This window comes from Typopeltis vanoorti, chromosome 6 (assembly GCF_054136105.1).
Source record: "Typopeltis vanoorti isolate ZY-2024b chromosome 6, IOZ_Tvanoo_1.0, whole genome shotgun sequence".
Taxonomy (NCBI): Eukaryota; Metazoa; Arthropoda; class Arachnida; order Uropygi; family Thelyphonidae; genus Typopeltis; species Typopeltis vanoorti.
Window position 1 is genome coordinate 42,257,874 of NC_143554.1, and position 1,153,433 is coordinate 43,411,306.

The window sequence follows — 1,153,433 nt, forward strand, 5'->3', positions numbered from 1 at the left end:
TTGTTATCCAGGGCTTGACTACAGTTAGCAACTCCACGAACAAAGCCCGAATTCCAATGCCAGGGTTCTTCAACACCTGCTCCTGCAGATTTGCGAGGAATTCTGCTGTACGAACGCAATCAGATCGTCTGCTAGGGATCTTTCTTCTTGCTACATCCTCGTAGTCACCATTGCAAGTCTCTAGTTCATGCCTGATTGTTTTTACTGTATTCAGGGAGCATTGGGCAGCAGTCGTAATATCCTTATTTTGATGGCGGGCACGAATCATCATGATACAAGTTATTCTCTTCCATGATTCAGGTGGGTTCCAGCTATCCATCCTTTCTGACATCTTGTATATGAATGAAGAAGGGTCCAAACTTTTAAATGAAGAGAAGTGTGTGTTAATACATGTAACTTACGGAAAAATATAATTAATTATAAATGTGTCAAATTTATCCCGAACACCCTGTATATACACACACACACACACACACACACACACACACACACACACACACACACACACACACACACACTAGTAGCTTTTATTTGCTGTCTTTCCCTTGCATGTTGTCCTCTAACTTACACACTATGAATTTAAATAATTCAGAATGTAAACCAGCTAGTTACCCTAACTAGCTGGTTTACAAGTGGGGAGGTGCACTATCTTTATGTTTCCATTTGGCAAGCACACGAAATTGCACGTAGAGAAGGATAGTTTTGATTACAATAATAATTTCGTTACTTATTGATTCTCTCCATCATTAATATTCCAGAAACAGCATTGTGAGTAAAATACATCTGAGTAAAATACTCCACCTACAGAAGTGATGTTTACTTTGTGTAATCGCAGCAAACAAAAATGCGGGTGGTGATGGTGGTGTGTGTGTGTGGGGGGGGGGGATTAACGAACTGAGGTGAGAAGTTTCATATTGAAGAGTGAATGTATTTAGATAACTTTCTTCTACTAGTTCAGCATTATTTTATCTCATTGTTCTTACATCCAGGTTAACATAAACAAGGAAATCATTTTCATGAACCTACAAATTAAAGTGAACATAATAATTAAATAAGCATACCAAATTCAGAAAGGTTTCAGCTTAGAAACATAGAGAAATTAAAAAAAAAAATTCTAATACACTTTAATGCACGTACATAGGGCGCTTGAGAGATCACAAGAATTCGTATTATCTGTGTGTGTGTGTGTGTGTGTGTGTGTGTGTGTGTGTGTGTGTGTGTGTGTGTGTGTGTGTGTGTGTGTGTGTGTAAACCGGAGAGAGAAAGTGTATTAACATGATTTTTCGTGTCAAAAAAATGTAAAAATCCAAATAGAAATAATTTCTGATTATTTAGGAAGTACGCAATTTCCGTTATATGTCTGATTTAAAAAAAAAAAAAAAAAGAAAACGAAAACGAAGCATAATTTATAAAATTTGTAAATACAAAACCATCAATTTTAAATGACTTCCGTCTTCTTTCTGTGGCGTTCATTTGTTATAGGTAGAAATTCATTGCATGTAAGCGTTTTATTGTTTTAATTATTCTTTATGGTCACATGTATTTTATGAACACAAAAGCATACTATCTATTTCTGGGCTTTAGGTCTTTTACGCGTTATATATCTATCAGCGCTGTATCACTAGGGAAATATAGTGTCTAAAATAATTTAAAAGGAGGATTAGGAATGTCAATTAATATATCATTATTTAACAAGTTTCAGTCATAAAATTTTATGTTTCTCATTGTATTATCTGTTTTTTTTTTGTTTTTTTTTAAACTAACGATGCAATTCCATTCCATTCCGACTAAACACATACCTTGGTTAAAAATAAAAGTATTTACAATTCACGGTACTGAAATTTTAAAATATTGTGTTCGATCGTTAAATTTATTTCCTTAAATATATTATAAACAAACAACATACATTCAATATCATTTTTAAACTGCTTAAAATCCAATTTCATTTTCAACTTTCTGAACAAATGTTCATTCTAATTTATAATTCCTAAAAACATTATTCAAGATACTTACAGCAGCGTAAGTGGCTGATGAAGGAAACATTACTACGGATGTCACCAAGTACGTCCTTACATAAGTCCCATCTAATAAACACAACCACCTCCTTACGGAGTTAGCAAACAAATGTCCACTACGACCGTTGACTGGCCACGACTCCCTGCGTTTCATGAGTTGGTTGATTTAGGCTTAAGGAGCGTTATGCGAACTCTAGCTGTGTGTTGGTATACTGTTCGTTTTGCTAATAAGATTGATGTTCGTAAGTCTCCAAGTATTTTTTTTCTTTCTTTTTTCTTTTTTCTTTGTTTTTCTTGTACACTGGTCATTTCGAGCCCAAGATGACATTCGAAGGCCGTACATTAAACAACGTGCCTACTACAACTACAGCGACGTTCATTTAAGCAAGTAGTCCGTGATTCCTCCGGGTATACTCTACGGATAGGTACTGTGACGAAAGCTCTCACAAGTTAAAAGTACCGTCTTCGACCGCGTAGACCTAATTACTTTCATGCAAATGGAGGGTGGTACGTTTCCTAGTAGATGATAGATCGGCAAGGTATGACGGGCCATCTGCTTCAGTAGGAAATTTATACGCATGCGAATTTGTAAGATGATTCCATCTGGAGACATAAATTAACAAAAAGGAAGGTGATGGCTGTTTTATCTCTTCGGTTAACTATAGATAATGTGCAGTTATGTTCCATGGGAATTTCAAGGATGACGCAGGGCAAAAAATTCAGTAAAATAAAAATGGCATCGTTAGCATTTTAATGTTTCGTATTCATTAATAATAAATTAACAAATTTATTAATAAAATACTCAATAAAATAGGTGACAAATCCGCTCTCCAGGAGCAGATTCAGACTCAGTGCCTTTTTTTTATTTTTGAGAGGGGGGGGGGAGATGAGAAGTTTGCAAATATTAAGAATTTTAACATTGGTTTCATTAATGTGATTTACTTCAATTTTTCCACCGATAAAAATTATTTCAATGGATATTATGATTTTAAATATATAGGAGTGAGTAATATTTTTTTTTGTTATTTGAAATTTGAGTTAAATACTCAAATTTCATAATGTGCTCTCTCTCTCTCTCTCTCTCTCTCTCTCTCTCTCTCTCGAGCTTTTTGAAAGAAGAGAATAGTCATAGTACTTAGACTGTTTTTCTAAAATATCTTTGAAATGGATGAGGTGGAAGTTGGGCAGAATCCCAGTTCTTATGATGGTGGTCCGGGCTCAAATGACAAATAAATTCTATGGCTCATTCTTTTAAGGTGACTCCTTTTTCTATAATTTTCGAATGTGGAGGCCTCATTAATTACACTGACCGAGCTAACTTCGCACCGCCATTTGTGTAAAGCGAGAAGTATATATGCAAACTAAAAGCGATCTGACTTAGCTACAGTGCAACGGATGACTTATACTATACTTGAAAATCGTATTCCCTTTTGCAAAAGTAAATTACTTTTTTTTTATATAATAATTTAAGAAAACAATCTTTGTAATTTTTATTAACATTTCTTAGTTAATAAATTATATATTTAGTTTAATCCTTTATCCAAGTGTAAGCAAACAGAGTTTGTGTCTGAAGTATCTTCAGGACTGGGGGAAACTCGTGGAAAAGGCAGACTGAGTCTCATCACTCAGTGATGAGACTCAGTATCCCGTAATTCCTTAGTATCCCATAATGCAAAGCACATCTCCTTGTGGCCATGTATACTGCTATGTATTATGGGAAGGGTCACTACCCAGACCGGTTTCCCTGTTTAAGTGCTGGGTTACCTCTCCAAAAACACTCGTGGGATCCCCCGGATCACCCAATAATGAGTGACTAAATATATAATTTATAGTCTACCCAAGTGGAAAAAACTTCCAATATTTAGTTTTAAATTTTTAGTTAAATATTAAAAAATAATGTAAATATAAATCCTAAAGAATTTAATCTTATTTGTTTCAACACTTTAAATATAAATTTATTGAAAATTGTGTTGATATCTGTCTGCCATATTCCTCCTTTTCTCACGCGTACGCACACACAATAAAAAATCTCCTTAACACCTAGAAACTAATACACAAACTAAAAGTAACATTTTGTCTAGTGATATAGACAACACAATGCCCGGCCATAATTCTTACTTAATTACTCACTGGATTTGCATCACTTATTTATCAGTGATGGGAATGAAAAGTGGTTGGTTTAACATATAACGTATAGCGCTACTGTCAAGATGGGTGAAGCAAAAATGCTTTTCATATTCCCCTTTGTCTGTAAAGGAAGTTATTTAGGAAAGGGAGTTTTGAGAGCTTTAAGCTCGCCCTCTGGGGGCAGTTGTATTAGTTATGATCAGCTGGGAGTAGAATGTCCTTCGGTCTTTTGTATTTGTAGTACTCTGTTTCATTGTAATTGACAGCTTGTACGATCAGCGGGTTTGAATGCGAACTTCACTTGATGAAAAATTTTTCTGCGAAATCACCAAGAAGGGAGATGTATGGAATGCCGGTTTCTCGATGAATCTGTGAATTTCTGATGAACCATGGGGCATCTAGAATCATCCTTAGGTACTTATTTTGGATTCTTTGTAGTTTTGAAATGTGTAATAGTGAAAGGTTGGTCAATTGGTACAGTCTCTACTACTAATGGCTCAAGCAAAAAGTTAAGCAAGTCTGAGCGCAGTTAGTAGTTGGAAGGGGTTAATCGTTCGATGCTGTTGGCCTACCCTCTCTTGATGAGTCATTGGACTCCCTGAAGGTATCACATAATAATAATAATAAGTGTGACTCCATGCTGGTGAGAAACAGGGACAGAGCTAGGGGAGGGCTAAGGGGGCGGTCCGTGCCAGGCGGCACTTTGTGTTTAAAAAATCTTACCATGTTGTCTGTAAAACAGCAACTGAGCGATGAAATAGACTTCGACAATGTCATCGACGACTTTGCTAATGGAAAGCAAGAAAAACAACATTTTAGAATATTAGAATTAAAGTTTTATTTCAAAAATAAACGTAGTGTTTTAATTTATTTCCCTATATGTCATTTTGACTTTTTGTAGTATTTTTAGTGAGTATTGAGAAGGACGGCAAACTCAGGGACCACCCTGGGCGACAAAAGCTGTAGTTACGGCACTGGTGAGGTATAGGTAATTACTGGACGTATAACCATCCCGTAAAGTAGTATTTTATTTTGTAAGTTCAGTTTACTCTTGTGGTTGACCATTGGGTAGAGTTGAGCTATTACTTTGGTTATCTTGGAACCAATGAGATTGACGTGCTTGTTAAAACAGGAGTTTCTTATCCAGTAGTACCCTACCCCAAGATATTTGGTCTCTGATTGCCATGGGATCTTTTAACCAGAGAGCAAGATGTCTTCCATAATGCAGACCTTTTTTCTAGAGAATAACATGGCTGAGCTTTTGAGGGGCTTTACTTGAATCCTAAAGTTGGTGAACCATTTTTCCAGTGCGTTGATACTTCCTTGTAGTCTACTGATTGCCAGGGGAGGGCTGACAGACCTTGCTAGAATGGCAGTGTCGTTGGCATAAAGAGCCGTAATGGTTGTTCTTGAATTTAGAGGGATGTCTGATACATAAATTGTGAACTAGTGGGTCCAGAAGGGAACTTTGAGGTTCTACTAGTTTATCGAGGCAGGTAAGAAGACTGATGGGCATGTAGCTTTAAGGAGTTGTGGGTTATTACCAGGCTTTTTCAGAGGGATGATGTCAGCAGTTTTCCAAACTGTGGGAAAGTACTGGAGTCTTAATATGGAATTGGTTATATTAACTTGATGAATTATGGCCTTCCTTGGGAGTAATTTTATTATTCTATTGGTGATGCCATCGGGACTTCAGTTGGGATATAATGTTGATTATTTCTGTTGGAGTAGTGGGTGTGATGAGATCTGAATCATCCTTAGGCTGTCTTAAAGCTTTTCTGACTTGACGATGAACTTTATAATTGAGATTAATATTTAAGTTTTCGTAAGATTGGTTGCATTGATTTTCCAGATAGTCAATTAGGGCTTCTATTTTTTTCTTCATCTGAGCGTGCAATTCCATGTTTAGTCTTCATAGGGGGTAAGGAGTTGTCTTTTGGTACGAAGATTTTTTCCAATTTCCATATGGAGTTATGGGTTGATTTTCATAAGTTTAGATTCCCATTCTAAATTCCTGTGTTTCTGGAGAGCTTCTCGAACCTATCTGTTCAAGTTGTTTAAGGTTGTTTTGTCCTGCGGTGTTCTTGTGTTGTGGCACTTTCTGGGTTCGTTTTTAGCCCTAATCAGGTCCATTATCTCTTCCGGAATCCGACTGGACGAGTGGAAGACAGTGGTTTGTGTGACTGATGTTATTGCTGTGTTAATTTATCTTGCTTACAGCTAAGTCTATGTCTTCTTTTTTGCGAATGACAGGAGGTGGGCCGATTTTATCTGGGAGAACCTTATGGAGCTTATCGCATGCTATAAAAGATTGTTGAGGAGAAAGCTGATCCTGGGTACCTAGCTTCAGCTGGATGGGATTATGATCTCAAGTAACACGTTCGCTGCCACGCTACTTCGGTATAGTCTGTTCCCGTACGTCGAGCAATTTCACTTCTTCAAGGTCAGTACGGTAATCTCGTTGCCAGCGGTAAGCGTCATAGGAGTATACTCGTAGTTGACTTGCGCAAAGAATACACAGTTTTGATGCTTGCTCCACAAGCCAAGCATTTTCACTTCTTCAAGGTCAGTACAGTAATCTCGTTGCCGGCGGTAAGCGTCATACAAGTATACTCGTAGCTGGCTTGTGTAGCTGGTTTACCAACTACGAGTATACTCGTAGTTGGCAGCGAACGTGGTAAGCTCTTCTAATGTCTCGCTGATATTGATATCTGATGTTCCTGAGGATGACTATGTCTAGTACATCCGAATTTCCTGATGGGCTGTAATGGGTGGGCTCGGTAGATCCAGCTACTATTGATGAGTTGAGTGACGTGTAGTTAACGATTGACGAACTGAACCAAGCTGTATGGTTGGAATTGAGGTCTCCTGCTATAATTATGGAATCTGTGGAGCCGAGGATAGAGTCTAAATCCGATGTCAATAGTGGAATGCTGGGAGGATTGTACACTGCATAGATTTTAAGCCTACTTGTGTTGTTGGTGTGCACCTCCACACCTGCCACTTCAAGGTTTAAAGTTTAAAAGTTGATTAAAACATTGTGGCTTAAATAATTTTTAATTAAAATAGCTGTGCCACCACCACCACTAGAGTTAAGTCTATCTATCCTATATAATATATACCCTCTTAATCTTGGGTTGTTAGATGGTCTGAGGTGTGATTCGCTGATCAAGATTATGTCCGGATTGTACGAGTTCTGTTTGCGAATTCTTGCAGCTCAAGAATTTTATTTGTCAGGCCGTCAGTATTCCATGCTATAATGATGAGGGAGTTTGGTTTGAATTTTTTATACATTGTAGAGAGCTGTCAATATGGATTGCTAAATAGGGTGTTCTAGATAGAATCTCTCTATGGAAGATGGTAAGGTGCTTGCTTTGCTGAATTCATGCAACATGGTGGTAAGTGAAGCAGTTAGAACTGATGTTAACTTGGAGCTTGTTTGCTCTTGAGATGACAGAGTCTGAGTTCGTGCCGCCTCTGTGTCATGTTTTGATCATAGATGAAGGTCGCGTACTTTCCTGAGCTGCTGAATGTGAGGTATTTCGAACAGGAAGGCGACTTTCTTGGTTGCTTATGGTGTTATTGTATGGGGGAGCAGGCTTGGCCCAGATGTTAGTCTGGTGTCCCTATCCACATTTCAGACATCTGTAGGCAGCTCTGCACAATTTTGGGTGTGCCCGAATTTTTGGCATCTATGGCATTGCCCTGCCGATGCCTTCTTCTTTAGAGGCTCGGTTGTAATTTTGAGCCTGCAAATATCTGTCACTTGATATATCCTTTTCTGTGTGTTGCTGATTTCGACCAACAACAGCAGCATTGGCCTTTTATCAGATCTCAGCATTCTTTCGATCACTGCCGACCTCATCGGTCCTTGACTGATGAGGTCGGCAGTAATCTCATCAGTTGTGATGCCCTCGGCAATCTCTCTAAGCGCCACTTTAAGATTTTTCTTGCTTGCTAGTGCAAAAGTAATTTGGAGGGGAAATTTGGAGTTCTCCAGCATTTTCGTCATCTTACGATAATCTGAAATAGTAGCAAGATGAATCTTTTCACCCTCATCGGTATTTTTATATATAAGTTGATGTTTTGTTCACCTAGGGACCTTGAGACTGAGGTCCACATCTCTTTGTCTTGGAGGATAACTGGAATGACCTTTTCTTTTCTGTTTTGGGTATCATGTGTTACTACATACTCTTCCATGTGATCTTTCAGATGTTCTTCGCATTTTGTTTGATTGTTCCTCCTGAGAACAATCATATTTTCGGGGAGTCTTTGGTGGTGGGACAGCTGTGAAGTCCCCTTCAGTTTCCAATCACCTTCTTCCGTGTCGTTGACTTGAGTATAGATATTCAGGATGGCAGGATATTCTGCCTGAAATTTTATTAAAGTAAATTTAAGAACGTCAAGTGCCATATCTCTGTTCAGATTTTGAATGACGTCCTTGATGTCTTTTATGTTTTCCATTTTTGTTCACCGTATACTGTTGGAGAATATTCCAGTGTCTGTAGATAATCCTGTAGACTTTAGAGGGTCTACTGACAAAAATCCCGAAGATTTTACGATCTTCCAGGAAAGTCCCGTAGACACACAAATGTGTCTACCAGCAAATCAATACTTATGTTTAAAATACCCTAATTAAAGGGGAAGGAGTGTCGATAATTCACTTGACCACAGAATGAAAGCCTACATCCCTGAAAAAACCATAAATCCACCACTGGTCCTCATTGTGGGTGGGGCCTACACGGCCATCAGGCCTCGTGCATTTTTCATGCTGAGGGGGAGACAGTAGGAATCAAATTGTGACAGCGCCAGTGCAATGTGAGATTCCCGAAAAACCTTGTAAAAAAAAAAAAAAATCAGCTAACGCCTTTTTATTCCCGTATATACGGGAGTAGGCGAGGCCATTTAGCCCTATCTAACTTTTGGAGACTGAGTGGGCAGTTCAATCTCCACTGGTACCCAATCAGAGACAGATGGCCCAAGGCTATCACTAATTAAGCGGTACGCAGTGAAGAGAGGCGGCTCAAATGTGCCGCCATCTCGTGGTCTCTAACCCTAACACAATATATTTAATGTCTGAAATAATGTGGGTTCTACGGTCGATTTTCTTGAATTTACAGGACGAAAAACCCGAGTTTCCGGGAGGAAAAACCTGCTTGCCCGTGCCAGAGATCGACTAACTCGGGAACCGGTCGAAAAAAGGCTTAGAAAAATTTCCTCTAGTCGCCGACTAGACTCGAAACCAAGACTTCCTTCGTGCGGCCTAGCGCGGTGGTGTGCAAACGCCACATCCACTGAGCTACACAGGCTTGTATGAAATCTAATCAGTCTTAATCTAAAATAACACGTCTGATTTCGTCAAAAGTCCAAGCGAAACTCGAATTCACGAGGTTGATATAATAGAAAATCCTTTCTATTATTCCAACCAAATGTATGGAAATACATACTATAATTGAAATAAAATGCAATTGAAATTAAACTTGCGACCGATTACCTCATGATATTCTTCCATAATAACGCAATTTTAATAGAATGTCACAAAATCATATAGGATTTTTATCATTAGTTGGTTGTGCCCCTTCTTCTTCTTCTTCTTCCCATCATGGATTTTAAGCCAAGGGGTCTGTTTCAGTCTCTAGCCATTGCTTTCTCGATTTTCCGGTTCTTCTGTATACAATTTATTTTATATTCGTGTAGTATTTTTGGCAGTCTGCTATTGCCCATTCGATTTAGATGTTCTGTTCATTTAGTTTATATTTACTTGTATAGCAGTTAACTGTTTTTATATTCATGGATGTAAAATTCCTTTTACATCCATTAAAAAAAACAATAATTTCTGCTGTTTGAATTTAGTTTTTTAACTTTATTTTTTATGGTTGATTTATACAGGACGTTAAATAGTCTGATCCTGGTATGTTTTTGTACCACGAAAGATTTAAATATATTATTTATTATGCTGCTTAATAAAATTTGATATTTAAATATCTACATTATGCTGACTCCCTATAAAGTATTTATAGAGTGTCTGTGTAAGTCTGGTAACAAAAGTTATGAAAGGTGGGACGTGCTGCATATTTTGCACTGCACTGTACTCGATGTCAAGATGCCACGTTCAGCTGAATTGACAGACTCCAACGTGCGATGGTAGTTGGATGCAGTGGCGGCTCGTCCATAAGGGCTGCAGCCCCTCCAGTATAAAATGAAAGTTCCTGTTTTATTATTGTCGTTCTTAAATTTTTATATATTTATCTAAAAACCGTTATTTTCTTGTTTGTCATACAATACTGCTCGATAGTATTTTATATAATTCATTTTGCAGAAATAGTTGTATTTTGCAATAGTCAATGTGCTGTGTGGGTTAGGGCTAGTATCAGTACTGGCTAGTATACTCAACGCTAGAGCTTCATTTAATGCAGACCGCCCCAAACCACTGCTTTGTGGGGATAACATGTGATTTACGTCCAGTTTGGGCTGGTAGCATTGCAGACCCACTAGTACAAATTCTTACGAGCCGCCACTGGTTGGGTGTCACATCAGTTGTCTTTCTGTCTGTGACATTGCTACCCGTCTCAGTATACTGAAATCAAAGGCCACCGACACTCACTGACCGAGATCTATGAGCTCTGTTTCGGAATGTTCGAGCATCCCGCAGGTCAACAGCGTTGACCTCAAAGTCAACCTGAAAAATGCTGCAGGGACATCTGCAGCATTAGAATTTCATGCACTAGAACTGTCCGTAGAGAGTTTCACGCCAAGGTTACGAGCAGAACTGCTGCAAACAAGCCAACCCATCAACACCAAACAATTTTGACTGTTGTCTTGCATACCCTTCCTGAACCGTAGGTGATTGGAAAAGGATTCTGTCGAGTGATGAATCATGCTTTCAAATCTTTCATTCTAATTGTCATGTTTGGATCAGGAAATTAACAGGGAACGGTTCAGGTAGGACTGCATTGTTCCAACTGTCATGCTTGGTGGAGGCTCGTTAATGGTATGGGGATGTTTCAGTTGGATGGAGTTTGGTCTATTGGTGAATGCACCCAAAATCATGATGGCTACGTGGACATTCTGAACAAAGTCATGCTTCCAACGTTGTGGAAGTACTTTGGAAGTGACCCGTTCATGACCTAACCAGATCAAACAATTTGGGATGAATTAGAACATCAAATTCACTCACACCACAGAGGCCATCATCACCATCAGCTTTAGGGTGTGAGGAATGGAAACATATTCCTGTTAAAATGTATCAGAAATTGTTGAAAGGATACCCTGAAGGATAATTTCTGCCATTCAGGTCAAAGATGGTCCCACTCGATACAATAAATGTAATAAAAATGCATTTTTCACACAAATAATTTTTCAAAATGACCAAATGCTTTTGTGAACATAGTGTATATCTTTCATTGTCATAGGATAAATCACATCCAGTGGCAATTAAGGCAATGAGGCACGTGCCTAGGGGCCCAAGCCAAGACATCTTCGTATAGTATTTTAAAATAGATTAATGTTTTCAGTAAACATCATAAAAATCTTGATTATTTTAAGCGAAAATTTTTTCAAAACAATTATTACGTTTACGCATTTTGAACAGCGCTCACTATCTATACTTTAAATAATGCCGCAATACCAATGTCGGCGCTAGTTGACAAGCTTCGTATTTTTATTTTGAACAGTGCGTGCTATCTATGCTTTAAATTAAACCGCATTACCAAAGTCGGCGCACGGTGCCATTGACAGCTTCGAGGTCACGAAAACTGATTGCACTGCCGAGATAGGAAGTTTCACTGGTTGCTCCTTAACTTCTTTTGTTATTGAATCATGTAAGAGTGAGGTGTTTGTTTCAAACATAACTTTTTAGTGTGACTTTCATGTTTTTTTTATTTGAGTGTAGTGCAAGTAAAAAAAAACTTTGTAAAATTGTAAAAAAAAAACTGATAAAAAAAAAATAAATAAAAATGTTTTATTTATCATCCTTTAACCCTCAGGCAGAAAAATCCAGAAGTTCAAAAAATTCAAAAGTACAAAATTTCATTTATTTGCCACCTAACTTTTATTTATTTTTTAATTCTTTTTTATTATTATTATTATTGGGGGGGGGGCAAATATAATTTGCCTAGGGGCCTCAACTATCATAATCCGCCAGTGTTCACATCCCAGGTAATCTAAAGTATTTATTTCTTGTAATCTTATGGGACATACTTTCCACAAGATTATGACAGCGATCAATGAGAATTTTGGACCATTCTTCCTGTACGCATGTAATGAGGTAAGGGACTGTTGTGAGGTAGACATCCCTTAACCTCACCACCTCTCCAGTTCATCCCAGAGATGTTTAATTGGATTGAGATCAGGATTTTACTTTTTATTTGGTTTCTCCTCTGAATATTCTCGTATTACACTGTTTTGATATTTCAGTATGTATGTCAGTGGAAATGACACTTGCATCCTCTGCAATAATCAGCCCAAAGATAGACTTATAGTTCTAGTCTAGTCGCCGAATAGAGGAATTTTTTCTAAACCTTTCTTCGACCGGTTCCTGAGTTAGTCGATCTCTGGCACGGGCAAGCGGATTTTTTCTCCCGGAAACTCAGATTTTTCGTCGCGTAAACTCAAGAAAATCGAACGTAGAACCCACATTATTTCAGACAGTAACAAATCCTGTTAGAGTTAGGTACCAATAGATGGCAGCACCTGTTTGCCGGTCTCTTCATTGGCGGCCGCCTATAATTAGTGAAAGATATGGCCCAGTTATTTCTGATTGGCTAACGAACTGCGCATTCAGTCTCCAAAAGATAGATAAGGTTTAAAGGACTTGCCTACTCCCTATAAGGGAATAAAAGGCGTTAGCTTATTATTTATTATTTTATTAAGAATACTGATAATTTAAAATTCCATGAATTTCTAATGAACTGTTCTTCAAGCTGAGTCAACGGACATTATACTGTGAGGAACAAATAGCCATGACGCCCACCTTAATAAATGTAGGATTTCCTTTCACTACGATGACTGTAGCAATCCTATGGACAGACTTTCCACAAGATTACGACAGCGATCAATGAGAATTTTGGACCATTCTTCCTGTATGCATGTAATGAGGTAAGGGACTGTTGTGGGGATGGACATCCCTTGACCTCACCAACTCTCCAGTTCATCCCAGAGATGTTCAATTGGGTTGAGATCAGGGCTTTGTGGAGACATTCAACTGTGGTGAACGTTCATGACCACAAACCATGCAATTATCACAGCAGACTTATAATATCGTGCAATGTCTTGCTGAAAGAGACAATGGCCAGTTCTGTAGAAACGCCACAAGATAGAGAAGCACTGCATTGGCTAGAATATTAAGATACCTCTCAGCGTTCAGTGCTCATGTCCCCAAAATCAGAGGCCTGCAGCCAAACCAGGAAAAACAGGACCAATCAATCAGACTTCCAAATCCAAATTCCATAGTCGGGGTTACACATTCAGAGAAGAGACTTCCACCGCCCCCCCCCCCATATCTGCTCGCTATAGGGTGCATTGTGATTCGTCACTCGATACTACAGCCTTCCACGTCCTACCGTACACGCTCTTTGCACCACTTAAGATGACACTACGTATTGGTTCGGGTAGTGTTGGGCTTCCATATTGCTGTCCTGCCATGGAAATGCATGTTGTGAGCTTCGATTCTGAATATTTTGTGCAGATTTCTGTTTTAGTCGATGCCCGGAATTCAGCATTTAGTGTGTCGACCGACGAATGGGGTTTTTACATATTATCCTTCATATCACCCGTAGGTCACGTTCGATGAATGTGGCGGATCATCCATTGTTTGTAGCACTAACTCTGCGCTTTCATCTTAGTGTGGTATCACTGACTGTTGACTTCAGATGGCCCAATTTTTCAACAATTTGCTGAACAGAAGGCCTACAGCATGGCATCCTATCACAGTGTCTTTCAAACTCCGTCCATTCCCTTCTCACAGCCTTTCTCCAGAACACAGTTACACTGACTTGGAAGTATCAGATTTCTCCAATTTATACAGGGTACAACACGTGACTCGTTATACTGCGCGATGATCCTTTCCCAGGGAAGTGTCCGTTGACTGCAGTATATATTTCAATGGAATATGACAAAATCAGTTTTTATACTTCCCTTTGTAAATAAAACTTCTTTTATCAAGAAATATATATATAATATTAATCAACTAGAATAACGTTTTATAGAATAATTGACTCGGAAACCGACTCAGTCGATTTTGGTACATGCTAGTAGGGTTTTCGTCTGTGAGACTCATTTTTTTAACTTCTCATCTGAAGATAACAGGCCACAGAATTCACCTACCACCACCTAGGATACTAAATATCTGAAGTGACTCTAACCATGTTTAGCCAGAGCAGTGTCTCTCGTTTTTTGATCTCCCTCTTCTAATGTACACTGTAGACATGACATGCCTAATACCCTCTAGTTGGGGAACCAGTACTCCATCCATTCTAAAATTGATTAAAAATTGTTTTATAAGTGATATGGTAGATAATACATGGGACTGGAGATAATGCATCAGAAGCTAGCTAGGTGAATAATCCAATTGCCACTTACTTGTCAGATGATGATCAGATGGAGTCTGTATATGGCAGTATGCTGGAATGACTGTATATACCAAGTATGTAGAGGAGACAGGACTCTTCCTATTTAGGAGTCACGAGTCAGTCCTGTGTAGCTCAATGGAAGTGGCGCTTGCATCCTCTGCGCTACGCCGTTCGAAAATAGACTTCAGTTCATATCTAGTTGCTGACTGGAGAAAATTTCTCTATGTGTATCTTCAACCAGTTCCCGAGTTAGTCGATCTCTAGCATGGTTAAGTAGGTTTTTCTCCCAGAAACTCCGGTGTTTTGTCTCGTAAACTCAAGAAAATTGCTCGTAGAACCCAAATTATTTCACAACAGTAACGTATTCTGTTAGGGTTAGGTATCAAGAGATGGAAGCAGTGGCTACCGCTTATAATTAGTGATAGTCATGGGCCAGCTAATCTCTGGTTACTGGTGACGATTGAATTCCCCACTCAGTCTCCAAAAGCAAGATAGGGTTAAAAGGCCTCACCTACTAAGGAATAAGGAATAAAATATGTTAGCTGGTTGTTATTATTATTAGTGTAATGAGTCATGCACTCCCCATATTGCTTACCATGGACCTGTGGCATGCAATATGTCATGTAATATTAATTTTCTCATACAAGAACTCTTGGATCAGAATAAAATTTCCCCAAAAATAATACTAATAAAGCACCAATAAATGTTTCTATAAGACAGCAAAAAAATTTGAAGAAAACTTAGTTTCCTACATAACCTTAACTGGTAGCTCAACACTGCTATATATCTCAGGCTATCCAAACTTACGCTTTATACGATTCCTTCGTAAGGGAAGTATGTGTATTTATCAGATCAGACTTATATATGTTAGAGAATTGCAAACCTAGAATAATCCCCCTTTTTTATGATAGCATTGCCACATTGCTTGGTGTTGATTTCAACACTTTGTTTCATTTATTGGCGATTGACAGTTCTTTTTTTCCCCGAATTCCAATAACTACCTAGACATTATTTATTAATCAGTCTAAATACCTAAACAATGATTCGGGAATTGATGTTCAAAACTCAGATTGACTTACTTGCCTCTGCCGACCGAACTTGAAGATGAGATGAAATATTTACTTTTAGTAATTAGCTCAGTAAAAGTGGCGCACACATACGGCGCTTACCCACACGAATGTAATGAAGACTTGGGTTCAACTCTAGTCACCGACTAGAGGAACATTTTCTAAGCATTTTTTCGATCGATTCCCAAGTTAGTCGTTCTCTGGAACGAGCAAGCGGGTTTTTATTTTCTTACGAAAGTAGGGTTTTTCGTCATGTAAATTCAAGAAAATCGACCGTCGAACCCACACTATTTGAAGACGTTAAAAATGTTGTGTTAAAATTAGAGACGAGATGGCGGCACTTGTTAGCCACCTGTTGACTGTGTGGGGATTAACTAAATGATAGCCTTGGGCTATTTATCTCTGATTGGCTGCCAGTGGAGAGTGAACTCCCCACTCAGTTTCCAAAAGTTAGATAGGGCTAAAACGGCCTTCCCTACTCCATATATGGGATTAAAAGGCGTTAGCTGATGTTTCTTAGTAACGATCCAGCATAAACTGTACATCTACCCAGCAAAATACCAAATAATCCTTACCTAATTATCCCATCAGTACCCTGGGATTTTTATTAACCAGTTCTCCTTCAAAATATGCTGAAGATATTAGCTCTCGTCTTCGTAATTTTATCCACGTTTCGTTTTCTACAGAAGATTTTCTACCTAGTCATTCTCATTGTCATTTCCATTAGCACCACGGTAACAAATTGGATGAACTCCACGACTGCAACGTCTTTTTATGGCATGATTATTGTTTTTGGAACTTTACTCTCGAAGCAAAAAATCTAGCTCTCACACTATCGCTGACCACACTCTTACTCTACTTTCCCAACGTTTCTTCCATTGTTGGAATGCTTCCTGGAATGCAATTTCTGTGATAGCGCGCATTTTTCTTATCGCATTTTCCTGAATCTCCTCTTATGGTTTGGAAACGACATCCTTTGAAAGTGGTTTTAACTTTTTGGTAAAGAGAAAAAAGTGTGGAGGGTGGACAAGACACAACGGATATCTGATGTTTTGCCATATAGCTGTGGGCGAGGAGCGACGCGTGAGACATCCAAGTATGGTTTTCCCACAACTCAGGCCTCTTCCTGCACACGGATTCCCTCAAACGCACTAAAACTTCCTGGTACAACTCTTTATTTACCATCTGACCACGTGGTACAAATTTATAATGACCTATGTCTTTCCAATCAAAACACAAAACTAATATCACCTTGATCTTTCATCGATTCATCCATCGACGCTTAAACCACTCATAGCACTGTGTTCAGCTCATACAGTCCTCCCAATATGCTTGGCTGAGCAATTGAAATGTCTCTTAAAATTTTTCCAAAGTTTTCAGCAAAATTTCACACGCACACACGTTATTCTTCAAGCTCTTTTATTGTCACTTTGTCACTAATCCGAGAACAGCTTGTGCACGTGATCACTTCAGCAGATGCACTCGACGACTAATGCTCATAGCAAAACGGGGCAAATGTTAGCTTGTTATCAAAACTTGCTGCTAGGTGCGCTTAGTAGTCACAGCGCTCTCTCTCTCTCTCTCTCTGCCATTTGGTGCGCTATTTTTTATTTTTTTTTGAATAACCCCCCCCCCCTCGTATGTATGTGTATGTGTATGTGTGTGTGTGTGAAAGCAGGAAACTATTTCGGTATTGTATTCTCAGGAAAACAATTTATGGTAGTAGAGTTTTATTTTATTCTTGTCCCATTTAACGATACTTACTGCACTGTCCACGACGAAGAAAGGGACTTTGCTACCCTTGTGAATCCACCTCCAACCAATAGACTGCGGGTTCGCACACTGCCGCGACCATGGATTCTTTTTGAATATCTTTATGTGGAACATGAATTTTTCATTGCCTTATAAAATTACTTCTTTATCTTTATTTACGTGAAGCATGAAGTGGTTTGTAAAAAAGTTTCATCTTTGGTCTCCAGATCAAGGTTGTTGGATAATGTAAAAAATTATATTATAAAAACTTTAAAAAAAAACTTAGCCCACCAACGACACTGACCTACTAAAAATTTACAACATTTCATACTTGACGAGAATCATATAAAAATAGAGCGAAAAATCATGAAAGGAAAACAGCACGGAAAGAAATAAAAGCATATGCCACAAAAATATGCAACATAAATACAATCAGCCAAGAAAAGTAATCGTTGAGTTCAACTCAGAAGAGTTATGTAATGATATCTTGGGCACAAAGCCTGAATTTTCTTCTCCTCCCTTCTACGTGTTAGGCCTACTGGCCTGTTACAGAGCTATCTTAAGCCCTTCTAAGTTGTCCCGTCCCGAGGATAAGGCGACTAGCCCTATGCCTCCCGGTGACTGTAGCTGCGTGTGGGTAGTAGTAGCGGCCGGTTTGCCTGCTTGCGGGAGGAAAAACCAGTAGCGCACCCGGGGGGGGGGAGGGGAGGGGGGAACTACCCCACAAAATGAAAAAACACTAGAAAATTTTTCAAAAATCTTTTCCTAATTAAAATTATTATTTTTACCTATGTTGTGCCATGTCTTCTATTTCTATACTACTTATGAATTAGCAGTTACATAAGGTGGGGAATACCCATAGCTCTCGGGAATCACGGCCGCTGTGAACTGAAGGCGAACTAGGTAGTGCTCGGGCGGACCGAGCGCTATTTCGTTTTCCAGAGGGGCCAGAGGAGATCATGGCTTTCATGTATTGGCGATCACTGCAGACGCTGTCATAGGTTGTATGTAGTGCGTAGTGTCTAAATCGCCTACTCAAAATCCTCCCCAAAGATCAAATCCCCTCCCCCAGATTAAATCCTGCGTGCACCAATGGGAAAAACCCGATAAACTGGGGAGAAAACCTCCCTGTTCATGCCCAAGACTGGCTAACTAGGCTCTATCTAAGAAAGATCCTTAAGCTCCTCACGGAAGCGACGGGAATCCAACCCAGAACACTCCTTTCCCAGGCATATGGTTGCAAAGCGTATTTGCAACCATATTTGACAAAATCTGGCATTTTGGACTCCTGCACAAACTTATCTCAGCTGGTACCTCACTAAAAATGGTTCATCTAATCCACTCATATCTTCAGAATAGATCAATGCAAGTTAAAATCAATGGTTCTACATCGTCCCAGTGCCATATCCTTGCTGGAGTGCCGCAGGGATCTCTACTGGCTCCATTGCTGTTTTCCGTGTACATGTCAGACATCCCGCACAATCCAATAACTTCCATTGTGGCCCTGTATGTGGACGATGCGGCAATACTAACCAGATCTCTCAGACCCCATTTCATTACCAGAAAGCTTCAAGAAAACCTTCTAAAGCTGGAGGGTTGGTTCTCTAAGTGGAGATTGGAAGTCAACCCCCAGAAAAGCCCAGCTGTTCTTTTCTCAAAAAGGCCAATGTCTCCTGCAGGAGATGTGTTACTATTCAATACTAAAATTCCATTGTGGCCCTGTATGCGGATGATACCAGCAATACTAACCAGATCTCTCAGACCCCATTTCATTACCAGAAAGCTTCAAGAAAACCTTCTAAAGCTGGAGGGTTGGTTCTCAAAGTGGAGATTGGAAGTCAACCCCCAGAAAAGCTCAGCTGTTCTTTTCTCAAAAAGGCCAATGTCGCCTGTAGGAGATGTGTCACTATTCAATACTAAAATTCCCTGGCAGACAGAAACAAATTACCTGGGTGTAATTCTGGACAAAAAGCTATCTTTCAACCAACACATCAAGTCTGTGTGCACAAAGGCATCGAAATTCATAGCTCAGATCTATCCGCTAATTAATAGAAATAGCAAGCTCAGCAACAGAATCAAATTGCAACTATACCAGATAACAATTTGTCCTATAATCACCTATGCCTCTCCAACCTGGAGCCACACCTCTAATATTAACATTATCAAGATACGAATGCAGAACAAGTGCTTGAGAATGATTCTGAACGCTCCATGGTATGTTAGAAACAATCAACTTCATAGAGATACAAATGGTCAATATATTTTCTCTTTCCTACAATCTTTAGCATTTAAGTTCTTCCTAAAGATCTATACACTCCAACGATTTGGTTCAGCAAGCTGCAGCATATGAGGCAACAGACATATTCAAATATAGAAGACCAAAAGCTATATTAGCCTCCCATAGCGATGCATAATCCCTATGCCCATTCAGGGCGAGCAAACTGCTCATAAATTTTACCCTCAATGTAACCACAACAGATAGCGGGGAATATGAAAAGCATCTTGCTTCACCCCTAAAGACATAAATGTCAATTGTCAAAAAAGGCTTAAAGAAGCTACTGTTGCATCTTTTAAGTCTCGTCTGCAATTTTGCCATTGCAACTAAAAAAAGTACCGGCTCTAGATCTAATGTTCAACATCGAATGCAGTATTTGTAATTTTGCTCTCTGGGATTGCTAACAACATTATGCTTGATGTCACTACTGTGCCTCCTTAAAAGGAATCTATCTTTCCCGCCAGCATAATGCCTTCAATAAACTACGTAAAGATAACAGCATAGTCACTAGGTCTGATAAGGGAGTGCTACTATTATCCTCAATGTCAGTAAATACAATAAGAAAATGGGTATCTTCATCTACAAACCTTTGGATTATGATCCCACTAAATCGCAAATCAAGAAATTAAACAACTTACTCAAAAGTTTTTTTCCTGGTCTCGTGGCATCACAAAAACACTTAAACCCTTCAGTTTTTGCTCCCCGTTGGTGGGGGAAACTGACTTACTCAAAATTCATAAACCCAATTCTCCTCGTTAACCCTGCTATCAATTACTCAAACAGTTAGCAAAATCTCTTTTCCTCCCTTACTGGTCTTACCACATCATACATAAAAAAAAATCTTCCTCTTCCAATTTTAAAAGTTCTATTAAAAATTTAATTGCTAATGATACTGATATCCTAGTGAGCTTCAGCATCACCTCATTTTATTGCTTTTAAAAAAAAGTTTATCCTCTCTTGATATCATAGACGTCATTTCCTTTGCTATCTATTCCAGTTATTTCTCTTGGAAGAACAAAATAAATATATAGAGGCCTCTATGAGATCTCCCATCTTATCCCTCCCTCTCCAGAAGATTTTGAAAAACAAGCTTTTGACTCAAATCCTCTCAAACATGTTTGGTTTCATGGCCCAAACACATTAGACCCTTTCTCTGTCACCCACTCAGTCTTCACTCTGGAATCCAATTTACAATGGAAATGGAAACTAATAATAATCTAGCCTTTTTACCTTGGTCAACTGCCTTCCTAACGAAAACCTGTCATTTTCAATATACAGGAAACCCACTCACACAGGCAGATACATTCACAACCTTTCCCATTAGCACCCCCCCCCCCATCTCAACAATATAATGCCATTAAATCACTAATACATAAAGCCTATAACCTCTGTTACCATGAGACCTCTCTTGCAGCAGAACTCAGTCATATACAGCACACTTTTTTTTATCTAATGGCTACAGTCCCCACAATATCAAAAAAAAAAAAAAACTTCCCTCAATCCACAACCTTCTCTTCAGAAAGGGACTAAATAATGCTATCACCATCCCTATGTCTGAGGCAAATCAGAAAAACACAGAATATTCATTCAAGAAATACAATCTTTGCACCACTTTCAAGTGCCACTTCCTCCTCTCTCAGTTCCAGGCGTATATAGCATTCCTTGTTCCTGCAAGTTGGCTTATAATGAACAGACAGGAAGATCAACTGCCATCTGCATGGAAGAACATAAAAAATACAATTGCAGTTATGACTATGGTCAATCTGCCTTACAGACCATGCTTTGAATACAGCTCACAGAATTAATTTGAAAAAGCCTATCACAGTAAATTAGAACAGCTCTTAAAAATCAGCCTAATCTGAATAAATATGGTTGCATAAAACTTCCCATAATATGGGAAACACTAATACTTTGAGATCCCAGTTAACATCCTAGACCACTAACAGGTGTCCATAGAGAGCACCCCATATAGTTAGGACTCTAGTCTTTCGTCCACGTTTCACTTAGTTTTGTGTGTTACAAATGCCATATTGTACTCCATGATGATGCCTCTGTGACTGATACGAAATATTGGAAAAATTAAATACTATTTTTAATCCTTTCCTAGTGCTGTTTCACTTCATTAACTTTTAACGAGCTCTTTACTACTATATCAGGCACAGGTGGCAGAGCCACGACAGGCAGTTTGGGCATGTCCGTGTTTCTGACATTTTGAAGCATCTCAATGGATTAGGGATGTAAGTCTAATAGGACAGTTGAGATAACCTGCTTTTACAGCTGTTAGAGGTTTAGGTGTATCAAAAATAAGGATAATGTTCCTGGTCAGAACCAGGTGACTATCTCTACATATCAACTTTCTCAACCAGCATCTGAAAGAAGGAACTTGTCAGTTGAAGAGGTTGAATAGTGTTAGATTTGTTCACAACATCAGAAGGGAGTCTCTGATAAGAATATGACTATTTTACTACCAGTAGGTGACAGTGATCATGCAGTTGGGAAGCAGCTAATTATACTGATGCTACAATTAGGACAAGTTACATGCTTAACTACAAAGCTGAAAATTATGATCAATTTGGGCAAATACAATCTTTGGTCTCATGGTATAAGTTACTGAATGGGAAGGATATCAGCAATGCATGTTAATCTTTAAGAAAAGTGCATAAATAAGGCTGTTATTTAAATATTTTCTTAGAGTTTGAAGAATAAATAGATTCAAAGTGAAATGGAACCTTATTAAGCAAGAAATCTATAAGAAGATTATGTGTAAGAAATATCAAAAGAATAAGGCAGACCAAAAGGAGTTAAGAAATATATATTAAATGCAGACCAGAAAATTAACGACCATTGTGGAAATCTAAATCAGAGTATGAAAAGATGGCTACAGGCTAAAGGCAATCCAAAAGAATTTTATCATTATTCTGTAAGTAAAAGCATGAATGAATGTGGAAGAAGAACTTTATTGAATGAAGATGGTGCTCCCCACCCCCCCCCCCCCCCACCCCCCCCCCCCCCCACCCCCCCCCCCCCCCACCCCCCCCCCCCCCCACCCCCCCCCCCCCCCACCCCCCCCCCCCCCCACCCCCCCCCCCCCCCACCCCCCCCCCCCCCCACCCCCCCCCCCCCCCACCCCCCCCCCCCCCCACCCCCCCCCCCCCCCACCCCCCCCCCCCCCCACCCCCCCCCCCCCCCACCCCCCCCCCCCCCCACCCCCCCCCCCCCCCACCCCCCCCCCCCCCCACCCCCCCCCCCCCCCACCCCCCCCCCCCCCCACCCCCCCCCCCCCCCACCCCCCCCCCCCCCCACCCCCCCCCCCCCCCACCCCCCCCCCCCCCCACCCCCCCCCCCCCCCACCCCCCCCCCCCCCCACCCCCCCCCCCCCCCACCCCCCCCCCCCCCCACCCCCCCCCCCCCCCACCCCCCCCCCCCCCCACCCCCCCCCCCCCCCACCCCCCCCCCCCCCCACCCCCCCCCCCCCCAACTTAGTCTAAAGTAGATTTAAAGTTTTTTTTAAAGTCATTTAAAGTTTTTTTTTTTAATTATTTCACGGCCCCCCTCAACAAAACCTACGGCCCCCAAGGGGGCCACGGCCCACAGTTTGGGAAACGCTGGTCTAGCGCACTGATAATTCTTTAGCAGCATCACATAAGACACGTGCCGGTATACCATCCAATCCCACAGATGTATTCACATTAAGGTTCTTCTGTAATAGACTATTCACCTCCACTTCATTCATCACAATTCCCATATAAACTAATGGTTCCTTCATTTTTTTAATGTCGCCACTTGAATGATGTACTCTTGCAAAGTGCTCGCTCAATAATTCCACTATATCGACTGATTCAGTGACCCCCCTTACCATCGTCATTCCTTAAAATCATTCTGCCGTGTAGTTTTTTTTTTTGCTTGCAGCATATTGAAAGAACTGATTGGGATTCTCTTTAGCTTGCATAGCTAGTTTCCTTTCATAATCCGCTTTTGCTTTTTTTTTTTAACACACTCGTTACCCCTCTGGCCTGGGCTTTATACCGTTTGTGTGCCTGCAGGTCACCTTTCTCTTTAAATTCCACAATTGTTTCTTTTTTTGCAGCTCAAGCTTAATGGTGTTATTCATCCATTTAACCCCTACTTGTTTTACTATTCGGACCTAGGGTCCGAATAGTAAAACAAATAGTAAAATAGTAATACAGTCAGCCATAACCTCCTGTAAATGCTCCTTGACCACTTCGCATGCTCTATCGACATCCAGCCCTTGCAGTTTTACATGCCATGGCACTGATCCAAGCAATCTCCTAAGCTTGTCATACTTGCCAGTATGGTAATTCCACATATACCCTGTCTTAATCGAAAATTCCACACCTTTAGCCACCTCCCAGGTCAAGACCTTATGATCACTCTCACCATTAGGTGGCAACATGGTCATATTCATTACAGTCAAATTCTCAGATGCTATTACCAGGTCAAGCACTCTCAAACCTCTAGTATTTTCAATTACATGCTGTCTCAGATAGTTATTCCTTAATAATTGAATAAAATCCATTTCCTTCCTCACGTGTCCTCTCCTCCTTCCAATCAATGTTACCATAGTTGAAATCCCCCATAATAATTATCCTCCTTCCACTCATTTCATCAATGTTTATGCATACTATCTCCACCATCTATTCCCTCACCTGATCTATAGCAGCACCCAACTACTTATTTTGTTCTGCCAGTCTCAATCTCACACCAAATAGCCTCAAATGAGCTCCTTTCACTATCCTGCAATACAACTTCAATTCTCCTTGGCTGCAGTTCATCAGCTATCATCAATAACACTTCTCCCCCCCCCCCCATTTTATTCTTTCTGTCCCTCCTGAACACACTATAACCTACACATTCTATCCCACTAACTATATCATCTTTCATCAGCCATGTTTCAGTAATGCCAATAACATGTGGCCAGGAAGAGCCAATCAAGGCCAAAAATTCTTCCTTCTTGTTCCTAATACTCCTGGCATTAGTATACATGAAATGCAGAGGTCCCTCTGTCCCACCCCTATCTTGATGCGTTATTTTTACCAACCCCATTCGATATCTTGCCCTTAGTACTGGCTCGGGTATATTATATACATTCTTACACTCAACTGTCTCACTGATGTCTGCATATCCACTCCCCCCCCCCTTGGTAGTTCTAGTTTCCCTGGTTCTGCACATCCATTTTCACTTCATTCAGCAACACTTTTTCCAGTCTCCGCACACCAAATCCATTCAAATGTAGGCCATCCATCTTGTATAAATCCTTTCGCCCATCAAACTCATTCCACACGTCCACGAATTCCACACCACACCATCTGCATAACCTGCGCATAGTCATTTGCGATTATGGCCCTCCTAAACTCCTCTCTGTCGTACTGCGGCAACAGACTCGCCATCCTAACTCTGTCACTCTTTTCTTTTCTTTTGCTACCTTTAACAATACTTTAAAGTTCTCTCTCATAAAAAATTTATCTCCTTTCAATTCATTCGTGCCCGATCTCATCCTCCTGATCTCATTTTTAATGTTGATGAGACTGGGCTCTACTGGAAAAAATTGCCATCACACACTTTCATTTCCTGTGAGGAATGTTCTGCTCCAGGTTTTAAAGTTGCAAAAGATAGACTTATGCTTTTGTTGGGTGCAAATGTCTCCAGAACTCTGAAGCTTAAACCAATGTTGGTACCATTCACAGACACCATGCGCCTTCAAGGGTCTAAAAGCCATGCTGCCAGTCTATTGGAAATGGAACGAGAAAGCTTGGGTTACACAAGACGTTTTTATAGATTGGCACACAAATTATTTTTGTCCTACCGTGCTTCGCTTCTGTAAAGAAAATGATTTGCCAGCCAAGGCATTGCTTCTCTTGGATAATGCCTCTAGACATCCTCAAAACCTTGTAGAAGTAAGAACACCATTGGATGTCAAGGTTGTTTACATGCCCCCAAACACAACATCACTTTTGCAACCGATGGTCAGGGGATTATATCAATCTTCAAAGCCTATTACCTCCGTATAACATTTATGGAAATGGTAAGAGTCTTGGACACTTCAGGAAAAACTATTAAAGACTATTGGCGGTCATTCGATATTTTGAAGGGCATTAACACCATCGCGGTAGCTTGGAATCCGTGTCAGCAGTGTTTAAAAGGAGCATGGCGAAAACTTCTTCCAGCATTTATGCACGACTTCGAGGAATTAGAGCAAGAGGAGAATGTTATTGAAGATGTTACCAAGCTTGTGCGAGAGGTGGGATTGTACAATATTACAGTTGAAGATGTGACAGAAGTCTTAGAGAGCCATGATAAATCGCTTTCCAATGAAGACTTAAAAGAATTCGCTGAACAATTAGGTCAACATCCAAAGGAGGAGAAAGAAAACAAAGAAGGTCCTCTGAGAGCTATGAAAATGGCCGATTTACACCATATCCTTGCAAGCATAGAGACATTGACTGATGAACTCTGCGAAATGGACCACGATTGGGAACGGAGTGCGAACATAAAAAGGTGTGTAATCGCATCTATTCAACCTTACACTGTACTCCTTAAAGAAAAAAAAAGAAAATCTAAGCAGTTAACACTCGATACTTTTTTAAAAAAAAATGCAGGTGATCCGAAAACAGGAACTTCATCATAGAAATATGTAATATATTTTCGAAGTTTCATATTTTTTGTATATAATATCAAGACTTTAAATATAATAATGTTACACATACGTCATGTGCATATTTTTTTAATGCACGGAACATAACTTCACACCTCCCATTAAAATTGGGTTCATTTTATGCCGATTCAGTTTATACCCGTTTTTTCAGAAACAGAACTGCAGCATAAACCGAGGGCTGCCTGTAATTGATAAATGACTAGATACTTCAGATATGAGTTCTGAGAAAGATTAGTGGAACAAACAGATGGCATCAAGCAGTATCACATTAAAAATGAGGATATTCAGAAAGAACTTGCCGCTGTTAGCATTAAAAATGTGTTAATATAGTCAGGTGGTATGGTCTCTTAAACAGAATGGGAGAGCAAAGATTAACAAAACAAGTGTTATTTGCCAGGTTGGCAGGGAAAAGACCCAGAGGAAGACCAAGATGTAGATGGATCGATGCAGTAAAAAGTGCCTTAGAAGACAGAAATGTAAGATATAATGTTGGAGTCTTGACAGATAAGATTAATTTGGAGGAAAAATGTTGATTGAAAATTAGTAATGGAGTAACTTTTGCATTAGTACTATCCTAATTATCCCCCCCTCCCCTCCCCAAGATGCATATCATGAATTTGATGATTTTTCTGAGATTTTATCTGACTGTTTCTATCATTTTATCAGTACGGTTATATTCTTGTGTATACTTATGTCAAACTTAGCAGAACAGATCCGCTGGATAAGTTTAGGGAATGTATACAATGTAAATGTCTTGGGTAAATAAAAAGTGCTTTAATAAACATTATCTGATGTTTTCTGTGAGTCAGGAATCATATGTAAGCACCTCTGCAGCACAACCGGAAGAAAGACAGTACACATTGTGCCCTTCAATTGAAAAAGGCTTAATTTATGGATTTTTTCAACTGAAGGTGAATTGGTCGAATCTATCTCATGTGGAGGGCAGCAGGGTTTTTCATCCTGCATGCAGACAAATTGCCATGAGAACACACATAATTTACAGACAAAAAATACTAGTAATGGTAGTCAAGGGCAGTATATTGCGTTGTGTGTGTAGATGATGGTAGGGGTGTTTTTTGTATAAGCAGTAGAGATGGAGAGCTGTAGAGTAGAGTACCCTTCCTTGATGAGTCCTTGGAGGTGTCATAGCATAATAATAATATACTTAGGCCTTTTAAAAAATATGTAAAATATCACATAAAAAGAAATAAACTAACCAAAAAATATGAAACATTACAGGAAATAAAACTGTGATACTTGTAACAAGTTTATATGTATCACATTTTTATTGGACTGAATTAAGATGGAGTAAGGGATGATTCAGTCAGGTGTAGTGAAAGTGAAAATTCAAACATTTTACTCAGCATTTTATAAAGTTTCTGTAAGGGAAATTTCAATAATATGGGTGAAAACTTATAGTAACTGGGATGGTTAATAAGTAGGGAGGAATAGGAAGTCAGAAAATGGATACAAACAGCTGACCCCCCCCCCCCCCCCACACACACCTATTAAGCAGGATTTTTTAATTTGTTGCTAAATAATTTCATTGTATAAACATATTCTCATTATTTTTAAAGTAACTGAAATTGAAATGAGAACTGTTTTGTTGAATTTACAAGATATCTCAATGTCTTATCTTATTAATAAGAATTAAGTTTGCATAATTTTTTTTAATATATATATATAGAAAGAATACCCACTTTCAATATTTCTTTAATATTTTATTTGCATGACCAGTGGAGTGATTCTGTTAAAAAAGAACAAATATTTCAGAAAAAAAAGAAGCTCACTATGCTATTGCAAGTTACTGAAATTGTGCACATTTTAATAACTTTATGAGAGAAAATTCATATGCATTGAGTTTCATAATTTTTTATTGAGATACACTAAAATAAATTTGCCTTATAATAAGTGGATTAGTTTATTATGTTTTTCACTGCAGTGGAACTTTCTTTTTCAGACAAATGGGATTTTTTCACAGTTCGTGTGACTTTATAACAGTATATTGTTATATATTACAAAATTTTATAACAGATTATCAAAAAGTTTAAAAAAAAATACCTATTTTCACATGTTGCAACTTTGAAACTCTTCATGTAGTCTGACACTTCATATTCATCTAATGCAATCACTAACAAAAAAGTTGAGGTATATCAAGTGGAATGATCCCCTGCTCAGCATTAAAGCATCAGCCATGTCCATTATTGCATCCTTAGCACAAATGATGAAGAGATGGCACATAGAACAGCATATTTATCAACTCAAATTAATTAAGCAATAGCAATCAAATTAAATCAGCACAAATTAATTAAGAATAACTTCTCTCTAACAGTGAACAAATAAAAAAATGACAAAATGTGGTCAGTCAGCAACAAGTGACATTTGATAATCCATCTGTCACAATGTACTGTTAGGAATTCAGTATATCTCTCAACAAATCTCAAGGAAGAAACGATTGGGCACAAGGCTGCACTTTCCACAGAGACAAATACCAAACTAACTTTGTAAAAGTGAATCAATAACAATGCTTCATTTTCTTTTTTTAAATACACACATACACATTACATGTATAAATAATCACAAATGACAATCCTACAGTACTATACTTAATTCAGATGTGTCCAAAAGTTAAAATAAATAATTTATATCTATATATAGATAAAAAAAATGCATATTTCATTTTTTATTGAGCAGAGCAGTGCTTCACCTTGTACAAGAAATGTCAGGCAGGTCTGCTGGAAGGATGATTTATATATATATGTGTGTGTGTGTACATGCAAAAGGTACTTTTATTATGAATTGTGCTAATTCATAATTTCCTCCTAATTTCTCTGACCTGATCCAATGTGATTTTCATCTCTCAATGATGAAAGCATTCTTCCAATTTCAAAAAAGGATTTCATTTGGAACTTATTGATGTATTAGACCAGGGTTTCTCAAACTGTGTTCCGCGGAAGATGAATAGGTGTTCTGCGAGAAGTTCTGAAATTTGTTGTTTTAGTTTTTTAAGCATTTTTCATGAATAAATATTTTATAGTAAAATTATTATGAGGAGAATAATATTCGTGAATATGTCGAAAAGCTCAGACCCAGAACACCTAATGACATCTGTGTATCATTAATTTTTACACATCGATACATTTCAACATTTGGGAAAGGGAATATCTGTTTATGACAGATATTCCCTTTCCCAAAGGTCATAAAAATTGCCTGCAAGCCCATTACAACAATTGGTGTCATATCTTCTGTTCTCAAAACTGAAGGAAATAACATCTGTGTTGCAAATGTCAGTGACCATGCAGCATATTTTTAAACATGGAAGTATTCATGAATTATTGTTAATTTTCACACATTGAAATCTTTCAACAATCAGGAAAGAGAATACTGCAATTTATGCCCGATCATAAAAATTACCTGCAAGCCGATTACGATGGGCGGAGTGTTCTCAAAACTGAACGAAATAACATCTGCATTGCAAATATCAGTGATTAATCAGCAAGGAAATATAAAGAACATTTTTCCACTGAAATTGAAGATCAAAGTAGTCTGTATCCAGTTCTCAAATCTATCACTATTGAATACTTTCTTCGCAAGTTCGTATTGCAGTGTGTAAGTGCTTGTTCTGAAACCAGAGTGCCGTGATTTTTTTAAAAGTAATAGGAATACAGAGTTAAAATTAATATGAATAAGAGACAAGGCACTTTGTTTAATTTTGGTATTAAGAAATCTCTTATTGAAGGTGTTTGTGACAGAACATATAGTGAGTCATCCTGGAGATCTCTACAGAGATCTCTAGGATGTACAAAAGGAGGGGAAAACTACCAGCACACAGGAGAAAAAGTCTGCATTCACTTTTAAGTACTTATAATAATATTATAAATATATTTGGTGATCAGAATGGGATATGTCAATGAAAATCAGCACAAATTAATTTAATGATGTTTGCCTGAAGAAACTACGACATGCTACAGCATTTCATTAGTCCAGTGATTGTTAACTAATTTAAATGTAATTTATATTTGTCAACATGCCACACTGTATACATAAGTACACTAATACTCTTTATGATTATGCCTTAATTAATTATTAATACTTATGTATGAACTTTAAAAAAATTTGGAAGGTATTTACGAGTAAATTTCTTGGGACTGGGCCCTCGGAAAAAAAAAAAAAAAAACGCCTTTTTATTCCCGTATACAGGGAGTAGGCAAGGATACTTTTAAAAAAAGAATTCTTCTTACTCTTTTAACTAATTTTATAATTAATATCTGATTTATTTCGAAATGTTTAATTTTTTGTTACTGAACATTTTATCGAATCATTCTTATTACAATTGCTTTTACATTATTTGATACAGTTTAGTACTTTTCTTACAAGTATTGTTACAATTCATATTTACTTTTGTGTGTTGCAGTCTTTTTTTACTATTTTGCATTATTCATTTACTTTTATATTACTCGACATTTCTTATTTATAATCTTATTGTTTTTCATACTAAAGTTACCTTTACAACACAATTCTATTTGTTTTTATTATAGCTCTGACAAATATTGGAATTTGAATATTATTGAAAAAATACCCATGGATTCTTGTTTAAAGACAGGAACTTTAACACAAGGAGGAGCAAGTACTTCTGCTGACACAACTATTCATATGATTGGAGAAGATGTGGAATTGCAAACTGTGGTTTCTTCAAACGCTAATATTAAAGAACAAGAGTCATCTAAGAACACCAAAATGGAAGTACCATGAAAGTTATTTAAATTATGGATTTACGTGTATTGGCAATATACATGCGCCTGATGTTTTGTCTAATAAAATACTAGTAAACAGTTCTTTGACTCCAGTTAAATTTCGTAAGCACTTCGAAACAAAACACACTGATTACAAAGGAAAAGATATACATTTTTTTAAAAGACGATGTGACTCGCTAGAAAAATCTAAACTTTAAATGGCTACAAATGCTACAACTGAAAATGCAACAGAGGCATCTTTTCGGGTGAGTTACCGCATTGCACTTCATGGTGAAGCTTATATAATTGATGAGACGCTCATTAAGCTTTGTGTGAAAGACATTGTATCATGCATGTTATACGAGCAAGTTGCTAAAAAAATAGATGCAGTACAATTATCAAATAATACTGTTTCACGGCGCACCAAAGATCTTTCTGCTGACATAGAAAAAGAGCTAATTCATCGACTTAGACTGCAGTGAATATTCATTGCAAATGGATGAATCTATAGATGTCGCAGAACTCGCTGTATTACTAGTGTTTGTTCGTTACAAATTTGATAAAAGTATTGAAGAAGATTTACTCATGTGCGAATATCTACAAGAAAAAACTACTGGAGAAAATATATTCAACTATATTAATAATTATATTACAAAACAGAAAATCGATTGGGAGAAGTGTATTGATATTTGTACAGATGATGCTCAAGCAATGGTAGGAAAGATGAAGGGAGTTACATGTATTCTGCAAGTAGCTACAAGAGCCACCACCAAAAGTCATTCTGTTTTGCACAGACAAGCACTAGTAACAAAAAGAATTCCTACATATTTAAAAACTATTTTGGATGAAGCCAAAAAAATGATCAACTATGTAAAATCTTGACCACTTCAATCCAGATTATTTAAAATTTTGTGCGATGAAATGAGTAACGCACTTTTATTACATACTGAAGTGAGATAGCTATCCAGAGGAAAAGCATTATTGAGGCTTTTTGAACTTCGTAGTGAGTTAATGGTCTTCTTGATGTCACATAATTTAGGACAAAATTTTATTGAATTATTAAGAAATTCTTCGTGGTTGATGAGTCTTGCGTATCTGGCAGATATTTTTACAAAATGCAATGAAATTAACTTATCATTACAAGGAAAGAATATTACAATTTTTAATAGAAGAGATAAAATTGCATCTTTTGATAGGAAATTGCAATTCTGGATTTCTACAGTTGAACAAATTAATTTTGATTGTTTTCCCACCCTGCATGAATTTTTGACTGAAATAAATTCTAAAGTAAATGAAAAAGTATCTAACGTAATTTTAGAACACTTGCATGACTCGCAATCTACCCTTTTGCAATATTTTCCAAAATCCAGTGAGGACAATTCCTGGGTTCTGAATCCATTTACAGTGACAGATAAGCCAGCAGGCTTCAGTGCAAGTGACTATGAAAATCTAATTGACTTAATTAGTGACTCTGATTTAAAAAAAAAATATACAAGGAACTGCCAATAAATGATTTCTGGACAAGCGTGTCAAAACTAGCTATTCTTGTTTTACTTCCTTTTACAACGACATATTTATGCGAGGCAGGATTTTCATATTATGCTGCAACCAAATCAAAGTCCAGGAACAGATTCGACGCTACACCAAATATGAGAATTCAACTTGAAAATATTGTGCCTGATATCAAAAGAATGTGTAATTCAAAGACCCAAAAACTTCGGAGTCATTAAGAACTTAATTTGCAATATATACGTTTTACTATTTTTATGTGTTTTGTTTTTACTAATTAACATTTGACAATAAATGATTATTTTTTCTTAACGCTTAGATTTACTCATTTATTTTATTTATATTTAACCTACAAAACCAGCACATACAGGAGGAAAAGTCTGCATTCACTGTTAAGTACTTATAATAATAATAATATAAATTTTTGGTGATCAGAATGGGATATGTCAATGAAAATCAGCACAAATTAATTTAATAATGGTTTAATTGATGTTTAATTAATTATTAATTATCAATCAATCATAATTAACAATAAAATAAGCTAAATTACCAATTAATGATTAATTAATACATTACAAAATAACCAAGGTGTTCTGTGAACATTTCAGAATTTGTGAAGTGTTCCATTGTAGAAAAAGTTTGAGAAACCCTGTATTAGACCGTTATAGCATTAAGGGTATACTTAGAATATGGTCCCATCACATAGTTATCCACAGCGGTATCATGGTTCACTGATTAATTCTGTCATGTTCTAAACTATGATTACTTGACTTGTTAAAGAAGATTTTTATATATAACAGTTTATGCCTTTGACAAAAAAATATAAATAATAACACAAGTTTCATAGCTGCAGGTATAGCACAATAGTTTAAAGACCTTTTTTTAATTTATTGTTTTTTTTTATTTAAATATCTGAATATAATATTCATAAGTATGTCAAATTCAATCAATTTTGCCTTGTTTAACAAGTTCAATTTCATTTTCAATGCTATTAAGAACAGCAACGTTTAATATTAATATTTAGTTTTATATAAACTAGAGTCAATGTAGACAGCCATCAGATCACATGAGTGGTAGTAGCATTAACTCAAACTATTTTTATGGTTCATTATATTTTAAAGTAAGTAAATAAATTACATAGTTACTAAGAAGATATAACAGTAATCTTAAAATGAATAACTGAGCAGTTGGGCAGTTACTTTACATTAACAATTATGCTCACATACAGCACTGATGTGATATATGTGCATCAGTGCTTTACATGAGTTTTGCAATTTCTCATATATAGGAGATAGTAATACAAAAATAAAAACAAACTGGTACAGAATCAATATAACATGTATATCAAAATTAGAATAACAACAGAAAATTTAAATCCATTCTTAACATGTACTGATTTGGGCAGTTCACATTTAAGGATTTCACTTTCATTTTTGCATTCTAGTAATAACCTTGAAAATTATTTTCACTGTACTTCTAGAAGGTAAACTTTGCCACTGCTCAATAAAAAAATGGATATAGTTTTTCTGTCTATATCTCCATCTCCATCTCTCATCATCATCTTCATCTGAAACATTTTTGGTCAGTGCTTGATTATGTATAAAGAATGGTACAGATCATATTATTTTCCATAAAACAATCTGTTTATAAGTTAACCATAGAATATTATTTTAAAAAAATACATAAAAAGAGTTTATATCAAGTAAAAGCATTTCTTCAAAGATTAAAACTAGTTTTTTACCCTTTTTTTGCACTTTTTGAAGGATATGCTATTTACAATCACAGTGGAATAGATGAACATCAATGAAAAAATCATATTCCAATTAATTTGCATTATGAACTTTCATTAGAAAATCATATTGATTTTTATAATACTTTAATTGCTTTACTGCTATATTTCTAAGCACATAAGTATTGAAAGTCAAATAAAATTTTTTTAAAAAAAAAAAGAAAAAAAAATTAAGTTTCCAATAAGAGATGTATTTTCCAAAAGAAAAATCCTATTAATATAGTAGATTTTCTTTACCTTTACTAATAGTGAATTAAAAACAGTGAGATGTGTATAAATATTATCATCCCACAGAATCAATTATCTAGTCTCTTTCTTATTAATGTATCACAGCACAATCAATATACACTTAAACTGCAAAACAAATTTTCGTATTCTCTTCTTTCTTCGATCTTTTTTCTTTCTCAAAACTTCATCAGAAAATCAAGCATGCGTAGCTTTTATGGAATCTATTTGTAATATTTTAAATACTATACTCAAAAACTAGAGCTTAAAAAACTTTGTTTATAAATCAAATAGTATTAGTAGTCAAATCTCTGAGGACAGCAAACAATTTTGTGTATAAAAAATAACAACTGTGTGATTCAATGGTGTGAAGTGTATTTCTGAAACAATCCAGCAGCAAATTTAACAATGTTTATTGTAAATAACAATTTTGAAAAAGCTCATCACAATTCGAGGAAGATCTCATGGACACCTTTCTTGTCAATTACAGTATTACATTTCTAAATTTTTTTTGTGTGTGTCAGCTTGTCACTCCAATGTTTGCACTTAAAATATTCTGTTCATCTAAATGCTGAGGTTTAATCTTTGAGGTATCAGAGGGCAACAGAGAATGTAATTTTAGGAAGAGTTCTTTGAAGTGATTGTTGGGAAATAACAGCACTAACAAACTTTCAGCAATACAGTATGCAAGACGTCTATTCAAAGCAGGATGTTGAAACATATCAAACAGACAGAGTACTCCTTTCTGGGTTGTTTCATTACCAATCACATGTTTTAACTCATCTGAAAGTAAATATAACTTATTAATTAACAAATAACAAAACAAAATAAGACATAATACAATTAAAATAACTTTTTATCTTTTATTAGATATGAATTTATTAAATTTTTAATTTAATTTAATTTTACAAAAAATAGTCAAGAAATTATGGGAATATAACAGGGATCTGTTCTTTAGTTGCGTAGATCTGGAACAGCATACAAGAAAGTACCAAGAGAAAAACTTTTCAAAATGCTACACTTATGTACAATAAATGACACATTATACAGAGCAGTACAAAGTCTATATTTAAGCTGTAAGTCAGAAGATTGAATTGAAGGAAGCACAGGAAGATGTTTGATGTCAAATCAAGTATAAGACAAGAGTACACACTATCTTCACTCTTATTCATCCTTTATATGAAAGAAAGTGGCATTAAACCTAGTATCAAAATTGAAGATATCAAAATTACCTCTCTATTTTATGCATATGATATTATACTGCTCAATAAATCAACTACAACTCTCCAGGTTTCTTTAATTAAATCAAATAACTGCTATAACAAATATGACATGAAAAGCAGCAATAAAAAGACCAAAACTACGAAAATAGTCAGGAATATGAGAAACTTCAACAGCATTCTGAATGGTGAACTTAAACCTATAGAGCAAGTAAAATATTTCAGCAAATTTTTTTTATCAATATAGCAAATTAAATATATAATATTGAATAAAGTGGAAGCCAAGTGAATAAATTTATATGGAACAAGAAAGAAATTAGTCAAAACACTAATCTAACTGCATACAAGCCAGCATTCAAACCAACCGTATCTTATGAATCTGACAGTTAGGTTATAAATAAATGAGTTGATCAAATACTAGAGACCATAGATAAGTGAAGTGTTGTTTCTTTGTTTGGGATTTAATGGCATAAGGACAGTTATGATCCTACTACGCTAGTTCACAAAATATTAAATAAGGGACATAAACAAGTATAAAATCAATATATATATAAACAAATGTAAAAAGGAAATTAAAGTAGGAAAAGAAAAAACTAAGCTGTTTTTGGTTATGGAGCAGATTTTTTGCAACAACTAGGCTAAAAAAGTTATAATAAAGCAAGGTTTAAATCAAAGCATATTAATTTACATACCAGTGTAAAATTTTTTGGAGGTAAAGATATAAAAACTTGACACAAGACTTAATCTGAACTGAGATGGAATAAAATTATAAGTGATGAGCACAAGTAGTGACAACAGCTGAGTATTGCAAAAACCTTCAGATAAACGAAAAACATAAAAAGCAATAATGAAAGAAAATACTGAAAAGATGAATTATGTATATTTTTTTATTTTGAAAGATCTGAGAATATAAATAGGGAACAAAAACTCGCTACATATATGGTAAACCAGTAAGACAGATGCTGGCAGTTTCATTTAAACACTATCAGATGTGGATAGCTGAAAACTAACTGTTAGGAGCATCATTACTTCAGAATTTTCTTAGTAAAAAGGGAGATAAAAATAAGTATAAAAAATTTCATAAAATCATTCATAACACCAGGTGTTAAAAGTATATATACACTAAATAAAACTAATATATATAGAATTTATATAAGATGGTATACATTGTGTTAGGGTTAGGGACCACGAGATGGCGGCACATTTGAGCCGCCTCTCTTCACTGTGGACCGCTTAATTAGTGATAGCCTTGGGCCATCTATCTCTGATTGGTACCAGTGGAAATTGAACTGCCCACTCAGTCTCCAAAAGTTAGATAGGGCTAAATGGCCTCGCCTACTCCCCGTATACGGGAATAAAAAGGCGTTAGCTGATTTTTTTTTTTTTTTTTTTTTTTGGTATACATTGATACACTAAAAATTTAAAAACAGGGTGATATGTGTAAATCTGATAAAACCTACTTGAGTGTATAGCTCAGACAGATTATAAATATGACTAAAATAGTGACTGCACTTGTTGTCTAAATCAATTAAAATATGAATGATTGTAAACCAGTGGCACACACATCTCACAACAGGAATGTCATCACCCCTTCACAGGAAGTAGCATGCAAGATGACTATGATCTATGCAGAGCTGAGCAAACGTCCTCTTTACAGTCCCTGTGTAGACTAGACTGCCACAATATGATTTTAGGCTTTTGTTGGTCATTCTATTCAATGATGACTGCCACTGGGATAAAAATTTCTGTCTTATTATCTGCATTTAATTGGTATAGGGAATAGACAGATGATGGAAATTTGAGAAACAAGATGGCCTAGCAGCAATATTTGCTGGCTCATTTTTCTTAATCCCAATGTGGCTTGGAATCCAAGAAGCATACATCCAACATAGCTTCACAACTGAGAAAAGACATGTTGAGAGAACTTTGGATGTTTCTGCAGCTAGATATTTTATTGCCTGAAAACTTCATGAATCTGTATATATAAAATGCATCTTTGGTAGTATTGCAGTCTTATGTAATTTAAAGCAAACTCTATATATAAACTAAATTTATTATAGTCTAACCAAGTGAAAAATAAACTTTCAACATCTTTCTCTAAATCCAGAGTAATTTAATAAAAAGGTGGCACACTGTTTGGCAACTCCTATAGGTAGAGAATGTTTCTTGTTAATGCTTCTGCCTGGTATCTCCACTTGGGCCTGCCTCCCACTGAAGAGACCTCAATAAAGGTCGAAACTGGTCTGGATAGTGGCCCTTCCCTTAATGCATAACAGTATACATATCCGCAAGGAGATGTGTTTTGCATTATGGGAGATACTGAGATAGGAGTGATGTTAGCTTGCTCCACCTTTGCAACAAGTTGCCCAGTGTTGTACCACCTTACCCCAGTCCTGAAGATACTTTCAGGCGCAAACTTTGTTTGCTCACACTTGAATAAGGATTAAACTAAATTTATTATATTCTATTGCATACCGCTCAGCAATGAAGTTGTTATATTCCACTAATAATATTGGAATTTAATCTCACCACTGGGATGTAACAACTGTTACATGTCATGAAGTATCTTTGTAACTAGCTTACACCTGGATAAAGGATCAGACAAGAATATAATTTCTTGGCATCTTTAATTTATAACCAAGTAAAAAAAAATTTTTTTTTTCAACAGCTAGCACTAACCCAGAGTATTTTAATAAAAAAGGTGTTAAACCTTTTCACTACTTTGAATATGGGAAAAATATGACCTCCGCATTACTTCATCTTTGGCATCTCTTCTGAGTCTGACTGCCATTGATGACATTAATGTTTGTCTTTGGGCTTGAGTACCTTCTGGTGAGTAGAGTGGTTCTGCTCGGTGGCAGGTTTTTGCCAGTCACTGAGTTTCCTGTCCCAGAGTGATCCTTTTCAGTGTCACTTAGTGAGATTTAGAGTGATCTACAACATCACTCAGAATTTTTGGAGAGGTACACCCACACTTTAACAGTACCTCAATGAAGGTCGAAACCAGTTTGTAGTAGATCTTCCCATAATGGGAAAAGTGCAAACTTGGATAAAGTCTGCACATGATAAAAGATTGAACAAGAATATAATTTCTTGACATCTTTAATTTAATTTATAACCAAATGAAAAAACTTCCAACAATGGTCCCAAATAGGTTCTCATCAGTTTCAACACTTACAGAGTAAGTGTTGTCAACACTTACAGTTCTCAACACTTACAGAGTAAGAAAATGGAAGGTGAGCAGACAGTTAAATCCTTACCCCTGTAATGCTCTTACAAATGATAGTTACATTTCATAATGCTGGGTCATCTCCAGTATTTAAGGATATTTCCTACAAGCAAAAGCTAATTGGTTTACACTTCTGCAAAGAGAGCCCCAATGTTATCGATATTTTGATGGAATCCAGATGATACCACCAAAAAAGAATGGAATACAATTCCATTCTTTTTGATGGTATCATCTGCTTCCTACACACACTGGCCACTGAATTAGAAACTTTTATTTTTACCATGTTGGTTCCCCTTTAGCCAGAATTACAGCACATATTGCAGTTTGGCAAAAATTCCACAAGGTGTTGGATTGCATCACTGTCTACAACATACCAGGTGTTTACCAGTAGCTCAGATTTGATGAAGAGGACTTTACTAGATCTGTTTTTCTAACATGCCCCATACATTCTCAATGGAGTTCAGATCCAGGCTTTGTGGTGGCCAAGGAGGTGGAATTTGCTGTAATGCTTGATGAACAAATCTTGTGTGATCGACAGTAGCACTATCATTCATGAAACAACCATCACCAGCTGGATAAAATGTCAACAGTGTAGGATGAATTTGATTAGCAACAGCATTCAGATATTCCTTGGAGGAAATCTAACCTTACAGCAATATCAAAGGACCTGGTCTGTATACCAACAGAGCATGCCTCACACTATAATACCACCTCCAGAATACTGAGTTATGTTTACAGGGCAAGCTGGGTTCATTGCTACATTGGGCTCATGCCAAACTCCCTGCATACTGTTGGTACAGAACAAGGTGTACCATGATTCACCAGACCATGACTTTTTTCAGTCTTCCAGTCACCAAATATAAATAACCTTAATAAAACATAATAAAAACATGCAAAGCTAGTGCTATTTGTGGGTATACTCCAAACAGAATTGCAGTACATCTTTAATAGTTTTGGTCCTGGTTGGCTGAGTGGCTAGCATATCTGCTCTTCAGCCAAGAGGCTGCAGATTTGAATCCCACCATGGCCATGGATGTTTGCGAATCTCCTCCTAACTCTGTGTGGAAAGGGCATCTGCAACCCTACCTCTTCTTCTAGCAGAAGGCTTCACTCTCAAAACCTGTATGGTCTCAAAAACCCATATGGCATCTACAGGCATCAAATGTGAAATTTTATTTATTATTAATCTACAGCTAGTGTTGTGTTCCTGACACCACTGTAGACTAACTTTCCAGTTCTTAGCAGAAATATATGTATACGGAAACCACTATCTGCAAAGATAGTGGTTTCCGAATAGGCATGTGACTGCCAATACTGATCCTCTTCAATTCCTTGTGCATAGTTCAGTGAGATATCAGTCGGGAACAGCCTTCATTAAATGCTTTAGTCAATTACTGCACACAGGAAGTTCTGTTTGTCTAAACAGGCTTTCTCAGATAATGTGATCTCGTTACTGACAGACTGTCTTAGGATCACAGTTATGCCTCTTACACAAATACTATGGATTATTTTTTCACTGATTAAACACCCAGGATACCTCACATTTTGAGAAACCAGTCAGCTGTGTTTTCAAAATTGTGCCTCCAGCCAGATAGGTACCCACAATAAGTTCATTATCAAACTCCTACAAACTCCTAAAGATGCTTTGTTTTTCCCATGTGATCAGCACTATTGATGGTTAATGACCACTAGCATTCTTAAATAGTTGCATAAAACACGACCAAGTATTTTGCATATACACTAGGTAAATGACATTTGCATACATCTGCATAAAAGTTTGAGAGAATTGTGGATGGCCAATGCACATCATTTCTTCTTCTTCAGGAAAATATCCAAGACTTTAAATTAGACTACCTCTAAAACACTAGGTATATTAATTGTTTTAACTTCTTGTGAAGGAACAGAAGTGTCCATGTTATCTATTAATGGACCATGTATTAAAGGATCTGAAGCATATTTTTGATCCTCTGTGAGGCATTTTCCATTATTTTTTAATAATGGGTTCTCATGTAGCAGGATCATTTTTGGCATGTCTTCAGGAGTGATTTCAGGAGCTCATACTGATTTTTCTTTTATGTGCTCTAGAGAGAAAGAGATAGCAACAATCATACCAGAGTTGTGAGAATTTGGGATTCGCATAATTATTAACATCTCTACTGACACTTCTTTGAAGTTGCCTTCTCAGCATGGGCCGAGGAAATTATTGGAGAAGAACAATGCAGCTTTAGAAAAGTAAGATCCTGCACAGATCCTACATTTACACTCAAACAAATTATAGAAAAAATAAAACAATTTAACCTGCCAGCATATATGGCCTTCTTGGATTATGAGAAAGGATATGATCAAATTAACAGATCAAATTTGATTAATATACTGTGTGAATTGAAAGCCCCACCTCAAGCCACCAAAGCAATAGCAAATATAATGGAAGAACGCTATATTAAAATTAACAATGAAATAACTGAAAAAATTAAAACCAATGGAGATCTCATCCAAGGAAGTGAATTATCACCAATACTTTTATATATATATATATATATATATATACAGTGGTGAGCTATAAGGGGCTCATATTAAATATACTTTTTTAATTATACATAATTAAATTTACATAAATTACATAAATATATATATATATATATATATATATATATATACACAGTGGTGAGCTATAAGGGCTCACGGGGACTCATGTAAACCCTTTATTAAATTTTTCTCAAATTTGCAAGCCCCTTATTCTTCTTGTGTACTTTTTCATTTTTTCAAAAAAAAATCTTTTTTTGAAACATTTAACAAAAATTAGTCTCTTCGGCAGTGTATAGATTATTTGGAATTATTGTTTCAACTCCTTTATAATGAATGCGTCGAAGTTTGAAAATAAAATAAGCGCATGAGCTATCTTTACCCTTCTCCCTTCTGGTAGCCAATCGCATGGTAAAACCAGTAGCCAATCAAATGTTTTATAAAAGATTATAAAATATTTCATTCTTATTATATTTTATAGTTAAAAAATGTATTTCTTATGTAAGATAAATTAACACAGTTGATTGTGTGCAAATATTTCATGTTTAGATCATGAAATATTTGTTTATAAATTATCATTTAGAGGTTGATTGTCCTCTCACTCATACTTTTTGATTGGAATTTGTATGCAAGCTGTATTAATAAAAGTTTTTGTGTGAAATACAGCTCTTTTTTTTAGCCTGACAATGCAAGCCCTTTGTTAAAATTTCCATAGCTCACCACTGTGTACATATATATTTATACATATATAGATTAAAGATACCAAGCAATTTTAAATAAAACTTGGTTTTAATCCTATCTTATTTAAAATTGCTTGGTATCTTTAATATATAACAAACCTAAGGTAAAAAACTTTCTACATATATATATATATATATATATATATATATATATATATATCTACTCTATAATATAAAATGATAAGCCTTTTTTTGTAACGTTTTTGTGTCACATTTTTTGTCAAGTTATTTGAAACGTTTTGAAACTCAGGGCTACCCTGAGTGTCGCGTCTTCAAAATTCGAGTCATCAGAATTCAAGAACAGGCCTACTAGTCTGGAACTCAGGGGGTTGGGTGACGTATGCACCAATGGGGAGGAACCCCCTTTCAAGTCTTCAAAATTCGAGTCATCTGAATTCAAAGAGAACAGGCCTACCAGTACGGAACTCAGGGGGAGGGATGCGCTTTCGGGTCTTCAAAATTCAAGGAGAACTGGCCTACCATTCCGGAACTCAATTCAAGAAGAACCGGCCTACCTGTCCGGAACTCGGGGGGGGGGGGGTAGGCATCAGAGGTGGCGGAGCCCCCTAGTGTATGTATGTGTGTGTGTGTGTGTGTATATATATATAAAATTTCAAGAGTGGAGGAAAAACAAAATTATAGGAATTAAAATAGGAAATAGAGAAATAACCAGCCTTTAGTATGCTGATGATTAAGTTATTTTTGCTGAAAATGAAGACCAATTACAGAAAATTCTAAACATATTGAATAGAACAGTATGACATGAAAATCTCAACAAATAAAACAAAATCAATAGCATTTCAAGGTAAAGAAATATAACAAGTGAACAAATTTAAATATCTAGGAAATTACATAAGCCCCAATGGAGAAATCGACATTGCATATAAAAAGAAAAAATTCCTAGCAAGTCATTGGAACTTTGAACAAACACTTCAGTAAACAGATATCTAGAACAACCCAAATAAAACTATATAAAACAATAGCCAAACTAATTCTGAAATATGGCAGTGAAACATGGACTTGGGGAGAAAGAATAAAAGACAAGTGGAAGCTGCAGAAATGAATTCCTAAGACTGCTCACAGGATATAAGAATAGAAAAGATAAGAAATGAAGAAATAAGAAAACAACTATCCATAATAAACATAACAGAAGACATCACAAACTATAGAAAGAACTGGAAAAAACCATGTAGAAAATTTGAATGAGGACAGATGCCCAAATATTGCCTGAAAATATAAACCAAAGGGACACTGATCAAGAGGAAGACCCAGGAGGAGATGGGCACACGACTTTTTAAACCCTTGAAAATGTTACAGGCAAACAACTGTCTAATACAGGAAACCAAGAAGAAGAAGAACTTTATTTTTTTAAAACCACAAATATTTCATACTTGAGACAAAGAAATATATGTAAGAAATAATATTACATTTTAATCGTGCAGAGGTTTTTGTGGTTAAGAAGTTCAATCGAATCATTCCAGTTTTGTGACCACATTTTTATTAAAAAAAGACTGTTTTTTAAAACTAAACAAGTACTAAAAAACTAACCTGACAAGTTTCGTTAGTCATCAGAACTAACATCTTCAGGGGTAAAGATAACAGTTTAAAGCACAAACTATAAGAAATTACGAAAAAACAAGTTCATTTATTGGTATTATGAACATCAAAAAAGTTTGTTAAAAACCGAATAACAGATCTATACATGTTAATACATGTTAGCTGGAAACAATGCTATTCGATGTCACGTTCTGTGGTTCACTTTCACTCTGTCTGGGGTCTGAACTGGGTAAATTTTTAATAAACGCTGACCAAACTTGATTTATAGAAAGCCAACAAACACAGGAAGATTCCTTCATGCTACCTCACACCACCATCCCAAGCAAAAAAATAGGCCTCATAAAAACCTTAAGGGATAAAGCATACAGCATCCCCAGTACAGAAGAAAAGTGAAAAGAAGAAATACAATACTTAACACATATCCTACAATTGAATGGTTTCAAAACCAAGACGAGAAAATTCTCAATACAGCACCTACAAGAAACTTAAATAAACAAGACTTCAAGAACACAGTCACCCTTCCTTATATCAAAAATGTAACAGATAAATTAGCCAAACTTCTCTACAAATACAACATAAAAGTGACTTTCCTGCCACTTGAAAAAAAAAAAAATCAAGATCTCTTCATCCTCCGAAACCTCCACATCACCCAATGAAAAAACAAGGGGGTTTATAATATTCACTGTTTCTGTGGCATCTGCTACGTAGGCCAGATGGGTAGACTGGGAGAAATCCACATGAGCGAACATCAAAAGGACATACAAAAAAGAGAGAGAATAAGTCTGGCTTGGCATTTCACACAGCTTCTACTGGTCATGATGTACTCTGGGACAGAACAAACATGTCCTACATTGATAAAAATTGTTTCACAAGAAAATTCAAAGAGGCAGCAAATATGATTAAAATTCCTACACAATGCAGCAAAAATCAAGTTTGGTCAGCGTTTATTAAAAATTTACCCAGTTCAGACCTCGGACAGAGTGAACCACAGAATGTGACATCAAATAGCATGGTTTCCAGCTAACACGTATTAACAGTTGTATAGATCTGTTATTCGGTTTTTAACGAACTTTTTTGATGTTCATAATATCAATAAATGAACTTGTTTTTTCGTAATTTCTTATAGTTTGTGCTTTAAACTGTTAGTTATCTTTACCCCTGAAGATGTTAGTCTGACGACTAACGAAACTTGTCGGGTTAGTTTTTTAGTACTTGTTTAGTTTTAAAAAACAGTCTTTTTTAATAAAAATGTGATCACAAAACCGGAATGATTCGATTGAATATTACATTTTATTCTCTATTTGTCAAAAATTTTGTAAATGTACAAATTCAACAATTTAAAAAAGTTTTAAAATTCTTCTCTGCAGACTTTTTACTCAGCAAAGGAATCTATAATTTGATCACAGTTTATTTCATCCACTGTTTCATTTTCAATGGCAAGGATTTATGGGCTCAAGAAACATTCTTGATTTATATTGAATGGTAGATAATTTTTTAATAAGTTTCATTTTGCTGAAGTTTGCTCACAACTTGCAGATGCTGTTTGCAACACCAAATAATTCTCAGTACAAATGCTGAGGATGAGAGAGGTAGAAATAAAAATCAGATCAGAAACAGGAATGGTCACCCCCAAGCATGTTGGTACTTGTAGAATGGCCTCAAAGACACAGGGATTGTTATGTTTGTACACATATGTAAGGAGTATTCAAAACAAGAGAGCTGAGTTAGTTGCATTGATTGAGTCAGTATGTCCAAAGATAATTGGAATAAGTAAAACGTGATTGTCTGAATAGAATGTGTTGTCTGGAATAGGAATGGAAGGATAGACATCAGTACACTGGATAGATGAGCTGAGCAGAAAAGATATTAACAGTGCATGGAAATTGACAAACTAGGAATGTGAAAAAAGGAGGGGGGAGTGGTGTTAATGATTGCAGAGAAAGTCCACGAAGCATGGAAGTTGATAGTGCATGCACAGATTTTGAATTTGTGTAGTGTGAAGATGAAATTAGCAGGCTAGTATATTTGACAGAGTGCTGCTACAGGCCAGAGAATGTAGAGAATAGGCAAATTGGTTGGGCATTAAAAAGAAGGTGATTTTGATGGGAGGAGATAGTGTATGGAAACGAGTAGAGTGAGTTCGTGGAGTTTCTGAGAGATAAGTATCTTAAGCAGCATGTGATTGAAGCAACTAGAGACTTTAATATTTTGGATTTGGTGATAACAAGATGAAGTGTTAATGAGGTGTTGACAATGCTGCCAGTTGGTGAGAGTGATCATAAGGTACTTGTTTAGGAAGAGGTGAAACAAGAAAGGGTTACTGCCAAAAATGGATATATGTGGAAGTATAAAGCAGGTGATTATAGGAAGATCTGTAGTCAGTATCAGTACACTGGATAGATGAGCTGAGCAGAAAAGATGTTAACAGTGCATGGAAATTGACAAGGCAGTATCTGACATAAGCAATATATAACTGTATGGAAGGGTTAAGTGAGTAAATAGAACAGGAGTGAAATGGATGAACAATAAAATCAAGCAAGCTATGGTGGATAAGAAAATGCTATGGAGGAGGCACAAGACAGTTGGTGGTCATTGCATCCATGAGGAGTATAAAGTGCAAGCTAGGAAACTGACTAGTATGGTAAAGAAAGAAAAGCCACAGTATGAGAGGAGACTGGCTGGTCAGGCCAATGTTCATTCAGTGGTTCTCTGATTCTTTCACTTCTAATTCTCTCAATACTTGCCTCCCTTCTATATATTGCACCACATCATTTACACCAGCAGAATAACAGATGCAAAGGGTATAGTGGAATTATTGAATGGGCACTTTATCAGTGTATATCATACTGGTGTAAATGATGTGGTGCAATATATAGAAGGGAGGCAAGTATTGAGAGCATTGGAAATGAAAGAATCAGAGGTGTATCAGGTGTTGATTGGATTAGATGTTAACAAGGCTGTGGGAATGCGTGACATATTATATTACGTATTCTTAAGGAATGTGTGCAACAGTTACTATGCCCTTGACCTGGTTATTTAATATAAGTCTTACAGTGAATAGGGTTGCTAAGCAGGGAAAAGTAGGCAAAATAGAACCACTCCACAAGCATGGTTCTAGAACAGAATTTTTCAATTATAGACCACTCTGTATAACTGCAGTTGTAGTCAAGATGTTGGAGAGATAGCTTAGAAATAGAATACATGATTGTGTTGATGGATATAGCATTCTTTATGATGGTCAGCATGGATTTGTAAAGAGTAGTCTTGTTTTGGCAATTTACTTGTACTTTATGATAAGGCAACAAGTGTGTTAGATAAGCAAAAATCATATACAGTGATATTCTTGGGCTTGGCAAAAGCGTTTGATAGATTACCACATGATCAGTTGGTGTACAAGCTGCAGAGGATAGGAATAGATAATATATTGGTTAGACAGATTTCAGAGTGGTTCTCTGAACGATACCAGCAAGTTGTGTATGATGGAGAAGTGTCTCAAAAAAGGAGGGTAACCAGTGGTTTGCCCCAAGGTTCTGTTCTTGGGGGCCCCCTGCTGTTTAATTTCTTTGTAAATGATATACCATGTGGACTGACTGAGGATCTTCAGTTGTTTGCTGATGATGCAAAGTTCGGGAGAATTATAAATGGTGCTGTTGATGTTATTTCCCTTCAGGAAGATTTGACTTTTGAAGACTTTTAACTTGGACAAAGGAGTAGAGTCGCAGTTTTAATATTAATAAGTGCGAGGTGTTGCATTTTGGAGTGTAGAAATATAAGGCTGTGTGCTATACTGCAGGAAGTGGATGAGATTTGAGATTTGGGAGTGATGGTTGTTAGTAAACTGAAGTTTAAAGGACATATTGCAAGTGTGGCAAAGGCTGCACATCGTAGTGTTGCCATGATAAGAAGTATTCTAACATATAGGGATAAGAAAGTGGTTGTGCCACTGTATAAAGCACTGGTCAGACAACACATGGATATTGGTCTCAAATTTGATGAAGTCAGTGTGATGTGGAACAACTGAAGAGGGTCCACAGATGAGTGACTAAGACAATATTAGGTCTGTCGAATGCTGGCTATGAAGAGAGGCTGAAGAAATGTGGATTGCAAAGTTTGGTGGATAGGAGGAAAAGAAGTGATATGATAGAGACATTTAAGTTGTTGAGAGATTTTATTTGATTAATCCAGATGGGATTATAAAAAGGTTAGAAGGCAATAGGGGAAGAACCAGAGGCCATCTCTGGAAGTTATGTAAGAATGTGGTGTGAGTATATTTTTTACACGGAAAATTGTCAGTGAATGGAATGCATTACCAGAATGTGTTGTTAATGGAAGGAGTGTTAAGGATTTTAAGATTCACAATGATAAGCACGTTGTGAGTCAAATGAACCTCCCATTATGAGTCTGCTGATTCCATGGAAGGTGCAATAATAATAACACATAGTTGTTATTCCCATAATTTTTATTTTATTTTTTTATTATGGACTTGCTGACATACTCTTTGTAATCATATATGGCAGAAATGATAGCAAAATTATTGTTTTACTTGAAATTTCACTGTACCCTACTTAATCAAAAACAATAGCTATTATTATTATTTTTAATTTATACAGACAAGCAAGCTATGGTCTTCTGCAAAGACTCATTGCAGAAGACCCAATCTATCATACATCTCTTTGAACCCATTAAGAGACAAAGCACTCACAATTGACTCTTGCAACCCATTCCACTAATTCTTTCTAATTCCACTAATTTGTTGAGAGATTTTATTGGATTAATCCAGATGGGATTACAAAAAGGGTAGAAGGCAATAGGGGAAGAACCAGAGGCCATCTCTGGAAGTTATGTAAGAATGTGGTGTAACTAGAGTAGATTTTTTACATGGAAAATTGTCAGTGAATGGAACGCATTACCAGAATGTGTTGTTAATGGAAGGAGTGTTAAGGATTTTAAGATTCACAATGATAAGCACGTTGTGAGTCAAATGAACCTCCCATTATGAGTCTGCTGATTCCATGGAAGGTGCAATAATAATAACACATAGTTGTTATTCCCATAATTTTTATTTTATTTTTTTATTATGGACTTGCTGACATACTCTTTGTAATCATATATGGCAGAAATGATAGCAAAATTATTGTTTTACTTGAAATTTCACTGTACCCTACTTAATCAAAAACAATAGCTATTATTATTATTTTTAATTTATACAGACAAGCAAGCTATGGTCTTCTGCAAAGACTCATTGCAGAAGACCCAATCTATCATACATCTCTTTGAACCCATTAAGAGACAAAGCACTCACAATTGACTCTTGCAACCCATTCCACTAATTCTTTCTAATTCCACTAATTTGTTGAGAGATTTTATTGGATTAATCCAGATGGGATTACAAAAAGGGTAGAAGGCAATAGGGGAAGAACCAGAGGCCATCTCTGGAAGTTATGTAAGAATGTGGTGTAACTAGAGTAGATTTTTTACATGGAAAATTGTCAGTGAATGGAACGCATTACCAGAATGTGTTGTTAATGGAAGGAGTGTTAAGGATTTTAAGATTCGCAATGATAAGCATGTTCTGAGTTGAATGAACCTCCCATTATGAGTCTGCTGACTCCATGGAAGGTGCAATAATAATAATAATAATAAAACATAGTTGTTATTCCCATAATTTTTATTTTATTTTTCATTATGGACTTGCTGACATACTCTTTGTAATCATATACGGCAGAAATGATAGCAAAATTATTGTTTTACTTGAAATTTTACTGTACACTACTTAATCAAAAACAATAGCTATTATTATTATTTTTAATTTATACAGACAAGCAAGTTATGGTCTTCTGCAAAGACTCATTGCAGAAGACCCAATCTATCATACATCTCTTTGAACCCATTAAGAGACAAAGCACTCACAATTGACTTTGGCAACCCATTTCACTAATTCACAAATCTCCAAGCAAAAAATATAATCCTCACACCTTTCTACTTACCCCACCTTTATTCAACTGCCAGGGATGATCCTTTTTTTCTAGTCCCCTCTAGCCCAGTGCTGAAACATTTCCCCTACATCTATCCTATAAAACCCTTTAAGCAACTTAAATGATAGAGACATATCTCCTCTTTTTCTCCTATCAGCCAACTTCTGCAATCCACACAACCCTCAATCTATCCTCATTCAACATTGCACAGGCAATTCACCATCTTGGCCAATTGCCTCTGAATCCTCTCCACCACTTCCTCATCTCCAAGAAACCCAGAGGACCAGACTTGAGCACAGTAATCAAGATGTAGGTGTATCAAGGCCTTATAAAGAGGAATAACTCAATAGCCAAGTAATCTTCTGACCTTAGCAACCTTAACAATATGTCCTCTAAAATTTAACTCTCTGTCTACCATCATCCCTAAATCCTAGCTTTATCTATTTCCTGGATAAACAGATTATGAGCCATGTATCACATTGATCCCAAAATGCATAACTTTACATTTCTCGACATTAAACTGACACCCGTTATCTTTTTCCCGTACTGACAGCCTACTTAAATTGTTCTGCAAGAGTTCCACATCACCTTGATTAACTATTACTCTACTTAATTTTGCATCATCTGCAAACAACTGAATATTTCCTTTCAGGTTATTTCCTTTATCACTTATGTACAAATTAAACAGCAATGGTCCAAGCACCTAACCTTGTGACACATCACTAGTCACCTATTTTCACCTTGATTCTGCTCCATCATATTACCACGTTTTGATATCTGTCTAGCAGCCACACTCTTATTCACTTAACCAGTGTCATCTCCATTTGTTCTAATTTGTGTAACAGAGTCCAATGTGGTATTCTGTCAAATGCCTTGCAAAATCATCATGTAGCCATTTCCTTTATCCAACTCAGCTGTTACTCTGTTATAAAATGTTAGTAAATTGCTAAGGCATGACTGACCCTTCACAAAGCCATGTTGGCCCTTATACAGTATCATATTTTTATCTAACCATTCTTGAATTCTCTTTTTGACTAATTTTTCTAGTACTTTTACCACCACCTGAGATACTGATTGATCTATAATTTGCTGCTGCAGTCTTAGAACCTCTGCTTGCCTCCATGTGACCATCATCACTCATTAAGGTTAATCTTCCATAGTCATTCTTCCTCTTACTTGTCACATAGTGAAAGAGCTCTTTGGGTTTTCCTTTGGCCTGCTCACCTAAATTCTTCTCATAATCTGATTATGCCTTCCTTGTCATGCTGGTCACCTTTCTTGCCTGAACCTTGTACTGCTCATGAGTTTGCTGGTCACCTTTCTCTTTATATACTCACTATGGCTTCTTTTTCTTCTGCAGCTCGGGTTTAATGATATTACTCATCTATTTAACTCCTACCTGATTAACCCTCCTAATCCTAGGTATACTATTTAATACTGCTTCCTCTAGATGACCCCCCTTCCCCCCAACTATATCCCATTGCATAGATTTAAGCTTCTGCCTATGCTTGTAGCTATAATTCTGTTAACTTTATATATACAGAGGTCCTCTAGTTACGTCTGAGATCCGTTCCTACGAACCGACGTAAGGCGATTTTCGATGCAAGTCGGAATTACAATAGCCTAAGTTATTTATCTAACCTAAAACACCCTAAAGTCATACGTATATATCAAGAAACAGAACTAGGCGATAGGAAAATGAAACGGCAATAAAAAAAACAAACATAAAAATGAGAACAATCTCCAAAATGACAAATGAAACTGCAAATTCTGTACGGTTTCATCTCAGTCATGAGCCTACTACATTTTTTCATAATCACAGTCGATTTCATGGCCACCAATCCTTTCAAGAGTTCAAGGATGCGAACTTTATCTCGACTGTGGTACGACTTAAGTTTAACACGCGGCCAATGTTCGTTGGCGTTTCTCCCTTTTTTGCCCTTTTAATAATGTCTAATTTCACTTCTAATGTAATGGCTTTCCTTTTCTTCAACACACTACCATCGGAAGAATCTGCCTTACGTTTGGGAGCCATATCGAAGGGTAAAAAGTCACAAAAAAACACAAACACAAAGTGAGAGAGTGGATGTAAACAAAGCATGTGGGGCCCAAGCAACGCCACCTCTCCCAAACAAATGGTGCGTATTAACGGCGTATTCTTCCGGCACGCTCACAAACAAGTTCACCCGCGATGTTCGAATTTCATGTCGCGCTGCTTCAATTGAAATTTATTTTTTAAATTATTTATGGGATTACCGCCGTAAAGTTCGAGACAACGCATGTCGAAGACCCCCCCCCCCCCCGTGTGTGTGTGTGTGTGTGTGTGTGTGTGTGTGTGTGTGTGTGTGTGTGTGTGTGTGTGTGTGTGTGTGTGTATAAAGGAACTGCATGATTGTTTATATTTATACTATTCATAGCTGGAATATTTAAGAAAGTTTTATCTTAGAAGCCAATAAAGCAAAGCAAAACTTCTAGATGATAATGCTCACAAGTACTTGTGCTCCATGTGGCCAGATCGGTTTGAAAGCACCAGTTCTCGTCTGATCACCGAAGTTAAGCAAACCTGAGCCTAGGTAGTACTTGGGAGGGTGAAGCTGGCATTAATTATTTTGCCAGCCTGATTGGCCGAGTGATTAGCATATCTGCTCTCCAGCTAAAAGGCTGTGGGTTCAAATCCCGCCGTGGGCATGGATGTTTGTGATTGTCTGTGAAAGTAGTGGTGGTGGGTGATAGTACAGTTGCAGTTCATTTAGTTGGTGGATTGAGTGAGTGGTGGAAACAGAGAGTTGTAGTGCAGATGCCCCTCCCTCAATGAGTCTTTGGACTCCCTGGAGGTGTCACATAATAAAATAAATAAAATACATTTCCAAAATGTCAGGTGCATTTTATCTATTCACATAGTATAATAAAAATCATATGAATCTATCCTTTATAAGTTAATTTGATACCATAAGCTTCAAAAAAGTTCAGCTTCACTGGATGAAGCCAAATTTCAAATTTATATTTGGCAGGAGTGCACAACTAAACTGAAAGAACAGTCATGAAGTTCATCTTTTTTTTTTTTTTTTTTAAATGAGACATGATTATCAATGTCACTTTACATATTTTTTATTTTTGGTTTTGTTCATGTTTAACATATAATTTTGATTCTTGTTTTGTTTCTGCTGACTCATTAAGCTGCTGGCAGAGCAAATGTCCCAGTTTGCAAACACACAGATCTGTTCTTGGAAAAAAATCGCTCATTATCTTCTGGATGCTACTGCTAACTTGTTTAGACTAGAGATAGCTCATGTAAGCTATTGCTCAATATGAGCTATCTCACATCATCCCAACTTAGAATATGGAGTTTAAAAAAAAAAAATAAAATTTAGTATTTACTATTTATTCGTATGGAGTTTCTTCCCTTTTTCTCCCCCGTCCCTATTGAGACGAGTTGAGCCCCCCCCCTCATGGGAAGTTAAGCATGTATGGCTGTAAATCTGTGTGTGTTCACGGGGCCGGTTTGCCTGCTTGCGGGATGAAAAACGCCAGATAAACTGGCGGAAAAAACCCTACTGCCTGTGCCGAAGACCGGCTAACTTGGCTATGGCTGAGGAAGATCTTCAAATTCCTCACGTCTTCGACGGGAATCACACCTGGGACACTCCTTCCCCAGTCATATGGCGGCGAAGAGCACGGCCACTAGGTTAACTGCACGGACGGTATTTGCTATGACAAGTAAAGGAAGGGAAGGGTCAACGTATTATACAATAATAATAATAATAAAAAAAATAAACAGCAATCCCAAAATATACCCTTTCCCCACACACATATTCTAATATATATTCTAATTCAACCACAAGTGAAATCATCATCATCATCATCATCATCATCAAATTCCTGCCATGTACCCTCAAGGAGTGTACAGGATATGACAGTACTACATGAAAAAATTACATCATTACTAACTTCCTATCTACAATTTTCCTCCAAATCAGTCTGTTACTTGTCAAGACTCCAACATTATCAGATCTTATATTTCTATCGTCTAAGGCACTTTGTACCGTATCAATCCACCTATATCTTGGTCTTCCTCTGGGTCGTTTTCCTGCCAACCTGGCAGAGAACACTTGTTTTGCTAATCTTTCCTCTCCCATTCTATTTAAGTGACCATACCATCTGAGATTAGCTCTGCTAACGCATTCCTGGATGCTGACAATGTCAAGTTCTTTCCTAATATCCTCATTTTTAATATGATATTGCCATTGATGCCATCTGTTCACGCCTCTAATCTTTCTCAGGACTCTCATATCTGCGGTCTCTAGTCTTTGATCAAGTGTTTTACTTCTGACCCAGCTGTCAGATCCATAAGTTAAAATTGGTTTGAACACAGTCTTGTATACAGCTAATTTAGTGTTCCGACTAATTTCTTTCTTATTCCATATGAATTTATTCAATTGACTTCCCACGATACCAGCTTTGCTGATTCTGTTGTCTATTTCTATATTTAGTTTACCATCTTCAGTAAAAATTGTGCCTAAGTAGCTGAAATGTTTTACTTGTTCCACAGGTTCTCCATTCACAACACAGTTGACATTTTCAATGATTCTGCCTATTTTCATTGTCTTTGTCTTTTTATTGCTGACCTTCATACCATATCTATTACAACAGCTATTCAATTTAGTCAGAGAATCTTGCAGACTTGTAGCGGATTTATTTAGAAGTATAACATCATCCGCATAAAGCAAAGAGCTGACATTAACATCTCCAATTTTGATATCAGGTTTAATACCACATTCCTTCATAATGTGATCCATATAGATAATGAATAACAGAGGGGATAATGTACATCCTTGTCTCACACCAGATTTAACATTAAACCATCTTCCTGTACTTCCTTCAATTCTAACTGCTGACTCACAACTCAAATAAAGACTAAGTATTGCTTGATATAATGCCCCATTGACACCATATAACTGCAGCGTATTGAATAGCTTCTCTCTTGGCACCTTGTCATATGCCTTTTCCAAATCGACAAAACTTAAATACAGATCTTTGTTATATTCCCATGCTTTCTCGACTATTTGTCGTAAAGTGAAGATCTGATCCTGACAGCCTCTATTTGGCCTGAATCCAGCTTGTTCTTCACCAAGCTTTTCTTCCACAATTCTTCTCAACCGTTTCTCAAGTATACTTGCATAGATCTTGCCAGGAACACTCAGTAGGGAAATACCTCTGTAATTCTCACATTCAGTTTTATTTCCCTTTTTATATATGGGTACTATGAGAGCTCTACTCCAATCATCGGGAATTCGTCCCTCTGTCCAGGCTTTCTAAACTATGCAGTGCAGCCACTGTAAGACTCTTATACCACCATACTTCAGCATTTCTGGTCGAATATCATCTACTCCTGCTGCCTTTCCACATTTCAAGCCTTTGATGGCTTTTTCTACTTCAAGTATGGATATGTATTCCTGACTGCATGCCTGGTCAGTGTTTTTTATCACTGTGCTGTCATCACTGCTTGTTTCATTTAGCAGTTTTTCAAAGTAATTACTCCATACTTCAAGGATATCTTTTTCTCCTGTTTTCATTTCACCTTTATCATCTCTAATTCCTTTTACAGCACTCTTTCCTCCATTCCTAAGCTTCTTCAACAACCTCCAGAATATTTTGCCACCTTCTTGATATTTATTTTCTATATTCTTGCCAAAGTCCTCCCATGACTTTTGTTTAGCTAGTTTTACACACTGTTTAGCTTTCTTACATTTGTCTCTGTATTCTGTAAGAGTAAAAGCTGACTTATTTGCCAGGAACTTTGGATATGCTTTCTTCTTTTCCTTCACTGCCTCTTTAACTTCCTGTGTCCACCAGGGAGTTCTGATTTTTTTATCTTTGCACACAACCTCACCACATGCCTCTCTGGCAGAATCAATCAATGTTTCCTTCAGAGTTTGCCACTGAATCTCCAAGGTTTGATTCCTGTTCTCAAACTCTTTCATTTTCTTTTCAATAATATTTCTGTATTTTAGTCTACAGTTTACATCTGAGAGCTGCTCAACTTTTATTCGCTTTAAAACTTTCTTACATGTTATTCTTTTCAATATGAAATTCAATTTTATCCTGCTCAAGACTAAATAGTGATCACTTCCAATTTCAAATCCTCTGTACACTCTGGTGTCCTGCACCAGGGAGAAAACATCACTATCAACAATAACATAGTCAATGAGACTTTTCTTATTCCTAGCCTCTTCTCTCCATGTGAATTTGTGCACATTTTTATGTTGGAACATGGTGTTAGTAATAACCAGTCCATGTCCTGAGCAGAAATCCAACAGATATTTGCCATTATTATTAGCTTTGCTCTTTTCTCCAAATTTTCCCAAAATATTTTTGTATGTCTCACAATCATTTCCTACTCTACTATTTAGATCCCCAACAAGGACCAACTTTTCCTTTTTCATTGTGTCAGTTGCTTTTTCTAAAGCCTCAAAAAATTCCTCCACTTCTACCTTAGTAGAACCTTCTGTGGGACCATAGGCACAAATAAGTCTCATTGTCCAGTTCCCCATTCTCATATTTGCCCACATTACTCTACTTGAGACCGACTGCCATTCAAGAAGATTAGCCTCGTATTTTGTGTTGAATACTATGGCTACTCCTTCTTTTCCTTGATTGTTATTGCCTGAATATAACATTTTGTATTTATTGCTCAGAAAGATCTCACCAGTTTTGGTCTTTTTTGTTTCAGTCACCCCTATTATGTCGATCTGGTACTTATCTAATTCCTCAGCTAGCTCCATTTCTTTGCCATTCAGGCTTCTTACGTTGATAGTACCGATCTTTAACTCTGGTGATGTTGAGTTGGGGTTTGTTTTCAGATTTGTTCGAGTAGCTGACTTTTTGCTGTTCGCCCTGGTTCCCTGGCGAAAACAACGGGGGCCTTGTTTAACCGGGCGACGCCCCAGCCGGCATGAAATTTTGTCATGTTGTACCATCATTTTTTATTTTGGTTTAACCAATAAGAATACAATTTGGTCGGCTAAATCCCAAATTGCCAGCCCATCCTCGTTCGTTCAGTATCAAAGTAGATACCCAACAGGGTGCACCACGAGAAGGTGAGGATTGGACATTAGGTCAGAAGCCCTGGTCGGTTCTCCGCATTCCTTTAAAGGCTATGTGGAGGTCTCCTCTCAGTTATACAGCTTTGACCCTTATCATTTGATGATGTAATATCTTGAGTCAAAATCAGTCAACAGACTCAAACCTACCTAAAGATGGCAGGATCTAGCTTTTCTAAAAGTCAGATTTTCTATTCAATGATGTAATGGTACATTACATCATTGAATAGAAAACTAACTCAAAGAAAAGTGGAAAAGTAGATGTTATTAATAGTATTGCATTACAAAAAAAAAAAATCACATATCAATGGAATGTTTTGGATTGATTGCATATGTTCAGTAGTTAAAAAAATAAATAAAAATAATTTCCAAAGATGATAGAACAGTTGCAAAGATGACCTTATTCTCTATATCTAAGTTTTAGATTTGATCATTTTAATAAAAGGAAAGTTTGTTCACAAATTATTATTTAATTGGCATAAAACTCACATAATTATTTAATGACTACTTTCATATGCCTTATTGCCTACATCTTCAGGTTAAATTACAAAATCATAAAAAAAACGCTTATTAACATGGGTATTTCTAAATGAACAAACTGTTATATGTTGAATGAACTTAAATTAGAAATTTAATCTTTAAAGATACCTGTGGCATAACTATAAACAACAAATTACACAATAACCATAGTAATTAACTTTTCATTAAAGTTAATTATTGTGGTTATTGTGTAATTTGTTGTTTCAACTAGATGTTGAATATAGCATTGATATGCCAGATGCATAGCTTATTGTCATGATGTGTTTTGTCATTTCCATCATAACCTAATTCATCAATATATTCAGACCAAAATTTAAGATGAGACCCCATAATTTTTATTGCACCATAGCATTTTGGTGGCTTCTTTAAATCTGCAGACATAGTTGTTGAAGTCACTGGATGGCATTCTCTTGAGTTAACAAAGTATTGGATTATTGTAGTATGAAAAGCCAATCCTGATTTATGTGCTCACTTTTTTCTCTACATCTTTAATATGTTCTTTAATGCAGATTTTTCTCAATCAACCTGGCTGTCCAACATAGCAGATACTGCATGCACAGAAAATTTTATACACATCTGGTCAATGGGAAAAGAGATAGGCTATTTAGGTGATCATAATATGATGGACACTTTTGCAGTGCCATAAGGAAACTTTTAAGTCATATTACTTTAATGTATTCACAATTTTATCTGTAACATTGTTAATGTAGGGCAAAAAAAAAGCACTTTGTCTTGCTGTAAATTGGAACATGTAATGGTCTGTTTAAGATGTTATTGATGGTTGTAGATTTTTTTTTTTTTTTTTTTTTTTTTTTTTTTTTGAGTACCTCTCTGAGATATGTAAACTTTTTTGTTATGGATCTTCACTGGATATTCTCTGTCTGAGTATTTTGGGTAGAATGATTGTTATATGAATTTGCATGCAGGTAAATTGAATTTTCCTGTGGATTTCAGGTGAAAGTTCACTACACTTCACTACTGAAGCATCTAAAAATGGAAGTGATGTTTCTTTCAGCTCTGAGCCCAAATTGGATTTTGTGATTTAAGCTGTTTAGGAAGTCTGTGGAACTGTGAAGGGATTCTTTAGAGCCTGCCAGATAATGAAGATGTCATCCACATACTTAAGCCATAGTCTATTGGTTTTGTTTAGCTTGCCATACCATATTGTGGACTGTTTATTTAAATGACTCCAACAACATATTCAACAAATGCAGGGAAATGGACATTCCCATTAACTAGCTTTGGTCAGCATCATATATCAAGGACCTACATAGCAATGAATTAGGCTGAGAGAAGTTATACAACACATCAGAAATAAGCCATGTGTCTGACATCTTGATGATATATATGCAGCATCTACTTTATGTTCATTTGATGTATGGCAGTTGTTAGTTTAGAAATCGCCCTGTTAATACAAGTTTTTTTTTGTTTTTTTTAATAAATTTCGTAATTTAATCTAGGATGTATATGATAAGATCTATGAAACTAGTTGTTAAACAGTATCCTCTCTGAATATATTATATATGATTTTGTGCTGATTAAATAATAATGACATTTCACTGTGAGTGCATCAGTTCAGTGATTTTTACTCACAGTAAGTCTTTCATTTGCATTGTTCATAAATTTGAGAAATTGCATATTAAAGAGAAAAGATTTCTAAACACACTTAAATTTCTTAAAATGTGTGGAGACAATGACTCATCTCACGGGGTATGGGAGAGTGTATCTCATTTTGAAAATTCAGATTAATTTATGGCAGGTTCCCTTGGAGAATTGTTGCTGTTGAATAAAGTGTGCAGAGTCTGTATAATGTTTTAATGACTAATAGCTTCTGCAGGATGCATTGTATCAAGAGTCCTTACATATATGTTGGCTACTATGATTAAGCTTATGATATACTGTCATTAGGTTTGGTTCTTATGTAATCTTCTGTTAATTTCTTACTCAATAGAGAAATGCCATTTCTCAATACAAAGTTATTAAGTTATTCTTCCCATGCAATGAATTGATTATTATAAAAAATAATTTTAAATTTAAAAAAATTAAAATTTTTGGTTTGTGGTGAACACCAACTTATAGTCATTGTGTTTGAAAATGTATTTGTAGGCTTTGTATGTGTTTTGGATGTATGGCGGTTTGATAATTTTTTGTGTTGGGAAGTTTGTTTTGGTTGTCCGGTTGTTTTGCCTGGGTTTTGCTGTTTTGTTGGTGTAATTTATAAGTTGTGCTGAGTAATTCCGATTTTGAAAAATTTTTGTTAACGTCTTTATTTCTGTGTTGAGATAATTACGGTTTGTTGAAAACTTGTAAGCATTTATGAATTGTGTTAAGATGACTGATTTTTTAATCAAATAAGGATGGTATGAGTTAAAATTGAAGGTAGTTTCCGATATGTGTGGGTTTGTGAAAAAGTGCCCATTCGTTTGGGGTCAGTAGAGTTTTCAGTTTGTGTTTTGTTTGGTGATTGTATAACTATGATTATTTTTTCTTTTTAAATCTCTCATTTAGGGCCTGTTTGCTACCGGGCATCCAGAGCACTGGATGCCCAGTAGCAAATTTTTTTGTTTCCGAGAATTGTGCAATGTATTATAGTGAATTTTCTTGTGATGTTGTGCTTGAGGCAGTTTTGAAGGAATTTTATGTGTATTTTTTGCATGATGTATGTTAGGATGGTTTTTTGGTATGTTACTTTTGTGAAGTTTATGCAGTCATCAAATGTGTGCTGTGAGACCATGACATAGGCTTGTGTTGGTGCATGCACCAAGAGATACTATTTTAAAGTGTGTTCTGTGCGGGGTTGGGGGGTGCAGTTGGGGGGGGGTTGAGTAGAGACCCTAAATGAGAGATTTAAAAAGAAAAAACAAGCATACAAACTAAAAACTCTACTGACCCCAAAAAACGCAGCTTTTTTGGGATCAGTAGAGTTTTCAGTTTGTGGTTTGTTTTTTCGGAAAGTACACAGTCACACATCAACTACCACACACAATTAATAGAAGCTCGACATGCAAAAAAATGGAATGCCCTAACTGCCCCTTATACAATAAATGCACAGCTTCCAACCCTTTAGATATTACTACCGCGCAACCCACACAAAACAATTCCATTATAAATCTATCACATTATAACCTCATCCCCGACAAAATCACCATCCTGAACAAGGGATTAAACTTTGCACTGTCCCCAAAATACGTACCAAACAAAGACATTATTATCAAAATCCAAGCAACACTAGAAACGACCCAAACAAAGAAATAATATTCCTGAAAATAAACAACATCATAAACAGCAAAATAATAGTAAAACCCAACATTACTCCCAACCTACACAAAGCCTTGCTATCATTAAAAAAGAACAAATATAATGATCACAAAAGCAGACAAAGGTGATACAATAGTCATCATAAACCAAACAGATTACCACAACAAAATAACAGCTATTTAAAACGAACAAAATATGTACTAAAAAATCCGAAATGACCCCACCCCTGACCTCATAAAACAAATCAACAATGCCCTACACACTCTGAAAAATCAGAACAGGATAGACAAAATCACAATGAAAAACACAACACCCAGCACCACACGTACCCCTTGTATGTTCACAGCCAAATCAAAACCCACAAAGATGGTTACCCAATATGGCCAATAGTATCTTACAAAAACACCACCACATCACCCTTATTGAAATTCATAGCCAAACCGTTACTTACAAAGTCAAAATCAATGATAAAAAAAAACACAAACCACCTTTTCCAAAAAATAAAAAACATAACTTTATCCCACAAAGACGTCCTCACTTCATTGGACGCAACTTCGTTATACAACAACGTGGATATTCCCAGAACAATAGACACCATACATACACACACTACTTACAGAAGACCATACACACTGCATTCATGAACAAAATTAACACCCAGTGATATCATAAACCTAATCAAACTAGTAATCTTGGCAAACATCAACTTTAACAACAAACATGTACATTCAAATTGTCGGACTACCTATGGGACAAAACATCAACTGACATTTAGCTGAATTGTTCATAGAACACTCCCCCCCCCCCGCATCACCTTTTATGGACGATATTCTATGTATTGGAGAACCAACAGCATCACCACCTTATAGGCATCCCTTAACGATTCCAGCAACAGACTAAAATTCACCATAGAAACCGAACAGGGCAAAAAAATCCATCAATTTCCTAAACCTGACATCAGTCAGAACAAGCAACAAAATAGTGATGAAAATATTCCACAAGCTCACACATATAAGAAACTACCTTCCCTTTAACTCATACCATCCTTATTCAATTAAAAAATCAGTAAAAAATTCGATTTAAAAAATTAACACAATTCATAAATGCTTACAAGTTTTCAACAAACCGTAATTATCTCAACACAGAAATAAAGAAGTTAACAAAAATTTTCCAAAATCGGAATTACCCAGCACAACTTATAAATTACACCAATAAAACAGCAAAAACCAGGCAAAACAACCTGACAACCAAAACAAACTTCCGAACACAAAAAATTATCAAACTGTCATACATCCAGAACACATTTTCAAACACACTGACTATAAGTTGGTGTTCTCCACAAACCAAAAATTGGCAACACTTCTAAAACCTACAAAATCTCACACACATAAAGAAATATTAGAACACCACAATGTTGTTTACAAATTTCCCTGCGAAAAAGACTGTGATGTCAGCTACACAGGTTCTACCATCAGGTCTTTATGGAACACTTCCGTGACTGTAACATCCCTATTCCAGAACATTTAAACAATAAAAAAAAGTGACAACAAAAGAAAAACAGGATACAAAGTACAGGAAAAACTGAGATAGCAGTCCACGCCCTTGAACAAAAAACATACCCCGCAAATTGACAAGGCCATAATATTAGACATACAAGACAACGAAAACTCAATAAACATCCACAGACCCTACATAATCTCCAAAAATTGGAAGCTCCATAACATAAAAATTAGATTACAACTCCGACCAATAGGAGACAACACAAGTACACCAGAGACAGAAACACCTAATCAACATAACATGGCATCCACTTTCCCCATGAGTTCTGAAGACGACGCCTGACAAAATGGCTCACACCCCTGACTTTTTCCCTTAAATTCCGCCTTTTCTCCCAAAAAAATAATTTCTATCTTCAGATCCTTCTCTCACCTGCATCCCAAACATCTCTCTACCCCCTTAATAATAATAATATTATACATATATAAAAAACCTGGGTTTTTTTCAAATAATTCCCCCATATTACTTTACCCCCCCCCCCCCATTTCCTTTAACAGCTTAACAGTATGAAGGCACATTGCTGGGATAAGGAGACAGAAAACAACATCCAAAAAAGTATGTCCAAATTTTCCTCCTATTTTATTCTCCATATATTAGTTTTATAACACTTCAGTAATGCCATAGAATTTGGGTAAAGAGCCAATGACATTGTAAAGAAAAGGGCACTCCTAAATGAAAGTAGGCTATATTAGCCATTAAAATAATAGTTTATTTTAGAGGAATAACATGGGAATTTTCCCAGAAATAATGCCTGTAACATTTATGGAATAACAATGAGATAATTTGAAAACTTTGGTCTAAAAACCAAACATGGAACTTTTTTTTTTCTTCAGGTCTCAAATAAGCAGGGTGACCATCTTGCATCAGACATGTAATTTGTCTATTCACCTAAATTACACATTTCATTTCCAACTAACTCTGTTTTCTGAAATAGCCATTTTTTCGTTTTCCAACAATATAACCTCAATATAATAATATAAACAACAATATAACAATATAAACATCCACAGACCCTACATAATCTCCAAGAGTTGGAAGCTTCATAACATAAAATGTCATGAAACTTACTCAAGAAAAAGTTTGTCCCAAAAGTTTTTCTCTCTTTTTTTTTTCCATTTGACTTAAGACCAAGAGAAATATTTTTATTATTATTTTGCTGATCCCCATAAAGTTACAAGACTCATTGTGTGAGATGAACACCAATTTGTAGATCTCTGGCCTTATCTAGTACCTTACTTATGCAGACATCTTTTCGCATGCTTGATAAGTCAGAACCGGACGAACACAAAATTGTTCTCTCCTCATAATCGTTTCCATGGTAATGTCCATTCGCATCATTAATCCTGTTAATAACACTGCTACTCTTGCATGCAGATTCTCACTCTTCCTCTCATAATTTGATTTCTCTCACTGTGTTAGGTCTCATACCAATTGGTACTTTTTCAAGACCCCCTGATAGCAAATGCATTGAAGTGTAGGCTGTCTCTATTATACAAATCCATTCTTCTGTGAAACTTACTGCACATATCCAAAAATTTGCACTAGTTTCTTCTATGCAGCCTACATCGAAGTCTATCATACAACTTAAAATCATCCGATCTATACATTCATCACCCTCTCAAGCAATGCATTCCATTCTCCTCCCACTCTCCATGCAAAAAACTAAATGCTTACCCTTTCACTTACCACCACCTTTTGCAACATCCAGGGATGGTTCTTGTTTCTTTTCTTCAGTCTACCATATAAAAAATCGCCTCAGTGTAAATACAATAAGAACCTTCCAACAGCTTAAATGTCTCAATCATATCCCAGCTTTGCCTTCTATTCGCCAAACTCTGCAGTCCACATGCCCTCAGTCTATCCTCATAATCAATATTGTACAGTCCTAACATGATTTCTGTTATCCGTCTCTACACTCTCTCCAAGGTTTCTTTATCTCCTTCAAATCCAGGTGACCAGATCTGAGCACAGAAATCCAGATGTGGTCTGATCAAAGCTTTATACAATGGGACCAGCACCATTTTATTTCTCATGGTCAATGTTCTCCTCAACATTGCCATAATTTTCTGAGATGTCTTCACAACCTTTGCAATATGTCTTTGAAACTTTAAATCTGTATCCACAATCACCCTAAGATCTCTAGCTTCTTCCACTACTTCCAGTATAACTCTGCCAAGTGAGTATGAAGCATTCCATCTATGGATACCAAATTTTAAAACCTTCCATTTAGTTGAATTAAATTGACATCGCTAGCTTATTCAAATTCTCTTGAAGAGCCAGAACATCAGCACTATTACTAATAACTCCCACAAGCTTCCCATCATCTGCAAACAACTGGGTCCTGTAGTCCTGTGTCAATATCATTGGCATAAAGATTGATCATCAATGGTTCAAGGACTGAATATTGTGGAACTTCACTTGCAACCTTCCTATTTCATCCTATTCATTCTCCAATTCAGGACTCATCACTCTCACCAACAGGGGTCAAGTATGTCATCTCAGTCACAATCAAATCCTCTGGTGCTATGATCAATCTAGAACTATCAATCCTTGTGTTCCTTCTACTATGTTGCCTAAGACAGTTGTCCCTCAAGAAATCTAAAAACTCAGTTCCCTTATTTCCCTTGCATGCAGTCTCCTCTGCCCAGTTTACATCACAATAGCCGAAGTCCCCCGATAATGATCACTTGCCATTTTTTATGCTTGTTACACTAATTTCCTGCTCATCACCATATATATTCCCTGGTCTTTAGCAACATCCCACTAAATATCCTGTCCTATAAACATCCATCTGAAACCATATAATTTCAAAGCCATTAGTGTTATTTCCACTAAGATTCTCCACCTCGAGCACACAATTCATCTCTTATGAGTGACAGTGACACTAAGTTTACCTTCCCTCTCTTGCTTAAATATGCTATACCTTTCCATTACTATCCTTGTTAGAACATCCTCCTCAGTTAACCATATTTCCTGATACCAATTTGGAGAGACTGAATCAATCAATGTCACAAACTCATTTGCTTCATTCCTAATGCTCCTAGCATTTGTAGATAGAAAAAACAGCATTCTTACAGCCATTATTACTCTCCTCATACTCCACTTGGCTCTGTAATACAGTGTACACCTCCTCATTTCTCAAGCCACTATCCCCACAGGAAGCCATCCGTTCAACATCCCACCTGTGCAATTCTAGTTTCCCTGTCTCGACACACTCACTTGACTAAAAAAAATAGCAGTCCCTCCAATTGCCAAAATGCCTGCGCTCTTCTGCAGGCATTCAAATGCAATCCATCTCTTACATACAGCTCCCTTCTATCATCAAACGTACTCCATGCATACACATATTCCAGATCCCCTTTTCCTGCCCATTCTTGGTATATCACTGCTCTTTACCTCCACTCTGCACAAGAAAAGATAGTGAGCAACATGCTCACTATCTTTTCTTGGACATATTTCTGCTGCACAATGTTTAACATCAACCTCAAATCTCGTGCTACATGATTCATACTACCTCTCAGGTCATTCGTCCCAACCATTACTATCATATCCTCCACACTTTCACTCCTCTTCACTGCCATTGACATTCTCTAACGTTCCAGCAGGCAAGCACTTCTCTGGCACTCTACTCTGCACACCTCAAATCATTGAATCTCCATACATGACATCCCAAACAGATTCGTTTATCCTTATCTCACTGGCATCCCTGACTCTTACATCTTTTAATCTTTCTCTTTCCTTCCTTTCTCTTTCAGTCTTCCTCCTCACTCTCACATCTCTATCCTCTGCATCCACAATCTCTTGTCTTTCTGCAATTTCCTCTCTTCCACTGATTCTCCCATTCTCTCGCTTACCTCTCTCCCTTGCTATCTGATGCTGTTCTCTTACACCTAGTCTCATTCCTCTCTCAATAGCCAATCTCTCCATCCTCCCAAGATCTTTATTCATCCTCTTCAACTCAGTCTTCATTCCTTCCCTCTCCTTTCTTAGCAGCTCTATTTTCTTTCTCTCTCTCTCTCTCTCTCTCTCTCCACACATTCTGCTTTCAATTGCCATTCACACACACAATCACAGTCATCACACAAACCATCTCTGTCCACTGAACTATCCAAAGCTAAATCTATATGCAGGTCTTTAACATTGTCTCCATCCTTCAATGCATTACTGGCATCCACAAATTGAAAATCACCCATTTCCAAAGCACTATCTCCATCACTGCTAAATTCTGAGATTGAGACATTTCTCTAAGTGTCTGCACTTCATGCATATGTACACATTCCTGTCTCATTCTTAAACAAAAGGATGCTTACATGCCACCTGCATAGCAAGCTACAAAATCACCAACTAGGTTATGATTAGGTTACGAATGAAGTAGTCTTTAAATGGTGTGTGTGTGGGGGGGGGGGGTGAGCTCTAGGACTAGTACTAAAACTAGCAGGTGCCATGTTTAATATAATCACTACATGTGGAAACAATACTGAAATCATAAATTCCTAATTAAATCCCAATAATTAAAAAAAAAATTAATTCAAATAGTGCAAACTAAAAAACCAGTATTGTCAAGAAATAAACTCAATAATATCTTTCCTTACTATAGTATGCCCACAGATCCGATAATGGAGTAATCAATCGTATTGTGGGATGAGTGTTTATTATTACACGTGAGAAAATTAACTTCTCTTTTATGATCATTGTAGTTTTTAAATGGTAACTATTTCGCTTGTATAACAGTTGGAAAATTTTACATATAAAGCACGTGATTTTATGTGTTGTGACCAATTCGTACATCGCCTTATTTCTTTCTCTCCTTCAACATGAATTGACTCTTCTTGGCAGTCTGTCAACGACAGCTCTCACTTATGTGGTCCAGCTATACTAATACTTATCTTTTTTCTTTTTTTAATAGCTCATGTCACTTGTTCCATCCATCTTTGCATGCTAGCAGTGCCCTCTTTATGGTGGATTTAATCAGTTTGATTCAAATTTGATTTAGTTTATGGGTATGTGTGTATGTGTATTAAATGTGAGACCTATTCTCAAAAGATTGGAAACCCTACAGCATGTTTAATAAGAGGGGTGGACTGAGATAAAGGTATTTATTAACAATAAGGCAGGCTAATATTTTATACCAAGTAACTAATTTCTGAAAATGATAGCAAACAGAGCTTACATAGCTTGAAAAAATCCTCAACTAGGTTACGAATGAAGTAGTCTTTTAATGGGGGGGGGGGGCTAGGACTAGTACTAAAACTAGTGCCATGTTTAATATAATCGTTACATGTGAAGACAATACTGAAAATGTAATTTTTTTAAGGCATTTTTCAAACTGTGCAAGTAGGTGAGTAAAGGTATATAGCAAGATAAAAAACAAATCTACATTTTCCCATCAAGTTGGCAATCTAATATTTGCACTCAGAAACTTGAAGCTTAAGCCTTCTGTAAGATAACATATTGATAGCATAACATAAATTTAGTTTAATCCTTTATCCAAGTGTAAGCAAACAAAGTTTGCACCTGAGGTATCTTCAGGACTGAAGCAACTCATAGTAAGGTGGACCAAGCTCTCATCACTACTTGTCTTAGTATCTCCCATAATGCAAAGCACATCTCCTTGAAGACATGTATAATGCTATGCATTAAGGGAAGGGCCACTACCCAGACCGGATTCGACCTTTATTCAGGTCTCGTCAGTGGGAGCTAGACCCAGAGGTGGTGATACTAAGGTGGAAGCAATGGAGAGGTCATATTTACCTATACGAGTTGCCAAAAGGTGTCTCACCTTATTATTAAATTACTCTGGATTTAGAGGAAGATGTTGGAAGTTTTTTCCCACTTGGTTAGACTATAATAAATTTAGATTAATCCTTTATCCAAGTGTAAGTAAACAAAGTTTATGCCTGAAGTATCTTCAGGACTGAGGCAACTCATAGTAAAGGTGGATCAAGCTGTCATCACTTCTCACTTCATCTTTGCTACCATAATGTTATCACTTTAGAAACGTGGTCTTTAGCACAAACATTGTTTGATCTCCTTCAAGGGAAATATTATTATTATTATTATTTATTATTATTTTCGGGCTACTCCAAGGAGTCCTTAGACTCATCGAGGGAGGCCCTAAACATTATGTCCACACAACTATACGACATTTTCACAGTATCTATCATACCTTGCCTTGAACTCGCTCACTGTCATAGCACCCACAACAGACTCTGGCAGCTTATTCCACTCATTTGCCACTCTAAAAGTAAAGACCTCAGCTCTAACACCACTGCTAACCACACTCTTGCCCAGCTTCCATAGGTGTCCACTAGTTCTCCAACCACCAGTTGATCTCAAAAATATCCTCTGAATTAATCTTATAGAATCCTTTTAGCAATTTGAATGTCTCAATCATATCTCCCCTTTTCCACCTATCAACCAGTTTCTGCAACCCACAAATCTTCAACCTGTTCTCATATGGTTCATTCCATAGACCTGCTATAATCTTAGCCACTCGCCTCTGGATCCTCTCCACCTCCTCCCCATCGAGAAGGAACCGAGGTGACCAAATCTGGGCACAGTAGTCGAGATGAGGTCTTATCAAGGCTCGGTACAGAGGTACAATAACTTGCTTGTCTCTGCTCGTCAAGGTATTTTTCAACGACCAAGTGAGTTGATGAGCTGATTTAGCTACTTTCACAATGTGCCCCCTAAACTTCATCTCCCTATCCACCAACACTCCCAAGTCCCTGCCCTCAATCTCTTGGAGTACAGTTCCACCCATGTGGTATACTGCTGCTAATCTTTTCACCTCAAAATGCATAACCTTACATTTTGTCACATTAAATTGACATCCATTCTCCTTAGCTCAGAACTCCAATCTATCTAAGTCATCCTGCAAGACTTTGACATCTTCTGCATTCACTATTGTCCTCCCCAACTTTGCATCATCAGCAAACAAATGAACTGTTCCACTTAGATCCTTCCCTATATCATTAATGAACAGATTAAACAGCAGTGGTCCAAGAACAGAACCCTGCGGCACCCCATTAGTCACAGGCCGTCTTTTGGACTCCACTCCTGAATAAACCACTCTTTGATATCTCTCCATCAACCACCCACCTATCCATCTCACCAACCCTATATCCATTCCCATATGTTGTAGTTTACGGATTAGAATTCCATGTGGTATCCTGTGAAACGCCTTTGCCAGGTCCAGCAGTATCACTGTAAACCCATTTCCCTTATCCAGTTCAGCCATCACCTTGTTATAAAACTTGAGCAAGTTACTCAGGCATGATCTACCCTTTACAAAGCCATGCTGTCCCCTGTACAGTATCTCATTTTCATCAATCCATTCCTGTATTTTTCTCTTGACTACTTTCTCCAAGACCTTGACAACAACTCCTGATATGCTGATCGGTCGGTAATTTGCAACCATAATCTTGGATCCTCCTTTATGCAGTGAAACTATTTTCCCCTCTTTCCACGCCTTCGGGACTAAACCAGACCCGAGACTACGATTAAACAACATAGTCAAGGGCACTGATAATTCCTTAGCCGCTTCACACAAGAGCCGTGCCGGTATACCATCCAATCCCACAGATGTATTCACATTAAGGTTCTGTAATAGACTATTCACTTCCACTTCATTCATCACAATTCCCGTATAAACTAATGGCTCCTTCATTTTTTCAATGTCACCACCTGGATGATATACTTTTGCAAAGTGCACGCTCAGTAACTCCACTATATCAACTGGTTCAGTGACCTCCTTACCATTGTCATTCCTTAAAATCATTTTGCCATGTACAGTTTTTTTCTTGCTTGGCGTATTGAAAGAACTGTTTGGGATTCTCTTTTGCTTGCATAGACAGTTTCCTTTCATAATCGGCTTTTGCTGTTTTTACCACACTCGTTACCTTTCTGGCCTGCACTTTATACCGTTCGTGTGCCTGTAAGTCACCCCTTTCTTTAAATTCCCTCCACAGTTGTTTCTTTTTTTGCAGCTCAAGCTTAATGGTGTTATTCATCCATTTAACCCTACTTGTTTTACTATTCGGACCCTAGGTATACAATCAGCCATAACCTCCTGTAAATGCTCCTTGACCACTTCCCATGCTCTATCGACGTCCAGCCCTTTGCAGTTGTACATGCCATGGCACTGATCCAAGCAATCTCCTAAGCTTGTCATACTTGCCAGCACGGTAATTCCACATATACCCTGTCTTAATCAGAAATTCCACACCTTTAGCCACCTCCCAGCCACCTTATGATCACTCTTACCAATAGGTGGCAACATGGTCATAATCATTACAGTCAAATTGTGAGATGCTATTACCAGGTCAAGCACTCTCACACCCCTAGTATTTTCAATTACATGCTGTCTTAGATAGTTATCCCTTAATAATTGAATAAAATCCATTTCCTTCCTCACATGTGTCCTCTCCCCCTTCCAATCAATGTTACCATAGTTAAAATCCCCCATAATAATTACCCTCCTTCCACTCATTTCATCAATTTGTTTATGCATACTATCTCCACCATATATTCCATCACCTGGTCTATAGCAGCACCCAACTGTATATTTTATTCTGCCAGTCTCAATCTCACACCAAATAGCCTCAAACGAGCTCCTTTCATATGTCCTGCAATACAACTTCAATTCTCCTTGGCTGCAGTTCATCAGCTATCATCAATAACACCCCTCCCCCCCATTTTATTCTCTCTGTCCCTCCTGAACACACTATAACCTACACATTCTATCCCATTATAACATGTGGCCAGGAAGAGCCAATCAAGGCCAAAAATTTTTCCTTCTTGTTCCTAATACTCCTGGCATTAGTATACATGAAATGCAGTGATCACTTTGTCCCACCCCTATCTTGATGCATTATTCTAAATGTCCGATTCCCATTTTTTGTCCTTAGTGCTGGCTCAGGTACATTATATACATTTTTACACTCAACTGTTTCACTGATGTCTGCATATCCACTCCCCCCCCTCCTTGGTAGTTCTAGTTTCCCTGGTTCTGCACATCCATTTTCGCTTCATTCAGCAACACTTTTTCCAGTCTTCGCACACCAAATTCATTCAAATGCAGGCCATACATCTTGTATAAGTCCTTTCGCCCATCAAACTCATTCCACACGTCCACGAATTCCACACCACACCGTCTGCATAACCTGCGCATAATGTCATTTGCGATTATGGCCCTCCTTCTAAACTCCTCTCTGTCATACCGCGGCAACAGACTCACCATTCTAACTCTGTCACTCTTTTCTTTCGCTACCTTTAACAATACTTTCAAGTCCTCTTTCATAAAAAATTTATCACCTTTCAAATTCATTCATACCCGCCACAATTATCAATTCTTTCACCCTCTGTTTTTGCACTCTAATACTCTCACTTACATCCTTAAATTTCGCACCTGGTAAGTACGATTTAGTTACACTCCCATCTATCACTCCTCTTAATAACGAGTCGCCATACAACACTCTTTCCTTCATTTCAGAAACTCGCCCACTCTTACGCTGTTTATTTACGTTAGTCAAATCATTCTCGAAAGAGTTTTGCAGGTGCTCTAATTGCCACTGCGCACAAATTTTGTATCACTAGCGATCTCACTTCCTACAAATAATTCCTCATTTTTTTTATCATTCAAACCATTTTCTCTCTCTGTATAGTTGCTCTCACTCTTTCTTAGATCACCGCTCTCATTGCCATCTTGTACATCGCAATTCCCTATCAAGCCACTATTTTCACTCACATTTTGGCTTTCTTCAACCATAACTGTCTCACAACCTGACACATAATTCAACTCTTCACTTTGCTTACACTTTCTGCACATTCTCCCACCACTTTCACTTTCAATCCAAACTCCAGCCTCATTCGAGAATGCATACATTCCATACACACACATCACATTGGACAAATTCTCTCACATTATAGTTTTTGAACAATGGCGTCGTATTTTTGGACGCCATTATCTTACTTCTTTCTTTTAGGGTTACACGGTGATCAGCACTCATATTTGTAGATTTAGGGACTCAAAAACACACGTGTTGAACAGATTATTTTATTAATTACAAATAAAATAAAACTTGATGTTTCGACCTCTATATCGAGGTCAGCATCGGAAGAATACAACTGTATGCAGAACCAAGCTACATGCTCATGCTTTCTATACCAGTAAACTAAATCTACGTAGTTAATAAATCTTTTTTCTAGCCTGACCTCTAGTGATAGAAAAGAAAAACAAATGAAAAAAAAAAAATAATAATAAAAAAAAAATAAAAAAATAAAAAAATATATATATATAAAAAAAAAAAAAAAAAAAAATATATATATATAAATTATAAATAGATAAATGCAACTACAATAAACTGTTAGAGTCCTCATGTATTAATATTCTGGATAGTTACAAAATGATTTCTTTCAGTTGCTATTGAATGTTCTAAACACTTCACCAAGTCACCAGGTTGTCTTCTTGTAGTGGGAATTTTTCTAATGCTAGTTTAGGATGTTATACAGGTTGTAGATGGGTCCTCCACATTCTTGAAATGGTAAGGCCATCATTTTTGTTGAGATTTGGGTTGTGTTTGAGCATTTCACAAGACTCTTTAAATTTTCTCTCAAACCAGGTTTTGGTGCAGTGTAGGGACTTGGTATTTTTCCAGTCAATTCTATGGTATGTTTGGAGTGCATGGTCAGAAAGGCCTGTTTTACCGAAGTGGAGGTATTTAATGTGTCGTTTGTGTTCGTCTTGTCTGATTGGGATAGTTCGCCCTGTTTCCCCTATGTATGGTATGTTACATGTGCAGTGTATTTTGTATACCCCTGGGTGTGCTAGGTGTGGAAGAGGATCTTTAGAGGAACTGAGTAGGTGTCTTAGCTTATTTGGGGGTTTAAAGGTGGTTTTAATGTTGTATTTGCGAAGTGTTCTGTCTATTTTTTCAGAAATGCTTCTAACATAAGGAATGGCAATAGCATTCTTGAAATCTTTTTTGTTCTTACTGGTGTCTTTATGGAGGATCTTGTGAATAGTTTTTTTATTGTATCCATTTTTGATAAATGTTTGGTTGATGATTTTGTATTCTTGGTTTAGAGCCTGTTCATTTGAACAGATAGTTAGGGCTCTGTGTTTAAGGGTGCTTATGACACCTAATTTTTGTGTATGTATTGGCCTGTGTGTGTAGGTTTGCGGTAAACTGAGAAGGAGAGACAGCCAGAGGGAAGACGTGTGACAAGTGTGTCTAGGAAAGGAAGAGAGTCGTTTTTTTCCATTTCAATGGTGAATTGGATACGTTTGTGTTGTTTGTTTAGGTGGCTAAGGAATGTATTTAGAGCTTCGCGGCCGTGGGGCCAAATGGCAAAAATATCGTCAACGTATCTGAGCCAGATTTTGGGCTTTAGACATGCTGTCTCTAGAGCCCGTTGCTCAAAGTCTTCCATATAAAAGTTAGCTATTGGGGGAGAAAGTGGTGAGCCCATGGCTGTACCTTCTTTTTGAAGGTAAAAATTGTTTTGCCATACGAAATATCCGGAGCGGAGTACGTGGGCAAAAAGGGCCGTGATGTCATGTGGAAATATGTTCTGTAGGAGCAAGATCATGTCATTGATTGGGACATTGGTGAAAAGGGAAGTTATGTCAAAGCTGACTAATAAATCTTGGTCGGTGAGTGTAATGTTTTTGATTTTACTGATGAAATGTTATGTATTTTTTATGTAAGAAGGGGACTGACCTACCAATTCCTTGTGTGGCAGCTAATTTTTTTGCTAAGTGATAATTTGGGCTGTCAATTCCTTCAACGATTGGGCGAAGTGGTGTGCCAGATTTGTGTATTTTTGGCAGGCCATAAATTCTGGGCGCACGGGCATACTGAGGTATTAATTTCTTCAGGCCATGTGTGGACGGATTTGATTAATTCAGTTGTTTTCTTTTTGTTACGTTTTGTGGGGTTGTAGTTAACCTTTTGGTAGGTGTTATGGTCCGATATTAACTGGTTCATTTTTTCTATGTATGTCGTACGGTCTAACAGGACAGTGGAATTGCCTTTATCGGCTTTCGTTATTATAATATCCTGGTTATTTTTTAAGGATTTAAGGGCTAGATTTTTGGTTTTGTTTATGTTGGTGTTTAGTTTTTTGTTAGAATTTAGTATACACGATGTTTCCATTCGTATTTTATCAGCCAGAATGGTGGGGAGGGATCGTAACCTTCTCTCGATATGATACACGATATCAAGTTTGTTCACTGACCTCGGAGCAATGGTGTAGTTCAAACCTTTCTTTAGCAGCGAGAGTTCACCTTCGGTGAGAACGTGGTTTGATAGGTTGATAACTGAGCATTGATCCGATGGTGGTTGGTGGCTCCTAACATTGTTTGCGGGCGATTGGTTGCTTCTTATGACGGCGGTTTGTGGTTGGCTGTTCCTTTCGTAATGGCGTCTTGATGATCTTGTGCTTTTCTGTTGTTGTAGGGCTTGAAATTTCATTATTAGTTTTTCTTTATTTTTCAGTAGTGAGTGCTTGGCCGAGTCGTCGGTGAACCTATCTAGAATCTCCCAAATTTCTGGAATAACGTAGTCAGATAATTCAAATTTAAGTTGCAGAACTTTGGTTTGGGTGGATGCTAGATTTTTACGTGCCTCGTGGATTTGTTCTCGTAATAAGGCTTTTTCCAACCGGGCATAAATACGGAGCACTTTGGTTGATTTAAACTTCTTCTTTAGTTTAATGCAGTTTGGAACTATGTTGCTGTCTCTACATCGTTTCAAAAAGGCTAGTCGATTCGTTAATAAAGAAACACGTATCTTCAGCTTACCATAGAGGCTGCACTGCTTGTGGGTCACATCTCCATGGATTATGATAATTCTTTCTTTTAGGGTTACACGGTGATCAGCACTCATATTTGTAGATTTAGGGACTCAAAAACACACGTGTTGAACAGATTATTTTATTAATTACAAATAAAATAAAACTTGACGTTTCGACCTCTATATCGAGGTCATCATCGGAAGAATGCAACTGTATGCAGAACCAAGCTACATGCTCATACTTTCTATACCAGTAAACTAAATCTACGTAGTTAATAAATCTTTTTTCTAGCATGACCACTAGTGATAGAAAAGAAAAACAAATGAAAAAAAAAAAAATTAAAAAAAGAATATATATATATATATATATATATATATATATAAAAATAATAATAATAAAAAAAAATATATATATATATAAATTATAAATAGATAAATGCAACTACAATAAACTGTTAGAGTCCTCATGTATTAATATTCTGGATAGTTACAAAATGATTTCTTTCAGTTGCTATTGAATGTTCTAAACACTTCACCAAGTCACCAGGTTGTCTTCTTGTAGTGGGAATTTTTCTAATGCTAGTTTAGGATGTTATACAGGTTGTAGATGGGTCCTCCACATTCTTGAAATGGTGAGGCCATCATTTTTGTTGAGATTTGGTTTGTGTTTGAGCATTTCACAAGACTCTTTAAATTTTCTCTCAAACCAGGTTTTGGTGCGGTGTAGGGACTTGGTATTTTTCCAGTCAATTCTATGGTATGTTTGGAGTGCATGGTCAGAAAGGCCTGTTTTACCGAAGTGGAGGTATTTAATGTGTCGTTTGTGTTCGTCTTGTCTGTTTTTGAGTCCCTAAATCTACAAATATGAGCCATTATCTTACGTTAAATTGGCGCCATATTAAAATCTATGAAACGTATTGTTAAATAGTAAATTAAATAACAGAATTTACACCAAAATCACACAGACACCACAAGCTACCAAAATTAGACAATATTACGTTATGATTTTAACCTATATTCTAATTTTCATTCAAAATTATACTTAGCTTTCGGGAGCTCCCTGAAAATACGAGCAACCATCTGGCCCTCTAGCGGCGACCTTTTTCCATATGGTTATTCAATTTTGATATGTTATTTATCATCCATGTATAGCAAATAAAAGTTACAATTAATAGTGACAAAAATGTTAAGAGTTCTTCCTTTCAAATAATGATAGATTTCTAACTGACAGCATACCTATAAGCTGCACAGTTTATGACTTATTGCATTATCTTCAAATAATTCATATTCAAAAGTTTGTGGGTTCCTGATTGACCTCTGAAGAGAAAAACAGAGAATTCATAATGATGTTGTGAGGTCATTTTCACTGACCTGACAGCACTGATCTTAAAACAGCATATAAAAGGCAAAAATATGAACCTTTTGGCTTTTATCTTAAATTTAAATAACACAATACTAAGAAAACTAGTGGAAAAGATACTTCAAGTTCTGCATACTGCCAACTTTTTTGAATATATCTTAAATTTGCAAGGGGTATAAAATTCTAGTCAATGATGCCTTTTCCTACTGCAAAAAGACAATCAGCATGCACTACTGGCAGAAGATTGAGTTTTGATGAAATTCTATTGACTAAATTTACATTTCAGGGTCATAATGATAAACCTAACTTTCATCCTCAGTCACAATTTTCTTAATAAAAGTATTGACTGACTGACTGGTTATGAAGCAATCGGCAACAAACTTTTTATATTTCATTGCACTACTAAAGTAACATGGTATCCAGCATGTGCACAGTTTTCTTAAGTTAAATTTCCTTCTCTTCCAAATTTTGGATATAGATACCTGTGTGATAATTTTTCCCTCCCTCCACTTTAATCTTTTCTACTTCGACTACCTTTTATTCTCTGCTCCTGTAAACAGAGAACTCACCGAATTAGGAGGACCAATTTTAAAACTGTATATGTGTATTCTCCCTCGCCATCCCATCAATTCTTTCATCTAGGTATAAAAATCATCATCATCAAATTCCTGACATGTACCCTCAAGGGGTGTACAGGATATGATAGCATTACATGAAAAATTTACATCATTACCAAATTCCTATCTACAAATTTCCTCCAAATCAGTCTGTTACTTAGTCTGTCAAGACTCCAATATTATCATTATCAGATCTTATATTGCTATCGTCTAAGGCACATTGTACCGTATCAATCTACCTATATCTTGGTCTTCCTCTGGGTCATTTTCCTGCCAACCTGGCAGAGAACACTTGTTTTGCTAATCTTTCCTCACCCATTCTGTTTAAGTGACCATACCACCTGAGATTAGCTCTGCTAACGCATTCCTGGATGCTGACAATGTCAAGTTCTTTCCTAATATCCTTGTTTTTAATATGATATTGCCATTGATGCCATCTGCTCAAGCCTCTAATCAGGACTCTCATATCTGCGGTCTCTCGTCGTTGATCAAGTGTTTTACTTCTGACCCAGCTCTCAGATCCATAAGTTAAAACTGGTTTGAACACTGTCTTGTATACAGCTAATTTAGTGTTCTGGCTAATTTCTCTCTTATTCCATATGAATTTATTCAATTGACTTCCCACCATACCAGCTTTGCTGATTCTGTTGTCTATTTCTATATTGAATTTACCATCTTCACTAAAAATCGTGCCTAAGAAGCTGAAATGTTTTACTTGTTCCACATGTTCTTCTCATTCACAACACAGTTGAAATTTTCAATGATTCTGCCTAGTTTCATTGTCTTTGTCTTTTTATTGCTGACCTTCATACCATATCTATTACAACAGTTATTCAATTTTGTCAGAGAATCTTGCAGACTTGTAGTAGATTTATTTAGAAGTATAACATCATCCGCATAAAGCAAAGAGCTGACATTAACATCTCCAATTTTGATATCATGTTTAACACCACTTTCCTTCATAATGTAATCCATATAGATAATGAATAACAGAGGGGATAATGTACATCCTTGTCTCACACCAGATTTAACATTAAACAATCTTCCTGTACTTCCTTCAATTCTAACTGCTGACTTACAACTCAAATAAAGACTAAGTATTGCTTGATATAATGCCCCATTGAATAGCTATTCAATAGCTTTGAATAGCTATTGAATAGCTTCTCTCTTGGCACCTTGTCATATGCCTTTTCCAGATTGACAAAACTTAAATACAGATCTTTGTTATATTCCCATGCTTTCTCAACTATTTGTCGTAAAGTGAAGATCTGATCCTGATAACCTCTTTTTGGCCTGAATAGAGCTTGTTCTTCACCCCGCTTTTTTTCCACAATTCTTCTCAACCATTTCTCAAGTATACTTGCATAGATCTTCCCAGGAACACTCAGTAGGGAAATACCTCTGTAATTCTCACATTCAGTTTTATTTCACTTTTTATATATGGGTACTATTAGAGCTCTACTCCAATCATCGGGATTTCGTCCCTCTTTCCAAGCTTTCTGAACTATGCAGTGCAGCTACTGTAAGACTTTTATACCACCATACTTCAGCATTTCTGGTCGAATATCATCTACTCCTGCTGCCTTTCCACATTTCAAGCCTTTTGATGGCTTTTTTTTCTACTTCAAGTATGGATATATATATTTCTGACTGCATGCATGATCAGTGTTTTTTACCACTGTGCTGTGCTATCATCACTGCTTGTTTCTTTTAGCAGTTTTTCAAAGTAATTACTCCATACTTCAAGGATATCTTTTTCTCCTGTTTTCATGTCACCTTTATCATATCTAACTCCTTTTACAGCACTCTTTCCTCCTTTTCAAAGCTTCTTTAACAACCTGCAGAATATCTTACCACCTTGATATTTATTTTCTATGTTCTTGACAAAGTCCTCCCACGACTTTTGTTTAGCTAGTTTTACACAGTATTTCGCTTTCTTACATTTGTCTCTGTATTCTCTAAGAGCACAAGCTGACTTATTTGCCAGGAACTTTTGATATGCTTTCTTCTTTTCCTACACTGCCTCTTTAACTTCCTGTGTCCACCATGGAGTTCTGAGATTTCTATCCTTGCAGGCAACCTCACCACATGCCTCTCTGGTTGAATCAATCAGGGCTTTCTTCAAGGCTTGCCATTGAATCTCCAAGGTTTGGTTCCTGTTCTCAAACTCTTTCATTTTTTTCTTCAATAATCTTTATGTATTTTAGTCTACAGTTCACATCTGAGAGCTGCTCAACTTTTATTCACTTTAAAACTTTCTTACATGTTATTCTTTAATATGAAATTCAATTTTATCCTGCTCAAGACTAAATAGTGATCGCTTCCAATTTCAAATCCTCAGTACACTCTGGTGTCCTGCACCACCAGGGAGAAAATATCACTATCAACAATAACATAGTCAATCAGACTTTTCTTATTCCTTGCCTCTTCTCTCCATGTGGTATAAAAATCAACCTTCCTAAATAATGAGTCCTGGATCATAAGGAGTTTAATGTATTATTATGCAAAATAATTTTGAATATATATGAAATATAAGGCTGCTGATACAATAGGCATAAAATAGGAAAGGAAGAATATAGAATTTGAAACTGATTTTTGTATAATTCATTTTCTATTGAAGTTTATGTGTATATGTTTTTAAAATTCAGGTACTTACCTGGTATACTACACAGCATAACCATTTTGGCAGCAACGCAGGTTCTCAGTTTAGTATTGCAATCTCTTACAGGTGCTGGAGCAGCCAAAATTCCATTAGGCCACAATGAATTCCTGAACAATATTTCTCAATTAATCAATATTCAATTAATCACACTTCTTCTCTTCTTTGAGTTTCAGTAGAAGTAATAATAAAAACAAGGAAAAATTGTTCTTAATATTACAGGATTACGAGAGGGTTACTAACAACTTCAGAGAGAACAAAACAACAGTTTATCATAGCAGAAGATACGCTATAGAGTAGTTGTTCTTATGATCCAGCAAATACACTGGTATCCAAAACCTAAGGACAAACACTATTTTTGAAGATTACAACTGCAAATTCAGACAAATCATGTGCAAAGAGGTCACATGGACTCAACAGGATAAAAGGCTGTGATAAGTGAACTGTGTGTGTGAAGGAAGCTCTTTTCATGAAGGAATAAAGCTACAAACTAGGATATCTGTCTTATAATGTCTCAAAGACATCACTAGATTATTTCATATGGAGAAGAATTATTGGAAAGCTTAAAGAAGGCTGCAGAATTACTGATATTGCTAGGGAGTTTGGAATGTCACATAGCATCATGTCATAGCTCTGGGCAGAATTTCAAGTGGAATGTGTTCCAAACATTTACTAACAGTTACCCTCACTCTACTATGCAGCATGAAGACAAATTTTTGGTTATAACAGCAAAATATAATCAATACAACCCAGCAGGGCAGCTCCATTTAAGCACAAGTATGCAGTTATCCAAAAAAAATGTGTCAAATAGGTCTTTACATCTGAAGGCCTGTAGTCTCCATCTCTTTATCCTTAGCTCATCATAGAGCATGTTTTCAGACAAATGTTTTATAAATAAAAATTGGAATATTAAAAAAAATTTCATGACTACAGCCAAATATTAACATAAATTTATTGCCAGCATACTAATAAGTTATGTAATAAGTTAAGAACACGAAAAATGTGTTATAAATTTTGTACAAATTAAATTGCAATATGTTTTTGGCAAAAGTTAAAGTTCCTAAGGATGTAGTTAAGGAAAATAAGGCAGAGAGACATTTCAGTATGGAACATGTCCACCCTGAACCATGATATAGCTCTCACAATGTTGTACCACACTTAGCACCAAGTGATTCAGGAGTTCTTAAAGCAAACTGGCCTACTCTTCTTTCAGAGCAAGGGGAAATTCTGAGCAGCAATGTATCTCCCTATTGCATCCCAAACGTGTTCTATAGGGTTAAGATTTGGTAAGCATGATGGCCACTCAATTCAATTAATATCTTTGGTCTCCACAGGTATCTCCAGTGCACATGTACGATGTGGTGTGGCATTGTCCTCCATAAAAATGATTTCTTTGCATACAGCACCATGGAACAACTGGCATTAAGTTGAATAAATTTGCTTCAATATTGTTCCAGTCATAGTCTCTTTTTCCAGCACTTGTAGCTTGGTGCATCCATTAGGTATAATGCTTCCCCACACCATGACCCCAGCACTGCTGTGTGTATCCCTTTCAAGAACATTTTCACAATGCTAAACAGTAACCACTTTCACGTCAGATCAAGTGTCATCTAGAATCGGAGGAAAGACTAAAATGCTTCTCATCTGTAAACAGAACATTAGCCCATTAGTGTCTTGTCCAATTTATGGATACAACACCACTGAAAATGTGATTTACAATGAATTGTGGATAAAGGGATGCAGATGCAGGCCTTCAGGCATATAGGCCTTGTATACGTCTTACCACAGTTTGTTAAGATATCTTCACATACCTGTGCTTGAAATCTGACCTGCTGCAATGAATCGATTATATTTTGCTGTTATAATCAAAAATCTGTGTTCATGCTCTGTGATAGGGTGATGAAAAACCTCTTAGCAAATGTTTGGAACGCATCCCACTGGTTTTGAAATGCTGTCCAGAGCCTGGATACAATGCTATGTGAGATTCCAAGTTCTCTGGTGATATGAGTAATTCTGCAGCCTTCTTCAAGCTTTCCAATAATTCTCCCCCCCCCCACACACACACCCCACATGAAATCATCTAGTGATGTCTTTGAGACATTACAGGACATCCAAGTTTGCTACTGAATTCTTTCATGAAAAGGGCATCCTTCAAACCGAATTCATTTAGTGTAGCCTTTTATTCTTTTGAGTGCTACCACGTGACCACTTTTCATGTAATTTGAAAATCATTTGAATGTGTACCCGCTTTCTACTTGAAACTGCCAGTTATACAAATTTATACAAGGTGACTCATCTGAATTTGTGGTTGTAATTTTCGGAAATAGTGTTTGTCCTTAGGTTTTGGACTGCAGTGTATTAGTAAATAATCCAGAAAAGATCACTTTATATTAGTTAAGCTCTAGATGATTATCTCAGGAGAATATGCTGGTTTATTTAAGAATATCATGTAAGTCAGAATCATGTAGAAGTTTGAGAACAAAGTTATAGATTCAGCTACATGGGCTGCATGAACATATTTTATACAGTGTGTACATAAGAGGTTAGAGAAAAGAGAAGATGAACAAACCTAGCATTAGAAGAATTGAACATAGGTATTGATTGATTGGTGAAGGGACAGCAAATTTCATAATATGGCAAAGCAAAGGTTGTAGCAGTACAGGAAGTAATAATAAATAGTAATAAAGCGATAAATTAGTAAATATATAGTGTACAAAAAGAATATTTAAAATCATAAATTAAATAATTCAATATCTATACAAAAATAGAATTCATAACCAAATGTGCTTAAATACATTAATTCTTTGTGAAAAGTTAAACATGTCATGCAATTTGTCCTTGTCTGATAACATCTCCAAGTGTATATGGCTCAGCAAGATTAGTAAAAATTCCATTCTTCTTTTGTGTGAAGTGCTATCACTCCACCAGAATATGACAAATGGTGACATTCATGTTGTAATTTTCATACATGGGAGAGTCATTAGTCCCCAGTAAATAAGAATGTATAAAAGATGACCGTGATCTATGCAAAGTGCAGTAAGGACCTCCTCCTGTTTTCTGTTTCTAAACTGAGTAGACTCCCAATACTTAACTTCAGTCTTGTTCCATTTATTTGTCAGTGCTTCCTTAATGAACACTGCTTTTAGCAATGTCAAACAGTATGTCGAAAAAGTATGAGACAATCTAGAAGTAGTCTGCAATATCATTTCCTTTAATTCCAATTTAGATGGGAATCCAGCTCAACCAAACACATTAAAATTAAGGGTCTTCATTTTGTATAACAGTTGTAAAATCTCACAAAGCACTGGATGTGGATTATACACAGGAAATGAGATGGCCTGTAAAGAACTCAACAAGTCTGTATAAATTAAGCACTTTTGTAGCATTTTTCTTTTATATGCACAAGTGCAAGCTGAATGGCATGCAACTTTGCTGTATAATTACTGCAGTTACGAGGGTGGTCTGAAAAGTTCTCAGCCTCGACCATAGATGGCAACACTATTGGCAAGATTTTGTTTTCTAAGTTGATACATCTGTCATAAGCATCCATGTGAAATTGCAAGTCATTGTATAAAGTAGTTTGTTTTATACAGCTGTCTGAAACAAAAGTGTTGTCTGTATCCTTTGAAATGGATAAAATTGAGTATCGTGCAATTATAAAATTCTTTGTAAAAGAAGGTTTAAAATTGGATTCACCTTTACACACCAAAATCCAAACAGCAGTCAAAACAGTGGACAGAAGCCGGTTGTTCAGCGCCAAAGAAGACAAAGTCGGTTCCATCAGCATGAAAGGTCATGGCATTGGTGTTTTGGGATGCTAAAGGCATTTTGTTTATTAATTATCTTGAAAAGGATAAAACAATAACCGGGGAATATTATTCCAATCATAATATTCATTCTTCAAGAATGAATCTTTTCATGAGAAAAGACCTGGTTTGTAGAAGAAAAAAAATCATCTTTCATCAGGACAATGCACCTGCCCACAGAGGTGTTTTGGAAATGGGAAAATTAAAGGATATGCACTATGAATTGTTGGAACATCCACCCTATTCCCCAGATTTGGCTCCCTCTGACTTCTATCTCTTCCCAAAACTAACACTCCTCCTCGCCAGTGAGCGTTTTTCTTCGAATCAAGAAGTGATTGCAGCTGTAGAAGAGTATTTTACATTTCTTACTGAGAACCACTACAGGGATGGGATAATGGCACTGGAGCATCGTTGGAATACATGTATTAGTCTTAAGGCAGATTATGTTGAAAAATAAAAATAAATTTGAAATTATAAATTTGTTTTTTTATTGTTAGGCCAAGAACTTTTTCAACCACCCTCGTATGTGGGATATAAATGGGTAATGTCAGGAAACACAGCAACACAACCAACAGAGAACTCAGATTTTGAACTATCAGTATAGATGGATAAAATATCAGAGTTGACCTCTCTGAGCAAATTAAACAGTTGCAGGTAGACAGATGATTGAGTACCCGATTTCTGTAGTTGACAGAAGTCTGATATGGAGGAATGCTATTATGTGTGGTGCATGTAATGTTATCAACATTGATACCAATAACTTGTATAATATCTTTAACATACATACCAAAGGAATGAATGGCAGTCTGATGTGTGTGTGTGTGTGTGTGTGTGTGTGATATTGAACTTCCCAATGCAGAGAAAACAGACTAGTCCATTTGGAAGAGACTTATTTTTAGGGCCTAATTAGGAGACTTTGAATGGGTGATGTGCAAAAAAGCACCAGCAACAATGGATCCATTATGTTCCAAAGTGCATGATAAAGGTGGAACAAGGAACAATCAGTATCCCATTCTGTAGAGGACAGAGTGCAAAGGAGATTCAATTTTTTTTTTTTTTTTTTTTTTTTTTTTTTTTTTTTTTGCACTTTTCTCTAAGTTGATGACTGTGTGTAAAGAATAATTTAAGCTTTCTATCAAAGATAAGTCCAAGGAAGTTTGGTGCTACCGGAATAATTCCTTGTCCCATTTTTAAATTAGGATCTGAGTGAAGAACATGCTTTCTTTTCTGCTGAAAATTTCAACCTATTACTAAGAGCTCATGAACAGATATGATTAATTCTTTGTTGAAGTTGTTTTTAAATTATTCTTATATTGCAAGAATGATGGTAAATTGTGAAGTTATCAACATAAGGAGCATTACTTACTGTGGGAGGAAGCTGTTCAGTGGTTGAATTAACTCATAGCAAAGAGTGTCACACTTAGACAGTCTTAACAACAACACCCACTTCTTGATAATATGGCCAAGATAATGTGCTTCTCACTAGGGCTTGGTAGACTTGGCTGGACAAAACGTTTTAACAAAAACAGGAAAATATCTCCTCAGATCAAGAGTCAAGATGTCTTTTAATATGTCATATCCACAGGCAGTGTCATAAGCTTTTTCCATGTCATAGAAGACTGACATCAGATGCTCTAGTTTCAGGAAAGCATCTCTTATGCATGTTTCTAAATGGACCAAATGGTCCAGTGTTGATCAGTGTTTATGAAAGCCACATTGTGTATTTTGAAGAGAAGTTTATTGCTTTCTAAATGCCAAAGAAGCCTTGGGATTAAAATTTTTTCCTATATCTTAGCTATCAATAAACAGTTATTGAGCTATCACTCTGACCAAAGACAGTTGCTCAGAGTGATAGCTCAATAACTGTTTGTTTGTGTTTGATCCTTTCCTGGTTTTGGGATTTCAACAACAATTGACTTTATGCCAAGAATCCGGAAACTCCTCCTCTGTAAATATTCTGTTGTACAGTAAGAGAAAGAAATCCACTGGAGATAATGGAAGATGTTTTATCATCTAATAATGGATGTCATCAGGATCTACTGCACTAGCATGACAGAGTAGAAGATCTCTTTTTAAGTTTCCTTTTTAACGAAAGTCTGATTGTATGGCTCTAGAGCACTGGTAGTTTAGCCACTGTTTGTCTTTCACTATTAAAAATTCAGGATAGGAAGCTGTTGTTGAGATTCTAGCAAAATTATCTCTCAAAGTGTCTGCAATAGTTTTAGAATCTGCAACAATGGATCCATTATGTTCCAAGATAAACAAACAGCGCACTCTCTATCTACCTTTCATTTTCTGGATTTTATCCCATGTAATTTTTACGCTAGTTGTTTGATTGATCAATGATGTAAATGAGACCCAAGACTGTTTTGACTCTGATGACTCGCATAACGTTCTTTGGCCCAGGCATGTTTAAAGGCTATTAGATTTCATGTATGGAATCTATGAAATATATCCCATGCTCTGTCTAGATCTTCGTTGGTGGCTTGACACTCTGAATTCCAATAAAGTTTTGGATAGAATGGAAATAGATATGTCTTTGGAATTAGGAAAGAACTAATATTCTCGTTTTTAATATGATACTGCCATTGATGCCATCTGTTCACGCCTATAATCTTTCTCAGGACTCTCATATCTGTGGTCTTTGGTCAAGTGTTTTACTTCTGACCCAGCTCTCAGATCCATAAGTTAAAACTGGTTTGAACACTGTCTTGTATACAGCTAATTTAGTGTTCCGACTAATTTCTCTCTTATTCCATATGAATTTATTCAATTGACTTCCCACCATACCAGCTTTGCTGATTCTGTTGTCTATTTCTATATTTAATTTACCATCTTCAGTAAAAATTGTGCCTAAATAGCTGAAATGTTTTACTTGTTCCACAGGTTCTCCATTCACAACACAGTTGACATTTTCAATGATTCTGCTTATTTTCAATGTCTTTGTCTTTTTATTGCTGACCTTCACATCATATTATCTACAATTTTCCTCCAAATCAGTCTGTTACTTGTCAGCATCCAGGAATGCGTTAGCAGAGCTAATCTCAGGTGGTATGGTCACTTAAACAGAATGGGCGAGGAAAGATTAGCAAAACAAGTGTTCTCTGCCAGGTTGGCAGCAAAACGACCCAGAGGAAGACCAAGATATAGGTGGATTGATACGGTACAAAGTGCTTTAGACGATAGAAATATAAGATCTGATAATGTTGGAGTGTTGACAAGTAACAGACTGATTTGGAGGAAAATTGTAGACAGGAAATTAATAATGATGTAATTTTTTTCATGTAGTACTATCATATCCTGTACACCCCTTGAGGGTACATGGCAGGAATTTGATGATGATGATAATGATGGTGAATTAGGACATCATTTTTACTGTAACAAAACTATGTATATGAAAGAATGTTTCTCTGATGTTGTCTTAAATAAAATATAGCTTTGATGTAGTTAATTTATTTTATTTCATTTATTTATTGTAATTTATTTTATTTTCACTAGAGGTCAGGCCAGTAGAATAATCATTGTTCAAATCATTGTCTCTTCAGCATACTGTATGAAATGTAATTTAGCTTGTCTCTTTATATATAGGTGTATACTCCAGATGATGACTCTGGTCATCATCTGGAGTATGAAGGTCGAAAAGTTGGGAAATTAAAATAATTATTTATAACACAGTTGTAGAGTCCATAATTTGTGTAGAATGAAATTGCATTCTGATATCTCTTCCTAGAAGAATTTAGTGATTTGTGAGGCGTTGCTGTAATTGATATTCCATCCATTGACATTGCTCTGAGTCGTTTTTCAAGTGTTGATGACATGATGTTTCCAAAAGGTTATCACCATACTGTAGTTTTTTTTTAACTGTCCAGTAAGATCCTGTCAGTCCTTCAACGGCCTTTGGAATAAATAAGGGTGACATTTTCCCTATTGGATTTTCAACAGTTGTGTGGATGATGATGATGATTTTTGATTTTTACTTCTTTAATCAAGTGATGTATCTATGCTCATGCTCATGGATGTCTATTTACCAGCAAGCAATGACTGTACTTGGGAGAGGAAAACGAGGGTTATCCCAGGCACTATACTGGAACTACAGTAAGCATTGGGTACCAGCCTCAGATCATGGAGGGGGAGACTTACTGCAATACTGCTGACCCTTGCAAGCAAGCCCACTAGCTGAATGGTTCTGGATGAGCCATTCCAGGACCACCTATTTTGCTGAAGCAGAGGCCAAAGTAGTGCAAGAGTATCCCGTTTTTTCTAGATGTCCACGGGGTCACACTGCATGGCAAACACAGTGGTCAGGAGATAAAATAGCATAAAAGACTCAGAAGCACAGTAAAGAATACGGGAAAAAAAGTAAAGAAAAAGAATGAATAGGGTAAAAGGCTTCCCAATGATGGGGAAGCCCTCCCAACACCTTCCACCACAGTCAGGAACCCCACAAGGGAATTGAAAATAGGAACCATGAACATAAGGAGTATTAATGGAAAAGTATATCAAATTACTGAAAGGAAAAGAAGGCAAAAACAAGTCAGATCCCACTAAATAATAAGTACAGGATGTTGAGACTCAGGTATTTAGTTGATAATGATCAAGGAAATGAAAGAGTAGTTAACACAATCAACACCAAACATCAAGATACATTTTAGAAATTATGGACTTTACAACCGTGTTATAAATAACTATTTTAATTTCCCAACATTTCGATCTTCATATTAAGATCATCATCTGGAGTATATACAAATATACAAGGACAAGCTGAGTTAGTTATATTATACACAGTAGGCTAAAGGAACAATGAATAGGACATCATTGTTACTGAAAGAAGACTATCTATAAGAAAGTATTTTTTCCTATGTTATCTTAAATAGAACTTAGTTTTGATGTAGTTTCTAAATAATTGATTGATTTTTTTTTCTCCCACTAGAGGTCATGTCAGTAGATTAACAAGTGATCAAATCATTATTCCTTTAGCTTACTGTGTATAATGTAATGTAACTGAGTTACATTATACACAGTATAATGTCCTTATATATTTATATATACTCCAGATGATGATCTTAATATGAAGATCGAAACGTCAGGAAATTAAAATAATTATTTGTAACATGATTGTAAAGTCCATAATTTCTAAAATGAATGTAGATCACCGTGCAACACTAAAAGAAAACATCAAGGTAAACTTCTGGATTGGAAGGCAATTTCAAGTAGAGTTATGTGGCCGAACTTCACAATGTGAAAATAAACAATGTGCTTATTGTCCCACAGAAGGTTGTCCCAAGGAAGTAGTGAAGGAATTTTTCAAGTCATTAGAGCAAGAAACTGCCATAAAGAAAATGGGGGAAAGCGATCCTTGTTGGAGAGCTACACAGCAGAGTAGGAAATGAATCCCAAGAGGCATACAGAAATATTTTCAAAAAATCTGGAGAAAATGGTAAGGCTAATAATAATGGTAAGTATCACATCCCAAAAGTAATGTCCGTTTTCATACTGTACCTGTTCAAACGTGTTTCTGCTCATCTAAACATGAATTTTTAAAGCTTTATAAGTACCACTAAGCTGAGGCAACCTCATTCTAAGGAATTCCACCCTGCATAAACATCGCACATACGTTATTGTTTAAGTAACCCTTTATTACCATGGAGTTCACTGAAGAGCACATTTGGAACATCATACTTTATGAGTTCAAAAAAAGACAACAATGTTCCTAACATTGTAAAAAATGTGGAAGACACGTATGGCAATAATGTTTTAAATGTGTGAAAGTGCCAGTAATGATTCCAACAATTTTGACAAAGGGACTTTTAGCTTGAAAGACTCCCCTCGCTCTAGGTGCCCTGTCTCTCTCGATAACAATATGCTGGAAGCCGCTATTGCAAGAAATGCCAATTCAACTGTTGAAGATTTAGCAAAATATCTTAATTCATCATCATCAACCATTCATCAGCATTTGCAAGAACTTGGAATAGTGTCTAAGCTCAGCAAGTGGGTTCCTCATGAAGAGCACATTTGAACAACAATCGAAGAGAGCATGTCGACATCTGTGAGAAGTTCAATCTATGTTTTTGAGTCGTATAGTCACCGGTGATGAAAAGTGGATACTTTACAAGAATAATAAGCACTGAAGGCAGAGAGTTCATTTAGGAGGCACAGGCTAAACCTCAGCCAAAACAAGATCTTAACCCTCAGAAGATTTTATTAAGTGTTCGGTGGGATATGGCTGGCATTATATACTTTGAACTCTTGTCACAAAAACAAACAATCACAGCTGAAGTATAATGTGTTGAAAGTTTATTTTTCACTTGGTTAGACTATAATAAATTTAGTTTAATCCATTATCCAAGTGTGAGCAAACAAAGTTTGTGCCTGAAAATATCTTCAGGACTGGGGTAAGGTAGTACAACACCAGGCAACTCGTAGCAAAGGTGGACCAAGCTAAGCTAACCAATGTTAGTTTGGTCCACCTCTGCTACAAGTTGCCCGGTGTTGTGCTACCTTACCCCAGTCCTGAAGATATTTTTAGGCGCAAACTTTGTTTGCTCACACTTGGATAAAGGATTAAACTAAATTTATTATTAAAGTATAACGTGAACAACTTGATCAAACAAATGAAAAACTGAAAGAAAAGAAGTGGGTGTTCTCTGGTTAATCGAAAGGGTGTTGTTTTTCACCATGATAATGCACACCCTCATAGCGCAAGAATCACCTGTAGCAAGATTGAGGAAATCAGCTGTGAAAACCTTCCACATCCTCTATTCTCCTGATCTTGCCCTTTCAGATTACCACTTATTTTGAAGTTTGCAACATTTCGTTAATGAAAAACAATACAACACATTAGAGACACTGAAATTGAGCCTATGCAACCTCTTTGCCTCCAAACCTCCTGAATTCTATAGAAATGGCATTGTGAAGCTTTCACAACACTGGAAGGGTGTTACTGATTCAAATGGAGAATATATACTTGATTAAATTAGCAAGTGATTTATCTTTTATATCCTTTCAAAACTTAATCCTAAAAACAACATTACTTTTGGGATGACTTGATACCAGCTGATTTCTACTCAGGATGTGGAATAGTCATTATTAATGCCATGTATCAACATAAAGATGTGCATAATTTCAAAAGATGTGGAGAGAAGACACAAGAAATAAGCATTATTCTCTTGTATATATACTCTTGTATCCTGAAAACCAACAGTAAGATATGACTGTCAACAGTAACACATTAGAATACAGAGGATCTGAAAAATTGGATATGATCATCACTTAAGCAGGATAAAAATGAATATCACAATGAAACGAGCAATGTAAGAAAGTTTTAAAAAGAATTAAGATTAAGAAGCATTTATAGATTTGTTGTTGCTGCTATAATGACCTAGGATATAACACACGATACCACAGAATGTGATAGTAACACTAGCAATGTTCCAATATGCATACAGTTAATGAATTTACCATTTATATTCTGGTTTATCAATTACACGTAACAGTTTAGAAATTATCAAACATCTAATATGTGTAATTAATTGTTAATAGGCTTTTGTTCTGTAAAATATTTCTGTACCAGTACCCCCGATGATGTAAGTCTTATGACTTATGAAACTTGTTGGGTTTTAATTGTTTATTTTTATTAAGCTCTTTATTTACATCATAATGTAGTCTCAATAAAAATTTGTATAGACTAATCTACATAAATACTATTCAAGAAGTATCCATTTCCCTTTAAAATATCAAGGACTTAACAAACGAATTGCAAAGGAGAATGAAAATGTACCCAGGGGAAATCCAACATAACAATAGGACTCTATGCAGAGGAAAAACACTTTCACGTGGACTCTGAGAAACGTGCACCATCACTTCCAGACATCCACATTAGGTCTAATTCATCATGGGGGTCTCAGCTAGTGTACACTACAATTGTGGCTTACCCGGACATTCTCGCACTGCATCACACATATAGTGCCCTCTGTGAGGAATGGTGTGATATCCCATTCCTTTCAGAGGGTACTATATGTGATGCACACTGTAAGAGGGATGGGATAGTAGACTTGACAAAAGCTCATAACACAACAGAAAGTGAGTTAGTAGGTCTCATAGGATTTTCCTCCTGGAAACTCAGGTGTTTCAACTTGCAAAACAGATAAAATAGCCATAAGAACACACACACACAATCACAGACATAAAACAATGGCTTCACAGCCTGAGTCGCTTTGGCTGTAAATCCCAAATCGACCAACTAACCTGGAATTTCCTTTACATCGTCTGCACGTAATCAAACAAAAGTTTGATTACGTGCAGTCTAATCACCCAAACACTGAGATAATCTTCTCTGCATATTTCAGGCATCCACAAATGCAACTGGCTTCCTTTCTCTGGATTCAGAGACCAGGCTAGATAAGGCACCAAACTGTGTGCTGTCAGATTTAATGCAAATAGAAAGCCTGCCTGTAGAGGCTAATGACTTCACATCACTTGCCTTAGTATGTATCCCATAATGAAAGGGGTGTGCTTTGCATTATGGGATACATACTAAGTCAAGTGATCTAAAGTCATTAGCCTCTATATATAAGTAGCTCTGACGTGAATATATTTCGCGCACAAAAGTGTGTGTGAAATATATCCTTTACCCAAGGAAGTTTTGCTTCCTTGGGTAAAGGATTAAAACCAAATATATAATTTCTTGTTATCTTTAACGTATAAAACTTTCAACATATTTCTCTCATCCAGAGATTTTTATTAATAAGGTCGAGCATCTTTTGGCTACTTGTATATGAGATATATATGGCTTCTGCATTACTTCAACCTTAGTATCTCTCCTGGGTCTGGTTCCACTGATGAGACCTCAATAAAGATCAAAATTGGTACTTGTCTGGATAGTGGCCCTTCCCATTATGCATAGCATTTTACACATCCGAAAGGGTGTGTGCTTTACATTATGGGATACACACTAAGGCAAGTGATGTGAAGTCATTAGCTTCTATATACAAGTAGCTCAGATGTGAATATATTTCACATGCAAAACATTGTTTTGCTTCCTTGGATAAAGAATTAAAACTAAGTAAAACTAACTAAGTGAGAGCTTAATTGAGTGTTTGTACATGTTCACGCAAAAGGCTGGAAGGATGGAGGACGAATGAAGTTATGGATAGATGAAATTTGGTCTAGGCACCCTGTTGAAGAAGTCTGCTAGTATGGGATCAGTTTTGTTCTCACAGAACAGAAGATGTTAAAAATAAACTCAAGGAATCGAAAACCCATTTAGCTGTAATTCCAGGAGGTCTAACTAGTCAGATTCAACTTTTAGATGTCTATATTAATAAACCATTTAAGGGCATTATGAAGTAGAAGTGGAACAACTGGATGCAGTCTTCAGATTTTGAGGTTATGCCATCAGGAAGAGGCCTAGCATTTTGCAAGTTTGTGAGTGGGTCAAAGCTTCATGGGATGCTGTGAAAACTGAGACAGTGTTTAAATCATTTATGAAATGTGGCATTAGTAATGCACTGGATGGTGCAGAGAACAATTTGTTGTATGAGGACTCAGATTCTGATTTAGAATAGATTTCAAGTGTCTCTTCATTTAGCTCTGGAGATGAATTTCTGGGTTTTGACAAAGAAGATTAAAAGGTGGGTACTCTTCCTAGTTAGATTAGGTATTTTTTGAAAGTAGACCTACTTATTACTTTATATTTGAAATACTGTACATTCATTATAATATTCAGTGATAAAGTTTTTTTTCCTAAAAAATGTGTACAAAAAAAGGGGGGGTGCGTCTTATATGGCGGCATATACAGTAATTTCTTGATATCTTTAATCTATAAATTTTCTTTCCCTAACTTGATTTCCCCCAACTTGAGCATGATTTATCCTCTCTCAAATCTATATCTGTATAGTTAAAATTACCCAAATGGTAGTCCTCAGATTCTTCAGATGGTTCTAGTTTGTGGCATCCAAATGTATATTATTTTGACCTGTTAATCTCTATCTCATACTAAACAGCTTCCTATCCATTGCCTGTATTACTCATGCTATCATCATTGGAGATTTCTACACTGGTTGAATTTAATTCCTTTGCAAACATTAGCATTACTCCCTTGCTCTTCCTATATTCTCTATCCTCCACAAATAAAATGATACCATCACATTCTACTTCTGTATCCTGCTCTGTCAACTAAGTCTTACTAAATATTAATAATTTTTGGTCACATCACATCTACAAATGCTAAGAATTCCTTGTTTTTTCTTATTCCTGCTTCTGGCATTAGTGTACATATGACTGCAAAATACCAGGCTGATAAGAACTCTGGTGACTCATAAAATATGATCAGTTCAAATAGGAAGCTCAAGTTGTTTCCTCAACCAAATCTCCTAATATATTTCTATAGTTTTGACTTTTCTTTCTTGAGGAAATCAGTCTCAACAATTCCTGATATCATCTCCAACTCACCTTCTTTCTCACTTCATATGTTATTACACTTATAATTACAACCTATTAATGTAATGCATATGTCCATGTTTCTCATGCAAACACCCTGACAAACTGGTTTCCCTAAACAATTTCTCCAAGCACCTTCTTCTTTCTTCTTCTTTTCAGCCATTTTCTGTCCACTACTGGACGAAGGCCTCCTCCAGTTCTTTCCACCTTTCTCTGTTCTTGGCAATGGATGACCAATTTTCCCCAACAAAATTTGACAATTCATCACTCAAACCTTCTTTTTTTAGGACGTCCTCGGCCTCATTTCCCTTCTTTTGGAATCCAGTTTGTTAGTATGGTGGTCTGCTCATCTTCTCTTCTGGATAGATGTCCAGCCCATTTCCATTTTAGTCGCTTATGGTGAAGAATGTTGTCAGTGATGTGAGTCTGGCTTCTTATCCAGGTGTTTCGCTTCTTATCTTTTAATGTGATGCCTAGCACCAACCTCTCCATTTTTCTTTGAGTTGTTGCTAGTTTATTTGCCAGTGCTTTTGTTAGAGACCAAGTTTTGCAACCATATGTGATAACTGGCAGCATACACTAGTTAAATGTCTTCGTTTTTAAACAGAGTGGGACATCATTGTTTTGAAAAATGCTTTTCGATTTTCTGAATGCATTCCAGGCAGGTTGAACTCCTCTATTTATTTCCTTTTGGAGTCCACAGTTTAGATCAATGAGATGATCTAAATATATATATATGAAGAGACTCTTTCCAAGAAATTGTTTTCTATTATTATGTTTTTTGGTGTTACAAAATGATTAAACATGATTTTAGTTTTTTCTCTGTTTATTTTTAGACTGAATTTTTTTGCTTTCATGATATAGGTCTTCTGGAGTGTTTTGCAAAAATTATGATATCATCTGCATATCTTAGGTATGTTAAGTTCCTGTTATTAATTTTTATACCAAGGTTTGTCCAGTTTATATTATTAAATATTTCTTGAAGGACTGCTGTAAAGATTTTGGGCAAGAGAGTCTCCTTGTCGGACACCTTTTCCAATTGATATTTTATTGCTACTCATGTGAAGTTGGATTGTTGCTGTCGCAGTGTGATATATTTCTTGGAGGAGGTCCATATATTCTCCAGGAACTCCCTGATTCTGGAGTGCTTTGATTATTACATTAGTTTTGATGGAATTAGATGCTTTTTCATAATCAATAAAGGCTAAACAGAGAGGCAATTGGTTTTCTTCTGCTTTTTCTATTATTTGTTTTACTAAATGAATATGATCAATTGCGTTAAAGCCTTTTATGTAATCCTGCTTGTTCTACTGGTCGATTCGAGCTCTAGAAGTTTGTTATTAATTTTGTGAGAATTTTATACAGATTAGAAAGAATACTAATTGGTCTATAGTTCTTTATTACTTCTTTGTCTCCCTTTTTTAAATAACATTATCAGAGTAGAGTTTTTCCAGTTTTCTGGTATCTTCCCCTCTTCTAGGTATAGATTTAGAAAGCTTATGACATGGCGAATTATGTTGTTTCCTCCCATTTAATTAATTCTATGTGAATTAGGTCTTCACCAGGACATTTTCCATTTCTTTTAATACTTGTTTTATTTCATCTGAAGTGAATGGGGGGATGAATTCTATATATGATGGAGAAGAGTTATTTTATATTGGATTTATCTATTGAAGGATCACTATAGAGTTCTTTATAAAATTCTTCTAGCCTGCTTAGGATTTGTTCTTGGTTAGTTCCTTATTGTAGTTCTATTCTTATCTTTAATTGCAGTTATTTGACATTTGCCAACTGATAAATGTTTTCTTAGTATTTTCATATTTTTATTATTTTTAATTGTTTCTTAGTGTTATAATATCTTATTTAATTTCTCATAATTTTCCTTATTGTTTAGTTTTCCTTATTGCATAGTTCTGCATATTCTATTTTAGAAGTTAAGTTTTTTGTCTTGTTTCTTATTTTGTCTCTTTTTTAGTAGCTGTAAGGTTTCCTCTGAAAGTTTATGATCCTTTTGTTGCTTTTGAATTCATTGGCTGCTGAGATTATTACTTCTGTTAGGTTTTTGCCAATTTTATTTATGTCTTTTTCAAATATATTTATTATTAAGTCTAGTTTTTGATTGAGTTTTTTTCATAATCCTTCTTGTTTTCAATAGGTTTCAAGTCAAAACTTCTTGATTTTATGTTGTTTAGCCACTTTATTCTTTCCAATTTGGTGTTTATCGTAATTTTGGCTCTCACCAGTCGGTGGCCACTTCCTGTTTTTACTTGATTTAGTACTGAGGTATCTTGAACTATTTTTTTATTATTACACAGTATAATCTATATAATCAATATAATCTATTTCATTTTTTATTTCTCCATTTGAACTACTCCATATCCATTTTCTTTTGAGGGCTTTCTTAAAAAATGTATTCATAATGTAAAGCTTGTTACTGATAGAGAATTCTGTAAAAGCCATTCTTGAATTGCTAATTGTACCATATACATATGGTCCTATTGTGTCTATTTGGTGAATGGGATGACCTACTTTGGCATTAAAATCGCCCATTACTATAGTAAAGTTTTGATTGCTATTTCTTTTTTTCTCTAAAATGTGCTGCAGTGAGTCATGAAATGCTCCTATCTCTTCATCAATGTGGTATGAGGTGGGAGCATATATTTGGATGGTCCTGATTTTAAGTTCGGAGTTTATTTTAAGTATGATTTCTATTATTCTTTCATCTGTATAATTAAATTCTTCTATGAGATGTGTAATTGTTTTCTTAATTAGAAAACCAACTCTGTGTTGTTCTTTATTTTTCCCATAATAGTATAAGTAGTCTCAATTTTTTTAGTTTATTAAATGTTCATCCTGCCTGCAAACGTCACTTAAACCTATGATGTCCCATTTAATATTAGTTTTTGCTATAAGGTCTTCCTCTTCTTTACGTGTTTGACAATTAAATGTTCCTATATAGAGGAAATGAGGATTGTATTGATTACTGTTATATTTATAATTCTTTGGGCTATTCGAGTATTGCTTATTATTTGGGAAAGCTTCCTCACTGAACCATGCTCTGACCTCCATAAATGGTTTCGATCAGAGTAGTCATATAGTGGGGAAATTTAGTCACATCCAGTGTTTGCCCAATTTGGCCATGGGCCAAAATGGGCAAACACTGGATGTAACTTTACAGCCCTTCATTTTTCTTCTTGGCATCATTGCAGTGGAGGGGGGGGGGGGTGGCCTAATCTCCCACACCGGCCACATAATGTCTTGGGGATGCATTTTATAGCTTTCTGAAAGCTCTTTGCTCAGTATCAACTTCCCCATGGTTCATTACGACACCATGTTTCCTGGGGGGGAGAAGGGCCTACATGGAGGCATGATACTAAGACTTCCTGGGTATGGCCCTCCGGACTTCACTGAAATATTGGCACTGCCATCTATATCAGTTCCATCAGGGTTTTTTGATGGTAATGTAGGTTGCCATTCCACCACAGAAATCCATCCCAGGCTTAACTGTGCTCAACATGCTACAAGCATGACTGATGGCTAGTCAGTCAAGATTCTGGTAGGATAACACAGCTAACACATTCAAATGTTCCCAACCCAGCAAAAATGGTCAAAAGGATTATATATCAACATATTGCATACCATTTCTTTGACATGGCGTACTCAATTAATCATTTGCAATCACAACTCTCTGCCTCACACTCATTATACCATCATTACTCACTCGCTATCTTGACTCTAGCTTTTTTTTCCCCACTTCACTCAATGTTTTCATATTATCCCACATACCAATCATATCTCCTTTCAAGCCATTTGTTATTTATTTTCATGGTATTGATGACAACACAAAATGATAAGAAAATAATATTTATTAACTTATTTGTTGATATTTCTCTTTTATCATATCCAAAATCTTCAGGTCACAAAAACAGTTTGTCACAGTATGCAAAACAACAACGATTTTATAAGAGTGGGAATAACACATTCAAATGTTCCCCACCCAGCAAAAATGGTCAAAAGGATTATATATCAACATATTGCATACCATTTCTTTGACATGGCGTACTCAATTAATCATTTGCAATCACAACTCTCTGCCTCACACTCATTATACCATCATTACTCACTCGCTATCTTGACTCTAGCTTTTTTTTTCCCACTTCACTCAATGTTTTCATATTATCCCACATACCAATCATATCTCCTTTCAAGCCATTTGTTATTTATTTTCATGGTATTGATGACAACACAAAATGATAAGAAAATAATATTTATTAACTTATTTGTTGATATTTCTCTTTTATCATATCCAAAATCTTCAGGTCACAAAAACAGTTTGTCACAGTATGCAAAACAACAACGATTTTATAAGAGTGGGAATAACACATTCAAATGTTCCCCACCCAGCAAAAATGGTCAAAAGGATTATATATCAACATATTGCATACCATTTCTTTGACATGGCATACTCAATTAATCATTTGCAATCACAACTCTCTGCCTCACACTCATTATACCATCATTACTCACTCGCTATCTTGACTCTAGCTTTTTTTTTCCCACTTCACTCAATGTTTTCATATTATCCCACATACCAATCATATCTCCTTTCAAGCCATTTGTTATTTATTTTCATGGTATTGATGACAACACAAAATGATAAGAAAATAATATTTATTAACTTATTTGTTGATATTTCTCTTTTATCATATCCAAAATCTTCAGGTCACAAAAACAGTTTGTCACAGTATGCAAAACAACAACGATTTTATAAGAGTGGGAATAACACATTCAAATGTTCCCCACCCAGCAAAAATGGTCAAAAGGATTATATATCAACATATTGCATACCATTTCTTTGACATGGCGTACTCAATTAATCATTTGCAATCACAACTCTCTGCCTCACACTCATTATACCATCATTACTCACTCGCTATCTTGACTCTAGCTTTTTTTTTCCCACTTCACTCAATGTTTTCATATTATCCCACATACCAATCATATCTCCTTTCAAGCCATTTGTTATTTATTTTCATGGTATTGATGACAACACAAAATTATAAGAAAATAATATTTATTAACTTATTTGTTGATATTTCTCTTTTATCATATCCAAAATCTTCAGGTCACAAAAACAGTTTGTCACAGTATGCAAAACAACAACGATTTTATAAGAGTGGGAATAATTAAAAAAATTGTAACGGACATCATAAGGAACTAAAGTTCTAATTAGGCACCATCTATGTTGGAAAAAGAGAGAAAACAAATATTAATTAGATCTTAAAATTTAAGATTTGGTAAATGTATACAGCCATACTTGTTGAGGTTTTCAGAGTATGTTTTAAAGCTACTGCTGATTCCAAAAACAATCTCTCTGGACCAGCACTTTTGTTTTTTTCCAATTGATTCTGTGTGAAGTGGTATCCAAGGTATGGTAATAGCATGTATAATGATGGAACCTTGAATGTATGGGATGGAAACAGTTTTGCTGCAGTCTTGTGTAGTAGGCAATGGACAGGATTTCTGGGGAGCATTTAGTATTTTTTCTATCCTATGGAGATTAGCTAAGAAGATGTGACATAAGTGAGTGATTTCAACAGTATAGTATCCAAAAAACACTAACTCACAGAGCTAGAGCCATTTGTTCCAATGACAATGCTCTTACTGTGCAACTAACTCACTCACTCACGTCAGTGGATGATGGTGTGACTGTTTGTGCAAATATCTCCCTGTATGTATGTATGGGTTTTCTATAAACAGAAAAGCATAAGGAACCACCTGGAATCCATGTGATTAGTGTATCCAGGAAGGGCAGACAGTCATTAGCTTTTCCATCGTGAAGTGAATTTTAAGGTGTTGGCTATTTAAATACACTAAAAATGTATCCAATGTGTCTGGACCATGTGGCCAAATAGCAAACACATCAACAACATAGTGTAGCCAAACCAATGGTTTGAGAGTGCTGTATTCATAGGTTGGTTTTTTAAGTATTCTACATAAAAATTAGCCAATTTTTACATAAAACATTAGATATGTTTTTTCTAAAATACTTTTTAGGCAAACAGAATTTTTAACAAAGGAGGGAGAATTATTTGTGAGGTTGGTTAATTTAGCTAAATATTTAGCAAGTTTGTACACAGGACTGTTTATACTATCCACAATAGGGCATAGGGGTGTACCCTGTTTGTGAATTTTAGGTGATCCATATATTCTGGGTGTTTTAGCACGAAAAGGCCAGGAAGTGACTTTTTTCAATAATTTGCAAACTTTATTCTTAAGAAAGTTAGCTGGATCATGATCTATAATTTGGTATGTAGAGTGGTCTTGTAAAAGTGTGTGCACTAGTCCCACTGTTATACCAAATTGTTGCTGTTTCGTGCACTGTGACAAATTGTTTTTGTGCTCTGAAGATGATGGATATAATACCAACAAAACATAAGCAAATAAGTTAATAAATATTATGTACTATTAACCATTAAGCCTTTCCACACATTCAAGCCATTTGTTCCAATCATATCATCCTAGTTTCGCTTGTATTAGTCACATCGCAAATTTTCACTCTTGGGGAAACATGCTTTCAAGTGCCTTTTTAATCTCTATGACTCCCATGTGGTGTTGGGCAGCATTCATTGAAGCTTTGAAATTTCTGCCATTGTTCCAAGCTCTTCTTTTTCCTTCTGCTTTTGCACATGTTCACACTGCTATCACTGTTACACATACTGACACCTCCATTCACGCTCACATTCCTCCTAGCATGCATCATTAGCTGCCATACCACATTGTTTCCTTAATCATTTGAAATTCTGCTTGCATTCCTGATCTCATGAACTTGTGATTTCATTTGCCTGATGAACATGAATTTCTGATATATTCTTGCACTATCATCTCCTTTTCATCCACATTCACTAATGGATATATATGACATACTACACTGAACAAAGTGTTTCATATCAAACAACTGATATGGGAATCATAGCTTTTACTGTTCTGCCATGCATGCATATGCTGTATCAAAATAGATAAAATAATTTTAAAACTAGCAATCAAACATATCCTTCTTCTTCTTTTTATAACCATATTTGCTTATAAGCCTTCCCCATTTGTTTCCATCTTTTTCTGTTGAAGGCTTCCCACGCGAACATTCTCCAGCCATCTCCACTGGGTCATTCTTTCATCTTCTCTCTGGTCTTCCCAGCATTCGTTATCATTCATACAGATGCCACTAGGTTATCATCTTTGTCCATCTTTCTCCATTAAAAATTAAAAATAAAAAGAATTCAGCTAGCTGAATTCTTTTATTTCTTCGTAAATGCTTCTTTTTCCTAATGTAAAAGTTCTTTCAAGGTATACATATTTTTGTACTTTCTCTATTTTCATATTGTCTATTATTATTTGTTCTGATATCTGGTTTCTTCAATAATTGACATTATTTTAATTTTTTTATACTTTATGTATAATCCTACTTTATTTGATACTGTATTTAATTTCTTCATTATTTCTTTTAGTTCTCTTTTGTTTGCTATTACTACAATACGATCAGCATATTAAAAATAATTTAATTTTTGACCACTGATATCGATCCATTTGATTCAGTTGCAAAAACAAGCAATCCTAATAGTAGTGAAGAAATATGGAATAAACCAAAACTACATACAGCTAATAAACAAAACATATGAAAAAGCAACTGTTGTTATCCTTATATACGAACAAAGCAGTCCATTCCAAATAAATAAAGGAGTATGTCAAGGAGATACTATCTCACTCAAATTATTTAATGCATTATTAGAATAAGCCTTGAGTGAACTAGACTGGAGAGAGACAACTCACTCCAGTCTAGCAATTTCTATTATAAAGAAAAATTCTGGTATTGTGACCACGTTTATTGAGATAAAGATAAGCAAAACCCGACAAGTTTCTTATGTCGTTTGACTTACTTCTTCAGGGGTTAAAGGTAACTAACGTTTAAATACAATAAATGACAAAATTACTCAAAATTGTCCATTAGATGTTGTTATGGCCATCTAACTATTCATCAAATTAAAAAATATATATAGATATTGGAATCTTCAAAAAGAATTTTCATTTTTCTGTTATAATCCTCTGAGTTCATGGCTACCGTCGCATTCCCTTTATCCACCTTAATTATAACAATGTTTTTGTCCGATTTTAGTTCTTTGAGGGCTGTGGATTCCGTGTATGGTAAGTTTCTGGGTGGTAATTTGCTTGTAATAGTACTGCTGTATTTTGTATGTGAATGAGATCCACTGCATCTCCAGGTAGATTTCATATTCCTTTCTCGATTTGAGATATGATATCAATTTTCAGGATGTGGCGTGGCATTAAAGCAAAATTGAAACCTTTCAAAAGTAGATTTTTTTCAGTTCTTGATAGGACTCTTGAAGAAAGGTTAATTACTACTTTGGAATAATCTAGATGTTTTCTTTGTTTTTCTTTTTCTTGAAGAAGTACGTTACATTTTTTGATTAAATTGCATTTCTTTTGGTCAGAAATCGCTGTAGCTTTGTTGTATGTAATATTGTCAATGTTATTCCAAAGGTCGGACAGAAGCAATGTGGTTAACTCAATGTGAAGAGTAAATTCAAAGAACTAAAATCAGACAAAAACATCGTTATAATTAAGGCCGATTAAGGGAATGCGACAGTAGTCATGAACTCAGAGGATTATAACAGAAAAATTAAAAGAATTTTCATTTTTCTGTTATAATGAATGAAGAATCACTGCTTAGACAGAGATCCTACTTGGCGAGCTCACAATAAAACCAATAATCTTATTAAAAATATACCCAATTAGACTGAAGAACTTAAAAGAACTCTACAATCAAAACACTCATTAGTTCCTAGAATATATAGAGTTACAAAAATACATAAGAAACTCCAGGAACTCCTCTACAACTGATAGTGGATGGAAGAGACTCCCCGACCTCGAATCTGGCAAAACACCTCACTAACATGATTTTACTACACATAGGAAAAACAACATCATACATTAAGAACAGCATGCATTTCATTGAGAAGATAAAGGATATATACATATACCATTCAGACATCTTGGCTAGTTTAGATGTAGTCAATCTTTTCACAAATGTTCCCAGAAATGAAACAGTGAATCTCCTTGAAGATCTTTTTCCACCGGACATTGTAGAACTGTATAAACGTTGCATAAAAAATACGTTCTTCATGTGGAAAATTTTGAAAATAATGCATTAAACAACTATCGTAAAAAAACCGAAAATTTGGCTTTGTTATGTAGATGATATTTTCATCATATGGCCAGGAACAACAGAGGAACTCACTGCTTTTAAAGATTATTTTAATAATCTGGACAACAACATAAAATTCACTTTGGAACAAGAAGAACATAAAAAAACTACCTTTCCTTGACATCCTAATAAAAATCAATGAAAGAGAAAACAGATTATCTTTCTCCATTTACAGAAAACCCACCAACACACAAAGATTTCTTAATGCTGCCTCACACCCCCACCCCATGCAAAAAAATAGGTTTAATAAAAATCTTGAGGGATAGAGCTTACAATATTTCCAGCACAGAAAAATTACATTATCTAACACAAACCTTCAAAAAAAAAAAAATGGTTTTGAACCCAGGACAATCAAGAAAATCCTCAACACACCTCTTAAAAGCATCTCACAAAAGCAAGATTTCAAGAACGCAATTACACTACCGTACATCAAGAATGTTACGGACAAACTAGCCAAATTACTTTATAAGCACAATATTAAAGTAGCTTTTCTACTGCTAGAAAAAATATCTAGATTTCTACATCCCCCAAAACCTCCACATCACCCATTAAAAAAACCAGGTGTCTATAAAATTTACTGTTCCTGTGGCATCTGTTACGTAGGCCAGACGGGAAGATCAGGAGAAATTCATATCAATTAACATCAAAAAGACGTATGAAAAAAGGAGAGAACATAAATCAGGCCTAACATATCACACAACTTCCATTGGCCATAATGTACTTCGGCATAAAATGAACATGTCTTATATTGAAAAAACTGTTTCACAAGGAAATTTAAAGAAGCTGAAAATATGCTTAGAATCCCAATGCAATGCAACAAAAACCAGGACCTAATTCTACACCAAGTTTGATCAGCATTCATAAAAAATATACTTAAGTCAGACCTTGGACAGTGTGAACGTGAACAACAGAACGTGACATCCAGCATTGTCCAAACATAGCATGCATGAACATATCGATTCTTAAAAGAAAATTCTTCTTGAAGATTCCAATATCTCTATATATTTTTAAATTTTTAATTTGATGAATAGTTAGATGGCCATAACAACATCTAATGGACTATTTTGAGTAATTTTCTCATTTATTGTGTTTAAACATTTAGTTACCTTTAACCCCTGAAGAAGTAAGTCAAACGACATATGAAACTTATCGGATTTTGTTTATCTCAATAAAAATGTGGTCGCAATACCGAAACTTTTCTTTTGAACTGCTAAACCACAGGAACCTACGACTACAATTTCTATTATAATTTCCACTTCTCCTATGTGTGTGCTCTCAATAATAATGATATGCACTCAAATTTTTTTTCATATCTTTCAATACTTGGTCTATTTTGAAATTTTTACTTCTGGAATACTTTATTTTTCCTGTTCTTCTGGCTTCTATGTAACAGTATTTTCAACTGTGCTTGTGCTGCTATACAATTTTGAAAAATACATCCTATTTTTCAAATTGTATGGCAGCACAAGTCTATTATGCTTTTTTTTTAATCTTTGATATCTCATCTATTTTCATCTTCTAGTATTATTATTTCTTTTCCTATTCTGAGATTATTATTTCGTAGTACTCACTGGTCTGGCTGAGTGGTTAGGGTATCTGTTCTCCAGCCAAAAGGCTGTGGGTTTGAATCCTGCCGTGGGCATAGATTGTTTGTGATTGTCTGTGAAAAATACTAGTGGTGGTGATGGGCAGTAGATGATGTTGGTGAAGATGATGTGATTCGCTGTTGTTGGTGGAATGGGTTGTTGAGACAGAGAGTTGTATAGTAGATGCCTACCCTCGATGAATCTTTGGATTCCTTGGAGGTGTCACATAATAATAATACTTTAATAATATTTTTATTATCTATTGTTTCTTTTATCATTTTATTTTCTCTTTTCTTTTCAACTGTGTATTTCTTTTTTCCTTCTCGAATTGACTTCTTTTCTCCAACAGATTTTTTATTTTTTTCTGAGAGATTTTTATTTTTAACCTTTTTGTCTTTTACAATTTTATTTTTACAATCTTATGTGTGTTTTATAAAGAATTTTATAACTGCATGATACTCAATTTTATCCATTTCATTCTATCAAGTAGTCTGTTTTATACAGCTGACTGAAGCAAAAGTGCTGTCTGTATCCCTCGAAATGGATAAAATTGAGTATCGTGCAGTTATAAAATTCTTTATAAAAGAAGGTTTAATGACAAAAGAAATTAATTTGAATTTCATAAAAGTTTATGGGTACTGTTCTCCTTCATTTTCGACAATTAAGAAATGGGCTGCCGAGTTTAAACATGGCCGTAGCCTTGAAGCTGATCTACGTGAACCAGCCTTGAAGATGATCTATGTGAAGGACGTCCAAAAAGGCTGGTTCACGTAGATCAGCTTCAAGACTACGGCCATGTTTAAACTCGGCAGCTTAAACTCTTAAACTTAAACTGGACAGAAGCAGGCTGTTCAGTACCAAAGAAGACAAAGTTGGATCCATCAGCAGGAAAGGTCATGGCATCAGTATTTTGGGATGCTAAAGGCATTTCGTCTATTAATTAGCTTGAAAAGGATAAAACAATAACCGGGGAATATTATTCCAATCTTTTAACCAGATCAGGTTTGCAGAAAAAAAAAATTATCTTTCATCAAGACAATGCACAATTCCTACTCACAAAGGTATGTTAAAGATACCAAGCAATTTTAAACCTGGTTTTACTCCATTTCCCAAGTAAGCAAACAGACTAAAAGTCAAGTTTGCGCCTGCAATTGATGCAAGTCTAACTGATCCCACAGGTAGTGCAGGACCAGGGCAACTCGTGGCAAAGGTGGAACAAGTTCCGATCACTAATCTTAATATTTACCCTTAATGCCAAAACACATCTCCAAGAAGGGGATGTATGATGTTTTGTATTAAAGGCAAGGGACCACTACCCAGACCGGTTTCGACCTTTATTGAGGTCTCGTCAGTGGGAGCTAGGCTAGAAATAGAAATACCAAGATTTAGTAATACAGAGCTTGTAAGTATTTCGCCAAAACAAGTTACCATAAGGTGTTTTAACCTTATTAAATAAAAATCTCTGGAGGAGATATTAATGTAGAAAGTATTTTTACCTTGGGTATAAATATGTTAAAGATACCAAGCAATTTTAAACCTGGTTTTACTCCATTTCCCAAGTAAGCAAACAGACTAAAAGTCAAGTTTGCGCCTGCAATTGATGCAAGTCTAACTGATCCCACAGGTAGTGCAGGACCAGGGCAACTCGTGGCAAAGGTGGAACAAGGGTAAATATTAAGATTAGTGATCGGAGCTTGTTCCACCTTTGCCACGAGTTGCCCTGGTCCTGCACTACCTGTGGGATCAGCTAGACTTGCATCAATTGCAGGCGCAAACTTGACTTTTAGTCTGTTTGCTTACTTGGGAAATGGAGTAAAACCAGGTTTAAAATTGCTTGGTATCTTTAACATATTTATACCCAAGGTAAAAATACTTTCTACTCACAAAGGTATTTTGGCAATGGGAAAATTAAGGGATCTGCACTATGAATTGTTGGAACATCCACCCTATTCTGCAGATTTGGCTCTCTCTGACTTCTATCTCTTCCCAAAACTAAAACTCTTCCTCACTGATCAGCATTTTTCTTCGAATCAAGAGGTGATTGTAGCTGTAGTGGGGTATTTTGCAGATCTTACTGAGAAAGACCAAAGGGATGGGATAATGGCACTGGAATAAATGTATTAGTCTCAAGGGAGATTATGTTGAAAAATAAAAACAATTTTTAAATTATAAATTCGTTTTTTTTTTTCATTGTTAGGCCGAGAACTTTTCAGATCACCCACGTAGTACGGTGTGTATATATATATAGGGTTCAACAATATCTGCGGGGTCTCTTGGATTGAATCCCTCTGTGGATAAGGAGGGACTAACTGTATATATTACAAAAGATAATCATTGTTTTCATTTAAACTAATAGTGTATTCTCCTATTTAACCAGCTGTGACCAAAACATGAGCAAGTAAGCACAAGCTATATGACTCATTTGATCATAACAATGAAAAAAAGGAATTTATAATTTCAAAATTGTTTTTATTTTTCAACATTTTTTTGAATGTTGTCAATTAACCTTCTCTCTTTGATGATGTCCTTGTGACAAGAAAAAATTATATTAGAGTTAATGCATTCTATTTTTCTACATATGTGTCAGCTGTTATTAAAAATAGGATAAATTGACTTCTTATGATTTGCCTTGTTTTGGAATTGAATCATCAGTTTTCTATAAGGCTGTTCAAATGTGGTAATGGTGAAGAGTGTTCTCTCTCATGCAGGTTTTTCTCAGGACTCTATTTCACTAATCTTTCTATTCATATACATCAACAATCTTCTCTCACCAACCTAAAATTATGTCTGACATTTTGTTCATGATGGCACACTCTCTATTCCTTCTAATCATTTGATAAACCTTGGAGTGCACAAATGTCTCTCAAGCTTCAAGATCTTCCACAACTGGTGTCCTTAATACTGATCTCCATACTATCTTTCAATGTGCAGTGTGGTTGTGCTAGGTTTCAGCAATCCAACATTTCTGCTGTGTAAAAACAGTAATACTGTTTGTGTATGTTTGTATTCATGTTTTGTACTTTTTACCCTCAGCATTCGAATTTTCAAACAATGACAGCATTTATATACATCAATTTAATTCTTATTCATTATTTTATTTATGTTTATTATTATTTTTTTTATTATTATTATAATACTTACTTCACTGCTGTTAAGTATTCTGCAACTTTCTCAGTTGAGGTCAACCAATTGACACAATCAATTATTTTTCTATAAAACAAGAATAATAAATGAATGTTGATGTCACAAAATTAACAAAACCAGTGAAGTTTTAAAATTATATATTTGTTTATTATTTTTCCTGACATCCACAGAATATCACAAGACTCATCATAGGAGGTCAACACAAAGTCTGTCATACCACTCTTAAACTCATCCACTGTCTGCACGTTCGGCATCCTCTCAGGCAACGCATTCCATGCTTCTACCACTCTCCATGCAAACTATTTATTTCTTACCCTTTAACTCTCCATTCCCTTTTGCAATTTCCAAGGATGGCCCTTGTCCCTGCTCCTTCCCCTTGTTCTATCCTATGAAAATATCCTCAGTACGGGGGGGGGTATTTCTAGCTTGCCTCCACATGGTGCACCCTGGGTAATGCTAAATGAGATAGAGTGATTGTTGGCAGCCAGACATATCTTAACGATCTCCTGGCTATAGACACATGAAATCACAAGCTATACAATCACCAAATGGTTCTTTTCAGGACCACAAGAAAAGAAAACTGAGTTCTAATTTCCGGATTTGTCAACTCAACATTGAAGGAATCAGCTTTGCTAAAAGTCAATATCTCTCAAAAATCCTTTGAGAAAATGATATAGACATAGCTGTCATTCAAGGACATATGCAGATAATGAACAACTGATATCTAGAGGAAAAATTGATATACTAGGAGCTACACACCACCAAGCTCATGGCTGTGCAACTTATGTATGCAATAATATAGAGAATGCTCACTTAATATCAGCACATATTAATCAGAATATACACACTATCATAGTGAAAATTGAAGATCTCACAGTGGTTAACATCTATAAGCTTCCCCTGGTAGAATGGTCACCTGAAGTAATTCCCATATTTCCATATCCTACTATTTACATAGGAGATTTTAACAGCCATCACATCCTGTGGAATTACAATAATAACGATGGAAATGGTGAAGCATTAACAAACTGGGCTAAGCAAAACAATCTTGCTTAATATTGATGCAAAGGACAAAGGAACCTTTAAGGCTGCAGCATGGAAGAGGGAATACAACCTAGACCTCTGCTTTGTTACCCCAAATCAGTCACTAAACACAACAAGATGAGTCCTTGAAGATTTTCCACACAGCCAACATCACCCAGTATTGGTAGAAATAGGAATACAAATACCAATAATATGGTCCATTCCACGACCAAGATGGAATTTTAGGAAAGCAAACTGGCATGATTTTTTCTCAAGAACTGGATAAAATAGTAAGATGGATACCACATGTGAGCAAAAACTACAACAGATTCATTGGAACAGTCATATCAACAGTGAAGAAGTATATTCCAAGGGGTTTCTGAAAGGAATACATACTTGGCTGGAATAAAGACTGTGAAGAGCTATACCAAGTCTATTTAGAATCTGGTGACTACAACATAGCTGATGAATTACTCCTGAAGCTTGATAATGAGTGCAGAGAAAAATGGATAAAAACTACAGAGGACTTAGACTTTAAAAAATCAAGTAGAAAAGCATGGAGCTTATTAAAGAAGTTAGGTGGAAGTAACCCAATCACTCGTAAAGATATCCTTTGGCGACTCCAGATCAAATTGCCTGTCAAATATTTGTATATGTACACTACCTGTCTCATTTTTACTGATTGGACAAATATGTATTTATATATTTTGATGTCATGGATATACCAAAATTTAAAACATTATATTTAGTTCCATTAAACCAACATCCCCATTCACTTACCTACCTTTCCAGTTCATTCAAATCCTCTTGAAGAACCAAAACATCAGCACTATTACCTTCCAACCCTTCCAAGCTTCACATCATTGCAAGCAACTGAACATCTTCCTATACCTGTAACAATATCGTTGACATAAAGACTGAACAGCAATGGTCCCAGGACTGAACCCTGTGGAACTCCACTTGTAACCTCCCTACTCCCTGATACAACTCTTATATCTACCAGAGAGCCAATCATCAATTCAATCCAATCCACTAACCTGATATCCAAACCCATATAATGCAACTTAAAAATTAACTTGTCAATGGAATCCTGTCAAACCTCTGAAAAATTCAAAAAAATGACAGTATACACCTAACCCATATACACTGCTCATGTTACTCTATTGCAAAAGGTTTTCAGGTTAGTATAACAAAAGCACCTTTAAAAAATCCTTCTGGCCTGCATATATAATATTGTCCTCATCTACTTGATTTTGTATATGAACTCTTACCAATTTCTCTAAAATCTGATAACTATAGAAGAAATACAAATAGGCCTATAGTTTGATAACTCCATTCTACTACCACCACCCTTATGCAATGGTACTATCTTACTCTCCTTCCGCTCTCTAGGAATCTGTCCGATTACAAGACTTTCATTAAACAGCCAAGTTTAATGAAAGTCACAGTCAGTTCCAGAGCACATTTCCCTAAAACATGTGCAGAAATTCCACCTAATCCCACTGCCTTATTGACATATAGTGTACTCAGTAACTGGAATATATTTTCCTCATTTATAACATTTCACCTTTCATTTCCTTTCACTTCTAACATTTCACCACTCATTATCCTTCAAGGAAGTAAATTACATTTAATCACATTGATTTGCCTTTCTTTGAGCCATCTGGTAATGGTCTTGGAAGTGTGACAAGTTTTCACCTAATTCCACTGCCGAAACAAAATTCCACCTAATCCCACTGCCTTATTGACATGTAGTGTACTCAGTAACTGGAATATATCCTCCTCATTTATAACATTTCACCTTACATTTCCTTTCACTTCTAACATTTCACCACTCATTATCCTACAAGGAATTAAATTACATTTAATCACATTGATTTGCCTTTCTTTGAATCATCTGGTAATGGTCTTGGAAGTGTGACGAGAAGCTGAATCTTGCCTACCTACACCCTCTGCAGTCAATACAAGCATATACAATGACAGAGATTGCAAATTTCACTGAACATTTCATTCTTTATCAAATGCTTCTTGCTTAAGATGCCAAACACATATCCCACGATGACCATGCAACACACAAAACATACTTTCATCTCTAAAAAGTACTTTTTTGCAGTACTCTTGACATTTCAAGGTTTTCAGATTAGTCTTTGCTTACACTATTAACACTCTAGCTGCCTTTTTCTTGAAAGTCATAAGTGGCTTCATCTTAGGCACATGATTTAAAATCCAATTTGTGAATTCGTAGATTTAGACACATTCGCATGTAGTTCGGTAGCAGTTTTTCTTCACGATATTCTTCAATCAACTCTCATCTCTTAATGTAGTTATTACATTTCGACTGCTATTGTAGTGATTATTTTGAAAACTCCAGTCATTAGAATACTGTCTTGAGAACATTTGGGTGTGGCCTTCTTTGTGTACAGACACCATATAAAACTTCTTAGCTTGCGACATGTCACTCGTTCCATCCATGTTTAGCAAATGATTAAATGAAACCCACGCGCAAGCGATTCCTCACACGAGTGAGTCCTGCAGCTACTGAAATATATGCTATTTCTATGCTCTCTTCAAAACAAATCGAAAAAATTTGGAATATTGTAATATTTTGAACCACATTAAAAATTATTCTAATTTTGTGAATGCTTTCAAATAACAGTTTTCTTATAATTTATATATTAATGGTTATATAATCTGCAAAGTACGTAGATTTAGATTATGCTAATTCATATTTGGCAATAATTATTTTCTATGCAATAAATTAGAATTGCAAATCAACACATTTTCTTTGATTATTCTAATTGTTTGATTCAGAGGTATATTATAAACATCAGACCTCTAGAGAGTCAAAAGTCTCATAGCAGAAGGTCTCCACTGTCATATACAATGCTCCTGAAACACTGCCTTAAACTCATTCGCTCTGCATACCCCCACACTTTTAACAATGCATTCTGCATACCAACCACTCTCCATGCAAAGAACTTTCTTCTCATTCCCTTGCTCTCTCACTCTCTCTACACAGTTTCCAGATGTGGTTGCTGGTTCTATTCCTGTCTCCTTGCGTTATCATCCAGGTGGTGACTTTGCAGAAATGGAAGAACCAACAGCTTATACTGGAATTGTGATGAATGAAGTAGAGGTAACTAGTCTATTACAGAACCTCCATGTCAATACATCTGTGGGATTGGATGGTATACCAGCTCGTGTCGTACGTGAAGCGGCCAAAGGATTGTCAGTGCCCTTGACCATTTTGTTTAATTTGAGCCTCAGGACTGGGTCAGTCCCAAGGGGGTGGAAAGAGGGGAAAATAGTTCCACTGCACAAAGGTGGTTCCAAAGCTGCTGTTGAAAATTACTGGCCAATCAGCATAACAGGAATCATTATCAAGGTCTTAGAGAAAATAGTCAAGAGGAAAATACAAGATTGGATAGAAGAAAATGGGATACTGTATCGGGGACAGCATGGTTTTGTGAAGGGTAGGTCATGCCCCAGTAACTTGCTCACGTATTATAACACAGTGACGGCTGAACTGGATAAGGGTAATGGGTTTACAGTGATTCTACTGGACCTTGCTAAGGCCTTTGATAGGATACCACATGGAATTCTAATCAGTAAATTGCAGCATATGGGAATGGACATAGGGTTGGTGAGATGGATAGGAGGGTGGTTGACGGAGAGATATCAGAGAGTGGTTTACTCAGGAGTAGAGTCCACAAGACAGCCTGTGACTAGTGGTGTGCCACAAGGATCTGTTCTTGGACCACTGCTGTTTAATTTGTTCATAAATGATCTAGGAAAGGATCTGAGAGGAACAGTTCATTTGTTTGCGGATGATGCGAAGTTGGGTAGGGCAATAGTGAATGCAGATGACGTCAAAATTTTGCAGGATGATTCGGATAGATTGGAGGTCTGGGCTAGGGGGAATGGATGTCAATTTAATGTGGCAAAATGTAAGGTTATGCATTTTGGGGTGAAAAGATTGGAGGCAGTTTACTGCATTGGTGGAACCGTGTCCAGGAAATTGATAAGGCACGAGATTTAGGAGTGTTGGTGGATAAGGAATTGAAATTTAGGGGACACATTGCAAAAGTGGCCAAATCAGCTCATCAAATCACTTGGTTGCTGAAGAATACGTTGACAAGCAGAGACAAGCAGGTTATTGTTCCTCTGTATCGAGCCTTGATAAGACCCCATCTCGACTACTGTGCTCAGATTTGGTCACCTAGGTTTCTTCTTGATGGGGAGGAGGTGGAGAGGATCCAGAGGCGAGTGACCAAGATGATAGCAGGTCTGTGGAATGAACCATATGAGAACAGGTTGAGGATTTGTGGGTTGCAAAAATTGGTTGATAGGCGGAGGAGGGGAGATATGATTGAGACATTCAAATTACTGAAGGGTTTCTATAAAATTAATTCAGAAGATATTTTTGAAAACAGGGCTGGTTGTGGGAGGATTAGGGGACATCCTTGGAAACTGGGCAAAAGTGTGGTTAGTAAAGGTGTTAGAGCTGGGTTCTTTACTTTTAGAGTGGTGAATGAGTGGAATGCGCTCCCTAAGTCTGTGGTGGATGCTGTGACAGTGAATGAGTTTAAGGCAAGGTATGATAGATACTGTATGAATGTCGAATAGTTGTGATGAATATGATTTGGGGTCTCCCTCGATGAGTCTAATGTATTTAGGCTATTTCCTTATGAGTTAGCCATCTCATAAGGAAATAGCAGGTTTTCATCTCCTGTATATACAAATCATCCATGAGAACATACACAATTTTCAGACAAAAAATACTGATGATGTTGTTGATAGGCAGTAGATGGCAATAATAGTTGTAGTGTCATAGTATGTAGGTGGAATAGCATGAGAGATAGATGTGTGTAGTAGAGTAGAATAGAGTGCCCTCCAGCAATGAGTTCTTGGAGGCATCACATAAAAATAATTCTTATTATTATTTTCTCCTCCTTTCCCTATTTGCTAAACTCTGCAAAGACATTCCCTTAATGTATTCTCTTATCTAACATTCCAGAGATTTGAAAGTGGTTTAGTCAATCTCAATGTTATCAACCACCCAAAGATATTCCCATCCCCTTGAAAACTGGGTGACCAGCTCTACACACAGTAGAACAATAACCCTCTTCGTTTCCTATATGTCAAAGACCCTCCTCATAATCAACATAATTCTTTGTGATATCCTCCAGAATTTTAGCAGCAGTGTGGCCCCTAAACTTATCTGGCTATCAACATTGAATTCATATCCTGCACATCATTCAAAATTTAGCCACCAACTGTACACTGTATATTCTATCTTTGCCTAACAAATATTAAATATTTACATTTCACAACAATGAACCCATAGCTAGCTTGCCCACTCAGTCTTTGCCCATTCAGATTCTCATGTAAGACCACAAGATTTGCTCTACACCTTATAGTTCTCCCCAACTCTGAATCATCTACATAGGTGATAAAATAGCTCAACAAATTACTTGGATGTTGAAAAACATGTAAGATAAGGAAGTTATTATCCCTCTTTATAAGGTTATGATTTGGCCACATCTGGACAACTACTGCACATAGATTTGGTCACCTGGGTCTCTTGAGGACTAGAGGTGGTCGAAAGGATTCAGAGATGAGTAGATGAGTAACCAAGATGGTGACATGACTGTGAAATGCTCCCTACAAGGGTAGGGTTGAAGGTTTGTGGGTTACAAAGTTTAGTTGATAGAAACTTTTAAGATAGTAAAGGGATTTTATAAAATTGATGCAAGTGAAATTTTTCAATATATGATAAATAGAACTAGAGGCCATCCATGGAAGTTGTGTAAGAGTGTGGTTAGTAGGGGTGTGCAGACCAGATTTTTTGCATGGAGAGTGGTGAATGAGTGGAATGGATTGAAGAATTGGTTGCGAGTTTCCTGACGGTGAATGGATTCAGAGAGAGAGAGAGAGAGAGATGATAGGATTAGTATAATGGTTCATTTGGGTCTCCTGCAATGAGTCTACGGACTCCATGGAGATGCTGTAAATAATAATAATCTGCAGTTAAACCATTCTGAGCATTATTTTGAAAAAAATATACACACCACTATATGTATCTCTCTTGTCTTGCCTTATGCTCTTTCTACAAGTGTTTTCCACTGAACTGGCTATTCATTCCTCTACTTACTTTCTTTCTTTCCTTCTTAGACTGTAACATTGGAAGTAGCAATTGGTCAACCTTTACATATCATCCCATTCCTAACCTACCAGACCAACTTATCCTTCATCTCAATAATTCCATCTACTTTTGTTCTTTGGAAAAGAGGCGAATGAATGAAAATCTGGAAGTCTTTCTTTTCCAAAAAACATAACCTCCAGCCATTCAAAAGAACACCAACAGATTCCTAATTTTCCATTATCCTCCTGTCCACACACACACACACACATACTTTAGGTTTTGCAACCTTTCATGTGTAAGGGTAACATATGAAAAGAGAAAAAAAAAAAACCATGTTTTTCTCCATGAGGAAGATATGCTTTTATTACAGAAATACTCACCCACCCTTTGTGGAAGTAGGTCACACCATCAGGAGGACTGGATAGAAAAGCATGTGTTTTGCATGATGAAATTTGTTCCCAAAGTTTCCATTAAAAATGCAGATTAGCACAATTATTTACAAAGAAATCTTTTTTATAATCTCTCTTTACCTGCAAATAATTATTTAAAATGCAATTGTTTATAGAACTTACTCCATTCATATAACCAAATACAATAAAAAATAATGCACCTACTTGTTAATTGTGTCTCCATATGTTGCCTTGATAATTTGTCTCAAAAGAGCAATTATGCGTCTTCTAAACCATAGATCCTTATTTTTAAGATCAAATATTTCATCCATAAGTAGCAAGATAATACGAAGTGGAATATCATCACTCTGAAATAAAACAAAGCTATTATATGATTAAATGGATAACTTTATGAGAAAAATGAAGCAATATAAATATAGTTGCTTTAAATTTATTATTATATATATAATAATATATATGGTCTGGTTGGTCAAGTGGTTAGCATATCCACTCTCCAGCCAGGTGGTAATATTAATAATAATATATTATTATTATTATTATGAAGTAATAAAGAATTATGGTAGAAAACTAAACAAAAATCAATAAATTTTTGACATTAATCAGAAAAACTGGAGATGGATAGGACATGTCATAAGAAAAATATGTAAAACACAAAGCTAAACAAGTGTCAGAGGGGAATCTGCAAAGAATGAGGAAGAGAGGATGATGAGCTAGTAGGGAGGAAGGAGGAACAGAAAAAGAGCTTAGAAAGATTGGAAAGAACTGAAAACAGATCCACATATTTATGCTGTGAATGAAGTAAGGAGGAATAAGTATTATTAAGTAGTTAGTGAGACTTATTTGTACTCACAGTTCCACAGAAGATTCTACTAAAGAAGAACAGAAAAAATTTTGAGGCATTACCGAAAGCAGCTGACACAAGCAAACTGGGATCTTGAAGTATTAGTTTCCCATATTTTGGGAAGTTTAATGTAACCAATATTTATTTAAATTAGACTGATTTCTGAGAGTAGCTGCAGATTCCAAAAATAGTCTTTCTCTTCTAAATTTACTGTGATGGAGCAAGGAGATCTTTTTTTCCAACTGGTCTGCAAGACTTGATTGACCATAGTCATGACTGCAAATGTTTTTGTGTGTGTGTGCTCTGCCATGTGGATATTGGCTGATCTTCCAATCTGTCCATAACAGGCCAACTTTCAGCAACAGGACACATCATACTCTCCAGGCACAGAGAGGAGAGGGAGCTGAACTTGAGTGGAATGCAATAAGGGTAGCAAGCTTTTGGTGGGATTTGAGAGCTGAGCAGTGATTGTATTTTTTTAAAGACTGGCTGTTTTTTCTGAAGTATCTCAGACACAGGGGATGGTAATAACATTACTAAATTCTTTCTAAAAAGATTTAAATAAATGTTACATTAAACTTCCCAATATATGGGAAACACTAATACTTGAGGACTAGAGGTGGTCGAAAGGATTCAGAGATGAGTAACCAAGATGGTGACAGGTCTGTGGAATGCTAGGCTGTGAACAGGTGCCTAACCTAGCTAGGATTCATCGTTTGTCCATGTATTGTTTTTGTGTATGTGTTACAAGTCTCATATTGTACTCCCTGACAATGTTTCAGTGAACTGAAATGAAATATTGGGAGAATTTAATAATATTTTTAATCCTTTCTCAGTGCTGTTTCACTCCATTAAGCCTCTAACATGTTATCCAAGCATTTAAGCCTTAACACATGGCAGATAAAAAGTACATATCAAGAAGGTGGTAAAATATTCTGCAGGATATTGAAAAAGCTTAGAAATGGAGGATAGAGGAATCAGAGGCGATAAAGGTGACATGAAAATGGAAGATAAAGATAATTTAGATGTCTGAAGTAATAATTTTGAAAGACTGTTAAGTGACAGCATGGTGTTAGAAAACACTCAACAGAAATGCTATCAATACCTGAAGTAGAAAGAGCCATCAAAAACCTGAAATGTAGAAAGGCAGCTGGAGTAGATAATATTCAACCAGAAATGCACAAATATGGAGGTATAAAAGTTTCACAGTGGATACAATGCACAATTCAGAAGTCCTGGTAAGAGAGAGAGTCGAATATCATATGACTGAAGTACGACATACTTCAGTCATCTGATATTGTGGAGGGGAAGTTTGGAAAAGAACAGACTGAGTTCATGCAAATAGACATGTTCAGGATCTGATTTTTACTTTAAAGGCACATAACAAGGTGCCAGGAGAAAAACTATTTGAAGTGCTACAATTATATGGTGTAAATGGTACATTTTTAGAGCAATATATTTCAGTTGTAAGTCAACAATTAGAACTGAAAGACATACAGAGAACTGTTTTGATGTTAAATCAGGTGTAAGACAAGGGCACACATTATCATCCCTGTTATTCATCATCTATATAGATTGACATTATAAAGACAAGCAGCATTAAACCTGATATCCAAATTGGAGATGTTAATCTCAGCTCTTTACTTTATGCAGATGATAATCATCATTACCCTGGGACCAATGCCCATTGGTGTCTAATGCTCATTTTAAAATTCATTCCATTTCTCTCTGTTCATTGCCAAGTGACTCGAATCCTGCAAACTCTTTCTACACTACTCTCTCACATCAGTTACCTACTCCCACCTTGGCTATCCTCTTCTATTTATACTGTCCAGTGTACCAAGCATCAAGGTTTTAATATTTCTACTGTCATCCAATCTGTAGATGTATCAAAAAAAAAAAAAAAAAAAAAAACTTTAATTTCCTTTGAATTATTTTCTGCATTAAATTATATTTGCAGTTTACTTTGCTATATAATTCTATTTTGCACCCATCCAATTCATAGAAACTTTCTATAACATGTTCTTTTGAAAGACAATACTTATCTCATGGAGTATGCAGATGATGATAATACTGTTGATGTACAAATCTGCAGGATTCCTTGATTAAATTGACTCAAAGGAAGGCCAAGATCTCAGTGGAATGACATAGTAATAAGTGCTTTAAAAAACAGAAATATAACAGCTGATATCACTTAAACAGAATGAGAGAGGAATTTGGAGGTAAATTTAATAGGAAATTAGTAATGATGTAACTATTTCATGTTGTCCTATCATAATATCCTGTACATTTCCTGGTGTACAGGATAGTCAAGTTCAAGATATCAGAAATTTATTATTATTATCATTATTAACTCCATGGAGTCAAAAGACTCATCATGGGAGGCAAACTTTAATATTATTATACAGGAACCTCCATGGAGTCCGAAGACTCATTATGGGAGACCCAATCTATCCACACAATTTATCATACCTCTCCTTGAATCAGTTAACAGACAAAGCACTCACAACTAATTCTGGCAACCCATTCCACTCATTCACAACCCTCCAAGCAAAATATATAGTCCTCACACCCCTACTAACCACACCTTTATTCAACTTCCAGAGATGACCCCTTATTATTATTTTCCTTTTTTCAAAAAAAAAACTGTAATTTCCTTGAATTATTTTCTGCATTAGATTATCTGGTCCGTGTAGCGAAGTGCTGAAACATTTCTCCTACATCTATCCTATAAAACCCTTTAAGCAACTTAAATGGTTCTATCATATCCTCTCTTTTTCTCCAATTAACTAACTTCTGCAATCCACACTCATAGGAAACATTCAACACTCACCATCTTGGTCACTCACCTCTGAATCCTCTCCACTGCTTCCTCATCCTCAAGAGATGCAGGAGACCAGACTTGAGCAAAGTAATCCAGATGTGGGTGTATCAAGGCCTTGTAAAGAGGAATAACAATTTCCGTCGCTACTTGTTAATGTGTTCTTCAATAATCTTATGGGTTACTTTATGGGCTACCTTAGCAATATGTCCTCTAAATTTTAACTCTCTGTCTACCACCACCCCTAAATATCTAGCTTCATTTATTTCCTGGAGTACAGTGCCATCAATATGATGCACAGCTTGTAATCTCTATCCAAGAAATAGATGAAGCTAGAAATTTAGGGCTCGTGGTAGACAGAGAGTTAAAGTTTAGAGGACATATTTCTCTTTATATACCTTCCACAGCATTTTCTTCTTCTGCAGCTTGTGCTTAATGATATTACTCATCTAACTCCTAATCGATTAACCCTCCTTACCCTTAATATACAATTTAATACTGATCCTCTAGATGACCATTTACTATAACCTATGCACTACTAACATCCTTATCCTACAGTATTTTATGCCATGATACAGATTTAAGCTTCTTCCTAAGCATGTCATAATCACTTGCCTTGTAGTTCCACAAATACCCATTCTTGATAGATATTCCTCATGTTTTACAATCTCCCAAGTCAAGACAACATGGTCACAGTACCAATTGGAGGCAATGTTGTCACCTTGGTGATGAATAGCTCTTCTGATCTTATGACCAGGACCAATACTCTTCCACCCCAAGTCCACCCCATCACATGCTGCCTTAAGTAATTATTATTATTATTATTATTTCGGGTGACTCCAGGAGTCCTTAGACTCATCGAGGGAGGCCCTAAACATCATGTCCACACAACTATACGACATTCTCACAGTATCTATCATACCTTGCCTTGAACTCGCTCACCGTCATAGCACCCACAACAGACTCTGGCAGCTTATTCCACTCATTTGCCACTCTAAAAGTAAAGACCTCAGCTCTAACACCACTGCTAACCACACTCTTGCCCAGCTTCCATAGGTGTCCACTAGTTCTCCAACCACCAGTCCTGATCTCAAAAATATCCTCTGAATTAATCTTATAGAATCCTTTTAGCAATTTGAATGTCTCAATCATATCTCCCCTTTTCCACCTATCAACCAGTTTCTGCAACCCACAAATCTTCAACCTGTTCTCATATGGTTCATTCCATAGACCTGCTATAATCTTAGCCACTCGCCTCTGGATCCTCTCCACCTCCTCCCCATCGAGAAGGAACCGAGGTGACCAAATCTGGGCACAGTAGTCGAGATGAGGTCTTATCAAGGCTCGGTACAGAGGTACAATAACTTGCTTGTCTCTGCTCGTCAAGGTATTTTTCAACGACCAAGTGAGTTGATGAGCTGATTTAGCTACTTTTGCAATGATGATGCAATGGCCTCATCAATCTCCTGGAGTACAATTCCACCAATGTGGTATACTGCTACTAATCTTTTCACCCCAAAATGCATAACCTTACATTATGTCTTAGCAGGTGTATAAATTCTATTTCCTCCCTGCCACATGATCCTTCTTCTTTCCAGTTTATATCTCCATAGCTGAAGTCCCACATAATAATAATCACTTTACCTGTATTCATTGTACTAATTTGACAATGCATGTCATACAGATCATCTGTGGAATTCCCTGGCCTATAGCAACAACCAACTGTATATATTGCCTTATTGGCCTTAATCTCATACTAGATTGCTTCAAATGAACAGCCACTCTCCTGCCTTTGCTATTATTTTTTAGCTGTAATTCATCTGCTATCATCAGCAGTATTCCTCTCCCCATCCCATCTTCTCTATCTTCCCTGAAAATATTAAACTCCTCACATTCAATCCCTGTAACTACATCATTGTTACATACAAAGCTCATCAAACTGTGCTTTAAACTTGTTCAATGTATCTGCATTCATCACAATGTCAGGTAATGCATTTCCTCATCAACCATTCTCCATGCAAAGAACCTGCTCCTTATGCTCCTGCTTACACCCTCCTTATACAACTTCCAGGTATGCCCCCCCCCCTCTTGTTCTATCCTTTCTCCCATTCTATGAAATATTTCTTCCACATTAACCTGGTAACAACCGTTTACTAACTTAAATTACTGGATCATATCCCCTCTCCTCCTATTCACAAGACTTTGCAAACTGCATTCCCTCAATCTGTTCTCATATCCCAAATCCCAAAGACCAGTTATGACCTTAGTCAGTCTTTCTTTGGAATTCCCATATATTCTCATCACCATGAAAACAAGGGGACCAAATCTGTGCACAATAATGCCTTCATCATACGAGGTCTGATGAAGGCATTATACAATGGAACCAAAACTTCTTTATTTCTACAAGTTAAGGTCCTCTGCAATGATGTGGAGGATCTTAACTTGTGGAGGCACCAAGATATGTTTACAAACATTATTATTATTATTTGTCACCTCCAGGGAGTCCAAAGACTCACTGAGGGTGGGCATCTACTCTACAGCTCTGCTTCCACCATTCACAATCCACCAATTGACTGCAACTACACCAACACCACCTACTGCCACCACTAGTATTTCCACAGACAATCACAAACATCCCTGCCCATGGCAGGATTCGAACCTGAAACCTCTTGACTGGAGAGCAGACATGCTAACCACTCGGCCAGGCAGGCTTGGCAACATATCCTAGACAGATGAGTCATCATTACTGTATCAATAATGTTCTCTTCTGTACTGAGCCAAGTATTTTCAGTAATCTGTTATGGGCACCACAAACTCTCAAATGTGAGAAAAGGATTCAACAGTCAGTTGAATGAAATGAGTTCAAAAGAAATGAGTTTTACTAGCAGCGAAATCAACATTATTACTACTATTACAGTCACTTCCATGGAGATGCCAGATTCACTGTGGGAGATCCTTACCTAGCAACATTCCTATCATATTTAATCTTGAAATTATTTACACCCCACACATTCTCAATGCATTTCACAGCAATGTGTTCCACTCATCCACCACTCCTGTATAAAAATCTATTCATCCCATCTTCTTCAACATGCCTGACAACTTCTGGGATCACCTCTTATTCTTCTCCACTCATCATAATTGCCCCTATATTAAATCCAGTGGAATCCCCTGACTCTGCAATCCCTTCAATTTCCCTGGATAAGCACCATTCCATCTTGATCATTTGTTTCTGGTCCTCTCCATTAGTTCCACATCACAAGGAAAACCAGATGACCAAACTTGAACATAAGTCACGTGTAGTCTACTAATACCATATATACACTAGTATCCAAAACCTAAGGACAAACACAAGTTCTGAATATTACAACCACAAATTCAGACTAATCAGCTCGTGGCAATTTGTATAACTTATGATTTCAAGTAGAAAGAACGTGCACATTCAAAATTTCGAATTCTGCGCAAAGGGGTCACGTGACAGCACTCAACAGGATGAAAGGCAAAAGGCTATGCTAAGTGAATTGTTTTTGAAGGAAGCTCTTTTTGTGAAGGAATAAAGTTGCAAACTTGGATGTCTTGTAATGTCTCAAAGACATAATCTGATGATTTCACTTGGGGATGAAGTTGAAGAAGGCTGCAGAATTACTGATATTGCAAGAGAATTTGGAATCTCACACAGCAATGTATATTCAGGCTCTGGGCAGCATTTCAAACTAATGGAATGTGTTCCAGATGTTTGCTAAGAAGTCATCCTTGCTCTACCATGGAGAATGAAGACAGATTTTTGGTTATAACTGCAAAACAATCAATGCACAATGGCAGGTCAGCTTGCAAGTTGGCACCACTTTGCAACACTTGCAATGTACCCTATGGACTTTTATTCACTGTCATCCATTAACCTAAATAGCAAATCTCATCCACTTCATGTAGCACAGTTCCACCAATACAGTACAGTACAGCCAGCCTTATATCTCTGCACTCCAAAATGCACCACTTTGCATTTATTAATATTAAAAAGACAACATGACTCATTTGTAAAAGTCTGTTCAAATCTCCTTGAAGGGAATATCAGCTATACTTGCTATAATTTTCCCAATTTTGTATAATCAGCAAACAACTGAAGATTCTTAGTCAGTATATATAAAACAGCCTTAACAAATAAAAAAATAAAATAAATAAAAATAAATTGCAGGGACCTGAGAACAGAACCCTGATGCATACCACTGTTACTCTAATGGGAATGACTCACGTTTTTGGAAGCCAGGAACTGTCAAACAATGAGTGGTGTGTGTGAGCCCAATCAATGTTCTTCCATGTGTCTGGACATAATGCTCTCCCTTAGCAACTATAAAACCTCACAGTAAAACTTGCTGTTCACAGTTTAACTGGAGAAAAGAGCAAATTGATTGTGGACAATGCCTTGGATGTCAAAAAAAAAAAAAAAAAAAAAAAAAAAAAAAAAAAAAAAAAAAAAAACCCTCACCAAATGCTTGAGGAAGCATTTGGTGAATTTCTTTTGAGATTAAAGCAAAATTCAATTAAAATCTGTTATTTCAGATAGAGAAGAAAATCAGCAACTAAAAAGCACATAACCCAAGAACATAATCTTCTTGCTGACTGTAGGCATACTGATTCACAAACAGTACTGCTTGCCCTTATAGCAGCAGAAGGCTATACTACAACTGGTTGACGTATACTACTCAAATTCCCCAGACTTTGTGTAGCACCTCAGGTACATATATATATGAAGGGGATAACCAAAAATGATTATTTTTTTAATTATTGAAGCTTATAATACCATATTCTGGTCTCCTTCAAAGTACTCTCCATATGAGTCAATGCACTTATCCCAATGTTTTTTCCATTGCTGGAAACAGTTCTGAAACTGTTCAACTGGAATACTGTCTATGGCCTCAAGTAAATTTTCTTTCACTTCATCCACATCAATTAATCGCTTCCCTTTCATGATTTTCTTTATCTGTGTGAATAAAAAAAGTCACATGGAAAGAGAAATTGGGCAAGTAGGGAAGATGGGTAACAACCACTGTGTTGTTTTTCATCAAGAACCATTAGACAGACAAGGCTGTGTGTGGGGTGGGGTATTGTTGTGGTGCAGCAACCAATCTCTGCTCCTCCACATTTCTGGCCATTTTTGGCACACGCTATCATGAAATCTTCTCAAAACGTTGAGATCAAAATGTAGGTTTACTGTCTATCCAGGAGGAACAAATCCTTTGTGTACAATTCCATTCACATAATAAAAAACAAATAAATAAATAAAAAAAATCAACATTGTCCTGACATGCCTTTTGGATCTTGGTGAATTTGCATGTTTCCATTGGCTTGATGCTTGTTTTGTTTCAGGATCATAACCATAGTACCAAGACTCATTCCCAGTCACAACTTTTGAAAGAAAGATCTGTTCATTAAGAGCTTGTTAAATCGCAGCAAACATTCATAAGATTTTTTTTGATCCTCTGTAAGCAAATGAGGCACGAACTCCATGACAAATTTGCCCCTTCAGAAACTTGCTCCATGGTCTTTCAACGATCTTCATTGATTGCCTGGCAAAACTTTTTGATGTGTTTCATCATTTCTGCTTGTTGAAGGTTGCCAGATTGTGAATGATCTTCAACTGACATTTTTGAAATGGGAAAATCACTCATAGTGAATTTGCATGTTTCCATTGGCTTAATGTGTTTTACCTAAAGCTTCATCCTTAAAGGCTTGCTGAAGCATAATAAGTTTCAGCTGCAGTTTTACCCAAAAGAAAACAAAATTTCACACAGAAACATTCTCTAGACAGCTGTCCATTAAGAAATCCAAAAATTCAGTTCCCTTAGTAGTTACACTGCCTCCTCCTCCACATAGTTTATATTGCTATAGTCAGGGCTCCAGAAATCCACTTGCCACAGGTGAGTTATCACAAGCAAGTGGCAAGTAAATTTTCTGCCTCATTCTAAATACATTCATATATTTTTTTGCATAATTTATTTACTTATTTATTTCATTTTGTAGCATTATCTCATTCACTGTCAAGTAATTGATCATGGGTGGCTGCCATCTAATTTATTAAAGAAGTTTTATTTGCAGAAAGCTGGAAATAAAGTTTGGATCTCAGGTCCTTAAATTCGAACACTATATGAAAGAATGTTTTTTCGTAGTAATTAAAAACTCAATCTGCTATATCTTCTCCCTCTCCCCAACAGTTGTACTGTCATCATTTTAGTAACATAACAATTGATTACGTTTACGCATTTTTCTTTCTGTATGAAACATTTAATAAATATCTGCTTCTGTGTTAATAAAATCTTCTTCTTGCATTAGCTAACCATTCCAGCTCCTGAATCTCTTCAGTCACCTCACCCTCCTCAACTCAGTCTTCATTCTTTCCATCTCCTTTATCGGGCAGTTCTATTTATCTATCTACACATTTTGCTTTCAATTGACATTCACACAGACAATCATGGCCATTAGACAAACCATCTTTCTCTGCCACATGCAGGTCAAATCCATATTCTTTTCACCCTCCAAAATACTACTGGTATTCACACATTTCACCCATTTCGAAGTATTATCTCTGCTGGTGCTAAATCCCAAGATTTAAATACTTATGTCTCCATGCGCTTCCCATTGCCTACATTTCATGCACAAATACACATTCCTGTCTCTCACCAGCAATAATTTTAAAATACAAGATATGAAATCACCAACTATACTACGAATAACATAGTCTTTAAATGGCGGTGGGTGGGAAATGTGTTAGAACTGCAACCACCTGTTGAATACAATTGATATAATTGGATACAATACAAAGACAATAACATTATGACAAAAGAGCACATCAATTATACAAAAACTGTCAATTTGAATAGGAACAAGCTTAAAAACCAGTACTGGCAAAGTAAAATAAACACAATAAAATTCTTTTTTTTTTTTTTTTTTTTTGTTAACAGCTCCCATCAATCAAAACACGTCTTTGCATACAGGTGCCATTTGACTTCCCTGGTAAGATTTATGCAAGAATATTTGAAAGAAGGCTACGAAAAATATTGTAGAACAGCAGTGTGGAGAACAAGATGGGTTTAAAGCAAATAGAGATTGTGAGGATCACTTTAAAACAAATGGTTGAGAAAGCATGAGAATATAGCAAGGTTCTGTAGATTCGAAAAAGCATACGATAAGGCATAAGAGAAAATGCTACTATTGCATGGCATAAATGGTACATTATATTGAGCCAATACATAATCTACACCTCAGTTGTAAGTCAGTAGTCAGAACTTAAGTACAGAAAGATGGCTTGATTTTAAATCAGGCATGAGACAATATAGACAATGAATAATATTATTATTATTCATTGTCTACATTATTATTATTACCACCCCAAGACCTCAGGGAGTCAAAGACTCATCTGGGAGGTCCTTTTATCACACACACACACACACACACACAGCTCACCATACCATGTTTTAAACACATTCAAACTCTTTGCAGACACCACATTCTCAGGCAAGGCATTCCAATCATTCACAACTCTGCACGAAAAAAACCTGCCTCTCATTCCCCTACTCACACCCTCTTTATACAGTTTCCAGGGATGACCTCTGGTTCTTCCCTGATCTCCCACTATTCTCTGTAGTACTTCTCCACCACTGATCCTATAACAACCACTTACCAACTTGTAGGTCTCTATCATATCTACCCTCTTCTTCCTGTCCACCAGACTCTGCAAATTACATCTTCTCAATCTTTCCTCATACTCGACATTCCAGAGGTCAGAAACTACCTTAGTCTCCTTTGGACCCTTTCCAACATCTCTTCATCATTCTGAAAACCCGGTGACCAAATCTGGGCACAACAGTCCATGTGTGGCCTAATCAAAGCCTTATACAACGGAACAAGAATCTCCCTACTTCTAAACGTCAGTTTCCTCCGCATCATTCCCAGAAGAATATGGGTCGCATAATGAAGGAAAGTGGCTTCAAGCCTAATACCAAAATTGGAGATGCTAATCTCAGCTCTTTACTTAATGCAGATGATGTTATACTGTTAAATAAATCCAGTACAAGCCTGCAGGATTCCTCGATTAAACTGAATAACTGCTGTAATAAATTTAGTATGAAAATCAGCAATAATAAGACAGTGACAATGGAAACATGCAAAAACATTGAAAACATCAACTGCAATCTATATGGAGAACAAGTAAAACATTTCAGCTTATTTAGGTCCAATTTTTAGTGAGATGGCAAATAAATATGGAAATAGACCACAGAATTAGGAAAGCTGGTAGGGTAGGAAGTCAGTTTATATGGAATAAGAGAGAAATGAATCAAAAACTAAACTAGCTGCATAAAAGCATCAGTGGTAAGGAAAAAAAACTTGCCATTATTAGCATTCAGGAATACATTAGAGCTACTCAGGTAGTGTCACTTAAACAGAATGGAAGTAGAATGATTATCAAAATGTGTTTTCATGATGGCAAGGAAAAGACCCAGAGGAAGACCAAGATCTAAGTGGATTGACAGTGACACAGTAAGAAGCCTTATAAGGCTGAAATGTCAGAGTTAATAATATGCAGGTCCTGACAGACAGCAGGCTAATTTGGAGGAAGATAGTAATGATATAAACCTTTTCATGTAACATTAGCACAATATTCTGTATACCCCATGAGAGCACACATCAGGAATTTGATGACAGTTACCATATGACAATAGCAAATAAGATGTAAAAAACAAATGAATGAATGCTTAAAAAGAAAAAAAAAAACATTTATGTAGAGGTACTTAGATAATTAAAGTCTAATGTCTAATCGGAGCAACTCTAATCTGTAATTTTTTTTTCTTCAAATTGCTATCTTTCTTTACAATTCACTCTAATTTCATTTTCATGAGAGAGAGAGAGAATGGCATTTTGATCTTCTTCTTGAGTAGTCTGCAATTGAGCAGGTTCTTCTTTTAGTAGCAGAAACTTTCCTTCCACTCTCTTCTGTTCTGAGCCTTCTCTTTCAAGGTTGGGTACCTGTCTCCATTCAGCATGTCATCTAGCATTATTTTCCTTACTCTTCCTCTGGGTCTTTTTCTGTCAATTTTTCCTTCAATGGCATCTCTGATGATTCCATTCCCTCTCAGAATATGTCCGATCCAGTTTTCCTTGCTTCTTTTTATCCTCCTTAACAGACTTATTTTTTCTTCTACTCTTTGTAAGACTTCTTCATTAGTTATTTTATTTGTCCATTTGATTTTTTCCATCCTTCTCCAAATCCACATCTCAAAGCTTTCCAAAATCTTAATTTCTTCTTTCTTCAATGTCCAAGTTTCTGCTGCATAGAGGGAAACACTCCACACAACATTTTATTAGTCTTTTCTTTAGGTTTCTATCCATTTTACTTCTGAATAAATTCCATTTTCTATTAAAGGCATCTATTCCCATCACTATTCTTGCTTTTATGTCACTTTTACATCTTCCATCATTGCTAATAACACTTCCTTGATATTTAAATGTCTTTACATGATTCAATTTTCCCCCATTACTTCTGATATTCATATTTGCCTCTTTTCTTGCTATTTTCATTACCTTTGTTTTTCTGATGTTAATTTTCATTTCATAATTGATACAAGATTCCAGTAATCTGTTCGATAGATGTTGTAGTCCTCTTTCAGTATTTGATAGTAATGCCTTGTCATCTGTGTATCTTATTGCAAATATCTGTCTACCTCCAATCTTTATTCCTTATTCTGAAATCTCCAGTGCTTCTTTTAACATTGCTTCGAAATACACGTTAAACAAAATTGGTGACAGAGAACAACCCTGTCTTACTCCTCGTCCAATGGTACCTGGTTCTGTTGTACCATATATATGTCTCTCACCATGGCAGTTTGTCCTATATATAGTGAAATAATTAGCCTTCTGGCTTTCCAATCTATACCAATCTTTTCCATTACTTCCACCATCTTATCCCATTTTACAAAGTCAAAAGTTTTTTTTCAAAATCTATATAACAGATATTAACTTCTTTATTCACTTCCAGACTTCTTTCACTTACTGTTCTTAACAGTTCAATAGCATCTCTTTTCCCTACCCTTCCTGAAACCAAACTAATCTTCTCCAAGAAATTCTTCCACTTTAGATGCAATTCTTCATGTTAAGATTCTCATAAGTATTTTTGATGTATGGAAAATGAGACTTATTGTTCTAAAATCCTTGCAGTACTGCATTACTTTTCTTTGATATAGGTATAAATATTAAGGTCATAAAATCTTTTGGTAGTTCTCCTTTGTTATAAATTAAATTTATTATTTTGGTTATTTCTTCAGTTCCTTTCTTCTGAAGTTGTTTCAGGAATTCTGCAGGTATTTCATCTATTCCTTCTGCCTTTCTACATTTTAGTTCTTTAATGGCCATTTCTACTTCTGTCTTCAAAATCTCTGGGCCTAGATCATCTTCATTTACCTTCTTTATATCTTCCAATGGCAACTCATTTGGTCTACTATTTTCCTTGTCATATAGATCTTCAATGTGTTCTTTCCATCTCATTAGGATTTTATCTTATTCAGTTATGTTTCTCCATTCTTATTTTCTATGCCTCTAGCTTGAATTCCATTTCTCTTCATGCTTCTTGCTTTTTCATATAAAAGATCATACCTTCCCACTCACTCTCTCATAATTTTCCATTTCTTCACATTGTTTTTTAAGCCAATCTTCTCTACTTCTTTCTGCTTCCCTTCTCAATTTGTCATTCAGGGTTCTATATTGTATTTTCCTTTCTGGGGTGTCTTTATTTTTCCGTTTTCTTCTTTCTTCCATTAGAGAAATCATCTCATTATAATATACAGTAATATGGCAACTATTAAAATTAAAATCTTTAACTATAGAATGCCTATTAATATTGACAAGAAAATAATAACCTTTGGAAAAATATATTACATTTAAGTAGTGAGTACCAATTTATTTTATTATCTAGCCAATAGAACATGGTTTTATAAGCACTTCAGAAAGCATTGCACCTGTTATTTGCAAACCCTAGCCACATGAAATTACACTGCACAGCTAAAGCAAGTATAAAAGTAAAAAAAAAAAAATTGCTTTTTTATGTTTTATTTTACTTTTACATTAATGCTAGTCACACTACTAAAAAATTATTTCTTGGATGTGCTAAATAGCTGAAAGAGGCGACAAATTTTTTTTTTTTCCATTTCATCGAAAAAAAGGGAAAAGAAAGATATTTTTTGCTTTATACTCACCCATCAAGAGTATATCTCTCAAAAAATACCCAAATATTATTTGGTTCCCCTCAACTTTTTTCTGCTTGGCCATTTACAACTTTTTTCATTCTTTCAGGCAATTACAAACAAGGTGATTTTTGAACACATGTAACAACTCTGTAACAATTATTATTATATAGGAAATTTCTTTAAATGTTATATTATTAAATAAAAAAAATCTTAAAATAAACATCTAAGACTTCAAAAACTGTAAAACTGTACCTCTGTTTCAATTCCAGCTGCTACTTTTTCTATATCAGGAAGAGGTGGACTGAAGGTGGGATCAGAATGACTTTTTAGCACTTTGTAGAACCCATCCTTTAAACCATCTTTTAGGGTAAACGGAATTGATTTTACTAGCCCAGTTGCATTTTTTACTGAAGATTTCAGTGGACTTACCAATGCTCCTACCTATAAAAAGAAAATCAACATTCTCTTGGCAGATTTCACTGGAAATATATTCTGAAAAGTTTTACAAATCTAATCCACAGTTCTCATGGTAATTACACTGCACTGCACTGCTTTGTTAATTGTCAAACTTTGAATTGAGAAAGTTTACTAGGAGATAGAATAATCCACAAATCTTTTTATGATTAGCAATGCTAATCATCCAAAAGCCATATTATATGGATCAGAGACAAAGAAACTGACCAAAAAACAGAAAGCTAAATGAAATAGTTTTCAAACAAATGGTTGTGTAAAATATTAAAAATATTTTGGCCTCAACATATAACAAATGATGACTTATATAAATTGACTGAGCAAAAATGTATCTCCAATGAAATAAAACATACAGGTGGAAATGGAGTGGATGCATACTGAGAATACGTGTGTAGAGGCTTAAGTGCTGTGAGGACATCATGTTGGAGGCTTAATGGATTTTTACAACACTCAAAAAGAATTAAAATAGAATTTAATACTTCCTATATTTCGTCCTAGTCACTAGGACATCTACGGGGATTACAAAAACAATTAATGTAACATATACACAAATAACAAACAATACTAAGCCCAACCACGTGGGTGACACTAAAGTCCTATCTAGGTAGAGCGCCCTCTAAGGGCAGTAGTAGGTGGCCTGGAATGTAAGGTGGGAACTCTGGTGATGAGTGTTTCCCAAATCTTCGGTAGCTTAATGCAACCGTATTTATTGAGATTTGGTTGGTTTTTGAGAGCTGCTGCTGCTTCTAAGAAAAGTCTCTCTTTCTTGAATTTGCTGTGGTGGAGCATGGCGATTTTCTTCCATGATACCCTGTGGGTGGTGTCCAAAACATGGTCAGCCAAGCCTGAATGGCCATAGTTGTGTTTGAAGATGTAAGACTTGTGTTCCTCTAGATGGATGGATGCTGATCTGCCTGTCTGTCCAAAGTATGCCAGCTTACAGGAACAGGGTACTTTGTAAACTCCAGGCAGAGAGAGAGAGGAGGGAGCTGATCTTTCGTAGAACGGATAAGGGTAGCAAGTTTGCGGTGGGGCTTATATGCTGTGTGTAGGTTGTACTGTTTTAGTATCTTGGCTATTTTTTCGGATGTGCCACGGATATAGGGTATGGTGATGGCATTTTTAAAATCTTGTTGACGAGAAGGACGGGGAATGGGGGAGGAGTTGATTATTTTTTTGATACTGTGATCGCTGTAGCCATTGGAGAGGAAAGTGCTGTGTATGTGGTTAAGCACCACAAACCCAATTCCCCACTCAGGCCTATAGTAGATGCCACCAATGCACCTTGCTATAGACTATCTAAACAGCTGGCCAACTCTCTGATACCCCTCACCGGAAGGTCCCCTTCCTATATAAAAAACTCGACCCACTTTAAAGCCCTCACAGAAAATTTAACCTTGAATAAGACAGACATATTGGTAAGCTTTGATATCTCCTCTTTGTTTACCAATATTCCCTTAATTGACACCTTATCTCTCTTAGAAAACGTTTTTCCCTCTGACATCTTAGATCTCTTTTCCTTTGCCATTAACTCTGGGTATTTCTCTTGGAACAACAAAATCTACAAGCAGATAGAGGGAACTGCCATGGGTTCCCCCCTCTCACCCTCCCCCTTGCCAATTTCTATATGGAAGATTTCGAAAAAGGAGCCATAGACTCAGCCCCACTCAAACCTTCTATCTGGCTAAGATATGTAGATGATGTGTTCTCTATTTGCCCTCATGGCCCAGACACGTTAGACTCCTTCCTCAGTCATCTCAATAGTCTACATCCAAGAATCCAGTTCACTATGGAAAAGAAAAAGAACAATTGTTTACCCTTCCTAGACACCTTAGTCACACGCCTGCCTAATGATACACTTGCCTTCACCGTATACAGAAAACCCACACACACAGGCAGATACATTCACAAACTCTCCCACCACCACCCCTCTCAATAATATGGCATTATTAAAACTCTTACCAAGAGAGCCCACAATCTTTGCTCCAGTGGAACCGCCCTCACTACTGAGCTAAACCACATACACAGCACTTTCCTCTCCAATGGCTACAGCGATCACAGTATCAAAAAAATAATCAACTCCTCCCCCATTCCCCGTCCTTCTCATCAACAAGATTTTAAAAATGCCATCACCATACCCTACATCCGTGGCACATCCGAAAAAATAGCCAAGATACTAAAACAGTACAACCTACACACAGCATGTAAGCCCCACCGCAAACTTGCTACCCTTATCCGTTCTACGAAAGATCAGCTCCCTCCTCTCTCTCTGCCTGGAGTTTACAAAGTACCCTGTTCCTGTAAGCTGGCGTACTTTGGACAGACAGGCAGATCAGCATCCATCCGTCTAGAGGAACACAAGTCTTACATCTTCAAACACAACTATGGCCATTCAGGCTTGGCTGACCATGTTTTGGACACCACCCACAGGGTATCATGGAAGAAAATCGCCATGCTCCACCACAGCAAATTCAAGAAAGAGAGACTTTTCTTAGAAGCAGCAGCAGCTCTCAAAAACCAACCAAATCTCAATAAATACGGTTGCATTAAGCTTCCGAAGATTTGGGAAACACTCATCACCAGAGTTCCCATCTTACATTCCAGGCCACCTACTACTGCCCTTAGAGGGCGTTCTACCTAGATAGGACTTTAGTGTCACCCACGTGGTTGGGCTTAGTATTGTTTGTTATTTGTGTATATGTTACATTAATTGTTTTTGTAATCCCCGTAGATGTCCTAGTGACTAGGACGAAATATAGGAAGTATTAAATTCTATTTTAATTCTTTTTGAGTGTTGTAAAAAATCCATTAAGCCTCCAACATGACATACTGAGAATGAAGACCAGAGAGATTCCAAGAGTAGCTTTTACATGGATCTCAGAAGGAAAAGGGAGAGGCCTAAATTAACTATGCAAAGAATGACAGTCTGGAAGAGCTGGAGAGAGAGAGAGAGAGGGAAAAAAACTGAACTGGTGGCCTCAAAACAGAGGTATCCAGAAGAAATGGATCTTTGCTTTATGTGCCATGACACATGAAGAGGATAACTTAGTATTACTGTCCATTTCTCTAAGACTGATTTTATTGAAGTCTCTTGGTTGCCACACAGTTGTCTGATTAACAGAATTAGATGATCAGCTTTCTTTAATATAGACAAGTTTATATTTTTTTTTCAGTAACTGTTAAGATTTTGGAGAAATTAGTGAGAGATCATATAAAGCACTGGACAGATGAGGGTAATGTTATCTGTGAGTCAGCATGGATTTGTTAAAGGTCACTTGTGTTTTAGTAATCTGATTGCCTTTTATAATAAAGTAACAAGGGCAGTTGATGAGGGAAAGGCATATGTTGCCAATTTTTAAAATTTCATAAAGGCATTTGACAGGATGCCACATGATAAGCTGATATTTAAGTTACATTATATTGTTTATGACTAAGTTGTATAATGAAACCTGTGGAGCATTCATGACTAAACATACACACATAACCACGGTAATAAGATTTTTAATAAGTAAATATCTCAATACATCTTCAGTACAGTTAATTCAAATAATACTAGGAATTACATACAGTTAGGGTGCATGCTTACAATGGAATCCCTCTATGCACGCAGTAGCAGCATTTATAGAATTAAATTAAAATATAAGTGAAAAAAAAAAAAGAAAGAAAAAAGATTACATTAAAATGAGATAACATATAAAATTATTTTACACAATTTAGGATGACAATTTCCCAGACTTTAGGGATAATAAGAACATCATTTTGCAAATGAGGTCTGTGACGTAGGGCTTCAGCATTTTCTTTATATAAATGTTAATATTTATATGAAGATCTATGTAGAAGTTTGATTTTCTTCCAATGGATCCTATGGTTTTGATTTTCAATTCCGTGTTGTGTGAGGTCAGGTTTCTGTGGTTTGATGAGACGGATATGGTCTTGATATTCCGAAATGTGTTTGTTAATGGATCTACCATAGTAGGACAATTGACAGGAGCAAGGTACCTCATACACACCAGGTAGCATAAGAGGTGAGAGTTTGTGTTTAGGAAAAGGTAACCAATTGTGCATTTGGTTGATTGGTTTGTAGGTAGCAGCCAATTTATATTTCTTCATAATTTTTGAAAGCCATTCGGAGATGCCTTTGACATATGGTATGGGGATCCTACGGGTTTGTTCTTGTCTAGGTGTGCAGTAAAGTGACTGATGTTTTTTTGCATTGTTTTTGGATTATATCCATTTTGTATGGCTGTATTTTTAATTATTTCCAATTCTTGGTTTAAAGAACCTTCAGAGGAGCAGAATCTGTGTGTTCTGGTTACTAATGATTTAACGATGCCAAATTTTTGAGATGGATGGTGAGCAGAAGAATTGTGAATGTAGCATACTGAAAAAGTCGGCTTACGATAGACAGAAGTGGAGATGGAACCGTCTTCTTTTCTTTGAATTTGTACATCCAGGAAGGAGATACCCTGTGGAGATTCTTTTTCGAACATGAATTTGTTGTGCGAATGAAGAAGGTTGATTTTATCTAGGAACAAGTGTAGTTCTTGTTCAGAATGACCCCAGACAGCAAAGATGTCATCAACGTATCGTAGCCAGATTTTTGGTTTAGGATTAAACGTGAACATTTTTTTTTCCTGGTGTTCTAGAAAGAGGTTGGCTAAGTTTGGTGATAAGGGAGACCCCATTGCTGTTCCTTCCTCTTGCTTGTAAATTTTCTCTTTCCAGATGTAATAACAAATTTGAATAATTCGACAATGTCAGATGGGAATTTCTGAGTTAGCAAGTCTATCGTTTCCTTATGGAGTGTGTTAGTGAAGAGGGAGACAATGTTGAAGCTAATTAGCATGTCAGTTTACAACAGTTGAATGTCTTTTATTTTTGCATGGAACTGTGAATTTTTAATTGATGATGCTGAGGGGCCTATTGTATTGTTTAACCTTTATGTCAATGACATAAAGGAGATATCAGTTGTTTTCAATTATATATTTGGTTTAATCCTTTAGTGTAAGCAAACAAAGTTTGCACCCGAAGTAATTTCAGGACTGGGGCAACTCATGGTAAAAGGTGGTATAACCTCACATCACTTGCCTTAGTATCCCATAATGCAAAGCACATATCCTTATGGGTATGTATAATGCTATGCATTATGGAAAGGGTCACAACCCAGACCAGTTTTGACCTTTATTGAGGTCTCATCAGTGGGAGCCAGACCCAGAGATGGTGATACTAAGGTTGAAGTAATGCAGAAGTCATATTTCCATATAAAAGTTGCCAAAAGGTGTCACACCTTATTATTAAAATGGATTATCTCTGGATTAGAGATAGACTGATGGAAGTTTTTTTTTCAATTGGTTATGCTACCAATTATATATTTGGTTTAATCCTTTATTCAAGTGTAAGCAAACAAAGTTTGCACCTGAAGTAATTTCAGGACTGGGGCAACTCGTAGTAAAGGTGGTATAACTTCACATCACTTGGATGAAGGATTAAACCAAATATATAATTGGTAGCATAACCAAGCAAAAAAAACTTCCATCAATCAGTTGTTTTCAGATGATGTGAAGTTTGGAAGGGTTATTAGTAATAGAGCAGATGTGGTAGCCTTTCAGGAGGATAAGGTGGACAAGATGGGCAAATGGATGGAGTCTCAGTTTAATTCTATTAAACTACAAAGGCTTGAAATTTGGAATACATGAATGGGAGGCTATACACTTTGCTGGAGGAACTGTACTAAAGGAAGTGGGGAAAGCAAGGGACCTTGGGGTGATGAGTGGTAGAACCTTGAAGTTCAGGGGACATATTGGAAAGGTGGCAAAGGCAACTTAGAGGACTGCTGTAGTACTGAGAAGGAATGTGACTAGCAGAGATAGAAAAGTTGTGATTTTATTGTACAAAGCCATGATCACATCACATTAGGACTACTGTGGTCAAATTTGGTCACCAGGATTTGAAGTGGATAAATTAACCTTGGAAAGAGTGCAGAGACAGGCAACAAAAATGATATCAGGACTGTATAATGTCAGTTATGAGGACAAATTGAGGTAATGTTGATTGCAAAGTGTGGTAGATAAGAGAGATGATATGATTATGTTATTTAAAGTATTGAGAGGTAGTTACAGAGTTGAAGGGGAGTTGTTTCATATAGTAGAACAAAGCAAAGGAGTATGGACAAGGGCCCATCCATAGAAATTGCAAAAGGAAGTCATGAGTAAGAAGTAGTTTGAGTGGAGAGTAATTGAACCATGGAATGCATTGCCTGATAGTTGGTGAGAGTACGAACAGTGAATGAGTTTAAGGAGTGGTATGATAGATTGTGTTATGTAGCATGGGCCACCCACAATGAGTCTTGTTATTCCACAGAGGTCCCAAATAATAATAATCAATCCCACAGATGTATTGACATTGAGGTTATGCAATAGACTACTCACCTCCACTTCATTCACCACAATTCCCGTATAATCTATTGGTTCATTCACTTCTGCAATGTCACCACCTGGATGATATATTCTTGCAAAGTGCTCACTCAGTAACTCAACTATATCAACTGATTCAGTTACCTCCCTACCATCGGCATTCTTTAAAATCATTCTGCCATATACATTTTTTCTTTTACTTGCAACATATCGAAAAAACTGTTTAGGATTCTCTTTAGCCTGCATGGCCAATGTTCTTTCATAATCTTTTTTGCTTTTCTTACCACACTCGTTACCCTTCTGGCCTGCGCTTTATACCGTACATGTGCCTGCCGGTCACCTTTCTCCTTAAATTCCCCCCATAGTTGTTTCTTTTTTTGCAGCTCAAGCTTAATGGTGTTATTCATCCATTTAACTCCTACTTGATTTATTATTCGGACTCTAGGTATACAGTCAGCCATTGCTTCATGCAAACACTTCTTAACTGCCTCCCATGCACTATCAACTTCTAGCCCTTGCAGTTGTACATGCCATGGCACTGAACTAATCAAACTCCTAAGCTTGTCATACTTACCAGCCCGATAATTCCACATGTACCCTGTCATAATTGTAAATTCCACACCTTTAGCCACCTCCCAAGTCAAGACCCTATTGATCACTCTCACCAATTGGTGGCAATGTGGTCATATTTGTTACAGCCAAATCCTCAGATGCAATTACTAGGTCAAGCACTCTCTGACCCCTAGTATTTTCAATTACATGCTGTTGCAGATAGTTATCCCTTAATAACCGCATAAAATCCAATTCCTTCCTCCCATGTGTTCTCTCCTCACCTCCAATCAATGCAACCATAGTTGAAATCTCCCATAATAATTACCCTCTTTCCACTCATTTCTTCTATTTGCTTGTGCATACTATTTCTACCATCTTTTCCATCACCTGGTCTATAGCAGCACCCAATTGTATATTTTGTTCTGCTAGCCACAATCTCACACCAAATGGCCTCAAATGTGCTCTTTTCTCTATCCTGCAATCCAACTTCTATTCTCCTTGGCTGCAGCTCATCAGCTATCATCAACAGTACTCCTCTCCCCCCCCCATTTTATTCTCCCTGTCATTCCTGAACACACTATACCCATCCCATTCAATCCCACTAGCTATATCATCTACAGTCATCCATGTTTCACTAATGCCAATAATCTGTGGTCTGGAAGTGCCAATCATTGCCAAAAATTCTTCCTTCTTGTTCCTAATACTCCTAGTATTAGTGTACATGAATTTCAGACCCCCATTAGCCCCATCCCTACCTTGATGCCTTATATTAACTATCCCATTCTGATTTGTTGTCCTTATTTGCTCGGGCATATTATACTCATTCATACACTCAACTGCCTCCCTAAGGTCTGCATATCTACTCCCACCCCTTAATAATCTAGTTTCCCTCATTCTGCACATCCACTTCATTCAACAACTTTTTCAAGTCTCCTTATGCCGAATCCATTCAAATGCAAGCCATCCATTTTATATAGATCCTTTCACCCATCGAACTCATTCCACACGTCCACAAATTCCACACCACTCATCATACATAACCCATGCACAAAGTCATTTCAATTATGGCCCTCCTTTTAAACACTTCACTGTCATACCGTGGCAAAAGACTAATCATCCTAACTCTCTCACTCTTTTCTTTTGCTACCTCAAACAATTCATTCAGGTCCTCTATCATTTCCATTTTATCTCCTTTCAAATCATTTGTACCTGCCACAACAATCATTTCTTTCACCCAAAAATGTATTCCCATAAGCTCTCTGGTCAACTTTTTTTATGAAAGTTTCTGCATTCGACTTTGAAATAATGCTGGATTTAATATCCATTTGATTTACATAATTTCTTTTTTTTTTATATTTTATCAACATTATATATATATATAGAGAGAGAGAGAGAGAGAGAGAATAAAATCGTGCATTAAAAAAATATTACTGATCTTTCTACTTACACACACTCAAGACCTTAAAACATTGGGGCAAATCTCGATTCTAGGAATTCTTCCATTACATTTTATTTTATTTTATTATCCTAAGACCGCATAGAGTCGAGTCACAGACTCATATAGGAGGTCCCTTTGTCATACACACAGCTCATAATACCTTGTCTTAAACACATTCAAATTCTCTGCAGACACCAAACTCTAAGACAATGCATTCCAATTATTCATAAATCCCCATGCAAAAAACCCACTTCTCACTCCTTTGCTCACATCCTCCTTATACAACTTCCAGTGATAACCTCTTATTCTCCCCAATCTCCTTTTACGAAAATCCTCTTCAGCGTTATCATATAACAACCCCCCCCCCCCTTACTAACTTGAATGTCTCTGTCATATCACTCCTCTTCCTCCTATCCACAGGGCTCTTCAAATAACATCATCTCAACATTCCAGACCCCCCCCCCCCCCATCATCTCTTCATCCTTTTGAAAAACCAGATGACCAAATGTGTGCACAGTAATCCATATATGGCATAATCAGAACCTTACACAATGGAACCAGAATCTCCTTCTTCAAGTCAGTGTCCTCTGTATCATGCCAGAATGCATTGTGTTGTTTTCACAATTTTGGCAATATGTCCTCTAAATTTTAGATCCTTATCTACCATCACACCAAGATCTCTTATTTCCTCCACCCGAATCAATGTATCCCCCCCCCCAAAAAAAGTTACATTTTGTAACATTGAACTGGCATCCCCATTCCCATTCACTCAATCTATTCAAGCCTTCTTGTAAGGCCACAACATTTGCTTTACTCCTCATAGTTCATCTCAACTTTGCATCATCTGCAAACAACTGAATATACTGATCCAAATCTTTCCCAATATCATTAACATACAGGTTAAACAGTAATGGCCATAAAACAGGCTCCGAAGGCACACCAGTAGTAATTTTCCTCTTGTGGAATATTACTTCCCTATACACAACTTGTTGATACCTATCAGTCAGCCAATTTACAATCCGATGTACTAGTCTAATATCCAACCCCATCTGCTCTAGTTTGACTATTCACTTATGATGTGGTAATCTATCAAAAGTTTAGAAAGTCAAAGTATACTATAGTATATTTATCCCTATATCCAATGCTGCTGTCACCTTATTGTAATAAGTAAGTAGATTACTAAAACATGACCACCCTTTAGCAAATTAGGGCTGTCCATCAAAGACAGTACCATTGTTATCAACCCAATTCTGGATCCCAATTCTCACCAGCCTTTGTAACACTTAAACTACACAGCTGACACACAAATTGGCCTATAATTTGATGCTAGAATTCTGTCACTTCCTTTATGAAGCAGTATAAACTTGCCTTTCACTCCTTTGGAACTTGACCCCAATGTGAGACTTATTAGATAAATATGCCAAAGCAAATGTCAACACCCTGGCACATTCCTTCAAAATACACAGTGATACATCATCAAGTCCCGCAGCCCTATTAATATCAAGTTTGTTGAATTCCCCATATACCTTTTCTTCACTCACAGTCAATCTCTCCTCATCAACATTAACTGGTATCAAACTCTCCACGATGTCACATTCACAAGGATGAAAGACCTTTATAAACTGATCATTAATTATCTTAACTATATCATCTGCAGCAGTTGTCCTTATACCATTTTCTCCAATCAATGCCATCCTACCATAATCATTCTTATTTTTGCTGGCTACATATCGATAGAACTCCCTAGAATTTGTTTTAGCTTCATTAGCTAACTGCTGATTATATTGAACTTTTACTCTTAGCAACCGAGTCGCCCTCCTTGCTTGTTCTTTGTATTCCTCATGGAATTGATTATTACCACTCCTCTTATGTTGCCTCCATAATACCTTTTTTCTCTGTATTGGATGCTCAATCTCTTCATTCATCCATTTGATGCGTACCTTATTTAACCTTCTGACCTTTGGAAACATTTAGACATTGCTTCTACTAGTTCTTGAATATCACCCAAGCAGCACCGATCTCCTTTCCACCCAACTCCTCATTCTATGCTACTGCTCCAAGCTGTCTCCAGTGTTTCTCATAATCACGAGCCGTGCGGTTCCACATATACCTTTTCTTCACAGCAGTCCTCACATGGTTGGCAACCACCAAGCTAATCACTTCATGGTCACTCTCACCAACTGGAGGGAGATGAGAGTGACCATGAAGAGTGTTATGCATTAAGAGAAGGGCCACTACCCAGACTAGTTTCGACCTTTATTGAGGTCTCTTCAGTGGGAGCCAGGCCCAAGTATAGGTAGAGATGACCTGCTAATACTTCCGCCTGGTATCTCCACTTGGGCCTGGCTCCCACTGAAGAGACCTCAATAAAGGTCGAAACTAGTCTGGGTAGTGGCCCTTCCCTTAATGCATAACATTAGACATATCCGCAAGGAGATGTGTTTTGCATTATAGGAGATACTAAGATAGGAGTGTTGGTATCTTGCTCCACCTTTGCAACGAGTTGCAAAGGTGTTGTACCACCTTACCCCAGTCCTGAAGATACTTTCAGGTGCAAACTTTGTTTGCTCACACTTGGATAAAGGATTAAACTAATTTTATTATACTCTAACCAAGTGAAAAATAAACTTTCAATATAATAATATCCTCTGATGAGATGATCAAATCCAAGACCCTAGATACTTGTGTGCCATCTGTTGCATACTGTCTGAGGTATCTATTCATCTGTTCAATGGACATCAACATATGCCAGTGATGTGCCACACCAGTCCTTGTCATATGGTCCTGTTGTGTGCTTTTCTGGAGGATTCAACTATCTGAAGAACAGTCACACCATCCATCTTTCTTACTGATGGTCCAACCCTTCCTCTTTTTCCAGGAACTTTACTTTCTATTAGTTCTGAGAAGTCCTCCTTCCTTCCTTTCAATGTGTCCAAACTGTTTCAATTATCTCTGTTCAATATCCTTAAAGAGCCTTGAAGTTTTACTGATCCTTTTTAGCACCTATCCATTTATCTGCCTCAACTTCCTCAACTCTTTCTTTGGAGCCTCCCTGTCTGTATTTCCTTTGTGAATCATGCCTGAGGTAGTTGATTCTCAAAAACTCATTTTCTTTGCTTCTGGTTGCTATCTTGTCATCCCAATCTATATTGCCATAATTAAAATCACCCATAATGATCACCCTTTTCCCATTTGATTGGCTAATTTATTTATACATTCCTGGTCACTACCTTCCATATTACCAAGTCTATAGCAACATTCAATGAAGTATTTCATTCTATTCATCTCTGTCTCACAGCATACTGCCTTAAACCACTACCACTATTTTCCACTTGCATTTCTACCCTGTATGGACATAACTCTTTTTCTATCATCAATAGCGCTCTACCTCCCTTTTTATCTTCATGAAATACATCATACCCTTCCAATCTATTCATGTCAGGATGTCTTCCTTATCCAACCATGTCTCACTTATTATGACAATTTTTGGGTGAATGAACAATACAACCATTTCATTTTCCTTGTTTCTTACACTTCAAGCATTCATATACAAACATAACAGCTCATTCCCGGATTTACAACAACTTTCACTAATGTGACACCTCCATACTTTCCTCGAGCCATTTCTTTTTCTCCTTACTCATCCCAGAACCTTTTTCAAATCAATATGGCAAGCAAGAGGAAGAATAATTATGGTAGATTGACAGTGGTGGATAGTCATGGCAACAGAGTGACTGTTGCAAAGGCTCTAGTGTAGTGGTGGCAAACCTTTTTATATGCATGTGCCAAATTTTTTACCAATCGATTTGCTGACGTGCCGGGCAATTTTTAATAGGGGAAAATTAATAAAAAATTAATCTAACTTAATTAATTTATTTATAATATTTTATAAATAATTATTTATAATTTTATAAATAATATTTTATTTTATTTTTAATATTTATTTATATATAAATTTATAATGTTGTTCAGCGTAAAATTGATTATTGTATTATTAAATTGATTTTATCGTCTGTGCGGTTAGCCTAGTGGCTTTGCGCTTCGCAACCATATGCCTGGGGAAGGAGTGTCCTAGGTTCGATTCCCGTCCACGACGTGAGGAGCTTAAGGATCTTCCTCAGCCATAGCCAAGTTAGCCGGTCTTGGGCGTGGGCCACAGGGTTTTTTCCACCAATTTATCTGAGGTTTTTCATCCCGCAAGCAGGCAAACCAACCCCGTGAACACACAGGTTACAGTCATAAATACTTACGGCAAGGAAGGCAATGGGAAACCACCTTGCTCATAATCATCTCTCCCTAGAATGGTAGCATATAGCTACCCTCCCGCGGCCGTATGGCAGATGGGAACCAGAAGAAGAAATTGATTTTAATGATGTTGGTTTAAAAAAAAAAAAAAACGGTAGTGAGAAAAATATTTATGCATTGTAACTCACCATAGAAGTTAGCTGAGCAAGAGATGCAGCAGAAGGATGTCAACTTGCTGGCAAAACACTTATCATATTTACTTGAAAATAACTCACCCTCATGTATAACTTGCACCCCTGATTTTACTTTACGAAAAAATACATTAAAAAGTGTTGCACATGCCTCGCACACGAAAAATGTTTAAACATGTTCACGTTGAGGCGATAGTAACTCGCTCCCTGTGGTTAACAACATCCCCTCCCCAACAGCCATTATACTGCAGATGCAAGAAAAACAAGTAGTTTTATTGTATCCCTGAATACGGCACAGAGCCTTTTGCAGTCTGTGTATTATATTTCTCAACAGCTGGTGCAATTAGAGACAGCTGGAATAAAAACAGCACTAACTAATGAATCACAAGTCCCTTCTCACAGACACTATGCTGTATAGACTCGAGCAAAACCATACGTTGCACTGGAAACACAGTATCTAACTAAAAACTGTTGTCCAATTTTTCAATTACATGAAATAAGTGTTTGTTTTATTACATTTGAAATTCTCGATGTCATTATGACAGATCACAAAGGCTAACTTCAAATAAAATTCTAACACGAATTGAAATATGCCATATAATGCATGTGTGAGTTCCTGTGCCAGCTCAAAAGAGAGCAGCTGTCTTCATAGCTGCTCTCTGGTGTAAAACAAAATTTAACTTGTACGTATTGTAACAATTAAAAAAAAAAAAGGTTGAATAATTTATAAGCGTATAAAAAGGATATCACCTGTAAATCGTTGACGTGCCAGCAAAATTCTCAAACATGTCACCTCTGGCACACGTGCCAGAGGTTCGCCATCTATGCTCTAGTGGAATTATTGAATGAGCACTTCATCAGTGTATATCATACTCGTGTAAATGATGCTGTGCAATATGTAGAAGGGAGGCAAGAATTAGGAGAATTGGAAATGAAAGAATCAGAGGTGTATCAGATGTTGGTTGGTTCAGATGTTTTTTTTTTTATTGAAGATTTGGTTTCTATCCAATTCTTAATAAAAAAAATAATAATAAAATAAAATAACAATAAATCACAACAGTGAAGATAATACATTCACTTCTTCACAACATAAATAAGGAATCCACTGAAAAGTGACCATTTGTTCTTTGTTCCTTATACTTATTTTCTTCATTTCTTAAGGGAATCATTTACAATTCTTCCTTTACTTGTATTAGTTTGTTTTTTCAGTTTGTATGTGTGTGTATTTCTGTATCCTTTCTCTTGTGTCCATCAGCTGTTCACTTTACATCACAATAGCTAATTATCTATTGTGATGTATATTATAATAGTATATATTATATAATAGTGCATATTATAATATATAATAGTATATTATAATATGCTATATGGTCTGCTTTGTGATTGTGTGAATGATGTCATGACAGCCAAGTATTGCAAACAGCTGTTGAACAATGGCAGACAGCATACATTTATCAAAGCTGCAATGAAGATAATGCTCCCTTTCCACTTGGTGCCTGTTTCATGCATTGAAAATAACAAAGTCTATAGGTATTTTGATTCCAACAATCTAAGATGGTATGATGTACACCTTGCCGATTCCTCTGGTTGCTACTCAATGAAAAATTGTTTTTACCTGTAACCATGAGGCACAGTTAGGCTTAACAGCCTTGCAAGTCAACTACTAATAGTGAAACTATAGTTGCTATTTTTTCTTACAGTAGAATTATGTTTGAGCATATGTAATTTTATAAGCATAATGTTTTTATGCATACACTTTTATTAATTTTTAATTAAATAAACTAATAATAATATATTTTGTAAACAAAATCATGTAAAAATACACTTACATCTGTACTGTGCTGGTCCAGAGTAGACAATTACCACAATATCCCCTGGTTCAACACACACCAAACTGGTGTCTGTTTAAGTCTGAGTTATTGTTTTAAAGAGAATGCTGAAGCTCTCAAACTTAAACCAGAATGCCATTTTATTGAGAGCAAAGATTTGATTGTGTCATCCTGAAACAGTGATGGCCATCCCCTTTCCCTACCATTCACATTTTCCCATGTTTTGTCATTTGACCCTTTGCCTTAACAGTTTTTTACTTTCTTCATAATTCTGACACTTGTTCTGAATATACACACACCAGTTTTTCCATCTTAACACTAATCTTTCATCCTTTAAAGTGCATAGGTTTTGTACACAATGTAGCAAACAAAAAAGTTCTGATATGCATCAGTACCAAAACCAGCAATATTAATACAAGTAACAGTCTCCCCCCCCCACCCCAATAACTATTGAACAACAGAGAAAACACAAATACACTTGTGTCTGTGTTTTCTGTAAATTAATCCAGTACCACAGTTATTTTTAAAATACCATTCATCATTCAGCTGCAAATACAGATGATTATTTCAGCAATCAGCATTTGTTTTAAAAGTTGTTGAATGTTGATATTAAACTGAGGGATTATAGGTTCTATCCCCATACCATATTCAAATTGTAGCAATTCTTTTAATTATTCATTACAAATCCTGAGTTTCCATGAATTTCTCTATATCTTTTGTCTTGGTTTCAAGACAAAGGATATGGAGAAATTCATGGCATTCCATCCTAATAAACAAACAAACAAACAAACAGAAATTTTGCCCAACACAAAGGACATCTTACATGTGAAGCAGATCAAAGATTCTGAAGGAAAAGTATTAAGGGAGGGATGTGGATATAAGAAACAGATGGAGAATATACTTTGAAGGGTTTTTGAATGAGGAAAATGCAAGGACTTACAGAAAAGATGGGCAGCCTTATGAGGAGATGGTGCAGAACATCAGTAGAGTGAAAGAGGCCATGAAGAGGATGAAGAATGGAAAATCGGTGGGCCCTGAAAGGATCCCAGTGGAGGCATGGAAGGCACTGATGAAAGAGGGAAATGACCTGCTGTGGGACCTGTTCATAAAAGTTTGCAACAGGAAAATATGCTCAAGGAGTGGAAGAGTACAGAAAAGTATTCTTGTCCCTATCTACATGGGTAAAGGGGATGCACAAGACTGTAAAAATTTTTAGCTTCATGCCTGGTCGATCGATGACAGATGCTATCTTTGAGTTAAGGCAGATGATGGAAAAGTTTTGAGAGAAACAATGGGAACTACATCTGGTGTTTATTGATCTGGAGAAAGCATACAATAAAGTGCCAAGGCAAGAAGTCTGGAGGTGTCTGAGGGAGAAGAAGGTACTGGAGAAATATGTCAGGTTGGTGCAGGGGGATGTATAGAAATGTGAAGACAAGAGTTCAGACCTGCCTGGGAGAGACAGAAAGTTTTCAAGTGACAGTTGGTTTGCATCAAGGGTCAACCTTAAGTCAAATTCCTGTTTAATATTGTGATGGATAGTGACGGAGGAGATGAGAAGATGCACCTCGGACAACATTGTATGCGGATGACATTGTGCTATGTGCAGAATCAAGAGAACAAGTGGCAGCTAAACTGGAAAGATGGAGGAAAGTACTGGAAGAGAGAGGAAGACAGAGTGTGTGTGTTGCAAAGTGGATGGCAGCAAAGAGACATCTGGAACTGCAAGGAAATGTCATCAGGAAGGTCAGTGACTTTAGATACTTAGGTTCAACAGTGAAAGAGGATGGAGAGGCTGAGAAGGAAGTGGGATGCAGGATACAAGCTAGATGGAGGAACTGGAGAGAGAGAGAGAAATGGCTGGAGTGCTATGCGATAAGAGGGTGCTAATTACTCTAAAAGGCAAAATGTACAGGACAGTAGTGAGAACAGCTATGCTATGGAAACCAAGGCCCTGAGGAAAAATAACATCAGCAGGATGGGGTAGCAGAGATGAGAATGCTTAAGTAGATGTGCAGTGTGACCAGAAAGGATTGTCTGAGAAATGACTATGTAAGGGGAACGGTGAAAGTTACGAACTTAGGAGTGAAGATACAAGGCAAAGTTCAGATGGTTTAGTCTGTGACGAGGAAGGAGGATGAGTTATGTGGGAAGAAAAGTCATGCAGATGGATGTGCAGGGGAGAAGGAAGGATGGGTAGCCAAAGAAGAGATGGAAGGAGTTGGTGAAGGAGGACTTGAGGATGAAGAACTTGGATGTGGTTACAGCCCAAGATAGGAGGAGTGGAGACAACTCATTAAAAACAGCGACCCTACTTAAGTGGGATAAGCTGCAGAAGATGAAGAAAAGATTCATCTCATCAAAGTGTGAGCATGAATAATTTACATAAACACAAGGTAAAGGTATTTATTATAAGGCCATATATTTCAGTCTGAAAATTACAGACCATCTTCAGTGGCAAAAAAGTGTGAGCATGTTAACCACCCAACAGGCCATGATGTGTACACATGACAAAGTTAGCATGGATGCAAAGTGTATATTAATTCTTTCTTTTAGAGAAACTTGTGCCATAGTTATATGAATTATTTACATGAAAATGCAATATATTTCAGTCTGAAACTTACAGAACCATCTTCGGTGGCAAAAACAGTTGATACAAGGTAGAATACAATGTATTTATTTGAAACAGGATGAGCCTCATGATTTTATATTTCCAGTAATGTTATGTTATAACTGAGGGAAAGGATAATCATAACTGTAAAAAAAAAAAAAAATATATATATATATATATATACACACACCAGTGGCAGTATATCTATATATATATACAGGTAAACCTCACTTAAGGCGAATTTAATATGCATGATAATCAGATAGCATGATTGAGTGAAATGATACTATTTCCCGCTTTAAGAGAGTGATTAATCAGTAAACATAATTTTTTACGTTGTGTGAAATTTTTACGCAAAATTTTTTGTTGTCAATCTGCAGTAAGCAGAAAAGCTGGAAGTCATTAAGAGACAAAAAAAGTGGTTCTAGTAATACAATGATTGTGGAAGACCTGGGATACAGCAAGTCTACAGTTTGGAATATATTAAATAAGAGCAAAGAATACAAAGAACAAGGAAAAGTTGCTACTTCTTCTTTAAGCATGCAGATCACCCGAAATAGAAGCCATTTAATGATCAAGATGGAGTATCTTCTATCACTCTGGATTGGGGATTATTACCAAAAAAGATTACTGCTTAGTACAGGGAATATTCAGGCAAAAGCTCTCAATATTTCTACGTCATTGAAAGAAACCAAATTTCAAGAGGAATGTGAAAGCTTTACTGTGAGTTTAGGATAGTTTGACCATTTTAAAAATTGAGCTAGACTGCATAACGTAATAATAACTGGGGAAATCTGCTAGTGCTGATATAGATTCTATAGCCAAATTTCCTGAAGAATTGCAAAGGATAATTCAGCAGGATGATTATGACGATCAGCAAATATTCAACATCGACGAAATGGTCTCTTTTGGAAGCATATGCCAACAAAAACTTTCCTAGCTAAAACTGAAACATATCAACCAGAATAAAAAGTATCTAAACTTATACTTTTATTAGAAGGCTGTGCAGAAAGCAACTTTAAACTCAAGCCTATGTTAGTTTATTGTGCACAAAATCCAAGACCTAACATTACTGAAGTAACCAGCACAACTGAGAAAAAACTTGGATTTAATGAATTGGATAATGAAGATGTGAGAAACTTGCTTGATTCCCATTCAGAACAGTTAAGTGAGAATGATCTCCTTCAACTAGAAGAACAGTGTGCATATGAAGAAAAGGAGTGATAACAAGAAGCTACAACTTGTTACAACTAAGAAGCTAACTGCAAAAAACTTGAGCTAGTTTTCAATCACATTGAGATTGCTAAGGAAATTTTGTTTGATGCTGATCCTAATATGGAATGACACTTTGAAGTCTACTGAAATCTTGATAAAGCAATCGCCAGCTATTACAAATTGCATGACAAGATGAAAAAGTCAAGCATGATTCAAACATATTCAATTAATTTTTTTTTTTTTTTTGTAAAATAGTAGCCCAATCAAATGGTTAGACATTAAATAAAAATTTAAGCAATTGATTTTTATTAACTTTGATGATTTTTTTCCCTAATATAGCTTATACTGTAATTTTTTCCCAAATTTACATTTACATTCTATTGTTTATTGTATTGATAGATTAATTAATCGCGTTAAGCGAGGTTTTCCTGTGTGTGTGTGTGTGTGTGTGTGTGTGTGTGTGTGTGTGTGTGTAAACTATAAATGACACGATAACCACAGTAATTAACTTTAAGGAAATGAAAGTATAGATATTTCGTACTGAGAATAACAGTACATCATCAGTGTGCACAGAAACAAGCAAATCAAAGAAACAGGAACACAGGGTACATACAGCAGTCAGTGGTTTACCAATTAAAAACTGTTGCTGCATGCTACAAATTAATATTAATAAAAACTATTTTTGATTGTTACATAAAATAAGAATCTTCAAAGCTTTTGGGAGAGAGACAGACAATCGTTCTGATTCTGATTTGGCCCAAAGTAAAAGGGCTTCGCAACTTTCTTTGAAAAGGCGTTCATATTTAAACCTGCAGACAAGCTTCACCCACTGGATACTGTGTTTAGTCAGACTTTTGAGGTTTCATGTATTCGATATAAGATTGATGTTTATTAATTCTTTCTTCCACAGAATGGCCTGTCTGGTAAACGCCAGCTAATGATAGAGGTGTCAGTTTGTCTTTTGTAGATGGCAAGAGATGAGAAATTTTGCTGATAGGAAAATATGTGGGAATAAGATTATGCTTCTTTAAAATTCTACCAATTGGTTCAGAGATGCCTAAAGTATAAAGGATTGGAATCCTGCAATCTGTTGAAGAATCCTGAGGTGTTGGAACATAGGAGTCAGTTATCTGCTGAATTTGATTAGGGTTGTAATCATTAAATTCCATTAACATTTTGACAGTGAGGAGTTCTTGTTGCAAGCTTGATTGAGAGTAACACAAATTATGTGCTCTACTAATTAAAGACTTGATAGCACCAATTTTTTGAGAGGTGTGATGAGCAGACATTTGATGAATGTATCTGCCAGTAAAGGTAGGTTTTCAATAAACACTAGTTGATAAATTACTGGAGGCTGTGCGCATAAGGATGCCCAAGAATGGCAAACTACCAGCCTTTTCTTTTTCAATGGTGAATTTAGTGTGTGGGTAAAGGCTATTGATCTGTTGTAGGAAAGTGGTAAGTTCATTTTCAGAATGAGGCCAAACAGGGAAGACATCATCAACATAACAAAACCAAAGAGAGGGTTGGAGATGAATGGATGAGAAAAAGGTATCTCTAGATGGTTCAAAAAATAATTTGCCAAAGATGGAGACAGAGGGCTACCCATGGCAGTGCCTTCATCTCATCACACCTCTCAAAAAATTGATGTCATCAAGTCTTTATTTAATAGAGCACATAATGTGTGCTCCTCTCCCTCAAGCTTACAACAAGAACTTCTAGTAAAATGTTAATGGAATTTAATGGTTACAATCCTAATCAAATCCAGTAGATAACTGACTCCTATGTTCCAATACCTCAGGATTCTTCAACCACAGGGACCAAACCACAGGGTTCCAATCCCTTATATTTTTGGCATCTCTGAAACGATTGATAGAATTTTGAAGAAGTATCATCTCATTCCCACATATTTTCCTATCAACAAAATTTCTCATCTGTTGCCATCTACAAAAGACAAACTGTCACCTCTTTCATTAGGTGGTGTCTAACAGATACCTTGTGAATGATATGTCCACAGAATGGCCTGTCTGCCTAACATACTGAAAAAAAATTAATGAACATCAATATTATATCGACTATATGAAACCTCAAAAGTCTGGTATGACACAACATTGTACTCACACTAAACACAGTATCCAGTGGGATGAAGTGCTTCTTCTCCAAAGAATCATCATCATCATCATGCCTATCAAGGATTTAGGCCTAGAGTGGCCTGTTTTGGCCTTAGAAGTCATCGTTGAATCTCTTGAGGATGCTCTGGTTTTCTTTTTCCTAATGGTTTGTAATTTAAGACTTTTTTTGGTAATCTTTCTGTTTTCATTCTTTCAACGTATTCCATCCATTTGTGTTTATATTTTAAAATTTTTTCTGTTACTGATTTCTGGTTTAATTCTTTCATAATTTCTTCATTTCTTTTGTGATCAAATAGAGTATACTTTGCAGTTTTTCTCATAAACTTCATTTCAGCTGTTATTAATGTTTGTTTGTCTTTTTGTTTTATTGTCCACATTTCACTTCCATACAATAGGACTGGTAGGGCTAATGTATTGCATACTTTTAGTCTGATTTGTTTTTGTACTAGGTTTGGTTTAAATATGGAGTTAATTACACCTGTTATTTTTAAATATTTTGCAGTTTTTAGGTTTATGTCTTTTTCATTTTCATATGTAATCATACATCCTAGGTAGCTAAATAAATTGACCTGTTCTAAAATCTTGTTATATATTACTATTTTAGTTCTTACTGGATCTTGTTCTTTAAAGGCCATCGTTTTTGATTTTTCTGTTGATATTGTTTAAATTTTTTTAAATACCTTTAAATTTAAATTATTATTTGGTCATCGGCATAACGGAGAGTGTTTAAGTTCACAGTAGGAGAAAGTTTAATACCTTGATGAAAGGGGACATCCCTGTTGCACTCCTTGGTTTATCTCTCTTGTATACCGTATGATAGCTCATGATTTAATCTTATTTGTATTTGATTATTTTCATATATACTTATGATAGCTTTTAGAATATTATTTGGTATTTGTCTTTCTTTTAATATGTTAAATAAAACTTCTTTTAACTTTGTCAAATGCTTTTTCAAAGTCAATAAATGTAATATGTGTTTCTAAATTGTATTCTCTTCTTTTCTCTGTTATTAATTTTAGGCATGATCGTCCTTTTCTAAATCCATTCTGTACTTCTAAAATAGAGTTTTCAGAATATTTTATTAGTTTGTTATTTAAAATTCTACTCTATATTTTGTAACAGGAATATAGTATACTTATACCTCTATAGTTTTTAAGGTCATCTCTATTGCCTTTTTTCAAGATAGGAATCACAATTGCTTTTTTCCATTCTATTAGTGGGTTACTAGTTGAATAGCTTTTCTTTAAAAATAATAGGAGTCTTTTTTTGAACCTTGTTCCTGCATATTTATTTAATTCTCAGCCTAACTTATCTTCTCCAGGTGATTTTCCGTTTCTTATTTCTTTCAGGATGATTTCTAATTCTTCTTTAGTTATTTCCTTTTCATTTTCATCAAATGTTTGCCAGTTATCTTTTTTAAAATATTTATCTGCCCACAATTCTGTATAGAAATTTAGAAATTCTTCTAATTTCAATTGAGTGTTTAATTTTATGTTTTCTTTAGTATCTGTATTTAAAAATACAGATACTAAATCTGTAATTTCAAAATCTTATATACATTGAATCTTATTTTAAATAAGTCATGTTCTAAATTAGAAACAAATTTGTTCCATGATTCTCTATGTCATTTTCTGACTTCTCTTTTAGCTATGGTTCTTATTCTTTTATATTCTATTTCATCTTCTAATCTTTTACTGCTAAACCATTTATGACAGGCTTCTTTTATTAAATTTGATTATTTCTTTGATTGTATCATCCCATCTTCAATTTTTTTTTCTTTTATTGAATTTTTTGGTCTTTCCTAAGCTTTCATTTGCTGCTGTATTTATTATTGTTTTTATATTAAGCCATTCTATTTCTATTTCTTCATTTGGTTTTATTTTATCTAAATATTGGTTAATTCTTTGTTCATATAGCCATTGTATATTTGCGTCATTTAATAATCTAGTTTTATAGACAAATGTTTTAAATTTTCTTTCTGTTCTTGTTATTTGTAGCCATTTAGGTGGTAATCTTAATTTTGCTTTAACGAGGAAGTGGTCACTACTTATTTCATATCCTTTGTGAACTCTAACGTCTAAAGAGAACTTTGATGTCTTTTCATTTAAGATAAAATAATCTAATATTGATTTTCATCCTCTTGCTGCCCAAGTATATGTATGTCTTTACGTTTATAGAAAGAATTCATTATTTTAAGGTTATTATAAACTACAGTCGATCAATTTTTTACCTTTCCTGTTTAGAGTATGTTCTCCATATATTCATCATCAAATTCCTGTGCTTCCAATTCTTGCATTTAAGTCTCCTGCTAATATTACATAATCATTTTTATTTATTTTATTATATATGTTTTGTAACTGATTATAAAATTCAATATTATCCTGTTCTCTTCCTTCATCTGGGACATATAAAACAATTATTGTTAAATAACCTCTATCTATTTTTATTCTAGCTTCTATTATTCTTTCATTCCATAATTTATAATGTTTTAACTGTTTTGAAAAGGAATTATGAATCCAAATCATAACACCTGCTTGTGCTCTGTCTCTGTCAGCTCCACTATATATATATGACCTTAAAATTTTCAGCTCTCATGGTTCCTTTTAATTTCTTTTTTTGTTTCAGTGATTAATTACTGCTATTTGAAAATTTCTTTCATTTAATATTTGGTCTAATTCTATTTCTTTATATGCTATTCTTCTTATGTTCCAATTTGCTATATGTATTATATTTTGTCATTTCCATTTTCAAAAGACACATTTCGGTGATTACACCACATTTTTTATTATTCAGTTATACAATATATACTGAAATAATTGTTACCGATAAGTTTCATAACCGTCTGGCTACAAATCATAACTGTCTGGCTATTCATAAACTCAAACAACAGAATACAGATATAAAACATTATTGACGTTGAACAATACTGGACGATGTCACGTGTTCTTGTTCATATGGTCCGAGCTCAGATCGAGGTAGATTTTTTATTAGAGCTGACCACACTTGATGGAGAATTAAACCTTGATTTTTATTGCATTGGGTTGGGTTTTTCAGCATATTAGCAGCTTCTTTAAATTTTCTTATGTAGCAGTTGTTTTCTATGTATGACATCGTCATTTTTTGCCAGAGTACATCGTGTCCAGTGGAAGTTGTATGGAAAGCAACACCCGTTTTTTGTTCTCTTTTGTATTGTACATCTTTTTGGTGTTCAGCCATGCGTATTTCTCTAGATCTTCCTGTCTGTCCTACGTAGCAAATCCCGGCAAGAGCAATGGATTTTGTAGACTCCTGGTTTTTTTAAGAGGATGATGAGGTGGTTTTGGTGGATGTAGGAATCTTGAGATTTTTTCCATAGGAAGGAAGGCTACTTTTACGTTGTGTTTGTTCATTAATTTGACTAGCTTATCTGTAACATTTTTGATATAAGTAAGCGAGATTGCGTTTTTGTAATCCTGTTTTATTGTGTTGTTAGTTGGAGGCATTTTAAGGATTCTCTTGATGGTTTTTGTTTCATACCCATTCTGTTGGAGGATTTGTGTTAAGTATTTTAGTTCTTCATTACACCTTTCTTGTGTGCTGGAGATATTGTATGCTCTGTCTCGAAGAGTTTTAATTAAGCTTATTTTTTGTGAAGGATGGTGGTGTGAGGCTGCATTTAGAAATCTTCCTGTGTTGGTCGGCTTCCTATATAGAGAAAGAGAGTTTGTTTTCTTTATTAACTTCTAATAGAATATCTAGAAAAGGAAGTTTTCTATTTTCTTCTTGTTCTAAAGTGAATTTTATGGTGTTGTGCAAATTGTTGAGATAATTTTTGAAATTGATAAGTTCATATGTTGTTCCATTCCATATGATGAAAATATCGTCTACATAGCATAGCCATATTTCCGGTTTTTTATGGTAATTCTTTAGAGCATTGTTTTCAAATTTTTGCATAAACAGGTTTGCTAATACCAGTGATAATGATGAACCCATGACCAGTCCTTCTTTTTGTTCCCATATTCTGTCTTGATAGGTGAAGAAAAGTATTGTTTATACCAGGGTTTCTCAAACTGTGTTCCGCAGAAGGTGAATAGGTGTTCCGCGAGAAGTTCTGAAATTTGTCATTTTAGTTTTCTAAGCATTTTTCATGAATAAATATTTTATAATAAAAATATTCTGAGGAGAATAATATTTGGGAATATGTCGAAACGCTCAGACCCAGAACACCTAATAACATCTGTGTATCGTTAATTTTCACATATTGAAACGTTTCAACATTTGGGAAAGGGAATAACGCTGTTTATGACGGGTCATAAAAATTGCCTGCAAGCCCATTACAACAATTGGTGTCATACCTTCTGTTCTCAAAATTGAAGGAAATGACATCTGTGTAGCAAATGTCAGTGACCAAGCAGCATATTTTTAAACATGGAAGTATTCATGAATTATTGTTAATTTTCACATACTGAAATCTTTCAACAATCGGGGAAAGAGAATACCGTCGTTTATGACAGATTAAAAATTGCCCGCAAGCCGATTACAACAATGGGCGGCGTGTTCTCAAAACTGAACGAAATAACATCTGCGTTCAAATATCAGTGACCAATCAGCAAGGGAGTATAAAGAAAATTTTTCCATTGAAATTGAAGATCAAGGTAATTGGTATCCGGTTCTCAAATCTATTAATACTGAATAATTTCTTCGCAAGTTCGTATTGCAGTGTGTAAGCGCTTGTTCTGAAACCAGAGTGCCGTAATTTTTTTAAAAGTAATAGGAATACAGAGTTAAAATTAATATGAATAAGAGACAAGGCACTTTGTTTAATTTTGGTATTAAGAAATCTCTTATTGAGGATGTTTGTGATGAAACAGATAGTGAGTCATCCACATTAAGCCTACAAAGATCTCCAGGATGTACAATAGGAGGGGAAACTACCAGCACACAGGAGAAAACGTCTGCATTCACTCGTAAGTACTTATAATAATATTATAAATATATTTGGTGATCAGAATGGGATATGTCAATGAAAATCAGCACAAATTAATTTAATGATGTTTGCCTGAAGAAACTACGACATGCTACAACATTTCATTAGTCCAATGAGAACATTTTATCAAATCATTCTTATTACAATTGCTTTTACATTATTTGATACGGTTTAGTACTTTTCTTACAAGTATTGTTACAATTCATATTTACTTTTGTGTGTTGCAGTCTTTTTTCACTATTTTGCATTATTCATTTACTTTTATATTATTCGACATTTCTTATTTATAATCTTATTGTTTTTCATACTAAAGTTACCTTTACAACACAATTCTATTTGTTTTTATTATAGCTCTGACAAATATTGGAATTTGAATATTATTGAAAAAATATCCATGGATTCTTGTTTAAAGACAGAAACTTTAACACAAGGAGGAGCAAGTACTTCTGCTGACCCATCTATTCATATGACTGGAGAAGATATGGAATTGCAAACTGTGGTTTCTTCAAACGCTAATATTCAAGAACAAGAGTCATCTAAGAACAGACCAAAACGGAAGTACTATGAAAGTTATTTAAATTAATGATTTACGTGTATTGGCAATACAAATGCTCCTGATGTTTTGTGTATTAAAATACTAGTAAACAGTTCTTTGGCTCCAACTAAATTTCGAAGGCACTTTGAAATGAAACACATTGATTACAAAGGAAATATATATACATTTTTTTAAGAGACGACGCGACTCGCTTGAAAAATCTAAACTTTAAATGGCTATAATTGCTACAACTGAAAATGCAACAGAGGCGTCTTTTCGCGTGAGTTACCGCATTGCACTTCATGGTGAAGCTTATATAATTGATGAGACGCTCATTAAGCTTTGTGTGAAAGACATTGTATCATGCATGTTAAACGAGCAAGTTGGTAAAAAAATAGATGCAGTACAATTATCAAATAATACTGTTTCACGGCGCGTCAAAGATCTTTTTGCTGACATAGAAAAAGAGCTAATTCATCGACTTAGACTGCAGTGAATATTCATTGCAAATGGATGAATCTATAGATGTCGCAGAACTCGCTGTATTACTAGTGTTTGTTCGTTACATATTTGATAAAAGTATTGAAGAAGATTTACTCATGTGCGAATATATACAAGAAAAAACTACCGGAGAAGATATATTCAACTATATTAATAATTATATTACAAAACAGGAAATCGGTTGGGAGAAGTGTATTGATATTTGTACAGATGGTGCTCAAGCAATGGTAGGAAAGGTGAAGGGACTTGTAACACATCATCATCATCAAATTCCTGCCATATAATAGATTTAGTTTAATCCTTTATCCCAGTGAGAGCAAACAAAGTTTGCGCCTGAAAATATCTTCAGGACTAAATATAGTGTTGTACTATCTTATCCAGTAGGTAGCTTGCTCCACCTTTGCCACGAGTTGCCTTGGTGTTGTACTACTTACTGGATAAGATAGTACAACACTATATTTAGTCCTGAAGATATTTTCAGGCGCAAACTTTGTTTGCTCTCACTGGGATAAAGGATTAAACTAAATCTATTATAGTCTAACCTAGTGATAAATAAATTTTCAAATTCCTGCCATGTACCCTCAAGGGGTGTACAGGATATGACAGTACTAGATGAAAAAATTACATCATTACTAACTTCCTATCTACACTTTTCTTCCAAATCAGTCTGTTACTTGTCAAGACTCCAACATTATTAGATCTTATATTTCTATCATCTAAGGCACTTTGTACAGTATCAATCCACCTATATCTTGGTCTTCCTCTGGGTCGTTTTCCTGCCAACCTGGCAGAGAACACTTGTTTTGCTAATCTTTCCTCTCCCATTCTATTAAAGTGACCATACTATCTGAGATTAGCTCTGCTAACGCATTCCTGGATGCTGACAATGTCAAGTTCTTTCCTAACATCCTCATTTTTAATATGATATTGCCATTGATGTCATCTGTTCACGCCTCTAATCTTTCTCAGGACTCTCATATCTGCGGTCTCTAGTCTTTGGTCAAGTGTTTTACTTCTGACCCAGCTCTCAGATCCATAAGTTAAAATTGATTTGAACACTGTCTTGTATACAGCTAATTTAGTGTTCCGACTAATTTCTTTCTTATTCCATATGAATTTATTCAATTGACTTCCCACGATACCAGCTTTGCTGATTCTGTTGTCTATTTCTATATTTAGTTTAAAATCTTCACTAAAAATTGTGCCTAAGTAGCTGAAATGTTTTACTTGTTCCACAGGTTCTCCATTCACAACACAGTTGACATTTTCAATGATTCTGCCTATTTTCATTGTCTTTGTCTTTTTATTGCTGACCTTCATACCATATCTATTACAACAGCTATTCAATTTAGTCAGAGAATCTTGCAGACTTGTAGCGGATTTATTTAGAAGTATAACATCGTCTGCATAAAGCAAAGAGCTGACATTAACATCGCCAATTTTGATATCAGGTTTAATACCACATTCCTTCATAATGTGATCCATATAGATAATGAATAACAGAGGGGATAATGTACATCCTTGTCTCACACCAGATTTAACATTAAACCATCTTCCTGCACTTCCTTCAATTCTAACTGCTGACTTACAACTCAAATAAAGACTAAGTACTGCTTGATATAATGCCCCATTGACACCATATAACTGCAGCGTATTGAATAGCTTCTCTCTTGGCACCTTGTCATATGCCTTTTCCAAATCGACAAAACTTAAATACAGATCTTTGTTATATTCCCATGCTTTCTCGACTATTTGTCGTAAAGTGAAGATCTGATCCTGACAGCCTCTATTTGGCCTGAATCCAGCTTGTTCTTCACCAAGCTTTTCTTCCACAATTCTTCTCAACCGTTTCTCAAGTATACTTGCATAGATCTTGCCAGGAACACTCAGTAGGGAAATACCTCTGTAATTCTCACATTCAGTTTTATTTCCCTTTTTATATATGGGTACTATGAGAGCTCTACTCCAATCATCGGGAATTCGTCCCTCCCCAGGCTTTCTGAACTATGCAGTGCAGCCACTGTAAGACTCTTATGCCACCATACTTCAGCATTTCTGGTCGAATATCATCTACTCCTGCTGCCTTTCCACATTTCAAGCCTTTGATGGCTTTTTCTACTTCAAGTATGGATATGTATTCCTGAATGCATGCCTGGTCAGTGTTTTTTATCACTGTGCTGTCATCACTGCTTGTTTCATTTAGCAGTTTTTCAAAGTAATTACTCCATACTTCAAGGATATCTTTTTCTCCTGTTTTCATTTCATCTTTATCATCTCTAATTCCTTTTACAGCACTCTTTCCTCCATTCCTAAGCTTCTTCAACAACCTCCAGAATATTTTGCCACCTTCTTGATATTTATTTTCTATATTCTTGCCAAAGTCCTCCCATGACTTTTGTTTAGCTAGTTTTACACACTGTTTAGCTTTCTTACATTTGTCTCTGTATTCTGTAAGAGTAAAAGCTGACTTATTTGCCAGGAACTTTTGATAGGCTTTCTTCTTTTCCTTCAGTATCGATCATTGATTCATTGATGAAACATTGATTGGCAGAATCAATCAATATTTCCTTCAGAGTTTGCCACTGAATCTCCAAGGTTTGATTCCTGTTCTCAAACTCTTTCATTTTCTTTTCAATAATATTTCTGTATTTTAGTCTACAGTTCACATCTGAGAGCTGCTCAACTTTTATTCGCTTTAAAACTTTCTTACATGTTATTCTTTTCAATATGAAATTCAATTTTATCCTGCTCAAGACTAAATAGTGATCACTTCCAATTTCAAATCCTCTGTACACTCTGGTGTCCTGCACCAGGGAGAAAACATCACTATCAACAATAACATAGTCAATGAGACTTTTCTTATTCCTAGCCTCTTCTCTCCATGTGAATTTGTGCACATTTTTATGTTGGAACATGGTGTTAGTAATAACCAGTCCATGTCCTGAGCAGAAATCCAACAGATATTTGCCATTATTATTAGCTTTGCTCTTTTCTCCTAATTTTCCCAAAATATTTTTGTATGTCTCACAATCATTTCCTACTCTGCTATTTAGATCCCCAACAAGGACCAACTTTTCCTTTTTCATTGTGTCAGTTGCTTTTTCTAAAGCCTCAAAAAATTCCTCCACTTCTACCTTAGTAGAACCTTCTGTGGGACCATAGGCACAAATAAGTCTCATTGTCCAGTTCCCCATTCTCATATTTGCCCACATTACTCTACTTTAGACTTACTGCCAATCAAGAAGATTAGCCTCGTATTTTGTGTTGAATACTATGGCTACTCCTTCTTTTCCTTGATTGTCATTGCCTGAATATAACATTTTGTATTTATTGCTCAGAAAGATCTCACCAGTTTTGGTCTTTTTTGTTTCAGTCACCCCTATTATGTCGAGCTGGTACTTATCTAATTCCTCAGCAAGCTCCATTTCTTTGCCATTCAGGCTTCTTACGTTGATAGTACCGATCTTTAACTCTGGTGATGTTGAGTTGGAGTTTCTTTTCAGATTTGTTCCAGTAGCTGACTTTTCGCTGTTCGCCCTGGTTCCCTGGCGAAAACAACGGGGGCCTTGTTTAACCGGGCGATGCCCCAGCCGGCATGAAATTTTGTCATGTTGTACCATCATTTTTTATTTTGGTTTAACCAATAAGAATACAATTTGGTCGGCTAAATCCCAAATTGCCAGCCCATCCTCGTTCGTTCAGTATCAAAGAAGATACCCGACAGGGTGCACCACGAGAAGGTGAGGATTGGACATTAGGTCAGAAGCCCTGGTCGGTTCTCCGCATTCCTTTAAAGGCTATGTGGAGGTCTCCTCTCAGTTATACAGCTTTGACCCTTAAGCACCCCCCGTATCCTGCAAATAGCTACAAGAGCCAACAAAACTCATTGTGTTTTGCATAGACAAGCACTGGTAACAAAAAGAATTCTACATATTTAAAAACTATTTTGGATGAAGCCGTAAAAATGATCGACTATGTAAAATCTCGACCACTTCAATCCAGATTATTTAAAATTTTGTGCGATGAAATGGGTAGTGCACATAACGCACTTTTATTACATACTGAAGTGAGATGGCTATCCAGAGGAAAAGCATTATTGAGGCTTTTTGAACTTCGTAGTGATTAATGGTCTTCTTGATGTCACATAATTTAGGACAAAATTTTATTGAATTATTAAGAAATTCTTCATGGTTGATGAGTCTTACATATCTGGCAGATATTTTTACAAAGTGCAATGAAATTAACTTTTCATTACAAGGAAAGAATATTACAATTTTTAATACAAGAGATAAAATTGCAACTTTTGATAGGAAGTTGCAATTCTGGATTTCTACAGTTGAACAGAATAATTTTGATTGTTTTCCTACCTTGCATGAATTTTTGACTGAAATAAATTCTGAAGTAAATGAAGAGGTACCTAACGTAATTTTAAAACACTTGCATGACTTGCAATCAACTCTTTTGCAATATTTTCCAAAATCCAGTGAGGACAATTCCTGGGTTCTGAATCCATTTACACTGACAGCTAAGCCAGCAGGCTTCAGTGCAAGTGACTATGAAAATCTAATTGACTTAATTAGCGACTCTGATTTAAAACAAAAATACAAGGAACTGCCAATAAATGATTTCTGGACAAGCATTTCAAAACTAGTTATTCTTGTTTTACTTCCTTTTACAATGACATATTTATGCGAGGCTGGATTTTCATATTATGCTGCAACCAAATCAAAGTCCAGGAACAGATTTGACGCTATACCAAATATGAGAATTCAACTTTCTAATATTGTGCCTGATATCAAAAGAATTTGTAATTCAAAGAGCCTAAAACTTCGGAGTCGTTAAGAACTTAATTTGCAATATACGTTTTACTATTTTTATGTGTTTTGTTTTTACTAATTAACATTTGACAATAAATTGTTTTTTCTTAACGCTTAGATTTACTCATTTATTTTATTTAACCTAAAAAACCAGCACACAGGAGAAAAAGTCTGCATTCACTCGTAAGTACTTATAATAATATTATAAAATTTTGGTGATCAGAATGGGATATGTCAATGAAAATCAGCACAAATTAATTCAATAATGGTTTAATTGATGTTTAATTAATTATTAATTAATAATTAACAATTGTTAATTAAAAATAAAATAAGCTAAATTACCAATTAATTATTAATTAATACATTACAAAATAACCAAGGTGTTCCGTGAACATTTCAGGATTTGTGAAGTGTTCCGTCGTATAAAAAGATTGAGAAACCCTGGTTTATACAATGTTTAAAAAGATCAAAGATGTCCGGAGAGAAGAGATCTTCTAGGAGATTCAAAATTTCTTGTCTCGGGATGTTTGTAAACAGCCTGATAATGTCTAGACTTGCTAAGATGTCTGATGGACCAATATGTATATCTTTCATTTTTTCTATGAAATGTGTACTATTTTTTATGAAGGAAGATGTTTTTCCTATATGATTGAGATCATGTTGGTGAGGTATTTCGCCAAGTTGGAAGTCGGTGAATCTCTTCCATCTACTATTGGTCTTAAAGGTATATCTGTCTTGTGGATCTTTGGTATTAAATCAAAGTTTAATTCTCCATCAAGTGTGGTCAGCTCTAATAAAAAATCTACCTCAATCTGAGCTCGAACTCTATGAACGAGAACAAGAACACGTTACATCATCCAGTATTGTTCAACGTCAATAATGTTTTATATCTGCATTCTGTTATTTGAGTTTATGAATAGCCAGATGGTTATGATTTGTATTTATTAATTTCTCGTTTAAACTTTAAGTTATACTATTTACCCCAGAAGATGTAAATCCTATGATTAACGAAACTTGTCGGGAACTATTATTTCAGTATATTGTATAACTGAATAATAAAAAATGTGGTGTAATCACTGAAATATGTCTTTTGAACCAATTAGCCACAGAAGTCTATGCCTGCAATTTCCATTTTCGTTTTACATTTTCCATTCCAGGGTTGTTTTGCCATAGATTCATTCTGATTACTTTTCTCCATCAGCTTAAAAATAGAATAATGTTCTCTATGTCAGGTGACTATCCTGGCGATAGATAGTCCAGTGGCAGGGCTGCTACTTTAAGGCTTCTGGACTAGTTTTGTGGAAAAAAGAATTAATGAACATCAATATTATATCCACCACATGAAATCTAAAGTCTGGTATGACACAATATAGTATTGACACTAAACACAGTATCCAGTAGGATGAAGCTTGTCTTCTCTATAGAAGCAGGTTTAAATATGAACACCTTTTCAAAGGAAGTTGCAAAGCCCTTTTACTTCGGTGAAATCTGAATCGAAAGGATTCTCTCCCCCCCCCCCCACAAAAAAAAGTTTGTGAGATTCTTATTTTATGTAACCATCAGAAACAATTTTTAATAATATTATTTATTAATATTAATTTCTAGCATGCAGCAATAGTTTTTAATTGGTAAACCACCAACTGGTGTATGTACCTTGAATTCTCAGTTCTTTGATTTGCTTGCTTCAATGCACTCATGATGTACTGTTATTTTCAGTAAGAAATATCTGTACTTTCATTTCATTAAAGTTAATTACTGTGGTTATCGTGTAATTTATTGTTTATAGTCATGTGACAGGTACCTTTTAAAGATTAGAATTATATATATATATATTCTGAAGTAGGATAGATGATAGTCACAAAGAGGAACTTGGTATACACCTGGGTATACATTGGATACATTCTGGGTATACACTTGGTATACATTGGAGAGCATTTACATTTTGAAGAGGAAAAATAATTTGAGAGTTTATTGACAGGTATAAAAGTCGCTACTAAATCATATTTCTTCAGAATTCTGGAAATCAGTTCTGAAACCTGAAATGTATGTGATTGGAACTCAATGACTGTTTCCTTGTTGTTCAGGTTAGGTTTGTAGGAGTTAAACACATGTTGTGTTCTGAGAAGACATTTAATTTCATATCTTCTTCAACCTTCTGGTCCACTGCTGGACGAAGGTCTTCCCCATGATTTTCCAGATCACTCAGTTTTCTGCTTCTCCCATCTATCTCACTCCTGCAATATGTTCCAGTTCATCTCTCCATCTTCTTCTCGGTCTTCCTCTTTGTCTTGCTCCATCCATTGGTCTCCACTCTGTTGTTTTTCTAGTCCATCTCCTGTCACTGCATCTGGCAATATGGCCAGCCCATCTCCACTTAGCCTGTTAAATGTATTTTACAATATCCATGACACCTGTTTGAGATCTTATCCTGATATTTGTCTTCCTATCTCTAAATATTATTTTTAGCATACTTCTTTCCATGCGATGTTGTGTTGTTCTCAGTTTTTTGTTTAGGGCTTCTGTTAAAGTTCATGTTTCTCCTCCATATGTTAGGACAGGAAGTATGCACTGGTCAAAAGCTTTCCTTTTTAGACTCATAGGGATGTCACTTCTGAATATGTCTCTCATTTTCCCCATAAGCCATCCATCCAAGGTGAATTCTTCGTTCAATCTCTTTTCTTTGGCACTCCTCAAAGGATAACAATTGGCCTAAATATACATATGAAGTAATTGCTCTATCTCATGGTTTTCGACTTTGATAGTTCTATGGTTTATGTATTTATTCACCATTATTTTTGTTTTTTCTCTATTTATTTTTAATCCAATTTCTCTGGAGGCTTCATTTAGCTGATTTAGCCTTTCTTCCAGATCTTCAAGATTATCTGCTATCAGGACAATATCATCTGCAAATTTCAGATGATGCAGCCTTTCTCCATTTATGTTTATTCCTTTTGTTTCCCAATCAAGGCTTCTAAAGACTTCCTTTAGTGCAGCTGTAAATAATTTGAGAGATATGGTGTCACCTTGCCGGATGCTTTTTTGTATTGGGAACTTTTCACTGTTTTTATATAATTTAATTACAGAAGTTGCATTATTGTAAATATGTTTTAGTGTTTCAATATATGGTTTCTCAGTTCCCTGGGTTTCAAGTGCTTTTAGTGCTGCAGATGTTTTAACCGAATCAAATGCTTTTTCATAGTCTATATAGGCCAGACATAAGGGTTTATTGTATTCAATTGATTTTTCAATGCGCTGTCTTAATGTGTGAATATGGTCCAAAGTATTGTAATTCTTCCTAAATCCAGCTTGTTCACAGGATTGCATTCCCTCTAATTTCTATATCTAATTACATATATTGTTTGATATTTGACAGCTCTTCCTGTAATTAATGAAGAGTTGAACAATTAATCTTAGCTCATCAAATTAAAAGACTTTATAATTCCTATCTTTTGAGAAGGATGGTGTGCAAATTGTTGAAGAATGTAGCATCCAGTGAAGGGTGGGCTTTCGATACACTGATGTGGTTAAATCACCTAATGGTGAGCAGATGAGAAGAATGACTAGAAAAGATAATCTCTTCTCTTTCAATAACAAGGAAACAGTATGTTGAGTTTCAATCCCATATATTTCCGTAATTTCAGAACTGATTTCCAGAATTCGGAAGAAATATGAATTACTGGCTACTTTTATACCTATCGATAAACTCTCAACTTATTTCCTCCTCTTCAAAAGATAAACACACAGCGATGTCTCTACGTGTATATCAAGTTCCTTGTGACTGTTGTCTATCCTACTTTGGATAAATTGGATGCTCAATAGAAAAGGGAATACAAGAAAATCAATTATGTATTTACCACAGGAAATTTGATAAATCTGGATTAGCTGAACATGGAATAGACACACACCACAACATTCTTTAGTCTGAAACACACCTAATACATCACTGTCGATACAAATTTGAATGTTTATTTAAGGAGAGCACTGGAGCCTTGCTTCACTGCCTGAACTTGAATTGGAATGACTGCTTATTGTTATCAAGGTCTGATTAGAATAACGCATCATCAAGGTTTTTATTATTATTTTTAAATACTTGCTATTAAAACTATGAATGGTATTTTATGAAGTCATAAGGTCTCAAGAAACTAATAAGATGCTGCATCTATCGGGTGATCTGTAGAGTATGACATTACATATTACACCTTGTATCAACTGTTTTTGCCACCGAAGATGGTCTGTAAGTTTCAGACCGAAATATATGACCTTAGAATGTGAGAGGTATGGTGTGTTCAGGGAAGACAGAGAGAAAAGAATGGAGTAAGGAACGTTATTGATGATAGCTGATGAACTGCAGCCAAAGAGAATAGAAGTTCAATTTCAGGATGGTGAAAATAGCACATTTGAGGCTGTCTAGTGTGAGATTGAGGTCAGCAGAACAAATTTTACAGTTGGGTGCTGCTAGACCAGGTGATGGAATAGATGGTGGAGATAGTATGCATAGGGGATTTCAATGGGGGATTTCAATTACGGTAACACTGATTAGAGGGAGGAGAGGACAAACGGGAGGAAGGAAATGAATTTTATGCAGTTACTAAGAGATAACTACCTGAGACAGCATGCAATGGAATATACTAGGGGTTTGAGAGTGCTTGACGTAGTAATTGCATCTGAGAAATTGACTATTATGAATATGACCATATTGCCACCATTTGGTGAAAGTGATCATTTCCTTGACTTGGGAAGTGGCTAAATGTGTGGAATTTTCAATTACGACGGGGTACCAGGCTGGTAAGTATGACAAGCTTAGGAGATTGCCTGGATCAGTGCCATGGCATGTTAAATTGCAAGGGCTGGATGTTGATAGTGCATAGGAAGTGGTTAAGGAGCATTTAAGGGAGGCTGACTGCATACCTACAGTCCAGAGAGTAAATCAAGTGGGAGTTAAATGGATGAATAACACCATTAAGCTTGAGCTACAAAAAAAGAAACAATTGTGGATGATATTTAAGGAGAAATGTGACCTACAGGCACACAAACAGTACAAAGCACAGGCCAGAAGGGTAACTAGTGTGGTAAGAAAAGCAAAAGAAGATTATGAAAGGAAATTAGCAATGCAAGCTAAAATGAATCTCAAACACTTTCAATATGCTGCAAGTAAAAGAAAAATGTATATGGCAAAATGATTTTAAGGAATGCTGATGGCAGGGAGGTGACTGAATCAGCTGAAATAGTAGAATTATTAAGCGAACACTTTGCAAGAATATATCATCCAGGCTGTGATATTGCAGGAATGACAGAACGAATGGCTGATACAGGAATTTAAGTGAATGAAATTGAGGTGAATAGTATATTACAGAACTTTAATGTAAATACATCTCTGGGATTGGATGGTATACCAGCTCGAGTCTTACATGAAGCAGCAAAGGTCAGTTCCCTTGACCATATTGTTTAATTTAAGTCTCAGCTCTGGGTTAGTCCCAAGGGAGTGGAAAGAAGGGAAAATAGTTCCATTGATATATTTGATATAATTTGACATAATAGTTCCAAAACTACTAATTATATGAAGAGCCAAAGGCTTCAATTTCAAGTTCTTCAAATTCAACTTCAGTTCCAAAACTGCTTTGATTACTGACCGATCAGGATATCAGGAATTGTTGTCAAGGTTTTGGAGATATTAGTCAAGAGCAAAATACAGAAATGGAGAGATGAAAATGGGATACTGTATGGAGGACAGCATGGTTTTGTGAAGGGTAGATCATGCCTCAGTAACTTGTTCACATTTTATAATATAGTGACAGGTGAATTAGATAAGGGTAATGGATTTACAGTGATACTGCTCGACTTTGCTAAGGCCTCTGACAGGATACCACATGGAATTTCAATTAGTAAACTGCAGCACATGGGGATGGATATAGGGTTGGTGAGATGGATAGGAGGATGGTTGATGGAGAGATATCAGAGAGTAGTTTATTCAGGAGTGGAGTTCAAAAGAAGGCCTGTTACTAGTAGTCTGGTGCAGGGTTCTGTTCTTGGACCACTGCTATTTAATTTGTTCATTAATGATATAGGAAAGGATCTGAGAGGAACTGTTCATTTGTTTGCTGCTGATGATGATGATGATGCAAAGTTGGGTAGAGCAATAGTGAATGCACATGATGTCAAAATTTTGCAGGATGATTTGGATAGATTGGCAGTCTGGCTAATGAGAATGGATGTCAATGTAAGGTTATGCATTTTGAGGTGAAAAAATTAGCAGCAGTATATCACATTGCTGGAACTGTACTCCAGGAGGTTGACAAAGCCAGGGATTTGGGTATGTTTGTGGATAGGGAGTTGAAGTTTGGGGGGGAGGGGAAGCACATAGCAAAAGTGGCTAAATGAGCTCATCAAATCACTTGGTTACTGAAGAATACGTTGAAGTGCAGAGATAAGCAAGTTATTGTTCCTCTTTATCGAGCCTTAATAAGACTCCATCTCGACTACTGTGCAAAGATCTGGGCTCTGGGTTTCTTCTTGACAGGGAGAAGGAGGTAGAGAGGATCCAGAGGCAGGTGACCAAGATGATAGCTGGTCTATGGAATGAACCTTATGAGAACAGGTTGAAAATCTGTAGGTTACAGAAATTGGTTGAAAGGTGGAAAAGAGGTGATATGATTGAGACATTCAAATTACTGAAGGGGTTTTTACAAGATTAATTCAGACGAAATTTTTCAGAACAGGTCTGGTGATGGGAGAACTAGGGGCCATCCATGGAAACTGAGCAAGAGTGTAGTTAGCAAAGGTGTTAGAACTAGGTTTTTTACTTGGAGAGTGGTGAATGAGTGGAATAAGCTGCCAGAGTTTGTTGTGGGTGCCATGACTGTGAATGAGTTCAAAACAAAGTATGATAGATACTGTGCAAATGCTGAATAATTGTTCTTGATATGATGTTTAGGGACTCTCTCGATGAGTTTAAGGACTCCTTGGAGTCGCCCGTAATAATAATAATATGTTTCATTGATAACTCAGCTGGATAATGCTGACATCCATATATCAGTGGTTCAAATCCACCTCAACCGAAAATTAATTGCTGGCCTGGTTGGCCGAGTGGTTAGCGTATCCGCTCTCCAGCCAAAAGACTGTGGGTTCGAATCCACCATGGGCATGGATGTTTGTGATTGTCTGTGAATATACTAGTGGTTAGCAGTAGATGGCGTTGGTGTGGATAATGAAGGTAGTTGCAGTTGGTGGATTTTGAGAGTTGTGGAGTGGGTGCCCTCCCTCGATGAGTCTTTGGACTCCCTGGAGATGTTACGTAATAATAATAATAATAATAATCAAATAAATATTTTCAAATCAAATAAATATTTGTGTTTTTGTGTAAATAATTCATATAAAGTGCATATTAAAACTGTCATGCAATTGATATTACATTGAAATATATTGTGGATACAAAGTGTATCAGGAGCAGTGCTTTTTTTTCTGAAAAAAAAGATGCCGGTACTCACCATGAAGATGTTATTACAGTAACTTCTGCACTTTTAACATATCCTCCGATAAATCCTCATCGTCTCTAGATCGCTTCTTGCTTTTGGTATCAACTGCAAAATGATGACCTCACAGCTGCCATGAGTCCCATATTTGCTAGGGTTGAACTGAGTGAGAGGAGGTCCTACTATCCTGATGAACATCAGTGCAGAAGTTGTCCAACACAAGCAGAGATGACCTAGATGAAGTTACTGTAAGATTAATCTCAGAGAAACCCCTTACACATTCACTGGAAGATATTGCAATTATGCCCAAAGGGTGCTTTAGAGGAAGTAATATGTCCGGGACTTTATTTTCTTGAAGATATTCACAGAAACCACGAACTGCTTCTCTTTCATTTAAGCAAAATTTGCATGGTAACTTTTTAATTTCAGCTTCACCAAATGTCAGATGCTTCCCAGGATTTTCTGGCCAATACTTGGAATCTAAAATCTTAGCACATTCAGGCAAATCAACATTTGCCTGAATGTGCAATCTCATTCAGATGAAAATGACATCTCCCTTCAAGCAGACGCTTTCCAACAGCTTCTTTCAGACTTTTATAGAAAGCAGGTGAACTTATTGCAGGACTGTGTCTTTCATTTTTGTGGAGCTCAATCCCTTTGAACTCATGTTCTTCTGACTCTGAATAGAAATACTGTAGTACGGACCAGGATTTTCAATTCTTTCTTTAAAAAGTTGAATCTTGTACAAGTCAAGATTTCTCTCTTGTTAATCTAGACTTAGTTCACTAAGTTCTTGGAGAGCATCACACACATAAGGCCCAAATCAAGAACAAACTCGAATGACGTTAATTTTCTTAAAAGGCCCTCATAAAGAAAGCGATTTGCTTTGCTTCTTCTGCCTCCAGAAAGTGATGAACGAGAGCTTCAACGTCTTGTCACAATGCAGAAACAGTACGAAAGCTAGATGCAATCCAGCAAGTCTTAAAATTTTGCCAATTTTAAGAAGTTGAAGTTCTAGAGTTGCTGCACGTTCCTGTAGTTCCCTAGCATTCTTAGGTGAATAAAATAAGTCACGTAAAGTTTGTCCATGAAACTCTTAAAGCAATTCATTCCTGGCACATTATTCACTGTGTCACTAACACAAATTCAAGGCGATGGCTAGCACAATGCCAGAAAATAACACTAGGAAACTTCTCTTGCATTAGCCTCCTTACACCATTACGCACACCAAACAACACGGCTGCACCATCACAAGTTACAGAGAATAAATACTCCTTTAAGTAATCTTCAGATAATCCTAAACACTCAAGATGACTACATAAAGAGTTTAGAATTCCTCTAGCAGTTACATCTGATAATTCAATCAAATCTAGGAAAAGACTTACAGGAGCCGAAAGTTCAGGAAGATCTACATTAACAATAACAATCAATGTTGTTGTGTTACTCACAATTGTCGATTCATCAATAAGTAACGATATTTTGCTCTTGGAGTTCACTATATTGTCTATTAATGTTTTTCTCATTTCAATTGCATATGGCTCACAATGTTAATTCAAGCATTTGCAGAATGAAGAATATATCCCATGCCTAGGCCAACAAGATCCTGTAAATTTATTTCATCTTCAAAGTTGTTATGTTAAATGATTGATTTCTCCTCGCAACTTTGTAAGTGTTCGAAACACTTTTCCTGTTGCGTCTTTCTTTATTACGAGACAAAGTATTTAGGAAAACTTTCTCTAATGTTTCGTTTTTTTGCTTCAGATTTTATTTTTTGGCACACTCTGTGCACTGCACTCTCCTCATGATCATAAATCATTTATTTTAATGACATTAACTGTTGTTTGCAAGATTCTCTAAAATGACTGATTTTACTATTTGCGCATTCGGCTGAAATTTTCGTTTCCATGTGTTTATCGACAGCAAAACTTCCAACATCACGACACACTTTACAGCTGAATATTTTGTTCTTGACATACAGCCACACATTTCTCTTGAAGAAGTCATTTTTCTGCAAAAGAGTTGCACTCATTTAACATTACTTCAAAACTCACGTGAACACCTGCCTGTTGCAGAGTGAATATAGAACTGATAAATAAACTGAATATCAAGATATTGGATAAGCAATAGGAAATGAACACAATTTCCTGTTTCTGGTTGTGTACCAATCTATGAAACAGGAAAGCAGGGTACCAACTTATGAGTAATCAAAACTGAAAAAAATTCAATTCGTGAACACTGTACCATCTACTGGAATATTTATAATACATTTTGCTGTCAATAAATCGCAAAATTTTAAAAACTTAAGAAAAAAGGTGCTGGTACTGTGTACCGTTGCATACCGCCAGAAAAAAAGTACTGATGAGGAGTGATGAATTTTATCCATATTGATGTTGATGTGGTTAATGAACAAGATTTATACTGACTGAAAACACACAACTTTCTTTCAAGATGACAAAATAAAGATAACCAGATACCACCATACATCAAATGCCCCAAGAAATTAGACTAGGAGGGCAAAATATGCAACATAATGTAAAAACTGTCCACTTCACTCTAAAACAACCCTGATTCCAAATTTTTAAATAACAGGGTGGGGAAGACAACACAAAACTTTTCTGAATAAAACTGTATACTTGTTGAAATGATTCTTTTAAAAAGTGCAATTATCCTAAACAGAAGGAGCATTTTTTTTTATTAGATCCTATTTCACATGAAAATGGAACATCAAAACAGATAGCACAACTATTAATAAAAGGCAACATCTAAACAGATTGAAGATCTGCCCACATCACATTAAACTTTCTACATTTATCTAAAGACAGTGTTCCATTTGCAAAAATACCTTGGAATATATAAAATTACATGTTCATGCTGCAGGGTTTATATCACTCACACTGAAAGAAGTTTCAAAATCCATAAGAACATCTAGGTGATGAGATTATGAAAGGAAAGGGGGGAAAAAGTGGTCTCAATGCATATCATGATATGGATTGGCCATTGCCTTCGATGCCTTATTTAGATGATGTTTTCACTAGGACGTTTAAGGAGTCTCCTGAAGCATTTATTTAAATGGCACCTTAAACAGAAATCAGGACCTTATACTTCACAGTATTTGGAAGTCTCTGAGTTTCTTGTGTGACTTACAAGACCTCTATTATGCCAATAACCATCGAAAAAACAAGAACAGTTATTAAAATGTGATTTAACCTAATTCAATTTGATGTTTCTATGCAATTTTTTTAAAAGTGCATTTTTCTTCATATATATAACCAATTATTAAAATACATTAATCAACTTCCAAGTTATTAAACTTAATACAATAAATAAATACAGTTTTTTATAAAGGAGCAATGATAAACATGCTGCAGTTAACTTGCACACAGGAATATAATTGGCTATAGTGAATTTCATATAACATGACACTATGTTATGGGACTTTCACCTGAGACCTTTTGGTATTTTGTTTAATTTAGTGAATTTATTATATAGTATTTGCTATAGTGCAAGAATTGATTCTACAAATAGTATTTGTAGAAAAGTATAATAACATTCTCAAAATTCACTGCAAGTGAAACGCAATAAAAATGTTAACAAAATAATTCATTACCGTTCTTACAAAAGGCTTTTTTTCTTTTTCACTCATCCGATGCTCTAAGAAACTAAGAAGCATAGAACATAACCCTTGGCATGAAGAAAGCATGTCTTGGTCAAGGAGGCACTGAAGATACTCATTGAGAAGACGGCGACGCTTTTCCAATAAATGCCGATTTAAATTATTAAAAGCCTTCTTTGCAGGAAATGGAAGATACGATAATTGAGGAAACTATAAATGGAATTAATAATGATAAACAGGAATCAAACATTTAATTCCATATGCAATGCATTTGCTACAGTACGTATATAAAAAGATTTCCTTTACGACTTAAAAAATAAATTGCAAACTAATATTTTGGCACCAAATACAGCTTTATTCACTAAAAGATAATGGGGGGGGGAAGAGAAAGTAGCAAACTCTATACCAAATCATAATTCACTGCAAGTAATTTATACTTTTACTGTGTGTACAACTGCATGTATTTCTTGTGATGTGTGTGAGAAGTAACTGTTCATTTTTCTGTCATAAATAACTTGAGAAACCATATTTTTGAGTATTTCAAGAGACTATTTTACCAAATAGTCGATTGGTTAAGCACATAGGATTTAAATCTCCACAGAACAGACTACTGGTTTAAAGCTCACTGTGCACATGAATGTTTATATTTATTTTAGGTACCATAACATCCTGAAAATTCACTGCAAGTGAAATACAATAAGATTATTAATGTAAATTTATTACCATCTTATAAAAGGCCCTCCCCACAAAAATCCAGTGCTATAAAATTAAGGAGCATAATAACCACGGGAATGACTTTAAAAAATGCCAGTCTCTAAAGTGGGTATTCCAGTTAATCTACCTCTTAACCTGCACACATCTTAAAACAATGGGTCTACAAACTTATGCGGGTGTTTTTGTTTCTTTTGTTCTGATGTTTAAAATCTGCTTGGTTTTCTTATTTTTCTTTCTGATCTCCAAAGTGTATTCTTTCTTCTTCTCATCAAGGATTAGACATTCAGGCTTCACTGGTCTTTCTATTTTGCAGCTAGACTCCCCCCCCCCTCTCTTTTTCTTCTTTGGTTTAATATTTATTCATTTATTTTGGCAGCCAGTGTCTTTCCATCCTACATAAATGCTTTTTCCATTTCCTTCTATATTCCTTGATCTTTTCATTTAAATATCTAGCTTACTTCTTATGTCTTCATTTTTTTATATGGTCTAATTTTGTGCATCCTAGAATTATTTTAAATATCTCATTTCTGCTGCCTGTATGTTACTTTGACCTTCTTAGTTGGAGGAAATGCCAACTAGACACTAGGTGGTAGATGTTCTTCATGTACCAACTTATTGCAGGTCCAAAGTGGCAAATGCCATGTTTGGCCTCCAGAGCAAGGATTCCAGAGATCCTCTCTCTCTCTCTCTCTTTTCTGTGCAGTTTGAGTGATACCTTTCAAGGTCAAAACAGACATACTTAGTGACCTAAAATCTCCTCCATTTCAAGGATATACATCAGTTAAAACTGTGGTGTGGCAGGCCAACTGCCTGTTAATGCATGGGCAGCCTAAACTGGTCAGTAACAAGTCAGAAGGCTTCCCAGTCATGACATATAATCCCACTGCTACATACTCTGCCAGGTTGTGCCTGGAGAAGGAGTCCAATTAGTAGTGGTTATCTTCTATCTTCCATGTCCCCCTAAATCTGTCGAATTCATGCTTAAACTTATGAAGACTCATACAAACAATGAAAATGACACTGCAACAAAAGTGAATCTCCTTCTTAAATTAATCCCATAAAAAAAAGCATCACTTCACAACCAGTCACAACATATAAACAAATCCAGAATCTCTTTGCTAAAAACATCCACTTTGCAAACATCTGTGGAATCAGACATCTTATTCCTGACAGAAATCGAAATCACAGCTACATCTATGACTGTCCACCCCACATCCAAACTACACATTTCATGATTCTTTTTGCCATAAGGGTGGCACCTATGCCTTTGTGAAATCTGACACAGCCTGCCAGAGAATGGCTAATTTAGAATCCCCTGCTTTTGATCTTCTCTGGCTCAAGGTTTCCTCGATCCCATTTAGTAACTTTCATTAGTCACAATTAACAGTCTCCAAACACTGATAAGCACTCAACTTTTCACACAACTTTCTATGGAACTCGACCACCTGCAATCCAGATATCAAAATAGTGAGATCATCTTTCTGGGTGACTTCAATATCCACAATTCCAAATGGCTCATCTATAACACCACTAACCAAGCTGGATGAGAAACAGAAGTCTTTGCTATAATTAAGCACCTAACACATATAATACATCCATTTTCATTTTATAAATTATGGATTTGACAACCATGTTATAAATAACTTTATTATCTCGACGTTTCGATCTTCATATCAAGATCATCATCTGGAGCATACACAATTATACTATACAAGCTGCGTTACATTACAAACTGTAAGCTAGAGAAACAAAGATTTGATCACATGTTATTCTACTGGCATGACCTCAAGTGGAAAAAAAAAATTACATCAAGCTAGATATTTAAATAAACATTCTTTCTTACAGATAGTTTTCTTTCAGTAATAGTGATGTCATATTTTTAGTATTACAATACTAAAATTTGTAATACTAAAAATAGGACATCACTTTTATACAACTTTTGTACATCCTGAAGATCTTTGTAGGCTTGAGGTGGATGACTCACTATCTGTTCTGTCACAAACACCTTCAATAAGAGATTTCTTAATACTAAAATTAAACAAAGTGCCTTGTCTCTTATTCATATTAGATTTTAACTCTGTATTCCTATTACTTTTCAAAAAATCAAGGCACTCCGGTTTCAGAACAAGTACTTACACACTGCAATACGAACTTGCGAAGAAAGTATTCAGTAGTAATAGATTTGAGAACCGGAGACAGACTACCTTGATCTTCAATTTCAGTGGAAAAATTTTCTTTATACTTCCTTGTGATTGTCACTGACATTTGAAACCAGATGTTATTTCATTCAGTTTTGAGAATGTGCTGCCCATTATTGTAATCGGCTTGCATGCAATTTTTATGATTGCATGCAAGCCGATTGCATGCAAAAAATCAAGGCACTCCGGTTTCAGAACAAGTACTTACACACTGCAATACGAACTTGAGAAGAAAGTATTCAGTAGTAATAGATTTGAGAACCGGAGACAGACTACCTTGATCTTCAATTTCAGTGGAAAAATTTTCTTTATACTTCCTTGTGATTGTCACTGACATTTGAAACCAGATGTTATTTCATTCAGTTTTGAGAATGTGCTGCCCATTATTGTAATCGGCTTGCATGCAATTTTTATGATTGGTCATAAATGGCAGTATTCTCTTTCTCAATTGTTGAAAGATTTCAATGTGTGAAAATTAACGATAATTCATGAATATTTCCATGTTTAAAAATATGCTGCTTGGTCATTGACATTTGCTACACAGATGTCATTTCCTTCAGTTTTGAGAAAAGAGGATATGACACCATTGTTGTAATGGGCTTGCAGGCAATTTTTATGACCCGTCATACACAGCGACATTCCCTTTCCCAAATGTTGAAAGGTTTCGATGTGTGAAAATCAACGATATACAGATGCTATTACGTGTTCTGGGTATGAACTTTTTGACATATTCATGAATATTATTCTCCTCAGAATATTTTTACTATAAAATATTTATTCATGAAAAATGCTTAGAAAGCTAAAATGACAAATTCCAGAACTTCTCACAGAACACCCATTCACCTTCCGCAGAACACATTTTGAGAAAACCTGCTCTACATCATGTTAAAATGTATGCACAGTTCGTGCACGTCATTGGTGAATATACCAGTTTCTGTTCTTGTTGTTTAATTTGAAAGTCACACTGAAGATGCCCTTGATACTGTGACAAAAATTTTATACTAGGTAAGGTAAATCTGTTTTATGTTATTTATTACTTACTAAAAGTCTTTTAGGTTCAAAAGCTTCATCTGCACTGATAGCTTAGCAACTGAATGGCAAAAAAAAGAAGCATGTGAAGATTGATCATCATTTTGTCCACAGGTTGCAGATACAGATAGTACCAGCAGGAAGGAAAGAAATTGTTAAGTCAGTGAATGTTGTATGATGACTTGGTGCATTATCCACCAATAAAACTTTAGATGCCAAATCATTTTCCTTGTAATATTTTTTCAGTAGCTGGAATGAAATGATATAAGAACAACTCATGAAACAGTGTAGTGTTACCTATGATTTTTTTTTTTTTTAATCATCATCATCATCAGTTTCATAATATGTACCCTAAAGAGGTGTGTATAGTAAGTATACTATGACATTACTACATGATTAAGTTCATTATCACTAATGTTCTATCAACAATTCTCCTCCAAATTCTAATACATATCAGCACTCTAATATTGTCATATCTAATAGTTTGGTTTTCTGGACATTTCTGACTGATTCAGCCCGTTCTGTTTAAGTCACCATACCACCTTAGAATAACTCTACATACAAATTCTTGAATGATAACAATGTCGAGTTCATTACTTACCTCTTCATTTTAAATATGATTTTGCCACTGATGACATCAGTTCAATCCCCTAATTTTTCTCAACTATCATATCTATGGTCTTTGATCAAATACTTTATTTCTAACTCAATTCTCAGATTCAAAATTTAAAATTGGTTTTAGCATGGTTTTCTATATGTTTTGGCTTTTTTTTATTTATTCCCCCCCCCCCACACACACATATAAAGGGCATAAGAGCCTTTAGCAAATAAATGCTGTGTTTATACAAATGGTTCCCCCACCTAACCAGTTTTGCTTATTCTGTCATCTATTTTAGTATTTAATTTGCCATTGTTACTAAAAACTGTGCATAAATAGCTCACACTAGTGGTTAGCGTATTCTGCTCTCCATCCAAAGGGCTGCAGGTTCGAATCCTGCCATGGGCATTGATGTTTGTGATTGTCTGTGAAAATACTAGTGGTGATGATGGGCAGTAGAGCATTGGTGTAGATGATGGTAATCACGGTTCATTGTAATTGGTGGAGGAGACAGAGACTTGTAGTGTAGGTGCCCTCCCTTGATGAGTCTTTGGACTCCCTGGAGATGTTATGTAATAATAATAATAATATAGATTCATCACTGAGAGTGCAGTTGAAGTTTTCTATATTCCTGCCTATTTTCATACTTTTGGTTTTTTTAGTGTGATTTTCATATGAAATTTGTTACAGCTATTATTTAAGTTTAGTTATAGAATCCTGGAGATGAGACTTGCAGTGGATTTGTTTAGGAGTACATATCACAATGCAATCCCATATAAATGAAATAAGTGTGGAGATAGTGTGCACCCTTGTCTTACACCTGATTTGACATCAAACCATCTTCCTATATTTCCTGCAGTTCTAATTGCTGACTTACAACTACTTAAATATAGACTATTCATTGCTATGTTATAATTTTTGATTCTCCCAATGTAACTGTAGTATTTTGGAAAGCTTAAATCTTGAGCTAATTTTGATATCTCCATTTCTAATATCAGGTTTAATACCACTATGCACCAATGTCTTTATACATCAAAACATCTTCCTCTATTTCCTTCAATACCCTACACATAACTAGCATTTTGACCTTATTGTATACTTTTTCCAGCTGTACAAAACTTAAATACAGATTCCTTATTATATTTCCAAAGAAATGCTCAACTATTGGTCATAAATGTTGGAAGTTTTTTCCCACTTGGTTAGACTATAATAAATTTAGTTTAATCCTTTATTCAAGTGTAAGCAAACAAAGTTTACACCTGAAGTATCTTCAGGACTGAGGCAACTCGTGGTAAAGGTGGACCAAGCTGTCATCACCCCTTGTCTTAGTATCTCCCACAATGCAAAGCACATCTTGCGGACATGTATAATGCTATGCATTAAGGGAAGGGCCACTACTCAGACTGGTTTCGACCTTTATTGAGGTCTTGTCAGTGGGAGCCAGACCTAGCGGTGGTGATACTAAGGCAAAAACAATGGAGAAGTCATATTTAACTATACGAGTTGCCAAAAGGTGTCTCACCTTATTACTAAAGGTGAGACACCTTTAATAATAGGTTAGACTATAATAAATTTAGTTTAATCCTTTATCCAAGTTCCAACATCTTTCTCTACCTCCAGAGTAATTTAATAATAAGGTGAGACACCTTTTGGCAACTCATGTAAATATGACTTCTCCATTGTTTCTGCCTTAGTATCACCACCTCTGGGTCTGGCTCCCACTGACGAGACCTCAATAAAGGTTTAAACCGGTCTGAGTAGAGGCCCTTCTCTTAATGCATAGCATTATACATGTCCACTAGATGTGCCTTGCATTATGGGAGATACTAAGACAAGGAGTGATGAGAGCTTGGTCCACCTTACTATGAGTTGCCTCAGTCCTGAAGATACTTCAGGTGCAAACTTTGTTTGCTTACACTTGGATAAAGGATTAAACTAAATTTATTATTATTGGTCATAAAGTGAAAATCCAATCTTGACAACCTGCATTTTGCCTGAACCCAGCTTGCTCTTCTCCAAGTTTTTCTTCCATAATTTTTCTTACCCTCTTCACAAGTATGCTTACATAAATATTACCTGGAAGAATTAGTAGAAAAATTCCTTTGTAATTTTCACTTTCATTCTTCTTTTTACAGATGGGAACTGAGAGACCTATACACTTCAATCATCTGGAATTCAGCCTTCTAAATTATGCAGGAGAGCCACTGCAAAACTTTTATACCTCATATTTGAACATCTCTGATAAAATATTATCCACTCAAGTTGCTGTTCCACATTCAACCTTTTGATAACCTTTTTTTTTTTTTTTTAAACTAAAGTCTCGATATACAAGTGCTTTTGTCTATATTTCTATTACTGTTCTATTCGTTGCTTTTTTTCACTTAATAATCTTTCAAAGTAATTATTCCAGATATCTAGAATATCTTTATCTTTCCAACATAAATATGTGCACAAATTCACATGGTGAAGCTCGGTGAAGAACATGCTGGGTTCAGGCCAAATAGAGGCTGTCAGGATCAGATTTTCACTTTACGACAAATAGTTGAGAAATCATGGGAATATAACAATGATCTGTATTTATGTTTCGTAGACATGAAAAAGGCATATGACAAGGTGCCAAGAGAGAGAGAGCAGCTATTCAAAACACTAGAGTTATATGGTGTCAGTGGGGCATTATATCAATTATGTACATTATCCCCTCTGTCATTCATTATCTATATGGATCACATTATGAAGAAAAGTGGTATTGAACCTGATATCAAAATTGGGGATGTTAATGTCAGCTCTTTGCTTTATGCAGATGATCTTATACTTCTAAATAAATCTGCTAAAAGTCTGTAAGATTCCCTGACTAAATTGAATGACTGTTGTAATAGATATGGTATGAAGGTCAGCAATAACAAGACAAAGACAATGGAAACAGGCAGAAGCACTGAAAATATAAACTGCATTGTGAATGGAGAACCAATAGAATAAGTAAAACATTTAGTTACCTTGGCATGGTTTTTAGTAAAGATGGTAAATTAAGTTTTTTTAACTTGGATATATTATGTATTCAAGATACCAAATAATTTTATATAAACTTGGTTTTTAATCCTATTTCCCAAGTGAGCACACAGACAAGTAAGTCAAGTTTGCTCCAGCACGTAGTGCAAGTCTGAGGCAACTAATGGTAGTGCCACATTAGGCAACTAGTGGTAAAGGTGGGTTAAGCTCTGATCACTTTCCTTAGTATTTTTCCCTTAATGTAAAGCACATCCCCTTGCAGAGATGTATGACGCTATGCATTAAAGGCAATGGTCACTACCCATACCGGTTTTGACCTTTATTGAGGTCTCGTCAGTGGGAGCCAGACCAAGACAATGCTAAGGGTGAAGAGGCATGCAGAGCTTATATGAATTTTACATAAACAAGTTGCCACAAGGTGCTTTGATCTTATTAAATAAAATCTCAGGATGAGAGAGAGAGAAATGTAGAAAGTTTTTTTAACTTAATTTAATATAAATTAAGTTAATATAAAATATTAACTTAGATTAATATAAAATAATAATAGTAATAGGAAGGTATTATTATTATTATATTTCAGGCACATCCATGAAGTCTGAAGACTCATCACAGGAGACCCAATCTATCCACACAATCTATCATACCTCTACTTGAACCCATTAACAGACAAAGCACTCACAACTGACTCTGGCAATCCATTCCACTCATTCACAACTCTTCAAGCAAAAAATCTAGTCCTCACACTCCTACTAACCATACCTTTATTCAACTTCCAGGGATGACCCCTTGTTCTGGTCCATCTGGCCAAGTGTTGAAACATTTCCCCTGCATCTATCCTACAAAACATTTAAAGTAACTTAAATTCTTTCTTTTAAACCTAGCAACAACACAAAATCTGGTTTCAAAATTGGAATCCGAACTATATTAATCCAGACATTCTACAAGTACTTGAAAGAATTACTGACAATTCGGCCAAATATACCCTTGGAAAGAATAAAGAAAAACTTAAGACCAAATTCTACAGTTTGAAACAATGGCAAAATATGGCGACCAATCACAGGAATCCATCAAATCAGAAGACCTCCTCCCTGATAAACCAACCATAGGCAAGCAAGAACCATGTGATCAACATATCAAGCCACACCCTAAACAACGGCGAACTTATGCTGCTGAATAAAGGACTTAACTACGCAATAGCACCTAAAAAGGTAAACAAATTGAATTTTATCTACCACATAGAAAGAGGCATCAGGTCCCTACCTAACAATATAGCAGATAAAATATGACTAGAAACTAGTAATGTCCTTAACACTAAGAAAACCATACAGAACAATCTCACAAAAACAGAATGAGCAGCAATTAAGTCATTAAAAGCCAAACAAAACATAATAATAACGAAATCGGATAACGGCAATGCCACTGTCATCCTTGATAGGTCAACATACATACTTCAAAAGAATCAACTAGCAGCCGATAACAACACATATAAGCTGGTAAATTATAACCCAACAAAAAGGATTGGCCACCAGACACTGTTAAAAAACTCAAACCCCACTACGCCCCCCCCCCCCAGAATATATGTTGTCCCGAAAATACACAAACAAAATGTGTCCCTCCGACCAATCGTAGAAGGAATAGACAGTCCCAATTACCACTTAGCCAAGAAATTAGCGGCAACACTCAAGGAGTTGGTAGGTCATTCTCCCTCCTACATAAAAAAACACACAACACTTCATAAACAAAATTAAAAACATAACACTCGACAAAGACGACTTACTAGTCAGTTTCGATGTTTCTGCCCTTTTCACTAACGTCCCCATCAATGACACAATTCTCCTACTACAGAACAAATTTCTGCCTGACATTACGGCCCTCTTTGCCCACGTACTACAGTCCAGTTACTTCATGTGGCTAAACAAATTTTACCTACAGAAAGAAGGTAAAATGGGCTCACCACTATCTCCCCCCCCAATCGCTAACTTCTACATGGAAACCTTTGAGCAAAGGGCTCTTGATTCCACCATGCTAAGACCGACCGTCTGGCTTAGATACATTGACGACGTGTTCGCGATCTGGCTGCACAGGTAACAAACGCTAAACACATTCCTTGGTCACCTGAACAAACAACACCAATGCATACAATTCACCATCGAAATCGAAAATCAAAATTCGCTCCCGTTCCTAGACACACTAGTCACACGTCTTCCTTCAAGCAGTCTATCGAAAACCGACACACACTGGCCAATACATACATGCTAATTCATACCACCACCCATTACAAAAATATGGAGTCATTAACACCCTTAAAAACAGAGCTACAACAATTTGCTCTAACCAGCAAGCCCTGAAACAAGAACTAAAAATCATCAGCGACACATTCATAAATAATGGCTATAACAAAAGTTCTATTGATAAAATACTCCATAAAACAACAACAAAAATGAATCTAGATTACAGTAAAACCATAGCCATCCCATACATTAAAGGGTTATCAGAAAAAATCAACAGAATCCTACAACATTATAACCTCAATGCCACCTTTAAACCACCCACTAAACTTAAAACCATATTCAACTCCTCTAAGGATCCTCTCCTCCCATTAGCACATCCTGGAGTCTATTGCATCCGCTGCACCTGTAACTTACTGTACATTGGTGAAACAGGACGGACAATCCCCATACGCAAGAAAGAACACATCAGACACATTAGATATAACCATTATGGTGAAGCAGGCCTCTCAGACCACGCGCTCAACACCTTACACCAAATCAACTGGAAAAGCACCCGCTCTTTACACCACACAGAAACCTGGTATGAAAGGAAATTTAAGGAAGCCTGTGAAATCCTGATAAACCACCCAAATATCAACAACAAAGATGGCATGAAAATTCCAAGGATCTGGATAGCACACATTCAGCCTACCTAATATATAAGATCCAGCATAAGGCAGGACTCTAGCCAATCTTCAGCTACTATTAGAAACCATTCCAGACCAACTGGCTGGAATATACAAGTATAATCATGATGTTAATATATGTATATAGATAGATACTTGTTGTTATGCCCAATGTATTTCTACAACCAACATATAACACTAATAATAGGACTCTAGCGTTGATGTATAATTTTTTTTTTTTTTTTTTTTTCACCAGAGGTCAGGCCAACAATTGTTGCAGCAGTTGGTCAGTATCTTTAACAAACCAGTTTGACTGTAGTGTAGCTTGTTTTCTGTGTGTAGTTGTATGCTCCAGAAGATGACCTTGATATAAAGGTCGGAACGTCGACTGTAGATTTTAGTTATATTAAACTAAAGTTTTTATTCAAACATGGTAGTTGTCTCCATAATTTTCAAAAATGCAAGTAACTTAAACGTTTCCATCATATCCCCTCTTTTTCTCCTATCAACCAACTTCTGCAATCACATACCCTCAATCTATCTTCATAAGGAACATTCCATAGACCACTTACCATCTTGGTCGCTTGCCTCTGAATCTTCTCCACCACTTCCTCATCCCCAAGAAACTCAGGGGACGAAACTTGAGCCCAGTAATCCAGATGTGGACATATCAAGGCCTAAAGAAGAATAACAACTTCTTTATCTTTTCTTGTTAATGTGTTCTTTAATAGCCAAGTAATCTTATGGGCTACCTTTAGCAATATGTCCTCTAAACTTTAACTCCCTGTCTACAACTACCCCCTAAATCTATTTCCTGGAGGGTCATTAATGGGATACACAGCTTGTAATCTATTTATCTCAAAATGCATAACTTCACGTTTCTCGACATTAAACTGACACCCATTAATGTTTGCTCATATTTAAATGACAGCCTATTTAAATCATCCTGCAAGCTCTTCACATTGCTTGAATAACTATTACTCTACCTAATTTCGCATCATCAGAAAACAACTGAATATTTCCTTTCAGGGCACTTTCGTGTATCATTTACGTACAAATTACCCAGCAATGATCCCAGCATTGAACCTTGAGGCACACCACTAGTCACCTGTTTTTGCTTGAATTCTGCCCCTTCATATACCACTTGTTGATATCTGTCCAGCAACCACCCTCTTATCCACTTAACCAGTGCCATATATATATCCCCCATTTGTTTTAATTTGTGTAACAGAGTGCTTTGTGGTATTTTGTCAAATGCCTTTGCAAAATCCAACAAAATCATCATCATGTACCCATTTCCTTTATCCAACTCAGCTGTTACTCTATTATAAAAAGTTAGTAAATTATTAAGGCGTGACCGACCCTTCACAAACCCATGTTGACCCTCATACAGTATCATATTTTTATCTACCCATTCTTGAATTATCTTTTTTTTTTACCAATTTTTCTAGTACTTTTACCATCCTTGCTTGAGATACTGATTGGTCTATAATTTGCTACTGCAGTCTTAGAACCTCCCTTAGGCAAGGGGATTATTTTGTCCTTGGAACTCTACCAGAGCAGAGACTTAAATTAAAAAGCCTAGTCAAAGTCGTTGCCAGTTCTGTTGCACATTCTCGCAAAACCCTAGCTGATATCCCATCTAATCCCACAATTGTATTTACATTGAGAGTATGCAATATCCTAAGAACTTCCAATTCATCCACCTCTGATTCCACATTAGTGTCTTTCACATAGCTTAAAGCAGTAACCTCACTAGGATGATATACCCTTGCAAAGTGGTCACTCATTAACTCAACTATTTTATCTGCTTCTGTCTCCTTGTAACCATAAGTCAGTAATATTGTACCCTTAATCATGTCATGCTACCATGTGCATGGTATCCTGTACTTGGTAGTATTACATGTGTACAAGAGTACATGTCAGAAATCATTATGATGATGAGGCAGAGAATGACCTCTGTACGAAATCCAATGGAAGCGAAGAGTTACAAGGATAATGCAACAGTTATCCTTCACGTGGAAAGACCTGGGGTTGAATCCTCTCTAGGATAAGAGAAAACATTATAAACTTTTCAAATGAAAGTAAATTACTTGTACTGATAAGGAGGTAACAGAGCCTTTTTCATCAAACCAGCCAGAAAATGTATAATTTGTTGGAAGTTTATTTTCCACTTGGTTAGACTATAATAAATTTAGTTTAATCCTTTATCCTAGTGTATGCAAACAAAGGTTTGCGCCTGAAGTATCTTCAGGACTGAGGCAACTCGTAGTAAAGGTGGACCAAGCTCTCGTCACTCCTTGTCTCAGTATCTCCCATAATGCAAAGCACATCTCCTTGCAGACGTGTATAATGCTATGCATTAAGGGAAGGGCCACTACCTAGACCGGTTTCGACCTTTATTGAGGTCTCATCAGTGGGAGCCAAACCCAGAAGTGGTGATACTAAGGCAGAAGCAATGGAGAGGTCATATTTACTTATACGAGTTGCCAAAAGGTGTACCACCTTATTATTAGATTACTCTGGTGCAAACCTTTGTTTGCATTCACTTGAATAAAGGATTAAACTAAATTTATTATAGTCTAACCAAGTGGAAAATAAACTTCCAACATCTTTCTCTAAATTCAGATCCTATATATACTATGGTATCCTATATATACATGAAATCTGGAATGTGACCTTGAGGATGAGTAATAGGAAACGATAATGAGCAGGGCCACCGCATGTAAGTGTGCAGGTTGTTCACTGCACAAGGGTGGTTAATCAAAGGGGCAGCATTTTGATTGATTATATGTATAATAAAATTTATTTCTATGGCACCATTTAAGGAATCCCACAATTATATATACAACATCTGTATATATAATTGTGGGATTCCTTAAATGGTGCCATAGAAATAAATTTTATTATACATATGATGTACCCGTCCTGTATTCATTTTATTATACATTGCAGTATCTGTATCTGTATGATGTACCCGTCTTGTATTCATTTAGACATAGTATAGCTGTGGTTGCACGCATCTGCTATCATCACTGTGTTATTGTATCTTGCATGATCTTAAGTATATTTGAATCGACTGTTTTTTGAGAGAAGTCTGCGAATATAATCCTAAGGGTAAGTGATATTTATTATATTGTAAAAGGTTGTAGAATTTATCTAACACTACCAGTATCAGCAGCTTCAGGGAAAAGAAGTTTCTCGAAACTCAAAAGCCTGATCGTAAATAATTAAAAATTATTTGCGATCAACCATAACTCAAGAACATTTAACAGATTTGTCCATGATATCTATAGAAAACGATATTATGGAGTGTTTAGACTTGAGTGAATTAAGAATTTTGTGTCATTAAAATCACGAAGGGTACATCATGATGTGATTGCATTTATAAACTTACGTTTTGCTAATGTATATATGATCCAAAATTATTTTGTTATACATATAATTATATAATTTACTTTTCATATGTGATTTCCTTGTTTTGTTTTGTGTGATTACTCTTGTACTTAATCTCTCTATTCCTGCATTCATTACATAATTTATAGATGAGTCTTATTTGTAAATACTGAAACCATGTATATCCACTAACTCAATAAAATTAAAATTTTATATAAATTTTATAAAAACAATGGTTGTAGACTAACATCTACAACCATTGTTTGAGCACATACATGCACACATACAAGGTTGTTGGAAGTTTTCCCACTTGGTTATACTATAAATTAAGGATACCAAGAAATGATATACTTGGTTTAATCTTTTATCCAAGTGTAAGTAAATAAGTTTGTCCCTGAACTATTTTCAGGAATGGGGCAACTCGTATAAAGAAGCTAATGACTTCATATCACTTGCCTTAGTATCCCATAATGCAAAGCACATCTTCTTGCAGACATGTATAATGCTATTCATTATGGGAAGGAGTCACTACCCAGACTGGTTTCGACCTTTATTGAGGTCTCATCAGTGGGAGCCAGAGGTGATACTAAAGTTGAAGTAATGCAGAAGTCATATTTTCATACAGTAGCCAAAATCACACCTTATTATTAAAATTCTCTGGATTAGAGATAGTTGTTGGAAGTTTTTCCCTCAATAAAGATTGAAACAGGTCTGGGTCTTAGCAGTATGTTTTTTTTTTTTTTAAATAATCCATCTAGGAAAGAAAAATGAGAGATAACTTATTTATGACAGTAATGTACATTAGCACATTAGTATCATAAATGGACCAGTTAAGTTGAGGGTTATATTCTAGAAAACAAACATGGTCTCTTTTATGCTATCTCAGGTAATGCAGCAGTCACACTTCAAATACCAGACATAATTTACAACCTTTAGAATTTTACAGACATCTACACTGAAATGGAATTCAAATTAACATATTACTAACAAAGTGGAGGCGTTCATAGTATCCTTGAAAGCATTTTAGTCCTTTCATAAAAGAGCATCATTCATCTGAATGAGCCACAGAGGTGCCCATATTATATACATATGAAATGAAATTTTTTCATAAGCAGCTATACTAAATCATGCCCAAATCTGGAGACATACAAACCTTTTGAACAACTGCAAGATGAAAGTCAAGAAATTCACTATATCTGCGCACCACATACCATCTTTCAGTTTCACCTTTAGGTTTCTGATGAAAAACATCAATGGCATAAACAGCAAAAGATTTTCCTCCATGATGTGTAACACCTGATATGAAAATAATTAATATCATAAATTGTATTAACATTAAGATCTGAATCAAGGACTATAAAGAAAATAAATTTAAATGTGATTTTAATTATGACAAAATTTTTAAGTATACTTTCCTAAGATAAATAAAGTAAAAATAAATATGAGAAAAAATTATATTATTATTATCATTAATATTCAAGCATCTCCACGAAGTGTAAAACCTAATTGTAAAAGTTCTGCACTAACCATTACTCCTATAATATCCAGCAGGACTATTACTTGAGCTTGTTCAGTGAAAAATTACTCGCAAGTGGCTCTGGTGACCCATTCACCAAGCTCTAAAAATCTGGTCCTCATGCCCTTGCTCACTCCTTTCTTCTTCTTAAAAAAAACTTTTCTGCATATCAACTAAACTTTCTAACTATAAACCTGCAATCTATCCTGATCACGAGCATTCCATAAACCTGTCAATATTTTGTTCACTTGTCTCTGGACAGTCAAAACTACTTCCTAATCTCCAAGGAACCAAGGCAAACTAGATCTGTGCCCAGTAATTCAAATGTATCATATCACATCAAAGCCTTATAAAGAAGGAGAATAATCCTGTTTTTGCTTCTCGATGTGTTCTTTCACATCTCGGTAATCAATCCAACAAGTCACTTTATCCTATCTAAAATTCAACTGTCTGTTCAAAGTGATCCGTAATCCCAAGATCATTAATTTCCTGCTGTCCAATTCTATCAATGTAGTTCGCACAACACGCAGCTTGTAATCTCTTAATTCTAAAGTATAGGTCTACCCAGGTCATATGGCACCAGACTACCACTCTATAGCAAATCATTACCTTTTTTTTTTTGTAACTTCTTGATAATATTTTAAGCAGTTGTATATGTGTAGCTGATGAAGCATTTATTTATATTAGTTATGTAAATAAAAAAAAATTCGAAATAATTTTTGTAAATGAAAAAAGTAAGAAACATTGATTAGTAGATCATATTTTCTTTTCTCTGTATATTACATTTCTCTATATCATGCATAATGATCTAAATTATGCCTTGTAACTAAATTTAATAATTTTAATCTTAGCACCTAGTGTTATAGGGTTTATACTTTTTCCTTTTTTGTTTTTTCATTGGAAGCAACAGTACCCTTGCTTTGATTTTTATTTGCTATGATTAACAACAATAAAATAAAATAATAGTTATAAGCAGTTTATAATTCAGAGCAATATGCAAGGAAGTTGAAAATAAACTGAGTCCACAAAACCTGCACAATGGTATTCATGGTAGCATCATGTCACTAAAATCATCATAAATGAGAATATAGATTGTATAAATAGGCACTGGTATAACTGAAAATAAAGCGAAATGTCATAAGGAGGGGCTTGCTCTACATAGCTCACACTTTGCTACATTTAACTAGCAACAATTCCTTTGCCCATACTACCAGTCTATTTAAATCATTTTGCAGGATCTCCACATCACATTATTAAATGTGATATGGAGATCCTGCTACTGCTCTACAAGTTTTGCATTAGTAGGAAACCAAAATCATTTCCCATATTATTAATGGACAAATTCTGATTATATAGCAGCTCAAGTACATTACTAGACCTTCTCCTGTATTCCTGTAAACAATAATGAGAGGCACATAAGAAAGAATCTGGAGAGTATGAAATTATAACAATGCACAATTAACGTTAACATTTCCACTTCAAAATATCACATTAGTTTAAATTAATGTAACTTAACTGAAATGTTCTTAATGAACTACGTGCAGGCTATCTTTAAATCCAAAATTTAGTCAAAATCAACTTGAATCTCTTGTCAAATTAGGAAGCTAACTTGTTCATATGCCAATCACTTTTCCTCTCCCCTTAAGCCAATTATTTAAACTAAACTTACCAAGAAATTATATTCTTATTTAATCCTTTATCTAAGGTTAAGCAAACAAAGTCTGTGCATGAAGTGTCTTCATAACTATGCTACTTGTGTATATATATATATATATATATGAAGAAAGTATTTTTACCTTGGGAATAAATATGTTAAAGATACCAAGCAATTTTTAAACCTGGTTTTACTCCATTTCCCAAGTAAGCAAACAGACTAAAAGTCAAGTTTGCGCCTGCAATTGATGCAAGTCTAACTGATCCCACAGGTAGTGCAGGACCAGGACAACTCGTATAGGTCAGATCAATTGCCTTAGTATCTCATTATGTAAAGCACATTTCCTTTCAGATGTGCATAACGATATGCATTATGCATTATGGGAGCGGCCACTACCCGAGACTGGTCTGATTTTTACTGATGACTCATCAGTGGGAACCAGGCACAGAAGAGATATCAGCGTTAACTGTTAATTGTTCTAGCAAACTGGATTGGTCAAATGATCCTTTATTCCTTTGTTAGATTTTCAAGAAACTGATAGATCAAGGATGATTATTAAACTTTGAGGTAATCCATTTTGAGCTTCTGGCAGTATGTTTAAAAAAAAGTTTACCTGTTCAGTATGGTTTTGGGACATATATGTTTTGCAGGTTCATACTGAAGTCTCACTTGGCAGATTAATGGGTTAGGGAGAATGGTGGCATTTGCGAATTTCGCAAGTGAAATTTTTTTGATCTCATGGACACCTGCTTCTCGATGAAGCTGTACATTTCTTACAAATCATGGTGCATTAAATGCTGTTTGCAAACATTTATTTTGGATTATGTATGGTTTGCTAAAGTTTAAATCTGATGTGCAGCTCCACACGGGCAAGCCACACATCAGGACTGGCCCAATCAGTATTTTGTATAGGAGTAGTTTAAGTTGCGTGCTTAGTCAGCTACAACGGTTGAATAACAGGAACAGCTACCCTGTTTACTTTTTAATAGACATGAGTCATAAAGCAAAGCACTTTATCTAGCTGTATTGTTAAGTGTTTGGTTACTTGTTACCATGGAATGCTGGTGCAAAACCTGACCACTTCACCCTCTGGGAACACTCAACTTTTCTGTGAATAGTACAGCAATGCTCTTGCATTGATATTAATTTGCCATTTTGAATTGATGACTTTTGCATTAATTCAGCCAAATATCAAGGTTCAGAACTCAGAATGTTACTGGCTGGATGGGTGAAGCATACATGCTTTTCATATTCACCTTTTTCTGTAGAGAAAAAACTACGGGTGGGGTGTTATTGAGCTTTATGCTCACCCTTTGTGGGCAGTGAGATTAGCTGTGTTCAGCTAGATGTAGGATTGACTTGGGTCTTTTGTATTTGCAGTATTCTGCTTCATTGTGGTCAGTAGCGTGTTTGATCAGCAAGTTTGGGTGATTGCTAGTCTTGGGTGAAGAACTTTTCTGCTAGATCATGGAGAAGGGAAGAAATGTAAGGAATGTTAACTTCTCTATGGATCTGGGAGTTTCTGATAAAACATGGGTCATCCAGAATCATCCCCCAGACATTTGTTCTGGATTCTCTGCAATTTTAGAATATTAGTTTCAGAGGTATGGCTCCATGCTGGGGAAGCATAGGTGATGACTGAGTGTATTACCATCTTGCAGATAAGAACTTGGTTTGTATATCTAGTTTACTTCTGCAGTTGATCATGGGTTGAGCAATTACTTTGATGTCTTAGAGTCTATGAGTTTGATATGTTTGCTGAATTGGAGTTTGTTTTTATCTAGTTGCACTCCGAGATATTTGACTTCTGTCTGCCATGGAATCTTAACTCCTAAGAGAAGAATGTCCTCCTTGCTAAGGACCTTCTTTCTAGAAAATAGTATGGCATAACTCTTTTGGGGTTTACTGTCTGCCAACCACTTCTCCAGTGTATTGATATTATCTTGAAGTCTTCTGATTGCGAGTTGGGGGCTAAGAGATCTTGCTAGTATTGCAGTGTCATCAGCATATAGTGCAGTGATAGTTGTTCTTGGGTTTTGTGGGATGTCAGCTATGTAGATTGATAACAGAAGCGGGGCCAGAAAAGAGCCCGGAGGTACACATGTCAAGATTTTACGTCTGGTGGATACTATTCCGTTGATTTTAATTTGCATATATTTGTCTTTGAGGTATGCATAGATTATTTTTGTTAACTTTATTGGCATGATAAATTCTATAAGTTATCATATCAAAACCTTATCAAATGCCTTCGCAGCATCGATGAAAACCGCAGCTGTATGAAGATTCCAGTTGAAGCCTTTTGTGATATGCTTCACCAGTCAGTGTATTTGTTGCACAGTGCTATGACCATTCTGGAATCTGAATTGCTCATTAGGGATAATTCCAAGCTTATCTGTTTCTGCTTGAAGCTTTATGAGGATAACTTTCTCGGTAAGCTTCCTGAGGCTGCATAAAAGACTGATAGGTCTGTAGCTTTTTGGGAGTTGAGAGTTTTTTCCTGGCTTCTTTAAAGGTATGATATCGGCCGTTTTCTAAGCTATGGGAAAATGCTGGAATTTAATATGGCATTAGTTATGTTGACCAGATGAACTATAGCTCTTCTTGGCAGCAATTTTATTATTCTGTTGGCAATGCCATCTGGGCCTGGAGCCTTTTTTTTGTTCAGATGAGTTATGATGTTTATTATTTCTGCTGGAGTAGTGGGGATGATAGGTTCTGAATTATCCTTATGCTGTTATAAAGCTTTCTTGACCTGGTGGTGAATCTTGTAGATGAGGTTGATGTTTAGGTTTACATAAGATGATTGCATTGTGTTCCCAGGTTTTCTATTAGAGCTTCTGCTTTTTCTTTGTTTGTATAAGCAATTCCTTTCTTGGTCTGTATGGGGGGGGGGATATGACTTGTCTTTTGGTGCGGAGGGCTCTCAAGAATTTCCAGACGGAGTGATCCTCTGGGTTGATAGTAGCTAATTTGATTTTCCATTCATGATTTTGGTGTTTTTGAAGAGTTTCATGGACTTGTCTATTTAAATTGTTCAACATTGTTTTGTCTTGTGGAATCTCATTCTAGCTTTGTTTTTTTTCTCTGATTAGGTCCATGATTTCTTCAGGGATTCAACTGGTTGGGTGGAAGACAGTGGTTTGTGTAACTGATGCTTTTTTGATCTGGTTTGCCAAGTTATTCATGGCTAAGTCTATCTCTTCCTTTTTTTGGATGATAGGTACAGGGCCAATGTGCTCAGGAAGAACTTTGGCCAGCTTATCCCATGTGCCACGAATGATAGTGCAGGGACAGAGTTGTTCTTGCATCCTTAGTTTGAGCAAGATGGGGGTTATGATCAAAAGATAGTTCATTGACAATTTCTAACTGGTATTGATATCTGATGTTTTTGAGAATGACAATGTCTAGTACATCAAATCTTCCTACAGGGCTGTAATGGGTGGGTGAGATTGACCGGACCAGCAACTATGGCTGTATCGAGCCATAGTTGCTGGTCCGGTCTGTGTAGTTGTGAAGAGTACGGCCATTTGTATCAACTGTAAAGCTAAACAAAGCAGTATGTTTAACATTTAGATCCCCAGCCATGATAATGGAGCCTGTAGTGCCAAGGATGAAGTCCAAATCTAATATTAATAGGGGGGGGGGGTTGCTTAGTGAATTGTAAGCTGCATAGATTTTGAGACTGCCAGCAATGTTGGTGTGCACCTCCATGCCGGTCACCTCCAAGTTCTTAGTTTGCAGGTTGATTATTACATTATGGTTCAGGTGGCTTTTAATACAGATGGTGGTGCCTCCTCCTCCTACAGTGTCAAGTCTGTCAGTTCTGTATAGAACACAAGTCTTGGGTTGTTTGCTGGGTCTGAGGTGTGTTTCATTAACTAGAATTATGTCCAGATTATATCTGAACATGAACACTTGAAGTTCCAGAATCTTGTTGGTCAGTCCATTAGCATTCTATGCTGTGATCATGAAGGAGTCTTTTGTGTTTGTTTCTATTCATGACTCAGGGCTGTTAGTATTGATTGAGTTCCTTGCAGGAATCTCTTAGTAGAGGATGGCGAGGGACTAATTTTGCTGAATTCATGTAGCATGGTAGCTAGTGAGGCAATCAATATTGTTGTCAGGTTGGAGCTTGCTTGCTCTTGAGATGTTGTAGTCTTTGTTTGTACAGCCTCAGCATAAGATTTGGGTTTAGTTGTGGATTGCTTTTTTTCCTGATTTGTCTGAGTTGACTTTATCTGAGTTGGAGAGTGACCTTCCTGGTTGTTTTGAGTGTAATTGCGGGTGGGGGGAGAGAAAGGTAGTTCTTGCTGATGCCTGATTTTTTGGATGGATAATGCACCTTTTGTAATTGGCAGGGTGAGGTCCTCTGCAGTTAGCACAACAGGACGGCGTGGTTCTTGGCTTGGAGCAGGTGTTGGTCCAGTGTCCTACAGATGCATTTCAAGCATCTGTAGGCATGCCCAAACTTCTGGCATCTGTGGCACTGCCCTGCTGCTGCCTTCTTCCTAAGCACCCAGTAGTAATTCTAAGGCCACAAATTTTAAAACTGTGTGTTGTCAATTTCTATTGGTACAAATGGCATTGGTCTTTTATCTGACCAGACCCTGATTAATGAGATCAGCATTGATTTCTTCAAGGGTGATTGATGCCTTCAGTGACCCCACGAAGCACCACTTTCAGATTCTTTTCACTGGGCAAAGCAGATGTAGGGTAGGGAAGCTTTGTGTTATCCAACTCACCTGCCTATAATCAGTGGCAGGTTGGATTTTGACTCTCTCGGGTCTGTATTTTCAGCCCAGGAATATGTGATGTTATTTCTCCTAAGGGCTAATGAAACAGAGGTCCGTTTTTCCTTGTCCCTCAATATGACGGGGGGGGGGGGGGACTTTTTCCTCGGGACATCTTACGTTGGTGAGTCCTCCTCCATTTGATCTTCTGCTGTTCTGCACCTTTTATTTGAGTGCTCCCCTTGTGAGTTATTCTGACAGGGAGTTTTTGGCGGTGGAATAGTTTTGAAATCTCCTTGAGTATCTTCTTCCTCACCATCAGAATCATTTGTTTGCGCATACAGGTTTAAGAAACCCGGCTAATCAGATTCGAATTTTTTCATTAGGAACTTCAGCAGGTCTAGTGCCCGCTCCTTATTCAGGTTCAGGAGTTTGATAAATGAGGTTTGATCTTACATGTTCTATACACCAATCTAACGTCTCCTGCCGGTTGGGGCTGTTTACGGGCTGTGAGAAGTGTGGTAGACTTCTCAAAAAATGCAGGCCAGAGAGCCTACCAATAAGATCCCACAGGTCCAAGGACCTGCCAGCACAATCCAGTAGACTGGGGAAGTCTATTAGCAGAAATCAAGAAGTGTTGTAGAGTTGTGTGTGTGGGGGGGACGATGTTATGATCTTACTTGCCTCAGCACGAATTATTTACCTCCCTAGAAATCAAATATCCACCACTGGTCCTAGTGTTGGGTGGGGATTACACAGCCATTGACCTCGTACACCTTTCATGTAGAGGGGGAGACAGTAGGAATTCAGGCTGGGTCGGAGCCAGTGCAATGAAATAATCATGAAACACCTCCGATAGTAGAATAATAAAACCTGAAAGAATGCAGTTATCTAGCAGAAAGAAGTGAACACGTCTGTCCTTGTCTTATCCTCTAAGTGATCTCAATAGATACCAAGGTTGAATTAATGCAAAAGTCATATATTTCACATGTACAAGTAGAAAAGAGGTGTACCAACTTATTATTAAAATACTCTAGATCTAAAATTTTTGTAGAAATGATTTTCACTTGGTTGCAAATTAAATTTAACTTACTTTTCAATAAATTATATTCTTGTTTATCCTTTATACAAATGTAAGCAACAAAGTTTGTGGTGCACGTCAGGACTAGGCTACTTTATAGAGGTTGAGACTTCACACTACTATATAGAGGTTGAGACTTCACACTGGTTGCTTTAGTATCTCATAATTCTAAACATTGGATAAAGCATTAAACAAGAATATAAATTCTTGGCAAGTTCAATTTAACAACTGGCTAGCAAAAGTCTTTAAAAGTTTTTTGCATTATTTCGAAACCGAATATAGAAACTATAAAAGTTTCGTATGAACTTTGAGGTTTCTTATGAAGTTTCTGGATTCGGCTTTTGAAATAATGCTGGATTTAATATCCACTTGATTTTTATAATTTTTGCATCGCTGAACTGAAGCCTTTTGGCTCTTTATTTTAGTAAATACTTTTACGCACCAACAGAGTTTGCTTATGAAAAATACACCTCTCCGACGTTTCAAGTTCCTTAGTATTGAAAGACAGTTTTTGCTCTCTTAAGGTCTCTGACGAAAACCAACCAGTTTGAAACAGCTGTCAGGCCAGTGAAACCTTATCAAAATGGACCAACAGAAGGTGAATATATGGACGCTCGATAACGACTGTGTCACCTATAAGATCTGGCTAGGGCAATCCATAAATGCCAGCGAATGCATTCCCTTAAGTTCTCTGGTCAAATCATACAAAACTTTTATAGTTTCTGTATTCGGCTCGAAATAATGCTGGATTTAATATCGACTTGATTTTTATAATTTTTGCATTGCCAAAATGAAGGATTTTGGCTCTTTATTTTAGTAAGCAAAGAAAATAGGTTCTTGAGTTTCTGAGGGACAACTAACTCAAATAGTATATAACAGAGGGCACATGAGGATCGAAGGTCTTGAATTTGATCATCTCATCAGAGGATGTTATTATAAATGAGGTGTCAAATCTCCCTCCAGTTGGTGACTATGAAGTGATTTCCTGGGTGGTTGCCAACTATGTGAGGACTTCTGTGAGGAAAAGGTTAAGTGGAACTACAAGGTTGGTGATTATTAGCTCAGGAGACAGCTTGGAGCAGTAGCATAGGATGAGGAGTTGGGTGGAAAGGAGATCAGTGCTGCTTGGATGATATTCAAGAACTATCTAGTAGAAGCAATGTCTAAATGTATTCCAAAAGTCAGAAGGTTAAATAAGGTAGGTGTGTGAAATGGATGAATGAAAAGATTAAGCATTCAATACAGGAAAAAAAAAAGGCATTATGGAGGCAACATAAGAGGGGTGGTAATAATCAATTCCATGAGGAATACAAAGAATAAGCAAGGAGGGTGACTTGGTTGGTAAGGGTAGCAAAAGTTCAGAATAGATAGTCAAACTAGAGCAGATGCTATGAATGATAGCGCAGGGGCAGAGTTGTTGCTCCCCTCCCAGACACAGCAAGTTGTATCTGAGGGGAGCAATATCCCAGAAGAGGAACGTCACTAGTGGTGTTCCTCAGGGGGGTGTGTTTTAGGGCCATTATTATTTAATCTTTATGTGTTGATGATAATGGGTAAGATTTGAATGGGGATATATATAGCAGTTTGTAGATGATGTAAAGTTGAGGCGAACTATGAGGAGTAGAGAAGATATTGTGGCCTTAAAAGGAGACGAACAGACTGAGTGACTTTTACACCATACCCAAAATGGATATGGTGTAAAATTCTTGGAGAAGTTGTTGGTCAGTGAAATGCGAATGTGAATAAGAATGGAAAACTAGATGTGCCAGGATGGTTGTGCAAAAAAAGTGTACATTAAATTAAGAAGTCAAATGTGTGAGTATAATGACCGAGAATGACACTAATAATTTGTTAGGATGACCCAAAGAAGGGGGCAGGACTAGCTATGTCAAAAAACTGTGGAAATGTGGATGATTTGGTTGAGCAATCGACTCTTGCTTCATATTTGAATTGGTGTGTTTTAAGAATTATCTGAATGACCCTTACCTAAGTGGTCTGCTAATGTACATAACACTAATGTCAGAAATATCAGAAATAAAAGTGAATGCTCAGAACTGTGGTATATGCAGTAAGACCAAAAATTATTGGCATTAGGAAGATCTGAATGACAGAAGAATACTGTTACAAGAACAGAAATGATCAGTATATTCAGTGAGGACAAACGAGAGATAGGAAGGGCAAGGAAATAGTGCTTATGAGTACAAAGGAATTAAATCCTACTAGAGTAGCAATCCCCAATAGCAGTGGTAGAATGAGCAATTAGTTCAAGGCAATTTGGTATGAAATAGTGGTTAAAAGGACAGAATGCATAACTAGATACTGCTACTGGGATATAGATTGGAAGGAGAAATAGCATACCAGATGAATGGAGGGAAAAATATGCAATTACTCAAAGATAACTACTTTATCAATATATGATGGATCTCAGAATGTGTCTATAAATGAGGTGATCATTATGCCTCCAATTGGTGAGAGTGATCATTCAGTTTTGGCTTATAATGTGCCAATGTATGTATTTTTTTTTATTTATTTATTTATTTTTTTTTTAAAATGAAGTAAGAAGATAGCTCAGTAATGCCTTAGCATGAGAAACTGCATACTCTTTAATCACTGCTTTAAATCAGGATATTTTAGATGGAATAGCCAGCTATTTAAACAAACTGCAAGTGCAGCAACGGGCTTCCCACTTTGACCTCCTTTGTTAAGTTATACATGGAATCCTTTGAAATGGGCACTTAATTCAGTCCCCCCCCCCCCCCTAAAACCCAAAGTATTGTTGAGGTATATAGAAATATCTGTGCCATTTGGCCACATGGCCAACAGGCTCTTTTTTAATTTTTTACAATTCTCAACAATATCCATTCCTAAATTATGTTTGCTGTTGAAGAAGAAGAGACTCTGGGATTCTTGAATGCTTTAGACACAAGGTAACCAGGTGGGTCCCTATGTGTTCAGTCCATTGGAAGCGCGCACGGACGCGCGCACACACACACACGCACGCACACGCGCGCACACACACACACACACACACACACACACACACACAGGCAGCTACTTGCATGCCACTTCACATCACCACCCTGCCCAGAAATTTGGTATTTTCAAAACTTTAGCCTCCGGGAAGAGCAAATTTCATCCTCAGGACTATACTATATCTGGAACAACAAGCTATACTTACACTTACTTTGGTATGAAATAGTGGTTAATGGCAATGTGAACATTGCCACTGAACAGAATGGTTACAACAAAAAAAACCTCGTTACTTAAAAAGGATAGCCCCCCTCCCAACCAGACTATAAATACACCGCATCCTTTCCCTTGATCAAAGATACAATAAATAAACTGGTTTCACTCCTGAAACAACACAAAATCAGAACAGAATAAAAGTCTTCACTTTCCTTAGACAAATTAAGGACTACTGGGATCCTCTCTCCTTCCCAGGTATCTACAATATCCCCTGTTTTGCACAGACTAGGATGAACCACCATAAAAGGAAGAAAACAAAAAAAAATATATTTGATGTGAACAACCAAAAAAATGGACTCGCTCAACATGCCTTAGACAAAAATCATTTCATCAGATATAAAAGGCAAAGTTGCTACATAGATGCTGATTTAAATCACAGACTGTTCCTAGAAGCTTGCTTATGTGCTACAGAACCAAGTCAACTGTAATATAAATAATGGATCAATTCACTTAACTTTTGGGACAATGCCCTATCTGTCCATCAGCAATAATCACTAAAAATTACCAAAGAGAGTGCCAGTGTTGCCATCTACACACGACTGTCCTTGCTGTGTAGTTCATTTTAATTTTTAGACTATGCTGATTGTGTACATTCAATGTGCCTTTGATAATGCTAACTGACATTTTGCCAGCTCAAGCTGGCAAAATGTCAGGTTGCAAATATTTAGTTTATTCAGTAAATTATCTATTTCATTTCTGTTTCTACATAGTTTTATTCCAGAAATGTTAACGTGAATCAGTTCCATGAGGAGAACAGGCAAGGAGGGTGACTTGCTTGGTAACAATAGTAAAAGTGCAGTGTGAGCAGCATTTTGTAAATACAGCAATCCATTGATTAATGCACCTCTGATTAGTGCGTCACTCTTTTTTTCTATACCCAAATTCGATCAATGTGCCTATGTACATCTTAAAAATAAACGTTACAGATTTTAAAAATTTTCCATCCATACATTTTTATGGCTAACTATTTTATCACTCACCAGGATGAAATAATTTAGTTACAGATTTAAAACATTTTACAAAGTTATTTTTTAATGGCATACTACACTATTTCCATGTACACTATGTTCCAAATTTACTGCCAAAATTTATGGCGTCTGCCAATTGCATAGCATTTTGATGATCATATCTTGTGCCTTCATTGCAATTGTTTTCTTTACTTTTTTATTTTAAGTATTTTCCAACCTTAATCATGAGTAAAAGAATTAGTGAGCAAAAAAGTGGAAGTGTGAAAAAGATTTGAAAAGTAATCTCATCGGAAGAAAAACTTGAAATAATAAAGAAAAATGAATAAGGTGAGTCCAGGGGAAAGATAGGACAAGAACACAAAAATGGGTGAATCAACTATAAGAGCAATTTTAAGCAAAACTGCTGAATACAAAGAGAAAGGTAAGGTTGCTTCAAGTTCATCATGCATGCACTCGAAATCAAAGTATTATAATGATTGAATCAGACAAACTTCTTTCTACATGGATCGAAGATTGTAACCTAAAACAGATCCAGCTAAGCACTGACCTTATTGAATCAAAAGCATTAAGTCTCTTTGCAACCTTGAAAGGAAGGGCTATCAATCATGAAAAAGAAGAATTCCACGCTAGTGCTAGGTAGTTTGAGTGTTTCAAAAAGAGAAATAGCCTACATAATGTTCGAATCACAGATGAAGCTGCAAATGCAGATAAGGAGGTGGCTACATTCACCCAGAGATTTTGAAGAAAATTGTGGAAGGGGACTATTGTGACCAACAAATATTTATTGTCGATGAAACCAGCCTTTTTTTGGAAGCGAATGTCTCCCAGGACTTTTCAGGCCAAATCAGAAAAATCTCAGCCTGGTTATAAAGTCGCAAAGTCAAATAAAATTGCTGCTAGCAATATGCGAGCCATTTGGAAGCACATTCTTCCACATTGTGCAAATGAAAAGCTTATCAAATAAATCTAAGTTACTAAATATATGAAGAGCCAAAGGCTTCAATGAAACAATATGTTAATTTAAATGAATCTAAGTTAATTAAATCTCATTCTGAGAAATTGAGTGATTCCGACCTGCTAAATTTAGATGCACAGCAGGACGATCCTGAAGAATATGAAGAAAATGTAATCACTGACAAGTCCAAAGAGATTTCACAGAAACAATTTAAAAATATTTTTCGTACAATTGAAGTTTTTAAGCAGCAATGCTTAAAGGATGACCCTGATGAAGAGAGAGAGAGAGAGAAGCAGTAAAATTGCAGAAGTAGTAGAAGAGGTAATACGACCATATGATCAGTTGTATGAAAAAAAAAAAAGAAACAGAATGCCTGCCAAACTATGTTAGCTCAATTCTTTGTTAAGAAGTAGAATAATAAATTTATATATTCTGAATATGTTTTATTGTCTTTCAGCTTCATGGCTTTCCTTTAACTAGGCCCTGAGATATATCCTAATTCTATGTATATTATTTCTGGGAAAACTCCCATGTTACTCCTCTTTATTTAACTATTATAATTACAGCTATTTTGCCTGCTTCAGTTTAGGAGGGGTACTCCTAAACTGAAGCAGGCAAAATAGCTGTAATTATAATATCCTAATTCTTTTATAAAAAAATTAAGGGTCAAAAAAAAAAATTTGAGGAATGAATTATACTTTTTTCCATAGGTTATTATATTCAATTAGTGCATTTTTGATTAATGCACCTGTTTTAAAGAATGCATTAATCGAGGGATTGATGTAAATGAAAAAAAAAAACTTGAGGGAGTTCTTTTAGTTCTTTTGCTAAGTCATCAGCAGAAGAAAAAATGATTATGGAAGGACGACATTAGTGGAGAAAACGATAAAAAGATAACCACTGCAGAGCATATAGTGAGATATTAAATGAGCAGTTCACAAAGGCATTTTACCCTTGTGAATGCAACATTGTGCAGAGTTTGAGTGCAGTGGAAATGGAAGAGGAGAAACTGACTGTGATGGAACAAGAGGTATATTAGATATAGTACCACATATTTTGAGGGAATGTGCAAGGGAGTTGACTTTTGCTCTGTCACTCTTGTTTAATGAGTCTTAACACCATGAGAAGTTCTAAAGGAGTGGAAGAAAGGTAAGATTGTATCTGTTTCATAAAGGAGGTGATAGAACGCAAGCTATAAATTATATGTCAATATGTGTGGCAGTGTTATGGTTAAAATGTTGAAGAGGTTAGTGAGAACCAAAATGCAGAATTACATCGCAAACAGTATTATTCTCTTTGACGGACAGCAGAGATATGCTGAAAGAGCATCACATCTTATTTATCTGGTTACTTATTACAATAATATGACAAGTGCACTGGACAACAGAGATGCACACAGAGTGGTATACTTATATTCTGCAAACACTTTTGATAGACTGCACATGAAGTCAACAGTTAAACTGGAATGAATGGGCTCTAATAGATTAGTGCATAGGATTGGAGACTGGCTATCTGATAACTATTAGCAAGTTGTGCACAGGAGAGCAATATCCCACAAGAAGGTCACTAGTGATGTGCCTCAAGGGTCTGTTTTAAGGATATTTAACCTGGAGATATATTAGAGGAGATGAAAGAAATAAGAGATCTGTTGCTGAAAGTTGATGAGGATCTAAAATTTAGAGGACACATTACTAACACTGTGAGGGCAGCAGAGGATTATGGCAATGAATGTGGAGGACATTGATGAGTAGAAGTAAGAATGTTATGGTTCCAGTGTATAAGACTTTGATCAGGCCAAGTACGAATAATTGTGTACAAATGATCAACTAATTTTCAAAAAAGATGAGGATATATTGCAAAGGATCCAGAGGCAATTGACTAAGGTGGTTTCTGGTCTCCGGAATGCTGAATATGAAGAAAAGTTATTATTACATGACAGCACCAGGAAGTCTAAAGACTCATCAAGGGAGGGCACCCAATCCACAACTCTCTGTCTCCACCACTCAATCTACAAACTACAATGAACCACAACTACCATCATCCTCTACACCAATGCCATCTACCACCACTAATATTTTCACAGACAATCACAAACATCCATGCCCATGGAGGGATTCAAACTCGCAGCCTTTCGGCTGGAGAGCAGATACGCTAACCATTCAGCCAACCAGGCCAGGTTGAGGAGATGCAATATACAGAGCTTAGTAGATAGGAGGAAGAGGGTGACTTGATAGCGATGTATAAGCTGGTAAGGAGTTCTTATCAGATTGATGTTGAAAAGGTATTTGATAGAATGGTGGGAGATGGGGGAGAACAAAAGTTGAACCCAGGAAAGCTGGATAAGGAGGGTATGAGCAAAGGAGTATAATGCAGGTTTTTGACATGGAGAGGAGGTGAATGATTGGAATATGAAAGCATTTAAGACACAGTATGATGAGCTGTGTGTATGGCAGAGGGACCGCCATGATGATTCTTTAACTCCATGGAAGTTTGAAGATAATAATGACATCATGCACCATTAAAATATCATGGTTTTTAAAAGATTTTTGTCATTTTTTAAAAAAAATCAAAACTGTACAAGTGCAGTACCTAGAGACATTCTGTGAAGGTATTTATAGCTAGAACTGGAATAAATTATATAAAAGACTTAATTTTTGAACAAATGGTGAGCTTTTTAAGCATTAAATGAATTTTATAAAGCTATTTCTTTAATGAAAAAAGAAATTACAATTATGGCATTCAAAGGAAAAATGCCCACCTGAAACAAAATTATAGACAAAATAATTGACCATGTCAATAATTTTAATTATTTGGGCTATGAAATAAGTTACCGTGAAGACAGACATTTCTAATAAAATAAATTCTCTAAAAGTGAACAGAATAATAAAGAAAACATTAAGACTAACATTAATCACCAAAAACAAGCAGACTATGACTGTATAAGATTTTATCACAACCAACATTATTATATGGATGTGAAGCACAGACAATACAAGAAGGAGATGAGAAAAAAATAACTGTAGTAGAAATAAATTAATACAGAAGAAATATATCAGAAGAACAACAGGTTATACTAGACTAGATAAAAAAAGTGAAATTAAGGCATATTGAAAGACGTAACCAAACCCCATTGGAAACAGCAGAAAACATGATAATCTGAATGCAGTGGAAAAAAAAAAATCTGCATTTGCTTACTTTTCTTGGCTGATTTATATGCAGTAAATAGATTACAACCATGAAAACCATATAGGAGTTTTTCTTATTTTGTCCTATCATTAACAAAAAAAACAAAAAAAACCCCCTATAAATTATACAATAAACAGACTAGAAATAATAATATGTGTATATATATATATATATATATATATAATTAGTTTGAATGACTATATACCGAGAATGAAAAAGAATAAGGTTTAATGTTTTTTCTTTTTCATTCTCAGTATACAGTCATTCAAACTAATTTTTTACAACATTATCTACCGAGTAAATATGAACGATAATATATATATATATATATATATATATATAATTTTTTTTTTTTTTCAAACAACCTTCGTGTATATATGTGTATATATATACATATATATATATATACGAGGGTTGTTTGAAAAGTTTGGTAAAAAATTAGTTGAACACATTTTTTTTGGAAAAATCACCGGTGGTCTTCCATAAATATATAATGGATTTTATCAATCATTTCCTTTGTAGTGACTTCAGTTGGGTGTCCGGAGTGAGTTTCATCTTCGATGGACTTACAACCATGTTTAAACTCATTTATCCAAAAATAAATAGCCTTTAATGCTGGTGCAGAGTCCCCATGAATTGCACCTAACTAGGCTTTGATCTACACAGCCCATGTGGTGAGGTTGTGTGCAAGGATAGAAAAATCAGAACTCCAATGCTTGCAGCATTTTAACAAGAATAAAACTGATTTTTTGCATTGATTTATTACTATGGATGAGACTTGGATTCACCATTACACACACCAAAATCCAAACAGCAGTCAAAGCAGTAGACAGAAGCCAGTTGTTCAGAGCCAAAGAAGACAAAGTCGGTTCTATCAGCAGGAAAGGTCATGGCATCGGTGTTTTGAGATGCTAAAGGCATTTTGTTTATTAATTATCTTGAAAAGGGTAAAACAATAACCAGGGAATATCATTCTGATCTTTTAACCAGACTAGACGAAAAAATTCATGAGAAAATACCCGGTTTGCAGAAGAAAAAAAAATTTATCTTTCTTCTTCTAATAAAAGTGTTTTATCACTGCATGAAACTCGTTTTTCTCTACTTTTATTAAAAATGTTAACACGGTCATTTTAAATGTTTGCCAAACAAGAACTACGCGGCGCATGTGGCTAAAATTTTGCCAGTGGTCATGAAAAAGATGATAAGTGCTGAAACGGGTATGAATGAACGAATTGTGTTGCTGTTTATTGGAAATTTACCAAACTTTTCAAACAACCCTCACGTTCGTGCATGTGTGTATGTGTGTGTATTGTATATGTTTAGTCTATCTCTCTATTTAAAATTACAGATTCAGTATATACTGTCAGGAACAATGTATTTCCTGCTTAGGATGTGCTGACTCTGAGACACAGTTATGAGCTCCAGTTAATCCAGTAAGTGTTCTGCTGAATGTGAAAGATTATCACACCTCTTAATAGAGATAACTGATGACTTGCACTTCTTATCCACATTTCTTCAACTCTATCATATGCTTCATATCCATACTAATATTAAGGCCAAATAAGTGAAATATAAACAGGTAAATTTTGCATAAGGATCATAAGTTCAGACAAGTTTAGTATAGTTTGATAAGGTAATGAATTACAAAAAAAAAAAGTCCATATTATCAGAGTTCTTTTGACAGATATTATAATGTGCATTGTATTCCTATTAGAATAGAAGTCCCAATGCAGGAATAAAAAGAATAACATATATGCAGATGACTCACTATTACAAACAATGCTACAGAAAACTCATTCACTCTAACATAGTACTGTAAGTCTCACGGTGCTATATTATGCTAAGAGAAATTCACTACAGCAAACTGTTCCTGTGGTCCTATAAGCTGACTATAATTAAAGGCAGATATATATTCCATTTGATAATGAAAGAGAATCTAATGAAAGTTCATTTTTAAGGTTTAATTACCTGATAATACTATTCCAAACTTAGGGGTTCTCCTCGGTGATAGTCAGAATATTTTCAATTTGCAAGCCAAGAGCTACATACCAATAAACTTAATGCTTTATGTTTAAAATAAAAATTAAGATATGTTCACTGAGAGTTTAGAATCTCAAATGAGATACTGCCATGAGAATGAAAACAAAAAAATGGTCATTAGTAAATTTTCTGCAAGAGTAATAGTGCAGTACTTGAATAGCCTTGCAATGAACCCGAGGCAAAGTAATGTCAAAAGCAAATATTAAAACATGCTTGCTTATTTTCACAACTTTCTGTTTACTTGCTGCTCGGTCACTCAATACAGATTTTCATAAAACTTAAATCAGAAGCTAATGCACATGAAAATAAATTTCCACTAAATGTAAAAGAATAAAAATAAGTTACTAACCTATGTTATATATGTGAGCAGAAATGAGACTTCCTTCCAGAGTTTCTTCTGAATTTGGAGATGCAGGTTCTACTTGAGGTGATGGTAGAGGCACAGGAGATGGTGGATGTGATGTTGTTTTATTCTGCTCTGAAGTGTAAAAAAGAACGCCATCATCCTCATCATCTTCATCCACAGAAGAGACATTAACAGTATCATACTAATGAAGGTGATATAAAAGAGAAGTTGTAGCGTAGTTAGTCTCAGGAAAACTATAAGATAGTTGCAACAAAAGCACTGATACAATTCATATTGAAATTTTCCTGTTCATTTAATATATAACTGTAAATATCACCACCAATGCTCCCTCCCCCCCACACACACACAACGAAATTCTTTCTATTCATGCATCAGAATGTTAGGTAATGCTGAGGGTATACTACAATAGTAACTGCACAGCACATGAAGGACTGCTGCATGACAGTGCAATTGATGGTTCAGAGGAAACACTGGTCATCATACAACCAGAAGTACAATAACTCTGATAAGAGATTATACTCATATCAGATAATATTTAACGAATATTATTCATTAATAAAAACACAAGAAAATGATAGGCAACAAATGTCCAAACCAAATTACAAAGTTGTCCAACATGGTAATGTTGGACAACTTTGTGGCATTTAGTGAGCTGCGAATTGCATTATGTACACAATTATTTGTTTATAGTATGCTTCATGGGATTAACAAGATCAAAAGAAAAAAATATATATTCAGCAAAATATTAGCAGCTTAATGCTGCTAATATTTTGTAAAATTTCAAACCACCTTTCAAATTTCCAGTTTTGAACACAGAGCATTCAATCAGGTAGTTTTGGAGATCATTCAATTTGTAACCGAGAGAAAAAAAAAACAACTAACATCCTATCATATCTATCTCCCAGAGTAGGATAAGGAATTTTAATCAGTGATTTAAGTTAAAGGCAGCAGTCTTCTGTCTCCCATATCTTTAGCAAACCAATTAATGTAGTCACACTGCTGAGATTAAGGCATGCTTCACTCTTAATGCTGAATTCAAAAACAGTCTCTCAGACTTGTAGCTACTTTGATGCAGCACAACAATATTCTTTTTAATCTAGTGTAGTCAGTGGCATATTCAGGTACAAGCCTGGGCCTAGAGTGGCAAATTTTGAGGGGCAGCGGAAATTTCCAGGCTCTCATTTTTGTAATTATAACATGTTCTTTATATGCCACATCTACTCACAAGTAGAGAAATATTTTTCTTTTCCTCATTGTAAGTTTAGTCTGTAAGCATGTTGGCATGTAATCAGATTCTGCATAACTATACAGACCGAGACACGTGCATGGAAAGCTACGTATTGTTGTCATTAACTTGACACAAAGATAATAGGGATCGCTGTCGGGAGAGATTGATGCTAATTAATTTTGTGTCGATATTATTCTTACTATTTGTTGTTTATTTTTTAACGGTATATATTAGAACACAGAAACTAAGTAAATAATTAATTTAAGTTAATAAATTAATTATTTACTTAGTTTCTGTGTTCTAATATATACCGTTAAAAAATAAACAACATGTTCAACGAACACATAAGTCTGTCCACACGTTTAATTATTCTTACTAGCTGTAACAACTTTTCCATCTTTATTATTTCGAATTCAAATTAAGATTGTTAATTGTTGACTTCCTTCAACTCTTTTGTTCAGTATCCTGATGTCTTTGTGGCAGTTAAGACGTGCTAAATCTGAAATTATTTTTAGAGTTTTCAGTGGCCTTGTCAAATGTTGTCATCAGATTGGAGGTAATACTGTTTTATTGTTTTGCTTTTAAAAAGTTTATAAATTGTGTAACCATTTCGATACTTCCTGTGTGTTTTAAATTACTATTTAAATTTTAAAACAAGAGTGACGGTAGAAAGCGACTTAGTGGTAGTGAGTATAAGAAGAGGAAAAAAGAAAAGGAAGCGAAAATTAATGAAAGTAGTATCAAAGACAAGAAAACTGGACAGTTTTTTTGCATCGGTATCTGCTAATAGTAATTGTGATTTGGAAAAAGAACAAAAAGTGGTTGAGGAGACGGAAATTGAATCTGTTTCAAGTGACGTGCCTACAACAAATCCCAACAACTTGGTAGCACAAGTGATAGTGCGTAATGACCCAGTTGAGTGGATTCAAAATGACGTAACACGCGAGTACATCGCAGTTAACAGGTTTCCACAAAATTTAGACAGTGATCTTTCAAAATCACAAAGAGCTTATCCTGACAAAGTAAGACATGCTTCTAAGAAACTCATTGAGAGAAATCTGACTAATGGCAAAAAAAAACAAACAAACAGATTCACTTGTTTACTCTCCTAGTAGCGGAAAGATCTTCTGTGCACCTTGTCGCCTTTTTGGTGGAGGGGGGAGCTGACGATAGTCTCTTTGTCAGTGGATTTAATGACTGGAAAAATGTAGAAGCACGAGTGAGTCATCAAGTAACTAGTCATATGAATTGCCTGATAGCTCTAAAACAAAGAGCAAATCTTGCAGGTAGAATTGACTTACAAATAACTCAGCATTCTGTACATAATGGAAATGTAATGATGTGTCTAGAGTTAATTAGTGAATTTGATCCCTTTCTTGTTGAGCACATTGCCAAAAGCAGGAAAAAAAGGAAAAGGTTTCGTTTCCTATCTTTCCTTTACCACGTATGAGGAATTTATTAAAATAATGGGCGAGAAAGTAATGAAATTTATTATAGAAGAACTTAAAATAGCTAAGAGCTATTCCATAAGTGTCGACTCAACACCAAACTTGTCTCATGTTGATCAGCTGTTCTTCATTGTATGATATGTGAAAGAACATGGAACTCCTGTGGAGCGTTTCTTGCATTTCATTCCTAACATAAGTCACAAATCCGAAGAGTTACAAGAGGCGGTTTTGACTTCACTAAACAAGCTTGGAATTGATGTAGCAAATTGCAGAGGGAAGGCATATGATAATGCTAGTAACAACTCATGCAAGTACACAGGACTTCAAGCAAGAATTCTTGAAATAAATCCATTGGCAGAATTCACACCGTGCACTGGACATTCTCTGCCTCTAACTGGTACTTGCGCTGCCAAATCCTGTCAGTACTCTTCCGCATTTTTTGATGTCCTTCAAAAACTGTACGTATTTTTCACATCTTCAACACATCAGTGGAGTGTTCTAAGAAAGCACCTGGAAACTTCTGCAAAAGTAATAATCAAACGTCCTTCGCCTACTCGTTGGTCAGCTCGTGATGATGCCTGTTGGAGTCTTTGTGAGGGATGGAAGGAAATAATTTGTACTTTGTCCGATATTGAAAATGACACCATCCAGAAGAAAGTTACGCGAAAGCAAGTGGGATTCTATGGCAACTTCAGTCACTGGAGGTTGGGATCATGACCTGCCTATGGGGTGATATTCTCGCAAGAATGAATGCCACAAGCAAGAAATTATAAAGTTTAAACATTGATATAGGAACTGTGTGTGAACTGTACGGGTCTCTCGAAGAATATTTCAAAGAACTAGAGTTACTCTATAAATCTTATGAAGAACAGGGCAAGAAACTTAGTGGAGTTGACTTATACGAGGAAGAAAAAGCCCACCAGGTTTTTTGATGACAGCGCAGATGAAAGTAATGAAAATTAAGACAAGTACAATCCATCAGTCAGTTTCAAAACTGATACTTATGACACAATTTTGCAGTCTCTCATTTGAAGTGAATCGAAGAAAAGTGTCGTATGAAAACCTCTTGGAGGAGTTCTGGTTTCTCACAACAATACATGTGATATGTGAAAAGGACATCATAAAAGGGGCAAAACAACAACTTCAAGAACACTTTTCGACTGATATTGAAGCTGAATTTGTAAATGAATGTCTGCACTTCAGAATGCACCTGAAATCTGGTCTAGAAATAAATACATTCCTACAACTTTCACAGAAAATTCGGCAGGAAGCCCTACAGTGTATATATCCCAATCTGGACACTGCTGTTAAGATTTTTCTGTGTAGGATGGCAACAAATTGCTCAGCTGGAAGATCGTTTTCTGCCTTCAAAAGGTTGAATGACTACCATAGAACAACTATGATAGAAGAAAGGCTCAGCAACTTGGCAGTTCTACAAACTGAGAGTGATATTACAAGGGCACTGGACTACAAATACGTGATAAATACCTTTGCAAGAGAGCGGCAAGACATAGAATATTCTAGGACATTTTGGGTGAGTCATAATATATATATATATACACTTGATCGTCGACTATCAACCAACTTCCGTTCTGGCTGACAGATCGTAAATCGATCTGGTCGTATATCGGCCATATATTTATTAACAGTATTCTTTAACCTTTCTAATCTTTTTATCATCTTTATAATTTATTTTTATAATCTTTTAAATTTATCATCATCATCATCAAATTCCTTCTGCCATGTACCCTCAAGGGATGTACAGGATATGACAGTACTACATGAAAAAATTACATCATTACTAACTTCCTATCTACAATTTTCCTCCAAATCAGTCTGTTACTTGTCAAGACTCCAACATTATCAGATCTTATATTTCTATCGTCTAAGGCACTTTGTACCGTATCAATCTACCTATATCTTGGTCTTAATCTGGGTCGTTTTCCTGCCAACCTGGCAAAGAACACTTGTTTTGCTAATCTTTCCTCTCCCATTCTATTTAAGTGACTATACCACCTGAGATTAGCTCTGCTAACACATTCCTGGATGCTGACAATATCAAGTTCTTTCCCAATATCCTCATTTTTAATATGATATTGCCATTGATGCCATCTGTTCACGCCTCTAATCTTTCTCAGGACTCTCATATCTGCGGTCTCTAGTCTTTGGTCAAGTGTTTTACTTCTGACCCAGCTCTCAGATCCATAAGTTAAAACTGGTTTGAACACTGTCTTGTATACAGCTAATTTAGTGTTCCGACTAATTTCTTTCTTATTCCATATGAATTTATTCAATTGACTTCCCACCATACCAGCTTTGCTGATTCTGTTGTCTATTTCTATATTTAATTTGCCATCTTCAGTAAAAATCGTGCCTAAGTACCTGAATTGTTTTACTTGTTCCACAGGTTCTCCATTCACAACACAGTTGACATTTTCAATGATTCTGCCTAATTTCAATGTCTTTGTCTTTTTATTGCTGACCGTCATACCATATCTATTACAACAGCTATTCAATTTAGTCAGAGAATCTTGCAGACTTGTAGCGGATTTATTTAGAAGTATAACATCATCCACATAAAGCAAAGAGCTGACATTAACATCTCCAATTTTGATATCAGGTTTAATACCACATTCCTTCATAATGTGATCCATATAGATAATGAATAATAGAGGGGATAATGTACATCCTAGTCCCACACCAGATTTAACATTAAACTATCTTCCTGTACTTCCTTCAATTCTAACTGCTGACTTACAACTCAAATAAAGACTAAGTACTGCTTGATATAATGCCCCATTCACACCATATAACTGCAGCGTATTGAATAGCTTCTCTCTTGGCACCTTGTCATATGCCTTTTCCAAATCGACAAAACTTAAATCTTTGTTGTATTCCCATGCTTTCTCGACTATTTGTCGTAAAGTGAAGATCTGATCCTGACAGCCTCTATTTTTCCTGAATCCAGCTTGTTCTTCACCAAGCTTTTCTTCCACAATTCTTCTCAACCGTTTCTCAAGTATACTTGCATAGATCTTGCCAGGAACACTCAGTAGGGAAATACCTCTGTAATTCTCACATTCAGTTTTATTTCCCTTTTTATATATGGGTACTATGAGAGCTCTACTCCAGTCATCGGGAATTCGTTCCTCTGCCCAGGCTTTCTGAACTATGCAGTGCAGCCACTGTAAGACTCTTATACCACCATACTTCAGCATTTCTGGTCGAATATCATCTACTCCTGCTGCCTTTCCACATTTCAAGCCCTTGATGGCCTTTTCTACTTCAAGTATGGATATGTATTCCTGACTGCATGCCTGGTCAGTGTTTTTTTATCACTGTGCTGTCATCACTGCTTGTTTCATTTAGCAGTTTTTCAAAGTAATTACTCCATACTTCAAGGATATCTTTTTCTCCCGTTTTCATGTCACCGTATGTACAGTATTATTTTCACATAATGTGAAAAATAATACTGTACATACTGTACCGTAAACACAAAAGTACAATCTAAATTAATGTAAAAATTAATACAAATGAAATTTACAAAAATCAATTTTTAATCTTTGCTTGTGCTGGGTTGTGGATCGTCAGGGTCATGTTCTTGGGTTGAGGTAGGAGATATTCTCTTGATGAAAAACATGCTGAGCTTGTTTGAACAGTTTGTTTCTTTTTTCTTCATATATATATATCTCACTATAACAACGCACAGTATCTTGAATGATACGTTCAAGCTTTCGTTCGACATTAGGGTCTATTGCTTCAAAACTGGCGAGAGCTTTATTCAGTTGTGAAAAAGAATCTGATAAACTCTTTGCAGTGAATTTCTTTTCTGGCTCCTCTTCTTCCTCTCTCGCTTTTTCTTCTGACACTCTCTGTGCTTCCAATTCAATCCACTCTTCATCCGAAAGTTCTTTTATTTCACAATCTAGCAACTCCTCTACGTCTTCTATTTCACATTATAATTTAAAATTTTTTGCAAGTTTAACTATTTTTTTCTGTAATCACTTCCAGTTCCTCTCCTTTTTCAAATCCTTCTAATGTATTCACATAACATTTTAGACAATTTTTCCAAATTCCCGACATACAATTCTTTGTTACACATTCCCATGCGGTTGAAATATTCTTGATACACTGAAGAATGTTGTACTGCTTCCAAAAGTCTCGCAAAGATAAATCAGCATCAGAATCTATCGCTTCGATGGCTTGTGCGAATGTCGTTCTGAGGTAGTGAGCCTTGAATGCTGAAATAGCACCCTGATCCATGGGTTGAACGAGAGCGGTTGTGTTAGATGGCATAAAAACCACTCTAAGATCATGTTGAAGGTCGTCCAGATGAGGAGGGTGGCCAGGGGCATTGTCCATAATCAATAAAATCTTGAAAGGGATATCTCTCTCCGCACAATATTCATGAGCCTGGGGAATAAAGTAGTTCATGAACCAGTCTTCGACCAGTGCTTGAGTCATCCAAGTTTAGGGTTTGAATGGTAGTAAACGGGCAGTGTGTGTGTGTGCTTGTTGATGTGCTTAAATGCACGAGGGTTTTCTGAACAATAAATGAGAAAAGGCTTCAGCTTAAAACCCGAGGCAATCCCACCAAGCAACAAAGTCAATCGATCCTTAAACTTTAAATCCTGGCATCCTTTTTGCTTCTTGGTGTATGTACGTACGATTAGGCATACGTTTCCATTGCAAGCCAGTTTCATCTACGTTAAATATTTGTTCCGGTAGATAACCTTCTTCTTTGATTAAAGAGCCAAAACTATCAACGAATTTTTGGGCTACATCTTCATTTGCCCTTCCTGCTTCTCCTGTGACACGTACATTATGCAAAGTAAATCTTTTTTTAAAACGCTTAAACCATCCAGTACTAGCCTCTTCGTAATCGTCTCCGGCATGTGATTTTAAACTCTGAAACAGACTTCTAGCCTTCGCTTGCACTGTGCAAAGGCTCAGGTGAATTTTTCTGTATTAAATCTTCCATCCACATAAACAACAATTTCTCCATTTCATGGATGGGTCCCTGTCATTGTTTGGTTAAAATTGTAGACTTCATAGGTGCGGAACTTTTCACAGCTTCCCAAATTCTTTCTTTGTCCTTAAGTATCGTCAATACCGTGGAATGTGATAACTTCAAGTCACATGCTATCATATTCACTTTCTTTCCGCCTTCATACTTCTGGATAACTTTCATTTTACACTCTAAATCAATAGTTTTCTTGACTTCTTAGCTTGCGTATCTGTAGAAGAAGGCATTTTCCTTTTACTAGACATTTTATGGGCAGTATTTCAGTAGAATTTTAATTAATACACCACATGCAACAGATGCTTGAAAGCAGCTGAGTGCATGCGAGAGATAGTTATCGTACGATAACTATTGTATCCCATAGTTATCATACGATAACTATTGTATCCCATAGTTATCATACACGCAGCTGCCTGATTTATTATTAATTAAATAAATTTTTTTTTTGTGGTAGTAAGTGCGGATGGTCATAAGTCGACGACCAGGTGTATATTTATATTACGAATTTAGGATATAAATATTGAAAGTTTATTTTTCACTTGGTCAGACTATAATAAATTTAGTTTAATCCTTTATCTTTAAGTTTATGCCTGAAAGTATCTTCAGGACTGGGGTAAAGTGGTACAACACCAGGCAACTCCTTGCAAAGGTGGAGCAAGCTACCAACACTCCTATCTCAGTATCTCCCATAATGCAAAACACATCTCCTTGCGGATAGTGGTGCACCCAGAGGGGGGGGGGGGAAGGGGCCTGGGCACCCCCCAAAGAAAAGGAAAAAACACTAGAAAAATTTCCAAAAATATTTTCCTAATTAAAATTCATTTTTTTTATTTATGTTGTGTGCTACTTATGAATTAGAGATCACTGCAGATGCTCAGTTACAGGTTGTATGCGATGTGTAGTCTGTATTCGCAAAACGTCTACTCAACTTGCCCCCCCCCCCCCCCAAATTAAATCCTGAGTGCACCACTGCTTGCGGATATGTATAATGTTATGCATTAAGGGAAGGGCCACTACCCAGACTAGTTTCGACCTTTATTGAGGTCTCTTCAGTGGGAGCCAGGCCCAAGTGGCAATACTAGGCAGAAGCATTAGCAAGGTCATCTCCTCCTATAGGAGCTGCCAAACGGTGTGCCACCTTTTTATTAAATTACTCTGGATTTAGAGAAAGATGTTGAAAGTTTATTTTTCACTTGGTCAGACTATAATAAATTTAGTTTAATCCTTTATTAATGCATAACATTATACATATCTGCAAGGAGATGTATTTTGCATTATGGGAGATACTGAGATAGGAGTGTTGGTAGCTCTCTTCACCTTTGCAAGGAGTTGCCCGGTGTTGTACCACTTTACCCCAGTCCTGAAGATACTTTCAGGGACAAACTTTGTGTGCACACACTTGGATAAAGGATTAAACTAAATTTATTATAGTCTGACCAAGTGAAAAATAAACTTTCAACATCTTTCTCTAAATCCAGAGGAATTTAATAAAAAGGTGGCACACCGTTTGGCAGCTCCTATAGGAGGAGATGACCTTGCTAATGCTTCTGCCTTGGTATCTCCACTTGGGCCTGGCTCCCACTGAAGAGACCTCAATAAAGGTAGAAACTAGTCTGGTTAGTGGCCCTTCCCTTAATGCATAACATTATACATATCCGCAAGGAGATGTGTTTTGCATTATGGGAGATACTGAGATAGGAGTGTTGGTAGCTTGCTCCACCTTTGAAAGGAGTTGCTTAGTGTTGTACCACTTTACCCCAGTCCTGAAGATACTTTCAGGTGCAAACTTTGTTTGCACACACTTGGATAAAGGATTAAACTAAATTTATTATTATAGGATATAAATAGGTTATGCATGTAAATAAACATGTTCATTAAATATGAGGATCGGCACTTTCTGTGTGCCTAGGGGCGGGAAATACTTAAATACTCCACTGAGTGCAGTGGAGTAAACAGCGTGCAATCTGCCAGTTCTGATTTGCCATAAACCCAGATAGCAAATGTAGTTGCAGGTGCAAAACTTTATATGAACCTGGATGTTTTAGTGAATGAAATTTCTCTTCAGGAAAATGGATAAAAGTTGCTATTTAGATCTGTTGTTTAAAAGATCCAAGGAGATTATATTTGTGAGGAACTTGAAATATTTTTTCAGATGTACCACAGATAAGGAATGGGAATAGTTTTCTGTATGAGATAGAGAAGAATGTTATATATTGTCTATTTCATAACCGTTTCAAACTGCTGGTTCTTATTAGAGATCAAGCAGAAACCTAAGATTACAGTAGTATTAAACAGGGGAGCTTTTGCCCTCTTCAGTTTCAGCCTGGTCTCTGATGAGAACCAACACTTTGAATATTCATTTCTTCTATTAATCACAGTTTGTCTGCATATACAGATCTTAACAGTGGGAGGATTATTTCCTTATTACTATTGACCTTAATGACATTATTATTGTTGCAATAACTCTGCTCCTTTCTTTACTTCAGACATAAATCTAGTAGCACTTCAAAGTGCCTTTGATTACATTCACTCCTGGAATCTATGTCTCAAATTTTGGAGACATCATTTGGAATTAGGAATGATGCAATTAAGTGTATGAGACAAACATATTCATCATTATATTCAATTTAGTGATATGCACATAACAAGGGCTGTACAGAATATTATGACAGTAGTACACAATTAACTTTACATTATTACTAATCTCCTATTAAAATTTTCCTCCAAATTAGTCTGTTATTTGGACTCCCATACTGTCATTAATAGCTTTAATGGAACATGTGCACTAGCCTTATTAAAGGAAGTTTCACAGCTTACACAAAAATTATATAGAACCGATATATTTCATCCAACATTACATGGACATCAGGGAGAAAGACTATTAATTATACTCAAAAGAGTAATCAAAATAATGAATTATAAATCATTCATATATTATGACTTATTTTGATTACTTTTGAATGTAGTTAACGGTCTATCACCCTGACAATGCCCACGTAATGTTGGAGATGAAATATATTGGAGTTTTTAAATTAATTCTATATAATTTTTGTTACATGTGTAAGCCATAATACTCAGATCTTATAAAATTTTGTCTTCTAGAGCACTTCTGAAGGCAATTCCACCTAATATCTGGTCTTCCTCTGGGTCTTTTCCCTACCATCTTGGCATCAAAACCAGGTTTCTAACTTTTCCTCTCCCATTCTGTTTAAATGCCCATATCACACCAGATCTGCTCTTTAATGCATTCTTGAATGCTAACAATGTCAAATGCCTTCCTAAAATCTTCATTTTTAATATGATTCTGCCACTGATGTCATCTGCTCAGTTCCTTAATTTTTCTCAGAACTCTTATATCTGTACTCACTAGTCTTTGATTACTTGCTTCATTTCTAACTCAAATCTCATATCTATAAATTAAAATTACTCTGGTTTGGTTTGGAGTTTAGTGATACAAGGACAGACACAGTCATACAGCACCAACACATGCATCAGCAGTACACAAGATAATAAATACACAGTAAATATAAAAAGAACATGAACAAGCATAAGAATCAGTATATAAAAAAATCATAAACATACATAAAGAGAAACCAGAAACATACATAAAGAGAAACCAGGCATTAAAAACTTACATAATTTATATAAGGTGATAAAGATTAATGTTCGGAGAAACAAGGAATCAATCGACCGTGAGATGCGGTGATTGATTCATTCAATCCAATACCCTTGGAGGGTAATGGATGGCAATGCTGTAGCTAATGAAGTTCTAACTGAGGCTCGGCTATTGCTGTTATCCTCCTGCCATGATCAGAGCTTTAATAGCTCAATAACACCTTATCCCTACACTGTCCTTTACAGATAACGGGGAAGATGAAAAGCATTCTTGCTTCGCCCCTTCAAGCCAGTCCTTATAAGGACTATAAGGATAAGATTAATGTTCCATAAAAAATTAAAAATGGAAATAATGCTTGATCCATCTGACTGAGTGTATAGGACTCAGATGGATTATGAATATGGCTAAAGTAGTGACTGCACTCATTGACAAAAGGAGGGCAGTCAATTATCAATTAAAATATGAATGACAAGTAGTCTGGTACACACAGACAACTCACATACAGCCACATTACCCTTCAAAAGGAGTTTGTAAGATAACTATGACTTATGTAGAGTCAAGCAAGGAGAACTTATTCTTCCCAGTCCCTGCATGGACTAAGCTATATATCATTTCAGGCTTGATTTATTATTATTATTACATGACACCTCCAGGGAGTCCAAAGACTTATCGAGGGAGAGCACCTGCTCTACACCTCTCTGTCTCCACAACTCAATCCACCAACTACAACGAACCTCAACTACCATCATCCTCTACACCAACACCATCTACTGCCCACCACCAGTATTTTCACAGACAATCACAAACATTCATGCCCACAGTGGGATTTGATTCCGCAGCCTTTTGGCTGGAGAGCAGACATGTTAATCACTCGGCCAACCAGGCCAGCAAACGTTAGGACTCCTGGATGGAGCTTCTTACTGGTCTTTCTATTCTATGATAACTGCCATTGGGATAAGTGTCTAATCAACTGTCTGTAATTGGTATTGCTCATGAAAACATGAGAAACAAGTTGACCTAGCTGCATTGTCTGCAGCCCCCTTCTTAAATCCAAACATGGCTTGGAATACAACAGAAATGTATGTCCAAATATAGCTTCCATAACTGGGAGAGGACATGGTGGATATGATAAAGCACTCAGGATGTTTCTGCAACTCTAAACTTATTGCCTTATAGAGAGTTCAGTTAATCTCTACATATAATGCAGCTGTGATAGCGTTGCATTGTTATGTAGTTTATGGCAAGCTCTATAGCATATAGCTCAACAGTGATACTGTTATATGGGATCTGAGCAGATATTAGCTATCTGGGAAAACAGTAGAATATTCCACTAGAGCCTCTGATTTTGAATCATTTCTTAGACTACAGAAGAGATGAATATCTGAATGGGCTGCAAAAAGAAAAGCCACACGATTGTACGTATGAACACCAGAGTGGTAATGTATTTCATCGTGTCTATGCAACAATATCTGCTCTAATATCTAGAGCTTCTAAGAGTGCTTTTGTTTGCAAACAAAATGTTCGTATGCAAGTCTGATTGAGTGTTGTACAGATTCTCCCCAAATGGTAAAAACATTGGCCATGTGGGATGGTCGCCCATGGATTTTATTTTTTTAGCATATAGTGCCAGCTATATGCTAAAAGGTGCCAGCCTGGTTGGCCGAGTGGTTAGCATATCTGCTCTCTCCAGCCAAAAGGTTGCAGGTTCGAATCCTGCCATGGGCATGGATGTTTGTGATTGTCTGTAGAAGTGGTGGTGGGCAGCACATGGCGTTTTTGCAGTTGGTGAACTAAAGTGGTGGAGATGGAGAGTTGTGGAGTAGGTGCCCTCCCTCGATGAGTCTTTGGACTCCCTGGAGGTGTCACGAAATAATAATAATAATATAGTAGAGACAGTTGTTGATACTGAAGCAAGAAGGGTGGTTTATTTGCCTCAACGTATAGAAGTTCGAAATGTTCCAGTTTGCAATTCTAATGGTTTGATGGCGGATCAAGTCTAACCCTCACAGGGTACTCTGAGGCATAGACTTGGGATCCATAATCAAGTTTTGATCTAATCAGTGCATGGTACAATAGAAGCAAAGAAACATCTGTCAGCACACAAAGAGGTGAAAGATAAAGTGTCAAGGATGTTAACTGCTTTATGGCAACTGGTGTATGCAAGGAAGAAAGCAGAGTTTCTTATTAAATATGAGTCACAAGAACTTGGCTCCTGGAGCAAATGGGATTAAAACTTTGTCTGAATTCTGTGGCAAAAATGTGTGTAAGTAAGCTGTATTCTAGTGGGAAAATCTGAACCTTATAAGTGTCCATGTTATTATTATTACTATCCAGGTCTCCATGGAGTCAAAAGACTCATCATGAGAGGCTGTTTTTAGGAAATGTTGAAAGATAGTGAAGAGCTTGTCAAAGTGGTCTTGCTTAATGCCCTCTATGTGAATGACAGATAATGGTAAACATAGAGGGCATTACTTACAACGAGGCAGTTGTTCAGTTATTGAGCTAACCTTGATTACAAAACCATGGCATTTTAAACTAACCTTGTGGGGCTCTCTCTTCTTGGATATATAGTAAGGAGAGTGTGGTTGCCACTTGGACATGGAAGATTCAGTTGAATAAAAAATTCTCGATAAAGAGAGGGAGATTTTGTCTGAGACCAGTTACGTAGGTCTTTCAATGTTCCAAATATTTAAACAGTGTTGTATTCTTTTTCCATATAAAAAACCAACACTAAGTTGCATTTTTTGAAGGCATCTCAAATAGATGATTCTAGTCAGACTAGATGAGTAATTATTAAATAGTATTTGTGGAAACAGATTGTGTTCTGGAAAAAAAAAAATGTTTCTCTCCAGAAACCATAAAAGATGAGAGTTAGCCATTTTTTCCAGAATCTTGCACAAGCAGGTGGTCAGAGTAATTAGTCGATACTTTATTGGGGATTTTAGATCCTGGTTTAGGAAAGGCAATAATAACAGTTTGTGCCAGGTATCCAGAAAAACCATACCTCACAGATTATTCTGTTAAACAAGTACAGAGCAGCTGATCTTTGGCTATTCATGAGAGATGTTTGAATAATTTCATAACTCATGTTATCTGGCCCAACAGCATTTGAGCAATGACTTTCATTTCTTGTTTTGTGAATGACCTGTTCCACTTTTTCTGCTTTACATTTTTGGGAATGGAACTCAAGATAAAAAGATACTGCTGATGTTTTAGCGAAAATATCTCCAAGAGTGTTGCCAATTGTTGGCGAATTAGCAATTGCACATTCATTATGTTCAAAGACGGTGAGTGGTATATCTGCCCTTCATTTTCTGGATTTTATCCTACACTTCTTTGCCATTAGTTATTCCTGATATGGAAGATGGATCCAGGATTCCTTTTGGCTCTGGATGATGATCGTCTTACTGAGGCATGTTTGAAAGCAATGAGATTTGTTGTTGTGGGGTATGTATCTGCAAAAGATACTTCAAGCTTCTGTACTTCCTTAGCTGCTGTGCAATCAGTGTTCCACCATGGTTTAGTGAAATGTGGAAAATGACTAGATGTTTTAGGAACTGGAGTTATGGAGCTTATGTAATGCACTGTCATGATTCACTGCATTACTCATAAGAAATGATCCTACCGTTTCAGAACTGAATTCAGCTAGGTAAGAAATGGTGAGCAAGTCAGCCTGTTTAATTTTTCAGCATGATGTCCGTGATGTAGTAAATGGTTGCCCATATATGGAAAAGTGGATATAACAGGAAAATTATTGCTTCCAAATAGGGTCTCATGAGCTTCCCTCTTACAGAGCAGGAAAAGGAAGGGGAAGCAGAAATTTAAGCCAGTGGCAGTGAATGTTCAGGTAGGCATATGGAAGGTATTGCTTCCTATGTTTAAGGGGGAAAGGTTATTGTTGTGAAGCATATGCTCAACTTTTCCTATGACATTAGATCAAGCACTATGCTATAGAGTGCGTGACTGTTTAAATCTCCTCATTAAAATTAAATTGGATGGTAACTGCAATATGATGTCATCAAGGTCATCCAGAGAGATATTTGTGAGGAAACTAGATGCAGCATAATGTTATAAGAGATCAGACTGAAAGCCAGATTGTAACTGCTTCTACATTTCTATCAAGTAATACTTTCTGGAAGGGGACATGTTTGCCTACAAAGGATGGCAACTCCTCCGTTGGCAGGACCATAGCCCATCTAATCCTTATGAATGATGGCTATGTTTCTTAATGCCAGATTGTCACTAGACTTTAAGCATATACTAGTGATGATAGTGGTGGGCAATAGATGGCATTGATGTAGATGATGATGATGGTAGTAGAGTTTTGGTGTGGAGGGTGGATGGAATGGTGGAGACAGAGAGTTGTGGAGTAGGTGTCCTCCTTCAATGAGTCTTCAGACTCCTTGGAGGTATCACGAAATAATAATAATAATAAATATTTCCTGCAGGCAAAAGCAGATTGGTTCATACTTCTGCAAGAGAGCCACGATTTAACTGATGTTTGAATTCATAAACTGTAGAAACGTTTTCATTATTTCTTTCCTTGCTTTTACAGATATTGGTCATTTAAGTGTGTTGAAAGTAAGGATGGGAACCAGACAACCATCCATATGTATGAGTATTCAACTCATGGCCATCAGTCTTACAATTTGGAGTAAACCTCTTCGAAAGGAACATCGAGGAGACTCCACTCCAATATTACTTCTTGCGAATTATTCAAAGTTTTGTGATGGATAACTGTCACTGGTATTCCTACAATATATGTTACACAAAGGGGCTTCTCCAATTGCGTTTGAGTTTTTTTGTTTTTATAAGAACGTCTCCTGAACAAAGCTTCTTGACTGAATTTGGAGGTTCAACCAACTCTTCTAAACCCTTCTGAATGAAGGATGACATTTTCCTGAATGCATGCAGGTTCACTAACTAAGTGCAATGTTAAGAAGGCCTGTGCAGTTATTGCTATCTCTGATCTTTCTGTTTCTTGTGATGGTTTTCTATTGATGTTGCTATGACTTCTGAATTAGGTTGGTGCTTGTGGATGGATGCCCACTCTCTGGCAAGCAATGACTGCACTAGGGAATGGAATGCTGTGGACCCCCCCCCCCCCCCAATGATGCCATGCTGGCACCACAGCCTTACGTCCTTTCCCCAGACCATGGGAAAGGAGATTTACTGCAGAACCACTGACCTGTGAAGGCAAGCCCATTAGTTGACTGATTCTGGCCAAGCCAACCAGTACTGTCCATTTTGCAAAAGCAGAGGCCAAAGTAGTGCAGGACTAGAATCTCTCCCCTCTGTGCATGTCCACAGGTTGATGGGAAACACGGTGGTGAGGTATTGGATCCCAGTGATATGAAGGAATCAGACAGTAAAAAAAAAAAACACCCAGGAGAAGGAGAGCAAAAAATATGGAATGAAAAGAATAGAAAAAGAATAAGGATGAAAAGGGTCAGTACCATCAGAGTAAGGTACTCTCCACCATGAATAGGTGCCTCACATGGAGGGAAAATTAAAATTGGTTTGAACACCATTTGTATGTTGCCAGTTTAGTGTTTTAGCCAATTTCTCTCTTATTTCATATAAATTTAGTCAGTTGGATCAGTGCCATACTAGCGCTGTACTTTACTTATTTACTATTAATTTCTATCTTCACTAAAGGCTGTGCCCAAATAGCTAAAATATTTTACTTGTTCTATGGGTTTTCCATTGAGAATACAGTTGAAGTTTTAAATGTTTTAGTCTATTTTCATAGTTTTGGTCTTTTAATGCTAATTTTCATACCAAATTTGTTACAGATGTTATTCAATTCTTTAAAGGATCCTGGAGTCTTGCACTGGATTTGTCTAAAAGGTACATTATATGCATAAAGCAGAGAGCTATGTTTGATATCTCAGAACTTATGTTTGCATAAGGTGATATTTGTTTAGTTGCATGTGTCATTCTTAACAGTTATTTTTATCTGGTTTGATTCTTAATATTTCATTTTTTTTGTCTCTTATTTAATGAATTTATTTTTTCTGTTTGTGATATGCAGGCCCTATTAAGTGTGGGACTTGGGTCTAAGGGCAGCACTGTTGATATGTATTCTTGATTGCACTCTTCTCAAACTACTGTTCTATCACTGCTTGTTTCAATAATAGTTTTTCAAAGCATTTACTTCAGATAACCAGAATTTCTTCAGTTTCAGTTTTCATGTCACTTTTATCATCTGATTTCTTTTACTGTAATTCTTTTATCTATTTATATGCTTTTCTCAATAGCCTACAGAACATTTTGCCATCTTCCTGATATTTATCTTCTATATTCTTACCAAAGACTTCCCATTACTTTTTTTTTACCTACTTTTATGCAAAGCGAACTCTCTTACATTTTCTTCTGTATTCTCTTAAGACATCTACTCTTCATTTCTGATATAATTTTTTTCTCTTTTTAGGACTGCCTCTTTTGCTTCTTTCGTCCACTGTGGAGTTTGATTTTTTTTTTTATCCTTAGAGATAACTTCACCCCAAGCCTCCCTAGTTGAATTAATCTTCTCTTCAGCATCTGCCAGTGGGACTCGAAGGGTTGGGTCTTCTTTTCAAACTCTCCCATTTTTTTCTTGAATAATATTTCCATAGTTGAGCCTATAGTTCAACTGTAAAAGCTGCTCTACTTTAATTCTTTTTAAAACTTTCTTACATATTTTTCATTTTCGCATGATATCCCGTGTAAGGTTTTTTGACAGTATGCTCGTTTTGCAGTGTAAAAAAGACTGAGATTCCAGGAGGAAAAACTATGCCACTGCAACATAAGACAGGCTAACTCGCCTTCACTCAACTTTTTGCAATATCATCAATGTATTTAGCAGATAGTTGTTCACATCTTCAGGCCCAAATGGAAAACTTTAAACCAGATAATACTGAACAGGCATTCACAATTCAAGTTCATTCATATCCTCTTAATTAATACTTCCTGAGAAATTATATTCTTGATTAATCCACTATCCAAGTAAACAAAGTTTGCATGGGAAGCATCTTCATGGTTGGCTATTTGTTTATAGTGGCTGAGGACTTCACGTCAATTGCCTTAGTATCCCATAATTCAAATTGCACTTCCTTCTAGAAGTGAAATTTGCAAAAGCCATATTGTACATAATGCTTAGCATTATGTACAGCAGTGCTTCCCAAACTTCTGGATGTCAGGGCCCCCCCTTTGCAAAAATTAAAATATTTCATGGCCCCCCTCGAAAAAAAATCGTAATAGAGAGATATATTATTATAATATTTATTGTATTTATATTCAATACAAAACATACACAGCGAATATTGCAAAAATCAACGCAAATATTACATTTTTTGCCTCTTACCGTTTGGTTCTGAAGACGATGCGGGCTGTTCTGGTAAAATATTAAATACTGTCCATTTTTTTGAGTCTGTTTCTGCTTCTTCTGATTGTTCTCGGGAATTTTTTTTTATCAGCCACTTATCCATCTCAGGGTTAAATTTTTTAACGTAGAATAGATCAAATAATATCACCATTTACCGATACTGGCAGACCACAGACTGATAACATGAAAGTAGTGAATATTACCTGAATAAGAGAATCCCCGGACCAGGAACATTTTTCTCTTTTGTGACTTTTCTCCTTTTAAGGTAATTAAGCCTAATGCGAAACAGACAGCAAAAGCAGGTTATTAAAACGTGCATATGATTGGCTGTTAGGGAGGGCGTGTTGTTTACCACTGCATGCAAGTCACTATCTCCCCACATGAACTTGTTTAAGCTTTTTTTCATGTGTGAAGTATATGCGAAACTTTTATTGGTAACAGAAAACTAGCTCGGATGATGATAATATAAAACGAGTTTTGATATGTATATAAAGTCAATATCAACAGTCCCTGATTACCAACGTGTGATGAAAGGGACAGGAAGATTTGGAGCTTCCCTGGAGAGCATTCGAAGTAAATACAATTAACCACTGCTTTGAAATGAAACATATGAATAAGCAATATTTACTAATATTCATTAAGCGCTGAAATATGCAGGAAGCAAAGTTTGTGAACCAACACCAATGTGTGAATTTTTCCATTAAAATATAAAAAATAACAAAAAAGAAATAATAAATAATAAAAGTTAAATACGTTTCTTGTGAAATAAAAAAAAATCTACTTAGTCTTAAAACATTTTAAATTTGTTTTCATTATTTCATGCCCCCCCCCCTCAACAAAACCTACGGCCCCCAAGGGGGCTGCAGCCCACAGTTTGGGAAGCGCTGATGTACAGTATGAGTTTCGGGCTTCATTATAGATTAGAGGAGGGATTACAGATTATAATTGAGGAAGCAAGGGATCTTGTGGTGATTGCTGATATAAATGTGAAGTTCATAGGATATATTGCAAAGGTGAAGATAACCCAGAGGATGTGTGATGGTTTCATTGCATAGAGAGTGGTAGGAGCACTGATGCATTGGCTCAGAAGGTAGTGAAAGTGGGCAGAGAGAGAATGGGTTCAAGGAATGGCATGACAAACTATGTTGTCTAATGCAGACCTTCCATGATGAGTTTTGTGATTCCATGGTGGTATTAAATAATAATACTTCTTTGCTTTGAACTCATTCACAGTCATGGCACCCACAGCAGACTCTAGCAACCTATTTTTACTCATTTACCACTCTCTAAGCAAAAAACCTAGTTCTAACACCTTTGCTAACTACACTTTTACTCAGTTTCCATGGATGGCTGTTAGTTCTCCTACCAGCACACCTGTTCTGAAAAAGTTCCTCTGAATTAATCTTGTAAATATCCCTGAAATTTGAATGTCTGTAACATTCAAATCATCACTTTTCCACTTATCAACACGTTTCTGTAACCCACAAATCTTCAACCTGTTCTCACAAGGTTCATTCCATAGACCTGCTACCATCTTGGTCACTCGCCTCTGGATCCTCTCCACCTCATTGCCATCAGCAAGAAACCATGGTGCCCAGATCTGTGCACAGTAGTCAAGATGGGGTCTTATCAAGGCTCGATAAAGAGTAACAATAACCTGCTTGTCAAAGTATTCTTCAGTAACCAAGTGATCTGATGAGCTGTTTTAATCACTTTTGCTATGTCCCCTTAAACTTTAACTCTGTATCCACTAACACTCCCAAGTCTCTGGCTTCATCAATTTTCTGGAGTACAGCTTCACCTATGTTGTATACAGCTGATAATCTTTTCATCCCAAAATGCATAACCTTACAGTTTTCTCACATTAAACTCATGTCCATTCTCCATTGCACAGTCTGCTAATCAATTCAAATCATTCTGCAAAATTTTGACATCAAGTGTATTAACTATTGCTCAACCCAACTTTGCATCATCAGCAAATAACTGAACAGTCCTTCTCAGATCCTTTCCTATATTGTTAATGAACAAATTAAATAGCAGTGGTCCAAGAACAGAACCCTGCAGCATGCCGCTAGTCGCAGGTCTTCTTTTGGACTCTACTCCTGAATAAACTACTCTCGGATATCTCTCTATCAACCACCCTCCTATCCATCTTACCAATCCTCTATCCATCCCTATGTGCTGCAGTGGACTGATTAGAATTCCATGTGGTATCCTATCAAAGGCCTTTGAAAAATCTAGTAGTATCACTGTAACACCATTACCTTTATTCAACTCAGCTGTCACTGTATTAAAAAACATGAGCAAGTTACTCAGGCATGATCTACCCTTCACAAAACCATGATGCTCCCCATACAGTATTCTATCCATTTCTCTATTTTGCTCTTGACCAATTTCTCCAGTACTCTTGTCAACAACTCCAGTTATGCTGATCGGTTGATAATTTGCTAGATCAGTTGTGGAACCTCCATTATGCAATGAACTACCCCCCCCCTCTTTCCACCCCATGAGGACTAACCCAGAGCTGAGAGTTAGATTAAACATCATGGTCAAGGGCACTGACAATTCCTTTGCCGCTTCATGTAAAACTCAAGCTGGTATACCATCCAATCCCACAGCTGTATTCACATTAAGGTTCCGTAGTATTCTGTTCATAAATTTGGTATTTTTTGCATTCATATCTAATCCAAATTCTTTACCTTCTTCAATAGTAGCTGCAATAATTTGATTAATCTGTTTTAAAGAAAACAGACCCGAGCCAGAAATATTCATAAACAATATGAAAGTGAACACACAACAGAAAACAAATATTTAGGCACCTACTTTACTGTAGATGGAAAGCAAGATAAAGAAATAAAAATAAGAACAGCCATAGCTAAAAATGCATTTTGTAAAAATAAAGATCTGCTCAGAAGATCTGTGAGTATTGAGAACAAAGGAAAGAATGATAAGAACATTAGCGTGGCCGATTTTCACATATGGAAGTGAGACCTAGATATTCAAGAACAGAAGGGAAACAGATAATGGCCTTTGAAATATGGTGCTATAGGAGAGCTCTAAAAATCTCATGGACAGAACATGTGACAAATTCAGATGTCCTACAGAAAATGAAAACAGAGAGATCTTTATTACAGGAAATGATCTAGAGAAAAATGAGATTGGCAGGACATGTACTGAGAGGTTCAGCAGGAGAGAGGATACTAACAGTTTTAGAAGGAAAAATTATGGGAAAAGGATCAAGAGACAAAAAACGAAGTACATGGCTTGAAGATATAAGATCATGGACAGGATCACGTGGCTATGCAGAAACAAAAAGAAAAGTCACCAACAGAGAGAACTGGAAGGACACCATGTCCATGTATTATGTTCACCTCCATGTCATTTACCTCAGTTCCTGTATAAGACATTGGTTCCCTCAATCCTGCAAGAGATTCACCATCTGGATGATATACTCTTGCAAAGTGTTCACCTAGTAATTCTACTATTTCGACTGATTCAGTTACCTGCATCAGCATTCTTTAAAATCATTCCGCCATAGGAATTCTTTCTTTTACTTGAAAGTAAAATATGCTTTTCCCTTTCTTACCACACTAGTTATCCTTCTGGCCTGTGCCTTGTACTGTTCATGTGCCTGCAGGTTACCTTTCTCATTAAATTCCCTCCACAATTATTTTTTTGCAGTTCCAGCTTGATGATGTTATCCATCCATTTAACTTCCACTTGATTTACTCTCCTGACTCTAGGTACGCAGTCTGCCATTACCTCCCTCAAACACTCCTTTACCATTTCTTATGCACTATCAACATTCAGCCCTTACAGTTTTACATGCCATGGCACTGATCTAAGCAATCTCCTAAGCTCGTTATCCTTACCAAAGCAGTAATTTCACATATACCCTGTCTTAACTGAAAATTCCACACATTTAGCCACCTCCCAGGATAATATGTATACACTCTCACCAATTGGTGGCAACATGATCATATCGTTGCAGACAAATTTTCAGATGCAATTCCTAGATCAAGCACTCTTGAACCTCTAGTATATTCCATTACATGCTGGCTCAGGTAATTATCCCTTAGTAACTGCATAAAATCCATTTCCTTCCTCCCATGTGTCCTCTCCTCATTCCAATGTATGTTACCTTCAGTTGAAATCCCCCACAATAATTACCTGTCCTCCACTCATTGAGTCTATTTGCCGATACATACTATCTTCATCATCTTTTCCCTCCCCTGGTCTATAGCAGCATACAGCTGTATATTTTGTTCTGCTGGTCTCAATCTAACACTTGATAGACTCAAATATTTTCATTGCCCTGAAGTTGAACTTCTACCCTCTTTAGTTGCAGTTTACTGGCTATCATCAATAATACTACTCCCCCCCATTCTTTTCTCTCTATCCTCCCAGAACACACTACACACCCTTCACGTTCTATCCAACTAGCTATATCATCCAATGCCAAAAATTCCTCCTACTTGTTCCTAATGCTCCTGGCATTAGTGTACATAAAGTGCAAAAGCCCATTAGGCCTACCCCTATCCTGACACTTCACACTAACTATCCCATTCTGGTTTGTTACCAGTGGGGTTTACAGACAATTCATCGCGGGGAAAATTCATCGAGAGGAAAATTTATTGCAGGAAAAAATCATCTCGGGGGAAAATTTATCGCTAGGAAAATTCATTGCAGAAAAAATTCGTTGAAAGCATTATTTGCTAGAAAATTGAAACAATATTGCATTGATACTGATATATGAAAAGTAAATGCAGTGCAAGATAAATTTCACAAAATATAGTTTTTTTATGTATTTATGTATTATTTATTTAGATTTTCATAATATTTTTATTCTTACACAATGAAAGTAATATATTATCGATCAGTGAGTTTCCTAATTTCTGTTTCATCTCTTAAAAAGTCATAAATATTTTTTATTACTGCAGGTTCTGCTGATGAAATATTAATACATAGGGAGAAAGGGCATCACATTTAAGAATACTTATTCTGCGAACTTTTGTTATATTTCTGCGCACTTACACACCCATCCAGATGTTATACTCTTATATATATGAGGGTGGTCTTAAAAGTTCTCAGCCTAACAATGAAGAAAACGAATTGTTAATTTCAAAATATTTCTATTTTTCAACATAATCTTCCTTAAGACTAATACATTTATTCCAGCGATGCTCCAGCACCATTATCCTATCCCTGTATTGGTTCTCAGTAAGATCTGCAAAATACCCCTCTACAGCTGCAATCACCTCTTGATTTGAAGAAAAACAGCAAAGAAGAGTTTTTCGTGTAGTCTGGTTAAAAGATTGGAATAATATTCTTCGGTTATTGTTTTACCCTTTTCAAGATAATTAATAAACGAAATGCTTTTAGCATCCCAAAACACAGATGCCATGACCTTTCCTGCTGATGGAACTGACTTTGTCATCTTTTGCACTGAACAACCGGCTTCTGTCAACTGTTTTGACTGCTGTTTGGATTCTGGTGTGTAATGGTGAATCCAAGTGTCATCCATAGTAATAAATCAACGCACAAAATCAAATCAGTTTTATTCTTGTTAAAACGCTCCAAGCACTGATCGGAGATTTTTATGCAAGTGCGTTTTTTATCTGCTGCGAGCAAGCACGGCACCATCTTGCACAAAGCTTTTTTCATTTGCAATTCTTCATGCAAATTTTATCCTACCCATTCTTTTGAAATGCCTATAGTCTCAACAATTTAAAGCACTTTGACTCACCGGTCATCCAATACCATATCGTGCACTGATCAATGATTTCTGGTGTTGTTACACTTTTTGAACGTTCTTCACATGAATCATCTTCAAGGCTGGTATGGCCACATTTATACTCAGCAGCCCATTTCTTAATTGTCGAAAATGAAGGAGAAGAGTGCCCATAAACTTTTATGAACTTCGAATGAATTTCTTTTGGCTTTTATGAACTTTGAATGAATTTCTTTTACAAAGAATTTTATAACCGCACAATACTCAATTTAATCCATTTCAAGGGATACAGACAACACTTTTGCTTCAGACAGCTGTATAAAACAAACTACTTGATAGAATGACTTGCAATTTTACATGGATGCTTATGATAGATGTACCAACTTAGGAAAAAAAAATCACGCAGATAGTGTTACCAGCTATGGGTGAGGCCGAGAACATTTTAGACTACCCTTGTATAATCTAAATATTATTATTATTTGACACCTCCAGGAAGTCCAAGTACTCATCGAGGGAAGGTACCTGGTCTAGAGCTCTGTCTTCAACATTCAATCACCAACTAACTGCAACCACACCAACGCCATCTACCGCCGATCATCACTCGTATTTCCACAGATGATCACAAATATCCATTTCCACGGCGAGATTCAAATTAGCAGGCTGGAGAGCAGCCAAAATGCTGCTAGTTTGAAAAAAAACATTAAGAAATAGACGGCCAACCAGGCTATTCTTAATATATATTTTTTTTAATATTTCTTATATTTTTTAATTTAAAAAAAAAATAATTTTTAAAATATTGCTTATATGGAAAATATTTCTTATTTTCACATATATCTACGATGAATAACTTCATACCAAATAAAAATTGTCAAAAAGATAAATATAATCAAAATATTAAATATATAAAATATTTCTTAAATTTTTAAAAAATATTTCTTATATGGGAAATTTTTTTTCACATATATCTGAGATGAATTTTCCTCATGACGAATAGTCTCTGCGATGAATTTTCCTCGCGATGATCTGTCACGGCCAGTGGTACCAACTTAAGTATATTCTATAAATTCAGACCTCTGAAGATCACATACACATTCAGATCATTCAGACCTTCTGGATACATTTAACTGAATGCTACTGTTTTTATTATTATTATTTTTATTTTATTTTGATCCCATACGTGAGAGATCAAAAGATATATAAGAACATCAGTATTATGTTTGCACGCTGTGCAGGTGAGGACTGAGACAGAAGTTTACTGCCCCCCCCCGAGTAGATGCCAATTGTAGTTTTTTTAGGAATACTTTTTGTTTAGGGCTGTTTCAGTGGATGGATGTAGATAGAATATAAGAAGAAAAGCAGGCACAGTAAAGGGACAATGGGCAGCTGCTACTCTTGTGTTAACAGATGCAACAAAAAATGGAGGAATAATGGTTACTGGTAAAGTGGAGCAATAATCATTGAAGTACCTGAAAAGGTACTTCAACTTCAAATTAAAGTTTGATGAAAAGATACAGTGCAGAAACATTGCATACATGAGATAGAGACTGAAGCGAATCTGTAAGACAGGGATCATGTATGAGCTGAATTGCTCTCCTCTCCTTGTGAATGCTCTGAAAAAGTCAAGTGTCTTTGAGTGGCATAAGAGATTCTAAGGTGGGAGAGAAAATGTGAATGATGATCCCAGAAGTTGGCAGCCAAAAATAAAAATGACTGATGCAAATATGAACAGAGTACAAGATTTGATATGGTCTGAACAGATAATTAAGTTTGCAATTAATGGTTGATGAATTGCAAATGAATCGAGACACAGTCAGGGTAATTTTAACTCAAGAATTGGGTATGTGAAAGATTTCTGTGAAGTTTGTGCATCGGATCTTGACGGATGAACAGAAGCAGTGGTGGCTTCAAGTTGTGATTGATCTTTCTGCAGATAAGAACATTTCCGAGAGTAATTACACATAATGAAACCTGGTGCTTACAGTACAATCCCGAAACAAAATGCCACAGCATGCAGTCGAAAACCCTGAGTTCACCACATCTAAAAAAAAAAAAAGAAACAAAGCACACATGCCATGCTTGCGATTCAAGATCATGCTGGTGTTTCTTTGATCACAAGGGGATAATCCACTATAAATTCATTGAACAGGGACAAACGGTCAACCAACAATGCAATTTAGAGGTGCTGAAAAGATTACGAGATTCTGTTAGGAGAAAAAGGCCTGAATTGTGGCCTGACAAGTGTATCATCCATCATGACAATGCGTCAAGCCATAGTGCGCTCATCGTGAGAGAGTTTCTGCCAAAAAATCGATTACTGAATTAGGTCATCCTACTTATTCACCTGAATTCGCTCTCCTGTGATTCCTGGTTGTTTCCAAAATTAAAGAGTGTGCTTAAATGACAAAGACTTTCTGACATCGCTGATATCCAGCATAATGTGATAAAGGAACTCAAGAGTATTCCGAAAAAAGAGTTCCAGGCCTGTTTCCAAAAATGGGAACACCATCTAAACCAGTGTATAAATGCACAAGGGTACTACTTCGAAGGCGATAGCGACTAATGTATAGTTCTGAATGTAGGTTTTTTACAGGTGCATTCCAGGAATTAAATTGTCACACCTTGTATTCTTCTTCTTCAGCTGCTCCCATTTCTATATTGGGGTCGCTGTTTCTGATTAGTCTTCTCTGCTGGTTTTTATTGTAGACTGAATCTTTGTAAAGGTTTTTCTCCTTCAGATCTTCATCTACATTATCTTTCCACCTCTTCTTCCTCCTTGTATTTCCATCATCATAATACTTCATCAATTGCATTTTTCATTTTGCCTTATTATATGTCCATACCATCTTAAATGTGCTTCTTGTATTTTGATTGTAATTGCAGTCACCTTCACAGCACCTCTGATGTGTTCATTCCTCACCTAGTCTTTCCCTCTTACTCCAAACAGCCATCGAAGATCCTCATTTCTGTAGCGCTAATCTTGCTTTCATTGGATTTCATAGGCAATGTCTTCATTCCATATAACATTGCAGGTCTCACTACCATTCTGTATAATTTTCCTTTCAATTTCACTGGAAATTTTCTATCACACAAAATTCCTGACATTTCCTTCCAATTCTTCCATCCTGCCTGAATTCTGTTATTGACTTCTCTTTCCACTTCACTTTTGCTATACACTATTGAATCCAAATATTTGAATTTATCTACTTTCTTGATGATCTCTCCATTCAGCACTACATCATCATCTTTAGTGTCAGCATTTTGACCACACAAACACACACACACCAGACATTCAGTTTTTTCTTCTACCAACTCTCAATCCTTTTTCTTCTAATATTGTTTCATCTTATCAGCTTTTGTTCTACTTCCTCTCTTGTTTCCACACACACAGTACAATATCATCTGCATATAACATACTCCTAGGTGCTCTCTCTCTCTGACTTGCTCTGTCAAAATATCTATTACTACATTAAAGAGAAAACGACCGAGTGCTGAACCCTGATGTAAACCAACTGTTACCTCAAAACTCTATGTCATTCCCAAACAGCTCCTAATTGTTGCTTGTACATTTCTTGTATCAGTCTAACATATTTTTCTGGTACTTTCTTTTCTCTTAGGCTCCTCCATATCTCCTTTCTAGGTGCTGTGTCATATGCCTTCTCTAGATCTATAAAAATTACATGTAGTGGCCTTTGTCCTTCCACGTATTTTTCGATCATCTGCCTCATAATAAATCTGCATCCATAGTTCCTCTTTGAGGCATAAAACCAAACTGTTCTTTTGCAATATTAACTTCTTCTCTCAACTTTTCATCTACGATTCTTTCAAATAACTTCATCGTATGAGACTTAAGTTTAATTCCTCTATAATTACTACAGTCCTATATATCTCCTTTTCCCTTATATATAGGTACCACCACACACTCCGTCTTCATTCCTCAGGAATTACCTCTTGATTATAGATTTCATTCAACAGATTCCATATTAATTCAATGGCCTTCATCTCCTATTTCAAATCTGGTCCAGTAGCCTTTCCACTCTTCATTTTGGCCATTGCTCTCACCACTTTCTCCCTCTGTCAATTCCCCTAGTCATTCCTTCATTTGGTAGTCACTCTTCCTCAGTCATCAACTTCTCAAAATACTCAAAATATTCCTTCCGCCTGATCTTATTATAATTACATCTGCTTCACTTTGTAGATATCTTTCATTGATTTACTCTGATGTTTAGCCAACCTGTAAACCTTCTTCTGTTCTTCAGTCATTTCTAATTCATCATATAAATTTTTATATGCCTTTGCTTTTGCTTGCACCACTACTTTTCTTGCTTCTTTTCTCTATAGTTTTCACGATCTTCATCTCTCTGGGCGGCATCCCAAACCTTCTTTGCTAATTTTTTCCCTTGTATCGCTGCTTGTACATTTTCTTCCTACCATCACCAGCTTTCCTTGTTTTCTCTTATCTTGCCTGATGTTTCTCCCAATATCTCCTTGCCACATTTCCTGATTGTGTCTGCACTGTGTTGCCACCATTGCTTGACATCATTGAAATCTCTTTTAATCTCCTTAAGTAGCATCTCTTTAAATCTGTTCTTCACTGCTTCCTCCATTAGTTTAAACCACTTTATCCAGTGCACTCCTTGTGTTCTTGTTGTTTCACTCGTTTGAGATGCAAGTCCATGCAAAGTAGTCAATGTTGTGAAGTGACATGGTTGCTAGGAATTACCCCACAGTTCCTCACTTCCTTGAGATGTGGTCTTCTGTACATCAAATAATCAATTTGAGCTGTTATGCCTCCATGCTTGTACGTGATCAGATGTTCTGCCCTCTTGCTGAAGAAAGTATTCACTAGAGCCGTTTCAAATGCAACTGCAAAATCTGCTATTCTTAAACCTTCAACTCATTGGTCTGTAATTTTCTACTACTGTCTTGGAGCTGGAACTATCTTACTCTCTTTCTACTCCCTTGGAATCTTGCCAGAGCTGAGACTTAGATTAAACAACTTTGTCAGAGGCACTGCCAGTTCACTTGTACATTCTTGTAGCACACGCGCTGACATACCATCCAAGCACACTGCTGTAATTCACATAGACATTTTTCAATACACTGAGTATCTCCAGTTCATCTACCTCAATCCTCATAACAGTTTCTGTCATCTCAGTAACTGCAAAGTCACCACCTTGATGATATATCCTTGCAAAGTGATCACTTAGTAACTGAATTATTTCTCCTGCTTCTATCACTTTCCTACCATCAGTACTGAGTAAAGTATCTTTTCCATAATCATTATTTCTCTTACTTGCTACAAAGCGAAAAAAATTCTTTTGGATTTACTTTGGCCTGCTCTGCTAAATTTCTCTCAAAATCTGATTTATCTTTCTTTACCATACTAGTTACCCATCTTGCTTGTGCTTTATTTTGCTCACAGGCATGCTGATCACCTTGTTGTTTATGTTCCTTCCACAATACATTCTTTTTTTTTTTTTTTTTTTTTTTTTTTGTAGTTCCTGTTTTTATATTGCTCATCATCATCCACTTAATCCCTATTCAGTTTATCCTCGTGACCCTGGGTATGCATTCACTCTGATACTGCCTTGCTCAAACAATCCTTGACTGCTTCCCATGCACTAATGACATTTATTCCATGTAGTTTCTTATGCCATGGCGCTGCTCCAAGTTGCTGCCTAAATTTTCATAGTCGCCAGCTTTGTAATTCCACATGAACCCTTTCTTGACTGAAATTTCCACATGTTGAGCAACTTCTCAGGACAAGACTGCATAGTCACTTTCCTGGTAATAGCATCAGAAGATATAGATAGATCTTCTGATGCAATTACCAGATACAACACTTTCAAAGCACTGGTCCCTTCCATCATGTGCTGTTTCAGGTAATTATCCCTTAGTAACTGTATAAATTCCATTTTGCCATATGCCTTTTCCTCCTTCCAATCTATATCATAGTCTCCTATGATAATTGCTTGGCTTACACTCATCTTCTTCCAAATCTCCAGGTCTATAACAACAACCAACAATTTATTTTGTCCTATTGGTCTCCATCTCATACCAGACAGCTTCAAATGAATCGTTTCCATCAGATCTAAAATCTTCCTTAACTTATATTTTTGTTGGTTGAAGTGTTTCAGATATCATTAATAATACCCCCTCTTCCTGTACTTCCTCTTATCTTCTCTGAAAATACAATATACATTACATCCTATCCCTGCAACTGCATCATTCTCTGTCAACCAGGTCTCACTGATGCTAGTTTGGGCAAGTTGAGCTGAACAATGCCAAAAATTCCTGTCCTTTCCTTTATTTCTGATACTTTGGGCATTCATGTACCTGTATTTCAACATTTCCTTGGGCCCATACTTACCCTTACATAATGTTATTACCTCCTCATTCAGATTTAAAACCTGGGAAACTGCAATCAGCCCTTCATAATCATTCCTGCACTGTATAGATAAATATATCTATTCCAGAGGTGGCTATTTCTGCATAGTCATTCCTAAACTCACACTCATTTGTCCCAGGGGTGGGAAGATACATGGTGGATTGCTTCCCACTCCTAATATCTCTAGCTTCCCTGGTTCTGCACTTCAAAACTCTGACTGAACAACACTTTTTCCAAGCACATAACTTCAAAACCATTTAAGTGTAGTCCATCAAGCATATACAGATCCTTACATCGACCATGATGATGATACATCGATCATTGTTCATGAGATTCATCATTAATATATTTGTGATTGGATGGAAAGGATTGGGGAAGGGACATGCAATGAGAAGAGGTACTCTTGGAAAAGACGTATATACAGAGAGTGACCAGTCTCCATTCCATAATGTGGTCTCAACAGTGTCTTTCACATACCACTACTTGAACTCCCTCTCCGTGCACTTGAAAGCACTTTCATTCTCTTTGTCTCAACAAGATAATTTACTAAAAGTGGAATCCATCTTTGCAATTAACGATACAAAACTTCCAATAGATAATGTTACTTTGGCAGAATGTCAAGCCTTAAAAATCTACAGAAGAATATTACCAATATTACAGCAATTAAAGGAAATGTAACTGTTATCTTAGATACTGAAGTATACAACAGCAAAATGTTACAATTACTGCATACAGATACTTATTTGAGTCTTAAAAGAGATCCAACTCGTGAACTCTACAACCATATTAATAATCTCCTCAGGACCACTACAGAATTTCCTAGAGATTTAAGATTATCTCTATGTTCACTTCATCCTCTCATTCCTTGACTTTATTGTATCCTTAAAACACATATGAAAAACACTCCACTACAACCTTGTGGATGACACTGGATCTCCCACATAAAAGCTTTCAAAACATTTAGCCAAACTTTTAAACAATTTAACAGGTTTGACCACTACGATCAAAAATTTTGAACATTTCATTTCGATTATTAAACACATACATCTTAAAAGAGATGAATTTATGGCCAGTTTTGATGTGATTTCCATCTATGCTAATGTGCCCATGGAAGAGGAATTAGTTCTTTTAAAAGCTAAATTATCTAAAAAAAAAAAAAAAAAAGTTATGTTGCACCTGACCCATTATGTAAATTCTGGTTACTTCCTATTTAAAAATACTACTTACAGACAGAACTTACAGTTGGCCATGGGCAACCCTTTATCTCCTATTTTGGAAAATACATATTTAGAAGCCTTTGAGGCAAAAGCTATCAATTCCTTTCCATTGAAACCAAGATTGTGGAAAAGCTATACTGATGATATTTTCTTAATTTGGAGCCATGGTCCCTCCAAGAGTTCTTGAATCAATTATATATTTAGTTTAATCCTTTATCCAAGTGTAAGCAAACAAAGTTTGCATCTGAAGTATTTTCAGGATTGGGGCAACGCGTGGCAAAGATGGTATAAGTTCTCATCACTTTGCCAAGTGATGAGATCTCATCTAAAGGCAAGTGATGAGATCCCTTAATGCACAGCATTATATATGTCTGCAAAGACATATATAATGCTATGCATTAAGGGAAAGGTCGCTACCCAGACCGGTTTTGACCTTTATTGAGGTCTCATCAGTGGGAGCCAGACCCAAAGGTGGTGATACTAAGGTGGAAGTAATGGAGAAGTCATATTTCCATATACAAGTTGCCAAAAGGTGTCACACCTTATTATTAAAATGGATTATCTCTGGATTAGAGATAGACTGATGGAAGTTTTTTCAATTGGTTATGCTACCAATTATATATTTGGTTTAATCCTTTATCCAAGTGTAAGCAAACAAAGTTTGCACCTGAAGTATTTTCAGGACTGGGGCAACTCATGGCAAAGGTGGTATAAGTTCTCATCACTTGCCTTAGTATCCCATAATGCAAAGCACATATCCTTGCGGACATATATAATGCAATGCATTAAGGGAAAGGTCACTACCCAGACCGGTTTCGACCTTTATTGAGGTCTCATCAGTGGGAGCCAGACCCACCAAAGGCGGTGATACTAAGGTGGAAGTAATGGAGAAGTCTTATTTCCATAAGCCAGTTGCCAAAAGGTGTCACATCTTATTATTAAAATTCTCTGGATTAGAGATGAGTTGATGGAAGTTTATTCACTTGTCTGATGAGATGAGATGAGAACATATACCACCTTTGCCACGAGTTGCCCCCAGTCCTGAAAATAGTTCAGGGGCAAACTTTATTTGCTTACACTTGGATAAAGAATTAAATCAAATATATAATTGGTAGCATAGTAAAGTGAAAAACTTTCATCAGTTTCATCTCAACAACCAACACCCTAGAAAATAATTCACTACAGAGTTGGTTACCCAGGAATGGTTAAGAACCAACTTTTCACTACTCTAACCTGGATGTCAAACCCACTCCAAAAGCTTGATAGCATTTCTACATTAGGTAAATGTGCTTGATCCATCAGTGAAGAAGAGATTACCAAAGAACTAAAGTTTCTTCTAACAACCTTTCAGAAGAACAGTTATCGTAAGCAGATTACTAATAAGCTCCTTTTTAATTCACCTACTCACTGTATTGAACATAATAATGATACAAACGATTTTATTTCTCTTCTGTATATCAGCTCTCTTTCACTTCATTTAGTCAAAATTCTTAAAAAATATAAAATCTGCACTTCTTTCACATCTCTAACCAAAATTTCTTGCTTGCATTCTTGCATTACCAGTGGTCTTTGGTGCAACTGCAATACATTATATTTTGATCAGACAGAAAAATATTTAACTATAAATTCACACATATGCCACAGTCAATTAACTTTTTAATATGCAAATATTTCGTCTTAAGACAACATCAGTACAGTTATTAAACAACAACAGGAATTACATTAAAAAAAAAAAAAAACACATTAGTGCACAATCTTAAACTGGAATCCCTCTATGCATACAGTAGTGTAGGGATTAAAAATATAACTAATAAATTTATTTTATACAGTTGGGGATAACAATTTTCCACACTTTTGAGATAGTGAGACAGTAGTTATGGTTAAGATTGAGTCTGTGACATAAGGCTTCAGTACTTTCTTTATACAAACACTCATGTTTATATATGGATCGATGTAGTAGCTTGATGTGTTGCCATTAGATCCTGTGGTTGGCATTTTCAACTCCATGTTGTGTGAGTCCAGATTCGTGAGGTTTGATAACATGGATGTGGTCTTGATGTTCAGAGATGCATTTATTTACAGATCTTCCTGTTTGTTCATAGTAAGATAAGTTACAAGAACATGGCACTTCGTATACAAAAGTGGATCCCCAAAAGGTCTAACCAAGTGGGAAAAAACTTTCAACATCTTTCTCTAAATCCAGAGTAATTTAATAATAAGGTGGTACACCTTTTGGCAACTTGTACAGGTAAATATGACCTCTCCATTGCTTCTACCTTAGTATCAACACTTCTGGGTTTGGCTCCCACTGAAGAGACCTCAATAAAGTTCAAAACCGGTCTGGGTAGTGGCCCTTCCCTTAATGCATAGCATTATACATGTCCGCAAGGAGATGTGCTTTGCATTATGGGAGATACTGAGACAAGGAGTGATGAGAGCTTGGTCCACCTTTACTACGAGTTGCCTCAGTCCTGAAGATACTTCAGGTGCAAACTTTGTTTGCTCACACTTGGATAAAGGATTAAACTATATTTATTATTAGAGCATATATTAATGAAATAAAATCCCATCTGATATTGCATAATCTTGTTAGTTTGCCAATTAGTAAGACAAGTAAATTACCATTCCTCCTTTTGGCTAATCAAAACATTTCCTTCAGATTGTCTATAAAAAGAGTAATATTCCCTCATGGAATTTTTCACTTCTTTCTATTCATGTCTGAGGACAATTATGAAAAGTGGTGATGTAGCAATGGAATCCCAGTTATTTTATAATTTTTATCATCTCCATGGCTTTTAGTTTCAATTATGGTTACACCACATATATATTGCTTTCAATTTTAAAATTCTAAATTTTATCATTTTTCTTTCAATTTTGAGGAAATTTGAATTTTAATGTTAATACAATCCTTTCTTTTGAGTATCTTTCTGAATTTCAGTTTACCACTTTACTGGCTATAGCATATTTTTCTTCAAATGAATAAACCTTCTCTTAACCTACTCTTGAATGGAACATGTGTTAGTTAAAGTCAAGAACAGCACCATGTAACTGTATCTTCAATTATCCATCCCTTCACAATTATCTGACTGGCAAACTGGTCTCAGCTGGTTGGATAATTGAAGAATTACTGTAGCAATTCCATTGTATAATACAATGATCACACCACAACTGGATTACTTTGCTCTATCCAGAAATCCTGATAAATTACAGGATTGATCAATTGCAAAGAGAATAGACTGAAGGCTTGCAAGTTTACAAACCTTGAGAAAATGAGAAGCGACATGGTTGTGATAATTAAGTTGCTGAAAGGTATTTAATGAAAAGCAATAGGACAGACTTTTATAAATGATAGAAGATGAGAGGAGTGACATGAATGAAGATATCCTAAAAAAAGAGAGAGAGAAAGAGAGAAGTGAATGTTTTACATAGAGACTGCATGGGTGGAATCCACTGCTTGAATGTGTTCCAAATACTAACAATGTGAATGTATTTAAGATTACATATGTTAGATATATAGTAGGTTCCATAACGAGTCCACGGATTCCACAGAGGTTAGTTGTAAAACTCTCTCTCTTGATAAATTTTGGCTCCTGTAATAATAAATTTATTTCTTCAACACCCAAATTAATTGAGTGCTGAAGAACTAAAATATACGTTGGCACAGGATCTCCTTTTGTTTTTCATATTTATTTTATTTATTTACAGAATACAATTATAGACTTACAATGTACTTACTATAAATGCATCTGAGATAAATTGTTCATTTGTCCTGCAATATAATAAAATTATGATGGAAAAGCCTTTTGCTCAATGATAAATCTTTTTTTTTTCCACAACAACACAAAGCACTGCCTTTCAAATATCCAAATAAGATTATTATTGTTACACTCTCCATAGAGTCGACAGACTCATCATGGGAGGTTCATTCAACTGACAACATATTTATCATATAGAATCTTAACACTCCTTACATTAACAACACGTTCTGGTAATGCATTCCATTCACTGACAATTCTCCGTGTAAAAAATCTACTCCTAATATCCCTCTTCCCCTTTCATCTTCTACTCTTTTTATAATCCCCTCTGGATTAAGCTGATAAAATCATCCTCTAAATAACTTAAATATCTCTATCATATCACCTCTCTTTCCCCTATCCACCAAACTCTGCAATCCACATTTCTTCAACCTCTCTTTCTCTCTCTCTCCACAGCCAGCATTCCAAACTCTTGATATTGACTTACTCACTCATCTCTGGACCCTCTCCAATGTCTCCACATCATGTTGAAAACCAGGTGACCAGATCTGAGTACAATAGTCCAAGTGTGGTCTGAACAATGCCTTATACAGTGGCACAACCACTTCCTTATCCTTACATGTTAGAGTACTCCTTATCATAGTAGCACTATGATGTGCAACCTTTGAACACTAGTAATATGCCCTCTAAACTTTAGTCTACTGTCAATCACTCCCAAATCTCTAATCTCATCCACTTCCTGCAGTACAGCACCATCGATATATTACACAGCATTATATTTCTGCACTCCAAAATGCACCACCTTGCACTTATTGATATTAAAACTACGACCCCACTCTTTAGTCCAAGTAAAAAGCTTATTTAAATCTTCCTGAAGGGATTTAACACCAGAAAATAACTGAATATCCCAGTCAGTCCACATGATATATCGTTTACAAACAAGTTAAACAGCAGGGGCCAGCCCAAGAACAGAACCCTGGGCACACCACTGGTTACCCTCCTTTTTTTTGAGACACTACTCCATCATACACAACCTGCTGGTATCGTTCAGAGAACCAATCTCTGATCCAATATACTATCTATTCCTATCCTCTGCAGCTTGTACACCAACTTATCATGTGGTAATCTATCAAGCAATTTTGCAAAGTCTAAGAATATCACTGTATATAATTCTCCCTTATCTAACACACTTGTCACCTTATTATAAAGTACAAGTAAATTGCCAAAATAAGATCTACCCTTTACAAATCCATGCTGCCATCATAAAGTAAGCTATGTCCATCAACCCAATTCTGTATTCTATTCCTTACCAATCTCTCCAACACCTTGACCACAACTGCAATTATACAGACTGGTCTATTGTTGGAGACCTCTGTCTGAAAACCATGCTTGTGGAGTAGTACTATTTTGCCATCTTTCCATTCCTTAGGAATCCTATTCACTGCAAGACTTATATTAAATAACCAGGTCAAGGGCATAGTAATTGTTGTATACATTCCTTAAGAATACATGGTGATATGTCATCCATTCCCACAGCATTATTCACATCTAACCCAACCAAAATCTGATATAGCTCTGTTTCTTTCATTTCCAATTCTCCAAATACTTAATTCTCTTCTATATATTGCACTGGATCATTTACACCAGTATGATATATGCTGATAAAGTGCTCATTCAATAATTCCACTATATCCTTTGCAGCTGTTAGTCTGCTGCCATGACTATCCACCAGTGTTAATCGTCCATAATTAAGCGCCTCCGTAGCGCAATTGGAAGAACGACGGTACATTGCGCCCTTCGATTGGAATAGGCCTAAGATCGATTCTCATTGCGACGGGAGGACTCTTTATCTGGACGATTTCAATCGAAGGTGAGTTAGCTGATCTCATACGGAGGTAGCAGGGTTTTTTCTCTCGGAAACTCGGGTTTTTCATCCCGCATACAGACAAATCAGCCCTTCAGAACACACACAATTTACAGAAAAAAAAATACTAGTTGTGGTAGTGGTGGAGGTGGGCGGTAGATGGCATTGATGGAGATGATTCGTAGTAGAGGTTCGGTGTAGTAGTTGAGACAGTTGTAGGTGTCCTCCTGCGACGAGTCTTCGGACTCCTTGGAGGTGTCACAAATAATTATTATTATTATTATTATTCTTTGTCTTACTTGCCATGTAGTAGAAAAATTCCTGTGAGTTAACATTGGCCTGACTAGCCGTTCTTCTCTCCTGCTGCACCTTTTCTTTCTTTCCCATGCTCGTCACCTTTCTAACCTGCACTTTATATTCTTCATGGATCTGATCAGAACCAACCGTCTTGTATCTCCTCCATAACATTTTCTTTTCCAGCACAGCTTGCTTGATTTCACTGTTCATCCATTTCACTCCTACTCTATTTACTTGCTTAACCCTTGGTGTGCAGTCATACATTGCTTTTCTCAGATACTGCCTTGTGACTTTCCATGCATTGTCAACATCTCTTCTGCTCAGCTCATCTACCCAATGTACTGATGCTAACTGACTACAGAGTTTCCTATAATCACCTGTTTTATACTTCATCATGTATCCATTTTTGGCAGTAAACTTTTCTTGTTTCATCACTTCCCAATACCTCATAATCACTCTCACCAACCACCAGCAGTGTCAACATTTCACATACAACAACAACTTGTGAAGTTATCACTAAATCCAAAACATTAAAGCCTCAACTTGCTTCAATCACATTCTGTTTAAGATACTTATCTCTCAGAAATTCAACAAACTCACTCTCCTTGTTCCCATACACTATCTCCTCCTTCCCGTCTATATTCTTGTAATTAAAGTCTCCCATCAGGATCACTTTCTTTTTACATACCCAACTAATTTGCTTAAACATTAATGTGCAATCAGTATTCTCTGCATTCCCTGGCCTATAACAGCATCCGATCAGATATACTAACCTGTTTACTTCAACTTCGCACCACACAGATTCAAAATCTGTGCATGCACTATCAACTTCCGCACTTTGCAGCCACAATTCCTCTACAATCATTAACAACTCTCTCCCCTCCTCTTTTCGCATCTCTATCATTCCAGAAAATTATATATCCTTCTAATTCTATTCCCGACATCACATCCTCCTTAGACAACCTAGTTTCACTTATTTCAATTATTTTTGGGTATACCATCTCAATCAATACAACAACTCAGCTCTCTTGTTTCAAAATACTCCTTACATTTGTGTATAAACATAACAATCCCTGTGTGTTTGAAGCCATTCTACCAGCACCAACATTCTCTAATTTAGCTGCTATACTACGCCTCTCTCTCTCTCTCTTCAGTTTGAACACTCCCGTTACTCTGATCCTGAGTGCAATTTCCATTCCTACCTGTCTCATCCTCACCTATATACATTCCATCATCGTGTGCTGTTGCTGCAACCATATTTTCAACCTCATATCCATCTTCCTCCTGCCATACAATCTGTTGATTTGTGCTATCTGATTTCACAGGTAGATTGATCATTTGCTACATTAATTTCTTGACTCTGTGCCTTCTTAGAAAACAACAGCCTTTCTAAATGCCTAACACCTAACCCATCTAAATGTAATCCATGAGCTTTATATCATTTCAACTCCCCTTCAAATTCACTCCACAGATTTACAAATTGAACCCACTTTGCCTCACACAACTCAGCCATCTTACTTATATTATTCTTCTAGATTATTGCTATAACATTTGGTAATTATTGTAATTAAGTTATTTGCATTCTGCACATTGCTAAACTTTTACATTATTTTTAAAATGTTAAATGTTTCAAAATGTGAGTGTTGTGTTTCTAATCTTGAAAATTCAAACTAATATAAGAAAATACTTCATCATTCAAGATATATCCTTCTTTTTCTTTTCACAATGTGAGTTTTAAAAGTTTCCATGATTGGCACACTTGTGGGAAAATACTAAAAATATGCCAAAATACTAAATAATGCCTAAAGATTATCATCATCATCAAATTCCTGCCATGTACTTCTCAAGGGGTGTAAGGATATGATAGTACTAGATGAAAAAAATTACATCATTACTAACTTCCTATCTACAATTTTCCTCCAAATCAGTCTGTCACTTGTCAAGACTCCAACATTATCAGATCTTATATTTCTATCGTCTAAGGCACTTTGTACCGTATCAATCTACCTATATCTTGGTCTTAATCTGGGTCGTTTTCCTGCCAACCTGGCAAAGAACACTTGTTTTGCTAATCTTTCTTTGCCCATTCTGTTTAAGTGACCATATCACCTGAGATTAGATCTGCTAACGCATTCCTCGATGTTGACAACGTCAAGTTCTTTCCTAATATCCTTGTTTTTAATATGATATTGCCATTGATGCCATCTGTTCATGCCTATAATCTTTCTCAGGACTCTGATATCTGCAGTCTCTAGTCTTTGGTCAAGTGTTTTACTTCTGACCCAGCTCTCAGATCCAAAAGTTAAAACTGGTTTGAACACCGTCTTGTATACAGCTAATTTAGTGTTCCGACTAATTTCTCTCTTATTCCATATGAATTTATTCAACTGACTTTCTACCATACCAGCTTTGCTGATTCTGTTGTCTATTTCTATATTTAATTTACCATCTTCAGTAAAAATCTTGCCAAAGTAGCTGAAATGTTTCACTTGTTCTACAGGTTCTCCATTCACAACACAGTTGACATTTTCAATGATTCTGCCTATTTTCATTGTCTTTGTGTTTTTATTGCTGACCTTCATACCATATCTATTACAACAGCTATTCAATTTAGTCAGAGAATCTTGCAGACTTGTAGTGGATTTATTTAGAAGTATAACATCATCCGCATAAAGCAAACAGCTGACATTAACATCTCCAATTCTGATATCATGCTTAATACCACTTTCCTTCATAATGTGATCCATATAGATAATGAATAACAGAGGGAATAATGTACATCCTTGTCTCACACCAGATTTAACATTAAACCATCTTCCTGTACTTCCTTCAATTCTAACTGCTGACTTACAACTCAAATAAAGACTGAGTATTGCTTGATATAATGTCTCATTATATGGTGTCAATATGACATTATATCAAGCAATACTTAGTATTGAATAGCTTCTCTCTTGGCACCTTGTCATATGCCTTTTCCAAATCGACAAAACTAAAATACAGATCTCTGTTATATTCCCATGCTTTGTCGACTATTTGGCGTAAAGTGAAGATCTGATCCTGACAGCCTCTATTTGGCCTGAATCCAGCTTGTTCTTCACCAAGCTTTTCTTCCACACTTCTTCTCAACCGTTTCTCAAGTATACTTGCATAGATCTTGCCAGAACACTCGGTAGGGAAAAACCTCTGTAATTCTCACATTCAGTTTTATTTCCCTTTTTTTTATATATGGGTACTATGAGAGCTCTACTCCAATCATCGGGAATTCGTCCCTGTGTCCAGGCTTTCTGAACTATGCAGTGCAGTCACTGTAAGACTCTTATACCACCATACTTCAGCATTTCTGGAGTAGATGATATTATCGAATATCATCTACTCCTGCTGCCTTTCCACATTTCAAGCCTTCGATGGCTTTTTCTACTTCAAGTATGGATATGTATTCCTGACTGCATGCCTGGTCAGTGTTTTTTACCACTGTGCTGTCATCACTGCTTGTTTCATTTAGCAGCTTTTCAAAGTAATTACTCCATACTTCAAGGATATCTTTTTCTCCCGTTTTCGTCCCCTTTATCATCTCTAACTCCTTTTACGGCACTCTTTCCTCCATTCCTAAGCTTCTTCAACAACCTCCAGAATATTTTGCCACCTTCTTGATATTTATTTTCTATATTCTTGCCAAAGTCCTCCCATGACTTTTGTTTAGCTAGTTTTACAGTGTTTAGCATTCTTGCATTTGTCTCTGTATTCTCTAAGAACACAAGCTGACTTATTTGACAGGAACTTTTGATATGCTTTCTTCTTTTCCTTCACTGCCTCTCTAACTTCCTGTGTCCACCAGGGAGTTCTGATTTTTTTTATCCTTGCAGACAAACTTCACCACATGCCTCTCTGGCAGAATCAATCAATGTTTTCTTCAGAGTTTGCCACTGAATCTCCAAGGTTTGATTCCTGTTCTCAAACTCTTTCATTTTTTCTTCAATATTCTTTGTGTATTTTAGTCTATAGTTTACATCTGCGAGTATTCGCTTTAAAACTTTCTTACATGTTAGAAAAAGTTTCTTGCATTTGTCTCTGTATTCTCTAAGAACACAAGCTGACTTATTTGACAGGAACTTTTGATATGCTTTCTTCTTTTCCTTCAATGCCTCTCTAACTTCCTGTGTCCACCAGGGAGTTCTGATTTTAGGCATCATTAGTATTCTGCTGCTGTTGGGTTTGAGTACGTACTTGTGTAAGAATTCAGTTTTATTCTTTTTTATATTTATTAAATAATTTATTTAAAAAACTATTTTATTGGTTTCATTCCAGGAAAATTTTGCAGTAACTGAACTCTTATAAGCAATTAGAATAATAAGTATTTCAAAGATGACAAATCACATATCTCATGATTGTCAATTGCAGCACCACTCATGAAAGAATAATCGTAGTTGCATATAAAGGGGACACATGTTATGCATGCATACACAGTAATATGTATATACGTGTATAGAGTAAGACATAGCAATATAAGAAGCTGAGAGAGAGAGGACAGTAGGACTCACTTGAACACACTTTTTCTTAAGTTTTTCTTTTTCTGCTTAAGTTTGTCTTTGTGGTCTTCATCAGGGTAAGAAGGCCAAAAGTTCTCCTTTGCCCAACCTCATTGTCATCAGCCATAAAGAAGATAGGATGTCTTCATCATAAAAAGAAGGAAAGGAAAGAAATGGAAGAAGTTGTAAAATTCAAGTTGTGGAAATTTCAAGTTGTAAAATTCAAAATAAAATTGAAGAATAAAAATACAACAAATTGCAAGCAGAAACCTGCAAGATACTGCAAATTTCTAATGGTATTAGAGTAGAAAACAATTCACTGAACAGAACTAATTAACATCCTTGCCAAAAATAAGCATATGCCATGTTTACAAGTCCAAAGGACAATCTTCTTATTGAGAATAATCCCATGTTTTCAAACCAAGTAGAGATTTCATTTAGCTTGTCCAATTCTGAGATATACAAAAGGGTTATTATCATTGTCCACGAGAATGAAGCAATGCACTCACTAATAACTATCATAACTCCCTTGAGCTGTTGTTCACAGAGAAATCTCAAGTGCTGTACTCAAGAAAACATACTAGCATGTATTGTAACAATAAACTGTAATTGAAATAAGACTTGAGATACAGAATTAGGTGAATCTAAAGCTACCATTAAGGTAAGCAATTCAAGATTGCCTAAAATTAATTTAAGGTAATACACAGCTTAAAATGTGACTGAGCATATAAGAATGTTCTATTTCAAGCAGCCAATGCTACGTTTTTAGCATATAGTAAGTCTCCATTACATTGGTGGATAGAAGGAGAGGTGATATGATTGAGGCTTTTAAGATTGAGAGGTGGTTACAGGGTTGACACTGGGGAGTTCTTTCGCTTAGTTGAACAACGGGAAGGAGTGATGACAAGGGGCCATCCCTGGAAGCTACGAAAGGAAACTGTGAGCAAGAGGGTGAGAAGTGGTTTCTTTGCATGGAGGGTGGTTGAACCGTGGAATGCAATGCCTGATGGAGTGGTGAGAGCAAGAACAGTCAACGAGTGGTATGATAGACTTTGTGTTTCCTAGGAGGGACCTCCTGCGATGAGTCTTTTGACTCCTTGGAGGCCTAAATAATAATAATTTCATGTACAGCAGCCTTTGTAATATTAACTGAATGTGTAGCAATCAGCCAACTAGCCATTGTCATAACCATAACCTTCTCTTATTTCTGAAATGTAAATGGTCACACCTCATTTTTCTGATGTTTAATTAAGAGTCACCCTCATATGATCAGGAGATGAATCAGTTTCTACATGACTCAGATCACACTATGATCCAAAGAGGAGAAGAAGAACAAGTGTTAAACTTATTCTCCTCTTTTCATATGACCAGTAGCATTTATTGATAGTTCAACAACTAACATTTGGGGACAGTTTAGTCAGTGAAGTACTATAATTAAAAAATAACTGTTTTATATAAGTATAATTATGTATTAAGAAATAACTATTTTAAATATTTATGGAACCATATTTTCAAATATTTTATGAAATAAATGATTTGAACACCCCTTTCCTCACAAAGGTATAATACACTTGCCATATATTTGGAATATGGAACAGGTAAAGTTGGAAAATAAGATACATTATTGTTCTATTTTTATGAAGAACAAATGATATTAAATTGCAAGACTGTTAATTAAATTATCACAAATTTATATTTCAGAGGACTGTTAGTCTTTCACAATTAGCTTAAAAAATACAACAGAGGGATTTTTTTGTGTAATTTTTTACTAACTTGAAATTTTCCATAGGGAATATTTCATGTATATTAGAAATCTGTCATTTTACCATTTCATGAAAATAAATAAAATTAATATGCTGAAGCAGGTGTTTCCAAAAGTCCAATTATTGCAATCTAATTATTCCAGTCACCACTTTCAATGACTTCCAGACATGGCATTATTTTTAGGCATTATTAATATTATTGAATTTTTATGATCGATGCCCTAGAAACAAGCTGAAAGGTGAGATTTGTATCTCACATTTGTGATACTGTTGAGAAAGAAACAGAAGGAACGTGTCCCAAAAGGAACACTAAAGAACTTCCAATCAATAGTTCACTATACATAAAAATTTGTTTGCTTTCATTCTTTTGGTTGATTAGCAGATATTCTAAACAGAAATGTTATTTGTTTTTTAAAAATTAATACTGCCTAATCATTTCTAAGATCACATATATAATTTCTTAATTTACAATAATCACAATTATTGTTAATTATCAAAAATATAAATTAATATAAATATAAAAATATAAATAAATTATCACCTGACACACATACATACACACACACACACACAATTGTATTTGACAGAATACCGCATGGAAAGCTATCACAAAAGTTGCAGCAAGGAGTGAATATGAAGCTAGCGTCATGGGTAGCAGAACGGCTGACAGATCAAAGAATTATACGGTAGAGTGGAATCTAGGAGAATCAACATGATTAGTAGAGGATGTATCAGTACTTTGTACTAGGGTACCATTCTTCAATGTGTATAGTAATGATATAGGAAAAAAATGTGTCCACAAACAACACAGTTACAGCAGCAGCCTTATGGCATGGTGCATTGTCTTGCTGAAAGAGATAATGGTCAGTTCCACAGAAACACCACAAAGTAAAAAGCATTGCATTGTCCAGATACCTCTTGGAGTTCAATGTTCAAACAGAGGTCTGAGATCAAACCAAGAAAAACAGGCCCATCACACTACCACCTCGAAATTTCAAAGTTGGGTTATGCATTCTGGTAAGAGACATTCACTGGGAATTAGCCACACCCATCCAGCTGCTCATAGAGGGTGTAGAATGATTTGTTGCTCCATAACACAGCTTTCTAAGTTTCCAGTCACACTTCACAGTGTGACTGGAAACTTGGTGACTGTTTTCCTCCCCAGTTGTCTGCTGATGATGCAAAAATGGGGAGGGGAAACAGTTGATAAAGGCAATGTAGATATCCTACAGGTTCATTTACATAAACTGGCATTGTGGGTGAAGGATAAAGATTGTCAATTTAATACTGCAAAATATAAGGTCATGCACTTTTGTAAAATTTCGCACGACAAGTAAAACTAGTTAACTTGATCAAGTTCAATTTTACAGGGATTTCAAACACATGTATATATAATGTAAAGTGTAAAGTTAAAATAATATTTAAATAATACCTCATATTCTTGTAAAGTACATAAAATATTTCCTGTTGGAAGTTGTATGAAAAATGAAAGAGAGAGGATTAAACAAGATTAGGAAAATGAATCAACAAAAGTAAAAGTTCGCAAAGTCTTGCGAACAAAAATAGGCGCCCACATTAAAGATGTTTGAAGGGAAAGGGTCGAAGTGATGTCATCACACCACGGGGCAATCACGGAAACTTCAGTATTGAAACAAAGATATTTAAGGGGAATGAGAGGTAACAGATTATCTCCTTTTTTCACTTCCCTTATCAGAGGATCCAATTCCGGATGTGAGGAGACAAGGCCGTACCTGTGGGGTTCCTGCTTCAATGCATGAAAGGAAGAGGAGAAGGCTATTACCCAAGGTTGTGACGGAGACTTCGGCCGTTCCTTTTCTAATGACTGGAAGATCATAGCGAATATGTCAACAGGATATCTCCCCAATATTATTGGACTGTTCCCAGGATGAGACCTGCCACATGGATGTGAGTTCTCCCCGATACAGACCAGCGAGGGTAGAAACAGCCGTCATCGTAGGAAGTCCAAAGAAAGGATATCGCCCGCAACTCTCATTGAGAGTACCACAGTCATCTATGGAGTGCCTACATGACTATGGTACCTTGAAGTAGAGAAACAGAAGCAAGAAAATCCAGACTAAAAATTTATTCATGTATTTGAACTATGAATGGAAAGGTTACTGTGAGTAGGAGTGCTTCAATGTTTTTTTTTTCCTTAATTGTAGATGCATAGGATTAGTATTAGCATACGTGATAATTGTGATAATAGAAAGGAGTTGGTGTGAAATTATGCATAGTTTTGTAAATATACTAGGGTAATATGGTTATGATCACGTAAGGAGCTAAATTAGATTAGAAATAAGGGAATAATTGCTCTTACCTTGTAAATGTGTTAAGCAAAGTGCCAAAGTTACACAGAAGCTATGTGTTTAACAATTAATGAATGTTAAGCCATTTCAGTATAGTAATGATTAAAAAAATAGTAATCCTCATGAATGTATTATTTTGTAACATCTTACCAGTTAGTAATAAATGTGTTGTATTAGTTTAATAACCTTGCCTGATCTTTTGCCAATGCCCTGTCTCTAAAACATTGCAAACCTGTATGCAAATTGATAGAAAATCGGCACGATTAAACTGCATGAGTAAATGTAATTTAGCTGTAAGATTTGCCAATGTTCCTTTTCCTGAAGTTCTCAGATTATATTAACACATTCGCTGCCACGCTACTTCGGCATAGTCTGTTCCCGTACGCCGAGCAATTTCACTTCAAGGTCAGTACGGTAATCTCGTTGCTGGTGGTAAGCGTCATAGGAGTATACTCGTAGTTGGCTTGTGCAGAGCATATACCATCTATGAGAATACACAGTTTTGATGCTAGCTCCACAAGCCAAGCATTTTCACTTCTTCAAGGTCAGCACAGTAATCTCGTTGCCGGCGGTAAGCGTCATACGCGTATACTTGTAGCTGGCAGCAACATGTTAATTCAATTAGACTCGTGCAGTCGATAATCAAACAAATTTGTCTAATTGAGAAGAAAGAGAATTTTGGTGAAATGCTAATCACAAGTTGGACACATTAGAAACCTTAAGGTCTGCTTTGCATGCAGCAGGAACAAGGGGCAGATTTAAGAAAGGATAAAAGAGGATCAAAATTAAGGTAATATTAGCTTAAGTAAAGTGATAAAGAATCATATTAGAAGCAAATATTAATTTAACAACAGCACAGTCAACAATAAAGATAACAAGGATAATAAAGCAAAAGAGAGGGAATATAACTAATGGTGCAGCCAATAGAATTGAAGTTAAAATAAGTAATAAACGTAATAAATAGTAAATAACATAATTTACAATTACCCCCCCCCCATTATAACACTTTGAATTGAAAATACAGTCATTCCTCGACTTACGCCTGGGTTCTGTTCCATCTGGAAGGAGACGTAAGTCGATACATCAAATCACCAGAGTTATAGGGGTTAGAGACTTAACTGCAATAATTATACTGTCATTTTAATTTTTAAACCTTATTATAAAATTGTACTGTGTGTGTTACTGCCACTATAAAACAGGAGAATAGTCACCCAAATCTTCCTCCACAACCACATCTTCATTACCTTCCCTGTGTGAACGTTCAGGCTGTGGCTCTTCTGGTGTAACCTTTGTTTTTTGATGAAAATGACCAATGTGCTTTGCTTATTCCTCTTCTTCTTTTCATCATATATTTGCCCATAGTAAGTAAACTTATCATGTACTTTCGTTTCTATTATTAAGTAGTCTTCAACATTGTGGTGCATGTCTTCAGCCATTTTGAGAAACATTGCTAACTGCAAAGAACATTTCTGAAAGACCCTTCACTGTAAATTGTTTAACTACCTCTTCCTGTTTCTCTTTACCCTCTTCCTTTTCTTGTTTTTCCTCTTCTGCAACAGTTGTTCCTCCAGTTTGACCAATTCTTCGTTTGTCATCTCTTCAGGGGAACTTTCTATGAGTTGAATTACGTCGTCATCATTCACTTCGAGATTCAGATTGTTTGCTAGGCCCAATATTACAAACTTCCAAAATCATGCACAAACCTTTTTAATGTCTTTTTTCATATGCCACTCATACATTGAGAGGTCACTTCGTCCTCCCAAGCCACAGCAATATTTTTAATAGCATGATAAATATTGAATGTTTTCCAGAATTGAGAGTGTGGTCATTTTCTTCAGTAGCAGAAATGGCCTGTGAAAAAGTTCTCCGTAGATAATAAGCCTTAAACACTGCAAGAACTCCCTGATTGATCGGTTGGATCAACAAAGTAGCATTTAGAGGGAGAAATAACCTTGGTGAAGATCACCGCTAAAAGATGTATAAGATGGATGACCTGGAGCATTATCTAGAATAAAATTTTAAATTCTACATTTTCTTTCACACAATAGTTTTTTTATTTCACTCGCATAACAGTTGATTAAGGCATCTTCAAACAATTTTTGAGTCATCCATGACTTCTCATTGCTCTGATAATGAACTGGGAGTATGCTTCTTAATATTTTTGAAGATTCGTGGATTCTCACTGTGCCATATTACAAATGGTTTCAGTTTATATCCAGCCACATTACGCATAACAGAATTGTAATACGGCATTAAGAGCTTTGAAAGGTATATATTTTAGCTTTTTGTGGATGAATGTCCGCTCGGACATATTTTTCCGAAACAAGGACATCTCATCCATATTAAATATTTTCCTCCATAATAATTTTATCGAATTTTTCCACAAACTCTTTGGCAGCCTTCTCAGCACTTGCAGATTCCCATACATTTTCACATTATGCAGCGCAAAATGCTGCTCGAATCTCATGAACCAACCGGAAAAAGCGCTGAATTCGTAGTCATAATTGGGTTCTGCTCTCTCCTTCAACATGTTGAAGAGACTTAGTGCCTTAGCGGTTATGGTTCAGGTCCTCTATCCATGATGCAAGTAACTTTTCCATATCACCGATAGGAACCTTGTCATTGTTTCGTCACTATCGTCGATTTATTGGAAGCAGATCCTTTTACAGCCTCTACAATTTTATCCTTATTTTTCAAAATGGTTGTCACTGTAGAACAAGACCATCCAAAGTCATGTGCAATCACATTGATAGGCTTACCAGCTTCATGTTGCTTTATAACTTGCAACTTCATTTCAAGATCAATTGCTCGCCTCTTTTTCTGTGATTCATCACTAGGTTTTTTGATTGTATGTATAGGGGCCATGTTGCACAAAACATCACGAAATAATTAACGATAAATACACAAATAACCCATTTCTCAAACACAAAATCAACAGAGGAACTGTTGAAGACATGTGCCGGCTGCCGAAGGAGGTTGCTGCTGAAAGCACTGATGCCATTATGCATGCTTTACCTTGCGCTCGCTTGCGTCTTTTTCGAAAGTATAGCCAAAAATGTTATTTATTTCCTTATGGGATCATGGATGTATCTTCAAAAGGACATAAGTTGAGGGATGACTGCATTACATATTGTGTATCACATGGAAGATACTGAATTTCAGGAAATTGATGAGGCCAGAAATTTGGGGATATTGGTAGACAGTTGAAGTTCAGAGGGCATATTGTCAAACTTGACAAAATAGCTCAATTGATTATTTGAATGATGAAAAACAAATTAACAAATAAAGATAGAGGAGTTATTATCCCTCTTTGATTTGATTTGCTATGATTTGGCATCTTGATTACCATATATTGATTTGGTTACAATGGTGGTGGTGAGGATTCAAAGATGAGTGACCAAGTTGGTGATAGGTCTATCAAATACTCCTTATGAGAATAGGTTGAATGTGTGTGTGGTTACAAAGTTTAGTTGATAGGTGGGAAAAGAGGGGACATGGTAGAGACTTATAAGTTACTAATGGGGTTCTATAAAAGAAATTTTTCAATAAATAACGAACAGAGAGAGAACTTGGGTTAACCATGGAAGTTGTATAAAATTATGGTTAGTAAGAGTGCACAGACTAGATTTTTTTGCTTGGAGAGTGGTGAACGAGTGGAATGAACTGTCAGAAGTAGCTGTGAATGCCTAGACAGTGAATGATTTTAAGAAGAGGTGTGGTAGGTATTGTGTGTATAAAGGATAGTGTGGGTCTCCTAAAATGCATCATCAGACTCCAGATATACCCATAATAATAATAATTATTATTTTTATTATTATTATTTCAAAAAAGTACACATATGTTACGTAGATGTTCTGATCTTGAGTGAATCATTCCTGTAGCTATAACAAATGAGTGTAGATTATAGCTTGACAAAGCTTAAAATTATGTGGCAGAAATTCCAAATACCAAAATTTAAATATCTTTATAAGCTACTGCAAAAATATTTGAAATTTTTCTTTTTAATTTAATGCAGTAGGACAAAATCTAATTCTGATGTTTTGTATTAAATGATAAAGAAATTCTCAGAAATCACTTTACCTAAAATTCTCTCTTCTCACAACAATAACAACAAAAACAGAAACATTCAGATGTTTCTATTTTCTTGTGGTTTAACTTTAAGTGGGTTAGCAGCACATGTATTATTGTGAAATCACAAGCAAATCACAGGATACGATAATTAACATCATGGCCACCAGCATGGAAATAATGCTTCTCCCAAATGGTCATATATATACAGGGTGTCCCAAAATTCACGCAAGAAGTAATTTTGATAATTTTGATTCATAAAGTATACAGTATAGGGTTATGCATGGAATAGCATATCGGGTAAATGGCCTCCACAGCTTTGCTGGCACATATGCACTCTTTTGTCAAAATTTTTCATGACCGTTTTGCATAAATGTGGCTGAATTTCGTTGATACAGCGCTCAATTTCCTCCTTCAAGGCATGGGTAGTCGTGGGCTTGTTGGCATAAACCTTAGACTTCAAAAACCTCCAAAGAAAAAAGTCCAACGCCGTTAAGTCACATGATCTGGGAGGCCAATTCTGATCACCAAAACGGGAAATTACATGACCAGGAAATGACTCATGCAGTAATTGAATTGTTTCTCGGGCTGTATGGCATGTGGCACCGTCTTGTTGAAACCACATGTCGTCCACATCCATATCTTGCAATTTAGGCACAAAAAACTGGATTATCATGTGGCAATAGCGAGCACCATTAACTGTTATTGCCTTACCAGCCGCATTTTCGAAGAAGAATGGACCGATGATGCCTCCAGCCCAAAATCCGCACCAAACAGTGACATGTTGTGGATTCATTTGTTTCTCAACAATCAATCACTCGTGGATTTTCTGAACCCCAAATGAGACAATTTGGTCGATTAACGAAGCCATCAAGATGAAAACGAGCCTCATCGCTGAAGATCGAAAAATAAGCATCCACTTGTTGTTGCTCCATAATCCATCCAATGAACTCTCTTCGCTGTGTGTGGTCATTTTTAATAACCCTGAACCGTCAGCTGTCATGCTGTCTTTTTTTTCTCATTGGCAACACTTTATCGCACAAATGGCACTAAATTTAAATCTTGTGTGAATTTTGGGACATCCTGTATAAATGCAAAGTGCAGTATACCTTGATTATTTCACACTAGAGCTGATGTACATCAACAAGAAGCAGGTGTTGATAAGGTGGACAGACTATTTATACAGGGAAAATTGTGGTAGAGAATTTAGCAAACTAGATATGAATTTAGTGGTATTAAAGAAGAAACATTTACTGATACTACAATAAAATTGGAGATTTTGAGGATGAAATTGCAGCAAAACATCAGAGGATATAGAAAGAACAAGAAAGTGATGATGATGACAAGACTCCCAAAGCTTGAATGAATTTGACTACCCAGGATGCTAGAAAATGTATTAGTGAATTACAATTGTATGCCATGAAGAAAGCAGATTACAGTATTTATTACAGTTTCAGTTAACATATAAAAAAAAAACAGGAAACTAATTATTAATTTACACTTAAAATAACTTCTGTAGATATGTTGACTAATGAATTTGTATATAACTAATATAATCAATATGTGTGAATAATTAAACTATATATATAGATAGATAGATATATTGGAGCAATTTCTGACTTCACTTAAAATATTTTAAGACAAGGTACTTTTATACTGAGTTGAACACCTGAATCTGTAATCAAATAACATTTCAAAGGATGAACCTTTATCATCCTGACATTACAAAAGATAACACAAAAATCATCTATATATACCCCCCCCCCCCCCAAATTCATCACTTGGTAATTCAACTATTTCTTCTGCTCTTGTCACCTGACTACCTACCATCAATGTTTGTTAACGTTATTCTTTGATAATCATTCTTCCCTTTATTTGCAATGGAGCAAAAGAACTCGCTGGTATTTCCTTTGGTATGAAAGACTAATTTCCTCTCATAATCTGATTTTGACTTCCTCACCCTGATGTTTGTCATATTTCTCCTTATATATTCTCAACTTTTTTTTTTTTTTTTTTGCAACTTCTACTTATTGATAATACTCAGGCATACTGACTCCTAGATAATACTGACTCCTACTTCATTTATCCTCCTGACCTTCGGTATAGTCTGAAACTACTTCCTTCATATATCCTTTTACCATTTTCCATGCATTGTTAACATCCATCCTTGCACTGTTAATGCCATGCACTGCTTTGAGCTGCCTCCGAAGCTTATCAATCACTTCCATGAGATCCAGCACTCTCAAACCCTAAGTCGCACCATATCACATGATGTTTCACATAATTATCTCCTAATAGGTGAATAAATCCCATTAACATCTCATGCACCCTTACCTCCCTCCAATCTATGTCCTTAGAGATGAAGAAATCATAATGATTACTCAATCTGTACTCACTCGTGTTGTTTAGTGGAAAAACAAATGTCTAAAGTTAATAATTAACTAAATTTATTTAGCTTTTTGCCTCGGTCAAACAAGGCATCTTGAGAATGCACATGAAAGTACCCTAGTAGGGAGGAAAATGCAGGCTAACTGCAAAAAGTGGGCTCCTTCACTATAGTGTAGATGAATAAGAACATAGAAAATACGTCAATCTACACCACAGATGTTCTGGAGCAGCAGACCATTCCATGGATATATAAAATATATCCATATAGAAAGTTCAGTCCACACCAACCCCTCTTAATCTCTTATTCTTTTTGCAATCAATCTGCTAATCATCAACAGCACCCCTCTCCATGTCTATTTTCTATCCTCCCTGAAAATACTATATCCCTCACACTCCATCTCTGTAACTACATAATCTGCTCTCAGCTAAATGTCACTAATGTGTATAACTTTTGGTGAAGTTATTCCAACCAATGCTAAGTTCTCTCTTATTCCTGATACTTTTAACACTAATATATATAAACTGCATTATTCCCTTAGGGCCCCAATTATCTTTAAACCTTGGAATGATAATACATTTAATTCTGTGACCTGACCAACTAGATTTCACATTTTTTGGTTTTTCGTACTCATTCAGCTCATGGGTAGATGCATGTTCACTTGCATTCACCCTAATAGCGCTAGATTGCATGCCTTTGTGCTTCCATACTAAGTGATCAATGCTTTCTCAAGACACTTAATTCCAAATCCATTTAAGTACAATCCATCAACATTATATAAGTCCTTCTGTTAAATTCAGTCCACAGATCTACAAACTGTACACCATTCCTTCTGCAAAACCTATGCACATTGATTGATTTCATGAGATTAGATACTTACACAACATTATCAATATCACTGACAAAAGCAAAAGGAAAAAATTGTGACAATCATTACGTCTTTCTAATTCACATAATAGCATGATGTTTATTTTAAGCTTGCATATATTCATTGATTTTATATTGCAACACAAAATTACATTTTCCCTGATAATATGAAAGACGATATTCAAATATGAAAATACAATGTGTGTGTGTGTGTATATATATATATATATATATATAAAAAATACATTTTTAGTAATAAAATTCATGTCTGAAACAAAAGCAATTTTGCTTTGAAGGGGGTTGTTAATCCATGGCAGAAATATACTATAGGCTCACAATAAACTTTACATGGGTGGGAGCTGCATAAAAAGTAACCAAAGCTATAAGGCCAGTGTATTATGATTAATAACTGTGTGTGTCTTCTTCTTCTGACCTGTTTGTTCATGTTGCAGGATAAAAAAACACTGAGGTTTCAGGAAGAAAACCTGCCACCTCCATATGAGTCTGCCATTAAAATTTGCTTTTCATTTCCCATCTCGGTTTCCTAGTCATTTAATCCTAAAAAACATGTACTTCAACTGAGTAAACCAGTCGTCTAACATATAACTTAAAAAATCAGTTTGAAATGTATTTGAGATTTTTGATATTAAGACAGTTCACAAATGCTAATTTTATAAATAAAATTCTACCAAAAAAGTTCCAATTAACATGCATACTGTATAAATTGAGTGAAATGCATCCACCCAAATGGAAGCAACTACTGAAGGAAGTTCCCACAGACAGTGGCAGCATGTGAAGACACTGAACAGCATTAACATGTTAAAAAACAAGTAATACTGTATTAAGGAATAAAAATGTACAACTCTTTATGAAAATTAAGTTATTCAACAATTGTCTTAGGGATGTCGACATCTGGAGTTTGTGTTTTATTGTATTAGTTACAGAAAAATTCACCATCAAATCTTACAACAGAAGAATGGGAAAACACCAAAGACCCATATATACTTACAAATTCTTCTTCCACTTCAGTTCCCTCTCCTACTTTACTTTGAGAAAAACAGGCCACTGAAATTATCAGACAAAATGGCAGAATGAGAATATTCAATCTAGATTTGTCAAAATCATAAAAAAATGTGCTTATGAACTAGAAAATGTACTACATTACTGTTACTAGTTAGCAACCACATATTTCACATACACAAACCCACAAAAGCAAGCTTCTTTTCTTCAAGGATTAGGTATTTGCCTGTTCCAACTTTACTACTCTTTCTCATCTTGCAGCTAGTCTTCCTCTTACCTTCCCACCGGTCTACATTTATCTATCTTTTTGGTAGCTGATATCTTTCTACCTTAAATATACCAAATGTAAATTATCATCAGGATTCAAATATTGTCAGATCCTATATTTCAGTCTTCTAAGACACTTCTTATTATATCAATCCAGTTAGAACTTAGTCTTCCTCTATATCATTTTCCTACCATCCTGGCAAAAAGAAAAAAAAAACCACTTGCTTTACTAGCTTTTCCTGTCCCATTCTGTTTAATTAACCATACTACCCAAGATTAGCTCTGCTAATAATGCTAACAATGTCAAGTTCCTTCCTAATATCCTCGTTTTTAATATGATTCGCCAGTGATTCCATCTGGTCACTTCCCTAATCTTTCTTGGCACTTTCATATCTCATATCAAAGACTTAAAACTGGTTTGAAGATTGTCTTGTATATAGTTAATTTAGTGTTTTGACTAATTTCTCTCTTATTCCATATAAATTTATTCAGTTGACTTCCTAACCATACCAGCATGAACCAATGATTGTATCACTACTCTGTAATTTCATGCATTAGTTCATTTATTTACATTTTAAATGGTAACCAATCTATCACCTCTTCTAGCTACTGTTCAGCTGACCATTACTCACAAGAGTGACTCTACTCACAGAATTTCATATATAACAAGGCTGCAATACTGAATTTTCTTTTGCTATATTTTCATATATACAGATTGAAAATGGAATCAAATCACAGAGTGGTAACATTTTTCTTCACTAGAGTACTGAGTATTTGCTAAGAAAAACTTATAGACATTGTTACTGTGTATATAAGGAATGTGTCATATTTCTTTTATGTGTAAAGAAAGTATAATGAGTTAGTTTGGTTATTGTGGATTAATGTTAACAGCTAAGGCTACAATATAGCATATCCATCAACAGCACGTGTTCTATTTTGTAGAATAAGCTATATATAGTCTAAATTCAAGAAAGAAAGAAGAAACCAATATATATCTATTTTGTCTCTATTTACATGGCCTAATGATTTATCAAGGCATAACTTGGGCTTTTTTTATAAACCAAATTTTAGAAATAGGGTAGTTAATTATTTATTAAGGGCGGTAGTAGACTGGAAGTGTCTAATTATAGGCCAGTTTGTGTGTTAAGATCTTGGAGAAATTAGTGAGGGACCGTATACAGCATTGGGCAGATGAGTGTAATGTTATCTGTGAGAGTCAACATGGATTTGTGAAAGGGCGCTCTTGTTTTAGTAATATGCTAGCCTTTTATAATAAAGTTACAAGAGCAGTAGATGAGGGAAAGGCATATACTGCCATTTTCTTGGACTTAGCGAAGGCATTTGACAGGATGCCACATGATAAGTTGATATTTAAGTTGCAGCACATGGGTCTGGATGTCAGGTTGGTCAACTGGATTCAGGATTGGCTGTCCGATAGGTATCAGAGAGTTGTGTATGGTGGGGCAGTTTCAAGGAGGCAGAGGGTTACAAGTGGGATCCCACAGGGCTCAGTACTGGGACCTATATTGTTTAACCTTTATATCAATACATTGTCAGTGGATTGCAGGGGATATTCAGTTGTTTGCAGATGATGCGAAGCTGGGAAGGGTTATTAGTAATAGTGCAGATGTGATAGCCCAGCAAGAGTATTTGAATAAGCTAGACAGATGGGCAAATGAATGGAGGTTTTGGTTTATAATGCAGCAAAATGCAAGGTCTTGAGGTTTGGGACACATCGATGGGACGCTGCATACTCAACTGGAGGAGCTATACTGGAGGAGGTAAGGGAGACAAGAGATCTGGGGTTGATGATTGATAGAAACCTGAAATTTAGGGGACATATTGCAAAGGTGGTGAAGGTAACACAGAGGATTGCTGCTATAATGAGAAGGACACTGACTTGCAGAGATAAAAGATTTATCATTCCATTGTATAAGACTCGGGGTGCTTAAGGGTCAAAGCTGTATAACTGAGAGGAGACCTCCACATAGCCTTTAAAGGAATGCGGAGAACCGACCAGGGCTTCTGACCTAATGTCCAATCCTCACCTTCACGTGGTGCACCCTGTTGGGTATCTACTTTGATACTGAATGAACGAGGATGGGCTGGCAATTTGGGATTTAGCCGACCAAATTGTATTCTTATTGGTTAAACCAAAATAAAAAATGATGGTACAACATGACAAAATTTCATGCCGGCTGGGGTGTCGCCCGGTTAAACAAGGCCCCCGTTGTTTTCGCCAGGGAACCAGGGCGAACAGCGAAAAGTCAGCTACTGGAACAAATCTGAAAACAAACCCCAACTCAACATCACCAGAGTTAAAGATCGGTACTATCAACGTAAGAAGCCTGAATGGCAAAGAAATGGAGCTAGCTGAGGAATTAGATAAGTACCAGATCGACATAATAGAGGTGACTGAAACAAAAAAGACCAAAACTGGTGAGATCTTTCTGAGCAATAAATACAAAATGTTATGTTCAGGCAATAACAATCAAGGAAAAGAAGGAGTAGCCATAGTATTCAACACAAAATACGAGGCTAATCTTCTTGAATGGCAGTCGGTCTCAAGTAGAGTAATGTGGGCAAATATGAGAATGGGGAACTGGACAATGAGACTTATTTGTGCCTATGGTCCCACAGAAGGTTCTACTAAGGTAGAAGTGGAGGAATTTTTTGAGGCTTTAGAAAAAGCAACTGACACAATGAAAAAGGAAAAGTTGGTCCTTGTTGGGGATCTAAATAGTAGAGTAGGAAATGATTGTGAGACATACAAAAATATTTTTGGAAAATTTGGAGAAAAGAGCAAAGCTAATAATAATGGCAAATATCTGTTGGATTTCTGCTCAGGACATGGACTGGTTATTACTAACACCATGTTCCAACATAAAAATGTGCACAAATTCACATGGAGAGAAGAGGCTAGGAATAAGAAAAGTCTCATTGACTATGTTATTGTTGATAGTGATGTTTTCTCCCTGGTGCAGGACACCAGAGTGTACAGAGGATTTGAAATTGGAAGTGATCACTATTTAGTCTTGAGCAGGATAAAATTGAATTTCATATTGAAAAGAATAACATGTAAGAAAGTTTTAAAGCGAATAAAAGTTGAGCAGCTCTCAGATGTGAACTGTAGACTAAAATACAGAAATATTATTGAAAAGAAAATGAAAGAGTTTGAGAACAGGAATCAAACCTTGGAGATTCAGTGGCAAACTCTGAAGGAAACATTGATTGATTCTGCCAGAGAGGCATGTGGTGAGGTTGTGTGCAAAGATAAAAAAATCAGAACTCCCTGGTGGACACAGGAAGTTAAAGAGGCAGTGAAGGAAAAGAAGAAAGCATATCAAAAGTTCCTGGCAAATAAGTCAGCTTTTACTCTTACAGAATACAGAGACAAATGTAAGAAAGCTAAACAGTGTGTAAAACTAGCTAAACAAAAGTCATGGGAGGACTTTGGCAAGAATATAGAAAATAAATATCAAGAAGGTGGCAAAATATTCTGGAGGTTGTTGAAGAAGCTTAGGAATGGAGGAAAGAGTGCTGTAAAAGGAATTAGAGATGATAAAGGTGAAATGAAAACAGGAGAAAAAGATATCCTTGAAGTATGGAGTAATTACTTTGAAAAACTGCTAAATGAAACAAGCAGTGATGACAGCACAGTGATAAAAAACACTGACCAGGCATGCAGTCAGGAATACATATCTATACTTGAAGTAGAAAAAGCCATCAAAGGCTTGAAATGTGGAAAGGCAGCAGGAGTAGATGATATTCGACCAGAAATGCTGAAGTATGGTGGTATAAGAGTCTTACAGTGGTTGCACTGCATAGTTCAGAAAGCCTGGACAGAGGGACGAATTCCCGATGATTGGAGTAGAGCTCTCATAGTACCCATATATAAAAAGGGAAATAAAACTGAATGTGAGAATTACAGAGGTATTTCCCTACTGAGTGTTCCTGGCAAGATCTATGCAAGTATACTTGAGAAACGGTTGAGAAGAATTGTGGAAGAAAAGCTTGGTGAAGAACAAGCTGGATTCAGGCCAAATAGAGGCTGTCAGGATCAGATCTTCACTTTACGACAAATAGTCGAGAAAGCATGGGAATATAACAAAGATCTGTATTTAAGTTTTGTCGATTTGGAAAAGGCATATGACAAGGTGCCAAGAGAGAATCTATTCAATACGCTGCAGTTATATGGTGTCAATGGCCCATTATATCAAGCAATACTTAGTCTTTATTTGAGTTGTGAGTCAGCAGTTAGAATTGAAGGAAGTACAGGAAGATGGTTTAATGTTAAATCTGGTGTGAGACAAGGATGTACATTATCCCCTCTGTTATTCATTATCTATATGGATCACATTATGAAGGAATGTGGTATTAAACCTGATATCAAAATTGGAGATGTTAATGTCAGCTCTTTGCTTTATGCGGATGATGTTATACTTCTAAATAAATCCGCTACAAGTCTGCAAGATTCTCTGACTAAATTGAATAGCTGTTGTAATAGATATGGTATGAAGGTCAGCAATAAAAAGACAAAGACAATGAAAATAGGCAGAATCATTGAAAATGTCAACTGTGTTGTGAATGGAGAACCTGTGGAACAAGTAAAACATTTCAGCTACTTAGGCACAATTTTTACTGAAGATGGTAAGCTAAATATAGAAATAGACAACAGAATCAGCAAAGCTGGTATCGTGGGAAGTCAATTGAATAAATTCATATGGAATAAGAAAGAAATTAGTCGGAACACTAAATTAGCTGTATACAAGACTGTGTTCAAACCAATTTTAACTTATGGATCTGAGAGCTGGGTCAGAAGTAAAACACTTGACCAAAGACTAGAGACCGCAGATATGAGAGTCCTGAGAAAGATTAGAGGCGTGAACAGATGGCATCAATGACAATATCATATTAAAAATGAGGATATTAGGAAAGAACTTGACATTGTCAGCATCCAGGAATGCGTTAGCAGAGCTAATCTCAGATGGTATGGTCACTTAAATAGAATGGGAGAGGAAAGATTAGCAAAACAAGTGTTCTCTGCCAGGATGGCAGGAAAACGACCCAGAGGAAGACCAAGATATAGGTGGATTGATACGGTACAAAGTGCCTTAGACGATAGAAATATAAGATCTGATAATGTTGGAGTCTTGACAAGTAACAGACTGATTTGGAGGAAAATTGTAGATAGGAAGTTAGTAATGATGTAATTTTTTCATGTAGTACTGTCATATCCTGTACACCCCTTGAGGGTACATGGCAGGAATTTGATGATGATGATGATGATGATATATAAGACTCTGATCAGACAACACGTTGACTATTGTTCTCAGATTTGGTCCTCAGGTTTTGAAGGGGATAAATTAACTATGGAAAGGGTACAAAGGCAGATAACAAAGATGGTTTCGGGACTTTACAATGCTAGTTATGAGGATCGGCTGAGGGAATGTGGAGACTGCAGAGTTTGGTGGATAGAAGAAGAAGAGGTGATATGATTGAGACTTTTAAACTGTTGAGAGGTGGTTACAGGGTTGACACTGGGGAGTTCTTTCACTTGGTTGAACAGCAGGAAGGACTGATGAGAAGGGGCCATCCTTGGAAGTTACAAAAGGAAATGTGAGCAAAAGGGTGAGGAGTGGTTTCTTTGTATGGAGGATGGTTGAACCATGGAATGCATTGCCTGATAGAGTGGTGTGAGTGAGAAGTCAATGAGTTTAAGGAATGGTATGATAAACATACCATTGTGTTTCCTAGGAGGGACCTCCCATGATGAGTCTTGATAGACTTTGTGTTTCTTAGGAAGGACCTCCTGCGATGAGTCTTTTGACTCCATGGAGGTCTGAATAATAATATCTTCACAGGCACACTACTGGCCATTGCTTGTGTTCTCTGACCAGCCTGTCTTTTAAAGCAGGTAAGGGAAATTTATGTTTCTGTAAGGAAAACTTGTGTACTATAATATTTAGAAACAAAATATAAGAAAAAACATTCTGTATTAATACATCCATAGTAATACAGAACTGCACCACAGATTCTCAATGATTATTCTAAGAGGATGGAAGGGAAATATCAACAGTGGGAATATCAAAAGAAAGATTTTTTAAGTAAACATTTCATGTATTATTCTGATATACTTACAATCAACGTCAAAATTTTCTTCTGATGTTTGTAGAATGTCTAATTCAGCTAGTAACCTGATGTATCCTTGACTGTTCTTAAACATTATATAATATTCTTCTTGCATTGTGTCATAAACCTAACAAAAGAAAAAGAACTTAAAACTTGTCTTCCTATATAACTGTATTGCATTATATATGCAATACATGATGCAGCTTCAAAGCTGAATGTAATCCATTAGTGTTATCCCAAGATGCAAAGTTCATAATTTCAAAACAATATAATTAAAAATTAGTTGCAGATTTTATACATGTCATAGACAGAAGCTGTAAAAATAAAAGCAGCTGCAGTATAAACAATTTTCTTCATCAGCAAGTAAATAATGCTGGCTAAAAAGAAAAAGTAAATAAATTTGCTCACATCAAATTAAATATCTTTCGTTAATTCAGTTTATCTTCACTTTTCTCTTAATTGTTTTCAATCAGACTTTGTTAACTTATTGCTGTTATAATAATAAGAAGAAGATTTTTAATATCTTCTTCTCTTCAAAGATTAGGCATTCTTCAGGGGGAGATACTCCTATGATATTTAAGTAGCTTCTGTTTGTTTTTAATTTAACTATTGTAATTCAATCATTTACAAAACTGTAATTGTATTCTATTTTTTTCATTTATTATCAATTAAAATGGCCACACCACTAGAAGCTGATATGTTGGTCCACTCCTTATATAACATAAGTAAAGCTATGTATATTTTCATCCCCTTTAATTCCTTTTTTGTTTCTGTTATCACAGCTATATAAATATTTTTAGTTTTTAGTTATTTTGCTAATTCTAATTCCTTTGTTCTTATGCTTAACACATTCCACATGGTTGCTATTAAAATGTACAAGATGCCGGCCTGGTTGGCTGAGTGGCTAGCGTATCCGCTCTCCAGCCAAAAGGCCGTGGGTTCGAATCCTGCCATGGGTATGGATGTTTGTGATTATCTGTGAAAAATACTAGTGGTGGTGGACAGTAGATGGCATTGGTGTAGATGATGATGAAGCTGTAGTTATAGTTGATGTATTGAATGGTGAAGACAGAGAGTTGTAGAGTAGGTGTCCTCCCTCGATGAATCTTTGGACTTCCTGGAGGTGTCACATAATAATAATAAAGATTCCTAATCATTTAATTTTATCTATCTTTACCTTCATCTACTTGTATATTTTAAAATATACATGACAAAAGGAATGATTTAATCCCCTCCCCTTTCTTTGCAATTAATTAATATCGTAAGTGGGACAAAATTTCATATAGAGGAATGCTAACTGAGGAATCTTAAACTAACAGATCACTCAAATCCTTGAAGACTCCATTTCCATACACTATTTAAAGATATTACTATAAAGTTATAATTTGGCTGAAGTTTCTTTGATCTTTATAACAAATGACAACTTATATTTTCAAATGTATGCAACAAGCATTCATCCAATTTTAGTAACTACTCTATCATCCCTCAGCCACAATCATTTCAGGGAAATGACATATTAAAAAAAAAAAAGCAGAAATAATTTTAACAGTCCTGTTTGGTTGCATAAAAACTTTACTAAGATAAGCAGCAAACTTAATATTTTATATAATGTGCTTATGTTACAACACGTTTTCTAATAATATTTCCTGTGTCTTAAGATTACTTTCTCCAGTTTCATTCTGCACATTGTGCTAACCTTAATACAAAATAATACAAGCAAGTAAATTGAAAATTTTGGAAAATGCAACACGAAATCAATTTGCCAATTAAATAAATGAAGAGAAAAGGCTGTGCAGCCCTGTGGAAATGGCACCTGCATCCAAAGTGCTAGCGTGCCTGAGGAAAGAGCATTATGAGTATGATTCTACCAACTAAAGAAACTTATTCTAAAGCTCTGTCAGATGAGTTGCTAAGTTAATCAATCTGAGCAGGGGTAAGTATGGTTTTTCCTTCGTGGAAACTTGTGCTTTTAATCCCACAACTTTAGAAAACCTGGCATAGAACTCGCACTATTTCTGACAATAATATATAGCATAATGATCAAGGAACAATGAGATGGTGGCAGATATCTGTGGAAATAGTTTTGCACATAGCTCTAACCACAATAGCTAAGGAATTACACTTAATGACAGGTAAAAGGCCTGATTAAATATTTTATTATTATACAGATGTCTCCATGAAGTCAGTCAGGAAACTCATCATGGAAAATGCACCCAAATCTTTATAAACATACAATACCTATCATACTTTAAACTCGTTCAGTATCAGGGCACTCATAACTAATTCTGGCAATTCCATTAACCTGCCCCCAAGCAAAAAAAAATCTAGTCCACACACACATCTGTACTAACTACACATGTGCACAACTTCCAGATTTGACCTCTAGTTCTCTCTCTATTCATCATATACTGAAAAATTTCCTTTGTGTCAAACATATAGAACTCCATTAATAACTTATAAGTTTCTATCATGTCCCCTCTTTTCTGCCTATCAACTAAACTTTGCAACCCACAAACCTATGCCATTTCCTCATAGGAAGCATTCCACAGACCTGTTACCAGCTCCCTTGTCTCTGAATCCTCTCAACCACCTCCTGATCCCCAAATAACTCAGGTGACCAAATCTGTGCACGGTAGTCAAGATGCTACCAATTCATAACCTTATAAAGAAGAAGAAGAATAATAACCTCTCTATCTTTACTTGTGAGTTTTTCAACATCCAAATAATCTTTCGAGATATTTTACCAATTTTTGCAACATGCCCTCTGAACTTCAACTTTCTGTCCACAATTAACAATAAGAACTTAGCCTCATTAATTTCCTGTAATCCAGTACCGTGAATGTGATAACCAGTAGATGATCTTTTCAACCAGAGGTGTATAACCTTACATTTTGCAATATTAAATTCCCAATTAAATTACCATTTGCTCACAATGCCAATTTATTTAAATCTTCCTGCAGAATATCTAAATAACCTTTATCAGTTATTGCCCAGTGCAGTTTTGCATCATTAGCAAACAACTGCATATCATATCCTTCCCTTAAATTTTTCCTTATATCATTAATATACAAATCAGAATAGTGGAACTAGGTACAGAACCAAAAGGCACTAAACTAGTTATTCTCACTCTCCTAGATTCCACTTCGCTGTATACTACTCTCTGGTGTCCATTTGTCAGCTGTCCCCATATCAATTCCCACTTGCTCCAACCTTTGTTATAGTTTTTCATGTGGGAGTCTGTAAGATACTTTTGCAAAGTCCAGCAGTATCACAGTGTATCCATGTCCCTTATTATTACCTTTTACAACAAAACTCACCATAGAGTTCTGTATTCCAATCCATCCACTATGAGATTTTATCTTTAACCAACTTTTCCAGTACTTCAACCATATTAATTTCTGAGATATTAATTGGTCTGTAATTTGTACCTTCTATCTTAGAGCCAGCTTTATGAAATGGAGCTATCATACCTTCTTTCCACTCCATGGGAACCTTGCAGAGCTGAGACTTAAACGCCACTCAGTCTCACTGCTGTATTTACATCCTTGCTGCTAATAAAGTGTTCATTGAACAACTCCATTATGTCCTTTGCATCAGTCACTCTATTCCCATTTCTATTCATTCTTCCACAATCATTTCTCCTCCTACTGGCCACATAGCAAAAAAATTCCTTAGGATTTTCTGTGGATCTCAGGGCCAATCTCTTCTCATATTCCAGTTTTGCCTTCCTCACCATACTAGTCAATCTCCTGGCATGAGTCTTATAATCTTAATGCATCTGCTCTCCATCCCTCTCCTTGTATCTCTTCCATAACCTGTTTTTTAGCTGCAGTTCCTGTTTGATATTGTCTGTCATCTACTTTACACCAAATTGTGTGCTCTTCTTCACTTGTGGTATACAGCTTGCTATTGCTGCTAATAAATCTTCCATCATAAGTTCCCAAGCACTAATGATAACTCGCCCTTCCAATTCCTCCCTCCATGGAACTGCCCCAAGTTGATATCTAAGACTATTATAATCACCTGCCTTATAATTCCACATATATTCATTTATCATTGATACTATTCATCTTCCAAGTCAAAACCACATGGGCACTCTCTCCAACTGGGTGCAGAGATGCCATCTCAGTTTTAATCAGCTCTTCTGATGCTATGACCAAATCCAAAATCCTGACCCTTGTGTTCCTTCTACTACATGTTGCCTAAGACATTTGTCCCTCAAGAATTCTAGAAATTCCATACCCTTATTACTACATGCAGTTTTCTCTTCCCAAATATACTGCTGTAGTTAGAATCTCCCATAACAATCATCCTTCTTGCACTTACCAAGCACAACTGCTTAAACATCTGTGCCTTGCCCTCTATGCTCCCTGGCTTGTAGTAACACCCAACTAAATATCCTGTCCACCTCTACCTCACACCATATGCTCTCCACTGCCCTCCAAATTCTCCACTCTGAGAGGACATAACTAATCACTTATCATTAGTAGTACTCCATCACTGCATTTTCTGTTCCTATCCTATCAAAAAATACTGTACCCCTGCTACTTCTATTCCTGTGAGTATATCATCAACCACATCTCAGAGATCCCAATAATCTTTGGACAGGATGTTACCAGCACCACCAATTCATCTCCTTTATTCCAGATACTCCTGGCATTAATATAAAGAATCAAGGCACTGTCACTGTTGATATACCTATCATTATCCCCTCCAAACACCACTGGATTTAGCATTACCCTATGTATTCCCTACAGCCCCCTTCTCCCAAGCACCTATTGCCACAAGAGGCCACCTTGATAATTCGTTTCGTTGCATTGACACACTGACTTGTTCAGAGAACAGCATTTTCTCTAGATGCCAATGTCCTTCCTCATTCAAATACAAGCCATCTCTTGCATACAGTTCCTTTCTTTCCTCCAAGTATCCACATATTCCAAACCTCTCTTATGACACATTCTGGCTATTATACTATTCATTATTGATGCTCCTCCACAGCTCTGCATTATCAAACCTGAGCAACACACACACCATCTTCCATCTCTCAGTCTTCTTTCATACAACCTCAAGCATGGACTTCAAATCTCTTGCCACCCGATTCACACTTCCTCTCAAGTCATTTGTGCCCACCATCACAAATCATCTCATCCACCCTTTCATCTTGCTTAATTGCCATAGCGACACTTTCTATCCCCCCCACCCCAGGGAAACACTCCTCAGGCATTCTATCTTGCACACCACGAATTATCAAGTCTCCATATATCACACCTCTTACCACTCTGTTTCTTCCTTGTTCACCTGCACTTTCTTTCTTTGTTTCCCTACTTACCTGTTGTCTTGTCATCTTTCCATCCCTGGTTCCAGCACTCTCTTGTGTTCATCTCATTCCCTCTCTTTCACTGGTTCTCCTATTCTCTCTCTCTCTCTCCTCTTCAATCATTCCCATAACTCTCTCACTTCTACTCCGATTCCCTTTGCATTCATCATTTCCAGTAGCTTAATCTCTTCTTTCACACTTCTCAACTTATTCCCAAGACATTCCACTTCCTCTTTCAGTGCATCCCTCTCTCTGTGTGGCACACAGAGAGAGGGATGCACTTTTGTGCAAGCTACCTGCTGCTCTTGCTTTCCATTCATCCTCCCAAGTAACACCACCTTCAAAAACTTCTCAATGATTCAGACTTACCATACTCCCTACTTTTATTTTTTCATTTGCATTCTATGCTTTATGCTCACTTTCGACCAGAACTAAAAATAAAATCAATAAAAGAAAAATTAAACAAATACAAACAAAATTGGATAGAACATGTATACCGAATAACCAACACCCGATATCCTAAACAATTAATAAAATATAAACAATTTGAAAAGAGAAGGCTGTGTAGACCCCAAAAGAGGAAATTATATGGATAATGAGGCTGGAACAGATAAAGACTGATATGGTCTTTATCCATAATTAGCATTATGACGATGATGATATTTATTATATTATTTATTTCTATATTCTTACTGAAGCATTCCCATGACTTTTATTCAGCAAATTTTAAACATAACTTTGCTCTCTTTCTCTGTTTTCTTATACAGAATCTGCCACTTATTTGCTAAGAATTTTTGGTATAATTTCTTCATTTCTAGGACTGTTTCTTTAACTTCTTATGTCTAGCATGGTATTCTTCCTTTTCTATTTTTGCAGACAACTTCACCACACACCTCCCTAGGTGAATCAATCATGAATGTCTTCTTCAGAATTTGCTACTGAGACTCCAAAGTCTGGTTCTTGTTTTCAAAATGATTCATTTTTTCTTCATTGCTTACAGTTTACTTGTAAAAGATGCTCAAACTGCAATTCTTTTAAAACTTTCTTACATACTATTCTTGATGTTGAATGCTATCACTACTCCTTCCTTTCCTTCATCATTATTGTCTGAATATAAGATCCTACTTTATTATTTCGATTCTGATCAGAATGGGTAAATGGACAATAAGACTTATTTGTGCTTATGGTCCCACCAAAGATTCTACTAAGGTAGAAGTGGAGGAATTTTTGAGGCTTTATGTTCATGTTCCAACATAAAAATATATGCAAATTCACATGGAAAGAAGAGGCAAGGAATAAAAAAAAAAAGTCTCATTGCTTATGTTATTGTTGATGGTGATGTTTTCTCTTTGGTGCAGGACACTAGAGTGTATAGAGGATTTGAAATTGAAGCATTTGTGAAAAGGAAATCAACCTTGGAGAATCAATGGGAAGTTGCCGTAGCGCAACTGGAAGAATAGCGGAACATGGGCTTGATTCTCATCGTGACAACGGGAATACTTATATGTGCTTTTTCAGTTGAAGGCGAGTTAGCCGATCTGATACGGTGGTAGCAGGGTTTTTCCTCGTGGAAATTTGGGTTTTTCATCCACCATAGAGACAAATCGGTCATCAGAACACATGCAATTTACAGACAAAAAATATTGTTGTTGGCAATGATGGGCAATAGATGCCGATGATGATAGTAATGTCATAGTTGGAGAATTAAGTAGGTAGTAGAGAGGATGAGATGTATTTAGCGAAATAGGGTACAGTGCCCTCCCATGGTGAGTTCTTGGACTCCCTGGGTGTCACGTAATAATAATAAGTCCTGAAGAAAACATCGATTGATTCAGCCATGTGATGAGGTTGTCTGCAAGGATAGAAAAATCAGAACTCCATGGTGGACACAGGAAGTTAAAGAGGCAGTGAAGGAAAAAGAAGAAAGCATATCAAAAGTTCCTGGCAAATAAGTTAGCTTGTGCTCTTAGAGAATACAGAGAGAAAGTTCAGCTTTCTTACACTGTAAGAAAGTGTATGTAAGAAAGCTAAAAACTGTGTAAAACTAGCTAAACAAAAGTCATGGGAAGACTTTTGTAAGAACATAGAAAATAAATATCAAGAAGTAACAAGATATTCTGGAGGTCGTTGAAGAAGCTCAGAAATTGAATAAAGAGTGTTGTAAAAGAAATTAGAGATGACAAAGGTGATATGAAAACAGGAGAAAAAGATATCCTTGAAGTATGGAGTAGTTACTTTGAAAAACTGCTAAATGAAACAATCAATAACAGCACAAAGGTAAAAAACACTGACCAGGCATGCAATCAGGAATACATATCCATACTTGAAGTAGGAAAAAACCCCACAAAAGTCTGAAATGTGAGAAGGCAGCTGAAGTAGATGATATTCGACCAGAAATGCTCAAGTATGGAGGTATAAAAGTCTTACAGTGGCTAAACTGCATAGTTCAGAAGGCCTGGACAGAGGGACGAATCCCAGATGATTGGAGTAGAACTCTCATAGTGTCCATATATAAAAAGGGAAATAAAACTGATTGTAAGAATTACAGAGGTACTTTCCTACTGAGCGTTCCTGGTAAGATTTATGTCAGTATACTTGAGAAACGGATGAGAAGGATTGTAGAAGAGAAGCTTGGTGAAGAACAAGCTGGATTCAGGCCAAATAGAGACTGTCAGGATCAGATTTTTACTTTACGACATATAGTTGAGAAATCATGGGAATATAACAACACTATGTATTTATGTTTTGTAGAAATGGAAAAGGCATATGACAAGGTGCCAAGAGAGAGAAGCTATTCAAAACACTACAGTTGTATGGTGTCAGTAGGGCATTATATCTGCAAAACTAAGCAATACTTAGTTTTTATTTGAGTTGTAAGTCAGTAGTTAGAATTGAAGGAAGTACAGGAAGATGGTTTAATGTTAAATCTGGTGTCACACAAAGATGTACATTATCCCCTCTGTTATTCATTATCTATATCACATTATGAAGAAAAACAGTATTGAACCTGATATCAAAATTGGAGATGTTAATGTCAGCTCTTTGCTTTATGCAGATGATGTTATACTTCTAAAAAAATTTGCTACAAGTTTGCAAGATTCCCTGACTAAATTGAATGACTGTTGTAATAGATATGGTATGAAGGTCAGCAATAACAAGACAAAGACAATGGAAATAGGCAGAAGAACTGAAAATATAAACTGCAATGTGAATGGAGAACTGACAGAACAAGTAAAACATTTCAGTTACTCTTAGGCAGAATTTTTAGTAACGATGGTAAATTAAATATGGAAATAGACAACAGAATCAACAAAGCTGTTATGGTAGGAAGTCAAGTGAATAAATCTATATAGAATAAGAGAGAAATTAGTCAAAACACTAAATTAGAGATCGCAGATATGAGAGTCTTGAGAGAGGTTGGGGTGTGAACAAATGGCATCAATGGTATATTAAAAACAAGGATATTAGAAAAGAACTTGACATGTTTAGTATCCAGGAATGTGTTAGCAGAAGTAATCTCAGGTGGTATGGTCACTTAAACAGAATGGGAGAGGAAAGATTAGTAAAACAAGTGTTCTCTACCAGGTTGGGAAGAAAAAGACCCAGAAGAAGACCAAGATAGGTGGATTGATATGGTAAAAAGTGCCTTAGAAATGGAAGATCTGACAATGTTGGAGTCTTGACAGGTGATAGATTGATTTGGAGGAAAATTGCAGATAAGAAGTTAGAGTTAGTAATGATGTAAGTTTTTCATGTAGTGCTATTATATCCTGTACACCCTCCCCCCTTGAGAGTGCATGTCAGGAATTTGATGATGATCTTTATTATTTAGTAATCACTCACTTGCTTTATTTTCTTTATCTCAGTAATACCAAGTATGCCTATATGGTACATTTCCAATTCTTCTGCATGCACATGAGGGAGGATAGCGTATCAAGTTCAATTTCTTTCCATTAACACATCTTATACTGATGGTTGCTATCTTCAGTTCTTCTGACATCGAGTTTATTATTCTTCTTCTTTTTCTAGATGTTGAATTGGAGCTTGTTCCAATAACTGACTTTCCATTGTTCTCTCTGGTAACCTTGACAAAATCAGTGGAGACCTTGTTTAACAAGATGATGCCCTAGCTGGCATGAAATTTCATCATGTTGTACCATCATATCCATTTGTAGTTTAAGCTGATTCAGTACCCAGTAGATACTCACTAATGAAGTGAGGACTGGACATTAGGTCAGAAGCCCTAGTTGGTTCTCTGCAGTCCTGAAAAGCAATATGGAGGTCTCTCTTTTGTTATATATTTTATATTTTTACTTATTTGTCTTTCACCCTTAAGCAACCCAATATTCTGTCAATTGTCTTATCCCTTTCAAAGTCCAGCATTATCATGGTGTAGCCATTTACTTTAGCCAATTTTACCATCACTTTATTATAAAATGTGAATAAATTACTAAGGCAGGACCTACCTTTTACAAAGCACCTTATTCATATCCAAACAATTACCTTTAACAAACTTTTCTGCTGATATTAATTGGACTGTAATTTGCTACTTCTGTCTTGGAACCACCGTTATGTAATGGAACTATCATATCCCCCCCCCCCTTTCACTCCACTGGAACCCTGCTAAGTTGAGACTTAGATTAAACAACTTCATCAGAAGCACAGCCAGTTGTGTAGTACATTCTCATAGCACACAAGCCAACATGCTGTCCAGTCCCACTGCTGTATTCCCATTATATTTTTCAACATGCTGAGTACCTCCAATTGATATACCTTAATTCTCACATCAGTAACTGCAAAGTGTCTGCCTGGATGATATACCCTTGCAAAGTAATCACTCAGCAACTCAATTATTTCTGCTTGTCAATTTTCTACCATCAGCAATTGGAAAGGTTATCCTTCCATAATCATTTTTTGTTTTACTTGACAGATAGCAACAAAATTCTTAAGATTTTCTTTGGCCTGCTCAGCTAATTTTCTCTCATAATCTAATTTAGACTTTCTTACCAAACTAATTACCCTTCTTATCTGTGTTTCATATTGCTCATGTGTATGCTGATCACTTTTTTGTTTATATTACTTTCACAGTGCTTTTCTTTTTGCAGCTCCTGCTTTATACTGTTACTTATCCACTTAATGCCTAGTTGGTTTATCCTCCTGACATTGAGTATGCAGTCTGATACTGCCTGTCTTGAACGAATCCCCCAACTACAACCCATGCACTACTCCAAGCTGCTACTTGTCTGTCATAATTGCAAACTTTATAGTTCCACATATACCCTTTCATGACAGAATTCAATGAGCTGAACAACCTACCAGAACAATATAGCATGGTCACTTTCCCTGATCAATGGCAGAGTCGATACTGTCAGTTATAGATAGATCTGTTGATGCTATAATTCAAATACCTAGTCCCTTCCATTAAATGCTCTTTCAGGTAATTAACTGCTGATGCAATGCAATCACATCTCTACTAGACCATCAAGTCTATAGCAACAACCAACAATATATTTTGTTCTATTGGCTTTGATCTCACACTAGACATCCTCAAATGAATCACCTCCCTCAGTTCTACAATCCTCCTTAACTTCCATTTTTGTTGGTTGAAGTTTTTCAGCCATCTTTAACACGTTCGCTGCCAACTACGAGTATACTCGTAGTGGGTAAACCTGCTTCACAAGCCAGCTACGAGTATACTCGTATGACGCTTACTGCCGGGAACGAGATTATTGTAGTGACCTTGAAGAAGTGAAAATGCTTGGCTTGTGGGGCTAGCGTCAAAACTCTGTATTCTTATAGACCGTATATGCTCTGTACAAGCCAACTACGAGTATACTCGTAGGACGTTTACCTCCGGTAACGAGATTATCGTACTGACCTTGAAGAAGTAAAACTGCTCGGCATAGGGGAACAGGCCATGCCAAAGTAGCGTTGCAGCGAACGTGTTAATAATGTCCCTCCTAATAATCCTTTCTATCAGTGTTGCATGGTGATCAGTTTTTTCATTTCATTCATCTTCAAGGCCCATCTTTCCTAATTGGGTTGTGGGGGGCAGCAGCTGCAAGAGGAACATCCAATGGTCACGATCCTCCGACACCAAGCTCAGGTGTTCTAGTGGGACTCTCAAACGTGTCCACCCAAGGTTTTGGATATAATCTATCCAGCGAGTCCTTGGTCTTCCACATGGCTTCCCACCTTCAGCAAAGAGGGCCTGCTGGAGGGGCCTCTCTTGTGGCATTCTGACCAGGTGCCCATACCAACGTAACTGTGATCTCTCAACACGGAGAAGCAGCGGTTGAGTATTGAGAGTTTCCCGAATTGCAGAGCTTCTGATTCCGTCGAGTCTTGTCAGCCACACAACCCCCTCGAAGGAACCTCATTTCAGCTGTTTGGATTCACGTCCACATTCTTTCAGTCTTTACCCAACTCTAATGACCATAGGTGAGGATGGGGACATAGACTGTATTGAAGACAGCCAGCTTTGCCTTCTGGCTTAACTCCCGCTTCAATACTACCAAACGGACAAGCTCCTGCAATATTGCGCTTGCTGAGCCAATCCGAGTATCTAGCTCTACGTCCCACTTTCCATCGCTCATAACTATGAACCCAAGATATTTAAAATTCTCCACCTGCCTTAGTGGGACTCCACTCACATGTATAGTGCACTGGGATGGCTGTCTTGAGACCACAAATGTTTCAGTTTTGGTCTTTCATTCCGGCTTCTGCACAAACAGCTACAAACCTATCTAGGGTCTGCTGGAGGTTATCTGTGGAAGAGCTAAGCAGAACTAGCTGATCTGCAAAAAGCAGACGTCCAATGCTACATCTTCCAATTCTGACATACACACTCCTTTGGCTGTGCCAAGGCAGTGGGTGTGTCAGAATTGAAAGTCTATAAAGATTATGAAAAAGAGGGGTGACAGAACACATCCTTGGCGGAGGCCAACAGAGATTATGAAAGGTTCAGACTTTGTGCTGTTTACCCTGACAAAAAAATCTGGGCATTCATACAGGGACTTGATGGCAGCTAATAGTTGGCCATCCACTCCATACTCCTATACTACTTCCCAAAGCTTATCCCGAGGAACCCAGTCATATGCCTTCTCCAAGTCTACAAAACATGCGTAGACATTCTTGGCATATTCCCAAGATTTCTCAAAGACTTGCCTTAAAGTGAAGATTTGGTCAGTTGTGCTTCTACCAGAATGAAAGCCACATTGTTCTTCCTGGAACTTTGACTCAACTATGCTCCTGCACCTTCTTTCCAAGCACCTAGCATATACTTTCTCAGGCAGGCTGAGCAGAGAGATGCCATGATAGTTGCTGCAATCTCTCTGGTATCCCTTCTTGAAGACTGGTATTATTATGCCTGTCTGCCATTTCTTTGGTGCTCGCCCAGATATCCAAGCAGTCCGACACACTCGAGTCAGCCAGAGAACACCATCTAGATTTAAGGCTTTTAGCATTTTGGGCCGAATTTCATCATCACCAGCAGCCTTGCCCGATTTTAGCGATTTTATTGCAAAATGAATATCTTCTGCTGTGAGACTAGTCATCATCACCCTGATCTGCACCTCTTGGATGTCCACAACTGCTGGGCCACCCAGGTTAAGAAGGCTCTCAAAATATTCCCTCCATCTGTGGAGGATATCTTTCTCAGTTGTTAAAAGTGCACCATCAGAGGCTTAATTGAACTTGCTGTGCGCGATTTCCTTCCTCGAAGGCAGCAGATGGTCTGCCAGAATACTTTGTTTGCATTTGCATAGGATGAGTCTATTCTTTCTCCAAAGGATTCCCAAGCCTTAGGTTTTGCTGTCTTTACTGCCTCAGCAGCAGCTTTTCGCGCCTCAGCATACTGGAAATGTATCTCAGGTGACCTGACCCTAAATCATGTTAGGTAGGCCACCGTTTTTGCCCAGACAGCTTTTTGGACCTCTTCGTTCCACCAAGGTGTCCTTTTGTCACTGCCCATCACCAAGCCGAGCCACTTTCTGCCACAGCATTGAGAGTGCAGAGGGAGTGACAGCTGTTCTGAACAGTTCCCACTCCTCTTCAATATTTGCAGTATGCTTGGGAATCTCTTTGAACCTGGAGGAAATGTCATCTGCAAAATTCTTCCTCAGAGCCTCATTTTCCAGTGCCTCCCATTTCATGCAGTATAGCTGCTTAGGACTACCAGCGTTGATGGTAGCATCTGGTTTCTGAAGCCGTAGAGTGCAGACAACAAGGTAGTGGTCAGTTGACAGTTCTGCCCCTCTCCTCACACAAATCTCCAGCACTGAGGAAAATAGGCCTGCTGAGACTATAAAGAAGTCAATCAGAGACCTTTGACCAAGTGTATCCCTGTACCAGGTGTACTTATGGACTTCTCGGTGTTAGAAAAAGGTATTCATTATGGACAAGCTGTTAGTACAGCAGAAGTCCAATAATTTCAACCCATTAACGTTAAGGTCAGGGTTTCCGTTCCTCCCAACCCCACCTCTCCACGTCTGGTCATCTGTTCCAACATGTGCATTGAAGTCACCCATTAGCAGGACTGATTCCATGTCTGCCACCCAGTCAAAAGCAGCATCCACTTCCTCTAGGAAGGTAGAGTATTCTGACTCCGATTAGGTGATCAGCATTCATTTTAGAAATTATGGACTTTACAACCATGTTATAAATAACTCTTTTAATTTCCCGACATTTCGATCTTCATATTAAAATCATCATCTGGAATATATATGAATATACAGGACAAGCTGAGTTACATTACACACAGTAAGCTAAAGAAAGAATGATTTGATCACCGGTTATTCTACTGGCATGACCTCTAGCGAAAAAAAAAATTACAAATTAATTAATTATTTAGAAACTACATCAAGCTAAATTCTATTTAAGATAACATGAGAAAACATTCTTTCTTATAGATAGTTTTCTTTCAGTAAAAATGATGTCCTATTTTTAACATTACAATTGTTATTTGAGATTTAGAATTCTGGATTATCTACAGTCCTGTTTATAGTTAACTCTTTAGAGAGGAAGGTTCCATGGGTAGAATATGTGCCTTCCATATGCTTGGGATTTTTAGACCATCATTATTGTTCAGATTGGGGTGGTTGATAAGAATCTCAAAGGCTTCCTTAAATTTGTGTTCATAAAATGTTTTGGTGTGATGTAGACAACTGGTGCTTTTTCAGTCAATTCTATGTAAGGTGTTCGAGGGCATGATCAGAAAAGCCAGCTTCACCATAGTTATTATATTTAATGTGTCATTTATGTTCCTTTTGTCTGATAGGAATTGTGCATCCTGTTTCCCCTATATATGGTATATTACAGTGCAATAAATACGGTATACTCCAGGGTGGGCAATTGGAGGGAGTGGGTCTTTGGATGAGTTGAGCAAGCTTTTTAATATTGCAGGCGGTTTAAAGGTGGCTTTGAGGTTGTATTTTTGTAGTATTCTGTTTATTTTATCTGATGTCCCTTTAATGTAAGCAATGGTTATAGTTTTATTGTAGTCTAGTTTATTTAATTTTATTTTTTTATATTTTGTGTGACAAAACACTGTCCACCTACAAAACGAAGGCACAGTCATGGGCTCACCATTATCCCCCCAATTGCTAACTTTTACAATGGAATATTTTGAGCAACATGTTCTAGATTCCTCTCCTTTAAAACCCGAAGTCTAGCTTACATACGTTGACGATGTTTTTGCTATCTGGCCCCATGGCCACCAGACATTAGACACTTTCCTTAGCCACCTAAACAAATAACAAATGCATACAGTTCACAAGATTAAAAACAGAACACACTTCCGTTTCTAGATACACTTGTCATACATCTTCCTTCTGGCAGTCTTTCCTTCACTGTTTACGGGAAACTGATATACATAAACTCCAACACAAAAACTAGGTGTCATTAAGACTCTAAAAAACAGGGCTTTGAAGATCTACTCCAATGAACATGCGCTGAAAGACAAATTTAAAGTTATCAGCAATACTTTTCTAAAAAATGGTTACAGCCAAAACACTATTAACAAAATTTTTTATAAAACCTCAAAAAAAAAAACAAAGATAAACCAGACTACAATAAAACCATAACCGTTCCTTACATTAAACGGACATCAGTTAAACAAAATACTACAAAAATACAACCTCAAAGCGCCACCTTTAAACCTCCTGCAAAATTAAAAAGCTTACTCAACTCATCCAAAGACCCACTCCCTCCGCTGGCCCACCCTGGAGTATACCGTATTTATTGCACCTGTAATATACCATATATAGGGGAAACAGGATGCACAATTCCTATCAGACAAAAGGAACATAAACAACACATTAAATATAATAACTATGGTGAAGCTGGCCTTTCTGATCATGCCCTGAACAATTGACTGGAAAAGCACCAGTTGTCTACATCATACCAAAACATTTTATGAACACAAATTTAAGGAAGCCTTTGAGATTCTTATCAACCACCCCAATCTGAACAATAATGATGGTCTAAATATCCCAAGCATATGGAAGGCACGTATTCTACCCATGGAAACTTCTTCTCTAAGAGTTAACTATAAACAGGACTATAGATAATCCAGAATCCTAAATCTAAAATAACAATTGTAATGTTAAAAACAGGACATCATTGTTACTGAAAGAAAACTATCTATAAGAAAGAATGTTTTCTCATGTTATCTTAAATAGAATTTAACTTGATGTAGTTTCTAAATAATTAATTTGTAATTTTTTTTTTTTTTCGCTGGAGGTCATGCCAGTAGAATAACCGGTGATCAAATCATTGTTTCTTTAGATTACTGTGTGTAATGTAACTCAGCTTGTCCTGTATATTCGTATATACTCCAGAAGATGATCTTAATATGAAGATCAAAACGTCAGGAAATTAAAAGTTATTTATAACACGGTTGTAAAGTCCATAATTTCTAAAATGAATTCCTCCTAATAAACTTATTTCCCCTATTTTCTCTGAAATTACAATACTCCTTACATTCTACCTCTGTAACTACATCATTCTTTGGCAATCAGATTTCACTGATGGCAATTATTTTTCATCTAGTCAAGCTGTCCAATGCCAGAAACTTCTCTTCTTTATTTTTCAGACTTCTTGGCATTTGAGTATATGCTTTTCAGCATCCCCTTATGCTCGCAGTTACCCCTCACATAACGTCACTTCCAGCCCATTCAGATTCAAAACCTGGGAAATTGCACCCAGTTGATCACGGTCATTTTTGCACTCTCCATTTGGCCAGCCACATGCAAATCTCTAGTTTCCCTCTCTACACTTACCAAATTCTCAATAAACAACACCTCCAAAACTATTCAAATGTAGTCCATTAGACATATATAAGTTCTTTTGTTCATTAAATTCAAACCGTACATCTTTAAAATGTACACCATTTCTCCTGTTTGATCTTCTAATTGACTCATAAGCAATCTTGTCCCTCTTCTCAACTCTGTCCTATTATACTGAGGCAGCAGACTCAATCTTTTCTTTGTTACTCTTCATTTTACACTTATTTCTACAACACTTTCATATTCATTTTACACAAATTATGGACTCTACAACCATTATAAATCATTACTTTAATTTCCTGACGTTTCGACTTTCATATTAAGATCATCTGAAGTATACACACACACACACACACACACACATATATATATATATATATATATATATACAGAGACAAGCTGAAGTGTGACATAGTACGCTGAAGAGAAACGTGGGGATATTAAAATAATTATTTATAACACAGTTGTAGAGTCTATAATTTGTGCAAAATGAATGCTGATCACCGAGTAACACTAAAGGAAAGGAACAAGAACACTTTCATATCTTCTATCATTGCATATTTCTCAGCATTCAAATGATTTGTGTCTCACAAAACAATCAATTCATTCTTCTTAAATTTGCAGACTAACAGCTTCAATAACATCATTGATCTTTGCACACTTGGAAAACCTGCTTTCATAATTTCTCATTAAGTACATGCATTATCACTGAATCCCCATATAGTTTAACCAAGTTTCTTGCACATTTATACTTTTCACATTCACTTTTTCTTTCATTCTCCCTCCTGCTGTACCATACTCCTATCGTTTCTCCAGTCAATCGAGCTCATGTTTTGCCCTGTGAAGGAATCCACGTATGCATGCTATTTCTCTTTGCACTGTCACCTTATTATCCACTTCCTTCACACTCTCATTTGCATTTTGTACCCTATCATTTACTGCTTCTACATTTTCTGCAACATTTAAACAACCCTGCCTTAATCCATATCAGCTACTTCATTTTCCCAGCAGTGCAAAACAATAGCCATCAAAATTTATTTACTATGCAGGAAAAGTGGAGTCAGTTCTAAAATACACAGGTATCCAATAACTGAAAGCACCTTGTCTTCTGACTTTGTTTAGTAAATATATACATATATATATATCACACATCCAGATGAATAACTTAAGAGCACTGAAAAAGCTACAAAAGTATATACATATTCTTAAATTTCATGCCCTTACACCTTTATAATGAACCTATCACAGTCTTCAAAAAATTTAATATCCCATGTACAGAGCCTGCAGTATCTAAGTAATGGGGGGGGACATTTTATCAAATAAACAGAAATTATTGAACTCAACTGATCAGCAAAATACACAATATTAATTTCACTTTATACAGAATAAAAATATAATAAACAAAGCTAAATAAAATCTAATTAAATAAATAATACAGAAGAAACTATTTTCTAAAATATTTGTTATTTGCATTGTTTTTCATATATGTGTATCATTAGAGTATTATAGGAATTTCCTGTGAAGTACTGTCGGTGAAACATTTTCCCAAGATGAATTGTAACCAAATAATTTTCCATGAACCACAGACATTTTATTTAATTTTAAATGCCCAGCCTTTTGCCAAACTACCATACTGTTACAACTTGAACAGTACTTAAATCTTAAATCTATAAGTAAATTATTTACAGCTTTAACACATACAAACCACATTTATAATATGCATATAGAAGCATTCAATGTTTGCCCCCTGCCTTTGCCTTCATGTATGTCCAGAGTCTCTGAGGCCACATATTCAAGGAAGCATGCACAACATCCAACAGAAACGCTGCCAATGCTTGCTCCAAATCCACCTTCAGGCTGACGATGAAGAGTGTCGTTTCTTGCAGGCTACTCTCTCAAGCTCCGACTACAATTTGAAGTTCAATGGATTAAGACTGGGACTTCCAGACAGTCAATCCGATTGTGATATGTAGTCGGGTACATTCACCTACAAACACTTTTGTGTGGTCCTCACCTTGTTTGAAGGGGCTGAGTCCTGTTGGAAGGTCCACTGCCTACCATGAAGCAAGGCGTTGTTCAGGGGACCATACCACAGGCATGGTGTCTTGATACACACTTTGGCAGTGGTTTTGACTGCAGAAATGCAACTTGGATACCCCTGGATACATCAACTCCCCCCCCCCCCACACACACACACCAAACCATCACAAACATAAGGTAATGACCCCTCTGAGTCCTGGGTGCCACAGTACCCAGGATTCAGAAATGGACATATACTCAATCATTTTGGCAGTTAAACAAATTTCTTCTCATCTGTGAAGATCTCGTACTGTCAAAGAAGTGCCTTTGATTTTTATCATCTTCTGCTGCATAAATTGTGATATTAGGCAGAATGATAATAGGCACTCACATTGAGGCCATCAGTTAGTACACGTAACATTGTTCTCTGTGAGACATTCATTTGTTATGACATCACTTTCTGAGTTCTCACAGAACTATAGCAGAGGTGTGCCTTCACAACCCTCACAAACTATTGCATCCTAACACAGCACAGTCAACCTGTTCTTTGGCAGTCAGATATGTCTTCTGTATTGTTATAATGGTTAATAGTCCAATACACAAACATCCTACTGATCCCTAGTGTTTTTAGCATGCTGAAAATAACAGATGGCTGCATTCCAACCTTGTGAAATGCTATTACACTATACAGTTCTCATAATCTCCCCACTGCATGTTAGCCTGTACAGATAGACAACCCCCCCCCCCCACTGATAAGTACATGAATGGTGACTGCACCTCTAACAGAACTGGATTCATGCAATTCTGTGGAAAGCACAGAAGTTGTAACAGTATTTATGGCAAGGTTATATGTATAGTTTTTATGACTTTTGAAACTAGGTGACAAGTTTTCTCCATGACTGCTTACTCCATAAAATGGTAGTTAAAATCAGTTTTATTTACTATACAGAAAATACATATACCCAATTAAACTGTAATGTTCAATTTTCTCTAATTCTACACCTCATGACACCATGGAGATCCTGCAAATAATAATAATGATATTGTTTAAGGTCTATTATTTTATAATAATAATATTATTATTATATTATAATAAAGAATACATAGAATATTATAGCTAATATTTATTATTAGTCTGCACGGTTAGCCTAGTGACTGTGTGTTCGCAATCATATGCCTGGGGAAGGGGTGTCCTAGGTTCGATTCCCGTCGGTGACGTGAGTAGCTGAAGGATCTTCTTCAGCCATAGCCAAGTTAGCCAGTCTTAGGTGTGGACAGCAGGGTCCACACCTAAAACTGGCTACCCCCCCCCACCCCTTGAGAACTCAACACTACAGGACATAGGATACACCGGGGAATAGGGCTGACTACCCTATCCTGTGAATGGTTTCAGGTTCGATGATTACCAAACCCTCGACACCGCAAGGTAAAAGAGGACAAAAGGAAGATGAGATGAGATGAGATATTTATTATGTGACACCTCAAAGGAGTTCAAGGACTAATTGCAGGAAGGCACTTCACTCTGTACAACTGACAGTCTACTCTACTTAATCCTCCATCTACACATCATGTCGCTATCCATTATCGATGTACAATGCCATCTGCAGCCTAATAACATTTTGTCTGTAAGTTGCATGAGCAGTTCGGTTGATATGAATGTATGCAGGATGTAAAACCTATGAGTTGGAATGAAAATCCTTGCTATCTCCATATGAGATTGGCTAACTCACCTTCAAATGAAATATCCCATAGAAACATTACTCTCATGACAAAGAGAATTGAACTCAGGTCATTTCCAATCAAAGGATGAAATGGCCCAACATTCTTCCAAACGTGCTATATATATATACATGCATACACCTTAGACTTTATATCTCAGAAATTTCTAAACATTTCTGAATTTTCTACCATAGGCTTACATTTTTTAACAATTAAGACTTTATAATAATTATTGTTTACTCCTTTACTACAACTAGAAACATTTTTTTTGAGTTACAGTCATAATATCTTAACACTCAAACACAAACTTTTCAATATGTCTTGGTATATAAAGAAGATATATTTCAAATATGAATGTTTACCTTAGCCTGAATTTCATCAAACCAGGAATCAAGTGGTTTTTCTGTTTTAATTCTATTTGAAAGTTCTTTAAGAACACTGCCATTTATCTTCGTCGCAAGTAGTGCCTATAAAATCAGATTGAAAATAAAATAAAATAAAATAAATCAGAATTAAGTTACACACCAATGAAACTTTTGATATCTGCAGATTCACGATTGAATGTAACAGTCATATCAAGAATACTTTCATTTGTGAAATGCATAATCATCATCAATTTCTTGTTGTATAATCAAAGGGTGTACAGGATAATGTTATACAAGCTCAGGAGAAAGCTTGCAGCTGTCTCCCTCACATGGCTGGCAGCCATCAATGTAATCACTTTACTCTAACCAACAAAGGAAGCTTATATACATATACACTGGTTTCCATAAATTAAGGAACAAAGAGAAAAATAGTGATAATAATTAGGCTGAAAAAAGAAAAAAATAAATGGAAATTAGGTACATTATGTAAAAATGCTGGCCTGCTTGGCTGAGTGGTAAGTGTACCTGCTCTCAACCAACAGGTAGCAGTTTCAAACCCCACCATTGGCATGGATGTTTGCGATTGTCTTTAGGCTTATGGATTATTTATTATCCACAAGGAGATGAATTACATCGCATAGTGTGAGATCAATGTCCCACTTATTGGAGGTCTGAAGTGATCTGAAAAAGAGCCATGTTTTGTCACTAGAGCAGGGTTTTTGGACTATGTAAAAAAATAGATTAAAAATAGAAAAATATATATAAAAAATTGATTAAAAAATGAAAAAAAAAATCTATAACCCATCCACAGTACCAAATGTACTATAGGTTTGCATATAACCTGTTGGATTGGAGCAACATAAAAAAAAAAGGGACAATGAATCTGGTTATATTAAAATGATTGGTGCTGTTAGCAGTATATGCAAATAAACCATGGTATAAAAGCAAGCATTCTGAAGTGGTTTTTAATTTTGTGTCTGCAGTGAGAACCAGACATTTCATAATAGCAAAATTCTTGGATATGGCTGCAATATTGAGCCACTGTAAGACTAAAGAGCAGCTAAAGATAACCAGATAGTTGCATGCAAGTCGTTCTGTGGTTCAAAGCCCGTGGAACCAATTCAATGATCACAAACAGCATCTCAGAGATATAAGGATATATCCAATTATCTGCTCATGCAAACAGGAGTGCTATGCCGAATCAGCTATGATCTGACCTCATGTTGGCTACAGGAGCATTGGCATCTGCTTTCAATGTATGAGAAAGCTTCGTGAAGGCGGTCTGTATAATAGGCAATCAGCAGTCTGCATGTCCCTACACCCAGGACACATGAAAGAATGTTGATATGGGTTGGGCTCCACGTCAATGGGACCCAATATCAATGGGAGGGGGGGGGGTCAGTACTGTTTATAGACAAGTCCCCATTAGACGGATAATAAGGTGTCCAGGTAACTTATGGTGGAGGCATCTTGGATAGCTGCACCTACCTGTGTGTTCAGACCCACGAATGTTTCAACTTACAGAGAATGTCCTGGACTCTTGTGTTTATGCAGGTGCAATAATGGAGACATTTATCCTACAAGACAATAATGTTTAGTCTTCATTGATCAAAGTTCATGAACTAATATCTTCAAGAAGATTAAAGTACACATGGACCAGTGTTGTGATGTTTCTTATAATATTTATCTCTCTACTTATTTGGTATAATACGTTTGTACTCTAATCATTTAGATTAACTTCTATTGTTTTATATCTTTCCTTTATCCTACCAGCTACGCCATTTATGTTGAGACCTTTTTTTTATCTTGTTTGCTTTTTCTTTACTTAATTAGTTATTTTCCCTTTATCTACCCTTTCTTAACTAATCCAACATCCTATCTTTCTTAAATTCAAAACTCGTCTAACACTGTACCTTACTTATACACATTTATCCCTTAATAATTTAAACTCTACAATCAAATATTCTCACCTTCAGTGCTTTGCAGTCCTATTGGCCTCTCTATGTCCTAAACAAACAATCTGAAGAAGTTCGCCCTATAAGTATTAACACATTTATATTTATGCTGCGCCAGCTAATACCTGGGTAGAAAGGATTCTTGTTCAGGGTGACTCCTTTAGAGAGTTAATGATTATTTGATCAAGCATAAATTTATCTCCCCCTCGCTTGTCCTTTTCTTTCTTACAGTCACGGCTTACTTATTGCATTAGTATTCATGGGTTTATCCCGCTTGGTTTGTTGTTATTTTTATGAGCGGTAGTTTTGAATTCATATAATATAGGCAGATCAGGCAAGTACATGAATGAAACAATTTAATTAGCTTTAAGGTGATACACTATAATACATTTCAAAACAGGATAATATGGTTGCACTCAACTCAGATCAAAAGCTCTAATTAACTTGTACTTATCACACATACTAAATCTTAATAACCTTAAATACAATCATAAAATACAATTCATAGATTATCATTAAGCCATTCGGATACACGTGGCTATCAGTGAACACATCAGCACAATTACACTTTTAGTTTAACATGATCTTGTATCTATTCGGCCTCTTGGCAAAAAATTCTTAACACTGTCTCGAACACATATCTAGTTGTAGGCTACTCTTACAGTTCTTTAAGTTTAGTCCAATTTAAACGTTCACACAGGAAATTCACTCTCTTCTTGCAACTGGAATTAGTATTTCAAAAATCTACATTACCATTTCTGTCCTTGAACTCTTAAAACTTGTTCCTGCCTTGTCTACTTGTCTAATCATCAAGGCCTTCAAATGTAATCGCTTTGGAGGATATCTTCCGTAGATCTATGCGAGTAGAATCTCCGAAGGAAACATGGGAGGTGGCACGGTAACGTCGCCTTGAATGGATGGCTCAATTTAGTCCCTCCGTCGTACCACAACATCACAGCTATCCTAGAACACAGACATAGCTTGGCCCAATACGAACGCTACAATGGACGAACTAAGTGCCTTCCGCGACTGGCCAGGGACTTACCTCCTACGATGAGCAGGACCACTCCGAGAGATCAGGAATCCAGGAAAAAAAAGATAAGAGTCTTCATGCAAGGCCTTTTTGTTTCATTTTCTCCTCTCGTTAAATCTCGATATTTGTGACACGCGCCAACTCGGGCACGTGTGTCCACCTCCTATTCCTGGAAGACGCTTAGGTTTCCCTTTCCGAAACTTTCATAATGCAGGACGGTAAAAGTGACCTTTGAACCCTGACTCACGGGCTTTACTATTTCAGTGCAAGAGGCTGGTTTTCCGAACGGATTTTGCCAGCTTACATGGATTTCTATCATCAGGCCCACACTTAATACAGATTATATTTAAACACTTTATATAATTTTATACAATTCCTTAAACTTTATCTTGACTTGTGTTCACAAACAATTTATTTTTTCTATTGCAAACGTTCCATGTTCTCTGCCTGAGTAGAATTAATGTTGTGACCTGAATATTTTAATATAAACCTTTTTAATGCTTATTCAGAACACAACATAGGCCCCCCTTTTTCTAAAAAAATTTTTATCTAAAAAAATTTATTTTTTCTTTTACACCTCCGTACTTCTTGTTTCTTATTTCTCCCCTCCTGATGATGTGTCTTCCCCTCTTTTTGTTTTGTTTCACATCTGACGGATGTGCTCTGTACAGTATTCTTGACTTTCTCATTCTTGGATTTTGAACATTTTTAAATCATTTGTTCCTTGCCCTTTTTTTTTTCTTTTCCCCCCATTTTCCTTTGTACTCAGTTTTCTCCTTTTGAGAAAACTTGATTGGGAGTGTTTTACATCTTCACAATTTACTATCTCAGACCTCATTTTTCTTTTCCCTATGCATTCTGGGGCAACCCTTCTGTTAGTGAATATTTTCCTGTCCACTAGATTAGAGGTATCAGGCCTTCCAAAATACTGTCTTGTGAACTGGAGGCATTGGATCCTGTCCAGTTCTTTGTCGTGAAAGAAGCTAGGTTCTCTTGATTTTCCCTTTCTTTCCTTCTTCCTTATTTTTAGACTGGCTTCCGGGCTTTTGAATTGTATCATATCCATTTTTAGCATCCCTAAGTCCATAGAGGTATCCTGGGATCTCCCTTTTTCACAGAAAACCTGATTTACTTGAGGATTTGCCTCTGTGTGTTCCTCTTAACAGGTGCACATTATTTCACCGGGTTTACTCCTATCGATGGGCCTTGGTCTTAGGTTATATCTGGATTGTGTGGATTCATCTGTTCCATTTTCACTGCAGTGTTTTTCTCCCCCCAACAGTGTTGATGTCTGGTTGTTCAGTCCATCCTTCCTTTCATTCTCGTTGTGGTGGTTATACCTACCTGGCCAGATAGTAGTAGTGTGATCTTCTTCATCCTTGAAATGAGCATCAATAATGTTTCTTCCCTTGATGGGCTTAGTGTTATTCCTCTCCCTTTTCCGATGAATAATTCTACTTCCCTTCCCATAGACACTCTCTAGTGAGTCACCTTGACACACTAGCCTATCAGGCTTGGTCCTATAAAGTTTTAATCTGTCTGAATGAACTATTAGGGTTTTTCCCCCCCACCCCCCCCCCCCCCCACCCCCCCCCCCCCCCACCCCCCCCCCCCCCCACCCCCCCCCCCCCCCACCCCCCCCCCCCCCCACCCCCCCCCCCCCCCACCCCCCCCCCCCCCCACCCCCCCCCCCCCCCACCCCCCCCCCCCCCCACCCCCCCCCCCCCCCACCCCCCCCCCCCCCCACCCCCCCCCCCCCCCACCCCCCCCCCCCCCCACCCCCCCCCCCCCCCACCCCCCCCCCCCCCCACCCCCCCCCCCCCCCACCCCCCCCCCCCCCCACCCCCCCCCCCCCCCACCCCCCCCCCCCCCCACCCCCCCCCCCCCCCACCCCCCCCCCCCCCCACCCCCCCCCCCCCCCACCCCCCCCCCCCCCCACCCCCCCCCCCCCCCACCCCCCCCCCCCCCCACCCCCCCCCCCCCCCACCCCCCCCCCCCCCCACCCCCCCCCCCCCCCACCCCCCCCCCCCCCCACCCCCCCCCCCCCCCACCCCCCCCCCCATGTGACTGAATGAATCGGTCTCAAGGGACCTATCCCTCTTTAATATTCTCTCATATACCTTTCCCCAAATTGGATCCTTCTTCTGTTCCCACACTATGTGGTGCTTCTCCCATATCTGATGCTCAAGGGACTTTGCTCTTGTCTAGTACATTTACTCTTAACATGGAAGGAAAGGCATCATTCCCTGAACTCTCATCATCTTTATGATCCGAGCCCAATGATCTAGATAGATAATCTGCAACCACGTTTTTTGATCCAGGAATATATTCTACCTTTAAGTTAAATTCCTGCATCTCCAATGCCCACCGGATGATCCTCTGGTTCTTATCTTTCATTGAAGAAATGAACGAAAGAGGTTTGTGATCGGATCGCAGGATACATTGTTGGCCTAGGGAGCATGTATTTGAACTTCCGTAAGGCATAAACTATTGCTAGCACCTCCTTTTCTATCACTGAGTAGTTCAACTCAGAAATGGAGAGTTTCTGCTAATGAAAGCGATGGGCTTAAATCCTTCTCCTTCATTTTGCTCTACAACAGAGGTTATTGTATCAAAGGAGGCATCTGCTGAAAGATAGAACGTCTGTCCCAGTCTAGGATATGTCAACGCCGGGAACTGCGTCAAGGCAAGGTTTAGAAGATGATGCGCTTGCTGTTGCTCCCTTCCCCATTCAAATTTCTTTCCCTTTTTTGTCAGCAGAACTATGGGCTCCATTAATTTCGAACATTCTGGGATAAATCTTCGGTAAAAATTTACCATGCCAAGATATCTTCTGACCTGTCTTATGGTGGTGGGAATTTTGGCCTTTAATAGGGCAGATACATTATTGTCAGTAGGTTTTATCCCATTCTTACTTACCATATGGCCAAGATACTCCACTTCCTTGAGGAAGAAACTGCATTTCGAATACTTCAAAGAAAGTTGAGTTTCGTTCACTCTACTCAAAACTTCAGTCAACAATCTACAGTGCTCTTCAACACTGGATGAATAAACCAGGAGATCATCCTGGAAGCATATCACTCCCTCTCCTAACATCTCCGACAGGACAGAGTTCATCAATGATTGGAAGCTCATGGCTGAGTTCCTTGCACCCTGAGGAAGGCGGCACATTTGGTACTTTTGCCATCTGGTGTGAAGGCAAAGTATTTCCTGTCTTCCTCCCTCAGAGGGATTTGGAAGTAGCCTGAGTTCATATCCAATTTTGAGAAATATTCAGCTCCTTCCAATCCAATTAACAAATTCTCAATTCTGCATACAGGGAAGTCAATGGGTTTTGCTACCTTGTTCACCTCCCTCAAATCCAAAACAAATCTCAGTCCACCATTAGGTTTCTCTACTAGTATGAAAGGGCTGTTCCATCGGGAACTTGACTTCTCTATAATTCCAGCATTTCATATTCTAGCAATAATTTCTTGAGATTGTCCATATGCTTGAGGGGTGTCTGGTACTGCCTTACCTATACAGGTATCCGAGGTGACCTGGACAGCATGTTGGATTTTCTTTGTGCATGACAGAGAACTGACCTCTTCTGTGAACACCTTAGGATATCCACGGAAGAATGACTCAAAAAATTTCTCTATGAGAACCCTGTCCTGCTCTAAGTTTGAGTGTTTACAAGCATCCGAGGTCAGCTTTCTTCTCCACATATTGGTATTCTCACCATTATCGTTAGCTTCAATTTCCATGGTCATTCCTCTCTCAATAATTGGCCTTGTTAGGCATTCGGGCCTGTACTCCTTCCCACACAATGATAGTGTCCTATTGGAGAAGTCACACACGAATTGATTCTCTTCCAGAAAGTCGAGACCCAGTATTACTTGACTCTTAGTGTCTGCCATCTCAGGAAGCACAACCAATTCATGTGTGGATTCAAAAGGGAAACAAGGTATAGAGATTTTAGTATTGACCTTTAATGTTGAGCATAGCTCAACTTTTGCAATACCAATGATCTTGATAGGCTGGGACAACTCAGTAAGGTTATCATTGCTATTGGTTTGGAATTCTTTGACTAACTGAGTTGGAATTACTGATATATTAGCTCCGGTGTCGAGGAGAAATTTACAGGGGATTCCTCTAACTGAACCTTCTACCAGGGACAGAGGTTGTTCTTTTCCCACCTTCGCTATTGAGCCTGATTGCATTTTATGTTCTCCCTTTGTTTTATTTTTATTCCTCATTGTTACTTTACTTTCAGTTTTCTCTAATCTCATTTCACACATACTGAGATATAAAGTATAAAGACTTTGTGTTTCCCAGGAAGAACCTCTTGTGATGAGTCTTTTAACTCCATGGAGGCCTGAATAATAATAATATAAAAATCATAGTCCAACAAAACATAGAGGTTCAGAAAATTATTAAACGCAAGATCAAAGAAGCAAAAGAAATCTGGATGAATGAAAAATGTAAAGAAGTAGAAATTCTACAGGAAAAGCATGACAATTTTAATCTACACAAAAAGTTGAAAGAGACCTCAGGTATATTTAAGAAAAAACATTTCTGTATCCTTCAAAACAAAAAGGGAGAAATAATATCCGAAAAGGATGACAAAATACAAGAATGGGTGAAATATATAGAAGAACTCTTTACTAATAACAGACAGAACCCAGAAAATACTTTTGAACATATGGAGGGTCCATGCATTCTAGAATGTGAGCTACACTTAGCTAAAAATGCTAAAGCCTTAGGTCCAGATAGAAATACCAGCAGAAACAGTAAAGTTATTAGAAGGTGACAACATTAATATATTAGTAAAGTTATTTAATAAGATCTACAATACAGGCATAATCCTTCAAGACTGGTTACAGTCGACCTTCATCATGCTACCTAAAAAAGCAAATGAGAAAACTTATAATGACTATAGAATGATCAGCCCAATGAGACACATTCTCAAAATGTTTCTGAAAATAATTCAAAAAAAAAAATATACAGAAAATGTGAAGACACCATCAGTGATACCCAATTCGGCTTTAGAAACGGTCTGGGAACAAGAGAGGCTCTTTTCTGTTCACAGATCTTATTCCAAAAACGTCTTGACCAAAACAAGGAAATATTCATTTATATCATCGACTTTGAGAAAGCATTTAACAAAGTCCAACATGCTAAAATGATTGCACTATTAAAAAGAATTGGATTAGATGGTAAAGACATCAGGATCATTGAAAACTTATATTGGAACCAAAAGGCATCTGTTCAAAGTTGATGACATCATTACAGACTCCATTAACATTAAACGAGGAGTAAGGCAAGGATGTGTGTCGTCACCTATTCTTTTTAACATATACTCAAAAGCCATATTTCAAAAAGTCTAGAAAGGAAGGGATTAATGTAAATGGTGAAATCATCAGTAAACATCCAATATGCTGATGACACAGCTCTCCTGGCTGAAAATATTCAGGATCTTCAAAATCTTCTGGAACTAGTGAATGAAGAGAGTGAAAAAAATGGGATTAAAAATAAATATCACATCACAAAAACTAAATTCATGGTCATAAGCAAGAAACCAATTCAGCACTTTCTTTAATTGGAAAACAAACAGAAAGAGTGGCAAAGTTTAAATATCTCGATGTTGGTTAAATGAAGATTGCAATCCAGAAATGGAAATAAAAGTTAGAATTGAAATGGCAAGAAAAAATTTTCTCTTGATGAAATCAACACTATGTAACCGCAGTTTAAATTTAGAGCTTAGAGTATGCATCGTTAAATGCTATGTATGGTCTATACTGCTGTAACGGTGCAGAAACTTGGACCTTGAAGACAACATTAATAAAAAAGACTTGAAGCCTTTGAGATGTGGTTATACAGACGAATGTCAAAAATCCCATGGACAGCAAAAACATCCAATCAGAAAGTAAGTACTGAATCAAATTGGGAAATCACGTGAACTTTTAGATACCATGAAAAGAAGGAAAACTGCATATCGTGGTCACCTACTTCATAATGAAAAATATAAGATACTTCAAATGATTATAAAAGGGAAGATAAATGGAAGAAGAGGACAAGGAAGATGAAGAAAATCTTGGCTGGCAGACATCAGACAGGCATGAACTCTGAGAGACTGCTCAGAGTGGCTGAGAATTGCTCAAAATTTGCCAAGGTGGTTGCTGACCTCCGATAGCAGATAGCACTCAAAGAAGAAGAAGATTATTATTTAAACTAAACTATAAATCAGAACTTCAAGATTGTAACTAATGGGTCAGATCATTATCCAAGTAAAGGAAGAAAAAACATTTGTGTCAACATCAATTCTACTAAATGCCATTACTGACTGATTTGTTAAATTCTTTTGACCTATTCTTACCTTCAAAAATCTGCTATTTAAGCCCTTATGTATAAAGTTTTTTGTTTATTTTTCCCCACTTGGTTACAAATTAAATGAAACTTGCCAAGTAATTATTATTATTACTACATTACACCTCAAGAAGTCAAAGGACTCATTGTGGGAGGGCACTCTACTCCACTCCGCTACACACATCTAACCATCTCCTCTACTACACACAACTACCATCAATGCCATCTACTGCTCATTACCACCACCACCAACATTTTTTGTCTGTAAATTGCGTGTGTGTCCTGAAGGCCGATTTGCCTGTGCAGGATGAAAAATCCAAGTTTCTGGAAGAAAAAAACCCTGCAACCTCCATATGAGATCGGCTAACTCACCTTCAAATGAAAAAGCCCATATAGATTCCTCTCGTAATGACAAGAATCGAACTTAGGCCTTTTCCAATTGAAGGGGGGGTGCAATACACCATTGTTCTTCCAAATGCAATAGGGAGGTGCTTATAATCTTGCTTAATCCTTTATCTAAGTGTAAGCAAAGAATGTTTGTACATGAAGTATTTTCACAACTAGGCTAATTGAAGTCTGATGATTTCACATCAACTGCCTTAGTATCCCAAAATGCAAAGCATACATCATTTTTGATATGTATAATGCTATGCCTTATGGGAAGGATCACCACCCTGACCAGTTTCGAGCTTTATTCGGGTCTCATCAGTGGGAGCCACATCCTATTAGTAAAAAGGTACCTTATTATTAAAATACTCTGGATTAGAGACAGAGGTTCAAACTATTTTCACTTGGTACAAATTAAATTAAACTTGCCAAGAAATTATTTCTTGTCTAATTGTTTATCCATGTATAGTCAAAGTTTGCATGCAAAGTATCTTCATGATCAGGCTACTTGTATATAGAGGTGCTGATTACTTCACATCAATTGTCTTAATATCCCATAATGCAAAGCACATAATTTTGGATGTGTATAATGCTATGCATTATGGGAAAGCTTACTACCTAGATTGGTTTGACCTTTACTGAGCTCTCATCAGTGGGAGCTCAGCCTAGAAGATATACATCTAGAGTATTTTAATAATAGACTTTTTTTTATTACTCATATATGGAAAATTTATGATTTCTGCATTAAGTCAACACTGGTATCTCTTCTGGGTCTGACTCCAACTGATGAGACCTCAATGAAACTGGTCTGTAAGTCTTTTCCATAATGCATAGCATTATACTATCTGAAAGAATGTGTACTTTGCATTATGAATTACTGACAACTGATGTGAAGTAATCAGCATCTGTATACAAGTAGCCTAGTCGTGATGATACTTCATGCAAAAAAATTTTTTATGCAAGTGTGAGTGTGTGTGTGTGTGTGTGTGTGTGTGTGTGTGTGTGTGTGTGTGTGTGTGTGTGTGTGTGTGTGTGTGTTATTCTCTCTCACACTCTGAGTGGTTAAAACTCTTCAATTCAAAATAAAAAGAAAACACTGTAACTAAACTCTAAATCTAGCTTTGACCACAGATTCATATCCCAGGATCTCATATAAACAATCTTAATTTCTCTATTTACCTTAATACCAATTTGTACAACAAATTTTACTCATCTATTTACCTCTCTTATCTATGCAAGTGCCAATGCATTCTTCAGGTTACACGAAGAAAAACACTTTAATATGCACAACTTCCTTTCAATCACAAACCAACAGTTATCATTCTATAGAGACAAACTTCTGGAATTTCAGTCTCTTGCTTCTTACAGAAACTTATATTCCACCTTGAATTTGCAGGAGAAAGACATTTAACGTAATTAAGAATAACAATGCTCTCTATGTGACACCAATATAAGTCAAGCAAATTCTTTTTGCATCCAAAACTCACAGAGCACTGAAGAAAACATATCTTGTCTTCATCCTAGTCACTTCTAAAACATGTTGCACTGAATAAACTACTAAAAACAATATCACTTTAGAAAGAATTAACTTTCTATGTGAAAGTCTCAACATTTTTCTTAAAACCACATCAACAGTTTTAACACTTGAGAACAACTATTCCTTCTACATGAAAGCCTCTGAAAAAATAACTAAAACCATATCAACTGTTAGAAATCACTCATCAGACTGAGAATACAAATAAACAAACTTTACTGGACCAGTCTATATGAACTAGAAATTAATCAAGTTTCTTTCGACTTGAACTGAAATAATCCTACATGGATTTATGACTTCTTCTTTCCAGCCATTTTCTGTTCACTGCTGGATGAAGGCCTCCTCCAGTTCTTTCCACCTTTCTCTGTTCTTGGCAATGGTTGACCAATTTTCCTCAACAAAATTTGACAATTCATCACTCCACCTTCTTTTAGGACATCCTTGGCCTCATTTCCCTTCTTTCGGAATCCAGTTTGTTAGTATGGTGTTCTGCTCATCTTCTGGATAGATGTCCAGCCCATTTCTATTTTATTCGCTTATGGTGAAGAATGCTGTCTAGTGATGTGAGTCTGGCTTCTTATCTTTTAATGTGATGCCTAGCATCAACCTCTCCATGTTTCTTTGAGTTGTTAATTTATTTGCCAGTGCTTTTGTTAGCAATCAAGTTTCACAGCCATATGAGAGGACTGGAAGTATACACTGGTTAAATGTCTTCCTTTTTAAATAGAGTGGGGCATCATTGTTTTGAAAAATGCTTTTCAATTTTCTGAATGCACTCCAGACAAGTTGAACTCTCCTATTTATTTCTTTTTGGAGTCCACAGTTTAGATCAATGAGATGACCTAAGTATATATATGAAGAGACTCTTTCCAAGAAATTGTTTTCTATTATTATTAATTATTATCTATTATTATTTCTTTTATTATTACAAAATTAATGACTACAACAACTTAATTTATCTCTTCATAAATTGCTTTTAAATTAAAATTAAAAGTTTAATTAAAAAAATTAAAGACACAGACTCCACAGTTTTTTCTCCTGTTGTGCTTCTTTTCTACCCCTATACAGATCAACACTCAACAATGTTCAATGATGTTCTTTTCACTTCTGTGCATGCTCAAAAATGCAATTGAGAAACTTCCACCACATGTGCCCATTAGTGCTTTCCAGCATTGGGCTTGAAACACTGAAGTTCTTTCGCAGTGCAGAAAAGTTTATTTAATTATAATTTCATTATTAAACAGCCAACATTTATAACAGTTCTTCATTTCACAATGTTATGCACTGACGTAAGCTCATTTAAGCTCACTTTCAATAATACAGTGGTTAACATTCACTTCTCTTGCTATTGACAACATATTTTTTTAACAATTGTCTACATACAAAAAAAAACACCACTAATATTACTAAACTTTTGACAGCTCATACAAAATCAAATTAACCTATAATAATTAATTTTAATAAACTTACTTCACTTGTATGTGATTCACTACAAGTGGATTTGCTTGAATAATAGATAACCAAGTTTCTCGTCTACATTTTTTTTTTATTATTATTATTTATACTAGATGTATTTCCATAACATGTTTCGCTGTCTATATGGCTAATGGTATCTTCAGGAAGTGGCTTAAAAAAAAAAAAAAAAAAAAAAAAAAAAAAAAAAAAAAAAAAAAAACGTTTTCCAACAGCTGCTAATATCTATAAATTGAAAAGACTGGAATGTTGGTTTAAGTATCACTCGGCATGTTGTGTGTTGTCTCTACATTGTTGTGTAAACTCGGTTATGTGATTGCTGGCATAGGAGAGGTCTTGAATGTTACACATGGTAATTACTGACTTCCAAATGATGTGAAATATTATTCTTTGATTTCTTATTTAGCGTGATTTATGAGTGCATCACCCTTGAGCTCCTTGAACAACCTGCTGAAGTAATTATCTTCTAACATACACAACTGAAAACCTGGTTATTTATTATTCAAATTTACTTCACATCTAAGAAAGACTCCAGTAGCCAAAGAGTAAAAATAACATTTTGAAACATCTCACTCACGACATGAAAAAACACGTTTAACTAACAATAAAATAGTACTGCATTACTAGTTTCTTAAGTTTAATTTATTTAATATATTTTAAACTTGTGGGATATCTGAATTTTAATACAAATATCCTACACTTTGTTTCCTTACACCTGGATAAAACAATATAATTTCTTGGCAAGTTTAATTTAATTCAGGTCTTTATTTAATTATGTTGAAACAAATTACTCGACTTTCTCTCTCACTAAAATTTACATCATGCAGATATTTCAACTATACATTAATAATTTTAATTTCTTCCTTTTCACATTTCCATCATTTAGCAAGGGGTGTTTAAGGGTCAAAGCTGTATAACTGACAGGAGACCTCCACATCACCTTTAAAGGAATGCAGAGAAACGACCAGGGCTTCTGACCTAATGCCCAATCCTCACCTTCTCATGGTGCACCCTGTTGAGTATCTACCAAGATACTGAAAAAACGAGGATGGGCTGGCAATTTGGGATTTAGCCGACGAAATTGTAATTCTTATTGGTTTAAACCAATATAGAAAATGATGGTACAACATGACAAAATTTCATGCCGGCTGGGGAGTCACCAGGTTAAACAAGGCCCCCGTTGTTTTCGCCAGGGAACCAGAGCAAACAACGAAAAGTCAGTTACTGGAACAAATCTGAAAACACACCCCAACTCAACATCACTAGAGTTAAAGATCGGTACTATCAACATAAGAACCAGATCGACATAATAGGGGTGATTGAAACAAAAAAGACAAAAACTGGTGAGATCTTTCTGAGCAATAAATACAAAATGTTATATTTAGGCAATGGCAATCGAGGAAAAGGAGCAGCCATTGTATTCAACACTAAATACAAGGCTAATCTTCTTGAATGGCAAACAGTCTCAAGTAGAGTGATGTGGGCAAATATCAGAATGGGGAACTGGACAATAAACTTATTTGTGCCTATGGTCCCACAGAAGGTTCTACTAAGGTAGAAGTGGAGGAATTTTTTGATGCTTTAGAAAAAGCAACTGACACAATGAAAACGGAAAAGTTGGTCCTTGTAGGGGATCTAAATAGCAGAGTAGGAAATGATTGTCAGACATACAAAAATATTTTGGGAAAATTTGGAGAAAAGAGCAAAGCTAATAATAATGGCAAATACCTGTTGGATTTCTGCTCAGGACATGGACTGGTTATTACTAACACCATGTTCCGACATAAAAATGGGCACAAATTCACATGGACAGAAGAGACAAGGAATAAGAAAAGTCTCATTGACTATGTTATTGTTGATAGTGATGTTTTCTCCCTGGTACAGGACACCAGAGTGTACAGAGGATTTGAAATTGGAAGCACTCACTATTTAGTCTTGAGAATGATAAAATTGAATTTCATATTGAAAAGAATAACATGTAAGAAAGTTTTAAAGTAAATAAAAGTTAAGCAGCTCTCAGATGTGAACTGTAGAATAAAATACACAAAGATTATTGAAGAAAAAATGGAAGAGTTTGAGAACAAGAACCAAACCATGGAGATTCAGTGGCAAGTCTTGAAGAAAATCCTGATTGATTCAGCCAGACAGGCATGTGGTGAAGTTATCTGCAAGGATTGAAAAATCAGAACTCCATGGTGGACAGGAAGTTAAAGAGGCAGTGAAGGAAAAGAAGAAAGCATATCAAAAGTTCCTGGCAAATAAGTCAGATTGTGCTCTTAGAGAATACAGAGACAAATGTAAGAAAGCTAAACACTGTGTAAAAGTGGCTAAAAACAAAAGTCATGGGAGGACTTGGGCAAGAACATAGAAAATAAATATCAAGAAGATGGTAAGATATTCTGGAGGTTGTTGAAGAAGCTTAGAAATGGAGGAAAGAGTGCTGTAAAAGGAGTTAGAGATGATAAAGGTGACGTGAAAACGGGCGAAAAAGATATCCTTGATGTATGGAGTAATTACTTCGAAAAATTGCTAGATGAAACAAGCGGTGATAGCACAGTGGTAAAAAATAATCAACACGCATACAGTCATGAATGCATATCCATACTCGAAGTAGAAAAAGCCATCAAATGCTTGAAATGTAGAAAGGCAGCAGGAGTAGATGATATCCAATCAGAAATGCTGAAGTAAGGTGGTATAAAAGTCTTAGAGTGGCTGCACTTCATAGTTCAGAAAGCTTGGATAGAGGGACGAATTTCCAATGATTGGAGTAGAGCTCTAATAGCACCCATATATAAAAAAAGGGAAATAAAACTGAATGTGAGAATTACAGAGGTATTTCCCTACTGAGTGTTCTTGGTAAGATCTATGCAAGCACATTTGAGAAACGGTTGAGAAGAATTGTGGAAGAAAAGCTTGGTGAAGAACAAGCTGGATTCTGCCCAAATAGAGGCTGTCAGGATCAGATCTTCACTTTACGACAGTTAGTTGAGAAAGCATAGGAATATAACAAAGATCTGTATTTAAGTTTTGTTGATCTGGAAAAAGCATATGATAAGGTGCCAAGAGAGAGAAGCTATTCAATACGCTACAGTTATATGGTGTCTTGTCATATGCTTTTTCCAGATCGACAAAACTTAAATACAGATCTTTGTTATATTCCCATGCTTTCTCAACTAATTGTCGTAAAGTGAAAATCTGATCCTGACAGCCTCTATTTGGCCTGATTCTAAGTCGGCAGTTAGAATTGAAGGAAGTACAGAAAGATGGTTTAATGTTAAATCTGGTGTGAGACAAGGATGTACATCGTCCCCTCTGTTATTCATTATCTATATGGATCACATTATGAAGGAAAGTGGTATTAAACATGATATCAGAATTGGAGATGTTAATGTCAGCTCTTTGCTTTATGCAGACGACGTTATACTTCTAAATAAATCCGCTACAAGTTTGCTAGATTCTCTGACTAAATTGAATAACTGTTGTAATAGATATGGTATGAAGGTCAGCATTAAAAAGACAAAGACAATGAAAATAGGTAGAATTATTGAAAATGTCAACTGTGTTGTGAACAGGGAGCCTGTGGAACTAGTAAAACATTTCGGCTACTTAGGCATGATTTTTACTGAAGATGGTGAATTAAATATGGAAATAGACAACAGAATGAACAAAGCTGGTATGGTAGGATGTCAATTGAATAAATTCATATGGAATAAGAAAGAAATTAGTCGGAACACTAAATTAGCTGTATACAAGACAGTGTTCAAACCAGTTTTAACTTATGGATCTGAGAGCTGGGTCAGAAGTAAAACACTTGATCAACGACTAGAGACCGCAGATATGAGAGTCCTGATTAGAGGCTTGAGCAGATGGCATCAATGGCAATATCATATTAAAAACAAGGATATTAGGAAAGAACTTGGCATTGTCAGCATCCAGGAATGTGTTAGCAGAGCTAATCTCAGGTGTTAATGTCACTTGAGCAGAATGGAAGAGGAAAGATTAGCTAAACAAGTGTTCTCTGCCAGGTTGGCAGGAAAAAGACCCAGAGGAAGACCAGGATATAGGTGGATTGATATGGTACAAAGTGCCTTAGAAGACAAAAAAATATAATATAAGACCTGATAATATTGGAGTCTTGACATTTAACAGACTGATTTGGAGGAAAATTGTAGAAAGGAAGTTAGTAATGACGTAAATTTTTCATGTAGTACTATCATATCCTGTACACCCCTTGAGGGTACATGTCAGGAATTTGATGATGATGATGATCTTTAGCAAGTATGCTCTAAGTGTAAAGGTCATAAATTTAATTTTGAGGATTAAAAAAAAAAAGGACTTCATTTACCAGTTTTATCACACAAATGTGTTCTGAATAGTTTTACAACTTTTACATATTAACTACAGAGCTTACCTTTTCATCAAAATAGGCTTCATATATTTTTTGTGCAAAATCCCTGAGTCTTTCAAGTTCAGATGACTGCAAAAGCAGCTCACAGTGAGCCAATTCTGTTAATAGTTGTTCAGCAGATGCACGGAAGCCCTAACATACATAGATACATGATATGTTTCCAATAAAATAAGACAAATGAAGAAGAGCAACAGAAAATTTTCAAGGTTTCATACCATTGGGGAAGGGATCTTACCTCAACACTGTGATAAAAGAATATTAGGCTCTGTCCTCCAACACTGGTCATAAATTCTGAAAGCGAGTTTAAAAATAAAAAGTAAAAATATATACAGACACCTGAAAGCACAACACACACACACACACACACACACACACACAAACTACACAGACTATTTCAAATTTAAACAAAACTCTTGGAATGCATTCTAAGTATCTTTCAGATAAAAACCAAACAAGTTTTTTTTAAATTTTTTTTTTAAATTTGATAACCCCCCCCCCCCCCCCCCCCCCGCCAAGAAAAGGTTGTAAACTTATAGCACATTAGTACTGAGAGTGGGCTGAGAATTATTTAAAAAAAATCATCATCATCATCATCATCATCATCATCATCAAATTCCTGCCATGTACCCTCAAGGGGTGTACAGGATATGACAGTACTACATGAAAAAATTACATCATTACTAACTTCCTATCTACAATTTTCCTCCAAATCAGTCTGTTACTTGTCAAGACTCCAACATTATCAGATCTTATATTTCTATCGTCTAAGGCACTTTGTACCGTATCAATCCACCTATATCTTGGTCTTCCTCTGGGTCGTTTTCCTGCCAACCTGGCAGAGAACACTTGTTTTGCTAATCTTTCCTCTCCCATTCTATTTAAGTGACCATACCATCTGAGATTAGCTCTGCTAACGCATTCCTGGATGCTGACAATGTCAAGTTCTTTCTTAATATCCTCATTTTTAATATGATATTGCCATTGATGCCATCTGTTCACGCCTCTAATCTTTCTCAGGACTCTCATATCTGCGTTCTCTAGTCTTTGGTCAAGTGTTTTACTTCTGACCCAGCTCTCAGATCCATAAGTTAAAATTGGTTTGAACACAGTCTTGTATACAGCTAATTTAGTGTTCCGACTAATTTCTTTCTTATTCCATATGAATTTATTCAATTGACTTCCCACGATACCAGCTTTGCTGATTCTGTTGTCTATTTCTATATTTAGTTTACCATCTTCAGTAAAAATTGTGCCTAAGTAGCTGAAATGTTTTACTTGTTCCACAGGTTCTCCATTCACAACACAGTTGACATTTTCAATGATTCTGCCTATTTTCATTGTCTTTGTCTTTTTATTGCTGACCTTCATACCATATGTATTACAACAGCTATTCAATTTAGTCAGAGAATCTTGCAGACTTGTAGCGGATTTATTTAGAAGTATAACATCATCCGCATAAAGCAAAGAGCTGACATTAACATCTCCAATTTTGATGTCAGGTTTAATACCACATTCCTTCATAATGTGATCCATATAGATAATGAATAACAGGGGGGATAATGTACATCCTTGTCTCACACCAGATTTAACATTAAACCATCTTCCTGTACTTCCTTCAATTCTAACTGCTGAATCACAACTCAAATAAAGACTAAGTATTGCTTGATATAATGCCCCATTGACACCATATAACTGCAGCGTATTGAATAGCTTCTCTCTTGGCACCTTGTCATATGCCTTTTCCAAATCGACAAAACTTAAATACAGATCTTTGTTATATTCCCATGCTTTCTCGACTATTTGTCGTAAAGTGAAGATCTGATCCTGACAGCCTCTATTTGGCCTGAATCCAGCTTGTTCTTCACCAAGCTTTTCTTCCACAATTCTTCTCAACCGTTTCTCAAGTATACTTGCATAGATCTTGCCAGGAACACTCAGTAGGGAAATACCTCTGTAATTCTCACATTCAGTTTTATTTCCCTTTTTATATATGGGTACTATGAGAGCTCTACTCCAATCATTGGGAATTCGTCCCTCTGTCCAGGCTTTCTGAACTATGCAGTGCAGCCACTGTAAGACTCTTATACCACCATACTTCAGCATTTCTGGTCGAATATCATCTACTCCTGCTGCCTTTCCACATTTCAAGCCTTTGATGGCTTTTTCTACTTCAAGTATGGATATGTATTCCTGACTGCATGCCTGGTCAGTGTTTTTTATCACTGTGCTGTCATCACTGCTTGTTTCATTTAGCAGTTTTTCAAAGTAATTACTCCATACTTCAAGATATCTTTTTCTCCTGTTTTCATTTCACCTTTATCATCTCTAATTCCTTTTACAGCACTCTTTCCTCCATTCCTAAGCTTCTTCAACAACCTCCAGAATATTTTGCCACCTTCTTGATATTTATTTTCTATATTCTTGCCAAAGTCCTCCCATGACTTTTGTTTAGCTAGTTTTACACACTGTTTAGCTTTCTTACATTTGTCTCTGTATTCTGTAAGAGTAACAGCTGCCTTATTTGCCAGGAACTTTTGATATGCTTTCTTCTTTTCCTTCACTGCCTCTTTAACTTCCTGTGTCCACCAGGGAGTTCTGATTTTTTTATCCTTGCACACAACCTCACCACATGCCTCTCTGGCAGAATCAATCAATGTTTCCTTCAGAGTTTTGCCACTGAATCTCCAAGGTTTGATTCCTGTTCTCAAACTCTTTCATTTTCTTTTCAATAATATTTCTGTATTTTAGTCTACAGTTCACATCTGAGAGCTGCTCAACTTTTATTCGCTTTAAAACTTTCTTACATGTTATTCTTTTCAATATGAAATTCAATTTTATCCTGCTCAAGACTAAATAGTGATCACTTCCAATTTCAAATCCTCTGTACACTCTGGTGTCCTGCACCAGGGAGAAAACATCACTATCAACAATAACATAGTCAATGAGACTTTTCTTATTCCTAGCCTCTTCTCTCCATGTGAATTTGTGCACATTTTTATGTTGGAACATGGTGTTAGTAATAACCAGTCCATGTCCTGAGCAGAAATCCAACAGATATTTGCCATTATTATTAGCTTTGCTCTTTTCTCCAAATTTTCCCAAAATATTTTTGTATGTCTCACAATCATTTCCTACTCTACTATTTAGATCCCCAACAAGGACCAACTTTTCCTTTTTCATTGTGTCAGTTGCTTTTTCTAAAGCATCAAAAAATTCCTCCACTTCTACCTTAGTAGAACCTTCTGTGGGACCATAGGCACAAATAAGTCTCATTGTCCAGTTCCCCATTCTCATATTTGCCCACATTACTCTACTTGAGACTGACTGCCATTCAAGAAGATTAGCCTCGTATTTTGTGTTGAATACTATGGCTACTCCTTCTTTTCCTTGATTGTCATTGCCTGAATATAACATTTTGTATTTATTGCTCAGAAAGATCTCACCAGTTTTGGTCTTTTTTGTTTCAGTCACCCCTATTATGTCGATCTGGTACTTATCTAATTCCTCAGCTAGCTCCATTTCTTTGCCATTCAGGCTTCTTACATTGATAGTACCGATCTTTAACTCTGGTGATGTTGAGTTGGGGTTTGTTTTCAGATTTGTTCTAAAAAAAATTAAAAAAAATTATTGTTCTAAAATATTTGTTCTAAAATTTGTTTAAAAAAATTAATTTTCATAATTTTTTAAGTCTTTTTTTTTTTTTTAATCTGGTCCACAGAAACCTTGCTCTAGAGACCAAAGAAGCAATTTTTTTCAAGCCACTTCAGACCTCCAATTAAGCTGGGTGGTGGTCTCACAGTAGGCAATGAAATTCATCTTCATTACCCAGTGGAAAAAAACAATCAAATAAACATTCATGCCCATAGCAGGAGTTGATCCAACACCTCAATGTTTGCAGAATGGATATGCATATCCTATATGAGACGATTTTATTTTTTCTCATTCAATCAGCCTGTTAATCTTTTTTCCTGTGGGGGAAAAAATGTAGACATGTTCCAAATGGTTATGGTATTAGATCTGTTTGAATAAAAACTTAATAAAAAAGTTAATTCAAATAGAATTAGCTGGGAACAATGACCTAGATATCAAACATGGAACCAATGTTCCTTGTAAACTGTGTGCATGCAGACAAGGTCAGAAAGGGAGTGCACACACACACACACACACCTAGTAACTGCATGCACAAAATTTTTGCTTTCAGAATTTCTAATTCACAGTCAATTTTTGAATGTATTATAAAAATGAATTATATGATAAATCATTACTTGCAACTTATTTTATTTAGCAATTTTGTACAGTCTCCACTCCAATATTACTATAATCTGCTCCAACTTAATACACTCGAATTAATTACTTTTAGCCTGGCTTGTGAGCAAAATGATGCCAATATCAGCAGGTTGCAAAGGTATGTTTGTTTAGAGTATCTAATGTCTAGACTAGGTTTAGCATATATATGACAAACAATTTTTTTTACACAGTGGAGGAGGAATGATGCTAGTCAAAAAATAGGGTTTATAAACGAGGTACTAAGGGTTACAGAAAAACAAAACCTTTATTCTTCTTATAAATGAAGAAACACAAATAAACAGTTAAATTACAAAATTATACATAAATTATCACAAAAGTATATAAATAATGTAAACATAATATAAATAATGATAAACACATGTAAACAATTATGAAGCATATATATATACAAAATCAAACAATAGAAAAAAATATGTTAAACATAATTTCAATGACTTCCATAGTTATGCTTATTTTTGCACACGATATCTAAATTCAGTTCATAATTTAAACTTTTATATGGACACGATTTTGAATGCTCACACGTCAGTTTGCTTCTTAGTGAAATTATAAATGTAATTTAACCAAGAAAATATTTGCTTGCATATATATGACAAACCAAACACAAAAATAACTACTGTGACCTTTTTTTCACTGCTATAAATGTTGATGGAATTGATGCCCAAAATTCTGTTATAATTATATTTTTGATATAATTATGTAATCAATGATATAATTATATCATTGATTATACCTCTCAAGGACCAAATTTCCCATATATCAAAGATGATTTCTGATGAATTTGGTACTGCTTCTAATATTAAAAGCTATGTCAATAGGTTATCTGTTTTAGGTGCTATAACATCTGTTTAGCATAAACTCAAATTATATACAAAAGTTCCTCCAAATGGTCTTGTGATATATTGTGGTACAACAGTTAGTGAAGAAGGAAAAGAAAAGAAGGTGAACATTGACTTAGAACCAATAAAACCAATCAACACTTCCCTGTATTTATGTGACAATAAGTTTCACACAGAAGCATTATCTGCACTTCTTGTAGATGATAACAAGTTTTTATAGTGATGGATGGAAATGGTACTTTGCTTGGCAGTCTTCAAAGCAATACCAGAGAAGTGTTATACAAGTTTACTATTGACCTACCAAAAAAACATGGGCGTGGTGGTCAATCAGCTCTACGATTTGCAAGCCTGAGGATGGAAAAAAAGGCACAACTATATCAGAAAGGTTGCAGAAACAACCCAAATGTACATAAGCAATGATAAAACAAACATTGCAGGTCTAATTTTAGCTGGTTCTGCTGATTTCAAACATGAACTCAGACAGTCAGACTTATTTGACCCTAGACTGCAAGCCAAAGTTTTGAAGTTAGTAGATGTATCATATGGTGGTGAGAATGGTTTTAATCAAGCTATTGAACTTTCTGCAGAAGTTTTAGCAAATGCGAAATTTGTTCAAGAAAAAAAAAATGATTGGTGGCTGTTTTGATGAAATTTCCCATGATACAGGTAAATACTGCTTTGGAGTAGATGATACATGACAAGCACTAGAGATGGGTTGTGTAGAAATACTCATTGCATGGGAAAATCTCGACACTGTTCATTGTATTTTCAAGAATTAGGTAACAGAAGAACAACAAATTATATACTTGACAGCTGAACAAGAGAAAGACAGGTCTCTCTTCAATGACAAAAAGACTGGAGTAGATCTGGAGCCAGTAAAATCCATACCACTATTAGAATGGCTTGCCAACAATTATAAGAATTCTGTTATAATTTTAATTTTTTTAACTTTTTCTAGTTCTGTGTGCATTTCTTTAATTTATTAGTCCATATGATTGAACTTTTAAATTCAATGAACTCCTAAAAATTCAAAAGAATGTACCTGCAACTTTAGTTTCAAAGTCCTCTGGATTAATTATGAAACTAAATATAGCATCATTGTAGTCAAATTTTGAAATCAATTTTCAGATTCCAATTTTATATTTTCAATTAGTGCTTGACCATCATCAATGATTTTTTTTTTTTTTTTGTTGGGAAAATGTTTAAATCGTGAAGTCTCATTGTAGTTACTAAAAAAAACCAAGTTTATTCACAAAATTTTTTCATTCTTCAAGATAGTAAGATTTTTACCCTGCGGAGAAAGATTCAAATCATTTAAATAATTCATTATATCAGTTAATAGCCCAAGTTTCATTAACCAAACATGATTATCAAGTTGTGGAAAATTTTCACCTGAGTTGTTTAAAAATATTTTAATTTCATTGATACAGGCTACAAATCGACATAAAATTTTGCCTCTGCTTATCCATCGAGCTTCTGAATCTTACAATAGACCACCATATTCTGAGTCCATATCTTTTAATAAGAATTCAAATAATCTATATGTAAGAGCTGAATGTGCTTTGATTAAATTTATTATTTAGTGGGCCCTGGTCATAGGTTGCTTACCCCAGGCCAGGCTTTTGCTCATAATGGAGCGATGAATCACGCTCCATCCTATACTGAGCAGATGGATGGGTGAGAATGTTGCAGATGTCCAGTTAATGCCTTTTAGTGGAGTGCATAACCTCAACTATGAAATTTGGTGGTGACAATGTGATGGTATGTCCTATTTTTCCTGGTTTGGTCTCAGACTCCTCACAGCATGAGTTTCCATGATAGGACTGCAATATTACAAGTCCCACATTACCTGAACCAACATGCAGCAACATCTTCAGTGGTGCAAAAAGGATGTACAATGGGATGTGGAAGTTGAAAAGCTGGGTTATGGAGTGAAAACAAGGTGAAAGTCTCTTACCAGAGTGCATAACGCCAACTATGAAATTCGGAGGTGGCAGTGTGATGGTATGGTCCTGTTTACCCTGGTTTGACCTTGAACCTCTGTTTGTGGTTCAAAGTCAAACTGAGTTCAGTGCCATGGACACTGAACTCAGAGAAAGGTATCTGAAAATTCTAGACAATGCAATGCTTCCTACTTTGTGGTGTTTCTAAGGGACTGATAGTTGTCTCTTTCAGCAAGACCATGCACCTCGTCATAAGGATACTGCTGTAACTGGTGGTTTATGGACATGAATGTAACCACACTTGACTAGCCTCCACAGAGCCCTAATCTTTACCCTACTGAATATTTGTGGGATGAAACTGGAGGGACATCTCACTCACAACAGTCCAGGACATTACTTGCCTACAGGAAGAATGGCGCAAAATTCCCACTGATCACCATCATATTCTTGTGGAAAGTATACCCATAGGATTGTTGCTATCATCACAGAGAAAGGAGGTCCTACATCTTATTAAGGTGTGTGCCGTGACTGTTTGTTCCTCACACCATGGTGCCTGATGACTTCTTTTCAAGCAGATTATTTACATATTTCTTTACTAATATGGTGTCGGACCACCTTTTGCCTTCAGTACAGCCTGAATTTATCTCGGAGTGGACTCAAGTTTTACTTTCTGATGGAATTTTGTACCAATTTTCTTGAAAAACATCTTCAAGTTGTTTTAAAAAAATTGGTGGGAATCTGTTTCTTATTCCATTCTCCAAAAATGACCAGAGTGGTTCAATAATATTCAAATCTGGTGATTGTGCCTGGGATGCTTAGTTCACCTTCATACTCTTCAAACCACATAATATTATACAGTCCAAGATATGTGAATGGGCGTTGTTGTCTTGGAATATTGCATTGCATGCATGCACTTGGTTACCCAAAATGTCCAAATAATCACTTGTAGTAATTCTGCCACAAAGAGTAATAATGGGACAAACAGAATACCAGAATATTACTACCCAGACCATCACAGAACTGCTGCCATGATTTTCTGTTGAAACTATGCATTCTGGAATGTACTTCCTTGGATATTCTCCAAATGTAAACTTGTCCTGATGTAAGAAATAGCATGAAGGTTCAGTCATTTGACCATATCACACATTACCAGTTTTTCTAATGTCCGGGTTTGATGGTCCTTACAAGCAGATTACTTACATATTTCTTTTAAGCATCTGAGCATTCTTTCAGTAATCAGAGTTTTAGCAACTGCAATTCTACTATTAATATGGATTTATGAAGCTCATTTCAGACAATTTTTTGTGGAAACAGGTTCTGCAAGATAAATATTAATTTCTGCTATTACCTGTGCTGCAGTAGTTCTGTGAGTTTTTGAAACAATCCTTCTTAATGTCCGACAACATCTGTTATTTTTGATTTTCACCCAATGTTTCTCTTCAATGATGTTGTCTTGCCATGATCTGTATATGCTAATGTCAATAACCTTGGAAACTGCCAATCTCGATATACCTAATAATGTGGCAGTATAAAGCTTCAGTATAAGCTAAACTTTCAAATTTGAACAAGTCTCCCATTTTCCAATTTTTTAATCCACGTTATCTACTTACTTACTTAATCCTCTTCACTCCACCTGAGAGCATAGGTCTTCCACTACCATTTTCCACTGGACTCTGTTTTTTGCTTCTGCTTTTATTTGGTTTCAGTTTTTATTAATATTTGTTATTTCTTTCAGTATTGTTCTTTTCCATGTTTCTCTTGGCCTTCCTCGTCTTCTTTTACCCTCTGGGTTCCAATCTAGAGTCTGTTTTACTATTATTTATCTTCTTTCCTCAACACATGCCCCAACCATCTCCATTTTCTTTCATGTATCTGTTGCAACATGGGTTTCTGGTTTGTTCTCTGCAATAGTTCTTCGTTTGATATTTGTTTTGGCCAATATTCCCAACATTATCACTCAGTACAAACACTAATGAATTTGCATGAAAACTACAAGAACATTCATTGCTGCCACCACACTAGAAAGTGAAGAAGAATTACAAGAGATAACCAGCCGTGTTTTCAGAACATTAAAAAAATATGGATTATACATAAACCTACAAAAAACAAAAACAATGATAACCTCAAAATCAGACATTAAATTCTTAAAGATACAAAATTCGCAATAAACAAATTGAGAATGTAAACAAGTTCACTTAGCTAGGAAGCACGTTGAGTCAAGATGGTCGTTCAAAAACTGACATTAAATACCGAATTGCTAAGGCAACCGTGGCCCTACAAAAGTTAAAACCATTGTGGGGAGATAACAGAATAGCAATCACAACCAGACTAAGACTAATTGACACCTTGGTGAATTCTGTCCTCTTGTATGGTTGTGAGGCCTGGACTTTATTGAAGGAAGATGAGAGGAGACTCCTGTCTTTTGAAATGAAAATTTACAGAAGACTTTTGAGAATCCCCTATACCGCTCATGAAACCAATGAAAATGTCCGAAAACTGATTGATTCAATAGACGGGAGAAAAAGGGAAAATATTCTGACAGTCATCAGAAGAAGACAGATGAAATGGTTCATACATGTAGAGAGGGCTAATGGCATTCCAAAGGAAGCACTAGAAGGAATCGTTCCAGGACCAAGGGTTAGGGACCTACCTCGATTAAAATGGACTGATAACATCAAAAAATGGACAAATTCCTCCCTTTCTCAACTGACATCACAAACAAGAGAACGAGATGACTGGAGGAGGCTAACCAAGACTATCATCTACCAGCCATGAATGACCCAACAGTCCATTTAGGACTATGGGAGAAGAATCATCATCCCAAGGTCCCTTGCCTCTCCCACTACCCATGGTACGGTTCCTTCAACAGAGAAGATGGCAAGTTTCTTGCTTTTTGTCATTCAAACTCTGTTTTGAAAGCAATGATAATTATCTTGTAGCTGCTTTGGGCTTCAGTATAAGCACTAAAGGAAGACGAAGTTCTTAATGTAAGTCAGTGTGATATGTTTGATTTTTTGCTTGTGTAGCCTTGGCACACTTTTTGGAGAGCTAAGACTCAGTTAAGGGACAGCAGTTCATAGTGTTGGAATGTATGTTTCCATGCCAGAAAGAATTACTTCAATGATAGATTTGGTACATATGTCTGGCTTGGAAGGTTGAAAACAATAGTCTAACCATGGGAATGTGGCACAAATGTCATGGAGGCCATTCAACTTGCACTGTTATAATGCTAAAGTACTCTTGTTTGAGAGTGGCTGTGTGAGCATTGTTCCACAGGAACAGAGACAAGCACTAGGTTGTAGTCTGAATTATTTATAGTTCACACTACATTCACAGTGTACTTGGAAGGATCATTGGTGAGGAAGAGATCTAGGATGTATGGGGAGTGGTTAGCGTTATTTGATATTCTGGTAGTCATGAACAATTTGTGTAAGGAAGTTAGTGATAGTAAATGTCTCAGCATCTCTGCTTGTTGAGTCTGTACAACTGGTAAAAGAAAGCCAGCTGGTGTTGTGAATATTAAAATCTCCTGGGAGGATGATTTCACTGATAGGGAAGCAAGGCTGAAGAAGATCAATGTTTAAGGAGAGGTTGTTAAAGAGCTCAGAGTGGGTGGAGTGATAGAGACAGCAAATGAATTTGACTGAGTGGTGCAGAGAGGTATTTCAATGAAAGAAGGTTCAAGTCAGATGATTGTGGGTTGGTGTTCTCTGGCACAGTATGTCAGAGTAGATATATGCACCCTCAGGTCGAAAGGAGTCAAAGAGTATGCAGCTGGGAAAGATGAGAAGAGCAGTAATTAAGAAGCCATATATTTCTCCTATGCAAGCAGTAAAATGGTATATCACCTTATTACTTATTAATGCACATCATTATGCATGTCTGACAGTAAGTGTACTTTTCATGGGTTGCTAAGGTAATTTGAAGTCAATAATCTATTCCAAGTACAAACTTTGTTTGCTTACACTTGGATAAAGGATTAAACAATAATACAATTTCTTTGCTAGCATAATTTACTTTCTAACCAAGTGAAAAAAATCTTTTTACACACACACACACACACACACACAAATATATATATATATATATATATATATATATATATTTGGGAGGTGGCTAAAGGTGTGGAATTTTCGATTAAGACAGGGTATATGTGGAATTACCATGCTGGCAAGTATGACAAGCTTAGGAGATTGCTTGGATCGGTGCCATGGCATGTAAAACTGCAAGGACTGGATGTCGATAGAGCATGGGAAGTGGTCAAGGAGCATTTACAGGAAGTTATGGCTGATTGTATACCTTGGTCCGAATAGTAAAACAAGTATGGGTTAAATGGATGAATAACACCATTAAGCTTGAGCTGCAAAAAAAGAAACAACTGTGGAGGGAATTTAAAGAGAAAGGTGACCTGCAGGCACACAAATGGTATAAAGCGCAGGCCAGAAGGGTAACGAGTGTGGTAAAAAAAAGCAAAAGCGGATTATGAAAGGAAACTAGCTATGCAAACTAAAGAGAATCTCAAACAGTTCTTTCAATATGCTGCAAGCAAAAAAAAAAAAAAAAAACTGTACATGGCAAAATGATTTTAAGGAATGACGATGGTAAGGAGGTCACTGAATTAGTCGATATAGTGAAATTACTATGCGAGCACTTTGCAAGAGTATATCATCCAGGTGATGACATTGATTGTGATGAATGAAGTGGAGGTGAATAGTCTATTACAGAGCCTTAATGTGAATACATCTGTGGGATTAAATGGTATACCGGCACGGGCCTTACATGAAGCAGCTAAAGAATTCTCAGTGCCCTTGACCATGTTGTTTAATCTGAGTCTCGGGTGTGGTTTAGTCCCAAAGGTGTGGAAAGAGGGGAAAATAGTTCCACTGCATAAAGTAGGATCCAAGAGTATTGTTGCAAATTACTGACCGATCAGCATATCAGGAGTCGTCGTCAAGGTCTTGGAGAAAGTACTCAAGGGAAAAATACAGGAATGGATTGATGAAAAAAAATACTGTACGGGGGAAAGCATGGCTTTGTGAAGGGTAGATCATGCCTCAGTAACTTGCTCAAGTTTTATAACACAGTGACGGCTAAACTGGATAAGGGTAATGGGTTTAAAGTGATACTGCTGGACCTGGCTAAGGCATTTGACAGGATACCACATGGAATTCTAATCCGTAAACTACAACATATGGGAATGGATATAGGGTTGGTGAGATGGATAAGTGGGTGGTTCATGGAGAGATATCAGACAGTAGTTTATTCAGGAATAGAGTCCAAAAGACGGCCTGTGACTAGTGGTGTGCCGCAGGGTTCTGTTCTTGAACCACTGCAGTTTAATTTGTTCATTAATAATATAGGGAAGGATCTAAGAGGAACAGTTCATTTGTTTGCTGATGATGCAAAGTTGGGTAGGGCAATAGTGAATGCAGAAGATGTCAAAATCTTGCAGGACGACTTGGATAGATTGGAGTTCTGGGCTAAGGAGAATGGATGTCAATTTAATATGACAAAATGTAAGGTTATGCATTTTGGGATGAAAAGATTAGCAGCAGTATACCACATTGGTGGAACCGTACTCCAGGAGATTGATGAGGCCAGGGATTTGGGAGTGTCGGTGGATAGGGAGTTGAAGTTCAGGGGGCACATTGAAAAATTGGCTAAATCAGCTCATCAAATCACTTGGCTTCTGAAAAATACTTTAACAAGCAGAGACAAACAAGTTATTGTTCCTCTGTATCAAGCCTTGATAAGACCCCATCTAGACTACTGTGCCCAGATATGGTCACCAGGTTTCTTCTTGATGGGGAGGAGGTGGAGAGGATCCAGAGGCGAGTGACTAAGATGATAGCAGGTCTATGGAATGAACCATATGAGAACAGGTTGAAGATTTGTAGGATGCAGAAACTAGTTGATAGGCAGAAAAGGGGAGATATGATTGAGACATTCAAATTACTAAAGGGTTTCTATATGATTAATTCAGAGGATATTTTTGAGATCAGGACTGGTGGTGGGAGAACTAGGGAACACCTATGGAAGTTGGGCAAGAGTGTGGTTTGCAAAGGTGTTAGAGCTGGGTTCTTTACTTTTAGAGTGGTAAATGAGTGGAATAAGCTGCCAGAGTCTGTTGTGGGTGCTATGATGGTGAGTGAGTTCAAGGCAAGGTATGATAGATACTGTGAGAATGTCATATAGTTGTGTGGACATGATGTTTAGGGCCTCCTTCAATGAGTCTAAGGACTCCCTGGAGTCGCCCGTAATAATAATAAGAATAATATATATATATGGAAGAAATGTCAGGGTTTAGTGGTAGTGCTTTGGAGAAGATAAAGAAATGGAAGCATAAGTTGTCATCTGGTTTGACATTTGATAATTCTGATGAAATGTTGGCAATGGCAAGTATGTGAAGTGAGACTTACTAACAAAGATATAGCACCAGTAAGCTTAGTGAAAAAAAATCTGGCAGAGTGGATGAACACTGATGAAGAAACATCTGGTGTTAATCACTATACTGACTAAAATGATATTACTCTGAATTCTGAAAGAAAAAAAAAGAAAGAAAGAAAAAAATGAAACTAATGAAGATGAGAGGGATAAAAAGGAAACAATAGATTTAAAAAGAAAAAAAATTTACTATCAACAAGTTAGCTGAGCTGACAGGTGAGGTAATCAAAAGGGATAGAGCTAATGCATCTTAACGACAAAACAAGAGCTAATTAATTTTCATATTCAATAGCAGGAAAACAGCAACAAAGATACAAATTCAATATAACATAGTACAGGAAATGTTCAACTTTATAGCTTGGACAGAATGGAACAATGAATGAGCTATTCTACATAATATGGATATTTCACTGAAACTGGTTCTTGTAATACGTTTATTTGCCTCTCTCTCTTTGTTTCATGTACAAAATTAAGAGGTTGATGTAAAGTAAGGTTCACAAAAAAAAAAAAAAAGGAGATAGATACTAAATGTGTGAAATAATTTTCATTATAAACAAGGTAAACACAATGGTCTATAAATAAACTACCTTTTAATAACTTAACACGTATAAAACCAACAGTAATAACTTTAATGAATTAAAGGTACAAATATTTCATACTGAAAGTAACCATATTAATATTTTATTAACATTAATCTTCTGGCACGCAGCAACAATTTAATTGGTAATCCACCGACTGTTCTGTACTTTGTATTCCATTCCTTTAAATGTTTGTTCTACACTGATAATGTACTGTTACTTTCAGTACAAAATATTTGCACCTTTAATTCATTAAAGTTATTACTGTTGGTTTTATATGTTTTAAGTTATTAATTTTAATTATGCCACAGGTACCTCAAAAAATTAAATAAATTACCTGTAAAATAGTGCAAGGCAATGTTATGAGTCAGAATGATGTCAAATGGAATAGAGCATATTTTAATGCCTGGATTAATCACATGACTCCAGTCATTTTCCTATCAAAAGAAACAATTATTTCACCTATTATGACTAACAGAAAACGATTATATCATACATCTCAGTCTATGAAGATAGATTCATTTTATGTTTCACTAAAAAATGAAAATAATTTCACGGAAAAAATTCTTAATACTACCAGCATGACTTTATAGTGATTTATCTTAGTGTCAAATTATGATTAACATGTATGTAGAAAAAAGTATATTATTTTTCATTAATTTAAGAGGGTTATTGAAAAATTAGCAATTTGAATTCAATTTATTTTTTTCTAGCCTTGAAGAAAGATCCATATATCAATGAACGAGACATATGCCAAAATCAGTTGATAGTCAAGTTCCAAATCAAGATTTCAAAAAATGTACACCTGCTCATTTGGTTTATCCAGAGCCTAGCCTTAATTGTGATTTGAATTCCTTTCAAAACCAAGGGCTTCCTTGATTACATCAAGAATGACCTGTTTAATATGATTATAGATTTCACTAGCACTCCAATCCTTATATGCATTCAATCTTTGACTGATCACCCACAACTTTCCATGTAAAAAATCTACTCCTCAGAGCCTTCTACACCATGCCTTTACACAACTTCCATGGTTAGCTTCTCATTTTTTAACCCTTACTCTCTCCTCTTTTTATAAATGCCTCTATATTAAATTCAGAGCCTCTTATAGATCACTTGGTATAGATGAGCCCTTCATTTGGAAAGAACTGAATTCAAATCCCATCTATTTTGTGAGCAACCTTTATGAGGTCTTTTTAATCAAAGTGAGGTAGTTATCTCATACAGAGGTGGAGGGTTTTTCTCCCAGAAACTGTTTTTCCCCCCACATAACAAGCAAACTGGTCCCATGAACACAGATCTACAGCCATATTATACTTGCCCTTCAGAGATGCAACAGAAGAGTGATGTACTGGCTGTATTAATTTGTTGTTGTGGCCCCTAATCAGGACATTCTATCCATCCTGAGGGACGGATGGGTTGAAGAAGATATTAAATTCAGTAAACTTGTTGAACTAACTAAATGTCTCTGTCTAATCTTTAAAAGGTACCTGTGGCATAACTATAAATAATAAATTACACAATAACCACAGTAATTAACTTTAATGAAATAAAGGTACAAATATTTCGTACTGAAATTAACAGTACATCAACAAGTAGTTCAAAGGAATGGAATACGAAGTACATAACAGTTGGTGGATTACCAATTAAAAATTAATATTTTATTTTATTAATATTAATTTCTAGCATGCGACAACAGTTTTTAATTGGTAATCCACCAACTTATGTAATTTGTATTCCATTCCTTTGAACTGCTTGTTGTCTACACTGATGATGTACTGTTAATTTCAGTACGAAATATTTGTACCTTTATTTAATTCAAGTTAATTACTGTGGTTATCGTGTAATTTATTATTTAAAAGTCTCTGTCTTATCTCTTTTCCTTCTAACTATCAAACTCTGCAATTCCAGTTAAATAAGCTTGGCAATAATTTATATTTGCCTTTTCTCAACAATTCAGTCCTGACAAAATTTACAGACAAAACATGCTACCCTCATAGCCTTGACTGCTTTGGCTATAAATCCAAAACAACTAACCAACCAGAATTCTGATATTACTTAGGTCGTTTGTCTTTGATCCTCTCTACTGTTTCCATATCAGAAAGAAAACTCAGTGACCAAACTTAAGTAAAACAGTCCATGTGTGATTTGACCAATGCTTTATGCAATGTCACTACCACCTTCTTATCCTTATTTCATGGCGGATGGTTTCCACTCCTTTGATATCCCCACCAATGCTGGAGTACCCAGGTTCCTTACACTTTCACTCACTCTCTCCCTCCTGTGAAAAATGATCTGCTCTCACAGACTTCAAATCATATCTATAGGTTCATGGATGACACCCTCCTTTTCATATGATAAATCTTAGTGCTCAATTGTTAGAACCTTCAAGATCCACAGTGACCAATGCATGAACTCCATTCTCCTAGCTATATTTCAATGTGGCATGGACAACCTTGTAGACTCCAATACTACCAAAACTCAGTCTCATCTATCTCTCGAAAAAAAGAGCTCACATCCTTAAATATCAATAATAACCTGATATTCAAACATAATCAGATTTCCTTCCTTAGACCTACACCTCCAACCTTTCCTGGCACAAACACATCTCAACCACAGCTTCTGCAACCACCAAAAAACTCAATATACTTTTCTGCATGAAACACTTTACATAAACCTTTTACATCCTTTACAGCTGCTAACTCTACACAAATCTCAAATCCACCCAACCATAAAATATCACATATCTGAGGTAGTGTACCAAAAATCCTCTCTAAGATTGCTTAATGCCATCCAAAAGGGAGCAACCTAGTTAATTAATAATCTCCTTTTCTCAAAGATCTGCTTATTTCCCTCTCCATTGATATTCAGTTTCTGGCTTATGCTTGTTCTATAGATACTTCCATAGACAATGTGCTCTGCTGAATACGTCACTATTATTCCCCCACTGACCAAATGGGTAGCAATAAAATATCAATTGAAAAAGGTGTCCGAAAAGGAGACTATTGCCCAAAATCTTTAAAGCAGTCCTTCAAGAAATATTTAATAATATAAACTGGACAAACCTATATAAAAATTAATAACAGAAACTTAACACACTTAAGATATGCAGATGATATCATAATTTTTGCAAACACTCCAGAAAAACCTTAATATACTGCTCAAAACAATTAGGGGTTAATTTGGTTTTTTTGTAAATTACAAAGTTATAAAAATAATTTACAAATGTAACACAATTTGTAATAAATATCGATTATTTAAACAATATCTCATCAATTACACCTTATCCATAAGTAAGAAATATTTATTCATGTATAAAGTATCCAATAGTTACAATTATTTGCCGAAATTTATAATTATCCGACAGAAACTAAAATATCTCCTAATTATTTTGAGCAGTGTATAATTATAGAAGACCTATATCTTGAAAGCAGAAAAGTTGGTCTAAAAATAAGCAGAGAAAAAACTAAAATCATGTTTAATCATTTTGTAACACCAAAAAACATAATAATAGAAAACAATTTCTTGGAAAGAGTCTCTTCCCATACATATTTAGGTCATCTCATGGATCTAAATTGTGGACTCCAAAAGGAAATAAATAGAAGAGTTCAACTTGCCTGGAGTGCATTCAGAAATTGAATAGCATTTTTGAAAACAATGATGTCCAACACTGTTTAAAACGGAAGACATTTAATCAGTGCACACTGCCAGTCATCACATATGGTTGCAAAACTTGGTCTCTAACAAAAGCACTGGCAATAAACTAGCAACAACTCAAGAAAAATGGAGAGGCTAATGCTAGGCATCACATTAAAAGATAAGAAGTGAAACACTTGGATAAGAAGCCAGACTCACATCACTGACAACATTCTTCACCATAAGCAACTAAAATGGAAATGGGCTGGACATCTATCCAGAAGAGAAGATGAGCAGACCACCATACTAACAAACTGGATTCCAAAAGAAGGGAAATGAGGCCGAGGATGATGTCCTAAAAGAAGGTGGAGTGATGAATTGTTGAATTTTGTTGGGAAAAATTGGTCAACCATTCCCAAGAAAGGTGGAAGGATCTGGAGGAGGTCTTCGTGCAGCAGTGGACAGAAAATGGCTGAAAAGAATTCCCCCACTTTCCTCCCAAATCATAAGAACAAGAGCTGCTGTTAAACCACACCCATTTACAGTCCAACTACTTCTGTTCTATGGAATGGCCTTCCCCAAAGAATACAACCTTCAGCTATCAAAAAAAAAAAAAAAAAATCACACAGATTCCTCCCTGGAATGACTTTTAATGGGATTATATTGATCAAGTGCATATAATAAACAACTATGTTATACCAACTAGTTTCACCAACTAAGGCTGTTGGCATCTTCAGGATACATAACTGATGTAAGGCACTAAAAAGTAAAAAACTGTTACAAACTATAATCAACCGATTCCAATTATATTAAACAAAGAACAGAGTGCGTACAATACATGCATAGAGCATGCATGATCTCACTTGTTGTTATTTAGGAACGTTCTATAGTTGGCACTGTAATTCAGTTCCAGCAAGTTGAGAGATCTAATAAGGGTCTTCCAGATCATGGGTAAGATTAGGCCTTGGTTCCTGTTAAGGTTTTGTATACAGTGGGGCAACTGTTGTGGCCGCTTTAAAAATTTGGGAGTGGAAGTCCTCCTCTATGTAAGGATTTGTGCTTCTATCCCACTCTATGGTATGGTTCGTTCTTGAGAAATGAAAAGCTAACCCCAATTTTTCTTCTCTGTTAGTATTGACGTCACCTATGTGTTCTTTTTGCCTAATAAGAACGAACCATACCATAGAGTGGGATAGAAGCACAATTCCTTACATAGAGGAAGACTTCCGCTCCCGAATTTTTAAAGAGGCCACAACAGTTGCCCGCTGTATACAAAACCTTAACAGGAACCAAGGACTAATCTTACCCGTGATCTGGAAGACCCTTATTAGATCTCTCAACTCGCCAGAACTGAATTACAGTGCCAACTATAGAATGTTCCTAAATAACAAACAAGTGAGATCATGCACGCTCTATGCATGTATTGTACACGCTCTGTTCTTTGTTTAATATAATTGGAATCGGTTGATTATAGTTTGTAACAGTTTTTTACTTTTTAGTGCCTTACATCAGTTATGTACCCTGAAGATGCCAACAGCCTTAGTTGGCGAAACTAGTTGGTATAGCATAGTTGTTTATTATATGCACTTGATCAATATAATCCCATTAAGTCATTCCAGAGCTTTTTGATCAAGAAAATTAAACGTTTTTTAACAGATTCCTCCCTTTTTTTCTAATCCTCTGAAATCCTACAGATCCTGTAATCTTTCATGTGCGAGTTAGATATAAAAAAATAAAATAAAATAAAAATTGTCAATGTGCTCCTTAGCGCCTCAGCAATGTGCCCCCTGAACTTGAGTCGACTGTCAACCATTACCACTAGATTTCAAATCTCATCCACTTCCTGAAGCACAGTTCCGCCAATACATTAAACAGCCTTATACCACTCCACTCCAAAGTGCAGCATCTTACATTTATTAATATTAAAATATAACCATACTTATATGTCCAAGCAAAAAGCCTATTTAAATCTTCCTGGAGGGAATTAAAATCAACAACACTCCTCATAATTCTCCAACTTTTCCATCATCAGCAACCAATTAAAGATCCATAGTCAATCCATATGAAACATCATTAACAAATAAAATAAATAAATAAAATATCAGGGAGCCCCAAGAAAGAAAAGAACAATGAGGCATTCCACTGATCACCTTCCATTTCTCAGACAACACTCCAACATACACAACTTACTGGTGTATGCATCATTAAAAGAGCTAATTTCCAATCGATTCTAACCAAACTGTTATTTAATATCTTCTGTAGTATACACACCAACTTGTAATATGGTAATCTATCAAATACCTTTGAAAGCCGAAGAATATCACTGTATATAAAATTTCTTCAGCCAACACATCAGTTACAACCACCATGAAAAGCAGAAGTGGACAATTTTACCACTGAGGATGAAATACCTTGATGAACTGCTCAATGAATACCTATTCATTAGACTATTCTGCAGTAGTTACCAATCTACCACTTTCATCTATTAACATCATTTTTCCATAATAATTTTTCTTTCTACTTGCCACATATTAAAAAACTTTTCTAGGATTTTTCTTGGACTTAATTGCTAATTTCTGCTCATACTAACTACACTATTGCTATCCTTACCAGTTGAGTAACTCTCCTGGCCGGCTCTTTATACTCTTTGTGCAACTGGTTATTACAATTATTCATCTTTTACTGACTCCAAAGTGCTTTCTTCAATATTTCATACTTAATCACCTCATTCAACTATTTGACAGCTACCTTACTGAGCCTTTTGACCTTCAGAATACATTCACACATTGATGCTGTTAAGTATTTCTTTGTCAGTTCCCAAACAACATTTACTACCTTTTTGTTCAAATCTTCTTTCCATACTATAGTTCCAAGCTGTCTCTTAAGCTTGTCATAATCACCAGCTTTATAATTCTACATACCTAGTCTTGCCTAAATACTGTTACAACTTCTGCACACTCTGGCAGTGCCCACAGAATTGTGAGAGCCTGGTTCCTTTAGCGTTGCTGTACACAGCTAACATTTGTGTGTTTATCAGTAGAGAGAGAGAGTTGTCTAGCTGTACGGGTTAACATGCAGTGGGGAGATTATGAGAACCTTGTAGTTGTAATAACACTTCACAAAGTTGGAATGCAGCTACCTGTTATTTTCAACATAACTGCTTAACAAACTACTGTATGTAAGGAATTATAACAACCTGCTGGTGCAATATATAGCTGTCATATGCAACGTGCTGCAATGCAGTGAATTTTAGCCTTAGGTTCAAGACTTTGAAAAATTCTATACCACTCCATTACAATTGGATTGCTTTTAACAACAGAATGATACAAATAACAATTCCTCTTTGACTGAATGGAATTTCAATATTTAAGATCATTATTATAATTTATCAGAGCCTCCATAGCTCAGTCAGTATAGACAAAGCCCTTTGGTTGGAAAGACCTGGGTTCGATTCCGCCAGTGACATGAGGAACCTTTATCTGCTCTCTTTTGACTAAAAGTGAGTTAGCCTGTCTTATATGAAGGTAGTGGATTTTTTCTACTGGAAACTCGGGTTTTTCGTCCCTTAGAACAGGCAAACTGGCCAGTAGAACACACGCAATTTACAGAGAATAACTTAGAGGCATTGGGGTAACCATAACCGCCTTATCCTCATATTACGGTTAGGAAACCCAAGGATACTTGGAAGGCTGTGGGCTCTTAAGTGCCTGTTAAAGCCACTGATAATTTATCAAGGCGTAGAAAGTATTTTTACCTTGGGTATAATTATGTTAAAGATACCAAGCAATTTTAAACCTGGTTTTACTCCATTTTTCCCAAGTAAGCAAACAGACAAATATATGTCAAGTTTGCACCTGCAAGTGATGCAAGACTAGCTGATCCTACAGGTAGTGCAAGACCAAGGCAACTCGTGGTAGAAGTGGAACAAGCTCCGATCACTAATCTTAATATTTACCCTTAATGTCAAAACATTTGGGGTCATCAAGTCATTTGAATGACTTGATGTCAAGTCATTTGAATTTTATCTCCAAATGGTTCTGTTTTAATGAAAAAAAATAAAAAATATACAAAACAATACCACATCCAACTCCCACTATATTGTTATAAAATGCTGCATTTTATGATTGTCTTAACTTACTTGTTGTGTTTAGGGTTAAATGCTATATATATATTAACTGCAGTTAATATATATATATATATATATATTTCTTTCCCTAACTACTGCTTGAATAAATTTCATTATTATTTAGGAAGATTTCATCTGTTTTGGTCTTCGTACTGATAAGACAAAGACGATATTATTTAACTAATATCTTTGATCCTCATGGAATCTACTATTGATTTTGATGAAGTTCTGCTTTCATTATATCAGCTCTGGTTCTCTCTTGACAAAAAGCTGGGATCCTTGTTTAGATGGGTTACACTACACACTAATATAATTTTCTATTAATATCATGTTATATTTCAGCTTTCATGGCAAAATGTTTATTATTTACCTTCAGAAATAGATAGGTTTTTGAATCAGAGATCAGCTCTCAGTACATGCTTATTATTCAGCAAACCTTTTTCTCTTAGCTAAATAAGCTAAGCAAAACAATTAATGTCAATGTTCAAATTTCACTTTTAAATATTGATTACATCTAGAGAAGTGTTGGGTAGAGTGGTGTGAAGCTTGCCGCCAGTGGACTCTGTAGCAGTGAGAATAATTCTCTAGAGTGATGAATCACGCTTCACCTCTGGCAGTCTGATGAATGAGTCTGAGTTTGGCAGATACCAGGAGAATGTTATCTGTCCAGATGTGTTGTACCAACTACGAAGTTTGATGGAGGTGGCATCATGGTTTGGGACTGTTATTTTATGGTTTGGACAGGGCACTCTAGTTTAAATGATACGGTATCTAAATACTGCAGCCTATAATGACATTCTAGACAATTCTGTACTTTCAACTTTATGAAAACAGTTTGATGAAGGTCCTTTCTTGCATGAATATAAAATACCCCTGTCCACAAAGCAAGGTCTATGCAGGAATAGGTTGATGAGATGGGTTTTAAAGAAGTTGACTGACCTGCAAAGAACCCTGATCTTAACCTCACTGAACACTAATGGGGGAATGAATTGCAAGCCAAGTTGAATCACTTGATATCACTGACTGACTGACTTCGGTAATGCTCTTCTGGAAGAACAGAAGGGAATTGTCCCAGCACCATACCAAAATCTAGTAAAATGACTTCCCAGAAGATAATAGCAAATGATGAACCAACCCAATTTTAATGCTTTCATATTAGAGTGCGAGTTGGGATGAGCAGGCATCTGGATATTTTTGATCAGATAGTATGTGTGATATATCTTTTATCACATCTTTTAAACATCATATCTGTAAATGATGTATAAATGATTCTGGAACTCATTCAAAGAATTTCGGGGAATATAACACAAACATATTTCGTGAAACACACACACGGGGGGAGGGGTAGCAGATTTCTATAATAAACAAGCATGAACACTTGTCACAGAAGAAAGACAAAGATATTTTCATTTTCAGAAGCAAAACCTGCAAAGTTAAGGAGTATATTTTCAAACAAACATTTACAGTAAAACCCCATTTTTACGTTCCCGCAATTTATGTTTTCCTGCCATTTATGTAATTTTCTGTTGGTCCCATCTTAAGGCCCATTCTTGCGATATATTGTTTTCCATCAATAACAACTTGATGTGGATGTTATTTCCCATGATTTGCGTTTTTTTCTCAGGTGGCAATACTGATTTTCGAATCGATTTCCTCTCATTCAAATCGATTTCTGAGGAAATCTGCGCATTTCTGTTCCCAGATGGCGTTGCTTTTGGCTGTAGTTTCGTTTCTGCCATTACGGTGATGAGCAACACCGTGATTTTTCAATCACGGTACGAATTAATATTGCAGAATTTCTGCTAAATAATTTAGTGTGTGAAAGTTGCTTTCAAGTTGAGGTGGTGGATTATCCATGTTAGTAACATAGAGAAAAAAGACAGAAAATGTATTTCAGTAAAAGAAAAGATGGCAATTCTGCGATGTGTAGATTGGCACCGGAACACGTGTGCATTTAGCAAAAGATCTTGGACTCTCCGCGTCCACTTTGAACACAATAGTAAAAAACAGGTCAAGCATTGAACTCAATGCAAAGCAATCTGGCACTATGTCAAAAAAACGAAAATATATCTGGACATTGACATACGATGAATTGGATAAACTTGTGGCGGAGTGATTTGTTTCTATGAGAGTGTCGGGTATTCCAGTCTATGGTACTATACTCCAAGCGAAAGCCCTTGAATTTGCTGCAAGGTTGGGGATTAATGGTTTTACTGTGTCAAATGGATGGATGGATTGATTGTTTCAAGACTCGTCACAATATTGTGTATAATCAAGTGTGTGGAGAAAGTAATAGTGTTGCAGGGGGAACTGTCCCTACTATCCCTACTATTATTCAGGACTACGAACCAAAAAATATTTTCAATGTTGATGCCATTTATATTCTGCCAAGTAAAACGTGTTTTAAAGGAAAGAAGTGTCATGGTGGAAAACTCAGCAAGCAGAGGGTAACTGTTTTGCTTATGGTCAATGCTGATGGATCAGCAAAATTATCTCCAGTGGTAATTGGTAAATTCAAAAAGCCAAGGTGTTTTAAGAACGTGGAAAAATCTGCCTACTAAGTATGATGCCAACAGCACAGCATGAATGACCAGCAGCATCTTTACATCCACCATGCATGCTCTGGATGCTAAAATGGGGACAAATCATGCAAAATATTACTATTGCTAGACAAATGTCCTGCACACCCTAAAGATCTGCAGCTCAGAAACATTAGTTTAGTGTTCTTTTCCCCTAATTGTACAAGCTTCAGCCATTAGATCTGGGCATCATCCATGCATTTAAATGGAAATATAGAAAAATGCTTGTTGAAAAAGCTGTGTTTATGCATGATAATGGTATGGACCTAAAACAAATCACCATATCAATCCTTGATGCCATGCATGGTCAAAGCATGGATGCATGTTACTACTGAAACCATATCCAACTTTCCGGAAGGCAGGAGTTATGTTTCTGGAGGAGGAGGAACAACTACACGAAGAAGAAGAAGATATGTCAGAGCCCAACAACTCGTATGTGATGGATGAGGCTTCCTCATTTCAAGACTATGTTGATGCTGGTGTGATCACATCAATGGTACGAAGTATAGAAGACACCTTTTCCATACACTTTGGTGAAGAAGAAGAAGAAGTGGTTGAAGAAGACTCAAGAACCTACTATCCCTACTGGTAAAGAAACAATGGAAGCTATCTCTGTTTTGAGGGGGTATATTGTAAGTGCATCAGGAGACGATGGGGCATTTAATGACTTATAACTGTGGAGAGGCAGGTGGAACTTATAAGAGTGCAGAAAAAGCAAAAACAATCAACAATTAAAGATTTTTTTAAAATAGATAAATGTAAGTAATTGTAAATTCATTTATTTTCAGTTATTAAATTTTGTAATCTAGTATGTAGACTCACATACTAGCAGTAAGTCATCTTTTAGCCTTTTTTAAAATGTTTTTTTACATTTCCTGCTATTTACACTTTTTTTCATTAGTCCCATGAAAAGTGTAATAAAAAGGGTTTTACTGTAATTCCATTATCAAAAATGCTATTTCTCCAAGTTCAACAAATATAAAAATGAAAAGGAAAATAATTTAAAAATTCTGTTTTGTGCACGAAATCAAAAATTTATCACTTACATCAGATGACAGATGCTGAGAAGAGTTTATTTCATTGGAAGCATGGAGATGAATTCTTGCATTTAAAACTTCCTGTGCATATGACACACTACTGATGTTCAATTTCATCTCTGTTAAGTAAGTAAAGAACATAGGTTTCATAGAAAACATTATGATTTAATTTATAATTTAACTCAAATTATTTAAACTGTTTAACATAACAGATCTGTTAGCCTGATTAGCCAAGGATAGCATTTCAGCTCTCCAATCAACAATTCATGAGTTTGGGTTCTACTGTAGGAAATGAAAGTAGGCTATCTACATTATCTACACTTAGCTTTTAACATCTACTAGAGGTTTAGAAGCTTTCATGGATGGAATTAGCATAAAAATGGCACATAACTTCCTCTTATTTAAAAGATGTTAAACTAAAAATAAAGCTCAATCCAAAATCCCCCCCCCCCCCAACACACACTCAAATTGTTATATTTACTTAACATCTGTAGCATCAACAATAACTTAAGTGACATGCATTATCACCTTCAGTCAACCAATCCTAATGTTCTGTTTCTAACTGAACCTCAAATTTCTGCTAAATCAAATCAATCACAGCCCATGTTCACTATACAAATTACTTTCATGGTGTAAATCAGCTTAAGATAATATTCCCTCTCTATACTAGTATTGTATGAACTATAAATTTTAAAATTTATATTTCATAATATTAGTCTTCTTGACTAAAAAAAAAAAAAAATATATATATATATATATATATAAATGGACAGGTGTATGCTCTCAAAGTGGAATACATAGTTAATTATCTTGTGAAAAATTAAAAAAAAAAACTGTAATCAGAAATATCTGTGTTTGGAATTGTTGGCTAAATAGTTGGCCGAGTGGATAACATACCCAGTCTACAACTACATAGTTAATTAATTAAAGGAGGTGCCTGTGCCTTTGTATGTAGTGATACTGCTTACCATATTTTGTTTCAATCTTCTGTTGCCGCTACCATTCTCTCCATTCTGACCTCTTTGACTTTCTATCTTCAAAGCAAGATTTCATTCAGCCAAATTTCCAAACAGTGAAGTCACCTTTCTTGATGATTTCAATGTCCACAATTCTAATTGACTCTCTTTTTCAAATTTCACTAAGTATGTGGGAAGAGAGGCAGAGATTTATGCTGTAAGCAATGAGTTAAAACATATCATTCATTTCTATACCATAATTCCCAATAATCCTCTTCACTATCCCAACAATATTTTAACTAGTTCTCCTAGGTACGCTGTTCAGGGATTCAGGGAAAATTCTTTTCCCTGAAAATTCAGTGAAAATTGCCAAAACAATTCATTGCGAGAAAATTGAAATAATAAAACAACACTGTTGTTGGTGGTGGAGAGTAGATGGCGTTGATGGTAGTTGTGTGTCGTTTGAAAATTAAGTAGTAAAGGAGATTATTAAATGTGTATAGTGGACTGAAGTAGAGTGCCCACCCACAATTATTATTATTATGGGACACCTCCGAGGAGTCTCATAATAATATTGCAATGATACACATATATGAAAAATGAATGCAAATGAAGATATATTTTAGAAAAACAGTTAATTTCTGTATCTTTTATTATTTATTTAATTAGATTTTATTTATTATCATCAAATTCCTGACGTGTACCCTCACTAAGGTGTACAGGATATGATAGTACTACATGAAAAACTTACATCATTACTAACTTCCTATTTACAATTTTACCCACACTAAGGTGTACAGGATATGATAGTACTACATGAAAAACTTACATCATTACTAACTTCCTACTTACAATTTTCTCCAAATCAATCTGCATCCTGTCAAGACTCCAACATTGTCAGATCTTATATTTCTATCTTCTAAGGCACTTTTTACCATATCAATCCACTTATCTTGACCTTCCTCTGTCTCTCTTTCATGCAAACATGGCTGAGACTAATCTTTCCTCTCCCATTCTGTTTAAGTCACCATATCACCTGAGATTAGCTCTGCAAACACATTCCTGGATGCCAACAATGTCAAGTTAAATTTCTCTTTCCTAATATCCTCATTTTAATAAGATATTGCAATTGATGCCATCTCATGCCTTAATCTTTCTCAGGACTCTCATATCTGTGGTCTCTAGTCTTTGGTCAAGTGTTTTATTTCTAACCCAGCACTCAGATCCATAAGTTAAAACTGGTTTGAACACTGTCTTGTTTAGATAATTTAGTGTTTTGACTAATTTCTCTCTTATTCCATATAAATTTATTCAGTTGGCTTCCTGCTTGGTTGATTCTGTTGTCTATTTCCATATTTAATTTACCACCTTCACTAAAAATCGTGCCTAAATAGCACAAATGTTGTACTTGTTCTATAGGTTCTCCATTCACAATGATTGATATTTCAATGTTTCTGCCTATTTTCATTGTCTTTGTTTTGTTATTGTTGACCTTCATACAATATCTATTACAACAGTTATTCAATTCAGTCAGGGAATCTTGCAGACCTGTAGTGGATTTATTTAGAAGTATAACATCATCTGCATAAAGCAAAGAGCTGACATTAACATCTCCAATTTTGATATCAGGTTTAATACCACTTTCCTTCATAATGTGATTCATATAGATAATGAATAACATAGGGGATAATGTACATTCTTGTCTGACACTAGATTTAACATTAAACCATCTTCCTGTACTTCCTTCAATTCTAACTGCTGACTTACAACTCAAATAAAGACTAAGTATTGCTTGATATAATGTCCCATTGACACCGTAAAACTGAAGTGTTTTGAACAGCTTCTCTCTCTCTCTCTCGGCACCTTGTCATGCTTTTTCCAGATCTACAAAACTTAAATGCAGATCTTTGTTATATTCCATGATTTTTCAACTATTTGTTGTAAAGTGAATGTCTGACAGCCTCTATTTGGCATGAATCCAGCTTGTTCTTCACCAAGCTTCCCTTCCACAATCCTTCTCAACTGTTTCTCAAGTATACTTGGGTAAATCTTACCAGGAACACTCAGAGAAATACCTCTGTATTTCTCACATTCATTCAGTATTCAGGTAGATAATTAACAGGGTGCACCACAAGAAGGTGAGGACTGGACATAGGTCACACGTCCTGGTCGATTCTCTGCATTCCTTTAAAGGCTATGTGGAAGTCGCCTCTCAGTTATACAGCTTTGACTCTTAAGCACCCCTAGATTTTATTTAACACTTTTATAATATTATTCTTATTAATATTTTGTATTTTACTGATTGGTGAGTTCCCTAATTTCTCTATTTCTTAAAATATCAACCTTTCTCTCTCTCCTTCCATTAATTAGATACTACAGACTGATGGGTAATTAATATTTTACAACAAGTATGATAGTGTGGTTAAGGAGTAAGAGCACCAAATTCAGGAATTTTGTTTATTTTTGTAATCTTTCACCATTTTCTACACACTTAAAACACTCATCCAGTTGTGTTTTTTTTTTTTTTTTTTAAACTGAACTAATTCAGAAGATGAGGTTCTCTGAATTATAGGATGCCCCTAAATTTTGCAACTGACTTCACTTTTCTGAGATTTTGAAGGCAATTATTGTTTAATAGGACCATTTCTGTTAGACTATAAAACTATATATACCTCTGAGTAATCATATTAATGAAAGTGACAATGAAATTACTATAAATCTTTCATGGTGTAAATCAGCTTAAGACAATATTCCCTCCCTATATTAGTATTTTATGAAATAATGAAATTTTAAAATTTATATTTCATAACATTAGTCTTCTTGATTGGAGGAAAAAAAAAACGGTGTATGCTCCCAATGGAATACCCAGTTAATTTTCTTGTGAACGGTTCAAATATAAACTGTAATCAGAAATATCTGTATTCAGAATTGTTAGCTAAATAGTTGACTGAGTGGTTCACATACCTGCTCTACAACTACGGTAGACTCTCGACTATCCGGCCTCTGTACTATCCAAAGCCTGGATTTTATCACAGAGAATTATAATAATACAGTAATTCTCCATGATAAAATGAGGAATACGTACTGTAATTTACTTTGCCAAGGCGTTGCAAGCGGGCGTCTGTGCAATCCTCCTATGTGCAGTGCATAATACATTTCGAGACATGTAAAGCGCGGATTTCCCCACTTCGTCAGTTGTGTATCAGATGTCCACAAGTGCGGAATAGGTTTGCCACTGTTCTTGGTTATGTTAGTAAATTGTTAGTAAAGAGATTCGAAACACATCACTTGTAAAGTCTTGGAAAATTCTTTTGGACCATGAAGGTGGATATTTCAACCTTTAAACCGAAGTGGAAGATGAAAACGATAAACTTGTTTCGTTGCTCAAAAATGTACCGAGCTGTGACGATGTCAATGCAGAGGACATTACAGAATGGATGTCAAACGAAGAAGTTGATGAAATAACTGACGATATTGTGGAAATGTGACACAGGGGGAAGAAGAGGAAGAGGAGGAGGCATTCTTAGATGACAGGAAAAATCTCATCCCACATTCGGAAGGGTTCAAGACAATTGAGGCAGCGCTGCAGTACATTAGTGAGCAGGAGGAAGCGACGCCAGCTGATATCATCTGCTTGCATAAGTGGAGGGACATTGCGTTGCAGAAGAGGGTTAAAAGGGTGAAGCAGTCATCTATCAAGGACTTTTTCAAAAACTAAAAACTGTAAGTTTTGACTCTTTCATCTTAGGCCTACCTTTTCACATTTGTGTGAAAAGGTAGGCCTAGAACTCCGGCCTATCCAGCTTTTGTGTTATATCCGGCCTGTCTTTCCGCCACATTAGGCTGGATAGTCGAGAGTCTACTGTAGTTAATTTAATATTGACAACAGAATTAAAGTATATATTTCGCTTTGGGAGCATATAAATTTTTTTTCTTTTCCTTTCCCATTCAAGAAGAATGGAAAAGGAAAGAAAAAAAATTTTAAAATTGATATCATTATTAAAATTGAATTTTAATAATGATATATAATTTTTTTTTTCGTTTCATAAAATACACCTTTGGATCAAAAAAATTAGAATAATCAAAGAAAACGTATTCAGTAATTTACAATTCTAATTTATTGCATAGAACAGAGTTTCTCAAACTGTGTTCCGCGAGAAGTTCTGAAATTTGTCATTTTAGTTTTCTAAGCATTTTTCATGAATAAATATTTTATAGTAAAAATATTCCAAGGAGGATAATATTCGTGAATATGTCAAAAAGCTCAGACCCAGACCACCTCCTAATAACATCTGTGTATCGTTAATTTTCACACATCGAAAGTCTTTCAACATTTGGGAGAGGGAATGCTGCTGTTTATGACGGGTAATAAAAATGGCCTGCAAGCCCATTACAACAATTGGTGTCATATCTTCTGTTCTCAAAACTGAAGGAAACGACATCTGTGTTGCAAATGTCAGTGACCAACCAGCATATTTTTAAACATGGAAATATTCAAGAATTATTGTTAATTTTCACACATTGAAATCTTTCAACAATCGGGAAAGAGAATACCGCCGTTTATGACTGATCATAAAAATTGCCTGCAAGCCGATTACAACAATGGGCGGCGTGTTCTCAAAACTGAACGAAATAACATCTGCGTTCAAATATCAGTGACCAATCAGCAAGGGAGTATAAAGAAAATTTTTCCATTGAAATTGAAGATCAAGGTAATAGGTATCTGGTTCTCAAATCTAACACTGAATACTTTCTTCGCAAGTTCGTATTGCAGTGTGTAAGTGCTTGTTCTGAAACCGGAGTGCCGTGATTTTTTTTTTAAAGTAATAGGAATACAGAGTTAAAATCTGATATGAATAAGAGACAAGGCACTTTGTTTAATTTTGGTATTGAGAAATCTCTTATTGAAGGGTTTGTGACGTAACAGATAGTGAGTCGTCCACCACCAGCCTACAAAGCGATCTCCAGGATGTACAAAAGGAGGGGAAACTACCAGCACACAGGAGAAAAAGTCTGCATTCACTCGTAAGTACTTATAATAACATTATAAATATATTTCGTGATCAGAATGGGATATGTCAATGAAAATCAGCACAAATTAATTTAATGATGTTTGTCTGAATAAACTACGACATGCAAGATGCTACAACATTTCATTAGTCCAGTGATTGATAACTAATTTAAATGTAATTTATATTTGTCAACATGCCACACCGTATACATAAGTGTACTAAGACTCTTTATGATTATGCCATTATTAATACTTATGTTAATGTATGAACTTTAAAAAAATTTGGAAAGGTATTTACGAGTAAATTTGTTGGGACCGGGCCCTCGGAAAAAAAAAATCAGCTAATGCCTTTTTATTCCCGTATATAGGGAGTAGGCGAGGCGACTTTTAAAAAAAAAAGAATTCTTCTTACTCTTTTAACTAATTTAATAATTAATATCTGATTTATTTTGAACTGTTTAATTTTTGTTAGTGAACATTTTATCAAATCATTCTTATTACAATTGCTTTTACATTATTTGATACAGTTTAGTACTTTTCTTACAAGTATTGTTACAATTCATATTTACTTTTGAGTGTTGCAGTCTTTTTTCACTATTTTGCATTATTCATTTACTTTTATATTATTCGACATTTCTTATTTATAATATCTTATTGTTTTTCATACTAAAGTTACCTTTACAACACAATTCTATTTAATATAATAAATTTAGTTTAATCCTTTATCCAAGTGTGAGCAAACAAAGTTTGCGCCTGAAAGTATCTTCAGGACTGGGTTAAGGTGGTACACACCAGGGCAACTCGTTGCAAAGGTGGAGCAAGCTACCAACACTCCTATCCTAGTATCTCCTATAATGCAAAACACATCTCCTTGCAGATATGTCTATTGTTATGCATTAAGGGAAGGGCCACTACCCAGACCGGTTTCGACCTTTATTGAGGTCTCTTCAGTGGGAGCCAGGCCCAAGTCGAGATATCAGGCAGAAGCATTTGCAGGTCATCTCCACCTATAGGAATTGCCAATTGGTGTGCCACCCTTTTTTTTTTTTAAAAAATTACTCTGGATTTAGAGAAAGATGTTGAAAGTTTATTTTCCACTTGGTTAGAGTATAATAAATTTAGTTTAATCCTTTATCCAAGTGAGAAAAATGAATTTATTTCTGGTCTGCAGACTATATGGCCATGTTCTGATTAAAAAAAGACTGTGAAACGAAACTAAATCATATGCCTAATCATTTATGAACGGTCATAAAAGCTAAGGAGGATGCAATAAAGTACTAATCATCATGATGTTTCCCTTAGAATCAGTCTGTTACTTTTTGTGGATTTATTTTTGCATTATTCTAATATTTTGAACCATATTAAAAATGATTCAAATTTTGTGAATGTTTCCAAATAGTTTTCTTATAATTTATATTACATTCATATGTATTTACATAGTTATATCATCTACAAAGTATGTAGATTTAGATTATGTTAATTCATATTTTGTAATAATTATTTTCTATGCAATACATTAGAATTGCAAATCATTCAACACATTTTCCTTGATTATTCAAATTTTTTGATTCGGAGCTGTACTAGTATTGGGAAATTACATGATATTTACTCCTCTCCATGGCGAGACTACTGTTTTCATTCTTCTGATCCAGATAACTGTTGTGATCTGATACGAATTACTTCTGTTATAGAAATAATCCATATTAGAATGGAAGCTTTCATTCCTCACTGTGTTCGAATTTCCCAACCCATATCTAATCCATGATTCTCCTAGGAGTGTGCCAGGATGGTCCAAGAAAAGCAAATGGCCTATCACAAGTGGCTTGAGACCAAAACACCAGTTTCATTCACAGCTTATACAGTTGCCCATAAACACTTGTGAAACCACCATTAAAAGGGCAAAGCCTAAATTCAACAAGAATAAATGTAGAAAACTTGTTGCTTGGGCCATTGAGTCATAATTTATGGTCCCTTATCAAAGCTATTAGGTAAAACTTTTGTCCATCTGTGCTACCTCCTCTATTCACCCTAATAGTAACATTGCAGACCTAAAGAGAAGGCTGATTTCTTGGCTTCATTCTTCTCTTCCAATTCCTCTACAGATGATTGTTACAAATTACGTTTTTCTTTGCCTAGAACACTGCATCTCATGCCTCCTGTGACCTGATGAAAGACATCAGAAGAATCTTAAATAACTTTGATACCACAAAAGCAACTGGGGAAACCTGGCATCCACCCTACAGAATGGAAGAAAGCCCATATACAAAAAAGAGGTGATAAATATCTTTAAGCTATCAACTTCATGCTCTTGTCTCCACTTCATCTGAAGTAATGGGAAAGGTTATCAAAAGTCAACTTCATCAACACTTGGAGAAATACCATCTAATTAGTGACCACCAGTACAGATTTTGCTAATCTCAATTCACAGGAGGTCTCCTGGTCTACATCATGCACATCTGGACTCAATTTCATGGAAAAGTTTAGCGAAACCTGTGTCATTGCACTCAACATGTCCAAAGATTTTGAAAGGGTCTGCATAGAGGGCTTATCAACAAGTTATCATTATTTGGACTGCATTCGTTTTTGTATAATTGAACTGTCAGTTTTCTCTCAGATCAATTTTGTGTGTAATGGCGGATGGTGTTCTCATTTCAGACTTTCCTGTTAATGCTGGTGTCCATCTGAACTCAGTCATTTCACTAACCTCTTCTTGATTTATATAAACCCTATTAACAGTTTTGCTGATGAAAGAACACTCCATTCCTCCTAATCATAATAAAAGTCTTGTAGTGCTTAAACATCTCAACCTTCAAGATCATCTGTAATAAATGGCCTGAACACTGATCTCTATAGTATTCTTGATTGGGGTAATCAACTTAATCAACTTCAATGCTTCCAAAAGAAAGTTTTGCTTATTTTCTCTCTTCTCAGACTGACTCTTATGCCAAACCTTTCTTGGCATAATCACATTACTTTTATAGCATCATCAGCTTCCAAAAAAACTTTGCATTCTTTTCCACTCAAGACAGTACTTCTCTGCTGAATAGTTACTTATTCTATATAAATATGAAATCTGATTAACCTTGGAATACTGCTCTCATGGTTAGAGTGGTGCACCTAAGACCTCTAAAAATTCTTGATGCTGTTCAGAAAAGGGCAATTCAGTTGACCCTCTTCAGCCACTTTCCTATAGAATATCAGTTTCTGCATTATGTCTCTACTATAGATATTTCCATAGCCACTGTTCAGTAGAACTAGCATCCATTATGCCTCCCAGATTTATAGGAATTCAAGCACAGCTGCTCAATGTCCCTTCACAGTCAAACTGCATACTCACTGAACCTGCTACTCCAAATCATCTTTCATTCCACCCACCTCAATTCTGTGGTGGGTGGAATGAAAGTCTCACATCCATAAGTTGCTGTTGTCACAGTTAATTAATAACTAATAATACAATGTTTCCTCAGTTATACCTTTGTGTATGTATAACATCACATGGCTGTCACCATTTCAAATCAATCCACTGTTCACATTCTACCTTGTAATTAACTAACATTGCCACCGATGATGGTCTGTAATATTTAGGCTGAAATATGTGGTTTTAAATATTATTTACTCATTTCTTTGTGTTTTCATGTGAAACTTCATGTAACAAGTGTCTTTTAAATAACAAGGATCATATGGGATTTTGCCACATGTTTTAAATGAATGTACTAAGGAACCGATAGTATCATTGACCTAATGTTTAATGAAACTCTTGTAAAGGGGAAAATTCCTGAAAAGACGGTTTCATTGAATAAGAGTGGTGGTAGAACAGAGCCTATTATAGACTGGTTTGTATTTCTACTGTGGCTGTTAAGATTTTGTAAAAATTGGTAAGAGTTCATATACAGAATTAAGCAGATGGGGATACACTAAAAGAAGTGTATCCCTTAACAAGTCCATACTGGCTTTCATTTATGAAAGCCAGTATGGACTTGTTAAGGGATACACTTCTTTTAGTAATCTGGTTACCTTTCACAATAAACAAGCAAGATCCATGGATGAGGGAACAACATCCAATGTCATTTTTCTGGAATCTGTCAAGGCATTTGATAAGATGTCAGATGACAAGTTCATATCTAAGATGAACGCCATGGATTAACATGTCAAGTTACTGGACTGGATGGGAAATTGGCTATCTGCTTGATGTCGAAGAGTTAGACAGGAGAGCAGTATCAGGAATATCAGTGGTTAAGAAACAGAACTATTGCTGCATGGTCTTTATGTCAACACTGTTACTGAATTACAGGGAAATATTTGGTTATTTGCAGATGATGTGAAGTTTGGGAGGATTATTAGTAACAGTGTGCTGATGCAGTAGCTGTTCAGGAGGATCTGAATAAACTGGAAAGATAGGCAAATGAGGGATGTTACTCTAATACAGATAAATGAAAGTTTTTGAAATTTGGGAGCCACCAATGGGATGTTTTATACTCATCTCATGGAGTACTACTGGAAGTGGAGGAAGCAAGCAATCTTGGGGTTATTATGGACAATAAACTTGAAGTTCCAAAAACATACTGCTGTTGTGTCCTGAATAGTCAGAAATTGAAAATTAAAATTTAATTTATTCAGGAACACCTTTAATTGCAAGCAGACAAATGTTGTGTTTTGGCATGGAAATGGAAATGTACATTATAACTTTAAGGCAAAAATGAAGAAATGTTTAGTTTAAGAGATGTGAGACTTAACCAGTTTGGTACAGAGTCAAATAAAGGGATTTGTTTAAGGTTATTATTTAATTAGAGTATCCATTCTATGTATTGTGTGAAAGCAAGTTGAGTGTAAGCTATAGTCCAAAGGTCACACTTTAGCCATACAGTATAATGTATGGCCTAAGGGAAGGAGAATTTATTAGGAAAGCAAAGCTAGAACGCTTTCTCGGAAGAACGCCACGTGCAAGTGAATGAGTGCCGGCGGTAAACAATGTAGCTAAGTGCGAGAGACTCCGAGAAAGAGAGGGAGAATATAAGGGTCAAGCCCCCCCCCCCCCACACACACACACAAGGCTTTTTGGTTCCTGCGCTCTTGGATGTTGGCTCTCCATCTCTGCCAACGGGATGATTCCGGGTTGGCCGTAAAAGTCATGAAAGGCTCATCGAAGTTCATAATAGAATCGCCAAGCTATATTGTGTGACCGATGATATAGATATGTCCCTGCGGTTCCAGAGAAAGACCAGAGCGGCACACCGCCTTATCGTCCCAGAGAACCTGATCGTGCTGCTATCGTATGTGACCTGAAGAACGGTAGCCCTCAACGGTGCCTTAATGTCCAGACAAGGTTGAAGACAGAACAGAAAGTCATTCCATGAGATGGTAACGTAGAATGTTAAAGTATCTGATTTCCAATTAAAGATATGAGAGACTTAATAGGTTAATTTGTGAATCGACAAGTTGTAGAGAACTTTAGTGATTATCCCATTTTGGCAGTAACCTGTCCCTGCTTGAAGAATGTTTCCCTAGAAGGGATCTGTGAAATAACTTTGATACATTGTGAGATATGATTAGTGACCCTAGAATGATTAATGATAAGATAATTTAAGCTGGAAATTTGTATGTTATAGAATCTCTATGGTCCAAGTTATGATTTATGTATTATAGTGTTAGTATTGATATTAGAATTTTGCTAGGGAGGTGATTAAGTTAATCATGTACCCTATACTTTCCATGTATATCTCTTAAGCCTTAATAAATATGTTTTATATCATTTGCCTGAATCCAGCCGATTTTATGAATTCAAATAGCCACTCATAAAATTACTACCGAACCTAGCGGGAGGGATATATGAATATAGTCTGATATTTCAGGCCACGACTGCATGTAAAACAAAGAGAAGTGAGAATAGTTAGATTAGTGTTTGAAATTTTATTACTGTGTATTATTCTAAGACAGCCACCTTGGATAAGAGTCTTATCTATCCTCTGTATTGGCTGGCACAGCAAAAAATAAATTCGTCAATATTTAACAGGCAGACTGTCTCAGAGGACATAATTTTGGGGCCTTGTCCCATACATAGACAAAGCCCTAATGTATGAAAGGATTACACATGACAAAATTTAGGAACGGCTTGAATCATAGTTTGTTTAAGAAAAAGAGAGTGATAGCTGATTTATTTAACTTATTGGAAAACTATTATAGAAGCCTGAAAGGAAATAACTGTATGGGAGAGTGTAGAAAACAGTGGTAAAAGCAATAGTAACGATAAATATATATAAAGAAGAAGAATGAACGATAACAATTGGCACAGATGATAGGACTTGTTTGAGTAAGGTTTTAGGTAAGAAGGATAGATTTAAGTAAAAAAATATATTAAATCAAATAGACATCAATATAACTATAGACAACGATATAACACTGCAAAGGTTGTGAAGACAACCCAGAGGACTACTGACACTGGCCAGAGTGTGGTAGTTCAATTGCACGAAGTCCAGATCAGACCACATCTGGTTTACTTTGCTCACATCTGGTTTACTTTGCTCACATCTGGTTTAATGAGTATTGAAGAGGTTTGAGAATGAGTTTCTCAGATCCATAACTTAAAACTGGTTAGAACAGAATCTTGTATACTGTTAGTTTTGTGTTTTGGCTGATTTCTCTCTTATTCCATATAAATTTGAAGAGGGAGGAAGAAATAATCCTTCAAATGATGGCAAATGAAATCAGGATAATTAGTGAAAAACTGTTAACATTTTAACAATGTACGTTAACTACATATATTGAAGGGGTGCAAATTAGTGAATATCATGTTCACATGGACATCCACAGATGCCGTATGGTCACTCCAATGCTCAGTGATGTGCCACACCAAGCCTCGTCATGTAGTCCTGTTGTGTGCTTTTCTGGAGGCTTCAACTCTCTGAAGTTAAGTCACTCCACACACACACCATCCATCCATCTCATTGATGGCCTTCCCCTTCCTTTTTTTCCAGGAACTTTACCTTCTATTACTGTTCTGAGAAATCCTCCCTCCATCCTTTCAATGTGTCCAAAATATTTTAACTTTCTTCTGTCAATATACTCAAGGAGCTATACATTTCTGCTGATCTTTTCTAACATCCATTTGTTTGTAGGCCTTTCAGTATATGATATCCTCAAAAGCCTCCTGTAACACCACATCTCGAAAGCAGCTATTCTTTTCTGATTTCTTTAGGTTCCAAGTCGCTGTTGGAAAAACAACTGCATCCAAAATCTTCAACTTTGTTCCCATGGAGATAAATCCATCCTTCTGGATTTTAGACAAGTCTCTGACTGTTGTTTTAGCCATTCCAATTCTTCTGACATCTTCTGAATAGCAATTCTTCACAATAATAATGGATCCCAGGTACTCAAGTTTGCTGACTTCCTCAATTCTTTCTCCATTAAGGCACACTTATTTCTAAAGGGCTTTCCTGTTTGTATGTTCTTTGAGAACCATAATCTTTGTGTTGCTAGGATTGAGTTGTTGAAGTCCTCTGTTATTACTGATCCTGTTAACTTTATCAAGAATTTGTCCTAGTTCTCCCTTGTCATTACAAAGGAGTACAGTATCATCAGCATACCTCAGATTACTGATCAATCTACCACCTATCCTAATTCCTGTCTTGAGCTTATCCAATGCTTCACGCATTGGATAAGTTCAAGAAGTCCTCCGCATATATACTAAACAAGTTAGGAGAAAGTAAACATCCTTGCCTAACTCCTTTCCCACCTGAAGCTAGTTAATCCAATATCTGTTCTTACCATGACTTCTTGCTCCCTGTACAAGTTGGCTATCAACCTGATAGTGTGTAGAGGAAAAGCCATTCTTTTCATTACTTCTCACCATTGTATGTGAATACTGAATTAGTGAATAAAGTTTGTCAAAAAATCTGCTCAGAGGTTTTACAGAACTGACAGTGAGGAGATTTTTCATATGTGGCAGAATAAGAAAAGAAGGACAAGGAATGATTTCTGGAAACTGCAAAAAAAGGAAGAACTGAGTAACAGGGTAGGAAGAAAGTTTTTTGCATGGAGAGTGGAAGATGCATGGAAGAAACATTGCTTGAGAGGGGGTTGAGAATGCAGACAGTGAATGAGTTTAAGGGGTGGTATGATAGACCTCCCACATTGAGTCTTGTGATTCCATGAAGGTTCAAAAGTTTTTTGAAACCTTCATGGATTGTTTTTGAATTTTTTATTTTTTATTTTTATTTTAAACATAAGCTGTTCACAGCTTATGTCATCAAACGCCTGTTTTGCTGCTAACCTTTCCTCTCCCATTCTGTTTAAGTGGCTTTACCCCCTTAAATTAATTCTGCTGACACTTCCTAGTATGTAACAATGTCAAGTTCCTTTCTAATGTCTTCATTTTTAATACAATTATACCATTGATGCCATCTGTTCATTCTCCGAATTTTTCTCAGAACTCTCATATCTGTGGTCTTCAGTCTTTGATCGAAAGTTTTATTTCTAATCAAATTTTCAGATCTATAATTTAAAACTGGTTTGAACACTGTCTTGTATACTGCTAGTTTGGTGTTTTGGCTAATTTCTCTCTCTTATTCCATATACATTTATTCAACTGGCTATCCACCGTACCAGATTTGCTTGTTCTGTTGTCTATTTCCAAATTTAATTTGCCATCTTCACTAAAAACTGTGCCTAAATAGTTAAAATATTTTACTTGTTCAATAGGTTCTCCATTCAGAATATAGCTGATGTTTTCTATGTTCCTGCCTATTTTGATAGTCTTAGTTTTTTTTTATTTTTTTATTGCTGATTTTTCTCCTTACCTGTAATATGTTACAGCTGTTATTCAATTTAGAGAAACCTGGAGACTTGCATAAAGCAAATAGCTAAGTTTGATAGCTGCAATTCCAATATCAGGTGTAATACCACTTTCTTTCACAGTGATCCATATAGATGATGAATAAGAGTGAAGATAACGCCCATCCCTGTCTTACTGCTGATCATCAAACCATTTTCCTGTATTCCCTTCAATTCTAACTGCTGACTTACAATCAAATATAGACTACGTATTGCTAGTAAATAGTGTATCTTAATATTATTAAATGCACCAGATCAGAGATAGTTGTAGAGTTTATTGCTGGGCTATAAATTATATTATACTTTAATTTTGCTGCTTAATAATTGCTGCTCACTTTAATCCTTTGCCCAAGTGTAAACACACACAAAAAGTCTGATTATGATGCATCTTCATGACTAGTCAACTCATATATAGAGGCTGTTTACTTCACATAAATCATCTCAGTATTCTATAATGCAAAAACATTATGGGAAGGGTCATACCCAGAGCAGTTTTTGACCCTTATTTATGTCTCACTTGTATAGTTAGAGTCAGGTGACACATTGTTTTACTATTTGAATATGGAAAACATATGGCTCCTGCACTGATTATTCTTGGTGTCTTCTAAGTCTAGCTCCTGCTAATGAGACCTCAACAAAGGTAGAAAATGGTTAAGGTCTTCCCAAAATGTTTTTGCAATATGGGATACTAAGTTAATTGATGTAAATTCAACAGCCTCTATAAACAAGTACTAAATGCAAAAATACTTCACTCAGGAACTTTGATTGCTTACCCTTAGGTAAACAATGAAAAGAAGAATATAATTGCTTCTCAAATAGAATACTGTAACCCAGTGGTAAAACTTTCTACACCTATCTCTGATCTCGGAATATTTCATAATATGGTGATACACAATTTTACTACTTGAATATAGAAAATATATGAATTCTGCATTATGTTGGTAGCCAATAATGTTTTTACATTATGAGATACTGAGATGGCATCAACAGTCTCTTTATACAGGTAAACTAGTTGTGAAGATCATTCAAATCCACACTTTGTTTACTTAGACTTGGGTAAAGGATCAAAACAAAAAAAATATTAAAAATGAAAATGCTGTCAAAGAATATTATGAATGACTGGAAATTATATTATTGTTTTAATTCTTTACTCAATCATAAACAAGCCAACTTTGCATGTGAAGTATCTTCGCAACTAGTCTAATTTATTTAGAGGCTGTTGACTTATTGCATACACATTAACATTTTTATCCAAATTAGGCTCATGTGCTAGCATTGTCAGATATTATAGTTATGTCGTGAAGATACTTCACATGCAAAGTTGGTTTTTTTATGATTGAATAAAGAATTAAAACAATAATATAATTTCCAGTCATTCATAATATTCTTTGACAGCATTTTCATTTTTAATATAAGTACGGGAATCCTCGATTATCGCGGTTATTGTTGCCACGAAAAAAACCTCAATAATCGAATCCGCGATAATCGGGATAAATAATGCGTGTAAAACGGGTGATCAATGCCAAGGATTTTTCAAATCTATTAATTAAATTTTATATATCAAGTAAAAAAGAAATGTGTTAAATGTGTTAAGTAAAAAATGAAGGTTCATTAAGATAAACAAGATTATTCTTTAATCTTTATTTATATATAAGAAGTACATACAGTACATACAATTATTCTTTCTTTGGTAAAAATTGATGTAGAATTGTCTGGTGGAATTTTTTCTTTCTTTTTTCTTCGTATAAAACTTGGTAGCAACGGATGGAATTTTCAATATCCTGACGAACTTTCAGTGATTGCATGAGATTAGGATCGCCATTCAAGATTTTTTTCTTTAAAATTTTCAGCAATTCTAAACATTTTGTCCATTTCTTTGAGGGTAAATTCCTTTGGTGCCAAGTCAATTTGTTCGTCATTATCATCGATTTGAGCATCGTAAGCATGTTCTCTCTCGAGGTTAATTAGGTCTTCATTATCCAGCTCCTTATCATGTGACTGAAGCAGGTCCTGAACATCATCTTTTTCAATTTTTTTAGTCCTAGATCGAAGCCAAGCTCAGTTATGTCATTGATAACATGGGTTACTTCATTTTCAAATCCTTTAAAATCATTTGCACAATGAGGAATAATCTTTTGCCACGCCGCTCTCAGGTTACTAGACATTACTTCACTTCATGCTTCCTTGACATTCTCAATGCAATTTTTGATATTGAATGCCTTCCAGAATTCTGTCAAAGTCATAGCTTCATCTCCTGTAGTCTTTTCTATTGCTTGTGAAAAAGTTCTTCGTAGGTAATATGCCTTAAAGGATGCAATTACACCTTGATCCATTGGCTGGATGATGGAAGTGGTATTAGGTGGTAAATAAATAACTTTTACATTTTCGCACAAATCATTCAGTGCTGTTGGATGACTAGGTGCATTATCTAATATCAACAAGATTTTAAAATCAAGATTTAATGACTTGCAGTACCTTTCAGCTTCAGGACAAAAACAGTTTTTAACCAATCCTCAAAAATAGTTTTTGTCATCCAAACTTCTAAGCGGGCAAGGATTTTGTGAACAATAAATAAAGAGGCTTCATCTTGTAATCTCCAGAAGTATTGCCACATAGTAAAAGTGTTACATGCTCCTTCGAAACCTTGTAGCCAAGCTGTGATTTTTCATTTTTTGCTAAAAATGTGTTAGTGGGCATTTTTTTCCATAATAAGCCTGTTTTGTCAGCATTAAATATCTGATCATCAATATAATTTCCTTCTTCAATGATCTGTTGCAATTCACCAGGAAAACTAGCTGCTGCTTTTTCATCAGTACTTGCAATTTCACCTTGTACACGAACTATGAATGCTCGATCGCTTTTTTAACCAATCAAACCACCCTGAACTTGCTGAGAAAGTTTCTTCCACTACTGATGCCAAATCATTTCGCTTTCTAATTGTTTTCTTTTTAAAGTTTCAAACAAATTCAATGCTTTTGTTTTTATAGTCATTTGACTAAGAGGAATTCTCTTTTGGTTACAATCTTCTATCCACACTGACAATAGCATTTCCATTTCAATCATAAGATGGCTTCTGGTTCTCGTAGTTTGGGACACAGATGAGGTCGATGCACTTTGTCCTAGTTGCTTATAGTTTGCAGCGTGGTCTAAAACATGGCAAACAGTTGATTCATTTAGACCGTACTCTCTTGCAATTTTGTCTTTGATTATGCCTGCTTCATACTTATCATATGCAACTTATCTCCTAAGCTGATCACTCTATGTTTCTTCTTGATAGCTGTAGACTTGAAATCATCCTCGTTTCTTTTAGCATTCATTGCAGGGATAAATAACAAGAGAAATATCCATATGTACTTCAGGCAAGAGTGGATAGTTACTGGTAAGTGGTGAGAAGGCTCCATCGGATAAAAACGAAGTGCTACAAGAGAGCGATACCTGGAGAGTGGCGGCTCGAACTGGTTTCATATGTAGTGGGCTACATCTCGTGGCTGCGATAATTCGAATTTGGAGCACAATAATTGGAATTTTAGTATCAAATTATAAGCCGCGATAATCGAAACCATGAGGTATTCCTGTATGTCATGGATATCATCTGTTTATTCCTCTAGTTTTTCTCAGGACTTTCATAACTGTGATCTCCGGTCTTTGATCAACTGTTTAATTTCTAGCCCAACTATAAGATCCATAAGTTAAAATTGGGTTGAACACTGTCATGTATATTGCGAGTTTAGTGTTTTAGCTCAGTGCTTCCCAAACTTATGGATGCCAAGGTCCCCTTTGGAAAAATTAAAATATTTTATGCCCCCCCCCTTCTAAAAAAAATCGTAATACAGACATATATTATTATAATATTTATTGTATTTATATTCAAGATTTTGCATTTGTAATATTTTTTGTGCATCTTATCAATACCTTTGAAATGAAACTTATATGAATAAGCATATATTTACTAATATTCATTAAGCGCTGAAATAAGCAAGAAGCAAAATTTGTGAACCAACACCAATGTCTGATTTTGTCCATTAAAATATAAAAACAAAATAGAAATAATAAAAATTAAATACGTTTCTTTTAAGATTAAAAAAAAATCTACTTAGTCTTAAAACATTTTCGTGGCCCACAGTTTGGGAAGCGCTGTTTTAGCTAATTCACAAACTTTCCACAATACCAACTTTAGTTATTTCCATATTTAACTTAATATCTTCGTTAAACAATGTAGCTGTATATTTGAAATGTTTTTATAGGTTCTACACTTGGGATGTAGCTGATGTCTCCAATGTTCCCATTTTCATAGTTCTATTTTTTACTGTGAATTTTCATTCCAAATTTGTTGTAATTATTCAATTTAGTTATGGATGCCTGTCCATCAACCTGTTCAATGGGCATTCACAGGTACCGTATGGTCACTCCAATGCTCAGTGATGTGCCACATCAGGCCTTGCCACGTAGTCCTGTTGTATGCCTGTAGAGTTGTATTATATTTATTTAGCATACACATTCTGCATAAAGCAGAGAGCTTTTTACAGATGTTGTAATTTTGATATCACTAATTTTAATGCACTTTTTTTTAAATGTTATCCCTATAGACAATGAATAAGATTGGAGATAGTGGTTACTCTTATCATACATTCCATTAGTTTTTTAGTTATTTATCAAAAAATGGAAAATCTGATCCTGACAACCACCATAAGTATTGTTGAACCCAGGATTCTCTTTTTGCAATATTTATTAGCCTGTTCTCAGGTATGCATGCATTAATTTTACTTGGAACACTCAGCAGAAAGTTACTCTGTAATTCCCACATTCACTTTATTTCCTTTTTTTTTCTTGCATATTTGAGCATTTCTGGTCAGATATCATCTACTTCAATTGTCTTTTACTTTTTGGGTTTCTGGGGTTTTTCTATCTCAAGGATTCATACATATTCTTGATTGAATTCCTCTTGCATATTTCCTATCATAGTTCTATCATTGCTTATCTCATTTAACAATCATCTATACTCATGCAAGCGTTTCGTTGATATCGAATCAACTTTGAATGGCTGAAAAATATTTGGCATCTAACACAGTCTATTTCTTGGCTTGCATTCATTGTACAAATCTCTTGATGCATGACTTCCATGGGATGAATGAATGGAATGAGTTGCCTAGTCAGTGGTGAGTGCTTTGTCTGTTAATGGTTTCAAGGAAAGGTATGATCGTGTTGATAGTATGGGCCTCCCACAATGAGTTTTAGGACTCCATGCAATAATAATTCCGTGCAATAATAATAATCATCTTAAACCTCAAAAGTCTGGACTTGCACAATATAGTTTTGATACCAAACACAATTTCATATGGAATGAGGCTTGGCTTCTCCATAGAAGCAGTTTAAAATATGAATGTCTCTTCAAAAGAAAGCAAGCAAGAAAGAAAGAAAGCCATTTTCCACTTGTCTTCTCATTTTGAGGTGGGATGACCACCTCTATCTCTCTCTCCTGGAAGTATGGGAAATTCTCATCCCATATAAATATCAGAAATTATTATTTTTTTCTCCTTTTGCAGCTCATGCTTAATGATGCTAATCATCTGTTTAACTCCCACCTGATTTATCTTCCTAAAGCAGGTGGGCATTAAAGGAGACATGCAGTATGATATTTCCTTAAATACACTTTAACCATTTCTCAAGAATTACTGACATCCTTCACTTGCATGATTGTCATGTCACGGCATAACTCCAATCTGCCTCCTGAGTTTGTCATAATCACTAGCTTTATATTTCCATACATAATCTTTCCTAATTGATTCCATACACACACACACAAACAGCTACCTTCCAGAACAAAACTGCATGATGCTCTCCAAAACTGAAATTAAAGTGATTACCTTGGTTATGGACAAATTCCAATTCCTCCCTCCCTGTTTCCTTCTTCCAATTTATGTTAACATAGTTTATGTTAAAGATTTTTTACTTGGTTAGAAAGTAAATATATTTCAAAGTAAATATATGAAATTTGTGAGTCTGCTGCCATGCTATGATAGGGCAAACTGACAAGAAAGAGGGTAATGATAGCTAATGAAACAATATGCAAAAATTTTGATTCTTGTTTAATCCCTTAACCAGGTGTAAGCAAACAAACTTTATGTGTGAAGTATCTTCGTGACTAGGCTACTTATGCATAGAAGCCGTTGACTTTGTGTCAACTGCCTCAGTAATCCAAAATGATAAACAAATACCAAGTGAGATACTTGTATATGGAAATTATATGACTTTTTCATCAATTCAACCTTGGTATCTTCCTGAATCTGGCACCTGATGACTAGACCTCAATAAAGGCTGACACCAGTCTAGGTAATGGCTCTTTCCATAATGTTTCTGCATTGGATACTGAGGCAACTCATGTGAAGTCAAGAGCTTCTGTGTTGAGGATAAGGAGGTGGTGGGGAGGATCCAGAGACAAGTGACAAAGTTGGTGACAGGTTTGTGGATGCTCCCTGTGAGGACAGATTCAAATTGTGTGGAATGCAAAGTTTAGAGGCAGAAGAGGGGGATATACTAAAAATTTATTAGTTACTAAAGGGAGTCTATAAGATTGACAATTTTTTTTAAAATATGTAATGATAAGGAGGGGTGTAAGGTATGGGTAGCACCTCTGCCTGCTCAGCAGTCGCATCAAAATATTTGGTGGCTGGGTGGAATTGGTCCCCACTGCTCATGCAACTTTCACTTATGGACACTCTACCAGCTCCAAGTAGCTGGTAGAGTGTCCCAGCGGCCACACCCTGGGACCTTGCATCGACCGGCATGCAAAACTAAGTGAGGGCATCAGCATTTTATGCTGTAGTGAAGGAGAGTGTCTCCTCCTTGTTGCACTTGAAGATGGAATGGCAGAGTTAAAAGATGGCCAAAATTTAATTTGACAATGGTAATGAAGGCATGACAGCAAACTATGTGACATAGTCCGGCATACTCCGAGACAAAACAGAGATGTGGCCAGTCAGCATGGAAGAGACAGGAACCTCACCACGTAACCTTCCATAGTAAACCATGAAACAGAGAACCATGTCAGATTTAAGCAATAGAAGCAAGGTCTGCAACTTTTGTCTCTTGGAAACATTACAGGAAGAAGAGAAAGAAACTGGGAACGTAAGACAGATACTATGAAAATAGCATATGACAAAGATACCTTAAACCCTCTAGAGAGGGTATCTACTGATCCTTCATGTCTGAAAACCAAAAATCTTCTCTTAAAGCTTGCAACTTGGAATGTAAGGACCTTATATGAAGCTGGGAAGTTAGATAACCTTATACAAGAACTTGAAGCAATGAAAATTGACATTGCTGGTATCAGTGAAGTCAAATGGACTAATGGAAAAATAAACAGAAAGAGCCATTCAATTATATACTCATGTGGAGACAGTCATAGGAATGGGGTAGCACCTGTACTAAAAATAAGATTGCACAATCCTTACTTGGATTTTGGCCCATAAGTGCATTAAAAATTGTAGTTCAACCTTTTAATATTTTTATTGTCCAAATACTTCTGATTACCGAGATGAAGATGTAGAATGTTTCTATGAAAACATTCAAAATGCACGTAACAATGCTAAATCAGATGACATAACTATCATTATGGGAGATCTGAATGCTCAAGTAGACTCAGAAAAGATCTGCATGGAAAACCAGGACCTACTTTCCCATGCAGTAAGAGATCTGACATAGAAATCCAAGAGGAGAAAAGTTAATACAGTTCTCTGAAGAAAACAATCTAATAATAACAAATACTTTATTTCTGACTTTACACATGAAAAAGTCCCAGAGACAGCTGTAAGAACCAGATTAATTATGCAATGATTAAAAAAAGATTCCAGAATAACATCTTACAAGCCAAAACAAACCTAAGGACTGATAATGGATCAGACCACAACCCTGTGGTTATTAAAGCAGCAATAAAATTAAAGAAAACAATGAAACCTATAAATATAGAAAAATATGATCTTGGCTCCCTTAAAAATCAAGAAATACAAGATAATATTTTAAAGGAACTGGCACAATCCACTGCTGTTAACGTTCCTGATTCCACCAAGTATCCTCACCCTAAAGATGAGATCGAGGATAGATGGCAGGAATTTAAAGAGGGCATAAAAAAGGCAGTAAAACAAACAATTCCCCAATTTGAGAAGATGATGAGTAAAAACTGGATGAATGACAAGATACTGAAAATGATGGAGGAAAGAAAGAAACACAAAAATCGTCCTGAATACAAAAACTTAAGGAGATCAAGAAAGAATGTAGGATGGCTCAACAACAAATGCAAGGAAATTGAACTTCCGGACAAAAAGCACACAAAACCAGAGAACCTCAGGAAAAAGTTACGGAGCTAACTGGCAAATCTTGCAAAAGGGGATCTCTCATTACAGTGAAGCTACCAGAGGAAACATCCTAATGGAGAAAGACAAAATAAGGGATAGATGGATGGAGTATTCAAAGAAACTCTACAATGATGATAGAATAAATAAGCCGATGCAAGAAGATTTGGAGGGGCCTACTATTCTTACTTGGGAAGTAACAAATGCCATTAGGTAACTGAAACCAGAAAAAGCTCCAGGAATGGATGGAATTTTGACAGAATGTCTAAAGGCTTTAGATGAAAAGGCTATAAGATCACTGACTGACATATGTAACAAAATATACGAAACTGGACACCTTCCAAAAGATTTTAAGCACTCAACATTCCTATCACCTAAAAAATCGAAGACAATCAAATGTGAAGAGTACAGAACAATCAGTCTGATCAGTCAGATAGCAAAAGTTACATTATATATCATCCTAGAAAGAAATAAACATAAAATCAAATTGGAAATTAATGAAACACAATCTGGTTTTCAGGAAAATAAAGGGAGAAGGACTCTTCAACATTAGAACTATTATAGAAAGATATCTGGAGAAGCAGAAAGAAGTCTACTTTTGTTTTATTGACTACACAAAGGCCTTTGACAATATACAACATGAACAACTAATCAAATGCATCAGAAAATTAGGAGTAGATGGTAAAGATACCAGATTACTGATAAATCTATATTGGACGCAAAATGCCTCAATAAAAATATTAGGAGAAACCTCGGAGGAATTCCCAGTAAAGAAGGGTGTCAGACAAGGCTGTGTTCTTTCTCCTATATTGTTTAACCTCTATACTGAAAATATCTTCCAGCAATTAGAAGAATTTAAAGGAGTCAGCATAGGAGGCGGCAGGAATATAAACAGCTTAAGATATGCAGACAATATAGTACTGCTAGCTGAAAATAAAAAAGATCTTCAAAACCTACTAGAAAAGATGCTGAAACTAATTGAAAAATATGGACTTAATTTCAACTTCAAAATATTGTGAAAATAAACTAAAAGCCTTTGAGATGTGGATCCTCAGAAGAATTCTTAGTCTCATGGACTGCCCCAAAAAACTAATTTAGAAATATTAGAGAAGATTGGAGAAGATAGGACTCCGTTGAAAACCATTCAGAAAAGGAAAACCTTGGTCACATACTAAGGCATGAATCCCTACAAAAAGACACTTATATAGAAGGAATGATACAAGGAAAAAGAAGAAGAGGAAGACAAAGAACAGATTGGATGGGAAATATTAAGAACTGGACCTTTTTGTCCTATGAAGAATGTAAAAGAGAAGCACAAAACCATACATGGTGGAAGTTCATGGTAGTCAGCCTCCTAGAAGGAGATGACATCTGACAAGAGACAATGATAAGGAGAGAATAAGCGATCACCTCTGAAAGTTGTGTAAGAGCATGGTAAATAAGGACATAGGATTTGACTCGGTTTATTTAGATTTATGGCCGAAGCAACTCAGGCTATGAGGCCAATGTATAATGTATGTTAATTGCGTATGTTCTAATGGCTGGTTTGCCTGGGATGAAAAACCTGAGTTTCCATTAGAAAACCCCTCTGCTCCATGTGAGACTGGCTAACTCACCTTCAGTTGAAAAGTCATGATAAAGGTTCTTTGGATCCTAGACGGGATTTGTTTATAGGTCTTCACAACCAAATGGCATCATCGAACCTAAGGATGTAGGGCCTAGATTTCTTGTTTGGAGAGCAATGAATGAGCGGAATAGATTCCTACTAGCAATGTGTGATAGACGTTGTGTGAATAATAGTTAGTGCAAGTCTCTCGAAGCGAGTCTTTTGAATGCATGGAGATACCCATATAATAATAATGTAATACATATGAGTAGCTGAACTGTGAAGATACTTCTTGCACATTTTGTTGCTTATGCTTGGATAAAGTATTAAAACAAGAATCTAACTTCTTGGAGAAAAAAATAAAGATATTTATGTATTATAAGATTGATGAAACATCAATATTAAATCATTATTTGGTTAGTAGAATTGAAATGAAATTATCAAAGCATTACCATCTGTATCTCCTGTATCTCTTGCCTGTTGAACAATCATTTCATGATCAAGTATTTCTTTTACTGCTTGCAATTCCTGAGTGTTATTTGTGGTACGCACAACATTTAAAAATTCTTTGCTTGTGACTGAAATATCTTTGCACTGAAAAATAAAGCAAAAGAAATAAAGTTTAACACACACACACACATAAATAAAAAAAAAAAAAGTAAAAATTGCATTGTTAGATAATCAAATTTAGAGAAAAAAATAAAATAACATTTTTTATATCTATACACACACCTGTTACAAAAACAAATCTTAAAATGATATATTCCTGTTGGGTATCTACCTGGATACTGAACGAACGAGGATGGGCTGGCAATTTGGGATTTAGCCCAACAAATTGTATTCTTATTGGCTTAAACCAATATAGAAAATGGTGGTACAACATGAAAAAATTTCATGCCGGCTGGGGCATCGCCAGGTTAAACAAGGCCCCCGTTGTTTTCGCCAGGGAACCATAGCAAACAACGAAAAGTCAGCTACTGGAACAAATCTGAAAACACCGACCAACTCAACATCACTAGAGATAAAGATCGGTAACATAAGAAGCCAGAATGGCAAAGAAATGGAGCTAGCTGAGGAATTAGATAAGTACCAGAACGACATAATAGAGCTGACTGAAACAAAAAAGACAAAAACTGGTGAGATCTTTCTGAGCAATAATTGCAAAATGTTATATTCAGGCAATGACAATCAAGGAAAAGCAGGAGTAGCCATAGTATTCAACACAAAATACGAGGCTAATCTTCTTGAATGGCACGCAGTCTCAAGTAGAGTGATGTGGGCAAATATCAGAATAGGGAATTGAACAATGAAACTTATTTGTGCCTATGGTCCCACAGAAGGTTCTACTAAGGTAGAAGTGGAGGAATTTTTTGATGCTTTAGAAAAAGCAACTGACACAATGAAAAAGGAAAACTTGGTCCTTGTTGGGGATCTAAATAGCAGAGTAGGAAATGACTGATTAGGAAACTCCAAATTTTCTCAAGAATATTTTGCGAAAATTTGGAGAAAAGAGCAAAGCTAATAATAATGGCAAATACCTGTTGGATTTGGCTCAGCACATGGACTGGTTATTACTAACACCATGTTCCAACATAAAAATGTGCACAAATTCACATGGAGAGAAGAGGCAAGGAATAAGAAAAGTCTCAATGAGTATGTTATTGTTGATAGTGATGTTTTCTTTCTGGTGCAGGACACCAGAGTGTACAGAAGATATGAAATTGAAAGTGATCGCTATTTAGTCTTGAGAATGATAAAATTGAATTTCATATTGAAAAGAATAACATGTAAGAAAGTTTTAAAGCGAATAAAAGTTGAGCAGCTCTCAGATGTGAACTATAGATTAAAATACACAAAGATTATTGAGGAAAAAATGAAAGAGTTTGAGAACAGGAACCTTGCAGAGTCAGTGGCAAGCCTTGAAGAAAACCCTGATTGATTTAGCTAGAGAGGCATGTGGTGAAGTTGTCTGCAAGGATAGAAAAATTAGAACTCCATGGTGAACACAGGAAGTTAAAGAGGCAGTGTAGGAAAAGAAGAAAGCATATCAAAAGTTCCTGGCAAATAAGTCAGCTTGTGCTCTTAGAGAATACAGAGACAAATGTAAGAAAGCTAAACACTGTGTAAAACTAGCTAAGCAAAAGTCATGGGAGGACTTTGGTAAACATCGAAAATAAATATCAAGAATGTGGCAAAATATTCTGGAGGTTGTTGAAGAACCTTAGGAATGGAGGTAAGAGTGCTGTAAAAGGAGTTAGAGATGATAAAGGTGACATGAAAACTGGAGAAAAAAAAAGATATTCTTGAAGTATGGCATAATTACTTTAAAAAACTGCTAAATGAAACAAGCAGTGATGACAGCAAAGTGGTAAAAAACATTGACCAGGCATGCAGTCAGGAATACATTTTCATACTGGAAATGGAAAAATCCATTAAAGGCTTGAAATGTGTAAAGGCAGCAGGAGTAGATGATATTCAACCAGAAATGCCGAAGTATGGAGGTGTAAAAGTCTTACAGTGGCTGCACTGCATAGTTCAGAAGGCCTGGGCAGAGGGACGAATTCCTGATGATTGGAGCTCTAATAGTACCCATATATAAAAAGGGAAATAAAACTAAATGTGAGAATTACAGGATTATTTCCATACTGAGTGTGCCTGGTAAGATATATGCAAGTATACTGAGAAACGGTTGAGAAGAATTGTGGAAGAAAAGCTTGGTGAAGAACAAGCTGGATTCAGGTGAAATAGAGGCTGTCAGGATCAGATCTTCACTTTACGATAAATAGTGGAGAAATCATGGGAATATAACAAAGATCTGTATTTAAGTTTTATCGATTTGGAAAAGGCATATGACAAGGTGCCAAGAGAGAAGCTATTCAATACGCTACAGTTATATGGTGTCAATGAGGCATTATATCAAGCAATACTCAGTCTTTATTTGAGTTGTAAGTCAGCTGTTAGAATTGAAGGAGGTACAGGAAGATGGTTTAATGTTAAATCTGGTGTGAGACAAGGATGTACATTATCCCCTCTGTTATTCATTATCTATATGAATCACATTATGAAGGAAATGGTATTAAACATGATATCAAAATTGGAGATGTTAATGTCAGCTCTTTGCTTTATGTGGATGATGTTATACTTCTAAATAAATCTGCTACAAGTCTGCAAGATTTATTGACCAAATTGAATAACTGTTGTAATAGACATGGTATGAAAGTCAGCAATAAAAAGACAAAGACAATGAAAATAGGCAGAATCATTGAAAATGTCAACTGTGTTGTGAATGAAGAACCTGTGTAACAAGTAAAACATTTCAGCTACTTAGGCATGATTTTTAGTGAAGATGGTAAATTAAATATAGAAATAGACAACAGAATCAACAAAGCTGGTATGGTAGGAAGTCAATTGAATAAATTCATATGGAATAAGAGAGAAATTAGTCGGAACACTAAATTAGCTGTATACAAGACAGCGTTCAAACCAGTTTTAACTTATGAATCTGAGTGCTGGGTCAGAAGTAAAACACTTGACCAAAGACTAGAGACCGGAGATATGAGAGTCCTGAGAAAAATTAGAGGCGTGAACAGATGGCATCAATGGCAATAACTTATTAAAAAATGAGGATATATTTAATAAAGAACTTGACATTGCCAGCGTCCAGGAATGCGTTGGCATAGCTAATCTCAGGTGGTATAGTCACTTAAACAGAATGGACGAGGAAAGATTAGCAAAACAAGTGTTCTCTGCCACGTTGGCAGGAAAAAGACCCAGAGGAAGACCAAGATATAGGTGGATTGATATGGTACAAAGTACCTTAGACAGTAGAAATATAAGATCTGATAATGTTGGAGTCTTGACAAGTACTTGACAAGACTAATTTGGAGGATAATTGTAGATAGGAAAACTTCATATCTACAATTAAGGATGTAAATTTTTCGTGTAGTACTATCATATCCTGTACACCCTTTGAGGGTACACGGCAGGAATTTGATGATAATGATGAACTGACCTAACCCTTATAGAGCCATTTTTTGCTTTGAGCAGAATGGATTCCTAAAACCAGTAAACAAATATACTGCACTTATGCACAATTTTTTTTTTTTTTAATAACATGACATTAATGAGATAGTAGCCAACTGAAATATTGTCAGGCTGATATGTATAGAAGCTTAATATCTAGGAGAAGAATTGATCTAAAAATCAAGAAATAAGTGGAAGAATTCATTATAACTAATTAATAACTGAAACATGCTAATTTAAATATTTTTAGTTATAGAATTTTTGGCTATGGACATAGGATAGGAGTGAGTTCTGGTGCAGAGACTTCTAGGACAATTTGAGGAATGCCATCAGGATGAGGAGACTTTTTATGTCTAATTTGGACAGCATTTTTCTGCTCTCTCTTTGGCAAAAGGATATTGGGGCATTGTATGTTGGGCATCTGGAATGGTTTGGAGACATTTATCATTGTCAGTTATGCATGCATTGGAAGCAAAGTGTAAAGCCAGGAGATTGGCCTTTTTTTGTGGATGATGATGCAATTGAGCCATCTGGGTATGATAGGGTTCTGGGAGCACTAGATTATGGTAAGAATTCCTTGGGAGCCCAATACATTCACTGTGCATTTGAAAGAGATCTTCCTCAAAGGATCACTGGTGATCCTTTGAGGAAGAGATCTAGGGTGTCTGGGGAGCGATTTGCATTATCTGGTATTCTGGCTGGCATGTGAACAAGTTGTGTAAGGTCATTGGTGATGGCAAATGTTTCAGCATCTCTGCCTCCAAGATCTGTACAACTGTAGGAGGAAAGCCAGTTGGTGTTGTTGACATTAAAATCTCCTAGGAGGATGATTTTGCTGTTGGGAAAGTGGGACTGATGAAAATCAAATTTTAAAGAGAGGAAATTAAAGACCTCAGAGTGGTTGGTGGCACTAGGGGAAATGACAGAGATAGCTAATGAATTTGACTAAGTGGGGAAGGGATATTTTCAACCAAAGAAGATCAAAGTTGGGCGATTCTAGGTTGGGTGCTCTCTGACAAGGTTATGTCAGAGCGGATGGATGCGCAGATGCTGCCCTTGGGTCAAAAGGAGTTAAAGATTGTGCAGTTTGGGAGTGAGATTTGAGTTTCTGCCAAAAAAGGGTAGGTGGGATTTGGTAGATTGAAAATGGTGGTGGACACTATTAAGGTTGGAGTTGAGGTCACAGATGTTCGTGAAGTGGATATGTGTAGGGTTCTATGAGAAATATATTTAACCGCAAGGATCTTGCACATTTCTTATGTGGTGCCTGCATGTTGGTCTCCATGGTGACTACTAGTGGTATCACTTGATTTTTGCTCTAATTTAGCTTGTTTGTAGTTTATGATCCAACTGTTTTTACCATTTTTGCATTTTTCTTCTAGTTGTTTTCGAAAATGACAACTTGTTCTCTCTGGGCAAATGTTAGTTCTGGTTGAGCAAGTATACACAATTGGAGCAAGTGTCCTTGAACTTGTTGATGATGACTGTTATTAATTTAGATGTGCCTGTTGGCCTGTTACAAGTCACTTTTGCGAGGCATGTAAAGTTCGTTTCATCCTTTCTTTTATTTATAGGCATGAAACGATGCCACCTGACGATATTTTTGGAATCAAAATTGCATTTTTCTGCTAATTTGATGATGTCTTCTTTTAGTGATTTTTCATTTTCCGTCGGAAAGGTCAAAATAATGGTGCTGGATTTTTTTGGTTTTGGCCTCCATCGAGTCGTCTACCATTGGATTAGGTCATGGAGTTCATTTATGGGCAAAGGCGAACTTGCATTGTGGTGCTGATTGTCAATTAGTTCAAGCTTAGCTTTCAGGGCTTGTATTTTGGAAAAAAAAAGTTTCATTCACAGTATTAAAGTGCTGTTCGAGGTTTTCAACTCATTTACCTAAGTTCAGGAGCTGTTAAACAAAAGGGAGTCAAGGCAAACAGAAGCGGGGCAGTTGAGGTCGATAAATAGCTTGCATGCCAATTCATCTATTTTTGCACAGGAAGCAGGTAGCCAGTGGCAACAGAACTCTCACATTATACTTTTTTTTTTTTCTGACCTGGTTGGCAGAGTGGATAACGTATCTGCTCTCCAGCCACAAGGTTGCAGTTCGAATCCCGCCGTGGACATGAATGTTTGTGATTGTCTGTGGAAATATCAGTGGTGGTCGGCGATAGATGACGTTAGTGTAGTTGCGGTCAGTTGATGATTGAATGGTAGAGATGGAGTTGTAGAGCAGGTGCCCTCCCTCGATGAGTCCTTGGACTCCCTGGAGGTGTCAAATAATAATAATAATAAAAAAATCAGTGACATCAATTTTACATCTGCAGCACTTTGTGGGTTTATTGGCAGATACTGGCGCTGTGTGGCGAGATGTGAGGTGCTCTTCTGTCATCAGCTTTTGTTGCTGCCATTTTTGCTTCACACGGTAGGCATGGTGGGCACTTACACATGGCTAATTTTTAACAGGAAAGCTAACTGATTTGATGTACAGAAGTAATTGGCTCCTTAGTACCCGGTGTTAAGATTTCTATTGAATGATTAATCTGGATGAAAATCACTTACAATAACGATAAAATGCAGTAGCACAAGCTCAGAGTAACTTTTTCATATATTTGCTTATTTGGATGTGCGTACTTGTCAATTTCTTGGATAGTATAATTTACTTTGTAACCAAGTGAAAAAACTTTCTACATCTATCTCTGATACAGAGTATTTTAATAATTTTAATATACTTTTCCATAATGTTTTTACATTGAATACCAAGGCAATTTGATGTAAAGTCGACAGTTTCCATACTGGAGTTAAGGAGGTGGTGGAGAGAATCTAGAGACAAGTGACCAAGCTGGTGACAAGTCTATGGAATGTTCCCTATGAGGATAGATTCAAGGTGTGTGGGTTGAAGAGTCCAGAGGCAGAAGAGAGACAGGGATAGGACAGAAAATTATTAGTTACTAAAGGGAGTCTCATATACTACTTGTATGACATATGGGAAATATACACCCTCTGTCCAAAATGAAACTGAACTTTTGATAGAAAATAAAACACAGGCCAATTATAATTATTGAAATCCTTTATTTCAATCAACATACTCTCCCTCAGCTTCGATACAGCATTTGACACGGTCAATTAATTCGTTAAATGAGTTTTTTTTATATCGGTTTTTGGGATACTGTTGAGGGTCGTGGCTACTGCCACTTGAACGTTTTCAATGGTGTCGTATCGCTTTCCTTTCATTGGCAAATGAAGTTGGGGAAGAGAAAGAAGTCACAGGGTGCTAAATCAGGTGAATATGGCGAGTGATCCAACACACAAACTTGGTTTTTGTTCAAAAACCGTCTCACAATGTTTGAACGATGAGATGGTGCATTATCGTGCAAAAGTGACCAGCTGCCTGCATCACGATATTCATGCGTACGTAAATGTTGTGCAATTCTCGCTATCAATCACTTCAGAACTTCAAGATAAAACTCACCATTGACCATTTGGCCAGACGGAATGAATTCTTTGTGGATAATGCCCTTGGAATCGTAGAGAGAAGTCAGCATTATCTTTACTTTTGACTTCTCCAAGCAATTTTTTTCAGATGCCCCTCTTCTGGTAGTCTCCACTCAGTACTCTGGCACTTTGTTTCGAGCTCATACTCAAATCATCAACTTTTGTTACTAGTAACAATTGTTTCAAGGAAGTTTGAGTCCTTACGAGCGGTTTTAATGAGCTCTTTGCAGTGTTCAATTCGATACATTTTTTGGTCGTCGGTCAACTTGTGGGGAACAAATCGTGAATTCAATTTACGAAGGCCCAACCTCTCGGTCAAAATGTTGTGCACAGTTGATTTTGGAATCCCCAATTCATCTTCAATCAATCTCATGCACTTTTTGGATGTTAACTTCGCTCAGTCCAGTTTATGGACGGCACAGCTTTTTGTCATATCCTCAAGCGTCTCACGACCAATTTGAAATCGCTTAAACCACTCTTAAACTTGAGTACAGGATAAGCATTAATCACCGTATGCTTTTTGAAACATTTGATGTGTTTCGGTAAAACTTTCACCAAGTTTAACACAAAAGCCAATCATAGCTCTCTGTTTGAAACTCATTTTCTGACCATTTGTCAAAGCACACTGTCACTATAACTTGGCTTCTAATGAAACAAATGTCATAAACAGTTCACACAACACTAATGGAGATTGCCGCTTTTGACAACAAAAAGATACAACAGGTGGTGCCACTAGTTTCTTCTGTTTTTGAAAAGTTCGGTTTCTTTTTGGACAGAGCATGTGTGACTTCTGCATTAATTCAACTTTGGTATCTTCCTGGATCTGGCTCTCACTGATGAGACCTCAATAAAGGCTAAAACTGGTCTGGCTAGTGAATCTCTCATAATGCATAACATTAAGCAAGCTGAAAAAGAAGTGTACTTTGAATTATTGGATATTGAGTGGCCTCTACATACAAGTAGCCCTAGTCATGAAAGTTTTTCACACACAAACTTTGTTTATACTTGAATAAAGGATTAAACAAGAATATATTTTCTTGGCAAGTATAATAACACAAACTTAAGTTGGTAAGGGGGGTATGCAGGATATACATATGTGAGATTTCACAGCTCATGACAGGTGTGTGGAGGGGAAAACTGAGTTCACTTATTAATTTTTATTTGCAGATATATATTTTCAGGGAATATATATCTGCAAATATTCCCTGAAAAGATATGCATGCGTGCGCGCGCGCACACACACACACACACACACACACACACACACACAATAAGCATTGCATGATTTGGAACAGACCTTCTCTCAATGCATTGACTCCATAGAGAAGCTTCTAATATTTTTGAGAAATTATGACAGGGCAACAGCATTAATTTATTTCACTTCTGTTAGAACTAAATATGTTAATAAAAGATATCCACAATATATTTTAGCGTATTTTTATTTATTCCCTCAACTTACCTGTTTTTTTTTTTTTTTTAAATATTATCATTTGTTCGTTCTAACTCATGTCTTGAAGTGCACTTAACTTTCGTAGTAAATTTTATTATATTAAATTACCTTACCTATTTAAGAATTACAAATGTATATGCAAGCTTTTTATGTTACAGAGCCATGTACACCAATGTAGGCAGCTTCATATTTATGAACTGTTATTGGATATAGCTGATTTAAATTATGTTAATGAAAAAAAAAAAGGCATTTATTTCATTAATTAGTGAAAATAATGATATCAGAAATCTACCTTGATAATTTTAACTTTTGGATATACAGAAATAGTAAAACTAAATGAATAGCATAATAAATTTGCCTTTAAGATTAGGATAAATCATTTGAGGAAAAATATAAAATTTAAAACTATGGAAGATTAACTAATAAAATTTGAGATATAAACTGGAAAAGCAATATATCAACATCAAAAGATAAAAGTACTGAATAAAAATTAATGAGTAAACTCAGGATATAGAAATAATAAATGAAAACCAGAGTATGAGTACAGAAATGATAGCTAAAGGGTACTCATGATTGCTCTTTTACTGATTGCCCATATCTTCATTTATGAAATTTAATAAGGGATGAAAATCCTTATCAAATGTTTTTTTTTTTATGCATTTTAAAATCTTGCTTTCATTCTAGCTTGTGTTTTTCAGTTCTTCATATAAGGTGGAAAAACATTTGTCTAAACTTTGACAGGATAAGAAAAAGGATGAGAACAACAACAATAGGCAGGAAAATATTGAACTTGGTAATCAAAATGTTAATAACAGCAAGGTAAGTCAGTTAATATCTAAGAAAAAAAGAGGTAATATGGTATGGTGACTTAATTTTAAAATATGCGCTTGCTAAGGGAGTCACCATTTCTAGCTTCCTGGGAGCAAAAATTAAAAATATGACAAACATAATGGAAAACCAAAAAAGAAATGTAAAACAAATGGTAGTATTGGTAGGTACAAATAATTTAAGTGGTGATAAACATAGTATGAGAGAAAATATGAAAGGTCTGTTGGAAGAAGCGAGAAAGAAATGTGAAAGAGTAAAAATAGATATGATAGTACTGAGTTAAGAAGGAGGGCAATGATAGCAAATGATTTCATGCGCAGCCTATGTAGAAGATATGGATGTGAGTTTTTAGATGTGTGGGGTGTGTTTGGAGGTAGAAAAGATTGGTATAAGAATGATGGCCTGCACTTGAATTCAATTGGCATCAGAAGCCTGGAGAAATTACTTCTTGGTATAAGACTTAATGCAGAGAGTCAGGGAAACTAGATCATCAAGGAAGGAATGGGAAAAATGTGTGTAAAAGTTCAGCTATGGTATACAAATGTGATAATGATATAAATGCCTCTGAACATGGTTATGTGTGTCGTGAAGGAGTGGAAAAATATGCTTTGGTTTCGGACCTTTTAAGTATGTCTGGGGACAGAAAAAAGAAAATTCTAGAACAAGACCAAATACATTGCATATCTAATTATAAGAATAGGCTAGGTCGTAATTTATTATGTCTATACACAAATGCCAGGAGCATTAGAAACAAAGGGGTTGAGTTTGTTGCTTTATTGAATACGATGTGGCCTAAGACTGTTGGCATTAGTGAAACCTAGCTATCAGAATCAGATATGGTAAGTAGGATCGAGTGTAACGGATATACTATTTTTAGGAATGACAGAAGAGATAGGAGAGGAGGAGTGCTACTAATGATATCAGATGACTTAAGTCCAGTTAGGGAAGAAATACAAGAAAACAATGATGGTAACAATGTCGCATGTAGCGATGAGTTTGAGTCTATTTGGTGTGAAGTGGAGGTTAACAAAATGAAATATATGGTGGGGTGTTGCTACAGACCTGGCAACTCATTTGCAGGGGACGAAGAAATGCATTGCCAATTTAGTCTTGCGAATGATCATTATAGGTGACTTTAATTTTCCAAACATTGATTGGGTAGAAGAGAAATCTCATGATCAGGAAGAACAGAAATGTATTGAATTGTTGCGAGATAACTTTCTCAAGCAGCATGTGAAAGAAGGAACTCGAGGTCAAAGAGTGTTAGATTTGCTCATAGCATCAGAAGGGATTTCTGCCAAGAATATGGCTATTTTACCACCAATTGGTGACAATGATCATGATGTTCTTTCTTGGTAAGTATCTACTTGTATTGAAGCTCCAATTAAATAAGGCTACATGCTGAATTACAAAGCTGGAAATTATGATCAACTTAGAAGAATACTATCTTTGGTCCAATGGTACCAGTTACTGAATGGAAAAAATGTCAGCAATGCATGGGAATCTTTGAACAAGTGCTTGAGGCGGTATCTGAATGTATCCCTAGTGTTCAAAGAATAAATAGATTGGGAGTGAAATGGATGTGCAGCCTTATTAAGCTAGAGATCCACAGGAAGAAGATGATGTGGAAAGAATATTGTGAGAATAAGAGTGAGAGGAGTTATGAAATATATAAAGCTCAGGCCAGAAAAGTAACGAGTATTGTGAGAAAAGCTAAAACGGAGTATGAAAAGAAATTGGCCATGCAAGCTAAAGACAATCCAAAAGAATTTTATTGTTATGCCACAAGCAAAAGAAATAATGAATGTGGAAGAATAACTTTTGAATGCAGATGGTACACGAGTGTCAGAAGCTAAGGAGATTGTTCAGTTAATGAGTGCTCTTTGCTAAGATATATCAACCAGGTGTATGTAGTATGGTGCATGGAGCTACTGCTATGTTGGATGAAGAGTTACAGGTTCATGAAACTGAGGTTGAAGAGCTCTTGCATAACCTGGGGAATAGGTTAAAGGAATAGGGACAGATGGAATATCTGCCCGTTTGTTAAAGGAATGTTCTGCTGAATTGGCTAGGCCTTTCACACATTTGTATAACTTGAGTCTCAGCTAAGGAATGATACCACAGGAATGGAAGGAATGTATGATAGTTCCATTGCACAAGGGTGGTGCAAAAACTGATGTGTCTAACTACCGACCTATTAGTATCTCTGGTGTGGTAGTGAAGATTTTAGAGAAGTTGGTAAGAACTCGCATACAGAAATGGGTAGACAAGCAATCTATACTCTGCAAGGAACAGCGTGGATTTACTAAAGAAGGGTCATGTTTTAGCAATTTGCTCATATTTTATAACAATGTTAAGGCTGAGTTGGATAAAGGGAATGGATACACTATGATAATGTTGGATTTTTCTAACGCATTTGATAGGATACCACACGATAGACTGTTGTGTAAACTGGAGAATATGGGATTGGAACATAATCTATTGACTTGGATCAGGGGATGGTTGACAGACAGATATCAAAAATTGGGTGTGAATTTGCCAGATTTAAGGTAACCAGTGGTTTACCTCAGGGTTCAGTCCTTGGGCCATTATTGTTCAATCTATACATTAATGACATCAAGCAGGATCTATCATCAGATTTCCAATTGTTTGCTGATGATACAAAGATAGGCAGGGCAATCAGAGATGCTACTGATATTCAGCAATTACAAAATGATTTCAATAGACTGGAAATCTGGGCAAACGAAAATGGCTATCAGTTTAATGCAATGGAAAATTGTCAAGTTATGCACTTTGGCATGATTAGAGTTCCAGCGGCATATTATATTAGCAGGGTTATGCTACAAGAAACTGAAGAGGCAAGGGATCTTGGTGTATTTGGTGGATAAGAATTTAAAGTTCAAAGGTCACATAGCAAAAGATGCAAATACAACTCAGAGGATAATTGCTATGTTGAAGTGAACCTTGACATGTAAGGATAAGGAAGTAATTTTCCAGCTTTATAAGGGTTTGATAAGACCACACTTGGATTACTGGGCACAGATTTGGACTCCCAGGTTCCAAGGGGAAAAAGAAGCTGTGGAAAGGGTGCAAAGAAGAGTTACAAAGATTATATCCGGATTATGGAATTTAGATTATGAAGACAGATTGTGAATATGTGGATTACAGACTGGTTAACAGGAGAAAGAGGAGTGATATGATAGAGGTCGATAAACTTTTGAATGGGTGTTATAGCATTTCAAATGATGAAATTCATTATATGGAAGGCAGGAAGAGAACACGGGGGGCAACCATGGAAGTTAAGGTTGTTCTCAGTCAAGAAAGGGTTAAGAGCTAGGTTTTTCTCCCAGAGAGCAGTGAGTGAGTGGAATAATTTGCCCTTATGGGTAGTGAGTGCATCTACTGTAAATGAATTCAAAGGAAGGTATGATAGCTGGGTTGGGTAATATAGCCTCCCTCAATGAGTCCTTGACTCCCTGGAGGGCTCAGATAATAATAATAATATCCTTTTATATTTTGAATTTTAGCTATCACTTCGATACTCTGGCATGATTATATAGAGAAAGGCTTCAACCTAGACAAGAACAACCCCCCATAGGATTCCCATACCTTATATCAAAGGCATCTCTGAACGGCTCTTGAAAATTATGAAGAAATACAATCTTGCTGCCACCTACAAACCCATCAAACAGATCCAAAACTTGTTACCCTCACCTAAAGACAAACTTTCACCCATGCTACTACCTGGTGTATACGAGGTTCCATGCTCCTGTAATCTCTCTTATTTTGGACAGACAGGCAGATCAATTTTTAAATGCATTTCTGAACATCAAAACCATATCCGCCTCATCAAGCCGCATAAATCAGGCCACACTCAACACGGAGTTGAGTGAGGCCTGATTTACGAGGCCTGACAAGCCACAAGATCCATTGGAAAAAGACAAAACTTCTACACAGATCTTCATATAAATATGAACGTTTATATAAAGAAAGTGCTGAAGCTCTACTCCACAGACCAAATCTAAACCGCACTGATGTTCTTGCCATCCCTAAAGTATGGGAAATTGTCATATAAAAAAATTGTGTAAAATAATAACTTAACTGTAATTAATTTTAAGTAATTTAGTTCAATTTAATTTAATTTAAGTTCAGGCCGCAATGCGTCACTGCACTCAATTTGGATTCCTTTGTACGTACGCGCCCTTTCTTTTGTCATTCCTACTATTGTCTTATTGTACTGATGATGTCCTAAGATACCTAGGACGAAATATTTACGTAGTAATAAAAAACCTACTACTGTGGTTCACGTGTGTTAAGCTTAATCAAGATATCGTGGCAATCCATTACATTTATTCACACTCTCCAAGAAAAAAAATCTTATATGTGTACTCTTATTATCATCATCAGACCTCCGTAGCATCAAGATAATCGTTGTGGAGGTCCCACTCTAACACACATACAGCTCACGATATTGTGATTTAAATTATTTCACAGTCTCTGCACTCACCCCACTTTCAGGCAAAGCACTTAAATCATCCACCACTCTCCACACAAAACCTACTTCTCATCCCCTTGCTCACACCCATCATATAGTTTCTATGGATAACTTCTTTTTCTCCCACCGTCTCCACCCATTCTATGAAAATTCTCATCTGCATTAATTTGGTAATTATCCCTTACTTATATGTCATGATCATTTCTCTCTCCCCCCCATGAGCCCAAGGGGATGCATTTCAACATCCCCTTGGGCTCATAGTTACCCTTGCATAATGTCATTACCAGTCCATTCAGATTCAAAACTTGGAAACTGTATTCAGCATTGCCTAATCATTTCTGTATGCATTCATTTTGGTGCAAGAATGAATGAACTCATATTTGATTGTATCCTCTCCCTTTAGTAATTCTGGTTTCCCTGCTTTTGAACTTACCTCTTACTGAAGAACACTCTGTTCAAACATCTAACTTCAAAACTATTCAAATGAAATCTATCAGACACATACAACTCCTTTGATTCATCAAATTTATTCTGTACACCATTCCTCTTGCATATCACAAATAACTTTTTCCATTGTAAGCCTAATCAGACATCCATGCCATTTAAATTGGTTTAATTTATAACATGAACCACAGAAGAAACAGGTTCACTGTCTGCAGAATAATTCTACTTTGTTCAAGTTTTGAATTTACTTTTAATATGGTCATAGTACTTTGTGCTGATGCTTTAGATTGTAATTTTAGCATTTTTATATTATTTAGGTCAATATGTGTCTTGTATAATTTTATGCTGCTTTTTTGCTGAAGTGTTCAAGTGAAGTTCATTGATTTATTATTATTTTTTTATCACATGACAACTGATTTATATTTGATATTACCGTAATTTGAATCTTAGTTATTTTGAAAAGCACTATTTTTCAGTTAAAAATTATTTTAACTGAAGCAAGTGCAGCCGAGAGATCTAAAATGGCATATACTGTTTCAGTCTTTATTCAATATTGAACATTTCTAGTAAAGCAATACTGTAGTACTCAATTAGTACTGCAGTATTACCCTATGCAGATACAGCTATTATGTTATTACTGGCTCCTGAAGCTAATCAACCATTACAGATCATATGTGTTACCTACTTTAGGTTTCTGGGCCAGCAGAAAATATGGAGAAATTTGGTTTTGCTTATAGTTCTTTTAAAAGATATATTCTCAGAAAAAACTGCTTCATTAGTATTTACATTATACGTAAATTATAATACTACAGTGTCTAAGGTCCAAATGCATGAGTACTCATTTGAAGTATTCTTGTTATGCAAGTCAAAATTATGAAAAAACTAAAATACCTTTTTCATTATTATAGTGTAGGAAAATAGCTCTTTTTATGCAACAGATGGATTACATGTGAATGCAGTTTCTTCAAATGCAGGCATTTGAAGAGACTGTTGTTTTCTGGGCAAGTGAGTGTGTTGGGACAGGGAAACTAGAATTGCACAGGTGGAATGTAGCAGGGATGGTCTTATGTGGGGATAGTGGCTTGAGAAACGAAAGGGTGTAGGCTGTATTACAGAGCCGGGGTGGAGTATGAGGGGGAGTGATAAAGGCTATAAGAATATTGGCAGTGCACTGGTTTTTATGCATAAATGCAAAGTATTAGGAATAAAGGAAATGAATCTGTGGCATTGATTGACTCACTGTCTTCAAAGGTTGTTCTAGCAGGAATAGAAATTAAAGAATATAGCATGTGTTTTAGAGCATTACTCATGGATGCTCTCAGGGTGGAGAATCACAGTGGAGATAACACTACTGACTTCGAAAGTATATGATGTGTTTACAAAACAAGATATTTAGTGAGATGTTGCTACAGACTAAGAAATATAACTGGTGATGAGCAAGAAATGTTTAGGCGATGAGTTTGAAAAGTGTAATGTGAGCAATCATTACGGGGAAACTTCAACTAGATATAAAGAATGCAAAAGACACAGCATGCAGCAATACAGGAATTGCATTTCTTGAGGAACAACTATTTCAGGCAGCATATAGTGGAGGGAACATGAGGATCAAGAGTTTTGGATTTGGCCACAGCATCAGAGGAGTTGACTGCAACTGAGATGTCATACTTGCCCCATTGGTGAGAGTATGACTTAGGAGGATAAACAGGCACGTTGATGTTATTATGTGCCATCCAGTCGTTTTTTGACTCCTGGTGATCCTGTGAACAAAGATTCTCCATCCCACTTGGCCTCCTGTCCTTTCCTTTGGTAATTGTAAATTCAAGTTGGTAAGTTATTTTATGTTGTCCATCTAACTCTTTTGTGGTATTCCTCTTCTTCTCATTCCCTCAATTTCACCAACATAACTGCCTTTTCCAATGATTCATCAGCTTGCATATCAACTTCTGTTTAGCAATCATCATCATCATCTCAAAGGAGCATTCTGTCTTTATATTCTCTAAAACAATTCATATGAGTCAATTTGCTATCTTTCTTCTTAATAATCCAGCTTTCACATCCATATATCACTACTGGAAATATCATCGCTTTGAACAATTCTAACTTTCGTGGCCTTACTCACACCTCTATGTTTCATAATTTTTGTCAAGTTTAACATTGCTTTTTTTCCCTATGACTATCATTCTTTTAATTCCATCTTCACATTTACAATCATTTCTGATTCTGGACTTCAGTAAATCATAACTTTCAACAATTCTATTTTATCTCCCTCTATTATAAATTCATTTAAATTGCCAGAAACCATCACTTTTTTTTCATCATCACGAACCATGGGCTCACTGCTTGTTGGTGTCCAATGCCTCCTTCACTATCTTCTTCCATCTTTCTTTGTCCAGTGCACAATGTCGCAGTTTCTGTACACCCATTCCACACCAGTCCTTTATGTTGTCTATCCATTCTCTGTATGGTCTACCTCTTCTGATTACACCGTTCATAACACCAAACATGAATTATTGCAGCCAAATAATTGCAGCTTCTGTTTTATAATCTTCTGCATTAGATTCTCCTTTGGTTGACTCTTCTGATAGAGTTCTTCATTTGTGACTTTCTGCACCCATCCTATTCTTAGAATCTTCCTGTAACAAGTTCTTTCAAATGCCAAAATTCTTTTTCTTGATTCCTTATTTATTACCCACGTTTCAGATCCATACAGTACACCACTAAAGATGCACATTTCCAGTACTCCTAGTTTTGCTTGCAGGCTAATCACTTTGCTTTTCAAGATGTTATCCATGGCCTTCAGATTTGGTCTTCCCTTTGCAATCCTGATCTTTATTTCATTTTTACAGTCCAAATCATATGTCATTTTACTCCCTAAATATCTGAATTGTTCTATATTTCCTATATCAATTCCATCCACTTGTACATTGTTTCACATTCTTCTTGCCAAATACCATTATCATCACCATCATCATCAAATTCCTGGCCACGTACCCTCAAGGGGGTGTACAGGATATGATAGTAGTACATGAAAAATTTACATCATTACTAACTTCCTATCTACAATTTTATTCCAAATTAGTCTGTTACTTGTCAACACTCCAACATTATCAGATCTTATATTTCTATCGTTTAAGGCACTTTTTACCATATCAATCCACCTATATCTTGGTCTTCCTCTGGGTCGTTTTCTTGCCAACCTAGCAGAGAACATTTGTTTTGTTAATCTTTCCTCACTCATTCTGTTTAAGTGACAATATCACCTGAGATTAGCTCTGCTAATGCATTCCTGGATGCTGAAAATGTCAAATTCTTTCCTAGTATCCTTGTTTTTAATATGATATTGCCATTGATGCCATCTGTTCATGCTCCTAATCTTTCTCAGGACTCTCATATCTGCAGTCTCTAGTCTTTAGCCAAGTGTTTTACTTCTGACCCAGCTCTCAGATCCATAAGTTAAAACTTGTTGGAACACTGTCTTGTATACAGCTAATTTAGTGTTCCGACTAATTTCTTTCTTATTCCATATGAATTTATTCAATTGACATCCTACCATACCAGCTTTGTTCATTCTGTTGTCTATTTCCATATTTAATTCACCATCTTTACAAAAAACCATGCCTAAGAAGATGAATTGTTTTACCTGTTCCACAGGTTCTCCATTAATGGAGAACACAGTAGACATTTTCAGTGATTCTGCATATTTTCATTGTCTTTGTCTTGATATTGCTGACCTTCATTCCCATCTATTACAACACTTATTCAATTTAGTCAGGGAATCTTGCAAACTTGTGGCAGATTTATTTACAAGTATATCATCGTCCGCATAAAGTAAAGAGCTGAGATTAACATCTCCAATTTTGATATCCAGTTTAATACTACTTTCCTTCATAATGTGATCCATATAGATAATGAATAACAGAGGGGATAAGGTACATCCTTGTCTCACACCAGATTTAACATTAAACCATCTTCCTGTAATTCCTTCAATTCTAACTGCTGACCTACAACTCAAATATAGACTAAGCATTGCTTGATATAATGCCCCACTGACACCTTATATAACTGTGACGTATTCAATAGCTTCTCTCTTGGCACCTCGTCATATACTTTTTCCAGATCTACAAAACTTAAATACAGATCTTTGTTATATTCCCATGATTTCTCAACTATTTGCCGTAAAGTGAAGATCTGATCCCGACAGCCTCTATTTGGCCTGAATCCAGCTTGTTCTTCACCAAGCTTTTCTTCCACAATTCTTCTCAACTGTTTCTCAAGTATACTAGCATAAATCTTACCAGAAACACTCAATAGGGAAATACCTCTGTAATTCTCATGTTCACTTTTGTTTCCCTTTTTATATATGGGTACTATGAGAGCTCAACTCCAATCATCGGGAATTTGTCCCTCTGTCCAGGCATTCTGAACTATGCAGTGCGGTCACTGTAAGACTTTTATACCACCATACTTCAGCATTTCTGGTCGAATATCATCTACTCCTGCTGCCTTTCCACATTTCAAGCCTTTGAGGTCTTTTTCTACTTCAAGTGTGGATATGTATTTCTGACTGTATACCTGTTGTGTATTTTATATCACTGTGCTATCACTGCTTGTTTCATTTAGCAATTTTTCAAAGTAATTACTCCATACTTCATGGATAGCTTTTTTCTGCAGTTTTCATGTCACCTTTATCATATCTAACTCCTTTTACAGCACTCTTTCCTCCAATTCTGAACTTCTTCTATAACCTCCAGAATATCTTGCCATCTTGATATTTATTTGCTATGTTCTTACCAAAGTCTTTCCATGACTTTTGTTTAGCTAGTTTTACACAGCGTTCAGCTTTCTTACATTTGTCTCTGTATTCTCTAAGAGCACATATAAGCTGACTCATTTGCCAAGAACTTTTGATATGCTTTCTTCTTTTCCTTCACTACCTCTTTAACTGCCTGTGTCCACCATGGAGTTCTGATTTTCGTATCCTGGCACACAATCATATCACATGCCTCTTTGACTGAATCAATCAGGATTAATTGTTCGGTTAATGTTCTGAAACTCTTTCATTTTTTCTTCAATAATCTTTGTGTATTTTAGCCTACAGTTTCACATCTGAGAGCTGCTCAACTTTTATTTGCTTTAAAACTTTCTTACATGTTTTTCTTTTCAAAATGAAATTCAATTTTATCCTGCTCAAGACTAAATAGTGATCACTTCCAATTTCAAATCCTCGGTATACACTCTGGTGTCCTGCACAAGGGAGAAAACATCACTATCAACAATAATATAGTCAACAAGACTTTTCTTATTCCTTGCCTCTTCTCTCCATGTGAATTTGTGCACATTTTTATGTTGGAACATGGTGTTAGTAATAACCAGTCCATGTCCTGAGCAGAAATCCAACAGGTATTTGCCATTATTATTAGCTTTGCTCTTTTCTCCAAATTTTCCCAAAATATTTTTGTATGTCTGACAATCATTTCCTACTCTGATATTTAGATCCCCAATAAGGACCAACTTTTCCTTTTTCATTGTGTCAATAGCTTTCTCTAAAACCTCAAAAAATTCCTTCACTTCTACCTTAGTAGAACCTTCTGTGCAACCATAGGCACAAATAAGTCTCATTGTTCAGTTCCCCATTCTGACATTTGCCCACATCACTCTACTTGTGACTGCCTGCCATTCAAGAAGATTAGCCTCGTATTTAGTGTTGAATACTATTGCTACTCGTTCTTTTCCTTGATTGTCATTGCCTGAATATAACATTTTGTATTTATTGCTCAGAAAGATCTCACCAGTTTTTGTCATTTTTGTTTGCCACTCCTAGTATGTCGATCTGGTACTTATCCAATTCCTCAGCTAGCTCCATTTTTTTGCCATTTAGGCTTCTTATGTTGATAGTACCAATCTTGAACTCTGGTAATGTTGAGTTGGGGTGTGCTTTCAGATTTGTTCAAGTAGCTGACTTTACGATGTTTGCCCTGGCGAAAACAATGGAGACCTTGTTTAACCAGGCGACGCACCAGCCGGCATGAAATTCTGTCATGTTGTACCATCATTTTTTATTTTGATCTTAAGCCAATAAGAATACAATTTGGTCAGCTAAATGCCAAATTACCAGCCCACCCTCTTTCGTGCAGTATCCAGGTATACCTAACAGGGTGCACCACAAGAAGGTGAGGATTGGACATTAGGTCAGAAGCCCCGGTCGGTTCTCTGCATTCCTTTAAAGGCTATGTGGAGGTTTCCTGTTAATTATACAACTATGACTCTTAAGCACCCTGTTAGGGTGCTTAAGAGTCATAGTTGTTTAGGCTTCATATGTTAAGAGTCATAGTTGTTTAGGCTTCTTATGTTGATAGTACCAATCTTGAACTCTGGTAATGTTGAGTTGGGGTGTGCTTTCAGATTTGTTCAAGTAGCTGACTTTACGATGTTTGCCCTGGCGAAAACAATGGAGACCTTGTTTAACCAGGCGACGCCCCAGCCGGCATGAAATTCTGTCATGTTGTACCATCATTTTTTATTTTGATCTTAAGCCAATAAGAATACAATTTGGTCAGCTAAATGCCAAATTACCAGCCCACCCTCTTTCGTGCGGTATCCAGGTATACCTAACAGGGTGCACCACAAGAAGGTGAGGATTGGACATTAGGTCAGAAGCCCCGGTCGGTTCTCTGCATTCCTTTAAAGGCTATGTGGAGGTTTCCTGTTAATTATACAACTATGACTCTTAAGCACCCTGCCAAATACCATTATCTCTGTTTTTTCAAGTTCATAACAAGTCCAAGTCTTTTCCCTTCCTCATTTAACAGTTTCAATCTTTTTCTGTAGTTCTCTTTCATCTTCTTCGATAATAACAATGGCATATGCAAATCTCAGATTGGTAATTTTCATCCCATGCACTGATATTCTTTTGCATCTTCCTTCATTTTATTCATTGCTCTTTCTAATGTGTGATGAAAATGCTTATTGATATTGGGTCCCTCTGTCTAATATCTCTACTTATTTTAAACCATTTCCCCAAATCATCACCTATTCTAAGTGCATTCTTATGAACATCTTTTAATATAGCTATTAGTTTCTGTCAATTCCATAGGATTCTAGCACCACTAATGTCACTTTCTGGTCGATACTGTCAAATGCCTTCTGAAAATCAACAAAGCAAGCATATATGTTTTTGTTTTTTCTCCTAGCTTTCTCTGCTATTAACCACATTGTCAAAATCTGTTGAATTGTAGTTCTATCTTTCCTAAATCCTGCTTGCTCGTCTGCAAGGTATGCAGACGAGCAAGCAGGATTTAGGAAATTGAACACAATCCAATTGTGTTCTCAATCTTTCTGTCAATATCATCATCAGTACCTTACCAAGATGACTTGTCAAGGCAATTGTTCTATAAGTTTTACATTTTAGCTTATTTCTTTTCTTCCATAATGTCACTAATATCGATTTCACCCAGTGCTCTGGCATTTTCCCCTTCTTTCCATACCATATTATATAGTTGGTGCATTTCTGTAACTATACTTTCGCCACCATATTTAATCATTTCTCCAGTGAAGTTATCATTTCCAGGACTTGTTTTAACCATCCTATTGCTTTTTCTACCTCTCCTCTTAAAATATCATATCATTCTCATTACCTGGTGGTGATATCTGCTTCAATTCTTCAGTCGGTTTCTCAATGCTATCTAAATCTAGTTTTTCTTCATATAACTCACTACACTATCTTGTCCACCACTGTACAATTTTATCTTTATGGATCAGTACTTTGCATTTTTCATTTTTAATTGTGGTCACCTTCTATTAATGGTTCCAATTATTTTGTACACCTCCCTAGTTTTATGCTCTCCATAGTGCTGTTCTATATTATTGCATTGAGCTTCTAAACCATTTTGTCTTATCCATTATGACTGCTTTTTTCACCTCATTACACTTTCTTCTATATTGCTCCTCTATTTGTTCTGATGTATCCCTTGTTATCTTCAACATTCTTTTCTCCTGTACTAACTTCAGCGTTTCTTGTCTAATCCATTTCTTCTTGATCTTCTCTTCTTATGGTACTGTTTCTTCAACTGCATCTTCTATCACCTTCATTACTCCTTCCACTCTTAGATTTGAATTTTTTTCTTTGTCCACACTTTTAAGTTTCTCTTCTAAAATTGTTCTGTTCCTTCTTCCTATTTCTGATTCACTTATTGTTCTTGTATCTCTTCTGATGATGGGGTGTATATTTCCTTTCTTGTTATTTCTTGTTTAATTTCAACTTGATGTTTGCAATCACTAAACTATGATCTGAGTCTATATCCGCTCCTTGAAAAGTTTGACACTGCTGTACTGATCTCATCCATTTTCTTTTAATCGTAATCATATGAATTATCTTTTTGGTTTTTCCATCATTTGATAACCACGTCAATTTTCTACAGTCCTTTTGTTGGAATCTTGTGTTACAGATCATCATCGTGGTCCACAGCAAATTCTAACATTTTTTCACCTCATTCATTTCATTCTCTGAAACCATATTTTCCCACTATGCTTTCCCAACCATCATTATCTATTCCGACTTTAGCATTCCAATCTCCTTCAATAATTAGTACATCTTGCTTTGGTATTGTTTCTATTGTCTCTGTCAGATCTTTGTAAAATAAGTCAATAACTTCATCTGTGCTGTCAGATGTGGGCAGGGCTGGATTAACCATTAAGCAAAATAAACACGTGCTTAGGGCATCATGAGAAGGGGGGCACCACAGAATTTCTGCTTTCGTTAGATGACGAATTTAATTTAAATTAACTTTTAATTAGTTTTTCATTGTTTTTATCTTTTCTTACTGTTACCTACTTTGTTTCAATAAATAATGAAGTGTAGAAGGCCTAATAAAACTCTAACCATGTGCATGATGGTTTGTTTACACCATATTATTGCTCACGACGCTTTCTGGCACCACCATTGCGTCGAATGAGGTAATTTTTTATAATTAACATAACCATTTTATTTTTTATTTTCCTGTCTGTTTTAGGTCTTGTTTTAATAAATTATGTCTTATAAAAGGCTCCAGAAGCAAATATAAAGCAAATCACATGGTTGTCTCAGAAATGCGCCTCCGGTAAAAGGCCTAGCTGTCGCAGAAGTACGACTCTGGTAAAATAAGAGTTAATTAAAGCACGAAAGCACAAGATTCAGTTGTAAGCCGAAAATTAAATTGTTCGTATGATTTTGCCTGTGATATGTGTAACTGTGTTGATTGCCACCTAATATTCAACAAAATAATCTTTTTATTTCTGTATTTAACAGATCCCAAGAACCAAGATGAAACGTGTTCAGTTAAGTGGTGCACAAAAGCAAAAACTATCAAAAAAGAAACAAGAGGAGACTTTGGAATTAGATTCCAAGACTGCAAAGCTGACTGATTTCTTCACACAAGTTCCAGAACATTATATACCAATTCCTGATCAGAGCCAATCTCCGTCATCAGAAGTGGACACAAATACCACTTTGATCACTTCAAAATCAAAATATGATGTTGTTGGAATCATCAAGGTGTCACAAGCAGGTTCATCTAGCACATATCTCACTACTGACCTCACTATGTCTGTAAATTCTCTTGATATCGCTACTGCAAATGTTGATGCAAGTTGCTTTACAAAACATTCTGAGGTTGAAATAATTGCTGAAAATGAAAGTTTAGTGGGTCATGGTGATGAAATGATTCAGTCTGCAAAAGATGAAGTAAATATAGCAAAAGATCCAGGGTTGTTTCTTGATTTCTCTACTGATGACATGGTTTATTGGACTGCTTGTGGACCCAGTGACTGTCAACACAATGGGCCACTTGACAAGTATTACCATAATTTCAGTAATGGCAAACCAGTAAGATACTGTTCGCAGAAACTTTTTATTAGGAAAAAAGCCAATGGTGAGGAATACAAGAGAGAGTGGTTATTGTATTCACCATCAATGGGATCAGTTTACTGTTTTGTTTGTGAACTGTTTGCTCCTAAAAAGTTCTCACATTTTGTTACAAGAGAAGGGTTCAGTGACTGGTGAAATACTATTGTAATTGATCAATATGAAAAAAGCACTACTCACCGAGACTCTATGCTAACATACTTACCTCCAGACAAGGTGCAGGGTTGGGACAACAGTTGGAAAAACAAATTCAGGAAGAGTGTGATTACTGGGAACATGTCCTGAGGCGTGTCATAGCTGTTATTCGTATGTTAGCTGAACATGGCTTGGCTTTTCAAGGAACAGAAGAAAGATTTGGATCATTGCAAAATGGGAACTTTTTAGGGCTGCTTGAGCTCATAAGTCAGTTTGATACATTTTTAGCAGGTCACATTGCAAAATATGGAAATTGTGGAAAAGGAAATTCTTCTTATCTGTCCAAAGCCACCTGTGAGGAACTCATTCAACTGATGGCCCAAAAGGTCCACGTGCTTATTGTCGATGAAGTAAAATCTTCTAGTTATTTTAGTTTGTCAGTTGATTCGACACCAGATCTATCACATATCGACCAGTTAAGTGTTCTACTTATGTACTTAAAAGATGGACAGCCTATTGAACGCTTTTTAACCGGTGATGAAATGGCAAATCAGCTATTGCAGTACTTACGTAAAGTTTGTCAGCTAAACTTTTCAAAATGTAGTGGTCAGTCATATGACAATGCTGCTAACATGTCTGGGCATTATGAGGGGATGCAGCAAAAAATTTTAGAAACAAACAAGTTTGCTATATATGTGCCCTGTGCAGCTCATTCACTAAATTCAGTAGGCCGAAGTGCTGTTGATTGCTGTCAAGAGGCGGTTAATTTCTTCTCTACAGTGCGGTTGCTCTATACCTTTTTTCCAGCCTCGACCAGCTGGTGAACAATTCTTAAAGGTTGTATTGGAAATGAAAATGTCTTAAAATCCCTCTCTAATACCAGATGGGAGGCACATGCTATGGCAACAGCATCAATTTTGAAATCTTTCCTTCAAATTTTAGAAGTGTTAGACTGTATAGCCGAAGACCAGTCACAAAAGGGAGACGTTTCCTAGAAGAGAAGCAGATAATATTGCGAATAAGATGCAAGAGCTAGAATTTGTTTTTATGTTGAATTTTTGGGATGAGATTTTGCAAAATTTCTACAGAATGAGGATGTCAACTTAAAAACATGTGCAGATCTGTATGGATCATTAGCTGACCAATTGTGCACTTCACGAAATGAATTTGAAAGATATGAAGCAGCTACAAAGGAAGTGCTACCAGATGTTGATTATAAGGCAGCTCAAACTCGCAAACATATCAGAAAGAAGGTACTCAATGACAGAGATGCTCCAGAAGTATATCTGAATGCCAGAGATAAATTTCGTATCACCACCTTTTACCAATTGTTGACAAACTTGAAACTGAGATGAGAAGAAGAGGAGAGATATACAAAGAAATGTCAGAGAGATTTTCTTTTCTAAGTGATGTGCCACGTAATGCTACTTCAGTGACTTAATCATCTACTGAAATTGAAAGGTATTCTCAGTGTTGTCAAAAGCTGATTGATGCTTACCCACTCATATGTGCACCATAAGTTCAGTGCAACAAAAAATGTAAAAACAAGATTCAATCATGCTGAACTTTATAAAATAATTGTAGAAGACAATATCGAGTGCCTTTCCAAATGTAGACATTGCCTTTCGTATATTTTTAATATTAATGGTCACAAATTGCTCAGCTGAGCATTCATTTTCTCAGTTGAAGTATATTAAAAATCCCATCAGAACAACTATGCAACAAGGCAGGTTGAATGCAAAGTCTGCTTCTATACTTATCTCTACTAAGTATAGAAGCAGATGTGTTATGTAAGATTAATTTTGAGGATCTGATCAAAGACTTTGCAATTAAAAAAAGTAGGAGAAAACGTTTCAAATCTAAATAAAGTTGAAGTATACAAAAATAAACATTATTTTCCATCTTACTATAAGTTTTGTTTCATTTTGAAAAATAAAAATTTATTTTATGGTTTATTATTTTGAATTACATATATATGGGGCTCCAAAATCTTTTAAGTGCTTAGGGCCTCTATTGGTCTTAATCCGGCCCTGGATGTGGGTGCACATATCTGGACTTCTTCTTCTTCTTCTCTCTTCCATCATCTATGTGGATGATTATGAAGCCAAATGAACTCTTTCCACTTCTGACTGTCCCTGGAGAATCCGAGCCATTCTGTCCAGTTTGGTGTCGCTTGTTGTGATTTGGTTTTCAGGTCCTCTTTTATTTTGTCTCTCCATCTAATTCTGGGCCATCCTTTGGATCTTTTACCTTCCATTGTTGTATTCAGGGCTTTAGCTGGTAGTCTTTATGTTCCTAATCTGGTCACATGGCCAAACCATCGCAGTCTTGTTTCTTGGATTTTGTCTATTATTGTTATTTCTTGTTTTAGTCGTTTCCTTATGTCTTCATTTCTTAGTCTATCCAGCAGAGATACTCCAAGTAATCTTCTTAGCCAACCCATTTCAGTAGTTAATAATTTTTTTCTCTTCAGCCTTTTTTGAGATTCCAGCATTCACTTCCATAGAGGAGTATTGGGAGGACCATTGTTTCATATATTCTTACTTTTGTTACTTGTTTGATGTCTCTTGACATCCATATTTTATTGAGTCGTCCAAAAGTTTGGGATGCTTGACTGATTCATCTGTTTATATCTTTTGTAATTTCACCATTGTACTCAATTACTCCTCCAAGGTAGGTGAAATTTTCTACCTGCTCTACATTCTTACTAAAAATTTCAATTTTCAGATTGGTGTTTCTTTTTCCTATTTGCATAATTTTTGCTTTGTCTATATTTAATCTAAATTTTATACTTTCTTCCTTTATTTTATCAGAAATTCGCTGTAGATTTTCTTCTGTGCTTGCAAGTAATGCAATGTCGTCTGCAAATTTTAAATTTGTTACATTTTCCCCATATATTTTGATTCTGGAGTCTTCATTTTTTAAGGCCTTACTGGTTGCTTCTTCCAGTGCAAGATTGAACAGGTCTGGTGACAGACTGCATGTCTGTCCCATTCTGCTCTGTGTGTGGAACCAGTTGGTTAAGGTGTCCTCCATTCGTACGGCACTTTCAGATTTCTCATTCAGATTCTTGATTATCCTTATAGTTTTGTTGCGAATTCCAAATTCTTCCGTAGTTTTCCATAGTTCTCTTCTACAGATTAAATCAAATGCCTGACGAAAGTCAATGAAATTTATGTAGCAACTTTGGTTGTACTCTAGTGTTTTTCTATTAGCTGTCCTAAGTGATAGTTGATCAATTGGGTTTCATCCTGGTCTGAAACCTGCTTGTTGTTCTTCTAATGCTGGTTCTATATATAACTTAATTTGTTTTTGGAGTATTTTCGTAAAAACCTTACTTGGAATATTGAGGAGGTGAATGCATCTGTAAATTGCATTCTGTTTTATCTCCTTTTTTGTATATAGGAGTTATAACTGATTTGGTCCAATCAATAGGCACTGCTTCATTTTTGTAGATCCTGTCAAATAATGTTTTTAATGGATCCAAAAGTTGTTTCTTTCCTGATTTTAAGAATTCTGCATATGCATTTGATCAATACCAGTTGCATTCCTAGTTTTGAGTTTTTCTCTGTGCTATTATTTCTTTGGTAAAGATATTTGTTTCCTTTTCCATTTCGGTGGCTGGAATAGTATATCCTGGAAGCTGTTTTTATTATATAAGTCTCTAAAATATTCTTCCCATCTGGCCATTCTTTTTGTTTTACTTTCAATTAGTTGTCCCTCTTTGTTTTTGATCATTATCATTTTTGTTGTCAGTGTCTTACTAATTTGGTCTATTTGTTTATATAATCCATGGAGGTTATTTTCTTTTAATAGCTTCTCTGCCATTTTGCATTTTTCTTCTAACCAGTATTTCTTGTCTCTTTTTAACATGTTCGCTGCCAACTACGAGTATACTCGTAGTTGGTATGTGAGCCAGGTCCGCGCGGTTAGCCTAGTGGCTATGCGCTTCGCAACCATATGCCTGGGGAAGGAGTGTTCTAGGTTCGATTCCCGTCGGTGACGTGAGGAGCTGAAGGATCTTCCTCAGCCATAGCCAAGTTAGCCAGTCTTGGGCGTGGACAGCAGGGTTTTTTCCCCAGTTCATTCTGGGGTTTTTCATCCCGCAAAGCAGGCAAATTGGCCTTGAGAACTCAAGACTACAGGCTATAGGATACACCGGGGCATAAGGCTGACCACCTTATCCTGTAAACGGAGTGAGGTCCGATGATCAATGGACCCTCGACACCGCAAGGTAAAAGAGGGTATAAGGAAGATGAGAGGTATGTGAGCCACACAAGCCAGCTACAAGTATACTCGTATGAAACTTATTGATGGCAACGAGGTTACCCGTACTGACCTTGAAGAAGTGAAATTGCTTGGCATACAGGAACAAACTATGCCGAAGTAGCATGGCAGCGAACGTGTTAACTAGTTTTCTAATTTCTCTGGTTAATCTATTATATTCATTTCTGTTAGAGTTCTGGTTTAGTTTCATGGTTTTCCTTTGATCGCTTAACCTTTTTACTTCATTCGAGATCCAATTCTTTTTACTTTCTCTTTCTGTGCAACCTATTGTATTTTCTGCCGATTTTAATATTATTTCCTTTAATTTGTACCAATGTTCTTCGAAGTTTGTATTCTGTTTTGGTAGTTCCTTCAGGTTTTTATCTAGTTCTAGTTGATATTTTCTTAGAATATTGTTGTCTTGTATTTTTTTTTATATTTTTTATATCTGGACTATTGATAAATTAAATGGATCTTACTACTATGATTCATTCATTGACTGGTTTGTAGCCTAAAAGTGCCTCTGTAGCTCTTTTGTTGAGAATCAAACCAACTCCTGCATCGTGCTTATTGTCATTCCCTGACCATATGACTTCGCATCCATTTATCTCTCCTGATGATGTCCATCGCAACTCCGCCAGTCCTAGCATATCACATGATATCTCTTCATTTTCTTGTGAAGTAGTTCTAGCTTTCCTGACATCCGAAGTGGCTGTACATTCCATGTTCCTACTGATAGTAATGCTGTTAGTTTCAGTTTTATTTCGGTATCCCACTTTTCGATCCGATCCTGATCGCTCGTTTGGTATCGCGGACCACGTTCATCTGGGCAATATCTGAGCCAGCATGTTTTGGCTGTTTTGATCATATAGGCATCAGATAACATCACTTGTCCTATAATCTCAACTTTTGTTTTGTTCATGCTTAAATTAAGCCCACTTTGCTATTTTGTCTTAACCAATAAAATAAACTGCTCCAGATCTTCCTTAGTTTCTGCTATTAGGGTTGTATCATCTCATCATCATCATCATCAAATTCCTGCTATGTACCCTCAAGGGGTGTACAGGATATGACAGTACTACATGAAAAAATTACATCATTACTAACTTCCTATCTACAATTTTCCTCCAAATCAGTCTGTTACTTGTCAAGACTCCAACATTATCAGATCTTATATTTCTATCGTCTAAGGCACTTTGTACCGTATCAATCAACCTATATCTTGGTCTTCCTCTGGGTCGTTTTCCTGCCAACCTGGCAGAGAACACTTGTTTTGCTAATCTTTCCTCTCCCATTCTATTTAAGTGACCATACCACCTGAGATTAGCTCTGCTAACGCATTCCTGGATGCTGACAATGTCAAGTTCTTTCCTAATATCCTCATTTTTAATATGATATTGCCATTGATGCCATCTGTTCACGCCTCTAATCTTTCTCAGGACTCTCATATCTGCGGTCTCTAGTCTTTGGTCAAGTGTTTTACTTTTGACCCAGCTCTCAGATCCATAAGTTAAAATTGGTTTGAACACAGTCTTGTATACAGCTAATTTAGTGTTCCGACTAATTTCTTTCTTATTCCGTATGAATTTATTCAATTGACTTCCCACGATACCAGCTTTGCTGATTCTGTTGTCTATTTCTATATTTAGTTTACCATCTTCAGTAAAAATTGTGCCTAAGTAGCTGAAATGTTTTACTTGTTCCACAGGTTCTCCATTCACAACACAGTTGACATTTTCAATGATCATCTGCATATCTTAAATTATGTATTTTTCTGCCACCAGCTGGATCTTTGTCTAAATCAGCCATTCTTATAACATATTCACTATAAATATTAAAGAAGTAGGGCAACAGTATACAATCCAGCTGCACTCCATTTTCCACTCGAACACCGTCTGTTTCTCCAAAAACGGTTTTTACTGAAGCTATTTGGTTGTCATACAGCTCTCTTATCAAGAGAATTAGAATTATCCCATTGATCTCATTACAATCCAGTCTGTTGTGATCCGCACAATCAAAAGCCTTCTTACCAATAAAACAGATGAATACTTCCTTCTGAAATTCACTTGTTCTTTCCATAATCCATGTCATGTTTGCTATTTGATCTCTATTTCCTCTACCTCTCCTAAAGTCTGCCTGTTCTTGTGGCATTTCTCCGTTCACATATGGCTCCAACCTTTGTTGAATCACTTTCAGCATAACTTTACTTGCATGTGAAATTAAAGTGATGGCTCTATAATTCTCATAATCTCTGGCATTTGATTTGAAATGCCAGAAATTTGGGATTGAAATGAATATTAATGTTTTCCAATCTCTAGGCCAGTATATTTTCTTCCAAAATATTGATAAATTTCAGTCAATATATTCACTACTTCATCTGGAACTGCTTTCAATAATTCCACTGACACGCCATCAGCTCCAGGAGCTTTTCCTTTCGGTAGCTGTTCCATTGCTGATATCACTTCACTTTTCATTATCATGGGTTCAACAAATTCTCCTTCAATATTATTATCTTTCTTGTACAAATCCTCTACACACTCTTTCCATCATTTGTTTACTGCTTTTTCTTCCATCAGACATTTACCTGAATTACTTTTTATAACTCCTAATCTAGGGATAAATTCCCTTTAACATCATTTATTTTTCTAAACAGATCTCTTGTTCTATCCATAATACTGCTTTCTTCAATTTCCTGGCACCTTTTGTTTAGATGTTTTTCCTTATCTTTCCTAGCCTGTCTTTGGAAATTCGCTGCTCAGATGTCTAACCCTCTCTTTGTTTCTCTGAAGCTTCATTTTTCTTCTTTCTTCTGCTATTGAATAGCTTCCTCTGACAACCATCTACAATTTTTCATTCTTGTTGCTTTATTACAAATACTGAGTAGTCTGGATACCAGTAAAGCTGTGGGACTGGATGGTATTTCACCACGAGTTTTGAGAGAATGTGCTAAAGAACCGACAGCTCCGTTGATCTGGCTCTTCAATAAGTCTGGCTGTGGGAAAGGTACCCAAAGAAGTTAAGATAGTGCTGCTGCACAAGGGTGGTAGCAGTCTGGAAATGTCTAATTATAGGCCAGTTTGTGTGTCATCAGTAGTTGTTAAGGTCTTGGAGAAATTAGTGAAGGATTATATACAGCATTGTGCATGTATATAATCCTATAAATAGAGATGCTTGCCTTTTATAATAAAGTGACAAGAGCAGTTGATGAGGGAAAGGCATATACTGCCATTTTTTTTAGATTTTGCAAAAGTGTTTGACCGGGTGCCACACGATAAGCTGATATTTAAGTTACAGCATATGGGTTTAGATGTTGGATTAGTCAACTGGATTTAGGATTGGCTGTCTGATAGGTATCAGAGAGCTGTGTATGGTGGGGTAATCTCAAGGAGGCAGAAGATTACGTGGTGTTCCACAGGGCTCAGTACTGGGACCTGTATTGTTTAACCTGTATATCAATGGATTGCAAGGGGATATTCAGTTGTTTGCAGATGATGTGAAGCTGGAAAGGGTTATCAGTAATAGTGCAGATGTGGCAGCCCAGAATAAACTAGACAGATGGGCAAATGAATGGGGGTTTCAGTTTAATGCAGCAAAATACAAGGTCTTGAGGTTTGTGACACATTGATGGGATGCTGCATACTCTGTTGGAGGAGCTATACCAGAGGAAGTAGGGGAGACAAGAGATCTGGAGTTGATGATTGATAGAAACCTGAAATTTAGGGGACATATTGCAAAGGTGGTGAAGATAACACAGCGGATTGATGCAATAATGAGAAGGACATTGATCAGCAGAGATAAAAGAGTTATCATTCCGTAGTATAAGACTCTGATCAGACCACACTTAGACTATTGTTCTCAGGTTTGGTCACCAGGATTTGAAGGGGATAAATTAACTGTGGAAAGAGTACAGAGGCAGATAACAAAGATGGTTTCAGGACTGTACAATGTCAGTTATGAGGATCAACTTAGGGAATGTGGACTGCAGAGTTTGGTGGATAGAAGAAGGAGAGGTGATATGATCGAGACTTTTAAACTGTTGAGAGGCAGTTACAGGGTAGTTCTTTCAATTGGTCAAACAGCAGGAAGGTGTGATGACAAGGGGCCATCCCTGGAAGTTATGAAAGGAGGCTGTGACAAGAGGGTGAGGAGTGGTTTCTTTGCATGGAGGGTGGCTGAACAGTGGAATGCATTGCCTGAGAGAGTGGTTAGAGCAGGAAAGGTCAATGGGTTCAAGGAGTGGTATGATAAACTTTGTGTTTCCTAAAAACATCCTCCCATGATGGGTCTTTTGACTCCATGGAGGCCTGGATAATAATAATAATAATTAAGAGTCTTCTTTGCTGCTGCTATGATTATACATTTTGTTCTTCTCACAGTTCTTCTAATTCTCTTCCTGTCTTCTCCAAACTTTTTAATTTCTTTCAGATTTCTATTTTAAATGCTTCATTTATAGGATTTAAATCAAATCTGATACTGTCCTTTTGTTTCTTCTTAGCCCATAATTTCAATTTAACTTCAGCTGTCAATAATTCATGATACACCAGGTAATGTTTTGGCTACTTGGATAACACTCTTCCACCTTCTGTTGGCAACAATATAATCTATCTGATTTCTGTATTCTTCATTAGGTGAAGTTCATGTGTACAATTTTTATGTTGTTGGAAGCAAGTGTTTGCAATAAAGCAACTGTTGTAACCCAAAATGTATTTTCTGTACTCTCTTCTAACTATGAATGCTACTCCATTTCTTTGAAGGTTTTCATGTCCAGAGTAATACATTATGAAATCATCGGTATCAAAGTGACTCATTCCTGTTGTAGTCGTGTGACAGACTTTGTGTGGATCCCCCATGATGAGCCTTGTGACTCCATGGAGATCAGGAAAATAAAAATAATAGTAATAAATACATTTTCATTAGAAAGCAACTACAGTTTTGTAGTTATCATTAAACAGAAATTTAAGATTTTTTTTAAACCTTATGAATAAAGAATTACCTTTTCAAACACAAAATGAGCTCTTACTCACCAAACTTTATAACATTTAATTAAACTTCTAATTAAAGAATTTCTTTCGGCATATAATTATCAATATGGAATTTGGTAAAAACCATTCAATAGTTTGTTATAATGAGAGTCAACTTATTTCATTTCTCAACAGATTTATTTTAAAATTTAAGTTTCTCTTAAATAAAAAAAAAATTACTTGCATTTATATAAAATGTGAAGCACAGTGCTGCAGTGTATATAATGCATTTTCTAGTCTCATTGGCATGTGTATATAATACATTTTTCTTTCTGAAGGGGGGGGGATTCTAGCATTTTACCAAAATTACAAAAATTCATGTAGTTTCACAGAAAAATTCACAGAATGAATTTTTTAAATTAAAAATGTGCCACTAATGTATTTTAAAAATCATTAAAAGTTTTTTTTGTTTAAATTCTTATGTGCTCATTCAATACTACTGAAACAATAGAATTCAGTTGTTGAGTTAAAAAACGATGGCAGCAGAAATAATACAACATGTAACATGGTCAACAACCCAGACTCTAACCAACAGGTTAGGTTAGGGTTCAAATCCTGTCAAGAGAATGGAGTTTTCTTTATGTGGGAGATAGATTTCACTGACTTGTCTGAAGCCACCATCCCACTTATTGGAGACCTGAAGAAGTCAGGAAAAAAGTTCCATGCTTGGTCTCCAAATATAAATATATTTCTTTCTTTCTTAATACTCCTCTTCTACCTTTTATGGTATCAAAGTTTTCTTATTCTTGCAACCGCAATTGTCTCGAGGATAAGGTGGTTGGCCCTATGCTTCCCAGTGTGTGTGTCCTATATCTGTACATGCATGTGTTCATAGGGCTGGTTTCCCTATTCTTGGAGACGAAAAACCTGAGTTTCCAAGGGCGAAAAAATTCCCTACCACCGCATGAGACTGACCAACTCACCTTTCGTTGAAAGGTAGTTAGCCAGTTCCTCACATCACTGATGGGAATCGAACTCGGGTCATTCCTACCGAAGGGCTTCATCTATAATGACTGAGCTACAGAGACTCTATAAATATATGGTCTCTAAATATATATAAAAAATAAAAATAAGATAAAAAAAATTGCTTAATCTGCCCATGGTACTGGTGTGCTATAAGTTTTGGACCTTTTATAGGTGGAAGACAAATGCACAAAAAAAAAATAATAATAAATAAATAAAATAAAATAGAAAAATATAATAAATAGAAATTTACTTTATTCTGGATATATTTCCTTGCCTACAGGTAGAAATTTTACAAAAATTACTGCCTGGAAGCAGGGAAGGGTTTCAAAAAATGTGAGACAATGAAATTTAACCATTAAAGATGTACTACTAATTTGTAGTTTCTATTGTCAAAGCAATTCTTGTGGAAAGGCTTATATGTTGGCAACACATGACTATTAAATTATTTACAGAATTTACAATGTATACTGGAATATTAATTAAAAGAAACTTTAATAAATATTTCCTATATTCCAGAAATGTCACATTGCCATCTTAATGGGAACATACAACTATGACATATGCACGCAGGCACTACAAAAAGCAAATGAGAAAGAAGAGAGTACTCTATTGTTGTTCCTAAAGTCCTAATGGTGCCCCCCTAGCAGGCTATATTGAGTTGTCTTGGCTTTGGCTGATGTTCTCATGATGTAACTCTCCCAAATTTGGGGCCATCTCATGCACCCAACTTTGTTGAGATTTGGAATGTTGTTTAGAGCTGAGGCTGATTCTATGAACAATCTTTCATACTTAAACTTGCTGAGGTGTATTACTTTGGCTTTCTCACAACGTATTCTGTGGTGGGTATCCAGAGCATGGTCTGCAAGCCAAGAGCAGCTGTACTGGTGAAACCGGATGTAGTCTTTGTGTTCCGAAATCCTGATATTCACTGTCCTGCCTGTTTGCCTAAAGAACGACAGTTTACAGCTGCATGGGACCTGGTATACCCCAGGCAAGCCTAGGGGAAGTGGTTGGTCTTTGATGGAGCAAATAAGGGATGCCAATTTTTTATATGGTTTGTTAACAAAAAGTCAGGTCATATTTTTTTAGGATTTTGATTATTTTTTCAGAGTTGCCCCAGATGTAGGGAATGGTGATAGATTTAGTGTAATCTTTATTGTGAAGGGGGAGGGGGGTTGTGGTTTACTGGTTTTAATATTTTTTGGGGGTTGTAGCCATTGGCTAAGAAAGTATTAAGGATGTGGTTTAGTTCCGTAGTAAGCGCATTGTCATCTGAACAGATTAATTTGGACATGTTATATATTGTTTTAATAACCCCATATTGTTCTGAGGGGGAGTGGTGGGATTGCTGGTGAATGTATCTGCCTCTATGGGTGGGTTTTCTATAAACAGAGAAAACCAAGGATCCATCAGGCTGGCAAGTGATTAGAGTGTCTAGGAAAGGGAGGCTGTTCTTTTCCTCTTTTTTCCAAGGTGAACTGGATTCTAGGGTATGTTAAAGATACCAAGCAAATTTTAAACCTGGTTTTACTCCATTTTTTCCAAGTAAACAAACAGACAAAATGTCAAGTTTGCGCCTGCAATTTATGCAAGACTAGCTGATCCCACAGGTAGTGCAAGACCAAGGCAACTCGTGGTAAAGGTGGAGCAAGCTCTGATCACTAATCTTAATATTTACCCTTAATGCCAAAACACATCTCCAAGAAGGGGATGTATGATGCTTTGTATTAAAGGCAAGGGGCCACTACCCATGGCCCCTTGCCTTTAATACAAAATCCAGAGAGCCTTCTATGAAGAGAAACGATGCTTCAATTTAACACAATTTGGGATTACCTCATTATCCCAGCAGCATTTTAGGAAGGTCAAACGATTTAAGTTGTCTCAATAACTTCAACTTTAGTTTGCCATATTGGCAGGCCTTGCGTGCAATAGAATCTCCGTGGATGATAGTAATTCTTGTAGAAAGGCTTATACGTTGGCAACACATGACTATTAAATTATGTAAGGAATTTACAACGTATACTGGAATATTAATTAAAAGAAACTTTAATAAATACTTCCTATATTTGGTTCTCAACCAAACGGACAGGTAAGCTTACTGCTTTATTATTAGATTGGGCTACCTACCTCCCTATTGAATATAATCCCACCAGCTCTCAAATTAGAACACTCCATAGGCTCCTTAAGAAGGTCACACGACAGGTGTGACCAAGAAGTGACCTTGCTGACCTTCTCAAGTTTGTTGGTAACTTCCACAAGTCACACCTGTGGAAGTTACCAACTTGCCAGCCTGATGGATCCTTGGTTTTCTTTGTTTATAGAAAACCCACCCATACAGGCAGATACAATCACCAGCAATTCCACCCCCCCCCCCCTCACAACAATATGGGGTTATTAAAACACTATATAACAGGGCAAAATTAATCTGTTCAGATGACAATGCCCTTACCATGAAACTAAACCACATCCTTAATACTTTCTTAGCCAATGGCTACAACCCCCCCCCAAAAATATTAAAAACCAGTAAACCACAACTCCCCTCCCCAACCTTCACAATAAAGATTACACTAAATCTATCACCATTCCCTACATCTGGGGCACCTCTGAAAAAAATAACCAAAATCATAAAAATATGATCTGACTTCTTGTTACAAACCATATAAAAAATTGGCATCCCTTATCCGCTCCATCAAAGACCAACCACTTCCCCTAGACTTACCTGGGGCATATCAGGCCCCTTGCAGCTGTAAACTGTCATACTTTGGGCAAACAGGCAGGACAGCGCATATCAGGATTTCGGAACATAAAGACTACATCCGGTTTCATCAGTACAGCCACTCTGGCTTGCAGACCATGCTCTGGATACCCACCACAGAGTATGTTGGAAGAAAGCCAAAATAATACACCGCAGCAAGTTTAAGTATGAATGACTGTTCATAGAATCAGCCTCAGCTCTAAAAAATATTAAAAACCTCAACAAATTTGGGTGCATGAGACCGACCCAAATTTGGGAGACTTACATCATGAGAACATCAGCCAAATGGCCAAGACAACCTAATATAGCCTGCTAGGGGGATGTTGAACTCTGAATGGTCTTGTGACTTATTTCAGCAAATCATTCAGATTTCAACAAGCACAACTTAGCAAACTGAATTGTTAATAGTAGAAAATACTTACATATAGTCAAAATCAAATAATATTGTGTCTAAGGTGTGAAATATTAAGATAATAAAATATAACACTTAGAAAGTATCAGTTTATAAAATTGTAAAGATGCATAACATATTTGGAATTATATTATGTTATTTAGAAGTTTTTTTTTATGAATTATAAATCAAGATTTAGTGTTGTACAGTGCAATTGAAATTAACTTGAATATTCTACTGAGCTGAATGTAAGAGTGGGTCCAAAGGTTTGGTACGTGTTAGTGTAAGTGCCTGAGGCTGTGTGATAGTAGGAACAGGTGTGCATAATAACAGTCCCGTGATTCCTGCTACAGAAAAAAGTGCTGAAATCATTTGGAGATCGAGACTAACATAACACTGCACAAGATGTTTCAGGAGGAGATATGGGGCGCTATGTGATGCGTAATATAAGGGATTGCAGGAGGAGGAACAAGGCTTTCTTTTTTCCCCCGGGATTTCGTGGTCGTAAGGAGAAAATCGAGGTAGCGGTTTCCAGGTAGAACAGCGGGCAAGGATGCGTGGCAGCAGGAAGTTTGAATCGAGCAGTCCATGAAAAATTACAGACGGAGTTCCAGCGCGACGCAGCTAAAGCTTTCATTACAAGCTGGTGCTGAGTCGTCGATGTTCCCGTGAAGTCCTCAGATGACGAAGGTAGCCATTGTGCGTATTGAGGATAGCCACTTAGCAGAAATATAACGCCGCACATTATCCAAACAAGGAATCAAACCTCGGGTACTTCCACAACAGTATCAGTCAGCAGACCCATTCCGAAATCGAGTGAAGGTAATGTAGACATTTTATTATTTGTGTTTTTTGAAGCCTGTTAGTGAGTGAAGAATTTTAGATGCAAGAAACTTGATAAAGCAGAACAATATCAACTGGTGAACTTTTAAGTAATAGTCCCATTAGGCTATAGCCTGACATTGAGATTGTTAAGAGGAGTTTGACAAAGTTACAGATCAAGGAATTGTGAACCTAAATTTTAATGTATAATATGACGGATTGTCCCCAGAATTAGTTGAAGGAATTGTTATGAGTGAATTGTGTTAATGACAATTAAGTATAGGCAATTTACTAGATATAAGATTTTGCATGCATGGGACAACCCTGAAAGAAACTAGCTTTGCTAACTTAGTATTTATGCATGATTGTAATCTTAACAAGAGTGAATTTATATAATTGTATAGTGTATTTTAAAGTTGTAGAATAAACATGTATTCTTTTTCCAAACTGGGTCTTGCCTGACTAAGAGCGTCAACTCACCACTCTAAAAATACGAACTTGTCGTAGGAGGGTAAGGTTAAGTTGAGATATTTGGCCCCGACTGACTGAGGGAGTTAACAGATAGCTACATATTTGGGTTATTGGAAGTATCTCCCTGAATTGTGCATTTTATTATTATACAATCATTAAATAAAATAAATGTGTTTATGCCTAAAAAGGAGATAGGACCAAAAATCTAAGTCTGTACTTAGAGCAATTGATTAGTACGTTTGAAAAATACGACTTAAGTGAATTTGCATATATAACGACACAACAGGGCACCATTAGGACTTTAGAAATAACAATAGTTTCCTCTCTTCTTCCTCATTTGCTTTTTGTAGTGTCTGCATGCACTTGTCATAGTTGTATGTTCCCATGAAGATGGCAATGTGACATTTCCGAAATATAGGAAGTATTTATTAAAGTTTCTTTTAATATTCCAGTATACGCTGTAAATTCCTTAAATAATTTAATAGTCATATTGCCAAAATACTATCATTCATTAATGATCTACTATCTGAAAAACAAACAAACAAACAAATAAATATATATATATACACAGACACAGATACACACATACCAACCACACTATTGTCTGATTTATATAATCGGGATCCGATACTAGATCAAAAAATGGAAGGATTATCATATTTACAGCTACTTCCTAAAAAAAAAGAAAAAAAAAAGGTGAAAATATTGAAATCTGAAGCTAAGTGAGATGGCTAAATAGATACAAAATATGCATCTTAACAATAATTGTGAAGGTTTAAATCTTTTTTTTTTTAATAAATACACTTGTTTCAAATATAATAAAATATCTAATTTATTTGTTAATACACTTTTTTACTGTATTCATTAGTAAATTTGTATTCAAATGATATACTCTAACATTGTATTATACATGTCATGGTAATTAGGTAATAGAACATGGTAATCAGGTTCCTATAAATCTTGTTTAATGAAAAACTGTGTTATATGGGACTAAGAAGCAGTACAAAAAGTGGGATTTATGTTACAAAAGCTAACAAAAATACACGATTTTATTTTTATGATTATCAAAAACTTCATTTTTATTAAAAATAGTAACAACTGAATAATTTAGAAACTGTTCTTTAAATAAATCAGCCTACGCTTTTTTTCTGCTTTCAGTAGCAGTAACATATTTTTATTTACACCTTTCATTACACAAGGATTAGAGAATCTATAAACCAGCATAGGTGTCATCATGCAATCTCCTGATACACTAGTACACATAAATAATGTTACACACTCTTCAGATGCATTAAAACCTTGTGCAGTTTTCCTTTTCTTTCTTTTTTTTTTTTGAAATAAATGTTTCAAATACTCAACACCACTGTGGACATAGGGCTGACCACCTTATCCCGTGAACAGTTGAGTTCCGATGATTAATAAACCCTCGACACTGCAAGGTAAAAGAGGGAAAGGAAGATGAGATGAGATGAATAAATGTTCTGTTGTGCACTTTTTTTCCCATAAAAGACCTGTCTCATCGGCACTGAAAACTTGAAGTGGTGTGCATGTGTTCATCAATAATTTTTTGAAATTTGAAGTTCAGTAATCCCCGTACAAAAGATTCAAAGGTATCCTGTTATGCAAGGTTTCTCACAAATCTCTAACCTTGTTACAGCATAACCACATATATAATCAAGCATGTGTCTAGCCACCCCAGGATAAATGAGTGGGAGTATAGGAATGTTAGTGAAGAGCTGGGTACAGTTTCCCAGGTTTTGAATCTGAACAGATGGGTAATGACATTATGTAAGGGTAACTGTGGGTCCAAGGGAATGTTCAAATGCATGTACACGAATGCCAAAAATTATTGGCATCAGTGAGACCTGGTTGTCAAAGAATAATGTAGTTATAGGGATAGAATGAAAATACTGTATTTTCAGAGAAGACAGAGGAAATAGAGCAGGAGGAGGGGTATTATTAATGAAAGATGAAGAACTTCAACTAACAAAAAAAAAAGAAGTTAAGGAAGATTGCAGATCTGAGGAAAATATTCATTTAAGGCTATCTGTTATGAGATTGAGACCAAAAGGACAATATGCTGTATGTTGTTTACATCTCACATATGCTGCTGCTGCTATAGACCTGGGTGTCCAGAAGATGTGGATAACATGCAACAATAACATGGTCAAAAAGACAAGTCTTGTTGACTATGTTATTGTTGATATTGCCATATTCACTGGTTCAAGACACAAGAGTATATAATGGATTTAAAACAGGAAACGACTGCCATTTAGTTTTGAGTTGGATGAAATTGAATATCATCAATATCAAGACAGACCTCTAATACCCCCCCCCCTCCTGCCCTAAGTTAAAAAGATACATATTAACATTATTATTAAGACAGACTTCTAAGGAGTCAGGGACTAATTGAAGGAGGCCACATATCACATACACCAGCTGTCATACTTTTTCTTGAATTCATACACACTACCTGCACTCACCACCTCCAATGGCAATCCAGTTGAATCATGCACCACTCTCTAACAGAGTAAAATCTAGCTCTCACCCCTTTCTTCACTGCATTCATTCTCAACTTCCATGGATGCCCTCTCCCCACCGTGTATAAGATGAAAAATTCCAACTAAAGGTATCCTGTATGACTCTTTCAAAAGTACGTACATTTCAATCATATCATACCTCTTTCTTCTGTTTGCTAGTGTCTGCAGTCCAGAAATTCTCTCTCTCTCTACATAATCTGTACTCCACAATCCCAATATAATCTTTAACTTTTATTTGCCCTCTGTCCACTGTATCAGCATCACAATGAAAAACAGGAGACCAGACATGTGCACAAGAGTTGCCTAAGTGAGGTTGTATCAAGATTTTGTAAAGAAGCAAAATAATCTGTACTCCACAATCCCAATATAATCTTTAACTTTTCTTTGCCCTCTGTCCACTGTATCAGCATCACAATGAAAAACAGGAGACCAGACATGTGCACAAGAGTTGCCTAAGTGAGGTTGTATCAAGATTTTGTAAAGAAGCAAAATAACTTCCTTATCCTTATAAGTTATGGTTCATTTCAGCACTGCAATTATCCTGAGTTGTATTAATAATTTTTACTATATGACCCCTGAACTTCAACTTCCTATCTACAAAAACTACAAGGTCCCTAGCCTAATCAGTTTCTTCTAGCATAATCCCATCAATATAATATGACATTGGATATCTCATCACATAAAAGCACATAACTTTACATTTACTAACACTGAACTGATAGCAATTTCCACATGCCCAAAGGTTAGTCGATTGGTAGAGCCTCCGCTACTAATGGCTCAGTTAAGTAAGTTTGAGCATGGTTAGTAGTTGGAAGGGAACCAATCGTTTGATGCTGTTGGCACACTCTCCCTCGATGAGTCTTTGGACTCCCTGGAGGTGTCAAATAATAATAATAATAATAAAATAATAATAAATCATTCTGCAAGTACAGAATATCAGCTGCATTCTTGAATACCCTACTTAGCTTTGCATCATCAGCAAACAGCTGTATGTCTCCCGTTAAAGCTTTCCCAATGTAACTAATGTAAAGACTGAATAACAATGGACTGATCCTTATTGTACACCACTGGTCACCTTATATCTTGGAGAGTCACATCTCTGTATACCACTTTTTGATATTTGTCAGTCAGCCATTCTCTTATCAAGGTAATGTTAATTTATAATCTAGTCCCATATCCTTCAACTTATGCAATTAGTTTTCCATGTTGTATTCTGTCAACTTACCAACATCCAGAAATATCATAGTATCCATTCCCCTTTGTCTAACTCAATAATATTATTATAAAATGTGAGCAAGTTGCTCAAACTGACATTTCCTGAGGTGAACCCATGATGTTCATTGCAAAGTATATTTCTTTGTGAACTAATTTCTGTACATGAGCCCTTACCAACTTTTCCAAAATCTCTACTGCCACTCCAGACATACTAACAGATCAATAGTTGGATGCATCAAGTCTTCAAACCACTCCTGTGCAATGGAAGTATCCCAAATTCTTTCCACTCCCATGGAATCTTCCCTGTTCTGAGACTCAAATTATATAGCCTGGTAAAAGTGTTAAGTTGAACTCCAGCCAGTTCAGCTGAACACTTTTCAGCATCCATGCTGATATCCCACCAACCACTGTTGAAGTTTTTATTCAGTTTGTGCAACAGTTTTAGTACTTTCTCCTTATACACCTGAGTTTCTTCATCCAGTGAAGAATTAGCATTGAACTAAATGCTGCATACATCAGGGTGATAGCTAATAGCAAAATGGACACTCAGTTGAACAATTTCTTCTCTGTCACTTGTATTTGATCTGCATTCAGTAGAGTTATTCTTTCATATTCATTCTTTCTTTTACTTGCAGCATAGCAATAGAAATCTTTTGGATTGTCTTCAGCTTGCAGAACCAGTTTACATCCCACTATTTATTTGATCTTGTCAAACTCCACCTCAACACCAGATGGCTTCAAACTCAGTGCCACATGGAAAAATTTTACTAGTATTGCAGTCATAGATTTCTATTCTATTTGGATGCAAATAGTACCTTACTTATGCAGACATCCTTGTACATGATTAACAAGTCTAAACTGTATGAACACAAAATAGTTTTCTTTCCTCATTATCATTTCATTGATAATGACATTCCTATCATTATCTTAATGATACAAACAAGAGTTACAAAACATTGTCACTCTTGCACACATTCTCACAACTCCTCTGACCAAGACAGCCTGGTTGAGTGGTTAGCATATCCACTCTCCAACCAAGAGGCTGTGGGTCTGAATCCCTCCAGGGGAATGGATGTTTGTGATTGTCCTACTAACCATTTACCATATGTACTGCTATAACCTGTATGTGATTGTCCTACTAACCATTTACCATATGTACTCCTGGCACAGTATGATCTTTGATGTCTTTGTGCCAGAAAAATAAAAAAAAATAATTCGCTAACCTACCATCACAATCTAGTTTTCTCTGACTCTCTGTGTTAAGTCTCATACAAATTAATAATTTCTCAGAGTCCTGATACCAAACAAATTCACACACAACTTCATTTATACAAATAAATTATGAAACTCATACCATGAATCCAAAAATTCATATCCATTCCTTCTACACAGACCATGCATCAAATCATTTGCTATCATAATCCTTCTTCTTAATCCATTTCTATCATATCTAGGTAATATAGTTTTCTCTCTTTCTCTCTCTCTCTCATCATATCTTCATATACTCTATGATGTTGAACTTCTCTCTCTCTCTCTTTCTCCTTCATCAGTCTCTTCATATACTCTATCATGGTGAACTTATCAATAGTTAAGTCATTCAGTAATTAGAATTACCATCGCTTTTGCTATGTTTTTCATTCTTCCTCCAGGAAAACTTGAAGTAATAATTCAGTCATCGGTGGCATGTTATATGATAGAGTTACTATATCAAATAATATCTTTTTTTTTTTTTTCCCCCCATAACAAACTCTCCCTAACTGATTTTCATTATGCAGTATCTTACCTGATTGCATGCATTGTTGTTTCTTATTTTGCTGCTTAATTTTTTATTGTCCACGTTCCATTAAATGCCTCTCAACTTTCTGCAATTCCCATGTCGTCTATCTAATAATTTGTTTTAATTTTGTGATTTTAGTTAGTTCAATTTCGATATTCTCGACTTCACTGTTCTTGTAAGCATTCCATTTCTTGTGCATTTTTGGTGTCATTTTACAATATTATTTAATATTGCAATATCTCAATAAAAAATGTCATGAAGATACCAACTACTATAAAAACACAAAAATCTCATCATCATCAAATTCCTGATATATATACCCTCAGTGGGTGTACAGGATATCATAGTACTACATGAAAAATTTACATCATTACTAACTTCCTTTCTACAATTTTCCTCCAAATCAGTCTGTTAAATGTCAAGACTCCAATATTATCAGGTCTTATATTATATTTCTGTCTTCTAAGGCACTTTGTACCATATCAATCCACCTATATCTTGGTCTTCCTCTGGGTCTTTTTCCTGCCAACCTGGCAGAGAACACTTGTTTAGCTAATCTTTCCTCTTCCATTCTGCTCAAGTGACATTAACACCTGAGATTAGCTCTGCTAACGCATTCCTGGATGCTGACAATGTCAAGTTCTTTCCTAATATCCCCGTTTTTAATATGATATTGCCATTGATGTCATCTGTTCACGGCTCTAATCTTTCTCAGGACCCTCATATCCGCAGTCTCTAGTCTCTGGTCAAGTGTTTTACTTCTGACCCAGCTCTCAGATCCACAAGTTAAAACTAGTTTGAAACTGTCTTGTATACAGCTAATTTAGTGTTCCGACTAATTTCTCTCTTATTCCATATGAATTTATTCACTTGACTTCCTACCATACCAGCTTTGTCGATTATGTTGTCTATTTCCATATTTAACTTACCATCTTCACTAAAAATCGTGCCTAAGTAGATGAAATGTTTTACCTGTTCCAAAGGTTCTGAATTCACAGAAGAGTAGACATTTTCAGTGAATCTGCAATTTTCATTGTCTTTGTCTTTTTAATGCTGACCTTCATTCCATATCTATTACAAGAGTTATTCAATTTAGTCAGGCAGGGAATCTTGTAGACTTGTAGCAGATTTATTTAGAAGTATAACATCATCTGCATAAAGCAAAGTGCTGAGATTAACACCTCTAATTTTGATATCAGGTTTAATAGCACTCCTTCATAATGTGATCCATATAGATAATGAATAAGAGAGGGAATAATGTGCATCCTTGCCTGACACCAGATTTAACATTAAACCATCTTGCTGTACTTCCTTCAATTCTAACTGCTGACTTACAACTCAATAGAGACCAAGTTTTGCTTGATATAATGCCCCATTAACACCATATAACTGTAGCGTTTGGAAGAGCTTCCCTCTTGGCACCTTGTCATATGCCTTTTCCAGATCTAAAAAACTTAAAAATACAGATCTTTGTTATATTCCCATGATTTCTCAACTATTTGTTGTAAAGTGAAAATCTGATCGTGACAGCCTCTATTTAGCCTGAATCCAGCTTGTTCTTCACGAAGTTTCTCTTCCACAATCCTTCTCAACCGTTTCTCAAGTATGCTAGCATATATCTTACCAGGAACACTCAATAATGAAATACATCTGTAATTCTCACATTCAGTTTTATTTCCATTTTTATATACTGGTACTATGAGAGCTCTACTCTAATCATCTGGAATTTGTCCCTCTGTTCAGGCCTTCTGAACTATGCAGTGCAGCCACTGTATGACTTTTACACCTCCATACTTCGGCATTTCTGGTTGAATATCATCTACTCCTGCTGCCTTTCCACATTTCAGGCTTTTGATGACTTTTTCTACTTCAAGTATGGATATGTATTCCTGACTGCATGCCTGGTCAATGTTTTTTTACCACTGTGCTGTCATCACTGCTTGTTTCATTTAGCAGTTTTTCAAAGTAATTACTCCATACTTCAAGGATATCTTTATCTACTGTTTTCATGTCACCTTCATCATCTCTAATTCCTTTTACAGCACTTTTTCCCCCATTTCTGAGCATCTTCAACAACCTCCAGAATATATTGCCCCTTTCTTGATATTTATTTTCTATGTTCTTGCCAAAGTCTTCCCATGACTTTTGTTAAGTCAGTTTTACAGTGTTTAGCTTTCTTACGTTTGTCTCTGTATTCTCTAAGAGCACAAGCTGACTTATTTGCCAGGAACTTTTGATATGCTTTCTTCTTTTCCTTCATTGCCTCTTTAACTTCCTGTGTCCATCATGGAGTTCACATTTTTCTATCCTTACACACAATCCAACCACATGCCTCTCTGACTGAATCAATCAGTATTTTCTTCAGGGCTTGCCACTGGATCTCCAAGGTTTGGTTCCTGTTCTCAAACTCTTTCATTTTTTCATGAATAATATTTGTGTATTTTAGTCTACAGTTCACATCTGAGAGTGCTGAACTTTTATTTGCTTTAAAACTTTCTTACGTGTTTTTCTTTTCAAAATGAAATTCAATTTTATCCTGCTCAAGACTAAATAGTGATCACTTCCAATTTCAAATCCTCTGTACACTCTGGTGTCCTTCTCCAGGGAGAAAACATCACTATCAACAATAACATAGTCAATGAGACTTTTCTTATTCCTTGTCTCTTCTCTTCATGTAAATTTGTGCACATTTTTATGTTGGAACTTGGTGTTACTAATAACCAGTCCATGTCCTGAGAAGAAATCCAACAGGTATTTGCCATTATTATTAGCTTTGCTCTTTTCTCCAAATTTTCCCAAAATATTTTTGTATGTCTCACAATCATTTCCTACTCTGCTATTTAGATCCCCCAACAAGGACCAACTTTTCCTTTTTCATTGTGTCAGTTGCTTTCTCTATAGCCTCAAAAAATTCCTCCACTTCTACCTTAGTAGAACCTTCTGTGGGACCATAGGCACAAATAAGTCTCATTGTCCAGTTCTCCATTCTGATATTTGCCCACATCACTCTACTTGAGACTGCCTGCCATTCAAGAAGATTAGCCTCGTATTTAGTGTTGAATACTATGGCTACTCGTTCTTTTCCTTGATTGTAATTGCCTGAATATAACATTTTGCAATTATTGCTCAGAAAGATCTCACAAGTTTTTGTCATTTTTGTTTCAGTCACCCCTATTATGTCGATCTGGTACTTTTCCAATTCCTCAGCTAGCTCCATTTTTTTGCCATTTAGGCTTCTTATGTTGATAGTGCTGATCTTGAACTCTGGTGATGTTGAGTTGTGGTAAGTTTAAGGATTAGGACACAAAAATCTGAATTAGCATAATATAAAACATTAATTTTCTAAGGGGAGAAAAAACAATAAAACAGATAAAAATCACCAATTTTGCATGAGTGCTAAATAAATCTACCACTCACAATATAAGAAAAGTTTTAAAAAGAAAGTCAAACTGTAGACTTATACACACAAGCAGACTCAGGGGAAGATCCTAAAAACAAAATAAACAAACAAAAAAGAATAGTGACTGAATCAACCACAAAATGTTCTGTAGACTATTGAAAAGGCTTGGAAAGTAGAGTGCACCATAAAAGATATCAGAGATAATGAAGGTGATGTGAAAACTGAAGATAAAGATATTCTAGAAGTGTGGAGTAAATACTTATTCACAGTACTAGTGTATTACACAGGTTGACCAATCTCTGGCAAATGGATTCCCCATAAAAAAATAAATAAAATAAAATTACTGTGAGAAATTACTACAAGGCTGTAGAAACATTCATGAAGAATGTAACCAGTGGTAACTATCAATATTCGAGGTATTAAATGCCATGAGAAACCTGTAATGTGTAAAAACAGCCAGAATAGATGATATCTGATCAGAAATGCTCAAATATGGAGGTATAAAAGTTTAAAAGTGACTGCACAACACAATTCAGAAGGTCTGGTTGGAGGATCAAATTCCTAATGCTTGTAGTAGGGCTATCGTAGCACCCATACATCAAAAGAGAAATAAAATGCAATGTAAGAATTACAAAGGAATTTCCGTACTGTGTGCTCCTGGTAAGATTTATACAAGCATACCTGACAAAAAGCAAAGAAAAATTGTGGAAGGGAAGCTTGGAGAAGAAGCTCGATGATGTATGGCCTGGTTTCAGGCCATACACCATCAAGATCAGATTTTCACTTTAAAATAAACAGCTGAGAAATCATAGGAACATAAGGTCTGTTTTATTGATCTGAAAAAAGCATATGACAATGAGCCAAGAGAAATGCTGTTCAAAATGCTCAAGTTATATAGTGTAAATGGGCCATTATATCAAGCAATACATAAATCTATATTTGAGTTGTAATTCAGCGGTTAGAATTGCAAGTAGTATAGGGAAGATGGTTTGATGTTATGTCAGGTATGAGGCAAGGGTGAACATTATCTCCACTGTTGTTCAACATCTACAAGGTGTGACAACAATTCCTGGAACGGGTTTATATGGCCTGTATGGCGAGTCAGAGAGAACATGTAAGCGTGCATTTTTGGGCATTGCCTTGAACATCAAAACAATCAAGTCAGTAGTTGACAAGCTGTGGTAGAGTTTGCACTTGCATATTTGCTTATGGTTTCAGTGGAAAAATGAGTGAGGAGATTTCAGAATAGCACATTAACATCAAGTTTTGTGAATTCAGGCAAAAGAGCAAGTGAAACTTTAGACATGTTAAGAGCAATTTGTGGTGAAGATGCTATGAAAAGGTTTTACTGCATTTGAGTGACAATATGAATTTAAAGAATGGGTGACCATTAACTCATTGAACATGTTAAAATGTGGAAGAAGTGAGACATTTAGTTTGGCTCAACAGACACTGTCATGAATGACAAAAGAATTAAATTTAGACACAGAACTAGGGAGGAAGATTTTGATCAACAATTTGAGAATAAAAAAAAAATTCTGCAAAGATAGTTCTGCGAATTTTGAGTGAAGATCAAAACAAGCAACAGTTTGATATTTGTTCTGATTTTTCTTCTCAAATGGCTGTTTTTCACAGAGTTATTTCTGGTGCTTTCAGAATGATCCCGAAGCAAAACACCAAAGCATGAAAAGAAAAATATCATTTTCACAGAGAAAGATAAAGGTATGAATGTAATGATCACAGATAAAGACAATTCTTGTTTGTTTTTTTATCATAATGGCAAACGAACTTCAAATTCATTACACAAGGACAAACCATGAACCAACATTGTTATTTTGGAGTGCTGACAAGGTTATGTGAAACAATTTGTAAGAAAATACCTGAATTTTGCTGAACAACAGGATCAGTCATCATGGCAATGTTCCTGCTCATGATGCAAAAGCTCACTGCATTTTTCTGACTATATAAATCAATCAATAAAACTGGACTATCCTCTGAATATAAGAAAAGCCATAGCCCATTGTGACTTTAGCTTCCTATAATTTCATTATGGGAAATATGTGACTTCTGCATTACTTCAATCTTGGTATCCCCTTTTGAGGTCTGGATCCCACTGATAAAACTTTGAATTTTAGCAAGACAGGTAGTTTGGTTTCTTCCCTTTGTTTTTCACTTTGATATTTTAATTTAATTTTACTGATGTTAGTGGTGATTTTTCCCCTACCCTCTTCCACTAGCACTATTTTTTTCAAGTAAATATTAAGATTGCTGGTAGTACAGTTACTACCAGCAATTACAGTTACTACTACCAGCTGGTGAGATTGTCAAAATGTAGGAATAAGGCTTCAAAGGACATCGTACATGTGAGGCAGATCAAAGACGCTGAAGGAAGCATATTATGGAGGGATGTGGACATAAGAAACAGATGGAGAACATACTTTGAGGGACTTTCGAATGAGGAAAATGCGAGGACTCACAGAGAAGATGGGCAGCCTTCTGAGGGAATGTGCAGAACATCAGTAGAGTGGAAGTGAAGGAGGCCATGAAGAGGATGAAGAATGGAAAATCGGTGGGCCCAGACAAGATTCAAGTGGAGGCATGGAAGGCTCTGGGAGAAGAGGGAATTGACCTGTTCATGAAAGTTTGTCAACAGGAAAATATACCCGAGGAATGGAGGAAAAGTACTCTTGTCCCCATCTACAAGGGTAAAGGGGATGCACAAGACTGTAAGAATTACAGAGGAATAAAGTTGATGTCCCACACAATGAAAATCCTAGAAAGGGTTCTTGATGGAAGACTGAGGAAGGAAGTGGAGATTGCAAAGGAGCAATTGGGCTTCATGCCTGGTCAATTGGCCACAGATGCTATTTTTGGGGTACGACAGATGACGGAAAAGTTTCGAGAGAAGCAACGGGAGCTACATCTGGTATTTATTGATCTGGAGAAAGCGTATGATAGAGTGCCAAGGCAAGAAGTCTTGAGGTGTCTGAGGGAGAAGGTACTGGAGAAATATGTCAGGTTGGTGCAGGAGATGTACAGAAATGTGAAGACAAGTGTTCGAGCCTGCCTGGGAGTGACAGAAAGTTTTCCAGTGACAGTTGGCTTGCATCAAGGGTCTGCATTAAGTCCGTTCCTGTTTAATATTGTGATGGAGGCGGTGACAGAGGAAGTGAGAGAAGACACGCATTGGACTATGTTGTATGTAGATGACATCGTGCTGTGTGCAGAATCAAGAGAAGAAGTGGCAGCCAAACTGGAAAGTTGGAGGAAAGTACTGGAAAAGAGAGGTATGAGACTGAGCAGAAGTAAGAGTGAGTATATGTGTTGCAAAGTGGATGGCAGCCAGGAGACAGATCTGGAGCTGGAAGAAAATGTTATCAGGAAGGTCAGTGACTTTAGATACTTACGTTCTACAATGAAAGAGGATGGTGAGGCTGAGAAGGAAGTGGGATGCAGGATACAAGCAGGATGGCTGGAGTGCTATGTGATAAGAGGGTGCCGATCAATCTAAAAAGCAAAATTTACAGGAAAGTAGTGAGACCAGCTATGACGTATGCTTTGGAAACTGTGGCCCTGAGGAAAAATAACATCTGCAGGATGGAGATAGCGGAGATGAGAATGCTTAGGTGGATGTGTGGTGTGACCAGAAAGGACTATGTAAGGGAAACAGTTAAAGTTACGAACTTAGGAGCAAAGATACAGGAGGCAAGGTTGAGATGGTTTGGTCATGTGATGAGGAGGGAGGAAGAGTATGTGGGAAGAAAGATCATGCAGATGGAAGGTCATGCAGGGGAAGAGCGGATGGCCAAAGAAGAGATGAAGGGAGATGGTGGAGGAGGACTTGAGGATGAAGAACTTGGAAGTGGCTACAGCCCAAGACAGGAAGTTGTGGAGGAGACTCACCACAAACAGCGACCCTACTTAAGTGGGAAAAGCTGCAGAAGAAGAAGAAGAAGTCATACAGTTACTCATATCTACATCACAGGATTACTTTTGGATGTGTCACAGTCACCATTTTATAGTAGCTCAAATACAAAGTTTCTCTTATAATCAAATGCAGAGGTTTTTAGTCTCTCCCCCCCCTTTGAGATAATGGTACCAATTCCTCCAAGAATGCAAACTTGAAGAATTGAAATTCCAGGATGTGATGAAGTGAGACAGGTGACTAAGGTTTTAAAAGAGATAACTGGGTTCCTATATTCCACTAGTAAAGTAGAGAGTATGTAGACATGGATGCCTTCAGACTCTCATTTCTAGCCACCATCTCCTGTCTAATATCTAGATGTGCTATGCCAGCTAAACAACAATTTTTTTGTGAGGCATCAGTCTCAAACCAGTAACGAGTCTATGTGTCTCATTTAAGGCAACATCCACCTGCTTAGCATGGCAGGATCTATACCATACAGGGCATGCGTATTCTGCAGCCAAGGTCCTTATTGTTTGAGCCTGTGTTCCCCAGCTAGTGCTGGATAGTTCCCAGAGAATACTATTCCTTGTAGTTACTTTATGTTTTGTATTTATACAATGTCTTTCATAAATGAGAGCATGGTCTAAAGTTACCCCTAAATATTTAGGTGTTGGACAATGATCTAAGTGAGTGCTCTCCCAAGAGTTTCCTTGTTGCCTGTTTATTCTTTAAATGAAAAGCACAGACTTGGGTTTTTCGGGGATTAGGTTTCAATTGCTTTTCACTATAGTAAGGGCTAAGTTCAATCAGTGCTTCAGAGAGCTTTTGTTCTACACTCTCAAAATGATCTGCCTGAGTGGCAATGGCACAATCATCAGCATAGATAAAACATTTTGTATCTTTGGGGGATAGGTTGGTCATTTGTATAGATGTTAAAAAGCAGAGGCGAGAACACTGCCTTGAGGGAGGCCGTTCTTATGAATCCTTCAATGACTACATTGTCCTTGAAATTCAACAAAATATCTTCGGATCTGAAGAAGGCACCTAACTAGTTGAGTTACCTTATAATCTTTCGTCATTTCGTACAGTTAACTTAACAAGATGCAGTGGTTTACCGTATTGTAAGCAGAAGTTAAGTCTATGAAAACTACCCCTGTTATTTTTCGGTTCTCAAAACCATCCTCGATATATTGTGTTAGTTGAAGAACTTGTGTATATATATGTTTGTGTATATATATATATATATATATAACTAGCTTCCAATTAGCCTCAACATATATATATACACACACACACAGCTAATTCTCTTTTTACACGTTTTTTTTTTTTTTTTTTTACATGATTTCGAAATAACACAGTTTAGAAAACAAAAGCAATTCTATTTTCAGATTGTATATTTTGATTTAACATGGCTCAAATGGCACTTATTTTTAAAATTTCTGTTTGAATTCAGTCCTGTTAAAAAGGGTATTTCCATTATAATTATCATTTCCTAGTATAGTATATAGGTACTTAAACTTGAATTTTGGGACCCCACCCTCTCAATGTTTTAAATACCAGGGATTATCTATGCTACAGAATGTAAACAAATGCTAAGTAGAACTTATATAGTGAAATCACAAAAAAGTGTTGGTGGCTTTAAAGCCGCTAAGGATCGTGTGACTTATTTTGCAGCAATGCTTCAGGAGATCGTACCATTCTTCTATTTTTTCATATGCATGGTATTCTTTTTTACACGGTTTTCATTTACACAATTTTTTCTGGAACCAATCTGCCGTGCAAATGAAGAAGAGTGAGTGAGTGAGTGTGTGTGTGTGTGTGTGTGTGTGTGTGTGTGTGTGTGTGTGTGTGTGTGTGTGTGTGTGTGTGTGTGTGTGTGTGTGTATATTGGAGAGGCATAAATAGAGTTCCCAGATCTTCTAATTCAGTCTAGTAAAGACAATACTTTCAAACAAAATATTCTTGGTAAAATCACAAAAAGTGTGCAACAAAATCAGCTAGAAATTAGCCTCAATATTACAGAACTGTAACAGCCACTTGCTCAGTCAAATATGGATGGAAGAACATTAGTTGAAATTACCAATAATAAACCTAGTATAAACTGAACAGATACAAGATGAAATGCAAACAAATGAAACTGTTATACAAGAAGAAACTGCAGTACAAACAGAAAAGCAAGTGAGTCGTCTGAAAGAACTTAATATGCAAACCATCAAGAGGAAATGATGAATTAATAATTAAAAAAATCGAGGATAAACAAAAAAATATTAAAAGATGTAAATCTAAAAACCAAATCTAAAAGAAGAAAATAGATAAAAAAATTTAAAGATGGAGAAGGTTGTGGATTATCAAATGAAGACTCCTCAGGCTCAGAAGAGTTTATGGACGATGAGGAACCATCTCATGCTAATAAAGGAGAGGTGAGAGATACAATTAAAGAAAAAATAATAAAGTTTACTGATTCAAAATTTTCTCAGTAGAATTATCATCTACATGAAAAGAAAATAACTAGCTTTCAAATCAAAAACGATAGGCATTAAACTGAAATAATGGAAAGCAACTGTAAAAAAACTGGGAAACAATTTACAAGAAGCAGGGTACAACAACTGCTCCTTCACAGATTTAAGACCTCATCAAGTTCATCCAAAATCTAGAAGTTAGTCTTAGCAGTGACACTTCACTAATCATATCATCTCCTTTCTGCATTGCCTCATTAAATGTACAAGGATTCCACAGGCAAGTTAAACAAGAAGCCATATGGAAAATTATGCTACACCATAATATCAAGTTTTTGTTTCTCCAAGAAACATACTTCAAGATATGAAGATATAAAAACTTTAACAAATAGATATTCACTTCTTTCTTATTGAAACTTTGGAAGATTCCATGGATGAAGTAGGCATTCTTATTCTTGTCCCCTTACATGCATGGGTCATTCTGTAATATTCAAAGGGATGCAGCAGAAGGGAGAATCTTGACAACAGACTGGAAATACCGTGGACGTGTAATAAGGTCTATAAATATTTATGCTCCATCTAATGGAACAGTTAAATGAAAATTCTTAAAATTTTTCCAAGAATTGCAGCCATATTCATAAGATGCCCACTGCATCATAGTAGGTGGAAACTGGAATTGTATTGAAAACTTCACATCAGACAAAATAGGAGAACACCCCAGAAGTGGAAAAAGTGGGATACATAGTTAAAAATGTCTCGACAATGCTCAACTAACAGACGTATATGGAAGATTCACAATCCTGATCTTATACATACATAAATCAAGATACTGGTACTCATTTTGATCGAATTTATATCTCTTCTTCCCTTATAAATAGGATAATTCAGATAAAACATCATGCTATCAACATGTCATATCATAATCCAATTCTACTTATATTCCACTACATGGAGATCAGTTCTGAACCATGGAGACTCCCACCAAATTTTCTGTTGATTTTTACAATCAAATTCCTGGCCTTCTGTTCAAACTGGAATAATGTTACCTGGAACTAGGATATGTAGTTAAAATGCAAAAAAGCAGTAAAACAGAATATGATTGAATGGAGAAAGAAATAGGCTTTCTTCAAAGGAAAAAAGTTGAAAGACCTGTATAAAGAGGTTGGTTCAAAGAAAACCAACACAATGGCATAGAATGCAGCAACACCATTAGAAACATTAACATAGAGGTGGAAGAAAGAAATTTTAAAATAAGAATACAGCAGCACTTAACAGACAGCCCTTCAGCTGCATTCTTCAATAGACAATTCACTAAATTGCACGAAGAATGGTCCATCACTCAAATCTACATTGATGGTGAAGACATGTTCTACTCAAGACATCCTTGACTCTATAAAAATCTGTTTGAAGAAAATAGTACTGTGGGAAAATATAACTCTTGGAACATTAATGGATTTCCTGTTCATATCCAAGATGGCTTTGACAGACTCATTACAGCATCTAAAGATACCACAGTCAAAGAATGCCAGACAATAAAATCTCCAGGACCTGATGGTCAAAGGAATAGAACTTTACCACAAGGACTGGTAATTATCATGTAATGAGATTTTATTCTTCCCAGTCTAGTAATACTGCTTAATTCTTTTCTCTCATCAGTGAATTTGTAGTAAGCCATACCATCCTCATTCCAAAATCTAACAGAGATCATGCCTTAACTTATTTCTCTATCTAATACTAACTACAAATGTTAAAAATCTATGGACAGCAAAAACGTTCAATCAGGAAGTACTGGAACAAATGGAGAAATCATGTGAACTTTTAGATACCATAAAAAGAAGGAAAACTGCATATCTTGGTTATCTACTTCATAATGAAAAATATAAGATACTTCAATTGATTATAAAAGGGAAGATAAATGGAAGAAGAGGACAAGGAAGATGGAGAAAATCTTGCTTGGCAGACTTCAGACAGTGGACTGGCATGAGCTCTCAGAGACTGATCAGAGCTGCTAAGGATCGCCCAAAATTTGCCAAGGTTAATTTGCCAATCTCTAATAGGAGATGGCACTCAAAGAAGAATACTGATTACAAATATTTTTCCAGCATTATCAATAACAGGCTCAGAGTGGGAATGAGATACATAAGTAAAACACACACATACAATTGTGTTGGAGTTTGTACTGATGGCGCTGCTTGTCTTACAGGTAGAAATTCAGGTTTAGTCACTAAAATTAAGGATATGGTGGGCAATAACTTAATGTCAACACATTGCTACATTCATAGGAAACCTGGCCTCCAAATAAAATGGGACCTGAGCTTAATGAAGTCCTGTCTCAATCTGTCAAAATTATTAATTATATCAAAAACAGTGCTTTAAATACAAGACTGTTAAAAGCATCGTGCAATGAAATGGGCTCTGATCATCAAAATCTTTTTTTCCATTCAGAAGTTCATTGGCTGTGACGCGGTAAAGTTCTCAAGAGCTTATATGAACTCTGAAAGGAAGTTGAGCTGTTTCTAATTGATAAGAAAAGCAACCTGTCCCATTATTTCCAGGATAAGAAATGGGTAGCCAAGCTGGTACTCAGCGACATATTTTCTTACATAAACAAGTTGAATTTAAAACTTCAAGGTCCAGATACAACAATATTTAATGCTTGGAACAAGATCAAATCATTCAAAAAAAAAAAAAAAAAAATCAAACTCTGGCTTACTATGACTGCAGAAAGAAATAATGAAATGTTTCAGTCGTACTCGGATTATTTCTTTTCACAGAATTCAGTTTCAGATATTATGGCAGCCCACTTAAGATGTTGTTGTTTGAAAAGATCATCCCGAACACGAGGATCCTCAGAGGTAAAATATGTGAATTGTGAACCCCTGTGTTGAACACAAAGAGACAGCCCTTTCCCATGAAGAAACCCATCAACTTATTGAATTATCATCAGACAAAAGACTGGAAAGTACTTTTAATTCTACGAGTAATTTGAAATTCTGGGTAAGAATGAAAAATGAATATCCAAATTTAAATGAAATAGCAATGAGATTTCTTCTTTGTTTTTTCACCACATACATATCTTTGTGGAACTACATTTTCTGCCATGACTATGCTTAAAACGAAACAGAGGAACTGCTTGCAACCTTCTTACTGTCTCTGTTCTGCTATCACTTCACCTTCATCCCAGAATTAATAAGCTAACGGACAGAAAACAGCAACAAAATTCTCACTAGTCAAATTAAAACCTTCAAAAACTCAATTGTAATAAAAGAAACCAAGTTTAACTTTTTCGATAACTTATAATTGCTGTGTTAAAGTGCTGAGTTTTTAAATTCAAAATATTAATTTGTGTTGGAACTAGTGTTTAGAATTGAGAGATTCATACATTTTTATTTATTAAATTACATACATTGCATATAAATATTTGAAGTGTGTATGTGATAAGTGTTTTTCCGACAGGTTGACATCCTTCTGCTGCTTCCCCTACTCAGCTGACTTGTATGATGAGTTACAATGCATAAATATTATTTTTATTATTATTATTGCACAATACCTCCAGGGAGTCCACAGACTCATCAAAGGAAGGGGGGATCTACTCCACAGGTCTGTCTCCACCATTCAGTCTACCAACTACAAATAACTGCAACTTTATGCATTCTAACTCACCACAAAACCAATATTATTAAAATCAATATAATAATAAAATAATCAATTTTACACTGAATAATAGCATACAATTTTGGTGATCATAATGGGATATGTCAATGAAAATTAACACAAATTAATTTAATGATGTTGGCCTGAGGAAACTACAATATACTACAAGGTTTCGTTAGTCCAGTGATAGATAACTAATTTAAATGTAATTTTATATTTGTCAACATGCCACACCGTATACATAAGTGTACTAATACGCTTTATGATTATGTCATAATTAATTATTAATACTTAATAATTAATTATGGCATAGTTTAATGTATGAAGTTTTAAAAAAATTGGAAAGGTATTTACGAGTAAATTTGTTGGGACCAGGCCCTGGTCTTATAAAAAAATAATTTACCAGGCCACGGTCTCACAAAGGTTGAGAACCACTGGTGTAGACCACCCACATTATGCAATATTCACCAGTGGGAGATAAAATTCTATTTATTTTTACTATGAGAGGTTTTTTAAACGGTTCCATCCACTTAGTTCAATGTGGTCACATAGTCAATTGCACTGATGACTGATGCGCAATCCCAGGCAGAGAAGGACAACTCAAGGCAGTTAACTAAGATAAGGCAAACCACCTGGGTATTAGTTATCTTTAAGCGTTAGTTTCAATTGGTCTTTTGGTTGTTCATCTGCATGAGACTGATGAAAAAGAATAAATGATAGCCTTTGGCTTTATGATAATATAAATGAGCTGAGGTCTTTTTCTCTATTTTTCATAGTATCTATCTGTTTGTTCATTTTCCTAATACTTCAGGCTCTCTTGCACTCCCGTCCTAGCTACTCTAGGCCTATGATGAACACACCCCTTTACTTTTTTACCTCAATAAAGATCGAAACTGGTCTGGGAAATGGCCCTTCCCATAACACATAGCATTCCCCCAAAAGAATGCATGCTTTGCATTATGGGATGCTAAGGCAATTGATGTGAAGTCATTAGCCTCTATAAACAAATATCTCAGTCGTAAAGATACTTCTGCACAAACTTTGTTTGTTTACACTTGGATAAAAAAAAACATTAAACCAAGAATATAATTTCTTGTCATCTTTAATTTATAGTGTAACCAAGTGAAAAAAAATTTCAACATAATCATGGAAATGGACAATCGAATAACAAAGATGGTATTGGGACATCGACTGACTAAGTTAATATGGAATAAGAGAGAAATCAGTTAAAACACTGAACTAGATGTATACAAGGGTGGTCTGAAAAGTTCCCGGCTTCGACCATAGATGGCAACACTATCCGCAAGATTTTTTTTTTCTAAGTTGGTACATCTGTCATAAGCATCCATGTGAAATTGCAAGTCATTCTATCAAGTAGTTTGTTTTATACAGTGGTATTGTCTGTATCCCCGGAAATGGATAAAATTGAGTATTGTGCAATTACAAAATTCTTTGTAAAAGAAGGTTTAATACTAACAGAAATTCATTCAAAGTTCACAAAAGTTTATGGGCACTCTTCTCCTTCATTCTTGACAATTAAGAAATCGGCTGCAGAGTTTAAATGTACTCGTGTATATATGTATACCACCCTTGAAGATGATCCACATGAAGGACATCCAAAAAGTGTAACACCACCAGAAATCATTGATCAAGTACACAATATGGTATTAGATGACCGGTGAGTCAAAGTACGTGAAATTACTGAGACTATAGGCATTTCAAAAGAATGTGTAGGATATATTTTGTATGAAGAATTGCAAATGAAAAAGCTTTGCGCAAGATGGGTGCTGTGCTTGCTCACAGCAGATCAAAAACACACTCGCATGAAAATCTCTGAACAGTGCTTGAAGCGTTATAACAGGAATAAAACTGATTTTGTGCATCGATTTATTACTATGGATGAGACTTGGATTCACCATTACACACCAGAATCCAAACAGTCAAAACAGTGGACAGAAGCCAGTTGTTCAGTGCCAAAGAAGACAAAGTCGGTTCCATCAGCAGGAAAGGTCATGGCATCTGTGTTTTGGGATGCTAAAAGTATTTCATTTATTAATTATCTTGAAAAGGATAAAACAATAACCGAGGAATATTATTCCGATCTTTTAACCAGACTAGATGAAAAAATTCGTGAGAAAAGACCTGGTTTGCAGAAGAAAAAAATCATCTTTCATCAGGACAATGCATATTATCCTATACATCCTGGTACATATCAGGAATCAGATGATGAGATTTCTCTTGTGAAAAATTGGGTTTTTCATCCTGCACATGCTTTCAAATACACAAAGCAGCGAAAGAATGCATATTTTTAATAGACATTGCAGACTATGCAAACAGAATAAACAATCCAATCATGGATGTCATTAATTTTATAGGATATAAATTTATCTGACAAGCATTGTCTGTAATGTAAAGTCCTATCACATTGAATGTTTTTGTATGCACGTCTTCTTCTTCGAAGATACAGGCTAAAAGTCTGTTGCAACATCCTAAGGACTATATTTTCATTCTCTTTCTATGTCTCTTTTTTCCCTTCGGTTTATACTTTGTTACTTCTTTTGGTAACCTTCTCTCCTCCATTCTTTCTATATGTTCTCTCCAATATGTTTGGTGTTCTTCAATTTTAACATTTATTGATTGTATTTGTAATTCCTTTGTGATTTCATAATTTCTTATTCTATCCATTCTTGTACATCTTTTAATTGCTCCAAGGAATTTCATTGCAGATGCTTGTATTCTACTTTCATCTTTCTTTCTCTATATCCAACTTTCTGACCCATATAGTATTATTAGTACTGCGATGACTTTATACAATTTTTAACTGTTTCCTTTCTTGTTTTGCCTGGTGTTGTTCATCTTATAGTACCTCTGATTGCTTGAAAATGGTGTAACTTATTGTCTATATCAAATGTCACATCCTTAACATGGAAAATGCATTACTTGTGTAGAGTTTGGTTTTTGATTACTATTTTTGTTCATATGAGATATTTATCCCAGAATGCCATAGTTTTAGTTTTCTTTAATGAGATTCATAAATTGTATTCACTAGTTAATTGCTGTATATGGTGAATGGATCTTTGTAATCATCTTTTGATTTTTGTATAATTACTTGATCATCTGCAAAAAGTATTGTGTTTAAAACAGATTTACACTTCCTTATTAGATCACAATATATATATTAAATAAGGTAGGAGAACAAAAAGCTACATCCTTGTTGGACTTCCTGATTAGTTTCAATTTCTTCTGCTAAGTATTCAATTCAGTGTATAATAGAAGGTTTGGTCTTCTATCATTTTCCATAATTTTTTCTGTTAACTCAATCAAAGGCTTTTTCATAATCTATAAACTAAGTGAGTCTGTAAATTTAATTCTCATCTTCTTTTTCATGAATAGTTTTAGTGTGAATACATCATAAATGCAACTTCTACCCTTCCTAAATCCAGCCTGTTCTTCTATAACAAACTATTGGCAATAGTGGCAAGATTTTTATTTAAAATTTTACTAAATAATTTATATGCTGTATTTAATAAGCTAATACCTCTGTAATTTTCACATAAACGACTTTTGTATCCCTATACTTATTTAACTCTTTTGCTTAATTAACTGCTTTTCTATTTTTTGTTGCTGATAAAGCTTCTTCCAATTCCATCATATCTAATGTATTACTTACATTTTTATTTTCTATTTCTTCATTACTAAGGGATGGATTGTACCCTAGTTGTTTGTAATGTTTTCTTTGTATCTCTTCTTTTGCAATACCTGAAATTTCTGTTACATATTTATCTGATTTATTCAAATGTTTTGTTAATTTATAAGCAATAAAACATTGCTTATAAATTTTCAGTATTACTAATAAATCTATCCCAAGAATATTCGTGAGCTTTTCTTACAATGTTTTATGCAATACTTTTTTTATTTCTAAGATTCTAGTTATTCTGGTGTTTGTTTCTGCAAGTGCAGCATGTAAGCTGTTTGTTTTTCTCTTATAGCGTTGTTATTTCATTATTTCAAATTTTCAGTTCTTTTCCCCCTTTTAGTCTTTGTTTTTATCCCAAGAACCTCTTCTGCTGTTTGTTTTATTCCTTTGCTTATATTTATAAATTCTTCATTTACGTCAGAAGAAAAAGGAATTTGAGATGAGTACTTAGTCAAATTGTTTTCATATATGTGTGTAGAGGCTTAAGTGCTGTGAGGACATCATGTTGGAGGCTTAATGGATTTTTTACAACACTCAAAAAGAATTATTATTATTATTATTATTATTCAGGCCTCCAAGGAGTCAAAAGACTCATCGAGGGAGGTCCTTCCTAAGACAAAGTCTGTCAAGACTCATCGAGGGGAGGTCCCCCCCTGAGAAACACAAAGTCTATCATACCACTCTTTAAACTCACTGACCGTTCTCGCTCCCACCACTCCATCAGGCAATGCATTCCACTGTTCAACCACCCTCCACACAAAGAAACTACTCCTTACCCTCTTGCTCACAGTTTCCTTTCGTAACTTCCAGGGATGGCCTCTTGTCATCACTCCTTCCCGCTGTTCAACCAAGCGAAAGAACTCCCCAGTGTCAACCCTGTAACCACCTCTCAACAGTTTAAAAGTCTCAATAATATCACCTCTCCTTCTTCTATCCCCCAAACTCTGCAGTCCACATTCTCTCAGCCAATCCTCATAACTATCCTTGTACAGTCCTGAAACCATCTTTGTCATCCGTCTTTGTATCCTTTCCACAGTTAATTTATCCCCTTCAAATCCTGGGGACCAAATCTGAGAACAATAGTCCAAGTGTGGTCTGATCAGAGACTTATACAACGGAATGATAACCCTCTTATCTCTGCAGGTCAGTGTCCTTCTCATAATAGCAGCAATCCTCTGTGTTACCTTCACCACCTTTGCAATATGTCCCCTAAACTTCAGGTTTCTATCAATCATCAACCCCAGATCTCTTGTCTCCCCAACTTCCTCCAGTATAACTCCTCCCATAGAGTATGCAGCATCCCATCGATGTTTCCCAAACCTCAAGACCTTACATTTTGCTGCATTAAACTGACATCCCCATTCATTTACCCATCTATCTAGCTTATTCAAATCCTCTTGCAGGGCTACCACATCTGCACTATTACTAATAATCCTTCCCAGCTTCGCATCATCTGCAAACAACTGAATATCCCCTTGCAATCCACTGGCAATGTCATTGATATAAAGGTTAAACAATATAGGTCCTAGTACTGAGCCCTGTGGGACCCCACTTGTAACCTTCTGTCTCCTTGAAACTGCTCCACCATACACAACTCTCTGATACCTATCAGACAGCCAATCCTGAATCCAGTTGACCAATATAACATCCAGACCCATGTGTTGCAACTTAAATATCAGCTTATCATGTGGCACCCTGTCAAATGCCTTTGCTAAGTCTAAGAATATTGCACTATATGCCTTTCCCTCATCTAATGTTCTTGTAACTTTATTATAAAAGGCTAGCATATTGCTAAAACAAGAGTGCCCTTTCACAAATCCATGTTGACTCTCACAGATAACATTACCCTCATCTGCCCAGTGCTGTATACGGTCCCTCAGTACTTTCTCCAAGATCTTAACAACTACTGATGACACACAGACTGGTCTATAATTAGACACTTCCAGTCTGTTACCACCCTTATGCAATGGCACTATCTTACCTTCCTTCCATTCCGTGGGCATTGCCAAAGCCAGACTTTCATTGAAAAGCCATGTTAAAGGCACTGTCAATTCCCTAGCACATTCTCTCAAAACTCGTGGTGAAATACCATCTAGTCCCACAGCTTTACTGACATCCAGAGTACTCAGTATCTGAAACACACACTCCTCCTGTACCTCCAGACCTCGAACCAGTCCTATCCCTCTAGCATTAAAACTGACTCCTCTAGGATGAAATACTCCAATAAAGTGTTCATTGAAAAATTCCACTATGTCCTCTGCATCAGTCACTCTATTCCCATTTTTATCCCACAATATCATTCTTCCACAGTCATTTCTCCTCCTACTGGCCACATAGCTAAAAAATTCCCTAGGATTTTCTTTGGATCTTAGGGCCAATCTCCTCTCATATTCCAGTTTTGCTTTCCTTACCACACTAGTCACTCTTCTGGCCTGTGTCTTATATTCCTCACGCATCTCTTCACCTGTCTCCTTATATCTCTTCCATAGCCTCTTTTTCGCATGCAATTCCTGTTTAATATTGTTTGTCATCCACTTTACTCCAAATTGCGTCCTCTTCTTCACTCGTGGTATACAACTTACCATTGCTGATAACAAATATTCTTTCACAATTTCCCACACACTAGTGATATCCCAGCCTTCCAATTCCTGCCTCCATGAAACTTCCCGAAGTTGATGTCTAAGACTATTATAATCACCTGCCTTATAATTCCACATAAGTTCCCGTCTCTTTGATACTCCTGCATGTCTATTCATTTTTCCAAGTCAACACCATATGGTCACTCTCTCCAACTGGTAGGAAAGACATCAACTCAGTTATTATCAACTCTTCTGATGCTATAACCAAATCCAAAACTTTTGAACCTCTTGTTCCCTCTGTTACATGTTGCCTAAGACATTTGTCCCTCAAGAATTCTAGAAATTCCATTCCCCTATTGCTACATGCATCTTCCTCTCTCCAATTTATACTACTGAAGTTAAAATCTCCCATAACAATCATTCTTCTTGCACTTGCCAAACTTAGCTGTCTAAACATCTCCTGGTCCCCATCCTCTGTGCTCCTGGGTCTGTAGCAACACCCCACTAAATATCCTGTCTTGCCTACCTCTACCTCACACCATACGCTCTCAACATTTGTCTCACTTCCTTCCAAATTCTCCACTCTTAGAGGACATAGGTCATCACTTATCATAAGCAGTACCCCACCACCATGCTTTCCCCTCCTATCCTGACATAAAATGCTATACCCAGCGACTTCTATTCCTGTTGTTATATCCCCTTCTGTCAACCACGTCTCAGTGATCGCAATAATTTTTGGCCAGGCTGATGCTATCTGCACCACCAATTCCTCTCCCTTATTCCGGATACTCCTGGCATTAGTATAAAGCATAAAAATGCCATTGTTTCTATACCCAGCATTATTCCTTCTAGACTCCACTGGGCTCAGGGTTACCTGACATTGTCTCTCTTCTCCCAAGTATCCATTCCCACAAGAAGCCACCCTTGCTATCATCCTCCCTGGGACACACTGATTCGTTCAGAACAGCACTCTCTCCAGATGCCTACATCCTTCCTCATTCAAATGTAAACGGTCTCTCGCATACAATTCCTCTCTTTCCTCAAACGCACTCCAAGCATCCACATATACCAGTCCTCTCTTGTCACACATTCTCGCTATTATGCAATTCAATATCAGCGCTCTTCTGCTCAGCTCATCATTATCATACCTAGGCAACACGCACACTATTTTTCCTCTAAATATAGGAAGTATTAAATTAGAATTTAATACTTCCTATATTTCGTCCTAGTCACTAGGACATCTACAGGGATTACAAAAACAATTAATGTAACATGCACACGAATATCATACAATACTAAGCCCAACCACGTGGGTGACACTAAAGTCCTATCTAGGTGGGGCGCCCTCTAAGGGCGGTAGTAAGTGGGCCCTCTGGTGATGAGTGTTTCCCAAATCTTCAGAAGCTTAATGCAACCATATTTATTAAGATTTGGTTGGTTTCTGAGAGCTGCTGCTGGTTCTAAGAAAAGCCTCTCTTTCTTGAATTTGCTGTGGTGGAGCATGGTGGTTTTCTTCCATGATACCCTGTGGGTGGTGTCCAAAACATGGTCAGCCAAGCCTGAATGGCCATAGTTGTGTTTACAGATGTAAGACTTGTGTTCCTGCAGGCAGATGGATGCTGATCTGCCTGTCTCTCCAAAGTATGCCAGCTTACAGGAACAGGGCACTTTGTAAACTCAGGCAGAGAGAGAGAGGAGGGAGCTGATCTTTCGTAGAATGGATAAGGGTAGCAAGTTTGCGGTGGGGCTTATATGCTGTGTGTAGGTTGTACTTTTTTAGTATCTTGGCTATTTTTTCGGATGTGCCACGGATGTAGGGTATGGTGATGGCATTTTTAAAATCTTGTTGACGCGAAGGACAGGGAATGGGGGAGGAACTGATTATTTTTTTGATACTGTGTTCACTGTAGCCATTGGAGAGGAAAGTGCTGTGTATGTGGTTAAGCTCAGTAGTGAGGGCGGTTCCACCTGGAACAAAGATTGTGGGCTCTCTTGGTAAGAGTTTTAATAATTCAGTTAAGGGAATATTGGTAAACAAAGAGGAGATATCAAAGCTTACCAATATGTCTGCATTATTCAAGATAAAATTTTTCTGTGAGGGCTTTAAAGTGAGTTGAGTTTTTTATATAGGAAGTGGACCTTCCAGTGAGGGGGGGGTCAGAGAGTTGGCCAGCTGTTTAGACAGTCTGTAGCAAGGTGCATTTGGTGGCATCTACCATAGGCCTGAGTGGGGAATTGGGTTTGTGGATTTTTGGTAAACCGTATATTCGGGGGGAGGGGGGGGGGAGTGGAAAGGTTTAAGTTTTTTCATGACGTCAGGGGGCCAGGAGGTTACTTTTTTTAAGTAAGATTTTTAATTTCTTAACTTGTGTTTTTGTGGGGTTGTGTTCTAGCGGGATGTAAGTAGCGCGATCGCAGAGGATAATGTTCATTTTACGATTATATTCACTGGTATTAAGAACGACTGTGGGATTACCCTTATCTGCCATGGCGATGACGATACTTTTTTCTTTGCGTAGTTTCAGGAGAGCCATGCGTTGGGCATACGATAAGTTACTTTTTGGAGGCGAAGAATGAGCGAGGATGTTGGCTACATCAAGTCTGATGTTGTTGGCTATCTCCGACGGTAAGCGACTGATCCCCCATTCGATGTTAACCATTACATCGAGCACCGCCACTTCCTTCGGAGCGACGGCAGAATTACGGCCAAGGCAAAGGGCGCTGACGGCATCATCGTTGAGCCTTTTGGAAGAGAGGTTTACTACTGTCTGGAGCAGTTGAATTTATGGTTGTGGTTTGTCTTTAACCAGGTTGCTATATTTCTTGACATGTTTATTTTTTATTTTTTGAAATTCTCTCTGTGCAGAAGTTTCCGAAATGCCAGAGAGAATCGACCAAAGTTCAGGGTTAAGAACGGTGGAGAGCTCTGATTGTAAGGAGCCAATGGCGGCGTTCGTCACTGAGAGGGTGGCACGAGTAGAGGCGATTTTCTCGCATAGTAATGCCAGGTTGGCACGGTTATATATACAGAGTGCTTTTTTTGGAATGGAAATTGATCTTCATTTTAACGCAGTTCGGTATCACTCTTGTATCCCAATATCTTTTTAAAAAGACCAGCCTATTTAGTTGCCTAGATAGTTGTAGTTTTGACTTACTGTATTGCTTGGATTTGCGTGCTAAATCTTCTCCATGAATGATTAGAATTCATGTGTAGAGGCTTAAGTGCTGTGAGGACATCATGTTGGAGGCTTAATGGATTTTTTACAACACTCAAAAAGAATTAAAATAGAATTTAATACTTCCTATATTTCGTCCTAGTCACTAGGACATCTACGGGGATTACAAAAACAATTAATGTAACATGCACACAAATATCATACAATACTAAGCCCAACCACGTGGGTGACACTAAAGTCCTATCTAGGTGGGCGCCCTCTAAGGGCGGTAGTAGGTGGGACCTCTGGTGATGAGTGTTTCCCAAATCTTCGGAAGCTTAATGCAACCGTATTTATTAAGATTTGGTTGGTTTCTGAGAGCTGCTGCTGGTTCTAAAAAAAGTCTCTCTTTCTTGAATTTGCTGTGGTGGAGCATGGTGGTTTTCTTCCATGATACCCTGTGGGTGGTGTCCAAAACATGGTCAGCCAAGCCTGAATGGCCATAGTTTTGTTTACAGATGTAAGACTTGTGTTCCTCCAGGCAGATGGATGCTGATCTGCCTGTCTGTCCAAAGTACGCCAGCTTACAGGAACAGGGTACTTTGTAAACTCCAGGCAGAGTTTGGAGTTTTTTTTAGATTCTGTGGGTTTTGTGATTTCCATTTGGCTTGATTTGCTATTTTTGAGATTACCAGATAATGATCTGAATATATATCATTCACTCTACAAACTGTTATGTCTCTAACTTGTGAAAATAGCTTTTCGTTAATGATTATGTAGTCTATTAATGATCATAGTCTACTGGACTCCAAGTATATTTATGGATATTTTTTTTCTGAAAAATGTGTTTGGGATTTTTAATTCATAAAATGATGAGAAATACCTCACTTTGTTTCCATGTTGATTTAAATGTTGTTCTCTATATCTACCTACAACTTGTGGTATACTCCAGTTCCCTATTCTAGCATTGAAATCTCCTGCAATTATTAAATAATCATTTTTATTACACTGTTTCATCAGCTTTTCTAAGTCAGATGGTATTAAAATGTTGGACGTACTAAAAGTAGCAGGGTTGTCAAGTGTTTAATTAATGAGATATACATTGTGGACAGATCAATTGGCATTCTGGAGGCCAAAGAGAAATGGTTTGAAAGAATACAGACAGACAAGTTAGAGATATCCAAGCTATCACAAAAGCTTGATTTATCACTGCACTGAGATTAAACAGGATATTTGCATAGGTGCTGTGGAATGTGCAAGAGAATTAGCAATGTCCCCCTAACCTCGTTATTCAATTTTAGTCTCAAAACATGCATGATCCCTAATAAGAGGAACAGGAATAAGATAATTCCATTGAGCAAGGTTGGAGCTAGGATTGATGCAATGAATTATAGATCAATTAATCTTTCTCTTGTATAACAGAGATGCTAGATGGAAATACATCCAAAGGTGGGTAGCAGGTAAAAGTAGGTCTTGCTTTAGTAATCTGATTATGTTCTGTAACACAGAGAGACAGCAGAAATATACCATGACATTTCTGGGTTTTGCAAAATAATATAATAGGATTCAACATGTGTTGTTATACAAACTCAAAGGGATGGTATGATCTGTGAAATGGAAAGGAGAGTGATTGAAGGATAGGTGTCATTAAGTGATGTATGGAGGTGTTATACGTAGAGGGTGATATCCAATTATCTGCTGATGATGATAACTTGGATGAGTGATAAGGGACACATCTGATAAGATTTCTACAGGCTAACTTCAATCAACTAATTCTATGGGCAAATGCTAATGAGGTTATTTTGGATTTTTATTTTTATTTGCATTTTGGATTGAGGATATTAAACATATTATACTATTAATATAATAGACAGAAAATTAAAGTTTAGGTCTGCATCAGTAATGTGGTTAAGGCACTGTAACAGATAATTGAATGCTGAGGAGAACATGAAAGAGACTACATCTGAACTACTATGCATAGATATCATCTCCTGGGTTTCTGAAATGATATCCGAGTTGAAAATATCCAGTGGTATGAAAAAACAACATAATAATTGGCCTATAAAACAACAAATATGAAACACATCCAGGACAGATTTGTGGGAATGCAGTCTTCAAAGGATGAACAGATGGAGGAAAGAAGATATGAACAAAAACAATGAAGTTAATAAGGGCATCTTATAATACAGATAAAAATGAGATTTTGCAGCCTATGGCAAGCGAAAGTAGAACTCAGAATCATCTCGCTGTTTCTTGAGGAGTCCAAGGACCCCCTTAAGAAACAGATGATCCATAGGATTAGAGGAGCCACAATAATAATCTTTTCTAGATGGAATCAAGAATGAAAGCTAGATGGAATCAAGCTCTGCCCTCTTCAACAAGGTCAAACTTTTGTTTAACACTATGCAACTATTTTGAACTGCAACAGACTTGCAATCACATTTTTCCTTTTATGAGACAGCCAACGAGTAGTGAAAGGGCCAACAAACAATAAATTAATAACCTTTATTATACATTTCAGAATCTTTAAATATTTTGATGTATTTTTGCCTTTCCTTCTTTTTAATCTTATAAAATGAAACTTTGGTCTTTACTTTAATCTTATTCTTATATTCTATGTATTTTTAATCTTAATGCTCACTTGGATCTTTGACCATTTTCATTTCTTAAGATGTGATACATTATCAACATGCAAAGTCATTGCAGCACCTTCTAATCTCCAAAGTTCCAAAACGTTTTGATACATTACCTGAAGTGTGATATATATATATATACATAAAATCATTTTTCAACCTCCAAGCAATTTTAAGAGAACTATGTGTTCTCATATTCTCTTAAAATGAATTTCCAAATTTGATTTAGAGGACTAATTAGATAATATGGGGTAGTTCCAGTTCACGTTCAGCTTAGTTAATATGTCGAATATATATTAAACTCTGTAACATATCATAATCTAATTTATACTGCTCAATGAAGTCAGCAAGTTTTGAGTACCTGAGTTCATTATTAATGTGAAGAATTACTGTTCTGAAGACACCAGAAGAAGATTAGAAATGGCTAAAACAACAGTCAAAGATCTGTCTAAAATCTGAAGGATGGATCTATCTCCACAGGAACAAAGCTGAGGATTTCAGATGCAGCCATTTACCTGACAGCAGCTTATGGATGTGGTATTCTCAACAGCCTTCTGTTGAAGGCTGTTGAGGATACTCCAGACACACTATCCATCCATTTCATTGTGGGTATACCACTTCCTCTTTTTCCAGGAACTTCACCTTCGATTACTGTTTTGAGAAGTCCTCCTTCCATCCTTTCAATGTGTCCAAAGTATTTCAACTTTCTTCTCTCAATATCTTTAAGGAGCCTTAAAGTTCTGATGATCCTTTCTGGCACCCATCCATTCGACAGCATGGATGGGTATAATACAGAGTTATTTTATTAGAGCTAGAGCAGGCGGTTGGCAACCACCGGCCCGCATGCGGCCCCATTAAAGGTTAACCATATTTACATGGCATGTGGCCCGTATGCTGAATTGTTTAAATAATACATTTTATAATATGAATAATAAATTAAAAATAATTTTATACCCATACTTCGTGATATCACCATGCAAATTGGCATGAGTCAACCGTGTGAGTCATCATGTGTGGGGATAACCAGGCGACTTCATCCAACGAAAACCCGAGATTTTGGAGTACTTTTTCAGTTGTGTTCTCTGGTCCGTATTTTAATATAATTCAATAACATTTCAGAGGATATATATTTCTTAAAAATAATTTCAAAAATAGGTTCAAGGAAACATAAAATTGCAGATGAAGGAAGAAGGTTTAATGATGAATGGAACAACAAGCACTTTATTGAAAATGAGGATAATCCCCTTTGTCTTATTTGTTATAAAACTGTTGCTATTACAAAAGAATATAATATCAGACGTCATTACGAGAATATCGTACTTTATCTCGTAATCTCAAACTTTAAATATTTGCGTTTTTTTCAGATTGATAACTTAAAAAGTTTTTTTTTTCACTCACTATTTTCTCTTAATTAAACACTTGTGGCCTGATTATTAAAAATAAAAGTTCAATGTGGCCCGCGAGTCTGTAAAGGTTGCCGACCCATGAGCTAGAGCATCATTCCATCCATACTTCTTCAAAAGAAGGCTGTTGAGGATAATACCAAAAGGCTGTTAAATGGATGGGTGCCAGAAAGGATCAGGAGAACTTTAAGGCTCCTTAAAGATATTGAGAGAAGAAAGTTGAAATACTTTGGAAGGATGGAAGGAGGACTTCTCAAAACAGTAATAGAAGGTGAAGTTCCTGGAAAAAGAGGAAGTTGTAGATCCACAATGAAATGGATGGATAGTGTGTCTGGAGTGACTGATCTCCAAAGAGATGAAGCTTCCAGAAAAACATACAAGACACCTGGTTACGACTAGTATGGCACATTACAGAAAAATGGTGTGACCATGTGATATCTCATGTCTAATGAATATATGGATGGATGGAATGATGCTCTAGCTCTAATAAAATATCCCTAGGCTAATCCAATATGAAACCATTCATTATTTTTCTTTTTTTTTTAATGAGTAGTTGTAAATCTATACCACATTAGCGCCAAGATTGGGCAGAAATCTTAGTATAGAGATTGAAAGGGTATAAAAGGATACTTTTTCAAATCACTTCAGGCTTTTAAGTAGATACAAAGGCCCAATACCAAGGGAATTAACATTCTACCACAGTAAGATATCCATGTCCAAGGTGGTATTCAAACATATGGCCTACAAGCTATCTGTTTGAATCCCACCATTCTAAAGTTCAAACATATGGTTCCAAAGACACTATTCCTCTTGATTCATCACACATATTTATCATAAGTAGTATATCAAATTATCATAGCATTAAATATTTAATGCTAATCATAGATATTGGTAATACATCATAAGATAATCATCATATTAAATCAATTATTGAATAATTGCTGGATGGAGGAAGGAGGAGAAATTCATGAGAAAAATACACAGGACTTACTTACTCTCACGATGTACCTATACAGTCTGTTACTGAAATCTTCAGGTGGAAGTAAAAGATACATGATCACATCAGTTAACCACTGGAGATATTCTAAATTAAATTTTAGAAAAATAATTAAAAATAAGACAAATTAATAACTCCTGTATGTGTGTGTACGTACACACACACACACACACACACATTTCTGTTTATCATAAAAAGGATAGTAAACAGACTTACCAGTATTTTACCAGGAAGTGTATGTGGATTAAGCTTGTCCTTTGGAGAACAGATGAAGTTTACTAGTTGAATGTGTGGTTTCAAAGTGGCACAAAGATTACATTTATGAACTTTAGCTACCAGTTTAGATGCACCCAAGAATAAGAGATGGGAGTGGTTTACTGTGATCTTGTATCAGGTGTAGGAGGGATTGTATTTTGCCTATTTTATAGGGGTTGTAGCCAGTGGCTCAAAAGGTGTAGGGAAGATAAGAGGTCCTGTAGCAAGAGCTCTATCAATTAGAACTTGCCCTGGCTCTGTGTTTAAGTCTTTTGAAGATGCCACACTGTTAGAATAGATAATGGGAGTGATTGCTTCTATAACAAATGTGGGAAGGGAAGACAAAAAAAAAAAAAAAAAAAAAAAAATTGAGTGTATGTTTAACATTGGCTGTTTGATTTCAGTTTAGGTTTAATTCAGAGAAAGTGCAGAACCCACTACACTTTCAGTCTTATTATTACATAGCACCTCCAAGGAGTCCAAGAACTCGTCAAGGGAGGGCACTCTACTCTGCTACTTACATCTCCCCTACTACTTAATTCTCCAATTACACACAATGATACTACTACGATCAATGCCATCTACCATCCATCACCAACAACAACAGTATTTTTTGTCTATAAATTGATTGATTTCTCATGGTTGATTTGCCAATACGTGGGATGAAAAACCCAAGTTTCCAGGAGAAAAAATCCTGCTACTCTTGTATGAAATTGACTAACTCACCTACAATTGAAAAGTCCATATAAACATTCCTCTTGTCATGATGAGAATTGAACACAGACCTTTGCTAAGCAAAGGGCATAATGTTCTACTGTACTTCCAATTGCACTATCAGGAAAACTGCTAATTAAATATGAAATATGTTGAAAGTTTATTTTTCACTTGGTTAGACTATAGTAAATTTAGTTTAATCCTTTATCCAAGTGTGTGCAAACAAAGTTTGCTCCTGAAAGTATCTTCAGGACTGGGGTAAAGTGGTACAACACCGGGCAACTCCTTGCAAAGGTGGAGCAAGCTATCAACACTCCTATCTCAGTATCTCCCATAATGCAAAACACATCTCCTTGCGGATATGTATAATGTTATGCATTAAGGGAAGGGCCACTACCCAGCTAGTTTCGACCTTTATTGAAGTCTCTTCAGTGGGAGCCGGGCCCAGAGGTGGAGATACAAGGCAGAAGCAATGGCAGGTCATCTTTACCTATAGGAGTTGCTATTGATGACCTGCCATTGCTTCAGGTCATCTTTACCTATAGGAGTTGCTATTGATGACCTGCCATTGCTTCTGCCTTGTATCTCCACCTCTGGGCCTGGCTCCCACTGAAGAGACCTCAATAAAGGTCGAAACTAGTCTGGGTAGTGGCCCTTCCCTTAATGCATAACATTATACATATCCGCAAGGAGATGTGTTTTGCATTATGGGAGATACTGAGATAGGAGTGTTGATAGCTTGCTCCACCTTTGCAAGGAGTTGCCCAGTGTTGTACCACTTTACCCCAGTCCTGAAGATACTTTCAGGTGCAAACTTTGTTTGCACACACTTGGATAAAGGATTAAACTAAATTTACTATAAATATGAAATAAACTGATGTAAGATAGTTTTAAAATAAAGCAGTGATATCTGTTTGAAAATAAGTTATTTTTCAGATGTCTAAAATCATAACATTAGTGAAAAGAACAAAGGTCAAAACTCATTAAGATGTCTATTTATTCAATGTTTAATGGATTTGAAGTTAGATAATGGAGAGATAACGGCCACGGAAACTAGATGTATCAAGGTGATCATAAATACCTAAATGTGCATATTAAGGTGAGAGGTCTAAATTGTGATTGTAATGACAAAGAGAGCAATAAAGGGAGTGGCAAATTGATAGTAGGATATTGTTATTATTATTATAATTATTACAAGACACCTCCAAGGAATTCGAGGATCCATCACAGGAAGGCACTCTGCTCCATTATACACAACTCTCAGTCTCTCAAACTTAATCTTCCACCTACTACCACAAAATATACAACAGATATATTTTGTCTATTTCACAAGTGACAAATATTATATGTCACCTGTGAAATCCTTCCCAATGTCATTAATGTACAGATTGAATAATTGTGGACCAAGGACGTATCATTATGGTACCCCACTGGTTACCTTAAATTTTGCAGACTCACACCTCCTGTATACCACTTTTTGATATACTCAGTCAGTGATCCTCTTATCCATGCTAGCATTTTATAATCCAAACCCATATTTTCCAATTTATGCAACAGTCTTCCATGCTGTATTCTGTCAAAATCCAAAAGTATCACAGCATATCCATTCCCCTTGTCAAGTTCAATGGTAACATTATAATAGAATGTGAACAAGTTGCTAAAACATGCTGTGGAATCTTCCCTGTTTTGAACTCAAATTATGCAGCCTGGTTAAAGGAATAGCCAGTTCAACTTAGCACTCTTTTAGCACACGTGCTTGCTAATATCCCATGAGTTCCTATTGCTGAATTCTTATATATAGATGGCTCTATAAAGTTAACTTGATTTATAGAGAAACTAGCCTTAACATAACCTTGAGTTTCAAATGAGAATTATTATTATCCTAACCTAATATTATTATCATCATATGCTTTAAACACGTTCAAATTCTATGCAGACACCATGCTCAAATGCAATATATTCCAATCATTCACAAATCCCCATGCAAAACACCCACTTCTCACTCTCTTGCTCACCCTTAAACAGCTTCTGGGGGATGACCTCTTATTCTCCCCAAATCTCCCACCATTTCATGAAAAGCCTCTTCAACATTAATCCTATAACAACTGCTTACTAATTTCTACGTCTCTATCATATCACCACTCTTCCTCCTATCCACTATAGACTCTGCAAATCACATCTTCTCAACCTTTCCTCATATTCAACATTTTCCAGCGATTAGAAACCACCTTAGTCAATTGCCTCTGGACCATTTTCAACACCTCTTCATCCTCTGCAGGCATAGGTTTCTGTGGTTTAGCAGTTCATAAGAAAGATTCCGGTAATTGGACCACATGTTTATTAAGATAAATAACAATAAAAAACAAACCCAACAAGTTTCATAAGTCGTTTGCTTACATCTTCAGGGGTCAAAAGTAACTAAAAGTTTGAACACAAGAAATGAGAAATTACTCAAAATAGTTCATTCTATGCAGTTGTGGCCATCTAACTGTTTATTAAATTAAATATCCAATGCACTGCAACAAAAACCAGGGCCTAATTCTACACCAAGTTTGGTCAGCACTAATAAAAAAATATACCCAAGTCAGACCCTCGGACAATGTGAACATGAACAACAGACTGCGACAGCATCCAGCATTTCACATTCGGATATTTAATTTAATGAGCAGTTAGACAGCCACAACTGCATAGAATGAACTATTTTGAGTAATTTCTCGTTTCTTGTGTTTAAACTTTTAGTTACCTTTGACCCCTGAAGATGTAAGTCAAACGACTGACGAAACTTGTTGGGTTTGTTTTTTATTGTTATTTATCTTAATAAACATGTGGTCCAATTACTGGAATCTTTCTTATGAACTCTTCATCCTTTTGAAAACCAGATGAACCAAATCTGTCATGTGACCAAACTATCTCCTGAGCTTCTCATAATCACCAATCTTGTAGTCCCAAATATACCTTTTCCTCACACAAGTCCTCACATGGATGGCAACCACCCAAGTAATCATTTCATGGTCATTCTCACTAAATGGAGAGAGATTTGACACCTCATTTATAATAATATCCTCTGATGAGATGATCAAATACAAGACCCTAGATCCTCCTGTGCCCTCTGTTACATACTGAGGTATCTATCCATCCGTTCATTGGACATGAACAGATGCTGTATGATCGCTCAGATGCTCAGCAATGTGCAACACCAGTCCTTGCGATATGGTCCTGTTGTATGCTTTTCTGGAGGCTTCAACTCTCTGAAGATCAGTTACTCCAGACACACCATTCATTCATCCATCCATCTTATTGGCAGTCTAACCCTTCCTCTTTTTCCAGGAGCTTAACTTTCTATTAGTGTTCTGAGAAGTCCTCCTTTCTTCCTTTCAATGTATCCAAACTATTTCAATTTTCTTCTATCAATATCCACAAGGAGACTTAAATTTCTACTGATCCTTTCTAGCACCCATCCATTTATCTGCCTACCCCCTCAATTCTTTCTTTGGGCCTCCCTTTCTGTATTGCCTTTGAGAATCATGCCCGAGAAGAAATTTATCTAAACACTGCATTCCACACTCAAATAATCTCAAAGTAATAATTAATCTACCATTTAGACAATATCGGCACACATTTAAATATAAAATTTATTTATCTTCATGGAGTCAAGATGACAACTGATGTTTAAATTAATTATAATATCAGATATAAACTCAAGTGACATATTTAATTAATGTAGAATTTTTTCCTAAGTATCATAAGCAATAAGTAATTGAGTAAATAAATTATCTGATCTCCATTTGGATGCTTCAGATATCATGATTAGTTTACATGTTGTAAACTAAAACTAAAAATCGTGCCTAAGTAGCCGAAATGTTTTACTTGTTCCACAGGTTCTCCATTCACAACAAAGTTGACATTTTCAATGATTCTGCCTATTTTCATTGTCTTTGTCTTTTTATTTGCTGACCTTGATACTATATCTATTACAACAGTTATTCAATTTAGTCAGGGAATCTTGCAGACTTGTAGCGGATTTATTTAGAAATATAACATCATCCGCATAAAGCAAAGAACTTACATTAACATCTCCAATTTTGATATCATGTTCAATACCACTTTCCTTCATAATGTGATTCATATAGATAATGAATGACAGATGGGATAACGAACATCCTTTTCTCACATCAGATTTAACATTAAATCATCTTCCTGTACTTCCTTCAATTCTAACTGCTGACTTACAACTCAAATAGAGACTAAGTATTGCTTGATATAATGCCCCATTGACATCATATATAACTGAATATGGTGTCAATATTCAGCATACTGAATAGCTTCTCTCTTGGCACCTTGTCATATGCATTTTCCAAATCTACAAAACTTAAATACAGATCTTTGTTATATTCCCGTGATTTCTCAACTATTTGTTGTAAAGTGAAGATCTGATCCTGACAGCCTCTATTTGACCTGAATCCAGCTTATTCTTCACCAAGCTTTTCTTCCACAATTCTTCTCAACCGTTTCTCGAGTATACTTGCATATATCTTACCAGGAACACTCAGTAGGGAAATACCTCTGTAATTCTCACATGCAGTTTTATTTCCCTTTTTATATATGGGTACTATGAGAGCTCTACTCCAATCATCTGGAATTCGTCCCTCTGTCCAGGCATTCTGAACTATGCAGTGCAGCCACTGTAAGACTTTTATACCACCATACTTCAGCATTTCTGGTCAAATATCATCTACTCCTGCTGCCTTAACACATTTCAAGCCTTTCATGGCTTTTTCTACTTCAAGTATGGATATGTATTCCTGACTGCATGCCTGGTCAGTGATTTTTAACACTGTGTTGTTATTACTGCTTGTTTCATTTAGCAGTTTTTCAAAGTAATTACTCCATACTTCAAGGATATCTTTTTCTCCAGTTTTCATGTCACCTTTATCATCTCTAACTCCTTTTACAGCACTCTTCCCTCCATTCCTAAGTTTCTTCGACAACCTGAAGAATATTTTACCACCTTCTTGATACTTATTTTCTATGTTCCTGCCAAAGTCCTTCCATGACTTTTATTTAGCTAGTTTTACACAGTGTTTAGTTTTCTTAGATTTGTCTCGGTATTCTCTAAGAGCACAAGCTGACTTATTTGCCAGGAACTTTTGATATGCTTTCTTCTTTTCCTTCACTGCCTCTTTAACTCCCTGTGTCCACCATGGAGTTCTGATTTTTCTATCCTTGCAGACAACTTCACCACATGCCTCTCTAGCTGAATCAATCAGGGTTTTCTTCAAGGCTTGCCAATGAATCTCCAAGGTTTGGTTATTGTTCTCAAACTCTTTCATTTTTGCTTCAATAATCTTTGTGTATTTTAGTCTACAGTTCACATCTGAGAGCTGCTCAACTTTTATTCGCTTTAAAACTTTCTTACATGTTATTCTTTTCAATATGAAATTCAATTTTATCCTGTTCAAGATTAAATAGTGATCACTTCCAATTTCAAATCCTCTGTACACTCTGGTGTCCTGCACCAGGAAGAAAACATCACTACCAACTATCCTTCCAATATCAAATATCACTATCCATGTCCTGAGCAGAAATCCAACAGATATTTGCCATTATTATTAGCTTTGCTCTTTTCTCCAAATTTTACCAAAATATTTTTTTATATCTGACAATCACTTCCTACTCTGCTATTTAGATCCACAACAAGGACCAACTTTTCCTTTTTCATTGTGTCAGTTGCTTTCTCTAAAGCCTCAAAAATTCCTCCACTTCTACCTTAGTAGAACCTTCTGTGAGACTATAGACACAAATAAGTCTCATTGTCCAGTTCCCTATTCTCATATTTGCCCACATCACTCTACTTGAGACTGACTTCCATTCAAGAAGATTAGCCTCGTATTTAGTGTTGAATACTATGGCTACTCTTTCTTTTCCTTGCTTGAATATAACATTTTGTATTTATCGCTCAGAAAGATCTCACCAGTTTTTGTGTTTTTTGTTTCAGCCACCCCTATTATGTCGATCTGGTACTTATCTAATTCCTCAGATAGCTCCATTTCTTTGCCATTCAATCTTCTTATGTTGATAGTACCGATCTTTAACTCTGGTGATGTTGAGTTGGGGTGTATTTTCAGATTTGTTCCAGTAGCTCACTTTTCGTTGTTTGCCCTGGCGAAAACAAAGGGGCCTTGTTTAACTGGGCGAATCCCCAGCCAGCATGAAATTTTTTCATGTTGTACCATCATTTTTATTTTGGTTTAACCAATAAGAATACAATTTGGTCAGATAAATCCCAAACTGCCAGCCCATCCTCGTTCGTTCAGTATCCAGGTAGATACCCAACAGGGTGCACCACGAGAAGGTGAGGACTGGACATTGGGTCAGAAGCCCTGGTCAGTTCTCTGCATTCCTTGAAAGGCTATGTGGAGGTCTCCTCTCAGTTATAGAGCCCTTTTTCTATTTCTTAGTTATCTGTAAGAAATTATCTTACCAATTTATTAATAAATAAATCTGTAGATTTATTTATTAATAAATTGGTTACTGATTAGGAAAAAAATATTTTTTTAAAAATTATTTTGTATAGGCAGCACCCCTATTTAAAACTTCACAGGCCACCACTGATCTCAACAGATGAAAAATTTCACCTAGAGCGGTTAGCATTTCATCAGTTTTGAAAAGGTTCGAAGGCTGATCTAAACGAGATAACATACAAGAGGGGGATTAAGAATCTGGAAGAATGTGTCAAATTAGTCAGAGCAAGAGAAGAAAGATGTAGGGATATGGGCCTCTATCAGTCCCCAAACCCACTACAAACGCGCTCTTTAGAACAAAGAAATGTAGCCACAAATAATATGGCTCATAATAAGAAGAGTGAAGATCTCAGAAAAAAAAGGTCAGACAATAACAGAAATGCTAAAGATTTTGATCTAGATGTAGATATTAATTCAGAACCAGTAGATTCTCTAAAACTAGAAACACTGAAGGATTTCATTCAGGAAAAAATAGACAGACAGCCAAGACCAGCACTGGAAGGTCAAGAGAGGGTAAGTAAAAAGTTAGATGGGCTTAAAGTAGATAACTCCCACAGTACATTAGATAAATTGTCTAATATTGAAACCAAAATTAACAAAGTTGTGAATGAGAGGCTTATGCTAAGATGTTCTTGCTATAATAAATTGGAATTGGAACATATATCTAGAGACTGTCCTAAAGAAAGAAATTATTACCAAATATATGAAGAGCCAAAGGCTTTAATTCGGCGATATATAACTTGTTTAAGTTAAGGGATATGACATCCCATATTGTTTCTTAGCCGAATAAGATACTCAAAATACTCAAAAGTTTCATGCCGAATATAGAAATTATATAAAGTTCGGCGATTCCAAGCGTAAGCAAATACCTGGATAGCAGCAACTGACCCATAAGGTAGTGCAAGCTGAGGCAACTCATAGCAAAGGTGGAGCAAGCTTCGATCACTATTCTTGATATTTACCCATAATGTGAACTTAGCTCCTAGGAGCTGTATTACTGTTCTACATTATGAGAGAAGGTCACTACCCAGACCAGTTTCGACCTTTATTGAGGTCTCATCAGTGAGTAGGTAGAATGGGAGTTCATGCCTTTCATCACTGGCCTCTTTAGATTTAAAAAAAAAAAGTTGTGCTGAGAGTCAGCTTGATAGTGAGAGAGGAGGAGAAAAGATAGAGTGGATAGTAGTAGATAGTTAAGAGGCCTCAGTCGATCTACTTGGCCTGACTTAAATGTCAGCACCAAGCAGATCTCCGACATTATCTCCCTCCATCCGTTCTTTTCAGCTTTCCCCGGTCAGTCACCTCTTCAAGTGTCTGCCCGAGGAAAGTGGGGAAAAACAAATGAAAGAAGCACCACATGAAAAAGAGGAACTAGTAAATAACATTAAAAATTACATATAACAATTTGTAAGAAACTAGGTAAATTCTGAAATTTCAACCTGAATGACCAGTTTAATACTGAGAAGAGCGGGGGCAGAGCCTGGCCTGGGTGATGCAGCCCACAAGGAGCTGCACCGCCTCGGTGTAAGCCTTCGCAGCCCAGGTTCTCAGGATACCCCCTCCTGTGTGGAATAGACATAGACCTTTTTTACAACAAAAATTCTAGTCTGAAAGAGGACAAAAGAAGAAAAAAAACAAACCAGAATTCCCCCCCCCCCCCCCGCTTTAGCAGATCAATACTAGGAGTTGACTGACTTGTTAGGCGAGGTTTAAATCCTCCTGCTGTCTATTGTTGTGGGTTTTAATGATGAGATCTGCTAATTTGTCTCCACGGACGTGGTTTAGCATGTAGAGGCCTTTGTGCAGTGCTAGTCCCACGTCGTCCTCTGCATCGATAAGACCAATGATCTTTTCAGGAGTGATTTCATCTATATTATCGACAAACACGTCGTTCCATTCTGCACTGACGACTCTTGGCCCGTTTTGTCCTGTGAGTATCAGTTGAATGTCTCCGAATGTTTCTATTGCTTTTCGTAGTCTCGCCGCCTCCTCGGGGAAATCTTTTAAGAGATGCAATATAGGTGCATTGGCCTTTGCATGAGGGAACTTTGTGGGTTCTGAAGTTGACTTTATATTTCCAACTTGTGCCGGACTTCAGTGTTTCGATTTTTTAATATTTACTTCTTCAGGGCTGGCTGGCCTCTTTTGTGTGGTTTCTGCATTGTTGATTTCCATATCTACTGCCTCCGTGTCCTCGTCTATTGTGACTGCGGTGATAGTTCCGTTTTGTTGGTGCTGCTGGTTATTTTCGGTTGCTACGTCTGTAGTGGCGGTTTGATCGGTGGCCAGTTCCTCCTGCCCTTCATCTCTCCTGGTTGCAGGCTTCTCCACTGGTGTACTTGGCAGTGTTTCGGAGGTGGCGGCATGATTCTTTGTTGTTCCCTCATGCGCGGCCTTCAGGGTGGGGAAATCATTCGGTTCTGCGCCGATAACATTTTGGGCTGTTGTTTCCTTGTTGGACGTAATAGTGCCTCCCAATTTTTTGGCCAGATTTCTGTCTGGACAGGTGTCTATTTTACGGCTGTTAATGCCGCATTTTAGGCATGCCGATTGGCACTGTGCTAGTGTATGACCTGCTGTTAGGCAGTTCTTACACTTTAACTTCGGGCACTGGGCCCCAAGATGAGTCAGGCCTCCACATTTAAAACATTGCCTCTTTACTCCCGGGTAACTCACCATTACCCTGGCCGATCCGATCATTACAAAATTCGGAACTACTGTTTTCATCGTTAACGAGAATGTGACTTCCCCCGACATCCATTCAGGGTAGTCAGTGTCTTTGCCTACTTGGACATCTCGTACGGTTCCCCATTTCGAAAAGACTTGATTAATTATATTGTTCCCTCCTTCTAGGTATTCCAGAGGGAATCGCTCTATTCTCATCTTTTTAGAGATACTACCAAAGACAAAAGGATGGCAAAGTTTCTCTTGACACTCAACCCCTGTGAGTAGTTTCTCCCTTGTTGTTGTATTTTTACAAACTACTTGATATCTGCCACCCCCATAGGGGGTAAAGCCAGAAATATTATCTGCCCCTACGCAGTCAATTAGCGCTTTGTAGCGAACAGAACTTACATCCCTTCTATGAGAATTGCCAAGTGGTGTCCTAATAAATTACCAAATATATGAAGAGCCAAAGGCTTCAATTCGGCGACATATAACTTGTTTAAGTTAAGGGATATTACATCCCATATTGTTTCTTAGCCGAATAAAAAACTCAAAAGAGTTTCATGCCGAATATAGAAATTATATAAAGTTCGGCGATTCCAAGCGTAAGCAAATATCTGGATAGCAGCAACTGTAATAGCAGCAGATGTAATATCCCTTAACTTAAACAAGTTATATGTTGCCGAATTGAAGCCTTTGGCTCTTCATATATTTGGAAATTTATTAGGACACCACTTGGCAATTCTCATAGAAGGGATGTAAGTTCTGTTCGCTACAAACTTGGTATTAATTAGGTCTACCTACTCACTGATGAGACCTCAATAAAGGTCAAAACCGGTCTGGGTAGTGACCTTCTCTCATAATGTAGAACAGTAATACAGCTCCTAGGAGCTAAGTTCACATTATCGGTAAATATCAAGAATAGTGATCGGAGCTTGCTCCACCTTTGCTATGAGTTGTCTCAGCTTGCACTACCTTAAGGGTCAGTTGCTGCTATCCAGGATACGAATATAGAAATTATGTTCGGCATGAAACTCTTTTGAGTTTCTTATTCGGCTAAGAAACAATATGGGATGTAATATCCCTTAACTTAAACAAGTTATATGTTGCCGAAATGAAGCCTTTGGCTCTTCATATATTTGGTAATTTATTAGGACACCACTTGGCAATTCTCATAGAAGGGATGTAAGTTCTGTTCGCTACAAACTTGGTATTAATTAGGTCTACCTACTCACTGATGAGACCTCAATAAATGTCGAACTGGTCTGGGTAGTGACCTTCTCTCATAATGTAGAACAGTAATACAGCTCCTAGGAGCTAAGTTCACATTATGGGTAAATATCAAGAATAGTGATCGAAGCTTGCTCCACCTTTGCTATGAGTTGCCTCAGCTTGCACTACCTTATTATGGGTCAGTTGCTGCTATCCAGGTATTTGCTTACGCTTGGAATCGCCGAACTTTATATAATTTCTATATTCGGCATGAAACTCTTTTGAGTTTCTTATTCGGCTAAGAAATTATTATTATTATTATGTGACACCTCCAGGGAGTCCAAAGACTCATCGAGGAAGAGCGTGCCAACAGCATTAAATGATAGCCCCTTCCAACTACTAACCATGCTCAAACTTGCTTAACTTTTTTCGTGAGCCATTAGTAGCAGAGGCTCTACCAATCGACCAACCTTTGCTGGCATTTTGCTTTGCTTGAGTATTTGCTGGCAAATTCTCAAGGAAATAGGCTGGTTTGTGAGTCATGTAATCTGGCCAATACTGCAGCAATAATACAGAGCAGAAGTAATAAACCTTTGACATCCATACAGGGTCTGATTGAAGATGTGCTTTGTGAGATTCTACTAGACACAAGGGCACATATTTTTGTCATTGCTTGTCACTATTTTGTGAAATTAAGAGCCTGATTCCTGGTGATACTGTTAGACTGAATTATTCTATCAAACTGACAGGAATCTCTGAAAGAGAGATTTCTACTACACAAAAGATAAACATGTTGCTTAACATTCCATGTTTTTCCATAAGCATTTCTCATGAGCTAACTGTTCTTCCTGAGACCGCAAACCCAAATGTTCAGGTAATTCTTGGCCTTGACTTCTTAAAACAGTATCAGTTTATCTGTAACTTTATAGATGGCATAATTTCCCTTCATGGGATAGAATATAAGATGTTTGCTCACAAGGTGAGACATTTGAAATTGAGACTATAAACAAGGTGAAGGAAAAGATTTTATGGAAATGAAAGATAACCTAATGAATACTGCAATAAAATTGGCAAATTCAGCCGATGAAAGGAGGCTAATTAATGATTTCTCTGATTCTGCCTTTCACTCGTTTCCAAATGTCTTCACCAAAGATATTACATTGCACTGATGCAGTTGAACATTGTGCCAATCACCATGCAGACACCAATCCATGTGAAGCAGTATCAGACACAATAAAGCACATGGAAAACCTTCAGAAGTTATTGCAAGAGTATGAGAGAGCAGGATCATAGAGAGAGGTCAAATTCTAAATGGAATAGTCCATTCATTTTAATAGAAAAATCTGATGGAAGCCTAAGATTTGTCTTGGATCTGAGAGAGGTGAACAAGATGATGAAACCCATTGATTTCTCTCTATGTAAGATTGAGGAATTGTTAATTGGCTTAGAAGGTGCAGGGTACTTCTCAAAGCTAGATGTAAGCTCTGGCTACTATCAGATTCCTTCGGGAAAGGAAGATAGGAAGTATTATGCTTTCACGACCAGATGGCAAAAATATCGATTATGTAGATTTCCTCAAGGGGATAGAAATTCAGCCATGTTATTTCAATTCTTGATGAATTCTGTCCTATTGGATATGTTAGTTAGAGGAGTAATTTGGCATAGCCTCTGTATTTGAGCAGAAGGAGGAAGATGAATTTAAGCCCATTGCAAGAATGTACATGAAGTGCACCTGCTTATGGGTACAATAAGATTAAGTTAATACTGAAATAAGCTCACTCAAGTCTTAATCTCAACTGCGTATATCTAATCTTTCATAACTTTATTTTGCCTAAATATATATATATTCATGTACGCATGTATGTATTTTTAATAAGTTAGGAAATTTACTGACCTTTTTAGTTATCTTACATTAGCCACTCAGGTGCTGCTTTTTAGAATTGTTGTTAATGTTCAACTGCCAATATGTGTTCTTGTACTGAAGATGCCTCTGATACTTAGGTGAAAATTCTGTGCTAATAAAATATATTACACAAAATATATCCAGTATTATAATTATTTTAAATATGCCTACTCACAGTATTTCATTATTGAAACAACCTGTGAAGGATATGCTTCAGCTCTAAAGTTAATCTCTGAATAGTATTTAGAATCAATAAAATTATGCTGATGATTTCTAGAGAGGCCTGAGGAGATGCTTTGATTAATTATACTTGCAATAATAATTTAGGTTTAAAGAAAAATAAACTAAGATCACAATTTTGAAAGTGATGTAATAAAACAAGTTTTTTCATAAGAATATAATTTCTTCATGTTGTTCTCTGAACCATTTTCTCACCTCTGCTCTGATCTGTTCTATTCACTTTCAAAATGAATAACATTGAGATATATCTTTAATTTGCAGATTCACCTGAGTCTCTTTGTGAGGCTCTTTTGATCAGTTTAACAGTTTTCGTGCATGATCATTTAGGAGGGTCACTGCCAACCAACAGTCATAGTGAACCTCACCCATATACCTGGGACATATAATAAATTTAGTTTAATCCTTTATCCAAGTGTAAGCAAACAAAGTTTGCACCTGAAAATATCTTCAGGTGGTCATCACTCCTTGTCTCAGCATCTCCTTGCAGACATGTCAGGTGCAAACTTTGTTTGCTTATACTTGGATAAAGGATTAAACTAAATTTATTATAGTCTAACCAAGTGCAAAATAAACTTCCAATACCCGGGACATATTATACCAAATTGGAAGGGATCCCACAAATAATTTATTACAGTGAATTTCTTTTAGTAGGACATTATATGTGTGGGTCTTCAGTCAGGATTTTTTTTTTTCCCCAGCAGTTTGTCATGGTAAGCAAATTGAGGGTGGGGGGGATCTGGAAAGTTCTGATAAACACCTAGAACAAAAATTATATTAAAGCAACTGATATAATCACAACAAGAAAGAACATGTGAGGATATAAGAATATAAGAACATAAGTTACTTTCATAACTCTGCTACTAGTATGTTCTTTCTTGTGGTATATCAGTTGCTTTAATATCATTTTTTGTTCTAGCTGTCTATCAGAACTTTCCAGACCTCCCTCGTATAGTGGTGTTTGATATTGTGAGAGATGACTCTGTACTTCCAATGAAAGCCAAAATAGGTCATGTTGTTTAATAGCAACATTTTTAGCATATTTAAATAGTCAGTATCCTAAAATCCGCTTCACAATGGAAAAGGCATCAAATAACTGTTTACTCTTCCTAGATACACAAATGGTTCATTATTCTTTTCTGTTTACAGCCTACACAAACTAGAAGATATTTGCACAAACAATCACACAGTCATCCAGTACAACAGTACAGTGAGACACTAACTACACAGAGCCAGAGCAATCTGTTCCAATGACAATGCCATTATAGTTCGCCCACCGATTTGAAGTTCCTCGACACTTCTGCGCATGTCAGAAAAAGGAGAATCCATTCCGATAATAGGGTAATCAGTCTGTCTTCTGGGATGTAATAATAAACAAACCGAGTTTGTTTATTATTACAGGTCGGAAAATTTAGCTTTTCTTTTACGAACATTGCTGTTTTTAAAGTGTAACTATTTTGCTTGTATAACAGTTGGAAAAATGTACGTAGTGTTAATACGTGCAAATACTGTGTTCTACATAAAACAATGTCACTTCGCTCCATGATAAGTTTCCTTTTATTCTGGGACTTTTTAAAACAAAATCCGATTTCATGAAGTATTTTCCTTAAAGTTTCTCTTTTCCAAGGAAAATTAATTTTTTCTTTAAGCACAGGAATCAATTTCGGAACAGTTGGCACTCTTTTCTCGACCACGTAAAATTCGTGAATAGCTCTTCTTATAACATCTACATCAAAATCATTCAAAGCTACGGTTTCGATGGTTTTCTTTCTCTGGCGCTTTTTTTTAGGAGATTTAAATTTTGGCTTACCTTCACCTTTTGATTCCCTACGAATTCTTTTAACAGTCAACCCCGATACGCCCGCAATTGTACTTGCACGTTTTATGACTTGAGAAAGGGGAACAAGAAGATGGCCTTCTGACGATTCTTTTTCGCAGAATGTCAGCACATTATTCAATATTCTTTTGCAAGAGCTACTGAAACATGTAACAATAGAACTTGTTGACTGTACTGGATCCATCCTACAAATTAATAATAAAAAAATAATGCAAAAAGAGAACAACAAAAATCAAGCTAGTACTAGTAGAGCGACAGACAAGAAAGCACGTGATTTCGCATGTTGGCGACCAATTCGTACATCCTTCATTTCTTTCTTTCCTTCAGCATGAATCGACTATTCTTGGCACAAAGCCAAGAAGGGATCTAGAAATGGTGGGTGAACTATACCACTAAACTCATCTATCTTTGCCATACCTTTTTTTTAGCCAATGGCTATAATCCCCCCCCCAACCCTCAAAATAGAGAAAATACACCCTCAATTCCCCTCCCTTCCCTAATACACAAGACTACAACAAAACTGTCAATATTCTATACATTCAGGGCATATCTAAAAAGATATTCAAAGTACTTAATGAATACCAGCTCTACACCACATTTAAACATACATCAAACAACGGGTAATTCTCATCCATTCACTTAAGGATAAGATCACTCCTTTTTCACATCCAGGAGTGTATGAAGTGCCCTGGACTCGTGACATGGTATGGTATGGATACAGAGGATGATCTGTTGACGATCCACCTCAGTGAACATAAGGAATCAGAAGTGCAACACAGAAGTCACTCAAGTCAGACTGTTTCTGTAATCAGCAGCAGCTTTAAGACATTCCCAAAATATCAACATGTATAGCTGTATCAATTTACCAAATATCCTGGAAACAGTTATTTTAGGATTCTTGGAAGTTTTTCCACTTGGCTATACTATAAAGACCAAGAAATTATATACTTGGTTTAATCCTTTATCCAAGTGTAAAAAAACAAAGTTTGCACCTGAAGTATTTTCAGGACTGGGGCAACTCTTTAATTTATAGTATAACCAAGTGGGAAAAACTTCCAACTATCTCTAATCCAAAGTATTTTAATAATAAGACGTGACACTTTTTGACTACTCATATATGAAAATATGACTTCTGCATTACTTAAACCCTAGTATCACTTTTGGATCTGGCTCCCACTGATGAAACCTCAATAAAGGTCAAAATCGGTCTGGGTAGTGACCCTTCCCATAATGCATAGCATTATACATGTCCTTAAGGATATGTGCTTTGCATTATGGGATACCAAGGCAAGTGATGTGAAGTCATTAGCTTCTATATACGAGTTGTCCTAGTCCCAAAAATACTTCAGGTGCAAACTTTGTTTGCTTACACTTGGATAAAGGATTAAACCAAGTATATAATTTCTTGGTATGTTTCATTTATAGTCATTTTAGGATTCTTCTTCTTCTTCAACCTTTTGGTTCTGTCCACTGCTGAACGAAGGTCTCTCCCCCCCCCCCCCCCGATTTTCCAGACCACTCAGTTTTCTGCCTCTCCCATCCATCTCACTCCTGCAATTTGTTCCAGTTCATCCCTACACCTTCTTCTTCTCGGTCTTCCTCTTTGTCTTGCTCCATCCATTAGTCTCCACCCTGTTGTTTTTCTAGTCCATCTTCCACCACTGCATATGGCAATATGGCCGGCCCATCTCCACTTAGTCTGTTTAATGTATTTTACAATATCCATGAAACCTGTTTGAGATCTTATCCAGGTATTTGTCTTCCTATCTCTAATGTTATTTTTAGCCTACTTCTCTCCATGCGATGTTGTGTTGTTCTCAGCTTTTTGTTTAGGGATTCTGTAAGTCTGTGTTTCTCCTCCATATGTTAGGAGAGGAAGTATGCATTGGTCGAAAGCTTTCCTTTAGACTCATAGGGATGTCACTTCTGAATATGTCTCTCATTTTCCCATAAGCCATCCATCCAAGGTGAATTCTTTGTTCAATCTCTTTTCTTTGGCAATCCTCAAAGGATAACAATTGGCCCAAATATACATATTTTAGGATTATATACTTGTTAACCTCTCTCTCTCTCTGTATTCGACAAGATAATGCCAATTGTCTGTTAGAATTTTAAATTGATCAGACTATTTGTCACAGCAGTATACAGTTTGTGTACTGTGGCAAACTTTGCTCTAAAGCTGCTGGGTAGAAAACCAGTGAAATATTAGTAACTAAGCAAATAACTACATTACTTATTTTCTTATTAGAGTCTTGTGTTGTGAATTAAACTTTAATAAAATTCAACACAGTAAAACCATTTCTATCCATCATATCTAGAGTTCCAACTGAAAATACAACCAAAGAGTTACATATTAAGGTGAGTTAGCCGATCTCAGACGGAGGTAGCAAGGTTTTTTCTCCCGGAAACTTGGGTTTTTCATCCTGCATACAGGCAAATCTACCCTTCAGAACACATGCAATTTACAGACATAGAATACCAGTTGTGGTGGAGGTAGATGGCGTTGATTCGTAGTAGAGGTTCGGTGTAGTGGTCGAGACAGTTGTAGGTGTCCTCCCACGATGAGTCTTCGGACTCCTTGGAGGTGTCAGGAATAATAATAATAATAATAATAATAATAATAATATTAAATATGTAACTATGTTAATATGTTTAACAGTTTGATATGTAAACTAGTAACTATCTATTCTGCAACCCAATTATCTGACATATACAGAAGCATATCGTGTCACATGTATGCTATCCTACTAAGAATTTGGAGATGTTGGTCTACAAAATTGGAGACCAACATCCACCTAGAAGAAATAAGAAATATCACCATCAACATATCTTCTGATATGTAAACTGAAAGGGGGAGGGGGAGATACAGGCTACAATGACCGCTACATGACTGACGATGATTTAACCATTCAGTCATGTCTGACTCTTGTAGGCACATGTTCTCCATGCTATCCTGTCATATACTGCTTCTTTCAGTTGTTTGATGTTCGTGTTGGTATCTGCTTGATATCAATGGTGTTGAGCCAGTGTGTTCTATGTCTGCTCCTTTCTTCTGGTTCCACTGAGCATTCTCAATATAAGACTTCTCTAGTGAGTTGGCATGCATGAAATGGTCATCATCATCTATATAAAACAAGTAGCTAAGTTTCGTATATCTCCGATTCTAATATCAAGTTTAATGCCACTTTCTTTCATAATGTGATTCATATGGATTAATAAATTCAGAGAGTGTTATTCTAAAACCACCATCAGCTCAACAGACACAAGCCACCATCATCTCACCTGATATGATGATGATGCATCTCAGAATTTTTACAAGTATATTGAATGCTGGTTTTCATTAAAAGAAATACAAGCAGATTAATAACTTTGTTTTATTATGGTATTATGTTTTATTATGGCATTATGAGCAAGTACTGTTAAAAATATAATGAATAAAAACCAATACTGGTGTAGAAAGGACTCTAAAAAGATTAACAGTAACTGCTGTGACAATTACAACTGTTTTATTTAGCATTTTGCACCAACAGGCATAATTGCAAAACTCAAATTTAGAAATAATTACAGTAAATTTTAAGATATATTAAGATAACACAAATGTTTAAGATATATTAAGATAACACAAATGTTTAAGATATATTATTACTGAAAAGATGTTAAGTTTTTAGATAGACAGCTTCTTCACTACCTGTCGAGTCCCATCAATTAATCAGTGATTAGCTATATGAGTTTCCATTATTTTCATTCTATAGCCAATCGTTCAGTCCACATTACTCACCTTTGGACCCAAGACATGGAAAGGTATGGAGAAACTCAAGTAGTTGCTCTTAATATATCCAGTATTTTTGATCACATCTGACACAGAGATTTCATTACCAAGTCTCTCATAATCTGCCTTCTGTCCTTTTGTCAGTTTGCAAAGGACAGAAGTCAGATTATGATGACTCCTAAACACACTTTCCTTTCTAGTCATTCACTGTGTATAATAGTGGATGGTTTTCTCTCTTTAGACTTTTCTATCAATACCAGGATATACATACAGGGATTCTGTACTGTCATAAGCAAAACTACAAATAGGATTTGAAGTTACTTAAAGAACATCATTAGTATATAGGAGAAGGAGATCAGAGCACAGAGCTTGGAATATTCTGGCACTGAAAAAGAAATTCAAAGTGGAGATACTAAAGAACATTAGGGATTCCTAACAATCTGGCTGGCTGATGATAGTATTGTGTTATTTCCTATTATTTTTATTTTATTTATTATTATTATTTTTTCATTCATTATTGATCCAGTAATTTTGCTGAATATATGCATTGTTATGAAGAGCTTTCAGGATCTGATTACTGATTATATTGGAAATGACATTCCAGACATTCCAAGTACATACAACTCCTGTAAACACCAAGTCTTCAAAATAACCAATGAAAGAGTAAGACAATGTAGAGTAAGCTAAGACAATGTAGATCTATACTATCAGGCCATGTTCTCTCCTTTCATATAACATGTTACAGAATATAAATTACATGACAGGGTCACCCTTAGACAAGGGAAAGAGGGGGGGGGGGGTCCCCATATCACAAACACTTACAAAATATTCAGAATCAAATCAAATCAAATAATTGATAAGAACAACATACATGACCAAATGAAATACATCTTACCTCATAGGTAATACAAGAATGAAAACTAGAATGTCTGAATACACCTAAATCTGCCAGTCACATGGGTCATGACAAGCACGGGACTGCAAGGCAACTATATGTGATAAGAACAGAGAGGTACCTCTGTCACTCAGGATTCGTTAATTATAATTTATATTTGGCCTTTTAATTTTAATAGATAGGAGATACACAAATGATGTGAAAATCTTGATTATATAAGACCATTAGTAGTTTTGCTGCAAGAAAGGCAAAAAGAAATTTTATACGATAAATATGTAATAACTTATGAATTATTTATTATGTATGTCTTTATTTTATTACTCATTCAAACATCATCAGCCCATCAACTGAACATCCAGTCACATACAGCAATAATTAAATTAGCATCTTTGATATTTTGCCATATAGTAGGTTAAATGTTATAGGAGATCCATATAGTAGGATCTCCTATAACATTTAACAGTTTGTTAGCTTGATTTATAACTTTTTAAATATTTAGACATATGGTATGTGGGTGCACATTTGTACTCTTTCTCCAGCCACTGCAAATGTTATAGGAGATCCTACTATATGACAACGGTATTTGAATTTTCTTTAGCCATGGCTAAAAAGTAGTTCAGAAAAAATAATCAAAATAGTTTCTATAATACAAACTGAAATTCCTGATGTACTGTTTCTTTTTTTTTTTTTTTTAGTCAATAAAGCCACCCACATTTATGTAATTTTCCAAACTTGCCATATTCATGATCAATAGTCTATTTTCAATGAGATATAAATATAAAGATATAAATACAAATATAAAGCTCCCTCATGTAAAACTAGAATTTTAGAAGCAAAATGTTATTCAACACTGTTTCTAATGATGCTTGATTTTCAAAGTACCAGTTATACATACAATTATCCCATAATAAGAAACAACGATAATCAAATGTGATGTCTGGGGAGCTCAGAGAACATAATTCTCCAGCCAAGGCTGTAGAGATTTTCTTGAGTAACTCATGCATGAGGCTTTGTATTTTTGTGAAGAAATGCAATAAACCAGAGTACAGCACATCATGAACCTGCTGCAACTGTCTCAGTAACTGTTATCTTAAATGTAATAGCTACTGAGACAGTTGATAGAAATATTCTGACAGTGAAGATAAGATGTGGGGAAAGATGATAACCAAAGATATTACTGTTTATTAATGCAAGTCATTTTTATGTACAATGTGGATCAAATAAGTAATGGTGTTTGTGGATCAAATGTTGATGTGCAACATCAAGAAATGGTCAAAAGCTGGCTCATTATTGACTCTCAGTTTATGTGGAATCACTCTGCTTATATAAGTTTATACATCATTTTCAATTGATGAAAATGCAAACAAATGGTTTCATCATCCATTTTAAACTTCCCTGCAATACACTTGGCATGTTTAGCCTGAACTGAATTCAATAGCACAGCCACCTATTCATTATCAAATGAGTGATTATCTAATGTAGATTTGTTTAACCATCTTATAATATACTATCATTCATTACATTTTCTCCACATGCTAGGCACCAGTCTTATATAACTAATTTTTTTTTAATGAAAATTCCACAAAAGGTTGCAATCCCATCAAACTTCGGTACTATGCATGAATTAACAGATAACCTGGAAACATCACTTTTTCAAAACACTTCCGGTGTCCAATAAGCAGTGTGCAGGTTTCACAGTCAATGACTATAACTACATCTAACATTGGAGCAGCACTTTTCATCACTTTACTAAATTGTGTTTTACGAATGCTAGGCATGAAATGCCTTAGCACCGCTTATACTTTTGAACTGTCTACAATGGTTTCCACAATTCCATTGCTGTCAAAACATTAACTCTGCAAAAATAGTATCAAACCTTTTTTTTTAGGTTCCCTTATAAATAACATGCAAAGCTACTTTTGATAATCTTAACACTCCCCATTTTATGAATGGAAGAGGGAAGAATGATGCAAAATAGCATGTTGCAAGATAACATGCATTTGTGTTAAAAATATTCATGTAAAGAAATCTCATTTTGATGAATATTTTTAATAGAATGATTAAATTCTATTAAAAACAACAGGACTTAGAGTGCATTTCAATTTTGTAGGAGAAAGATGTTTCAGATACTCACTTCTTTCATGTTCTTGAGAAGTACTGATTAAAGCTCGGCAAAAATCCTGTTCCATAGATTTTTCTAGATCAAAGAAATGTGTCAAGAGATCCCTGTTTTCATCTGAAAGGAATATATGAATTAAATTTCATATACACAGTGACCTAGAACATCATTTTACATTAAAGTTCAAGAATATTTATATTTAATTATTATTATTATAATAAATTTAGTGTAATCCTTTATCCAAGTGTGTGCAAACAAAGTTTGCACACACTTGGATAAAGAAAGTATCTTCAGGACTGGGGCAAGGTGGTACAACACTGGGCAACTCGTTGCAAAGGTGGAGCAAGCTAACATCACTCCTATCTCAGTATCTGCCATAATGCAAAACACATCTCCATGCGGATATGTATACTGTTATGCATTAAGGGAAGGGCCACTATCCAGACCAGTTTCGACCTTTATTGAGGTCTCTTCAGTGGGAGGCAGGCCCAAGTGGAGATACCAGGCAGAAGCATTAACAAGGTCATCTCTACCTATAGGAGTTGCCAAAGTTGTTTGCTCACACTTGGATAAAGGATTAAACTAAATTTATTATAGTCTAACCAAGTGAAAAATAAACTTTCAACATCTTTCTCTAAATCCAGAGTAATTTAATAAAAAGGTGGCACATCTTTTGCCAACTCCTATAGGTAAAGATGACCTCGCCATTGCTTCTGCCTGGTATCTCCACTTCTGGGCATGGCTCCCACTGAAGAGACTTCAATAAAGGTCGAAACTAGTCTGGGTTGTGGCCCTTCCCTTAATGTATAACATTATACATATCCACAAGGAAGTGTTTTGCATTATGGGAGATACTGAGATAGGAGTGATGTTAGCTTGCTCCACCTTTGCAACGAGTTGTCCGGTGTTGTACCACCTTACCCCAGTCCTGAAGATACTTTCAGGCACAAACTTTGTTTGCTCACACTTGGATAAAGGATTAAACTAAATTTATTATAGTCTAACTAAGTGAAAAATAAACTTTCAATAATTATTATTATACAGACACCTCCATGAAGTCTGAAGAATCATCATGTGAGATGCAAACATCTGCATAAACTAAAAACTGAGTTTAACATCTCCAATTTTGATACCAGCTATAATACCACTTTCCTTCATGATATGAGCCTCCACACAATGAATAACAGTGGAGATAACAGGCATCATTGTACACCTGATTTTATAATCATCTTCCCTTACAATTCTAATCTGGCTTATAACTAAATATTTATCTGACTAATAATCCAATCACACTATATATCTGTAACATTTAAACAGTTTTTCTTTTAGTACCTTAACACATGCCTTTTGAATGAGCAAAACTTAAATAGAGACCCTTGTTATATTCCCATGATTTCCAAACTATTATTATTATTATTTAGCAATCAAGACAAGACTACTGCTTTTTCCAGTTTTCCATCATCAGCAAATGACTGAATATCCCCCTTAAATCTTTCCCTATAGATAGTGGCCCTAATACAAAACTCTGAGGCTTTCCACAAGTCACCCTCATTCTCCTATCCACTCCGCTCCAGCTGCTCTCTGATGTCTGTGTGTCATACACTTATACATGCTATCAGCTTCATATCCATTCCAATTTGCTTCAACTTTTTATAATAATAATAAATTTGTTTCCAAAATTTTGGGAAGTTTAATGCATCCGTTATTTAAATTCAACTGATTTCTTAGTGCTGCTGCAGATTCTAAAAAGTCTTTTGTTTTTAAATTTACTATGGTGGAGTATGGTGGTTTTCTTCCAGGAGATTCTGTGGGTTGTATCCAATACATGGTCTGCAAGGCCAGTTTGACCATAGTCATGACTGCAGATGTATGAGTTATGTTCTTCTAATAGATGGTCACTGATCTACCTGTCTGTCCAAAGTAAGCCAAATTGCAGGACCAGGTACTTGATATACTGCAGGCACTGAGAGAGAGAGAGAGGGGGGGAGGTGCTGATCTTTGGTGGAACAGATAAGGGTAGCAAGTTTCTTGTGGAGCTTAAAAGCTGTGTAGAGGTCGTACATTTTTAAAGACCTGGATATATATATATATATTTCTTTTTTTTTATGTGCCACAGATGTAGGAGATGGTGATGGCATTTCTGAAATCCTTCTGATGCAATGGCTGAGGAATAGGAAAGGAACTGATTATTTTTTTAAAATTCTGTAAACACTGTAGCCATTGGAAAGGAAGGTGTCGTGTATGTGGTTGAGTTCAGTTGAAAGAAAGGTTCCACTGGAACAAAGATTATAGGCTCTATTGGACGGAGTTTTAATAATCCAGTTAAGGCTGTTGAGAATAATCCAATAATTCTCAACAGCCTACATCCTAGAATCCAGTTTACAATGTAAACTGGATTCCTGGATAGACTATTGAGAATGTAGATGAAGCATTCTCTATTTGGTCTCATGGCCGAGACACATTAGACCTCTTCCTCAGTCACCTCAATAGTCTACATCCAAGAATTAAGTTTACAATGAAAAAGGAAAATAACAATAGTTTACCCTTCCTTTCTTTCACTGTATATAGACAACCCACTCACACAGACATATATATATATATATTCACAAATTTTTCCCACCACCACCCCTCTCAACAATACGGCATTATTAAAACTCTACAAAATAGAGCCTATAATCTTTGTTCTAGTGGAACCTCTCTTTCAACTGAATTCAACCACATATACAACACCTTCCTTTCCAATGGCTACTGTGATCACAGAATTTAAAAAAATAATCAGTTCCTCCCCCATTCCTCAGCAATTGCATCAGAAAGATTTCAGAAATGCCATCACCATCCTCTACATTCGTGGCACATCAGAAAAAATATCCAGGAATTTGGATGCTTATAATTAGTGGTTCACATCACTAATATCAGTTGAGACCACAGATGCAGATAAATTTGACATGGAAGTTGTTTTTATTTTGTTTTATTTATTTTTACATAGAATTCTGTGGTTTTGTTGGATTTTTTGAAGTCTTTTTGAAATTTTACACTTTTAATATTTTTTCTTGATGCTATCTCAAACCACATTGCAAAATGAACATGCAGTAAAAAATTTCCTTTATGTTGACACTACTACTAGAATCACCACCTCCATCTCCAAAACATGCATATCTAACCAAAAAAATATTTGGAAGTATAAAAAATACACTGCAACTGCAAACAAGCATATGAAAAATAAACTGAATGATAATTAGAAATCCACCTTAATGTCAGGCAACATCAGTTATTATTACTTTGACAGGACAGGTCTAGTACATCTATTCACAGAGAACCATAAAATCAGCTAAAATTTGCATTTGTCTCCTACAGAAGTAATCTATCTTTTTGCACACCATCATGAATCAAAATCAAAACACTTATGCTACATCATCTATACACTCTTATACTCAGCTGGCATTCTAACATTTTTCTTCTTATCTCTTCCATGATCTATGTGGATGATGATGCTGAATGAACTCTTTCCACTTCTGTCTGACCCTGGAAAGTCTGAACAATTCTGTCCAGTTTGGTGTCACTTGTTGATTTGGTTTTCAGGTCCTCTTTTATTTTGTCTATTCATCTAATTCTGGTCCAGCCTTTGGATCTTTTACCTTTCATTGTTGTATTTCAGGGCTTTAGCTGTTAATCTTTCTGTTCTCATTCTGGTCATTGCAGTGTTCTTTCTTGGATTTTGTCTATTATTGTTATTTCTTGTTTGTTTCCTTATGTCTTCGTTTCTTAGTCTATCCAGCAGAGATACTCCAAGTAATCTTCTTAGCCAACCCATTTCAGTAGTTAATAATTTTTTCTCTTCAGCTTTTTTCAGATTCCAGCATTCACTTCCATAGAGGAGTATTGGGAGGACCATTATCTCATAGATTCTTACTTTTGTTACTTGTTTGATGTCTCTTGACTTCCATATTTTATTAAGTCGTCCAAAGGTTTGGGATGCTCAACTGATTCATCTGTTTATATTGTTTGTAATTTCACCATTGTACTCAATCTTTCGATGTAGGTGAAATTTTATACCTGCTCTACATTCTTACTATCAATTTCAATTTTCAGATTGGTGTTTCTTTTTTACTATTTGCATAATTTTTGTTTTGTTTATATTTAGGTTTAATCCAAATTTTATACATTCTTCCTTTATTTTAGCAGAAATTTGCTGTAGATCTTCTTCCGTGTTTGCATTACATCGTCCGCAAATTTTAAATTTGTTACATTTTTCCCATATATTTTAATTCCAGAGTCTTCTTTGTTTAATGCCTTACTAGTTGCTTCTTCCAGTGTAAGACTGAACAAGTCCAGTGACAGACTACATCACTGTCTTACTCCACTCTCTGTGTGGAACCAGTTAGTTAAGGTTCCTCCACTCGTACTGCACTATCAGATTTCTCGTATATTCTTTATTATTCTTATAGTTTTGTTGGGAATTCCAAATTCTTTCATAGTTTCCAATAATTCTCTTCCATGGATCGAATCAAATGCCTGACGAAGGTCTATGAAATTTACATAGCAGCTTTGGTTGTACTCTAGTGTCTTTTATATTAGCTGTCTTAAGTGAATAGTTGATCAACTGTATTTCGTCCTGGTCTGAAACCTGCTTGTTCTTCTCCTAATGTTGGTTCTATATATGGTTTAATTTGTTTTTGGAGTATTTTCGTAAAAACCTTACTTGGAATACTGAGGAGGTGAATGCCTCTGTAAATTGCATTCTGTTTTATCTCGTTTTTTGTATATAGGAGTAATAACTGATTTGGTCCAATCAGTAGGTACCGCTTCATTTTTGTAGATCCTTTCAAATAATGTTTTTAATGGTTCCAAAAGTTGTTCCTTTCCTGCTTTTAAGAATTCTATGTGTATTTAATCAATACCAGGTGATTATTTAAAATAAAGAGCCAATAGGCTTCATTTCGGCGATGTAAACATTATTTAAATTAAGGGGATATTAAATCCTACATTGTTTTAAAACCGAATAAGAAACTCAAAGATCGGAATCAAAGAGTTTCATGCCAAATATAGTAACTATAAAGGTATCAGTGACTACTAGCATACGCTAAAGCACGTAGTTCAAGTACGTAGTACAAACTAGGGCAACTCGCAGCAAAGGAGGAGAAAGTTCTGATTGCTATTCTTAGAATTTCACATAACGTAAAACCCATCTCCTAGGAGATGTTATACATTATGTTATGGTGGGAGGTCACTACCCAGACCACTTTTGATCTTTATTGAGATCTCATCAGTGAGTAGCTAGACCAAATATAATACTAAGGGTATAGCGAAAAGAACCTTTGCTGCGAGTTGCCCTAGTTTGTACTACGTATTTGAACTACGTGCTTTAGCGTACGCTAGTAGTCGCCAATACTTTTATAGTTACTATATTTGGCATGAAACTCTTTGAATCCGATCTTTGAGTTTCTTAAATGGTTTTAAAACAATGTGGGATTTAATATCCCCTTAATTTAAATAATGTTTACATTGCCGAAATGAAGCCTATTGGCTCTTTATTTTAAATAATTTATGGGTGCCCCTTTTTGACAACTCATATAGCAGAGTATATAAGTTCTTTTCGCTATACCCTTAGTATTATATTTGGTCTAGCTACTCAGTGATGAGATCTCAATAAAGAACGAAACCGGTCTGGGTAGTGACCTCCCACCATAATATATAACATCATGCATCTCCTAGGAGATGGGTTTTACATTATGTGAAATTCTAAGAATAGCAATCAGAACTTTCTCCTCCTTTGCTGTGAGTTGCCCTAGTTTGTACTAAGTAAGTACTTGAATTACATGCTTTAGCGTACGCTAGTAGTCGCTGATACTTTTATAGTTACTATATTCGGCATGAAACGCTTTGATTCCGATCTTTGAGTTTCTTATTTGGTTTTAAAACAATGTGGGATTTAATATCCCCTTAATTTAAATAATACCAGGTGATTTCCTAGTTTTAAGTTTATCTATGCTGTGTGCTATTATTTCTTTGGTAAAGATATTTGTTTCCTCTTCCATTTCAGTGTGGAAGAGGAAACAAATAGTGCTGGAATAGTAATATCTTGAGAACTGTTTTTATAATATGTCTCTAAAGTATTCTTCCCATCTAGCCATTCTTTTTGTTTTACTTTCAATTAGTTGTCCCTCTTTGTTTTTGATCATTATCATTTTTATTGTCTGTGTCTTACTAATTTGGTCTATTTGTTTATATAACCCATGGGGATTATTTTCTTTTGATAGCTTCTCTGCCATTTTGCATTTTTCTTCTAACCATTTCCTTTCCTTCATGCTTACACAGTAATTAGAATACATTTTATGAAAATTACAGATACATCTACCATGTTAGAATAAAACTTTAGCTTAATATAAACACCAAAATATACTCTTGACATTTTGACCTTCACATAAAGGTCATCTTCTGGAGCAAGGTTTCCCAAATTGTGTTCTGCGGAAAGTGAATAAGTGTTCCGTGATGTCAGTGATCAAGCAATGTATTTTTAAACATGGAAGTCATTCAAGAACGGGAATACTGCTGTTTATGACCGGTCATAAAAATTGCCTGCAAGCCGATTAGAACAATGGGCGACGTATCCTCTGTTCTCAAAACTGAACGAAATAACATCTGTGTTGCAAATGTTAGTGGCCAATCAGCAAGGAAGTATAAAGAAAATTTTTCCACTGAAATTGAAGATCAAGGTAGTCTGTATCCGGTTCTCAAATCTAGTAATACTGAATACTTTCTTCGCAAGTTCATATTGTAGGGTGAAAGTGCTTCTTTCAAAACCATAGTGCAGTGATTTTTTAAAAGTAATAGGCCTGCAGATTTAAATTTTAATATGAATAAAAGACAAGGGACTTTGTTTAATTTTGGTATTAAGAAATCTCTTATTGAAGGTGTTTGTGACACAACAGATAGTGATTCATCCACCTCCAGCCTACAAAACAATCTCCAGGATGTACAAAAGGAGGGGAAAACTACCAGCACACAGGAGAAAAAGTCTGCATTCACTCGTAAGTACTTATAATATTATAAATTTTTGGTGATCAGAATGGGATATGTCAATGAAAATCGGCACAAATTAATTTAATGATGTTGGCCTGGGAAACTACAATATGCTACAAGATTTCATTAGTCCAGTGATAGATAACTGATTTAAATGTAATTTTATATTTGTCAACATGTCACACTATATACACAAGTGTACTAATACTCTTTATGATTATACCATAATTAATTATTAATACATTACAAAATAACCAAGGTGTTCTGTGAAAATTTCAGGATTTGTAAACTGTTCTTATCGAAAAAATCTGGGAAATGCTGTTCTGGAGTATACATATATATACATACAAAGAAACAAGCTGCACTACAATCTACATGGCATGCTAAAGTTACTGATCAATTGTTAAAACTATTTGCCTGACATCTGGTGTTACAGAAAAAAAAAAAAAAAAAAAAAATTACTAAATCAAAGCTTTAAAAAAAAAAAAAAAAAACCTTACTAAATCAAAGCTAGAATCCTGTTATCTATTAGGTTACAAAGTTAACTTAAGCTGGAGAATAACATATTCATATAGTAAAATAATAATTAAATAAAAATAAAATTACCCATATAAGTATACATATAAACTGCAACCGGTATGGACAGTGGCCAATAAAAGATAAAAAATTGCTTAGAGTCCTAAAGTCAAGGTTTGTTGGAAAGTGAGTAGGCTGAATGTGTGCCATTCAAATACCATTATTATCAAGATTAGGGTGGTTGATCAAAATCTCACACGGTTCTTTAAATTTCTTATCATACCAAGTTTTTGTATGATGTAAAGAACAAGTACTTTTCCAATCAATTTGATGTAGGGTGTTAAGAGAATGATCTGAGAGGCCTGCTTCACCAAAATTATTATTTAATGTGTCTTTTTTTTTTTTTTTTTTTTTTTTTTTTTTTTACGGATAGGAATTGTCCGTCCAGTTTCCCCAGTATAAGGTAAGTTACAGGTACAATAAACTCCAGGGTGTGCCAATGGGGAGATTGTACCCTTAGAGGCACTGAATATGTTTTTTAATTTTAAAGGTGGTTTAAAAGTGGCATTAAGATTATAATGATGTAGGATTCTATTAATTTTTTCTGATAACCCTTTAAAAAAAAAAAAAAAAAACTAATAGAATCCTACATCATTATTGGCCACTGTCCATAGTTGTTGCAATTTATATGCATACTTATATGGGTAATTTTATTTTTATTTATTTATTATTTTTCTATATGAATATGTTACTCTCCAGCTTAAGTTAACTCTGTAACCTAATAGATAACAAGATTCTAGCTTTGATGTACGAAGTTTTTTTTTTTTTTTTTTTTTTTTTTTTTTTTTTTTTTTAACACCAGCGATCAGGCAAATAGTTTTAATGACTGACCGGTAACTTTAGACTGCCATGTAGATTGTAGTGCAGCTTGTTTCTTTGTATATATATGTATACTCCAGAAGATGACCTTTATATAAAGGTCGAAATGTCGAGTGTATATTTTGGTTTATATTAAACTAAAGTTTTACTCTAGCATGGTAGTTGAATCCATAATTTTCATAAAATGTTTGCTTCTAACCAGTTATTCTTGTCTCTTTTAACTAGTTTTTTAATTTCTCTGGTTAATCTATTATATTCATTTCTGTTATAGTTCTGTTTTAATTTCAAGCTTTTCCTTTGACCATTTAACCTTTTTACTTCATTCGAGATCCAGTCCTTTTTACTTTCTCTTTCTGTGTAAGCCAGTGAAACACTGGGTTACACAGGGAGTAATTAGAAAATGATTTACATTTTTTAAAGTATTTACTAAAATAAATGAAGCCTTTGGCTCTTTATTTTAATTTGGATTTAATATCCACTTAATTTATATAACTTTATTCTTAGGTTTGCTAATACTAGCTTATGGTCTGATCCAGTATGCAGCAAAGGATCAGCAATTTAGGATACTTGATTTCTCAATCAAGTATCCTAAAGTCGGTGCGTCAAGTATTTACTAAAAATTAAGCCTTTGGCTCTTTATTTTAGTAAATACTTCACGCATCGACCGAGAGTTCGCTTACGGAAAATACACCTCTCTGATGCTTCAAGTTCCCTAGTACTGAGAGTTTTTGCTCTCTTAGGTTTCTGCCTAGTCTCTGACAAAAATCAATGAGTTTGAAACAGCTGTCAGACTAGTGAAACCTATCAAAATGGACAATAGAAGGCAATGGGCACTTTTAGCGTTTGTGCTTTTCCTATTAGGTTCAACTAGGGCAACTTGAAGTAAGGTGGCAGTGTATTCCCTTAAGCTCTCTGGTCGATTTTCGCATGAAACTTATAGTTTCTGTATTCGGCTTTGAAATGATATTGGATTTAATATCCACTTAATTTATATAACTTTATTCTTAGGTTTGCTAATACTAGCTTATGGTCTGATCTGCAGTCTGCAGATCAGACCAAGTGTTTTCTCCATACCCAAACTGTCCAATTACTCTTGGCCAGGTATCTCAGACTTTTTTATTGCCTGCATTTGCATTTAAGTCCCCCATCACAATTAGCAGATCTTAACTGTCTGCTGTACTGTTTTTTGCAGATCTGTATAGAACTCCTCAATGTCTTTTTCTGATGATGATGAAGTTGGTGAGTATACTTGAATATTAGTCAGTGATCCAATTGATGTTTTAAATCTTGCTTTAATATTCCTAGGTAAGATAGGATTGTAAGACAATAGAGAGTTTTGAGCCTTTGGTTTTAATATAAGTGCTACTCCCTCTTGGTGTTTGTTGTCCTCCCTGCCTGAAGTTAAAATTTTGTACTGTCCATGGTGAAATTCTCCTTTTCCAGTCCATCTGGTTTTGCAGGGTCCAATCACTTCCAATCTGTAGTTGTCTAATTCTTGCAGTAGTATTTCCAATGCTCCTTTCTGATGATGGGTACTTACGTTCCATGTTCCTATGCTTGTTATGTTTTTTGTGTCTACTACTAGGTGAGGTTTTGTTCCAATAACACATTTTTTGCTATCTTGGTTCTCTAATAGTGGGCACGACCCTTGTTTGACCAGGCGATGGTCAAGCTGGCATGCATCTTTAGGTCGGTTTGAGTTCATTCCGTTTCAATGGTTAAGATTCATCAAGTGCCAACCACCACTCCTTGACCTGAATTCAGATGCTCATAACATGGAGTACAGATGCTGTTTGCAGTCGATTCACTGAATACAGTCGCTGCTTAAGATCAGGATATCTGGCTACCTTCACTTAGTTTAGCCTGTGGGTCGACAGAGTTTACCGTGGTGTGGCAGCTACCAGTTTACAGTAGCTTCTTGGAGCCAAAAGTGAGAGTTGGGTGTCCAGTGAAACCCAATCCATCTGAACCACAATTACATGAGACCGTCCAAGTGGAAAGGTACTATCTCCCCTCGACATCCCATACACCCATCTAACCCTACAGCATGAAAACAAGCCTATCTTCAAACCAATTCAGAGGAGGAATAAAGGTCTGTTATCAAGTTATTGATCCTCACCTCAAGTCTTCTAAAATAACAGAGGAGGACATTAACATAATGATCAACTTCTTTACAATCTGGAGGCCCACTAATTAACAACTAGTGTCAAGAAATGGAACTCATAGTATGGAAAGGTCTGAAGAAACCTTTGTTGTTGCTCAATAATATTGCAGAGGTTTTTAAATCAGGTCTAGCATACAGAATTGTTCAATGAATTGCCATTCTGTGGTCTGCATTCCACCTTTTGTAAATGTATAGCCAATTTTCTGTTTTGTTGTTCACCACGTCAGTGGATGGCTTTCCTTTTCCGATTTCTCTACCACTGCAGGAGTATGTCCCAAGGTACTATTTTGTCACCAATTATCTTTTCTCCTATAATTACCACTTGAATGACAAACAGCACTATCCATAGCTCTGTTGAGATAATGCTCCGTTTCTTCTATTCATCTGACAAATCTCATCACGGTGCCCAAAACATTCAGTTTCAAGAACTGTAACTAGTGGTCTAAACACTATCTTCACTATTCTTCTTCAATGGAGTGATGCTAACCTAGATGCTAACCAATGCTACTAAAAGACATTTCATCTTTAATCTCACAAAGATATCCTCCTTCACCTTCTCTTACCTCTGATAACACCTAGTTCACCAAAAAAGACCAGATCTGTCTCTTTTCTAGGGATGACATTTTATTCCATTAGACATCTAGGATGAGAAGAACCTTTATCAAGGCTTTTCAACTGAAGGTGAGTTAGTCAGTCTCATACAGAGGTAGCAAGGTTTCCTTTCCCCTCCTGGAAACTCAGGATTTTTCTTCCTACAAAACAGGCAAACTGGCCATCAGAACACACATAATAAACAGACAAATACACTGACTTTATAAGCCTGAATCGCTTCATCCATAAATCCAAAATAACAAATCTATTGCATATGTCTTTCTGACATTGTAGGAAATAAAATGCATATTCATAATAATATTCTTTCTCCTCTTTAGTTCCTCTGTCCAAATCCAAATTTACCGATGGAGTTCAGATGGTCATCTCTGCTTCCAATCTTGGCATTAAAGTCACCCATTATAATTATGTAGAATTCTTTAGAATTATTTAATGTGGATTCTAATGTTTCATAAAAATCTTCTATCTCTTCACCTGGATGGCCCATAGTTGGGGCATATACTTGTATAATATTCGGTTGGTATATTTTATTTATGAAGAGACTTAGTTCAGCTATTCTTGATGTTATTTTATTAGTAAACAGGACATTGTTCTTGATTGTTTTATTTATTAGGAATCCTACACCACCAGTCGAGTTTCTGTCACATTCACAGTGGTAGAGTAGATGTCCATCTTTTAATCGCATGAGAGTTTCTTCTTTCCTTCTTATCTCTGAAAGGCCCACAACGTCCCATTTTATATGGTCCAATTCCTTCATCAGTTTTTCCAATCTATCATCATCTCGTAGAGATCTGCAGTTATATGTTCCTACTAATATCCTTCTATCATTGTGCACTGTAGGTAGACTCATTGTAGCTAGTGGAGACTGCAGCATATTTTTCGACCTAAACCCTCTGCCTAAGTCCAGGACACGTCCCTTTTTATGCTGGGCGACAGACAATCCAGTATGTAATTTTCCTATTTTATTCATCATTTGCATTGTCTTCATGGGGAGATATTTGGCCTTGTAGCACCACGCTGGCCAGACGGGTTGGTACCTCACAATAGTGCATAAGATAAATGACACAGCAAAATAGGAAAGATTCACCCCTAGCCCTTGAATACTCTAATAGCATTGGGGGTAAGGAGCAAGAAGAGAAGAAAGAAGCAAGGAAGGAAGAGGAGGGACCAGTCTACAGATAATATAACAGATGTATATTACATGAAGTAAGGCATGGCCCAGCATCAGGTACCTCAGGTTTGCCATGCCCGTACTCACTAAAGTGAGCCCGTGAGTCAACAATTATTATTATATATTACTATTAATCCAGCAACATTTATTTAACAAACTGATCAATTAATCAAGAAAACAATCATTTTCAATAAAAAAAATCAAAAATTTTACCTATTGTATTTTTTCCTGTTAACTTAATATGAGCTTGTCTATAAAGACGCAGATGAGATGCAAACTCGTCAACTAGTTGTTTAGTAAAGAATGATACCCAGTTTACATCTTTTGATCTGGAATATTAAAATTTTTATTCAATTATTTATCTAAAAATTGCAAGAAAGCTATAAAAACAAGAGTGAAATCTTTCATTCTGGAGGATATTATACATTAAAAAAAAAAAAAAATCTTCAGTGTGCAATTAATCGAACAAAATTCTGTTATTGCTTTGATATACAGCAGAATGAATTAAAAGAGCAATTAATGAATTACCTAACTGGAAAATTGTAGGAACAGACAAGATACCTTCTGAAATTTGAAAAAATCTGAGAGATGCAACACAAGAAACCTTATTTAAACAGATTAGGCTAATCTATCAAGAGCGAGAAGAAGTATTTGATTTATATGAGCTTGATGGTAACAATAGTTAAGAAAGGGAAATTATCAAATGTTAAATTTACTTAAAGATCATATTAAATATAATGAAGTACAGAATAAAACCAAAAACGGAATGTTATTTACATGAAGATCAGTTTATATTCTAGAATGATGAAGGAACTAAAGAAGCAATACTAATAATAAGAAAAATAATAGACCAAAGAAGTGAAGTAAATAAAGCTACATTTCCTGCTTTTATAGATTTAGAAAGGGTATTCAATAATGTATAATGGAACAAGCTTTTTCAAACATTGAAGGAAACTGGAATAGACTGGAGAGATAGATGCCTAATTAAGAAATTGTATACCAGCCATTAAATAAAGATACAAAACAAAGGAAAATCAAGCAATTGCAGAAATGAAGAAGGGTGTAAGACAAGGTTGTGCATTGTCACCCCCCCCCCCCTCTTTTCAACCTCTACATAGAGAATGCAATGAAATTAATCAACGAAGAAATGAAAGGGATGACTGTAGGTGGAGTGAAGATACATATGACATGCTTCGCAGATGATATACATGTATTAGCTGAGAATCAGCAGAAAATGGATATTATCTAGGATGGATGATGCTTCATCTGATTATGGACTTAAAATAAATGCAGCAAAAACTAAAATAATGATGTGTGGTTTAAAGAAACAAAATATGATAGACAAAAGACTGATTACAGATAAGAATAATGAGCAAGTAAAATCGTTCATATATCTTGGAGGAATTATTTAAGAAGACAGGGGATATAAGTTGGAAATCCAAAGAACTGCAATTGCAAAAGAAGTTTTTTTTTTTTTAAATCATTTATTGCAGGTAAGATAAGTAGAGACATAAGGAAAAGATTTATTAAAACATTGGTCTAGAGCATAGGTTGCCAAACTTTTTCGGGCCACCGCCCACTTTGCAAGACATAAATTTTGTAATGCCCCCCATTATAACAGTTTTCCGCATTCAAGCTGTTTGATATTTTTGACGTAAATAGCAACTAATGATACGTTACTGCTTATGCCGTTAAATTTTTAAAAAGAAGTGGCCAATGTGTGCTTCATCTTGAACACTGTTATTGCTATACCGATTTTGGTGAAACGTAGCCCATATGTAAAGATTATAAAATGTATGCTCGAATAATATTATACACAGTTTCATACAATCGTTTAAATATGAAAATTCGGAATACATATTAAGCATTACATTAGTAAGAATCTCATTGTAATAATTAAAACACCATCAAATGTATTAGATGGTTTATTTCGAACTTACAAAGTAAAAATACAAAGAAAAAATAACAAATTAATGTGAAGGATGAGCCTGGTGCATTTTTAAAAGTTTGTTAATATCGGGTTCAACTTTCGTTAAAAACATCGTAAATCGCCATGCTCAGTTATATGATCGGTTCCTTTTCTTAGATAGTAAATTCACTACAGCACTAAACCCACGCTCAGCCAAATAAAAAGATGGAAATGCAATTAAAAATTTCTGCACTATTTCCCATAATCCAGGGTACCGTGTCTGTTTTGATTTTTGAAGCCAGAACTCTTGGTATCCAGTTTTGAATTTTATTTTTAGTTGTTCATTTGTTGTCAGTTCTATGAGTTCCTGAAAGCCCCCAAATGCTTCTCATCCCACTATAGCCCCCCCCCGAAGGCTTCAGTGCCCAATGTGGGGCGGTACCGCCCACTTTGGGAACCTATGGTCTAGAGCATATTCCCATATGGTTAGGAGACTGTGACCATAACAACAGAAGACTGGAAACTGAAGAGAAAGAAAAACTAACGAAGTCTTGCTCTTGCATTAAATAAAAGAGAATCAAGAGTATTGAAAAAGATAATTGTAGAAAGTAAGATGAAATTCTTGGGTCACATATGGAGACATAACAAATGGATTATAAACATATTAGAAGGGAAGATATTTGAGAATAGAAGAAGAGGACAGTCAAAATATACGTTCTTAGAGGAGGTGTTTAGATCAATCCGAAGAAGTTATAAACTATTTGATTCAATACGAAAATACTGTGAGTAGGCATATTTAAAAAAATTATAATACTGGAATGAAACTCATGTAATATATACTTTTATTAAAATAAAATTTTCACCCAAGTATCAAAGGCATCTTCATTACAAGAATACTTAATGGTAATCGAACATTAACAGACAATTCCAAAAGGCACCACCTAAGTAGCTAACTAAAAAAGGTCATTAAATTTCCTAACATGTTAAAAATGAGTTAGAAAGAATTTTACTTACTTTCTCAACCAGAAGAACTGATACTTATAAAAAAAAAAAAAAAAAAAAAAACTTCGGATTTTAAAACTAAAATTTCGGATCTTCATTGGAAGCTTCAGATATTATGATTAGTTTACATGTTGTTTCCTTATTTACTAATGTTCCTTTATCTGACAGCACTGAATTACTACAACAAGAATTTTCTTCAGATAATGTTCAAATATTTGATTTTGTAATACATTCTGGTTATTTTTCCTTTAAAAACAAGTTATACGAGGGTGGTCTGAAAAGTTCTCGCCCTAACAATGAAACAACGAATTTATAATTTCAAAATTATTTTTATTTTTCAACATAATCTCCCTTAAGACTAATACATTTATTCTGGAGATGCTCCATACCATTATCCCGTCCCTGTAGCGGTTCTCAGTAAGATCTGCAAAATGCCCCTCTACAGCTGTAATCACCTCTTGATTCAAGGAAAAACGCTGACCAGCGAGGAAGAGTTTTAGTTTTGGGAAGAGAGAGAAGTCAGAAGGAGCCAAATCTGGGGAATAGGGTGGATGTTCCAAGAATTCATAGTGCAGATCTCTTAATTTTCCCATTGCCAAAACATCTTTGTGGGCAGGTGCATCGATGCCATGAAAGGTCATGGCATCGATGTTTTGGGATGCTAAAGGCATTTTTGTTTATTACTTATTTTGAAAAGGGTAAAACAATTATGGTATTATGTCAAATGCCACAATAACCGGGGAATATTATTCCGATCTTTTAACCAGACTAGACGAAAAACTTTGTGAGAAAAGACCTGGTTTACAGCAGAAAAAAATCATCTTTCATCAGGATAATGCACCTGCCCACAAAGGTGTTTTGGCAATGGGAAAATTAAGGGATCTGCATTATGAATTGTTGGAACATCCACCCTATTCCTCAGATTTGGCTCCCTCTGACTTCTATCTCTTCCCAAAACTAAAACTCTTCCTCGCTGGTCAGCGTTTTTCCTTGAATCAAGAGGTGATTGCAGCTGTAGAGGGGTATTTTGCAGATCTTACTGAAAACCACTACAGGGACAGGATAATGCACTGGAGCATCACTAGAATAAATGTATTAGTCTTAAGGGAGATTATGTTGAAAAATAAAAATCATTTTGAAATTATAAATTCATTTTTTTCATCGTTAGGCAGAGAACTTTTCAGATCACCCTCGTAAAGAGGAATTACAACTTAATGGTAATCAAATAACTTAATTTTCTACTTGTATTATCTCTACTTGTTAATGTGTTCTTCAATAGCCAAGTGATCTTATGGGCTACCTTAGCAACATGTCCTCTAAACTTTAACTGTCTGTCTACCCCCCCCTTCCCCAAATCTCTAGCTCATCCTGGAGTACAGTGCCATCAATGTGATACGCGGCTTGTAATCTATTTATTCCAAAATGCATAAGTTTATATTTTTTTACATTAAACTGACACCCATTAACTTTTGTCCATACTGGAAGCCTATTTCAATCATCCTGCAAACTCTCCACATCGTCTTGATTAACTTTACTCTACTTAATTTCGCATCATCAGCAAACAACTGAATATTCCCTATATCATTTATGAACAATTAAACAGCAATGGTCCTAGCATTGAACCTTGTGACACACCACTAGTCACCTGTTTTTGCCTCGATTCTGTCCCTCCATATACCACTTTTTGATATCTGTCTAGCAGACACCCTCTTATCCATTAACCAGTGTCATATCCATCCCCATTTGTTCTTTGTGTAACAGTGTTCCATGTGGTATTCTGTCAAATGCCTTTGCAAAATACAACAAAATCATCGTGTATCCATTTCCTTTATCCAACTCAGCTGTTTCTATTATAAAAAGTTAGTAAATTACTAAGGCATGACCGACCCTTCACAAAACCATGTTGATCCTCATACAGTATCACATTTTTATCTACCCATTCTTGAATTCTCTTTTTTACCAATTTTTCTAATACTTTTACTGCCATGCCTGAGATATTATAATTTGCTAGTGTAGTCTTAAAACCTCCATTCTGCAAAGGAATAATTTGCCCTTTTTCCACTCCCTTGGAACTCTACCAGAGCTGAGACTTTAATTAAACAGCTTAGTCAAAGACATTGCCAGTTTCCTTGTACATTGTCACAAAACCCTAGCTGATATCCCATCTAATTCTGCAGCTGTATTTACATTGAGATTCTGCAATATCATAAGAACCTCCAATTCATCCATCTCTGTTTCCATATTAATGTCTGTCACATAGGTTAAAGCAGTAACCTCACCTAGGAAGATAGATGCTTGCAAAGTCATCACTCAGTAACTCAACTATTTTATCTGCTTCTGTCTCCTCGTGACCATCATCACTCATTAGGGTTAATCTTCCATAGTCATTCTTCCTCTTACTTGTCACATGAAGAAAGAATTCTTTGGAATTTCCTTTGGCCTGCTCGGCTAAATTTTTCTCATAATCTGATTTTGTCTTCCATGTCATGCTGGTCACCTTTCTTGCCTGAGCCTTGTACTGTTCGTGAGTTTGCATTTTCTCCTTCTGCAGCTCATGCTTAATGATATTACTCATCCATCTAACTCCTACCCGATTAATCCTCCTTACCCTAGGTCAGGGGTGTTCAACCCATCAATCGTGATTGACCGGTCAATCACGGAGCGATTTTTCGTCGATCTCTTGTGTATTCCTCCTTACTTACAAATTTAATTAAAGCTGAAAACATAATATTTTATTTATCATTATTTTGTATTATTTTTAATTTGCTTTAAGTGTATTGCCATTGCTTATTTATTTTACGTTAAAATTGTCAAATCAGTAATTTTCTTATAAGTCTGGGTAAATGAATTAATTCGGATCAGTGGAAGTCAAACAGAGAGCTGAGTGAATACGATTATAAGCAAAGTGTAAAAACTTGATTGTAGCTTAAATATTCCAAAGCACATTACATCGATTTTTTACTTAGGTTAAGTCCCATGTGAATATTGTAAAAAAATAAACTTTGTTTGTCTCGGAATAGTTTGTATTAGATGTTTTTGTAAATAACTCTTTTGAAGCTAACTGTATATACTGCTTTAATAAGAATATGTTAGAGTGTTAAAAACAAAGGCAATGTTTTTGTCGCCAAAGCTGTACATGGCACCATTAGAAAGATTGTTATTGAAACTTGTATGTATGAAAAAGGCTTGCAGGCTCTAAGTGTAAACATTTCCGAAGTCGGTCAGAAAGAGTTCAAACAACTTTCCGACGGCCGGCAACTTACAATCAAAAGAAAGCAGAAGAGAACAAAAGGCATGCCAAACTTGAAACTTAAGATGAAAGACTCATACCGATTCTTTGGGGGTTGCCAAACTTCATGCAAGGTCTCAGAGGAGGCCTAATAAAAAGGGACTGAAGCAAGCAGAAGGGGTCCTGGTTCACAGTTGGCGGCAGTTCTATCTGTTGAAACGGCAGAAAAAGAAGGCAGTCGTCCAGGCATTTTCGGTGAGCCCAAGCAGAGGGGAAAAGGCAAGGCAAATTTCCCGAAGCACCTTCACTGGTAAGTTTTTCTTTTCGCGGTAGGGAGAGTAACCTTTTGCCGGAGCTGAATGAGCCCATAGCCCACTACGTTCCTGATGAGATGCAGCCGAGCCAAAATTTCCAGAAGATCTGAGACTAAAGAATTGCCATAGAACTTTTAGAGAAAGACTTTTAACTGAATGTGAGATACAGAGCCTTTGTAAGTTCAAAACTTTTATATAATTCCTGTTATAGTTGATTCAAGAAAGACTTTTAAGATATATGTTTAATAGTGTTAAGAAATGTCCATAAGAGAATCAAATGTGTAAAGATAACTTAACACAGATTTAGGTAACTCTTTACGAGTAGGCTTAGAGATTAATAAGTAAAAATTTGTAAACTGAGAGTAGGTAACCTTATGTGCTAAAGAAAGTATTTAATGTTGAAGAAAGAAGGTTCTAATTTTTGCTAAAGAGTTTTTATAGATGGATAGAGAAAGCAATCTCCCTAACGTTAAAATTGTGTATATTTCATAGTAATGTAAATAATTGTCATTTGACGTTCTTGTTAAAAGAATGCTGCCTGTTTGTTAATTTACAACTGCACTGTTTTTAAAATAAATCGGACTTGTTGAGCAGGAATCCAAGCTAGTTGGCCAAAGAGTGAAATTAAGAAAAAGAATAGACCACGACTGTTTGTGAAAGTTTTAATGTAGGAATTTGTGTTAGAGAAAGAGAGAGAGAAATCTACAAGCCGTATATTTGAGTTCTTTTTGCTAATCAAAGATATTAGTGCCGCAGTCTCATTTTAAATAAATTTTCTAATATCTTAGGCATAAGACTCATAATGCAAAAGGTAGATAAACACAGCACGTAATAAGATAAACAAGAGAGATTCTGAGAGAGAGAAAGCGCACACAGCAAATTAGAATAATGGAGAATAAAGTATAGAGTAAAAGACATCACAAGTAATTAATAGAAATTACAAGTATAAAAAGTTAAATAATAATAAAATTTTACAATGTCGCAGTAACGACTGAATAGCAAAAGTAGACATATAACAAAAGCACATTGTATGCATTTCATTTCATTTGAGGATAATCATGAGTGTATCAAAGAAATCGAAGATGTATAATTTTCACAAGGCATGGGAAACGGATTTTTTCTTTACAATGGTAAATGGAAACTGTTGTTGTTTGATTTGTAATTCATCTGTAGCAATTCCGAAAAAAGGTAATATTGAGAGACATTTTCGATCGCTACATGCAAATATGAAGATTTTCACAAAAATTCCGAAATATGTAAATCAAAAATTATAAATTCAAAAGGCAGGACTTTCTGGACAGCAAAATATGATTTTGAAAGTAATAAATAAACCAATATCAGTCACTATTGCATTTTTGAAAGTGTGTCATTTATTAGCAAAAGCAAAAAAGCCTTTTACTGATTGAGAGTTAATAAAAGAATTGTTTCTTGCAGCAGCAGAATCTTTATTTTTTGATTTTAAAAATAAAAATGAAATCATTTCGAATATTAAAGATTTACAACTTTCCAGAACAACAGTTATGAGAAGAGTTGAAATTTTAAGTGCCGATCTGAATACTCGGTTAATGTCAGACATTCACCAGTGTGTTGAGTTTTCATTACAATTTGATGAATCAAACAACTTCATTGATATTGCTCAGCTAATGTTAAAATACCATGCAAATATTTATTTGCATGGTATTTCAAGATTATTCAAGTAAAGAACTTTTGAAAATTATACCATTATTGGGAAGACTATGGGAGAAGACATTTTTTCAGCATTTGATGAATTTGTGAAACAACACAAACTTACGTTTTTTAAACTTGTGTCTATTACTACTGATGGTGCTCTTGCAATGATAGGTAATAAATCAGGCTTCATTTCATTATGTAAAAATGATGATAAATATCCAGATTTTTTAATGTACCACTGTATTATTCACCAACAAGTACTGTGTAGTAAAAGATAAAACACAAAAGATGTTTTGGATATTACATTTAAAATTGCAAATTCTGTTCGAGGAAAAGCTCTGCAATGGCAGTTATTTAAATTACAGGCAGATGATGATAGGGAACTTCTGTTGTACAATAATGTTCGCTGGCTCAGCAGAAGTCAATTTTTAGAAAGATTTCTTGTATTAATTAACGATATAAAAATTTTTCTTGATGAAAAATGAGATATTTATCCATAATTGAGTGATAAAAGATGGGTGTTACACTTATCATTTTTAGTAGATTTCAATACGAAATTAAGCAATTTAAATTTAGAGTTAAAATGTAGAGATAAAAATTTAATTGACATGTTAAGTTCAATAAAAACTTTCCAACAATACTTACTTTTATTAAAGAAAAATATAAATGACCGCGAATTTATCATCATCATTATCATCAAATTCCTGCCATGTACCCTCAAGGGGTGTACAGGATATGATAGTACTAGATGAAAAAAAATAACATCATTACTAACTTCCTATCTACAATTTTCCTCCAAATCAGTCTGTTACTTGTCAAGACTCCAACATTATCAGATCATATATTTCTATCGTCTAAGGCACTTTGTACCGTATCAATCCACTTATATCTTGGTCTTCTTCTGGGTCTTTTTCCTCTCAACCTCGCAGAGAACACTTGTTTTGCTAATCTTTCCTCACCCATTCTGTTTAAGTGACCATACCATCTGAGATTAGCTCTGCTAATGCATTCCTGGATGCTGACAATGTCAAGTGCTTTCCTAATATCCACGTTATTAATATGATATTGCCATTGATGCCATCTGTTCATGCTTATAATCTTTCTTGGGACTCTCATATCTGTGGTCTCTAGTCTTTGGTCAAGTGTTTTACTTTTGACCCAGCTCTCAGATCCATAAGTTAAAACTGGTTTGAACACTGTCTTGTATACAGCTAATTTGGTATTCTGACTAATTTCTCTCTTATTCCATATGAATTTATTCAATTGACTTCCTACCATACCAGCTTTGCTGATTCTGTTGTCTATTTCTATATTTAATTTACCATCTTCACGAAAAATCGTGCCTAAGTAGCTGAAATGTTTCACTTGTTCCACAGGTTCTCCATTCACAACACAGTTAACATTTTCAATGCTTCTGCCTATTTTCGTTGTCTTTTTATTGCTGACCTTCATACCATATCTATTACAACAGCTATTCAATTTAGTCAGAGAATCATGATGAGTCTTTTGACTCGATGGAGGCCTGAATAATAATAATAATAATAATAATCTTGCAGACTTGTAGCGGATTTATTCATCCGCATAAAGCAAAGAGCTGACATTAACATCTCCAATTTTGATATCATGTTTAATACCACTTTCCTTCATAATGTGATCCATATAGATAATGAATAACAGAGGGGATAATGTACATCCTTGTCTCACCAGATTTAACATTAAACCACCTTCCTGTACTTCCTTCAATTCTAACTGCTGACTTACAACTCAAATAAAGACAGTATTGCTTGATATAATTTAGTTTTTCAAAGTAATTACTCCATACTTCAAGGATATCTTTTTCTCCTGTTTTCATGTCACCTTCATCATCTCTAAGTCCTTTTACAGCACTCTTTCCTCCATTCCTAAGCTTCTTCAACAACCTCCAGAATATTTTGCCACCTTCTTAATATTTATTTTCTATATTCTTGCCAAACTCCTCCCATGACTTTTGTTTAGCTAGTTTTACACAGTGTTTAGCATTCTTGCATTTGTCTCTGTATTCTCTAAGAGCACAAGCTGAGGTATTTGACAGGAACTTTTGATATGCTTTCTTCTTTTCCTTCACTGCCTCTTTAACTTCCTGTGTCCACCAGGGAGTTCTGATTTTTTTATCCTTGCAGATAACCTCACCACATGCCTCTCTGGCAGAATCAATCAATGTTTTCTTCAGAGTTTGCCACTGAATCTCCAAGGTTTGATTCCTGTTCTCAAACTCTTTCATTTTTTCTTCAATAATCTTTGTGTATTTTAGTCTACAGTTCACATCTGAGAGCTGCCCAACTTTTATTCGCTTTAAAACTTTCTTACATGTTATTCTTTTCAATATGAAATTCAATTTTATCCTGCTCAAGACTGAATAGTGATCACTTCCAATTTCAAATCTTCTGTACACTCTGGTGTCCTGCACCAGGGAGAAAACATCACTATCAACAATAACATAGTCAATGAGACTTTTCTTATTCCTTGCCTCTTCTCTCCATGTGAATTTGTGCACATTTTTATGTTGGAACATGGTGTTAGTAGTAACCAGTCCATGTCCTGAGCAGAAATCCAACAGATATTTGCCATTATTATTAGCTTTGCTCTTTTCTCCAAATTTTCCCAAAATATTTTTGTATGTCTCACAATCATTTCCTACGCTGCTATTTAGATCCCCAACAAGGACCAACTTTTCCTTTTTCATTGTGTCAGTTGCTTTTTCTAAAGCCTCAAAAAATTCCTCCACTTCTAACTTAGTAGAACCTTCTGTGGGACCATAGGCACTAAGTCTCATTGTCCAGTTCCACATTCTCATATTTGCCCACATTACTCTACTTGAGACTGGCTGCCATTCAAGAAGATTAGCCTCGTATTTTGTGTTGAATACTATGGCTACACCTTCTTTTCCTTGATTTTCATTGCCTGAATATAACATTTTGTATTTATTGCTCAGAAAGATCTCACCAGTTTTTGTCTTTTTTGTTTCAGTCACCCCTATTATGTCGATCTGGTACTTATCTAATTCCTCAGCTAGCTCCATTTCTTTGCCATTCAGGCTTCTTATGTTGATAGTACTGATCTTTAACTCTGGTGATGTTGAGTTGGGGTTTGTTTTCAGGTTTGTTCCAGTGGCTGACTTTTCGCTGTTCACCCTGGTTCCCTGGTGAAAACAACGGGGCCTTGTTTAACCGGGCGACACCCCACCCAGCATGGAATTTTGTCATGTTGTACCATCATTTTTTATTTTGTATTTATACGTCTTTTTTGTGCGAATTTATACGTCTCCCATATTTATTAAAATTTTTTGAACAAAATCAAGAAATGCTTTGCTATGATTTAAAAGAATTTATTCATGAAATAGAATTAGTTAAGGAAGAAATAAATTCAAGATTTAAATATTTTAATAAAACTGAAATGATTGTATCTTTTTTCAATAATCCATTTCAAGAAAACTTGAACATCACAGAAATTTCAAATAAAATTAGTGGGCTGTTTGATATAAACCAAGCTGAAGTAGAACTTGAGATAATAAACATTCAGAATAGTTTACATTTAAAATCAATAAAGAACGAAGTCATTTGGAAGTATGCACATGAAAAATTCCCAATATTAACTGATATTGCACGAAAAATTCTGTCATGTTTCAGATCGACATACTTGTTAGAATCCGCTTTTTCAAATATGAACATCATAAAAAATCAATTAAGAAACCAAATTACAATTGATCATTTGGATGACTGTCTGCGATTGGCCACTTCTTCATATCAACTTGACTATGGAAATATGGAAATATTGTGAGATTCAAATAACGCCAAATTTCACATTAACTTTTTTTTTTTTTTTTAATCAACCAGCATTTCCTGTAACTTGTGAGTTTGTAATCAATCTGTTGTTTTTTCTAACTTTGGTTTTCCAAAATAGAGAAATAAATATTTTATTCCAATATATTTGGGATTTTTTTTTTTTTTTTGGTATTAAAATAATTAAAAGTGATAAATAAATTTTTAAATACACAAATAAAGTTTTTAGTTGTGTATTTTTTTTTAGTTGTTTATTTGTGCGTAAACAGAAATCAGGTTGGTGGGGACGTGATCTATATAAGAGAGTAGATCGCTGAATAACTATTTATAGAAAAGTAGCTCGCGTAGTAAAAAAGGTTGAACACCACTGCCCTAGGTATACAGTTTAATACTGCTTCCTCTAGATGACCCTTAAATATATCCCATGCCTTACTGACATCCTCACCCTCTAGTGTTTTATGCCAAGATACAGATTTAAGCTTCTTCTAAAGCATGTCATAATCACCTAACTTGTAGTTCCACAAATATCCCTTCTTGATAAAATATTCCTCATGTTTTACTATCTCCTAAGTCAAGACTGCATGGTCACTTTCACCAATTGGAGGCAATGATGTTACCTTGGTTATGGATAGGTCTTCTGATCTTATGACCAGATCAAATGATCCTATAACTTTCCCACCCCTAGTCACCTCTTTTACATGTTGCCTTAATTATCTCTCAGAAGGTGAATAAATTCTATTTCCTTTCTGCCGTGTGATCTTTCTTCCTTCCAGTCCATATCTCCATAGTTAAAGTCCTCCATAATAATCACTCGACCTGTACTCATTATACTAATTTGGCAATGTCTTCCAGATCATCTGTGGAACTCCCTGGCCTATAGCAACAACCAACTGTATATTTTGTCTTACTGGGCTTAATCTCACACCAGATTGCTTCAAATGAACAGTCATCCTCCTCCTGTCTCCTATTCTTCTTGGTTGCAATTCATCTGCTATCATCACTATCCTCCTCCTCCCTATCTTCTCTGAAAATACTAAAACCTTCATAATTCAATCCCTGTAACTACATCATCTGCTGTTAGCCAAGTCTCACATAATTATTCAATGATAATTAGAACAAACCAGTATAGATGGTGGCTAATGAGGGCTAAAATTATTGCTTAGTCCCAAAATTTCAATCCCATAATGAATAAATGAGAGACCCAGCGATTTCTAGCTTAGTATTATCTCTTAATGATTTGTAATCAAATAACAGGATTCTAGCTTTGATGTAGGCAAGTTTTTTTTTTCATCAGAGGTCAGAGCAGTAGTGTTAACTGTTGACCAAATTATTGTGACTTGAGCATACTATGTTGATTGTAACTTAGCTTGTTTCTTTGTATGTGTGTATACAAAGTGTATATGTGTATATCCCTTTCAATAATGTGCGTGTACACACATGCACATTATTGAAAGGGAGAAAAAAAAGTGAAAGAATTTGAAAACCAAAATGAAACTTTAGAGACCTAATCATAACATCTGGAGAAAACATTCATTCACACTGATTTAGAGCACAGGAAGCATGTGTGTGTGTGTGGGGGGGGGAATTTCTGCATGAGAAGACTTTGAAATAGACTCAAGAAGTTGGAAGATGAAATTGCAGAAAGGAAGAAATCGTATATTCTAGGTATACTCTAGGTGATGACCCAGATATGAAGGTCAAAACATTAGGCAATTATTTTGGTTTATATTAAAATGAATCTTACTATAACACAAGTAGCTGATTCCAAAATTTTTTTTTATAATGAATTACACCAGACTAACAGTATCAAATCATGTGTGCTCACAAAGTACCAAATCACTTTAACTGTCAATGGTAATTCATATTCCAATACACAAAAAGCATCCCATAAAAATGCATATGTAACAGACAAGCAGAAAGAGGATTTTCAGATTCCTGCTCTTTCCCTTCCCTTTTAATTTCATGCACAGAAATTGTCAAAGTGTGCTCCTACTCCTTACAGGACATTGCAAAAGAACACACATGCACATTATTGAAAGGGAGAAAAAAAGTGAAAGAATTTGAAAACAAAAATGAAACTTTAGAGAGCTAATCATAAAATCTGGAGAAAACATTCATTCACATTGATTCAGAGCACAGGAAGCATGTGGGGGGGGGGGTTCTGCATGAGAAGACTTTGAAATAGACTCAAGAAGTTGGAAGAGGAAATTGCAGAAAGGAAGAAATCATAAGGGAAAGTGAAATCATGCTAGGTGGCATGAGTTAAACATTGGTCATCATCTAAATTGAAGATTAATTATTAATTACTGTGAGATTATTTGAGTGTGGAATGCAGTGTTTGGATAAATTTCTTAGGCAATATTAACAGAAATTCATTGTTTTTATTAGCACACTGATAATACAACATGGCAGTGACACAAATAAAGTAAACTGTGGATTTCTCAAAAATAGTATGGTGCCCTTCAATGTTATATATATTTGCATGGGAAGATGTCACTGATATTAAAGTAGAAAGGCTGAACAAGAGAAAAGAACGAGTGTGGGTACATAGGAAATATGATATTCTGATGGACCATGAGGCTTGCTTAAATAGAGTTTAAACAGTTTAAATATGAGTACATGGTGTTATAACTGACAAGGCAGTTGAAGATTGTGCAAATGTTCAGAGAGAGAGAGAGTGGAAACGATAATGAGGAAAAAAGTTTGATTGATGATAAAGCAGGCGATAATTTATACAACATCAAAAACCAGAGTGAAATTAACAATAAAATGAACAATAATGAAGTTGAGAAACTCTCAATTAACAGAGTGAGATGGCAAGCAAGATTGATGACAAACAAATGTGTGTGTGTGACTGGTGATAAGATGGAAACAGAGACAGTGATGTAAAAAAAAAAAAAGGTGCAAGATTTGAAAGCTGAATTGGTGAATATGAGGCAGATGCAAAGCGAAATGAAGAGAACTGCAGATATGTATGGAAGAATGAAGAAGACAAATGATATCGGTAAGAAAAACATAACGCAAAACCTGCGCGTGGCATTGTATGGTAATTTAATTATTAGAGTTAGATGAGTTGATTAACAGAGTGAGATGGCAAGCAGGATTGATGACGAACAAATGTGTGTGTGACTGGTGATAAAATGGCAACAGAGACAGTGATGGAAAAAAAAAAAAAAAAAAAGGTGCAAGATTTGAAAGCTGAGTTGGTGAATATGAGGCAGATGCAAAGCGAAATGAAGAGAACTGCAGATATGTATGGAAGAGTGAAGAAGACAAATGATATCGGTAAGAAAAACATAACGAAAGACCTGCGAGTGGTTGTATAGTAATTTAATTATTAGAGGCTCAATGTTGCTAAGATGTAAGGTTTTAAAATTTGCAAAACAAACATGGGATGTAGAATTTACTGTTGGTGGGATATATTGTTGGAGGGTGGAGGAAATAAACGATCTTGGGGTGATGGTAGATTAGGATTTGAAATTTAGAGGACCTATTGTCAAAATTGAGAAGAGAACAGAATGAATTCTGGCAATGATGTGGAGGACACCGACTTGTAGAAGGAGATTCCGGTTCGATTGCATAAGGCTCTAATTTGGCCATATATGAACTACTGTGCACAGATTTGGTCATCTGGTTTTCAAAAGGACGAAGAGATGTTGGAGAGGGTCCAAAGGCGATTGACCAAAATAGTTTCTGATCTCTGGAATGTTGAATATGAAGAAAGGGTGAGATGATGTAATTTGCAGAGTCTAGTGGATAGGGGGAAGAGTGGTGATATGACAGAGACATACAAGTTAATAAAGGGTTGTTATAGGATTAACATTGAAGAGGTTTTTTCATAAAATGCTAGGAAATTTGGGGAGTACAAGAGGTCATCCCTGGAATCTGTATAAGGAGGGTGTGAGCAATGGAATAAGAAGAAGGTTTTTTGCATGGAGAGTTGTGAATTGGAATGCACTGCCTGAGAGCATGGAGTCTACAGAGAATTTGAATGTGTTTAAGGTGCAGGATATGATGAGCTGTGTGTATGAAAAAAGGGACCTCCTAGATGATGAGGTCCCTTTTGTCATACTAATATAATAATAACAACACTGAAAGTTCAGTAAGCATGTGCCTTATAGAAAAAAAGTAAGAAAGCTGAAAGAGTAGCTAAACATAGGTCATGAGAAGAATTTAGAAAGAATGCAGAAGATAAATATCATGAAGATAATAAAATGTTCAGAGGGTATTAATAAAGCTTAGAAACTGTTATCCTGGATATCTAGCCTAATTACTTTGAAAAATTATCAAAACTTAACATTGAGAGAACACCATTAGAACTATCCATGAGGAATGTAGTCATCTTAATATGGAGGTAGAAAAAAGTTAGCAGAAATCTGAAACCAGAATTCAGCCAACGTTTCAACCAGGTACAAGAAGTTTTACATGTATAAAAAGAGGTATAAAAAGTTTTACATGGCCACACTGCATACTTCATTAGTGCTTTTCACTTGGCCTATCCATGGTTCAAATTCAATTCTGGCATGGATTTTTATGAAATGCCAGTGTAAAATTAATCATAATTTAAAATTATGAATATTTTTACAAATTGTTTATGTTAATATATCATTAGTTTTGGTTTCGTAACACGTACATTGGAGTTGAGATGTGCCTGTTATTGATATTGATGTACTTATTAGATTCTGATAGTTGTGTTACTTTAAATTTTTTTTATAGTAATTTAAAATTATTAAGTGTTGTGTTTTGTAAAGACATTCTTGTTATGCTAACGGAGACAATGTGTCAGCCATTATACCTAACTACTCACTTGCTATTTACATGGAGTGTGAATGCTCACCGAGAAGTTTGTGGGTGATTGACAGCTGAAAGAGCATATCAGGGTAATGAAAGAAAACAAGAAAGAGAGCTAATGGAAGTTTAAGAACACAGACCGGAGAAATCTTGTTCTTAGGAAGTTTTAAGTTTTATGTGACAGTCAGGAGAATATCAATAGAAGATTCCGAAAAGGAATCGTAGAACTATGAGTCTTTAAACTGGAGGATTTGAGACTGTCGACAAGTGTTTTGTAAATAAAAGAAGATATTCAAGTTAACGTCAATGTTCTAGATTGAATGTCCGAGGAAAAGCTGAATTATAAAGCTGAGACTGTCGACAAGTGTTTTGTAAATAAAAGAAGATATTCAAGTTAAAGTCAATGTTCTAGATTGAATGTCCGAGGAAAAGCTGAATGGAAAGTTTCATCTCCTGTCTTAAGGACACTGGATGTACTTGTTATTTTATTGGAAAAAAGTGACAGAATTAGTGAAATTTGAAACTGTAAAGTGGCTTAACATGAAGAGCTCTACTTAGATATGTTGTTTATGAAATAGTATAAGAAACTTCTTTCTTTAGTACAAAAATTAGTAAATTGTGTGTCAAATAGAACTGCAAGAATATTTATACTTCAGTGAGACAGGAGAAATAATATTGTATGCTACATAAAGGAGATAAAAAGGATCTCATGGAAAAGAAGAAGAAAATGTTCATATTTTCGGAAAGGGCCTAACAAAGAAACTGACTTTGATGAACAATTTTGTTGTTGTGAAAACAAGGTGTTTAGTCTAGTAGGCGTGATTAAGCATTAATTCTAATATTAAATCTAGATGAAGCGATTAAGTATATGTCAAGCAAACTAATAATAGAATGAGTCAGAGAATGAATGATTTTAATATTTTTGGATAAGAAAATCTCTCAAGTGTAGAATTATTTTAGAAGGCCTTGGATCCAATTATTTTTGTAGTTGTGTAATTTTATTTGAAGTGTATATATTGTTTTAGTTTCATTAAGTGCATATAAATTTTTATTTGGTTTTGAGTCAATAATTTTCTAGATTCTAAAAGAAATAGCAAAAAGTCATTGCATCAATCGGAATTGAACCATTGTGTAATTAATAAACACTCGGTGTATAAAAAAATTGGAGTAAAAATCTCTTTATACAGATGAATAAAAAAAAAATCTCTTAACAAAAAAACTTACAATTATTTTAATTCTTATGCCTAGATCTTAAATAATAAGGAGGTTCTTATTGATCATTATTTACACTCTCTGAATGGGAGACTAGTTTCTGATGCTAGAGAAAATTGTGAATTTACCTCTCCCAATTCATTATATTTACAAATTTCATTTCTGTACTTCTTAAATATTTTACTTAATTACTTGAATTATCTTCTAAATTTACAGAATCAAATTCAACAGGCAGATTCTTTATCTTCATTAGCTAAATCAGAGGTATTTTCACATTTGTCAGGTTTATTTAATTCTAAGTGAACTAAGCTATGATACTCTGCCACTATTTCATCCATGTTAGAGTCTTTATGCTTATCATCACACTTATGTTGTACATTATCTGAATTCTGTACCCTAGGATTTCTGGAATTTCTTGCATTAGGTTTTGTTTTACCCGAATTAAATTTTCTCCTTGGCTGTGTATTTGAATTACGAGGTTTGAAACCATTCCCTTTCCTACTATCTGATTGTGAATGAGATGCACGTATCAGGAAAACAACCCTTATCTTTTAATATTTTATTCATATTGTCTCCTAACACACCGTATATGTCGGCGTATAAGACGACTCTCAAATACTACAGAAAACCCCCCTCGAAACCATGGGTCATCTTATATGGCGAGTATAAAAAGGGAAGCTTAATTTCTTGGATGAGCATTTAGGTAGTTACAATACATCGTTATATAAGAAAATAGGTAGTGTTTATAAACAAATCAGATTAATTTTTTGTTACATAAATTTATTTAAAATATTACAATAGATGTAAGTCTTAAAAAACAAATAATAATTATTAGCCTCAATTTTCATGTTAATTTTCTTCATCATCTATTGAAAATAGTTCTTCAGATTCATTGTTTAAATGATCGTCATATGGATCCCAGTTCGAATCCAGAGAATTGATTTCATTTTCATCATCATCTGATCATCTTACATACCATCCAAAAGATTAGAGATACCACATTTTTTTAAATGATTTTATTACAGTCTCTACTTTTACTTTATTCCATGCTTTGATCACAAAATTGCACAACATGTCAAGTGATGCAGCATGCATAGATCCACCATTTGTAAATGATTTTTCACCAGTCACATCCAATTAATCCACTCTTCTCGCATGTGATCTTTAAATGGTTTGTTCAAGTAGATGTCTAGTGCAGTGCTTCCCAAACTTCTGGATGTCAGGACCCCTTTGGAAATTTTAAAATATTTCCCCAAATCACAATATAGACATATATTATTATAGTATTTATATTCAATACAAAACAAACATAGAGAATATTGCAAAAATCAAATGCAAATATTACATTTTTAGCATGTTACATACACATTTGGCATGGCACATTATCTCATATTTTTATACAGATAGATATATTGTTTTGTACATTTGCAGTACACGCACATGAAACGTAAAATGATTAGTAATAAAGAAAGAATTAAAAACATGAAAGAAGTTTAATAACAATTTAATGTGATGGATGCGTTTCAATACTGAAACGCATCCATCACATTACTGAAATACGCAGGAAGCAAAATTTGTGAACCCGCACCAATGAGTGATATGTTTCCATTAAAATATAAAAAGTAACAAAAAAAAAATAAATAATAAAAATTAAATACGTTTCTTTTAACATAAAAAAAATCTACTTAGTCTTAAAAGATTTTAAATTTGTTTTCATTATTTCACGGCTCCCCTCAACAAAACCTACGGCCCCCAAGGGGACCGCAGCCCACAGTTTGGGAAGTGCTGGTCTAGTGGTTGCAATAAGAAGTTAAACCACCTAGTATAATAGCGATTTCTGTGTTATTTTTTTTCTAGAAGACTTTTAGTATTCTCAGTTAAATGACTACGAAACATATCCCATACTAATAAACTGCGTTTCTTCATTATACCGCCTGGTCACGTGTTCCACACATTATTTATCCATAATTTTACACCATTTTCGTCCATCCATTTTTTTTCGTGAAAATGTACAAAAACACCTGAAGGAAATTTTATCTTAGTTTTACGTTTAAAGATAGTCATTGGTTTTAACTTGGTTCCATCAGCCAAACATGACAACACAACCGTAAACTTGTTTTTTCATGACCTGTACTTCAAACTAGCACACTCCTAAATTACTTGAATTATCTTCTAAATTTACAGAATCATCACTATCAGAATCAATTCAACAGGCAGATTCCAAATATTTGGAATATTTGGAATAGTGCCATTGAAGAAAAGTTTGAAGAATCTCTTGCTCTTGATATCTCCAAGGAATTGGATCAGGTTTGACACAAAGGCCTATTAAGTAAATTTCCATCACATGGTCTTCTTCTGACTTTTGCAACTAGATCACCAACTTTCTCTCAGGACACAAGATATGTGTGATGGATGTATCCTTATCCTCAAACTTTGCAATCAATGGTAGTGCACAATATACTCTGTTTCTTTCACTTTCTTTCTGCTATCAGTGACTTTCTCCAGTTGACAGTAAATGCAATGCACAGTTTTGCTGATGACAGTATTTGCACTCCTCTTTCTCATTTGACAAATTTAGGACTACACAAATTACCAAAACATACAGAACATTACTTTACAAGATTAAATCCTGATTTCAAATCATTCTTCGATGGGGATTCTGATTACTTTAATTTCTATCCTAGAAAATTCAATCCCATTTTATTTCCCAGAAAAAATACCCCCCCCCCCCCCACTTTTTTTTTTCTTAGTCTTTTGACAATACCGCCATCTCTTGACAAAATGAGATTTCACTTCTTGGGCTCTTGACAAATGAGATTTCACTTCTTCTTTGGATTATCCAACATGAAATCTTTCTTGGAATAAACATATTAGAAATATTACGACCTCAGCATCCAAAAAATTGTTTTCACTTTGGCGCAAGACATTATTTTACCTCTGAACAACTTTTAAGCTGTGCCAATCAGAAATTCATAAGATTAATTCAGAAGTTGTTAAGACTGTAGAGAAATTAGTGAGAGATCATATGCAGCATTGGGTAGTGAGGGTAATGTTATTATCTGTGAGAGTCAGCATGGAATTATTAAAGGTCACTCATGTTGTAGTAATCTGATTTTTATAATAAAGTAAAAAGAGTTGTTGATGAGATAAAGGCATAGAATGCTTTTTTTTTTTTTTGTATTTTACAAAGACATCTGACAGGGTGCCACGGGATAAGCTGATATTAAGCTACAGCATATGGGTTTAGATATCAGGTTAGTAAATTGGATTGGGAAATGACTGTCTGATAGATATTAGAAAGATGTGTATGAGGAAGCAGTATCAAAGAAGCAAATACTGTTCCCTCATACACAGTGGAGGTTCCACAGGTCACAGTACTGGAACCTGTATCATTTAACCTTTATATCAATGACAATGTCAACAGATTGCAGGAGGATGTTCAGTTGTTTTCAGATGATGTAAAGTTGGGAAGAGTTATTAGTAATAGTGCAGATGTGGTAGCCCTTCAAGAGGATTTGAATAAGCTGGGCAGATGGGAAAATAAATGCACGTATCAACAGAAATTAGCCATTCAAGCGAATAAAAAATCCTGGACTTCTCAGAAATTTGTAGCAGGTAGAAGAAAAGATGATTTTAGTCAGTGAAAATGGAAAACTGGTAACTGCTGCAGAAGATTATTAATATTTTTATTTGGGATTTCCATGATGTCACAAGAGTCATTGTGGGAGGTCCATCCTAGACAACACAAAGTCTATCATACTGTTCAAACTCATTCACTGTTCATCTCTCACCACCCTATGGCAATGCATTCCATTGTTCAATCACCCTCCATGCAAAGAAACCACTCCTCACCAATTAGCTCACCACTGCCATTTGTAAATTACAGAAATGGCTCCTTATCCCTATTCCTTCCTCTTGTTCTACTATATGAAAAAACCTTCACAGTGTCAACCTGTAACTATTTCACAACATTTTAAAATGTTTCAGTTATATCACTTCTCCTTCAATCTACTAAATTTTGCAGTCCACATACCCTCATAAGTCACACTGTACAGTCCTGATATCTTTTTATTTGCTCTGTACTCTTTCCAAGGTTAATTTATCCCCTTCAAATCCTGGTGACCTAGGTGTGATGTGATCAGTGCTTTGAAATAACAACTCTTCTCTCTCTCTCCTGGGTAGCATCCTTCTCTGTATTGCAGCAAATCCTCTGGTTTACCTTCACTGCCTTTGCAATATGTCCCCTGAATTTCGTTTCTATTAATCATCACCCCAAGATCCCTTTGCCTCTCTAGCTCCCTCTAGTATACTCCAGAGTATACAGCTTCCCATCAATGTATCTCAAACTTCAGTACTTTATAATTCAACTAAACATAAAGTCCTGAAGTTTGGAATACATTGAAGGGAAGCTGTATACTCTGTTGGAGGAACTGTACTAGAGGGAGTGGGAGAGGCAAGGAATCTTGGGGTGATGACTGATAGAAACAAAGTTCAGGGGACATGTTGCAAAGGCAGTGAAGGTAACCCGAAGATTTGCTGCAATACTGAGAAGGATGCTACCCAGGAGAGAGAGAGAGAGAGAGAGAGAGAGAGAGAGAGAGAGAGAGAGAGAGTAGTTGTTATTTCATTATATAAAGCACAGATCACACCACACTCAGATCAATAGGATTTGAAGGGGATAAATTAATCTTGGAAAGAGTACAGAGACAAATAAAAAGATATCAAAACTCTATAATGTTACTTATTAGGAGAGAATGAAGGTGTGTGGACTGCAAAATTTAGTAGACTGAAGGAGAGATAATATAACTGAAACTTTTAAAATGTTGTGAAATAGTTACAGGGTTGATACTGTGAACGTTCTTCATCAAAGATTCATAGCTGTTATAGGTGTTTCTAAAATGCTAGGCCTCTGGGTACTTGTTCTATCACCAATTATGATGACAAAAGGTCATATAAACGTAGGCTGGAAATGCTTTCCTATAGAGATATAGCAGGTGTGAAAGAGCACATGAGAAGGTAACAGCTTTATATTCCATATATGATTTCAGATATTGTATTTATGAGGAAATGATCGAGGAGAGCAGCTGCCTATGACATCACAGCAAATGTCAGAAATGGGATCCATTAGCAATGATTGCCATAGGCATATAAGAAGTCACGGAGTATTCTGAACACCTATCTGTGATCCATCCATGGGAGCTTGTTCATTTTGGCAACAACGTAGTATAAACATTAGCCTTATGCTGTTCCTCAAACAAAGAAATCCAGTAGATCCATACTGGAAGATTATGGTGGCCATTCAACTAACCCACTAGTACTTATCCAGCAGCCAGGATAAGTGTGATTGCGATGTTCCCTAACACTTCAATGAAAATTTACTGTCACTCCATCATGCACGAACCACATCAGTATGTTGCGAATGCTACATTCACCAACAATGTTAGCAGTTCCTCCTGAGGGTATTGTGGCAGTGCTCTAAAAACGGACTGAAGAGGCAATCTCCAATGATGCCAATCCAGACATTCGCATGGAATCTTTGCTAGTACTCGGACTTACTGATTACAATGATCCATGCCCAGTGATGCATGTTGTGAAAATTCATTATGGCATTGTAGGTACACCAAGACTCATAAAAAGCACAATATGGAGAAAACTGAGTTCAGTTTTCTCCATATCTTACAGAAGCTAGTGTACAAAGTTGACATGAAGGAAAAAATCCACAGGTGAGAGCATCTATATTTGTTTGAAGTGGTAAGGATACAGTTGCTATAATCATAGATATGCCACAAATGGAATGTGAGGCACCACTTCAGCAGATATATCTCCAAAGGGAAGTATTTCTAGTCCTATATTTATATGGCTTCTTATCATTAAGAGTGCAGAGTTTGCCAAACATTTTAAAAATACCTTTAATTATTCATTTTGCAATTATTATTCATCTGTAATTATTCATATTTTGTCCACATTAAGTTCATCATATATTCATGACAAACTTAATATGGACAAAATGTTAAGTAATTAAGATAATCTTAAATTGAAGTTAATATCTCAACTTGGCAGTGATCTCCATAATTTGATCATAATGAAATAAAAGGTTAACTGTATATGCATAATTGTCATACAATTTTAAAGGAAGATCTAGAATAAAGCATATTTAATACAGCTCATATTAACTTTTTTTTTTTTTGAGTAAATGGAACATCATAAGCATAGCCTCCATACAGACCAGATTTGGTTCCGTGCACTTTTGTTTTCTGAGGCTCATTAATCATACTTGATGCAAACTCTTTCTGACATCCTAAAAATTATACTGAAGTCTGAGTATGCCATTAAATTCATAAGGTCAGTACAAAACAAAACTAAAGGATGACTCAAAATAATGTGAGCAATTAGAAACATTTATCAAGCACAATAATATGAAACCTACTATTTAGAACAACAACTCAGTTTTTTTCATTATACTTGTGAAAGTTCAATGTACACAACATGTGTCACTATGCACATATCAAAATGAGACTGCATATCCTGCTAAATAAATAATAATATGTGGCAATAACCGTATATACACAGTGTCCTTTATGTAACCCCAGAGGAAAAAGTCAGTAGAGTTAGGTCAAATGACTACCATGCCACTCTGTAGGCTCCATTTTTCCAATCCATGATCAAACAACTGCATATTCAAGAGGGTTGTTATAGCATGATTGATGACAAAAGCTGTAGCATGAAAAAAAAAAAAAAAAAAAAAGTCCACAGACTTTTTCACAAGTTTGCACAAAAAAAAGGAGAAAAAGATAAAAATGTCCTTGTAAGGTCCAAGTTTAAGATTTATCTCACACAAAATAAATATTATATGATAAAAGGAAGATTAAGAAATTATAATATGTTCAGATAAGGTCCAAGTTTAAAAAGTATTAATAACACATAAAATGAAATGAATTTTGTTATGCAGATACAACACACCCCAACTCTTCAAATAGAATCATCTTTGAATTCTTGATATACCAAGCATAAATTAGAGATACCAAGAAATTATATACTTGTTTAACCCTTTATCCAAGTGTAAGCAAACAAGTTTGCGCCTGAACTATTTTCAGGACTGGAGCAACTCATATAAAGAAGTACAGGTGTCCCTTGATTAATCCCTCAATGTTACCGCACATATCAAAATCACATTAATCATATAATAATTAATGGTAAAATTACAATTCAGTCACTATCGATTACTGTATTAATAATTTGTTTTATATGGTACTCTTTTAGGAAAGATAAAAAAATGAATAGTTTATATACATAGAAGTAAATGTTTAATAAATGCTTGTACCTATGTAGGCTGTTCAATAAGTTATAAGACTATATTCATACAGAAAACAGATTACCTTTAATCGTCATCATTTACATGGTCTTTTTCGAAGTAACTACTGTGAGATGCAATGCATTTGTCCCAACATTGCGTCCACTTCTTAAACACATGTGAAAGTCCGTTTTTTGAGAGTTCTTTCAAAACTGCCTTTGCAGCTTTTACACATGCTTTGTTGCTTTCGAAATGGCAGCCTCTTAGTGGTTTCTTGACCTGAGGAAACAGCCAGAAATCGCACGGTGCGAGATCAGGACTGTATGGAGGGTGTGGTAGGATATCTATATTGTTCTTCTGCAAAACGTTCACTACACAACCAGCAACATGTGGCCTTGCATTATCATGGTGCAATAAGAAGCCATTCTTCAGCAATGGACACTTCCTTTTGACGTGCTGTACCATTGTCCGTAAAACATCCGCATAGTATGAGCCGTTTACAGTATTCCCGGGTTCTACAGCGTGTTGGTAAACAGTGCCTTCATAGTCAATAAACATTATGGTCATAACTTTCCCAGCTGATTTTACAGTTTTTGCTTTCTTGGGGGGTAGGCGAAGATGGATGCTTCCATTCACTGCTTTGTTGTTTCATTGTAGGGTCATTTTGATACAACCAAGATTCATCTGCTGTAATGATGCGTTTTAAGAAGTTTTCGTCTTCTTGTTCCAGTCTTTCTTTCCATTCTGTGCACACATCCACTCGATGCTGTATTTGCTCCGGTGTCAAGAGTTTGGGAATCCATCGGGCGCAAAAACATGTTTCAGTCCCAAATGTTCAGCCATGATTAAGTGACCACTTCCCTCAGAAATATTCAGATCAACATGCAGCTGGCATACTGTAATTCTGCGATCCTCCTTGATGATAATCGCTGCTGTTTTGATCATTGTCTCTGTGATGGATGTTGAAGGCCTTCCCTCACATTCAAGATCTTCCACATTTTGCCTTCCTTCCTTAAAAGTTTTATGCCAGCGAAAAACACTTGCCCTTGACATTGCTTCATCGTGGAAAGCTTCGCGTATCATGCTAAAAGTGTCCGATGCCGATTTTTGCAAATGCACACAAAATTTAATCGCATAATGCTGTTGCAAGGACACTTTCATTTCGAAGACTGGTCGCGGCTTGTAGGCGCGACGAAACAAGCTTGCGTTTAGTCACGTGACACTCTGGCACATCAGCCCGTATATGCCATCTATCAACCTCTTTTGTTAATACAGACAGCAACATTTCTTTATTCCACAGAAATTAATATTGTGATGAGTGGTTTTGCGACAGTAAAATTAGTCTTATTACTTACTGAACAGCCCTCGTACATTAGTTACTGCAATTTTTTATCAAAAAAAGTTATCAAGAGATGTTTGAACAGTTTTAGTTTTTTTCTTATCAGCATAAATTCTACGATAACAAGCAAAATGACTCTAGACCTCAGCATATAAGATGTGGATCCAATTAACATCTGGATCCACATCCATTACTTGCTGCTTAAGCGATTCTAAAATGCAAAATATTCCGTCCAGTTCTTTGATTGTTATTACCTTTGGAACCTCATCTTCACATTCCATTTGTTCATTGTCTTCATATGCGCGTTGTTCAATTTCAAGAAGATCGTACTGAAATCTTTTGAATTTGAATCCAATAATTCTTTAACATCTTCGGCATCACCACCATCAAAACCAAGGTGTTCACCAATTGCAACGATTCCTTCAACCAACGTTGTTCATAGGATTTTGAAAACCACTTAAGTCATTAGCACATTCTGGCAAAAGGTTTTTCCCAACAGCTCTCATGCAGAAAGAAGACACTTCCTCCCACAAGTCATGAATGTTTTCAATTGCGTGTTTAATGTTAAAATTTTTCCAAAATTCTTGGAGCATAATCGTATTTTCTTCCATTGTTTTTTCTACTGCCTTTGAGAATGTCTTTTTAAGAAAATAAGCTTTGAAATTTGCAATGACACCCATGTCCATGGGTTGTGGCAATGATGTCGTATTTGATGGAAAAAATAAAACTTTCACATTCTCACTCAGATCATTAAGAGAATTTGGATGACCAAGTGCGTTATCTAAAAACAAAAGAGCTTTGAAAGCTAAGTTATTTCTCTTGTAATAACCTACAACTGCTGGACAAAAATAAGACTTAAACCAACCCAAGCCTTCTAAATTCACCCACCAAATTACAGGTAAAGAGTTTTTGCGTGGTAAATTTAAATGTGCGTTAATTAAAACTCTTGCCACATATATAAAGGGACTGTCACAATTAATTTCATGCCGTTAATCAAATCGCACATTAAGAAAGGAATAACTGTACTTGTTTGCAAGTGTAAGCAAAAAGTACAACTTGTACTTGTTTGCTTACACTTGGATAAAGGATTAAACCAAGTATATAATTTCTTGGTATCTTTAATTTATAGTATAAACAAGTAGAAAAACTTCCAACAACATACCAAGAATATTTGTTTGTTTCCTGCATCAGTTCTGCTTCATGCATTTCTTGGCCAGTTTTAACAGGAAGGACATTATCCTCAGTGTTATGCTGCTCTTCTCATATTCATACAGCAGTGAAAACATCAACACTCTTCTCTTGTTTGTCATTTTATTAAATTTGTTATATCAACCTTCAATCGCATTATTAGTTCTGGCTTTGCCTGTTATTGTTCTTTCATATACACATTCCACATCTCAACTGGGTATCATGTTGCAAGTGCTCATCCTCTACTAAGTGCACTGGCATCCATGTATATAACTTTCATCTATATAATTTGCAACATTCTCAGGATTTATGAAATCATCATAGTTATCATCATTCAGCTGGTCAAACAACAGTTCAAATGCTTCCACAAACCACTGGGAGGGACAAAAAGTACTCCTATAGCCTTCAGCATCGATTCTGAAGCTTAGCTTGAACTTTTCAGTATAGTTGTCCAAAATGAAACATGCACATACAATGTTGTGTAAGTGGGTAAGTAGAAACACAGTGTGACAAGCATTTATAGTGGCTTTTTCTAAATCCACCATAACTGATGATGCTATCTTTGTATGTATGGTATTTGCATTTCACTTGCTGTTTCTTGAAGTCTTTGTAAAATGTCCATGTAATTCTCTTCTTGTTTATTCTGTATGAAGATGAATACAAGAGGGAAAACCATCCTTGCCATTTTTCCATGTACTGTCCAAAGCTGATAAAATACAGCTGGCACTACTTGGAAGGTCCCATCAGTATACCACATATTTGAGGAAAACAGGTAATGGAGATTATCATCAGTAGCATATATGATGATTCTGTTTCATCTCTCTTAGGGTATTCATTTACATTATCATCATGTAAAAGAAGTGATTCCAGATATAGTACTTGCATAAGGTGGAACTATCTCTAAGTATATGATGTTCAGAGAGTTACTTGGTTGAACTAAGGTCCTTCTCCTGTTTATTAGTTGGCATAAAGAGAGAGACTGACTGATTGACATTTGGATAAAGATGATATTGCAGCACCAAATATGCCCGTAAGTTCATCACAGATGAATGCAGTTAAATATTCCACCAATTGTCCAATGATTTTGTGTTCCAAATTTCTTTTCACTCTCTGTATTAAAGTTTATTTGCATCATTGTATGTATATATGATTTTTAGTTATCTGCACTTCCATTTTATCCATGTTGCTCACTGACACTGCTTTACCATCACATATATCAGCTGCATTGATCACATTTCCAATAGGTGTTACTCCCACTTTTCCTGTCTCTTGTGTACATAAAGCCAAGTTTGTCTTTCCTTCTTTGTGAGGTTACAAACTCAACCATGGCTAGGGATTAAAGAGTAAATTTTAAAATGCATTTTAACTCGAAATATGATATACAAGGAAAGATACCATGAGCACCAAACACCGAACTGGGAGTATCAGCCAACAGTCACATGGGGGACAGATTTGAGGTCAAGGATTGGTGATGTAAGGGGCTTGAGATAAAGACTGAGTAGTCACATGACACTCTGTGGAGCATCAGCCTTCATGGGATGAGACATTGTGGGCAATGAGGGGCCTATGCAAGAGGAAGAAACCAGCTGTTTGGATAGAGACCAAGTGTTCCTCTTTGTTTCTGATCTAGCATCTGAATTTGTTGGTTAGCTGATGATAACAGATATATTGAAAGGGATACTTGTAGTTGGCTATTGCCCAGTTGTCTATGAACTCCAGTTAACCACATCCCGGATAACTTGCATAGAATCCAATAGCAGTCAGCAGATTTAAAAAAACAACAAAATCTTAATCCATGTTGCACAAATAAATTGCACAAAACTTCTTTCTAAGATTTTGGAAACAGTTATTCTTAGAGCTCCCATTCAACAACTAAAGGATGCCTACAAGCAGCCACAAAGGATGCCTACAAGCGGCCACAAAGGATGCCTACAAGCGGCCACAAAGGATGCCTACAAGCGGCCACAAAGGATGCCACTGTTAGGAATTCAGGCTTACGCTCTAATATTATTATTATTACAGATTATTCCATGGAGCCCTTAGACTCATTGAGGGAGGCCCAAAACATCATGCCAAGCACTATCCAACATTTGCACAGTATCTATCATACTTTGCTTTGAACTCATTCCCAGTCATGGCACCCACAACAGACTTCGGCAACCTATTCCACTCATTCACCTCATTCTTCCACTCTGGAAGCAAAAAAAAACTAATTCTAACACTCTTCCTAACTATACTCTTACTCAGTTTTGAAGGATGGCCTCTAGTTCTCTCACCATCAGACCTGTTCTGAAAAATTTCCTCTGAATTAATCTTGTTAAAACCCTTCAATAATTTGTATGTCTCAATCATATCACCCCTTTTCTGCCTGTCAATCAGTTTCTGTAACCCACAAATCTTCAACCTGCTCTCGTAGGGTTTATTCCATATACTTGCTACCCATCTTGGTGACTTGCTTCTGAATCCTCTCCACCTCTTCCTCATCAACAAGAAACCAGGTGACCAGATCTACATGCAGTAGTCAAAATGGGGGTCTTATATCAAGGCTCGGTAACCAGGAATAATAACCTGCTCCTTCACTGCTCGTCAAGGTATTCTTCAGTAACCAAGTAATCTGATGAGCTGCTTTAGCCACTTTTGCTATGTGGCCTCTAAACTTTAACTCCCTATCCACTAACACTCCCAAATATCTGGCTTTGTCAATTCCCTGGAGAATATTTCAATCAATGTTGTATGATGATGATTTAACCTTTCAGTTGTGACCAACTCTTGGTAACTTTATAGGCAAGTGTTCTTGCCACAAAGTGTTTCTGGTGAGATTTTTACAGGGTAGTTCACATCGATTCCCCCCCCACCATTCTATCCAGGCTTGGGACTGGCATATAGCTGACAAATCAGGCCTACGGCTGGGTCGTAGGCCTGATGTTCGTGATTTGTCTCACGAACACACATGGATGTAAATCCATGTGTGTTCGTGAGACCTGTTTGTCTGTTCTAAGGGACAAAAAACCCTTGATGTGGTATACAGCTGGTAATCTTTTCACCCCAAAATGCATAACCTTACACTTTACCGCATTAAACAGACATCCATTCTCCTTTGCCCAGACTGCCAGTCTATCCAAATCATCGTGCAAAATTTTCCATCATTAGCAAACAACTGACCAGTTCTTCTCAGATCCTTTCCTATATCATTAATGTACAAATTAAACAGTAGTGGTCCAAGAGCAGAGCACTGTATGCCATTCATCACAAGCCTTCTTCTGGACTCTACTCCTGAATAAACTACTCTCCGATATTTCTCCATCAACCACCCTTATCTACCTCAACCCTATATCCATCCCCATGTGCTGCAGTTTACTGATTAGAATTATATGTGGTATCCTATCAAAGGCTTTTGCAAAGTCCAGCAGTATCACTGTAAAACCATTACCTTTATCCAACTCAGCTGTCACTGTATTATAAAGCATGAGCAAGTTGCTGAAGTATGACCTACCCTTCACAAAACCATGTTATCTCCCATACAGTATCCGATTTCCATTTATCCATTGCTGCATTTTGCTCATGACCAACTTCTCTAGTACTCTTGTCAACAACTCTGGTTATGATGATCAGTTGATAATTTGCAACATTAGTCTTGGAGCACCCTTTATGCAATGGAACTATTTTCCCTGCTTCCACTCCCTCAGCACTAACCCAGAGACAAGACTTAGTTTAAACAATATGGTCAAGGGCACTGCCAATTCCCTAGCACAGTGGTGGCGAATCTTTTTATGTGTGCATGCCAAAAATTTACCAATTGAGTTGCTGACTTGCCAGGCAGTTTTTAATAGGGGAAATATTAATAGAAAATTAATCTAACTTAATTACTTAATTTATTTATAATATATATATATTATAAATTTTTATAAAGAATTGAATGACTAGAACCAAGATTTAAGTAAAAAGGTTTAATTATAAAACATGACTAGTTTCGGCTTCTAACAGCCTTCATCAGGTAATATAAAAGAAAGAAAAAAGAAAAAAATCTTAACACACTGAAGGTTAAAAAATTATGAACAACATAGAGAGTCTCTATACATAATTAGCATGAAAACGTTGTAGTTGTATTTAAAGCTGTTCTTTCATTTGTTGCATTGTTGGGAGAGTGCGTGCTTGCAGCATCACGTGAACGGCAGTACATGATTACAGCTGAATGACTATCTGGGAGTTGTAGCTCAAGTTATTATTTAGATCAATAGGATTGAAGATGATTTCTCTAGATTCCACGATTTTTCTCTCTAGTTCATCATTGCAATGGAAGATGTTAGTAGATTTTTCCCAGCAGACTTTGTGACTTTGGTTTTCATCATTAGGATTAGCCGAGAAAAGAATATGACTTGATAATGCACTGGCTCGCTGTATCTTGTAAATAATGTCCCTCATGTGTTCTTCCATACGCAATTCGACAGATTTGTCTGTCTGCCCAAAATAAGGAATATCACAATCACACAATATTTTATATATACCAGGGTATTTGAGTTGATGATGACAAGGTTTTGGGTGGCTTATTAGAAAACGGATCTTTGTAAGTAGAGTGAACAAGGTTCTGATATTGTATTTCCGAACTTTTGCTAATTTATGTGAAACTGTACTTATGTAAGGAATAGATATATTGCCTTTGAATCTATTTGTTTCTTGTGAGTGATGTCTAGGAGGATTAAGAAGGAATTTTTCAACGATTCTCTTTAAATATCCATTAATTTCGAAAGAAGTTTTCAGACCTTGGGACATAGAGCCGTTCTCTTCTGGATGACCCAAATGAACTTCTTACCGAAATAAACCATCTGAAAACTTCTTTCGAAGTTAATGGATATTCCAAGAGAATCATTGACAAATTCCTTCTTAATCCTCCTAGACATCACTCACAAGAAAAAAATAGATTCAAAGGCAATATATCTATTCCTTACATAAGTTGTTTCACATACATTAGCAAAAGTTCTAAGAAAATACAATATCAGAACCTTGTTCACTCCACTTACAAAGATCCATTTCTTAATAAGCCACCCAAAACCTTGTCATCATCAACTCAAATACCCTGGTATATATAAAATATTGTGTGATTGTGATATTCCTTATTTTGGGCAGACAGACAAATCTGTCGAATTGTGTATGGAAGAACACATGAGGGACATTATTTACAAGATACAGCGAGCCAGTGCATGAAAACCAAAGTCACAAAGTCTGCTGGGAAAAATCTACTAACATCTTCCATTGCAATGATGAACTAGAGAGAAAAATTGTGGAATCTAAAGAAATCATCTTCATTCCTGTTCATCTAAATAATAACTTGAGCTACAACCTTCCAGATAGTCATTCAGCTGTAATCATGTACTGCCGTTCACGTGATGGTGCAAGCACGCACTCTCCCAACAATGCAACAAACGAAAGAACAGCTTTAAATACAACTACAACGTTTTCATGCTAATTATGTATAGAGACTCTCTATGTTGTTCATAGTTTTTTTAACCTTGAGTGTTTAGTTTTTTTTCTTTTTTCTTTCTTTTATAATGTCACCTGATGAAGGTTGTTACAAGCTGAAACTAGTCGTGTTTTTATATTAAAACCTTTTTACTTAAATCTCAGTTCTAGTCATTCAATTCTTTATAAAAATATGTATGTTAACTGAGTTAATGATCATTCTTTCATATATTATAAATATATATATAATATTTTACAAAAATATTTATAATTTTATAAATAATATTTTATTTCATTCATAATATTTATTTATATATAAATTTATATTATTATTCAGTGTAAAATTGATTACTGTATTATTAAATTGATTTTAATGATGGTTTGAAAAAACAAAAATAGTAGTGAGAAATATATTTATGTACTGTAACTGACCATAGAAGTCAGCTGAGCAGGAGAAGCATCGGAAGGATGTCAACTTGTCAGCAAAACGCTTATCGTATTTACTCGAATATAAGTTGCTCTCGAGTATAACTTGCACTGCTAATTTTACTTTACAAAAAAAGACATTAATAAGTTTTGCATATACCTTGCACACGAAAAATGTTTAAACATGTTCACGTCGAGGCGATAGTAACTCGCTCCCCATGGTTAACAACACGCCCTCCCCAACAGCCATTATACTGCAGATGCAAGAAAAATAAGTACAGATATCCCTTGCTTAACGCAGGATTTGATCAACCCAGCGAATTTAATTGCGACACTCCCTTTATATATGCAGCAAAAGTTTTAATTAATGCGCCTTTAAATTAACTATGCAAAATCATGCACGCCTCGAGGAGTGTTTCCTAGTCGAGAGAAATGGTTGAAGCGCATTGCAAGAGAAATAACTTAGCTTTCAAAGCTCTTCTGCTTTTAGATAATGCACCTGGTCATCCAAATTCTCTTAATCATCTGTGCGAGAATGTGGCAGTTTTATTTTTTCCCACCAAATATGACATCACTGCTACAACCCATGAACCCATTGCAACTTTCAAAGCCTATTTTCTTAAAAAGACATTCTCAAAGGCAGTAGAAACAACAATGGGAGAAAATGCGATTACGCTCCAAGAATTTTGGAGCGTAATCGCATTTTCTAAACACGCAATTGAAAACATTCATGACTCGTGGGAGCTAGAAGACAAGACAAATGTCTTCTAGCTGCATGAGAACTGTTTGGAAAAACCTTTTGCCAGAATACGCTAATGACTTATGTGGTTTTCAAAATCCTGTGAACAACGTGGTTGAAGAAATCATTGCAATTGGTGAAGACCTTTTGCAATGATGTTTTAATGCAGAAGATGTTAAAGAAATATTGGATTCAAATTGAAAACATTTCAGCAACAACTATCTTCTTGAAATTGAACAACAATGCACATATGAAGACAAGGAACAAATGGAATGTGAAGATGAAGTTCCAAAGGAGATAACAATAAAAGAACTGGATGGAATATTTCGCAGTTTAGAATCGCTTAAAAAGCAAGTAATGGATATGGATCCAGATGTTAATCAAAGAACGCTTGTTTGCCATCTAGAGTGTCATTTTGCTTGTTATTGTAGAATTTATGCTGATAAAAAAAAAACTAAAACTGTTCAACTACTCTTGATAACTTTTTTGATAAAAAATTGCAGTAACTAACATAGGTGAATGTGTTAAAACTAAGAAATATATAGTGAATGTTGTTATGGCAGTTTCAGATGTTATGGAATTCAGTTGAAGAGAATTAGCATTTCAACTCAATTGTCAGTTGCCTTTGTCTTTGGGTCACACGATCTTTTGTTAATACCACACCAATCATATGCACATCTTCATAGCTGCTTTCTCGTGTAAAACAAAATTTAACATATTACAACAATTAAAAAAAAAAGCTGAATAATTTTTAAGTGTATAAAAGGATATCGCCCATAAATCGTCAACATGCCAGCAAAATTCTCGGACATGCTACTCCTGGCACGCATGCCATAGGTTCGCCATTTAGGCCCTAGCACCTTCATGTAAAACTCAAGTTGGTATATCAAAGTGTTCACTTAGTAATTCTATTTTGAGTGATTCAGTTACCTCCCTATAATTGGCATTCATTAAAATCATTCTTCCTTTACTTGCAGCATATCGAAAGAATTGTTGGGGATTATCTTTGACCTGCACTGCTAATTTCCTTTCATACGCTGCTTTTGCCTTTCTTACCCCACCGGTTATCCTTCTGGCTTGTGCTTTGTGCTGCTCACATGACTGCTGGTCACCTCCCTACTTGAATTACCTCCACGATTTTTTTCTTTTACTGCAGCTGCAATTTAATGGCAATATTCATCCATTTAACTCCCACTTGTAGTCTCCTGACTATGTACGTAGTCTTCCATTACTTCTCCTCAAACACTCATTTACCACTTCCCATGCATTATCAAGATCCAGTCCTTAAAGTTTCACATACCATGGCACTGATCCAAGCAATCTTCTAAGCTCATCATAGTTACCAGTTCTGTAATTCCACATATACTACCCCCCCCCCCCCCTCTTAACAGAAAATTCTACATATTTAGCCACCTCCCAGATAGACCATATGTTTACTCTCACCAATTGGCAGCAAAGTGGTCATATTGGTTATATATATAATAAATTTAGTTTAATCCTTTATCCAAGTGTGAGCAAACAAAGTTTGTGCCCGAAAGAATCTTCAGGACTGAGGTAAGGTGGTACAACACCAGAGCACTCCTTGCAAAGGTGGAGCAAGCTACCAACACTCCTATCTCAGTATCTCCCATAATGCAAAACATATCTCCTTGCGGATATGTCTAATGTTATGCATTAAGGGAAGGGCCACAACCCAGACTAGTTTCGACCTTTATTGAGGTCTTTTCAGTGGGAGCCAGGCCCAAGTTGAGATACCAGGCAGAAGCATTAGCAGGTCATCTCTGCCTATAGGAGTTGCCAAATGGTGTGCCACCCTTTTTTTAATAAATTACTCTGGATTTAGAGAAAGATGTTGAAAGTTTATTTTTCACTTGGTTAGAGTATAATAAATTTAGTTTAATCCTTTATCCAAGTGTGAGCAAACAAACCGAAGATACTTTCAGGCGCAAACTTTGTTTGCTCACACTTGGATAAAGGATTAAATTAAATTTATTATACTCTAACCAAGTGAAAAATAAACTTTCAACATCTTGGTTATAGATAAATTCTCAGAAGTAATTACTAGATCAGGCACTCTCAAACTCCTAGTATATTCCATCACATGCTGTCTCAGGTAATTATTCCTTAGTAACTGCATAAATTCCATATCCTTCCTCCCATGTGTTCTCTTCTCCTAATCTATGCTCCCATAGTTGGAATCCCCTCCCCCATAATAATTATCCATCCTCCACTATCTGCTGAATGCATACTATTCCTATAATCTTTATCATACCCTAGTCTACAGAAGCATCTAACTGTATATTTGGTTCTGCTGGCCTCTATCTTACACCAGATAGCCTCGCATGTGCTATTTTCTCTGGCCTGTAGCTGAACTTCTACTCTCTTTGGTTGCAGTTCATCGACTATCATCAATAACACATCCTCCCCCCCACCTCCATTATTTCCTCTCTAATTTCATTGAACTCACTATACCCTCACATTCTATCCAAGTAACTATATCATCTTCTGTCAGCCACATCTCACTAATGCCAATAACTTTTGGCAAAGATGAACTAACAAATGTCAAAAATTCTTCCTCCTTGTTTTGAATGCTTCTGGCATTAGTGTAAAGTGCAAAAGCCCCTTAAGCCAATGCTATCCTGATGCTTTATACCAACTATCACATTCTGATTTATTACCAGTGATACTAACTTAGGCATTTTATACGTATTCTTTCACTTAACTGCCTCACTGATGTCTGCATATTCACATAACAGTTCCTCCCCCCCCACACACACACACCACCTAAAAGCTCTAGTTTTCCTGATTTTGCACATTCAGCTTCACTTCATTCAACCACACTTTTTCCAGACTCGCAACCAAATCCATTCAGATGCAAACCATCATTCTTATAAGTCGTTTTGCATGTCAAACTCACTCCACACATCCACAAACTTCGCATTCCTCCTGCACAAGTTATGCATTAAGTCATTTACTATTATGGCCCTCCTCCTCTGCTCTACTCAGTCATATCACAACAACAGACTATCTTAACTCTCTCTTTTCTTTTGCTACTTCCAGTAATTCTTTTATGTTCTCCCTCATACCAAACTTTTCTCTTTTCAAATCATTCGTTCCAATCAAAACGATCAACTCTTTCACTTTACCCTTTTGTGCTCTATTAACATCATTAATTTTTGCACCTGAGAAGCAAAATTTTGTGATATGTGTCTTATGATAGAATTGCAGTACAAGACTCAACTTGATTTTTCCTTCACTCTTAGTCAAACATTCATTGTTCTTATCGCACACATCTTTCTTTCTGATATCAGCTGATCTACTTGCAGATTTTCTGCACGTGCATCAGCAGCTCTTTCATTGCAACTCTGATTCGTCCTGTGTATCACTCTGCATAACTGAGCTATCTCCCCTCATTACAGTCACCTCTTCATTCTCTACATCTATCCAGTGGTGCACTCAGGATTTAATCTTTTTTTTTCCTTTTTTTTTGTGGGGGGGGGGGAAAGCACTCGGGATTTAATCTTGAGGGACTGAGTTGAGTAGACGATTTCAGAATACACATGATACCTGTGATCTCCTCAGGCCTGGCTTGGACAAACGAAATAGCGTTCAATTCGCCTGAGCACTACTTCATTCGCTTTGTGTTGATAGCAGCCATGATTCTCAAGAGCTATAGGGTATTCCCACCTTATGTGACCACTAATTCATAAGTAGTATAGAAACAGAAGACACGATACAACATAAATTAAAAAAAAAAAAAAAAAAAAAAAAAAAAAAAAAAAAAAGAATTTTAATTACGAAAAGATTTTTGGCAGGCAATGACAATCAAGGAAATCAAGGAAAAGAAGGAGTAGCCATAGTATTCAACACAAAATACGAGGCTAATCTTCTTGAATGGCAGTCAGTCTCAAGTAGAGTAATGTGGGCAAATATGAGAATGGTGAACTGGACAATGAGACTTATTTGTGCCTATGGTCCCACAGAAGGTTCTACTAAGGTAGAAGTGGAGGAATTTTTTGAGGCTTTAGAAAAAGCAACTGACACAATGAAAAAGGAAAAGTTGGTCCTTGTTGGGGATCTAAATAGTAGAGTAGGAAATGATTGTGAGACATACAAAAATATTTTGGGAAAATTTGGAGAAAAGAGCAAAGCTAATAATAATGGCAAATATCTGTTGGATTTCTGCTCAGGACATGGACTGGTTATTACTAACACCATGTTCCAACATAAAAATGTGCACAAATTCACATGGAGAGAAGAGGCAAGGAATAAGAAAAGTCTCATTGACTATGTTATTGTTGATAGTGATGTTTTCTCCCTGGTGCAGGACACCAGAGTGTACAGAGGATTTGAAATTGGAAGTGATCACTATTTAGTCTTGAGCAGGATAAAATTGAATTTCATATTGAAAAGAATAACATGTAAGAAAGTTTTAAAGCGAATAAAAGTTGAGCAGCTCTCAGATGTGAACTGTAGACTAAAATACAGAAATATTATTGAAAAGAAAATGAAAGAGTTTGAGAACAGGAATCAAACCTTGGAGATTCAGTGGCAAACTCTGAAGGAAACATTGATTGATTCTGCCAGAGAGGCATGTGGTGAGGTTGTGTGCAAGGATAAAAAAATCAGAACTCCCTGGTGGACACAGGAAGTTAAAGAGGCAGTGAAGGAAAAGAAGAAAGCATATCAAAAGTTCCTGGCAAATAAGGCAGCTGTTACTCTTACAGAATACAGAGACAAATGTAAGAAAGCTAAACAGTGTGTAAAACTAGCTAAACAAAAGTCATGGGAGGACTTTGGCAAGAATATAGAAAATAAATATCAAGAAGGTGGCAAAATATTCTGGAGGTTGTTGAAGAAGCTTAGGAATGGAGGAAAGAGTGCTGTAAAAGGAATTAGAGATGATAAAGGTGAAATGAAAACAGGAGAAAAAGATATCCTTGAAGTATGGAGTAATTACTTTGAAAAACTGCTAAATGAAACAAGCAGTGATGACAGCATAGTGATAAAAAACACTGACCAGGCATGCAGTCAGGAATACATATCCATACTTGAAGTAGAAAAAGCCATCAAAGGCTTGAAATGTGGAAAGGCAGCAGGAGTAGATGATATTCGACCAGAAATGCTGAAGTATGGTGGTATAAGAGTCTTACAGTGGCTGCACTGCATAGTTCAGAAAGCCTGGACAGAGGGACGAATTCCCGATGATTGGAGTAGAGCACTCATAGTACCCATATATAAAAAGGGAAATAAAACTGAATGTGAGAATTACAGAGGTATTTCCCTACTGAGTGTTCCTGGCAAGATCTATGCAAGTATACTTGAGAAACGGTTGAGAAGAATTGTGGAAGAAAAGCTTGGTGAAGAACAAGCTGGATTCAGGCCAAATAGAGGCTGTCAGGATCAGATCTTCACTTTACGACAAATAGTCGAGAAAGCATGGGAATATAACAAAGATCTGTATTTAAGTTTTGTCGATTTGGAAAAGGCATATGACAAGGTGCCAAGAGATAAGCTATTCAATACGCTGCAGTTATATGGTGTCAATGGGGCATTATATCAAGCAATACTTAGTCTTTATTTGAGTTGTGAGTCAGCAGTTAGAATTGAAGGAAGTACAGGAAGATGGTTTAATGTTAAATCTGGTGTGAGACAAGGATGTACATTATCTCCTCTGTTATTCATTATCTATATGGATCACATTATGAAGGAAAGTGGTATTAAACCTGATATCAAAATTGGAGATGTTAATGTCAGCTCTTTGCTTTATGCGGATGATGTTATACTTCTAAATAAATCCGCTACAAGTTTGCAAGATTCTCTGACTAAATTGAATAGCTGTTGTAATAGATATGGTATGAAGGTCAGCAATAAAAAGACAAAGACAATGAAAATAGGCAGAATCATTGAAAATGTCAACTGTGTTGTGAATGGAGAACCTGTGGAACAAGTAAAACATTTCAGCTACTTAGGCACAATTTTTACTGAAGATGGTAAACTAAATATAGAAATAGACAACAGAATCAGCAAAGCTGGTATCGTGGGAAGTCAATTGAATAAATTCATATGGAATAAGAAAGAAATTAGTCGGAACACAAAATTAGCTGTATACAAGACTGTGTTCAAACCAATTTTAACTTATGGATCTGAGAGCTGGGTCAGAAGTAAAACACTTGACCAAAGACTAGAGACCGCAGATATGAGAGTCCTGAGAAAGATTAGAGGCGTGAACAGATGGTATCAATGGCAATATCATATTAAAAATGAGGATATTAGGAAAGAACTTGACATTGTCAGCATCCAGGAATGCGTTAGCAGAGCTAATCTCAGATGGTATGGTCACTTAAATAGAATGGGAGAGGAAAGATTAGCAAAACAAGTGTTCTCTGCCAGGTTGGCAGGAAAACGACCCAGAGGAAGACCAAGATATAGGTGGATTGATACGGTACAAAGTGCCTTAGACGATAGAAATATAAGATCTGATAATGTTGGAGTCTTGACAAGTAACAGACTGATTTGGAGGAAAATTGTAGATAGGAAGTTAGTAATGATGTAATTTTTTCATGTAGTACTGTCATATCCTGTACACCCCTTGAGGGTACATGGCAGGAATTTGATGATGATGATGATGATGATTATGAAAGATTTTTGGAAACTTTTCTAGTGTTTTTTCCTTTTCTTTCTTCCTCCCCCTAATTAATTAATTTCTGAAAATTAATTGCAGAATACTACAAATATAAAATCTTGTAAAACACTAAACTTTCTTTTGAAAACAGTTCACAAGACAGAGTAAAGAATTTCAATTTTAAACTCCAACAACAATAGGCACATGAATGTTAAAATTATTATTTAGTTAAAGCCTTTAAAAGTCTGATTATTACCATTTTTTGTAAAATTATAATATTTCATCAAAATTCCCTTTGAATAACTTGCATAATAAACTTTAAAAAAAGTAATTCTATACCTAGCAGCAATGTTCATAATGAATATTTGTGCTGATTCCCTTACACTGACCAAAAATTCCTGATCTGATGTGAAGTCATTATACCAAGAAAGGTAATCTCGAATTGCATGAGTCAACATCTTGAAAGTAAAAAGAAAACAAGAGTTACTGTATAATACTGTATATGATGTAAAAACCATAAAATATCAAAAGAATGCAAAAAAATTACCGTAAATCACTCAGCATACAATCATTCCCCATAAGTGCAACATAAGTAGAATTATTGTATTCTACTTTAATTCACTTTGCCACAAACAGTTTATCCATGCAACACACTTTTCACATCATAAGTTCATTCCTATTTTATTAATAATGCATTTCCATTTCCACTACTATTTGTACAAAACTACTGAACATGCAAGTAATCCTTCAATGTGTTAACAAACAATATGCAGGTAGCCAGGTATCATCTAGAGACTTCACTCCAAAACCTAATATGATTGTGCCCTGTAACAAATCATGTGCTGCATAAGCTGTCACTCAGGATAATCAGCTGCTTTAAGAGCATAGACAGAGGTTTCTATTCAAGAAGTACATTACAATCTCCCAGAACAGTGTTACTGTGAATGAAGAATGAAGCAGATGAGAGATTAACCTCAGAAGTGAACTTTACATCAGCACATAGAATATCCAAGAATTCATATGGATAGCCTTGAAAATGTCTGCAGAGAGGTGCATCATGAACATCATGGGAATTACAGAAACCAGATGAATGCAGAAAGTCACTTCAGAAGGTAGGATGATAAGCTTGTTTACTCAGGGGGGAGGGGTAGATTCAAAACACTGTGGGATAGCTGTGGTATTGAGAAAAGGTCAGTATTCCTTCTTGGTTATAAGCCCATAAATGACAGGATACTTTTCCATACTCTCACCAGTCTTCTCGTGACTTTTGTTTAGCTACTTTTATACATAGCATAGCTCACATATATTTTTCTCTGTATTCTTTTAGGGCATCTACTGACTTATTTGGTAAGAACTTTTGGTATACTTTCTTCTTTTCTAGGACAACTTCTTGGGTTCATCATGGTGTTCTTATTTTTCTCCTTGCAGACAACTTCACCATATAACTCTATAGCTGAATCAGTCAATGTCTTCTTTAGACTTTGCCACTGAGACTCCAAGGTTTGGTTCCTGTTTTCGAACTGCTTCAAATTTCTTCAATAATATATATTCAAAATATATAATGCATAGTTAAGTCTATAATTTACCTGTAAAAGCTGCTCAACTTTAATTATTTTAAAATTTTTCTTGCATACTGTTATTTTCAATGTGATATCCATTTTTCTCCTTCTTAATACTAAGTAATGGTCAGTTCTAATTTTGAATCCTTGTATCCTGAACAAGCATTATGATATCACTCTCAACAATGAGGCTTTTCTTATTTCTTGCATCCTGAGCAGTAGTCCAGTAAATATTTACCATTATTATTAGCTTTGGCCTTTTCTCCAAATTTTCCCAAAATGTTCCTATATGCCTCGTAGGATTCATTTCTTACTCTGCTGTTCAGGTCTCCAACAAGGACCACTTTTTCCATTTTCTTCATGTCAGCTGCCTGTTCTAATAACTCAAACAATTCCTTCACTTCTTCCTTAGAAGAAACTTCTGTGGGATCATAGGCACAAATAAGTTTCATTGTCCATTCTCACGATTGCCCACCTAACTCTACTTGAAACTGCTTTCCAAACAAGACGTTTGTCTTCCTGTTTGGTGTTGAATGCTATTACTACTCCTTCCTTTCCTCAATCATCATTGCCAGAAAGTAGCATTCTATAATATCTCACCTGTTTTTGTCTCAGTAATGCCAATTATGTTCATGTGGTACTTTTCCATTTCTTCAGCAAGTTCGGTTTCCTTTTCATTAATACTCCTTATACTGAATGAGTGGAGCCACCACTGAGTGTCCTGCCCTATTGTGAGTCAGGTCAGAAGTAAGTAAAGAAATATGGAGTAATCTTTTAGAGAATTTTTGGAGAGGATCCCCCCCCACACACACACACAATGCACTTTAACTCTGCAGAGGTCGCAGTTGAAAAAATTGCAGCTTACGTCTGTATCTGAGAGATACATTCATTACTAGTATGTGCTAAAATGTGATAAAACTTAAAAAATAAACACTACATGATGAAAGCCAAATGGCTATTTTTCTGGCATCCTTAATAATAATTAAGGGGATACAAATCCCTTGTTGTTCAACTGTCAGTAAGATAATAATAATAATGCTTTAATAATAATCCTGAATTATTATTAAGGATGCCAGAAAAATAGCCGTTTGGCTTTCAATTTATGTTATAATATACAAACACACCTTTATGGCATTCGTATAGTAAAGGTATGTAAGTTCTTTCCACTTAAACCTTGTTATCTTTCTGCTGTCATTGTAATTGGACGTATTCCTTTAGTCTCTGCCTAGTTGATTTTTATATAAGGTTTTTCGGGAAGCTCGCATTGCACTGGAACTAACACAGTTCGTGACTTACTATCTCCCCCTCTGTATGAAATATGCAGAGGTCTAATGGCCGGCAGGCCCCACCTGTAATGAGGACCAGTGGTTGTTGAATGGTTTTTTTAGGGAGGTAGGTTGCCGCACTGTGTCCAAGTAAGCCCCTGAAACTCCTTTTTCCTAGTTTTTAGGATAGTCACCTATAACAGACTAACTTTTTGCTGGTAGATGCTTATTCTAAGCTGCCTACGGGATTTGCTAGTAGACTCTCAGTCTACAAGATTACCCGGGAAACTGCTAGTTTCTCTCAAGTCAAACTATGGACTCTCCATACGACGAGCTTGATTTCAAACAGCTATTGGCTATCTTTAAGCATATAGGAGGCATACTACAAAAGAAATGGCCAGGAAAGGTGGCAATCCACCAAATTAAAGAAGTCGAAACAGAGGACTGTCAATCCCCTGACCCTCTCCCAAGCACTTCTCAAGATAACACCAGAGAGATTATGTCACCTGTTAACGACCAGACCCTAGTGGACTCAGATAACTCTACAGACTATCAGGTTGTCAGCAGGAAAAAATGCAAGAAGGGTTCGCCAACAGCAGAGCCTGAAATAGTATGTCAACCCTTGGAAAAAAAACAATCCCAATGGACTTAACAGCACAACCTTATGAAAGAATAGAGACTGACTCCAGGGCACAACCCAAAGAGAGGATTCCACCTGTAATCTTAAGAACAAAAGAAAAATGGTCTTCAATAACAGCAACGATGAAGAACGCAAACATCAAATTTACATCAGCCAAGTGTACAAAAGAAGGAATCCGGATTCAACCAGAAGGAATTTTGGACTACCGCCAGCTCACCAGACTTATGGATGAACTAAAAGTTCCTTATCATACATTTCAGCTCAAAAGCGAAAAAAACTTAAAAGTAGTAATTAGAGGGCTGGCTGAGACCATTCCAGTGGAAGAAATAGCTACTGACCTCAGATCACAGGGCCTGGAGATGATCAAAATTTCACGAATGTATCGAGCTGACAAGCGCCCCATGCCTCTGGTCTTTTTCGAAATCAGTAAAGATCATTGAGAAATTTATGACCTTAAAATAGTTTGCAGCTTGGTCATCAAGACTGAGCCTCTCAGAAGAAAGGCTTCAGCTGGTCAATGCCATCACTGTCAAAAGTATGGACATGCGCAAAAGCTATGCAAAGCTGAATACAAGTGTGTCAAGTGCGGTAACAACCATCCATCATACACCTGCGTCAAACCATGAACCTCACCAGCTAAGTGTGCGAACTGTGGCAACCCACACCCAGCAAATTATAAGGGATGCTCACTCCACCCATTCAACCTGCAGAAGGCTAGAGAGGCACTACTCCTGCCCATTCAGAAGCGAATTACACCAGAAATCCAAATGCGGATTGTTACTCCTGAAAAGTCATATGCATCTGCAGTCTCTACTAATAGCAAACCGGCATCTTGCAACCAAACCACCGCAGCAACCCTAGCTGCTACTTTGGGAGATATGTTAACAGCCTTTAGCAAAACAAATCCCAATCAGGCTGACACCAACAAATTTCTCAAAAACACACAGGTTTATTAATGTTATCCATTAATCATCTTCTCTATGATTAATGGATAACACGGTCAACTTTTCCTTTCACGTTTATCCATTATAAAGGGTTAGAAATATTTTTGTAAACCAAAGTATTTGCACTGATAGCAGGAGTGATTCAACAAACACACACACTAAAAAAAAACAAAGGGTTGTTCTAACAATATTTAGAAATGATGTGAAGGGTAGTGAGAGCAGTCACAATGATAACTAGATAACGTCAACAACTCAAACTACTTATGATCAGAGGTCTCTCATCCACTCGCATCTGATCTGACAGATGCATGAATAACCGTTAAAGAATTCATGCTAATTGTTAACATGAATAACAGTTAAAGAATATTCATGTTAACAATTAGCATGTATCTGTCAGATGAGATGTGAGTGCCTTGCTTTATCAATCATAATGGCAAATATTTGGCAAAAATTTGCTTATTATACAATAATAGTGTGGATATTTCTAAAAAAAAAAATTATATAGAAAGACATTTCAAAACCATTCATGCCAATTGTAATTTTAAGTGCAATTATTTAAATCAGGAGGAGTTGGCACCCGTGAGCATCATGGCTCCCGCAGTATTGCGCCCTTCATATTAAAAAGGTTGCCGACCACTGATCTAGAAGAACTTGAGTTAGATGGATTAAAAATTGGGCAGCTGCAAAAGGCTGGTTTGTTCGGCACAGCATTCTCCACAACTCATAGGCCCTTGGGTAGTGCTCGAATTAGTGGAATATAACCAGCCTTATACTTAAGACTGAGAAACAAATCAAGCTTGGATGAATATTACACACACACACACACACACACACACACACACACGAGCCTGTGTAGCTCAGTGGATGTGGCATTTGCACACCACGGCGCTTGGCCACACTAGTCGGCGACTAGAGGAAATTATTCTAAGCCTTTTTTCAACCAGTTCCCGAGTTAGTGGATCTCTGGCACGGGCAAGCTCCTGGAAACTCGGGTTTTTTCGTCCTGTAAACTCAAGAAAATTGACTGTAGAAACCACATTATTTCAGACATTAAATATATTGTTAGGGTTAGGGACCACGAGATGGCGGCACATTTGAGCCGTCTCTCTTCACTGTGCACCGCTTAATTAGTGATAGCCTCGGGCCATCTATCTCTGATTGGTACCAGTGGAGATTGAACTGCCCACTCAGTCTCCAAAAGTTAGATAGGGCTAAATGGATAGGCCTACTCCCCGTATACAGGAATAAAAAGGCATTAGCTGATTTGATATATATACACACACACACACACACACACACAGTTATCCTTCGATTAACGCAATTAATTAATCCCTCGATGTTACCACGTATATCAAAATTGCGTTAATCAAATCTAATAATTAATGGTAAAAATTACAATTCGTCCATGATTGATTACTGTATTAATAATTCGTTTTATGTGGTACTCTTTTAGGAAAGATAAAAAATGAATGCAAAGTAAATGTTTATTAAATACTTGTACCTACATTAGTTACTGCAATTTTTTTTTTTTTATCAAAAGAAGTTATCAAGAGTCGTTTGAACAGTTTTAGTTTTTTTTCTTATCAGCATAAATTCTATGATAACAAGCAAAATGACTCTCCAGACCTCAGCAAACAAGCAATAAAACATAAAGAAAAAACACTGGAAATATAAAACATGATGGTACAAATTCAGTGGATGTTGAATTCAACATTATTTCATAGTCGAATATAGAAACTACAAGAGTTTCTTGCCAAATATATAAAAACTAAAAGTTTTGGCGGATGCAAGCATAAGCAACCTTATGGGCAACTTGTAGTAAAGGTGGAGTAAGCTCCAGATCACTTTTCCTTAGTATTTTCCATAATGTGAAGCACATCTCCTAGAGGAGATGTATGATAAATAAGCCTTTGGCTCTCTATTTCAGTAATAGATGATGGTTTATTTATTTTCAGCTACAATCTAGAAATTATTGCACAAAGAATAAAAAAAAAAAAAAATGAAATCATACCATACCATACTATACTATACTGACATTGGAAGTCACGGTATATCTCTCAGATACAATTTACTGTCAAATATTACAAACCTTTACATAAAATGTGTTAAACCAATCTGACAGCAAAAAAAACAGTGCGGAATATTACTCATAACACATGAATGCACAGTTACTCATGACCTCTAAGCTATACACTGAATTGAATAATATTAATATTAAACATTTTGCATGTATCTGTTAGATCAGCTGCGAGCTCCGCAGGGTTAAAGGTACATTAATTAAAACTCTTGCTGCGTATATCATGGGGGACTGCTGCAATTAATTTTGCCACGTTAATCAAATCCTACGTTAAGCAAAACCGCATTAAGCAAGAGATACCTGTATATATATATATATATATATATATATACAGTATATATAATCCTCAAGGGCTCATCTAGTGAGTATGGGCCCAGCAAACCCAAGACACCTGAAGCTGGACCATGCCTTACTTCGTGTAAGCCACACATCTTATATTATCTATAAACTGGTCCTTACTCTTCTTTCTGTCTGTATTTTTTTTTCCATCTTGCTCCCCCCCCCCCCCAAGTGATATCAGAGTATTTGAGGGCTAGGGGTGATTCTTTCCTGTTTTCCTATTTTTCCACCTCATGCAGTGGGAGTCTACCTTCTCTCTCTCGGGCACATGCCCACCCCCCATTTAAAATGGTAAAGACAATCTGAACTCTATACCATATCGGTCATCACGTGGGTTACCAAGGGCCACACTGGATGTTAGGCTCCCTGAACATCCAGTGACAAGTGGGCTAAAGGAACAAGATTCGCAGAACTCGAAAGTAATTACTAGGAAAAAGTGGAGTACGGCTGAAAATCAACAAGTCATGCAGTGCTTCTATTGTTCAAACCCCCCTTAGTTAGGGGATTTCAGAAATGAATGTTCCAACTTTGCCTTGAACTACACCCAAATTTGGAAATTTCATTCAAAAAGCTGATGCAACAGTGCAGCTTCATCATCAAAAACAAGATATTTAGTGAATTTGAGCTTGAAGCACTCAAAGCTCTAGCTGTAAAAGTAGACTGTACTGGCCCAAACTGACCGAGAATATGGACATAGCAGAACCAGATTCCAAAGTGCAAAATGATGAAAATATAGAAATAGCAGACAGGAGTCTATTAGAGAAAGAACAAGAACTTGCCACAAAAATTACCAAGCAAATGAACAACAATGTGGAAAGAGTTAAGCTTCCAGTATTGAGGCAAGTACCTCAACAAAAGCTGAAGGAACTTTTACAAGATGCCAATAAAGTTGCATTGGTGATTCCTACTGGAACTATTGGACAAATGAATCAACTTATGTACTCGATAACCTATGTAGTAATATAGCTATAAGATTACTGAATTAAGCTATAAGATTAGTGAACCCAAAAGCAGTAAGGCTCAGAAACCAAATTGGAAGCATCGACTAGAGCAGCATTTCCCAAATTTTTCCTACAATGGAACACTTCACAAATCCTGAAATTTTTTACAGAACACCTTGGTTAGAGTCGCAGCATTTAAAACCATTCCAGGTCATATTAATATTAATTTTGATAATTTTTCACGGAACACTTATTCACTTTCCACAGAACACTGGTGTTCCACGAAACATAATTTGGGAAACCCTAACATCTGCTCTAGAGAATAGAGCAGATGTGAGCAATTTGAAAAACCTTAAGGAAAAGAAGCTGAAAAACCCAAAAACCCAAAATAACCTCATAAAGAGGTACAATACTGGAACATGACCTATTGAGGAAGTATTAGAGGAACTGAAACAAAAAATAGTTGCAGCTAAAATAAGAAGAATACAGTGCACGAATTGAGCAGTATAAGCAAAATTCAATGTTCTGTGTTCCAATTTTACAAGAAAATTGATAGCTGCAGGAATGATAATTTTAAAGAAAATATAAATATAAATACCACAGACAAAGAAAATACACTTAAATTTTGGCCAAGCCTATGGGACAACCCTAAAAGGCAAAATGGACTGAACGAATCTCAAGAACGAAAAATGGAGCAACTGAAAATAACAACTGAAATGGTTCAAAAGCAAGCTAAAAGGATAAAAAAAATAGCAAAAAGATTGCAAAGCAAAGAAGAGTGCCTCACAACAGACAAAACATTTTTGATCATAAAGGATAAGGAAAAAGGTCCAAAGCTAAAAAAAACTTCTGACCAATAACCTGCATGCCAACAACTTTTAAGCTACTCACATATTGGCTGACAAAATATACAGCTATCTAAAAGCAAATTCGTTTTTTCCAACTGAACAAAAAGGTAGCAGCAAAAATTCGAGCAGCACAAAAGACCAATTGCTGATTGACAAAATGATTATGAAAACAGTGATTGCAAACGTAGAAAAACCAGCCTTCATATGGCATGGATAAATTATAAAAAAGTGTTTGATTCAGTGCCTCATAGTTGGATTTTAAAATGCACAGAACTATTCAGTATTAGCAAAAACTTACAAAAATTCTTGCAAATTAGCATGAAAAATTAGAGTTGGTCCTGAACAGAGAAGAAATTGGGGAGGCAAACACAAAAAAGAGGTATTTTTCAACGATACTCATTATCTCCTTTATTGTTTATCTTGTTACTGATTGCCTTAACTAGAATTTTAAATAAAATTACTCAAGTTACCAAACTGCACAAAAAAGTGCAAAGATATCTCACCTTTTATACATGGACGATCTGAAGCTGTATGCAAAATCAAAGAATGAACTTGGATCACTGCTTAATACTCTGCACATATTCAGTCAAGATATATCGATGGATTTTGGATTAGACAAATGTGCAATTGTTGAATAACAAGAGAGAAGTTTGAAGACCTGAATGAAATCGAGCTACTCAATGGTGAAAAAGTCAAAGTAATAAAATTCGAAGATAGTTACAAATATTTGGGAATTTTACAAGCATCAGAAATTCTACACAATAAGATCAAAGAAAAAACTAGAGCAGAATACATAAGGCAGCTAAGAAAACTCCTTAATTTAATGCCTGCAGCTGGAAATTTGATAAAAACAATTAACACTTGAGCCATACCTGTTCTGAGATATTCAGCAGGCACTGTTAAATGAACCCAGCTAGAATTAGAGAATTTAGACCGAAAAACTCGAAAATAATGACAATGCACCATGCCCTAAATACTGACAATGACATTGATAGTCTCTAGGTATTACGCAAAAATGGAGGCAGAGGATTGCTGCAAATAAAGCAAGTTGTTGAAGAAGAAAAACGAAATCTGAATGATTATCTGCAGGCAAGAAAAAAATGCAAAAAATTCAAGAGCACAGTAAATGCAGATTGTGCAAAAAGAAGGAAGAAACAGTAGACCACATTATAAGTGGGTGCAGCAAAATCGCACTAACTGACTACCGTAAAAGGCACAATAATGTAGATAAGATAATTCACTGAAATTTATGTAAAAAATACAAGTTTAAAGTATCTAAAGATACTGGAAGCATAAAATGGGAATAACTTTCGTTTTTTTTTTGCCTAATTCATTCAACTTTGACTTGTGATACTTTGCGATTCAACTCGCAATACTTTGTAATTTTTTCAGTTTCTTTTTCATCAATTCGGCTATCCCCTGGTACTAATACACCTGATATAACAGTGGTTGAAAAGGTGAAACCATGAGTGTTCAGTTAATCAAAATATCAGTACCACAGGATAGCCGAATTGATGAAAAAAAAACTGAAAAAATTACAAAGTATCGCGAGTTGAATCGCAAAGTATCGCAAGTCAAAGTTGAATGAATTAGGCAAAAGAAAATGAAAGTTGTTCCCATTCATATTCAGAAGGCATTTGCACAGTTCATAGGCCCTTGAGTAGGGTTCGAATTAGTGGAATATAACCAGCCTTTTTTACTTAAGGCTGAGGAAGCAAATCAAGCTTGGATGAATATTATATTTGATAAAAATAGAAAAACAAAATCCTTAGCCCAATCACAGTACAAAATGCACTGTAGGTTTGTAAGTAACCTCTCATGGGTGGAAGCAACATAAAAAAAAACATGAATTAGTTTAAATCAATAAAAAAAATGAAATTTATTGAATTAACTGTTAGCTGCTAGCCCCTATTGATTTTTATAGGGGTTAGCATTTATTAGTTAGAAGTAGTGTCTATCTACAAATATTACTATATATTATACATATGTGTATGTGAATACTGTATTTGGACAAATGGTTAGGAAGAGGTTAATGATGTATTTCATGAACACAATGATATTACAGTCTTAATGGTGTGATAAATGGTGTTAAAAAGGCTGAAAAGGGAGATAGATGGAATAAAAGAGGAATGAATATCCTGTATTCACAGTTGTAGTTACTTTTGCCATAACTAGAAAACAACCCAAACTTGGTAAAATTGTATCTTATAAGAACAAAAGGTTTATGGATGGTAAAAACTGGTTCTCAAGTGTAAAAAAAAATGTTATTAAGGGAAATATATAAAACAGGTGAAAAGAAATTTGATACATGACAGGAGGATAGAACAAAAGGCTACCATCTGAAGTTGATTTAGAATGTAGATAGCATGGCTGTGAGAACTAGATTTTTTGTTAGGAGAATAGTGAATGAGTGGAATGGACTATCAGAGATGGTTATGAGTGAGTTATCAATCAATGAGTTTAAGGAGAAGTATAACATGCATTGTGAATAAATTCTTTGGACTCCTTAGAAATGTATGAATGAAAATAATAATAATACACATACTGAATTTTAATTTCTGCAAAAAAGTTTAAGGCAGTTTAAATAACTAAAGACATTGAAAATCTGACTTACCTCCTGCAATGGAGCATCAATTATACTTGAACCAGTAAGTCGCTGATCACATTTTGATTGTATGGGCGGATATTTAATTTGTTGAATAATCTAAAAATATTAAACTTAGTTTTATATCAGATCATTACAGCAGTGTTACAGAATGTTCATGTTAAAACGTTATTTTCTTGACCATGAAAACTATGGAAATGACTTCTATTTTAGATTTATTGATCAAGTATTTTTTAGAACAACTATGTTATACCAACTAGTTTCACCAAATGAGGCTGTTGGCATCTTCAGGGTACATAACTGATATAAGGCACTTAAAGCTAAAAACTGTTACAGACTATAAATCAACCGATTCCAATTATATTTGACAAAACATAACGCGTACAATACATGCATAGCGCGTGTATGATCTCATTTGTTGTTATTTAGGAACGTTCTATAATTGGCACTATAATTCAGTTCTTGTATGTTTAGAGATCTAAGAGGGTCTTCCAGATCTCGGGCAAGATAAATCCTTGGTTCCTGTTAAGATTTTGTACAGAACAGGCAACTGTTGCGGCTTCTTTAATAATTCAGGAGCGGAAATCCTCTTCCATGTAAGGAATGGAGCTTTTATCCCACTCTATGATATGGTTAGATCTTGAGAAATGAAAGGATAAACCCGATTTTTCTTCTCTATTGTTATTAATGTCTCCAAATGTGCTCCCTTTGTCTAATCTCAAGGCTTCTTGAAGTTTGGCCGATGTAATTTAAAACGCACGAGCAGGGTATGTTGTAAACTCCAGAATATTTAAAGAAAGGATGGCTATCTTTTGATGATGCCTAATCGTTTCTGTAGGTTTAAAAGTCACTCTTATTCTATGGGGTTTGAGGAGTCTTGCAACCTTATTAGAAACTGTCCCCGTGTATGGAATGACGATTGTAGAAATATACTGTGTGTCGTCTCGTTGTCTTTGTGGGGGGATCAGAGAAAAGTATCTTGTGGACGAGTCTCCAAGGGTAGCCATTCATGGTGAGGTTGTTAGATATCGTGATAATTCATCTTGGAGATCTTATTAATCTGTTGTAATGCAGAAAGCTCACTTTTTTAGCATGTGTGCAATGCTAAGTTTCTGCGAAATGTGGTGGGAGGAAAAGCTAGCTTTCTGCATTACAACAGATCAGTGACTGGTAATTTTTATGACTGGCAGTTTTCACTACCAGTCACAAATTGGCCATCCTCTTAAAACCTAACAAACTTCACTCGCACAAGGAGATATTGGAATACCACAATGTGGTATAGAAATTGCCTTGTCAATAGGATTGTGAAGTCACTTATACAAGCTCGATGATCAGATCATTAAGGTCAAGACTACAAGAACATTTTAGCGATTGTAACATACCCATTCTGGAATATCAAAGTAACAAGAAGAATAAAAACTGAAATTGTGATCAACTGACTTAAAAAGCTATTATAACTGACATACAAAATAATAAAACAATGTTAAAAATTTCAGCCACCATAGCTACTATAAAGTGCGACAGGAATTCCATAAATGTCCAACGCACCTATGCAGATTTCAGAATTTGGAAGCTCCACCACATGCAAATTAATCCAAGATTTCCACAAATAAGCAATAATCAAAAAAATTCAACACAACGATAAAAAAGCCGATATGATAGACTCCACTTTTATTCCCTTGAGCTCTGAAGATGACTCGTGTCAAAACAGCTCGCATACTGTAGTGGCATATTTTTATTTTTATCTTTTATTTTTCAGTCACTCAATCTTCATATGAGTCCATTATGGCACCACTGCATGTATCCCTCTGTTTTTTATTTTTAATTTCCATTTTTTTTTTAATCTCTACTCCATGACTTTATGACAAAAGCTTCCTGCATTTTTAATCTAACTGATTATCTTTAAACTCCTTTTATAGCTCATTACTGCTTTAAGAGTTCTGTACATATTTTTAATGCTCATATATTTTCTGATGTTGTTTCATCAAAAATATGAAAGCAAAAATTACTCTTTTTGTATCATTTCTTTTTTAATATATGTTTATATTCAATGGTTAAAAAGCCAATAGTTTAATACTCTGGGTACTCCTTTAAAAAATAAGCAAATGGGTTATATATATATATTGATGTCTACTTAGAGGAGTAACATGAAAAATTTCAGAAAAATAATATCTAAAGTAAATTCAAGAGTTTTTTCATTATGTAGGAAGTAAGAGAAAAATGATAATGGAGGGTGACGTTAATCAGTGCTAAAGTTAGGAAGGTGAGAGAAGGAGAAGAAATAGCTGAGTTTCTGAGTGATCATTTTGCAAATGTGTATCATCCAGACACAGATTTTGTAGTTGTTGATGTTACAAAATTAAGTTAGATGAAGAGGTGTTCAGCATACTGAAAAATATCAATATGATTACAATAGTGGGACTGGATGGCATGTCAACTCATTTACTACATGAATATGCATGAAAATTAGCATTGCCTCTGATGAAGTTGTTCAATCTAAGTTTCAGCTCTAACAAGATTCCAAGGGAAAATGGAAAGATGGTAAGACAGTTTCATTATTACATAAAGGTGACTCCAAGACAGAAGTAGGTAACCACAGGCCAATTAGTATATCAGAAGTGGCTGTTAAGGTACTGTAAAAGTTGGTTAAAGGTAAAATCCAACTGTGAATGGGTGAGTAGGTATACAATACACTATAGTGGGCAGCACGACTTCAAAAAGGGTATGAAGTCGTGTCTTTGAAAGATATGAAGTCCTTGTCTCAGTAATTTATTCACACTTTATATAATAGTGATATTATAATAGTGACAGTGGAATTGGATAAAGGAAATGGACATGATAATGTTGGGCTTTGGAAAGACATCTGACAGATCACCACATGGAAAACTAAAAGCTGGAACAAATGGGAATGGATATGAAGCTGACAGCATGTTTGAGGGTAGCTGATAGACAGTAGTATATAGTGGAGTGGAATCTATGAGAATGAGGGTGGCTAGTGGATCACCTCAAGGTTTTGTTCTAGGACCACTACGCTTCAATTTGTATATTAATTATCTAGGGCAGCGTTCTCAACCTTTTATGCTTCACATATTCCCCCCCCCCAGAAATGTGTATGTAACTGCCGTACCCCTTGTATAATAGATAAATATAGTTATAGCATAACAATGGGAATAAAATAAAACATATATATATATATACATACACACACATTAAATTTTTATTCATAAATTACATATATTGATAAACACAGAGAGTGACAAACAATTTAACAAATCTTATAAAATTATAAACATTTTACTGGGTAATCAGTGAGATGGTTGCACTTGTTTACGCTTATACAGTTCATCAATGGTTTGGGTTATCTTGCTAAGGTAGAGTCAAAAGTCATCATCAACATCCAGCCTGTTCCTATATTTATTTTTTAAAGCAGTTAAAGATGAAAAACCAGTTTCACATAAACGAGTTGTGAAAGGTAACAAATATTTGACTGCAATTTTTGAAAAGTTGGATATTCCTTCTCCATTCCAATCCAAAAACTAATCAGTGGGTTTTTGGATATGAATGATTTTTAAACTGTCACAAGATATTTCAATCAACTCCTTTATTGAATAATGGAAGCCTACATTTTTGGTTCTACTAAATTTTCTATATGTAAAGTCAAATTGTAATATGATTCATAATATTTACGTTTTTTAATTTTTTATCACTTGATTGTTTAACATTTAATGTTTTTAGCTACTGCTGAATCCACCTTTTTACTCACATGAGATGATGACATAGTTGTAGATGCAATTGGTTCTAGCTCCACATTGCTTTTCTGCTTAATTATCCATTTATCCATGTTTCAAGGCACTTTAGAAACATGTTCATTTAACTTCACAGTAAACTGAAGACTAATTCACTTAAAATGGATGTTTTGACTAGGTGATCAGCTATTCAGGTGGGTTCAGCTCTCAGGTAGGGAAAGGGAGGGAGGTTGACAAACATGCATAGACATGAACTACAGCAGTGCACTTCGTTAGTCAGTTCTCAGAAATTAATCGGTATAGTACACCCACCGATATGAGACCCTTCGAACAAGACCTTTCTGCACATGTCAAAAGAAGCAGAATCCATTCTGATAATAGAGTAATCAATATGTATTGTGGGATGAGTGTTTATTACACGTTGGAAAATTAACTTATCTTTTATGATCATTGTAGTTTTTAAAGTGGCAACTATTTTGCTTGAATAATAGTTGAAAAATTTTACGTATAAAGCATATGATTTCGCGTGTTGGTGACCAATTCGTACATCGCCTTATTTCTTTCTCCCCTTCAGCATGAATTGACTCTTCTTGGCAGTCTGCCAACGACAGCTCTCACTTATGTGGTCGGACTATATCAGTGTTGCCAACTTAATAACTTTGTTACTAGATCTAGCCACTTTTGAGCTCTCATGGCATACCCCAAAAAAGTTTACCGCATACCCCCAAAGGGTATGTGTGTGCACCATGTTAAGAACCCCTAGCATAGACCACTTCTATTCTCGCCACTGTTTACTACAGTGTAACATCTTTGTTTGATTCCAATGAAGTCTAGATTTAAATTTGATTGTTTCTTTCTCGAAACGTGTGAAACACTATATTATCATCCTAATCTTAATCGAACAGACTGCCAAGTTTTGATAACTATAAATATCTATAAATGGTTAATTTATTATTATTATTTAAATTACAAAACTATACCTGACTTGGTTTCTTGAAACTTTAATAGTATGCATGTGTAGAGGCTTCAATGCTGTGAGAACATCATGTTGGAGGCTTAATGGATTGTATACAGCACTCAGAAAGGATTAAAAACAGAATTTAATTCTTCCTATATTTTGTCTCAGTCAATGAGACATCTTCAGGGATTACAAAAAAACTAATGTAACATAAAAACAAATAACAAACAATACTAAGCGCAACCACATGGGAGACGCTAAAGTCCTATCTAGGTGGAGTGCCCTCTAAGGGCAGTTGTAGGTGGCCTGGAATGTAAGATTTGGAAAACGCTTATCACCAGAGGTCCCACTTTACATTCCAGGCCACCTACAACTGCCCTTAGAGGGCACTCCACCTAGATAGGACTTTAGTGTCTCCCATGTAGTTGGGCTTAGTATTGTTTGTTATTTGTTTTTATGTTTTTTGTAATCCCTGAAGATGTCTCATTGACTGAGATGAAATATAGGAAGAATTAAATTCTGTTTTTAATCCTTTCTGGGTGCTGTATACAATCCATTAAGCCTCCAACATGATTTAATAGTATGGTTTCCTCCTATTTAAAATTTTGAATGTTGTAAACAATTCTTTTGCTCTTTCTCTCTCTCTCTTTCTTTCCCTGAATGATGTTCATTTTACTGTGATGAAATGTATGAGTTGTAAATTAATTCTAATTTCCTTTACATATGTTTTTTTTTTGATTAATGATTAAAAAAAACTTTTTTTTTAATCATTGTCTTCAACGTATGTTTCTATGAAAGGTCTAGTATCAGATAATCTGGAAACCCTGCTCTTGAGATTAAAGATGAAATTTCTCAAGTCACAAGGTGACAAAAGTGTGTGATGTTCTCACTGGACGATGATGTAACGATGTACTGGGCAATTATGTAACTATCATGTAGTTACATAAAAGAGTAAAGCACATTTTATTTTTTAGAAAAAAAAAATAAAAAGTCTCAGGAAAGAATTGAAAAGAAAGTCTGAGGAAAGAATTGAAGAAGAAACAAAGAAATATGAAAGAATCAGAATTATGTGAGAAACTGCAGAATATAATTACAACAATAATAGAAGTTGTGTTAGATCTTGAATGGGAGAATTTATAAAAAAATTAATTCATTCAAGATTTAACAAGTCTAACACATCAACAAGGAGAAACTTGTACTTAAGCTATCAAAAGGATTGTAAATAGGGCTATAAATACCTTTAAATGTAGAATTATAAAATAAAACTTGTTTATTCAAATCTAAGTAAAGATTTCCAGTTTGCAAAATGTAACTATAAAAGGGTATTCTATGTGAAATAAAATGTTTATCAAAGTGTAAACAAAAGTACAAAGTTCGCGGGCGGACCATTCAAGTGAACGTTTGGCTTGAGGCATAAGCATTTACATGGAAAGCAGCGCTAGTTCGTTTTCACGAAAGGTGCTACACAAGGCGACATGGTGTACTGGATCATCTCGCGGGCAAAGAAGACGAGTGCCGTGCAGAAGAACGCGGCAATAAAGAGGGCACCAAGGATGCAGAATAAAAGGGGTTTGCTCCCCTCTCTCGAGGCTTTTTGTTTTGTTCTCCTGACGACCCTTTCTGGGTGTTTTACATGACACTGGATGTTGGGCCTCTCTCTCGCCTTCTGATGGATTCCAGATTGCCCTGAGATGTTAGATGTTGGCACCTGCAGTTCCAGTACCCTGACTAGCTATTTCCTCAGGACAGAATTCACAAACCGGCAGCTCTTACGAGGACTAGCGGCATCAGATCCAGACAGATGTGGGCACATCACCAGATGTTTGGTAAAGCTAAGTAGGATGATCTCTATGAGTAACCAACGGGTATAAAGGCCAAGCAAAGATGTTCTGACCCCAATTCAAGAAAGAAGGATTGGGCTGTGTAAGACAAAAGTGTGAATTAAGTGACGGATTTGTTAATCTTCCCAAGAGCTGGTAACGTACAGAATTTTGTTATTCCTTTCCCACTTAGAGTGAAGAAATGTTATATAGTTAGTGAGCAAGGACAATGTAGTATAGAACTCTTAGGTGATTATCGATGATAGCAGTGGCTTAACTCCACTGAGCATTTTGTTAAAGAAAGTTTATAGATGATTTATGACAGGTATTTTATGTGAATAACTAACTAACTTAGAAGAAAACTGAATGGATGAAATATAAGACTTGTATATTGTGTAGTTTAATGCTTAGTCTTATAGAAGGAACTAATGATTGTATCCAGTTGTGTGTTAGTTGGTTTAACTAACAGAACAGAACAGTTAAACAGAACCTAAGCAGAGTAGAATAGATGTTTAAAAGCCACGATTGCAAACGATATTAAACATAGTTGATATTGAGAAATTCGGTACTAAGAATAAATGTTAGATTCTTCACCTCTGTATGTTATCTGAGAGAGTTTCCCTGGTTAAGAATTCCTTCTAACCTAAAGATATTGGCTGGTGCAGCGTAACAAATAAATTTGCCAATTTGGGAGACAATTTTGGACAGTAATCACAAAGGATTTTGTCCCCAACAAAAGATAAACCCTTTGTCCGAGTAACTGATATACGTGATTAATCTAGAAATCGGCCAGATATGTATAGATAGTCTCTCTATATCGTGTACTGAAGGCAAAATTTAGGTTTAGATCTTGAGAGAAATTAGGGTAAAGGCAAATTAGATCTAAATCAGGAAAAACAAGTATAAATTAAAATAAAAGCAACGAAGTGGCGACATAACAGTTGCAAAAGAATTTAAGGAAATTCATTACCAGTAAACAGCACATCTACAGAAGAATTGCAAAGACACTGAATCTTAAAACAAAGACAAGAATTAAGGAAAAAAAGGAGATAGGGATAATATTTAAATTAAAAATGCCAAGAGATTATATGCTTGTTTAATCCTTTATCCAAGTGTAAGAAAACAAAGTCTGCACATGAAATTGGAAGTTTTTTCACTTGGTTACACTATAAATTATATATTTAGTTTAATCCTTTATCCAAGTGTAAGCAAAAGTTTGTGCCTGAAGTATCTTCAGGACTGGGGCAACTCGTGGCAAAGATGGATTGCCTTCACATCTCCTTGTGGACATGTATAATGCTATGCATTATGGGAAGGGTGACTACGCAGACCGGTTTCAACCTTTATTGAGGTCTCTTCAGTGAAAGTCAGAAGTGATACTAAGGTTGAAGCAATGCAGAAGTCATATTTCCCTATACGAGTTGCCAAAAGGTATCACACCTTATTATTAAATTACTCTGGATTAAAGAAAGATGTTGGAAGTTTTATCACTTGATTAGACTATAAATTATATATTTAGTTTAATCCTTTATCGAAGTGTAAGAAACAAAGTTTGTGCCTGAAGTATCTTCAGGACTGGGACAACTCGTGGCAAAAGTGGACTGACTTCACATCACTTGCCTTAGTATCCCATAATGCAAAGCACATCTCTTTGTGGACATGTACAATGCTATGCATTATACATGTCACTACTCAGACCAGTTTTGACCTTTATTGAGGTCTCTTCAGTGGGATCCAGAGACAGAGGTGATTACCAAGGTTGAAGCAATGCAGAAGTCATATTTCCCTATACGAGTTGCCAAAGGGTGTCACCTGTGCTTTGCATTATGGGATACTAAGGCAAGCGATGTGAAGTCAGTCCACTTTTGCCATGAGTTGCCCCAGTCCTGAAGATACTTCAGATGCAAACTTTATTTGCTTACACTTGGATAAAGGATTAAACTAAATATATAATTTATAGTCTAACCAAGTGAAAAAACTTCCAACATCTTTGTCTAATCTAGAGTAATTTAATAATAAGGTGTGATACCTTTTGGCAAGTTAGAAAATAAATCAGAAATTACATTAAAAAACTAATAAGAACAATTCAAAACATCACAGAAAAAGAAAAATCAATGAAACTGATCAAACAAGATGTGTTAAGGCTTAAGTGCTGGAAGAAACTCATGTTAGAAGCTTAATGAGCTTAGAGTATATTAATATATATTAATGTGCTTTAACCACCTTACTGGCCATTATGGATCAAATACGCATTCTCATACGCTTCGTATCCATTATATATTTCAATGTAATATTATTTCAATGTAATATCAATGGTATTATAATTTTAATATGCATCCATGATAACCTTGATGTCTATAAACGTCTTGGCGGTAGCGTGGTTAATGTTCTCTCAATACCTGGAGCAACTTGCCATATTCTGGCAAGTTTCTCTCAATACCTGGAGCAACTTGCCATATTCTGGCAAGTTGGTCTGCTATGGACAGACAGGAGGATCTGCCAGCATTTGCATGTAAGAACATGAAAAATACATCTGCAGTCATGACTATGGTCAATCAGGCCTTACAGACCATGCTTTGGACACAGCTCATAGAATCAACTGGAAAAAGACCACCACCATGTTCAATCACAGTAAATTTAGAAGAGAAAGACTGTTTCTGGAAGCTGCTCTCAGAAATCAGCATAAACTTCTCAAAATTTGGGAAACACTAATACTCTGAAATCCCAGTTTACATCCCAAACTGAAAATTGGTGCCCACAGAGGCTGCCCCAGTGAGGTAGTTAGGATTCTAGTCTTTCATCCACATATTTCACTTAGTTTTGTGTTATCCTCTCTCTCTCTCTCTCTGTGTGTGTGTGTGTGTGTGCGCGTGCATTACTTCTCATATTGTACTCACTGATGATGCCTCAGTGACTGAGAAGAAATACTGGAAGAAATATTATTTTCAATCCTTTCTCAGTGCTATTTGACTCCATTAAACCTCTAACATGATTAAGCAACTGTTACATAAAAAAATGAAATTCCAAAACTGTAAAATAAACAAAGACTACAACAGAAAAAAAAGAAAAAAATATGCAGTGATAATTATAGGGATCTATATAAAGGAAATTATGCAGATACACTGTTTACAAAAATTAGATGTGGTAGATAACAAATCGCCAATCATTATAAAATAATCATGAAAAGTCCTCGAATCAGTTAATAATAATAGAAACCTGGGAAAAGATGATATATTAGCAGAATAAAGAAAATCAAGAGGATCACAATTTCATAACATTATATTTTTGATTTTTTGAACCTTTGATTCTTTATATCAATCAGAAATAATAACCAGATTAAAACAACAGACCATTCCAACAAAATATATCAGATTATCAGAATTCAACAGTCAATAAAAAGAACACCAGGGAAAGTATTTCAGTATTGAGAGAGAGTGAGAAAGAGATACGATAAAACCCATATTATTGTTTTGTGTTAGACTGGAAGTTTTCAGAATTGTATCATGGGGGGGGGGGGGGACTATTGAATTAACATCAATGGAAAAAAGTAAACCACCGGTATTTTGCAGATGACAACTGTTCTATTAGCAAAAAAAATAAAGAAGCTCAGAAGTCCTGGAATGGAAATCATCAACCATAAATGACCAAACAGGAAGCTGGCAAGAATTTTTTTGGTCACCACGAACTGAAGGGGAAAAATTAACCTTTGAGAGGGTACAGAGGCAGATAACAAACATTATCCCAGGATTGTACTATGTTAATTAATAGGACAGACTGAAAGAATGTTAGTCTGATGGATTGGAGACAAAGAGGTTACATGACTGAAACATTTAAACTGTTGAGAGGCAGTGATAGCACCAACACTAGGGAAATCTTTCATATGGGATAACAAGAAGAAGGGGCAAGGATAAGATCCATCCCTGTAAGTTGCAAGTGGAAGTGATTTTTTTTTTATATATGAGGATGGTTAGACTATGGAACACATTGCTTGATGATAGATGGAGATGGATATAGAGAGCATGAAAAATGACTGAGTGGTAGGAATGGTGTGACAGACCTTGTGCTGTCTAAGAACATCTCTCACTATGACTTTTGACTCCATGAAGATTCTGAATAACAATAATAATTAACGTAATTGAAAATTAGCAATCAAATACTTTGTACTGAAACAGACAGTAATATAAAGAGACAATACAATGCAAATACAGCAATCAGTTAATCTACAACAGCAAGTGCTGCATACTAGAAGAATCACTTCAATTAAATAATGATTTCTGAGAGTTGCATGGAGCCACTGCAGATCAGTTGGTATAGACAATTTGTTTGGTTGAAAAGACTTGGGTTCAAATCTCATCTACAACATGAGGAACCTTTATCAGGTCTTTTCAATCAAATGGTGTCCACGCAGTTAGCCTAGTGGCTTTGCGCTTCACAACCATATGCTTGGGGAAGGAGTGTCCTGAGTTCGATTCCCGTCGCCAACATGAGGAGCTAAAGGATCTTCCTCAGCCATAACCAAGTTAGCCAGTCTTGGGCATGGACAGCAGGGCTCCCCCCACCCACCCCAGTTTATCTGGGGTTTTTCATCCCACAAACAGGCAAACCAGCCTCGTGAACACACGGATCTACAGCCATAAACCATAAATACTTAACCCCCCCCCATGAGGGGGGGTCTCAACTTGCCCCAATAGGGACGGGGAGAAAAGGAAGGAAACTCCATATGAATAAATAAATAAATAAAATAAAATAGTGAGTTAGTCTTATATGGTCAGTCACAGAAACTAGGGATTTTCATCCTTCAAAACAAACAGCCTCGTGAATACACAGTTTTACAGAAAATACTTACTCTTAAAGGGATGCAGCAGAGGAATTGTTAGCAGGCTGCTTTAAATTATGTAAAGAACCTAATCAGGAGACCTAACTGTTTTGGACGGAAGAGAAATAGGATAGATGGATATTTACATAGCATGATAATCTCCTAAACTTTCAGGATAGAGAGGTACTCATTCCATTTTAAACTCACATAGTAAACATTGGCTAGAGATAGAGGCAAAGTTGAGATATTAGAAAGATTGTTGATCAGAAAATATGCAAGTATCAAGGGGAAACTTAAAGATTATGCTGATAGGTTTGGAAATAGACAAAATATATATGGCATCAAAACTATGCATTCAATTGTAGCATCCCTCCCTGAGTGCAACACTTCAATTTTTCTGATATATATATATATATATATACTCTCAAGAAGTGTACAGGCAACAATCATGTAGTACTATGATAGTACTACATGATTAAGTTTACATTACTATCTCTGGTCAGTAATTTTCCTCCAAATTATTCTATTACTTCTCAGCACTTCAATATTGTCATATCTAATATTCTGATCTTCTAGGGCACTTCTGATTGAATCACTCCACCTAGATCTTGATACTTGTCTGTGTCTTTTCTACCATCTTAGAATCAAACACCTGTCTTGCTACTCTCTCCTCTCCCATTCTACCTTAAATTAGCCTTGCTCACACATTCTTGAATGCTAACAATGTCAAGTTTCTTCCAAATATCTTAATTTTTAATATGATTCTGCAACTGACACTATCTGTTCACTCCACTGATTTTTCTCAGAATTCATATATCTGTGGTTTCTGGTCTTTGATTAACTGCTTTATTTCTAACCTAACCCTCAGATCTATAACTTAAAACTGGCTTGTACACTGTCTTGTACATTGCCTGTTTAGTGTTTTGGTTAATTTCTCTTATTTCATATAAATTTATTCAATTTGTTCCCTGCCATACCAACTTTGCTTAGTCTGTTGTCTATTTCCAAATTTAATTTATCTATCCTCATAAAAACTGTGCCTAAATAGCTGAAATATTTTACATGTTCTACAGGTTCTGCATTTGAGAATGCATGTAAAGTTTTCCATTTCCTACCAATTTTCATAGCTTTAGTCTTTTTATTGCTGATCTTCATGCCAAATTTGTTACAGCTGTTATTCAACTTAGTCAGAATCCTGGAGACTTGCACTGGAAGTGTTCAGAAGTACATCATCATTTGCATTAAGCAAAGAGCTATTTGATATCTTTTATTCCAATATGAGGTTTAATGCAATTTATTACAGATGATGAATAAGAGTTCAGATAGCATGTGCACTTGATTTTATATCAAACCATCTTCCTGAATTTCCTTCAATTCTAACCACTGATTTACAACTTAAATATCAACTATGTATTGTTCGGTATAATGTTCCTTTATCCCTATAAAATTGTAACATTTTAAAAACTTTTCTCTAGGAATCCTGACATGCCTTTTCCAAGAAAACGTAAATATAGATCCTTGTTATATTCCCATCGTTTTCAACTATTTGTCTTAAAGTGATATTGATAAAGAAAATATGATATTGACAACTTCTATTTGGCCTGAAGCCAGCTGGTTCTTCTTCAAGTTTCTCTTCTAGAGTTTTTCTTAGCCTCTTCTCAATTTAGTATGCTTTCCTAAATCTTACCTGGAACATTTAGCAGAGAAATTCCTCTGTAATTCTCATATTCAATCTACTCCAATCATCTGGAATTCAACCTTATGACCAGGCCTTTTGAATTATGAGTGTAACCAATTGTAAAACTTTTATACCTCCATATTTGAGGTTTTCCATTGTTGCCTCGTGCAATGAAGTGTACTCCTGATTGCATTTTTCTGGAATGTTTCTACCACCGTGTTGTGTTTCTTTCAAGTAGTAATCTTTTAAAGTAATTATGCAACATCTAGAATATCTTTATCTTCAACTTTCATTACATTTTATCATCTTTGATTCCTTTTACAGTACTCTTTCCTTCAATTTGAAGGTTTTTCAATAGTCTGCAGAACATTTTGTCACCTTTGTGATATTTAGCTTCCATTTTCTTCATTTAATTTCTGGTACAGAGTTTGTTTTTAAACACAAAACAGATTTATTAAAATAAACAATATAACTCAAGAAGTTTCATGAGTCATTGGATTTACAGCATCAGGGATACAAAACTTGTATAAAGTATAGAAAAAGTTAATTATACAGCAGAGGTTATCAGAACTTCAGAACTAGTATATACAAACAAATTGACCAGAAAATGCATTAATTAATTGTATTAATTACTATGTGCACTTAAGAATAATGCTGTGTAACACAGAAATATTCATATTCATTTATCTTCTATATTCTTACTGAAATTTTCCTATGACTTTTGTTTAGTTACTTTTACACATAACGCTCTGAAAATTTTGTCTGTCTTCTTTTTTTTTATACTGTCTCACCCATGAAAAACCTATAGCACATTTTATACTGTAGGTGGTCTAAGAATATTTTTCCCCTATTTTTTATTAATTTCATATTTTTTGTATTATTAATTTGTTACATAGTGTGGAAATCCCGCTCTAGAGACCAAACATGGAACTTTCTCAAGCCACTTCAGGCCTCCAATAAGCAGTGCAATTCATCTCCTACCTAAAGACAACCATATACATTTATTCCTATAGCAGGATTCAAACCTGTTTTAGAGCATCTTCTAACTTATTTGCCAGGAATTTGTGGTATACCTGCTTTTCCAGGACCTCTTCCTTAACTTCTTGTGTCTGCCATGGTGTTCTTATTTTCCTATCCTTGCAGACCACATCACCATGTTCCTTCTTAACTGAATCAGTCAATGTTTTCTTCAGTTTTCAGTTTTCCACTGAGACTCTACAATTTGGTTTTTGTTTTGTGTGTATGGGTTCTTGTGATGAGGATAATAGCTATTCAATTCCATTAAGGTTTGATTATGGGAAGTTCCTGTTATAAAGATGAAAGCATAGAACAATGTTGTGTTATATTAAGTAAGAATTTGACAACTTCAATTTTGTGGGTTAAGGCAGAACTTTGATGTATGTATCTGCCAGTGAAGGTAGGTTTCTGATATACACTGATTGACAAGACACTGGGGCTGTACAGGTACACAATATCCAAGAAGGGTAAACTCTTAGAATTATCCTGTTCCACAGCAAACTGCTAAGTGGATGCAGACGGTTGATCTGATGTAGAAAGTTCACATCCAGAAGAGATCCAAATGAATAGTAGAAAACAAAGCATCCTCTAGATAGTTTCACTAAATATTTGTTTGCTAATTTTCAATAAACTTAAGTACACTATTTAAGATGTTTCCCTCTTTATTTCTAAGTTGTAAATTCCATTAATCCTTTCTTTGATGCAATAAACAATTAATATATTAAAAAAATTGAGAGGTGGTCTTCATAACAACAAGTAAATTCATGATGGTTGCAACACCAGTTCAATAACTACTGAAGAAAACTACTCCTTAAAATTTAAAAGAAAATATCTGAAATTAACAAAACTGAACATGCCAAAAATTAACTTACATTTAAAATACCAGGATCTGCAATGCCCAAAATAGGAGTTACATCATCTTGTTCTCTATACACAGTTATACTTCTAATACAAAATACATGTAATGCTGTAAATACCCTGAAAGGCAAAACAACAACAACAAAATGATTACCAATTTCAAGGTTCCTTTAGAGAGAGAGAGAGAGAATGATGGATAATGAATCCATCTGGGAATTAAGTACTAATACTTAAAATTACATAGCAGAATAATAATGGAAAAGAAATAGTTTTTCTAACTTTTATCTAATGGAAAAGTAATAGTTTTTCTAACTTTTTACAGGGAGCAATCAGAGTGTAATATTCACAGACTTCATTTTATTTTTGAATAAAATATAATCACTAAACTAACAATTAAGTTCAGTTGCACCAAAAAAGTAATTGTTTGTAATGTGCATGAAAGGATGTAAGAGAGATGGTGTCAGGTCAAACTAGATATAAGGAGAGCTGTATGGCATCTCATCTGTTATGTGTAATCCATAAGGACTACATTGTTAAGAAAAGTGATATTAAACATGATATTTGATTAGGAGATATTAAACTTAAATTAAACTTAACTTAATGCGAGGACTCACAGAAAAGATGGGCAGCCTTCTGATGGGATGGTGTAGAACATCAGTAGAATGGAAGTGACGGAGGCCATAAAGAGGATGAGGAATGGCAAATCGGTGGGCCCCGACAGGATTTCAATGGAGGCATGGAAGGCACTGGGGGAAGAGGGAATTGACCTGCTGTGGGACCTGTTCATGAAAGTTTGCCAACAGGAAAATATACCCGAGGAAGGGAAGGAGAGTACTCTTGTCCCCATCTACAAGGGTAAAGGGGATGCACAAGACCGTAAAAATTACAGAGGAATAAAGTTGATGTCCCACACAATGAAAATCCTAGAAAGGGTTCTTGATGGAAGATTGAGGAAGGAGGTGGAGATTGCAATGGAACAATTTGGCTTCATGCCTGGTAGATCAACTACATGCTATCTTTGGGATATGGCAGATGATGGAAAAGTTTCGAGAGAAACAACAGGAGCTACATCTGGCATTTATTGATCTGGAGAAAGCATACGATAGTGCCAAGGTAAGAATTCTGGAGGTGTCTGAGGGAGAAGAAGGTTCCGGAGAAATATATCAGGTTGGTGCAGGAGATGTACAGAAATGTGAAGACAAGTGTTCGGACCTGTCTGGGACAGACAGAAAGTTTTCAAGTAACAGTTGGTTTCCATCAGCATTAAGTCCATTTCTGTTTAATATTGTGATGGAGGTGGTGACAGAGGAAGTGAGAGAAGATGCATCTTGGACACTGTTGTATGCAAATGACATCTTGCTGTGTGCAGATTCAAGAGAAGAAGTGGGAACTAAACTGGAAAGATGTAATCTTTCCAGTTTAGTTTCCACTATGGAAAGATGTAAAGAGCAGAAGTAAGACAGGGTATATGTGTTGCACAGTGGGCAGCAGCCAGGAGACAAATCTGGAGCTGGAAGGAAATGTCATCAGGAAGGCAAGCTTTAGATACTTAGGTTCAACAGTGGAAGAAGATGGAGGAGCTGAGAAGGAAGTGGGTTGCAGGATACAAGCGGGTTGGAGGAACTGGAGGGAGATAGCTGGAGTGTTATATGATAAGAGGGTGCCGATCAATCTGAAAGGCAAAATCTATAGGACAGCTATGATGTATGCTATAGAAACTGTGGCCCTGAGGAAAAATAACATCAGCAGGATGGAGGTAGCAGAGATGAGAATGCTTAGGTGGATGTGCGGTGTGACCAGAAAGGATCGTCTGAGAAATGACTATGTGAGGGGAACAGTGAAAGTTATGAACTCAGGAGCACAGATACAGGAGGCAAGGTTGAGATGGTTTGGCCATGTGATGAGGAGGGAGAACAAATATGTGGGAAGGGTCATGCAGATGTATGTGCAAGGAAGGAGGAAGCATGGGCGGCCAAAGAAGAGATGGAAGGAACTGCTAGAAGGACTTGAGAATGAAGAACTTGGATGGTGGTGACAGCCCAAGACAGGAGGATGTGGAGGAGACTCATCATCAACAATGACCCCACTTAAGTGGGAGAAGCTGCAGAAGAAGATATTAAATTTAATTCTTCACTTAAATGCAAATGATGCTCTCCTCTTAAATAAATCTGTATCAAACCTTTAGCCAAATTAAGTAACTGCTGTGAAAAATTTGGCACAAATATCAACAAAAAGGACAAAACCTATGAAAATAGACAGTAAAATAGAAACCATCATCTGCATTTTGTGGAAGCAAATCTATAAAACAGGTTACACATTTTAGTGATTTTTTTCAATGAAAGATTAAATACAAAAATAGATAACAGAGAGTTGGATTAGGGGGAAAAAAAAAAAAAAAACCAGAAATAAGATCAAAATACAAGAGATCAGTGATACAAGTGTTGATAGATGAGGAAGTGATAGATGGTCATTAATCGCAAAAAGTGTATTTAAAATGAAGATATAAAAATGAACTTGACATTAAGAGAGTCAATAATGCGTAAGTGAAGCTCATCTAATGGCATGGTCAATTACACAGAATGGGGTGAGGAAAGATTGGAAAAATAAAGGCAACAAAAAGATACTGAGAAAGACAGACCAAGATAAAGGTGTATTAATGTATTCAAGAATGTTTTAGAAAATTAGAATATAAAAGCTATTGAAATCTGAAACAATAGAACAGGAATAAAGTTGCAAATCAGAAACTAGTCATGAAATCCTGATGAAAGTGTAACTATCTTCAGGATATAAACCAGAAATAATGACAATTTGCTATCAATTTTTATATACTAAGCATTTTTATTTAGAGATTAATGAAATTATTTGCATAGCATTCTCTTTGAACACTACCACTGTAGCAAAAGGTATCTCATTTACTCATGTAAACAATGGTTACATCTCAGTACAGTTTCTTCTTTTTCATGTAGCTTCCTCAATGCAAGGGTGAAGTACCATGTCCTTCCAGTCCTCTCTGTTAGCAGCTCTTCTTTTGTTTCAGCATAGTCACATGATTCTGTCCATGATCTTATATGATCAAACCATGTTTTTTTTTTTTTTTACCTCTTGATCCTCTTCCCATAATCTTTCCTTATAAAGCTGTTAGTGTCCTCTGTCCTGCTGATCTCCTCAATACATGTCCTGCCAGTCTCATCTTTCTCTAGATCATTTCCTGCAATAAAGATTTCTGTGTTTTCATTCTCTCTAGTACCTCTGCATTTGTCACATGCTCCGTCCATGAGATTTTCAGGGCTCTTCTGCAGCAATACATTTCAAAGCCTTCTATCTGTTGTCTAACTCTCTTCTTGAATACCCAAGTTTCACTTCCATATGTGAAAACTGGTCAAACTAATGTTCTTATCATTCTCTTCTTTGTCTCTATACCCACAGAACTTCTGAGCAGATCTTGATTTTTCCAGAAGGCATCTTTAGCTATGGCAGTTCTTATTTCTGTTGTATGTTCAATTTTTATATTGTTTATGAATATTTCTGACTCAGATCTATATTCTTTTGAGATTCTCATAAATTTGATCTTTTCTGTATTTATATAGGCCAAAATCTTTACCTTCTTCAATTAGTGGGTGCAGTAATATGATCAATTTCTTTCTGTTTTCTGCAATTAGAATGGTACAAAATACAACAATCTTAGATATGCTGAAATTTACACCATTGATACTGATTCCTATATTTTGTTTTTCAATCTTTTTTTATCACTGTCTCACTGTAAATATTAAATAGATTTGGTGAAAGGTTACAGCCCTGTCTAACTCCTCTTTTTCACTTCAGAAGTCTCAGAATTAAACAGCTACATTTTTTGCTTGGAGTAAATCATTTTTATAAGTTAATGTACATGATCTTCTAAGTCTAATTTTTCTAGAATGTTAAACAGTTTGCATTTTACTTGATCGATAGCTTTCTGATAGTCTATGAATATATTCCTATATGTTAATAAGTATATGTTCCTGTTCCTTTCAAGCGATCTTTCCAGTAATATTTTTAGTTCCAGAATAGCATTAATGGTTCCCATTCCTCTTCTGAAGCCTTTCTGTTGTTCACTTGGTTCACCGGTTAAGGCTCTTTTGATTTCTTTGTTAACAGTAGTTAAAATGATTTTAAATGCATGAAAGATAAGGCTCACGGTTCTATAATCCTCACAATTTTGGGCATTATTTTTCTTAGGAATTGGTATGCAGAGAGATGTCGTAAAAGATTCAGGTAATTCTATTGTTTTATAGGTGTGCTGAATGGTTGTCCACTAGCTTTGAGTAGTTATAATAACACCTACTCAAAGCTTTCAGCAGTTCTGCAGGGTTTTTATCATACCCAGGGGATTTATTATTAGGAAGATTCTTGATTATGTGTTGTATCTCATTTCTTGTAGGTAGAGGGGTATCTATTGCTGCACAGAACCTAAGGCGTCAAATAGTTGCTCATGCTCTCATGAACATCATAGAGATTTCATAAATATTCCATCCATTTCCCATTTATCTTTTCATTATCAACAATTATGTTTCCCTCTTTGTCCTTGATTGTGTTAGTTTTGTCTTTCCATTAAGTTCTTTCACCTCTAGGAATGCTTCTCTGATTCCCCCCCCCCCATAACACTTCTGCATAACTGTATGATTCTCTTATCCATTGTTTTATATCTTACTCTTTCTTCTTCATTTGCTCTTCTTTTCCATGTTCTTCTATTGATAAGGTTAATTACTTCTTGCATTATCCATGGTTTTTTCTTTCCTTTTTCATGTTTACTGATGTGGTTCTTAGCAGAAGATATTATAGCTGTTTGCAGTTTGTTCAGTACAGTTTCAGGCAATGTAAAAATTTGTATACTTTTTTTTTTTATTAATAAAAATGAAATAGTGGTGCTGCAGATAACAAAATAACAGCCCTGTGAAGATACAAAAGATGAACTGATGAATTGACAGTCATTTGTCTAATTTACAAATTAAATGTTCAGGAGAGGAAAGAAATGAAAAATCAGAAAGAAAAAAAAATCTCTAAGAAACAGACTAGCATACTCACATGGGACTAGAAGGGTCAACTTCTTAATAAAATTTAGATGTTATAGTTTTTAACATTCTTATTTGTCCAAAGAAAGAATGTATTGTGTGTGTGTGTGTGTGTGTGTGTGTGTGTGTGTGTGTGTGTGTGTGTGTGTGTGTGTGTGTGTGTGTGTGTGTGTGTGTGTGTGTGTGTATTAACCATTCCAATTTGCCTATGTTTGTACTACTCTAGTTAAGAGTAGTACAAACATTGGCAAATATTCTGTACTTTTCAATTAATACTTTTGTACAAAAACTTACTTATTGAAAGAAATTACAACTTAAAATTAACAAGTCATCACAAACTTAAATGCAAGGAAACCCTTAAGTGATATGGGATTTCCTCATTTAACTATTCAAGTATGAGATATCAGACATTTTTATTTATACAAAATCAAAGTCTTCACTAATGTTTTTTGAATAGGCACAACTCATCCGGCATGCTAGGGGATAGGCACAAGGCAATAACATCTTTGATGTTATATAGAAAAGCTCCTCTTGACTTCAGTTTTTTTCTTCTTTTTTTCATTATTATCAGATAAAATTATTATATTTATTAAATTTAATAAATAAAAAATTTAATAAATTTAATAGGATCAGTAAAATAGTTAAAGACTTTTTTAATAGGATCAGTTGCACTCCAATAATATTTAATTTTCATAAAGATCTTAGAACTTTACAATAATCAAATCAATCATTTTGATAATTCTGATAAATAATAGCCCTTATCTGACATACAGGGTGTTCGGGATAAATTTGACAGTTTCGTAAGGAAAAAGAAAATCTTCTTTGTATCTATTAAATTTAATGAATTGACAAAAAATCATTACAGGCAGAGTTAATTACAATACTATCAACAAGATTTACTCAAAATAACCACCATTAGCATCGATCACAGCTTCAATTCTGCTTCGGAACCTCGAACAAGCTGATGCTACAGTCTCCCTGGGAAGGGCCGCAAAAACTGTTTTAATTTTATCCATTAACTGGGCTTTTGTATTACTGGAAGTGCGATTGGTGTCTTTTTCAACTGCGCCCCATACAAAATAATCCATGGGGTTAAGGTCTGGGGAGTTTGGAGGCCAAACATTTGGACTGGTGAAGTCGTAGAAATTTTCAGACAACCATTTTTGACTTTTCCCAGAGGTGTGGCAAGGGGCCGAATCCTGCTGCCATACATACGGCCTACCACTGGCTACCCTTGTTATCCAGGGCTTGACTACAGTTAGCAACTCCACGAACAAAGCCCGAATTCCAATGCCAGGGTTCTTCAACACCTGTTCCTGCAGATTTGCGAGGAATTCTGCTGTACGAACGCAATCAGATCGTCTGCTAGGGATCTTTCTTCTTGCTACATCCTCGTAGTCACCATTGCAAGTCTCTAGTTCATGCCTGATTGTTTTTACTGTATTCAGGGAGCATTGGGCAGCAGTCGTAATATCCTTATTTTGATGGCGGGCACGAATCATCATGATACAAGTTATTCTCTTCCATGATTCAGGTGGGTTCCAGCTATCCATCCTTTCTGACATCTTGTATATGAATGAAGAAGGGTCCAAACTTTTAAATGAAGAGAAGTGTGTGTTAATACATGTAACTTACGGAAAAATATAATTAATTATAAATATGTCAAATTTATCCCAAACACCCTGTATATGTAATTTCTTTCCGTTAACATAATTATATGAATCCAAACCAGCATCTCAAATGAAAGAAACATTTGAATTACGCTATTCCTACAAAAGTAGAATTAGTCATATATATATATATATATATATATATATATATATGAGAGAGAGAGATTATGGGCTAATATTCACCTTGAAGCAAAATTATAATGCAAACTCTCATATTTTAAAAATAAATGATATAACTTTATTTAAAAATATAGATATTTCCATTTTAAAAGTTTATTGGGATAATTTAATCAATAAGGAAAATTACAATGAAAAAATTAATTTTATATTTGACAGAAGTACAGGAATACTTTGTATAGCACGATTTTGAACTAACGCAGTTTTTATTATTACACTTATCATTATTACACTAACATTGTCAACACTGACCGGCAACTCCCAGGTGCCGCAAGTGACAGTCAAGAGGCATGTTTATGCAGTAGTTATTCGATTGGCTCTCACGTAGACATGTTCTTTCCCCGTGGCATTTTATTATTTACATTAATATTGGTATTTAATATTTTTTTATTATTTAAGTATGAGTGAAAAGAGACAAAACAAAGAAGACACTGTTGGAGTAACAAAAAAAACGCAAGTGGTTGACATTAGAGAAGAAACTTGCTAAAATAGCATGTGAGAATTCAATGAATGAGTCAACGAACAATTATTCAGAAAAGAAAAGATTAAACAACATGGAATGAGCACTGCTTCTTATATGTCAAAAGTGATCACAATAAATCGATCTTCTACTATGGAAAATATGGAACACCTTCTAATGATCTGGATTGAAGATTGTAATCAGAAAAAGATTCCTTTGAGTCAAATGATAATTCAGGCAAAAGCAACAAGTCTATATAAAAAAATAAAAGAAAATGAAAGCGAAAATGGAGGAGGTACAACCAGTGAAACTTTTATAGCAAGTCGCAGGTGGTTCTACAATTTCAAAAAGTGTATGGGACTCCATAACGTAAGAATCCAAAGTGAAAGCGCAAGTGCTGACACTAAAACTGCAGAATTATTTCCCAATGAATTGAAGGAGCTTATTGAGAAGGAAGGCTACACAGATGATCAAATTTTTAACGCTGACGAAACTGGCTTGTTCTGGAAAAGAATGCCATTGCACACATTTCTAGCAGTGAGGGAAAAAATACAAGATGGGTATAAAGTGTCAAAAGACAGATTAACACTTTTACTAAGAGGTAATTCATCAGGTGATTTAAAATTGAAGAATTTTAAAATCTCAGAAAATCCAAGAGCTCTTAAGGGCTTTACAAAGAACAATTTACCTGTTCATTGGCGTTCGAATAAAAAAGTGTGGGTGACTCGTTCAATTTTCAAAGACTGGTTTAAAACTTGTTTTTGCCCTGAAGTTAAAAGCTATTGTAAAAAGAATGATATTCCTTTCAAAATTTTGCTTTTATTAGACAATGCGCCAAGCCATCCAACTCTATTGACTGACTTAGATGAAAATGTCAAGATTAATTTTTTCCCTCCAAACACAACATCAATTCTGCAGCCGAAGGATCAAGGCGTTATCTCCACTTTCAAGGCTTAATATTTAAGACGAACTTTTGCTCAAGCAAAATTTCGTCTTAAAGCTGCAGCAGAAGAAGATTCTTGGACTTTGAATGAATTTTGGAAGAAATTTAACATAAAAGATGCCATTCAAAATATTTATGAATCTTGGCAAGAGGTGACTCAAAGCAACATGAGAGCTGTATGGCATAATATCTTGCCGCATTGTTCAAAGGACTTTGTTGCCTTTGCAACACAGAAAGATGAAATCTCAACAGAAATTGTGCAAATCGGCAAAGATCTTGGTTTTACAAGTTTAGATTGTAGCAATGTGAACGAATGTATTGATTAGTAAAGGGGATAAAAATCCCTTATTGTTTTTCAGCCAGTATGCGAAACTCTAAGATCGAAAACTAAAACTTTGGTGTGGCACTACCAAGTGGTCACTTACACTTGGATCCGCCGACAATTCATCGGCATGAAACGTTTAGATTGTAGTTTTCGATCTTAGAGTTTCGCATACTGGCTGAAAAACAATAAGGGATTTTTATCCTCTTTACTTATCAACCTCGCCAGAAAAAATAGCCGTTTGGCTTTTCATCTTAGTTATAATATGTTATAATATAATATAGTGGCACACCTTTCTGGCATTCGTATAGTGAAGGTATGTAAGTTCTTTTCACTTAAACTTTGATATCATATAGGTCTAGCTACTCACTGATGAAACCTCAAAAAAGGTTGAAACCGGTCTGGGTAGTGACCTCTCCTCGTAATGTAAAGCAGTACTACATCTCCTAGGAGCTGTGTGTTTTTACATTATGAGAAAATATCAAGAATAGTGAGGGAGCTTGCTCCACCTTTGCATCAAGTTGCCTTGGTGTGGCACTACCAAGTGGTCACTTACGCTTGGATCCACCGACAGTTCGTCGGCATGAAACGTTTAGATCGTAGTTTTCGATCTTAGAGTTTCGCATACTGGCTGAACAATAAGGGATTTTTATCTCCTTTACTTATCAACCTCGCCAGAAAAAATAGCCGTTTGGCTTTTCATCAAATGTATTGATTCTCATTCAAATGATCTGGATGATGAAACCCTTTTGGAGTTGGAACAACAACGAGCCTATGAAGCAGAAGACGAAGATAACCCCCACTGATGTCATGGTTGAAGAATTTTCCTTTGCTGACCTTTCAACCTTTGTGAGAAAAATCGACGAAGCTTCTGACTTTCTCATAAATGCCGACCCGAATTTGGAAAAAAGCATCGAAGTGAGACAAAGTCTCAATAATGCTATCAAATGCTACAGAGATCTAGTACTTGAAGAGAAAAAGAAGACAAGGATGGTTCAACGAACACTAAAAGACTACTTTAGTAAAAATTAAATTACTGTATACTAAAATTGAAGCAATATTTGTTTTGTTTTCTACAACTTTTATATCAGTTTAAAGGATTTTATTTGTTATTTAAAAAGTTAATAAAAATAACAATTTTTTTTTTTTCATTTTTAAACATTTTTATTATCTTAAATTTTTGTAATAAACAAATTCAATTGAAAACCTTTATAAATAGACCTCTAACAACGCAGTTTTGCATAGTGCAGACGCTTCTTGGAACCAATTAACCGCACTATACAAGGTATTCCTGTATACATGAAATAATAGAAAATGACTGAAATTAATTAAAATCCATCATCACCTTCCTGATATGTACCATCAGCGAGTGTGCAGCATATTATGATAGTACTATTACGAAAAAGTTATACCACTACTCACTTCCAATCAATAATGTTCCTCCTAATTAATCTGTTATCTGTCAAAATTCTAACATTACACATTTTATATTTCTGTCTTCTAAGATACTTTTTACTGTAACAATCCACATACATCTTGGTCTTCCTCTGGGCCTTTTTCCTGCTGACCTGGCAAAGAACACTTGTTTTACTAATCATTCCCCCTCTCGTTCTGTTTAAGTGACCAGACCAGCTGAGATTAGCTCTGCTAACACATTTCTGAATACAAATAAAGTCAAGTTCTTTACTAATATCCTCGGTTTTAATATGATATTGCCATTGATGCCATCTGTTCACACCTCTGATCTTTCTCAGGACTCTCATATCTGCAGTCTCCAGTCTTTGGTCAAGTATTTTATTTCTAACCCAGCTCTCAGATCCATAAGTTAAAACTGGTTTGAGCACTGTCTTGTATACAGCTAATTTAGTGTTTTGACTAATTTCTCTCTTATTCCATATAAATTTATTCAGTTGACTTCCTACCATTCCAGCTTTGTTGATTCTGTTGTCAATTTCCATATTTAATTTACCATCTTCACTAAAAATCATGCCTAAGTAGCTGAAATGTTTTACTTGTTCTATAAGTTCTCCATTCACAATGCAGTTGATACTTTCAATGCATCTGTCTATTTTCATTGTCTTTGTCTTGCTGATTTTCATACCAAATTTATTACAACAGTTATTCAATTTAGTCAGGGAATCTTGCATACTTGTAGCAGATTTATTTAAGCCATAACATCATCCACATACAGTAAAGAGCTGAGATTAACATTTCCAATTTTGATATCAGGTTTAATAACACTTTCCTTCATAATGTGATCCATATAGATAATGAATAACAAAGGGGATAATGTACATCCTTGTATAACACTCAATTTAACATTAAATCATCTTCCTGTACTTCCTTCAATTCTAACTGCTGACTTACAACTCCTTTATCCAAGTGTAAGCAAACAAAGTTTGGGCCTGAAGTATTTTCAGGACTGGGGCAACTCATGGCAAAGGTGGTATAAGTTCTCATCACTTGCTTTAGTATCTCATAATGCAAAGCACATATCCTTGTGGACATGTATAATGCTATGCATTAAGGGAAAGGTCACAGTTTCGACCTTCATTGAGTTGCCCCATTCCTGAAAATACTTCAGGCACAAACTCTGTTTGATTACACTTGGACAAAGGATTAAACTAAACATATAATTGGTAGCATAGCCAAGTGAAAAAAAATTCCATCAACTCATCTCTAATCCAGAGAATTTTAATAATAAGGTGTGACACCTTTTGGCAACTGCCATATGGAAATATGACTTCTTCTTTACTTCCGCCTTAGTATCACCACCTCTGGGTGTGGTTCCCACTGATGAGACCTCAATAAAGGTCGAAACCGGTCTGGGTAGTGATTTTTCCCTTAATGCATAGCATTATACATGTCCGCAATGATATGTGCTTTGCATTATGGTATACTAAGGCAAGTGATGATAACTTATACCACCTTTCCCACGAGTTACCCCAGTCCATAATTAGTACTAAAGGTATACAGTAACAAAGAGATTGTTATAACTAAAGCAGAGAAAAGAAATGCAACTGTCATTATGGACAAAAGGAATACAAAGAAAAAATGAGCAATCTTCTTAAATACTTCTCCATATATCAGATTGCAGATTGTAGTCCTACCTAATTACCAAAGAAAAAAGCCCACATATAATTAGTAAAAAGTTATATCATGGCTCAAAGAAATTACCAAAGATATAAAACCCTATGTCAAACCCAGATATATGGAGGTCACTAAAAATTCATATACTTAATATTCTCTGCAATATCCTATGATCCTCCTCAGTTTACTTCAGAGCTGGTTTAAGTCTGAACATCTGTTTAAAGAGTGTGAATCACTTCCACACTGTCCAAACTTAAATCAGAATGACTGTCTATCCACTACCGAAGATTTGAGAGAGTCATATCCTGCTGAAAGTTTTTTTTCCCTCCCACTTCATTATATTATAATTAAAGATACCAAGAATTTATATTCTAGGTTTCATCCTTTATCCAAGTGTAAGCAAACTACATTTGCACATCAAGCAACTTCATAACTGGGTTACTTCTATATAAAGGCTAATGACTTCACATCAATTTCCTCAGTATCTCATAATGCAATGCACATTCTTACAGACATGTATAATGCAAATGAAACTGGTCTGGGTAGTGGCCCTTCCAATAATGCATAGTATTATACATGTCCATAAGGATATGGGCATTGCATTATGGGATATTAAGGCAACTGATATGGAGTCATTAGCCTCTAGATACAAGTAGCCCAGTCGGGACCATACTTACTTTTCACAAGCAGGCGGGGGTCTAGGGTACTAGAGTGCTCAGGGGTCTCTCTCTTTGTTTAGGGCCTTTAAATTGGCCCTAATTTTTCAGGTCCCTCCCCCAGCTAGAGCCTCATGCACAAACTTTGTTTGCTTACACCTGGATAAAGGATGAAACCAAGAATAAATTCTTGGCATCTTTAATTTATAGTATAACCAAGTGAAAAAAAATTTCAACATCCATCTCTAATCCAGAGTATTTTAGAATAAGGTGTGACACCTTTTGACTACTTGTATATGGAAATTATTTCTGCTTTACTTCAACCTGATATCACTTCTGAGACTGGCTCTTGCTGATGAGATATCAATAACGGTCGAAACTGGTCTTGGTAGTGGTCCTTCCCATAATGCATAACATTATACATGTCTGTAAGAATATGCGCTTTGCATTTTGGGATAATAAAGTAACTGATGTAAAGTCATTAGCCTCTATATATACAAGCAGCCGAGTCATTGCTTACAATTGGATAAAGGATGAAATCAAGAATATAAATTCTTGGAATCTTTAATTTAGAGTCTTATCCTCATAAATGGCAAGCAATAATATGCCAGCTCCCTTTTTATTTTTATATTTCTTTAATTTTCTTTTTAACTTTTTAATCTTTTTTTAATGTTATCTCATTCAAATGAATTTAACTAATTTTATTGTATTTCAAAGTTAATTTATTTTAATATTCATTTTAATTATATTGTCATTTTATTTTGTAACCACCAATATGGTGGCACTCCAGCATGTAGCTCAACTCTAAAAAAAGGAATAACATTCCTCGTCTAGCTTCACCTTGTAATCATGCTGATACACTGATGATGGTCAGTTAGTTTTGGGTCAAAATATTTGCAATAATAAAATTATTATTCTTTATTTTTGTAAATACATGTTTCTAATCATTATTACGTCACAAGTGCTATTAAAAACTTGTCACAGTTGTAATCTGTGCTCTGAAAAAGCTGGGTAGAAAACCCGTGAAATATTAGAAAGTTTGACTATTTATTTGTTTTTTTTTACTGGTATTGTTTACATTGTGAAGTACTATTATGCATAATTCTCGTGGAAAGGCTTAGACGTTGGTTATGCATTTTCACTATATAATTTAAGGAAATTACACCATACTAGGATATACATTAAAATAAATTTTAATATATTTCGATATTTCGGCAACGTCACGTTGCCATTTTCAAGAACTTACGAACAAGACACGTGCACGCAGGCACAACAAAACAGTAAATGAGGAAGAAGTCTGAAGCTATTATTTCTCCTGAATTCCTGATGGTGCCTTCTAGTGGGCAATGTTGGTATTCTTGGACAATTGGGCTGAAAGTCTTCTGCTGTAGGTTTCCCAAATTTGAGGAAGTCTCATGCAGCCAAATTTGCTGAGGTTTGGATAGTTTCTTAAGGCTGAAGTTGATTCCATGAAAAGCCTTTCATATCTGTATTTGCTACGGTGTATTATCCTGGCTTTCTTCCACCGTATTCTATGACAGGTATCCAGCGCATGGTCAGCAAGACCAGAGTGGTTGTATTGGTGAAACCGGATGTAGTCCTTGTGTTCTGAAATTCTGATATTTGCTGTCCTGCCTGGTTGGCCAAAGTAGGACAGCTTACAGCTGCAAGGGACCTGGTATACACCAGGTAGGTCTTTAGTAGAGCGGATCAGGGATGCCAATTTTTTATATGGTTTGTAACAAGAAGTTAAATTATGTTTTTTTAGGAATTTTGTGATTTTTTCTGAGGTGCCTCGGATATAGGGTATGGTGAAGGATTTAGAATAATCCTTGTTGTGAGGGGGGGGGGGGTTGTGGTTTACTGGTTTCAATATTTTTTGGATTTTTTTTTTTTTTGGGGGGGGGGGTAGCCATTGGCTGAGAAAGTGTTGAGAATGTGGTTTAGTTCTGTGGTTAGGGCATTGTCATTCAAGCAGATAAGTTTAGCCTTGTTGTGTAGTGTCTTAATGACTCCATATTGTGAGGGGGGGGGGATTGTTGGTGAATGTATCTGCCTGTATGGGTGGGTTTTCTATATACTGAGAAAACCAAGGTTCCATCACGCTGGCGGGTGACTAGTGTGTCTAAGAAAGGAATGCAGTTGTTTTTTTCCTCTTCCAGGGTGAATTTGATTCTGGGATGTTGGTTGTTTAAGTGTGTTAAGAAGGAGAGGAGAGCATCGGAGCCATGTGGCCAAATAGTGAATACATCATCTACATAGCGAAGCCAAATGGTTGGTTTTTGTGGGGCAGAGTTTAAGGTTTTCTCTTCAAAAGTCTCCATAGAGTTGGCCAAGGGTTGGGAGAATGGTGAACCCATGGCTGTCCCCCCCTCTATCTGTTTGTAGAATTTTCCTTGCCAAATGAAATAGCCTGAGTTCACTGTGAACTGAAATAGGGCTGTGATATTGGGAGGAAATTTAGCTTGGATTAGCTCTAAGGATTCTTTGAGTGGGACATTTGTGAATAAGGAGGAGACATCAAAACTGACCATTATGTCAGTGTGTTTGAGTGTAAGGTTTTCTATGCTGGCTTTGAAGTGGGCTGAATTTTTTTATGTATGAAGGTGTGTTGCCAGTATAGTGTGAGAGAGCTTTGGCCAAATGTTTAGCTAGTTTGTATGTGGGGGAATCAATGCCATCTACTATGGGACGTAATGGCACATCTTCCTTGTGAAATTTTGGGAGTCCATAAATACGGGGAGGGATGGGGTATGGAGTTATATGGTTTTAATTTGTTGGTGATTTCCACAGGCCAAGAAGTGACCTTCTTAAGGAGCCTGTGGAGTTTTCTAATTTGAGAGTTGGTGGGATTGTACACAATAGGGAGGTAAGTGGCCTGATCTAATAATAGAGATTTCAGCTTACCTGCGTAATCTTTTTGGTTAAGCAATACTGTGGCATTCCCTTTGTCAGCTTTGGTGATTATTATTTTCTTGTTTTTCTTTAATTCTAATAGAGATTTAATTTCTTTACTGGGCATGTTGGTTTTAGGTGGTTTAGCTTTGGTCAGAACACATACTACATCCAGTCTAATATCGTTGGTGACGTGGCTTGGAAGGTGTCGAATCTCGCGTTCAATCCGTATCATGATATCCTCAGCAGGTATTTTTCTGGGCGCAATGGCGAAGTTGTGGCTACGTGTGAGGGCGTCAAGTGCTTCAGGTGTCACACTAAATGACGATACAGCCACTCTGGTCTTGCTGACCACATGCTGGATACCTGCCATAGAATATGAAGAAAGCCAGGATAATACACCATAGCAAATACAGATAAGAAAGGCTTTTCATGGAATCAACTTCAGCCCTAAGAAACTATCCAAACCTCAACAAATTTGGCTGCATGAGACTTCCTGAAATTGGGAAACCTACAGAGAAGACCTTCAGCCCAATCGCCCAAGAATACCAACATTCCCTGCTAGAGGGCACCATCAGGACTTTAGGAGAAATAATAGCTTCAGACTTCTTTCTCATTTACTGTTTTGTTGTGCCTACGTGCACGTGTCTTGTTCTTAAATATTATGCATAACCAATAACATTTAAGTCTTTATACATGCATTTTGAAAGGATTGAGGAATGAAAAGCAATGAGAATAATTTCTGTATTGATCACAGAGAAGTTTGAATCTAGCAGAGTCAATTCTTCCATTCCATGATCATAATCTGATCATGGAAAGGAAGAGTAGAAGCTCCAAGGTCAATCTACTTGGCACCTTTGTAGTGCTAGAGGACAATGAGGCTGAAAGTAATTGAGAGGATAGCATCATAACTTTTGGAGAGGTTTTTGGCACTAACCAATGGCAAAAACTCCTCTCTCTTGTACCTGATACTTCTAGCATTAGTATATAGAAACTGTGATATTCCCTTAGGCTTTCCATCACCTTTGCATTCTTAACTACCTTTGAATCTTAACTATCCCATTCAATATTGTTACTTCAGAGACCTGATTCCACAATTTCTGATCACACTTGCATTTACGCTACTCTCAGTGAATAGAGCTCTTAAGCATCTAACTCCAAATTTGAGTGCAATCTGTCAGCATTACAAAAATCCTTTCATCTATCAAATTCAGACTATAGGTCAAAAAAACCCTATATCACTTCTTCTGCAAACTGTCACCCTCTTTCTCAGATCATGTAGCAGGAAACTTACAATTTTAACCCTCTTGCTCTTCGTTTTTGTTTCTTTGAATAATTCCTGCACATGCTCCCTCGTGCAATAGTCTGGCTAAAAAAATTAATTCTTTCACCTTACAGCAGCACAACTATTAATTTTCACACCAGGGAAACACGGTTTTGTTAGATGAAGATTTAAAGGTAGCTTGGAAAGCATTCAACCTGAAAATTTTTCCAATAAAGAATACCACAAGCATAAAACTTTGAAACTTCTACAGAAGATACAAATATAAATTAAAATATAGAAATTGAGACTGATGAAAATTCTAACAAAATAAAATCTGCAGTATATTTTAAAGAATGCACACCTTCACACATCTGCATTCAGTGCAAATTACAAGAGTATATAATAAGTGGATTAGATGTTGATGATGAGAGTGATGGGTTTTGTTCAAACAGAGTGTGCATCTTTTGGGCAGTATAAATGAAACTATTTTAAAACATCAAAAACAGGCCAAGAGAGGTTCAAGTTTACAAGCAAAATTCCAACACTAGACACCCAGAAGCTTGTAATGGTTTTAACATGGCTATTAATACTCCAGAAGTAGACTGTGGAAAAGGTGATACTTGCACTATCTTTGATATTACACTGGAAAAAAACTGAGAATGGTTTTTATAAAGTGGGATGGCAGGAGAAAGTGGTTTTTTTAAAGGTTTTTATAAAGTATACTAGGAATGAAAACATAAAATAACTACATATAAGGTTACAATTTGGTGTTATGATAAAAATATTCATTTCTGCTGAAGAAGTACCTCCAGAAAACATCTCTTCAAATCATATGTACTGCGTGCAGTCAACTGAAACAGATCAGGTTTTTGTGAAATGTGTGTAAGCAAAAGTGTCAGACTAAACAATGTTTATGTGTGAAAAGAAATTTTTTGTGCAATTCAAAATGGCATTATAGTTCACCATGTGCAAAGAAACAAACAACTGCCTCTTTTCATGCTATTTAATTAACATATATTTTTACTATTATGATCTTCATTTGTATTCATCAAACTTATAAATTTATGAAAGTGAAAATCAGGTTCTTTATTTTGCAAATATAATGGACAACTGCAACACTTAACCAATATTTTTTTTTTTTTTTTAGAAACTAGAACTACTTAATTAATAATACAGAATACCTAGGTATTTCTAAATTACTTAGATAAAATACAAAATGAAATTCTTATTTATCATACTCTAACAAAAATGACCTGTTATCCTATAGGATAACTGAAATGTCATTTATCACCTCTTTTAAATTTACATCATCAGCAAATAACTGCATATTGCTATCCAAACCTAACCCAATATCATTAATATACAGCAATCCCTCGATTAGTGGACTAATGCATTCTTTAAAACAGGTGCATTAATCGAATATAATAACCTATGGGAAAATGTATAATTCGTTCCTCAGATTTCTTTTTTGACCCTTAATTTTTTTTATAAAAGAATTAGGGTATGTCTCAGGGTCTAGTTAAAGGAAAACCATGAAGCTGAAAGACAATAAAATATATTCAGAATATAAATTTTATTATTCTACTTCTTAACAAAGAATTGAGCTAACGTAGTTTGGCGGGCATTTTGTTTCTTTTTTTTTAATACAACCGACGGTATGGCCATATTGCCTTTTCTACTCTTCTTCAAATTTTACTGCTTCTCTCTTCATCAGGGTCAGCCTCTAAGCATTGCTGGTTAAAAACTTTGATTGTAAGAAAAATATTTTCAAATTGTTTCTGTGAAATCTCTTTTGGCTGACTATCAGTGGTTAAATTTTCTTCATATTCTTTGGGATCTTCCCGCTGTGCATGTAAATTTAGCAGGTCAGAATCACTCAATTCTTCAGAATAAGATTTAATTAACTCTTGGACGTTATCATTAAAGGGGAGAAAAAAATGAAGACATACGGATTGATCGCCAACACGCGAAATCACGTGCTTTACAGATAAAATTTCCCAACTGTTATACAAGCAAAATAGTTACCACTTTAAAAACTACAATGATCATAAAAGAGAAGTTAATTTTCCGATGTGTATTAATAAACAACTCATCCCAGAAGATAGATTGATTACCTATTATCGGAATGGATTCTCCTTTTTGTGACATGCGCAGAAGTGTCGAAGGGTCTCGAATCTGTGGGCATACTATAGCAGACGACATAAATTTTGGCAGTAAAAATTTGGAACATAGTGTACATGGAAGTGGTGTAGTATGCCATTAAAAATAACTTGGTAAAAATGTTTTAAATCAGTAACTAAATAATTTCATTCTGGTGAGTGATTTTTTAAAAGTTAGCCATAAAAATGTATAGATAGAAAAATTTTTAAAATCTGTAACATTTATTTTTAAGATGTATATAGGCGCACTAATCGAATTTGGGTATCAAAAAAAAAATGATGCACTAATCGAAAACGCACTAATAGGGGCGCATTAATTGAGGGATTACTGTACAAGTTGAACAAGAAAGTTGCAAGTGCAGAACCTTGTGGCCCACTGATCATCTTACTCTTAGCTTTGGTAGGTTCATATATTACGATCTAATACTTGTCAGTCAACCACTTTTCCATCCATGTCACAGTTCTATTTTACACACCTATTCTGTAAGTTTGTATAACAACCTCCAGTGTGGAATCTTGTCAAATATCTTGGCAAAATACTAATGTACTGTGAAATATATCCATTCCCGTTATCCAACTCTACAGACTATACTATAAAATGCGAGCAAATTGCTACAACAAGACCTACCCTTAACAAAACCATGATGTCCTCTAAAGAGAATTAAGGTGCTATGTACTCACCTCTTGATGCAGATTCAAACAAGCCTCATCAACATCTTAAAGAGATACAGATTGGTCTATATTGATTGGTCTATACAGATGTCTAGTTGCTTCTATCCTAGCTCTACCCTTATACCACTTGCTCTCACTATAGCATACACCATTATAACAAATTCACTCATGATAAAATAACTACTGAACAATCCCAACCATAGCTTCATCAGTGCAATGCCATTCGCTATAGTGGTATCGATTCCTGTGGTCTCTACAGGTTCTGTGTAGTGAGAATTGACTGCAAAACAGAATTATTTTGTCCTCCTTCCACACATTAGGAATTGCACTTATGTCGAAACTTGAGAAGGATAACCAAGTCAGAGGAAATGCAAATTCTTTTTCACATTCCTTCAACACCTTGCTGATATCTCATCCAATAACATAACCATATTCATATCAAGTTATCATCATCATCATCATCATGCCTATCAAGGATTTAGGCCTAGAGTGGCCTGTTCCAGCCTTAGAAGTCATCGTTGAATCTCTTAAGAGGACGTCCTGCTTTTCTTTTTCCCAATGGTTTGTAATTTAAGGCTTGTTTTGGTAATCTTTCTGTTTTCATTCTTTCAATGTGTTCTATCCATTTGTGTTTATATTTTTTAATTTTTTCTATTACTGATTCCTGGTTTAATTCTTTCATAATTTCTTCATTTCTGATCAAATAGAGTATACTTTGCAGTTTTTCTCATAAACTTCATTATAGCTGTTTTTAATCTTTGTTTGTCTTTTTTGTTTTATTGTCCAGATTTCACTTCCATACTGGTAGGGCTATTGTATTATATAATGAAAGTATTATACTTTTAGTCTGGTTTTTTTTTTTTTGTACTAGGATTGGTTTAAATAGAGTTAATTACACCTGTTATTTTTAAATATTTTGCAATTTGTCTGTTTATATCTTTTTTCATTTTCATATGTAATCATACATCCTAGGTAGTTAAATGAATTCACCTGTTCTAAGATCTTGTTATCTATTACTATCTTGGTTCTTGCTAGATCTTGTCCTTTAAAGGCCATAGTTTTTGATTTTTCTGTTGATATTATCATTCCATAATTTTTTGCTATTTCATTTAAATATCTTTCTGTAAGTTATCTTCAGAATTTGCAATTATTTAGTCATCGGCAAAAAGGAGAGTGTTTAAGTTCACAGTAGGAGGAAGTTTAATACCTTGATGGATATTTTTATTTCATTAGATAAATATTAAAAAGAGTTGCTGAAAGGGGACATCCCTGTCAGACTCCTTGGTATCTCTCTCTTGTATAAGACAGCTCATGATTTAATCTTATTTGTATTTGATTATTTTCATATATGCTTATTACAGCTTTTAGAATATTATTTGGTATTTGTCTTTCTTTTAATATGTTAAATAAAATGTAACTTCTTTTAACTTTGTCAAATGCCTTTTCAAAGTCAATAAATGTAATATGCGTTTCTAAATTGTATTCTCTTCTTTTCTCTATTATTAATTTCAGGCAGAAGGCCGGATCTACACATGATCATCCTTTTCTAAATACATTTGGTACTTCGAAAATAAAGTTTTCAGAGTATTTTATTAGTTTGTTATTTAAAATTCTGCTATATATTTTGTAACAGGAATTTAGTATACTTATACCTTTATAGTTTTTAGGGTCATCTCTAATACCTTTTTTAAAGATAGGGATCACAATTGCTTTGTTCCATTCTATTGGGGGGGGGGGGATGGGGCTACTAGATGAATATATTTTATTTAAAAATAATAGGAGTCTTTCTTTGAAACTTGTTCCTGCATATTTATATAGTTCTGAACCAAATTTATCTTCTCCAGGTGATTTTCCGTTTCTTGTTTCTTTCAGGCTGATTTCTAATTCTTCTTTAGTTATTTCCTTTTCATTTTCATTAAATGTTTGCCAGTTATATTTTTTAAAATATTTATCTGTCCACAATTCTGTACAGAAATTTAGAAATTCTTCTAATTTTAATTCAGTGTTCAATTTTATGTTTTCTTTAGTATCTGTACTTAAGTGTTTCAAAATCTTATATACATTGGTTCTTATTTTATATAAATCATGTTCTAAATTAGAAACAAATTTGTTCCATGATTCTGTATGTCTTTTTCTGACTTCTCTTTTAGCTGTGGCTCTTATTCTTTTATATTCTATTTCATCTTCTAATATTTTACTGCTTAACCATTTATGATAGGCTTGTTTTTCATTTTGATTATATTATCCCATATCTTCAGTTTTTTTTCTTTTATTGAATTTTTTGGTCTTTCCTAAGCTTTTATTTGCATATTTAGTATTGTTTTTATATTAAGTCATTCTATTTCTATTTATTCATTTTGTTTTATCTAAATATCGATTAATTCTTTGTTCATATAGCCATTGTATATTTGTGTCATTTAATAATCTAGTTTTACAAATTTTCTTTCTGTTCTTGTTATTTGCAGCCATTTAGGTGGTAATCTTAATTTTATTTTAACGAAGTGGTCACTACTTATTTCATATCCTCTGTGAATTCTAACATCTAAAGAGAACTTTGATATCTTTTCATTTAAGATAAAATAATCTCTAATATCGATTGTCATCCTCTTGCTCCCCAAGTATATTTATGTTTATAGAAAGAATTCATTATTTTAAGGTTATTATAAACTACAAAGTCAATCAATGTTTTTACCATTCCTGTTTAGAGTAAGTTCCCATATATTCCTATATCTTTATTAATTGTTGTTTTTCCAATTCTTGCATTTAAGTCTCCTGCTAATATTACATAATCGTTTTTATTATATATATATTTTGTAACTGATTACAAAATTCAATACTATCCTATTCTCTTCCTTCTTCTGGGGCACATAAACCAATTATTATTCTCTCATTCCATAATTTATAATGTTTTAACTGTTTTGAAAGGGAATTATGAATCCAAATCATAACACCTGCTTGTGCTATTTGGTCACTGTCAACTCCACTATATATTACATTAAATTTTTCAGTTCTCATGGTTTCTTTTAATTACTTTTTTGTTTCAGTGATTACTGCTATTTGAAAATTTCTCTGTCATTTAATATCTGGTCTAATTCTATTTCTTTATATGCTATTCCTCTTACATTCCAGTTTGTTATATGTATTATATTTTGTCGTTTCCATTTTCGTTTTACCTTTTCCATTCCAGGATCATTTTCCATAGATTCATTCCAATTACCTTTCTCTGTCAGCTTAAAAGTAGAATAATGTTCTCCATGTTAGGTGACTAGCCTGGTGATGGATAGTCCAGTGGTAGGACTGCTACCTTTAGGGTTCTGGACTAGCCTTTTTACAAATTTAAACCCATAGGAGGAGTAGGGTATATTGAAGGGGAAAGAGTAGATTATAGGAAATTTATAGAGGGGACACAGATATAGGCCAGAAATAGAAAGATCCTATGGCCCTTGAGTACTCTAATAGCATAAGGATCATAAAATAAGAAGAGTTGGCTGATAAGGCCTTATAGAAAAGATTAAAGTCAGTGGATCTTCTTCAAAGTAGAAGAAGAGACAGATCCAGCTGGGGGACCATGGGAGTGCCACGTCCCTTACAATCAAGATGATTGTCCCCTATGGCCCTGTTGATACACGAGTCCTTATTCAATATATTCGTATTTATGTATATATGTGTGTGTGTGTATGTATACACACACACACACACACACACATGGTGGGCTCCCCTATCTGCCACCCAGGGGAAGTGCTCTCTAGAGGTCCCCCAAACGGGGGAACCCTGTGACTTCTAGTTCAAGTTCTAATAATAGCCTTAATCCTCCAGCTCAACTATCTCTACCTTTTCATCTAGTTCCACCTCAGCATTCAGTTATTTAATGAGTCTGCTTGGGAGGCATTTGATCATTTACCCACTATGTGAATTAACCGAAATTTTAAATTAAAGATACCAAGAAATTATATACTTGGTTTAATTCTTTATCCAAGTGTAAGCAAACAAAGTTTGCACCTGAAGAATTTTTTCAGGACTGAGGAAACTCATGATAAAGGCGGTACTGACTTCACATCACTTGCCTTAGTATCCCATAATGCAAAGTACATCTCCTTGCAGACATGTATAATGCTATGAATTATGGGAAGGGTCACTACCCTGACCAGTTTTGACCTTTATTGAGGTCTCTTTAGTGGGAGTCAGACCCAGAGGTGATACTAAGGTTGAAGTAATGCAGAAGTCATATTTTCATATACCAGTTACCAAAAAGTGTCACACCTTATCATTAAATTACTCTGAATTAGAGAAAGGTTGTTGGAAGTTTTTTTTTTTTTTTTTTTCACTTAGTTATACTATAAATTAAAGATACCAAGAAATTATATGCTTGATTTAATCCTTTTCTGAGTGTGCCTGAAGTATTTTGTCCCGAAAATACTTCAGGCACAAACTTTTTGCTTAAACTCAGATAAAGGATTAAACCAAGCATATAATTTCTTGGTATCTTTAATTAATAGTATAACCAAGTGAAAAAACTTCCAATAATTAAAGTTTTCTTCCATGTTTTAACCTATCACATAGTAAAAAAAATTTCTACCAAATTTCCCTTGACCTGTAGGGCTAAATACTTTTCATAGTTTGACTTTGCTTTCCTCACCACAGCTGTCACTTTCCTAGCACACTGTTTTTCTCTCTGTCGCTCTCTCTTTTTACTGCTCCTAGGCTTGATCATCATCTTTTCCTGTGGGTGTCAGTTCTTGAATTTGCAGTTTTCTCATTATGTAGCTCTTGCTTCAAAGTTTTATTCATTCCATTAGATCGATAAGATATAATCACGTGAAAAGTTTTCTATCTTGGGTATAATGTATGTTAAAGATACCAAGTAATTTTATAACCTTGGTTTTAATCTTTTTTCCCAAGTAAGCAAACAGACATGTAAGTCAAGTTTGCGCCTGAATGTGGTTCAACACTTTTGATGATGGTGCAACACCAAGGCAACTCTGGTAAAGATGGTTTAAGTTCTGATCACTCTCCTTAGTATTTCCCATAGATGTAAAACACATCTCCTAGGAGATGTATGACGTTATACATTATGGGTGGGGGTCACTACCCAGACCGGTTTCAACCTTTATTGAGATCTCATCAGTGAGTAGGCAGACCCTGAAATGCCAAGGTTTAAGTAATACAGAGCTTATCAATTTTACCTATGCAAGTTGCCACAAGGTGCTTTGACCTTATTAATTAAGAATCTCTGGATGAGAGAAAGATGTGAAAAGTTTTTTACCGTGGGTATAATACGTAGGCTGTTCAATAAGTAATAAGACTATATTTATACAGAAAACAGATTACCTTTAATCATCATCATTTACATGGTCTTATTCGAAGTAGCTACTGTGAGACACAATGCATTTGTCCCAACTTTGCGTCCACTTCTTAAACACATGTGAAAGTCCGTTTTTTGAGAGTTCTTTCAAAACCGCCTCCGCAGCTTTTACACATGCTTTGTTGCTTTCGAAATGGCAGCCTCTTAGTGGTTTCTTGACCTGAGGAAACAGCCAGAAATCGCACGGTGCGAGATCAGGACTGTATGGAGGGTGTGGTAAGATATCTGTTGTTCTTCTTCTGCAAAACGTCCACTACACAACCAGCAATATGTGGCCTTGCATTATCATGATGCAGTAAGAAGCCATTCTTCAGCAATGGACGCTTCCTTTTGATGTGCTTGATGATAATCGCTGCTGTGTTGATCATTGTCTCTGTAATGGACGTTGAAGGTCTTCCCTCACATTCAAGATCTTCCACATTTTGCCTTCCTTCCTTAAAAGTTTTATGCCAGCGAAAAACACTTGCCCTTGACATTGCTTCATCGTGGAAAGCTTCGCGTATCATGTTAAAAGTGTCCGATGCCGATTTTTGCAAATGGACACAAAATTTAATCGCATAACGCTGTTCCAAGGATGCTTCCATTTCGAAGACTGGTCGCGCCTCGTAGGCGCGCCGAAACAAGCTTGCGTTAGTCATGTGACACTCTGGCACATCAGCCCATATACGCCATCTATCAACCTCTTTTGTTAATACAGACAGCAACATATCTTTATTCCACAGAAATTAATATTGTGATGAGTGGTTTCGCCACAGTAAAATTAGTCTTATTACTTATTGAACAGCCCACGTATATGTTAAAGATACCAAGTAATTTTATAACCTTGGTTTTAATCCTTTTTCCCAAGTAGGCAAACAGACAAGTAAGTCAAGTTTGCGTCTGAACGTGGTTCAAGACTTATGGTGGTGGTGCAACACCAAGGCAACTCGTGGTAAAGATGGATTAAGTTCTGATCACTTTCCTTAGTATTTCCCATAGATGTAAAACACATCTCCTAGGAGATGTATGATGTTATACATTATGGGTGGGGGGGGTCACTACCCAGATCAGTTTCAACCTTGGTATCTTTAACATATATTATACCCAAGGTAAAAAACTTTTCACATCTTTCTCTCATCCAGAGATTCTTAATTAATAAGGTCAAAGCACTTTGTGGCAATTTGCATAGGTAAAATTGACAAGCTCTGTATTACTTAAACCTTGGCATTTCAGGGTCTGCCTACTCACTGATCTTCTTCTTCTTCTATGCATTATTCCCACTTCCTGTGCAGGGTCCGTGTGTTACTTAGATGCGACTTCTTGTTAGTACTACTCCCAACCGACCCGTCGCCTGGTCTGCCGATGGGGGGGGGGGATATATTTTTTTGACTGTAGAGGCGTATGTTCACGGGGCCGGTTTGCCTGCTTGCGGGATGAAAAACGCCAGATCTGGCGGAAAAAACCCTACTGACCGCACCCAAGACCGGCTAACTTGGCTGTGCCTGAGGAAGATCCTCAAATTCCTCACGTCTACAACGGGAATCGAACCTGGGACACTCCTTCCCCAGGCATATGGTTGCGAAGTGCAAAGCCACTAGGCTAACCGCACGGTTGGTCTGCCTACTCACTGATGACACCTCAATAAAGGTTGAAACCGGTCTGGGTAGTGACCCCACCCATAATGTATAACATACATCTCCTAGGAGATGTGTTTTACATCAATGGGAAATACTAAGGAAAGTGATCAGAACTTAATCCATCTTTACCACGAGTTGCCTTGGTGTTGCACCACCACCATAAGTCTTGAACCACGTTCAGGCACAAACTTGACTTACATGTCTGTTTGCTTACTTGGGAAAAAGGATTAAAACCAAGGTTATAAAATTACTTGGTATCTTTAACATAAGATATAATCACTCATAACCCCTTCACAAATCCTTTAACCACTTCCCATACACTGTTGAGTCTTCTTTCTATCATGCAGTTTTTCTATGCAAAACGTCCAGCTGACTTCTCAGTATATCATAATCACATGCTTTCTTCAGCGTACATCATTTATTGAATAAAAAAAGGATATTTTTGCATAGGTCTACATCCTTACAAATATCTCCCATGATTTGTAACCTCTCATATTTATTTATTCCTCCCTTTTTCTTCCCCATCCCTATTGGGACGAATTGAGCCCCTCTCCTCATGGGGAGGTTAAATATTTATGGCTGTAGATCCGTGTGTGATCATGGGGTAAGTTTGCCTGCTTGCAGGATGAAAAACGCCAGATAAACTGACAAGGTGGATAAACCCTACTGCCTGCGCCCAAGACCGACTAACTTGGCTATGGCTGAGGAAGATTCTCAAATTCCTCACGTCTTCGACAGGAATCGAACCGGGGACACTCCTTCCCCAGTCCCGAAGGTTGCGAAGTGCACAGCTACTAGGCTAACCGCGTGGGCACCTCTCACATTAAAATTGCATGATTATTTTCTCCTACTGGAGGCAAAACAGCTACCTCATTTATACAAAGATTCTCAGATTCTATTGCTTTATCTAATATTCTTGCTTACTACTCCCTTCCTTCATGTGCAGCTTAAGATAGTAATCCCTCATTATCATCGAACCTCAATGAAGTCAAAAGACTCATCATGGGAAACATGCCAAAGGTTTCATCATTAACTGTACAGATTCTTTTATCCTCGTCTTGCATGCATTCTACTTACTCCAAGTCTATCTCAATCAAAGTTTTTCTTGGTTGTACTATAAATTAAAGATGGCAAGAAACTATATTATTGATTTAATCCTTTATCCGAGTGTAAGTAAACAAAGTTTATGCATGAGGTAACTTCATGACTGGGCAACTTGTATATAGAGGATAATGACTTCACATCACTTGCTTTAGCATCCCATAATATAAAGCACATTATCCTTAAGGATATGTATAATGTATTATGGGAAGGGTCACTACCCAGACCAGTTTTGACCTTTATTGAGGTCTCATCAGTGGAAGCCAGATCCAGAAGTGATACCAAGGTTGAAATAATGCAGAAGACTAAGGCAAGTGATGGGAAGCCATTAGCCATATATACAAGTAACCAGTCATGAAGTTACTTCACATGCAAACTTTGTTTGCTTTCACTTGGATGAAGGATTGTTGTTGTCTTATCCTTTGAGGAGTTGCAGATATTTTCATGTGCGCTTTGAACTGTTTTGGCTATGTCAATGATTTTGTTTGTACAGAGTTGTTGTTCAGGATTAGGGTCTATTGCTTGCAAGGCTACTGAATTTTGCTGGGGAGGTAAAAATGTGAGTGGGTGTCAGTTCAGTATTAGGATAGTTATTGCAGTTTCTATATGTTCTCGTACCATCTGTATCTTCATTCCTCTAAGATGTCCTGTTCGGAGTCTTGCTATCATGGTGAAGGTCTTTTTGTTGGATAAAGGATTAAACCAAGAATATAATTTCTTGGCATCTTTAATTTATAATGTCTCAATCAGTTCATTCAGTTCAGTCCTGTTCAGAAGAGTCTGTAGGAACATCCACCTATCCATTTTGATTCTACTGTTACTCCAAACAGACTCAGATCCATGCCAATATTAGTCACACTACCACTATCCTACAATCCTATTCATTCAGAACCTCCACTCTGGTTAGATATAATCTCTCTCGCTACATTTAATTTAATGCAATCATAGCAATATGCCCTCTCACACACAAATCTACCCAGACTTCCTATCCTGTCATCCTTCCTAAACACAACATACCTATCACATTTAATTTTTAGTCCTGTTTCATTTACTAATGATAAAAATTCATCTCCTTTATTTCTGATGCTTCTCTCGTTAGTGAAAATGTGTGATAACCAACTACCAAGCTAATGAATATTCAACTAACCAAAAAAATTGGCTCATTCAAATAAGCTTCTTTATTTGAGTCATCCACCAAATACTTGCCCCAATGTCTCAATCACTGCTTTTGTTGTTTGACAAAACTAGTCCTACTATTATTGGGGTAATCCCCTCTCTCTCTCTCTCTGTATGTGTGTGTGTGTGTGTGTGTGTGTGTGTGTGTGTGTGCATGTGCAAAAGAGAGAGAGAGAGATCATAATTTCTGTCTCTAGTTTCCCTGATTAATTATATTTAATCCTTTACTGAACAAATCCTTTTTTACCATTAAAAAAAAAAAAAAATCCAAACTACAACAGGCTGTATAATACCAAACTATGCACAGAATCATTAGCAATCACAGTTCTCCATTGGCGGTTCACTCATGACATACCGTTGCACCAGATTGATAATCTTGATTATCAGTGTCTATTAAAGCACAACTACCATAGAACAGCTGGGTAATCAGTAAATGCTAAAATCTGTATACACTGCATGCAAATTTGAAGTGCATTCTTTGCAGAAAGCAATCTTTGTTAGTCTGCATGGAAATCTTTTGTACATAAAAGTCAAAACCTGACTGCATTTTGAAAAGGTAACAAGAATTCATCCATGTATGAACAAGAAATTAAGAAAAATAATCAATACAATAAAGAGCCAAGAGGCTATTTTTTTTCAGCGACGTAAATTAAGTTAAGGGGATAATAAATCCCTCATTATTTTAAAGCCAAATAAGAAACTCTAAGATCGAAATCTAAGGGTTTCATGCCGAAGAACGTTTGCCGAGTCCAAGATAAGTCAACACATGGTAGTACAACACTAGGGCAACTCGGAGCAAAGATGGAGCAAGCTTCCATCACTGTCCTTAATATTTTCTCATAATGTAAAAGCAGCTCCTAGGAGATATATTACCATTCTACATTAAGAGGGAAAGTCACCCAGAGCGGTTTCAACCTTTATTGAGGTGTATTTAAGTAAAGACCTCTCTAAAAATTAGACAATCCCGAAAGATTGCCCAACTCAGCGTTGTTCCACTCAGTGACTGGCCCACCCCATCACCAAGAAGAACTTCTCAGCGTTGGCTCTACCCAGTGGTAGGCTCACCCCACCACCAGACAGAACCATAATCTCAGTGGTGGCCCTATTCAGAGACAGGCAAAAACCTATCCCAAGCAGAGCCTCTCATATATCCAGTATCCACCCCTCATCAGTGAGTAGGTAGACCTGGATAATACCAAGGTTTAAGTGAACAGAACTCACATACTTTCCTATACGAATTGCCAGAAAGGTGTACCCATATATTATTACTGCAATAAAGAGCCAAGAGGCTATTTTTTTTGGCAACGTAAATTAAGGGGATAATAAATCCCTCATTATTTTAAAGCCAAATAAGAAACTCCAAGACGAAATCTAAGGGTTTCATGCCGAAAAACGTTCGGCGAGTCCAAGCGTAAGTCAACACCTGGTAGTACAACACCAGGACAACTCGGAGCAAAGATGGAGCAAGTTTCAATCACTGTCCTTAATATTTTCTCATAAGATAATACATCTCCTAGGAGCTGCGTTTTACATTATGAGAAAATATTAAGGACAGTGATCAAAACTTGCTCCACCTTTGCTCTGAGTTGCCTTAGTGTTGTACTACCAGGTGTTGACTTATCTTGGACTCGCCGAACATTCTTCGGCATGAAACCCTTAGATTTCGATCTTCGAGTTTCTTATTTGGCTTTAAAATAATGAGAGATTTATTATCCCCTTAACTTAATTTACATCACCGGAAAAAAAAAAATAGCCTCTTGGCTCTTTATTGTAGTAACAATATATGGTACACCTTTCTGGCAATTTGTATAGGAAAGTATGTAAGTGTTGTTCTCTTAAACCTTGGTATTATTCAGGTCTACCTGCTCACTGATGAGATCTCAATAAAGGTCGAAACCGTGGTCTGGGTAGTGACCTTCCCTCATAATGTAAAACAGTAATACATCTCTTAGGAGCTGTGTTTTACATTATGAGAAAATATTAAGGACAGTGATCGAAACTTGCTCCACCTTTGCTCTGAGTTGCCTTAGTGTTGTACTACCAGGTGCTGACTTACGCTTGGACTCGCCAAACGTTCTTCGGCATGAAACCCTTAGATTTTGATCTTCGAGTTTCTTATTTGACTTTAAAATAATGAGGGATTTATTATTCCCTTAACTTAAAAATAATCAATAAGAATATTAACAAAAATTGTGAATTTACACTGACATAATAACATTTGTAATCAATCACACAATCTTGTTATTCGTATGATCAATATTAAAGAATATCAATGAAAAATTAGAAATAAATACGAACATAATTATAAAAAAATCTGATTTTTCTGCATTTTTTTAAAATTCATAAGTTCATTAACTTTATTTTAGATTCTTTCAATAGTTTAATTTCAGCAACTGTATTACAAGAGCAAGGCCATTACAAAATACAAAGAGGTAACCGATAATGCAAGTTTTTTTCTAACGGTGCTCAAATTCAATGAAAAAAGCCAGTTTTAACAACATTTTAATAATGATTACTGTACTAAATTTACTTACCCTACTATAAAAAACAATGAAGACAGGAGAACGAAAACACACAGCCAAAATCCAAATGTCGACAAGGAAAGAATTATCACCAGTACAAACCATCCTATATAGTACATCTCTTTAAAAATATTTAAAATTAAAAATAACAGATTACACATAAGGACAGATATATACATATTAATTAATCATTAGTCACTCACTAATCAGTCATTTAACTGAACAAGAAAAATTGGTACATATCAAATAAATGTCTACAAATCATCCTTCAATGGAATTATCAAAATTCTTATTTATTATTATTATTATTTTGGCCTCCATGAAGTCACAAGATTCATCATGGGAAGACAATACAACGTCTTTCATACCACTGCTTAAACGCATTCAATATTTGCATCTTCACCATCCTCTCAGGCAATGCATTCCATGTTCTACCACTATATATGCAAAAACTTCTTACCCTTTTATGTACTACTTCCTTTTGTAATGTCCAGGGATGGTCCTTTGCCATAGTTCTGCCATATGAAAAATCTCCCCAGTATTAATCCAATAATAACTTTTCAACAGCTTAAATGTCTCAATCATATCTCCTCCCCCCCCCCCACCCACCCAACACACTTTTCTCTTCTATCCACCAAAGCAATCTGCAAGCCCTCATTCTATCCTCAATCAACTTGTACAGTCCTAACATCATTTTTGTTTGAACCCTCTACAAGATTACTTCATCCCCTTCACATCCTGGGGGTTAGATCTGAGCAAGACATTCAGAGTCGGATAAAAGCTGTATACAATGGGATCAGCACCCGTCCTCTTCAATATTGCAGAAATTCTCTGAGATATCTTCACGACCTTTGCAATATGTTTGCTGAACTTCAAATTTCCATCTACAATCACCCCAAGATACCTTGCTCCCTCGACTTCTTCTGGTATAACTCCACCAGGTGAGTATGAAGCATCCTATCCTTGGATCCCAAATTTCAAAACTTTACATTTAGTTGCATTAAACTGACATTGTCATTCATTTACCCACCTTTCTAACTCAATGAAATCTTGAAAAGCCAGAACACCAGGCACTATTACTAATAACCCTCCCAAGCTTCATATCATTGGTAAATAACTGAATATCTCCCCGTGGTCTAGTGGCAATATCACTGACATAAAGATTGAAGGGTAATGGTCCCAGTATGGCATCCTGTGAAACTACACTTGTAACCTTTCTACTCTGTGATGCTACTTCTCCATATACAACCCTCTGACTCAAGCTCTTCAAAACTATTCAAGAGTTTATCTAAATGGAGCTTTGTCTTTATATCATATTACTACATTACTATACTGGCCTGGTTGGTAAGTGGTTAATGTACCCACTCTCCAATCAATTCTCTTTAGGTCAAAGATGGATTTCATTGCACAGTGCAAAACCACCGTCTTGTTTATTGGAGGCCTGAAATTGTTTAAAAGAATTCTAAGCATTGTCTCTAGAGCAAGGTTTCTGAACTATGTAAAAATTAAATTTGAAAATAAAAAAATAAATAAAAATACAAAAATTAAAAACAAATCCTTAGCATACCACTACAAGAAAGATTTCTCGCCATATAGTTTGGAATTACTGCGTACGCAAATAAGACTATGAGGCTATTATGTTTGTTATTCTCTGGTTGGCCTGTTTTTTTTTTCCCCAAGATAAAAAAAACCCTGAGTCTCCAGGAATTAAAAACCCTGCCACCTCCATATGATACCAGTTAACCCAACCTGAGTTGAAATGCAACAATAAAGGTTTTTGCATCTTGGACAGTTGGAAAGTTATAAATGGGATCATCAATAATAACTGAACTCCAAATCATAGAACAACCAAACCATAAATTCTCAAAGCTGTCAAACTATTTGCCTGTGATCAACCACAGGAGTAATGGTCATAACTTCTGGAGACTGCTTTGTCTCTTGTTTATTGTATGTGGATGAGTGAGTGACTGTAAAGAAAAAACACTGTATATTTTCTTAAAAAAAAAATAAAAGGAATTTGTTCATTTGCTTTGAAGTTCCAAATCTGTATTAAAAATACTCCAGTTGAATTATACTGTCTGTATTAAGTAATTCAGAGGCCTGAAGACGGATGTGAAATATCTGCTGCTGTTTCCTTTAAAACTGTTAATATTTTCTTTTTAAAATAAAATCAGCTGATCTTTTTGTTTGAAAAGATCAGCTGATTTTATGTATGATAATATGTCCTTCTCTTCACTGCTGCAGATATGTTTGTCTCCTTTAAACAACTGTGAAAGTTGATATTATTATTAATACCAGACTTCTATGGAGTCAAAAGGCTCATTATGTGAGGCAAACACTGTTACCCACAAAGCCTATCAAACTGTTCTTTAAATTCATTCAATGTATCTTCATTCACCACAATATCAGCCAATGCATTTCACTTGCCAAGCACTCTCCATGAAAAGAACCTGCTCACACCCTCCTTATACAGATATCAGGTATGTCTCCTTGTTCTATCCCCTTCTCCCATTCTATGAAAAACTTCTTCTACATTAATCTAGTAACAACCCTTTATCAACTTAAATGTCTCAATCATCTCCCCTCTATTTCTCCTTTTCACAAGGTTTTGAAAACTGCATTCCCTGAATTTGTTTATCATATCTCACATCCCAAAGACCAGTAGCAACCTTAGTCTTTGGTCTCTGGTCTCTTTCCAATATATACTCTCATCACCGTGAAAACCAGGGAACCAAATCTGTACACTATAATCCATACAAAGCCTTTATATAATGGAACCAGAACCTCTTTATTTCTGCAACTTAAGGTACTCCAAATCATTGTCATAATCTAATGTGAACCAACTTGTGCAATGTGACCTTTGAACTTCAGATCTTTGTCCACTACCTGCACACTTGCTGATTCCCATCTGACGGATTGCCACACCATAAGTTGTGGTGTGGCAACTGATCAAAATCTAAGTATACCACTATACATTATATCAATACATTCGTCACTTTGTTATAGTACATAAGCAAATTAGTAAAACACAACCTCCATCTAATAAACCTCTACTGACAAGCACAAAGAATACCACTGTTATCAACCTACTTTTGTATCCTATCTCTCACCAACCTCTTCAATACCATAACTGCAGATATACAGATCAGCCTATAATTTGTTGCCTTAGCCTTATCGCCACCTCTGTGAAGTGGAACAATTTTGCCTTTCTTCCATTTCTTTGGGCTTATGGTGTTGCAAGACTTATTAAACAGATAGACCAAGACTGATGCTAATTCCTTGAAATATTCCCTTAAGATCTATTGCCTTATTGACTTCTAGCTTAACTCCTCATATATCTCTTGTTCACTAACAATTAAGCCTTCTCTCATTTCATTCTCGAAACTTCTGATTTCACACTGAAGATGAAAGACCCTGATGAACACCCTGATTTGTTTGCTTACACTTGGATAAAGGATTAAACCAAGTATATAATTGCTTGGTATCTTTAATTTATAGTATAACCAAGTGAAAAACTTCCAACAACTTCTCTAATCCAGAGTAATTTAATAATAAGGTATGACACCTTTTGGCAATTCGTATATGAAGATATGACTTCTGCATTACTTCAACCTTAGTATCACCTCTGGGTCAGGTTCCCACTGAAGAGACCTCAATAAAGGTCTGGCTCCCATTGAAGAGATCTTGGCTTTCAGCAAGATAAGTACTTTGGTTTTCTTTAGTTTGTTTTTCACTTTGATTTTATTTTACTGGTGCTAGTGGTGGTTTCACACCCACTAGCACTGGTCTTTATTAAAATAAATATTACCATTGCTGGTAGTGCAGTTAATATCTGCATTACGGGATTACTTTTAGTGGTATCATGGTTGCCATTTTACAGTTAGCTCAAATAAAGCATTTGCTGGTGGTGTAGAATTATTTCTGTATCACAAGATTATTTTATTCTCAGTCTTATGACTAAAAGGTTTTTTCCTTATAATCAAACGCAGAGATTAGTCTTTTTCCCCACTTGATATAATGGTACGAATTCCTCCAAGGGTGCGAACTCTAGGAATTGAAATTCCTAGATATGAAGAAGCGAAACAGGCAACTAAGGTTTTAAAAGAGATAGTTGGTGCAAACAAGATTTATTCTTTTACCCCTTATGGTGAAGGGAAATATTTAATTGTAGTTAAAGATGTGGAAACAAGGCACAAACTATTAGACTTTCGAAGACAGCACGATTATTCCTTTAATAGTCAGAAACCAGGTAAAAACAGTAAAAACTGAAAGATTTCCAATGGAATATATAGAGAACAGTAATGAAATTCTTATACAGACATTTTCGAAATGGATAAGATTAGTAATATACAAAAGGGTTTATCACGTGAAGATCCGAATTGGTTTTCTGGTGATGTAACTTTCACAATGGATATGAAGATGTCCATAGCAAATTTTGTCAACATCGGTACAACCCAAATTATGGTAAACTATCCCGGAGTACAATGGAAATGCCTGTGTTGTGGTTCATACGATCACTTGGGTGGTAACTGCCCCAAATCTAAATGTTTCAATTGCATGGAGATCAGACATATAGCTAATCAGTGCCTCAAACCTTGTCAGAAATGCAAAAGTTCTGAACACTGTGTTAACACTTGTCCTTTTAGAACTTTCGCAGAAAGAGTGGGAGCACTGGTAGAGTCAATTAGAACACCATATATATCAGAGAGACATAATGAAGAATTTCCAGATCTTCAGCCTAGTTAAGACAGCACTTTTAAACAAACTACACTTGGCAAAATCACAAAAAATGTGCAACCAAATCAGCTAGAAATTAGCTGATTTGGTGCCAAAGTTCAAGATCTGCAGGAGAAACTTTCCCAGTCAAATACTGATGGAACATCAGCTGAAATTACGAATAATGAACCTAATATAATGTACCACTGAACAGATACAAGATAAAATGTAAACAAATTAAACTGTTATGCAAAAAGAAACTGGAGTAGAAACATAAAAGCAAGTAAGTCATCTGAAAGAACTTAATATGCAGACCATCAAGAGGAAAAAACCATCAAAAAAATCGAGGATAAACAAAAAATATTAAAAGATGTAAATCTAAAAACCAAATTTAAAAGAAGAAGAATTGATAAAAAAATGTAAAGATGGAGAAGGCTGTGGATCATCAAATGAAAACTCTTCAGGCTCAGAAGGGTTTATGGATTATGAAGAACTAACTCATGCTAATAAAGAGAAAGCAAGAGATACAATTAAAGAAAATAAAATAAAGTTTACTGATTCAAAGTTTTCTCAGTACAGTTATCATCTGCATGAAAAGAAAATAACCAGCTTTCAAATCACGAACGATAGACATGAAATTGAAATAATGGAAAACAACTGTAAAAAACTGGAAAACAGTTTACAAGAAGCAGATTACACAACTGCTCCTTCACAGATTGAAGACCTCATCAGGTTCATCCAAAATTTAGAAGTTAAAGATTTACCAGTGACTCTTCAATAATCATAGCATCTTCTTTCTGTATTGCCTCATTAAATGTAAGAAGGTTCCACAGACAAATTAAACGAGAAACTATATGGAAACGTATGCTAATATCAGATTTCTGTTTCTCCAAGAAACATACTTTTGCAGATATAAAAATATAAAAAGTTTAACAAATAGATATCCACTTCTTTCTTATTGGAGCTTTGGAAGATTTAACAGGGCTAAAGTAGGAGTTCTTATTCTTTCCCCTCCACCCCCCCCCCTTGCCTTGGGTCATTCTGTAATATTTAAAAGGATGCAGAAAAGGGAATCTTGACAATAGATTGGAAATACTGTGGATGTGTAATGAGGTTTATAAATGTTTATGCTCAATCCAATGGAACAGTTAGATGAAAATTCTTCCAGGAATTGGAGCCATATATTTATATGGCTCCAATTCCTGGAGACTGAAATAGTATTGAAAACCTCACATTAAAATAGATAGGAGGACACCCCAGGAGTGGAATATGCACAGTTAAAAACATGTCTCAACAATGCTCAGCTAGTAGACATATGGAGAATTCGCAATCCTAATCTCCAGACATACTCATACATGAATCAAGGTATTGGCGCTCGTATTGATCAAATTTATATCTCTTCTTCCCTTATAAATAGGATAATTCAGATAAAAACACCTTGACATCAACATGTCAGATCATAATCCAGTTCTACTTAAGTTCAACTGCTTGGAAAAAGTAGATATCTCTTCTGGACCATGGACACTTCCACCAAATTTTCCATTAATCTTTACAACAAAATTCCAGACCCTCTGTTCAAATTGGAATAATGTTACCTGGAATTGGGATATGTGGTTAAAATTCAAAGAAGCAGTAAAGCAGAATATAATGGAATGGGGAAAGGAACAGGCTTTCCTCAAAAGGAAAAAGTTGAAAGACCTGTATAAAGAGAGAAGCTGGTTCATAACAAACCAACACAATATAGCAACATCATTAGAAACATTAACATATAGATAGAACTGAAAAGGCAGAAACAAATAGAAGAAAGAAACTACTGAAAAAGAGAGCCAAAAGGCTTCACTTCGGCAATGCAAAATTATTCAAATTAAGTGGATATTGAATCCAACATTATTTCATAGCCAAATATAGAAACTATAAAAGTTTCGGCGGATACAAGCATACGCCAACCTTTCATGATAGGGCAACTCGTAGTAAAGGTGGGACAAGTTCCGATCACTGTCCTTAGTATTTTCCCATAATGTAAAACACATCTCCTAGGAGATGCATAATGTTATACATTATGGGGAGAGGCCAACTTTTATGGTCTCTATATTCGGCATGAAACTCTTGTAGTTTCTATATTCGGCTATGAAATAATGTTGGATTCAATATCCACTTAATTTGAAGAAGAAAGAAATTTTAATATAACAATACAGCAGCACTTAGCAGATAGACCATCAGCTGCATTCTTCAACAGACAATTCACAAAATTTCGCAAAGAAAGGACTATCACTGAAATCTGCGTTGATGGAGAAGCCATGTCCACCACTCAAGACATCCTTGACTCCTTTCAAAAACACTCCAAAAATCTGTTTGAAGACAATAGTACTACTGTTGGAAATTATAACTCTTTGAACATTAATGGCTTTCATGTTCATATCTAAGATGGGCTTGACAGACCCATTGCAGCATCTGAAGTTACCACAGCTTATAAAGAATGCCAAACAAGAAAATCACCAGGACCTGATGGTCTAGGAATAGAACTTTATCGCAAGGCCTGGAAGTTCATTCTTCCATTCTAGTTACACTATTTAATTCCTTTCTCCAATCAGGACACATACCAAGTGAATTTGTAGCAAGCCATACTGTCCTGATTCTTAAACCTAATAGAGATCACACCTTAATCAGCAGCTGGAAATACTAACTACAAGATTTTTTTTGCATTATCGATAACAGGCTTAAAGTGGGACGATACATAATTAAAAGCACACAAGTATATGGAGTATCAGGTTGAGCAGTAGAATTTAATCTATCTCTGCTATGATCTAATCCGCTTAGTTAACACGAAAAAGCAGTCGATGGCAGCACTATCGGTAGACCTTACCCAAGCATTTGATAATGTCTGGCATCCCTTTCTATTGCACATCCTCCAGCAAATTGGTGTAGGTAAAAAGCTGCTATTTGTTATCAAAGGAGCCTATTCCAAATTCAACTACCTGCCTCCTAGTTAATGGGTTCCTGTCAGACCCTCTCAAAATTCAAAAAGGAGTCAAGAAAGTTGCCCTCTCAGTCCACTGCTCTTTGCATTGGTTCTTGAAACTTTTATATAGGAAGTCAACAATACATATGCTGTGCAAGGAATAACTTTATAGTTGTTCCTTCAACTATAAAGGAAAATAAGGCATTAGCATATGGTGATGATATTGTGAGAACTTTGAAGGATAATGATTCCATATATTTTTTTTTTTTGGTATTTTGGAAAAATTCAGCAAAAGCAGTGGATTAATTATTAATGCAGACAAGACAAAAATAAAAGTTTATGGAAAGTGGGATGTTGATGGCATTCCTTTTGGACAAACCCCTTAAGAGAGAACCCCTCAATATACTTGGAATTCCCTTCTCCACTTACCTAATATTACCAGTCCAAGAACTTATATACATAAACCTTGAAATGTTTGAAGACTGGAAAATAGGGCCACTCTCCTTTTCTTCTAAAGCCATAGTACTCAAAACCATAATCTTTCCTGCTCAGTTGTACATAATAAATATTACAAACATCACAGAAGCTGAAGAAAAGCAATTATATAGTAAGCCTCTGCAATTTTTTTGGTCCAGCCAATACCAAGAAATTAAAAAGGAATTTCTTCAACTATTGTTAGATCTTGAATGGGGACGCTTTCAACAAAAAAGTCATTCATTCAAGATTTAACAAGGAACACAATTCTGAGCTAGAAATGCTTGCACTATTAGTTAAGTAAGAAAAATATAAAAGAAAACCTGTTACAATTACCTTAGAAAGAAGTAAATTTGAAGAGAAAATTGTATGTCAAAATAGAATTATATTGTTAAAATTATTGATGTCTAAATTATACTGTATAAGAATGTAAATCTAAGTGCAAACAAAGGTTCAAAGGTTGCTAGCTAGCTGCTTACGATGACGTAATGGCGCAATGGAAGTGTTCGTGGAAGGTGAGCTGAACTCGCGTTCGGCGAAATGCGTGCTCTTCAAGGAGCAGAAGTGTGATGCAATCACATAAGGGTGAATAGGAGAGCACAGTGAGAGATCCTCCATTACGAAAAGAGGGTGCTAAAAAGAAGAATAAAAAGCGAGTTCACTCGGGTTTGAACCCGCCCATTTTTTCTGTTCCGGTTTTCTCATGTGGACAAGCAGAGCGCTGACCGATTGACGGCGCCGGAAGTAATCACCTTCCCAGTTGCTAGCTGAAGGAGTCGGGCATGCTATACGTGAGCTGATGGCAGACACCAACTAGGGCCATCTGTAAAAGTTTACCGATGCGAAACAGCGGAATAAGTTACTCAAAAAAGGACGGCCGAGATGACAATATCGATCCAGTAGGCGAGCATTTATACGGCAAAGTGCAAGGAATGGCGATTTCCATCGATCGGCGTAACCTCCACGTGAACGCAACTTGATAAAGCAGAAAGACATCTGACTACAAAGGACGGGCGAAAAGAAGTGCGATATCCTCTCAGGACACTGGTAACGTACAGTAAATTCCTTATTCTTGTAGCGATTAGTATTGGGGCAAAAAGAGAAGAACAGATTTCTAATTGAGAAGAAAGAGAACTTTTAAGTGACTTTTGTGCTCAGTAACGCGTTAATCGTATTGGACTAGCAGTCTGAAAGCCTGAGAGTATGCAACACTTAGTTCAGTGTGAATTGACCTTTGTTAGCAAGTTTTACTTAGAATTTTGAATTACTGTTTTATGATGAATATGTGCCTATTTAATCTAGAGATGTAAAATTAGAGTGCTTTGATAATTAATGTGTTCCTTATACCTCAGCTAATGAATTAGAATTCTGATATGACATACCTTGATATGTAAAAATTTATTGTATGAAATTTTGGTAATAAATAAACATGTTTTTTCTATGTAAGTCTGAGTTTGTCTGAGCATGAGATTGAAATTACCACTCGCTAAAGTTCGAACCTGTGAATAAGGGGAAATTAAAGAAAGTTTAGGCCATGACTGCAATGTTGAAGTTTCTATAGGCACTTAATACTTTAATAAGATTAGGTAATACTTAAACTCTGGGAAGGTTTCTTTATACAAGAACTCTTCTGTACTAGGACTCTGGCTGGCACAGCTAAAATAAATAAATTTTGTCAGAGTTCCAAATAGAGAAGCAGCCCCAGAGAGATAAGTCAGAGATTTCAGGCTTAGTTGGTACACCATAGATTTAAGATAGAGAAATAACAAGAAAGTGATGCCACACACGCGAAAACAAAGTAGAAGAAGAAGGAGATATAACACTATCAAAGAAGCACGGAGGATTTGGACTTCCAGTTTTAAAATTCTGCTATCTAAACAATACAGCTTCTAAAATCCATAAATTATTGCAGACTGATCACACATGTGCAGACCTTCTCCATTACTATTGGATTTTCATCTTCCCCTGTTTGGAATTATTGATTATACAGGTCCAAAACCTGTGATTGTCCCTGAATACTACAACACTCTGTGCTTAACTCTAAGACTGCTAAAACACTCTGGAATTGGTACAAAGAAATCTTTAATCTCTTTCGCCATGAAGTTCCACAGTTAGGTACGGACAACAATGTTTTGTTTCATAACTTGATGAAGTTCCAAGGGTACCCTAACAGGAGAGATCTTGCTTGGAGTAATGCATATGGCCACATTCCAGTCAATACCATCAAATGGAGGTACTTTAACATTGGAGATCCAATCTGTGACATCGTAACAGATGTTAGAATTCATGTTCCACTGTTTCCAAACGGAAACAGTGGAACATGCATTTTACAGTTGCCCTGTGTATTTGGAACAGATTATGTAATGCGTTGGGCATTCCATTACTTACAACAGAACAGGTTATTTTTTTTTACAACACCTCTCAACGATGGGATGAGAATTTTGATTTTTATAATTAATGAATTAAAATATCATTTATGGAAGGTTAAAAAAGAAACATGGATTTGAAAACCAGCAATATGACAACCAAATGCTTTGTAATATTGTATTGTGGTAATTTTATTGTTCAGTCAGATGATTTTTGTATTTAGAAAGAAGCATTCTAGGAAATATCAAATTTATGACTAGATGGTGTAGACCAGTGGTCGGCAACCTTTTTAATATGAGGGACGCAATACTGCAGGCGCCATGACAAGTGATGGGCTATGGAAATTTTAACAAAGGGCTCGCATCGTTGAGCAAAAAAAGCCGTATTTCACACAAAAATGTTTATTAATATAGCTTCTGTACAAATGCCAATCAAAAAGTATGAAGGGATAACATGTAAAAGCTATCATTTTTAAACCAATATTTCATGATCTAAACATGAAATATTAGCGCACAATCATCTGTGTTAATTTATCTTACATAAAAAAAAAACATTTTTTACTATCAAAATATAATAAGAATAAAATCTTTAATAATCGCACATATGAAATAGTCTGCATATTTTATAAACAAAATAAATTTCTTTTGTTTGCGATAGAAGTTTTCATGATAAACAGTCTATAAAGAATAAATAAATATTATCTAAACACAATAATACTGAAGTAAGTAATATTTCTCTTTTGTTTTTATACTTCAAGTGATAATTAACGGTACCAATCAAGGGGCATTATTTTATAGTCCTATTTATTTATATGCAATTACCAAAAGTGAATTCTTATTTGTAAAACGGTGGTAACAATAACTATAATATTTTATTTAATAAAATCACTTTGTTAGGGTACCGTATGAGTTTGTCGCTTAATACATTTCAAAAAATTATGTTTTTTTTTTCTTTTTTTTTTTTGAAAAAATAAAAAAAGTAAACAAGAAGAACAAGGGGCTCACAAATTTGAGAAAAATTTAACAAAGGGCTCGGGTGAGCCCCTTATAGCTCACCACTGGCCATGACGCATGCATTGCCAACTTCCTCCTGATTTAAATAATTAAACTTAAAATTACAATTGGCATGAATGGTTTTGAAATGTCTTTCTATATTACTTTTTTTAGAAATAGCCACACTATTATTGCATAATAAACAAATACATTTGCCATTATGATTGAAAAAGCAACGCATTCGCATCTGATCTGACAGATACACGCTAATTGTTAACATGAATATTCTTTAACGGTTAAAGAATATTCATGTTAACAATTAGCATGTATCAGTCAGATCATATGCGAGCGCCGAGTGGATGAGAGACCTCTGAGCATAAGAGGTCTCTTGTCTAGTTATCAATGCGACCACTCTCACTACCCTTCACCCCATTTCTAAACGTTGTTAGAACCCTTTGTTTTTTAGTATGTGTGTTTGTTGAATCACTCCCGCTATCAGTGCAAATACTTTGGTTTACAAAGATATTTCTAACCATTTATAATGGATGTCATGAGCCCTCCGTAATTTTCAAATTTTATATTGCGGCCTTCATATTAAAAAGGTTGCTGACCTCTGCAAGATGTGCTTTACATTTATGGAAAATACTAAAGAAAAGCGGTCTGGAGCTTGCTCCACCTTTACTACGAGTTGCCCATAAGGCATTACTTATGCTTGCATCCGCCAAAACTTTTAGTTTCTATATATTCGGCACAAAACTCTTGTAGTTTCTATATTCGGCTATGAAATAATGTTGGATTCAATATTCATTTAATTTGTACCATCATTTATTATATTTGCAGTGTTTTTTCTTTATGTTTTCTTGCATTTTAGCACATACTAGAAATGAATGTATCTCTCAGATATACTGCGATCTACGCTGCAAGTTCCAAAGCAGTGTACAATAATTTCTCTGAGGGCGCACTAAAAATTCACTGCGGGCGCCGTGGCACCCGCGGGCACTGCGTTGCCGACCTCTGGTATAGACCACCCACATTATGCAATATTCACGAGGGAAAACAAAATTCTGTCTATTCTTGCTATGAGAGATTTTTTAAATAATTCCATCCTCTTAATTCAATGTGGTCTTATAGTCAATTGCAGGCATGATGGAGAGCAATCCCAGGCAGAGAAGGCCAACTCAAGTTAACCCAGATGGGGGCTAACCACTTGGGTATTAGTCATCTTTGCAGTTTAGTTTCAATTGGTCTTTTGGTTGTTCATCTATATGAGATTGGTGAAAAAGAAAAACCGATAGCCTTTGGCTATATGATGATATAAAAGAGCCGAGGCCTTTTCTCTATCTCTCATGCTATTTGTCTGTCTTTCTTTCTCCTAATACTATCAGGCTCTCTTGCACCCCCCCCATACTAACTACTCTAGGCCTATGATGAGCAACCCATTACTTTTTCACCTAAATAAAGGTCGAAACCGGTCTGGGTAGTGACCCTTCCCATAATGCATAGCATTATACATATCCACAAGGAGATGTGCTTTGCATTATGGGGTACTAAGGCAAGTGATGTGAAGTCTTAGCTTCCTTATACGAGTTGCTCCAGTCCTGAAAATACTTCAGGTGCAAACTTTGTTTGCTTACAATTGGATAAAGGATTAAACCAAGTATATAATTTCTTGGTATCTTTAATTTATTCCAATAACCCTGATGAGCTGTTCATTGAATACCTCAATTATGTCTTCTGCAGCAGTTATCAATCTTCCACTTTCATCCATTAACATCACCTTGCCATGATCATTCTTTTTTCTACTTGCCACATATCGAAAACACTCACAAGGACTTTTTCTTGGCCTGATTTCCTAATTTCTGCTCGTACTGCACTTTTGGTGTCCTTACCAAGTGAGTCACTCTCCTGGCTTGCTCTTTTTACTCTTTGTGCAACTCATTAGTACCATTATTCATCTCGTACTGCCTTCAAGATTTCATGCTTAATCTTCTCCTTTATCCACTGAACCAAACAGTAATCAGTCACGAGATTTCACAATCAACTGGCACATATTCCAGCTACCACACACACTCTGCCAGGTCATGCCTGGAGAGGTAGTCAGGGTAATGGTAGGTGGGAAGAACTGTTGAAGCCACATAATGGCAAGAGTCTGGTCACTCTTTGTATAGATGTCACTTCCATGAGTCTATTTCCTTTCACAATTCCTTTTGTCCTTGTGGCAAAAGGAATTGTGAAGGCACCTATCCCTTCGTAAGATCAGATGCTGCATGCTAGAGTAGAGAGAGACTAATTTAGAATCCCCTGCTTTTGACCTCCTCTGACTCAAGGTTTTCATGTTCCATTTAGTAATATTTATCTGCAGCATTTATTGTTCTCCAAATTGTGATAACTACCCAGACCTCTTCACATTCTTTTCCATGAAACTCAACCATCTGCAATCCACCCATCCAAATAGTGAGGACATTTTCATAGATGACCTCAACATCCATAATTCCAATTATCTCTCCTTTTCCAACACCACTGACAAAGCTGGATGAGAGGTGGAAATGTTTCCCATAAAAAAAAATCACATAATGTAAATCATTCATCTACCTACATAACTTCTTGATAACCCTCTTTCACTCACCCAATACTCTTCCATCACCCTCTCATCTTGATGCACCATTGTTACTTCACCCAAAGATAAAGCTGACTTCCTAGCATAGCTTTTTTTCTCAAACTTCTGCATTGATGACCAAGAGAAATTTCCCCTGGCACAGCAGAATCTGAGCATAGTAATGCTCTTGTAGTTTTTTTGACAAAAAGACATCAGAAAATTAATAAAATAACTAGGAGTATAAAACGTTTCCTGGTCTTGATGGCATCTCTCCATTTATTCTCAAACATTGTACTGCACAGCTAATCCCCATCCTGTATCATCTGTACAATCTATTATACATAGATCGTACTTATCATAATGTGTGGAAGCAATCACATATCTTGCATATTCCAAAAAATGGAGATAGAAGTCTACTGTCTCAACCAACTGTCAATGCCTTGGTCTCCTCCATTAATGGAGAAAATCATTAATAGCCAGCTTCTCCATTACCTAGATGCCCACCAATTAATCAACAATCACCAATATGGATTCTGCCATTCAAGATCCACAGCGGACCTCTTTGAGCTTGCATTACTCACCACTGAACATGTGAAATGAAAAGCTTCAGAGAAACTTCTGCTGCTACACTTGACATTTCCAGAGCTTCTGATTGTGTCTGGCATCAAGGCCTGCTACCAGCGAACGACCAGAGAGGAAGCTGACAGCCCAATTAAGGTCTGCAGCTTCCTCTCTGGTCATTCGCTGCATGTCATGATTGATGGTTTCCTCTCTTCAAGCTTCACCAATGCAGAAGTACTTCAGGGTTCTGTCCTATCACCTAACTTTCTCATGTACATAAACAACATACTCCCAATCAGTATTCTACAGCTTTACAGATGACAGCACTCCCCATTCATCCTACTCATTTGACAACAGTGTGCAGATATCCCAAGCATCAAGACCATCTACAATCACTTAGTGCCTTAAACATTGATCTACATACTATCTTTCTCGTAGACAGGCTTATACGTTGGTTATGCATTACTAAATCACTTAAGGAATTGAACAACGTAGATAAGAATATAAAGTAAATTATACTTTAATAAATATTTCCGATATTTCGGCAATGTCACGTTGCCATCTTCAAAAGGAACTAACAAAAAAAAGGCACGTGCACATAGGCAATACAACACAGTAACTGAGAATGAAGAGATGAAGCTATTGTTCTCCTAAAGGTCCTGATGGCCCTCTAGCGGGCTAAGTAGGTGTTCTTGGCCGTTGGGCTGAAGGTCTGCTGATGTAAGCCTCCCAAATTTGGGGCAGTCGCATACAACCAAATTTGTTGAAATTTGGAGAGTTTCTTAGAGCTGAGGCTGATTCCATAAATAGTCTTTGGAATTTGTATTTGCTACAGTGTATTACTGTAGCTTTCTTCCACCGTATTCTGTGGCGTGTATCCAGAGCATGGTCTGCAAGACCAGAATGGCTGTACTTGTGAAAATGGATGTAGTCCTTGTGTTCAGAAATTCTGATATTTGCTGTCCTGCCTGTTTGGCCAAAGTAAGACAGTTTACAACTGCAAGGGACCTGGTATACACCAGGTAGGTCTAGGGGAAGTGGTTGGTCTTTAGTGGAGCAGATAAGGGATGCCAATTTTCTGCAAGGCCTGTAATAGGAGGTCAGGTCATGTTATTTTAAGATTTTGGTAATTTTTTCCGAGGTGCCACGGATGTAGGGAATGGTGATGGATTTAGAGTAATCCTTGTTGTGGAGGGGGGGGAGCTGTGGTTTGTAGGTTTTAATATTTTGGGGATTTTTGGGGGGGGGGGATAGCCTTTGGCTGAGAAAGTGTTGAGGATGTGATTTAGTTCAGTGTTTAGGGCCATGTCATTAGAACAGATTAGTTTAGACCTGTTGTATAGTGTTTTCACCACTCCATATTGTTGTGAGGGTGGGGGGGAGGATTGTTGGTGAATGTATCTGCAACACTCCAACATACTGACATAATGGTCAGCTTTGACGTCTCCTCCTTATTCACAAATGTCCCACTCAAGGAAACTTTAGAGCTAATCCAAGCTAAATTTTCTCCCGATATCTCAGCCCTATTTCAGTTCACAATGAACTCAGGCTATTTCGTTTGGCAGGGAAAATTTTACAAACAAATAGAGGGGACAGCCATGGGTTCACCACTCTCCCCACCCTTGGCCAATTTCTTTATGGAAACCTTTGAAGAAAAGCCTTAGCCTCTGCCCCACAAAAACCAACCATATGGCTTCGCTATGTTGATGATGTGTTCGGTATTTGGCCACATGGCTCTGAAACACTCCTCTCCTTCCTAACACACGTAAACAACCAACACCCCAGAATCAAGTTCACCCTGGAAAAAGAGGAAAACAACAGCCTCCCTTTCTAGACACACTAGTCACCCGCCAGCCTGATGGAACATTGGTTTTCTCAGTTTATAGAAAACCCACCCATACAGGCAGATACATTCACCAACAATTCCCCCCCCACCACAACCACACACAATATGGAGTAGTGAAAACACTGTACAACAGGGCTAAACTAATCTGTTCTAACGACATGGCCCTAAACATTGAACTAAATCACATCCTCAACACTTTCTCAGCCAAAGACTACCCCCCCCCCCCCAAAAAAAAATCCAAAAAATATTAAAACCTACAAACCACAGCCCCCACCTCCACAACAACGATTACTCTAAATCCATCACCATTCCCTACATCCGAGGCACCTCGGAAAAAATTACCAAAATCTTAAAAAAACATGACCTGACCTCCTATTACAGGCCTTACAGAAAATTGGCATTCCTTATCCGCTCCACTAAAGACCAACCACTTCCCCTAGACCTACCTGGTGTATACCAGGTCCCTTGCAGTTGTAAACTGTCTTACTTTGGCCAAACAGGCAGGACAGCAAATATCAGAATTTCTGAACACAAGGACTACATCCATTTTCACAAGTACAGCCATTCTGGTCTTGCAGACCATGCTCTGGATACACGCCACAGAATACGGTGGAAGAAAGCTACAGTAATACACCGTAGCAAATACAAATTCCAAAGACTATTTATGGAATCAGCCTCAGCTCTAAGAAACTCTCCCAACCTCAACAAATTTGGTTGTATGCCACTGCCCCAAATTTGGGAGGCTTACATCAGCAGACCTTCAGCCCAACGGCCAAGAACACCTACTTAGCCCGCTAGAGGACACCATCAGGACTTTTAAGAGAACAATAGCTTCATCTCTTCATTCTCAGTTACTGTGTTGTATTGCCTATGTGTATGTGCCTTTTTTTTTGTAAGTTCCTTTTGAAGATGGCAACGTGACGTTGCCGAAATATCAGAAATATTTATTAAAGTATAATTTAATTTATATTCGTATCTACGTTGTTCAATTCCTTAAGTGATTTAGTAATACTATCTTTCAATTTGCAAGGACAATTTGATCATGTTCAATGCCACCAAAACACAGCCTTTTCTCTTCACTTGCAAAAGAAACCTCAGCTCAGTATTTTGCAATCACCAGACAAGATCAGAACTCTCTGCTTGGACTAACATTAAACTCCAGTCTCTCCTAGCAGAAACACATTATATCAATAACTTCCTTAGCATCCAAAATAATAGACATTCTCTTTCATTCCAAATGTTATTTTACAACCAACCGACTCTTAACTATATACAAACGTGACTCTAAAGTATATTGCAACTATATACAAATAAGAGTGATTAACTGTGTGATTGCCAACCATGTCAGGACAAGGTATATGTGGAACTACAAGGCTGGTGATTATGAGTAGCTCAGGAGATAGTTTGCAGCAGTAGCATGGAATGAGGAGTTAGGGTGGAAAGGAAATCAATGCTGCATGGGTAATATTCAAGAACTATCTAGTAGAAGCACTGTCTAAATGTACTCCAAAGGTCAGAAGGTTAAATAAGGTAGGTGTGAAATGGATGAATGAAGAGATTAAGCATACGATACAGAGGAAAAAAGGCATTATGGATAAGAGGCGTGGTAATAATCAATTCCACAAGGAATACAAAGAACTGGCAAGGAGGGTGACTCATTGGCGATGGGAGCAAAAGTTCAATATGAGTAGCAGCTAGTCAATGAAGCAAAAAAAAAAAAAAAGTCTAGAGAGTTGTTTCAATAATGTAGCCAGCAGAAATAAGAATGATTATGGTAGAACAGCACTGATTGAAGAAAATGGTATAGGAAAACTGCTGCTGAGGATATAGCTGAGATGTTTAATGAACAGTTCATAAAGGTTTTCATCCCTGCACATCATGCAGAGTTTCAGAGCAGTGGATGATGAAGAGGAGAGGTAGACAGTGAATGAGGAAGAGGTATATGGGGAATTAAGCAAAGTTGATGTTAATAAGGCTGGGGAACTTGATGAAATATCACCATATATTTTGAAGGAATGTGGCAGAGATGACATCTGACTTGATATATTTGTTTAATACGAGTCCTACATTGGTTAAGTTCCAAAGGAGTGGAGGGAAGGCAAGACTGTGCCACTTCATAAAGGAGGTGACAGAATATAAGCATCAAATGATAAGCTAATCTGTGTCAGATGTTGTGGTTCAAGTATTGGAAAGGTTGGTGAGAATTAGGATCCAGAATTTAGTTCACAACAATGGTATTATCTTTGATGGGCAGCAGGGTTTGCTAAACAGAGGTCATGTTTTCGTAATCCACTTACTTATAAGGTGACACCAGCATTGAATCTGTGTTGTGTCATATCCTATCCTTATGTGCCCTTTCTTATCTCTATTATACTACTGGCCGAATCCCTGATAAGAGTGAAGCTGTTGTTTTGTGAGACAAAGAAATGCAAATGGCAGATGCCTATTTCTTTGTCTCAGCACTGGTTCTATCTCCCTCTTCAAATTCAGAGAAAATTTATTTGTTTCGCTGCACCACCCTGAATCCTAGGATATACTAAACATGTAAGACCCAGGAGTTAGAACTCAGTCAGCATTCACTCTTCTCAGCTAAAAACTTACAACTTGCAGTCATGACCTTATATTAAACAGTTTCCCGCCCTTTTGTGGTTTGTTATATCTTATGAGCAAGTGCAGCAGGATCAATTACAGGCAAGACAACATTCACATTAAAACAAAACATTTTTATTACAGTTAGAATTCATATATTACACTGAGAAGCACTTAGTTAATCATTCAACTAAATTTTATTGTTATTATTATTATTATTGTTCCAGGCAACTCCAAGGAGTCGACAGACTCATCGAGGGAGGGCCTAACATCATGTCAAGAACAACTATTCACACAGTATCTATCATACCTTGCCTTGAACTCATTCACAGTTGTAGCACCCACAACAGACTCTGGAAGCTTATTCCACTTATTCACTACTCTCCAAGTAAAAACCCTAGCTCTAACACCCTTGTCAACCACGCTCTTGCCCAGCTTCCATTCATGGCCCCTAGTCCTCCCACCACCAGTCATATTTTCAAAAATATCTTCTGGTTCAATCTTACAGAAACCCTTCAGTAATTTGAATGTCTCAATCATATCACCCCTCCTTTGCCTATCGACCAATTTCTGCAACCCGTGAATCTTCAACCTATTCTCATAAGCTCCATTCCACAGACCCGCTATCATCTTGGTCACTCGTCTCTGGATCCTCTCCACTTCCTCCCCATCACGAAGAAACCCTGGTGCCCATAACTGGGCACAGTAGTCCAGATGGGGTCTTATCAAGGCTCGATACAGAGGAACAACAACTTGTTTGTCTCTGCATGTTAAAGTATTTTTCAGAAGCCAAGTGATTTGTTGAGCTGTTTTAGTCACTTTTGCAATGTGCCCCCTAAACCTCAATTCCCTATCCACCAACACTCCCAAATCCCTGGCCTCATCAATCTCCTGGAGTACGGTTCCACCAATGCGATATACTGCTGCTATTCTTTTCACCCCAAAGTGCATAACCTTACACTTTGCCACATTAAATTGACATCCATTTTTCCTAGCACAGTCCTCCAAACTATCCAAATCATCCTGTAAAATTTTGACATCCTGTGCACTCATAATTGCTCTACCCAACTTTGCATCATCAGCAAACAAGTGAACACTTCCTCTCAAATCCTTTCCTATATCATTGATGAACAAATTGAAAAGCAGTGGTCCAAGAACAGAGCCCTGTGGCACTCCACTAGTCACAAGCCGTCTTTTAGACTCAACTTCTGAATAACCCACTCTCTGGTATCTCTCCGTCAACCGCCCTCCTATCCATCTCACCAATCCTATATCTATCCCCATATGCCCCAGTTTACTGATTAGGGTTCTATGTGGTATCCTATCAAAAGCCTTGGCAAGGTCCAGTAGTATTACTGTAAACCCATTACCTATCCAGTTCAGCCGTCACTGTGTTATAAAACGTGAGCAAGTTACTGAGGCATGATCTACCCTTCACAAAACCATGTTGTCCCCCATACAATATCCCATTTTCATCTATCCAATCCTGTATTCTTTTCTTGACTAATTTCTCTAAGACCTTGACAATGATTGCTGATATGCTAATCGGTCGGTAATTTACAACAGCACTCTTGGAACCACCTTTATGCAGTGAAACTATTTTCCCCTCTTTCCACCCCCCTCGGGACTAATCCAGACCCGAGACTCAAATTAAACAAAATGGTCAAGGGTACTGACAATTCTTTAGCTGCTTCTCGTACAACACGAGTTGGTATACCATCCAATCCCACAGATGTATTGACATTGAGGTTATGCAATAGCCTACTCACCTCCACTTCATTCACCACAATTCCCGTATAATCTACTGGTACATTCCTTTCTGCAATGTCACCACCTGGATGATATATTCTTGCAAAGTGCTCACTCAGTAACTCAACTATATCAACTGATTCAGTTACCTCCCTACCATCGGCATTCTTTAAAATCATTCTGCCATGTACATTTTTCCTTTTACTTGCTACATATCTAAAAAAACTGTTTAGGATTCTCTTTAGCCGCCTGCATGGCCAATGTTCTTTCATAATCCTTTTATGCTTTTCTTACCACACTCGTTACCCTTCTGGCCTGCACTTTATACCGTTCGTGTGCCTGCCAGTCATCTTTCTCCTTAAATTCCCTCCATAGTTGTTTCTTTTTTTGCAGCTCAAGCTTAATGGTGTTATTCATCCATTTAACCCCTACTTGATTTATTATGCGGACTCTAGGTATACAGTCAGCCATTGCTTCATGCAAACATTTCTTAACTGCCTCCCATGCACTATCGACTTCTAGTCCTTGCAGTTGTACATGCCATGGCACTGAACCAATCAAACTCCTAAGCTTGTCATACTTTCCAGCCTGATAATTCCACATGTATCCTGTCTTAATTGAAAATTCTACACCTTTAGCCACCTCCCAAGTCAAGACCCTATGATCACTCTCACTGATTGGTGGCAATGTGGTCATATTTGTTACACCCAAATCCTCAAATGTAATTATTAGGTGTAATTACTCTCTGACCCCTAGTATTTTCCATTACATGCTGTCGCAGATAGTTATCCCTTAATAACTGCATAAAATCCAATTCCTTCCTCCCGTGTGTCCTCTCCTCACTCCAATCAATGCGACCATAGTTGAAATCTCCCATAATAATCACCCTTCTTCCACTCATTTCTTCTATTTGCTTGTGCATACTGTCACCACCATCTTTTCCATCACCTGGTCTATAGCAGCACCCAATTGTATATTTAGTTCTGCTAGCCACAATCTCACACCTAATGGCCTCAAATGTGCTCTTTTCTCTATCCTGCAATTCAACTTCTATTCTCCTTGGCTGCAGCTCATCAGCTATCATCAACAATACTCCTCCCCCCATTTTATTCTCCCTGTCATTCCTGAACACACTATGCGAATCACATTCAATCCCACTAGCTATATCATCTACAGTCAGCCATGATTCACTAATACCAATAACCTGTGGTCTGGAAGTGCCAACCATGGCCAAAAATTCTTCCTTCTTGTTCCTAATACTCCTAGCATTAGTGTACATGAATTTAAGACCCCCATTAGCCACAACCCTACCTTGATGCCTTATATTAACTATCCCACTCCTATTTGTTGTCCTTATTTGCTCAGGCATATTATATTCATTCTTACAACATTCAACTGCATCCCTAAGGACTGTATATCTACTCCCCACCCCTTAATAAATCTAGTTTCCCAGAATTTGCACATCCACCACCACATTCAGCAACACTTTCTCAAGTCTTCTTACACCGTAACCATTCAAATGCAAGCCATCCATCTTATATAGATCCTTTCGCCCATCGAACTCATTCCACATGTCCACAAATTCCACACCACTCGTCATACATACATACCCACGCATAAAGTCATTCGCAATTATGGCCCTCCTTTTAAACATTTCACTGTCATACCGTGGCAAAAGACTAATCATTCTAACTCTCTCACTCTTTTCTTTTGCTACTTCAAACAATTCATTCAGGTCTTCTATCATTTCCATTTTGTCTCCTTTCAAATTATTCGTACCTGCCACAACAATCATTTCTTTCACCCTTTCCTTTTGCTCTCTAATAGACTCAGTTACATCCTTTATGGTCGCACCAGGTTGTTAAGATTTTGTCAAATCCTCTACTATCACACCTCGTACTAATGAGTCTGCATACAGCACTCTATCCTTCATTTTGTTCATGTTCACACTCATACGTCTATTTTTCCTGTCATGCTTTTTATTATTGGCTGGTTCATTCAGTCGACTTTTGCTCATACACTTTTGCCCTTTGTATCGCACCATTCAACAATGTGATCTCACTCACAGCATCTATCTCATCTTTTTTATTCTCTGTAAAACCATTAATACTATCATTCACACTTTCTACATTCACACTCTCACAATTCTCTGGTACAACCTCGCTGTTTCTTGTCATATCCCTATTTTCTTCATTCTAAAGTTTGACAAAAATATCACACTCACGATCCGAAATACTCTTCAATTTCTCATTCTCCCAACATTTTCTACACACATTCAGTCCTTTATTATCATCTATCCGCACTCCGTAAAGCATATATTTCACAGCTAGTACACTGAATCATCTCTTTTATACTACCGTTCTTTGATAAAGATGGCGAACCATCATTACTGGCTGCCATTTTCCTTCATACTGGAGCCATACTTACTTGCAACGTATTTTATCAAATTATAAATTATAACACACCAAAAACACACAAAAAGATGCACTAAGAGACACAAGGCAAACAAAACTACGAAATATTAAATAAATTTATCAACGATAACTGAAAATAATATTTATCTTATCCAGAGCTTTCACGAACACTACACACTACGAATCCCTCTAGCGGCGACATCCCCAATAAAATATGTTATAAAGACATTCATTTTGATTAATTATGGAGACTACAATCAATATAATTAATTTCTCAGAATTTCAACCTTCATATTGAGACCATCTGGAGTGTACATTACTGGATAAAATAAACAGAATATTACAGAAATATAACCTTAATGCCACCTTTAAACCTCCTGCAAAATTAAAGACCTTATGTCACTTAATGCTTAAGTGACAATGATTTGATCAACCATTATTCAACTGGCCTGACCTCTAGTAAAAAAAAAAAAAAAAAAAAAAAACCTACATCAAAGTTAGATCCTATTTATAAAATGGTCAGAGAATAAATTCAAAATAGCTGCTGTCTGAGACTTTCCTTAAAAATCAGTCTCTGACAACAGCACCTATCAACTTGCGAAATATATCCCAACTAATCAGATTCAAACGAAAATTGCAGAATTACTTAATCACTTAAGTGATTAAGTAATTCTTACACTTCCTGGCCCAGATACATTTAAAAACTACTTCTGCACTATACTCATTCCCTGAGTTTGCCTAAGATTCATAAGCAGAATGTATCACTTTGGTCAATAGTTGAAAGTACTGACAGTCGCAATTATCATCTAGCCAAGAAATTAGCATCAACACACTTAAGATGTTAGTAGGTCATTTCCCCTTCTATATAAAAAATAAATAAATAAATAAATAATAAAAAAAAACACTGTAAACAAAATTGAGGACATCACACTTGATAAGTGATTCATAAATCTTGATATCTCTGCCCATTTTACAAATCTCTTCTGCCCATTTTACAAATGTCTCAATCAATGACACAATTCTTCTTTTACAGTACAAATTCCCTGCCCAATATCACTGTATGCTTTGTCCATGCACCATGTTCTGGTTATTTTTGTAACCAGATACTTTTTCTTGCAAAAAGGAAGGCACAGTCATGGGCTTAAATTAAGTTATCAGCAATACTTTCCTAAAAATGGCTACAGCAAAAATACTATCAACAAAATTCTTCACAAAACTATACCTAATGACAAAAATAAAGTAGATTAGAATAAAACTGTAGCCATTCCATACATTAAAGGGATATTGGACAAAATAAACAGAATACTACAGAAATATCACCTTAATGCCACCTTTAAACCTCCTGCAAAATTAAAGAACTCATTCAACTCCTCCAAGGATCCACTTCCTTCCCTAGTCCCTGGAGTATACCATATTTAGTGCACCTGCAATTTGCCTTATATAGGTGAAATTGGACACAATTCCTATCAAAAAAAAAAAAAAAGGAACATAAACGACACATTAAATTTAATAACTATGGTAAATCAGAGCTTTCTGATCATGCCCTAAATATTCTACCCAAAACTGACTGGAAAGGCACATGTTCATTACATCACACCAAAACATGGTATGAGCTCAAATTTAAAGATACCAGTGAAATTATAATCAACCACTCTAATCTTAACAATAGTGATGGTGTAAAAATCCCAAGAATCTTCCTCCCCTAGTCTCTGGAATATACCATATTTAGTGCACCTGCAATTTGCCTTATATAGGTGAAATTGGACACAATTCCTATCAAAAAAAAAAAAAAGGAACATAAATGACACATTAAATTTAATAACTATGGTAAATCAGAGCTTTCTGATCATGCCCTGAATATTCTACCCAAAACTGAATGGAAAGGCACATGTTCATTACATCACATCAAAACATGGGTATGAACTCAAATTTAAAGATACCAGTGAAATTATAATCAACCAGCCTAATCTTAACAATAGTGATGGTGTAAAAATCCCAAGAATATGGATGGCACGCATTCTACCCACATAACCTTTTGTTCTAAGAGTTCATTATCATTAGGACTGTAGTAATCCAGGATCTTAGCTTTTATATAACACTTATGTTAATTACTGATTAGGCCACCTATTGCTGCATCAGAAGTATTAATATAAATTTGTTTTCTGACAATGTTATAAATAGGATTAGCTTTCATGTAAGTTTTTTTCTTCCACTAGAGGTCAGGTCAGTAGACTAACAGTTGATTCATTGTCACTGTAGCATACTGTTTGAAATGTAATGTAGCTTGTCTGTCTGTCTCTCTCCCTGTGTGTGTGTGTGTGTGTGTGTGTGTGTGTGTGTGTGTGTGTGTGTGTGTGTGTGTGTGTGTGTGTGTGTGTGTGTGTGTGTGTGTGTGTGTGTGCGCACGCGCGTGTGTACTCCAGATGATGACCATAATGGCAGGAAATTTTAAGTAATTATTATTCTTAACACAGTTATAATCTCCATAATTTATAAAAATGAACAAATCAGAAGATGTTTCTCTATCCTATATTGAATTTATTACTTTTAAACAAGCCAGAAACTTCAAAGAGCATATAAAATCAAACTATCCTTCACCTCTCTCTGTATGTATATGTGTGTGTGTATATATATATAATATATATATCACTTATGATCCTCGCTTTGCTCTGAGAAGCCTGGCTGACAGAGTGTATAGTGTATCAGATAATCTTCAACTTTATGAATGAATGTTGTCAACTAAAGAACATCATTCCTCAGTTGAAATCAACTCCTTCATAAAGGAATGAAGTCAATGAAGAGCATCCACATTTGGATTCTAGAGCAAGGCATCCAATTATCCAATTGTAGGTTGGCCGAGAGTATTAGCAAATGCTAAATATTAGCATTTTTATAAGGACTTTTTGATTGAAGGTTAGCTAATCTCACAAGGAGGTAGCAGGGTTTTTTCTCCTGGAAACTCTGATTTTTCATCCTGCATACTGGCAAATCAGCCATGAGAATACATGCAATTTACAGACAGAAATATTATTGTGGTGGGCAGTAGATGCCAGTAATGTTGTTGTGCCTAGCTAGAGGATTAAGCAGAGAGAAACAGAATTGGGAATAGTGCGCTTTCCATAATGTGTCCTTGGACTTGGAGGTATATACTAATGTTTCTTGAGTTTTTTTTCAACATATATGTTGGTAGATCTTCCAGCTAGTCCATAAAACAATAAGTTACATGAACAAGGAACATTGTTGGTTGGTTGGTTGGTTGGTTGTTTTATAGTTTATTGGCACAAGAACAGCAAAGTCATACTGTGCCATTGCAAAGGTTACAGCAATTTATAAATTGTCAAAGACAAACTACTAATATGCATGTACAAAGACCAAGCCAAAGCAATGCAGTATATACATATAAATAAAATTACACCAAAGGTTACAGCAGCACATAAATAGTAAAAAAATAAACTAGTAAATAATATGTACAAAAATGAAGTTAATGCAGTATCTATGAAGGGGGGGGGGGGGGTCTGGAAAGTTCTGATAAACTCCTAGAACAAAAATGATATTAAAGCAACTGATATAACCACAAGAAAGAACATACAAGGATATAAGGATACAAGAATAGTGTATCTTAGTCAGAAAGAAGGTCCGAGTACAGCAGTGTAAAGAGCATGTTTTTCTGAAATGCCTCATATCGAAATTGGCTAGTGGAGGAAATAGGGATATTCCATTTCTGTATCCTCTCTTTATAAATCATGTCCATCCAATAAAGTAACTGGTATGGATCGCAAAATTAGAGAGAGAGATCATTGATATCAAGGAAAAACACATTTCTAACTAAAGTTAAGGTGTCAGAAAAAAGGGATATTAAAATAAAGAAGTGATGTTAAAACTAAACGCAGCACTGGTTAAGACCAATTTTGAGTTAACCACTGTACCATCCTTAATGCATATATATGTCAATAATTAAATGGATGTGAAGTGTCCATTGAAGTAAATATAACATTTGGATACTATTGAAATAACGGATATGAAGCTTATATTTTATCCATGTTGCTGTTTGAATTTTAAGTGGCATTTATGGCCAAAAAGGGGAGTAAAGGATTTAACTAATTGTGTGCATAGTTTAAAGGAATAGGAGTCTCTCCTTTAAACTGAATAACCCTCTCTATACTACAGCAGATGTAGGATAGGGAGAATTATTCCAGTTTAAGTGATTGGACTGGAAGAGACCATATATTACATTTCACCACCCCTTCATGTCCCAAAGAATAATTCTGGGTAAACTAAATGTCCTGGCAGCTAGTGGAGTTTGCATTAGTGTTAATTTTTTAGTTAATTCATGTGACCAGGAACTGATATTAAAAAGGTTTTTAAGGTTTTCTTCTTGAAATTTATAATGCCATAATCTGAAGGTGTGCAAGTAAAGTAATGTGGTCTCTGAACCACACAACTTATTTTACAATTATATTCACTGGTCTTGAGATCTACAGTGGCATTACCCTTATCACTTCCTATAATTATTTTATTTTTTTTTTTGCATAATTTATGGAGCTCATATGAAGTAAGCTATTTTCTGATCTCTTAAGGATCAACCCCCCCCCCCTTCCTCTGTGTTCCAGGTGGAGGAAACTCCCAGTGATGGTACTGGCCCTTTTCATTCTTCCTCTTTCTTCTTTACTGTTCTTCCAGTATTCTTTATTCTATTTCTCCTGAGTCTTTTTTACTATCCTTCCTTCAAGACCTCCATCACTGAGATCCAGCCATGTTTGCCGTGCAGTGTGACCTGTGGACATCAGGAAATGGAGTTCCTGATAGTCTTGCAATACTCTGGTCCTGGATGGCCTGGCTAGGATCAATCAGCTAGTGGGCTTGCCTGCAAAGGTCAATGGTGTTGCAGTAAGTCTCTCATCTTGTGTAGAGGCTTAAGTGCTGTGAGGGCATTATGTTGGAGGTTTAATGGACTTTTTACAGCACTCACAAAGAATTAAAATAGAATTTAATACTTCCTATATTTCGTCCTAGTCACTAGGACATCTACGGGGATTACAAAGACAATTAATGTAACATGCACACAAAAACTTACAATACTAAGCCCAACCACGTGGGTGACAATAAAGTCCTATCTAGGTGGAGCGCCCTCTAAGGGCAGTTGTAGGTGGCCTGGAATGTAAGGTGGGACCTCTGGCGATGACTGTTTCCCAAATCTTCGGAAGCTTAATGCAACCGTATTTGTTAAGATTTGGTTGGTTTTTGAGAGCTGCTGCTGCTTCTAAGAAAAGTCTCTCTTTCTTGAATTTGCTGTGGTGGAGCATGGTGGTTTTTTTCCATGATACTCTGTGGGTGGTGTCCAAAACATGGTCAGCCAAGCCTGAATGGCCATAGTTGTGTTTAACGATGTACGACTTGTGTTCCTCTAGGCGGATGGATGCTGATCTGCCTGTCTGTCCAAAGTACGCAAGCTTACAGGAACAGGGTACTTTGTAAACTCCAGGCAGAGAGAGAGGAGGGAGCTGATCTTTCGTAGAACGGATAAGGGTAGCCAGAAAATTTAACCTTGAATAATACAGACATATTAGTAAGCTTTGATATCTCCTCCTTGTTTACTAATATTCCCTAACTGACACTTTATCTCTCTTAGAAAACGTTTTTCCCCCTGACATCTTAGATCTCTTTTCCTTTGCCATCAACTCTGGGTATTTCGCTTGGAATAACAAAATCTACAAGCAGATAGAGGGAACCGCCATGGGCTCCCCCCTCTCACCCCCCCTTGCCAATTTCTATATGGAAGATTTCGAAAAACGAGCCATAGACTCAGCCCCACTCAAACCTTCTATCTGGCTAAGATATGTAGATGATGTGTTCTCTATTTGGCCTCATGGCCCAGACACGTTAGATTCCTTCCTTGGTCATCTCAATAGCCTACATCCAAGAATCCAGTTTACTATGGAAAAGGAAAAGAACAATTGTTTACCCTTCCTAGACACCTTAGTCACGCGCCTGCCTAATGATACACTTGCCTTCACTGTATACAGAAAACCCACACACACAGGCAGATACATTCACAAACTCTCCCACCACCACCCCTCACAACCATATGGCATCATTAAAACCCTTACCAAGAGAGCCCACAATCTTTGTTCCAGTGGAACCGCCCTCACTACTGAGCTTAACCACATACACAGAACTTTCCTCTCCAATGGCTACAGCGAACACAGTATCAAAAAAATAATCAATTCCTCCCCCATTCCCCGTCCCTCTCATCAACAAGAATTTAAAAATGCCATCACCATACCCTACATCCGTGGCACTTCGAAAAAATAGCTAAGATACTAAAAAAGTATAACCTACACACAGCATATAAGCCCCACCGCAAACTGGCTACCCTTATCCGTTCTACGAAAGATCAACTCCCTCCTCTCTCTCTGCCTGGAGTTTACAAAGTACCCTGTTCCTGTAAGCTTGCGTACTTTGGACAGACAGGCAGATCAGCATCCATCCGCCTAGAGGAACACAAGTCGTACATCGTTAAACACAACTATGGCCATTCAGGCTTGGCTGACCATGTTTTGGACACCACCCACAGAGTATCATGGGAAAAAACCACCATGCTCCACCACAGCAAATTCAAGAAAGAGAGACTTTTCTTAGAAGCAGCAGCAGCTCTCAAAAACCAACCAAATCTTAACAAATACGGTTGCATTAAGCTTCCGAAGATTTGGGAAACAGTCATCGCCAGAGGTCCCACCTTACATTCCAGGCCACCTACAACTGCCCTTAGAGGGCGCTCCACCTAGATAGGACTTTATTGTCACCCACGTGGTTGGGCTTAGTATTGTAAGTTTTTGTGTGCATGTTACATTAATTGTCTTTGTAATCCCCGTAGATGTCCTAGTGACTAGGACGAAATATAGGAAGTATTAAATTCTAATTTAATTCTTTGTGAGTGCTGTAAAAAGTCCATTAAACCTCCAACATAAAGTCTCTCATCTCTTGGTCCAGGGTTGGTATCCAAGGTTTGCTGTTGTGCTTGTATAGCATCAGGGTTTGCTCTGGCATTCCACTCATGAGCACAGTCATTGCTTGCCAGTCAGTGGGTATCCATGTGTGACTCTGTGGTGGGTGGGGAGCTCTGGTGCCAAAACTCCTTGAGCATGAATTCTTCATCCTCAAATGTTTTAGGGGACCTAACAAAGTCCCAACCACATACTGATAAGGTAGATACAGTGTTTGGTAACAGAAGTAAAAAACAAAAAGATATATGATACTAATACACATCTACCAGTTTTTTTTGATCATCCATACAGCAGGTGAAAAGCCAATAGGAAAAATGTCACTCAAAACGTTATTCAAACTTATTATTCAAAATTGTTTAGAACAACTGGCAGGACTGCCCAGAACTGTTAAGAAATTACATTCTGGTAATATCCTTGTGAAAACATCATGTCAGCAGCATTCTGAGAAACTACTGGGAGCAACATAAAGAGGTGGAATAACAGAATGAGATTTCCTTGATGTTTCTCATGAGGAGATATGTTCAGAACTTAAAGATCAAGGAGTGACAGGTGTAAGGTGCATCCTGATATGTAGGGATGGTCACCTGGTTCTTTTTTTTTTTTTTTTTGATACATCTAAGCCTCCAACATCTGTAAAAGCAGGGTATGTCAACTGTCCTGTTAGAGTATACATGGATCTCATCCAGCTTACTCTCATGCATGTCAGTGGAAAGATGAAGAAGAAATACAAAATTTAAAACAGAACAAAACATATCATATCAAGCAGCAAACAGAACAAATTAGCCACCACCACCACACCTACTCTGAGATCATTGCATGCTGAGAAGGTAACAATTAAGAAAATGTCAACATCAACTCAAACTCCTATGTCTATTCCACCATCTGATAATTTCACCATAACTGACCTTCTCATAGAAAGGCTTATATGTTGGTTGCACATGATTACTAAATAACTTAAGAAATTCACAACGTATACTGGAATATAAATTAAAATGAACTTTAATATATACTTCCTATATTTTGGCAACACCATGTTGCCATCTTCATGGGAACATAAGATTAAGACACATGCACACAGGCACTAAAAACAGCAAATGAGGTCGAACAGAGGACTACTATTTTTCCTCAAGTCCTGATGGTGTCCCCTAGTGGGCTATATTAGGTATTCTTGGCCATTGGGCTGAATTTCTCAAGATGTACATCTCCCAAATTCAGGGCAGTCTCATGCATTCAACATACTGACATCATGGTCAGTTTTGACGTCTCCTCCTTATTCACAAATGTCCCACTCAAGGAAACCTTAGAGCTTATCCAAGCCAAATTTCCTCCCGATATCTCAGCCCTATTTCAGTTCACAATGAACTCAGGCTATTTCACTTGTCAGGGAAAATTCTACAAACAGATAGAGGAGACAGCCATGGGTTCACCACTCTCCCCACCCTTGGCCAACTTCTTTTATGGAGACTTTTGAAGAGAAGGCCTTAAACTCTGCCCCACAAAAACTTACCATATGGCTTCGCTATGTTGATGATGTGTTTGCTATTTAGCCACATGGCCCTGATACACTCCTCTCCTTCTTCACACTTAAACAACCAACACTCCAGAATCAAGTTCACCTAGAAAAAGAGGAAAACAACAGCCTCCCTTTCTTAGACACACTAGTCACCTGCCAGCCTGATGGAACCTTGGTTTTCTCAGTTTATATTTGTACAAATACATTCCACAGTAATTTTGTTCATATGTAGATACTGCATTGCTTTACTTAATTTTTGTATATACATATTATTTACTAATTTCTCTTTGACTGTTTATATACTGCTGTAACCTTTGCTGCAGTTTTATTTATATGTATTGGGGGGGGGGGGGGGGTCTGGAAAGTTCTGATAAACACCTTTAGATAGGAAGGTATAGTCACAAATACTAAAAAGATTTAAAAAATAACTTATAATACTAAATAATTACAGAATTCACTTATGTAAAATTTGCTTATTTGTAGAATTTTTGGCTATTTTAGCCATTTTCCATACACTACAGGGAAATAACCAAAAAAGACAATAAAAATCAGGTTGTAGTGTAATGAAAAAGGCTATGAAACTAAGCCGAAATTCTAAAATAAACAAGTTTTAAGTGAATTTGTAATTATTTATAATAAATTTAGTTTAATCCTTTATCCAAGTGTGAGCAAACAAAGTTGGCACCTGAAAATATCTTACTGGAGTCAGTTGTAATTATTTAGTATTATAACGTCTTCCACTTATGCTTCGATTTTCAAACTGTCAAAAAAATATCAGTGATGGTGGTGGTAGGCAGTAGATGGTGTTGTGTATAGATAATGATGGTAATAATGATTCTATGTAGATGGTGGATTAAATGGTAGAGACAGAGTTGTAGAGTAGAGTAACCTTCCTCAACGAGTCCTTCAACTCCTTGGAGGTATTACATATTAATAATAATCTATACTGGGATACTTCAGAAAACTTTGCCAGAACTTTAATGAAATATAATCTCGGCACTGTTTTCAAACCTCATATGAAGTTGGTCACCCTTATCCACTATGACACTTCTCACCATCTACCGCCAAACAGCACTGGTATTATGGATAGACTGGGAGATGTGCTAATATCCACTTGGAAGAACACAAGAATATATCCAATGCCACAACTATGAACAGTCAGGTTCAGCTGATCATGCCTTGGATGCCTTACAGAGAATCAAATGTAAAAAATCTACTATGCTTCAATGCAGCAAATAGTATTTTTTTTTTTTTTGACTCAAGAGATTTTTTTAAAAAAATAATAATCAAATTTACATAGACGTAGTTGCATGAAACAATGCTGATCAAATATTTCTGGAAAGCTCCCATCTCCACCACTACCGGTTAGAAAGGAAAGTATTATCTTTGAATTTATGAATATATGAGAAGTATCATTATTTGTGAACAGATGGAAGAACTTTCTATAATGTTTGATGGCAATCATCAACCAGAAGAAAGCTTGTTTTCAACATATTTTTTGAATTATTAATCCATTTTCAAATTCCCATCTGGATGTAACATTAAGGACATTGAAAAAGAAAAGTATAGTGCTCTTGAAAATAAGGCTCTTGATTATTTTTATTTTCACTTACTAAAATTTTTACAACTAATTATATATATTTTAAACAATATTTTAAACAAAAATTCTTCTTCGAAAATGCGGCTGGTAAGGCAATAACAGTTAATGGTGCTTGCTATCGCGACATGATAATCCAGTTTTTTGTGCCTAAATTGCAAGATATGGATGTGGACGACATGTGGCTTCAACAAGGCGGTGCCACATGCCATACAGCCCGAGAAACAATTCAATTACTGCATGAGTCATTTCCTGGTCTTGTAATTTCCCGTTTTGGTGATCAGAATTGGCCAACCAAATCATGTGACTTAACGCCGTTGGACTTTTTTCTTTGGGGTTTTTTGAAGTCTAAGGCTTATGCCAACAAGCCCACGACCACCCATGCCTTGAAGGAGGAAATTGAGTGCTGTATCAACGAAATTCTGCCACATTTATGCAAAACGGTCATGGAAAATTTCGACAAAAGAGTGCATATGTGCCAGCAAAGCCATGGAGGCCATTTACCCGATATGCTATTCCATGCATAACCCTATACTGTATACTTTATGAATCAATGAGAAATTACAATTTTTAATTAAAAACCTGTGTTTTCTATCAAAATTACTTCTTGCGTGAATTTTGGGACACCCTGTACCACCAAGAGTGCTATAGTTTACTACCTTTCATGGATATAATTCACATTAAAAAATAGCCAAAAATATCTATGAATATACATGAACATTATTAGTATGATATGCCAGCAAAGGTTGGTCGATTGGTAGAGCCTCTGCTACTAATGGCTCACGTAAAAAGTTTGAGCACAGTTAGTAGTTGGAAGGGGTTAATCGTTCAATGCTGTTGACACACTTTCCCTTGATGATTCTTTGGGCTCCCTGGAGGTGTCACATAATAATAATAATATTAATTAAAATTAAAATTTAAAGGTTCAATTTTTCAGAAAACAAATGACTTTGATTTTCTCCCCACCAAATCTTAACTCTCAATTATTCTCAAATACCAACCTAAACCATGGACCAAGGAATTCATATGTTCATGCATCGCCATAGTATTTTTATGCTAAAGCCTATAGCATCTAACACTGGATTCTGTAATACTCAAAAGCATGCACATGTAAACATCCACAAATATAATGCCATGCACAAGATATACCTACTTCGCTCCTTAGCAAATTACTTAGGATGGTAATTTTTGCTTTACATTTCAATGCATCAGTCTAAAAAAAAAAAAAATATATATATATATATATATATATATATCATTACTGAAATGTTGAAGCAGCACTTATGTAATAAGATTGTTTTGGAATTTAATGGAGCAAGGGTCACACTGGGCTAAAAACATATAATAAATAAATAGCTTATATTGGTCTAAAAACTATATATAAAAGTCAAAATAACAACAACAATCATAAATGAAAAATTTCTTAAAAGTATACTATTTGATAAATAAGTAAGACAGCATAATCAATGTAGAAAAACAAATGTAAAAGATGTGTATAAAATGGATGTATAAAAAGTATAAAAATATTAAAATACATAAAACACATTTACAATAACTTAGAATAATAAGTATATAATTTATATATGGTGGTAAACATTAACACTCTGTAAAAATTTAAAACTCAGGTTCACACTAGATGAGTCTGATACACCTGCCTGAGTGTGTAGCGTCTCAAATTATAAAAATAGCTAAAATAATGACTGCATTCATTGGCAAGGGCAGTCAATTAAAATATGAGTAATGAACAGAACTCACACACACAGGAATGTCACCAAGTAGGAAAAAGCATGCAAAATGTCTATGACCTATGCAGAGCCAAGCAAGAATAATTTCCTCTGTTCCCTGTGCAGGCTAGACTGCCATAATTTCATTTCAGACTTAATTTGATAGAGATTATTATTAGTCTCTCTGATCCAAGATAACTACCACAGGGATAGGAGTGTTTGTCTGAAAATCTGTGCATGATAGAAGCAGGTGGTGGATGTTCGAGAAACAAGCTGACCTCGCTGCAGTAATTGCAGCCTTGTTTCCCTTAATCCCAACAACACATGGAATCCAACAGAAACATACAAAGTGTAGCTTCTATAACTGAAAGAGGAGGTGTGAATTCAAGAGAGCACTGGATGCTGCTGTAGCTCTAGACTTGTTATTGCCTGAAGATAACTTTGCGAGTCTGAATATACGAGGGTTGTTTGAAAAGTTTGGTAAAAAAAATAACATATTCTCCATCGAGGTCTACACATTTGGTCCAGTGAGTTTCACAGCCTTGATGACATCCTCATGCAAAGAAAATTTTTTCCCACCAAGCCAAATTTTTAAGTTTGGGAACAAGAAGAAGTCACACGGGACCAAGTCCTGAGAATATGGTGGCTGTAGAACCAATTCAAACCTCAATTCATCCAATATTGCCAATGCGACGGCCGATGTGTGAGACAGTGCGGTCTTGATGAAAGAGTACTTTTTTGTGCGCTAATCTAGGACATTTTTTGTTCAGTTCTTCTTTTAAACGGTTCAACAGTTTTTTAATTGACACATAATAGACTCCTATTATTGTCTTACCCTTTTTCAAATAGTCTATCATGATAATTCCTTGGGAATCCCAAAAAACAGTGGCCATCAATTCCCAGCTGACAAAATGGTCTTTGCTTTTTTAGGTGCTCTTTCAATGAGCATTGTCCACTGTTTTGACTGCTACATGGACTCAGGTGTGTAGTGGTGGATCCAAGTTTCTTCCACAAGTCAGTGGCTTACTGCCATTTTCTTTCTATGATCCTCATATTACATTCCCCCCCCCCCCCCACCCCCCCCCCCCCCCACCCCCCCCCCCCCCCACCCCCCCCCCCCCCCACCCCCCCCCCCCCCCACCCCCCCCCCCCCCCACCCCCCCCCCCCCCCACCCCCCCCCCCCCCCACCCCCCCCCCCCCCCACCCCCCCCCCCCCCCACCCCCCCCCCCCCCCACCCCCCCCCCCCCCCACCCCCCCCCCCCCCCACCCCCCCCCCCCCCCACCCCCCCCCCCCCCCACCCCCCCCCCCCCCCACCCCCCCCCCCCCCCACCCCCCCCCCCCCCCACCCCCCCCCCCCCCCACCCCCCCCCCCCCCCACCCCCCCCCCCCCCCACCCCCCCCCCCCCCCACCCCCCCCCCCCCCCACCCCCCCCCCCCCCCACCCCCCCCCCCCCCCACCCCCCCCCCCCCCCACCCCCCCCCCCCCCCACCCCCCCCCCCCCCCACCCCCCCCCCCCCCCACCCCCCCCCCCCCCCACCCCCCCCCCCCCCCACCCCAGCTGAGTGAAAAGGAGACAGATGCTGCTTGGGCACTGATCAAGAGCTATTTAACAACAGCAATGTCTGAGTGTATTCCAAAGGTGAAAAGACCAAATAACGTAGCAGTAAACTGGATGAATGAAAAGATTAAGCATGAAATCTGGAAGAAGGCGCCGTGGAAGCAACACAAGATGAATGGTAATAATCAGTTGCATGAAGAGGACAAAGAGCAGGCCAGGAAAGTGACTTGGATGGTAAAAACAGCAAAAGTTCAGTACGAGAATAAATTAGCCAATCAAGTAAAGAATAATCCTAGTAAGTTCTTTTGATATATGGCAAACAGAAGAAAAAATGACTATAGAAGAATTGATTGCTAGTTCATGACAATGGCAGATTGGTAACCAATGCAGAAGATATAGATGAATTATTCAATAAAGAGTTTGTCAGTATATATGTCATCCTTGAAAAGAAAACACTAAGAGAAGCTAGAGTGCAGAAGGGAAAGATGGTGAATGAGCAGGAAGTATGAGGGATTAAATAAACTCAATATTAACCTCCCTACCAGGCAATGTGGATGAAATAGTGACACCAAATTGCACTTCTTATCCATGTTATTCAATGGGTGTTAGAGCTTCGTATGCAGATTTAGCTGAACATCAATAGACGTCATGGCCGGTTGGGGGGTTAATAACGCAGTAGGAATTGACAATATATCATTGCAAGTATTGCAAAAATCCTCTGGGGAATTAACAGCACCTTTGACACACCTTTTTAACATCAGTCTTGTGATGAGAAAGATTACCTATTGCAAGACTGATGGGGCATAAGACTGTCTACAATCTTATCCCCCATCATTCACAAAAGTGGGATAAGAATGCAACTACAAATTATAGGCTAGTCTGTATGTCTGGAGTTGTTGTTAAGGTGTCAGAGAAGTTGGTGAGAACTAGAATTCAGAAATGGGATAATAGCAGTATTTTTTATAATGGTCAGCATGCATTTGTTAGGTGGGGGGGGGTCATGTGTCAGCTATCTGCTTACCTATTACAACAAGGTGATGAATTCACTGGATAAAGGAGATGCATATATATATTGGTATACTTGGATTTTTCAAAGGCCTTTGATAGACTGCTGACAAGCTGGTGGCTAAACTGAAACAGATGGAATTAGATAACAGGCGAGCAAGATAGATAGCTGATTGGCTATGAAATAGGTATCAGTAGGTTGTGTATGGAGAAGTGGTATCCCAAAAGAGGAAGGTCATTCATGGAGTGCCACAGGGATCTGTTTTGGGATCATTATTGTTTAATTTCTTTGTACAATAATGACAATGGAACAGGCTTAACTGGAGATACATAGTTGTTTGCCAATGATGCAAAGTTTGGAAGAACTATAACAAGCAGAGTAAATGTAACCTTGCAGGAGGATCTCGAGAGACCATGTGAGTGAAGCTATCAGTTTAATGTTGTGAAGTGCAAGGTCTTGAAATTTGGTAGACAAGGTTGGAATGCACAGTATACAATTAATGGGGAAATGTTGAAGAAAGTGGAAAAATTAGTTATCTGGAAGTGATGGCAGACAGAACCTTAAAGTTTAGGAGTTAAATTGCTAAAACTGTAAAAGCATCACAATGAATAATGGCAAGGAGGATACTGACAAGCAGAAGCAAAAAAGCTATGGTTCCCTTCTATGTTGGTGAGAGGTTGTTACCAGATTAATGTAGAGGATATTTTTCAGAGAATAGAGTGAGAAAGAAGGGTAGAACAAGAGGCAACCCCTGGAAACTGTATAAGGAGGGTGTGAGCAGAGAACGTAGAAGTTGTTTGCATTGAGAGTGACTGATGAGTGGAATGAATTGCCTGAGAGTGTAGTGAGTGCAGAAACTGAATGAAGGCATGGTTAGATATTGCATGAGAGGGAGTATGGACCTCCCACAATGTGTAGTTTGAATCCATGAGGTCAGATGTTAATAAATCCTACCAAAGTATTAACATGTTATAGGTTTACAACCTTCTGTGAGTGGGAGTTACATTAAAAAAAAAAAATGCAACTTAGAACTTTTTTAAAGTTTTATAAAATAGATCTGAAATAGTTCATTTCAGATCTATCAATACTATTAATTATTATATCAAATGGAATAAAGGAAGGCTTCAGTTTACACCAAGATTAGGTTCTTGACAATACTGGCACAAACAAAAGCAGCAAAAAAAACATAATTGGAGTCAACTAGATACATTTTCTGGCATACAAAAACAACACACATTACTTTTCCATCTATATTAGCTCAAGAAACAGAAAGCACTTTATATTGAAACACACTGGAAATTTTCATGCCATCTCTGTGTCAATACTTGCAGCTTCCCCTGTACTTGAATAATATATCTATCAATACTATCAATTATTATATCAAATGGAGTAAAGGAAGGCTTCAGTTTACACCAAGATTAGGTTCTTGACGATACTGGCACAAACAATATATAAATTTTGGTCCATTGTTTGAAACTGATGAACCATTCCTTGCTTGTAGTAAAAAAAAGACCCATTTTCACCTTCATTCACTGGTCTTATCCATAAATAAAGCCTGTATTATGGGATACTGCACAGCTTCCTGGCATCAACCCAAAACACAATTTTTTTCCCATCATGTTTCCATGTGCATATGCCATCTAGGAGGTATTAACAATAACTGATAATTGCAAAGAGTCTGATTTTCTCAAAATTCTTCATTATGGTTTAAGAGTTGAGCAAGCCAAGTTCACGGCTCTATATACATGAAGTCTTCCTTCACCAGCATCTGTTTTTCTTATAACTTCCATTCTTTCCTCCAAATTCATGACTTCTTATCAGCACGTTCAATGGCGCTTTCAATAATACTGGTCAAGAAACATACAGACAAGAAATTAATAATTTATTAATGCAGACATTTTGATCTAAAACTAACAGATCATGAGTACCCATGCAATTCAAACGGTAGAGCAACAACAATGGATTGTTTTTTGCCTTTTACACATACAAGCAACATACTAGAGTTGCATACTCTCACCTTACTATAACAGATAAGGTATGATAAAAATTTTTTTTTTAAAATTAATTAAATAAATAAATAAAAAACAGGGAAGTTACTGATTATCATTAAGCAGGTTAAGACTCTCTTAACCTGCTTAACTTGCTCAAATGTTTGTACAGGAAAGGTTCATTTTGATTTGAATTTGGGTGCGTAAAAGCAATTCAGCATGAGATCTCTTTGAACTGCCTACTTAAAATGACACTGCTATAAAAAGCAAGCAAGTCTAGGACTAGAGGATGTGGTGATTAGTGTCCACTTCACACAGTGCCAGACCAGATTTTTCATTCTTATTACAGATAACGTAAGACTGGTGTTCAGGGCGAATTCTCCATGCTTGCTGCACAAGCTCATTACTTGAGAAAGAAGTAATATTTATTTGTTAATAAATGCATGCATTTATAAGCATTCCATTTAGGCTTTTATTTTTGTAGATAGAAGACATCTTAAGCTTGTGTTGCAATAATTGAGCTATGCATTGTGTATCGAAGGCCAATGCTTGCTTGTCTCGTCAAAGCTACCTTGGCTTGCTCGGTTGTGGGATCTTCCAAGTCCTCGCTGCAGCACTGTGATCTCATGTGCACGCATAGCAATTTCTGCTCCCTTCACTTCGTCTTAAACACAAGCTATATGCAGTCAAAGTAACTCTAGCCAGTGAGCTTCAGCCAGCCTTTACAAGTGTGCGCGTGTTGCTTGGGAAAATTAAGTTACAACCAACTTTTTATGACGATGTTATTGACCAGTTCATAAAGAAGACGTAGGGTAGAATTTGTATTAAGTAGCTAAATTGGAAAAGATAGAATATCATTTGTAAAATAAATGTTGTATTTGTATGATTAAATGTACATAAATTTCTAAATATATAGTTTTAAATGGTCAATAATTCATTATTTTGCTAATCAGACTTCAATCACCTCTCTGAATAACAAGAGCAAGTGTGAATTTCAAGACCAGCATTCGCCCCTGCTGTTGTTCCTCCAGTCATTTTTCAACAGAACATCCTATTTATCTGAAGTAAGAACAAAATAATGAATTACAATGAACTAAACATGAGGGAAGGAAAAAAGAGAGAGAGAGAGAACCTATTTAACACAAGTGAAAGGTAACTGAAATAGATTTTATTAAGAGGAAAAAATGGGAACTGAATTTTGAAGGTGACAATGAGTGAAACAATCCAGAGCCCACCAATCATAGAGAATATGAATTTTGAAGATGTGACATGATATGGCCAAGACAGAAAGAAACAGTCCATTTTTTGAGTCATTTTTGGATTGTAACCACTTAATGGCATTAAGTTCTGATAAGTGCTTCAGAGGAACATTTGTTAGATCCTATTAATAGACCTTGCCTCCAGAGAACAATGGGAAGGATGATGAGACATTTTGCACTTCAAATGAAAAAGACCAGAGTTCGATTCTTGTTATAATAAGAGAATTTATATATATATATATATATATATAAAGATTATGGGTGAGTATTCCGGGTGTGCTAGATGTGCGGTGATCATCCACAAAATGTCAGTATCACCCATATTATATTTTTGCATTTATTCCCGTTAAGGACTCCCCCAATTGTTTGCAGAATTAAAATTGAACACAATATACTAATGCTTCATTGTCCTCTTCACGAGGGTAATAAAGCATTCGTGCTTCATGAAGAGGGCACTTTTCGACACGTAAACATTGCGTCACATGCGCGTAATTGCCCAGTTGTGTGCTTTCAAAATGCAAACATCTTTTGCACTCTTTGAAAATATGTAAAGAGGATACAGTGGGTCAAATTCTTAGCAATGTAGTATTTTTAAACCGTTGAGAAGGCATGACTAGGTGAGCTAAAATTCTGAGCTCACTCAGCACCTAACGTCTGTGATTGGTTATTATATCAACCAATCCAATTGAAAGTTGTCACTTGTCATGAGTTGAGCGCTTTTAATATCTGATGTATATTACACACAGTTGTTGCACATGTTTTCTGGAACCGAAAAGTTGAAAGTGGATGTCAGAAGAAAAATGCTAATTGTTTTTTCTTTTGCTTGTGCAGTATAGCATCGGTTGAGGTTGCAAAGTTTTTTAACAGTATATAGAGACATTTTTATTCTAGTCTTCGGAAACAACAGACAGTAAAAAATATCTATTCCTCAATAAAAATGAATATTCTGTGTATTATAAGATTTGTTGATCTACAACAAAATACCAGCATATGTGGGATTGATAAGACAGAAGAACCGCTGATATATATAAAAAAAAAAAAAAAACCGAATGAATTTAAGACTCCCGAAAATGTGGATAATTCCGATAATGATCGGATGTTATGTATACTGAGCGTCAGTAAACAAAATAAAATTCTTGGAAAACAGAGCGAAAAATACACAAACCAGAGAAATACACAACATGTGCAACAAATTTTACGAGATGATTTGCTGTTCCACCAAACCATATTTATTCCTGCAATACTCTCTCCTTAAGTTTTTTTTTAAATTATGCCATCATAAATTCACTTATTCATGTTTAGAATTTATAGGATCATACTATTCACTCTAACCAGCAACTTATAGGACACACATATCACAAATGATAAGTTATTAATTATTCGTTTACCATTAATGAAAGTGTTTCCACTCACACTTATGCTTTCCTATTCTCACGTCTTATGATGGTTCACAACCAAATATAGCATTCTCCTTCATTGTTGTTTTCTAATAAATCTTAAAACATTGTTCCTCCACTCTACACAGAAGTATTCAAAGTTATCCTAAAATATTAATTGCTTGGACCAATTAAGATGAGCGCTGATGAGCTATGCCCTCTCAAAACTTTCATACATTGATAAAATGCAATCACACAGTAATGGGTGTCTGGGGGGGGACAGGGCACTTCCCCCTGGGATCGATTAAAAAATTCCACAAATTATAATCATAAAATTGATTGAGATATGTAATCTTATACCCTCGACCCTGGGAACGCTTTGTCTGTCTTAAAATTTTATTATGGGTTGGCCTGTTTCAGCCCACAGTGGGGTAGCCATAGAACACGTGTTTTATTGCAGCAATAAAACAAGTGTTCCTGTTTTTGGTTGATCTTTTTCTATAAAATTTTAAGACAGACAAAGCGTTCCCAGGGTCGAGGGTGTAAGATTATATATCTCAATCAATTTTACGATTATAATTTGTGGAATTTTTTTAATCGATCCGAGGGGGAAGTGCCCCCCCCCCCAGACACCCATGATCATGTGATTATATTTTATCGATGTATGAAAGTTTTGAGAGGGCATAGCGCATCAGCGCTCATCTTAATTGGTCCAAACAATTAATATTTTTCTGATTTGTGAACAGTGACTGGTTAGTTGGTCCTCTGTGTCTAGTAATGAAAACATTTGATGCAGCTTAATAATGCCAGAAAGCCTTACACCAATTTTTACAGAAGTCAAGACCTGCAAGGATGTTATAAAAATAACTTGAATGTCTATTGTCCAGAGGTCGTTATCGAGAAGTCGCCAGCGGTTGTCCATCAGATGTAAGCCATCGAAGACGCGACTTCAGGAGAAGTCATGCCAGAGTCCTGAAAGAAAAGATGACAGGAGCCGATCTGCTAGGCATCGCATAAACCTGATGACAACTCTTCACCAGGAGCTACTGTCCGAGGAGAAGGAATTTTTGAGCGGGAAAGAATTGCTCCCTTATGTTCAACGCACATGCAAATACTCCTCAAGCCGAGAATCTTCACCCGTGCACCGGGAGGACACTGTCTCAGAAAGTCGTCAACAAGTCTAACGGCAGCATAAGCAGGAAGAAAAAACCTGATTCGGGAGAAAATGGTCAGGACTCCAGTTCAAAGCCAAGTACACAGTGGGCAGCAGCCATAAGGTGAGTTGATCCATTTGTTCAATTTTCTTGAATTATAGGAGAACTTTCTTAGTGGACTGTTAAGTTGAGGCTGATGAAATTGATCAGAGTTAATGGTTGAAAATTAGATGTTTAGTAATTCGCAGAAATTTATATGTGTAACAGTCAGAGAGTAACTGTTTGTCAATGGTGCATTTTGCCTACAGAATTATCTTAGCATTGAAAGGAAAGAGCTTTTGCGTGTAATGATCTTTTTTATGTGCATAACAGTTAAGAAGTAGCAGTTTATTAATAGGTACCATTGCTTAGGGTAACTTGTATTTGGAGGAGAGTGGTTATTTATGTGACATAATTTTCATGAATTGAAAGGGCATTTTAAGCTAAATGTTTTATGTAGAGCTGAACTAAGCAAATTTTTCTTTATTGCAATAATAGTGTAGATTGTTTTATGTAAAATAAATGTGTTGTTTAAATGTTAACAGAGTGTCGTCTGGTACTTAATTTTTGATGTACTGTTCCGAAAAAAAAATATTAGAGCCTATTAGCGGGAACCCAGTAGAAAGGATAGTAAAGGATAGATAGTAGACCACGACTGCAGATATTAATTAATCAGGGATAATTTGAATGCAACGGGAAAACTACTGGACGCCCTTAACACTTCTTGTTACTAGAAAACGGACATCAGTGGCACAGCTTTTCAAATAAATTTTCTGGTGTTCAAAGAATAAGAAGGCAAGTACGGAAGGCAGTATAGCATAGCTTAAATAGATAATATTGAAGACATAAGGAAAATATAGTAAAATAAGATATATAAATAATAAATAAATAGACCCCCCGTTCCCCCCGTTTACAGTGAGTTACTGAGTGAAGTGTGAATTGTTAATTTATAGTGAAAGAAATTTAAACAGAAAAATACATTTTTAAAAGGTAATTGTATGTCATTTAATATTATTTTACTTATTAATTTATGATTTTTTTTTGCTTTTAAACTGAAATAATTTAATTTAGGATTAATTAATTAGTTGATTTTTAATAAAATATGCTGGTCAATTTTTTTATATATGAAATTATGTTAAAAACTATTAATTCTGAATACCTTTTTTTTCCCAAGAATTAAAGCTCATTAAAATCGATGCAAAATGAAAATAATGTATTTATAGTTTACATCGACAAATAATTACATTAAAAAAAGCTAAAAGACGTTTATTGATGTAATTATTAATTAAATCAATAATTATAAAAATTTATGAATGTAATTATTTGTCTCCAAGCTTTGTTCCCCCCCCCCAAAAAAATTTTCTGCAGGTGCACGCCCATGCATACGGTCAAATTCACGTGAAATTAGTAGCGCAGGTTGCATAACCCACACGACAGCACACCCAGCCGAAATGAGCATGCGATGCCACTGATATATATATATATTTTTTTTTTTTTCCCTGACTGAAGATGAGTTAACCAATCTAATATGGAAGTAGCATGGTTTTTTTTCATTCCACATACAGGCAATCAGCCAAAAACACAATTTATGGACAAAAATACTATGCGAGTGGCAGATTTTGTAGCATATAGATAGTTGTAGTGGAATTAATATGGCATAGAAAGAATAAAATACAAAGTTTATTAGATCCTATATATCTTTGTCACAGAGACATTGTTAGTTATCAAATGATGCACTCTCAAAATTGTAAAAAGCACACACAAAAACATTAAAAACAATGGGTAGAAAAAAATTAGACTTAAAGCCTTAAGTCAAACTTGCAGATCTGCATAGAACACAAGAAATACATCCACTACCATATCTATGGTCAATCGTGTTTAGGTGATCCTGCTCTGAATACTTTGCACAAAATCAAATGAAAAAAAAAAAAAAAAAAACTACTATGCTTCACTGCAACAAATATAAACTTGCAAGACTTTTCTTAGAATCAGCAATAGCTGATTATAAGAAATTCTACAATTAAATAACTTTAATTCTTAGGCCTCTTGCACAATAGCCAAGGCTAGCTAACAGCACCAATAGAGGATGACCCGCACAGAGGCTTTTAGTCGAATTTTTTTCTACTTATTGTTTTGAATGTTTTATGTACGTGCTTTTACAATTTTGAAATTGTATCCCTGATTATGTCTCTGTGACAAAGACAAAATATAGGATTAATAAAAAGTGTATTTTATAACTCCTCTGTGCTATATTCATTCCTTTAAATCTAACAATGAGTTTAAACCAGCACATAAGCCCAAACACTAGGTGATAGTGGCATCATATGTTGCAGATAGAGGATTAAGAAGTGTAAATGGTAGTTGTGTGGAGGAGATTGTCCCTTCATGACAAATCCTTGGGCTACTTGGAGGTGTCATTTAATAACAACAATAAATTATATCTTTTAAGGATCTTTGAAACTGATTCAAAGATTCCTAAGGACCAACTTGTGTCAAAAATACACCGAATCTTCTTTGAAATGTGAAGATTCTACATGTGCGAAATTCTAACCAGAGATCCTCAGGGTTGGGGCAAACAACATGTTCTATCAAGTAAGGATTTGATGATGATTTGAATTCATAATGAAATATGCCTAAATAAATTCTTAAAAAGTTAAATACATTGTGCAATGAGTCTGATAACATCTGTCTGAGTGTACATGGTTCAGCTAGATTATTTATTATTATTATAATATAATATTATATTATATTAGAGGAGTCCAAAGACTCATCGAAGGAGGGCACCTGCTCCACAAATCTCCATCTCCCACCCCACTAACCGCAACCTTCATCATCCACACCAGCGCCATCTCCCACTGACCACCATCACTATTTTCACAGACAATCACAAACATCCATGCCCACGGCAGGTTTCGAACCTGCAACCTTTTGGCTGGAGAGCGGATAATATGCTAACCACTCAGTCAACCAGGCCGGCAAAATTTATTAAAAATTCCATTCTACTCTTGTGTGAAATGCTGGCACTCCACCAGAATATGAGTAATGGTGACACACACATTGCAATTTCACAAAAAGATGGATCATCAGCCCTCAGTAAATAAGAGTGTGTAAAATGACTATGACCTATGCAGATAGCAAGAACATGGTCAGCAAACTTCCTCTCTTCTGTTTTTATACTGACTAGACTGCTAGTGCTTAATTTCAGACAATTTGTTAGTGCTTCCTGCCATGAAGACTGCTATTGAATAATTAGTTTTGATCTTATAAGCTGTCTGAAGTCTGTATATGTGATTGTCAAACAGTATATGGAAAACTTATGAGCAAATCTAGCAGATGCATCTGCAATATTATTTCCTTTAATGTGGCTGAGAATCTAGCAAAACCCAACATCAAAAATTAAGGATCTTCATTTTGTACAACATTGTAAAACCTCATGAAGCACTGGATGTGTATTACAGACAGGAGATGAGATGGTCTGTAATAAATTCAATGAGTCTGTATAAATTACACACTTTTCGTAGTATTTTTCTTTTATATGTACAAGCTGAATGGAATGCAATTCTGTATAATTACATTCCATGGATGTATAATTACATCCATGGAATGTACAAGCTGAATGGAATGTATAATTACTGCAATTACGTGAGATTTGGGGGGGGGGGGGGAGAAATAGTAATGTCAGGAAAAACAGCAGCACAACCCACAGAGGTCTCCGATCTCGAACCATTAGTGTAGATGAGAAAGAAATTAGAATGGGATACTCTGAGTGCATTAAGTAATTGCAGTTAGATAGATGATAGAGTATGAGATTTCTGTAGTGGACAAAGCAAAAGGTTACAGGATGGAGCACAAACAAGCCAAGGAGAAATGCCGTTATGTTTGGTGCAGGAAATGTTTTTAACATTCACATTAACGGCTTCCATGTGGCAGTCTGATGTGTGTGATAATGAGCTTCCCAACAAAGAGGAAAGATACTAGTCCATCTAGGATGCCCTGGGAGAGACTTTAGTTTTAAGGTAAAGGTATAGTTAAAACTCTGTTTAAAAACTTTAACTGTTTAAGTTAAGAATTCTGTTTTCATCTAAGCAATAGAGCAGGTATATTGTTGCAACATAAAAATTTTGAATGGGTGACATCAAAAGCCAGTAATTATTCATATACTCTGATCATACTGTCCAACCAACAAAGCCTGCTCTCCCTTGCAGAACTGTAAACCTGGGACCCATAATCAAGTTTCATCTGTACAAGTGCATGATAAAAGTGGAGCAAGGAACACAGATCAGCACCTCATTCTGTAGAGCACAGAATGCAAAGGATATTAAATGCTATTTTCATTTGTCCCTAAGTTGACGAAAGCAGGTGAGAAATGTAAGCTTTCTGTCAAATATGAATACCAAGAACTTGGCACCTCTGATGCTACTGGAATAATACTTTGTCCCATTCTTAAATCAGGATCTGAGTGAAGAGCATGTTTTTAGCAGAAGTGTACACATATAAACTCAATAAACAAAACATCAGAAATAGGGGTGATGGGAAGTTGACACTTGCATCCCGCACGCAGAGTAAAACATTCCCAAATTGAATGCAGATGGTAAATAGGCAGACGTTGGGGTTTCTCAACAGTGTATTGCAATTGACGAACATTGGTAAATGTGACGATCTTAGTGATTTTGATTGTGGATGTATTATCGGTGCAAGACAGATGGATCATTCTGTTGCTTGAGTGTTCAGAACCCTAGGTTTCTCGAGGGCAACCATATCAAAGATCTACTGCAAGTGTACCAACAACGGACATGCCAGCTCCCAGCAGGTAAGTGGTGAATAACCACACACCATTGATGATCAGGGTCAACATAGACTATCCAGGCTCATACCATGGGCTATAGGAGCTAATGCCATAATCGTGTACCACTGTTGACATCAGAACCATCAAAACAGGACATCTGTAGAGTGGACCAAAGTCATGTGGTGTCTAATGAATCCTGTTATCAGTTGTACCGAGCTGAAAGGAGGGTGTGGGTGTGGCATCAACAGCATGAAGCCATGGCCCCTGTCACGCCAGGTTGGCTCTGTTCAAGGTGGTGGCTCTGTGATGGTGTGGGGAGCCTTCTCATGTGACACATTAGGTCCAATAGCGTGTCTGGAGAGGTCCTTAAATGCCGGAAACTTCCTGTACAAGTGTGTAGGTGATCAGCCAGAATGTGCTGGCTGATCACCTACACACTTTGATGGCCTTTGCGCATTGTGCAGCTGATGGTCTGTTTCAGCAGGACAATACACTGCCCCACTGGGTTGCAACCATCCAGGCATGGCTTGAGGAACACTCATCTGAGTGTTCTGGATGGTCCAAATCTGAGTTTTGGACCATCCAGTGTCTCCCAAGTTTCCTGGATTTAAATCCAATCAAATCTCTCTCTCTCTGGGATGCTGTAGAACGAGACATCAGATTCATGTATCTGGGACTGATGTCTAAGGTGCAGTTGGGGACAACACTGCATCAAGCATGGCTAGAATTACCTCGGGCAACTTTCCGGCATCTGGTGGAATCAATGCCTCAGAGAGTACAGGATGTTATTCACACTAGAGGAGGACCAACATGCTATTAAGTAGGTGTATCTATAATGTTTTGTCTACTGAGAGCAGTTTTTGCTGCCAAAAACATGAACCTATTATAAGAGCCCCATGAAGAGAGACAATTAACTGATTGCTGAAGTTGTCTTTCAATTATACTCACATTGCAGAATTCAGTCATTGACATAAGGACTATTGCTTACTGTGGGAGGAGGCTGTTCAATGATTGAATTAACTCTGATAGCAAAGAGTATGAGGAACATCTCCTTTGCTGAAATAATGTGCTTCCAAATTAGATTTGAAATACTTGGCTAGATAGAAAATTTTTAATAAAAACAGGAAGGTGTCCTCTCGGACCAAGAATGAAGAGGTCTGGTTTCTGTGTCACTGAAACCAGATGTTCTCGTTTCAGGAAAGTGTCTCTTACACGTTTCTAAATAGACCAAATGGTTCAATGGTGATTGATGTCTATGAAATGAACACTGTGTGTTGAAAAGAAGCTTGCTATTACTAAATACCACAGAATCTTTGCATTTATATTTTTTACAATATCTTACAAAGACAGCTTGTAAGAGTGATATGTTGATAACTGTTTGCTTGTCTTGGACCTTTTCCAGGTTTTGGGATGGCAATGACAACTGACTTATGCCGAGCATCCAGAAATGGATGCTCTTTCTATGTAAGCGTTTTGTTGTATAGTAAGAGAAGGAGATCCATGGAAGATATTTTATCATCTCATAATGGATGTCATCAAGACCTTAAAATGGCATGACAGAGTAAAAGAGCTCTTTTTAGTTCCTCCATCCTTTTAAAAAAAAACAGATGATTAAATGGCTTTACAGCATTGGTAGAAATGATTAACCACTGTTTCTCTTGTTGCTCTTTCAATATTAAAAATTCAGGAGGATAGGAAACTTTTGCCGAGTTTCTAGCAAAATTATCTTCAAACGTGTCTGTAATGCATTGTTTTAGGATAAGCAAGAATATATTCATTATGTTCCAAGGCAGACAAACAGTACATTCTATATCTACCTGCCATTTTTTATCCAGATTTTATCCTATACAATTTCTGCACAGGTTGTTTGATTAATCAATGATGTAAATTGGATCCAAGATTGTATTTATATTTAACTCTTTATATTTAACTTATATTTAACTCTGACAACTGATTATATTTAACTCTGACATCTCATATAATGTGCTTTGGCCTGAGCATGTTGAAGAGCTATTAGATTTCATGTGGTTGGATATCTATGAAACATAACCCATGTTCTGTCTAGATCTTTTTTGGCTGTACACCCTGGATTTCACCATGGCTTTGGACAGAGTGGAAACTGAGATGATGTTTTTGGAACAGTGGCTGTTGCTGCCTGGATAATACAATCTGTGATATACTTCACTGCTTCACTGAGAGGCATTTGACTGACTGCTTCAGCATTAAATTTTGAAAGACAGGAAAAAGTATTCCAGTCAATCTGGTCAATTTTCCATACAGGCATCAATGTAGGAGAACATGGTTCCTGTGAAGACGTCAAAATAACAGGAAAAGGTCAATTCCATAGATATTCTCTTCAACATCCCAAATGAGCAGGGGAAATATTGCAGGAGAGCAAATTGTAAGATTTAATGAAGAATACGAGCGGATGGGCATATGGAAAAACATGACCTCTTCCTTCATAATGATAGTGTCAATACAAAGGAAGGGGTCATGACTGTCAAGCATTCATTCAATGATACCTCAGCCATTCAATGTTGCCACTAACCCAAAGAGTGCTGTGTAGACAAATTGCTACTCTTTCAAGAGCAATATTAAGCTGGACATGTTGGAAAGGAGTATGCTTGTCCACTAGGATAGCTACTCCACCATTAGCCAGGCTATCTCCAGTTCTGTCCTAACAAACAACAGTAAAACATCTTAAGCTTGGATCCTCCAAGCTTAAGATGTCATGGCTTGGAAGGCATTTTTTACGCTAAATATTAATGTAAATAACCCTATGGGAATTGACTGTACTTACTGCTTTAGTACAGTCAATTTCTAGAATGTCAAAAACAAAGGCAATGCTTTGAACCTGGAACTTTGTATAAATGCTCTATCTAAGGGCATAAGAAAGTTGTTTACGATTAAAGTGTATGAGAAAGTTGCTTACGAGCTCTGCGTATAAACACCTTCAAAGTCAGTGTCTAAGAGATCAGCAAAGTTCAGACAAGTTTCTGCGGCCTGCCAAGATAGGATTAAAGGAGTGCACGGAGGAGAAAAAAAGAATGAGTCAGTCTTATCAGAAGATCAAGGCGTCATGCTGAATTCTTCGTAGGTTACACCCCATGATGCAAGATCCCGGAGAATGTCAAATAAAAAGGGACTGAGCCGAACATCGGGGTCGTTGGCAGGCAGTGAGAGTTATTGGAAGCGGCATTTTCGAGGTCGGCAGTCAGAGGCAAGCGACAGTTATCATCGTCGGCAGTTAGAGGCAGAAGTATTGGGAGTAGGATCCAGAGGATCAGACGTTACGGCAAGCCCACGCACACGCCAGAGGAGAAAAATGGGGATGATGAGAGAACAGCCGATGTAAGGACCCGAGCCAAGTGTCGGTCAGATGTCCTTTTGCCACAGAAGGTCAATTGAATCAATTTGCCCGTATGCTGAAACCTTTTGCCTGAGCTATTCGAGTACCGCAGATTGCAGTCAAAAAGCCCAAGAATTTTCTCGATGAGACTGCTGAAGCAAGACATTCTAGAAGGAAGCCTAACATCCGAGATGAAAGAAAAGGCATAGGAACTTTAGTGTGAGACCTTTCGATGAGCGTATGATGCAGAGCCTCTGTAAGTTTGTTCTTTTTTTTGTTGTACATTTCCTTTTATAATCTAGGAGATATGTTATAGATGGAATGATAAGAATCAAGTTAATAGTAATAAGAAGTTGTCTGTAAGAGAGTCATTTGGCATGTTAATAATTGGCATAAGATTTGTGAAATAACTTAGCAAAGTTAGCTAACCTCTTTGTGAGTAAATTAGTTTCTTTATGCTTAAAGTCTTAACGGATAGATAGAGAGAGTACCTCCCTATCGTTTAATGAATGTATTTGATATTAATGTAAATAAATGTGTTTTATTTATATGTCAATAGAGTGCCGCCTAATCATTTAATTTACAATGCACTGTTTCTAAATAAACTCGGACTTGTGAGCAGGAAACAACTAAGGCATTAAAAGCATAGTTCTCAATTACTCGAGAACCACAACTGTTTACGTAAACTTTAGTGAAGGAATTTTATGCTAGTAAGAGAGAGATCTACCAGATGTATTACTGAGTCTTATGCCAATATAGAAATACTGGTGGCGCAGTCTTAACCATACTACCGGCCAGGACATATATATACGTCCACATTTCCATGGATGCGAAGTGCATATTAAAATTGTAATACCATTGATATTACATTGAAATTTATGATGGATACGAAGCTTTTGAGGGTGCATATTTGATCTTTAATGGCTGGTAAGGTGATTAACAAATAAATTTTCCAGTGTTCATAGGCATACGACTAGTAAATACGAAAGGTGGATAAACATAGTGCGCAATAGAAAAAGTGACAAAGGTTATGAAAGCAAAAGCACACTGCTAATTAGAATAAAGATATTACGATAACGCATTAAACTTCATACATTACAGCATGTCTGATTTCCCAGATGTTGAAGTCTTACCTTTGTCAGGTTTATATTTATATAATGATTTAGAGAAGTATGAGTGACCAGTGTTCATATCTTCTGGAAAAATGTTAAATACATTATCTGATGTGCCAGAATCATTTGGTGAGTTTAGTTTACTTTTGAAGGATACAGAAGTATCGATTTTTTCTACTGACATGTCTGGTGGTTTATCTTTAGATGAAATCCTTGTGGTGATTTCCTTGACAAGCAGGTTCTCATTAAATGGGATCATTTTTGGAGTTGTTTCAGAAGTGGGACTACAGGTGGTACGAATGAAGTACTCTAGACAGAAGCACTCATGATCATAAAGTTCAGGTATGAAAAAATTACCAGATGATAGAATAGACATATGGGTTTGAGTTGATATTGATATTTTCTTACCACCTTTTCAGCATAAGATTTCAGGATAGTGGTGATGGTTGCTAGCTTTCTCTTTGCATCGTTATATGTTTTGATCATTTGTATTTCTCTTTCATCCTTCCATCTCTGGAATGCACAAGAATAGACTGAATGATCTCCCTGACAGTTAACACATTTAGCTTTCTTTGCAGAGTAAGATATACTTTACTACCACATCAGGCATAAAAGACAGTTTGGGTATACTCAATATGGGTAAGACTTTTTGGACATTTAAAGCATCTCAGTGAATTAGGGATATACAACCTAACTTAAACCTCCAACATCTTTTACATACATATGTTGGAGGTTTAAGTGTATCAAAAGTATAGATGGTCACCTGGTTCCTGATCGGAACCAGGTGACGATCTATACATATCAGGATGTACCTCATACCAGTCACTCCCTGATCATTAAGCTCGGAACATATTTTCTTATCTGGAGTATCAAGAAGCTCCCATTATGATATCACTCCTCTAAAAGAGTTTAGCAATTTATGAGGTGTTACTGTAACTGGCATTCCACTCATTAATATTGCACTGAATAATTTTCTGAGTGTAGCTGACATGATATTTCCACTCCTCAATCTCACTTTGACTCTTAGCCTACTAATTTCATCTGGATACTATGTACTCTTAACAAATAACAGCTGCTCCAAATGTCCAACACCAAACCTATTCAAATGCAATATCAGATTTAAACCATCCCAACTTCCCTTCAAATTCACTCCATATACTCACAAGAATAGACATATCTTTTGCCTGAAAAAATTTGCTGTCTTGTCATTCGGTGCCATTGTACTCCTCAATTCACTAACATCATATGTGGGTAGTACACTAACTACTTTCCCAAGCACTATTCTTCACTTCCCAGAACAACTTCTTTAAATCCCTTTCTACATTCCTTGTCTTCCCATTACATTATCAAGTTGTTTGTATCCACCGTTATCACTAATTCTAATGCTTATCCCTTACTCCAATGTAAAGCAAAAAATGCTTCAATGAAACCTAGAAATCATGTCTTATTATTTACCACACCTCTAATGATTGATTCTCCATACAAAGCCAACTTCAATCTTTCAATACTTGCTTCTTCCCATTAACCTCCTCCTCATTAACAACAATCGATTGCTTCTTCAGATGTCCCATTTTCTCTTCCACACTCACTCTTTATTTTCATCAACTCTTGCCTATGATCTTCCCACTTTATTTCTATTATCATCTTTGGCAGTAGTTCCATCCATTTTCAGATTACTTCAGGTGACACTGTTCTCATTTATGGAATGCTCCATTATCATTACACTTCTCACACACAAATACTTTCCTCCTCCTCATTCATCTAACAGTTCATAAACTTTTATATTTTTATACACTTTTTTATGTATAACTATAACAATTTAATAGCATATCCACTGCAAAAAATTCAGGGAAAACTTGATCTCTCCGTACTCTATGCTGTCAATATGCACTTCCTTACTGCTGCATTTTTGTAACAGGCAGTGACCAAAATAACAAAATTAAAATCATAATACTACAGTACAACACTTATATCCAGTTCAACTCTTGCTTACGATCTACCCAATAAAAATATAATATAAACCCAGCCTGGTTGGACGAGTGGTTTAGCATATCCGCTCTCCAGCCAAAGCCAAAAGTCTGCTGGTTTGAATCCTGCCGTGGGCACGGATGTTTGTGATTGCCTGTGAAAATACTAGTGGTGGTGGTGGTGGACAGTAGATGGCATTGGTGTAGATGATGTGGTTGGTGGATGAGGTTGAATGGCAGAGACAGAGAGTTGCAAAGAAGTCCCCCCCCCCGATGAGTCTTTGGACTCCCTAGAGGTGTCTGATAATAATCATCATCATCGTCCAATTCCTCCATCCAAATCATCGTCCAATATCGGATGTGTTACTGAGTCTTATGCCGATATAGAAATACTGGTGGCACAGTCTTAACAAATAAATTTTCCATTGTTCATAGGCATACGACTAGTAAATATGAAAGTATTTATATGTGAAAGAGATGCACAGGATATGATAGCAGTATTATATGAAAAATTTACATCATTACTAACTTCCTATCTACAATTTTCCTCCAAATCAGTCTGTTACTTATCAAGACTCCAACATTATTAGATCTTATATTTCTATCGTCTAAGGCACTTTGTACCGTATCAATCCAACGCAGGAAAACGATTTCCTGCCAACCTGGAAGAGAACACTTGTTTGCTAATCTTTCCTCGCCATTCTGTTTAAGTGACCATACCATCTGAGATTAGCTCTGCTGGATGCTGACAATGTCAAGTTCTTTCCTAATATCCTCGCGTTTTAAATATGATATTGCCATTGATGCCATCTGTTCACACCTCTAATCTTTCTCAGGACTCTTATATCTGTGGTCTCTAGTCTTTGGTCAAGTGTTTTACTTCTGACCAGACTCTCAGATCCACAAGTTAAAACTGGTTTGAACATGGTCTTGAATACAGCTAATTTAGTGTTCCGACTAATTTCTCTCTTTTTCAATATGAATTTATTCAATTGACTTCCTACCATACCAGCTTTGTTGATTTTGTTGGCTATTTCCATATTCATTTTACCATCTTCACTAAAAATCGTGCCTAACTAGCTGAAATGTTTTACATTTTCCACAGGTTCTCCATTCACAATGCAGTTGACATTTTTCTGCCTATTTTCATTGTCTTTGTCTTTTTATTGCTGACCTCCTTACCATATCTATTACAACAGGAATCTTGCAGACTTGTAGCAGATTTATTTAGAAGTATAACATCATCTGCATAAAGCAAAGAGCTGGCATTAACATCTCGAATTTTGATATCATGTTTAATGCCACTTTCATTCATAATGTGATCCATATAGATAATGAATAACAGAGGGAATAATGTACATTCTTGTCTGACAACAGATTTAACATTAAACCACCTTCCTGTACTTACTTCAATTCTAACTGCTGACTTACAACTCAAATACAGATTAAGTATTGCGTGATATAATGCCCCATTGACATCATATATAACTGAATATGGTGTCAATATTCAGCATACTGAATAGCTTCTCTCTTGGCACCTTGTCATATGCCTTTTCTAGATCGACAAAACTTAAATACAGATCTTTGTTATATTCCCATGATTTCTCGACTATTTGTCATAAAGTGAAGATCTGATCCTGACAGCCTCTATTTGGCCTGAATCCAGCCTGTTCTTCACGAAGCTTCTCTTCCACAATCCTTCTCAACCGTTTCTCAAGTATACTTGCATACATCTTGCCAGGAACACTCAGTAGGGAAATACCTCTGTAATTCTCACATTCGGTTTTATTTCCCTTTTTATATATGGATACTATGAGAGCTCTTCTCCAATCATCGGGAATTCGCCCCTATGTCCAGGCCTTCTGAACTATGCAGTGCAGCCACTGTAAGACTTTTATACCACCATACTTCAGCATTTCTGGTCGATTATCATCTACTCCTGCTGCCTTTCCACATTTCAAGCCTTTGATGGCTTTTTCTACTTCAAGTATGGATATGTATTCTGATTATATGCCTGCTGAGTATTTTTTACCACTGTGCTGTCATCACTGTTTGTTTCATTTAGCAGTTTTTCCACTCCATACTTCAAGGATATCTTTTTCTCTCATTTTCATATCACCTTTATCATCTCTAACTCCTTTTACAGCACTCTTTCCTCCATTTCTAAGCTTTTTCAACAACCTCCCAAATATTTTGCCACCTTCTTGATATTTATTTTCTATGTTCTTGCCAAACTCCTCCCATGACTTTTGTTTAGCTAGTTTTACACAGCGGTTAGCTTTCTTACATTTGTCTCCGTATTCTCTAAGAGCACAAGCTGACTTATTTGCCAGGAACTTTTAATATGCTTTCTTCTTTTCCTTCACTGCCTCTTTAACTTCCTGTGTCCACAATGGAGTTCTGATTTTTCTATCCTTGCAGACAACCTCACCACATGCCTGTCTGGCTGAATCAATCAGGGTTTTCTTCAAAGCTTGCCACTGAATCTCCAAGGTTTGGTTCCTGTTCTCAAACTCTTTCATGTTTACTTCAATAATGTTTGTGTATTTTAGTCTACAGTTAGCATCTGAGAGCTGCTCAACTTTTATTCACTTTAACACTTTCTTACGTGTTATTCTTTTCAATATGAAATTCAATTTTATCCTGCTCAAGACTAAATAGCGATCACTTCCAATTTCAAATCCTCTGTACACTCTGGTGTCCTGCACCAGGGAGAAAACATCACTATCAACAATAACATAGTCAATGAGACTTTTCTTATTTCTTGCCTCTTCTCTCCATGTGAATTTGTGCACATTTTTATGTTGGAACATGGTGTTAGTAATAACCAGTCCATGTCCTGAGCAGAAATCCAACAGGTATTTGCCATTATTATTAGCTTTGCTCTTTTCTCCAAATTTTCCCAAAATATTTTTGCATGTCCCACAATCATTTCCTACTCTGCTATTTAGATCCCCAACAAGGACCAACTTTTCCTTTTTCATTGTATCGGTTGCTTTTTCTAAAGCCTCAAAAAATTCCTCCATTTCTACCTTAGTAGAACCTTCTGTGGGACCACAGGCACAAATAAGTCTCATTGTCCAGTTCCCCATTCTCATATTTGACCACATCACTCTACTTGAGACTGCCTGCCATTCAAGAAGATTAGCTTTGTATTTAGTGTTGAATACTATGCTACTCCTTTTCCCTGATTGTCATTGCCTGAATATAACATTTTATATTTATTGCTCAGAAAGATCTCACCAGTTTTTGTCTTTTGTGTTTCAGCCACCCCTATTATTTCAATCTGGTACTTATCTAATTCCTCAGCTAGCTCCATCTTTTCCATTCAGGCTTCTTATGTTGATAGTACTGAGCTTTAACTCTGGTGATGTCAGTTGGAGTGTGTTTTCAGATTTGTTCCAGTAGCTGACTTTTTGCAGTTTGCCCTGGTTCCCTGGCGAAAACAACAGGGCCTTGTTTAACCAGGGCGACACCCCAGCTGGCATGAAATTTGGTCATGCTGTACTATCATTTTGTATTATGGTTTAAGCCAATAAGAATACAATTTGGTCGGCTAAATCCCAAACTGAGAGCCCATCCTCATTCGTTCAGTATCCAGGTAGATACCCAACAGGGTGCACCACGAGAAGGTGAGGATTGGACATTAGGTCAGAAGTCCCAGTTAGTTCTCCGCTTTCCTTTAAAGGCTATGTGGAGGTCTCCTCTTAGTTATACAGCTTTGACCCTTAAGCACCCCATCTGATAATAAAATAATATATATAACAATATAACTACACAATATAATTAAAAAAACAACGTTCTTAACACAGTAAAAATACACCACTACTTTTCTACCTGTAAGGATCTAAAGGAAATTGTTTACCAACTTACTAGAATACCAGATAATCCTCATCATTCTCTCAACAGCTTGGATCTTTTCTTAATCCAGCTCTCCCTCCACACCACTGTTGATATTCTCTTAGCAATTTTAACCATCACCTTGTTCTTTCTTATGTTCATCCATTTCATATATGGCCTAGTTAGAGTTATTTTTACTTTACCATTTCCAGTTATAAATCATTCATTCTTTATTTCAGCATTTTATCTAATTTTTACTTTACTGATTTTATAAAGTTTCTATGTTCAACGATGTTTTTTTATGCCAAGGAAACAGAAGAAGTAATCAATCACATCATCTTACATCCTAAATATTTCAAAGGCCAGTCTCTCCTTTTCATTAATCTTAACAGGTATAGTATATCCTATTTCTTAATTTATATCAATCTAGCAGCAATCACGTACTATAAGATAATAGCCAACAAGGGTGACTGTAAGTGTGTTTCTTAATATGATCTTGCTGTAATTTTTACATTGGCAATTTAATAGGAACTACATGAAACTGGAGTTCCCAGCAAGCAAAACCTTACTGTAGTGATGGGTGATTTCAATACCGAAGTAGGTCGTCCCTTTCACAGACTGACACGATAGGACCAAAGATATATGGTAAAGGCAATAATACAAGAACAGCTCTTATAAAATTTTCTATTAGTAACAGACTTTACAATATGAACACGTTTTTTAAGAAAGTTCCTAAAAGAAAGTGGACATGGAGAAATCCAAATGGCAAAATAAAAAAGGAAATAGATTACATACTGAGTAGTAATAAAGAAATAGTCCATGATACCGCGATATTAAATCAAGTAAAAACAGGAAGTGACCATCAAATGGTAAGAGCCAAAATTAAAATATTTTCCCCAAATTGGAAAGAATAAAATGGTTAAACAGGAAAAAATGAAGATGTTTTGACTTAAAACCTATTGAAAACAAGAAAAAAGATTATTAAGAAAAACTCAAAATCTAGAATTAATACATATTTGAAGAAGACATAATAAAATGAGCAAAAACCTTACAGAAGCAATACTCTCAGTAGCCAATGAATTTAAAAGCAACAACAGGCAGAAGACCAAAAACTTTAACAGGAAACTTTACAACTACTAAAAAAAAAAAAAAATATGAAACAGGACAAGAACTTAACTTCTAAAATAGAATATGCAGAACTGTGCAAAAAAATAAGGAAAAAGATTAGAAACAAATCAGATCTTACAACACTAGAAAAATAAAAATAACAACTGAAAACAATAAAAACATGAAAGCACTAAGAAAACACCTATCAGTGGTAATGATCAAATAACTGCAATAAATAACACTTCTCCACCAAATACAGAATTCACCCCCCATTCACTTCAGATGAAATAAAACAAGCATTGAAACAAATCAAAAATGTCCTAGTGAAGATCTAATACACAAATAATTAAGTGGGGAGGAAACAGCATAATTTACCATGTCACAAACTTATGCCTAAAAGAGGGAAAGATACAGGAAAACTGGAAAAATTGGAATCTGATACTACTATTTAAAAAAGGAGATAAAGAAGTAGTCAAGAACTATAGACCAATCAGCATTCTCTCTAATCTGTACAAAACCCTCACGAAAGTAATAACAAACAGACTAACCCTTCTTTTAGACTCAAATCAACCAGTAGAACAAGCATTTCCATAAAGGCTTAACACAACTGACCATATTCATGAAGTTAAACAAATAATAGTAAAAGCAGAAGAATACCAACTACCTCTCTGATTAGCCTTTATCGATTATGAAAAAGCAATTGATTTTATCAAAACCAATGCAATAGTCAAGGCACTTCTGAATCAAAGAGTTCAGAAGAAATATACCACAGTGCAATAGCAACAATCCAACTTCACAAAAGTAGCAATAAAATATTAATTGAAAAAGCTGTTCGACGGGGAGACTATCACCCAAAATCTTCACAGAAGTCTTTCAAGAAATATTTAACAATATAAACTGGACAAACCTTGGCATAAAAATTAATAACAAAAGCTTAACACACCTAAGATATGCTGATGATATAATTTTTGCAAATAGCCCAGATCTTAAGGATAGAAGATCTGTATAATGAAAGCAGAAAAGTTGGTCTAAATATAAATAGAGAAAAAACTAAAATCATGTTTAATAATTTTGTAACACAAAAAATATAATAATAGAAAACTATTTCTTAGAAACAGTCTCTTCATACACATACTTAAGTCATCTTATCGATTTTAACAATAGATTCCTAAAGGAAATAAATAGAAGAGTTCAACTTGCCTGGAGTTCATTTGAAACATTGAAAAGCATTTTTAAAAATAGTGATGTCTCCCACTCTGTTTAAAATGGAAAACATTTAACCAATGCATACTTCCAGTCATCTCATATGATTGCGAAACATAGACTCTGACAAAAAGCACTGAGAAATAAACTAGTAACAACTCAAAGAAAAATGAAGACACAGGATGAAAAGAATGATGCTAAGCATCACATTAAAAGATAAGAAAGAGCATCTGGATAAGAAACCAGACTGTTATCACAGACATCATTCTTTACCACAAGTGACTAAAATGGAAATAGGCCAGACATCTATCCAGAAAAGAAGACGAGTGATGGACCACCATACTAACGAAGTGTATTCCAAAGGGAGGAAAACGAGGCCGAGGATGTCATTAAAAGAAGATGGAGTGATGAACTGTCAAAATTGAGTGGTCATCCATAGCCAGGAACAGAGAAAGATGGAAGGAACTGGAGGAGGTCTTCATCCAGCACTGTAATGAAAATGGCTGAAGAGAGAGAGAGACATGAAACTAAAATTCAAAATAGCTGATTTTGAGTGTTCTCAAGTGAGTGAGTGATACAGTAAGAAAGATTTTCTTTCTTATTGTGTGTTACACTTTTTTTTTCTAATATCTGTAATAAATAATAATCAGAAAAAAGAAGTAGCTACAGCATTCCACAGAAAATACAAGGATGATAATCTTGGGTAGGCAATATTGGGTTTTGGGATCGAGGCTACATTGTGATTGTTTAAAATGGCAACAAAAATGCACAAGAAACAAAAGACTAAGACCAGAGAAATTGAGAATAAAAAGGCTTCTCTTAGGAGGATATTGAAGACATTGAGGAGGTTATTGAAAATAAATTAACCTCCAAAATAGTGAGGTTAAAGCAGATTATTAGAGAGACGATGCAAGAATTACAGAAAGTTGAGTGGCATTTGAATGAACATGAACATAGAGAGGAAAAAAAATTAAGCAGCAGAATAAGAAATAACGAAACATGAAATAAGTTAGTAAATAACTCAGGTAAGTAATGTTGATTGTAAAAAAGAATGATATTATTTGAAATGGTGAGTGAAAATCATAAAACCTGCTGTTGATGAGTGGGTTATAACTTGAAAGTTTTTCTGGAGCAAAAATTAAAAACATAGTGCATGCAATTGAAAAACAGAAAACTAATTCAGATCGTAATTGTAATAGGTACTAATAACTTAACCAGTGATAAGTTCAGAGATATGAAAGGGATATTGGAAAAGGTAAGAGTGAAGAGTGAGAAAGTAAAAATCCTAAGTATATTCTTTGATATGATAAAAATGAATTAAAAAGAAGGGCTATGATGGCAAAAGATTCAATGTGTAGACCGTGTAGATCAGTGTTTCTCAACCTTTTTTGGATCATGCCCCACCTCAACTTCTCAAAGACTTTGATGCCCCCCTAGCATAATAGTCAGCCAAGTTCTGAAAAAGTATAATATAAATATGTACATTTTCTAATTGTCCCCCAAAATATACAAATTGCCCCATGTTGAGAAACACTAGCGTAGATGGAATGGATGAGAGTCTGAAGGAAGATTGAATCTGTATAAAAGGGGCAGTCTATACTTTAATGCATTTGGTATCAGGCATTTTGAAAAACTAATAACTGGTATGAGACCTAACACAACAAGGAATCTAAATTATAATGGGAGGAATGGTGAGAATACGTGAAGAGCAACAATGTTATGTAACCTTGTTAATGATGGGAATGGGCATTATAATAGAAATTATTATTAAGAAAGACCTCCAGTGAGTCAGGAAAGAATGATTTTGACTGTGCTCGTCCATTTCGTACTCATCAAACATGTGCAAAGTTGTCTGCACATATAAGGCACTAGAGAAGAACAGAGATTTGCAAGTTGTCCAACTGTGTAACAAAGACTACAGACAAGAGTATACAAAAGAATATGCAGAAAGCTTCTTATGTCTCTACACGAATGAGAGGAGTATCAGAAACAAAGGAATAGTGGTTGTTTGCCTTGCTCAATATGTTGGTACCTCAGATTGCAGGCATTAGTGAGACCTGGTTATCAGAAGCTAACATACTAACTGGTAACAAGTATAAAAGGAACAGCATTTTTAGGAAGGATAGGAGTGGAGGGGACGTGCTGCTAATATCAGGAAATTGACTTAAATTCGGTTAATGTTGAGACCTATGATTATAATACTAGTAACAGTTTTTCATATAGCACTGAGTTTGAAGCCACCTGGTGCGAGGTGGTATCTAACAAGATCAAATACATAATGAGGTGTTGTTACAGACCTGGTGGATCAGTTGCTAGTGATGAAGAAATGCATCACCAAATAAATATGATGGGTGCAAAAAGAGTAATCATATTGAAAGACTTTAATTATCCAAACATTGACTGGGTAGCAGTAAAATCACATGAGAAAACTGAAACTCAATTTACTGAGCTGTTGCGAGACAACTTCCTCAAGGAGCATGTGACAGAAAAAACTCTAGTTCAAAGAGTATTAGATTTGATTATAGTGTCAGAAGGTGTCTTTTCAGTTAAAGACAAATATTCTGCCTTCAGTAGATGATAGTGATCATGCAGTACTCAATGAAGGGAAATGGCTAAGTTTATTAATGTTCCATTCAGAAAAGGTTACATGCTGAACTACAAAGCAGGAAATTATGACCAACTGAGGAGTATACTGAGTTCAGCACAATGTTATTGGCTGCTGGATGGGAAGAATATCAACAGTTCATGGGAAGCATTTAAAAAATACTTAAATGACGTAATATCAGAATGTGTCTGGAGAGATCAAAGAATAAACTGGGAAGCAGTCAAATGGATTAGATACCTTATCAAGCAAGAGATTCATAAGAAAAAGGATGATGTGGAAGCAATACTGTATGCATAATGATTATGACCTGTTTAAGTTAAGGGATATTACATCCCATATTGTTTCTTAGCCAAATAAGAAACTCAAAAGAGTTTCATGCCGAATATAGAAATTATATAAAATTCGGTGATTCCAAGCGTAAGCAAATACCTAGATAGCAGCAACTGACTCTTAAGGTAGTGCAAGCTGAGGCAGCTCATAGCAAAGGTAGAGCAAGCTTCAATCACTATTCTTGATATTTACCCATAATGTGAACTTAGCTCCTAGGAGCTATATTACTGTTCTACATTATGAGAGAAGGTCACTACCCAGACCGGTTTCAACCTTTATTGAGGTCTCATCAGTGAGTAGGTAGACCTAATTAATACCAAGTTTGTAGCGAACAGAACTTACATCCATTCTATGAGAATTGCCAAGTGGTGTCCTAATAAATTACTAAATATATGAAGAGCCAAAGGCTTCAATTCAGCGACATATAACTTGTTTAAGTTAAGGGTATTTGCAGCTCTTAGGAGCTAAGTTCACATTATGGGTAAATATCAAGAATAGTGATCGAAGCTTGCTCCACCTTTGGAATTGCCTCAGCTTGCACTACTTTAAGGGTCAGTTGCTGCTATCCAGGTATTTGCTAAAGCTTGGAATCGCCGAACTTTATATAATTTCTATATTCAGCATGAAACGCTTGAGTTTCTTATTCGGCTAAGAAACAATATGGGATGTAATATCCCTTAACTTAAACAAGTTATATGTCACCAAATTGAAGCCTTTGGCTCTTCATATATTTAATGATTATGACCGTTATGAAAATTATAAGCAGCAGGATAGAAGAATCAACTGTTGTACAAAAAGCTGTGGTAGTGAGGAGCATGAAAACCAATCTTGCTCTGCCAAGAAAGCTAATTGCGTAGACTGTCAGGGAGATCATCCATGCATGTCAGAAGTGGAAAGATGAGAAAGAAATACAAAAAATAAAAACAGATCGAAACACATCAGGATGCAAAAAGAAAGTTAGCTACCACTACACTATGTCAGAGTATGAAAAGAAATTGGCTCCACAAGCTAAAGACAACCCCAAAGAATTCTATCAGTATGCTGCAAGTAAAAAGAAAGAAAGAAAGAATAAAATGTACTAAATGCAGATAGTGTGAGGGTGACAGATGCAGAAGCTGCACCTGTGTGAGTGCCCATTTTGCTAAAAGCTATCTACCTGGTGAATGCAAATTGAATTAACTGCTAGCTCTTCACTGGATAAAGAAACTCAGGTGTATGAGGAGCTGTTTCACTAACTGAATAAAAATTCAGCAATAGTTACTGATGGGATATCAGCATGAATGCTAAAAGAGTGTTCAGCTAAACTGGCTTTTCCTTTAACCAGACTATATAATTTGAGTCTCAGAACAGGAAAGATTCTGCAAGAGTGGAAAGAATGTACGGTAATCCCATTGCACAAGGGTGGTGAAAAGAATGAAGTATTCAACTATCAATATCTCAGGAGTGGTGGTGATGATTTTGGAAAAGATGGTCAGGGCTTGAATTCAGAAATGGATTGATAGAGAATCTCCACTTTGAAATGAACAGCACTGGTTTACTAAGGAAATGTCACGTTTTAGCAACTTGCTCACATTCTATAATAACTGAGTTAGACAAAGGAAATCGATACACCATAATGCATTTGGATTTTGCTAAGGCTTTTTACAGGATACAGCATGGAAAGCTGTTGCATAAATTGGAGAATATGAGTTTGGATTATAAAATATTAGCGTGGATAAGAGGATGGTTGACAGACATATCAAAATGTGGTGTATACAGGGAAAGGAAGGGAAGGGGGGGGTATGCAGGATTTAAGGTAACCACTGGGTGTGTATCCCACAAGAATCAGTCATTGATCCTCTGTTATTCAATCTGTACATAAATAACATCTGGAAGGATTTGACAGGCAAGGTAATAAGGCATGCAGCTGATATGCAGCACTTGGAATGATTTGAATATGCTGGAATTGTGGGCATGAGAAAATGGATATCAGTTTAATGTCCGTAAATGTAAAGCCATGCACTTTTGGCATGATAGATATCCATGTCGTATTATATTGCTGTGATTATTCTAGAAGAAACTGATCAGGCTAGGAGTCTTGGAGTGTTAGTAGATAGCAAACTGAAGTTCAGGGGGCCATGTAGCAATTCAGGGTCTTTTCTCAAGAATTTTTTTGTCTAGTTTGGTTAAAAGATCGGGATAATATTCCTTGGTTATTGTTTTAACCCTTTTCAAGATAATTAATAAAAAAAATGCCTTAGCATCCCAAAACACTGATGCCATGACCTTTCCTGCTGATGGAACCGGCTTTGTCTTCTTTGGCGCTGAACAACCGGCTTCTGTCCACTGTTTTCACTGCTGTTTGGATTTTGGTGTGTAATGGTGAATCCAAGTCTCATCCATAGTAATAAATCAATGCACAAAATCAGTTTTATTCTTATTAAAATGCTCCAAACACTGTTCAGAAATTTTCATGTGAGTGTGTTTTTGATCTGCTGTGAGCAAGTGCGGCACCCACTTGCGCAGAGCTTTTTCATTTACAATTCTTCATGCAAAATATATAATACACATTCTTTTGAAATGACTATAGTCTCAGAAATTTCACGCACTTTGACTCGCTGATCATCCAATACCATATCGTGCACTTGATCAAGGTTTCTGGTGTTGTTACACTTTTTGGACGTCCTTCATGTGGATCATCTTCGAGGCTGGTACGGCCACTTTTAAACCCGGCAGCACATTTCTTAATTGTCGAAAACAAAGGAGAAGAATGTCCATAAACTTTTATGAACTTCAAAAAATGAATTTCTTTTGGTATTTAACCTTATTTTATAAAGAATTTTATAACTGCGATAGACAACACTTTTGCTTCAGAGAGCTGTATAAAAAAGAATTACATGATAGAATGACTTGAAATTTCACATGGATGCTTATGATGGATGTACCAACTTAGAAAAAAAAACCTTGCCGATAGTGTTGCCATCTATGGTCGAGAACTTTTCAGACCACCATATGTGGCCTTCCTTAACGAGTCCCTGACACCCTGGAGGTCTCTCTTAATAATAATAATAACACCAAGTAGAGTGATGTGGACAAATATCAGAATGGGGGAACTAGACAATGTGACCTATTTGTGTCTATGGTCCCACATAGGAAAATAAGGAAAAAATGGAGAAATCTTCTGAGGCATCAGAGAAGGCAGCTAACACAATGAAAAAGGAAAAGTTGGTTGTTGTTGTTGTTGGAGATCTAAACAGCATAGTAGAAAATGATTACCAGACATACAGAAATGTTCTAGGAACATTCAGAGAAAAGAGCAAAGCTAATAATGGCAAGTACTTACTGGATTTCTCTTCACGACAGGATTGATGTCCTGAACATTCATGGACTAATTATTATTAACACAATGTTCCAACATAAAAATGTGCACAATTCACATGGGGATAAGATGCAACAAATAAGAAGTCTCACTGACCATGTTATTGTTCATAACAATGTTTTCCCACAGGTTCAGGACACAAGAGTATATAGAGGATTTGAAATAGGAAATGACCACTATTCAATTTTGAGCAGGATAAAATTTAATTGAATACTGAAAAGAAGAGTGTGCATGAAAGTTTTAAAATTAATCAAAGTTGAGCGGCTTTCAGAAGTGAACTGTAGATTCATTACACCAACATTATTCAAGAAAACATGAAAGAAGTTGAACTCAAGAACCAAACCTTGAAAATTCATTGGCAAACCCTGAAGAAAACATTTACTGAATCAGCTGGATAGGCATGAGATGAGGTTGTCTGTAAGGATAGAAAAATCAGAACTCCATGGTTGACTCAGGAAATTAAAGGAACACTCAAGGAAAGTTTCTTCCTTTCTTTCAATATGATTTCTTCAAGTTCCTGGCAAGTAAGTCAGCTTGTCTGCTTAGAGAAAACAGAGAAAAATAAAAAAGCAAAGCAATGTGTAAAACTAGCAAAACAAATCATGGAAAGACTTTGGTAAGAACACAGAAAATAAATATCAGGATGCAGTAAAAGATTCTGGAGACTATTGAAAAAGTTTAGAAATAGTACTATTACCATACCATTTCTAATTTTTTATTAATAGTACTCTAACAAGAGTACTGTAAAAGGAATCCAAGATGATAAAGGTGACATGAAAACTGAAGATACAGATATTCTAGATGTCTGGAGTAATTACTTTGAAGCACTGCTAAATGAAACCAGCAGTGTCAGCATGGTCATAAAAAACATTTAACAGGAATGGAATCAGGAACACATACCAATATTTGTAGTGGAGGCAGTCATCAAAAACCTAAAATGTGGGAGGGCAATTGAAATAGATGAAATCAACCAGAAAAACTCAAATATTTAGGTCTAAAAGTTTTATAGTGGCTGCACTGTATAATTCAGAAGGCCTGATCAGAAGGTCAAATTTTGATTGTAGTAGAGCTCTCATAGTACCCATCTATGAAAAGGGAAATAAAGCTGAATGTAAGAAATACGGAGGTATTCCCGGTACGATTTATGTAAGTATACTATACTTGAGAAATGGCTAAGAAAAATTGTGGAAGGGAAGCTTGGTGATGAAGAAGTTGGATTCAGGCCAAATAGATATCATGATCAGATTTTTGCATTAAAATAAACAGTTGAGAAATCTTGGGAATATAACAAAGATCCTTCAAATAGACATTATATCAAGAAATACATAGTCTCTATTTAATTAAAGACACTAAGAAATTATATACTGGGTTTAATCCTTTATTCAAGCATAAGCAAACAAAATTTGCACATGATGTATTTTCAGAAGTAGGGCAACTCATATATAGAAGCTAATGACTTCACATCATTTGCCTTAGTATCCAAATAATGCAAAGCACATATCCTTGTGGACATGTATAATGCTATTCATTATGGGAGTGGGGTCACAACCCAGATTGGTTTCAACCTTTATTGAGGTCTTATCAATGGGAGCCAGATCCAGAGGTGATACTAAGGTTGGAGTAATGCAGAAGTCATATTTTCATATACAGGTAGCCAAAAGTTGTCACATCCCTTCCTTATTATTAAAATACTCTGAATTAGAGATAGTTGTTGGAAATTTTTCCACTTGGTTATGCTATAAATTAAAGATACCAAGAAATATAACCAAGTGGAAAAACCAAGTGTAACTAAGTAGGAAAACTTCCAACAGTCTCTATTTAATCTGTAAGTTAGAAATGGAGTTACAGGAAGGTGGTTTGAGGTTAAATCAGGTGTAGGGCAAGGGTGCATATTATCTCCACTGTTATGAAGGAAAGTGGTATTAAATCTGATATTAAAATTGGCAATGTTAATCTTAGATCTTTACTTTATGCAGATGTTATACTTTTAAATAAATCCAGTACAAGTGGTCAAAAATTCCTGACTAAATTAAATAACTGTTGTAATAAATAGTTTGAAAATCAGCAATAAAAAGACAAAGAAAATGAAATAGGAAGAAATGATGAAAACATGAATGTGTTCTGAATGGAGAACCTATAGAACAAGCAAATGATTACAGTTATTTAGGCACAATTTTTAGTGAAGATGGCAAATTAAATATAGAAATAGATAACAGAATTGTAAAGCTGGTAACCCATAGGAAGTCAACCGAATAAATTTATATGGAATGAAAAAGATTAGTGAAAATACTAAATTAGCTACATACAAGATGGTATTCAAAGTAATCTTTACCATATGCATCTGGGTTAGAAATAAAACACTTGATCAAAGATTGGAGACCACAGATATGAGAGTTACAAAAAAGATTAGAGGAGTGAACAGATGGCATCAATAGCAGTATCATATTAAAAAGAAGTATATTAGGAAAGAATTTGCAGTTGTTAGCATTCAGGAATGTGTTAGCAGAGCTAATCTCGGATGGCATGGTCACATACAGAATGAAAGAGAAAAGATTAACAAAGTGTTCTTTGCCAGGCTGGCAGGAAAAAGCAGAGGAGGAAGACCAAGATGTAGGTGGATTGATACAGTAAAATGTGCCTCAGAAATATCTTGGAGTCTTGACAGATAACAGATTAATTTGGAGAAAAATTGTTGAGCAGAAGTTAGTAATGGTGTAACTCTTTCATGTAGTATTATCATAATATCCTGTACACCACCCTGAGGGTACATATCATTAATACAATGATGATGTAAATTCTATTTAGTTTTCTGTTAGATGTGTGAAAATTATTTTAAAAAAAAAAATACTATGTCTAACGTGCACGTCTATTAGATGTGTAGTTTGACCTAATTACCTGTCCCATAATTCCACAATGATACAGATATGGTAGTAAGCCATTGTAGAATTTTTCCACATGGTTACAAATTAAATTAAACTTGTCAAAAGAATATTTTCTTGTTTAATCCTTTATCCATGTGTAAGAAAACAAAGTTTGTGAGTAGTCTATTCATGAAAATACTACACATAGATGCTAATGATTTCACATCAATGGCCTCCACTGATAAGACCTTAATAAAGTTCAAAACCAGTCTGGGTAGCAACCCTTGCCATAATGCATACTATTACAACATCCGGAAGGAACTGTTCTTTGCATTATGGGATACAAAGGCACCTGATGTGAAGTTTTCAGACTATATTCACAAGTAGCCTAGTCATAAGATACTTCTTGCACAACTTTATTTGCTTACGCTTGGATGAAGATTTAAACAAGAACATAATATTCTTGGCAAGTTTAATTTAATGTTGTAGCCATAACAAGCGAAAGGATGCAACATGTCATTAAAGACTTTCTGATTTTTGCATCCATATTTGGAATTTTTTTTCTCATAGCTTAGATGCTGTTAGTGATAAATATACAAAGGATTCCATCAATATGTTTTGATGGGAGGAATCTTTATCTGGACGATTTTCAATCGAAGGTGAGTTAGCCGATCTCATACGGAGATAGCAGGGTTTTTTCTCCCAGAAACTCAGGTTTTTCATCCTGCATACAGACAAATCGGCCCTTCAGAACACACGCAATTTACAGACATAGAATACCAGTTGTGGTGGGCGGTAGATGGCGTTGATTCGTAGTAGAGGTTCGGCGTAGTGGTTGAGACAGTTGTAGGTGTCCTCCTGTGATGAGTCTTCGAACTCCTTGGAGATGTCGGGAATAATAATAATAATATGGTAAAATAGTACCCATGCAAGTACAATTCCAGTATTGTTTGCTGATTTCAAGTTAGCTGTTTTCCAACCACCAACTGTTGATATAGATCATGGTGTGGGTACAGATGTTTAAGTTATAGTTGAATTAAAATTGAAATTAAAAAAACCACTAATGTCAGCCATAAGAGGAAGCTTTTTAAATTGTAAATAAATTAGCAATATGTGTATACTATGGAATAACATGAAAGACAGTATGTCCATATGTAAGTTTGATTAATGAAAAACTCAATTGTAACAGGGCAATCCTAAGTTTACATTTGATTACAGTACATCAACATCGATCATGCTGACTACTTCTGCTTCAGGGCAAAACAAAAATTTCCTGATTTATTGCAACTTTACAAACAGTGACACTTCCTATGATTATTTCCTATTGACAGTCTCTGTTAACCACTGACATGCAGGAAATATGGTAATAAATGCCATTTCGAGGCTTTTTATTTTTTGTTTTACTGGTTATATATTTAATGGGAATACTGATCTGAGATAGGAGATGGAGGGGGGGGGGGGTTATATGATGATCAAATGTTTAGTTTTGTTCTAAAAATATATCTGCGCATGTGTGAACAGAGACATTCAATTAGCATAGCTTTATTCTGTGTGTATAATAGTGGACCTCCCACGATTAGTCTTTGACTCCATGGAGGTTTTTTATAATAATAATAATTCCAGTTGTGTAAAGATAAGTTTGTATATATATGCTATTTCAACCGTTCTTCATACTTATCAATAAAACTTGAATAAAGAATGTGAATTAGTTTCAACGTTTTGTACTCCTATAATGGACTATGTAACGCTCGCTAATGATTTTTATAATGAATCTCAAAATGAAGTAATTGATCTGAATTTCGTTTTTATGCAACTGATATCGAAATATATAGCTTAAGCCTAAGACCAAAGGTGCTGTCATACAATTCACATAGGGAAAATATGCTAATAATTCATAAATACAAGTCACAATGATGTGCACTTACTTGCGTCTATTTTCTAAAAATAACACTAATGCAGCCAGATGAATGAATACCAAACTTTAAAATTTAGCAACCTTAAATTTACATCTGTATCCATCGTACACAAACTTCGTTGCAGCACGATTTCTCTGTTCAACAGGGAAAGGGGCGTATACTGACAGTATGCCCTCTAGTGGAGAAAGGATAAAGCTCTCAGTACAGGTACTACAGAAACTGAGCGTGGTTGTTGGCTTCAGTTCTCGGTAGATGACAGGAGAGGATTTTATGGAAAGGGCAAAAGAGAATGAAAATCTAATGTTTGAGAGAAGGTTAAACATCAGTGCGTAAACGTAGAAGAGTAATTATTTTTCTTCATACTGAGCGGAATGAATACTGTGAGTGTTAACTGCTTTCATTGCGAATGCGGGAATATCCTCTGATCTTCAGCGTCAACCCGTACTGCAGACAGATATAACAAACGCGCCGTCTACAAATTCAAACAGAGTGACCCTACGTAACAGCTGGATTGTAAAAGCATCGCTCACGTGACGTCGATTTTGGAAAAGAATCCAAAAGGTTAGAATTATATTTATGTTCATTTTTGTAATTGATCACGTTTTTTTAAAGTAAAAACATCGGTTATGTACTTTGCAGCACGTGTTACCTTTCTTAATGAGCATTGACAGAGCTTTATATTTTTCTGATTATTAAAAAGCGCTTTCATTAATTGACACAGTACGTGGAATAATAGTATTAAGTACATCATCCGTACTGTAAGTTTTGATGTGCACAAAACGTGTACAGAAGTAGAAAGCAACTACTTGACAATTAAAACGATTCTCTCTTCTTTATAACAAATCACTTCTTTATAAAATTTTATAAATTTTACAATATTATAAAAAAATTTTGATTTTTTTTATAATCTTGTAAAATGTGAAAAGATTGCTAATTAGCAACAATGCAGTATTTAAAGAGGTTTAATCTGATTTGAATATTGATATAAAATAATCATGTATTAACACTACGTAGAGCAGTATTTGAATAAAGCAGTATTTTTGATGTATTGATGCAGCTCAAATCCTCACACCGCAGAAATTATAACACATGAACTCAGACAATTGTAATGATGCATTCACCTATAACTGAAAATTCTTCATACAAAGAAATATTTCACCGAAAGCCGAATTTAAAGTCATCGGATTGTAGGTACATTCTTTAAATGTTAATGTTCCTTTTCTCTGAAATAATTTAAGTTCTTAAAGCAGCAGTCCGAAATGCATTTTGTAATTTTGCTAAGACTTCTGTATTTAATATTCTGTTAAGAGCGACGTCATCAAATATTTCTCACAATCGAAACTATATCAGGGATGATTTTAGCAAGGGGTAAAGAATATAAAACTGCTTGAAAACTAAGTTGATTTCTCAGAAAAGTAATATTTGTATACCTAAAATACTATCTGCTCTGATTTTTATTTCAGCTGAGTTATTCGTCACGAATGACTGTCAGAAGTTTAATATAATTTCAACTTCTCTTCATTAAAATATTCTTTACTGAATTGATTATTTGTATTTCTTAAAACTTTACTAACTATAGATATAAAATTTTAATATTAATATCACTTTTCATTCATCCCTGCCTTCAGTCATTCTCAGATTTCTGCAGAGTAGGGTTGGAAAAAAAATCGATGCCTCCCTCCCTCCCCCGAAAGTAGTATACTATATTCCTGATCCAGATATGGACATACTGTTGATGAAGATAGGTGTGTTTTTTTGTGCTATTCGCTATTTCAATAGAGAACGCTCTTTTTAATATATTTGGAAAAAATCAACAAACTGTATACCTAATGAAACTGTTCAGATAATGTACAGATAATGACTGTTGTAATTGGTTATACCAAATCGGTAAACTTGAACTGCATGCAATAAAGAATGTTTATTATTTAACTTTATTACTTAAATCGTATTTCAAAAGGAGTTCCCTAAATATAGACGATAATGTTAAAAAATGGAACCATAGGATCTAATTTTTGTGTATAGTAGTGCCATAAAAACAAGAAAAATTATTTAAAAAAAATCGGGGAGATTATTAAAACTTCTTCGAAATCGGATTCAGAAGAATACATGTCCATCTATCTCTCTCTCTTGTATACTTGGAGGAGGAGAGTGGATTGACTGAACCTAAGAATGTGGTATTTAATGCACTAAATTTACCCATGGAACATTTTTTTAATAAAAGTTTCAGTAGTTTAGTGCATCATATATGATAGTTAAGAATCTCCTTTCCCTGAATATGCGGCTGTTCCATTCATGTTCCAACGATTTGTTCAGGTAGTGCCATAGTTTGCAATAATAAATAAGATTATCTACAAATAGGAGCACGCAAAAGTTCTGTTTTGTCCCTAAGTAAGACATGCCTTTTGTGCAGATTCATGTAATTATTTTATATAGAGAGCATTTGCACAAAATAATGCGTGTATTGTAAATAAAATTTTATGATGACGCTTTCGAATTGAACACTTAAGCATATCTATCAAGTTAATCTAAATATTTCAAGCGGTGGTATCGTCATTTATAAAATGACGTCTTAGCAATTTTGAAAAACCCAAGTTTACAGAACGCCTGGGGAGTGCTCAAGAAACTGCTGAAGTTAATTTTGTAAAGTTATTGGATATTTCTCAGTACTTTGTTTACTTAAATCTTCAAAAAAAAAGTTTGAAGTATACATCCAATATGGTTTTTTTTTGTTGTTTTATATTTTAATGTGAATTCCACAATTGAAAGAATATATTTCTATAACGTCATCCACGAATGCCCATCTGTTCCATTTAGCGGGTTATCATCAGCAGCTGAGTTCACCTCAGCTGCTTATGATAACCGATGATGGCTATCGATGATTCGTAAGAACTTCCTAGGAAAACAAGCGCAGCCATATCATAATTCTAAAATCCTAATATTCGTTAGTCTGAAATGTGAGTTCCATGGTCGATTTTCTGAGTTACGTGTAGGGAAAAAAAAACAACAACTACGTGTCTGCTCCACTATTTAGAAAATTAGTTACAGAAAGGTTTCGTTAAAATCGTTTGGTTGGCTGCTATAATTGAAAACCTGTAACTGTCCCTTCCGGCAGTCTAGCATTGTGGAAACGCTGCTTGTAGGTTAGGAGGGCCTAACCACACTCAAAAATAAATAACCAAAGAAACATACATTGAAATTGTTCAAGCCAAAAAAAAAAAAAAAGCAGTTCACAATTTGTGTTTCTGCTTAATTGTATTTACGAAAAAAAAAAAAAAAAAGGTTAAATCTTTGCATTTAAAATAGAATTCTTTGCGGAAATCCTAATATGATTTTAGCACCATTCGGTCACAGATGAATATATGTCTACTCTCAATCACTTACGTTTATTCAGGTGACATTGTACTTTTAGCAACAAATAAAGAAGCTCAGGAAATGTTAAATGACCCTGACAGAGAAAGCAGGAAAAATGTCTTTAAAGATTAACATAATTAAAACAAAAACGAATAACAAAGTCAGACAGACCGAACTAAGATTAGCAGATAATTTTAGATAGATTTAACCCAAGTAATTGGATAAAATTATCTATTTAGTAGGGCTATTAAAACTGTGGAGGACTACATTTACCTCAGTCAATTAGTTTTAACGAAAAACAAAAATAAGTAGAATAATCACACAAGGAAACACGCATTTGGCTGTATAAAAATTATCTGTTAGGAGATATGCCTGTAGGCTTAAAAAGCAAGATATTTGATATATGCATTATTCCAGTGTTTACCTACGGAAGTGAGGTGTGGGCAAGGGAAGACAAGCTGCGTGTGGCGCAATCAACCTAGGAAAGAAGAATGTTTCACATAATAAAAAGGGATAAAACAAGAAATACTAGAATTAGATGATTGTAGTAGAAGATATCGTGAAGTATTGGAGATGAGTTGGCCATATTCGTAAATTGTCGACGAAATTAACCACTGCATAGATACCAATAGAAAGAAAACGTCGCCAAAGAACAAGATGGAGGGATGATCTACAAAGGTTTGACATTGGCTAAAGACAGACAGAACAACTGGAAAGTAAGTGGAATCCTATATCCAGTGGGATCCAATGGAAAATCATCAGCCTGTTACATAGATCCATGTGTAAAAATGAACATTTATGCAAGGAAAAAAAAGTGTGGAAGCCCTACTTTATATACCTAACTTCACCGTAATGACTGCCTTATCATTCCTAAAGTGTGGGAAATTGTCATTTTAACTGTATTAAATAAATCTGTAAATCACAAGTTTTTATAACTCAAATTATTAATTTTAATTTTTGGTTTCCGCCTAACAGTTTTTAACCTATGAAAATGCATCTGTATACACGCGTGGGAGGATCCATGTCTGTATACACAGAGGGATTTAAATTGTAACTCATGCGCTCCTCTTTCTTTATTCAAATTTCTTATTGTTCTCTGCTCACTCACCCTGATGATGCCTTAAGATATGTATGACGAAAGATCTCTATAATAAATTAACTTTTACTATGGTACATGTGTGATTCTATAGTCATGTAATGTTGATTTTATAAATTTATTGTTAGTTCATTTAATAACGATAATATGTTGAGCTCCCTTCAAACTCATGCACGTTTAAAATTCGAAAGTGATATCTATTTTTGTAAGGAACAGATCAGCTGACTATTTTACTTGGATTGATGAAATTTAGAGAGGACAGAATGGAACTAAATCACTGCAGAAACGCTGGTGGCTAGTTTTGAAGTTCATGAGCAGTGAAATTTTAAGAAATATTACACCCCCTTAAAAACTTCACTGAGTTTGTAATCCTTTCTTTTAAAGTTACACGGTGATTAGCATTCATTTTAAAAATTTATGGAATTTACAACCATCTTAAAAAAAAAACTTTTTTATTATCCCGACGTTTCGATCTTCACATCAAGATCATCATCTGGAGCATACATCAATATACAAGACAAGCTGAGTTACATTATTAACTGTAAACTAAAGAAACAATGATTTTGAATCATTGTATATTGATGTATGCTCCAGATGATGATCTTGATGTGAAGATTGAAACGTCGGGATAATAAAAGTTTTTTTAACACGGTTGTAAATTCCATTAATTTTTAAAATGAATTCACTGAGTTTGTTATCTATTTAAAGAAACGAGAAGGAGAATTTCTTTGTATTCTAATAGCGATCAAAACCGAAATATAAGTTGAATAAAGAAAACGTGTTTACAATAAAGTAATACAGTATACGCTTACATACAATTAACACAATTAATTAATCGACTAATCATTCCTGTGCGGATTAAAACATCGTATGTTTTTCTTTTTTTAAAGTAAGTCTACACCAGTGACAGCTCGTCCATAAGTGCTGCAGCCCATCCAGTATAAAATGAAAGTTCCTGTTTTATTATCGCCATTCTTAAATTTTTATAGTGTAGCTCAGTTGATGTGGCGTTTGCACACCACGGCGCTTGACCGCACGAAGGAAGACTTCTTTGTTTCGAATCTAGTTGGCGACTAGAAGAACTTTTTCTAAGCCTTATTTCGACCGGTTCCCGACTTGGTCAACCTCTGGTATAGGCAAGCGGGTTTTTGTTCTCCAGGAAACTCGGATTTTTCGTCCCGTAAACTCAACAAAATCGACCGTAGAACCCACATTATTTCAGACATTAAATACGAGTGTTAGGGACCACGAGATGGCGGCACTTGTTGAGCCGTCTCTCTTCACTGCATGCCTGCCGCTTAATTAGTGATAGCCTTGGGCCAGCTATCTCTGATTCGGTACAGTGGAAATTGAGCTGCCTACTCGGTCTCCAAAAGAAGTTAGATAAGGCTAAAACGGCCTCGCCTACTCCCTACATACGGGAATAAAAAGGCGTTAGCTGATTTTTTTTTTTTTTTTGAAAACCGTTTTTTCTTGTTTGTAATACAATACCGCTCGATAGTATTTTATATACAGGTAACTTTCGTATAACGCGGATGGTAGGTTCCATAGAAATATGACATACGTTATATGAATCGCATTATGTGAGACTCAGATCACATAGAAAATGTAGGATTATGTTCCGAAATCGTTTTATTTTAAGTTATATAAACAACAATGACATATAGAAAAAAAAATTTTTTATATAATTCAGGTAATTGATGTAAGTTAAGAAAAATTATGAAACAAATACATGTATATAGTATAAAATTTTTTAAATTACACATTGTACGTAAACTTAAGAGTAGTTCTACTTTGGAAACTTTGAATCCAGGAGCTTATCTTTCATTTTTCGAAATATAGGTGCGTTTTTGCATTTTTTTTTTTTTTTCAATATAACCCGGACTCATCCGCATTGAACACCTGGTCTGAACTATAAATGTTTATAAACTTTGAGAGCTTTTTATTTAATAAGATTTTCATCCAAAGGAATTTTCTTTGGAGTGCAATCTTCTATTCAAATCATTAGAGATGTCTCCATTTTTTCTATTAGAATATCGCGTACACGAGCATCTCGCTTTGCACTTACCGTTGACCCAGCAATAAACACTTTCTCAGATTTGTGTTCATTTTGTTTGATTGTTCGAATTGTTGATTCATTTAAATTCAAAGTCCCTGCAACAGATCTTGGTTTTTCTCCATTTTTCAACCGATCCATGATTTTAATTTTTTCTTCGAGAGAAATGAATTTTCTTTTCAAAGTCGGTTTTCCCCTTTCGTTGTGGTTAGTAGCCATTCTTCTTCATGTAGCTTCCTCACTGAGAGGGTGCAGCACCACCATGTCCTTCCAGTTCTCTCTGTTGGTGGTTTTCCTTTTTGTTTCTGCATAGCCATGTGATCCTGTCCATGATCTTCAATCCATGCCAATTCAACTATATCTTCAAGCCATGAACTTCGTTTTTTGCCTCTTGATCCTTTCCCATAATTTTCCTTCTAAAACTGTTAATATCCTCTGTCCTGCCAATCTCCTCTTTCTCTGGATAATTTCCTGTAATAAAGATCTCTGTGTTCTCATTCTCTGTAGGACATCTGTATTTGTCACATGTTGTGGCCATTACTATAAAATATTTTTTACATAAATAATCATTACATATTTAATAATTATATGAAGAGCCAAAGGCTTCAATTCGGCGACATGAACTTATTTAAGTTAAGGGATATTATATCCCATATTGTTTCTTAGCCGAATAAGAAACTCAAAGAGTTTCATGCCGAATATAGAAACTATATATTCGGCATGAAATTAAGGTAGTGCAAGCTGAGGCAACTCATGAGTTGCCTCAGCTTGCACTACCTTAATGGATCAGGTGCTGCACTATCCAGGTATATTCTCACGCTTGGAATCGTCGAACTTTATATAGTTTCTATATTCGGCATGAAACTCTTTGAGTTTCTTATTCTGCTAAGAAACAATATGGGATATAATATCCCTTAACTTAAATAATCATTACATATTATGAATGTAACTCACCAGTAAATAAAGTGCTCAGCTTGAGTTTAACACATTTATGATTTTTAATGCGCTTTCCTGGCAGAAAACAAAGACAATTTTCAACAATAAACTTTATACGTAAATAATTGGCGTACATGCGTGCTAAAGGGTATTTCCCCTAATATAAATTCGCTACTTATAACTACATGCACGTCATGGGCGGATGCAAATTTAACGAAGATAAAATTTGATTTTTAAGTCGCACGGTGAAAAAGATAAAGGGTTTTTATCGCACGGTATGAAAAGATAAAGGGTTTTTATCGAAACCGCGTTGAACAAGGGTTACTACAATTTGTAGACCGCGTTGTATAAGTACCGCGTTATACGAGGGTTACCTGTAATTCATTTTGTAGCAATAGTTGTATTTTGCAATAGTCAATGTGCTATGCTGGCTAGAGCTACAGTGTTATCACTACTAGCTAGTGTACTCTACGCTGGAGCGGTCTGCATTCAATGCAGACCGCACCAAACAGCTACCTAGTGGGGGGGTAACGCGTGATTTATGTGCCGTTTGGGCTAATATCATTGCAGCACTACAAATTCTTACGAGCCACCACTGGTCTACACCTATTTCCTGAAAGAAGGGATGAAGTAATTATGATAATTATTCCTCATGAGGAAAAAAGATACATTTTATGATCAAGGAATATAAGATGAAACTGATACCTCCAGGATATTTTGTACTCAAGATCGTTAGAAAATAATGCCTACAATAGATCCTGTATTTCATTTACAATTGCTACTAAAAAAGAAGAAAAATTTAATATCTGGATGAGAAAAAAATATTTATATGGAAAAGTTAGAAAACAGTATACCCTTAATATTCCCTCATTAGAGATAGGAGTGATGGGAAGTTGACACTGGCATTCCCCGCGCAGAGTGAAACATACCCAAACCGAACGCAGGCGGTAAATAGGCAGACATCGGGGCTCTTCCCAACAGTGTATTGCAATCGAAGAACACCGGTAAATGTGGCGATATCAGCGACTCCGCTCGTGGACTTATCGGCACAAGACAGATGGGTCATTCTATCGCCCAAGTGGTAAGATTTCTATGGTTGCCCTCGAGTATATACCATCAACGGACGTACCAGCGAGCAAGGGGTGGTCAACCACACGCCATTGATGACCGGCATCAACGTAGACTGTCCAGGCTCGCACAGACCAACAGCAGGGCAAGGCAGCACAAATCACATCCAGTTTCAGCGAATGGTACGGCGTATGCATGCCATAGGCTACTGCAGCCGACGTCCTAATCGTGTACTAGTGTTGGCAGCTCGTCATCGGGCATTGCACCTCATTGGTGTCAGGACCATCAAAACTGGACCTCTACATAGTGGAACAGAGATACAGTATGATGAATCCCTTTATCAGTTGTACCGAACTGATTGAAGGGTGAGGGTGTGCCGTCGACTGCATGAGCCCATGGCTCTGTTATGCCAGGTCGGCTCTGTGATGGTTGGGAAAGTATTCTTGTATAACACAGTAGGTTCCTTGGTGTGTCTCGAGAGGTCCTTAAATGCTGCGAGCTACCAGAATGTGCTGCTGACTGGCCTTCGCACATCTTGCAGCCAATGGTCTGTTTCGGCAGAACAATACGCCGCCCCACTTGGCAACAACCAACCAGGCATGGTTCGTGGAACACTCATTTGAGTTTAGAACCATCCCATGGCCTCAAGGTTTCCGGATTTAAATCCGATCGAATCTCTCTGGGATGGTGCAGAGCAAGACATCTGATCCAGTATCCGGGATTGACGTTTAAGGCGCAATTGTGGACAATGCTGCAACAGGCATGGCTGTAATTACCTTCAGCAATCTTCCATCATTCTGATTGAATCACTGCCTCGGAGAGTACAGATTGCGCGATAGGGGAAGACCGATATGTTATTAGGTAGGTATCTCTATGTCCATTGAGTGTATAAACTAAAGCGTAAAACACGGATGACACATGTTGCCTACATGATTCTGTATATGCATGTTCTAACATATTTTTATTTCCCAAAGGAAGTAATTGGTCTTCACCAGTAACTGAGATTGTTTTAATGACATTGTGGAGAGAGTACGACAGACAACTGCTTCTATTATCTCGTGATCCTAAATCCTCAAACGCGTATTATTATCTGAAGTAGAGAGTTCCTCCGCAGTCGTTTTTTTTTTTTTCTCCCGGCTGATTAAAACCCAGAGTTTCTGAAATAAGTGGGAAATGGGAGATAAATTTTATATCCGGGATCCGACTATCACACTGCTTATTGGAAACCTAAAGTGGCTTGAAAAAGTTCCATGTTTGGTCTCTAGCGCAGGTTTTTCGGACGAGGTAAAAATGAATAAACTGTAAAAATATAAAAATTTATTAAAAAATAGAAAGAATTCTTATCCCACCCATGGTATTAATACACTATAGGGTTACACTTTCAGACACCGTACTAATATTGTGTAAAACAGCCTTTAACACGTTCATTGCCAATCACGCGATATCGCGTGTTGCGAGTTCTCACCGGGCGGCCGATCACGTATTATCGCGTGGACGTCGCTAACTAAATAAAATAAAAAAAAAATTTGGCTACCACACGAAATTCCAATTTTCAGCTTGGCAATAAACGTGTTAAAGTGTGTGCCTCGAAAGAATTTGATTAGTAAATATTTTTTTATCTTAGTTTGCAAATTATCAGGTGTAGTTTAGAATACGATATATTAAAATAAAAAAAATTCCCTGACGCAATTCGTTTAATTTCAATATAATAATATGCATACCATTTTACCATCCATTATATATAGAGTAGCGAACAAATTAATCCGAACACTCGCATTTTAAAGAAAAATTTTAATTTCACAAGAAAATAAGTACAAAAATTAAACTCAAACTTTGCCTAATAATTTATATAGGCCTCTGTTCCTAATAAGTTTATTAATTCGCTTAGGCATGGACTCCACCAACGTAGAACACATTTTTCATAAAATTCTAGATCTCAAAACCATACTTTTATAATGAATTGTACTAAGTTATCCTTTGTATCATAATTCGATTTTCCGAGTCTCATTTTCACTATGGCCCACAAATTGGGTTGATGTCAGGAGATTTACTTGGCGACTAAAGCAATTGGATGTTGATTTTTGAGGAACTCTCACTTTTTTTTTTTTTTTTAAGTGTGGCATGGAACGAGATCATGTTGGGAGATGAGTTCTTTGTCTTTCTGGATCTGTAGGACTACTGTTTTCTCCATTATTTTTATGTATTGGACACTTTTTTATCATACCTTCAACAGCCACAAGTGATGGGGCTATTGAAGGTGGGCGGGAGAAGTCTTCTCAGCCTGATTTTCGAACATAAGGTACTCGCTCTCCTCGGACAGATAAATGGCTCTCGTCTGAGAATATCATATTTTGATATTCTCAGACGAGATCTTTGTACACTTTTACCCATTGAGCCTCTTTTTTCTGCCTAGATGTTTCTATGCAGAAAAAAGAGTTGTTTCTTTTTGTGTGGGCAGTGCTCACTGCTTCCAACAATCATCGTCGAACTGTCAGGTCAGAAACATTAATCCCACTAGCTACCAAGTCTCTGTTTAAGTCTACAGCAGACAATCTTGGATTCATTTTGCTTTTCCTAACAATAAACGATCTTGAGTAAGTGTAGTTTTCCTTTTTTGTCAGGAGAAAGATACCTGTCTCCCTAAACCTCTTTAAAATTGCATCTTTCTTGGAGATGTATCCATTTTATATCTACACAAAATGAATAAAACATTACGAATCTCAACTTGTTTACACTATTAAAAACGCACAACACTATCAATAAAACATGGTACAGACAGTTAAAACGCGCAGCACCCAACCAAAATTAGTGGACTAAAACTAAAACGAAAAATAGCAAACCGAACCCAAAGCTAAAATTATTGTCAATTACTGAAACAAAAACCAAACCAAAAACTTGACGAAACTTCGACTTGTTCGGATTCATTTGTTCCCTACTGAATCACAACACGCGAGTATGTAAAAGGTGGTATGTAAAATCAGTCTCTGTGTCATTATTATAGAAGACCACAGAGAAAGATGGAAAGATCAGATAAGAGTAAATTTAGAAAAACAAAAAAGAAAACTTGATCTGGTGCAGGGTGAAGAAAGAATGTGAAGAATTCTTTCTTTCATATGCTCTCATATGCTTTCTTTCATGAAGTAAGAATATGAAAGGATAAAAAAAAAATGGAGAGCGTTGAACCGCCTTACCTACTGTTTTTGTTGGAGCAGGTATTGATATTTTTACGATATTTTCATGAGAAATAAAATATCGTGGACCTGTCACGCTTATAAGCAAAATTATTTATTTATGTAACTATATTGGAGGAGGTACAGGATCTTGGGCTAATATTGATAGAAACTTGGAATTAGAGGCATTTTTGCAGCGTGGAAAAGACCAGTCAGAGATTGCCTCAGTGGTAGTTGTTCCTTTCTTTGTATATATGCCCCTGAGGCTACCTCTGGACTACTGAACTACTTTGCTTATTAGTCACTGGGATTTGGAGGTGGGGGATGAATAAACGTTTCATCTGCAGAGGCAAATGACAAAAATGAATTCAGGACTGTGGGATGCTAGCTACGAAGGTAGGTGGAAGGTATGAAGCTACCCTTTTGTGGTAGCTAGTTTTTGTAGCTCAAGAAAGTGGTGAATAAAAGAGTGAGATGAGTTTATTTTATTTACATAGTGGTTGTAATCCAGTGATTCCGTAAATGTGTTATTTCTTAATGCTAATAGTATTTATATAAAACCCCTACGCAAGAAAGCGTTAGTCATATAAAAGATGAATGCCAGAACATAGAATGCTCAGGAGCAAAATTCTACTGATGATCTCATACTATTAGTAGAATTGATCGTAAATTGAGCGTTCATAAATTAAAGATCCAGTGTGATAGATATGTCACAGATAGAGCAGCATATCATCTCTATAGTAAGTCATCTTTCTTGTTGACTTTAACGTCCACAGCACCATTTAGTTCATTTTTTTTTTTTTTCCAATTCCACTGACCGAGCTGGAAAAGAACTGAGATATTTGCTGTAAGAGAAACCTAAAGCAAATTGTTCATCTATCAACTGGATTATCCGACAATCCTCTCCACTGACCCAATATACTCTGGATTTTCGTTAACCAGTTTCGCCTTCTAGGTACGTTGTTTTCTGGAAAGGAACAGAAGACTGCATGGATTTCCCTCCCTTCCCCCCAAAATAATAAAACTAAAATATTAAATTAAAGAATAAAACGGGAAAAAAATACTAAAAGTACGATTGTTGTAATTATAAGAATAAGGTAAAATCAGTTGAAAAGTTTAAAATAAGGAATTATTATTAATGACTTATATCTTATTATGAATATTATTTCTGGAAAAACTCCCATGTTACTCCTCTTAACAAACCATTACACTTACGGCTTTTTTTTTTACGGCTACATTTACGGCTACATTTTTGCCTGCTTCTGTTTAGAAGCTGGTTAAATGTCATTGACTTTTTACTCACGGATTCTTAGGGCATTGTAGATGTATATTTACCAATAAATATATGTAGCATAAAGGAAGAGAAATTTGCACATACCTTTTTTCTGGGTGCTGTGGCTTTTCTTGTTTCTGCGATGTCCAAAACTACTCTGTGTGTGTGTGGGGGGGGGGGGGGAATTAGGCAATTTTTGAATAATATATATATATACATATATATAAGGGATGGGCGGAGCGTTTTTTTTTATATTTATATAGGGCGGGAAAGGGTGAAAGGGGTTGAAAACCGCTTTTTAGAGGGAGGGAAGTTAAAAACGTTACAAAAAAAGGCTTATCATCTTATATTATAGAGTAGATGTACCAGTGGCGTCGCATGCCCATTTCGGTTGGATGTGCTGCAAAATTTCACGTCAATTTGACCGTATGCATGTGCGTGCGTCAGCAGAAAATTTTCCAGAGGGGGGGAAAGCTTGGAGACAAATAATTACAACAATAAATTTTTACAATTATTGATTTAATTAAATAATTACATCAATAAACGTCTTTTAATTTTTTTTATGTAATTATTTGTCAATGTAAACTATTAAATACATTATTTTCATTTTGCATCGATTTAAATGATCTTTAATTCTTGGGGGGGGGATATTCAGGATTAATAGTTTTTAGCATAATTTCATATATAAAAAATTGACCGGTATATTTTATTAAAAATCAACTAATTAATTAATCCTAAATTAAATTATTCAGTTTAAATTGACCGGCATATTTTATTAAAAATCAACTAATTAAATAATCCTAAATTAAATTATTTTAGTTTAAAACCAAAAAAATCATAAAACTAACAAGTAAAATAATATTAAATTACATACACTTACCTTTTAAAAATGTATTTTTCTGTTTAAATTTGTTTCACTATAAATTTACAATTCACACTTACCTCAGTAACTCACTAGACACAGAGGGCAAACTAACTGGTCACTGTTCACAAATCAGAAAAGATGAACCAAAAACAGGAACACGTGTTTTATGGCTACCCCGCCATGGGCCGAAACAGGCCAACCCATAATAAACTTTTAAGACAGAAAAAGTGTCCCGGGGTCAAGGGTGTAAGATTACATATCTCAATCATTTTTACGATTATGATTTGTGGAATTTTTTAATCGATTCCCGGGGAAAGTGCTCCGTTCCCCTCCCTGCTGACACCCATCACCATGTGATTGCATTTTTATCGACGTATGAAAGTTTTGAGCGGGCATAGCACATCAGCGCTCATCTTAATTGGTCCAATGCAATTAACTGCAGGAAAACTTTGAATACTCAAAGATGAAAATATGTGAACCATCATTTATAAGACATGTAAGAATAGGAAAGAATAAGTATAAGCAGTAACACTTTCATCAATGGTAAACACTTTATTAATAATTATTATTTGTGATATGTGTGTGTCCTATAAGTTGCTGGGTAGAGCGAATAACATGATCATATAAAGTCTAAACATGAATAAGTGAATTTATGATGGCATAATTAAAAAACTGGAGAAGATAAAATCCTAATGAGATGGAAGGAATACAGTGAATATCTATATGACAAGGAAAACAGACCAAATGAGTTGCCATTAGAAGATATAAAGAAGGTAAATGAAGATGATCTAGGCCCAGAGAGTTTGAAGACAGAAGTAGAAATGGCCACTAAAGAACTAAAAGTTGGAAAGGCAGAAGGAATAGATGAAATACCTGCAGAATTCCTGAAACAACTTCAGAAGAAAGATTTTATGACCTTAATATTTATACCTATACCAAAGAAAAGTAATGCAGTGAACCGCAAGGATTTTAGAACAATAAGCCTCATTTCTCTTATATCAAAAATACTTTTGAGAATCTTAACACGAAGAATTGCATCTAAAGTGGAAGAATTTCTTAGAGAAGATCAGTTTGGTTTCAGGAAGGGTAGGGGAACAAGAGATGCGATTGGACTGTTAAGAATAGTAAGTGAAAGAAGTCTAGAAGTGAATAAAGAAGTTACTATCTGTTATATAGATTTTGAGAAAGCTTTTGACTATGTAAAATGGGATAAGATGGTGGAAGTAATGGAGAAGATTGGTATAGATTGGAAAGACAGAAGGCGGATTATCTCACTATATATGGGGCAAACTGCCATGGTGAGAGACATATATAGTACAACAGAACCAGGTATCATTGGACGAGGAGTAAGACAAGGCTGTTCTCTGTCACCAATTTTGTTCAACATGTATTCCGAAGTAATGTTGGAGCACTGGAGAATTCGGAAGAAGGAATAAAGATTGGATGTAGGCAGATATTTGCAATAAGATACGCAGATGACAAGGCATTACTATTAAATACTGAAATAACTACAACATCTGTTGAACAGATTACTGGAATCCTGTATCAATTATGGAATGAAAATTAACATCAGAAAAACAAAGGTGATGAAAATAGCAAGGAAAGAGGCAAATATGGATATCAGAAGTAATGGGGAAAAATTGAATCAAAAAGTAAAGACATTTAATATAATAAAGAAATATCTAGGAAGTGTTATTAACAGTGATGGAAGATGTAAAAGTGACATAAAAGCAAGAATAGCGATGAGAAGAAATGCCGTTAATAGAAAATGGAATTTATTCAGAAGTAAAATGGATAGAAACCTAAAGAAAAGACTAATAAAATGTTATGTGTGGAGTGTTGCCCTCTATGCATCTGAAACTTGGACATTGAAGAAAGAAGAAATTAAGATTTTGGAAAGCTTTGAGATGTGGATTTGGAGAAGGATGGAAAAAATCAAATGGACAGATAAAATAACTAATGAAGAGGTCTTAAAAAGAGCAGAAGAAGAAGAAAGAAGTTTGTTAAGGAGGATAAAATGAAGCAAGGGAAACTAAACTGGATCGGACATATTATGAGAGTAAATGGAATCATCAGAGATGCCATCAAAGGAAAAATAGACGGAAAAAGACCCAGAGGAAGAGTAAGGAAAACAATGCTAGATGACATGCTCAATGGAGACAGGAACACAACCTTGAAAGAGAAGGCTCAGAACAGAAGAGAGTGGAAGGAAAGTTTCTGCTACTAAAAGAAGAACCTGCTTAATTGCAGAATACTAAAGAAGAAAGAAGAAGAAGAATAAAAAACTTACGGAGAGAGAGAGTATTGCAGGAATAAACCGATCCCCGGGGTATTGATGGAGCAGCAAATCATCTCGTAAAATTTGTTGCACATGTTGTGTATTTCTCTGGTTTGTGTATATTTCGCTCCGTTTTCCAAGAATTTTATTTTGTTTACTGAGACTCAGTATACATAACAGCCGATCATTATCGGAATTATCCACACTTTCGGGAATCCTAAATTCATTAGTTTTTTTTTTGTTTTTTAATTAGTATCACTGATTCTTCTGTCTTATCAATCTCACAGATGCTGGTATTTTGTTGTAGATCAGCAACGTCTCATAATACAAAGAATATTCATTTTTATTCAGGAATAGATATTTTTTACTGTCTGTTGTTTCCGAAGACTAGAATAAAAATGCCTCTATATACCGTTAGAAAACTTTGCAACCTCAATAGATGTTATACTGTACAAGCAAAAGAAAAACAATTAGCATTTTTCTCCTAACATTCACTTTCAAATTTTCAGTTCCAGAAAACATTTGTAATAGTTGTTTGTAATACAGCCATCGTATACAGGAAGTGCTCAACTCATGACAAGTGACAACGTTCAATTGGATTGGTTGACACAATAACCAATCACAGATGCGAGGTTCTGGGTGAGCTCAAAATGTTAGCTCACCCGGCCCCGCCTTCTCAGCGGTTTAAAAATATTAGAAAGCAAAACATTTGACCTGTGCAACCTCTTTACATCTTTTCGAAGGGCTCAAAGGTGTATGCATTTCGAAAGCATACCCTGGCTAGTAAGGCGAATGGGATGCAATGTTTACGCGTCGAAAAGTGCCCTCTTCATGAAGCACTAATGCTTTATGACCCTCGTGAAGAGGACAATGAAGCATTAGTACATTGTGCTCAATTTTAAGTCTGCAAATAATTGGGGGAGTCATTAACGGGATTAAATGCAAAAATATAATATCAGTGATACTGATATTTCGTGGATGAGCACCGCACACCCGGAATATTCGCCCCTGATATATATATATATATAGTTTTTGGAAGAGTTCTAGGAGCTGTAAGCAGTACTACTATGTGTGTTATTAGGTTGAGCGTATTTAATTTTTGGTTTTTACTGAAAAGACACCAACCAAGAATTCATACAAGGCGTATGCTCACACCTGCTTCATTTACGGTTTTTGTAACCGCAAGACTATCGAGGAATACCAACAGATATTTTTTGACTGTCTTGTTCGTATTCGATAAGTTTTTATTGATATATAGTAACATTATTGATAAACTCCAAAACTATGATGTTCATATTAAACAGTAACTTCAACAATGCTTACCATTGCAATAGAGATGTAATACCACATAACGCAACTCACTACAACTCTAAACTAGCAATGGGCAACCTGAGGCCCACGGACCAGATAGTGGCTCGAAGAGATTTGTGAAGAAAAATTATATTATTTCGATTTCTTTAAAACAAAAATTGGCGGAAAGGAGTGTGTTTGTGTATAAGTATACATGTGTTAATAGTATGTCTTTGCAATAGAAGTGTTTTTATACCAAAAATAATTAATTATTCTTATACTCATCACTCTAAGCTAGAGCATGTGATAAGTGTGTGTGTGATGCGATGAGTAAGTAGTATGAAACGCACAAATCATCCGCGATCAGCTATGCTACGTGAATATATGTGTAGCGCATTTCTGAAAATAATACGACCATACATATTTATCTTTTTTATGACATTTGTTTTACCCTAATATGCCAATATAGGAAGTCTATAAATATGAAATTGTTCTCTAGTTTGACACACGCGTGTGTGCTACTAGTTCTTATGTAAATAAATGAACTGGTCATTTAAAGCATAAAGTGTGGCTAATGGACCAGAAAATTCTTGCTCTTTCCTCTTCTAAACAACAGATGTTACAATAACTCATATGGTGCAGCTGAGAGAGAGGGACGCATCTCATACTGTATCTTCATTGTGCAACAACTTGCCACATAACTTTCAAATACCTAAACAGCTACCGATCAGTAAATCTAGAACTGTTAAAGTTGTACTGTTAGCATACTCCCACGAAATAGTACCTCCAAACAACGTACATAGAAGATTCAAGGACAAATGCTATTTAGTATGACACACAAACAGTAATCTCACTCTCCTCATAAAAGAGTATTCTGGCTTTGAAGATTGGTATTATATGAATAATATAATTGAAAATGTTATATTATATTATATTATCCTTACCTCTTACATAATTTCTGTTAATTATTGCATTTTTATAACATAAGAAATTGTATTCCGAGTTTCTTTCTTTCTTTTTTATATTGAGCCATAATTTTGCTGTTTACTAAAACAGCAAGTAATGGTTCATTTTATCGTCCCTCTTTCAATTACTTTATTTGAGACCATTTGATTTTTCTGTTTCATTTAGTAATTTTAAGGACGCTTTTTCTGCTTTCCTTTCGCTTCACCTTTCTTTTTTTTTTTCTTATGTTTTTGCCTACCCTGTATTTTTTGTTTTATATTTATAAGTCTAAGTTATATGTTTTTAACTTTAAAAATTTCACAAATTGCTCTTTTAAAGTTTAGTTTTAATGAACTTTTTTTAATTTAGTTTAGTGAATGTAACTAGCACGTTGTTATTATTAAGAGCTACGTCCAGTATTAAAAAGTTTCGTAAACAGTATCAAAATGTTTTGTAAATAATAAAATATATCATTATTATTATTACTGTTGTGAATTAAACAATATTGCTTTAAAAGTGAACGTGTGTACTGTTTGACCACAGATGCTAGACCCTTGGCTGGTAGATTGCCAAGAAGACTCAATAAATGTTGAAGGGGAGAAAGGAATAAGGCAATGCTCGAATTCGTCACCAACAGGCGAAATCACGTGCATTATACGTGACAGTTTCCAACTGTTGCACAAGCAAAATAGATACCACTTTAAAAAGTAGAATTTTCATAAAAGAAAAGCTAATTTTCCACATGTAATAATAAACACTCATTACACGAAACGCATTGATTACCCTATTATCGGAATGCATTCCCCTTCCTGTACTATGTGCAGAAGTGACGAAGGGTCTCGTATCGTGATTGGAGAAGCGAAAACGAGCGAAAAATATTTAACAAAAGATGCCGTTTGTTAAATATTGCATTATAAAATGTAAATTGTAAAAAATATATTTAACTGTTTAAAGGTAAATCCGGAACTGTAAATTATTATGATGATTATTTTAAATTCTGATGGATTAGTTATGCTATTCATATTGCTTATTTATATTAATTAACCTAATTATGTTTACATTTTAACAAGATGGATATGCATTTTAATTGAAAGATAATAACAATCGATAATAAAGTAAAAAATTTTCACTTCATTTTGCTAATCAAGACAGAATAATAACGAAAAGAATTTGTTATTGGTCTTTAACTTGGGACAGGTTAAACAAGCAAAGAATTAATAATAATCAAAATGTGCATTTTGGAATCGCATTCTGGTATAGCGACACCATTCACTGCCACAAAAATTGCATGTCGAGTAGAGTAATTTTGCTATTAAACACGTCTAGTTGAAACAGATCACTGAACGAAATTGAACCGAGCCTAACTATCTAAATACCACCTAAATGAACTTAATCTAAAAACTAATGTTCATTACATTTCTTCAAGGTATTCAGGCATTCGTATTATCATTACGCATTTGTTTTGTCATGAAAAATTCCACAGTTAAGCGACAAAAAGGAATAAATTATCATCATTTAACATTGTTGTGTTAATAAAATAATTTTTGATCGTCTTCATAAAATAATTCAGATCGTCTTGAACTGTTTAATTTTCTTTTTTTTAAGAACATTATAAAGTATACTAATTGTTATCATTTTGAATCTTTATTTTTTCGATATGTTTTTCTTGAATAACTAACAAAAATCTGCGAAATTACCACATTTAGATAACTGTCTGGTAGTGATATATTAAAAAAAAGGTAGCTACTTAAGAAGCATTTTATTAAATTTTAACTGAGTTGGACTTGCGTACGCTAACATTAAACTTTCTTTCTTGCCATTGAAATTGTTTGATTGCAACCGAAATCGATTTGATACGAAAACTTTTTTAAGAAATCTTAAATACCAGATTTTTTAAAATTTTATCCGGTCCTGAGTTCTTTTTTGCAAAATTAGATAATTTTGAGTATTGCTTTTGGATAAGTCTTTGTTTTCACACTAGTTACTCGTTTGTGATGTGATGTATTAGATCCATCCTGAGTGAGTCCAATAACTAGCAGTCAAAGAGCTGGTGAACGACAGTCTGGTGGGCAGCAAATGCAGACTAGTGATTCCAGAATGTGGAATCTATTGTGCCGTATATTGACTAGTGTTGCCAAATGAAAATTACTAAAAACAGCTAAATCTTAAAAAAAAAAAAGAGCCAGAAAGAGCTAAAAAGGAGTTAAAAATAAAAATTTGAAGCTAAAATTTTAAAAGTAGTAGCTGATACTTTTAAGTTACTTACTTTATTCAAGTTGAAGTGGTACTTGCATATAAGTGGCTAAATACATCTTCCATGTGGTCTTTTGCACTTAATTCACCCATGTTTTCACTTAGATTTTCAGTTTTATTATAAGTGGAAATTGTTCCAATATTGCTCAGTGTAGATGCTGGTAAATGATAGTCTGTACAGCACTTGTTGTTACGCCTGAGGCTATACTTGACTGACAAAATAGCTGTCAGCATTGACAATTCCATCTTGTTTATTAATTTAGTTTTAACTACATTCATGGAACTAAGAATTCATTCAATTTCCGCATTAGAATTTGGCAGCATTAATAAATTTATTGCACACTGAGCAATTTCTTTAAATGGGTTCATTCCAGATGCATCTTTATATTCTCGTACTTCAGTCCAGAAGAGCTCAGTGTTTTCTATATTTATCCATTTATTAAGTGGATAGTATTGTACTGGCATTCAGCAGCAGCAACATCTTTTTCTGTTTTCAGCATTATTTCTAAGATGGGAGTATCAGGTTCTTTTATATGTTTTAGGATATTGTCAACAGAAAAAGAAGACATCATTCTTAAAATATTCAAGTTTTCAGGCAATCTTTGTTTAAGCTGTTTGAAGAGACAAGAAGAAACTGTCTTTCTCTACTTCTAAGATTTCGCTCATCATTTTGCATTATTTTCTTTTGTATCATCAACTCTGAAATTTTTCTTTCAAATCTGTAACCAAGATTTGGATTGGGATCCAAATAGTCATCAATCTCTGACTCTAGAGGGTCGACTGTGGATGATGGTAGCATTAACATATTAGCAATAGAACGAATCAAATGAGAAAGATCTTCAAATAATCTCATCTTATCTGCACTGTTAGATTCGAAAATTTTGTTAACTTGCTAAACTTGAACTAGAACAGGATGCAAAAATAAAAGGTACAACAGATTCCTTTCATCTTTGTACATCTCCCAAAATTTGAGCTTTGTAACATTTCTCAGTCACACTCTTGACTTCGAAGTGGGTTTTTAATTCCACCCACTGGGTGAGAATTCTGTCTACTGCAGGTTCAATGGAGAGCCATCTTGTTGCACAATTGCTTATAATTTTCATGGGAGCATCATTTTCGTTGATAGTTTGATACAGCGCTTTGTATGCTGCTTGTCTTGAAGACGAATGTGAAAACCACTTATACGTTTCAGCAACTAAAAATTCTAATTTTCTTGGGAGAGATTCTGCACAAGTGTGAGACATTGCCAGTTGTAATGACTGGCATACACATCTAATTAAAATTAAGCAGGGAATATATGCCTTCAGTAGTTCATAAACGCCATTATTGACACCAACCATAACACTGGCGTTGTCTGTACCAATTTCAATGAGATTTTTAATGTCCAGTTTCTTGGTCAAGAGCTCTTTTTTCAGTGCAGCCACAATACCACACTTTTCTAGAACCACCATGCTCAGAAATGTGTGCATAATTTCGTTGAATTTCTTGCTATAATAAATGGCCATTCCTAAAATCTTATTCACTGTGATATCATTCGATTCGTCTATTAGCAAGCTGAAATTTCATCTCCAATGTCCACAATTAGATCTTCTTCAAAATGCTCACTTAGAACATTCTTTACAATTGCAGAGCACTTAGTTCGGTTCATTTTTACCTTTGGCATAATTTAACTGTCTGGGATAATATTTTTGCAAAGATTTACTAGATGACTGCAACTGTTGAATGAGGAGACAACAAAGAAATAATGCTAACCTACCTTCAAAGTTCGCAGTCTCATCAGACTTTTACACAAGCACATTTGTAATAGCTGATATGGAACTGCAGCAAGTTCTGCAAGAACTGCCTTATATGGAACTGCAGCTATATGATTCTTAGTTTAACGCTACAAAAGGCCGCTGTAAGTTTTGCAGATGTGTAACATCTGCAAAACTTATAGCGGCCTTTTGTAGCGTCACCAGAAACTTCACACAACCACTTACTAAATATTCCTATTTGCAACCACTCCCTCCTAAATTTTTGCTTGTAAGCTTTATTTTACTGTTTGTCATTTTTGAAGAAGGGTATAGAACTCTTTACTGCAACGAATTACGATCAGTCTTTGAAAACTTCCCACTCGCTATCGTAACTACCAACCAGAACACTGTGCAAAGACTTAGTGGTGCTATCGATTTTAAGGTGGCAAAATGGTAGGCCGTTTGGGCCACATGACTGACTGACGTCATCATGCATTTGAAACATGTACGATGCTCGCAACAAACATACAATACAATTCCTTATCAAATGCGAACATCTGGAAAATTTTCAAAACAATTTCTTTAACAGTAAGTTATAAAAACAACTAAAAAGAGCTGAAACTAGTTCTGAAGGAGCTAGATTTGGAGCTAGGTGCTAGATTAAAATTTTTGGAGCTAGGGAAGAAAACAAAGAGCTAGATCTAGCTCCAAAAGAGCTAAATTGGCAACACTAATTTGACTGGTTCCGTTAATAGTGTTGTTAAATCCGAAAAGATGGCATCTATATTATGCTGGAGTTTCTTTTGATAATAGGTACGAATTATTTTATGGTTCATACGTTTTTAGATGTTTGCCAGTCTACATCCCACAAATTTATGCCTTTATTTCTGCAAGTGTTTTTATAGCAATTTTTGAATACTTTTCGTAGCTATAAAATTTCGCCTAATTTATCTGCCCTTTCGTTTCCTATTACTGCAGTATGCGCCTTCACTCTGCAGAACTTAATTTCCCATCCCTCTAGAGCAGTGGTTCCCAACATTTTTCCACTTGTATACCCCATTTTAGACCCATTTCTATAAATTGTACCGCTTGTTTTAAAATAGCTGTTTTTAAATAATTTTTAATACACTTTTGTTCAGTGCCTCAAAAGATGCAATACAGTCTTAAATCCGTTTTTCTGCCATTACTGGTTATTTTTCGTGTACCCTCGGCGGTACGCGTACCACCTGTCGGGAACCGATGCTCTAGAGTGAACAAGTAAACAAGTAACCTTACTAGGTTACTTGTTTGCTCTATTAGCTAGGGTGTTATTTTGGTTTTTAATTCATGGCCCGCGGAGCTCTTTGCCGTGGCTCGCCGGCCAATTTGAAAAAGAACTACTTAACATTAAAACGCGAGTAAGTGAAAAAATAATTTCAATGAAGCCCGCGGACCACTAATCTATACTGCGGTATTTAGAATTGTAAGATGCTTTCCAGATTCACAAGGAACGCTGTGCATTTGATACTTTACATAAAATCCTATAAAAATAAATATTAATTAGACATGCTTCTTCAGCCATCTACCAGCGCCAAGCGGTATTTAATTACTAGTACTAACGTCGCAGGTAGATAGATGCCTGAAGCAGTAGTTTGTTCGAGTGCACTGTCTAGTGCCTTCCATATACATCTCGAAGGTTCTCGATACTTCGTTATTTTCATATAAATACAAGAGGATCTCATCCACAGTTAGTCAGTCAGTCGTGAACAGTGTGATATTTGTGTATAAGCGCACGCAGGTTCGTCGTGTCAGCCATAGCCTATTGTGGTTTTATATTGTCAGACTTTTTTCATTAGTGTGAGACATATTCAGTGGATAATAACCGTTACACGGCCATTTTGGATCATTTTTTGGGTTCACCTTCCATCACTATGGCGTGTACGAGTAAAAAGCGTAAATCTTGATTTACGCTTTTTACTCGTACACGCTTTTTTTGTGCCGATCAACGATAAGCCAGTGTGTTTAATTTGTCGTGATTCAGTGTCAGTATCAAACGAATACAATATAAAACGACACTGAGACAAAGCATGCGTTTAATTTCGATCACCTTCAAGGGCGGCTTCGTGTGGACAAAGTGAACCGTCTCCAAATTGATTTAAAATGCCAGCAGGAAACGTTTAAAAGGCAGAGGGAAGAGAGCGAAGCGTGCGTCAAAGTAACTTATGTAATAGCTGAAAAAATTGCTAAAAAATCAAAAGCCTTCTTGGACGGCGAGTTTGTGAAAGAGTGTCTCATCGCTGCTGGGGATATTCTGTGCCCAAAATAATAAGGAAGTGTTTAAAAAACCGAGTTTGTCTGGGGGTAACTGTAGCACGACGTGTCGAAGAGCTTGCCAATGACATTGAAGGAACTTTAAAAAACAGTCGTCCGAATTTACGTCATATTCACTTCCTTTAGATGAGAGCACAGATGTGAAGGATACAGCACAACTGGCTATCTTTTTCCGTGGCATTGATCAACAATTCAATATGACAGAAGAACTGCTAGCTCTCGTACCTATGAAGGGAACGACGAAAGGCACTGATATTCTTGAAGCCGCCAAGAAAGCGCTCCAGCGTTTCGACCTCAGCTTAACCATCAGTTATAACACCTCGAGGGTGTGGTAACTGATGGTTCCCCTGCTATGGTGGGAAAGAACGAAGGGTTTGTTGCGCTTCTACAGAAAGAACCGGAACTAGAAGGCAACGATTTCGTCCATTACCACTGTTTAATCCACCAGGAGAATTTGGGCGCGAAAACTATTGGATTTGAGAATGTCTTGAAAGTTATTGTGACTGTCGTCATTATTTTTAGGGAAAGAGGATTGAATCATCGTCAATCCCAAAAGTATTTGACCCAAGAGTGCAAAGCGGATCACGGCGATGTGGTTTATTATAGTGATGTGCGTTGGTTGAGCGTTCTTAAGAGTCTTTGATTTAAGAAGCGAAATACAGCAGTTCATGCAAACCAAAGGGAATCCGATTGCGGAATCGGATTCCCTTTGGTTTGACGATCGGATTTAACGATCCGAAGTGGATGACAGACTTTGCCTTTGTGACTGACATCTCATTGCATATGAATGACCTAAATACGCAGCTACAATCTAAACATCAACTGGTGCACACTCTGTTTGATCACATCAAAGCTTTTGTGGCCAAGCTCAAGCTTTGGGAGGCACAACTCGCAAAAAAAAGACTTAACTCATTTTCAGCTTCTCGCTGAGTCCAACTGTTCGTCTCTTGATGAATACGCTACAAAATTAGCCGTGTTACGAAGCGAGTTCGAAGAGAGATTTAGTGATTTTCGTAACCAACGGTCTTCTTTAGATTTATTTTCAATGACATTCAGTGTCAATGCTGCCGAAATGCCAGGCTCAGTACAAATGGAGCTGCTTGAACTCCAAAACAACTCTTCTTTGAGAGAAAAATTATTCAACGTGCCCTTGCTTACATTTTACAAAGACTACATTTCTGAGGACGCATTCCCTAATCTTCGCCGGCTTGCTTAGAAGATGTGCGCTTTGTTAGGAAGCACATACTTATGTGAGCAGTTCTTCTCCAGAATGAAGCATGTGAAGTCCAAGACAAGAACTCATATTACGGACGAACATCTTGAGAATACTCTGCGCATAGCGACTTCCAACATTGATGCCAACATCGACAAGCTGGTGAAGGAAAATCGTTGCCAAGCTTCCCATTGACATTGTAAAAAATAAATGTTTTCTTCATTAAATTATATTTTTTCAAGTATTGATTATATTTATTTATCATGAACCCGATTTCTACCTACGCTCTTAAAGCTGAGTTTGTTTATTTTTATAGGATTTTATGTAAAATATCAAATGCACAGCGTTCCTTGTGAATTTGGAAAGCATCTTACAATTCTAAACACCGCAGTATAGCTTAGTGGCCCGCGGCCTTCATTGAAATTTTTTAATGCGACCCGCACTGTCTGAAAGGTTGAAGACCACTGCCTTATATAGTAATTCTACTGTCACTATAAACTGCTGCTGTATTTTGATGAAAACTGTTGGTTTGTAATTCCTGGAAATATAAAATTGAAACTATGGCAAGTTGTTCTGATTGATTATTTGAACAGAGGGGATGTAGTTTGAAACAGCGTTTTTCCATTATGGATTTGCTGTGATATACACCATGAAAGATCAACCGACATTTCCAATTATTGACTTCCGTCAGTGTATATTTCGTATTCTTCGCTTCTTTCAGAGCTCCCCTTCTCTTCAGCATATGTTTTTTTTTTTGGGGGGGGGGGATGAGTCCATTTACTGCAGTGAAGGAGAAATTCATACAGATTTGGGTAGATGTTGACATTTCCGTTGTCTCTTCCGGAAGTAACTTCACATAAGACAGAATTCTCGCATCAGTTCTGCAAAGCTGAGTCATAATACAAGCGTTACCCAAAAGGTTTATCAGTCCATTTGGAAAGTACCTTCTTATATCAACTTGACAAGTAATATTTTTCTTTAAATCCTTTACCCAAGGTAAGCAAAGTTCGTGCCTGAAGTATCTTCATGACTAGTCTACTTTGTATATAAATAGTGTTCACTTTACATAAGTTATCTCAGTATCCCTCGATGCAAAAACATATAAAGAGTCACCATCCACAACGTTTTCGCTGTATAATCACAAGAAAGGTCTTTAAAAATTAAGTGATCCTTTAGATCACTCTAATCTCAATGAGTGACCCAAAAGGATTATTCTAGCTCATTACTTTCGATCTCTATCATTCAAGATACCCAATGGTGTCAGCCAGATAATACCTACAAAGGCTTTGGCTCCACCTAGCGGCAGGCAAAAACTACCTACAACTGAGACCCAGCCTCCACAAGCAGCCAGCAAGATCACTTCATCTCCTATGGCAAGTACCACCGAAGACTCAAGGTCATGTCAAGAGAAGCTGTGCTATAGACAAGCATCCAATGGAATTCAATAATCAAGATAGGAAAACTACACATCATTAGGAGCTAGACCAAAGAGAATACTAAATTTAAATCAATTGAGAAATCATATATGTTCTAAATAGAAGTAGTAAAATAGTTTATCACTATATTATTAAATACTCAGGATGAAGAATAATTATGGAAGTTTTATTTCTGGATTTCAAAGTATATTATACTTGACAAAAACAAACGTTTTCTTATTTTATTCCCACTGATTAAACTTCAATAAAGCTCTAAATCAATGTAAACAGTGACCGTTTCCATAACATTTTGGCATTGTGGGATACCGAGGCAATCGATGCGAATTCAGCGACCTCTATGCATAAGACTAGCGGTGAAAATACTTTTTAGGCAAACTTTGTTTGCTTACACTTGGATAGAGTGTAACAAGACAAGAATATAATTTCTTTTCAAGTATAATATACTTTGTAACCGTGTGGGGGGGGGAGGTAACACTTTTAGTCTTCTAAAACTTCCGAATCGGTTTACCTTTTCGTAATGGTTGCTTTAACAAAAGTTTAAAGCATATATAAGTAAAAAAAGCAATAGACCAGAGATCAGAACCTATTGCATATCAATAACTCTTCATAGGCAAATGTGGCAGTCACTCGTAAATCCAGTTGCGTTGTTTGAACATTTTAATTAGAATAATCATAAGATCCCAAATTCGACCTGATGCAAACTTCTTTTTCGGGTTGAATGCAATTTATACTTATTAAGCATGACATACCTTTCTAATAAAGCGTTAAAATCAAAGGACCGAAGCCTTATGGAAGAAAAACGCAACATTTTTCCCTAGTGATCTCTACAGGTTGCATCCTCAACAGATTTCGACGAAATTTGGAACGTGGTTGTCTTATATTGCTTAAGCTCTTTTAGAATTTCAGTCCGTCTGACATATGGAGGGAATCTTTTCCCACAATTCTTTTACAGTTAGCATTCTTGACCAATTTAAAATATTTTGGTTTCTTAACGTCCGTATGAATTTATCGCAGTTAGGAAAGATCGGTTAGCTCAGTCGGTATCGACAATATGGTTGAAAAGAGCCGAATTTAAATCCCATCTGTGATGTGAAGAACCTTTATGAGGACGTTTCTGAAGGTGAATTATCCGGTCTCACACCATGGTGGAAAGGTTTCTCCCTCCCCCAGAAAATCGGACTTTTCATTCCCCCCATTAACAACTGGCGGGATAAGCACGCACGTTGCACAGACTTTCCCCATAGTCTTAGTTGCTTCGACTACAGTCCCAAATAATAATAGACGCGTAAAAATCGCAGTTACGTGATTGACGTTACTGTTTTATTATTCCATATATGAAAATTCTAATTTTGCAAATTTCAGCAGTGTAATGACAAAGTAATAATGCTATCTAATAAACACCCAAATTTTGAAGTCAGCCAGGTGACTGCTTCAGAATTGCATTCTAAATTCTGAATTGTTGATTAGTTTATCTGTGAAATGTTTTCAGGTCAAAAATATGGTACGTCTTTAGTAAACTCTCAGCTATTTTCAACTGGTGAACTTGTGTTAATTTTAGACTTTCTCCATTTAATAGTCATACAAATTATTTATAAGTTACATAATCTAATTAAAATATTTTAATTTATATAAAATACATTCTTAACTATACTTAAGCGTGCAACGTTTCATAATTAAAATATATAATTAAAATGACTACTTTATGCTATTCTATGAGTAAAAGACTTTTAGTGGAAGTCTTGAGGAAAAAAAATAAGCATGGTGTTGTGCACGCGTGTGTGTTTTTTTTTCTCGAAAAGCGGATGAATTTTTACCAGCTAACGTATAATACCATGATAACCTTCTTACATTTTAAACGCCACGCTTTGTACGTACAATAATATTCCTATTTTCTACCTCAAGAACTAAATTAAGCATTTTCTGTTCATTCACAGACTCCTTTGCCTTACTGGTGTCTGCATGCGCTCTTACTCTAACTCTAGTTTCGCTGATTTTAGAGGATAAAAGTGATCATCTGAAAGTGCTTGAAAGAGCTATTAACTTTAGCAAAAGTGAGGAGTAAGAGTGTAAAGATAGAGTATATTGTCCCAGTATGATAGAGGCGAGCACAGGAAGGTCCCCTCCTATGCTCGTCTATAACTGCAGTTACAATAATTACAATAGTATATATGGACCATAGCTGCAGATGACTCAATGCGTATGTTGTAAAGTTACAGGTAATCCCACTTCGGTCAAGAGTCACTCCTAACGCCAAATCCATTCGTATGCAAACCTTTATGTAAGTCTTTTGGGCATCAACTTTACATCTAACTTTACAACCTATTGAGTCATCTGCAATTATGGCCCTCCTTCTCTGCTCGCCTCTGTCATACTGCGGCAATATACTCTCTATCTTTACACTCTCGCTCTTCTCTTTTGCTAATGCTAGTAACCATTTCATGCACTTTCAGATCACTTTTACCCTCCAAAAATAATCAACTCTTACACCTTTACCTTTCTGCATCATAATAGTCTCACTGACATCTTTGCACCTGGGAAGCACGATTTCCTCACACTCTTATCAAGACTTCTCTCATCATGAATCTTCCTAAAAATTACGAAGATTCCATGCTCTCTCTCTCGCTTTCTTTCTTATTCTAGCATCTCTTTGTCTTCCTTCATACCTCTTCTTTCTTTCTTTTCTCAGCAGTACTACTCGCCAGACGTTTTCTCAAACTCACGCTTCGTCCTGTGAAGGATTCCATGTAAGGGCTCTCTCTCTCATTACCCTAACTCTTCACATCGTCTCTGATTTTATACTCATCTACACTAGCATCCCTTCTCACTTCTCCAATACTCTAAAGCATTGTTCACACATTATGTCTTTCATTCATCCCTCCTGCCAATACTCTCGCATTTTCATACAACCTTCTCGTTTCCTATCTTATCTTTGTACTGCCATTCCCTTGGCTACTTCTCCCACCCAATCTCTCCTTTTCTTTCTTATTCTCTGAACACTCTCGCATTCACTTTTTCTCTTCATATATGAGCTAATCTTATCTGAAGTCTCCGGATATCTCAGCCTTCATATCTTCCACTCCTTTCTGACCACCTTTTTTTATTTCCACAGAATGCAGAGTAGACTTTGTAGAACCGGGAAGTAGCGGTAGCGAGTCTTAGGATCTGCAATAAAAGGTTGTGTTTAAGTATTGCCAATAATAGTGGAAGGTTGGCCAGTGCCGATTTCTTTAAAAAGTCATCCGGAGTCAAGGCCTAATTATTGTATCCCAGTTTCTCTAGTTACGTTCAACGTAATCTAGGAGGTGAAGGAAATGGCAGTTCCAACACTGAAGGCGTTGGAATTACCATTCGTTGTATTTTTTATTTTACCCCAGTAAGCGGCAAGGCCTGTCCACCTAAGCTAGGATGATACCTTCTGTAGATGAGATTGAATGTCAACTAATCCAGCACGGTTAAGACGGCAGTTTATTTGTAATTGGAATTAACAGCATCTTGGTGTAGATTAATGAAAGATACAGACACATGATATTATCATAATATGTATCGTTAAATGAAGCTCCATTTTAGTTTTCTTAACGTTGCAATCCCTCTAACATCATTGAACTCGTATAGATGGAAGTAAGTTCTGAGTTGAACTAGGGTAGACGTTTGAATGAGCAAGAGAGAGAGACTTAAGTTAGTACACAAGTGGTGATAACTCCAACCTCTTTTCACTCGTGAAATAAAAAAACAATCAGTGTTTTTAGATCATGAATAGTGTTCTGGAATGGGGAAAAAACGAAAGCAGCAACATTCAACTTAGGCACAATAAGACAAAAGAACATACGTTAATAAATTTATGTAATAATAATAAATTTATTCTAGGAAGACATTCGATAATAAAGCATCAAACAAGCTTTTAGAAATAATGAAAAAATGCTGTTCACTGGAGGGGAGAAAAGTAAAGCAGAAAAATTAATCAACAGCCAAAGTATAAAAAAAATGTTTATGACGAAGTCGCATACTCTTTTCATTAACTTTCAGTATATAAAGAATGCAATGCAGTGCACTGAAGGAAATAAAAGTAGGTGAAATACAGGTATAAATACAGTTGATGTAGCTATATTAGATATATTATACACGTCCCACCCACGTATGACTGTAGAAAGCAAGACTTGCACCGTGCGATGAAACTAATCTTCCACATAAAACACATTCACAAACATCTATGATCATAATGAGATTTGAATCCCAGTCTTGTTAGTTGGAGAGCATCTGCCATCGACTAGTTTTTTTTTAAGAGCTGTTATTAGAAACGTGAATGACATTCTAATCAGAACTCCATTTATATTGATTTAGTATGGTGTCATCACGGATTCAATGAGACAGAATAATGGAGACGAATAAGAAAATATTCTTTTATTCGTCTCCCTTAAAATAATCCATAAGGAAATATTTTTTACCGCATTCATGCTTTGGTACGACTTGGAAAATCACTCTATTTTGATGGTATTTGAGTTCTGCTGTCACATTCTTCTGAAAGTCATACTATCAAATCGGCGTTCTTTCATCTCAATTTTAACTTGGAATCTAGGGAAAAAAAAAGTCTGCTGGAGCTAAGCCGGCAGATTGAGAAAGCAGCATGTGAACAAAAGATGTCTGCACGTTAATCACGTGTGAGCAGGCGCATTATTATCGCACCTCCAATCAAATTGTGATTACTATGCATGCACGGAAACAGAACGATTACCGTACTTCCTTATGCTTTATGGATTATCCCTTTGTGATCAGAGTGATCGGCATGAGTTTAATATACGATTCCTCGCATATAACTTTTTTTATCGCCATTCTACACTTTGTATCTTGATCTGAGTACCAACTCTCGTTCCTCGTAATAATGATGCTTAGGAAACATGTTTCATTATCACCCGTTTGAACAAAAAAGTTTTTTGTCCAAACAGGTGATAGTTTTTTGTAAGCATCAGTTAGTCTGAGTTTTTCCTTATTATTCAAAAAAGTGGCGAACAAACTTCGCACGAATATTTCTTTTTCCAGAGTCTCTGATAATAATGGATCTCATTGATTCCTTATTCGCATTCAACTTGCTTGCTAGAATTTTCACTGTTACTTTCTGCAGGAATTCGTAGTTGCAGGTTCGTTTGTGGTAGTCTACTTCAAGGATTGTCTACTACATCCTTTCTGTCCTGTTTAAAACATTTAGGCTACCGTAATTAGTGCTGCGGACTAAGAGCTTCCTCTCCATAAGCTGTTCGTAACATTTTGTGTTTAATGGTACTCTTCCTCAGCTTTGCACCACTTTATATTGATCTATTATTCTATTATTTCATTTCTCATAGTGATGTTAGACTTGATGCACAAGAAAAACTTCCCTACAAAGCAAAAAAATTATTATAAGGCCCAACTGGTTAGGACTGACAAGTCTCTCTCTCTCTCTCCCTGTGTGTGTGTGTGTGTGTGTGTGTGTGTGTGTGTGTGTGTGTGTGTGTGTGTGTGTGTGTGTGTGTGTGTGTGTGTGTGTGTGTGTGTGTGTGTGTGTGCGTGTGAGAGTGCGTGCGTGCATGCAGGGTGATAGGAAAGGAAATAGACAACAGCATAAGCAAAGCTGGTAGTGTGGGGAGCCAACCGAATAAATTTACATGGAATATGAGCAGCGAAATTAACCAAAACACTAACTAGCAGTATACACGAGAGTATTCAAACTAATTTTAACATACAGATCTAAAAGTGAGAAATATACAAGTTGGTCAAAGACTGGAGACTACAGATAAGAGGGTTCTGAGAAAAATAGGGAGCGGTAGTAGGAAAGAAAAATCATATTAAAATTAAAATATTATCAATGAACTTGACATTGTTAGCATTCAGAAAAGACTGATGAAAAGCAGTTCGTTAGCTAAACAGAATGAGAGAGGATGGGTTAGCAAAACTGATGTTTATTGACTAGATGTGTCAAGAAAAAAATTCACTGAAGACGAAGACCTAGGTGGATTCATACAGTTAAAAGCACCCTAGAAGACAGAAATACAAGCACGATAATATTATAGCTCTGACCAACGATAGGCTAATTTGTAGGAAAAATGTTGACTGGAAAATACTGTAGTAATAATGCAAACTTAATATATTGTAGTGCTGTCATAGTAATACGTACATCCCTTTTATGTTTTTGAACTATGCGTATCGCTGCCTTCTTTTCTTTCGCTTGCCTTCAATTCTTCCCTCTAATAATTTTTTTGAAGCCTTTCATGCCTCACAATATGACACATATATGATATTTTCTTTGTTTTTGCCTTCATTAGTTAAAATTTGTATCCACCATCTCCAAAACTTCTTCTGAATCCATTAGATCCCCAATGTTCTTTTGTACGCCCGCATCTGAAACTCATCAATTCTTTTGCTGTTTTCATCGTTTATTGTCCATGTTTCTGCTCCACATAAAAAAGTAGATCAAATAAAGCATTTAATAGTTCTTAATCTTTTTTTTTTTTTTTTTTGCTTATTTCTCTTGATGTTAGTATACTCTTCATTCTGTGAAAGGATTTGGCCATTTCTATTCTTCTAATCTCTCTTTTGTATCCAGTAATTAAGTGTGCTAAATAAGTATAACATTTAAATTGTTCTGTAACCACAAGAAAGAACATACTAGTAGGCAGAGTTGTGAATGTAACTTGTGTTCTTATATCCTCGTATGTTCTTTCTTGTGGTTATATCAGTTGCTTTAATATCTTATTTGTTCTAATTGTTATCAGAATTTTCCAGACCCCCCCCCCCCTTTCCACTTGTATGTGAGAGGCACTGTGGAGGCCATGTTATGGCATACAGGCAATGTTCATCTGCTCTTTTTTCTTCACCTTTGAATTATTACAATACAGTAAACTTGTATAAATGTGAATTTATACAAGTTTACTGCAGTTAAAATAAAAACAAACCACCTACAAAAAAAAAATCTCCCAATCCCCCAAAAATTAGAAACTCAAAATAACTTACAAAAATTTGTTCCCATTCACTTTACCAACATTCTTGGTATATTTAATCTTTAATTTTTAAAGGTACCTCTGGCATAACTATAAATAGAAAATTACACGATAACCGCAATAATTAACTTTAATGAAATGAAAATACAAATATTGAGAACAACTGAAAATAACAGTACATCATCAGTGCGTAGAAACAAATCAAAATGTACATACAACAATCGGTTTACCAGTTTTGCGGGCTGGAAATTAATATATTTAATAAATAATATGAAAACTATTTTTAACGTTTACATATGTTTACATTGTCTTATTTTTTGCAAACTATGTTTACATAAAATGAGAATCTCCCAAACTTTTGAGAGAGAGAGAGAATATCTTTCCGATGTAAAAGGACTTCGTAACTTTCTTTAAAAAGGCATTCATATTTAAAACTGCTTCTATGGAGAGGGCAAGTTTCATCCTATTACATACTGTGTATAGTGTCAATACTACGTTGTGCCAGACCATACTTTGAAGTGTCACGTATTTAATATAATACGAATGTTCATTCATTATTTTTTCCACAGAACGGCCCGTCTGCTCAAAGTATGTCACTTTACATTCACAAGGTATCTGGTAAATGCCAGCTAACGATAGAGATGATAGCATCCTAAATTAAACAACCAACCATCTTAAGTGTCCAAATTATGCCATGTGTGATTCCTTTCTTCACAATGGTGCTACCTGTGCTTTTGTGCGATTTGATATTCTTTGGCAGAGGATGCTTAATCTCGAACCTTGTCTTTCTATGACTTAAGATTTCCTTACCTTACTATGTATTATTTATCTGCTATCTCAATCCCCCCCCCGCTTGATTTTGAAAATAAGTGTCATCTTTGACGTCTAACCATTGAACCTCGATTTTTTCTAATCCAAATACCAACAGAAATCTTCCTTGGTGATTTTAATTTTCAGCTCCATTTGGCTTCCTTTTCCAATTATCCACTGATCATGCTGGAAGAGAAGTTGATGTATTTGTTGTGAGTCAGACCTAAAGCGAATCATCTACCAACTAAAATATCAGACAATCTTCTCCACTTACTCAAGACTGAATCTTTTCTTAACCAGTTCTCTTTTCAGATACATAGCTTGGTAATTCAGAGCACAATCTCATCCAAGTTTCATTTCTCTTGGAATGCTCTCCTCGCAGCCATTTATAATCTTATGTACTTTGGCTCTACAACATTTCCAAGTAGGAAGATCGATATTTTTACGCCTTTTCATACCCGATTACTGTTTCTATTATCTGAATCCAGATACCTGTTGTGATCTTGTTACAGAAATTATTCATGTTGAATGAAGGGCTTCATTTCAAAATTCCAGTCCTTTATCCAAGCCAAGGTTTGCATAAATGAAAAGAAAATAACTTATCCTAAGTGGCTTGAGACAAAAACTCCAGCTTCATTCACAGCCCTACACCAGTGTTTCCCAACGTTTTTTGGATCAAGCCCCACAACGCCTCAAAGATTTTGATGTCCCTTCCCTCTAACATAATAGTCAGCCAAGTTCTGATAAAGTATAATATAAATATGTACTTTATTTAAGTTAAAGGGATATTACATCCCATATTGTTTCTTAGCCGAATAAGAAACTCAAAGAGTTTCATGCCGAATATAGAAATTATATAAAGTTCGGCGATTCCAAGCGTAAGCAAATACCTGGATACTGCAGCAACTAACCCTTTAGGTAGTGCAAGCCGAGGCAACTCATATCAAAGGTGGAGCAAGCTCCGATCACTATTCTTGATATTTACCCATAATGTGAACTTAGCTCCTAGGAGCTGTATTATTGTTCTACATTATGAGAGAAGGTCACTACCCAGACCGGTTTCAACCTTTATTGAGGTCTCATCAGTGAGTAGGTAGACCTAGTTAATAATACCAAGTTTGTAGCGAACAGAACTTACATCCCTTCTATGAGAATTGCCAAGAACAAAAATCCAGCTCCTAGGAGCTAAGTTCACATTATGGGTAAATATCAAGAAAAGTGATCGGATCTTGCTCCACCTTTGATATGAGTTGCCTCAGCTTGCACTACCTAAAGAGTCAGTTGCTGTAGTATCCAGGTGTTTGCTTACGCTTGGAATTGCCGAACTTCATATATAGTTTCTATATTCGGCATGAAACTCTTAACTCTTTGAGTTTCTTATTCGGCTAAGAAACAATATGGGATGTAATATCCCTTTAACTTAAATAAGTTATGTCGCCGAATTGAAGCCTTTGGCTCTTCATACAATTAGTAATTTATAAGGACACCTCTTGGCAATTCTCATAGAAGGGATGTAAGTTCTGTTCGCTACAAACTTGTTATTAAGATTGATTCATTCAATCCAATATCCTTGGATGGTAATGGATGGCAATGCTGTAGCTAATGAAGTTCTAACTGAGGCTCGGCTATTGCTGTTACTCTCCTGCCATGATCAGAGCTTTAATTGCTTAATAACACCTTATCCATACACTGTCCTCTACAGATAACGGGGAAGATAAAAAGCATTCTTGCTTCGCCCCTTTAAGCCAGTCCTTATAAGGACTTGTTATTAAGGGATTGAAGATGGCGCTGGTGCGTGATGGCGGTTGCCAAATGTTTATTTATATGACCAGTGATTTTGATAGTTGTTAGAGTAAGTTGAGTGGTAAAAGATCACTTGTTCGGAAATATTTATTTACTGCGTTGTTTTGATTTTGCATTGATCGTGGCATTTCGTGAAATATCAAGGTAAGACTTTGTTTAGATGCAATTTAATTGCTATCGCTTTCTTTAGCATACGCTTGATATTGCTGGCAGTCCTTTGCGGCTGCGGGATATTTTACAAAAATTTCTGCTTTCAGGTCTTTAGACCTGCGGGATATTTTATTAACGCGCATACGCAGTTAAATCGATATGAGCGTACCTGACCTAGACGTATTCACTGATTTGCGATAAAGAGCCAGCTCTTGTACTTATTGATAAACTCCAAAAGAAGTTCAAGCTGACATGGCCTACTAGCATGATTGACCCCGACATCATTATCGAGTCACTCGATGAAAGGCTAGCATTCACTTTTATTAAAAAACTTCTCAAAAAGTTTGAACGGGATTGGCCCGGCTATTTAAACTTGTATTCTTCACCTGAAGTCGACGTTGAGGAAAATGAAGACTCCTCTCAAATGGAGGAAAAATTCAATCTAGTTGTCTCTACCTCTAATCCTTCTGATCAAGAAGAAATCCACGCACGTAAGAAGAGAAAAATTCTCGCTGCTGAGTCAACAAACGTTGTTGGTATGGACGAGGATGTTCCCATTTCAAATCCCTCTGTTTCCCCCCAATGAAAAGGTGCCACCGATTATCCTAAGGGAAAAGCAGAGATGGACAATACTCAGAACCATCATGGCTAATTTACAAATAAGTTACACATCTGCTAAAAATGCAGATGAAGGAATACGAATTCAGCCCACCATGGTGGCTGACTATAGAAATCTTACAAAGGAACTGGACACAAGAGGAACTCAATATCACACATTTTCACTTGCCTCCGAAAAAAATCTGAAAGTAGTCCTACGAGGAGTCTCCGAGGATATTGACACAGATGAAATAGTTACTGACCTTAACCTACAGGAACTACCCCCATAAAGGTCACTAGAATGTTTAGATCAAATGAGACACCTATGCCTTTAGTTTTAGTAGAAATTCATAACATTTACAAAGACATCTATAATTTAAAATCAATCTGTGGACTCAAAATCACCCCAGAACCATTAAGAAAGAAATCATCTTCTGGGCAGTGCCACCGATGTCAAAAATTTGGCCATGCCCAGAAGCTATGCAAAGCTCAGTTCAGATGCCTAAAATGTGGCGAGAATCACCCCACAAACATCTGCGCCAAGCCAAAATCCACCCCGGCTAAGTGCGCTAATTGTGGGGGTCCTCACCCTGCTAATTATAGAGGGTGTATACATCACCCCAAAAACAGATGGAATGATCCAAATCATCAATCTACCTCGTCACCTAGTGCGAGAGTTCCTGAAGCTCAGGCTACTCGGTTCTCTAAGAGTGAGAACATGACAACAGGTGCTCGCCCATCATTAACTGAGCCCCTTAAGAAAACGAATCTTCAACATCAACAGATAGTACAAACCCAGAACCGGAATAATCCACACTCAAATCTATCAGCTGTTATCACCTCTTTTGCAAACATGCTGCAGGATTTCAGCAACTCAAACCCATCCTTAAGTGTCACAAAAAGATTCCTACAGCAAACCCAATCCATATTATCAGCACTCTCTGATGCATAGAAAAAAAATCGCCCCAAACTCTCTTAGGATTATCGGTTGGAATGCCAACGGTATAAAAAATAAACTGTTTAGAAATCCAGGAATTTAATAATAGATACAACCCAGATATACTGCTAATTAATGAAACTCACCTTAAGCCTGCTGACACCCTGAAAATCAGAGGGTATCTGGATGCCATCCTTGGAGTAAAAGGACCGGTCATCATTGCTGGAGACCTCAATGCAAAGCATCCTGCTTGGAACAGTAAATCTACTAACAAAAATGGTCGCATCCTTTCTAGCTACACAGGATCAAACCACGCTGTTGTGGCTGGACCTACCGAACCAACTCATCTCAGTACATCTGGCACTGCTGACATCCTAGATATAGCCATCCTGCAAGACATTAAACTACAGTACAGCCTTATATCACTAAACGAGCTGTCGTCGGATCACAACCCAATTCTACTGCAATTGGGAGAACAAGAATGCCTGTCTCCTCCCTCTCATTCAGGGATATCGTGGGAGAGATTGTCTAAAGCACTTAGGGATCAAATAGGACCCGTCCCTCACATATGCACACCAGAAGATATGGAATCTGCAGTGACTAGCCTCACCCAACAGATTAAGTCCGCTATAATGGTTACAACCTTCCAGAAACCTGTTCCCAAGCCTGATCGTTTGCCTGAGGACATTATGGACCTGATCAGAGAGAAGAGCAGAGCTAGGAAGAGATTTCATAACATTCGCGCACCTCAGGACATAAAACACATAGAAACCAAGTTTGGGATAAAAAGTTAGCCTCTATCTCGCCTATTGATCACTCTATCTGGGGCCTACTGAGAAACATCAAAAATAAAAACAGATCCCTCCCCCTATAATCTCAAACCAGGGCCTAGTCCACACAGATGCAGATAAGGCAGAAGCCATACTTAAAAATCTTCAGGATCAGAGCAAACCTTCTTATAAGAACGTTGATTTCAATCATCTGTACAAAATCCACAGACAGGTTAGGCATGCACTAAACCTCCCTGATACCAGTGCTGACCATATTGCACCCGCATCACCTGTTGAATTATATGATATTATTAAAAAACTTAAGAACAATCAAGCTCCAGGACCAGACAGCATCTCAAGCAGGGTGATCAAGCTGCTGCCTTGAAAAGCTATAGTGCACCTGACCAGTATAATAAATGCAATCTTAAGACTTCACTATTTTCCTTCCACCTGGAAACTGGCTGATGTGATTCCTATACATAAGCCAGGCAAGACCCACACTTACCGCAGAATTATCGTCCAATCAGTCTCATCTCCAATCTGGGTAAGGTTGCCGAGAAGGTCATCCTCTCACGACTCCAAATCTCAGTAAACGACCTAAACATCCTCCCTAAAGAACAGTTGGTTTTCGACAACACCATAGTACTACCCAGCAAATCCACAGAATTGTGGAATATATCACCACCAGCTACAACTGGCGCTGTATTCCTAGACCTATCCAAAGCATTTGACAAAATCTCATTTTGGACTCCTGCACAAACTTATCTCAGCCGGTATCTCACTAAAAATGGTTCATCTAATCCGTTCATATCTTCAGAATAGATCAATGCAAGTTAAAATTAACGGTTCTACATCGTCCCAGCGCCATATCTTTGCTAGAGTGCCCCAGTGATTTCTACTGGCTCCATTGCTGATTTCTGTATACATGTCAGACATCCCACACAATCCGATGACTTCCATTTTAGCTCTGTATGTGGACGATATGGCAATATTAACCAGATCTCTCAGACCCCACTTCGTTACCAGAAAGCTTCAAGAAAACCTTCTAAAGCTGGAGGGTTGGTTCTCCAAGTGGAGATTGGAAGTCAACCCCCTGAAAAGCTCAGCGGTTCTTTTCTCAAAAAGGCCAATGTCTCCTGCAGGAGATGTGTTACTATTCAATACTAAAATTCCCTGGCAGAAAGAAACAAATTACCTGGGTGTGATTCTCGACAAAAAGCTATCTTTCAACCAACATATCAAGTCTGCATTCGCAAAAGCATCTAAAGCATAGCTCAGATCTACCCGCTAATTAATAGAAATAGCAAACTCAGCAACAGAATCAAATTGCAACTATACCAGATGATGATTCGTCCTATAATCACCTATGCCTCTCCGGCCTGGAGCCCCACCTCTAATACTAACATTATCAAAATACAGCGAGTGCAGAACAAGTGCTTGAGAATGATTCTGAACGCCCCGTGGTATGTTAGAAACAGCTAACTCCACAGAGACACAAATATTCCCTATATTCTCTCCTATCAACAATCCTTAGCTTCCAAGTTTTTTCTAAAGACGTCCACACATCCCAACGATTTGGTTCAACAAGTTGCAGCATACGAGTCAACGGACATATTCAAATATAGAAGACCAAAAACTTTAATAGCCTCTCCTATAACGATGCATAATCTCCATGCCCATTCAGGGCGAGCAAACTGCTCGTACATTTTACCCTCACTGTAACCATAACAGATAGCGGGGAATATGAAAAGCATTTTGCTTCACCCTTAAAGAATAATTGTCAATTGTTATTAAGGAGGATCATATTGCTGTCATTGTGATCGGACGTATTCCTTTAGACTCTGCCTAGTTGATTTTTATAAGGTTTTTCGGGAGCTCGCATTCCACTGGAACTAACACAGTTCGTGACCTACTATCTCCCCCTCTGTAGGAAATATGCAGAGGTCTAATGGCCGGCAGGCCCCACCCGCAATGAGGACCAGTGGTGGTTGAATGGTTTTTTAGGGAGGTAGGTTGCTGCACTGTGTCCAAGTAAGCCACTGAAACTCCTTTTTCCTAGTTTTTAGGATAGTCACCTATAACAAACTAACGTTTTGCTGGTAGACGCTTATTCTAAGCTGTCTACGGGCTTTGTTAGTAGACTCTCAGTCTACGGGATTACCCGGGAAACTGCTAGTTTCTCTCAGGCCAAACTATGGACTCTCCATACGACGAGCTTGATTGCAAACAGCTATTGGCTATCTTTAAGCATATAGGAGGCCTTCTACAAAGGAAATGGCCAGGAAAGGTGGCAATCCACCAAATAGAAGCGGTTGAAACAGAGGACTGTCAATCCCCTGACCCTCTCCCCAGCACTTCTCAAGATAACACCAGAGAGATTATGTCACCGGTTAACGACCAGCCCCTAGTGGACTCGGATAACGCTACAGACTATCAGGTTGTCAGCAGAAAAAAGCGTAAGAAGGGTTCTTCGCCAGCAGCAGAGCCTGAAATAGTACGTCAACCTTTGGAAAAAACAACTCCAATGGACTTAGCAAAACCTGATGAAAGAATAGAGACTGACTCCAGGGCACAACCCAAAGAGAGGATTCCACCTGTAATCTTAAGAACAAAAGAAAAATGGTCTTCAATAACAGCAACGATGAAGAACGCAAACATCAAATTTACATCAGCTAAGAGTACAGATGAGGGAATTCGAATTCAACCAGAAAGAATTTCGGACTACCGCCAGCTCACCAGACTTATGGATGAACTAAAAGTCCCATACCATACATTTCCGCTCAAAAGCGAAAAAAATTTAAAGGCGGTAATTACAGGGCTGGCTGAGACCATACCAGCTGAACAAATAGCTACTGACCTCAGATCACAAGGCCTAGAGCCGATCAAGATATTGCGCATATACCGAGCAGACAAGCGCCTTATGCCTCTGGTCTTGGTGGAGATCAGTAAAGGTCATAGAGAAATTTACGACCTTAAAATAGTTTGCAGCTTGGTCATCAAGACTGAGCCTCTCAGAAGAAAGGCTTCAGCTGGTCAATGCCATCGCTGCCAAAAGTATGGGCATGCACAAAAACTATGCAAAGCGGAATACAAGTGTGTCAAGTGCGGTAACAACCATCCCTCACACACTTGCGTCAAACCACGAACCACACCTGCTAAGTGTGCGAACCCTGGCGGCCCACACCCAGAAAATTACAAGGGATGCTCACTCCACCCATTCAACCTGCATAAGGCTAGAGAGGCACTACTCCTGCCCAATCAGAAGCGAATTACACCAGAAATCAAAACGCGGGTCGTTACTCCTGAAAAGTCATATGCATCTGCGGTCTCTACTAATAGCAAACCGGCATCTTGCATCCAAACCACTGCAGCAACCCTAGCTGCTACTTTAGGAGAGATATTAACAGCCTTTAGCAAAACAAATCCCAATCAGGCTGACACCAACAAATTCCTCAAAAACACACAAGTCATCTTCTCTATGATTAATGGATAACACAGTCAACTTAACTAATTCATTACAGATTGCTTATTGGAATGCTAACGGGCTAAACAACAACCTCCTAGAACTAAAAGAATTTGCTGAAAGATATAAGATAGACATCCTTTTAGTCAACGAGACGCATCTTCGGCCTTGCGGCAACCCCAAAATAAGGCACTACACACTGCTAAGATCAGATAGACTCAACGCCAGAGGAGGCGGAACTGCTATATTTGTTAAAAAAAAACATTAGATACAATGAGATCAAGAAATCAGCAACCACAAACCTGGAAGAAACTGGAATTGAAATACATACAAATAATTACATACAAATACATACAAATAATATACTTTTAGTCAACGAGACGCATCTTCGGCCTTGCGACAACCCCAAAATAAGGCACTACACACTGCTAAGATCAGAGATAGACTCAACGCCAGAGGGGGGGGGGGAAGAACTGCTATATTTGTTAAAAAAAAACATTAGATACAATGAGATCAAGAAATCAGCAACCACAAACCTGGTAGAAACTGGAATTGAAATACATACAAAAAACACAGGCAGGCTAAAACTATATTCAGTCTAGAACCCTCCAGGCAAATCACTTCTAGCCTCAGACCTCTCCCAGCTCCTTGACACAAACGAAGTAACAATAGTGGTGGGAGATCTAAACGCAAAACACCCTGCGTGGAACAGCAGAAACACTAATAATAATGGGAAGAGCCTACACAAATTTGCTATGACAAGAAACATCACCATAGCAGGTCCTGTTGAACCAACACACTACGGACCACTGGGCAAACCTGACGTGCTGGATATCGCCATTTTCAGCAACACCCCACATCAATTCCAGTTGCAGGTTATTAATGATCTTAGCTCCGACCACAATCCAGTTCTTCTTAGCCTAGACGGAGAAGCAGAAACCATCCCCGAACAATCCTACATAAATCTCAAGAAGCTCAACTCAACTCTCAGCAACATCACAGGCCCTGTCCCAACTATCTCCTCACCCAAAGAAGTAGACATTGCGATCAATAAACTGGAAAGCACAATCCAAACTGGCCTTGCAACAGCTTCCACCGTTACCGTTCCAACCCAAACTAACCTGCTCCCAGAAGAGATTCTAAAGCTTATCCGCAGCAAAAACAGAATTAGACGTCGGTACCATACCATACAACATTATCACCTCAGGATAAACAAGAGCTTAACAGAGCAACAGACCTAGTCCGATAGCAATTAAAGACAATAAGAATCAGCAATGGGAGAGGAAACTACGCTCTTTAAAAACTGAAGATAATTCACTATGGAAAATGACTAAAGCCCTCCGCAGCGATCACCCCAACATAAAACTAATACACGGAGAAGAAGGTATAGTCTACCGAGATGATGAAAAAGCAGAAGCTTTTGCAGACTCTCTGGAGCTGCAATTTCAACCAAACTACACTCATGCCGACTTGCGCTTCATTGAAAAAATCCACAAGCAAGTACGCTATGCACTTCATCGTTTCACCACCCGTGACAACTCAAACTATACCACGCCAAATGAAATATACCAAATCATCAAGAACCTCAGTAACAGAAAAGCATCAGGTCCTGATCAGATTTCAAACAAAATTATAAAAGCACTCCCCCGTAAAACAGTTATGCATCTAGTGGCGATCATCAAAGCGATGCTAAGACTCAACTACTTCCCCACTCGCTGGAAGCAGGCAGATGTAATCCTTATCCACAAACCAGGGAAAGCGCCTCAGTTCCCCCAGAATTACAGACCTATCAGCCTCTTGTCAGGCCTAGGGAAAACAGCAGAAAAAGTAATTCTAAAACGCCTACAAAGTGAAACGGACAATCTAGGTCTAATCCCAAAAGAACAATTTGGTTTTCGAACTGGACACTGCACAACTCAACAAATCCACAGACTTATAGAATACATAACTCTTGGATTTAACTGAAGACAGCATACAGGTGCAATCTTCCTAGATGTGGCGAAGGCCTTCGATAAAGTGTGGCACAAAGGCCTCATCCACAAACTAATTACTGCATACTCACTAAAACTCATCCAAATCATAGACTCTTACCTAAAAGACTGAAAATTTCAAGTGAAACTTCGTGGGCTCAGATCAACTACAAGAAGTATCACAGCAGGTGTCCCGCAAGGCTCCCTATTATCGCCGTTACTCTTTAACATTTTTATCTCAGATGTCCCAAGCACAACATCAACCACCATGGCATTTTATGCTGATGACATGGCGTTACTGACCAGGTCGCTCAGACCATACCTAGCCACACAAAGATTACAAAATGCAGCAAAGAATCTTGAAAAATGGTTTCGGTTATGGAGAAGTGATGTTAATGCAGATAAAAGCACGGCCATTCTATTTACAAGGAAGAAAGCAGACCATCATGGAGCAATCACGATGTTCAATACTGTTATCCCATGGCAAAAAGAAGTAAAATACCTGGGAATCAAACTAGATAATCATCTCAGCTTCAACTCCCACATCTCTCATGCTTGCAACAAAGCAAACTCTGCAATAGCTCAGTCTACCCTCTACTCAACCGTAGAAGCAAAGTCAGTCCAGAAAACAAATTAAGAATATACAAAGCAATCATCAGACCTATTCTGACTTACGGTTCGCCAGCGTGGAGCCACACCTCTCCTAGCAACATCAAACGATTACAATTAATCCAAACCAAATGCCTCCAAATGATCTTTGATGCCCCGTGGTTTGTAAGGAACACTATTCTCCATCAAGATGGAAACCTGCAAGACATACCTACATTTCCCCTCCAGATAGCAACCAAGTACTTTGCTCAGCCATCACTCCATCCCAACCTACTCATTCGTCAGTCATCAGATTACGATGAAAAAGACAGATGGAAACATAAACGCCCAAAGCCGGCCCTGATCACAGATTGAAATCTCTCAACACAGCCCTAATTAGGGCGAGCCAAGTGCTCAAAAATCTCTTCCATTAAACTGGGAATTATTCATAGCGATGAAGGGATCAGAGTCCACAGGACTGATATCCATCAAGCCACAGAAGTTATCAGTTGGTATTATTAACTAGGTCTACCTACTCACTGATGAGACCTCAATAAAGGTTGAAACCGGTCTGGGTAGTGACCTCCTCTCATAATGTAGAACAATAATACAGCTCCTAGGAGCTAAGTTCACATTATGGGTAAATATCAAGAATAGTGATCGGAACTTGCTTCACCTTTGATATGAGTTGCCTCGGCTTGCACTACCTAAAGGGTCAGTTGCTGCAGTATCCAGGTATTTGCTTACGCTTGGAATCGCCGAACTTTATATATAGTTTCTATATTCGGCATGAAACTCTTTGAGTTTCTTATTCGGCTAAGAAACAATATGGGATGTAATATCCCTTTAACTTAAATAAGTTATGTCGCCGAATTGAAGCCTTTAGCTCTTCATATAATTAGTAATAAATATGTACTTTAAATAAAAAAGAAACATGGGTAAAACTGTTTTTAATTTGACTTTCTTCAATGAATATAAATTTGATATTACTCTTTGTATATATTATAAAACATAAATCAAACTGAACTCTGGAAAATAAAATCCAAGTTAATGTGATCCTTGAACTTGATGTCTGCTGAAAAGAGTTTTTATTTGAGGTACTAATGTAGTCAATTTCAATCTCAAATCCCCACAGTTTGCGATATCCATTTACAGCACTAAAGCCACATTCAACTAAATATGACGACCGAAGGGCAACAGTATTTTTTTTTTGCAAAACTAGTTGAATTTCGGTAATTCTTTTCTGTCTCGTCAGAAAGCCATGCCATTGTTACTTTTATGTTGAATAAAGTTCTAATAGACTCATTTATGTTGACTGCGGTACTAGTGATGTCAGCTTTTTTTCTCGGAAAGTCAGGGTTGCAACATCGACAATTTATCGCCCACAATGGTGAGTTTTTTGAGTATATCGGTGATGAGGTGATGAATGCAATATCATTTTCTAATTGCCCCCAAAAATATTCAAATTTCCCTCCTGTGGTGCGTACGCCCCATGTTAGGAAACACTGGCCTACATTGAAGCTCCCCGCAGTAGCAAATTCATCATTAACAAGGCTAATAAAGTCTTACTGTGAAGTTCTAAATGTAGCAAACCTGCCACCTGTGCCGATGGTATCCGTGCTGTTGTTCCTTCGCAAAAGCTCTTGGGCACAATTTTTGTATATCTTTGTTTCTACGCTCCATCACCGAATGGTAGTATTCGTATGCCAACACAATCTAAAGATAAAGCTGATCTCCTGCATCACCCATCTCCAGAATAGTTGATAGGCAAATTACCTCCTTTTTTACCTGGAATATTGCATCGCATGCCTCCTGTGACCTTCTGCCAGAAAGAATCTTGAAATACCTAGATTTCTGAAAGGCTTCTGGTCCTGGTGGACTCTCACTAATTGGACTCATGAGATGCTCCTGTCACCTATTCTTTGTCATATTTACACTATATCGTACTCAGCTAGCATCCACCCTGTAGTATTATAGCAAACCAGTATCCATCCCAACCATTTCCAAAAAAAAAGGGAAAAAAAGTGATAATTGTCTACCTCCAAAGTACAAACTGTTGAACGCATTGCTCTCACCTCCATGTTGTCTAAAGTAATGGAGGTCATTATTGTCAACTTCTATACCTAGAGAACTGTCATTTAATTAGCGATTACCAATATTGATTTCGCTAATCAAGATCCACGGTGAATCTCCTGGTCTACGTCACCCACCTCTAGCAATGGAAATGTTTAGCGAAACATGTGCTGTTGTACTCGACTTTCTCAAGGCATTTGATATGGTATGACAACGAGGGCTTCTCAGCAAATTGCCATCGTATGGTCTGTCTTCCTCATTTTGTAATTCGATTTTCATTTTTCTTTCAGGTCGTTCGTTCACTGTGTGTAATAGTAGAAGGTATTCTCTCTCTTCATCTCTTTATATTTTGCTACTCTTTCCCTCACATACACAAACAACCTGTTGTAGCTGATCTACTGCTCTCTTCATAGTTTTGCTGATGAGAACGCTTTCCACTCATCCTACTCATACACAAACAAACTTTGTATTTTTCAGACTTCTCAAGTTTCAATTCAAGATCGAATCTCTCTTCTTAGATTGACTCTTACTCCTAGCCTTTCCCCGCATAATCACATCACTTATGTATTATCCTCAGCTTCGAGAGAACTTGGCATCCTCTTTTGCTCAAGATACCTTTTCGTTTGCTCGCTTAAACGCTCTATAAAAATCCTAAATCTCTCCAACCTTGGAATATTGTTCTCGAAATTAGTATGGCGCACTGAAAATCGCTCTAAAAATTCTCGATGCTGTTCAGAAGAAAGTAGTTCGGTTGAATAACGACTCTTATCTCATAAACTGTCTTCAGCCGCTGTGTGTCTCCTACAGATATTTCCATGGGTTTTGTTCAGCAGAACTAGCATCCATTGTTTTTGAAAAAAAAAAAAAAGAACTAGCATGTTTTCGTAAGGGCCATGTTGTTTGGAATAAATTTATGTTATTAAAAAAACTGACTTTTTTCAAGTGATGACGTTAATAAAAATCCGGTTAGTGTTGCGAGCATATTTATGATACCTTAACACTCTTTTGACTTTTGTATGCAAGATATATAATTTGTTCAGTTTTGTGTGATTTTGAGACTACAAATGGTCCGATCGAAACCAAAGTTAAAATAATTCGAAAACTTTTTAATATACATTTTAAATATATTTCGTTAGAATCGATTCTGTCAATGCACATTTATTGCAGTTTATACAAATTGTCTGATTCCATCTAGAGTCCTCCTGGAATAACTTGGTTCTGTCTAAACGAACTAATAAGTGCATACGCATTTTGCTAAATACACTCAGAAAAGATTGCATGGAAATTGAATATACCGAAAGATTACACATTTAACGAGAACAATAATCGCCATCAAAATGTTTACTTTTTGCTACGACTAAGTTAATAAGGAATTCCGCCTGTATAATAAGGTCCATTGCCCATGTGGAATAAGTCGTCAGCTGTTGTTTCGTAAAAACAGATCTGAATCTGAATTTCAACACTTGCAGTGGTCTCACAATAACTGTTTATTCTACAGTATATGCTTTACATTATTAGTCCCATATAAAATCTAATACCTCATGACGCTTTCTAAGGAAGAAAAATAAAACCCAACAATTGGTATGCGAGAGAGATCATGAACTTTTCATTGTAAATCTAAGCATTTAGTTGATGTTTTGTAAGTTATAAAAACAAGTGTCTGTGATCATGTAAAGATGTCTGCTAAAATGTAAACAAAGTTGTAGTATCGTTACACTTTTTTCTCTTTAAAGTAATCATTAATAAGAATAATAATGTTTTGATAATCTTAAATAAAACCGTTTAACTTCCATGTGAGAATGGCTAACTAACCTTCATTTGACAACTACTTAGAGGTTCTTCAACTCCTAGACGAGATTCGAAGCCAGGTATTTTCAGCCTTAGGGCAAATGTCACGACGTTCTCGCGATCGCACTACAGCAGTACCAATTTCAAAGAATAGAGCTGACATCTATAGCACACTTAGAAGAACTGGTTAGAGATTAAGGGTATTCTAATAGATGATGAGGATAACTGCCATTCTGGTAGGTAGGTAGATAGGTAGAACAGTTTGCTGCAGGTTACTACGGAGCACTTTTGATTTCTGCTAGCTTGTTTAGTGGAAATGAATAAGCGAGCTCGGGAGTCTTTTTGTTCTCATTGAAGCAGACTTAGTTGAGCACACAAACGTTTATTCTTGAAGCAGATATTATTCATCAGAAATAAAAGTTTGCATCGATTATGAGAAGTTCAAGCGCAATGAGGACAAAAGCCGTTTGCAGCAGAATGGAAGAGGAAATGTTGAACCTAAGCAGATAAAAAAGAGGAGATTCTAGGTTTGGCATTCTCTGGTATGGGGTGACACATCTTGCGAATACACAAATATTATCCTTGTTAAAAAGGAATCACAGAGGTATAGTTCTGTAAGTGATGGTGCACATCTTTAATATTCCTATTTAGGTCATGAATGTTAAAGTGAAGGTGCAGCTATTTCCCTTTTTTTGTGGGGTTTTGTTGCTGAATTTTTTTTTTTTTTTGGTTAGATTTCTCTGGCTTCTTTACTAATTTTTGTTATTGTTTGAGGCTGTTGTTCTGAAGTGTTACTAAGTGCAGTGTACTTTTTGTGTTGCCTTTTTACTGGAGACAGTTAAAGAATAGAAGTGTGTGTGTGTGTGTGTGTGTGTGTAGATGAAAGAAACTCGAATTTGAACATGTATTACACTCAAAGAGTATACCCAGTCTTGTGGCCTTCATAGTTTCCATACAACTCTGCTCGCAATCCTGCTAGGCACGACCTGACAGTGTAAATGATAGTTGGCTTATTCGATGCCTGGTCAAGAAGCGTCGTGGTGCCCAACCTGCAGGGACCACTATGTTGTCGATTAGGAAAGTCTCTGTCCCAAGAATATCTTTAATATGCTCTTGAAGAGATGTTACTTCGCATTGCATGGAAAGAGACAGAGAGAGAGACCGGACATATATCAAAATAGTATTTTAAACCTCTAATTTGTATATTAGCAGCATTTTATCACAGTGAAAATATCTAGAGTACTATTAGTTCCTCTACCTAGATGGTTTACGCTACAACGATTGCAGCGCTCGCCAGGATTACCATTCATGAATTCAATGATTTATTACAAACGATTTGATAATTATCGTAGGAAAGGAAATCTTACCAGACTCTATAATTGTATTAAGCCTTTTTTTAACATTATCTAGTGAATAATCGGTTGATGTATCAGATAAGGATAAAAAATATGTACGAAACTGCTGACAGCTAAATGTATAGTTTCCTTGAATACTTCGCATTGATCATTAATATTTATCCAATCCTATATCAGTATCCAATTTAAGTGTATCTCTATCTTTATCCAGTTTAACTATTTACATTTCTTTACGTCTTCGTAATTTATCTTGGAAAAATTAATTTCCTTTCACATTTATAGTTTCATACTAGAGCAGAACATTGCGATTCCCACATTCCAGTGGCTCCATTAAGACGAAGTTTAGTCATAATGAATTTCTTCTTAATTTATCGTACAGATGTAAAAAAATAATCATCGGATAAATTGTTATTTTTGTATTTTTTTAATGACTTTCTACACACGGTGGACAAAATATTAGAGTAGGGGTGATGAGAAGTTGACACTGTCATCCCCCGCGCAGAGTGAAAACGTTCCCAAACCGAATGCAGACGGTAAATAGGCAGACACGGGGCTTCCCAACAGTATATCGCAATCGATTAACATGGGTAAATATGGCGATTTTTGTGACCTTAATCGTGGACGTATTATCGGCGCAAGACAGATGGGTCATTCTATTGCCCAATGAGCATACCATCAACGGACATACCAGCGCCCAGCTGACATGTAGTGGCCGACCACACGCCATTGATGATCGGGGTCGACGTAGACTGTCCATGCTCGTACAGGGCACCGGCGACACAAATCACATCCAGTTTCAATATCGGATGTAAAAGCAGTGTCAACGAGCAAATGGTACAGCGTACTCCATACCATAGGTCAATGAGGAACATGAAAATGAATATCATTCCTGAACTTCATCCCAAGATTATCTTCAAAAACTCCTAAAATTTATTCGGGTGGTTAAAATTGGCAGTTACTCATCGTCCTCATCGTATGTTACGCTTTCGCGGAGGCCTACTCATTACCGCGTAAGCTTCCGTAACCGATAATCCAGCGGAATAGGTTGGTTGCTCCTTATTCCTGGTATTATCCCATGTCTGTCGAAGGGTTTGTTCACGGAGCCGGTTTGCCTGGTTTGCGGGAGGAAAAAACCCCAGGATAAACTGGGGAAGAAACCCTGCTGTCCACGCCCAAGACCGGCTGTGTGGCAGTTACTACACAAAGATATTCAAAAGATTAGCATGAAAAAGAATATCATAGTACACATACTAACCACTGAATTATTATTATTATTCCTGATACCTCCAAGGAGTCCTAAGACTCATCGCGGGAGGACACCTACAACTGTCTCATCCACTACACCGAACCTCTTCTATGAATCATCTCCATCAATGCCATCTACCACCCACCTCCACCACCACAACAACTAGTATTTTTTCTCTGTAAATTGCATGTGTTCTGAAGGGCCGATTTGTCTGTATGCGGGATGAAAAACCGGAGTTTCCGGGAGAAAAACCCTGCTACCTCGGTATGAGATCGGCTAACTCACCTTCGATTGAAATCATCCAGATAAAGATTCCTCCCGTCGCGACGAGAATCGAACTTAGGCCTATTCCAATCGAAGGGCGCAATGTACCGTCGTTCTTCCAATTGCGCTACGGAGGAAGGTTTTTTAGAAATTAGAAAGCTTTATGTAGATGTACGTAAACTCACTTACGCAGGATATATGCAAATTACTTAGTCACCTGCGTCAGAACGTGTTTTCTAGGCAACTATTTAAGAATCCTGATGGTCAATAATCATTAGTAGTGTCGATCACAATGGGAAAACCAAGGATCTTTTCAGAATACGATAAAGGGCTTATTGTGGGTTCCCGCCTGCCGTAACCACGATTTTGAAAACATCAGAACTGACTGGTTTCTCAAAAGGTGAGATATCCCAGGTGTTTAATCATTGGAAAAAATAACCTACATGGCTTGTTTAAGAGGTGTACCTGTTGTCCTAAGAGAGTCTGTCAAGATCGCCGTCATCTGAAAAGGCATGTACCATGTACGCACAAATAGAACTTCCTGTGTGTACCAATTGGCCGAAGCATTTAATGAAGGCTGTTTCCAACTTATGTCCCACAGAAACTATACGCAGGGAATTGAAGAGGATTGACATTGGCAGTCGCATACGTGTACGTAAATCAAAAGTTTCTACTTTCAGTAGTCGATATGTGTAGTATAGTTAGAACCTTTTGTGATCTGGAATTACATTTAAAGAGATGTAATGCAGCATGGTATCTGTGTATACACTACTTGGAAAGAAGTAGTCAACAGACACCCATTGGACAAAGTGCATCATGGCATGTAACAAGTCACGTGGTGTAGCTAGTATAAATTGGAGGAATATGATGCTTCCAAATCAGTGCAACTGTGTCCATGTAAATTGGCTGCCAGAAGGGAACTGACAAATTCCATCAGTTCCTTTCTGAAAGAGGAATTGTGATAGGATGCATGTTGCAGGCCTATCTGTTCGGAAAATTGTCAACAAGTTACTCCATACTAGATCACCAGTCAGTGAGAAGGAAGCTCAAGAGTCAACTTAACCCCTTAACATAAAAAGACGTCTGTGACACGCCTTCTGTTTATTGCACCAAAATTGATTTTGAATTTTGGTTTCACATATAAATACAACCAGAACTGGGGTCTTTGGCGCCCGCATGCAATTTCTATCTAAGCGCCCCTGTAACGATCTGGGTGTGTGTACTTCTTTTACGACAATAAAAATTTAATTATTTGAAATTTCTTAAATAAATTTTGACAGAACAGCCAAACGTTGGTTCGCTAAATGTAACGAACCGGGGGTGTTGACTAGGCAGGATAATCGTTAAAAACCCGAATATTCGAAAAATTCTTAAAAGTTAAAGCAAATTTTGACAAAGCCACTTCACTTTAATCGTTGAATATAATGAAACAGGAATTATAGCCTTCTCACCGACCCGAATCGCTAACAAAATTAAAATGAATTTTAATTAAAGTTAAAATTTTTTTGAACTAAAGTTTAAAAACATTCTTTCATTTTACAAGTTAGTAAATTCTTAGTAACTTGTAAAAATTTTTTAATAATTTTTATAAGTAGAACTATCTTTTAGGAAAATAAAAGAAACTCAAGATAGATGAGAAAATAAGAAAAGAATTTAGAAATAATTAGAACATTTAATATAAGTATTCAAAAAATAATATCTGTACAGAATAACAGAAAATAAATTCATCATCATCATCATCAAATTTCTGCCATGTACCCTCAAAGGGTGTACAGGATATGATAGTACTACATGAAAAAATTACATCATTACTAACTTCCTATCTACAATTTTCCTCCAAATCAGTCTGTTACTTGTCAAGACTCCAACATCATCAGATCTTATATTTTTATCGTCTAAGGCACTTTGTACCGTATCAATACACCTATATCTTGGTCTTCCTCTGGGTCGTTTTCCTGCCAACCTAGCAGAGAACACTTGTTTTGCTAATCTTTTCTCTCCCATTCTATTTAAGTGACCATACCACCTGAGATTAGCGCTGCTAACGCATTCCTGGATGCTGACAAGGCCAAGTTCTTTCCTAATATCCTCATTTTTAATATGATATTGCCATCTGTTCACGCCTCTAATCTTTCTCAGGACTCTCATATCTGCAGTCTCTAGTCTTTGGTCAAGTGTTTTACTTCTGACCCAGCTCTCAGATCCATAAGTTAAAACTGGTTTGAACACTGTCCAGTATACAGCTAATTTAGTGTTCCGACTAATTTCTCTCTTATTCCATATGAATTTATTCAATTGACTCCCCACCATACCAACTTTGCTGATTCTGTTGTCTATTTCTATATTTAATTTACCATCTTCAGTAAAAATCGTGCGTAAGTAGCTGAAATGTTTTACTTGTTCCACAGGTTCTCCATTCACAATACAGTTGACATTTTCAATGTTTCTGCCTATTTTCATTGTCTTTGTCTTTTTATTGCTGACCGTCATATCACATCTATTACAACAGTTATTCAATTTAGTCAGAGAATCTTGCAGACTTGTAGCGGATTTATTTAGAAGTATAACATCATCTGCGTAAAGCAAAAAGCTGACATTAGCATCTCCAATTTTGATATCATGTTTAATACCACTTTCCTTCATAATCTGATCCATATAGATAATGAATAACAGAGGGGATAATGTACATCCTTGTCTCACACCAGATTTAACATTAAACCATCTTCCTGTACTTCCTTCAGTTCTAACTGCTGACTTGCAACTCAAATAAAGACTAAGTATTGCTTGATATAATGCCCCATTCACACCATATAACTGCAGCGTATTGAATAGCTTCTCTCTTGGCACCATGTCATATGTCTTTTCCAAATCGACAAAACTTAAATACAGATCTTTGTTATATTCCCATGCTTTCTCGACTATATTGTCGTAAAGTGAATATCTGATCCTGACAGCCTCCATTTGGCCTGAATCCAGCTTGTTCTTCACCCAGCTTTTCTTCCACAATTCTTCTCAACCGGTTCTCAAGTATACTTGCATAGATCTTGCCAGGAACACTCAGTAGGGAAATACCTCTGTAATTCTCACATTCAGTTTTATTTACCTTTTTATATATGGGTACTATGAGAGCTCTATTCCAATCATCGGGAATTCATCCCTCTGTCCAGGCTTTCTGAACTATCCAGTGCAGCCACTGTAAGACTTTTATACCACCATACTTCAGCATTTCTGGTCGAATATCATCTACTCCTGCTGCCTTTCCACATTTCGAGCCTTTGATGACTTTTTCTACTTCAAGTATGGATATGCATTCCTGACTGCATGCCTGGTCAGTGTTTTTTACCACTGTGCTGCCATCACTGCTTGTTTCATTTAGCAGTTTTTCAAAGTAATTACTCCATACTTCAAGGATATCTTTATCTCCTGTTTTCATGTCACCTTTATCATCTCTAACTCCTTTTACAGCACTGTTTCCTTCATTCCTAAGCTTCTTCAACAACCTCCAGAATATTTTGCCACCTTCTTGATATTTATTTTCTATATTCCTGCCAAAGTCCTCCCATGAGTTTTGTTTAGCTAGTTTTACACAGTGTTTAGCATTCTTGCATTTGTCTCTATATTCTCTAAGAGCATAAGCTGACTTATTTGCCAGGAACTTTTGATATGCTTTCTTCTTTTCCTTCACTGCCTCTTTAACATCCTGTGTCCACCAGGGAGGTCTGATTTTTTTATCCTTGCAGACAACCTCACCACATGCCTCCCCTGCAGAATGAATCAATGTTTTCTTCAGAGTTTGCCGCTGAATCTCCAAGGTATGATTCCTGTTCTCAAACTCTTTCATTTTTTTTTCAATAATCTTTCTGTATTTTAGTCTACAGTTCTATTAACGAACACATTGCAATGTCTAGAAGTGTATAAAACACATTCACTCTAAATTTATCTTCTGGCGATTGTGGCGTTTCGTCATGACGCTCGTGTCTTCTTTCGTCGTCGAACTTCCCTACCAGTTTTAAACTCTTGTTCTCCATCCACCTCTTCACTCAGTTCTTTTGCCGTTTTTAGAACTTCTTTAAAATTTGTATCTGAGCGATACTCTTGTAAAAATATTTTTAAGTTTTCGATAGATTGTAAAGCAAGTGTAATGTTCATATTTTTGTCTTGAAGCATTTTACTCACAGGTTTATTCTGTTAAGTAAATCATGCCAAGTTATAAGAGAGCAAATACATTTGTAGTCCTTTATTTTAGCACATAATGTTTGCTTCATGCTGAGTTTCTTTATTAAAATTTTCATTATTTAAAATTTCAAAAAGTACATCGTAAATTTCCCTAACTGATATCGTAGAGGGCGGATTGCATTAATCATTAATACTTTCCCATCGCGTTTTTGATGGCTGTTTCAATGTTAAATTTTTTACGAATTTTAAAAGGATTGCCCAATGTTTGTAAGAGAATGAAAGGAAATTGTATATTTCTTGAATAATTATAAAGAAACTAATTGTATCCGCATTCACTTTGGCTGCATCGTTAATGATTAAATTTAAAATATGAGCAGCACATGGCATGTAAAAAGCTCGAGGATTTTTGTTCAAAAGGAAATTTTGGAGCCCATATTTTTTCCCTTTCATATTTGCCGCATTGTCATACCCTTGACCTCGCATGTCTTCTTCAATGGGGATGTTCCATTTTTCCAGCTGTTCCATTATTGTTGCACATAAACCACGTCCTGTGGAATCTGATATATCTACAAAACCTAAAACGCTTTTCCTGATCTTGACAATTCCATTATCACAGGAAACAAAGCGAATAATAATGGTCATTTGTTCTGTTTTACTTGCATCAGGTGTGCAGCCAAAAATTATCGAATGATATTTAGATTTTCGAATTAATAATAAAATTGTATCCCTGATTGCGTTACTTAAAGTTTCCAATATTTCATTTTGTCTTTCTTTACTAAAATAGTGTACTCTATTGTTTCGATGTAGGGCCCTTTCAACATAATTTTTCTATAACGGGATCAAACTTCGCAAACAGTTCGACTAATTTTAAAAAATTGCCGTTATTCCTTTCACATAATTTATCAGATGATCAGCGAAAAGCTAACTTTGGCTACCAAGGAATTTTATAATTTCAATCAAGCGTTCTAAAACACTCGTCCAATGTTTCTTTTCCATTTCATACATGCTTTGAGTCTGGCAATCAATAGTAGTTTTGATATTAAATTTTTATCAAGTTCCTTCCATTTTAAGAACTTTTTAATGTGAATTAAACTAGTCTCATGTCTATGCAAAGTTGTACTTACATTTCTCCAATCGTTATAACCTTGTACAAAACTACTTGATTCAGTAGGTGCGAAAAGTTTGCAACAAAAGTAAAAAACAGAATTTAAAGTTTCGGAATAAATGAGCCTTGTTCTTGGCACGAGCTCCCCGTTTTCCATTCTTCTATTATAATACGTGTTGCCAAATTTACGACCATATGTATCTCTGGGATATATTATATTTTTATTTTGAACAGGCCCCATTTCAATTAAAACAACTCGTAATTTTTCATCAATATTTCCCCATTCACCTGGATCTTCTAAATTTACAGAGACTAACAATGTGTTAGTTTCGTGGTCAACTACAACTAAATCTTCTCCTAACCGTTTTTCACTTAAATCATGCGTCTTGTTATCTTGTTCAATAGTTGCAATAGTACTTTCTTGAAAACTGGATGATGTGTGCGGTTCTTCAACTATGATTTCTGATGTATCGAGTTGGTTACAATCTGCATCAGAATATTTTAATATGTTAACAAATTTATTAAGAGCCCCAGTTTATTTCTTAATAACTGCTTCTTTCGCAGCATGACGTTTACGATTTTGTGCACCAGATACTTTTGTTTTAATTTTTGATTCCATTTCTATTTTATACCCACAAGAAATTATTACACAACACGACACAGAGACGAAATAATAGTCCTCACTGCGCTTCTGTCAGTAGCCTACTAAGATGCATACCATATGACTGGCTAACTAGCAACAAATATTTTGTACGAAAATTCGTTTCTGCGCATAGAAACCCTTCACCGTTTCACTTAAGATAGACTGCAGTAGACACAACATTCTGCAAGCAAGTTTAGCCTGCTCTCGCTGCAAAATTCTTACAAAACAGCCGGCTGATCAGAGAGGCGGCAATATACATTTTTTTTTTAATTTTTATTCGGTGTATCCGGCCTTATTTATTTTAATATTGATCATTCTACGAATTTTTTTTATGATAAAAATTGTGTTTCTTAAAAATGAACTTATGAACCGTGCCCGGCGGCGGCGCCCACTTCGTAGCTGCACCGCATGCTCTGCATACCCACTTCCGTCGGCCCTGAATACAACCAAATATAGACGCTAGATATAGCTGCCTATATCCTTTCAGACGAGAAAAGTTGCCTACGGCGTGTATCGGCTATTTCATTTGTTCAAATTCATCATTATTTGAAAAATAATGATGAATTTGAACATTATTTTTCAAATAATGATGAATTTGATCCAGAAAATCACCCTCGCCCAAAACATTTGCAGAAAAACGACCGCTTTCTGATTTTTAATTGGTACGTTAAGGGGTTAAAGTGCTAAACTCACCACACTCACCGAATGCGACTGTAGGCTGCTACAAAGGATAATATGTAAAAACCGCTATTCGTCAGCCGATACGTTGAATGCGGTCCTACCATGGAAACCCATGGTAGGACCGCAATATGCAAGCCCCACATTACTCGAATCAACTCGCAGCATCGTCTTCAGTGGGCAAAGAGCGCGTTCAGTGAGACGTGGAAGCTTGAAAAGCTATGTTATGGAGCGATGAATCACGCTACACCCTCTACGGAGCAGATGGACTGGTGAGGGTGTGGCGGATCCCCGATGAAATTCGGTGGCAACGGTGTGATGGTAGGTGCTGTTTTTCCTGGTTTGACCTCGGACCTCTGTGTTGCCACGAACATTGAACCCCGAGAAGTATCTGAACATTCTGGACATTGCAATGCTTCCTACTTTTGACGTTTCTACTAAACGGACCATTGACTCTCTCAACCCTATTGAACATCTGTGGATGAACTGGTGCGTCGGATAAGGTCAAGGTACGGCTGTCCCACAACATTCCAGGACCATGTTACATGCCTACAGAAAGAATGGTTAAAATTCTCATTGACTGCTATCGTACCGCTTGTAGAAAGTATGTCCATTAAGATTGCTGCAATCAACGCAGCGAAAGAAGATCCTTCATCTTATTAAGGTGGGCGCCATGGCTGTTTGTTCATTCACTATGGTGTTCGTTGACTTCTTTACAAGCGGTGTATAAGAATTTCGCTCAAGAATTTCCCTTGTACAATTTTTTTAATGTAACCACCGCTCCTAAGTTTTCTATTTTTATTAATTTCATATATTTTTGTTCAGTATTATTTTTTCATAAAATCCTGGAACCCTGTTCTAGAGACCAAGCATAGAACTTTTTCAAGCCTTCAGTAAGGTGGTCTCACATCATGCGATCCACGCATCATCCATTAGTACCGTAGGTGGACTGAGGATTTTTATATTTTTATTAATTTTATATATTTTTGTGTGTTTTTATATGTTTCATATATTCCGAGAATCCTGCTCTACAGAACAAACATGGAACTTGTTCAAAGAGCACTTCAAGCCTTCAGAAAGAGGGGGGGGGGTTGTCTCACACCGGTGGTAAAAATAAATCTTCCATCTAAAGACAATCTCAAACTACTATGCAGACTGCGACTCGAATCCGCATCCTGTTGATTGGAGAGTGGATATGCTTAATTACTTGGCCAACCAGACTGAACTTTAGATTTCTTAGGACCCCAGTTATGTACTTTTATGTACTCTACTGGATACAGAAGGTGTATTATTCTGTAAGTGCATATCTTATACAAGAGTAGATGGACTTGATACGTAAGTTATATTATATGTAACTAACCAGTTGAAATAACTGCTCAGTGTGCATGTTGATACGAATATCGTAGTTTGGCACTAGCATCGATAATGTAAAACTGGATTATCCGATCTCTTTCTTGTTCTACGTAAGAGGATGTCGTACTGTAAATATGAGGCTGCTGAATAACCACTTGTGATCATAATTGATTCTACAGTTTCTATGAAACAGATTGAAGGACGTTGCAAGTAATTGCATTGGCTTGATATTATTGTGCCAAAAGATGAAATTCGGAACATTCCTGTTATCTAATTCCTGGGGAAACACTCCTGCTGCGAGAAGAGTTCCAAAGGATGGAATGGACTACCGCTACTTGGCCAACCAGACCGGCCTGTAGCTACAAATTTAATCTACTAATTAAATTTGTAGCCCGTCTTTCAAACTGGGATGTCAAATTAGGAGGAAAATTACAGTTATACTCAGATGCAAGAAGCATCCCTGCCAAGCGCTGAAGAGGTAAAATACGATTCATTCCTTAAGTGTTCGGCAGTCATAATGAAAACCGTTTTCCTGACAACCTTTACTTGGTACAGCAGGAAAGGCATCGTGCACTCTTTGGTTGCAAACAACTCAGTTTAAATTCCGTCTGCAAACCGAGGAATCTTTATAACGCTTTCAGTTGAAAATAAGTTATCCCACCCCATATGGAGGGGCAGATTTTTCTTCCATGCAATTGGTATTTTTTATCCTGAACCCTTCAGTCCGTTTCCCCCAACCTAATTTGTATGTCTTCGCGCGCTCCTGTACAACTGCATCCCATGGCCAAGTTTCTTAGTAAGTGCCCTAGTTGATCCATGTCGAACAGAATAATTTCCTTTTATGATGCATGGACAGGTATGTATTAGAAATATTATATCTAAGTAAAGTTACCCACACAACGGTCAAATTTAATTTCAGACGTTGGACCAGATATTTGAACTCTTTTCACACTGGACATCAGATATCCGATGATGACCGTTTAGCAAACCTAGACAACATTTCTGCAGAATTATCATATTTTTCTGTGTGTAAGACGATACTTTTTTCTAAAATTTTTAGACCAAATATTGGGGTTAGTCTTATACACTGGAGGTAACCGGTTGACGGTTGAGAGACCCGCGGTTGCCGTGGCGAAACTGCCGGTACCTTGGTCTCTGTGAACAGGCTCCCGCTAATCACTAGCCTTTGTTAACTCGATCGATTGACGTTATTAACGGCTGATTCTGAATAAACCAATCAGCACTCTGAAAACATTCATACGCTTGCAACTCGTTGGCGGGGTAAGTTAATGCATTAATAATATTTTGAGCACTAACCCATAAAAACGGCCGAAAATGAAAACCGATTGTTATATTCTTCAAAATTCAAGTTGCCCGGAACTAAGAGTGATGCATACTTTCTTAGTATGTATCTTAAAAATCTTACCTAATTACTAAATATACTTTGAATATTTAAAAAAAATATCAAATGTGTTCTGCTTTATGTTTAAAATATTGATTTTCTTAATTTTGGGTTCGAAAATGTAGGTTTCATCTTATACATGGCGGCGTTTTATACACGAAAAAATACGGTAGTTCGTTGGTCAGTATTGAATGTTTTATGTTATACCGACAGAGGAGTTTTGGAGAGTTTGATAATGAATCCAGTATGTGCAGCTGTTTAATTAGCAAAGTATGGAGAACTGACACAGAAGGAATACATTAACAAGGCGCCGGTGGATAAAAGACCGGTTTCAGTTGAAAATTCGAATATGATCACATAAAAAACTCAGACCGGCAATGAAATTTATCTTTTATCTAAAGACAATTTCAAACAATCATGGCTACGGTGGGATTCGAGCCCGTATCCTGTTGGATGGAGAGTGGATACGCTAACTACTCTGCCAACCAGGCCTGCCTATAACTTGCTAATTAGAACACTAGTTACATACCGAAAGATTTTATTTCTCTTTGTTAATAGATGAATTAGCTGAGCTAGTCGGTTGTCTAGGCTCATCTTTATAATAGCATCGAATTATAATAAAAATTAAATAAAGCGCTGGAGAACATAAAGTTTCGTCAATACGAGTACATGCACCACTTCGTTTTGATTTCTACCAAAAAAATAATAATAATCAGCTAACGCCTTTTTATTCCCGTATATAGGGAATAGGCGAGTCCGTTTTTAGCCCTATCTAACTTTTGGAGACTGAGTGGGCAGTTCAATCTCCACTGGTACCCAATCAGAGATAGCTGTCCCAAAGCTATCACTAATTAAGCGGCACGCAGTGAAGAGAGACAGCTTAACAAGTGCCTCCATCTCGTGGTCCCTAACCATAACACTCGTATTTAATGTCTGAAATAATGTGGGTTCTACGGTCGATTTTCTTGACTTTACGGGAGAAAAAACCCGCTTGCCCATGCCAGAGATCGAATAACTCGGGAGCCGGTCGAAAAAAGGCTTAGTAATATTTCTTCTAGTTGCCGACTAGATTCGAAACCAAGAGGTCTTCCTTCGTGCGGTCAATCGCTGTGGTGTGCAAACGCCACATCCACTGAGCTACACGGGCTACTTTTTTTTAATTCTTTAATGAAAGTAGTTTTCGAGATGTTTAGTTTTGATTTTACGAAATCTGTAATTGGGCAGTGGCGTTTTATTTCAGATAATATTCGCAATTGCATATATGCCACTTCTCTCTTTGACGCGTTTTGTATTCCTTATCTTTTACTTTGCATATTTTCTATACTCGCCTATTAATTCTTCAGTAAGCACTGGCAAGTTTGCCTGTACGTGAATAAGAAAGCGAACCGATCTTACCTTGACCAACAGCTGTTTGCTGAGACTGGTGCATTCAACTTAATATTAGACGCCCTTTGGATGTAGTCCACTGACGGTCAAATGTTTTGGCGTCAGATATCACGCCTATTCAGTATAGCCTATTGGCAGTTAGATTTATTTGGTTTTCTTCAGATAATCCGTTGATCGAATCAAATTTTCTCTCCGATTTTACGAGTCATCTTCACCCAGTCAGATATCTGATCAGATAAATTACTCAGATATCTGACGTGTGCTGGCCTCTGATTTTCTCAATGATGACAGTAACGGTTAATTTCATAAAGCTTTAAGAGGGGAGGAGAGGCTGATTTAACAGGCCAAACAGAAGCACTTAAGAAATCATATGAATCTCAACATTCCACCACATGTTTCCTTAACTCCCCATTTCTTTTTTGGATGGTCATTGGAGTTCATCAGTATCATAATGAATTGCAAAATCTATTCTGACCATTCATATCAAACTGCTCGATACCTTTAGTGACACTGATCATTATCATCTGCTTCCATTCGTGGCATCTTGAATTACTGGGAATGGCTTCTATTGGCTTTTTTGGGGAGGGGGGGGGGACTATAGAAAATAAAAAGAAAATTGGTGGCCTTATGCTGTTCATATTAATATAATAGAAGTTTGCATAAACTCACGATAATTTATACAATTTAAGTTTATTTATTCTGTAATCTCACAAAGAAAAGCCAGTCGAAGCCAGTATAAATTATAGTGGCTTCGACTGGAAGCAAATTATGATGATCAGTGTCAGTGAAGGTATCCAACAGTTTCTTAAAGATTGCCATATGAATGGTCAAAATAGATTTTGATACGAACAAAGAACTTGCATCATTTTTTCATTTCTTGTTGATTTTTTATTTTATTTTATTAGAGTACATAAAATACATTTATTTGCATTATTATTATTATAAAAAATTACCAAACCAGATTATGTGATTATAGTACAGGCGAGGATGCAAGTCGAGAAGATCATTCTCATTCAGTGGTGCATTCCGTCAATGTACGAATGCATTAACTACCACGGCATTTTCACACACTGTAAATTATACTTTTTTTAGCATAATTTTCGCTGAGAATAATACTTATTCATTTATATTCATAACGTTGTTAGAAAAAAGAACATCGTTTTATTGAGGGTTGAAATTATTCTTGAGTATATTGGAATTGTGTGGAATTCTTCTAACTTTTAAAAAGGTTCACTGGCGAACATTTGAAAACGCTTAATCAACCTATCAAGAACAATGCGAGTAGTGTCATCTAAACGTTATACGTTAAACAGACATTCTCAAGTTGAAGTCTGTTTCTTTTATTTACCCTTGAGCACCGATCATCCTCCATGACGATACCGAAGACCTAAATCACTTGGTCTGATAATTAGCGGGTAATTCAGCAAAATCGTCTGGTAAGTTAAGTTTAGACACAACCAGCATTATACTTGCATGAAAGAATAACCAGAAATACTTCTGATTATCCTTTTTAACCAGTTATTCTTTCTTCAGTTAGTTGCGAGACAAACAAAGGTGGTATTATAATTTGCAACGCTTTTTTTTCTGTTGATGAAAAATGCGAAATAACATTAGCAGAATTGGAGTTAAAAAATATCCATTATTATTATTATTAGTAGTAGTAGTATAAAATATAAAAAACGAAATATACCAACAAAGTTAAGATACCATTAACGCTAATATACACATCACAAATCACCAGCATCCAATGCCTACATTCCATACATAAACAATAGCGACAACATAAATAGTGAAGGCTAAATCTCACTCTCTTCATAAAAGCTAATCCAAGATTCGAAGTAGGTGGGATTAACTTGCCTCACTCATCTACAAGTAATCCTTATAAACAAATGCAGAAATTTGTTTGTATAATCACTCTTTCTCAAACTTTGAAGGAAAAAAAATTATACAAAAAATTTTGTAAAATCTTCATTGTTAATATTAGAAGAACGTGTTGTAAATGCATAATATAAAGGCAAAAAAGTATTATTAAAATTTTTAATTGAAATCCAATGTAGAAATTGCAGCACTTAGTGCTGAACTCTGTAAAATTATAAGGTGCAATGTCACGCAAGATGTTTATTTTATGTATAAATATTTTATCAATCAATAAATTATCATTATTATTAAATTAAAAAAATTATTAACAATGAATAACTTCAGAGCCTGTGTAGCTCAGTGGATGTGGCGTTTGCCAACCACGGCGCTTGGCCGCACGAAGGAAGACTTGGTTTCTAGTCTAGTCGGCGACTAGAGGAAATTTTTCTAAGCCTTTTTTCGACCGGTTCCCGAGTTAGTCGATCTCTGGCACGGGCAAGCAGGTTTTTCCTCCCGGAAACTCGGGTTTTTCGTCCTGTAAACTCAAGAAAATCGACCGTAGAACCCACATTATTTCAGACATTAAATATATTGTATTAGGGTTAGGGACCACGAGATGGCGGCACATTTGAGCCGTCTCTCTTCACTGAGTACCGCTTAATTAGTGATAGCCTTGGGCCATCTATCTCTGATTGGTACCAGTGGAGATTGAACTGCCCACTCAGTCTCCAAAAGTTAGATAGGGCTAAATGGCCTCGCCTACTCCCCGTATACGGGAATAAAAAGACGTTAGCTGATTTGATGAATAACTTCATTGTTAACATTAGGCGAACACGTGTTGTAAATACATAATATAGAGGCAAAAAAATGCTATTAAAATTTTTAGTTGAAATCAATGTAGAAAATGCAGCACTTGGAGCTGAATTCTGTAAAATTATAAGTTGCAATGTCACTCAAGATGTCTATTGTATGTGTAAATATTTTCGCAATCAATAAATTACTAAAAAACCATAAAAAAATTAATATAACTGGTTTTCCACGAATCTTCCTAGAGTTAAGAACACTTCAATATTATCCAGGAAAACAATCCTCAGCATGAGCTCGCAGTATACCACGGTAATTAGCTTAGATTCCATATATTATGGGGACTAAGGGGATTCTCGCGTGAATAATAACTATTTTAGTTGCATTTAGAGTCTTTCGTAAGAGTGTTTTGACTTTTTTCTCTCATTCATATGTACAAAGTTTATTGTCTTTTATTTTTATTTCAAGTGGATTCCCTATTTCAGCAGTTTTACTTTCATTTCCACCATCTTGGTTTCTTTTCCTTTTGTTTTGTTCTTAATTCACGCAAAATACACTTCATTTGCATGCAAAAAATATTATGCGATGATTGTTATAATAATGTATATGGGCTTTTTTTGTTTTACTTTCGTCATTAACGATGCATAATAACATCCAAAGCACGTTATATTCGACATATGTATGTATGTAGATTGAGGAGTGCGTGCATGCATGCATGCGCAAACACGCACACACAAACATCAGTACATCACTTATTTTCAGGCCTATTGATTTTAGAATATCCGCCATAACTCTTCAATGAGATAATAATTATTAATGCATTCTTTTCTTTTCTTTCTTTTTTATTTCTATAGAACATATTATCCGATAACAAAAATATTTAAAGCAGAATAGCTAAGTCGCTTATCTTTTTTTTTTAATTATTATTTTTTGTGCCGATATTTGCAACTAGAAGTTTTTAAAAGAGAGTATTTAAATATTAGATTAAATAATTCATATGGAAAGTAAATTTTGTCATTATCTGTGGTACGGAAGCTTTATTCCAGTAGTATTTGCTGTTTTCTAGAAATTCTATGAATAAAATGATCTTTCGAATTCATTCACTCACCTGCACTATATCGGACATTTTAGAAAGTACCTGTTTTCAGACAGAATGATAAGTAAACGAAAGATTGTTTTCGTGACTCTATTCCCAAACAGAACAGAGTTATTCATACCGAAATTTTTCGCATTGTTATCGTATGTCACGCCCTAAATAGATTCATATCAGTGCTGCCAGAATTAAATTACTTTCAGAATTCTTTTCTATCAGTCTCAAGTTAAATGTACTTTGAAGACAACAGTATCCGCAGGAATAGTGGATATTAGTTGAAATAGATGAACAAGTGTGAATAAAGAATTACTCTTCGGTTTTTCAGCCTCGTTCCCCACTCATAGGAGTAATTATGGCTGTCACCATTATAAATAATGGAATGAGGATTCTTAAGACCTGAGGGAGAGAGAAGTTATCGGGTCCTCTACACAGATAATGAAATTATATTCTGCACTGTTAGATGAATCCTTCACTTGAAGACAAGTGACGTGTTGATCACACAATTGTAGTACCAGATGTCTTAAAGATTCCAGATTCTTTCATTTCTTTGAGGAAGTGAAAGTTAAGCAAAATTTCATCCCACGCTATTCATATTGTGGAATTAAAATTGAGTAACTTATTAGATATCTGCATAATAGTGAATTTCAAAACTGTAAGTTCTAACAAGTAAATTCATTATTTTGTTTTAGATTAGATTATCCTCGACTAGAATAGCCTCCATAGCACAGTCAGTACAGACGAAGCCCTGGGTTCGATTTCCGTCAGTGAGAGTTTGCTGGTCTATACGGAGGTCGGGTTTTTTTGTCCCCCACAACCGGCCCCGTGAATACACATGGATTACAGTTATGAATACATCCGAGCCATACGCCGGTCCCGAGCCCGGATAAAAATGGCGGGGGGGGGAAGCAATGGTGAACTACTCTATAAAAATATCACCAAGAATACTTTGTGGGCAAGCCTACAAAGTCACCTAGGGTCGGAAACGACTGAAAGGGATAAAACAACCAGCAACCAGCTTCATCCTCAACATTCAATCTGTTTCTTGCCTTTGTTTTGATATGAAGATGCGTTAAAAATCCACTCTCGCAGAGATATGTAGAGGCAAATGGAAGTAAAACTGGACTTTATTATATTATTGTGTTAACGACATTTCAAAGTGTGTATGCGCACGCGCTTATGGCAAAATAGACTAAAGAAAGAGTTTGTAAATTCTCATGAAATAGTTACCAATTTTGAAAAGTTACTATTTTCAAGAAAGATTAAACGTTATTTATTATTATTATATTTACTTTTTGAAGGCGACAGTAATAGCAATGTGTTTGTTAGGTTGTAAGTTCTGTTGTGTTATTTTATCTGTGAAAAAATCATCTATAATCCCGCATACAGACAAATCGGCCCTTCGGAACACACGCAATTTACGTACAAAAAATACTAGCGATGGTGGTTGTGGGCAGTAGATGGCGTTGATGTAGGTGATTGGTAGTAGAGGTTTTGTGTAGTAGTAGTGGAGATGAAGAGCTGTACAGTAGGTGTCCTCTCGCGATAAGTCTACGGACCCCTTGGCGGTGTCACGAATAATAATAATAATAATAATAATAATAATAATGCAGCTGGCAACAACAAAAAAAGAATATTATCATCTTGATCCACGAAGGAAATTAACTTGGTATATGCAGATATTTTCTCTGTTTATTTTGTGAATTAGCCACTTGACAAAACAATCCACCTTTAATATCAGTCAGGGTGAGCTACCTAATAACTTTCCCTTATAAACAAGGTAATTCGGCTTTGGTATGAAAAAGCGATAAGAAGCAAGTACTTTGAGCACCGTTATTTTGGATTGTTTAAGTAATGTGGTATGTTATAGAGCATTGGTTCCCAACGGTGGTACGCGAACCCCCCGGGGTATGTGCCGGGTCATTCAGGGGCACACGAAAAACAATCAGTAATGGCGGAAAAACACGTAAAGTACGCTATTTTACATTAAGTAGACACTGAATAAAAGTGTCAGTATTTAAAAACAAGGGGTACAATTTACAGAAATGGGTTTAAAAGGGGTACACAAGTGAAAAAGGTCGAGAACCACTGTTATAGAGTTCCCAGTTATTCGCAAATACTCTTCGGGTCATTGCACATGACCACAAAATGTTTGAAATGCACATGACATCCTTACTCAAGAAGTTGTAGTCAAAGAATACAAATAGACCTGCGTCACTGGTCAACTGTCAACTAGTCAAAACGTACACAGAGCTTAATAAAAGTAATTTAGTTAAGGGAGTTAATTTTACTGCTTCCAGACAATGAATTGCTGAAGATGTACAGAAAGACTTGAAAATTATACATATAATATGTTGACAAGAGAATCTGGACACTAAGCTTACGTGCGATGCAAATTTCCGATCCTATCACATGCAAATATTCAGGAAGTGTCTGCGTAAGTCTGGTAATAAAAAAATGGGTTGTGTTGCGCTGTACTAGATGTCAAGATGTCACGTTAAGCTGAACTGTCAAACTTCTGACTTCCAACGTGGTATGGTAGTTGGGTGTCACATCAGTAGTCTTTCTGTCCATGACATCCTTCTCAATATACCGAAATCCACCGTTGCTTATGTCATTCGTAGATGGGAGTTGATGATGCTGTCACAGCAGGAAAACGTCCTGGGAGGCAACCAAACACTCACTGACAGAGATCTACGAGCTCTGTATCGGAATGTGTGAATATCCCGCACGTCATCAGCTGCGGACCTCGCAGGAAACATGGAAATCGCTGCAGGGACATCTGTCAGTACTAGAACTGCCTGCAGAGAGTTGCATGCCTTAGGCTACCACGGCAGAACTGCTCTGAACAAGTCACACATTATACCTTTTCCGCCACCCCCTTAACGCCAAACGATGTTTGGACTGATGTATTTCCCACCGTCCTTGGACGTAGATGATCGGAAAAGAGTTCTGTGGAGCGACAAATCATTCTTCCAAATGTTTCACTCTGATGATCGTGTTTGGATCTGGAAATTACCCGGGAAGGACTGCATCATTCCAACTGTCAAGTTTGGTATGTCGGGGTGTTTCATTTGCATGAGGATTGGTTTATTAGTGGACGTGCCCAAACCCATGACGTGTAATGGCTACCTAGACATCCTGGATGTTGTTCAGGATGTCAACAGTTTCAATGCCATGCTGCACTGCGTGTCCAAGACTGGTTTCCACAAAACAAAGTTGAATTGTTGGACTGGCCTGCTCAGAGTCCAGGCCTCGATCCCATCGAATATCATTAGGAAGTATTAGAATGCCGAATTCACTGCAGATTACGGCGGCCGTCATCAGCAATAGGGATAGCTTTACGCGAGGAATGGAAGAATATTCCTGTTACGACGTATCAGAAATTGGTTAAAAGCACCCCCTGAAGAGTAGTTGCTGTCATTCAGGCCAAACGTCATCCCATGAGGTACTAGAAATGTAATTAAAATGCATTTTTTTTACCACAACTAGGTGTCCCAATGCTTTTGTCAACATTGCATATTTCGTAAAAAAATGATTTGTCAGAAGTCACGGTGCTTATTTTCTGCTCTTGAAAAATAGCAAATGCCCAACTTTGAAAGAATTTAAAGCAAGTTATGGGAATGGTTGATAGAAATCAACCATTCCCATAACAGCAGATAGAACAACTACTGTTCACGAGGTGGTAGTTTAAGCAAATTAAGCTAGAGGTAAGTAAATTCATGGGGAATTTAAAAAATATATATCGAATACTTGTTCATTTTCATTTGTTCAAATGTTCATTTTCTAGAAAACTGATCTTTTTAATGAAAGAGGTGCCCATAACATACATGACGAAATACTAATAAAAGCTTCCAGGGCGGCACCAACATCGACAGATTTTAATATTGATTTTGGGGTAAAATGCCTTGGGAGACTTCAAAATTGAAGCTACTCTCCTTATATTCCATTCTAAGAACCCAAGAGAATTAAAAGAATGTGATTACGTTTCGACTCCAAATGATTTTTAAGAATGTATATTCGCAATGCGTGGTTGATCCGAGCAATTTTTCAACATTGGTTTGTAAATTATTTTACGCGAACAGTATATCGATATCTTCAGGTTAAATACTTGGTGATGAAGGCTCATCCATTTGTTGATAAGACATCAGCCATCAGCCTAAAGCTTAAACCTTAAGTATTCCCTAGGATAGATAAAAGTGACCCCCCCCCCCCCAAACACCACTTCACTGATTCAACCAACAGATCATGTGTCATCGCAAACCAAAAGGCGAAGTACCATAAGCTCATGTTAAAAAATATTTCAGCGCGACCAGTGTAGTAGGAAAGCTGACATTAAAATAATCTGGAAGAGTTATAACATCAGAGATGCAATAGATAACATGGGAAAAACGCGGAAGAATGTAAGCCAGAAATTGATGTTAGCAGCATGAAAAATGTTTGCCGAAATTTTGCCCGGCTTTTGAAGGGATCCAACGGACAGCAACTGCAACAACGGTGACATCGGATGTGGAGGAACTTGTCCACTCTCAGTACGATTTTCGTATTAAGAGTGAAGAAATCCTCAGCATCGACGAAATAGTTGCATCAGAATCACTACAAAAATAAAAACATCATGCAGAATTTTAAGGAAAGTGTTGAATCACACAAACTGAAGTCACCATTGCCCTCATATTACCTCGACTATGGTATGAATACTCATTCAAGGCTTGTTTTGGAATCGATTTTCATATCTGGCTAGCATTTGTCCTGAACGTGATGAAACCAATACGGACAAAATTATTTTCTTCTTCTTTAAGAAGAACGTGAATCACACTTCCCTGCTTTCAGAGGCATATCAAGAATCTGTCCCCTGAATATCAGGCAGAAATCGAACAGAAAGGAAAGTTCTTTGCCCTTCTTCCTCTAAAACGTAAGCGGTGCTGATTCCCAAGCACTCACAGAAATGACCAAAGGACCTCATGTAATAACGATAATATTTTTTTATGGAATTCTTCACCTGTCTCAACGAGGGCACGTTAATGTTCACTGAGTTAATGAACTGTGATTCCATACATGAGGTTGTGTTTTGTTTTCGAAAAGGTTGCGGAAGAAAACATTTTTTCTTTTTCTTTTCTTTTTTTTTTTTTTGTTATAATGGATGGCTGTGTTCATGTGTTAATTATGTTTCTTTTCCTGATAAGATTTTCAAAAAATATATTTGTCAATTAAATATTTGTTAAATTTATCAAGATTTTTTAAAACGACAATGTAATTTATAATTCTGTTTATTCATACACATTTTCTTGAAAGGATGGTCACGAAGACATTTTTTACATATTCGTAATTAGAACATTGTATACATTGAACATTGAACATTATGAAAGCCACCTAGAATATAATATTTACATAATTTTATTTGGGGGGGGGGAATGGTTTGCATTGCTTGCTGATTTCGAAATTCTCTTTCATAACGTTCCCCATTTTTTTTTTCAATTAATTACGTTACAGCTGACACCCACAGTGTTGCGTTATATTAGAGCATGTCGTCTTAATCTCAAGACGGATAAGAATGGACGCAGTTAATTTCGAATATATATATTGTAAGTTAGTAGTGAAGGGTATCAGTGGAGGATCATTTGCTATCCGAATCATTCTCTTCTGAAGAGCATCAAGAATTTTTAGGGTGGTATTAGTGCATCATCCCAACAAGCATGTGAACAGTAATCTAATGATGAGACGATTTGTGTAGAGTTTGTGGTGGTTAAAAGTAGCGTATTGAGCGGAAAAAATGTCTAGTTTGAAAAAAAGTGTTGTTTAGAGTCCGAAGAAACTACTGGACACTTACTGGACACCTACTGGACACTTACTTCCATCCTATACCAGGATAGGATGGAAGTAAGTGTCCCTCCAAGGAGAGATCTGATCATTCTGGTGATTCGTGTATTACTGCTGGTAAAGGTAGTGGATCTTGAGATCTCTTGGGTGAAAAAAAAGGCAGGACAGTGTTTCGGTAGCATTGAAGGTGACCATGTTATATTCTCTCCATCGAAGAATGGTATGGAGATCGCTGCTTAAGGCACTGGTTGCAGATAGCCTTGGAGTTTGGGATGTCTGGACACTGCATAGTTTGTCGAATGAGTAGGACGAATGGAACATTGTCATCAGGATCTGGATAGGATTATTGTTAGTTGAGAATGGGTCATTTATGTGAAGGAGGAAGAAGGTAGCTGTTAGAACTAGGCCCTGAGATTCTCCTGGATTTGTGAATGGAAGCTTGATGAGAGGACACAATCCACCATATCATGCAGTGTACGAATGTAGAGAAAGTTGGCTGTCCAGTTACAGACAGTGTAAGGTAAAACAAAGGATGGCATTTACTGAACAGACCTCGGTGCCAAATATGATCAATTGCTCTTTGAAATATCAAGAGCAACAGCACATGTTTCTCCAAACATGTCATGGTACTTTTCCAGTGTTGGGTGATGTAAGCTGCTTCTGTATCGGAAATGGAGAAATCGGATGTTGATAACTTTCTCCGTTATTTTGGAAAGGACAGATGAGTGGAATCAGTTGGTAGTTTGATGACAGACAGAGCTCACCTTTTTTTTGTGGTTGGATATATGTTTGCTTCCATGTATTAGTATACATGCAACACGGAACAGGTATTAGTTCGGGAACATACAGCTTTTCCTTTGAGCATAATTGGGGAGATGCACTCGGGACTAGCAGACTTTTTTTGGTATGTAATTCACTGGATATTCTTCTGATGTTTTTTTTTTTTTTTGCCGAAAGATTTTGGGAAGCATAAGGTAGGAAGGGATTTCCCGTGTCCGCTAATGCCAGCAGATCAGCTTTATCTTTAGGTACTGTAGTATTGGCGCCATCTGGATGAGAGAGTTGAAAGTGCAAGTGCGAGAAGTTGCATTTAGTGGGCTTTGCAAGGGACGAGAAGACACATATTCCATTTGGACAGGAGGTGAATTTCCGCTGTTGATCCTTATAAGGTGAGATATGGATTTGGTGCGGGCTTTTTTTTTTTTTTTGCATGTATTGCGTGTGCTGAGTATGATGGTGGAGTCCTTGTAAGCCACAGGTTGCATGCCAAATTGTTCTCTTTAGTTTCTTTGGTACATCAGCTGTAAACTATGACTTCAAAAGTGAGCGAAAAGTTTGGATGGAGTGGGGATTGGAGTCTTCATTCTGTGAGAATAATTTCTGAAACTCGTTCAGAGCAAGCGTTTGGAATACAAGAGTGGTCTGACCACAGAATGGATGAGTAGAACTTTCTGAGGTCGTTCCACCGTGGCACCGTTGTAGTGACCAAGCAGTTTAGGTTGGGTGTGAATGGAGAAATATCATTTTTTGATAAATAAAACTCGCATAAGATCGTGCCAGTTAATGAGAGGAGAGGTTACTTCTACGGAAAGAAGGAAACCAGTTTTGATCTGCTTTCAACCAGTTTCCTAGAAGGAAAAAATTGATTGAGAGTAGACCAAGGACATTGGAAGAGTAGAGAGGATTATCAGGAATTCGAGTTGGTAAATGTACGATTTCCGCTCGGTCAACAACTTAGCAACTTCTCATCTCATCTTTTCCAGTTTGGTCAGTGGAATTCGAAAGCTGGAACTAAGTTGTTGACATTAAGATCACAAAGAAAGATAGTTTCGCTGTTTGTATAATTGGTTTGCTTTTCTTTAGAGAAAAGAAAACAGATCAGAGTGATTTTTGGAATTTTGAGGTCGGATGAATGATGCAAAATGAAACAAGGAAACCCTAAGCCGTAGATCAAACGCAGATAAGTTAAGCATTTTTAGCCAAACGATGGATCTCACAGAGTCGAAAGGAATCATATCATTTGGACAAATCAAGTGGACTGCGTTTGCAATTTGGATTTCTGTCAAGAATAGGTCTGCTCTTGATGTCTGCAAGTAGTCGTGTCATTTATGTTGGCTTTTGTCAAGAATGGTGGTAATGTGCTTTGTGTGATTTGTGGATGCGAAAGTGGATTTTGCATGTTTGTATATTTTTGGTTCCTTTTGTAGGCGGTGGATTTTGAGGAAAATTTTTCCTAGTCGCAGTGGCACTGATACTGTTTGCAATGTTTCATGATTTGATCAGGAAATATTATAAAGAGAGTAGGAATATGCAGTACAGAAAGCGACCATGCCGTAATGTGGCCGCGATAGTGCTGACCACATACCACTATTCTGGCTTTCCCCACCTCCAGGCACGATCTGGCAGAGTACGTGAAAAGGGAATTATGTGTCAGCAAATCGGAAAGCCTGCTGACTCATTACTGGTAGTTCCATGCCCGTGTAAGTCTGCGGGCCGCCTATGATACCATTTACCCTCGAAATGGAGCAGGTCTGACATGTCCTTGAAGAGTAGCTCACACTGCATGGCGAAAAGGGAGGGACAGAAACTCTGATTTGCAGACCAAATATGGACTGTCACTTCCACCTTCTGGTAAGCTAGGCGGTAGTGGTGTTTCTCCGGAAGATGATGGTCTCCTGGGCCTCGTTGGCATTTCTTCCAACTAGGAAGATTCATTTTAATAAGCCGAAGGGCTATTTTACCGGCGAATATGTTAATAGAAAGGGGGATGGTAAATCCCTTTATGTTTTTAACATTAAGGGATTTACCATTCCCCCTTTCTATTAGGAAGATTCATTTTACAGAGGGCGGGCATTCTCGCTGTGTGTCACATGCATGGTTATGCCGTTATATGAAGTGATAAGAAAGCAACGAAGTTAATATTCGGTTTATATACTGCATAAAGGCTCCCTAGAAGTATCTGAAATAAGACAAACACTCCAGATAATTATGAACAAGTCTGAAGTTTAGCAGATAAAGTGTCTAAGTTACCCAGAGAATTGGTAAGTTCAGTAAAAGAAAAACAAAGAGTGCTTTAATAGATGGTGTGTTTTGGTATTGAAATGGACTAGTCGAAAATAGATAATATACATAATTCTATTTATAATTTGGATAAATAATAGGTGGCATTTGATAGATGAATCCAGTGCAGAGGAGAACTTCCTTAAACAGGATCCTTTGTTTGATTGTTTGTGGGAGATTAGACACAAATTTCATTTTTCGTTTACGAAAGATATGAAATATTTTATGTAAATTAGATGATAAAAATATTACTCGAGTATGTTTGCTGGAAGTTAAGTAAGTGATCTAAATAAATATTCGTACTACGTGTAATGAAGATGATAGATAACGAGGTGACTGTGTTAAGCGGAATCGAATATTTAAAATGGGAATATTTTAAAGGCTGCATGAAGATTTTAGCCCTTAAAAATGCTAAGTGAAGAGTTAAAATGATTACTTTTTCATTCATATGGTTTGCCCAAATTCGACTCTTATGAATCACAATGGCCATGGCAATCGAAACTAATTGAGATATAACTAGGCTATGCGCTGTACATATTTTAACCTTATTAATTTAGGTCATCAGTTTGTTAATAATCTGGATTTGGTTTGTTTGATCAACTAGTATTTAAATGGTGTCCGTCCAAATACTGGTGGATCCATATAGTTGAGCAAGGCTATAAAATCCATAACGTTTTTAAAAGATTTAGAAACGACACAGAAGGAAATTAATGGCATTTGCCTGGATGTAAAAATGAGGGATATTCTAAATGATAATACGAGGAGTGTTCTCACTAACTTATGGGAAGGTCAACATTAAAGTGTACTTTTAATCTGATTACGTTATACACTAATGATAGAAGCTTAGAAAACACTTATGTGGCTTAAATTATTTACTAGGGAAATTAACCCGCATAATTATGGAATATGACTACTGCTGTAGTGATGACGTCGTGATTATCGAAGTGTATAATGACAATTATAATGTTGTCGGAAGCTAGTGAATGGTAGAAAATAGAAATCCGCTTATTACTGCTTATCAGAGAATTTTTAGACTATCATATTGTTGATACAATGAATTCTATTCACTACTCCTTGCATAATAAGTATTTCAAGCCTATATAGATGGACCATATTAGTTACGTGAATCCTCTTTATGTTAATGATCTCAGAGACTTTGAAATAACAATTAATGGATAAAGTATAATTAGGAAGATGTATTCACTGGGAGGTAACACATTACGGAAAGGCTTTTCCAAAGAACAAAGGTCGCTGGAATAAAGGATGATGATGAGAACTTCGTGCGTTCGTTTCTTACATGATTAAGGGAAGGCGGAGGAATAGTAGTGGCCAGTTCAGTGGAGCAGGGACCATGAAAGTACTTCTAAAAAGGCATAATGTAGAAAGAGAGTGTGCCTTTGAGAAAGTGATTGGAGAGAATCTCTGAGAGACAGAGAGAAGAAAGAGACTTTGAAAGAGAAATCGGCAACCGGTTAATTAATGATCCCTCCCGCTCTCACAGACGTTCAGTTTCTGCCATGTGACTCTTCTACAGATACGTTCATGGGAGTGCTCTGTTGAATTGGACACTATTATTCCTCCACCCACTCTCCTCCAAAATCATTAGAATAACTTGAAGAGCCACTGCTAACCAACACCATTTTACTGTCCATCTTGAAACACTGAACCAACTTCGCTGACTCCTCTTTCACTCCATCTACTGCTGTTTTTGGAACAGTCTCCATCACTCTGCTTTCCTTAAAGATTGCACCTTCAGCTATTCAAGCAAGATGCGAACATATTCCTTTTGTTCCAAAACATGGCACTAATATGCTATAGATCTTGTGGCCTTTCTTGTGTGGATCAGATATAAAAAAAAGATCACCTATTAGGTGAATTCCCCGCTTCTGCCTATAGTCAAGAATTATTATAGAGGTTTGGGGTTCACCATCCGAAATGTGTAAATGATATTCTAGGTTTATATTGAATTTGGAATTTATAAAATGTTAGGAGTTGAATAGGAAAGAAATAATGTTGTAAACGAAAAAAAATACCACGTTTTTTTAGAAGCTTAAGAAGCTATTAATATAATATATTTATCCCAGGATAAGTTGAGTGGGTTATGGAAACATTATCAGAATTAAGATGGAGTGAAGTAGGATCTTTTTTTGCGGTTAATGAGACAGGGCTGTTTTAATAGCCTTGAAATTCACTGCTTTCTTCATCCTACTTGAGAATGGTGAAGATATCAGTATTTAAGACATTAATAATGGAAGATTTGAAGCGTCAGTCATTTGAGTCTACAAGGTTTTTCTACTGAAGAGTAATTCAAATCCTACTCATCAGGAAAACTATAAGTATGATTTGAAGTTAGACATAGAAAGTTATTTATGTAGAGGCAGAAGAGCGATCACATCATTTTCTCCAGTTCGTAGACTGTCTCCCCAAAGAGGCCTGTCTTATTTTTGGATGTTACGGTTAGGGTGTGTGTGTGAGAGAGAGAGAGAGCGGAAATAAGGAAGGGCAAAGGTCCAGAAGGCCCATTATCAGTGTAGCAGGTAACAATCTTATCGCATATCGCCCTTATGAAGTCGATTTGGGATTTGTTGATTTTTTTTTTTTACATTTGTCTCAGTAGTGTAAGCTAATAAGAAGTTGGAGCTTTTGACGGGAGCCACTTCTTAATGGATGCTACATTTTTATCGTAGACTGCAAGCGCGAATTTATTAGAGAATTATTTAAGAATTCACTTAAACCAAGTGGATTAAGTGGAAACATTAATCTGACCATAGAAAAGAGGCGTGAAAATTCAGAAGGTCATTCCCTTCTTGGCACCTTTTAGTGCCATAAGGTATGAAACCAATTTCGTCTTTGTACCTTATGATTACAGTTACCAAGAGGGGGAGAAGATATGTAAAAGTGTGTTTGTGATGGTGGGGGGGGGAGCTAGTTAAGGAAAGATTTAGTTTTTTAAAACTGATGAAGGTTATCTGGTATTCTGGTTGGTAAGTTCACTGTTTGTGTTTATATCATGACTGATAGTAAATCAGTGGGCTTCTCCTTAGGTTTGTTGTGTGAAGTCAGAGAAGGAGAGCCAGTTTGTATAATTAACGTTTGAATCCTGGGAAGACAGTTTTGCAGTATCGGTAATTCGACTCAACTTTAAATTTAAAAAGTCAAAAATGGCAGGATTGTTATGGTAACAATAAAGGCAGTAAATGAGAGCTATAAAGTGAAGTAAAGCAATCTTGAGCAGATCAAATGTTGGGATTCCAGGTATATGTATTTGAGACAGCCGAGGTAGACTATTATAGACGTGGAGGATAAGTTGGGGGTTCTCTTAGGAATACTAGATTGGGTTTTGATTAGTAGTGATTTATTACTAAGTAGTGATTTATATCATTAATGTTTGTATTGATGCCCAGCGTGTTGAAGACACGGATGTGGAAGTGTTTTTTATCGGATGAAATTTTATCTTTTTGAGGGACGTGTTTTGTTTTTATTTTTGTGGTAGACTTTTTACATACGTAATGACACTTTTATGTATATGGATATCTTTCATGGTGAATCAGAAAATTGAAAGAGTGGGACATGCATCTAAGGTGTTAAACGTTAAATATGTATACGTAAAATTCCAATTACAGATAGCTGGAAGTACTAAAATTAATTTAAGTATCATATGATCCTGCAGCAGAGTTACCGGATACTTAGTATCTGGTAAATCTGCTGTAGGTACCAAATATGAAACTCCATTTTCAAGCCATTTCAGGTCTCATATAAGCAGAGTAGTAGTCTCTCACCCCGATGAAATAATCTTCTATTCACAAGACATTCACAAAGATTCCTGCTCACAACTGGATTCAAACTCATAACTGCTGGTTAGAGAACAGTACACAATCGACCCGACGAGCCATTACATACCTTCAAAAGACATCACACTATACTCACCTTTTCATTACTTTGTTCGGACGATTTGTAAGCAACCCTGCTGTTGAGAATTGTGTTTTCATTTGTGGATATAACCTTTTTTCAGAACGAAAAAAATAGGAAAGATAACAGACAATGCCTTTTGAGAATATTGATAAATTGTTATAAAGATGGTATAAGCCTTTTTTTACCGAACTAGAAAGGTATGGAAAAGTTTGAAAATGACCTGAGATAATTATAAAAAGATTAGGCTTAGAGCATTCTTTTATAGTTGATTATACCTGTGTAAATGTAATTTATTTATTTTGATTTATATCGTATGATTATCCCTTAGAATCGTCTTCATGAAACTGGTAATATCAAAACCAAATTGAGATGACAAATATGCAAATATCAGTTTATTTAAAAAATCCGCTATTTTTATTCCCAAAAAAAATTGGCGCGGCCATTTTAACCCCTGTTTAACTTTTTAAGTATCATTTGCCAGTCAATCTTAATTTACCGATACTGATAGCTTGCTAATACCATCCGTGATCCAAAGGCATCGCAGTCAGAGATTTACTACCATCTGATGCCTTTGAATCTCACTATTATTGCTCGTAGTAGTGTGCGCTCCGAAGTCGATTTTCTCCGGTTGTTGGGTTAAAACCTATACCTCCCTGCCAAAGATCGACAAATTCGGGAACCGGTTAAATAACTGTAGGAGGAGGATTCAAAAACAGATTGAACTATTGTATCTTGTTTTGCTGATAATCATCTTATATCATATAGATGCCGTTTTAAAGAGCTGTCTTAATTATATATTTGTGTTAGAAATTGAATCATTTCCAGAAAATCTGATGACTTTGAGTGACGTGCTATATAAAATGCATGCAAGGTAACTCGAAACAAACTGTACCAACTTTAATTTAATTTTTTTAAAATATATTAGAAATCTAGATTAATCGGTTATTACCTTTAATATATATTCAGATTTAGACAAAATAATTTTCACATTTGACGCCCGTCGATGCTGTATGGTCTCTTCCCTACCTCACTGGGTTTTGGGAGTGAAGTCTTCTGCTAGAAGAAGTGATAGGGTCGCAGATGCCATTTCCACAGAGAGTTAGTAGGACAATCACAAACATCCATGCCCATAGCGGGATTCGAAACCTTAGCTTCTTGGCCGGAGAGCAGATACGTTAACCACTCGGCCACCCAGGCCAACTACACATAGATTTAGACATCGAAGTCAAAATACTTGGGTTTCGAAAGAGGATTTACTGCATTTTATAATAATCATTATGTAGAAACTCAAAACAAGTTACCTCAAGATTATTATATTTCTCATTAAATACAATTTTGAGCTATTTAGCCAACGTTATAAAGCAATGCTAACAAAACGTATAGTGTTATACTTACAACAGTTTCTCTTGGACTTACAAATCATTCGGCCTTATATTATCTGGTTTTTCACCGATTCGAAATTTCACTGGTTTGAGAGAAAAACTGTTGCATATCCACACGTTATTCAATCAGAAAAAAAAAGGGGGGGGGAAGATATGATTAGTTGGTGTACTGTAAAATTTTAACAAAACAAAACTAATTAAATACGAGAACCAGTTTCAAAGAAAAGCTATTACCTGCAAACGTTAGCTGTATCTTGTTCTCGATACAAAACGCTATTTCAAGACCACACGCGTTTCCATTGATTCAACGAACAACCTTACTAAGTGGCATTCTGTATCGATCTTTACCCAACAAGCTAGTGCAGTGTAGCTTAGCTTTACCTGGTGGCGACAAGAGACAGATAACTGATGACAAAGACTTAATTTGATAGTAAAAGGAATCAAGAAAGAAAAAGTGGCAAAAGAGACTATATGAATAAATTATTTCAAAAATTTGAAAATATTTCAAGTATAGAAACAAACGCTGTATATGAGGAAATGATAAATTCGGACCAACACAGTTTTTGTGCACTGAAAACAACCAAACTTTAAATTATGCTGAACCTTGCTAATAATAGTACTTATAGAATGTATGTGCTTTGTTTAGTTTTTTCAGCGCCGAAATATGAAGTGTTTCTTATTCGTTCATTCTAATTAAGTTTATTCTAATTAATTATGAAATTTTCTTGTTATAATAGTTTACATTTATATTATTGGAAGGTAGTAATTAGAATTCCTTAATGGTTATCTGATCTACTCTGCCTGTATATTAATCCCAAATGATATGCATCTGCAGAATAATTAGCATTAAACAAATTTACATTAAAGTTTTTTAATCCATTTAATAGGAAAAAATTAAACGAGATACAGGATCTACTTTTTATCGATCAAAGGCAATAAAGTTTATTTTCCCTTAATTTAAATTTAGTGTTATATATGCAGTATACACTGCTTAGAAAGAAGTCAACAGACACCCCTATGATCGAGGTGCATCGTGCCATGTAACGAGTTACGCGTTTGTAGCCGGTATAAATTGAAGGAATATGATGCTCCCGGGTGTTATATCGTGTCTTATTTCTACTTTTCTTTTTATAATTTATATTGTGTTCTGTTCTTCTATCAGCATATCGCATATCTTATTCACAGTTAAATCTATCCACACAATTTGGCCGATTCTTAGAATGATTATGTATATTAAATAAATTGACAAATGATTGACTTCTGAATAGAGTCCGATCCTCAGCAATAACGGTCTGGAGTTACTTCCTATTCAGGTCCTGGCAATATTTATTTGATCAAGCTGCGCCAGCCAGATCCCTAGATTAGAAATTCCTTCCAACTAAGAAGTAACCCTCAGAAAAACAAACTAAGTAAATCAATCTATTAATTACTCCTCATATCAAATTTTATCTATCTCTCTTAAAAGTTGTGGTCTCTGTCATATATTTCTCTCCCGCTCAGATTCAAATATTAGCAAGCGGTGCATTGGATTCAAATCAAGGCACAAAACAGGTTAAGATAATCAAGATACATTTATTAGATTCTAAAGATTATACATTTACAATTAAAAAACACTCAATAGGAATAGAGTTATCCCAAGTTATAAGGTTAGACATAACAACTGTAATTCACATATCACATCTAAGAATAGGCTCATTTCACTACACAAACTTCTAGCTAGCATCCTTTAAATATCTCTACTATCTTACACAAAACATTCACTTCAACAGTTCTATAGATCATTACTCATAGCAAATTAACTACTGCTCATTCACACAAATACTAAGGAAACAGCGATTGGATTCTAAACACTGGTATCTAAAATCTCACAATAGTCCTTCATACAAGTTTAGAGTTAAATAACCTAACTTCTCGTTTCTTCCATGACACATTATTCTGTTCTTTGTTAACAAAGGAATTATGAAGGGTTTTACATTACCACATTCTTATAACTTATTCCGTCTATCTTTTCTTTATAATTTCCCTCCGAATGTTCAATCTCGTCCTTGGTGATTAACTCACGGGCTAGGCTTGGCCTTCATTGTTCTGTCCTTTCGTCGCATTTTCGGCTGGAAACAGCATGGATTGAATCGATCCACGTGGACGTATGTGACGGCCAGTTTCTTCAGGCTTGCTCGGAAAAGTACCTAACAGAATAGCTGCCAGATCTCGAACTGGAACTCTTCCTGACTCCACCAGAAATTCTCCAGCACTTCAGATGAAAAAACCTAAAAAGCCTTGAACGGGGGGGCACAAACCCGTTTTATACCTTGTATCTTTCGCGCCCTCTTTCACCCAAATTATTTTTTTATTTTATTTTTTTTTTTTTTTTTCGCCCGGCTCCTATTTCATTCCTATCTTCCTGGAATACTCCGTACAATTGCCGCATCTTCCCAGAAAAACACTGTGCGCGTGCCGTACGCACAAAAGCAAATTGCTGTCGGCTAAACAATTAACCGAAGTTGTTGTTAATGGACTTTGATCCTTCGTTATTATGCTCTAACATGTATCTTATAAAGAAACTTCTTACATTATAATCTTTTTACAAAAATTGACATCTTTCACCTTTAATTAATTATACAAAATTTATATTAGTATAATTCTTTAAACAAAATTGGTATTTTCACTTATTTACAAGAATTTCCCCTTTTAGTTTTTTTTTTTTCTTGTTAAATTCTGAATGAGATATTTCTTAGTGAAAATATTTTCATTCAAAATTCAACACAGGTCAATGTAACTGTGTCCGGGTTAAATGGCTGTGTGAAGAAAACTGATGGAGTTTGAAAGAGGCGTTGTGATTGGATGTCATGTTGCAGGCCTATTTGTTCGGCAAATTGTTAACAAATTGGGCCATCCCGGGTTAACAATCAGTGAAACCATACTGAGATAGAAGCGCATAGTCAGCTGCAATTACTACGTGCAGTGGACGACCTATCACACTCGTGCAGAGTTCCGGTCATCAATTGGAACACGAATCTGCTCAAAACATTTGTAACTGAGGCTCATAATATGGGTTTCCATGGTAGAACCGCAATATGTGCAAGCCCCACATCACCCGAACCAACATGCAGCATCGTCTTCAGTGGTGAAAGGGGGACACGTTCACTGGGATGCGGAAGATTGGAAAGCTATGTTGTGGTGAAATGAATCACGGTACACCCTCTGCCGAGCAGACGGACAAGTGTAGGTGTGGCGGATGCCTGGTGGACGTCTCTTACCAGAGTGCGTCACCCAAACTATGAAATTCGGAGGTGGTGATGTGATGGTATGATCCTGTTTTCCTGGTTTGGCCTCGGACTTCTGTGGCGCTACGAACATTGAACTCTGAGAGGTGTCTGAACACTTCTCTACTATGTATTAACACTTCAACAGGGATCTTCCATGAATTAATGGACCCAACACAGATACCTTCGGGTTTTGACCTACCTCGGAAAATTTGGTCTGCTCTTAACCGAATCCGCACCAACTATGGCAGATGTGCAGACCACCTTTACAAATGGGGAATGATTGCCTCATCCAGACGCGACTGTGGATCACCCCGCCAGATAATTAATCATATTACAGCAGAATGTGTCCAACGTGCATACAGTGGAAACCTGTCAGAATTCAACCATGTGCAGTTGACTGGATAATCAACCTTGACATTCAGTTGTAGCCTATTCTTGAGTGTCTCTTTTATGACTGTATTATGTCGTATTATTGTACATATGTCTATTACTATGTCCATATGTATTAAGGATTAATGTAATGTAACTTTAATGTGTGAGCCATACACTAAATAAATAAATCTACTTTGTATCAATTCTACCGAACTGACCATTGTCTAGTCCAAGTAGGGTTGCCGCCTGTCCCGAATTAGGTGGGACATTCTGAATTTTAAGAAAATTTTCAGCGTCCCGAATTACACCTAAGTGGGACAACTTATATATTTAAAATACAAATATTATTAAATCTCTAATACCAGTACCAATGTATTCAATCTTTTAATTTGTTATATGGTTAGAATTACACATTCAACTTTGGCTTTTTCATTCTATACATTTAGAGGAGAGGAAGACTTTCATATTCGATAAGTGTGTCCCTCTTTGGACTTACCAAAAGTTGGCAACCCTACCAGCAAGACACCGTGTCATAAGGCTTCTGCTGTAACTGCGTGGTTTGTGGAGCAGGAAAACGATTGAAGTTTATTTTATTTTTAAATATGCATATATTGCTCATGTTAGTAACATATTGCCAAAATATATTACTTTATGTTTTATTGCAACAGAAATGAAGAAATTATCATTTTAGGACTACTGAGTAGAGTGGAAGTAGCTGGTACATAGCATTCACCAGCCGTGGCGATCTTGGATATTTATAATTTTAGCACTAGTGAATTGTCAGTTGACTTTCAGTGTAAGTCGACTGCCAAATTTAAGATATTACACCCTATGTCCAAAAAGAAACCGAACTTTTTGAAAATAGAAGAAAGTAGTGGCACCACCTCTTGTATCTTTTTGTTTTCGAAAGCGACAACCTTCATTAGTATTGTGTCAACTGTTTATGACATTTGTTTCATTAGAAGCCGAGTTATAGTACCAAGAGTGACAGTGTGTTTTGACGAACTGTCGGAAAATGAGTTTCAAACAGAGAGAGCTGCGATTGACTTTGGTGTTAAACTTGGTAAAGGTTTTAGCGAAACGAATCAAATGCTTCAAAAAGGCATAGGGTGATGAATGGTTATGCCGTACTCAGGTTTATGAGTAGTTTAAGCGATTTCGAAGTGGTCGTGAGACACTTGAGGACGACGAAAACCCGGGCCGTCCAAAAACTGGACTGAGCGAAGTTAACATCAAAAAAGTTCTTGATTTCATCAAAGAAAACCCGAAATCGTCCATGAGATTGATTGAAGATGAATTGGGGATTCCAAAATCAACTGTTTACAACATTTGGACCCAGAGTTTGGGCCTTCGTAAATTGAATTCGCGATTTGTGCCCCACAAGTTGACCGACGACCAAAAAAGTATCGAATTTAATAATACTGCAAGGACCTCATTAAACCACTCGTAAGGATTCAAACTTCCTTGAAACGATCGTTATTGGTAACGAAACGATGTTTTGAGTATGAGCCCGAAACAAAGCGCCAGAGTGTGAGTGGAGACCACCAGAAGAGGGGCATCCGGAAAAAAGTCGCTTGGAGAAGTCAAAGGTAAAGACAATGCTGATTTGTTTCTACGATTCCAAGGGCATTATCCACAAAGAATTCGTTCCGCCTGGCCAAACAGTCAATGGTGAGTTTTATCTCGCAGTTTTGAAGCGATTAATAGCGAGAATTCGTCGCGTATGGCATGAATATCGTGATGCAGGCAGCTAGTCACCATTTCATCGTTCGAACACTGTGAGACAGTTTTTGAGCAAAAACACCAAGTTTGTGTGTTGGATCACTAGCCATATTCACCTGATTTAGCACCCTGTGACTTCTTTCTCTTCCCCCCGACTTCATTTGCCGATGAAAGGAAAGCGATATGACACCATTGAAAACGTTCAATCAGCAATAACCACGGCCCTCAACAGTATCCCAAAAACTGATATAAAAAACTCATTTAACGAATTAATTGACCGTGCCAAACGCAGTATCGAAGCTGAGGGAGAGTATGTTGATTGAAATAAATGATTTCAATAATTATAATTGGCCTGTGTTTTATTTTCTATCATAAGTTCGGTTTATTTTTGGACAGAGGGTGTACTTGTCTTAAATCCATTCAAGGCAGTCAACCTCCATGTTTAAGGTGCCAGTAAGAATATGAAGAGAAAATTTTACTGATTGGAGGAAAATGTAGTAGTCAAGAAATCGTGGTGGGGAGGTATTCCAATAATGTTAATATTAGTATCAGTAGTCCATTGCACTTCTTTCTCTCCTTGTACATCAATAACCTTCTTTCCTAACCAATAATTTGTTTCTCTTTTCTTATTTTCTTCAATGTTTTTTCCCGTTTCATTCTCATTTTTTATTTTGTTTATAATGAATGCAAGGTCTATATTTACTCTTGTGGTATCAATTAATGAGTTGCATATTTCGGTAATATTGACTCAGGCTTTTGTAATTATTAAATAGAACACACTCAGTAGCAGAAAACAGTATTACCGACTAATGTTTACAGGATGGTGTAATGAATAGCCAAAATATTAAAAATAAAATGCTGTAGAGCATATCAATATTGGAAAATGATATCAAATAATTAATATCGAAGCAAATTACGACGTGCTTGCTTTATAAATAGGAAATCTGTCGGTTGATTGAGAAATATATACATAAGAAGAAGCTGCAGCTAAATATATACCATAAATGTGTACTTTATGTAATATTGATCTATATAATTTTAACGTGATATACTAGTATGTTTATTTCATGATTTCCTCTTATTGATCATATTAGCCTATAGGCTTCAAAACCAAGCAGGTCAGTTTTATTTCTTAGAATAAGCACATATAACTAAATTTAAAGAAATAACTTTTATTTCTTAGCATAAGCACATATATAAGCACATATAACTTAAAATAAGCACAGCTTATTTTAAACATACACAACAGTTGTCTGTTATCATCAACATTAAACATGGTACCGGATTAATTATCTTACAAATCTTAGCAGTTGCTTAAATATCACAGGGAGATTAAGTAATCAGATTATCTCTAAATTGCAATACAATATTGTCCTCAGAAGTAACAGTGAAAACAGATAGTGGCCTATCGTATCTGCAGTTCAAAGAAGAACGCTAATACTTTTCCTCTTCCTACTAATTGAAATATCGCGTGACCATTGTGTACAAAATATCAAAATTACCTCTAAATGTTCGGATAAATAAAGAATTGCTGCTGCTATTCGTATTAAAACATTTCTTAACCGTTCTGCTTCAAATTTTATGGCATTTTGATTTGCCTGATCAATTGTATTGTGATATTTTAAATTACATTCCATTTGTGTCCATGAATACATGCATTTCATGTGCACTGGATTACGTTCGTGCGACTTTAATCTTTCAATTACATGTCGCCAGTCAGAAAAGCCATTATTAGATAAAAAATTGTCATCAGAAGAAAATAATTTGCAGCAAAAACAAAAATAGAGTTGGAAGAGTTTGAATATACAAGCCATCTTCTGTTTTGCTTCTCTCCGTTTGCAATTGTCCTAACATAGTGAGATGTGGAAAAGAATCTCTTGTTGTCATCTTTTGGAAAATCATTTTCAGTCTGAGGAGACGGTGGACCGGTATCCGGAGAGTTCATGAGAAAATTGATCCATTTAGAACAAAAACTGAACCGTGCAGAGTGAGATAGCAGTGCTACTTTAATAGGGAAAAATTATAGAACAATATGGTTTCTTATTGTCTTTCTTGTCCGATAACTGTTTCATGTCTGTTCATGGGACTGATTGCCTGTTTCCGGAAAAAAGCCCGGCCGTATCTATATTATGCCTGCTAATTTGCCTTTAGTAGAACAGGACTGATGAAAATTATGCGTAAATGGGATCCAACTACCCAGGTCTTTCTAACTAAACGGCTTCGTTTTTACCGACTGAACTATGCGAGCTTCATTATTATTATTATTATTGCTAGTAGTAATATGCGACTTCAATACAGCAATTATTATGGGATGAATTTTACTCAGATTCGCTGTTTGAAACTTTTACAAGAAAATGTCGAACGGTTGTTCCAGTTTTCAGTTCAGCTATATTCGGGGCGACAAAGAAATAATGTGTCCAAATTATGTATTACAATAACTCCTTGACTTAAATGACTTAGTAGAAGTTGTTGGTACAAGAAGCTGTCTGCATGGTTCGATTTTTGTTCTAAATGGATTACTTTTACCATAACATTATCGAAAATTTTAAATTTTCGGCGAATTGTTTTTCGATGAATTGCATTTTTGACGAATTGTCTTTCGATGAATTGCCTTTTCGATGAATTGTCATTCGATGAATTCGCTTTTCGATGAATTTTCCTGTAACCATTTTTAAGATGTTTTGCAAGTAATATCACATACAAATTGCCATGACAGTACGTGTATATACTTATTTGTTCATAAAATCATAAACTAAAATCAAAAACTCCTTAAAATTATTAAAAACACCTGTTTTAAAATGCATTTTTCCCTATTTAACACTATGTTGTACGATATTGTTATATATCTTAGAGTAGCTTCAAATACTACCGCTCTAGCGCTACGATCTTATTTCGCTTACTATAACAATAGTTGGTTCTAAAATTATATACATATATTTTTCTATATAATATTTTTTATATAATAATTACAATATTAATTTACATAATAATTTTTAAAAAATTCAGTGATTTTCTTTTTTAAATTTTTTACGCGGGGCCTTGTGCCACCGCACAGTTCGCACACCCATGAATACGGCCTTGCCAAGGAGTGTAGCAAGAACCTACAGTGACATCATTTTATCAGGAAAATGATTTCATTCGACTTGCAAATTAGTTAAATGGAAAATATTTCCTTTGTTTGGGAATAAAACGAAAGAATAACTTCTGGATGATGTCGTCATTTAACTAATAAATTTCGTTCATGGCGCGTCTGAGTTTCCTTTTGAAACTTATTTTATTTATTTTATTCCCGAAATCAAACAGCGAGATCGAAAGGCACCCGGCGTTTCACTTACAAAATATAGGCGGAAAATATCGTCATTACGTTTTGCTAAAACAGTGTAATTACTACTAGTTGGGTGTTTATAAGAATCCCGAAGGGAGGAGGAAGAAGACAAATGTTTAATCATGGATCAACTACTGGCCAGCAATGAAGCTAGCGTTAGCAATAACAAATTAACTTAAGAGCATCTAAATGATCAAAATATAAAAAGAGAGACCATAAAATTGATAAGTCATACTTAAAACTGGATGGATGACTACGGTATAGTTTTTGGTGACCTTGAGTTTCTTCAAAAAAAAAAAAATCCATTTTTGGTCTATAGAGCATGGTTTTCGCTGTTGCTTATTCTTACCCAACTAAATGAAAGATTGGTTTTCCCAAGGAACGCCGAATCGTTTTAGGATGAAGCCATGCACACGCGGACAGCTTGTCCCTTCGGATTAAAATTATATTAGACTTAATATATATCTTTGACTAATGTCCGTTACTTTCATAACTCCATATAACCTGGCCGGTTAAAACACCTTCCAAATAACTATTCCTGTCCTCCCCCTATTAATTAAGGTTCATGTCTATGTATTGCTAAATTAAGATGCAACATACCTTGGTAGCAACAATGCCTGTTGACTGAAAAGGCTTGTGTTCGATTTCCGTCGCTGTACGAGAGGGTACTTTGTATGTACTTTTCAATTAAAGATGAGTTAACTAGTTTCATATATATCCGGAATGACAGAATTGTTCTCCTTCTTCTTCTGGAGTCTTGATTTTTTTATCTTTCTTGCATAACGTCAATCGGCTTAAGAACTCACTGAATCTGTGACCACCATGCACTTCCCCATATTCTTGGTTGATTTGGCGTAATCCAAGCAACCATTTTGCCAGATCTCGAGTATATACCACTAATAGATATTGAATAGACTATGGTAATATTTTTTTTTCTTAATGAGGTAATATTTATTTTAAAAGATGCATTTTTGAAGATGTTATGATTTGCCTTTAATTATCTAAAGCAGGGCACAAATTTATGGTTACCTCTCAGGCGAAAATATGGTTGCACGCATCTGCAATTTTCTCAATTTCTGGATAGATTTTCTAAGTCCTAATTATAATTCGAAGGTTCAATAAAATACACTTTTAAATAAATTTGTGCAGTACTGATTTTCACAATGTATTCATCCCTTTTACCTTTATAATTTTTTTTTTAATTTCGCAATCAATTGAATCATCCGTTGTTTTCTTTTGCTAACTTCTCAATGCTTTAAGATAAATACTAAATGACCTGGTTTCTTTATTTCGAAAATCTACAGTCTCAGATAGTTGATTAATTGCCAATACCATTGCTTATTTTGTAGTTTATTTAGCTACTGAATACATAGATTGAAGAATCTCCTTATAATATGCTAATTATTAAGTCCCCGATCATCGAGGTGTTAAATGAAACATGTTAGGTCCCATTTTGTCTCTTTCATCACTCAATTTATTTTCTCATATCCCCATATATTAGAAAATTGTGATATAATTTCACTTTATTCCAATTTTTAATATCTCATAAAAAGTCTTTCATATGTCCCATGGCACGTATACAATGACTGTGTATTATAATTATATCGTATACGGTGCTTATATAACTTATATTATTCTACAGTATAATTCTGAAATATGTGAAGTCAGTAAAGTGACATTAACTTATATTGCTAACTATTCATAGGCGGCTTTAAGTTTTGGTGTTGGATCTGTAAAAACTATCCCTTCAAGTTGGAATTGAATTATACAGTATTATATAGAGGAAACTGAAAGCAGTTCAGGAAAAAAAAAGAGAAATACACATAAAATTTAGTGAGACTAGTAGATAGCATGTAACTGATATGCGATCTTCAGATTAATTATTGCGTTAAACTGTTACTGTGGAAGTATCTTTTTAACAGATTCGCAGTTTTAAAAATGTAACATGAAATTCCATCTACAGGAGGAATAATAATGTACTTCGAATATAAAATCCTAGTACTAATTTTATTCTGAGCACAATAATGTTTTCTGAGATAAGATGTTCTGGGATTAAGGCAAAGGAGTACTAACATCGCTATTATAAATACCTGTCACCATTCTGAGAGCGTTTGCTGATGTAGAGTAGCGGTATCACTGTTTCCATCACTCGTATTTTACGATTTTGGCCCATTGTTTAAATGAAATTGGGATGGTTAATTTCATAGTTTGATTTAGAATTAGTTCCCATCCGCGAACCACTGGTGTTCCAGAGAATTCTCACAAAAAATTCTGTAACGGCATCTACTTAGATTTATACAGGTTTATTTTTGTAAACTCCAAAACAGTTTAAATATTAATTTATGCAGTTTAAAATTTATATTAGTGTGTTCTCGTCAAACACCATTACATAGAGAGTATGCGCGATAGGACGATAATGAAGGGTGGGGAAGGAATGGGCTCGAGCATGTGCATCGTACAAGCGTTTAGTACGAGCATTTAGTCCTAGACAAATTCCAGTAAAGGCCGCTAGTCGTTGCTCTGCGATGTACCATGTTGGAAGTGAATTATAAAGTATTAAATCCATAATACTGTCAAACTTTAAAATCCATTATGGACCGTTGATTGAAGACTGAGACAATGCTGTTGTAATGCTAGTTAATGTAAAACTAGTAAAATTTCATTTTAATTAAAATTTAGGCTTCGGTTGAATATAGGAACAAATATACATTAATAAATAAACTTGAATATTTTCCTCTTACCATATTTTACTGCCTACTCAAATTGCAAAAAAAAAAGTATTTGCATTTTGGGAAGAATCGGTTAATATATAAAAATAGTCAAAATAGAAAAATAATCTTAAATATATGCCAACCTCGGAGAGTAATTGGTAAAACAAACTACTTCATAAAAAGACTTCCCCGTGAATCTCATTTAGGCATGAAGTCCTCTGGTATATGCATAGCACAGGGATAACATCATGCCTAAATGGAATTCGAGTCTATTTTCTCCCACAAACCTTAGATTTCATAATTTCTTAAAGGGGAAAACAAAGGATGTTATGAACGGATTTCTTTGAAAATGAAATAGCCCGAGGGATGTAGACAGATATCGCTGGTGTATTGCGTGCTTCATCTAATAAATGATATATTAGGCTAATCCTTTACAATCCGAGAATAGAATGGTAACTGCCGTTATGGCTTAAGTATGAAGAGAATTTACGATATCGATAATTGTACCAATACTAGATTTTATTTACGGTTAATAGCAATGCTTGTGATTAAAACAGATTGACAACAAAGCGTTTAAGTGGTTTCGTTAGAATGGTTTCGACTAGGAAAGTTAGCGGGAGATACTAAAATTATTCTCATACTGTTTCTTTTTTAGTTGACTTATCATTAAGCTTCGATTTTTTCATGTGCATCATGTGTCTACACGTGAGCAAATAAACTGCATAAGATATTCAATATATGAAACTCATAAGTTACGTCCAGGTGTATTTTTGACAATTTTTTATATTGATCCAGTACATGACAGTTAGAAGGACTCATAATGCATCAGGACCTGTGTTTGTGTGGAATAAAACGACATTTTTCTTGAAGAGGTTGGAGATGTTAGTTGTTTGGGAAGCTTTCGTAGTCCATTCGGTATCAACGATATTTTTATTTGTAAAGACCTGAGTTCGAATCCCGTCTAGAATGAGAATAACCTTTATCGGAGATTTTCACTTGAAGGCGAGTTAGCCGGTCTCATACAGAAGTAGAAGGGGATTTGTAAAGATTTGTAAAGACCTGAGTTCGAATCCCGTCTAGAATGAGAATAACCTTTATCGGAGATTTTCACTTGAAGGCGAGTTAGCCGGTCTCATACAGAAGTAGAAGGGGATTTTCTCCAGAAAAACCGGCAATAAGAACACATGCAATTTTGGTTGCATAAGGTGATTAGATTGTCCTCGTTCCATTGACGGATAGTATGAAGATCACTGTTTAAGGCAATGTTCAAGAGTAATGCCAAGGGACAAACTTTATCTTTAGGCGCTATAACAGTGCCGCCATCTGAATGAGAGAGAGAGAGAGAGAAAGGGAGTGGAAGCGTAGGTGAGAAGTTGGGTCCGATTACTTTTACCAGAACCACAGTTTTTATTTTAATAAGGATGCGAGTTTTCTGCTATTAGCCTTATGAAATCAGATTTAGATTTGATGTTTTCACATAAACTGAGTATGAATCTGGGATTCTTCTTTTGCGAGCTACCCTCAGTTTTTTGGTACACCTTCTATTGTTTTCTGGACTTCTCGGTAGAATAGAAAATGGATATGATCATGCCGATGAGGCTAATTTCTGTGATTCGCTCAGAGCAGTTGTTTGGGCCAGAAGAGAGAGCGGAAGGAATAGTCAGGCCATGGAAAAGAAGAATATTCTACATATTTCACTCTTTAAATGATTGGACAGCATATTTCAGAGAAGCTATTAGGACATTACTATTTTTCCCAAATCTAAATTGCTCACACACACACACACATCTCAGTTACGGATATGCCCTCTTTAGCCCTCATCGCGCATCCCTCTAGAAAGACACCAACTAATTTGCGATAATATGAATCAGATATTTTAGATTTATCTTCTTTTAATATAATTAGTAGTCCATGTACTAACATAAATGGATTCAATGATCTTGCCTTCCCTTGGCATTCTAGTTCTTCACAAAAGTATTCTGTTGGATGAGATCTGAACTCTGTGCAGGTCAGCCAAGTTTCTCCAGATCATTTTCTTCTATTCACTTAACCACAGCATCTACAGTAGGACATGTCGCAACGTCGTAGCGAAAGTGACATGGAGAATATGTTCCCTAAACTTCCACAAATAAATGTAGGATGCATTGCATTATTCATAAGTATTGAATATCTATCGGCGATCATCTTTACAAGTTCTTCAACTAAAGATCCAAGTTCGTATGAAGAGAAAGAAGCCCAGACAATTACGTCTAGCACTAAATTTTACAGTTGTTATTACGACTGGGCATAAGCTTTCCCCAGGCACCCACTCGACCATCCGATTGGAAATTGTGTTAAGTAATTCGTCGTTCATGATCACATCACAGCCATCTGAATATCGCTTTGACGCTCTTCAGACCATCACTATGTAATTTACCCCAGTGTAGCTCGTCATTGTGGATTACCATGGTTGATTTAAGCCGGTTTCTGTGCAGCTGTCTTCTGGAGCAATATGAACTCTGCAGCTCTTTACTTAGCTACTACTAACCTGAATTCCCTTTCTCCTAGTTGTTCTTTTCCAAATCAAGCTGCAGTAAATTCCTTATTACTCTTATGAGCACTGTTTTTATAAGCTTTTGGTTTAACTTTCTAGATTTTCCTATGCGTTTCGTAGCCGAGTAACAACCTTGCGCTCCCATGGACTGATAATGTTGCCATACTATGAATGTATAAAACGATACGTATACACGCTGATAAGAAACATCGACAATAAATGAGACTCAAAGCAGCCATGAAGTGTGAAAAAGACGAAATCTAAATGGACATAAAATTTTGATATCCATTTGTCCCTCTCTCTGCTGTTTAGAAGACATGGATGAGATACTTTTCGGAGTTATATAAGATACACGGTGTGTGGAGATCCACAGAAGGTTGGCAAATGAATAGAAGGCTATGTATAAATTTAATTTTCTATTTATTTAATGAGTTCCATCTGAAAAATTTAGTTTGCGTTACTGGAATATGTAAGGTAGTTATATATTCTTCTTAGATAAGATTATCTCATCTAGTATAACTGCCTTCCCAAGAGTTGGATTATTTGAATTTACGGACGAATCAACTCAGTTCAGGTCAGTGTATATCTGTTAACGACGTGTGTTCTTCTGGCCGATTTGCATGTTTTGCTAGATTAAAATTCGAGTTTCTGGGATAAAACACCCTGCAGCCTCTTTATGAGAATAATTATAATGACTTTACAATTACACTCATGTAATCTTGATTCATATAAAGATTCTTCGCGTCCTAGAACACGTTCAAATGAGCAACCCAATCAAAGAGCATCTTGAATACCGACTGAACTACGAAGACCTTCTTTCCAATCCACAATATTTAATGCCCTAGCTATCCTTGAAAGAAAATATCTCGAATACTAAGCCAAGATTTTCTTGTCAGGCTCTTTTACACTTTATAAACAGACTTCCCATATTCGAGACGCTGAAATACTGCTTTGCAGTATTTGTGCTTTCAGTGTTTATTTTGCACTACCTGCAACATTTTCTAAACATTCTGTGAAAAGTGTTCATTATGAAGATCTGATGGTCGCTTACTTTCGTGCGACGTGATATCACTTGCCTGTACCTTCTTTCCAACTTACAGATGCATTCATAAGCGGACGGTGAACTGAAATTCTGTATTTTGCTTACTCTCTTGTTATGAATTATATTCCTAACAGGAGAGTGAGCAAACATTTTTATTTCTCGCTTTTCTCTTTAAAGAAAGAGTCCAAGTGGACTTCTCGGCAACTTTGTGACTCACTTTCACTTTGCAATATTCATATAAGATCTAAAGCCTTCTTTTATCCGAAGCAAGCTCTTGAGATTATTCTCCTCCTATTTGTTGTCTTCTAGAACAATGAAGTAATCTTTTTCGCCTAGTTTTTTTCCTCTTTGTTAAAAAAATACAATTATCCTTTTAGTTACTATTTCTAACAAGTGTTTATCAGTTAATAGATCTACTTTTGTTTTCAGTCATCAATTTTTTCAGCCAACAGTTTGTCGTCTTTCGGAGAATGATCATTCTTTTTTCAAAAAGAAATATTTCTACACTGCTAAAAATGTATTTCAGTAGCATAGAAACACGTTTCTACTCCTATTTTAGATAAAATATAGATTAGAAATAGAAATACATTTCTATTTCTGTTATATATTTCTTAGAAAGAAATACTGTATCCTAACTGCTAGATTACATTGATTGTTATATTAATTTTCTCTTTTGCACTGTTATTTTTTTATGTCTAATAAAATTCCTTTCGTCAGGGTGTCACCTAGATTTTTTTCTCCTTAACAAATTGTAAGTTTTTAAAGCAAACTCGTTTTTATATAAAATACCGGAAACAAATATTCATTGTCCAAAGAAATATTGCTTGCGACAGGGATTCATAAAAATATTTTAGCAAAAATAAAATTTCGTTAACAAGTGATTCTAATCTCATTCGTGTTATGCTCAATGGTCTGTCACGGCCAACTAACTTTCCTTATTGAAAACCTACGTAATGATTTATAAAAGGTATTTAATCTTAGTTTTATAATGTGATATGACTATCAATTGTGTACGTTCTTGTGGCGAGTTTGCAGGATGAAAAAAACCTGTTTTTTTCGAGAGGAAAAACCTTGCCATCCGTTATCAGATCTCCTAACTCACCTCCAGTTGAAAAGCTGTGATAAAGTTTCTTTTATTCCCAGACGGAATTTGAACTTATGTGTTTCTAACCAAACGGCAGCTTCGAAATCAAGTCAACCATGTAGGCCCTTGTAATTTTGAATTTGGTTTATTTTCATTTTCAAAATAAAACATATGTATGCAGATAATGTAAATTACTCATGTTAACAGAAGATCCTATTCTGAGTCCAACTTAAATTATTAAAAATTTAAAACAGAATTATACTTTTGAAGGCTTCGCATACATTAGTAAGTACCATCATAATTATGATTTATCAGGTCCAGAACTGAAAGAAATTTTTTAAAAAAAGTTTGCCTTCAATTTTGGTTTCCAAGATACTTTGACTTGTGACACGGTTACGCTTGAAAGTTTTTTAATTATTATTATCCTGAACTTCAAGAATGAACTCTCTCGATGGTATAGCGACCGTGTGTGTATTTACATTGTGAAGGTTTCGCAAGGTAAAAAGGCAAGGAAGAGACGCTGTGCGTAGTTTAAGTAGTTAACTATTGATTACCGAGACTTTTATAACTCTGGCAGAAAGAGTTTGTAATTCAGCTGGGTAACTGGTAAGGTTTTATAGCGGCGTGCAGATTTATAGTGTTATTCAAAATCATCGAGTACACCTAATGCCTTGTTAGGTCTTGTATGTTCAGTGCTGTAACTATATGAAAATGAATCACTTGGTAGATTTTCATGGAAATTTTTGCTGCCATAAAGTGATATACCGTGCTTATAGTTTCTCCCTGTTTAAATCGGCAGTGTAATACAACATGAGTTCATTCGTGAATAGACAACATTATACGTCCTCTATTTTTAAAAGTAGAAAAAACATATTGTAATTGTGTATTTTAATTTTTTTTTTCGTTAAATTTACCTACAGTGTCATTCATACTGGATTTAAAGAGTATACAGTCATTGTTGTTCGTTTTGATCAGTCCTGAATTTATTGATTTTCTGCTCTAATATATTTAAAATTGAAACTTTATACCACATTTTTCTTTATTAATTTATTTTATTTTATATTTTAATTATTATATTTTATCTGGCTTCAAGAATATGTGTATGAAATAGTAATCCTTAGATTAGTTAAGAGCTTAAACATACAGATTTCTTTTGTCATGCCATGGACCCAAGGAGGTTTATGAATTATGAAATTAAATCCATGAGTTTACCTAGTAAAATTTAAAAGTGGTGCATATATTGTCAGGCATGAACTTTAAATATAGCTGTAAGCACATTTCCCTTTGCAAAATTAATGGTTTTGTTAAGAAACAAATCATATTATTTATTGTAATGGAAGTGTAAATTGGTTGCTGAAATACGCCTAAATGTTTCTAGTCACATGTTGAAGAAAACAGCCGCAGATTGGGCCGTAAGGATTATTTCATTGTGGTTATGAAATGGTGATGTTAATTATAAAGGTTATATATTACGATAAAATGAAATATTTAAGGGCTCTAGACCTAATAATTGTTATTTACCCAATGAGTAAATGATCACTGGTTCTGTTTTGAAAGACATAATTCTAACCGTATTGCGTGACTAATTTAACTTAACACTATATTTTGAAATTTAGTAATAAGGTTCGCCTCTTTGTATCACTTTTGGTTATTCTAAAATGGAACCTCTTTTAATTTTTGGATCATTTCCATAATTAATTTGCGAGAACAATGTGATATTCCCTCATCATTTGAAGAACAAAAATTAACAGAATCTCATAGCTTTAGTTGCTTTAGCTTTACTTCAAGCCAGTTCAGAATTAGATCTAGGAGTGAGCTTTACTCCGATGATTCGTCCACTCTTAAAGCAGTTAATAGAGTTAATAAACTTAAAACTTTTGTCAGGAGTGCTGCAGTTGTTACTTAAATATTTCTCAAAATCAGCACAATTGTTAATCAGGAATTCGGGAATATATTTTTTGTATTGTATTGGGAGAATTATGTTTTTATCTAAAGAATAAAAAAAGCAATTCGTCATGTGCGAAAAAAACTTAAAAATTCAGAATAAGAGTTAGGCATACAATGTTGTCCTTATTTATTGAAGGAAACTCTTTCCACTTGTAAACTGTTTAATGAAATTTAAAGAAGAGAAATGGAAATCCGATGTACCAATACTTTAAGTTGTTGAGGTTGTTAAAGCTTGTTTCTTAAGAAAACAATAAAAAAACTGGTAAGAGAAAAAAAGTTTTGAAAGGCTTATCCAATTTTAAAATTGATTATTAAAATGGAAATTTAGTCGCCCTAAACTAATGTCCCCTTTAATTCTGATGGGAACTATCGTGCAATACACTTGAGTAATGCAGTGAATAAACCTCGAACACAAACAATTTTTTCCACAGTTCTTTAACCGATATTAAATTCGCTCTCATTTTTACATAAAAAGGATAGCAAACAGTTGATTTAGATTTTTTTGTATCTAATTATCAAGAATGCAACTTCCTGTAATGCCTTTTTTAATGCCTAATCTTTAAATTCAGACAAGAGAGAGAGAGAGAGAGAGAGATCAGTGTGCTATCCTTGAGATTATCCACTTCAAATAACTTTCAATTGCAGCATTATCTGGTATGTCACTGTGTTATAAAAGTATATTATGTCTAAGACAGTCGTGGCTCTCCACGTATAACCACGCTAATATGTTAAGATGTACGCACACGAAAAGATGTAATTTATTAATATATTTGCCGTTATCGATAAACTGGGTTCACGTTAAGAAAAATATCCATACCCCCTGACATATCCCTCCCATCCCCTTCTCCCATCGAGACAGAACAGTGGCATCCATTAGTGATGAAGATTAATGGCTTATGGGATGCTTCTATTTCCTGAAATCCCTTGGCATGAACCAGCAGATCTTGAAAATTAAAGGCCTCGTTCATTTCTTGAGTGATGACTATAATGATTATTCCGGCAATGTTTATTTCATGCTGTCTGTGCCGTGTTCACTAAAATATTCTCTTTTAATATGAATTACAAATTCTCCTCGTAGTAGCACTTTTCTACTCATCGTAGAGAATGATATGATAGAGCAATTCGGATAGTGTTCAGTTAGGACCTTTATGTGGGGGAAGTTAGAATTAAAGCTGAAATGAAAAGCAATCTTTGATATTAAAAATATTGACTTACTTGAACTCGCTCCCACTTGATGGTTAATGCCACATTCCGGTATGAGACTTAATGGAATAATATGTTCAACTCCTGCTAAAAATATGTAAATAGCAAAGTAAAAAGGGAACAAGTGAACAAAGAAATCTGTATAAATTAGAAACCAAGTAATTTTCCTCGTGGGCTGTACACATCTCACAGTAGTAGTCAATTTAATAAAACAACTGTGTTATTAAATTGACTTATTAAATTGTTTTATTAAATATATCATCATATATTTGGTTTCCTTTTATTAATTACTACTTATATTAATTTATAATTAGATAATATTTAACACGTAAATTTACATGTTTAAATTTCCGATAAATAGCACTTTTCTACAAGTTTTTTTATTTTTATTTTTTTAAACTGATTAACCAAAATGGAAATTTGTTTTTTTATGGAATTTATTTTTATAAAAGTTGTTTCTCAGCTTGTGCAACTTGATTATTATTATTATTACTTTATTCACTGGAAGTGAAATCTGGACAATAAAACAAAAAGACAAACAAAGATTAATAACAGCAGAAATGAAGTTTATGAGAAAAACTGCAAAGAATACTCTATTTGATCACAAAAGAAGCGAAGAAATTATGAAAGAATTAAACCAAGAATTAGTAATAGAAAAAATTAAAAAATATAAACATAAATGAATGAAACACGTTCAAAGAATGAAAATAGAAAGATTACCAAAACAAGCCTTAAAGTACAAGCCATTTAGAAAGCCAGGACGTCCTCTTAAAAGATTCAACGATGACTGCTAAGGCCGGAACAGGCCATGCTAGGCCTAAATCCTTGATATGCATGATGATGATGATTACTTTATTCATATAATTGATACACAGTCAAAACAAAATATCTTTCAAACAACAATTTGTTTGGTGATACAGAGCAATTCAGATTCGGTCCAAGAATCTAAGAATGGTCTGTCAGGCAGCGTGGTAAAATATGGACTGTTCCAAGTAATGTGGTTTGTTGTAGATCATATAGAGTCACTTCGTTGATGTTTAATTCTTGTAAATAGTCGGATAGCGTTTTTTAAATTGCACCAAGTGCACCGATAACTATTGGGATGACTTTGGTGTGTTTAAGCCACAGCCGGCCAACTTCGATTGCCAGATCTCGATATTTATTTATTTTTTCTCAGTTCTTTGTTGGTAATATTGTTATTACTGGGTACAGCAATATCAATAATCCAAACCTGTCGATGTTCAATAATTGCGATGTCAGGTCTATTGTGTTCAAAATTCCGTTTACTTTGCATTCTAAAGTCCCAGAGAATTTTTGCTGTTTTGTTTTCCAATACTATCTGTATTTTATGCTGTCATCAGAAGTAGGAAAGCCATATTTTTTGCATGCATGCCAATGAATTATTTTGGCTAATTAATCAAGGCTGTATTTATAATCAGTTTGAGCTATCTTGCTGCAGGCACTGATTAGATGCTCTGCAGTATCATCTTTCTGATCACATAATCTGCATTTGATGGTCAAAATATTTTCTTTTATTGCATTAGTTTGTAATGCCTGTTCTTGAGCTGCTAGAATAAATCCTTCTGTTTCTTTTTTTTTCCCCTAATATATCCATATTGTAGCTATTGCTAACTCTTTTTCAAGTCAATATTTTTCTCAGTATCTCGAAGAAATTGGCCATGCAAGGGTTTATTTTTCCAGCGTACATATCGGTTATTTTTCTGTTCCTTTTTGTAATCGGATTTATTCCTCTAGCTTTTAGAAAGCCCTATTGTGTAATTGCTTGAAGTATTTGCTCAGAGCTACTGTCGATGTAACCTTTTAAACCAATTTCTTCTTCTTCTTCCACAGTCTGTCTTACATGTAGCAGACCCCATCCACCTATTCTCTTTAGTAGATACAACATCACTTCGTGGATGTAATGCATATCATTCATTTTCTAGTTTGGCGGTCCACTTTGTCCACTTTTTTTTTCTTCTGTCCAATTTATTATGCCAGGTAGAGCCTCCGTAACTCAGTCGGTATAAACGAAGCCCTTTGGTCGGAAAGACCTGAGTTCGATTCCCGTTTATGACGTTAGGAACCTTTATCGTCTCTTTCGACTAAAGATGAGTTAGCCGGTTTCATACGGAGGTAGGCGATTTTTTCTCCTAGAAACTCGGGATTTTCGTCCCTTAGAACAGGCAATCCCGCCTCGTGAACACACACGGATCTACAGTCAAACATACACACTTAGACATCCTTCAATGGAGGGCACGACCTCAACCGGTCCTAAGGGACGGATGAGGAATATTGGGTGAGCCCCACACGACAACAACAAAGCTGTGTATCGGATCACTGGTATTTCCCAATAGTTCATTGTTCTAATTGTGTTTAATCCATTTAGTTTTGTTTTCAGAATATTTCTAACCTCTTTTGGTGTATTCTGCTGCTGCTTGTTGTTTAACTTTCGAGTCGAAAATATCACTGGCTTCTAATATTCCTAGTATTTATAGTGTTCATTAGCTGAAATTGCTTTTATATATTGATCAAAAATAAAATTGCTAGTGTCATTAAATTTTCCTTTTAATAGATAAAATTGCACATTTATCTAAACCAAATTCCATTTTGATGTCCTGAAAATACGAACTCTTTTCAGCAAAGAGTCTATTTATTCCGATTTTCCATATAACTTCAAGTCATCCGTATACAACAGATGGGAAATTGTAATATTATATTTAGGAATTTCATATCCAAGTTTTGTTTTCTTCAAAATCATAGACAAAGATATCAAAGAAATGTTAAAGAGCAATAGTGACAAGGAAAATTCCACGTGTAATGTTAATATCTCCGAATCGTTCATTATTGACTATTAAATTTGCTTCTCTGATTTCATAGCAGTATCCAGAAACAAATGTATTTTTGCTAATTCCAAATATTTGTAATGATTTTAGGATCCAGGAGTGTGGGAGGGAATGAAATGCTTTCTTATAGTCTATCCATGCCATGTTTAAGTTAGCTTTTTGAATTTCTGAGGATCGTTTTATTAATAAGGGTCTGGTCGTTTGTTGTTCTAGATTTTTGAAAATTTCCTTTTTGTTCAATCGGATAAATCTGATTATCTGATAAGTAGTGGTATATGGAATTTTCTATGATTGCAGTGAACAGCTAAGCATAGTTGGTAGACATGTTATTGGTCGATAGTTACTTAGGTCCGCATCCTTATATTTCATGAAGAGGAAAGTACGCCCAGATATCATCCAGTCTTCCACTGAGCCTGACTGCAAAAAATAATTAAATCATTCTGGTATTCGATCATGTAGTCTGGTAGATGCTTTAACCAAAATCCACGTAGTTCGTATTTGCCAGGTGCACTCCTTTTTTTTTTTTAATTTCCTAGCTTGCGCACTGACTGGCTCTTTCTTTAGCGATAATGACATTTTGCATTTGTTTTTGTTTCATTTCTGATTCTATTTCCTTAATCCATGAGGCATCTTGATTATGTTCAATAGGATTATCCCAGATAGATTTCCAAATTTTAAGTATTTCTTCTTTTTCTGGTGAATGATTGTTTGCATTTGTATTTCTCTGGAGAGACTGAAATAACTAACGTTGGTTCAGTCGAAATTGCATATTTTGTACATATTGGTTTATTCTTGCTTCATATCTTTTAATTTTCTGTGCAATCGCTATAATTCTTTGTTTTAGTTATTCGGTAACTTCAGCAATTGTTTTGTTGGCCAAATTATATGTGCTTATAAGTTTGTTTTTGATGCTATTATTTTCAGCCGTCCTTCTTTAAGACTCTTTAAGTTGTTGAGGTGAGCTCGAAGTTTGTTGAACTTTCGTTCCAACTGGATTTTCCATGATGCAGATTGCTTCATCCTGGGCTTTTGCGGTTTGCAAGCTTTACTGTAATGATATAGGCTATGCTGTATGGGAGCTGATTTGTTTCCTTTATACTTGGTTGTGATGGTTTTTATCACAGCATCTGCGTCTAAGAGGAGCTGTTTTAACTTAGATTTATGCAAAAATTTTAATAGTGGTAGTCGTATACGGTCGTTTATGGAGAGTCATATGTTCCGATATCCCTGACTACATTTTGCACTGTACTACGTCTGTCAAAACATCCTGAGGTATGTCGTCAGCCGATGCTTACTGAGTTGAATTCCAAAGTCAGATATTGCTACCTCCTGATGAGTTACTGTTACTGGAGTTGTTGGTTTATTACGTAACTCTTGCAACTCAAGTTCAATAAATATTTTATTGCGGAAAATGAAATTCTCTTGGTCCATAAGTCTTTGTTCTCTTATTATAGCGTCTGAGAATATTTGTTCCTAAATTAAATGCATACGCTTTTTAAAACCCCATTTTTTACGTTTGGTTTCTTCCAGTCGCTTTTGAGCTTCCTGCCCTGGTTGCCCAGCATGGAGAGCTGGGTCATGTAGCCCACTTGTCGCTTGATGCCCAGGATCCCCAACACCTGACGCAATCCTTGATGACCCGGGCGTCGACTGATCCGGTATGGATTTCTTCTTGCTTTTCACTATTACGATGGTGGATGGAACACTGTTAGTCTGGCTCTTCTTGAGACCTATCTAAAAAGGGTGGCCCTGCTGGTAGCTATGCTACTGCTAGCTTAACTCTCAACATCATTGACGCACGCAAGCCCACCGCCACGACAAGGCCGTGTTCCTCGGAGGGGGGGGGGAGAGTATTATTATTATCATCATCGTTATCGTCATCTCAGTAAAGGAAATAACTCTGTAATAAGCCTTAAGCGCAGCGAGTTAGCTAAGCGGCATCAGAGCCCCTATTCTAAATACGAAACATGAAACGCTTGACTATTTCAGATCTGTAATAAGCAGGGTAGTAATCACGCAGTGGGCATAAAAATCCTGTAGTGATACTAGCGTTGAGGATTCGATTCTCTCCAGTAACGTGAAGAATATTTTGTGTTCACTGCCTGGCGTAGTTAAACATATGAGTGAATTTTTTAAAAATATTTTATGTTTAAATAAAAATACTGAGGAAATTCAAAACTACATCTTACATAAAAATTATTTAATGAAGCGTAAATCACAAGTAGTTTAAAAAACTTTGGCTTGTCTACAGTTCATGCTGACAGCAATTAAAAAAACTTGCTCGTTGGACAGCAATTATAAGGCAGAAAATGTCAATTGTATTGTAAAGGCTTGAAAATATGTTTCCTGAAATAAATGTTCAAGTTTTCAAAAGGAGTACAGTATGGAGAAAGGAAAATGTTGGGAATATATAGCATATTATCTCGTTTGGGGCATATTATTATCATCATCATCTTACAATTCATTAGATAAGAAACTGTTAATTTATTAATTTTAAATCCCTGGTGTACGTTTAGTATATTTGGTACTGTGGCTCAGCTGGGGGTTAACTAATCCAGGAACTCCGCTCTAGATTCCAAACCGACTTTTTCATGACATTTGAAGTCTCCAGTAAGTAAAAGGTAGTAAAAGGTTATTATCGTTTGCACAGTGTGTTTCACACACACTTAGCAAAGAATTCTTTCTCCCGCCTAAATACATTTACATATATCCAAGAGGATTCGAACCAACGATCCGTGTTCAAGAGCAGAGACTGTCTCTCCAGTATACGGAACTGCTTTAATATACATTTCTCATAAATGCGGATTCATTTATATTTAAATAACTAATCTCAGAAATATATATGGTTTACTTTCTTATTGATAATATTAGGAATACGCCAGTTTGATATATTGAAATCGTAATTAACATGCACGATAATTATCGACAATCTAAATAGCAAAATTCGTTGTGTAACGAATTTTGCGGCGATTTGAAATCAACGCTTTACTTAAAGTGGTAGTTTTAGTTCTGACAGATGAAAACTTCGTTGTCAATTTAGAATCATTAAATAATCTTCTGAACTGGAGAGGTACACATCTTTCCGTTTATACATAATTTGGTTCTAATGATATCATTTTTTTTCTTTTTTTTGTCTCGTTTTGGAAGAAACGTAAAACTGACTGACACTTTCCGTGATGTATCAAGAGTGAGATTTTGGATGTCGATTAAAAATTGTATGAAAATATTCCTTTTGCTGAATAGTAAACAAACGATTACAGTTTTGGCAAAATGCTTCCCTATCCTACTTACAATGAAAATAATCAAGTAATAAAAACTTTGGTATATTCCATTCAAGATAGAGAACGAATGAAAAAAAAAAAAGAAACTCTAAGATGGATTGAAATATCTCAATGAGACGAAATCGAGAAGCAAGTTTACCATTTATGTACATTGTCATATTTGTGGGAGGGGAAATCACGATACAGTCTTTAATAAATTATGTTTGTGTACACAAATAATTGAAAGAAATTTCATTTGCTCTTTTAAAGAATTATGACATCTCCTGCAGTTTCAGTTATTGTTAAAATGACGTAATGTTTTTAGACAGGATGCATTTCTTTCAAATCGCTAAATATAAGGACAATCCAAGCATTCTCGAATGAATAGCAACCTGAATCGAATGATTTCTCTCCATTTGATAAATAATTACTTCGGTTCTCCTTAATGTGATTATCAATTGTTATTCAAATGTATATACTGTATTATACAGCCTTGTTAATTGAACCTAGAATGAGACCATAATTCTAGATGAAAGATAAAGTAATTTCTTTGTTCAAATTTTATTTCAATAAATAAATGAATAAATCAGCTATAAAATGTTGGGAATCTTTGAAGTGGATTGAAATTGATTGAAATAATTGCAGAGGTAACCAAGGCCACGAAGCTGGTGTATTATTGTCTTAATTAACTTTGTGTGTGTGTGTGTGTGTGTGTGTGTGTGTGTGTGTGTGTGTGTGTGTGTGTGTGTGTGTGTGTGTGTGTGTGTGTGTGTGTGTGTGTGCGCGCGCGCACTCTCCCAAGGGCACCTTAGAAATTGGCACTAATTCTCCTTTTGTTATCTTTGATCATCATTTAGCTATCTTTATTGTCCTATACTAATCACACTTAATTACTAATTTGTTCTAAATATGTATTTATTTTTCGTTATTCTTGCTATTCCTTTAGTTCTGCTACATTCTATTTTTAATTATATATCTGAAAAATATACAATTCAATTAAATTTTTTGGCCGTTTACAAATCCTGAGTTTCTGCATTAGTAAATGATTTCAGTTTCTGTCTTCACTAAAAGTTAACCAGGCTTGTCCTTGCTCATTCGTGATCTGTACACTTGTTATAGTAGCGTAGTGTTCAGTACTGTGGGAAGGCTAAAGGTTAGATAATCCGGAAAATCTGCTCCAGAGACCAAACTTTAGAACTTTGTTGTTAGAACTGTATCGAGCCGCCATCTCAGACCTCTAACAAGCAGAGTGGTCTCACGCCAGACTACGAAATTCATCTGCCATCTAAAGATATTCACAGCCATCCATGTCCACGGTCGGATTCGAACGGACAGCCTTTTAGTTAGAGAATGGATTCGGCTAAACAGGCCTACAGATTGCCAAATTCTTTCACGAATTTTGAAATCTATATATAAGTCAGGGGAATAGGTATTAATCTAACAAGGACATTGTATTGAACATTTTAATAATAAATGGTTGAGTAAACCCTTAGAGAGAATATGCACTCATAATTGAGGTCACCTTATCATAAAATAATTACAGTACTATAATATGGAACACTTAAAGATATAGGACGATATGGTATGATTTGTAAACATATACTATGTGCCGCGAGAATTTTTAAAAATAAAATTTTTTAAAGTGCATAATTGCACCTTATTATTTTTATTAGTGTTGTTGTTATAATTATCTACGATTGAGTCAAGGACTCATCGAGGGAGGTATAAATCACCCAAACCATCTGTCATACCTTCCCTTAAATCAGTTTTTCTCAACATGGGGCGTACGCCCCACAGGGGGGGCAATTTGAATATTTTGGGGGGCAATTAGAAACTGTACATGTACATATTTATACATATTTATATTATACTTTTTCAGAACTTGGCTGACTATTATGCTAGAGTGGGGGCATCAAAATCTTGGAGACGTTGAGGTAGGACATGATCCAAAAAAGGTTGAGAAACACTGCCTTAAATTCATTCACACACTAGATGCACTCACTACCCCTAAGGGCAAATTAGTAAATTTGCCCTTTCTTGCCTGCAAATAAATTTAACTCCCATGGTTGCCCCCGTGTTCCCATCCCCACCTTCCATATAACGAAAAATTTCATCAGACGCTATCATATAATACCCATTCAAAACTTTATAGACCTCTATCTATCACCCCTCTTTCTCCTGTTAACCAGAGTCTGTAATCCACATACTCGCAATCTGTCCTCATAATTTAAATCCCATAATCCAGATATAATCTTTGTAACTATTCTTTTCCTACTTTCCACAACTTCCTTATCCCCTTGGAATCCGGGAGACCAAATCTGCGCACAATAATCCAGGTGTGGTGTTATTAAAGCCTTATAGTAAAATAAAAATTGGGTTATTATTTCTGAGAAAAATAAATTATGATAAACTGTGAGAAGTAATATGCATAACGCCAAATGAGCTGCTCAAACAATACTTTTGGATAAATTATCCTGAAAATCATCAGTCTAAAATTCTGATATCTAGGCGTGTATAAACCGCATGATCGACCTTCACTTAGGTCTCTGACTGCCAACTGTAACTCTTTTTAGGTACATGTTCAATGAGTGCCTCCCAACACGCACCGAAGGAAAAAAAATCCTTAATTTATTTTGTTTCAAAATCTGTTAGTCTTTATAGTTTTAATATTTATAACGCAATTATATGTGATGTTATATTTAATTTACAGAGTAACAAATATTTAAGTTCTGCTTTTATGTCTATGCGCTCATGTGTGTTACATTACTCGTAGCCATTTCTACTCGAGCATAAAACTTCTAATACGAGCAGCATGGTAAACTATACCAAAGTTAACAGTTCACACACCCATTTCTGTCCCAGATGAAAATAAAAACGTTTATGCTTCGTACTCGTCTTGTCACGAAATCGCTTTTCACGATAATCGTTATTATTATATGATGTGTGCGTTTGCTCAAGGCGTCTCCTCACGCAACAGGATATTAGTGACGCACACATGTTGTAGGAGAGCGTAGTTGTGTTCTGTTATAAATCTAGTATACATTAGAGGATAGAGAGGTTATGAAATTCACTATTATATATTACACGTTTATCTTCTTCCCACGGTTTATTTTTCATTTGGAACTGAAACAACAGCAGACGATACATGTAAGGAAATCATGAAAGTTTTAAGCCACTTATTGGTATAATGCTTTAGAATGTTAATCTTATTTATTTATTTAGAGCACTCACAAACAAATACATTCCGTATGAATAACTATTGCAATATACAATACTTTTAAATATATTTGCAATAGTGCACGAATTTTCTGAAACTGAGATTTCATGCCCCTTCTGATGTCACATAATAGAAAAATAGTAAAGCTTGGCTCCATTAACTACTAAGCTCTTCTACTTTTCTATTCTATTTTCATATTATATTTTTGAAGGAGCATACTGAAATTATCTGCTTTGACTGCCAATGAACTTTAGCTCCTAAATGAAGTTCCTAAAGACAACTTCGAACCAACTGTAGTGAAACCTTAACAATTGTTTGTTGTAAATGACTAGTCAAGGCAAATAGTAATTTTAAAATAATATTATTATTTTTTCTCTTTGTAACTTGACGTTATGCACATTAATATTTTGCATAGTGTTTAGTGTTTTCATTTATAACAATGGAAATAAAAGGTAATCGCTATTGGACATGTTTGCAAAATGCGTAATGATGTTCTTAGATTTGTTCTTACTTATGCAAGTTATTGCTGGGCTTTGAATGGATAGATTTCTATTGAAGTTCGAAACTTCAACGATGTTGGGCAATTCCAAATATTATTTTAATGGACCATATGCAAGGGAGTTTCGAAATTATATATATAGTAACTCTACTCTGCTAAATGAAATTCAATAAAATTTGTTATTTAGAATGTATTCACATCGTTCAGTTTTTGCTTCAATCGGATCAGTTTCATTGACAAAAATTTTGCAAACATTTCGAATTGATAGTAATAATTCTGCATCAGCCTAACTGAATATAATGAAAGTTGGCATTTATGATCTCTGTTGAAATGTATCAAGTCATTTCGATATCTGAATCAATTGGACAATTTGTAGTGGCAAAATAAAATAATTGCAAAATTATATCTCCACACTACGTAAACCAAAATTAGTTTGAAGGTTCATGATCTGCTGTATAGTATTTCACACCCAGTTTTTTTTTTTTACAAATTACTACATTAGATAGGGTTCTTTGAATAATCTTATAGTTCTCACAAAACAACAGATATATCGATAATCCACAATTTTCACTAAAATGCTTTACGCCTATAGCCTTTCGTGAATGGGAATCACATAAAATATATAAAGTATCCAGGGAAATAGAGTATAAGTATCATTGAATAACATTAGCAGAAGCATTAAGCTATAATAGCGTAACTGGTGTCATAAATGACACCAATTACGCTATTATATTCTTAGAAGGAAACCATTTTAGTGTTCTCTTAACGGAGCGCATTATATTCCAGCTAAACCATATAAAGCTCAATTAATCGTATAGTTTTAGATCTAATATGAAGTTTTAATTTACCACCTACACATCGCAGCAGAACCGATAAGTGAATTTTATTCGTTACCATAAATCACCAAATCTTTGTTCTTATATCATCCTGTGAAATTTAATTAAGTTCTTAATTTAAATTTCCTTCTCGTATTATTATATGCAACTTAAATAACTGGTTACTGCGTAAGTCTTTATTGTGCAGTAGATAAACTGCTATCACTCTTCTCAGGTTGCAACTATAATGGATTGTACGGAAAAGGATTAAGAAAAATTTTGAAAACAAATCAATTAGAATTTAGTGATAGGCCGTTCATTATAGTTAAATATAGAGGAAGGCATCCTTCTCTTCGTGCAACGTAAGTAATATTAATAATACACGTGCACACATGCACACATAATGGGCAGTAAACGCTTAAGATTTGTTTGTCCTGGCTGGATGGTGCTCTGATAGATCACGAGGATTCTCAGTGAAATTAAATTTCACCAGGAATTCATTCTCGCTGAAAAATTAGCTGTTTATGTTACTTTAAAGATAATGAAATGTCGTCATTGTTTTCCCAAAATCTTAGCTCCAAGATTTTACGTAGCTGTATACACTGAATATACATAGAAGGAATCATTATTCTTTCATCCCGAACTAGTTTTGTTCGAGACAGCTCTACATCATTCATTTACGTTTTTCCAGAGCAGAAATTACGTTATCGTATCACATGACATGTTTGTGCCGCTGTCACTACTCGGTGAGGTATCTTCTTTTATATGCCACGATCACATCAGATGAGGAACAACGGTCAGATCTTTGGCTATTACTCCGCGCGCCATGTGATTTAGGATTTTCTCTCTCTTTATCTTAACCGGCGTTGTGTGTTTCAAGTGCCTCCTGTGCGTTTTGGTATGCTTGTTCATTTGTTATTGCAAAAAATAATAGCATGCATGCACTTTCTGATGTTATGGTTGATGTAATGATTGGTTAGTGTGTAGATGGTGTAGTCATTTCCCATGTGCGTGGCGAAAAATGGCATTAATATCTTTAAGATAAGCACGCATTCCTGTGATCAACTGTACCTAAGAGTTGTACATTGAATGCACAGTGGAAGATCATAATCGCAATAGTTTAAAGAAAGCATGTTCTACCTGAGAGATGTTATTGTTGAGAAGAACCTGAGAGAACCTAAAGACCATGAAAGCGATTGATATTTCTGAATAACAAATATGTGATTGTCGTTTCTGCAAAGTGGAAGCCTATAATTAACGCAAACGTTCCATGAGACAGTTACCTCAGAATTGTTAGTTCCTAAACTATTTGAGGCATGAACTGGATAAAGACAACACAATTCTGTTGATAGAGTTGAGTGTGTAGCTGCATGTTCTCGTAAACTAGATCCAGAGTTCATCCTCCAGTTATGCGCGTACTTCTTTTGATAACTCAGTAGGATTGAATGATCTTGTGAGAGTGAATCTTACCATAACACGAGTATGATCCTTAGGGTCTAGACTACAATGAAAGGTTAGAACCTTTGCAAGAAGAGCACCACGAAGATTACTTCTTTTCGAATAGAATGATTTTACTTTTATTTGTTTGTTTCTATGAGTGGTGACCGTGCGTTTTGCAATGATGCAAAACGGAACTGGAAACATTAGGAACGACGTTTGTTTATAAATGAATCGAAGGTTAGTTTGACAGCCGGATCTCTACAAACGAAATAAATTTCCACTGTCTCTGTATCGCTGCTGTTTATATGAAGAAATTCTATGAGAATATGCCTATGCCCATTAAATACATTAATTATACATTACCTCAATGTCCTTTTAATAGCATTTAGCTGGTCTGGTCTTGTTGTTTGTTATGTAAATAGGAGTCAATCTAAAGCCTTCCATTATGAGATTATAATGACCAGTTCGACAGAAAAAGCAATTCGCATCTTCACTTTGTGAAGTTTGAAAACTTTCTTTAGCCACTGCTCTACATTAAACTCGGTTTCATTTTCAAGGCTTCAACTTACGGCGACGATTTCTGATGTTTAATGAACAAGTTCCAGAGAATAAGTAATGCAGTAATTAAAGAGACATCTTTATTGATCTACAGATTCTTACACTTATGAAGAATAATACTATCGATGATACCGTAACTTAAAAGATACCGGAAAAAAAGCAAACAAAAAAAACATGGAAAGCTCTAAGCTGTCCGAGTTGTTAATGCTAAATTTATCTTGTTTTAAATTTGTCATTTATAGAGATTGCGTACAATGCATGCTACAAGTAACAGACCAGTGGCGTGCAAAGTATGAATAAACATCCACTTTCTGAAATTTATCATTCGGTTAGGATTTCTAAATCTATTAAGTTCAGAAATCAAAACCCTATGAAACAATAGTATTCTGTGCTTTTTTGCTAGATCTTAAACAAAGAAAGAACAAAAATCATACACTACTGATATCAACTTTAAGTGGAATATTTCAAGCAAGATTTTAAACTTTAACGAAATTCGCATTCACTTATTTCATGATAAGAGGCTCTTATGAAATGTTTAATATATATATCTCTCTCTCGCTATCTATTTCTTTCAAAACATTTCTCCACACATAACAAGTTTTTTTTAAACTGTCCTAATAAATCTCTTAAGGTTGTTCGGAGCCATTTTCTCATCTCTGCTTTGAACTTTTCTACATTTTAAAAATGGATACTCTTAAATGTCTTCAATTTAGAAAATGACCGGAAGTCCAACGAAGCCAAGTCCAAGCCGTAGGGAGGACATTCAACTACAAATCCGACCTGTTCGATAGCCGTTTTAAGTAAACGAACTAGTGTGTAGCAACGCATTATAATGTTGCACAATGCAATGGCTGTTCCTCATTACGAACAGGATTGATTTGTTGTTTCAGCTTAATCATGGACTTTATGAATTTACTACCTTATCTTTCAATATACACTCCTATTAAATGTTCCCTTTGCTATTTCAAAAGAAAGTCAGTATGTACTTACTGGCCAAGCGTGGAGTTTTCAAATTTTTGGCCCTCGGCGAGGTGTAGGCCAACTATTCCAAAGACTTAATTTTAATTTCTGGGTAAAAAGGATGGACCAAACTTTCGTCTCTAGTGGAGATTTTGTGAAGCCAAGCATTGTCCTCCTTTTGGTAACGTTGAAGCATTCAGCAACAAACTTCGAAGTTCGTCTGTTCCATTTTGTTTGCCAGTTGTCTCGCAACCCAACCTGCTCATAATTTAGTATAGCCTAAAACTCAAGCGATTTGATCTGATGTTCGAACCAGTGCTAGTGATGTCTGATTTATTCGCCGATTTTTTCTGATTAACTGCCAGCTTTCTGCTTATAGAAATACATTAGCCGTGATTTTTTGGCGGCCTACTTCATGTTAACTCTGCCATTGTTTCACTATAAATAGCTTACAATTGATAGTGAATTTCAATAGCACTCATAATTTTTGTGCATCAAAAATTCAATTACTGCGTACTGTTTTACAATCTTGGACAAATGTGTAAGACTTGCTCACGAGTATTTTAGAAGTCTGCAAGAAGAAATACAGCTTCAATCGTACACTAGACTGTAGCAGTGGAGTGAAATACACAAGACTGACACGTTTCAAAGCCACTCACACTCCAAGAATTGTGCTTAAAAACATTACTTTCCGAACTCCTTTATCAACATGTATTATTTACAAACTGGAAGGCGACCGGATAACTTTCAACATATTTGAATTGAGCATATCGAAGTTAATCATAATCGCATAGTTTCTCTTCCAGGTAAACTTCAGTTTATTGCTCAAGTTCATATTTCTGCATTTTAGAAATGTCATCTGTGTCTTAAACGTAAACATAAAAGCTACAACGAAGTTGTTTACGGAATAACTAAGCAAATAAGGCTATGAGAATAACTTATTACGTCTGTTTATTGTTTTTTTTTTCTGTGGGTTTGACTGTTCAGCAGTATGAAATGCAACTATCCTGAACGAAGTTTCTAAGATGAATTCTCATGAAAAACCTTTTAGCTGTTAGACTGTTGTAAGAAGGAATATGAAATAAATGCAGATGCACTTTTAAGCAGATCGAATATTCTCCAAATCGAATTAGCGCTGTATGTACTCATAGACAACATACCTGCCTACGGCGGCGCTAAATATTTTTCTTTTAAAATGTATATTTAAAAAATAATATAACCGATATATTGTAATATAATTGCAAACAGCCTAAACGAACGAGTTTAACTTATTTAATTTATATAACCCTGAAGTGCGAGTAATGCATATTATTAAATCTGCAATTAACGTGATTTAATTGGAGATTAAATCACGTTAATTGATTAATTGATAAAACAGGAAGGAAAGTTCCTTCTTTCCTTCCTGTTTTACGTTTATGCGTAGACAGTGAGGCTATCGAAACCACATCCTGTGGAATAGAATGGTTAATCCTTATTCCAATAATATCTCATGTATATAAATTGCACGTGTTCTTCTGACAGATTTGTAGGATGAAAAAAATCGAGTTTCCTGGAATTTTTCTTCCACCACCGTATTATAAAATTCAGGAGATTAACATCTCCTTGGCAGCCAACTGATACCTGGACAACCTAATCTAGAGCACTCAACTCTGGGAGAGTAGCAATCCTACTACCATTTAATGTTTTCTGAAGCATAAACTTTTGAATCCTATTGAGCAAACCTTGAAATATTATAGAGAGGAGTATAAGACAGTAGACATACATAACCCAGCTCTTGTTTACCAGATATACTATTCAAAGACTATAATATGTAAGAATAAACTGTTTAGAAGTGCAAACACCTATAGAAGGTTAATATATTTTTTCAAAAAAAAACTAATACGTTTATGCATATGATTATTGTCAATTTCAACACGCGAAAAGACGGCATTCTGACTATTAAAATTTTTCATCTCATATTTGTGAACTAAGTTTTATCTTATTAAATTTAGATTATATTAGCACGTTTTTATGTGGATATCTTTCCTGAAAATGTTTTATAAGAACATGCGAGAAGAATTTCTTATATAAACAAATTATATGTTTTTAGATAATTCACCAAATGATATATGCTTGGTATTCTCTGTGCAATAAAAAAATATTGTATTAGATTTTTTGCATATTAGATGTTTCTTTACTTTCAGCTATGTGGCAATTCTGTATTTAATGAAACGTTTCCTTCTTGTGTCGTGTATTGTCAGAACAAAAATGTGGCTACCCCTAATGGTAGTTAAATTTTTATGCATTTAGTTAGTTGTACAAAGAATAATCGCTTTGTCTTCTTTCTTCTTTTCCGGCTTTATTTATTACTATTTTTCATATCTCTAAAGTGAATTGAACGTAGGCGCGTGCGTGCGTGCCTTGTATCCGAAGAGTAAACTGATTTGTAGTGATTTCTTTTGTGCAATGGAAATTAAATTTTAAATATTGATGTATTTTGAAGCTTAGTCTGGCTGTATCTCTCTCTCTCTCTCTCTCTCTCTCTCTCTCTCTCTCTTTCTCTCTCTCTCTATTTTTCGTAACGTGATTGAAGAGTTATTATATGAGAAAGAAATTCTTTGTCGAGTGAAGCGAAATTTTTTCCTTTTTTTTTTCTTTTCTTATTTTTTCTTGGAAAAAGAGAAAGAGAGAGAGCGCTGGCATTTAGCGAAATAACATTTGTAATTTTGTTTAGACAGAAAACAGTGAAGATAAAATTTGGTTGAGAAATTTACAGCTTTCACTCTTTTCAGGGAGATTTTTTCAGTAGGACTGATTTGTAAATGAGGAAAGGACAGATACTTAACGACTAAAAAGTCATAAGAAAATAAAAGAAATGGATCGTCGGCGCTTTCTTATTCTTTTTGCAAAAAAAAAAAAAGCTTGCATTGCTTTGTCAGCTCCTTTTAAGATTTTCATTTTATTTTTATTGACACAGTTGTACTCTTGATCCAGTGAAATAATTCCATTGAATATGTGTTGTGTGTTGATTTATCATACAAGACGTCCAGTGACTTAGTGTCAATACTTCGAGATCTTATTGCATTAGTCAGAAATCGCAAATGAATATTAAGTCCAATTCTTAGCATTTACAGGACTATGGATATTTGAAATGTAGCTTCGCTTGAATTGAACAAGAATAATTATTTAGGGAGAAATGTATGTGTAAAATGTAACATTGAGTGAGTGAGCCACCTTCGGATACATCAAATTCAAGGGGTGTGCAACAATTTATAAAAATTCTGGTTAAGAAAGAACTTTAGGCAAGTATAAATGCTATAAACCAAATTTACAACACGTACAAACACTGTATCTGCATGTTACATATATACTATTTGAATAATGTTTTGATGCAACCATTTAAAATATTAGTATTAATCATAATCATTTTTTTTACTCATTCGAACAATAGTTGTTCACTTTAATGATCTGTAGCATGCAACTATATGTTTACACCGTATTTGAATTATTCCTGACAGTAACTCATCCATTTCTGACTTGCATCGAATCCAGTTGACGGCCTCGTTGGTCCGGCTTCGCCATTGGTTTGTTCCTCGGTGTTCCATGTACAGTATAATGAATACAGCACTTTGCAATAGCAGTAACTTGATAATTGGGAGGAAAAGGAGCGGCGGGGAATAATTGTTTCAGTTTGAAAAAAAAAACACCCACTCATGCTGATGATTGTGCAGTTCAATTTAATAAATGTTCAGATAGGTTGTTTTCAGTCTCAATGTATAGACAGACATTCAACTGTGTGTAACTTTACGAAGAATTGTAGGGTAATTGGTTTGTTCCTCGAAGCATCTCAAATTCGCCTAAAGTAGTGCATTTTGTGTTTACTTTGCGCTCAGGTGCCATGTTTTCCGACATATGAAATGTTGCTGATTGGAATCAGGCAGCCTAGTCCTGTGGATTGCTTTAGAAGGTGCCTCATCATCTTTGCAGAGGAACGTTCTCTATTGAGACTGGCAATTCATTTTCAAAACCTAGTGTCAATTAATGACATAAATCAGATTGTGGAATGATTGTGGTTCCGTGTGGGTTGGACTATCATAGTACCATAAACTACCATTTATTTATTTACTGCCATAAATGGGAGTTTATGGTACTATTCATAAACTTCAAAATTAAGCATTGGAAGTGACAATATGCATTGAACCAACCGTATATTCCTACCCCTATTTAGGTTTCAAGGTTCAGAATGCCTCTGTAGCTAGTAGAAAAGGACAGTATCTGTTTGGAATGACCCGGATTTAAGCTTTCAACGCTAAGACCTTTTATATGAACTTTTCACTCAAATAGAGGAGCTAGGCGCATAAAACGGTAAGGTCATATTCCTGCGATCTTGGATTTCATTCCACATAGCCTACCAAGCAACTAGAAAACACATATAATGTATAGACATTACACACCTGCCTCATTGCTTTTGCTGATTTGACATATTTTGATCAACCAGTCGCAGTTCAAATATGTAATTTTCAGTGAATTGTATGATACAGTTATTCATGTACAGTTTGGATGTTCCTCTTAATTCGCATTCTATAGTACAACACGTTGAGCAGTCGATGATGCGCTTGGGAAAAAAAAAGTCACATTGCATTTCTTGAAAAATGCTGAAGACGGATCAGTCTGGAGGATTAGAAAATTGTTGGTTAAGAAAATAGTCATCAATATTCCTCAATAGCATTTGCGTTGATATTATAAAATATAGAAGCAAAATGCTTATCCGCGTATTCGACTTCGTTAAACGTAAAATGTGTTGTTTGTTCAATCACAGTTTATTTCAATGATGGTGTTTCAGGGTACGACCAGCACGACCTAATTGCACTGTTTTCCTAGTGGAAGTGTTAGTTACCTAGCTTTCCTTATGAAAGTGGACATCCACGTCTATTTGTGCATTGTTACACTTAAAATATCTACGGCTTGTAACTACAGTATTAGAAATCGGATTCATATTCATATGATATTCCTAATGCGCAGGTTTGAAATATTGTCATAAAATAACTGGGTTATGCATACTGAAGAGCGCTAGTGACTCAGAATGATAGTTAATAATAAAGGACATTATCACAACACACTCTAATTAAGCGAATAAATAGAAAAATAATGTGTTAGGTTTCTTATAATTGGCCGCCTTAACGGAATTGAATCATGATAGTTGGCTGTGATGCGCTGCTAGTTAAGTGATGTGTTATCGTTAAATGATAGAATCTTTATAATCTGTGGTCTCAAAGTCAAATTTAGAGAATTCATTTGGGGAATTAACCGTAATTAGCAGACATGACAAAGATTTTACAACTCTTAGAGTACATTAAGATCGGCAGCAGTTGGTAATTTTTAAATTTGATGAAATTCTAATGTTTTGCTGCCATAAATGTGGAATAAACCTTTAAAAATTGTGACTTTTTCATTAAAAGAGTTGTCTGTTCAAGAAATGCTCTCTCTCTCTCTCTCTCTCTCTCTCTCTCTCTCTCTCTCTCTCTCTCTCTCTCTCTCTCTCTCTCTCTCTCTCTCTCTCTCGCATTCGAGCATTTTGCTGTCTGCTTTTTCGTAGCCTTTAGTCCTGTAAATAAACATTCCGGTTATCAAGTTTGAAAACATTTTATGCAGCAGAATTGATGCGTGCACGGCAGTACTAAAATCAGAAATTATGATAATTACTGAAAGAGTGCTTTCTTGGGAACAACACATACTTTTTACAGCAAGTTTAAAGATCTAGTATGAAACGATACCATTCTAAAGGCCTTGAACGAGCTCGAAATGTTCACGGATGACTTCCATAGTAGGCTTTCTAGACCATCTAATGCTTAGCCAATACATATCCTCATGTACTGTAGGCTTAAAATTTAATTTGCATAAAAATAATAGCTCAGTTTGTTATGGTTCGAGAGCCGTGAGAACCATTGGTTATGAGTAATAACCTATATATTAGAAAAAAATTCCTTGCCAGGAATTTCGATAGGTATTGCACTCTGTGTAAACACCATCACTACGTATAGTTGTGACTTAGTATATGTAGTGTGGATGCAATGTTCTACACTGCACATTCGAAAGTCATTTTTCATCATCATCATCATAATAATAAATGCAGATATAAATGCCTTATGATCTGTTCTGATGTAATTTTTTATTTGTTTACCCGCCATCCCTTTCAGGTTTATATTTATTATTTTGGATATCGGGTGTTAGCTATTCGGTTTATATGTACTGTCTAATTTTGTTTATATTAATTTAGTATTTATTCTGTTGATTTTTAGTTATTTTTAAATATCTTCATTCCTATATGTCTAATAATTTTTTCGTAATTTTGCATTCTTCTCATGAACCTCATTTCACTTGTTTTATTCATCGTTTATCTTGTTTATTTGTTGCCATTTAATAATAATAATAATGGAGGTACTGCTAAAGTATTGTATATTTTTAAGCGTGTTTTGTTTACAAGATTCGGAATGAAATGTTTGTAAAAAGTCGGATTGAAATAATCTGAAAAATTTTTGAATATTTTAATTTGATACCTTTTTCTCCTTAATATGTTCTTTCACATCCAAAATAATTAAAAGTGGTTATCTGTTCTATTATTTTATTATTAATAACTATTTTACTTCTAACTGGAGTTTGTACGCAGAATGCCATTGTTTTAGTTCCATCAACAGAAAAGTTCATTCCGAACTGTTCTACTATAATGTTTAAATTATATATTGTTCTTTGTAAATTGTCTTCCTTATCTGATATTGTTATCTGATCATCTGCAAATAATACCGATTTAATTTATTATTCCTGGAAATTCATTTATTTTTATTTTTATTTCTTTATCTTTGTATATATATACTCAGTATTGCCTATGATATATTTATTCTTTTTAATATATCAACCAATATATATGTAATTTTAATTTATCAAATTTTCTTTCATAATCTGTAAACAAAAGGCAAGTTTCTAAATTAAATTCTCTTCTCTTTCTGTAAGCGATTTTAAACAAAAAAAACTGTATCTATTGTAGAGCGTTCTTTTGTAAATCAATTTTGATATTCTAATAATATATATTTTACTATATATTTTCAAATTTTTATTAATTATTCTACTGTATATTTTGCAGCATGTCCAATAAACTAAAACCTCTGTAATTAGCAGTTTTATCTCTTTTTAAAAAATATAGGTATTACTTTACTCGTATTCCATTGTGTTGGTAATAGCGTGTATCTATTTTATTTAAAACTTTTAATGATTTCGATAAATTTTTTACAGCAAATTTATACAATTAGGAGTTTATCCCGTCTTCTCCTGCTTATTTACCTTTTTTTTTATTTTACATAATTTTGCAAGTCTTTAGTGTATTTTTATACTAGTATTATCTGTCCAAAGATCCATAAAGTAATCTAAGAATTCTATTAAATCTATTTCACAATTTGTGTTTGCTGGTTCTTTCAAACTTACATTCACATGCTTTAGTATTTTATAGGCGTTGAGTCTTATTTTGTATATCTATAATTTTATGGATATGATACAAATTTTTCACAGCTTTTTCTGTGTCTCTTTCTCGGTTCTCGTTTGGTTGTTGCTCGTCTTTTTTTAGTATTCAATTTCGTCTTGTTTTGTTCTACTTAACCATCTTTTAAAGGCTAGCTTTTTATTTCCGGTTATTGTTTTTATTTCACTGGCCTATAATATGTCATTTTGTTTATTTGTATGTGTCCCTAGACTTTCATATGCACTTTTTTATCCAAAAAAGTTTCGTAACTTTTCCCAATTTGCGGTCTTTCTTCTAGTTTAGATTTCTTTGAGACCTGAAAGTAATATTTGTTTACCTGTGTCAAGTTACTAGCATGATAGCAGGTATCCTAATGGTGGAAACTAAGCTTGACTATTCTTTCTGGATGTCTTCATTTCTTGTATTTTATTTAAATAGTTATAATCCTCTGCTGGTATAAATTTGTTATACTTAAATCATTTAGTAGTCTTGTTTTGTAATTAGATTTTGTTTCTCTAATTTTGTTTTGTACTTTTTGTAATCAGTTTGGTGGAAACCTTAATTTTGCTTGTACAGATCTAATCAACTATACAGTGCCTACGAAGGAAAAAAAAGTGTTAGCTTGGCAAACTAACAAAGTATACTTTTTTTTTTCTGGAGGGAAATATATACAAAGGGAAGATTTTCCATAGGTTCTGGTTGTTTAATACAACAACAACGAGATGATCTGTATCAAATAGATACAGATCATTATTTATAATGATCTGTATCTATTTCTAGTCCTCTAGAATTTTAACATCTAGAAAAAGGCCTGTTGCTGTTTCGTTCGTATAAAGTAGTCTATTATTGATTTTTGTCCTCTTGCATTACATATATATTTATGTAGGTTTTAATGTTTGTAGAATATATGCATTATTTTTAAATTATTATATATTATATAATCATTGAGTTATTTTCAATTCTTGTTTATTGTTGATTTTCTAAATTTTTCTATATTATTTTTTTTTATTTCTATTCTGGCAATAAGATCTCCAGCTATAATTATATTATCCGTATATAATTATAATTATATACAGAGTACGGGCATAGCAAGCCTGACATGCCCAGCTAAACTAGATCATACTGGCTACGCTTCTAATGTTCCATGTGGCATATTTCGCACATTTTTATCCAAAAAAGTTTCTTAACTTTTCCCAATTTGCGGTCTTTTACCAAGTCTTTCTTCTAGTTTAGATTTCTTTGAGACCTGAAAGTAATATGTGTTTCCCTATGTCAAGTTACTAGCATGATAACAAGTATCCTAATGGTGGCAACTAAGCTTGACTATTTTAGTAGGTAGTGGAAATTACAGTTTGAGAGGAAAGATTCTCTTCCTCGCCCTCGAATTGCTCTAATACAGAGGGGGGGGGGGATTAAGAAGTATAATAAAGTAGAAGTACTGATCTGGTCTAGCTGGGCATGTCAGGTTTGCTATGCCCGACTCTCCGATGTGAGCCCCCTGATATTATTCGTTATCTTTTTTTACGTATCCTTTTTTTTTTCAATATTTCGTAATAGTAATCATATGATACACTAACACCGTATTCTGCGATAAACGCAGAATATAGTGTTAATAATTGTGTTAAAGCAGAATCAGCGATTATTTGTTATGTCAACGAAGTTCAGTATAATGAAATTTTTCATGTGGTCTTTTTTTAATTTTCACAACTGAAATGAAATTCGATCTTTCGTATTATACGACAATCCAGAAAATTGTCCAAGGGGATATCACATCAAGGATGGTGTCCTGGTCGACTGAAATTGTTTTTATTCTAGAACGTATTTTACTTGTGGAAATGAATGAAATTCACAGAAGAAACAAATCTTTTGGCTATTATTTACGTACCTTTGATTCCGGCATCTTTCATTGATCAGATAGCATGCCAAGTTGCAGTACTTTTGACATGACATCAGAGCAGCTTTCAATCACACTTGTACTTGTCAGGTCATCAGAAACACTCTTACAGGATACCAAAATGGGTAGCAGAATTTTGTTTTCAAAAATATTTTCAAAGTAGTATCAGCATGAAGTTTCTGGGACGGAAATGCAGTTGCCGACAAAGCTCTTTCATTATTTCGACACACACACACACACACACACACACACACACATGTATGTGGAATAGACTAGAATAGGGTTGAGAAGCTTTCGCTTATTAAGCCATGAAACGAGTCTAATATGTCTGCTTTGAATGTGTTGACCAGCCATAATATCTGTTTTATAGGAGGAAAAGTCAGAATTTTCAGAAAAAATAATAATTTCCTGCCACCTCATTCTGACACCAGTTTAACCTGGCTCGTCATGAAAATCTAAAAAAAAAGTACTGTTTTTCTTATTGTAATCTGAATCCATTCAGGTGCATAATAACATGCACTTATTATTTCTCCATTTACTGACATTCAGAAATACCATCATTTTGACAATCTCTCGTAAGAAGAAATGACCCATTTTGTATAACAACTGCAATGAATACGTCTTGCCACGTCCCACGCTGTTTTGTGTGTATAAAAATGCTTTATGTTGTATCAGCTGAACAAATAACCATGTGCTGGGAATGATGTTCATATGATAAGCAATTGAATTTAATTCTTTTAACTTTTTAATTTGAAACAATGTCCGTTTCACACTGATTTTTTTCCATGGAACTAAAACTTACAGCTGTTTAAGAAACTTATCAATAGTCCTCTTCTGTCTTCTCCATACACACTCTATTGATGTCATAATTTTTGCAACTCCTCGTGTTTGAGTTGATATTTAAATAAATCATTAAACTGTATCCATTAATTACATTATCGATATCAGTTGGAATGTTTAACCAAATTTTGCCAATAAAATTGTAGTTGCAGCCAGAATTGAACAACTGGACATACCTTCCTTTTATATTGTGTAGCTGTATCCTAAAACTCAAATTTTAATGATCTGTCCATCTGTCCAGAAGTTATTGAAGTAAAAATTCAAAACATTTCCCCTCTTTTTGCTTCTGCAAATATCCATTGAAACAAAACTTGAAGTGAAACGATTCTTTATTTTTTTTATAAGATTCCAAACAAACTTTGAATTTCAGCTAGTGATTATAATTTCCAGAACATCGTATAAATAATAATACAAATGCCTTAAATAAGTAATTAAAGTAATTCAATCTTGAGAATTTATTTTAATTTGCGAATGAATTTGCTCGTGAAAAGAGAATAAAACTCCTAATAATGGTTTGGTAAAAATATCAAGAAATAAATTGGTCTGTGAAGCATTTCTGCCACTGTAACTGTTCAAACGAAAGCTGATGAAAGTGCATTTAAGTGAAACAGTGAAAAAAAAAAAATAATGGTAATAAAAATAAGGTTTCCGAAAGGCAATTTTCCTTTTCCTTCAATCTCAGGAGGATTATGCAAAAAATAAGAACTTAATATTCAGCGAACGCAGTTCACTATTTCATTAGGTTCATCTTTTCGATTAAAGCGATAATAGATGACATAATGCGACCACGAAAAGCTAATAATGCATTTGCAGCTCTGGATCGAGGGTTATCTCGAACAATTGCTGGTATGCAACCATTCATTAACTCTGCATGGAGTTTGTTAGAAGAGGTGAAGAAGGCGTGTAGATAATCTAATCCATTTAAAATGATGTTAGCGGTGTGCACACGAAATTTGCATGCTAATAAAAACCTCTAACCTTTTTTCTTGTTTTCGATTCTTGCTTGATATTTTCAACCCACGCTGGAATATTGAAGAGAAAGATCATATAAGATAAAAATAAAACCTTAAGAAAACATACCCGATTGTTTTTACTGAGAGAAAATTAGGATTATACTGTTCTCTTCAAGAATAATTATTTCTTCTTTACTTTTAATATTTAATATATTTTTTTTTTATTTTGCTTGATAAAAATATCCGGTTGCTGTAGGAGTTTAATATTAGTTAGCATGATCAGTAAGTGCAGTGTTGGCTATCCCTTAGTAATTTCTGAAGTTGTTTAATTTCTGGTTCAAAACTAAGAAGAGTTACTTTTGGAATTTCATCAGTGTTTGCCTACCCTGCCGCATGATATGATAAAACTCTTGACCAATCGAAACTTATTACACTTGGTGTTCTTTCTGGTTCACAGAAGTCGTTGTATGTAATACAATAACGACATGCAGTCGTTGTATCTAATATAAGCACTGCATTCGTTTCTTGTAGTAAATATTATATTTCTATTTTACTTTTGCACCTACTGAGAGTTCATTTATGAAGAATATAACTCTGACTCGGGACTACTTTGGTACTGATATAAGGATTCTTTCCCGCTTAGGTTTCTGCTTGGCCTCTGATGAGAACCAACAGTTCGAAATTGCTGTCAGGCCAGTGAAACTTAATCAATGCACTAATAAAATGCGACTATAAGCTGCTGGGAAGAGTCCATGTCTTTTAAGTAGTGGTGCAATCCGACGTAATTCCTATGCCGAGGGTTTATTCTCATAAAGTCTCTTGTAAAATTCGAAACTTTTATGTTTCTTTCATTTGGCTATATAATGAATGACGGATATCAAAAACTTCAGAAATTACATATGATAACGATAACACATTAGATTTCTGGTCGTACGATATTCAATGAATGTATCTTGTTTTTACTTTGAAAGAAGTTTTAAAGTAAGCGACACAAGGTTGCGTCTAACGATTACTAAACGTTCGTAGCCTTCAATATGAATGTTACACCACTTGAAATATAATATTTCGACGAGATTTCGTATTTTCCTTTAGTATACGGAGGCAACTAATGCTTACTGATCCAACTAATACAACTCATGCTTACTGATCCAACTAAAACAACTCCTGATCCCCATGTCGGACTTGTAATAAGATTATTTTACTTGACGTTGTTGTGTTCAAAATTAAGGCTGGAAATATATACTCTATTGCGAATGCACTTTAGAAATAACATTTATTTCCTTTTGGTACACCTTTATTTTTTCTCATTTTATATAAAAGTCAGATGTTTTCCTGACTCATTTTTCATAATTTATACCACTCTTTGAAATAACTATAATACTACATATGCGTGAAATAATTTTCAGGAATAATCTCCTTGAAATCAGAAATAATCTTTAATAAATTGCCACAGTCGCAGTATTAGTTCAAATCAAGAAAAATTAAAAAAATATATATATATAATGCATGTAAATATTCCTATACGAAATTATCTGAACCTGAAAATAGTGGTAGCAATAGATTTTTTTAATAGGAATTAAGATTATTGTCACTTTATTAATATAATTATTTTTAACAAATCACCTGCATAAAGTATTAGTTAATAGTTTCAGTAGATTTAAATTTTTAAAGTTACTTTTAAATTTCATTTTCAGTTTAAGAAATAAAGTTGTAAAGTATTATTAACTAGCGATCATAGCATACATTACATTTAAAAGAACATCATTTAATAGGGTGGAACGTTTATTTAAAAACTTTCTTGAATTGCTTTTTAACCAATTGATGAACCATTTTACCGTTTTATGATGTGGTTAAGATTTATCACATCCTTTGATGCGCAACATTTCACTATTGGAGGTCAACAGATACGAAATAAATAAATAAATAAATAAATAAATTGGATGAAATTCCGTCATCGGAACACAGCACTATAACATATACTTACATTGCATTAGAGCTATCAATTTTTTGTGCGTGAAAAAAAAATACAGTTACTGCAGTTTCTGAAAGAACATTATCATCAAGACCACAGCGCTATCAGTCCCTTCCTTATGGCTGTTAAGAAAAAGACTTCGTGCGATCGTACACCGGTGTAACGGAGGTAGGTGATAAAGAAAGATTATGTAGTTTTGTGTCATTGCTCACTCGTTCCCATTTATTATTTATCCGAGAACTTTCTTTGGGTATTTTGAAGAACAACTGTTCTTGTAAAATTGTCCATTGCCAAATAACAGTTGCTTAATGTCTCAGTCTAGTGCAACCACATGTTAACCAATGCGTCATGTACACTGGATTCTTTTAAATATTTAAAGTATCTTTAATATATATCTAAAAATGAAATAAATATTCGTAAGCGGCGTATAAACGCATTCAGGTTCTGTAAACCGAATTCATTTTTATATATCTTTTGTAGTTAGAAACCAGGAAATTTCTATAGAATATCTTCGATAGTTTCTGTACATTTCCGATGAGCATCTTTAGAAATTTCTCTGTATCTCCAGATCTGTAATCAGAAATAGCATACTTTTATAACTTGCATGCAACATTTGCTCGAAACGCAATAAAAATGAAATCTGAACTTTTTTTTTTCCTAGTTGCAATACTATTGAGATATTAAGGTAGTCTAATTAGTATTGAGATTCTTTAAATCAAGTAATATTTAGTTTCAGAGAATGTGTTAGATTTTTTACACTAAAAGTTATTTTATCTTTCTTCATACTTAATACCTGTTCCACTTTTAATAAGTGAGAGTTGTATGGTATCAATAATAATCCAGTGGAAATAGAATTTATGCTGTAGTTGCAAAATATTTGTAATATTGTGAATATGTAATATAGTTGCAGTATAAATAAGTAATATTCTAACAGCAGTGATTTAAATCACTTAAATTTATGAAGTTGTTATGCGTATACAATTTAAATATCATCAGTTGTGACTATTGGTTTTGTGGAGAGTGGATCGAGGACATTTAATGTATTGTTAGAGACTGTTTGTGTAGTGTAGAATTATAGCTACCGTTTAAGTTGATTAGCTGAGAGATGGTACTATGGCAGACGGTTCTAGTTGTTTTTATTAAGCCAAAATTATGACTGGAATATATCATGCCAGTATCTTCTCGCCTTTAGCTGATGATATGTGACTCCTACCTAAGAAAGATTACAAACCTCTAGTGCGTTTGTACTGCGGATGGAATTAGGATATTTTTTCAATTGTATTAATTTCATTATTTTTTACACAATCTGGAAACGCTGCGCTAATGACCGACCAAACATTGCGGGGAAGTCCAACCGATGAAATTCACCTCCCACCTAAAAATAATCACAAAGATTCAAGCCCACTGTTGATGGGACAGATGTTACGCTGACCACGTTACCAATGCCCCCCCCCCACACCCATAACAAAGGAAAGCCTAAATTTTTCTTTAACTTTCGGATAAATTGATTTTTTTTTTCAAACTGAACAATTATATATACATAACACCCACACCACCATATTTGAAACAAACTAAAATTCATAAAAAAAATATAAAATTCAGTTTAAGCTCGTATTCTGTAACCGTACGAATTGTTCTCGAATATCTGTGACTGTTTTAAATTGTCATCTTCATAAAAGCAATGAAACTTTATTATCAAATATATGTAATGCACTATAAAGGACAATCTTTTGAACATAAACATGGTAATATTAATCATCGATAAACCATTAGATTGCTGTAATTGCCTTTCTTACAAAACTATCTGTTATAACGATTATTCAATGTACATTGGATTGTTAAGGTATACAACTCAGCCACACTACTACAACCGCGCATCAAAATCTAAAGATCTTAACAGATAGAATAATAATTTATTACAGAATTTATTTCAATATCTATTTTTTCATGCTACGAACTTTATTCTATTTTTGCATCTATGGCCAGTCATGTCAAGAGTCATCTCCATTTCAGGAGGTTGACCATTAGGGATCTCTATGTGAGATTTACAATGTGCAGTAGAAATATTAGATGGTGAGTCTCTTCCATCTCGCAGTAAATATCTTATGTATGTAAATATGTGCGTTCACAGGGCTGGTTTGCCTCTTTCTAGAGACGATAAATCCGGAAGAAAGAGCTCTCCCTGTTTGAGACCTTCTAACTCACCTTTGATTGAAAATCCCTGATAAAGGTTCTTCGCGTTATAGACGGGATTCGATTCCAACCTCTTCACATCTGTGATGTACTGCTGAATGCTAGGTATTTATTTAAACATTTTTAGTGTTTATCTTATCGTGTATCTAACCGATGTGGATTCATTGACAGGGCACAGATTCGAATTCCATTGTTTGATTGAGAAACATTTCTAGTGTTTCATTTCTGGATGAGTTTGTTTAAGCAGAATAAGACTACTCTCAGAACTTAGGGCTTTCAACTAGAAAACTTGGCCTTTGAAGCACATAGTATTTTAGTAAATTAGTGTCGGCTACATTATTAAAATACAATAAGAAACTATTTATATGCTTTATAGATCTGGAAAAAGCATTTGACAGAATATTAATTCAAGATGTAATAGAAATATTGCAGAGAAGAAAAGTATCAGAAAACATAATACAAATAATTAAAGAAATATAAGCTAATAATAGCTATATAATAAAAACACACAAGGAAAAATAAGTAAAGATATGTAAATTAGTAATGGCATTAGACAAAGAGACTCTTTAAGTCCAACAATATTCAATTAATAATGGATGAATAATACAAAAGTTAATAAAATACAAAATACAGGAGTGAAAATAGATAATAGAATAATAAGAACTATATGTTATGCTGATGATGTACTATTAATTTCAGAAAATGAAACTCAGCTACAAATATTACTACATACATTTAATAAAGCAACAAAATTATATAATATGAAGATATCAAAAACTAAAACAATATGTATGGTAATATCACAAGAACCACAAAGATACAAATTAGAATTGGAAGATACTATTAATGAACAAATAACGAATTACAACTATTTGCATTAAGCATACAACTGAACTGGGAAGGAAGGCCACATCTAGAAGTCAGAGAACAAGGATGCTTGAATGAAACAATATGGAAAAATAAACATCTTAGAGTAGAAACAAAAACCAGAATTTTTAAAGTAGTAATCAGGCCTATTATGACATATAATGTAGAAATAAGACCAGACACTAGAAAAACAAGACAAAATGTTAAACACAGCTGAAATGAATACATTAAGAAAAATAGTAAATAAAACCAGACTAGATAAAATAAAAAATACAGATATAAGAAAACAATGTGAAATACAAGCAATAAACAATTAGGTAGCAACCCGAAGAATAAAATGGATTGAACATGTGGAGAGAAGATAGAATAATAAAACAAGTCTATAGTTGGAAGCCAAAGAATAAGAGAAGAACAGGAAAACCTAGAAAAGGATTAAAAGATTGACTATTAAAGAAGATGAAGTTTTGGTTGGAACATATCTTACATCTAATGCGTGAAGAAGAAGACGATAAGGTCTGCTGTAGTCCAAAGGCCGATCAGTTTGTATTCTGAAATCTCAGAGTGCAGTTTCGTTTTATATTATTTCTTTATTTCTTTCTGCTTTTAGAAGACTACCATCTTGTGAAATGGCTTGGAGCATTTGCTGAGTGCTGTTGTCCATCTAATTTTTTTTAACTGACTTCTTTTTCTTCAGTAGTTCGTTTCATTTGCGAAAAATAAATGATATGATTTTTTCGTATGCAACGTCTATGTGTGTGTGTGTGGGGGGGGTGATTTTAATTTTCTCGCTTTTTATTACTAAATGTTCTTTGTCGATTAAATTCTGTGTAAGTTATATTATATTAAATTATATTATATTAAATATTATAGAAATTATATTATATTGTATTATAAGTAAATTATAAAAGGGAAAAAAGTTTTCCATCGATTTTTATCAATGCATTTTATAATCGGACTTTCCCAGTTTTCATTCGAACAGAAAATTGTAAATAAAGTGCATAAATCTGCATATCATTTAGTCAATGAATCTACTCTGTTAAAAATATCGAAATAAATGCGGTTGTGTGAAAAACAACATTCTTACAGGATTCGGAATTTAGTTCCCCTCCAAAGTAAATCCCTTCTGCAGCAACACAATGTGCCACTTTGTCTGTTGGAAACGTTTATCGAAATCCATTTTTTGCAACTTCCAAAAATATCTTCATCGAATTTAATGCTTCGATGTCATGAAATCTGTGGGGTTTTATATATATATAAAATTCACGCACATCTAAATCCTATGAATGTGATTCTGTGGCATTCCGTTTATGCTATAACAATGTTAAGAAAACAGGCGCATTATCATGATAAAGCTTTTCTTAACTCATTTTATCGGACCTTTCTTCTGAACTGCTTCATATGAACCGCTCAAAATCTTAGTTTATAATTCTTCATTAATTATTTGTTCTGCGTGATAATATTTGTGGTACCTTCACACATATATTATCAGATCTAATTTTTTCTTCTAAATGCATACTAAAACAAATCAAATTTTCAATTAACAGCGCGTTTGATCAAAAGCACTTTATATTTAGTCGTCAATTTGAGTCTCGTGAATGTATAGAAGCCTTACACTGTCTCGAATGTATTTAAATAGCAATCGTTTCGCACATTGAAAATTACACATATATGCATATGTGTAATTTTCACATATGTGTAATATTTGATCTTCTGTCGAATGTGTTGTCCCTGCCGAGTATGGATTGTTGTCAAGTGAGGTTCTTCTCTCTCTAATTCGAAGGAACCCCTGAATAACATGGACACATTTTATACCAGCATCTTTATATGCGGATTTCAGTAAATCATGTATTTTACCTCTATACATTTTGTTGTATTGGTTTTACCTCTATCATATATTTAACAGGTGATTATTTTGCGCATTGCAAATTGCACATGGCACATTCCGCACATTCTGTATATGTTGATTTCAATAAGGCATGCGTTTCACTAATGGTTCTAACTTTAAAACAAATACATTCTTCTCTTCTTTCAGATATTTTAAAGATAAACGTATTTTGTTTGACAAAATATGCTCAGCTTTATTAGTTCACCAACGCAGACAACACTTCATAGAAAATCAGAGGCCTTAATGAACACGCACTACGCACTTGACATCGAAATATACAATACATGTTGCCTGAATACTTTTTTGATAATTAAAGATAGTATGCTGAATGTCAGTTTTGAACGCAGTTACATCCTATTCTGATTTAAAAATCAACAAGTAGTGTCTATTACACCATTTCGAGATTTCTTATCTGGAAACAAAGCTGTTGAAATTTAAAGAGCCTTATAAATAGGATTGTCTTAAAATCTGTTTGTATCCCCAAGTACCTCCCACGGTTGCTTATTTCCGATGACATAATGATGCAGTAGCACAACTACCTCTCGAAGAACGTAAAACGAAACTGACGACACGTTTAGTCTGATAGCCAGGTAATCCGCTTGGATTACTGGGCTCTCGCGGGTTCTTAACCATAATCGGAGAGCAAATTTAAGAAAATCTCAAAAGACTTACACCCATGTATACTGTGACATCGCGACTTTCTTGTAATATAACTGTTTTGTTCATTCAAGCTGTTTTCTTATAGATCTTATAAGAAACTGATTGCAACTGGATACAGACACATAAATAATTAGACAGATATGTAGGTAAATAAGTACTGTTTACACAGACACAGTAAAGATAAAATAAACTTAAAGTTTATAGGAAAGTATTTCAATAGCCTATCATCAGTATTTAACTGTTGATTAAGAGACTAAATTATATGTTGCAATAAATCTGTTCTTTTCAGAAAGTTCATTTCATGCAGGATTCAGAAGTTTCTGACTAGAACAGAAAACAACTGCTTTAGGAATTATGTCATCCTTGCCTGTGTTCATTGTGCTTTATCGTATTTTTTCCATAAAATTATAAAAGAAATAAAGAGTATGATTACATTTCATTGGGTACTTTAACGTACATCTCTGACAGGATATACCTGGAGAGGGAAATGGATATCACGAAAGGCTGTCTTGCTTGGATTAATTGCTGCTTATCACGTAAGCCTGGGCTGGTTTAAAACATCCACTGCTGAGTATGTAGGTTCTGAGTTCTTTATTCTCTTTAAAGTTATGTTTTATTATATATTTATTTTAATTTCACTAACTTTTCATCTACTTCTTTTAAATGTTCGATAAAAGTAAGCTTTTTACTTGGATAGAATCAAATGAAAGGAGTGTTGCGTAGCAAATCGGCGCTCAGTAAACAAACGCATTTGAAAGGCATAATACACTTGCTTCATGGCCTAAGATTCCTAGATCTTAACCATAACACGTTTAATGTCAGCCTAACACTCCCTGCTAACCCTGTCTTCGACATTAGGTACGGCAGACTTCATTATAAGTAGCTGCACAACTTACTGTATATATTAAATTATGTGGGGTTTGTAGCCATAAGAATTGAACACCTATCATATTGAACATCAACAGCAAAATTATCCCTAATCAAAGTTATTTTTCGTACATAGAAAATATTAAGACTATGTTCCACGCATTTTCTACTTTTAATTTAATTTAGGAAGGCAGATGGAGCCTTCAGCTACCCAGATCTAAGGGAATCCAGGGAGAAGAAGACTGTGCGTGTTTTGAGATATTAATCATTACCAGATATAATTATATTACTTCGTTGATCATTACCAATGTACTGTACACAACAATTTCTTTCAAATGTAATTTTATGTTTGACAAATTTTTTGGAATGCGCTTTGTATACTGCATGCGATACCACAACTTCCAGAAGGTCTTTATGTCCAAATTCTGGTGATAGGTATGATGAAACAAAAGCGGGTACTGCCAACACTCCTAGACATTTCTTATAGAAAGGAATAAAACAGATGTTGGTTGGAGACAGCGACGTGATGTGCTCGGTCTAACCAGACCGCCAATTCTCATGATGACGAGACGAACGTTGGTCGAAATCTGGATATGCAAGTTTGTTTAAGTTCCCATCAACCAGAGAGTTGCGTTACAGATAGCTATAGGAACAAAAACGAATATCTAACAAAAGATGATGAATTTAATTACATATTTTCTGAAATGCGCACAAAAAAGGAGATGCGACTCCTACACGTGTATGCTTTTTTTCTTATCGTAATTTGACTAGTCACTATTCCTAGCGACAGTACAGGTCAGTACTCGGCTTAAATTCTTAAAGTATGTATTCATAGTCAGGATAAAGAACTACATGAATAACTTTTCTTAAGAAATGAATTTCAGATATTATTGAAGCGTCTGACATTTTTGTCTCCTGCCTTATTGATGCCAGCTGATTATATACGATTACTTTCATCATACCTAAGAAAAATGCAATTAGGAAAATCTGACCCAAAACATTTGCCATTCAGCAGAAGAACGTTACCGTCATCATATCTGAAGTTTAAAAACTTAATGCACTCTGATTTTATATTATTCTACATATACAATGGTTAGAATTATTTATCTTTCAGATGTCATTTAATTTTATCTCTAATTTTTTTTAGAAAGAAAAACTTCATTTATATCATTTATGATAAAAAAACTCCAAAATTTAAAATATGAATTTAATGAAAAAACAGTTTAAAATAATTTCTTTTTATTATGAAAGTTATTACGCCAAGTTATGAAGACTTAGGTTTGTTCACTGATAGAACATGACAGTTACGTGTGTTATTGTAGAAAATTCTTTTATAAAGAAATTGTTAAAGTTAAAGTTAAATGTTAAAATGTTAAGTAAAATGTTAAAGCCTATGTAGATGTAGCTAACCTAGCACTCTTTTGTTGTACATTTGCATGAATAGATAAGCGTACTTCACTATGGAAATTTGTTCCTACAGGGCTCTCTCTTTCTTTTTTGCCTCAGTACACACGATACTGAATACCTTCTACGCCTGCACACAAATATGTGCCTTCTAAATTTTTTTTCTAGAAAATGGATCGTTGGTTTGTTTCTTTTCGAAATTATTATATACGTATACTATATTAATACAATTAGATATTTGATTTTCTTCGTTCTTGTGTCGTATCTGATATCTCTCGTGAATGTTCATTAGATGCGAAATAGTGTGTGTGGGTGATTTGTAATGTTGCAATAAAACAACACAAATAACCAAAAACTTCGTTTCCATTAGCAGAATGTTCACAGATTAAAAGCTTGAAGAAGATGCATCTTCAAGTTTTATAAATAATATGCACAATTTACGAACAATTTACTATTACTTCAGGAATGAAGATGCTATCACATAGCTATATTATCATTTTCTATTATTGTTCCAACTTTCCAAATTTATATTACCTTTTAAACCTGATACCGGACGTTAGGATCCTCATAAGTTCTTACCATTACTTGTACTTAGTCCTATCAGATTTAGTTATACGATTAATTCCCACACGATTTAAATAAAGATATTTCATTTAGAATGATGCGTTAGTAAATAATGTTTACCACCACAGTAAGCAGAATGAATCAGAATTTACAAGAGAATAATTAAAATAAGCAGGTACTACAGATCTGTTTATCAAGTTTTATATCGCTCAAATAAAAATACCTGTTTTGAATTGTTTTAACAACAAGAAATATGTATAAACAGCTGTTTATATGGATATAATTAAGGAGATAATTTGAATCATTTCAGTGTAAACGTAATTGTAGCAATAATTATAGGATTGCTTTAGTGAGAACCTGATGAACCAAAGCTATAATATCATCCACTTGCTTTAACTGTATGTGATAAATGAAGTGCTTAGTAATAGAATACTGTTGTTGGTTATTCGTATGAATAGTGTAAGAAAATTACCACTAGTGCATGAGTGAGATTTCTGTGTGCAGGAACAGAATGTAAGACAGTTTTGGCAGTTTGGAAATGATTTTCTGGTGATGATTGAAAATGTTGGTACTTAGAGCATGTGAAATATATAGAAGGAATAAGATTTAGCTGGGAATGCCAGACACGTTCTCAGTGAAAAGGAACAAATGCAATCCTCGCGAACTGAAATTTGAAAAATAAAAGATTTATTTTAACATCACGTGAATTGGAGTCACTCAGTTCAGAACTGTGAATGAGACAAGAAACAGGAATATAAGAGAATAAATTATTCCTTGACATCTTTTTAAATTGAATAATATGTTCTGGTCCATTAAGCAGAATAGAAACTTGCATTTCGAAGTTTTTCTTGAGAACTACCTTTGAAAACACACTCAATGAAAGTATATATATATATATATATATATGCGGCAGACAAGTGCCGCCATCTCATGACGGAGATGGCGGCACTTGTCTGCCGCCATCTCAGTCATGAGACCAGCTGTCAACCATTTTTCATAAAGTTAGAGATAAAACAGTTCTTAAAGAGAAAAATATTTCCAACTCTGTACCAGGGTTCATTCAAGAAACAGGTCTCTTAACTGAATAATCATAATGCTGGGATTCTCTTGCGATACATTCACTATGGTTTTCTGATATCACGAGAGAGAGCGAGAGCAAGAAGCCCATCAAAAATATAATTATTTTAGTTAATTCATAAAATGTTCATTAATTTGTTAAAATTTTAATGAATAACTGTGCAGAAAAATTCTAATATTTCTGGATCTACTGGAGAATGCTTTATTTCCCTAAATCCTCATTTCATTCACCTAATAGAATTTTTCCTAGAGAGAATCTGGATATGTGCGTGCTCATTTCTAGAATACTATTCGTGCTGCATGCATTCACATTTTTCCTCAGGGATGTTTGGACTTGCTAATAGATGCCCGAGAGGGCTTTGCTCTGGAAAGCATCATAATAATCTCATCGAAGACTTTGCTGGAAGTCAGTGGTAATATAATTTTGTCTTTAGAGATGGAGTATTCCTACTAATTTTCCTCAAACATGCATTGATTGCTTCCGGATAATGCTGAATACCCTAAAAGATATCCAACAATTTCTACTGTTACCAATATTTCCTGTCCTGTCCTTTCTTTTTCGAGTCTTGGTTTCCTTTCAGTGTATCTCTTCCTTTTCAAAGACCACAGAGCTTATAATTTCCCAAATGTTCATTAGTTCAGTGGTAGAGAAACACCTGATGTTACTTGATGTGTTTGTTTACCTTACAGCCTTGCTTAGCCTGACAAGTTTCATTTGCTAATGACGTACCGCATGTTAACAATAGTGATAATGAATTTACACTCGCCAAATGTTTGCTTTAATGTCCTGCAGTTATAGCTGAATCTCACTTCTCGTAATAGCTGAGAAACCTAACGAGTAAATAGGTGCAGCCTGAGGTTAACAGATGAGACTATATTTGCGCGTTATAACGGCCATTTCAGCTATGACTATGCTTGTTCCATTAGCTCATGCAGAGATATGCTTATAGATCCTAGCGACGCCCACTTTGCAGCACAGCAGTTTCCGGTTTTCGGGGGATAACACGAGCACACACCATTGCGGCTTGCGATATTGCACGGTACACAAATGAATATATCTGCTAACAGTCCTTTAATGATGTAGTAATATTAATCTACAGTTAGAAAGCATTTGGTTAATAGACTGTTATCTCAATAATATCACAGAATTTTAGCTGTGATTATCTGCTGATTAAAATTTAATATTTCGTTAAGCAGCATTTTGATAAGTATTTGTTTCATTTACCATCCAGTGTAGTTTGGTAATATTCGAATCCTTCTGTAAAATTAATTTAACAATTAATTTTGCCAATTTCGTTCGAATTTTTTCCACATATATCGAATTATCCTTATTACAAAGACCAGAAATGAATTCTATATCGGTCATATTAGTTGAAAACTAAAACTGAGTATCGAAAAATCAAATATCTGCATTATTAATATTTATAAGGATTATAACCCACCCTACGTATGTGATTTCTCAGGGTGATTAGTTGGTTGTCTCATGTCAGTTTCCACGTTCGCTTTGTGACTTCCTTTCCTGTTCAAGATTCTAGTATTTTATTATCCTCACTCTATGTTCCTCTTATTTTATTCACCTTCAAATCCAATTTATACTGTAGACAATGTTCTTTAGTCTACCTGAAATAATTATCCTCACTATCAGTTTTAGCTTCGTGTTATTAAATGATTCCGTAAAACCCAAGATATCCGAGAGATTTTTAGTTTGATTTCAATCGCTGACGAAGCAAACTAGGCTAAGCTATATCTGAGTGGAAAAATCATCCCATGACGGTACGAAACAGACTTATTAACCTTCCCCCTGAAAAATCCCTTTTGTTTCATAGAAATGTTCCTCAGATCGAGTATCAAACTCGGGTCTTTACCAACCAAAGGCACATGTCGCTTTATCCATCAAATTGCGCTGCTGTTGCAGGATGAAGAGGAATCCTTGGTTTCTTCTGCCAAGAAACGGGGAGACGGTACACTCTCATATATATATATATATATATATATATATATATATATATATATATATATACACACACACACACATAAGTAATAAAATAATTTAATTAATTTATTAAAATAAACTCCGGTTGGTAAAAAACAAAAACGTGTCGGTTATAAAGTGGCTACACTAACCACACGGACAACAGGGATTTGTGTGTATATATATATATATATATATATATATATATATATATACACATAAAAAAATGACTACAAACCTTTTATTGTTTATAATACGAAAAAAAATCTCCATGAAACATTCTTAGATTCACGAATCTTTCTTTAATAATAAACCTTGTGCAAAGTGTAGTGTAAAATGTTCCCTCACTTCTCCAAATCTGTAAAATTTCCATCCTGGTTGTCTGTGTGGTTAGTGTAGTCACTTTCTAACCCGACAGGGTTTTGTTTTTTACCAACCGGAGTTTATTTTATTAAATTAATTAAATTATTTTATTACTTATTTTTTCACACATTCTGTTTTTACGTTATAGAGTACTTTAGACACGTGTACATATGAGAATATAAGATGCATGTACAGTTATATCTTTCTTCGTTTCAGTATTATGCAATAAAGTTTAGATAAAATATTTATACTCGAACAATATTACTTTTTCACAAATTCTGTAGTACTTACATTACGTTCATTACATTTGCATTTAATAATATTACGTTTGATAATAATAATAATAATATTTAGTAATAATAATAATAATATTTAGTAATAATATAATCATATATTTGAATATGTTAACATTTACGGATATTTATTTACATATATATACATTTTACTATATATATATATATATATATATATATATATATATACATCGAATATCAGAAAGCTACTATGAACCCAATTTGTGTTTCCAAATAAGAAAACCATATCATCAGCAAAGATAAGAATGTTTTCTTTCAATTCCATTGAACGGAGGTCGTTTATATAGATCAAAAATAAAATAGGTCCCAGAACTGAGCCCTGAGGAACCTCCTGTTTGGATGAATTGGTATTCGCTCAAGATGTCGTTTATTTGGACTGCGTGCCACCTGTTTTCTAAATAGGTTTGAAATCATAGGTGACACTTCCCTCTAATCCAACAGTGTGCATTTATTATTAGTATAACCTGATTGAGTCATACCTTCTGCACGTCTATGAAAATAGCTGCTGTTTTTTTTTATGTTTAATTCTTTTATATATCAGTTCAGAAAATTTCAGGCATGCTTGTTCAGTAGTAAATTTTTCAAGGAATCCGTACTACTGATTTTTACTAAAGAAGTTTATTGAGTTTAAAAAATTAATGTCTTTTTTCGTTGCGAGTTTAAGGATTTTTGAGAGAACAGAGATTGGGGTGTAGTAATTGTTGATGTCTACTTTTTTTATAGATGGGTATAACAGTTGCTTTTTTTAGGTCTGCTATGTATTCTCCAGTTGAGAAGGATTTTTTATGATATGTTATGACGGAGAAATCCTGGGTCATATTTAGTAAAAATTTGTATCCTTTTTACAGTTACTTAATCATATCCTACAGCCTTGTTAGTGTTAAGTCTGCTCACCATTAGTTGTAATTCATGTTCCGAGATTTCTGACAAAACACATGGAGTTTGCATCTTCTTTAGCCTGCTTCCAAGGTTTGAGAGGCATTCATTTGATGATCTTCTGCACTATAGGCACCGGTTATTATAACGAATGTGTTCATTTCATCTACTGTAGTTTTCAGATTAGTTAACTGGGGAATATTTTCTGTTTATACTGCTTATCCAGAAGTGAATCTAAGCATTCCATTTGCTTTCTTGGATTTAACGCAGTTCGCGAATTCAGTGTGGAAGAATACTTCCTTTACCTTTGATTACGTTCTTCACAAGCATATTAAATGATCAGCATTCTCTTTCAACCCCTGCGTTTCTGATTGAAATGCAGAGGTTGAAACATGAAGCATTGAATGTATTCATCAATGCTATACGTGAATACACGAAGCATTGAATGCTTCATGTATAGCATTTATTTTTTGTTTATTAAAACGACTGTTTTTTTCTCTCCGACGTCTCTATTTCTTAGCAATCTTTGAGTGTATCGAGTGATCTTGGAAATCAGCTCCCGATAGAGCTCATCAATGTTCCTTTGTTTGTATGAGGAATAATTGAGTTTTAGGCTCCTGATATATTTGTCATATTTTGTGTAATCAACTATTCTGCTACTTTCTTCGTTATCTGTAGGTAGATCGTTGTGTTTATTGACTTCGGCCTTCTCTTTTATATTGGGTTAAATTTTGGTTATTATTGGGAAATCCGTTATGTGGTATTCGTATATTCTGACTTCGTTACCTGTGCTATCCGTCTTATGATTGAAATACATGAACCTTCATCTCCCGATGTCTTAGTTGGTTAGAAGACATACTGTACGAAATCCATATCACATTTTATGTTTAGATATTCGTCCAGCTCTAGTATTTGTAAGCAAGTCTATGTTTACATTCGCTAGGTAATGAACTGTTTCAGTTTTAGCACTTTTCATTTTTTGGCATTAAAATCATCTATTGTGTCATCATGTGACCTACATATTAGAATAAATGAAGTATTACTGACCTTATTGTGTAGGTGCCGCCATTTCCAAGTACTCATATGATAGGTACATTGAGTTAGATTTTTATTGTATCCCTTGTGAAAATTAAAACGTCACCCGATTTGTTATATGCACCACAGTTAAAGAATATGAGATGTCCAGGAATAGCAAACATACTTATGTCTTCCTCTTTGACCCATATCTCAGACAGCATGACCATGTGAGGCTTTATGTCATCATGCTCCAGCTTGATCAGAAGCTCGTCCAGATTTTGTCTTAAGCTCCTGATATTTACATTCAGCATATAAAAGTTAGAATCAATTTCAGATATAAAGATTTGCAGGTTCTTAAGTTCATCTAAATATCCCGTTGAGATGTCTTTCTCTATTAGGAGCTAATATTATTCAGATTTTTTTTCGGTTCTTATTCGGTGTATTCTGAAGGTTTTGTTGCTTCGTAAAAATATATTACTGCATTTAATCCTGGTACAAAATTGTAAACCATTTTGTACCTTGAATTATTTTAAAAATATTGTTTCATAGCTTAATTGTATGCTCGTTAACATATATTTCAATTTGTTATTAATGTCTGAAGGTCTGAGTTTCTTGTAATGCTTAGCCATTTTTTATTCATGTGTCTCTAGCTTCGCTGTCTCGGAACTGAACAATAATCGGCTTGATTTTGTTTTGATGTATTACGGGCACTCTGTAAGCCGCCAAAACTTCGTTCTTATCTTCAATTTGTAGAATGCTGGAGATTTTATTTGAATACTTGGAATACGTTTTGTTGATTCTTCCAGAATGCCTACAAATTCAGTATTGCTTGCCTTAGATCATGTTTCTAGATCGTACAGCTGAATTCGATCTCATTAATATTTTTCCCGAGTGTTTCGTTTTCTTTAGTTAATTTTCTATTTTTCTTCTGCTGTGGCTGTGACTTTATTATGAAACAGTTCGATAGGTTTAGTAAAATCCTAGAGACACACCCTTTGTTGTAATCTATAACGGTTTTAATTTCTTGATTTCGTCCCTTATTTCAGAATTATCCCCTTTATGTTCTTATACTGGTTGTGTTTCGTTTTGTATTTGTTCTCTGAAGGTAATTAAAAGTCTTCAGTTTAGTTTTCGAATTTTACCTTCTTCTATATCTGAAATTTTATTATTACCAGAGCAACTATTATTTAGATTTTCAGTAAGTTTTTACGTCACTTATGAAAATCAAAATACTATGAGTACTATGAAGGCATTTTAATTTTGATTTTTTTCTCTTTAGAGATTTTTATTAAATTTAATTCTGTCAAAACCTGCACACATAGCATGAAAGTATTCTTGAAATAACAGAGAACGTTATAATAGCTCATTTTTAACAAAAACCTTACCTTCGCAGATCTTGCAGATTTCTTCGAACTGTCCTCAAAGTGACCTTTGGAGGGGAATTACGTACCGTTGAGCTTCTGTCTGTAGGCACTGAGGGTTGTTTTAATGGTGGAAATTTAGTGTTCTTGGTTTACTATTACCAGCATCCATCACTCATTTTTTGCATATATCATATTTCTGGAAATACTTGGCGATTTCAGTGATTTATGCATCTATTTTTTCGACTTGGCGAGTAGAATTACATATGCATGTTATTAAGTTCATTTAAGCAAAGGCACCATTAATAATTGACTGGTTGTGAGTTCGAATCCCACCATGGGAACGAATGTGTTGTGATTGTCTTTGAGTGATAGATGAATTTCATCTTCTGTGTGGGTCACTACCCCGTCAACCGAAAGCCTGAAGTGGCTTGAAAAAGTTCCAGATTTGTTCTCTGGGAGGGATTTCCGGACCAGGTAAAAACCAATTTAAAAAGAATTTATAAAAATAGAAAACATCCTTATCCTACCCATGGTTGCTAATATGGTTGCTATATACTATAGCTTTACAACCTTTCATGTAGAAAAAATAATGATTACTGTTGATTGATAAGCGGAAGTGCAACTATGTTGTCAACGACGACGAAAACGTCCAAATAATAAATTCTTTGTGATTAAATTTATTTGATTTATTCCTAACTCATTTAATTTTTATGGTTTATACTGAACAATAAATTGTAAAATAAATCTGGATTGCAGAAATAAGCCTGAGATGGTTATTTGTCTTTCTCATATTTTGTGACGTCAATTGAATTAGTCTAGAAAGCATCTTACCAAACAGACTCTCGGCTAGCCTATTTTGTTATTGTTGACGTAGCTGATCGTAGTTTTTTATATAGAGTGAAAAACAGTTTTCTAAAATATAGTAACTCATATTTCATAATAAAAGTATAGATTTCATAATTTTTGAGAGTCATTTCAATTTTCGTGATGTCCCTTCTCCTCTTTCTTCATTCATGCAAAATATATTATACAGAAGGATTTAGTAGATGTTATTTATGTACACTGCGTTTACTATTTACCATTCTCTCTCTCTCTCTCTCTCTCTCTCTCTCTCTCTCTCTCTCTCTCTCTCTCTCTCTCTCTCTCTCTCTCTCTCTCTCTCTCTCTCTCTGTTTTGAATGTTCTTTTGTAGATATATGAATGTTAGGATATTCTCTATTCGGCCTCATTGTATATTTACATTAATTAATCTCTCTTATTTCACTTACGATTCTTTATGCTGTTCATCTTTGTGACGTTGTCTGCTCGTTCTCAACATTCTTTCGATGTCTGAAGATTTACGCGTTTCATTTGAACTACTCGTACTGTAAGTTTTATTTAGTGATATCTCTCGAGTGAATAATCGACTCATCAAGGAATAGAATCTGTCTCTCCGCTCTTTCGGAGTTTGCCGAGTACTTTTACCGAGGAAAATTGAGATTTTTGTTTTTGACAGGAGTAGATTAAATTCTGCGCTCGCTTCCTCGTTATTTCTCGTTCAGCTCTAACCAGAATGTGTTTTTCGTTTTTTTTATTCTTTATTTTCTTTTGTGTGTGCGTGTGTGTGTGTGTGTGTGTGTGTGTGTGCGTGCGTGCGTGCGTGCGTGCGTGCGTGCGCGCGCGCGCGAAAGTTGTTCTCAACAATTAGATGATCTAAAAACATCATTCTTGGAATATTTCCAGATCAACAAAAGAAAGTCTGGTGGAGCGTAATAAGTGTCTCTGTGAATACATAGAAAATAGTAAGTGGCAACTTGTAGAATCGTAAGTACATGATAAACTGGAATAAAATGAATGAGAATAAAACGTAGGCTAAAAGTACAATTCATTTCATATATGCATATGCGTTATCAATGGCACTGGCTCGTGTAAGTTACTATCAGAAACTAAGAACTTTTACGGATTTCTTAGGATATAATATTACAATTGCATTATTGTAGTTCTCATTATAAGAATAATTCACTGCATTGAGTTTAAGTTATCATTTTAGTGATATGATAACGTAACTTATAGCTTACTCTTCTGTGTGTCTTATTGATGTCCCACTGTTGCGATTATATATTGCTAAACTGTCTTAAAATCAAAACAGTCAGATTCACTTTGTTATGCGTTTAATGATATAATATGATTATATAGCTGCGGATAAATGACCCGATGCTGTTAGAAATAATGATACCTTATTGTCGTTGTAGACTTTCAATTCATGTTGCATATAAATAAAGTAATTTAATTAATATTAAAGCTATTAATTAATAATCACAAAACAGTTCTCACAAAACGTTGTATAGCGCATTGATAGTTTAGTACTGTGGGTGGGCTAAGGGTTAAATAATCCAGAAAAGTGTCCAGAGGAATATTTGCCTCCAGTAATCAGAGTTGTGGTCTCATACCTGGCGAAGTGCTACATTCTCCCTGCATGTACGTAAACAGCATCCTTTAAATCTATTTGTTTCACTCTTATTTTTGAAAGATGATCTCCTGATTCTTAATTAGACTAATACCATTGGTTTTCCCAAAGTATTTGCTCAACTCACTGTAAAGCGTCTTCATATTTTCAATAAGCATATGTCTTTGTGGCCTACAGCTTCTCTCTCTCTCCCCTTTGTTACTGATGTCGCCTGTTCTCTTACTGATACTATCTAAATCTACAACCTTACTGTTCCTATTGCCTGTTATATTTTGTTAAAGTTCTGTTATTTTTCATCTTTCTCATTCTCTTTTATTATTTCGTTTATTAATCGTATTATTTTCTCCATTAATGCTCTCCAAAATTGTTCTGTAAATATAATTATTTATCGTATGTTCACTCGATGGACATTTTTCAGTTTATATAGTTCTTTCATAATATGCTTAGTTAGGTTACCATTATAAATCTGACTTTAATGTATTTAGTACTTGATTGGTCTACAATTGTACATCTTTAACACTTGTTTTTATGTATTCTACCTAATCACGCCACGCAATATTTACAATAGTTGGCGCTACTTTCTTGGTATCTCTCATAAATATATGATACATATCAAGAAGGCTAGCGAAAGTATGTGAACGTGGTAAAAATATGACAGGCATCACGAAGTAAATCACTATTGACGTTGACCAAATACTTGCAGTACTTGTATACATCTTAAAGTTTGAATACATGGAATACAATAACCAAAAAAAATCAAAGCTTATTTGGTGATGAGCTGCCCTTCTCTCAAACCAAAGGCTAAATTGACGTGACTAAATAAAAATGTTTAGTTTATATTAAAAGTTATTTTAAAAGAAAATCGATCGTGTAAGACATTCGCAACCAAACTAGCCGAAAAGTACGATAAAAGAAAGAAAGGTGTTGAGAATGAAGCTCAATTATGTGAACTTAAATATATCATATTAATCTCGAACCACCTCAACTTCTCTAATTACATAATCTTAAATCGCACGGCAAGCTCACGCACTTTTATGCTGTTCATCATCTGATGAATTTTCCCACGAAACAGTCAACATAATTTCATGTTTATGGTAAATGCACTAGTTTCCATAAAGTGAAAAATAGCGATAACTCGGAGTGAAATGAAAAGAAAACATATGAAAGTCGTTTACATTATACAAAAAGTGGCGCTGAGTCTGGTTATCGTATACAAATGAGTGTCAGTCAGAGCTATATGCAAATTTCTTCCTTATGTATGAACTATACAGGTTTAGGCTTAACGACAGTATTTCTCATTAGATCTATACAAGAAAAAATAAAATAGAAAATGGAAACTGAGGCTAATCTCGGTCTCAGATTCTACAGGACACGAATTCGTCTTGCCTGCAAACTTAAAGTTACATATAGGAATAAGAAAGCTTTTCGTCTAACCAACTGCAATAAAACACTTCTCTCTAAACAACCCTGACTATAACACAATTTTTCATTTGGCTTTCACAGGATAGATAGATAGATAGACTGGGAATTTTCAGTCCGAAATAACGAATACCAAGTAGAAATCCTATAAGTAAGAAAAACCCTCTCTTCTCTATGGCAGGGAGATATTAGTTATGTAGAATCGTCTTTCTTATTTCATTTAATTTACCTACACTGAAGAGTATGGTTCATATTATTAGCATTTAGTTTCAGATTTTTAAACAAAATTGTATATTTGAGGAATTATAATGATCTTCGGAAAAGTACACTTTTCCGAAGATCCTCTGTAGTCGTTTCCAGGCTTGTCATTTTGATACACCTGAGTTGATTAGTTATTTAAACACATAATAAAATAGGTGAAATTATGCTGCCACAAAAGACTATGATTTTGAACAGATCACATGACAATTTTGAATCTTTGAAGTGCACATAACAGTTAACAGTACTTTTAGGAAGTCTTATAACATACTGTAGATATAATCTTATAACATAATGTATTTCCTCATCGCTAAAAAAATAAAGTTTTATGAATGCATGGTTAGCATATAATCTTTAATGTGATAAGCTTAAGATATTCCTTAAGTTTTCTTATTTCTCCAATTAATTTTGATAAATATGTTTGGATTTAATCCATATGTGTAATTAATAGCAAGTTTGCATTTTAATACTCATTTTCATTAGTAATAATAATTTCGATTGTGTGTATCGGTGAATCGAAATTTTTGCTAACAGATACAATGATTTCGGAGCGGGCATCTGGTAAAAGACTTTTTTATGTATATTTTTTTCAGAAATTACTTGTTATTTCCATTGCCACAACATTCAGAACTGTGAAGAAGTTGTATTGTTTTGTTACTAGGATGCACATGGACATTGATCGGCAAGTGTAAACATGATTATAGGTGAAAACAATGTTCACTCCCTGGGACTGTTAGGTGAAAATTTTTTTTTTTTCTTCGTTAAGCAGAATAGTCATGTCCTTAAGAATAGGACACCAAGAAATACCTATACCGACTTCCTTTACCTCTGTCCCACATTCTGGCGTTGTAACTCAATTTCGGAAATTTCTTCTCCGGTACCAAAGCATTTATATTTTGCCCAAATGAGCAGATATTCTTGTTTGTTGATCAAGTGCATAAATTGATAGTAATTTTTTTGACAGCCTGGTTTGCCGAGTGGTTAGCGTATCCAATCCACCCAAAGGCTGCGGGTTCAAATCCCGCCGTGGGCATGGATGTTTGTGATTGTCTGTGAAAAAACTAGTGGTGGTGGTGGTTGGCAGCAGATGGCGTTGGTGTAGACGATGAGGTTCGCTGTAGTTGGTGGAAACGGGGAGTTGTAGAGTAGGTTCCCTCCCTCGATGAGTCTTTGGACTCCTTATAGGTGTCACGGAATAATAATAATAATTGAATTCTTCTAATTACATTGTCGCTGATCCTTTACGTTCAGCATAATGATAAATTCAACATGAAGATGGGGTACAATCTCTAATAACTGTTTTAATGTTTTTTTTTTTTTTTTTTCTTGACCATGGTAGAAGGAGACTGGGCTGCCTTCTACCTGGTTATAATCACTATCATTATGCACTATGCCTTAAAACCACACAATGTTGTCATACAACCTTACACAACCGACTGTAAAATTACTGCCTTTAAAAAAGCTCTCAGACTTACTGCGGACTCATAATTTGGTTTGTCTAAAGGATTTCTCATTTATTAGAACATTGAAGGATGACTCCAGTAACACTGGAGTCATTTATTACTTGAAAATACTACCGTAATGTTTGCCCTTGTGCCGCAGAGAAATAAAACCACTTTAGATTCTTTATTTCAAATATAACTAATAAAAGTTTCTCCAAAGTGCATTTAATATATACTGTTCTTCGTTGAGTCACGATTCAATAGTTTAATGTAAAGCTCATTTTAAAACAACAGAAACGTGGTTTTGGCAAAGTGCCAACAAACATTGCCACCAAGTAAAATGTATTTCATAATTCAATATTCCACAGAAAATTTTGCCTCTTAAACACACTAAGTTTTTAACTACTGGCTGTTGAATTCCATACGTTTATTTAAAAATGCAAATTAATGTCTACATCCTCTTTTAATACTGACTCGTAGAAGAAGATACATTTTATTCCATGATGAACAACAATTCTATAACTTCACTCTTTTAAGAAGTGAACAAAAAAGGTAAACGCAAAGGAATCAGCATTATTAAAGTGTTCCATACTCCCCATTCCCTAAGCTAACGCATTCATTTTATGAAAATTTCCTTAAAAACCAAGGAATCGTGTAAAATTCGCATAATGTTTTCTTTTTTAAGTTAACCTATGTTTCAATAACTAAATTAGTTTCTAGACAATATCTTCATGTTCGGAATAGATTCCAGCATGTTCAGATGGAGACAGTTCCTTTTCTCGGGTGGATTTTATCAAGAAATATCGCTGCTGCGGATTTTATTTAAATAAAAGTGTCTATAATGTTTTTTTTTTTTTTTTTTTTTTTTTTAAAGTTGAAATCGCTTGCTAGGGCACCAACATGAAATGTTAAACTTTTGTGGGGGGAAAGGAATAAATGTATTTGTTGTGTGCATGCGTGCGTGTACTTAGTTTAAGCAGATAAGTGGACGACCGTTCTTTGAATTTTCTGAGTAGTTGAAAAATAAATCTTATTAAAAGTGGACTTGAATATAAACAATTAACAATTTCTACGCTTAATAGAAATATGGTAGCGCATTGTCGGTAGATACATGTTTTGAATTAATTTGATCATTCTGAATCACTTACATGAGATCCCTTAAATTTTTCTCTGTCATGCATGAAGACTGGTTTGTGTAATTTGATTTATATACTATTGACTTGTTTAAGAATATGGGTTGATTTATGAACCTAGTTGTAGCTGGAAAAAGGATAGTTTCAAATTTGTATTCTATTCCTGATTTTGTTTGGGTTTAATTCTAAAGTAATGAACTTGTAAGAATACTAATTTATTTCAGTGTAGTTATTTTTTCTTTGGCAGTTATTTTAGGGAAAGAGAAACTTTTTAGAGAAAGAAATCTGAAAGAGTGACGAAACTCAGTTTTGGATCACTTGTGTACTATGCAAGGAATTTGTGCATTTTATTCGTCATAGAACTTTTCCCACTTCTCTTTCTGTATAAATTCTTTACTACACGGCCAATAAATGTATTAACCTGACTCGTTAGACATGTTTATCAAAGGGAGGTCCGCATCACAACTGCTCTGCCAAACGATGTTTTACGGGTTGCGAACAATTTGAATTTAACAGTTTGTATATTAAGTAATTAATTTTTTTGTAATTTTGCGCTTATGATGTGGCTGATATGAATTATATACGTATTCAAAATATGTGCTATGTTTTATACGTTGTTATCTTGACCGAAGTTTTCTTCAAGTTGCTGTCAGAATTTGAGTTACGCATATTAAAAATGTGAGTAGTACCTCGAAATATTATTCATTTGTTTATTTATTTATTTCAATTTACTCTGGTATGCACATTAATGGTTACTTTCACATACTATGCATATATGAATCAACATTTATCGAATATGAACTCCATAACAAATTTTGATGGTGTTAGGTAACCAACAAACATAATCGAAATTTGCTAAATATTGAGTACTAATTCGAATCCAAAAGTGGTTAAAATTCAACAATTGCTCATTTTATTTATTAATTAATGCTTAATTTGCATCATTTTGGAAGTAAGTTCTCCATTTCTGCAAATTTCGTATAATATTAAATTTCTATTACAAAACAATTGTCCAAATGCACACGTCCAAAAGAATTCGTTCAGAGTAAGTTTATATGGCAAGTAGTTTGTTAATATAATATTATAACATCATAGAGTTGGTCTGTAATTTTTATTTTCAAAGGAATTGATGGAAAGCTGTATTGTTTTTAAAAAAAAAATGAAGGTAGTTAATTATGAAGAAGTTCATTTTGATTGCGGTCTGGCTGCTTTTTTGATAATTATGAAATATGGGATTATGCTGGCCATTTCGAAGGAGGTCAAGAAGATAATATTATGATAATGCTGCTTAGAAATAGCTGAATTAATTCAAATACTCGACACAACTATTCTATTCTATACAAGTATAATGAAATAAAGGTTAGCCAGGCATTGGATTACTTGATTGGCATATCACTTAAATCTCGAAATTGTTTCGCTACAGAAATTTACTTGGGAAAAGAAGAGGATGCAAAGCGAGCATTCGGAGAATTGATACCTTAGATAGAAGTTGATTTAGTAGAGAATAAGTGTTCTAGTACCGAAAGCGACAAATTGGGGATAGATAATACTAGCGCCAATGCGGATGAGAATAGCTGGCTTTCACCTGGATGTATCTAAATGCGGAGGAGGATTTTAAAAAACAGGATCTCTTCTTGGATTGTGTGGTAGACAGAGTACTAGAAGTGCAAACATTAATAGTTTTCTATCGTAGGCAGTTCTATGGTAGGAAAAGTAGGGTATGAATATTTTAACCTGGAACTAAAGTAAGTTAATTGAATAGTGCGTAAGGAAAATTACAAAAGAATTCTGAGGTATTATTCATGTTGATGGAAAAGAATGATCAAAAATGATCTTCAAATGATATATTAAAAACCTGTGGGAGGATTTTGGTACTTAGTGTTACTGCAAATCCAGAGTTATAAAAGTTAGTTTTATTAATGTAATTCTCAGATTTGACAGCGATTAATCCATGGTCAGAGCAATGATAGCTAAGTGGATTCTGTACGTTATGAACCGTTCATGATTGTGATTTTATTGGATCTGTTTTTAAAATTCGGAAATGGCTTGGTAGGGGATGGCAGCGATTTGAAAAAAAAAAAAAAAAAAAACACGAAGATGATGCCGAAGCAAATTTATGATAATTAACTAGATGTAGAAAAGAAGGATATAATTTAAATAATAATAATAATAATATGGTAGGAAAGCCGATATCAAAGTGTACTTTAAATGGCATCGCCTTCGTATGTAATAATGTTCAAATTTTAAAAAATAATAGCTCATGCAGTTTAAATTAATTGGAAACATTAAACCGCATATTGTGGGGATTTAACCTTGACTTAAGGATGACGTTCATTGATATCGAAGACCATAATTGTAATATAAAGCAGTCATAAGAAACCGAATAAGAAATATGAGAGGGAAAAGCGCTTTATTGCTTATCACAGAAGGCTAGACTATTAGGTCCATGATATATTGAATTGCAACATCATTTCGTATCAGTTTGGTATATAATAAACATGGAGTATGTACTATTGAAGGTGGAAGTAAATTATTGTAGCAATAAAGAGATAAGTAAAAGTATTTGGGGAATCTTAATATTGCAGATGGTGACTAGGAAAATAAAGGAGCTGATAATGCAACAGGGTTATGCTCTCGGAGCAACTTTTCGATATTTATCTGACGCAACGTTTCCGTCAACATAGTAGTGGATAACATCGTGGTTTTCAGAATAACATCAGAAGAATTAGTGATATATCATATTAATTACTTGGAATTTAACTTTGTGATTGCTATTATTTGACCGTTTAAAGAAAATTAAGACTAAGGAGAAATGATAATGAGGACAGATCAGGGTTGAATTTCAGAAAAAAAAAAACTTTGCGGTTATGATAAGAGAATTAAGAAATGGAACACGTTATTGAATAGAAGTGATACTAATGCAAAATGATACTAATGATTAATAGTGAGGGAAATTATGCAATAAAATAAATTTCGTGACAAATCTGGAAATGTTTATTACCAATGGATAAATAAATTTCTTAAATAAATACGTGTAAGAAAGATTTATGGAAATAGTACTCATGTCAGAAATCTGCTGTGAAGTATGACAGTTTCAAGGAACGAATAGCATAACGAATAGCCTACATTGCTAATGAAAGACTGTAAAATAGATTTGATTTACAACTAACTAGGAATGATAACATTAATCCAAAAACATTTTATAGATATTAAAGAGATGAAGATAACAGAAACAAATCAAATATAACCAGCCCCTGCGGAAAATTTTTAATAATTCAATTTTAGTTACAGAATAATTGAATAAGTATTTTGCATACTCGTCATAAATACTCGTCAGTTAGAAAAGCAAAATAGTGCTTGAGGAACCTGATTTACCAAGTGATGTAGTACTGGAGTACTAATTTTGGTTAATAAAGAAAATGTAGTTCAGGACTCGTATTGGCAAAACGAATAGTAAAGCTCAGAATATTATTGACAATTAAAATAAGCTTCAGTTGTAGGATAAAGGGAGTGTGATACCATTTATACACATTAGGCCAATATTTGAATATGACTATCAAGGATATTCTGTGAACACTAACGGTGTAGAAGGATTATATTATAGTAGCTATGAAAATCGAATGTTAAGTTGTAATCTGATGGATTTATCTAGCATGGGATGCGGAGAAGGTTTAAATAAAATATTTATCAGTCACTTCAGGTCATATACATATCATACGATAGATATCGTGTGTTCGCGGCATTTAGCTGAGACAGGTAATTAAGAAGGGTTAAACCAAATATACAAAATTCATTTTTAGTACTAGTTTAGAAATATGTGACATGGCCTTGGACGGCTGGTTATAGAATTTAGATAACCTTAAGAAAGAAAGAACTAGATATTTGTTATGATTAGAGAATAGTTTAATGAAAAGTATCGTTTATAATGATTATTTAATGTAGCAATGTGATGTTGGTCTTATGTGAATATGTAAGGAGATAATAATAAATATAAATAAAAATGAAAGACAAACGAGTAAAGTAGTGAAAGGGAGAGGAATATGTAACGAGTGAATATGTAGAAGCCAACCCATCACAGTGATCCTGTTAGCTTACCGTTCACGTTATTATTATTATTATTATTAGTAGTAGTAGTAGTAGTAGTAGTGGTAGTACAGTAATGTATTAGTTCGGTTTGAGGTGAACCGCAAAGAAAACTAATTGGTAACTCTTGCTTTAGAGTTGTGGTTGGCGTACAATATTTAACATAAAAATTACACTAATAGGAAAGTTTTCTTTTTTTCATACCTAATGAAAAATAATAATTAAAATGTACAACAGAACTTAAATCAACGTGTCTCATGCTGATGAAATGCTGCCGATTAATGCTCTAGAATCAAGAGCAGTGATCTGGTGATCTGATCTCCCATGTACATTTTTCTCATTTGTGAGTGTGGAGTACTACAAATGCGAAGGTTTCATAGCCCGCATAACGAATGGTTTATAAGCATACATCATTTATACAAAAATGCATCAAGTAATAATATAGTTTTGTATTACCTTAATGGTAATATAAAAAATTATTAAAATTCGAATGTTATGGTGCTTTTGCTCCGTATGTTAGTTTAACCTTTTTCTCCGATGCAATATTCTTGCTGCTGTTGTTTGGATTATAACCGAAGCACCTATGACTATGAAACCATTATGATTGTAATTTGCAAGTATTCAAGTATTCCTTTTATCTATTTCGTGGGCTGTAAAAACCTAAGTTTCCAAAAGTAAAAAAATCCTGCCTCCACTGTCTGAGACCGGATAATTCACCTTTAGTCGAAAAAAACCTTATACTGATCTTTCCAGCGAAGGGAATCGTCAATACCAACTGAGACTACCATACATGATCGAACACACTCTTTTTTGACAAATATTAATCATCAGCTATCAGCTATTTTTTTTCTTTTGTTTACAAAACAATAAGCAAAGCACTGTGCAATTGTAGGTAGGAAATGAATTTCGTGTCTGGTGTGAGACCATTGACCCTCTTATTAGAGGCCTGAAGTGGCTTGAAAAAAAATTCCATATTTGGTTTCTAGAGTAAAATTCCCGGATGATGTTAACAATCTCCCCCCATGCTAATGTATTATAGATCTAATTTAAAAAATAATGGAAATGAGTGCACGTTTTTTTTTTGTGATAATTGCTCGTTTTAAGTGATCATGTCGTTGTAATGCTTGTAGTTTCTAAGTAATGAATTTAAAAGTAAAGCAAAACGATTGTGTAACAAAATCTTCTTTTTTTTTTCGAATCTTTCAAGTCAAATATCATTACTACTATGCTGCGGAACAGCCAAATTAAGTAACGTACACGGAAATATTACCTTTGCGTATTTTATTAAATAAAATTCCTTTTAGAGATATTTAACCTTCTTTTAAAAAAAGTTTAAATATGTGTTTTTGATAAATTAAACTGGAGACAGACGTTATGGTAAGAACATAAAAATCATCACAACCATAATTTAAGTTCTGAATAAAGAAGATGTTAAATTAGTTCATCATTGCCGACAATCTCCCCCTATTGGTACACCAACATAATGAATTACTTAAATTTCAACGCCTTCTCTCAGACTTGGTTTTTTTTTTTTGTTTTCTTTTGCATACTAACTTATCTAACTTATTTCATAAGGTTATATAAGTTAGCTGTATTCAATATACAGTTAGCTTCATGGAAATGTAATCCCTGGAGATGATTTGGAGGATGTGAAGAGATAACTGAATAAAGCGAAGAAAAAGACAGATCGAAAAGCGTACTGCAAGTCTACAAGTATTTCGGAGAAAACAGTTCTCCACTTCCATATATTACACTATCCTTAAACAGCACTTGTGTAACAAATGCGAACCTCGTGGCTGCAACAAGACCGAGCAAGATATTTTAGTGTTTTGTGTTTCTGTTTTATTTATTTATTTTTATTCTAGAAGAAGGAAAATATTTGAGATAGTGTGATGAAAGTTGATTAATGTGCTTGTGAGTTGGTAATCGTACCTCCGTATTTATATTGTCACCAGAATAGCTGTTAGAAAGATTTATTAGGCTCAAAGGACGAATGCTTAGTGCTGGAAAATTCTTCCACAGAATGAAAGTTCTTCATGGCATATCCACGAGTTTGCATCGAAGAAGTGATTAATCGTCTCCATTTGGAAACATGCGCCATAATCTAATTATTGGGCAGAACGAAGCAGAAAGAATTTTTGAAAACACTGAAACGAACTTAATTGAATTACGAAAATAGATATTTTTAATATTTCTAAAAGCTCAGATGAACATGATATTGGTACACAAAATTCTAATGGAAAATCCATCATACACGTACACAGTGTTTTATTTTAAGACGATGAATTTATGAAGACAAATACTTCATTTTCTTTCTTTCGCTTCTGGTGAATAAAATTTTTAAACAGTGCTGAAGTGATTCGCGCAATTGACGGTATCATTAATTGAGAATAATGTACCCACGACAGTATTCCTCAGACTGGAAAATAATTTGTTTATAATTTTATAAGTACAGACATGCGCTCTTCCAGCAGTAAATTGTTTATGGGTTTATACTGAACCTTACAGATGAAAAACTTCTTAAAATACGGCATCCAGTTAAAACAAATATTTAGTAGACAGGATGTCCACAAACGATCACCCTGATTTCAACTGACTATAATATTTTAACATTGAAACTAACTGAATAAATTTTGTTGCAGGTAAACTTGGGCACTCATAAAGTTTCCATACTGGTATCTTCAGTCTACTGATTTTGCCACCAGAAGTGCTGCTGCTGCTGATTTTCCTTAAAAATGGCCTCCGTACAGGAAAAAGACCAATGTGTTCTGTGGCTAGCAGAAACAAAATCTCCAGTTACAGTGCAGCAAATGTTTAGGGCACAGTATGAAAAGAACCCACCTGATGTCAAGCTAATTAAGTCATGGAAGACAAAGTTTTTTGAAACAGATTCAATTCACAAAGGTACAAGCAGTGGAAGACCATCGGTTTCCGAGGAGACAGTTGAGGCAGTTCAAACTGCCTTCACCCGGTCACCGTGGAAGTCAATCAGAAGAGCTTCACTAGAACTTGAAATACCAAGGAGTACAGTGGTACTCCTTGGTATTTCAAGGAGTACCACTCCTTGAAATACCAAGTGGTACGCAAACGTTTGAAATTATTTGCGTACAAAGTCCAAATTGTCCAGGAGAGATAAAGCCAGGTGAATTTGCTAACCTCATTTTGAACCGCATTGATGAGGATAATGATTTTTCTAGCGTGTTTGCTTCTCTGATGAGGCAACATTTCACGTGAGTGGAGTAGTCAACAGAGACAATGTAAAGATCTGGGGATCTGAAAACCCACATGACATTAGAGAACACATTCGAGCTAGTCCAAAACTCAATGTGTGGTGTGGACTAATGCATGATCGAGTGATTGGCCCTTTCTTCTTTCTTGAAAAGAAACTAATGGAAATGTGTACTTAGACATACTTAATAATTATGCCATTCCCCAGCTAGCTACAGGAGATGCAACCAAATGTTATCTTTCAACAGGACGGACCTCCCCGCCATTGGTCTCGTGATGTTCGCAATCGTCTTAATCGAGAATTCCCGAATCGCTAGATTGGCAGAGATGGTCTCCAATCTCATGGCCCCCGAGGTCACCGGATATTACACCCCCCTAGACTTTTTCTTTGGGAGTGTTTTAAGGATCTTGTTTATGCAACACCAATTCCAAACCTTGTGACCTTGAGACAGAAATGCAGTTGAAGTAGTCGCACAAGAAATGTTGGAGAATGTGTGGCGTGTTATTGATATTTGGATATTTTACGTGTTACCAGCGGTGCACATGTTGAAGTTGTTCATTGACTTTTTTCTATATGTTACGCATTGAAGTCTAACTCTAATATATTATATAAATATATAATATATTATAAAAGTAATAATATATTATAATCAGGGTAAACATTTGTGGACACCCTGTATATTATTTAAGACATTCCGTGGATCTTAACGCGTATTTTGTAACATCACGGCATAATAATATTGTGACTAAGTATAAGTAGAACTTAGTGTTACTGTGGAAACCGTGAAACAACGTCGTAGGCGAATTTAACATTAAACAGACGAAACCGTTTATTATATGTATGAGAGATAATAGACCTCGGTATGACAACAACATCTTTACTATGGAGAAAAAAAACCTCCAACATATTTGAAAGTAACATTCAAATGTTTTGCTTTAGATCTTCTTGATGCGTTTCGGGGGAACTAGGAGGATTTAAGTTGCAATGCTATGATTAAAGAATAAGCTAAGTCAACTCATACTCTTCTCGCAACTTTACTTAAGCAGGTATCAGGTAGGTTTAGGGAATGAGAACGGTATTCCCTAATGATTTGAGGTAATTATGAAAGAAAGATACAGCTAGCATAGTTTAACAGGTACTGAAACTAGAAGACGGAATGATGTCTCCTTAATGACGTTACTCTTTTGAGATGGTCACGAAAGTGTTGGATTGTAAACCTGGGATTATGACGTGACAAAAGTAATCGCAGAACATGTTTATGGAATTTTTGAATTTTCTGTTAGACACCCGCACTTCGACATATCGTAAATATTTTAGAAAACATTGATAACATTCAAATAATATTTGAAACCTTATAATTATTGGACAAGTACTGTATACAAATAGTATAACCGCAACGTCTTTCTTATGGTGCACGGACAATTCATCGCAGGGAAAACTCATCGAGAGGAAAATTTATCGCAGGAAAAATCATTGTAGAAAAAATTCTGAAAGTGTTATTCTCTAGAAAATTGAAGTCGTTTGGTTTAACGTGTACAGATGTGCGATATTTAATAGCAAATTGCATCTGAGAGATACCGCGAACTCCGATGTCAGTATAGTATTGGTTTAGTTTTTTTATTTGTTTCTTTTTTTTTTTCAATAATTTCTAGATTGTAACTGAAAATGAATAAACCATCATGTATTATATTTGTAGTTTTTTTTAATCGCATTTCAATTTCAATCAAATACGTCCAGCAATCAGATATCAGACTACCTGTTGAAAAAACATGGATATCAGGTGCATTTGACTGTCATATCCATTAGAAGGTGCGATAATCCTTCTCACACCGACGAGAACACTTAACCAGATTACCTCGCGTACGTAGCTACGTGACAGCAACGATGGCTCAACAGATTGCTGATATTTTCTACTAAACGAAATCTACAGTTATTGTTGCAATCGACAGCATAGTATGCAGATACCACATTTAAAACTACTCCACCTCTTTTTGAGTAGCTGTACACAATTTATGGCATTTTAAACGATAACGTGATTCCTACTGCTTATACACTGATGCCTTGAAGAAATGAAGATACATACCGTAGAGTTATGAACACGTTAAAAAATTTGGAACCAAATTTGTTGCCAAATTTAATCATGACAGATTTTGAAGTGGCTTCAATAAATGAGTTCCGTGAAGCCCAAATATTCACAAAAAGGCTGCTTTTTTCACTTTTTCCAGTGTATTTCGCAACATTCAAGCAAATGGTCTTCAACAACGATACGAAACTGATTCCGAATTTGCTATAAAAATGCGCATGATATCGGCGATTGTTTCTGTACCATCTACAAATGCTGAAGAGTTATGTGAAATAATGATTATCCTGCTGAAGCTCAATCTGTTCTGCACTACGTAGAAGACACCTGGATTGGCAAACCTGATCGTCGATCACTTCGTCGTCCACCTCGCTTTGCCCATGCCTTATGGAATTGTTACGATGCTGCTCTGGGAGGATTACCAAAAGCAAACTCATGCGAATGGTGGCATCGTACGTTCAGCGAAGTAATTGGTGCTTTTCATCCGACAATATGGAAGTTTCTAAAAACTTTGAAAGCTGAGCAACATTTCATTGAGGGGAAAATAGAGCAATATATAGCTGGCACCCAACCTCCTCCTGGTAAGAAACGCTATCGAAATAATATAATATACTGCAAAAAGACTTCAGCTCATCGTTAGTCATTATGAAAATCGTGAAACTCTTGATTACTTAAGAGGACTTTCCCATAATTTTTTATTTTATTTTGAAAACTTTGTGCCTCTGTGCATTCATTTATTTTTTTTGTTTCAGGTTGGTCCATACTATTTTTTCCCCATACTGCTCAATTTTGAACAGTGCGAAATAAAAAGTGTTCCTTTTCATGATCATCAAAAGAGTCCTTTTCAGACTACAAATATTGATAGAGAGATGTCTGATTTTACTGATTCCAGTTCCTCTTGAAGAGAAATTTTTAAGTTGTTTTAATAACAACAGAATAATTGCTCCTTCGAAGTGGCTAATAGTACAATTTTGAAGGAATAAAATAAAAACAGAACATTACGACATTCATGCCTTCTAGGTGCACAACACTTGTTTTAACGTATAACAAACAGTTCAAATAATTTTAATTTTCACTAATAGATTTCATGTTATCCTTTTATTATACATAAAATTATATGATATTATACATATCCTTTACGGTGTTCTTTTACCCCCTAAAAATAAGTCTCGATTATTACAACTGCTGATTGTTATCAGAAATCTGATATCTTTAATAACCCTTTCTGGTTACTAGACAGTAATCTTTAGACATACTAGAAAATAATCCTAACAATCAATAGAAAAAGCTACGTCTTAAGATTGCCACGATATTAGTTGGATATAACTATTCTCCCTGAATATTCTTAAATATTCTTTCTCCCTCGCATCCTATCCCAGTTCTATAACAATTAATATTCCATCTACAGAGCCTGTAGTAAGAAAGAATATGAATAACTACATACGTAAATTAAAAAAATAAAACAAAAATTCACATATATCCGCGATGAATTTTCCTCACGATGATCTGTCCGGATGAAATGTCCAGACACGGTTTCTTATGTGTAGGCACTCATAAGAAACCGTGGCACTCGTTCACAGGTAGTTCTCGTTCACCCTTTGTAGCTTATTCGGAATCGACGATTCCCTTGATTCGATTTCATGGGTTCAAATTCCATCAAAGACGCGAAGAAAACCTTCATAAGAGCTTTTCATCTGAAAGTCAGTTAGTCAGAAAGACTTTCAGGCAAACCAGCCAGCGGAACATACGAATTTAACATACGTAATATATTGGTCTCATATCCTTTTGCTTCTGGACGTCATTCCAAAATAATAACTTGTATGCAGATTAACGTACTCGTACAGAGATGTCGAACATTTGTGGATGGGTTATTACACTCTTCTACTATAGAGACAGAAGTTTCATTCACTTTCCTGATTAGTTTAGTTCATAGGGTCATTGAAAACATTTTATTGAAACGTTTAATTCGTTTAGTACTCTAGTTCATCTGCGAAACGATCTCTTCTCCATATCCGACAACAATTTTACGTCCAGAGATTACTTAATTTTCGCTGCTAATATAAACAAATGAATAAATCTACTCATTTGTAAACAAAAGAAAATGCTAGCGCATTTGAAAAGAAAGCAAAATTATTAATTTAGTATATTATCTGATGTAAAATAATAAACATAAATTTAATTAGTATTTGTTAGCAATTTTAGGCAATTTGTTATTGCTCATTTTGCACAAATGCCAGCGATTTTATTCATGCAGAAATTTAGTTCTTAGTTCCTCACAAACGAATTTCTAAAGTACTGCTTATAATTTAGTTCGATAACTACACTTAAAAGTCCATTTAATTTATTGCGAAAACAATTTTTCGCGATCAAACAGCAATTCTAATAATTAATTTTATTTCCTCTGCTGTGACAACAATCCATTCATAAAAGAAAGATGAGCTTAATAAATGCTGGAATTCATAATGTGTTTGTGCTAGAGACTGTTTCTCATGGACTGAACGTGTCTATGCGGACGTTCTAAATAAATATAGCGTCTGAATATTGTAAAAACTTAACTGTTTCAGTATATCGTGTCCAACTTTTCACCTTCGGTGTTTTTAGCTAGTTTTACTTATATATGTAGAGGATTATTATTCTGACACTAATTAAAGTCAGAAATATATACACGTTAGCACAAGAATAATGTTTAATTTGCGAAATATTTCGGTCTGAATATTACAGACCATCTTCAGTGGCTACATAGGAATAGTTTTAAAAAAACAAAGTGGAATACGAACAATTGATCATTCACACATAGAACGAGCCGCGTGATGTCATATCGCTAAGTATTAGAAGAGTAAACATTTAAAAAAAACATAATTAAAGATATTAATTCATAAATTCATATAATGATCTTAAATAGCATTATACTGATAAAAAAATAAAAAAATAATAAATAAAAAATTTAATGTGTTATCCTGATTTAACTTTCCCAAATTTTTGATATAGATATACAGTCATTACGATTCAAGTTAGGCCGTTGAAGTAAGGCCTCCACACTTTCTTTAAATAAACGTTCAAATTTGTAGCGACATCTGTGTAGGAGGAGAGTCTTGGACCAAAGGATGTTGTGGTTTGTTTCTAATCCATGCTGAGCTAATCCAGATTTCTCAGGTTTGTTGTGTTGAATTGATGACTGATGCTCTTGAATTCTTTTTTTCTATGGAACGTCCAGTTTGTCCAAAGTAAGAAAGATTACAATTACAAGGAACTTGATACACACCAGGTAGAGACAAGGTTGAGCGTTTATCTTTAGATGAAGGAAACTGGGTGGATAATTTGTTAATAGGTGTATAAGTGGCTGTTAGATCATATTTCTTTAGAATTCTCGAAATTGGTTCTGAAATCCCGGAAATGTAAGGAATTGGAACTCGACGTATTGAATCTTGGTTGTTCTGTGTTGGCTTGTAAGAATCGAAAAGATGTTGTGTACTCTTTTCGGAGAAGCCATTTAGTTTCACGTGATGTTTGATAGTTGAAAGTTCCTTCTGTAATAAATGAGAAGTTGAACAGTTAGTTTTTGCTCGTCGGATTAAACATTTTGTGCCTGCTGTTTTTTTGACAAAGGTGATGAACAGATTCTTTGAGAATATAACGAACTGTGAAAGTTGGTTTTCTGTAAACTGTTGTAAGAATACCAGAAGGTGAACGGATGAGCAGGACGTCTAAAAAGGATAACTTGTTGTCTTTTTCAATTTCCATGGTAAACTTTATACGAGGATGTAAGGAGTTGATACTGCTTAAAAAGGAAAGTAAGGAGTCTCTGTCGTGAGGCATATAGCAAAGATGTCGTCTATATATCTAACCAAAAAGAATGGCTGAAGGAATATAGATGAGAACAGGACTTCTAGATGTTCTAAATAAAAGTTTGCAAGAGCAGGAGAGAGGGGACTTCCCATGGCTGTTCCTTCCACTTGGTTGTAAAATTTATTTTGACATAAGAAATATCCAGAGTGCATTACGAAAGCATGGATTAGAAACAAACCACAACACCCTTTGGTCCAACACTCTCGTCCTACACAGATGTCGCTACAAATTTGAACGTTTATTTAAAGAAAGTGTAGAGGCCTTACTTCAACGTCCTAACTTGAATCGTAATGACTGTATATCTATATCAAAAATTTGGGAAAGTTAAATCAGGATAACACATTAAATGTTTTATTTATTATTTTTTTATTTTTTTATCAGTATAATGTTATTTGAGATCATTATATGAATTTCTGAATTAATATCTTTAATTATGTTTTTTAAAAAAAATTTTACTCTTCTAATACTTAGCGATATGACATCACGCAGCTCGTTCTATGTATGAGTGATCAATTGTTGATATTCCACTTTGTTTTTTAAAACTATTCCTATGTAGTCACTGAAGATGGTCTGTAATATTCAGACCGAAATATTTCGCAAATTAAACATTATTCTTGTGCTAACGTGTATATATTTCTAATCATTATGTCACAAGTATCGTTAAAAATCACTAATTAAAGTCATTCCTCTGTGCAGAATAAATAATCTTCAATCATTGTTATTTCTGTACTGCAAGTAGAACAAAACTGAGTAAAGAAAATAAACAGTGTATTGTATTAAACATGAATTATGGGATGCAATACTTTAGTTCGTTAATTTTAATTGCCAATCAACACTCCATATAAAAATTCATGACATATAATCGATTACACGACACATTTGCACAGTTACTTTAGCCACAAATGGTAGTCTCTACTTTGTTTCTGTTTATTTTTTTAATATTAACTACATATAAATAAAATAATGCACACTAAATAAAAAAATTATTATTATTTTCATTTCAAAATAAATTATAAAAGCATTGGTAATGTTCACGTAAAATGTAGTTTTTTTTTAAATTATTCTATTTGAGTTTTATAAGTAAGTTACAAGGTTTGGAATAAGTTTTTTTTTTTTCAATGTCAACATGACTACGAATATACTATTGAATCGAAAATATCTTTGAATTTATGTTAAAAACACTGAAGAAGTTTGGACGATTTGTATATTCTCTCCACTGTAGAGAGAGAAAAAAATCATATAATGAATCAGTCATTGGAGCTGCTTTTATTGATTTACTTATGCAACTAAATAGACACTGCGGTTCGAGTCGAAATTGGAGTACTCGTACTACAAGAATATTTGCAAAAACATTGTATCAAGGGCTTCGTATTTCAATCCTTTCTTACTTTTTAAACAAACAAAGAGCAGATAGTCAAAAGAAAAGCATTATCCAAGAGATCCTTGGATAATGTTTCCTAGCAATATTGTATTGTGTTTCCTAGCAATATTGGTCTGCTATTTTACACCATAGGACGATCTGAAATTGTTTCTTCTTTTCCTCCATTGCTTTCTAATCTGTGATGCGCATTTTGACGCGGGATACGAAAACGAAACCTTGGAAAACCTCTCGTGTTAATTATTGACAAGGGAAAGTTCTCTGCACTGGTTCAGACAGATAAACGTATTAAGACGGGTTCGTTATTTAAGGCAAAGCAAAAGCCATTAAATTCTTTAGTAGTGTAATGGTATAAAACTTTCATAAAAGATTGCATGGATTAATGATAAATAATTCATTTTGGATTATAATTCAGCTAGTATGAAGATAACATTTCTACTGCCAAGCTTGGAACTAACGTGCCAGCAGGCGCTTCTCTTTTTCGGAAGGGCACGTTAGTTTAGGGGTAAACAAATATTTTATTTCCTATCGTTCCTAACTTGACTACAAAAGTAGTTTGGCTTTAAACTGATTAAAATTAAGTCATTTATAATAAAAATTTTGAATGTCACATGTTGAAATATGTCAACGTAACCAGCCCAGTTTATACTAGTTAACAGAATAAGTACCATTCTCCCAAAAGACACTCAGTTATTACATTTGCACGTTCTGTGTGTAGAATTTTTCTGAATTGCTTCATTCATATTAGCTATTCATCATTTAAGTGATATATTTAACGGAAATGCGTTCAGTTTGTCACAATGTAACAATACAATAGAATATATTGGCCTGGAAAATATACAATGGAAAGCCGGCCTGGTTGGCCGAGTGGTTAGCGTATCCACCTATAGCCGAAAGAAATGCGTGTTCGAATCCCGTCGTGGGCATGGATGTTTATGCAAAAATACTAGTGGTCGGCGGCAGATGGCGTTGGTGTAGATGATGAACGTAGTTGAGTGGTGGTGACAGAGATTTGTGGAATAGGTGTTCCTCCCTCGATGAGTCCTTGGGCTCCGTGGAGGCGCTATGTAATAATAATATTTCAATGTACGTTTATGTGAATTAGCGGTACATTTTGCAAAATCACAGCTGCCCCCCCATCTGTGCCTTGTTAAATTGAATTGACATATATAATTCCCTCATCATCATCAGTATATGAACCCCGAAGGGGTGTTCAGGTTACAATGACAGCACTACATGATTAAGTTTACATTATTTTTATTTTCCTATCAACAATTTGTCGATAACAGATTAATGAAATCAGTTTATTAATTATTTGAATCAGTCTGTTACTTGTGAGCACTCCAATATTGTCATATCTAACTGCGTGCTTCTAAGGCACTTCTGAGCAAATCGATTCACCTAGACCTTAGTCTTCCTCTGGGACTCTTTCCTGCCATCTTGGCATCAAATTTAAGTGGCCGTACCACCTTAAAGTATCCCTGCTGACACGTTCATGAATGCTAATAATGCCAAGTTCCTTTGTAATATCTTCATTTTTAATATGATTCTGTCATTTATGCCATCGGTTCACGCCCCTAATTTTTCTCAGAACCTTCATATCCATGGCCTCTAGTCTTTGATTAAGTGCTCTATTTCTAACCCAACTCTCAGATGCATAGCTTAAAACTGGTTTGAACACTGTCTTTTATACTGCTAGTTCGGTGTTTTGTCTAATTTCTCTCTTATTCAATATAAATTTATTCAACTGGCTGCCTACCACACCAGCTTTGCTTATTCTATTGTCTACATGGTGAGGCAAGGGGTATGTGATACCTAAATAGCTGAAATATTTTACTTGTTCTACAGGATCTCCATTCAGAATGCACCTGAAATTTTCTATGCTCCTTCCTATTTTCATAGTTTTGGTCTTTTTATGGCTCATTTTCATGTTAAATTCGTAAGTCAACTAGTAAAATCAGAACCTTGTAGCTTTCTTTTTTATATGAATCCTAACTCACTATATGAAAGACTTTTTAATCTTTAATAGTATATTTATTAAAGAGTAAGTAGGATTAGATAATACGGAAACCTTTTCCGAGGAACCAAGTATGGAAATTTTTACAAGCTACTTCATGCCTGCAGTAAGTATGACGGTAGTATGTCAAAGGGTGATGGAATTTATATACATTCTAAAAATATTCACAGAGCATCACACATAATCAGAAATGAGATACACTATTCACTTGGCCAACTAGTCCAGCCAACTTGAACGAAAAGACGCTTCAGTTATAGGATATGGTAAATTTATAATATCCTTATATATTCTCTGGTTAAGCCAAATTGGATTACGGCTTCACTCACTTTTTAATGGATGTCAAGAGAAGATTAGAGAACATTCACTAAATGCGTGGAGGAATTTTATGAGATAATTATGTGCGTGCAGTTTTATGTTGTAAATTGTTGGATTTTTCTGGCAGGAGCAGACGAGACAGTTTAATTGAGGGTTACAAGTTATTTCAGGGAGGAGAGATAGTCAGTCTTTTCTACCTGCAGAACTTGGCTCTTGTAGAGAGCATAATAAAAATAATGAAGAAAACAGTTGGAATAAATATAAAAGATTAATTTTTTAATGTTAAGAAATGAAGAAAATAGTTGAAGATATGCGCAATGAATTCCAGCAACTGGTAGAGATGCAATAAATTTATATAGCTTTAAGAAAGAATTAGATAATTATTAGTTGGAAGACAGATTAATTAAAAATTAATACCTACTAACGATTTTCATGTAGCATGGTTGAACATATTGATATTGTTAATGTGTGTGTGTGTGTGAATACATATACAAAATATACAGTATAACTTGTTACTATAAATGTACACAAGCCATTCTATACTTGGGGGTAGTGAATGCCAGGGTTATGCGTATCGGTTTGGCAGCAGGGGTAATTCAATACACTACACTTGCTGTTTGATTTTTTTTCCAACATTAAGTTTCTCGGGCTCAAGATGTGGATTGAGATTTCCTTACAGATTCCTCTTTTCCCTCCAGACATGAAACGGATCTCAAACACAATTTGGTAGGAGTGTTATTATACATATCCTATAGGTTTCTAATCCTGGGTAAGAATGACATAAACTGTTTAAAGGTGGAATGCGGATAATTCATATACTTGGTGACTTTATCATCATAGATGAACTTTAGTCTTCTTTTAAAAGGTTAATAATGATAACAATAATCTCTGAGGAATAAGAACATAATTTAATTATAACCCTATAATTCAAGAGATTAATCGCTATCTGGTTAAAACAGTTCAGTTAAAACGTTATCTGATTTCAAATGCATATCATAATTCTTTTATAGGTTCAATGATCTTATAGTATAACAGCTTTTAGAACAGCAGCCTTAAATATTAACGCAATGTGAGAAGGTAATCTATTATTAAATATGTTATTTTTATGTTTAAATTATTTGCGATGAACTAATAATACACTGATTACTGAATAAATGTATACATTAGTGTTCGTTGTGCAAACAACGCAAACAATTATCGCAGTGGTGTTTGAACAGCCATCGACTGCTATAAAATATCAATATAGTCGAACCACGAGAATAAACGTCGCCTGAGTTTTGTGCACAGAAAATAAGCAAATCATAGAAGTATTAGGCAAACGCATCTGTGAATAAATTTAAATTGAATTTTGTATTAAAATGTGGAAACTAACAATGTTTTTTCATTTCTCACTTCGAAACCCTTGAAATCAAAATTGAGTCAGTAAGTCCCCCCCCCCCCCAGCCGCATTCAGTAAGAAAAATGCTTTCTGTTTGAAATTGCCTACTAAGATTTTAATACAAACAGCATCGCTATTTTCTTTTGAAATGAGTCAGTAAGAATAAAAGAAAACTCAAAGTAAATCAGAGAACGGAGAACAAATCCACGTATCTGAGAGAGATAGAGAGAGAGAAAAAACAAACATTTCATTCCGTTTCTAAATGGAATGGAAAATTCTTTTTTGAGATACACAGGAAAAATTGAATATGTGCGCGCTATGTTAGCGAACCTTAAAATATAAAAACGTTTGGAATAAAGTAATTTTCTAAATGTAATTTGTATTCAATTGATATTCAAAGAAAAAATATTCATGATGTTAAATCCTTTCCCTAATACTGTGCTTTAATATTAAGGAGAATATTTTAATTTCGGGTATATAAATATCGTGATAAAAGAGTAAGCTGTTTTGCATTCTCCCATGTTGGTAATTAAACATAATGTTTATAAACGCTATCCAAAATTTATTCTCATTCGAAATGGTAAATATTAGAAACCATTCTGATCGTGTCAGTAGTAAAAGTGATAGCAGATAATAATAGAAAAGATAGTGAAAGTAGTCTAAATATCATTAAAATTATAATATATGTAACTAGTATTAGCAGTTATGTAAAAGAAGATGCGACTGAAATAATATGCTTGAATGGCAGTATTAGGTGGCTGATTTCTTTAAATTTCACAAATCTGAATAAAACTCATCAACATACTTTGACGTTTTTAGTAGCATTTTAATATAAACACTCCTAACACAAATTAGACTTTTTCTGGAAGATTGTTAGAACTGTAATTACCGAATATATTCAAGTTAGATAAAAGTGTAGATGGTTTTATTAAGACTGAGCTATGTAAAAAGAAATATTTTACACTGAATGAAAGTCAGTTATCTGCAGAACCATATCGAGACACCTCCAGTGATCAAGAATATGATAGGAGCCCAGGTAGCGAGGGGAGGAATGAATTATCGGTGATATGACATAATGTGTACTGCAGTTGCCAAGTCAACGATAAAAATGTGATAATCTGACAAAAATTTTCCGGCTTTCTTTTGAAGAAAAAGAGCAAAAATAAGTGATAAATCTTGTGCAGACAAGAAACAATAAGCAGAGTATCTCGGCGAAATCGATACACTCGAGATAAAAATAGAAACTTGTAGCGTAAGTAGCAAGGCTTTCATTTTTCTAAAGGTATTAATAATACCTTGCTTCTGAAATTGGAAAAAGATAAGATGACGAGTAACCGAAGTGAATTAAAAATGATGGTCGTTCAGCTCTATTTTTAGCATCGAGAATGAAATAATGAAGAGCCTTAAATAGGAATGATGTATTGCACTTTGGAAAATACAATATAACAACAAAAATGTATATTTTTTAAAATATACATCCATTGGAAAACTTCGTATATTTTTTTAAAAAAATACGATAGTAACTTTCCATTGATTAAATATTTTTGGATTAACAATTAAATTAAATACCGCGCATCTAATTTAATTAGAAAATTGATCTAAACTAAATATTAATTTCAGTTGATATTTCAGATGAATTAATAAATTTCATGGGGAATCGAGTGCCCAGATTAATAACAAAGTAAGCTTTTATTAAAGAAAATATGCATTGAACAGTACCGAAAGCTTTCTGCGAAGGAGATATCCTAATTGTGAACAACTTCATTCACATAAATATAAATGAGGAATATTTTCATGGATATTCAAGACAAAGAGAATTAAAGATGTATAATCTCTCCTAATAACCAAGCAAGCTTTGAAACATTTTACCCACCACGTTAATAACTGACTGCGAATGATTAATAGAATAATCAGGCTGAGTTTCTTTTCTATACTTGATAACTTTCATTTAGTTAATTTTTATGTAGCTTTTCTGGAATGATTTAATTCGTGTTTACTTTGTAATACCATTCCTTTGTAGATTTAGAAATTCATCACATCGCAAACCTTTGATTTTGGATGCTCTAGTTGAGCAGCAGAGGCACGTATGAACATACCACCAATGAGACAGACCAAATGACACCTCCCTGGAGGTCTCTGAGTTCACGTCGTCTTGCCACACCACATTTATTCAACTGCTACGATGAAATACTGCTTCCTACTATCTGTACACCAGTTTTTATGTTATTACCAAACCTGGAATGTTCCATAACTTCAAATAACAGTGGTGTCCGGAAAATTATTGGTAGATGGTGTAGTGTGATAAAGGAACACTGTATTTATTTAAAAAAAAATAGAACCAAAGAAATTAGGGAAATAGCAAAAAACAAATTATCTAATATTAAAAGTGCATTTACTGTCTAAGATGGCTGCATATACATAAATAAAATACAAAATAAGAGAAAGAAGGAGTGAAATCTGTATTTAGTTATGCACTTTTAGAAATGGCTGTGAAATTTGTGAAATCGCTGTTGAACTAAAATAGGGATGCATAGAAAACACTGTTTCTCTCTCGCTCGCTTGTTCAAAAAAAACTTTAATTCAATCCGAAATCCTATACGCACGCACAATATCATCAAAAGAAATATGCCTCTCTCTCTCTCTCTCTCTCTCTCTCTCTCTCTGTTTGTCACTGTGTGTACAAGAATATAAAGTATCACTTAATAAAGCATGACCAGTTGCTTTCTTTAAAACAGTTTGTTAAGAAAATAACAACATTTGCTTAATAAAATGCGAAGATTTCCAAGACAATCAAGAAAAACTGCCTTTTTATAAGTACGACTGAGATGTTGTCTGTATTTGTGTAGTAACATCTATTGAAATTCAAAGTGGTTTCTCCGCACACTATTTGAAATTCAAGGAGAGTTATGCTCTCAACCTAATTTTCAAAACATCTGTGTTTTTGCTCGTGAAGCACCAGCTACATTTTACTCGAGGAAACAAATGGCTTCTTCCTTGAAATTCATCCGGAGTCTGCAACATTTAATAAGTAACTACTCAACTCAACTTTTACGTTTGCTTGCACGCTACGCTATTGTTAGAAGGAAAAATTTCTTTAAAGGAACAAAATGATATTAAGCTTCCAAATCACTTACAAAATGAGAACCAGATAGTAATATTCGTTTAAAAATACTACTTTTACTTAATTCAATGCAATCTGAATAAAATGTATACTCAGATGCAAATTGTAGTTTTGTGTCCTTATCGTTGTAGTAAGTATATATTGGTGTAGATATATAATTAATTTTTCCCCAAAACAAATTACTGGAATATCTGAGCGCAGGTACGCGCTTCGATTGAACATTCACTTTCGTTTACGGTGGGACAACTGGTGCTGAATATTTTGACATCCCAGAAAACTAAACTCTGATTGGTTTGTAGTTTCTGAGATGGCATGCAATTTGCTGTTTCTCTGATCAAACGTCTTTGTCTGTTTTAACGGATTAGTTATTCCTTTAACAAATACAAATGTTAGACTTCAGTTAACAACAACAGTGAACGGATCAACTACAGTTTAGGGATGCGATGTCAACTCAGCTGAACATTTGTGGAATGCTTTGGAGAATATAGTAAGAAATCTCCATAAAAGTAACATCTCCGATCATATTAAAAGGGTGTTCTGCATAAGAATTGATTATTATTGTTGAAGATTTTCACAAAATGATAGAAAATATGCACTGTATATTATACTCTACATTACTGACAAATGACAGGCCTGAGTGACCTTAAGAATGTGTTCATTTATCTGAAACTTTGTCTCTCCTCCTTCCTGACTGACTCCTTCGTTTGGAAATTTTTTATCTGAAAATGAATTTCGTCAACAGGAAACCCGAGTCCAATCACCAAAACAAGTTTTAAATTACAAACCATTTGGGGAAAAAAACCAGAGCGTCTTCTAAGGAGATTCAACGACGATTTCTGAGGCCAGAGCAGGCCACTCTAGGCTTAAATCCTTGCAAAGCGTGATGATTATGAATTCTGATGAGAATTTAAGCAGACAGTTTATTTTCCTTTACAAGATTTTTTAGAATTTCTGTTGTGGATTCTAGTAAGTGTGCAAATTCAAATTACAGATTACTAGTTATATAGAATTCAGAACTATTTCTGTGTGTATCCAATTCCCTTAATAGGTTAATTTCGATTATTACATTAAATTGATGTATATTTGCAATGAGAATCTGTTAGTAAAATTATATGATATTTTGATAAACATTGTGTAGTGTGCTTTTGTATGTCATTTATTGTGTCTTGTAAATGCTATAGTATAAATCTACAACTACAATTGATTTGCTAGTGCGAACGTGCTTGATTTGCACTTCCGTTATTCAGTTCCTTCGTTACTTCGATTTAATTAGTAATTAGGCATGCCGAGCGTGGCAGCCTGAGATTTGTTATTGTTGGTTCTCTTTAGTGGGAAGACTAAAGAGAAAAGAAACAACATAAGCTGTAAACAGTAAACAATCATGGTACAACGAGCTTGGTCGTGTATATTTGGTTCTCATCTTCTATATTGAGCATTTCTACTCTATAACAGCAGTCTTAATGAGCATTTATTAAGAAGTAGTGTGTCCACTACTTCTAAGATAGTCCAGAAAACGTCCGATGTATATATATAACTTCCAAACAGTTTTGTTTGGAAGTTATGTTCTAACCATTTTAGTCCGTTTTGAATTTATTATTGCATCACGAAATTATCATAAAGTATCTCTGCAATAATTGCTTTGATATCGAATACTTCAGAAGCATATGGAAATCCTCATCTTTGTATTGCGGATGCAGCATGTGTTCGATAGTAGAATCGAATCTAAGCTTAAACACTAAACGCTGTTTTTTGGTATACTTTTCTTCATTTACAGACAAAATTATTTATCCATTCCCTTACTTCACTATTCAAATTTTAATCATTCTTTGCATGGTTTTTTTCGCTTAACTGCATATTTACTTGCCTTCACGTACAATTCAAATATGTATGATGGCTTAATGGTTCTCATATAAAGCCATTCACGTTTCGTTTATTTATAGATGAATACTTTAATATGGATAAGCCAAATACACACGCACACACTAACCTACGTTTTGTACGTTAGAAAAATATCAGACCGAAATAAATGTGCTTTAAAGAATTATAACAATTTTCATCTATTTTTTTATTATTATTATTTTTTTGTGACATCATAGGTTACGATGTGCTGTCATTCCATAATAATATATTGTTATATTAATAGATTCAATTTTGCTCATAGACTTCGTTTATTTTTCATGACAGAGAGGAGGGGAGTAGGATTGATTGGAATTACCGAATCAAGGAAGCCATAAAACTTCTTTTCTATTAAATAGGGTTGACGAACATGAACAATTATATTCTACAGGAAAGTAAAAGAAATCCCGGAGGAAAAGAACTGCGCCTAGGATGAGATCTGTTAACTAATCTTGAGCTCAAAAATCTATTAGAAATATTCATCGCATCTTAAACGAGATTCACATCCAGGTATTTCCAACTGAAGATCGCTTGTGTCGCCCCTTGTGAACACAGGGCTGTGATCTTTATGCAGTGTCCATTTATTTTAGTTAACAGGAAGAGCTTTTCTATTTCATTAATAGCATTCTTAATTGATTTACAGTTTCTCTCCATCATATGATACGAGATGAGATCATCATTTTCTAGTGTTCGCGAATCAATTCAGCAGTTTCCATATGTGTTCTCTCTTTAACTTGACAATATTCATTCCTGTAACCTGTTGACTGATTTCAGCCCTTTTGTGCATCTCCTTAGAGAGCGAGTATGAAATACTCTGTTCACATGCTGATGTAGTACAAAAGCCACGAAAGCAGATAATATTTTGTGACTGTAAATGGTTAATCATTTTCTAGCATCAGACATCGATTTCCACTGCTTTAAAACGATGAAAATCGAATGTAATTAATGAAATGGGAAAAATGGGCTTGGTTTTGATTTCTTGCCCCGCTTTCATCTGTAATAGTTATTTATAAAATACATACCGGTATATAAGAAGACTGCATTATAAATAGTCGCAGATATTCTTTCATTATCTGCCATTTCTTAGGGTCATGTAAGAAATGAAGATATAAGAAAACATTTCTGAATGATCAATTGTTTCTCTAGTGCAGCTGTCATCGTTATTGAATCGTTATCAGATAACGATGGACTCTTTCAAAGAACTTAAATGTTTCCTGCAGAATTTAATTATATTATTATATAATTACTGAATATTAGTTATCTAATGCGCTTGTAGCTGCTTACGCATTAAGATAGTACCGTGATTGGTTCCCAGTTTTCAAGACAGTAATGGGATCTAGCTGATTATTATAGTTGACGTTAATACAGTTATATAAACTCTGTATAAGAGTACATAAAATCTTATTTGATATGAGTTATCACTATTAATAAACGCAGGTATGAGACTGATAATTTAGGACAGCACGTAACTTGCATATTCGGCCATTTACGTCTCTCTCTCTCTCTCTCTCTCTCTCTCTCTGTCACAAGATCAGCCGGTCTGTCGTGCAAAGGAAAAAATAAAAAATATCCAGATGAACAGTTTCTTGCATCAAAACTACCGAAAAGCTATGGTCGATTATTAAATTTCCCTGCCGATGACAATTTGTTTATTAATTTTCATTCTCTTTCGCATATACTTCGTTCCTCTAGACTGTATATAACAGATAGACATCGTAGTGATGATGCAGAATCACTTGACCTTTCTGGACTAATGGGAGTTTTCACTAATGAAACTGGCAGTTCATTTAAACGTGCTAAGAATGCCTGTCTGCAATTATTTGAGGAAAGGATTAAAATAGACTGCACGTGCTCGGAACCCCCCCCCCCTCCCTTGTACGGTCCAGGTGGAATATAACCAATCCTCAGACACTTGTCAAGAAACGTGTGACAACTTTAAATTGTATTTGTATCGAGTGTGCCGCTTGGAATTCTAATCGCGATGTTCTTGTTACTCCAACTCCTATTTTGACAGCTCTTACAAAGGTTGAGTTCACTAGAAAATTGGTGATTTATTCTGAAGTTTGTTCTACCGTTACTGCCTTCCTATAATCTCAGCACTGCGATTGATGTGTTGTTTTCCTGAATAGGCATTCCTGTAAGCGATTAAGTTTCCCAACATTTTTATACTTTCTGTTTTTTTTATTCATATATAGAGGAACTGGTGAAGTCTGTAAGAATTCAAGTTTCCATTTTATACAACGACGATATTTTAAGTTTATTTTAATTCATAATCGGTTTAGAGACTGCACTGAAGTGACACAGTGATTAACTGGTAAAAATATTAAATTTTATTGTCACCATTAATCTAATGCAAAAACAGGGAGAAAACTTAATTATTACCATTTCTTACATAATACAAGATATTCTGTGGAAGGGAGCATGTCATACTTCCTTTGCTATATACGCTTCAATCACATGTTCCAGTGTATTGTTGGACAGGACACGCAGATGTTGTACGGCGTTCTTAATTAATTTAATTTCCTATGTTATTTTAAAGCACATTTCTTTCATATCTGTTCTTTTTTGCCTCAATTTTAATTTTCTAAACCGATTATGCATTAAAATGAACTTGAAATATCGTCGTTGTATAAAATGGAAACTTGAATTATTACAGACTTCATCAGTTCCTCTATATACGAATAAAAAAAAAACAGAAAGTATAAAATGTTGGGAAACTTAATCGCTTACAGGAAGGCCGATTCCTTATATTTATCTGCCATTCGCAGTTATGTCTCTTGTATTCTCCGCGTTCTGTTTGATTTTTTTTCTATTCATCTTGTCCGTTTATCACAAGATGTTTCCAAAATTGGGGAAAACTGCCTTTCTAACTGATACTTTAGAAATGTTAATGTTATTAAATTAATAGATCACTCTAAAGGGCATTTAAAATGAAATATTTAATCTTAAGCATTTATTTACCTTAGAATCCTTCCCGAGGGGTAGCAAGAGTATTAATGATTGATCCTTGCTTATAGGCGAAAATAAAGTAATACCAGAGAATCATTTTATTATTCATAAATTTATTTTTAAATGAGAACAGTAATAATAATAATAATAATAATAATAATAGTCACGTGACATTACCTGGTTGGATAGCGTTCCCGCTCTTCAACCAAAAAGGCTGTGGGTTGGAATCCCATCGTAAGCATGTATGTTTGTGAAAGTCTTTAGGTAGTAGATTATTTTCTTCTCACCGGTGTAAGATAACCTTCCAGTTTATCAGAGAACTGAAGTGGCTTGATATGATTTGAACGGAATTACCTAATCCTTAGTCCACTTTACCATTACATATATGTATAAACTTACGGTACTGATAAACCACAGATGTATATTCTTACCTGAGTAGAACTCACATTTAAAAAAACAAAAAAAAACTGTCAGAGCTGTTGGCCAAGCGGATAGTATCTTTGCTCTTCAGGCTGTTCAAATCTCATGGCTGTTTATGAATGTCTTTAGGTCTTAGACGATTATCGCTGAAGGGTTTGAGATCCACAGTTGACCTGAATTCACTTGAAAAAATGTTTCACTTTGGTCTCTAAACTCCCGATCATCTAACGGTTGGTCAACCCACGGTACTCGGTACACGATAGACTTATAACTCGTCATAGGTTGCATTTGCATAAAAATATACGGACGTCACAAAATATTTAACCCTGACATGTGGTGCGTTTAAGCACGTTGCTAAATTTTATTTCATTTGTTGCTAAATAAGTAGAAGGTTTTTCTGATCGGAGTTATTTCATTTTGAAATACTGCAATATAAGTATTAAAGTGATCCCAGGATCGCAAAAATATTTCGATGTGTTTCATTGAAACTTTGAGCCAGCCAAGATAGCTGCTGTCTTTCTCACTGCATGGTGGCAGTGAGAAAGACAATTTTTTCATAGGGAAAAATGTGCATCAAGAGATGTTTGTTATTTAGTGCAGAGTTAACATATGTGATTTTTAAACTGCAAAATCCTAGAAATAAGCGTAATCTGATTTCAGTTATTTCTTGGATCATATAGCGGAATGAAATGCTACGTTTTGTATATGATTAAAGAACCGCACTGTACCATAATTAATTCGCAAACTTCTGGGGATCTTGCACAGATGTTAAAGATCGTTAGCAAGTCAAATTCAACAGACATATCGACTTTTCTTGTAGATCCATTAAAGGCTTGTGTTGTGGTTATTTCTGAATTGCTCTTCAGTAGCCTTGTCATATTCACCTGGTCTAATGTGTCCTTTAGATGTATTCGATGAAAGGAGAAGTCATCTTCTTCTATTTACATGTCACTTAGTATTCAGTCCCCGTCAAGTGAAGCTTCTCAGAAAGTTTCACAGAAAATTGCCATCGTAGATGAAGCCGACGTGTTCATGCTTTAATGAGGATTACGATAAGCTTTGGTTCCTCAAACTATTCGTGAAAATCTTGTATAAGCAAGTAGGTTTTAGGATGCCGAGTCTGATGGGTCGAGGCAGGTTTCAAATCTAACTTCAGCACACACGTAAGTGTGTGTGTGGGGGGGGGCGTGTGCACCCGCCTTCAGATCTGCTTTGCGAATAATAAACGGTATAAAAGACACAACTTATTTTAACTACAGTACGTGACTATAGCTACAACGAAGATATCCGAAGGATTTTGTTAGTGAATATTCATATGCCTTTACCAAGTATCTAGATGAAGAAATGGTCATTGAGTTCATCTGTTCGATAATTTTCAATATACCATTTCGCCCTATGGCAGAAAAGAACTTTGATCTAACAACATCAGACGAGTTTGTAGATCAGTTCCAAATCTTATTTAGGATTGATATAAAAATATATAAATAATTTTCATGCGATAAGCGTTCATCATTGAAATTCTTATAAAACAATTAAAATAATGATTGTTATAAAATAAACTATAAATCATCTTATAAAATAAATTATTTATATGGACAGTTTATAAGGCCGTAAACCAGGATTGCACCAAAATAATTAGTTTGTTGAATGATGCAACGTTTTATCTTATTTACATAAGACTGCTTGAGATGTTGGAAAAGAAAACTAATAGACGAACAAACAGTAAAAGATATGTATGATAACAACCATTATAGAGTTATATGGGACCGATAAAATTCACCTCCCACGTAAAAGCATTCACAAATCATACACACACGCGCGCAATTCGAACCTACAGCTTGCTGGTTAGTGAGTGGATGTGCTAAGCACTTAGCTGAGCAGGCTGGCATATATCTAAATAAGTGTGAGTAGGGGGGGATTGATCGGGAATGGGTGGGTTATGAAGCAGAGGGGAATATCTTTTGCAAATTATCTCTGATGCCTGCTTCTTTCTGTATAACACAACCTACGTGGTTATTAATTTACTCCATCCATCTGGGATCCTTTCTTCGTAATGCCATCACAAACTCCTGAAATATTTTATTGCAAGATGTTTTGTAATTTAATCTCTCGTTCATTCTTTTAACTCGCCAAATTGGGAAATATTAACATTTAATTTTCAATCTTGAAAATGATATAAACAAAATGCTACGCTTATCTTAGTAAAACGGATAAAAAATAAAAGACAAGTAAAAAGCTTAGAAAGTAGAAAAAAGGGAAAATGACCTTCTAGCGTAAGAAGGCTTTCTTTCTTGCTATGTGCTAAATAACGATCTTAAATTTTTGTTCACGAATAGAAAATGGTGTCTTCTTTCCATTAGATGAAAAATGTATCTGTGAAGCAGGATGACAAGCGAAACAAGATACAACGTGGCAAAATATTCACGTCGACAACGTTCAAGTAGAAATTCAATTGTTCGCTACAATTTTAAATTACCCGTGATTTTCTTAGCTCTTGCATGTTAAGAAAAACAATTTATTACAGTTTACATTTGCTGCTCGAACCTTAACTGTGGCCACGTTTAGTGCGCCTTCTTCGAAAAGAAATAATGTAGTCGATGTAAGATGACGTTTCTGCAGGTCCCAGTCCGTAAAGCACCGCTCGGAATTTAAGATACAATACTATTTAATTAAAGAAAAGTGAGTGAAAGAAGATTGCGTCTGAGGTAGGTTCGTGACGTCACTCGGTTGTCGTTGAACCAACAGGAAACGAGGATTCTTATTGTACTGTTTCTTTACTGCTCTAACCAGACACACATACATGTCCGCGCGCGTACACACACACACAGCAGATGGCTCCAGATGGTGATGTAATTATAGGAAAAACTGATTTTGCCGACACGCATTTACATAATCTTGTTGTTCAATGGTCTATAAAGATGATGCAATTGATTTAAGTTTAGATCAATAGCACTGAAATGTTAAAAAGCTCATTTTTTTCATGCGCTGGAATTGATGAAGCAAACACTGGAAGCTCGTGAAACCTCTTGTTAAACAGCAGCGTCTCGTAATGTAGAACTCGTTTGGTTGAATGGATAAATATTGTCTTTCGAAGTCCACCTTTTCAATATATACCGAAACTCAAATCTTCGATGTCTTAACCAAACGATCTTAGTTTCCTAATTTCTTTTTTCTTTTTTTCTTATTTTTTAATATCGTGCGTGCCTTTTTAATTTCGCCTGTCACTTGAATAGAGGCATTCACCTGATCACTAGAGTAAAAGAAAATTAAAAGTTATTGGATTAGCAGTTTGCAGAAAGTCTTCGAGTACTTGAAGCTGTAATGGGTCGTTGCGTTAGCCCAGAATGTTGTCAGTGCTTTGATGCTCATTAACTTTCGGTGCGATTTAGAGTAGATAATTGACCTTAATATTTGATGTGAGTGATATGTGTATATTGCTTTCCAAAATATTCTTTCCGTTCTCTAAAAAGCATCGACATAAAACCACGACTAACTGTATAAACCGGTGTTATGTTTTTTTTTAGTCTGTCTCATGATTATCACAGTTGGTATAATGAAAGCTTTTTTTCGGGTTCTCTGTAATTTTTAGTATTTTTTCTTATGCTTAAAAACTCTGAAATTACAGGCTGACAAAGTAAGTTAGTCCTAAAATGAGATGAATTATTTTTGGTAGGTGATATATATATATATGTGTATTTATACATTTAAACATCAATAAAAATACATCACAACTAAGTGTGCTTCTCATGAAACTATTATCGCCGAGAATGGAGTAACTATGCAGTTATCCAGAGGAAAAGTATCGTTTGCAATCTACTACTTGAATATAAAATAATAATTATTTTAATATAATTATTAGTGCAAGAATATCTCTGTGAAGTTTATTATTACTTGGCTGAATTCTTAGTTCAAATATTATTAGAATTAGTCCATATTCAATCACTGTGAAAAGAATAGTACAAGATTTCTACTTCTGAGTATTCCATCATTGGTCTAATCTAAATTTTTTTCATAAATAGAGAAAACATTCTTGGAATAGTTAGGCCATCATTTTTGTTGAGATTAGGGTTATGTTTGAGCATTTCACATGACTCTTTAAATTTTCTCTCAAACCCGGTTTTGGTGCGGTGTAGGAACTTGGTATTTTTCCAATCAATTCTGTGGTATATTTGAAGTGCGTGGTCAGAAAGGCCGGTTTTTTCAAAATGGAGGTATTTAATGTGTCGTTTGTGTTCGTCTTGTCTGGTTGGAATAGTTCGCCCTGTTTCCCCTATGTATGGTATGTTACATGTGCATTGTATTTTGTATACCCCTGGGTGGGCCAGGTGTGGAAGAGGATCTTTAGAAGAACTGAGTAGCTGTCTTAACCTATTCGGGTGTTTAAAAGTGGTTTTAATGTTGTATTTGCATAATGTTCTGTCTATATTTTCAGAAATGCCTCTAACATAAGGAATCGCAATAGTATTCCTGAAATCTTTTCTGTTCTTACTGGTATCTTTGTGGAGGATCTTGTGAATAGGTCTTTTTACTGTATCCATTTTTTATAAATGTTTGGTTGATGATCTTGTATTCCTGGTTTAGAGCTTGTTCATTAAAACAAATAGTTAGAGCTCTGTGTTTAAGGGTGCGTATGATACCTAGATTTTGTGTTGGGTGGTGGTAAGAATTTTTGTGTATGTATTGGCCTGTGTGTGTGTGGGGGGGGGTTGCGTATGTGTGTGTAGGTCTCCTCAGTTTACCGCAAACCTACACACACAGGCCAATACATACATAAAAATTCTTACCACTACCCAACACAAAAACTAGGTGACTATTTGTTCTAATGAACAAGCTCTAAACCAGGAATACAAGATCATCAACCAAACATTTATAAAAAATGGATACAGTAAAAAGACTATTCACAAGATCCTCCACAAAGATACCAGTAAGAACAAAAAAAAATTCAGGAATGCTATTGCTATTCCTTATGTTAGAGGCATTTCTGAAAACATAGACAAGAACACCATGCAAATACAACATTAAAACCACCTTTAAACCCCCGAATAAGTTAAGACACCTACTCAGTTCTTCTAAAGATCCTCTTCCACACCTAGTCCACCCAGGGGTATACAAAATACAATGCACATGTAACATACCATACATAGGGGAAACAGGGCGAACTATTCCAACCAGACAAGACGAACACAAACGACACATTAAATACCTCCATTTTGGAAAAACCGCCTTTCTGACCACGCACTCCAAACATACCACAGAATTGATTGGAAAAATACCAAGTCCCTACACCTCACCAAAACCTGGTTTGAGAGAAAATTTAAAGAGTCATGTGAAATGCTCAAACATAACCCTAATCTCAACAAAAATGATGGCCTAACCATTCCAAGAATGTGGAGGACCCATCTACAACCTGTATAACAACCTAAACCAGCCGTAGAAAAATCCCACTGCAAGAAGACAACCTGGTGAAGTGTTTGTAACATTCAACAGCAACTGAAAGAAATCATATTATAACAATCAAAACTGTACAAATCCAGAAGAATATTAATACATGAGGACTTTAGCAGTTTATTGTAGTTGTATTTTTTTTGTTATTATATTTTTTTAAATTTTATTTTGTTTTTTATTATTTTTTATTTTATTTTATTTTAATTTAATTTTTTATCACCTAGAGGTCAGGCTAAGGACAAGGATTAATTAACTACGTAGATTTAGTTTACAGGTATACAGGGCTAGAGCATGCAGCGTGGTTCCTTATGCACTTGTATCCTTTCGATGATGACCTCGATACGGAGGTCGAAACGTCAATTTCTATTTTATTAGTAATTAATAAAATAATCTGTTCAACGCGTGTGTTTTTGTGTCCCTAAATTTATAAATATGAATTTTCAACTAGTAGATAAATGTCGATTCTGTGCAATGCTCTAACCTCATCGCAGTCAGTTTGAAAATTCACAATCTCCTATTTTTCGTAAAGAAATAGTTTTATTTTCCATCTTGTCTTACCTCTGATAATATTCACAGATAAGAATATATTTCTTGTTTGGAATAAGGGCACTCTAGAACTTCTATGGCCATAAACATATCACATCTACAGCTTCTTCTATTTCCTCTCCACTCCCTACTTCCCAACACCACCACTTTTGCTCTACGAACCACCGTAATGTGGGATAATGATCTGACGTTTATGTGGTGATCTTAAAACTTTAAAATTCTTCGATCACTTAGCCGTACACTCCCTGTAGACAATTTTTGCCCTTTTGCGTGTAGATTTTACGTGGCTATATGGCACTATCCGGGATTAGTTGTTGGTAAAATGCATTAAAACCAAAAACAAGCAAAGTTTTAATAATATACAGATGGAATCACGGTAATACGTTTCTTACTTAGAGACTGGGGATCGAATTTTTATTAAGGGTGCAAAAATGGCATCTTAACTAACAGTTGCCGAGTAATTTTAAATTTCATTAAACAATATAAGTTATCCTTGTATTGCGCTTATGTCCATTATGTTAGCCTTCCTTATAGAGCACTTTTGCGGTTGGCGTATCCAAATCCGTTCTTCTTCTTCCAGCAGGCAGAGGGTTTGAATCCTGAACTAGACATGGATGTTTATAGTTGTCTTTAAGTGAAAGATGAATGTCATTTCCCGTTATGAATTCCACCTCCCTGTTTATTGGAGTGGCTTGATAAATTTCCATGTTCGCTCTCTACAGCTTTGTATTCGGATTACGTAAAAATAAATACAAATATATAAACCTAATAAAAACAGAAAAAAATCCTTAGCTCACCCACAATACTAATGTACTACAGGGTAACTTTCATGAGTGTAAGTGACATAAAATAGTGTAAACTAGAATCCAGTTGATTGAAAATAAGTCATTTGTCATCAAATATTGGAAATCAGAGTTTAGCCTTTCATGAGTGGGGTCACTACAATTTAAAAAAAAAAACAATCGGTCGATGTCTGTAGACAGCAACATATCTTGAGTGGTAGAATAGTATGCATTAAATCTTTTCTTGGATGTACTATTGGTGAGTATTACATGGAGAAACTCGTATAGTCGCATAGTAGCCAGACTACTTAACAAGCAACAAATAGTCTCATTTACTGACTTACGACTGTTCAAGCTGTGTCTTGGAGATGATTGCTCCATAGAAGACACAATGAAAGCTGTCGCCTGTGTGAAGTGTCGACGCTTTAATCAGTATAAGTGATTACTTCGAGTGTAGTTAATCTTTTTCTCTATACAACACACACACACACTAGAATACGTTGAACCACTTCATACTTATTGGCTCGTAATGAAATTAGTTTCATTGAACGATGACTTGTTAAGGAATTTAATTAGAGACTTCATTTCTCCTCTCTTACCGGTCCAATGCACATAGCCTTCCCCCTAAAGGGTTTTCCACGTTTCATAAGATCAATTTTTGTTCCTTGCAAATGGTTTAATTTTACTTTAACTATTTCGTTAGATTCCCCCAAATTCTTTCTCTTAAGGTGATTTGCTTAAATTTAAAGATACTCCTATAAAAACTGAAATAATTGCATTTGTAATGGTGTATTTCGGGAGCAGGGCAGGGGGAGAATTTGTTTCTAGCATGCTTAACTTTTGCAATTTTTCTTGTACATTAATGAGAAATTATTATAGAACCGATAAGTCAAAAGTTCTATATCAAAAATAAAAAGTTTTATTAATTTCATAAAATACAAGGTATGACATATAATAAATGAAAATAACATTTAATGGCATATATTTTTATTTACTGAGCACATTTTAGAATATGTACTATTGATGTTTAGCTACAAGTTGCTGCTGAATATGAATAAAATCCGTGAACATGAATAAAAGACGTTCTTGAACTTTATTACAAAATAAATGGCATTTTCTCTTCTTCTTCTGGAAATCATGCTGAAATTATGTATCTTTTGCGGTAGCTTGCCTTAAGGAAAAAACAATGAAAACAATAACGACAGCAAAAGGAAACATACCATGAGATGCACCAATGCATGCATATAAAGTAAATCGCTAAACCTAGTAATATGAAGAATTAGAGATCAGATAAACATTTTAGGTGGGAAGACGAATTTCACAACCCAGTGTGACACCACTTATTGGAGACCTGAAGTGACTTGAAAAAGTTCCATGTTTGGTCTATAGAGTAGGATTTCCGTATTATCATAGCCAATCCACGGTACAAATATTAATGTATTAGAGGGAAACTGCCTTTCGTCCGTGGGATTAACAAAAAAAAATATATATATATATCATGTGTATGTAATAAAACACAAATAAACATAATTATTGAAAGTGCTAAAATAATTACCGCTTATTTTATGCAAATGTTGGGTCAAAAGTATTATATCATCATCATCATGCGTATCAAGGATTTATACCTAGCGTCGCCTGTTCCGGCCTTAGAAGTCATCGTTGAATCGTTTAAGAGGACGTCCTGGTTTTCTTTTTCCTAATGGCTATTATATCTCTCTAAGTATTATATCTTTCTTTTATTAAACTATGAAATACTTGGGATAGCCTAGAGGACAATAATTTTCTACACTAAGAGTCTTTCATAAAGCAGTCGTGAAGTCATCATGATATTTGCCTGTCAGCTGGAAACACCTGGGGTTCGAATCCTATCTAGAATGCAGGGATTGTTTAGAAAGACTTTTCAACTGAAGTTGAAAAGCCAGTGTCATATTGAGTTGCATAAACTTGGTTTTTTATTGGCCAAAAAAACAGATAAGCCGGCCAAAGATCATACACAATTAACAGACATAATACGAACTTGGTGGTATAATCCAAACAACCCAACTAGTCTAAACAGCAATCAATTTTTTGTGTTCATCTTTATTTTGAATGCATTTTTGAGCGTTGAATTCACACTTCAGAAAAATGCATGTTTCAAAGACCACGTGGATCACTGTTTAGGAGTCCAAATGAATGGGTCACGTGAAACTATGTCCATTTTACCATACGCTGGATGGAGCATGATTATCCAATCAAACCAGAAATGTTCACGAGTTTGCAAGCGGTTGTTGTTTTGAATCACGCTAGAGGCAACTAGGGTCTAAGTACACTGCGTGTGGTCTTCTGGCTGGTTTGCCACTTTGCGGGAAGAAAAATCCGAGTTTCCTGGAGGTGAAGCCTCTGTCACCGCCATATGAAAGCAGCTAACTCGCCTTCAGATGATGAAGGATAAGAAGAAAAAAAATCGTATAAATGCTCTTGGGGTCCTTGTCGGATTTGAATCCAGCTCTTTCCAATTGAAGGGCTTTTTCAGTACTAGCACTTGAGCAGAGTTGCCGTCTGGTCTTATTGTGATGTAAGTATGTCGGATAATTTCAGGTTAGGTTTATTTCTTGGAATTTTTATTTTATTTTATTTCAGTATCTTCTCTCTTCACGATATAGAATAAACCACTTTTTTTTTCTGATTTTGGTCAGTCATAGTGTCCTGTGGTGTTCCTGATCACTCCATGAGAGTAAAATACATTTCTCGTCTTTACTGAATTTTGCTAACATTCAAATTTTATCAGAAAATTCCATAAAGGATCTGAACAGTATTGCAAATTTGAAAAACTTGCAACAATAGTAATATTATATATATCTATATATCTATATATATATATATATATATATATATATTTGTAGCTGTGGTAAACCTTACTATGGACAAACTGAAAAATCAATGTTTCTCCGTTTCGAAGAACACAAAAGAGCCATCTCTTACATAATAACAAAATCCGAGCCAGTGCCCTCGCCAGCCACGTTTTGTTCTCTGTAAACTGATGAAGGCCACCAACACCAAATAGACCGGGTTCAAACTTCTAATATTCACAAATGTTATGATGAACTTGAAAGACGTATTCTGAAGTCAAAAGAAATCACTCTCGATCCTACCCACATGAATAACAACCTCAGCTACAATTTACCAGATTCACATAGTTCTGTTCAGTGCTGGCGTTCTCGCGAGATCACTCGCACGCGTGTAAATGTAGCTAGAACTGAAGCGCGGACCCCAACTTGAACTTAACTGTAGTTTTTTTTTTTTTTTTTTTTGACAGCGCTGTTGTTGTAAATGTGTAATGTTTCTGTCGGTCTTTTTTGTGTATATATCTTTGTACTGTGTATATAACTTTGACACCTGAAGAAGTTGACTTACCAACGAAACTAGTTGTGTTCGTATTAAACTTTTATTCTTAATTATCTCGGTGGTTGTACTCATTAAAATTACTAAACATGTTCATAAACCGAGTCAATCTGCTTACAAATATATATATATATATATAAAGAAGGTTCACAATATCGTGTAGAATTTTCAGACTATACTTCGGTTTGTTTTTATATTTAGCATTATTATTTCTTTGTTTTAATTTGGTTTGTCTTCTCATTTTGTGAAAGGAAAATGCTAATGAAAAATTATTTATTTTATAGCTATCAGAGAAATCCATGTTATCTTTTAATGATACTCATGATACACAAGAACAAAATTAATATGATAAGTTTTATGCTACTCATATTTCTCTGGATTTAACATCGGCCTGCATTTCAAATAAAACAGTTGTCACGGAACAAAAACACTACAGTCAGTTACTTTGGGAAATAATTCAAATTGTAAGAAAATTGGTAACTTCCATTGTGACGTTTTTCACAATTGGATATTTCTATTGCAGTCGGCTGAAGATTGTTTTAAAACACCAGATCCCCAAACTTTAAATAAATTATTGCAGCCGTGCTTCTGAGGTTCGGGAAATACCTCGTTGCTGATGCTGACTCCCAAAAAAGTCCATCAGACTTGCCCATTTTATGCAGAACCTTTGTTTGTCTTTCATTTAATAGTATGTTTAGTGAGTGTTTATCTTTTTAGTAACCGCAGCGAATGCATTTCTTATGTTATTAGTCAGACATTTCAAGCAGATGTTAACAGTCCTTCTCTCATCGCAGTAAGCCAAGTTACAAAGCACTGGATTTTCCAGGATGTATTAGTAGATGGTGTTTCTCCTTAGGGGGAATAGATAAGGACTGTTAACCGAACTTATCGTGATTTGAAAGTGGTGTGATTAATATGAGTAACCTACGTTTAAATCCCGTCTGGGATACGGAGTAACTTCACGAGCTTTTTAACTGAACGTGAATTAAATAGTTTCCCGCCGAACTGGCAAGGTGTTTCCTCCAGGAAATGGCATTTTTTTCATCAACGAAACAGACAACCATGCCAGGAAAATATATGTAATTAACACACTTAAGTCACTGAATATCGTTTAATCATAAGCTTGCTATGATGACTTGTCCTTCAGTTATGTTATTTATTTCTTGTAGTGATGCAACTCCATTCCTTCTCCCTCCCCCCTTCATAACTTATTAATAACTTCATCTAGTCCTTTGTGATTATTTTTTCTAACTGCATTTTCTACTTTCAGTGCCATGATGTCAAATCAGAAGTTTTTATCACTTTTGAACTGGGCTTTTAATTAATTTAATATTTAAAATTATTAATCTAATTTTAATTTAATACTTATAATTTCCATATATAATATCTATTCTTACTATTTGCATGATACTCCAGCCTCTTTCTTCATTCTCCGCTTTCTGCAATTAAATTCACTGCCTCACTGCTCAAATATTTCCGTTTTTGCTTCTTCTTAATCCCCTAAAAGAGACTGACCAGCTTCATGTAGAGCCTTCTTGAAACCATTCTATACATGCATTTTCTCCATTTTATCTTACTGATGCTGTAGGTCTCTACATATCAACGTATTTTTGAATTTCTGATGATTTCCGAATCAATTTTCCAGTTTCAATTCTTTATAGTGATAATGATATAGTGATATAATGATTAATAGGTATTAGCGTACATTCTCAAGCTTTAGTTGCAATGTGTGCTCTTGACATGGAAGTTAAAACTTCTTTCTGCACTTCTGTTCGGCAGATTCATCCCCATTTACTTGCCCATTTACTATCAATTAGGACATAATCAATCATGTTCTTGTGGATACCATCAGGATACCAACGTGTGCTCTTAAATCTTTTTTTATGATTGAAATCGGTGTCCACTTGTTCTAGGTTACATAAATGAAGGGATCTCTCACCACTGTCACTGCAATTAATGACAAATGGTCCGATTATTCATGCCCAGTAAATTGATACTGTGCCAACCTTGACGTTAAAATTCCCCAAAATTGTTATATATCCTTTCTTAAAACTGTTGGATATGTCTGTAGCTGGTTGATAAAGATCCTTTTTCTCTCCATTAGGTTAGCCCTGAATGTAGTCAGCAGCTGACCACCCCTCCGAACTAACTTGTAATCTGTACTAAATTTTAACCTCTAATCCCAGGTTAAAATTTAGTAGTTAGGAGGCTTTCATACTGAAATTAGCATTTATATTAAGTAATAACTTAGTCTTACTTCTTACCGATGTTTTCCATCTTCATGCCGTAAGTATATGAGTCGAATAACCCTTTTGAATGTAACCTTTTCTGTCCATCTTAATTCTAACTTGAACCTTTAAAATTCTTCGGTAAGGAAATCATACAAAAGGCCTTGCTTCAGTATTCTTGTGCTCTAGGTCTCTATTGAAAGAAAAGTTGTGCTATATCTGTATATGAATGATTTTTGTTTGATTCAGAGCCAAGAAAAATCATTGCCCCACTCCAATAATCCTGTCTGCCTTCCCCTTATGCCACCTAAACAACACACTTCAGTTCAAGTTCGACGATGCTTCAGAAGCAGTGCGGTCAATTATTTCAGAAACTACTGATGTTTCCTACTGCCACAGATGTTTGCTGTTGTGATTCAATGCAGCGTATATAAAAAAAGAATTATAACAAACATTTCATGCCTTTTTTACGCATCTTATATTAATATCGAACTAGAATGATTTCTAAAAATTAAATAAATTCGAGATCTCTGCTCAAATTTATCGAGTATTTTCAGTTTCAGTTTCATTTGGACCTTTATAATGGCAAAATTAACAAAACAAAAACGATGCCCACAGTACAACTGTAAGCGAGGATTAAAACGCACCATTCCTTACGTATTTCTTTATGCAGTTTTATAGCACACCACGGTAGATCTGGAAAGCTAGTGTGTGTGTGGAGAAAGATTTCTTTTCAGTTTGACTGCACACAAGCTTTCGGCTAATATCGAATATTAATTCCTCATTAACGTTTTTCAAGTTAACTCAAATAAATAAATTATTATTTAAAGAATAGAAACGAAAGTTCCGACTAGATCGTATTATACCCATAGGCCCCAGGGTTATGTTCTCTCTCTCTCTCTCTATGAGAGAGAGAGAGAGAGAGAGTTCTTTGTCCTTTGTCAAAAGCAAACATTTTGTGAGTTCCAGTCTGTGAATTGCACTGTTTGCTAAACTGAGAAAATTAGATATCAAATTTAGAATGCTTAGATATTTTGTTCGATACGTGAAGGTAATTTTTCTGAACTCTGTCTCATGAGGTTTGTTTCTCAAAGGAAACAAATGATATTTGGCATCAACAGTGAATTTACTTTAGCAGTAAAATGATGCATATTTAGAGCTCTTTTTTATGCTTAGCAAATGATTACTTTGGCATAACTCGAATCACTGGAATTCTGCACTATTATTAGTCAGTGTTTATAGCTGTGTTCTTGCGCGAGTAAGAAGAAGGTTTACGGAGATAATACTTTGGTGACCAAGATGGTGTAGGTAAATGGTATTTTATATCTGTTGACAAGAAATATTTTGTGATATTTCTTTTCAGCCAAAGAGTAAAAGTAAATCATGTGGTAAATGGCCTTTCTTAGTTCAGTATTCGTGGTCCAGTACGTGGTTGTGGTTGTGGTGTTTTCCCGTCTGGTTCTCCTTGTTTCATTAGGTTGCTCTTGGTTTCATAAACGGAGCAAAATGTTGTTCTCAAACAGTTTACAGATTCTTCTGTATAGTTGAATGCATTGAAGCGCTCTCCATTATTTTTGATATCCAGTAGAGCGTGCGATTTTTTCTGTTCCTGAGAGTGTGAAGTTTTATAGAACCACTTATTCTCAGTGAACAGAGAAAATTAGGATCGTAAGTGGACCATAGTACGCTTACTACAAAAATTGTAAATTTAAAATTATATCAGCCTTAACTATATATTTATTATGAGCAGGAAACTCAATAAATCAGATATAATCAAGAAGATTAGAAGAATTAATGGCAGTGATTCATAAAGCACTTATGAGGGATATTAAAGAGCTGGAGAGAAAAATAACTTCCATAGAGTTCTACTCATGTCGCTTCCATATCACACTAACCCCTCATTTGGACAGAGTCGGATACAGATGTGGATTCATCCGCTTATATATAAGATAGAAAACAAATTTACGCAGCTTTTAATAAAAATATACAGAATATAATTGTGTACAAAACTGAATTTGTGGAAATTAGCAAGAAGTGTGGAATTCTTATTATTAACGACATAATCACGCTTAACTGCGTTCAAAAGTAGTTTTCTGTCATCAAAATCGATTAAAAATGCTCATCAGATATGGCTTATCTGCAGCGAGATTGTACGTATTTCATATCATTATGAAATGTCTTTTACGAGCTACCGAATGTGAATATAAACCAATATTCACTGACAAGAGACTCGTGGCATTCAAAACACTCAATTTAGCACTGTAGGATGCTAGCAGCGACGAGAGTTCAACATACGGTCACTGCCTCAACTATACATGTGAGCGAAGCGGCCATAGACAATACACAAAAGGCATGACTACTTCACAATAAAACTACTCTGTGGATACTGAAACAGCAATTTCATGATTTGGTCACGAAGTTTATTTAAAAATCATCCTTAGCACGCGGGCCCTAAAATATAGGCGACGGGCTGGATCAGATCCACGGGTGGTAGTTTTCCGATCCTTCATATAAACCATTATAACGGCTTTTCGACAGAATACGAGTTATCTGAAGTCGATATAAATATTCCAGTCTTCCATTTGCAAAACAATCAAACCGGTCAACGAATACACTCATTGATAGGCTTTGCTACAAGTTTGTCTTGTTCTAGCTAAAATGGCCTTTTTATGAATTCAAATCCTTCCCAATAACAATCCAATGGGCATGATAGGACAACGGAAAATAGTATAGGACGAAATCATATATAGATTTTAATTAAAATCATTGGTTATATTCGTTATTATTATAAAAAATATGAATAAAGACACAATGATAGAAAGAGTATGGAAACAATCAGAGACAGTCATAGAAACGTATGTCGAACAACAGAATTCATGTAGAGTGATATCTCTTTATCACAGTAAGTGAAATTTTAATTGTTGACTATGTAAATTTTTATTGAATTGCGATTTTGTGCAGTTATGAATCGTTTTACTTATTTTTCCTGCTAAAAGGCTTCGAGTGAAATAAAAACTTCGATTGCTCGACAAATTGTAGTAAAGATAATATATAACAGTTTAATTAAAATATTTTGCAGCCAGAATGAAGTGGTTATATTTTGTCTGGTTCGAAACGTTTTGTCTAATTTTGCTACAAAAATGGTCCAATTTAAATCAGAATCGAGATGATTGGCAACATTTTAATAACAATCGCGAAATCTGGTTAGACATATTTTAATAAACGTGTGCAGTATGCCAACTTTTAATACGATTTGTGTGATTAGGCTTATTTTAAAAGTGCGATTTCGTTGTTGTTGTTGTTTTTTTTTTTAATCTTCAACAAGTAATGGAAAAAATCTGTAGATAGCTCATATGTTACTTGAGATATATTGTTATACAGATGAAAATATACCAGAATGCAATGAATAATGTTATATATTAATGTAAAATATTAACAGAAGTTATGAAGAATTATTAAGAATTAAAGTTATGAAGAAGAAGAATTTCATAAAGCTATGAAACAGCTTCAAAGCGAAACAAAGGATTAATACTAATGATATTAACTACTGAGAAACAACATAAAAAAAAAGGAAGAGTATCCCATGCTACACAAAACTATGATGATGCAACATCGAAAAGGGCACATCTCAAAAATAAATAAATAAATAAAAAGTAGATGATGCAAACCAGCAGAAGAAGAAGTATACTCAACCGCGGAAAAACCATAAAATGTTTTACGACAAAATAAAATACGGGAAAGCTCTAGGACTCGGTGTCATAACAGATCTACTCAAATATGGAGGGATATTACTTCCTGGAGACTTACATTTACCAAATGCATACGGCAAGAATTCCAAAATATCAGGTTGAAGACACAAATTACTCAACCATAAGTGTTTAAGAAAGGAAAAAAGAAATATGCAAATAGATGTAGTAATTATTGTAGAACAGTCTTATTCATACCGGACGTAAAATGTGTTATGATTATAGTTATTATTATCCTAGGTGTCTATAAAGTCGGGGATTCATCACCAGGAAGTAATATCCAGGGATATTACTTCCTGGAGACTTACATTTACCAAATGCATACGGCAAGAATTCCAAAATATCAGGTTGAAGACACAAATTACTCAACCATAAGTGTTTAAGAAAGGAAAAAAGAAATATGCAAATAGATGTAGTAATTATTGTAGAACAGTCTTATTCATACCGGACGCAAAATGTGTTATTATGATTATTGTTATTGTTATTATTATCCTAGGTGTCTATAAAGTCGGGGATTCATCACCTACACCAGTTCTCATACTTTTTACTTGAATTCATTCACCTACTTGCTCTCACCAAAGGCAGACCAGTCCAGTCACACACCGTTCTATAAGCGAATAATCTAGCCCAAGGGTCGCCAAAGTCATTTGCCCGTCGACCCCATCAAGCGTTTCTTGACTTTTTATCGACCCTCTATATTTTACTATTACGTAATTATAATAGGACAAGCAAAAAAAGACGCTTATGTGAGTTTTTAGATTGTTTATTTTATAGTTACAGTGTTTATTTTATGTATAATATAGTATATATTATTATATTACTATTACTACTACTATTACTATCACTAGTAATATCACTGGTATTACTAGTGATAATAATAAACTACTGGTATTAATATCACTGGTATTACTACCAGCGCTGCTCAACTCTTCAACATAGAGAAGTTTAGTTCGTGAATGAATAACGATTGAATTATAATAAGTATGTTGATGAATTTTAGAACAATAACGCTCACTTGTATGTCGATGCGCAAATATGAGACTGGGATCGAATACTTGTAAGTATCAGTAAATAAGAACCACACACGTGTTGCAATCTCGCTCCCACTGCGCCGGGCGGCAGGAACCACCAACATCTGTTTATTGGTAAATATGTCATTTTGGCCTACTTGATTGGCCTCAGTAACTATTTTCATGACCTTACTCCATCCTACAGGTCCTATTCATGGACCTGTAAGATGGAGGTACTGATTCCACGATTCACTCTTAATTGCGTTGTCATTACCTCCATGTCTTTTGTCATGGAGGTAATCCAAGTTAACCGAATTAAATATTACCCATACAATGATGTCTTATATTTTTATATCGACCCTGAGCCCGAATCGACCTCTAACAATGTCATATCGACCCCTTTGGCGACCACTGATCTAGCCTCTCATCATTTTTTTCTTTGACTGCGTTTGTTCTCAACTGGCATGGATGCCTTCTTGTGCTCTCCTGACCCTTCATAAAATGAAAATTTCCATCTACCACTCTCTTATATAACTGTTGGGTAGTTTGTCGGTGTATATCATATAACCTCTCTTTCTCCTGTTTACTAATGTATGCAGTCCAAATCATTCGTATTGTTCTTTATAATCTGCATCAGTTTTCTGTGTATTTTCAGAGGGGATGGGTTGTACAGGATACTGTGACATTACTACACGTGCCAGCACTTGTCAGCAATCCAATCTTCTCAAATCTTAAATTTCTGTAGTATAGTTTGTCTGTATCAACCCACCTAAATGCAGGTCTTTCTCTTTTTTCATGTCATCTCGGCATCAATCGTCTTTTGGTAACTTTTCCACTCCCGTTTTATTTAAGTGACCATACCACATTTTATGAGCTTACACATTCTTAAATGCTGCAACCGTCAAGTGCCTTGTGATATCTTTCACCGCGTGAAGCATAGGTAGAATAAATATAAGTTCTATATAAATATATATAAATATAAATAGTTCAAAGTTAACAGCTATTGTTGTCAGCTTTCCATCAGGAGACGTAAGTCCTGTTGTAGAGAAAATGGCTGAACTCTACGAATTGCCCAAATTCTTGCTTTATACTTATCTTACAGTACATGTAACTCTCTATTACCATATATATTCGAATATAGTTTCAGTTTGTGAGAAAATACGGAGAAACATATATGGCCACAACCCGAGATCTACTAACTCAGTGCTGAAAAAAGTTGAATAGTAGGTATCTGATACTTTCATTAAACCTACGTAAATGCCCTACCTTCTATAGCCGGCTACTGAAGACCATCCATTATATTTTCAACACTCTTAAAAATTAACCTTCCTATATTTTTTTTCTAACACTGTTGCCTTGGTATTATTTATTCCTTATTTAACATTCATTTATGTGACCCTTGAGTAACGGCGAATATTTTGTCCACCATTTCTTTCTACGAGTCACTTTCATTCAGTTTCTATCCCTTCAGTAAAGAAACTGAGATCCAAAGCTGATTTTTATGCAAAACACTTACTTCCTTGAAACCTATTAACACAGAAAAAAACCTTTCGCTCTTCTGAAATCCATTAAAAAAGTAGAACAGAGAGAATGTATTGATAATGCACTTTGTGTTTCCGTGTTTTAAAAGGTACTGAATTCTGTTGTGATTCAGCACACGTTTGTAATCTGCTGCCGATGTGTCATCTATTAATGCAGAATAAAAGTGAGGAGAGATTCCCTCCTCGAAGTGAGTGGCTACGGATTGTAGCAAACACTATTTTTTTTTCACTCAATCCATCCCTTTCTATCTTTCTTAGCTCTGAGTATGCTGAAGCTTTTCTCTATTAGTTCGTGAATAGCCCGAAATTTAACAATATACCAGTGGGGGTCTTTACGTGCCATTGAGTATCTGCTAGAATTTAAATCTTTTACGCAATAAATAAATGTTAGTTCCTGGAAAGCTCTTAACATCGGCAACACGAAAGGAATCAAATCTCTCTCCTCTCAACCTTCTCCATTTGACACGCGTTCTGTAAAAGGGGTATTTGATAGCGAGATGTGTGTTACTGAATTCATTCTCTGTGCCTTTCTTTGATGCAAACTGCTTTGCATATAGTCTTGGATTTCACATCCTTTACGGCTCTTTTGAAAAAGCGTTCAGAAAGGCCACGCTGTGCATCTTATTCTCTGAACGCCTTGTGCGTTTTTCATTATGGAGCCGAAGGCTCCTATGCTATTGGTCACGCTGACACGCGCGCCAACCTCAACGTAAACTCAAAGTTTTTGAAATTTACTTTCCACATTTCTTTGATTGTATTAGGAGAAAAAAATAACTGACAAAAGGTCGAGTTTCTTGTAGTAGTCACAAACAACAACAGGCAACTTCGCTGAGATTTTTGCAGTTTCGTAGCAGAGAGAGAGAGGATATATTCCGTCTAAGGAAAAATATGTATATATATTTTTGTGCTGAGCTCGCTTAGTATTATAATCGCAAAGGTTTTTTTGTAAAGAAGCAACTTTTGCACTCCAATAGCTGGCCTGGTTGATCAGCTGGTTAGCGTATCCGCTCTAAGCCAAGAGTGGGCGGGTTCGAATCCCGCCAAGGGCATTGATGTTTGTGATTGTCCTACTAATCGTTTACCATAATGTACTGCCGTAACCTGTGTCCTGTCGCAGTATGACCTTTTGGGCGATAAAAATCAAATTTAAAGCACTCTGATACTAAATTTGGATGAAAGGTGTTACTGAATAAATTCACGCTGAAGATTTAAATCGTGATTTGGCTGATTCTACGCGTATATTTTTGAATCGTTTTCTATTCGGCTGCAGTTGATTACATTAAAATAGTATATAAAGTATTTAATTCATTCTTCTCTCTCTCACTCACTTTCTGTTCTCCACTTTCAACTCAACACTCTAGCATCTCTTTTGCAGCATGTTCAGTTCAGTATTCTAATCATCATTATCATCATCAGTGTGCAAATTTATTAACGTTAAGCATTCTCCTTCATTGTTGTTTTCTAATCAATCATAAAACAGATTGTTCCTCACTCTACGCAGAAGTATTCAAAGTTATCCTGCAATTAATTGCATTGGACCAATTAAGATGAGTGCTGATGCGCTATTGCCCTCTCAAAACTTTCATACAGCGATAAAATGCAATCCCACGGTCATGGGCGTCCGCAGGGGAGGGGGGGGCACGTCTCCCCGGGATCGATTAAAAAATTCCACAAATTATAATCGTAAAATTGATTGAGATATGTAATCTTACACCCTTGACCCTGGGTACGCTTTGTCGGTCTTAAAATTTTATTATGGGTTGGCCTGTTGCTGGGTAGCCATAGAACACGTGTTTTATCGCAGTAATAAAACACGTGTTCCTATTTTTGGTTCATCTTTTTCTGATTTATGAACAGTGACCAGTTAGTTTTCACTCTGTCTAGTAAGTTACAGAGTGAAGTGTGAATTGTAAATTTATAGTGAAACAAATTTAAACAAAAAAATACATTTTTAACAGGTAAGCGTATGTCATCATCATCATCATACGTATCAAGGATTTAGGCCTAGTATGGCCTGTTCCGGCCTTAGAAATCATCGTTGAATCGTTTAAGAGGACGTCCTGGTTTTCTTTTTCCTAATGGCTTGTACTTTAAGGCTTGTTTTGGTAATCTTTCTGTTTTCATTCTTTGAACGTGTTCCATCCATCTATGTTTATATTTTTTAATTTTTTCAATTACTGGTTCTTGGTTTAATTCTTTCATAATATCTTCGTTTCTTTTGTGATCAAATAGAGTATACTTTGCAGTTTTTCTCATAAACTTCATTTCTGCTGTTGTTAATCTTTGTTTGTCTTTTTGTTTTATTGTCCAGATTTCGCTTCCATACATTAAGACCGGTAGGGCTAATGTATTGTATACTTTTAGCCTGGTTTGTTTTTGAACTAGGTTTGGTTTAAATATAGAGTTAATTACTCCTGTTATTTTTAAATATTTTGCAATTTTTATGTTTATATCTTTTTCATTTTCATAAGTGATCATACATCCTAGGTAGTTAAATGAATTCACCTGTTCTAAGATCTTGTTATCTAATACTATTTTAGTTCTTGCTGGATCTTGTCCTTTAAAGGCCATAGTTTTTGATTTTTCCGTTGATATTATCATACTATAATCTTTGGATATCTCATTTAGATTTAAAATAGCTTTCTGTAAGTTATCTTAAGAATTTGTAATTATTATTTGGTCATCTGCAAAGAGGAGAGTGTTTAAGTTAACTGTAGGTGAAAGTTTAATTCCTTGATGTAAATTTTTACTCCATTTTATTATTATTTCATTTAAGTAGATATTAAAAAGAGTTGCTGAGAGGGGACATCCCTGTCGGACCCCTTGGTTTATCTCTCTTGTATATGATAGCTCATGATTTGATCTTATTTGTATTTGATTATTTTCATATATACTTGTGACAGCTTTTAGGATATTATTTGGTATTTGTCTTTCTTTTAATATGTTAAATAATATGTTTCTTTTAACTTTGTCAAATGCTTTTTCAAAGTCAATAAATGCAATATGTGTTTCTACATTATATTCTCTTCTTTTCTCTATTATTAATTTTAGGCAGAAGGCTGGGTCTATACATGATCGTCCTTTTCTAAATCCATTTTGTACCTCTAGAATAAAGTTTTCGGAATATTTCATTAGTTTGTTATTTAAGATTCTGCTGTATATTTTGTAACATGAATTTAGTATACTGATGCCTCTATAGTTTTTAGGGTCATCTCTATTACCTTTCTTAAAGATAGGAATCACAATTGCTTTTTTCCATTCTATTGGGGGGATACCAGTTGAGTAAATTTTATTTAAAAATAATAAGAGTCTTCCTTTGAATCTTGTTCCTGCGTATTTATATAGTTCTGAACCTAGCTTATCTTCTCCAGGTGATTTTCCGTTTCTTGTTTCTTTCAGGCTGATTTCTAATTCTTCTTCAGTTATTTCCTTTTCATTTTCGTTAATTGTTTGCCATTTGTCTTTTTTAAAATATTTGTTTGTCCACAGTTCTGTGTAGTAATTTAGAAATTCTTCAAATTTCAATTCGGTGTTTAATTTTATGTTTTCTTTGGTATCTGCATTTAGGTGTTTCAAAATCTTATATACATTGGGTCTTATTTTATATAAATCACGTTCTAAATTAGAAACAAATTTATTCCATGATTCTCTATGTCTTTTTCCGACTTCTCTTTTAGCTATGGCTTGTATTCTTTTATATTCTATTTCATCTTCTAATCTTTTGCTGCTTAACCATTTGTGATAGGCTTCTTTTTTCTTTTTGATTATTTCTTTGATTGTATCATCCCAGATCTTCAGTTTTTTTCTTTTATTGAATTTTTTGGTCTTTCCTAAGCTTTCATTTGCTGCTGCATTTAGTATCGTTTTTATATTAAGCCATTCTATTTCTATTTCTTCATTTTGTTACAAAAAAATACATTTTTAAAAGGTAAGCGTATGTAATTTAATATTATTTTACTTGTTAGTTTTATGATTTTTTTGCTTTTAAACTGAAATAATTTAATTTAGAATTAATTAGTTGATTTTTAATAAAATATGCTGGTCAATTTTTTAATATATGAAATTATGCTAAAAACTATTAATTCTGAATATCTTTTTTTTTCCCCATCAATTAAAGATCATTAAAATGGATGCAAAATGAAAATAATGTATTTATAGTTTTCATCGACAAATAATTACATAAAAATAACTAAAAGACGTTCATTGATATAATTATTTAATTAAATCAATAATTATAAAAGTTTATTGATGTAATTATTTGTCTCCCCCCCCCTTCCTGGAAAACATGACAGCACACCCAACCGAAATGATCACGCGATGCCACTGATATATATATATATATATATATATATATATATATATATATATATATATATATATATATATATATATATACTATTTTATAAATAATTATTTATTTCATTTTATTTATAATATTTATTTATATATAAATTTTCGTTTTACCTTTTCCATTCCAGGATCGTTTTCCATAGATTCCTTCCGATTACCTTTATCAGTCAGCTTAAAAGTAGAATTATGTTCTCCATGTCAGGTGACTAGCCTGACGATGGAATAGTTCAGTGGTAGAACTGCTATCACTAAGGCTTCTGAACTAGCCTTCTTCCAAATTTAATCCCACAGGAGGAATAGGGTATATTGAAAGGGAAAGAGTAGATTATAGGAGAATAAACTAGAATTATAGTGAAGGTTTAGAGAAGGAACATAATTGTAAGGCCAGAAATGGAATGACCCCATAATAAAATGGAATAAAAATTTCCATCAAGGTATTAAACTTTCTCCTACTGTGAACTTAAATACTCTCCTTTTTGCCGACGACCAAATAATAATAACAAATTCTGAAGGTAACTTACAGAAAGCTATTTTAAATCTAAATGAGATAGCCAAAGATTATAGTATGATAATATCAACAGAAAAATCGAAAATTATGGCCTTTAAAGGACAAGATCCAGCAAGAACTAAGATAGGAATAGATAACAAGATCTTAGAACAGGTGAATTGATTTAACTACCTAGAATGTATGATCACATATGAAAATGAAAAATATATAAACGGAAAAATTGCAAATATTTAAAAATAACAGGTGTAATTAATTCTATATTTAAACCAAACCTAGTTCAAAAACAAACCAGACTAAAAGTATACAATGCATTAGCCTACCAGTCTTAATGTATGGAAGCGAAATCTGGACAATAAAACAAAAAGACAAACAAAAATTAATAACAGCAGAAATGAAGTTTATGAGAAAAACTGAAATGTATACTTGATTTGATAACAAAAGAAACGAAGAAATTATGAAAGAATTAAACCAAGAATCAGTAATAGAAAAAAATAAAAAAAATATAAACATAAATGGATGGAACACGTTCAAAGAATCAAAACAGAAAGATTACCAAAACAAGCTTTAAAGTACAAGCCATTAGGAAAAAGAAAACCAGGACGTCCTCTTAAACGATTCAACGATTACTTCTAAGGCCATAACAAGCCATGCTAGGCCTAAATCCTTGATATGCATGACGATGATGATGATGATTTATATATAGATTTATAATATTATTCAGTATAAAATTTATTATTGTATTATTAAATTGATTTTAATGATGTTGGTTTAAAAAAAAAAACGGAGTGAGAAAAATATTTATGCATTGTGACTCACCATAGAAGTCAGCTGGGCAAGGGAAGCAGTAGAAGAATGTCAACTTGTTGACATTCTTCTACTGCTTCTTATTACCTCGAACTTATTATGAACTTATTATCTCGCACATGAAAAATGTTTAAACATGTTCACGTCGAGGCGATAGTAAGATAGTAATTCGTTCCTCGCGTAACAACACGTCCTCCCCAACAGCCATTATACTACAAATGCAAGAAAAACAACTACCTCCCTGAATAAGGTACAGAGGCTTTTGCAGTTTGTGTAATATATTTCTCAACAAAGAGTGCAATTACAGACAGCTGGAATAAAAACAGCGCTAACTAATGAATCGTATGTCCGCTCTCACAGAAACTATGCTGTACAGACTCAAGCAAAACCATATGCTGCACCGGAAACACAGTACAGTATCTAACTAAAAACTATTGTCCAATTTTTCAATTACATGAAATAAGTGTTTGTTTTATTGTATTTGAAATTCTCGATGTCATTATGACAGATCACAAAGGCTAACTTAAAATAAAATTCTACCACGAATTGAAACATGTCATATAATGTTTGTGTGAGTTTACCTGCCTGCTCAAAAGCAAACAAGCAGTAATAAAATCAATCATGGGTTGAGCCCGCCGGTAATGAGAAGTTCCGACGGAACGATAAACGACACCCCGTTGTGAATGTGTTAAAACTAAGAAATATATATATAGCGAATGTTGTAATGACAGTTTCAGATGTTATTAAATTCGGTTGTAGAGAATTATCATTTCAACTCAACAACTGTCGGCTAGCCTTTGTCTTTAAGTCGCGTGATCTTTTGTTAATACTGTACCAATCATATGCACGTTTCATAGCTGCTCTCTCGTGTAAAACAAAATTTAACTTGTACATATTGTAATAATTAAAAAAAAGTTGAATAATTTATAAACATATAAAAGGATATCACCTGTAAATTGTTGACGTGCCAACAAAATTCTCGGACGTGCCACCTCTGGCACGCGTGCCATAAGTTCGCCATCTAGTTCTGTCAAAAGTAAGCCTAGCTGTAAGCTTAAGGAACTTTATACACTCCAGGACGTGCAAGAGTATGAAATTGATCATTATATGAACATATGAAGATTGCTAGTTGGATGTGTAATTTGAAAGTGATGTGGAGATTATATTTGAGGAAAACAGCTATTTTTACTGAAATACCTTGAATATAAAGGATGGCAGTATTTAGATGTGATCTTGTATAGTGCTTGTAGGAGGGAGTAATAGGGGAACATGGAGTATTTTATCTGAAAAGATGTACTAAGCTCAATAGTAAGAACTGTGTCATTTGAACAAATATCCTTAGCTCTGCATGTGTTTGAGGATGCCGTACTGTTGGGATGGTTTTGGTGTGTGTGTGTGTGTGTGTGTGTGTGTGTGTGTGTGTGTGTGTGTGTGTGTGTGTGTGTGTGTGTGTGTGTGTGTGTGTGTGTGTGTGTGTGTTCGGGGGGATTCTCTAACCAGAAAAGGGCTTTTAACCATTTATTAGTCGTGTAACGGGTATGTCTAGGACGGGAAGACAGTTATAAGTTCTTTTTCTGTAGTGAAATATATTTTGTTGTTGGCTCTTTAAGTGTACTTAAAGGTATCCAAGCGTCTGTCCCAAGAGCAAACACTTCACCTATTGCATACCAGTCCTTTGGTTTATGGTTAGCTTGATTTTCTAATAAACGTTCCATGTAAAAATTAGTTAGGGTCGCTAAGAAGGGATCCACTGTAACCCTATCTAGTCTATATATTTTGTTCTCCATAAGAAATAACCTGAATAAATGGTGAATTTGAATAATCCAAATATGCCAGAAGAAAAAGTATTATACTTGATATGGTGTAATATAATATATTCATATACTCGTTTCTTCCTGTCGAGGATTTTTTTCCGTTTTTTTTCCCTCTGTGGACTTTTCTTGTTTCTTAATTAGTGTGTCAATGCAGTAGAATAAATAGTTTAGAAACAGTAATGAATATGGCTCGAAGCTTTTTCTCTTTACTTCTGTATGACTCATCGAAAGTTTTTCTGTCACTAAAAAGCTGCCTTCATACAAGAGCGCCGATCTTCTTTTTTCTTCAAGTTATTATTAGTAGTATTTTAAAATATCTTTAGTGTTTACTCAAATTATTTTCCTGATTAAGTAGGTAAGTGTTTTCTGCGTTTTTCCCTTATTAGCTGTTAATAAATATATCGTACAAACAGCTAATAAAGAAAAACAGAAAATACACAGGGACGAGCTTCCATTTCCTTATAAAAGGGAAAAAAACTGGAAACGCGACCTCGTTATAATGCTTCATCTCATTTGTGCATCACACAGAGCCGTTTGCTGATGACGGACGAGGCGCACAGCGCCAATCTGTGGCAAGCGACTGCAGCTTTTTTTCTCTCGTCACTTTTCAATAATTCACTCAATTTAAAGAGTCCTCTAATGCATTCTGAAGAGCGTACAACCCATGCTTGGAATTTTACATGAAAGCAGTCCTTAGTTGAATTTTATGCCTCCCTTATGAGGATAACGGGAATGTTTATTAGAACCATCATGTATTAGCTAAAAATGGAAGCTGAAGGATGAGATGAGCTTCCATTTCCTTATTAAGTTTCACTATGGAGAGGCTATGTTTCTCCACCTCAAATAAAATATTTGCAGAAGCCATACGAATAATGTTAGGTTTTGTAATCTATTTTATTTCCGACGGATGTTACTTGCCATAGAAGAGAAGATGTAGTGAAAGAGTTGCGCTCACAAAATTTGGAGGAAACACAAAAGTCAGGCAACCGTAAACAATTCTCCTTCGGAGGAAACATTAACCCTCGTAATGGAGCCCAAAGTAGCAACTGGGTCAGAAGAGTTGAGTGGTTTTTCTCTTACATAGTAGACGAATAGATGATAAAACATTCCTGTTTCTTGAAATATACGTTAGAAGATGGTTAAGAAGCGCATTTCTGTCTTTGTAGCTGGTGATATAACTTAGTTTGGAGGTAGAAAATACCTGTGGTGTCTTGCTATCGCCGACGTTCTATTACGGTAACAAAAAAATAAAATAAAAAAATCAAGCAAACAACTACTAGCTGCGGTCCCTTAACTGAAATACCAATTGCAGTCAGCAGCGCTAAAATAACTAAACTGTTACTGTAATGTCCATAAAAATGTTTTCTGGTTCGAATTTTATCCATCTTGCACTATTATAATACGGTAATCAGTTGAATTACATAGTACGAGTAGCCGTTATGTAGCTCTGGTAGTCCTCTTGAATAATTGAAACGGACAGCAAAGTATGACCACATTTATTTATTCTGGGTACGTGTCTGGACATTTCATCATGAAGCAGCTAGCTTTTTTTGTGTACTCCGTACTTAATTAATTCAGTCACATAATAACACGTGAAAACGTGTAAAATCATCAGAAACATTAACACAAGTAAATTAAACACAAGTACGTTAACACATATGCAAAAATAATCATATTTAACTCGGGTAAAGTTTATGTTTAGAAAATATATTATTGTTACCATTGCATAATCACGAAACAGCACATACGCGTGAATGGTTATTGTCTACTTCTGTGTGAAGTATTATAAATACAGAAGAGGTGACAATGACTTGCTGCAGGAATAGACAATCGGAAATTTCCTCAGCCGCCAAATAAAAAATATAATGGCAAAATATAAACATTTAAAAATACCGTACTTTATAAAGAAGTAAATTGAAAATTAAAAATGTATTGCTTTATAATTATTAAAACGAAGCCATTTTAAGTGGCTTTGTTCCCCGAAGGTCTGTTGCTTTTATTTAGACTTAGATTCTGTTCTTTGTTTCTGTTTTAGATTAATCGATGATTATAGGATCTGTACCTTTTTTATTTATTGATTTTTCGATTGAACACTTACAAGGCTAAAAGTGAAAATAATGAGCATGAACTACACAACAAGGATTCTGGGACTTTCCTAGTGGTGTTATGATTTTGTATCGTGAGTTACTTCCAACCTAGGAAATTTACAAACATGTTTGGCTGATTGGAAAGCCTCTGCTGTCTATTCAGTCTACTGGCTATAAGTTAGACTCCAACTCTGATAGGCATGTTTGTGAATATGTAATAGATACTTTCCATTATTTGTGAGAGACAAATGCATGAGAGATATTCTGCATAAAGTAGCTTGCTTCATGTTTCATCTTCAGAGGAGGGTTCAGTATTTTCTAACCTTAGTCTACCAACGGTACCTAATATGCCTATGTTTCGAAAACATGCTGTTGTTACAATTTCATCGTCACGAGACACCACAGTTAGATACTTGTGAATTGTTGCTTGCTTGGAGTACTGGTTTATAACGTCCAAAACAAATCCAAGTATTGGATTTGTTTAGGACGTTATAAACGTCCAAAATTGGATTTGTTTTGGACATTTTAACAAATCCAAGTATTGGATTTGTTAAAATCCAATACTTGGATTTTAACAAATCGTGACATAAAAGAAGTATTTAGTACATTATTTTGTGACTTTCCATAGCTCATTTAATATCTTGGATGATCTTTGGTTGCAAAGAACTGGGTTCGCTCTTCTATGATGCGAAGAATCTACCTTTATGAGAGCTTTAAAACTGAAGGAGAGTTAGCTCAATATTACAGTGACAAGTTCTCCACTCCACAAAGAGACACTCTGCCCATAAGAACATACGCAGTTTCTATATGATATATATTCAAAGGAAATAAGACTAACCATCTTATCCTAATAAGCTATCATTATGATAAATAAGGACAATTAGCGGTAGTGTGCTGTAAAGGCTTGTAAGTGTCATGAGTACATTTTCTTATGCAATGCGTCTTTAGTGACAAATTAAATTATTAATTTGTTTTATTCTGGAATCAAATAAAGATTATTGCATGAACCAGTAACTCAGTGCATTAGATGTGCCAGTATAATTTATACTGTGCTCCAAATTACGCTGAATAAGTAAACTCACCCGCTGTTATTCCGTGAGTTCTTGTCTGTTAATACTCTCTGCTATAACCATTCCAGCTTTCCTGTACTGGATACTGATGTCATAGACGTCATTGTGCTGTTAAGCTCAAGATATAACGAAAAAGAAGCTACTAACTATATTAAATAAGTAAGAAAGCATTTATTGCTCCAACCCGGAACACAGAACTGACATTAAAATTAAATTAGACAACATAACAGAAATCTAGTTAAAACCACTAGAAGCGTCATTGGTTGCACGTTGTAATTTGATTTCTGAGAGAAGAGGAGGCGTGTTTGTTTCTGATAGTGCTGTATCTTTTTCTGAGTTTATTAGTGTCCCTGTTTCTCTACCCTGGAATTACGATACTTGTTTCGAACGGAAAAGTAATGATCTTTTAGTGCTCCCGTTTCATATGAAGAGGAGGAGTATTTTTGACGTGTTTCGCTATTCTGAGCCAAAGTTTAGATCTCAGTATCTCCATTCGTAAAGAACTATTCTTGGATTATTATTAGATTGTCACTTGCGCAGAGGTTAAGGTTGCTGAGAATAATTTATGAAGAAGCTAAAGATTATGAGGAGAATGGAATATATCTGATAATTGTTAGTTTTAGAGCGGGGTTTCCAGATTATATAACCCTTAGCCTACGGACTGTAAGTTTCGTGTGTGAGAATTCTACATATTTTCTGGTTAGTTTCTGCGTTCCCGGAGTCCTGGAATTAAAAATATCTTCTATCCATGATAATTTATTCTGAAAAGATTCTTCAGATTGCATCAAGTATACATGGAGTATTTAATATATGTATACCGTTTAGAGAATATTCTTTGGCTATGTTGGACTTCGGTATCCGATACAATTTATTTGCGAGTTTATTGTTGATATGTATGTATGTATCTGAATTACACTACATTACACACAATAGGTTAAACAAGAAGATCAGCTTCAACGAATTGAGGTGAGCCACCCTCATTTGCACCCAGTGACTACTGACAGGCAAATTGATCACTAATTCTACTTCTTATGAAATAATGGCCCGTTTGCTTTCTTTCTTATAGCACGTCTCGCATTCATACGGCATTTATGCTATAATTTTATGCATTAAACACAACTATTTTATGCATTAAACACAACTATTTTATGCATTAAACACAACTATTTGAATCAAGGGATAAACTAAACTTGGTTTATTTCAAAACAGAGTAGTTCTAGTTCTGTAAGTCAATTTGAGAATAGTTATGCTTATCTCCCATGACGGCCAGTTATGGACTGAGGAAATAAAGTCCTAAAGCTGTTGAAAATTTTCTATATTTGGTCTCTGGATGAGATTTCCACATTCATAACCTATATATTACTCACAGTACTAATGTGCGACAGGTTTACAACATTTCTTGGGTATTATTCAATAAACACTATATTCCATTAGGTTTTCCTTCGCCCTACACAACTTACAGACATAATGCAAAGAGCTATACAAACTCTAGCTTCCAGCGATTCATTATCAAACTTCTAGGTATCGTCGTGTGAGTGGGTGTCATACTGATGCTGAACTACTATCAATATAGCAGCAATTAGCATGCAGTAACTGATCAGTGTCACCCTTAGATAAATTTTGGACAAGCTTCGAGGGTGCATGCAATTGCATTATATCTCATACTTCTTCTTCTTGAGTATTCTGCAATTGCGAGGTTGTGTACTGTCTCCATTTAGCATGAGTAGTAGACCGGTCACTAGTGACCAGATCAAGATAAGATAGGGAATCGTGACGTGATTGGTTGTTCATTTGATGACGTCATTGTGTGTAACGTCATGAGTTTGTAATGTTAGGAATTTCCCTGGGGGAATATGTGTCAGTGACGTGAGTTCTTGTGTTTTGGTTCACGTATGGAATTATGGGTGATGGTAGAGATAAGGATTCGTGTTGTGATTGGTGGTGCACTTCTGACCAGATCAAGATAAGATAAGGAATCGTGACGTGAATGTTTGTTTTTATGAGATGTAGATAAGTGACGTCATTTGTTAGTTATAAATAAGTGACGTTATTGTTTTGAATAGAAAGGAAGATATGTTAGTGGATAAGGAATCGTGTCGTGATTGGTGGGACACTTCTGACCAGATCAAGATCAAGATAAGATAAGGAATCGTGACGTGAATGTTTGTTGTTATCAGATGAAGATAAGTGACGTCATTTGTTAGTTGTAAATAAGTGACGTTATTGTTTTGAATGGAAAGGAAGATATATTAGTAGATAAGGAATCGTGTCGTGATTGGTGGGACACTTCTGACCAGATCAAGATAAGATAAGGAATCGTGACTTGGATGTGTGTTGTTATAGAGTTTGGAATGTTTGAAATTTCGCTGGGGCCCTCGTCTGTCAGGGACATCACGTGGTTTGTTTGGCTCGCTTAATGCATTGTGGGTGATATTTAGAGATAAGAATCGTGACGTTATGTGTTTGGAAATTTCTGGGGAATATATGTCTCTCTCTGTGATATCACATGGTGTTTTGGTTTGCCTATGGAATTGTGGACGATGTTTTTGAGATAAGATATCTTGGAATTTTCCCAGGGTAACACACATCCGTCATTGTCGTCATGTTTTGTATTTGGTTGTCTATAAATGGGTGTACTAATTTTCCAATACATTTTGGGGTATTTCTTTCTTGTTAAAAGACTATGGAATTCTTAGAGTAGAGTCGTGATGGCGGCCGTTATTAGGATTTTCTGAATAATTTAATTATATGTTGGCGCCCCTCAAACACTTTTTTCCCATGGTTCATCCGTATTTTCTTCTATATTCATAATCTAATCAAATTCATATTTTATTCATAATTCATCCGAATATTTTGATTTGTCTAAAATTAAGATCTTAAAGTTCATTAAACAAATAAATAAATTGTGTGTGAATTCACTGTGATTTCCAAAGTGATCTTACTTAAATATGTATAACACATTATCGACACCATTTGTTCATTTACGTTTATTTACACATTTTATTGCACAAATATTTACAATATAATATGCAAAAATAGGAATTTACAGAAATCAGCACTGTCTGTGGTGTTTTTCTTGTCATAACATTTCTTTGATGAGATATGAGCGATTGGCTAACATTGATACTGCTTCCCATACTAAGATATAAATTTCATAAGTCAATAACAAAAATAACACTAGTATAAATATATACTCAGTTGATGTTTTCGTGATGGTTCTTGATTTTCACCTGCAAAGAAAAAAAAATCATTGATAGTGATGGAAAAGTTAGCAGATTACTATAATCCTAATACAGTAGTTAGTTTTGGAAGTATCAAAGCTTGGTTAGTGAAAAGTTGGTTAGCAAACAGCCTACTTATGTGAGACATAAACCCATTAGAAGAAAGTTTAAACGCAATCAAATCAAAGTCCCGACACTTTTACACACTTTTCAATGTGATTTGGCAGATATGTCATCCCATGCAAAAGAGAACGGGGTGTATGTTTCCTTCTTATATGCATTGATTGTTTTTCCCGATTTGCGTGGGTTCGAACACTGGAGAAGAAATCAGCAGACGCTATTGTTAATGCTTTCGAGTCTATTTTTAAAGAGGAAGTGCCATGTTACATAAACACTGATCAAGGAAAAGAGTTTTGCAACAAGAAAGTTCGTGCATTGTTTAAGAACCATAATATTCATTTCTACACGACCAGGAGCGAAATGAAAGCACCCATTGCAGAAAGATTTATCAGAACATTGAAAACAAAGATCTACAAATGGATGACGTATACTAAAAGTAAAAGTTATACGAAAGTTTTGTCGACCCTTGTACATACTTATAACCTCACCACACAGCACTATTGGCATGGCTCCTTCGGAAGTTAACCTTCACAACGAGGATCGTGTTTGGAAATTGTACGGACCCCAAGAGGAGACTACCAAACCAAAATTTCAAGTAGGTGATAGTGTGGTTTTAAGTGATGATACCCACAAATTTAGAAAAGGGTATTGGGGTAACTGGAAACGAGAATTGTTCACTATTGCTCAGGTTATTAATAGAAACCCTGTAGTATATAGAATTCGCAGTCGGGACAGAGAGATAGTGGAGGGAACTTTCTATGAACCTCAACTGCAAAAGGCTGATATACCCAATGAACTTCCGGAAGATGTGTATATAATCGAACAAGTACTTAAACACCGCAAACAGAGAGGAAAGCTTCAGTATTTTGTTAAATGACTAGGTTATCCCTCATCGTATAATTCTTGGGTTCGTAGCGAAGATGTTTTACTTAACCCTTCCCAGTAACGCCAGTATGAAAATGTTTCCTACCAACACGCAAACGAAATTTCAAGTGGAATTGCCACACGAGATCAGACTTAAATGTAAATGGGAAGTTGCTCTCGCCGAAATTCATCTTCCGGGAGAATTTAATAACATCGATTCCGGTTACGGTGAGTTTCATATGATACGTGCAGTTGGAGGAGGAGGAGTCAACAATATCGACAACAACATCACAGGAAATAAAGTTTTCGAAAAGTTTAAAGAAGGATTTTACAAAGTGTGCAAGATTCCCCATGGAAGTTACAATTCACCTTCTGAACTTCTTCAAGCAGTGTTTGATGTGAGTTCTGTGATTACTGGAAAAAAGAACCCAAACAACACCATTTCTCTGACAGTCCCAAAAGATTACAACCTGTTGTTTCCCAAGGAGGCCTCGGGTTTGGGCCTTCTACTGGGTTTTAATCAGATTGGTGTTAAACTGAAAAGTACAATCACAGGGAAATATCCAGTTGATATAAAGAGGGGTGTAGCCGCATATTTTGTTTATTCTGATTTAATCCAAGAACAGATAGTTGGTGATACATGTGCACAGAGTTGTTCAGTGCAGCACTAAGTGTTCCTTCGTTTTTGTTTACCCTGATTATATCCGTTACGAAAACAAACATTTCAGACAATTAGCATTGAAATTCATTCTGACAGCGGCGAGTTGTTCCACTTTCGTGGCGGCAAGAGAATAGTTAAATTACACTTCCGACAAGTGAAGGATGACTGATTATCTCAGATATTACACACTGCAGGCAGGTGGGGCTCAAATGTTTACGGGAGGACCCCCAATACAGCATGGGTACGGATTAGGTAGCATTTTCAGAAGTGCCATCACCTTTCTAAGTCCACGTTTAAAACCTGCAGCTCAATGTTTCGGTCGTCAAGTCTTAAAAGCCGGTCAGCATATGATAGGAGATGTATTGGAAGGGATAGTTGTACGTCGAGCCTTTATAAACAGAGCATCAGAAGCTGGGAAAACCATTGCTGAAGAGGCTCAGAGTCGATTACTTCAGAGAGGTCAAGGAAGCAAGAAGAAAAAACGAATACTAAAAAGCGCAAGCAAGATGACATCTTTTGCTGAGGATATGATGTCAGAGTTAGATCTTTTTTCCCACCCTCGTGTCAACATGTGTGTGGAAAGAAGTTCTTATGTCACTTACCAACCAATATCCAGTACTGACAGTGGAGGTCCTGTGGAATTTTGCATACCAGGTACATCTGAAGAATACTTGGATGGATTTGGGAAAATCATACCTACGCGCGTTCGTGTGCGCATCACTGACAATGATAATAAACCTATCGAAGATTCTTCAGTTGGTGTTGTGAATAATTTTTTCCATTCCCTGTTCAGTCAAATTGACTTTTTTCTCCAAGATAAACTAGTGAATGTGGCATCAGACACGTATCCTTATAGGGCTTATATTGAAAACCTACTAAATTATGACAGAGATGCTAAAAACAGTCAACTGACAAATGAACTATTTGTTAAAGACGATGTGGCTAAATGTTAGTGATATGTTTACCAAAAGTGAATGTGGGATGCGTAGACGACAAGATCGAATTAACCAATCGAAAAGTGTCGAGATGCTTGGGCGAATACACGCTGACATCATGCATCAAGACCGGTACTTGATCAACAACGTTCGTGTTCGTATGGTTCGCAGTTCTCCCGAATTTTGTTTACTGACTGTAAATGCTGATTCTAAGGCTAAAGTGCAAATTAAAGAGGCTACACGTTTTGTCCGCAAAGTCAAAATAAATCCAAAGATTCAACTGGCTCACCTGTCTGTGTTAGACAAGTCAAACATGGTATATCCCATCAATCGTGTGCACGTGTCTTATTTTTCGATTCCCAAGGGTACGTCAGATGCCACACGAGACAATCTGTATTTAGGTGAAATACCATCTAGATTAATTATTGGACTGGTCGCTAGTGATGGATTTAATGGCACTTTCAACAGAAATCTATTTAATTTTCATCATTTCAATCCGAATTTTCTTGTAGTGACAGCTGACGGCATTCAGTATCCCCCTCACCATCTTTGACTCCGAACTTCAAAGAAAAGCATCACAGCAGATGTTACATGTCACTGTTCACATCGCTAGGCAGATGGAACAGAGACTGTGGTGATGACATTTCTTATGAGGAATACGTAAAGGGGAAACGTTCTCTATGGATTTGACTTATCGCCAGATCAAAACGCCGTTTCCCCCCGCCCCATGTCAGCCTGTTAAATTTGCTCAACCTCTTCCTGAAAACATCACAGTGGTTCTTTATGCAGAACTTGAGTGTATGTTATCCGTAACAAAGGATCCTTCTGTGTTACTGGACTATGAATACCGAACAATTAGTAAGCATACTAGAGTTAGAACCCACCACAAGAAAAGTGGGTTTAGGAGTTTGTGCTAGTGATGAATTGCCACAACATCCGATCAGAAAACAACAGTCGATGTTTGTCGTGAACACAGATCCGACCTGGTTGCCAGGACAACAATGGCAAGCTATCTATATTAAAGACAAACACGGCGATTTTTTCGATAGCTTCGGTCGTCCATCCGAAAACGATATTGTTAACTTTCTGAATATTAACACTAATAAATGGCATTATAATTCTGTAGCTGTACAAGCTAAGGAATCTATCGCGTGTGGTTTGCACTGTGTATATTTTTTAATATTGAGATGTCGTGGTCTTTCTATGCAAAATATTATTAGCAAATGTTATTCTAAGGGAATTTGTGGTTAAATGATATTGTAGTAACTTATGCTGTTACAGATAATTTACTGAAAATAAAAAATAATTTAAAAAACAATGTTTTTTTCACTTATCATTTTTTCCACACCAGTTTATTATCCCTACGCAGCTTTCGGGGAGATAAAAACACGAATTCGGTACTCCTTCTTCGAGCTCTATTGCGGGCAGAGAGTGGAGTGGAAGCATTTTCCTCACTGGGACTGGTAGACGTTGATGGGAATGGTTCTGGGTATTCTATTTGTTCAGTGAAGGTTCTGGTTGTGGCAGTCTATGTTCCTGTTGCTCTCCTTCTGTGTGAGCCAATTGTTTTTTTCAAACCTAAATACTTCCGCAGAACATTTAAATATGCTTTTACTTTTTCATCTGCATGTTTATTTCTTATTTTTAAAATGGCGCTCATTTCATCATCGAGTGTGTACAATTCACACTCCTCTGGTGATTGGAGTAGCGTAAATTTTTTAAACATATTCATTTTCTAATAAGTGAACTCAATAAAGTAACAATGATACTGCCTAATAATGGGAACAGCGTTCCCCCGTGCTGTAAAACCAGTTTTCTTCTAGTAATGAAGGGAAGCGATTTGTTACTTAGTGCTCTTATAATTTTTTTTCCCTTCTTAGGCGTGACTTCTGGTTATGCTTTAGTGGAATATTTCCACATAAAACATTTTTGCAGATTTCACAGAGTGTGGTGATTTGTGGTGAAGTGCAGTGTTTTAAAGCATCATTTGCTTGTTTGAGAGAGGAATGAGATAAGTACTTGATGAGATATTCATAGCCTTTGAGTTTATCAGCCATTCAGGGATAAACACTGTATTGGGTTCTTCTCCTGGCAAAATCCGTGACCTTAAGAGTAAAATATCAGGTGTTTCCTGTCTAAAGTCTAAAACTAGATATGGGTGGGGTTCCCGTGTTGCATCTTTATAAATCTGAACTATTACGTTCGTTTGTCCAGGAAATACTTGGGAAGCTAAATGAGAAAACTGTAAAGAGTCTCGGGGATTTTTAAAAGCAATAACATAATGGCTATTGAGAGAAATTGTACGAAAATGTGTACCTTTACAGAATAAATTTTGTGTCAGTAGAATGACACTGAGGTTACGGTGATGTGAGCCTTTTATGAAAACATCAGCTATTTCCGTGCTGTCCTTAGCCTGGTGAACCAAATCATCGATTATGAGTAAATTTCTCACATTAGATTGAAATTCAGGTAACTTCAAACCATTCACGAATTCTATGTTGGTATTTTTTTTTAATTTATCCTAATTTTCACTGTAACAGTAAACGATTCGCTCCGGTGGTGGTTTGATTAGTTGATTACAATGTTCTATGAGAGACAACGCGAATATTGTTTTTCCTGACTGAGTAGCTCCCGAAATAATGCATGTAAATGGATGTATGAACATATCGAAAATGATAACATAATTAGACTGTGATTGTTTTTATATAATCAGAGATCATATAAAAACAAATAGATACTTGTTTTTAATATCAAAAAATCTTCCCATCAAGATTTTTTTTTATCACAGTCACCATGTAATCATGCCAAGACGAATTTTTTCTTTTTAAATTCTAAGAAAGAAAAAAAAAAGCTATTGTGGAATAATAATAGTAACAATAACATTGACGTGAAAACTGTACAAGAGAAGGGCGACACTGCAAATTATAGTGTTGGGAAAGAATCATGGATTTTTACCTACCAGGTAAAATGTTGTTTAGTTTTCTGTCCCATAAATGGCATTTTTGCTTATGGGGTATGTGAGTGTAAAGAATTATCCTTTAAAATACCCATAGGGAAAAGTGCATGTGTCTGTTGACACTATGCGCTTCGCAAAAGTGTATCCAAATCATTTTGTTACGGAGGTCGTTTTGAGTTGACAGCTCCATTTGTCTCTATGGACAGAAAATGGTACAGGAATTTGGATGTTTTGTGGCTCACCCCTTACTGCTGCTATCATAGATTCCAGATTAATATCAGTGGCCGCGCGAGAATTTAAAGTAATGCCTTTGCATTTGGTCACAATCTTACCCCCCCCCGCGTTCTGTAGGAATAAGATTTGGGGCCTGTGGTAACAAACTCAACTATAAAGTTGCCGTCGAGTTCGTCGCCTAGCTCCACAAGGTAGTGACCAGTGGACGGTGAGTAATCACCCAGTTTTTCACTGAAAATGACAGAATCAGCATCTGTGTATAAAAGCCGTCTTTGACCTCATATAGCATTCCCTTTCCTATTTTCAGGCTCAGTGCTTTCAATAGGAGAGTAGGCGACCATCATCTGCTCTTCTGAAACTAACCTGGCATCTTGGATAACTTTACTGTTATCTAAAAAAAGAGGAAATCACCTGGGTCTGAGTTCTTAACATTCTCATACCAAGCCTTCCCCATAGGGAATTCAAACAAAGCTTAGCAAGTGAACGTTTATCAGGATTTTTACTAATGTGTTCACTATTTAACATAACACCTTCCCTTAGCAAAAATTCATCCAGATAAGACTGTCAATTTTGACCTTCAGGCCATCCAGATGCTTCCTGTAAGAAAGGTATCAATGTAGTGAGCAAAGAAGTTTTCTTCACTTTCAAATTTTTGAGAAAAATGCCACACCTGGTAAAATTCTATAACTTTATAACCGCGAGCACGTGCTAAATCTAATTCTGCAGTGCACCAATAACCTGTAAAAGATCGGTCCATATGAGAGCATAATGGGGCCATTTCGGAAGCACACTTTTTACACAGGGGGAAGATTAATTTTTCGTTAACTGTGATGGGCAAAACCGGTAAAAAGAGATCGGAGGTGCTTCCACTTTTGCATGGCAAATACCAAAGTATACCCCAGGATAATAGTCAAAATTATCGAGAATAACTTCGGGATTCCCCATAGGAAATTACCTGGTATTTCATTACCCATGGATAAATTTGCCCATATGTAACCCTGAGCAGGAAGTATGGCCAAAATGTTAGGTTTCAAAAGGTTTTGGAGAGATACTCTCAAACATACTCCTGCAATTGTAATGTCATGGAGAATGGGATCAATCTGGGTGAGCTGTATGAAGAGAGTGCGAAAAGTGTTGCAACTATCACGCAAAACACGCATGTCATCTTTCGTGTAAGCTAAACGTTCCGCTTTCAGGCAGTATTCACTGTCTAGCCGATTTTCATACCAAGTCTCGAACTCTGTATGAGTTTCTTTGTTCATAAATTCCGGCTGGAAATATGATTTTTCGGAGATGATTCCACGATAATCCAGAGAATCCGATGTGTGAAACTTATGAGGAAAGAAACCCTTACGAACTTCTGGGAGATCGTACATGGCTGGTAGTTTCCTAAGAGCAACACTAATGTAGGAATAACTGTCAAGAAATATGATGTTTACTGGGTCATAATAGATAGCAAGTATCTTCGATTCCGTCAAACGCCACACGGGGTTGGAAATTTTTTGAAAAAAGATATTTCAAAATAAAATACCTGTCAAAACCATGAAAATTGTGTGCAATCACATGAATATTTTCGTATTTTGGTTTGACAGTCCGAAGGATCTTACCATCTCGATCCCTTTTCATGATATTCTTGACAAAAAAAAACTCGTCTAGGAACTGACCCACACAATTTTCACCCCAGAACTTGCGTTCGTGACTACCGAAATCAACTATACATAAGACTGATACATGACGATGATTTTAGCTATAGTTTTTGTGTCAAAAAAAATCATAGAAACTTGGTTAAATGAGACCTCGATTTTTGCACAAAACATATCGCTTTTGGGTGAACTAATTTGCAGTGGTGGCAGAATTTTTCAGGTGGACAGACATGGCTTTTATCTGTAGAGAAAGTAGCCAAACACTGTCTGCAACGATGAAGTTTTGAACAAATATTATTTTATATGTGCAAATTCAGACAATCGTTGCCGTAGAAAAATATATTTCATGACTCACACAAAAGAAAGTTCTGCACACAATGACTGACGTTTGTGCGGCAGCGGATTCATACATTTTGGCATCTATGCATTTGTAATTCGATTGCATTTTTGTATGTTTTTAAGCAATTGGGGCAATAATAGACACCCCCAAATAGAGCTGGCAGACTACGCACAAAATCATAATGCTGTTTGCGATATAAAAGACAGATCTGTTTACTTGCATTTGGACTATGAAACACCACAGAAAAATCAGCATGTGCTGAAAAAATTACAATTTGGTATTCTGGAGTCAAATGCTTTTGAAAGAGATCTGCTTCTGGAATACCGCAAGAAATGGGCAGAACCCCTGCAATTTTGTGGAGAGTTAAAGCCCTCTTTATTTGTAACTTTTTACGATCTAAATGCACTTGTTTGTATGTTGCAACATCATCAGTGTGTGAAGAAACACCCAGAACAAGTGCTCGGGCCACGCAAAGATTGTCTTTGTTGTTACTTTCCACAACAGCTCTTTTGATTTTCATAAATTCATCCAGGCTAAGCAGTGTTCTTCTTTTTGTATTGGTTCTTCCACCACCATTGTTACAGATGATAATCAGTACGACATCGATAACAAGATCATTTGCCAAAAGAAACTCACGTTTCGATTGGGCGACAGTATAAAATGCATCAACTATTCTTTGGATAATTACTTCAGAAAGCAACATGAAGGGTAAGTTAATATTGCTTTCTAAAGTGGATGCACTAACGCCTAACCGAACGTGAGAAAAAGTTCCTGAAAACTCGATAAACGCTGAATGATCTCATTAAGCATATCTCGAAACATTTCAAAACAACACTCTGGTGAAAAGAGTTCAAGATCACGAAATCGAATTTGAATACTCCAGTTGACGAGTTTGATACTTGATAGAATTACGTGAACAGTATAAAAATCCCTGTAGAGTGAGGGTTCAATAGTAGAAGTAGAGACTTTAGTTTCACATCCAGAAACTGAATATAAATTATATAAATTGGGGGGGGGTAGCGACTTCCTCCAGCCACACCAGTGATTGTTACATGAGGATTAACATCACGTCCTGTGATTTGTTCATTTTCTCCAGCGTTTTTTCCTGTCAAATAGACCTCTACAAAAATGGGGTGATAATTAAAAATATTCCCATCGCCATCGACAAAACGAATAACGAATGACAAACATTCACGTCAAGATTCCTTTTCTTATCTTGATCTTGATCTGGTCACAAGTGTCCTACCAATCACGACACGATTCCTTATCCACTAACATATCTTCCTTTCCATTCAAAACAATAACGTCACTTATTTATAACTAACAAATGACGTCACTTATCTACATCTCATAAAAACAAACATTCACGTCACGATTCCTTATCTTATCTTGATCTTGATCTGGTCAGAAGTGCACCACCAATCACAACACGAATCCTTATCTCTCCCATCACCCATAATTCCATACGCGAACCAAAACACAAGAACTCACGTCACCGACACATATGCCGCCAGGAAATTCCTAACATTACAAACTCATGACGTCATCAAATGAACAACCAATCACGTCACGATTCCTTATCTTATCTTGATCTTGATCTGGTCACTAGTGGCTGGTCTACTACTAGCATGTCATCTAGCATTGTTTTCCTTACTCTTCCTCTGGGTCTTTTTCCGTCTAATTTTCCTTCGATGGCATCTCTGATGATTCCATTCCCTCTCAAAATATGTCCGATCCAGTTTCCCTTTCTTCTTTTTATCCTCCTTAACAGACGTCTTTCTTCTTCTACTCTTTTACGACCTCTTCATTAGTTTTTTATCTGTCCATTTTATTTTTTCCATCCTTCTCCAAATTCACATCTCAATGCTTTCCAAAATCTTAATTTCTTCAATGTCCAAGTTTCAGCTGCACAGAGGGCAACACTCCACACATGATATTTTACTAGTCTTTCCTTTAGGTTTCTATCCATTTTACTTCTGAATAAATTCCAATTTCTATTAAAAGCATCTCTTCCTATCGCTATTCTTGTTTTTATATCACTTTTACATCTTCCATCACTGCTAATTTTATTATTACAATTAGAACAATATTATTAAAAAAGATCTCACACATTGTAAGAGATTTCGCTTATTGTAAAAAAAGATTTTATTTGCAAAATGCAGCATTGTTATTATCACATATGTATGTTTATATACATTGTGCTGAATCTTTGGAATGAACAGTAAATATAATAATAATATTTTATGTGTATATTTGTAAATACTCTGTATATATTACGATGATAATAAACTGATTATATTGTAAATTATTATTGTTAATGCACAGCATATTTTGGTTTAACATTTGATTTTTCATGTGTTTATCAGGAATATAGGCTCGTTGTCGATTACTGCTTTGATGTACGCTGTGCAAACAGAAATCTATAATACGCATGACTGGATGCATGAATAACGAGAACATTCACCGTCTCGCAGTTTATTCCAAGCAGACATTGAACTAGCACTCATCATGAAGATTAAATTTTCATTTCATCTTCCGAAGGGACAAGGAAAACCTTTAGAGAGACGTATTGATTGCGCGTGCCTGGCATGCATTTTTCAGAATAATTGGAACCATTCTGTAATTGTGCATGTAGGGAATAAAGAGTTTGGGGAAATATGCAGGTGGAATGTGACGTGTTAAGACCAACATAAGTATGATAAAATCTTCGAAGCGGGTTTGAAATGGAAATAAATTCATTCTCGGATTTTCAAGCAATGCAGTTTATTTTAGAAACAATAAACTTATCAGAGCTGGGGAAAGTTTTGCTTTAATAAAGTGAGAGAAAAGTTTCGTCGATTCTGAGTATTGCTTTCCCACTTATTCTTCGAGGAATGGAATGAAATTACGGGACGAAGAAGCTGAGATCGTTCAGTGCCGGTATAATCAGGTCTGATAGTATGGATTTTACAGAAATTCCCAACAGACACCTTCCATTTGGAGGACTTTCTACATGATTTCGAGCACCAGCGAATCACTTGTACTCTCTCTCTCTCTCTCTCTCTCCAGAATCTACTCTTACAGGGAAGACGGTATTACCATAAATACACGCGATGTTACGTGTTATAGGACCGACAGTTATTTTCAATGATAACAAACAGTGGTAGGGTTGGAAATGATGTTACTCAATGGTTTAATGAATGAAACGATTATTCGCACGAAGACAGACTGTAAAAAGTGATGCTTTTGTCGGGATCTTCAATGAGTTGGGACGACTTCAAAAAATCCCCTATTTAAGATATTGAAGAATCACGCATTTGACATTTATCAAAATTATTCATAATCCAAAATGTAAGGCAGGATTTCGAAATGGAGTCGAACCGTTTTTGGAGGTTGCAGGATTTAAAAACATATTGTAAACTTCTTATGACAAAATTTAAATTAATTAAATTCACTATTGTTCACTTCAATTATACCTCACTATAAGTAGAACATATTCCTGCAAACTGCGATGGACGGAGAGTTCTTCCACAGGAATTAATAGAGAAAAATTTGTAAACTTAACGTCCTCAGTTTAAACGAATAACAGCAAACGTTCATTTAAATTATATTGTATATTTGTGTACGTATGCCGTCATAGTTATAATTTTAATTGCTACTCTTGTAATTAGAGTGTATATTGCACTTTGAAGTCTTGGTTGCTATAATTGGATTAGCAGAGCTAATGTTATTAACATTCATACACTGTGTATGTCAACGGATACCATAGTGTGAGGTCCAAACAACCATGGCGCCCACCTTCATAAGACATAGGACCTCCTTTCTCTGCGATGACTGCAGCAATCCTACAGGCATGCTTTCAACAAGCATATGATAACGAAAGCTTCGATGTCCCACTGAACTCACTCATTGCGCCACTGAAGACTGTGCTGCACGTTGGTTCGAGCTATGTGGGGCAATATACAATATTGCGGTCCTACCATGTAAACCTATGTTATGAGCCTCGGTTTTGAATGAGTTTGTGCAGATTCGTGTTCCAGTCGATGCTCAGAACTCTGCACTCAACGTCTCGGCCGACGAATGGCGGTTTTTACATATTATCCTTCGTATCATCCTACGTCACGTTAAGTGAGTGTGGTTGGTCGTCCACACATTCAACGTCTCTGCCGACGAATGGCGGGTTTTACATATTATCCTTCGTATCATCCTACGTCACGTTAAGTGAGTGTGGTTGGTCGTCCACACATTCAACGTCTCGGCCGACGAATGGCGGTTTTTACATATTATCCTTCGTATCATCCTACGGTCACGTTAGTGAGTGTGGTTGGTCGTCCACAGCGACCTAGCACTTGCGGTTGACTCCCTGCATTTCCAACTCAGTATGTCAACAATTTTGAAAACAGATAGGCCTGCAACATCGCATCCTATCACAACGCCTCTTTCAAACTCCGTCAGTGACCTTCCTGCAGCCATTTCAACCGGACACAGTTGCACTGAATTGAGAGCATCATATTGCTCCAAATTATACCGGCTACAAACATGTGACTAGTTACATGGCACGATGCATTTTGCCCATGGGCTCGACAAATTATGCAAAATCCTATTCACCACGAAAAAAAAAATGCACTTCTCCAAGATTTTTTCAATGTTATGACCCAGTAAGTAAATAGGTGTTCCATGAGAGATTGATAGTACTTTGTCTTAGTTTGCATATTTCAATTGTGGGAAACCATTCCAAGAAGAAATCAGTAAATAATAAACATATGAAGAGCAGTAAAAATGAGAACACACTCACTTCAAATACAAAAGAAGTGTCGTTGGTGGTAGTAATAGACAGTAGATAACGTTTATAGGTGAGATGGTATGATGCGTGACCCTCCAGCGATTAGTCCTTGGACTCCTTGGAGGTCTCATTTAAAAATATTAATAATAATAATAATTCTCTGATTAAGTTTTTCTGCTGGCATGGCCCTTTATATTATGCATATTCTTCTCTGTTTTCTTTAATTGAAATCTTTAGAAAGTTATTTTTCATTAAATAAAAAATATTTTATTTTGTCCACTGTGCAGCTATTCGTCACAGGAGAAAGTATTTGTCGGGCCCTAAATCTATCTATCTATCTATATCAGAAAAAAAATCAGGCAACGCCTTTTTATTCCCGTATAGGGAGTAGGCGAGGCCGTTTAGCCCCTATACGGCCATCTAACTTTTGGAGACTGAGTGGGCAGTTCATTCTCCACTGGCAGCCAATCAGAGATGGCTATCACTAATTAAGCAGCATGCAGTGAAGAGAGACGGCTCAACAAGTGCCGCCATCTCGTGGTCCCTACTCTAACACTCGTATTTAATGTCTCAAATAATGTGGGTTCTACGGTCGATTTTCTTGAGTTTATGGGACGTAAAAGCCGGGTTTCTGGGAGAAAAACCCGCTTGCCCGTGCCACAGGTCGACTAACTCGGGAACCGGTCGAAAAAAAGGCTTAGAAAAATTTCTTCTAATCGTCAACTAGATTCGAAATCAAGCAGACTTCCTTCGTGCGGTCAAGCGCTGTAGTGTACAAACGCCATATCCACTGAGCAACACTATATATACGGGGACGTGCTGTTGGCCACCTATGATCTAGATCAGCGATTTTCAACCGGTGTACCGCGAGAGGTCTTCATGTGTGCCGCGATATTTATGATATATCATTTCATAAATATCGCGAATAAATATGAAATTAATTGAAAGAAATAATGTCGTAATTTGCGCATTTATTTATTAGTGTCTGGTCTTCCATTTCTTGTGTGTATAAATCTATCAAAATTATGCCTATTTTTTGCCAGATCATCAAAAAAATTAAAAGAATATATTTTTATATTTTTAGTGTGCCGCAGAATTTTAATAATCTAGTGGAATATATATATATATATGTGTGTGTGTGTGTGTGTGTGTGTGTGTGTGTGTGTGTGTGTGTGTGTGTGTGTAGAAAGTATTTTACCTTGGGTATAATAAATATTAAAGATACCAAGCTATTTTAAACCTGGTTTTACTCCATTTCCCAAGTAATCAAACAGACAAACAAGTCACGTTTGCGCCTGCACGTATTGGAAGTCTAGCTGACCCTCAAAGTAGTGCAAGTCAAGGTAACTCATGGTAAAAGTAGAATAAGCTCTGATCACTAATCTTAATATTTACCCTTAATGCACAGCCCATCTCCTTGAGGAGATGTATGATGCTATGAATTAAAGGCAAGGGGCTACTACCCAGACCGGTTTCGACCTATATTGAGGTCTCATCAGTGGGAGCCAGGCTAGAAATGCCAAGATTTTAGTAATACAGAGCTTATAAGTATTTATGGTCTGTGCATTAAGGGTAACTATTAAGAATAGTGATCAGAGCTTATTCTAATTTTACCATGAGTTGCCTTGACTTGCACTACTTTGAGGGTCAGCTAGACTTCCAATACGTGCAGGCGCAAACTTCACTTGTTTGTCTTTTGCTTACTTGGAAAATGGAGTAAAACCAGGTTTAAAATAGCTTGGTATCTTTAACATTTATTATATCCAAGGTAAAATATTTCTTATTAAATAAAAATCTCAGATTTTTATTTAATAAGGTTAAAACAGGTTATGGTAACTTGTTCTGGTAAAATACTTATCATCATCATCATGCGTATCAAGGATTTGGTGAGAAAAATGAAGATGATGGATTAATACTCTTGGAAGGTAATGGATGGCAATGCTGTAGCCAATGAAGTTCTAACTGAGGGTCGGCTATTGCTGTTACCCTCCTACCATGATCAGAGCTTTAATAGCTCAATAACACCTTATCCCTACACAGTGCTCTACAGATAACGGGGAAGATGAAAAGCATTCTTGCTTCGCCCCTTTAAGCCAGTCCTTATAAGGATCAAGGATTTGGTTGTGAAAAGATGGCGGCTCGTGTGTTAGTGTTTCGTGTCGTGTATTATTGATGATGAATTGTGAATTTGATTGATATATTTTTAGCGATTTATATCTATGCTTATTCATTAGTAATAGTAGTTAATTGCTTGCTACCATAAACAGTCACTTTATTTTTCATAGTGCTTTATCCAGGTAAGTCATTTGTAATTACAAGGGCGATACGCTAGGCCTACAGCCGCTAGTATCGCTTTTGTTTGTTTCTTATAGTGACATTTTATTGCTGGTAGACACCTAAGAGTATCTACGGGATTTGTTAGTGGACCCTCAAAAGTCCACAGGATTATCTTTACCTACTCGGGACACCTGAGAAATCTCTACTCTTTCTCCATCTGTGTCTTAACACATTTGAAATTATTGAAATGGCAAAACTTCTGAATGAGACCAAATTTGAGGAAGTATACATGGAATTCCTCAGACTAGGAGAGCTGCTGAGTGATAATTGGCCGGGAAAAGTGAAATTGTATGACACGTTTCCCCCCGAATGTGTCTCAGACGTTGTCGCTGAAGATCATTTAGAATCGGTGCCTTCTACTCCTTCAGACTTTGTAGAAGTGCGTGCACGTAAAAATTGAAGAACAACAGATGAACCGCACAATGACAATACCAAAATGGAACAGGATTCTCAGGGTTCGGACGCCGCTATTTCTCCCAAAGAAAAGGTGCCTCCGATCATCCTTAGAGAAAAGCATAAGTGGGCAGCTTTAAGATCCACAATGTCCAATTTGCATATTGGCTTCATTAAGGCCAAAAACATGAATGAAGGCATAAAGATCCAGCCAGCAACAGTGACAGACTATAGACGGTTGACCAAAGAACTGGACGAAAGAGGTATCCAGTATCATACCTTTGCGCTCAGCTCTGAAAAAAACTTAAAAGTAGTCCTTCATGGTGTCTGTGAAGACATTGACACAGCAGAAATAGCTGCTGACCTAAATTCTCAGGATCTGCCTCCAGTCAAGGTCAGCAGAATGTACAAAGCAGACAAGACTCCCATGCCATTAGTCCTTGTTGAGATTCATAAAATATACAAGGATATCTATAACTTAAAAACAGTCTGTGGTCTCATCGTCACACCGGAACCACTCCGTAAAAGATCATCTTCTGGGCAGTGCCACAGGTGCCAGAAGTTTGGCCATGCCAAGAATCTATGCAGAGCAGAATATAGATGTTTAAAATGTGGAGACAGCCACCCAACCAATACCTGCACAAAGCCGAGGACCACCTCGGCCAAATGTGCCAACTGCAGTGGCCCTCATCCTGCGAACTACAAAGGATGTACTCAGCACCCAAGAATAGACGGATGGAGGCAATCAATCAGCCCTCCTCCTACAGTACAAGAACACCAGAGGCCAGACATCAAAACCAGAGACTCAGCGACCACAGTCGGAGACCTCCAATAATAGAGACACCCAAAAGCAAACAAGAAGTTATGCCGATGTGACCCGTACAATTAGACCAATTCCAGAACAAAATCAACCAACAGCACCTAAAAACCTAACAGCTGTTATTACGGCCTCACTAGCAAACATGCTACAAAATTTCAGCCTATCAAACCCTACTGAAACCTCCACTAAAAGATTTCTTCTTGAAATGCAGGTCATCCTCACAGCTCTCATAAATGAATAGTAACAAACTCATTCCAGCATCTCTTCAGATAATTGCTTGGAACGCAAATGGCCTCAAAAACAAAATTCTGGAACTCCGAGACTTCACATATATAGGTATCAACCAGATATTATTTTAATCAGTGAAATTCATTTAAGACCCTCAGACAATCCTACAATAAGGGGCTGTCACCTATACAGAAATGACAGACTACTCTACAGAGGCAGCAGCACTGCCATCTTCATTAAAAACTACATTAAGCACCACTCTGTGAGCAATCCTTCAACCACTAACCTTGAGATTACAGGCGTGGAAGTAGTCACCAGCTCCACTGGCAAACTGAAAATCTACTCAGCTTACAACCCTCCCCAAAAATCTATACTTCACTCTGACCTAAATGCCAGCTTATGCGTCAGAGAGTCCACCATTATTGCCAGGGATCTGAATTTCAAGCACCCTGCATGGAATTGCACAACCACAAACAAGAATGGTTGCATCCTTTCCAATTACTTAGGATCACGCAACGTTGTTGTGGCAGGCCCCACCGAACCAACTCATCCCAGTACGTTCGGCACTGCTGACATCCTGGATATAGCTATCCTGCAGGATATTAAACTTCAGTACAGCATCATATCTATGGATGAACTATCATCCGATCACAATCCAATTCTACTACAGCTGGGAAATCAAGAATACCTGTGTCCTCCTTCTCACTCCTACATTGCATGGAAAAGACTGTCAGCAGCACTCAAGGCTTATATTGGACCTGTTACTCACATACACACAAAAGAAGAAGTAGAAACTGCAGTTACAAATCTCACACAACAAATTAATTCTGCTATAAAGGTAGCTTCCTCCTACAAATCTGCCCGCAAGTCAGATCGTTTGCCTGAAGACATCATGAACTTGATCAGAGACAAAAACAGAGCTAGGAAAATATTCCCTAACACGTGTGCACCACAAGATAAAATAAATCTAAACAGATTAAATGGGGCAGTAAGATATGCACTCAAAGCTCATAGAGACCAAGTATGGGATGAAAAGTTATCCTCCATTTCACCTACTGAGTCACTCCATCTGGGTACTACTGAAAAATATCAAAAACAAAGACAGATTCCTTCCCCCAATATTCTCTGACCAGGGCCTTGCTCACACAGATGTAGACAAAGCAGACGTTATAGCATACAACTTAGAGGATCAATGTAGGCCTTCGTATGGAAACCTTGACTTTGACCACATATATAAGATTCACTGCAAGGTCAGACACTCACTCAAACTTCCTATCACCAGCACTGTTCATATTGCACCAACATCACCTGCTGAGATATATGACATTAAAAAATTAAAGAACAAAAAAGCTCATGGGCTAGACAGCATTACTAATCGGATGATTAAACTTCTGCCCCGAAAAGCAGTAGTCCACCTGACCAGTATAATAAATGCAATTGTAAGATTTCACTATTTTCCTTCCACCTGGAAACTGGCTGATGTAGTTCCTATACATAAGCCAGGCAAAGACCCACATCTACCGCAAAATTATCGTCCAATCAGTCTCATCTCAAATCTGGGTAAGGTTGCAGAGAAGATCATCCTCTCACGACTCCAAACGTCAGTAAATGACCTAAACATTCTCCCTAAAGAACAGTTTGGTTTTAGGCAACACCCTTGTACTACCCAGCAAATCCACAGAATTCTCGAATACATCACCACCAGTTACAACTGGCGCCAGTGCACAGGCGCTGTTTTCCTAGACTTATCCAAAGTATTTGACAAAATCTGGCATTTTGGACTCCTACACAAACTTATCTCAGCCGGTACCTCACTAAAAATGGTTATTTAATCCATTCATATCTTCAGAATAGATCAATGCAAGTAAAAATCAACGGTTCTACATCCTCCCAGCGCCACATCTTTGCTGGAGTGCCGCAGGGATCTCTACTGGCTCCATTGCTGTTTTCTGTGGACATGTCAGACATCCCACACAATCCGATGACTTCCATTTTGGCACTGTATGCGGACGATACGGCAATACTAACCAGATCTCGCAGACCCCATTTCATTACTAGAAAGCTTCAAGAAGACATTCTAAAGCTGGAGGGTTGGTTCTCCAAATGGAGATTGGAAGTCAATCCCCAGAAAAGCTCAGCCGTTCATTTCTCAAAAAGGTCAATGTCTCCTGCAGGAGATGTGTTACTACTCAATACTAAAATTTCCTGACAGAAACAAATTACTTGGGTGTAATTCTCGACAAAAATCTATCTTTCAATCAGCACACCAAGTCTGCGAGCACAAATCCATTTACATAGCTCAGATCTATCCGCTAATTAATAGAAATAGCTAACTCAGCAACAGAATCAAATTGCAACTATACCAGATGACAATTTTTCCTATAATCACCTATGCCTCTCCGGCCTGGAGCCACACCTCTAATGCTAACATTATCAAAATACAGCGAGTGCAGAACAAGTGCTTGAGAATGATTCTGAACGCCCCGTGGTATGTTAGAAACAATCAACTCCACAGAGACACAAATATTCCCTATATTTTCTCTTTTCTACAATCCTTAGCAACCAAGTTTTTCCTAAAGACGTCCACACATCCCAACGATTTGGTTCAGCAAGCTGCAGCATACTATCCAACGGACATATTCAAATATAGAAGACCAAAAGCTATATTAGCCATCTTTAGTGATGCATAATCTCCATGCCCATTCAGGGCGAGCAATCTGCTCATAAATTTTACCTTCCCTGTAACCACAACAGATAGCGGGGAATATGAAAAGCATCTTGCTTCATCCCTAAAGACACAAATGTGAATTGTCAATCAAGGATTTAGGCCTAGCATGGCCTGTTCCGGCCTTAGAAGTCATCGTTGAATAGTTTAAGAGGACGTCCTGGTTTTCTTCTTCCTAATGGCTTGTACTTTTAGGCTTGTTTTGGTAATCTTTCTGTTTTCATTCTTTGAACGTGTTCCATCCATTTATGTTTATATTTTTTAATTTTTTCTATTACTGGTTCTTGGTTTAATTCTTTCATAATATCTTCGTTTCTTTTGTGATCAAATAGGGTATACTTTGCAGTTTTTCTCATAAACTTCATTTCTGCTGTTGTTAATCTTTGTTTGTCCTTTCGTTTTATTGTCCAAATTTCGCTTCCATACATTAAGACAGGTAGGGCTAATGTATTGTATACTTTTAGCCTGGTTTGTTTTTGAACTAGGTTTGGTTTAAATATAGGGTTAATCACACCTGTTATTTTTAAATATTCTGCAATTTTTACGTTTATATCTTTTTCATTTTCATATGTGATCATACATCCTAGGTAGTTAAATGAATTCACCTGTTCTAAGATCTTGTTATCTATTACTATTTTAGTTCTTGCTGGATCTTGTCCTTTAAAGGCCATAGTTTTTGATTTTTCTGTTGATATTATCATACCGTAATCTTTGGATATCTCATTTAGATCTGAAATAGCTTTCTGTAAATTATCTTCAGAATTTGTAATTATTATTTGGTCCTCGGCAAAGAGGAGAGTATTTAAGTTAACTGTAGGAGAAAGTTTAATTCCCTGATGTAATTTTTTATTCCATTTTATTATTATTTCATTTATATAAATATTAAAAAGAGTTGCTGAAAGGGGACATCCCTGTCAGACTCCTTGGTATCTCTCTCTTGTATATGACAGCTCATGATTTAATCTTATTTGTATTTGATTATTTTCATATATACTTATGATAGCTTTTAGGATATTATTTGGTATTTGTCTTTCTTTTAATATGTTAAATAATATGTTTCTTTTAACTTTGTCAAATGCTTTTTCAAAGTCAATAAATGCAATATGTGTTTCTAAATTATATTCTCTTCTTTTCTCTATTATTAATTTTAGGCAGAAGGCTGGGTCTATACTTGATCGTCCTTTTCTAAATCCATTTTGTACCTCTAGAATAAAGTTTTCGGAATATTTCATTAGTTTGTTATTTAAGATTCTGCTGTATATTTTGTAACATGAATTTAGTATACTGATACCTCTATAGTTTTTAGGGTCATCTCTATTACCTTTCTTAAAGATAGGAATCACAATTGCTTTTTTCCATTCTATTGGGGGGATACCAGTTGAGTAAAATTTATTTAAAAATAATAAAAGTCTTCCTTTGAATCTTGTTCCTGCGTATTTATATAGTTCTGAACCTAGCTTATCTTCTCCAGGTGATTTTCCGTTTCTTGTTTCTTTCAGGCTGATTTCTAATTCTTCTTTAGTTATTTCCTTTTCATTTTCGTTAATTGTTTGCCAGTTGTCTTTTTTAAAATATTTGTCTGTCCACAGTTCTGTGTAGTAATTTATAAATTCTTCTAATTTAAGTTCAGTGTTTAATTTTGTTTTCTTTGGTATCTGCATTTAAGTGTTTCAAAATCTTATATACATTGGGTCTTATTTTATATAAATCATGTTCTAAATTAGAAACAAATTTATTCCATGATTCTCTATGTCCTTTTCTGACTTCTCTTTTAGCTATGGCTCATATTCTTTTATATTCTATTTCATCTTCTAATCTTTTACTGCTTAACCATTTGTGATAGGCTTCTTTTTTCTTTTTGATTATTTCTTTGGTTGTATCATCCCAGATCTTTAGTTTTTTCCTTTTATTGAATGTTTTGGTCTTCCCTAAGTTTTCATTTGCTGCTGCATTTAGTATCGTTTTTATATTAAGCCATTCTATTTCTATTTCTTCATTTTGTTTTATTTTATCTAGATATTGGTTAATTCTTTGTTCATATAGCTCTTGTACATTTGTGTCATTCATTAGTCTAGTTTTATAAAGAAATGTTTCAATTTTTCTTTCTGTTCTTGTTACTTGTAGCCATTTAGGTGGTAATCTTAATTTTATTTTAACAAGGAAGTGGTCACTGCTTAATACTTACTAAAATACTTATAAGCTCTGTATTACTAAAATCTTGGTATTTCTAGCCTGGCTCCCACTGATGAGACCTCAATAAAGGTCGAAACCGGTGGGGGACTATTATGAGTTCGCTCTCTTAAGGGTTTTGCCTTAAGGGACAATTTGAGTCTCCGGGGAAAGTGTTTTCCGGCACAGCCCGGTGATGGGCTTTGTCGGTGAATGCTTTTCTTCGGAATATGAGCGGTTCTGCTCGGTGGTGGTGGTGGTGGTGGTGGGTGGAAGGCCATCACTGAGTGGAGCCAACGCTGAGATGGACGGTCTTTCGCCCACAATGAGTGGCCTAGGGATCGTCCGAATTTTTAGAGACGGCTTTACTTATTCATAAGGTCGAAACCGGTCTGGGTAGTGGCCCTTTGCCTTTAATACGTAGCATCATACATCTCCTCAAGGAGATGGGCTGTGTATTAAGGGTAAATATTAAGAATAGTGATCAGAGCTTATTATACTTTTACCATTAGGTTTTAAGATTATTTTGCAGTTCGTAATTGGATTTTTTTTTAAACAAGATCTCTCTATTTGGATCAGTTCGTAATTTAGTTTTGGCTGCCATTATACACTTGTGTCCAAAATCCAAGGACGAACACTATTCCTGAATATTACAACCGAAGATTCAGACGAATCACCTTGTGGCAATTTGTATAAATGACGATTTCAAGTAGAAAGCAGGTACACATTCAAATAATGCGGTTGAAGGAAGTTCTTTTCGTGAAGGAATGTAGTTGCAAATGTGGAAGTCTTGTAATGTCTTAAAGACATCTTCTAGATCAGTGATTTTCAACCTTTTTCATAACATGGCACACCTAGACTAAGTATTAAACTTCTGCAGCACACTAAAAATATATTCTTTTAATTTTTTTTGATGATCTGGCAAAACATAGGCATAATTTGATTGATTTACACACACAAGAAGATAGAAGACCAAGCACTAATAAATAAATGCCCAAATTACGACATTATTTCTTTCAATTAATTTGTTTTCATAAATCTTGCGGCATACATGAAAACCTCTCGCGGCACACCGGTTGAAAATCGCTGATCTAGATCATAGGTGGCCAACAGCAGGTCCCCGGGCTGCATGCGACCCGTAACGTCATTTTGTGCGGCCCGTGGCAGAATGAAAACTATATTCAATTATATGTATTATCAATTTAGCTATTAGTTTCGACCCCAGATTTTCTGATTGATATACTAGTTATATTCATTATTTCTGATGACGGAAACAATTTATATTCTTAAGACAGAATCAAAATTGCTTTAAAAAGATTACTCAATTTATAAAATCTACTGCTTCTCTGTGTGAGTTGTAGTAGTAAGAGTGGTAGATTTCCATGCGCTCCGGAGTAACGCATCATTGAAAGTCACTTGCTCTGCTCTGGTTACAGTGATCAGTTTCAGAGACTTAGTTTCACAGTTAACAGTGTTGCTGTTTGTGTTCCCTGGTCAGTTACTTCAGCCTTTGTGTACTATGAGTAAGAAACGTAAGATCTTTGAAGAAAACAGGTCATTTTAGGAGAAATGGGAAAATTAATTTCTGTTTATAAACAATAACGACAACAAACCCTGTGTATTTGCAAGTATTGTCTGTGCACAAGGAATATAACCTCAAATGCCACTACATACAGCACATGCCGCTAAATACCAAGAATTCGTTGGACAAGTACGCACTAAAATCTATTTTTACTAAACCAACATCAGTACAAAAAAATCTCACTTTTGGCATCGTTTGTTGTAAGCCCAGGGATAGCAAAAGCAAAAAAAAAAAAAAATCATTATCTGATGGTGAATTTGTAAAACACTGTTCTGTGAAAATGGCACGTGCATTTGGAGGAGATAATTGCCAGTAAGTTTCAAAGCGTCCCACTATCAAAACAAACTGTAACAAAAAGAGTCGAGGAAATAGGTTCTCACTTATTAAATAAATTAAAAAGTGTTAGTACAGATTCAGCTTACTTCTCATTGGCTCTGGATGAATCAACTGACATAACAGATACAGCTCAACTTCTAATTTTCATTTGAATTGTTTCCAAAGACTTTGTTATTAATGAAGAGCTACTGCATTAGAGTCATTGCATAACACAGCCAAAGGTCTAGACATTTATGATGCAGTTATGAAGGTTGTAAATGCTACTGGTGACATCAACAATCTCACAGCTATTGTGACAGATGGCGCCAAATCAATGCTTGGTACTCAAACAGGCTTAGTTGGCTTACTAAGGAAGGCTGGAATCAATTGCCTGGTGTTACACTGCATTATAGATCAGGAGGCTCTGTGTGGTAAAATTCTGGAGACAGAGGATGTTATGAAGACTGTAATGAAGTGTGTGAATCTAATTAAGGGCAGAAATCGGGCCTTGACACACCCAAGTTTCTTTCTTTTCTAACAGAAATAGAGGCAGAATATGACGATTTAGTGTTGTACACAGAAGTACGTTGGCTAAGCAGAGGGAACTGTTTGAAACGGTTTTTTGCTTTGAGAAAGGAAATAAAACAGTTTTAGAGGAACACGAGAAGACAAACAACGAGCTATCACAAAACTATGTGATCCTCATTTTAACAGTTTACTCGCCTTTCTAACAGACATCACACACCACATGAATGAACTCAACGTGAAGTTACAGGGACGTAACCAAACCATCTCAGATTTAGTTGGACACCTAGATGGGTTCATAAGTCGACTGAAGGATTTTAAATTTCACCCTAGTCAGAGGAAACTTGGTACATTTTTCTTCCTGCAGGAAGTTGATGGAGGAGAGCCATGACATTGACTCCAAGTTTTCTGTGCCAATGTTAGACCAACTTTTGGAGCAATTCAGTAAGCGATTTTTGACTTCAGTGACATGCAGCCACAACTGACATTATTTAACAACCCAATGAAATGCAACATTTCAGAGCAGCGTGACACTATTCAATTGGAGTTGTGTGACCTTCAAAGTGACTCCTTTTTCGAGTCAAGGGGGGAGGGAGGGAATAGGCATTGACTTTTGAAAACTGGTACCAAGGGAAAAATATCCTGTATTGAGTGATTTCAGCTTGAGAATTGCATCTATGTTTGGAAGTACATACATATGTGAACGCACTTTCTCAACTATGAGGGCAATTAAATCGTCACAAACAAGCCGACTGGCTGATGACCACCTTCAGGATTTGTTACGAATATCGTCATCATCGTTGAAAATCGACGATTATGACGATGAATATGCTACATTAAAAAAAAAAACAGAAATATGTCATTAATTGAACAACTTATATTTAAATCAATCGAGTATTTTATATTGCTCTCTCAGTAGTAAAATGATTTAACAAATATAGTAATTCGATACATATAACTATTGCCTTGAAAAATGCAGAGTTTATTTTTATTTAAGTTCTGTCTAAAAGTGTGCGGCCCGTTACGCTACCACTCATCATATATTGGCCCTTGTATACAATGAAGTTGGCCACGCCTGATTTAAATGATTTCATTCGACAAAGAATTATTGAAAAGTTAAATCCTAGTACCACTGCAGGTCAGCTTGCAAGTTGGCTCCATTCAAACAAAGGTACGCGGATATCTCGACAAACTGTGTCAAGACGTCTGCGACAAGCAGGTCTATACACCCGAAGGCCAGAAATCTGCATCCCTTTATCCTTAGCTTATCGCAGAGCACGTTTTGAATGGTGTTCTTTCATAAATATTGGACAAGAAACCAATGGGGCTAATGTACTCTTTACAAATGAGACCATCGTGAGAATATTCTTGAAAGGGATAGATACGCCGGTGTGGGGTCATGGTATGGGGGAGGCATTATGCTTAATGGACGCACCGAGCTACAAGTGCTGGAAGAAAGGGACTATGACTAGTGATCGATATTGCAATGAAGTTTTTCAACGTCATGTTTGATTTTTCCATGGTGCTGTAGACAAATAATTCATTTTATGGAAGACAATGCCTCACCACATTGTACATGAGCAGTGGATATACTTCTGGAGACCGAACATATTAATCGAATCGAGCGACCAGCGCGCTTCCTCGATATCAACTCCCATAGAACACATTCGGGATGCAATAGGAAGACGCATTGCGGCTCGAATTCCCCTCCAAAAAAAAAAAAAAAAAAAAAAGTCTTATCTTTGCTCTGAAGGAGTGGGCCAGTTTGCCATAAGAACTCCTGAATCCCTTGGCGCTAAACATGGTACGACGTCATGCGAGTGGCATTGCAGTTCGGGGTATACATATTCCATACTGAAATGTCTCTCCGCATAGCTGTAAAGACTATACATTAATTCCTTGATTACCCTTTGGAATTTGTAACTTTTTCCAAAAACTTATTGCAGTTTAATTTGTACGAAATTTATATCACATTTTTGTGTAATATAATTTATTAGTATGCTGGCAATAAATTTATGTCCACATTTGTCTGCAGTCATGAAAATCTTTTCATATGCAAGTAAAAATATAGCTCGTCCTTAGCTTTTGGACACCAGTGTAATTTCTTTCCATACGATACTTCTTGGAACGATCATGAGATCCTAATTTCATGATCGTTCCATATTATATATATAATGTTAAAGATACCAAACACTTTTGTAAATTTGATTTTTAATCCTTTTTTCCCAACTAAGCAAACAAGCAAGTAAGCCAAGTTTGTGCCTGAAGTATTTTCAGGTCTGAGGCAAATTGTGGTAAAGGTGTAATAAGCTAAGATCACTTGCCTTAGTATCTACCATAATGCTAAGCACATCTCCTTTGCGGACATGTATATTGCTATGCATTAAAGGAAGGGCCACTACCCAGACCGGTTTCGAACCTTTATTGAGGTCTCATCAGTGGGAGCCAGACTTTGAGGTGGTGATACCGAGGTTGAAGTAATGCTTCAGACCTGAAAATACTCAGGTGCCAACTTGGCTTACTTGTTTGCTTACTTGGGAAAAAAGGATTAAAACCAAGTTTATAAAATTGCTTGGTATCTTTAATGTATAGTATACCCAAGGTAAAAAAACTTTCTATATATATATATATATATAAACTATTAATTTGATTTAAATTTTCAGCTACTATTGGTACATGATGTTATTTTCCAACAGGCGCAGTGCAAAACATCGAAGTTTAACTGCATAAATCCAAAGTCAGTATGCATTTAAAAAAAAAAAAGAGAAAAATCCTGAATCCAAAAATAAATTTGTCCTCGTAACCAGACAAACTTTATATGAGTATAAAAAAAGCCTCTGCTGCCCACTACTCTTACCTCAATCTCTCTAGTCTGCGTCACTAAAATAAATAAAATGAACTCAGTATATCTACAGTTATAAGTAACCTGGGCCGACGGCTGATTAAAGAGGAAAGCACTTAAGATAGAATCAAGCTTGGGAAGAAAAAAAAAGAATTTTTAATTTCTAAAATCTTTATTATGCCCTGGGTTTCTTAGGGAACCAATATAAATTGAAAGAGCATCAAAACAGCATTCTTCGTACGAATATAAATATGCAAAAGCAACAAGAAATAACATTTTGCATTAAAAGATTCAGTGAGCTTTAATTATTCATACTCTTTGTTGATCCACGGACTCTCTGCGTGCTCATCTCAGCTCGAGTAAGTCGGAAAAACAAACACATTTATTCTGCACATTGATTCATCTTATTTGTTAGAAAACTCTAATTGCATGCTCGTCTCCTAGTCTTGAAACGTTTCATAAAATATTCAACACTTTCTGTTTTTCATAATTCGATTTACCCATCCAACAACACAGTGGAGCCTGCTGTCTAGACTTCAAGACGATCCTGCACTAAACCAACTAAAAAAAAAATAAAATAAAAGCAATTCTGTAAAGTATGTTTTACTTAGACTTGCATGATTGTTCCAAGCTACGCAATTTCATCCTTCAACTATTCGTATTTTCTTACTCGTTTCGAAATACCAAATGTCCTGTATCTATAATGCGTTAGGCCTAGTTTGTACTCATTTCTTCCCTATAACATATTTCTAGCACTAAACAATGATTAAAATAGCAATAATTTTCTGAAGGATAAAAAAGAATGTGAAAAAAAACAGAATTAAATAATCTTTAGTAGAGTTATATGACTGCTCATATATGACTTCAGGGTCCCGAATCAAAAGCAGAATCATACCATTTTTATTTACACTTGGCAACTAAGCCTTCCTCTACCATTAAAGTAACCGCTTGTTGGTGTTTCAAGTTTCCTCCAGCTGTGAGGCATAGTAGCTGAAGACTGCTGTCGAGAGTATTCCAACTTCTATGAGTTAATCACAAAGCTCAGAGGCAAGCTCTGTTCAGAAGTATCGCAAGGGAAACATCAGCTGACTTTATTTTCTGCTCCAGCTGCGGGCCTTCTAGAAGTAATTCTGCCTACGAAAATCTTATTACTGCCATATCTTTCGGGGCAGGACGTTAATCTGCTACTAGCTTATACAAGTGACCATTTCCAGTCACGCGATCTACGACTCTGCTGTAAATATCTCAGAAGCAAGAGACGTTAGAATGTCCGGTCTGTCACGCCAGACGATAATAAGGAGAGTAACTTTCCTTAGATTGGTCATTCATAATCGACGGACGCGCCATCGCGTGTTGAAATTAAGCAACTACGGGAATGCTAATATCATCGATTTAAAGAATACTTCAGTTTTGAATGGCTTTTACAGGTCTATCCTCGAGATTAATTTTACACTAATTCAAACATATAAAACAAACTTTTCTTATTTTATGAATATATCTAAATTTCCGACATAAATGTGTGTGTGTGTGTGTGTGTGTGTGTGTGTGTGTGTGTGTGTGTGTGTGTGTGTGTGTGTGTGTGTGTGTGTGTGTGTGTGTGTGTGTGTGTGTGTGTGTACTCGCTCACGCACGTTAATCTACGGAGAATAAAAACAAACTAATCATGCATTTATTGGACTGTTTCTCACTTCGCGAACGTTGTAGATAATGATCATAATAAATGCGACGTGTTTTATGGCTGAGGAAGATAGACATGCAATAAATTTCACAGTAAGTAATACATGATCCCTAAACTACTTTTGAAGTTGGTACAATGCCTTAATGGAAGCCACTATTGCAATCGATCCGCTACCGCCCTTAATATGAGCCCGAATGATTCATACCACCATATTGCTTTGCTTTAGCAGAGGCATTCTTGATTGCATAAATGACTTTTCGAGAGTGATTTGATGTTCCTCATATATCCCAGAAGATGCACAGATTATAAGATTTTATTTTAAAAAAGGATATATTCAGCAAAGACAAAGCGTGAGCATAGTTTCTTCGAGATTTTAAATTACTCCTTTGCATCATTATACAAACTCTGTTTACCATTGCCGAATAACAGAGCTAGGTATTACCCTATTCGACTAAAATATTAATAGGATAAGTAATATAATTGAAATATTATTCGAATGATAATAAAACAAAAAAATACTACTCGACAGTAGTGATTACATTGGTATCCCTTTCATAATTTCTCTTTGTAAGATAGAGTACATGTGGTTTTTTGCCTCTGCTGAAGCCGGTGTGTAAATATTTGTTTCCTTCTCCCTTGGGAGCATACCAAAGTATCATTCGGCAAATGTGCATCTGCTGCACTTAATGGTTAACCTTGTACTTTTTTAATCATCATAGGAAAACAATTTCACAGAAAACTGCAAACATTTGAATTCGAAAGGAGAGCCGTATAGCTCTAAAGGAATGTGGATCTCCGTTTCTGCCACTGCACAACTAATTAAAATAGTAATCTCAATAATAAATGTGAGCAGTGCCTTTGTTGAAACCGTTTCAGCGTTATTTAGTAATTTTTTATGACTATTTGAAAATCTTATTGTCGTATTGACTTAGTGTGCGGATACATTCCCCAAGAGTAAGAATTAAAAAACCGTAGTTGTACATGATCATTAATAGAATTGGATCATTTTCTCAGTATTATGTTCTTCCGTTGTTTATCGATGTAGCTGGTTTTAACTCTGTTCTTGTTCACTCTTATTAGATGCAAGGATTGGTAGGAAGAGTAAACAGCAAAACGACATATAGGTCTATGAGAAAAATTTTCAGTTGCTCATATGCGTAGCATTCTGTGTTCTTAATATTTCACGGCAAGTAATTGGAACTTTAATGGGTTATATAAGAAAGATAGGTGGTATTTTTAATTAGATATTTTAAAAATGATCATTGAAATTAAAAGAAAATGAAAACAATGCATTACTCGAATCGAATTTTAGATCCAAGAATTATTAGACCCTACCAAAGAACCTACATAAGTGTGGAAGATTTCCTTGGAAAAAAAATAGCCAAATTCTCTTCGCATTCCTTGAATAAATACTGAGTTTAGTTCATTGTTGTCCCTCCTTTTTTTGAGTAATCACCGAAGAAATAATGAAGCAGATAATTCATTTTGTCACTATAGATTTATTAAGTAAAACTATAGTGATACCACAGCACTTGAATGACCAATTCTGAATTGTATGTGTCAGAGAAAGAACGAGAGAGAGAGAGAGAGATCTTGGCGTTAGGACAAACAAAAAATATGGAAAAAAAAATTTTAAAAAAGATATTTAAATTTAAGCACCATGTGCTAATGGCAGCTTTGAAAATTTTCAACAATTATTTTTTATTCACTTTGGTAATTTTTTTATTTATTTTTTCTTTTTTAGATCATTTACTTTTATCTAAAATTATTCTACTAAGTGGTATAACTCGACATCTTTCTATATTGCTGAATAAAATTAATTATAAAATATCACATCTAAAGTCATCTTAGTTTTAAGGTGACTTATCCTTCTAATGTGAATTATTTATTTATTTATTTATATTTTTATTTATTTTATTTATTCATTTTTATTTATTTATTTATTATTTTAATTATTTATTATTTTGGGGGACTTGTGTTTTTGCGTTACATTTGAATTTTCATAGTGCTGTTTGTTAGTGTTTCTTTTTTTTTCGATGTTTTCTAGCCATGAAATATTTGTTTCTATATCTACAATAATATCTGTTTTTCAGCCAATCACACTTTAATACTGTGAATAAGACAAGAGTTAGATAATTCGAATGCTCTGGAGCAGTCGTTCTTAACTTTTTCAAAGTCACGGAACACTTTTGATTATAAGAAAAATTTGAGGAACACCAGAAACATTAGGGTCATAAAACTAACAATAAAAATACGCATGGACTAGCCTTTTATAAAAATGGAACCTATTTTAATGTGATATTTGAGCTTGTCGGCTTTTGCAGGTTTCAGCAATATCAGGTTTAATATGTGATATAGCTCTTCTCATCTCTTTGTCAATATTAGTAAGTCTTTCACGCTTTTTATTTTTTATATGGGTTAATATTGAGAAACCGAGCTCACACAAATATGATATGTTGAAAACTGTAACAAAATTTTCAGTGCTCTTGTGGATAGGTTAGTATTTGGCTTGACAAAAATACAAAATTCCTCAAGAGTTATTTCAGAGAATTTCATTTTTAGAGTAAAATCCGTTGACAAGGTAACTAATTCTTCTTCTTGTAACGAAAATTCACAACTCGGTGTATTAATTGTGCCAAATGGATTTCGTATCCAGTCATAATTGTGTGTATTTAAGGAAGAAAAGTAACTTGAAATATTGTCTTCCAATATTATTAATCGTTCTATTATAACGGAAATAATGCCATCGACATTTTTATTCAGAGTAATGAATTACACTCAGAACTGTGTCATGTGACATCTTTCACCGACGGAACACTTGTAACCAGTTCGCGGAACTCAAGTGTTCCCGGGAACACCGGTTAAGAACCACTGCTCTAGAGGCTAAACACAGCAGGTTTTAAGCCACTTCGGCCTCGAATACGCAGGATGGTAGTAGTCTCACACGAAGCAACAAAAATTGACTAACACCTAGAGATATTCACAAACATCTATTTTAATTCACTTGAATCTACAAGCGAGTGGATTCAAATGGATTCAGTTGAGGGTGGAGAGAGTTGAGACCAGTCGCGGCTGGTGAAAATTTTAAGTGGGGGTGCTGCATATACAAAATAAAAAATTAATTTTTTTTTCCCTAATCAGTAACCAATTTATTAATAAATGAATTTACATATTAAAAAATATTTCACCCTCACCACGAATAAACACCAATAATAAAAGTTTCGTATCTCAGAAATTACGCGCGCATGCATACAATTTATCTGTAAGCGAAACTGCCCAAACGAGCAGTATCAGAATCACTTGTCGGCGAGCCTAGCTGCAATTGGTGCGATAATTCTGACACCTAGAGTCTGACGTTAGATTACAGTGCATTTGTTTCGTGTAACGATAATTGAAAAAAAAAATAATTATTTTCATATTTTCAACAGTGACACTCGTCATAATTCAGCCTTGTATCAATAATACTGTAAATAAATACTTATATGTTATTTTAACAAAATAAAATAAGATTTACAAAAAATAGTTCACCCTCACCACGAACACGCACCAATAATAAAAGTTACGTATCTCACAGAATAACGCGCTCAAGCATACGATACACCCAAACGAGCAGTGTCGGAATCACTTGTAACGTGCAATGAGAAGCTCAAACGAATATCGGCGAGATTAGTTGCAATTGGTCGAATATGATAATTCCGACACTGCGTTAGATCGCAGTGCATTTGTGTCGTAATCTAAAGCGTTAATCGAACAGTTCCAATTATTAACTATTCAATCAATGTCGAAACATAAGCTCTAACCTTTAACATGTTGTACTGCATTTATATAATGTTGCAAGCATTGTTATTATTTATAAACACAAATAAAATTTAATTTTTTCATTTTTTTTTTTCCTTGGGGATGCTGCAGTGTTGCAGTGCTTATGTACGAGCTTCCACTGGTCGAGACACTATCCATTCCATTAAATCAGGTAATTAATAAATGCTCGACAAAAAGAGATCAAAGCTTTCATCTGTGATATAAGAATGCTGCTATCCGATTTGTGAATTAATATTATATAAAAATTCTTCAGAGTCCAATGGGTGGTGAAGAGAAGATCTTATTCCAAATTTCATGTCTTTCTGAGTCATAGAAAATTTTCTAAGATGTTTAAACTGCAATATATGAAATCTAAAGACACGAGTAAACTTTTTTTTTTCGTGCTAAGTAAAGAAGGTAAGGCATTTGCCTTGCATTCCATGCCCACGGAAGATTCGAATTCGCAGCCTGTTGGTTGGAGAGCGGATACGTTAAACACGCGATCGATCACGCTGGCTGAAAAGTGCTTAATGAAGAGAAATTTGGAAATGAGAGAAGAAAATTGTTCATGCTTCAGAGAACTGACGAAGTGAAAGCTGATTCGGTAGCTTTGAAGTTCGAATGCATACGGATAATGAGTAGATGCAACTCGTAATCTAATAAGTTTTGAAGAAAGCAGATGGATTATAGAAACTCTCACGGTTAATAGGAATTATGAAAAACGTATAATTAATGGGTATAAAGAAGAAACAAACCTCTCTGTTTTAGATCGGAGTGAATTATCAAGCCAAGGCCTTAAATTAGTCAATACTCTGAGAAGGATCGTTAGTGATAGTTTTTTAGTACATCATCTCAACAAAAAAAATGTGCTAAACAGTCAGCTGATTGATATTTATACAAAGTGGCAATTGAGAAGAGCCTCCATAGTTCAGCCGTTATCGAAAATGCGTTTTGGTTGGGAAACCCAGTTTCGAATTCCATATGGGATACGAAGATCTTAAGAGATTTTGGGCTACGGAGGTTGGGAGGGGATTCTCCTGGAATCGCAAGTTTTTCATCCCGAAATTAGGCTTAACAAACTAAAAAAAAAATATATATATATATATATGTATATATATAAAGACATAAAACTAACCACTTTATCGCATTAAAAATGGTTATATTGGCAGATCGTGGGTCCTAATGGCCTGCAGTCATTACTCATGAATGAATAGGTATTCAGTAGTAAAACCGTATAGAATTAATAATACTCCAAGCTTTCTGGAGGATTAGCCAGTTTACCGATATGTTTGTACCAGAAACTGGCGCAGATAAATGTTAATTTCAGAGAGTAATATGATCTTGTCTGAAGACTTTTCTTTGAAATTAACCTTGATCCGCACCAGTTTCTGGTACAAACATATCGGTAATAAACTGGCTAATCCTCCAGAAAGATTGAAGCTTTATGCCGTTTTAGTTATGGCTTCACTTCCTATAATATTTAAACGAATAACCATTCGTTTAAATATTATAGGAAAAGAACAAATTCTAATGCATTCTGACTTTGTTACAAGTAGAAGAATAGGCTAAATACAGTCATCCACTGTGACATGCGATGAATGACAAGAGAAGTAAATAATCATCCAGTTGTAAAAAAAAAGCAGATTCTGGACCTTAGAACAGAAAAGAAACCTTTTTGACAAGTTGACAAACCTAGTCATTCAGTCGTGTATGTCAATAGCAACAGCACGAGTTTCTCCGATTTCCAGAGGCGATGAAGCACGAGATGTCTCTCATGCGAGAGGAAGCGTGGTTCAATTTGTAGAATAAGTCTGGATATGGGCTAAGGATATTATCAAAAGATGAAAAGATAGAGTTAGTTGAAGAGCATGAGTATTAAATATAAAGGAGGAGATACTTTTAAAAATTGAAATATTTTTAATATTTAAATTTTTAATATAATTGAATTTTAGATTCTAGGTTTTAATGTAATTGGAAATTGAAAATTTTGTATTGCAGCTAAGGATATTTAATCAGTAAAAAGATAATCTCTTGTGACTATAAAATCAATATTCCAGATCGAACATTTAAGATTTTTATTGAGATTCGGGTGGGCGAGCAGTACAGAATCAAATTAATTTGACAAATAGCAAGAATAGATGAAACACTTTATTTTGCTCAGAATTTTGACACTAATGTGTTTGGTACTACTTATGGGAGCATAAAGCTTCGTACAGGAGTTATTCTCACAGCATAAAATGAACGTCTTGTAGCTGAAGTTCAAGGGATATTAAGAGAAGAAACATGACTGACTCTAAAAGAAAGCATACACCATGTATGCTAGGGTTGAGGCTATGTATGTTTGCGAAATGGATCTAGTAGAATATGTTAGACTTTTAAGTATTTTTGTGAAAGACTTTCCTGTTCGGTGGAAAGTTTCTCTCATCGTTTTTTTCCATGGCGTTTGAGGTTTATAAGGACATGCAGTGGAAAGTGATGATCTGTTAAGTATGCCGCACAAAGAGAGAAAGAAAAAACTAAATCTCCTTACCATGGCTTAGTCTTGAGAGCTCCTCTTCGAATGGAGGAGGTGCTGAGTCTCCAAAATATGTTCGTTGCACTCTTGAAAGTTATTGCTGCAATTACATGCAAGAAGAGAAGAAATGGGGAGACCACGAATTCTGCTCTGTGAGTATATACTACTTAGTATTGTTTGTCTTAGGACAAGTACATAACAAAAGTTAACAAATAGTATGAAACAATGTGAAATCATTTCGTGTTCCATATTGTTCCATACTCTTTGTCCATTTATTTCAAGCAATCCGTACTAGATATTTTTTTGTGTACAGTAGCCAGTTTTTATTCGTTGCGAAAATATGAAATATTCTGCTTTTTTAAAAAAATGTACTTTGACATTTTGAAAAGCAATGAAAATGACAAAAACTAAATTAAAGATTTATTTTCCTAACTTTGTTTTTACATAGAACAGTCATGGTTTTCAACTGATATTAAATAAAGCATTTTCGAAACAACTTCATATCTTCCTTTGGGTCTCAGTTTGGCGATTATGTTTTGGGACTCATTGCCTAGTTATTCCAGCGACCAGCGACACACCTTAATGAAAAGTTTTGTCTCCTGGAACGCATACACTCAGCTGATATTTATGTACGTTGTAAACTGTGATCGTAAACGGGACTACTTTGAAATTCCGTTTCGAGTTAGCTAGTCTCCGTTTCCCATTACCTCAAGGAACATAGCTAAGGTATTATGAGCATCTTCTTGGCTTTATCAACAGGTTTTCGAACTATATCCTTGTTCCGCTAGTAGGAAATTCTATTAGATGACTTTTTATTGTCTTGGCTTCTTATATATATACTATTATTGGACTCTCTCTCTCTCTCCTGACTTTGCATCTCCCCTCGTATAATGGAAATGTAACGGATGCTTTATATTGCTCATTTTTCTTTGCGTAAGCACCTACTAGACAGGATTAGTTTTTTTAGCGTCGAGCATAAAACGCATAGTTCGGTGGGAGGACTGATTTTAATGAAATTTAGTCATTTGGATTTTTACCACGTCATCACAATTTTAGTTACAGTCTGACCAATTTTCTGACAGAATTGGGCAGAATGATTTGAAAATACCAAACAATGACAGTAAATAAGCCAGAAACTGCCTAATAAGTGATATTTGTAAATAGAACGCTGTTGTGGAAAACACCTTTTTTTATGATTATCTTAAGTGATTTACATACTTTCTTCCACAAAGGCCCAGATTCGAATCCACTTAAAGCATGGATGTCGTCTGTAAATAACTGAATTGGACAAAAGAGTATCATTTCCTGAGTTATAAGCTAGTCTTAAATAAAATGGACGTGGCGTACACAGACATAACATTAACCATCTTTCTTAGAAAAGAACGTGCTCAACATTGAATTATCTGTTGAATTGTCTACTGATTCTTCAACTAATGCAGAAGAGCTTTCTTGAAACTGCCTTAGCATAAATTTCCACTGAAAAGATAACTTCATCCAGTTCTGTTTTATTGTGCTGTAAAATATCTTGAAGCAGCTTGGATGTATTTAATCTATCTAAAATCATGTTAAAAACAGCCTGCAATCAAATAATGCCTTACACTTTATTAAGTCTTTTATATATATAAAGAAATCATCATCATCATCATCATCATCATCATCATGCGTATCAGGATTTAGGCCTAGCATGGCCTGTTCCGGCCTTAGAAGTCATCGTTGAATCTTTTAAAAGGACGTCCTGGTTTTCTTTTTCTTAATGACTTGCATTTTAAGGCTTGTTTTGGTAACGTTTCTGTTTTCATTCTTTGAACGTGTTCCATCCATTTATGTTTATATTTTTTAATTTTTTCTATTACTGGTACTTGGTTTAATTCTTTCATAATTTCTTCATTTCTTTTGTGATCAAATAGGGTATACTTTGCAGTTTTTCTCATAAACTTCATTTCTGTTGTTGTTAATCTTTGTTTGTCTTTTTGATTTTTTGTCCAGATTTCGCTTCCATACATTAAGACATAAAAGAAATATAAACTATAAAAATAAGTATGTGAAATAGTTTCATCGGGTGATAATGGCCATCTCTACCCAGAAATCCTGTTGACATTTCTTCAAAGTAAGGTAGTTATGTGCTACAAGCTACATTTGCTCAGGTGTATATGTTGAAACAGGATGCACAGTACCATATAATTATGCCATAGTGCACGTGCATGAATATATCTAATACAGGATCGTTTTGTTTCAAGACTGTTTTAGTGAGAGCAATATTTATGAATATTTTAGATGACAAATGAATTTAATCCGATAGAAGTCTACCATGCTGTTTACTGGAGACCTGAAGTGGCTTATCTGCCTGTCTGCCCTAAGATCAGGCTCAGTTCCCTCAAGCATATCCCGAATGTTTTGAGTGGATATGAAACGTCCAGAATGGCAATAATGTTTGATAAATGTCATTTTGAGGTGAGGAGCCGAAGGACTATAGTCTCTGTTTCTTTTAGATTTCAAAACACATATTAGAAATTATCAAGTACGTATTATCTTTCTAATCTGCTGTTTCTATATGTTTACGGGTTTTTATCCCATTATACATGAATATCCCTCAGAGAGCATTTTAAATACTATAAGTAAGAAGAGTCAGCTGCGCATTCCTTCTGATTCTCTCGAACCCATGCTGTCATCAGTGGCAGTTATCTGAAATCTAAATCAGCACTCGGTTCGCAGATATATATGCGCCAATTTTTACACAACTTTTTGTATGTAGCATGCCATATTGAGGATTATGACAGTAAACAAGCACGCACAAAAAAAAAAAAAAACTGACTGCCGCCAGTTTGAGATTATGGAACTAGAAGTAGTATAGATTTCGAAACACGCGAAATCAGTATTGGTAAATATTTACACAAGTGTATGTAGACTAGTTTTCGGTAAATTTATAAATCTAATATGAGAAAAATACTTTTTAAATATTTTTTCCTGTTTCAATGTCGGTAAAATTAATATCTCAGTAGGAAATATTTCGTTTCAAATTGATAGAAGCTGATGTATTTTCTACTGACTATTAGAATTTTTCGGATAGTTTTTTGTCACTTATTTCACAGAACACCGCGCTCAAGTGCGCAGAGACACACATGTCGAATTTTAAAAAATTCTAAATTTATCTTTACGATCATCTTCTTCTTCTTCTTCTCCTCAAGAATTAAGCATATGCCTTTTCTGCTTCACCGGTCTTTCCATCATGCAGCTGATCTCTCCCCCCCCCCCCCTTTGGTCTGTATTTATTCACCTCTTTGGGTAGACGATATCTTTCCATCCTAAATAGATGCTCTTTTTTATTTCTCTCTATGTTTCTTGATCTTTTTTCTTTACGTTGTAAATATCTCGCTCTCTTCTTATGTCTTCATTTCTTATATGGTCCAATTTTGTGCATCCTTTTATTGCTGTTAAAATCTCTATTCCGTAGTTTGTATTTTACTTTCATCTTTCTTTTTAACAGTTCATATTTCTGAACATACAATGGAGTGGAAATTATTTTATAAAATTTTAGTTGAGTTTCTCGTATTGTTTTTTTTTATTATTATTATTCATCGTCCTTTTAATTATTCCACAAAATTCTGAAATTTCTTTGTCTCTTAGATAACGTGATTACTTATCTAAGAGACAAATAACAGCCTAAATAATTAAACTCTGTCACCTATTCTATTATTTTATTTTCTGACTATTTTTGATCTAACATAATCTCGAACTTTAAACGTACTGACTTTTGTTTTCTTTTGTGAAAATTTCAAATTGTATTGTTGGCTTATTTTGTTTAATTCGTCAACTGATTTTCGAAGGTCATCTTCATTGTCTTGTAATAAAAATCTGATCATCTGCATACAGCACTGCATTGATAACAGTTCTTCTGGTTAGCTGGATACCTTGTTTTGTTGTTTTCCATATTTTAATAATCTTATCAATATATATATATAAATTTATTAAATTTTTAATAAAAACCTTTTATTAAATTTAATTAAACGGTTAAACTATTTAATTATATTTAACAAGAAAATCCCATCATAGGTTTTCAGTGATCCGTCACAAGCAACCCGAGCATTGGAAATGATGGGTTTGATTCGGTTGTAACGCCACGCGGCATGAGGAAAGCTGACTCAATACAGTTGAGAACGCATTATGCTTAACTTTGATGTTATTATCTCATGATTTACTGATTTTGATTTAAAAAGCCTGTTGAGCATTGGATTCAAATTCAGAATCGATTCAAGGATTTCTTATTAGGTTACAAACAATCGTGTGGAGTTATGTGCGCAATGTCGATTTGAATCTATGTTTAGACAATGTGTGTTAAATTTTGCTAATGCCTGTTACAGCCTTTCGCATTAAAAAATTAGGAATAATTAAAAAAAAGTAAAATAAGTTATTAAAACATAAATCTCAAAATCTTTAAGAATATTATAATAAGAATGTAAAGTTTTCTATGGAATGTAATATTCCATGAATTTACTTACTTAGATGTATTTTTTATATTTATTTATAATTATTACTTATTTCAACGCACAGAATGAAAAGTAACGCCTTGCCCTTTTGTTGGAAAGATCTGTTCAGGTCTATTCTTCAACCATTGTACGTTCGTTCAAAATCCACTGTTGAACGAATACTTGCCACCATCTTTAGGTAGTAAATGATTGGTAAAAAATTAGGAATAATTAAAAAAAAGTAAAATAAGTTATTAAAACATAAATCTCAAAATCTTTAAGAATATTATAATAAGAATGTAAAGTTTTCTATGGAATGTAATATTCCATGAATTTACTTACTTAGATGTATTTTTTATATTTATTTATAATTATTACTTATTTCAACGCACAGAATGAAAAGTAACGCCTTGCCCTTTTGTTGGAAAGATCTGTTCAGGTCTATTCTTCAACCATTGTACGTTCGTTCAAAATCCACTGTTGAACGAATACTTGCCACCATCTTTAGGTAGTAAATGATTGGTATTGTCTAGTGCGAGAACACACCTTACTTATTAGAAAACTGAAGTTGCACCTTGAAAAATGTTAATGCGTAGCCATTACAACAGGATCCTTGAATTATCTAACCCTCTTACCTTTAGTCCATCTATGGTATTACGTATTATTGATTTGCAATGATTTGTGAGTGCGATCACTTAAAAATATCCAGACAGTGCGTCAATAGAAGTTCCAGATAATAAGACGGTTAAACTATTTAATTGTATTTAAGAGGAAAATCATCGGTTTTCAGTGATCCCTGAACTGCCTATGGGATTTAAAGTAAATTCATTCATGGAATTTGGTTTAAATCTGTTTCTAAAGAGAGATCAAATTTAAATATAAATTTGATTATTTTCTATTAGACGAGATGTAATTGCCAGTCTAAAATTACACGTGATTATCAGTGTAAATTTGTGCTCCCATCACGTCTTCAAACAGTCATAAGTGACCACGTGGAGCGCAAGTGGGTGGATAAATCGATTCGGTTTCTTTTCCTTCACAATCTATTAATAGTCCAATACCACGTGCAACCTCTTGTTTCCTAAAGAGGAAACAAATTAAGTCTGTTCTCTTCAATCTCTCTCGACCCTGCTGGTTATCTTTCATATTTCATCTTCTGGACGAGGATGGTGTGGAGAGGATAAATTATATTGTCCTTGATGGCAGAACAACGCTTCTTTATTTTCGTGGGTTCTTAATAAACGAGGAAACAATGTAAAGGCTTCTTAACGTTGGTTTAATTTAATTTATCTTTACTGGTTGTATTAGAGCGAACCATCTTGGCTTCCTTGAAAACTAGATCTCCATATTTGTTTATATTACGAGTTGATACACGTATTCATAAAAAATAATCATTGTTGTACAATAAATAAATAATGAAGGATCAGTTAAAGCATCGTTGAATTTGCTGGTCAGCTCGGTTTCCATAGCAAGTGAACATTGTCTTTGAGGAATAAATAATTTATTACGCTTCAATCAATATTTGGCAACTTTTTAATACTTGGGAATCATAAGTCACTTCATAACGAGAGCGAAACCACTAGCTCTTTGGTTTTAGGAAGTACAAAAAAAATCTAATAGGTACATTATTAAATTGACTGGGCATTGTTTTTTTTAAAACTTATAATCGGAAATATTATTTTGGAATTTTAATTTGTAGTTAAAATAATACATTTAAGAATTACGAGAGAATCCTTCTTTTATGGCTTGTCCATGATTACAAAATCATCCAAAGTGTTCCTTTTTATGACAGGAACTTTAATCTAACATTTTAAGAAAATACCTTACAAACTTTTTTTTTTCGAGGATTTTTTTTTTTTTTGTAATATTTCTGCGCACTTAAAAGTTCTCTTGTCAGCTTAGCTTACTTTAGAGAGTAAAAAGTGTTGTAATAAATTCGTCTGCTAAAGGAATGAGTATTCCATTGTTAATGTTACCTGGTTCTCTGAGCTGTTGTTATGCAAATTACGATCGACGCAACTAAGACCTTGAGACTAGTGTATTTATGCTTCGTAAATGAATGTGTCCTTCTTCTGATCGATTTGTCAGTTTTGCAGAATAACCTCCAGATGAAATTGGTTAGCTTATCTTAGTTCAAAAGCATCCTCGACAGGATTCAAACTCAGGTCCTTTCAACCTACGAGCAATAGAGCTGGATGTATTTGGCCACGCTTGCTGATGACCAGCATAAAACATACTAACATTCCCTGTGGAATCCGTAGAACAGAGGAGATGAAAAATATTTAAGATATAGAACGATCTAAGTTTATTATTTCCATTAAAAGAGGCGCTTATGGTAATTTGTACATATCAATGAAAGCTGTAGTTATGTGGAGCCGAAGAGTCTAAGGATATAAAATCATTGCATTTCGTCTGTGAAGTGCGTGTATTCTTATGGCGGATGTGCTTATTTTGGGGAATGAAAAGCCTAAATTTCCTAGAAGATTGATTAGGATTGATTGTGTTGATTTGATTTACGGCAGAACAACTCAGGCTGTGAAGTCAGTGTGTTACGTCTGTTAATTGTGTGTGTGTGTGTGTGTGTGTGTGTGTGTGTGTGTGTGTGTGTGTGTGTGTGTGTGTGTGTGTGTGTGTGTGTGTGTGTGTGTGTGTGTTCTTATCGTTTTGTTTTGTAGAATTAAACACCTTCACGGGTTTTTCATCCAATCAGTTGAAAAGTCCTTATAAAGGCCCTTCGCGTCCTAGACGGGAGTAGAACCCAGGTCTTTCCAGCCAAAGCACCTTCGATTAAGACTGAGCAATCTTCTTACGGTTCAGTTAGTCGGTGATGATACCGCGAGAAATGTTATTCAACTGTCTATCTGTCTGTGGGCTGGTATTGAAAAATTCCACGAGCCGATATTCTCTTATGATCGTCTTTCAACGGTGATGTACGACACCCTCACTTTCCGTAAAACGTAAAATAAAATAGTTGCTTAGTTGGATTGTTTCGGTGTGTGTGTGTGTGTGTGGGTGGGTGGGTGGGTTGTTATTCTCGTTGATGTTGTTTTTTAATCCCTGTAATTAAATCCGACCAAAGATTTCCTTTGGAGATAGAAAACATCATTAGTCGGATCCTAGAGTTGATTTGTTTTCATATTTTGTGCATGAAATTTGCATTTTCGGGATCCTTCCAGTGCTAACGTAGGCTAATGCATCTTTGATATGCAATTTTCATGGAATACATGCAGTATCCTTTAAAACTCGCTATATTAAAGAAAAGCATTCGTATAGTCTTTCGTTTTTCTTTCTTAAGTTTCATCCTTAGGTAAAAACCTCTTTCTCTCTCTCTCTGTCTGTCTCTCACTCTCTCTCTCTCTCTCGGGGACGGAGAGAGAGAAGTAGTGAACGTGTATGCTTTTCTCCGTTAACCTCCGAAGCATGCAAGCGAAAATAAATGTCTAAAATTACGTTGTCCATTCACATTTCTTTCCATTTATCTACTAAGTGCTTTCTATATAATTTAAGACTTTGACAGTAAACTTGCCGTAAAGTGAAACTTCTCAAGAAGTCATCTATTCCGCCTTTACTTTCTTATCTGTTCTCTTTCGCTGTTATCCATTTCGCTCGGAATAAATGGACAGGAAGCAACCAGACGTGTGCGGTTTTGCGCGCGTGTGTGACGTAGTCTGATGTAAATAATGCACAGCTGTGGGGAGCCAGCTAGTAACCACGTGTATGGCACGGCCCAAGTGGGACCGACGAAGGGGAGGAAGGGGTGATGAACCGATATGGCCATTCCGTGTCTGTCAGAAGGAAATGTTATTGATCGCTTCTATTTTCGTTTGTGTAGTGGTTGTGGAGGAGGCTTAATGTCTTAATGCTATGGAGCCCCCTCCCCATTTCCCCCCCGATGTAGCAGTCGTCTGAAATATGCGAATAGAAGAATGAAGTATCTAAAGAAATGTAAAATGGCCTCAAGAGGAGGTAATCGGTTCTCTATGCATGTCTATCTGGGATTATCCAAATCTCGCGCATAGGTTAAACGAAAGGCGGAGATGGATGTGGCGCCAAACACACATCTAAATCGTCAAGGTGACGGTGATCGATTGGAATTGGGTGCTGCAGGGATTTCATACTCCGCTGGGTGTAAATCACTTCAGCGGATGGATTGTTTGATAATCATTTTTCTACTTGAAATAACGAATTTCTCTGCTAGGAAAAAAAAAAATTGGGGTTACAATTAGAGGTCAATTTATTTGGCTAAAAACTGAGTGTGTGTGGGCATAACTCGGTAATCCTGTTTTGACAGTTCTATAACCGATACAATGCTACGCACGATGATTAAATGGAAGCAATGAGAGCATTTTAAAAGAGCTACGCCGAGAACAGTACGTTTCTCCATCTTGGTGAACGCTTCAGTGCATATCCACAAATCTAAATTAACAACACACAAACGCACTCTCGCATCCTCCGGAAATTAAATCCAACTCCCATGAAAGTTGTCTCCGTCTTCTCCTCTCTGCGCTAGTTATAAAGCTCTTTGTGCGCGCTTCAATCTGGAAGCACATGCTGTTTGAAAGTCCAGTCGTGTAGACAATTGGATTTTCTTCCCTTTTATACACGACCAATCGAAAATCAAGCCTGATCTGTTTGATGATGGTGATGGAGATTTTGCACACGTTTTGGTTTACCCTGTAAGGGGTTACGAGTTAACTGCTGTATATGTTAGAAAAACCTTCGTATTTTCGCATTCTTCTTCTTCTCTTCTTCCTTCTCCTCCACTCATCGCATCCTTTCTCTGTTTCTATCGCTCGTATCTTGCTGTTTTCTTCTTTCTTTTCATGTGGCATGGTGTGGTAGAATAATTATCATCGTTTTTGCTGGTAAACCTTCAGCCATCTAAGAACGAATCCTCGTGACGGTTACAAATGCCCTGCTGACAATATTGATCCCTCCTCCCTGATCATAGTGCTTAGATTTCTAAGCTGTACAACTTTCTTCCTCTTGTGATACTGAGAACATTAACACCTGACGTTGTGTTTGCTAATTGGATTCCATTACTATTAGTTAATAATTCCATAGCGAGATAGTTTAATTTTGTCTTTAGAATCATGTGTTCACTAGTTGATTTTGCATTACATCAACTCTCGCCTTTTTTTTTCTGAAAAAGAATGAAAATGTCTTGGTGTCTTTAATAAACGACTATATGTGAATGATTTCAGTGGTTTATCTTGATGGATTGCTACTGTCTTTCTTTAAATTACAGTTTGTTAGATTTCCTGCAACTTATCATATTGTGACGTTACGATACACCCTTTCACTTGAACACTTTTCAACCTATCACTCTGATTTGCCGCAACACGGAGAATCTTACTGTCTTTTGCAATTTAGACCCAGGGTGTCAAATATGAGCGGTTTGTGACGGAATCCCTTGCGTCCTTTTTTACTTAGAACCCTGCAGCAATAGAGGACTCCTGCGATGCGATAGCAATGAACAGCCATCGTACATCCATCAAATCCCCTTCAACATGACATTAGATGTCTCTTTCCTTCGTCATGGCTACACGAATTGAAGCCTAAAGCTAATCAGCTACATCTTCCGGAAGTGATGCTATTTATATGTACGATCAGAGATAGTTCCTGAAGTCATTTTTATAGAGATGTCTGTCAATCTTTCCTTATCAAGACAAGACTGCGTGATTTTTTGACTGGGTTCCGCACACAGTAAACTACCCTGCAGGGAATGAACAAGCAACTCTTTGAGGGGAGGGAGGGGTACTTATCTTTATAGCAGTTAACGTCACTAATGTCTATCGGTTCAGTGCGGTATCCGTATGGATCATATGTGAGCACGATAGAAAAAGCCGTGACTCTAAATATCAGATGATGTTTTTTGTGTGCACTTTTTCTTTTGGCCACATTTTCTTTCATAAATGTCACGGCTATGTCTTGTTATTTAATTTAAATGAAAAACAAATGGAAACTCTCAATGGAAACAAATTATGTGAAATGAGAGATGTGGTGCCACAGATTGAATTAGTCTCGTCCACTGTGATCATGTTTCTAAAACCTGATTATTAGTAGGTATATATACGCATTCATTCTGGAGTCTGTTGTTAATTAGTAGCACACTCCGCTTTAAGATTTAGGTTAATTTTTAATTAAAAATAACAATATTCGAAACAGTCATTATATATTCTCTGCAGATATTAATCGTGTAGTTGAGGGATCACTCTTATTCTCGCACAACTTTATAAATTCTATAGAGGAATGATTTTATACCACAGTCGTGGACAATTCATGCTTATTCTTTGCTCAGTCATGTACCGTGAATGATCGTATAGTGTTATATCTGTTGAACATGGAACAATTATTAAGATGATTTAAAATGTACCCATTGATAATCATTTCAAATTCTGTATACGATTGAAATGCGAATCAGAAAAACCATCTCTTCAGCTCAATCAGAAATTCCATTTAATACAAAATACCATTGCATTTGAATTCTTTGTAAGACACAAGATATATTTATAAGGGCTTTCCAATTAAATGTAAGTCGGTCAGTCTCATAGGGTATCAGTATTTCCTTGGCTTAATGAATTCGCCTCCAAGTTTCAGTTGGTTTTATTTAATCTAAACAACTAAACCAATCATCAAGAGACTGTAAACGAAAAAGTTGTTTGTCATATAGAGTATAAATATCAGATAGCTGCATAATATTTAGACATGTTGAAGAATTATGTTATCAAATATCATTCCTACGATTGAATCTGGCGAAAGGGCTTACTGATTAAATCTTATACCAGAAACCTTCTCCAACAACACTGAAGATGAACTACTTACAGTGTCATAGCACTAAACTACTGTAAAGAAGAAAAGAACTTGATCCAGTCTTAAATGATCTGAATTGTACGCATATTTTTCTTCCCTTTTAAAATTGGCGTGTTGTAGGATCATTTGGGACTTTCTGTTGCATCACGTCTTCAACAAGCATTCTGGAATGCGCGTTGAGTCCAGGACGGCCCTTTCAAACGTCAAAGCAATGATGATTACTCCCTTTGATGCAGATTGTCTGAAGCATTAGAAATTTCTTCTCTCTTCTTCACATTGGAGAAGAAATTTCTAATTGTCTGAAGCATTAGAAATTTCTTCTCCAATGTGAAGTCACGAATCAAATGCATTCAGAAGCATTCTCACCTTCTAGATGTGTTCCATCGGAAACAATCGGCAAATGGTCTTACAGGCTTTCTCTCTTCATCTCCAAATTTCGACATAGCAGTCCTGAGTAGCCAGGATTATTTAGCCAGGCGTACCTCTCACCAAATTTGGCTGGGAAATTTCGTGAGTGATTTCTTACTCACTAAATTGGCTTCCATGAGGCTTCTTCTCCTTCTCTAAGCTTCAAATTACTTGAAAGGGAAACGCTTTCTAGAAGTCTCTGATGTACAACTACATACGAACGCCAGTTAGGAAGCCACAGAACTACGGGATTTATTTAACAATGGAAGGTTTCACCCTAATCACTTAATACAATCAGGAGGACTGCACTTTGAAGGAAATACATCGAGTAACTTGTGTATATGCTTTAATTTCACTAAAAAAATATAACAAAATGCTCTCCGGGATACTTATCAACCTCCTATCTTAGTTCTCTGCTTACTTCAGTGAGAAAGATAATTACATTTCATTTTGCAGGTCAGTATTTTGTTGTGAAACGATTCTGTAATTCACACAGTTGTAGTTTAAGAGTCGCATCCTTATACTATCAAACAAACTGGATTCCTGTTCTCCTTTGCAGAATAGTGTAAGATGAAGCAGTATAAGATTCAGAGTGTCATCCAGGATAAATCTTATAACCAGAAAAGAATTATCGCCTTGTTTCATTAAGCACCTCTTTAAGCCCTTGTGCAAATGGAATTTGCACATACCACGTAGTTATTTAGTGAAGTTCTTATGCCCCATTATGCCAAACCCGACATTAAGTTGATGTCCCTAATGGTTCACAGAATTTAAGATAGCCTTAATATGTAGTCCTCGAGTATCTCCATAACGCGGTGGAATGTAAATAGTTGTCGTTAGACCCATCGTGAAACTTTCTGGTATTTTTACTGTTACAATTTTTTTGTTGTTGTTGTTGTTGTTTTGTCAGCCTTTGAACACAACTTGAAATATGGAAAAGGCATGCGATTCTGTATGGGATCAAAATATTCGTGAGTGTGTTAAATATATATGAAAATAAATCATCACAATCTTGATATATATATATATATATATATATATATATATATATTATAGGGTGTCCCAAAATTCACGCAAGATTTAAATTTAGCGCCATTTGTGCGGTAAAGTGTTGCCAACGAGAAAAAAAAGACAGCGTGACAGCTGATAGTTCAGGGTTATTAAAAGTGGAGCGCTACACGAAAGAACAACGCATTTTCATTGTTGAGCAATATTTTAAAAATAATGAAGGTTTGGCAGCTACAGTTCTCAATTTTCTTACAAAATATGGTCGAAATAGTGATTTAACTTCATCAATTGTGAAAAGATTAATTAAAAAATTCAAGGAAACTGGATCAATTAGTGATCTTATACACTCTGGCCGTCCTTCAACAAGTCGTTCAACAGAAAACATCGAAGCAGTTCGCGAGAGTGTTGCTGAGAGTCCAGGAACATCAATTCGGCACCGTGGTCGTGAATTGAGCATTCGAGAAGCTCTCTACGGCGTATTCTCAAGAAAGATTTGCATCTTTATGCTTACAAAGTTCAATTGACTCAAGAACTGAAGCCTACTGACCACACACAGCGAAGAGAGTTCGTTGAATGGAGTATGGAACAACAACAAGTGGATGCTTATTTTTCGAACAAAATCATCTTCAGCGATGAGGCTCATTTTTATCTTGATGGCTTCGTTAATCGACATAATTGTCGCATTTGGGGTTCAGAAAATCCACGAGTGATTGTTGAGAAACAAATGCATCCACAACGTGCCACTGTTTGGTGCGGATTTTGGGCTGGAGGCATCATCGGTCCATTCTTCTTCGAAAATGTGGCTAGTAAGGCAATAACAGTTAATGGTGCTCGCTATCGCGACATGATAATCCAGATTTTTGTGCCTAAATTGCAAGATATGGATGTGGACGACATGTGGTTTCAACAAGGCGGTGCCACATGCCATACAGCCCGAGAAACAATTCAATTACTGCATGAGTCATTTCCTGGTCATGTAATTTTCCGTTTTGGTAATCAGAATTGGCCGCCCAGATCAGTGACTTAACGCCGTTGGACTTTTTTCTTTGGAGTTTTTTGAAGTCTAAGGTTTATGCCAACAAGCCCACGACCACCAACGCCTTGAAGGAGGAAATTGAGCGCTGTATCAACGAAATTCAGCCACATTTATGCAAAACGGTCATGGAAAATTTCGACAAAAGAGTGCGTATGTGCCAGCAAAGCCGAGGAGGCCATTTACCCGATATGCTATTCCATGCATAACCCTATACTGTATACTTTATGAATCAATAAGAAATTACAATTTTTTAATTAAAAACCTGTGTTTTCTATCAAAATTACTTTTTGCGTGAATTTTGGGACACCCTGTATATATTGATTTGCTTCCTTAGTCTTAAGAATAGGCTGGTTATATTCCACTAATTTGAGCCCTACCCAAGGGCCTATGAGTTGTGGTAATACTTTCTGAAAATGAAAGCAGCCTTTTGCAGCTGCCCAATTTTTAATCCATCTAACTCGAGTGCTTCTAGATGTTTTTTCAATGTTTTAGGAATGGCGCCTAAAGCACCTATTATTATGGTAACAACTTTCGTTTTCTTTTGCCAGATTCGTTCAACTTCGATTTGCAAATCGCGATATTTTGTAATTTTTTCATCTTATTTGTCGTGAATCCGACTATCTCCTGGTACTGATATTCCGATAAACGTAACACCCTTTTTCACTTTTTTCAACCACTGTGATATTGGGTGTATTACATTCCAAGCTTTTGTAAGTCTGGATTTTGAAATCCCAGACTATTTTAGCTTTTTCATTCTCAACCACTTTCTGGTGAACTTTATGCTTCCAATAGTCTTTAGATACTTCAACCCATACTTTTTACATAAATGCCAGTGGATTATCTTAGCTACGTTATCATGCCTTTTACGGTACTCAATTTGTGCGATTTTGCTGCATCTACTTATAATGTGGCCTACCGTTTCTTCCTTTTCTTTGCACAATCTACATTTACTGTCTTCTTGAATTTTTTGTATTTTTGCCTTCATAACGTTGGTTTTAATGGCCTGTTCTTGTGCTGCAAAAATTACCGATTCTGTTTCTTTCTTTAGTGCTCCGTTTCTCAACCATTGCCACGTCAAGTTGCTGTCAGCGCTGTCCTCTATGCTGTGAAGGTATTTTCCATGCAATGCCTTATTTTTCCATCTTTCAGTTCTCACTTTTACTTGATTAGTTTTGTATTCCAATTCTGTTTCCATGGGTTTAAATAAACCCTCTTTCCTTACCTCAATTAGAAAATTTTCCGTTGTTTGCTGCAGATAATCATTTAAATTTTGTTTTTCTTCTTCAATAACTTGCTTCACTTGTAATAATCCTCTACCTCCTTTTTTGTGTGAGAGATAGAGCCTATCAATGTCACTGCGAGGATTGATGGCATTGTGCATTGTCATTAATTTTCGAGTTTTTCGGTCTAAATCTTCCATCTCTAGCTGGGTCCATTCAACAGTGCCTACTGAATATCTCAGAGCAGGTATGGCCCAGGTATTAATTGCTTTTATCAAATTGCCAGTATTAAGTATTGACTTAAGGAGTTTTCTTGATCGTCTTATGTATTCTGCTCTAGTCTTTCTTTGATCTTATTGTGCAGAATTTGTAATGCTTCTAAAATTCCCAAATATTTATAGCTGTCTTCGAATTTTATTGTCTTGATTATTTCACCATTGAGCAGCTTGATTTCTTTCAGATCTTCAAACTTTCCTCTTGTTATTCCAGCAATATAATATAATGTAATACAAAATATAATGTAATACAATACAAAATAAAATAATATAATGCGGAAATTAAAATTATATATATATATATATATATATATATATATATATATATATTTTTTATTCACATGCTTGCTGTTTGGAGAGTGCTTATTACATCACAGTTGTCCTCGCATCTTCGTATGCTCTCTCTCTCTCTCTCTCTCTCTCCATTCTTCTCTTTATATTCGTCTTAAAGCCAAAATGAAAACTCTGATTACTGCAAGTAAAAATACTTCTAAGTTTAATGACATTTTCCATTCAACTCCTAAAAATACGCCTGGTTTTGTGCACGTGGAAGTCTTCTTTCCACCACTGTATCCCCGCATCACGCAAGCGAAACATAACGATTACCGCCGAATAAAATACTTTAATTCCGCTGAATTTATACAAAAATTGGCAAACCGTTTTCCAATTACTACCCGAATAGGTTGGCGCATTATTTATCTAGAATTACGCCGTGCAGGAAAAGCACCCAACGACCTGCATGCTGAATTTGCACGTCAATTACGTCGTTTTCAAAGATGTACTTGCCTGTTCCGGATGCATACGGCCAATCCTTCGTCTAACCTAGAGATAAATTAAGTCTATTCTCTCTTGCTATGATTGATTTATCATGCGGCCAAACTCCTCAGGGGATCCCCCCCCCACACACACACACGCAGTTTGAAGGGATCGTTTCTCAGAGGGTGGCGACAGCTAAAGTAGTTTCGCTACTCTTTTCTTTACGCGTTACAGGAATGAGTTGATGTATTTACCCTGTCTTTCTTATCATAGAATATGAAATCGTTTTGAAAATAATATAATAATCGATATAATTATTAATAAATATTACCAGAATATTAATATTTTATTAATGTGATTAGTAAAAATTTTATTTTATTATATAATCCTTTAAATCGAGTTATTTAAATAATTATATATAATTATATATAATTTTGGGCAGTAATATCGTTTTAAGAGCACAACAAATAAACAGGATCACGTGGTCTGCTTTTAATTATGAAAGATGTGATTAAATTATGCCCTATCGATATAAATTGGAGAACCATTGATAACGTACAGTATTTTTCAGTGACTTCAAGATTAAGTTCTACATAAAAATTAATGAATAAATTATTTCAAATTAAGGTTCGAAATTTCGAAGCTCGGATGAATCGCGACTGCCGCATCCTCTCTTCCTGTGTTCAGTATCTTTTAAGTTAGTTTAAAATATTTAAAAACAAATTAAAATACTTTTAACCTGTTCATCTGTTTTGCTGGAAACAAATTCTAAATATCCAATAGAAACTACTTTTAGGCTCCCTGGAGGTTGTCGTCTCGGTTTAAATAATTTTAAAACCTCATTATAGCGTCGATTATAAAAACACCGCGTATGTAATATGACGGTTTGTATTAATTTTTTATTGCCATGTATCCCAGATATTAGAACAAAAAAGGTGACCTCATTCCTTTTAAAACTTTCTCGTTTTTACGAGCCGTGCTGGTGTTAGCATGCATATTTTATTCTTTCCCCTTTTGATGGCACATTGTGCAGATGTCTCGAATTGAAAGGCGAGCTGAAGTCATCACTAGCTGGTGACTTGGAGAAGGCGGGTGGCGAGAATGTCAAGCACGCAGACATCTCTGGAACGTTGTAGTTTTCCAGGGATTCCGCTATGACATCTCTTTCTATTGACATCACTTAGAAGTGTCGGCACGCCGGCCAATTTCTTGTCCTTATGTAATAAAGGGGCAGAGAAGATGAAAAAGGACACTGCAGGACCATTTTAGTTGTCATTACTCATTGCTTAATGTTGATATAATGCCGGAAGCTAAGAGAGGAAAATGCACAATCATTATCAAAGTTTAACTGCTCTAATTCCTACCAGAATACGTGTTTGTTTCAGTGTATATATATCAAAGGAAATACTAATCTTATTTTTTGAAAAAGAAAACATTAGTTTCTTTCACTAAGAAAACTAATGTGAAACTGCTAAAGGTCGTTTGGAAGTGGCTGATAACTTACGAATATCTACATAGCCTTGGATGAGTTGCTTTGTCGCTCTACTCGAAAAATCCACACGTATGTTCGTCTTTTATTAATACTTTTAATCAAGAGTTGTGCTGCGAGGACTGTTTTCTTGGTTTTCTCCTCAGATATTTATTACAATGGAAGCAAATTGAAATCTTTTTCCTTTCATAGAAAATATGTTTTATTTTGATTTTAATGTTGAAAACTCCTAGAAGATTGTATAATAGATATGTTTATACCATCTTTTAATTGTATAAAACATATATATTTATGCAAACATATAAAACATCAAAATATTGTTTTATGCAATCGTTTGATGCAACGGTGCAATAAAATTATATAGCAGCCAGTTTTCACATAAATATAAACAAAGTTTTTATCGTAATACTCGATTTTACTGAATCTTCTGTGTGTAAAAGTAATAAATGTTACAAACTTTTCATTTTCGTTGGCATTTATAGAGAGAATGTCTAGATTCCATTTCCCTTGCCATCGGTTTTCAATATTTAAAATGTTCCGATAGCGTCTTTCAGTGTTAGTAAGGTGAAGTGTATTTTAAGGGCATATTACATCCCTTGACTTATAATATTTAGACTAGCTGAATGAAATTACACACAATATTAAGTCTTCCACATTTTTTTCCTCAATATCTTTTAACATGCTTTCAAGATCAAATGGTAAAATGTCTTCAAATTTTGCATCGCAGTCTTGGCAACTCCTTCCTCAAATAAATAAAATTTTAATCTTCCTTGTTTTATTTTAGGGGAATTTTAGCTCGGTATGAAGTTAATGCATGAAAGACTGTTTAAAAGAACTCGTATTATGATTTTGCTTCTGAAACCATAGTTTGTCTTAAATGATATTCTTGAATATGTGTTTAGAATCATATAGACGTTGATAAAATATCTTCATGTTTTTATGCGACTGTCTTATGCGATGAACACAGAAGAATGTATATTTCCATTATATAGTAGAAGCATTTTCAATTTCACTTTCCACTAGTCAATGAAGAATCTCTGTTAATCAAGATCGTGTGCACTACCAAGAGACATTAGCCCATCAGTGTCATGACAAATTACTCAGCTCGTTAGCTACAGAAGATAAAAAATGTGTTGCATCTTTCTGGAGATTTTGAAAAGAAAAAAAAGAAACTGTCGTATCTTTTTTCCAAGCTAGTTTAATGAGTAGTCACTCTTGAAATCTAGAATCGCAGCTTGTTGTTTCGATAAGTTTAAGTTCTCACTAGGTACTTCAACTCGTCTGAGTAATTAAATGCAGTCCAGTTGACGTAGACAATTGAAAGTACTATGGACTACGGATTCTTTAGAAATGTCTTATTCGTTTTAAGGTTCTGCTTTACATGTGTTTGGCTGTTTTGATAGTGGCATCACTATGAAATAGTGGCATCGTAGCTGACATGAAGTTGTGATAGCTGTGATTGCAGGCTTCGATTTCGAATATCAATATATTTTTCTCAAACAGAAAAAAACAGTCTGTTATGAGTTTCTTTCATTGGTGGCATACTGTTGAACGACAAAAGGCATGATCACTTACCGTGGTAGGATGCTGGACCTCCTTTGGCTGAAATAGCTGCTTATACGTCTTCGCATTCACTCCAATAGACACAATATTCACTCCAGTATGTTCAATGGGAATGAGAGGACCCATTGTGATCCATGAGAACAATCCCTATACCCACCACCAGCACTGATGTGTTTCCTACCAACACCATGCAGGCTAGTTGGCCGGAAACCCGCTTCTGATTGCGGTAGTAATGTTTTGGCTCATGAATGTAATATACTCCTGAGCAGGTTTCTGGGGCATCACAATTTCTGCAACGCAAGAAGAGCTCAGCGTTCTTAGTCACCAACCTTCATTTCGAAATATAGTTTGTTAGGATTTTTTCTTATTAAGGATTTGCACCTTTGTCTTTCCGATTTTATCGTCAGTCCCCCCGAAAAAATAACAGAAAGAACTACATGCATAATTCTAACATGTTGATGTGACTATTGATTATAGAGATTTGGGGGGGGAAAAAACGTTATCGAATGACCCGATGAATTCCGTGATGAGCTTTCTCTCATATGCCCTAAAAGCAGCTAATTATTTCGACTAATATACCAATGCAGTTTCGATTTATCATGCTATCTCATTGCTAGATTTTGTTTTACAAAGAAACAGTCATGCTATATACTTATCAAGCGCCATTTAGTCTCTTTAATTTTTTCGGATATTATTTTTGCAATAATATGAAATTGATGAGAAAATTATAGTTGATAAAACATATTTGCATTAATTTTTGTAATCAACAATTAAAAAGACTGTGACATCATTCAGTGAAGAAAAACAGTTTTCCAGTGTATCATGTTATTATTTAGTTAGTTTTATTTGAAAACATATTGAAACCAAATTGTTTATTTAGATCCCTATTTTTTGTGTCAGTGATCTCAAGTACCATAAAAAGTAAATATGATGTGCAAATACCATTAACATCAGGAACATACAGTTCCTGACTATTAGCCGGAACGTGGAAATATTTAGATGTGGCCAGCGCAGACAATATTGTTAAGAATGGTAAAGATATTTTGATAGCATGATATTTCCTGGACCTAACGTTCTGTGATACCGCATAAAAGGTGCCGAAGTTAATTAGTAAATGCTGTAATAAGAACTCTTTATTACATTACCGAATCTTTTGAATTAGAAAGCAGACTCGGCTACAGAACGTGAAGAGCGTTAGCTTAAGACCTCTGTCCATGCTCTTTGAGAAAGCATCACTTATTCTACTCTGCGATCTGAAAATAAATGACTGACTCTACAAGCGGATCCCTTATCCTACACTTTATTTCTGTCCTTCATTGATATTCTCATCGCAAAAGTTTCTTCCACTTTCTGTGGTCTATAATCCTCTCCTCCTCCGATCTCTCGGGAATGATATAATAAACACCCTTGTCCTGACCAAGTGTTTCTACCTTGCTGTTATATTAGGAGAGTGTTGATACAAAGTTTTCATGTGACGGCTGAACAACAACAACACAGATTAACAGAATCATTGTTCTCATCGGAGAAGAATGGTAACCTCCCTTTTTTAGAATGGACAATTAATTTGGTTGGATGGGTGACCTCTTGTACGATAAAAAATATCCTTGAATCTGTAAAATTGATTATTATAACAATAACTTTGCTCAGTGTTGCAACTCAGAAATAGTTTTTTTTATCATTTTAATATTCCTATTTAAATAAATATCAATTTACGTGGTAGATCTGTAAAATTTCGTGTTGCATTTAATCGGAAAAGTAAATCTAAACTAAAACAAACCAAATCAGAGCAAAAACCAAAAGGTTTGGTTGATTCTTTCTTTCAGTATAATCTTCCAAAATACTTCTGGTTGTTTTTGACACTCCCTCGTTTCCTTTTAGATTTCAAGCCACTTTCGGCCTTCACTGATCTCACACCGCAATGAAAATCATCCGCTCCCTGAAGACTTGTTACAAACTTCCATTCCAGGGAATTTGAATCCCCATCCTGTACCTTGAAAAGCAGAAGCACTATCAGCTTAACCAACAATTATTAACTAAAGCTTCTTCAGTGTTTGAGTATGATAGTTGAATCTGTTTCTTTGATCCCTCGATCACAGAATGTTTTATGTTAAACCCAATTATAAAATAAACACATCTAACATTGGGAGTGTATTTTCGCTAATATAAAAAATAGCGATTACAAAAATATAATTATATTTTCTTTTTTCACCTTTTTATATCGTTAAATAAATATATTGTACGGTGGTTATTCTTTTTATGATATATAAAATGCAATGTTCCTCTGTGGGATAAATAAATATCGACACCCATATCAGCTCTTTTCCATTTATTTCACGCCTCAGTGATAAGCGACATACGCTGATCTGAGACTACATTTAAATCTAAGTTATACGAATCCACACTCGTGTTATTGCCTTTGAGTTCGGAGCCATACATTAAAGTATGTTTTAAACTGATCTACGCTATTTGGAAAACAATGTAATGTCACGCCCCCTGTGGGCGTAATACTACATAAAATGTTTTCTCTAGTAGCCATAGACCGCTAATAATAAACTTGCAGCAAGTGAAGCTGCAGCATGATTACAGCCCCATCAAGTTTGGGGGCGGTATAAACACATTCGCACATCGCAAACAGAATCTCGCAACAAATGCAGTTATTTATCATAATTCCTCTATAGCCGGTTATTTTCTTCGGCTGTGATACACTACAATAACGGAATTTATTGAGTGTTTCTAGCGATTGTTACGAGGGGGCGCTTTGTGTTGTCGTCTAATGATCGCTTTCCATTTTGTGCAGGAAGAAGAACGTGAAAGTCCTTTGCTGTTTTTGCCGTAATTCTTACAGGTGAGTTTTCTTCCTTCATTGTGTTCTAGAAGGGGTACACCCATATTAAATGTTGATTGTTCTCCTTACTCTGTAGTTTATTATGGTTTATTTTTCTTCCGCCAGTGAAGGCTAAAAAAATTCAATTAGCGATAAACCGTGATTTCTTATTCTGCTAGTGAGTTATTTATGGCACTTGTTATAATTATTGTGGTAATTCAGAGTACCTAAAGAAACGATGTAATTTGTTCTTGTAAAGAAACTGCAATTTCTCATGTTATTGTATGGAAGTTCCTCACTTTAACTACTTCATCTAAAGAAACGTTAATTTAAATGAGATTAACCTTTTTTCTTGCGTTTCACCTGCATGCTTGAAGAGTCCAACACACACACACCCCAAATTTGGTTGCAAAGTGTACGTTAGTGTTTAGAAATATTGCAATCTTACAGTTACTCAAAGTGGTTGGTTCATTCAAGACTTCTGTTTCTTTTGTTATATCGAATGTAGTTACTGTATAATAACTAAGTATATGAACGAAACGTCAAACTGAATTGTGTGGGTACCCAAGCGACACAATATTCATTTTCATTAGGTGGCTTTCTCTTAAAAGCAAGCATTGTTTGAAGTGAAGTTAACGTAATAGTAGAGCAATATTGAAATTAGATTGAGCTTTTAGTAATATAACGGGTTATGTTGCTGAAAGCTAATGCAATAATTATTTGAACACCATTGCGATTTTTAAATAACATCACAATGTTTAATTATTGCAGAACGAATCGAATTAATGCTCAACTTATTGTAGAAGTCTTATATATTCACGTGAGCATAATTTAATAATTGTTGCTACCCAATGATTCAGAAGCATGTTTGTTTCTTTCCATGCGCGATTACAATTAATAGCGTAGATCATTTTATGGTGATTAGCTGAAGTTGAAGTTATGATACAGTCATGAGATGAGGGTAAGGTTTGGAATGATGGCAATAATATTAGTGGAAAAATATAATCAAAAATAACAGCTACCATTACAGATTCAGAAACCAATAGATAACTGCACTAATTAATGATCAAATATTTTATGGGCACGAAAGACTTATTTGTTAAGAAATATTTCTGCCCGAGCCATCATAACCTTGCCGGGAACAGGTATTGGTATATACGAAAGCTACTGATAACCAAGAAATCAACACTACCATTTTAGCATAGCAGTCGCATGAGTAACATCATCAGAAGTGACGCAGTTGGTTGGTTTCCATTGTTTATTGAGGTGTTTGTTTTCAAGGTTTGGAAAAGGTAACGTCTTAAATTTTTGCGTGATCGCGATATTTATCGCAATCGTACTTCGTTTTAGTAATGTTTCTAAAGTATGTTTCTTCTACTGTTTTTGTAATTCGTTACGGAGTTTAATATTTTTGATGAATGCGTTATTTTAGGTTATTTATTTGTTTGTTTTTCTTTATGATAGTACTTGCGATAATAGGTTCGTGGATTTTTTTTTTCTTTATTTACTTTTTTGTTTCTTATGAGGTTTATTGTGTGTTTCGGCCGATTATTGGTTTCTTTTTTTTCTTTGTGTGTGTGTGTGTGTGTGTGTATGTATATATATATATATATATATATATATATATATATATATATATATATATATTAGGATAACCAAGTAATTTTATAAGCTTGGTTATTTTTACTCCTAATCCCAAGTAAGCAAACAGTTAAGTTTGCGCCTGAAACGTAGTTCAAGTCTAAACATGGTACAACACCAGGGCAACTCATTGTGTGTGTGTGTATATATATATATATATTACTTCTGTTGGGGGTGTTTTTTTTCTTAAGGGTGGAGAGGGTAATGTATTTGATTTTGGTATTGATTTTTTGATATAATGTGAAATCGGGTTTCAAGATATGTTCGATTTATAGTAACTCAGGTTTCCATTATTTTCTCTACTGTATTATTGTGGGCGTATCTCTTCCCTAATGGATTTAATTTCTCCATCAGATCAGCCCCGATCCGTAGGCCTGGGATGTTTTGGTTCTTGGTAAGCGTGTTGATGGTGTGGGTGTTTATGATGTAGTGGTATTTTAGTTTCCCTAACTTTAAAATGTAAGTTGATTTATTTCTGGGCAATGCGGCTGTTATGGAGAGTGAAAAATAACAATGTGGTAGGTAAAGTATTCAGCGTGTTTGCCCAGGTATGATACTGATGAGAATGTGAAAGAAGATTATAAACACTATGCTAGCAGAGTTATGTAAGGAGAAATTAATTCGTTTTGTGTATGTGTGGTATTAATTTTAGAGGTGAATAAAGCTGTATAAAAATATGCAACTACATTTGAATGGATTTGGTGTGATTCAGTTGGAGAAACTGTTGCTGCAATAGAAAAATTGAAGTTAATATAAGACTTAAGGAAGCAAGAGGCGTTGTGGAAGAGAAGAAGAGTGAGGTAGGCAAATTTGTGAATGGGAGAGCACAAGTGAAGAGAATGAGAGAGAAGGAACACAGGGTGGACAGGGAGACACTTCGTGAGAAGTATTGATTATGGTTTGGTTTCAAGAGTAGATGTGCGAGTGCGCGAGAAAAGATTAAGATAGTCAAGGATGTGAGGGTGACATTTAGGTCTGGGGAGGGGGGGGGAATATCGGTGATGATAGACAGGAATGGATGGGAGAAGTGTAGAGGAGTCATATCCGAGGTGGGGTCAGTGAGTGAGCAGAAGGTATATGAGGAATTGAGTAAAATTTGTCAACAAGGCCTTAATGATATATCACCGCGTGCATTGTGGGAATGTTCCACAGAGTTAACAGCTTTAACTTACATTGTTAACGAGTCTTAGATTAGCTCAAGTTCTAAAGGAGTGGAAAGATGGTAAAATTATTTCGCTTTAGAAAGGGGGGTGATAAGATTAAGTCTTCGAATTATAGGCCAATCTGTTTGTCTGGATTTCTGGTCGAGGTGTTGGAGACGCTGGTGAGGACAAGCATTCAGAATCGGGTGGATAGCAATAGTTCTCTTTAATGGAGAGCATGAGTTTGCTAAAGGAAGATCGTATTTTAGCAATCTCCATACTTATAACAAGGTGGCGAATGCATTGGACAAGGGGGGGGGGTGCATATACAGTAGCATATTTAGATTTTGCAAAAGCTTTCGATAGATTACCACATGACAAACTAGTAGTTAAATTGGAACAGATGGCTGGATTGTAAATTAGTGCGTTGGATTGAATATTGACTGCCTGATAGGTAATAGCAAGTTGTGTACGGGGGGGGGGTCGATATCCCAGAAGAGAAATGTGGTACTCCCCGTAGGTGTATTTTGGGCCCATTGCTGTTTAATTTGTATGTAAATGACATTCGATAGAGTTTCAATGATGCTATACAATATCATTTAGAGATAATGCAAAGTTGAGAATTATGAGAAGTATAGCAGATGTTGTAGCTTTGCAAATAGGACCTAAATACGATCTGAATGGGCGAGCGTGTGGGAGGGGATAACAGTTTAATGTAACAAAGTGCAAGGTTTTTAAATTTTGGGAAGCAAAGATTGGATGCAAAGTAGAGGATTGGTGGGGATATTTTAGAGGACGTGGAGGAAATGAAATATCTTGGGGAGGTGTATAGAGACTTAAACTTTCGTAGACAATTTGCTAAAATTGTGAGGACAACACAGCAGATTTTGGGAATGATGCGGAGAACACTGACGTGCGGAGTAAGGATATTATATTATACAAGGCTTTGATCAGGCCACATATGGGTTACTGTGCACAGATTTGGTCGCGTGGTTTTCAAAAGGACAATAAGTTGTTGGAGAATGTTCAGAGACGATCGACAGTCTGTTTCTAGCGTCTGGAATGTGGAATATGAGGACAGATTCAGAGAATACAAATTACAGCGCCTAGTGGATAGAAGGAAGAGAGGCGACATGATCAACATGAATTAGATTTTCATAGAAAATCTCGAGACCGGGAGAACTTGAGGTCATCCCTTGAAGCTGTATAAGGCGCGTGAGGAGTAGATTGTTTGCATGGAGAGTAGTTGGGTGACTGGAATGCATTGCGCATTGCCTGAGAGTGTGATGAGTTAATGCATTTAAGTCAAAGTATGATGTGCTGTTCATGTGAGAGTGGGGCCTTCCCATGATAAGTCGCTTGACTCCATGGTGGTCTGTTGATAATGTTGAGGCTACATGATCGATTGGTAGCAGTGTTTGTTTCCATTTTTATCACAAGTGTTTTTGTTATTTGCGCTGCTTAGTGTTTATTTTATTTACTTACTTTTGCGGCTAATAAATTCCTAGAATAAATTACGTGCAAATAGCAGTTCGAAAAATCTTATCTTATCTTGTATATGGTTAATTTATTTTCAATGTGATTATTTTAATTTTGTAAATGCTTTTTTTTTTTGTGTGTTTTACTTTTTTTTTACTTCGTTAGGATTCTCGATGACATTGATATTTCTTCACTTGCTGGTGTTTGTTTTTTCGTCTATTAAATTACGTTGTGATTCCTGTTCGTGTTGCTACTGTTTCTTCATTTGGAGTTTTTGTTGTTTTCTTTGCATTCTCTTGAATGTTTTCTATGTCTCGGCAAAATATCTTTAAGTCTTCGCTGCAGAAGTTGTAGTTTCTTCGTTTTATAAGGGGATGTGGTTACGGGTGATATTGTTTGTGTGATCAGTTTTATTATTATTTTGTTAATTTTACTATATTGTTTTTGCTTTTTTATCCTGTATGTTGTATGGTCTTCTATTTGTTGTTTTTCTAGCTTGTTTTCTTAACGTCGATTCTTGTGATTAAGTACTTCCGGTGGCGACAATCACATGGTTTGTCGATTTCTCGTTATCAGAGAGCTTGTTACAATGTTCTGGATTTATGGACGAAGCAACTAAGGCTATTAAGCAATGTATTTTGTCCGTAAGTTGAGCGCGTTTTTGCCAGTTTGCCTGTTTTTGTAGAAGGAAAAACTAGTAACTACTGTTATTTCTGTATTCTCGCACTTAAATCCTATTAATATTGTATAATGTTATTTCTATTAACATAATCGCTATAGAAATTGGATCTCATCCTTGTTCTATGCGGTATCTTTTGTCTAAAGATGTGGATGTCTTATCTTAAATTCACAGTCAGCTTTAGTCATTTCATTTAAAATTCGCAACTTATGCAAGCCAGATTAACAGTTTTCCTTTTCTCATTGAATGAATCCTCAGAATAAACTACAGACCGCTTAATGTTGCCGAGTGCCGTTTGTAGATAAAGCGAGATAGATTTAGCACACGATCCCGAATGGTAGCTTGGCTTTATCGCATATTCCTTTCGTTACACAAAAGCATGTATTGAGAGGGATTGTGCAGTGATGCCTGTTTACCTATGAGAAACGCATCTAGTCTTACATGTAAATAACCGATAATGCAACGAATATAAAACAGACAAATATTTCGTTTGCCAATAAAATATTGTCAATCAGACAAGCCGACTTTTTGTCATGAATTGTTAACTTGAGAGGGTGTCTCGGTATACATATCAATTAATTCAGTTTAAGTAAGGAATGATAGTTTACTCAATACATCAGATATAATTACTTTCATGATACACATACATGCACTCCGTATTCTAAAATCAAACACGACCTCCGATCGGTGTTCTAAATAAAACACGACTATGCAAATCAAGATTTTCTTTTTGTGGCAGCGAAAATAAAATTTAAAAAATGTAAATTTATTACTTGTATCCTATTGGATTTCTTTCTGGAAGATGGAAAAAAGCACGGAAAGTGTAGTTGCACGTGCTCTGGACTTTGAGCCCGTGTTTTTTTTTTTTTTTTTTTTTTTTTGAGAGAGAGAAGAGGGAGGGAAATAGCTACTGCTTCAACTATTACGCAAGCACTTATTCTTAGAAATGGATATAGTTACAGACACCGATCGACATGTCATTACCATACAGAAAACTAGTAACCATGCGCGGCAAATTTCTAAAATGTCGAATTTTAAAAACGGAAACAAACCAAGTGAAAAAGAACAGAGTGCTACATATTACTCATAAATCCACTAACGCCTTTTATTTCCCTACCCTATAGGGTGAAGCCGTTTTAGTCCTATTTAACTTTTTTGAGACTTAGTGGGAGAGGGTAGTTCAATCTCTGCCTGTAGCCAATCAGAGATAGCTAGCTAGCCCAAGACTAAATGGCATCTGGTGAAGAGATGGTAGATAAGTGTCGCCATCTCGTTGTCTCTAATCCTAGCACAAGATAGCGATTACTTGAAATAGTGTGGATTCTATGTCGATTTTCTTGAGTTTACGGACAAAACACTCATTTGCAGTGCCAGAGATGGCTAACTCAGGAACCGGTCGAAGAAAGAGTTAGTAAAAGTTCATCTAGTAGGTGAACTGAGAAAGCAAATAGATGACGGGCAACGTATAAATGTTTTCGTATAACATGTGTAATAACACATGTCAATGTTTTGAGGTTCGAGGAAGGGTAAGTGTTTTTTTGAGGTGACGAGCAGGGTTGGTGTTTTGCGTAGGAGAAGTGTGTTTTTTAGATGTGGCAGGTGGGTGGCTGTTTCTCAGGCGGAAGTAGGGTGGTTGTGTTTTGGAGCTAAGGAAGGTTGGGTGGACATTACATTAACTCTCAAAGGTGGCAAGCCAGATGTGATTGGATTTTGGTGCCCGTGTTTCTGGCATTTTTTCCCTTCATGTTTTCTGGTGTGTTTGTGTTGAAATGGTGATTGATTCGTTTCACTGACTTCGAGAAATCAAATTAGCTCTCTGAGAGCTTGGCGACTCTGAGAGAAGTAAGCTAATTTACGTCGACCCTTCTTACATCAAAAATCCCTCATTCTATTTTCTAATCTGCCAGTTTAATTCCTATATAATAAGGAAACAAAAGCATCTAACGCGTTTCAAGGTCAACAGTAAAATATATAACAGTTGGCAATTCCTTCTGTCACCCGATATTGACGCATTTCAGCCACAGTTTTCCCAGACGTCTTACCAGAGTTCTTCCTAACATATAAGCAGGTCAGTGAACACACAATTTACAAATATGTTACATTCACTTCAAAGTGTTTGTTGCAATCTAAACAACTAACCAGTCCTCAGCCTACGCACAATAAAAGGTTTGCCTTCTCGCGGATAGTTTTAAAGAGCAAAATGAAACATGTTATGCTCAGTCCTCCCATGCATTTAATTTCAATTTTCTGTAATACAGTCAGGTTTGCCATTGGGTTTTAAATCCATTTTTTTTCGCTACTGCGTCTTTAGGATATCTAATTATTCGCGTGTTTCTTCAGGAGAGATTTCTACTCAAATTTTCTCTTTCTCCAGATTTATAAGGGGAAAAAAAAGATAAAAGACGCTCCATAAACCCTCTAGTTTGACGAAAGCCAACGTGGAATTATAGCTAGAAACTTGAAGAAATAATAGAGGAAGAAGTGTTATCAGGCAGTTCAAACAATTCGCTCCGAAAGCGGCACGTGCCAGCCTTGTCTTTATAAACATCGTAATCAAGGTCTTAATTTATGGTATTCGCGTGCGTTGCGTGAGTTTCGAAGGAGGAGACGATAAGGAGTAAGAATGAAAACGTTTTATGGTGCAAGCTAACAGCACCTATCTTTGGACACTCAGGGATGATGGAAGAAAATAAACGAATTTCTGACAGAACCTCTTATTTGGTGTTACTATTGATCGTACCTCGTAAAGTTCTCGTATGGGAGATCCAACAGACAAATGAAGCCAAGAAGCACAACTAATACTGTTGTGCTTCTTGGCTTCATAAACCTTTGCGATTTGGCAGGGTTTTTTTTTTTCGGTGGAGAAGCGTAGCAACCCAATTCATGTTGGAGTTTTTTTTAAGTGATCGATATCAGTGGTTTCTATTATAGCCTCTATCTATCTATCTTCCAATCATTTTTAGTTGTCCAGCATCGTTATCCCTCCCACTAATGTAAACCTTCTTACCTAACGGTCCAGCTCTAGTTTGTAGTGCTCTTCAGCAAAGAACGAGAAATACTTTTTAGAAAACTTTCCTGTTTTTATGTGATCATTACCGTAAGATAGGTAGAGAAACGGAATATCTGTAGTAAACTACTAATGTAAAACATTTTAAAAGTTCAGAGGTTTTTTTATAATAGCCTAAGATGGAATTTTTGTGAACAAATGACAACACGAAATAATTAGTTTTTTGTTGCATTAGGTATACTTGTATGGTCATATAATGGAGATTAGCATTTCATGTCAACGTCTACTTCTCTCATGTTTGATGAAGGAAGAATTACGATTGCTATATCCAGATATAGCATGAAGATTTTTGTAAGCCTGAAGTGGTTTGACTCTAGAACAGCAGTACCGGATTATCTAGCCCTTATCTCGCCCACAGTAATACTAGGTATTATCGGCTAATAGCCTTTAGTGAGTGGGATTTCATGTAATCAAAGTATTTATAAATCTTATTAGGCAATTTCTATTTATTTAAACATGTAATGTTATTAAATCAAATATATGCACATAAAGCATACACACACCATATAAGAAAAAATATATTTTCTAAGTTCCAATATTGATATCGTCTCCGTAGGAATTTTACTATTTAACATTAGGCAGACTTTTCTTTTTCAGTGTTCTTGTATCTCCCTTCTTGCCTCTATACCCTTGAGGTTTTATTTACCATTCACAATGCATTTCTATCACCGATGGCACCTTTGCTATTCAAACGGTGAACAGGCAAAGATCGTAAGAAATACATTAAAGGAAATGTCCCCAAACCCCCACAACGGTGACTGGAATAAGATCAAACCTTTCGTCCCTTCTATTCTGCTCTGTGATTCGTGCTACTCCCCCTTGCATTTTACGTTCGATTTTAAATCCTTCGCGAGCACTTTGAGTGGCTGTTTCGCATCAAGCAGCACATCACCGGATGTCGCGTGCCAATTTGGGTTTGAATGTATGTGTTTTTGTAAGTTCTTCCTCTCATCCGAGACGGAACATACATTTTACCATATTCCGAGAGTGCTCTGTTGCTTTTGATCCTCTGAGTAGTTACTAGTGTTTTAACAGCTTTCCTCTGCAAATATCTGGTTTCATCTGAATCTCTGAGCTACAGGGAGTAAATATTGCCTTCTTATAAGAGTATGTCTTTGCCGTATAGGTAACGTAACGTTTTACTCTTCTCTGCTGAGAATATTGTTAGCCTAGCCTAATAGGATTGTTCCACTGTCACAGCTTTATAGCGGCTTTTTTTTTTGCCGTTGTTGTTTTGTTTAGTGTATCAATCCAATAAAAATGGAGAGTAGTGGATGTACTGGAATACAATGAACTGTTGTTTGGGTATTGACCAGAAGTCGATAGTTTTACCAGCAGAATAAATCACTTTTGCTCTTTTCCATACAATGCATTCTTATATTTCTGACTCTTCAAGTGAGTCCTGTTATGTTAATAACAGACTGCTAATATTATTCAAACTTTACGCGCACAAATTGAATTAAATTCGTACGAAATATCTTCACTTCTCGATAGTCCATAAAAAATCAGAAAGCCAACAGAAATAGATTTGGTTATATTTAGAAGTTACATCTTCACCTTTAGTTAATCCAAGCATAGGATTCTTCAAAATCATTTGTAAATGGAAAGGGAGTGCTTTAGATTTAAAAAAAAATTCTAACCTAAGATATTACTTCACTTTATAAAAAAAAAAAAAAACCTTAAATTATTAATTTTTTACCTCCTATGAAAAAATCAATATTTCAGACTACGTTTATATATTTATTTAACATCACCAATAACTGCTTTTAAGTTGGGTCATCAACTCTGATAAACAGCTTCTGCCTCATATTTCATTTTTGTACCTATTTGAGTTTTTTAAATGGCTTCTGAATATTCTTCCATCCTAAATTCTAATTGACATTTTTGTATCTTTTCGAGTAATGCAATGAAATATTTTATAGTTCTAGAATTCATGCACTTTAATTTAGACATCGTATCTCGGGAATAAAACTCATTTAAATAACTATACAGTAAATGATAGTTTAAAAAGAAGAAAAACACATGTTCGCGAGTTTTATGTATGCAAAATTATTTATATGACAGTAAGGAAATTTATCAGTATACTTCAAATATGAAGCGTATGTTCCTAATTGTGATCATTCATTTGCTTAAAATATCATAATAAATTATCTGTAGTAACACTTTTCTTCTCATTTGTAAGGCAATGTTAGTTCGACGCTTTTATTACTTATATTACTTAAATATATGCATAGATATAGATATACGTGGGTCTTCTGAAACACTCTTGCCCTCGACCATAGATTGCAACACTATCGGCACGATTTATTTTTCTAAGTTGGTACATCTGTCATAAGTATGCATGTGAAATTGCAAGTCATTCTATCAAGTAGTTTGTTTTATACAGCTGTCCGAAGCAAAAGCATTGTCTGTATCCCTCGAAATGGATAAAATTGAGTATCGTGCGGTTATAAAATTCTTTCTAAGAGAAGGTTTAACCCCAAAAGAAATTCATTAGAAGTTTATAAACGTTTATGGGCACTCTTCTCCTTTTTTTTCGATAATTAAGAAATGCGCTGCCGAGTTTAAACGTGGCCGTACCAGCCTTGAAGATGATCTACGTGAAGGATGTCCAAAAAGTGTAACACCACCAGAAATCATTTATCAAGTGCACGATATGGTATTGGATGACCGCCGAGTCAAAATGCGTGAAATTGCTGAGACTATAGGCATTTCAAAAAAAAAAAAAAACGTGTACGATATATTTTGCACGAAGAATTGCAAATGAAAAAGCTTTGTGCAAGATGGGTGTCGCGCTTGCTCACAGCAGATCAAAAACGAACTCGCATGAAAATCTTTGAACAGTGGAGCGTATTAACAAGAATAATACTGATTTGATTTTGTGCGTCGATTTATTACTATGGATGAGACTTGGATTCACCATTACACACTGGTCCAAACATCACTCTAAACAGTGAACAGAAGCCGGTTGTTAAGCGCCAAAGAAGAGAAATTCGGTTTTGGGATGTTTGGGGGATGCTAAACGCATTTTGTTTATTATCTTGAAAAGATTAAAACCAGAACAGGAGAATATTATTCCGATCTTTTAAACAAACTAGACGAAACAATTCCTGAGAAAAGACCCGATTTGCAGAGAAAAAAAATCATCTTTCATCAGGACATGAAACCAGAAAGGTGCTTTGGCAATGGGAAAATTAAGGGATCTGCACTATGATTTGTTGGAACATCCACCCTATTCCCTAGATTTGGCTCCCTCTGACTTCTATCTCTTCCCAAAACTAAAACTCTTCCCTCGCTGGTAAGCGTTTTTCTTCGAATCAAGAGGTGATTGCCTGTAGAGGAGTATTTTTCAGATCTTACTGAGAACCACTACAGCGACAGAATAATGGGGGTGGAGAATCGCTGGAATAAATGAATTAATCTTAAGGGATATTATGTTGAAAAATAAAAATAATTTTGAAATTATAAATTCCTTTTTTCATTGTTAGGCCGAGAACTTTTCAGATCACCCTCCTATATAGATATATTTTTTCCCTGATCAGAATTTACAAATGTCGTTAACGTTAGTTCGGACTGACTGAGATTTTTTTCTGAGTAAGAAAACAATTCTGAATCGGTTTTTTCCTTTTCGATTTTTTTGTTAGCCCAACATTTGTTTTGTAGTATTGATAGAGTATTTGTTGGTTAAAATTAATGACGTAATGTTTCCATTTGTATACATTTTTATATCCTAAATAACATCCTGTTTTCATCCATTAGTTTTGTTTTCTTTTGCTTTCCAATTCTTCTTTTAGTGAGAGGGTAAAATTAATAACTTCAATCAGAGCAAAATAGAAGTGGCATTTGAAAACTGTTACGATTTCTTGTCTGTTTTTTCTGAATTTATTGAATTCTGAATCATTAACTATTTATTCAAATTTAAAAGTCCTTATTTTGATTCGGTGACTAGCACATAAAAGCTCAATCATTGGATAAACAATGAACACTATTATGTATTAATTGCATGATTTAAAATGACTTATTTTTGTTCAAATTTTTATAACCTCATTTATCCAGAAAAGATATTGGGAAAATATGCCGACTTAAAGATAATAAAACGTCGACTTTAAACGAGTTGCGCTTTAATTTCCAGGAATTTGTGGGAAACTTATTAACTTCAGCAAACTTCATAGATCACTAACAAGACCGTTTTAATTTTATGACTTCCTATAAATGCAATAAAGTAGCCTGTTTAGTACGTTAAATGGTGACAGAAGATTTATTTTATTATCTTTAGAAGCAATCTGTTATTCTTGCAGAGCAAGTTCGGATACGGATTCTATTCTGACAACTCTGAAGGCGACGTATGACTAAATACTTCTTTGTTCTCTCAAGTTAAATTCAGTGTACTGATAAAGTCTCTGAAAATGTCACTCTTAGATGGAGTTTTGTGTATATTGGATGTTGCAAGAACTAAAACAATATGAAGGCTATGACAGGAGTAGAGTAGATGTTACCTGTTCATATTTCAGATAACCTTATACAGTTTGACATTAAATCTTATCTATGAGGAAAAGCATTGTTTTTAAGTGGAATGATAATTTAGCTTGCTTATGATAATTATGCGCTGTTTTGGAAACGATATTAAACTTACTATATTAAAATATGGAATGAAAAATATCGCTGCATATTCATTGCACTGGAAACTCACTAATGAAAAAAAAACCATCGATCTCTGGAAATTTTCATATACAAATGCAAGATTTCAGGTGTGTATGATGATAGATGCTATTAGCTGTTTTATTTACCCCCCCCCCCCGCCCAAATCTAAAGGTGGGATTATCATTGCATGGATTAATGGGTAGACATCTTGGATTCCACTAAGCCAAGAACCAATATCCAGAAGAAGATATTACAGTAGAATATACTAATACTCATTAGCGATTGATAATTCAGCATATAAGCTTAACTGCAGGTACAAATCTTGTTTGGCATGTATAAAACTACTCACTGATGTAATATAACCCTCGATTTTCTCAAAATAATTTCTGAACGTATGTGAACTGTCGGACAATGAATTTGGTTATTTTATCAATCTGAGATAGAGGGCGCTTTAAAGGACGTTCTCGCTTTTACGACTATTTATCTACAAGTATAGCACTACCACGTGCTTCTGCACAAACGTTAAAATGGAAGTCCCATGCGATATTGTGGAGTTTCATCTTCACTCAATCCGTATACCTTACTTCTCCCTAGAGTCACCCTTAGTCCCGACAGCTGCATTGTCGACTGAAATATATCCACACACCCTCGCACAAGATTTCTCTCTTTTCCGATCGCTCTACTTACATCAGCACTTCAAAAGGAAGCTCTGGGTGGGTGCGCCAGCGCGCGTGCGTTCGATAAGCGGCATATGGCGGGCCATTTCCGACGCTGACACTTTGGACTCGCGATCTCGTGCACTTCTGGCTTCGTGTTTGGAATACCCCGCCAGCTGTTTGAGAAGTGATTGGCCTGTCCAGAGTCGTTTTGACAGCCGATGAAAGAAAAATGGTCTGGGGAAAGCAGTAAAGATAGAGCAAGGGACAAGAGTGGAGGAAAAACTTCTGATGGCATGTAATGTTTACCATTCATTTATGTGAGAAACGCTCACCAGAAAAGTCTCGTCCAGATCTACGTTTTAAAAAAAAAAAAAAAAAAAAAATGTTATTGATCAAAGCACCTCGCGGTTAAAAGCAAATCATCGATTCCGTTCGGGGGGGGGAGTAACCTTATAAATGCGTGTATATGCGTGCATCATCAATAGTTATTTCATTGACTCGCGAATGAAAAATTGCTTTTCAGTATGGTAAAATCGTTGTCATACCAATGTCCAAGTGCTGTTAGTTTATTTCGTAGTGGACAGCTTATTATACCCGGAACTGTGCATTTGAAATATTCTGTTGTAACGACGTGTTGACAGATATTAAGTACGTAGTGTTCACTTGCAGAATAGGGACTATCGATCTTTAAAGTGCTGTCACCTGTTATTCTATACAACTAATACGATGTAAGCTCAGCGTCACGAAATGTCGCCCAACTATTAGCACAATTGTAAATACGAATTCCTACAAGTGTAGTGATACAGTAATGCTATGTGAAAGTAACGCATTGGGAACTAAATGGCTCGCCATAATCTCATTTTGGTTTTCACTGAATTGTCTGTCTAGCTTAACGTTGCAGAAAGAGTGAAGTGTGCTCAGACTCAGAGTGTTTTATCTTTTGCTACTATGAATCGTTTTCCCACTTGGTGGGAGACAGATCTTTATTCTCACTTTTCAACTGATGTTCAGTGTCCTCAAGATGATTATTTCATCTAGGTTTTCCTCTGCCGACCTTCCACTGTTTTCGAACCTCCTTAAGGCTTTCTCTCTCATTTCATAACTCTGTTTGAATTATCCCTACAATGCACAAAGAACATTTTCAGAAGCTACTGAAGATAATTGAAACAATTATCTTAATTATCTTTGGTATAAATTAGCAGCATATCCTTTAAATTATTGATTGCCAGTTCCTGCTATTTGTTTCCACATTTTTTTAAAGATGAACTGACTTAACTGCTTAATTTTTACTTAATATTTCAATTAAGTAGCCAATAATTTTCATGTAAAATTATTTCTGCAATGACAACAATACGTACGTTAATGAAAGTGAAGATAACCCAATCTATCGCGCATGTCCTCTAAATTAGTTTTAATAGTTGACATAAGAATGTGTGGTTTTTATTACGTCACTGAGGGAACGAACTATTTGCTTTCTGCTGATGTGCATAAGTGAAAGAAGTGATCTGTTTGTAATGAGTTATTTTTACAGAAATTCAGCCTCGGTTTTCTCTTAATTTCATTTATATGTTCGTTCTCGACTTATTGAAACAATCTTATTCCTCTTGGAACGGCGTTATACAAACATTTTCTAGAGAACGGCTCCACAGTGTCCCATCAGTTTTTGCTTGAACTGATAGTTATTTTTGTCTTGGGTTCGATTTGATTAAGAAATGTTTCTCGTCGTTTTTTTTCCTAATCTTAAAGAGGACAAAACTTTTTTTTAGAAAGTTTATCACGTCATCCGTAACAATCGATTAAATGACAAAATACGTTCGCAAAGTTTGTTATTCGACAACATTAGATGAGACTAAATAAAGACAAAAAAACTGAGAATATGTTCATTGAATTATGAGGATTACTTTCTTCATTTGACTTTTTGATTCTGATAATAGATTTAAACAGTAGTGAAATAAAAATATTAAACCAGTTTCACAAGCGTGGCCTATCTGAATTAATTGCAACAAGGAAAAACAACAGTATACATTTGTTACTTCAGATCTGTCAAAATGAATTATTTATTTTAATACGTGCTTTGAAAGATTTGAGCACCTTTAGAAGATATGGAAATATTCTAATAGCAAGATATTAGAATTTTCTCCTCATTCTCTTTTGAGTTTATTTCCATTGCGATTATAAAGTGGTTGAAATCACTGCCAAACATCCATACTACAGTAGGATTCGAAACTACAGTTGGAGAGAATACATTGTACGTTAGAGTAACGAAGTTGTACTGTCGCTTCTGTAACATCTTAATAAAGATGAGAAATGCTTTATAAATGAAGTGTATTATGCCCCTTCAAGCGCGTCTCAGTAACGCAGTCAGAAGATTACTAACCCTTCTAGGATGCAAGGAATCGTTTAATGATTTTGAACTGAAAATGAGTTGCCTGTTGATGCAAGTAGTGGCGGAATTTTGCTTAGGTTGGGTTCTCTGGAAAACAAAACAGGCTGAGAACGCCTACTGCATAACATAAATGCCTCGATTTTTAGTTGTCTCGTGTAAAATGAAACAGCGAGCTGTTCGAAGACATTGTTTTCTGCCTATTCAGAATTTCAGATTTTAGTAGAATGATAACGCCAACAAAAGAGCTCATCTGGTAAATAGCCCATTTCATAATGAAAACTATTACAAATGGTAAATTGTCAAATCAAATTACATCTTTTACCAAGGGATCCCGGTTTTAATTTTCTCAAGGTCACTTGATATTTTGATAAGGCCAGGTGATTAATAAAACAAATACACGCTATGGTTTAAAAGTTAGGGGGGGGGGACATTTTAAACCCAAATGCCTGTATGGTCGAATTGAGAATTTGCTCACACTTGTTATATTAGTAATCGGTGTAAATTCATATTTAATTTATATCCATTAATGATAACGCCTCTTCAGATGTTATTATCGTATCATAACTTTACCAGATGATATTTCAACATCAAAATAAAACCTGATTGGTTATTACTACCTTGTTTGCATTTATCGGTTAGTATGGCAAACGTTTTCTGTTTTGTTGCATATTGGTTTGGGAATGATATTAAATTATCTTTATAATCTAAGGTGTAATTTACCCAGTCGATAGCGTCTTTGCTCTCAGCGAAGAGATCGTGAGGTCAGATTCCACTTTTCTGCCTTTGAATGTCTTTATTGTAGATGAATTTCATCGTCCAATTTGAGACCAGTCTACTGTATGTTCTGTGAAGGGTATCGAATCCTTATCCCGTGCAGAGTCCTATATAGGTTTGCAGACTTGCATGATGTCATAAAGCCACAGGAAAACGTCCTTCACGACATGCTACAGTCAAAGAACTTTTAAATGTATTATAATATGAAATACTCAAAATGGCTTAATATTAAAATATGTTGTTAATGGTTTTAACATTCTCAAAAATTCGTGTCATTTTCTGCTGTAAGAACGCAAATGCAGAAATTCTAGTTCGAAAACGACAGCTGCCGTAAGCCTTTTTAAAAGATTCCCTATACTGATTTTATTCTCTTTAATTATTTCATTCGATGTAAGGCAAAGGTGTTTTAAAAAATTATTAATAGATTAACTTAGAAATCGCATAGGATTTCAGAGGAAATGTCGTAGGTTTTCAAACGATTTTTGCATTCATAGCTCTGTTTTTTCGTAATTAATTAGCTACAAAAAACTGTCGGTTCGATAATTAGCTTCATAAATTGAATCCCATTTTTAAACCGCTAGATACAGAAATTTACTGTATAAATACTGCAAATGTAAATGAAAATTTAATTTGAATTGACACTGAGGCTTAAGCCATGAGTCCAATGTATTGTCTTTACATTGAAAAATAATTATCTGCTGAGGAGTTTTATCTCAACTTGGATTTTAATTCCTCAGACAATCATTTCATCTTCGTCCAAGATGAGCTGCGGAAGAAACTTTCTTTCTTACAATTTTAGACCCATTCTTACAATTATATACTAAATTGATTTACCGACTAATCACACTACAAAGATGAAATGTCCCTTAATTTCTCTCGTTTCAACCGGAGTATTAAAGGGAGGAACGAACATTATAATACTCAGCTCTGAGTTTTAGGTGACGTCATTGGAAAATAGTAATGCATTTCTCTAGCATTTGCAATAGGTATGTCTGGATTTGTATGAGATTTTATGAACTTCATTGAAGGGACGTCTCATTTTTACTGACGGATTTCTTCGAATTAATCTTGTTAAAAATGTAAATATCGGAATGATTGAAGAGTTTATCAATACTATCTTTTTCAGTGCTGTTTTCCTTGATTCAAAAGGAGAAGAGTCCATTCTGTCCATACAAGAATCGTTTTTGCATTTCGTAACACAAGGTGGAATTGAGGAATGATTCTTCTTCCAGTGTCAGTTCTTTCTTTGGAACATTTGAGGTTATCATTTTTCATTCTATTGGCTACAGTTGTAAAATGACCCTTTGTGTAGATGTCTAATGGTAATTACGTTAGAAATATTTGCTGCATGTCGTTTATTGCACAGTAAGAATAGCATATTGTGGGAAATTCGGAAAGCAGCTGTTTATTAATCCTAATTAGATGACGATGTTGAAGTTTGCAACGATCACATAGCCGAATGAAACAAAGATATGTTTTTTGGACAGTCACAGAAAAGCCAATTTAGTTTCTCAATCGTGTTCTTGTTTAGCGACATAATAAATTACGTCGCTAAACAAGCACTGTATAATAGCTCACAGTTGAACAGTGAGTTCTTATACAGTGCATTTATGCGCTGTGAACAATTCATTCTATTTCGACATGCAATTCTGCATCGTTTCGATTTTTTTTTTCTTGCTACTAAAATAATCAGTTAAAACGAAAATTTGAGAATCCTACAAATTCAACCCCAGAAATTAGATTTAATGTGAGAAAAAATCGTCCTGAAATTATCTTCAATGCTTCTTGCCAAAAAGTTCGCTTATGTGTTGTTTATCCTTTATCTTCTCAGGAAGCGCAATTATTACATTTAAGCAATTCAGAATGAGTTGTTATTAGAGCCATTAAATGAAAAAGCGAATTTGTTGTATATTGGTGGGAGTTGCAGTCGACTCTTGGGATAGACATCCTGTTCAGTGTACATATTCAAATTCTTGATTTCTAGTTCAAGTTATTAGTAGCCAAATTTATTATTAGTTTAAGATAATTAAAAAGAAATTATCGTGGCCGCATTATTTTTTGCTAGTGCTAAAAATAACCATAATGTAAATCACTCTGGTATGATTCGTTTTCACAAAGTCCATCCCTGTGATGTGTCACCGTCATTCACTTGCTAAAGATTCCTTCATGCATTTCAAAAGTTTTGGGTAATTTCCTGCTTGTTGCCTGGCATCTTATTATTAAAATGCATTTTTTAATCTGAGTATATGACTGTTTGTAACTTAACCTCCGTCCGCCACAGATAGCAATGATCTGCTATTCACATTTTACTTCGCACTTACAGTTTTATCATAACGGATCGAAGTGCTTTTAGCTACGAAGAGGGTCTTCCTTGCGGCCAACACTTTACCGCCGATACGTCTATGAAGGAATGTTATTTCTAAAAAAAAAAAAAAGAGAAGAAGAAGAAACTGCCTAGTATAGACGCTGACTGATGTACAGAAACGCTAGAGATAAATATACATCAGTAGCTGCGATCCCATCTTTGTTCTAAAATTTTCCCCACTTCTTAAAGTTGCTTTCTTCAATTTATTAAAAGTTAGTTTCCATGCCAGGTTACTCTAAAATCTGGAATTTGTGGAAACATTTATTGGAATTAGCTTATTCTTAAATAGATATCGTAACTTTAAGTCATTTAACTTATCTTTGAATTTTCTCAATACTATTATCTTCTTTTTCTTTTTTTTTTTTTTGTATGAGCTACTTGCTTATTTTCCAAGTGAATTTAAAATTGCTGACGCAGAGTTGCATTGAACCGTCTCGTATTTGCTTGGACATGCTCAGCAATACATGAATACTTAATACAAAAAGTGAACATTTTCCTTATAAACTATTGCTTAGTACTGCACAGTTTAAGTTTCTCCAAATTAAAAAAAAAAAGTTAAACTAAATAAAACTTAAAACTAGTTTTGTCCTAATATAGATGTAACAAAAGTACATATCGCATACAAGTGGCGACCTCATTTTTCAATGAGGGAATTCCTCAGGATGAATTCTAAATTCCTCTTGAGGTCAATATACGCGATCTATAAAAAATGAAATGTTACATGCGATAAAGAAGAGATGATATTCTAAATTTTATGCGTTCTTTGATCCACAGAATTTTCGTAAATTTTTCTTGGATCCGACGGCCCATGAAATATTCAGAAATCAGTAATAAAAATTACAGAATGACTAATTTTTCTTCTTTAGCGTCAGCTTATATTCCATATTTTGGAATAAAATTTAGTTATTGACCTACTAGTAGAGATCTTTGTCAAATGCCATTAATGTCCAAATATGTTTGCATATCCGAATAAAAATATCCAAAGTTTGTTTACAAATAAGACAAATATAAGAAGTACCTCCTTTATTCTGGCTTCGTAACAGTTTTGGCTTTGTGTTGCTTAATATATTACACTATTAAAACAGAACAGTTTCACTGAAATGCATTCTTGGTAATAAAACAGTCGAGAAGTATCGCCTTGGCTATACTTGTTCGTAGGACTTTTCAGCCCTCACCACATCTTCGGATTATTTGTTACAGTTATCGCAGGTAAAACGTCACACGCTAATTATCTAATTAATTTTCAACGTTTAATTACCTACTCCGCTGGGTAATTATTTCAACAAATTATTCCGAGTCCCTGCCTGTGTGTCGTCCACCCTTTGTCTTCTCAGGAAGTGCAATTACCGACCAAGTTGAAATAAGTTCCAATAACTTTAAGCACTTTATAAGCCTGCGAGTGAAGAACTTTGCAGAAGAATTGTTTGCTTTGGTGCATATGCTTTCATTGGATTTATTCATTGACGATTAGAAATCCAATTCAGACTTCAGAAGCATTTCCAAGAACCAATATTACTACTCTAATGATCCGTAATTAAGTTGATAAGTTATTAATAATTAAATACACCAGATAATTTGTAGTATACACAGTATTATTGACCATGAGAAAATACATGAATCAATCAACTTATCACTGTTTCAGTTGAATTTGATTAAATTCCTTTTTTATGTGACTTCCGCTCAAGATTGTGTAAACAAGTAGATCAGTACCCGTATGTGAGCTCAGATTTTGTTTTCTTATTTTTAAAAAATGATCTGAAAGCCCTGCTTACAGATTATTTAAAAAGACAACTGTGACTATAAAATGGGTTTTAAAAAATCCACTTCAAGTTTTTAATAAGCAGGTTGGTGGGGGAGGGGGGTCTTACACCTGGCAGTGAAATTCATCTCCTACCTAAACACAGTCACAAACATCCATACCTGTGACATAATTCAAAATCACAGCCTTTTGGGTGAAAAGCAGACAAGCTAATCACCTGATTAACCAAACCGGCGAATATGTTTTGTTACTTTATTGTTGCATATATTATTTCATCGTTGGCCTGAATGAAATAAAAAATATTATTTCACTAATAGTTCTATTAGTGAGTCAATCAACCCGACTTAGTATGTATCCTCTTGTGTGATCCCATCTTAATAAGCAGAACCTGATATGACGCAACCCTTATGTCATTAATGTTCGATTATTCGAATAACCTGAGTATCCGAATTTGGCCTATCGCCAAATAGGTGACAGTGGTGATGGGTCAACAGCAATTTTTTTTCCTTAAAACAAAAAACATCCACTTATGTTAATTATTCATAAATGATGCAACGGTATCACTCTCTATTGTTAGCCAGCAGTGTTGGTCACAATCTGATTATTAGCGGACTCACATGTTCTAACCTCGTTAGAATCAAGTAAATAGCGAACAACTTTAGGATAACATTTTTCAGGATAGAACTTGTTCAGATTGTTGAGTCCACTCTTAGCGAATTCAGTCTCACTTTCAATGACCTTTTAACTTTCTTCCACTCATCGCATCGAAATTGTCATCGATGATATGAGAAAAAAAATATCCTCAAAGAGCAGCTTTTTCCATGATAAAAAAAAAGTCAGTTGGAGACGTAAAATTTACCAGTGGCACCTAACTTGACATGTTTTCCTATTGACACGAGACGATGCAATCAGTATCCTTACGACGCCGAAGGAGAGGGAGGGGGGAAGAATTGAGAGATGCGCGTCCTTTACTGAGGACGGTATTCGTCTTCACTAAATGCAAAGGTCACCTTGTGAACGATTTATGAGAAGCAGTATGGTGGCGCCTAGTTGACAAAGCAGAAACAGACGCACAACTATATAGAAAATGAATTTTCTAACATTTTCTTCAGAAAATGAAAAGACGAAACAAACTTTAGGAAAAAAGTTCATGTCTGATGCAAACTTTAAGCTACAAACTGGCTGTAAAATGTTTCTCCATTTGGAACAGTTAATGTAAATTGCATGCGTGGAATAAATTGTTTTGACCATTCCCAATAACAGAAAAGTTACTAACATTCGGTAAGTAGTTTTCGGTATTGAGACCACATATTAGGGTGGTCTGAAAAGTTCTTGGCCTAACAATGAAAAAAGAATTGATAATTTCAAAATTATTTTTATTTTTCAAATAATCTCCCTTGAGACTAATACATTTATCCCAGTGCCATTATCCCGTCCCTGTAGTAGTTCTCAGTAAGATCTGCAAAATACCCTTCTACGGCTGCAATCGCCTCTTGATTCGAAGAAAAACGCTGACCTGCGAGGAAGAGTTTTAGTTTTGAGAAGAGATACAAGTCAGAAGGAGCCAAATCTGGGGAATAGGGTGGATGTTCCAACAATTCATAGTGCAGGTCCCTTAATTTTCCCATTGCCAAAACACCTATGTGGGCAGGTGCAATATCCTGATGGAATATGATTTTTTGTTCTGCAAACCGGATCTTTTCTCACGAATGTTTTCATCTAGTCTGGTTAAAAGATCAAAATAATATTCCATGTTTCTTGTTTCACCCTTTTCAAGAAAATTAATGAACAAAATGCCTTTAGCATCCCAAAACACCGATGCTATGACCTTTCCTTCTGATGGAACCGACTTTGTCTTCTTTAGCGCTGAACAATCGACTTCTGTCCACTGTTTGGATTCTGGTGTGTAATGGTGAATCCAAGTCTCATCCATAGTAATAAATTGACGCACAAAATCAAATCAGTTTTATTTTTGTTAATACGCTCCACTGTTCAAAGATTTTCATGCGAGTGCGTTTTTGATCTGCTGTGAGCAAGCGCGGCACCCATATTGCGCAAAGTTTTTTCATTTGCAATTCTTCGTGCAAAATATATCTTACACATTTTTTTGAAATGCCTATAGTCTCAGCAATTTTATGTACTTTAATTCGACGGTCATCCAATACCATATCGTGCACTCGATCAATGATTTCTGGTGGTGGTGTTACACTCTTTGGACGTCCTTCACGTGGATCATCTTCAAGACTGGTACGGCCACGTTTGAACTCGGCAGCGCATTTCTTAATTATCGAAAAAAAAGGAGAAGAGTGCCCATAAACTTTTATAAACTTCTAATGAATTTCTTTTGGCGTTAAACCTTCCTTTACAAAGAATTTTATAATCGCACGATAATCAATTTTATCCATTTCAAGACAGACAACACCTTTTCTTCAGACAGCTGTATAAAACAAACTACTTGATATAATGACTTGCAATTTCACATGGGTGCTTATGACAGATGAACCAACTTACCAACTGCTATGTCCTCGGTCTGTGCCAGTTAAATGTTTGATGAAGGCAGACCACACTTGATGTAAAATCAAGCCTTGATTTTTATTGCACTGTGTAGTGATCCTAAGCATTTGTGCAGTTTCTTTAAATTTTCTTCTGAAATAGTTATTGTCAAGATATGACATTTTTGTCTGCTACCAGAGTACTTGGCGAGTAGTAGCTATGTGGTAAACCTGGTTTGTGCTCCCTTTTTTTCGATGTCTTTTACATGTTCAGACATGCATATCTCTCTCTCGACCTTCCCGTCTGACCTACATAGCAAATGCCACAAGAGCAACGAATTTCATAGACGCCTGTTTTTATCATGGGGTGATGTGGCGGTTTTGGTGGATGTAGGAATCTTGATACCCTTTGTAAAGGTAGAAATGCCAGCCTTATGTTGTACTCGCTGAGCATCGTAGCCATTTTGTTGATGTAAGGCAGCATGATTGCATTCTTGAAATCTTGTTTAATAAGCTTTTGTTGTGTAAAACTTTTATGTACCATTACCCCGATGATGTAAGTCTTACGACGCACGAAACTTGTACAGTTTTAATTATTTGTTTTTAATAAACTATTTATATTAATATGTGGTCTCAATAACGAAAACTACCTCCAGAACTTGTTAACCCTAGAAACCTACGTTTAGTTACTAACATTGTTCGAAAGCTCTGATATGCATTGTTTGCTAACACTAAATTGTTTGAAACCAGACACCCTCTGTCCAAAAAGAAAAGAAACCGAACTTTTCGAAAATAGAAGAAACTAGTCGAGCCACCTGTTGTAACTTTTGGTTGTCGAAAGCGGCAACTTTCATTAGTATTGTGTCAACTGTTTATGACATTTGTTTCATTAGAATCCCAGTTATAGTGCTAAGAGGGACAGTTTGTTTTGACGAACGGTCAGAAAATGAGTTTCAAACAGAGAGCTGCAATTGACTTTTGTGTTAAACTTGGTAAACGTTTTACTGAAACGCATCAAATGCGTCAAAAAAGCATACGGTGATGAACACTTATCCCGTACTCAGGTTTACGAGTGGTTTAAGCGCTTTCAAAGTGGTCGCGAGACGCTTGAGGATGACGAAAAGCCGGGCCGTCCAAAATCTGGACTGAGTGAAGTTAATATCCAAAACGTACGTGATTTCATCAAAGAAAACCAGAAATCGTCCATGAGATTGATTGAAGATGAATTGGGGATTCCAAAATCAACTGTGCACAACATATTGACCGAGAGGTTGGGCTTTCGTAAATTGAATTCGCGATTTGTTCACCACAAGTTGACCGACTACCAAAACATGTATCGAATTAAACACTGCAAGGACCTCATTAAAACCTCGTAAGGACTGAAACTTACTTGAAATGATCGCTAATGTTGACGAAACTTAGTGTTTTGACTATGAGCCCGAAACAAAGCTCCAGAGTGCTGAGTGGAGACCACCAGAAGAGGGGCATCCGAAAGGGAAAAAACGTCGCTTGGAGAAGTCAAAAGTAAAGACGATGCTGATTTGTTTCTACGATTCCAAGGGCATTATCCACAAAGAATGTTCCGCCTGGTCAAACGGTCAATGGTTTGGCCAGGCGAGAATTCATGATATTCATGCCATACGCAACGAGAATTCGTTGCGTATGGCATGAATATTGTGAAGACCGACCTTTCGTCAAAACACACTGTCACTCTTGGCATTATAACTCGGCTTCTAATGAAACAAATGTCAAACAGTTGAAACAGCACTAATGAAGTTTGCTGCTTCGACAATAAAAAGATACAACAGGTGGCACCACTAGTTTCTTCTATTTTCTAAAAGTTCGGTTTCTTCTTGGACAGAGGGTGTATACTTGCTGACTTCATATGAGTTCCATTTGGGAAAGATATTACAGCAACAAAATGTATAATTTCTTACCTATAAACATAGTCCACTAAAGTTTGTATGCATCTTTATAACGCTTCACAATAATATTATACCATCAATTTATCCTCGCTCTTGCAGTCACATTCTCTTCTACAAGAGTGCTACTCTAAATTGCTATTATTGATTTTAAAGAGTGTCATTTAGCACTTCGCGAAGTGAATTCACTTCCCAGCTAGAAACTCGCCGTATTAAATCATAGGTTTCCCCACATTCCTTCGACGTGCAATTTGAACAGATATTACTTCAATGGCGAAAGCGCTTCGCAACCGCTGGTCGACATCGTTTAATGTAGCATCTTGACCATTAGCTAGTACGTGGAATTTGAGCAACGAGGGTTAATGGGGTCTCTTAAGACACCTATGGAATGGAATAATTGTTAACCGACTAGTGCTGCTTTGTTCTAATGTTTTCTCTGTTACGTTGAACTCGCAACTTCAGCTTCTTTAATACTTGTTACCCAACTGTCACCAGCTAACTATATTTTTGATGTCCTCTAATATTGCATGTTCATGTTAGACGGTGCCTGTGCTGTTAAACCGATTTCCGCATTTTATAAGCAAAAAAAAAAAAATCAGACCTTCGTCAGAAGATGCATGCAGTAAATAAGATGTTAGACGCTCATCTTTGCATCCATATGATGCATAACTCATCGAATCATAATTACTGGTTTCATATTTATTTGAATTTTTGGTATTTTCTAGCATATTAGTAGATAATACTACAAAATATTAGAGTTAAAAGTTGCATCCTGTCCTTTGAAAAGTCAGATGCCCACGGACGATCATGTTAAAAACTTTCTGGGTATACCCCCTTCTCGATTCTCTCAGTATCAGATTTTCACTGCCCCCTCCCCCCTTTTTATTCGCTTCCCTTCTGCTGAATTCTTCTTACTTTTGTTTTCAAAACCATTGTCATTGGAGTCAACGCCCTAAAGTTTTACCGTGCGACGCACCCCGTGGCTTGCTTGCACCGTTTATCCTTGCAATAAATCTCTTTTCCCATGGTTGGGCGTCAGGATCTAAAGGTTGCTTCGTGGCCTCCGGGATAATCCTGGCGTTTCATTTCCGAACGCAATGATTGCGTGACGGATAATGAGCGCCGATCCATTGTTTTCTGGTAGGCTTGGAGCTCCGGCAACTGAATCAAACTCCTATTTCGGAATGAATCCATTGCCATGTTTGTTAGTGCCTTGAAGAAGCCTTAAGCCGAAACTATCGACATATCTAGAGAGACAAAATATCAGAAATAAAAAAAAAAACAAGGCACCTATAGAAATGTAATGGTTTTATTACATTCTACTGGTGAACATCTGGTCTGGAAACGGTTGGCAGGCACCCCCCCCCCCACACACACACACCCCTCAAAACAAAAAAACAAAAAAAAAACTCGATTTAGGAGATTCCATTGTCGAAAAATGTCAGAATCTTTTAAAACGACTCCGAGTATCATCTATTGAAGAAATAGCCATGACAATAAACTTGCCGTAAAATATTAGTTTCAGAGTGAGAGTTCAATGTTCCACACTAGGAGTGGAAGTGGTAACCATAAGAAGAATCCTATTACATAGGAATGGTATTCTCGTACCAAACAGAAAGATCAGTCTTACGTTTAATATCCCAAAATTTCCACCATCACTGAAAGCAGGCTGTATGAACTGCCTTGTTTCATCTACGTTCTGAACTCTGTGCTCTTAAAGTGCCGGAAATACGGTCATACTTAGACTGCCTGAGAAATGGTTGGTTGTTAAGCACATCTTTCTGCTATACACCTAATGTAACACTTTCTTCAGTTATGCACTGCCATCTTCTTAATTTGTTCGCCATCCATCTTCCCGCTGTTTAAGTGGAAAGTAGAAAACAGCACCTGTAGAAGCGTCTTTTCGTGTTATACTGTCGTTACATGAACAGCTATGTACTCCATCACAGATACATCATGGAATATAAAGATGGCTGGAATATCTTCCCACCCTCTGCAGCATTCGATTTTTCAATAGTTAATTTCTCCCCTAATCAGGTTAGTGTATAATACTAACTGTCATAAGTGCAGTATCCAGAACATCAAGGATGGGAGGGGGTCATCCTTTCTGCAAGTCCTAGTGGAATTAAGAATATACAGCAATTATGAATGCTGGAGACAAAGTTGGGAAGTATCTTCTTCAGATATCCATAAAAAATAAGTTGTTTTCTGACATGCGCGTGCCCGAGCACAGTATGTTCGTCATCAGAGCTTTTGTAGATTCCATTTACATTTTTTATCAACACCAAGGAGGTCAGGGACAAAATCGCGATTAATTAAGGGTAAATTATCTCACACACATTTTCTATCATGGAACAGAATGGATTCATCAGTTGCTCACCCAAGAGTAGGTATAGCTAGTCTTCCGTACAGCTCTTCCAAAACATCGACAGCATCTTACTTCCCTGAATTCCTGGACATAACGCAAAGCATAAGTCAAAGTTTTGCTTCGAAACGCTCTGAAAGTTTATAAGACATTCAAAAAAGAACTGGATGCTGCTTTGATCTTATATTAACCAATTACTATTAGGAGATTGTCAAATATCTGTCATCATCCTCCATGGATCAATTGCAGATTTCAACGGCGTTCGTTTTCTTTGAAAATGAATTTCTGGGGTGTTGGCGAAGGTCAGTTTTTATTGCCTTTCTTGTGTTAATCTGGTAAGGACCATCATCTACTCGTACCTGTCTCCTCCTGTGATTACAAACAAATCATAAAACAGAAATTAATGTAAGTGGCAAACGTCACGAAATTCGAGAAGCTAACAATCTGAGGCTTAATCTAGTACAACTTAAAGCATAGTAATTTAGTCTATATCCATGCAGTTGCCTAATTTAGGTTCCGCACAGGTCCATCTTTTTGTTTACTGCGATTCTTCTATTATTCTGTTTTACCATTCGTCATGCTTAATCGACTGCCTTTATTACTTGAGTGAGCACAGTCAGTTTTGCTCATATTTTGGCAATTTATCTGAGCCTCATCCACTCAAATTCTCTGACTCATGCAGTCTACCTTCAGTTTTTTATTTTTACAATTAATTGATTCATGATGTTTTTAAACAAAATTTCCAATATACATGTAAATTTTCATTATAATCTTACATGTATCTACAAAACTGTTTTTGGGTTCTTAAGAACTTCTTTCCAGTTATGGACTTGGCATGTTATAGCCAATGCTGATTATTTGCATTAAATTATCAAACAAATAATGCAGATACAGTCGCATTGAAATTTTCCCACTATTCCTTATATTTGAAAGCCAATAATAATAAACTAACACTAAATTATTGTTGTAAATTTCAGTGAATGTTTAAAAATCATGAAAATTGTTAAATATTCATAAAAGTTGATTTATGTGTGACAAGTTGTGGTAAGTGGTTTAGAAGATGATATAAAAATAAATTCAGAAGAAGGTGAAGATATATTCTTCTCTGAATCAATTCTGATAAGAGTGCTTAAATTCATTTTAATTGAATTGAACGTTTGTATAATGAATAGGGAATCCAAAAGAGATGATTACTGAACTGTCAAAAGTATTGCTCTCTTCTACTACCTTCGCAACTTAGTATTAACGATGCCCTTCGGTTTTGAAAGGCTTGAGGTCGAATCTGCTCTAGGAAGCGAACTTGAATAGGGCTTTTCAGATGAAGATGTAGCTGGTCCCATGGATATTGCAGATTTTTCATCCTGAAAAACACACACTAGCCAAAAGAACACACTTAAGAGACAAAACATTGGCCTCTTAAACTTTAGTTACTTTCCCCAAATCTATATAGCAACAACTCTTCTGCAGAGAGTCGAGGGTTTTCAACAGTGCTTCGGTATAACAGTTGTGAGAACAATTTGCTGAATGATGAAAGAAATATCAGCTAGAGAAGTTGCGCATTTAACACACAAAATGCAGTAGTCTTATAGCATTAGTTACTTCGTCTGTAATTTCAACTACTACCAGATCATTTCATTTAACTCGCTTATCTCAGTAGTGCTTAATAGCCTGCCCTCTTCTTCTCTGTTGGATCACTTCAGACAGAAGAGAAAGGCACAGTGGGAAGAATGCAGCAACATGTGCCCTGCATTTAAAGACTTGCATTCGAATTCCATCCAGAAAAGCAGCGAGGAAACGCATTTAGATGTAGGCGAGTTCACTATCATATGGAGATCAAAGGTTTCTTCCAAGAAACTTGGTTTCTACCTAAAAAAAAATTATTTAAAGATGCAACGGATACATAAGTGGCTATCAGTTGTTTCTTCGTAATTACAACCAATCCCTGATTTCTGTACTTAGGGTTTCTCAACCCCTGCCTCTAGAAATTTTACATGAGCATCACCGTTACCACTTTGCTACTGACAGTTGTTGAATTAAATCTCACCGATTTACAATGGAGTACAATATCTTATAACGTAAGCTGAAGTACAGTAACTTGCTGAAATCTGCGATGCTCTACCAAATATTTTGCCCAAATCCTACATAGCAGTATCCGAGAAGCATGGTCACCTTAGTGGTTTGTAGTTTGTCTTAGTTTATGATGATATGCATGTTAAGATTGAATTAGTTTTATATAGAAATAAGTGCAGATGTCGAATTTTGAACTTTATTTTGATCTTTTATACATCACTTTGCTCGAATTTCTTCATATTTTTAGACAGCAGTGTACACATAATTTTCGTTGAAACCTTTATACTGCTAAAAGTACAAAGGAATAAAAAGGAACAACTTTTTTCGCGGAGAATTCCTTTGACCGTTGTTAAGTGAACTTGTAACTAATCGAAACTGTTGGCATGAAAATACAAGTATTAAGTCATAAAAGTGTCAAGATTTGAATGAATGTATGTCAGATTAATTCAGATGAAATTGTGCAATAGGAATAGTGTTTCCGTTTAGAGATGCCACGTGTATTTAAGAAAGACATGGGTTTCTAGTTGAGAACACGTGGGGAAGCATTTCATGCTTCCCCACGAATAGAAAAGCAACAAGAACACACACAGAAGAAAAGAAAAACTTCAACTTTCATCATTTTGTTAAACTCCACAGTTGAAATTTCAAACTGATCTACAATCACTAACAAAAAAAAAAAAAAAAAAAAAAAACTTTGTCAGCGTTTAAGAGAACACGCTATTTGTACTGATTCCTTAAATGTTTACTAAAGACCCACTGGTGACATGAAAGATATCCAGCTGTTACCGGTTACCATGGTAGCCCCCGGGAGGAAGCCGTTAATCCCTCCTTGGCACGTGGTCGTGATTTGGTTACTTTGTGAAGGAGGCACTATATAGTTATTAATGCTGCTTCGAAAAATGCGAGTAAGTTAATTTATATCAACCTTCGTAATATGGACGGTGTGTTCGTTGCATCTTTTCGCTTCACTGTGAATATTAAATTAACTGTGAAGTACGCTTACCAGCCCGATTCGCTACATGCTAGTTGCGTATTGTTGCACTTTTAATGACGTTTCATTATTGAAGGAATGTGATGCAGTTCTTGACACGTGCCTCATTGTTGCCACGCTGTTCTATTCTATCTCTGCTTGACATTTTGCTGAGAAACATTAACATGATAAATGAGAAAGGATTCCAGCACTAGTCTCTTGCACTATATAAAATCACCTAGCGAACGCAATTGTGTTATTGAAATTATAATTTTAAGCTATCAAAACGTTTCCCAACCAACATTATGAATTAATTGGATCTTGCATTGCATGTTGTGAACGAATCACATATTTAATTGATTATTATGTTTTTCCATTGTATCTTTCGTAAGCATCAAAATACAAAGAATTACAATATAATTACATGAACAGAACAACCAAACAGTTTTAGGAATGAGCTTTGTTTAAATTAATATAACAAGGATCTGTAAAAATAAATAACATTTGAGTTTATTATAGGCACCAGAGAAATGGAGGTAATTCTCATCTATGCTTAACATATTTTAGAAGAGCGTAAATTGGTTGGTATCATATTTTAGAAGAGCGTAAACTGTTTCGGTAACTAAAGCTGAGGAGGTTTCTTTTGTTTCATATGGTGGTAATATATGTTGGAAAAATTCCAACATATATTACTAAAAAAAAAAAAAGATTGAATCCACAAAGTTCACTAGAACTCTTTCGTAATTAATAAGATTTCATTCTTTCAAAGCAGTCGGTGTTCCATTTCGTTAGTTCTTTTCGCTGCAGTCCACAACCAGCTACTATATTAGGATCGTTTCCTTTACGTTTGTAAAATGTATGGAACCATTCAAGTTTGTTTCAAGTCTGTTGCTACCTGAATGATTTGAAATAATATGCTTGTTATTAATCTGAATTCCGAGAAAAAAAAAACTCCGTTGTGCTGGTGATCCAATTACTCATGTTTCGCCACAGTCGCATTTCTGTTTAGCGTGTCAATTCCATGGGTAGTAATCATCGTCAGTTAAGATTAAATCTGACCCATCGCATCGCGGAGTATCATGTGACTTTATCATATGAAAATGCTCATCGTCTTCTTGCCTTCCTAAATGTGGATAAAGCACCACTGAAATTTTGTCATCCATTCGGAACGGTACTTTTGATCAGTAACCGTTAAATAGAAAATTCTATATGTAAAACAGTAGTATGAGATTCCCATGGAATTTATCGAGCTAGTGAGAAAGTATCCGAACAGTAATTTGCTGGAGGATACGCAGCAGATCTCAATTCAATGCCTGAAATTGCGATGCGCTGCATGAATTATCCGGAATGATCATCACTCGTATAGCATTCTTATCTCATTGAAACAGGCTAACGATTCCTCTCACCTACAGCTTACGAGTTGACTTTATCGCGCGCACATATCAAAGTGTCCAAGTGGATCGCGTGATCATGTTCGATTAAGACGCTTATCATTCTCCGTTCGGCTCAACAGCCAGATTAGGAACTGTTCCTTTATTATCTTTCTCAATGAGTATTTACAATGAAATCTAACATATGTATTAAGTTCTAGAACTACACAAAAGACGGACTGAAATGAGTATTATTTAGTCGCGACATCTGGTGAACAGATGGCGAAACTGCACCATTTACAGCTTAATTTTTTGAATGTATCATGGAAATTTCACTGTTTTGGCAGTTAACGCGACGCATGTGCAGTGAGCAGAAAGCCGGCAGTGCCTCTTGACTGATGCCTTTCTCCTGTCGAAGCATCTGTTTCAGAGTTATCAGTGGCAAAGGTCGTTCTGCAGCTGTCACTTGGATGGCTACCGTGGACCGACGCTTCCCACTGTCTGTAGTATTGATTTTTCCAGTAATCCTGCAAACGTCATGATTTTATCGGTCGTTTACTGTTTTCACTGAGAGCAACACGAGATGGGCGTCCCTTTACATCTCCCTCGCTCACAGACTTAAAAAAATATTAGGAGGTTTACCGAGCACGGACGGATTAGAAAGCTGTAAAACTAACAGTGACCGCAGTTATGAGGGTTAAGAAGGGAGGAGAGGGAGAGACTGACTGTAGTGCCGAAACATCCAGTTGCTAAGGTTACAGTAGTGGAATCCGATGGCCATTGGTCCCAGCCGTGTTGGAGGCCCTTTCCGTCCTCATGCTGATAAAGAACACCGATAAGCGATCTCACTCCGGAAATGAAGATGAAACGAACAACTGGCGGTAGAGCGGGCTGGTCGTGGTAAAGTGAGCTACTTCAGAAGTGACAGTACAATTAACTATAATCTCTCGTGTGTGCCCTTGTACTATACTTATAGCAAGTGACTGCGTCCACTATAAAGATTAAAGAAAAGTTGATATTTCAGCAAGGTCTCTAGAACGATGGTTCATTTGTTGATATCAGTCTGTGGTGCAAAATTCGTAGTCAGATTGCTATATTTTGAGATCAGAATGGGATGATTTGTTCTCTGTTTAAAGAAGCGTCATGTAGAAGAATCATTTTTAGACAGATATTTTTTATTATAAGCTTCATATTCTAGTACAACATTTTGTCATTCCTATGTAACTTAAGAGCAACAGCTCGTCCAAGTTACGATATGTATAAAGTTACAAAAAAAGTTATGTAATGCATTATCATTATATACACTTATGTACATCCATATAATATATATTATTATAATATAATAACCTGAAACATGCTAATATATACAGAGCAAGTTGCATAACATTAATTATGAACAAAATAAAACAAAGTTAAATAGCATTTAATTTTTTTTTTACATTTTATACCTGAAACAGGATCTTTTTAATACCAGTATGCAAAAACCAATCATTTATATTATTATTTTGAACACAGCTTCCTCATTTCTGTGTGGAAATAAATATTCTTTCATTAGAGTTTTGTATTTGTTTCGGTTAGTTTAATTTCTTATTGTTAAAGGAAGTGTGTTGAATATTTTGGCACTAAATAAATGTAATGTTCGTGTATTGCTTCTTTATTTGCTTTAGGAACTATATATTTTAGACCCTTATGTCTAAGAAAAGCATCTTGTTTGATATTTGCGTATTCGTTGTTTTCTTTTTCTGTTTTTTCCTTTTTCTTTTTTTTTTATATAGCAGTACCCTATAGGTGTATAAATATCTAAGGGATAGTGTGTTTGGTATGGTGTATTTTACACATAGCAGTATCCTTGTATTTGTTGCTAGTTAAGATTTGAATTACTTTATTCTCAGTCGAAACTGAAGGTTTCAGCGTAGTGCGATAGATCCCAACTTAATATACCATTAATAATCATTTAAATATCATTTTATGTATTTATGTATTAATATACCATTAATAATCATTTAAATATCATTTTATGTATTTCTTCTTTTTTTTTTTTTTTTTTTTTCAATATGTTGGTAGATTCAATCTTATACTTGCACAATGTCACTGCCAGGAGAAGCAGATTGAATTACAGGTTCCTGTTGAAAACATTTTCACGCAAAAACTGTGTGGAAAATACTTTTATTCAGTAGAATTAATGTAATCTAAAACAGTACTGATTAGAAAAAAAAATATTAGTTCATTTATAATTTCTTATCAGTAAGCTAGAGCTAAATTAGCTCTGACAGTGTCTGCAGTTGCCATATCTCGTTGCGGTAATACGTAATTACGATAAAGAGGCTATTTTTTTTTCCGGCGACATAAATTAAGGGGGATAGTAAATCCCGTATTATTTTACAGCCGGGTACGAAATTTTTTCGCACTCGGCTGTAAAATAATACGGGATTTGCTATCCCCCTTAACGTAATACGTAATTGTTATGACGTTTGCTATTAGGCAGACCTGAGATTGCAGTCACGTTCATATTTGGATACAATTCGGAGAAGGGATTCAAAGCTAATTATTTCTATCTGTGCAGTTGTGTCAAGCTGGATTTCCATCGCTTAGTCTCTTGGGGCACTCAGGCGACTAATTTATCTTGATGCAGTCGTAATAAACAGACGACGTGATATAGTGAATTCCACGTTTCCTAAATACTTATGGAAATTTCTCTAAAATGGCGAAAGCGTAAACTTTAGCGCTGTGTGTGTTACAATAAATCTGGTGTAGATGCCTTAACCTGAATTTTTTTTCTCAAATTTATGTTGTAAGAGCTCTTTTATATCACATGTTTTATCGTTTTGTCTTATCTCGATTAACGTGGAAAGAACAACAGGGCATGAAATATTTTTTTTTTCAACTCGGAAAGTAGAAAAAAACGAATAAAAATTGAGCGATCTGTTTAAATTATGAAATCCTGAAGAAAAACCGTATTGAATTTAAATATCATAAATATATAATTTCAATGAATTGACGGAAGGTGCTTTACATATTTAATTCACTCAAAGTAGCGAGAAAATAGAAGCCATCAACATAATGCTACATTCTTATCTGACTGTTAATCCTACACTAACAGGCAATTAACCATCCCTCGGGATATCTTACTGATGGAGTCATCGCAACAGTAATATCTCGCATGAGAATTGTTAACTCTTGCAGGTACAGAAGAATGCAACCTCATATGATTCATCCACTTCTCATCAAATGGCAGCGCAACGCACGTGTTGGTCATCACAATAGTATCTTCCGTGCTACCGACTGCCGTCTTCTGCGGCACCAATCCTTACACACACAACGGAGGTAGGTTGCTTGAGCTACTCTTAGTTGCGACAGTGTTTTACGCTGAGACGCAGCAGCTTCTTCGGAGAGACAAAAAGACAAACGGAGATGAAGTCTCCCCGTTTTCTACAGTTTGGTAACAAACACATCGCACGAGCATTCTCTATAGGTGATTAAGCAGGAAGCGGTACGAGGATGCTCTTCACCTCTGTATAGGTCGTTTCTTAAATGGACCATTTACCGTTGCCGACATTACGAGGTTGTCTTAAAGGACAAGCTACGAGTCTCGCGTGTCTCGTTATCAGTGGCGAGCTTTCTATAAGGAGGACATAAATCCAAAGGTACGCACGTGCTGCAGTCATTACCTCTGCATTTGGGGGAAATGAAATAACGGGACCAGCACATGTGCTGCGTGACGTAATAACACCGGTTATCGTTTCCCAAAGGCTGGCGATTTGCATTATGATATATCAAAAGGAAGAGGCAATCTACGGCTACTATAATCGCATTTGCTCTCCCCTGAACTTAAAGGGGATCAGTTAGGCTAAATTTCTTACAAATACTCATTTTCCCAATTTCGCTGTTCCACAGGTTGAAGACGATAACGGTTAACCTACTAATAATCCGAGTGTCCCTCTATAACCCACGGTAGAAGGCCACTGGCTTTCGGTGAGAACGGCATCTCGAATCCCATCTAAGAAACTATTATAATGGTTTGTTGGATGGGAATGTGTGTGTTGGTCATAAACTGCTAGACGCGTTTTTCCTTATAAAACACTGGAAGCCTCAGGAAAGTTAGACAAGAAGCACTACTAGTTGGAATTATGCCGATGCTAAGCCCACGAGGTGAGTAGTATATTGTTAAAACGCAAGTGTCCCGACTGGTTTATCAATTAGCAAGAACGTGCGAGAACCAGTCATCTCCGAGTGAGATTGTTAACGCGCCTTCAATTGAACATCTCTTGTTTATCGCATCTAACACGGAATTATATCCAGATCTTTCCAATCAGACTATGCATACCTTTCTTCCGTGTGCGGTTAAAATCCAAATTCATTATAGATCAGCAACTTGTTAGATGTTTTTCAGTATTATTTTTAAAGGTTTTCAGCTAATTCGACATTACTGAAGATCGCAGCTGTAATAATTGAATTATCCACAAGATAATCTGAAAGTCCAAGAATGTGAACGAAATTTATAATGGACTTTACAACTAAATATGAATAGTCCATAGTAGAGGAACGATTTCCTTGCACGAGGTAGACATATTGGGTAAAATAAGCAGAATTAATACGCGCGCGCACACAAACACATTGCTCCTTATGGTCTTAGCTACCTGTACGTAATCCTAATAAACAATAATTCGCAATGAACACACATTATGCAGTTTTTGTCTGCTTTTTCCTCTCAAGAAAAGCAGAGGAAGATAAAATAAAAATATCGCTATTGTCTGACAGCGCAACATCGATTTTGTTTCTGTTCCATCTTTCAAATATGACGTATGATTGTTAAACAAAACAGGATGAAACATCGACTTCAAATATGTGTTTGGTCTTTTCATTTCTGTGCAATTTCGTTCCTATTGATAATATTCAAGACTTTCTATTCGTTAAAGAATAGAAAAGGTTCCATTTCTTCTTCAGGTTTGACATATCGACGACTGCATTTCTTTTGACATCTTTAACAAGACGTTATTGAGAAAGAGTTCTTGTATGGAGTAAGTCAATAACGGTCTGAACACTGCTGTTTATACACCTGAAGACTGTTTATTGCTCTCGAAAGGAAACACAGGAACCTATAATTTAGTACGAATTTTTCACTTCACCTAAAAGGAATGTTTTATTTACGTCCAAGATAAAAATCCGATCTTTGAATAATCTCCCGGGCTCCAAACAAAAGCTGTTGCCATCAATTTGCATACATAGGCATGTCTTAAAAGAAGGGACGGGTCGTTTCCATCTCCTCCTAATGCTCGAGCAGCGTTAGGAAAGCTGTTAAAAATCTTTTGAAATAGCATGAACTATTTGCCTAGCGACACATTCTAAGGGTTAAATTAGCCAAGACCACTAAAGCATTATTATCTTTAAAAATTAAGTAGCTACTTGAATTTTTAAGATTCGTTGCTTGCACACAAAGAAACAAAGAGAGAGCAGACAAAAAATGTGATGCGAACCTTTTTTTTTTTTGTTTCTTCCATGGCGTAAGTTGGATTTAAGTATCCAAACCACGTGTGCGAAAAGTGGAAAGAAATTTTGTTCTGCATTCGAGAGGGGGTGTTCGGAATCCATTATTCCCTACTTTCTGTTGCCGACAAAAACATCGATGTAAGAAAAAATTGAGAAGAAAAGCGGGTTGTTTGAGAGTTTTACTTTGGTCTAGCTTAGGGCTGTCAAGGACATATAAAGTACAGTCTGTTGTTGCAAGCTTGGATGAGCTTGTTTATCAAAGGTTAAGTGGTTTGAAGAATGAAATGAACCGAAAGAGACAATACGAGATTGGTGCAATGAAAGAAACTATCATTTGTGGAAGAATTAAAAAAGTGTCAGCTGGCTACGGTTAAGGCACGGCAAATACTGCCGAAACAAAAAAAAAATACATGGCAGAACTACTTATTACAAGAACCCAAGCTGTTAATATCATGGCTTTACTTAATCGGGTACTATTTGACTAATACAATTGAATTTCTTTGGTATCGAGTCATTACGTCATATCGGGGATGATCCGTCTACTATTGGTCCGTAACGGAAAATGTATTAGGATTATACCATCGTTCCTTTTTTTTTTTAAATCATAATCCCGATTTTTTGTTTTTACTTAACAAAAGAAAGAAACTGGCAGAAGAACACACGCAGTTAACTGACATAATCCAGTGTCTCATAACTATAGTTTCCTCCCTGATAGTTCCAGTGAAACGAAGCCACCAAAGATAGAAAGGACTCCACAGTACTGCGATACCGAAAGGTTAGTTGAATGACTTTGATATGTTTCACATTATTGCAGCAAATTATTCCAGTACATAAAATTATGGGTCACCTCTTGGACTTATAGGCTGCATTCCCAAAATATTAGCCCTCCTAAATACGTGTAATTCCAGTCACGCTTCAAAGCATGGCATTGTAATTAATTTTGAAAATAAGAAAATTAAACGCTGCAATGTATACATTTAATTGTTTCAAAGGTTTTAAAAAATCCTGTAAATGGCCTGAGAAATTTGCATCTCCTTTTTTATTTCATTAGTGAAGTTTTTACCTCACTAAAAATCAAATGTTTGTACCTAGCTAACGTAATGATTTTGGCTTGAATGTTTAAAAATATACAATGGCGTTTATCCTATATACTAGGCTTATACTTTATGGAGTTCAAAACTGAACATAATTTAAAAATAGCGCATTAATTTTAATTAAGAAGTCAATGATGCAACAATTTAAGTGAACACTTTTTTGTTACAGCGTTGATGGCGAGTACTCTTCTTGTACGATAATGAAACTAAGTCGTGGGCTGTTAAAACAATCGTGCACGTAAACAGCTTGTTTACATAAATAAAATACACACAGAATCATTTTGAAATGTATTCCAATTTTTCCCCTATTAGGCAAGAAGAGGGACAATTCGGCTGTCGTGCGAATATGTCCTCATTTTCTCCTCTGAATATGATATTAAAATTTTTATTCCGTGTCTTAAGGTAACCGTAATGTGTGACAACAATGAAGTTGGGTGGTCATTGTTACTCTTGATAATATATTGCAACAAAGTTCGGTGATAAAGGCTCAGATTTACTTCACCTGCAACTACGATTGTGTTTGCAGGCCTGAAACAAATCCAATTATGTGACTACAATGAATGAGAATTTAGTTAACAGTACTGTTCGCTAAAATAAAATGAGTGTAACATCCGCGGCACGTTGTCAAATAATGTTTCAACAATTAATATTTCTCGAGATAATTAACTGTATTGTTTCTTTTGTATCAAACTATATTTTCTAGTTTCTGGAGAAAACTTTATCGATATGAATAACTTAGAGCACAACTAACTAAGCTTAGTGAGAGAATTGTAATCAAGGAAGAGGAAACTACGCATGTATTTCTGATAGCCGTAACCATGGCAACTAAAATCTTCTCTATTAAATTTCCATTTTGAAATGTAAACAAGGTAAAGACTTCGTTTCGTTTGGATGTATTAGATAACGCACAGGAGACTTATTTTAGAGGCATGGAACAGGGAATGCATAATAATATCGCAGTGCGAAAGAAAAGATGATATAAAATCTTGATACGAAATACGACAATATATACAGAGGGAACTCCGTTTTGGCTTTATGTGAGTATTTAAATTGATTCGGACTGGAATCCCCAGAACTTACGAATGTTGAATTTGCTATTTATTTATTGGAAATTTTTGCAGGGATAATTCAGAAGAGCTTACGGTGGTTTTGAAAGAATTTTATTTGAAAAAAAGGAAACTTTTTTAATACGGGTGTCGAAACTGTCAAGAAAAACTGAGCTGCTTTTTTTGAAGTTTTGAAACTTCGCACAAAACTCCACTAGAGGCTCTGTCTGTCATAACTAAATACACATGAAATACAAACTCTTTCGATAACCCTCCAAACAGATACTCTGGAGGTTTTCTATTATAAACATCACTGAATACCAACATCCATCTTTAGGTCCAATCTCTATCAAAGTTGGATTTAGGAACATACATGACGGGATCTTTTTCCAAATCCTAGAGGGTAACTAAACAGTGACGTGTCGTTACCATGGCAACTATGATGCCGGTATAACAGGCCCAAGTCAATTGACGACAGAGTTTTTCCCCTCGTTTTCGAAGCGGTGCCTCCAGGAATTATTAAAAATATTGGCTCGGTCCCTAAGCCTAGGCTGATAATAAATTCACTTTGCCGAAGCCAAGGTGTTATCGATATTTTACCTACAGCATCGTAAACGCTTCCCTACATTGATAGTTTGGTAGCGAATGCAACTTCGAAAACTCGAATATGTATAAGAATCCTTTATATATACATATTGGCAGTTTCAAGAAAATTAAATTGAATTTTTAGGCTTTCTTTGGAATGTATTGGTGCTATTTCTTTCTTGAGTTCATGAATTTACGAGAAGTAGCAGACCGTGTTTGGAAGCCGTGACAAAATGAAAAATATCCTTTATTTCTCTGTTTTTGCATTGGAACAAATAGATGTAAACATTAGAAAACTGAAGAGTATTATAGAGTTAGGGGATCATTCTGCAGATTCTCACCCTATCTAATGCATGTTTCAAAGAAGCATAAAGAAGCATATTTCTGTACATAGAGAAGATAATCAGTCGCCGTTATATTCTTACTTTCATTCCTGTATTACAGCGAAACCCTTATGAATATTCAGCCAACTTCTGAACCGATGTTTTTCTATCGTCTTCTGGTAAGTGAGATAAGCGGAAAACACCTTAGGGGAGAAGATTGTTCAATTTAAGGGGAGCCTGGTAATCGATTTAATTTTTCTTTATTTCCATCTTAATCGATGAAATTTTTCTTTAGTTGTTTTAGAATGTAATGGCAGAGCAGTGCCTTGGGCATTGCTCCGGCTTACTTTTGGAAGTCCGAGTACTTTGTACGAGGATGGTAAAAGACCAGGTTGCTGCAATAGATAAGGGAGCTTGCCGTGTCTCTGCAGGGATGCTTTGCGGAACATTGTCGTCGTGAAGAAGAGTTGGAAGTTTTTTCTTTCTGTTGATAGTGAAGTCAGTAATCCATTCTTTTTTAGTATTCCCTGCTTACATCGCTGATCTAATGCAAACACGGCATCCGTTAAGGAATTTGTATTTTATATTCATGGCTTCAATTGGGATCCAACCGATGGACTTTTTTTCAGCATGATTAAACTTTAACGTCCCTATGGTTATAAGAAACATTCTGTATTTTAAAATAATAAGACTACTACTGGGTTTCTTAAACTTCGCTGCGCTTGCCTAGGGAAAATCTTTCAATGGTTGCAGTTTAAGAATTGCTGCGAAGGAAAGTTCGTCTTTCTACTACCGATTACAAAATCAGATATTAAGCTCTTGTTGTGCTCAGATGAAAGTTTGTATAGAGCGAGTGATATCAATAATATAACAGATTGCAACAGTCTGCGACTACTATAGGTCGAAACCCTAGTGAAAGTAAATTTAATTCAAAATATAGAAGGAAAATAATCTCAGTGCAATTAAAAAAACAGAACCACTTAGAAGATAAAGGAGAAATCTTGAAAAGTTATCAAAACCTGAAGCGCCATTTTCTGATTTTCCCCTTTTGCTAGCATATATTGTCCTATATTCAGTAATGCAGCATTCGTTTCCTCAGAAGTGTGCTCAGGAAAAGTGATATTAAGGGATGGTTTTTTCAAACAAAAAAGAGAAAGAATGAAGATGAAGGATAGCTCAAATTTATGTAGGAAAAAATAAGCTCTCTCTCTTTCTGAAATACTAAACATCTGCAGCTTAAGAAAATTAATCGTATATTCTTTTCTGCAATTATTCCCAAAGCTGCTATAGACTGAGAAATAGCCTCTCTCCCTTCCTCCCTTTGCATTTTGAACTGCATATGGCGTTCGATCTATATGACCGTTCTTCAATAGAAAAAAATCCGTTTATGTATCGACAATAAATATTTCCACAGCTCACTAGAAGTTGGTAGCGAGTGTAAGATAGGAAAACATCACGAGAGAAAAAAAAATGGCAGGATGAATAGCAGGCATTCTATTAAGGTCTCGAGCGAGAGATAGATTACACCTAAAAGAAACCAAATAGATAGAAGGAATAACAGAACGCAGTGTGGTGATTGAGGCAAAAAAAAAACCATTCTGATAGTGATTCACAGCCAACAAAGAAAAGAATAAGATGCCGTTTGGACTCAGAAAAATAGTTACAGCTGATTGCTTTGCTGGAAATGAACGAACACATTGGAGCAGATTAAAGAGTGGTTCGCCAAAGTTTAATTAATATGCACGAAATTAACGAGTAGAAGAACTAAAGGAAAATGAAAAACCAACCAACCAGAGAAAGGGAACACAGGTTGAATATGGCTCATTAATGCGAATGGTAAAGAACTAAAGACTTAAGCAAAATAGGGTAGCCTGCACGCTAAGGAAGTGAACATACGTTTTGCGAGGTCTTTCAAGGACTAATTAATCCGAAGTAGTTTTATTTATCCGAATGTATAGTGTAGTTCAGTGATGAGGTACATATAAAAGAAAAAATCCATTCCGTATTATTGCCGGAATTCTGCGTAATAGAGAATAAAATTTATCGATACAAAATAAATAACGGAAAAACCTCACGTAGAAAGATTATTTAATAGTATAATTTTCGCCTGTGTGTCACAGGCATCTTCAGTACATTAAGCTCAAAATTAAACACTAACCGACAATTCCAAAAAGCGCTACCTAAGTAGCCGGTGTAAGATAACTAAAAAGGTCAATAACTTTCCTAAAAAAATTTAAAAAAAATAAAAAAAAATTAATACAATAAAAAGTTAGGAAAGATTAGCTGATTTGTAAAGATTTGTACAAATCAGCTAATCTTTCCTAACTTTTTATTGTATTAATATTTTTTAAGGAAAGTTATTGACCTTTTTAGTTATCTTACACCGGCTACTTAGATGGCGCTTTTTGGAATTGTCGGTTGGTGTTTAATTTTGAGCTTAATGTACTGAAGATGCCTGTGACACACAGGCGAAAATTATACTAATAAATAATCTTTCTACGTGAGTTTTTTCCATTATTTATTTTGTATCGATATGTCTACTCACGGTATACCTCTTTTAAAACTTAATAAAATTTATGCAATTTTATTTGTCGGAATTAACCATATATAGAAGTTTTTTCAGCTCTGCTATAGGATTATTCTTGGATATAAATTACCTCATAATAGGATAACATGGCATGATAATACAGTTCTGACAAACACCACAGAAATAATTAAAATAATTCGAACTTACAGTTATGAATTGTCCAACAACTTTCTCAAAAGACGGTTCGCTCCATTTTAAAGCATGGTGCAGTAACTCTAGATGCCAAGTTTAAGTATTAAAAGTAATTTTGTGAAACATGAAATATAAGATGCTCGCTTCGTTACTTCAAAAGAGTCTCCTATCAACTTTCATATTTTGTTTATATCCAGTAATGGGAAAAGTGAGTATCTCCTTACCCATATTTACCATTCGAATCGCTAACGACAGTCGACAATGTCTTTTGCAACCGAATAGTTTCGTTTTACCCATCTACACACGCACAAAAAGACTTCTATGCCGCTCTAAGAGGCTTGATTCACGTTAAATATCGATCCGACAGAATACTCAGATTTACCACGTATTGCTTAGTACAGCACAGAAGTGGGTGGCTCGCAGAACTGGAAACGGAGTACTGAGGTCTTGCAGGCTCGGCTACAAAGCATGCCATATTAGGTAAATATTTTATTATCCTGATGCACCGAAACCAAGAGGGAAGAGAGAGATCCAGTAAGCGCTGCAGATTGAGTCGGAGAGAGGAATAAAAACAACGACGGGGGGGGGGGGGACCATAAAAACATGAAACAAAGGTAAGGATAAAAAAGGTAATTTTGTAAAGGACACAGGAATAATGTTAGGGACATTCTTTATGTTGTTCTCTTTTACTCGGGGATCTTAAAATGAGCAAAGCTAAGAATGAGACACAAATTGGTTATGGATTAGTAGAGATTAATTAAAGGAGTGAGATGAGAGAAAAATCAGTGTTAAGCTTGGATATAGTCTCGTTCACAATCATTAGAAGTGTTAGCAGAAAGACGATTAGCAATACGATAGCAAGATCCCACCTGTTACCCGCTATAGCAAGGTAGGAATCGAATGCAGTAGAATAACACTCTGAAACAAAGAGTTCAGGGACTAAGAGGATTACAGATAAGTAAACGGAAGATAAAAGGCGGAGTCGTGGTGAGATAGAAGGTTACGAAGGAGAGAATTTCCATAAAATTAGAGTTAGGTGACATATACTATGCAGGTGATTATCTTTAATGTCTAAATCGTAATAGTTGAACTTTTATATATAAAGAATAAGAATATTAAAAGAAAAGATGCAAGATTCGGATAAAGTGGTGGAATAGAATTTTAGTAACTACAACAAAGCTTTAAAATACGGTCCTGTACTTTGTTGTTGGCAATTATAGCGATTTGACTAGCACCCAGTTCAGCACACGCTATGTTATTGAATTATCATGTTGGCGTTAGAAATTACAGAAATATAGTATTGTTAAGCAAACATGGGGTAATTAAGGCCATAAATCTGTTAAACAATGGGACCACATTTGCTATCCTTTCCACTCTACTAATGCTGTGTAGTTTTTGGAAATGCTTCTGTACAGTTAATTTGGAAATTCCGTCTAGAAAATCACCTGCAAGGCACTCATCACTTGCCTATCTGAGAGGAAGCGTAGGGTTCGTTACCGATTTCGGCATCCCTCTATTTCTGTTGGGGGGGGGAGTAGAAGGGAACCTTACAACAATGCGCTCCTCTGTGCAATGCGTTGCCCCCGTTCACACCTATGGACATGCGAGATGGCTCCAGTAGCCCGGAGTGTCAGAGTCGCGGTACCGTGCCGATCATTATCCGCCTCTGGAGACCCTTGGTGTGCGCTGAATGATAGTGTCGAGTCTCCCGGAGGAAGTCGTAGCCTTTCCTCCTTCACAGTAGCTGTCTGACGAAATCCGAACAGCTTTTTCTCTTTGACGACGAGATGACGAGAATAAAAAAAAATCAAATAATGCGCGAGGCGACTGAAAAAGTTATTCTAATTTTTTCTGTCGTAAGTACTAAGTAATGTCGTAGGTTTTGAAACGTCTCCAAGACGCATACCAAGACGAAATCAGAAATGAGCTTTTAATGTACGAGAAAGATAGTATTATCCGCTTTCTTCCATTATGGTATCTTTAGCGATAACATCGTTGGTAAGGGAGGCAAAAAGAGCGTGAAATGGACGACGAGGGATGAAATAATAATGGACTCGATATCAGGGAGATTTTCCTCTCTTCTTCCACTTTTTTTTATGGGAGAGGGGTTGATCTCACCGAGACGAACGATTCATAAATTTTGATGAGGGCCTTCAGCTTGACTGGGATTTTCAATTTTTCCTATGCCAAAATAAATGACCACGATATGATGTGATATTACAGCCCCTCCCATACTCGTTACACAAAAATTATGGATAAGTGCGCGAGTTAACAGCCTATCAATTGCTTGGAAGGGTACTGAGATTCTTAATAATGCATTAGGTTGTTGTGTGGAAGTGGTCAAAATATTATCCGATTGATGACTTATTGCAAGGCAACAAAGATTTATTTAACACTAAACTTTCGACTAGAAGCAAAATTTCCCAGCTTCATTCGTGTTTTTATTATCATCATTGTATTTAGTTAATCTCATTGGTTAATCTGTTTCAAACACATCTTAATTGTGCTTTTATTTTGTTATGGAAGTACACATTTAACTGATGACTAGTAAAACGATCTATTTAACTACTTTAAATAAATTGGACTCGTTGCTACCAAAGTAATATTTCTAATTGTTGACAGATAAACGTACTTTCCTAATTGTTGGAAATTCAGTAACGCAAATATCGTTATTTAGCCTTGACTTTAAAGATTTGTTATCATCTGGATATTGCTGTACTACAAGAAATAAAAATTCAAAGCACGAATAGGAACAAGCTTATCGTAAAATACAGGAAGCGTTACTTTAAAAATCTAGGAAAGAGGATTTAGTCACACGTACAAAAGTGCGGAAGACTCGCGAATCCAAAGGGGGAAAAAAAGTTCACTGCGAAACTATAGGAACGAACGTTTGTTTGTACATGGAAACACTCTTCAAAAGAATTTTGTCTTTCTACTTCTCAGGGTAGAAACATCACCAAGAAATAAAGTAAACCGCTTATATCTTGGTATTGTGATCGGAATAATACTCACGTGCAGAAATGTTGCTGTCACACTCAGGCTCATGCACATGCATACAGATAACAATGAGAGAATAAAAATAACATTATTAACACCTAACAATATTTCTCACTGTTGATAAAATTCTGTAGACCAAACACAACAATACTTCTGGAATTAAGAATAGCTTGTATTGTTTCGCTCTGTATCACCGAAGTAATTGGACCCATTGATTCAATCATCCATCTGGTAGCTAAGTTTCTGGCATAAATGGAGTGTTTCCCCTGCTTCTGTTGCTATTATAATCGTCTGCTATTATAATATGAAGAGAAATTGGGATCAATACCTCGATGCTGTTGAAAAGTAGTCGCCACAGCTTGCGCGCTGTGGGGACCGGAAACAAATAAGTGCTTCTATCAAAACACGGGTTATAATTTATTGACAACAACTGAAGTTAGACGTTTTCTTCAATAGCTATTCACTGAATTCTGCTAATTAATTTGCATCACCTTACTTCGAAATTTATTTTGTCTTCGTCGTCGTAAATATATCAATGCTAGTGTCAACAAGGATATTGATCATTAATGAAGGAAATGGAACGAATGGACTATGTTTAGCTATTAGATAGGTATTAAAGTGTAACACACAGACCTAAAATTGACAAGTTTTGTTTTTCATTTGAGCACCTTTGGTTCATATTCAAAATTTGGCATCGCATTGATTTAGGAAATATTATATAAACGAAGGATAATGACCCTTATTTAGATTATTTAAAATAATAAATATATCAAACTAACAGTGGAATTTACAAAAGTAAATTCAGAAGTTGATAAAACAGACAACAGACTAGCAAATATTGTGAGTTAAAAGAAAACTCCTGTTTTGTTATTCAAAGGAAAGTTCCCTTTTGGATTTGAACTCAGGCCTTTCCATCTGAAGATCTTCGATATTGAGTGAGCTACGAAGGCTGCATTATATACTCGACTCAGCATCTTTGTTACCGTGGTTAATACTAATCAGATCTCTGAAAGTAGTGGAAAGGTGTTTGGAAAGGAAATTCAACTCTCGTGTTGTTGAAATTTCTTTAGTCCAATCGATGGTTTCGATATCTTTTAAGAGAAATATTCAACTTTTGAAGTAATAAATAGGTCATATATATATATATATAGTTGATGTCAAATGCTGCGCAAAATGGGCCAAGTGGATGGCATCTTTGTTTGTTCTCTAATCTACCTATGAATTCGAATTCCATCGTTGAGTATGTTTGTGAATGTAAAAAGAAGCAGGGAGATTGCTTTGTCCGATTTGTGGACTTTATTTAGATACTTGAAGCGGTTCGAAAAGCTGATTTGTCTAAAGAACAGATTCACAAATTATCAAACCATTCTTTCATGTGTATAATCCCGCTTGGATGGGGGGGGGGGGGAATAGTCGCAAAGAAAAGAAAAAAAATTCAGAGCCAGTTTACATTTTGTCATTTCGCAGGCAGAAAATCATCTCAAAAACAACTTTTTTTTGCTTTGGGGACAATTTTAGTCACTGGATTCACTGTCACTAGCTATTGTAAGCATTTCTAGGTGGATGCATTTGTTTTTCGAAGTTTCCCACAAAATATAATGCATATGAATTCGTTTCTCTAAAATCAAAATTTGAAATGTAACCACGTTAAAAATTATTCTAATTTTGTGAATGTTCCTGAATAAGTTTTCCATAATTTATATTACATTTTTATGTGTTTACATGGTTATTTGATCTACAAAGTACATAGATTTAGATTATACTAATTCATATTTGATAATTATTTTCTATGCAATAAATTAAAATTGCAAATCCTTGAACAAAATTTCTTTGATTATTCTAATCTTTTGATTCAGAGGTGTGCAAGCAACACAAAACACAGGAACCCAAATGCAGTACCAAAACATTACTTTGGGTCAGTATTAGGAAGTGAGAAACATGACGACTCCACGCAATACAGCTCTAGTTTCATGAACCAATCTAATATGAGTTGTCGAATTATAGCACCAGTCTAGTCGTACTTGATACACAAAAAGTAATCAGCATCTAGAAAAAATTCATTTTAACTTTGAATAAAATTTTACTGAATCTGCCCTTGGTTCAAATTTTTTTATCTTTATCAAAAGACACTCATATCATGCTAAACGATTTGTTCTTGTAGTTGATATCATCTGATGTGGCAAGGCGTGTTCTCCCGAAAACTCAGGTTTTCATCCCACAATACAACAGACTGGTCAGAAGAACAGAAATGTAATTAATACATTACATTGGCTTAATGGCCTTAATTCAAACCACCCTCTATGCTTGATTTTAGTAAATACAGCTAATTGTTCACAATTACGGCGTGTAGATATAAAACACGGCAGGTTGACGAGAATGGACTTTGCAAAGTATTACAATCTGTAAAGATAGCTTAAACTTTCTCAGTTTAAATACATAACAATGCATTGCGATATTCACGTTTTGTAATGACCAGTTTTTTACCCTTTCTTGTCCTAGAAGCCTTTTCTTATCAATGATTGCCGTCTCTATTAAATTTTTCATACTTTTTCTGAGTAGCCTCATCTTCTGGTATACGTTTCTTTATCTTGCTCATTAAGACTGTTTCATAAACTTTAATCCCTTCACTTAGAACGTTAGTGCCAATAAAGAAATCTCAAGAGATGAATATTTTAGAGAGAATATTTTTAAGAATATGTAGACTATCTAGCAAAAGATGAAATAGCTCTAAAATAAATAATTGACTACATTTTTGGAATACATTTTTAAGGGTAGAAAACGTATACCTAAGTAATTAACAAGAATGAGCAGAATGAACGATTTGCGTTTTAAAAATACATTGATGCTAATGAAATTGCGATGTGCAAAAATATACAAAAAAATGCTAAACTGGAATGATCGATCAGTGTTTTACTGGCTATCATATCGTATCGACATGCAACAAAAATTGATTCTCGCTTATGATGTTATTTTTCTGAGCTCGTACAGCTGACAGAACCATTGTTGTGATGAATGTTTGAAGAAAATCAGAATTCTTTTCTTTACTAGAGGTGACTTCCACTTAGTGAAATTCTATTGGCCAAAATCTAAAGTTAATAATCGCTTCACTGATACAAAACAGAAGCTGTTAACCTACAAAAAAAATATAAAACGAAAGTTAAGGTGGATATATGGCTGTCGGAAGTTCACTGTAATCTTCTAAACAGTTCACGAAATATCATGCAGTTGCCAAAACGAAGAAAATATTTGTCATTAACTGCACGTGCGTTTAAATGGTTTCCTCGCGGTCATAAATCACACTTGGCTTGTAGTTAAAAGTGTCGCTAAGGAAAGCAATCTGTAACTGCCTGTGTGTGTGACAGACCGTAATTACAACTGAAATCACCCTCTCCTGATCTCTGAAGCGCTTCGATGTATCCGCCGCACCCTTTCTCGGCCGAAATGTTATAGCAAAGCCATCTTGATAATACATAATTCTAAGCAGTGCGTACACTAGGCGGAGCGGTAGTTGGATTTTATTGATGACTTTGGTTCAATTCTCAAGCGTCATACCCGCCACTAATAGAGGGTTCCCCGACCGGTAGCACCAAACAGTTTTTTCCACACACCTGCGTTTTTGCACTTTCGCCGAGACTTCATTTTTATGGTGTAATCACCCTCGCGTAGTTCAATTTAATGATGTGATCTTTTATTGAGAGATACACCCAAACATCGTTAAGTATGGGTTGTACCGATTATCGCTCGCGTTGCTGCACTACCGCTATTGGTCATTTCTGCAAAATGTAGATCTTTTCTCTATATGTTAAAATTACACGAGTTTGCGAAAGTGCTTCCCATTTACTTTCATATTAAGAAGTAAACTTCACTGCATGTGATTCAAGAAGATGTAGAAATTCTGTTGTCCACTCAGTTTGAGATTTCACTAGCCATAATATTCTAATACAATTTTATTACAAAATTGTATAACCTATGGCAATAACTGATTGTAGAGTGCTGTTTAAGTAGTCTTAAACAATAGTCCTGATCATTCTTACTCTCTTGATCATGTTAGGTGCACATGGTGACATCGGACATGGTGGAAGTTGGAATCGTAATAGTAAATTAATGAAAGTGTACTGAAGAAGTTATTATTCGTATAACAATATTAGTGTTAAGATTTGTCCAACATGAAATATTCTTAGTTTGAGTACCTTTAAGAGATAAACACTTAGTGAGTTTGACCATGTTTGTAGCCATAATTGTGCCATCTCGTGTCACGGGGTTGCGAAGACATTGGTTATTCAAAATGCATTCGAAATGAATGCACAGACAGCATTATTTGAAGTTAACCACAAATGAAAGGTTTCTAGCTATAAAATATGTTATTTGCCATGCAGAGGTTTAACTGAATACAATAATATGCGTCAGTTTTGAGAAAAGAAAGGAATGAAAAAAATAAGGGAGTAGGTTTAGAGCATTAGATATTTTGGAATCAGTGATAATGTAAAATCCACAGTAGAAATGGAAATACCAAGTAGTCAAATAAGGTAGGACCTTAAGATTTTCTGTTAATCTAGCAGGCCTTTGTGAAGATTATTTCAAGGACAAATATCTAGGTATGCTGGGCTGTATGGGGATTATTGAGAGATTTCGTCAATTTTGTGCAGTAACATAACGGATTAAAAAGATTGATTTGCTTTAATGAGAGCAACTTAATACAGCAATACATCATACGAAGATGAACAAGCTACACTAAATTTTCTCTACTCTCATAAATCATTGTTTCTACAATGAAACATTATACAATCGATGCAGTGAAGTAAAGGTTATGGCATCGACGTTAGCTCTAGTGCAGTTCCTCCAGAACATAATGTCACTGATTGTTTCATATAATGGACGATAAAAATTATATACCAAATCAATAAAAACACTGTCCACAATAAAAAGTTTGTTTATGCAAAAATGTTTACCCACGGTACTGCTGCGTTCTAGATTTTGCATCGTCTCGTGTGGATTGATATAAAGCAACTATTGCCAACAAATCTATTGTATTTGAGTATACAAACTAAAAGGGGTGTACGTTGAAGTACATCAAATGCCTATCAAATATAGTTATAAGGTTTATCAAATTTGCTTAAGGTGTCTGCTGTTATAATACTTTCCAGAAGTTTATTCCAGAACTAGTGTTTCATTAAAATAATATTTTCTTAAGATCAATCTAGAACAACCCTTGATTTGTTTAAAACCGCTTCATTTTATACTATTCATGGAAAAGTAATATATTTGACATTATTCATTTCCCTCCTAACATCTTTGTTAATTTCAATCACATCTCCCCCTTATTTGCCTTGTCTTTGTGATTCGTAGTTTAGGAATTTGTGTGCGGTTAATATAAAACTTCATAAGAGAAGCCACTGATTCGTTCCTTCTTCTAGATATCCCTACTCTTTCAAGTATATATTCTATAATTGAAAATAGATCTTATGATTCCTAAACATTTTATGTATCCAAGGGAATAATTACATCTTGACTGAGCCAAAATGTAATTCTGCTAGATGTGGACTTTTTTGTTACTATCAATGAGAAAGTCACTTTGGCTTAAACTACACAGTTTATGAAATTTCATATTGGACCAGCCTGTTAATCCTAGGTCTTTTCTCTGATATCTACTCTTCTCCGAATACTAGTTTACCCTTGGAAATTTTAATTACAATTTCTAAGACTAACGAAATATCTATTTAAATCTGCCCAAAACCTTTGTTGTTCATCATTAAATGCCATTATCAAGTGACCTTTACACTTTTTATTAGCTGAAAACTTCGACATTAAATTTGGAATTCAATTATTTTTATTATAAAAATTAAGAATAGCAATTGACCTATTACTGCCCCTTTAGAAGCCCATTAGTCAAGATACCAGTCGGAAGCATGACAATTCAATACCACTCCGTCTTCCTCCCTAAACCATCCTTTTAACCACTTCAGTATTTTACCTTTAGTGAAGATCGATCCCCCAATTGGTATTAAAAAAAGCCGTTTGTGCGTTAAAGTATACTGTAGAATGTCATGCTAAATCCAAATATATGAAAATATTTGCTGCAATTAATTCCTTGCATTCAACAAAATCGTGTTTCAATTACAACATACTATTTTTTTTTATACACAACAAATAGTAAAGGGATGTTACTGGCTTTCAATTCTTCATATTATTCTTTATGGAATTAAAGAATAACGCATATAAAATAGAATGCTAACTTTTATTTTAAACCAGAAATCAGCTTGATCCGAGATTCATACCACAGGATATCGTATAACGATATCCTGTGGTATGAATCTGTTAACCATTTAACCCATTGTGAGAATACCTCGTTAAAATACCTTTGTATTAACCAATAACTAATTTACAAAGCAAATACATATACGACTAATTAATATTTGTAGCTTTAAAAAAATACTATTTTTTTAACTATGCAAACGTCAAATTTTCTTTACACTAAACCATATGAAATCACTTCCCTACACCCGCCTTCTTTAATCTAAACAATTTTGTATTTTTTTTGGACAAAGTTCTGATATTTTAATCTCCTGTTTCAGCAGAATTTCAGTCGTTGATTCATACGGGAGGAAAGTTAATACAGAAACTGCTCCTACTTTTATAAAAGCAACACCGATTAAATATTTTCTTTTTGCATCTTTATTCACTTTATAATGAATTTACTTATGAAAGTCTCGGCATACATCATTTGAGAAAAAATAGATAACTAGAAATAGCTCCAAATCAGCCTGCAGACTGAGAATCTTATAAAAAAAAAACGAGTTCGTGAATCAAACACTTTCCTGGGTCAATTTCCATATTAATTGTAAAGCATCTGTTTTAACTGAATTTATTCTGAATCGTTAATTTAGAATTATTGACGTGAGTTCCTTTTTTAAAGAATTTCTTCTCTGCTTTGGACATATATATATATATATATATATATATATATATATATGAAGATTCAATAGATTCAGAAGATTCTTCGTAATCGTTTTTTTTTTTCACAGTTATGTAGGTTTTAGCATGCTTGGAATCTGTAGGTTTTAGCACTGCGTTTAAAATGTCGAGAAAGTTCTTTCCACAGTTCATTCATAATTAAAAATTATTCATTCTAAATTATGCTTCCCTTTCGCAAGATTTAAACACCGAGGAGAGTTCACTTAATTACTTCCACAACGTGAATTCATCCGTCACTTAGACGTTTTTCGTACTTAACTGCGTACAACATCACAATGTCAAAATTGACAATTTTGAACAAATTTCTGCGTTAAATTCATATCTGAATAAATTTATAATTAAGCTAGACTTCATTGGTCATAAAAAGAAAGAAATTAGAACATGTATTGCTTGCGAGATATAAACTTAAAACGTACGTTTAAATAACTTTAATTTCAGTCCATTTTTCTTTTTATATGTGAGATATGCAACGATTTTGTTCCTCCTTTATTGGCTTGGGATAATTTGCATTCATTTGGAACAACTGTCCCTAAAATCCAAACTGAATCCTCACAGTTAAGGGTGTTTAACTGTTTCTTTCCTTGCTTGATGTAACTTACGTATCTCGTATGCACTTGGAGCCTGACGTTTCATACATGTATTAGCCTTCTTTATTCTCAGTTATCAAACAAATCTCAAGTTCACTACCCATATTAAGTAATTACTGTGATTTATAAGCTGCGTCTTTTCTTAAAAATATGAAAAATATTGATTTAAAGCAGTAGGCTTCTCATCTGGATTGTCAATAATATTCTCTCCCTGTGTTGTCCTCTATAAGGTCAACGCTGACGTACATCTTACACTTGTAATGTTAAATATGCATACAATTCCTTATTTACTTCCTTGGCCCTTTCTAGGAAAAACATTTTTTTTTATAACATGCTTTGGAAGCCATTATTCATTCAGTGATTTACAAGCGTCTTAATAATCTTCTAAATTAATTTCTCCGACGTTGTCCCATGCCGTTTTCCTTTTGCTTATCTATTAAATAAGTTCAGTTGTTATCCATTTTGGACTATCTTTATAGTAATATAATTGATGTTTTTTTACAGCTAAAAGCATTTTTCCGAACATGTTCCACTGAAAGGAAGTGTTCATTCTTGATCCTCATCCCTTCGAAAAATCGAATCCCTTACCTTATAGATTCACACCAGATATTTCAAATAAGAGAATTGCGATTACTACTAATTTCAAATTCAGGATTGAAATATTTTTCAGGGTGAAGATCATGACGACGACCTTAAGTTGTAAAGGTTGTACCTGCATCCTAGACAAGATTCGAATCCGGTTGTGCATCAAAATATTCAAAATATCAAAAACAGAACCGTTGCCACCTAACACATAAACACATTCCTCTGTAGTGGTTCCTCGTAATTTCTCTCTCATTCTCAAATGAATGTATTTTTACTGAATAGTTCCTACTTCCAACATAATAAAATAAATAAAATGAATAATTCGATTCGATCCTCACATCAGTTCTAGAGCATGCTTTAAACAGAGTTCTATAAACTTAAATTAAGCGCCAGAGCTCTTGTCGGGTTTCCCTGTTGTCATATCTAGACAGATTATTGAATACTTTGATATGCAAACCAAGCTTCCCACTCTTTTTAATGAGATTATCATAACTATCCATTTGACGCCTTTTGTTGGCAATGTCATTTGTGACAATATGGATGACTTCGTTCTCCTTTTGTACTGTAAGGAATCCCGTCTGCTGCATCCTTGATTCCTGGTCCTGCCCCACCAATCTTCTTTCCATAAGATATTTTCTGTTTCTCTTATTAGTGAGTCTTCAGTTAATATTAGTTTGTCACTCATTTCGTTTTATTAGATTTTCTAGTGGCAGGCCTGAACTGCTTCCCTTCATTTAGCTTGCCTCGAGAATGATCACTCCGTAGCATTTCCACTCTTTTGAATTCTTCCTGTTTTATTCTTTACACTTTGCACATATCTTACCAGTTTTCTTGCCTTCCTCTAGTGGAAAGCTCTGTTGAATTAAGAATTATCCACTTTAAACATTCATTGCATCCTAATAGTGTTATCCCTAATTAGCTTGTTTTGCAACTTTCCGTTTTATCGTACATCATGTGTGTTCTAAAGTGGATGGTCTTGTAAATAAATAAACGTATTTGTGTAGTAATGCATGCATATATATAGTTCGCACTGACAATGTTTTTTTACTTAAGTAATTTCTAACTGTAGTTGTTATACATAATGATGCTTTAAAACTAATAAAGTAATTAATTTCTAATGTCTAACATGCATTAATTTTATAATTGAATAAATAAAATCCCTCTATTAAATATTGAGTTGAGGTGTAGTATTATTTAACTCGGAGAAGAACACCTGTGCTTGTGTTTCAGTACTCGACACTATTAGACACATTTCATCATCCGCTGCGTCATTCATCGGAGGCTTGAAGTGACCAAAAGTCATGTTTAGACTCAAGAGCAAAGTTTCCAGAGCAAAGGAAGGAAGTTATTATATATCCCCTTAATTTAAGTAATGTTTTCATTGCCGAAATGAAGCTTATTAGCTCTTTATACTTAAGGAAGGAAGTTGTTTTCTTTCTTCCTTCTGGCGTGCATTGTACTGTTTTCCTAATTACACAAGGCATCTTGAATAGTCTCAGCATTCTTGCATTCGAGGTTACTGCTCTAAAACGGTTATTCCAGAGCTCGTTTAGCATCGGCTTATGGCAGGGGCGGGGGAACTTCATTCTCTTTGACCGCACTTAATTTTAATCGATTATATTTATGGTGTGAAGTGTAGTATTATTTTTGGCTGTATCCTAGACTATTTTTCACAATTGCACTTTTGCGCACATAACTAAATAAAATGCATTTATTAATTCCGACTTTTTGCAGGCTCTTGTGTTATTTTACAGGACTGAATTACTTCAATCACTTCATTTAATGTATATATTCCATGCCTTTTCCCCATCTCTCCTAATTTCGACTCGAGCAACAAACCATGAAAAGTCAACTAAACTGTGGAAAAAAGATAGTCTTCCACTTTATAGATAAACATTGTCTCGTGTCGAAGTGACAGTGGTTTGTTTTCCATTCGGAAAAACACTCTCTGGCGTGTGTTCTTCTCAAACTGGCCAGAAAAAGTCATACAAATTTACAGACAAAATTACACTATCCCCCCATAGGCTTATTTTTTTCAGCCGTAATTTCCAAGTAGCAACTCTTTTAGATTCTCTTTTACTAAACTATGTTTGCTTCCTTCTATAAAATTCAGTTGTTTCTATCGCTCTCGTAATTTCTAGAAATTCTAAAGTTTTTGCTTTTGTTTCTTTAAATACTTGACTCCAAATTTTCTAATGTCGTGTTCTTCTCCGAGATTTTAATATTTTACAATTTCAGTTATTTCAATTGTCTTTGCCATTAGGTAGACCCACTAAGGCTTTCTTTCTGAATAAAATTCCCAAGTTACATGCCTATCATAATATCAAGACAATCGTAACCCTCTCCGCTGTTGTTTGCTTTCTGGATAATATACATCACGATCAAATGCTGATCATTTTCCTTGTTTGTTCATTTCCTTGGAATTATTCCTTCAAGTCTTCGAGGAAAACCTTATGAAATACTGTAGTATGAAGAAATGTTGTGTGAAATTTGCACTGTGAAGCAATACTTGAACAATCCTCGTCAGTAGTTTCATATCGGCGAGGATTGTTCAAGTATTGCTTCATTTATTATTAAGAAACATTTATTCTTTTTACTTTAAGCTCGTCCCTTATGCATAAAGTTGTTTAACGATGACGTGTGCCGTTGCATTCTTAATAATAAAGAACAACCTTGTAGCTTTGTTTAAATTTCATCTTCATTTTCTGCATATCCCAGAATAGTTTAGTTTTCTTGAAGTGGATAAATTATGCCCATCCAAAACTGAAAGGAACCAAAGAAGGAAATGTTCATCATGTCAAAATGGTAATTATACGCATTGGTCCCTTACCCAAATTATTTTCCATAAGCTATCTAACACTGCTTCCCCATTCCTTAAAAAGAAGACAATCTTCTGATTTTATTTTCCTCGATCTCGATGTTTCCTGCAACGTATTTTTTTTATCATTTGACATTCCATCCGTTTCCACTTGTGGCAGAACGAGGTGAAGAATCTTGTCCATTCATACTACTAAAACGAACTCCTGTTGCTTATGGAATTCTTCTGAAGCACTCCCATTAACCCCATTTTTGCCGCATTTATATACCCTTCTGTTCCACCATTTGTCTGCAGTTATTCATGGATATGTGCAGCTGTTAATTACAACCAAACCGGTCTCAGACACTCATTTGAATGACTTTTCTCTCGGAAACGTTTTTAGTCAGAACAAGCAAACCTTTCGGAGCTTATCCAGTTAACATTCAACTTCTGTACTCTGGTCTTTGGAACGACTTCCCTTCTTATGCGTTTCCTGAGACCCCTAATCTGAAGGTGTAACTAAGCAAATATCTTTTTCTTAGATATTTTACAGGTGTATTTTAAATTTTCACCTCCCACAGTGACCCCTCAAACTGCTATGTAAAAAGATTGATTAATATGTAAATTGGCGATCGTATTGCTCCACATTCAAATATCAATTTTAATGCCTACATATTGCGGATGCTATTTTATACGATGTTCCCTCCCCCTCTACCACTACTCTGTAATATGTCAAAGCGTGTTAGTTCTACTGTAAGAAGTGTTTAATTAAACTTCCTCTTGTAATGTTCATAGCTTTAAATAGTGTAGTCAAAAAAAAATTAAAAACCACTTCGGTAATTTTAATTTTTGAAAATCATTGATGGATAGACATCACCGAGCATGCAACGGAAAAATTTCCATCCGCATTGTGGAAATGCTTTAGCACTACATTTATAATTAAATTCAGACCTACCCAAAATTTGCAATCACTAATACAGACTCCAAAAAGATCCCATCCTTTTGAAAAGTGCACCAAGAATGTATAAAAATCAACTATTTATCAAAGCGTATAATTAGGTAAACGGATCAAACCTTAGAAATTCAAGTAGAACAACATGTAACGATATCAAGCTACCATAGCCTAAAAATGGACTGAAATAGCATCTCCATGATCTTTCACAGTAAATCTTTTCGAAAAATGTTCCAAAGGATCTCCTGAAGTGATCAGTTCTCTTGTCATCCTGAACCTTAACTAGAGATTGAAATTACATGATTCCTGTGACTCATTTAACACAAAATAATCCAGTGCCTATGAAAACGAGATTCCAGTATGACATATGGATCATATCTCGTAATTCAAAGAATCCACATCATATTTTTAAGATGAAGTTAAAACAGGCACTAAACCAGAAGAAAATTGACTTTTGTTTTGCAACTTCTCTTCACTAACACCCCTGATCTACTTGTAAACACGTGAGCTTTATTTAATGAGTTAATAAATATATCAAACCGTATGTTTCTTTAACTTAACTATGACAGAAACAGTACAGATAATCGAATACTTCTGACAAATATTTTTTTCTTATTATGTTAGTCATTTTTCGAAGTTAGAACCAGCTCAGTTTTCCTTCCATTACAATTTGTTAAAAACTCATTTTTCTGCTTACTCCGCGATTACTGGCGAACATCAAGCAGAATACTAATGATATGCTGAAATGAATGGTGATCATATTATACACTTAATAATGTATCGCGTATTGTTCTAAATTTACAAACCTTTTATTGGTGTATGTGACTTGATTTAAAAGCACAAAAGCAGTTGTCTAATTCTGGTGATCCATCAGTGCGAAAGAAAAGGAACTGTAATTAATATCACGCATAATATTTGAAAGAAGATGGATAAGGCTTCATTAAGACAGGAAGGTGCTTCGAGATAAAAGTCCACGTAGTTACACGAATGTGACCGTTAGGTTATACGGCCGTGTCATGAATGTTTCCCTCAAGCAGTGTTCGGAACTCCTACCTATCTGTGTTTCCGCATCGGCCACATCAAAAACGCATAAAGTCGGCTAATTAACCTACCAGTCTTGCCCAACTTTACGTCCAGATGTTTCAAAGTGTGCGTCATGCCAGCAATAAAAATGAGGCCGCAAATATCCCTACACCCCTTCATACAATTAAATTCACGTTAATTATTAATTTTTACCGGCGACCAGCGAATTTAAAAACCAAATTTATGTGGACATGGCGGTCTAAAGTTGTTCCTTTATTTAGCACGAAGTAATTATTGAAATAAGATGTTATTTGTGGAATAATGGATGCTGCATAATTTATCTAGCGCACCTCTTTTTCTTAAAGTGAAATACGGAATAAAAAAAAAAACTCAACTATGACCGTACTTTCAATTATAGCAAACAGATGAAACACGTTCTAAAGCAATTACCATATTTATGAGAAACTCGGATTTACCATCTTGCATGGCAAATCTACATTTAGGAAAAAAGGGAAAAAATTCCTTTGCAATTCTTATCCTGGGGAAACGTTACGTCTGTTTCCAAAGCAATTAACTACATACCTGATGTTCGGCGCGCACGCTGAGTGATGACAGTGGCCATATTTTATGTATTGTTGTTCACGTGACTCGAGATGGCAACACTTTCCTAACCGTTAGAGGATAGTTTGCAAAATGCATGCGTGCAGTTTTCTGTCTTGTAATGTCAGATCCCGCACGCAATTCAATTTTGTACCGACTCTTCTGACATCCAGATGTACCTACGTACATACTGCAGTAGTGAGAGAAAACCAATAGTGTTAGAAACCTATAAAACACATACTTCAAATGAAATAAAATTATTTATTATCTCTTTTTCTTGGTAATCTGCGATATTTAAACGATTATATTATCTTACAGACGCATGGTTCCCGATTTCATTATCTCACAGAAGAATTTTAATGATTTAGACCAACGAGACAGGAGCAAGATAATGTAATGTATGGTTTTATTACGTAATCTTTTGTACAATTTGAAATTATGAAATTACATGCATTAGTTTTGTGCACATTATGAAACAAAATTGAATATCATAATCAGAGATGGCCAAAGGTTATTACTTTTCAGGAGGATCTCAAAACGACTAATTTAACTAAGCAATAAATTTCATTGAATTACACAAATTTTGAAACCATTTAAATTAAACATTTCAATGAAGTTGGAAATTTTGTTGTACGGTCTTCAAAGGAAGCATTAATTGTTTACTTCGTATGTGATGCAAGTGCAGTATGGAAGGAAAGACCACTAGATTCCAAAAGATATGGTTTATTTGTCGAACATTTCATTTAGTTATGGGATATTTAAGACGTCTGGAAATGAAAAAGTGTACCTTGCCATGCAGAATTTTTTTATCACAAACGAAGACGTGTTAACGTCGAGCGATTAAGCTGGCGAAGTACGTACATAATAAACATGTTTTAGTTAAATATCTGCCCACCATGAACTCTGAACTTAAAAATTATCAAAAAAAAAAAAAAAAAACAGCGTCAGCCATTCTGTATTAATGCGAAAGTATATTAAGACAAAAGTCTTAGACATTGTTTAAACCCGTTATGTTGTTCATATTCTACAAGGACGCCTTTAAAATTTCTTCACTTGGATAAATATTATACTTTCTTTTTTCTTAATAAACATTGAGATATTAAAGAACTAATCTGCTGTAATTTGAGTGCCACGTCAATGAGCGGATTAAGTGCGAGTATTTCACGTAATGATAAAATTAAAATCTAACTTAAGTCTAGCTAATTAACTTTAAATCACATTAAATATGGGAAGTTATTTTAATCGTTGACGTACGGTGCTCGGAATTAACCTTTTTTTATGTACCTAACAAAGATTATTTTATTTTTCGTCTACTCTGGAGAATTTTATAGAAACAAATGAATCATCACTTATTTATAGTCTTCTTTATTGGAATACAATTAAGTCGAAAAAGCCATGTTGCTACCTGGATTTAATAATTGTCGATAAAAAATCATTCTCTTCATCTTTTTAGTACTTCTAAACTTATGTGATTATTTTTGTACAAAACTTGCAAATGTTGATTAATCTAAATTAGAACGGTGTCGTAATTTCAGCAGAAAGAGAACTTAAAGATATTTTAACTTCTTGGATATGATTTAAATAAAATGTAGCGAAATATTAAATTTGTGAACGTATTGCGCAAAATCCTCGATCCCAGTTGAATAATTGCCAAATTGTGATACATTATTTAATTTTTTTCTGTTCAGGAAATAATCAAGAAAAAAATGAAATATATTGGAAGATATTTTTCTTAATAAGAAATTCTCTAATGATTGAAATAAAGGCTTCGCCTTTATTTCAATCATTAGAGAATACTTCAGGAAATCATTTGACTGTAATATTGTTAAATTAGTTGCTTCCTACCTAGATCTTTACGAAGCAGCATCCTCTTAAGAGATAATTAAAATTCCCTTGAAGAAATCTGTCATAAAAAAAAAAACCTACATTCGATATTGAAACGTTACGGGAGGGAAAGGGACCTCCGGTCATTAGTATTTAAAAAAAAAATCAGTTATTACATGCGAACGATGATAGAATCTGTTTTGCTGAGAGAAATATGAACACTTCATAAATGTTCAGTATTGCTTAATATTAATTTGGAACGAAACATACGTGTAATTATTCTCTTTGTTTCATGTCGTATTTATTTACTCAATAATAAAATACAGAATTACTTGTTTTTGAATGCAGCAGCTTCTAATACAACAATGCATTGCAAGGAAGAGTCATTTACAGGATCTAGTACGTGTATGTCTAACCAGGGAATGAATTGTAATAAATCGCTTTGCTTTCTTCGTTATATTCAACGCTCTACCAGTAATGGCAGTCGCCTTCTCTTTTATCTACTAACTAATAATTCAGATATATGTATAGGGTGTCCCAAAACTCCTTGTGCATTTTTAAGCCAATTTTCGAACTTAGAAAACATTCATTAGCTGCTGTTCCGTGACTGAATGGATTGCATTTGTAATCCTCACCCTGAGATCATCCAAAGAACGAGGTTTTGATACATAAACAACTGTTTTGACGTGACCCCATACAAAAAAAAACTCGTAATTTCGAACGTAATTTCGTAAAAACGAAATTACGTTCGAAATTTATAATTTACTAATAAACAATTTAAAAATAAAGAATAACAATTTATTGTGAATTTCTTTCCTCATTTGCTTAAGCTTTTATGCATTGATCGAATAAATTGTTCATCTGTGCACCAGAATACAAAAAAAAAAGATATTTCTGCCATTACAACAGGAAGAAATATTTTCGCCGATGCTATTGAGCATCTGTTTAGTTAAAGGAGCCAAGTGAAGCTAAACTTCCGGAGCTCCATCTTTATTCTTGCACTGTCAATAACATCCGCTCCAGGCTATTTGTAGATTTCAGAAGGTCAGTGACCATTGATCCATAGGGGGATAAAACTAGTGCACACAACGTACAGCAACAAATGTTGTCTTCCAAACTTTATAAACTCAGTTCATAAAATATCAAAACGTATAAAATGAAATCCGAAATAAATTTTAACTGTGATTGTTTTTTTGTCTAGACCACCTTCCATTGCATTCCTGAAGTCGCAATTTAGTGATCAGTTCCGAACCAGCTCGTAGGGGGCTGTTTCAAACTCTTAAATCCAAGTAATTTGCATCGCAGACATAGTGAATCTGTTCAGTCACTTAGCTAAGTACTAGAATCCATCCGTTAATGTTTTTCTCCTAATTCGACATAACGTTCTTGCAACTCGCGGATGCCATCTGCGCCCTCAGTGCAAGAATCCTCATCCTGAGCTCATTTCGATCGATGAAATATTTCTTAAAATGGAGAATCCCATCCACAAACGATTATAGTTGGTTATTTGATAAGCAAATTGGGTAATTTGAAATTTCTTTAGTAATTCACATATCAGCGAAGAGCACGAAAAATTACCGATTCAGTAAGAGGTAATAATTAAGTGTCGCATGCGCACCTGTCTGTATGAATATTTCATTTAAGCATGGATTATTTGGGGTGTTATTTGGGAGCGCTTTACTTAAGTAACTGTTCTGATAAGCTTTTCTGTATCGGGCAACTTTCAAAGGCATCAATTCCAGCAGATACTGGCGCCAGTATAATTCACTTAAGACATCACACGTCAAAGCAAGAAAGCGACAGTTCAAAGCTCTCCTTTAATAGCACACTCTCAAATCCGTGATGCTGCATTAGTGCAGTGCGGTGAATTGGAAAGGGAGTTACAGCAAGTGATTTTTTTAAATTAAGTATTGTTGTACGTGTGATGTCCACTACTCGTGTTCATCACGCGCACCCCCGGACTATTTTAAGTGTTATTTATGGCAACTTTTCATTACCGAACTTGACTTCATCGCTTTTATATTGCTGAAATATTTGCAGCGTCGTTGTTACCTCCATTTTCTTCTCTCTAATTAAAAACAACGAAGTTTTTTTGCAACGTTGACAGTCGGTCGCAGAGATTTTTGTGTCGCTGACGGAGACAATTCTCTGTAGTGAGCATAAAGTTTTATTGCTTTTGATCACGAAGCGGTAACGACTGCCAGCAGACAAGACGACACTTTGTGAACTTTCACTCCTTCAGCCATTCGCCCAATAAAAGGATAAGAACGGAAAGGTGTGCACTACAACCTCTGTATTTGGCACTTTAAATCTTGATGGACTTTGTATTAGCGCTCTGTAATGAACTCATTGGAGAATCACATTAGATTTTGCTAATGGAAATTCCCTGCCCTTTAGAACATCAGAATAATTTTAAATATTTGAAAAAGGGAAATTGGGAATATTTCCGCATTCTGTAACTTCAGAAAATTAACAAGGATGGCTCATGACAGCAAAATGAGTTTCCTTGGTAACTAAACATTTCCAAGAAATTTTACTGTCGTTTGTGAAAGTAAATCAAAGATTAATGCCAATCTGCAAATGGAAAGAGAGCAGCGTTGTATTAAGACGATGCGCTGCAGCGAAGGGGTGTCCTTCATGGCATCGAGTTTAAGACTTTGGTTGAGTAAAGAGTTTCACAGTGGTTCGGTCTCTTTACTTAACAAGCGTGACGAATATTCTTCCATACGTACAGCTAACAGGAGAAATTTTATAATTTATGATGCATTCCTTGGAGATTCCTCTCCGAAATACACTTGCATGAAGAATGCATCAGTTTTCCATATCACGGTTCCCAAAGTAACCGGAAGTAGAATGAGCAAAGCAGCAAGTAAGCCCAAATGGCTTTAATGACCCGTTCACGAGAGGTTTGATGTAGGTGGCTGTCGCTCTTCATTATATTTCTAATGCTTTGTTGCTAAAGTCATCCAGCTGTGTAAAAGATTCAAGCTCCTTTGCTATAATTTGAGGCTTTTCGCTTTCTCTTCATCCAAACGGAAAGGTGGGGCCGTAATCTGTCGTGTACTGTTGTGCAAAGTGGAAGATGAAATACTCTTGAAAGTAGGCTCTAAGACTAAAGTTTGAAGACGGAAGTAATTTTAAACTACTTAGGCTAAAGTCGTTAACGATGTTTTCTTCACATTATTTAGTGTAGAGGATTTGGATCATTTTAAGAATGATGCAGATTTTCTACACTGTTTCTTCCCTCTCTCTCTCTCTTTAATGCAATATTTTATCAATATGTTGTGTTTCATACCGCTTTTAGTCTTTCTCTGTTGTACTTAATAATACAACTGAATCTTTATATCCGAAAACAGTGAAATTATAGCAATTAACACAGCAAATTAGTTGTTTAAAAAAATATATTTTTCCTGCTTGTTATACCAACGTTATCAATCGACCCCGTTACGCATCGCATAGAAGAAAAAAACTCATTAGCGTAAACTCTTTCCTTTATTTGGTTCTGCGCAACAAATAAAAAAAAATACTTTATTCTACCCGACCCATTTTTGAAAACAGAGCAAATAAATGATATTATATGAATAATGGTTATCGTAAGATAGATTTCTTTTGTTTTATAGCAAGAACGATGATGACCGAGATGTTATTTCGAGCTACGCTTTCAAAGATATTGACGTTCCTTTTGATGCAAGAAAAGACGGTGCTACTGCTGCATCTTAGATACGCTTTTATTCTAGTTATCGTGAGAACTAAGAACGATTCGTATAGCAGCGGAGACGAATGAAATCCCAGACTGACTTCGGTTCATTATTAATTACCGAAATATGAATTCGTTCCAAAAATGAAATGTCGCGGTATTAAAGAAGTAACTGGATGGCAAAATTTATTCTTTTAAATAGCTGATGTTTTTTGAGAACATCATTATGCAAGCGTTCCGCTGTACAGCTCATTGCGATGCATCATTCTTTATTTTGTAGCAATAATTAGCTCTTTTTGAGGAAGAGAGATTGGAATTAACTGTAGCAGAGCTTGTCATGGTTCAGACAGTTAATGCATTTTAATTGAAAAAAAAAGTATGAATAAAACAAATCAGTTTCCTGATTATTTTTGTAGACTTGTAAGCGTGGCGATGCTCTTGTCGTGCAGTGAATATCACGACATTAATTTCGAGATATAAAAATAGCCGAGTTCAAATGTTTAACTCAGGAGTTTAGGTTGCCTCACAACTGGAAATAATCTGAATGGATACGGTAAACGTAGTGCATTCACGTTTATTTTTTTTTTCTCTTTTCACCTATTATATACATAACTTCATGTTTTCTGATTGATGTTTCCGTTCAAGTTTTATACACCTTCTGTCCGAAAAGAAACCGAACTTTTCGGAAATAGAAGAAACTAGTGGCGCCGCCTGTTGTATCTTTTTGTTGTCTAAAGCGGCAACCTTCATTAGTGCTGTTTCAACTGCTTGACATTTGTTTCATTAGAAGCCGAGTTATAGTGTGCCAAGAGTGACAGTGTGTTTTGACAAACGGACCGTCGTCACGATATTCATGCTGTACGCGACGAATTGTCGCTATCAATCACTTCAAAACTTCGAGATAACACTCACCATTGACCCCGTTTGGCCAGGCGGAACGAATTCTTTGTGAATAATGCCCTTGGAATCGTAGAAACAAATCAGCATTGTCTTTACTTTTGACTTCTCCAAGCGACTGGTTGTCTGCACTCTGGCGCTTTTTTTCGGGCTCCTACTCAAAACACCACGTTTCATCACCAGTAATGATCGTTTCAAGAAGTTCGAGTCCTTACGAGGTTTTAATGAGGTCCTTGCAGTGTTCAATTCGATACATTTTATGGTCGCCGGTCAACTTGTGGGGAACAAATCGCGAATTCGATTTACGAAGGCACAACCTCTCGGTCCAAATATTCTACATAGTTGATTTTGGAATCCCCAATTCATCTTCAATCAATCTCACGGGCGATTTCGGATTTTCTTTGATGAAATCACGTACATTTTGGATGTTAACTTAGCTCAGTCCAGATTTTGGACGGCCCGACTTTTCGTCATCCTCAAGCGTCTCACAACCACTTTGAAAGCGCTTAAACCACTCGTAAACTTGAGTACGGGATAAGCATTCATCACCGCATGCTTTTTGAAGCATTTGATGCGTTTCGGTGAAACTTTCACCAAGTTTAACACAAAAGTCATTCGTAGCTCTCTGTTTGAAACTCATTTTCCGACAGTTCGTCAAAACACAGTCACTCTTGGCACTATAACTCGGCTTCTAATGAAATAAATGTCATAAACAGTTGACACAACACTAATGAAGGTTGCCGCTTTCGAGAACAAAAAGATACAACAGGTGGCTCCACTAGTTTCTTCTATTTTCGAAAAGTTCGGTTTCTTTTTTGGACAGAGAAGTGTATGTATATGTGTGTGTGTGTGTGTGTGTGTGTGTGTGTGTGTGTGTGTATATATATATATATAATTAATTTTTGTAATTAATTAATTATGTAATTAATTGGACAGGAAAGAGCAGTGCACAACTGCTCAGATTAGCACAAGAGCGCAGTTTGTTCGCCAAGATGGTCGCTGACCTTCGATAGAAGATAGCACAATAAGAAGAATTAATTTTTTAACTTGGGGATACTGTATATTAGGGTTACCAATTACTTTTATAAGCTTGGTTATTTAACTCCTAATCCCAAGTATGCAAACAATTAAGTTTGCGCCTGAAACATAGTTCAAGTCTAAAGATGGTACAACACCAGGGCAACTCATTGTCAAGGTGGGTAAAGCTCTGATCACTATTCTTAGTATTTTATTTCTTAGTATTAGCTTTACCCACCTTGACAATGAGTTGCCCTGGTGTTGTACCATCTTTAGACTTGAACTATGTTTCAGGCGCAAACTTAATTGTTTGCATACTTGGGATTAGGAGTTAAATAACCAAGCTTATAAAATTACTTGGTAACCCTAATATACAGTATCCCCAAGTTAAAAAATTAATTGCATCTATATCTCCTCCAGAGATTATTATTAAAAATAAAAACACCTTGTAATAACATCTATAGGTAAAGTTTGCGCCTGCACGTAATGCTTGCATTACGTGCAGGCGCAAACTTGACTTATTTGTCTGTTTGCTTACTTGGGAAATGGAGTAAAACCAGGTTTAAAGTAGCTTGGTATCTTTAACATATATATAATTTGTTGTTGCTGAATCGTATGTGGTTTTATTTTTCTCTATTTTTAATTGCTCAACCGTTATTCATATTGATAACCATTATTTTATCCATTAGTTTTATTTCACCTACGACTTTTTTTTTTCTTTCTTTATTCCTTCTTTATTCCGCAATACACTGTTGTCCAATATTTGTCTTCTTTATTTCGCAGTGTAATGTTCTCTGGATTTAAAACTTCACTCCTTACGTATTCATTATCTGTAAGATCCAGAACGAAGTGAAAGTTATACATAGTATTTCTCATTGCTTTTAAATGATATTTATGTAAAATATATCTGACTATGGAATTATGACTTGCTTATCCAGTCTTTATCTTCTTGGGCATTCCGTTCTAATTCAAATTTCTAATATGTCTGGGATCTTGGCTATATTATTAGTATGTGGTGTTTCACTGTTTTCCAATATACTGATAATATTATTGCAGTTCATCGTTTTCGGCTGTCAGATGTAGCAATTCCAGGCTGAGTTTGTTCGCACACCAATTGACAAAATTTTTAGTATTTCTACCTACAGAAATAAAGAAGCGCGTGAATTTTGTTTCATCGTGAAAGCGAGAGATGTTTATATAAAGCTATTCGCTACGAAATGTATCTGCGGTTGATTCCATTCCGAAAATCTTATATTCAGCTAGTGACACACGCAAATGACGGAGAGGATACACCTATCTTGTTTTTTCCAGTAATTTTAGATGCAACAACACGAAATGCTACCAAAAATAAATAAATTTCATTTCTTTTTGTTTTCTTTTAAAATTAAAGAGATGTATTCTGTTATTGTACAAGGTTAACCATTGAAATATTCATATTAGGATAAATATTCGGTGTTTCTACTTAAATTTATATTACAAAATAAAATATGTAAAATTAATCATACCGGAATAGTTTGCACTTTTCTACTTTCTTGAGGAGTGTTTCCTGTTTTTCTTTCTGAAGCGAATTCATCATCATTTTAACCTAACGAGATGTGGCAAAAAAGAAGGCGAGACAACGAAGTGAACGAGATAAAATATTGAAAATTGTTAAACCAAACAGAAGAAAATGTCCTACATGAATTTGTATGAAAGTATGCTTGTTACTTTTCGTTTTTCCGTACAACAAAAAACAAAAGTTACGCCGATGTTTTTACGTGAGTGTAGATGAGTTCTTGGAAAAAATACTTCTGTCAATCTCCTTAAGACCGTCTCTTCCATCCATCAGCTTGCATGTTTCTGGACGCTGTATTCACAAGGTGGGTTCTTCAGGACGGTCTCCAGGGGCATTATCTTCCCAAATGATGTTTGTGTTTACGTTTTTTTTTCGCTTACTCCGTGCATTCTGATTACTTGCACTGATGACGTGTAATAACCAAGATGTGATGTGTTACAACAGCTGCCTTCAGCCCCCCCCCCCTTTACTCCAGCAGTCATACTGGTTTTCTTTGCAATAGCAGCAAGACACTGGCTTGTTCCTCTCAATTTTAAATGAAGTGGAATACCGCCAGAAGATGTTGCATTTGTTTTTATTTGAATTTCTTATAGTACGGGTCTCATACCAGGAAGAGAAAAATGTTTATCTTGTAGAAGTAATTTATGCAATTGAAGTTGTCGCAAGTTATCAGTATATCTTATCTTTGCTTAATAAGCATCTAGTATGTCACATATTCTCATTATTAGACTCGTCCGTACATATTTGTGGAAAGTGGACAGAAACCAGAGGCCATTGCATGCATGTGGTATCTTGTGATAAATAGAACGTGACTTGAAATCCTAAAAACATGTGTTTCAAAATGTGTGGATGCATCTTTACATGTTCTTTGCACGAGTTATCTCTGTAGAATTTCTCATGACTATTTGAAAGTGATTAAATGTCACATGTACAATCTAAATGTACGCATTGTAATCGAACCCATATCCTCTTGGTTGGAGATGGCAAACACCATACACTTAGCCAGTCTCGAACGATGCTCTTAAAACACTGACATCTATTACATCTTAACCGGCACTAGTCTTTTTACTTCAAAACGTGTTCTAAATACGAGAGGTAGTTAGCTGCTGTCTTCATTTATCTGGCATCGATGAAATGAAGATAGAGGTAATGATTTTCCTTCCGAAAACTTTTTTTTTCATTCCTCGAAGAACTAAAATATGATACAAAAGTCAGTCTTTTTTTTATATCGAACTGATAGGGATTAAAAGATTGTTAATAGAAATTCTATGTGCAAATACCTTGGACAGCAAATGGATTATCAGATAAATAAAAGTGGAGGGGAAAGTTTATTAACTAAGTGCATGACCATAGGAAAGCATTTTGTTGCTCAAAGGCTTGTTCATTTGTGTTTTGATTTCGCTAAAACGAATGTTATTCTTAGTAATTATTGGAATTTATTTTATAGCATTTTATTTCTCAAAATTAAAAAGAAAACTATCTTCACACTTATGTGACGGTACTTGCCGACTCATTCACACACATAAATTTTAAGTTTGATTTTAAGTTTTATGAAAATTAATGAGCCTCCGTAGCCCAGTCGTTATAGACGACGCCCTTTTGTCTATACCAGGTCGAAAAAACTTGGGTTTGATTCCCGTCAGTGACGTGAGGAACCTTTGTCTGGTTTGTTTCGACGAAAGGTGAGTTAGCTGGTCTCGTATGGAGGTAGAGGGTTTTTCTTCCCCAGAACAGGCAAACCGACCCCACGAACACGTATCTACGGACATTGGACACACATGACACCGGGAGGCATAGGGCTGACCATCTTATCCTCGAGTGCGGTTGCAAGAATACGTACCTCGACACCGCAAAAAGGTAGAATAAGGGAGGATTAAGAAAGAAAGAAAGAAATGAAAAAGTATATGCATGTTATTCCTAGCCAAAGACTTCTTTTTTTAAATAGTCTATCGTGAAAGTATAAAATATAAAAAGAGAGTTAGATATTTTCTAATCCAAACTCAATGTTGTGTATAGTATTAATAAAAGTAAACAAGAGGCACAAGTAATAAAAATCGGCAAAATTCTTTTTTTTTTATTTATTTATCATCGTCGTCATAATATATACAAAATCTGAATATTCATACTCGTCGAGTTTCAGATGGAGTTCGAGTAAAAAATAAAAGACGCGTCAAATCCGTATCGTGTACTCGCAACTGAAATCGGCGAATAAGTGTTGCATGCTCTCACTTGAGCATGCAACACCGGTTACGACTTATGAAGTTTTGGGTTTCTCTTTCATATCACACGTTATTTCATAACACATCATTATTATTTATAAAATATGATTCAAATCACATTGGTAAACCGTGTAAAAAAATAGTATGCATTATGCTACTTCCGTCCTACAGATATATAGAAAGGCGGGGGGGGGCATCTTTAATTAATGCTACAGAATATTTCATATTCACAGGATATGTTCGTATTTTTATTGTGGAATGAAGTAATATTCGTTTTCCAACTCGAAAACTAGTGCATGGGTCATGAATTTGCACTGCCTGCTTAAACGCTTCAAGGAATAAATAAAATTTCAATCATGTGTTTTTTATTGAACTTTGAATTGTTATGGTTATCCCATAGGCGAGTTATCCCACCCAATAGGTTATTCAACCTATATTTGAGGGGAAAGAAGAAACCTGGAGACTGTGGGTAAATAGATTTTCTAGATAATCTAATAGGTGAAGTCTGTGCTAAGTGGATTTAGTCAACGGGTCTTATCTGTTACAACTTGAAAACGAGTTTGCAAAGGTAACAAAAGGTCTTTTAACCTTACAATTTTTAAGACGATGTACATTATATTTTTGTCTGGTGGGTAATCTTAAACAAGACAGTTCTCTATTTTTCTGTTTTCACGTTCATTATTTTTCAGTTATATGCAGATCCACGTTATTAAGAGAAACTGCGATTTTTTTTGTTTTTGTGTTGAGTTTTCTTCCTGCACTCATAGACACTACATACAGTACAAGTTGGACAGCAACTCACAGCTGGCACACAGAAAAAATGCCATTTTCGTTTCTGTAATAGTAACAACTAAACAGTGTACTGTCTAGTATTTAGAAAGACAAGAATTATATCGTCTACTAATACACCAGGGACGGCAATCAGTGAGGAAAGAATATTTTCAATCACCACCATGAAAAAATAACAAAATAAAAACGGATTAAACTAATTACACAGAAAAATTTTAATTAAAGTAAGTTATTTGCATAGTTTTCGTGCTACTAGCAGAAAAAATAAGTCGCTGACTCCTAAGGGGATAGAAGCTAGAACGTAATTAACCCACAGAGAGGTCTAATGGCTTTACAGCAAGGTTTAATCACCTCTCGCAGCCTACAGTCATGGGGTGACTTCCACCACACTAAAGTCTCTTCAAGTTAAGAAAAGATTTCCTTCATTTCTGATTCTTAAGAGATCTCAGCAGATTCCTTTCTCTCTTTTTTTTGTACGCGAAGGAGAAAATAAGCCTCTAAAGGGAAAGGTTCTAAAGCACGTGCAGCGATGGAATAAATGTACAATGCAAATGGACCTTTAAAAAAATAGTTTATTTTGCGTACATAGAAAACACCGCGTTTAACAAATAATTTTTCAGTTTATTGCAACATTTAAAGGTTAATTTTATTTTTGATGAAATAATGGTGTGAGTCATTATTTCAGAGTAAGTGAAGTTGTCCTTTTTAACAGCATATAATCGAAAGCATCAAATTGGATTTCTTAAATCCAATTAATGAAAGAACTAGAGCCCTTTTGAAAATAGCAAAATGCTCCAGAATGGTCTTTTTGTTTTCTTCGAAACCACTTCATCATACAACCGATTATGACTCGCTATTCCTCAAGTGATTTACGTGCTTCGTTTAAAAAAGTGATACGTTCTAAAAACGTCGTGTAAAAATCAGTTGAGAAAGTAAATTGTCTGTAATTTTCATTTATTTAGTAGTATCGTTGCTATTGTGACTATTGTCAAATTTACAGAGAAATTTACGTTCATTCTCACCGGTTAATAGAATAATGTTAGACAAGTAGCCGCATCTAAATTGGAACTACCTTCTACATTTTTGGTAATCGGCACATTTTTTTCACATTCTAATAAGAATAAGCAATTGATGCTTTTTGAATTCAATGGTCATTTTAGCTAAGATTCTTTTAAATATTCAACTACTGGTTGTATCTTAACTTGACTGTAGATGGCGTTTGGATCGTTCGTCTCTTGGAAAATATTTTGCCATAAAATATTCCACTTTCATCTAAATAACTATTATCTTCAAATATTTCACGGAAGGGAATTTTACCACAGCTTAAATCTATGCACAAATAATTAATTTCGCATCTCCCACAGGTTACCTATCGTTATGGACGTCCTTCGAGCGTAGAACTAGAATATCAAAGCAATCGATCTCAATGGCAGCTGGAAATTTCATTACGATTTCTCAGCCCTGTAAATTATTCTCCCTGCTTTAGAAGATAGTGTAATCGATAGTGTGTGTTCTAATATATATTTCCGTGGCACGCTTTGTATTTTTATAGATTTGTATCGCATTTTCCATCTTTCTATCGCATTCCAGAGAACCATGTGATGGATCTAGTGCAACCAAATGAGATGAAACAATAAATCGAACAAAAATGCTATCAACAACGCCATAGTTAATGAGAATAAATGACCCAACATCCATGCAGACTAATGGTGTTCCAAATATTTAAGCTGCGGTGAGCGAAAGGCTTACTATGTAATCTTATGGTGTATCTAGAAAAGCCTCCTGTAAATAAATAAAAGGAAATGATTGTCTGTTGACGTGATTACTGCTAAAGTAGGTTTAATAGCTCCCAGTAATTGTACTTTTCAATAGGGGATGTTCTTCTTGCGAATATCAGTTTCAGACACTAGTTTCACGCGGCATCTTGATTCACTGAATACTTCTAAGTTTGTAATTTAATATAGGACGTTCTATTTGAATGTTTGATAGAAACTTTCTGGTTAATTAAAATAACGAAACCAAAAGGTGTACTCAAGTATTATAATCTGTTAAGATATAGATGCAATACATTAGTATTGCATCTGTATCTTATATATCTTATGGATGCAATACATTAGTTTAATGTATTGCATCCATAAGTTGCATTTAAGTAATCACTTAAATTTAAGTATTCACACTGAGTAAGAAGGTGCTGTTCCGTGTCAGTACTTTTATTTTTCTGTATTTTTAGTTCGAACCAAAGATGTTTTCCTATTGTATGTGCTGCATTAGTCTCAGAATCTCGTCTTGCGAAATCCTTATCAGTTTCTTCAGTCTTCCCAGGCGTCTGTAACTTCATCTTTTTACTCACGTCCGCTGGGTATTGAACAGAGGTCGGAGAGAGGTGTCATATATCCCAGATATCTATTCATCTCGCTCCATAGAGATTTGAGATTCCCGTACATACCTACAGGGAGTTTCTAACCACAGACTCGGTAGACGGATGGGAAAACTGATAACTGGGACTTCAGCCCATCTCCGCTTACCGAAAGAGGGTAGATCACAAAAATATACATCGATTTGCCCGATCCTCCTAAAGTAATGGGGGAAACAATTCATTAATGCTGTTGAAAAGGAAAACTTGTGTGAAGAACGACATATTAACTGAAATACGAATTTTTTGCTGAAGAATATAAAAATGCGACATATGAAGAAAACGATGGCATTTGACTTGTTAGGTGTGGCATTTTCTGCAGAATCAGATTCAAAATTTGAAGCGGAGTTAATCCCTTAGCATTAGAACGTACAGAATCTCTTTTTAAACTGAAGAATTGTAGCGCTTCTCGTCTCGACAGGTGTTTCCAAAGTGTACACAGCAGGGATTAAGTCGAACAACATCTTAGACGAAGCGTTCACATTACATGGTTGTCGCATACTTTGAGGTGAGAAACTTAAATGCTGGCAGGATCGTGAAACAGCCGTAAATTATAGTTAAGACCAGCGCTTCATCAATTAGCGCAATAATTGAGTCATAAACTAAACGTCTCGCTCTCTCCCTAGCGTCATTCTTCATCATCTCCGAGTCCTTACTTTGCTATTTCAGCCGTTTGAAATTGTGATGGACATCCTTAACTTGTACGCGCGCGAATTGAGTTTCATTCTTTGGCTGCTCCTTATTCGTGAAGTTGTACAAAGCGCGGAACGAACAGAGATTGTCAATTAGCTATTTCGGACTCAAAACTTTTACAAAACTCCCCGAACTCTGTCACTTATAGTATACTTTATTATGCCGCGAACTTTTGCGTGCAACATGCCGAACGAACACTAATTGGCTTTGAGATTACATTCCTTAAGAGGGGAGGGTATAGCTCTCATATCTTTATATTAGCATCGGCCTTTCTCGTTTGCTTATATTTTCCTATTAAGTAACCGCATGCGAAAAATATCTAATGAATTAAGTTTCGCAGGGAAACGTTGCTGCAGTTCTAAAGGCGATCAGACAAATTTTGCCGCCTGGTGGATATCTGGATGCTCGCTTTGCAATTTTGTCATTGCGGTTATGTGGTATAGAAAAATGCAACAGAATAGGTCCGCTCTCTCTTGTATAGCCCTGTCCTATGCCACTAATAAATAGTGAAATGATGGTTTATTAATTTCAAAAGTAAATGATTATGAAGTAGCAGCAGTTCTAATAATAAGTAAACCGATTCCGATGTTTGGGAAACTGTCGTTTTATTTATTTGTTTATTTTTTGTTAAGTAAACAGCGACCAGAATTAAAAATACAGCTTAAATAGGCAAGAGACTATTGCCCTTTTTAAGAAGCATGTGACGTCACATAACGGCGTACATATTTTTTTTTCCCCTCGGTGACTGACCGCATTACAAGACGCTACGTAGCGGATATAAATGGAGAGATTAAGTGAGTATATCAAATTATTTTGCCTTTAGTATTCTTTACTGCCCTGGGGAGTGCGAGAGATACAACAAACTCATGGCCTCGACGGAGTTAAATAGATGCTACAAACTCGCCTCTCTGCACATGGAAATCAGGTGCAGAACGTGTTGGAGAAGTGGAATAATTAATGAGGGATGTTGCGCGGTGCCTGGAAATAGAATTGTGATAAAAGGTGCTTTAGGTAGATGCTAAAGATGCAGAGGGCAGGGAAATAGCTTCGTATGTTCTCAGTTTTGAAAAATTTTTCAAGGTTCGATGGAGTTAAAGAAGTTCTCTTGAGTCTAATCAAAAGAAATGTCCTCGTATAGGAGTGGAATTCAGAAAGTCGTAAAACTTGCCCGTAACAGGCAAGCTGTCAATGGGCGTGACGTGAGACGGTGTAGGAGCATAATGGATGCAATATTGCTTCATAAATACAGGTATACGAACGATAAGTTACATTATTCCCCTGAAAGAAACTGTTCTATATCCTATAATCAGAATATTTATAGAATTCGCTTGACTTTAAAATCACTAATATGCAATATTTATTTCATAACATAAACTTCTATATAAATATTTTTTATTTTCACCGTGATTGGATTGTTGGTAACTTTAGCAATATGAACTCATCTCATATGTCAAACAGTGTAATTCAAGTATTAACGTGTGTACTGTGTTTATAGTTCAGTAATATTGCCGCCAATATTATCTAGTTGTGGAATGACTTTTATTGGGATTATATTGATCAAGTGCATATAATAAACAACTGTTATACCAACTAGTTTCACCAACTAAGGCTGTTGGCATCTTCAGGGTACATAACTGATGTAAGGCACTAAAAAGTAAAAAACTGTTACAAACTAAAATCAACCGATTCCAATTATATTAAATAAAGAACAGAGCGTGCATGGTATCACTTGTTATTTAGGAACGTTCTATAGTTGGCACTGTAATTCAGTTCTGGCCAGTTGAGAGATCTAATAAGGGTCTTCCAGATCACGGGTAAGATTTTTAAATTGGATTTTAAATTAGATAATGTTAAGATTTTTTAACATTATCTAATTGTTCCTGATTAACGTAACCGGTAGTTCAAATTTCAGTTATAACACTTTGGCTTGGGTCGATGCTACGTTCTTTCGTGTCTCGTGAATTTGTTCTCTTAACACCGAGTGACCTTAAAAGAATTATCTAGTTGTATTCAACAGGACTTTTTACTTAATCATTGTTAATTACGTCATAATGTTTCAAATGTAATCATAATTCAGTATCAAACCATTGTTGACGTGTATATTTTGTTAATTTTAATTGCTGTTAATCCATTAAGTGTTGATTATTAAATACATTTTTACTCTTTGAGCATTTGTAATCTCTGTTTAAACCAATGTATAGTTGGCTTCTAAACGTTCCTTTTAAAAATTCGAAAACCTAGCGAAACTAGTAGGAAATATGGCTCGCGTCAGCAAATGAATTATAAAAAAAAGTACTTAAAGTCCTTAAAAAGATTTTCAAGAGTCATTTTAACGGAAAAACTTCTTCCTTCAATAGTCCCCCGAAGCATACCTAACAATAAAAATTGGAAGTCTTAAGAGGCTGAATAGTTTAAGTAATTTATCTTTATTACTCTCCCACACACAGAGGCAAACCTCAAGGGTCTCCTAGTTCTTGGCGTGTAACGTAACTCCGGAGACACGATTCTCGTTTGTGCCGTTATCAGAATAGATCCAGCTGGTCACGTTGAAGGCTACAAATAATTAATGATAGGACGGGAACAGAGTAATCCTGTAGATTGCAGAGAGAGAGAGTTTCACCGGTAGCGAACATACAGAGCGAAAGAAGCCATGAATAATCTGAAACGGTTACATGTATATAAGGTTTTCACACCATTTAGCAGATGAAAGTGTTGTTACCGCTATTTTTACCAACCTGTGTTTCCTGACGCATTAACATCCTGGCAATTAAATGTTTTGTTCAAATACAACATCGTGCATACTATTCTTGCAGAAATGACACGTGATTTAGGTTTCATTCCTCTTGCTGCTCAGTAATTTTCTGTGTAAAGCAAACATATCAAGCATTGTCAAATTTTTCTATGACAACACCCAACAGAGTATTGTTGACGATTAATAATGAATTTATTCTGAGAGGTCATTTATTGTTTATGTAGCTATTCCATTGTTTATTTGAACAATGCAATTAGATATGTAAAGAACTCTGAACTCTCAATTATTAAAGAAACGAAGCTGTTTTTTTATGCTGAACTGTATTGAAGATTGTATTTATAAGGAAAGGTGCAGTGCAATTTGAGCATAAATAAACAATTAACTTAAAGGCAATTCCGAAGTCTTGTTGCATATCAGTTATCAATACACGTCTTTGACGCATATCTCTGTTCTGTCTGGCTTAATTATTTATCCCAATAATTCATTTATTTCAGGTAGTTTGACAAGAAATCACATAAATCACCGTGTTTCAAACGAAATTTGAGAGAATTTTACGTAAGAGACATGAGGTCATACTGTTAAATATCACATTTATTTGTAAAACGTATACATTAAGATTACGATTGTTATTTAATCCCTTGTCTAAGGAAATGGATCTGATCACGGTGGGTGAGAGATTCTCTAGAACAGGGAATCAATTATTTCTTTCCAGAAATATCAATTATTGCTAAGACGTAATTAGTGTAAAGCAACTTCATTGAGCCGACTACTACTCTGTTTCATCAGCAATGAAATAATTCAAGTATTTCCTACTGCGGAGTATTTAAGTGTCATTTATATCGTTATTACGTTAACAAGTTTCAAAAGATTCAGGCCGACAATATTATCAACAGACAATCCTATCTAGCTAATACAATTTACTCAAACTAATAATAGGAGTAATAATTAGGATTATAATGAATATGCATTGCGTAGTAAACATTGGACTATTCCTGGTGCGAAGTTTATAACTGTTACGGTATAGAGTTAAATTCTGAACACCATTTTGTGAAAGCTTTAGTGAAAGATCATGTTTTGTTTTTTATTTTTGAAATTCTTTGACTGAACATTACAATGGTTAATTATTATCCGCTTAACACTTATGATTTGTAATAAAATATATTAAGAAAGAATCCCAGTGATGCTACTTATTCCTTTGTTGAAAATTATATCATTGTTGAATAATGTAAAATTATTTTTTTTTTAAATCAGAAGTTTGTAAACCTAAAATAAAACACTAGTTATAAGAAATCACAACCATAACTTTATGAGCAATTTAATCACCGCACGCGCCATCACGATATGCATACATAGGAAGCATTGTCATTCCCAATAATTTTCTGACATTATGAGAAATAATGGAAGTTGGACGATGCTTAATGCGAAGACGAATACCTCGAAATTCGTTTGGACATAGCTACATTGTTTTCTTCGTTTCTAGGTGCATCAGTTCATTGTTGTGCTGTGGAAAATGCTCTAAGTATTGACAGCAGCCAGACACAGAAAAGTGAAAGAAAAGACGGCTCTTAAGCTAATTTCATTGCACGAAAAATCAACAGTCTCCTCTCATCTTCTCCCCATCTCTACCGATAATTCTCAGTAGCGTGATCCGCTGTATAACAGCCGGCATGGGGATTAGATTACATTCAGAGAGCAAACGTAGTATGAAGCTGTAAACCTAATCAAGCCATTTTCCTGTGGGAGTGTCTACCAAACTCAGTCCAGAATACAAAACAAAAGAAAAATCTCAGATTGGAAATATGACTTTTGTTCCTTTCTGTCTTTTCCGAATCAGTGTTGAGGGATTTCGGAGTTATTGGTTAACTTTATCTTGTTTATAGGGTAGTCTGATACTCGGGGGGAAATTTCTTTTTTTTTTTTCTTTTTTCTCTATCTCGTTAGAAGTATTGATTCCTATCTGAAGCCATAACTGCTTTCATATAGTCGTCTGAAAAACCTTAAAATCTATAATACTATTAGAGTGCCCAGAGACCGTAGAAAAATTGCCAGATCAAAAGGAACACAACTAATGAAAGATCAATGTCTGTTGTGCCTTCGCAATTGAGATTTTTTGTGCATGCGTGCGCACAATGATAGCTTGAGCTACATACAGTGGCGAGTGATAGTGAATAAAGTTGTGTGCACTGCACCTCACGCTATGTATGGTAAATAAAACTGTAAATATAAGTGCCCTTAAGGCAACTACCTAATTTTACTCACGCAAGTCTTGTCTGGGTTTATTCTGAGAGGATTCCATTCGGATTCCTACCCCACCAAGTAAATACTTTTCGAAAGAAACTGTAGACCAAATTCCATAAGAAATAGTGCGTGATTCGGAAATGTTGGCACTTCCGGAACAAATCAAGTTAGATTTTTATTCACGAATTCCAAATTTTTCAGGTTAATAACTCCGATCCCAAACCCCTGCAGTCACACGGGAATTTTTCTAGAATATCTAGATTAAGCGGTGTAGCATTGTGAATACAAAAAAAAAAAAATAATAAAGTTTAAACATCTTATTTCACGCATCGAGGATGAATACACTTCAAAGTACCATTTGAAGCATGAATGCAACTAACATTGGTGTATTGGTGAATCCTTAGTACTATGCATCCTCGAGGTACTGGTAACTACTTATGAGCTTGAACATACTTATCATTATACTAAATAATCATTATAAAGTTACATAAAAATTGAACGAACCAAAATTACTTGAGGGATTGGCATGATTTATAGTAATTACTGTGCCTTCTGTTAGAAAATAAAATAATTTATCCTGTTCATTGCATATGCCAAATGCCAGTGAGTAACCTTTTAAAATAGTAAACTGGTGCGTTTAGGTATTATTTAAATTGATTATAAGACGTCGCTTGGCAACAACCTTATTACAAGCATATCGCAGGATTTCCCAACAGGAAAGAGGGACGATAGACTGCCGCCACGGGGAAAGCTTCCCGTGCATCCTCCAAACAGATGATTATTGCTTTATTAACCACTAACATGGCTGTAAATGTTGAGTGTCTCGCTCACTCACCCTGTGGCTGTCAGTTTGAAAGGACTAATAGAGATAGAGGAGTCTATAAATTCCCTTTTATGGACCATGGAGTCTCAATAATTTACCACTCAATAGTTTAATGATAGCAGATGTTTGTATTTAAGCGCATCCTATGCACGATGCATTTGGCTATTTACTATGACTTTGTTCACAGAGTTGCGTTTTAATATTACCTCAAGAAAGAGATGTTTTAATATTACTTACAGGGGCTGTTTCCGAAATAATGGAGACATCATTAAATACCCGAACGTGTAGCGACACTTGACTTTGTAGTGGTAGCTGCAGTAGGTAATTTATCAACAACTTGGCGATAAGTAGAGTATGAAGACAGAAGTAAGAGAGGGGTTGAAGAATGTTTGATCGTCAGTCACAATGAATAAAGTAGTGCTTTGAATGATTTTTTTCGGCATGAAAATGCTTTAATACTGACTCGCTTCAGTGATGGGGATTTATTTAAAAATGGATCTCGACCAATCTATCTCCATCCCTATTAGAAAATGGGTAAAGAATATTCTGAGATAAATAATTTAAAAAGCCAACTTGCACTGCTTTCTAGTTCAAGAAATGGAGATATATCTTATCATAATCCACAGTAATACTCCAAACAGTTTAAAGTGAAAGATTGACGTAAGCAGAACAAAAGCGGAAATAACCTTCTCCGAATTGCGAAAATTGACTTGTTTCGCTTAGGAGGAGGTAATAAATCACTAAAGCTTGGCTTTGTGTTATCAATCAATATATCGTTAGAAACACTATGGCTTTACGACAGTCACAGATGTCCTTCACATATTTTAAGGTCTTTCTACCGCTGGAAACCGATTTCCAGATTACATAGATAAATAGATTCTACTTAAACATTAGAATTATGCTTGCAATTTATGCGTTCAAGGAAGAATATTAAGTAAACCTATAATGAGAAATGATTACGGCAAGGATGATGATTTTCAATTATTCAAGTAACTTCTGGATCTTCAAGTACTGGGAGATACAAAGAAGTTCGTAGATTCAGAATATTTTGTTCGGGATCTTCAATATTCCAGAGAAAACCGCGTCGGGTAGCACCATAAAATATTAAGCTTACACTAGAAATGACCATTCCAGTGTAATCTAAAGAGTGTATGAATGGGTTGTTATATTCCATTCCTTTCAGCAGGGAACTTAAATAACATCCTAGATGTTATTTATAGGCGTAAACTGACTGACTGACTGATCCACTCCGTTCTTCTTTTGCATTTATGGTACTTGTTAAGGGAAAAGCGGAAGTCAGTTTTCCACAGGAAAACCGACTCCGCAGTCCTTAGACTAGCTCATTACAGGAAGGAGGGGGAGGTCGAATTTTACACTAAGTAATCATCACTGTTTTTAAACCGATACACACAATACGAAATTCACCATCCATATACGTTCGTGTAAATAATCATCACTGTTACTTCTTTCTTCTTACGAAATATTTTAATGAACTTTAAATTAAATCAGCATGTTGAAACTTTCTAAAGTTTAAATAATTATACATAGAATTTTAATTAACTTGTCCATTACTTTAGTGAAACGTCTCAGAATATCTTCGATGGATGTAAATACATCAAATCACTGAACGAGTTGTTCCTTAATCCAATATTGGCCTGGTCGGAAACTTATACAAGGGTATCATTAAGTTCTTTTTTCTCCTACGAGTAAATTTTTAATCAAAGTTGCATTTTTCTGAGCTTTGCTAGTTCTCTTATCAGAGCACTTCTCCGTATTAGATTTTAAGTCCCATTTCCCTGTTCGCCCTTCCAATCTTTTAAGATCAATCTACTTATCTCCTGTTTCTGTCATCTAGTAATTCACGTACGCTTGAACGAGTGCTTTGTACTTGAAAGTGGCTTGAAAGATTTCATCAGGAAAAAAAACGGTAGAAACGACATACCAAGGACACTGGAATCTCAAGCGGATGAAGGATTATCACTGGTCTTTAAAAAGAAAAAAACTACTTGATACATCACATACGAAACACGAGCACAAAATTGCCACTAAAATAAAAACAAAATTTCATACTTTTCTTGTTTTTCCATCTTTTATGAATTGCTGCTTATTTGGTCATTTTTGACAAGTTTAAGTTTATAGGCTTGCCTGATCGATGAATTTTAATGGAAGAAGATAATAAATTACGAAATAATCTTTTTTGGTGCGTTGAGTGTTACACGAGAAGATCCATTAACATAAAACATATCCTATTTTGAAATATTAGAGCTCTTAAGGAAACAAATAATGGAGTGAAAGTGCTTTTAAGTAACCTTTTCACTCCTAAACAGTATTGGAGATTTTTTTCCTTCCATCCAAATTGCCATTTCCGGCCTAATTTCGATGCTTTTTAGTGCAGAGTTCGATAAGGTCATAGTACGCTATACGAGGAAGCTAATTATGTCTTAGGTGGTTGTCGTTAGCTACGTAACTGACGCGTTAATTGACCACATATTGCTCAGAATGTGGCCATTAGCGTTTTAAGTTTCTTCTGTCTTCACTTTACTTCGGCCTGCTTCGTTAGAATGCTCAAGGCCCAAGTTTTATTCTGTCTTTAGCTACCGTTTTTGCTGCGTCATTTATTTTCTCTGGAGTTTGTGTTCGAAAGCTTCGTAAATCGCCGAATAACTTCACAGTGACACAGGCAAGAAGTTCAGTTGTGTGTTCTGTAAATTCGACTACACAATGCATTGAACGGAAGCCCGGGTGGCATTTTTAAGACCTCCTTGAAAACCACAAATTGCACTTCCTAAACACTGACGTTATTATTTTTCCTAATGAGCTATCATCCTAATCTCTTTCCCGATCTTGTAAGTTAAAATAACGAGATAGGGAAGAAAAATCCAATTGCAGTGATATTCAATCCATGCTGGTTCGACATAAGAGTTGGTGTGCCATTCTTAATCCCATTTTATTGATGTTTGTACAGAACTGAAAGCGTAGACTGTCGTTTTCTTGTAGAACTGGTGATTTACAAATTTCACGTGGAATCTTTTCACACGGCTCTGGACTGAAGAACATAATTTTCTTATCCACGTATAGTGACTATTTGTCTGGGGTTCTTCTTTAAAAGGTAACACATTTTTACGTTTTCTCTTGATAAATGCCATAAAAAATATCGATCGTAATGTATAATGTTACTCTTATAAACATATCAAGATTGCCATCTTTTACTATAATCTAAGAGAGACGAATTCAGACAAGAAACACGTCATTGGCACACATCCATCCATCCAGTTAACTTTTCAAATACCAGTTTGATATTAAAATGTCTAATTATTTAAATTATTTAAATATCTAAGTGGGGGGTGTCTTCGTTTTCGTAATCATATAATTTTTTATCTAACACTGCCTTCTTGAAATAATATTTTCACTTAATGTCAATTGAGACGTGAATAATAAACAAAAATTTTAATTTAAAAAAAAAATCGAATCAATATATGCTTCCTAGGCTTCGGCCTTTCAGCCAGCATGTCGTTTTGCGACTCCTCGGAGGGGAAATACATTGTAAACAGTTAATAGGAACATTTTGATGACAAAAGAGATCGAAACAGTGTTTGAAAACCTACCGGTGCTTTAGATTAAACCTCCAAAATTGCGCTAATATAATACAAAGTACACTTCAGGCTAGGTAGTGTAATTACCAACAGTGTCATTATGTTCCTGTAAGTAATGGCAGCCATTACTTACAGGAACTTATATATCTTGGCAATGTTTCTTTTCATACTTGGTGAGTTGGTATATGTTTAGTAAAGCAGAATCCATATTTGAAAAACATCGTCGAAATAATTCTCGTTGTAATGAAAGCAAAGGCCAATAGTGGAATGTTTTTTACAGTTTTTGCAATTTACTGTCCTTTTCAGAGGTGTCTGGTTATCTTTATCATACGAAGAATACGTATAGGATATTGAAGTAGCTTTTTATGGAAGTTAACAAATAAGCATGATAGTTGAAGATGGTTACAGTGTAAATTTGTTTCATTGCCTATGGGAGAGATGAAAGGCGTAGACGATTGTTATGTATTCGATTTTTGTCGACAATAGTGCTTGAAAATAAGACCAAGGCATTGATCATTAAATTCAGAAAATTCATTATATTAATATTATGCAATATTAATAATTTACGACTTTATCATAAACTATAAATGCTTATAATAAAATAATACATTACGTTTGGAGCTACATCTTCATAGATAAGTATGATATCTAAACTAGCACGAAGATTTAGGTCTATTTTTATTTTGTTAATAATAGCAATGATACACTTGACTCGTAATCTTGGGTTGCTTCCACCAATGCTAGACAAATACTTTTAATATGGAATGTTAGAAGTACTCCCTTTTTTGTCATTGTTTAGAATCCTCGGTTAGTGGAACCGTAAAATTTTTATTAATAAAAGACGAATATGAGAAATTTTATCAGACATATTTCAAGTAACTTGACACAAATACAACTTATGCCCAGAATTGTAAATATTTTCTATCCGAAGGTCACAGAATGCTACATCGGTCTCGCGATAGAAAGTTCGTAAAATGCTACGTTTTTTTTTGTTTTTTTTTTACATTTCGCTTTTCAGTTATTTATTATTATTATTAAACAAGTTTAATAGGCAATACTTTTCTGAGCAATTCATGTAAAAAATTTTCTTATCCAATTTTATGATGAGAAAAGCAGTCACAATTCACACTCTACGTAATTGTCTTATTTGGTTTCGACAATTTGGTATAAAGTTGTATGTACACCATGTTAAGAGTTTAATTTCTGTGATAACACAGATTACTATGCTTAGGTAGAGGTTTCCGCTGTCTTTCAAACGATAATCATTAATAACTTTTTTTTTTCAGCTTTGACACTGGAAATTTAAGAATTGTAAATAAATTAAGTAAATTATTAAGATGTTTGTGCTATGAGAAGACCACTTTTAGCATTTCATGTATTAGACAGGGTTCAGTATTCATAGCTCTAGTTGATTATTGCTTAGAGAATGATACTTAAAGATCTCCAAAAATATACACATGAAGCATTGCCTCACTCAATGTTGTTAATCCCACTCTTTTATAAGCTTTACGGTGCGTTACAACAGGTTTACTGAACTCAAAAAGACAGATTGTGGTATGCAGTTAGAGAGGAGGCGAGAAGCAGTGGAGCCCATCAAGGAAGGTGACGAATAGCCCTACAAAGGAGAATAACAATATTGCAGGTTTTCTCTAGGCTTGTTAAGAAAAGACTTGCCAAGGTCAAGTGGCACGCTTGGGCTTATTGTACTATTTTTTTTTATCTCAATCCTTTTCACAAACGGTTATAATTCTGTTGCACAGTTACTGCAGTGGGTAGGAGAAACACTCTAAAACTCTTACTGTATATAGCGTTTTCGATGTGTGTTATGAACGTATCCAGGATTGTATTCTGCAATCACCTCTGTGAAGCATTGCAGAATGTCATTTATATTTTGTCATTTCTCTTGCAGGACCTCTTGATCTCCCATGCAGATGAATCATTCCTGACCACTGATCTTGTGTAGCTGGTGAACTCGCGACTCCCGCATGCCATCAGCTATACCCCTGGTAACGCGGTGAAGCTGGGAGGATTGGGACTGGCGTTTATGCCGTGCAACTGCCTGTGGTCGGTGCACGGAGACAATGGTAACAGAATGGATCCATAGCATGGACAAAAGGTAATATCATTAAATAAAAAATGAGAGAGTTTCAATTCTTCTTCCAGTTTATAAATAGTTGTAGAAATATCTTAATTTTGTTTATGTAAAGTTATAATATTTTCCTTTCTGGAACAATTGCTTGTTTTGCCTTCACAATGCTTTAAAATCAGTGTTTTTTTTCTTCTTTTTCTTTCGGTATTTTTTTTCATTCTGAATACTTATTCACTATTTTTGTATGAAGTGATAAATATCGTCTATTGTTGTGGGAGAAAAAAGCAGACGATATCTGTGGTCTGTGTGGACACGATCAAGTATTAAAAAAAAAGAGAGAAATGGACTTATTAATCGTGACGTCACTATTTGGCCTCTACACGATGATTAAAAAAACGAAAATTGATTGTCCTTTTATTTTGGTTGACACTATCAGTTGAGTAGCAAAGAAGAACGTCCATGTGAAATAATTAAAAGACCGTTGCTAATTAATGAATGTGACAGAGCTGTCAAAGGGGTTGAGTAATGACACTGATAATGATAAATTATCAGGATTAGTGAACAGCTAGGAGCTGGCTTAAGTCCCATAAATACACACCGAGATAATGAAACGAACTTCGATTTACTCTGCAGATATACTTTCTGAAAATAAGAAAGAAGCGGAGAATTCCTAATTACTTGGCCACTCGCGAAGGTGTGGTCATCATTTTAAAATGCAGTTATTGCATATCGAAGAGCGGATCATACCGATTTGGTATTACATATGTTTCATTGGAATTTTAGCACAGTTTTCCTTTCTATGGGAATTTTGGAGGTCGGATTTCTGTTTCTATTATTTACCATGAATATAACAGTCCCTACAATAAACATGCGAGTCTATGTTATTATATGCGCCATTATTGACTAAGAACATACTCAGGAAATAATCTTGTTCTAACGTGTAATCAGTCGCACTTCGGCTTTTGTCATTTGTTTTCTTTGTAAAATGCCATGTCCAACGACTTATTATCAAATGATTATTACAGAACGCTCTCTGTAATCGGTCTTATAGCATCTGCATAAGATAATGCTTGTGGTTGCCAAGGCACCAACAGATATGCAGAGAGTAAATGGTACTGTCGTGGGCAAAGGTTAACGATAAAATGATTACAGTTAGCCTTAGTTGAAGAGAATAAGAGAATGTAAGTAAATGGACTTTATACCTGCCTTGACACTACCGTACTCGTGTTACTGCGTAATTATTAGTTATCCAAGACTCGGTAAACAATCAATGAAGTCGCCATCTGCTTGCCTAGCTTTTACTGTTCCTAAGCCTATTCACTTTGTCAATCGATTGCACGAGATAATTCACATCGCTTTCAAGTAACATTCGTTGCTGAAAGGGATCAGATGGCTGTAAGAGCTCGGATCCATTATCAGATACATTCATTGCTACTCGCTGACTGATTTGCCTAAGGCAAATCATATGTAACGAAGACAGGATGAACATGGTTTCCACTTTGAGAACGACAGAATGAGCACTAATATCGTTGTCTGTTTATTTCAGCTATTGGTGCTTGAGCAGATGGACGCAGAATAGAACAGTCTCATCGGAGTGCGCTAATAAAAGCAAGGAATGGTTGAGTATATGAGAGATGAGCTTTAACATGCAATATTGGAGACGGATGAATGGAATCCCTGCTGCAAATAATGATTACAGTTTTTTTATCTGGTAAAACTGCAATAAAAACAGTAATCGCTGATCCACTGTGAACTAAATGTAATACAAAGAGGAAATTTATTTTTATACATTCTATTTTTGGTTAAATACTTTCAGCTTTATTTCAATTCGATCCGGATTCAGTACAGCCAGAGATGTTCGTTAATTATAACAACCAGTTATTTGATAAATTACTCTTCATACATTACTGCCGTTACCATGAACTTGCGACTAACCATAACCTATGCAAAACATAAACGTTTGCCACATCTTTAAACCGTGTGTGTGTGTGACGCTGATCAGAGACTCCAACTCTTCAAGAAGAGTTGGAGAGAAAACTATGGGGGACTGTTTCCAAGGACAAAGGCATATGTAATGAAAGAAGACAATGAGATTCGTTCTGTGAATCTGGAGAAGTAAACATAAATGTTGAGGAATAGTTGCCGTCTTCGTACATGATTACAGGGAAGTGGCCAGTTCAGTGGAACAGAGTCCGTGTTAATGTCTATACAAATGACATGCAGAAACAGAGCTTCTATAGGAAAGTGATTATACGGAATAGGTGAGAGAATAATCATATATTAAGAAAATCCATAACTTATTTTAACGGTATTACAACACCAAACCAACAAATTGTAAAACAGATGTTTATTAACTGGCTTAAATTTCACTGGATTTCAAACGAGCATCTTCAGAGCAAGTAGTAGGATAGCCACTAGTGACCAGATCAAGATAAAATAAGGAATCGTGACGTCATTGTGGGCGTGACGTCATGAGTTTGGAATTTCCCTGTGGGGCATATGTGTCAATGGCTTCAGTTCTTGTGTTTTGGTTCGCGTATGGAATTATGGGTGATGGTAGAGATAAGGATTCGTGTTGTGATTGGTGGGACACTTTTGACCAGATCAAGATAAGATAACGAATCGTGACGGGGGTGTGTTGTTATCAGATGTAGAATAAGTGACGTCATTTTTTAGTTGTAAATAAGTGACGTTGTTGTTTTGAATGGAAAGTAAAATATATTAGTGGATAAGGAATCGTGACGTGAATGTTTGTTGTTATAGATTTTGGAATTTCGGTGCGGCCCTCGTCTGGATCAAGATAAGATAAGGAATCGTGACGTAAATGTTGTCAGATGAAGATAAGTGACATCATTTGTTAGATGTAAATAAGTGACGTTGTTGTTTTGAATGGAAAGGGAGATATATTAGTGTATAAGGAATCGTGTTGTGATTGGTGGGACACTTCCGACAAGATCAAGATAAGATAAGGAATCGTGACATGGATGTTTGTTGTTATTGATTTTGGAATTTCGCTGGGGTCCCTGAACCTCGTCTGTCAGGGATATCACGTGGTATTTTTGGTTCACTTATTGCATTGTGGGTGAATTTAGAGATACGAATCGTGACGTTATATGTTGGGAAATTCTCAGTTTCGAGGTTTTAATTTAATTATATGCTATATCACTCAAACATACAGTTTTTTTTTTTCTTCTATAGGTGGTAGTACTAGTTTCCAATACATTTTAGGATATTTCTTTCCTGTTAAAGGGTGGGAGTTCTTAGAGAAAGTCGTGATGGCGGCAATGTTTCGAGCTTTTCTGAATAATTTAATTATATGCTGCTGTCCCTCAAACACACATAAACACACATTAGACATGAAAAGTCGCTAATGTATCCATGTTGATACTCTAATATGTACCCAACGATTATTCTTATGATAAATAAAACTATTAAGTAGTAGAATTACGCTTACAAAAAAATAGGAACAGTGATTATTGAAATTACAATTATTATGTTCAACTTAAAAAAAAATTAATTTACATTTCTTTCCAGAATGGAAACATCTTGGTACTATTTAGGTTTTCTGAATATTCCATGTTGATTTTTAACATATATTCACAGAACACAAACACAAGTCTGAAAATCCAGTTCACTCTTTCATTATAGGTTACTGTGGCTAACATATATTCACACCACAAAACACACAAAACATAGGAGTTGAAAGATATTCATGTAAATAACCAGAAAAGTTAGTTGACTACTTAATTTAGATTACTATCCGATTGGTTCTCTGTATTAGTTCTTTCCCACAATTGCTCGTGCTATGATTTCCCAAGCTTGGCGGGAAAATCTATGCGCCGTTTAGTTTAGGGTAAGTGTTATTTCCGGTTTCGAATTCCGAATGCTGTTAGAGTATGGAATTCTGACAAGTGAAATTATTATTGTTATTTTTTTTTTCAAATTGATTTGTTATTTTCTGTATTTTACTTTTAAAATTCATATTCTAACAGAATAACTGAGCAAAATTAATACATATATAAAATGTATGCGAATTTATTTTCCAACACTATAGATTTCTCATTGTCTTATCTTAAAGATATCTCTCTTATTCGGTTGCCAAATTGTTGTACGTAGGTTAGAAATCGTGTGTTTAGGTTGGAACTCTTGGTTTCCGTGGGAAATTATTTCTGTAGTAAACTAATGCTTACATTTATTAAAAAAAAAACGATATAACTATTAATTTTACCTTCGATTCATTGTGCTCTTAACCTATTTCTGTAAGTGGAATTTATTTATTTTATTTATTTTTTCTTTAGCATTAGTAATTTTAAGTAACTGATATGAGACAAACAAGGTTTCGAACACTCTGGAGCGTTTTTCTATGGCAACATAATGGCTAATTATATTGTTGTAGTATACTGTAATATAATTTCTAATGGCTCTGAAAATAACCAAACTCTAACAGTATTGTGACTTTTCAGGTGAAATCTTCTCTACTAAAACTTTGGCTATTAATTTAATACCCAATTATTCCTTTTGCATCCAAGAGTTGACAGTTTCATGAAATATTTGAGGGCTTGCATGAACAAATAAGACTTTTATTTCACTGAGTCAAAGAAAAAAGTCTGGTTACTTTGTGGCATGAAATTTCACAAGGAAAAAAAAGTGTTATGGTCTTTAAGTTTGTATAACACATCAACGACACCCAATATGTTCATTTAAATTTACACATTTTATTTGAATGAAATATTATATAAAGTGTCATTTACAAATTGTATTTACTGAATCTAATATAAAGAAAATAAATAAATTGAAAAATACATATAAAGTTCTTCCCATACTTGTGGAATTGCAATGATGTGGTTTTTGACAATGTGACTCTCATCTGAAAGTTAATTTTTCATTTGGTGATCGTGGGAATTTATTACTGTAGTAAAATTAAGGGTTGCATATTTATTTTTTTGAAACCAATACATATACTTCTGAAATTATTAAAAGCATAGAATCTTTCGTTATGTTTTTCCAAAAGCATTTAAAAGTACATGTTATGTTTTCACATTTTCGGCATCCAATTTCATTTAAATCAAGAATAGGCCTCCCTATTAACCTCGTTAATAATTTTGATTTTTCTCTTCCTTTGGCGAGTAATATTTGATATTTGCATGTTGATTCTATCATCCAATTCCTTAGTTTGTCCAGAGGTAGTGAACCAATTTCCCACTTCAGCTGATGGTTATATTTTATTAACCAAGAATTCTGTTTTTTTTTTAACTCTTTCAGGTAATTCTTTCCAATTACAAGGTGATTTTGTCAATGCATAATCTTACAATAATTACATCAGAAATACAAATTTCTTTAGGAAATAAATTTGAACTCTTATTCAAAAGAAATTGGCAATCAATTATCCCAATGATAACTGAAAATTCGTATTTTTCACCCACTGTCGATTTTTCATAATCGTTTTCCTTCATTCTTCTTCTTCTTAGATTACTTCTTATGGCACCACAAATAAATATTTATTTATTATTATTTCACTGATTATTGGCTCTGATCGTATATTTTATGTTAACATTCTATTACAAAATTCTAAACAATTAGAACTTTGAACAAAGAAACTTTCAAAGAATTTGTTTCTCACCCATTATTTTTACATTACCAAACACAAAACACCACAACACAAAAACAGCAGCTGCAGTGGATGAACGATTACCTTAAGTCCAAAGTCCCTCGACTCTATGGTATTTTCTTATAGTACTGTTTACACTTACCATGCCCTACCCTGACTGTTCCTTCAAAAATGAACCTTTTGCACAGATGACTCAACGACATGTTTTCACATACTGCTCGATATACTGTTGGTGTGTTTTTATCTTACTTTGTGTGGGGAAAGGTAAAATTTGTATATGTGTTATCTGGATAGTTCAAACATTTTTTCTATACCAAACTTTCAGAGTTAAATTCACGTTTTGATTTAATTATCTGCTCTCTCTCTGTAAAACAACAAAATTCTAACAGTGCAGAATTACGATGATGTGAATGAATTGTTTTCAGATAACTCGGATAATGTCAAGAGGTAGCATTAGACAATTTCTAAAATAAGCAATACATGGATATCAGTTTTCAATATTTTTCCCAGTTCCTGGCATTAATTTCACAGTTGTGATTTTTTTTTAAATAATTAAACAGAATTGCATTAAGATGTAAAGTTGTGGATTTAAATATCAAGTTCTAATCAGAATAACTGAGTAAAAAATTCACTGGAAAAACACAGCAACAAAAGTGCATGTCTTTGTTCATTTAAGTTTACAAATGCATATTTTATTTTGCTGAAATACTATTTACAAGTATATTCACTGAGAAAAATTCGAAACATGTAATTACCTAAAAATATTTCACAATATTTAGTTTAGACTCTTAACATTTTCCAAAGAGGTCAATGAATAAAATTTTTGTTACTCACTGTTTCTTGGTTACATTGCATCAAAATAGCTGGTCATAGAAAAGAGTTTTTAAATCAGAAACCATGGTAACCACAATTCCATACATTTGATATTATGTCAGTCTGGAAATGACACCATGGCCCCCTGAACATTCTGTGTATTCTTTTGTCAGCAAATATACACAAAGTTTTTGTAAAATGTTCGTAAATGTCTCAAAATAAAGAATCTTTATCGAATTGGATAAAATCCTGAAAGTCTAATTTTACCATTGATGAATTTAAATGATTAGCAATGATTTTCCCCATGATACGAATAGATGGTAATTCAGTTTCCAAAAATAGTAAATGATTATCAATGTTGTACATTTTTGGTGAAAATCTCTCAGCTTCTTCACAACTAATAGAAAAAACTTTACTTCCATTAGCTCCTGTATCATCAAGTATTAGTTCCCCATCTTAGCATTTCATAATATAACACTCGCCGAGGTTCATTTCATAGTCAACTCTTCTTTGCAAGTAGCTGAGGATATCGGACCATTCCTGCATAACTTTTCCCAAGTGGTCCTGGATAAATACATCACAATGTACGTGTCTTCTAAAATAATCGGTTTCCATCCTTTCAGAGCTAGGTGAAGAGTTTTGTCTCGTGCTATTTTCCTGAAGAAAGAAAATTTCAATGACTTTTGTGGCTCACCCATTATTTTACTTTACTTTCCTGGATACCAATCACCACAACACAATACGATAGCTGCATGGGATGAACGAATTGCCGTAACTGCAAAGACACTTGACTCCTTTGTTTTTCCTTATAGTACTGTTTACCTGACCATTAACCCTGACCGTTCCTTCCAAAATGAAACTTTGGCACAGATGATTCATGGCATGTTTCTACATGTTGTTGGATATGATGTTGATATGAGATTATCTTACTTTGAGACATCATAGGACATATCTTATCTCTGTGGCTCGAAGGGTATTCTATATTATTTGTCCTTATTATGTTAAGTATTTTATCCTTAAAATGTGTTTTTGATGTTAGACCATGTGAGTATTTCTCTCACTCATATGTCTGAAAATGTTGGGATGGGAAAAAAAATAGCATTAGGTGGTGGAAGTGAAAAGGTCATCTAGAGCAGCGCTTCACAAACTGTGGGCTGCGGCCCCCTTGGGGGCCGTAGGTTTTGTTGAGGGGGGCCGTGAAATAATGAAAACAAATTTAAAATGTTTTAAGACTAAGTAGATTTTTTTTCTTTTAAAAGAAACGTATTTAACTTTTATTATTTATTTCTTTTTTGTTATTTTTTAAATTTTAATGGTAAAAAGCACACATTGGTGTTGGTTCACAAACTTTGCTTCCTGCATATTTCAACACTTAATGAATATTAGTAAATATTGCTCATTCATATGTTTCATTTCAAAGCAGTGGTTAATTGTATTTACTTCGAATGATCTCCAGGGAAGCTCCAAATCTTCCTGTCCCTTTCATCATTCGTAATCAGGGACTGTTGATATTGACTTTATATAATCAAAACTCGTTTTATATTATCACTGTCATCTGAGCTAGTTTTCTGTTACCAATAAAAGTTTCGCATATACTTCACACATGAAAAAAAGCTTAAACAAGTTCATGTGGGGAGATAGTAACTCCTTACAGTGGTAAACAACATGCCTCCCTGACAGCCACTATATGGCAGAGGCAATAAAAACAAATACTTTTATTATGCCAGCGAATAAGGTATGAGGAGTCTGTGTAATATATTTCCCAACAAATTGTGCAATTAGAGACAACTGGGATAAAAACACACTAATTAATGAATCACATATCCCCTCATACAGAAACTATGCTGTATAGACTGAAACAAAACCATATGTTGCATGGGCAAACGCATTATCTAACTAAAAACTATTGTTATTAATTAGATGTGTGTGAGTTCGATTTCCCAAGGCAGCAATGAAATTCAACCGAACGTGTTAACATTCGTAAAAGTGTTAAAACTGAGTAATATATATATATAATGAATGTTATGGCAGTTTCACATATGGAATTCGGGTGAAGAGAGTTAGCATTTCAACTCAATTGTCAGCTATGCTTTTATCTTTCGGTTGCGCGAACTTTTGTTAATACCACACCAATCATATGCACATTTTAATAACCTGCCTTTGCTATCTGTTTCGCGTTATGCTTAATTACCTTAAAGCGAGAAAAGTCACAAAAGAGAAAAATGTTCCTAGTCCTGGGATTCCCTTATTCAGGTAATATTCACTAATTTTATGTTAGCAGTCTGTGGTGTGCCAGTATCGGTAAGTGGTGATATTATTTGATCTATTCTACATTAAAAAATTTAACCCTGAGATGGATAATTGGCTGATAAAAAAATATAAAAAATTCCCGCGAACAATCAGAAACATGAAAAAAAGGACAGTATTTCATATTTTACCAGAACAGCCCGCATCGTCTTCAGAACCAAACAGTAAGAGGCAAAAAATGTAATATATGCATTTGATTTTTGCAATATTTGCTGTGCATGTTTTGTATTGAATATAAATACAATAAATATTATAATAATATATCTCTCTATTACGATTTTTTTTCGAGGGGGGGCCATGAAATATTTTAATTTTTGCAAAGGGGTCCTGACATCCAGAAGTTTGGGAAGCACTGGTGGAGATGAGCGAGCTCATCTTTTGCAGATATCTTTTAGTGATGTCACCTCCAACTGATACTGATAACTTTGGAGGAAAAAAAATAGCATTAGGTGGTGGAAGTGAAAGGGTAGTCAAGAGGGTGACAGAGGTCTTCCCCCTCACTGCATCTCCTCCAGAAGATGTCTGCTCAGCTTCGTGGAGATAAGTGAGCTCATCATTTGCAGATATCTTTTAATGATGTCACCTCCAACTGATACTAATAACTTTTTAGGGAAAAAATTTAAAAAAAACGCGTTTTTTATGATAAATTTTTAGGGAAAAAAATTTTAAAAAAATGCATTTTTTATGATAACTTGTTAGGAAAAAAATTTAAAAACGCGTTTTTTTAATTTTTTTTTCCTAAAAAGTTATCAGTATCAGTTGGAGGTGACATCACTAAAAGATATCCGCAAATGATGAGCTCACTCATCTCCACGAGGCTGAGCAGACATCTTCTGGAGGAGATGCGGTGAGGGGGAGTATTGCAGGGAAGACCTCTGTCACCCTCTTGACTACCCTTTCACTTGCACCACTTAATGCTATTTTTTTTTCCTCCAAAGTTATCAGTATTAGTTGGAGGTGACATCACTAAAAGATATCTGCAAAAGATAAGCTCGCTCATCTCCACTAGGCTGAGCAGACAACTTCTGGAGGAGAGGGGGGAGAATGGGGGATGATGGGGTTAGGTGGGGTAGCATTGCAGGGAAGACCTCTGTCACCCTCTTGATGACCTTTTCACTTCCACCTAATGCTATTTTTTTTCCATCCCAACAATTTCGGACATATGAGTGAGAGAAATACTCACATGATCTAACATCAAAAACACTATTTGAGGATAAAATACTTAACATAATAAGGACAAATAATATAGAATACCATTCGAGCCACAGAGATAAGATTTGCCCTATGATGTCTCAAAGTAAGATAATCTCACATCAATATCATATCCAACAACATGTAGAAACATGTCCGTGAATCATCTGCTCCAAAGTTTCATTTTGGAAGGAACGGTCAGGGTTAAGGGTCAGGTAAACACTACTATAAGGAAAAACAAACGAGTCAAGTGTCTTTGCAGTTATGGCAATTCATTCATCCCATGCAGCTATTGTATTGTGTTGTGGTGATTGGTATCCAGGAAAGTAAAGTAAAATAATGGGTGAGCCACAAAAGTCATTGAAATTTTCTTTCTTCAGGAAAATAGCACGAGACAAAACACTTCACCTAGCTCTCAAAGGATGGAAACCAATTATTATTTTAGAAGACACGTACATTGTGATGTATTTATCCAGGACCACTTGGGAAAAGTTATGCAGGAAGTGATCTGATTATCATCTGATACAAGAGATGACTACAAATGATCCTCGGTGAGTGTTATATTCTGAAATGCCAAGATGGGGAACTTCTTTTAAAGTTTCTTTGTGAAAAGTTCTAATTGTTTAGAATTTTATAACAGAATGTTAAAATGAAATATACGATCAGAGCTATTAATCAGTGAAATAATAATAATAAATAAATATTTATTTGTGGTGCCATATGAAGTAATCTAAGAAGAAGAAGAATGAAGGAAAACGATTATGAAAAATCGACAGTGGGTGAAAAATACGAATTTTCAGTTATCATTGGGATAATTGATTGCCAATTTCTTTTGAATAAGAGTTCAAATTTATTTCCTAAAGAAATTTGTATTTCTGATAGAATCATTGTAAGATATGCATTGACAAAATCACCTTGTAGTTGGAACTAATTACCTGAAAGAGTTAAAAAAAACAGAATTAATAAAATATAACCATCAGCTGAAATGGGAAATTGGTGCACTACCTCTGGACAAACTAAGGAATTGGATGATAGAATCAACATGCAAATATCAAATATTACTCGCCAAAGTAAGAGAAAAATCAAAATCATTAATGAGGTTAATAGGGAGGTCTGTTCTTGATTTAAATGAAATTGGATGCCCAAAACGTGAAAACATAATGTGTACTTTTAAATGCTTTTGGAAACATAACGAAAGATTCTTTGCTTTTAATAATTCACAGAAGTATATGTATTGGTTTCAAAAAAAAAAAAAAATATGCAACCCTTAATTTTACTAAATTAATAAATTCCCAACGATCACCAAATGAAAAATTAACTTTCAGATGAGAGTCACATTGTCAAAAACCACATCATCGCAATTCCACAAGTATGGGAAGACCTTAGATGTATTTTTCAATTTATTTATTTTCTTTATATTAGATTCAGTAAATACAATTTGTAAATAATATTTCATTCAAATAAAATGTGTAAATTTAAATGAACATATTGGGTATCGTTGATGTGTTATACAAACTTGAGACCATAACATTTTTATTTCCTTGTGAAATTTCATGCCACAAAGTAACCAGACTTTTTCTTGACTCAGTGAATTAGAAGTCTTATTTGTTCATGCAAGCCCTCAAATATATCATGAAACAGTCAACTCTTGGAAGCAAAAGGAATAATTGGGTATTAAATTAATAGTGGAGAAGATTTCATCTGAAAATCACAATACTGTTAGAGTTCGGTTATTTTACAAAGCCATTAGATATTGTAAACCAACAACACATTACTAAAACTCTTAAAAAGATATCTGTAGAGAAACGCTGTGGAGAGTTCAAAACCTTGTTTGTTCTCATATCAGTTACTTAAAATTACTAATGCTAAAGAAAATATAAATAAAATAAATAAATTCCACTTACAGAAATAGGATAAGAGCACAAGGAATCAAAGGTAAAAGTAATAATCATATTGCGTTTTTTAAATAAATATAAGCATTAATTTACTATAATTAATGAAATTAATTATAGTAAATTAATTTCATTAATTTACTATTAAGAAATAATTTTCCACAGAAACCAAGAGTTCAAACCTAAAAACACGATATCTCACCTACGTACAACAATTTGGCTACCGGATAAGAGAGATATCTTTAAGATAAGACTTAATGAGAAATCTATCTACAGTGTTGGAAAATAAATTCGCATCCATTTTATATATTTATTAATTTTGCTCAGTTATTCTGTTAGAATATGAACTTTAAAAGTAAAATACAGAAAATAACGAATCAATTTGAAAAAAAAATAATAATTTCACTTGTCAGAATTCCATACTCTAACAGCATTCGGAATTCGAAACCGGAAATAACACTTACCCTAAACTAAACGGCGCAAAGATTTTCCCGCCAAGCTTGGGAAATCATAGCACGAGCAATTGTGGGAAAGAATTAATACAGAGAACCAATCGGATAGTAATCTAAATTAAGTAGTCAACTAGCTTTTCTGGTTATTTACATGAATATCTTTCAACTCCTATGTTTTGTGTGTGTGTTGTGGTGTGAATATATGTTAGCCACATTATCCTATAATGAAAAAGTGAACTGGATTTTCAGAATTGTTTGTTTTCTGTGAACATATGTTAAAAATCAACATGGAATATTCAGAAAACCTAAATAGTACCAAGATGTTCCCATTCTGGAAAGAAATGTAAATTAATTTTTTTTAAGTTGAACATAATTGTAATTTCAATAATCACTGTTCGTATTTTTTGTAAGCGTAATTCTAACACTTAATAGTTTTTTTTCATAAGAATAATCGTAGGGTACATATTAGAGTATCAACATGGATACATTAGCAACTTTTCATGTCTAATGTGTGTTTGAGGGACACCAGCATATAATTAAATTATTCAGAAAAGCTCGACACACTGCCGCCATGACGACTTTCTCTAAGAACTCCCACCCTTTAACAGGAAAGAAATATCCCAAAATGTATTGGAAACTAGTACTACCACCTATAGAAGAAAAAAAACTGTATGTTTGAGCGATATAGCATATAATTAAATTAAAACCTCGAAACTGAGAATTTCCCAACATATAACGTCACGGTTCGTATCTCTAAATTCACCCACAATGCAATAAGTGAACCAAAAATACCACGTGATGTCCCTGACAGACGAGGTTCAGGGACCCCAGCGAAATTCCAAAATCAATAACAACAAACATCCATGTCACGATTCCTTATCTTATCTCGATCTTGTCGGAAGTGTCCCACCAATCACAACACGATTCCTTATACACTAATATATCCCCCTTTCCATTGAAAACAACAACGTCACTTATTTACATCTAACAAATGATGTCACTTATCTTCATCTGACAACATTTACGTCACGATTCCTTATCTTATCTTGATCCAGACGAGGGCCCCACCGAATTTCCAAAATCTATAACAACAAACATTCACGTCACGATTCCTTATCCACTAATATATTTTACTTTTCATTCAAAACAACAATGTCACTTATTTACAACTAAAAAATGACGTCACTTATTCTACATCTGATAACAACACACCCCCGTCACGATTCGTTATCTTATCTTGATCTGGTCAAAAGTGTCCCACCAATCACAACACGAATCCTTATCTCTACCATCACCCATAATTCCATACGCGAACCAAAACACAAGTACTGAAGCCATTGACACATATGCCCACAGGGAAATTCCAAAGTCATGAAGTCACGCCCAATGATGTCAACCAATGACGTCACGATTCCATATCTTGTCTTGATCATGATCTGGTCATTAGTGGCTACCCTACTGCTAGAGCACATTACTTGTTACAGTTAACATGCCACAATGAGTAAGTGAAACAATTCAAATTGTAAGACTGAAGACCTAAAGTCCTAATTTCGTGCCCTCTAATATTGTAAAAAGAAGTCTTACAGCTGTGTAGGAGTTGACCTTAAGATTTTTGGAAAATTAATTTCTCCCACATTTTTGGAAAATTAATGCAACCATGCTTGTTAAGGTTGGCGAATGCTTCATAACAATGGAAGACTTTAAAAATAAATTTTCTAACCTGTAACGATTTGTATAAAGCACATTCTCTTTCTTCCATCTAATCCTTTGTGAATGGGGTATCCAAATCGTGGTCTGTTAGTCCATACTTGCCATAATAATGGTAGCGAATGTAATTTTATGTTCTCCAAGCCGGATGATAACAGATCTTCCTGTCTCTCATAGACAGTCCTACTTATAAACTTGCTCAACAGTTAGCTAAGTCGCTTATCCTCATTACTGGCAACTCATACTTTTATTTAAAAAAAAATTCTGTCCATTTCAAATCACTAGTTAAAAATCACATTCCTTAAAAATGCAGACATAATTATTATCGGTGTCACGTCTTTATTTACTAATGTAACACTAATAGGCACTAGAATTAAGAAAGCTCATTTCTCCTCTGATATCTTCGAATTATTCAAATTAACTATACATGCAGGTTACTTTACGTGGCAATGATAAATTACAGACTTATGGTATTGCTATGGGTTCCTCTCCTCCCCCTACGTTTAACTAACTTTTCCATAGAACACTTTGAATACAAAATACTGACCACAGCTGTATACGAGCCCTTAATGTGGTTACGCTTTAATGAAGATGTGTTTACTATCTGGCCACCTGGAGAAAGACACCTTGGATTCTTTTGTTACCTCCCTAAACAGCCAACACCCCCAAATTCACTTCACAGTAAAACAAAAATAATCAAATACCTGTTTGCCTTTTCTTAACTTGCCTTTCAGATGGTTCGCTATATTTTTTCCATTTATAGAAAGCCAACACACGCACAGGAAGATATCTACATATACAGTCGCATCATTTAGCCCAACAGTTTGGTGTTATTAAAACACTTACATATGGGGCTAGGGCTATTTGTTCTAGTGATGCCACCCTTTCTACCAAACGTAAATAGATGAAATAACACATGGCCCTCTTACTTCCTCACCTCAGACACACAAGTACAAAACACCACTATTCCTAATGTGCGAGGCACATCTAAAAAGATAGCCAAAGAACTAATAAAATATAACCTTCCCACCACATTCAAACCATATATTAAACTAGCAACTCTGGTCCGTTCTCCTGTGATAAATCCCACTCACACCCTGGCATATGGAGTGTATGAAGTTCCATGTGACTTTGACTTGGCCTACTATGGATAGAACGGACTGGATAAAAGCTTTCTTTCAACCAAAGTGGATAAATGCCAGATGAATAGAAGGGCATGTAAAAGCGATCCAGTCACTTTTACATGTTAATTCTGGAACATAAGTACAGTCAGAGAGGTACCAATTTGGCCGTAGGACGTATTAATATCAAGGCTGTTAAGTATTTTTCTTAAGCCCTTCTGTCGAATGATCACAGGAAGCTTACTGAGGGTGGTGTGGGATAGTAGGGGAGATTTGCTATGGTCGTATAAACAGGAGTTGGAAGAGAAGTTTATTGCTAAAGAGTTCTGCCTTATCTTCAGTATATATTGTTACTGTTCCATCAGGATGAGAGGGGGTAGAAACAAGCAGAGTAGAACTCATCATGCATACATGAGCAATGGACCAGAAGGCTCGATTGATATTTAAACAGGCAGCAAGCTTCGGGTCCTAACGAAATCAGCTTTAGATTTCCAGATGTTTTTTTACAGTTATGGACTGTTGTAAGCTGGAATGACAGGCAGGAGTTTTTATCTTTACTCTCATGCAAAACTTGGAAGAGAGTAGAGGATTTTGAGTGGAATTTGAAATGAAGGCACATTAGGAGATAGGCGGGAGCGTGGCTGTTCATTTGAAGCAATCTGGTGTGAGATTAAGGCCAGAAAAATAAAATATACAGTTGGTTGTTACTATAGGCCAGGAAATTCCACATATGATCCTGAAAGACATGCATCACCAAATTAGTACGAGTACAGGTCGAGTGATTATTATGGGGGACTTCAACTATAGAGATATAGACTGGAAAGGAGGAGGGTCACATGGCAGGCAGGAAATAGAATTTATACACCTGCTGAGAGAAGATTACTTAAGGCAGCATGTGATGGAGGGGACTAGGGGTGGGAGGTATTGGACGTGGTCATAGGATCGGAAGAGCTTTCCTTAACCAAGGTGACCACATTGCCTCGAATTGGTGAAAGTGACCATGCAGCCTTCACTTGGTAGATTGTAAAACATGAGGAATATTTTGTCAAGAAGGGGTATATGTGGAATTGCAAGGCAGGATTTCAGCTTCTTCCTTATTATGATATACTAGGGAAGAAGCTGAAATCTGTACCTTGGCATAAAACACTGCAGGGTAAGGATTAGTAGTGCATGGGATATAGTTAAGGGTTATCTAGAGGAAGCAGTATTAAATTATATACCTAGGGTAAGTAACGTTAATCAGGTAGGAGTTAGATGGATGAGTAATATCATTAAGCACGAGATGTAGAAGAAGAAAATGCTGTGGAGGGTATATAAAAAGAAAGGTGACCAGCAAACCCAAGAATAGTAAAAGGCACAAGCAAGAAAGGTGACCAGCATGGCAAGGAAGGCAAAATCAGATTATGAGAAGAATCTAGGCGAGAAGGCTAAAGGAAATCCCAAAGAGCTCTTTCATTATGTGGCAAGTAAGAGGAAGAATGACTATGGAAGATTAACCTTAATGAGTGATGATGGTCATGAGGAGACCGGAGCGGATAAAATAATTAAGTTACTGAGTGACCACTTTGCAATCGTCCAAGTGAGGTTATTGCTTTAACCTAAGTGACAGACACTAATGTGGGAACAGAGGTGGAAGAATTGGAGGTTCTTAGGATATTGCAGAATCTCAATGTAAATGCAGCTGTGGGATTAGAAGGGATATCAGCTAGGGTTTTTCCAGAATGTGCAAGGGAATTAGCAATACGTTTGTCTAGGCTCTTTTTTAAGTCTCCCCTCTGGTAGAGTTCCAAAGGGGTGTTAAGAGGAAAAAAGATTCCTTTGCATAAGGGAGGTTCTAAGACTGCAGTAGCAAATTATAGACTAATCAGTAATTCAGGCGTGGTTGTAAAAGTACTAGAAAAATTTCTAAAAAAACAAGGAATTCAAGAATGGGTAGAAAAAAAATATACTGTATGTGGGTGAAATGGCTTTGTTAAAGGGTAGGATAAAGGATGGCTACACGATGATTTTGTTGGATTTTGCAAAGGCATTTGACATTCCACATGGAACTCTGTTGCGCAAATTAGAACAAATGCGGATGGGTATGAACACTGGTTAAGGGAATAAGAGGATGGCTGCTGGGCAGAATCGAGGCGAAAAGAAGTGACCATTGGTGTGCCGCAAGGTTAAGTGCTGGGACCATTTCTGTTTAATTTGTATATAAATGATATAGGAAATATTCAGTTGTTTGCTGATGATGCGAAATTAGGTAGAGTAATAGTTAATCAAGGCGATGTGGAGAGCTTGCAGGACTATTTAAATAGAATGTCAGTATGGGTAAAAGATAATGGTTGTCAGTTTAATGTCGAGAAATTTAAAGTTATGCATTTTGGGATAAATATAGATATAATTATAAAATAATATAATAATTATATAAAATATAAATATAAAAATAATTATAAAATATAAATATAAAAACTTTCTTATCTCTACTTAATATGTTCTTCACTAGCCAAGTGATATTATGGGCTACCTTAGCAATATATCCTCCAAACTTTAACTCTCTGTCTATTACCCCTAAATTTCCAGTTTCATCTCTTTCCTGGACAGTGCCATCAATGTGATACACAAGTTGTAATCCAGGAAAGAGATGAAACTGGAAATTTAGGGGTGGTAGACAGAGTTAAAGTTTGGAGGATATATTGCTAAGGTAGCCCATAATATCACTTGGCTAGTGAAGAACACATTAAGTAGAGATAAGAAAGTTTTTATTCCTCTTTATAAGGCCTTAATACGCTTACATCTGGATTACTGAGTTTCTTGGGAATGAGGAAGAGGTGGAGAGGATTAAGAGGCAAGTGACCAAGATGGTAAGTGGTCTGTGGAATGTTTCCTATGTGGATTGAAGAAGTTGGTTGATAGGATAAAAAGAGATATGATAGAAATATTTAAGTTGCTTGAAGGATTTTATAGGATAGATGCAGGAGAAATGTTATGCATTTGGGGATAAATATAGATTACAACTTGTGTATCACATTGATGGCACTGTACTCCAGGAAAGAGATGAGTCAGTAGGGGTGTGAGTACTAGATTTTTTGCTTCGAGAGTTGTGAATGAGTGGAATAGGTTGCCAGAGTCGGTTTTGAGTGCTTTGTCTGTTAATGGGTTCAAGAAGAGGTATGATAGATTGGATCTCCTATGATGAGTCTTCCGACTCCATGGAGGTGCTCGCGTAATAATAATAATAAAATTCAAGAATAATCTCGTATTCTATGGAGTAGAATACGAAAGCCCGATTGGCTGCACAAAGGGACGATGTGTATGAAATTGGGAGACCAGTAAAATCAGCAAATGAACACAACAAAATGAGGCAAAGAAATCTTGAGACAAAGCAGATAATGTAAAGGATAACATCTGGCATAGGATATGAGAGTTGACATCCACTCTTCGTGAGGCATCTTGTGATTTATTGTGGAAAGTTTAAGTGAGCTCTAGTCGTAGCAGATGCCATATGAAGTTCAGTGAGGAATAACATATCGGGTTTGGATGTCTGTAAGCGGTAGTGCACATCGTTCATGTTGTATTAAGCCCCGGATGTTGGTAAAGCATGTGGGAGTGTTTTTATATTTAATGGTTTCCGAGTAGCTAAGATGACGTTAAAGAAAAAAGAGCGATCGAACTAATATGATGATCAAAGTTTGAGAAATGGCAGTATTGGATTATGTCACGATTAGGTTGGCAGCAGAAGACCTTACCATTAGTTCAGACTTTAAATGGTCTACAGATGCGGTGAGTATTCAGCAGATTTCGTTGCAAAGATTTCTATGAAAATTCGGTGGAAAATATCGTTTTAATGATCTCAGCAACTTTTTTCAGGTCGCAGAAGCCACAGAAGCTTCTTTCTCCAAAGTCGAAGATTCTTATGAAAGGAACGAGATTTGAAGTCATCAATTCAATTAAAGAATGGAATGTCATTACATAGAGAAGTTTTTGTGGCCTACTTGAGAGGTTGGTAATACCACTGAAACGTCTATATATGTACCCAAGAAAATGCATGGAGATAGAAAACATTGGGAGTTATCTTATTTTATTCAATTTTATCACTGCTATAGGAGACTGAATCACTTCCTATATACCTTAAAATGAATAGAAAATGAAAATACTCTTTCGAACTGCAATGTTCAGTTGCATTCTACGTCATATAGTAAAGCACAAATAGTGCGTACTACATTAAACCTGCCTTTCAAAGTAGGGCTCGGTAGATGTCTAATACGTCGCCGTATGAATATAAATACTTAAGTTTGCTCTCTTTTTTTTCCTTCCATGTTAGTTGTTTCCCTTCAGACTGATGGAACTACAAAAGCAAGCGCGCGATTTACTTTGATCGCTTTTCTCTTGAGGTGCAAACTGTGTATTTTCCTTTAAAATATCTATACTCTCAAGAAAACCCCCCTTATCCTTGCTGTCTGAATAGCAAAGAACGAAGAATGATTGATCTTATTGGGGGTCAGCTGCCTAATTCTGTGCTAGGAAAGCGACAGATAAGAGATGAGATTGAGTCGAAGAGAAGTTTCCCTTCTAAACAAACCTCCAGAAGGATCTCATTCCCCAGCTGAAAGTTTATGTGACACATAATTTACTCCAGTAGACTGTAGTCGCCATAGAAACGCTCTCATGTGAGAGTAACTGTTACTCTGTGGCCTTTGCAATGAATCAGGATGAAAAGTCGTTTTGCTGAGACTGGAAAAAAAGACGCTCAAGAATCTCTTATTGGTTTTCACTTCTTAGTAAAGTTTGCAAAGTTTTCACTATCGAGTATGTACCTCAGATGAGAATTCATGGGATCTTAAAACCTAATTAAGGAAACTAATAGCTGGAGTCAGCGAAGAAAGAAAGAGTCAAGTTATCAGACTTTAAAAATACGAACCGACGATAGCTGCATGAATAGTATTCGGTACCGTAAATAAATGAAGAGTGATTGAAATTCGTGCTTCTCGACAGCACTCGCAAATTAAGTTTTTTCCCCCTTTCTTCATTCCTTTTCCAATGACGTGTTCATTGACTAGAAACTTAGTAGCTTACAGTTGACGTGGTATTTCTTATCAGTGAAACAAACAAAGTGATGATTCAGCGAATAAGCTAACAATAGTATCAAATCCGTTGCTATTCTGACGTAACAATTATCACATGACCATTTTAAATGAAACTATATCCGAATAAAACTAAAGATGGTAACAGATTGTTTTTGTTTTCCCCATTACGACGGTGCCGTTATTCATCAATAATAAATACATCTGAATGATTGACTAAATAGAAGGAATTGTATCTAACTCCTGAATCCGAATTAACTTTTAATCAGTTCGTTATATTTCACTGTCCGAATATTAATAAGTACTTCCTCAAAGTCCATTTGATGCACCATAAAATCGAAATGTCTTTGTTAAGCAGCCCGTGAATGGTATGAAATATTAGCAACGAAATGTTATTGCGTACATTGCTTTGACTTCTCTTCATGCTGTATTTCATATTTATTCCAACGTCTTAATAAGCTTTCACTCAAAGTTTATCATCTCTCGAGCAAACCACTATTAAAGTACTCGTTACTTTCCATCCTTCCTAATTATGGAAGTGGCTTTGTGGTTAACTCAGTAACTCCTGCTTCGCATTGAAGGCTATGACGTTGACATCGACCAGACACCCTCTGCGCCTGCGAGAAAGGTTTGAACTTTTCGCAGTTCGCATCGCCGAAAAGGATTTGACATTATCTTGAAACACAGCCATTACCTTGCAGCCTCCTTTATGCCTGATGCTTTACGATCGAGCACTGGTTAATTATTAATAAATCCCGGACATTCATTGTCTGCAAGACGCACGCCATACGTGCATTAAGAGAGGCAGTCGCAGCTCTTCATGTCAACAAAGCGTCCATTAGTCCAAATAATATTTCGTCTGCACGGGAGGAATTTCCGTGCGTTAATCCGGTTTCATTATCTCTCTCGTTCGACCTTTGACCTAATTAAGCGCGAAGTGTAACGATAGGTGTCATTTACCGTCACATCTTTGTTCTTTGATATCCAGAAATTATTTGTTTTTAATGGATTAGTAATGGAATTACTTTTGTGTTGTTTTTCAGACCTACAGACAGAACTGAGGAAGACTTGGAGGCCATTTTTTCACGCCTTAGGAGCATCAAGGCCTTCGAACGCTTCCACCCAAGTCTACTGCAACAGATTTGCTACTATGGATACTACGAAGATTTGGATAAAGGTGTCACTCGTAAGTACTCCACATTTAATTGTGAGTTTCTGAAACAAAACGAGGACGAGAATGTAGCGAATCACATTTTTCAAGCTGAAGAGAAACAATATCTCCTTCCTCCCCCCCCCCAAAAAAAATAATAAGGATACGCCAGGTTTTACATAAAAATGACTTCGCAGTTCTCTTTATTTTGCTGATTGTGAAATAAAAACGATCATCAACAGCGAGATCGATTTGCTTTCTGGATAATTTATTATTATCTTGGTAATAATAGCTTTACCAAGAAAGAAGATCTCAGAACATGCAAGATTTAATATTAGCAGTGCCACGAAGTAGTGTTTATGTAACATCACTGGATAAACAAGAAATCTGAACTTCCGAAGTTTAGCTTTTCTTGAAAAGCCACAAAAAGAATGATAAGAATTATATACTGAGAACAATTTCTTCCATTTTCTTATATTATTAATTAATTAATACGTGGCTAGGAGACTAAGAATGAAAGTTTACATCGAGGGACCTACTTTGTAATCCGTCCTTTTATATTATGGATCTATTGGTTTTAAAAAATCCTATAATTTCTGTCCAATTCCCATATGATAAAAAAAAAAACCTTATAATTGCTCACGTTTTAGAAAGGGGGCGGAACCCCCTTTCGAGTTTTCAAAATTTGAGTCATCAGAATTCAAGGAGAACCGGCCTACCAGTTCAGAACTCGGGGGGGGGGGGGGGGGGGTGAAGGCGCCAAGCCCCAAGTGTGTGTGTATATATATATATAAATGATTTTAAATTATATATTGTATTTAGTTTAATCCTTCCAACAAATAAATGCTTTTTTATTGGGAAAAATATGTGCGATATTTTCTTTTTCAAAGAGGAAGCGTGGAAAAAAATCAAAACACTTGAAACCACAAAAAATACTTTATTTTTCACAGTTAAAGTATTTTACAATCTCTGATGTCTATTTACTTATCTGACGAAAAATAACTTCAGTTAACTTCTGAATTTTGTTTTTCCAAATAAGTACCGGTGTAGAGTATCGCACTTCAAATATAAACGTATTGCACTGCTCTCTCCCCCTCCGGTGAGATTCTTAATTCCTTAAAAAAAAAAAAAAAAAAAAAATTATTCAGCTATTTAGACCGTTCACTCTCATCAGTTTTTTCATTCGTTTAAAATGACTATGTAAGTTTATTTTAAAAATCCTATTAGTGCCTCATCACAGAGCACGCGGTTCTGTCGCAACTGCATCACCAATGATATGGTTTTAGCTAGAATGAAACTGATAACGCACTAAAGAGAAGAAAAAAAAAAAATCTTCACCTTCGGTTTGTTTGGGGGGGGGGGATATACGTAGATTTCAAGTTGTATCTTTTGATGCAATTATGGCCACTGTTGATCAATAAATTAATGTTGATGTTAAATTTAAAAAATACCTAAATTACAAGTGATAAGATTGAGATCATGCAGTGGATCAGCTATTAAATTGTTAAAATATTAAATAATTAAAATATTTTATATTTTATCAACGAACTTCTTTCATTCCATCTACCTTTGGAATAGCCTTCACAACTATTCAAAAATATGCCAACGATGTTTTCCTACCAACACTCTTGACCACAAAAGGTCGCAAGACTTTTCGTTCGTGATCAGATCTAAAAAGACTGATATTATTAGATTAGATGTTAAAAATGAGTAATTTTTTTTCTGTTGTGCGATGTTCTCATTCAGCCAGTTGAGTAGCCACCATCGTTCTATTGAATTTCCCCCTCTTTTGCTTTCTATAAATAATCGTCTTCCCTTTATAAATAAACCAAGAAAAAGCATTGGACATCATTCACTGCGACACGACAGAACGCCGGGAATTTACGACCTTATTGTAACCCACGCTTTCCGACAGCTTCTGCAAGCGAAGATGACAAATCGTCCTCTGTTTGACCACCTAGATTTTAGGCGTTTCCAGTGGTTGCCCTGGACAACGTGACCACCATTAGTACAGTAGATTGTTCTCCTTCAGTGACGCGTGTGCAGGATGGAAAATGCCGTCTGGGCGACTAGCGAGATCCCTCTCACGTCCTGTGCGCCAGACTGAGCAGTAAAAGTTTTACGACGTATATGTATCCGGCCATCTTTTAAAGGGGGATCCACCTCCCCATCACGTTTACTGTTCGTGGGCTTTTCTCTATGTTTGCTGTTATTTTGTTCTACGTGGTTTATCGTTCTCATTTTGATGCAAAGATGATCCTGATTTTTGCATCAATCTAGTGTTCGTGGGTCACCTCCCTCATACGTGAAATGTCTTCAGACAAGTAAATGGGTTTTGTCACTGCAGTAAAATGCAAATTCCCTGCTATTTTTTGATGTCTTAAAGATGTTTTAGATGAAGGCATTGTACTGTATTCATAAATTTCGATACTGATGGGTAAAATTGGTGTTACTGTGTTGTCCTTCCTTGATAATTAAGGTCATGGTCGTTTAGTATCGATTGAATTTGATTCATTTTCGGACTGGTCTATCTTCTACTGGAAGGTTCAGCGATGCAGTTGGTCCAGTTTTTTCTTATCATGACTATCCTGCATAAAGTGCCAATTGGCCTGACACGCAATTTATTCGCACAAATGCATCATGTTGCATTTATGTTACTTGTTTTTGTTAACTATTGCTGAGTGGTTAATTTGCTGAATTAAGGGAAATGTACTGTAAACGAAGGTTGCGTTAATCTCATCACTCCATTACAGTAAATCCAATAATGAGTAACGTATTATGCAAGTCGCATATTGGTGCAATTTAAGTTTTCTTTCTTCAATCTATTGATCGTAAGCGGGTGATAACGAGAAAATAATAAGGTGTGCAAATAATGCACTGTATCAAAGTAGAATGTCTCCTCCCGGGTTTTTTTTTCATTGATTGAGGCGAGGGTCACCAGAATGTGTACGAGCACTATCTATACATATATATATATATATATCTTTTTAATAAAAAGTGAATTTTAATCCTAAATTCATGAAGAAATATTTCCAAAAAAAAAAATCATTTACATTTATGCAAACACAATGCAAAAAATCTCATCACACTGAAGGCATACTATTTCACAACTGTTACCAATATTGAGCCGAGATGCGAAGTCTATAAGCTAATAAGGTGATTTCACCCATGTTCTCCATATGTAGACTTGCATTTGGAGTAAATTTGAATCGAAATCAGAAGAAATATTAACATAATTGTGAAACAATGGCACGTGTTTGACAGAGCTATGAACCGTCTCCATCATTTTTGACAACTGTCGTGTGCCGTGTAACGGAAGTGAGTAGAATTCATAGTGTTACTTGTTACGTAAAAATATATAACTAAAAAGTAAAATAATGTACAAATCTTATGCCTTCGTCATATATGAAATCTTAATGTTTTTTAGTATATTCCGATTTACAGAAATAAGAATTAAGCATTGTGACCTGATTTAACCGACATGATGGTAATATTTCGCATGCTTAAATATGCATATATTGGATATGGCTACTGTTTGGTGGTTCTCAGATTGCAAATCTATTGGTCGATTGCTAGTAGTGCGTCGATGCTCTTAGAATAAAACGGATATTGCATTCAGCAACTCGCTCTGTAATCGTGTCTTCGTATAACCTAAATGGACAATGTAGATAGTAACTTTTGCATGCTACACAAGAAGATTATAAACAGTGCATGTTGAGGATCGATAAATCGATCAACAAATAAATAGTGAAGGAATATTCATTCCTGCGCGGATATTCGTTGTAGAATGTTCCGTTGGAATCTCCGAAAACATTCATCGTGGAGTGCACAATGGGTTGCAAATGGGATTATTGTCTCAGAGATTAAATTTCTAAAATAAACATTAGCCTATTGCAAACCAGTAAATGAGTTCCAACGAATAAATTACACTGTTATATCCCCACTGTAGCAGAAGGAAAGTTTTATTTATTTATTCCTAGTGCTAAGCAGAAGCAATATCATAAACGTTAGGAGATCAAACCGAGCGCTTGCTATGTGCAACTGACAAACGTTTACAAATTATTACGCATTCAATGCTTCCTTTCATCTTCGCTCGGTATTGACCAATGCCCCGGAGTCCTGGCCTATAATTTGTTTCATTTGATCCATCACTCGGCGGGTAGACGCATTTAAGTAAAGTTTCGTACTGGGTTATTATCAGTAATAATAACCATTACTTTACGTCAGGCATGAGCAAGCAAGTCCGGAGGCAATTTTGTAAATATCGACTCTGGCGTTTGCATTACAGAAAAATTTATGAAATTATTCACTAAACCAAGTTTAGCAACACTGTTGTGTGTGTTTTTTACCTTTTATAAAGAAGCAACTCGTTACCAAGATTACTTAATTCTCATTCTTTTTTGTTTCATTTTTCTTGCTTCAATAAACATCCAAATCATTTTTGTTTCGCTTAAAAAATGGACTTTCATCAGAATTTTCTGTGTAACTCATGTGTTACAATACTTTAAGCACGCAAGCAAAAAAAAAAGCAATCGTGGGAAAATATTGCAAAATGAACTCAACACCAGTGTTGGAAATGACTCGGAACAAGGGGTGGCTTCCTTAATAAATAAAATGCATCAAAAGCTTTCCCGGAGCTGTAATATTACCGCTTGAAAGCGCCGCTAAGCACGAATGTTACACCGCATTTCCGTTGGTTCTTATTTTCCATTTCAAATGCAATTTATTTGTTCTTCTTGTGCATTACTTAAGTGCTTAATAACGCTAAGGCGATGTTAAGAATAATTTTCTTTTCTAATTTATAGCGAGTAATGGATGGAATTCATGGTAATGAAAGAACGGTACAAATCCATTATAACGAGAGTTTATAACGGTCGGCGCGCGAAACGCTATTGTAGACTAAAATACAATAAATAACATTGACGAAATAATAATTCATTCGCTTCAAACCAGTCAACTGATATAAAAATTGGTGCATACAGAAAATAGTAAAATAGCGCCCTCATTATAACCGAAAATTAGCATTTATTTGACTTTGCATAGAAAAGCACTTGATGAGGACTTGATGAACTGCGCTCGTTCCCATTAGATGTTTTGCTGTGAATATTCGATACTGAAATGTTCGTACGTATAGTTCAAGTTCCTTGCACTATGTAATGAACTCATCATCGGAGATAAACACGTTTAAGAACGGGGGGGGGGGGGATATTGAGCAGTGTAGCCAAAGTAAATGTGTAATATGTATTTATGTCACGCTTTTTATTTGTGTGAAAGGATACTAGAAATGCATACGAATGCATTTTATAGGAGAATATTTCAATATTCTTGGCCGATTCTTTTTTACCTTAAACTGCAATCTTTTAGTGTATTACTCAGGAAGGAACATTGTGTGTGTGTCTTTCTCTTTTTTTTTTTCTGCTTGATAAAGGATCGTCGTTACTTAAGCTGTGCACGTTTTTCCCTGCTAAATTTATTCATAACTGTGGGAAGAAATTATATGCAATTCCCCTAACAGGGTTCAATTTCATATCGCTTAAGATTAAAGCGACGAATGTTTTATGCTGTACGCATTGAAACGGTGAGATTAAATTAAGATGTGATTAGTTACTAAGAGTTCAGAAGAACCTAAATGCGCGTGCTGTAATATTCATTTTCGAATATGGGATACTTTGTCACTTGTCATTTACTATCTGTATTCATCGTCTTGCTATGCTTTGCTCGACATATTTCTTCTAGGACATCTCAAGGTAAATTGGTAAATACTTTGAAACATTCTTCTGCGTATAAACTTAGAAAGATTTCGGACTAGGTAGCTGCAATCATGTAGTGCTACTTTATTTCCATTCTGATTATGCTTTCTGTAAGAGAACACGCCATATTCTTGCAATGCTCTTTTATTTTTCTAGAGCCACCATAGCTCAGTTGGTATAGATTTAGACTTAGGTTCGAATCCCGTTTATGATGCGAAAAACCTATTTATCAGGACATTTCAGGGTGAAACTGACTTAGCGGATCTCATACAGGGTTGGAGAGATTTTCTCTCGCAAACTGGCCAGGAGAACGCGTAATTTACATATAAAGCATGCTTATAATATTAATGTATTATGCTAGATTATTCCAACATTTAGGCTTTAGCCCTAAACTGAATTTAACAGTACATACTGTTGAAATAAGTATTGGGATACTTCCCTTTCAGAACAAAATATCAGTGTTGTTTACTGTCGCCACATTGCCTATACACCCCCTTGCATGCATGCATACACACACACACACCCCCCTTAGGACTGACTGTACATCTGAATACACACTTTTGTTATGCGAAGTTCTGAACTGCTAAAGACATGTTATGATAGGATGTCATGTAGATGGCGTATCCACAGCCAAGTCGCCCAGGAATACTCCAGTCACCAAGCAACCGAAGAATGGTAGGTAAATGTGAGTTAGGACAAACTTTATATGTTACTATAGTATAGTTGGGTGTATGTTGTACAAACCAAAGTGCTAAAGTTGCAGTCGTGAAAATGGCGGCGATATCACTAATTTCTTACAGGGCAAGATCGATCTGTAGATGGCTCCATCTCGGATACAGCACGCCTTTCTTGGTTGCTCACAAATAAGGTGTCACTAGATTGACGCCAAACATTTCAGGCCATCCCCTCTCGAAGAAACTATAAAGCATCTTGGAAAGTGATCTTCATGCTGAACAAAGAATGCAACTCCTACAAGTTAATTGACAGGTTATGGGGAAGCGCGGGAAAATACAACGCGACTCATGGAAAATGTATGCCAGCACGCCTAACTGTAGCACGAATAGGATTTTAGAACAAAGTCCGCAAGACTCCGTATTCCTTACCGAAGGTCATTGTCCAAAGAGATTGTAGTACCAGTAGCACATACTAGATTACGTGCTTTCTGTCATGTCACTGGTCCATGCTGTTATCGATTCGAGAATGTAGAGGACATTCATCCATATTGTAATGTCAGGTAAATTCACTAGATCTCAATCCATTCGGATAGTGTGGTATGTTTCGGAATGTTCTGTGAAACGGCATTTCACCCGATTCCATTTAGGAACTCTGGGGATGTCTTGCAGACATTGTTATCGTTGCAGGTCCACATCACATCGTTATATATCTGAAGGAATTAATGTCATGGCAGAGACAATCGATTATTTGGAGAAAAGTGGCCCTATAGAATACTAGACAGGTGGTTACAATTCATAGTATGTTTGTAACCGAAAGTTCAACCTCCCTGGACAGTTGAACTTTCCATTTGCAGAATTCGGTCATCGAAGCAGACTCTTTCCAAAAGTCTAGTATAGGAAAATAAGACGTCTTCATGGTGCGCATATGTTTTAATACTTTTATTTTAAAGGCATACTTTCATATCTTTTTCGATTTTTCTTCGACATCCCACTGATTTCGCCATCAGACCTGGCGGTCACCCATTAAAAAACGCCTTCACATCTCAAATACGTTTTGTGAAATTGCCTCTCGATACGATAATGTACGATGGAACACTAATAGTTAATTGGAGTTTGCCAAACGCTCCCAACTCATTAAATATCAGCAAACCTTACAAGATTTGTTGACATGCCTTGATCGATGGAGAACCAACACAGTTTACTGAAATTCAAAAGATTTTCTTGTTAATACCTTTTAATGACCCCCGATAGCAGCATAATTCTCTCTCAACATTGATATTTGTTTCTTTTTTTGTAGGCAATGAAAAAAAAATGACCTAACACTACTTCCAATAATACCGAATTCTGTTCGAAAGTATGAAGGGTGAATGTGAAGTACGCCTGTGGCGAATATCAAGTATCTGCTCACAGAAACATTTTAAATCAAAAACGGGATTTGAAGCACGCCTTCGGGATATTATTTTGAATTTAAGCATGACTAAGTCCATGACTCCAGAGTTATATCTTGATTCACGTGATTACCGTTACGTTAAAGTAATTGAACGTACAAATTATTTTAAAAAAAAAAAGTTAATTGTTTTTACTATTTGCGATTTTGTTATTAAGGTATCTTGAATCCAAACTGTATTATACCGTAGCGGTTGAGTTGATGGAAATGGAAACAGTTATTTCCTTTTTCGGTCACTTAGCATGTTAGATCCTCGAGTACACAAAACGTCACGTCATAGCTGAGGTGGTTGTTTATCCCGTACATCGGATGATCGTTAGTAGTTTGTTTTATGTAATAATGTCGTCGCATCTTTTACTGCTAAAAGAGGTCCTTGGAGATCGAAGCCGCCTTCGGGGTGTCTTGTTAACGAATCTTTTCCCTTGAATAAAAAAAAATATTTAAAAAAACGCAATGCTTTGTTAGCCGATCTAATTAACTTCATTAGATGAGTTGCTGCGCTATTAGCATGGAGATTTAGGAAAATATCGTCATTATAATTCTCTTTCATAATATCTGAAGCCTAATTAACTTGTACATTTGTGTATTAGTCATTTGGCATCACAGCCATTCTCCTCACAACAACCAAACTTCCCAACTGGCAGTTCGCTCTAAAGAAGGAACGAAAAAAAAAAAAAAAAAAGAAAAGTCCAACTTATCACAATCAGAAAGGCCTCTGCACCGAGCCTTAAACAAGGTATTTTTTGTTGCAATAAACTTTAATTATGAGCGTCATGCAGCTGGTGTAGTAAAGAGATAATTGTCCGACAGCCTCCTCGAGGTACATTACACGTACTAGCCTGTTCATTAATTAGAAAACTGACAAATTCAGTTAACTTATAAATCTAGCCCCCCTGCTACAGTAACTTTATGTTAATAAATGACTCTAATTTCCCTTAATAAACTTCATAATTAGGCGATAAATATTAGCAATATTAAATGTCTCGCGAAAATGGTATGTTGATATTATTGTAGAGTTTTTTTTTTTTTTTTCAGGAATATTTTTATAGGTGAATAACATTACTTATTAACTTGCTAAAGATTTTTTATTTAACTTTTAAAACTTGCTTTATTTCGAAACTTTAATATGTGGTTTCTGAATGAATTGTTTTGGTTCTGTTTCCAAAACCTCATACTTATTTTGCTCATCGATTTGCTTTAGCCTTGCGGAATACGATTCTTGAAATCGTGTTGTTTTTATGTTATTGTTTTCATAACTCTTGAAATGTTTCAGTAATTCAATAAATAATTCAAAAATGACTGGAAAAATACAAGTGTTGTTGATTCTGTAACAATGTAATTTCAACAATCTGCGCTCAACTAAGTTAGCAACAATCAAATTATATTATAGATAGCAGCAACAGTTGCATCTAATCTGTTAAATAGAATAACGTCGCTAGTTGATTGTAAATAATTTATTGAAATTCTGATTTTTGCTTAAAAAAATTGATAGTCTGATGCTTCAATCTGTTTTCAATAAACCAGATTTTGTTTTAAATTCTAATAAAATCTTTTCAACATTTTCTCTAGTGTTTCGCCAAGGAGATAAAGGTACCAACTGGTATACCGTACTGGCCGGCTCTTTGGACGTCCAGGTAATCCAAACAACGAGTGGACAGGTAGGTTGTAATAGTTCATGTTAACATGTATAGAAACTTAAAGTAGAGGTTAGGCGACTGCACACCAGCTGGCATTACAAGTCAGTAAGTTTTCCCGGTAGAATTGATTGTTTTCTGTATCACAGCTGAACGGAATCCCGATGCTATCAACCGTAAACGATAGTCCTATGTACAGAAATAAACAGCGCGGGGGGGTATAGAAAGTGATTTCGATATTAAACCCCAATAGGAAATAGCAAAAGGAATTAGATTACAAAAAGATTCCATAGATAGATAATGCTCTCAAGTATACTCTTCCAACCTAATGTCAATTTTTTTAAGTTATTGAAAATAGATGCTAGATCGATTTCCAAATACACAAAATTCTCTAGAAAATTGTTTCTATTATTAGTATGCTTTTTGGTTGTCATATACAGTCAGGACTGCATTGTTAAATGTATACTGTTTCTAATTTTATATTTAAGAATGTGAAAATTGTTCAAACTAATTTTTGTTAAAATCCAGCAATAATAACGACCACTTTACATAGTGACCACAAATATTTACTTTCCATCAGTGATTCACTCATTGGAATTTACCCTGAGATATTACTTATGCCTCGTGATAGTAACGCGGAATTTTGTCTTTCATTCATTTATAATTCATTTGCTTGCAATACAGTTTCGCATGCGTATATGAAACGTGCAGCAGTGATTTAATTTTATCTGACATTTATTTGTTAAAAATGAAAGGCTAGATTTGGTTTTCATTATTGGGAATTAAATCCTTTTAATTGCCAATAATCAAAAGATGCAATACAGACAAAGCTTTTAGGGTGAGATTAATTGTTGCAAATATGATTGTTAGCAATGAATTATTTGCATATAAGGTAATGGTAAGTTAGTAATAATACCCAGCGACCATGTAATAGCAGCAGTAATAATTAAAAATATTATTTTAAACGGCATAGCGAAATTTGATTCTTTTCAAAAATATTTTGCTATAAAGTTACTTTTTTGTTCAGTTGTGATATAATTAGCTTTAGATGCGTTTTACCATTAAATTAGGCACTGCGCAGTTTTGACGACATGCAATAGTTCATTCTTGTGGAAACTTCTCCGATTAAAATTTTCAAATGTGCACACGTGGGAATTATGACTAATATCTGTTATCCAAATAATTAAAAGTCAATTTTCTGCTCGCAAGAACATCATTGCGTTGCTACTTCCAAGAAGCAGTGATGGAAACAAGCGCTGTTTGGAAAAGACTCCGATAGTGTCTTGTCCTCCTCGTTGCGTATTGCATTAGTCTAATTTTCATTGTGTGTAGCATTGATACGCTGATATAAAGAAATGGCCACTGTGATCGAATTTATGCACTGACACACTTTTTTTTTTTTTACTCTTTTGAGATAAAAACGATTTTCGATAAAGCTCAACATCGTTTTTTACAGGAGGCGTAGTTGTCCTTATGCACTTCTGTCCCTTTCTCCTTGAATAACAAGTATCTGCTCGCTGTTGTGTCCTTCCGGGACGGTGACAGACATTGATCTGTCGCCATGGGAAAAGTTCTATATTTGGTATCCTAGAATTAGCTTTTTTTTGTAATCGGTAGCGCCAGAATTGCGACAATGATGAATTGGTGGTATCCACTACATTAACGATATTTGTGGGGGGGGGGGGGATGCTAAAACAAAAGAATTGAGAAATGTTAGCAGTATTAGCCCGAATAAGAAAAATATCTATTGCATTTATGAAAAGTCAAGGCAGTTACTCTTATGCAAAATGCTGCAGCCAATCACTGAATACTTGGAGCTAGGGACAAAATTTGACTTTAAGATGCTGCAACTCTGGTTCTGATTTGAATGTTATCGATTCGCTAGGAGTATTCAGAAGTAGGGTACGATCTGCTAAATTTGAAACGTTAAAAACCTAGCATTCTTCAACAAATTTCAACCAAATATGATATATAGCCGTTTCTTACGCTGGTGGAGCCCCCAAACCTGAGAACGTCAGCTTAATCCAACTAAAATAAAGGGGATAAGGGGATTAGGAGGAGGAGGAGGCATCTTCAGGAGATATCTTTTTAGATCTCGATCGAATTTATAGTTGTTTTTAACACTGTATGAAGTACGCAAAAAAGCCAATGCAGTCGAACTAAAAGTTGTAAAGAAGATGGAGCGAATACATCGTTGGCAGATAGACGCACACAAGTTGATCTTTTATCCGATTTCGACCAAATTTGGAATGCAGTGGTTTCTTACGTTATAATATTATGACTTCCTCAAATATTCGTACTAAAATCAATTGGAAATTGAAGTTGTTCGTCTTTTCTGCAGATGACTGTATATATATCTCATCGTTCATCCGTTTTCACTAAATCGAGAATGTAGTTGTTTTGTTACTTTTAGGTTACCCAGGCAATTTTGCAATTGGACCAAAATAAAACGGGGGAGTCATGAAGGAGGGAGAGGAAATAAAATGCTACTGGCACGCCATAAGTCTTCTTATAATCGATTTTGACAATTATTCCTCACCTTACTTTACTGATTTTTATTTTTAAAAAATTGGTATCTCGCGAAATATTTCATACTTTTAACAGTGAACCAAGTCCTGTGGTAGCAGTAATTAATTATAATAAAATTAAATGGACTTTTACTCCATTAAGAGTTTACGAAGGCCGCTGTTTGAAATATCTCTGTACAAAGCCATTTTAAAGTTTCCGACGTGTTTTGCAGTGTTTCCTCGACTCTTGATGCGTTGTCTCCATTCTGCGACCCATTATTCACGGCATCAGTGTTAGTGTAACAGTAATGTCGCAATTTTATATACGAAGAGTTTCATTGTAAAACAACACTGGAAAGTCTAAACGATAATGTCTCCACATTACGTAATATCTGTCCTCCCTTCTTCATTTCATTTAGTGAACAGAGAAAACGCCGTCTCCGCCCTTTGTGTGTGTGTACAGAGTTCTAGCTGTATCCTAGCAACGGTATTTCTCCGCCACTAGACTGTCTACCAATACTGGTATATGTGTGGTTGGTGATTGATTGGGAGGTACTTAGGGCAAAACACAGATGCACGTGCGGTGACGTATTGTGCCCACGAGTCCACTCTCTGCCGAGTTAGTTATGACACGTCTGTGTACGTTATTACAGACCATGTCGAACGACAAGCAGGGACTCGTTATGGACATGGGGAAGTGAATAAATAGGGAAAAAAAAGAAGATACGGATAAAAAAAAAAAAAAAGGGTGCTTAGGCACAGCGGACATCAGGAAGAAATAAAAGGATAGTATGATGAGAAATTAATACAAATAACTGCTTATGAGAATAACAAAAATGAACCAAAGATCGATTGGGTAGAGCACCTCAAGTTAGTTTACTGTTTCAGAGAACGGGTTGGATTTGCGAGCCGCTTTAGTGCACTGCCTTTATGATCACTCAAGGAGAGAAAGCTTCAGAGCTATGGGAATTGAAGGGGTTGTCAGAAAACCTCACGGGAAGGAAATGCCATGCAACTGTTTTATGTTAAAATAATTAATTTGATTTTTTTTTTTTTTTTTTTTTTTTTTTTTTTTTTTTTGCTACAATGTATTCACAAGTATGAATGTGGGACGTACACGATATCAGAATTTCTACGCCATTTGCTCTGCTCAGACTAGTCGATTTATTTCTTTCATTCTATTAAATAAACGAGTAAAAATGCATTTGTGTAGAATACGTGACTAGCCACATAAATGGAAATCCCACCTTCCGTTAGCATTATTTCAAGTTATTATAGTGGCGAACAACCACATGCTATCACTTCTACAAGATGTATTGAAATTGTGGGAATATTCACATCAAAATGATAAATTGAAGCAGCATTCTCTGCTGAAGGCTAATGCTCGCAATGCAAACCGCTTTAGTAATTCTCTCGTACTTAGAACTATGAAGTGACAAACTCATAAATTTCAGTACTAAATGCGTGCATTTCATATGTATTCGAAACAACGTGCGAGGGATGTGTTGCTATTGCAATTGAAAGACGTTTAAATCCGCAGGATTTCAGGTGCGGTGATAAAAAATAGTGTAGAATACGGTGCTTCATTACAGTAGTAAAAAACAAAAATAAACTACTTTATATTGGTCTAATGGTTTGCTCAGCTAAATATTATTTTAAGAATAAATTTTGATTTAGTTTCACTTTGGAATGCGTTTATGAATAAATTTGATAAAGCAGATAAGGCAGGATTGTACTCCATCTTGATCTTAATTACAATCCATATGCACTACATCATGAAGGAAATTGGCATTTAAACCTATCATTCCAATAGGAGACGATAAGCTTAGTTCTTACTCGGATGATCCTGTGAGAAATGGTCGAAAAATATCGAAGGCATGCTCACTAATGAACTTATAGAACAGCTTGCATATTTTAGCCATTCAAGTGCAAATTTAGTGAAAATGGCAAAAGAAATACGGAAATGGATTCGAGTAAGTAAGGCTGCTATTGTTCGAGTCAGTTGAATATACTTATAAGAGAGAATTCAACCAAAATACCATAGTAGCGGTATACAAGATGGTGTTCAAACCAGTTCAACTTATGGTCAGAGTTGAATTAGGAAAAAAAAGTCGCCTACTAGAGCCCACAAATACGAGAATTATAAGAAAAAAACAAACCCTGTCTACTCCAAGCTAAGTTTTTTTTTTTCATTTATACATATTTAAAAAGAGAAGGTTTGCTGCAGTCCGAGATTTTTTGACCTCTCTAATGTTGAACAGAAAAGAATTATCTTTTAATTTTGAAATGTGTAAATATATTTTAGACTCAGGCGAGAGGGCAAACATTGTTCGACTATATTTGAGGAGTAATATTAATCGGCGTGTCTAAGAAGTTTAATTTCTTCATCCTCCTTAGTTAGGTCAATTACTGCCTTTATGGCAAACCCATTTTTTCCCGAATCTTCTTCACAATTGAGACGCCTTTGCTTACTCGATTTCCCTTCCTTTTAGTGGTTGGCTCGACTGGGCGAAGGAGTTGATGCCGAACATCGCCGGATGTCTACTGGGAATTTCTGCATTACGTAAGAAAAGAGTCGCAACTCTTCCGTGAGAAGTAATGTAATTAGCAGGATCCGAGGGTACTTCTGAACGAAGAAAGAGATCTTAAGAATGTCGCACTAAGATGGCGAAATCAATTTTTAATGGGCTCCTGGAACAGCAAGTCAATGAGCTCGGGAAGAGACTTAGGGCTCGAACGTGAGTCAGCGATTACTTTTACGTGATCGTGTATACCTATCAAGATACTCTGACACGTATTTTGATTTCTTTCTTCCGCTTATAGCCGCCTCGTATATTATGTATGCACAACATCATTAGTGCCGGCTTTTAGCTTTAATAATAAATTGTTATATACGTTTTCCCCACTTTACCAAATGCAGTAATCTGCATCACAAATGGCAGCACCGTCGATAATTAACAAACATCCGGAAAATCATTGGTTTTTCATTCGCTCACTTACTGAGAATTTAAAATAAGTAGATACGTAGACGAAAAATTGTTGAGAGAATTCAAACAACCTTAACATGTTAAAAAAAAAAAAAACTTGTTTATAATTTAGCTAGAGTAAAAACGGCCTTCGCTGTGCGTTTTGTCTCCAACTGTCATATTTCATCTCCAGTGGAGAGTTTTACGTTGTCCGACTGGATACATTGTAGTCATGACAATAGAAAAAACTCTGGCGCCATCTGCTGCAGTATCAAACTCATAACTTACGCTTAGCACAAGCATCCCATTTTTTTTTCTTATGCATTTTCTCAGAATGGCTTTCGATTTGATCAGTAAAACGCAATGTTGGCTTAAAATATTACTAATTTCTTCCATCACGATCTGGCATTGTCAGTATAATACGCTGTCTCTTTAAGTGCTAATAAAATAATCGCATTCGTTTTCTCTCGGAGAATAAGAATAAAAAAGTGATTTAAACATCAATATAATAACGGATCCCATTATTTTTATTTTCATCTAATAACGAATAAAAACTCCGCCTTTGTCTGTCCACGCTACTTATTCTGACAACGAATTTGAATATATTACTTCGACTAGTGATTAGCTAACCAACTTAGGATCAATTTAAAGATGCTAAACCTGTTCTATAAATATTAATGCAGTCTGTGGGCCTTACTTAAATAAAGGTATTAGAGACAAGCATTTCGAATAACGAAATTGTGTTTATCGATGACAGTGTTGTCTGCAGAGAATATGCATGCCCGTATGTGGTTTGATTCAAGTCTTTTCATAGGCGCATCTTATTGTTGATCGTATAAGCTCGTTGAGAAACCAACCTTGTAAAGTGAATGCAGTTCGAGGATTATCAACCGCTTCGAAGAATATCGATGCAATTCGTGATCGAGGAAAGTGTTGCCCATGATGAGAATTGATTATCAATATGGAGAAGAGCGTCGCTCATAACTTGTAATTATTGAGAGCCAAACTTATAGCTTGTCAAAAATGACACCCAAAATAATGCAACTTTTAAAAAAGTTAGTGTTAATTAGCAGTTTCTGCGGTCTCGTTCGTAGAAACACGATCCCATCGGAGTAAAAATGAACAACCTCCTGCAATATCAGATTAAACTATGGAACCTTTCGTTGGAATCGCATAAACAAAATCTGTTACTCTTTTATAGCCAAGTAGAAGAAATACTTCTCTTTGAAAATTAGCTTCGAATGTAACTGAAAACTTATGCAAATACGACTTCTGGAATGAGAGCTACCTCGGTATTGCACTACTCGAAAGATTGTGAACTCGTATATTCGCCTTGATACTTTAAAGGGCTTCACTGCTCTGCCAGCTCTGATTTGAGTTATCATCCGAGACTGCGAAAAAAACTATAATTTATAATAATAATACACTTCATTTACAATTAGTTCAGCATAATTAATTTATAATTATTTTAACCTTCGTAAGCTATAAAGTTTATACCATTTTGAAGAAATGATCGTGTATAATCTCTGCATGCACTACAAAGAACAGAAGTAGTAGTACATTTGTGGCCACACAGGGAACGATGCGTTATAGATTTTGCAACCTCTCATGTGTGGATTGATATACATAAAAATTACCATGATTTGGTCATTTTTGCGCTCAGAAAAAGTTGCTAATTATGCATCTCTTCTAATGAGAAGAATTCCCCTTAGATTTTACTCGTATGAGATTAAATTAGAGATTTCATTAAAAGCAGTACATTAATATATAAAATAAGTATTTTGCGTGTATCAGTCGCCTCATAACTTGACTTTGTGGCTCGAGTGAGTTCCGCTCTCTCGTTTTGCCCTGTTTACGATTCTACGTGTGTGTGTGTGGCCGAAAGAATGAAATTTTACCCCTTGTTTTCAGTTTTGCATGGAATTCTGGATATTTCATGCATAAATATTACTTTTACTATATTGCTAAACCGTATCTTGAAGCTATCTTATGCCAGATATTTTTGCTATCCATGAAAAAATAGAATTCCGTAAACTCTTTTCCTGTTACAGAAAGCATCTCCAGTATTCAAACTCATTTTAAATGTTACGTTTCCGTGATGTAAAAATAAGCATTTCTTCTGAAAGCCCCTGGCGTCGTATTAAAATGTTTTCCAATAACTGAAACTGCGATTAAACGAAAACACCTACGAAGGTATTCATTGGACCACTCATTCCAACATTTCTGATATTTCATGCATAAATGCAAACATAGGATTCTCTAAAGTTCTCAGTTTGCATTAAAAGAAATAAAATAAAACGCTATATTTGGAGCTGCTGACCATCCCCCCTCCTCATTCTACCACACACTTGCATTAGCTGGTGCTGCATCTAATAGATTCATTATGGTGCCCTGGGGATTGTCCATATAAACCTGGCAGAGTATGTTCGTACTGCGACTGAAATATATAGCTTAAATTCATTTATAGTCGAGTACTCGCGTTACGCTGCCTGTCTGAGCTGTAACTATAATTGCGTGTTTTGTGTCTCGTAGCATGAGTGCTGTAAATGAATTACGTTATATTTCAATGCAGTGTACTGGAATTTTCTCCTTTATTTTCAAACTGGCTTACTTTGCTCAACTCCAAGATTGCTAGATTGTCAGAAGTATTGAGGATTATTTTCCAAACCATAGCTTATATAAACTGTTTTATTTTAAAACATGATTATTCTGCTAACTGATGCATTAAAAAGCCGTATTAATAATTTAAAAAAAGCGCTTGAAATGTCGTTAGGCAATTTTTTAAAACTACTTCATACGATTGCCTAATTGTCCATATAAATACTTAAGCATCATCTCTTTCTGAGTGTCTTAGACAAGTTATAATAATATAGCTGTCTAGGACGGGGGTAACATTGGTGGATTCGTCTTCATGTTGTAGGAGCAATAGCGTTCTGCTTGCACGTACCAGATGGTATAGCAGTCAGTGTATGTTTCCGCTGTCCTTCGAAATATATCAAGAATAGGTTTTGTTTTAGACTGGGCATTACGTCGTTTCTTCGCTTTACTTTATATAATTATACACCGCATATGTTCCCCAACAGAATGTTGAGTTCCCTGGTGCTAATTCACCTTTTGTTAATCTCACAATGCGTACTAACACGCTACTTACGCTAAAGCTCTGATCAATTACTGTATGTAGCTTTCTTTAGTATTCCACGTGATACATAAATTGCAAAGCGTTAAAACGCTTAAATTAATTACCTTTTGACAAATCGACAAGAACTGCATATTGAATTGTTATAGTTTCTGTAATATTAAAATGATTAGCAGTACATCCTACTCATTTGTTTTGTGAGAGATCTATTAGGAGCAATCAGAATCTTTTAAGAAGATACATCGGATAGCCACGCACGTCAAAATTTTCCCTGAAGTGATTTAAATTTTGATAAACTAAGCAGTTAATATTCTAACTCGTTCTTGAGTGTTCGCGTTATCACGAATCCCTTTTTAAGCCGATTTCAAAACAACTTTTTTTTGTTTCTCTGATTTTTTTTAAACTTCAATTGATTGCTTTTGTTCAGAAACTTGCGAAAATGACTTTTCTGTAAATCGTTTTTTCTTAAGTTCTTTTTCTCCTCAAATCCTCTGTCTCTCTCTCTCTCTCGCAGATCTCCTGGTTAGTAGAAAAGCAATATCCGGCGAAGTTCTCGCCACTTCCAATCTCCGAGTTTACGTAGACGGGGAGTGTGCGTTATGTAAGGAAGATGCGGTTAGGGAGGGGAAAGCAGTCGGGATATCGTTTTGGTACTGAAAACTATGTTCCCGAGGGAAATACTTCTGGTTTATGACCGCCGTTGAAGTCCATGACAGTTGTTGGGCGGGTTTGGGCGATAATTACGTTTTACCCTCACGCGATCTGCTGTTTGGAAAGTTTCGACTGTGGACAGAGGGAATTAAAAGCACGTTTCATTTTACAATGAAATTGTCTTTGCACACACACACTCCCACATAACAAAGGAGTTTTCTGGGCGCGCACGCATCCCCACACCACCTGTAGTAAAGCTGTGAACTGCTCCATTACAGCGTGTAATACATATACAAACTTTTTAGCATTTATCCTCACTAAGATTTTTTAAAAAAATACGAACTTCCTTGTTTTAATATGTGCGAAAGTCTTGGTCTGTTTATTGTTTACGTCACTGAGGTAAAGGTGAACTTCTCCGTTGATGTTTTGTTCTGTGAGCATCTCCAACTACTTTTTTTCATTCCTTTGTTATGCTCCGTATTTTTATCTTTACTGTAATACATAAATCATTTAGTGGAAGTCTTGCTGACAGCTTTATTTTTTTTCATGCGAGAATGTCTTGTAAGCTACTGGATTTTCTCCATCTTTTTCCTTTACCGCTTTTCTTATCGTCTTAACTTGTTGTGACTATGATGAATCATTCGTTGTTTCTTTCTCCTGGTCTTATAACCATTCTTCCTTTCTTGTCACTTCTCGCTTGCTCCACTGTCCATCCCCGACCCTTATTTCCACTCCGCTTCTGCTGACCTGCAGTGTGTAATTGTTCTAGTTTCCAAGTGCGAAGCCCGCACTTCCTCTTCTCATCTGTGCGACTCGCGCTTTAATTAACGAGTGCTGTTCGTTCGGTAAGATGGCTGCACTTCTCGGTTTATTTCGTATATGACAGCTCTCATATGGAAACACGAGCAAATGCTTGGCACTGTTGACTAGAGAGACAGAGCTTCACGTAATTCTTGTATTCCATTTCCAAGTTTGCTTGCTTCCTTCTATAATTACTTGTCTGCAGAGCAAGTTATCGAAACTGTAATTCCTTCATCCTTTTGAATGTTTTCCAGAACTTTTAATTAAACATCAACTTTACAATAGTTCTGCTCATAACACCTGTTGACCGACTTAATTCTGTCTCTCTCTCTCTGCCAGCAGCAACCCTCAGGTAAATCATGCCGGTAGCCCTTACGAAACCAATTATCTATCTGGTATGAGCTCTTTATTAACTGTTGAATCCATTGCTGCTACGTTAGTCCATTTACGTTTCAGAATATTTATCTTTCATTCGTTCTTTTTTTATATATCATAATTTCATCCCGACTTCATTATTCAAGCTCTGGAGTCTGTTTGGATTCGCTATCTGTATTCAGTAATCCAAGACACTTTTATCTGTGTTATGATCCTTAATTTTAATTATCTGACCTCTTCTTCCTCTCTCTTAATCTACAACTGTGAATAAATTATAGTTGGTTGTACAGAAATTAATCTTCCCGAGATTTTAAATAATGTTAAGGCTTAAAGAACTCAATTATGGCTTCAGGAAGAGCCGTTTCCAGGTTTAGTTGCACCATTCTAATTCGCTAATGTTTTATTTGGTTTTTTATCGCTTTGGTTTCCCTAGGCAATGTCTATTATTTGTGAAAAGTGTGCGCGTTAAGCTGCTAAAGCATGTCGAAGCTATTAATGCAGTTAGATGGCAACACGGGGGACATAAATTAGACTCTCTAATCTCTTTTCATAGTAATAAACAGTGATGTTGCTAAGTAAACAGTTTCATACAGTTTACCATTACCCAGTCTCTTTTTTAATGTTTCGCCTATTACGTAAGAGTTTTGGTATAATCTGAAGTCCCTTTTAGAGTTTGTTTCAAGAATTCCCAATGGAATGATTGAACATTTAATTTTCTAGACGCAAAGAAAAGATTTAATTATCCTTGTTGGTTGCTAAGACAACGAAGGTGCAGTTAAATGCGTGGGATTTTCATGCAGCGTTGACCATTAGGCGAGCCTATGTAAAGATCGGTTGCATTTACCTTCACTTTAACGACTCTTCTATCCCATTTGTCCCATTATCGTGGCTAACAAACAAAAGAATAAAAACTGGAATTAAATCTCTTATCGTAGCAGCAGAAGTTTGGGATTTGAATATGTTTCTTGCGAGTTTATGTGAATTACCTAACTTTTGTGATGGATAAAAATAACCGACCTTATCTTTTCCACTTTTTTGCCTTTCCGAAGAAAAAATGTAATGAATCTGTTCTGTCTCTCTGTATATTAAACTTCCGTAAGTAGGTTGGTGGACGTGGTGTAGGTACTGCCATCTGGTGGATAATCATGAAAATGTTAATTTCCTATAATGCTCAGAGAATTCTGTTGCTTTTAGTATTGTGCAATAGTATTGTTGCTGCTGGAAATATTCATTCTCACAGTAGGGATAGCATTTAATTTTGAAAAAGTTTTCCACTGAAACTATTTATACTAAAATTTGAAATGACTCCTTAAATTATAATAAATATAAGAAATAGAAAATTTTAAATTCATTTAAAGAGCAGAATTATTATAATAGAAAACGTATGGTTAAAATTAATCAGATTTACAGATTTTTATGCACTTTAACCTTTTGAGCCGATTGTAGTGCCAAGCTTTGCATGATTGAAACCTTCTTCTTTTTGAAGGTTTTCAATTATGCAAAGCTTGATACTTTTTTGAAAATGCCACCTTTTTTTATTTGGAAAACTCTGCTGAATATCCATCTTTACACTTGAACATTTCTCCTCTTAGTGTGACAGGCGTGTAGTTGCGCGATACATCATCACAGATAGGCACCTGACATAACGGCTAGGCTACCCCATTCCTTCCTTTGAGGATTCTGTCTTGTAAGATGATGATGTAATCACTACTTAATCTCGCAAGCAGTTGACAGCGCTTAGCTACACCACCCATTGCTCACACAGTTAATAAATGTCTACAAGGATTTTCTTCTGCTCATGGAAACCCTAAAAGTATGCACTTGTCAGACAAAACAAAAGATCGGCTGTTTGTCAATCGGATATTCAGGAATAGCTGGAAAATTTATTGATGGAGAAGCCACAGTCGGACTTCTGTCATATTTTATCGGATATGAGTAGTTTAGCGGTGGAATTTTACAAGGTTTTAGGGTGCAGAGCTTGAAGCCGAATAAAACAATGTAACACTATGCATTTAAAATAATAGAAAAGTTGACATTATTAGCCTGGTGACGTAAGTGATGACTAGTAACCTAAAATGGAACAAAATTAATTTGTTCTTTGTATGAAGATTAACTTATATATTTAAAAACACAACGTGGGTCTAAAGATGAAGGCAGGAATGCACGCACAGTATACGATGTTGATTCCACTATAAAAATCGAGGGTGAAGCGCGTAGCCCACTAGACAAGATCACAGATGACGAGATTCGTGAGATATTTGGTATGAAGTCACTTTAAGTTTGGCTGTGAACAGCACACACCTCTTTCCCTGTTCCATTATTCCTGGGAAGAATACCGTACTGGAACACGATAAAGAGAATGAATGATCGAGTGAAAAATGGCTTCGGAGATAGAACGATGCCAAAATGAACACGTTGTCAAGTTGTGTTATCTCAAAGTGTGATGCAGTTAGGTTTGTTAGTGTATAAAAGTCTTTCGCGAAGTGTATTATTTTAGTCAAATCATAATTCACTCTTCCTAGCAAGAACTCGTTAAGTAATGAGAATTGTCTCCAGACTCTTGTTTGGCAGCATGTTGCTCACTGACTACGAGGAAGAATTGAGGATTCTTCCATAGGCTTCCATAAAGTAGCTAGTTTCGTGTGAATTTTTAATGAAAATAAGGCCTCATCTTGCACCTATTCAATTCGGATTTGTTTCTTTTATGATTTTCTTATGTTGGCCTTTCTTTTATAGTTAGCCGAAACGTTGGCTGATGTTTTTTGACATTTTTAAATTGAGTCGAATGCACGCTATCTTCAAATAGTTGTTTACATGAATTTTTCCCCAAGCGAGTTAAAAAAAAAAAAAAGAAGTTAGTTTAAAAAATTATTGCATAATTAAAGCTGCACTGCCTTACGCCCGAAGTGAGCTCGCAATCGGTACGGTTGATCTTCTTAATGCAATTAATAGAACGAAAACAGTGTAGGAATAGCAACCATTTGTACATTCCTTTTTCTTCCCGCGACTTAGGGGTTGACAAATGGTTGCTATTCCTACACTGTTTTCGTTCTATTAATAAAATATTTCGTTCTATAAAAATAGCATTTCTATTGTAGTGGCATCGCGAACGTACAATAGAAATGCTATTTTTAAAATAAATGTGGAATAGACCAGAATAATTATTAAAATAGTTATTCTATTCACAGCAAACGCAGTCTATGTCCTTTGATCTCAGTTTATACTCCTCCCCTGGACCTAAATTGGCCCATTACGCAAAGAATAAAATAGATACAGAAATAACTGCCCTTTCTTTAGAATCAATGCTCTCTATCGTTTTGCATCCAAAAAAAAAAAAAACTTATTCTCTGGTTTTCTATATAGATAGTTCACTAACTTGTCAACGGTACAAGTAGCTTATGACTGAGCGAGCCAAAATCAAAATAACTTAAATTGAGCTTTTCCCCTCAGGTATCACGACTGAGCTTTGCTAGTCGAAGTATTCTTGCAATGATACCAAACTTATCTATAGCCTCAGCCTTTCAGGCCATTACAGAGATACTTGTGTGAAAGGATTTAGATGATAGATTTTTGACTCTGCAGGGTCAAAAATCGTCTCCTGCTGATAGGATACCCGAAGTAGAAACTGCTTCTAGAAACCAAACTTCATTTCTAGGGCAGTTTTTTCTCTGTCTTTGGTAATAATGAAGCATATTTTCCGAATAATTCTTCCTTTAACATTATTGCCGATTAAGTTTTGGATGCAGCGATCTTGCCTGCATCGACGTTCCATTTGGTCCCAAAGGTTTCTTTGAATGCCAGTTAATGTTATCACATCATTACCTTGAACCATTTTGCAATAACACCTGAAGTATGACATGAAACAGTTTTGTTTTGAAAGCAGTCCTTTACACTTCCGCCACCAAATTTGACTGTTGAGATAAAGATCCGATCAAACGAGGTTGAACGAATAACGATGTTCTTTACACCAACGTTTCAATGCTTTTGGCTGCCGCAGTTGATAGAATTAGCTTATTTGTATGTATCTGTCCGCAGAACCTGAGCCACTCTCTTTACGTATTATACTACTATAGAGCTTAATTCTCTCTCCTGGTTGGTTGTTTCCACATAAGATTGTCGAGAGCCATATACCTACGTTGTATAGTAATATGTGTCACTTTCGTATAAACATTTTTTACGACTCGAATATACACATCAGTATGTTTCATTCTAAACACAGAAGATGGCTCGCTACATATTTCATCACATTCACTTGTTTTAAAGTGATTTTTCCATACTTATTCTGTGTACATAGGAAGTGAAATATTTTCTAAAATAAATATATCATCACGGCAAGTGAACATTTCATTGGGATTATTAGGATGAAGTTTTTTTTTTATCAGCAAGCTGTTGACAGAATCAATCCCCGAGCAACCACGATCATATGACCTATGTATTTTATCTGTCAGCTACATGAGTTTGGAGACGTGGAAGACGATGTGACTTTCATGAAGAGAAATCTTACCTCCATCTTGAGAAAGGTTAACTTTTTTTCTCTTAAACGTCATTACAGAATTTGAATTTAAATACTCTAAGTTACTCGGAGGGGGTATTATTTTCATTATTGTTCACGAGAAAAAAAATTGAGTAACGAAATTTAAATAATCGAAAACCTTCCTAGCATCGTACAGTTGATTCTTCGCTACTAACTCACGCCATCTTGTGCATTAAGTTGGATACTCGAGAGAGGAAAAGCCCACTTTGGAGTACGCAGCAACCAATACAGAACAGGAAATTTGATTTACTTTCAAATGTGAGCAGGCGCATTTGTTTCCTTCACTGTTGAAGGTCTTGACAGCAAGCTTCTCTCTATAAGTGTGGAAACTCTCGCATTATCTCGACTCCTCTTCCTCATCCCCCCCCCTCGCCTCCTCTCTTTACTTCTTTCTTCTGTTTCTACAAGATAAATCGTAGAAGAATCCTTCCTTACTTAAAATACACGACCACTACGGGTTTAATGCTGCCGCGTCCTACCTTGCGCGGAGTTGTGTGATGAGAAAAAAGTAACACCGGATGCAGGGGCCGTCGGATAACTTATCGATATTGGAACATTTATGTTTCACGAGGCTTCACTACCTTGAGGAAGCTTCTGTCTCTTTGACGACGCTCGGCGCGAGCGCTCACGATAACAATTGCGTGGCTTGCCATTAAATATTTAACAGCTACCCTGTCTATCTGGCGTCAGGAAGAAATAAATAGCTATCCTTTCCCCCTATTGTTTGAGCCTCTGATGTCACACCAGGGGTCTCAAGCTCCGTGCATAAAGTTACCTGATTTCCTTTTGATTCGTTTCTTATCGCGTAGAAAGTTTGTTTCATCATCGTACATAAATATTCTACAGATTGCCTTCCGAAATATCAGAGAGGCAATGGGAATGCTTCTCTTTTTTTGCAATTTCGCCAGTGATGCGAACGCAATACTTATAAATTAATCTCGAGTTGTGCGAATAAATATTGTCTCCTCCTGCAAGAATATTCATTTGTTTTAACAAATGAATATTCTTGCAGGAAATTTTCATACGAGCTTGAGTAATTTCTTAAGCTTATATTGATTTAAAAAAAAATTGGAAGAATTCTTATCTGAATGCATAATTGCTTTGTGGGCGTTTTTTCATCTGTTTTAATTCATAAAATTTCAGTCTTTGCATCCATTAGGACGTAATTGTTCACATTTCAGAGCGTATATTAGTGAGAATATTTTATCTAGCAGTTATTTAGTGGTTTCTGACAATTGTTTAAATATTTAGACAAGTTATTACATATTTAAATATTTAAGTACAATAAAATGCATGTATTTAAATAATTTAAAATTTTAAGTACATAAATATTTACATATTTTGTATGTTTAAGTTAAATATAATGATAGCATTTAAAATAAACTCGATTCTTCTTCTAGAATCGCAATATCTCACGGAGAAAATTCATAAACATCAGAAAAAGTAAGTTCTGAGTTCACGTAATATAATTTGTCCATTGCTCAGTAGATGGCAGCAGTAGTAGAATATCGAAACATATTTTCTCTTAACCTAAAAAAAATAAATCAGTATCAGTACAGTGATATGAGAATATCTGCAATTAAAGTATAGGCTTGAGAAAAAAATTGCATCAATGAATTCTTACATTTTTAAAGACTCGCGAATATATGCTGGTCTACGGAATGAACTCCTTATCCGGTCTTCCACTGCAAACATAGATGTTTGCCCAGAGTAGAAATCTCGGATTATTTTAATACACAATTAACCCGTGGTTTCAGGGTGCTTATACGTTTACAAGCTTTCATGTGTGAAATGCACATCAGTATAGAGAATGCTGCTGATAATAATTACATGTTATTAAAAGGTTCACTTGGGGAGGTGTAATAAAAGCAAAACGTCAGTTTCCTAAGCCATATTTTTTCGGGTGTGGGCAATCATATCAAGAAATTGTTCGGAGTTTAACAATTTAAAGGATTTGTTGAAAATTGAAAAAAAAAACTTGAAGTTGATATTGGAAAACATTGAAAACAACTTTCGGATAAGAAAGCAAATGATACATTTATTTATAATTAGAATTTTAAGAAATTGGTAATAAAAATACTTTCAAGCTGCATACCAATACAGATGAACTGTGATAAAAGCTGCTCTCTTACCAAACGTTGATTAAATATTACATTAATGTAAATAAAACCTCCAATAATAACAGAATTTTATATGCATGTGAACAAGCATGATTTTAAAATAAGAAAATGGTTTGGAACGTTTGAAAGAAAATAAAATTAAAGCGTGAAAATGTGTCTGAAATAACAACAGAAGAGCAAAAATAGGTTGAGTAATTAATGAATGAGATCTTAGAATGTATCTAAATAATCAAATTTAATAAAAATAGCAAGCGAATACCTGAAGATGTAAAACTTTAATAACATTACGTCACAATAGTACTCAGATTTCAAAGAGAAGTACGACTTTTAACATCAACTTAAAACTGAAAAGTCATGTACGGTTTTCTAAGTATGCAATTGGATAAGATCAGATCGCTATAAATAATGTGAACGACAGAGTAATGAGTGCCATGGATAATGAATGAAACGGACAGTTATTGAAGAAAAGAAAGAAGGAAAAACAAAGAATTATTTAGAAATAGATGCAACAGCGAAGTGTCAAGACTGACTGAGAAATGTTCCCCTCACGCGTTCATTTGTCTGGTTTTTTCCCGGTTGGCAAGTGTTAGTCTAAATCGTAGCCATGACCTTCCCCAGCAATAATATGTAACTAATATTCTGTTCCACTGTCCTCCTTCACAGTAATTGTTAGCTTTGCAGTCAAAATAGATCGTTGTGGCTATGACCTAATTCGACATTTGCCGACCACTTCCACAGATGTTCCACAGACTTCAGGCCTTGTGCCAGCTACAGCGATGTCGCCATACTACTGTTGTTAAAACAATCTATTTACGAACGTTACTTGATGGAACGTGGTATTATTCTTGACGGTATACAAGAAAATTTCGAAGTAACTGCCCTATGTGAACAATGACCGTAGATCATCAGGATTCCAGAGGTTCACATATTGATGATCTACGGTCATTGCTTACTTCAGTCTTATTATATCCGCCCTTGTGTTGGCAGTCCTGAAATTATAGGAGTCAATCGTTTTTCAATAATAGAAATCTCCATGTGATTGAATACCATGGTAGAAACGGAAATCTCTTCTGAGATGTAAATGGCAGTTCTATCACCTGACCCAGCTGTTCATCTGTTTAGTATAAGACCAGCCCGATAAGTCATGCTGGAGATGTGGAATACTTATTTAGTAGAATATACTTGCAAACACAGTAACCTAGCATACTGACAATAGAAGGACGAATATAATGATACTCACGATAGTATTTTGGAAGTGAAATTTTGAGGGACATGCAAGTAGCTCATCTGACGAATTGCAATGGTTACGATACTTCAGCATCGAAAAGAAGGAAGGTATCCTGATCCCAATGATATCTTCCTTGCTTTGTGCGTTTTCATTACATTTGCAGCCAACCCATCCACAGTACGACAAATACAAGAAAGCAATATACTTGTACTTAAGACTAACTCATCATGCTCATTCATGAATGAACTGCCTCATTTCTTTTCCAGTAAGCGAGGTGTTCCAATATGGCTTCCAATTTCTGCTGTGATACTTGTATAGTTCTTTCTACAAAAATTACTAACCTGCTATTTGTGGTCATGAGTTGTATTTAAGACAGATATGTCTTTATATATATTAAGAAATATCTTTAATTATAAATCAAGTGGGTTTTAAATCCAGCATTATTTCAAAGTCGAATGCAGAAACTATGAAAGTTTCGTACGAAAAATGACCAGAGAGCTTATGGGAATACACTCGCCGACATTTTTTAGTAAATATCTTTAATCATTTTAATATTAGGTTGCTAATAATATCAGTAGGATTAATTTGATGATTCCCTCACTTAACGGATGAGAAAACCGCATCCATGGAGTTGACATTCGTATAAGAACTTTCACGTTTGGATCTCTTGAAACGCACCGATGCCCATTCTTGTCATGTCATCATTCTGTTATCAGTTAGTAGCATTAAATACTACACTGATAATTCGGTTAAATATAATAAAATAACACTTTATTAATGAAATTCTTCATATCCAATTCACGGAAAACCGACTGAAGAGAACTCGTGCTGGATATCCATATATTGAAAGCCTTAAATCGTGACGTTAGTTCATCACAAGGTACTATGAATACGTTCGTTGTCTTTTTTTTTTAAGCATTTGGAGACACGCGTTACTATAGCGACAGAGAGGCGGAAGATGCGCGCGCTTGTCATTTTCACTTGTACATTTCGGTAACGAGTTTTCCGAAACCATTCTGAGTGGGAGGAGAAATGCAATGTGCTTACGAAGCAGTTAACAAGATAGTTAACACTTCGGACGATAACAGGGATGCTTAATCTAATTTAAAGCTCAGGAACTTACGGCCGCATAGAAAGTTAAAGTAACACCTCATTCTTTGCTCATATAAATAATACACTTTCGATGTTTATTATCTCGAGGCAGGTGAAAGGAAGTCAATGTAATTAGCAAAAAAAAAAAAAAAAAACTGGTCTGGTTTTTTCAGCATTCCGGATGTTGAAGAGTTGAAACAAATTGTCGATTATCTCATTAGTGTGCCTCATTTTGTAATCGTCTATTATATTTAAATTTCTAAAATTAAAAATTTTTCGAACTGTTCAAGTCCAAACTATTCAATAGTACAAGTAATATTGGTCGGCGAAAGATTAGATCATCCGGATATCTTGCTCTAGAAACCGAACTGACATTTTTCAAGCCATTTCAATCCTGCAAGAAGGAGGGTTCTTCTCGTGATCAAGTTCATTTTTGAAATTATTTGAGTACTTAAATTTCATTGTTTCCAAGACTGCTAACGCAACATGACATTTTTGAACAATTTTCTTCTTATTCATTTACCTGAGTAATAATGATTATCTATTTACAAAAAAAAAAAAAACTTTCTTCCTAATTTTTTTAAATTAAAAATACACAAGGAAGTGAAAAATAATATATAATCAATTCACTTCTACAATGCGTCGTTTGACTGTTTCATTTAGGCTTGCGTATTTCACTGAACGAAAGTTTTTGCTCTCTTAAGGTTTCTGCCTGGTCTCTGAAGAGAACCGACCAGTTCGAAACAGCTGTCAGGCCAGTGAAACCATATCAAATGGACTAATAAAAAGCGAATATACGGACTCTTGGGCAGCGCTCATGTTTTCCAAGTAGTTCAAACTAATGAAACTCGGGGATAGCGAGGATTGTAAGCTCTCAGGTCAACTTGGGAAACTTTCATAGCTCCTACAAACATTCGGCTTTGAAATAATGTTGGATTTGATATCCACTTTGCCCAAGTAATTTTACCTCGCCGAAATGAAGCCTTTTGGCTCTTTATTTAGTAAGTGCGTGCTTCATGATTTATAGGGGGGGGGGGATGAAACGAGAACTGCCGAGGCTAGAAAGTTGGCGTTCAAATACTCGCTGTCTTTATCTAATGAAAGCGAATGGCATACAAAAGTTTGTGGTCATGGGTTAAACGCTGGCCTGGTTTGCGTGATAATGATTGCCATTGCAATATTCCACTTATTGCGTATTCAGTGCCCAGAGTTCAATGCTGGAAATGTCGGCCATGAAAAACAAATACCGAACAGCAAATGTTAAGATATTTTTCATCGTGAAAAAATTCTATTTTATTAAAAAAAAAAAAAAAAATTTCAGTACGCCGAAATATCAATTTTAAAATTGTGAGAATCAACGATCACTCTTATTCTGTTTACAAGACAAGCCATTGGCGCGTATTATCAGCAATTTATTCATAAGTATTGTCTCTGTGTAGGATCGGACAGAATGCTCTCAAATACGATGACAGGAAGAAGAAAAGGAAAGTGGGATTTTTGCTTGCTCAGAGGGATGAGGCAATCTGTCTATTATCTTAGACAGATTGCCTCTCGAGGTTATTGTCACAGCTAATCAATTATCCAATAAACATCGCAAGGTGGAAAAAATGGTCTCCTCTGTTGCTAGATATCCTTAATAATATCCGTAAATAAATAATTTGTTCTACAGTGTAAAGTTTGGAACACATTAAGCTGAAATTAAACTTATTTCAAATATTTATTGTTCATAAAACGGTCTGTTGTTTGGTAATGTTTTTGTGCAGAGGTCAGTGCTACCATCTAGTGGAACATTGGAATCGAGACGTCAGTCAGATATTTTAGTTTTATTTTAACCGTTTTTAAAATCGATATTCTTTCAAACGTTTTGGTAGTTTAGTAGAAATAAAATCCCTCATCTCGAAATATATTCTAAAAACTGTATCCACTTTTTCTTTGTTCTGCAAAAACTCGCTAAAAGCGACTACTACCAGCCGGAGCGTTACTCTGCCTATGTTCGTACATAGTGACGAATTCGTTCACCCTGCACGTTGTCCACCCACACGCACACCTTGCTTTGTTTTCCTGTCGGCATTATATCGACCTGCACAGCCAGCTGTTGCACGGAGCTGTCAATCCCAGTTTATTGCATCTGCGGGGCTCTCTTGTTAATAAATTTGCATTCGCCATGTAAGATCCAAACTCGAATTTTAGAAGAGAAACTGATTGGCTTTTTCTATTCAATGAACAAAACAACTGCATGCTTATTAGCTGAAAAGTTTGCAAGCAGCTCATCAGGGACAAAACGCATCTGGGACATTGACACAGTTGTTTGTTTCATCTACTGCTTTATTCGCCGGTGCGCACAATTGCTTTCGGCCTTACGTCTATGCACTGCCCGTATATTGATGTTGTTCTCCACAACTTCCTGTGGCTCGTACAAAGGAGGGTTGGGTCAAGAGGAAGCGTTAGTTATTATGGCTCTTCCTGTCGTCCACCTGGCTACGCGACATACACTCTTACTCTGTAGAAGGGGGAAAGAGAGTGCGTGCGAGTAGACGGGTGGGAAAGAGGGAGATGAAGGGGGGAGTAGCGTTCATTTGAACAGCTGCTCTCCATTCAGCTGTTGAAATGCCGTCGCCCCAACTGACTTCGGTTCCAGCTCTCCCACCGCATATGCGTCTGTCCCGGCAGTTCAGTAGTGGTGGGTGGTGGCGTAGGATAGACCGGGCCTCTGACAAAGGGGGAGCTTGTTGCAGACTGCTCGCGCTCCAAAATCAGATACGTTACGTCCCTGTTTCGTATTGATGTTTTTACAAAAATTGTGGGTTCGAGGAAGTTAGACGCAACTACCACGTGACCTTAGTTCGTCTGCCAAGAGAGAGCGCAAACAGGTGAAAGCTACAAGTGGTGACGTAATTTCGGTTGTGTGACACGCGCGCGCGTTTCCATGACAACAGGCCCAGTTTACTACTTGATTCCTAGTGTTGTAGGATTAACAGTTGCTAACGAACGGAGGTAACAAATCCGAATACATTACGTTTGATCGGGTGTTTTTTCTATTTTTTTAAAAATTACCTAGCATTTGAGCAGTGTTTACAGTTCCCGTTTCACTTGCCAGGAAGCGGTGTAGCCATTGCTGGAAAAGTTACCACGTCAGAAGAGGAAGCTGCATGAACAAATGCAGTCACTTTCAGTATAGGCACCAGCGAACGGTTGTAGAATCGCACGTCGGTGTTTGTGTGTGTACGCGCGTATGACGTCACCTGTTACAGTTGCCTTATCTGTGCTGGCGTCTATCTTTTCGACCCGTCATCTTGGGGTCACAGTTTAGTAGAGAATGGTGCCAAGCAGCATAATTGTGTAGTGTACACTAGCGGATAACATCAAGATAGTGACTACGATGTCCGATGGAAGGTGACAGCGGAGTGCCCGCGATGAAAGTGTGAAGTGCTGGCCGTACTAAGGATGCCAAGCGTAAAATACGCTAATTTGCAACCTTGGACTGCAGTTTGTACGAACTGAGAAGCCATTCGGAAATCTTATCTCGCCCCCCCGCCCCAACGGTAACAAGTGTTAATTTAAAATGTGTTCTCACAAGGCCTGCAGGTTGTGGCCACGCAAAGCCATTTATTACGTCAATGAACCACCGGTAAGTATTTGTGTGTTTATATATGTTGCTATAGTAACAAAAGGACTTCATTTAATCTAAAAGAAATCAGCGATGTCCTTGACGTAATTTAAATTAAGCGATTTGAAGGTCGGAATTTGTAAAACAAGTAATGCAATATATTTAACCTTCGCTATTGGAATTAACATCTGAGTTCACGATATAGGCTACGGAGGGTGCGCCACCTAATGGCAGTCGCCGCTTTTTTTTTTTTTTTCCTTCGGTTGTTTGCGCATTTATTAGCAACTGTTCATCATTGTGTATGTGTATGTCTGATGAGCGTATCCGTGGGAGGATCAAATGCACGAGTTTGCAACCTAATGATTACGCTTTCATCTCATCCAAGTTACACAACTAGTGGTGAATCATTCACTTGTGACAGATGGGGATTTTTATCTCCTTCATTTCTCAAAAGTTCCTTCACTTCCCACAGTCGTTGAGAACTTAAATTGCAGCCTACTCGATGGTTTAGTTATGGCCCAACGATCTCCGCAAACGGCATAGCTGACAAATGTTTGCAGACACTGCAAATATTTCTCGCATTCTTTCGTTCTCTGGGAAATATTTGTTGACTTTTGAAAAATGTTATTGTTTTTGTAAAACTGGCTGTCGGTATACTGGAAATATGAGTGAGTCAGTCTTTGATTCACCAAATGTAATATTACGTTAGAGAAGTGTTAAGTCCTTCGGAAAAATGGCGATGAGTATTGAGCGGATTTTCATATCGTGATTTGAGGGGGGGGGGACTGCATTCCTGAAAATTCGGCAAAGATTTTTGTACATTTCAAAATCCATTCGGTAATTGCGTTATTTCAGTTTCCATGGAAACCGCGCTGCTAGGAGTACGAATGCAATTAAAATGGAATGAAAAGCAGCTTTTGAGTAATGTAAAATTCCGGTATTTTCTTTTTGCTTCAACTCTCGAAACGGAAATTTTCGCGAGGAAAACTGATTCAAAAAAAAACAAAAGGTGATAAAGCATGAAAGATGAAATAACCGTGCGTGTGTATGCTCAGTTATTCACCTGCTAAAAAAAAGACGTCCATGTGATCTATTTTTCTTCATGAAAAGGACTGTAAGCATACAGTCCGTTTCATGAAGAAAAATAGATCACATGGACGTCTTTTTTTTTTTTTAAATTATGTCCCCAGAGCTTTGTTGGAACAGGGCGCATGAGGAAAGGGGGTGGGGAGGAGACTGACTAATGTAGCGGAGATCCTGTTTACACAAATTTCTCACCTGGTCGATAACCTCTATACTGCTATCCGGTGTCTCAAATTTGGTTAGTCTTGTAAATCTTACTACGACAATCACTAGGAACCCGTATGGGCTATTCTTTAAGAGGATTATGAGCCTTGATGAATTAAAAGTGAAATATGATCAGATGTACTAAAACAATGTGTCAGTATCATGGAAGATAGTTCTGCTTCATGCGCGAATTCTGACTTAATAATGCTATAAAGGCATTACATTTCGTACTATCTGCATAAAAAGATGCCAGTAGGAGATGGAATGATATTGCCTAACGTTAAATTTCATACAATGGAAGATGACCACAAATGAAATACGTGCATTAATTGCACATTTTATTACCTGCAATAAAATTCTAATCATACCGCTTTGTTTTTGCGTCCACTTCCATTACAATTCTGTAACTGCACATTGAGTCATATGTGTGGAAAGCGGATTCCGTTCTTTGAAAATACAACGATGATCAAATTATGCAAACAAACATGTTTCCCCTAAAAACAGCCACACTAACTGTAAAGGAAAATATATTTTGGAATAATTTAAAATTACGACTGTTATCCTTAATAGTTAATTACCATTTCTTTTATATTTAATATAAATATATAATCATAAATTTACTCTTAATGGCAAATATATAAAGTACAAAAATTAACTGAAAATTTCTGTGATGCACCGCAAGGAGTTGCTTGGTATATCACAGTTGGCCAAATTCTTCGAAAAGAGATTTGTACTAGGCTCTGAAAAATCACAAGAACTTCGCACAGATGCGAGGATGAAACATATGCACAGTATATGCCGAGTATATGAAACATATAGGCCTTATTGTCAAATGTGCTTGACATCAGATGCTTTGGCTAATATGTATATCGGCCAAAGTTAACTCATTGGGTATTACAGGTGGGGAAGGGGGCAGTGTAAGTGTTTTGTGTTTCTTTCGGTCGCATCAGTTTTTAAGGGAACACGAACGAAATTTGGGGAGTATATGAAACAAAGCCTGAATAAGAGAAACATGTATATAATCATTAGCTTATACTTATTTTCATTAATTGTCTTTCTCGGTGTAATTAAAATTAGCCAATTGAAATTTTATACTGAATTTTGTAATAAAGGTATAATAAAAAAATCGTGGGTTTGCACATCCATAAACTAGACTTGGCGTTTTATGGCGCGTGCAGTAGAGCAGCGGCATGCTTGTGTTGACGAACATAAACAGCGAATATTGATAACGATGATCGTAAATAACTTTTAGTTATAATGTAAAAGCATTCTTTGGTTCACGGTCTAAGCTTATCGAAACTATAAAATTACTCTTTCAATGCATATCCTTCTCAGTAACACACAAAGCGGAATAGCAAGAAGCATTTGACAATTGAAAATCGTAGATTGCAATAACTAGGATTTTAAGCCAAGTATATTGATTTTTTAATGCTTATATGATATGTACATTGATTTGCTTTTGTTTTTCGCCTTATGTTTTGCATATCAAATTTTAATTAATTAGATGGTTTGGTTCTGTTTCATAAGTGTATACTATTGCACATAAAGTCTGGTAAAATACAACCAATAATTGCCCGTTCGTGTATCATTTGCTAAATGTAACGAAATTGTATGCTAAATTTTATAAATCATATTATTTAATTTAGTGCTCTTTTATTATTTTACTGCATAAAATAATCGTTTAAAAATGTATTATTATTTACCCACATAGACATCTAAATGTTAAGCTTTGTAATCCAGATTTGCAATTATTAACTAAATGTTTATCCGATTATGCACAGAAAACGTAATTTATAAGCCTCCATAGAATGGTGTATAATACAGAGAGACGACTGTTAAGAAATAGCTAATTTGGTGTCAAGAAATTTAGGATTGATCAGTAATACTGCTTACTATAAGCCTGGAAGAGGTCGAACAGAGTTTCGTTTCCGGGCTATGCAAACAATCAATAAAAATACAAAACACAAATGTTAAAAATATCAATAGAAAAATAACAAAGCGTAATGATCCCTTAAGTTTGTTATGAAGTTATTTACATAGCCATATGTTTAAGTGATTATCAATAAAAATCGACACTGTTTTAACCCTCAGTATTTCCAGTAACTGCATAAACAAATAGTTGTGACTGGTTCTTGGCCATGTATTACAGGCTATTACGAGAAGTGCAAATAGTTCGTTGACTCGGTTATTTGCTATAAAGTAGACCACCAAACACTGACATTATGTAAATAATACTATGAACGGTGTAATGTACTGGGGTTAAATGGTGTGTGACGAAAGGAAGAACACATGCCGATCCATTTTCTGGGATAACAATAGAGGTATAGTCGCTTCCCTTCATGAGGCTACATTACATTTATGACAACCGTGCTTTTGTCTAGATATTATTCATTTTATATACCATGACAGCCAACAAAAATGCTTCGCCAATTAAAACTACTGAAGTACATTGGCGATGCATTTTTGTTGGCTGTCATGGTAAGTTTTCTGAACCAATATTCAGCATCACCAATATCTTTAAAAGGCTATTTTTAAAAAATTGGCATCTTAAGAAACAGTCTTCTTAATATCCCAGTTTGACTTCATCCTTCTTCGACGAAAAAAACGTATTCGGGATCACTTACAGATAAAAATTTTATTTCACTTGGACAGGTTCCTTCTGCAAGTCTTGGCTTTAAGACACGCGAAAAAAAACTGTGTGGGCAGCCTTAATCGGTCTTTTCCAGTGATGACGGATAAGCCATCAGTCACTGGGGGACAGTCAGAATGTAGCCATTCCTGTTGCAGTTGCCACACAGCAATCTACACAACCTTACAACAGCCTATAGTACGTTGCCAGCAGTTTTCTCACACTGTTATGTTTTTTTCTTTTCATGATGGATTCGTTCCAATCATGGATGAGTGGGTGAGTTAATGTGGTAAAAAAGAAGACCACAATTACTGCGTACGAAGTTCATTGTGTAGGAGAACGTGTTTCATGCACATACAGATTCTTCCCAACAATAGCAAAATAATCTTTACGAATCCTACATAGTTAAAATTACCAAACGTCATAAGCATTAGGATAAGAGCATAAAACACTTAATGTGGGATCCTTTACTTCCTTCAACATGAAGTCATAATTATCCATAAACAGCATGGTGTCAATAATATGAAACACCTCTGTTTATTGCTTTAGCTATCTGAGATAGTAATTGGGATAATAGCATTATCTTACCGCATCTGTACAATTAGTCATGTTTTCCCCTGATAGCATCAGGAGGAGGTGCTAAGCACGATGTTGTAACTGACGTAATAGTATCGAATGGACTGCGCACTCTGTTAGCCTTCAACATGAGTTTACGCTAAACGGCATGCGTTGCTTAGGTAATATATTTCGGATAACCTACGGTCTTCTCGCAATCGGCGATTATGTAATGTTGATACTTCCTAGTATCCACGCGATGTAATTTCTTCCATAATGGCGTTTATAACACGATATCTCACTTTTGTATAGTTTTATTTATTTTTAAGACAGGTTGTCTGAACTTTATGAAGGAATACGTTTTAGTGTCCGAAATTCAAAGGGCTTTAATATGAACAGGCATCTCAAACTTTTTTTGAGATGCCTGTTCATGATACATCGCGTGTTCATTAGTGGTGCCATCCCTGAAAAGTGTTTGCTGTTGGTTTTAATGCGCCTGCGCAACTAGTTCTACAATCAAGATTAGAGGAACGTACGGATTATCTGGTTTCTGATGTTTAAACAGTAAATAAACACTGCATGGAGATATTTTTAATCTTTTGAACTTTTAGCCTAGTAATTTTCATTTTTAGACCGGAAGACACTCCGATGATAAATTAACTACTCAAACACCTATTCCGCCATGGCGGAATAGGTGTTTGAGTAGTTAATAATGGAAAAACATGGAAAAATAATCATCACACATGCATCCATTCCAGAAATTTCCGTATGACATCTGTACTCATCCCTGGTTTCTATTGCGTTTGCAAGAATCTTTTGATATTCTCACAAATACTGTGATTATTATTGGCGATTGTCAGTAATACTGAAGCATATCGTCATTTCCGACCCTCGAGAAATGGAGAGGCAGTGATGAGGAAAGCGGAGCCCATGCGATTAGCCAATATTTAAGTCTCATCTGTCACTGTCTTGGGGGAATGACACGGGGGGGCATCACGACGTAGCCCCAAGGGTTGCAAAAATCGGATATGCAGGCGTCACCGGAAGCCGACATTCGTTAGCACGGACACGTGCGTGAGCATATTCATAGACGCATGACTCGAGGGGATCATATCGTGGCTCATTTGTAAGCCGAAACCATTTGTTTTCTGTCAGGCAAAGCTTTCTAATTTGGTAAGATGCTAAAGACAAAGAGCTCTTAATTCGGACGTTAAAACTCGTCAGCGTGCGTGTTTAGCAGATGGCGTGTTGGTTTTGGATGACAAAGCTCCCCTTCCACAATGTTAAGGCCTGTTCGTCAAGGTCATACGAATAAAATCGTGCTGAAGACAAATAAAACATCATTAAGCTTCTGTCTCGCACTGAAGATGACACAGGATGGTCATCTTTCCTAGTCTTTTCACGAAATATCATCTTAGGACACATTTCGATTATGGAACGAAGGTCATTAAATTTAGGAGGGCTGTGAATATTTCCTTTTTTTATTTGCCTCGATTTGGTATTGGCTAAATTATTACACGCTGCTCTACTGTATACAATCTGTACTGATTGCTGTGGTTCTTAAGGTAGAAGCCATATTGATTGTTCTCTGCCCATATATGTCTTGTTTGGCTGTTGTAGCTCGCTAGCCGAACTGCTTAATCGGTATGAAGGTGTGTTCTGCATATGTTTGCTGCAGTATAATGGAGCAGTTTATGTGGGATTCCGTTTGAATTACTCATGTCAGATGTCTAAAACGCCATCGATTAACTCTAACAACAGGTTAATCTTGTTTTGTTATCGGGTAAACAGCCTTATCTATTGGCCACTCCTGGTGAAGTCAGAAGGAACGTGCCACACCAGAGCACTGAACGCTCATATTAATGCAGACATTTCTAGGGTGATGCTAAACGGTTTGCATTATGGATAATGCACGTTGTTACGTAATAGTACTATGGCATCATGCGATAAGCAGATATAAAGAACGATGGAATGCTCAGGTGTTTCTGATGTCATAAATGGAAAAACCACGCCGTTTTAGTCTATTTACCTCCCATTTAATAAGTGGTTAACCTAAATGTCAGTTAACTTACTACACTTTACCGGAAGTAGTTAAAATTTGGAATCTTCTCTATCGCATTTAACTTCGAATTAGTATTTTTAAAAATTCCAGAAGGCTGTTCGTGACTTAAGATTATGTGCACAACAGCATGGATGGACTTTGTGTGGCACTTATCAGTATCATATATCTCTCTCATATACACTAGTTGACTCTTTTAATCTTTCATTTCTTTGTTTGTACTTTATATGAAGTAAAAAAGATTCGATTAGATTTTATCTATCACATCTGTTCAGATCTCATCGTTCCCTATCCCAATATGCGTAAATGTAACTAGTGAGAAATGGTAATTAAATGAACTGTTATTTAACGAAATGCCTTTTGACAGTGCGTGTGATTGGATTATCACCGAATATATCATTAAAAAGCTACAAATTGTTATGTTTGCCGATGATCTAGTACTGATATCCCACAACCCAAAAGACCTAGAAGAAATGGGTGAAAAAGTATACACAAACAGCAGTAAAATAGGCTTAGAAATGAATCTAGATAAAACAAAATGGATCAAAAACATCTACACAAGTGACGGTCACTTATGTATTGATAACATCCCTATAGAACAAGTTAACTCATAAAAGTACTTAGGACAAACAATAAAAATGAATAAAGATTTATCTGAAGAACTAGCAAAAAGAAAGAAAGAAAGCTGCATGGCTATCATTCAACAGACTAAAAAAAACACTTACTGATCCAAATCAAATCTTGACATCTCTCTCTCCGAAGGCAAAACTATTTAATAGTGATATTCTACCATCACTGACATATGGATCAGAAACATGGAACACGACAAGAAAAGAAGAGACTCTCAGAATAACTCAGAGTGCAATAGAACGCAGGATTTGTAACAGCAGCAGAATGGAACATGTTAGAAACACGGAACTAAGAAAGAGATCCGGCATAAAAGATGTGGTAACTGCAGTATATGAAAGCAAGATGAGATGGGCAGGTCACATAGCCAGACTCAACGATACCAGATGGACATATAGAATACTCAACTGGCAACCAAGAATAAAGAACGAACCAGGAAGACCACCTACAAGATGGGAAGATCCACTAGTGAAATCTATGGCTATAACATGGAAGAGAGAGGATCGAGATCATTGGAGGCATCTTTGTGACCTGTACTCATGGAGAAATCCTGAGTGAAACACGGGTCCATCAAGGTAATATCATTAAATCTAAAGCAAAAATCTCATCTCAGGCGAGTGATGATACTCAGTTATTTAGTGAATTTTTATGTTACACAATGTGATGACAAAAAAAAAAAGCTATGAATTAACTATTTTTAAGATGTTTTCGTTTTAATAAGCGAATTTCGATAAATAAGCAATGTTTAATTTGGAAATAGTCTTTTATTTCTGTCATAGAAGAAAATTTTATATTCTGGGAGGGGAAAAATTCGTAATAGTATTAATTTATTATAAAAAGTTATTTAAAGAATCCACTCTGCGCTTCTTTTCGTTCTTTTGGATTTCATAGAAGTCATTTTGCCTCTTTATAAAGTCTTGATACTACCGCACATCGCATATTTTCCACACATCTGGTCTCCTCAGTTTGGAGAAGGGGGGGGGGGGTAAAGAAACTGAGAAAAGGATGCAAAGAAGAATAACATAAAATGAGATCGAGATTTTGGAATATAGATGACGAAGACAAACTGTGAGTTCATGGATTGCAGACACTAGCAAAGAAGAGAAAGAGGGGTGAGAGGTCTATAAACTTCTGAAAGGATTGTATACATCATTGGTTGACGATTTTTTTTTTGTTGTTGTTATATGGGAGGTGAGGAGAGGACAAGGGGACATCCTTGGACTTTGTGCAGTTAAAGTGGTGAGAGATATATTTTTGTCGAGTTGACTAGGCTGCCACACTGAACGTGTTTTGACCTGATCAAGCGTAGCATGTTTCTCTCGCTTCTGTATCTAATGTTGACTGCTTGGTCTCCCCATATACACAAAATCATTGCCACTTTCGATAACCAGATTGCTGAAAATCAGCAGCATATACAAATAACTTGTAACTCTCCACATCATAGCAACCATGTTCATATTTGACTTTATTTTGTAAGTTTCCTCCAAGTAAACGAAACCAGTAAGGGAATGAAGACACGTTATCAATGCGAAGAAGTACGTTTAGAGTTTTGTCGAAGAAATCAATAAAAAAAAAAAAAAAACTCCCTTAGTTTTGTAGGCAGTAGTTTATGACTTATATACCTTATACGGAATTTTTTTTTACAATTAAACCCTGAAACTTCTTGAAACAAGTATGGGATTAGCACTTTCTCACGATTTTCATTCCAGTAAATACTTTTTGGAAAAGTTCTTGGGTCGGCATCGGAATTCTAGAATAACGGAAGAATATTTTGGATGACTCGAATTCCTCACAATCAGATTCAGCTCAGCTTCCTGCTCCAAATTCACAGATCGAGTTAGATAAGAAGCTGAACTGTTTTCCGTAAGTAATGATTTAACATATTCACTATTCCAGATAATCCGCATTCTTCCAACGCCGTAGACACCTTCTTAATCAGCTCTTCCTCTAAATACACCGTTGACATTATCTCCCCTCTTGGTAAATCTGTCATAACCTTTTTGATTTTACTTTTCTAGTAACTGTTAGGAAAAATCACCAAATCCAAAGCGGGTTTTGTTGAGGGTCAAATGTACTACGTTTGTCTCCTGCTTAAATGGAAATTGGGGTTTCTAGATCCTCGTCAGGTCTGTGAAAAGTAACTCCTGTCTTCCCATATTTCTACCTCTCACATCCTCATAGTACAGTGGATGACATCCAGAGATAAAGCAGATTTCGTGGCATCAGTTCCCTTTTAAATGTTATATGTACTACCAAGGAAGATTAATCTCCTTCCGGCGTCCTATGAACTGTCCACAGTGCTTCCTCTAATTTCGCCAGAAGAACATCAGAAAAATCGTGAATAGCCTTGATATTTATGAATCTCATAACCCTGATACGTTCCTCTAGTTGTAACTAAAACTCATCCTGTGTCGCCTTTATATAAGCCCTTCTTGTCAATCCAACTTCCAATGAAGCAAACATTCTCCAGTCTGTTCCTAAAAGAAAGAAGAGCCCGCAAACTATTGTCCTATTGCTCTTGGAAAGCCATTGGTAATAGAGAATCTTGAAGCCTGAATCACCTGACCAGTACAGGTTTTGAGAATGAAAAAGAGGAACGAAGTTAGGAAGAGGAACTGAGTACTTGGATATTCACCAAGTACTCAGCGATATGAATCCCCCCCCCCCCCCATTCTCTCTCCACAGAGAATCTCCTTGCTAACCTTGTCCACATTCAGACGCAAGCAATGGAAAATTTTGAAGAAACTGAAGTGCTTTTCCTTAATATTTTCAAAAGCATTTGATCGAGGATTCCTTACCAAGTAATCTTATGGTATTCCTCTCGTCCTTTGTAAATGGATCATCAGCTTCCTCTCCAGTTATTAAGGTGGAAAGTTTCCTTTCGTCGGATGTTTCAATCACTGCTGGATTATCCCAGTGTTCTGTGCTTTTACCTACAACCTATCCCCCCTATGTATTAATGATCTTCTCTTTCTGACATACAATCCTGTCTCATTTTCTGGAAGAAATGCCATTCTTTACCCTTTCTCACTTTTGGCAATATTCTTACCAAAATATTGCGATTCTCGACTGGAAACAGCATGGATTGAATCGATCCACGTGGACGTATGTGGCGGCCAGTTTCTTCAGGCTTGTTCGGAAAGGTACCTAACATTTCTTCGTTTATTCCTTCCGCCCGACATCGCGAAACGACAGCAGAGAATAGCTGCCTGCTATCGACTAGATCTCGAACTGGAACTCTTCCCGACTCCACCAGAAATTCTCCAGCATTTCTGGTGGAGTCGGGACCAGATTTTCACATCTTTCCTAGCAAAAACACATGTTCATAGTCTCTTCAGCCTCGAGTTAGCTTGGTATTCTTTTTCATTCTAAATATTTATTTTCTGTTCAACTCTTGTTACTTTATAGATTTCAAATCAGCCCGACCTTAGAATGTTGTTCTCACATTTACCGTAGTGTACCTCCCTAAGTATGCTTGCTTTTATTTAGAAGAGAGGCATTCGCTTAAACGATAAACCTTTCCGGCTCCCTCCCTACACTCACTTTTCTATAGGCCACCTGGTGGCTGCATTGTCTTTTCGATAATATTCCATTGATGCTGCTCCACTCAACTGACTGCCGCCATCTTTCCCTCAGATCATGTACGAACACGAATAGCTGCTATACAACACCCAACAACCTCACGCTTCATTTCCTACACCTCTACTCTTTGGAACTGTATTTTCCCCTTTATTATGTTCCACAATAATTACAACTCTCAGCTCATCAAGACACACACAAATTCCATTCTTCTTTTTAACCATTTGTACACAAACGCCGTTGTATCGCAGGTCTTAGGACCGCTCGTGTGTGGTTCTGATATTAAACAAATCAGAAAAGAAAGAATGAAAAATGAAGTCATCGGGGGGTGTTTGACGGAGCACATCTAGATGCATGAAGTCTGATCGAAGTTAGCATAAAAAGGTACTTTTCAATTTTACTGGTGTGGCTTTGCATATTACATAAGCAAAACTAGCAGTCATCCCTGTGGATTTTAGGCTCTTGCGAGATCATCGGAATCCTTTTCCCCACCTCCTGGTTTCCTAAGTGTTACACCACTGTACACGTATGCTTTCTGACGAATTTTGTTTCTTCTTCTTTCCCAGATTTGCGAGAAATATAGTAGAAAATATTATTTAGATGATTCAGTCAACTTTGTTCGCTGTAGTGACAAATCGATAAAGTTAAAAAGTACAATCCCGAAAACACTTCTTCCATATACTTCCGACATCTTTCATGAGCAGTAGTTGAAGACGAATTTCTAAAATGTTTCCATTTCCACTGTAATTTTTGTGTGTCACTAATCTGTAACACAGAAAAATAACTATTACTTAAAATTGACAGATTTGGGAATCAAAACATTAAACAAAAAAAAAACTATTAAACAGTAAATTAGTAAAAACAAAATCATACATCAATTGAAATTATTTTTTAATGTAATCAAAGATTGGCGTCACTCAAGATTTAACAAAACCAAAAACTGTGCACAAGAAGGCAGCTAGCAAGAATGCAGTCTTCGGCTGACTTAAAGGTCAACGAAAAACTGTCGCAGCAGTTTTTTCCTACTGTCGCATTAACAACGCTTGAACACCCACATCAGAACGTATAAAGATTGGAACTCGTTTTAATGCCAGAAGAGACAGAAAAACACGCAAATTCTACGGTGTGTTTTAATATGCATACAACCTGCCGTTTCAATCCTCTAGACCAGTGTTTCTCAAACTTAATATATCCGCAGATATATTCCCCTAATCATTCCCCAAGTACCCCCTAATTAATTAATTAAAAATAAACCAATTAATTAAAATGAGTAAATTAATTAACATTAATACATTAATTTAAATTATTAAAAAATTAAATATCTATTTTATTTGAATTTATTTTCATGTAAACAAAAAATATGATTTATTTTTAATAGAACAAACTTTATAAAGATACTATAAAGTTTTACTTACTTGAAATAATTTATCATCAATGAGAGGAGTGAAATTGCTTATGGTGAGATACAACTTCAGCAAAATTTGGCCCTATAGTTGTTAATTTCAATCTCAGATGCGGTTCCTCTTCTTCGTCTTAATATCTACAAGGGCTGAAAATCCAACTTCGCCCAGATATGAACTTGGAAATAGAAAAATGAACCTTAGAGCTTTATCTGTTAATTCAGAAATTCATTCTGTATTTGTAGCTAAAATGATGATAACGTATTCTCGCTGTATTTATTTTTTAGGAAACCATCAGAAGCTAGTTCTAAAAGTTGTTCTTCTATTGACGACAGACCCTTTGGCATAAATTTGTTTTTATTCAAAGGGTATCTTATGCACTCAATATTAATGTCCAATTCAGGGAAATACTTTTCTAGATTCATTTATAAGCTTTTTTAAATGCTGCGTGATAGTAATTTTCACATCATCAATTTGTTCATTTGAACTTGCGAGCAATTCATGAAGCGATGGAAACGGGTCAAATTCTCCATTACTAACCCGCTTTTGACATAACTTCATTTTTGCCAATGTGGCGTTCCCTTTATCTTGGACATGAAATATAGAAATGTCCTTGCCTTGTAAAGATAAATTAAGACTATTTAATACAGTAAATATATCTGCCAGGTATGCTAATTGACTGAGCCATTTCCAATTATGTAAATACTTTTTCAATTCAGACTTTTCATCAAGAAAAACTTGAAGTTCATTCCGAAGTTCAAATAAACGAGTAAGCACATTTCCGCGAGAAAGCCAACGAATATCGGTATGCAAAAGAAGTTGTGTATAGTTGCTTCCCATTTCTTTGCAAAGTTGAGAGAAAAGTCTGGCATTTAGAGGACGGCCTTGAATATAATTTATGATTTTTACAGATTCATCAAGAACTTTTCTTAGGTCTGTAGACATCATATGTGTAGCCAAAGCCTCCCTGTGTATGCAGCAGTGTGTCGACTTTGCATTTGGTGCTACAGCTTGAATCCTCGAAACAAGCCCTTTTTTAGATCCTACCATGGATTTCGCTCGGTCGGGGTTATTCCAACACAACTTTTCCAATCAAGCTTGTTTTGATGCATAAAGGTATTTATGCTGTTGAATATTTCTTCTCCTGTTGTATGTTCTGGCAAGGGTTGGCAATATAAAAGATCGTCATGAATTTTTTGATTTTTTTCGTACCTAACGAACACTACAAGATTTGCAAAATTTGTAATGTTGGTGGATTCATCTACCTGCATGATGTAACTGTGTTTGTGTTTTGAAAATCTTATTAAACTCAGGTTCAAATTTTGAAGTGCTAATTACAAGTAGCGATTTCAAATGTTCATCAGATAAATTTGTCCTGTATTTTGACTTGATATATTTCATTCGGGGAAAAAGTTTGTTCGCAAAGATATTTTGTCCCAAAAAATGGAGATAAATTTACAATCAAATTTCTTCAAATTTGCTTGTAAAAGTTTGTAAAATTCAATTTTATTTTCTTCGTTAGTCTATTTTAACCGACCTTTTACATTTGGAAAGACCGTAACTTGGATTACGGTTACTTTTTGCTATTCGGGAATATATTTTGAACACAATTTTAATTAATACATTTGAAATCTATCAACACCCCGTGTTTTTTTTGCGGATTCTTATTGAAAAATTAGTCCAATTGGCGGATAAAATCATATCGCGGGGCGCATCTGACCCGGGGCCATAGTTTGGAGACTCCTGCTCTAGAAAACGGTTAATTAACTTCGAAAACTTCCACCTTTATTTTGGCAAAATAAATCGATAAATTAAATCACGATATTTCCTCCAAGAAAATTAGGGTATAACTAGTATAACTGACGCTAAATGTAAATATTTAATCTGGATTTCTAATTTTTTTTTTAAGAAATTCTTTTGTGCAAAAAATAAATACTTTAAATGCAAAAAATTGATTCAAGCCCCTTTTAACTAACGTTTTGAAATCAAGCTCTCTGTTTCCAAGGAATTTTGCTGTTAAAATTTCGGAACAAATCTATGCTTCTTAAAAAAAAAAAAAAAAAAAAAAAAAAAAAACCTCTGAGGTTGTGCGATTTTGTAATCAACTTTCGTGATAAATTATATGCAATTAAATTAATTCCCTAATTTTATATGAAGCAGTAGTAAGAATTTTATTATCCGCTAAATGTTCACATTGGCCACTGCTTTTCACTTATTACTGGTTGTAAATAGATTGGTTTCTGCAGGGGTTGATCGAAAACTTTCCGATCTAAATAAACTTGCAGCCAAAAAGTTAACCATTCATGTTTAATTTTACCATTCATACTAGCCATCCATTTTTTGTTTTCGTTTTATCAAATTAAAAGATTTAATCTCTCTCAGTTAGGGAAAAAAATTACTGGGGCGGAAGCTAAATATTGGGGGTTCGTAGCAGAGCACTTTTCGAAACTTTACACGCGTCACTATGTATTCATTGTATTGGATCATATCCTTCTGCACTTAAACTGGTTATGAGTCTCGGAATACCGTTTCAGTATAGACGTGAATCTTCCTGCGAAAAGTGTGGTATAAATTCCTTCTCACTGTAACAAGAAAATGAAAAAAACTTCTGAAATAAACATAAGATTTCAGTCCAGATCCAAGGATCTGTACGAATTCTTTGGTAGATCTAAATCTCTTACCAGATTATCTCATTTGTTTTTATGAACCGTTGTGGTTCGTTTTCTGGATGGCAAATCACTTTCATCTCTTGCAGTGGTATCTCATTCCATATCGAATTAAACAATTGTTTTACATGATTGCGGATGTTTTTTCGCCTGCAAACGGTTGTAAGTTATATTGTAACCTATACAACTTGCACGATACAAACTACGACACATTACTAATAGGTAGTAATGTTACATAATTAGATCGTTCTCCAGAGTCCAGACGTAGATAAGCATAGCGGTATTCTCAAACCGGACAAGAAATTCATCTGTCGTTTAAGGACATTTACAAGCATCCATGATGTCCATATTGGGATTCGAAGCCACGACCTATTGATTCGAGAGCAGATACTCGGCCACCCACACCAGACAACCTGGTTGGCTAAATCTACCAACCAGGTAAACTGGACAAATGAGGTACCTGCCTTATGAAAGGACAAATGGCCACATCTACGAAACTGCCACATACAGAAATGGGGGGGGGGGGCTAATGACACAAGCTCTTGATAACATAATAGTTAATTGAAAATGAAAGACAAAATAGACGCCATGGCTAAAAGGAAATCAATATAGTTAAAATATTTTTATTCAATGTTTCAGATTCCTTAAACTAAGTATTGCTTGTATAACTTTTTTTTAATTTATTGTCTTTATGATCGTTAATATCCGTCTTATAAAACGGCAAAAAAAATAATTTAATAGTATATTGAGAGAAGAGATCCGTGCAGTTGATTGAGCACACGTAAGTAGAATTTATAGTTATACAGAATGAAAGGGAATGTTTTCTACCTTCTCATAATTCGATTTCCTTAATGTACGGGAAATGAATTGATTTTTAATTATAAGTATTGGAAACGGCTTTTCATTAGGTGACCGCTGCTGTATTTCATTGTATCTGGAAATAAGCTGAAGGAATCCCGTCGTCAGCTGGTACCACTAGGGATCAGCAAGATGCGCACAGACGTGCTTTACGAACCGCAGAGCAATCATTAAAATTCACCGCAAAGGGCTTTTTCTCGGTAAGGATGGAGATCTGTAAGCTTAATTCATTTATGGATGTCTGTGGTGTGTTTAATCCCCTCAGGCAAAAGGAACAGAGACAGGCAGCTATTCCTTAACATATTGTGTAGCTAAACCGGATGTGCAATATGTGAACAGTAATTACATAAACTGTATCTGTTTAATTGAATATATCTGAGACGCTATCGTCAAGTGGATGACAAAAAAGGGAAGAAGTTAGTGCTAACAGTCATCGCGGGTTTGTTCCACTTATTTTGAAAGCAGTTATCGTATATTTGCCACCAGGGGTCTTATAGATAAACAATAATTGGTTGTCACGAAACATTGGCCATAAATCAACAGAGTATCGGAGTATGTTTTCATAAATTTGTGTTTGACAGCAAGTAGTTTTATTTAATAGATGTTTGGCTTCCCAAAATAAGAAACACTTAGTGTCATGTAATCAGTCACTTGTCCTTATTTTTCGATTTCGGATGCTACCTAGCGGGAACCTTCATTCTCTTACGTGCACTTCAACATTTAGAAAAAACCCATACACCAAACATGCGAGTTGGAATTTTTGATATTTGGGTTTAAAACTTTATGGTCCACGTATGGAACTGACCTTGCATTTGAAAAATTCCTTTCTTGTTAAATGTATTGCCTAATTTGTAACCGAAATTGAAGTTTCGCATTCTTAACTTGCCTCATAATTAAGGACGGTAACACTTGGATCTTTGGCGTATAAACCCTGACTACTTGACGCAACATGAAGTATCCCTCAGATATAATCAACTCCGATTTGATAGCGTCTTGTACCCGTGTTTTCTTCTTTGTGACATCATGTGAACAGATATGCAAAAGAATTATGAAGCAACTAATTGGGATGGCTCTTTCTGGTTTAGCTGTCACGCAACAGGAAATCATAAATGCAAAAAAAAAATGTTTTATGGGAGGATTGTATGGCTAACAGCATGATGGATGGTAGCAATGACAAAAGGGAAGTAGAAGAATGAGAAAATTAGCACTACCATTAACTAGACAAAAGTGTGAAGCGAATGACCACGGACTGAATTGAATACCTCAAGAATAAATGAGTGTTTCATGGGCCTTTTACCTAACATCCTGCTAAGATTTCAAACCAGAAAGACTTTCCTTTCTCTCTCTCTCCTTAGAAATTCTTATTTAATATAATGGGTCATACATGAATTTTAATAAGATGTTAAGTTCTACTGATAGCGTACTAACAATATCTCCTTCAAGATTTAAATTGCTTGAGTCCAGTGCTATTTGTAGCCATTAAAAGTACGAAAATTTAGAATGAGTATTTTCACTTTAGAACCCTCTTGTATTCATATATACAAATCCAGGGTACAGTAAACAATGTTAAAATAAACAGTCACCAGATATAAGTAAAAAACAAAGGTTAACATGAAATTGTCCTTAATGTAGGATTGCATCAACAATTTTTATGACTGATGTAATGAATCTTATTCTGCGATAAAAACCCTCTTCACATTTTCACCCGTCTACTTTCCAGGATTTCGGTAAACTCTGAGGAGTGGGAAAAAGTCGACATACATTCTCTATTGCTTATTCGATCACCAACTGCCCGCTACCATAACCACCACATATGCCAGAATGTATATTTAAGAAATATGCAGTTCGTTATTAAGAACTAGAAATTAAACAAGTGAGCCTAGCTTAACATTTATCTATTTTATCAAACTACAATATATTTATTGGCAAAGAAATTGGGGCGAATAGCAAGTTTATACAAAATGTAGAAATATTTTTGGAAAGTTCATTGAACTCGGGGCTGCCTAAGATCATCATTCGCTAACTCATCATTCCCTTTGACATTTCTTGTTGGTGACTTTTTTGTTCCCTTTACGTTAATCTTCAGGGAAAAAAGTAGCATCACAAACAAACAACATTTGTCACCCGCTAGGCTTGGCTAGTTAGAACACAGTCCGAATGGCCCGCTATTGATTTCTCGATGGAGCATTGTGTCAACGCTGAATGTAGATGGATTGATTTCGATATTAGACTGTGACACGAGTGATGTATGATCCCCGGTTTATTACCTCACCGTTGCCTCTTTGCATTTATTAGGTTAAATCAGTTGCACAGAATCTCACTTTGGCCAGTTAGCACTAAGTGGCTTCTAATAATTGGCAGCACTTTTCCCGCTTGGTTGCTGCCATCCTTGGCTCGCTAAACGAGATGATGGCAATGAACTGTTCACGGTTTGGAATCCGCTTTCGCACTCTAACAAAGATTTCGAGTGATTTATAAATAACGAGGACCCGCACACAAATGGTAACTGTCAGTCCAAATCAACGCAAACCTTGACTCCATTTTCATATCGAAGATAACACCCCTTTCATACCCTCATCGTTATGTTATAGTCGATAAACCGGTCGTTGCACTTTTTAATGCAATCCTGCGGGAAAAACGTAGTTGCCTGTGGCTTTCTATTAAAAGTTTAAAAGAGTTGGTATTTTATTATGAAGAAAATATCTGACTGTTGATAAAAGAAGTTGAATTACTTGGTGATACTTGCTTATGGAGACAAATATCCCCATGAACAAAAATATTAAGGAAATTACATCCATACCTACTGGATTATACCTCATTAATAGGCAAAAAAGCGATACATGGGATTATAAAAATTAATTTGATTTTAAAAAAAATTAGGTAATTATGGCAACCACACTGTTGTCCTTTCCAGCCATCTCTGAAAAAATAAAAAGTTCATATCTTCATTTTTTTTTTTTTGACAAAGATCGCATTGTTATAGTTGCAGGTATCAACTGTACCGCCCCTGCGTAGTTAAATTATCATTTGATAACGAATATATGCAGAGAATGATCTCCAGTACCGATAATTGTGAAATTACACCGATGAGTGCTTATCGTTGATAACGGCAACCGCAAATTGTTGTTCCGATATTTCAATAATTAGAGGGCGCCCTTGTTATTATTGTCATGGTATTAATCTCTGAAACAAGATTAGCAGTGCTGTTACTCTAGCGGGTGTCTATAGATATCTGATACGATAAAAATAATTCTAACATCTACAAGGATTCGCAGTTTTTAAACTAAATGATACTATTAGAAAGTTGGTGTCTATTGTGTCTCTAAATTAACCGTGACTTCCTGTAGTTTCTTTTGAAACCTGACGAAACTTCCACAACAGTGTTTTTTTACTTCCGGAGGAGAAAACGTGCTTTGAAAACAGTTTAATTAATAGTAAGTGTAACTGTTTTGATATTATTTGCGATTGATTTTTATTGAATCTATATATTCATTCAAGAGAGAAAACGGATACTAAAAAATGCCAATGAATTTTATAATGTAATATAAACGCTTCTTAATTGCATTTCACTTTCTAATTAAAGTTCCGTACTCTGAACGGATTGCATGCGTGTGCAGCATCTTCACTTTCATACCAACTATTTCTTCCGTCCATTCTGTGAGGCAACTTAATATTTGGGCGTTAGAATTTGCACTTAGTTGAGGTGAATTCAAAACTCAACTGCTTTGTTGTTCTAGTTCAGTAAATTGAAAACCGAAAACCAACTTACGCGATAAAGGTAAAAGGTCACTATGGAATATCGTTCAATACAGACTGGCAGTCACAAGTTTATTCCCCTTCCATACCTCTTATCCTCACAAACACGCGCGTAAGCGCTTTTTCTTCACACCAGTTGTACTAGAATGTGACAACTTTTCTTTTATGTGTAGCTCAAGTATAAATAAAAGACTGAAGCCTTCTTTCTGTAGATTTAGGATGAGTGTTACAAACAAAAAAAGAAATCACAGTTGGGTTTTCCAAGGAAGTATAAATGGCATGGCGATAATGGATATTTTAAAGAGCAAAGTAACAGATTTTGATTTATGTAGTGCTATCCATCTTATAAGCGAGTTTCTTTTTTTTTGGGGGGGGGGAACACAAATAGAAATCTATAAATGGAAAAACAGTAAAACATAAGCTAACTCGTCATATCACGTGGTAGAATAATAAAATAAAACAGTTCTAAGGTATTTTGATTCATGTCTTATGTCTATTTACTAAATACGAAGGCCATCGCATTTTTGAAACGAAAATATCACATTATTCTGTTGTCCATTTTTAGACTTACGTTATTACTTAAAATTTCTGTATTATTAAAATTATACATCTCGAGTAGATAAATTAACAAGTTAAGAAGAGATTGTTGATGGTCATAAAAAGATGATTTTCCTAGCTGCAGTTTAGTGTTCATTCATTAACGCAACCTCTTTTTATCTTCAGTTGAATCTCAAGCGCTTCATTTATAGCGAAAGAAGAAAAGTATGCCGTGTCGTTTTAAGTTATTTGGCAAAATTGTTATTATAACTGAAAAATACACTTTCGTTCAATCCTGAATCATTCTGTCCGCCAGGTTCGATTAGTGTTTAAAGTGCCCTCCCTCCAATCAGCAGGCTGCAGGTTCGAATTCCGACGTGGGCATCGCTGTTTGCGAATGCCTATAGGTGAGAGATGATTTTAATCACTCTGTTCCCCGCTCATTGGAGGCCTAAAATGGTCCGAGATAATTCCAAGTTTGGTCTATAGAGCAGGAATATTTAAGCCCTCGCAACCGCGCCCACTGCATTGATATTAATGTATTATTTTTTAATCTTCCACGAGATTCATGTAAAGAAAAGAAATGATGGCATAGGAGGATCATTTCCTAATGATACAAGAGATCTGCAACGTTTAAACACGCTACATTTAGAAGATGACGATAAAAATAAGAGTTAAAGAAATGATCGCGGACCAATTATAAAAATGTGAGTTTTTAATGTAAATTTCGTCGAGTCAGGTAAAAATGATCATTTTGAAGACGTCTGTCGATAAAATCAATACAATTATAACGGAAAAAATATTTATCATTTGATCAATCGCGGGCATAGGATAAGTGGACATGGCTTTTTTTTTTTTTTTTAATTTATAAGTTGAGTTAGCAGAATGATGTGGATTTATTTCTGATTCACGTGGTTTGATATGTGGACTGTATTGAATCTACTAGATTTTAGGAAACTCCGTAACAGAACCGTGTTGGTTGGACACCATACATACGAATTCAGCAAATGTGTTTTCTAGGTGGGTGGAGGGGGGGGGGCTGAAAGACATTGTTCGAGTCATTATGGCTTCGGATATTATCATCATTCTCGGGAGCGTTATAGGGGTTGCCTTTGAATTTGTTTACATTCTAACGTTTACACAGCCGAGCTGTGAGGTGCTTTGCGCTGACTTCTATCACGTGTATTAAACGAAATGTGGTCAGTTCCTTGTATCCCTAACGAACACGCGCATTATAAGAACATCAGTTTCCTATAATGAATGCTGCTAACCAGATAGCCATCATTACAATAATCTGTTCGTCGTATCAAGACTGTGATGTAGGGTCTCATCTCCGCCTACCGGATTCTTTCCCGGATCTTTCGTGTGTTAACGCAGCGCGTGAATCCAAACATCACAGCTGTTTTTAAAGAGAGAAATTGTAACCAAACTTAGCTATTTTGACTAACGTTTTTCGCCGCAGCTGTTCGCTCATTTACAAATATTTGGCATTTAAAAGCCTTTCATGAGATTCCGTATCAAGCCCGTTGCTTGTAGCGATCACTTAAAAGAGTTTTTGCCTTCTCATGGCTGTTTGATAGCAAACAGATGCGTACAGAATTTATCTATCGGTAAAAGGATGCAGAACACATTGAAAGTTATTTTTTTTTTTTTTGCTTCCTTAATAATAAATATCCAAATTTACATTTTTTACTATTGAAAGGTTTTCTCAGTGGACAACTCTGTACCCTTTCTGGAAACTCCGATCACTTCTTTGTATGATTTTATGTAAGTATTAAAAAAAAAAATCTTTCTTTGGCCAAGAGATGGCACAGTGATTAAAAAATTGTTTTCTTTTCCCTTCCTTCTAATATAATTTAGTCCGAAACTTTCGGTGAATTATTGGAATAGCAGAGCACTGCGTATGATGAATTAGGTGCTTAAGGCGGAGGCTCGAAGAAGTGTAGAGACAGATTTGACTGTATTAATAAATTTCTAAAACCATGGGACCCTCCTGTGGCGGAGAGATGATTCACATCGGCCATGATGTGGAACTGGTATTCACAAATTTAGTATAAAAATTTGAAATGCAGTCCATTTACGGATTTTTTTTTCCGCACGTAACTGTCGAAATCGTCCTAAATAAGCATAATATACCAATTTGAAGTATACAGCGACCGTTTTATATATATATATATATTTGCTCTGAAGCACCAACGTTAAAGAAACAGTAGCGGAGCGGTTTACGTATTATGTCAGATTTTTTAGCATTATGGGTAATTTATTTCAGTATTCTGCCAAAAGATGGAACCATTTTCTAAAAATATTTTCCTTATTGCACATAGCCCTGGTCATCTACGTCCATCTTAAATAAACAGCTTTATGTAGCGTGAGGGGGAAATTTTTTCACGGGATAAAATGACTAAAAGAACTAAATAAGGCAGGAGTATGGAACTACCCCTCTCCCTAGTGGGGAGTAGTTCCTCAGAGAATTGCTTGAAAATCCAACACACCCAAAACGGTGCATTGGATCTCCAATGCAATTCCAGTGTAGGTGTCTGTAAACGGTTTGCCTGAGTGAGGAGAAACCGGAGTACCCGGAGAAAAACCTCTACGTCGACGTTCTGAGACAGGCTAACTTAGCACGGAGGAAGGAAAAATTCGTTAAATACCTTCATGGGACTTGAACCGCGGTCCTCTGGCTTTCTGAGCAAGCACGTTATGCTAAAGCTATTCTTGGACCGCACGAGAATTCCCTCATAACTGCGATTTATATGCTGTTCAGTTTACGGAGCCTCTCAACGCAGCGATTCGTTCGAGAATTACGTTGCTTTGATGAGAGAGAGCGCCTGAACTTGGAGGGGTTTATTTTGTACGTTTTGTCAGTGGCGTATTATGCTTTTTTGTTGTTTAGGTTTTCATTAATATTTTGTCATTAAATTTACGTTGCCAGACATTTTATTTTCGTAATAGGTATTTTGCTAGTTGACTCGTTTTTTTTTTTTATTTTTATTATAGTGTAGCTCCGTCTCACAGGAAGAAGTCCTCCTCTGTTTGTGTTTTCATTTTCTGCACGAATAAATTGTTTTACATTAATTAAACAAAATATTATTGGGGGAGGGGAATCCGATCTCTGAAATACTTCAACCGTTGAAAGACTATCCCATTTTATTTCAGAATAACCAAGGTTATGTGCTTAATTGAACTAAAACTTTGATAAAAAAAAAAAATCAATTCTATTTTAGAATCCGTCAGTTTTATATTTTTGAATTTTGATTGATGGTGGCATTAGGAATCATCCTTAAGCAATACTTGAGGGGAGGTTTCCTTATTATATGCTGTCTTTAAAAGATACCGAAATGCAATTTAAGATTTCCCGATCAGTTTTGTTCTTAGAATTTCATTATGTGCACTAATTAATACGCAGTGTCGATTTAAAATTTTATGAAAACATCTTAAGAGGTTACGTCATAATTTCTGTATTGCATTTAAAAAAAATGACTGAGTAAAAAATGACTCAGTAAGTCACTTTACTGTTCAGTTAAAGCATATTCACTTCTCTGATACAAAATGTAACATTTTGTAATCTGTTTCCCTTTTTCTTTTAAAGTTACATTTTCCTGATACTAAATATCTTCCACGAACTTGTATTCGGGTCCTACAATTTAGAAGAAAATACGCAGCAAAAAAAAAAAAAAGTATTTCTCAAGTATCGCTGTAATCAAGTATAATTTGTTTCACATCTTCAACTGAATGGTGGGATTGCAATGATTATCGTTATAATGTAAAATGTATTTACTTGTACATAATAATGTTCTTTAATAATTATAATCATTTTCCAAATATAAATAAAAAAAAGTATTACTTGCAGTGGGTAGGTACGCAGTGAAAAAGCAAATGATTTGTTACGATGGTTGTATACGTGGCTTTGTTCGTCAAGCTTCTTTCCACCTAATTGATAAGTGATGCTAACGGGCTCTGTCCTAGATGTCTTACTCTTGAAACACTTTGTTTTCTACGAGATCTTCATCTGTACTCTCGATCAAGAGACCTCTTGAATATTGTTTCACAGCTATAACCTCGACACCTCCTTTTTTTTCTAATATAATGCATTTTGGACAAATATTTCCTGTCTTTAACTATACGAAGTTTTGGTGAACACTTAAAACATGATCGCAATCAATCGTGCATTAGAAGATACTCGACTTTATGGTCTGTAATTTTCAGTTTAGCCATCTAAAGGGTTTGAGGATACAGGTGCCCAATCCATTCAAAAAAGTAAGAAACAAAAATCAGTTTCCATATTTTATGGACGTTTCTGTTCTTAGAAGTTGAACGTGTCAGTAGCTACCAAAACGAGAAACCTCCTTTAGCTCTGTTTGATGAGTCAGTGACACCTGGTGGCGACGTACATAATTGAAATAACGTTACTGTATCGTACTACTTCCTTGATTCACATATTTCTTGGGAAACAATACCACTCTCGACCCCAAGGATCACCCTTAAAACCCGTAAGACATGCGTTGCTAACAAGGAAATGATTATTAATTATATCTTCGGTCTCTGATGTATTCTTTCCCTCGCCATGTCTTGTTTAAGTTATTTATTTCGTACGAGGAAAAGAAGGAAAGAGTTAATGAGGTGTGACCAGGACTGTCTATCGGGGTTCACACCATGCGAAAATTGCATTAAATCAAAACAAGATAATTAAACCGCCAGAGGTCGCTTACTCGATAACTCACCATAGTAATCTGTGTTATGTATACAAAGCCGCCTTGTGACCTTTCTGTTAGAAAGAACGTTAGGGATTACGGCGACCCATTTTCTCTGTTAGCATTTAGTCGTTGCACGTTCTTCGGCAAGAGGCGGCTGTGAACCCAAAGGCTTCTGTCACCTCTCCGCTCCGGTGCGCCATCCAGGTCATGCGAATGACCCGCAATCAACCTAGGATTCCCGCTTTCCTCCGTCCCTTTTCAGACTCTCATCCGTTTGGCGTTCTTTTAATTCTCACTCGTCCCCGTCATTCGATGACGGTCGACTTTCTCTTTCTCATTATCGGACTCGACGTAGCGGAAAGTCACGACTTGCTCACAGGAAAGTCGAAAATGAAACTGCTGAATTCGTCTGTTGAGCCGGATGCGTGACCCGCTGCGCGCGCACACACACACACACATTCCGCCTTATCGTGATCGGTTCCGTCCTTACGTTACTTCCGTCCTTGAACCATCCAGTTCTATGGAAAGCAGTTGTCCGGCTTAGTTTATTTTAGGTGTGCGAATCAGTGAAACGGATATAAGTGGCGCCATCTATACCGTCATTAGCACCCATGGGGTTTGTTTAACGATGCGTCAGGCAACTGCTTTTCGACTTTTATCCTGGCGACATCACACTGAAAAAGTCACTGCGCGCCGAATAAAAATCACCTTGAAATTAAGCGCTTCTGTTGTGGATAGAATTCCCCTTCTCACAGCAGAGTTATTTCTTTTAGCCTGGTTTTCAGACTCGCGCATAATCTTGTGATTACTTTATAAACAAATACTATCACCGAGTATTTCTTTGAGTAACTCATGCTAAACATCAATACATAAATTTGAGTGAAATTTTATGTATTGATTTAGATAAAGGTTCGCAGCAGTTCAGTATTTCATTTTATAGCGTCGTGTACGATTCAACAACACTGGATTTCTACGATCATTGATTACTAGATCAAGGTTTCCCAAACTGTGTTCCGCGAGAAGTTCTCCTGGAATTTGTCATTTTAGTATTCATTTTTCATGAATAAATATTTTATAGTGGAAATATTCTGAGGAGAATAATATTCGAGAATATGTCGAAAAGCTCGGACCCAGAACGCCTAATAACATTTGTGTATCGTTAATTTTCACACATCGAAACCTTTCAACATTCGGGAAAGGGAATACCGCTGTTTATGACCGGTCATAAATGCAAGCGGATTATAACAATGGGCGGCGTATCCTCTGTTCTCAAAACTGAACAAAATAACATCTGTGTTGCAAGTGTTAGTGACCAATCAGCAAGGAAGTATAAAGAAAATTTTTCCACTGAAATTGAAGATCAAGGCAGTCTGTATCGCGGAACACAGCGGGAAACCCTGTACTAGATAATAGTCAATCTTCTGTAACACCCACCGTCAGTTTGTTTTCTTCTATAGAATGGCATACGACAGTGGAGAGTACTGCGCATCCTGATTGGTAGTAAGGTGCTATTTTTTCTTACTGAAAATCACTTAATATACCCCCCCCCCCAGCGTTATTTTAGCTGTAATGCCAGCCAACCCTAATTTGCTGGAATGCAGTATTTGGCATGAGAAACGGGGTCAGTGGACCTGTGGCTCCTGTTGGAAAAATAATAAGCCACACAAGGATATATGACGATTATAGTAAATATTTCATCGCCTTCTGTGTATAGGCCATAGGTTTATTAAGTTTTGGTGCTCTTCGCAATAGTTTTGTGAAATCGGTATTCGATGCCATTGGGAATAGAAAAAATAGGCAAACACGCTTTACAGCCATTCAGAACGGACTGCTTTATTTCTGTTCATGATAACACGTGCTGTGCTTTTTGATATTTTAAACCGAGTTTTGCATCATAACCCTCACTAAAACTTAATTTAAGAAAAACTGTAAACTAAACATTTAAACTCCGGATATTTTTAGCAAAATTAAAAAAAATGAGGTTTAGTTTCCTTTTTAAACATGTTTACTATTGAGTGGCTGATTTCAACCTTGTCAGTTTACTTTTCGCTCATGGGTGACGTCAATAGGTCATGTGAAACCTCTGAAACTCATAGCAGTTTTCAACCTGGAAGCATCCTGCGCAACATACCTTTTTGCATAACTATTCCTAACCTTATGACCTTACGCCTTCGTCAAACCTTAATGAGCGATATGTCTGCTCCTTCAGACCCACTGGCAATACTATCGCCTTGGTAAGAAATTTCAATTGCTTCCGTTGCACGCAATAAGCAAACAGGCGGGTGTTTCGTCTGAAATTGGATAATTTCGTAATATGTGGCATCTATATGTTACCACCTGAGCACGGATCCATAAAATGACGGTGGTCCTTTATTGTGATTAGACAGACGAAGCAGAAATGCTCGCCGACTACAGATGACTTCGGTTAGTCGGAGAAATCTGACTGAACATTTTGGAAATATTCGCTTTGGTACACACACACCGCACATTTCGGTCGAGGGAAGACAGATAAGCTGCATTATGCAGTTATTGTAGGCTGCGTGTCTGTTTCCTTAACAGTCGTAGTTGGTTATGTAATAATTTTAATTACAGTTACTGTGAGATGTGCAAAGCATCATTCAGACGAGTGAGATGCAGGAACCTTTTCAGACATGGTTGTGAATACAAATTAGAGAAAAGCGGTTAGGAATCGAATTAAACTGCCTATCCTCTGTGATATTACAAATGCGGTCACTGATGAGACATATATCAAGATGGGTACATGCATGCATAGATGGATAAATATCATTCTTATGCAGCATTAATAATTGCTGTGGAATTTTTCGTTTGGTTAGAGAACAAACAAGAACATAATTGAACCTTTGAACTGGATTGTAATATTTCACCTTGTGTTGCAGTTAATGATTAAAAGATTAGATAATGTTATATAATCATTGTTAATAACAATATTAAATAAAATTTTATTATGTTTTCGACATGACAATTGAATTCGTTAATGTTAAATCATTAAATAACTCCTGTTTACAAACGCAAGATTTCTCACTAAAACTGATTAAAATAATTAATGATGTGGCTGACAGATAGTTTACTTTTGTACTCCGTACAGTTAGCACCATTAGTCCTTGACAAACACCCTTATTTATCTTCAACTAATGACACGCATTTGAACTCCATTATCGTTCATATAAAAACCCACTCGTTTAATGAAGACAAATACGGCAGCGTAGGATAAACCGGATTATTCTGTGTGTGTGTTGGACTAGCGATCATTAACTAGCTGAAAGCAGGGGTCAGTAACAATGGAAGTTGATTGAAGCAACGTCTTATCTCTGTTTGATCTCATTTTTTTTTCCCCAAAGGAATCGCTGTTTGGAAGCTAAATCGTCTTTATTTACTTATTTTGTTCTCAATGAAAGAACGTAAATCAACTAAATCGTTTTCGTTTGCTGTCTTTTTTTTTTCTTTACTCCTTAATAAATTTTTGCGCGCGTATCTTAGGTAACTTTAATTGCTTCTCTTTTGCATCTGTTGATTATGGCTGTTTGTGTTTGTTCGTATCCTCTCATGCATTCCTTTTCTCTCTCTCAGTTTTGAATAAACTGTCCTTTTTTATCGTTTTAATTATCTGCTCGATGTCCTTCTACCATAATTCATTAGACGACATTTTTTGTGGTTGCATTTGCTAATTTCCCACCTCATCTCCTCTCTTTTTTCCGCCAATTTTCTCTCCCTTTGAAAAGTGTACTTTTATCTTAAGACAGTGTATCATTCATGTAGTCGTATTAGTGCTGCCATCTACCGTACACGCATTGCACATAACTACTACTTGACATTTACTTGTGAACCACGTTCACTGGTCCCATGTCATTTGAAAGGTCACGTCTGTTTTTATCGTTACTTTTATTTTTTCCCCGCAATCAATGTACGTACAGTAGTTCTTAATGGAAAATGGTTTGAAAGATTTACGTCTGGAGTTGAACAAGAAAAGAAAATACAGAAAGCGATTTATTTTGTTTTATACTAGAATAGATAAAATACAAAGCAAAGAATGCTATCCGCGAAGCATTTATAGACTCTCCTTAAATCGATGTTCAGTTTTTAATATTTGTGTTGTCATAGCAACACGGTTTATTAAAGGAAATCTTAACATAATTTCTAGATAATCCTTTCGGGTGGGAAAAATGATTATTTAGTCATTTCTGCTATATAATTCAAATTTCTAATAATGGTTGGGATCGGTGTTTAAAAGGTTGTGACGTACGGTCGAATACCGAAAAAGCTATAGGACTTTTAGAGTGGAAGAGGTGAGAGTTTTTCTGCAAAACATGCAGCTTGCAGACATAATATACTCGAAGAGCCCTTATTGCTTCAGTTTCAATTCCAAAGATTATAATCCTTGATTTGTTGTTATTATTATCTGAATTTCCAGCCGAATCAACTAAAGCTATGAGGCAACTGTATTCACTATGCGTTTGCTTTTTATAACAGATGAAACTCTTCCTATATCCCTATTGGATCAGCTAACTCACTTGTAGTTGTAAGGAATTTTTAAGGGTTAGCGTCATAGACTTCACATCTAGGTCTTGGTTGATTATCCATTTAAAGTTCCTCGAAGTTGAATCATTCATTTATCATGCATAAAATAACAAAAAACGTGAATTACAGTATTAATTACTACAACTGAAATGCGCTTCTGTTAGAAAAGCGTCTTTTATTATACGAGATTTGGCAGTTCTACTACAAGAAATTGTTTGGGATTTTGTAACGGTATCATATTTACGCAGATATTGTTTTTCTAACGGCGAAACTCAACTAATCGCTGCAATGCTTTTTTTTTTTCAATTAAATATGTTCTTGCAAAATATCTGAAATTATATTGATAGTTTGCTACGATTGGATGCTGTTATTTTCCCAGTTGTAAAATCGCGATGATTGTACTACGAAGTTATCAGTAAAAGATAATGGTTCCTGAGTCCAAAACTTCAAATTTTTAAAGAGGATTTTTTTTTATTCAGTAACATTCTCCTGAGTGACTCTGCCTTCAGTGATTTAAAGAATATCCGATTTTGAAAGTCAAATAGCAACGACCACTCCATCTTACTTTTCATTCCCAGTCCACGCTGAAATCGGATATTCGTTAGTGTCTGTAATCCACTCCCACTTTCATTCTTCCACTGGCGTCGCGATCCATTAAACCCACGAGATATGCCATCGACACTCGTCATCTTTCTTGACGCAGGTGTACAATAGAGCCGTTTAACAGAGCGGAAACCAAGTAGTTCTCACGGCTGCTACTCCAGAATTACCTCATGGAAACTCCCGACTCCGTTCTTCCGTGGCTATTCTTCACTCGCTAATGTGACGGAGAGGTAGGAAAGGGTGAAAGCGACAGCAGATTACTACTTAGCCAGTGGGTGTGCGGGAGTAGTCAATAAATAATTGTGTGAACGATCCTTGCCCGGAGAAGAAGTAAGAACTGTGACGATGCAAGAAGTATCAATCATTCTTTGCAGTGGGAGGATTTTGCACTTCAGAGAACAAAGGCTTCTCATACGTTTTATTTAAAAAAGACAGATTAATGCTGTTGACACGTTACAGTGTATTTTACATGGCACCCTCTTTTTATAACTGTGCATTACGGACATTTGGATATATAAAAAGTAAGCTTACCGATCGAAATATAATTACCACAACGCTAGCAGTTTAGTTCGCGTCGTAGGTACTAGATGGCGTTAGTGACTAGTGAAGTTCACCAGGACGGGAGGGAGAAATGGAAGAGGCGCCAAACGAGCTTTTGATGGCTATTCGTTAGACACATTAAAATGGAGCAGTTGGACGTTCACGACGGGCTTCCTTTCCCATTAAGTAATCGATTAGAAAGTGGCCAATTGTTATGTTAATTACTCTTCTTAAATGGACTCCTTCCGCAACACAAGTTTCGTATATTATTTTAAAGTTTAATTTCAAAACAACTGAATTAAATGGCATTTTTTAAAAAGTTCTTGTTTCAGAAACTTCAGAGTTTAGTAGGTCAGCTACCTTCAGTATGCTTTAAAAACAACCGATTTAAAAGATGTAGAAATCAGTACCACAAGCTGAACCTAAATTCTTATTTTTGGAGATATGAAAATTGGCTGATAGATGTCGCTACTGTCCAATGCATTAAGTCTAATAATCATCTAAATAAAATTTGAAGACTTCTGTTACTGTCCATGGTTAAGTGATGACACGATATTTGACCACATAATTCAACTTGTTTTGATGATCTTGTGATCGAATTCCTCGCGAATCTCCTGCAAAAATTAGTAACCCACAAATATCGGTTATAATAAATATAGAAGATACAATTACATGAAATCTCACGCGTGTTACAGTTTTCTGGTTCATCCAACGCTCTTCATTGATCTTGAAACTCGCTTCGTCTTAGACTGAAAATTTCATAAAAGTTGATCTCACTGGTGAGAATAATCCTTTGGTTTTAATTTAATTGATTGATGTGCACTCCATTCCAGTGCGATTAACACTCAACCTCTGAATTATTATCGTTGCCAGCGGCCTCGGGAAGGCTACATATCACCCACACCAGCTGTCGTGCCTTTTAATTGCCTGTACACTTAAAGGCATCGGAATCATACATTTCATGAAATGTATTTGGTAAATAAATGGCATCGCTTTACTTTGTTTTTTTTTAGTTTATATATTTCATATTCAACTGTGACTACATTCGTGCATAGTTTGAGATTAAATTTCCTTTGCTGTTTCAGGACACGGTGACGCTGTGCACTTTAGGAATAGGCACCACCTTTGGTGAGTCCATTTTAGACAACAGTCCGCATAGTGCAACGGTTGTCACCAACGAGCACTGCGAATTACTTAGGATAGAACAAAGAGATTTTAAATCTATATGGGAGGTAAGTAAATATGTGTTCTTTTCCATATGTCATCACGTATTAACATAATGGCTATAATTTAATTATCAGGGTATGTTACTTTTTTATCCGATAGATGGCGAGAGCATAGTATTTAATTATGTTCATAATTACTTAACATTGAGAATGAAATATTGTTTTTAGTTCCGCATACTAAAAGTGCCTTCCTTTTTTTTTTTTTTAACGGAGACAGATGACGTCATTGTATATCTTGGCAGATTTCGTCTGTTATGATAAAACAGAAATTGTGTGTTTTCGTTTAGTAAAACATTAGTCCAAGAAATTTAGAGAAAAAAAATAATGATTTTATTATAGAAATTGCGCAAATAATGTGTTACGCAATTTAATTTTAGAAATTAGTCAACAAATTAACGATGTGGTAAGCGTCCCGCGGGCTATTAACTATTCCTGTACTTATTTCAAATACACCAAGAAAGCAAATATGAAAATAACAAATGGTTTTATTCAAATGTATAAATAACTTATTCAAATACGAGATAACGGTAAGAAAAGCCCGTCGGTTATAATCGAATATTTAAATAATGCGATCAGAATTCTGCCACTTGCGTGATGAATTATGAAACGTTTCTCGTTTGGTTTTATATTAAAACTTCAAAAGTTTTTGAAATAGTTCACTGTGAGGATCTATTGCAGAATGATATTGATCTTAATTTCTATAATTTTTTTTTAAGCGAAGTAGATAATTAAATTAACTGATTTTCTGTTAACTTGAAATTACCTAATTTTCGTGTGAACATGTGCTGCCATCTATTGAGAAGCAACAGTACTTACTTTGCAAATAAATTCTTCAGTATATGAGTGTGGAGGTATTGTCCTTTCAAGAACCGTTATATGTCAGGTTGAATTTTCATAGACCTAACTTTTTTTATCCTCTTTTAGTACCATTTATTCCGAAATATTTCTTGCATTTTAACCGTGAATTACTTCGGCCACATCAGTTGAACTGTTATACATTATAAACCACATCCTTTGACGGATATGCCACAACTACGGCACTCCTGGTTTCAAGAACAGCCACCAGACAGAGAATGTGTATAAATTGGAGAGCCTAAAATCGATCACTCCGATGTTGTCTCTCAGCATATTTGCGTTAGTCACTAAATAGTATTTTGAAGAGAGTAACGTGTGCGCTCCCCGGTTCATATTTCTTGCTGTGTAGAGATTAATAGAAAATTAACTAAACCGATTGTCAGGATGAGATCCATGTGCAGCACACAACCTGAATTAAGTAGATACCATGTCCACAGGAAGTTGATTTTCTTCGACATTTTCCAATCGCACTACACGTTCTTCGCAACATCAATACAAAGATGTTCTAATGCGAGTATAACAAGAAATCTAGTCTCGATCAAAGATCTACCAGGCTGAAGATGGTCCTCGTTACAGTGCTGGTCGTAAACGTACTGTAATAGTAGTTAGCACAGGTATCCCTCGATGTTACCACGTATATCAAAATCGCTTCAATCAATGATAAAAATTGCAATTCGTCCATGATCGATTACTGCATTAATAATTCGTTTTATGTGGTACTCTTTTAGGAAGGATAAAAAATGAATGCAAAGTAAATGTTTAATAAATGTTTGTACCTACATTATTAGTGCAATTTTTTTATCAAAAGAAGTTATCAAGAGTCGTTTGAACAGTTTTAGTTTTTTTTTTTCTTATCGGCATAAATTCTACGATAACAAGCAATTAAACACAAAGAAAAACACTGCAAATATAATACATGATTACAAATTAAGTGGATATTGAATCCAACATTATTTCATAGCCGAATATACAAACTAGAAGAGTTTCGTGCTGAATATATAGAAACTAAAAGTTTCGGCGGATGCAAGCATAAGCAACCTTATGGGCAACTCGTAGTAAAGGTGGAGTAAGCTCCAGATCACTTTTCCTTAGTATTTTCCATAATGTAAAGCACATCTCCTGGAGGATATGTATGATAAATAAGCCTTTAGCTCTCTATTTCAGTAATACATGATGGTTTATTTATTTTCAGTTACAATCAATCTAGAAATTATTGAACAAAGAATTAAAAAAAAAAAAAAACTAAACCATGCTATACTGACATCGGAGGTCACAGTATCTCTCAGATACAATTTACTGTCAAATATCACAAACCTTTACATAACATGTGTTAAACCAAACTGACAGCAAAAAAAGTGCGTAATATAGAACTCGTAACATATGAATGCACAGCTACTCATGACCTCCAAGCTATACACTGAATGGTGTAAGAATATGGATATTAACCATTTTGCATTATCTGTCAGATCAGCTGCGAACTCCGCAGGGTTAAAGTCGCGTTAATCAAAACTATTGCAGCAATTAATTTCTCCGCGTTAATCAAATTACCCGTTAAGCAAGGGATACCTGTAGTTACAAAATTGACGAAACTGCATACCGTACCGTTATATGATACCTTTAGTTTTCTTGAAAGAAAATGAAGATCAGTCACACTTAGTCTTCTTCTATGTAAATGGATCTGTGATGTTTTTAAAGCGTTATTTAAGGACAAAATGTGTACATCAACATATACATCCCGTATAAACTTGTTACAGGTATTCCGAATGTACACATTGCTTTAAGGATTTACCTTTCAATAGACTGGATCAAGGAAGATGCAAATGAAAAAAGATCATTTTAGCGTTAAACAAATAGAGAACTATATGCGCTCGATTAAGAGCTGAGATCGACTTTCATCTTCGCCTTTTTATGTGAACTGCGAGTTGTGTTTCATGTAATAGGACTCTGAAACATTATTATAGATTTTGCTGCAGCAAGAAGTCGAAAAAAAGAAAAACGAATGGTTTAGAATTTATAATAGTTTCGATCGTGGAATTGGGATACGCTTCTTGAAATGCAAGTTTTGGTTGCTTTATTTTCTGCCTCGCAATCTTTTTCCTTCCTTCCTTCTTAGGCGCTCTACCTACAGTATGTAATAGGAAATCCTACCCTGATTCATGCATATTTTTTTCATAATAGGTGTATACAACACATCAGCTTTATAAAAAAAAATAATAATAATAAAGTCAGGTTGGAAACCGCGTTTGCGTAAATTTTAAATTAAAAAAGGCAATTTTATGCGTAGCAAAAGCCAGAAAAATCGCTGATATAAAACATACTTAAACTATTTTTTGCTTATTTATTCATAATATCTTTATTCTTATTCACCCTCTGGATGCCGAGTACTGCGAGAGCCCTATTTTATATATAAACAACGGAATATCCATATTGATAATTCCTCATAAGATGTATGCAGAAGAAATTCTTGGAGAAGGACAAGTTGGGGTCAGGTCAAATAGGCATTGTCATGATTTGTACTTACATAAAGTTCCTGTTATACTCGCACGACATTATATGGTGTGTAATTTAGCTGTTAGACCTGAAGGAGGTCTGATTTGTAAAATCACGTGTAAGACTAGGATGCACACATCCCTACTGTTTATCGTCTATATGGATCATATTGCGAAGTGGCATTTAACCCGGATGTCGAAATGGGAAAAATTCAACTCGGTTCTTTATGCATATCATACGCCTAAAAATTCGTTATAATTATTTAGTATTAGTGAATGTAATAAAGCCTTACATGGGGTTAACGGGATTTTCCTCTCAGAAATTCGTCATTTTCATCCCGTGAAACGGGCAAATCACTGAATAAAACGCAGGTTAACAGACACGTGTAAAACCATATAATAAAATAACCTTTAGTTGCTACAGCAGCAATTTGAAACGACCGACCAGCAGAGATAAATTTGGTATGAAAATTACCACGAACAAACATCGACTACATTTCTGAGTGGACAACCAATAATAAAACACTTAACCCCTTTTCAGCACATTTTAAGGAAGATGAGGTAAATTCAAACTTTGAAATAGAGAATAGAATGAGAATAGAGCTGGTATGACGGAGAACAAGGTGAATAACAGAAATTAGCCAAAATATTAAACAGGCTCTGTACAAAAGTCTTCAAATGAATCAGGATTTGACTGTTTGAAAATTGTTTTCTTTCTAATCCAAGACTGGACATCACAGACGTGCGAGCGTTCTGAGAAAAATTTGGGGAATGAACTAATGGCAAAATAATATTAAAAACGAAGATGCCACTTGGAAGAATGTCATGTGACTACTTAAGCAGAATGAAAGAGATGATGAGAGTAAAAAGACCCAGAAACGAGTTCGAAGTGTCTTAGAAAAACGAACTGTAATATTTGACATTAATTTGGAAGAAAATTGTTCATAGGAAGCTACTAATAATGCAGCGCTGCTTTGTACAATTCTTGAGGACTTGATAATGCAAAAAAAAGGGGAATAACAGATGCTTACCAAAAATCTTGTCAAGTATTTATGAATGTTAATTCATATTTAAGAACGTTTCTAAATAGAAAAAAATTTAAAACTTTTCTGCGAATTTTTCCTTTAAAGTAGAGCGATCAAATGTTCGTTTGTTCCTTGTTAACGGAGAAAATGAATCCTCGAAAGACTGCACCACCGACGTCATGCGCACTTTCTTCTCTAATTTCTTTATAACAAACACTTCTTGGGCAAATCAACTGAATGCATAGCGATATAGGATTTCAAACAGCGTTCGTCTTCACGCTGAACCTGCTTCTGGGTTTAGAAGGAAATGGTTTATCTTTTTTTCAACCGATAACAATCGTCTCAAAGAAGGACTGTTGAATGTATTTTTATATTATTGATTTCTTGAAATTAGCATCATCTAACACCCACCGCCCCTTCCCTACACACCTCTCGGTGATTGCCTTTTATTCGTGTCTAGCACAGGTCGACTTTCATTATGCTTGGACAATAAGGAAAGAAACATACTGGAGTGGGACTGTAAAAGGAGAAGAAAAAAATGAGGTTATTTGAGAGACTGACGATTCGGTTTCAGGGTTTACCTTTTTTTTTTGCAATTTTATGATAATTGAATAAAAGCGCAACTAAAAGTAGTGCCGGTAAGTGCTCAAAATTGAATCCTACTCCGTGATTTGTTATCTTGTAGTTCTTTTCTAGCAAACTTTGAAGCCGTAATCCATGAGACCATAATAAGCTAGCTGAGAAAAGTATTCCGATAAATACAAGAAAACTGCAAAATGAGCAAATGATTAAAATTAGGAATAACTCACTCGAAGGGCACTGTTCCAAAGCAAAAGTGGATAGAATGAAAGAGAGAAATTCCGATATTTAAAGTGGGACGGTGAACAGCTCAGTTTTCAATGCCGAAATGGCCAATACTTTTCCTCCATTTCCCTGAAGCATGTAAAGTATTTGGGATAAAGTACTAATTAAAATTTCATTATAATTTTAATAATAGTTTTTTTGACACTCAAAATAAATTTTAACGCCTCGTTTGCACTCACTCCCGTACGAAGGAGGATGGCACTCAAAACAGCAACAAGAGGTTCCTAAGAAGAGCACGTCATATTTTGAAATCAAAACAAATCTCAGGATTGAATTCTCAAAACTATCTTTAGATGTTGCCTTTTAAACAATACTGGATATTTCTTCTTTCTTTTAGTAAGTCTCAGGGCTCAAAATCTCTTAAGCTACTTCCTCAACTTTTTAATGAAGCTTAAAACTAGACAAAATAGACGCAGTAAACCTCGTTTAGTCACTTCGAACGTCAATAAATACTTTTCGGGTAATGGTTTTTAAAGTTCTTCAACTACAAAGGACGAGGGGTTGGCATTTAAACTTTTTAAGAGGCCAAACAGATGAATTATCAGGACCTGCTATTCCCATTCGCCATAAAATATGCATAAACGGTAGTCAGAACAGTAACCCGAGGAAGTAGGTTCCACGTAAAATATATCTGGAAATGGCAGGTAATTCAATGCAAGACACAGCAGGAGGGTAAGAGTAGATTTTTCCCCGCATCCCTCCAAGTGAAAACAGAGCGGTGATCTGTGTGCATGAACTCCAAATAAAGGCTTTCACACTTTTAATCTGCTATGTTCAAAATATTCTCATCGAACAGAGATTATCTGCGCAATACAAGTTCTACGTGTGTTGGTAACTGTGGATCTAGAATGACAGTCATAGAATCGGCGCATAAGATTCCAAATATCCAACATTTAGTTACGATGGACTGCCGTCCCTTCGTCACAAGTTTTGCACGCATTTAATACAGCCAGATCTCACTCCTACGGCACTTCTTCTCATGTGGGTAGATAAGTGCGTACTAGTCTATAGATGCATGTTCGTGAGGACGGTTTGTCTGTTTATTCGTTATTTACCTTAGTCATTTCTCTCTATATTCAAATTTTGGGTTCTTTTCTTGTAAAAGTCAGTACATAAGATGCTCGTGAATCTTATCACCAGGTGTGATACACGGAGCACTCATGTACGATAATTGTTTTTACAGTTGTTTAATTCACGTAGAAGACAAGTTTATTTTTATATAAGATAAGACCTCACTTGGACTATCGTGCGTAGGTCTGGTCTCCATTGTGATTGTAATATATTGGAGAGAGTGCAAAGGAGATTGTGGAATATTGATTATGAAGACAGATTGAGAATTTATAGACTGCAGACACTAGCAAACAGAAAGAAGGGTGATATGATTGAGACTTAAACTCCAGAAAGGGTCATACAGGATTTCAATTGATGGAATTTTTCAATTTATGGAAGGTGGGGAAAGGATGAGAGGGCATCCTTGGAAGCTGAGAATGAAGGCCGCCAAGAAGGTTCTGAGGACTAGATTTTTCTCCCAGAGGGTGGTGCGTGATTGGAATGGATTGGTATTGAATGTTGTGAGTGCCAGCAGTGTGAATGAATTCAAGAATAAGTATGATGCGTGTAGTATGTGGCCTCCCTCGATGAGTTCCTGAAGGTCTCTCTTAATAATAAGCTTGTGAAAATACTATTTTTTTAATCGTGAATGTTGTTAACGGTATTTGCGAATACAAGCATCGAGATGTTCCCTTGTAATAAACATGTGTTGCTCGTGTCAGAATCACCAGTTGGTAAAATATTGAACTCCGTTGCGATCAGTTTTGCAAATCTTTATAACCTTTATAAAGGTTATTATAAAGTTTATAATTTCATTATAAACTTTATAACCTTTATAATGAAATTATAAAGGTTAGTTGTGAGCGATTAAAATAAGTTCCAGCAAATATTTTATTTTTTTTACTTTGAATTGGCATTATTTTTGCTCCATACCGTACAAATATCTCATCGACCTTCAAGAAGGTCATCTCATAATTATGTTAAAATAGTGTGTGTTAAAGACGAAGGTGTTGCGCAGTGGATCAGTAATGCAACCCACAGTCACCCGATATTGTCATTTAAAACAACTCCTGCATTTCTGAGAAACGACTGCCATTCTTCCAAACACGAGTTTCACGTTTCTTATGAAACCCGAGTTGCGTTTCTCATAACTTAAAAATGGCCTTTCGAGGAATAGCAAGTTCTACCTAACCTTGTCGATAGCTGCATTCGTTTACTGATATTAGAATAATAATACTCGTAAACGCATTTCTGTATTAAAAATTAAATTAAATTAAAATGCGTCATTCTTCTTATCTCTTACACAGAAGCACGTGAATCTTGGTTTCATTATTTTTAGAAATTTCCTCCGTCAATATATGGTTATTGAACCTCCTGTTCCTCTTTGTAAACTCACTTGATGGTAACGCACGCGATAACTCAATAGTTTCCGTTCCAAAACTCTATCAAGGCCACCGTTGTTCATTGCGCATGTCTGTTCTCTGTGGTAATTGTTCTCACGCGTCTGTCGAGGGGGGGGGGGGGGAAGGGAGAAGCGAAACCAAGTTCTTTTTTTTTTTTTTTTAGATAAGCTACGGATGTGTAAAGCGGTGAGATAAGGACGTTCGCCACCACTAACTGCAAAATTACCGTTTAATTTCATCCATTTAAACCAGATGGCGCAACGAGAAATAAACGACGAAAAGTGTGGCTGATTTGGAATGCGACTTTGAACTTGTGATTAGGTAATAGATGATAGCAACCCTACCGCACGCTTTGTTAGTAATGTGAGCATTGTGGAGTAGAGCGCGTAGCAGCAAGAAGTTGTTAATATGGCAGGGAAAGATTCAAAATGGGAATCAAACAAATTTTTACTTATGGCTGCTTTTCGATGCATGTTTTTCATGAACAGGAAGGTGAGTTGGTGTTTTGGTATTTTAATGTTTCCTTTGTTGACTGACTTGGAATTTTCATATTGTTTTTTTTTAATCTTAAGATGTACAAAATATCTATGCGTATAATAAAAAAATCAATGTTAGTAAGAAAGATAAATTTAAGTTCCAGTGCGATGCGTGGCTCGTTTCACATCAGTTGTAACAGTAAAAAGATATGCTTCAAAGTACCATTCTTTCTTTGTCTGTTGCGTTTTCAGACCAGATCTGTTGGTCCTAACATTATTCGGGAACAAATAAAATTAGCACTACATGCATTTAAATTAAGAAAATGAACCTATTTTACTCAATGAACACATGCAGTAAAATCCAAATTTTATTTACTATCTAAAAATAATAAAACGCAAATTCACGCGCATGTGTGTGTATGGTTTCTATCATATATGCAACATGCTTTCCTAAACCTTATTTTTGCTAGCAATATTTGAATGATTATTACGTAAGCGTCGTCCGGACAACGATTTAATGCAGTTGCATTGTTGCAGATCAAAATATTATTTTATTACGTTTGGCCTGGCAGAAATTATGTAAAGACTGAATGATGGTGTAGTTTGTGATAATGACTCAGAAATTCTCGTTGCTCTGGCGCAAAAAAAAAAAAAAATAATAAATATTTAATGGCATCGGTACACAGACGGCTGTATGTTCTTCACACGTTAGTTCCTTGTCTGCATATTACATGTAACGACAGCCCACTTAACAGGTGACTAACAGCTAAAACACAAACACAAATATGCTTTCATCGATGACATCTGGTTGCTTGGGCAACTATCGCGCGTCTTTTATCCACAGTAGAGAGAACTGATTGGCATGTTGAGCTCTGAAGTAGGTCCTGTTCTTTCAACGCGCGTGGCAGGTGTCATTTAGTAACTTTGCACTCACCTCCGCCGAAAGTGGCTTTGATGAAGCCTGATGTCTTCAGAGAAGCCAAAATACTGCTCGATATCACCGAAAAGCATTCCGTGCTAAGTTCTCTAATAATGCACTTAGAATAATGAGAAGGAGGCTACTCTAACGTGTTTTTGTAATAAAAACATTTAAATTAACTCAATTAAATGCAACAATATTAACATACTTAAGCCCGTTCGTAGTTATTTTGGGAGATGATGTTTTGTGTGTGCAAACAGTAACCACCAATATTCCTCCACCCCAATGGACGCACGATGCAGATATCGCAAGCAGTGGGTTGCGTAGGTTGTGTCCGTCGTTGGAGTCATTTGGAAATAAGCCAGCGAAAGTGGGTCGACATCTTAACGACCTACAATGAATGTTGAATAGATAATTCCCGCAGTCTCCGTGAAAAACTACTTCTCCGCATTAACTGCATCAAAGCTTTTGCTAACTGACTTGTTTATTTCTTTGAAGCGCAAATGGGTGTTTTCGTGCTCGACTGCGTTTTTCTGTGGGCTACGAAGGAATGGAAAAGATTCATAATTGAGAACGGGTACTTCGTTTTAAAGATGAGCCGTTTAATTTGAGTAACATTCAAATTGGAGAAAGGATTTGGGGTCTACAGATGTTAATTGAACTTTGGTGATGATTAATTCGCTGTTGCATCTGCAAGACAGTATTCATCGAGACCATTTCCATCCATTAGATTCATCTCTACCCCGGAGTGAGCTCGATGGCTTCTTTGAAATTCCACAGCATTTTTTCATTATTAATTTTTTGGTTGCATCATGACCTATTAGTCAATTATAAATGGATAGCAGTGTGTAATAGTTAACGAACTTCAGATATATAGGGCAAAGGTGGACAGATTTTGGTGAAATTTGTATCATGTATAATTGCGTTGTTCAGTTTGAGATCTGAAACTGACTCTGCTTCGTTCTTCAGAACAGAGTTCTGGAATTATTTAATCCACTTCCCCCCATGCGTTGCAGGTGTTCAAGTGTGGGATTTTCGTAAAACGTCGCCCAACACAGGTAACGTAAAAATGTCGATATTTCAATTTGACCAAAAGGCGAATTTAAACCAGAATTTATAACCCTCAGATTATTACCACCGAAAATGCCATCAAAACTGGCATTTTCTACCACTCTTCTATCGAACAACGAGTATGCTCGTTATGTTCCGAACTACTTACCCTCTGCAAAGTTTAGACCCATCTAGGTGACTGCTTTTGAGGAGGTGGAGAATTTCGTTAAAAAAATACGAGACACTTCACCAAAGAGTAGTCAAATTGATTAATGATTTTTTTCATCAGATTCCTCCACACCCTCGTGCACAGACTAATTCTGAGGCTTTCCTATATATACTTGCATGTCTATTGTTTATCTGAATTTTCGCTGTGAGAACCTAAATAGCAACAGTCGTTTCTATTCTTAAACTCGCCAAAGGAATAAGCTCCTCCCGCGTCAATGTTTCCAAGAAACTATAATCTCCGATCTTTTTAAAACAAATACCAGTAACTTCCTCCTGCACTCATAATGATGGTGCTTGTTGCTACCCGTTAGACCTTCAGCGAATTTTACTTGTCCACACTTGAAACGATACTGTGACGTCATTGAATAGGATTTCTAACTTGAAGTTACGCAGAATGACAAACAAGGGGAAACAAAAACGTTTATAATTTTTTTTTTTATGCAAGATCAAACACTAACCTTCAAGAGATAAGTTTTTTTCCGAAACTGAAATAACAGTAACTTTGGGTTTTAATTTTCAAGTTTCACTTTGAAATGTGTGGGTATATTACTTAAAAATGTAGTTTGACATTGAAATATCAGAGTGTGGTGTGTATGTGTGCGTGCACGCCTCCTTTCCTTTAATCTTCTCGTTTCTTACAACCAAGAAACACACAACTAGCTGACGCTGATATTCCCCCCCCCTCTGGTTTTGTAATAGTTCGCCAAACATTCCAAGTAATTATTTTTCGTATTTCTCGTTTATTAATTGACGATTCGTATTCTTTGATTTCGCATTTTATGATTTTTGTTTTTATCTTAAGAGAAGAAAACGTGCACATTGGAATAAAATTTTAGTTTTATTTACTTACCGGATGCCCAATATTTAAGCGTGTGTATGTATATATATACCGTTTAAAAATAAACAGACATAATTAATAACATGGCATATCTTAATTAGAATAGGGTCCGCTATATCTTCATCACTTCACGGTGTATTTCGATAACGAATACTCGTGTTACAGAGAAAAAAATGTTTCACCCTGAAATTCAGCTACAGCGCATGAGAATAATTTGAATTATACAAATTTTAAATTATTTTAAATAAAAATGGAATAATGCCGCGATTTAGCCCTAACTTTCTGGAAATGAGAAAAACATTTTTTCTCTGTCATATTGCAAAATAATTTTCAGAACTGCTTTTGGGCATTTTGCATGTCGCAAATTGATATATTTGAACTCCACACACCTGCCTTTAAGGGGGGATGTACAGAACCGAAATAACAGTAATTTCTGGTAAGTGATGGTATTCTGCTAGGAATCTTTTCAAATTACCTGACAGCCTCGTAACTTTTCAAGTAAGAATATTGAACGTGGAGTTTTCTCATATTGATCTTAAGCAAAATAGTTTCCTGGAATTTCTTTTGTATAATAAAACTGTTTATAAAATCTCTTCCTCCACATGAACAAAACCAGCATTGAATTACTTAATAATCCGAGAACACCAGAATGACTTCTCTTGCAGTTCATTCCCTTTTAAATATAATCATAATTAAGAATACGTTTGTTCACAATAGGACAAATGGATAGGTGGAGCTTGGTTTTAATATATCATTTCTTTTCCCAAAGAAAAGAAATTCCACGTTACTATGTTTCTTCCCATTTCATTCTTTATCATAGTGTATATATATATATATATATTAAATAAACGTGTAGAGAATTTTAGCTTTATTACTGTTCTAAGCGATCCACTAGTGGAGCATGACCTTGGTTGTTTGATCAAAGGCACTCTTGAATCCTTACGAAAAACGTTAGATATTAATTACATCCCCATACATATAATCATTGGAATTATACCTTTAGAAAGGTAAATATAGGTTTCACTAAGAATACTTCTTTCAGAAACAGAACTTTTTAATCATCCGATTAACTACCTCTTTCAATTTAAAAACTAAATTTTTCCTGTACAAAATAATTTACTCCTGTACGTTCTCGATTAATTTATCAACTTGATTCGTACTTCATTGCGTTTTCTGAGCTACTTGCCGATATTTTCTCATGGCCTTCCTAGAAATAGTTTGTTCTGTAGTGTCTTTTAGGTTCAGTTTTGTTTTTTCTTTAATCGAGCCAGTTATCGATCTATTCCATCAATCCAGCTAACTTGATTAAAAAAAAAAACACGATATTAACAGTATATAAAATATTACGATCATTGTAATCACATGCAGGCTATCCTAAATCTTTAAAATATCAGCATATCTGTGAGAGCAGTTTTATTTCCTGTGCAAAAAAAAAATACGGCTGAGGAGCGCGTTCGCGGTTTGTTGTATGGGAGGGAAAGAATACTATCTGCGACAGAAATAACAGCGTCCTCAACCGAAGCTACGATTGTTTCAGTTGTAGAGACCTAAAAATTTCCTCGCGTCCTTGAAGCGAATTTGAGTCCGTCTGACTACGCAAATGATGCCCTAAATAGCAGTACAATAAGAGGTTGCTCAGTTTCCTTCCTCTTTTAATTACGTCAATTGGGTATGGCTAATAATACTGGGCAGAGGATATGGTGGTGAAATTTCGGGTTGAATAAGAGTTCTAAATATTGCTAACCCGAATTGCATTTCATCCTCTCTCTTATACAATGAGAATTATTTTAAGCAATATTGATTGGAAATTCGTCAATGAGCGTTATTTGAGCAGAAAAACAAGCGGGGTTATCACTGCTTTCAACTGAGAATTTCTCACTGTACATACGTTCATTTTTTTCATGTTTCTATCAAAATTGAAATTTCATCGTGCAGAAGTCATTTTTGAGATCCTGATATTTAAAGGCGTGCAATACCAAGATAACTTATTGCTCGCTCATATCCTTTCTTGAATAAATTCATAACCTGTTTTCCTCGGGTAAAGTAAACACAAGACAATCTTTAACTTGCCAGAAGTCCATTATTTATGCAAATATATGTTGATAGCGTACATAAACTCTGTTACAAAGCATACCAATGGGAAAGCAACATTACCGAGCGTCTTTTATTTAAAATAAGATTTTTCAAAATATAAAAGTTCTTGAATTATTCCACTTAAATTAAAACTGGAGATAGTTTGCCAAAAACTGAGCTTGATGGAAAACTGAAATTACTTTATTTTTCTGTTCTTCAAAAACTAAACTGTGTCGAGAAATCTAGTACTCTACTTAATAAAAATCACGCGATCTTATGATAAGTTTGCATTCCAAAAATCCTACTTCATAAAATGTTATCGCAGTTGAACTCAAGAAATCACCAGTGGAATGCTACGAAATGAGGATGGGGAGGGGGGGTATTTTAATGTCTCCTCCACGCTGTAGCACTAATTTAGAATGTTTTAGTTTTAATGAAAGCCTTATCAGGATAGGACGACCTTCCACGTGTCCGAAGTTGGGGAGTTGCTGAGTTCTACCGATTGATGATAGATTATTGCGTTCATAGGGAAGTCACTACCCTGCACTCAAAGATGATTAATACAGGCGTCATATCTACTCCAAAATATGTTGCAACATCCTCCAAACTAGACTCAGAATTTTAAGTGTGATTTTAACTTCAAGGAGGTCAACGCATATCATCTTCGGATGGATGCCGTTTTAAATGGGAGCCTGGATCTCCACTAAACTGAAAACGTTATTCTTTGACCATTCTAACAAATGAAAACATTTGTTTAATTGATCGTTGAATACTTGCAGGAAATACTGTATTTCAGGTTAATTCTGCAATTAATATAAAAAACTGCTTCCTAATGTATTTATCATCCAGTGAAATTTCTTTCTGGAAGAGTATGTCGTCGCAAAATCAAAAATTGACGTTTTGAATTCATGTTGATTCAAAGATCTTCATGTTTTCTTTGAACCAATAACTCAGGCTGGCTTATAATTGCTGCATTTTCTATAAAGAAAGGAATGAAAAGTTAACAAGTCATTGGAAGCTGATCTTTCCAAGTCTAAAAATGCAATCTTAAGTAAACAGTTGATGGTTGGTAGATAGTTTTCGGCGTCCAGCGTGAGACCGCCTGAAAAACTTTCATATTTGGTCTGCAGAACAAAATTATCCGCCTGTTGAACTTGACTGGCGCAAAGTACTAAATATGCGATGGATTCGCAACCTTTCCTTAGTGAATTCAGCTTATAAAACGTTCTGCAGTGTGGTCTCTAAGTAGTTGCCATCGATGACTTTTTAATCTGCTGTTTCCGAAATAGCGGGAATGATAGCACATCTTTTGCTCATTTTCAGTGTTCTCAAATCTGTAATTCTCGTGATCAACTTTCATGACGTCACCACACGTAATATCCTTCTTTTGAGTGCTTCCCATACGTCGACGTGTATGGGAAAACTCAACCTTGAATCCTTACCAGCTGTTTCTCTCCTCCACGACCTCTGATAAGTCGCCCTCCCTTTGAACTGCAGCACGCGCAGCAACTAGATCCGTTATGAAAATTTCGAGATAATGGCTCTTATCCGTGTAATGACCTTGTACATTACAAGAAACTGAACTCTGAATTTAAGAGCGGATGGGTTATATCTGAAGGAGTTAATATTTCAGCCATGTGGCTTGTTAAGGGGCTATCGGAACGAAAATCCCCCATCATTGGTAACTCATTTTAAATACAGGGACCAGCCGATGTACATTTTTATAATACTATAAAAAAATTCATTTTAGCTAGTTTATCAAAAAAGAATTGTTTATGCTGTGTCTTTATAAGATAGTTATAAACAGGGGCGGCTCGTGCATAGGAACTGCAGCACACCCCCAATTTTTCTCGATATATAAATATATTTATTAATTTATTTATATTTGCTTCTAATATTTAATTTTATCATCAACAATCCTATACAATTCTCTTATTTTTTTATAAAAAATAATAAAAATCCATCTTGTAGCACTTAGGAGGGCGAATACGCTAGCAGCACTGTATTTACCACAGTGTCATATTGCTACACGTGCAAGCATATACGCGATGGACAGTTCGTAATGCGGCACTGTCCGTCGCGCAGTTCCACTGTTGTTTATATGCAGCTTGCGCCAGTAGTAGAGTGTTTGTAGAGCTTATCGTGTTTACTCCGTCTCTTTAAATATTTGGACATTACAATTAAAGAATTTAATTGTAATGTCCAAAAATTGTAAAGATTTTATTTTTAAGTAATTTTGAATTATACCAAACTGTATAATTTTATCGATAATAAACGATAATTTTACATGTTTCTTTTTTTTTAATTTTGCCATAATGTTGATATTTTATCCAAACACGTATACTCCGTACTTACAGTGTGTATGTATATTTCGAAAGTTGTAGCACCCCCACGATTTCAAGGCACGAGCCGCCACTGGTTATAAATGTAGAATGCATGCTAATATAATTATTTTAATCGCTTTTTACTTTAAACGCGGAATGTAAAATGAAATAAAAAATTAAATTGCCCGTTTGTTGGATTTGAATATAATTTTATGTGTTGAAGTATAAGATAGGATGTATTCATAGAAGCATAATGCATTTCATTTGAGATCAACTATGGCAATGATCAGAGAAAATCAAAAAAGAAATATTTTAAAAAAAAGATATGGTGATATCGTTCACTAATTCAACAATTGCACGTAGAGTCGTTTTTGTGTTGCTTACTGTAGATTTTTAGTATAATTCCTAACTCGTAATTTTTCATTGTTCGTCACTAAGTGATCCAAAAGACTTGATAAATTCAATAAACATAAAAATTTCAATGCCGTCCTTTCATCCAAATCGCATTTTGCGAAATGTTATTAGCTACGAGTGTACAGATGATCTGAATCCGTGATTTATGCATGGATCTTGTAATGTTTTCTGTCATTTTGCCTCGTAAAGACAAGCTAGTTTTCAATGGCTGATTTTGAATTCGAATTCAGTCTTCATGAACTTTAGTGCAGTCGAAGGAACCAACCTATTTGAAAAACGAAACTTTAAATCCTCAACTTGAAGATAAAATCCGACAGCAGGAGAATGTACGTAGTTCAGATTTGTTTGCCTCATCATAATATTAAGCCATCAAAAACCATTCTCAGTATGTTCACTGCCTTGTTAAATGGGTTCCATAATTAAAAAAATAACAATAATAAATTATGGGTGTTCCATATTAAGTTGCCATCTAAATTCGCAAACTAAAAAAAAATAAATAAATACGAAGAAAATCTTACTTTATTTTAACGTTAATCTGTTTTTAGGTGCTTATCGCCTATTCATATATTTTGCCGCCCATACTCGCGCTATTCCTCAGCTCTGGCTGAACAGATTTTATTTCACTTCGATATTGCTAAATATGTACGAAAATTTGCTAAGCTATTTTCAACTAAGCTGCTTGCATAGTAGGCAAAAAAAAAAAAAAAAATCATAGCCTGCTAAGACATGACGCCCATGATAACAAATGATGTCATTGTACAAGAATGCAATTACAAAACGCACCTTTTAAGATTATCTCTGATCGTTTCTTACATGCTTTCCTTTGCTGTAAGTTACTTTAGGAATAAACTTCGATAAATAGTACTGATTTTTGTTGTTTGTTTTTCCCGACTGGAGAGCACACGTGCTCGGACTTACTTCGTCTTATCATACTATTAAGCAATCGACGACTATCCTCGATGAACTCATCGACCAAGTCAAGGATGCCCTATATTAAATAAAAGGCTAGATTTTTATAGGACGCTCCACTTTTTAGAAAAAAAAAAAAAAACTGTGTATCTGACTTCTACGATAGTGATTTTGCTCCTAAAGAGAATAAATTTATTCTAGTGTTCTCATTGGTTGGTAACGAGATCCAAAAACAACAGTTGGCCAATAAGCAGGTTTTTCTGTATATCTATTAAGTTGTCCAGCAAACTAATCTGTTTTAATAATGAGATTAAGCATTTAAGTCTAACAAAAACGAGTCCATTTTCCTCTGAATTTCAATGTACGAGTAGCATTCAGTTAAATTGAATATACTACGCCATTCACAGCTCGGAAAGCATTGATATTGTGGCCTTTCAATGGTATAGTAAGTCCTCAAAAATAACATTAATTGCATTATCAACTTTCCTCTGTTTAGGAATAATTAGTGTATTACGCTATTGCGAAGTTAATGGTTCCCATAATGTAGAAATATTATAGCATACCAAGATTTCAATTTTATTTAATAATTTAAATATCCTACATTTATAAGAAAATGTAATCAGAACTACATAAGCAAACTATCAAAATGTTTTTAAATTTTAAAGCAATATATGCACTATGGAGCTGCTGAATTCTCCCGCACAAAAAACTGCAATGTTTTTCCAGACCAAGTGCACTACGGACTCGTGATCCAGTTTGCAGAACAGCATGTACAATTTTAAATTAAGGGGATAAAAATCCCTTATTATTATTATTATTTTTAAAGGTTGAAACCGGTCTGGGTAGTGACCTCTCCTCATAATGTTAGGCAGTATTACATCTCCTAGGAGCTGTGTTTTACATTATGAGAAAATATCAAGGATAGTGTGGGATCTTGCTCCACCTTTGCTTCGAGTTGCCTTGGTGTTGTACTACCAGGTGGTCACTTACGCTTGGATTCGCCGATAGTTCTTCGGCACGAAACTCTTAGATTGTAGTTTTCGATCTTAGAGTTTCGCATACTGGCTGTAAAATAATAAGGGATTTTATCCCCTTAATTAAATTAACTTCGCCAGAAAAAAAAAAAAAAAATAGCCGTCTGACTTTCATCTACGTACAATTTTAGTTGAGAAATCCGCGTTTCTTCTCAAGCTGCTCGTTTCCACGTGAAGATGGATTTCAACCCTTAAATCTGCCGATGGCAATACGTAATAAACAGCCGCAATGTCGATTCTAAATAAGCCAGTGCTAAAGGATACTTGCAATCTTACTCTAACAGATGTTAAAAGATTAAAAAAAAAAAAAAAAAGTCAGAGATCTTAAGGAGCAGCTTACTTCTTAATGAAAAGTCGTAAATTTAAAAGCTGCATAAGAATAAATATTTTATTAACTTTCTTTTGATGAATCATTTATGATTCATGTTTATTTAGATAAATTCTAAAATGGGAAATTAATATTGAAAGAAATACATTCAATCGCTCTGTATGATTTATGCGATAGTTTTAATAATTCTCGTTACTCTTCAGTTAAAGTTTAATTTTATTAGTCTTCATTTCTTTCCTAGAAAGGCGAAGTGGAGGAAAGTTTGGGTTGTTTTACATACTCTCATATTTAAGAGATAATTTTTATGTTTTTTGAATAAAGCACGAATATTTACATATCTAATGATCACAAAACAGTGAAGCGAACGATGGGATTAAAAGTGCCTTTAATCTTTACTGTCATAATGAGATTAAAGAGTATCGCTTATTAACTCCCAAACAATTTTTTTCTCATCTCCCACAACATCCTTTGTATGCCACTAACCGAACTTTGCAGGTTTAAATGCGGGCTAATTAATATTGGCTTAAAGTCTATAACGTCGGAACCTTTGAAGGAAACTATCTTGTTGGTATCTGCATTAATTATCCAAGTAATCAGAGAAAAACAAAGTTCTTTGGTTGTTGACCTTATTTAAACGCTGAATAATTAAACGTATGCGTTGTTTACTTTAAAAAAATGCGAATTTGAGATGTTAGGTAATTAGTGGACTCACGACCTTGTTACACAAAGACCAAGAGGAAACCTAAATAAATAACGCGAATCCTAACGCGATTGTTAATTTGTCATTTATGTCTGCCGAAAGGTGTCGCTGTGAATAATTCGTTTTCTGATGCATTGTTAAAACAGTACATTAAAGAAAAAAATTTGAATATTCAGAAATCAAGAGCGCGCGCTGCATCTGGTAGTGTTGGGATTTCACTCTCCAGAAATTGTGTGCACGCGATGGTGAATGCGTTCAGTAGTTGTGATGACGTGTTTACTGAAGTGCATTAAGCATTTTGAATAACGAGTAAAGTCCGCCTGGCAGCGTAATTTTCTGTTTTCCCTATTAAATGTTATGCACGAAAAGGCACTAATAACATCCTCGGCATACATTTCTGCCTACTTTGCAATGCTATTGAAACAACGGCAGAATATGCTGAAAGCAAATTTACAACTTAACGAAATTTTCGAACGCCACCTGGTGGAGAAAATCGCGAGTTCCGTAAACATGCATTATATTCAATTATGTATAACCATGGACTCAACAAGACCCTTGAATAAACAAAAAAAAAGTATCAGTGAAATTATGCAGTTGCATTTATCAAACTCTGCTCCATTAATATCTAGTTATTCTTTGTTTTTGTAGTAATTCTTTTACCTTTACTTTATAAAACATTTGCTAAGTTTGACAGTTACCATACCCAACCCTAGTCATTATGAATTTCGATTTAGAAATAGTACTAGAATGATGTAAATAACTTTTTGGTTTGAAATACGTATTTAAAAGGTTTTGTAAATCAGATAAACCTAATTTTACTTCAGTTGTAAACTCCGTACTTTCCAACCGTACTTCAAAATAGATTTCAAAGTTTAAGGCTGACGAATTCAACATGCTGGCATCAAGTTCAGATTGTGGTAGGCTTTGTACTAGGAGAGGCACATCCTGTAATTTGGTGTGGTGCTGATATCATTAATGTGGAAATCGAGTTCAGAGCCCGTTTCATAAAAAAAGACGTCACAAACATGAGAATTCTTTATTCTTTCGAGGTGACAGAACCCAACTTGTACGCAATAATACATTACGCTGTTTTCATTTCATTATAATAGTCATAACAATTGAACACCGGATGCAACTATTCTCGTGATCATAAGTCCATGTATTGTTTGAATTGGCGAAATCACGTGTCACGCCTACAATTATAGTGCTATACTAAATATTGGCTGCATATGTTTTAACTAAAAGTCTCCCGCCGAAAGTTGTTGCTAACAGTCGTGCTTGAGTACTTAATCCTGATCCTGCTTTTAGAGACTAGACATGCAACTTTAGGCATCCAGTATGTAGGGTAGAAGTCCCGAATTGGCAATAAAGAACATCGGAGAGCGAGATTGCTGTCTACTCGACAAACCAGAATTCTCTTACTTAAGAATTCTGTATGTAATTCTATATTTTTTTCTTTTTTCTTTTTTTTCCTAGTAGCACGGCCAATTCAAAGTATAAATTACCAGCATCGGATTCATTTACAGTCTGAGTGTCCTGCAATGCTTATTTTAAAGGCAGTTCGCGTTTTTCATATCTCCCTCCAGGAAAACATTAAAAAAAAAAAAAGCATTTACCGACTGACGACCACGTCAAACATCCTGTGGCTTCACGCCCTTACTCCACGGGCCTCCGCAAATCACCGCGACGCCACCACCTAAACACGTGGCCAATGCCTCGTTAAACCGAGCCGTATTAATTCGATCTCTGTTCCCTTCTCCTCTATCTCGTTTTCTCGCTGCCGGTGCTCTGGTGCATTACAGTGACGTCATTTCCTCGTGTGCGCGCGCGCTTTTTTTTTTTTTATATTGTTGTTGTCTTGGATTGTGACAAGTGTTAGAAAGATAAGCTGTGTCGCTGGTGACAAAAGTTGTAGATATTACGTTGATGGAACGAACGTCGTGAACTGTTTTCTGTGGTTGCTTTGACAACAGCATCTCACCAGTTTATTTCTCTTTCAGAGGAACCGCCATCTAATGGAAGATATTGTTTCTCCCCTGAGTACTCTACGCACATTAACAGGTGAGTAACAATTTTATGTTTTGTTGATATAAAAATTTCTAGGATGTGTTGAACGATGCCTTTGAAAATCGAAATGTCACAGCTTGGAATGAATTTATATAAACATAACAGATTTTCTGTTTGCTTCTTACTAATTAATACTGTTGTTGATATTGTATCTGCGTAGAAATGGGTGCTCTATTAAAACAAAAAAAAGCAATAGAATAAACCAGTTGTATAGAATCACAGCCACTTCCTATGTTGAAGTAGATAAGTGTTGTATCGGATCCATGTATTCTAAAAACAGGAATCCAAAACGCATGTGCCATTAGTATTTTTTTTTTTTCGTATTGTACTCGTATTTGCCTACTAGAATAAAGAAAGTAAACAAGAGCAAATTTAGGATTTAGAATAATTCTGAGTGGATAAATATGAGATTTTTATCCATGTTTATGCACATCTCAACGAATTATTTCTTGCAACATCAGAAATTCAAGACTGAACCATGGATTGACCGAACAGCTGTTTTCCAGTTAAATATTTGCCCAAAGTGCACCGCACCGACTGGTTAAACCTGTCAAGGAATGATTGAGTGACCTGCACTGGTCGCTTGGTATGGCCGTTTCTAGTATCTCGCCTACGTCGAACCTAAACGGCCAGGTCGTATCCGATAAACGAGGTCACCCACTGACATGAATTGATCAGCTAGAGCGGGCACTAGATGAATTGCGGCACTGCCGTATTAAAATAGATAACATTCTCATCCTTCCTTCCTCCGTTCAAATCCCATATTAGACTGTGTGCAGGCGTTGCTCGATTTTTGCGTTTAAAAGGATGCTCCGGTTGGCTTAATATCGCAAACATTACACCTGCCAGTTGAGATTTGTCAAGTGAGCATTACGCAATGCAAAACTGTTACGACACGCATCCATGATTCGCCCACCCTCACACTTCTTCCTTCCTATGTACTTATTAATATTTATCCCGTTATTCTTAAGAATGTACAGCGTTGGGGGAAGTTTACCGAATCTCCTTCTTCCATAAAGATGAGTAGACATTTATCTGTTCATCCCGCAGGCTGGATAAGGGTAACGATGCCATTTCGAATATGACCCTTGACCCACGTGTAATAGCATCTTGAGAGTGAGTGGGAGTCATCTGTGGAGTTCAGAGAACCGAAGCATAAAATGTAAAATTCTACCGCTAGACGCCCTGTAGTCTACATCGTACGATACGTATGTGTCGTTGTTTTGAATAGTACAATTTGCAGTATGGTGTCGTTAATGGGGAAGTTCAGATGCTAATATTTTACCACTTTCTTCATTTAGAAAATAGAGAAATTGTTACTAACCTTGACGTGGGAAAAAAAAGAAACAAAAACTGACTCGTCCTACGTTGATGGTGTGTCGTATATGCATATAGCGACATTAGTAGTGATAGTGGAATGATAGCCTATTTCTGTAAGTGAATATTGTTCGTAGCCAATGATGCACCTTTATTCCAATGTGTATGGATTCTTTAGATGGATATTAGCTAATATTTAAATTAAGGAATCGGTTTCTCATAGCAAAAGCAGTGTACTCTACATTTGCTTAGGTATTATGTATTCACTAGAAAAGTGAAAAATTGCAGATTTAGATTTAAATAAAAAAAGTGCTTTGTTTAATGCCTTGATGGCATGTCATAAATATAACTAAATGCTACATAATGTACATATATGATCGTATGTTTCTTTTTCATGAATATTAGAATTCAAAACTAAACAACACTATTTCAAGCAACAGTTCAGAAATGTGTGATTGCATTTTACGAGGTTATTTCAGAAATTGCCGAGAGGATTGAATAAGTGAAGAGAGCAGCTGCATCGTCTGTTTCCTCATACAACCACCGCACGGTTATATACCTAGAGGTTGCCAACAGAATTGGATTTCTACACGGTTAGGTTACCGTAACGGCAGAAATCCATCGCTAGTTGGAAACAGGTTTAGGATATTCATTAACGGTAGGTCAAATGCAAGAAAAGAAACGTATGGTTACAGCGTCCGCCTTGTAATTTCTGTCTTTTGGGACTGTTGAAGGAGCTTGGCTGGCAAAGTGACTTACAAGTACTTACGTTTCTTGATTAAAGACACACAAAAGTAGACGTTTATATATCTGCCCATGAAAGGCATCTTCGTAAAGTGATGCACCAAAATCGACGTGTTACAATTGGAGATATTTCACACAATAAGGTAAGCCATAGGCATCGATATATGAGATTTCTATGAGCAGCAAGTTGATTTCACTAAATAACACTCCAAAAAGCAAATTATATTCTCTTCGGGCAATTTATTTATTAATACTGTACGTCTTGCACATTTTGTAGTTAACAGGGAATGCTTTCTATCCCCGAAGTCTAATCAAGCTGATGTGCAGAAGACGGTTTCTTTAACAGAACAATAACATTTCTGCATTAAAAAAAAAGAAACAGAGTAGTTATTCCAAAATTCTAGAATGAAATCTATAACAAACATCTAACACTTCTCCGTGCATTAAATATAAATGGTCGTAAATATGATAACAATTCATAACCAGTAGGGTGAAATATATCTTCAACTATTACACGAAGCTTTAACAGTTTCACAAGCCTGCTGTATTCATGTCAATCACAACTACTACTACTACAAATGCATATTCTGCCCTTTAAAAAATAAATAAACGTGTACAGTCAAATTGAAGGAACTTGTGAAATACATATCATTGCACAAGATATCGGTGGCTTAAGGAATAAATATATGGAGGACTCCACTCCTGAGCCTCGCTTTTTCGGCCTTTCTTCAGTAATATTTTCTCCCTAAATGGCATTGATGCTCTCGATTCTTATCACTGGTAATAATATCATTAGTAGAAATTCGAAAATGTACTGTTATTAGTACCGGCTAATAAGCCTTCTTCCCACTAGCAAGAATGATTTTAGTTAAGGAATATGAAACGTCCTATTACAACTTTGTTTCAGATCAGTCATCAGTGGCATTGCTTTCTTTTTCTGTTCCCAGAGCTTATCTATAATAAAAAAGGAAACGTCAGTGCTGCAATAGTAACAGGAAATAAGTCGCCAGCATATTTATAACATCATGGGCAGCGTAGCTAAACCGAAGAACTTGATGTTCCTCGAGGCTGTATGAACTAATAAGATTTTTTATAGAATCACAACTTCATACCTCTTTAAGGATATGAATTAGTGTATTATATTATTTTTTTTTTCAAACTTCCATAAAATAATTAGCGTGTACCACTGGTTTTTAAGTTTAATATTTTCAGCCTCTAGTTAATAATGATTCGAATATTTTTGATCAAACGTTAGCAGGTTATAAATGGCTGGATATGTTTTATTGGGATTTTTTTCATATAATCTATTCGGTATATACGAAGTGTCAAGGTCTTTGCTAGGATTGTGCCAAACGTATAGATTGGATCAGTCACGATTATACTCGTATGTGGTTCACCTACTAATTTTTTTTCCCCTTTGGAGTTACGCGACGTTGATGCCTGCTGGTAATCTACTTATGAACTTACCCTGCTGTTCTTGAAAAATTCTTAGTCTGGCCTACGTAGTATACGAGGTAATGCATTCTCCTCTCTCTTCCATACGCTGTATAAACTTTCGTACAGACGTTATTGTACACAATTATTTCTGTACACTTCAGTGTACAGAAATAATTGCTGTTAGCATGTTCAGAATTTTTTTTTTCACCCACCAGACTTAAACGTCACACTGCGGGCGTTGTTATTAATAGTTACCTAATCTGTTTGATACTTAAGTTTTCAGTTATCTTGCACATTTGATTTTAAGCGACCTGCATTAAGCGAAAAGCTTAATGAAATGTGCATGGAACTTCGGTTTATTTATTTTTATATGTACATTATACAGTATTTTGCTTCTAAAAGATCACTTTGCGACTGCATATTGTTGAGCTTCAAAATAATGTTAAAATAAAAAATACTGCTAAGATATAACTTCATGTCTTAGATCTTTTTTCCTTTTATTCGACATCACATAAGGACTAAGAAAGCCTTCCAATTCTTCAATGGACACATCTATAGCAATTGTATCGTCCGTTAAATGAAAATGGCCTCGCCAATCTAGACGTATTTTGCTTTTTGCCGGCTTCACAGCGATGTCAATACATCTGATACTTCGCTATTAAATTCTTGCCATTGGAGCAGACTTTTGATTCATCGCTGGCGCCGTCTTTTCTGGTCTACTCAAGCCGGATCTTTCTCATTACTTTATTAGTGGGTTCAGTGAGCAGTGTTAGATAATCTCTCTCCCCTCAGAGAATAATTATTTCTTGCAACATTGGATTTACGTAACTTTGCATATATATATATAATGTGCAAAGTAAACGGCAATAAATGTGTCATTTGTTTTATTCCCTCTCAGTAAATCATAGTGAGAATTCTTGATGGGTAATGTTTTTTTCCCTTCACTGATTAAAAAAAAAACAACTAATGTTTCCTTTTGGAAAAGGAAATGCTCTCCAAGTCAAAAATGAAACTATTTCTTGAGATTTCTCCAATAGAGATTAAGAAAAATAATCTTATGTTTTAAGCCTCTTATCTGTGGGTTATCTAAGATTTCTCAAAGTTGAAGTAGTTTGCTGATAAAAATAGAATTGAACATAATTTCGCTTCGTGTCAAAACAAGAGCAAAGATATTTTGCATCAGCAGGATCCCTAGTTTAAGATAGTTAGGTACGGGAATGTATACTGTTAAACGATATTAAAAAAATCAATTATATATTTATTCGAGTATTTTTCTTTATCCTTTACAAAAAATGGCTTACTTTTTTGTTCAGCAAAATCTTCCAAAATTTTAAATTCGTTGCTTCATCACATAGCGCGAAGTTCAGCTGACTGCAATCGGCTTAAGGCCGGCCCATGCGTACATTTTTGTCTGAAAGTTCTTCCTTTCTGAGTTCGTAGAATCCAGTAGATCCGTCCACCTATTACTTCTGTATTCAAAAGGCAACGAACTTTTGAATGTCTGCTGCTTCTTTCTTCAGTTCAGTAAATGGAATGTCTACCTTTTCCGGCCAAGAAAAGGCAGGCAGCGCTACACCTGCAATGTAAAGAAAGAAGCCGCCCAGACTTTCTACAGTTCGTTTCCACCCTTAATAAACATTGACTTTTTGTAGCAGCTGGGATTTAACTGCACCTGAAAATATTTCGAGTAATATTAAATGCCAGAATGTGCGCTTGTGTGTACTTACGTCAGAAAAGGTGGTTATGAAATAGCAGATTTTCCAGGAATTCTGTTTCGGTGAACTGCAACTTGTTAAATATCCATCATTGACAACTGCTCTGATGCCCTTTCGTGATTCAGTGCAAAAATAAAAAAAAAATTAAAAAAAACTGAGTGGAAACACATATAAGAGGCATTTCAAATTAAAGTAAATTAACCGCTTTAATTAAAAAAGAAAGAAAGAGGCGACAGTTTTTATCTTCATCGCAGTGGACCAAAGAAAATACTCTAAGCGTCCACGCGGGGCTGAGTCAGTTGACACGCAGATCACGACGAGTTGGATGGAGAGTCAAATATTGCAGGTTGCTTTCACAGGAGTTCAGTGCTTGCTGAATCGTTCATTTTCATTTGCAGCGATTTGAAAAAAGGTGGTCAAAGCTAGCAAACTGGTTTTACAGATTCAACCTGACAACAAACTTCAAAGAGTGTGAATTTCCTTATGGGTCTGAGCAGCCATAAAAGTTTCGTTCATTTTGGAGTTGTTGCCATGCAGCAAAAATGACTTGTACAACAACACGCAATAATCACATCAGCAGTTATATTGCAGTGGGGGCCTGGTCGCGTACATCAAAGCTCGCAAATCATCGACAGAAGATTTGTATGTCACGTGGTGGAATACTGTTGGTGACGTCCATCACGGCTTCTGAACCGTAATTATTTCATGAAACAGACGATTATGATGTAGACATCCTTAAATGGAGAACCTACTAATAAAGATTGTAAAAAAATTATCTCCGATCCTAGTTAGCAGCAAACAAAACATCTACCTCACTTAAACAGTGTGAAAACGAATCGAAAATCAGGCCGCCAAATCGTACTACGATCCCATCATTATAGTCTTTGAAGGCAATAGTATTATGCGGGCCTATGTATAATGAACGCACACACAAAACAGAAAATATTTAAAAAATTGAGCTGAAGCCAGTTATCTCTCAGTATTCATCAAATACTGATTTAACGAGATCACACACAAGTGCATGCGTGTATTATCAGGGTTTTTTTTTCCTAAAAAAAGACCCTGCCACCTCTTTCTTATGATACGAGATGAAGTCTAAATGCTTAGTTATTCTCGTTGAAAAGTGACCCCCTTTTACCTTCATTTTGATTTTAGGAAACAAAAATAACGATGCTCTTAAGAAGCAGCGTTACCATCTGAATTTTTTTCAAGAAGCTTCCGCAAACAAAGCTGAATAACGGGGCTTGTTTTTGTAGAGACGTTCATTCAGTCAAGCAAATGAAGGATAATCATCCTTCCAGAAATTCAAAGTCCCTGGAGAGGACAGTGTTGTTATGAGCCAATAGGAATGCTCACATCTGCAGCGTAGCGCGTTCCAACGCATCTTTGAATTCCTCTCATAACTTTCTTAGGAAAATCTCTGATTTCACACCAGTCCTTGTTCTTAATAACGCATATAAGAACGGCATTAAAAATATGTGCTAATGGCGAAACGATGTTATCCCCCCCACACACACACACAAAATGCGTGTGGCCTCTCTTCCGATCCGTTTGGAATTCTCTTTAAATGTTTTCCATATCGCTAACCGCATCTGTTATTACAGCAAACTCACAGGTCTTTGTAATATTTTGATTCATTTAATTTCGGGTTATCAGTCCTATATTGGTATTTTTATGGAGTATTTTGCAGTACTTACGCAGAATTGCGGTATTAGTATTTTGTATAAGAACGTACACAGTACTGTATAGCTAAGCATGCGAAAGTGGGTTGCAGTTTTACGTCATGGTTTAAACTCCGCTAGTTCGCTAAATCCTTGAAATGTTCCCGTTGCTCTTATGGGAATCGAATCCTGATAATTGCAACCAAAGGTGCTCGCCACTACTTGCGTTATGTTAGAGTGCGCGACTTAGTACAGAATCTCAAGATTTTGCAAAGAAAATGTGTCGGGTGTTCGTAGCATACTTTCTCAGCATTCCTGCTGACAGTGTCCACCGCTACTGCGTAAAATAGTCGTGTTTAATGTAAATAGAAAGGTTATTAAAAAAACTGGACCACAATTTCCGGAATGTATAAATAATTAATATTTTATGCTGCTTCATTTGTATAAATGTAAGCATTTTACTGGTCATCTAAGATTGATCAAATAGTGTGACCCATACACGATTTACTCGATAAAACTCGATTTACTCCTCCCGTTCGTGTTGAGCTCTTCATCCGGGCAACGTCTAACATATGAAACGTATATGTGATTACACTAATTTAGCGAGACCGTCTTTGCCCTGGAGTCAAGCAATTCCTAATTATCTGCTTAAATACCGCTGCGCATGTAACTTAATGGAAGTCGCAAATGAAAACGAAATATCGACCACCTAACCGACTGTCAACGGCGTTGCACTGTCATCCGGAGGACTCTTTTAATTACGGAATTAATTAGAATCGATTCAGTGTCAGCTGTGGCCTCTGGAATTTTTGTGTTTGTCCACTGAATTATTATACCGGAATTCATGTATGACTTGTTTTCGCTTTGTATTTAGCAAGAAAACTGTGCGAGTGTTTTTATATTATTAGTAACTAATAACATTTCGTAGCGCACAAGAAGTTTCTTTTAAGTATGTATTCATTATTATAAAGGGACTCGTAAATTGCTTAAAAAATAATGCGCTTTAAGATTATAAAGCTCAAGAAACGTATTCTGCATCTTATAATAAATTATATTTTCTTTTAGGGACTACGAGACACGAAGACACTACCCGCCCTGCCAATGGTACTCTTCGAACACTCCCTCCCCCCGCTGTGAAACGTGAGTCCCTGTCTCCCGAAGCACCAAATCCAGCTCTCCCAATAACCCAGGTATGGACCGAACAGTTTAATCATTCTTGTGATATTTTATAACTGATAAATTTCTTGTTAAAATAATTTTATGCGAGTACCTCAAGGTGAAAATATTTAAAAGTAAACACAAAGGATATCTTACAGAAGCTGCAGACATCAAAGAAAGATAGAAAGAGTATACAGAAGCCCTTTACAGAAAGGACTCCAAAATTACTGAGAAATTTGAAGAGTAGGATTATGCACAGGAGCCAGTACCACTGGAGAGTGAAGTGAGGTGGGCACTGCAACAGCTATCCAGTAAGAAAGCACCAGGAGGAGATGGAATACCCATTGAGCTGCTCAAAGCCCTGGGAGAAGAGGCAGTTAAAAAAATTTTACAGCGCTATGCCTGCGAATTTGGATCACCACTACATGGTCTAGGGAATGGAAAAAAAATCAGTTTATATACCTTTATTGAAGAAAGGCGATGCAAGAGAGTGCGAAAATTACAGAACTATAGCACTGATTTCTCGTGCAAGTAAAGTCTTACTTAAGATCATTCAGAAAAGACTGGAACCATTCATGAAGAGAGAGATGCCAGATGAACAGGCAGGATTTCGAAAAGGCAGAGGAACAAGAGATCAGATCGCCAATGGGAGATGGATAATAGAAAGAGCACAGGAATATCACAAGAATGTCTACCTTTGTTTCCTTGACTATAGCAAGGCTTTTGACTCTGTAGATTATGTGGAATGTGTTAAGACCAATGGGAGTCCCAGAGCATTTCATTATCCTTCTGAGGAATCTTGATTATGAACAAGAAGCTACTGTCCGAACAGATCTTGGAGAAACAGAGTATTTCACAATAGGTAAAGGGGTGCGACAAGGATGTGTTTTTATCTCCGTACCTATTTAACTTGTACAGTAAATACATTTTAAGAATGGCAGGGCTGGAGGAGTTTTCAGTTGGAATTAAGATTGCTGGAAGAAATATTAATAATTTGACGTATGCAGACGATGCCGCTAGCAGAATGCAAAGAAGATTTGAAGGAACTTATTATGAAAGTTAAAGAAGAAAGTGCTAAATATGGTCTTAAACTTAACCTCAAAAAGACAAAAGTTATGACAACGCGTGAACTTAATGATTTTGAAGTAGATGGGGAGAAAATGAAAGCAGTTATCGTGAATTGATAAAGATTGTTATTGTACTGGAGATGTTAGAAGATTATTACTCGGAAAGAAACCAAATTTAAGCAAAATCTTTAAAGATATTAGCTTTTCAACAAAAATCCGAATCGTGAAAGCAAGGGTATTCCCTGTGGTACTGTATTGATGTGAAAATTGGACCCTCAGAAAGAAGGAAGATAGATGCATTTGAATTATGGGTTTGGAGACGCTTACTAAGAATACCATGGACTGCAAAGCAAACCAATAAATCAGTGATAGACAGAATAAAACCAGATTGCTCCCTCGAAGCTATGATCATCAAGCAAAATTGTCATACTTCGGACATATTATGCGAGCAAATGACAATCTGGAGATGATGCTTGCTAAAGTTGATGGAAGCAGGAGAAGAGGAAGACCAAGAATTAGATGGTGGATGATGGAGTTAAAGAAGCAACTGGAGTGTGCGCTTGGAAATTCTGAAAGACATGGTCAGGGACAGATCTGAATGGAGAATGTATGTTCATAGGATTACCAGAAGTCGAAAACGACTCGATGGAATATCAATGATATTTTTCGAGACTCCCACCCATTGTTGTGTATTAGTACCGTTGGCTGATTATTTTTTTTTTTTTACATGATTGGGAAATCCTGTTCTAAAGGCCAAATATGGAACTTTCAAGCCAGCAGGAAGATCTCCCACCTTCAGACAATCACAAATATTCATGTCCACGCCCTGTTGGTTGGAGAGCGAGTTCTGCATTGCCTTGATAACTGCCACACAATTGATAAATAGTCATTTCATTCAGAATTATTTTATGATCTAATTTCAAAAAAAAAGTTAATCATACGTAAATGCTTCGATAAAAAGCACGCGCGTATCTCTACGATATGAATGGACTGGTGGTTTATTCAAGGTCCAAAGATCAGAGCTCATCTCGCTATTACATAAATCTGAGTTATATGATTCTTGGCGATATGCATTATTCAACTCGTACTTGGCTTTCAGGCCGAGTATATATAACATAATATATTTTTATGTTCAGTAAATTAAACTTAAGTAAGGTCGAATGAACGTTTATTTCAGGCTACCATGCAAGCTTTAATTCATCCATAACGACAATCAGGACCACATCATTGCACGAACCCGTGACGTTACAGATGTTATGGTGAATGGATTTGTATTCGATGCAACGCTGTGTTAAATGATTGCATTAGCTTCTTCCTAAAGGAAGAAGGTTGACATCCTAAGTTTGTAGTTTCCCACTTCTTGAAGTCATTCTATGTTCACATAATCCAAGTGAAGTACTCCATCTTCTGATATTAACATTTGATGCGGTATAGAAAAAAAAAAGTTATTTCCGGCCTTTAATTACTCTCTCTCTCATAAGGTGAATACCACATTGTCTATTAACCTCATTTTAAACTATTCACCACCATTTGCATCTCTGGGAGAAGTTTATAATTTCCGCTTTTTTCGGAAAGGAAATGACGACGATCTCCTTCCAGGAAATAACCGTAATGAAATTCGACTTTAAATAGTGTTATCGCTCTCATCCTTCGACTTTCGTAACATTAATGACAAAACTTCGGGTGTTTCGTTGAAAATAACTTTATTATAGTAGTTAAGTATTTATTTTTTTCTCCCCATGCGCCATATTCATTAACAATAACTGTCACACGCACAATTAGGAAACAACCGTTGCAGCGTGATACAACAATGGCTTTAATTGTTATAATTGTAACAGTTTAGATGAGGTCGAATAGATTAGTCTTGCTACCTTAAAAAAATAGCCTTGCATAGTGTTATATAAAACACTGCCTGTGAACACAAATTTTGTTTTTCTTGGAATTATAAGCGTATGCCAGGCTTTGACAGCTTTTATTCTTAAAATTTACTACCATTTTAATTAGGATATTAAAATTTAGCTGACCAAAAATGTCTTGCTAGTAGTGTGGGCCCTTAAATATTATAGAGTTGATTTAATAGGATTAGAGGTCATCGACTGGTTTTCGGGATTATACTTGAAGATAAAAATACTGTCTAAGCACGTGCAGTTTGCTACGTAAAATAATTTATTATCGGTTTAAAAAAAAAATGTGATGGTTGTGCTAAATGCGTTTCCTGATATAATGTCACATACTTGGAACTCTCTGAAGTTTGAATTAATCCCACCGATTCTTAAGTATCTATAAATCATAGTTGAAGGCATAATTTAATATATTAAAACGTTCTCTTGATGTATATATCTTGCTTGCGTCATAAAGTCGTGTGCATTGTCTCGCAGCACGTGCCCTCCTTTTGAAAGAAAAGTTAACTGTCATAAGTAGTCGCTCTCTGGATGCCAATATTACAGTGTGGATTAACACTTCTAATAGCAGACCCTCTTTGTTTCCTGTTCGAAACCCTTGATGCGTAGCCTCTTTTCAACAGCGTTGTGTTGAATCAATTAAATGAGTCCATTTGTAGCCGGTACCGTGTTATTATGCTTCAGGGGATGTGCAGACCGGAGCGCTTTAAGTCAACATATGCTGACGCCTTAAAGACTAATGCAGGGATGAGGGGGGGGGGGGGTAAAAGGTTACCGTTTATCTACATTACAGTGCTTACTAGCGGGAAAAGTCGTCCCCGAGTGAGCTGTTAGAGGAAATATTTCCTTATTAATGCCATATCCCCTTCCCCCCCACCCCAAATGGGGACCATGGCAGCAACTCACTCCACTGCAATTAAGTAGTGATGGAAGCTGGCTTTAATCTTATGCTTCTCACCTAAGGAAAAAAAAACTTTAAAAACGTGTTTACATCCTAAAGTGCACTTAGCTTTTACTTATTATTTATTCACATCGAGGAGCATAAAAGCTCAACTGCACCACGTAAACAATTCTCAATGCAAGCAGTCTATATTAAAGGTTTCACTTTTTTTTTTCTCACTAAGCCTAATTGTTAAATAATTGGGTCGATTGATGAGCTCTTAACTGCCGGCTCTACATTCCAGAAGTCCGCTTAATTCAGGGTTAATCTCTTCGGGTGCAAAATTTGTTTAAAAAGAGAATATATTTCATTTTTCTAAGACGCAGTTGAACTGCATACAGTGGGTACTGATTCACAAACTTTATTAAGATGATGTAGATAAGGAATTACATCAAGCTGACGATTGTTCTCTCGTTTTGTGTGTCGCTTTGTAATCAGTTTCTATTAAATGGCCACTTTGAATGTATGTCGTAAGATTATTTCATTTTTAAGATTTAAACGCACACAGTTACAATGGAATCTGTTTTCCTCTCTTAAAGATGATTTATATTTTATTTAAGGAACCCTCCACCAAATTATCTCGAGCTGGCTGGGTGCTTAGGACACTACTATTATGCCAAGTACCTCACCTAATGAGAGACAGAAAGTATCACTTACGAACCTATCGAAGATGTCTAGTAGGCACTGAGATGGTGGACTGGTTAGTCCAACAAGGAAGTGCTCACGTTCGTATCCATTCAAGAGCCCAAGCGATCGGCATGTGGCAAGCACTCGTAGAGGAAGGAGTCATCTCCCACGGTAAAAAAAGTTGTCTCATATCTGTTTAAGATTTAGTTGATTTGTGGACTTTAACGAAAGATAAATACTTTTTTTGATTTCATGCACATGTAGTATGATTGAGCATTGTTTATCACGTCATTTTGTTTTCACGCGTATCTGATACTGTGTGTGCGTGCGCGGGTATCGCGACAGTCACAAGTTCTGATTGTTGCGAAAGTTGTGTGCTTATCTGTAGATATAATAGAAGTGGCCCAATATTTAACACCATTTTGTCTTCTCCAGTTACATATGAGCATCAGTTCAAGGACAAATACCTGTTTTACCGGTTCCACAGCGACCAAGAAGGAGTAGGAACCATGCCTACTGTGGAGGAAAAGCAACAAGCAGAGTCCGAGTTTCAAGACACGTTAACTCTTCTGTTACAACTGGCTCCGGATGCTATCTTCCGCATGATACTTCGCAAAACGTAAGTAGTGCGTCAGTGTTAAGTAATTGTGCTGCTGACTTAATAGCCATCCAAATTAATACAATTTAAGTTAATTATACTTAGATTGCGAAAGCGCAAAGTTTCTGATAAAAAAAAATAAAACCGTGCGCAAATAAATATAATCATTATACGCCCAAGTGATGAAGAAAGTATCTTCCTGGTTGTCTTAAGGCTCCAGACCTAACCATGCCAATGACCTGACACCAGCCCACTTAATGAATAGAATATATGAATCATTTTGTGGGCTGATGTTGTTCTTGAGTTAGAGGGCGCCAGCTGTATCAATATGCGCTCACGGATAGAAAATAATGGGCAAAACGTTTATTATTCCAATTTAATTGTTATCGTTTATATATAAAAACTAAGCATATACATCATTTATTCATTTCCGTGCACGAGATGTGCACAATTATTTTTATATCTCGTGCATGTCGTAAAAAAATCGCTTATTCGATATAAACTTTTTTTTTTATATTTTAGACTTGGGGAACGTACCGTTGATGACCTAGAAATCATCTATGAAGAACTTCTTCATATAAAAGCACTTTCTCACCTGTCAAATAGTGTGAAGAGGGAACTCGCGGGTGTTTTGGTCTTCGAGTCACATCCAAAAGCTGGAACAGTATGTAAGTATCGCTGTTATTAAATAGAATTACGACAATAACCGTCAACTTTGGTATTTAGAATTTGCATAACAATTTATGCTCTTCATTGATAAAGAGACCCTAAAAGATTAAAATATCCTAATAAGAAAGACGAAGTAAATCCCCCCCCCTCCTTCTTCCGAACCAGTACTTGTAATTCGTGAAAGTCATTTATTTTCCTTAGCAACCGCTGTAACCTAGAGATCATTAATTCTCTGTAAGCTAACAGCAAACAGTTAATGACCCAGATAGAAGCGATACCAGTTTAATTAGTGTGCGTTCGGGAAGAGGGGAGTATCTGCGTTCTGATTAACCTGATGAGTGTGTTATGGTCAGAAAGCAGAACCCGACTACCTGTGGACTCATTAAATGCATGCGCTTCGTTTAGTTGGATGATAGCGATTCTGTTTTGACTTCGCCCACACAATGCACGCGAAACCGCTTGCATTTAATACTGAGGTTAAGTTCATATTACAATAAAATGTCAGATATTCAGATTTCTTTCTAACCTTAGCTTGTTACCCAAACAAGCGTCTTGAATTTTTCTAAACTGTTGTACTTTACGTTGTATTAACATGTACTATATTTTTTTTTCCTTTTGTTATTTTAGTGTTTAACCAAGGCGATGAAGGTAAATCATGGTATATTATCTTGAGGGGTTCGGTGAATGTTGTCATTTACGGAAAAGTAAGTGATTTTGTTTACTGCCCAAAAATCGTTCAAGCGTTTCTGTATAATCTGTAAATAACATGTTGACGTATTTTTGTTAGTAGCAATTGAAAGTATAGCATCATCCGTTATTTTGCAATCGTAACGGACGAATACCTAACACGAGATGTGACATGGAATAAATAAGTTGACAACCGATCACTGAGAAACCAATTATAAGGTCGCTGACCTACAGTTCCGCTGCTTTTTGTGGGGGAAGCGCGTTTCTTTTTTATTATTATAATATACAGTAGTGGTTCCCAACCAGGAAGATTTTTTTCTAAATATCGAATACAGAGTTACAACATGTTCGGGTATCTGATATCGGTGTGCAAGATGAAAAGTGTGTTGATTCAAGAAATAATAGAAGATTACAAATAAAATTTATTGATTATCACTTAAATGTTTTGGGCTGTATGTTGACAAATATTTTCCCGATATTAAAAGACTGCAGTTTTCCATCACCACTTATCTGAGTGAAGGAGGATTTTCAGCACTTACAAATATTAGAAGCAACAAGAGGGAAGGGCTGACTACGAATTGTAACTTTATGATGAAGGATCAGGCATAAGTGCCACAATAAAAATTGTATGACAGCTCTTTTTTGTGTGCAATATAATAATAATAAAAGTTAAATTTTCGACAAAAAATACTGTCTGTAATTTTTCTTGTTTTATTCATAAATAAAAAAAAATGGATACGTAAAGTTTTTAAAAAAAGATTGAGAACCACTGATATAAAGTGGAAAAATATCCCGATTTACTAGGCATGGATTTTTAATAGATATTTCCTTAAAAACAGTTGTTAACACTAGCATTTCATTTCAAAGAAAATCAGTTGTTAATTTTAATATTTTCTTACAACCGTATCGGGTTTTGAGAAAATAATGCAACTAACAGTGGAGAATAATGGAGTTACAGCGATACAGAATCTGCACTTTGTTCTTTAACTAATACGTTTGCTGGACCACCATACAGTTCTGGAAACTTGTTCTATCAGCGAACAAATAGGTGGGGTTATGTTCATGTCTTGGGAATTTGATACAACTCAGCTATCAGATTATATCTGATATCACTATCCGATAACTGCATTCCTTTGTTATTAATCAGTGAGCAGCATCTACGAATGCTTGCGGCTTAAGCCAGCCTTCGCGGTTATTTCCTATAGCACACACGTTTTCTTGTAAGGTAGCCAAACTCAGCCAACAACAAAAAGAAAAAAAAAAAAAAACTTGCATTCAGCTGTCCTTTGGCCTTTCTAAAAATACCTATTTTTTATTGTTTGATAAGACAAGACTTGAAGGCTGACTTAGAATCAGATAAGTATCAAACAGGTAGAGCCATCGTAATACAGATAGTAAAAACGGGGTATGTTTAGACGAGCATTTATTACAAAGTGGTGTGACCTTAATTGCCAAACAATGTGGGGCCGTTCAACCTGTTCCTCGAAGAAAAATGGGAATTGCGCCAGATGGCTCCCTAGTGATTGGATTTTTAAAACCTTTAGTACAGTGGAAGCTATTTTGAGAAAAGCGCTGTCTGAATTACCTTAGCCTAGAGGAAAGGTCTTTTACAACAGAGTTTGTTCACAAAGCCGTTGAAATAATACAAAGTTTCGTTGTTGACAACCTTACAAACATCTTAAAGAAATGTGGTTAAGTTAAGGACAAGTTAGTAGAGTTATCATTAACGGAGGTGTATAAAACGTTTCGTCCATATCTACTGATAAGTCGGTACAACCACCGTTGTTGTTTTGGTGTGTTTTTATAGCATTTCCGTACACGAAAGGCTGTTTAACCCGTGTCACAATGGATGGACAAATTTATACACATTCGTCATCACAATTTTTTATGTTAAATCCCAGCCAGGAATGCTCAGCCTATAGTGCTAATATTAGATTAGTGTTAGTAACCGTGGGGAGACTAAAGGTTAAGATAATTCGGGACAGTGCGGTAGAGACCAAACACGAAACCCGAATTGACTTGAAATAAAGCAAATGATCACATAGTAAGCGGTGAAATTCATATATTTCTCTGTTTAAAAATAGCCACATATATATAATGTTGTTAATAGAGTTGAATCAGGATGTATACATTTAGAATTAATAATTATACTGACTAGAACCCGAGGAGCATAATAAAAAAAACTTTAATGAATCACAACTAGTTTCATCGGAGTTCCGACTTCTTCAGGTGAGTAAGAAATATCTAAAAACTTAGATAAACTAACACGGTAAAAAAAATGGTCGTTTCAGTTTAACACAAAAGAGTTAGAAGAATAGCAACAGACATATTTGAATTAGAGACCGCGTGGCATTATTAACGTGAGTTGACGTTGAGTGATAGCTGATTTTAGAGCGCCAGTATTGGATTACTGCGCTATGGGAATCAGGCAAACTGTAACTTAGATTGCTATTCATGTGTGAAGGATCCAGGACTATTTCTTTAGATTCTACAATGCGTCTTTAAAACTCATCATTGCATATATACAAATTGGTCGTGATCCCAATCGATTTGTTGTTGACACTCTTCAAGATTATAGTTGGCGGAGAAAAGAACATGACGGGAGAGGGCGCTCGCTCGGGTTCTTTTGTAGGAGATGTCACGTCTGTGTTCCTGAAGACGTAGTGAAATAGATTTATCTGTCTGGCCGAAATAAGGTCTACTACAGTCGCACACAACTTTATAAACACCTGGAAAATGTAGATTTCAGAAAGTTGTCTGTACGGTTATGAAGCTCTCTTGTTGGATCACTTTCTAAGATAGAATAGAAATAGAATAGACTCTAACAGAATGGTGAGCTTTGACATCGTGTCTATTTTACGAATAGCTACAAACTAAGTTCTGACTCTCCTGAAAGACAAGGTTTCTAAGAAAATGTTCGCTCTTCTTACACACTGCATTAATTCCGGCTATTTCTGCTACGAGGAAAAAAATCTATAAACAAGCCAGCGGGTTAGCTATGGACAGTCCTCTATCTCCAGTCTTAGCTAACATCTTCTTACAAGATTTCGAAGAAAGAACTATTTCCAGTGCTACATTAAAACCTAAACTGGTTACGATACATAGTTGACGTCTTCCTGATATGGAAACATGGTTTAGAGGAACTTCAAAACTTCCTAGAACATTTAAATAACCAACACCAGAACATTAAATTTACATCTGAACTTGAGATTAACGGCGTTCTTTACTTTTTGGATCTTAAGATCAATAGATTGCTTGACTGTCTTAAATTTTCGATCTTTCGAAAAACCACCCACACTGATAGATACTTACATGCTTCTTCTCATCACTTTCCTCCACAGAAACTTGGCATCATCTCCACTCTCGTCCATCGAGCAAGATGTCTTACTTCTACTGAAGAAGACCTTCAAACAGAACTGAACTTCCTGAAACGTACCTTCTTAAGTAATAGATATTCTTCTCGTAACATCACTAAACGTTTGAGACAACGTCAACAACCTCAACAAGAAGAGGAATCCAACCCGATCACCCACATACAGTTACCATATACAGGGTGTCCCAAAATTCACGCAAGAAGTAATTTTGATAGAAAACACAGGTTTTTAATTAAAAATTGTAATTTCTTATTGATTCATAAAGTATACAGTACGACAGTTCAGGGTATTCATAAAGTATACCCTGAATTGACAGCTGTCACGCTGTCTTTTTTTTTTCCTCGTTGGCAACACTTTACCGCACAAATCGCGCTAAATTTAAATCTTGCGTGAATTTTGGGACACCCTGTATAAGCTCTTTAACCCGAAAACTTGCTAGAATTTTGAAGAAATTCAACATAAAACCAACTATACCACTCTACCAAAGCTTCGTTCCTTTCTGAGCCGTTCAAAACCAAAACACAACCAGCTACATTTCCAAGGTGTTTATAAAGTTGTGTGCCGACTGGGGTAGACCTTATTTCGGCCAGACAGATAAATCTATTTCACTACGTCTTGAGGAACACAGACGTGTTCCTCAAGGCGTAGTGAAATAGATTCTCCTACAAAAGAACCCGAGCGAGCGCCCTCTCCCATCATGTTCTTTTCTCCGCCAACTCTAATCTTGAAGAGCGTCAACAACAAATCGATTGGGATCACACGACCAATTTATATATATGCAATGATGAGTTTGAAAGACGCATTGTAGAATCTAAAGAAATAGTCCTGGATCCTTCACACATGAATAGCAATCTAAGTTACAGTTTGCCTGATTCCCATAGCGCAGTAATCCAATACTGGCGCTCTAAAATCAGCTATCACTCAACATCAACTCACGCCAATAATGCCACGCGGTCTCTAATTCAAAGATGACTGTTGCTATTCTTCTAACTCTTTTGTGTTAAACTGAAACGCCCATTTTTTACCGTGTTAGTTTATCTAAGTGTTTAGATATTTCTCACTCACCTGAAGAAGTCGGAACTCCGATGAAACTAGTTGTGATTCATTAAAGTTTTTTTATTATACTCCTCGGGTTCTAGTCAGTATAATTATTAATTCTAAATATATATATATATATATATATATAACATAAAAAAGAAATGATTTCTTACATATAAATTGAATAAGAAAATATATTCATATAAACAAAATATTAAGACATGTATGATGGCCGTCCTGGTTGGCCGAGTGGTTAGCGTATCCGCTCTCCAGCCAAAAGGCTGCCAGTTCGAATTCCGGAAGGTGAAGGTAGTCAGTTAGTGAGGTGGTGGAGCCGGAGAGTAGGTGTCCTCCCACGATGAGTCTTTGGACTCCCTGGAGGTGTTATGTAATAATAATAAATATATTTATTATTATTACATAACATTATTATATGGCATAGCGAGTAAAAATTAAGTATTGATATTTCAGTATGATGTTGAAATAGCGATGGGCTGTTGAATTTTTATTCACTGGATAGTTATCAAAGAAGTTAACTAAGATATTAAGCATAAAGATTACGATATTTTCCTGTTCTAGGGTGTCGTGTGCAGCCTTCATGAAGGAGATGACTTCGGGAAATTAGCTTTGGTTAACGATGCTCCCAGGTAGGCACCATTCATATCACATCACAGATTTCCACTGACATTTGCCGGAAATTAATTTCAAAACGACAGCAATACCTAACTGCTGTGTTCGTTTCAGGGCAGCTACCATAGTGACGAGGGAAGACAATTGCCATTTTCTTCGCGTGGACAAAGAAGATTTTAACCGAATTCTGAGGGTAAGTGACTTAATCTTAAATATATGTGAGAAAGGGACGTGTTTAGGTTGGTTAATAATACAAATATGCAAAGAATCTTTATAATCGTATCTGTGTATCTTCCTTAGGACGTGGAAGCCAACACGGTGAGGCTTAAAGAGCACGGACAGGATGTGTTGCTCCTCCAGAAAATTCCCACTGATGGAAGGGCTACAGATGGTTCACATTCCCACTACAAGTAAGCAGGCATTCATTGGAATCGGTTTCAGCTTTTTTCTGTTTCTGTGTAATCTCTCTCACTTCAAGTTTACATTTTTAATTTTGTGACTTCTGATTTATAATCAGATTACAATGGAATACGTACACTGTCTGCACGTTTACTGTTGCAGAATTTCTTTCAAAATTTGCTATTTTTCTAATTTTAACAGAACAGCCTTTCGAGTAATATAATCCTAAATCAACTTCATGAATTGCTTGCATAATTTTTACATATTAAAACTGACTTTGAAGAATGGAGACTGTTCGACATTCAACTCTAAATCTTGGTACGAGTTTTCAGTTTCGTATCTCGGAATGACATAATAAATAAATCGTTTATGTTTTTTTGTTATTGTTGTCTTCTACTCGCGTGCACTATAGTTCAGTAAAAGATTTATTTGACCTAAAACGTTTCCACAGGATCTGGTACAACTCGTTCTAGTATGCAATGCAATTCACAACGCAATTGTTGCATGTTGTTTTATCATGATGTAACAATTGCATCATGATAAACCAAAGTATAAATTTGTATTGTTTGACTGAGTTAAACAAAAACGAATTCAAATAATCAGATCATATTTGTCTTGGTAAAAAAAAAAGTTTTAAATCTATTTCAGGTACATGGTCATGGCTGGAACACCTCAAAAGATGTTGGAACATTTACTAGAAACAAGGATAGACTCGCGTAGCGATGATGGAACAGGTAAACCTTTTTTATGTAATATTGTCCTTTAGTAGTTAGTTATTTCGACGATAGATGGCAGCAGTTACATAGACGCATTTGATTCGTATTCGACGTTTAGTAATGGGAACAGCACAAATATTTAACAGGAAAAAAAAAACAAAACTTTTTTTTTCTTGACACTGCTTTGGAAATAAAACAGCCAGCGTCATAATCCGGAAGAATATGATCTCCTAGTTAGCTCAAACATTTGAAGGTGCCTAATTATCTATCATATTACAAAATTAACATTCCTTTTACAGTTAGGGTTATAACTTTGCTGTAGGTGGGTTCAGTAAAGTTCCATTATGTCGCTCCTAGATGGGCCTCCTAATAATTTCTAATGAACAGGCAGATGGTGCAATTAGAGGATTCCTAGAATAAGCAACAAAGTTATTTTGGCTTTTAGATTCGGTATAAGAGTAGAAAATACTGGGAAATGGGACAGTAACAGTAGATGGTTCGCTGTTTACGATAAATATGCCCTTACGACTGTTTTAGTGTTCTGGTGAATTTCACAAAATATTGTGATCCAAGTCTAATGTATTGACGCCTAGACGCGCTATTTTTAGTGTAGGTGCGTTTTTTAAATATTAATTTGTCCGGCTAACGGAGTATTATTATTATAAAGCAGGCATTTGATACCGGGAATTTGCCTCGGAGTAAATATGGCATGTTGTGTTTAAGTGGCTTTGAGAAACTTGGAAGAAGAAAAAAAAACACTAACGAATTACAATCTGTTTATTTGTCTAGATTATTGGTGTTTACATTCCTTTCATTTTAAGGATAGCTTTAAGTCTAGAAAATATTTTGCAAACCCGTACATAGTATGCAATTATGTTGCGGCCAACATCTTTCATTTTCTAATTTATGTACGATAGTAAATCGAAGTATCTGTTACATCCTTAAATATTAAACCATTTCAGCATATGAAGTTGAATCCTAAATGTTTTCACTATTTCCAGGTTGCAATAATGAACATGTTACGGCAATTTCACATGGAGTCTCTCCTGTCAGCGTCTACGCTACACGAACAACTTTGCTGTACGATTTTCACTCCATCTAATATTTATTGGAAAGTGGTCAATACAGATTGAGGAAGGAATGGTTATCACGACAGAAGTTAGTAACGATCATCTCTCTTGATGGAACGACTTGAATTCATTGTTGGTTCATACAAAGATAGCAGGGTTTTATTCCTATTCAAATCGGTCGTATACTTGTATAAGAGATAATAACAAAGAAGTTTAAGCATCAACGAAACGAAGTAGACATTAAGATTTCAACTAAAAGGTTCGTCAGTATTTCTGATGAGCTCCCCTATAACCAGAAGAATTCTCCAGCAATTTATAGTATTGCCGGCGAGTGTTTGTATTACAGGACACTATTTGTATATTGATTTCCGTGGGGGCTATCTTCTATAAACAAAAGAATCTTGATTATTTTGAAGATTATTGTTGAAAAGCACTTGAAATATTCCATTGTCATTTCTATATCCTGATATCTTTGTAGTTTAATAATGGTTTTCATTTAGCTTCCTACATAATTCAAATTCTTGGTTCTCAATGTACAACTTTGCTGTAGAAAATATCAACCGAAGATGAAGGAATTCTGTAGATTTACATATCAGTGTTAGGAACTGATGGGATGAGAAGAAATAAAATCCTCAAAACCAGAAGATGCTATACAAAATCCCAAACAAGTTGGTTCCACCTTGAAATTTCGTTGTGTAAGTGGCTTCGAGAAACTTCGAAGAAGAAAACAAAAACACTAACGAATTACAATCTGTTCATATTATATTATAAAAATGTTATTAGTGTTATTAGTTCCCCTCTCCAAAAAAAAAATCATTCATTTTTGATTGTTTGCTGTACATAAGAAATAAATTGTATTCTTCAAATATTATACATTAGATGTCCGTTTCCGTGAATTTTTTTATTTTTAAACGCTTAAAAAACACAGTCAAATCCGCTTGGCCGTGACTTTGAGACACACTCGATTTATTTCACTGAAACAAAAAAAGTAAAATATGGCCTATTAAACAACAACCATCTATTAGGGAGTGTAGCAATGGTCTCGCTAGATGTATTAGAGATTTTGTTTCCAGTTAGTCAATTCCGATTCTTTGCACTTTGATGCCACGAAACGAGTTATTTTTTATGTAATCGAGTATGTAATCTCTTCATCATCGTATCAAGAGTACAAGGAATATACTTTGTGCATTACAGGAAATTAATGAGCGTAAGAATTTGGGGATGATGGTGGATAGGAGATTTGCATTTCAGTGGACATATTGCAAAAGTTGACAAAATAGCTCAAAGGATTACTTGGATGTTGAAGAACACATTGACAAGTGAAGATAGCCCTGATAAAGGGCGATAATAACCTCCTTGTGATTCGGCGACATCTGTATACCGATTTGGTCACCTGGGCTTCGTGGGGATTAGGAGGTGGTGGAGAGGATTCAGAGATAAGTGATAGGGCTGTTGAATTTCTCTCTGAGGATAGATTTGAAGGTTTGTGGGGAGAAGACTTAAGATTAACATCAAATAATTTTTTTTTGGGGGGGGGGGGAGAACAAGGGATCACCTCTGAAAGTTGTGTAACAGTGTGGTTAGTTCTATGCTTGGAATGGATTACCAGAGGTAGTTTTGAATGCCCTGACGGCGATTGAGTTTAAGGAAAGGTATGATAGGTATTGTGTTGGTCTCGCGCGATGAGTCTTTTGACTCCAAGAAGATACCGGTATAATAATGTGGCACTCGCAGTCAACAGAATATGCTCAGAGAGTTCATACAGACACACATTTTTATCAAGTTCAGAATTTTTGAGCATTTAATTCTTAAAAAATGCAAAATTAAAAGCAAATTTTAGTGCTTTTTTTTAAATTCGTAAATTGCTTATTCAGTTGTTGACAAGCACCCTTTAGTAAATCTTTTTCAAACAAAATAAAAATTAATATTCAGTTGGATTTTTTTTATACAAAACTTATTCAATAATGCAAAGCTCTGACTGTTTAGCATACTGATTTTAAATGAAAAAAAATGTTAGTAGCTTAAATTTTTTTAAAAAAATGCAATTAAAAGTTCTTTCTTTAATCATTTTTTTCTTGAGCAGCCTTCCAAAAATAATTATTCATTTGAATATTTCTATTAAAGTAATTTACAGTTGTTTCCTTCAAGCAAATAAAGATAACGGATACATCTTACACACACGAGTAGATGGCGTTTTAATAAATAATACACATGTTTATAATAGTAACATAAGGCAACAATTTGAATAATTAATTTTATTAAACAAAACTAGTCCGTACTTTAATTTCATAAACATCCAATATACTTGACGCCCGCTTACATTATTTTTTTTTCAATTAATGTTATGTCACAAGCGTTTGTTTAAGAAAAACCTAGTTTAAATGATTAAGTGACTTTTAAGAAATTCACTTAGGATGGATTTTTACGAATGTCCTGTTAATTTTTGTTCAGTTTTGCTTTCAGATACTTTCTTAGAAGATTTTCTTTTGACGCACGTCATCTTTATGCCCAGTCATCAGCTGTGCCCGGAGCTAATGAGACAATATCCTTTCTGTCGTGTTAAGTGATAAATGCTATTCCTATTACTTAAGCCTTTGTGTAACCCTCCTTTACTAGCGAGGATCAAAATTTACTTTGATTTAAAATACGTAAAGCGCTACATTAATCATGAGAGAATTTTTTTTTCTTCAGTTTAAAATGAATGATCGCCAGCATAATTTTCCTTGACCTACCCACTTATAGGATAGATGTGGCCAATTCTAGGCAAGAGAAGGAGTTCATTGTAGCAAACAAAAGAAGGGCTGTCCAATTCGTCCAGCAATGGGCAACAATAATCAGGGATGCCTTTTTTGAAGATTCCAGTATAAGTTCCTTTTTACATGTAAGTTTTGCAGAAAGCAGCTGCCTTGCAATTTCATTCAGTGACAATTAACGATCGGAGTTTTTATTTTTTTTTTAAATCTTGACATGCTGTTTTTCAGGAACTGCTTACAGTGGTAAAAGAAGACTGCAAGAGGTATGGTAGCCTTCAGGAAGAACTTAAGACGGTGATGAGGATAGTAGAAGCCAAACAAAAGTAAGTGCTTTACTTCATAAGAAGTATTTAATGCTAAGATCACTGAGTGTGTTTAACGGCCAGTTTGGCTGCGATTAATGAAAGAAAATATTGTCAACGGTGTTTAGATGATTCTCCTCAGGTGCCGAAACCAAAAAAGAATGTGTGCCTCCGCGATTTCAGCCGATAAGTCCTTATGGACTCGAATACTCCCTTCCCACCTCGAACGTAGATGTTTCTGATTGTCGTATTCATTCTGTGTGGGAAGGGGATCTGCGATCGTCCCCCCCCCCCTTGTTCTTTCATCAGTCGCTTTACTCTCAAAATCGAAAAACACGTCAAAAAGTCCTAAGCAGTCGATTTTTTTATCGTTATCATTCTATCGCAATTCATTTAATGCGTGATATGTGGAGATATTTAAATGCTGTTTCTTGCCTCATTTCCTTTTTTTTTTTTTTCTTGGAGCAGATTTCAAAGAGAAGTCGAAAATGGAGTCCCACAGCGATGGAAAGTAGGCCCGTATGGTCAGATTAAACTGCTGGCAGTCTGTGAGTCACAAGATGAGGAAACGGGTGAATTCAGGAGGTCGATAAAGGCCACAGATGAAAGTAAGTTCGGGTTTAATTCCATTATTGCCAACCCCATTACTTTGTAATGAGTAATCCAGTTATATCTGCGCTTGCGCACAACTATTTTCACGAACAGTCTTTGCATATAAAATAATGCTTCCATAATACTAATCGCTGTCTACAATGATCAAGTAACGCTTCACTGCGCTAACGATGCTTGCACAATTTCTTTCTTTCTTTCTTAGTTGTTTTCCGGGTCTATTGTGCCGATCACACCTACACTACACTTAAAACCCGTGTCGGTGCTACGGCAGAAATCATCAAAAGGAGCGCCGCTGAAAAGTTAGGCCTAAAGGACGATTTGGTGCTTGTGGAGGTCAAGTCGACAGGTGGTAAGTAGACTTTCCTTCGTCATTCTGTGCTCACATTACGAAATGGTGTGCTTTTCCTTGAAGACCGGAGGGAAAAGTTTTAAGATGCTTTACGCTCCGATGCGTCTTCATGGTGGTTTGATCACTGGCACACTGATGCCATGCAGAAGAAATGAATACTTTTAAACTATAAAACGGATTATTCCTTAGGGAATAATCATTAGTAAGCTTTTATCCATCAATATGGGAATCGTAATTTTGACAATTTTTCCCCCTAATTGCATAATCACAAATACCACAGATTATTATAATGATCTAAGACTTTTTTATCTCTTGTTTAGAACGAGTTGTTTTCAAAGATGCTGAAGTGAGTGTTCCCACCGGGTTGAGTGTGAATGGACGAATATTTCTTTCCCCATCCGATCACCTAGACGCCTTGGTAAGGAGTCATTAATTTTTTTTTCTTTCAATTCTAGTTTAATTTTCATTAGTCTATATATGCAAAAAATAGTTTAAAATCGCCTCTGTGCAATCCCATCTTCCGCTACTTGCCAGTACTGTTAGGTTTATGAAAGCCAACAGTATTTTTTATTCATACCCTTCGTATTTTGTCGAAGAGGGGAAAAAACCACTGCCTCACTTTCATTTGCAAAAACCTTTGAAAGCGACCTAGACGAGATTCGAACTGAGGTACTTTCATTTATAATGTTCTTCATATGAAGATATCTTCTAGCCCTCAAACTTTCTCTGTTGAATGCGTCCAGCTGCCAGCCATCTCCACTTTAATTTAAAAATCTCTTCCCGTATATCCAAACACTTTTGTTTCTTTTATATTTAACATGGCTCTCTCCATTCTGCGCAGTATTTGTTTTGTTATTGGTCATGTCTCTGGTGTATACGTCATAATTGGAATTATGCACTAGTTGAAAAGTTTAGCTCTATTTTAGGATTTTTTTCAGTTTGCCAAACGCCGTCCAAGCACAGCTGAGCTCTCGTTTTTTTATTTCCTAAGGTATATACATTCTTGTATTTGTTCTTCTGTTATCGGGTTTCCTTCGATATTTGGAAGTATTTTAGTCTTTTAATAGTTGATGTATAATCCTACTTTATTTGATACTGTATTTAATTCATTCATCATTTCTTCTAGTTCTCTTTTGTTGTTTGCTCTTACTACAATATCATCAGCATATCGTAAATGATTGTTTTCTTACCATTAATACCATACTGAATAATTTTGGTCAAATAATATTCTGTACACATCAGAATTTGATGAAGATAGTATCTCCTTTATTTATAAGGGTATCAGTATTAATTTTGGCTTACTCCATGTTTCTTCATTGCTAGTTTTTCAACTGAATCAAAGGCTTTTTATAGTCTGTAAAACCTTGGTAAATTGCATTTCCCTTAATCACAAGATTACTGGTCAATCGACCACTAATCTTGTGATTCTGTTTATAGACATATAATTATCTTTTTTTTCAACAAGCATATCATGATGGCATTGTTCCGGCTGTTTGGTATATCTTTCTCTTTTAGGCATTTATTAAATAATTATTTCTAAAATGTAATTCCAGTGTTTGTCAAAGGAATAACACAGCAACCTACCCTAAAAGTTGGTAATGTCGCACATCTTAAATACTTTTGAGGTTTCAGGACTGAGCCATCGTATATAGCCACATCTCCATAATGCTAATTATGGATATAGACCCTAGTGGTCTGTTGCCATCTCATTATACATCTACCCAATTTTGTACCTAAATGTTTAGTTTTTCTTTAAAAAAAATATATATATATTTTAATGCAGGTTCTGCTAAAGTATTGTATACTTTCAAGCGTGTTTCTTTTTTGTACAATATGAGGATTAAGAGTTCAAAATTAATTCTTGCAGATCAGTTTTTTTCTCCATCCATTCTTCACATCCAAGATAAATACTTTTAATTATCAATAACTAATTTACTTCTAACTGGAGTTTGTCTACAAAATGGCAGTTTTAGTTCCAAACTGCTCTCCTTGAACCTTCTCGTATTTGCCATTATGTACAAGTTTTTATCCAGTGATTGTCTCCATTTTTTAATTTAATGTTGGATTAAAAGATATCATTAATTTTTCCATGTTTCTGCTCCATTGTTCAAATGCTTTTCTTTAAATATTTTATTATATTTTCCGAAATAAATATATAATTGTTTAATAAAGTGAAGAAAGCAACATGCATGGAGACAATGTCATCTGCAAATCGTAAATTGCTTAGATAATGAGCAATATTCTGATACCTTTTTTCCCAATTTAGATTTTTAAATATTTCTTGTAGGGCAAGCATTGAATCTTATTTCTCTATCAATTTTAATGTTTTCTTCATGTGTGATTTTTCAATACCTCGGTTAATTAGTATTTCTATTATCTGATTAGTAGTTTGAATGTCCACTTCTGAACCCTGCTTGGTCATTTTTCAACAGTATATCTTTTTTAGTAATCTATAAACCAAAAGCTACACCCATTGTAGAGCGTCCTTTAGTAAATATATATTTAGAATACTTCAATTCCATTGATATTTGTCCAAAGATCTGTAAAGTAATCCAATAATTCTTTTAAATCTGCATTCATGTGTTTTAATGTCAAATTTTTCCCAGCTTTCTCCGCGTCTCGTCTCATCTATATGATTTATTTTGTGTTCCTAGAACTTCATATTATTCCTAGTAGTTATTTTCTTATCCTTGAATGGTTTAGTAATCTTCCTTTGTAGCCAATTTGGTAGAAGCCTTAATTCCTGCACTAAATAGATCACTATTTCTAGTCCTCTTCGGACTTTATATAGCGAACCTCTTCCTAGTTTTTAAAGTAGTCTATTATTGATTTTTGTCCTCCTGCACACCCTGTATATTTTTATGTCATCATCATAACGCTAATTACGGATATATATATATATATATATATATATATAAACAATATTGGTCTGTTCTGGTTTCATTATCTATCTAATATCCTTTTTTGAGGTCTACCCGGTTCTCTTTCTCATAATGTGTATTTTGAAGTCCTCATAAATCTCATTTCACTGCTAAAATATTTTCAAGCATGTTTCTTTTTGTACTATCTTCATGTGATATTTCACATCCAAGATAAATACTTTACTTCTAACTGGAGTTTGTCCATGAATATTTTCATCATCATGCTTATCAAGGACTTAGGCCTTCGAAGTCATCATTGAATCTCTTAAGAGGACGTTCTGGTTTCCTTTTCCTAGTGCTTTGTAATGCAATCTTTATTAAATCAGTAATAGAAAAAATAAAGAGAGTACACTTTGCAGTTTTTCTCATAAACTTCCCTTCAGCTGTTATTAATCTTTGTTTTATTGTCCAGATTTCGCTCGCATACAATAGGACTAATGTATTGTATACATGTAATCTAGTTTGTTTTTGAACTACATTAGGTTTAAATACAGAGTTAATTACACCTGTTATTTTTAGGTTTATATCTTTTTCATATGTAATTGTACATCCTAGGTAGTTAACAATATTTTAGAACAGGTGGATTCATTTATCTATTACTATTTTAGTTCTTATTGGAGTTTTTTAAAGGACAAACTGTGGCATTTACTGTCGATATTATCATGTTATTTGGTCATCAGCAAAAAAGAGTGTTTAATACTTTGGAAATTTTTATTCTATTTAGATAATTTATTAAAAAGAGTTGCTGAAAGGGGTCACCTCTCTCGTACATGATAGTCCATAATTTAACCTTATTTGTATTTGATTAGTTTCATATTATACTTATAGCTTTTAGAATATTATTTGGTATTTGTCTTTCTTTTAATATGTGTTTCTGAATTGTATTCTCTGTTATTAATTTTAGGAAAATGACTGGGTCTATACATGATCGTGCTTTTTCAGAATATTTTATTAGTTTGTAACAGGGATTTAGAATACTTATACCTCTATAATTTTTAGGATCATCTCTACTACATTTTTAAATATAGTCTTTATTAAATCTTTATAAAACGTCTATAGTTTTAGATTCATCTCTACTATTCCATCCTATTGGTGGGTTATTTGTTGAATAGATTTTATTTAAACTTAATAGGAGTCTTTCTTTGAAGTTAACTTATTTTCCCCATTCCTTGTTTCTTTCAGGCTGATTTCTAATTCTTTAGTTATTTCCTTTTCATCCAATGTTTTCAAGTTATCTGTCCACAATTCTTCTAATTTCAATTTTAAGTACAGATACTAAAGAAAATGTAAATGTTTCAAAATCTTATATACAAAATATGTTCCGTGATTTTCCTTTTAAGAGCCATAGCTAATTCTCTTACTGCTTACCCATTTATGATTTGATTGTATCGTCCCATATCTTCAGTTTTTTTTTCCTTTCCTAAGCTGCTGTATTTAGATGCGGATCTTATTTTAATGAGGAAGTGGTCACTACTTATTTCAGAACCTCTGAGAACTTGATGTCTTTTCATTTAAGATAAATATTATATTTATTTCCATCCTCTTGCTGCCCAAGTTCTTTTATAATAACCTTAAAATAATTAATTTTTTCTATAAACCTAAACTACAAAGTCGATCGTTTTTTACCATTTCTGTATGTTCCTATATATTATTAATTTTCGTGTTTCCAATTCCTGCTAATATTACATAATCATTTTCTCTTCTTCTGGGACATATAATGCAATTATTTTTAAATAACCTCTATTTTTATTTTAGTTTCTACTATTCGCTCGCTCCATAATTTATGATATATTTTAACTGTTTTGAAAGGGAATTATGAATCCAGATCCTACCACCTGCTTCTGCTCTTTGATCTTCACTATATATATCACATTAAAATTTTCAGTTTTCATGGTTCCTTTTAATTTCTTTTTTGTTTCAGTGATTACTGCTATTTTAAAATTTCTTTAATTTAATATTTAGTCTAATTCTATTCCTCTTACGTTCCAGTTTGCTATGTATTATATTTTGTCGTTTCCATAGATTCCTTTCGATTAATCTACTTTTAAGCCAATACAGAAAAGTAATGTTCTTCATGTCAAGTGACTAGCCTGGAGATGGATAGTCCGATGGTAGGCTGCCACCTTAAGGCTTCTTCCAAATTTAAACCCATAGGGTATACTGAAGGGGAAAGAGTAGACAGATATATATAGGACAGAAATGGAAAGACCCCATAGTCCTCGAGTACTTTAATAGCATAAGGGTCATAAAATCAGAAGAGTTGGCTGATAAGGCCGTTTTAGCATCATCTATGGAATAAAAAAAAATCCAAACTGTTCTTTATCAGTTTGCGAATTTCTATATCTGGATTGTTTGAAGTGTTCCACTGTATATATTGTATGTAGTAAAATATTATTAGCCAATATCTATAAACAAGTGAGTTTGTAAATTAAATGCAAGTATATAGTTGTTTAAAACTGCATCTATTGTAGAGCGTCCTTTTCTAAATCCATTTTGACATTCAATAAACAAAATGCATGTGTAATCAGCAGGTTTTGTTTATCCCCCCTTTTTAAATGTAGGTATTACTCTCTATATATTGTATTTAAAAATCTCTGAAATTTTTTTCCAGCAAATTTATACAGTTCAGTTTATTCCATTTTTAAAATCATTAAACAAATCTAATTATATCTATTTCTAGCCCCCTTCTGACTTTAACATCTAGGAAGAGGTTTGCTGCTCTATAGAAAATGAAAAAGTAGTCTGTTATTGATTTTTGTCCTCTTGCACACCATGTATATGTTTGGAATGTATTCATTAAATTATTATACAATCAATGGGTCGCTTTCCATTTTTGTTTACTGTTGGTTCTCCAAATTTTTCTATATTATTATTTCTTTTTTCATTCCTATTCTGGCGTTAAGATCTCCGGCTATAATTATATTGTCTGTTTTAATTAATTTTTACAAATATTATATTAAAAGTCGTGAGTTTCTTCTTCTTCGGGGATATACATTCCAACAACTGTTAAATAAATTTTCTTCCATTTTAATCGCACTTCTAATATTCTTTCATTCCAGTGTGTATAATAAGTTATTTTTGCTGTATGGATCCAAGTCATTACGCCAGGAATTTCACATTTGTTTGTTGTCTGCTACACTATGTATGATAATTAGTTGTTTCTGTAATTTCTTCATTTAAAATTTTATCTGATGTCCTATATTTCACTACCTTTTTCCAATATTTTCTGCCCGGTTTGGATTTCGTTTAGGCTTAACATAGGGAAACACATATTACTAGCATGACGATAGGTATTCTATTGGTAAAAGGCTATCACCTTAAGTTACTAGGCCTGCCCTTTTTAAAATAGATAGTGGTAGTCTACAGTTTGAGAAGAGTCACCGCCCCCTCGCCCTCTAATGGCACTGGGGGGGGGGGGGGGGGTTAAGAGAGGAGAATACTCGTCTACAGATATGATATACCAAGTGTATATTGTAAGATCATCTCTCTCTGGTTTGCAATACTCACCAATGTTGAGCCCCTGAGATAGTTAGTATAATCATTTTCTAGGTATGATACAAATTTTTCCCAGCTTTCTCTTTCGACTTGCTCATATTTTGTTACTTAAAAAGATGGTTATTTCATATTATTACATTCTTTCTCGATGTATTCCTTTTCCTGTATTTTTTCTAAATGGTTATTAATCACCTTTACCAAATTATTTAAGTATGTCTTACTTTGTAATTAGATTTTGTTTCTCGAATTTATTTTTTGTAACCAGTTCGGTTTAATTATTGTCTTGTCCTGACTCTGCAGCAAACCTCTTTCTAGTGTAATATTGATTTTTGTCCTCTTGAACACTATATTTATTAGATAATGAGTCGTTTTCCAAATTTCTTCATTCCTATTCTGGCATTAAGATCTCCAGCTATAATTATATTGTCTTTTTTTCCATATATTCCTTGTAAAAATCTTCATTTTCTTCTTCGGGGGATACAACCTAACTGTGAAAGCAATTTATTCACGTTTCTAATATTCTTTAATTTCAGTATGTAAATGAGTTATTTTTGGTTTAATTTATTTATCGATCCAAATCATTACATCACCTCTTTACGTATCCACTCCACTATATATATATATGATATTATAATTAGTTGTTTTTTGTTTGTATATTAATGTTCACCACAAAACTTATTGTTTTGGCTTGTTTTTTTAACAAGCCAAACCCTTTTGTACTTTTTTTCTTCAGTGATATTAATGTTCTAATTTTCCAACCCCCGATTTGATACATGTGACATCACAGCTCTCCTGAAGTGAACATTTTGTACTGTATTTATTGTCGCAATTCCAACACTGCTGCAGAAGAATTAATTTGTTAGACTAATAAGAGTCAAATAGGAACATAAAAAAAAAGTCTGCTTGCTTTTCATTTAGATTGTGGAGGTCACAATGAGGCTTAAAATTGGTTTTCGCATTTCATTATTAATTTTTCGGCCAGAAAGAAACTGATGAGCGAAGTTTACGTTTAATTATTCTGCAACATTCTAGGCTGGATAAGGAGGCTTACAATTAATTACTAGAAGGCTGGTTTTAGTACAACTTAAGCCAATAAGAGTGCTCTTATCCATGTCATAAGTTCTCTCTTTATATATATATATAGACAGAGGGTGGAGGGCAAACATTTTATTACAACATAAAAGTGTGTGCATACATATATATATATCACATAGTTTAAGATGTCCAGCTTCTGAGGTTGGATCTAATTCACAGTATTTTATTTAAATCTCAGAAATAATAGTCCAAGATAAATGAATATTATTACATGGAACATAAGAAACTAATAGCCCAATAAACTTTCATCTGCTAGTACTAATCCCGTGTCAGTGAGCCTCATTTAATCATAATTACATGCAGTGAAGTATTTAACTTCTATTTCTATATTCAACAAAATACTCATTTTCTGAAAATCGATGCCAAGTGTAAATGAATTCTTAGCTTCTAAAATGCTGCATTGCATATTCTTCAGAAAGGTGATCAGTACTGGCAACTTTTGAAATCCTACTGAAAGTACGTTTTGCGTATAATGGGGTTATCCGCGGAAGAGAACATTACACGCTTATTAAAATCCAATATCTCTGGAAAATACTAAATTACTTTTTCTTTCATTACATTAACAATTTTAAATATTTTCAGCGTATATTATGATAGACTTACGCCATCTGGTTTACATTTACAGACCACGCTGCCTGAACAAGATGGTCCCTCCGAAGGTACAGGTGTTATCTTAGAAACCCTAAGTTCGCACGAGCTTGCTTATAACATGACGTTATATGAATGGGATCTCTTCTCCTGTGTCCATGAGGTAAGAAATCATAGCAGTTCTCCTAAAAATTTATACTTTAACTCCTGCGTGCTTCCTTGACTACCCTAAATGTGTCTTTGTGTTGCAGTATGAATTGATCTATCAAGTGTTTGGCCGTCATCAGTTTCGTAAGATCATGTCCAATTTAGACGTTTTTCTCCGTCGGTTCAATGAAGTCCAGTTCTGGGTGGTGACGGAAATGTGTTTGGCAGCGCCGCTCAGCAGGCGAGTCCAACTTCTCAGGAAGTTCATCAAAATAGCAGCCCAGTAAGTATAAGTATACAAAGTCGAATATTTATTTATTTATTGCAGTATCTAAATGAGTTATTTGACATTTAAACATGCAAAATAGATAAAATAATTGTATTCAAGAACTTCTTCCTGCCTGACTAAATTCTTACTTTTTTTTCAGTTGCAGGGAACATCAAAACCTTAACAGTTTCTTTGCCATCGTGATGGGATTAAGTAATGTGGCAGTGAGCAGGTTATCGCAAACTTGGGAACGCTTACCGAATAAGTTAAAACGGACATTTGTAGATTTTGAGACTCTTATAGATCCATCTAGAAATCATAGGAGGTATAGGTTGTCGGTGGCTAAAATGGCGCCTCCCATAATTCCCTTCATGCCTCTCCTGTTAAAGGATATGACATTTTCACACGAGGGAAACAAGACTTACATGGAGGGACTTGTTAACTTTGAAAAAATGGTGAGTGCTCTGAAGTCTTTTATCGCATTCCTTTCATATCATTATCCACACAAGCAATCGATGTATTTATGCCATACAACTCACAGTAGTCAGTTTTCTTTATTTACTAAAATTCATCCACCGGCACCTACAAATGCCAGTTATTGCAATACTCGCCTATCATCAGCCCTACATTTGCGCTAAGATCAGGTGCATGCATCCTGTATTTCATGCCCAACATGGAAAAGCACAAGTCTTGCGCTTTCAGATGATTCCATGGATTTGCCAAAGTCCAAATTCCGCTTCTGAACTACTTTAGATTCATCTTTCAGATATACTTAAGTGTACAATTTGTTTAAGAAAGAAAAACTCATTTATATTCATCTTTTTCCAGTAGCAAATGGAACACAAAATCATGATCAAAACGATGAAGATGAGGAAAATAAAAACTGTAACAGAGTTCTATAGAAGAGAATAATGAACTCATGAAAGTAGCAGAAAGTTCCTAGAAGCCATAAAAGAATACAGAGGAAATATATGTAAAAATAGCTCAACAAAAGTAATTGAAAAACCGGTAAGAATATAGAAATGTTTCGGGATACGATTGAAAACGCTTAGAAATGGAATCAGAAAAAAGAAATGATGGAGCAATTACTGTTGAAAGACAAGCAGTAATAGAAAATGCAGAGAGCAGTACATGTCGATACTTGAGGTAGGAAAAGCTATTGGAAGGCAGTTGGAGTAGATGATATTTGACCAAAAGTGCTCAAATCGGGATGTATGACAGTTTTACAGTGTCTAAGCTTTCGAATCATGATTCCAGGTGATTGGAGCAGAGCCCATCTACATATAAAATTAAAAGTTATGAGAATTAGAGAGTTCAGGTAAGATTTACATATGCAAACTTGAGAAGAATAAGCTGGAGTCAGGACAAACAGAGATTGTCACGCCATGAAGTTAGTTGAGAAATCGCGAAAATATAACAAGGATATTTACTTATAGATCTGAAGAAAGCATATATAAAGCTATTCAAGAATACTAAAATAACCTAGGGTTAATGGAAATACATAAAACGTTATTTGATCATACAAAGTTAAAATCAGGTGTAGGACAAGGGTGCAGTCTATTTCTTCATCTATATGGGTCACATAAAAGAAAGTGGTATTAAACGCAATATCACACTCAGCTCTCTGCTTTATGAAGATGATGCTTCACTCTTAAACAAATCCAGCGCAGGTTTCTTTAAATACATTTTTATACCAGAAGTATGAAAACTGTATTCTGAATGGAAAACCTGTAGAAATGGTAAAATATTTCTTGTCTGTTGACAAATAAAATGTGCAAAGTTTGTATGGTGTTGATTGAATACATTTATAGGAAATTAGCCAAAACAAACACGAAAGTAGAAGTATAAACCGGTTTTCACACTTTGGGTCTGATAATTGAAAACAACTTCAAATTTGAACATTCAGGAATGTGGGCAGACACTCTACGGTGTTATGGTCAATTAAACAGTAGAGGAGATTAGCAAAATAGCTGTTTAATTCCAAGAAAAAGACTTAGAAGAATGGTGGACTGATTGTTACAAGTACCCTAGAAAACAGAAATATAAGATAACAATATTGGAGTGCCAACAAACGATATTCACAATTTTCCTTCAAATTAATCTATGGGAATCGTAATAATGTAAACTTAGTGCTACATGACTATCACAGTATCCTGTAAACTTCTTGGAGGGGACGCATGTCAGAAAAGTGGGTATTATAGTTCCTAAACTATTAACCATTCTAAACTTCTTCAGTATTAGTAGGTAAGATACTGGATTTATGAAAATTAAATGTCGCCGTCCAATCTATCAGTCGATTTCCGACTTGCATAAAAATAAATCAAACGGCTTCCCCTCATTCCTGTTGATAATTGCATTCACTAACAGGACACATTCACGTTACAATGACATTTACTTTTCATTTCTTTCACATTATAATCAATGGTCTACATTGATACGCACGTACATATTGCTGTTCACACTTAGATCAATTTTTTCTTGAAACCTCTTAATCCTTAGGGTGAATGAAAAGCAAAATAAGACTAAAAGAGAATCTACTGTTGCATGAGATCATTACAAATAAATATCATGAGACAGTTACATCTGCACGAAATGTATTCTCATAACAGCTTTTAGAAGCTGTTATGATAAGAAAGCATAATTATTTGCATATCAACTAATTTTTCGTTCTCCACCTTTCTAAAGAAGATCCCGAAACACGTGGAGCAAGCATGTTGGGCCCTGTCACCTTTATAGTGCCCCAACGGTCTGCATAGACCATGGGTGAAGAAGAAGATGGGACAATTCCAAATTGCATTGGAGTGGCTAAGACTTTTTTTTTGTTTTATGGTAAATTATTTACATAAAATACACCAAGACAAATTTAGTACTTTAAGTCCGGTGAATTGTAGTCATCACTTTGTCTTCTTCGCATGATAACTATCCGGCTTACCAAACAGAAGAAAACAAATCTTAATTTGGAGACTAGCACAAATTCTTTTATTTCATTTAACATCTCCATGCCTGTTTAATTGTATCTCATTTCCTCGTCCTGTATGGAATCATCATCTGCTAAAAGACAGAAAACAAAACATTTAGTTAATCTCAAATGCTGTAAAAAAAAAAAAAAAAGATCGGACGTTATGACAGGAATATACACAGCAGTATGCTTCGTTATAAAACCAGTGGATGTCCTGCTTGCTTTTTCTTAATTATAGACAAAGTAACGTTACGTCTGTATAGATAAAAACTGCCTAATAATAACAGAAACCTTACTAAAGATTGGTGGAGTTAACCAAAGGAAACGGATGAAAGAAAAGCTAAATCTTCTCAGAAAGTGAAGAGAAAATAAAACAGATAAGAGAATTGTCTGGGCTATATAAAAAAAATTAGAAAAAAGTCGGACTCATAATAGAACAAAATAAACTAACAGCACTTAAAGGTGAAAATGAAGTGCTGATCGAAGAAGAGGAGGAACTTTCCATATCAAATTATAATACTTCAAATGGAGGAAAAAGATGTCCTTATTTTTAAAAGAACTTCAGTGTGAAATGGAAAAGCACAAGTTAAGAAGAGATATCGATATAAGTTTTGAAAGAAGGTGGTGAACCAGTCGTAACTATGCTAAGTAAAAGTCATACATCCTGCCTAAGACGGAAGATAAATACAAAGCAATTGGCATAATACTATCCTTCATAAAAACTATAATGAGGGGGGGGCAGATGTTATAAATTATCCCCCAACCAGCCTCCTTTCAACAATACACATTTTATTACAAAAAAAATTATTTCAAAAAGAATAGGTTTTTGCCTTCCTCCAGGATTCAGAAAATCACTACTGATGATATGTACGTACACAAGCCTGGGTTTTAGATTTTCAGTAAAGAATTTGAGACGGGATCAATGTTAGCTATTTTCCAAGCGCTAAAAATCAAGGAATTGAAAAAAAAATATCTATATACATGGAGATGCCATTCTGCCTAAACATTTCTAGTAGCCGTTGAGGAAATTTCTGAAAATCTGAATGGAAAAATTGTAAACGAGGAAAGAGTTCAATCATGTACGAATTGTCAATGACATTGTTTCATTAGGCAATTCAGCAGAAGAACTTCAAGAAATGACCAGAGAATTGAAGATAATAAAAATGAAAGGGTTAAATATAAGTTATTTCCTGGTGTTTCAAATGTTATGTTTACATAGGGTAAAATATCACAGTAGGGGCTGTGAAGAAGTTATAAAGAATTCAACTTCGTTTGGTAGCTGTGGGGGGAAAAACCTTGAAGAACCTTAAAAGAGAATTTCTTTTAAGGTGTTTTGGAATAATATTGGACAGTTTTATACTTCCAGTCATGATATATGGAAGTGAAACATGGACTTTTACTGACAAGTTGAGGGCTACTTAGAAGAAAAATGGAAAGATCACTACTTTGTATTACCATTCAAGATTTATTTATATAGCTGATGATGACAATAAGACAAATTTAACGCCGTTGCCAGAGAGTGCTACACTTTATAGCAGACGTATCTGTTGATTTACTGCATATCTGAACTTTTACTTTTCTGTGAGTTAAGAGAATTTGCTAAGTGTACCTTTCTTATGCTAAGAGGTTATATAATCCAGGAAAGTAAGGCTATACAAACAAAAAGGGTGTGATTGCTGCTTACGATAAGCAAGGTAATAATATCACGTTGAACGATTAAAACCGTTTACCTCCTCTGACATCCAAGCTGAGATTTTTTCTTCAATAAGAATAGTATGTAATTATACCGTTTTAACAGTTTTTTTAATTTGTTTCAGCACATGATTGCTCAGACCTTACGGACTCTCCGACACTGTCGAAGTCAACCCTTGGGTAAGTGATTCCTCCCTTTTGTTTTTAGGCTAATCCCTCCACATGTTTTAATCTTAAGCTCTTTTATTTTATATATATTACCACAATGTCTGGTGGGATATCAGCTTCATATTTCCAATAATTGTGTAAACTCATATTACAACTATATAGGTCTAGTCTCTCCCAGTGATGCAAGCCAAAGACAAACCGTTCCTACAATAATTCAGTTGATCTTATAATTCTTTGTGCCACATAAAACACGTCATAACAGTCACCATTTCAGACTTGAACTCCTCCCAAGTAGAGGTAGTTGAGACTTTTATTTTGAATGTGTAGGCCTTCCCAGAAAGTATAAATCTTTTATGGGAGAGTTACATCTTAGGACCAATAGTGTGCACCAAAGGGTTAAGTAATAAAGAAACTCTACTCGAGAGCCCAAACTCATCAAGCGTCGGTATTACCATGAGTGAAATTCATCTAAGACTGTCATAAACATTTATACCCACGGTGTGACTGTAACCGACTATGCCTGTTGGTATGGCAAGGAGGGAAAAATTATTTGTGTCAATATATCTCATAATTCATTCTGCGGTTGAACTTTGTCTCCTCCATTCTTTTCTAATCAGAACGTAATAAGTTCTGGGTGTATATATGCACAAACTTTATTAGAAGGATAATTTCAAAATCGTTGAATAATTTTTTCCTTGTAAGGAATTTAACATTATTGAACAGGGTTAATAGTGCAGTAATTTTTCAAAATTCATTCAGGAAAATCTGTACTACAGAGTAATATTACATATAGTAGATATTTACAAAGATAAGACACTATTCACACGATACCTATTAGGCTCATTCAACTAAGTGCTGAAATATTTCCTCCCCATCGATCCAATAAAAACGTTTAGTAACTTAGAAACATTTATCATATCCCCTCTTTTCAGCCTATTAACCAACTTTCACGAGCCACTCCAGATGTGGCAGTTTCAAGGAATGGTAACTTCTTTATTATTTTTATTACGTAAACCCTCCAGGGAGTCCAAAGACTCATCAGGCTTCCATCTTCATCATCTACACTAACGCCATCTATCACTAGTATTTTGCAGACAATCACAATTATTTCTGTTTAATAGTGTTTAGCTTCATCAATAACAAAGTAATTCTATGATCTTCCTTGGCCACCTTAGCAATATATATTCTTAACTTCAATAATTCTGTCTCCCGATGCTTCATCAATTTCCAAAATGTGTAACTTGCTTTTCCAAATTAAACTAGTACCCGTTATCTTTCGACTCTCGCCTTCATTAACTATTCCGCTACCCAATTTTGCATCACCATCAAGCAACCGAATGTTTCCCCTTCAATTTATGTAAACATGATATAGTATATAACAGTAGAGCTTTGCGGTACCACTGGTTACCTTTTTCCTGTATTTTTCTCCTTCATTTAGTATTCTTTGGTACGATTATCAGCCATTTGTGTAATTCAGTTCCGCGTAATATTGTGTCAAAAGTCTCTGCAAAGTAATTGTTCCCTTAATCGAACTCAGTCAATTAAATTTTTATAATAGTGAGAACCCTTTATGATCAACCCTTTAAAAAGCCATATCCCCTCTCCGAGTACGTACACATTCTTATTCATCTATTCCTGAATTCTGTCTTCTTCGATCAACACTTCTGCGATAATGACTGATCTATAAATTTTCTACTGCAGCCTTGGGTAGAGGCTTCCTCTCTCTCTTGGGACTTGACCAGATCTGAGACTTAATAACTTATGACAATTCCTTTGCACATTATCGTACGCGAACTGATAATCCCAAAGTCGTATATTGATTGAGATTCTACAATATCAGTTCTCGTCACCTCAGTACCACCGACATTCTTACTTGGCGCATAGCCCAGTAGGTCAAAGGAAATCCCAAAGAGTTCTTTCGCCAATTTATTTTCAATCTGATTTTTCCTTTCTTAAACATTCGTCCCCTTTCTTATATACACCCTTCATAAAATCTTTCCTCGCAGCTCCTGCTTAATGATACTACTCATCCATCTAAATCCCACCTGATTTATACTCCTGGCCTTGGGTATACAGTTGACATTCCTTTCTCCCATTCTTCTCTTGCAGATTTGATGCTTTAACTGCGTCCTAAGCTTGTCATAATCGCCTGCCCTGTAATTTCAGATCGGATTTGTCCATAACCAACTTACGGACAAATCTGATCCTGACCAGATTCAACACTTTACGAGTCCTTCCCATCACATGCTATTTCAGGTAATTATCTCTTAGCAGGCGAACAAATCCCACTTCCTTTCTTCTGTGTGATTTTTTTCTCTTTGCAATCTGTGTCTCCGTAGTTAAAGTTCCCAATAATAATTAATCGATCATCTGTATTAGTGCTCATTTTCTGTCCCTCCCCGGATTATAGCAGCACCCAACTATATATTTTGCCCTGTTGATTTGTATATTGCTCTCACATAATGCTTCTTCAAATAAACGATCTTCTTGGCCGCAAGTCATCCCCCTTTCCATTTATCATCTGCTGCTAGCCAAGTCTCACTAATACCTATAACTTTTGGCGAGATTGCACCAAGCAATTCCAAAACTCCTCATTCTTATTCCTGATAATTCTAATATCTTACTTATTCCTCTTCCATTCCATTGGATCTCAACCACGGATCTCCATCTAAGTCTATTTCGTGCCTATATCTTAAGCTGTATCCAAATTTTCCCGAGCTCTTCTCCTACTCCTCTCTGGTCTCCTTCTTTCCTTGCGTATTCCAATCTAACACTTGCTTTGACTTTTTCAGGTTTTCTTAGTACAGTCCCTATCCTTCTCTGATTGGTGTAATACATTATTAGTTATCTTCTTTCTTGGCAATTTTATGTGTAGAATTCTTAAACATTTATTTACAAAGCTTTGCAGTTTTCTTTTGATGTTTAGAAACAAAATCAGTTTTAATCTATTTCCTCTAACATGTTAAAAATGCTCTTAGATTTTTCTAAATCAACAAAGTGAATATAAAGATTTAAGTACCGTTCTAATATTATTCTTAGTGTTTCTATACGTTATATGCTACCTCTAAATCCTGCTTATGTTTCTCTTAACTACTGGTCTTTTTATTCTTTCTAGTATTATTCTTGTGTTTAATAATGATATTTCTCTCCAGCAACGCCTTTGGCTCCCAACTATCTTTGCATCTCGACAGCTTCGCCAATGTTAATAACTGATGTTTAGTCGGCAACAGCTATAGAGGGGCATTTCAGGGAGCAGTCAAGTAGCATTCCCTATTGGTGAAGTTGATAACAGTAGGTTCTCACTACAAACGGCCGTATTTTTCTGTAATTCATGATAATAACTAAGAGGTAAATGTAGCTCGCAAGTAGTCCCCTTTACATCTCAGAACAGCAGTGATTCTTCGAGCTTCCAAAAGGATCTCTATAGGTGGCTAACTGATTTCGGATCCAGCGCCTGGACAAATAATATCCGAGTCGTCATCGGAACCGTTCCTAAACCATCTGTACATTGCACAGATGTACCACGTTCTACTCAAATTTGCCTCACCAGCAAACAACTGAATATTTCCCTTCAAACCTTTAACAGGTAATATTATATCTCATTTTACACAAGTAGGATATCTAAGTGCATCAGCGCTGTTTAATATTCCGTTCTGCAGACTACTCTTTGTTTTATATTGCCATTTTATAGCCCATTAAGTCTTATAATCTTCCATCGACCTATCTTGTCAACAAGTCATCGCCAACAAATGAACAACCGCTGACATTCAATCAGTTGGACGATTCTTGGTACAGTGCTAAGTATAAAGCCGGAAGACAGCCAATTAATAAAATAAAATAAACACTATCATATCACCATACACTATGAAGAACGTGAGCGGATGTCGAGGAATAGCTTCGAATACTGATGGAGCATCGTATTCCATGAATTGAGTTGGAATAATCTTATTATTATTCGACACGGTTGAAAAACACCACTCGCAGAAGGGTGACGCGAACTGAATATGAACAACAGATTAATAAATAAAATTTAAAAGCATGTATTATCATGCAAAGAAAGCGTCAAGTATTCATTGAGTAGGCTAGATTATTCCTTGATAAAAAAAAATACATCCATCCAGAAACATTGACAAAAGGAAGATCTTTAACTTCTAACACGTGCTCACTTGTCCTATTATGGATAGCTTTGAAGATTCATTTCTTTAAGCAAAAAATGATGTCCCCATTTTTGACTGTTTTATGAAGATAGCTTGGGTAATTGATCTGTGTCAGATCCTCTGGTTAAGGGTTGTGATGATACTTCGTTTTTGCCTGATGTACAAAGTGGCATGTACTGTTTCAGTTCATGCCTGTACAAAGCCTGTGTTATACTGAAAATGGTAAGCGTATTAATTTCAGTCTCCGATGAAAGGAAGTGAACCTGTCGCCACTGAAAAGTCTACGTAGGAACTTCAGCTGTGCGTATAAAGTCCATCAATGCTTTAAACCGGATGAGAAAAACTATCCACATAATACAAGACCCAAATATGTTTTCATTATCCGAATGACATTTTCCTCATCTGGCCAGGAACTAAAGCACGATAGCTTCAAACCCAAATAAGTAGCATTAATTTAAACAAGAAACCTCACTCCATCTTTTTTAGGTCGATTTTAAAACAATGCTAAATGCCATGATTAGTTTTTATTTATATTGACTTGGAAAGCAGAGTGATGCAGGATAGTGGGACATTTGTACCTATGAGGTTCTAATAGGTACAAATAAGTATTTGTACCTTATTAGAACGTACAAATAAGTATTTGTACCTTATATATATGTTGAGCAGGATAAAATTGAATTTCATATTGAAAAGAAAAGTGCGTAAGAAAGTTTTAAAATGAATCAAGGTTCAGCATCTATCAGGTGTAAACTGTAGACTCAGTACACAAACATAATTGAAGAAGAAATGAAAGAATCTGAAAACAAGAACCTAACCTTGGAGATTCAGTGGCAAGCTCTGAAGAAAACATCGATTCATTCAGCCACAGAGGCGTGTGGTGAGGTTGTAAGGATAGAAAATTCAGAACACCCCATAGTGGACACAGGAAGTTGAAGAGGCAGAAGGATTAATTTAAACAAGAAAGCATACCAAAAGTTCCTGGCAACTAAGTCAGCTTGTGCTCTTTGAGAATACAGAGAAAATGTAAGAAAGCGAAGCTAGCTAGCTAAACAAAAGTGATGGGAAACTTTGGTAAGAACATAGAAAATAAATATCAAGAAGATGGCAAAATATTCTGAAGGTTGTTGAAGAAACCTTCAGAATATCTGTAAAAGTGCTGTAAACGAAATTAAATATGATAAAGGCAACATAAAAACTGGAGAAAAAGATATCCTTAATTTATGGAATAATTGTTTCATTTAGCAATTTTTCAAAGTAATCAGTGACAGCACAGTAGTAGAAAACGCTCAACAGGCATGCAATCAGGAATACTTGAAATGTGGAAAGGCAGCAGGAGTAGATGATACTCTGTCAGGCCTTCTTGCAGTGGCTGCACTGCAGAAGGCCTAACAGAGGGATGAATTCCAGATGATTGGAATAGAGCTTTGATAGTATCCATATATAAAAAGGTAAATAAAACTATGTGAGAATTTTCACTTTAAAAAATCATGGGAATATAATGTAGATCTGTAAAAGGCATATGACAGTTATTTTATTCAATTTGGTCAGGGAATCCTTAACAAATTGAATAACTGTTGTAAAATAAATTGGTACGAAAATAGGCAGAATCATTGGAAACCTCAACTGCATTGCGAATGGAGAACCTACAGAACAAGTAAAACATTTCACTACTTAGGCACAATTTTGAGTGAAGATGGGAAATAAAGTTTATAAATAGACGACAGCATTAGTAAAGTTAATATTGTAGGAATTCAGTTGAATAATTCATATGGAATAAAAGAGAAAGGTTAGTCGAAACACTAAATTAGCTGTATACAAGACAGTGTTGAAACCAGTTTCAACTTATGGCTCCGACATCTGGGTTAGAAGTAAAACACTTGACCAAAGACTGGAGACCTCTGAGTAAAATTAGGTGACTCAACAGATGGCATTAATGGTAATAACATTGAAAGTAAAAGGTGCCTTAGAAGATAGACATATAAGATCTAATAAGGTTGACAGATAACAGGCTAATCTGGGAGAAAATTGTTGATTGGAAACTAATAGGGACGTAACGTTTTCATGTAATACACTCATAAGATCCTGTACACTCCCTGAGGGTACATGTCTAGAATTTAATGATATTTTCTTAAAAATGATTACACAACCTTCTAGGTCTTTAACTCCTAGTTACTCATTAGAACAATGCACTTTTTTCCTTTGTTTTTCAGTGCTAGATACACCTCCTAACAAGGCACAACAAGACGTCAGGAACTACATTAGGTAAGTAGCGCTGCTTATTTGAGTTCTAATGAAACATGTCTGATTGGAAACCATAATAAGGTCTCTGAAAAACAGATTCAGTCATTTTGCTTAACGTACCACTAAAAGAAAGAGAATTTTAAATTAGTCGTTAGTGATTTATAATGTCGATGATGCGATGCGAGTTAATTGTTGTTCTATTTATTTCGACAGGAATTTAAGGATAATAGACAATCAGCGACTTCTGACTCAGCTGTCTCACACATTAGAACCACGGCGGCCATGATGAAGCTAGTGGACTAGTTGGTTTTCTTGTTCGATGCACCACCTCTCCTGTCATGTGATCATTCATTGTTGCGTCATGCCTTCATTTATTCGCACCAGACATATCATGTATCATATCATCTCGAACCAAATGCCTTGGTCAGCGCTTGTCCTGCTGTGTTCCTTCCTCCGAGACAAAAAAAAAAAAAACCATATAGCTTACTGCGCAATCTCAGACTCCTATGTATGTGTGTGTGTGTGCACGGGCGCGCTGAAAGAAGAGGAAATCATTTGCTGAAGGCAGCTAAGGAATACAGAAATGTGTGAAATACTTAGTGTACGAACAAGATACCTTTTCGTACTTCTAGAAATGTTAAATTTAGAAGTAGGCGTAGAGAAAGTGATAGAATGTTTACAATTAGAATTTGTGCGTGCTTTAAAATAAAATTTTCGCTATGGGGGGAAAATTGGGATGAATAACCACAATGCACTTGCAGTATTAGACGAAAAGTGTTGAATTACTTCTAGTGGGCACCTACCAAGCGATAAAAATCTTCACGTAATGCTTCCAAAACCTGCTATTAAAGCTAATTTAACTGAGAAAGGGGGGGTGGGAATTTGTGGTCTTTCAGCATCGTTGATGAAACTACACACACATACGCTAGTCTCCTGCGCGGATGCAAATAAGACTTGTTACATTTTTACTTATCATGTTGATGAATGCTATAGTAATTCTAAACTGCAGTTATTTCTGAATGTTGGTTAGTGTTTTGCTTGTTCATGGAGAGATCTTTAAAAAAAAAATTTTAAAAACAACTTTTTTATTGCCACTTCATACACCTCGGCATTTCCAGCTTTTACTAAAAAATCAATCCGGTCAATGTTCTCAACACATGCCGTCCTCTCAAAGTGCTGGATATAAAGTGATTATACGTGAAACAATGACGTATTTCCCGAATGACAACAATGGAAAAATGGCGTCGGTGATAGACAATGCTGTGGATTATGACGAAGTTTACAAAGTAAATATTTCACCTGTTCCAATCAATAGGCGTTACATCTCTAACACTAGATGGCGCCAACTTCACTTCATGATCAATGAACTTGATATCAAAAATCATTCATGACGGCAGCTGAATACAACATTTTCGTTTCTAACATTGGACTGTATTTACTTATTTATTAAACGAATCTAAGAAATACATATTCAGCACAAAAACAATGTATACGCAAATTAATGAAAGTTATCACTAAAAATAATTTAGGTAGAGGAATTCTCCTTGTGTACTGTGGTCATGTAAATACTACATGGGATGGGTCAAAAGCTCTACCACACATACCTCATGACGGTGGTCCCATTAAAGATAAAGTTGTGTGCGTATACGGAGCGTCCCATTGATGCGAGCCAGCTAACATCCCCATCCACAAATGTCACGTTTTTGGCGAGAGAATTCTCCATTTTTATGCAGGGACTTAAAACACCACAGCAGTAAAGGGACCAGGGTCAGTCCATTGCTAGTCTTCCACTTTTTCTTGTGTCATCCCTCTCCTGATTCAATAAATGCATCTATGGTGAGACCCACGACCCCCTCTCCCCTCATTACACCGCATAAAGTATCTCACTGGATGTTCGGATAAAGTGTACAAAGTTTGGTACGTTTTTGGATATCTTTTCCAACTCTAATGATTGTATGTATATATATCTCGTCCGTGTGTGTGTCTCATGAAACGTTTGTATCTTTGGTGTCGTTAACAAACTTGTAATTATTATTATACGATTGCGTCTTTGCAAATAAAGATTGTGTTCGTTTTTCATATTAGCTGTGTTATTGTGTCAAATCATTGAATAGTGTTTTTATGACGATTGGGGATTATCTGATATCGTAGATTTGATGAGCACAGCGATATTTTGATTAATTAATTTAAATCTATTATTTCATAGAGAAATACTGTCATTCACAATATAAATGACAAAAAGGTTTTAGAAAACCATTATAGGGCCAGTTTAAAAAATTGAAATTAATCTATTACCTTTAAAATCTGCACAAAAGTTCACAAAATAATTTCTGATGTGAAATGGCGCACAATAATTTTTAGATGTGGTTCATCGTGCACGACGCAACATTTCGTAAAACTCGCAGTACTATTCTCTGCTGTTTTATAAAACTATAATCGTGAAGAACAAAAATGCGCATATTAAATTTGCACTTGCCTATAAAAGTAAATCCAATATATTATGACATGTAACAGACAATTTACAAAGAGAAGTATCTTTTTATCTGCAACATATCTACCTACTGTGATTTGCATACAACAACCAATCAGGAGTGAATAAATCCGAATTTTTGTCACTTGAGACAAACATATGAATATTGTTCTTCTTAAAGTGACATAATACCAATTAGGAAAAACAAATTTTTATAAGTGTTCCTTTACATTTCTTTGTATATATGTCTTCATTTTCCATTTTAATCAAGAAGGAAATAATAAAATGTATTTGTTTTTTCTTTAATGTTTCTCAACCAGTAAATAAATAGCTAAATATGTTAACAGAATGCGAGAAAAATGGAGACGAAGTACTAAAAATTGGCAGGATTTGAAACAGTTTTACGACATTAAACCAGAAGATAAACTCTTAACACTTTCATTGCCAAGCTGAAAATTGGAATTTCGTGTGGTGGCCAAATCTTTTTTATTTAGTTAGCGGCGATAACGCGTGATCGGCCGTTTGGTGAGAACTCGCATCGCGCGATTAGGCAATGAACGTGTTAAACAACCACAAGACAGATTTCTCTGCTTCCAGCAGAGAAATCTCCCATTGAGTGGAGTCGTTTTGCGTGGTTTTAATATATAACGACCTGTTATGTAATAATATAACAGTACTTCCATTAAGGCTGCACATTCATCAAGGGGAATAAATTCTCATTTCTCCTTCATTAGCTGAGGAATCGTTATAGATATTGATCGAGTAATCACAAAAAAAAAAAAAATAATCTCCTGACTGACTTCCGGTTATCCAACATAATACGTTGTGCTGTTCCATAAAGAACTGGACACGCGGTCAAGATCAGTTAGCATACAAATAATTGAATGTTGGGAGATGTGATAACAGTCGTTGCAACAAAGAGAAGGCTTAAACAGCACAATCGTGATTATTGCGTTTTTTTCGCCGTTTGCTGGAGTCTGGACCCAGGTCTTTCCAAAAGAAGGACGCGTCCTTCTTCTTTTTATTCAACGATCCTCTGAAAGCATTCGCGCGTGACAAAAGAAACAAATGACTGCATACTTAGAAATGCAGTAAACAAATCATCTGATTTTTGTTTGCTGCAGAAAAAGGTCATACAACTGACCCCCAATTCGTTGAGGCTGTTAGCGTGTGCGGCGAACGTGTATGAATATCGTTCTTTACTGAGGTCCATATTGGAATGCATCACAGAAGAAACAATCGTTTCCTGATCATTACGTGATTCGTTCTGCATGCAAAGGACAAAGCTGCTACTCCGTGTCACTACGACTACTGCCATGTCAGAAATAACGAGTAAGGTAAAAAAAAAAAAAGTTCCTCTACTCACGATCCTAATTTATTTCATTTTTCACGCGTTTCGCTGGAATCGTAAAGTACTTAATTCTCCACGAATATTTCTGGTCCATATCTTCAGGAACCAAGAGGAAGGGTTTTGATCACTCAAATGAATGCGCAAGAACAGGACAAATCAAGACTGCATGCTGTAAGAAGTGCTACTTGGCGACATACTAACTGCTCACACATTACACCATTCCAATTAAAACGAAGTTCACCAATGTCCTTGAAACTTCGCTGTAGTGGTTCCTGGAAAGTTTACTTGCGCAGCTCATTTGCATGTTTTTGTCGGAAAAAAAATAAAACTATTACAACGAACACATTTCAGATTTATTTGCAATTCGTTTTATTCCTACAAAACGACAGTCCAAGAAAGCCAACATCTTCAATCAGTTTTGGAACATCAGCGAGTTCACTTCAACATATGTTTTTTCTACGAACATTCATCACTTCAAAAACTCTTTGTGGATAAATAATTGCGGCACATGGTAGCCATCGTTTAATCTTTGCGCATATATATGATGAATTGACCAGTCATTGAAACAAGATGGCACCATGCTATACCATACACCGTGTCCTCTTACCTCAGTGATTGATGCAATATGCCGCAGTGCTATACAATTCTCGTGTTGGTTTATGTGCACGTTATCCTGATTGTCACGATTCCTATTTGAACTCATGTGACTTTATGAGGGCCAAGATTTTTCCATTGAGTCACATCATTGCAAACAATATGATAAGCCTTCAAAAAAAATTAAATGAAATAGAGGACATAAATTCCATAATTTTTCCCAAACATTTAAACATTGAGTTAATAGCTTGTAACATTTTCCCAAACTGTTCAATTTAACTAAGATTGGATAGAGCACTACTCGCAAAAAATTGACAAGCAACTGCAGTGATTATATATTTGTTTATTGAAAAGTGTGTTACGAAGTTTTTTTCCAACAGACTTCTGCTTTCTCTATTATGTTACATAGATGATTCTTCCATTCTATTTTCTTCTATCTCTAGTAAATTCTCTTCGGCACAGTTTCCTAATATTTTCTCACTATAATAGTTTGCATGTTTAAAATAATTGTTTCTTCTTTATTTGTTTTTATCTTCAGCCATACTGAAGGTAGCCATATGCTTCCAGTCATTGACGCAAGATGGCGCCATGCACCGTGTCCTAATATGTACTCAGATTCTTACTCTTTTAATTCTGGGACACGAACATTAATTTTTCATGTTTCTTCGTGATTTTACTATTCTTTCATTCCAGTTTTTATAGCTAATTGCTTTATTTTTTCCAGTCCTGAGTAAGCTACCTGTTTTTGCCCTTTTTTGTTTCTGTTATAGCAGCTATTTTTTGAAATCACAGAGCCTTATTATTTTCGCCGATTCTTCATTCCTATTATTTAATATTCCCAGTTAAAATTCTGATTATACATTTTTCTCTCCCGGATTTGTTTCCAAGTTGTCCCTCAAGTTTCTACTTGTAGGGACTTACTCTGTTATAGCGGGACTGATGACTGGAGTACTAGCTGTAGACCACAGACTGGGCATAAATATTCAGCATTTTTTCTGAATGTTGAAAAAAGAGGGGGGGGGGGGGGGAACTAGCACAGAAAAAGAGACATGTTAATTAAAATGAACAATTAGAAAAAATAATAAACGAAGCTCGGGGAATGTGGTTTCGTCTTCTGCTACAATTGAAAATAAACTAAATTATAAGAGAAAGAATGCCACAACTAAAATGGAAATTAGAATCCTACATGGAGAAAATTTGAATAACTTATGCAAATTACAAATTGATTGTAATCTATTTAAGTTTGTTCAACATATAAAATCCTGAAGAGTACCTGAAAACAGTGGGAAAATAAACAGAGGAATAAGACAGTGTTGCCACTCGTCTCCAGTCCTTAATATATAAATATACACTACTTGGAAAGAAGTCAACGGACACTATGGTGTCCGTTGACTTCTTTTCAAACAGCCATGGCGACTACATTAATAAGATGTAGGACCTTTTTCGATGCGATGACTACAAAAATCCTACAGAACATACTTTCCACAAGTGTATGATAACGATCAATGGGAATTTTCGACCATCCTTCCTCTAGACATGAAGGTCACCACACATGACTGGCTTCCACAGAGCTCTAATCTCAACCCTGTTGAACATCTGTGGGATGAACTGGAGCGTCCGGTGAAATCAAGGGACGTCCGATCCACAACAGTCCAGGACCTCATTACATGCCTACAGGAAGGATATTCGAAAATTCCCATTGATCGCTATCATTGGGAATTTTCTACAGGTGCATTGTCTCTTTCAGCAAGACAATGCACCTGTAGAAAATTGTTCAGGAATTTTCTACAGGTGCATTGTCTTGCTGAAAGAGACAATGATCAGTTCCGTAGAAACACCACAAAGTAGGAAGCTTGCATTGTCCGGAATGTTCAGATACCTCTTGGAGGTATCTGAACATGTATCGGTGTTCATGGCACCACCATATTCCTCCAATTTATACCGGCTAAAACACGTGAGTCGTTACATTACATGGTGGGTGTCCGTTGACTTCTTTCGCAGCAGCATATATTAAAAGGATTAGCTGTACGTAAATAACACAGGAATATGCTATTAGAACCAAATTACGGGCATAAAACTGTTACCCTGTTTGTTACTGCATGGTTTGTTATATAATATAGTAGGCTCTGATAAAACAAAAGGTATGATATTTAAAAGAAGGGAGCAGCCACGTAGAAATAAAATGGTTCTAAATAAGAAACCAATTGAACAAGTTAATAAAAATTTGTATTATCTTGGCTGTAATATAAACTACATAGAAGAACCAGATCCAAAACATAATGAATGAAATCTTTAAGTCAAAAGAAATACAAGATTAACAATATTCTACCAAAAATGCTAAACTATAAACCAAAAGGATAAAGAAATGGAACAGAACACTTAATAGAAAGATAGTATGAGGCTAGAACAGACCAGTAGGCCTAACACCCCGAAAGTAAGAAGTGTTATGAAGTTAATTTAAGAATATCGAATACAAATCGTAATCCACCCCTTTAAATCCATTCAGTCAACATAAAAAGTGGGATGAAGAACATCGCGTGCATTTAAAACAGCTTGTGTTATAATAACGTTCTTTGTTTCATACTTATCTTTTGAATAAAATTAAATGCTAAGATCAAACTCCAATCATTCATTTAAATGAATCTCATCTATCCTTTCTCTGTATTATAACTCATAATAATAGCCTGATGGTAACTAACAGTTTATTACACGTTTTTCCTAATTACTCGCTCTTCAGGCCACAAGGCTATTGACTATATTTGCTCATATCTTTCGTAACTTGGTAGTCCGTTTTATCTCCTGTCACTCTCCGCATACTAAACTTCTCTATGAAAGGGAAGTCCTAGGACCTGATAATCGACAGCCAAATGCTTGAAACTCTGATCTTTTTACAGCAATATGTTAGGTTGTATTCACCCAAAACAAATTAGTCTTCTTTTCAAAGAAGACATCTTGAATTAAAGATCTTCATCTACCCCCCGATCCCTCATATTCGCTAGCTATTATATTATAAGATTCCACAGCACGTACATAGTTATAGCTAAAATCTGTTAGCAATTGACAAGAGCGAAAAGATACTGTGGAATGGCATGGACCAAGAAACACAGAACTAGGGCGACGAGATATCTACTACACTCTCTCTATCTGAGGTATGGAAGCGCTTTACCATAGTGTTTTTGATGATTTGGGATTAAGTAAAATGGCAATTTTGTGGTGAGGACCCTTATCCCTTCTAACGCGATAATGCTTCGCGTTACGAAGCAATTATTGCAGACCACACGCGACCTTAAGAGTACAGAAGCAATTCTCCATCATGCGATTGTGTGTGTGTGTGTATATATATATACACACACACACGCCTCAAAGATTCTAGACATCTTAACTTTGGATCTTTCGATGTGAAATTAATTTGTTGAATACCGAAAAGAAGGCAGAATGGTTACTTAGTTCGTGTAGAAGAAAATCTAATCATTTAGATTCTTAAATATTTCTATTGAGTATAAAAATGTTAGATAACTGTTTTCCAGGTAATTGCTCTAATGTAGAACCGAATTTTTTTGCCTGTACGAGAATCTAGAGGGAAATAGGGATACTCTATTAAAAAAAAATTAATAATATCCTTCCGTCTGCAATGATCGCGGCAAATTTTCTTCAATTTTTATTGTGTGTATATTTTGTCTTTCTTGAATATTCTGGCTTTAATTTATCGATCAGTAATTCTCCCACGAAGAAGGCCCATCTTCCTGATTTATAAAAAAAAAGCTATTCAATTTAATTTCTTTTTGGAAGGTAATATGAAATTATTTGAAGACAAGGAATACAAAATTAATTATTTTCATAAAAGATTTTTAAATATAATTTTAATTGCGCTTAAATAAGTTTCAGGCCTCCACGTGTCCCACAACAAAATCCTTCAACAATTCTAAGAAACCGTACAGTTGTCTTTGCTATTATTTAAGGCATTGCAAGTCCGTTCCTGTCTTGATTTTTGTCCTCCTCAAACCCATTCGAGAATGATGTGGATGGGAAGACGAATTCGATCTGTGTTACAGCAGAATCTATGTTAATTTACTTGGAGGCAGACCATCGAGATTAAGTAAGCAGGCGAATGTTTTTGATTTTGATTTCTTCATTAAGAGACAGATAGATGAAGTGTCTGAAATGTAGGCAATTCTTCGCCAAGTCCAAGAACAAATCTTGTTTTAAGGATAAACTGCAAATGAAAATTCAAGTGAGGAGATTAAATCACGTGTTGACACCGCCCAAATATTTAAAATATCGGGCTTAGTTTCTTACTTAATTGTTGTCATATAACACGGATTTCATAAAGAAATAAAAATTCAAATCTTCCAAAGCACAAAGAACTAGCAGTCCTGAATAGAACCAGTTCCTTGACGATATGCTGGAAATTCTTGTGGAAAAATTTAGTTCTCATTGGCAAAAGAAAAGACTACTCTACCGATGTTTTCTACCTAATAAAATATTGCCAGAAAATATCATTTATTCCATACTGAATTAAGAAAATTCCTTACGATTAGTAGAATAAAGCGTAATATATTTTGTACGAAGATTTATTAGCTCTGCAATTGTATTAAAATTGTAAAAAACTGTAAATAATACTTTCGCACAGTCTCTCGGCTGCTACAGAGTAACTGCAATAATTGCACAGGCGATTTAAAAAAAAAAGTTTTTTTTTTCTAAAAAAATTGATTGCGAACGACCTTGAACGAGACCAAGTGTTTTGTGTAAGTCGTAGTTGAATACTGTGTACATAATTAATCTTTCAATAGTCTACAAAGTATTATTTGGTATTTAAAAAAAATCGCCTTTTTCACGTGCCTCACTGTACCAAAAATCATTTACGTCACGACACGCGCTGTTGAGTTATAAATGACACGAACGAGGCTTTCAGCAAAATGAATGTGTCTTTCTGCTTTTCGATCCATATGTTCGCTGCCTCGGCTCTGCTTTACGACTTCCGCTTGGTCTTTAAACTTGCTTCCTTCTTAAGATAATTCTGCTCGATGATAGGTCATAAAATAGTTACAATCTTGATATCTTAAGGAAAACTTTTTCCACTTCTTTGCGTGCTTTTAGTACATAATGGGCTCCAAGTCGTTATGAAGCGACTTGGCCAAGTGAAGAAAAAAAAAACTTTCCCATTCGTTTTATGATGCTAATCAGAAATTGAAGGGAAAAGTGATATTCATCCATTCCGATCACAAGTCCATTCATACGATTGGTTTTAAGTTCTTCAAAGAAATATGTCTTCGAGATACATCGCGCCTGACCATTAAATTGTACTACAGATTGAAGATCCGATAAAGAGGAATGTACTGGGGATCATTAAGGACTTAACAAGTGCATGAAATGAAACGAAATATGTCTTTACGCTGAATTTTCCCCAGGATTTACCACTATGTATAGATTATTTATTTGAATTTCATTCTCGCAAGCTATTGTAATGTACGACGAACTATTCAAGAGGGTTGTGAAAAACATAATAATAATGCAAAATCATCTTAAATGGTGACATCGTTTTTGGACTCATACAAGTTTTAAAAAAAAAGTAAGGGTTTTGACATTAAAAAGTTCATTATACTTTTATACCTTCAATAAATGAAGTTAATTGGTTCTGTGTGTGTGCGCGCGTCTGCTGTAATTTATTTAATAAGTTTCCCTGTTTCTAATTCGATTTCTTTCGAATTTTTCTACGAGTGCGCTGCATCAATGTCCATGTTGCGTAATGGTTAGTCCGGAAAACTCTTCAAGGGCGTAATTTAACAACCAGGTTAAATTTTGCGATCAAATAGATGGTATGTCCTTCAGCCACCAGATGGCAGCACTAATACAGCTACTCGACTTACAGGGATAGCATGTAACTGGCGCACTGGAGAAGTAACTATAAAAAGTGAAGTAAACCATGTAAATATTTGAATATTTTTCCGTATAAATAAGAAATCGAAATTACACGATTTAAAGTATTTTTCGACGGAGATTTTATAAACATGAGGATTGTAATTCTACTAGCGAACAATCCATATTAATTTTAATATGAACCTTCAAGATAACACGGAAACGAACTCCATAGACAGGAAATCCGATGGCTATAGTAAAGTATATTCAATATAAATAAGCCCCATTTACTTATAACCACCTCTTCAATCTCGCTGGAAACCTTCTGGCTTTTGTATGTCTATTTCCGATCCATTAGCTGCCATCAGACCATCCGACTGGGAAGTAATTCGCCGGAAGGTGTTACGTGCTAGTAAAGAGTACGTAGCCATCATCCCTTGTTCTGCCTGTTGTTTCATTTCCCCCTTTCGTCAATTACATCCCGCATGTGGACCGCTGTTGACATATCCCTCTTACGATACATCAGATATATTCAATCACATATTTCCGTGATCCGGGAGTTATTGGGACATTGTGTACACACTTCGGAGAAATATGATATTTTGCAAATAAACAGATATTCTCCACTCTCTCGGTTTCCTTTTTCTTGATAATGCATTGAATGTGTTGTTAGCGTGAGGTCTAGTGGAGACGTATCAGAGTTTTAAAAAAAAAATTACAATTTAATCCCTTTAACATTATCTCCGAAATGATTCTGATAATCAATAATAGATGGCGCATTTCAATTTATTTCCTACGCGTTACATCTGAACGATGTCAGCCAATATGTCAGTAGAGCTTCTAAAGAGTTTGGATCCGCTAACTAGAGCAGATTCGAACCCAACTTATCTGAAGATAAGGTGTTAATAATGTCTTATCTTCTACCACCTCAGTCGAAAGATAAGAAGCTGGTGACACTTAACTACTTCCTTAATGTTAACATTTACAACTCGCTCTCTCTTCCTTACACACCATTTTTTTTTACATTCAGCTGCTCAAGGTTATCCGTAACGCTTACATAATCATAAAAATTTTTAAATGTTACTTTTTTCTCTTAACAGTTACTTTCAAAATATGATGGTATCCTACAAATAGTAACGAGTAGCGAAGTCATCTAAAGTTTACCCTTAAAACAACATTAGGAGATAACTCGGTATACAGAGTTTGTTTTAAAATACTATTTGAAATTAAATATTTCTGTACATATAAATAAATGATATTTCATTGCCAGTGGCTTGCTTGATAGCAATATAAAAACTGTGTAGTTCTATTCTGTGAAGTGTATTCTGTTAGTAAAAGTAATATTTTTGAAGCAAATATTCGAATCCACTGAACTTAATGTAGACAAATATGTATTCTTGATGCATATTTTATTTGTTTCAGCAGGTTAAAAAAATAAACTAAAAGCCCTTACGAAAGTTCTTCGTGAACTAGCTGCGATTTTAACCCAGACCTTTCCAGCTAAAGAGGGCATCGTCCATACCGTGTGAGCTATGAAAAAAAAAGTATTTTCCATATTAATTTCTAACGTCTTTATTCAAATAAAGATTTATATGTTCACCAATACAAGTTATCAAATATACTTTCTTGGTTTATAATTAAAACTGTCTAGCAACAAATTGTTGCGAAGACAGAATTCAATACAAGTTATCAACTTCTACTTTATTTGTTGAATTATAATTAAAATTGTCTAGTAGCGAGTGTACATTGTTGAAATCCAATTGTTGCGAAGACAGAATTCCAGTACTAATCAAATGTTTTTATTCTTTTTCATTATTGTTTCCCAGCATTGTTTGAAAACGCACTGTCTGCGTATTTTATGATTTTTTACTTTCATTGCACACTTCATACTTTTTCGATATATAAAAGAACAATTTTTCCCTTTTGTGTAAGGCATGTCCATTGCCATCCTGCTTTTTTACTCAAAGCATATTTTTTTTCTCCAACTCTCTTAAGCCTAATGAACCGTTGTATCAAATCACTATCCACTTATCAGCGTCTCCGAACCGTGTTCAATTAATTGCATACGAACTAAAAAAAAGCTTATTAAAAAATTCTCTTCACTTGTGAGATAGCGAGCATTGGTCGGCGAACCATCCTCGAAATACAAAAGGTCCCTCAGTGTTCATCGACGAAAGAGGCCACAGATGGCCGAGTGTTTGTCAATAAAACATTGATTTTCACTTACCACCATATTTCGTAGACCTCTGGCGGAAAAAGATCAAAATAAGGAAACATCTTCTGCTCGTTAAGCTGGCTAAGTTAAGATCCTCACGCCTTAGCCACCAAAGTGTTGAAAGAAATAATGATGATCGCGATCGGAGATTTTGTTCAAAGAAAAGAAGTGTGAAATTGTAGAAAATATATAAAAAAAAAGGATGAAGCAGCAGAGGAGGCAATGTTTGTAATAGGCTTCCATTTCTGTAATGGGAAAAGTAATTTGATAAAGAAGGAATATTGAACGTATTCTGTATTTGTGGTGAGCGAATGCTGGGCGAGAGGATAGCGGGTTATTTTAAAATACACAATTTCAAATATGTGCAATGCTGTAATCGGATTAAAATATTTTCATTCTTGGCTGGCTTGGAACTGCTGAGGTAATAACTGATGATATTTGTCACAAAATAACAATAATAATAACCGGTAATTTGTGTTAGTTAGTTGTCTCATCGTTTAAAACCATATTCAAAAATTAAACAGAAGACTTCGTTTGCCATTCAGTTGCCAATAGCAACGTGAGTAAGATGCATTGTTACTTGCTTTAATTCTGTTCAGCAGCAAATTGTGGTGACATTGTTGTGTCAGAAACAACGTTGCATTTATTTATGACAGAAATGAAAGGTTTTTTTAATTAGTGAAAAAAAAATATATGGGGCTGAAAAGAGAAAACCAATCGCGTGTTAGCGAACGTTTGGGGATGACAAAGGATGATTCGTTGTGAAAATAAGACAGGACCGTGTTTTACTTGTGTTTCCTGTTTCTTCCTTACTGATATGCAAATATCCGGTAGTTGTTAAAAATTTTAAAGTTTTTCTATATTTTTTAAGAGGTGCGTAAGTTTCGAAATTAATGAAATGCGAAACCCTGTGACTTTAATAGCAGACATTTCACCAACTTGTTTGCTCGAACAGCCTACAGCCTTTATAGGGTAATTGCACTTAGTCGGCGAGGTTCGCGTTAAATATGGAGTTTATTATGTCTGTTAATTCCCGGTGGGAAAATCCTGCATAAGAGCCATCGAAATGTTCTGATAATTCCCGATCACAAAGACACGATCGCTCTTCTCACAGCCCGATTTCCTGATGTGTGAATTTTTGAGTGTAAATTCTCTGGTATTATTAAAAGGGACTTCCTGCAACGAAACTTCTCTGGGCTGAAAATGTTTTGAAATGCAGTTTTATTTCATATCATGGATTGCTTGGAAACCAACATTGCACGAGATTTAAACGTACTTCCAATAATTTTCTGCCTAAAATTAAAAAAAAAAATTACTGTGCTCAGACTTCTTGATGCTTCTCAAATTTACGTTTTTATTTTAAAAATGGGTGGTTGTTCCTTTGAATTGTAGAATATATTCTATAATTAGAAGACCACATTGGAGAGTTGATTAGGCTATCAGATTTATGGCCAACGCGACCTCTGAGGGGAATTCTCAAACTTTTTCAGACTGGCACACTGGGCAATGCAATTTCTGTTCCGGCACACCTATCTTCTTAATGCTAGCCTCTCGGGTAATTAATTGTATATTTATAGTAATTTACAGTTTACGTTACTTTGATAATTATATTTTAAGTGACAAATATATTTTTATAGTAAGACAGGAAAAAGAAAAGAATTGAGAGTGATTTAAAATATTATTATGTAAGTGGCTTGATTTTTTAACGTAAAATGTGAGCCTGCTTAAACCAAAAAGCCAGCTGTAATTGATGACGTAATCGTTGTGGCATGATTTGTAGTATTTTAGTTTGACATTCGAAGCAAAATAAACCAATGTTACATAAAATTAGACCAACGAAGATTTTATACAAATATAATTGTATAAAATAGGAAAATGCACTGTAGGTTGGGCGAAAACTATTTTTTACTATCAAAATTTGTGATACTTTTGGGAAACACTGCTCGAAGGCGATGACTGTCTCCCTGTTGATTGTACTCATTTCCACGGGGATTGAGTAATTTTATGACACTTTCACATGAATGCCAAACAGGACAAGCATATTTTTTAAAAATAGTTCTATACTTAATAAATAAGAAGGCAGAACTCCCCCTCCCCGTGTAAAATTTCTATAGGTAGATGATAAACTAACATTAATTCCTCCACTGTATAAAAGTTGAGGAAAATCAATATTTTCCTGCAAGTGGACTACAAGCGGGTAATCACGAATCTCTTATATGACGCTAAATTCAGCCAACTGTAACCCCAGTTCGAAGTTAAATATTACTGATCCGCTGTTGTTATTCTAAATATTTTGTCAAATCAGAAACTTTAATCAAATTAATGTAAGAATTGGAGCACTTTGAAAATAGCTACGAAAATAATTTTGAGGATCATTCTAGATGCATTTAAATAAAACGTTGATGATCTTGCAGATAACCATCTGTTGTTTTTTTAGCAGTAGTATTGCAGTTCCTCACCAATAAAAAAATAAAGTACGGCAAGAATAATTTTAATAAAAAGCAAAGGATCAAGTGACAGCACTCAACAGAATTAAAGTTGCAAACTTGGATGGCATGCAATGCTCATAGACATCATCTAGATGATTTCACACGAGGAAGAAATATTGGAAAGTTTGAAGGCCGCCGCACAATTACTGATATTGCCAGGGAGTTTGAAATCTCGCACTGCGTTGTAGCCTTGCTCTGGGTAGCGTTTGAAAGCAATGGAATGTGTTTCAGACATTTGCTAAGAGGCCCTCGCTCCACCATGGAGTGAGGGCCTCTTAGACAGATTTTTGGTTATAACAGCAAAATGTAATCGACGCACCACAGCAGGTCAGCTTGCAAGTCGGCTCCATTCGAGCACGGGTACGCCAATATCTCGACAAACTGTGGCAGGAAGTCTGCGACAAGTAGGCTCATACACCCGAAGGCTGCGTCCATTTTTCCACAGCTCATCGTAGAGCATGATTTCAGCGGTGTTGTATCCATAAAAATTTGACAAGACACCGATGGACTAATGTACTCTTTACAGAAGTGTTTTTGGTTTTTCCTGGGATTCTACTATACGTGATCCGCTGTGAAAGTAGTATGACTTACCTTCGCGAGAATGTTCTTGAATATGGCAGTGCTGGGGTCATGTGGGGAAGCATTATGCTTAATTGACGCATGACTGGTGAACAATATTGCAACGAAGTTCTTCAACTTCAATTCATTTTTATGGAGACCGAAGATATTAATCGAACTGAGTGGCCAAGCCACTTTCCCAGATCTCAACCCCATAGAATACGCATTGCTGCTCGAAATTCCCCCTCTAGAAAACAAACAAGGCCTTATCCTTGCTCTGAAGGAGTAGGTGTGCGCCAGTTTGCCTCAAGAATTCTTGAATCAGTTGGTGCTAAGCATGGTAAACGTTGTGAGAGTGCAAAGCAGTTCGGGGTAGACTTATTTCATATTAAAATATCTTTCCGCATAATTTTTTGTATGCACTGTACATTAATTCCTGAACTACGTCCTTAGGAAACTTGTAACTTTTGCCAAAAACGTATTGCAATTTAATTTCTACGAAATAATAACACATTTTGTGCAATATAATTTATTATTATACTGGCAATAAATGCATGTCCACGTTTGGCTGTAATCATTAAACTTTTTTCATATACAATTAAAAATATAGTTCGTCGTTAGCTTTTGGACACCAGTGTATATATATTCTTAGTAACAAGAGTTTTAATAGAAATGTGCAACCAGATTCTTGTTAACGACATTAAGGTGGGGGGAAAAGCTATCATAGTGCTCACATTTACATTTTTAGGAAACACAGTCATCTTTCTCTGGATTTTTCTAATACATGTCGGAGGATTCATAAATTTTGACAAACTGCTTTGCCATCTTTCCTATGCATCTGATGGGCTTAATTTGGAACCACATATGTATGGAAGATAAATCTCGATAATACAAATTATGGTAATAGGCAGAGTGGGGAAAAAACATGTTACAAGAAATAATAAAACAAGTGAACTCTTTTGGTAATCTCGGATCACTGAAAATCTAAGTTACACGAAACGATCAAGAAGCCAATGATTAGTTTAACAACGAACAAGTTAAACTACGAGTATCGAGAAACAAAACAAATGGGGATAGCCTAAATATTAACTTTTTTTTACTCAATGATCATTCCCATGGTACTGTATTGAGCAAAGAACTCGGCTACTGGCAACAAGAAGACAGATTAAAAGGTTTGAAATGCAAAGTGGACTGAAAAAAAGAAAAATGATAAAGTAGGAGAAGAGCTTTTAGCAGATGGCAGGTTACATAAAAAATAGACTACACGTTATCAGTTTTTTGCTGACTTTTTATCCCAATTAAATATTTGAATCCTTTTTTCCATGCACTTTCTTTGATATATTCTGGACACATGACCAGGCATATCAAGAAAGACTGCCCTACATTCTTCTTTACGGAACGATTGGAGGCGACCAAGGCAGAGGAAGCCGTG

The 1,153,433-nt window shown here is 35.8% G+C and overlaps 3 protein-coding genes and 1 pseudogene across 6 annotated transcripts in view; 2 read left to right on the top strand and 2 right to left on the bottom strand.

The window, feature by feature from the left end:
* LOC150105405 (uncharacterized) overlaps positions 1–2,186 on the bottom strand; it is a 180,328-nt gene extending 178,142 nt beyond the window's left edge. Inside the window, exon 1 of the mRNA XM_090394780.1 lies at positions 2,014–2,186. Coding sequence (XP_090250906.1) covers positions 2,014–2,169 — 156 coding nt within the window. The 5' untranslated portion in view covers positions 2,170–2,186. The remainder of the gene's footprint in view (positions 1–2,013) is intronic.
* Positions 2,187–35,129: 32,943 nt separating this feature from the next.
* On the bottom strand, positions 35,130–634,208 carry LOC150105407 (sorting nexin-13-like). Of its 4 annotated transcripts, none has more exons than XM_090394134.1 (26): positions 634,078–634,208; positions 596,680–596,739; positions 562,162–562,270; positions 531,031–531,136; positions 516,133–516,222; positions 505,245–505,363; positions 464,108–464,223; positions 451,551–451,652; positions 429,405–429,493; positions 396,583–396,666; positions 356,989–357,130; positions 331,799–331,908; positions 320,749–320,848; positions 306,535–306,590; positions 306,303–306,431; positions 289,159–289,263; positions 268,466–268,583; positions 262,047–262,102; positions 207,150–207,348; positions 188,578–188,720; positions 173,591–173,797; positions 130,842–131,030; positions 115,901–116,043; positions 108,116–108,184; positions 79,863–79,975; positions 35,130–35,516 (listed from the first exon to the last, which is right to left on the bottom strand). In XM_090394134.1, exons 3-26 carry the CDS (start codon positions 562,266–562,268, stop codon positions 35,254–35,256), a joined length of 2,955 nt encoding a protein of 984 aa, XP_090250260.1. In that variant the 5' UTR covers positions 562,269–562,270; positions 596,680–596,739; positions 634,078–634,208; the 3' UTR covers positions 35,130–35,253. The 4 variants fall into 4 exon arrangements, with proteins under 4 accessions (XP_090250260.1, XP_090250258.1, XP_090250259.1 ...); XM_090394132.1 differs by having other exon boundaries at positions 173,582–173,797; XM_090394133.1 differs by lacking the exon at positions 596,680–596,739 and having other exon boundaries at positions 173,582–173,797.
* LOC150105408 (eukaryotic peptide chain release factor subunit 1 pseudogene) lies at positions 311,310–312,432 on the top strand (annotated as a pseudogene).
* A 350,312-nt stretch (positions 634,209–984,520) lies between the features above and the next one.
* Positions 984,521–1,138,547, top strand: Epac (Exchange protein directly activated by cAMP). The gene is made up of 26 exons (XM_090394136.1): positions 984,521–984,570; positions 1,005,747–1,005,889; positions 1,015,294–1,015,382; positions 1,069,787–1,069,933; positions 1,090,907–1,090,967; positions 1,098,913–1,099,037; positions 1,103,474–1,103,711; positions 1,103,976–1,104,159; positions 1,104,661–1,104,806; positions 1,105,435–1,105,511; positions 1,110,486–1,110,553; positions 1,110,651–1,110,729; positions 1,110,837–1,110,946; positions 1,111,584–1,111,669; positions 1,115,185–1,115,263; positions 1,115,458–1,115,602; positions 1,115,703–1,115,797; positions 1,116,245–1,116,384; positions 1,116,591–1,116,737; positions 1,117,058–1,117,155; positions 1,124,874–1,124,999; positions 1,125,088–1,125,266; positions 1,125,412–1,125,706; positions 1,130,028–1,130,082; positions 1,136,438–1,136,489; positions 1,136,682–1,138,547. Exons 1-26 carry the CDS (start codon positions 984,536–984,538, stop codon positions 1,136,752–1,136,754), a joined length of 3,072 nt encoding a protein of 1,023 aa, XP_090250262.1. The 5' UTR covers positions 984,521–984,535; the 3' UTR covers positions 1,136,755–1,138,547.
* The last annotated feature ends 14,886 nt before the right edge of the window (positions 1,138,548–1,153,433 follow it).

Bases quoted from the DNA above. Each gene is read 5' to 3' on its own strand.
- LOC150105407 (XM_090394133.1), bottom strand. From the start codon at position 562,268: ATGTACTATATAGGATGGTTTGTACTGGTGATAATTCTTTCCTTGTCG. The intron at 289,264-306,302 runs GTAAGCTCTGTA...CTGATTTTATAG, and splicing joins AAGCCTATTTTGATGAAAAG to GCACTACTTGCGACGAAGAT. The intron at 268,584-289,158 runs GTAAACATTCAT...TTCTTTTGTTAG, and splicing joins TTGATGAAATTCAGGCTAAG to GTTTATGACACAATGCAAGA.
- Epac (XM_090394136.1), top strand. From the start codon at position 984,536: ATGGTAACAGAATGGATCCATAGCATGGACAAAAG. The intron at 1,105,512-1,110,485 runs GTAAGTGATTTT...TTCCTGTTCTAG, and splicing joins ATGTTGTCATTTACGGAAAA to GGTGTCGTGTGCAGCCTTCA. The intron at 1,125,267-1,125,411 runs GTAAGTATAAGT...CTTTTTTTTCAG, and splicing joins TTCATCAAAATAGCAGCCCA to TTGCAGGGAACATCAAAACC.